A 1,095,392-nucleotide genomic window follows, 5' to 3' on the forward strand; every position below is an offset into this window, starting at 1 on the left:
CGACCGCCCACTGTAGATAAACGTCGGCGCTGCCAGGGCTCTGTGCAGCGCGGACGCTTAAAAACGGTGGGTGGTCCCGCAGTGCTCAGCACCCCGAGGGTCCTGCAAGCGCTACGGGTGCGGTGCAGAGCGATAGCTCTGACAGGGAACATGATCGGGACCTGATTGGATCAGGTCCCAGTGATGTTAACCCTTTGCTGTCTTCTATATGCCGCGATCTATAGTGATCGCGGCATATAGAAGACAGCAGGAGGAGAAGGGGGTCTTCTACTTACCTCTCCGACGACCCCTGATACCTTCCAGGACCTGACGTTGCTATGGCAGCTGGAGGTCACATGACCGCCTCCAGATCTGCCATATATGGTGTCCTGCCAGGCTCAGCCTGCAGCTGAAGCCTGGCAGGAGACTCTGACTGTGAAACAGTCAGCAAAGATCTCATGTAATGTAATACATGTCTATTACATTACATGAGATCAGTGATCAGAAAAATAAAAATTAATGTCCCATACAGGTACTAAGTAAAAATGTAAAAAAAAAGTAACAAAAAATGTTTTCAAACTACTAAAAAAAAAAAATCACAAAATAAATAAATAAAATATTAAACCGATAAATCCGTATATTTATGCAAAAACAAAAAAAGTACACATTTGGTATCGCTGCATCTGAAACAACCCGAGCTATAAAACTGTCACACTAATTAACTCCTTCTGTGCACAACGTAATAAAAATAAATAAAAAACGGAGCATGACACATGACTGTCGGCCCAAATATGGAAAAATTATAGCTCTCAAAATATGGCGACGCAAAAACTAGATTTTACAAAAAAAAGCGTCTTTTAGTGTGTTACAGCTGTCAGTCATAAAAACCCGATATAAATCTGGTATCTCTGTAATCGCACCGACCCGAAGAATAAAGTAATCTCATCACTTATACCGCATGAGGAACGGCGTAAAAAATAAATAAAACCAATTCTTCACCTGCTACTGATTTGTTTATTATGTCTCCCAATGTGCTCACCACACATCTAGATAAGTTCCCTAAGGGGTCTAGTTTCCAAAATGGTGTCACTTGTGGGGGGTTTCCACTGTTTAGGCACATCAGGGGCTCCCCAAATGCAACATGGCGTCCACTAATTATTCAAACAAATTTTACATTCAAAAAGTCAAATGGCGCTCCTTCCCTTCCGAACCCTGCAGTGTACCCAAATAGTGGTTTTCCCCCACATATGGGGTATCGGCATACTCGGGAGAAATTACACAGCAAATTTAATGGTGCAATTTCTCCTGTTATCCTTATGATAATGCAAAATTAGGGGATGAAAAACATTTTTTGTGGGAAAAATGTGAAAATTTTATTTTTACGGCTCAATATTATAAACTTCTGTGAAGCACCTGGGGGTGCAAGGTGCTCACCACACATCTAGATAAGTTCCCTAAGGGGTCTAGTTTCCAAAATGGTGGCACTTGTGGGGGGGTTTCCATTGTATAGGCACATCAGGGGCTCCCCAAATGCAACATGGCGTCCGCTAATTATTCAAGCAAATTTTACATTCAAAAAGTCTAATGGCGCTCGTTCCCTTCCGAACCCTGCAGTGCGCCCAAACAGTGGTTTTCCCTCACATATGGGGTATCAGCGCGCTCAAGAGAAATTGCACAAAAAATTTAGGGGTTCATTTTTTCCTGTTACCCTTGCAAAAATAAAAAAAAAATTGGGTCTAAAGTAATATTTTTGTGAAAAAAGTTAAATGTTCATTTTTTTCTTCCACATTCCAAAAATTCCTGTGAAGCACCTGAAGGGTTAATAAAGTTCTTGAATGTGGTTTTGAGCACCTTGAGGGGTGCAGTTTTTAGAATGGTGTCACTTTTGAGTATTTTCTGTCATAAAGACCCCTCAAAGTGACTTCAAATATGATGTGGTCCCTAAAAAAATGTTTTTGTAAATTTTGTTGGAAAAATGAGAAATCGCTGGTCAACTTTTAACCCTTATAGCTCCCTAACAAAAAAAAATGTTGGTTCCAAAATTGTGCTGATGTAAAGTAGACATGTGGGAAATGTTATTTATTAACTATTTTGTGTGACATATCTCTCTGATTTAAGGGCATGAAAATTCAAAGTTTGAAAATTGCAAAATTTTCAACATTTTCGCCAAATTTCCGATTTTTTTCACAAATAAACGCAAGTGATATCGAAGAAATTTTACCACTATCATGAAGTACAATATGTCACGAAAAAACAGTCTCAGAATCAGCGGGATCCGTTGAAGCGTTCCAGAGTAATTACTTCATAAATTGACAGTGGTCAGAATTGAAAAAATTGGCCCGGTCGCTAAGGCAAAAACAGGCTCTGGCGCAAAGTGGTTAAACAATTCTCGACTGCCCATATGATGATGCCATGTGTTTGGAAGCTTCTAATAGTTTTTTGGGCAACATCTGAGTTAATTAGAGACACACCTGTGGATGTATTTTAATGCACACCTGAAACACACTGCTTCTTTGTGTAGCATCATGGGAAAGTGTAAATAAATCAGCCAAGATATCAGGAAGAGAATTGTGGACTTGCACAAGTCTGGCTCATCCTTGGGTACAATTTCAAGATATCTGAAGGTGCCTCGTTCATCTGTACAAACAATTATATGCAAGTACAAACAAGATTGGAATGTCCAGCCATCATACCACTCAGGAAAGAGACGGGTTCTGTGTCCCAGAGATGAACGTGCTTTGGTCCGACATGTGAATATCAACCCCAGGACAAAAGCAAAAGACCTTGTGAAGAGGATGGCAGAAGCTAGTAAGATTGTCAGAGTGACAATTCACAGTGAAACGAGTACTGTATCAACATGGGCTGAAAGACCACTCTGCCAGGAAGAAGCCATTACTCCAAAAGAAACATAACAAATCCAGATTAATGTTTGCAAATGCACACAGGAACAAAGACCTTAATTTTTGGAGACATGTCCTGTGGTCTGATGAAACTAGAATTGAACTTTTTGTGCATAATGACCATCGTTAAGTTTAGAGGAAAAAGGGAGAAGCTTAGAAGCCTAAGAACACCATCCCAACTGTGAAACACGGGGGTGGCAGCATCATGTTGTGGGGTTGCTTTGCTGCAAGAGGGACTTGGTCCACATCACAAAATACGTAGTTGACTTCATGAGAAAAGAAGATTGTTGTCAATACTGAAGCAACATCTCAAGACATCAGCCAGGAAGATAAAGCTTGAGCAGAAATGGGTCCTCCAAATGAGCAATGACCGGAAGCATACTGCCAAAATGGTAACAAAGTGGCTTAACCCCTTCGTGACCAAACCAATTTTTTTAAATCTGACCAGTGTCACTTTATGTAGTAATAACTCTGGAATAACATATCCCATAGCTTTTGAGACTGTTTTTTGTGACACATGATACTTTATAATAATGGTAAATTTAGGCTGATATGGTTTGTGTTTATTTATAAAAATATCAGAAACTTGGCAAAAATGTCTTAAAAATTGCACTTTTCAAACTATGATTGATTATGCCTTTAATCCCAATAGTCATACCACACAAAAACAGTACTAAATAACATTTCCCTCATGTCTGCTTTACATCAGCACCATTTGTAAAATGTTGTTTTATTTTATTAGCATTTTAGAAGATTTAAAAATGTAGCAGTTATTTTTCATTTTTTTCAAGGAAATTTACAAAACTTCTTTTTATAGGGACTTGTTCAGTTTTGAAGTGACTTTGAGGCTGCGTGCCCACTGTGCGTTTTTCAAGCGTTTTTGCTGCGGAATTTTCGAAGCGAAAATGCTTAAATGCTTGGTAATGCGTGCCCCATGGTCCTCAATGATAACCCGCATGTGCTGTGTGTTGGTATATGCAACAGTTGTGGACTTCTTTGTTTGTGTGAAGGAGGACTTTATGCTGATCTGACAGTAGATGGCGATGTTGTGTAAAGTTTCCTTGTTTACTGTATTGTAAAAGAAAAAAGTCTCTCTTGTATTTTCTATTTTGTTCTTACTTCCTGGTGCAGTACTGTGTAACTGTGCGTTTTTTCCTTTACCCCATGTTCTGAGAAGTAAAAGCTTGTTATCCCCTGTAATCTGCTCTGTGAAGTTTTATACTGCAACTGTGGGTATCCAGAAGCTGTGCAACACTGTGCACATGCTGCGGAAATTTACGCTGCGGATTATCATTGCGGAAAAATCTGAAGCATATCCATTAATTTTGCGGAAACGCGGCATAATTCCCGCCATTGACTTCCATTGAATTGCATAATTTCTTAATGACTACATGTACACATGTGGATATTAAGTGATTCAATGTGTGGTTGGTACCCAGGTCTGGAGAAGAGGAGACTCTCCTCCAGACCCGGGTACCATAGTACCTGTAGATAAAAAAGAATAAAATAAAAAATAACATTATACTTACCTTCTCATGGCCCCCGGTCTCCTGTATGGTGCGTCCGGTGTCTTCGGCGGCTCGTGGTGGTGTAAAAGGACCTTCCATGATGTCATTTAGTCATGTGACAGGTCACGTGACCATTGATGTCGGAGGTCGCTTGACCTGTCACATGACTAAATGACGTCATGGAAAGTCCTTTTACACCATCGCGAGCCGCCCAAGACACCGGACGCACCGGAGAAGGAGACCGGGGGCTATCGGAAGGCGAGTAGAATGTTTTTTTTGTTTACCATTTTTATTCTTTTTTTTAACTATTAACTTGGTCACACTATATAAATCCATGCCGGTTGCATGGATTTATATAGTGTGACCAAGTTGTCAAGCACTTTTCCAACTGATGCTAAAATCGCTTGGAAAAGCGCTTGACAACCCGCATGCAAAAACACTTGACAAACGCTTCTACCTGGCGGGAAAAACGCATGTAAAATCCGCATGCATTTTTCCTGCCAGGGAGATACAGAAAAAATCTGGAGCATTTTTGCTTCGTGGGCACTTAGCCTGCGAGTCTTATATGTTGGAAACCACCCAAAAGTGTTACCATTTTAACCCCTTTAAAGCCCATGACGTACTAATACGCGTCTGTGCCCTGGGCTTTAAGAGCCTGACCCGTATTAGTACGTCACCGCGATCGCGCACACAGGCGATCGCCGCCGGGTGTCAGCTGATTGTCACAGCTGACACCCGGTACTATGTGCAGGGAGTGGTTCCGCACCGCTCCCAGCACATTAACCCCCGCAATGCTGCGATCAAAGTCGATCGCAGCATTGCGGAGGCAAGGGGAGGTGATCGGTATACTCGCCTCCTCTTCCGGCCTCCAGCGCTGTCTGCCGCGGCTTCCCGGGTGTTGCCATGACTACCCGATGTCGTCATGACAACATCCGGGTCACCAGACAGCAGTAAGATTGTTTGGACATGCGCAGTGCATCTCCAAACTATCTTCTCCCTGTCCAGCGCTGACAGCCTGCATGGCACAGGGATGGTGCTCCATCCCTATGCTGTGCAGGCGATCAGAATAAAAAAAGTGAAAGTCCCACAGTGGGACAAAGTAAAAAAGTGTAAAAACTCCCAGAAAGTGAAAAAAAAAAAAAAAAAATTGTAAAAATATAAAAAAAAAATAATCCACTAAAAATAAAAATATAATGTACCCATCAATAAATATTATTATGAAAAAACAAACAAACAATAAAAGTACACATGTTTGGTATCGCCGCGTCCGTAACGACCTGGACTATAAAACTGTTCCACTAGTTAACCCCTTCAGTGAACACGGTAAAAAATAAAAATAAAAAACAAAGCAAAAAACAATGCTTTATCATCATACCGCCATGCAAAAAATGGAATAACACGCGATCAAACAGACGAATATAAATAAAAATGGTACCGCTGAAAACGTCATCTCGTCCCGCAAAAAGCAAGCTGCCATACAGATCCATCATCCGAAAAATCAAAAAGTTACAGCTCTCAGAATAAAGCAATGCAAAAAAATATTTTTTTTTATAAAATAGCTTTTATTGTGTAAAAGCGCCAAAACATAAAAAACAATATAAATGTGGTACCGCTGTAAACGTACTGACCCGAAGAATAAAGCTACCTTATCAATTTTACCACACCCGGAGCAGAATAAAAAAAACCAAAAAAAAAATTCCTGAATTGTTGGTTTTTGTTTATTCTGTCTCCCAAAAGCTGGAATAGAAAGCGATCAAAAAATGTCACATGCCTGAAAATGGCACCAATAAAAACGCCAACTCATCCCGCAAAAAACAAGCCGTCACATGACTCTGTCGGCCAAAATATGGCAATGCAAAAACTAGATTTTACAAAATATGTGTCTTTTAGTGTGTGACAGCTGTCAATCATAAAAACCCAATATGATTCTGGTATCGCTGTAATCTCATCACTTATACCGCACGAGGAACGGCGTAAAAAATAAACGTATAAAGTATTTTTTTTTCCACTTTTTCATTTTTACGAATCAATTTGTGAAGCACCTGAGGGTTCCAAGTGCTCACTATGCATCTAGATAGGTGCCTTGGGGGGTCTAGTTTCCAAAATGGGGTCACTTGTGGGGGAGCTCCAATGTTTAGGCACACAGGGGCTCTCCAAACGCAACATGGTGTCCGCTAACAATTTGAGCCGATTTTCCATTCAATTTGTTAGAGGACACCATGTTGCGTTTGAAGAGCCCCTGATGTGCCTAAACAGTGGAGCTACCCCACAAGTGACCCCATTTTGGAAACTAGACCCCCCAAGGCACCTATCTAGATGCATAGTGAGCACTTGGAACCCTCAGGTGCTTCACAAATTGATTTGTTAAAATGAAAAAGTGGAAAAAAAAAAACTTTCATTTTTACGAATCAATTTGTGAAGCACCTAGGGGGTGAGAAGCTTGTGGGAGGAAATCCCAAATGTTTCACCCAAGTCATTCACTTTAAGGACAATGGTACCAAATACTATTGAAATGGATGGAAAGTTTTGACTTTGTTTTAAGCATTTTTATTACTTACTGCATTCTCGCTCTCTCATTATTCTGGCATTTGGCAAATATTACAAATGATGGTAATCCTAATTGACCTAAAATGGGAAAGGTTTATTCTGATTTCATGTCAGATATTGAGAGAAACATGCATATACTGTATGTCTTTTTATATAGTGTATGGAAACTTCTGGTTTCAACTGTATATGAGATATTGAAATTTAATTGGTCATATTGTAATTTATTTTGAATGAAGTAAGTGAATTCCCACATTAATTTGACATTATATAATAATTTATATAACATTTAAATAAATCTCAGTGATTTCAACAATACAACAGGATGTTATTTTCTTATAATAAAAAAATTAAAATAAAAAATTCTATTGTGGTGTTAATTTTGTAATATTGATTTCTTTATCTGTTTCATTTATGTCTCAGTGTTTGAAAAAGGCCTTTTGCATAAGGCTGAAACGTTACATTGAATTTTGGGATTTCTTTATGAAATAAAGAATTGCATTATCATTATGAATATTTGAGTGCAGAGTATCTATATATACACTGGCATGCCAGGCATGTCAATCTCCACAAGGAGAAAAATGACCCTTTAGATCCCAGTGAGAAGCCTCTTATACAGTCAAATCGGATCTCATGCTTTGTACTGACGAGGAGCAATACCCTGAAACACCGTGGCTGCAAATTGAGATTCTGGTTTGGCTTTTATCCCAAGTCATGTGACAAGGCTCGTTAAAGGGTCGATATTGACTTTTAGGATTGCTACTTCCAATAGACTTGTCACTTATCTCACTTTTAGCAAATCAGAATATACCGTAGATCATATATAATAGAAATAATCATTATCCACTGTCTGTCTTTCCAAAAGTGATAATAGGAAGTGCAGCCATATCGGTTGTGACCTTTGAATTAATTTCTCAGAAACAGACAGTGAACAGTCATTTTGTCAGGATGTTATATCAATGACTAAGTCATTAGTTTCCAAGAAGCTGCTTTAAAATTGACAAACTACTTCTTCCTATTTTTGCAGCGGTGCAATATTGCCATCTTATTAGAGAAGAGCAGTTAAAGAGAATGTGTTATCAAAAAATAACCAATTGTTTAAATTACCTTTTTACATGAAATTTATTATTTTTTTTAACTTTTTTTCCACTATAGTAACCATCTAAACTAAAAAAACACACCCACAGATCCTGCAATCATCACCCTGGCCAAAATTAGTTTCATATTTCCTGTTGTATGCAGAAGATTTTTCAGCAGTTTTATTATCATGACTGAAAATGACAATGAAAGATGACACCTCTATATAAAGCAGATAAAGTAGCCACCATTCACTATAAATGATAGTCACAGCTCACCTCCTCACCCTTCCTTCACAATGAGTCTATTCTTAGGACTAGTGGCCAGTGTGAAAATTGTAAGACTTCAGGATTGGTTTTTTTGATTGTGATGTTAAAAAGTGAAATTCTAAAAAAATGACATTTAAAGTAAATTTAATGTAATCCCTTCTCACCATGGACAGTTTTAGTTTTTGGGCTTTTTCTTTGTTCCTCTCCTTCTTTCTCCCCTTTCGTGTGACATAGCTGTATGAGGGCTGTTTTTTTTACCCTACAATATACTGGAAAACTGGAACAAAAATTCCAAGTGAAGTTAAATGGGATTGCGTTTTTCATTGTATTTGGGTTTTGTTTCTAAGGTTTCATTGTGCAGTGAAAATGACCTGTGAACATGATTCTTCACGTCGAGCAAACTTGAAAAACCAGATATCAAACTTGTATAGTTTTATTTTGATGGTGAAAATATTTCAGCGATTCGGTCGATAGAGCTTTATGAGGGCTTGTTAATTGCTGAGGTTTTCATTAATAACATGTTTTGGGTTATATACGATGTTTCAATCCCACTTTTTCATGTACCAACATGGCAGCCATGGGGGCGGTCAGCAGGCTCATGGTTGCCACTGAAATCCATAAGCAGCACTTTCACTTAGTGAAGGGGGGTGGAAGGCAACATCCCATGGGCATCCAAAATGGTGAACCTCTGGGACATCGCACCTTAACTACCACGGTCAGGGATTTACTGCAGCATCTAAGGGGTTAACAGCAGCAACCAGAGCTGCTCTAATAGCGGCTTTTACAGACAAATACCGGCAGTATAACACAGCTGGAATCTGCAGGTATATTGCGGGTGGAGTTGCAGAGTCCACTCCACACACTCGCACCCAACATGCACTATACATGTAGGGCAGATAGGGGTTAAACAACAGAGGACACGTTCCTTTTAAGCACTTAAGAATTTATTTATTTTTTACTTTGCAGATAGTATACTGGCATATGCTCTGTACTTAAAAGGAATGTCTGCATTAGTTAATGTCTTTTTGTTAGAAGGGCCCCAATATGCCGACTAAAGGATGATCTGTTGCTGGCAATCTCAGCGATAAGCCATTTGTTGAAAAATCTGGCAACAAGCATTTAATTCTCCTGCACTGCCACCAAAGGAAACAGGAGGTACTGCACAGTATCCAGTGAAATCAATAAGCTGACTATGTAATGAATGAAGTACTGGGACCTTCAAAGTGGGAATGACTCCATGTAACTGCTCTCTAGTCTGCATAAAATGAGTTCAGGTTTACAACGGAGAATCCCCACTATTAACCTGTATAGTGCCCCAAGTATGTGCAAGTGGTTTCTAAACCAGACAACCTCATTAATTCTCATAACACCTTTGTCAATAAACAGGTATTCTCAAGTTACTAAGTTGCTTTAATTAGTTAAACAGCATGAAAATACGCAAGTTTGCCACTGACTTGCTTTTTCTATCTGCTGTCATTCTCCTGCAATGAGAGCTTTTATCTTACATAGTGTAAAGCTCATTTCCATGGAGTTCAGCCACTAGTAGACCTTGGTAGAGAGTGTGCAGTAGTCACATTCCAGGAGAAAAGTTAATTCCTAACATACCGTTATCTCTGTCCAGCCCATTCATTTCTATACACCAGTTAGCTGCTCCCTGCCTTCTCCCTTTAGGCTTTTGACGAGATGCTCTTATCCATCCTGTAGAATCACAATTCCTGCACCCAGCATCTAGGCTCTCACTGTCTGTGGCTGTGTGCTTGCTCATCAGAGCTATCACTCAGGGAGAAGAGCCCGTCCTGCCAGAAATCAGGAAGTAAGGAGACTGCACAGCTCTGAGCTGCTCAAGAGATCACTTATGAAAACTCCTTATAGGCATCAAGCATTTCCTTTGTTCAAATAGAAAGAATATAGATCTACATATTTTAGAATGTGTATGAACTACATGTCTGAAATAAAAATAAATGATTCTAAATAATATATATATATATATATATATATATATATATATATATATATATATATATATATACACAGTACAGACCAAAAGTTTGGATACACCTTCTCATTTAAAGATTGTTCTGTATTTTCATGACTATGAAAATTGTACATTCACACTGAAGGCATCAAGACTATGAATTAACACAGGTGGAATTATATACTTAACACAAAAAAATTGGGAAACAACTGAAAATATGTCTTATATTCTAGGTTCTTGAAAGTAGCCACCTTTAGCTTTGATAACTGCTTTGCACACTCTTGGCATTCTCTTGATGAGCTTCAAGAGGTAGTCACCGTAAATGGTCTTCCAACAATCTTGAAGGAGTTCCAAGAGATGCTTAGAACTTGTTGGCCCTTTTGCCTTCACTCTGCGGTCCAGCTCACCCCAAACCATCTCGATTGGGTTCAGGTCTGGTGACTGTGGAGGCCAGGTCATCTGGCGTAGCACCCCATCACTCTCATTTTGGTCAAATAGCCCTTACACAGCCTGGAGGTGTGTTTGGGGTCATTGTCTTGTTCAAAAATAAATGATGGTCCAACTGAACGCAAACCGGATGGAATAGCATGCCGCTGCAAGATGCTGTGGTAGCCATGCTGGTTCAGTATGCCTTCAATTTTGAATAAATCCCCAACAGTGTCACCAGCAAAGCACCCCCACACCATCACACCTCCTCCTCCATGCTTCACGGTGGGAACAAGGCATGTAGAGTCCATCCGTTCACCTTTTCTGCGTCGCACAAAGACACGGTGGTTGGAACCAAAGATCTCAAATTTGGACTCATCAGACCAAAGCACAGATCTCCACTGGTTTAATGTCTATTCCTTGTGTTCTTTAGCCCAAACAAGTCTCTTCTGCTTGTTGCTTGTCCTTAGCAGTGGTTTCCTAGCAGCTATTTTACCATGAAGGCCTGCTGCACAAAGTCTCCTCTTAACAGTTGTTGTAGAGATGTGTCTGCTGCTAGAACTCTGAGGAAGCCATACGGCGAGAGCGTGGGTTCGGGGATAGGCTGACGACCTGGTGCGGGCTGCACACACATGGGTATGCATTGTTTCTGACTGTTTCTCTCTCTACTTTTTGGGGAAGCTCCTCTTATATTCATGCTTTTATGGCATGCCTAATACATTCTTTACTGAGGGCTCCCATGTATAGGTATCTCACCTGTCATTAGTGGCACATTATTGCAGGGACTGTGATTATACAATCTACTGGGTAATCTATTGCATAGAGCTTTTGCATGGAACATTGAATGGATTACTACTATTATTATTTATTTTTCTTTGCGCAAGACACCTGCACTTTATGATTCATTGGGGAGATTATTACATGGACCTCTGCACGTAATATTGTATGGACTACCAATATATGTTTAACCCCCCCCCTTCCCCTTTTTTTTCTCTCTGCAAAGTGCCTGCTATAAGTACTGCCCCATTTTTGTCCAATAAATGCAGCTGATCTCTGCGACCTGTGTATGTGCTGTGCGCCTGGGCACTTCAGCCCTCACTGGGTACCCATCTTTACATCTTAAACTGTATGTTAAATTATGTATGCAAGTTTTTAAGAAATTGAATTAATAAAAATTGTTTTTTATCGCTAAACTCAATGTCCTCCTCTCTTTCTGCTAGAACTCTGTGTGGCATTGACCTAGTCTCTAATCTGAGCTGCTATTAACCTGCGATTTCTGAGGCTGGTGACTCGGATAAACTTATCCTCAGAAGCAGAGGTGACTCTTGGTCTTCCTTTCTTGGGGCGGTCCTCATGTGAGACAGTTTCTTTGTAGCGCTTGATGGTTTTTGCAACTTCACTTGGGGACACTTTCAAAGTTTGCCCAATTTGTTCGGACTCACTGACATTTATTTCTTAAAGTAATGATGGCCACTCATTTTTCTTTAATTTGCTGTTTTTTTCTTGCCATAATACAAATTCTAACAGTCTATTCAGTAGGACTCTCAGCTGTGTATCCACCTGACTTCTGCACAACTGATGCTCCCAACCTAATTTATAAGGCAAGAAATCCCACTTATTAAACCTGACAGGGCACACCTGTGAAGTGAAAACCATTTCCGGTGACTACTTCTTAAAGCTCATCAAGAGAATGCCAAGAGTGTGCAAAGCAGTCATCAAAGCAAAAGGTGGCTACTTTGAAGAACCTAGAATATAAGACATATTTTCAGTTGTTTCACACTTTTTGTTTAGTATATAATTCCACATGTGTTAATTCATAGTTTTGATGCCTTCAGTCCAAAATTTATCCAAAATTAATGGGTATGCTTCAGATTTTTCCGCAATGATAATCCGCAGCGTAAATTTCCGCAGCATGTGCACAGTGTTGCACAGCTTCTGGATACCCACAGTTGCAGTATAAAACTTCACAAAGCAGATTACATGGGATAACAAGCTTTTACTTCTCAGAACATGAGGTAAAGGAAAAAACGCACAGTCACACAGTACTGCATCAGGAAGTAAGAACAAAATAGAAAATACAAGAGAGACTTTTTTTCTTTCACAATACAGTAAACAAGGAAACTTTACACAACATCGCCATCTACTGTCAGATCAGCATAAAGTCCTCCTTCACACAAACAAAGAAGTCCACAACTGTTGCATATACCAACACACAGCACATGCGGGTTATCAGTGAGGACCATGGGGCACGCATTACCAAGCGTTTAAGCGTTTTCGCTTCGAAAATTCCGCAGCAAAAACGCTTGAAAAACGCACAGTGGGCACGCAGCCTCAAAGTCACTTCAAAACTGAACAGGTCCCTATAAAAATAAGTTTTGTAAATTTCCTTGAAAAAAATGAAAAATAACTGCTACATTTTTAAATCTTCTAAAATGCTAACAAAATAAAACAACATTTTACAAATGGTGCTGATGTAAAGCAGACATGAGGGAAATGTTATTTAGTACTGTTTTTTTGTGGTATGACTATTGGGATTAAAGGCATAATCAATCAAAGTTTGAAAAGTGCAATTTTTAAAACATTTTTGCCAAGTTTCTGATATTTTTATAAATAAACACAAACCATATCAGCCTAAATTTACCATTATTATAAAGTATCATGCATCACAAAAAACAGTCTCGAAAGCTATGGGATATGTTGAAGCATTCCAGAGTTATTACTATATAAAGTGACACTGGTCAGATTTAAAAAAAATTGGTTTGGTCATGAAGGGGTTAAGCCACTTTGTTACCATTTTGGCAGTATGCTTCGGGTCATTGTCCATTTGGAGGACCTATTTCTGCTCAAGCTTTAACTTCCTGGCTGATATCTTGAGATGTTGCTTCAGTATTGCCACATAATCTTCTTTTCTCATGAAGCCATCTATTTTGTGATGTGCACCAAGTCCCTCTTGCAGCAAAGCAACCCCACAACATGATGCTGCTGCCCCCGTGTTTCACAGTTGGGATGGTGTTCTTAGGCTTCTAAGCTTCTCCCTTTTTCCTCTAAACTTAACGATGGTCATTATGCACAAAAAGTTCAATTCTAGTTTCATCAGACCACAGGACATGTCTCCAAAAATTAAGGTCTTTGTTCCTGTGTGCATTTGCAAACATTAATCTGGCTTTTTTATGTTTCTTTTGGATTAATGGCTTCTTCCTGGTAGAGTGGTCTTTCAGCCCATGTTGATACAGTACTCGTTTCACTGTGAATTGTCACTCTGCCAATCTTACTAGCTTCTGCCATCCTCTTCACAAGGTCTTTTGCTTTTGTCCTGGGGTTGATATGCACATGTCGGACCAAAGCACGTTCATCTCTGGGACACAGAACCCGTCTCTTTCCTGAGTGGTATGATGGCTGGACATTCCAATCTTGTTTGTACTTGCATATAATTGTTTGTACAGATGAACGAGGCACCTTCAGATATCTTGAAATTGTACCTAAGGATAAGCCAGACTTGTGCAAGTCTACAATTCTCTTCCTGATATCTTGGCTGATTTCTTTACACTTTCCCATGATGCTACACATAGAAGCAGTGTGTTTCAGGTGTGCATTAAAATACATCCACAGGTGTGTCTCTAATTAACTCAGATGTTGCCCAAAAAACTATTAGAAGCTTCCAAACACATGGCATCATCATATGGGCAGTCGAGAATTGTTTAAATACATAGTAATCTTAGTGTATGTAAACTTTTGACTTTGCAGTAAGTAATAAAAATGCCTTAAAACATTATCTCTCTCTCATTATTCTGGCATTTGGCAAATATTAAAAATGATGGTAATTCTAATTGACCTAAAACGGGAAAGGTTTATACTTATTTCATGTCAGATATTGAGAAAAACATGCATATGTGTCTTTTTATATAGTGTATGTAAACTTCTGGTTTCAACTGTATATATGTATATATGTGCACATCTCATTGCTATAGCAAATCAGTGGGAGTCATCAACAGTGATAAAGTAATAGAAAAAAGGAAGAAAATTGAATCCTTAGAGGAAAAGTAAGATAATTTGTCTAAAAAATGCCAGTGTAAGGAGGCTTGTAAGCTCCCCGGGGAGCCATTGCATGGTTTATAAGCCTCCTTACTCTGGCATTTCACTCTCCTCACTGGGATCTAAGGGGTAAAGTTTTTCCTTCTGAAGTCTCTCACACAGCTAAATCAGATCTCATGCTTTGCACTGCTGAGGGGCAACACCCCGAAACACCATGGCTGCAAATTGAGATTCTAGTTTGCCATTTATCCTAAATCATGTGGCAAGGCTTGTTAAAAGGTTGATATTGACTTTTAGGATTGCTACTTCTAATAGGTTGCACTGGAAGAGACAGTTTGCAAGTTTTAGGTGGAATTTCTCTTCAATAAAAATACTTTTTGATTACACCAGTGTTTTTTTTCCCTTTCTTACAGACTGGACCAGTCATTGGGGAAGCCCTCGCTGTTTCTTTCTGGATAGATTCCACTTCCTACCACTATGAAATGGAATAAATGCTATGTTTTAGAGAAATTAACAATAGTAATGGTAATAATCTGACACCATATGATGGCAAATCCAAGCAACATGCCGTCATTTGTAACAATGGGAAAGCCTTTTTTTAAGAGGTTGTCCAGAATAAGGATGCCATATTTCATCGCTTTGTGGAAAAATAGGTAAATCGTTTCTCATGTTATATTCTCTGAACTGTAAATCGTAAACGGTTTCACAAATTTGGTTGAATGCCAGTAGACCCAAAAAAATGCTAATTTCTAATAGTAAATTTAAAAATGACTTTTTTTTACTTTTATTTATTTCCAGATAAAGTGAAAGATCGAGGCTCTAATACAATTGGGTCAAGATTGAACCGTGTCGAGGACAAGGTAAGAAAATAAGATAAAACCATATATATTTATATTATGCACAGCTACTACTTACACATACACACATGGAGTACAGGATATACAGACAATTACCACATACTACATACAGAAGATTCCTCACTCTCTGAAAAAGTGTAAAATACATAATGGTGCATCCAGACACCAATTCTACAGCGCTGCTCATACACTGCAGAGAGTCTAAATACCTGTGGTCATCTGTGACTTGCACACACAAGTTAAGGTGGCCACACACAATAACTGAACGTTGATTGCTGGTTCGGCCGTCCACTACCTCTCCCAACTCTCATACACGAGAAGGTTTGGCTTGGTTAAATGTTCATGTGTTTTCAAAGGGGAGAACTGTGAAAATCACTGCCAAACGGCTCTGGCAGCAGCTTATCACCTGAATAACAAAAGGGTCGGGCATTAAGGGTCAGGCAGTTTGAATTTTACCTCCTCTGACCTCATCTGTCAGGGAAGAGTCTGGATGTCCCCTTAGACTATTAGCTTAGTCTATTGTGTATGGAGGCTTAAAGGGGTTTTCCATTACTCAGACAACTCCTTCTCAATCCATATGTGTGTCCCCCAGTAAAATAATAACACCTATACTCACCTCCAGTGCCAGCACTATTCCAGCGGTGTCTGCACTGGCTCTCCTGGGGATTGCGTGTGTCATGGGTGTGTCAGAAGTGACAGACAGTCATCCTGCAGTTGGTTGCAGGAGATCTCTTCATTTGGCCTTACAGACAACTTCTTAGAATATGTATCTCTAGGACCCAGGGGTTAGCTTCCTCGGGCTAATTAACACCCTGGCCTGGATGTATAAATACCTGTTGTGAGCCAGAGGGAGGTGCCAGCGATATTCATTGCCCCTTGTGAAGGCTTGAGCAAGAGCAGTACTTCTATCTCTCTGGTGCTAGAGAACGTGTGCGCATTTGTCTGGAGTCGAGTAAAGCTAAGCGATTTTCCCTTGTTTGTCCCCCCTTGTTGTCTTTAGTGTTCAGTGGGGATCAACTAGTGCTCATCCTTTCTGTTCCCTAGCCTGAGCCTAATGCCAGGGATAGACAGGCTGAGGTATGCGTGCGGCGATTGGTGAAGAACCAATAAAGGGACATTAGTGGAGACAGGGTGACACTAGATCAGCCTAGGAGTTCTCCACTCCCCACTTTCCCTAGTCTGGGTTCCCTTTCCGTTTTCCCTTTGTGTTGCACTTAGTCTTTCCCACACCTTGCGTGACAGCATGACATTATGTCTCATGATTCCTAGGGGCAATCAGTGCTGACTTTACTCTCCCCGCCTTTGGCCAACTTGCATACATCCAGAGGAAGTGAGAGATGTTGCTGCTCTTACTTCCTCCGGATGTACAGGTATGTGCTATAACTGGAGGCAGGAAGAGTGAAGCCAGCGCTGATTGGCAGCAGGGATCACTTGACATAACAATGTCACGTGATCCCAAGGAGAGCCAATGCCGACACGGCTGGAACACTGGAAGGGAGTATAGGTGTTATTATTTTACTGAGGGCAAAAATATATATATGGAGAAGGAGATGTCCGAGTAGTAGAAAACCCCTTTAAGTGTTGGCTACTACTTTCATGGATGTGGACAGAAAGCTCTTTCTGAGTTCATTAAGTAGTTCAATCTGACAAAGGTTTCCAATAGAGTTGGTGCGAGTCAATTCGCAGGGCCCAGTGCATCAGCCACATCCATAATCTGTGACCGCTGCATCGGAGCCCTGAGAACCACCTCCTACATCCCGGCATCCACAGCTGTTCTACTGATTAGCCGGCCTGATGCAATGTCACATATGCATCATGCTGTAACCATAAAGATGCAGCTAATCAGAAGAGAAGCAGGGAATCTTGGAAGGTAGAAGGCAGGTCTTGAGGCTCCTGTCCAGCATCCAAAGATTACTGACGTGGCTGATGGACCCAGTGCTGCGAAAAGAATCGCACCAACTATAGTTTTCAATTAAAACAACAATGTCTAAATGGCTAACCAATATTGCATTAAAGGATCTATCTACTTTATTTCTCCCCAAAACTGTGCCTCTCTTGTCCATGGGGTGTGTCTGGTATTGCAACTCAGTGCCCCATTGATTTGGTTAGGGATAAGCTACAATATCAGGCAGCGCTCATGGGTAGTGTGAAATGTGTATGGAGTGTGGTCTGTATCTATGCTATTCTCTTTGTTTGAATTTTTTTTTATATATTTGTAGGTAACTCAAATGGATCATAAACTCAATCTCATAACCGATATGATTCACCACCTGATAGCAAACCAACAAAGCGGTCAGTCTACCAACAGAACACCGCACCGGAGCAACTATCTGAACGACGGGAGCAACCTCTCCAGTACTCTGCCTACCTACCAACAGTTACAGTGCCAAGACGAGACCAAGATAATGCATCTTGATGAACAAACACAAACTAGTTCTTCTACTGTCCTCAATGCAGATATTCATTATTTTAATGAAAGCATTTATAAGCAGAAAGTAAAATGACTGATGAAATTAGACTGAGTATGGAGTAAGTGTGTAACACTGTAAAGGACGTCTTGTCTATTCTCTGTAGATCCTATCAGGGTTCATTGAAGGTTTCTTAGAGGAAGGGACATGGAACATATGTGTATTGCTCCATGTAGAAACATGCAAGAAAGCATCTGATACATTGATGAATCCTTTCTCAGGAAGATTGTAGCTCATCGGCCTGTGGGATCGTAAATCGCTACGGGTCGTGCTGTAAAACTGGCAATACAACTGAACAATTACCCTGATTTTTTTTATTGTATTAAAATACACTTTTTACATTGATTTTCAATTTTTGGGGGGCCTAAAATGACAATTCATTTGAGAAAAATAGAAATAAATATTGTACTGTAGAAAATTACACTTCTTTTTTTTTACAATGTATTTTTGGTAAAAATGGTATTAAAGAGTTAATTTTTCTTTATGATTTCTGATCACAATTTTTTTTTCTGGAATATTTTTTGACATCTGATCAAATGTATTGTATTTTCTCAAAAATGTTGATATTTGCACATTGATTGGTTTAAAACAGTGATGGCGAATCTTTTAGAGACCGAGTGCCCAAACTGCAATCCAAAACCCACTTATTTATCGCCAAGTGCCAACACGGCAATTTATCCTAAATATTGAGGTTTTACTGATACAAACAACTGATACAAAGAGCAGGCGAGGGCAGCATAGAGCAGCCACAGACAGGAGCAGGGGTAAGAGACTGCAGAAATAAAGAATGTGCTCACCCACATCCTGGTATATATGCTGGCCCTCCCCTCAATCCTGGTATATATGCTGGCCCTCCCCTCAATCCTGGTATATGTGCTGGCCCTCCCCTCAATCCTGGTATATATGCTGCCCCCCCGTCAATCCTGGTATATATGCTGGCCCTCCCCTCAATCCTGGTATATATGCTGGCCCTCCCTTCAATCCTGGTATATATGCTGGCCCTCCCCTCAATCCTGGTATATATGCTGGCCCTCCCCTGAATCCTGGTATATATGCTGCCCCCCCTCAATCCTGGTATATATGCTGGCCCTCCCTTCAATCCTGGTATATATGCTGCCCTCCCCTCAATCCTGGTATATATGCTGGCCCTCCCTTCAATCCTGGTATATATGATGGCCCTCTCTTCAATCCTGGTATATATGCTGGCCCTCTCCCCTCAATCCTGGTATATATGCTGCCCCCCCTCAATCCTGGTATATATGCTGGCCCTCCCCTCAATCCTGGTATATATGGTGGGCCTCCCCTCAATCCTGGTATATATGCTGGCCCTCCCTTCAATCCTGGTATATATGCTGGCCCTCCCCTCAATCCTGGTATATATGCTGGCCCTCCCCTGAATCCTGGTATATATGCTGGCCCTCCCTTCAATCCTGGTATATATGCTGGCCCTCCCCTCAATCCTGGTATATATGCTGGTCCTCCCTTCAATCCTGGTATATATGCTGGCCCTCTCTTCAATCCTGGTATATATGCTGGCCCTCTCCTCAATCCTGGTATAAATGCTGGCCCTCCCCTCAATCCTGGTATATATGCTGGCCCTCCCCTCAATCCTGGTATATATGCTGGCCCTCCCCTCAATCCTGGTATATATGCTGGCCCTCCCCTCAATCCTGGTATATATGCTGGCCCTCCCCTCAATCCTGGTATATATGCTGGCCCTCCCCTCAATCCTGGTATATATGCTCCCTCTCCCCCCCCCCCAGCCATTGTGCATCCCATATTAAAAAAAAAAAAAAAACATAATAAACCCTCCTCCTCACCTTCCTTCTTCTCCCGCGCAGCGTCCTCTCCTGTAGTCGGCACATCTAGCTGAAGTGTATTGCCGCGCACGTACTAGCCAGGTCCGTGCGCGCTGCAGTACACGCTGCCGGCCAATCAGAGGCCAGCTGCTGCTGGCCTCTGATTGGCCAGCTGCTGCTGGCCTCTGATTGGCCAGCCGACGTCATGCTGGCCTCTGATTTGCCGGCAGCCGCTTCTGATTGTCCGGAAGTCGCTAGCCTCTGATTGGCCGGCCAACGTCATGCTGGTCTCTGATTGGCCAGAAGCCGCAGGTCTCTGATTGGCCGGCCGAATTCATGCTGGCCTCTGATTGGAAGGAAGCCGCTGACCTCTGATTGGCCGGCTGACGTCGTGCTGGCCTCTGATTGGCCGGCAGACGCTGGCCTCTGATTGACCGGTCGACGTCATGCTGGCCTCTGATTGGCCGGCAGCCGCTTCTGATTGTCTGGAAGCCGCTAGCCTCTGATTGTCCGGCCGAATTCATGCTGGCCTCTGATTGACCGGCCGACGTCATGCTGGCCTCTGATTGGCCGGTAGCGTGTATTGCCGCGCTCGGGCCTGGCTAGTTCGTGCGCAGCAATACACTTCAGCTCGATGTGTTTCCGTCCGAGAGAGATCGCACATCTAGCTGCAGTAGCGGAGCTGGTGCCGGCACTCGGCGGCTCAGAGTTCTCCCCGCCGGCCCGATCCAGTAGCGCTAGTGCTGCGGCCATGGTGCCCCCCAGGAGGGCTCTGCTGCCCCCTCTGCACACTGCCATAGGTTCCCAGCACTGGTGTAAAGCATTTCTTCTTTTACAGCTGACGACCCAAAATTGGGGATATTCTGAAAAAAAATAAAATGGCCAGTCTGCATTATATATGGTGGAAGTGAGAATGTATCATCTGGATAAGGGGGTGGTCTTCACAGAGGGGTCTATGGAGAGATGTCACTTTATAAGGAGCACATAGCATGGAATACTGGGGGGAAGCCTTCTGGCTCCTTATGTTGCTCCAGTCCGGAATGCTCCACTATGGTCCATCCTTCTATAGTTCTTCTCTTACACTTTCTGCTGGTCGGTATATGGACGTATTCGCTCTATGCTGACAGGCGCTCCCTTAGTATAGCCCATGTAATGCACGGCACCACAATGTTGTAGGTTCTGACTACTGTGTAAAAAAACACCCACCCAGAGACCGCCATAATCTTATAGTCTGGGTGTGAATACGCTGTAGGTAGAGCTACACTTTTGTTGTGGAAATTTTGGTAATTTTATTTACCTTTTTGCATTTACCCGAATGAGGCTTGTGAGAAATCCTTAAATATGCTGCAGATTTCTCCTGTATGATGCTGACCAATCATAAGCAAGCAGCAACACTCAAAGAAAAGAAGAACACGCCCCCACCATAGCTCAAAGCGGGTTTCTTAGGGTATAAAGCTACGTTCTCACTATGAGTTTTTAGTGAGTTTTTACGCTGCATATTTTAGAAATAATGCAAGTAACCTATCTTAATGGGTGCAGAAATTCTGCAACATCAAAAACTCACCAAAAGCTCATTGTGGGAACCTAGCCTAAGATGTGTAATGATGGAGAGTCCTGATCTCCTGGTCTAACCTTCTGCATGATTAGAAAGCAGAGGTAACAGCTCTTAGACAAGGAAGGAGCCGCACAGCTGAGTTTCTCTGTGTCACATTACAAACCCTTTTATTGACTCTTCTGATTATGGAGTGTGCCAGTATCACACTTATGTCTTCTGTGCTCAAGCAACTTGTATTCTTTCTGCAGTGATATTAGGCTGTTATTACACCTCACACAGGAGCAGTGTGTTCTGGGTTACTTCTATGGTGAAATGCAATGACAGTCTGCTCTAATCTCACTGCAGAATGAGTACAAGTTGAGCACAACGGATCTAAGTGTGATACTGACACTGTGCTCTCATTTCTGGACAGGCAGTTTGGGATAGGCGCAGAACAACAGAGGTGACAGTGCAATAAGAGGAGGAAAGCTGTTAGAAAGGTTTGTAATGTTGCACAACTAAACTCTCTTGTGCTGCCCCTTCACCCACAGAGACCTTAACTGAAAGGTATTAGTCAGTTGTGTGCTCTAATCATGCAGGAGGTTAGCCCAGGAGACCAGGTCTGTATCCTTACATCTTAGACACTGAGAAATCTGCTCTAAGCTATGGTGGGGATGTGATCATCTTTCTTTTCAGTGTTGTCGTCTGCTTATAATTGGTCAGCATCATGCAGGGAGAAGAATTTCGCACCCCCAGTGAAAACTATGATAACATCTACTTGGACTTAATTTTTTTTAACTCATTAGGCGCCAAATACTTTCATTGCTAATATCTCTGCAAATGAAAGATAAAATAGAAAGAGCATGGATGAGATACCAGGACACTGTGTGTGGCACTTTATTATTATTATTTATTATTCTAGCTCCATTTATTCCATGGTGCTTTACATGTGAAAAAGGGGGTATACATAGCAAACACAATTGCAAAAATCTTGAACAAAAACGCAATGGCAAACTGGTACTGGAGGAGAGAGAACCCTACCTGCGATGTCTCACAATCTTCAAGGGATGGGTGAGGATACAGTAGGTGAGGGTAGAGCTGGTCATGCAGCGGTGTGGTGGAGCAATGATTACTGCAGGTTGTAGGCTTTTCGGAAGAGGTGGGTTTTCAGGTTCCTTTAGAAGGTTTCCACGGTAGGCGAGAGTCTGATGTTTTGGGGTAGAGAGTTCTAGAGTAGGGGATGCACGGGAGAAATCTTGTATGCAATTGTGAGAAGAAACGATAAGAGGGGAGTAGAGAAGGAGATCTTGTGAGGATCGTAGGTTGCGTGTAGGTGTGTACCGGGAGACTAGGTCACAGATGTATGGAGGAGACAGGTAGTGGATGGCTTGGTATGCCACGGTTAGGGTTTTGAACTGGAGTCACTGGGCAATGGGGAGTCAGTGAAGCATTTGACAGCGAGGAGAGGCCGGGGAGTAGGCGGAAGGCAGGTGGATTAGTCGGGCAGCAGAGTTTAGGATAGATTGGAGGGGTACGGGAGTGTTAGCGGGGAGGCCACAGAGCAGGAGGTTGTAGTAGTCGAGGCGGGAGATGATGAGGGCGTGCACTAGTGTTTTTGCAGATTCATGGTTGAGGAATATGCGGATCCATGTTTTTGAGTTGGAGTCGGCAGGAGGAGGAAAGGGCTTTGATATGTGGCTTGAAGGAGAGGTTAGAGTCCAGGGTTACTCTGATGCAGCGAGCTTGTGGGACTGGGGAAAGTGGACAGCCATTGATTTTGATGGATAGGTCAGATGGGGAGGCTGAGTGAAATGGGGGAAAGATGATGAATTCTGTTTTATCCATGTTAAGTTTTAGAAATCTAGCAGAGAAGAAGGATGAGATAGCGAACAGACATTTTGGGGTTCTGGTTAGTAAGGAGGTGATATCAGGTCCAGAGAGGTAAATCTGTGTGTCGTTAGCATAGAGATGATACTGAAAGCCGTGGGACTCTATGAGCTGTCCCAGGCCGAAGGTGTAGATGGAGAAGAGCAGGGGTCCTATGACTTAACCTTGGGGAACACTGACAGATAGGATGCGAGATGAGGAGGTGGTGTGTGAGTGAGAAACACTGAAGGTTCTGTCTGTTAAGTATGAGTAGATCCAAGATTATTATGATCTGCAACATAAACTAGGGAAAGAAGGGGAGAGCTGTCCCCACAGTAAGACTAAGCTGAGTCCCTACGTTGTAGCAGGCAACCTGTTCCTTGTGAACAGGCCCGCCTTCGTCCTCGGCTAGTCTGAACGGAGACCTATAGAGAAAGGAAGGGGTCCCTAAAAGAACTAAGGACTGGGACAAAAATGGGACACCTCCTAACAGAAGTTGTTGCAGAGCAAAAGAAAAACTGACAAAAGTACTAGAGGTCCAGAGGACCAAGCAAACTAGAGATAGATAGGCACAAAAGCACCTGGCTAGAAAGACAGTCTAAACAACACTGAAGTCTAGCAAGGCCAGAAGGGCGGAGCTGGAATAAATAGGAAGATGGTCACGTGACCGCAAAACACAAGATAGAAACAAAAACAAACAGGAGGGTTCTAACAGTACCCCCTCTTTTATGAGGATCCTCCGGATCCTCCAGGCCCAGGCCTATCTGGAAATCTCCTGTGGAAAGCTCTGACAAGTCTAGGGGCAGAGACATCATCCGCCTTAACCCAGGAGTTATTCCTCGGGACCGAAACCTTTCCAAGCGACGAGATACTGCAATCTCCCTCTATGCTCTCTGGAATTCAGGATACGAGAAATTTCATATTCGCCGTCTTCCACCACCGGAGGAACTGTGACAGTGGCCTCCCTATCCGATACATCAGCCTTTTTCAACAAGGAAACATGAAACACAGGATTAATCTTCCAGGAGGAGGGAACCTCCAACCTAACAGCAGACTGGTTAACCACCTGAAGCACCTTAAAAGGCCCCACAAACTTCGGACCCAATTTTTTAGAGGAAATCCTCAATCGCAGATTCTTTGAGGACAACCAAACCATGTCATCCACAGTAAACAAAACCTCTTTACATTTCCTGTTAAAATACTTCTTGGACTTTTTGTTAGCCTCTTGAAGGTTACAACGTACATTAGTCCAAACTCTCTCCAAATCACCGGAAAAATTCTCCTCCTCCGGCACCGCCGACCGCAATTTGGAGAAAGAACCAAAAGACGGATGTCTCCCAGTACAACAAAAATAGAACACCCAGCAGAGGAGGATGTATGGTTGTTAAGAGCAAATTCTGCGAGTGGCAGAAACTCAGACCACCCCTCTTGATTGTCTGCCACAAATCAACGCAAAAACTGTTCCACATCCTGGTTCTTTCTTTCAGTCTGTCCATTAGACTCAGGATGATAACCAGACGAAAATGACAAATGGACTCCCAACCTGTCACAAAAAGCACGCCAAAAGCGAGCCACAAACTGAGGTCTCCTATCAGAAACAATGTCGGTGGGAACGCCATGGTGCCTGACAATTTCCTTAACAAACGCCTTAGCGAGAGTCTTAGCGCAGGGTAGCTTAATGAATGGAACCAAATGACACATCTTGCTAAAACGGTCCACGACCACCCAGATGTCAGTGAAACCCTCGGACATAGGAAGGTCAGTAATAAAATCCATTGCCAAATGCGTCCAAGGCGCACTAGGAACCTCCAGAGGTCAAAGCAACCCCGCAGCAGGGGTATGGGAAGCCTTTGACCTAGCACACACCGTACACTGACGCACCCACTTGATGACTTCCTTCTGCCACCCGGGCCACCAAAAACTGCGACTGATAAGTCTCTTAGTCCCAGAAATTCCTGGATGACCTGCCAACCAAGACTCATGATACCCCACAAACAAATATCTCCTAGAGGTTCTAGGCACAAACAATCTCCCATGAGGAGTGTTAGATGGGGCATCCTCTTGGGCTTTCAGAATCCCTTCTTCCAAAACAGAGTCTAATGCTGCTACCACAACTCCTTCCTGTAAAATGCTCTCCTCCTCCTCGGTACCAACCATGGGGGAAAAGCTGCGAGATAAAGCATCGGCTTTAACATTCCTAGTACCAGGGATATAGGTAACAGAAAAATTAAACCGAGAAAAAAAAAGTGCCCACCTAGCTTGACGGGCATTCAAGCGTTTGGCAGCATCCAGATAGATCAAATTCTTATGATCTGTGAAAACCTGAACAGGAAATTTAGCACTTTCCAAGAAATGATGCCAATGTTCAAACGCAAGTTTAATAGCCAACAATTCCCGATTACCAACATCGTAATTAAGTTCGGTTTCTGAAAATTTTTTTGAAAAAAAATCACAGGGATGTACTCCATCCTTGTTCTCCTGAGACAAAACTGCACCGACCCCCACCGAAGAAGCATCAACCTCGACCAAAAAAGGCTTGGTCTCATCAGGCTGCATAAGGATAGGGGCAGAACTGAACCTCTCCTTGAGATACACAAAAGCTTCAATGGCCTCAGTAGTCCACTGGACCGTATTCGCACCTTTCCTGGTGAGATCAGTCAGTGGCTTAACAATTATAGAAAAATTCTTAATGAATTTCCAGTAATAATTGGCGAAACCCAAAAATCTCTGTATCGATTTCAAACCAATAGGCCTAGGCCATTCCTGCACAGCCTGAACTTTCACCGGGTCCATCTCAAAGCCCTCGCTGGAGATAATGTAGCCCAAAAAACTAATTCTCTGCACAGCGAACTCACATTTCTCCAGCTTAGCAAAAAGTGAATTATCACTCAATAACTGCAACACCTCACGTACGCTCTGCCAATGGGAATCCAGATCTGGTGAATAAATCAGAATGTCATCCAAATACACAACCACATTCTTGCCAATCAAAGGTCTCAGGATGTCATTAATAAGGTTCTGAAAAAACGCGGGTGCATTGGTAAGACCGAAGGGCATCACCAGATTCACAAAATGACCTACCGGAGTGTTAAAAGCAGTTTTCCATTCATCACCCTCCTTCATTCGTAACAAATTGTATGCCCCCCGGAGATCAATTTTATAGAACCACTTGGTCCCCACTAACTGGTTAAACAAGTCTGGAATTAACGGCAATGGGTAGGAATTGCGTACGGTAATCTTATTAATTTCACGAAAGTCCAGACATGGACGTAAACCACCGTCTTTTTTTTTAACAAAGAAAAATCCAACGGCCACAGGCGACTTAGAAGGTCTAATGTGACCAGCAGCCAAGCTCGTCTGTATGTATTCCTCCAAGGCCTTTCTTTCAGGGATAGTCAGATTTAATAAGCGACTCTTGGGAAGAGTAGCTCCAGAAACAAACTCAATGGTGCAATCATAGTCCCTATGAGGAGGTAAAACTTGCGACTCCTCCTCTGAAAAAACCTTCCAAAAATCCTGAATAGGTACAGGTAATTTCCCTTTTTCCACAGCCGCAATGCGACCATTACAACATTTATCATAGCACTTAGGACTCCAAGACTTAGGCTGAGTTCACACGATGCGTTTTTCATGCGTTTCCGTGGCGTTTTTGCAGTTGCGTAAACGCCGCGGAAACGCATGAAAAACGCATGGTAGAAGGGCAGCAATGTTCCCCAATTTAAATCCGCATGTGCTGTGCCCATGATGCGGATTTTTCCGCAGCGTAAACGCTGCTGTCAAAAATCCGCAGCATGTCAATTAATTTTGCGGAAACGCTGCTCTTTTGCCGCCATTGACTTGCATTAGACCGCATGGAATCCGCATCACTGTATATGTTGATGCGCTTTTCATGCGGTCTAATGTGCGGATGGTACCCGGGTGTGGATGAGAGGACTCTCATCCAGACCCAGGTACCATTAAAAAAAAAAGAATAAAATAAAAAATATATATATTCTCACCTTCTGACGGCCCGCGCTGCGTCCTGCCGGCTTCCCGGGCACTTCGCGGTTGAATGAAGGACCTTCGCTGACGTCAGAGTCATGTGACGGGTCACGTGACGCTGACGTCGGAAGGTCCTAAAGTCTTCACTGCCGGCAGCCGGGACCGATGAAGCAGGACACCGGGGGCCATCAGAGGGTAAAGTATAGATTTATTTTTTATTTTTTGACATTCACACACTATATAAATCCATGCCGGTTGCATGGATTTATATAGTGTGAAGTTGACAAGCACTTTCCAAGTGATGCTAAAATCGCTTGGGAAGCGCTTGTCAACCCGCATGCGGAAATGAAAGTGAAGACCGCTTCATTTCCGCATGTCCCTGGCAGGAAACCGCATGTACAATCCGCATGCGTTTTTTCCTGCCAGAGAGATGCAGAAACGCTCAGGAAAAAATCCTGAGCATTTCTGCATCGTGTGCACATACCCTTAATCTCATTAGTAGACCAGTCCAGTAAAGGATTGTGCAGTTTTAACCAAGGCAAACCTGCACATGCGGATTTCAATTGGGGAACATTGCTGCCCTTCTACCATGCGTTTTTCATGCGTTTCCGCGGCGTTTACGCAACTGCAAAAACGCCGCGGAAACGCATGAAAAACGCATCATGTGAACTCAGCCTCAGGCTATGTGCCCACGTTGCAGAAATGAAGCAGAAAATTTCTGCTTCATTTCTGCAAGTCCTCTCCCGGAAAAACGCATGCGGAATTCCGCACGCGTTTATCGCGCGTTTTTCATGCGTTTATCTCGCGTTTTCCACATGCGGAATTGCCTTGCGTTTTTAATGCATTGCACAAGGCAATTCCGCTTGCGGAAACGCAAAATTAATTGACATGCTGCGGATTTTTGAACGCAGCATAAAAGCTGCAGAAAAATCCGCAGCATGTGCATAGAACTTGCGGAATCCCCTTGGGGACCATGGGGTGCGGATTACCATGCGTTTTACAAGCATTTCCGCTGCGGAAATTCCGCATCAAAAACGCTTGTAATCCGCAACGTGGGCACGCAGCCTAAAAGCAAAAGTATAAATACTAATTATTTATCAAAGCTGGACAAAATCTAGAAACCATATAATAAAACTGGCATAAAATATAGTGCTGAACAAGAGTTTAGGGAGAGATGTACAACTGGCACTGGCCTTTGAAAGGGATTGTGTAATCGCACAAAACTAGCAAAAATGTAAAGTGCCTGTAAAACAAGGAACGTGCAATTTACCTCTTAGTAAAAATCCTATTCTTTCTCAAGAACGGGAGGAATTTTAATTTCATGATTTTTTTTTAATCAAATAATTTTTATTGAAAAACTCCAAATACAAATTTTCCATCTTTCAAATAACATACATGACATAGTAATTCCATAGTATAAAACATGAACAAAGTATCTGAACTTCAATTCCCTAACCCACCCTAAACCCAAATCCCAACACTCCAGAGAGAACCATTTTCAGAGCAGTTCTAGAATAACGGACTACAGCATTCGTAGAAGGGGGAAGAAGATAAAAAAGTGACTAACAAAGGGATAGCAGCGTTTTAATTTTATCATTTACTGCTTGATGCCTGAGCCGGGAAGTGCACGCTTGAAAACTGTTGCAGGCTGCTGTAATCACAGGACACAAGCAAACAGCATGGCATTTCCTATCAGCAGGGAGGAAGTAAAGGGAACAGTAATGAAAGTCTCCTCCTACTCCGCTCCATAATGAAATGAACAGTGTGCATGCTACAAATGCGATGCATACAGCAAACAATTCATTTTCCATACACAGGTTTTGAGTTGACCACTGGATATACACATGTGTATAACTAATTACCAGAACTGGAAATCGAAAAAAAAGACGAGCAAGTTTGGGGTGAATCCTGCCTTCATTACTGCACAGCCGCTCATAGAGGGATCGGTGCTAGGAACAGCAGCAGTGCCGGCGATGTTCACAGATTTACCTGCTGCGGGACTGAAGGAGTCTGATAGTGTTCGGCTCTAAGCTTTTTACCTTGTTTACGACAGGAATAATTGAAAGCTGTGCTTCAAAGGCGAGGAAGAAGTTGGTCACCGTCTGCGCTTGAATACCCTTAAGAGGGGAAAAAATATATATATACATATATACAAATACTGAAACATCTAAATGCATTAGAACATCAAACCTGGTGAAGCGGTAAATGACTTGTCCTCCAGGGATACAGGCTACTGTCATTCAGTAATTATTTAATAGGAATTTTACATTTTATGTGATCACCACGCTAGAATGTAAATGATGAAAACACAACACAACTCCTCACCATATGAAGATATTTTGTGTTTTAGGCTATGTGCCCACGATGCAGAAATGAAGCAGAAAATTTCTGCAGCATTTCTGCATCTCCCTGGCAGAAAAAAACGCATGCAGATTGTACATGCAGATTGTGCATGCGTTTTTCCTGCAGAATACATGCGGATCCACATGCGGATCCACATGCATTTCCGCATGCAGATTGACAAGCACTTTCCAGGCGATTAGCATCACTTGGAAAGTGCTTGACAACTAGGTCACACTGTATAAATCCATGGAAACAGCATGGATTTATACAGTGTGAACCGCAAAAATTAAAACAAATAAAGCTATACTCACCCCCGAGGCCCCGGCGTGGCTGCAGCTCTGCTTCCTGGCTGGTTCCCGGCTGCCGGCATATCGCGAGACAGAGCGGTGAAGGGCCTGCGGTCACATGACTGTGACGTCACCGAAGGTCCTTCAGCGCTGCTGGCATTCAGAGAGAAGACGCCGGACAGGTGAATATAAACTTTATTTGTTATTTTATTCTTTTTTTTACAGGTACAATGGTACCCAGGTCTGGATCAGAGTCTCCTCTCCTCCAGAACTGGGTACCATCCGCACTTAGAGACGCATAGAAGCCGCTTGTAAAAATGTACAGTCGCGGTTTCTGTGCGTCTCAATGCAAGTCAATGGCGGGAGTTCCGCTGCGCTTCCGCAAAATTAAATGACATGCTGCGGATTTTTGTACGCAGCATAAACGCTGCGGAAAAATCCGCAGCATGTGCATAGAACATGCGGAATCCCCTTGGGGACCATGGGGTGCGGATTACCTAGCGTTTTACAAGCGTTTCCGCTGCGGAAATTCCGCAGCATAAACGCTTGAAAAACGCTACGTGGGCACACAGCCTTATAGAACAGCATTTCTGTGGAATAACACGACTGATTTACTGTGTATGCACCATAGCCTTCATTTGATGTCACTTACTGTCACCTGTCACCTTGCCCCAACTCTGCAATCCCCAATATCAGTCCATGACCTCAATGGGGTCACTATAAAATTCTAAAGAGGACTGGTCATGTCTCTATTAGAAAATAGACAAACTTAGGATAGAAACAATATGAGCATATACTCTGCTATAAGTAAGTAAAAAGCAATAGTGAATATATATAATATAGGATACTTAGTAAACATGGTTTTTGATTTAAAAAAAGCCATCCCACCCACACCAAGGTGTACCCAGTCAGTTATGTGAAATATATAATAAAATACACTTTAGTACAATATTAGTGTTTTGTCCCTTTAAATCTGCTGCTACTTCTGTCACCATGGTAACTGCATTCATACTCAGCCAATAGGATTGCTCGGTTTGAATTTGGAAAAAAAAAAAAAAGTCCTATATCGTCTGTTTGTTCCTTCTCATCTGAGTGTGAAGACAGACACCTGCGATCAGCGAGAGATTATAGGTATAAGACGTGATATAATATAACGGACGGAGCCACATCCCATCACACGCACTCAGCGATCACAACTGACAGGAATCAGCACATTTACCAGACAATAAGTTATTATTCCCCAACACATAATACGCTGAGACACCAGTGGGGGGCGCCGCACTCGTTACATCTCCCATCTGGATGGATCCAGCGACGAGATCCTGATATTTACCCCCAGCTCCGCTCCTCCATAGGGAATGGCCCAGATGCACGCAGAACGGACCGAAGTGTAATACTGCTAGAACTCTGCATGATATCACATCCTCCATATATACCACATAATAAAGGGGTGCTCCCACTGGGACAGGTCATCACCTATCCAGAGATCAGTGATAACTTGTTCCAACTAGACATCCCCTTTAATGGAAGAGATCACATCTCTAACAGTCAATACGCTATTCATTCCCAATCTTCCCTGGCCCCAGTAATGCCCCTGAGTATATCGCCAATATGAGCCAATCATCAAACCCTCTGCTGACTGTTCCCGATGTCTTATAGAGTTTGGAGACGTTGCTACAAGAGAAGATATCAGCGGACACCATGGGGGTGGAGTATTCTGCCAGCGATGGAGCAGGTAGTATCCACCAGTCTGTGATATCTGACCTTCCTCCATATTCTGCTCTTACATGCGTTTCTTCAGCTTTACCCCTTCCCGACATAACCAATTTATGTTTTTTTTCTGTTTTTTCCTCCGCTTTTTCCAACTTTTCTAACTTTTTGATATCTGTCCACATAGTGTGAGGTCTTGTTATTTTGTAGGATGAGCTGTCCTTATAAATGACACCATTCATTTACCACATAGTCCTAGAAAACGGGAAAAACATTCCAAGTGCAGTAAAAGTGCGGAAAAAAAAGCCTGACATTGTTTTTCTGGGAACGGTTTTAACGGCGCACATTGTGTGATAAAAATGACCTGGTAATAGGATCCTACTCCTCAGTGTGATTACAGCTAGACCAAACTTCTCCAATAGTTTTGGCAAAAGAAAAAAACTTTTTTTTGATGCTGTCACCATTTTTTCTGAGACCCGAAACATTTTCAGTTTCCGGGTTGATGGAGCTGAGTGGGGGCTTATTTTTTGAAGGGCAAGAGGACTTTATTGATAACATTTTGGGACACATATGTCATGGTCATCGCTTCTTACAGGATTTTCTGCAGTATTGAGGCGAACGAAAAAATGCAATTTTGTCTTTTTGAATTTTTTTCTGTGTTCACTGATCGTTTTTTTTTTTTATATTTTGATAGATTGTATTTCTCTGAAAGAGACCAAACCACAAAATGTGTATATTTTTATTATCTTTATTTTTAGTGGGAGGTGAGTTGAACGTGTGGGGTTTTAATAAATATATATATACTTTTTTTCACTGTATTTGTATACATCATCTGATTGCTTGTGCTATATACAGCGATACCACAGTAATGCTCCATATAGCAAAACCACGGTCTTCTTTACAGCCCAAATGAAGCGTTATGATGACAGACACGGAGGCTTCAGCAGACCCCCGGATGTCATAGCAGTCCATCGGCGCCCTATGATCGCGTCACAGGAGCGCCGGTGGGCGTATGGAACGACGCATCCCAATGCTGGCGCGCTGTTAATGCTGCTGTTAGAGATTGACAGCAGCACTGAACAGGTTAACAGTGGTGGGCAGATCTTCACTCCACTCGCAGCTGTTAGAGGCAGGTCCTGGTTGTTTGTCACAGCCATTATCTGCCATGTACGCGGCGAGCTGACCCTGCTCCATACACCCGCTACTGACTTATACCATACATGTACGGCAGATGTTGGTAAGGAGTTAAAGCGGTTGTCCAGCTTTGGGGCCATTTTTTTTACTTTAATGCAAGTATTTGGGGCTAAAATCGATTTCTGTAATTGAGTTTCATTAAAAATGTTGCCTTCTGTAGCATCTGTGCTGCACTGTCTATTGCTGGCTGCAAAATTAGCTAACTGAGAATCTATCAGTGAGCTCCTTAGTCTTAAGGGAGAGTTTGTAGATCTTTAATCTGTTTTTTTTTCCTGAGTGCCTATTAGCTGATCTATGCCCAAAGAAAACACAAAACTTGAATGTGCAGGGAAACAATAAGTCTGTAATAGTCGGTGTAAAACACTTAATGAAACCTAAATGTAAAAAATTACTTTTAGTAATAAATACATGACATGAGAAAATATACACTGCTCAAAAAAATAAAGGGAGCACTTAAACAACAGAATATAACTCCAAGTAAATCAAACTTCTGTGAAATCAAACTGTCCACTTAGGAAGCAACACTGATTGACAATCAATTTCACATGCTGTTGTGCAAATGGAAGACAATAGAGGGAAATTATTGGCAATTATCAAGACACACTCAATAAAGGAGTGGTTCTGCAGGTGGAGACCACAGACCACATCTCAGTACCAATTCTTTCTGGCTGATGTTTTGGTCACTTTTGAATGTTGGTTGTGCTTTCACACTCGTGGTAGCATGAGACGGACTCTACAACCCACAGAAGTTGCTCAGGTAGTGCAGCTCATCCAGGATGGCACATCATTGCGAGCTGTGGCAAGAAGGTTTGCTGCGTCTGTCAGCGTAGTGTCCAGAGGCTGGAGGCGCTACCAGGAGACAGGCCAGTACACCAGGAGACGTGGAGGGGGCCATAGCAGGGCAACAACCCAGCAGCAGGACCCCTACCTCTGCCTTTGTGCAAGGAGGAACAGGAGGAGCACTTCCAGAGTCATGCAAAATGACCTCCAGCAGGCCACAAATGTGCATGTGTCTGCATAAACGGTTAGAAACCGACTCCATGAGAGTGGGATGAGGGCCAGACTTCCACAGATGGGGGTTGTGCCCAATGCCAGACCTCATGTGGCTGGAGTATGTCAGCAGTTCCTGCAAGATGAAGGCATTGAAGCTATGGACTAGCCCGCCCGTTCCCCAGACCTGAATCCCATTGAGCACATCTGGGACATCATGTCTCACTCCATCCACCAACGTCACGTAGCACCACAGACTGTCCAGGAGTTGGTGGATGCTTTAGTCCAGATCTGGGAGGAGATCCCACAGGAGACCATCCGCAACCTCATCAGGAGCATGTCCAGGCGTTGTAGGGAGGTTATACAGGCACGTGGAGGCCACACACAATACTGAGCCTCATTTTGACTTGTTTTAAGGACATTACATCAAAGTTGGATCAGCCTGTAGTGTGTTTTTCCACTTTAATTTTGGGGGTGACTCCGAATCCAGGCCTCCATTGGTTAATAAATTTGATTTCCATTGATGATTTTTGTGTGATTTTGTTGTCAACACATTCAACTTTGTACAGAACAAAGTATTCAATGAGAATATTTCATTCATTCAGATCTAGGATGTGTTATTTGAGTGTCCCCTTTATTTTTTTGAGCAGTGTGTATATATAATATAAATAATTACTGCAGCTTTAATGCTATTTATTACGTCTCAGGAGGAGGACGGAAGAGGAAGAGGACGGAAGAGGCGGAGGACGGAAGAGATGGAGGACGGAAGAGGCGGAGGACGGAAGAGGAGGAGGACAGAAGAGGAGGAGGATGGAAAAGGAGGAGGACGGAAGAGGAGGAGGATGGAAGAGAAGGAGGACGGAAGAGGCGGAGGACGGAAGAGGCGGAGGATGGAAGAGGCAGAGGACAGAAGAGGCGGAGGACGGAAGAGGCGGAGGACGGAAGAGAAGGAGGACGGAAGAGGAGGAGGACGGAAGATGAGGAGGACCGAAGAGGAGGAGGACGTAAGAGGAAGAGGACGGAAGAGGAAGAGGACGAAAGAGGCGGAGGACAGAAAAGGCGGAGGACGGAAGAGGCGGAGGACAGAAGAGGCGGAGGACGGAAGAGGCGGAGGACAGAAGAGGAGGAGGACGGAAGAGAAGGAGGACGGAAGAGGAGGAGGACGGAAGAGGAGGAGGACAGAAGAGGAGGAGGACGGAAGAGGAAGAGGACGGAAGAGGAGGAGGACGAAAGTGGAGGAGGATGGAAGAGGAGGAGGACAGAATAGGAGGAGGAGGACAGAACTGCACCTTAAGATCCCTAGGGGGAAAGGGATGGTAGTAATATAGTTGTAGTATATCCGTATTAGTGTAATATGAGTAATAATACTAGTGATAATAGTAAGAAAGTAATAAAATAACAGTAGTAATAGTAGTAGGTAGAATAGCAGTGTGATCCAGGGTCCTAGGACTGATCGCCTTTTCTCGGGGTCAAGAAGGAATTTTTCCCCTGTGACACAAATTGGCTGAAGGTGTCCTGGGGTTTTTGCCTTCTTCTGGATCAACACTGTAGGTATAGGGCAGTATTAGTAGTGATAGGAAAGAAGAATAATACTGTAATAAGATAGCACAATGTAATAATAACCATATCAAATAGATTTATAAAAACAAATTAAAATAACTCCAGTAGTACAATACTTAGTGTAATATTATATAACTTGTAATAACATTAATAGGTTTGATCCAGGGTCCTAGGACTGATCGCCTTTTCCCGGGGTCAAGAAGGAATTTTTCCCCTGTGACACAAATTGGCTGAAGGTGTCCTGGGGTTTTTGCCTTCTTCTGGATCAACACTGTAGGTATAGGGCAGTATTAGTAGTGAAAGGAAAGAAGAATAATACTGTAATAAGATAGCACAATGTAATAATAACCATATCAAATAGATTTATAGAAACAAATTAAAATAACTCCAGTAGTACAATAATTAGTGTAATATTATATAACTTGTAATAACATTATTAGGTTTGATCCAGGGTCCTAGGACTGATCGCCTTTTCCCGGGGTCAAGAAGGAATTTTTCCCCTGTGACACAAATTGGCTGAAGGTGTCCTGGGGTTTTTGCCTTCTTCTGGATCAACAGCTTTAGGCATAGGGATTTTAGTAATACCATTATTAGAATCACAAGATTAATAAAAAAAATTAGAATTACATTTTTTTAATTCGTTTTATAACAGTTACAATTAATTGCATTAATGCAATAATAATAAATAGTAAAAATGGTGGTAATAATAATAATACAAAAAACTAGTCCCAGTTAGTAAGTTAGTGTAATGATAGTGTAGGGACCCATCTGAAGAGGTCGCCTTGACGTTGGCAGATGGGCTCGCACAATTTGCTCAAAATGTGCGCTAAGAACCTCATATTTCTATGTACAGGAGATCTAGCAGTAATACCATTCAGGAGATAGATATCTGTGTACACACATTTTGTTATATACTTTTGTGCAGCACACAGGGCAGGTATACAGGTACAGGGCGAGAGTGTTACAGTGATATTATAACTCGGCCTTAAGGATAAAATGCTGATAACTACAGATCCTGGAAACACATTCGAAACTAGACCTTGTAAGTAACTGGTTCCCAGCTAGTGGTAAATATGTACAGGGCAGTCCGGTACCAAGACCTGCTCTATAGGACACATTATCATCAGGCAGGTCCTTACAAGATCTGCGGCAGAAGTGTGGCTGTGTAACACAGTCCTGCTCCTGCCTCAGCTGCCCACAGTGGAGCCAACCTTGATCCTGGCAGCTTAATCCATTGTATGACACAGTAGGGGGCTTCCACAGCATTTAGGCACTTTAGACAGGAGAGGGAGGCATGATCATGGTGCCAATGAGTTTCTATGGCAGCTGAGATCTAACAATGGACCCCATGACGGCCATTTTACTGCTCCTATTAGACCCCGGCTGAGGAAAGGTCTATGAGGACACCGGTCAGACTTATGTCGCCTGCTCTGCACATATTAGAAATACCTAGGGCTGATTAGTTTGCCATTTGTAAATCTGATCCAGCAGCGCTGGGCTACCACTTACGTGATCAGGGCTATTGAGCTCCTAGATTGGGCAGAGGAGCTCAGTATTCAGCAGGAGCTGGCCGAGGAGAGCAGAGCAACTTGCATGGGGCTGCTGCACAAGAAGCAACTCACAAGGTGGAGATTTACCCGGAGACGCTGTGCTCGGGCTGTGATCTGCTGTGCAGGCTGCATAGTAGATGCCTTGAAGGACCCGAACTTCACCCCTAACAGGCACAGCAGAGCTCGGACGGCTGCAAGTGAACAGAGAGCGGCTGATTAGTAACTGCTGCGTCTCCTGCAGCTCAGATAAGAGCCGCACAGAGCGGGGGTTCAGTAATGATGAATATGGGAAGTGTCCGCCCCTCACATGCCCTAAATGCGGCCTCCAGAGGTAAAGTTTCCCCTGTAACCAGCGCCTCCTCCCACCTTCTCTGCTGGCATGCTCCATTACTTAACCCCTTAAGCCCCGGAGCATTTTTCGTTTTTGCATTTTCGTTTTTGCTCCCCTTGTTCCCAGAGCCATAGCGTTTTTATTTTTTGGTCAATATGGCCATGTGAGGGCTTATTTTTTGCGGGACGAGTTGTACTTTTCAACGCCATTACTAGTTTTATCATATCCTGTACGGGAAAACGGGAAAAAATTCCAAGTGCAGTAAAATTGCAAGAAAAGTGCAATACCACAGTTGTTTTTTATTTATTTTTTTTACCATGTTCACTGAATGCTAAAACTGACCTGCCCTTCTTATTCTACAGGTCATTACGAGTTCATAGACACCAAACATGTATAGGTTCTTTTATATTTAAGTGGTGAAAAAAAATTCCAAAATTTGGTAAAAAAAAAATAAAAAAATAGCGCCATTTTCTAAGACCCGTAGCGTCTCCATTTTTCGTGATCTGGGGCTGGTTGATGGCTTATATTTTGCGTGCCAGGCTGACATTTTTATTGATAACATTTGGGGTAGATCCGATGTTTTGATCGCCCGTTATTGCATTTTATTGCAATTTTGCGGCGACCAAAAAACGTAATTCTGCCGTTTAGAATTTTTTTCTCGCTACGCCGTTTGCCGATCGGAATAATTCTTGTTTTATATTGATAGATCAGGCGATTCTGAATGCGGCGATACCAAATATGTGTATGTGGGGTTTTTTTTTATATATTTTATTTTGAATGGGGCGAAAGGGGGGTGATTTAAACTTTTATATTTTTTTATTTTTTTTTATATTTTTAAAAACTTTTTTTTTTTACTTTTTGCATGCTTCTATAGTCTCCATAGGAGACTAGAAGCAGCAACTGTCCGATCGCCTCTGCTACATACAGGGGACGAGCAGGTCCCCTGCATGCAGCAGAAATGGTCCTGTGCTATGAGCGCCGACCACTAGGTGGCGCTCATAGCGACAAGATCATGACAACCACAGGCGTCTGCTGCAGACCCTGGGTTGTCATGCACGCCCATCGGCGACCCGCGATCACGTGACGGGGTCGCCGGTGGGCGGGGCTTATGACGCGCTACCCGGAAGCGCGCGTTAAATGCTGCTGTCGGAGATTGACAGCAGCATTTAACTGGTTAACAGCCGCGGGTGGATCGCGATTCCACCCTCGGCTGTTACTGGCACATGTCAGCTGTAAGAATCAGCTGACATGTGCTCCGTTCAGTGAGGGCTCAGCGCAGCAGCCCTCACTGAACGGAGGGTACGCAAATATGCGTACTAATACGTCCCCGGGGGTTAAGTGTTTTAAAGGGGATGTCTGTAGAAAACAAGTTATCACTTATCCACAGGCTCGGTGATCAATTACTGATCGTGGGGTCTGACCGCTGCGAGCCATCGTCTGATCGGGAAGGAGTGGAAAGTCAGGGATCAACTGCTGCTCCATTCATTCTCTATGGGGCTCCGGAAAAGCCGAGCTCAGCGCTTGAATGCCACATAGGGAATGAATGGAGCGGATCCTGGAGTAATAACATGCCCTCCTCTCCTCAGCTTTCTGTCTGTGTAAGTGGCTCAGCCCTTGTCTCCCCTTCTGCTCCGGCTTCTGTGCTGGTCCTTGTGAGGAAGAGGAAACCCTCTGCCCTTCTGCTCCGGCTTCTGTGCTGGTCCCTGTGAGGAAGAGGAAACCCTCTGCCCTTCTGCTCTCAGTCCTCTGCGACTTTTCACAATCGCTCAGTGCACCCATTATATGTAATAAGGATCATTCTTCATCCCTTGTCCAGCTTTCATCCCCCCCAGTCTGACCAGCGGACAAGATAATAAACATGTGAGTGGAAGGTTCACAATTATTAGATGTGTTGTGAAAAGTCTCCACAGCATTATCCGGAGAAAACTGCAGGGTGACCGCTTGTGAAACCAGCACAAAATCCAGCGGACAGCGCTTCCCTGCCCCCCGCCGGTCTCTGTATCCTGGCATTCAGCTATTCCATTTGGTGCTTATTCTGGAAGGAAAACAAAAATGTGATGTTCTTACACAGACGCCTGAAGACGCAGCTTTTCATCATCCATGTTGGGCTGTTGTATGACGTGTGGATTACTCTGCTTGCTGGATTCTTGCATTACCACAAACACTGCCTTTATTTTGTGATTTCTGTGCCGCTTCCCACTTCTATTGGCACTGTGATATATCAGCACGTGAGGGCTGCCACAATCATGTGTCAATAGGTTATTGCTGGAGCCTGTGATATAGAGACCATCCTGGACCAGGGAAGACTTGGTACAGAAGCACCTAGAGAGGGGGGTACAGGGGCTTCATTTCAATTTTAAACTTAGCTGGATTGTGTTTAGCTACAAGAATGGAAAGTAAAATAATAAAATCTTAATTTTTTTTTTCTATTTGGCAAAATCGTCCATCAGAGGTTTGGCCACTACCGAAAAGTTTTTCATGAACTTACAGTAGTAGCTGGCGAAACCCAAAAAACTTTGTAATGCCTTTAAGTCTTGAATATAATACCAATCCAGTACCGTCCGGACTTTGGCCAGATCCATGCAAAAACGGTGAATGATAAGAACTAACCCTGAATGGAGAACATACATTTCTCTGGTTTGACAAATAATTTATTATCTTTGAGTATCTGTAAGACCTGCCTGATATGTACCTGATGTGACTGGAGGTAAGTAAATTAATATGTCATCAAGATTGGTTTGTTGTGATCTACCTGCCAGATGACTAAAAATGGCACTAACAGTGTTGAAAGAATGCGGGAGCATTAGTCAACCCAAATGCCATCACAAGCTTTTCATAGTGCCCCTCAGGAGTATTGAAGGCCATCTTCCACTCATCTCCTCAATGTGAATGAGATTATAAGCCCCCCTGAGGTCTAGTTTAATCAAATCGTAGGAGCCAAATTTTTTTCTAAAGAGGTCGGGGATGAGAGGGAGAGGATATGCATCCCAGACCGTGATCCGATTAAACTCGCGAAAATCAAGGCGGGGGCGCAACCCCCAGTCTTTTTTTTTGACAAATAAAAACCCCACTGCAACGGGAGATGAAGAACGTCTTATAGGGCCCAATGGTAGACTGACTGACCATTCTGTTCTGAACTGCCACCCTAAGATGGCTTCCCATTATATACCTACTGTATAAGTGCTCCCTCTAACGGCTTCCTCCACCCACACCCACTACTGGTTCCCCCTACCTTTGGGTTCCCCCCACTCCAGCCAGGGACAGGGCTCAGCAGCTGCACTCTGCATGTTGGATGCAGGTGTTTTGGGGGGTTCTGTGCAGCACTCCCATCTTACCTGAGTGAAGGGAGACACCACACCTCTGGGTGAGGTGCAGTACCACTGTGGCGACTGAACACTCAGGGGCGCCACATTCCCCCCCCCCGGTAAAACACAGCACGTCCGCGGGCTGGAACAGAGCAAAACCAGGCATAACTGACATGCAAAATTTTTAAGATGCATCAGCATATTTGACCATAAAACAACATTTCTTCCCTTTATGGGAGGCACATTTCTTTTAACGTTACTGGTTACATTATAAAACATCATAAGAGTATTGTCATATAAAACAATTTTCAAGACAGTTCCAGCACCAGGGTGCAACAGTAGCAGCATGAGGGACCCGTCCACAAACCCTCAACGTAGGCCCTGGGCATGGCTGCAGGGCATAGACGATCCAATCCTGGACCTCGTCTTCCGCCACGCCAAACGGGTTTTTGTTCTGAGGTATATTTGTAATTATAAAACCAATAGGATGCACTTTAAGAAGTGCTAAACTATGTACAATGTCAACGTCCGGCTTCTCACAGTCCTCAGCCTTCCGGGCAACTTATGTACAGTCCAGTTAACTAAAACAGTTTAACAGTGGGGCCCCCTCCGGGGGAACCCCTGGTTTCTGCAGGCTGACCCAGCCTGGTCATCAGCCTCAGGCTGCAGGGGGACCAGGGATGGAGCAGCGCCAGCCGCATTTGGGACAGGGACATCACTCCGACCTGCTCCCGCGACTGCGTCAGCTCGGCCTGACACCTCCCGGTCTTTACGCAGCTTCTCTCCACCGCCTCTCCTCTTTCGGGGGCGGTCCCATGGCACTTTGCTGTCGGTCACTCCCTGTGTCGGCCTCCCCGCTTTGACGGACACATCTATGCGGACAGTCACTGTTGCAAGGGGCAGGGCCTGCTTTTGGAGCCATTCTGGGACCCGGCCCACGACGGGAGGTTCCATTCTGTTGTTCTTTAGCACGCACATAATGGCGCCCGTTCTTCTGGGGCGGGCGCCACATTCAAGGCAGAAAACACTTCTTTAGGCGCACATTACCCGCAGATGGCAGGCTGGTCACGTATCCTGTTCGTGACACCAAGTGGTGACTCGCTGCCCCCTGGGCCGCGGGGCACACGGCAGCCGGGCCGTATGGCTGCTTTGGGGAATATCACGGTGGCTGGCCCGGGGCGGTCAGTGCAAAAGGGATTATTTATAGGATTTGTCGTGAAGCCACCTGTGGTGTCTGGTGAGGATCACCAGCGCTGCAACAGTCCTCTGAGGCAGATGTTAGGGCAGCTAGAGATGGAACGGCTCCCCACAGGTGGAGCGGGCCTCAGGGCAGTGTAAATAGATGGAGGGTGCGCTGGGCGTTGTAGTGCAGGGAGGGAAATGGCACCAGTGAAGGAATAGACGGAGGCAACTCAGTGCAGTCGTCCAAGATTTTAATTCACAGTTCTTCAGGAAACACAAAAGTGCAAGTTACAGGTGAAGGCCTCCCACGTTGCGCCGTGTTCACCCTGGCAGGGGTTCAATCCTTCCTCAGGAAGTTTAGGAATGCTTGGCAGAACCCCACTTTCTCGTGTTCCTACTTTGACCGTCTTCACACTAGGTCCTTCTCCCTGCTGCCCTGCGCTGCCCACTCTCAATCCCGCTCGGGTATGCTGAAGTCCTTCCTGTACGTCGGATCCGGGACCAACCTGACCCCCTGGAGATTAGAATGGGGCAACCGATCCCTCTGTCTTCTGACAGATGCGGGGCGTATGGGTGCTGTCCTGCACGCCCCGTACCCCTGGGATCCCTTCTTAGAATGGAGCCTACTCCCTTCTCCCCTCTGGGGCCTCTATCCCGGGCCCTTCTTGTGGAGCAGAGCTCCTGCTGAGCCTCTGCTCCCAGACAGTCCTCACTGACCGTCTGTACTGTACTGACTGACCATTCTGTTCTGGACTGCCACCCTAAGATTGCTTCCCATTATATACCTACTGTGTGCTCCTTCTAACTGCTTCCTCCACCCACACCCACTACTGGTTCCCCCTACCTTTGGGTTTCCCCCACTCCAGCCAGGGACAGGGCTCAGCAGCTGCTCTCTGCATGTTGCCCTTCCAGCCGGTCTGAAGCAGTGTAATGTTGGATGCAGGTGTTTTGGGGGGTTCTCTGCAGCACTCCCATCTTACCTGAGTGAAGGGAGACACCACACCTCTGGGTGAGGTGCAGTACCTCTGTGGCGACTGAACCCTCAGGGGCGCCACATGCCCACGATGCAGAAATGCTCCGGATTTTTCCTGAGTGTTTCTGCATCTCCCTGGCAGAAAAAAAGCATGCAGATTTTACATGCGTTTTTCCTGCCAGGGACAAACGTAAGTGAAGCATTTTTCACATGCATGTCCGCATGCGGGTTGTCAACTGCTTTCCAAGCGATTTTAGCATCACTTGGAAAGTGCTTGACAACTTGGTCACACTATATAAATCCTTGCAACCGGCATGTATTTATATAGTGTGAACAAGTTAATAGTTGAAAAAAAGAATAAAAATGGTAAAAAAAAAAAAATAGAATTAGACTTACCGGTAATTCTGTTTCTAAGACCCTCCACGACAGCACACCTGGAGGTAGCCTCCCCATCCTAATTAGGGACAGGAAAACAAGATGTTAAATAGCCCCTCCCTGCTACAATCCCCAGTGTTTTCAAAGGACCACACAGTATGAATGCTCTAAATATTTATTAACACTAAGGATTTTTCCAATCAAAGAAATGGAGGGAACTACCCATGCTGTTGTGGAGGGTCTTAGAAACCGAATTACTGGTAAGTCTAATTCTATTTTCTCCATTCCCCTCCATGACAGCACACCTGGAGTAATACCAAAGAATGAATTTTAGGGAGCGACAACAGCCTGAAGGACTTTCCTTCCAAATGCTAAGTCTCTATTAGATATTACATCTAGTCTATAATGTTTAGCAAAGGTATGGACAGACGACCATGTAGCTGCCCGGCAAATCTGCTCAATGGATGCACTAGCTTTTTCCGCCCAGGAGACCCACATAGCTCTAGTAGAAAGAGCTTTCAAGGATTTCAGAGGAGGCAAATCTTGAACTATGTATGTTTCACAAATTGCTTTCTTAATCCAATTTGCTAGCGTATTTTTGCAATTTTCTTTCCTTTATTGGGGCTTCCATATTGGACAAATAGGTTCTGATCCTTCCTCCAGGTTTCAGTCTGCCTCAAATAGCGGATTATAGTCCTTCTTACATCCAACGCGTGGAATTCTTCTTCCTTGCTATTTGATGGATTTTGACAGAATGACGGAAGAATTATTGGCTGAGACATATGAAAATTAGACAACACTTTAGGTAGAAAAGAAGGATCCAACTGGAGGATGATCCTGTCCTCCAAAATACGACAATAAGTCTCTCTGATAGACAGGGCTTGGATTTCACTCACTCTTCTGGCTGTAGTCAGAGCTATAAGCAATGCCGCTTTCCAAGACAATTTGTCTATGTGTGCTTCGGCTATTGGCTCGAAAGGATGCATAGTTAGGCCTCTAAGAACTACGTTGAGATCCCAAGGTGGAACTATTTTAGCTCTTGTTGGATTAATCCAAGAAGCAGCTATCATGAACCTCTTAATCCATCTGTTTTGGGCCAAATCAGCATCAAAATAGGAACTTAAAGGCGAGACTTGGACCTTCAGTGTGCTTGGTCTTAATCCTTTAGACAGACCGTTCTGTAGGAAATCCAAGATTCTGGCCACGTCAGGCCGAAAGGGATCTAATGGACGAGGCTCATACCATAGCTTGAAAGCTTTCTAGATTTTTCCATAGATGGAAATTGTGACTGGTTTTCTGCTTTTCTGCAGTGTATGTGACTCGCCCCCAGGGGTGTCGCGGGGCACCCGGCAGCCGGGCCTAAGACTGCCTGCGGGGATTATCGCGGTGGCTGGCCCAGGGCGGTCAGTGCCAAAAGGAATTATTTGTAGGGAATTTGTTGTGACGCCACCTGTGGTGTCTGGTGAGGATCACCAGCGCTGCAACAGTCCTCTGAGGCAGATGTCAGGACAGCTTGAGATGGAACGGCTCCCCACAGGTGGAGCAGGCCTCAGGGCAGTATAAATGATGCAGGTTGCGCTGAGCATTGTGGTGCAGGTAAAGCGATGGCACAGCAGGAGTAACGGACAGAGACAGGGGATTTGCTTCATTTCCTTTACTGGTACAGCTGTTAGGTACGGTCCAGGGTACTCCAGATGAAGGGCGCACTTTTGGACTTCTCCCCAGGGAGCAGGTATAGGGCCTCCTGATCCGTGTCTGTCCCTATGTATGCTCCTGGCCAGCCTGCAACTGGGCCTAGCTTATGTGTCCTGCTTTTACTTCACCAGATGCTCAGAAATAGGACCTCTGGTTGGTAACCACTTTCCCTGGACGTCGGGGCCTTCGTGGTTCCTGATCCTGTGTGTGTCTAGCCTTCAGGTTTGTCAGGGACTTGTAGTCCTCCTGGGATTCCGGTTATCCCCACTGGGTGTAAAGGGTCCCTGTAGGCGCGGATCCGGTGTCCGGTAGATATAATGGGGTGAGCTTATTGTGCTCCTCTGCCCCCTTGGTTTCACTCCCCTTTTTCTCCTTGCCGTCGGCCACACTCGGGACCCTCACTACTAGGCAGCTGACGTGCTGCGTCTTCACCGCTGAGTGTCGGCACGCTCTCAGGCTCTCTCTCAGCCTGCCTGCTCTGCTCTGACTCTGAGCACTCACTAATCAACTGAGCTGCCTGGCTCCACCTTCCCTATATATATCCCTATCTGGGCTCCCTCTGCTGGTATGAGTTGGAAGGTAGAGGTGTTTGTATCTAGTGAGGGCCTCTTGTGGAGAAATCCATCCATGCACCCTTCTGGGTTCTGTGGCACCAATGCACAGCAGGGCGCCACATTTGGATCACCTGTACTGAGAAGCCTCTGGCTTTTCAGAGGGCGGTCTCAGAAGCCAAGCTGCTAGAGCCAAATTCTGAGGGGCCGGATGGAAAATCTGGCCCTAATGCAGCAGATCGTGGATTCGAGGAAGCATCAATGGATCATCCATTCTTAGACTGCTCAATGTTCCGAACCATGCTCTTTTTGGCCACATTGGAGCTATTAGGATAGTCTTGAGCCCTTCCGACCTGATTTTTTGTAAAGTCCTTGGTATTAACAGAATCAGGGGAAAAGCATTAGCGAGCCCAACTTTCCAAGGGTGAGCGAATGCATCTATCCCTGTTGCTGAATCCTCGGGTTTCAAAGAGAAAAAGGCTCTTACTTTTGCGTTTTCCTGGTTCGCAAACAGGTCCACATCTGGGTATTCCCACTTTTGAGCAATCATCTGAAATATCTTCGAGTTCATGCTCCACTCCCCTGGATGAATGTATTTTCTGCTCAGAAGATCTGCATGATAGTTGTCGGAGCCCCTCAGATGCAGAGCCGATAAGGATAGTAGATTATGCTCCGCCCAGTGGAAGATCCTTTCGGAGATCATCTGTAACCTCCTGTTTCTTGTACTTCCCTGATGTCTCAAGTGGGCTATAGTTGTCATATTGTCCGAGTAGACTCTGACATTCGACCCCTGAAGCACAGTAGTGGCTGCCCATAGGGTTTCTTCCACCACTTTCATTTCTCTTAAGTTTGAGTACTGCTCTGCTATTTCTTGCGACCAGACCCCTTGGAAGGCCACGTGGGAGACTACTGCTCCCCATCCTCTTTTGCTTGCGTCTGTTTTGACGGATAACAAGGGAAGTTGAATCCATGCTGAACTTTTCTCCAGATTTCCTGGACAGAGCCACCAATTTAAAGATGCTTTCACCTTCTCTGGCAGATGAATTCTGTTGGAGAGGGAACTTGGAGATCTGTCCCAACAGGAAAGGATGTAGTTTTGAAGGACCCTTGAATGCGCTTGAGCCCAAGGTACCGCCTAAATAAATGAGGTCATGGACCCGAGGACGGACATGGCGAATCTTAATGACACTCCTCTCTGGTTCTTTAGTGCATAAACTTTCGACCTCAACTGAATCTGCTTCTCTTTTGGCAGAAAAGAGGCTTGTTGCTGAGAATCCAGGAGAATTCCCAAGGAGGTCTTCCTGGTGGAGGGAATCAGATCTGACTTTTGGTAGTTTATCAACCATCCCAAGGATTCCAGGATCTGGAGGGTCATCTGGAGGTCTCTTTCCAAACTTGAAACCAAGGGAACCATCACCAAAAAATTCTCTAAATATGGGACGATGCAGATATTCAGTTTCCTTAGATAAACCTACTACCTCTGCCATGATCTTTGTAAACAGGCGGGGTGCTGACGAAATGCCGAAGGGGAGTACATTGAATTGAAAATGAAGTACCTCTCGGTTCTGAGTTACAGCAAATCTGAGAAATTTTCTGTAATCCGGATGAATTGGCACGTGGTAGTAAGCCTCTGGCTGGTCTACTGTTGCTACGACAAATCCTTTTCCAATCAATAAGCTGCCATTGAGGAAGGAAGCTCGCAATTCTGCCTCCTACCTTCTTGGCGTCATTGTCTGTCCTGCCTAGAACCTTGAAAGATATTCCTACCTCTTCCCCCTTTTGTGTAACTCCAGCGACCAGTTTTACCCTTGCCTCTGTACTGAAATGCTTGCTGCTGTTGTTGTTGAGGGAGAAGAAATGGTCTCTTTCTGAAACTTTTTGGATTCTTTGGCTCTGGCAGAGACTTCTTCTTGTCGGATGCTTTCTCCAACAACTCGTCTAGCACCGCCCCAAACATATACTCTCCTTTAAATGGAATGGAACAAAGCTTAGATTTTGATGCGTTGTCCCCACTCCACATCTTCAACCACAGAGCTCTTCTCATAGAATTTGATAATGCTGCCGATCTTGCCGCAATCTTGACCGACTCCGCCAAGGCATCCGCTGGGAATCCAGTGACCTTCTGCAGAAAAGGAAGAGATGCTAGGAGGTCCTCTTGAGTGGTACCTTTCCAGAGATGTTCCTCTAGTTGTTGGAGCCAGAGGAACATGGAACGAGCTACACAAGTTGAAGCGATATTAGTCTTCAGTGAAGCCGCCGATGTTTCCCATGCCTTCCTTAGAAGGCTGTCCATCTTCCTATCCATAGGATTTTTGAGCTGTGACGAGTCTTCAAAGGGAAGAGTTGTTTTCTTCGCAACCCTTGCCACCTGTACATCAACCTTCGGGACTTCCATCCATAGCTTAGCCGCCTTTTCATCTAGAAGGAATCTATCCTTCATTTCTCCTGCCATACTAAGCCTTTTCTCAGGTGACTCCCATTCATCCAAAATAAGACTCCAAATGTTGTCATGCACAGGGAACACTACCTTCTTCTTGGATTTCAGACCGCCAAACATTTCATCCTGAACTGTACGGGTTTCCTTCTCCTCTTCCACCTGCATCGTGTCTCTCACCTGCGACAACAATTCCTCCATATTCTCAGACGAAAAGTAATATTTCCTATCTTCCTCATGATCTTCACTTAGGACCCCTTCTTCCGGTTCCTCCATAGACCCTAATTCTGAATCAGAGGTCTCCCTAACCGTATATTTTCTCCTTTTGGGGGGAGATGGACCTTCAGCTCTGGCTTGTGAGAAGGAGGCTAGGGAAGATTGTATTTCCTGCCGAACCATTCCCCTGACTTCTTCCATAAGGGAAGGCTGTTCTTCCTTCACAATGTTGTCAGTGCATTTCCAGCATAGGGGTTTCTTATGCCCTGAAGCCAGCTTTTTTATACAGATGGCACATTTGCGAACTGTAGTGCTTTCTCCCACTGTCGGTGCCGGATCCTTGTCTCCCTAAATTAAAAATAAAAAAAGGGGAGATTTAAAATATATTTAGGATCCTGCTCAAAAGAGAGTGGGGAATAACCTAGGACCTAGTACTTACTGGGGCCGGGTTAGCGCTGGGCTCTGCAGACGCAGGCTTTGGAACAGCACCCTCCATAGTAGCAGAATATTCTGTCCTACCTTAATGGAGTCTTCTCATCTGGGTCTTTTATAGGGGAGACCGAGATCCAGTGCCAAATTTTCACCTATCTGGTGAAGGATCCTCATTTTCAGGGCAAACCGCGGCTTCTCCTTTTGAATTTCCCGCCGCGGCCCCATGCGTTCCACGGTGGAACGCGCCAGAAGTGACGTCCCGCTGGCCAAAAGCCTGACTTCCGGCACGCCGCCATGGAGGACAGAGGAGACTCCGGCCGGGGAGCTACAGGAGGCCCCCAGCCCCCAAAACCCTACTCTGCTTTACACGCAGGCGAGTGTGTGTGTGGGGGGTCCCGCTCTCAAGGAGACACGGGAGCTGCAAAGAAAGGAAGGTCGGAGGCGATCGCTCCCTGCAGCCCGGCAGGTAAATTTAATAGGGCCCTGCTTGCCGGCTGCAGGCACCCCAGGTAACCTCTTCATCCCATAGGGACAGGAAAACACTGGGGATTGTAGCGGGAAGGGGCTATTTAACCTCTTGTTTTCCTGTCCCTAATTAGGATGGGGAGGCTACCTCCAGGTGTGCTGTCATGGAGGGGATTGGAGAAAATAACATTATACTTACCTTCTGATGGCCCCCGGTCTTTTCTCCACTGCGTCCGGTCTCTTGTACGGCTCGCGGTGGTGTGAAAGGACCTTCCATGACATCATTTAGTTATGTGACAGGTCACGCGACCGCCGTGACCAGTTGAACATCCGCAACAAGACCACAGAGAAACAAATCAAGAAGAAACGTCACACTCACCGGAGTGTTGATCAGGTTCAGGAGATACTTTTTTCCCTCGTAAGTGTAAAACAGAGACGCAGTCAGGGCCTTCACCGTAATCCCGCACTCCCTCTCCACCTGCAGCTTGTCCAGAACTTGCTTATTGGAGGAGGCTTTTGGCATACAACCTGAGGGAAGGAGCGAGACACCAGAATCCACACTGTTAGATCGTAGTGGCAGTGTCTCCCTCCATACTAGTCTGTCAATGGTAGCTTGTTTCTGTGTTTTATATATGTATTTTAGGTGTGTAAACCCTCTTCATGTGTACAGCAGCCTGGAATGAACGCTGCTTAAAAAATAAATAATAGAGTAAGGCCTCATTCAGACTTTCATCAGCTTTGTTTTGCATCCGAGAAGCTCTAAACTTTGATTTGGATCAAAGTCCGACAGGTCAACGTGTTTCGGTGAAAAATACGCGGTCCACAGAAATATGTGAACAGCCCTAGACTATAATAGATATGAGCTCTGTGAAAAACATGGATCGAGCTCGTACGAAATCCAACATTTCATTCTATAAATCTACATAAATTAAGTAACGTGCCAAATTGCTTTTTTTTTGGTTTATGTTTTGTTTATGTACGGAGGGAAAGTTCCCAGTGCTAGTGTCTAGCTCACTGATTTTCCTTGCTTGGTGCCTGACGTCCCAAAAAACTGACAGTGAGCTATCAATCAAGATACAGAGGCTGGTGCTGGGCAGGGAAGCAACCTTGGAAGGCTGAGGCTTGGTTAGTGCTCCGTTACACCCAGAGCACTCAGAAATGCAGCAACAGATAAAAGATATAGAGGTGTCTATGGATTTAGCTTTCCAAATCCTGCATGGTCATGAATGGGAATTGGAGGGAGGGGTATATCTGATGGATACCCTTAAATTGTTAATTGGCAATTGCAGTTCACATAGTTGCATATTACTTAATCATTAGAGCTACAAAAATTTGCACTTCAAGCACCAGTAAAACAGAGGCCAAAAAAGATTCCTTAGAGGCATCTGGTCACTATTAGTGATGATCGAGCGTGTTCTATCAACCCCTTCGGCGAGCACGCTCAGGTGCTCGCCGAGTATTTTGGCATGCTCGGCATTTCTTTTAAGGTCGCCGTGCCTGCAAGTGTCACGGCTGTTAGACAGTGTGCTCGCTGAATGGGTTCATAGAACACGCTCAATCATCACTAGTCACTATACATTAGTATACAATAAAAAAACACATATCACATAGTGAATAACACAGACACTATTCAATACAGCAGGGTTGAGGTGTACTTTGTGGGACAAAATTACAGCATTTTTGAAAGACGCTATTCACTTTACTGTGCAACATATAGAAAAAAAAGGGCAATGAATTCCAAATAAAGTGAAATGGTGCAGAAGAAAACGAAAACATTTTACTGCTTTTAAAAAATTCTAAACTTTGCAAACAAATTGTTTGGCTTGTGTTTCAATTTTCTAAGACCGTTTTTAATACCATTTTGGGGTACAACTTTTTGATTGCTCCATCAAATGTATAGTCGTAAGTTACTTACCGGTAACGGGATTTTTCAGAGACAGCACCACGAGAGAGGGGATCCGCCCACCAAGGAGAGGAAACCTACAGGCTTAAAAGGGCGCCACCTCTCTCCCGCCTCAGTTGGGATTACAGAGCATTGAGAGGACTGCCAGGTTAATAAACACAGCAAACAATCACAAAATTGCCATACCAGACGACACCTATTGAGTGTGATATTATAATTAATAAAAGGGGAGTGTTCCCACAAACGTGAAAGGAGGAAATATAAGGGTGCTGTCATGGTCTCCGAAAAATTCCATTACCGGTATGTAATTTAAGATTTTATCGGTCGACCATGACAGCACCACGAGAGAATTACAGAGATGAAGTAATCTATTGAAGGACCACAGCCTGGAACACTCTTCTCCCAAAGGTGAGGTCAGCCGATACACCCATATCTAACCTATCGTGTCTATGGAATGTAGAGGGACAGGACCAGGTAGCAGCCTTACATATGTCTTCTATCGAGACACCTGTCTTCTCAGCCCAGGAGGGGTGGGGTGGGATGAGCCTTCAGCCCTTCTGGCACTTCCTCGCCGCTAGATGTACAGACCAAAAGTTTGGACACATCTTCTCATTTAAAGATTCTTCTGTATTTTCATGACTATGAAAATTGTACATTCACACTGAAGGCATCAAAACTATGAATTAACACATGTGGAATTATATACTTAACAAAAAAGTGTGAAACAACTGAAAATATGTCTTATATTCTAGGTTCTTCAAAGTAGCCACCTTTTGCTTTGATGACTGCTTTGCACACTCTTAGCATTCTCTTGATGAGCTTCAAGAGGTAGTCACCGGAAATTGTTTTCACTTCACAGGTATGCCTTGTCAGGTTTAATAAGTGGGATTTCTTGCCTTATAAATGGGGTTGGGACCATCAGTTGTGTTGTGCAGAAGTCTGGTGGATACACAGCTGATAGTCCTACTGAACAGGCTGTTAGAATTTGTATTATGGCAAGAAAAAAGCAGCTAAGTAAAGAAAAACGAGTGGCCATCATTACTTTAAGAAATGAAGGTCAGTCAGTCCGAAAAATTGGGAAAACTTTGAAAGGGTCCCCAAGTGCAGTTGCAAAAACCATCAAGCGCTACAAAGAAACTGGCTCACATGAGGACCGCCCCAGGAAAGGAAGACCAAGAGTCACCTCTGCTTCTGAGGATAAGTTTATCCGAGTCACCAGCTTCAGAAATCGCAGTTTAACAGCAGCTCAGATTAGAGACCAGTTCAATGCCACACAGAGTTCTAGCAGCAGACACATCTCTTCAACAACTGTTAAGAGGAGACTTTGTGCAGCAGGCCTTCATGGTAAAATAGCTGCTAGGAAACCACTGCTAAGGACGGGCAACAAGCAGAAGAGACTTGTTTGGGCTAAAGAACACAAGGAATGGACATTAGACCAGTGGAAATCTGTGCTTTGGTCTGATGAGTCCAAATTTGAGATCTTTGGTTCCAACCACCGTGTCTTTGTGCGACGCAGAAAAGGTGAACGGATGGACTCTACATGCCTGGTTCCCACCGTGAAGCATGGAGGAGGAGGTATGATGGTGTGGGGGTGCTTTGCTGGTGACACGGTTGGGGATTTATTCAAAATTGAAGGCATACTGAACCAGCATGGCTACCACAGCATCTTGCAGCGGCATGCTATTCCATCTGGTTTGCGTTTAGTTGGACCATCATTTATTTTTCAACAGGACAATGACCCCAAACACACCTCCAGGCTGTGTAAGGGCTATTTGACCAAGAAGGAGAGTGATGGGGTGCTACGCCAGATAACCTGGCCTTCACAGTCACCAGACCTGAACCCAGTTGTTTCACACTTTTTTGTTAAATATATAATTCCACATGTGTTAATTCATAGTTTTGATGCCTTCAGTGTGAATGTACAATTTCCATAGTCAAGAAAATACAGAAAAATCTTTAAATGCGAAGGTGTGTCCAAACTTTTGGTCTATACTGTATATGATAGAGAAATGGCCTCCTAATTCCATCTAGCTATGGTGGACTTCGTGACCTTAGACCGTTCCTAGCCCCTTGGTAGGATATAAACAACGAGTTATCTTTCCTAAAGCTTTTGGTAACTGAATGGTACCTAACCACACATCTCTTCACTTCTAACGTATGTAACTCCACCTCTTTCTGGTTACTAGGATGTGGACAAAAGGAGGGTAGGAGGACTTCCTGAAGTCTGTGGAAACGAGTAGCTACCTTAGGGAGAGAGAGTGATTTTTAGACCAGATCCTGCCTATCATCCAGAATTTGAGTAAACGGCGAGGTCATAGACAGGGTCTGGATGTCACTAATGCTCCTGGCCGAGGTTAAAGATATTAAAGCGGTCTTAAGAGAGAGGGATTTAAGGGTTGCTGACTATTAGCTCAAACGGCGAGCTAGTCAAGGCCTTTAGAACCAAATTTAAATCCCAGGGAACCAAGCTGCTTTTAATAATGAGTCTAGATCTAAAAGCTGCCTTAATGAACCGAGAAACCCAGTAGCTACAAGCTACATCACAGTTATATAGGGCACCCAAGGCAGAAATCTGTACTTTAAGGGTGCTGGTGGATAACCCTAGTTCAAGACCTTTTTGTAAAAACTCCAAAGATTTGTCCTATTGGCACCCCTTCCCCATCAACCCCAGAACCAGAGAAAGACAAAAACTTTCTCCAACTTGTGGCATAAATCTGGGTTGTAACAGGTTTTCTGCTGTGCAGGATGGTTACTAGACCTTTGGAAAAACCTTTCTGATTTGGCAGTGTCCTTTCAAGTTCCACACCGTCAAGTGGAGGCCAGTTGCTTGAGGATGGAATATCGGACCCCGGAGAAGGAGATATGGAATCTCTGGAAGAACCCAAGGATCAGAGATGGACATGTTCCTCAGGAATGAGAACCAGGGCCTCCTGGGCCAAAAGGGTGCGATCAGCAGAACCCTGGCCTTCTCCTCCCTGATCTTTCTTATTACCATGAGAAGAACAGCCAACCAGGGGGGGAGGAGTCATACGCCAGGCTGAAATACCAACGTATCAGGAAAGCGTCCACAGCTAGAGGATTTAGGGAACACAAGATCTTTGTCTTCCGATTTAGTTTTGTGGCAAACGGATCTACTTGACCGGAGGCCCCCCCATCTTCGGCTATTTGGGTAAAAATTCCTTGATTTAGTTCCCATTCCCCTTGCATCAGAGGATAGCAGCTTAGGAAATCTGCTCTCATGTTTTCTTTTTCCATTATATGGAGGGCCATCAGGGAAAGGAGGTGACTTTCTGTAATCTGGAAGAGATGATCTGTCACTCTCATCAGCGATCTTGACCATGTATCCCCCTGGTGGTTCACATATGCTACCGCAACTAGATTATCCAAGAGGATCTTTACATTCTGGCCCTGAAGGAAAGGTAAGAAATTATTCACCGCCTTGTCTACCGCCAGAAGTTCTTTTGAATTGGAGGAGAGACCCTTTTCAATATCTGACCAGGTCCCCTGGGCTACCATATCTCCCAGATGGGCTCCCCACCCTCTCGGACTCGCATCTGTGGTAATTGTTCTAGTGACCCTAAGTACCCAGGGAACCCCTCGAGATAGCTTAGGCTCATCCTGCCACCACTCTAAAGATTTTACTGACCGGGGTGATAAGGACATCTTCCAAGTGCCGCTTAAGAGAAACTTCATTATGTAGCACATCCCACTGTAGAACTGTGGCGCCCCTGAAGGTTCGACCGCCACAGGGATGCTGCACTTCTGTAATGGAGTGTAGTGTTCCTCCTCCGAGGTAAGAACAGCGTGATGGTCGGGACCCAACCTTTGCATCCAACACCACATTTCTCCACCAGGGGGGCTAGTATGCACCAGGTGCTGCCCTCCTGGTTACAGGGAGACTGGGGAACCAAGAGTGAGGGGAACCAGTTAGTGGGTGAGGGTTGAGGACTTACAATTTAGTGACACTTTAAATTTCATATTTAATAAAAAGCCATCTTTGGTTTTGGTCTTTGTGCTGTTAATTACTGTGAGGTATTGTGATCTCCCACCCTGAACGTGGATCCTGTGTGGACCTGCAGTGGATGGAGACACAGCCCTCATACCCCAGCCTTGGGACGGGGGGCAGGTTGCAGACGAGGAATGTCTCAACCCGGTCAAGGACCACGACCAAGAAGGCCCGGAGCTTAAGAGTGTAGCTCCACAGCTAATGGATCCCGGGGAGGATGCAGACGGAGCAGTGTACGCCACCTGTCCTCACCATCTGATATATTCAGAGGGAGTCCGGCTGCAAGAGGGGTACCGGCCCCGACACCCGACCTTGCTTCTCCATGTCCTGGTTGGTAAAGCCTGGTAGGCCCAGAGGATCCCATCGGGTATCGGAAGGAGCGGAGCTGCCACCCGTGCCCTTGTTCTGAGAGGAGTTCAGAGGGAGACCCGGCCTATCTACACACACAGACAGGAGAGGATACGGTCTGTAGTTCAGGAACACTCTGGTGCGGGGTCCCGATTGAATGCTGGACTTGCTCGGAGGTTGTCGGACCCCCATCCCTGGTGACTGCAGGACTCCGTGGGGATCAGGGAGTCGCCTTCCTTCTGCCATCTCTAATGTGAGTAAAGCCTTGGAAGTTCACCCCTATGGCCTCCGGACTGTTTATTCTGCGCTACACCGCGCGACGTGGCATCCGTTCTTCCTCCACTACTACCCCCTCCATCCTTCCTGTCCCTCTGCCCTGAGGCCTTGCTCCGCCTGTGGGGAGTAGTAATAACTCTGGCCGCCGTAACACTATGCCTCAGCGGACTGCAGCGGCGCTGGTGGCCTTCACCAGGTGCCACAGGTGGCGTAGTCGTAAATCAGCCACTCAACCCGGATAAGCCCACACCATCTCTTTTAATGTGACGGCCCTGAGCACGGGTCGGGTCCGGGCCACGGCTGCACCCCATCTCTCCATCACAGGACCCGACTCCGAGTCCCCCATCTCCCAGGGTAAAGAAAAGGGCTTTTTCAAGTAAGAGACGTCACGCTATCACTTGTGGGGGGTTTCTGCTGTTTTCGCATGTCAGGGGCTCTCCAAATGTGATATGGCATCCACTTTTTTCATATGGCATTTTGTTTTCATAATGGCATTACGGCATTCATTTTAATATGGTGATATGGCATTCAGTCTTTTTTGCGTTCAAAAAGTCGAAACGGTGCTCCTTCCCTTCCGAGCCCTGTCATGTGCCCAAACAATAGTTTTCCCCCACATATGGGGTATCAACATGCTCAGTAGAAATTACACAACAAATTTTGTGGTTCATTTTATCTTGTTACCCTTGTGAAAATAAAAAAATAGGGGCTATAGTAAAATTTTTGTGAAAAAAAGTAAAATGTTCATTTTTCTTTCCACATTGCTTTAGTTCCTTTTGGATATTTTCTGTCATAAAGGCCCCTCAAAGTCACTTCAAATGTGATGTGGTCCCTAAAAAAATGGTTTTGTAAATTTTGTTGGAAAAATTAGAAATCGCTGGTCAACTTTTAAACCTTCTAACTTCCTAACAAAAAAAATGTTTTAAAAATTGTGCTGATGTAAAGTAAACATATGAGAAATGTTATTTATTAACTATTTTGTGTGACATAACTCTCTGGAATTAAAAGTTTGAAAATTGCAAAATTATCAAAATTTTCACCAAATTGTCGTATCAAAATTGGTTACCACTATCATGAAGTACAATATGTCACTAAACACAATCTCAGAATCAGTGGGATCCATTGTAAAATAAGAAGAAAATAATAAAATCCTTATACTCACATGTCCTATGTGTCCCTAGCTGTAATTCTCTGACCGCTGACGCTGAGGAGCCGAGGAGAACTCAGGAGCGGTGTCCTGTCACTCAGTGAGCGCAGCTCCGGGGCCACTATCCGGGGAACACTTAGGACCATAGGCAGATTATAATGAGGGCAATCTGGGCTACCGCCCGGGGCCCCGGGGCTCCGGGGAGCCCCGGGGGGTCCATGGCCAAGCTTAAAGGATCCCTCACTTTACACACTTAACATCTTTTATCCATTGTTAAAAAGCGTCATAGATTTCAAGCTTTTTTCATAGTGTTTTTCACCCTTGAATTTGTTCCAGAAAATGAAGTATTGCTCCTGGAAAATTAATGTAATTACACATGTGTTGGTATAGATATGTTTATTTCATTTGTATGTAATGGAACAACACAAAAAAACAAACAAAAAAGGCAAATTGGACATAATTTCACACAAAACTCCCAAAATGGGCCAAACCAAAATGTTGGCACTTTTCCAAAGTTGTAGGTAAACAACTTTGTTTCAAGCATATGATGCTCATTCAAACTCACCTGTGGCAAGTAACAGGTTTGAGCAATATGAAATCATACCTGAAACCAGATAAAAAGGTGAGAAATTTACATATTCTTTGCATTGTATGACTGTGTGTGCCAAACTAAGCATGGAGAACACAAAGAGGAGAAGAGAACTGTCTGAGGAGTTGAGAACCAAAATTGTTGAAAAATATCAACAATCTCAAGGTTACAAATTAATCTCCAGAGATCTTGATGTTCCTTTGTCCATGGTGCGCAACATTATCAAGAAGTTTACAACCCATGGCACTGTAGCTAATCTCTCTGGATGTGGACAGCCGAGAAAAATTGATGAAAGGTTGCAACGCAGGATAGTCCAAATGGTGGATAAGCAACCCCAATCAAGTTCCAAAGATATTCAAGCTGTCCTGCATGCTCAGGGTGCATCAGTGTCAGCGTGAACTATATGTAGTCTTTTGAATGAAATGAATCACCATGGCAGGAGACCCAGGAGGACCCCACTGCTGACATAGATACATAAAAAAGCTAGACTACAATTTACCAATATGTGCGTGAGTAAGCCTAAATCCTTTTGGGAAATCATCTTGTGGACAGATGAAACCAAGATAGAGCTTTATGGTGAAGCACATCATTCTACTGTTTACCAAAAATGGAATGAGGACTGCAAAGAAAAGAACACAGTACCTACAGTCATATATGGTGGAGGTTCAAAGATGTTTTGGGGTTGTTTTGTTGCCTCTGGCACTCATTGCTTTGACTGCGTGCAAAGCATCATGAAATCTGAAGATTCCCAAAGGATTTTGGGTCACAATGTAGTGTCTATTGTCAGAAAGCTGGGTTTGCGTCCTAGGTCATGGGACTTCGAGCAGGACAATTACCCCAAACATATTTCAAGAAGCACCAAGAAATGGATGGGAACAAAGTGCTGGAGAGTTCTGAGGTGGCAGCAATGAGTCCGGATCTAAATCCTTTTGAACACCTGTGGATTTAGATCCGGACTCATTGCTTAGTCCGGATCTAAATTGCTCTTAAAATTGCTCTTGGGAGGAGACACACTTCACATATGGGAGACCTGGGACAGTTTGCAAAAGAAGAGTGGTCTACATACTTTTATATATATATATATATATATATATATATATATATATATATATATATATATATGTATAATACTTGACACCTAATGGGAGCCAAAGGCCAAAGAAGGGGGCATTGTCCTAAGTAGGGGCCACAGAGGGAGACATTATTTTAATTGGGGTCCAAGGAGGGGGACATTATTTTAAATGGGGGCCCCAAGAGGGGACATTATTGTAAATTTTGTCTAAAAAGGGGGGCATCATACCATGGGAGCAAAAGGGGAACATTATGATAAATGGTGGCCAAAGAAGGGGACTTTATTCTAAATGAGGACCAAAAAGAGAGACATTGTACTACAGGGGGCCAAAGAGAGTTATATATAATAATATTTTTTATTTAATTTCTATATTTAGTAGAGACATGTACAAACTGAATAAGACAATACAGATTATCACATAATTCATGACATACTAAGAGGAGTGAAGGCCCTGCTAACAAGCTTACAGTCTATGAAGATATAGGAGTGACACAAAAGATAAAAAGGTGCTTGTCATGTATGGTCCGGCCATGATTATTATAAACAGGGGAATTCAAATACCATTACATGAACCAGTCATCAGCCAGAATCTGTATAAGTACAGATACAAGGAGCTGTAGAGTGCATGGAGGCTGTGGATACAGATGAGTGAAGGGACCAGATTCTGGAGAAAATTAAGGAAGGGAGAACAGGGCATAGTTAGATTAACCATATTATGTGGGATAGTGCATTCCAGAGAACTGCTGCAGCACAAGAGAAGTCCTGAAGATGGGGGTAGAAGGTTTCGATTACAGAGGATGCTAGTCTTAGGTAGATAGTTGATTTTACATTTCTGGATTCTGTAGATTTGTGATTTGTATTAAACAACAAAAAAAAACCAACAACAATCCGAGGTGTCAGTATTCTTTAATGAGGACATAGCCCTCATGGTTTGTAATTCCAGTGTGTGATGATTAAATAAATGTTGTGATTAAGGTGCAGTTACTGCAGTATATCACAGATCAATTAATCCACAGTCACACTAGCTATGTATACGGATGTCCCCCAGGCCGATACCCCAGCAGTTGTTTCGGGATGCCTTGGCTTCTGCTGCTTTAGAAGATGCAGGTCATCCTTGTACATTTATCTGTATAGAAATAAATGGTTCGAGGCATGGTCATTAATTTTCCACAAAGCACTCTGCTACTATGCAAGCCAAATAATTTGTCCCTTTTTCCTTTCTGTTAAATTTGGGAATTATACAATAGATAACAGTCACATATTATCCTGTATATGATATCTGACTTCTGTAATCACTGTATACCATATACCAGTCATATATTATCCTGTATACTGCAGGTGCTATACTATGTGTATAGACATCAGATGATATATAGACTCCTTCATCATATCCTATGAGCTTTATTTATTGTTGTGGAGTTCAATTGTTTCCCATGGTATTTAATGGGTATTTTTAGAAATTACTTTTGTTATGTTTTTATATTTATTTTTAATAAAGGCATTTTTTTATTGCTTCAGTTGTACGTTGTTATTGTGGCTACTAGAATGGGAGTAACACTCAATCAGGTCAAAGAAGTATAGATGCACAAGTTTGATAAAAAGATTTGGAACTTTTATTGAATTATTTAAAAGAAATTTATAAAACACACATAAAGGGGAAGTGAACCAATGAAGGTGCCTGCAGTGCTAGTAACAAGGGTAGTCAATCATTTATTCTGTTTAACAAGACTTACAAAAGGAGATCATATCAATGAACCCAGTGATAAATACATGAAGAATTAAATAAATAAATAAGTAAAAGGATCAGTATCCAAAATTCATTCATCTAGTAAGCATTAGTGGATAACAAGTACATACCTTAAAGTATCCAGCATAGATAAATGTAGTCAAAATGCCATGAAAGTATATATCTATAAATATGTCAATAGGTCATATAGAGAGAAGCCATAAAGCCCACAAGTGGTAGACAAGTGTCAATATAGGGCAAAGTCAATCATGGCCCACAAAATACAGATGGTATCACCAAGCATAGAGATAAACAGATGGAATCATCAGGCATAGAGATAAACAGAATGTAAATAAAGACAATACAACCTTTCAACTGCAGGTAAGGACAGCTGTATTGTCTTTATTTACATTCTGTTTATCTCTATGCCTGATGATTCCATCTGTTTATTTCTATGCTTGGTGATACCATCTGTATTTTGTGGGCCATGATTGACTTTGCCCTATATTGACACTTGTCTACCACTTGTGGGCTTTATGGCTTCTCTCTATATGACCTATTGACATATTTATAGATATATACTTTCATGGCATTTTGACTACATTTATCTATGCTGGATACTTTAAGGTATGTACTTGTTATCCACTAATGCTTACTAGATGAATGAATTTTGGATACTGATCCTTTTACTTATTTATTTATTTAATTCTTCATGTATTTATCACTGGGTTCATTGATATGATCTCCTTTTGTAAGTCTTGTTAAACAGAATAAATGATTGACTACCCTTGTTACTAGCACTGCAGGCACCTTCATTGGTTCACTTCCCCTTTATGTGTGTTTTATAAATTTCTTTTAAATAATTCAATAAAAGTTCCAAATCTTTTTATCAAACTTGTGCATCTATACTTCTTTGACCTGATTGAGTGTTTGTTGAATAGAAGTATTGTACCAAATAGGCTTTTTACTTTTTGGACTAATAGAATGGAAGTATTAGTAGGATATTTTGCAATTATTGGGCTTTTGTTTTGCAGTATATGACAACGCCCCCCTGAGGAAGCGATAGGTGAAACACGCATCAAGCTGTGGGTGGCTGCCCGATCTCCATCATTTCCACTTGATCACATTTGATTGATCTTTCTCATTGTGTACCTAGTGGGCACTTATGATTTTGGTTACTTAGTCCCACTTTGGTTTATGCCCACTATGGATAAAATGCACATTACTTCTGTTATACTATAACTGGGCTGCAATCCTCCTCCTCCTCCTAATCTTTGTGCAGTATCACTTCTAATTGTATATCTATATATTTTTATGCTCTAATAAAGATTGTTATTTTCCATGGATTTTGTATCGTTCACCTTATCCGCATTGTTATACATAGTGGGGAAATCTGTCTGTCTTAGGGGATATATACAGTAGACATTATCCATTATGGAGTGTATAGGATTGTAGTGTTATAGGATTGTATTTTGCAGTGTATAGTAATATAGGAATGAGGCTTCAGATTCAGGATTGGTTATTACTTTCTATGGACGTCGCTGTATTGTACAGATCTGTAATACTATAGTGTGCAGGGGCCCTGATGCTTTTTAGTCTAATATATATATTTGTTAAAGTAATCAAATTATACAGATCAATACATTGCTGGAGCTACACAATACATCTCCGTATATTCAGAAGAAAACAGAAGAAACTTACAAAAGTCACCAACAATATAAATAATATAAATTACTACTTAAATAAAATAATCTATGACGATGTGTAATGTGAAGTGTAACCACCAGATCTGATGTTACTATGTAACCATTAGTGTCATTTACATTAGATACAAGGGGGCGGAGCTATTACCACTGACCCCTCCCCCAAATGTAGTGTCCCAGTCCTATATAAAGAGGCCTCTTCCATCTGCTCCTCACTTTTTACCTGTAGTCATACAGAAGCGAGGACCACCATGCAGGCCACTTACCTTCTCCTCCTCTGCTGCGTGACCCCCATATTTTCTGCACCTCGTAAGTCCAGTTCCTTTATCTATTGTCTGATTTCTTACAGCTTCTTAGTATATGTAATAGTTATATCATAATATCTTATGCTCTAGTGGTTTAATCCTGTAAGAATCTAAATCCAACATCAATGTCTTCAATTAATTAAACACTCAAATGCACAATGTTCCATTATATGTATCTATTGTCTGACTTCTTACTGCTTCTTATTATATGTAATATTTGTATGGTAATATCTTATGCTCTATTGTTGTAATCCTGTAAGAATATAAATTCAACATCAATGTGTTCATTTAATTCCACTATTAATTACAGACTCTTCTATGGGGAATCCCTGGGTAGACCTTACTTTGGGCACAGCTTAGGCTGCATTATGTGTCTTTATGTGTGATAGCATTCTTGGACACACCAAGCAGTTAGATATTTCTATCTGTTGATGAATCTTGCTACAAGAACGGCTTCTGCGATTGTCGCCCTCCACATAATGTAGATAGTTTACATTGTGTAACTTATTTTCCAATAATTCTATTGGTCATTACCATAGGTAATAGTAATAGTATATACAGTTATATGAAAAAGTTTGGGCACCCCTATTAATCTTAAGCTTATTGTTTTATAAAAATTGATGTTTTTGCAACAGCTATTTCAGTTTGATATATGTAATAACTGTTGGACACAGTAATGTTTCTGCCTTGAAATGAGGTTTATTGTACTAACAGAAAATGTGCAATCTGCATTCAAACAAAATTTGACAGGTGCATAAGTATGGGCACCTCACCAGAAAAGTGACATTAATATTTAGTAGATCCTCCTTTTGCAAAAATAACAGCTTCTAGTCGCTTCCTGTAGCTTTTAATGAGTTCCTGGATCCTGGATGAAGGTATTTTTGACCATTCCTCTTTACAAAACATTTCCAGTTCAGTTAAGTTTGATGGTCGCCGAGCATGGACAGCCCTCTTCAAATGATCCCACAGATGTTCAATGAACATGATGGAACCTCCACCAAATTTTACTGTGGGTAGCAAGTGTTTTTCTTGGAATGCTGTGTTTTTTTGCCGCCATGCATAACGCCTTTTTGTATGACCAAACAACTCAATCTTGGTTTCATCGGTCCACAGGACCTTCTTCCAAAAAGAAATTGGCTTCTCCAAATGTGCTTTTGCATACCTCAGCCGACTCTGTTTGTGGCGTGCTTGCAGAAACGGCTTCTTTCGCATCACTCTCCCATACAGCTTCTCCTTGTGCAAAGTGCGTTGTATAGTTGACCGATGCACAGTGACACCATCTGCAGCAAGTTGATGCTGCAGCTCTCTGGAGGTGGTCTGAGGATTGTCCTTGACTGATCTCACCATTCTTCTTCTCTGCCTTTCTGATGTTTTTCTTGGCCTTCCACTTCTGGCCTTAACAAGAACTGTCCCTGTGTTCTTCCATTTCCTTACTATGTTCCTCACAGTGGAAACTGACAGGTTAAATCTCAGAGCCTGCTTTTTGTATCCTTCCCCTGAACAACTATGTTGAATAATCTTTGTTTTCAGATCATTTGACAGTTGTTTTGAGGAGCCTATGATGCCACTCTTCAGAGGAGATTCAAACAGGAGAACAACTTGCAAGTGGCCACTTTAAGTAGCTTTTCTCATGATTGCATACACCTGGCTTTGAAGTTCAAAGCTCAATGAGGTTACAAAACCAAAAAAAGTGCTTTAGTAAGTCAGTAAAATGTAGGTAGGAGTATTTAAAACAAGAAAATGATAAGGGTGCCCATACTTATGCACCTGTCAAATTTTGTTTGAATGCAGATTGCACATTTTCTGTTAGTACAATAAACCTCATTTCAAGGCAGAAACATTACTGTGTCCAACAGTTATTACATATATCAAACTGAAATAGCAGTTGCAAAAACACAAATTTTTATAAAACATTAAGCTTAAGATTAATAGGGGTGCCCAAACTTTTTCATATAACTGTATTGTAATCGTAATAGTATATATTATAATATTTAGAGTATTCTAAACATAATTACTGTATATATTATAGTTTACTGCTAAGAACAAATGTAATAATTTAACAAGTAATTACAAATTTATAATGTGATATATATTAACTTGATGTTCATGTGCACACTATCTATGAAGTGGCATAAGGAACAAAATGGCTGAATTTTTGCATTTCTACCATGGTTGCACATACACCAATGTGATACATTTGCTGCAATTAGTGACATTTTTAAAGACTAGTAAATTCATGCCCTCTCTCTGATAATTTTAATAAATATCCCCAATTGAGCTGTTTTATAATCTAATTCTTCCCACGTGAATAAACCCCAGCGCGTTGTGTTCCTTAACACACAAAGTTGCTCTTGGATACTAATCTGCTTGTTCTTTTGTAGTTTTAATATTTTTTTGCTGTTTAGTAACTAATTATGAAATTGATGGCTGCTAACTATTGAATTTTTTAGTTTTTGAAGGATCTGGATTAGGATCTGGCGAGGAATTTGTCACAATAATCGGTCAAGATGAAGGATCTGGCATTGTCATCACTCCAGAAGGATCTGGCTCTGTAATCGGTCAAGATCAGGGATCTGGCATTGTCATCACTCCAGAATAAGGATCTGGCTCTGTAATCGGTCAAGATGAAGGATCTGGCATTATCATCACTCCAGAAGAAGGATCTGGCGCTATAATCGGTCAAGATGAGGGATCTGGCATTGTGATCACTCCAGAAGAAGGATCTGGCGACATAATCGGTCAAGATGAAGGATCTGGCATTATCATCACTCCAGAAGAAGGATCTGGCACAATAATCAGTCAAGATGAAGGATCTGGCATTGTCATCACTCCAGAAGAAGGATCTGGCGCAATAGTTGGTCAAGATGAAGGATCTGTAATTGTCATCACTACGAAGAAGGATCTGGTGCAACAATTGGTCAAGATGAAGGATCTGGCATAATCATCACTCCAGAAGAAGGATCTGGCACTATAATCGGTCAAGATGAAAGATCTGGTATTGTCATCCCTCCAGAAGAAGGATCTGGCACAAAATAATTGATCAAAATGAAGAATCTGGCATTTCAATCCCTCCAGAAGAAGGATCTGGCACACAATAATTGATCAAAATGAAGGATCTGGCATTTCAATCCCTCCAGAAGAAGGATCAGGCATTAGTTCTTTCTCTAAAAAATAAACTGGTTGAAAATATATACTATTGGGAAACCAGATCACTTTTGGACATTAAGGAGATGCCCCATCACATGTTTGTTAGTGTGATTTCTTCTTTTAGGTGCTTATTTTATGAACTTAATTCCACAAAGCCGAAATAAGGCAAAGTAATCCAACCTGCACTGTATTCATGCATTTATCTTGTGCCTTGTATCCAGTTCACAGTTGAATATCAGTATCTTATATTTTTTTCAATAATAAAAATAACTTTTGCAACATATTTCACTTCATTTCATATGAATTCTATTAATATTACAATGAGAAAATTAATTTAAAAAACTCCATTTGATCTCTGTAAACCAGGGCCGGACTGGGACAAAAAAGCAGCCCTGCAAGACAAACCCCACCAGCCCACATACTGTAACACTCATTACCCCAGATCAGTAAATTTGGCTTTACTTAGTCGTGCCCCTCATCACTCCCTTTAAGGAGTTATTTGATGAGCCACATGTGAATAGTGCAGCAGTGTGTATGATCCACCATAGCCCCACTAACATGGTGCTCTTCAGAGCTCTGGATCTCGGGATTATGGGGGTCTCAGTGGACGGACCCCCAGTGATTGGAAAGTTCTCAGGATAGGGGATACTTGGGATGTTTAAATTAGTTTTCCAATATTTATTCTTATTTTATCATAGGAATATTGAAAATAATAAACCAATATTAACCCAACCAAAGTCTAATGTTGCCTCACGACAACAGGACACAAAAAGTGGTACTGTGCAGTGTATATGTATATACAGGAAACAAGAAGTGGTACTGTGCAGTGTATATATACACGACAGGAGAAGTGGTGCTGTGCAGTATATATATATACAGGAAAGGAGAAGTGGGACTGTGCAGTGTATATAAACAGGAGAAGTGGTACTGTGCAGTGTATATACACAGGACAGGAGAAGTGGTACTGTGCAGGAAAGGAGAAGTGGTACTGTGCAGTGTATATATACAGGACAGGAGAAGTGGTACTGTGCAGTATATATATATACAGGAAAGGAGAAGTGGGACTGTGCAGTGTATATAAACAGGAGAAGTGGTACTGTGCAGTGTATATACACAGGACAGGAGAAGTGGTACTGTGCAGGAAAGGAGAAGTGGTACTGTGCAGTCAGGGCCGGCTCCAGGTTTTTGTGGGCCCTGGGCGAAAGAGTCTCAGTGGGCCCCTTTAACACATACCACGATTCATGATGCAGAGATACGGCGGAGAAATATATATATAGTACAATGCAAAGATTTCACTTCTTACATTACATGAGTGATATCTATTGTAAATTCCACAATAGCTCAGAAACCGGTGAATCGCTCCACACATAATAGTGGCCACCATATAAAGCTCCATACAGAATACTGGCCCCCATATAACGCTTCATACGGAATACTGGCCCCCATATAAGGCCCCATAAGGAATACTAGCCCCCATATAAGGCCCCATAAGGAATACTGGCCCCCATACGGAATACTGGCCCCCATATAAGGCCCCATACGGAATACTGGCCCCCATATAAGGCCCCATAAGGAATACTGGCCCCCATACGGAATACTGGCCCCCATATAAGGCCCCATACGGAATACTGGCCCCCATATAAGGCTCCATGCGGAATACTGACCCCCATATAAGGCTCTATGCGGAATACTGACCCCCATATAAGGCTCCATGCGGAATACTGGCCCCCATATAAGGCCCCATAAGGAATACTGGCCCCCATACGGAATACTGGCCCTCATATAAGGCCCCATACGGAATACTGGCCCCCATATAAGGCTCCATACGGAATACTGGCCCCCATACGGAATACTGGCCCCCATATAAGGCTCCATACGGAATACTGGCCTCCATATAAGGCTCCATACGGAATACTGGCCTCCATATAAGGCTCCATACGGAATACTGGCCTCCATATAAGGCTCCATACGGAATACTGGCCCCCATATAAGGTTCCATACAGAATACTGGCCCCCATATAACGCTCCATACTGAATACTGGTCCCCTTATAAAGCTCCATACAGGATACTGGCCCCCATATAATGCTCCATACAGGATACTGGTCCCCTTATAAAACTCTATACAGGATACTGGCCCCCATATAATGCTGCATGCAGGCTGTGCCCCCTTATAATGCTCCATGCAGGCTGTTACCCCCCACATAATGCCCCATACAGGCCCCCCCTTTATAATGCCCCATGCAGGCTGTTCCCCACCTTATAATGCCCCATGCAGGATGTCACCCCCCCTCTTTATAATGCCCCATGCAGGATGCCCCCCCCTTTATAATGCCCCATAAAGGATGTACCCCCCCTCTTTATAATGCCCCATGCAGGATGTACCCCCCTCTCTTTATAATGCCCCATGCAGGATGCCCCCCCCTTTATAATGCCCCATAAAGGATGTACCCCCCCCCTCTTTATAATGCCCCATGCAGGATGTACCCCCCCCTCTTTATAATGCCCCATGCAGGATGTACCCCCCCCCCCTCTTTATAATGCCCCATGCAGGGTGCCACCCCCTCCCCTCTTTATAATGCCCCATGCAGGATGCCCCCCCTCCCCTCTTTATAATGCCCCATGCCTCCATACATTAAAAAAAAAAAATCAAATACTCACCTTCCTTCTCCTCACCTGCTACCTGCTGCCTGCTGCCCGCTGCCCGCTGCCCGGGTCCGGACTCCAGCGTTGTCGGCGTCTTCCAGCTCAGCGCTCCCTGTGACGGCTCAGGGGAGGGCGCGGTGTAAAGACGTCACCGCGCCCTTTGACCTGAGACGTCACAGGGAGCGGAGAGCAGGAAGACAGCTGATCTGCGGAGGCACGGGGAGAGGTAAGTATCCGGCTGCCGGGGCCCTGAGCAAGCGGCGGAGAAGGGCGGGTGCTGACACCGCTCTCCTCCGCCCATAGCCCAGCGGGGTGCGCGACCGCCAGTGGGCCCCTCTGTGTGCTCAGGGCCCCGGCATTTGCCCGGGTGCGCCGGGTGCTGACGCCGGCCCTGTGTGCAGTGTATATATACAGGACAGGAGGAGTGGTGCTGTGCAGTGTATATATACAGGAAACAAGAAGTGGTACTGTGCAGTGTATATTTACACGACAGGAGAAGTGGTACTGTGCAGTATATATATACAGGAAAGGAGAAGTGGGACTGTGCAGTGTATATATACAGGAGAAGTGGTACTGTGCAGTGTATATACACAGGACAGGAGAAGTGGTACTGTGCAGTATATATATACAGGAAAGGAGAAGTGGTACTGTGCAGTGTATATATACAGGACAGGAGGAGTGGTGCTGTGCAGTGTATATATACAGGAAACAAGAAGTGGTACTGTGCAGTGTATATTTACACGACAGGAGAAGTGGTACTGTGCAGTATATATATACAGGAAAGGAGAAGTGGGACTGTGCAGTGTATATATACAGGAGAAGTAGTACTGTGCAGTGTATATACACAGGACAGGAGAAGTGGTACTGTGCAGTATATATATACAGGAAAGGAGAAGTGGTACTGTGCAGTGTATATATACAGGACAGGAGGAGTGGTGCTGTGCAGTGTATATATACAGGAAACAAGAAGTGGTACTGTGCAGTGTATATTTACACGACAGGAGAAGTGGTACTGTGCAGTATATATATACAGGACAGGAGAAGTGGGACTGTGCAGTGTATATGTAGCACCCTGAGGGCTCGGCTGCTACAGGGGTATTGCACCTCAGACCAGAGGTGTGATATTCCACTCCCGGGTAAGGATGGAGTGTGGACCAGGGCTCAGTAAGCTGCATGCACCACACACACCCCATTTCTGAGGAACAGACCAACGGTGCTCCCACTAGACAGAGTGCAGGCACGACAGCTTCTGTTCCTGGCTGGAGTGGGGAGGGGGTGGAAAACCCAGTGGTGTAGGAGCAGATAGGGGTGAGTTTCTGGGCATAGATAGGAGCCCATTGGTTGCTAGTCACCTGGGCTCGGGTGTCAGAAGGAGGTATATAGGGTGGGCACCATCTTAGAACAGAGTTCAGTTCAGCCAGTGCAGTGAGAGGAGAAGACAGGAAGCAGAGCCCCTGCATGGGCTCTGCTCTGCAGGCAGGCCTTGTCAGGAGGCTGGAGCCTGAGAGAGAGAGAAAGGAGAATGAACAGAAAGGACAGTAAGAAAGGAAGCAAGGAACTGGAACACAGAGAAAGGCCCAGAGACACGAAGGCAGAAGGAACCCTAAGGACCCAGGAGATTGCGGGTGACGGGTTGGCAGAACAGGGTACCGGAACCCAAATTGGTGGAGGCAACAGATTCCTCAGCCAAAGACCGGAGGTTGTTACCACATCTTGGTGCGACCCCTCACTACATCCACCAGAAAGGCATACCGTATAGGGTCAGGGAAACCGGGAGAGGTTTCGCCAAGAGAAGGCCCGAGGAAGCTGGACAAAGGTGGGTCACTGGTGGGGACGGCCAGAGAAAGGGAAAAGAAGGGAGCTCTGAACCACACTCTGGAATTGCCTGGGAGTTGACCGAGTCCCTCACCTGGTGGACGCAGCACGGCTTGGGCAGTCATCGCCTGCAGCATTGACCTGAACAACAACTGTGAGTAAAGCATTGAAAACTGCAACTGCTCGTCTCTGTGGTTCCTCGCCGCACCAGCACCATTAGTACTGGGACGCTCACACCATCACTCCCATCATCTCTCACATTAGCTGCCCTGAGGCAATACTTCTCCCATGGGGAGTCATCCCAAACTTAGCTGCGCAAACAACATCAGCCTCAGCGGTCTGCAGCGCAGCGGCGGTCCCCACTGACCGCAATCCACGGGTGGCGTAGTCGGACAATTATAACACCAATAGACTGCCACTGGTTTGACCACCCTGGGCACGAACCGGGTCACCGCCACGGAGAACTACAACCCCCAGCGATCCGACTCCGGGTATCCCCTTGCACACCACAGGCCCAGGGGGCGCGTCATATATATACAGGAGAAGTGGTACTGTGCAGTGTATATATACAGGAGAATTGGTACTGTGCAGTGTATATGTAGCGCCCCGAGGGTTCGGCCGCTACAGGGGTATTGCACCTCAGACCAGAGGTGTGATATTCCACTCCCGGGTAAGGATGGAGTATGGACCAGGGCTCAGTTAGCTGCATACAGCACACACACCCCATTTCCGAGGGACAGCTCAACGGTGCTCCCACTAGACAGAAGTGCAGGCACGACCGACTATGTCCCTGCCTGGAGTGGGGAGGGGGGTGGAACACCCAGTGCTGTAGGGGCAGATAGGGGTTGGTTCCTGAGCGTAGATAGGAGCTCATTGGTTGCTGGTCCCCTGGGCTCATGGCTAGAGGGAGGTATAAAAGGTGGGCACCATCTTAGATCTAGGTTCTGTCCAGAGAAGAGAAGACAGGGAGTAGAGGCTCTGTAGGAGCTCTACTCCAGAGTGGGCCTAGTGAGAGGCCGAGGAGGAGAGTGGAGAGAGTGAGAGAGGAGGTGAAGTGGAGCTGAGATTACGTCTCATCCCAGCTCCACGAGAAAGGAACAGAAAAGGAGAAGAAGAGAGAGAGAGAGAAACAGAAGGGCTCAGGAACAAGAAGGTGGAAGGGACCCTAAGAACCCACGAGAATCCAGGGTGCAGGGTCAGGCAGATTAAGGGTACCAGATCCCAAGTTGGTGGAGGAGAAACAACCCTCAGCCAAAGACCGAAGGTCGTGATCATTTATTGGTGCGACACCTCATCAAACCTGCTAGGAAGGCACCATATAGGACAGCGGAGGACGGGGCCCACGTTTAACCGCACAAGTCCGCGGTAGCTGGACAAAAGTGGGTCACTGGTGAGGCAGGCCAGAGAAAGGACAAAAGGGGGTCTTGAGCCATACTCCTGAGCTGTCTGGGGGTTGACCGAGCCCCTCACCTGGTGGACGCAGCACGGCTCGGGCAGTCATTCCCCGCAGAAGTGACTTGGATATTAATCGTGAGTAAAGACCCTGGACTGCAGTACGTTGTCTGTGTGCTTTTTCACTCCTCCGGCATTACCGGTACTGGGACTCTCACCACCATCACTCCCACCATCCACTACACTGCCCTGGGGCCGCACTCTTCCCGTGGGGAGTCACACCATCCCAGCTGCATACATCATCGGCCCCAGCGGTCTGCCCTGCAGCGGCGGTTCCTAATAACCGCAATCCACGGGTGGCGTAGTCGGACATTATCTAAAACATCTAAAAGACTGCCACTGGTCTGACCACCCTGAGCCACGGGACCGGGTCGCCACTACTACCCCCATCGTCTCCCTATTGCCCGGTTCTGAGTGCCCCACGGCCCAGGGGGCGAGTCATATATACACAGGACAGGAGAAGTGGTACTGTGCAGTATACAGTATATACAGGAAAGGAGAAATGGGACTGTGCAGTGTATATATATAGGACTGTGTATATATATAGTGTATATGTACAGTGTATATATACAGGACTGTATTCAGGACTGTATATATACAGTCTATATATACTGTATATATACAGGTATATATACAGGACTGTATATATACAGGACTGTATATATACTGTATATATGTATATATACAGGTACTGCAGTGTATATACTGTATACAGGAGAATTGGTACTTTGCAGTGTATATATACAGTACACAGGACAGGAGGAGTGGTGCTGAGAGTAGCACCTGCCTCCTGAGCTCAAGAACTTCCAGGAGGAGGGTCGTCGTCTGCCTCTCTTCTCCCTAGGGAGAGGCAGGCCTACTGGGAGGCCGGCATGGCTTCCCAGCCTCCTATCCCCCGGTCTATGCCGGCGGGGGAGAAGGAGCCTCAACAACCGGCCCAGAAGGGAGTGAGGAGATCGGGAAGGGTGAGGAAGAGTACATCCACCTACTCCAACCCCGAGACTGTTCACCGCCCGCCCAGAGAGGGAGACCGGGGCACCCCAGGCCCCAGGAACAAGAGCCCAGCAAGATCCTGGGGGGAGATGAGCTCTTGCGAGTCCACAAGTTCCTTCTCCTCCCGAGTGGTCGCCACGTTGCGAGAGTACGAGGACGCCGGCAAAGCACTAACCCAGCTGAAAGAGGAGCTGAGGGAGGCCTGGGTCCTGAACACCCGGGCGTCCAACAAGGAAAGACCCGCGACCTCCCAGAGGTTTAAAGCCCTCAGAGACGAGGTGGTCAGGTTAGTGCTCCTCCGGGAGGGGATTGAGAAAAGCGCAGGTCCCTTCCTGGAAAGGTTTAAGAACCAGCGGTGGTTCTCAGAAATGAAGGGGTTAAACACCTCAGGAGAACCGCCAACCGGCATCCTTAGTGAAGAGGAGGAGGAGGATGAAGAGGTGACTGGAGTTTCAGTTGCTGGAGCCAGTGAGGGGCAGAGCCGGAGCCCAAGTGGTCTCCCTGCAGGGCAGAGGACTCCGACAGCAGAGGCTGGAGTGTTGGGGGAGGAGGAGGAAGGAGGATTGCTGAGGGAGATCCGACTGCTGGAGTTTCCAGTGGACCTGACGCGGTTTTCCTTCGGTGAGAACAAACCAGTGGAGGAGACCAAGAGGAGGAAGAGGAAGACCGGAGGAGCCGCACAGGAGGTGGTGAGTTACAAGTGTGTACCAATGTCTGATGTTGTGCCTGCCACCTTCTGTTTAAACCCCACCAAACCTAAAGACACGGGCTCTGCAGTGGGCTCGAGGCAGAGGCAAGGTGGGGAGAGGAGAAGGATGTCCGGCGATGCTGCCATCTGTGCAGGGAACAGTGCAGAGGGCGAGGCTGTGGAGGTACTCACAGCGCCGGACATAGGAAGTTCTGTGGAGTTTCCCTCCTTGCCCTCTGCGGCTAAGCCAGTTATCACCGGGGCTGGGGGGGCCGGGAGGGATGTGAAAAACACATCTGCGAGGAACACTGGGCACACTGCTGCGACAGGGGGGCAGTGTGCCCCAGCGCCCAAAAAGGACACTAAGACCCCAAAGTCTGTGGGTGCAGGGCGGGCAGCGGTGCCCAACAAACAGTCTGCCCAGCACAAGGACCAAAATGCTGCAGTAGGGGGGCAGGGCGCTCCAGGAGACGACCTGCAGAAAGCCAGCAGCAACCAAAGGGAAAAGGGTGTGGTGCTGCAGGGAAAGGAGTCTCTGGAAGTGCTCCCCTCCCCCGGCCCAGCAGGTGTGAGTGCAGAGACACCAGACACAAGGGAGGAAGGAATGGAGGTGACTGTGGAAGGTGCAGAGAACAGCAGAGGTAATGGGGTGACAAGTAAAGGGAATGGAAGTAGTGGTGTAGTGAATGATGGGAGTAGTGGTGGAGCAGATGGTGGGAGTAATGGTGGAGCAGATGGTGGGAGTAGTGGTGGAGTGAATGGTGGGAGTAGTGGGAATGGTGGGAGTAGTGGTGTAGCAAATGGTGGGGGTAGTGGTGGAATGAATGCTGGGAGTAGTGGGAATGGTGGGAGTAGTGGTGTAGCAAATGGTGGGGGTAGTGGTGGAATGAATGGTGGGAGTAGTGATGCAGCAAATGGTGGGAGAAGTAGTGGAGTGAATGATGGGAGTAATGGTCCTGCGAATGGTGGGAGTAGTAGTGAAGTGAATGGTGGGAGCAGCACTGGTGTTGGTGGGGGGAAAGTAGGTGCTGGTTCCGCTGCCCCCCCCAGCATTGGTGGGGGCTTCAGCCCAAAGCTATTCAGGAGCTGTCAGTGCTGGGGGTAGTAGTGCGCCCTCGTCTGGTGGCCCTGGGGATGGTGACTTGCAACAGCAGCTCCTGGACGCCCTGAGGAGAGGGGAGAGCTCCATCACTATAGAGGGGAGGGAGGTTGATCTGTCTTTCTGGATAGAGAGACATGGTCTTTCAGCCTTCCGAGATAGAGGGGCAGAGACTGTCTGGTCTCTGTCGACAATGGGGCAGAGGAGTAACCATAGGAACGTGGTCCGTCTCCAGTGGGTAAGCAAGGATGCCTGTCCTGATAGGTGGAAGGTGGTTGAGCTCCTGCTGGGGATGGGCTTTGCGGCATATGACATCTTTGCCTTGATCCATCCCTACGGGACCTCCTACTTCGATGTCAGCTTCGTGAGACCGGAGGGCCTTGAGCTTTTCTGGTCTCGCCATGAGCTGGCTCGGAGTCGCCCCGAATGGCATGGTCTCTTTCCCCTGGCAATAACCGGCCAAGATTCAGTCAGGAAAGTGACCGTTTTGACTAGTAACGAGTCGCTTTCCTGTATGGACATTACGACCTGGGTGAGTCGATACGGAGAGGTCACCAATATTCCCGAAAAGAATCTGAATGGCCATAGTATCTGGTCAGGAGCCTGGACCTTCATGGTGAGATTGAAGGTTTCGGGAAACACTATTACCCATATCCCCTCCTCAACCTTTTTGGGGAGGGATAGGATCTTGATTTTCTACCGGGGGCAGCCTAAGGTCTGTCACAGGTGCGGTAGCCCCACACACTTCAGTGCGCAGTGTACCACCCAGAAATGCGCACTGTGTGGGGACCTTGGTCATCTTGCTGCTGCCTGTCGCAGGATTAGGTGTAACTTGTGTGGTGACCTCGGTCACCCGTTCAGTCGCTCTCCACGTTCCTTCGCCAATGCTGTCCTGAAAGCGGCGAGTGCGGGACAGGCGAAAGCCAGGACTAATCTTGCCGGTGAAGGGACCAGTAGAGGCGGGGAGGCAGGGAACCGGTGAGGAGCAAGCTGCCGCCATCCACCATCAGGCGGCAGGAGCAGCGCCGTGGGGACAGGGGGCAGGGAGTAATGTCCCTAAACTCTGACCCAGGTACTTCACTTGCAGCTGAGGATCCTAAAGACAGTGAATTGAGCGAGGAGGTCAAGAGACTTGAAAGGGAAGAGCGAGAGGACGCCACGTCTTCCCAGGAACCCTCTTCTGGTGACAGTCTAGATGAGGGAGAGGGGGAGTGGTCACAGAAAAAGAAAAAGGGTAACAGGAAAACGGCCAGAGGTAGGAGGGGGACCAGGTCTCGAGCTGCCTCTTTGGAGTGCGACCCCTCTGACTCTCTGGCCGTGATCCAAGCGCCATTGGAGGGTTCAGCCGCCCCCCCTCTGGTGGATCTCTCCAACCGGTTCGGGGCTCTCCAGGACCTCCCTCTGCAGGGGGGAAATGGGGACCTGGGGCCGGAGGTTGCGGACAAGGTGGTTGGGGCTCAGGAGATGGCTGGGTCTTCCTCTCGGGGGCAAATACAAAGCCCTCTGGGGGGACGACTAACCCAGGACCACCAGACGGGGGCAAGAATGTATGTAAGGAGAGAATGGACGAGTCTGTTTGTCTTAAGCGCACTAAAAACCCGTCATTATCGGAGGAAGAGGTTGGGACTGTCAGTGGTGGGAAGAAAAAGGCTATCTAATTCAACCATTCATGATGGCGGCACCCACCCCGTTGACGTTGGCAACTATTAATGTTTGCAGCATAAAGTCAGATGCGGCAAGGTACACGGCCTTTCATTTTCTCGGCCAACTTGACGCCGACATTTTATTTTTGCAGGAGACCAGGTTGACCGATATATCAACCTTGCATAAAGCAAGGCGGGAGTGGAGGCATGGGCCCTCCTACTGGTCTCTTGCGGCCGAGCCGTATAGCGGGGTGGCGGTCCTTTTTAAGACCGCAGTGGTTGAATGCAGACGAGTGATCGAATTAGAAATGGGGAGATGCTTGATCCTAGATGTCTCCATGGGGGGACAAGAGCTTCGGCTCATTAACATCTATGGTCCCCAGTCCAAGTGGGACCGTAAATGTCTCTTCCTGAAGATCAAACCTTTTTTATTTTCGAGTCGGCAGGTGGTCTTCGGAGGGGATTTCAACAATGTCACGAGATCCTGTGATAGAGGAGGTTCCGGAGACCGGCTGTCTTATGACTGGGTCGCGTTAAACAGGATAGTGAGTGAGGCTCGCCTGGTGGATGTCCACATCCGGCACAACCCGGGCAACACGGGATTCACCTTTTCTAGAGGTAGTCAGTGCAGGTCTAGGCTAGACAGGTTTTATTTGAAGGAGGAGGCCGTCTCTTCACCGTTGTCGGTTGTGGAGGTGGAGTTCTCCGATCACTGTTTGATTATGTTTTCTCTGAACGTTACAGAGACTCCTCGGATGGGAAGAGGTTATTGGAAGCTGAATTCGTCACTCCTTGAGGAAGAAGCTGTAAGACGTTCTTTTGAGGAATTATTTCAGAGCCAGGTACCATTGCTGGGCCTAAGTAACACTAAGTCAGAGTGGTGGGAGATGTTCAAAAATCGGGTGGCGAGATTCTTCCGGCAGCTCTCGAACTTCAGAAGCCTGAACAGGGATCGCCTGTATCAGAGCCTGAGGAGGAAACTCGAGCATCTTGTCTTGACTGGAGGTAGCCGCGAGGAGATCTCCAGAGTGAAGTCCTTGCTGAAGAGGTGTCAGTACGATAGGCACGCATCTATGGTTTTCGAGAGGGACTACGGGAAGTACTGCTCGCCCGACCCTTACAGAAACTGTAAGATGTCAGTGAATAGTAAGATAGTGACGGGGCTGGTGGACAGTACGGGGTCCCTGAGAAGGTCCAGGTCAGTGATCTTGGAGGTCGTCAGTTCCTACTACTCGCACCTCTTGGGAAAGAGGGAGCTTGATCGTGACGGGATGTCGGCTTTCCTGACTGAATCTGTTCCTGAGCCAGGGGCTGACCTCTCGCTGGGCGATTTGGCAGAAGCGATCAAAGAAGAGGAAGTGAGACTGGCGATCGATGGGCTTAGGCCCAAAAAGTCGCCAGGTCCGGATGGCTTAACATCCGAGTTCTTTAGGACCTTTAGGGACTCTTTGGTCCCCCTCTTGACTCAGGTGCTTAACGAGTGTCTCTCCTCGGGCACTCTGCCGAGATCGTTAAGGAGGTCAGCTTTGATCATTTTGTCAAAGGGTAAGGATCCGTCACGCATTGAGAACTGGCGTCCCATAGCACTTCTCAATGTGGACAGGAAGATTTTGGCTAAGATACTTTTCAACAGGCTGGTGAAGTTTGCACCCCGGCTCCTTTCGGAGGTTCAGCACTGTTGCGTTCCTGGCCGTAGCACTTTTAGTGCTGTTCTAGGTGTCCGAGAGGCCGTGGAGCAAGGCAGGGCGGGCCTCTGGAAGGGGTTCTTGCTGACCTTGGATCAGGCAAAAGCCTTTGATCGGGTTAACCACGAGTACCTCTGGTCCACTCTTTTGAGGTATGGTCTGCCTGGAGGGTTTGTGGACAGGCTTAAGACCTTATATGCAGGGGCTGAGACTTTCCCTCTGGTGAATGGGTGGATTGGACGACCTTTCGGGGTAGGATCCGGTGTCCGTCAGGGCTGTCCTCTTAGCCCTTTGCTTTACGCGTTTGCAATCGATCCCTTCCTCAGAAGGATCGATTGTGGACCGTTGGCGGGGGTGCGGATGGGCGGGGCGGCATCGGAGGCTATCCTGAGGGTGGTGGCCTACGCGGACGATGTCACCGTATTTGTTTCTTCGCAAGGGGAGGCAGTGAGTGGAGCGCTACTCGGAGCATCCGGGTCCAAGGTCAACCAGGATAAGTGTGAGAGTCTCTGGCTGGGAGGCGGCGATCCCGGGTTTGATCTTCCGGACACCCTCCCCGAACCCCAAGAACATGCCAAAGTCCTGGGCATCGAATTCGGCCAGGGTGATTACTCCACGAAAAACTGGGAAGGCAGAATCAAAGGTGTCGCCCAAAGAGTGGACCAATGGAGGGGATGTTCTTTGACCCTGAGGGAAAGGGTTGGCCTGTGCAAAGCTTTCCTGCTCCCCTTGCTAATCTACCTGGGCAGCGTCTGTGTCTTGCCAGAGCCTCTCTGGACACGGGTCTACAGTCTGTTCTTCCAGATGTTATGGGGTAACAGACTGAACCTAGTCAAGCGGGAGGTCACTTACCACACGAGGAGACTAGGGGGTTTGAATATGGTGAACCCCGTGGTGTTCCTAGTGAACACCTTCTTGAAAGTGAACGTGTCAAACCTCTGGAAAGAGAGGGCTCCTCCGTGGGTATTCTCCTGCAAGGGATGGTTTCAGCCTTTCTTCCAGGAATGGGAGACAGGGGGAAGATTGAAGGATCTTCGCACACCACACGGGCATCTCCCGGCTTATGTTACCCCGGTTCTGAAAATAATCCGCCGGTGGGGTCTGGGAATGTGGGAGGTGAGGTCCCTCCCGAGGAAACTCCTCGATATGAGGGTCTTGGTTTCTCATTTTCAGAGTCCATTGGCCCTCAAAGACTGCCCAAGTCGGGATCTGGAGGTTGGGTTGAGTTTGTTAAATTCTAGCAGGATCCCCGAGAAGTACTGGGACTTGACTTGGCGCTGCTTCCATGGTAAGCTGTATGTGAGGGACAATTTGAAGTACAGGAGCTCCGAGGACAGGAATTGCCCCCGTGAGGCTTGTGCTAACGTGCTGGAAAGCATGGAGCACTTCCTGCTTCATTGTCCCTTTAATACAGAGGTGTACAACAGGGTGGGGACTTCCATTGGTTGGCTGTGGCTGGCTACTCTGTCCTACCCCGGGTGGGCCTATGGAGCGTTCGGAGACCTTGGGAGAAGGGACCGAGACACTTTATTCATAGTCAGCGCAGTGGTCAGGTATTTCACGTGGAATAGTAGTTTCGACGCGGAGTAAAATCCTCCATGTAGATGAAGTCTGTAGGAACATCCTAGGTGACCTGGTGAAGGTACATTCTCTGGAGTATGAAAGACTGGGTGCCCGGAGGGCGGCCCGTCTCTGGAGGGGCTTTTCCTTCAGGGTGCCTTAGTCCGGTAGTACTCCTATATCCTGGTGGTGGGCTGATGTCTTTCCACCCTAGATTTTTGTTTTGTATTTCTGTCTCCTGAATAGAAGGTTTGCCGGCATCGAACTTGAGCCTTGGATGGTGAGTGTGTAGGTTGTGTTCTGTATATATTGTATATAATGTATAATAGGGGGTTTTAGTTAGGTTGGGTGGGGGATTTGGGGAAGTTCTTCATCAGCGGTGATAAGAGGACTGATCTGGCCTGGTCCAGGCCCCGCCTGGGGAAAAACTTTGGGGTCTGATCCTAGCTCGGAGTAATCCTGAACTTTGTGGCCAGAGCTGGATCAGGGGTGGCGGGATAGTTAGTGTAGGTGTGTGTTTTATATATATATTAAAAAATTACAAAAAAAATATTAAAAAAAAAAAAAAAAAAAAAATTGTTCATGTCACTATTGTATATATTGTTATTTTTGTTTTTCTGTGGTGTGAATGAGGTGCGGTAAGGGGGTGACTGTAAGGTCAGGCAGTGGGACCAGTAGGTTAGTGTTAGTGTCCGGTTGTATATACGTTATATTAGGTTTAGTGTTTTATTGTATATAATCTTGTATATAGGACGGTGTTTTATGTGTATATAGGACGGTGTGAGCGTTGTGTGGGATTGTATATAGTAGTATGAATGAAGCTGGGCCGGGGGTTTTATAGGTTTTATAATATTTATTTCCTGTATATATATATATATTCCTGCGGTGATTTATTTTGTTTCTATTTTCTGTGATTTGTCGTCTTGTTTTGTTCTTATGTTCGGTGTCCTGTAATGTATTATTGTTCTGTCATGTACTGTACTTATTCTATCAATAAAAAAAAGACCTGCAGTGTATATATACAGGACAGGAGGAGCGGTACTGTGCAGTGTATATATAGAGGACAGGAGGAGTGGTACTGTGCATTGTATATATACAGGACAGGATGAGTGGTACTGTGCATTGTATATATACATTTGTACCCTGCAGATGCCAGCCTCTATGACGACAATTCAGTTCCATAACAGAACATGAATCCGAAACATAACCACATGGGCTAATAAAGAAGAGTCCTCCATTTTTTTGACAATTAATCAGATTGTTGAGATATATATATTATTATATTATGCGTGTATGTATGTACACACACACGCAAACATAATAAGAGCAGATACTGAGAATGACACCATGTATACAGGGCAGGGGAAGTATACAAATCATACACAGCTCCACAATATATTCTACAATCAATTATATACCCAGCTCCACACTATATACTGTGCAAAAGAATATAGAGTCGAGCTGTTTATATACTATATATATTCTATAGTGTAGGGATGTGCCAGTGTATATAGTGTGGATTCCAAACTATATACTACACTATGTACACAGCACCATACTATATAAACATCTCTACACTATACAGTACAAAAAACATCAAGCGCTACAAAGAAACTGGTTCATATGAGGACCGCCCCAGGAAAGGAAGACCAAGAGTCACCTCTGCTTCTGAGGATAAGTTTATCCGAGTCACCAGCCTCAGAAATCGCAGGTTAACAGCAGCTCAGATTAGAGACCAGTTCAATGCCACACAGAGTTCTAGCAGCAGACACATCTCTTCAACAACTGTTAAGAGGAGACTTTGTGCAGCAGGCCTTCATGGTAAAATAGCTGCTAGGAAACCACTGCTAATGACAGGCAACAAGCAGAATAGACTTGTTTGGGCTAAAGAACACAAGGAATGGCCATTAGACCAGTGGAAATATGTGCTTTGGTCTGATGAGTCCAAATTTGAGATCTTTGGTTCCAACCACCGTGTCTTTGTGCGACGCAGAAAAGGTGAACGGATGGACTCTACATGCCTGGTTCCCACCGTGAAGCATGGAGGAGGAGGTGTGATGGTGTGGGGGTGCGTTGCTGGTGACACTGTTGGGGATTTATTCAAAATTGAAGGCATACTGAACCAGCATGGCTACCACAGCATCTTGCAGCGGCATGCTATTCCATCCGGTTTGCGTTTAGTTGGACCATCATTTATTTTTCAACAGGGCAATGACCCCAACACACCTCCAGGCTGTGTAAGGGCTATTTGACCAAGAAGGAGAGTGATGGGGTGCTACGCCAGATGACCTGGCCTCCACAGTCACCAGACCTGAACCCAATCGAGATGGTTTGGGGTGAGCTGGACCGCAGAGTGAAGGTAAAAGGGCCAACAAGTGCTAAGCATCTCTGGGAACTCCTTCAAGATTGTTGGAAGACCATTTCCGGTGACTACCTCTTGAAGCTCATCAAGAGAATGACAAGAGTGTGCAAAGCAGTCGTCAAAGCAAAAGGTGGCTACTTTGAAGAACCTAGAATATAAGACATATTTTCAGTTGTTTCACACTTTTTTGTTAAGTATTTAATTCCACATGTGTTAATTCATAGTTTTGATGTCTTCAGTGTGAATGTACAATTTTCATAGTCATGAAAATACAGAAAAATCTTTAAATGAGGTGTGTCCAAACTTTTGGTCTGTACTGTATATACACAACTTTACATTATAATTAAGACCACATTATACTATATTATGAAACACACATCACAGGAGACACATATACATCACATAGGACACACAGCAACTGCTGAATATGTATCACAGATCCATAAACACATCAGTCAGCCCCGGAAGTTAGTAGTCAGCCCCCAGCCCCATAAGTAAGCCTCCAGCCCCATAAGTAATCCCCCAGCCCCAGAGGTCAGCCCCTAGCCCCATAAGTAAGCCCCCAGCCTCAGAGGTCAGCCCCCAGACCCATAAGTAATCCCCCAGCCCCAGAGGTCAGCCCCTAGCCCCATATGTAAGCCCCCAGCCCCAGAGGTCATCCCCCACCCCCCACCCCTGGGTACCAGAAACATGTTTTTTACTGGCTAAACAACAGCATACATCATCATGCCACTGTACTCACCCAGGTAGGAGCAGAGCTGCAGAGATCCGCTTCCTGATTCGGTACGGCACCGGGCTGCGCTGCACCAACAGCTGCAGCCGGTGTTGTAAAGGCGGGAGAGAGGATCGCGCTCTCCTCCCACAGAGAACGCTGATGTGTTCTTATATGTGACGCATGCAGCGGTTCAAATAGTGAACCCTGCGTGCAGGCGCAGAGCGCCCCAATCCCGGCTGTGCCTCCAGATTTAAGGGGCCAGCGGCCAGAAAAGCGGGTCGGTGGCCGGATCAGCGGGCCGGTGGCCGGATCAGCGGGCCCCGTGGCCTACTACAATGCACACATCCGTGGACCACTGGGAAAATGCCCGGTGCGCCAGATTAGCAATTCCGGCCTGCTGTAAACTATTAATATGAGCATATAGGTTATGGACTGCAGAGGAGAGTGATGCCTGTATGCCTCATATCTGATGCCTTGTTGCTGATAAATCATCTTTTATCACTTTATGTAAATGACCTCTTCCTGGCTCTGGGGACGACGCTGCCTGGAAGATAACTCTGCCTCCTTATCTCACATGAAGGGGAGTTCCCAGTGTGATGTGTGATGGCCGCTCTCTGCTCTCCTGATCTCACTGCAGAGCTGTGTGCGCTTATAACTGACACGTCTGCAGCTTCCTCTCAGCTTCCATCTCACAGGCAGACAGGGCTGCAATATAGGACAACAAATGTCACTACTTACACCAGACATGATGGGGAAATTCAAAGAACCATGATTAAACTACAGCAAAACATTTCATATCGATGTAATCATCCAGAATTATGATAGAAATAAATACCTTAAATGAAAACGGCAAAAACAATAATAACAATTATAAGAATCAATCACAGTCTAAATGGAGATGCCCCTAAGTGAGGGACAAACCACTTAGTAAGGAGCAAGCATTGTTCAAAACGCTGGTTTCACTGTTATCTTGACGTGTAATCAGGCTGCCAATCATTCCATAAATCAGTAAAACACTCATTCATCGGGGGAAATTATATTTTGTGCAAAACAAAAGATCATCATTCTCAGCTTGGCATCGTCCTGTATAAACAGGTCTCACACTGCCGAGAACTATGATCGATCACTCAGTTTTCATCGTTTGCTTTGGTCTGCCTGCGTAAACTGCCACTGAAACAACCATTGATACTTAGTTTATTGATCAGCGTTCATATAGTGCCACTGGCCAGTTCATGTAAACGGACCTTTAGATTGCAGAAAAGCTACAATTGGCCCTGTGTGGGGCTTCTGTGTGTCAGACCCCAATCACTCTTACATTGATGACCTATTCTAAGGGCTTGAGCAGACAACCGTATTATCAGTCCTAGTGTGATCCAACAAAACATAGGATCGCACTTAGATCATTATTATTGTATAGGGCTGTGCAAATGTCAGATTTTTTTCTCAGACAGAGCTGGTCCGAGGAAAACAATTGCAGCATGTACTAGTTTGATCCAAAATTCGGAGCGCACTTGGCAATGCAAGTCTATGAGTCGAAGGAAAATATTGGACTGCACTCAGATTACATTTGAGTGCAGTCCGATTTTCATGGACTGACATAATGGAGAAGATGGAGAAATTTTGTTCTCCATCTTCTCATCCAACAGAATCGGAACACACTATGATCATGCTCTGATAAAACTCTAATTAGAGTTTTATCAGAGTGTGATTTGTCTAATCGACCCAATTCCCTTGGATGAGACATATATGCTTGTTTGACCCTAGCCTTAGGAAAGGTTATCTGTTTTACTACAGTGTAATACATTTAGGGATATAATGGTTATGTTATATAAATTGTTTCATTATTATTATTATTATTTCATAAGTCATCTGTTGATGGAGGAAATAATCATCCTTTGTTCGCATCACTTGTCTGTGCCTTTACTACTCTATACTTTCTATACTGTACCCACAGTTCAGATTGCCATTGCATTATGATAGACACATTCATAAATTCCAATACATCACATAATATAAACAAATTTGGTTCTTCTCACAACTATACCTAAGTGTGCAATGCATGTCTGCATTTCTGCTCATTTTGCAATGATTTTGCAATATTCCCCATCCTGGCCGCTTTCTTTAATATTGTCCCCCATCTTGACCACCATCCTGTAATAATGTCCCTCTGTGGCGCCCTGCTGTGCACTAGTGCCACAGAACCCAGAAGGGTGCATGGATGGACTTCTCCACAAGAGGCCCTCACACATTCACACACCTCCACCCTACCACCTCAGACCACCAGAGGGAGTCCTTCAGGGATATATAAAGGGAGGGTGGAGCCAGGCAGCTCAGTCTAGTTAGTGAGTCTCTCAGACACAGAGAGGGACAGAGCTCAGAGTTGAGCAGAGAGCGTGCTGACGCTCAGAGAGCAGCGAAGAGGCAGCAAGCTGGCTGCTGTGCTTAGCGAGCCAAGGCCTACAGCACGTGTGAAGGCCTAGTGAGGGCCCTGAGTGTGGCCGAAGGATAGAGGAGAAGGAAGAAGTAGCCAAGGGGGCAGAGGAGCTTACCAGGCTCACCCCGAGATATATACCGGACACCGGGTCCGCGCCTACAGGGACCCTCAATACCCAGTAGGAACCACCGGAACCCCTGGAGGACTACAGGTCCCAGGTTCACCAAATACTGATTGCAGTACCAGGGCTAGGAGTCACGGAGGCCCCAGCATCCAGGGAGAGTGATCTGCAAGAGTAGGCCCTACCACCAGGTCAGCAGGTGCAAAAGAGAGACAGCAACCAAGCTAGGCCTAGCTCCAGGCAGGTCAGAAGCTTAGCGAGTAAAGCCACGGATCAGGAGGCCCTATACCCGCTCACTAGGGAGAGTCCAAAAGTGCGCCCTTGTCCGGAGTACCCTGGACCGTGCCTGCAACATCACCAGTAAAGGTACAGAAGCTTACCCCCGTGTGAGTGTCCTTCTTTCCTCCGGGACCATCCTGCCGTCTCTCCCTGCACCACTATCCATTACACCTCACGCTGCCCTGGAGCTAGCTCTACCTGTGGAGAGCCACACCATCCCTGCTGCCGTAACACCAGCTCCAGAGGACGGCTCCAGAACTTTCCAAATCCCCTATACATATTCCCCCTTTTACTGACCACCCTGGGTCACGGACCGGGCCAGCCACCGTGATATCCCCCATACCGGCATCCATAGGCCCAGCACCTGGTACCCCACGGCCCTGGGGGCGCGTCACCTCCACCTACACCTCTTCCTGGTATAATTTCCTCCATCCTTTGCCTCTTCCTATTACAACCCCTGGAAAAAATTATGGAATCACCGGGCTCGGAGGATGTTCATTCAGTTGTTTAATGTTGTTGAAAAAAAGCAGATCACAGACATGGCACAAAACTAAAGTCATTTCAAATGGCAACTTTAGGGCTTTAAGAAACACTAAAAGAAATCAAGATTAAAAATGTGGTACTCAGTAAGGGTAATTTTTTTCAGACCAAGCATAATTTTTGCCAGGGGTTGTATAATGTCCCCTGTCCTGTACTCTTTCTGGTAAAATGTCCTCCATCCTGAGCCCTTTCCAGTAATAATGTCCCCCATCCTGAGCCTCTTCCTGGTATAATATCCCCTGTCCTTGACCCCTTATTGTAATAATGTTCCACATTCTGGTACCTTCGGGTAACAATGTCACCCATCCTGGTATAATGTCCCCCATCATGGGGGCTTCCTGGTGTAATGTCTCCTGTACTGGGCCCCTTACTGTAATATTGTACACCATCCTGACACCATCATGGACCCTTTCCTGTTATAATGTCCTCCATTGTATAACCATGTCCCAGAATTCCCAGCCCCTTCCTAGTATAATTTCTCCCATCCTGGACCCCTTCCTGGTATACTGTGCCCATTCCTGGTATAATGACCTCCATCTTGGTATAATAATCCCGATCCTTAACCCCTTCCTGGTGTAATGTCCCCCATCCTGGGCTCCTTGCTGGTATAATAACCCCCATCCTAGGCCCCTTCCTTGTATAATGTCCCCCATCCTGGGGTCCACTGTTTAATTTTTTTTTACATAGCGTAAACTGACCAGCCGTGTGTGTTTGAAATCCTCAACATGTCAATTTTCTTGTGGACATTCAGAGTTTAAAGTCAGAATTGCATTGCATTGCATAAAATGCTGAAAATCCACAAGTAAAAATTAGAGATGAGTGAGCACTAAAATGCTCAGATGCTCGTTACTCGACCTAAACAATTTCTAATGCTTGGATGCTCATTTCAAGTAACGAGTATAATGAGCGTCAATGAGAAATCAAAGCATTTTTCCAGAAGACCCTACAAGGAGGTCTGGGGGGCACTGAAAATGAGGAAATGGATGGTAAAAGTGCTGAATGGAAGGAGAACAGCATGGAGAAGACCCCTGGAAGCATCTCTGACTCCCAGATCGCTACTGAGAACAAATTTCCATGTCTCAATGTTATAAAATTCTGTGAGGCATCCATGGGTTCAAAATCTCACTACACCCCTAGATGAATTCCTTAGGAAGTGGAGTTTCCAATATGGGGTGACCTGGGGGTGGAGGTTCTGCTGTTTTGGCACCTCAGGGGCTAAACTAATGGAGCCCATAATCTATTCAAAAGAAATCTGCGTTCTAAAAGCCAAGTAGCGCTCCTTCCCATCTGATCCCTGCCGGGTGCTCAAACAGTAGTGTATATCCACATATAGAATGCTGCCACATGCGGGATAAATTGCAGAACAAATTGTTGGGTCCAAATTTGGTGCTAAAGCAGTGTTTTTGTAAAAAAAAAAAAAAATTTGTTCTCACATCTAAATGTGTTATTCCTTGAGGGGGCTAGTTTCCAAAATGCTGTCACTTGTGGGGGTTTCTGCTGTTTTTCATGTCAGGGGCTCTCCAAATGTGACATGGCATCCACTCTTGATTCAGTCTTTTTTGCGTTCAAAAAGTCAAAACGGTGCTCCTTCCTTTCCAAGCCTTGTTGTGTGCCCAAACAATAGTTTTCCCCCACATATGGGGAATCAACATGCTCAGTAGAAATTGCACAACAAATTTTGTGGTCCATTTTATCCTGTTACCCTTGTGAAAATAAAAAATTTGGGGCTATAGTAAAATTTTTATGAAAAAATTTTCATTTTTGCTTCCACATTGCTTTAGTTCCTGTGAAGCACCTGAAGGGTTAATAAACTTCTTGAATGCGGTTTTGAGGACTTGGAGGGGTGCAGGTTTTAGAATGGTGTCACTTTTGGGTATTTTCTGTCATATCGGCCTCCCAAAGTCACTTCAAATGTGATATGGTCCCTATAAAAATAGTTTTGTAAATTTTGTTGGAAAAATTAGAAATCACTGGTCAACATTTAAACCTTCTAACTTCCTAACAAAAAAAAATATGTTTTAAAAATTGTGCTGTTGTAAAGTAAACATATGGGAAATGTTATTTATTAACTATTTTGTGTGACATAACTCTCTGGTTTAAAGGCATAGGAATTAAAAGTTTGAAAATTGCAAAATTTTCAACATTTTCACCAAATTGTCGTATCAAAATTTTTTACCACTATCATGAAATACAATATGTCACTAAAAACAGTCTCAGAATCAGCGGGATCCATTGAAGCGTTCCAGAGTTATTACCACATGAAGTGACACTGGTCAGAATTCAAAAATTTGGCCTGGTCATTAATGTCCAAATTGTCTCAGTCACTAAGGGGTTAATAGACAATTTACACAGGAATACTGCGCTTCAGATACACTCTGAATGATCTGTATTAGACGATTGTTCATTGGCTGTCATTGTTCTCGGCAGCACAAGTCTTGTGCCAAGAATGATAATGTTGTGTGCATGCCAAAAGATCATTTCACCTGACGATTGAGCAGTTTGTTTATTCGGAGGATTTTTCGCAGCCGATTTAGGCCGGTTTCACATGTCCGTATATTTCGGTATAAACCGGTACCAGAGATATCCGTGTCTCATGTTTCCCTGTGTGTCACATGTGGCAACCATGTGCCACCCCTGAGCAGCATCAAGATCACACGGAACGGTGCCTGGGAATCACTGTACAGTTAGCACTGTTCCCATGCGCGGGGTGCTGAACACTGCCCTCATCATGGTTCCTACCGGTGCTGCGATCAGCACCAGCAGGAGACAATGATGAGGGTAGTAGTGTCTGCTCCCGCAGTGTCCACCTGTAAAAATAAGAATAAAATAATAAAATCCTTATACTCACATGTCCTATGTGTCCCTAGCTTTAATTCTCTGACTGCTGATGCTGAGGAGCCAGGGATAATGAGCCGCACCAGCGAGCGGGCCCCGGAGCTGAGCTCAGGAGCGGTGTCCTGTCACTCAGTGAGCCCAGCTCCGGGGCCATGTGTCTATAAATTCTTAGTGGGGTTTTTCCTAAAATTGTCAGCCGTTGGACTCACTGCATACCCTATAACTGTATAGCAGACTCTCTCTTTTCTAATGGGAACATGTCGTACTTGTTACTGTGGCCCTGCTCCATGTGTCTTTAAATTCTTAGTGGGGTTTTTCCTAAAATTGTCAGCTGCTGGACTCACTGCATACCCTATAACTGTATAGCAGACTCTCTCCTTTCTAATGGGAACAAGTCGTACCTTGTTACTGTGGCCCTGCTCTGTGTGTCTTTAAATTCTTAGTGGGTTTTTTCCTAAAATTGTCAGCCATTGGACTCATTGCATACCCTATAACTGTATAGCAGACCCTCTCCTTTCTAATGGGAACATGTCGTACCTTGTTACTGTGGCCCTGCTCTATGTGTCTTTAAATTCTTAATGGGGTTTTTCCCAAATTTTGGCAGCCCTTGCAGTCACAGCATGGGCATTACCACTTATAGGAGACCCGATCCTTTATAATGGGAACATTTTTTTACTGAGACCCTCCTCTATGTCTCTTCAAAGGGGTATTGGGTTGCATCCAAATTTCTGGCAGCCCTTGCAGTCACTGGATAAGCTATAACAGTATAGGAGACCCACTTGTTAATAATGGGAACAACAAAGCATAGCCGGCTGATGGCTCTCTAACAATAGCTAGGGCCGACTGCTGGCCTTTTAAGAATAGTAAGGGCCGTCTGATGTCCCTATAAAAATAGGCTTTATGACTTTCAGAGTCCCTCCATCATAAATAAAACAGGAAGTGTCTGATGATGTGTCACACACCACATTACCAGCTAAGGTTGTAAAATGTTAAAATGACATTTCCCGGTGAATGCATTTGTCTTAAAAAAATACATAAAAAAAAACAAAACAATAGGATCTTTCTTTAGTATAAAAAACAGCGTCACCAATTTAGCAACAATGTAATCACATTGTTCAGCTCATGCACCTCCTCCTCCATCTCCGAAATGACCACATCAGTCACAAGCTGACAGCACTGCAGCACTGTCTTGGCCAAGCAGCAACAGGCTGTGCTGAAGATAACATGCTTAATACTTAATTGACAAACCGCCCAGCGCTGCAGAGCTGTTGAAAGCTGTAACACAGCAGTCTGATCTGTGGCTCTCACCGCTGAACATACAGCCAGGCATGGTCGTGTGTGTCAATGTCCGGAACCTGGTGACGGAGAAATGACACCCAGAATAGATATGGTTTCCCTCTATGCCAGACCTTTCGCCGAGCTAAATACAACTCTCAGCAAAAAAAGCTGTGGAGTGGCTCCATACCGTCCCTGGCCACATTCACCTGTCCACGTGTTTGTGGTTAGGCGGTCCTTCCCAGTAAGTGCACTGGGGAGGGCACTGGTAATGTTGTGGGACCCATGCTTGTGGAAGGCGGAGACGACACCGGGAGAAACAGTGGCGGCTGGGGACCGAGTATGGACACCCGGCCGCCGCAGGCATGAGGTTATGAAAAGCTTCCGCCTCCACGAGCCTAAAAGGCCACATTTCAAGTGCAAGCAGCTGTCAAAAATTTGGCAGTATAGTATTGCAGCCTGTGGGTGGGTGGCTGCCTGCATACTTGCGCTTGCATTCCAAGGAATGGGGTAGGGAAAACTGAATGCTGCACTGGGACAAGGACGTGGACGGTGATGTCTGCAACGACAGGTGCATGGCGGGAGGCATCTTCGCATGCGCCAAGAATCACTTATGATGGGCACACTTTTAGGCAGTGACCTGGGAGTCAGAAATGGTTCCAGAGGTCTTCCCCATGCTGGTCCCATGTCTTTTCAGCACTGTATGCATGTGTCTGATGATGTGTCACACACCACATGGCCAGATAAGGTTGTAAAATGTTAAAATGACATTTCCCAGTGTATGCATTTGTCTTTGCTGAAAGCAATGCAGAAGTGCAAAATCGCATCAAAAACTACTTGTGAACATAGCCCAATGTGTGGAGGAGTATTTTTGGTTTTGGTTATTTATTTTGCCATATATACAAGTCATTACCCTGGAAAGGATGTTCCTTAATATATTTCCCAGGAAAATCCATTTTGGTTTTGTTTTTGTATGTTTTATTGTGAGTCCGTAAAAGTGGCGTAATACTCTGACAACGTTGTTGACATCAGTGACTTGGGAGTCAGAAATTCTTCCAGGGGTCTTCCCCATGCTGTTCCCATGTCATTTGGGCACTGTTCCCATCGATTTGGGAAATTTTTAGGCCCTCTGCAGACCGCCGGGTGGAGCCGCCTGAAAAATGCTCGAGTTTCCCATAGACTTACATTGGGCTCGTTGCTCGGGTCGAGCACCCGAGTATTACAATGTGCTCGACCCGAGCAACGAGTACCCAAGCATTTTAGTGCTCGCTCATCACTAATAATAATGCCTACACACTGTAGTTCACTCCCAGAAGATTTAGGTCTGAGCCGAAAATACAACAAACAAGCGTTTTTAAATGAAAAAAAATTCTGTTGTTTACCCGAGAAACACTCAGGTAATCCTACCTTAAGTTCTTCATAGCATTCTGCAGGGTATTTACTCATGTACTGCTGAAGATCGGCAACCTCCAGAGTCAATCCTTTCAAGCATTGAGCAAGCTCCTGGATGGTACACATACTGAAGATAACCCAGGAAGAGGAGAGGAGAAAAAAAAACAAATCTTTTTTTTTTTTAAACAGGGCGGGACATACTGTTATGTACTGCAACTTAGAACTAAGGAATAGGAGGGAAAAGCTGTCCCTTCACTGAGACTCAGCTTAACCCTACGCTGGAGTGGGTGCCCTATTATGAATAGCCGCACCTAAACTCCTGCACTGAACTCAAACGAAGACATGAAGGTAGGGGAAAAGGGGTCCCTAAAAGATCTAAGGACTGGGAGCAAAACTGGAGACCTCCTAACAGAAAAGTTAGTTGCAGAAACGAAGATAAAAGGGAACAAAACTGGTGGAAGAAGAAGTCCCAAGCAATCAATTGTCCAAAGCACAAAGAACTTAACAAGGCTACTTAGCCAGAGCACAAGCGTAACAACACTGATGTGAAGCATGGAATGGGAGACAGGTGCTAAGTAATAAAGAGTGAAGAGATCACGTGACCAAGACACCCAGCACCAGAGGAAAAGACTAGAAGCCAGCAAACCACAACAAGATGGCCGATAGTAAAACAACATAGATTCTAACAGCCAGACTGCCAACAGCCAAGACTTCCCTTTCCTGACAAAGAGGACGACTGTCCAGGCTTTCCTCCTCCTCATCCTCCACCTTTCCACCTCTTCATTCTCCCTCTCCTCACGCCATCCACGCTGACCAGGCGGTATGAATGTTGTGTGGGTAGTAACATCTGTAGCGCATGAAACCAGCTCCTGTTCCTCCTCCTGTTCCTCCTTCTCCTCATTATCACCCAACCTGCATTGAGATGAGATGAGGCTAGGCTGTGTAGCATCAACCTGTATAGTTCCTTGCTCCATATCATGCTCCGCCTGCAATGCCTCCTCTTTAATTGTGAGCAACAAGCGTTTCATTAGACAGAGAAGAAGGATGGTGACGTCATCGCCGCTCACCATCTTGATGGAGTCCTCAAAGTTTTGGAGGATGGCACAGATGTCAGACATTTATGCCCACTCATCAGCTCTTATGTGTGGAGGCTGACTTGAATACCGACAGGCGTATTGAAGCTGGTACTCAACGACTGCCCTCTGCTGCTCACAAATCCTCCCCAACATATGCAAGGTTGAGTTCTACTGTATGGTGACATCCACACCAGTTGATGAGCTGGAAGCTGCAAGCGCTGCTGAAGCACAGCGAGGGTGGTGGAAGCTGTAGCTGACTTTCCGAAATGGGCAGACTGACGGCGTACTTTGACAACCAGCTCCGGCAGATCCGGGTAAGTTTTGAAAAACCGCTGAATCACTAGGTTGAGCACATGGACCAGGCATGGTACTTGTGCGAGGTTGCCAAGCTTCAGAGCCACCACCAGGTTCTGGCCATTGTCACACACCACCATGCCTGGCTGTAGGTGCAGCGGTGACAGACAGAGTTCTGCCTGCTCTGTTAAAGCTGTCAACAACACCATAGAGGTGTGCGGTTTGTCCCATAAGCATATCAGCTTCAGCACAGCCTGTTGCCACTTGGCCGATGCAGTGCTGCAGTGCTTCCAGCTTCCTACTGATGTGGTAATTTCGGAGATGGAGGCTGAAGAGGAGGAGGAGGTGCAGGAGCTTTATAATGTAGGGGCAACCCTGATTGACCCAGGGCCCACAATCCTTGGCGTCAGGAGGATGTGTTCCGTCCGACTGGGTCCCGGCTTCCCCTATTAACCCAGTGTACCATCAGCGAGATGTATCGTCCCTGGCCACAAGCACTTGTCCATGTGTCCGTGGTTAGGTGGACCTTCCCTGTAACTGCATTGTTGAGGGCACGGCTAATGATCTGGGACACGTGCTTGTGTAAGGCAGGGACACCACACAGGGAGAAATAGTGGCAGCTGGAAACCAAGTACTGAGGGATGGCCGCCACCATGAGGTTGAAGAAAGATTGCGTCTCCACGAGCCTAATAGACAATATTTAAAGTGCAAGCATTTTAGAAATGTGGCAGTTTAGTGCTATGGCCTGTGGGTGGTTGGCTGCATATTTGCGCTTGCGTTCAAAGGACTGGGGCAGGGACAAATGAATGCAGCCCTGGGACAAGGATGTGCACGTGGTTGCTGATGGTGGTGGTTGTGAGTGTCAAACTACAGGTGCAGGGCGGGAGGCATCTTCGCCTGCACCATGGACAGAGGATTGGCGTGCACGCACAACAGCGGTACAGGCAGTATTGTCACCCTTAGACACTGTTTCTGGACTCTGGCATTACTAGTCGGGTGCTTTGCTGTCATGTGCCTGAGCTTGCTGGTGGTGGTCAGGCTGGTAGTTTTGCTGCCCCTGATGATGCTGGCATGGCAGATTTTGCAAATAGCCTTTTTTTGGGTTAACTGGACAGTTTTTAAAAAAGAGCCAGACTCTGGAAGACCTAACAGTTGGACTGGCAACTTTCCTCATGTTAATGTCCCACCTCGTCTTCCCCGTATGCACCCTGGGCCTCCTTCTGACTCGCTGGCAATTGTGTCTCATCATCATCATCCACCTCTTGCGACAGTAATTGCACTTTTCGACCGTCGCCTTTATGTAACCATGGCTGCTCAAATATTTGGGCATAGCTACATGTGATCTCTTCTTGCCCCACTTGAAACGGGCCAGGAGAGAGGCCCAAATCTATAAATGGGAAAGTAAACAGCTCTTCTGAGCGTTCAAGTGTGGGATCAGTTGTCTCTGGGCACTCGGCATAGTGGGAGTAAGGAGGATCAGGGTGAGGAATATGTAGTCCATACTCATGGCTATTGAGACTGGACAGTGTGAAAGACGGTGGTGGTGGTGGCAAAGTGACTGGAAGCATTATATGCTATCCAACCAACAACCTTTTCACACTGCTCTGGCTTTAAGAGTGGGGTTCCGCTGCCCCCTACAAAGTGGGACAGGAAGATAGGGTGACCATGATGTGGGTGCTTGTTGTGCTCACTCAGCAGACATAATTTCAGCTTGCCCACGGCATAGGCCTTTGCGTGCACCATCACCATTACGTCCACTTCACTGTCCCTTGCCAAGCGTTTTGCCCATTTTAAATGGAGTGTAATTTTTGGCCCGCTCCAAAAAATGTCACGATTATAACTGCAGTAATATCGGATCACGTCTGATGACCAGGATTTTAGGCAATGGCCTTATAGATGTGGTATTGGTCAGCGATCAAGTGTGAATAGGATGAACAACACACAACTGGCAGACTTTAAATGGAGGGTAATATGTAGCTTGCTCCAAAAAATGTCACGATTATCTCCTCAGTAATATCGGATAACGTCTGATGACTACGGTTTTAGGCAGTGGCCTTATAAATGTGGTATTGGTCAGCGACCAAGTGTGAATAGGATGAACAACACACAACTGGCAGACTTTAAATGGAGGGTAATATTTGGCACGCTCCAAAAAATGTCATGATTACTGCAGTAATATCAGATGACGTCTGATGACCACGGTTTTAGGCAGTGGCCTTATAGATGTGGTATTGGTCAGCGATCAAGTGTGAATAGGATGAACAACACACAACTGGCAGACTTTAAATGGAGGGTAATATTTGGCACGCTCCAAAAAATGTCATGATTACTGCAGTAATATCAGATGACGTCTGATGACCACGGTTTTAGGCAGTGGCCTTATAGATGTGGTATTGGTCATAGACCAAGTGTGAATAGCATGAATAACACACAGCTGGCAGACTTTAAATGGAGGGTAAAATTTGGCATGCTCCAAAAAATGTCATGATTATTACAGCAGTAATATCGGATAATGTCTGATGACCATGGTTTTAGGCAGTGGCCTTATAGATGTGGCATTGGTCAGCGACCAAGTGTGAATATGTTGAACAACACATAACTTGCAGACTTTAAATGGAGGGTAAAATTTGGCATGCTCCAAAAAATGTCACGATTATTACAGAAGTAATATCATATCATGTCTGACCACGGTTTTAAGCAGTGGCGTTATAGATATAAATAATCAGGATTAAGAGCAAAAACTATTTGGATGTGAATGTATTTTAATGCACACCTGAAACACACTTCTTTTTTGTGTAGCATCATGGGAAAGTGTAAAGAAATCAGCCAAGATATCAGGAAGAGAAATGTGGACTTTCACAAGTCTGGCTCATCCTTGGGTACAATTTCAAGATACCTGAAGGTGCCTCGCTCATCTGTACAAACAATTATACATAAGTACAAACAAGATGGGAATGTCCAGCATTCATACTGCTCAGGAAGGTAATGGGTTCTGTGTCCCAGACATGAACGTGCTTTGGTCCAACATGTGAATATAAATCCAAGGACAAAAGCAAAAGACCTTGTGAAGATGATGGCAGAAGCTGATAAGATTGTGTCAATATCCACAGTGAAACGAGTACTGTATCAACATAGGCTGAAAGTCCATGCTGCCAGGAAGAAGTCATTACTCCAAAAGAAACATAAAGAAACCAGATTAATATTTTTAAATGTATACAGGAACAAAGACCTTAATTTTTGGAAACTTGTCCTGTGGTCTGAAGAAACTAAAATTGAACTTTTTGGGCATAATGACCATCGTTAAGTTTGGAGGAAAAAGGGAGAAGCTTGGAAGCCTAAGAATACCATCCCAACTGTGAAATACGGGGGTGGCATCATCATGTTGTGGGGTTGTTTTGCTGCAGGAGGGTCTGGTGCCCTTCACAAAATAGATGGCATCATGAGAAAAGAAGATCATGTGACAATACTGAAGCAACATCTCAAGACATCAGCTAGGAAGTTAAAGCTTGGTAAGAAATGGGTCTTCCAAATGGACAATGACCTGAAACTGTAATGCACACGCCCGGGCTGAGCGGCGTGTGCGTGCAATTCCACTGGACCATGCCGGAGAGTGAATGCCTGGAGGGGCGTAACTAGGTATTCACCCATACGATGCCAGTGCACCAAGGAGGAACCGAGCAGAGGGACCAGGTGCTACTCCAGGACAGACCCCGGACACAGCTGTTGACCCACACAGGGGAATACAGGAACAGACAGGTTAGGCTGGCACACAGACTGGTGGGTATAGGCAGGCACGACTGGTATGCAGGCAGGCGGGTATGCAGGCAGGGGGGCACAGGCAAGCACGGCTAGAGTGCAGACAGGGAGGCGCTAGCAGGTAGGAACACAGGCGGGATAGGACCCAGTACACAGTGGGACTCAGGAACAGAACCACAGATGTGGCGGACAAACACAGCAGAGTGAGGCCGCCCAGAGAGGCGAGCGAGAGCAGGGCAGGACGAGACCGCCTAAAGCGGCGAGCGAGAGCAGAGCAGGACGAGGCCGCCCGGAGCGGCGAGCAAGAGCAGAGCAGGACGAGGCCGCCTGGAGCGGCGAGCAAGAGCAGAGCAGGACAAGGCCGCCCGGAGCAGCGAGCAAGAGCAGAGCAGGACAAGGCCGCCCGGAGCAAGAGCAGAGCAGGACGAGGCCGCCCGGAGCGGTGAGCAAGAGCAGAGCAGGACGAGGCCGCCTGGAGCGGCGAGCAAGAACAGAGCAAGACAAGGCCGCCCGGAGCGGCGAGCAAGAGCAGAGCAAGACAAGGCCGCTCGGAGCAAGAGCAGAGCAGGACAAGGCCGCCTGGAGCGGCGAGCAAGAGCAGAGCAGGCTAGAACCGCCAGGAGCGGCGAGCAAGAGCAGAGCAGGCTAGAACCGCCGGAGCGGTGAGCAAGAGCAGAGCAGGCTAGAACCGCCAGAGCGGTGAGCAAAGGCAGAGCAGGCTAGAACCGCCGGAGCGGTGAGCAAAGGCAGAGCAGGCTAGAACCGCCGGAGCGGTGAGCAAAGGCAGAGCAGGCTAGATCCACCGGAGCGGTGAGCAAAGGCAGAGCAGGCTAGAACCGCCGGAGCGGTGAGCAAAGGCAGAGCAGGCTAGAACCGCCAGAGCGGTGAGCAAAGGCAGAGCAGACTAGAACCGCCGGAGCGGTGAGCAAAGGCAGAGCAGGCTAGAACCGCCGGAGCGGTGAGCAAAGGCAGAGCAGGCTAGAACCGCTGGAGCGGTGAGCAAAGGCAGAGCAGGCTAGAACCGCCGGAGCGGTGAGCAAAGGCAGAGCAGGCTAGAACCGCCGGAGCGGTGAGCAAAGGCAGAGCAGGCTAGAACCGCCAGAGCAGTGAGCAAAGGCAGAGCAGGCTAGAACCGCCGGAGCGGTGAGCAAAGGCAGAGTAGGCTAGAACCGCCGGAGCGGTGAGCAAAGGCAGAGCAGGCTAGAACCGCCGGAGCAGTGAGCAAAGGCAGAGCAGGCTAGAACAGGGCTCTGTTTACACGGAACAGACAGGAAGGGAAAGGCAGAACCAGATACCCACAGGGTACTTGCAGTGAAGTAGCGAGTGGACCACAAACTCACAACCGGGAGTACAGTGACAACGAGCAGGAGTTAGGTACGAGTTCAGACTGTGCAGAAAAAGGAAAGGTACGGACGTAGAGAAACACGGGAAAACAGGCTAGAAGAGTATACAGACAAGAACAGACACAGTAGCAAGATACAGGAGCGGGTCTAGGAATGCAGCCCCTAGAAGGTGGGAGGAACAGGCCAGGAGCGTGTTCAGACAGGACAGACAAGATACAGGAGCGGGTCTAGGTATGCGGCCCCTAGAAGGCGAGACGAACAGGCAAGGAGCGTGTTCAGACAGGCCTGGAAATACAGCCTCCAGGATAGGCAGACAAGAGAACACAGAAGGGGACCTGGCACAATCAGAGTGAAAGACCACACTGAATGAAACACAATGCTCAGGCAGGGATTCATTGGAGTAGCTGGGTTAAATAGCAGATGACAGACAGCAATAGGCTGAGAACACACAAGGGGTGTGCCTGCAGCAGGTACAAGAAACAGGAAGTGATCGGGCGCCGCCCTTAAGCAGCAGACACAGAGGCAAGCAAACAGCATGGAGGGAAGCCAGGCTAGCAGACTGGACTGGAGATCAAGTGCGCGCTCTTGCACAGTGGGAGATGGACCACTATGCAAGGACGCCGCCAGGTATGTTACAGAAACATACTGCCAAAATGCTAACAAAGTGGCTTAAGGATAACAAAGTCAATGTTTTGAAGTGGCCATTACAGAACCCTCATCTCAATCCTATTGAAAATTTATGGGCAAAGCTGAAAACGCAGGTGTGAGCAAGGCGACCTACAAACCTGGATCAGTTACACCAGTTTTGTCAGGAGGAATGGGCCCGAATTCCGACCAACTATTGTGAGAAGCTTGTGGAAGTCAGATCCAAGTCATTCAGTTTAAGGGCAATGGCACCAAATACTAATGAAATGTATGTAAACTTTTGACTTTGTAGTAAGTAATAAAAATGCCTTAAAACATTCTCTCTCTCTCATTATTCTGGCATTTTGGCAAATATTAAAAATTATGGTAATCCTAATTGACCTAAAATGGGAAAGGTTTATTCTGATTTCAAGTTATATATTGAGAAAAACATGCATATGTGTCTTTTTATATAGTGTATGTAAACTTCTGGTGTCAACTGTATATACAACTCCAATTTATAAGGAGGTTTTTCTCTAAAATTCTGCAGGAATCAGAGTGGAAAAGATTGCATTAATTCTAGGGGAGAAAATCAACTTAAATACAACACATAACATTCATAGTACAGCAGGTCCTATTTCACAACTTCAAACTTTTACAGTCAACTTTTTACAGACTGATGATGTCATAACAGTCATGACAAATCAAAGGCTGTCCTAGAGACTCCGAATGTAAGAGATCCGCAGGCCTCCCGTCTACCTGCCAGGTGCCACTGCCCTGGAACATGAACCGGAGTCTTGCAAATCGATCCGCTCATCTCAAATTGGGACTTGGATTTATTTTTGTCATTTTTAGTTGTATCTGAAGCGCCCCCTGGGCCGTGGGGTACTCGGTAGCCGGGTCGGTCGATGCTGGGGATGTCATGGTGGCGGTGACCCGGTCCGCGACCCAGAGCGGTCAATTAAAGGAAAAGTAAAACGGGAATAAAGTTTTTGGAGAATAATATTTTGTGACGCCACCTGTGGTATGCGGCTATATAGGGCTACCGCTGTGGTGCAGATCCACTGGAGCCGATGGTGACGCAGCAAAGTTGGTTCAGTTCTCCACAGGCAGAGCTTAGCTCCAGGGCAGTGTAGATGGTGATTTTATGAGGTAGATGTTGTCGGTGCAGTGTAGTGCAGGGCAGTTGATGGCGCATCAATTATTCAAGGACACAGTGGGTCTTCAGGTTTTACTCACAGTTGTTCAAGACTCCAGGTTACAGTTACCGGTGTGTAACATCGTCCTGTGTCCTCCGGGGTAGGGGTCCAGCAAACCCTCAGGTATCTCAGGAGCACTTACACGGGACCCCGTTCTATGTACCTTTTTCGGTCGTCTCACTGCGCTGGCTCTCACCCTCCTGCCCTGCACCTCACAATCAGTGTCCCAAGCTAGTGGCCTCGGGTCTTGTTGGGCGACGTGCTCTCAGTCCCCTGGACCCTATGCGGCCACCTTTTCGGCGATGTAATTGTGGATTTTGGCTGCAACACCTTGAAAATGCTGCTGCCTCCGGTTGGCTAGCTGAGAGTGGTTGTTCTCAACTAGTTTGGGGCCGGTCCCCTTCTGCAGCCTGATCCCTCCACGTCAGCGTGAATTCGGGGTCACGGGTTGCCTCTGCACTCGCCGTGCCTCTGGGATCCCTTCTGTCTTCCTGGAACCCTCCTCACTGCTCCTCTCTTCTTTCCTCTCTCTCTCTCTCCTCCTTGCTCTCCTGAGCAGAGCTCCTCCTGAGCTCTCACAGACTCCTCTCCACTCAACTCTTTCTCCTGACTCCAAGTCTGTGCTCTACTGAACTTCTTCCTCCATCCACACAAACTACATGGTTCCCCCTCTCTTGGTTCCCCCCCTTCCAGCCAGGGACAGGGCTCCGCAGTGAACAAGTGCATATTGCACCGCCTGCTGGTCTGGCGTGGTGTAGTGTTGGATGTAGATGTGTGGGTCCTGGGTAGTACTCCATCCTTACCTAAGAGTGGGGTACCACACCTCTGGGTGAGATGCAGTACCTCTGTGGCAACTGGACCCGCAGGGACGCCACATTAGTCAGAACTCTTTCATTTTTACATAAGCATCACTATATGACATCTGGCTTTTTTGGTGTCTTTAAGGCCGAGTTCACACAGAGAGTAAATACTCATTATTGCATTTTCGCTGCCTTTTTTATGAATTTTCTCCCTTATTTGATGTGTTTTTGGTGCAGATGTTGAAGCTGTATTTTAAATGTGTTTTTATAATACAGGAAAGCTTTGATTCTGCACGTATTTGGCTGAGTGCAGGCGCCGGGCAGCATAATAACGCTGTTATCCTGCAGATTAACCCCATATGTGCAGGCTAATAGCGTTATTTCTGGTGACGGTTTCCCTTTAAGCTGTGTATCTAATCCTATCATGTGCAGTTCAATCAAATAATACAGTCTGCTGAGCTGTGTATCTCATCCTATCATGTGTAGTCCAATCAAATAATGGAGACTGCGTTCCCCTTCATCTGGTATTAATCAGAATGCCCTGGGCACATTGCCATTAGGCTGGAAAAGCTCCTCGAAAATAATAAAAAAATATGAAAAAGATGACAGCACCGGGGTCTTTGAAAAATTGATACAATGTGGATTTGTTACCACCACAAAGTGCCCATATACAGATATAAATATAGGTCAAGACTACATTGATTATAGTATTTATTAGGAAAAAAGTGAACGAAGAATGAATTAATAAAGATCACAAAAAAATTATCAAACATGATTCATAATAAGGGCTGGTTCGACAGGTAGGCAGGGTAGGCACTAGCCTAGGGCGCTACCCCTTGTCTCCCCGAGGGGGCTCAGTTTAAAAAAAAAAATGACATTGTTTCGGCCCCTTCCTCCAGTCACAGGCATTCAGTGAGTCACTAACACCGCTCACCGCCTGTCGCTCCCTCTCTGCACTGAATTGTATTTGCCTCTTTAAGACAATCTGAGCGCTGCCCAGGACAGGAGCAAAAGAGCTGTAATCAGCTCCCTCCCCTGCCGGTAACTCCAACAAGACGCAGGCTACTTCCGGTGTGTTCTCTGTTACAGGATGGCGCCACACAGGAATACGGCACTAGAAACGCCATCAGTTTTGTTACAAGTGGCATCTGTCACATGACCTTAATTGAAACCCACGGCCTCCATTATACTAACAGCTATATTAGTTTCCATCACTATCCTTGGGTAGGACATGTAAAATATAGAATATCAGGGATGAATATCGCTATTTGTCCCTTGTAATGTGTAAATGGTCCACAAACAATGAACGATTCTATATAGAACTTTGACATTGCGCTCCCTTTTAAGCCTCATCCCTAAAGTACGCCACATTTTTTTTACTTGTGCTGGTATTTTTTTGGTGAGAAAAGTAATAATTTGAGTGGAAGTGGTCGTCAGAGATTATTATCGGACTGATCGGAGGGAGGAGGTGCAGTATTAGGGGTCCTGTTACCTCAGTTTCTTGCCTATTCCTTTGGTGGGGGTCACCATAGGCTTCATTTGCCTAAGGCACCAAAATACCTTGTCCTTATCATGATATTAATAAAAATAACAAAAAGCAGGTCTGTATATGAGAAGAATTTAACCAAACGCACAAAAGACACTTAGATGTTTTATATATACATATATATATATTTGTGCAATAAAGTTGTTACAAATTTGCAATGATGATAAAAGAAAGTGTGTAGATACAGTGACTTTCTATAGAAAGGAGCAGATGATTCTGCTCCTCAGGCCTCGGCTTACACTTTTGCCGCTTTTGGACATCCAGGTCTGGATCACACATGAGAGAGGAGAAGAGCAGGAATGTGTGACTTGTGATCTGTGTAGTTGGAGTTTTCCTGGATTCCTTCAGCATCGCGATTAGCCATATGGCCTTCTGTCTGACCATGGTCAGGAAGGTGAAGGAGCAGCCGCTTCCTTCTGTCTGACCATGGCCTGGTAGAGGAAGGAGCAGCCGCTTCCTTCTGTCTGTACATGGCCAAGTAGGAGAAGGAGCAGCCGCTTCCTTGTGTCTGTACATGGCCAAGTAGGAGAAGGAGCAGCCGCTTCCTTCTTTATGTCCATATCTTGTAGTCGTCTCCTTACCACCACATTGTAGATGAGTCGTCCAGATGGTAACATAGCAAGTATGGCTGAAAGAAGTCCTTCAATTTCAGCCTTTAATTACTTGCTATGTTGATCCAGAGGAAGGCGAAAAATAACCCTGAGGACTCGTTGCTGGATCATCCTCATATCAAGGGAAAAAAATTCCTTCCTGACCCCAAATATGGCGATCGGAATAAATCCCTGGATGTTTGGTGCTCAAATCTACTTGGATGTTATGTGGTGGAAGCTTGGTAGGTTTGTCACAGTCCGGTAAATAAGAAAGTCCAGTGTAATTGTCTCATCCGATTAATGTAAATCTTCATTCCTGGATGTTGCTGGAATGGGGCTGATTTTTATCAGCCTAATACTCCTGCTGTAAGAAGAGAAATATACACGTCTGAGAATCAGCCCCTCACATACAGTATATACAGTACTAGGGGGATATAGCGATAAGGTGTATAGTGGGTAAGTGTGTTACTGGGTAGTGATAACACTATGGATGTCTGTATGTGTTGTACTTACATAGCAATATGGGAATGGTGGGTCGGCTCTGCCGGACTCCACATCGCTCCAGTCTATAGAATAGAAAAACGGATGCGATCTGATGGATGATGTAATGGCAGATCGGGCAGATGGAGATTTGCAGAGAAGCTAGAAAATGATAGAGACCATTAGTCATTATATTATGTATTATTACTGACAAGTTTTTACACAATGTCTATGGACTATTCCCATCTTATCTTCTATCTCTTTTAGTAATCCCCCATCATACTTATCCATCTGATCTTACTCACCCCTTTTATGATGTCCATGGTATGACAGCAGATCCCAGGTGGAAAATAAGGGATGTCATCACGCAGAGACTGGTGGTATTCATCCATTGTGCCTTTGCAATAGAATGGCTGGTCACCTACACTCATTATATATAAGATGACGCCGAAGGAAAAGGAGTCTGCCAGATGGTTGTAGCCTTTACTGTCCATTATCTGTGGAAACATGAGATTGGAGAGGAGCTTAATATACCGGGAAGGGGATTTACACACAGAGACTATGAGGACCGGTCTGTGATTAGATATCAGCAGGATACATTGGGATCAGATTATCCCTCAATCCTACTATTGGCATCAATCACACAGAGATGTTCCTTACCTCGGGCGCTATGTAACCCTTAGTGCCAACCTTGTTCTTCACTATGCCATCCTCAAATACATTCATGGCTGCTAAGCCAAAGTCGGAGATTTTGATGTGTCCGGTGTCTTGGAGGAGGATATTATCTGGCTTCAGGTCACTGCAGGGAGAAGGAGCAGACACTGATTGTGAGGACAATTCATGGAAAGAACTTTCTACAATAGATATGTAAGGAGACAACAGAGAGTCACAGGTGACAGATTTATGAAGGTGAAATGATTACCGATGTATGATGCCGCATTCATGCAGGAACTGGAGTCCGCACACCATCTCTGCCGCAAAGAGTCTGTGGAGTAGAAAGGATGGATCAGTGGTTACATGCACAATCATACAGAGAACATGAGGAGATCACACACGTGTCCTTTTCATGTCATTATTTTCTCCTGTTGTCGTTGTCCATTGCTCTAGGACTACAGTGCGAGGGCAACGGATTATTAATATTCAGTATAAGACATTTACCTTGTTGTCCTTGTGTTAAACAGCATTGAATCTGCCATGTGGTCAAACAGGTCTCCTCCGGCCATATAGTCCATGGCTATCACATACTCCAATGGTGATTCCATAAACGCCCGCATAGTCATTAGGTAGGGGCATCCTGCTGCCATTCTCAGGACTTCTAGCTCTGTAGAGAATATGTCCTCTCTACAATAACTTCTGTCCATGATTTTAATGGCCTGAAGTCCTTCATTGACCAGATCTAATGCCAAGATGACCTGGGAAAAATCACAACAGATCAGACCAAACTCCCATCTATTAGTGTGTAGTAGTTCACTAGTTTATCTCATATATCATTACATATGAGAATCCTGTAATGAATATGTACAACCCTCCTGTGCATCTGGTGCAGGATACATTGATGAACATGGTGGAGGATAAATTCACACTTACATTTCCGAAGCCTCCCTTTCCAAGAACTTTCTGGAAGTCAAGGCTGTCAAAGTCAATAGTATTATTAGTGTTGACCACTTCTCTCAGGGGTGAAATACAGATTCTAGCATCACCGTGGTCTTCTGCTGGCATGTCTGCTATGTCAGGGGGTATCATAAGGCCTCCATCTGCTGAGAAAATACAAGATTTATTAAACCCTTTGCGAACACATAATGGAAATGTTTGTCATGTTGTGCATAAAATGTATGAAGCGGGCTCATTAGCTGAGCATGCACCATATCAGGCAGATGCTGGCTGTATTACATAGCTGCCACTTGCCTTTAACTGCAGCGACTGGAGCACACTCCAATTACTGTAGTTTAACCATTTCAATGCTGACAGTGATATTTAAATGAAGCTATTGCCGATTTGAGTGCACCAGCACCTATTAACCCCCCAGGACACTATTGCAGGGGGTCAATTGTTTAAAATGACTACCTGGGCCTACTGCTGAAAGCCCCAGTCTGTCACTTTTGGCCTAGTGTTAAGACCAGCCTGGCTTAATTTCATACGAGAATGTCAATTTATCTATATACAGTTCTACCACAGTATATAGTACAAGCGATCAGAAAATCACAGGTTTAAGTCCCCCAAGGAAACTAAAAAGTGAAGTAAATAAAAAAAAATAGTTTAAAAAAGAGGGAAAATGTAAAAAATATTTGAATCACCAAATTGACATAATTATAATCATATTTATAAGCACATCTTGTATCACGACATCCGCATAAGTCCGATTTACAAAAATATAAAATTAAATATTGCAAACAGTGAACACTAACATGATAAAACAATTAAACATTAGAATTGCATTTTTGGGGGGCGCTGTATCCACCTAAAAAATTGCAATAAAAAGATATCACAATGTCCTGTCTACCCAGGAAAGGTATCAATAAAAGCTACAGTTCACCACGCAAAAAATCATCAAGCCCTCACACATCTCCATCCAGCGATCACAATCACACAGTTCCAATGTCTCAGAACATGGCCACACAAAGCATTTGTTTAAATAAAATTCTTAAGTATTTTTTAGAAACCCCTATGCAAGTTCAGCAGTATCATAGCTGTAACTGACATGGAGAATCATTTTGTCAGGTCATTTTTACCACTCAATGAACATCTAGAAAAAAACAATGTTGGAATCACTTTTTTTCCACAATTTTACCACAGATTAAATCTTTTTCCCCGTGTTCCAGAACATTGAATGGTAAAATAAATAATGTTCAAAACTACAGCTCGGCCACTAAAAAAACAAGTCCACATACAGCTACATTGCCAGAAAAATGAATAAATAAATAGTTATGGGTTTTCAAAGGAGGGGGAGAAAAAAAAAGGTTGCCTGGTCAATAAGGGGTTAACAAATGTAGCTCCAGAGAAAATATTATAATTTTAAATGGCATTATGTAAATGAGCAGGAAATGTCTAATATTTGGGCTCTCATTTATCAAAACTGTCCAATAGCAAAACTGTCCCTGTTGTCCATAGCAACGAATCACAACATAGATTCCATCTCTTAACATTCTATGAAACAATGAAAGCCGCATTGTGATTGGTTGCTATGGGCAACAAGGACAGTTTTTCTGCACTTTTGATAATTGATGCCAGTACATAATATTAGGAGTATAATCCTCCTCACCCCCAGTCTTATTACACTGAGCAGATCCATCTTACCTGGTCCATCTGTATCCAGTGATGTGTTTGGTGGAGAAACACTCAGCTGTTTGTTCTCTGGGATGGAGATGTTTTCAGCTGATGACCTCGACCTCCGCAATGCACCATTCCCATTTATAATGGATTTAGCGTAGATGAGACGTCTTCTACATTGGACAACCCAGTCTCTGCTGTTCCTGATCCTCTTCTGGGCTGCCGCTCTTTGTAGTTTCGGTGCCTCCAGACTTTCAGATCTGGAGGATGTCACTTGTCTCGGTGTCTCTTGGAGAACCTCTTCCAGCTCTAACTCTGCGCTGATGTTTCTCCTCTTATTGAGGATGACATCTTTGTTCCTCCTCCGTATTTCAGGGACCAGATCTCCGAGTTTTTTCAAGGCGATAAGTATGGCCCTCTGAAGCTCAGCAGAGGCTGCAGAGTGAGACTCCATGAGGGTCTCCATTTTCCTTCTCTCTGTAAGGATCTCATGTCTTTTGGTCTTTCTCATTTTGTCCAGAGTTTGACGTTTGGACGCCATTTCTGAGGCGTCAGTGTCCACGTCCGGTAGTATAAAGCCTTTTCGCCCAATAGCGAACAATGGTACCTGCTCTTCATTTAATCCTCTCCTCTCACTGAGAACCCGATCTCTATGGGCTCTTCTTCTCTCTTTATCCATTTTATAATCAATTTTTGCTTCGTTCGTGACGAAAAACAAAAGGGGCTGCCTCACCCTTGGGAGTCTGTAAGGCAGTGATTTCCCTTAGGCCGGAACACAGGGATATAGAATGCGGTGATGTCATCACATCACTTGTGACATCATTTTCATTCTGATCTCACCTCACAATGAGATAGATGGATAGATAGATAGATAGATAGATAGATAGATAGATAGATAAGAAAAAAAGATAAAAAACAGCACAAGCAAAAAGTTTAGGTGAAAAGCCCCCTGTTATATACCAGTCCTCTTATATAATCCAAAAATATGGAGGCAGCACACAGATGAAGTAGAAAAATTTATATTATGTAATAGCCCATGTAGCTTCAGAAAGGTGCACAATACTGGACCGAAACGTCGCCACATGGGCTATTAAATAATAAAAAAAAAATTGTCTTCAACTGTGTGCTGCCTCCATATTTTTGGATTAGATAGATAGATAGATATCAAATTTGGAGGATGCTGAACCAAACTTTTGCTTATAAATAAATAAATATATATATATATGCACTGTGTGCTGAATTTGCATTTTTGATTATTCATTTTAATATTGAACAACTCCAGTGCAGTCGGTCAATTTAAAACGTTAATAAACCTGAACCCTGAATATTTAGGAAAATAAAAGTGAGGTTTTGTCTTTCTTATGAGAATATCTATGTGTGCAGAATTATTATTGTTTTTTTTTAAACTCGTTTCTTGAAGAATTCTTTATAATAAATGTTACAAACATACAGCAATAAGATATAAATCCGAATCCTGTTATAAACATCAGTAAATATCCATTTTAAAACAATGTTGCAGGTATTGTATCACACGTTTAACAATAGGTAACTGCAATACAGTAAAATATTTAATATATATAATCGTCTTATCCTGTCTGTCTGTCCAGGAAATCCCGCATCGCTGATTGGGCCAATCAGCGACGCAGGATTTCAGAAAAAGATGGCGGCCGTTAGCGGCTCATCTGCCGGACGGAAGTCAGCGGCGATGCAGCCGGGAGATGAGCTGCGCTAGCTGCTCATCTCCCCGCTGCTGGCAGCACAAGTACCCCGACGGGCGGCGCCGCTGACCTCCATGCGGCTACTGTCGGGAGATCAGCGGCTTGGGCCGCTGATCTCCCGACGGCAAGTGTGAAGGGAGGGACGGCGACGCTGCCCGGTCCTCAGTAATACGGTTCGCTGATTTAAACACCGCTCTGCTGATTGGTCGCGGCCGCTACCAATCAGCGAGATTGGCGCCAAATTTAAACAACGCTCTGCTGATTGGTCGCGGCCGCCAGCAGCGAACAATCAGGGAGATTGGCGCCAAATTTAAACACCGCTCTGCTGATTGGTCGCAGTCGCCACCAATCAGCATTATTGGCGCCAAATCTAAACCCCGCTCTGCTGATTGGTCGCGACCGCTGGCCGCGACCAGTCAGCGATATTGGCGCCAAATTTAAACACCGTCTTGCTGATTGGTCTCGGTCGCGACTAATCAGCGATTTTAGCGCCAAATTTAAACAAGCTCTCCGGTCCTCACTAACACAGTTCGCTGAATGGTCGCAGCCGCCACCCGCAACCAATCACCGATATTGCCGCCAAATTTAAACACCGTTTTGCTGATTGGTCGCGGTTGCCGGCCGCGACCAATCAGCGATTTTGGCGCCAAATTTAAACAACGCTCTGCTGAATGCACCCGGTCGGCCGCGTACATATTGTAGAATACCCGATGCGTTAGAATCGGGCCACCATCTAGTATTAATATATAGGACATTGAAGTATCGGAATTATGTGAATATTACAGAGATCAAAGTATTTATTATTCAAGACAGGAGGACAGTCTTCTTGATCCATTTTATATCAGGAATCTCATCATCCCATGTATTTAGGAACCTGGAGCACATCGGGCTGCTACATATTTTTTAATTTCTTTGATTATTATTATTTATTCTTTCTGAATAACCTATTATTTTTTATTCCTTATGGTTCATTTTTCATTATTTTTCTTTATTTTTCATCTTTTATCTTTATTTTTCCCCTTTTTTCATCTTTATTTTTTTATTTTATTTTATTTTTTATTAATTTTATTTTTTCCTTTATTTTTTTTCATTTTCATTTTTATTTTATTTTTCTTTCCTCTTATTCAGTCTTTTCCTATGTTTTTTTCCCTTCCTCTACACTTTTTATCTGCTCCTAGCATGGTTTCATTTTCCACCTCTTTCTCTCTTCTGTTTTTTTATGACAATAAAACTACCCCTCCTGCTTTCCCACCCATTCCTCATGTTCTGCTCCATCCGTTAGTGGCCTGACATACAGTACAGACCAAAAGTTTGGACACACCTTCTCATTTAAAGATTTTTCTGTATTTTCATGACTATGAAAATTGTACATTCACACTGAAGGCATCAAAACTTTGAATTAACACATGTGGAATTATATACTTAACAAAAAAATGTGAAACAACTGAAAATATGTCTTATATTCTAGGTTCTTCAAAGTAGCCACCTTTTGCTTTGATGACTGCTTTGCACACTCTTGGCATTCTCTTGATGAGCTTCAAGAGGTAGTCACCGGAAATGGTTTTCACTTCACAGGTGTGCCCTGTCAGGTTTAATAAGTGGGATTTCTTGCCTTTTAAATGGCGTTGGGACCATCAGTTGTGTTGTGCAGAAGTCTGGTGGATACACAGCTGATAGTCCTACTGAATAGACTGTTAGAATTTGTATTATGGCAAGAAAAAAGCAGCTAAGCAAAGAAAAACGAGTGGCCATCATTGCTTTAAGAAATGAAGGTCAGTCAGTGCGAAAAATTGGGAAAACTTTGAAAGTGTCCCCAAGTGCAGTTGCAAAAACCATCAAACGCTACAAAGAAACTGGCTCACCTGAGGACCGCCCCAGGAAAGGAAGACCAAGAGTCACCTCTGCTTCTGAGGATAAGTTTATCCGAGTCACCAGCCTCAGAAATCGCAGGTTAACAGCAGCTCAGATTAGAGACCAGGTCAATGCCACACAGAGTTCTAGCAGCAGACACATCTCTTCAACAACTGTTAAGAGGAGACTTTGTGCAGCAGGCCTTCATGGTAAAATAGCTGCTAGGAAACCACTGCTAAGGACATGCAACAAGCAGAAGAGACTTGTTTGGGCTAAAGAACACAAGGAACGGACATTAGACCAGTGGAAATCTGTGCTTTGGTCTGATGAGTCCAAATTTGAGATCTTTGGTTCCAACCACCGTGTCTTTGTGCGACGCAGAAAAGGTGAACGGATGGACTCTACATGCCTGGTTCCCACCGTGAAGCATGGAGGAGGAGGTGTGATGGTGTGGGGGTGCTTTGCTGGTGACACTGTTGGGGATTTATTCAAAATTGAAGGCATACTGAACCAGCATGGCTACCACAGCATCTTGCAATGGCATGCTATTCTATCCGGTTTGCGCTTAGTTGGACAATCATTTATTTTTCAACAGGACAATGACCCCAAACACACCTCCAGGCTGTGTAAGGGCTATTTGACCAAGAAGGAGAGTGAAGGGGTGCTACGCCAGATGACCTGGCCTCCACAGTCACCAGACCTGAACCCAATCGAGATGGTTTGGGGTGAGCTGGACCGCAGAGTGAAGGCAAAAGGGCCAACAAGTGCTAAGCATCTCTGGGAACTCCTTCAAGATTGTTCTAAGACCATTTCCGGTGACTACCTCTTGAAGCTCATCAAGAGAATGCCAAGAGTGTGCAAAGCAGTCATCAAAGCAAAAGGTGGCTACTTTGAAGAACCTAGAATATAAGACATATTTTCAGTGGTTTCACACTGTTTTGTTAAGTATATAATTCCACATGTGTTAATTCATAGTTTTGATGCCTTCAGTGTGAATGTAAAATTTTCATAGTCATGAAAATACAGAAAAATCTTTCAATGAGAAGGTGTGTCCAAACTTTTGGTCTGTACTGTATATGATAAGGTTCCGCTTTGTATCTTATTTTACAGTTTGGGATAAATTAGTTCTAGATCAGGACTCTCCAGTGGACTTTGGACTTGGGGCTTCTTTGTGACCACCATTCAATGCCCCCACCTTCTATGTACCATCTGTTTCATTTTTTATAGTCCCATGTTAAGTATTGCTTATTTCTATTTTGCGTTGTACCCTGCATATTTATTTCCCCATAGAGACATAGTATCTTCTACACTATATATATTTTGGAGTTAGGGACCTGCCTACCTCCAACCCTGGTCTTCATGTATATTGTTTGGTGGCTCTTACAAACTGCAATACATATATATTTTTCACCATTGCTCATAGACTTGGTGTCTGTATCTGCCAGATCTTGTGGTCCTCACTTAAGCATTACGTCATATCTATCTTTATAGTTTCATGTTCTGTATTATATTTCTCATGTTAAGTCTTTTGTTTTTTTATTTGTTGTGTGGCGCCCCTGAGGGTTCAGTTGCCACAGGGGTACTGCACGTCAGATAGAGATGTGGTATCTCCTCTCCCAGGTAAGGATGGAGCATCACTCAGAACCCCACTTCGCACTCAACACTACACCACTCCTGTCCTGTAGGGGGCCTAAATGGACCAGGGTGCTGCCCTGGCCCGGGATAGAGGAGATGGGGGGTAACCAAAGATAGGGGGAACCAAGTAGTGGGTGAGGGTGGAGGAAACACTTACAGGAAGCACTTATAGAACCATATATAATAAATGGCCATCTTTAGTTCAAGGTCTTTTGATTGTGGTCTTCTGTCAGGGTCCAGCAAGAGTCTGCAGCTGGCTGAAGATTCACGGTCCTCGTTCTCTGGCCTTGAGACGAGGAGCGGGTCAGGGTTAACCAGTTTCTCTGCCCGGTCAGGGTCCTGTTCTAAGAAGGCCTTGGAGGGGAGCAGAGGAGATAGGCTCCACAGGCAAAAGGATCCCAGGGGAATACGGACGGAGCGGAGTCGCCACCTGTATTCTTCACTCTGGCTTAGCCAGAGGGATTCCTTCTGCAAGAGGGGTGACCGGCTCCCGATATCTGACTGTGTACTTCACGTCACTGTTGGAAAAGCCCGGCGGCTTAGTGGATCCCAGGGAGGAACACAAGCGGGAGGAGAGAAAAAGGAGAGGAACACACCAGCGGGGTCTTGACAGGTGCCCTTGATCTACCTGGGAAGTGCTGAACCCCCTACCCGGTGGCCGCAGTACGCCGTGTGTAGCAGAGAGAAGCTTTGCGGCTGAAAGTACATCTAAAGTGAGTAAAGACCAGGATGACTTCATCCACCGCCTCCGCTTGTTTATTCCTGCGCGGCACTGCACCCACCATACCTCCACACAGATCGTTCATTGATCACTGCCCTGAGGCCTACTCCGCCTGTGGGGAGTAGTACCAAACCGAGCTGCCATAACATCAGCCTCAGAGGACTGTTGCAGCGGTGGTGGCCTTCACCAGAAACCACAGGTGGCGAAGTCAAACAACCACTCATCCAATTGCCCATATTTTTCATGTGACAGCCCTGGGCACGGAACGGGCCAAGGCCACGACTGCATCCCCGCGACATCTGCAAGGCCCGGCTCCGAGTATCCCCCATAGCCCAGGGAGGGCGATTCAGTTGCCTCTACAGTATATGTTTGACAAAGGTCTTTGATGATGGAAACGTTACTTGTAATACACACTGTCCATATGGACCACTGCAATAAAAGATTCACGTTTTTCACTCTACTCACCTCAGAGTGACGGATTCTTTCTACTATTTGATTGATACGGATTGGGATCCTATCCGGGGACCTACAATTACCAGGAGTGCTGTATTTTATTGCTACTACTTAATAACATCACTGTTTTATCTGCGGCAGATCTAGCGGTTCTCTGAATGCTGAGCTCTGTATATCACCACCCACACCACTGATTGGCAGCTTCCTGTCTACACTGTGCATAGGCAGAAAGCTGCCAATCAGTGGTGGGGGCTATGTTGGATTACCTGGCAACAGGTTTACTAGTCATCTAATGATAATTTCCTGCTGATACTATTGTAAAAAACTGGCAAGTCCTTCGGTCGACAAAATGGACCAAGGAAATAGAGGTAGAAACCACTGTAGCACATTCTATTATTATTATGATGATGATTCAAACGTGAATAACTGCATTTATAATTCTGCTGGTAAGTTTTGGAAACAATCAGAAAGCTGGATGGATTGATGGCTCCCAATCAGATGAGCTCTTGTAACGCAGAAAGGTATTTTGTTATTCCTATATCAGATGAATGTACAGAGGCTGATGACATCTCATTAATGCAAATGATCAGAGTAAGCTCCGCACAGACACTGAAGTGGCAGGGAATGCTGGGGGATTTCAGCTTTACAGAAAGACTTCAGCTTTATCTACTGTCATGTAAAGCCCTTTCCTCATTAACCTGAACACATGAGTGAACAGAGTCACAGCCTCCTGTATCCCTGAGTGCAGTTTTTCTAGTCTGATTTTCTAGTCTGTTTTGCTTCAATTTCCTATAAAATGAAGGTCCTCTATGATCCTAACCCTATAAAAACAACCCCAATAAGGTCATAGGATTAGACCACATCCATTTTGCTGGGATATCCCAGAGTGAATACTCATTGTTGGTCTGATGTATTGACCAAGCTCTCAATATGGCTAATTTATCCTTCACCCCTGGTGAGCGGGTTCTTCAGACCTGGGTGGTGTCAATGTGATTTGGAGATCTACGCAGGGTGATGTGGATCCAAGGAGGCGTTTCAACCTATGGGTTTATCCTCTGCTTAGCCAACAGGTCTCTAAAGGCCACTTCTTACTGGCTGTATGGGGAGCTACAGCGCAACCCTGACAGATTGTTCTCATTTTGCCGCATGCACCTTGTAACCATTGATCGCCTGTTGGAGGAGCTTCATCCTGGCCTTTAGTTCCTAAACACAACAATTAGGCGCTGTATTTCGGTAGAGGAACATCTTTTTATCGCCCTCAGGTGAGTTTAAACTGTGCCATTTGATTTGATTCTAGTGGTGCTTAATTTATAAGGAGGTGCTGCCGCCCTTCCTTTGCGGAGTGCTATGGCTCCTCACAAGCTTGCCTCTGTCTTTAGGTAAAACTTCCTGTAAGCAAACCAAGAGATTTGTGCACAATCAGCTCTGCTAGGCCACATAAATGGAGCCAGTATGGTGGGCCTTCATCTCATTTTATATATGATGGGTTCTGGCGTCCATGTCACTTGTAGATACATAAATGTGTTTTTTACATTTTAATAGCTTGTGCAAATACAGAATGATTTGACTCACATTATGAGATGTCCTTCCCCTCCTATTAATTATATACTGTGGTTACCAGGCTCCATATAATTGCCATCAGTCCACATAACAATTGTTCCACTAAACCACCCAAAAAGCAATATAATGTTCAAGCACCTTGTGATTTATAGTTGATGCCAGTGTGGCCCTAAACAGTGGTGTGATTGGAGGCAGTTGGGCCCCGGTGCAAGATTTGGATGGCCCACCATCCTGATTTTTAATATAGGTGTATATATATATATATACAGTATATACTGTACATATATATACAGTATAGTGAAAAGGCAACGTTTCGTTCCAAGTGTGGAACTTTCTCAAGCAGTGCAATGGTATATATTGATATATTAAATAGGTGCAGCAATGATATCAATAAATAAACATTCCAGCACATCATAAAAATTACATATATAAAGAGCTTACATAAGATCCTTCCATTTTTGTCCCAATTCCACAAAATGCTTTCACATAGGTAAATCTAATTTCTTTTTCCTAATTGTATATCGATGGTGGTTTATTCTAGTTTTAAAATCCCAAGTTGTTTTCCCCACATATAACAGTTTACATGGGCATTGTAAAACATAGATAACATATTCAGTATCACATGCCATATAGAACTTAGTATTAAATATTGTTTGAGACATGGGATTGTTGGAAATTCTCACCCTTTAACATATACATGTTACACGCACGCCTCTAGGTTCAGGTAGGGGCGAAACAGGTTACATCCTGGGGGAACAGTTACTCAGGGAGACCATAGACCATGTGCTGCAGCTTCTCTCAGGCACACAGGGGTATTGACCCTCAGGCACAAACACGTAGGTTGTTTCACTTGGTGACCAGACACACTTGACAAGAGTCCTTATAAACGGTAGAACAGTAGGAACAGTTACTCAGGGAGACCATAGACCATGTGCTGCAGCTTCTCTCAGGCACACAGGGGTATTGACCCTCAGGCACAAACACGTAGGTTGTTTCACTTGGTGACCAGACACACTTGACAAGAGTCCTTATAAACGGTAGAACAGTAGCTTTTAATAAGAAACCGCACAGCCAGTGCAAGTTAAGTCTTATGAGCAACAGACTCCAGTAACAAACAATACAGTTTCCTTAGCAGCACAGCAGTGCACAGTCTTCCCAGTAGTACAGAACAGCACAGTTCTAATGCAAAGGCACATTAATGAACACAGCATTCTTTACAGCAGAGGGAGATGGAGGAGGGGGGATGGGTTTGCTGAGGGAGATGATCCCTGTGACACCATTTCTTACAGTCCTTATCTGTCTGCCTGACAATACTCTGCACTGTTAGTTCAGGAACTCTTCCTGACCTGTGCTTAGCTTCACTCCTGACTTGAATCCTTTTCACTTGCAGTGGTGCTTCTGTGAGATACAGAACACACACACCACCTTTCTCTTTGGCTCCAGCCAGACAGTACACAACTTCCCCACAATCCCCCTGGGGCTCTGCTAAAACACTCCCCTTCTCCTGTGACTGTGTTAAACCCTCTAGTTGCTGGATGCTTCTGGAGCACAACACTTCCTGTCTCATGTACCTGTGTTACTTCTAATAGTTGCTGAATGCTTTTAAAGCAACAGCCCTACTTCTGCATGCCACACATTTCCCTCCTTTTTGAATGTCGTCCTCGACATTCGTCTTAATTGATCAATCTAACCAATTCTGAGACAGTGGTGAAAGTTGAATAACTTTATATGCAAATTGGCATTGTGAAATTAGTATAACGTTCATAAACATTGATAACAACCTAATCTTATAACCTTTTTCTTGTAGGATGCCTATAAGAAATAAACAATTAACACAATTAAAACACTCAGCATCTCTTCAGCTGGAGCTCTTCGTACGTCTTCAACCAGCTCTCTCTCTCTATGCTTTAACAGTTCTTTGTTTCTACAAAGTCTTTTAAGGAAAATCAAAGCATGAAAACAAGTCTTTCCACCAGGCAACATCTTCAGTACTGCCTCACGTTGGTGAATACCACTCAAGTGGGCTTACCTAGTCCACAGGCAGAGATACCTGTTTCCAGTCGACAGTCCTTGACACTTGACTCGGTTCAGCAAGTGTCTCATACGTCAGCATCATGGGCTTCCTCACTTCTCGCGTCGACATCCTCCTGGTGGGTTGTTCCTCAGAGACCACGGGTTCTTCGGTCACAGAAGTTTCTTCCGCCGCACTCATTTCCCGTGCATCCTCATGGAGCTGCCTCTGTAAGTTCCTGTACTTCTCCTGAGTCGCTTGTTTCCGCACAGTCTGGTAATTTTGCTCCTCCTGAGTCTCTATCGGTCTCTTCAGGAGCCAGTGTGCGATCATCAGATCTGAATTGGACTTCATCTATACTCTTTGGTACGAACTCTGGAGCCTCAGGGTTTAGTTAACTCTCCTGAGGATGGTACAGCCCTCTCCTTGCTGGTCCGAGAGATACAATGGTGTGTTCTTCTCCATCGGAACTTTCAAGGTCACTATTCACCTCCGGAGCTTCAGTCTGTGGTGGTCTTTTAGTCAATCTCGGACGATGTCAGTCTACTTCTGGGAAGTCTTGTTGTGGTGGGAGATAGTCACAGGGTAGTAGTAAATTCCGATGGACTATTCTGGTTTTCTTGTCTCCCATTTCCAATCGGATTTCATACACTGGGCTGTCATCAGCTTTTCTTCTTACGACCACATACACCTCGTCTTCCCAGTACGAACGTTTTCCTGGACCGCCTTTCTCACGTACTTTCTTGACTAGCACCTGGCTTCCTGGTGCCAATTCTGCTCCATAACATTTTCGATCATAGTACTCATTACTCTTGCTCAGTCCTTGCGTAACTACTTTGGGCGCTATATTGTATGCCCCTGCCATCCGTTCCTTCCATTTCCGAACGTACTCCTGATACAATCTGTAAGTCTCTGACACCGGAGTATGGAACATGATGTCGATTGGCAGTCTTGGCGACCGTCCATACAATAGGAAAAAGGGTGAGCAACCCGTTGGACTTTGCACAGTTATAGGCATGTACCACTTTTGACAGAGAACTCTTCCAGTCTTTCTTCTCATCAGCAGTTAAAGTGCGCAACATTGACAATAATGTTTGGTTAAAACATTCCACTTGTCCATTACCTTCTGAGTGATAGGGCGTTTTGTGGGATCTCTGAATTCTACAGTACTTTCCGAGCTTGGCAAAGAGCTGGTTCTCAAATTCTCTTTCTTGGCCGTGGCGTAACCTTGTAGTGAACCCAAACCTCACAGCAAAATCATTGAAGATCTTCTCTGCCGCTGTTCGACCCGATGTATTGGTGGTGGCATATGCTTGAGCAAATTGTGTAAAATGGTCCATCACCACCAAGATGTATTAGTAACCACCCTTGCACGTCTCGAGATGTAGAAAGTCTATTGAGACCATCTCAAATGGATATGTAGTTTGGATGTTTCCCATAGGTGCCCGGGTTGATGTGTTGATGTGTTTCAGACACGCACACTCCCTGGTCACGTACCTCTCAATACCTCTCTGTATGTACGGCCAGAAGAAACGTTCATGGATCAAGTTGGTTGTCCTTTCCACTCCCAGGTGTCCCATGTTTTCATGGAGTGCTTTGAAGACCAACCTATGGAATACTCTGGGTAGTACCAACTGCCGTTTTTGTCCTCCTTTACGATACAGGATACCGTCTTCAGTGAGGTAGAGCTTCGTCCACTCTTTAATTAAAACAGATACTGCTGATGACTCATTGGCTCTCTCTCGTTTACTTGGAAACCGATTTTGGTCCACATAAAGTAGTATTCTACCAATTATCTAATCTTCCCGTTGTGCTGCTGTTTTGGTAATTGTTGAATAGACCGGGGGTGATCTTGTGCTCTCGTTTTTATGGTGTTTTCCACCATCAACGGATACCATAATTGTGTGTCTTCCTCCTGATAAGCTTGTACTGCTTGGGTACTGATCTCAATTGCTTCCAGACTGACTTCCTCCGAGCATTCTTGCATGAACTCCTCAGGCTCTAGTGGCATTCTTGACAATCCGTCAGCATCCACATTGCATTTTCTTGGCCTGTACTTGATGCTGAAATTGAAGTCAGCTAGTTCAGCAACCCATTTCTGACCCGTTGCAATCAGTTTGGCTGTAGTAAGGACATAGGTCAAAGGGTTTTTGTCAGTGCATACCTCAAACTCTTTCCTCTAGTAGAACTAATCTCTAAATCGTTCTCAGATAGCCCATTTCAATGCCAGGAACTCCAATTTTCTGGAATGTAGATGGTATTTCTTCTCGACATCTGTCAACGTTCTAGAACCGTAACCGATCACTCTCATTTTTCCATCTTGATGCTGATACAGGGCAGCTCCCAGTCCAACTTGAGAAGCGTTACAATGAAGAACAAATGGTAAATTGAAATCAGGATATCCCAAGGTTTTACCAGGTAGTCTACTAGTTTTTCCAATACCTCCTGGTGGTCGGCTGTCCAGAGAATGGGCTGATGGGATGAAACAGCGTTCTTTCTTTTAAGCCATGTCCTACCCGCGTTCTTCTTTTTCTCCGTGAGTGTTGTCTCTGTTATCCCCCCCAAGAGGAGGTATAGTACGGCGACAATCCTGGAGAAGTTCCGAACGTAAGTATGATAGTAGGAGAGGAATCCTAATATCTGCATCAACTCCCCGACGGTCGAGGGCTGCCTGTCTTTTAAGGTTAGTACAGGAGCTATTTCTGCTGGGTCCATGGTATATCCTTCTCTGGACACAATTTTCCCTAGAAAGCGGACTTGTCTTTTGAACAGTTCACACTTCTTTGGGGTCAACTTAACTCCATGTTGTTGATATCGTTGAAATACGGTCCTCACGTGTTCAACATGCTCCCGGAAGGTTTTGCTGTGTACCACATTGTCATCCAAGTACGGCTGGCAGATATCGTCCCTCAATCCTTCTAAACATGACTCCATGCTCATCTGAAATTATGCTGGAGCTGAACTGAGTCCAAACGGTATGCAGATCCACTCATATAATCTCCACGGTGTGATGAATGCTGTCAAAGGTCTACTGGACTCTTCGACAAACCTTTGGTGGTATGCCTTACTCTGATCGAGGACAGAGAACCAGGTGCTTCTTGATTGGCTATCCGTCATATCTTGGATCTTTGGTATCGGGTGTCGATCAGGTACTGACTTTCGGTTTAGCTCCCAGTAATCACAACAGAGTCACAACGTACCATCCTTCTTCCTAACACAGAAAATTGGAGAGGAATAAGATGACTTCGACTTTTGGACCCAACCTCTCTTGATGAGATCTTGTGAATATTCTTTCACTTCACAATGTAATGGTTTTAGCACAGACATGTCACTTCTGGTTACTGGGGTCGTGTCTTTCAAATTGATTTTCAAATGCAATGACGGGATACTGCCTATATCAGAGTCATATTAGAGTCATCTTTGGAGAACACATGACACTATTCTCTCAGCATTTGTTTTGCTACCGCTATATCTTCAGCACACAAGTGTTCCAGGGGTACTGGGGGATCCCAGGACCCCGAGGTGGGTTGCACAATTTCCTCCCCTGGGCAATATATGGGGCCATTATACTGTATGGAGCAATATATGGGGCCCATTATATACTATATGAGGCCCTTATACTGTATTGAGCAATTTATGGTGCCCAGTATATACAGTATGGAGCAAAATATGTGGCACATTATATACTATATGGGGCCATTTTACTGTGCAGCAATATATGGGACCATTATACTGTATGGAGCAATATATGGGGCCTATTATACTGTATGAAGCAATATATGGGACCATTATACTGTATGGAGCAATATATGGGGCCTATTATACTGTATGAAGCAATATATGGGACAATTATACTGTATGGAGCAATATATGGGGGCCTATTATACTGTATGAAGTAATATATGGGACCATTATACTGTATGGAGCAATATATGGGGCCTATTATATACTATATGGGGCCATTATACTGTATGGAGCAATATATGGGGCCCAGTATATACTGTATGGAGCAATATATGAGGCCCAGTATATACAGTATTGAGCAAAAAAAATGGCCATTTATATATTATAAGGGGCCATTATACTGTGGAGCAATATCTGGGGCTCAGTATATACTGTATGGAGCAATATATGGGGCCCATAATATACTATATGGGGCCATTATACTGTATGGAGCAATATATGGGGTCCAGTATATACTGTATGGAGCACTATGTGGGGCCTATTATATACTATATGTGGTCCAGTATATACTGTATGGAGCAATATATGGGGCCCAGTATATACTGTATGGAGCACTATATGGGACCTATTATATACTATATGTGGTCATTATACTGTTTGGAGCACTATATGGGTCCATTATGCTGTATGGAGCAATGTATGGGGCCCATTATATACTGTATGGAGCAATATATGGGGCCCATTATATACTATATGTGGTCATTATACTGTATGGAGCAATATATGGGGCCTATTATATACTATATGTGGTCATTATACCGTATGGAACACTATATGGGGCTATTATGCTGTAAGAAGCAATATATGGGGCCCATTATATAATATATGGGGCCATTATACTGTATTTTACAATTTATGGAGCCCATTAAATACTATATGGGGCCATTATACTGTGCAGCAATATATGGGGACCAGTAAGTACTGTATGGAGCAATATATGGGGCCCAGTATATACAGTATGGAGCAATATATGGGGCCAAGTATATACTGTATGGAGGAAAATATGGGACCCAGTATATACAGTATGGAGCCAAAAATGTGTCCCTTTATATATTATAAAGGGAAATTATACTGTGCAGCAATAAATGGGGCTCAGTATATACTGTATGGAGCAATATATGGGGCCCATTACATACTATGTGGAGCAATATATGGGGCCTATTATATGCTATATGGGGCCATAATACTGTATGGAGCAATATATGTCGGCCATTATATACTATATGGGGCCATTGTACTGTATGAAGCAATATATGGGACACAGTATATACTGTATGGAGCATTATATGAGGCCCATTATATACTCTATGGGGCCATTATACTTTATGGAGCAATATATGGGGCCCATTATATACTATATGGAGATAATATACTGTATGGAACAATTTATGGGGCCCAATATATACAGTATGGAGCCAAAAATGTGTCCCTTTATATATTATAAGGGGAAATTATACTGTGCAGCAATAAATGGGACTCAGTATATACTGTATGGAGCAATATATGGGGCCCATTATATACTGTGTGGAGCAATATATGGGGCCTATTATATGCTATATGGGGCCATAATACTGTATGGAGCAATATATGTCAGCCATTATATACTATATGGGGCCATTGTACTGTATGAAGCAATATATGGGACACAGTATATACTGTATGGAGCATTATATGGGGCCCATTATATATTATATGGGGCCATTATACTGTATTTTACAATTTATGGAGCCCATTAAATACTATATGGGGCCATTATACTGTGCAGCAATATATGGGGACCAGTAAGTACTGTATGGAGCAATATATGGGGCCCAGTATATACAGTATGGAGCAATATATGAGGCCAAGTATATACTGTATGGAGCAAAATATGGGACCAGTATATACAGTATGGAGCCAAAAATGTGTCCCTTTATATATTGTAAGGGGAAATTATACTGTGCAGCAATAAATGGGGCTCAGTATATACTGTATGGAGCAATATATGGGGCCCATTATATACTGTGTGGAGCAATATATGGGGCCTATTATATGCTATATGGGGCCATAATACTGTATGGAGCAATATATGTCGGCCATTATATACTATATGGGGCCATTGTACTGTATGAAGCAATATATGGGACACAGTATATACTGCATGGAGCATTATATGAGGCCCATTATATACTCTATGGGGCCATTATACTGTATGGAGCAATACTGTATATGGGGCCCAGTATATACTATATGGAGCCATTATACTGTATGGAGCAATATATGGGGCCCATTATATACTATATGGAGATAATATACTGTATGGAACAATTTATGGGGCCCAGTATATACAGTATGGAGCCAAAAATGTGTCCCTTTATATATTATAAGGGGAAATTATACTGTGCAGCAATATATGGGGCCCAGTATATACTGTATGGAGCAATATATGGGGCCCATTATATACTGTGTGGAGCAATATATGGGGCCTATTATATGCTATATGGGGCCATAATACTGTATGGAGCAATATATGTTGGCCATTATATACTATATGGGGCCATTGTACTGTATGAAGCAATATATGGGACACAGTATATACTGTATGGAGCATTATATGAGGCCCATTATATACTCTATGGGGCCATTATACTGTATGGAGCAATACTGTGTATGGGGCCCAGTATATACTATATGGAGCCATTATACTGTATGGAGCAATATATGGGGCCCATTATATACTATATGGAGATAATATACTGTATGGAACAATTTATGGGGCCCAGTATATACTGTATAGAGCAATACATGGAGCCCATTATATACTATATGGGGCAATTATATTGTATGGAACAATTTATTGGGCCCAGTATATACTGTGAGGAGCAATACATTGGGCCCATTATATACTACATGGGGCCTTTATATTGTTTGGAGCTATTTAGAGGACCCAGTATATACTGTGTGGAACAATATATAGGGCCCATTATATACTATATGGGGCCATTATACTGTATGGAGCAATATATGGGACCATTATACTGTATGGAGCAATACATGGGGCCAATTCTATACTATATGGGGCCATTATACTGTATGGAGCAATACATGGGGCCCATTATATACTATATAGGGCCCATTATATACTATATGGGGCCAATATACTGTATGGACAAGATATAGGGCCAATTATATACTGTATGGAGCAATATAAGGGGCCTATTATATACTATATGGGGCCATTATAGTGTATGGAGCAATAAATGGGGCTCAGTATATACTGTATGGAGCAATATATGGGGCCCATTATATACTGTATGGAGCAATATATGGGGCCCATTATATACTATATGTGGTCATTATACCGTATGGAACACTATATGGGGCTATTATGCTGTAAGGAGCAATATATGGGGCCCATTATATATTATATGGGGCCATTATACTGTATTTTACAATTTATGGAGCCCATTAAATACTATATGGGGCCATTATACTGTGCAGCAATATATGGGGACCAGTAAGTACTGTATGGAGCAATATATGGGGCCCAGTATATACAGTATGGAGCAATATATGGGGCCAAGTATATACTGTATGGAGCAAAATATGGGACCCAGTATATACAGTATGGAGCCAAAAATGTGTCCCTTTATATATTATAAGTGGAAATTATACTGTGCAGCAATAAATGGGGCTCAGTATATACTGTATGGAGCAATATATGGGGCCCATTATATACTATGTGGAGCAATATATGGGGCCTATTATATGCTATATGGGGCCATAATACTGTATGGAGCAATATATGTCGGCCATTATATACTATATGGGGCCATTGTACTGTATGAAGCAATATATGGGACACAGTATATACTGTATGGAGCATTATATGAGGCCCATTATATACTCTATGGGGCCATTATACTATAAAGAGCAATATATGGGGCCCATTATATACTATATGGAGATAATATACTGTATGGAACAATTTATGGGGCCCAGTATATACAGTATGGAGGCAAAAATGTGTCCCTTTATATATTATAAGGGGAAATTATACTGTGCAGCAATAAATGGGGCTCAGTATATTCTGTATGGAGCAATATATGGGGCCCATTATATACTGTGTGAAGCAATATATGGGGCCTATTATATGCTATATGGGGCCATAATACTGTATGGAGCAATATATGTCGGCCATTATATACTATATGTGGGGCCATTGTACTGTATGAAGCAATATATGGGACACAGTATATACTGTATGGAGCATTATATGAGGCCCATTATATACTTTATGGGGCCATTATACTGTATGGAGCAATACTGTATATGAGGCCCAGTATATACTATATGGAGCCATTATACTGTATGGAGCAATATATGGGGCCCATTATATACTATATGGAGATAATATACTGTATGGAACAATTTATTGGGCCCAGTATATACTGTGAGGAGCAATACATTGGGCCCATTATATACTACATGGGGCCTTTATATTGTTTGGAGCTATTTAGAGGACCCAGTATATACTGTGTGGAACAATATATAGGGCCCATTATATACTATATGGGGCCATTATACTGTATGGAGCAATATATGGGGCCATTATACTGTATGGAGCAATACATGGGGCCAATTATATACTATATGGGGCCATTATACTGTATAGAGCAATACATGGGGCCCATTATATACTATATAGGGCCCATTATATACTATATGGGGCCAATATACTGTATGGACAAGATATGGGGCCAATTATATACTGTATGGAGCAATATAAGGGGCCTATTATATACTATATGGGGCCATTATAGTGTATGGAGCAATAAATGGGGCTCAGTATATACTGTATGGAGCAATATATGGGGCCCATTATATACTGTATGGAGCAATATATGGGGCCCATTATATACTGTATGTAGCAATATATGAGGCCATTATACTGTATGGAGCAATATGTGGGGCCTATTATGTACTATAAGGGGCTATTATACTGTATGGAGAGATATATGTGGCCATTATACTGTATGGAACAATATATGGGGATCATTATATACTATATGGGGCCATTATACTTTATGGAGCAATATATGGATCCAGTATATACTGTATGGAGCACTATATGGGGTCCATTATATACTATATGGCACCATTATACTTTATGGAGCAATATATGAGGTCCAGTGTATGCTGTATGGAGCAATATATGGGGCCCATTATACTGTATGGAGCATTATATGGGGCCTATTATATACTATATGTGGTCATTATACTGTATGGAGCACTATATTGGGCCATTATACTGTATTTAGTAATTTATGGTGCCCAGGATATACAGTATGGAGCAAAATATGTGGCACATTATACACTATATGGGGCCATTACACTGTATGGAGCAATATATGGGGCCATTATTTACTATATGGGGCATTATACTGTGCAGCAATATATAGGGCTCAGTATATAATGTATGGAGCAATATATGGGGCCCATTATATACTATATGGGGCCATTATACTGTATGGAGCAATAAATGGGGCCTATTATATACTATATGTGGCCATTTTACTGTATGGAGCAATATATCGGGCCCATTATATAATATATGGAGCCATTATACTGTATGCATCAATATATGGGGCCCATTATATTCTATATGGGGCCATTATACTGTGGATTAATATCTGGGCCCAGTATATACTGTATGGAGCAATATATGGGGCCCAGTATATACTGTTTGGAGCAATATATGGGGCCTATTATATACTATATGTGGTCATTATACTGTATGGAGCACTATATGTGGCCATTATGCTGTATGGAGCAATATATGGGGCCCATTATATACTGTATGGAGCAATATATGGGGCCCAATATATGCTATATGTGGCCATTATACTGTATGGAGCAATATATGGGGCCTATTATATACTATATGTGGTCATTATACTATATGGAGCACTATATGGGGCCATTATGCTGTATGGAGCAATATATGGGGCCCATTATATACTATATGGGGCCATTATACTGTGCAGCAATATATGGGGCCCAGTATATACTATATGGAGCAATATATGGGGCCCATTATATACTATAAGTGGCCATTATACTATATGGAACAATATATCGGGCTTATTTTATACTATATGGGGCCATAATACTGTGCAGCAATATAAGGGGCACAGTAAGAAGTGTATGGAGCAATATATTGGGCCCAGTATATACATTATGGAGCAATATATGGGGCCCAGTATATACTGTATGGAGCAATATATTGGGCCCATTGTATAATATATGGGTCCATTATACTGTATGGAGCAATTTATGGAGCCCATTATATACTATATGGAGCAATTATATTGTATATGGGGCCCAGTATATACTGTATTTAGCAATATATTGGGGCCCAGTATATACAGTATTGAGCAAAAAATGTGGCCCTTTATATATTACATGGGGCCATTATACTTTGCAGCAATATATGGGGCCCAGTATATACTGTATGGAGCAATATTTGGGGCCTATTATATACTATATGTGGCCATTACACTGTATGGAGCAATATATGGGGCCTATTATATACTATATATGGCCATTACACTGTATGGAGCAATATATGGGACCTATTATATACTATATGTGACCATTATACTGTATGGAACAGTATCTAGGGCCCAGTATATACTGTATGGAGCAATATATTGGGCCCATTATATAATATATGGGGCCATTATACTGTATGGAGCAATATATGGGCCTAGTATATACTCTATGGAGCAATATATTGGGCCCATTATATAATATATGGGGCCATTATACTGTATGGAGCAATATATGGGGCCCAGTATATACTCTATGGAGCAATATATGGAGCCTATCATATACTATATGAGGGGGTTATACTGTATGGAGAAATATATGTGGCCATTATACTGTATGGAACAATATATGGGGCTCATTATATACTATATGCGGCCTTTATACTTTATAGAGCAATATATGGGGTCCAGTATATACTGTATAGAGCACTATATGGGGCCATTATACTGTATGGAGCAATATGTGGGGCCCAATTATATACTATAAGGGGCTATTATACCGTATGGAGCAATATATGGGGTCCATTATATACTATATGGGGCCATTATGCTTTATGAAGCAATATATGGGGTCCAGTATATACTGTATGGAGCAATATATGGGGCCCATTATACTGTATGGAGCACTATATGGGGCCATTATACTGTATTGAGCAATTTATCGTACCCAGTATATACAGTTTGGAGCAAAATATGTGGCACAGTATACACTATATGGGGCCATTATACTGTATGGAGCAATATATGGGGCCATTATACTGTGCAGCAATATATGGGGCCCAGTAAGTACTGTATGGAGCAATATATGGGGCCCAGTATATACAGTATAGAGCAATATATGGGGCCCAGTTTGTACTGTATGGAGCAATATATGGGGCCCAGTATATACTGTATGGAGCAATATATGGGGCCCATTATATACAGTATGGAGCAAAAAATGTGGCCCTTATATATTATAAGGGGAAATTATACTGTGCAGCAATATATGGGGCTCAGTATATACTGTATGGAGCAATATATGGGGCCCTTTATATACTGTGTGGAGCAATATATGGGGCCTCTTATATGGTATATGGGGCCATGATACTGTATGGAGCAATATATGTAGGCCATTATATACTATATGGGGCCATTATACTGTATGAAGCAATATATGGGGTCCAGTATGTACTGTATGGAGCAATATATGGGGCCCATTATATACAGTATGGAGCAAAAAATGTGGCCCTTATATATTATAAGGGGAAATTATACTGTGCAGCAATATATGGGGCTCAGTATATACTGTATGGAGCAATATATGGGGCCCTTTATATACTGTGTGGAGCAATATATGGGGCCTCTTATATGGTATATGGGGCCATGATACTGTATGGAGCAATATATGTAGGCCATTATATACTATATGGGGCTATTATACTGTATGGAACAATTTATGGGGCCCAGAATATTCCGCATAGAGCAAAACATGGAGCCCATTATATACTATATGGGGCAATTAAATTGTATGGAACAATTTATGGGGCCCAGTATATAATGTGTGGAGCAGTACATTGGGCCCATTATATACTACATGGGGCCTTTATATTGTTTGGAGCAATTTAGAGGACCCAGTATATACTGTATGGAACAATATATAGGGCCCATTATATACTATATGGGGCCATTATACTGTATGGAGCAATATATGGGGCCCATTATATACTATATAAGGTCATTATACTGTATGGAGCAATACATGGGGCCAATTATATACTATATGGGGCCATTATACTGTATGAAGCAAGATATGGGGCCCATTATATACTGTATGGAGCAATATAAGGGGCCTATTATATACTATATGGGGCCATTATACTGTATAGAGCAATATATGGTGCGTATTATATACTATATGAGGCCATTATAGTGTATGGATCATTAAATGGGGCTCAGTATATACTTTATGGAGCAATATATGGGGCCCATTATATACTCTATGGAGAAATATATGGGGCCCATCATATACTGTATGTAGCAATATATGGGGCTATTATACTGTATGGAGTAATATGTGGGGCCTATTATATACTATAAGGGGCTATTATACTGTATGGAGAAATATATGTGGCCAGTATACTGTATGGAACAATATATGGGGCTCATTATATACTATATGGGGCCATTATACTTTATGTAGCAATATATGGGGTCCAGTATATACTGTATGGAGCACTATATTGGGCCATTATACTGTATGGAGCAATATGTGGGGCCCATTATATACTATATGGGGCCATTATACTTAATGGAGCATTATATGGGGTCCAGTATATACTGTGTGGAGCAATATATGGGGCCCATTCTACTGTTTGGAGCACTATATGGGGCCTATTATATACTATATGGGGCCATTATATTGTATTGAGCAATTTATGGTGCCTAGTATATACAGTATGGAGCAAAATATGTGGCACATTATACACTATATGGGGCCATTATACTGTATGGAGCAATATATGGGGCCCATTATATGCTATATGGGGCCATTATACTGTGCAGCAATACAGTTATATGAAAAAGTTTGGGCACCCCTATTAATCTTAAGCTTAATGTTTTATAAAAATTGGTGTTTTTGAAACAGCTATTTCAGTTTGATATATGTAATAACTGTTGGACACAGTAATGTTCCTACCTTGAAATGAGATTTATTATACTAACAGAAAATGTGCAATCTGCATTCAAACAAAATTTGACAGGTGCATAAGTATGGGCACCCTTATCATTTTCTTGGTTTAAATACTCCTACCTACTTTTTACTGACTTACTAAAGCACTTTTATTGGTTTTGTAACCTTATTGAGCTTTGAACTTCATAGCCAGGTGTTTGCAATCATGAGAAAAGCTACTTAAAGTGGCCACTTGCAAGTTGTTCTCCTGTTTGAATCTCCTCTGAAGAGTGGCATCATGGGCTCCTCAAAACAACTGTCAAATGATCTGAAAACAAAGATTATTCAACATAGTTGATCAGGGGAAGGATACAAAAAGCTGTCTCAGAGATTTAACCTGTCAGTTTCCACTGTGAGGAACATAGTAAGGAAATGGAAGAACACAGGGACAGTTCTTGTTAAGGCCAGAAGTGGCAGGCCAAGAAAAACATCAGAAAGGCAGAGAAGAAGAATGGTGAGATCAGTCAAGGACAATCCTCAGACCACCTCCAGAGAGCTGCAGCATCAACTTGCTGCAGATGGTGTCACTGTGCATCGGTCAACTATACAACGCACTTTGCACAAGGAGAAGCTGTATGGGAGAGTGATGCGAAAGAAGCCATTTCTGCAAGCACACCACAAACAGTCGGCTGAGGTATGCAAAAGCACATTTGGAGAAGCCAATTTCTTTTTGGAAGAAGGTCCTTTGGACTGATGAAACCAAGATTGAGTTGTTTGGTCATACAAAAAGGCGTTATGCATGGCGGCAAAAAAACATAGCATTCCAAGAAAAACACTTGCTACCCACAGTAAAATTTGGTGGAGGTTCCATCATGCTTTGGGGCTGTGTGGCCAATGCCGGCACCGGCAATCTTGTTAAAGTTGAGGGACGCATGAATTTCACTCAGTATCAGCAGATTCTTGACAATAATGTTCAAGAATCAGTGATAAAGTTGAAGTTACGCAGGGGATGGATCTTTCAGCAAGACAATGATCCAAAACACCGCTCCAAATCTACTCAGGCATTCATGCAGAGGAACAATTACAATGTTCTGAAATGGTCATCCCAGTCCCCAGACCTGAATATCATTGAACATCTGTGGGATCATTTGAAGAGGGCTGTCCATGCTCGGCGACCATCAAACTTAACTGAACTGGAATTGTTTTGTAAAGAGGAATGGTCAAAAATACCTTCATCCAGGATCCAGGAACTCATTAAAAGCTACAGGAAGCGACTAGAGGCTGTTACTTTTGCAAAAGGAGGATCTACTAAATATTAATGTCACTTTTCTGGTGAGGTGCCCATACTTATGCACCGGTCAAATTTTGTTTGAATGCAGATTGCACATTTTCTGTTAGTACAATAAACCTCATTTCAAGGCAGAAACATTACGGTGTCCAACAGTTATTACATATATCAAACTGAAATAGCTGTTGCAAAAACACCAATTTTTATAAAACATTAAGCTTAAGATTAATAGGGGTGCCCAAACTTTTTCATATAACTGTATATGGGGTTCAGTATATACTGTATGGGAGCAATATATGGGGCCCATTATATACTATATGGGGCCATTATACTGTATGGAGCAATATATGGGGCCTATTATATACTATACGTGGCCATTTTACTGTATGGAGCAATATATGGGGCTCAGTATATACTGTATGGAGCAATATATGGGGCCCATTATATAATATATGGAGCCATTATACTGTATGCATCAATATATGGGGCCCGTTATATTCTATATGGGGTCATTATACTGTGGATCAATATCTGGGGCCCAGTATATACTGTATGGAGCAATATATGGGGCCCAGTATATACTGTATGGAGCAATATATGGGGACCATTATACTGTATGGAGCACTATATGGGGCCTATTAGATACTATATGTGGTCATTATACTGTATGGAGCACTATATGGGGCCATTATGCTGTATGGAGCAATATATGGGGCTCATTATATACTGTATGGAGCAATATATGGGGCCCATTATATACTATATGTGGCCATTATACTGTATGGAGCAATATATGGGGCCTATTATATACTATATGTGGTCATTATACTACATGGGGCCATTATGCTGTATGGAGCAATATATGGGGCCCCTTATATATTATATTGGGGCCATTATACTGTTTAGCAATTTATGGAGCCCATTATATACTATATGGGGCCATTATACTGTGCAGCAATGTTCCCAGTATATACTGTATGGAGCAATATATAGGGCCCATTATGTACTATATGTGGCCATTATACTATATGGAGCAATATATCGGGCCTATTTTATACTATATGGGGCCATTATACTGTGCAGCAATTTATGGGGCCCAGTAAGTACTGTATGGAGCAATATATGGGGCCCAGTATATACAGTATGAAGCAAAAAATGTGGCCCTTTATATATTATAAGGGGAAATTATACTGTGCAGCAATATATGGGGCTCAGTATATACTGTATGGAGCAATATATGGGGTCCAGTATATACTGTATGGAGCAATATATGGGGCCTATTATATACTATATGGGGCCATTATACTGTGCAGCAATTTATGGGGCCCAGTAAGTACTGTATGGAGCAATATATGGGGCCCAGTATATACAGTATGGAGCAATATATGGGGCCAAGTGTATACTGTATGAAGCAATATATGGGGCCCAGTATATACAGTATGAAGCAAAAAATGTGGCCCTTTATATATTATAAGGGGAAATTATACTGTGCAGCAATATATGGGGCTCAGTATATACTGTATGGAGCAATATATGGGGCCCATGATACACTGTGTGGAGCAATATATGGGGCCTATTATATACTGTATGGAGCAATATATGGGTCCCATTATATACTGTGTGGAGCAATATATGGGGCCTATTATACACTGTGTGGAGCAATATATGGGGCCTATTATATACTGTATGGAGCAATATATGGGTCCCATTATATACTGTGTGGAGCAATATATGGGGCCTATTATATACTGTGTGGAGCAATATATGGGGCCTATTATATACTGTGTGGAGCAATATATGGGGCCCATTATATACTGTATGGAGCAATATATGGGGCCTATTATATACTATATGGGGCCATGATACTGTATGGAGCAATATATGTCTGCCATTATATACTATATGGGGCCATTATACTGTATGAAGCAATATATAGGGCCCAGAATATACTGTATGGAGCAATATATGGGGCCCAGTATATACAGTATGGAGCTAACGGCCGCCATCTTGTTCTGAAATCCCGCTTCGCTGATTGGTCCGGCCGGCAATTCCTGGACGGACAGACAGACGGGATAAGCCAATTATATAGTAGATGGGGCCATGATACTATATTGAGCAATATATGTCGGCCATTATATACTACAGTGGTGGCCAGAAGTATTGGCACCCCTGTAATTCTGTCAGATAATACTCAGTTTCTTCCTGAAAATGATTGCAATCACAAATTCTTTGGCATTATTATCTTCATTTAATTTGTCTTCAATGAAAAAACACAAAAAGAATTGTCCTAAAGCCAAATTGGATATAATTCCACACCAAACCTAAAAAAGGGGGTGGACAAAAGTATTGGCACTGTTTCAAAAATCATGTGATGCTTCTCTAACTCGTGTAATTAACAGCACCTGTAACTTACCTGTGGCACCTAACAGGTGTTGGCAATAACTAAATCACACTTGCAGCCAGTTAACATGGATTAAAGTTGACTCAACCTCTGTCCTGTGTCCTTGTGTGTACCACATTGAGCATGGAGAAAAGAAAGAAGACCAAAGAACTGTCTGAGGACTTGAGAAACCAAATTGTGAGGAAGCATGAGCAATCTCAAGGCTACAAGTCCATCTCCAAAGACCTGAATGTTCCTGTGTCTTCCGTGCGCAGTGTCATCAAGAAGTTTAAAGCCCATGGCACTGTGGCTAACCTCCCTAGATGTGGACGGAAAAGAAAAATTGACGAGAGATTTCAACGCAAGATTGTGCGGATGGTGAATAAAGAACCTCGACTGACATCCAAACAAGTTCAAGCTGCCCTGCAGTCCGAGGGTACAACAGTGTCAACACGTACTATCCGTCGGCGTCTGAATGAAAAGGGACTGTATGGTAGGATACCCAGGAAGACCCCACTTCTTACCCCGAGACATAAAAAAGCCAGGCTGGAGTTTGCCAAAACTTACCTGAGAAAGCCTAAAACGTTTTGGAAGAATGTTCTCTGGTCAGATGAGACAAAAGTAGAGCTTTTTGGCAAAAAGCATCAACATAGAGTGTACAGGAAAAAAAAGAGGTATTCAAAGAAAAGAACACGGTCCCTACAGTCAAACATGGCGGAGGTTCCCTGATGTTTTGGGGTTGCTTTGCTGCCTCTGGCACTGGACTGCTTGACCGTGTGCATGTCATTATGAAGTCTGAAGACTACCAACAAATTTTGCAGCATAATGTAGCGCCCAGTGTGAGAAAGCTGGGTCTCCCTCACAGGTCATGGGTCTTCCAGCAGGACAATGACCCAAAACACACTTCCAAAAGCACTATAAAATGGTTTGAGAGAAAGCACTGGAGACTTCTAAGGTGGCCAGCAATGAGTCCAGACCTGAATCCCATAGAACACCTGTGGAGAGATCTCAAAATGGCAGTTTGGAGAAGGCACCCTTCAAATATCAGGGACCTGGAGCAGTTTGCCAAAGAAGAATGGTCTACAATTCCAGCAGAGCATTGTAAGAAACTCATTGATGGTTACCGGAAGCGGTTGTTCGCAGTTATTTTGGCTAAAGGTTGTGCAACCAAGTATTAGGCTGAGGGTGCTAATACTTTTGTCTGGCCCATTTTTGGAGTTTTGTGTGAAATGATCAATGATTTGATTTTTGCTTCATTCTCTTTTGTGTTTTTTCCTTGCAAGCAAATTAAATGAAGATAATAATACCAAAGAATTTGTGATTGCAATCATTTTCAGGAAGAAACTGAGTATTATCTGACAGAATTGCAGGGGTGCCAATACTTTTGGCCACCACTGTATAACCTGTAATATTATACTTTTCAAGAAAGGCATCCATGCCCTTCTTAAATTTTAATAGTGAATCACTCATTACAACATCATGCGGCAGAGAGTTCCATAGTCTCTCTGCTCTTACAGTAAAGAATCCGCGTCTGTGATTATTATTAAACCTTCTTTCCTCCAGACGTAGAAGATGCCCCCTTGTCCCCGTCTCTGGTCTCAGAGTAAAAAGATCAGTAGAAAGGTCTTTGTACTGTCCCCTCATATACTTGTACATAGTAATAAGATCACCCCTAAGCCTTAGTTTTTCCTCAGTAAATAACCCCAAGTGTAATAACCTGTCTTGGTATAGCAGACCCCCCAGTCCTCTAATAACCTTGGTCGCTCTTCTCTGCACCCGCTCTAGTTCAGCTATGTCTTTCTTATACACCGGAGACCAGAACTGTACACAGTATTCTAAGTGTGGTCGCACTAGTGACTTGTATAGAGGTAAAATTATGTTCTCCTCATGAGCATCTATGCCTCTTTTAATGCATCCCATTATTTTATTTGCCTTTGCAGCAGCTGCCTGACACTGGCCACTAAACGTGAGCTTGTCGTCCACCAATACACCCAGGTCTTTTTCAGTTCCAGTTTTGCACAGTGTTTTTCAATTAAGCATATAATTATACAATTTATTTCCTCTGTCCCAGTGCATTACCTTACATTTATCCCCATTAAAGCTCATTTGCCATTTATCAACCCAAGGTTCTAGTTTACACAGATCCTCCTGTAATATAAAATTACCCTCCTCTGTATTGATTACCCTGCAGAGTTTAGTGTCATCTGCAAATATTGAAATATTACTCTGTATGCCCTCTAAAAAGTCATTAATAAATATGTTAAAAAGAAGGGGGCCCAATACTGACCCCTGTGGTACCCCACTGTTAACTGAGACCCAGTCTGAGTGCGTTCCATTAATAACCACCCTTTGTTTCCTATCACTGAGCCAATTCTTAACCCACTTACATATATTTTCCCATATCCCCATTGTTCTCATTTTATGTATCAATCTTTTGTGTGGAACTGTATCAAAAGCTTTTGAAAAGTCCATATACACAACATTCACTTCATTTCCTTGGTCCAGTCCGGAACTTGCCTCCTCATAAAAACTGATCAGATTAGTTTGACAGGAACGGTCCCTCGTAAACCCATGTTGATATTGGGTCATGAAGTTATTCCTCCTCAGATACTCTAGTATAGCATCTCTAAGGAAACCCTCCAGGATTTTACACACAGTAGAGGTTAAGCTTACTGGCCTATAACTTCCAAGTTCAGTTTTTGTCCCCTTTTTGAATATTGGCACCACATTTGCTATACGCCAGTCCTGTGGTACAGACCCTGTTATTATGGAATCTTTAAAGATTAAAAATAATGGTCTATCTATGACGTTACTTAATTCCTGCAGTTCTCGTGGGTGTATCCCATCCGGGCCCGGGGATTTGTCAACTTTAGTGATTTTTAGACGCCGCCGTACTTCCTGCTGGGTTAAGCAAGTGACATTTAATGGAGAATTTTTGTTATCACTGACTTATCATGTTTTCTGTCATGCGATTTTCTTGTGTAAATACGGTTGAAAAAAATCATTTAGCATATTGGCTTTTTCCTCATCCTCATCCACCATTTCACCCAGACTATTTTTAAGGGGACCAACACTATCATTTTTTAGTTTTTTACTATTTGTGTAGTTAAAGAATATTTTGGGATTATTTTTACTTTATCTGGCAATGATTCTCTCTGTCTCAATCTTTGCTGCCTTGATTTGGTTTTTACAGAATTTATTTAATTTTCTATATTTATTTAATGCCTCATCACTACCTACTAGCTTTAGTTCTCTAAATGCTTTCTTTTTGTCACTTATTGCGCCCCTTACAGCTCTATTTAGCCATAGTGGTTTCCTCCTATTTCTAGCATGTTTATTCCCATAGGGTATACATTGTGCAACGGTCCTATTCAGGATGCTAATAAATGTCTCCCATTTGCTTTGTGTAGCTTTATGTCTCAGGATATCGTCCCAGTATATTGCACTAAGATCATCTCTCAACCGTTGGAAATTTGCCTTCCTGAAGTTTAGTGTCCTTGTAACCCCTCTACTACCCATCTTATTAAAGGTTACATGAAAACTTATTATTTTGTAATCACTATTACCCAAGTGACCCCCAACTCGTATATTTGATATGCGGTCTGGCTTGTTGGTAAATATTAGGTCTAGCAGTGCCCCCCTTCTTGTTTGTTCCTTAACCAGTTGTGAAAGGTAATTGTCTCTCATAGTAGTCAAAAACCTATTACCTTTGCTTGAACTACAGGTTTCTGTCCCCCAATGTATTTCAGGGTAGTTGAAGTCCCCCATAATAATGAGTTCTCCTTGAGTCGCTACTTCATCTATTTGCTTTACAAGGATATTCTCCACTGCTTCCATTATTTTTGGAGATTATAAGAAATATTATAAGAAATAAGTAATTTATTATTTTTTCCCCTTCCCCTTATCTCCACCCACAGGGACTCTACATTTTCATTATATTCACATATATTCTCCCGCAAGATGGGTTTTAAGGATGATTTTACATATAAACACACACCCCCCTCGCTTGTTTGTACGGTCATTTCAGAACAGACTATAGCCCTGTAAGTTAACTGCCCAGTCATGGCTCTCGTCCAGCCATGTCTCAGATATCCCCACCATGTCATAATTATTTTCCAACAAAATTAATTCTAATTCCTCCATTTTGTTGGTGAGGCTTCTGGCATTAGTGTACATGCATTTTATGTATCTCTCTGTACCTATATTCCTTCTTACTTTATTGACTGTTCTAACCCCACCCCCAATTTCTTTATTTGTGCCCAGGTCATTCTCTGCACTATCTTCCCCAGCTATAAAATGAACACCCTCCCCCCAATCCCTAGTTTAATCACTCCTCCAACCTTCGAGCCATTTTCTCCCCAGCACAGCTGCACCCTCCCCATTGAGGTGCAGCCGTTCCCTAGCGTAGTCGGCCCAGTTCTCCAGGAACCCAAATCCCTCCTTCCTACACCAGTTCTTGAGCCACTTATTTTTCTCCCTAATCTCCCGTTGCCTCTCTGGCGTGGCACATGGTACAGGTAGTATTTCCGAGAATACCACCTTGGAGGTCCTTGCTCTAAGCTTGCAGCCTAATTCCCTGAAATCATCTTTAAGGACCTTCCACCTACCTCTAACTTTGTCATTTGTGCCAATGTGCACCATGACCGCTGGGTCCTCACCAGCCCCTCCCAGTAATCTGTCAACCCGATCAGCGATGTGCCGGACTCGAGCGCCAGGTAGGCAGCACACTGTTCGACGATCCCTGTCTTTGTGACAGATTGCCCTATCTGTTCCCCTAATAATTGAGTCCCCCACTACCAGCACCTGCCTGACTTGCCCTGCTCTCCTATTTGCCCCCTTACTGGAGCTGACACTCCTCCGGCTTTCAGGGGACATGCCTTGCTGCAGCAGTGCTACCCCTGTACCGACACCCCTCTCATCTGCCTTCAGTCTTCTCTTCAATCCTGTTTAGTTGCCTTCTGTCAGATACACACCACCTCTCTCTTCGGCTTGAGCCAGACTACAATAACAAGTTCACCACAGTCCCCCTGGGGCTCTGCTAAAACACTCCCTGTCTCCTGTGACCGTGTTAAGCCCTCTAGTTGCTGGATGCTTCTGAAGCACAACACTTCCTGTCTCCTGTGCTTGTGTTATTTGTAACAGTTGCTGGATGCTTTGGAAGCAACAGCACTGCTTCTGCATGTCACAATTATCTTTCCACCATCTCATTCAACCCCTTCAGCTGACCTATCCATCAAAGTCAATGGCTACCCACTCTCCCCAGTCCTACAAACTTGACTCTGATCTTACATAGTTACATAGTTACATAGTTTATAAGGCCGAAAAAAGACAAGCGTCCATCCAGTTCAGCCTATTTCTTGTGCACTGCAGCTATTCCGCAGCGTTGATCCAGGGGAAGGCAACAAAAAACCATGAGGTATAGGCCAATTTACATCACTGAGGAAAAATTCACTTCCCGACACCAATCTGGCAGTAAGATTAAATCCCTGGATTAATTAACTAAGCATAAGATGTAATTTTATTGTTCTCAAGAAAGGCGTCCAGGCCTCTCTTGAACTCTTTAAGTGAGTTGGACATCACCACTTCCTCTCCCAGAGAGTTCCAGAGTCTCACGGCTCTGACCGTAAAGAATCCCCTTCTATGCTGGTGCAGGAACCTCCTTTCCTCCAGACGCATAGTGTGCCCCCTCGTCTTTGTCACCATCCTTGGTATAAACAGGTCATGGGAGAGATCTCTGTACTGCCCCCTGATGTATTTATACATGTTTATGAGGTCTCCCCTAAGCCTTCTCTTTTCCAATGTAAATAGGCCTAATTTTGACAACCTCTCTGGGTATTCTAGTCCCTCCATTCCCTTTATTACCTTAGTCGCCCTCCTTTGTACCCTCTCTAGCCCCAATATGTCTTTCCTGAGCACCGGAGCCCAGAACTGTGCACAATATTCTAAGTGCGGCCTTACCAGCGCTTTATACAGAGGAAGAACAATGTTCTCATCATATGCCCCTATTCCTCTTCTGATGCATGCCATGACTCTATTTGCCTTCGCAGCTGCTGCCTGACACTGGGCACTCCAATTTAATTTGCTGTTAACCAAGACTCCATGTCAGATTTCCCCAACGGTTTCCCATTTAATATGTATGGGTGACTGCTGTTTTTCTTTCCCATGTGCATGACCTTACATTTATCGGCATTGAACCCCATTTGCCATTTTTTGGCCCAACTCCCCAATTTATCTAAATCCTCCTGTAGCTGTGCCCTGTCCTCATCTGTATTAACTACTTTACAAAGTTTAGTATCATCTGCAAATATTGCTATTTTACTATGCAACCCTTCCACTAGATCATTAATAAATATATTAAATAATATAGGGCCCAAGACAGACCCTTGAGGCACCCCGCTAGTAACCCTGACACACCCTGAGCTTACTCCATTGATAACCACCCTCTGCTTTCTATCACTCAGCCAGCTATTTACCCACTTGCACACATTATCCCCCAGACCAAGCATTCTCATTTTATATAACAACCTTTTGTGTGGCACGGTATCAAACGCTTTGGAGAAGTCAAGTTATACAACATCCACTGACTCTCCCCGGTCCAGCTGTGAGCTCACCTCCTCGTAGAAGGCGATCAGGTTTGTTTGGCAGGAGCGATCCCTCATGAATCCATGTTGATATGGAGTTAGACAGTTATTATCATTAAGATATTCTACAATAGCATCTCTAAGAAATCCTTCAAACAATTTACCCACAACAGACGTTAAGCTGACTGGTCTATAGTTCCCAGGGTCACTTTTAGACCCCTTTTTGAATATTGGTACCACATTTGCTTGGCGCCAGTCTAGTGGGACAGTCCCTGTCCATAAAGAGTGCTTGAATATAAGATACAGCGGCCTGTCTATCACATTACTTAATTCTTTTAGTACCCGGGGGTGTATGTCATCTGGGCCTGGTGACTTGTCTATTTTGATATTATTTAGGCGTTTCTGAACTTCCCCCTGGGTTAGGTGGGTGATATTTAGCGGAGGATTTACTTTATCACTCTGCATTTCCTCCGATAAATTGTTTTCTTTTGTGAAAACAGTGGAGAAGAAGCTATTGAGTAGGTTTGCTTTACCCTCATCGCCCTCTATGATTTTACCCAGGTTATTTTTCAATGGGCCAACTCCATCAGTTTTAATCCTTTTACTGTTTATATAGTTAAAGAACAGTTTGGGATTCGTTTTACTTTCCTTGGCAATTAGTCTCTCTGTCTCCTCTTTTGCTATTCTTATTTGTTTCTTACAGATTTTGTTTTTTTCCCTATAAGATATTAGCGCTTCCTCGCTGCCTTCTTGTTTAAGTTTACCGAAAGCCCTTTTTTTGTTTTTCATTGCCCTCTTGACTTCCTTATTTAGCCACATTGGCTTCCTCTTATTCCTAGCCCTTTTATTCCCATAAGGTATGTACCTTCTACAGTGACTATGTAGAACTGTTTTGAAAATGTCCCATTTTCTATCCGTGCTCCTATTACTGAAGATACTATCCCAGTCTATAAGGTGAAGGGCATCTCTTAGCTGATCAAACTTTGCCCTCCTGAAGTTCAGTGTTTTTGTGACTCCCTTGCTGGGCACCTACTGAAGCACATGTGGAATTGTATAATGTTGTGGTCACTATTTCCCAGGTGCCCCCCGACCTGCACCTCAGTTATTCTGTCTGGCCTGTTAGTTAATATTAAGTCTAAAAGGGCCGTCCCTCTAGTTGGTTCCTGCACAAGTTGTGACAAATAATTGTCTTTGATAATTGACAGAAACCTGTTTCCTTTCTGAGATCTACAGCTTTCGGTTTCCCAGTCTATATCGGGGTAGTTGAAGTCCCCCATAATAAGCACCTCATTATTTTTTGCTACTTCGTCTATTTGTCTCATTAATAGACTTTCCGTGGCTTCTGCTATATTTGGTGGTTTATAACAGACTCCTATGATAATTTTATTATTGTTTTTTGCCCCATGTATCTCCACCCATAAGGACTCGACCTCCTCATTTCCCTCCCATACATCCTCCCGTATTGTAGGCTTTAGACACGTCTTTACATATAGACAGACTCCACCCCCTTTCCGACTTATTCGATCCCTTCTAAACAGACTGTAACCCTGTAAGTTAACTGCCCAGTCATAGCTTTCATCTAACCATGTCTCGGTTATTCCCACTATGTCATAGTTACCTGTAGATATTTCTGCTTCCAGTTCATCCATCTTGTTTGTCAGGCTCCTGGCATTTGCTAGCACGCAGTTTACACGATTTTGTTTTGTTCCAATCTTCTCCCTGTGGATTGTATTAGAAATTTTCTTACCTCCCTTCCAAGTATCTTGTCTTGGACCTTCTTTGTCGCACTTCATATCTTTCATTAGTATGTTCTCTGGTTGCATGATCGTGTCCGGCGTTTTTCTTCCCATCCCCTCTTCTTCTAGTTTAACCTGAGATCTAGTTTCAAACCTGAGATCCAAGCACTTTCCACTTCCTGCCGACTCCAACTCCAAAATATCTCTCTGATCTGCACATTTCTCAACCATGAATCTGCAAAAGCACTAGTGCACGCCCTCATTATCTCCCGCCTCGACTACTACAAGCTCCTGCTCTGTGGCCTCACTTCTAAAACTCTTGCACCCCTCCAATCTATCCTAAACTCTGCTGGCCGACTTATCCACCTGTCAATCCCTGTACTGGCTCCCTGTTGCCCAAAGACTCCAGTTCAAAACCCTAACTTTGGCTTACAAAGCCATCCAAAATCTGTCTCTTCCATACATCTCTGACCTAGTCTCCCAGTGCTTACCTGCACACAACCTCCGTTCCTCACAGGATCTCCTTCTCTGCTCCCCTCTTATCTCCTCTTCCCACAATCGCATACAAGATTTCTCCTGTGCATCTCCGCTACTCTGGAACTCTCAACCCCAACATACATGAGACTCTCGCCTACCGTGAACACCTTCAAAAGGAACCTGAAGACTTACCTCTTCGGACAAGCGTACAACTTGCAGTAATCCTCGCTCCACCATATCGCTGCACGACCATCTCTACCCTCACCTTCTGTATCCTCACCCATTCCTAGTAGATTGTTTGTGAGCCTTCGCTTGCATGGTCCGCTCTCCTCTTGTACCAGTCGGTGACTCTTTTTTTTGTTCAAGATTATTGTACTTGTTGTTTGCTATGTATAGCCCTTTTCACATGTAAAGCGCCATGGAATAAATGGCGCTGTAATAATAAATAATAATAATTATACTATTTGTACTGTGGGTCAATTGATGCCACTTTTCCTGGTGTCTGCAGCTAATTTGAGCTGTTTTGGCAGCTTTTGGGTCCCTTTGAAGGTGTTGTGTATGCTTTTGGTTTTACCTTTCATTGAATGCAATGGGATTCGGATTTGCTCGGCGAACCGTTCAGCGAACATCGGGAAGTTCGCCAAGCAGAACCGAACTTTGAAAGTTTCCTCATCTCTAGTGTCCATCTGGTGTGTTTCCTGTAGTGCAAGGGGAGTAGGTCCCCATTATACTATTTCTACTTTGGTGAAATTGATGTCACTTTGTTGGTGTCTGCCCCTATTTTTTCAAAACATGGAGACTCCAAGTTGGGTTTCCATCTGCTGGGTTTCCTGTAGTGGAAGAGGTGTCGGTCCCCATTATACTATTTTTACTCTGGTGAAATTGATGCCACTTTGGTGGTGTCTGCCTTTAATTTTTTTAAATCTGGAGACTCCTCTTTGGATCTCCTTCATGTGTGTTGCCTGTAGCGCTAGGGCTCTCAGATCGGAAGGCGTGCACTTACTTTCAGTCAACTACCTGTGTTACTATCCTTACATTTTTCTATCAATAGTAGTCTATGAAACTGATGTTTGTGCCACCTGAGTGTGGCTGACCAGAAAAGCAGGTTGAACTGTTGCATGTGGTATCAGGGCTCCCAGCACAGCAGGCCTACACCGATCCCTCACCCACCCCGTCTTAATTTGAAGTTAAATTCAAAGCTATAAATGCTGGCCCATACCCTGATACCTCATGCATGGCCCATGGCTGACTGCTGCTGTGCCATTATAAAATTTGTACTGTGGGTCAATTGATGCCACTTTTCCTGGTGTCTGCCCATAATTTGAGCTGTTTTGGCAGCTTTTCGGTCCCTTTGAACGTGTTGTGTATGCGTTTGGTTTTGCCTCCCATTGAATGCAATGGGATTCGGATATGTTCGTCGAACCGTTCGACGAACATCGGTAAGTTCGCCGAGCAGAACCAAACCAACCCTTGAAAGGTTCGCTCAATTATGATATTATTAAACATACCAACAAGCAGTTCTGTATATAAGAATAATCTAACCAGAAACACCATAGATGTTCAATATATATATTTGTGCATATAAGTTGTTAATAATATGCAAAGATGAAAAAAGAAAGTCTGTAGATACAGTCACTTTCTATAGAAAGGAGCAGATGATGATTCCGCTCTTCAGGCCTTTGGTTGCACTTGAGCTGTTTTTGGACATTCAGGTCTGGATCACACATGACGGAGAGGAGAAGAGCAGGAATGTGTGATCTATGCAGTTGGAGTTTTCCTGGATTCCTACAGCACTGCGATCAACCATACGGCCTTCTGTTTCACCATGGCTAGGTAGATGAAGGAGCAGCCGCTTCTTCTCTCTGTCCACAGCCAGGTAGTAGAAGAAGCAGCCGCTTCATTCTGTTGCTACATGGCCAAGTATGAGAAGGAGCAGCCGCTTCCATCTCTCTTTACTTGGCCAATTATAAGAAGGAGCAGCCGCTTTCTTCTGTCTGTCCATATCCGGTAGGTGAAGGAGCCGCCGCTACCTTCTTTTTTTCCTGTCTGGTAGGAGAAGGAGCAGCGGCTGCCTTCTGTCTGTCCATATCTGATAGTCGTCTCCTTACCACCACATTGTAGATGAGTCGTCCAGATGGTGACATAGCAAGTATGGCTGAAAGAAATCCTTCAATTTCAGCCTTTAATTACTTGCTATGTTGATCCAGAGGAAGGCGAAAAATAACCCTGAGGACTCGTTGTTGGATCATCCTCATATCAAGGGAAAAAAATTCCTTCCTGACCCCAAATATGGCGATCGGAATGAATCCCTGGATGTTTGGTGCTCAAATCTACGTTGATGTTATGTGGTGGAAGATCGGTAAGTTTGTCACAGTCCGGTAAATAAGAAAGTCCAGTGTAATTGTCTCATCTGATTAATGGAAAGCTTCATTCCTAGATGTTACTGGAATGGGGCTGATTTATATCAGCCTAATCCTCCTGTAAGGAGAGAAATATATTCAAAATAAAGAAAGTTAGGCGATTCTGCACTATCATAAAGTCTGAGTACAATGTTGCGAGTTGCACAATTAAGAAAGGGTTCGTGGACCACAGTAGTGCTCAGCTAAATACACCCCAGACTGGGGAAACAATTGCTGTCCAAAAATAGAGAAAAGCGTCACTCACCATATAAAATTACTTTTTCATTAATGTGCTTTAAAACATATTGTCGGGTCTGTCTGACCAGCCACACCTGCTCCTTCTCTCTCTCCCTGCTGATATGTTTTAAAGGACATTAATAAAGAAGTAATTTGATATGGTGTGCGCCGCTATTCTCCATTTTAAGACGAGAAATATACACATCTGAGAATCGTCTCCTCACATATATAATGTATACCGGGGGGATATAATGATAAGGTGTATAGTGGATATGTGTGTTACTGAGCATTGATAACACTATGGATGTCCCTATGTGCTATACTTACATCATCGCCCCATCGGAATGGTGGGTCGGCTTCGCCGGACTCCACGTCGAACCAGTATATAGGGTAGAAGAATGGGCGCTCTCGGATGAAGGATGATATAGCATACCGGGCAGATGGAGATTTGCAAAGAAGCTGGAAAATGAGAGAGACCATTAATCATTATATTACGGATTATTACTGATACGTTATTACACAATGTCCATGGACTCTCCACATCATATCTTATAGCTTTCCTTATAGTCCTTCATCTTCCTTCTTTCTCTGATCCTACTTACGCCTTCTAGGATGTCAAGGGCATCGTTGGACATCCAGTCTGGAATATCTGGGACGTCCTCCTGCAGAGACCGGTGGTATTCCTCCAGTGTGCCGCTGCCATAGAACGGTTGGCTCCCCACAATCATCATGTACAGGATGACACCAAATGAAAAGGAATCTGCCAGATGATTGAAGGCTTCTCCATCCATTATCTGTGGGAACATAATATAGGAGATGAGGTGAATATACCGGGGAGGGGATTTACACACAGAGGCCATGAGGACCAGTCTGTGATTAGATATGAGCAGGATACTCAGATTAATACTCAGTCCTACTATCGCCATCAATCACACTGGGATGTTTTTTACCTCAGGTGCGATGTAACCCTGAGTGCCAGCTTGTTCTTCTAATAGGTCATCCTCGCCCATATTCATGACTGATAAGCCAAAGTCAGAGATTTTTATATGTCCCATGTCATCGATGAGAATGTTCTGTGGCTTCAGGTCACTGAAGGGAGAAGGAGCAGATACTGATTGTGAGGATAATTCATGAAAATAACTTTATACAATAGATATGTAAGGAGACAACAGAGATTTATGAAGATGAACTGATTACCAATGTATCACGCCATGTTCATGGAGGAACTGGAGTCCGCAAACCATTTCTGCCGCAAAGAGTCTGTGGAGTAGAAAGTAGAGGATGGATCAGTGGTTACATGCACTCTAGGACTACAATGTACGGGCAGCAGATTATTAGGATTTGGCTGTTAGAAGTTTACCTTGATGTTTCCATATCAAATGAATTAGATGGAGCCAGGTGGTGAAACAGATCTCCTCCGGCCATATACTCCATGGCTAATATATATTCTAATGGTGTTTCTGTGACACCCCAGGGGTCTGGTTGTCACAGTAACGTAATGTTATGTCTGAGAGCAGGTGGGAGGTCCTTTAGTCAGGGATCCTGTGCATGCCACACCTCCTGCCCAGTCTTGGGAGGGGAAGAACTTCCCCTATATAAACCTGGGGCTGAGGCAGGGTGAGTGAGTAGAAGAAGAGAAGAAGTAGAGACAGCATAGGAAGAAACAGCAGTTACAAGGAGTCAGAGGCTGGCAGCTGCAGAGTTCGCCCTGACTAAGAAGACTTTTTACCGGACCCGGAGTCCGAGGCTGTGGGGACTAATTCCTGCCCAGCAGCAGAATCCGTCAGGCAGGGGATTTCAGGTCCTCTGGCCCAGAAGCCCGAAGGCACGGTCACACGCGTGGGACCAGCACCGCCATCGTGGAGCGGAAGCCATTAGAAGGCCCCGAGTCACCGGCCATACGGGTGAGCACCACACGGTACACTCAGGGACGTGGGCTACTTACATCAGCTCCTAGCAAGGTAGCCAGAAGAGTACAGTCAGTTTGGGAGGCCTACAACTACGCCTGGCCAGGGGAGATCCCATCTGCTCAAGGACTGACCAGGCCCCATCCGCTAGCAAGTACTCCGGGAGGGTCTTTTGTTGTTACCAGTAAAGACCCTGAACTACACCGTACCGTCTCTGAGTGGTTCCTGCTACCCCCATCATCCACGTCGGCTGCCCTGAGGCCATACCCCTCCCGTTGGGGGTTATACTATCACGCTGCACAATCCCACCATCGGCCTCAGCGGTCTGCCCTGCAGCAGCAGCCCCCTGGCTGCACTCAACGGGTGGCGTAGTCATCAACCATTTACTACTAATGGACTGCCGTCTAGTTTGACTCCCTGGGCACGGACCGGGTCACCGCCACGAGACTACAACCCTCCACAGATCCGGCTCCGGGTAAGCTCCCGCATGCGCAGCGCAGCGCGACACAGGCCCAGGGGCGCGTCAACTTTGGCGTAGTCGGCAGGATTTCGTGCCCGCAACCACCGGGTACTGCGTGCCTGAAAAGCAAAGACTGTTCAAACTTACCAGTGGTGAAGATTCCCGCTATCCGTGGAGGTTTCCCGCCATCCGGCGCCATCTTCTACCTTCTTCCCGCCATCGGTGAAGTTTCCCGCCATCCGGCGCCATCTTCGGCCTTCTTCCCGCCATCCGTGGAGTTTTCCCGCCGTTGGACGCCATCTTGGGGACGTCGCGCGGGAAGAAGAGGGGCGTGGACTCCGAAAGCGCGCGAGAACTGAAGCCCCGCCTCACGTCCGGACGTTGCGTAAGGTCCTGGAAGGAGCCCAGCAGACGCCGACGTCACAAGAGCGCGACGGAAGGTCCTCAACCCTGACGATCCACTGCGGAGCCGCGGCCTACGGAAGAGGATCATCGCAAGGTAGGCCACGGTCCACTAGGGGGGAGGAAGATGTCGGATACGGAGGAGAGCTTCACTGCCCCAACCCCCGCCAGCGCTACCGCTGCTGCAGTTATGCCCTTCACCATGCCCTATATCCCGGGAGCAGCTTGGCTACCCCAGTACTCAGGGGAGTCACATACCCTGCATGACTTTAGAGAAAAGCTGGATAGCCTCTTCCAGGTGTACCCCCTCACAGAAGAGCAAAAAGTGAGCATCCTGGTGGCCCAACTAACCGGGGCAGCCAAAAGGGAAGTAAAATCCTGGCCACCTGGGAGGAAGACTGTCGCAGGGATACTAACCCGGCTGAAGGACACCTTTGATACCCGCACCTCAGCCGAGATTAAGCTTAGATTCTACGGGTGCAAGCAGCGAGCGCATGAGAGTATAAGGGACTATGCACTAAACCTACAAGAGGCCCTGAGGGCCATAAAGCAGACCGACCCTGATGGGGTGGGAAACGAGGACAGGCTGTTGACTGAACAATTTATAGAGGGTTTATATTGCAATGCCCACCGAACCCAGTTGCGGGCAATGGCCTTACAGGATCCCCATCTGGACTTTGCACAGTTCAAGGACAGAGCCATCCGGGTGCTCCGAGAACCGGCACCAGGTGGCGTTGTGACCCACAGACGCCCCACTACCACTTACTACCAGGAGGCGGCGCCCTTGTCAGCAGGGCCTGTGGGAGCTGATGCGCAGGCTTTGGACAATGACCCGGCTCCAGACCTACACCATCAGGTCCAAGAGCTAGCTAAGAGCGTTGCTGCGCTAACCCGAACTGTGCAGTCTTTACAGGTTTCCACCCCAGGGAAGATCCAGCTGGCATCCGGACCGGAGGACATCCCGCGGCGTCGACCAAGGAGGACCCCACCGGCCAGAGGAAGACCCAGTGACCGATACAGCGAGGACGGACGACCCATCTGCCGCCGCTGCAATCAACCCGGACATATGGAAAGGTACTGTTCTTTAAACGGGCACAACCTGGGGTAGAGGGCCAACCCCCAGGAAAAAGATCACCAGGCCCATCGAACTGGCGCGACAGATATGTGGGAGGACGTCCAGTCTTGCCTGTGGTACTGGATGGCATTCCCATGAGTGCCCTACTGGATACCGGGTCACAGGTCACCACCATCCCGTACGTGCTCTTCAAGCAGTACTGGAATGACTCGGATATTACCCACTACCCTGACGACGACTTGAGTATCATCGCCAGCAATGGCCAGCCCGTGCCACAGATCGGATTTAAGGAGGTGGCCCTCAAAATCGGTAGAGTCGAACTGGCCGCACAGGGACTGATCATTGTAGATATTGATAAACATGAGAGTCACCCAAAAATAACTCTAGGAACTAACGTAATTGAAAATTGTCTTGCAGAGGTGATTTTCCTTTTACAGCAGGTTGCCAAGAACGCCAGCTCCGGCGAGCAGCGGGTGCTCCAGAAAGAGATCCGGGCACTGATGCAACGGCAACAAGTGGAACTCTCCGGCGGTGAGATTGGTAGCGTAAGAATGTGTGACCCTTTTCCTATTGCCATGCCCCCAAAAAGTGAAATGATGATTTGGTGCCGGGCAGCTATTGGTCTGAGAGGAAGAGATTACCAGGCAATGGTAGAACCAGTTTACTCAGACAGTAGGCCCACCATTTTGACAGCACGGGGGGTGGTCAATGTACGCCATGGGAGGGTGCCCATTCGCATAATAAATATCGGGGAGAGGGAAGTGTACCTGCCCCGGTATGCCACGCTAGCCAAATTATATACCACTAATCAAAATTCTATACAATCTGTGGAACCCTTGCCTCCATCTCACCCGGAGGAAGGTAACGGCTCTAAGAAAGACATGGAGGACTGGTGTCAGCAACTACATTTGGGTACTGATTCCACTCCCTCACATCAGAAACAAGGAGTCTATCGGGTGGTTCAAGAGTATGAGAGAGTGTTTAGTAAACACCCGTTAGACTTCGGGCGAGTCAAGGGGGTAGAACACCGCATCCCCACGGGAGATCATCCTCCCATAAAAGAGAGGTATCGACCCGTACCCCCTGCACATTACCAACACGCCAAGGGGATGCTTAGAGACATGAAGGAGGCTGGGGTAATCCGGGATAGCTGTAGCCCCTGGGCAGCCCCACTAGTTTTAGTCAAAAAGAAAGACAACACCATGAGGATGTGTGTAGATTACCGGAAAATCAACCGTATCACACACAAGGATGCGTACCCCTTACCAAGGATAGAGGAGTCATTGGCTGCTTTAAGATCTGCTAACTTCTTCTCTACCTTGGATCTCACTAGCGGGTACTGGCAGGTTCCTGTAGCAGAGGCGGACCGGGAGAAGACCGCATTCACCACCCCGATGGGACTTAGTGAGTTCACCTGCATGCCGTTCGGACTCTGCAACGCCCCAGGAACCTTCCAACGATTAATGGAGTGCTGTCTGGGCCACAGAAACTTCGAGACGGTCCTGTTGTACCTGGACGATGTCATCGTATACTCCAAAACTTATGAGGACCACCTGAAACACCTGGCGGAGGTGTTCGAAGCTCTGGCGAGTTACGGCCTAAAGGTGAAACCCTCCAAGTGTCACCTCCTGAAACCAAAGGTGCAATACCTGGGACACGTGGTGAGCGCTGACGGAGTGGCTCCCGACCCCGATAAGATCACCGCAATTAAGGGATGGCCAAGCCCCTCCAGCGTAAAAGAAGTGCGGCAGTTCCTAGGGTTGGTAGGCTACTACCGAAGGTTTATTCCCGGTTTCACCAAAAAGGCAGCGCCTATGCAGGACCTCCTGATAGGCCAGTCCCGGAAGGCCAAGAACCAGAAGCCGCCCTTCAAATGGGAAGAGCTAGAAGAAGAGTCCTTCCGCCAGCTGAAGATGGCCCTCACGGGGGATGAAATCTTGGCGTACCCAGACTATAGCCAGCCCTTCATCCTCTACACCGACGCCAGTAACATCGGGCTAGGAGCCGTACTATCCCAGATTCAGCAGGGGAGAGAACGAGTGATCTCCTATGCCAGCCGAAAACTGCGACCCACCGAAAGGAACCCCGAGAATTACAGCTCATTTAAGCTAGAGTTCCTGGCCGTGGTATGGGCAGTCACCGAGCGCTTTAGGCATTACCTCGCTTCTTCCCGGTTCACCGTATACACGGATAACAACCCGTTGATACACCTGGACACGGCAAGACTCGGTGCCCTGGAGCAGAGGTGGATGGCCCGTCTGTCCAACTACGAGTTCACAATCAAATACCGGGCAGGACGCTCCAATACTAACGCGGACGCCCTGTCCAGGATGCCCAACCTGCCGGACGAAGGAGAAGATCCGGAGGGACTGGAAGAAGTTGAACTCCCTGCGTTCCACCGTCATGGGACTATCCAGTATTCCCACCGGGTAAGGGGTAAGCAGGCTGCTACGTTGAACCCCTTACCCCACTACAACTGGGCGGAAACGCAAGACAGCGACCCTGCCGTCCGACTGGTGAAGGAGATGCTGACTCGGCCGGAGGCTCGCCTTGAACCAGACGCTCCGGAGGAAGCCAAACAACTATGGGCGGAGAAGAGTCGACTATTCCTTTACAAGGGGAAGTTGTGCCGCAGAATGGTCAACTCCCGGACGCATGAACTACTCTGGCAAGTAGTGGTGCCCCGAAGAGACGCAGCCATGGTGATGGAGGCATACCACGACGGAGCTGGACACTTCGGGTGGAAAAAGCTGGAGTTCCTGCTGCGCGAGCGGTTCCACTGGGTAGGCATGAGGGGAACCATCGAGAAGTGGTGCAGAGACTGTGGCCCGTGCAATCTGAGAAGGAAGGACCGGGCCAGCCAGAAGACTCCCCTGCAGTCCATCGTCACCCGGCAACCGTTGGAACTGGTAGCCTTGGATCATGTAAAACTGACCCCAAGCAGAAGTGGCTACGTCTACGCGTTAACCATCGTGGATCATTACTCCCGGTTCTTGGTTGTCGTCCCCGTCAAGGACTTAACGGCTCAAACAGCAGCTAGGGCCTTCCAGCAGCACTTCTGCCGTCCACACGGGTACCCGGACCAAGTGCTGACGGACCAGGGACCTGCCTTTGAAGCGGAGGTCTTCCAGGAATTCTGCAATCTGTATGGCTGCCGGAAGATAAGGACGACACCCTACCATCCGCAAACTAATGGACTTTGTGAAAAAATGAACCAGGTGGTAATGGATCTTCTAAAAACATTGCCCCTGGAAGAACGCAGTCTGTGGCCTGAGAAGTTGCCCGATCTGGTGGACCTATACAACCACATCCCGGTAGGTTCCACCAACTGTACCCCGGCTTACCTAATGAGGGCGAGACCTGGTAAGTTACCTGTTGACCTGGAAATGGGAGTCCTGACACCTGAGGACACTTCACCAGAAACAGACTGGGACACAGAGAGGCAGCAGCAGTACCGGAGAGTACAGGAGAGCGTGGAGCGAAGTCTCTGTCAGGCTAGGGAAAGACAAGAGAAGACTTACAACCAGTATGCTCCCGCTGTTCCCCTGGTACCCGGAGAGCAGGTCTTGAAGAGGAAAAGACGGCTCCACAAGTTGGATGACCAGTGTGAGAAGGACCCGTACACCGTACTGCCCTCAAGCCACGAGAACCCGAAGGTCTGTACCATCAGTAAAGACGGAGGGGAAACCACAGCCATTGTATCCCGGGACCACCTGAAGAAGTGTCCCGAACAACTGAGGAACCCTGAAGAGGAACAAGAAGACCATCGACCCGTGGGAGAAAGGGAAGATATGGTTAGTACCGTGCTCGGGGACTTCCCTCGGTCTTGGACTCAAGTCAATGGTGCAGTTGTGGTACCCGTACTCACCTTCCTCCAACCATCATCCCAAGAACCTACGGAGCAACGGGTAGAGCTGGAAGAACAGCCGGTCCAGGAGGCAGAAGACTCCACACAAGTAGAACAGGAGAATCAACCCTCTGCTTATAGTGAGCCTGCCGTACCCCTAGTGAGACAAAGAGCCGGTAGACAGCTGCCCAGTTTACCCTTGACAGCTCCTACACCCTGTAGTTCAGGGCCAGACAGTCAGCTCCGTAGGTCCACTAGGGCCACTAGAGGCCAGTTACCCGCACGTTGGAGGATCTAAATGTTTAAGCTATTTTATAATGTTTACCTGTCTATAGTTGCTTGTGTGTAATTTTGTATTTCTAGTTGTTTTTAGGAATCCTTGGTGGATTTACCGGGAATCCTTGTATATAGTTGGAGCGTAACCCAGGATGGACTAAAGACTGTCAAGGACTCGGGGTAGAACAGACCCCTACCTGGTTACGTCTCCCTGTGTTGGTGAAATGGACACCTTGCTTTCTTCAGAGACTGCACCCGGTTGCGGACACGCCGTAACCATCTTTATGTGTTTTCTTATTGTATTATTAATGTTTTGCCTTGTTATGTTTTCTAAATGTGTTTAGTCCCGGAGTACTAAATTTTACTAGGGGGGAATGTGACACCCCAGGGGTCTGGTTGTCACAGTAACGTAATGTTATGTCTGAGAGCAGGTGGGAGGTCCTTTAGTCAGGGATCCTGTGCATGCCACACCTCCTGCCCAGTCTTGGGAGGGGAAGAACTTCCCCTATATAAACCTGGGGCTGAGGCAGGGTGAGTGAGTAGAAGAAGAGAAGAAGTAGAGACAGCATAGGAAGAAACAGCAGTTACAAGGAGTCAGAGGCTGGCAGCTGCAGAGTTCGCCCTGACTAAGAAGACTTTTTACCGGACCCGGAGTCCGAGGCTGTGGGGACTAATTCCTGCCCAGCAGCAGAATCCGTCAGGCAGGGGATTTCAGGTCCTCTGGCCCAGAAGCCCGAAGGCACGGTCACACGCGTGGGACCAGCACCGCCATCGTGGAGCGGAAGCCATTAGAAGGCCCCGAGTCACCGGCCATACGGGTGAGCACCACACGGTACACTCAGGGACGTGGGCTACTTACATCAGCTCCTAGCAAGGTAGCCAGAAGAGTACAGTCAGTTTGGGAGGCCTACAACTACGCCTGGCCAGGGGAGATCCCATCTGCTCAAGGACTGACCAGGCCCCATCCGCTAGCAAGTACTCCGGGAGGGTCTTTTGTTGTTACCAGTAAAGACCCTGAACTACACCGTACCGTCTCTGAGTGGTTCCTGCTACCCCCATCATCCACGTCGGCTGCCCTGAGGCCATACCCCTCCCGTTGGGGGTTATACTATCACGCTGCACAATCCCACCATCGGCCTCAGCGGTCTGCCCTGCAGCAGCAGCCCCCTGGCTGCACTCAACGGGTGGCGTAGTCATCAACCATTTACTACTAATGGACTGCCGTCTAGTTTGACTCCCTGGGCACGGACCGGGTCACCGCCACGAGACTACAACCCTCCACAGATCCGGCTCCGGGTAAGCTCCCGCATGCGCAGCGCAGCGCGACACAGGCCCAGGGGCGCGTCATTTCCATAAACCCCCGCAGAGATGTTAGGAAGCGGCAGCCAGTGGCCATACAGAGGATGTCTAATTCTGTAGAGATTGTGTCCTCATCAATACGACTCTTGTCCATCATTTTAATAGCCAGCAGTTCTCCGCTGACCGGATCTGATGCCAAGAGGACCTGGAGAAAAATCAAAGGAGATCAGACCAAACTCCCATCTATTATAGGGATCTGTGTAATGGATCACTGGTTTATCCCAATCACCATTACATATGAACATCCTGTAATGAATATGTATATCCTCCTGTGTATCTGGTGCAGGATACATTGAGGAACACAGAGAAGGAGAAATTCACACTTACCTTTCCAAAGCCTCCCACTCCAAGATCTTTGTGGAATTCAAGGCTGCACAGGTCAACAGGATTTTCCATTTTAACCAGTTCTCTCTGGGGTAAAAGAAGGGATCTGGCATCAGCATGTGCTGGCATGTCTGCTATGTCAGAGGGCATCATAAGGCTTCCACCTGCTGAGATGATACAAGATTTGTTAGTCTCTTTGAGAAGACATAATGGAAATGTTTGTCATGTTGTGTGGTATGTGAATGGAGCGGGCTCAGTCGCTGAGCCTGCATTTTACCAGGCTGATACCGGCTGTATTACATAGCTGCCACGTGCCAATAAATACAGCGACTGGAGCACACTCTGATTACTGCGGTTTAACCGTTTCAATGCTGACAGTGGTATTTAAATGAAGTGATTGCCAATTTGCTACCAGCACCCATTAGCCCCCACCAGGTCACAATTGCAAGAGGTTAATTAACTGTAATGACTATCTGGACCTACTGAAAACCCATATCTTTCACTTTTGTCCTCCTGTTTAGACCAGCCTGGTTTAATTTCTTATGATAACATATAATATAGCCATATACAGCGATACAGTTCCATTACAGCACATACAGGTGCTTCTCACTAAATTAGAATATCATCAAAAAGTTAATTTATTTCAGTTCTTCAATACAAAAATAATACCTGGTTTAAAAACAACACTATCACTGTGCTTGATTGGCCAGCAAACTTGCCTGACCTTAACCCCATAGAGAATCTATAGGGTATTGTCAAGAGGAAGATGAGAGACACCAGACCCAACAATGCAGACGAGCTGAAGGCTGCTATCAAAGCAACCTGGGCTTCCATAACACCACAGCAGTGCCACAGGCTGATCGCCTCCATGCCACGCGGCATTGATGCAGTAATTGATACAAAAGGCGCCCCGACCAAGTATTGAGTTCATTTACTGAACATACATTTCAGTAGGACATTTCAGATTTTAAAATCATTTTTCAAACTGGTGTTATAAAGTATTCTAATTTACTGAGATAATGACTTTTGTGTTTTCATTGGCTGTAAGCCATAATCATCAACATTAACAGAAATAAACACTTGAAATAGATCACTCTGTTTGTAATGACTCTATATAATATATGAGTTTCACTTTTTGTATTGAAGAACTAAAAATAAATTTACTTTTTGATGATATTCTAATTTAGTGAGAAGCACTTGTAGTACAAGCGATCAAAAAATTGCAGGTTCAAGTCTTCTAAGGAGACTAAAAAATTAAATAAATTAAAAAAAATTAATAAACCCAAAAAATTATTTAAAAATATAATTTGAATGAAACAACTTTCCTAATGAATAATAATAATAATAATAAAAAATGAAAAATAAGCATTAGTATAAGTCCGTTATACAAAAATATAAAAATAATTTTCCCAAACAGTAAATACTAAAATGAGAAAAAAAAATATCTAACAATAGCAATAAAAAGATATCGTAATGTCCTGTCTACCCAAGAAAGGATCATTAAAAGCTACAGCTTCATACACAATAAAGAAGCCTTTACACTGCGCCATTGAGGTATCACAATCACAAAGTTACAATGTCTCAGAATATGGAGACACAAATCAATGTTTTTTATTACATTTTTAATTTTCTTCCACCACTTATGTCAAAAGGAAACCCATGCATGTTCAGCATTACCACAATTGTCACTGACATGGAGAATTACTTTATGAGGTCATTTTTACCACACAATGAACACAATAGAAAAGAACAATGTCGGAATCCCTCCCCCCGTCCCACAATTTTACCACTCTTTGATTTTTTTCCCCTCTTTTCTAAATAATTGAAAGACAAAATAAATAGTGTTCTTCAAAACTGCAGCTCGGTCCACTAAAAAAGCAAGCTCACATGCAAATAAAAGAAAAGTTATGGCTTTTCGAAGAAGGAAGAAAAAAAGCGAAAGTTTTTCCGGTCAAAGGGGGGTTAATAGATATAGCTCCAGCGCATATATTATAATTTTAAACAAAACTATGTAAATGAGCAGGAAATGTCTAATATTTGGTCCTTCATTTATCAAAACTCTCTAATAGCAAAACTGACCCTGTTGCCCATAGCAACGATTCACAGCACAGATTCTATTTCTCAACATTCTATAGAACACTGAAAGGTGACTGGTTGCTATGGGCAACAAGGACAGTTCTTCCATTAGTCAGCATTTATAATTGAGGCCTGTACATAATATTAGGAGTATAATCCCCCTCACCCCCAGTCTTATTATACTGAGTAAGTTTATTTCTTACCTGGTTCATCTTTATCCATTGATCTGTCTGGTGAAGAAACACTCAGATGGAACAGAAAATCCGGGATGGAGATGGTTTTGGTTGATGAGTGGGATCTCCATAGGGCACCATTCCCATTAATGATGGGTGTAGCATATCTCAGATGTCTCCTGCATTGGACAACCCAGTCTCTGCTGTTCCTCATTCTTTTCTGGGCTGCCGCTCTTTGCAGGTTCAGGGTGTCTTGGCTTTCAGCCTTGGATGAGACCTGTCTTGGAGTTTCTTGGAGAACTTCCTCCAGCTCTATCTCTGCGCTGATGTTTCTCTGCTTATTGAGGATGGCTTCTTTATTCCTCCTCCTTATTTCAGGGACCAGATCTCCGATTTTTTTCAAGGAGATAAGAATGACCCTCTGAAGCTCAGCGGAGGCAGCAGAGTCAGACTCCATGAGGTTCTCCATGTTCCTTCTCTGTGTAAGGATCTCTTGTCTTTTGGACTTTCTCATTTTCTCTAAATGTTGTCGTTTGGACGCCATTTCTGAGGCGTCAGGGTCCATGTCCGGTAGATTAATGTCTTTTCGCCCTAAAGCGAACAACAATACCTGCTCTTCATTTATTCCTCTCCTTTCTCTCAGAACCCGATCTCTTTGGGCTCGTCTTCTCTCCATTTTAGAATAAATTTTTGCTTCGTTCGTCACGAAAAACAAAAGGTACTCCCTCACCCTTGTAAGTCTGTGAGGCAGTGATTTCCCTTGGGCTGTAACACTGGGATATAGAATGTGATGATGTCATCACATCACTGTGACTTACTGTAGATTTTACCCTGATGTCATAATGAGAGAGTGATAGGTAGATAGACAGACAGACAGGTGTGAGCCTCTCAAGTATTAATAAAGTGAACATAGTGAACCTTATATAGTATAACAATTACAAATAGTGTTAACAGTAATTATACAAATAGGAGCATATCATATAATGGAGATACGATATACAAGGAGTGAATGGCAATTCAAGTATATACAATCAAGTTAAAGTTCATTATAGTGCCTGTGCTGTGAAGATAACATACAAAATACATGAAAAGAGTCATTATTATTATTTAAGAACAGCTTTATATGATTGATCACTTGATGACTCACCCCATACAATTTGTGAAAAAAGCGCCAACATCGGCGTCCTGCTGGGTACAATGCGCATGTCAAAACAGAAAGGTAGTGGAAAACAAACACTTTGCGCATGCGCGAGCATGCTATGAAGCTTCCCAGCGTTTTCTTCGTAAGGGAAACATCTTAGAATCATCGGCGCATGCGCAAAACAGCGGTATAGCGCTATTAAATCACCGTCAAAGATGCAGGGAAAGTAGCCTAATTGCATACAGCAATCCTTCAAACTTCACCAGCTTTTTTTTCACCAGGTTTTATTTTATTTTTGCCTGTACATTTATTCTATATGCATTCTAATAAAGGACAATTCTTATTTTCTTCCAATCCCCATATATAATGCTTAACCCCTTTACAACCTAAGGTGGTTTACACATTAATGACCGGGCCAATTTTTACAAATCTGACCACTGTCACTTAATGAGGTAATTACTCTGGAACGCTTCAATGGATCCCCCTGATTCTGAGATTCTTTTTTCTTGACATATTGTACTTCATGATTGTGGTAAAACTTCTTCGATAACACTTGCGTTTATTTGTGAAAAAAAAGAAAATTTGCAAAAATTTTGAAACTTTAGCAATTTTCAAAATTTGAATTTTTATGCCCTTAAATCAGAGAGATGTCACACAAAATAGTTAATAAATAACATTTCCACATGTCTACTTTTTTTTTATTAGAGAGCTATAAGGGTTAAAATTTGACCAGCGATTTCTAATTTTTCCAACAAAATTTACAAAACCATTTTTTTAGGGACCGCATCACATTTTAAGTGACTTTAAAAGGCCTTTATGACAGAAAATACCCAAAAGTGACACCATTCTAAAAACTGCACCCCTCAAGGTACTCAAACCACATTCAAGACGTTTATTAACCCTTCAGGTGCTTCACAGGTAGTATATAGAGGATCTGCCCGCTCTCCTGTGTGGTGTAGTATATAGAGGATCTGTCAGCTCTCCTGTGTGGTGTAGTATATAGAGGATGTGTCAGCTCTCCTGTGTGGTGTAGTATATAGAGTATCTGTCAGCTCTCCTGTGTGGGGTAGTATATAGAGGATCTGTCAGCTCTCCTGTGTGGTGTAGTATATAGTGGATCTGTCAGCTCTCCTGTGTGGTGTAGTATATAGTGGATCTGTCAGCTCTCCTGTGTGGTGTAGTATATAGAGGCTCTGTCAGCTCTCCTGTGTGGTGTAGTATATAGAGGATCTGTCAGCTCTCCTGTGTGGTGTAGTATATAGAGGATCTGTCAGCTCTCCTGTGTGGTGTAGTATATAGTGGATCTGTCAGCTCTCCTGTGTGGTGTAGTATATAGAGGCTCTGTCAGCTCTCCTGTGTGGTGTAGTATATAGAGTATCTGTCAGCTCTCCTGTGTGGTGTAGTATAAAGAGGATATGTCAGCTCTCCTGTGTGGTGTAGTATATAGAGGATCTGTCAGTTCTCCTGTGTGGTGTAGTATATAGAGGATCTGTCAGCTCTCCTGGGTGGTGTAGTATATAGAGTATCTGTCAGCTCTCCTGTGTGGTGTATTATATAGAGGATCTGTCAGCTCTCCTGTGTGGTGTAGTGTATAGAGGATCTGTCGGCTCTCCTGTGTGGTGTAGCATATAGAGGATCTGTCAGCTCTCCTGTGTGGTGTAGTATATAGTGGAACTGTCAGCTCTCCCGTGTGGTGTAGTTTATAGAGTATCTGTCAGCTCTCCTGTGTGGTGTAGTATATAGAGGATCTGTCAGCTCTCCTGTATGGTGTAGTATATAGAGGATCTGTCAGCTCTCCTGTGTGGTGTAGTATATATTGGATCTGTCAGCTCTCCTGTGTGGTGTAGTATATAGAGGATCTGTCAGCTCTCCTGTGTGGTGTAGTATATAAAGGATGTGTCAGCTCTCCTGTGTAGTGTAGTATATAGAGGATCTGTCAGCTCTCCTGTGTGGTGTAGTATATAGATGATCTGTCAGCTCTCCTGTGTGGTGTAGTATATAGAGGATCTGTCAGCTCTCCTGTGTGGTGTAGTATATAGTGGATCTGTCAGCTCTCCTGTGTGGTGTAGTATATAGAGGATCTGTCAGCTCTCCTGTGTGGTGTAGTATATAGAGGATCTGTCAGCTCTCCTGTGTTGTGTAGTATATAGAGGATCTGTCAGCTCTCCTGTGTGGTGTAGTGTATAGAGGATCTGTCAGCTCTCCTGTGTGGTGTAGTATAGAGAGGATCTGTCAGCTCTCCTGTGTGGTGTAGTATATAGAGGATCTGTCCTGTGTGGTGTAATATATAGAGGATCTGTCAGCTCTCCTGTATGGTGTAGTATATAGAGGATCTGTCGGCTCTCCTGTGTGGTGTAGTATATTGAGGATCTGTCAGCTCTCCTGTGTGGTGTAGTATATAGAGGATCTGTCAGCTCTCCTGTGTGGTGTAGTATATAGAGGATCTGTCCTGTGTGGTGTAATATATAGAGTATCTGTCAGCTCTCCTGTGTGGTGTAGTATATAGAGGATCTGTCGGCTCTCCTGTGTGGTGTAGTATATAGAGTATCTGTCAGCTCTCCTGTGTGGTGTAGTATATAGAGGATCTGTCAGCTCTCCTGTGTGGTGTAGTATATAGAGGATGTGTCAGCTCTCCTGTGTGGTGTAGTATATAGAGGATCTGTCAGCTCTCCTGTGTGGTGTAGTATATAGAGGATCTGTCAGCTCTCCTGTGTGGTGTAGTATATAGAGTATCTGTCAGCTCTCCTGTGTGGTGTAATATATAGAGGATCTGTCAGTTCTCCTGTGTGGTGTAGTATATAGAGGATGTGTCGGCTCTCCTGTGTGGTGTAGTATATAGAGGATCTGACAGTTCTCCTTTGTGGTGTAGTATAAAGTGGATCTGTCAGCTCTCCTGTGTGGTGTAGTATATAGAGGATCTGTCAGCTCTCCTGTGTGGTGTAGTATATAGAGTATCTGTTGGCTCTCCTGTGTGATGTAATATATAGATGATCTATTAGCTTTCCTGTGTGGTGTAGTGTATAGAGGATCTGTCAGCTCTCCTGTGTGGTGTAGTATATAGAGGATCTGTCAGCTCTCCTGTGTGGTGTAGCATATAGAGGATCTGTCAGCTGTCCTGTGTGGTGTAGTATATAGAGGATCTGTCAGCTCTCCTGTGTGGTGTAGTATATAGAGGATGTGTCAGCTCTCCTGTGTGGTGTAGTATATAGTGGCTCTGTCGGCTCTCCTGTGTGGTGTAATATATAGAGGATCTGCCAGCTCTCTTATGTGGTGTAGTGTATAGAGGATCAGTCAGCTCTCCTGTGTGGTGTAATATATAGAGGATCTGTCAGCTCTCCTGTGTGGTGTAGTATATAGAGGATCTGTCAGCTCTACTGTGTGGTGTAATATATAGAGGATCTGTCAGCTCTCCTGTGTTGTGTAGTTTATAGAGTATCTGTCCGCTCTTCTGTGTGGTGTAGTATAGAGAGGATCTGTCAGCTCTCCTGTGTGGTGAAGTATATAGATTATCTGTCGGCTCTCCTGTGAGGTGTAGTATATAGAGGATCTGTCAGCTCTCCTGTGTGGTGTAGTAAATAGTGGATCTGTCAGCTCTCCTGTGTGGTGTAGTATATAGAGGATCTGACGGCTCTCCTGTGTGGTGTAGTATATAGAGAATCTGTCAGCTCTCCTGTGTGGTGAAGTATATAGAGGATCTGTCAGCTCTCCTGTGTGGTGTAGTATATAGAGGATCTGACGGCTCTCCTGTGTGGTGTAGTATATAGAGAATCTGTCAGCTCTCCTGTGTGGTGAAGTATATAGAGGATCTGTCAGCTCTCCTGTGTGGTGTAGTATATAGAGTATCTGTCAGCTCTCCTGTGTGGTGTAATATATAGAGGATCTGTCAGTTCTCCTGTGTGGTGTAGTATATAGAGGATGTGTCGGCTCTCCTGTGTGGTGTAGTATATAGAGGATCTGACAGTTCTCCTTTGTGGTGTAGTATAAAGTGGATCTGTCAGCTCTCCTGTGTGGTGTAGTATATAGAGGATCTGTCAGCTCTCCTGTGTGGTGTAGTATATAGAGTATCTGTTGGCTCTCCTGTGTGATGTAATATATAGATGATCTATTAGCTTTCCTGTGTGGTGTAGTGTATAGAGGATCTGTCAGCTCTCCTGTGTGGTGTAGTATATAGAGGATCTGTCAGCTCTCCTGTGTGGTGTAGCATATAGAGGATCTGTCAGCTGTCCTGTGTGGTGTAGTATATAGAGGATCTGTCAGCTCTCCTGTGTGGTGTAGTATATAGAGGATGTGTCAGCTCTCCTGTGTGGTGTAGTATATAGTGGCTCTGTCGGCTCTCCTGTGTGGTGTAATATATAGAGGATCTGCCAGCTCTCTTATGTGGTGTAGTGTATAGAGGATCTGTCAGCTCTCCTGTGTGGTGTAATATATAGAGGATCTGTCAGCTCTCCTGTGTGGTGTAGTATATAGAGGATCTGTCAGCTCTACTGTGTGGTGTAATATATAGAGGATCTGTCAGCTCTCCTGTGTTGTGTAGTTTATAGAGTATCTGTCCGCTCTTCTGTGTGGTGTAGTATAGAGAGGATCTGTCAGCTCTCCTGTGTGGTGAAGTATATAGATTATCTGTCGGCTCTCCTGTGAGGTGTAGTATATAGAGGATCTGTCAGCTCTCCTGTGTGGTGTAGTAAATAGTGGATCTGTCAGCTCTCCTGTGTGGTGTAGTATATAGAGGATCTGACGGCTCTCCTGTGTGGTGTAGTATATAGAGAATCTGTCAGCTCTCCTGTGTGGTGAAGTATATAGAGGATCTGTCAGCTCTCCTGTGTGGTGTAGTATATAGAGGATCTGACGGCTCTCCTGTGTGGTGTAGTATATAGAGAATCTGTCAGCTCTCCTGTGTGGTGAAGTATATAGAGGATCTGTCAGCTCTCCTGTGTGGTGTAGTATATAGTGGATCTGTCAGCTTTCCTGTGTGGTATAGTATATAGAGGATCTGTCAGCTCTCCTGTGTGGTGTAGTATATAGAGGATCTGTCAGCTCTCCTGTGTGGTGTAGTATATAGAGGATCTGTCGGCTCTCCTGTGTGGTGTAGTATATAGAGGATCTGTCATCTCTCTTGTATGGTGTAGTATATAGAGTATCTGTCGGCTCTCCTGTGTGGTGTAGTATATAGAGGATCTGTCAGCTCTCCTGTGTGGTGTAGTATATAGTGGATCTGTCAGCTCTCCTGTATTGTGTAGTATATAGAGGATCTGTCGGCTCTCCTGTGTGGTGTAGTATATAGAGGATCTGTCGGCTCTCCTGTGAGGTGTAGTATATAGAGGATCTGTCAGCTCTCCTGTGTGGTGTAGTAAATAGTGGATCTGTCAGCTCTCCTGTGTGGTGTAGTATATAGAGGATCTGACAGCTCTCCTCTGTGGTGTAGTATATAGAGGATCTGTCAGCTCTCCTGTGTGGTGAAGTATATAGAGGATCTCTCAGCTCTCCTGTGTGGTGTAGTATATAGAGGATCTGTCAGCTCTCCTGTGTGGTGTAGTATATAGAGGATCTGTCGGCTCTCCTGTGTGGTGTACTATATAGAGGATCTGTCATCTCTCTTGTATGGTGTAGTATATAGAGTATCTGTCGGCTCTCCTGTGTGATGTAATATATAGATGATCTATCAGCTCTCCTGTGTGGTGTAGTATATGGAGGATCTGTAAGCTCTCCTGTGTGGTGTAGTATATAGAGGATCTGTCAGCTCTCCTGTGTGGTGTAGTATATAGAGGATCTGTCAGCTCTCCTGGGTGGTGTAGTATATAGAGTATCTGTCAGCTCTCCTGTGTGGTGTAGTATATAGAGGATCTGTCAGCTCTCCTGTGTGGTGTAGTATATAGTGGATCTGTCAGCTCTCCTGTGTAGTGTAGTATATGGAGGATCTGTCAGCTCTCCTGTCTGGTGTAGTATATTGAGGATCTGTCAGCTCTACTGTGTGGTGTAGTATATAGAGGATGTGTCAGCTCTCCTGTGTGGTGTAGTATATAGAGGATGTGTCAGCTCTCCTGTGTGGTGTAGTATATAGAGGATCTGTCAGCTCTCCTGTGTGGTGTAGTATATAGAGGATGTGTCAGCTCTCCTGTGTGGTGTAGTATATAGAGGATGTGTCAGCTCTCCTGTGTGGTGTAGTATATAGAGGATCTGTCGGCTCTCCTGTGTGGTGTAGTATATAGAGGATCTGTCAGCTCTCCTGTGTGGTGTAGTATATAGAGGATGTGTCAGCTCTCCTGTGTGGTGTAGTATATAGAGGATGTGTCAGCTCTCCTGTGTGGTGTAGTATATAGAGGATCTGTCAGCTCTCCTGTGTGGTGTAGTATATAGAGGATGTGTCAGCTCTCCTGTGTGGTGTAGTATATAGAGGATCTGTCAGCTCTCCTGTGTGGTGTTGTATATAGAGGATCTGACAGTTCTCCTTTGTGGTGTAGTATATAGTGGATCTGTCAGCTCTCCTGTGTGGTGTAGTATATAGTGGATCTGTCAGCTCTCCTGTATTGTGTAGTATATAGAGGATGTGTCAGCTCTCCTGTGTGGTGTAGTATATAGAGGATCTGTCGGCTCTCCTGTGTGGTGTAGTATATAGAGGATCTGTCAGCTCTCCTGTATGGTGTAGTATATAGAGGATCTGTCATCTCTACTGTGTGGTGTAGTATATAGAGGATCTGTCATCTCTCCTGTGTGGTGTAGTATATAGAGGATCTGTCAGCTCTCCTGTGTGGTGTAGTATATAGAGGATCTGTCAGCTGTCCTGTGTGGTGTAGAATATAGTGGATCTGTCGGTTCTCCTGTGTGGTGTAATATATAGAGGATCTGCCAGCTCTCCTATGTGGTGTAGTGTGTAGAGGATCTGTCGGCTCTCCTGTGTGGTGTAGTATATAGAGGATCTGTCAGCTCTCCTGTGTGGTGTAGTATATAGAGGATCTGTCAGCTCTCCTGTGTGGTGTAGTATATACAGGATCTGTCGGCTCTCCTGTGTGGTGTAGTATATAGAGGTTCTGTCAGCTCTCCTGTGTGTTGTAGTATATAGTGGATCTGTCAGCTCTCCTGCGTGGTGTAGTATATAGAGGATCTGTCAGCTCTCCTGTGTGGTGTAGTATATAGTGGATCTGTCAGCTCTCCTGTGTGGTGTAATATATAGATGATCTGTCAGCTCTCCTGTGTGGTGTAGTATATAGAGGATCTGTAAGCTCTCTGGTGTGGTGTATTATATAGAGGATCTGTCAGCTCTCCTGTGTGGTGTAGTATATAGAGGTTCTGTCAGCTCTCCTGTGTGTTGTAGTATATAGTGGATCTGTCAGCTCTCCTGCGTGGTGTAGTATATAGAGGTTCTGTCAGCTCTCCTGTGTGGTGTAGTATATAGTGGATCTGTCAGCTCTCCTGTGTGGTGTAATATATAGATGATCTGTCAGCTCTCCTGTGTGGTGTAGTATATAGAGTATCTGCCCGCTCTCCTGTGTGGTGTAGTATATAGAGGATCTGTCAGCTCTCCGTTGTGGTGTACTATATAGTGGATCTGTCAGCTCTCCTGTGTGGTGTAGTATATAGAGGGTCTGTCAGCTCTCCTGTGTGGTGTAGTATATAGAGGATCTGTCAGCTCTCCTGTGTGGTGTATTATATAGAGGATCTGTCAGCTCTCCTGTGTGTTGTAGTATATAGAGGATCTGTCAGCTCTCCTGTGTGGTGTAGTATATAGAGGATCTGTCAGCTCTCCTCTGTGGTGTAATATATAGAGGATCTGTCAGCTCTCCTGTGTGGTGTAGTATATAGAGGATCTGACAGTTCTCCTTTGTGGTGTAGTATATAGAGGATCTGACATTTCTCCTTTGTGGTGTAGTATATAGTGGATCTGTCAGCTCTCCTGTGTGGTGTAGTATATAGAGGATCTGTCATCTCTACTGTGTGCTGTAGTATATAGAGTATCTGTTGGCTCTCCTGTGTGATGTAATATATAGATGATCTATTAGCTCTCCTGTGTGGTGTAGTATATAGAGTATCTGCCTGCTCTCCTGTGTGGTGTAGTATATTGAGGATCTGTCAGCTCTCCTGTGTGGTGCAGTATATAGTGGATCTGTCGGCTCTCCCGTGTAATGTAGTGTATAGAGGATCTGTCAGCTCTCCTGTGTGGTGTAGTATATAGAGGATCTGTCAGCTCTCCTGTGTGGTGTAGTATATAGAGGATCTGTCAGCTCTCCTGTGTGGTGTAGTATATACAGGATCTATCAGCTCTCCTGTGTGGTGTAGTATATACAGGATCTATCAGCTCTCCTGTGTGGTTTAGTGTATAGAGGATCTGTCAGCTCTCCTGTGTGGTGTAGTATATAGAGGATCTGTCAGCTCTCTTGTGTGGTGTAGTATATACAGGATCTATCAGCTCTCCTGTGTGGTGTAGTATTTAGAGGATCTGTCAGCTTTCCTGTGTGGTGTAGTATATAGAGGATCTGTCAGCTCTGCTGTGTGGTGTAGTATATAGAGGATCTGTCAGATCTCCTGTGCGGTGTAATATATAGAGGATCTGTAAGCTCTCCTGTGTGGTGTAGTATATAGTGTATCTGTCGACTCTCCTGTGTGGTGCAATATATAGAGGATCTGCCAGCTCTCCTATGTGGTGTAGTGTATAGAGGATCTGTCGGCTCTACTGTGTGGTGTAATATATAGATGATCTGTCAGCTCTCCTGTGTGGTGTAGTATATAGAGGATCTGTCAGCTCTCCTGTGTGGTGTAATATATAGAGGATCTGTCAGCTCTCCTGTGTGGTGTAGTATATAGAGGATCTGTCAGCTTTCCTGTGTGGTGTAGTATATAGAGGATCTGTCAGCTCTCCTGTGTGGTGTAGTATATAGAGGATCTGTCAGCTCTCCTGTGTGGTGTAGTACATAGAGGATCTGTCAGCTCTCCTGTGTGGTGTAGTATATAGAGGATCTGTCAGCTCTCCCGTGTGGTGTAGTATATAGAGGATCTGTCAGCTCTCCTGTGTGGTGTAGTATATAGAGGATGTGTCAGCTCTCCTGTGTGGTGTAGTATATAGAGGATGTGTCAGCTCTCCTGTGTGGTGTAGTATATAGAGGATCTGTCAGCTCTCCTGTGTGGTGTAGTATATAGAGGATGTGTCAGCTCTCCTGTGTGGTGTAGTATATAGAGGATCTGTCAGCTCTCCTGTGTGGTGTAGTATATAGAGGATCTGACAGTTCTCCTTTGTGGTGTAGTATATAGTGGATCTGTCAGCTCTCCTGTGTGGTGTAGTATATAGTGGATCTGTCAGCTCTCCTGTATTGTGTAGTATATAGAGGATGTGTCAGCTCTCCTGTGTGGTGTAGTATATAGAGGATCTGTCGGCTCTCCTGTGTGGTGTAGTATATAGAGGATCTGTCAGCTCTCCTGTATGGTGTAGTATATAGAGGATCTGTCATCTCTACTGTGTGGTGTAGTATATAGAGGATCTGTCATCTCTCCTGTGTGGTGTAGTATATAGAGAATCTGTCAGCTCTCCTGTGTGGTGTAGTATATAGATGATCTGTCAGCTGTCCCGTGTGGTGTAGAATATAGTGGATCTGTCGGTTCTCCTGTGTGGTGTAATATATAGAGGATCTGCCAGCTCTCCTATGTGGTGTAGTGTGTAGAGGATCTGTCGGCTCTCCTGTGTGGTGTAGTATATAGAGGATCTGTCAGCTCTCCTGTGTGGTGTAGTATATAGAGGATCTGTCAGCTCTCCTGTGTGGTGTAGTATATACAGGATCTGTCGGCTCTCCTGTGTGGTGTAGTATATAGAGGTTCTGTCAGCTCTCCTGTGTGTTGTAGTATATAGTGGATCTGTCAGCTCTCCTGCGTGGTGTAGTATATAGAGGATCTGTCAGCTCTCCTGTGTGGTGTAGTATATAGTGGATCTGTCAGCTCTCCTGTGTGGTGTAATATATAGATGATCTGTCAGCTCTCCTGTGTGGTGTAGTATATAGAGTATCTGCCCGCTCTCCTGTGTGGTGTAGTATATAGAGGATCTGTCAGCTCTCCGTTGTGGTGTACTATATAGTGGATCTGTCAGCTCTCCTGTGTGCTGTAGTATATAGAGGATCTGTCGGATCTCCTGTGTGGTATAGTATATAGAGGATCTGTCAGCCCTCCTGTGTGCTGTAGTATATAGAGGATCTGTCGGATCTCCTGTGTGGTGTAGTATATAGAGGATCTGTCAGCTCTCCTGTGTGGTGTAGTATATAGAGGATCTGTCAGCTCTCCTGTATTGTGTAGTATATAGAGGATGTGTCAGCTCTCCTGTGTGGTGTAGTATATAGACGATCTGTCAGCTCTCCTGTGTGGTGTAGTATATAGAGGATGTGTCAGCTCTCCTGTATTGTGTAGTATATAGAGGATGTGTCAGCTCTCCTGTGTGGTGTAGTATATAGAGGATGTGTCAGCTCTCCTGTGTGGTGTAGTATATAGAGGATGTGTCAGCTCTCCTGTGTGGTGTAGTATATAGAGGATGTGTCAGCTCTCCTGTGTGGTGTAGTATATAGAGGATCTGTCAGCTCTCCTGTGTGGTGTAGTATATAGAGGATCTGTCAGCTCTCCTGTGTGGTGTAGTATATAGAGGATCTGTCGGTTCTCCTGTGTGGTGTAGTATATAGTGGATCTGTCAGCTCTCCTGTGTGGTGTAGTATATAGAGGATCTGTCAGCTCTCCTGTATGGTGTAGTATATAGAGTATCTGTCAGCTCTCCTGTGTGGTGTAGTATATAGAGGATCTGTCAGCTCTCCTGTGTGGTGTAGTATATAGAGGATCTGTCAGCTCTCCTGTGTGGTGTAGTATAAAGAGGATCTGACGGCTCTCCTGTGTGGTGTAGTATATAGAGGATCTGTCAGCTCTCCCGTGTGGTGTAGTATATAGAGGATCTGTCAGCTCTCCTGTGTGGTGTAGTATATAGAGGATGTGTCAGCTCTCCTGTGTGGTGTAGTATATAGAGGATCTGTCAGCTCTCCTGTGTGGTGTAGTATATAGAGGATGTGTCAGCTCTCCTGTGTGGTGTAGTATATAGAGGATCTGTCAGCTCTCCTGTGTGGTGTAGTATATAGAGGATCTGTCAGCTCTCCTGTGTGGTGTATTATATAGAGGATCTGTCAGCTCTCCTGTGTGTTGTAGTATATAGAGGATCTGTCAGCTCTCCTGTGTGGTGTAGTATATAGAGGATCTGTCAGCTCTCCTCTGTGGTGTAATATATAGAGGATCTGTCAGCTCTCCTGTGTGGTGTAGTATATAGAGGATCTGACAGTTCTCCTTTGTGGTGTAGTATATAGAGGATCTGACATTTCTCCTTTGTGGTGTAGTATATAGTGGATCTGTCAGCTCTCCTGTGTGGTGTAGTATATAGAGGATCTGTCATCTCTACTGTGTGCTGTAGTATTTAGAGTATCTGTTGGCTCTCCTGTGTGATGTAATATATAGATGATCTATTAGCTCTCCTGTGTGGTGTAGTATAAAGAGTATCTGCCTGCTCTCCTGTGTGGTGTAGTATATTGAGGATCTGTCAGCTCTCCTGTGTGGTGCAGTATATAGTGGATCTGTCGGCTCTCCCGTGTAATGTAGTGTATAGAGGATCTGTCAGCTCTCCTGTGTGGTGTAGTATATAGAGGATCTGTCAGCTCTCCTGTGTGGTGTAGTATATAGAGGATCTGTCAGCTCTCCTGTGTGGTGTAGTATATACAGGATCTATCAGCTCTCCTGTGTGGTGTAGTATATACAGGATCTATCAGCTCTCCTGTGTGGTTTAGTGTATAGAGGATCTGTCAGCTCTCCTGTGTGGTGTAGTATATAGAGGATCTGTCAGCTCTCTTGTGTGGTGTAGTATATACAGGATCTATCAGCTCTCCTGTGTGGTGTAGTATTTAGAGGATCTGTCAGCTTTCCTGTGTGGTGTAGTATATAGAGGATCTGTCAGCTCTGCTGTGTGGTGTAGTATATAGAGGATCTGTCAGATCTCCTGTGCGGTGTAATATATAGAGGATCTGTCAGCTCTCCTGTGTGGTGTAGTATATAGTGTATCTGTCGACTCTCCTGTGTGGTGCAATATATATAGGATCTGCCAGCTCTCCTATGTGGTGTAGTGTATAGAGGATCTGTCGGCTCTACTGTGTGGTGTAATATATAGATGATCTGTCAGCTCTCCTGTGTGGTGTAGTATATAGAGGATCTGTCAGCTTTCCTGTGTGGTGTAGTATATAGAGGATCTGTCAGCTCTCCTGTGTGGTGTAGTATATAGAGGATCTGTCAGCTCTCCTGTGTGGTGTAGTACACAGAGGATCTGTCAGCTCTCCTGTGTGGTGTAGTATATAGAGGATCTGTCAGCTCTCCCGTGTGGTGTAGTATATAGAGGATCTGTCAGCTCTCCTGTGTGGTGTAGTATATAGAGGATGTGTCAGCTCTCCTGTGTGGTGTAGTATATAGAGGATGTGTCAGCTCTCCTGTGTGGTGTAGTATATAGAGGATCTGTCAGCTCTCCTGTGTGGTGTAGTATATAGAGGATGTGTCAGCTCTCCTGTGTGGTGTAGTATATAGAGGATCTGTCAGCTCTCCTGTGTGGTGTAGTATATAGAGGATCTGACAGTTCTCCTTTGTGGTGTAGTATATAGTGGATCTGTCAGCTCTCCTGTGTGGTGTAGTATATAGTGGATCTGTCAGCTCTCCTGTATTGTGTAGTATATAGAGGATGTGTCAGCTCTCCTGTGTGGTGTAGTATATAGAGGATCTGTCGGCTCTCCTGTGTGGTGTAGTATATAGAGGATCTGTCAGCTCTCCTGTATGGTGTAGTATATAGAGGATCTGTCATCTCTACTGTGTGGTGTAGTATATAGAGGATCTGTCATCTCTCCTGTGTGGTGTAGTATATAGAGGATCTGTCAGCTCTCCTGTGTGGTGTAGTATATAGAGGATCTGTCAACTGTCCTGTGTGGTGTAGAATATAGTGGATCTGTCGGTTCTCCAGTGTGGTGTAATATATAGAGGATCTGCCAGCTCTCCTATGTGGTGTAGTGTGTAGAGGATCTGTCGGCTCTCCTGTGTGGTGTAGTATATAGAGGATCTGTCAGCTCTCCTGTGTGGTGTAGTATATAGAGGATCTGTCAGCTCTCCTGTGTGGTGTAGTATATACAGGATCTGTCGGCTCTCCTGTGTGGTGTAGTATATAGAGGTTCTGTCAGCTCTCCTGTGTGTTGTAGTATATAGTGGATCTGTCAGCTCTCCTGCGTGGTGTAGTATATAGAGGATCTGTCAGCTCTCCTGTGTGGTGTAGTATATAGTGGATCTGTCAGCTCTCCTGTGTGGTGTAATATATAGATGATCTGTCAGCTCTCCTGTGTGGTGTAGTATATAGAGTATCTGCCCGCTCTCCTGTGTGGTGTAGTATATAGAGGATCTGTCAGCTCTCCGTTGTGGTGTACTATATAGTGGATCTGTCAGCTCTCCTGTGTGCTGTAGTATATAGAGGATCTGTCGGATCTCCTGTGTGGTGTAGTATATAGAGGATCTGTCAGCTCTCCTGTGTGGTGTAATATATAGAGGATCTGTCAGCTCTCCTGTATTGTGTAGTATATAGAGGATGTGTCAGCTCTCCTGTGTGGTGTAGTATATAGACGATCTGTCAGCTCTCCTGTGTGGTGTAGTATATAGAGGATGTGTCAGCTCTCCTGTATTGTGTAGTATATAGAGGATGTGTCAGCTCTCCTGTGTGGTGTAGTATATAGAGGATGTGTCAGCTCTCCTGTGTGGTGTAGTATATAGAGGATGTGTCAGCTCTCCTGTGTGGTGTAGTATATAGAGGATCTGTCAGCTCTCCTGTGTGGTGTAGTATATAGAGGATCTGTCAGCTCTCCTGTGTGGTGTAGTATATAGAGGATCTGTCGGTTCTCTTGTGTGGTGTAGTATATAGTGGATCTGTCAGCTCTCCTGTGTGGTGTAGTATATAGAGGATCTGTCAGCTCTCCTGTATGGTGTAGTATATAGAGTATCTGTCAGCTCTCCTGTGTGATGTAGCATATAGAGGATCTGTCAGCTCTCCTGTGTGGTGTAGTATATAGAGGATCTGACGGCTCTCCTGTGTGGTGTAGTATATAGAGGATCTGTCAGCTCTCCCGTGTGGTGTAGTATATAGAGGATCTGTCAGCTCTCCTGTGTGGTGTAGTATATAGAGGATGTGTCAGCTCTCCTGTGTGGTGTAGTATATAGAGGATCTGTCAGCTCTCCTGTGTGGTGTAGTATATAGAGGATGTGTCAGCTCTCCTGTGTGGTGTAGTATATAGAGGATCTGTCAGCTCTCCTGTGTGGTGTAGTATATAGAGTATCTGTCAGCTCTCCTGTGTGGTGTAGTATATAGAGGATCTGTCAGCTCTCCCGTGTGGTGTAGTATATAGAGGATCTGTCAGCTCTCCTGTGTGGTGTAGTATATAGAGGATGTGTCAGCTCTCCTGTGTGGTGTAGTATATAGAGGATCTGTCAGCTCTCCTGTGTGGTGTAGTATATAGAGGATCTGTCAGCTCTCCTGTGTGGTGTAGTATATAGAGGATCTCTCGGCTCTCCTGTGTGGTGTAGTATATGGATGATCTGTCAGCTCTCCTGTGTGGTGTAGTATATAGAGGATCTGTCAGCTCTCCTGTGTGGTGTAGTATATAGAGGATCTGTCAGCTCTCCTGTGAGGTGTAGTATATAGAGGATCTGTCAGCTCTCCTGTGTGATGTAGTATATAGAGGATGTGTCAGCTCTCCTGTGTGGTGTAGTATATAGAGGATCTGTCAACTCTCCTGTGTGGTGTAGTATATAGAGGATCTGTCAGCTCTCCTGTGTGGTGTAGTATATAGAGGATGTGTCAGCTCTCCTGTATTGTGTAGTATATAGAGGATGTGTCAGCTCTCCTGTATTGTGTAGTATATAGAGGATGTGTCAGCTTTCCTGTGTGGTGTAGTGTATAGAGGATCTGTCAGCTCTCCTGTGTGGTGTAGTATATAGAGGATGTGTCAGCTCTCCTGTGTGGTGTAGTATATAGAGGATCTGTCAGCTCTCCTGTGTGGTGTAGTATATAGAGGATGTGTCAGCTCTCCTGTGTGGTGTAGTATATAGAGGATCTCTCGGCTCTCCTGTGTGGTGTAGTATATGGATGATCTGTCAGCTCTCCTGTGTGGTGTAGTATATAGAGGATCTGTCAGCTCTCCTGTGTGGTGTAGTATATAGAGGATCTGTCAGCTCTCCTGTGTGGTGTAGTATATAGAGGATCTGTCAGCTCTCCTGTGTGGTGTAGTATATAGAGGATCTGTCAGCTCTCCTGTGTGGTGTAGTATATAGAGGATCTGTCAGCTCTCCTGTGAGGTGTAGTATATAGAGGATCTGTCAGCTCTCCTGTGTGATGTAGTATATAGAGGATGTGTCAGCTCTCCTGTGTGGTGTAGTATATAGAGGATCTGTCAGCTCTCCTGTGTGGTGTAGTATATAGAGGATCTGTCAGCTCTCCTGTGTGGTGTAGTATATAGAGGATGTGTCAGCTCTCCTGTATTGTGTAGTATATAGAGGATGTGTCAGCTCTCCTGTATTGTGTAGTATATAGAGGATGTGTCAGCTCTCCTGTGTGGTGTAGTGTATAGAGGATCTGTCAGCTCTCCTGTGTGGTGTAGTATATAGTGGATCTGTCAGCTCTCCTGTTTGGTGTAGTATATAGAGGATCTGTCGGCTCTCCTGTGTGGTGTAGTATATAGAGGATGTGTCAGCTCTCCTGTGTGGTGTAGTATATAGAGGATCTGTCAGCTCTCCTGTGTGGTGTAGTATATAGTGGATCTGTCAGCTCTCCTGTGTGGTGTAGTATATAGAGGATCTGTCGGCTCTCCTGTGTGGTGTAGTATATAGAGGATGTGTCAGCTCTCCTGTGTGGTGTAGTATATAGTGGATCTGTCAGCTCTCCTGTGTGGTGTAGTATATAGAGGATCTGTCGGCTCTCCTGTGTGGTGTAGTATATTGAGGATCTGTCAGCTCTCCTGTGTGGTGTAGTATATGGAGGATCTGTCAGCTCTCCTGTATTGTGTAGTATATAGAGGATGTGTCAGCTCTCCTGTATGGTGTAGTATATAGAGGATCTGTCCTGTGTGGTGTAGTATATAGAGGATCTGTCAGCTCTCCTGTGTGGTGTAGTATATAGAGGATCTGTCAGCTCTCCTGTGTGGTGTAGTATATAGAGGATGTGTCAGCTCTCCTGTGTGGTGTAGTATATAGAGGATCTGTCAGCTCTCCTGTATTGTGTAGTATATAGAGGATGTGTCAGCTCTCCTGTATGGTGTAGTATATAGAGGATCTGTCAGCTCTCCTGTATTGTGTAGTATATAGAGGATGTGTCAGCTCTCCTGTGTGGTGTAGTATATGGAGGATCTGTCAGCTCTCCTGTATTGTGTAGTATATAGAGGATGTGTCAGCTCTCCTGTATGGTGTAGTATATAGAGGATCTGTCCTGTGTGGTGTAGTATATAAAGGATCTGTCAGCTCTCCTGTGTGGTGTAGTATATAGAGGATCTGTCAGCTCTCCTGTATTGTGTAGTATATAGAGGATGTGTCAGCTCTCCTGTATGGTGTAGTATATAGAGGATCTGTCCTGTGTGGTGTAGTATATAGAGGATCTGTCAGCTCTCCTGTGTGGTGTAGTATATAGAGGATCTGTCAGCTCTCCTGTATTGTGTAGTATATAGAGGATCTGTCAGCTCTCCTGTGTGGTGTAGTATATAGATGATCTGTCGGCTCTCCTGTGTGGTGTAGTATGACTCGCCCAGGGGGAATATGGGTGACTCGGTACCCGGGCCTTTACCTTCTTCGGATGTCACGGGCCCGTACCCTGGGGTCACTCTTTAAAAAAAAAGGGTTTGTTAACAGTTTTGTCTCGTGACGCCACCTGTGGTTCCCGGTAATGAGTACCGGCGCTGCTGCAGACCTCTGAAGCAGATGTTAGGGCAGCTGGGTTGGCATGGCTCTCCACAGGCAGAGCACAGCTCCAGGGCAGTGTAGATGCAGATGGTGATGCTGGGCGTTGTAGTGCAGGAGCGATAGCGTTGTAGAAATAACTGACAGAAACAGTGGGGTGCAGTCATCCGAGTTTACTCATAGTTCTTTAGCTTCCTCAGGTGCACTGTACAGGTGTCAGCCTCCCATGTCGCGCTGCGTTTACCAGGCAGGGGCTCAGCACTCTCCCACGTACTTCAAGAGCACTTAACGGGACCCCCTTTCTGTATGTTCCTTTCTTAGCTGACTTCCCGCGGTGGGTCTTCTCCCTCCTGCCATGCGCCCCGCCACACAAAGTGCCGATCTGTTACCTTGAGATCCCTCTGGGCAACTTGATGTTCCCGGACCTTGCTTGGTGCCCTTCACGGCGGCTTAGGTGAGGTTGTGGCAACTGCACAATGAAAGTTTTCCAGCCGAGACCTGAGATAACTCGGCTAGTCCAGGGACCGGTTCCCTTCTTGCAGCCTGATCCCTCTGACACCTGGCAGATTCGGGCGTACGGGTGCCGTCCTGCACTCACCGTACCCCCTGGGATCCCTTAAGTTACTGGAGCCTTCCTCCCTAGCTCCCACTCCTCTCTCCTTCTTGGGCATGACAGGCCGAGCCTGCCTGCCGAGCAGAGCTCCTGCAGAGCCCCTGCTCCTCTCACTTCTCCTCACTGAATCCACCCCTACACATGGTGATGTGACGCTCTCAGCCCTGCCCTGGGAAGATGGGGGTACTCGGAGTCGGGTCAGATGTTGAGAACGGGGGTGCAGTCGTGGCCTGGACCCGTTCCTTGCCCAGGGCCGTCACATTGAAAATGATGCTAGGGCTTTCCGGGTTGAGTGGTAATTGTCGACTACGCCACCTGTGGTGTCTGGTGATGCGCCACCAGCGCAACTACAGTCCGCTGAGGCCTGGAGTCATGGCGGCTAAAGTTCTCGCCGCTCCCTACAGGCGGAGCGCGGCCTCAGGGCCGGTAAAGCAGGATAAAGGGGGGGTAGTAGTGCGGCAGTAGGGACGCGGCGTCGCTTGGAATGGCGCGTAATGAACAGTCCGGAGGCCATAGGGATGAATTTCCAAGGCTTTACTCACATTAGAGATGGCAGAAGGAAGGCGACTCCCTGCTCCCCACGGAGTCCTGCGGTCACCAGGGACCGGGGTCCGACAACCTCCGAGCAAGTCCAGCATTCAATCGGGACCCCGCACCTGAGTGTTCCTGAACTACAGACCGTATCCTCTCCTGTCTGTGTGTGTGTAGATAGGCCGGATCTCCCTCTGAACTCCTCTCAGAACAAGGGCACGGGTGGCAGCTCTGCTCCTTCCGATACCCGATGGGATCCTCTGGGCCTACCGGGCTTTACCAACCAGGACATGGAGTAGCAAGGTCGGGTGTCGGGGGCCGGTACCCCTCTTGAAGCTGGACTCCCTCTGAATATATCAGGTGGTGAGGACAGGTGGCGTACACTGCTCCGTCTGCATCCTCCCCGGGATCCATTTGCTGTGGAGCTACACTCTTTAGCTCCGGGCCTTCTTGGTCGTGGTCCTTGACCGGGTTGAGACATTCCTCGTCTGCAACCTGCCCCTCGTTCCAAGGCTGGGGTATGAGGGCTGTGTCTCCATCCACTGTAGGTTCACACAGGATCCACGTTCAGGGTGGGAGATCACAATACCTCACAGTAATTAACAGCACAAAGACCAAAACCAAAGATGGCTTTTTATTAAATATGAAATTTAAAGTGTCACTAAATTGTAAGTCCTCCACCCTCACCCACTAACTGGTTCCCCTCACTCTTGGTTCCCCAGTCTCCCTGTAACCAGGAGGGCAGCACCTGGTGCATACTAGCCCCCTCTGGTGGAGAAATGTGGTGTTGGATGCAAAGGTTGGGTCCCGACCATCACGCTGTTCTTACCTCGGAGGAGGAACACTACACTCCATTACAGAAGTGCAGCATCCCTGTGGCGGTCAAATCTTCAGGGGCGCCACAGTTCTACAGTGGGATGTGCTACATAATGAAGTTTCTCTTAAGGGGCACTTGGAAGGGAAGATGTCCTTATCACCCCGGTCAGTAAAATCTTTATAGTGGTGGCAGGATGAGCCTAACCTATCTCGAGGGGTTCCCTGGGTACTTAGGGTCACTAGAACAATTACCACAGATGCGAGTCCGAGAGGGTGGGGAGCCCATCTGGGAGATATGGTAGCCCAGGGGACCTGGTCAGATATCGAAAAGGGTCTCTCCTCCAATGCAAAAGAACTTCTGGCGGTAGACAAGGCGGTGAATAATTTCTTACCTTTCCTTCAGGGCCAGAATGTAAAGATCCTCTTGGATAATCTAGTTGCGGTAGCATATGTGAACCACCAGGGGGATACATGGTCAAGATCGCTGATGAGAGTGACAGATCATCTCTTCCAGATTACAGAAAGTCACCTCCTTTCCCTGATGGCCCTCTATATAAGGGAAAAAGAAAACATGAGAGCAGATTTCCCAAGCTGCTATCCTCTGATGCAAGGGGAATGGGAACTAAATCAAGGAATTTTTACCCAAATAGCCGAAGATGGGGGGGGGGGGCTCCGGTCAGGTAGATCCATTTGCCACAAAACTAAATCGGAAGACAAAGATCTTGTGTTCCCTAAATCCCCTAGCTGTGGACGCTTTCCTGATTCGTTGGTATTTCAGCCTGGCGTATGACTCCTCCCCCCCTTTTTGGCTGTTCTTCTCATGGTAATAAGAAAGATCAGGAAGGACAAGGCCAGGGTTCTGCTGATCGCACCCTTTTGGCCCAGGAGGGTGTCCATCTACGATCCTTGGGTTCTTCCAGAGATTCCATATCTCCTTCTCCGGGGTCCGATATTCCATCCTCAAGCAACTGGCCTCCACTTGACGGTGTGGAACTTGAAAGGACACTGCCAAATCAGAAAGGTTTTTCCAAAGGTCTAGTAACCATCCTGCACAGGAGAAAACCTGTTACAACCCAGATTTATGCCACAAGTTGGAGAAAGTTTTTGTCTTTCTCTGGTTCTGGGGTTCATGGGGAGGGGGTGCCAATAGGACAAATCTTTGGAGTTTTTACAAAAAAGTCTTGAACTAGGGTTATCCACCAGCACCCTTAAAGTACAGATTTCTGCCTTGGGTGCCCTATATAGCTGTGATGTAGCTTGTAACTACTGGGTTTCTCGGTTCATTAAGGCAGCTTTTAGATCTAGACTCATTATTAAAAGCAGCTTGGTTCCCTGGTATTTAAATTTGGTTCTAAAGGCCTTGACTATCTCGCTGTTTGAGCTAATAGTCAGCAACCCTTAAATCCCTCTCTCTTAAGACCGCTTTAATATCTTTAACCTCGGCCAGGAGCATTAGTGACATCCAGGCCCTGTCTATGGCCTCGCCGTTTACTCAAATTCTGGATGATAGGCAGGATCTGGTCTAAAAATCACTCTCTCTCCCTAAGGTAGCTACTCGTTTCAACAGACTTCAGGAAGTCCTCCTACCCTCCTTTTGTCCACATCCTAGTAACCAGAAAGAGGTGGAGTTACATACGTTAGAAGTGAGGAGATGTCTGGTTAGGTAACATTCAGTTACCAAAAGCTTTAGGAAAGATAACTCGTTGTTTATATCCTACCAAGGGACTAGGAACGGTCTAAGGTCACGAAGTCCACCATAGCTAGATGGAATTGGGAGGCCATTTCTCTATCATATACAGTATAGACCAAAAGTTTGGACACACCTTCGCATTTAAAGATTTTTCTGTATTTTCTTGACTATGGAAATTGTACATTCACACTGAAGGCATCAAAACTATGAATTAACACATGTGGAATTATATACTTAACAAAAAAGTGTGAAACAACTGAAAATATGTCTTATATTCTAGGTTCTTCAAAGTAGCCACCTTTTGCTTTAATGATTGCTTTGCACACTCTTGGCATTCTCTTGATGAGCTTCAAGAGGTAGTCACCGGAAATGGTCTTCCAACAATCTTGAAGGAGTTCCCAGAGATGCTTAGCACTTGTTGGCCCTTTTGCCTTCACTCTGCGGTCCAGCTCACCCCAAACCATCTCGATTGGGTTCAGGTCTGGTGACTGTGGAGGCCAGGTTATCTGGCGTAGTCCCCCATAACTCTCCTTCTTGGTCAAATAGCCCTTACACAGCCTGGAGGTGTGTTTGGGGTCATTGTCCTGTTGAAAAATAAATGATGGTCCAACTAAACGCAAAGCGGATGGAATAGCATGCTGCTGCAAGATGCTGTGGTAGCCATGCTGGTTCAGTATGCCTTCAATTTTGAATAAATCCCCAACAGTGTCACCAACAAAGCACCCCCACACCATCACACCTCCTCCTCCATGCTTCACGGTGGGAACCAGGCATGTAGAGTCCATCCGTTCACCTTTTCTGCGTCGCACAAAGACACGGTGGTTGGAACCAAAGATCTCAAATTTGGACTCATCAGACCAAAGCACAGATTTCCACTGGTCTAATGTCCATTCCTTGTGTTCTTTACCCCAAACAAGTCTCTTCTGCTTGTTGCCTGTCCTTAGCAGTGGTTTCCTAGCAGCTATTTTACCATGAAGGCCTGCTGTACAAAGTCTCCTCTTAACAGTTGTTGAAGAGATGTGTCTGCTGCTAGAACTCTGTGTGGCATTGACCTGGTCTCTAATCTGAGCTGCTGTTAAACTGCGATTTCTGAGGCTGGTGACGCGGATAAACTTATCCTCAGAAGCAGAGGTGACTCTTGGTCTTCCTTTCCTGGGGCGGTCCTGATGTGAGCCAGTTTCTTTGTAGCACTTGATGGTTTTTGCAACTGCACTTGGGGACACTTTCAAAGTTTTCCCAATTTTTCGGACTGACTGACCTTCATTTCTTAAAGTAATGATGGACACTCGTTTTTCTTTACTTAGCTGCTTTTTTCTTGCCATAATACACATTCTAACAGTCTGTTCAGTAGGACTATCAGCTGTGTATCCACCAGACTTCTGCACAACACAACTGATGGTCCCAACCCCATTTATAAGGCAAGAAATCCCACTTATTAAACCTGACAAGACATACCTGTGAAGTGAAAACCATTTCCAGTGACTATCTCTTGAAGCTCATCAAGAGAATGCCAAGAGTGTGCAAAGCAGTCATCAAAGCAAAAGGTGGCTATTTTGAAGAACCTAGAATATAAGACATATTTTCAGCTGTTTCACACTTTTTTGTTAAGTATATAATTCCACATGTGTTAATTCATAGTTTTGATGCCTTCAGTGTGAATGTACAATTTTCATAGTCATGAAAATGCAGAAAAATCTTTAAATGAGAAGGTGTGTCCAAACTTTTGGTCTGTACATCTAGCGGCGAGGAAGGGCCAGAAGGGCTGAAGGCTCATTCCACCCGGGCTGTGGCGTCCTCCTGGGCTGAGAAGACAGGTGTCTCGATAGAAGACATATTTAAGGCTGCTACCTGGTCCTGTCCCTCTACATTCCATAGACACGATAGGTTAGATATGGGTGTATCGGCTGACCTCACCTTTGGGAGAAGAGTGTTCCAGGCTGTGGTCCTTCAATAGATTACTTCATCTCTGTAATTCTCTCGTGGTGCTGTCATGGTCGACCGATAAAATATTAAATTACATACCGGTAATGGGATTTTTCGGAGACCATGACAGCACCCTTATATTCCCTCCTTTCACGTTTGTGGGAACACTCCCGTTTTATTAATTATAATCTCACACTCAGTAGGTTTCGTCTGGTATGGCAATTTTGTGATTGTTTGCTGTGTTTATTAACCTGGCGGTCCTCTCAATGCTCTGTAATCCAAACTGAGGCGGGAGAGAGGTGGCGCCCTTTTAAGCCTGTATGTTTCCTCTCCTTGGTGGGCGGATCCCCTCTCTCGTGGTGCTGTCATGGTCTCTGAAAAATCCCGTTACCGGTAAGTAACTTACGACTATTCATTTGATGGAGCAATCAAAAAGTTGTACCCCAAAATGGTATTAAAAACGGTCTTAGAAAATTGGAACACAAGCCAAACAATTTGTTTGCAAAGTTTAGAATTTTTTAAAAGCAGTAAAATGTTTTCGTTTTCTTCTGCACCATTTCACTTTATTTGGAATTCATTGCCCTTTTTTTTCTATATGTTGCACAGTAAAGTGAATGGCGTCTTTCAAAAATGCTGTAATTTTGTCCCACAAAGTACACCTCAACCCTGCTCTGTATTGAATAGTGTCTGTGTTATTCACTATGTGATATGTGTTTTTTTATTGTATACTAATGTATAGTGACTAGTGATGATCGAGCGTGTTCTATGAACCCATTCAGCGAGCACGCTAACAGCCGTGACACTTGCAGGCACGGCGACCTTAAAAGAAATGCCGAGCATGCCAAAATACTCGGCGAGCACCCGAGCGTGCTTGCCGAAGGGGTTGATAGAACACGCTCGATCATCACTAATAGTGACCAGATGCCTCTAAGGAATCTTTTTTGGCCTCTGTTTTACTGGTGCTTGAAGTGCAATTTTTTGTAGCTCTAATGATTAAGCAATATGCAACTATGTGAACTGCAATTGCCAATTAACAATTTAAGGGAATCCATCAGATATACCCCTCCCTCCAATTCCCATTCATGACCATGCAGGATTTGGAAAGCTAAATCCATAGACACCTCTATATCTTTTATCTGTTGCTGCATTTCTGAGTGCTCTGGGTGTAACGGAGCACTAACCAAGCCTCAGCCTTCCAAGGTTGCTTCCCTGCCCAGCACCAGCCTCTGTATCTTGATTGATAGCTCACTGTCAGTTTTTTGGGACGTCAGGCACCAAGCAAGGAAAATCAGTGAGCTAGACACTAGCACTGGGAACTTTCCCTCCGTACACGCAAAACATAAACCAAAAAAAAAGCAATTTGGCACGTTACTTAATTTATGTAGATTTATAGAATGAAATGTTGGATTTCGCATGAGCTCAATCCTTGTTTTTCACAGAACTCATATCTATTATAGTCTAGGGCTGTTCACATATTTCTGCGGACCGCGTATTTTTCACTGAAACACGTTGACCTGTCGAATTTTGATCCAAATCAAAGTTTAGAGCTTCTCGGATGCAAAACAAAGCTGATGAAAGTCTGAATGAGGCCTTACTCTATTATTTATTTTTTAAGCAGCGTTCATTCCAGGCTGCTGTACACATGAAGAGGGTTTACACACCTAAAATACATATATAAAACACAGAAACAAGCTACCATTGACAGACTAGTATGGAGGGAGACACTGCCACTACGAGCTAACAGTGTGGATTCTGGTGTCTCGCTCCTTCCCTCAGGGTGTATTCCAAAAGCCTCCTCCAACAAGCAAGTTCTGGACAAGCTGCAGGTGGAGAGGGAGCGCGGGATTACGGTGAAGGCCCTGACTGCGTCTCTGTTTTACACTTACGAGGGAAAGAAGTATCTCCTGAACCTGATCAACACTGCGGTGAGTGTGACGTTTCTTCTTGATTTGTTTCTCTGTGCTCTTGTTGCGGATGTTCAACAGGTCACGGCAGTCTCGTCTCCTGTCCAATGACTAAATGACGTCATGGAAGATCCTTTCACTCCACCGCGAGCCATACAAGAGACCAGACGCAGTGGAGAAAAGACCGGGGGCCATCAGAAGGTAAGTATAATGTTATTTTCTCCAATCCCCTCCATGACAGCACACCTGGAGGTAGCATCCCCATCCTAATTAGGGACAGGAAAACAAGAGGTTAAATAGCACCTTCCCCCAACAATCCCCAGTGTTTTCCTGTCCCTATGGGATGAAGAGGTTACCTGGGGTGCCTGCGGCCGGCAAGCAGGGCCCTATTAAATTTACCTGCCGGGCTGCAGGGAGCGATCGCCTCCGACCTTCCTTCCTTTGCAGCTCCCATGTCTCCTTGAGAGCGGGACCCCCCCCACACACACTCGCCTGCGTGTAAAGCCGAGTAGGGTTTTGGGGTCTGGGGGCCTCCTGTTGCTCCCCGGCCGGAGTCTCCTCTGTCCTCCATGGCGGCGTGCCGGAAGTCAGGCTTTTGGCCAGCGGGACGTCACTTCTGGTGCGTTCCACCGTGGAACGCATGGGGCTGCGGCGGGAAATTCAAAAGGAGAAGCCGCGGTTTGCCCTGAAAATGAGGATCCTTCACTAGATAGGTAAAAATTTGGCACTGGATCTCGGTCTCCCCTATAAAAGACCCAGATGAGAAGACTCCATTAAGGTAGGACAGAATATTCTGCTACTATGGAGGGTGCTGTTCCAAAGCCTGCGTCTGCAGAGCCCAGCGCTAACCCGGCCCCAGTAAGTACTAGGTCCTAGGTTATTCCCCACTCTCTTTTGAGCAGGATCCTAAATATATTTTAAATCTCCCCTTTTTTTATTTTTAATTTAGGGAGACAAGGATCCTGCACCGACAGTGGGAGAAAGCACTACAGTTCGCAAATGTGCCATCTGTATAAAAAAGCTAGCTTCAGGGCATAAGAAACCCCTCTGCTGGAAATGCACTGACAACATTGTGAAGGAAGAACAGCCTTCCCTTATGGAAGAAGTCAGGGGAATGGTTCGGCAGGAAATACAATCTTCCCTAGCCTCCTTCTCACAAGCCAGAGCTGAAGGTCCATCTCCCCCCAAAAGGAGAAAATATACGGTTAGGGAGACCTCTGATTCAGAATTAGGGTCTATGGAGGAACCGGAAGAAGGGGTCCTAAGTGAAGATCATGAGGAAGATAGGAAATATTACTTTTCGTCTGAGAATATGGAGGAATTGTTGTCGCAGGTGAGAGACACGATGCAGGTGAAAGAGGAGAAGGAAACCAGTACAGTTCAGGATGAAATGTTTGGCGGTCTGAAATCCAAGAAGAAGGTAGTGTTCCCTGTGCATGACAACATTTGGAGTCTTATTTTGGATCAATGGGAGTCACCTGAGAAAAGGCTTAGTATGGCAGGAGAAATGAAGGATAGATTCCCTCTAGATGAAAAGGCGGCTAAGCTATGGATGGAAGTCCCGAAGGTTGATGTACAGGTGGCAAGGGTTGCGAAGAAAACAACCCTTCCCTTTGAAGACTCGTCACAGCTCAAAGATCCTATGGATAGGAAGATGGAAAGCCTTCTAAGGAAGGCATGGGAAACATCGGCGGCTTCACTGAAGACTAATATCGCTTCAACTTGTGTAGCTCGTTCCATGTTCCTCTGGCTCCAACAACTAGAGGAACATCTCTGGAAAGGTACCACTCAAGAGGACCTCCTAGCATCTCTTCCTTTTCTGCAGAAGGCCACTGGATTCCTAGCGGATGCCTTGGCGGAGTCGGTCAAGATTGCGGCAAGATTGGCAGCATTATCAAATTCTACGAGAAGAGCTTTGTGGTTGAAGATGTGGAGTGGGGACAACGCATCAAAATCTAAGCTTTGTTCCATTCCATTTAAAGGAGAGTATATGTTTGGGGCGGTCCTAGACGAGTTGTTGGAGAAAGCATCCGACAAGAAGAAGTCTCTGCCAGAGCCAAAGAATCCAAAAAGTTTCAGAAAGAGACCATTTCTTCTCCCTCAACAACAACAGCAGCAAGCATTTCAGTACAGAGGCAAGGGTAAAACTGGTCGCTGGAGTTACACAAAAGGGGGAAGAGGTAGGAATATCTTTCAAGGTTCTAGGCAGGACAGACAATGACGCCAAGAAGGTAGGAGGCAGAATTGCGAGCTTCCTTCCTCAATGGCAGCTTATTGATTGGAAAAGGATTTGTCGTGGCAACAGTAGACCAGCCAGAGGCTTACTACCACGTGCCAATTCATCCGGATTACAGAAAATTTCTCAGATTTGCTGTAACTCAGAACCGAGAGGTACTTCATTTTCAATTCAATGTACTCCCCTTCGGCATTTCGTCAGCACCCCGCCTGTTTACAAAGATCATGGCAGAGGTAGTAGGTTTATCTAAGGAAACTGAATATCTGCATCGTCCCATATTTAGACAATTTTTTGGTGATGGTTCCCTCGGTTTCAAGTTTGGAAAGAGACCTCCAGATGACCCTCCAGATCCTGGAATCCTTGGGATGGTTGATAAACAACCAAAAGTCAGATCTGATTCCCTCCACCAGGAAGACCTCCTTGGGAATTCTCCTGGATTCTCAGCAACAAGCCTCTTTTCTGCCAAAAGAGAAGCAGATTCAGTTGAGGTCGAAAGTTTATGCACTAAAGAACCAGAGCGGAGTGTCATTAAGATTCGCCATGTCCGTCCTCGGGTCCATGACCTCATCTATTCAGGCGGTACCTTGGGCTCAAGCGCATTCAAGGGTCCTTCAAAACTACATCCTTTCCTGTTGGGACAGATCTCCAAGTTCCCTCTCCAACAGAATTCATCTGCCAGAGAAGGTGAAAGCATCTTTAAATTGGTGGCTCTGTCCAGGAAATCTGGAGAAAAGTTCAGCATGGATTCAACTTCCCTTGTTATCCGTCAAAACAGACGCAAGCAAAAGGGGATGGGAGCAGTAGTCTCCCACGTGGCCTTCCAAGGGGTCTGGTCGCAAGAAATAGCAGAGCAGTACTCAAACTTAAGAGAAATGAAAGTGGTGGAAGAAACCCTATGGGCAGCCACTACTGTGCTTCAGGGGTCGCATGTCAGAGTCTACTCGGATAATATGACAACTGTAGCCCACTTGAGACATCAGGAAAGTACAAGAAACAGGAGGTTACAGATGATCTCCGAAAGGATCTTCCACTGGGCGGAGCATAATCTACTATCCTTATCGGCTCTGCATCTGAGGGGCTCCGACAACTATCATGCAGATCTTCTGAGCAGAAAAGACATTCATCCAGGGGAGTGGAGCATGAACTCGAAGATATTTCAGATGATTGTTCAAAAGTGGGAATACCCAGATGTGGACCTGTTTGCGAACCAGGAAAACGCAAAAGTAAGAGCCTTTTTCTCTTTGAAACCCGAGGATTCAGCAACAGGGATAGATGCATTCGCTCACCCTTGGAAAGTTGGGCTCGCTAATGCTTTTCCCCTGATTCTGTTAATACCAAGGACTTTACAAAAAATCAGGTCGGAAGGGGTCAAGACTATCCTAATAGCTCCAATGTGGCCAAAAAGAGCATGGTTCGGAACATTGAGCAGTCTAAGAATGGATGATCCATTGATGCTTCCTCGAATCCACGATCTGCTGCATTAGGGCCAGATTTTCCATCCGGCCCCTCAGAATTTGGCTCTAGCTGCTTGGCTTCTGAGACCGCCCTCTGAAAAGCCAGAGGCTTCTCAGTACAGGTGATCCAAATGTGGCGCCCTGCTGTGCATTGGTGCCACAGAACCCAGAAGGGTGCATGGATGGATTTCTCCACAAGAGGCCCTCACTACATACAAACACCTCTACCTTCCAACTCATACCAGCAGAGGGAGCCCAGATAGAGAGAGAGCCTGAGAACGTGCCGACGCTCAGATAGCGGTGAAGACGCAGCACGTCAGCTGCCTAGTAGTGAGGGCCCCGAGTGTGGCCGACGGCAAGGAGAAAAAGGGGAGTGAAACCAAGGGGGCAGAGGAGCACAATAAGCTCACCCCGTTATATCTACCGGACACCGGGTCCGCACCTACAGGGACCCTTTACACCCAGTGGGGATAACCGGAATCCCAGGAGGACTACAAGTCCCTGGCAAACCTGAAGGCTAGACACACACAGGATCAGGAACCACGAAGGCCCCGACGTCCAGGGAAAGTGGTTACCAACCAGAGGTCCTGTTTCTGAGCATCTGGTGAAGTAAAAGCAGGACACATAAGCTATGCCCAGTTGCAGGCTGGCCAGGAGCATACATAGGGACAGACACGGATCAGGAGGCCCTATACCCGCTCCCTGGGGAGAAGTCCAAAAGTGCGCCCTTCATCTGGAGTACCCTGGACCATACCTAACAGCTGTACCAGTAAAGGTAATGAAGCAAATCCCCTGTCTCTGTCCGTTACTCCTGCTGTGCCATCGCTTTCCCTGCACCACAACGCTCAGCGCAACCTGCATCATTTATACTGCCCTGAGGCCTGCTGCACCTGTGGGGAGCCGTTCCATCTCAAGCTGTCCTGACATCTGCCTCGGAGGACTGTTGCAGCGCTGGTGATCCTCACCAGACACCACAGGTGGCGTCATGACAAATTCCCTACAAATAATTCCTTTTGGCACTGACCGCCCTGGGCCAGCCACCGCGATAATCCCCGCAGGCAGTCTTAGGCCCGGCTGCCGGGTGCCCCGCGACACCCCTGGGGGCGAGTCACATACACTGCAGAAAAGCAGAAAACCAGTCACAAATTCCATCTATGGAAAAATCTAGAAAGCTTTCAAGCTATGGTATGAGCCTCGTCCATTAGATCCCTTTCGGCCTGACGTGGCCAGAATCTTGGATTTCCTACAGAACGGTCTGTCTAAAGGATTAAGACCAAGCACGCTGAAGGTCCAAGTCTCGCCTTTATGTTCCTATTTTGATGCTGATTTGGCCCAAAACAGATGGATTAAGAGGTTCATGATAGCTGCTTCTCGGATTAATCCAACAAGAGCTAAAATAGTTCCACCTTGGGATCTCAACGTAGTTCTTAGAGGTCTAACTATGCATCCTTTCGAGCCAATAGCCGAGGCACACATAGACAAATTGTCTTGGAAAGCGGCATTGCTTGTAGCTCTGACTACAGCCAGAAGAGTGAGTGAAATCCAAGCCCTGTCTATCAGAGAGACTTATTGTCGTATTTTGGAGGACAGGATCATCCTCCAGTTGGATCCTTCTTTTCTACCTAAAGTGTCGTCTAATTTTCATATGTCTCAGCCCATAATTCTTCCGTCATTCTGTCAAAATCCATCAAATAGCAAGGAAGAAGAATTCCACGCGTTGGATGTAAGAAGGACTATAATCCGCTATTTGAGGCAGACTGAAACCTGGAGGAAGGATCAGAACCTATTTGTCCAATATGGAGGCCCCAATAAAGGAAAGCAAATTGCAAAAATACGCTAGCAAATTGGATTAAGAAAGCAATTTGTGAAACATACATAGTTCAAGATTTGCCTCCTCTGGAATCCTTGAAAGCTCTTTCTACTAGTGCTATGTCGGTCTCCTGGGCGGAAAAAGCTAGTGCATCCATTGAGCAGATTTGCCGGGCAGCTACATGGTCGTCTGTCCATACCTTTGCTAAGCATTATAGACTAGATGTAATATCTAATAGAGACTTAGCATTTGGAAGGAAAGTCCTTCAGGCTGTTGTCGCTCCCTAAAATTCATTCTTTGGTATTACTCCAGGTGTGCTGTCATGGAGGGGATTGGAGAAAATAGAATTAGACTTACCAGTAATTCGGTTTCTAAGACCCTCCACAACAGCATGGGTAGTTCCCTCCATCTCTTTATTGATTGGAAAAATCCTTAGTGTTAATAAATATTTAGAGCATTCATACTGTGTGGTCCTTTGAAAACACTGGGGATTGTAGCAGAGAGGGGCTATTTAACATCTTGTTTTCCTGTCCCTAATTAGGATGGGGAGGCTACCTCCAGGTGTGCTGTCGTGGAGGGTCTTAGAAACAGAATTACCGGTAAGTCTAATTCTATTTTTCTTTTTTTACCATTTTTATTCTTTTTTTCAACTATTAACTTGGTCACACTATATAAATACATGCTGGTTGCAAGGATTTATATAGCGTGACCAAGTTGTCAAGCACTTTCCAAGTGATGCTAAAATCGCTTGGAAAGCAGTTGACAACCCGCATGCGGACATGCATGTGAAAAACGCTTCACTTACGTTTACCAGGGAGATGCAGAAACACTCAGGAAAAATCCGGAGCATTTCTGCATCATGGGCATATGGCGCCCCTGAGGGTTCAGTCGCCACAGAGGTATTGCACCTCACCCAGAGGTGTGGTGTCTCCCTTCACTCAGGTAAGATGGGAGTGCTGCAGAGAACCCCCCAAAACACCTGCATCCAACATTACACTGCTTCAGACCGGCTGGAAGATCAACATGCAGAGCGCAGCTGCTGAGCCCTGTCCCTGGCTGGAGTGGGGGAAACCCAAAGGTAGGGGGAACCAGTAGTGGGTGTGGGTGGAGGAAGCAGTTAGAAGGAGCACACAGTAGGTATATAATGGGAAGCAATCTTAGGGTGGCAGTTCAGAACAGAATGGTCAGTCAGTACAGTACAGACGGTCAGTGAGGACTGTCTGAGAGCAGAGGCTCAGCAGGAGCTCTGCTCCACAAGAAGGGCCCGGGATAGAGGCCCCGGAGGGGAGCAGGGAGTAGACTCCATTCTAAGAAGGGATCCCAGGGGTACGGCGCGTGGAGGACAGCACCCGTACACCCCGCATCTGTCAGAAGACAGAGGGATCGGTTGCTGCATTCTAATCTCCAGGGGGTGAGGTTGGTCCCGGATCCGACGTATAGGAAGGACTTCAGCATACCCGAGCGGGATTGAGAGTGGGCAGCGCAGGGCAGCAGGGAGAAGGACCTAGTGTGAAGACGGTCAAAGTAGGAACACGAGAAAGTGGGGTTCTGCCAAGCATTCCTAAATTTCCTGAGGAAGGATTGAACCCCTGCCAGGGTGACCACGGCGCAACGTGGGAGGTCTTCACCTGTAACGTGCACTTGTGTGTTTCCTGAAGAACTGTGAATAAAAATCTTGGACGACTGCACTGAGTTGCCTCCGTCTATTCCTTCACTGGTGTCATTTCCCTCCCTGCACTATAACGCCCAGCGCACCCTCCATCAATTTACACTGCCCTGAGGCCCGATCCACCTGTGGGGAGCCGTTCCATCTCTAGCTGCCCTAACATCTGCCTCAGAGGACTGTTGCAGCACTGGTGATCCTCACCAGACACCACAGGTGGCTTCACGACAAATCCTATAAATAATCCCTTTTGAACTGACCGCCCCGGGCCAGCCACCGTGATATTCCCCAAAGCAGCCATAAGGCCCGGCTGCCGTGTGCCCCGCGGCCCAGGGGGCAGCGAGTCACCACTTGGCGTCACGAACAGGATATGTGACCAGCCCGCCATCTGCGGGTAATGTGCGCCTAAAGAAGTGTTTTCTGCCTTGAATGTGGCGCCCGCCCCAGAAGAACGGGCGCCATTATGTGCGTGCTAAAGAACAACAGAATGGAACCTCCCGTCGTGGGCCAAGTCCCAGAATGGCGCCAAAAGCAGGCCCTGCCCCTTGCAACAGTGACTGTCCGCATAGATGTGTCCGTCAAAGCGGGGAGGCCGACACAGGGAGTGACCGACAGCAAAGTGCCATGGGACCGCCCCCGAAAGAGGAGAGGAGGTGGAGAGAAGCTGCGTAAAGACCGGGAGGTGTCAGGCCGAGCTGACGCAGTCGCGGGAGCAGGTAGGAGTGATGTCCCTTTCCCAAATGCGGCTGGCGCTGCTTCATCCCTGGTCCCCCTGCAGCCTGAGGCTGATGACCAGGCTGGGTCAGCCTGCAGAAACCAGGGGTTCCCCCGGAGGGGGCCCCACTGTTAAACTGTTTTAGTTAACTGGACTGTACATAAGTTGCCCGGAAGGGTGCAGTTGACTTCATGTTTGCTACCCAGTTACCCGTCAGGGTACAGAGACTGACAGGCTGAGGACTGTGAGAAGCCGGACGTTGACATTGTACATAGTTTAGCACTTCTTAAAGTGCATCCTATTGGTTTTATAATTACAAATATACCTCAGAACAAAAACCCGTTTGGCGTGGCGGAAGACGAGGTCCAGGATTGGATCGTCTATGCCCTGCAGCCATGCCCAGGGCCTACGTTGAGGGTTTGTGGACGGGTCCCTCATGCTGCTACTGTTGCACCCTGGTGCTGGAACTGTCTTGAAAATTGTTTTATATGACAATGCTCTTATGATGTTTTATAATGTAACCAGTAACATTAAAAGAAATGTGCCTCCCATAAAGGGAAGAAATGTTGTTTTATGGTCTTATATGCGGATGCATCTTAAAAATTTTGCATGTCAGTTATGCCTGGTTTTGCTCTGTTCCAGCCCGCGGACGTGCTGTGTTTTACTGGGGGGGGGAATGTGGCGCCCCTGAGTGTTCAGTCGCCACAGCGGTACTGCACCTCTCCCAGAGGTGTGGTGTCTCCCTTCACTCAGGTAAGATGGGAGTGCTGCACGGAACCCCCCAAAACACGTGCATCCAACATGCAGAGTGCAGCTGCTGAGCCCTGTCCCTGGCTGGAGTGGGGGGAACCCAAAGGTAGGGGGAACCAGTAGTGGGTGTGGGTGGAGGAAGCCGTTAGAGGGAGCACTTATACAGTAGGTATATAATGGGAAGCCATCTTAGGGTGGCAGTTCAGAACAGCATGGTCAGTCAGTCTACCATTGGGCCATATAAGACGTTCTTCATCTCCCGTTGCAGTGGGGTTTTTATTTGTCAAAAAAAAAGACTGGGGGTTGCGCCCCCGCCTTGATTTTCGTGAGTTTAATCGGATCACGGTCTGGGATGCATATCCTCTCCCTCTCATCCCCGACCTCTTTAGAAAAAAATTTGGCTCCTACGATTTGATTAAACTAGACCTCAGGGGGGCTTATAATCTCATTCACATTGAGGAGATGAGTGGAAGATGGCCTTCAATACTCCTGAGGGGCACTATGAAAAGCTTGTGATGACATTTGGGTTGACTAATGCTCCCGCTTTCTTTCAACACTGTTAGTGACATTTTTAGTCATCTGGCAGGTAGATCACAACAAACCAATCTTGATTACATATTAATTTATTTACCTCCAGTCACATCAGGTACATGTCAGGCAGGTCTTACAGATACTCAAAGATAATAAATTATTTGTCAAACCAGAGAAATGTATGTTCTCCATTCAGGGTTAGTTCTTATCATTCACCGTTTTTGCATGGATCTGGCCAAAGTCCGGACGGTACTGGATTGGTATTATATTCAAGACTTAAAGGCGTTACAAAGTTTTTTGGGTTTCGCCAGCTACTACTGTAAGTTCATCAAAAACTTTTCGGTAGTGGCCAAACCTCTGATGAACGATTTTGCCAAATAGAAAAAAAAAATAAAGATTTTATTATTTTACTTTCCATTCTTGTAGCTAAACACAATCCAGCTAAGTTTAAAATTGAAATGAAGCCCCTATACCCCCCTCTCTAGGTGCTTCTGTACCAACTCCTCCCTGGTCCAGGATGGTCTCTATATCACGGCCTCCAGCAATAACCTATTGACACATGATTGTGGCAGCCCTCACGTGCTGATATATCACACTGCCAATAGAAGTGGGAAGCGGCACAGAAATCACAAAATAAAGGCAGTGTTTGTGGTAATGCAAGAATCCAACAAGCAGAGTAATCCACACGTCATACAACAGCCCAACATGGATGATGAAAAGCTGCGTCTTCAGGCGTCTGTGTAAGAACATCACATTTTTGTTTTCCTTCCAGAATAAGCACCAAATGGAATAGCTGAATGCCAGGATACAGAGACCGGCGGGGGGCAGGGAAGCGCAGTCCGCTGGATTTTGTGCTGGTTTCACAAGCGGTCACCCTGCAGTTTTCTCCGGATAATGCTGTGGAGACTATTCACAACACATCTAATAATTGTGAACCTTCCACTCACATGTTTATTATCTTGTCCGCTGGTCAGACTGGGGGGGATGAAAGCTGGACAAGGGATGAAGAATGATCCTTATTACATATAATGGGTGCACTGAGCGATTGTGAAAAGTCGCAGAGGACTGAGAGCAGAAGGGCAGAGGGTTTCCTCTTCCTCACAGGGACCAGCACAGAAGGCGGAGCAGAAGGGCAGAGGGTTTCCTCTTCCTCACAGGGACCAGCACAGAAGCCGGAGCAGAAGGGCAGAGGGTTTCCTCTTCCTCACAAGGACCAGCACAGAAGCCGGAGCAGAAGGGGAGACAAGGGCTGAGCCACTTACACAGACAGAAAGCTGAGGAGAGGAGGACATGTTATTACTCCAGGATCCGCTCCATTCATTCCCTATGTGGCATTCAAGCGCTGAGCTCGGCTTTTCCGGAGCCCCATAGAGAATGAATGGAGCTGCAGTTGATCCCTGACTTTCCACTCCTTCCCGATCAGACGATGGCTCGCAGCGGTCAGACCCCACGATCAGTAAGTGATCACCGAGCCTGTGGATAAGTGATAACTTGTTTTCTTCAGACATCCCCTTTAAGTAATGGATCATGCCAGCAGAGAAGGTGGGAGGAGACGCTGGTTACAGGGGAGACTTTACCTCTGGAGGCCGCATATAGGGCATGTGAGGGGCGGACACTTCCCATATTCATCATTACTGAACCCCCGCTCTGTGCGGCTCTTATCTGAGCTGCAGGAGATGCAGCAGTTACTAATCAGCCGCTCTCCGTTCACTTGCAGCCGTCCGAGCTCTGCTGTGCCTGTTAGGGGTGAAGTTAGGGTCCTTCGAGGCATCTACTATGCAGCCTGCACAGCAGATCACAGCCCGAGCACAGCGTCTCCGGGTAAATCTCCACCTTGTGAGTTGCTTCTTGTGCAGCAGCCCCATGCAAGTTGCTCTGCTCTCCTCGGCCAGCTCCTGCTGAATACTGAGCTCCTCTGCCCAATCTAGGAGCTCAATAGCCCTGATCACGTCAGTGGTAGCCCAGCGCTGCTGGATCAGATTTACAAATGGCAAACTAATCAGCCCTAGGTATTTCTAATATGTGCAGAGCAGGCGACATAAGTCTGACCGGTGTCCTCATAGACCTTTCCTCAGCCGGGGTCTAATAGGAGCAGTAAGATGGCCGTCATGGGGTCCATTGTTAGATCTCAGCTGCCATAGAAACTCATTGGCACCATGATCATGCCTCCCTCTCCTGTCTAAAGTGCCTAAATGCTGTGGAAGCCCCCTACTGTGTCATACAATGGATTAAGCTGCCAGGATCAAGGTTGGCTCCACTGTGGGCAGCTGAGGCAGGAGCAGGACTGTGTTACACAACCACACTTCTGCCGCAGATCTTGTAAGGACCTGCCTGATGATAATGTGTCCTATAGAGCAGGTCTTGGTACCGGACTGCCCTGTACATATTTACCACTAGCTGGGAACCAGTTACTTACAAGGTCTAGTTTCGGATGTGTTTCCAGGATCTGTAGTTATCAGCATTTTATCCTTAAGGCCGAGTTATAATATCACTGTAACACTCTCGCCCTGTACCTGTATGCCTGCCCTGTGTGCTGCACAAAAGTATATAACAAAATGTGTGTACACAGATATCTATCTCCTGAATGGTATTACTGCTAGATCTCCTGTACATAGAAATATGAGGTTCTTAGCGCACATTTTGAGCAAATTGTGCGAGCCCATCTGCCAACGTCAAGGCGACCTCTTCAGATGGGTCCCTACACTAACATTACACTAACTTACTAACTGGGACTAGTTTTTTGTATTATTATTATTACCACCATTTTTACTATTTATTATTATTGCATTAATGCAATTAATTGTAACTGTTATAAAACTAATTAAAAAAATGTAATTCTAATTTTTTTTTATTAATCTTGTGATTCTAATAATGGTATTACTAAAATCCCTATGCCTAAAGCTGTTGATCCAGAAGAAGGCAAAAACCCCAGGACACCTTCAGCCAATTTGTGTCATAGGAGAAAAATTCCTTCTTGACCCCGGCAAAAGGCGATCAGTCCTAGGACCCTGGATCAAACCTAATAATGTTATTACAAGTTATATAATATTACACTAATTATTGTACTACTGGAGTTATTTTAATTTGTTTTTATAAATCTATTTGATATGGTTATTATTACATTGTGCTATCTTATTACAGTATTATTCTTCTTTCCTTTCACTACTAATACTGCCCTAAACCTACAGTGTTGATCCAGAAGAAGGCAAAAACCCCAGGACACCTTCAGCCAATTTGTGTCACAGGGGAAAAATTCCTTCTTGACCCCGGCAAAAGGCGATCAGTCCTAGGACCCTGGATCAAACCTAATGTTATTAGAAGTTATATAATATTACACTAATTATTGTACTACTGGAGTTATTTTAATTTGTTTTTATAAATCTATTTGATATGGTTATTATTACATTGTGCTATCTTATTACAGTATTATTCTTCTTTCCTATCACTACTAATACTGCCCTATACCTACAGTGTTGATCCAGAAGAAGACAAAAACCCCAGGACACCTTCAGCCAATTTGTGTCACAGGGGAAAAATTCCTTCTTGACCCCGAGAAAAGGCGATCAGTCCTAGGACCCTGGATCACACTGCTATTCTACCTACTACTATTACTACTGTTATTTTATTACTTTCTTACTATTATCACTAGTATTATTACTCATATTACACTAATATGGATATACTACCACTATATTACTACCATCCCTTTCCCCCTAGGGATCTTAAGGTGCAGTTCTGTCCTCCTCCTCCTATTCTGTCCTCCTCCTCTTCCATCCTCCTCCACTTCCGTCCTCCTCCTCTTCCGTCCTCTTCCTCTTACGTCCTCCTCCTCTTCCATCCTCCTCCTCTTCCATCCTCCTCCTCTTCCGTCCTCCTTCTCTTCCGTCCTCCTCCTCTTCTGTCCTCCGCCTCTTCCGTCCTCCGCCTCTTCTGTCCTCCGCCTCTTCCTTCCTCCGCCTTTTCTGTCCTCCGCCTCTTCCATCCTCCTCCTCTTCCGTCCTCTTCCTCTTACGTCCTCCTCCTCTTCCGTCCTCCTCATCTTCCGTCCTCCTCCTCTTCGGTCCTCCTTCTCTTCCGTCCTCCCCCTCTTCCGTCCTCCGCCTCTTTTGTCCTCCGCCTCTTCCATCCTCCGCCTCTTCCATCCTCCGCCTCTTCCGTCCTCCTTCTCTTCCATCCTCCTCCTCTTCCGTCCTCCTCCTTTTCCGTCCTCCTCCTCTTCTGTCCTCCTCCTCTTCCATCCTCCGCCTCTTCCATCCTCCATCTCTTCCGTCCTCCGCCTCTTCCGTCCTCTTCCTCTTCCGTCCTCCTCCTGAGACGTAATAAATAGCATTAAAGCTGCAGTAATTGTTTATATTATATATACACACTGCTCAAAAAAATAAAGGGAACACTCAAATAACACATCCTAGATCTGAATGAATGAAATATTCTCATTGAATACTTTGTTTTGTACAAAGTTGAATGTGCTGACAGCAAAATCACACAAAAATCATCAATAGAAATCAAATGTATTAACCAATGGAGGCCTGGATTTGGAGTCACCCCCAAAATTAAAGTGGAAAAACACACTACAGGCTGATCCAATTTTGATGTAATGTCCTTAAAACAAGTCAAAATGAGGCTCAGTATTGTGTGTGGCCTCCACGTGCCTGTATAACCTCCCTACAATGCCTGGACATGCTTCTGATGAGGTTGCGGATGGTCTCCTGTGGGATCTCCTCCCAGACCTGGACTAAAGCATCCACCAACTCCTGGACAGTCTGTGGTGCAACGTGACGTTGGTGGATGGAGTGAGACATGATGTCCCAGATGTGCTCAATGGGATTCAGGTCTGGGGAACGGGCGGGCCAGTCCATAGCTTCAATGCCTTCATCTTGCAGGAACTGCTGACACTCTCCAGCCACATGAGGTCTGGCATTGGGCACAACCCCCATCTGTGGACGTCTGGCCCTCATCCCACTCTCATGGAGTCGGTTTCTAACAGTTTATGCAGACACATGCACATTTGTGGCCTGCTGTAGGTCATTTTGCATGGCTCTGGAAGTGCTCCTCCTGTTCCTCCTTGCACAAAGGCGGAGGTAGGGGTCCTGCTGCTGGGTTGTTGCCCTCCTATGGTTCCCTCCACGTCTCCTGGTGTACTGGCATGTCTACTGGTAGCGCCTCCAGCCTCTGGAACTACGCTGACAGACGCAGCAAACCTTCTTGCCACAGCTCGCATTGATGTGCCATCCTGGATGAGCTGCACTACCTGAGCAACTTCTGTGGGTTGTAGAGTCCGTTTCATGCTACCACGAGTGTGAAAGCACAACCAACATTCAAAAGTGACCAAAACATCAGCCAGAAAGCATTGGTACTGAGATATGGTCTGTGGTCTCCACCTGCAGAACCACTCCTTTATTGAGTGTGTCTTGATAATTGCCAATAATTTCCCTCTATTGTCTTCCATTTGCACAACAGCATGTGAAATTGATTGTCAATCTGTGTTGCTTCCTAAGTGGACAGTTTGATTTCACAGAAGTTTGATTTACTTGGAGTTATATTCTGTTGTTTAAGTGCTCCCTTTATTTTTTTGAGCAGTGTATATTTTCTCATGTCATGTATTTACTACTAAAAGTAATTTTTTACATTTAGGTTTCATTAAGTGTTTTTCACCGGCTATTACAGACTTATTGTTTCCCTGCACATTCAAGTTTTGTGTTTTCTTTGGGCATAGATCAGCTGATAGGCACTCAGGAAAAAAAAACAGATTAAAGATCTACAAACTCTCCCTTAAGACTAAGGAGCTCACTGATAGATTCTCAGTTAGCTAATTTTGCAGCCAGCAATAGACAGTGCAGCACAGATGCTACAGAAGGCAACATTTTTAATGAAACTCAATTACAGAAATCAATTTTAGCCCCAAATACTTGCATTAAAGTAAAAAAAAATGGCCCCAAAGCTGGACAACCGCTTTAACTCCTTACCAACATCTGCCGTACATGTATGGTATAAGTCAGTAGCGGGTGTATGGAGCAGGGTCAGCTCGCCCCGTACATGGCAGATAATGGCTGTGACAAACAACCAGGACCTGCCTCTAACAGCTGCGAGTGGAGCGAAGATCTGCCCACCACTGTTAACCTGTTCAGTGCTGCTGTCAATCTCTAACAGCAGCATTAACAGTGCGCCAGCATTGGGACGCGTCGTTCCATACGCCCACCGGCGCTCCTGTGACGCGATCATAGGGCGCCGATGGACTGCTATGACATCCGGGGGTCTGCTGAAGCCTCCGTGCCTGTCATCATAAAGCTTCATTTGGGCTGTAAAGAAGACCGTGGTTTTGCTATATGGAGCATTACTGTGGTATCGCTGTATATAGCACAAGCAATCAGATGATGTATACAAATACAGTGAAAAAAAGTATATATATATTTATTAAAACCCCACACGTTCAACTCACCTCCCACTAAAAATAAAGATAATAAAAATATACACATTTTGTGGTTTGGTCTCTTTCAGAGAAATACAATCTATCAAAATATAAAAAAAAAAAACGATCAGTGAACACAGAAAAAAATTCAAAAAGACAAAATTGCATTTTTTCGTTCGCCTCAATACTGCAGAAAATCCTGTAAGAAGCGATGACCATGACATATGTGTCCCAAAATGTTATCAATAAAGTCCTCTTGCCCTTCAAAAAATAAGCCCCCACACAGCTCCATCAACCCGGAAACTGAAAATGTTTCGGGTCTCAGAAAAAATGGTGACAGCATCAAAAAAAAGTTTTTTTCTTTTGCCAAAACTATTGGAGAAGTTTGGTCTTGCTGTAATCACACTGAGGAGTAGGATCCTATTACCAGGTCATTTTTACCACACAATGTGCGCCGTTAAAACCGTTCCCAGAAAAACAATGTCAGGCTTTTTTTTCGCACTTTTACTGCACTTGGAATGTTTTTCCCATTTTCTAGCACTATGTGGTAAATGAATGGTGTCATTTATAAGGACAGCTCATCCTACAAAATAACAAGACCTCACACTATGTGGACAGATATCAAAAAGTTAGAAATGTTGGAAAAAGCGGAGGAAAAAACAGAAAAAAAACATAAATTGGTTATGTCGGGAAGGGGTAAAGCTGAAGAAACGCATGTAAGAGCAGAATATGGAGGAAGGTCAGATATCACAGACTGGTGGATACTACCTGCTCCATCGCTGGCAGAATACTCCACCCCCATGGTGTCCGCTGATATCTTCTCTTGTAGCAACGTCTCCAAACTCTATAAAACATCGGGAACAGTCAGCAGAGGGTTTGATGATTGGCTCATATTGGCGATATACTCAGGGGCATTACTGGGGCCAGGGAAGATTGGGAATGAATAGCGTATTGACTGTTAGAGATGTGATCTCTTCCATTAAAGGGGATGTCTAGTTGGAACAAGTTATCACTGATCTCTGGATAGGTGATGACCTGTCCCAGTGGGAGCACCCCTTTATTATGTGGTATATATGGAGGATGTGATATCATGCAGAGTTCTAGCAGTATTACACTTCGGTCCGTTCTGCGTGCATCTGGGCCATTCCCTATGGAGGAGCGGAGCTGGGGGGAAATATCAGGATCTCGTCGCTGGATCCATCCAGATGGGAGATGTAACGAGTGCGGCGCCCCCCACTGGTGTCTCAGCGTATCATGTGTTGGGGAATAATAACTTATTGTCTGGTAAATGTGCTGATTCCTGTGAGTTGTGGTCACTGAGTGCGTGTGATGGGATGTGGCTCCGTCCGTTATATTATATCACGTCTTATACCTATAATCTCTCGCTGATCGCAGGTGTCTGTCTTCACACTCAGATGAGAAGGAACAAACTGACGATATAGGACTTTTTTTTTTTTTTCCAAATTCAAACCGAGCAATCCTATTGGCTGAGTATGAAAGCAGTTACCATGGTGACAGAAGTAGCAGCAGATTTAAAGGGACAAAACACTAATATTGTACTAAAGTGTATTTTATTATATATTTCACATAACTGACTGGGTACACCTTGGTGCGGGTGGGATGGCTTTTTTTAAATCAAAAACCATGTTTACTAAGTACCCTATATTATATATATTCACTATTGCTTTTTACTTACTTATAGCAGGGTATATGCTAATATTGTTTCTATCCTAAGTTTATCTATTTTCTAATAGAGACATGACCAGTCCTCTTTAGAATTTTATAGTGACCCCATTGAGGTCATGGACTGATATTGGGGATTGCAGAGTTGGGGCAAGGTGACAGGTGACAGTAAGTGACATCAAATGAAGGCTATGGTGCATACACAGTAAATCAGTCGTGTTATTCCACAGAAATGCTGTTCTATAAGGCTGTGTGCCCACGTAGCATTTTTCAAGCGTTTATGCTGCGGAATTTCCGCAGCGGAAACGCTTGTAAAACGCTAGGTAATCCGCCCCCCATGGTCCCCAAGGGGATTCCGCATGTTCTATGCACATGCTGCGGATTTTTCCGCAGCGTTTATGCTGCGTACAAAAATCCGCAGCATGTCATTTAATTTTGCGGAAGTGCAGCGGAATTCCCGCCATTGACTTGCATTGAGACGCACAGAAACCGCGACTGTACATTTTTACAAGCGGCTTCTATGCGTCTCTAAGTGCGGATGGTACCCAGTTCTGGAGGAGAGGAGACTCTGATCCAGACCTGGGTACCATTGTACCTGTAAAAAAAAGAATAAAATAACAAATAAAGTTTATATTCACCTGTCCGGCGTCTTCTCTCTGAATGCCAGTGTAGCACCCTGAGGATTCGGCTGCTACAGGGGTATTGCACCTCAACCCAGAGGTGTGATATTCCACTCCCGGGTAAGGATGGAGTGTGGAACTGAGCTCGGTAGGCTGCATGCACTACATACATCCCATTTCCGAGGAACAGGCCGACGGTACTCCCACTTAGAAATGTGCAGGTACGACCGAGTCTGTTCCTGGCTGGAGTGGGAGGGGGGTGGTACATCCCATGTAGTGTAGGGGCAGATAGGGGGAGCAGCCTGGGTAAAGATAGGAGCTCATTGGGTGCTGGTCACCTGAGCTCACACATAGAGGGTGTATATAAGGTGGGCACCATCAGAGATCAGGGTCAGATGCAGAGAACAAGACAGCTGCAGAGGAGCAGACAGCAAGACAGCTGCAGAGGAGCAGACAGCAAGCAGAGAGGAAGTCAGCCTGCAGCAAGAGAGAGACCCTGAGTGAGAGAGGAGCAGAGAAGGAGTACCCAGAGGGGAAAACAGAGAGGACCCAAGAACCCAAATTAAAGCACCGGGTGAGGAGTCGGCACAGGGTACCGGATCCCAAGCTGGTGGGGGCAGAAAACACACCCCAGCCAGAGACCGGAGACCGTGGGCAACGTTTGTCACGGTCACCCATCACATCCACCCCGAAGGCACACCACATGAAGGGTCAGGGAACCCAAGGCCAAGGGTGTCCCAACAGAAGGCCCGAGGGAGCTGGACCTAGGTGGATCACTGGTGGGGACGGCCAGAGAACGGGACAGAAGGAGAGCTCAGGGACACGCTCCGGACTTGTTTGGGGGTTGGCTGGATCCAGGACCTGGTGGACGCAGCACGGCTCGGGTGGTCACTAGCAGCTGGAGTGACCAGTACAACATCTGCAGTAAGTAAACACCCTTAACTGCACTACCCGACTCTGTCTTCATTGCCGTCTGCACTGCACCACCACAACCCCCATCCTCTGCACCTGTCCCCCCTGAGGCTATACCCCTCCCGTTGGGGGTTATCTCATCAAGCTGCGCACCCACCATCAGCCTCAGCGGACCCTGCTGCAGCGGCGGCCACAGTGACCGCATCACAACGGGTGGCGTAGTCGACACAAAAGAACTCTTAATAACATCTGTAGGACTGCCACATAACACTGAGCTTGACGCCCTGGGCACGAGGCCGGGTCACAGCCGCTCGGAGACTACAACCCCCCATCTGATCCGGTGCCGGGTATTCCCCTCAAAAAGGAATATGTCCCAGGGGGCGCGTCACCAGCAGCGCTGAAGGACCTTCGGTGACGTCACAGTCATGTGACCGCAGGTCCTTCACCGCTCTGTCTCGCGATATGCCGGCAGCCGGGAACCAGCCAGGAAGCAGAGCTGCAGCCACGCCGGGGCCTCGGGGGTAAGTATAGCTTTATTTGTTTTAATTTTTGCGGTTCACACTGTATAAATCCATGCTGTTTCCATGGATTTATACAGTGTGACCTAGTTGTCAAGCACTTTCCAAGTGATGCTAATCGCCTGGAAAGTGCTTGTCAATCTGCATGCGGAAATGCATGTGAATCCGCATGTGGATCCGCATGTATTCTGCAGGAAAAACGCATGCACAATCTGCATGTACAATCTGCATGCGTTTTTTTCTGCCAGGGAGATGCAGAAATGCTGCAGAAATTTTCTGCTTCATTTCTGCATCGTGGGCACATAGCCTAAAACACAAAATATCTTCATATGGTGAGGAGTTGTGTTGTGTTTTCATCATTTACATTCTAGCATGGTGATCACATAAAATGTAAAATTCCTATGAAATAATTACTGAATGACAGTAGCCTGTATCCCTGGAGGACAAGTCATTTACCGCTTCACCAGGTTTGATGTTCTAATGCATTTAGATGTTTCAGTATTTGTATATATGTATATATATATTTTTTTCCCCTCTTAAGGGTATTCAAGCGCAGACAGTGACCAACTTCTTCCTCGCCTTTGAAGCACAGCTTTCAATTATTCCTGTCGTAAACAAGGTAAAAAGCTTAGAGCCGAACACTATCAGACTCCTTCAGTCCCGCAGCAGGTAAATCTGTGAACATCGCCGGCACTCCTGCTGTTCCTAGTACCGATCCCTCTATGAGCGGCTGTGCAGTAATGAAGGCAGGATTCACCCCAAACTTGCTCGTCTTTTTTTTCGATTTCCAGTTCTGGTAATTAGTTATACACATGTGTATATCCAGTGGTCAACTCACAACCTGTGTATGGAAAATGAATTGTTTGCTGTATGCATCGCATTTGTAGGATGCACACTGTTCATTTCATTATGGAGCGGAGTAGGAGGAGACTTTCATTACTGTTCCCTTTACTTCCTCCCTGCTGATAGGAAATGCCATGCTGTTTGCTTGTGTCCTGTGATTACTGCAGCCTGCAACAGTTTTCAAGCGTGCACTTCCCGGCTCAGGCATCAAGCAGTAAATGATAAAATTAAAACGCTGCTATCCCTTTGTTAGTCACTTTTTTATCTTCTTCCCCCTTCTACGAATGCTGTAGTCCGTTATTCTAGAACTGCTCTAAAATGGTTCTCTCTGGAGTGTTGGGATTTGGGTTTAGGGTGGGTTAGGGAATTGAAGTTCAGATACTTTGTTCATGTTTTATACTATGGAATTACTATGTCATGTATGTTATTTGACAGATGGAAAATTTGTATTTGGAGTTTTTCAATAAAAATTATTTGATTAAAAAAAAATCATGAAATTAAAATTCCTCCCGTTCTTGAGAAAGAATAGGATTTTTACTAAGAGGTAAATTGCACGTTCCTTGTTTTACAGGCACTTTACATTTTTGCTAGTTTTGTGCAATTACACAATCCCTTTTAAAGGCCAGTGCCAGTTGTACATCTCTCCCTAAACTCTTGCTCAGCACTATATTTTATGCCAGTTTTATTATATGGTTTCTAGATTTTGTCCAGCTTTGATAAATAATTAGTATTTATACTTTTGCTTTTAGGCTGCGTGCCCACGTTGCGGATTACAAGCGTTTTTTTGATGCGGAATTTCCGCAGCGGAAATGCTTGTAAAACGCATGGTAATCCGCACCCCATGGTCCCCAAGGGGATTCCGCAAGTTCTATGCACATGCTGCGGATTTTTCCGCAGCTTTTATGCTGCGTTCAAAAATCCGCAGCATGTCAATTAATTTTGCGTTTCCGCAAGCGGAATTGCCTTGTGCAATGCATTAAAAACGCAAGGCAATTCCGCATGTGGAAAACGCGAGATAAACGCATGAAAAACGCGCGATAAACGCGTGCGGAATTCCGCATGCGTTTTTCCGGGAGAGGACTTGCAGAAATGAAGCAGAAATTTTCTGCTTCATTTCTGCAACGTGGGCACATAGCCTGAGGCTGAGTTCACATGATGCGTTTTTCATGCGTTTCCGCGGCGTATTTGCAGTTGCGTAAACGCCGCGGAAACGCATGAAAAACGCATGGTAGAAGGGCAGCAATGTTCCCCAATTGAAATCCGCATGTGCAGGTTTGCCTTGGTTAAAACTGCACAATCCTTTACTGGACTGGTCTACTAATGAGATTAAGTCTTGGAGTCCTAAGTGCTATGATAAATGTTGTAATGGTCGCATTGCGGCTGTGGAAAAAGGGGAATTACCTGTACCTATTCAGGATTTTTGGAAGGTTTTTTCAGAGGAGGAGTCGCAAGTTTTACCTCCTCATAGGGACTATGATTGCACCATTGAGTTTGTTTCTGGAGCTACTCTTCCCAAGAGTCGCTTATTAAATCTGACTATCCCTGAAAGAAAGGCCTTGGAGGAATACATACAGACGAGCTTGGCTGCTGGTCACATTAGACCTTCTAGGTCGCCTGTGGCCGTTGGATTTTTCTTTGTTAAAAAAAAAGACGGTGGTTTACGTCCATGTCTGGACTTTCATGAAATTAATAAGATAACCGTACGCAATTCCTACCCATTGCCGTTAATTCCAGACTTGTTTAACCAGTTAGTGGGGACCAAGTGGTTCTATAAAATTGATCTCCGGGGGGCATACAATTTGTTACGAATGAAGGAGGGTGATGAATGGAAAACTGCTTTTAACACTCCGGTAGGTCATTTTGTGAATCTGGTGATGCCCTTCGGTCTTACCAATGCACCCGCGTTTTTTCAGAACCTTATTAATGACATCCTGAGACCTTTGATTGGCAAGAATGTGGTTGTGTATTTGGATGACATTCTGATTTATTCACCAGATCTGGATTCCCATTGGCAGAGCGTACGTGAGGTGTTGCAGTTATTGAGTGATAATTCGCTTTTTGCTAAGCTGGAGAAATGTGAGTTCGCTGTGCAGAGAATTAGTTTTTTGGGCTACATTATCTCCAGCGAGGGCTTTGAGATGGACCCGGTGAAAGTTCAGGCTGTGCAGGAATGGCCTAGGCCTATTGGTTTGAAATCGATACAGAGATTTTTGGGTTTCGCCAATTATTACAGGAAATTCATTAAGAATTTTTCTATAATTGTTAAGCCACTGACTGATCTCACCAGGAAAGGTGTGAATACGGTCCAGTGGACTACTGAGGCCATTGAAGCTTTTGTGTATCTCAAGGAGAGGTTCAGTTCTGCACCCATCCTTATGCAGCCTGATGAGACCAAGCCTTTTTTGGTCGAGGTTGATGCTTCTTCGGTGGGGGTCGGTGCAGTTTTGTCTCAGGAGAACAAGGATGGAGTACATCCCTGTGATTTTTTTTCAAAAAAATTTTCAGAAACCGAACTTAATTACGATGTTGGTAATCGGGAATTGTTGGCTATTAAACTTGCGTTTGAACATTGGCATCATTTCTTGGAAAGTGCTAAATTTCCTGTTCACAGATCATAAGAATTTGATCTATCTGGATGCTGCCAAACGCTTGAATGCCCGTCAAGCTAGGTGGGCACTTTTTTTCTCTCGGTTTAATTTTTCTGTTACCTATATCCCTGGTACTAGGAATGTTAAAGCCGATGCTTTATCTCGCAGCTTTTCCCCCATGGTTGGTACCGAGGAGGAGGAGAGCATTTTACAGGAAGGAGTTGTGGTAGCAGCATTAGACTCTGTTTTGGAAGAAGGGATTCTGAAAGCCCAAGAGGATGCCCCATCTAACACTCCTCATGGGAGATTGTTTGTGCCTAGAACCTCTAGGAGAGATTTGTTTGTGGGGTATCATGAGTCTTGGTTGGCAGGTCATCCAGGAATTTCTGGGACTAAGAGACTTATCAGTCGCAGTTTTTGGTGGCCCGGGTGGCAGAAGGAAGTCATCAAGTGGGTGCGTCAGTGTACGGTGTGTGCTAGGTCAAAGGCTTCCCATACCCCTGCTGCGGGGTTGCTTTGACCTCTGGAGGTTCCTAGTGCGCCTTGGACGCATTTGGCAATGGATTTTATTACTGACCTTCCTGTGTCCGAGGGTTTCACTGACATCTGGGTGGTTGTGGACCGTTTTAGCAAGATGTGTCATTTGGTTCCATTCATTAAGCTACCCTGCGCTAAGACACTCGCTAAGGCGTTTGTTAAGGAAATTGTCAGGCACCATGGCGTTCCCACCAACATTGTTTCTGATAGGAGACCTCAGTTTGTGGCTCGCTTTTGGCGTGCTTTTTGTGACAGGTTGGGAGTCCATTTGTCATTTTCGTCTGGTTATCATCCTGAGTCTAATGGACAGACTGAAAGAAAGAACCAGGATGTGGAACAGTTTTTGCGTTGATTTGTGGCAGACAATTGTAGCACCCTGAGGATTCGGCTGCTACAGGGGTATTGCACCTCAACCCAGAGGTGTGATATTCCACTCCCGGGTAAGGAAGGAGTGTGGAACTGAGCTCGGTAGGCTGCATGCACTACACACATCCCATTTCCGGGGAACAGACCAACGGTACTCCCACTTAGAAATGTGCAGGTACGACCGAGTCTGTTCCTGGCTGGAGTGGGAGGGGGGTGGTACATCCCATGTAGTGTAGGGGCAGATAGGGGGAGCAGCCTGGGTAAAGATAGGAGCTCATTGGGTGCTGGTCACCTGAGCTCACACATAGAGGGTGTATATAAGGTGGGCACCATCAGAGATCAGGGTCAGTCTGTCAGAATCAGGAAGAGGAGCAGAGCAGAGCCCTAGAGAGAGAGTGGAGCAGAGAAAGAGAGACCCAGAGGGGGAAGCAGAAGAGAGGACTCCAAGATCCCAAATTAAAACAACGGGTGAAGAGCCGGCATCAGGGTACCGGAACCCAAGCTGGTGGGGGCAGAAAACACACCCCAGCCAGAGACCGGAGACCGTGGGCAGCGTTTGTCACGGTCACCCACCACATCCACCCCGAAGGCATACCACGTGGAGGGTCAGGGAACCCAAGGCCAAGGGTCACCCAACAGAAGGCCCGAGGGAGCTGGACCTGGGTGGATCAATAGTGGGGACGGCCGGAGAAAGGACAGAAGGAGAGCTCAGGGTCACGCTCCGGACTCGCTTGGGGGTTGGCTGGATCCAGGACCTGGTGGACGCAGCACGGCTCGGGTGGTCACTTGAAGCTGGAGTGACCGGAACATCAGCAGTGAGTAAATACCCTAAACTGCACAACCCGACTCTGTCTTCCTTTAACATCTATGCTGCACCACTACAACCCCCATCCTCTGCACCTGACCCCCTGAGGCTATACCCCACCCGTTGGGGGTTATACCATCACAAGCTGCACCTGCACCATCAGCCTCAGCGGACCCTGCTGCAGCGGCGGCCATAGTGACCGCAACACAACGGGTGGCGTAGTCGACATTAAGAACTTAATAACAACTGTAGGACTGCCACATACAACTGAGTTTGACGCCCTGGGCACGGGGCCGGGTCACAGCCGCTCGGAGACTACAACCCCCCATCTGATCCGGTGCCGGGTATTCCCCTCAAAAAGGAATATGTCCCAGGGGGCGCGTCAACTTTGGCGTAGTCGGCAGGATTACGTGCCCACAACAACCGGGTACTGCGTGCCTGAAGAAAAGTGCAAGTTTACCTCAGAAAGAAGTCTCCCGCCGGTTCCGGAGGGTCCACGCCATCGGACTCCATCACCAGTCGTTTCCCGCCGATTGTCCGCCATTTCCAACTTGTTCCCGCCATCTGCAGAGTTTCCCGCCACTGGGCGACGCTTCCCGCCAAAACCGCAGATTTCCCGCCTTGGAAGAGCAGCGGACGCCATTATGGGCGTGCCAAAGGAGGGCAAGAGGCCACCTCCCATCGTGGGCCAGGACAGAAAATGGCGCCAAAAGTGGAAACCGCCCCCACCAACAGAGACTGTGATGCTGGAGGTGTCTGTCAGCGTGAAAGAACTACCCCTGGAGCTGACAGTCACCGAGTTGCCCCGGGACCGCCCTCTAAGTGGGAGGAGACGAAAGAGAAGAGAAAAGATGGGTGCCGCTTGGAGCAGTCTGGAGCGAGCGCACCCGGAGGCAAGAAGCCTGGAGAGGAGTGACGGAGGAGCTTGCCCGGAGATGGAGAGAAAGCAGAACAGCACCGGCCCGCTGGCCAGGAGTCTGCTAGAGACCGAGGAAGGAGAGCAGAGCAGCACCGACCCGTTGGTCAGGAGCCTGCTAGAAACCACGACCCCACTAGGCCTAGTGGAGGTCCTTGCACAGCTCCCCCGAGACCGGGAGTGTGCACAGACTGCCCTGGAGGGACTCGCACGGAGGATGGCCCGGGTACAGCGCGAGATATTGGCGGAATGGAGCCGGGAGATGGCCCAGCAAGCTGAGACCAGTCAACGGAGCACGCTACCCTGGAAGAGGAAGCAGACCGCCTCTGAGGATGGCGCGGGAGGACCAAAGGCCGGAGACGGCGCCGAGAAGGGAGCCGGACGCAAGGAGGCAGGTAAAGGGGACGCCTATACCCCAAGCCGGGAAACCGCCCACCTGTCCCAGCTCCCCGTCGCAGAGCCCGAAAGTCCCCCTGCTGTGCCCGTAGCCGCCATGTCACCGCTATGGACTAAGCCCCGACCGGAAGCCGCCGCAGCGACCCCTGTGACGTCACGCGCCTCGACCCCGAGCGTGACCAAGCAGGAAGTACCACCAGCCTGGTCGCAGGGCCTAGAATTCCCGGGCGCCGCAACACCAACAGCGCCCCCTACCTCCGCGGAGCCTCCGGCCTGGCCGCAAGGCCAGGTAGCCCAGGGCGCCGCCGTATTAACGGTGCCCTTCACCTTCCAGGTGCCCCAGGCCTGGCCGCAAGGCCTGGGCAACCCGGGCGCCACCACCACCGCGCCCGCACCCGTAAAACCAAGGGTGCCGCGTCTGGGAGAGGACTTGTTCAGCCAGCTCACATGGCCGGACGGGCGGCCCTTCATCTGGCCCGAAGGATACCATGAGCTGGAGCGGCAACAAAGACTAGGGCCCTTGTGTGAGCCCCTGATCCCGGCTCCGAAGCCCGTGACTCGGGTCTCGCCTCCTTTAGAAGAAGCCCAATTCGAGTGGGACCCCACGGGAGAAGATTTGATGGGGTTCACCGGAGAAACTCGGGCAGTCGCCGCTGAGCGTACTGAGTGTTGTCGTCAGCAGCTAGCAGAGTTTGCGAGAGAACGGGAGGAGAGGCGGGTCAGAGAACAACAGGCCCAAATCCGGAGCGCGGAGCAGAAGAGCCGGACTAGGAGGAACCCCCGTGCAGCGCACTGTCCCCGCACCATCGGGACGGTGATAAAGTTCAACCCGCAGCATGGGTGGGGCTTTATTCGGGACCGTAACAACCGCGGTGACGTTTTTGTGACCCGCAGAGACGTCGAGTCCCACCTGCCGGAAGGTCACAAAGGCCGTGACCTCTACGTAGGAGACGAGGTCACTTTCACCCGGCACAAGTGTGCCAAAGGACCTTACGCCCTCCACGTACACCGCTTGACGGAGGAGGAGTTGCGGTACGGGGAGGAGGAGCCAGAGGACCCGGACGGGTCTGAAGCAACACCATATCACCAAGAAAAAGCAGGAGGGAGCCGTCGTTGAGGACGGGAGTAGAGACTGTATATAGTTGCCCGTCGGGGCACAGTGAACCGCTGCTGCTAAAATAGTCCCCGTTGGGACCAGTGAACTGTTTACCCGTTAACCCCTTCATCCTACAGGCTGAGGACTGTGAGCAGCCATTCCCTTCCCTCTAACTGGCCGAGGACTGAGAGCGGCCAACTTTCCTTGTATATAGTTGCGCGTCCTAAAGCGCCCCCTACCGGTTTTATAGAAAACCAGTTTTTCTAAGAGACTGTCGCACTTTTCCCGGACACACGTTGCACAGTGTCCGGAGGAGGAACCTGAAACAAGAAACGACTACGAGAATGTTATATGAAAAGTTTTATATATATATAATGTTTTATATGTTTTCTATGTTTATAAAAAAAATTGTATGTTTTGGTGTTTATGTCTTACAGCCCGAGGACGTGCTGTGATTTACCAGGGGGGAATGTAGCACCCTGAGGATTCGGCTGCTACAGGGGTATTGCACCTCAACCCAGAGGTGTGATATTCCACTCCCGGGTAAGGAAGGAGTGTGGAACTGAGCTCGGTAGGCTGCATGCACTACACACATCCCATTTCCGGGGAACAGACCAACGGTACTCCCACTTAGAAATGTGCAGGTACGACCGAGTCTGTTCCTGGCTGGAGTGGGAGGGGGGTGGTACATCCCATGTAGTGTAGGGGCAGATAGGGGGAGCAGCCTGGGTAAAGATAGGAGCTCATTGGGTGCTGGTCACCTGAGCTCACACATAGAGGGTGTATATAAGGTGGGCACCATCAGAGATCAGGGTCAGTCTGTCAGAATCAGGAAGAGGAGCAGAGCAGAGCCCTAGAGAGAGAGAGAGTGGAGCAGAGAAAGAGAGACCCAGAGGGGGAAGCAGAAGAGAGGACTCCAAGATCCCAAATTAAAACAACGGGTGAAGAGCCGGCATCAGGGTACCGGAACCCAAGCTGGTGGGGGCAGAAAACACACCCCAGCCAGAGACCGGAGACCGTGGGCAGCGTTTGTCACGGTCACCCACCACATCCACCCCGAAGGCATACCACGTGGAGGGTCAGGGAACCCAAGGCCAAGGGTCACCCAACAGAAGGCCCGAGGGAGCTGGACCTGGGTGGATCAATAGTGGGGACGGCCGGAGAAAGGACAGAAGGAGAGCTCAGGGTCACGCTCCGGACTCGCTTGGGGGTTGGCTGGATCCAGGACCTGGTGGACGCAGCACGGCTCGGGTGGTCACTTGAAGCTGGAGTGACCGGAACATCAGCAGTGAGTAAATACCCTAAACTGCACAACCCGACTCTGTCTTCCTTTAACATCTATGCTGCACCACTACAACCCCCATCCTCTGCACCTGACCCCCTGAGGCTATACCCCACCCGTTGGGGGTTATACCATCACAAGCTGCACCTGCACCATCAGCCTCAGCGGACCCTGCTGCAGCGGCGGCCATAGTGACCGCAACACAACGGGTGGCGTAGTCGACATTAAGAACTTAATAACAGCTGTAGGACTGCCACATACAACTGAGTTTGACGCCCTGGGCACGGGGCCGGGTCACAGCCGCTCGGAGACTACAACCCCCCATCTGATCCGGTGCCGGGTATTCCCCTCAAAAAGGAATATGTCCCAGGGGGCGCGTCACAATCAAGAGGGGTGGTCTGAGTTTCTGCCACTCGCAGAATTTGCTCTTAACAACCATACATCCTCCTCTGCTGGGTGTTCTTTTTTTGTTGTACTGGGAGACATCCGTCTTTTGGTTCGTTCTCCAAATTGCGGTCGGCGGTGCCGGAGGAGTAGAATTTTTCCGGTGACTTGGAGAGAGTTTGGACTAATGTACGCTGTAACCTTCAAGAGGCTAACAAAAAGTCCAAGAAGTATTTTAACAGGAAATGTAAAGAGGTTTTGTTTACTGTGGGTGACATGGTTTGGTTGTCCTCAAAGAATCTGCGATTGAGGATTTCCTCTAAAAAATTGGGTCCGAAGTTTGTGGGGCCTTTTAAGGTGCTTCAGGTGGTTAACCAGTCTGCTGTTAGGTTGGAGGTTCCCTCCTCCTGGAAGATTAATCCTGTGTTTCATGTTTCCTTGTTGAAAAAGGCTGATGTATCGGATAGGGAGGCCACTGTCACAGTTCCTCCGGTAGTGGAAGACGGCGAATATGAAATTTCTCGTATCCTGAATTCCAGAGAGCATAGAGGGAGATTGCAGTATCTCGTTGCTTGGAAAGGTTTCGGTCCCGAGGAATAACTCCTGGGTTAAGGCGGATGATGTCTCTGCCCCTAGACTTGTCAGAGCTTTCCACAGGAGATTTCCAGATAGGCCTGGGCCTGGAGGATCCGGAGGATCCTCATAAAAGAGGGGATACTGTTAGAACCCTCCTGTTTGTTTTTGTTTCTATCTTGTGTTTTGCGGTCACGTGACCATCTTCCTATTTATTCCAGCTCCACCCTTCTGGCCTTGCTAGACTTCAGTGTTGTTTAGACTGTCTTTCTAGCCAGGTGCTTTTGTGCCTATCTATCTCTAGTTTGCTTGGTCCTCTGGACCTCTAGTACTTTTGTCAGTTTTTCTTTTGCTCTGCAACAACTTCTGTTAGGAGGTGTCCCATTTTTGTCCCAGTCCTTAGTTCTTTTAGGGACCCCTTCCTTTCTCTATAGGTCTCCGTTCAGACTAGCCGAGGACGAAGGCGGGTCTGTTCACAAGGAACAGGTTGCCTGTTACAACGTAGGGACTCAGCTTAGTCTTACTGTGGGGACAGCTCTCCCCTTCTTTCCCTAGTTTATGTTGCAGATCATAATAATCTTGGATCTACTCATACTTAACAGACAGAACCTTCAGTGTTTCTCACTCACACACCACCTCCTCATCTCGCATCCTATCTGTCAGTGTTCCCCAAGGTTAAGTCATAGGACCCCTGCTCTTCTCCATCTACACCTTCGGCCTGGGACAGCTCATAGAGTCCCACGGCTTTCAGTATCATCTCTATGCTAACGACACACAGATTTACCTCTCTGGACCTGATATCACCTCCTTACTAACCAGAACCCCAAAATGTCTGTTCGCTATCTCATCCTTCTTCTCTGCTAGATTTCTAAAACTTAACATGGATAAAACAGAATTCATCATCTTTCCCCCATTTCACTCAGCCTCCCCATCTGACCTATCCATCAAAATCAATGGCTGTCCACTTTCCCCAGTCCCACAAGCTCGCTGCATCAAAGTAACCCTGGACTCTAACCTCTCCTTCAAGCCACATATCAAAGCCCTTTCCTCCTCCTGCCGACTCCAACTCAAAAACATGGATCCGCATATTCCTCAACCATGAATCTGCAAAAACACTAGTGCACGCCCTCATCATCTCCCGCCTCGACTACTACAACCTCCTGCTCTGTGGCCTCCCCGCTAACACTCCCGTACCCCTCCAATCTATCCTAAACTCTGCTGCCCGACTAATCCACCTGCCTTCCGCCTACTCCCCGGCCTCTCCTCTCTGTCAAATGCTTCACTGACTCCTCATTGCCCAGAGACTCCAGTTCAAAACTCTAACCGTGGCATACCAAGCCGTCCACTACCTGTCTCCTCCATACATCTGTGACCTAGTCTCCCGGTACACACCTACACGCAACCTACGATCCTCACAAGATCTCCTTCTCTACTCCCCTCTTATCGTTTCTTCTCACAATTGCATACAAGATTTCTCCCGTGCATCCCCCCTACTCTAGAACTCTCTACCCCAAAACATCAGACTCTCGTCTACCGTGGAAACCTTCTAAAGGAACCTGAAAACCCACCTCTTCCGAAAAGCCTACAACCTGCAGTAATCATTGCTCCACCACACCGCTGCATGACCAGCTCTACCCTCACCTACTGTATCCTCACCCATCCCTTGAAGATTGTGAGACATCGCAGGTAGGGTTCTCTCTCCTCCAGTACCAGTTTGCCATTGCGTTTTTGTTCAAGATTTTTGCAATTGTGTTTGCTATGTATACCCCCTTTTTCACATGTAAAGCACCATGGAATAAATGGAGCTAGAATAATAAATAATAATAATAAAGTGCCACACACAGTGTCCTGGTATCTCATCCATGCTCTTTCTATTTTATCTTTCATTTGCAGAGATATTAGCAATGAAAGTATTTGGCGCCTAATGAGTTAAAAAAAATTAAGTCCAAGTAGATGTTATCAGAGTTTTCACTGGGGGTGCGAAATTCTTCTCCCTGCATGATGCTGACCAATTATAAGCAGACGACAACACTGAAAAGAAAGATGATCACATCCCCACCATAGCTTAGAGCAGATTTCTCAGTGTCTAAGATGTAAGGATACAGACCTGGTCTCCTGGGCTAACCTCCTGCATGATTAGAGCACACAACTGACTAATACCTTTCAGTTAAGGTCTCTGTGGGTGAAGGGGCAGCACAAGAGAGTTTAGTTGTGCAACATTACAAACCTTTCTAACAGCTTTCCTCCTCTTATGGCACTCTCACCTCTGCTGTTCTGCACCTATCCCAAACTGCCTGTCCAGAAATGAGAGCACAGTGTCAGTATCACACTTAGATCCGTTGTGCTCAACTTGTACTCATTCTGCAGTGAGATTAGAGCAGACTGTCATTGCATTTCACCATAGAAGTAACCCAGAACACACTGCTCCTGTGTGAGGTGTAATAACAGCCTAATATCACTGCAGAAAGAATACAAGTTGCTTGAGCACAGAAGACATAAGTGTGATACTGGCACACTCCATAATCAGGAGAGTCAATAAAAGGGTTTGTAATGTGACACAGAGAAACTCAGCTGTGCGGCTCCTTCCTTGTCTAAGAGCTGTTACCTCTGCTTTCTAATCATGCAGAAGGTTAGACCAGGAGATCAGGACTCTCCATCATTACACATCTTAGGCTAGGTTCCCACGATGAGCTTTTGGTGAGTTTTTGATGTTGCAGAATTTCTGCACCCATTAAGATAGGTTACTTGCATTATTTCTAAAATATGCAGCGTAAAAACTCACTAAAAACTCATAGTGAGAACGTAGCTTTATACCCTAAGAAACCCGCTTTGAGCTATGGTGGGGGCGTGTTCTTCTTTTCTTTGAGTGTTGCTGCTTGCTTATGATTGGTCAGCATCATACAGGAGAAATCTGCAGCATATTTAAGGATTTCTCACAAGCCTCATTCGGGTAAGGCTGGGTGCCCACGTAGCGTTTTTCAAGCGTTTATGCTGCGGAATTTCTGCAGCATAAACGCTTGTGAAACGCTAGGTAATCCGCACCCCATGGTCCCCAAGGGGATTCCGCATGTTCTATGCACATGTTTCGGATTTTTCCGCAGCGTTTATGCTGCGTACAAAAATCCGCAGCATGTCATTTAATTTTGCAGAAGCGCAGCGGAACTCCCGCCATTGGCTTGCATTGAGACGCATAGAAACCGCGACTGTACATTTTTACAAGCGGCTTCTATGCGTCTCTATGTGCGGATGGTACCCAGTTCTGGAGGAGAGGAGACTCTCATCCAGACCTGGGTACCATTGTACCTGTAAAAAAAGAATAAAAAAACAAATAAAGTTTATATTCACCTGTCCGGCGGCTTCTCTCTGAATGCCGGCATCGCTTGAGGACCTGCGGTGACGTCACAGTCATGTGACCGCAGGCCCTTCACCGCTCTGTCTCGCGATATGCCGGCATCCAGGAACCAGACAGGAAGCAGCGCTGCAGCCACGTCGGGCATCAGGGGTGAGTATAGCTTTATTTGTTTTCATTTTTACGGTTCACACTATATAAATCCATGCTGTTTCCATGAATTTATACAGTGTGACCTAGTTGTCAAGCACTTTCCAAGTGATGCTAAAATCGCCTGGAAAGCGCTTGTCAATCTGCATGCGTTTTTTCTGCCAGGGAGATGCAGAAATGCTGCAGAAATTTTCTGCTTCATTTCTGCATCGTGGGCACATAGCCTAAATGCAAAAAGGTAAATAAAATGACCAAAATTTCCACAACAAAAGTGCAGCTCTACCTACAGCGTATTCACACCCAGACTATAAGATTATGGCCGGTCTCTGGGTGGTGTTTTTTTACACAGTAGTCAGAACCTACAACATTGTGGTGCCGTGCATTACATGGGCTATACTAAGGGAGCGCCTGTCAGCATAGAGCGAATACGTCCATATACCGACCAGCAGAAAGTGTAAGAGAAGAACTATAGAAGGATGGACCATAGTGGAGCATTCCAGACTGGAGCAACATAAGGAGCCAGAAGGCTTCCCCCCGGTATTCCATGCTATGTGCTCCTTATAAAGAGACATCTCTCCATAGACCCCTCTGTGAAGACCACCCCCTTATCCAGATGATACATTCTCACTTCCACCATATATAATGCATACTGGCCATTTTATTTTTTTTTTCAGAAAATCCCCAATTTTGGGTCGTCAGCTGTAAAAGAAGAAATGCTTTACACCAGTGCTGGGAACCTATGGCAGCGTGCAGAGGGGGCAGCAGAGCCCTCCTAGGGGGCACCATGGCCGCAGCACTAGCGCTACTGGATCGGGCCGGCGGGGAGAACTCTGAGCCGCCGAGTGCCGGCACCAGCTCCGCCACTGCAGCTAGATGTGCGATCTCTCTCGGACGGAAACACATCGAGCTGAAGTGTATTGCAGCGCACGAACTAGCCAGGCCCGTACGCTGCAATACACGCTGCCGACCAATCAGAGGCCAGCGGCTGCCGGCCAATCAGAGGCCAGCATGACGTCGGCCGGTCAATCAGAGGCCAGCGGCTTCCTTCCAATCAGAGGCCAACATGAATTCGGCCGGCCAATCAGAGGCCTGCGGCTTCTGGCCAATCAGAGACCAGCATGACGTTGGCCGGCCAATCAGAGGCTAGCGACTTCCGGACAATCAGAAGCGGCTGCAGGCAAATCAGAGGCCAGCATGACGTCGGCTGGCCAATCAGAGGCCAGCGGTCGCTGGCCTCTGATTGGCCGGCAGCGTGTACTGCAGCGCGCACGGACCTGGCTAGTACGTGCGCTGCAATACACTTCAGCTAGATGTGCCGAGTACAGGAGAGGATGCTGCGCGGGAGAAGAAGGAAGGTGAGGAGGAGGGTTTATTATGTGTTTTTTTTTTTTTTTTAATATGGGATGCACAATGGCTGGGGGGGAGAGGGAGCATGTATACCAGGACTGAGGGGAGGGCCAGCATATATACCAGGATTGAGGGGAGGGCCAGCATATATACCAGGATTGAGGGGAGGGCCAGCATATATACGAGGATTGAGGGGAGGGCCAGCATATATACCAGTATTGAGGGGAGGGCCAGCATATACACCAGGATTGAGGGGAGGGCCAGCATATATACCAGGATTGAGGGGAGGGCCAGCATATATACCAGGATTGAGGGGAGGGCAGCATATATACCAGGATTGAGGGGAGGGCCAGCATTTATACCAGGATTGAGGGGAGGGCCAGCATATATACCAGGATTGAGGGGAGGGCCAGCATATATACCAGGATTGAGGGGAGGGCCAGCATATATACCAGGATTGAGGAGAGGGCCAGCATATATACCAGGATTGAAGGGAGGGCCAGCATATATACGAGGATTGAGGGGAGGGCCAGCATATATACGAGGATTGAGAGGAGGGCCAGCATATATACCAGGATTGAGGGGAGGGCCAGCATATATACCAGGATTAAGGGGAGGGCCAGCATATATACCAGGATTGAGGGGAGGGCCAGCATATATACGAGGATTGAGGGGAGGGCCAGCATATATACGAGGATTGAGGGGAGGGCCAGCATATATACCAGTATTGAGGGGAGGGCCAGCATATACACCAGGATTGAGGGGAGGGCCAGCATATATACCAGGATTGAGGGGAGGGCCAGCATATATACCAGGATTGAGGGGAGGGCAGCATATATACCAGGATTGAGGGGAGGGCCAGCATTTATACCAGGATTGAGGGGAGGGCCAGCATATATACCAGGATTGAGGGGAGGGCCAGCATATATACCAGGATTGAGGGGAGGGCCAGCATATATACCAGGATTGAGGAGAGGGCCAGCATATATACCAGGATTGAAGGGAGGGCCAGCATATATACCAGGATTGAGGGGAGGGCCAGCATATATACCAGGATTGAGGGGAGGGCCAGCATATATACCAGGATTGAGGGGAGGGCCAGCATATACACCAGGATTGAGGGGAGGGCCAGCATATATACCAGGATTGAGGGGAGGGCAGCATATATACCAGGATTGAGGGGAGGGCCAGCATATATACCAGGATTGAGGGGAGGGCCAGCATATATACCAGGATTGAGGGGAGGGCAGCATATATACCAGGATTGAGGGGAGGGCCAGCATATATACCAGGATTGAGGGGAGGGCCAGCATATATACCAGGATTGAGGGGAGGGCCAGCATATATACCAGGATTGAGGAGAGGGCCAGCATATATACCAGGATTGAAGAGAGGGCCAGCATATATACCAGGATTGAGGGGAGGGCCAGCATATATACCAGGATTGAGGGGAGGGCCAGCATATATACGAGGATTGAGGGGAGGGCCAGCATATATACCAGTATTGAGGGGAGGGCCAGCATATACACCAGGATTGAGGGGAGGGCCAGCATATATACCAGGATTGAGGGGAGGGCCAGCATATATACCAGGATTGAGGGGAGGGCAGCATATATACCAGGATTGAGGGGAGGGCCAGCATTTATACCAGGATTGAGGGGAGGGCCAGCATATATACCAGGATTGAGGGAAGGGCCAGCATATATACCAGGATTGAGGGGAGGGCCAGCATATATACCAGGATTGAGGAGAGGGCCAGCATATATACCAGGATTGAAGGGAGGGCCAGCATATATACCAGGATTGAGGGGAGGGCCAGCATATATACCAGGATTGAGGGGAGGGCCAGCATATATACCAGGATTGAGGGGAGGGCCAGCATATACACCAGGATTGAGGGGAGGGCCAGCATATATACCAGGATTGAGGGGAGGGCAGCATATATACCAGGATTGAGGGGAGGTCCAGCATATATACCAGGATTGAGGGGAGGGCCAGCATATATACCAGAATTGAGGGGAGGGCCAGCATATATACCAGGATTGAGCGGAGGGCCAGCATTTATACCAGGATTGAGGGGAGGGCCAGCATATATACCAGGATTGAGGGGAGGGCCAGCATATATACCAGGATTGAGGAGAGGGCCAGCATATATACCAGGATTGAAGAGAGGGCCAGCATATATACCAGGATTGAAGGGAGGGCCAGCATATATACCAGGATTGAGGGGAGGGCCAGCATATATACCAGGATTGAGGGGAGGGCCAGCATATATACCAGGATTGAAGGGAGGGCCAGCATATATACCAGGATTGAAGAGAGGGCCAGCATATATACCAGGATTGAGGGGAGGGCAGCATTTATACCAGGATTGAAGGGAGGGCCAGCATATATACCAGGATTGAAGAGAGGGCCAGCATATATACCAGGATTGAGGGGAGGGCCAGCATATATACCAGGATTGAAGGGAGGGCCAGCATATATACCAGGATTGAGGGGAGGGCCAGCATATATACCAGGATTGAAGGGAGGGCCAGCATATATACGAGGATTGAGGGGAGGCCCACCATATATACCAGGATTGAGGGGAGGGCCAGCATATATACCAGGATTGAGGGGGGGCAGCATATATACCAGGATTGAGGGGAGGGGCAGCATATATATCAGGATTGAGGGGAGGGGCAGCATATATACCAGGATTGAGGAGAGGGCCAGCATATATACCAGGATTGAAGAGAGGGCCAGTATATATACCAGGATTGAAGGGAGGGCCAGCATATATACCAGGATTGAGGGGAGGGCCAGCATATATACCAGGATTGAAGGGAGGGCCAGCATATATACCAGGATTCAGGGGAGGGCCAGCATATATACCAGGATTGAGGGGAGGGCCGGCATATATACCAGGATTGAGGGGAGGGCCTGCATATATACCAGGATTGACGGGAGGGCCAGCATATATACCAGGATTGAGGGGAGGGCCAGCACATATACCAGGATTGAGGGGGGGGGGCAGCATATATACCAGGATTGAGGGGGGGCCAACATATATATCAGGATTGAGGGGAGGGCCAGCATATATACCAGGATTGAGGGGAGGGCCAGCATATATACCCGGATTGAGGGGGGGGCCAGCACATATACCAGGATTGAGGGGAGGGCCAGCATATATACCAGGATTGAGGGGAGGGCCAGCACATATACCAGGATTGAGGGGAGGGCCAGCATATATACCAGGATTGAGGGGAGGGCCAGCATATATACCAGGATGTGGGCGAGCACATTCTTTATTTCTGCAGTCTCTTACCCCTGCTCCTGTCTGTGGTTGCTCTATGCTGCCCTCGCCTGCTCTTTGTATCAGTTGTTTGTATCAGTAAAACCTCAATATTTAGGATAAATTGCCGTGTTGGCACTTGGCGATAAATAAGTGGGTTTTGGATTGCAGTTTGGGCACTCGGTCTCTAAAAGATTCGCCATCACTGTTTTAAACCAATCAATGTGCAAATATCAACATTTTTGAGAAAATACAATACATTTGATCAGATGTCAAAAAATATTCCAGAAAAAAAAAATTGTGATCAGAAATCATAAAGAAAAATTAACTCTTTAATACCATTTTTACCAAAAATACATTGTAAAAAAAAAGAAGTGTAATTTTCTACAGTACAATATTTATTTCTATTTTTCTCAAATGAATTGTCATTTTAGGCCCCCCAAAAATTGAAAATCAATGTAAAAAGTGTATTTTAATACAATAAAAAAATCAGGGTAATTGTTCAGTTGTATTGCCAGTTTTACAGCACGACCCGTAGCGATTTACGATCCCACAGTCCGATGAGCTACAATCTTCCTGAGAAAGGATTCATCAATGTATCAGATGCTTTCTTGCATGTTTCTACATGGAGCAATACACATATGTTCCATGTCCCTTCCTCTAAGAAACCTTCAATGAACCCTGATAGGATCTACAGAGAATAGACAAGACGTCCTTTACAGTGTTACACACTTACTCGATACTCAGTCTAATTTCATCATTCATTTTACTTTCTGCTTATAAATGCATTCATTAAAATAATGAATATCTGCATTGAGGACAGTAGAAGAACGAGTTTGTGTTTGTTCATCAAGATGCATTATCTTGGTTTCGTCTTGGCACTGTTAACTGTTGGTAGGTAGGCAGAGTACTGGAGAGGTTGCTCCCGTCGTTCAGAGAGTTGCTCCGGTGCGGTGTTCTGTTGGTAGACTGACCGCTTTGTTGGTTTGCTATCAGGTGGTGAATCATATCGGTTATGAGATTGAGTTTATGATCCATTTGAGTTACCTACAAATATATAAAAAAAAATTCAAACAAAGAAAATAGCATAGATACAGACCACACTCCATACACATTTTACACTACCCATGAGCGCTGCCTGATATTGTAGCTTATCCCTAACCAAATCAATGGGGCACTGAGTTGCAATACCAGACACACCCCATGGACAAGAGAGGCACAGTTTTGGGGAGAAATAAAGTAGATAGATCCTTTAATGCAATATTGGTTAGCCATTTAGACATTGTTGTTTTAATTGAAAACTATAGTTGGTGCGATTCGTTTCGCAGCACTGGGTCCATCAGCCACGTCAGTAATCTTTGGATGCTGGACAGGAGCCTCAAGACCTGCCTTCTACCTTCCAAGATCCCTGCTTCTCTTCTGATTAGCTGCATCTTTATGGTTACAGCATGATGCATATGTGACATTGCATCAGGCCGGCTAATCAGTAGAACAGCTGTGGATGCCGGGATGTAGGAGGTGGTTCTCAGGGCTCCGATGCAGCCGTCACAGATTATGGATGTGGCTGATGGACTGGGTCCTGCGAATTGACTCGCACCAACTCTATTGGAAACCTTTGTCAGATTGAACTACTTAATGAACTCAGAAAGAGCTTTCTGTCCACATCCATGAAAGTAGTAGCCAACACTTAAAGGGGTTTTCTACTACTCGGACATCTCCTTCTCCATATATATATTTTTGCCCTCAGTAAAATAATAACACCTATACTCCCTTCCAGTGTTCCAGCCGTGTCGGCATTGGCTCTCCTTGGGATCACGTGACATTGTTATGTCAAGTGATCCCTGCTGCCAATCAGCGCTGGCTTCACTCTTCCTGCCTCCAGTTATAGCACATACCTGTACAACCGGAGGAAGTAAGAGCAGCAACATCTCTCACTTCCTCTGGATGTATGCAAGTTGGCCAAAGGCGGGGAGAGTAAAGTCAGCACTGATTGCCCCTAGGAATCATGAGACATAATGTCATGCTGTCACGCAAGGTGTGGGAAAGACTAAGTGCAACACAAAGGGAAAACGGAAAGGGAACCCAGACTAGGGAAAGTGGGGAGTGGAGAACTCCTAGGCTGATCTAGTGTCACCCTGTCTCCACTAATGTCCCTTTATTGGTTCTTCACCAATCGCCGCACGCATACCTCAGCCTGTCTATCCCTGGCATTAGGCTCAGGCTAGGGAACAGAAAGGATGAGCACTAGTTGATCCCCACTGAACACTAAAGACAACAAGGGGGGACAAACAAGGGAAAATCGCTTAGCTTTACTCGACTCCAGACAAATGCGCACACGTTCTCTAGCACCAGAGAGATAGAAGTACTGCTCTTGCTCAAGCCTTCACAAGGGGCAATGAATATCGCTGGCACCTCCCTCTGGCTCACAACAGGTATTTATACATCCAGGCCAGGGTGTTAATTAGCCCGAGGAAGCTAGCCCCTGGGTCCTAGAGATACATATTCTAAGAAGTTGTCTGTAAGGCCAAATGAAGAGATCTCCTGCAACCAACTGCAGGATGACTGTCTGTCACTTCTGACACACCCATGACACACGCAATCCCCAGGAGAGCCAGTGCAGACACCGCTGGAATAGTGCTGGCACTGGAGGTGAGTATAGGTGTTATTATTTTACTGGGGGACACACATATGGATTGAGAAGGAGTTGTCTGAGTAATGGAAAACCCCTTTAAGCCTCCATACACAATAGACTAAGCTAATAGTCTAAGGGGACATCCAGACTCTTCCCTGACAGATGAGGTCAGAGGAGGTAAAATTCAAACTGCCTGACCCTTAATGCCTGACCCTTTTGTTATTCAGGTGATAAGCTGCTGCCAGAGCCGTTTGGCAGTGATTTTCACAGTTCTCCACTTTGAAAACACATGAACATTTAACCAAGCCAAACCTTCTCGTGTATGAGAGTTGGGAGAGGTAGTGGACGGCCGAACCAGCAATCAACTTTCAGTTATTGTGTGTGGCCACCTTAACTTGTGTGTGCAAGTCACAGATGACCACAGGTATTTAGACTCTTTGCAGTGTATGAGCAGCGCTGTAGAATTGGTGTCTGGATGCACCATTATGTATTTTACACTTTTTCAGAGAGTGAGGAATATTCTGTATGTAGTATGTGGTAATTGTCTGTATATCCTGTACTCCATGTGTGTATGTGTAAGTAGTAGCTGTGCATAATATAAATATATATGGTTTTATCTTATTTTCTTACCTTGTCCTCGACACGGTTCAATCTTGACCCAATTGTATTAGAGCCTCGATCTTTCACTTTATCTGGAAATAAATAAAAGTAAACAAAAAGTCATTTTTAAATTTACTATTAGAAATTTGCATTTTTTGGGTCCACTGGCATTCAACCAAATTTGTGAAACTGTTTACGATTTACAGTTCAGAGAATATAACATGAGAAACGATTTACCTATTTTTCCACAAAGCGATGAAATATGGCATCCTTATTCTGGACAACCTCTTAAAAAAAGGCTTTCCCATTGTTACAAATGACGGCATGTTGCTTGGATTTGCCATCATATGGTGTCAGATTATTACCATTACTATTGTTAATTTCTCTAAAACATAGCATTTATTCCATTTCATAGTGGTAGGAAGTGGAATCTATCCAGAAAGAAACAGTGAGGGCTTCCCCAATGACTGGTCCAGTCTGTAAGAAAGGAAAAAAATCACTGGTGTAATCAAAAAGTATTTTTATTGAAGAGAAATTCTACCCAAAACTTGCAAACTGCCTCTTCCAGTGCCACCTATTGGAAGTAGCAATCCTAAAAGTCAATATCAACCTTTTAACAAGCCTTTCCACATGATTTAGGATAAATGGGAAACTAGAATCTCAATTTGCAGCCATGGTGTTTCGGGGTGTTGCCCCTCAGCAGTGCAAAGCATGAGATCTGATTTAGCTGTGTGAGAGACTTCAGAAGGAAAAACTTTACCCCTTAGATCCTAGTGAGGAGAGTGAAATGCCAGAGTAAGGAGGCTTATAAACCATGCAATGGCTCCCCGGGGAGCTTACGAGCCTCCTTACACTGGCATTTTTTAGACAAATCATCTTACTTTTCCTCTAAGGATTCAATTTTCTTCCTTTTTTTCTATTATTTTATCACTGTTGATGACTCCCACTGATTTGCTATAGCAATGAGATGTGCACATATATACATATATACAGTTGAAACCAGAAGTTTACATACACTATATAAAAAGACACATATGCATGTTTTTCTCAAAATCTGACATGAAATAAGAATAAACCTTTCCCGTTTTAGGTCAATTAGGATTACCATAATTTTTAATATTTGCCAAATGTTAGAATAATAAGAAAGATAATGTTTTAACCACTTCGCTCCAGAGCCTGTTTTTGCCTTCGTGACCGGGCCAATTTTTTCAATTCTGACCACTGTCACTTTATGAAGTAATTACTCTGGAACGCTTCAACGGATTCCCCTGATTCTGAGATTGTTTTTTCGTGACATATTGTACTTCTTGATAGTGGTAAAATTTCTTTGATATCACTTGTGTTTATTTGTGAAAAAATCGGAAATTTGGCAAAAATTTTGAAAATTTTGCAATTTTCAAACTTTGAATTTTCATGCCCTTAAATCAGAGAGATATGTCACACAAAATAGTTAATAAATAACATTTCCCACATGTCTACTTTACATCAGCACAATTTTGGAACCAAAATTTTTTTTTTGTTAGGGAGCAATAAGGGTTAAAAGTTGACCAGCGATTTCTCATTTTTCCAACAAAATTTACAAAAACATTTTTTTAGGGACCATATCATATTTGAAGTCACTTTGAGAGGTCTTTATGACAGAAAATACCCAAAAGTGACACCATTCTAAAAACTGCACCCCTCAAGGTGCTCAAAACCACATTCAAGAACTTTATTAACCCTTCAGGTGCTTCACAGGAATTTTTGGAATGTGGAAGAAAAAAATTAACATTTAACTTTTTTCACAAAAATGTTACTTTAGACCTAATTTTTTTTATTTTCACAGGGGTAACAGGAAAAAATGGACCCCAAAATTTTTTGTGCAATTTCTCTTGAGCGCGCTGATACCCCATATGTGAGGGAAAACCACTGTTTGGGCGCACTGCAGGGCTCAGAAGGGAAGGAGCGCCATTAGACTTTTTGAATGTAAAATTTGTCTGAATAATTAGCAGACGCCATGTTGCGTTTGGAGAGCCCCTGATGTTCCTAAACAGTGGAAACCTCCCACAAGTGACACCATTTTGGAAACTAGACCCCTTAGGGAACATATCTAGATGTGAGGTGAGCACCTTGAACCCCAAGGTGCTTCACAGAAGTTTATAATATTGAGCTGTAAAAATAAAATTTTCACATTTTTCCCACAAAAACGTTTTATATCCCTTAATTTTGCATTATCATAAGGGTAATAGGATAAATTGCACCATGAAATTTATTGTGCAGTTTCTCCTGAACACGCCGATACCCCATATGTGGAGGCAAACCACTGTTTGGGCGCACGGCAGGGTTTGAAAGGGAAGGAGCTCCATTTGACTTTTTGAATGTAAAATTTGTTTGAATAATTAGCGGACGCCATGTTGCATTTGGGGAGCCCCTGATGTGCCTAAACAGTGGAAACCCCCCACAAGTGACACCATTTTGGATACTAGACCCCTTAGGGAACTTATCTAGATGTGTGGTGAGCACCTTGAACCCCAAGGTGCTTCACAGAAGTTTATAATATTGAGCTGTAAAAATAAAATTTTCACATTTTTCCCACAAAACCGTTTTTCATCCCTTAATTTTGCATTATCATAAGGGTAATAGGATAAATTGCACCATGAAATTTATTGTGCAGTTTCTCCTGAACACGCCGATACCCCATATGTGGAGGCAAATTACTGTTTGGGCGCATGGCAGGGTTTGAAAGGGAAGGAGCGCCATTTGACTTTTTGAATGGAAAATTTGTTTGAATAATTAGCAGACGCCATGTCGCATTTGGGGGGCCCCTAATGTGCCTAAACAGTGGAAACCCCCCACAAGTGCCACCATTTTGGAAACTAGACCCCTTAGGAAACTTATCTAGATGTGTGGTGAGCACCTTGCACCCCAAGTGCTTCACAGAAGTTTATAATATTGAGCCGTAAAAATACAATTTTCACATTTTTCCCACAAAAAATGTTTTTCATTCCCTAATTTTGCATTATCATAAGGGTAACAGGATAAATTGCACTGAGTACGCCGATACCCCATATGTGGGGGAAAAGCACTGCTTTGGTGTACGGCAGGGTTCGGAAGAGAAAGGAGCGCTATGTTGGCTGGGATAGGTGGCAGACACCATGTCACATTTGAAGAGTCGCTGACATGCCAAAACAGCAGAAACGCCCACAAGTGACCCCATTTTGTAAACTACATCTCTCAAGGAATTCATCTAGGGAAGTAGTGAGTATTTTTTAATTTTTAAATTTATACCATTGGGCAGTGAAAAAAGCATAATTATATTTTTACCACAAAAAAATGTTTTACCCTCAGATTTTACATTTTCACACAGGGCAATGGGTAAAAATGGTGCCGAAATGTGTCACACAATTTCTACTAAAAGTGGCAATACCCCATATGTGGCTGTATTGTACCGCTCAGCCATATGGCGAGATCTGGGGGGACGGAGTGCTATTTGACAATTGGAGAACAAATTATTGTAGAATAGGCATTTGAATTTGGGAGCACAACATTTTCTGAATTTCTTTTGGGGGGCAAGGGCCATTTCGCTTTTCCAGAGCCTTTCTGCTACCAGTAACTTGGAAGTCCCTTATATTTTTAACAGATGACGGACCTGAGTGGGGACTAGCTTTTTTTGAGGACTGAGTTGAAGCTTTTATTGGGAACATTTTACGTAACATTTATCCGGCGCTCTAGGCTGAGCACTTACATCGGGGTTTCCATCTAAATTTCCAAGTGATGTAATTCAGATGAAACCCCTGCAGGATCCATTCACTGTAATGAGGCAGCAGAGTTACTCTGGACTCCGTCTGGCCTCTGTTTAGCGGTGTCCTTTTTTTCAGAAGTGCACAAAACTGTGGCCAACCGCACTTTTATGCACGCCTAAAACAAATGACACCGTGGGATCCCAGGCCAGACGGCATCCACAGTGGCCTATATCTGCCTCATTAGAGGGAATCTTCCGTCATGGGTTTTGTCTGAATCACGTATTTCAGAGATTTACACGGAAACTCTTGTGTAAGCGCTCAGCGCAGAACGCAGGATAAATGTGGGCAGAGCCTTACTGCGATCTTTGGGAGACATAATAAACAAATCAGTAGCCGGTGAAGAATTGGTTTTATTTATTTTTTACTCCTTTCCTCGTGTGATATAACTGATTAGATTACTTTATTCTTCGGGTCGGTGTGATTACAGCGATACCAGAATCATATCGGGTTTTTATGATTGACAGCTGTCACAGACTAAAAGACGCTTTTTTTTGCAAAATCTAGTTTTTGCATCACCATATTTTGAGAGCTATAATTTTTCCATATTTTGGCTGACAGAGTCATGTGATGGCTTGTTTTTTGCGGGACGAGTTGACATTTTTATTGGTACCATTTTTGGGTACGTGACATTTTTTGATCGCTTTCTATTCCGTTTTTTGGGAGGTAAAATTAACAAAAACCAACAATTCAGGAATTGTTTTTTGAGGGTTTTTTTTTATGCCGTTCTGCGTGTGGTAAAAGTGATCAGGCAGCGTTATTCTTCGGGTCAGTACATTTACAGCGATGCTACACTTACTGTATTTTTTTTATTTTTTGGCGCTTTTACACAATAAAACAATTTTATGCTTTATTCTGAGCGCTATAACTTTTTTATTTTTCGGCTGATGGAGCTGTATGGCGGTTTTTTTTTTGCGGAACAAGATGACGTTTTCAGCGGTACCATTTTTATTTCTATTTTGCTTTTTGATCGCATTTTTTTCCACTTTTTGTTTGGCGATATGATGAAAAAGCATATTTTTTTGCCCCGTTTTTTATTTATTTTTTTTACGGTGTGCACAGAAGGAGTTAATTAGTGTGACACTTTTATAGCTTGGGTTGTTTCGGACGCGGTGATACCAAATATGTGTACTTTTTTTGGTTTTGTAAAAATATACGGATTTATTGGTTTAATATTTTATTTATTTTTTATTTATTTTGTGATTTTTTTTAACAGTTTAAAAACTTTTTTTAACTTTTTTTTACATTTTTACTTAGTCCCTGTATGGGACATTAATTTTTATTTTTCTGATCACTGATCTCATGTAATGTAATAGACATGTATTACATTACATGAGATCTTTGCTGACTGTTTCACACCGTGTCTCCTGCCAGGCTTCAGCTGCAGGCTGAGCCAGGCAGGACACCATATATGGCAGATCTGGAGGTGGTCATGTGACCTCCAGCTGCCATAGCTACCCCAGGTCCTGGAAGGTATCAGGGGTCGTCGGAGAGGTAAGTAAGACGACCCCCTCTCCTCTGTCTATCTTCTATATGCCGCGATCACTATAGATCGCGGCATATAGAACATAGCAAAGGGTTAACATCACTGGGACCTGATCCAATCAGGTCCCGATGATGTCCCCTGTCAGAGCTAACGCTCTGCACCGGAATCGCAGCGCTTGCAGGACCCTGGGGGTCCTGAGCGCTGCGAGACCACCCACCGTTTTTAAACGTCGGCGCTGCACAGAGCCCAGCAAGCGCCGACGTTTATCTACAGTGGGCGGTCGGGAACCGGTTAAATAATTTGCCTGCTCCAGTGGTTTTGGGGTTACCTTGGTTAAAATTGCACAATCCTGTACTGGACTGGTCTACCAATGAAATTAAGTCTTGGAGTCCTAAGTGTTATGATAGATGTTGTAACGGTCGCATTGCTGCTGTGGAAAGAGGGGAATTACCTGTACCTATTCAGGATTTTTGGAAGGTTTTTTCAGAGGAGGAGTTGCAAGTTTTGCCTCCTCATAGGGACTATGATTGTACTATTGAGTTTGTCCCTGGAGCAACTCTTCCCAAGAGTCGCTTATTTAATCTTACTATCCCTGAGAGAAAGGCCTTGGAGGAATACATACAGACAAGCTTGGCCGCCGGTCACATTAGACCTTCTAAGTCACCTGTGGTTGTTGGATTTTTTTTTGGAAAAAAAAAGGACGGCGGTTTACGTCCATGTCTGGACTTTCGCGAAATTAATAAAATTACAGTACGCAATTCCTACCCACTGCCATTAATTCCTGACTTGTTCAACCAGTTAGTGGGGGCCAAGTGGTTCTCTAAGATTGATCTCCGGGGGGCATACAATTTGTTACGTATGAAGGAAGGTGATGAGTGGAAAACTGCTTTTAACACTCCAGTGGGTCATTTTGAGAATCTGGTTATGCCCTTTGGTCTTACCAACGCACCAGCTTTTTTTCAGAACCTTATTAATGACATCCTAAGACCGTTGATCGGTAAGAATGTGGTGTTGTATTTGGATGACATTTTGATTTTTGCGCCGGATCTGGAGTCTCATTGGCAGAGCGCACGTGAGGTATTGCAGTTGTTAAGCGACAATTCACTTTTTGCTAAGCTGGAGAAATGTGAGTTCGCTGTGCAGAGAATTAGTTTTTTGGGCTACATTATCTCCAGTGAGGGCTTTGAGATGGATCCGGTGAAGGTTCAGGCGGTGCAGGAATGGCCTAGGCCTATTAGTTTGAAACCAATACAGAGATTTTTGGGTTTCGCCAATTATTGCAGAAAATTCATTAAGAATTTTTCTATAATTGTTAAGCCGCTGACCGATCTCACCAGGAAAGGTGCGAATACGGTTCAGTGGACTACTGAGGCCATTGAAGCTTTTGTGTATCTCAAGGAGGAGTTCAGTTCTGCCCCCATCCTTATGCAGCCTGATGAGACCAAGCCTTTTTTGGTCGAGGTTGATGCTTCTTCGGTGGGGGTCGGTGCTGTTTTGTCTCAGGAAAACAAGGATGGAGTACATCCCTGTGCTTTTTTTTTCAAAAAAATTTTCTGAGACCGAACTTAATTACGATGTCGGTAATCGGGAATTGCTGGCGATTAAACTCGCATTTGAACATTGGCGTCATCTCTTGGAAGGTGCTAAATTTACCATTCAGGTTTTTACTGATCGTAAGAATCTGATCTATCTTGATGCTGCCAAGCGCTTGAATGCCCGTCAAGCTAGGTGGGCACTTTTTTTTTCGCGGTTTAATTTTTCTGTTACTTACATCCCGTGTACCAAGAATGTAAAAGCTGATGCTTTATCTCGCAGTTTTTCTCCCATGGTTGGTACCGAGGAGGAGGAGAGCATTTTACAGGAAGATGTTGTGATAGCAGCATTGGACTCCGTTTTGGAAGATGGGATTCTGAAAGCCCAGGAGTATGCCCCATCTAACACTCCCCATGGAAGGTTGTTTGTGCCTAGGAACTTTATGAGAGATTTGTTTGTGGAGTGTCATAAGTCTCGGTTGGCAGGTCATCCAGGAATTTCGGAGACTAAGAGACTTGTAGGTCGCAGTTTTTGGTGGCCTGGGTGGCAGAAGGAAGTCATTAAGTGGGTGCGTCAATGTACTGTGTGTGCTAGATCTAAGTCTTCACATGCTCCTGCTGCGGGGTTGCTTTGCCCTCTGGAGGTTCCTAGTGCTCCTTGGACGCATCTTGCTATGGATTTTATTACTGACCTTCCTGCCTCTGAGGGTTTCACTGTTATCTGGGTGGTCGTGGACCGTTTTAGCAAGATGTGTCACTTGGTTCCCTTCATCAAACTGCCCTTCGCCAGGACACTCGCTAAGGCTTTTGTTAAAGAAATTGTCAGGCTCCATGGCGTTCCTTCCGACATTGTTTCCGATAGGGGACCTCAGTTCGTGGCTCGTTTTTGGCGTGCCTTTTGTGACAGGTTGGGAGTCCATTTGTCATTTTCGTCTGGTTATCATCCTGAGTCTAATGGACAGACAGAAAGAAAGAACCAGGATGTTGAACAGTTTTTGCGTTGTTTTGTGGCTGACAATCAAGAGGGGTGGTCTGAGTTTCTGCCACTGGCTGAATTTGCTCTTAACAACCATACATCCTCTTCTGCTGGGTGTTCTCCTTTTTTTTGTTGTACTGGGAGACATCCGTCGTTTGGGTCATTCTCCAAATTGGTATCGGTTGTGCCGGAGGAGGAGAATTTTTCCGATGATTTGGAGAGAGTTTGGACTGATGTACGTCGTAACCTTCAAGAGGCCAACAAAAAATCCAAGAGGTACTTTGACAGGAAACGTCAAGAGGTTTTGTTTACTGTTGGTGACATGGTTTGGTTGTCCTCTAGGAATCTGCGGTTGAGGATTCCTTCTAAGAAATTGGGCCCGAAGTTTGTAGGTCCGTTTAAGGTGCTTCAGGTAGTTAACCAATCTGCTGTTAGGTTGGAGGTTCCTACCTCCTGGAAGATTAATCCGGTGTTTCATGTTTACTTATTGAAAAAAGCTGATGTTTCTGATAGGGACGCCACTGTCTCTGTTCCTCCGGTGGAGGAAGAAGGTGAATATGAAATTTCTCGCATTCTTAATTCTAGATGGCATAGAGGGAGATTGCAGTATCTCGTCGCTTGGAAGGGTTTCGGTCCCGAGGATAACTCCTGGGTAAGGGCGGATGATGTCTCTGCTCCTAGACTTGTCGGAGCGTTTCACAGGAGGTTTCCTGATAGACCTGGGCCTGGAGGATCCGGAGGATCCTCATTGAAGAGGGGGTACTGTTAGAACCCTCCTGTTAGTTTTTTCTATTTTGCTGGTCACATGACTTTTTGCCTATATAATCCAGCTCCGCCCTCCTGGCCTTGCAGGACTTCAGTGTTACATTTACTCTTAAGCTAGCCAGGTGCCTTGTACCTTACTCTGTAGTTTGCTTGGTCTTTTGACCACTAGTACTTCTGTTTGTTTGTTTGTCTTTGCTCTGCTACAATTTCTGCTAGGAGGTGTCCAACTATATCCCAGTCCTTAGTTCTTGTAGGGACCCCTCCCTTATATCTATAGGTCAGCGTTCGGACTAGCCGAGGACTTAGGCGGGTCTGTTCACAAGGAACAGGTCCCCCACTGCATCGTAGGGAATCAGCTTAGTCCTATGGTAGGGACAGTTTTCCTTTCTTTCCTTAGTGTTTGTAGCAGTTCATAACAGCTCCCTGCATTCCACCGGTATGGGGCCACTCAATATTCCCACCGCGTGAAGGAGGAAGACTTAACAACCATCATGATCAATCCCCTACCTCACCACAGCTGGGCCAAGACCCAAGATAGTGACCCTGCAGTCCGCATGGTGAAAGACCTGCTGACCCGAGAAGACGTCCGTCTAGATCCGGATGCCCCAGAGGAAGCCAAGCAGCTATGGAAAGAGAAGAGCAGGCTGTTCCTCTATGAAGGTAAGCTGTGCAGAAGACTCGTCAACCACCGGACGCACGAGCTGACCTGGCAAGTCGTCCCAAGGCGAGATGCAGCTATGGTCCTGGAGGCTTACCATGACAGAGCGGGGCACTTCGGCTGGAAGAAACTGGAGTTCCTGCTAAGAGGACGGTTCTTCTGGATCAACATGAGAGGGGCTGTAGAGAAGTGGTGCAGAGACTGTGGCCTTTGTAATCTAAGGAGGAAGGACCGCACCAGCCAGAAGACACCCTTGAGGCCCATCGTCATCAAGCAGCCTCTTGAGCTGGTAGCTCTGGACCACGTCAAATTGGCTCCAAGCCGGTCAGGATACGTTTATGCCCTGACAATCATGGACCACTATTCCCGATTTCTAGTGGTGGTCCCGGTAAAAGACTTGACAGCTCAAACGGCGGCCAGAGCCTTCCAGCAAACCTTCTGCCACCCACACGGGTATCCAGAACAGGTCCTGACAGACCAAGGTCCTGCATTCGAGGCCAAAATCTTCCAAGAGTTCTGCAACCTCTATGGCTGTAAGAAGATTCGGACAACGCCTTACCACCCACAAACCAACAGGATGTGTGAGAAAATGAACAATATAGTCATTGATCTCATGAAGACGTTGCCCCTGGAGGAATGCAGCCTGTGGCCAGAAAAACTGCCGGACCTGATAGACTTATACAACCATATCCCGGTGAATGCTACAAACTGCACCCCGGCTTACCTGATGAGAGCCAGACCAGGTAAGCTGCCCATAGACCTGGAGATGGGAGTCCTAACACCCAAGGACACCTCCCCAGATGCGGACTGGGATACGGAAAGGCGACTGCAGTACAAGAAGGTACAGGAGAGTGTGGAGAAGAGCCTGGCCCAGGCGAGACAAAAGCAAGAGAGGCTCTTCAACCAACACGTTCCTGCTTGTCCCCTGGAACCTGGTGAGCAGGTTCTGAAGCGAAAGAGAAGGCTACACAAGCTGGATGACCAGTGGGAAAGGGAACCCTACACAGTACTGCAGTCTGATCACGACAACCCGAAGGTGTGCGTGGTCACTAAGGATGGAGGAGAAACCACTAGTACCGTCTCCAGAGACCACCTAAAAATGTGCCCCGAGCAACTCCGTAGTGCAGAAGAGGATCAAAGTGACCTTGAACCCGCAGAGGACAAGGAAGAAATGATCAGCACCATTCTCGGAGAATTCCCTCAGTCCTGGACTCGAATAAACGGTGCCATAGTGGTACCCATCCTGCATTTCCTGCAACCGGCTCAGCAACAACCTACACCAGAGCAGGAAGGTGGAGAAGAACAAGCAGTTCCAGAGGCAGAAGGGCCTGTACCAGCAGCCCAGGAGAGTCAACCCTCTGCTGACAGTGAGCCTGCCATGCCTGCGGTAAGCCAGAGGACCCGCAGACAGCTGCCTGCCCTGCCTGTAAGTTTAGCCAGTGACTGCACCGCGAGCGCTAGTGAGAAAAACCAGGTTAGACCACCACCAGACAGTGGGTTACGTAGGTCAACCCGAAGCACTAAGGGGCAAATGCCAGCTCGCTGGAAGATCTAAGTGGATAATGTATGTATTTAATGTGTTATGTTGTACCCTGGTTATTAATTATGTTTTTCTAGTTTTTCTAGCTCATGGACTGACAGGTTATGGACGATGAATAACCGGAACTATCATGTAGATAGTTGCAGTTGGTGCCTCTTGCGAAGACGGCCACGGAAGAAAAACCTGTCTGGCGTGGCCCCGTGTGGTCCAAAGTAGGTAGTTTTGCCTTGCAGCCACGCCCAACGTTTGGGGTTTGCTTTGGACAGGTCCCCATATCGCTCAAAGACTTCGCCTTGTTGGGTGAAATGGACACCCGGTCGCGGAAGCGCCGTTTCCTTAAGGACAAAATGCACTTGTACATATGTTATGTTGTTGTTTATAACCTATATTTGTGTTTCCTGTTAGTCCCGGAGTACTAAGTTTTACTAGGGGGGAATGTGTCACCCTGGCCTGGATGCCACAAATGTATAATAAAGCTGTGTCTGAGAGCAAGGGGGAGGTTCTCTGGTCAGGGACCATTAGCATGCAGCACCTCCTGTCCCAAGTCAGTAGGGGGAGCAGGCTGACCCTATAAAAGCTGGAACTGGGGGCAGGGTTAGAGAGTTCTGGACGACCTGTCTCTGGAGTGAGAGGTGTCCCAGAGAAGGGAGAGCCAGTTCAGCTGAAGCTGAGGAGGTCGTGTGGCAGTAGAGGAGCCACGAGCCAGGGACGGAAGGCGAGGAGAGCCTGTCCTGGCTGAGAGAGAAACTGATCTACCGGACTTGGTGTCCGAGGCTGTTAGGAATCCAAGTCCTACAGCAAATAACCAGCCCGCAGGGGACTGTATGTTCCTTGGCCTAAGAAGCCCGGAGGTTCCGCCACAGCAGAAGGGACCAGCAAAGCTGCACCAGGCCAAGAGTAGAAAGGGACCCAAGTTGCAAGCCATACGGGCGAGAAGACACGGTGAGCTCAGGAACGTGGGCTGTTACACCACAAGGAGGGAAATAGCCAGAAAGAGCGCAGAGAGCATGGTAGGCCTTCACCCTCACCCTGACCAGGGCCAGCTTCCCACTTGTTCTCAGACATCCAGGCCCCCTCCTAGCCGGGACTGTTTTTGGGTCGTCTCACCTGTTCTAATAAAGACCCTGAACTGTTTAAGAGGCCTCCGTTTCCTGGCTATTGCGGTCAGAATCATCCCCTCCATCATCCATCTATATACTGCCCTGGGGCCACACTCCTCCCGTGGGGAGTTATACTACTTAGTGCTGCACACCTACATCTGCCCCAGCGGTCTGCACTGCAGCGGCGGTTAACCCTGACCGCAATCCACGGGTGGCGTAGTCGGACATTTAAAACCCTACAAATAGACTGCCACAACATTTGGTATGACCACCCTGAGCCATGGACCGGGTTGCCACTACTACCCCCATTATTGCCCTATTGCCCGGTTCCGGGTAACCCACGGCCCAGGGGGCGAGTCATATCCATAAGATAGGGCATCAATGTATGATCGGCCGGGGTCCTGCACGCAGCACCCCTGCCGATCAGAAGTTATCGGTGCTGGCGGCGGCGGCCACCGGCCGGAAGTACTTGCCTGCGGTGTTTGGCCATCCATCTGTAGTGGCCGCCGCGGGGTACTGCACATCCGCCTCCCATTCAATTGAATGGCAGTTTGATGTGCACTAACAAGTGCCGACCACTACAACATGGCGACCAGTCACCGGAAGGTAAGCACTTCCGGCCGGCGGCCACCGCCGGCACCGATAACAGCTGATGGCGGGGGTGCTGTGTGCGGGACCCCGGGCAAACATAAATTGATGCCCTATCCTATGGATAGGGCATCAATGTGAAAGTAGTGGACAACCCCTTTAAAGCACAGTGGCCATGAGGTTTCTATAAAATCCCATCCACTTTGCTTGAACTGCAAAACACTCTGTTTTTGCCACAGCAAATAAATATTGTCAAAAACAAACCGAAAGCTCATTGTGGGAACATAACCCCCAAGAGTACTATGGGGCCTGTGACTTCCTCCTCTATCATTCTTCCTCAGCGTCTGACGTCTCAGCACAGCGGGCCTGATGACATCACTACATGGCACCCACTGCCCTGAGATGTGCAGGCGCTTCAGAATGCTTGCTGCATAGACCGGAGCAGCGGGGAACAAGGAGGAGAGGTGAGTATTTTTTTTTTTTTAAATCAATGAGCACATTTTGGTAGTCATAGTAATGTATAGAGGACCATGGGGAATTCATTATACTGTATGGAGGATGATGGAGGTGCATTATACTATATGGAGGACTATGGGGAGTGTATTATACTATATGGAGGACTATGGGTAGTGCATTATACTGTATGGAGGGCTATGGGTAGTGCATTATACAATATGGAGGACTATGGAAGTGCATTATACTACATTGAGGACTATGGGGAGTGCATTACACTACGTGGAGGACTATGGGAGTGCATTATACTATGTGGAGGACTATGGGGAGTGCATTATACTATATGGCGGAATATGGGGTGCATTATACTATATAGAGGTCTATGTGGAGTGCATTATACAGTATGGAGGACTATGTGGATTGCACTATACTATATGCAGGACTATGTATGTGCGTTTTTACCTGCAGATTTTCGGCATCTAATGAAAATCTATGGGGAAAATCCACACATAAAACTCAGCATACTCACAAGAGAAATTGACATGATGTGGATTTGATACACACACCGCAGCTCAGTTTACGCTGAATAAAATTAAAGCACAGTGGCCATGAGGTTTCTATAAATTCCATCCACTTTGCTTGAATTGTAAAACACTCAGTTTTTGCCACAGAAAATAATTAGTGTCAAAAGCAAACCAAAAGCTCATTGTTGGAACATAGGCCACGCGAGTACTATGGGGCCTGTGACTTCCTACTTCGTCATTCTTCCTCAGCATCTGACGTCTCAGTACAGCGGGCCCTATGACATCATTACATGGCATCCACTGCCCTGAGATGTGCAAGCACTTCAGAATGCTTGCTGCATAGACCTGAGCAGCGGAGAACATGGAGGAGAGGTGAGTATTTTTTTTTTAAATCAATGAACACATTGTGGTGGTCATAGTACTGTATAGAGGACTATGAGGAGTGCATTATACTGTATGGACTATATAGGACCATGGGGAGTGCATTATACTATATGGAGGACTATGGGGAGTGTGTTATACTATATGGAGGACTATGGGAGTGCATTATACTATATGGCGGATTATGGGAAGTGCATTATACTACATGGAGGACTATCGGCAGTGCCATATACTGTATGGAGGACTATGGGGAGTGTATTATACTATATGGAGGACTATGAGGAGTGCATCTTACTGTATGGAGCACTATGAGGAGTGCATTTTACTATATGGAGGAGTGCATTATGCTATATGGAGGACTATGGAGAGTGCATTATGCTATATGGAGAACAATGGGGAGTGCATTATACTATATGGAGGATTATGGGAAGTGCATTATAGTATATGGAGGAATATGGGGTGCATTATACTGTATGGAGGACTGTGTGGATTGCATTATACTATATGCAGGACTATGGGGAGTGCATTATACTATATGGAAGACTATGGGGAGTGCATGATACTATATGGAGGACTATAGGGTTCAGCACACTATATAAAAGATTATGATTTTGCATTATACAATATGGAGGAATATGGGGCCCATTATAGTATATAGAGGGCTATGTGGGGGCTATTATAATATTTCGAGGGCTATGTGGGAGCCTTTATACTTTGTGGAGGGCTATGTGAGGGCCAATATACTGTATGCAAGCAATTATACAGTGTGAAGGTTTGAGTGGGGACCATCATACCATGTGGAGGGCCGTGGGGGTCATTGCACTGTTTGGTTGTACTGTTTGGAGAGCTAGTGGGGGCCATTATACAGCATGGCGAGGTGTGGGGCCATTATACTGTATGATGACCTATTATACTTTATAGAGGGCCGTGTGGGGGCCAAAGCTGGGGGATCACACTGTGTCAGGGTCACCATACTTTGCCGGGGGAGTTGAAGTCGAGTACAGTAGGGTCATCATTATGTGCATGTCCAGGGTACTGTGAAAGAATTCACATACTGTGTTTGTTGGGCACTTTTGTTGGTATCATACTTTAAACATGCAATGAAAGAGGAATCTGGGGCTTCAGTAGGAGGAAAATTACTTTCTAAAGGCTGGAAAGCTGTGAGATATGCTCTTCTGTGACCCCGTCGAATGTTATTTTTTTTGTTGGGTGGGGGGCAACTAGCACTTCTGCTATGGGATCTCATGATTTCTATGTACACCCATGTCTATGGGCCTGTTTACATGCCAGTGTATTTTCACAGTCTTGGGGCTCATTCACCTGTTAGTTTCTGTGCTATTTTTTATTTTTTTCACAGGTAGCATGTGTACCTATGACAGTCTATGGGGATGCTCACATGTCCATGATTTTTCATTGAGATATGTTTTATATTGATTCAAGTGTCAGATCAAATTCATCAATGAAAGTGTCCGGGTCTGTTAAAAGATGGGCCAGAACTCGGATGAAGTTTGTCCGTGTTTGACTGACCGATGGGAAAAGTACTGATGTAATTCTGACCAACCTAAGGTAAAAATCACTGATTAAACTCGCTCCATTTTTCTCGTACATGAAAAAACCTGATGTCTGAATGAGGCCTAAGTGGTCCACACAAAATTATATACAGTATCACCAATGCAAGTCTATTAGGCCGCAAAAAATGTGGACAGCATTTGGATGTCATCTGTGTGCCAGTCATGAAATGGACTGTTGGTTATGAGAAGGGGGAGAAACATTCATCAGTTTTATTTTCAGCTGAGAAAAGCTAATGAACCCTGACCAAACTGTGATGAAACTGATCAAAAACACTCATCACACTTACACCATTTTTGTGAGTAGAAGACATATCACTGTTGTATAATTCAGCACTTTACACACTACAGGGTTAACCCAACAGATTAGCTATGTAGCATCCAGAAGGCGGGAGGAGAAGAGTTAATATAAAGCTCAGTCACAGGTTTTGCCTTTAGAGTAATTAGCTTGGAGGAGCAGAGCAGCATGGAGCAGGGTGATGGCTCCACATTCCCTCTTATCCCTCAAGGAGGAGGATAGGAATTTGTCCTGATCCTCCTCTGCTGCAGCCGGCTGTGCAGGATGGGAAAGCATGAAGATGATGGGAATGTGCACTACACGGAAGGAAGATGTGTAAGGTAACTGGAACAATGAGGCCCACAGGGGAGTTACTGCCCTGTATGGAGGGGAACGTACTATAGGTAAAACTGCCACCAATGGATAATGACCGATCAGTAAAGATGAGCAAGACTTTTGAAACTTACATTTGCAGAGTTTTCCCAGGAAATTCCATTCTCTGCAAATGTCTTCCAAAGCCTCTACTTGCCCTGAAAAACATGTATGACGCCATTCCCTTTTTTCCTTAACACACTAATCCCCTTCACTGCATTGATGTCGCCCTCTCTCTCTGTCTGTTTTCTGTCATGTTTCATGGCTTTCTCTCCCTATTTCTATGGCTAGGCTGTGAGCTGTGATGTACTTATCTCTATCCAGGTTCACCACAAAATGGCTGCTTCCTTTCCTGCTTCTGCTTTTATACTTGCTATAATAGTCCTTCTTAATTGTCTGAGCTATACTATGTTAGGCCTCATTCACATGTGCAGGGTTTAAACCTGTACGTGAAAAAATGGTACCGGTGTCCTCAGTTTTCGATCAGTGTTTTTCACCGATGGATAAAGAAATTACAAAGCTTCTCCTATACAATGTTAAACTTGTACAGGACACTGATGGCACACTGACAGACCGATAGACCACTATTGGACCTCTGTGTCATCCGTGCTGCCGGAAAAAAAATGGACATGGCTCTGTGTGTTCTGTATGGACACAAGGGGTGTGTAAAAACACTGGTGTGTGAATAGCACCATACATTGAGTACACGTTCTATCCATTAAAACTGCTACAACTCGTACGTGCAATGCAGATGAGACCTAATATGATGGCAGCAAGGCATTCTGGGAAAGCCCGTCTTCTCTGACTGATGCAATCTTCTGCAATGTCTCAAAAGGTGACATTCATTTTAGGCACAAAAATTCAACATGAATTTGATTCCCGTTGAATCGAGTCGCTCAGATCTAGTCATCAGAAAATGTTTAAATTAGTTTGTTTTCCGTGTGTTTTTTTAATGTTTTCATACTTTCTTCTCACAATCTTGCAGTTTTCACACTGGCCACCAGGGCTATTTTACACATTTACTTCTGTCCTTTCTGGAAGAATTTTCAGCAAAGCTTTTTATCAGAGGCCGGATTACAATGACCGGTAACATACAGCTGATAACGCAGGTTCCACCAATCACAGTTGATGTCACACCTGACCTTACTCCCCTTCACCCAATGATCTTTGTACAAGCTCATTGGACGCTTCAATGCAAAACAGAGGCCCTGACTTCAGACCGGTGGTGTTCATGCTAATCTTGATGAGGTCGGTGTGCTAGAGTCATGCAGAGGTCAATGAATCAGGACTATCCGAGAACTAGCGAGCGCCTTGTGTGTCTCCATGTGTGCATTGCCAATAATCTTACTCCAGTCAGTGACTGGAGTAAGATATGTCGCACAGAGAATGCCACAGCTTATAAAATTTTGCTGGTGCCCACTTTATCAGGGCTGGGTGAAAATGGAGTGTGAACGCTAAAAAGTCACAATTTCAGCCCAGCTTCGAGTTGCGCTAAAACTTTGTGACTTTTCAAAGCTTTTTACACTAGTATTCTGGCTTTGAATGAGGCCCATAGTGTCTAAGTGAGTTTATTGCTGTTAATGTAGATTTCCTGAAAGAACAGGACATATGAACATAGAATAGCCTCAGTGGTCAGTGTAAAAAATTCTAAGATTTCTAATTTTAAATATAAATTTTGATATGGGAAAATATTGCCAACTTTTTTGAATGCATTTAAAGTAAACTTTTTTTATGATGCCTCCCCTTTAATTTTGCTTATGAAAATTTGGAGCTCTGAATCTGAAAAACTGAGCACCAACTACTATGAGGATTTACTGTTAGAAATGAATGAAAGGCAGATAAATTCAGAATAACATTTAATGTTTTATATGAATTTGACCCCTTTGCATATATGGGCGTAACTGTACGTCCGCGCTGAGGTGACTGCATGTGGAGGCGGCTCAGGAGCTGAACTCCTTCCACACGTGTCTGATGCAGACTGAAATAAAGGGGTTGTCCATTACTCAGACAACCCCTTCTTAATTACGGTTTCAATCATGTGAAATAGCAGCTATGCTCTCCTCTGGTGCGGGCGCCATTCCAGTGATGTCTATGTCTGGTCTCCTGGAGCATGCATGACATATCACGGGAACCCTGCAGCCAACGCCATTCCAGTGATGTCTGTGTCTGGTCTCCTGGGGCATGTGTAGCACCCCGAGGGTTCGGTTGCTACAGGGGTATTGCACCTCAACCAGAGGTGTGATATTCCACTCCCAGGTAAGGATGGAGTGTGGAGCAGGGCTCAGTTAGCTGCACACGCACACACTCCCCATTTCCGGGGGAAAGCTCGATGGTGCTCCCATTTTTGCAGGCACAACTGACCATGTCCCTGGCTGGAGTGGGGAGGGGGTAGAGAACCCAGTGGTGTAGGAGCAGAAGGGGACGGTTTCTGGAGCATAGGAAGGAGCGCATTGGGTGCAGGTCACCTGAGCTCAGCACAGAGAAGCAGATATAAGGTGGGAGCCATCTCAAGTCTAGGAGAATAGTAGGAGTAGTAAGAGAGAGAGCTGACAGGGAGCAGCAGCTCAGCCTGAGCTCAGCTCCATGAGGCAGGCCTAGAGAGAAGGCCGGGGCCAGAGAGAAGAAGAGAAGAAGGAAGGAAGGAGAAGAGACAGAGGAGTGGAAGGGCTCCAGAAACAAGAAGGCAGGAGGGATCCTAAGAGTGCAGAACGGCCAGCAACCATTGCAAACCCCATTATACCGGGTGAAAGGGTCAGGCCGTGGAAAGGTACCGGATCCCTAAGTTGGTGGAGGCGAATCTACCCTCAGCCAAGAACCGGAGGTTGTGACCATTTATTGGTGTGACCCCCCGCTAAACCTGCTAGGGAGGCACCATATAGGATAGCGGGAAGTGAAGGCCAATGCTTACCCGACACGGTCCGCGGTAGCCGGACAGAAGTCAGGACACTGGTGGGGCACGAGAGGCCAGAGAAAGGACAGAAGGGGGTCCTGTGCCATACTCCTGAATTGCCTGGGGGTTGACCGAGCTCCTCACCTGGTGGACACAGCACGGCTCGGGCAGTCCTTGCTGACAGAAGTGACTTGGATATCAACTGTGAGTAAAACACCCTGGACTGAATCATTGGACTCTGAGTGATTTATGCTGCGCGTGCACCATCACCCCCAGCATTCACTTTCACTGCCCTGAGGCTACACTTTTCCCATGGGGAGTTATCCTATCCCTGTGCTGCACACTAATACCAGCCTCAGCGGTCTGCCTCGCAGCGGCGGTTATCTCTGACCGCAATCCACGGGTGGCGTAGTTGGACATTCACAAAACTATAAATAGACTGCCACAGCATTTGGTCTGACCACCCTGAGCCACGGGATCGGGTTGCCACTACTACCCCCATCAGCACCGTACACTAGAAGGCCTAGTTCCGGGTACCCCACGGCTCAGGGGGCGAGTCACATGCATGACTAATCATAGGATCCCTGCAGCCAATCAGTGACTGTGACTCACCCCCTGGGCCGTGGGGCACTTGGAACCGGGCTTCAGTGTGATGATGGGGGTAGTAGTGGCAACCTGATCCCGTGGCTCAGGGTGGTCAGACCAAATGTTGTGACAATCTATTTGTAGGGTTTTGAATGTCAGACTACGCCACCTGTGGATTGCGGTCAGGGAGGACCGCCGCTGCAAGGCAGACCGCTGAGGATGATGTAGATATGCAGCACAGGGATAGGATAACTCCCCACGGGAAGAGTGTAGCCTCAGAGCAGGTAATAGGATGCTGGGGGTGATGGTGCAGGCCGCAATAATAAAGGTCCAGAGTCTACTTCAAACAGTCCAGGGTCTTTATTGTAGGTGGTACTTATGACCCAACAGGAGTACAGGGTAGGAATGGGCCTGGGTGTCTGAGAACATTCAGGCGAGCCCCACTGGTCAGGGTGAGTGGGTAGGCCTACCGTTCTCTCTGCCCTTGCTGACTATCTCCTCCTTTAGTGGTGTGATAGCCCACGTCCCTGAGCTGGCCGTGTACTACGCCTGTATGGCTTGCAACTCGGGCCTTAGGTACCTGTTGCTTCTCTGTGCTGTACCAGTCCCTCTGTGTGGCGGAGCCTCCAGGCTTCTCAGGCCCAGGGATCTAAAATCCCTCGCAGGTAGGTTATCTGCTGCCGGGCTTGCAACCCTGACAGCCTCGGATCCCAGTGTCCGGTTATGTAGTTCTCTCTCTCAGGGTCCCTTCTGCCTTCTTGTTTCTGGAGCCTTTCTACTCCTCTTTCTCTCCACCTTCCTTCTCCTTCTCCTCTTCTCCTTCCTGGCCCCGGCCTCTTCTCTAGGCCTGCCTCGTGGAGCTGAGCCCAAGCTGAGCCTCAGCTCCCTGTCAGCCCTCTCTGGCTGAACTTCTTCCCTCTCTGAACTAACCGACTGAACACTCTCCTAAGATGGCCCCCACCTTTTATCTGCTTCACTGTGTCTGAGCTCAGGTGACCTGCAACCAATGAGCTCCTTCCTATGCTCCAGAAACCGTCCCCTTCTGCTCCTGCATCACCGGGTTCTCTCCCCCCTCCCCACTCCAGCCAGGGACATGGTCAGTTGTGCCTGCAATAAATGGGAGCATCTGCGAACTGTCCCCCGGAAATGAGGAGTGTGTGTATGCAGCTAACTGAGCCTTGGTCCATACTCCATCCTTACCTGGGAGTGGAATATCACACCTCTGGTTAAGGTGCAATACCCCTGTAGCGACCGAACCCTCTGGGCGCTACAACTGCATCACTCTCTCATCCTTTGAACAGAACTGACAGCCAGAGAGCAGCAGCAGATTACACTTCTTTAGGGTGTCCCTTTCGTCTGAAGGAAGTGAGAGTGAAATGGCTACTGACTGCGTGATATGAGGTCACTCGAGTCCTGGGAGACTAAGCGCAGACTTGGGTAGAACAGCAACAGCACAAAAGGTGATTATAGCTGTTTTATATGTAGGAAATATTGTGATTGAGAGCTGTTTGAGTAGTGGACAACCCTTTCTATATAGCTGACATTTTATCTCTAACAGTCGCAGTCAGAGCTTCGTTTCGGCCGCAGCTCTTAACCATTTAAATGCCGCTGGCTCCCATTGGCGCTCTGGGATGAGGCCGATGAGTTAAAATGAAAGCTGGTGGCATGCTGAAGGTCCCTGTCTCGACTATATTTGAACTGATCTGAATCAGAGCTTTGAAGGAAACTGGTATTTTCACTATATAGCATAATAATGTGGTATTGCACCGTGTCATAGAAAATATTGCAATTTCTGAAGCCACTAGTAAAGGAGCATTCCTTCACCCCTCTCACCTCCTCTTCTGCAATAGGACAAAAGAGGGCAATCTAAGCAGCCCATATGCAGAATGCCCAGTTGACAAGTAGGAAAATTAGATGTAGCTGGATAGTGAACTATGGGGGAAGGCATCGGCGAGATCTTACAATATCCCACCGCTGCCACCAATTTGTCAGGGATTTGCACACACAGACTATCCTGATTACTCACTATGTAGTTACCGGCAAGCAAGCCGTGAGCGTATGGCGTACACGCCTCCGAATTTCAACGCATTGAATGTGTATATGCCCCCATACGATCATTGCCAGCTTCACGATAACCCAATTAATAGTATTCACTGCCACCACCGATCAGTTCTAAATACAGGCCTGATCGGACTCCTACTTTCTGGTAGCGTATGGCTTCGGGGGAGGAACGATTACAGAACAGAAGAAACAGGACTAATACATTTTATATTTAATCCAAAAGGAGGCAGGGTTTATGAAAAAATATACAAAGGATTTTACAAAGAGGGACAGTACAATACATATACAGTTACACAAAATAAAAGGTATTAATGGAAGAACTTACTAGACAGATCAGAGACTATTCAATTTACCTGGAGGAGAGGTGCTCCAATGGACTGTTATGGAGCAGGACCTGTGCTTACAAATATGTATCTCACGGCATGAGTATAGACCCATATTCAGCTGGATCTTTTATGCTGAAGGGGTGGCCCTGCCCACACACTCCCCTGTGATGACCTCACGTGGGCTCATCTCTGTCCATCATGGTTTTATGAAATCTATAATTTCTGCAATAACTTCTCACTGGTTGATCACAGAAGTTAGCAAGTGATGCCATCTTTTTTTAATGTGATTTTGCCTTGAGAAGAATATTGAAAATTTAACCCCATGTCAATCATTGTGCCCTGTTTGGCGGGATTATAGAGGTCTACAGCATACAGTTGTAACTGGACACTTCTGCAGCTAAGAAGGGAGGGGGCAGAGAGGCAGCGAGTGACAAATGTCTCACAGCAGCTCTCAGCCAAGAAGCTGCCACAGCAAGACCCCCTTTGGACCCCAGCCATGCAGCATGCCCTTTGTGTCAGATACAGTATTCCCATAACTCGGTATTGAATTATAGCATGTCCTAGTTATTCATAATCTAGATTTTCGAGATCCCAAGAGAATGGGAAATGTCACGGTCATAGAAATATTGAGAATCTCTTTCTCCCCCTCCGAAATCCCACTCACTCTTCCCTCCTCCCCTATCTACCATTTGTCAAAGGAGCAAGAGCTTACACTCTTCCCAATTGCCCATATGCAAATAGCGGGATCCACCAAGTGTTCAGGCTAATCACCATATAAAATGGAGACAGGAGTGATGAATTGACACCTGGGTGAAAAGGATACAGCTCCTAGAATTCCTTGGAAGCTTAGCTCATCTACATTTGCACATGTATTCAAGCTGCAGTCTGGTAGGCACTGAAATGAAATATGGAATATCAGAGTTTCTATAACACTGATTGTGATAGGATACATATTTTTAGTGGCAGGGTTAGCTAAGGAACAATATACATATTTTTCCTTATCTGAGAACAGTACGGGTGCGCTATGATGCAAGAAGGCAGGAATGACCAACCGAAGATATGTCATGTCTAGTCTCTAAAGAAAGGTAAATTTGTAATAAATGTGATATTACATGGAAACTTCTGCGATCAACCAGCGAGGAGTTATTGTGGAAGTTAGAGATCTTAATAAAACCATGAAGTGGTGCCAAGCCCACAGTGAAGTCATGACAGGGGAATGTGTGGGCAGGGCCCCTTTCAGCATAAAAGTTCCAGCTGTAGTTGAGAATATAGTCATGCCGGGAATTATATATTTTATAAGCAGAGGTCCCATTGTCTGTGTAGAACTGTACCAATCTGACCTTACACGTCCTCGAGGGGGTGCGGAATGTCACGATGGTGCAAATGACAGATCCGTACCACGTGCTCCGTCTGACGTAATTGTGACGTCAGGCAGGTGGTGGGGTGTGTATTCATCAGTTCCGGCAGTGGTAGGATTCTGCGGGGTCCCTCCTGCTGCCAATTTCTTTGCATTGGTGGCAAGCGGTGGGATCAAGATAATAGTGTGTGTGTGTGTGTAACGCCTACTCAGACACTTAAGATCAGCTCAGCACTAGACAGTCCGAGTGCAAATACTGTAAGGTGTGTGTGGGTGCATCAGGTGGCAGTTCGGTGTCACTGACCATAGAGTGCAAGGATGGCCAGTGGCACCAGGGCCAAAACCAAGGAGATGGCCAATGCACCATATGGTGTTGAGGAGGTGGAAGACCATGTTACTCTAAGAGAAGGGGAGTCCAACTTAGGCCCCCCAGAGAGAGATTCACCAGTGGTCGGTCCCGCAGTGGGCTACCCACCACCTGACCCCCTCATACAAGTTTCCCTAGCGAGTCTCCAGGTTGGAGACAGGGCCACCTATGAGACCCTCATGGCAGAGGGAGCACGAGCACCAGAAAGATGTGTTCCAGCTCCAACTGCAGGCCCCAGCCAGTCGCAAGTCCCCTGAGATCCGAGTCCCGAAGCTATGGACGAATGACTTCTCCCTTCTGCACAAAGGAGGGGGCTTGGACACTTTCTTGCTGGCATTTGAAAAAAACTGCCATCAGTACCATCTGCCTGAGGAACAGTGGGTCCGGTTCCTAACCCCTCAGCTTAGGGGTAAGGCCCTGGAAATCTTTGGGTACTTGCACAGTGAGACCACCCTGAGCTATGAGGACTTCAAGCAGGCTCTGGTCTGGCAGTACAACTTGACTCCTGAGTCATACCGGAAGAAGCTCCAGAGTATGCAGTGGTGTCCTGCAGACTGCTGGGTCAATCACATGTGGGCCCTAATGAGAGCAGTTGATCCTCGTCCCAGAATCTGTCCACTGTTTTGTGTGTGAGTGGGGGTGGTGGGAGGTCCCTTGACAACTTTCAGACTGTTACCATAGGCCACGCCAGAGCAATGGGACTGAGACACTGGTGCTGAGATGACCCTTGTGCGGCCCGAACTGTTGTCACCCTAGGATTTGATACCTGATAAAACTTTTGCCGGCTCCGGTATTGGAGGCATCAAGCCGGCGCTGTCCATCGCCAAGGTGTATGTGATCAATGCTGTATGAAGTTGTATTCAAACGTTCAAGTAAAGTTCTTTTTTATAAAATGGAGTGGAAGTTCCCTAATGTGTGTGCGGTGGTTCCTGAGGTGGAAGAACCGAAGACAGCAGAGATCTGCGACCAAAACGTGAGTGTTACACACCACATACAGAGCACAGGAGAATTGGGACATGTGTCTTTATCAGGGAGCCAGAGTGTGGGAACACAGCAGCCCCTCACCACAACTACCACCCTGAGCCCCTAACACCTCTCTCCCCATGGGGGACGAGATCAATCAAGTCAGCTGTGATGAGGCCTCAGAATGTGGCCATACGGCAGGCTGGAGAAATTTGTCCTGTGAGGTTGTTGCAGAGGGGGCAGACAAGGGGCAAACAGCTGCAGAGGGGGAGCATGCCATGGAGGGCGGGGCAGTTCCAGGAGAGATAGGGCTCCCAGGTAAGGCCGCATGGTAGGGTTCCTCCACAACCAGGATGTTAGAGGGCCAGGGTAGTCCTTTTAGACCAGATGCTTGGTCTCAGCGGCCGTAGCCACTGTTGCTTGCAGTGGCGGCACCCGGGCCCTAGTGGCCCCTCGGGAGTCCGACTGCTTCTCCCCTTCCGACCAAGTGGCTGCCGGGTCAGACGGAGGCCAGGAGACGTGGCAGGTTTGTCTATTCTGGCCATGTCCAGTCAGGGGTTTCAGGTGGCGCTAGAGACTGACAGCCTGAAGCCTCGTGAGGAGCGGGCGGCACAGCCTCCCTCGAACTCGGTCCTCCAGTGGGTGGTCTGGGACCAAGGATGGCTATACCGGGTAGCAGTCCAGCGAGGCTCACCGGAGGCGTGGCCCAGGGATCGACAGTTAGTGGTACCCTATCCGTTCAGGGTGGAGTTTGTTGCAGATGGCACACGAAATTCCGATGGCTGGACATCTAGGGATCCATAAGACCAAGGCCAGGCTAGCCCAGCATTTCTAATGGCCAAGGTTGGGGGCTGAGGTAACTGTCTACTGCCGTTCGTGTTACACCTGTCAGAGGGTGGGGAAGGTGGGGCGGTGGCCCAAAGCCCCACTGGTAACTCTGCCCATCATCGAAGAGCCTTTCAGGAGGGTGGCTGTGGATTTGGCTGGCCCAATGGCCACTCCCAGCAGCTCAAGGAAACGCTTCATACTGATGGTAGTAGACTATGCCACCCGGTACCCGGAAGCGGTAGCCTTGTCATCCATTCGGGCAGACAAGGTGGCTATCGCCTTACTGAAGATGTTCTCCCGAGTGTGTTTTCCCCAGGAAATGCTCACCGACCGGGGAACCCAGTTCATGTCGCAGCTGATGGAGACCCTCTGTAAGCAAATACAGGTGCAAAATCTGGTGACCAGCCCATACCACCCACAGACCAATGGCCTGTGCGAACTGGCACTCTGAAGCAGATGCTTAAGATGTTGGTTGACTCCTAGGGGCACGACTGGGCGCGGTACCTCCCACACCTGCTCCTTGCCTACCGGGAGGTTCCACGGGCCTCAACGGGGTTCTCCCTTTTGAGCTCCTGTACGACTGGCGTGCGCGGGGCGCCTGGCTCTGGTGAAGGAGGTCTGGGAAGGGGACTTGGCCTCCCCTGGAGTGTCAGTCATTGAATGTCTTACGCTTCCATGACAAAATGCAGGCCTTGGCACAGCTGGTGCACGACAATGACGCGAGCCCAGGCCAACCAGAAGTGATAGTACGACCAAAATGCTTGTGAAAGGACCTACCAGCTCTCCATGTGCTCGCCAGAGGTAGCCTGACCGCCATTAGGTACCGAGATGAGATCCTCAGACCCCTTGTGAGACCTTATGCTGGTGCCCTGGGTGAAACCTAATGCAGGACAATGCCAGACCTCATGTGGCTGGAGTGTCAGCAGTTCCTGCAAGATGAAGGCATTGAAGCTATGGACTGGCCCGCTCATTCCCCAGACCGGAATCAGATTGAGCACATCTGGGACATCATGTCTGGCTCCATCCACCAACGTCACGTTGCACCACAGACTGTCCAGGAGTTGGAGGATGCTTTAGTCCAGGTCTGGGAGGAGATCCCACAGGAGACCATCCGCAACCTCATCAGTAGCATGCCCAGGCGTTGTAGGGAGGTCATACAGGCACGTGGAGGCCACACACAATACTGAGCCTCATTTTGACTTGTTTTAAGGACATTACATCAAAGTTGGATCAGCCTGTAGTGTGTTTTTCCACTTTAATTTTGGGGGTGACTCCATATCCAGGCCTCTATTGGTTAATAAATTTGATTTCCATTGATGAATTTTGTGTGATTTTGTTGTCAGCACATTCAACTTTGTACAGAACTAAGTATTCAATGAGAATATTTCATTCATTCAGATCTAGGAGGTGTTATTTGAGTGTCTCCTTTATTTTTTTGAGCAGTGTAGTATAAATATGCTCCAAGATAATTCTGCAGTATTTCACAGTCAAATCCAATGGGAGTAAAATATAAAAAATAACCTTTATTCAATATTTTAAAAAGATTTTAAGTGTCCAAAATCCGTCACAAATTTCCTAAAATTATCCTAAACATAGGACTATTGTGAATGGTTTTAATTTATCTCACCGGCTAACCATTTATATATATTGTCTTGTTGGGAGGCCAGGGATTAGTCAAAATTCCTAGGGGTATCTCTTTATTTATATGTATAACTCCCTTTTCAATTTGGCCTCTGGCTATTAGAAATCATGACATCTCATTTCTCCTCATTGTGAGTCTGCAGTCTGATAATGGCATTAATAATCTTCATTTTACCATGTCCTGTGCTATTCTCTTCAGAACGGCTTTATAGTGCTGCCGTCATATACCGGTGCGGTGCTTGTTTCTCCTGATCTAGGAGCTTTATATTGAGGTAGCCTGGCTAATCATCTCTTGTAGGACTTTCTATAGAAATGCTCAGCCCTACGCGTTTCATCATTCTTATATGAGACTCTCATGGTCATCAGGGGCTCACAGTCTATGATCTTTTTTGGTTTGATAGTACGATGGTTTTGTAATAAACTTATCGGCAGGGTTGCCGGCAGCGTCTGGCGGCTAAACCAGCGTGACTTTATAGGAAAGTTGGTGCCCCCTCTTGTGCACCCCCCCTTCTGTCATCCAATCGAGTGACTCAGGTGCGTTGCAGGCGTATCATGTTGCGATCATATAATCATGCAGGGACTCGTCTCATTCTTCCAGTAGGATCTTTTTCTCACAGAGATGTCTTGGCTGCACTGCGATCTCACAGTATTAATATGTCTTTTATATCTAGGGAAGGAGACTGGTATATTGCATTGCATCTTATAATGTAGTCTCTACGAGTTTGTTGCGATATGAGTTGTTAATAGTGTTTGTTCGTAGTTTGTCATTTGTTTGGTTTACAGACAGGTCTGCCTGTTTCATGTGCTGCCTCGTCCCACCTACACTTACATCGATGCAGAACTTCCTTTCATCGTGACAAATGCCATCTGGCTATGTCACTGCTTCCGCACCAGCAAACGCTTGCGGACGTCTATTTCCTCAAAGTTCATTTCATTTGATCGTATCAATATGTCCATAATAGAAATTGGGATGATTTTTATTCTGATTGTATCGATGTATCTGTATTATTAAGTCTTCAGATGAGTATTTTATAATATAAAAACAAAGGAAGAAATTCTGATGAAATTTGTCCTATTGTTATTGAACTTCAATTTGTTCAAGAGGTCATTTTTAGTGTTGAGCGAGCATGCTCGACACTGCTCAGTACTCGCCCGAGCATCTCACTACTCGGGATGTTCGGCGAGCACCGAGCATTTCCGGGTTACTCGGGCGGGAGCTCGGGTCTCCGCCCTGTATGTTTGGCGCTCTTTACAGAGCCAATGAACATGCAGGGATTGCCAGCCAGTCACTGTAATGCCGCAGCCATGTTGTTTGTGGGCATTACAGTGATTGGTTGGCCGCACAGCGTCACCTCGAGTATTTAAAACCGGGCGCCGCCATCTTGGACACAGTCGCTCCGGATCAGACAGTGTAGAGACAGCGCTGCTGATTTAGGGAGAGATATAAACTGCGAAATAGTTAGTGTAGGGTCTGTAAAGCCTGCAAAAGCAAACAAACAGTCCTTCTCAGGACTAATATCCATCCCAGATACCAGGCAGGCAGGCTGTATAGGAGACACAATGGTTCTACCAGCAAACGCTGCATTACAGTCCTGTGTGCTCCTGTTGCTGAAATTGCTGGACTTAGCTCCAGGTCTCAGGGGACAGGAAAAATCCTTTTTTTTTTTTTTTTCCTCCTTCACACTGTACAAATACCCGTCTTATTAACCTTTTGTCCCCCCCCCCCCCCCCCCCCAAAAAAAAAGCGTGTCTGATTTTTCAGACACAAATATATCTGTTGAAAATAGTCAGGTGTAGGCTAGAGAAACAGAAGTGTTTTGCACTTCCACGGTTCAAACCTCTGTATTATCCACTTTGGCCCATTTGTATCTAAAAAAAAAACATGGTTTGAGTGTGTCGCTCACTGTTCAGCCGCAATTATATCTATTTAAAAAAGTCTGGTATACCCCAGTAAACAATAACTGTGGTTTTGCCATCCCACGGTAAAAAATCTCTATTATTCAGGTTTTAGTAGTTTTTACGTAAAGAAAAACAGTAATAGTTTCTCCCTGATTGTTCAGATTGTTTAAAAGAGTTGGGTGTAGGCCAGAGAAATAGAACTGTGGTTTTCCTCTTCCACGGATCTAATCTACTTTTTATTACCCTTTTTCCATTGATAGTGTGAGTGTAAGCTATTTTACTTCCTTTACAATGGGCAAGGCGCGTGGCAAGGGACGTGGAACTGGACGTTCTGGTGATGGTTCGTGCAGAGGACGGGGCCGTGGCCAAGGTGAAAACGTGCCACAACCAACGCCACATCTTCTCGCTCCCACTTCTTGACCGAATTATTAATGAAGCACAGAACAACACCAGTATTGAGAACTGATCAGTGTGCACAGGTTATTAATTGGATAGCAGATAATACTTCCAGTTACATGGGCACCACCACCTCCGCTCTGTCTTCCACACGGTCAGCTCTTAGTAGCCGTGAGTCTCGACCGCATACTCCTCCTCACCCTGATGCTCCTTCCTCCCACCATGCTGAGTGTCGTCAGACAGCAATTGATCCCACACTTGGACACTCTGAAGAGCTGTTCACTGGTCCATTTCCATATTTGTGCCCCTCACCTGATACGCTTGTGGTGGAAGAGGAGATCCCATGTAGCGATGCCCAAATATTTGAACAGCCACGGCCAGAGGAAGTCGACGCTGCCAATTTGTCACAAGAGGTGGACGATGGCGAGACACAATTGCCAGGAAGTGAGGAGGAGCATCGTGGTGCGCAAGTGGAAGAGGAGGAGGTGGTGGATGATCTAGTAACTGACCCAACGTGGCAGGAGGACATGCAGAGTGAGGCCAGCAGCACACAGGAGGAGGGAGGCAGAGTACCTCAACAGGCAGGAAGAAGCAGTGTGGTGGCCGCAGACAGAAGGCAGGCAACCGTTCCCCGTAACACCAACACGAGGGACGTTGCCAGTACAAGCGGTAGGTCTTCCAGAGTCTGGAATTTTTTTAAAGACTCTGCTGATAGCCCCAAAAAGGTCATATGTTCCACCTGCCATGCCAGCATCAGCAGGGGTGACAAAACTACCAGCCTGACCACCACCAGCATGATCAGGCACATGGCAGCAAAGCACCCGACTTTGTGGGGCGAAACCCAGGGTCCACGACCAGTGTCAGCGGGTGTCACCACTGCTTCTTCTACTGTTGTGTGTGCAAGGCAATCCCTTGTCCATACTGCATGTAAAGATTCCCCCTCCTCTCAGTCTTCACTTGTTATGGCAGTTTCTCAAGAAACAGCATCCACGTCCACGTCCCACCGCACCGTTCAGTTGTCCATATCCCAGACCTTTGAACGAAAGCGGAAATTCGCAGCTAACGCCCCACAGGCCACAGTCCTAAATTCGCACATTTCACGACTGCTTGCGTTGGAAATGCTGCCTTTTAGGCTGGTGGAGACGGAATCCTTCCGCAATCTTATGGCGGTGGCCGTCCCTCGGTACTCGGTCCCCAGCCGACACTATTTTGCCCGGTGTGCCATCCCCGCACTACACAAGCGCGTGTCCCAAAGCATCTGCCGTGCCCTCAACAACGCAGTTACTGGGAGAGTCCACCTGACAACAGACACATGAACAAGTGCTTGTGGCCAGGGACAGTACATCTCTCTGACGGCACACTGGGTAAACATAGTGGAAGCTGGGACCCAGTCGGACCTTGGGACGGAACACATCCTCCCCACACCGAGGATTGCGGGCCCTATGTCAGTCATAGTTGCCCCCATAGTGTATAGCTCCTCCTCCGCCTCCATCTCCTCCTCCATCTCCGCCTCCATCTCCTCCTCCATCTCCATCTCCTCCTCCTGTTCAGCCTCCTCCTCCATCTCCTCCATCTCCATCTCCTCCTCCTGTTCAGCCGCCTCCTCCTCCATCTCCTCCTCCTCCATCTCCTCCTCCTGTTCAGCCTCCTCCTCCATCTCCTCCTCCTGTTCAGCCTCCTCCTCCATCTCCTCCTCCATCTCCTCCTCCTGTTCAGCCTCCTCCTCCATCTCCATCTCCTCCTCCTGTTCAGCCTCCTCCTCCATCTCCGCCTCCTCCTACTTCTCCTCCTCCTCCTCCTCCTGTTCAGCCTCCATCTCCATCTCCTCCTCCTGTTCAGCCTCCATCTCCATCTCCTCCTCCTGTTCAGCCTCCATCTCCATCTCCATCTCCTCCTTCTGTTCAGCCTCCATCTCCATCTCAGATATCACCACATCAGTTACAAGCTGGAAGCACTGCAGTACTGCCTCCGCCAAGTGGCAACAGGCTGTGCTGAAACTCATAAGCTCAGGTGATAAACCTCACACTGCTTGTGAGTTGTGGACAGCTGTGAAAGAGCAGGCAGATCTGTGGCTGAGACTGCTGAACCTACATCCCGGCATGGTCGTGTGTGACAATGGCCGTAACCTGGTGGCGGCTCTGAGGTGAGATCACACACGTACCATGCCTGGCTCATGTGCTTAACCTCGTGGTTCAGCGGTTTCTTAAATCATACCCCGAGTTGCCAGATCTGCTCGTGAAAGTACGCCGCCTGTCAGCTCATTTTCGCAAGTCTGCTACAGCTTCCGCCGCCCTTGCTGTGTTGCAGCAGCGTTTGCAGCTTCCAGCACACCGACTGGTGTGTGATGTCCCCACACGTTGGAACTCTACCCTCCACATGTTGCAAAGGATTTGTGAGCAGAAGAGAGCAGTTGTGGTGTACCAGATACAACAAGGCCGTCGATGTTCAGGTCAGACTCCACACATAAGACCTCAGGAGTGGACCTGGATGTCTGACATATGTACCATCCTGACAAACTTTGAGGAGGCCACCAAGATGGTGAGTGGCGATGACGCCATCATTAGTGTCAGCATCCCACTTGTCTGTCTTTTGCAACGCTCTCTGCAGAGAATTAAAGAGGAGGCATTGCAGCCAGAGTATGATGAGATGGATCAAGAAGCCGTAGTGGGCGATTACACACAGCCCAGCCTCATCTCATCCCAACGTGCATTGGGGGACAGAGGGAGAGGAGGAACAGGAGCTGCTATCAAGCGCTGTAGATGGTAGTACCTGTACAAGTGTTATACCGTTGGTTCAGCGTGGGTGGCCTGAGGACAGGGGGGAGGAGGAGAGCATGGTCCGTCGTCATCTTGGTGAGGACAAGGAAATCTTGCCCATTACCAGTCTAGCACGCATGGCTGACTTTATGTTGCGCTGCCTTAACTGTGACCCTCGCGTTGTCAAAATGTTGGGTGACAGTCATTACTGGTTGGTGACACTTGTAGACCCCCGCTACAAGGAGAACTTTCACTGTCTTATTTCTGAGGTGGAGAGGTCTACAAAAATGGGCCTGTACCAGAAGGCCCTTGCTGCAGAACTGTTAAAAAAAAAAAAAAAAAATTCCCATCTGAACACGCTAGCGGCAGAGGTCACAGTTCGTTGACCAACCAAAGCGTACAAGCGAGAGAGGCAACTCCAATCTAGTAGAGGCAGGGGAACACTGTCAACGTTCTGGGACAGTTTTCTCAGACCCTGAGGCGTGGGGTACTCTCACAAGGAGTGGAAAGTTTCAAAAGATGGTGAGGGAGTACCTTGCCGACCGTACCAGCGTCCTTCGTGCCTTTTAATTATTGGGTATCCAAGCTGGACACTTGGAATGAACTCGCTCTGTACGCCTTGGAGGTACTGGCCTGCCCTGCCGCTAGCATGTTATTGGAGCTTGTTTTTAGTGCCGCTGGGGGAATTATAACTGAGCACACTCTCCTGTCAACTAACAATGCTGACAAGCTGACCCTTATCAAAATGAACAAGATTGGGCCAGACTTCTCATCACCACCAAATGACAGCAGAGTAACATAAAGTCAAATCCATGGTGTTATTTCGGGAGGTGTATTCCCATGCACCACTTCACACCCACACATGGGTATACGCTTCCTCATTTCGGCTGTTTTATGCTCTCCTTATCCTCAGCCTCCACCACCACTATACCACCAGGGTGACCGTGGTCCGTGTTGCCATTATTGAAAGTTCCTCCGTCCTTATTTTTGTCAGCTTTTGCTTGGAAGGCATAAGCAAAGACTGTGGGAGACCCACTCCCCAATAATGGGAATACTATTTTTAAGATGCTGTACTGTCTGGCTCTTGTAAGGGGCATTAAAAGCATCTTGTTATACCACTCTAACCTCCACGTCTCTTCTGAGGGGCATTAACAGCGTCTTGTTATACCACTCTGACCTCCACGTCTCTTGTAAGGGGCATTAAAACCGTCTTGTTAAGCTACTGGGACCTCCACGAGTCTTTGAACGGGCTCTGCATTTCCTCCTAATTTTTTGAAGCTTTTGCTTGGAAGGCATAAGCAAATACTATGGGAGACCCACTCCCCAATAATGGGACTTATGTTTGTAATATGCTGTGCTGCATGGCTCTTGTAAGGGGCATTGCAAGTTCCTCATAATTTTTGGAAAGCCTTCCATTCACTGCTTAGGCTAACAGTGTACAGGAGACCCAGTTGGTATAAATGGAAAAAACTGTTTAGTTAAGGCCCTCTGACCTCCATGTCATTTCCAAGGGGCATTGGAGTGCCTCAAAATTTTTGGTAGGCATTGCACTCACTGTATGCCCTATAACTGTGTAGCCGAACTGCTCCTTTTTGTTACAGAAACATATCCTACAAGACATATGTGGTTGACTGGCCTGATATTGATGTGAATGGTCCCTGTTCCTCCTGCTCCTTCTCCTTTGCCACTACCTCATCCATCATTTATCACCTGAAGCTTTGTTTTAATGGGAGTCATAGAACTGTTATAGTAGCAGGAAAACATCCAGAAATCCTCGGAGGAGGTAGGATATGCGCCAAAACGCTGACCACCTCAGGCCTAGCCGCTACTACATACATGCGCTTGCATTCCAAGAAAACAAAGCAGATGCTAACTTGTATCATCATCATCATGGTCCTCACCTTGGCACTCTCAACTCCCCTGATGGAGAAGCCAGGGCCCACCAGAGGAGTCTGGCTCTCTGGTGGTCTCGTCCAATGCTGCCCTAAAGCAGGCCGGGCTAAGAAAAGTGTGTGGGGGGAAGTTGACAGGAGAAATAGGGGCGGCTGGGGACCGTTTATGCAAGCAAGCAGTATGGTATTGCAGCCTGGGGGGGTGGGTGGGTGGCAGGTTGCATACTTGCGCTTGCATTGCAAGGAATGGGAGAGGTACAATTGAACACTGCCCTGGGACAAGGACTTGAACGGGTATAGTTGCAAGTCTGCAACGACAGGTGCAGGGTGGGAGGCATCTTCGCATGTACCATGAACAGGGGTTTGGCATGCACACACTACAGCGGAATAGGCTGTCCTTCCCACTAAATGCACTGGGGAGGGCACAGGTAATGTTTTGGTATACGCGCTTAATCTTATGTATAAGGCACAGAGGGAAAAATAGGGGCGGCTGGGGACTGAGTTTGAATACCTCGCTGCCGAAGCAGCCATGAGGTAGTGGCCAGCTTCGGCCTCCTCCAAACTAAAAGGCCCCATTTCAAGTGCAAGCTAGCAGTATGGCATTGCAGCCTGGGGGTGGGTGGGTGGCAGGCTGCACACTTATGCTTGCATTCCAAGAAAACAAAGCAGATGCTAACTTTCATCATCATCCTGCTCCTCACCTTGGCACTCTCAACTCCCCTGATGGAGAAGCCAGGGCCTACCAGAGGAGTCTGGTTCTCTGGTGGTCTAGTCCAATGCTGCCCTAAAGCAGGCTGGGCTAAGAAAAGTGTGTGGGGGGAAGTTGACAGGAGAAATAGGGGCGGCTGGGGAACGTTTATGGACACCCGGCTGCCCCCAGGCGGCTGGGGACCGTGTGTGGACACCCGGCCGCGGGGCGGCTGGGGACCCAGTGTGGATGCCCGGCTACCTGGCGGCTGGGGACTGAGTATGGATTCCAGGCCGCCAACGCAGCCATGACGTGGTGGCCAGATTTCGCCTCCATATGCCTAAAAGGCCCAATTTCAAGTGAAATCAAGCAAGCAGTATGGTATTGCAGCCTGGGGGTGGGTGGGTGGCAGACTGCATACTTGCGCTTGCATTGCAAGGAATGGGGGAGGTACAATTGAACAATACCCTGGGACAAGAACTTGCACGGGGATAGTTGCTAGTCTGCATCTTCTGACGCGGCAAGGATCATTTCTGATGGGCACACTTTTAGGCAGTGACCTGGGTGTCAGAGATGCTTCCAGGGGTATTCCCCATGCTGTTCCCATGTATTTTCAGCACTGTATGCATGTGTCACACAGCACATGGTCAGATAAGGTTGTAAAATGTTAAAATGACATTTCCCGGTGAATGCATTTGTCACGGTTGAAAGCAATACAAAAGTGCAAAAACGTCTAAAAAATGCTACTTGTTAACATAGCCCAAGGTGTGGAGGAGTATTTTTTGGGGGGGGTTATTTATTTTACCTTATACACAAGTCTTTACCCTGGAAAGGAAGTTCCTTAACATATTTCACAGTAAAGCAGTTTCAGTTTCATTTTTGAATGTTTTAAAAGACTGCCGTCAGTGCCGCGCCAAAAATGCTCAGGTCTCCCATAGACTAACATTGGGCTCGTTGCTCGGGTCGAGCACCCGAGTATCACGGCGAGCTCGGCCCGAGATTTGAGCACCCGAGCATTTTAGTGCTCGATCAACACTAGCGTGCACGGCTGCTGGTCCTCAAACCGGGTGGACCAATCGAAGCCTGGCGCGCCGTACACCCACTCAGGTGCCGGAGGTGGAGGCTCCGCGAGGGAACCCAGCAGAAGGTTCCTGACTTCAGTGCCCGGGAGTGGAGGTTCCGGGAGGGCAACAAGTGGAAGGTCCTCAGTCAGTGCCCGGGGGTGGAGGTTCCGGGCTGAGCAGCTGCTCCAGGGAGGGCATGGCGGGGTACGGAGAGTGTTGGTGTAGGAAGCCCAGGAGCAGGTCGGCGCTTGCAGCGCCCGGGACAGGGGATTTCTTCCCACCTGCTCCTGTGCTGCACACGGCCTCCTGGTATTCAGCGGGTTCCGCTGGGTTGCCGCTGCTGGCATCCTGTGCTGCTCTACACCGTGCTGCAAACTTCTCCAACAGCTCGCTCCTCCACTTGGTAACTGCTGCTTGCTGGGCCCGGTCCACTTGTTGGCTCAGCTCCAGAATCTCACTCTGGAGGAACTCCGCGTCCTCCGGGGATAACTTACTGGCTTCTCCCTCCAGGGTGAGGGGGGTCGCTTGCCACGGCAGCAGGCCAGAGGCGGAGGCTTGATCCTGACTTCCGTCCATGTTGTCTGCCGGGTGCGGTCTGTCTAGACTGGTTAAGACCACACCCTGTCTCCATTCCTTCTTTCCTCCTCCTCCTCCTCTTTCGGGGGCGGTCCCATGGCAATCTGCTGTCGGTCACTCCTTGTGACGGCCTCCCTGCCTTGACGGACACATCTATGCGGACAGTCACAGTTGCAAGGGGCAGGGTATGCTTTTGGCGCCATTCTGGGACCTGGCCCACGATGGGAGGTTCCATACTGTTGTCTTTGATCACGCACATAATGGCGCCCGTTCTTCTGGGGCGGGCACCACATTCAGTATCATTACACAGTTCTTTAGGCACACTTCACCCACCGATAACGGGTTGGTCACTTATCTTGTTCATGACTCCAGAGCTAACGCGCCCCCTGGCAGCTGGGCCTATGGATGCCGGTATAGGGGATATCACCGTGGCTGGCCCGGTCCGTGACCCAGGGCGGTCAGTAAAAAGGGGAAGATATTGGAGGATCTGGGGAAAGTGTTTGTGACGCCACCTGTGGAATGCAGCCAAAGGGAGCTGCCGCTGCGGAGCAGTCCTCTGGAGCTGATGTTACGGCAGCAGGGATGGTGTGGCTCTCCACAGGTAGAGATTGCTCCTGGGCAGTGTAAGGCGGTGAAAGTTGCACTGGGCGTTGTAGTGCAGGGAGGGAAAGATGGCGCAGATAAAGAATGGACGGAGGCAGTGTGATGCAGTCATCCGAGTCTTTTCTCACATTTCTTATGACAGTTCCATTGGTGCACTGTACAGTTGTCAGCCTCCCCACGTCGTGCTGCGTTCACCAGGCAGGGGTTCAGCACTTCCTCAGGTAGATTAGGAGCACCTGACAGAACTCCACTTTCTGTGTTCCTAGCTAGACAGTCTTCACACTGGGTCTGTCTCCCTCCTGCCCTGTGCTTCCCACTCTCAATCCCATTTGGGTGCTCTGAAGCCCCTCCTGTACGTTGGAGTTCCCGGACCTGCTTGTCCCTCACGGGGATTAGAATGAGGCTTCAGCAACTGACTATATAAGCCAGAAGCCTCCCAGCTAAGACCTGGAGTTACACGGCTGGACCAGGGGTCCGTCCCCTTCCTGCGGCTTACGATCCCTGTCTTCTGACAGATGCGGGGCATACGGGTGCCGTCCTGCACTCGCCGTACCCCCTAGGATCCCTTCCTTAGATCGGAGCCTACTCCTCTGCTCCCCTCCTGGGCCTCTAGCACTGGGCCCTGCTTGTGGAGCAGAGCTCCTAAAGAGACTCTGATCCCTGACTGTTCTCCACTGACTCCTCTACCGAACTCTCCTGCCACCCTAAAATGGCTCCCCTTTATATACCTACTACTATAGTGCTCCCTTAAACTACTTCCTCCACCCACACCCACTACTGGTTCCCCCTACCTCTGGGTTCCCCCTACTCCAGCCTGGGACAGGGCTCGGCAGTTGCGCTCATGCATGTTGCCCCTCCAGCCGGCCTGGAGCAGTGTAGTGTTGAATGCGGGTGTTGGGGTTCTGGGCAGCACTCCCTCCTTGTTATGTTCTGCTACCAGAGCTAAGGAAAGAGAGGAGATCTGTCCCTACGATAGAACTCAGCTGAATCCCTACGATGTAACAGGGAACCTGATCCTGCGATCAGACCTGCTAAAGTCCTAAGCTAGTCTGTACGGAGACCTATAGATGTGGGGAAGGAATCCCTACAAGTACTAAGGACTGGGAGGAAAATGGGACACCTCCTAACAGAAATAGTAGCAGACAGACGAACAAACAAAATATATAGAACATAGAGGTCCGTAGACCAAGCAAACTAACAGAGTTAGATACAGAGCACAGGCTAGCTAGAAAGTAGTTATACAATGAAGTCCAGCAAAGCCAGAAGGGCGGAGCAGGATAATATAGGCCAACAAGGTCATGTGACCAGCAAAGGAAAAAACCTAAGAGCAAGGTTCTAACAGTACCCCCCCTTCTAAGAGGATCCTCCGGATCCCCTAGGACCAGGCTTATCAGGAAATCTCCTGTGAAACGCTCTGATAAGTCTGGACGCGGAAACATCATCTGACCTCACCCAAGAGTTATCCTCGGGTCCGAAACCTTTCCAGGCCACAAGATACTGCAAGCTACCTCTATACCGTCTAGAGTCAAGGATGCGAGAAATTTCATATTCCCCGTCCACCACCACCGGAGGAACAGAGGCAGAGGCGTCACCATCCAACACAACAGCTTTTTTTAACAGAGAGACATGAAATACCGGATTAATTCTCCAGGAGGTAGGAACCTCCAACCTAACAGCAGATTGGTTGACAACCTGGAGCACCTTTAAAGGGCCCTACAAACTTGGGACCCAATTTCTTAGAAGGAATCCTCAACCGCAGATTCCTAGAGGACAACCAGACCATGTCACCAACAGCGAACAAAACCTCCTGTCGTTTCCTATCAAAGTAGTCTTTAGATTTTCTGTTGGCCTCCTGAAGATTACCACGCACATCCGTCCAAACTCTCTCCAAATCACCGGAAAAATTCTCCTCCTCAGGCACGGCAGATCCCAACTTGGAGAACGACCCAAACGACGGATGTCTCCCAGAACAACAAAAAAAAAGGCGAACAACCAGCAGAAGAAGATGTATGATTGTTCAGAGCAAATTCAGCAAGTGGCAGAAACTCAGACCACCCCTCTTGATTGTCTGCCACAAAACAACGCAAGAACTGCTCAACATCCTGGTTTTTCCTTTCTGTCTGGCCATTAGATTCAGGATGATATCCGGACGAGAACGACAAATGAACTCCCAACCTGTCACAAAAGGCACGCCAAAAACGAGCCACGAACTGAGGACCCCTATCAGAAACAATGTCAGTAGGAACGCCATGAAGTCTGACAATTTCCTTGACAAAGGCCTTAGCGAGAGTTTTAGCGCAGGGCAGTTTGACGAAGGGAACCAAGTGACACATCTTGCTAAAACGGTCCACGACCACCCAGATGACAGTAAAACCCTCAGAGGGGGGAAGGTCAGTTATAAAGTCCATAGCCAAATGTGTCCAAGGAGCACTGGGAACCTCCAAAGGACAAAGCAACCCCGCAGCAGGAGTATGTGAGGACTTAGATCTAGCACATATAGTACATTGACGCACCCACTTAATGACTTCCTTCTGCCATCCAGGCCACCAAAAACTGCGACCCACCAGTCTCTTGGTCTCTGAGATTCCGGGATGACCTGCCAACCGAGATTCGTGACACTCAACAAACAAATCTCTCCTAAAGGTCCCAGGCACAAACAACCTCCCATGAGGAGTGTTAGATGGGGCATTCTCCTGTGCTTTAAGAATCTCATCTTCCAAAACGGAGTCCAAAGCAGCTATCACAACACCTTTTTGTAAAATGTTCTCCTCTTTCTCAGCACCGACTATGGGAGAAAAACTGCGAGACAAGGCATCCGCCTTAACATTTAGTACCAGGGATGTAAGTAACGGAGAAATTAAACCGCGAGAAAAACAGTGCCCACCTAGCCTGACGGGCATTCAGGCGCTTGGCAGCATCAAGATATATCAGATTTTTATGATCCGTAAGAACCTGAACGGGAAATTCCGCACCTTCCAAGAAGTGGCGCCAGTGTTCAAATGCGAGTTTAATAGCCAAAAATTCCCGATTTACCAATATCGTAATTCAGTTCAGTCTCCGAAAATTTTTTTGAAAAAAAGGCACAGGGATGTAATCCATCCCCGTTATCCTGAGACAATACTGCGCCAACCCCCACAGAGGAAGCATCAACCTCAACCAAAAACTGCTTAGTCACATCAGGCTGCATAAGGATGGGAGCAGAGGTGAACCTCTCCTTGAGATACACAAAAGCTTCAATGGCCTCAGAAGACCACTGAACCGCATCAGCACCTTTCCTGGTGAGATCGGTCAGAGGTTTGACAATACTAGAAAATTTTTTTTTATGAATTTTCTGTAATAATTGGCGAAACCCAAAAACCTCTGTATCGATTTCAAACCAATAGGCCTAGGCCATTCCTGTACAGCTTGAACTTTAACCGGGTCCATCTCAAAACCTTCGCTGGAGATAATGTAACCCAAAAAACTGATTCTCTGTACAGCGAACTCGCATTTCTCCAGCTTAGCAAAAAGCGAATTGTCCATTAATAACTGTAATACCTCACGTACGCTCCGCCAATGAGACTCCAGATCCGGCGAATAAATCAAAATGTCATCCAAATACACAACCACATTTTTGCCGATCAAAGGTCTAAGGATGTCATTAATAAGATTCTGAAAAAATGCAGGAGCATTAGTAAGACCAAAAGGCATAACCAGGTTCTCAAAATGACCCACAGGAGTGTTAAAAGCAGTCTTCCATTCATCACCCTCCTTCATGCGCAACAGATTGTATGCCCCCTTAAGGTCAATTTTAGAGAACCACTTGGCCCCCATTAACTGGTTAAACAGATCAGGAATCAATGGCAGTGGGTAAGGATTGCGTACAGTAATTTTGTTAATCTTAAGAAAATCCAGACAAGGACGTAAACCGCCGTCCTTTTTTTTTACAAAAAAAAATCCAACCGCCACAGGAGACTTAGAGGGCCTAATGTGACCGGCGGCCAAACTTGTCTGTATGTATTCCTCCAAAGCCTTCCTCTCAGGAATAGTAAGGTTAAATAAACGACTTTTAGGAAGAGTCGCTCCAGGGACAAATTCAATAGAACAATCATAGTCTCTATGGGGAGGCAAAACCTGCGATTCCTTCTCAGAAAAAACTCTCCAAAAATCCTGAATAGGAACAGGCAATTCTCCCCTATCCAAAGCTGCAATACGCCCGTTACAACACTTGTCATAACATTTATGGCTCCAGGATTTAATTTCACTGGTAGACCAATCCAGTACAGGATTGTGAAATTTTAACCAGGGCAATCCCAATATTACTGGAGAAGGCAAGTTATTCAAAACTACCAAATCCAATTTCTCATGGTGAACACCATTAATAGTGAGAGGAAATTCACAGACCTTGAGAGTAATATTCTTCAAAGGGGAACCATCCACAGAAACCACAGCAATGGGGGATGATAAAGGTTCGGGTTTTAAATGGAGTCTTTCCAAGAATCCCCCATCAATTACATTCAGAGTAGACCCACAATCAACAAACACCCGAAATTCCATTAATTTTTCCTGAGCAATCGTGGAAGCAGCTAAAAATACACCCTTGGAATTTAAACAGGCAATACGGGCATGACTGACCATTTTTTTTTCTTTCTTCATACGAAGCTCACAGCCTTTAATCAAATGACCAGATTTCCCGCAATAGAAACACAAGCCTTCAGAAAATCGACGGTCTTTTTCTTGAGAGCGAGGTGCCACCGATCCAATCTCCATCGGTTCACCACTGTTAGTACACACATTCTCATAACCAGAAACTGACATAGCAGAGGATTTGCTCTCATTAACCCTTGCACGCAGTCTCCTATCCACCCGTATAGCTAATTGCATAGCCTGTTGCAAATCTTCAGGTGTAGGATAAGCAATTAGCAGGTCTTTAACCCTTTCATTGAGCCCAGCAAGAAATAGACTTTTCAGAGCAGAATCGTTCCACCCTGTTTGAGTAGACCATCGACGGAAATGAGTACAATATTTTTCCACATTACCTGATCCCTGTTTCAAACGTCTCAACTCAGTCTCAGCTGATGCGACACGGTCAGGATCATCATATAATAGTCCCAAAGCAGAAAAAAAACTATCCACTGATCTGAAGCATGTATCACTAGGTTGCAAAGAAAAGGCCCACTCCTGAGGCTCTTTGCGCAAAAGTGACATTATGAACCCTATGCGCTGGGATTCATCCCCAGAGGACTTGGGTCTCAAACGAAAATACAATAAGCAAGCATTTTTAAATGAAAAAAATTCTCGGTGTTCACCAAAAAATAAATCCAGCAAACATACCTTAGGCTCCAAGAAATGTGCTCCAGGACAGTTACTCACGTGCTGACGGAGCTCGGCCACCTCCAGAGAGAGTCCCTGCAGGTGTTTAGCCAAATCCTGAACCGACACCATGATGGAACAGAAAAATCTTTCCTTAGAGAATTTGCAGGCTGGACTTACTGTTATGTTCTGCTACCAGAGCTAAGGAAAGAGAGGAGATCTGTCCCTACGATAGAACTCAGCTGAATCCCTACGATGTAACAGGGAACCTGATCCTGCGATCAGACCTGCTAAAGTCCTAAGCTAGTCTGTACGGAGACCTATAGATGTGGGGAAGGAATCCCTACAAGTACTAAGGACTGGGAGGAAAATGGGACACCTCCTAACAGAAATAGTAGCAGACAGACGAACAAACAAAATATATAGAACATAGAGGTCCGTAGACCAAGCAAACTAACAGAGTTAGATACAGAGCACAGGCTAGCTAGAAAGTAGTTATACAATGAAGTCCAGCAAAGCCAGAAGGGCGGAGCAGGATAATATAGGCCAACAAGGTCATGTGACCAGCAAAGGAAAAAACCTAAGAGCAAGGTTCTAACACTCCTCACCTGAGAGAAGGAGACTCCACACCTCTGGGTGAGGTGCACTATCTCTGTGGTGACTGAACCATCAGGGGCACCACAATTACAAGTCCCATTGTTTTCTGTTTGATTAAAGTGGGCTAATATCTGGCTAATCTAGCTGCCCTAACAAATGTTCAGTTCAAATACCCGCTCCTTGTTCTCTAGGCACAAATTGCTTAGAGGCAGGCGATTACCCTCCTCCCCACAGAACACATGAGAACTCATCTGTATGTTGGGAGAGATGGCTGCTAGCCAAATAGTGTATGGCCAGGCCACAGCTATGCCACAAGGACTTGGCTGACTCCTTTTCAGTAGAGAGGAGCGGTGTTCGACTCGAACTGTTCGCCAATCTCAACTTCGAGCTGTTTTGGGCGGTGTTCGAGCCGTTCGGCGAACACGAACAATTTGAGAAAAATTCGGCTGTTCGAGGTTATGTTCGATAACTGTTCGTGCACCAAAATCATAACTGGATTTTTTCTCAGTAATGCTGAAAATTAATGTTAATACGCAGTTTGAGTGTACAGTGGGGTGGGGGGAGGGGCAGGGGATGGATCTCTGCATAAATAATGAAGATCTCCATTTTTTTTTTCTCTTTCCCGCATTTACAGTAGGGAGGTGCAATCTGTCAGCCTATCAGCAGCGCACACACGGAGCGAACTGCTTTTTTTCACACAAGCAAGGGCATGTGTCATTGGCAGTGTATGTCACATGTCCTTGCCCTATAAGACCCAGCCATTTTCCCCGTCACCACCATTTTCTCACTGCTGCAGCTGCGTGTTAGACTGCACTGCTGTTGCTGTGTGCGCTATACTTTGTGTTAATTTCAAGCCAATTTTCGCACAAATCTACAGATAGCTTGGGAGTAGGGAATAGTTGTGATTGCAGTCCTTTTGAGGACTAGGTTACATCAGTTCCTATCACTTTTTGCCAGGCAGGTCTGTACTAGTGCTGTGCAAGTTTTTTTCACAGCATTTGGCTAAATCTAGCAAAGCAAATCCTTTTTGGCCTCTTGCAGTGTGTGTTAGTCAGTGGAGTAGCCTATCTGTGTTGCAAGCTACACCACCTGTGTATAGAATGCAAATTTTTTTACTGCACCTAGTGAAGGAAAACCTTTTGGGCATAGCATCATTCTATTAGTCCATCTATACTTACCTACACCAGGTTGGAAATTCAAAATAATTTTTATCTGCATCTTGCTCTGAAAAAAAAATATTTTGGCTTGTAGCAGTGTGTGGGACTTGTTCTATTAGTCCATCTATACTAACCTCCACCAGGTTGCAAATTCAAAATAATTTTTTTCTGCATCTAACCCAGTCAATACTTTTGGGCTAATACCACAGTTTGGCCACTCAGCTCTGCTCGGTTCCCATTCATTGTTTTTTGTGCAAACAACTCCAGAGTTGTCAATTAGTTCAGAGGTCCCCAACCGCCGGTCCGCGGACCAGGACCGGGCCGTTGGGGTTTTTCAGCCGGTCCGCGGGGAGAGGGGGCCCCTCCAGCCTCCAGCAGGGCCGCCATCAGGGCATGACTGCCCTGACTCCAGTATGGGGCCCGGCCGGTAGGAGCCCCCTCGGAGCCCCCCTCTTGTGCTTCTCTCTTGCTTATGGCGGTCTCTGTGAGCTTCTCAGCGACATTCAGCCAGCCAGGTATCCTGCCTGCAGTAGATGGAATGTGGCAATGGAACGCTGGCTGCGCGTGTCATAATAGGCTCTGAGCCTTTATATACCTGCGCACAGCAGCAGCCACCTTCAGTCTGCTGCTGGACAGCCAGCAGCAGCAGGAGAGGTAAGTAATCAGCAGCCCTCCTGCTAAGGGTAGACAGCTGCTCGTTCCACCCCACCCCCCGCCTTAATTGGTTCTCCTCCCTTCCAACGGTGTTGAGGCGGGTGGGAACAGCAGGGGGTGAGGGTGCTGTGTTTAAAGAGGTGGAGTTATGCAGATCTAAAACGCGTGGATTGCAGCAGCAGCAAGCCGAAAAGTGCAGGCATGTAAGGGATCTAGAGGTTGACAACATGTCTTCTTAACGGGAGTCCAGGAGCTCATCTCCACAAATGGACTCTTCAGGATCCTTGGGTGGCTCCGTAGTTCGAAACCAATTCTGGTTATCGCTTCTCGGCCTTTTGGCTTCGATCTTACAGCTTGTCTGTTTGGTTGTTGTCTATCTGGGTGCTTCCGGTACCCTCTCTCTCGGCCTGGGGGGATCGTTCCTCTTCGGAGGGACTTCACCCCCCTGCTGCTATAGGGAGAGAGGCTTAGTCCGGGAGCAACGGGAAGTGATCCCCTAAAAAGGCATATGCCTTTTTTTTCTTTCCGTAGTTGGCGTACTTTTTTTGGAAGAGATGCCGGCTGTGCTGTCATATGCATCGGGTGAACCCCGGATGAGAAATACAGTGCGAATTGACGTTTTGGAGAAGTTTCGCTGTGAGAAAAACATCCAGTATGTTTGCAACATCATCCTTCTTGGACTTCTGGGATTTAGTAGAGAGGACATCTTCTGCTTCCAGGACAACGAATCGAAAGGTACCTACACCATCACTTTTAGGAGTCAAGGGTGCTGCCAACAACTGGTCCAGAAAGTGAACGAAAATAGCCACATGGACGAAATGGAAGGTTTGATTTTTTCCTTATTATTTGTTTATGAAGAAGTCCAGATTGTGGTTCACTTCCCTAACCCTTTTGTGGAAGTGCTGGATATTTTGACTTTCTTGCGTCGCTATTGCGATGACGTGTCCTTTTTAGGAAAAATTAAAAATGCAGTTAATTTTTGGTGTGGGAAGCGGAGGTTCCTGGCACGATTAAAGAAGGATCCAACGGGAGTCGGAGGAACACAGCACCCTCCCTCCACCTTCACAATCGGGAAGAGCCGAGGATACCTCTTCTATCAAGGTATGCCCTTGTATTGTAGGAATTGTGGCACAATGGGGCATACCCAAGACGCTTGCCAGGAGAGGAGGGCTGCCCGTTGTAATAATTGCAGCCAGTATGGACACTTGACGAAAGACTGTCCTCACAAGAAACAGTGTAATCTGTGCGGGGAGGATGGACATGTATTCCGGAGTTGCCCCCAGAGAACCAAGGTACGGACATATGCAGAGGCAACTGGGGGTCCCTGGCGAAGACAATCTCTAGCTCGCCCCTCAGTGTCCGTCGGGTAGGATCTCCTTGACAGGACTGAGCTAAGCTCTACTGGCCCCTCTGTAGTGGAGGTGGCAAAGAAGAAGCCCCCGCAAAAAGGGGACTATGGGCGGTCCGTCCAGGGACCGGAGCAGGGATGCTCTTCTGTTCGGGAGGGTGTCTCTGTGTCGATGGCCCCTGAAGATGTGTGTGTTTCTGGTGTGCTGGAGCAGGGTGCCCCCAGTATGTTGGCACTGGTGGGCCCTGCTGCGAAGGCCCCAGATGCTATTCAAGTGTCGAGCCAGCAGGACGCAGTGTGTTTTTCCCTAGGTGACGACCTCGAGAAGAGAGACCATGAGGCAGTAGTGGGAGAAGATTGCACTAGTGACCTACCTGAACCCAGCGGGAAAAAGATGCGTGCGGATGTCTGTCCGGATTCACCGGATGTTTCCTTGGGTGTCGGTGATTTGTGGCTGCAGGGAGCAGGAGCTGGATACCCGGTCACTGCCTCGGATCCAATGAACATTTCCTTTTCCCCGGAGTCAGGGATCTTGGAGGCACTGTTGGATCATAGTCCTGAACAGGTCAAGATGATTCTGGATGACTCCCTCCCACCTTGACTTTAATGCCGTCCATAAAATGCCTCTCACTGAATGTGAGATCTTTAAAGAGCCCTGTTCGCAGGGCTGCTCTTTTTCAATATTTAGAGACTTTAGACTTTGATGTGTGTTTATTGCAGGAATGTGGACTACAACACTCAATTAATTATGACGAGCTTAAAAAGGATTGGAAGTCGGGACCGTCAGTGTGGTCCGGCTCAAATGTGAATAGGTCTGCTGGAGTGGGTTTGCTCTGTCGTGGTAATAACATCGTGTTTTCCTCTGTTACAGAGATTACACCAGGCAGGGCAATGTTAGTACATTTGCATATTAATAATTTTAGTTTTCGCATAATTAATGTGTATGCTCCTCCCGACAAGCAAGAGCGCATCCAATTGTTTGAAATTTTGCCTGTATTTTGTGTTGGGTCTTCTCCCCTCCTGATAGGTGGGGATTTCAACTGCCTTAGTGTCGGCGAACAACGAGTAGGAGGGGACCCTCTCCGTAAGTTGGATAAGTCATGTTTTCTGCTAAAAAATTTTCAAACTGATTTTAAGCTATGCGATGCCTGGAGGTCTCTTTCACCGACGGACCCTGGATTTACATGGTCCGGTCGGGGAGTGGCCTCCAGGATCGATTTTATGTTTATATCTGTGGATTTTAAGCCGGTGATGTTTGATCTAATGTCTAATTTATTTTCCGATCACAAAATGTTAAAATTACAGTTAGAATACCAAGGAGAGCAGAGAATAAACAAAGGACTGTGGCGTTTGGGGACACATCTGCTGGAGGATCCTCAGATAAGGTCGGATTTTTGTACAGCCTACCAGGAATGGAGACAACATAGGCCTCCTTATATAAAAATGTTGTCTTGGTGGGAAAAGATTAAAAATAAAATTAGGCTTTTTTTTATCACGGCAGGGAGGAAGAAATCAAGACAGAAAAAACAATTTTTCTCAAATCTAAATACTAGGCTGCAGACACTTTATAAATTTAAAGAGATTGGGTTGGAGGTGGAGGAAGACATTGTCAGCCTAAAAGCAGAAATACATACACTTTTGGAGCAGAAGGGGAGAGAGGTTATTTTTAATTCAAAGGTAAAGCAGTTAGAAGAAGATGAAAAATGTACACGCTTCTTTTTTAAAAAAGCAATGGAGAGGAAAGATGCGATTACTTGTTTAGGTGAAGAATCCACTATACAGGGCATGAAGAACGTGGCTTTTGATTTTTACCGACTCCTTTTTAGTGAGAAAAGTGTGGATGATTCCTTTTTACAAGATGCTCTTAATGTCCTAGATTTTAAGTTGAATGTCAGATCAGGAGTTTTTAATACGGGATTTTAGCTTAGAGGAACTTTTTAACATTTTTAAAAGTTTTTCAAAGGGCAAAGCTCCGGGAGCAGACGGTCTCCCCGTCGAATTTTATCTGACTTTCTGGGATATTTTAAAGGATGATCTTTTAGCACTTTTTAAGGAGGTTTTTAAGTGTAAACGGTTGCCCAAGGGATGGAGGAGGGGAATAGTGTCCTTGATCTTTAAAAAGAAAGGGGCTCGTGAGGACCTTGCAAATTGGAGGCCTATCACCCTCCTCAACATGGATTATAAAGTATTAGCCAAATTTATTGCATGCCGGCTTAAAATGATAATTGATAAGTTGATACAACCAGAACAAGTTTGTGGTGTACCGGGAAGGAGTATTGCGGAGGTGTTAAATGTCATAAGAGATGCAATATGGTATACTAGGGATCGTGGTCAGAATTTAGCCCTGTTGGCGCTGGACTTTGAGAAGGCGTTCGACAGGGTATCGCACAAGTATCTTTTTAGTGTTTTAAAGAAGATGGTGATCCCGGATTTTATCATGTCTCTAATTAAGATTTTGTATAAAGATTCATATTGTCAAATCTCTGTTAATGGCTTCTTAACAGGTGAAATACCGCTGGAATCCGGAGTGAAGCAGGGCTGCCCTTTGTCCCCGATCCTGTTTATTTGTGCTATGGAGCCTTTATTATGCCAAATTAGGAAAGATAAAGTGATCCGTGGGGTCCCTGTTCCGGGTGGAGGGGGGGCCCAAATTAAAGTCTTCGGGTATATGGACGATGTTACTGCCATCTGCACGGATCCTGCTTCCCTCCGGAGGGTGGTGAGGTGTACCAGTTTTTTTAGTCAGGCTTCAGGTTTTAAGTTGAATTTTAATAAAACTGAGTGTTTGACAATTGGTTCCTGGGATACAGTGGACCTACCAGCAGTCAAAATGAAGTGTGATAAAGTAAAAATTTTGGGCATTACTTTTAATAAAGAAAATGACGGGGTTGTGAGTTGGGGGGAGGTCCAGGAGAAAATGGTGAAGAAACTATCCTTTTGGAATTTGCGTAGTTTGTCAATCGAAGGGAAAGTTCTAATTATTAAGTCTGTATTATTGCCAATGATGTTATATGTTGCAATTGTGTACCCTCCCTCCGACTTAATGCTCAAAAAGCTGACTCGCTGCATGTTTATATTTATTTGGGGCTCGAAGATGGAAAAAGTAAAACGCACAGAAATGTATAAAAGGCATCAAAATGGTGGAAAGGATGTCCCGGATTTGAGCATGTTTTTGTATATAAATTTCTTCTGTTTCTGTTTTAAGCTTCTTAATTCTAACAGTGTTTTTAGTCTGTTTTTAAAATATACTTGTGGTTATGTTTTTAAGAGATGGCTACGGCCATCCTTATCTTCGCCTGTTTTATTATGTCCCCCAAAGCATCTTATCATCTTAGAGAAAGTATGTAGAAATTATAAATTAAGAGACTTGGATACTGATATTCTTCAAGACCGAAGGAAATTGATAACTCATCTGAGAAGGGAAGAAAGAGTATCTGAAGTAATCAACTTTTCCTGGAGCAGATCCAAGCGAGTCTGGAGGAATGTGTTTGGAAAGTTTCTCGCAAATATTCATAAAGACCTTGCCTGGATGTCCGTCCACCAGTGCCTCCCAACTAGAGACTTTCAGCACAGGAGAGGCCTGGCGGCGCGGGCAAAATGTCCTAGAGACTCGTGTGGAAGTGATGAGACGGTTTTACATCTGTTTTGGAACTGTTTTTATGCGCAAGAACTTTGGCGGAGACTGGGGGTGCTTTTGAAATGGGTTTGTGGTCTGAAAGACTTTTGTCACGAATATGTTTTATACGGACTTTTTAATTGCCCAACTTTACATCAAACCAAAATATGCTGGTGTATAATAAATTGTGCAAAAAGTGCTATGTGGAAAGTGAGGAATATTTTGTTGTTCAAACGTGACTGTATTTCCATCAATGATTGTATTAGAATGGTTTTTAGCGAAATGTATATTTATTATTTGAAAGATGTCAAAGATGTGGGTAAACACGAAGCGAATAGAAGATGGTGTTTTTACATGTGGAATACTATTTTGTACTAATAATGTCTGTGGAAAGAGCTCTATTAATGCAGTAAATAAGAATAATGTGTTTTTGTACTTTTTTATATCTGAATAAATTTATGTTGAAACCTTATCTGTTCTTATCAGTTTAATATCTGATACGTCCCCTATCTGGGGACCATATATTAAATGGATTTTTAGAACAGGGAGATGGAAAAAGAGCTTGCTCTGTCCACTCCACGCATTGACCTGGTATTGCAGTATCTCCAGGACCGGTGCACCCCTTCTTTAATGCAGTTTCTAAAATCAGAAAGAATTGAATTCAATGTTTTTTGTTCATTTTGCTTGTTTGTCGGATTTTGGGATGGACTCTTTGGCTTTGCTTTTCTTCTCCTCATTGGATTTTTCATGTTCAAAGTTGCAGAAGCCAGATGACAAGCTCATTTTGGTTCAACTTCAGCAACTGTGCATTGCATTGCCATGTAATGTAACGCAATGCTATCTTTCTAGCTCTCCCTCTTTACTTCCTTTTGGATAAACAGACATATTAGGCAAGCATTTTGGAGCTTTCACCTAAATAACTACAGGTGGTGAGATAAGCTGCACAATATAATTGACCTTTCAGTATATTGTTGCACACACACCATCTATTTAGCAAATGCCCTTGTTATCAACAGCAGCCTTTTAAACTCACCTGAGCTAACAGGTATGTGCGCTGGTTACTCTGCTGCGCTTAAAATTTCTTTTTTGGTTTGCTACAATGCCTTTTCTGAAACGTTGTCTCCCTTTGCTGGAACACTGACTTCTTTCAATTAATGCCTGCAGACTATAAAAGAGAACCCAACCCAAAAAGTTTGGTTGATTAGTCTGTGGCATTCTGTTAAACTGTTGCTTATGGCGGTCTCTGTGAGCTTCTCAGCGACATTCAGCCAGCCAGGTATCCTGCCTGCAGTAGATGGAATGTGGCAATGGAACGCTGGCTGCGCGTGTCATAATAGGCTCTGAGCCTTTATATACCTGCGCACAGCAGCAGCCACCTTCAGTCTGCTGCTGGACAGCCAGCAGCAGCAGGAGAGGTAAGTAATCAGCAGCCCTCCTGCTAAGGGTAGACAGCTGCTCGTTCCACCCCACCCCCCGCCTTAATTGGTTCTCCTCCCTTCCAACGGTGTTGAGGCGGGTGGGAACAGCAGGGGGTGAGGGTGCTGTGTTTAAAGAGGTGGAGTTATGCAGATCTAAAACGCGTGGATTGCAGCAGCAGCAAGCCGAAAAGTGCAGGCATGTAAGGGATCTAGAGGTTGACAACATGTCTTCTTAACGGGAGTCCAGGAGCTCATCTCCACAAATGGACTCTTCAGGATCCTTGGATGGCTCCGTAGTTCGAAACCAATTCTGGTTATCGCTTCTCGGCCTTTTGGCTAAGATCAAGTGTAGTATCTGTTCTTTTAAGAACACAAGAGCTACGATCTACACTTGACGAGAGCGATCGAACTCGAAAGGAGAAGAGCTTCGGAGCCCAGCTGACATCAGAGAACGAAGGCGGATATCGGTGGGAGGAAGAAGCTCTAAAGAATCCAGAAGAAGACGAAGACTCGGAGAAGAATCGGGCTGTCCTGTGGAATCTTCGAGGAAGAAAATCATCGAGACAAAGACCTTTCGGGGAATTTGTCCAGAACACGACGGGAGAAGAATCTGCATAGCTCCACCCATTCCGGGAAGAGTTCCAGATCCAGCTCCAAGAAGTAACTGCAGGAGGAAAGCCATGGCAAGCGCTGCGAGGAAGGCCGAAAAGAAGAGCCTGGAGCTGGGGACAGCCAGGAGGGCCCAGCCAGGAGCCGATTCTGACCCCAAGGACTCTGCCTCCACGACTGGCCAGCAGAAGGGACCCCAGAAGCCCCGCCACGAAGCTCCAGCCCTGGAGCCATGGATGCGGCAGACGGTGGCCCTGAAGCTGAAGGAAGTGGATGGGAGGGTGCCGGACATGTCCTCGGACGTGTTCTGCCAGAAGATGCTGCTGGATCGAGGCTTCTCCAGGTCGGACACCCTCAGCATCCAGACCTTCTTGACGGGGATCTTCTTCGTCACCTTCGCCACTGTGAACACCTGCAGGAGGTTCTGGGAAATGGTAAGCGCAAAAGGACCGGATAATTCTTTCTCTGCCTTTACAGGTAGCTGCCCTATCCAGAGGGATGAAAGGAGGATCACGGTCTCCATGCGCAACCCGCACACCCCAGGCCAAGACATCTGTACCTTCCTGAGACGCTTCTGTTTGGTTGTGAAGGAACCCTCTCACATCCTGAATGGACTCGGCTTCTGGACAGGTAAGTGGTCGGTGACCGTTAGACTTCACAGGGACCTGGCGTACTCAGACGGACTTCGGCACCTGCCCCCGACATTCTCCCTGGGCAACTCCTACGGCCTCATCTATTACCCGGACATGCCGCGGAACTGCAGGAGATGCGGCAAGAACGGCCACGAGATGAAGGACTGCAAGGAGGATGCCTGCAGGATTTGTTGAGTGACGGGACACAGCTCGAAGGACTGCCCGAAGAAGACGTCCTGCAACCTGTGTGGGCTGGCGGCTCATCTGTACAAGGATTGCCCCAGGCGTGAGATCCTGGGCATCGGTGGTTGCGACGACCCCAGCTACGGAGGACAAGGCCCCGACGACCAGGCCTGTGAAGGTCAAGGACGCGACGACCAAGGCCCCAGCGGCCAAGGCCGAGACGACCAAGGCCAAAGCGGTCAAGGAGTCGGTGGCCAAAGCCCCAGCGACGGTCCCAGCAGCTCCGAAGCAGAAGAAAAAGTCAAAGGAGGGTAAGAGTTCTGTCACCCCTCTCTCGATCCCTCCCCCTGCCACCCCCGTCCAATCCCCCCCCACCCCGGCCACCCCTGCTGAGGATTCCACTTCCTCTTCCTCCTTCCCCTACTCCTCAGCAGGTGTCCTTTCCCCTGCCCCGGCAGCCACTCTCCCTCCCCAGACCATGGTAGCGGTGGAATTAACCTTTCCTCCAACCGCCGCTATCTATTCCGAGGAGGATTTTCCCCTTCTTGTCTCCCCAGTTCCAACCCGGGGAAAGAGGAAGGTGGAGGACAGCCCTGCTACTGAATCCTCCAAAAAGAAGATTCTGGATTTCGTAGGCGAAAAGGAGGATACCCTCCCTGAGCCAGAAGAGATGGAGCACATGGTTGAGACCCTGGTGGCCGAGCCAGAAGAGGAGGAACTGGTGGTCGCCGAGATCGAGGCCGCGCTGCTTGACCAGATGGAGGAAGAGGGCCTGCTGGTGATCCCGTCACCAGCAGTCAACACCGACGAGGGACCACCCGACCGGAGTGGTAACTAAGGTGTATTGCCTGCGCTAACTTTTTCTTTTTTCCCTACATGATGGCTAATATTAACTTATTTTCCATTAATGTCAGGAGCATCAAGGACAAGTTCAGACGTCAGACTATTTATGCCTTCCTTACTTCCCAGTTGTGTGATGTTTATATGTTGCAGGAATGTTCCCTTCCCTCCTCTAGGTCCTTCAAACATCTGGCCAGGGAGTGGTCCCACGGTCCATCCTACTGGTCCGGTGGGGGTGACTGCAAGTCTGCGGGGGTCGCAATTCTGATCAGGGGGGGCGCATTCACGCTTGAGTCCGTCCAGGAGCTCATCTGCGGCAGGGCTCTTGTTGTAGATGGCAACTGGGCGGGAGAACCTGTCAGGTTCATCAACGTGTATGCGTCCCCACTGAAGAATGAGCGTTTGGAGCTTTTCCAGACCCTGCGGCTTCAGCTTGCCACCACCAGGACCTTAGTGATGGCCGGGGATTTCAACTGCCCCATCGAGGAGGACGGTCGTAGTTCTGGCACATCTGCCAAGTTGGACATCACGTCCAAGCTGCTCATCGAGATGGTAACCGAGGCCTCTCTTCAGGACGTGGTGGGCTCCATGGGGAGAGGCTCCACGAACTATTCGTGGAGCCGACCCGATGGCTCACTCCGCTCCAGGATTGACTTTGTGTTCACCTCTCGGGCAGTCAGGCAGAGTAGGCACTCGATGGTCTCCTGCTTCTTCTCCGACCACAGAGCCATTCACTTACAAGGTGTCCTCGGCGACGGTTTTCCGTCCGGCCCCGGCTCCTGGAAGCTGAATTGTGCTCTGCTGGCTCAGGATGAAGTCGTGGAGGAGCTGAGAGCAGCCTACGCAATGTGGCAGTCCTACAAGGGTAGCTTCCAAACAGTCTCTGATTGGTGGGAATATGTTAAACTTGAGTTTCGCTGTTTTTCAGGCCAAGGGTCGACAACAGGAGTGTGAGAAGAGGAGGGACTTCAGAGGGCTGCAGCGCGAGCTGCGGTCGCTGCAGGACCTTCTTCACTGCGGCTGGGACGTGAGGGAGGAGCTGGAGGAGACCAAGAAGAGCCTGAAAAGGCACTTTGAGGAGGAGTCCAAGCGAATCATCTTCCGTTCCAAAGTGGAGAATCTGGAGAAGGGTGAGAAATGTAACTCATTCTTTTTCAGGAAACTTCATGCCGGTCACACGCCCCTGAACGAGCTGCGAGACGAGAGCGGAAACATGCGACGTGGGAAGGAGGACGTGATGAGGGTCGTCAGCGACTTCTACAGCGAACTCTACTCCCACAAGACTACCGACCCCGACGCTGCTGATAAGTTCCTGTCAGGTATCACTAACCATCTTGATCCTGCAGGCACGGCAGCCTTGGACAAACCTCTGATGGTGGGCGAATTGCTCTCTGCCGCTAAATCCTTTAGGACCGGCAGGACCCCGGGCAGTGATGGTCTTCCAGCGGAGCTCTATGTAGCGCTGGGAGACCTCATCTGTCCGGACCTGTTGGACCTGTACGAGGAGATGGTGGTGGAGGGTAGAATGCCTCCATCTTTGAGGGAAGGAATGGTCACGATCCTGTACAAGCGGAAGGGAGAGAGGTGCGACCTGAGGAATTGGCGTCCCATCACTCTGCTCAACGTGGACTACAAGATCCTGGCCAAGACGATGGCGACACGACTTAAGACGGTCATCGGACGGATCATCCACCCGGACCAGACCTGCGGCATCCCTGGACGTCGCATCGCAGACAGCCTCGCTCTCGTGCGGGACACGGTCGAGTACATCAAGGTCCGCCGCGCACACGCGGCCCTGGTCTCCTTGGATCAGGAGAAGGCCTTCGACCGGGTTTCCCACGAGTTCATGGGCCGAGCTCTGCACCGGTTAGGTTTGGGTAACATGTTTTGTTCGTATGTCCGTCTGATGTATTTTGATATCCACAGCTCGGTGTTGGTGAACGGCTGGAAGACTGACCCCTTCCCTGTCCTCTCTGGGGTCAGACAAGGCTGCCCTCTATCACCTCTTCTTTTTGTTTGTGTTATAGAACTCTTCGCAGAGGCTATCCGGCAGAATGGAGAGATCAGAGGGATCACCGCACCGGGTCCGGGACGACACGAGGTCAAGTGCTCGCTCTACATGGACGACGTCACCGTCTTCTGCGCTGATCGTGGTTCAGTCGACGCCCTCGTCCAGACGTGTGAGAGGTTCGGCCGGGCTTCAGGGGCCAAAGTCAACTGCAGGAAGTCGGAAGCCATGCTCTTCGGGGATTGGCAGCCGGCCTCCTCCGCCCCCTTCCCCTTCAACATTCAACCGGATTTCCTCAAGGTGCTGGGAGTCTGGTTCGGGAAGGAAGGAGCGGCCCTCAAGTCCTGGCAAGAACGCTTGGCCAAGGTGAAGCAACGGATCGGACTCTGGAGCCTCAGACACCTCACTTGTGAGGGTAAGGCACTCGTCCTGCGTAATGAGGTCCTGCCCGTCTTGCAGTACACGGCGCAGGCCTGGCCCCCACACGTCACTGTGTGCAGGGCCATTACCAGGACAGTGTTTCACTTTGTCTGGGGATCCAAGATGGACAGACTCAGGCGGGCCATCATGTACAAGGAGCCTCGCAAGGGTGGGAAGGGCGTTCCAGATATCCCCACCCTCCTGCGATCCTCTTTTGTGTGTGATTGTGTCCGCCGGACTTTGCAAGTCAAGAATGGCTCCGCGGGCAGGTCCATGTCTCGCTTCTTCCTGCTTCCTCTTTGGAGGCGACTCGGCTGGGACAAGTGGGACAGCTCCTTCCCCTACAACTGGACGACGCCATGGTTCTACGGAGACGTCGTTCGATTTGTGGGGGAGCATCAACTGGAGGGACTCAAGCCCGACTTGTGGAAGCCCAAAACTATCCACAAGCTAATCAGAGCCAAGGATGACGTGGAGAACATCACAGGACTTCACCAGGACACGCTGGAGACTGTGTGGACAAATGTGTCGTCTGACAGGCTGACCAACGGGCACAAGGACTTGTCGTGGATGGCGATTCAGGGCGGACTGCCCGTCCGGTCATTCATGCATGCCCGGAACCTGTGCAAGACCCGGTACTGCCCAAGGTGCCCCTTCGTGGAGGAAACATCTTTGCACACTTTTTGGGACTGCGGATTTGCACAGCGCCTATTGACTGCACTTGAGGACGACCTGAGGAACTCTGTCCCCAGGGCGAGCCTATCGCACCATTCTGTGCTTTACGGACTCTTCCCTGGGGTTCATACCGTCGGAGCCATCCAGGAGGCTTGGCGCCTTATGAACTGCTTCAAGGATGCCGTTTGGGTCGCCAGGAACCGGCTCATCTTGAGGAGGGAGAGGATGTCCATCCAGGACTGCCGCAGGCTGATCCACAGCCTGCTCAGAGACTATTCCATCATGGACGGTCCGGAGGACGAGGACGAGGACTAAACCCCTCCTCCCCCTCTCCCCTTATGTGTCTTGTCTTTCAATAAAGCTTCGGGCCTGTGATTTTCCCCTCCCCATCCCCTTTTTCCCAATCCCCATCCCTTATCACGGTTCGTCGTACTGTATTGATTGACATGCTTTTTCTTTCAGATTGAGTGTTTTGTGTAGCATAGGGGTGTGATGTGTCTAGTTAGTGCGTCGTATCCTCATGCTATGTAAATATGATGTAGAATTCTGTGTGTACTGGGCTGCGGCACTGTACACTGTCTGTTAACTTATTTTTTGTGCTAATAAAAGATATATTCAATCAAAATCTGTTCTTATCAGTTTAATATCTGATACGTCCCCTATCTGGGGACCATATATTAAATGGATTTTTAGAACAGGGAGATGGAAAAAGAGCTTGCTCTGTCCACTCCACGCATTGACCTGGTATTGCAGTATCTCCAGGACCGGTGCACCCCTTCTTTAATGCAGTTTCTAAAATCAGAAAGTATTGAATTCAATGTTTTTTGTTCATTTTGCTTGTTTGTCGGATTTTGGGATGGACTCTTTGGCTTTGCTTTTCTTCTCCTCATTGGATTTTTCATGTTCAAAGTTGCAGAAGCCAGATGACAAGCTCATTTTGGTTCAACTTCAGCAACTGTGCATTGCATTGCCATGTAATGTAACGCAATGCTATCTTTCTAGCTCTCCCTCTTTACTTCCTTTTGGATAAACAGACATATTAGGCAAGCATTTTGGAGCTTTCACCTAAATAACTACAGGTGGTGAGATAAGCTGCACAATATAATTGACCTTTCAGTATATTGTTGCACACACACCATCTATTTAGCAAATGCCCTTGTTATCAACAGCAGCCTTTTAAACTCACCTGAGCTAACAGGTATGTGCGCTGGTTACTCTGCTGCGCTTAAAATTTCTTTTTTGGTTTGCTACAATGCCTTTTCTGAAACGTTGTCTCCCTCTGCTGGAACACTGACTTCTTTCAATTAATGCCTGCAGACTATAAAAGAGAACCCAACCCAAAAAGTTTGGTTGATTAGTCTGTGGCATTCTGTTAAACTGTTGCTTATGGCGGTCTCTGTGAGCTTCTCAGCGACATTCAGCCAGCCAGGTATCCTGCCTGCAGTAGATGGAATGTGGCAATGGAACGCTGGCTGCGCGTGTCATAATAGGCTCTGAGCCTTTATATACCTGCGCACAGCAGCAGCCACCTTCAGTCTGCTGCTGGACAGCCAGCAGCAGCAGGAGAGGTAAGTAATCAGCAGCCCTCCTGCTAAGGGTAGACAGCTGCTCGTTCCACCCCACCCCCCGCCTTAATTGGTTCTCCTCCCTTCCAACGGTGTTGAGGCGGGTGGGAACAGCAGGGGGTGAGGGTGCTGTGTTTAAAGAGGTGGAGTTATGCAGATCTAAAACGCGTGGATTGCAGCAGCAGCAAGCCGAAAAGTGCAGGCATGTAAGGGATCTAGAGGTTGACAACATGTCTTCTTAACGGGAGTCCAGGAGCTCATCTCCACAAATGGACTCTTCAGGATCCTTGGGTGGCTCCGTAGTTCGAAACCAATTCTGGTTATCGCTTCTCGGCCTTTTGGCACGATCTATCAGGTTTACCTGTGTGGTCTTGCCTGTGAGGTGCTCTCGGTACCCTTTCTCTCGGCCTGGGGGGATCGTTCCTCTTCGGAGGGACTTAACCCCCCTGCTGCTATTGGGAGGAAGGATTAGTCCGGGAGCAACGGGAAGGGATCCCATGAAGGCTTGCGCCTTTCAGAGAGAAGAGTCGGTACGTTCCTGAGTGAAGGATGCCGGCAACGCTCACATATTCATCATGTGATGCCCGGATGCGGAACACCGTGAGGATTGAAGTTGGAGCAGCATCGAGGATGGAGAAGAATTTGGACTACATCTGCCATAGGATTCTTCTTGGAGTTCTGGAGTTTCGGCGGGAAGACATATTCTGCTTCCAGGACAACGAGTACAAGGGGACTTACACCATCACCTTCAAGAGCCAGGGATGCTGTCAGCAACTCGTACAAAAGGTAAACGAGAAAAACTACTTAGATGAATTGGATGAACTAACCTTTTGTCTCTTGTATGCTTATGACGAGATCCCCATCGTGGTGCATTTCCCGAACCCCTTTGTGGAAGCTGCAGACATCTCGACCTACCTTACCCGCTATTGTGATGATTTGAGATACCTGGGTACTGTGAAGAACGCGGTAGGCTTCTGGTGCGGCAAGAGAAGGTATATGGCCCGTCTAAAGAGGGACCTTAGTGGAGTGGGAGGAATGCTATACCCTCCCTCAACCTTCGTAATCGGTAAGAGCAGAGGCTACTTATTTTATCCTGGAATGCCAGTATGTTGCAGGAACTGTGGACAAATGGGTCATACCCAAACGTCCTGCACGGGCAGGAAAGTAGACCGCTGCAATAATTGCAGCTGTTACGGACATTTAATGAAGGACTGTCCCGCTGGGAGGAAATGTAATCTCTGCGGTGAGGTGGGGCACATGTTCCGAGGATGCCCCAACAGGACCAGGACCTACGCAGAAGCTGCATCTTCTGAAGCTGAGCCGATGCGCCCACCGGTCTTCACTGGCAGGCCGGCGTCGGAGGGCGGTTCGAAGGGCGAGAAGGCTGGGATGGAGCAGGGAGCCGGAGGCCCCTCTGGGCGGCCCCTGCATCGAAGTCCCTTAACGATGGGCGGACCTCGCATGGACCGGAGCGGGGGGGTCCTCCTTCTGGGAGGGTATCCTCCGTATCGATGGTTCCCGATACCGATCCTGTTGGGCTGGAGGGTGGTGCCCCTGTGCGGTTGGCTACAGGGGACCACGCAGCGATGGCCTCAGGATCTTCCAGGGCGATTAGCCAGCCAGATGAGGGGGCTTTGCTTCTAGGTGGCGAACATCAGGAAATCTGTGTTGCTGATCTTGTCCTGATGGACCAGTCTCCCCCCCTGGAGGAGGTGGAGGAAGAGGAGGACTGCACCAGTGACCTAGTGGAGTCTGCCCCGAAAAAGAGACGGAATGTCGAAGCCCCAGCGTCTCCTGGAATGTGGCTGGGAACCGTGACCTACGAGGGGGCAACCGCCAGCTCACAGAATATCGAGTCGTTTGGGTCCTCTAGCCCGGATGTCCTGGAGCAATTTGATATACAGGGCTTTGAGTCAGGTGTCCTCATGGAAGATCCACCACCCTGACCTATGAATGCCTACATTAAGACTTGTCTCACTGAATGTGAGGTCATTAAAGAGCCCAGTTCGTAGGGCTGCTCTATTTAAGTACTTAGAAACCACTGACTTTGACATATGTTTATTACAGGAATGCGGGATACAACATGCACTAAATTATAATGATATCAAGACAGATTGGAGACTGGGGCCCTCCATCTGGTCTGGCTCCAACGACAACAAGTCAGCAGGGGTGGGCTTCCTCTGTCGTGGGAGAAATATTACAATAAATGCTGTCACAGAAATAGTACCAGGCAGAGTGGTTTTAGTGCATTTTAAATTTAATGGTTTTATCCTACGTGTAATGAATGTTTATGCTCCCCCTGATAAGCAAGAGAGAATTAATTTATTTGGGATATTGCCATTGTACTGTACTGGGTCACCTCCCCTGATCGTAGGGGGTGATTTTAATTGTCTTTGTGCTAGTGAACAACGAGCGGGGGGTGACCCTTTACGCAAATTGGATAAGTCATGTCATCTATTGAAAGATTTTATAACTGATTTTAAATTATGCGATGCGTGGAGGTCACTCCTGCCGACGGACCCTGGTTACACGTGGTCCGGAAGAGGGGTGTCCTCCAGGATCGATTTTATTTTCCTATCAGATGATTTTAACCCTGTAAAATGTGTTTTAACATCAAATATATTTTCTGACCATAAGGGCTTGGAGGTGCACCTAGAATACCGGGATGAACAGAGGGTCAACAGGGGCCTCTGGCGTCTAAGTACTTACCTGCTGGAGGACCCTCTGATTCGACAAGACTTTGTTAAAGCCTATCAAGCCTGGCGGCGACAAAAACCTTCTGATGCCCCTATGGTAACCTGGTGGGAAATTTTGAAAAAAAAAGTCAGAATGTTTTTTATAAAAGCAGGGAGACGTAAAGCCAGCGAGAAAAAAAGATGTTTTAGTGATCTTAACACCAAACTACAAACACTTTTTAAATTCAAAGAGCTAGGGGTGGAGGTGGGAGATGATATTGCTGGCCTAAAAACTGAAATTCAGAACTGCATAGACACAAAGGGGAAAGAGATTATTTTTAACTCTAGAGTGCAGCACTTGGAGGAGGGGGAGAAGTGCTCTCGCTTCTTCTTCAAAAAAGTCATGGATAAAAGAGAAGTGATCACAAATCTAGAGGGTGAAACATCTATGCAGGGAATGTTGAATGCTACTTTTAACTTTTATAAGCATCTTTTTAGTAAAAAGTGTATAGATGAGTCCTTTTTATCTGATGCTCTTAATGATCTCGATTTTAAGTTAAATTTTACAGACCAGGAGTTTTTAGAACGCGATATTGTTTTAGAGGAATTATTTTATGTTTTTAAAAGTTTCTCTAAGGGTAAAGCACCTGGGTGTGACGGACTACCTGTAGAATTTTACCTTACTTTTTGGGACATTTTAAAAGAGGACCTTTTTATGCTTTTTAAAGAAGTTTTTATTTGTGAACAGTTGCCATTTTCGTGGAGGAGAGGAGTGGTGTCTTTGATATATAAAAAAGGTGACCGCAGTGCTCTAGCGAATTGGAGACCCATAACTCTCCTAAATGTTGATTACAAGGTACTTGCTAAGGTGGTTGCAGACCGGCTCAGGAGTGTCATTGCCAAACTGATCCGGCCTGAGCAGGTATGTAGTGTACCAGGCAGAAGTATTTCAGAGGTTTTAAACGTATTAAGGGATGTAATTTGGTATTCCAGAGACCGGGGTCAAAATGTAGCTCTTTTAGCCCTAGATTTTGAAAAAGCTTTCGATAGAGTCTCTCATAGATTTCTTTTTAGAGTTTTAAAAAGAATGGGTATCCCTAATATGCTTTTAAATTGTATTAAGATTTTATATAAAAATTGTTTTAGTCAAATTTCTCTTAATGGCTTTTTAACAGATGGAGTTCCCCTTGAGTCCGGAGTGAAGCAGGGATGCCCCTTGTCGCCCATCCTGTTCATCTGCGCCATGGAGCCCCTGCTGAGCGCAATAAGGAAAGACAAAGTGATTAGAGGGGTTCCTGTTCCTGGCGGAGGTGGCAGTGATGTGAGAGTCTTTGGCTACATGGATGACGTGACGGTTGTGTGCGTGGACCCTGCTTCCCTCCGGAGGGCGGTGTTGCGCATTGATTTTTTTTCCCAGGCATCCGGTTTGAAACTTAATTTAAATAAATCTGAATGTCTGACTTTGGGATCCTGGGACACCGCCCAACTCCCGCAGCTCACTATAAAACGAGACAATGTAAAAATTCTTGGAGTTGTTTTTAACGAGGAGAATGTGGGAACTCAAAGCTGGGAGAATGTCATAGAAAAAATGTCAAAGAAAATATCATTTTGGGGTTTGAGGTCCCTAACAATGGAGGGGAAAATTTTAATTATAAAATCAGTGTTGTTACCCCTCATACTGTATATAGCTATGGTGTACCCCCCCTCTGATGTTTTAATTAAAAAAATGACTAGGATGATCTTTATGTTTTTTATGGAACTCCAAAATGGAAAAATTAAGGCGAGAAATAATGAGGAAGAATAAAATGAACGGCGGAAGGGATGTCCCCGACTTACATATTTATTTGTATTTAAATTATTTCTGCTTTTGTTTCAAACATTTTAATGGTAATAGTGCGCTAAGTTATTTTTTAAAATATACTTGTGGGATGATTTTTAAAAGATGGTTTAAGTTGTCGTTGAATTCCCCTGTTTTACTATGCCCCCCCAAACACCAAGCAATCTTAGAAAAGACTGTTCGATTTTATAGCCTTGGTGATTTTAATATGGACATTTTTAAAGACCGCAAGAAGCTTTTATCTTTTCTGAGGAGGAATGAAGATGTGACCCCCATAGTAAATTTCTCAGAAGAGAGATCGAAGCAAGTTTGGAAGAATGTCTTCGGGAAATTCTTAGCAAATGGACATAAGGACATCGCATGGATGGTGGTCCACCAGTGCCTCCCCACCAGAGAGTTTCAACACAGGAGAGGCCTGGTGGCCAGAGCCAAATGCCCCAGAGACTCATGTGTTAATGACGAAACCACCTTGCACCTTATGTGGAATTGCCCATTTGCACAGGAACTTTGGCACAAAGTTGGGATTCTTTTAAAATGGACTTGCGGTTTAAGAGATTTTAACCATGAATATGTTTTATATGGCCTTTTTAAATGTCCGACTCCTCAACAGTATTGTATATGTTGGTGTATGATTAACTGTTTTAAAGACGCCCTTTGGAAGGCACGCAATATTTAACTTTTTAAGCGTGATGCTATTTCTGTGAAGGATTGTCTTAAAATTGCTTTTAGCCAGATGTATATTTATTACTTAAGGGATGTCAAATGTATTGGGAGAAGGGATGCCAATCGTATATGGGGTTTTTATGGGTGGAATTCTGTGTTTTAATAATGTACTGTTTGTGTTGTTGTTTTTGATTGTAAACCATCTTTTACGCACTTAATAAAATATGTTGAAACCTGATCTGTTCTTTTAAGAACACAAGAGCTACGATCTACACTTGACGAGAGCGATCGAACTCGGAAGGAGAAGAGCTTCGGAGCCCAGCTGACATCGGAGAAGGAAGGCGGATATCGGTGGGAGGAAGAAGCTCTAAAGAATCCAGAAGAAGACGAAGACTCGGAGAAGAATCGGGCTGTCCTGTGGAATCTTCGAGGAAGAAAATCATCGAGACAAAGACCTTTCGGGGAATTTGTCCAGAACACGACGGGAGAAGAATCTGCATAGCTCCACCCATTCCGGGAAGAGTTCCAGATCCAGCTCCAAGAAGTAACTGCAGGAGGAAAGCCATGGCAAGCGCTGCGAGGAAGGCCGAAAAGAAGAGCCTGGAGCAGGGGACAGCCAGGAGGGCCCAGCCAGGAGCCGATTCTGACCCCAAGGACTCTGCCTCCACGACTGGCCAGCAGAAGGGACCCCAGAAGCCCCGCCACGAAGCTCCAGCCCTGGAGCCATGGATGCGGCAGACGGTGGCCCTGAAGCTGAAGGAAGTGGATGGGAGGGTGCCGGACATGTCCTCGGACGTGTTCTGCCAGAAGATGCTGCTGGATCGAGGCTTCTCCAGGTCGGACACCCTCAGCATCCAGACCTTCTTGACGGGGATCTTCTTCGTCACCTTCGCCACTGTGAACACCTGCAGGAGGTTCTGGGAAATGGTAAGCGCAAAAGGACCGGATAATTCTTTCTCTGCCTTTACAGGTAGCTGCCCTATCCAGAGGGACGAAAGGAGGATCACGGTCTCCATGCGCAACCCACACACCCCAGGCCAAGACATCTGTACCTTCCTGAGACGCTTCTGTTTGGTTGTGAAGGAACCCTCTCACATCCTGAATGGACTCGGCTTCTGGACAGGTAAGTGGTCGGTGACCGTTAGACTTCACAGGGACCTGGCGTACTCAGACGGACTTCGGCACCTGCCCCCGACATTCTCCCTGGGCAACTCCTACGGCCTCATCTATTACCCGGACATGCCGCAGAACTGCAGGAGATGCGGCAAGAACGGCCACGAGATGAAGGACTGCAAGGAGGATGCCTGCAGGATTTGTCGAGTGACGGGACACAGCTCGAAGGACTGCCCGAAGAAGACGTCCTGCAACCTGTGTGGGCTGGCGGCTCATCTGTACAAGGATTGCCCAAGCCTGAGAGATCCTGGGCATCGGTGGTTGCGTCGACCCCAGCTCCGGAGGACAAGGTCCCGACGACCAGGCTTGTGAAGGTCAAGGACGCGACGACCAAGGCCCCAGCGGCCAAGGCCGAGACGACCAAGGCCAAAGCGGTCAAGGAGTCGGTGGCCAAAGCCCCAGCGACGGTCTCAGCAGCTCCGAAGCAGAAGAAAAAGTCAAAGGAGGGTAAGAGTTCTGTCACCCCTCTCTCGATCCCTCCCCCTGCCACCCCCGTCCAATCCCCCCCCACCCCGGCCACCCCTGCTGAGGATTCCACTTCCTCTTCCTCCTTCCCCTACTCCTCAGCAGGTGTCCTTTCCCCTGCCCCGGCAGCCACTCTCCCTCCCCAGACCATGGTAGCGGTGGAATTAACCTTTCCTGCACCCGCCGCTATCTATTCCGAGGAGGATTTTCCCCTTCTTGTCTCCCCAGTTCCAACCCGGGGAAAGAGGAAAGTGGAGGACAGCCCTGCTACTGAATCCTCCAAAAAGAAGATTCTGGATTTCGTAGGCGAAAAGGAGGATACCCTCCCTGAGCCAGAAGAGATGGAGCACATGGTTGAGACCCTGGTGGCCGAGCCAGAAGAGGAGGAACTGGTGGTCGCCGAGATCGAGGCCGCGCTGCTTGACCAGATGGAGGAAGAGGGCCTGCTGGTGATCCCGTCACCAGCAGTCAACACCGACGAGGGACCACCCGACCGAAGTGGTAACTAAGGTGTATTGCCTGCGCTAACTTTTTCTTTTTTCCCTACATGATGGCTAATATTAACTTATTTTCCATTAATGTCAGGAGCATCAAGGACAAGTTCAGACGTCAGACTATTTATGCCTTCCTTACTTCCCAGTTGTGTGATGTTTATATGTTGCAGGAATGTTCCCTTCCCTCCTCTAGGTCCTTCAAACATCTGGCCAGGGAGTGGTCCCATGGTCCATCCTACTGGTCCGGTGGGGGTGACTGCAAGTCTGCGGGGGTCGCAATTCTGATCAGGGGGGGCGCATTCACGCTTGAGTCCGTCCAGGAGCTCATCTGCGGCAGGGCTCTTGTTGTAGATGGCAACTGGGCGGGAGAACCTGTCAGGTTCATCAACGTGTATGCGTCCCCACTGAAGAATGAGCGTTTGGAGCTTTTCCAGACCCTGCGGCTTCAGCTTGCCACCACCAGGACCTTAGTGATGGCCGGGGATTTCAACTGCCCCATCGAGGAGGATGGTCGTAGTTCTGGCACATCTGCCAAGTTGGACATCACGTCCAAGCTGCTCATCGAGATGGTAACCGAGGCCTCTCTTCAGGACGTGGTGGGCTCCATGGGGAGAGGCTCCACGAACTATTCGTGGAGCCGACCCGATGGCTCACTCCGCTCCAGGATTGACTTTGTGTTCACCTCTCGGGCAGTCAGGCAGAGTAGGCACTCGATGGTCCCCTGCTTCTTCTCCGACCACAGAGCCATTCACTTACAAGGTGTCCTCGGCGACGGTTTTCCGTCCGGCCCCGGCTCCTGGAAGCTGAATTGTGCTCTGCTGGCTCAGGATGAAGTCGTGGAGGAGCTGAGAGCAGCCTACGCAATGTGGCAGTCCTACAAGGGTAGCTTCCAAACAGTCTCTGATTGGTGGGAATATGTTAAACTTGAGTTTCGCTGTTTCTTTCAGGCCAAGGGTCGACAACAGGCGTGTGAGAAGAGGAGGGACTTCAGAGGGCTGCAGCGCGAGCTGCGGTCACTGCAGGACCTTCTTCATTGCGGCTGGGACGTGAGGGAGGAGCTGGAGGAGACCAAGAAGAGCCTGAAAAGGCACTTTGAGGAGGAGTCCAAGCAAATCGTCTTCCGTTCCAAAGTGGAGAATCTGGAGAAGGGTGAGAAATGTAACTCATTCTTTTTCAGGAAACTTCATGCCGGTCACACGCCCCTGAACGAGCTGCGAGACGAGAGCAGAAACATGCGACGTGGGAAGGAGGACGTGATGAGGGTCGTCAGCGACTTCTACAGCGAACTCTACTCCCACAAGACTACCGACCCCGACGCTGCTGATAAGTTCCTGTCAGGTATCACTAACCATCTTGATCCTGCAGGCACGGCAGCCTTGGACAAACCTCTGATGGTGGGCGAATTGCTCTCTGCCGCTAAATCCTTTAGGACCGGCAGGACCCCGGGCAGTGATGGTCTTCCAGTGGAGCTCTATGTAGCGCTGGGAGACCTCATCTGTCCGGACCTGTTGGACCTGTATGAGGAGATGGTGGTGGAGGGTAGAATGCCTCCATCTTTGAGGGAAGGAATGGTCACGATACTGTACAAGCGGAAGGGAGAGAGGTGCGACCTGAGGAATTGGCGTCCCATCACTCTGCTCAACGTGGACTACAAGATCCTGGCCAAGACGATGGCGACACGACTTAAGACGGTCATCGGACGGATCATCCACCCGGACCAGACCTGCGGCATCCCTGGACGTCGCATCGCAGACAGCCTCGCTCTCGTGCGGGACACGGTCGAGTACATCAAGGTCCGCCGCGCACACGCGGCCCTGGTCTCCTTGGATCAGGAGAAGGCCTTCGACCGGGTTTCCCACGAGTTCATGGGCCGAGCTCTGCACCGGTTAGGTTTGGGTAACATGTTTTGTTCGTATGTCCGTCTGATGTATTTTGATATCCACAGCTCGGTGTTGGTGAACGGCTGGAAGACTGACCCCTTCCCTGTCCTCTCTGGGGTCAGACAAGGCTGCCCTCTATCACCTCTTCTTTTTGTTTGTGTTATAGAACTCTTCGCAGAGGCTATCCGGCAGAATGGAGAGATCAGAGGGATCACCGCACCGGGTCCGGGACGACACGAGGTCAAGTGCTCGCTCTACATGGACGACGTCACCGTCTTCTGCGCTGATCATGGTTCAGTCGACGCCCTCGTCCAAACGTGTGAGAGGTTCGGCCGGGCTTCAGGGGCCAAAGTCAACTGCAGGAAGTCGGAAGCCATGCTCTTCGGGGATTGGCAGCCGGCCTCCTCCGCCCCCTTCCCCTTCAACATTCAACCGGATTTCCTCAAGGTGCTGGGAGTCTGGTTCGGGAAGGAAGGAGCGGCCCTCAAGTCCTGGCAAGAACGCTTGGCCAGGGTGAAGCAACGGATCGGACTCTGGAGCCTCAGACACCTCACTTGTGAGGGTAAGGCACTCGTCCTGCGTAATGAGGTCCTGCCCGTCTTGCAGTACACGGCGCAGGCCTGGCCCCCACACGTCACTGTGTGCAGGGCCATTACCAGGACAGTGTTTCACTTTGTCTGGGGATCCAAGATGGACAGAGTCAGGCGGGCCGTCATGTACAAGGAGCCTCGCAAGGGTGGGAAGGGCGTTCCAGATATCCCCACCCTCCTGCGATCCTCTTTTGTGTGTGATTGTGTCCGCCGGACTTTGCAAGTCAAGAATGGCTCCGCGGGCAGGTCCATGTCTCGCTTCTTCCTGCTTCCTCTTTGGAGGCGACTCGGCTGGGACAAGTGGGACAGCTCCTTCCCCTACAACTGGACGACGCCATGGTTCTACGGAGACGTCGTTCGATTTGTGGGGGAACATCAACTGGAGGGACTCAAGCCCGACTTGTGGAAGCCCAAAACTATCCACAAGCTCATTAGAGCCAAGGATGACATGGAGAACATCACAGGACTTCACCAGGACACGCTGGAGACTGTGTGGACAAATGTGTCGTCTGACAGGCTGACCAACGGGCACAAGGACTTGTCGTGGATGGCGATTCAGGGCGGACTGCCCGTCCGGTCATTCATGCATGCCCGGAACCTGTGCAAGACCCGGTACTGCCCAAGGTGCCCCTTCGTGGAGGAAACATCTTTGCACACTTTTTGGGACTGCGGATTTGCACAGCACCTGTTGACTGCCCTTGAGGACGACCTGAGGAACTCTGTCCCCAGGGCGAGCCTATCGCACCATTCTGTGCTTTACGGACTCTTCCCTGGGGTTCATACCGTCGGAGCCATCCAGGAGGCTTGGCGCCTTATGAACTGCTTCAAGGATGCTGTTTGGGTCGCCAGGAACCGGCTCATCTTGAGGAGGGAGAGGATGTCCATCCAGGACTGCCGCAGGCTGATCCACAGCCTGCTCAGAGACTATTCCATCGTGGACGGTCCGGAGGACGAGGATGAGGACTAAACCCCTCCTCCCCCTCTCCCCTTATGTGTCTTGTCTTTCAATAAAGCTTCGAGCCTGTGATTTTCCCCTCCCCATCCCCTTTTTCCCAATCCCCATCCCTTATCACAGTTCGTCGTACTGTATTGATTGACATGCTTTTTCTTTCAGATTGAGTGTTTTGTGTAGCATAGGGGTGTGATGTGTCTAGTTAGTGCGTCGTATCCTCATGCTATGTAAATATGATGTAGAATTCTGTGTGTACTGGGCTGCGGCACTGTACACTGTCTGTTAACTTATTTTTTGTGCTAATAAAAGATATATTCAATCAAAAAAAATCTGTTCTTATCGCTTCTCGGCCTTTTGGCTAAGATCAAGTGTAGTATCTTTTGAAAAGGCAGTTTTGTCCTTGGGCTGCCCTAGTAAATTGACGCATATTACACACTGGTTTGGTGCACTTGTTAGTACGCCAGGTGGCTCATAGAGTTATCTGATGGAAAACATGGCCCTCCAGGATCGAAGTCACTAGGCTGGGTAAGTGTGAGGGCTTTGGAGCAATGTGCCCCAGGAGTAGGCGCCCTGGTGGGAGTCCAAGCTTACTGGGACTGGGAACCCCAGAAAGACTTGGCTTCGTAGCACGCCGCACCTTTGCCAATCATACTTTCTGAGCAACCCCCCCTACTCCTGGCCTCCGGGCTAGGAAGGGGAATTTTTATAAACCCGGTCGGAGGTCCGGTCAGCTTTGGGCTGAGAAACCAACACAGGCTCCAGCTCCACTAGGGTGGCAGCCTAGATGGAAGCTGGGAGCACGAAAACGGCTCTTCTCCGGCTTCGGCTAGGGAGAGCATCGGAGATCCCTGACCCTCGCTGTGGCCTTCTGGCTCGGAGGGATGGGGATGGTTTATTGGGGACCCTCTCCTCCGGGAAGGGTCCACATGAATCCTCGCCTCGTGCGCTGTTTTGGTGTAACTTCGGTCACATTTTTCAGTGCCTTGGATGCAGCTTCAATCAAAAAATCTGTTCTTATCAGTTTAATATCTGATACGTCCCCTATCTGGGGACCATATATTAAATGGATTTTTAGAACAGGGAGATGGAAAAAGAGCTTGCTCTGTCCACTCCACGCATTGACCTGGTATTGCAGTATCTCCAGGACCGGTGCACCCCTTCTTTAATGCAGTTTCTAAAATCAGAAAGTATTGAATTCAATGTTTTTTGTTCATTTTGCTTGTTTGTCGGATTTTGGGATGGACTCTTTGGCTTTGCTTTTCTTCTCCTCATTGGATTTTTCATGTTCAAAGTTGCAGAAGCCAGATGACAAGCTCATTTTGGTTCAACTTCAGCAACTGTGCATTGCATTGCCATGTAATGTAACGCAATGCTATCTTTCTAGCTCTCCCTCTTTACTTCCTTTTGGATAAACAGACATATTAGGCAAGCATTTTGGAGCTTTCACCTAAATAACTACAGGTGGTGAGATAAGCTGCACAATATAATTGACCTTTCAGTATATTGTTGCACACACACCATCTATTTAGCAAATGCCCTTGTTATCAACAGCAGCCTTTTAAACTCACCTGAGCTAACAGGTATGTGCGCTGGTTACTCTGCTGCGCTTAAAATTTCTTTTTTGGTTTGCTACAATGCCTTTTCTGAAACGTTGTCTCCCTCTGCTGGAACACTGACTTCTTTCAATTAATGCCTGCAGACTATAAAAGAGAACCCAACCCAAAAAGTTTGGTTGATTAGTCTGTGGCATTCTGTTAAACTGTTGCTTATGGCGGTCTCTGTGAGCTTCTCAGCGACATTCAGCCAGCCAGGTATCCTGCCTGCAGTAGATGGAATGTGGCAATGGAACTCTGGCTGCGCGTGTCATAATAGGCTCTGAGCCTTTATATACCTGCGCACAGCAGCAGCCACCTTCAGTCTGCTGCTGGACAGCCAGCAGCAGCAGGAGAGGTAAGTAATCAGCAGCCCTCCTGCTAAGGGTAGACAGCTGCTCGTTCCACCCCACCCCCCGCCTTAATTGGTTCTCCTCCCTTCCAACGGTGTTGAGGCGGGTGGGAACAGCAGGGGGTGAGGGTGCTGTGTTTAAAGAGGTGGAGTTATGCAGATCTAAAACGCGTGGATTGCAGCAGCAGCAAGCCGAAAAGTGCAGGAATGTAAGGGATCTAGAGGTTGACAACATGTCTTCTTAACGGGAGTCCAGGAGCTCATCTCCACAAATGGACTCTTCAGGATCCTTGGGTGGCTCCGTAGTTCGAAACCAATTCTGGTTATCGCTTCTCGGCCTTTTGGCTAAGATCAAGTGTAGTATCTGTTCTTATCAGTTTAATATCTGATACGTCCCCTATCTGGGGACCATATATTAAATGGATTTTTAGAACAGGGAGATGGAAAAAGAGCTTGCTCTGTCCACTCCACACATTGACCTGGTATTGCAGTATCTCCAGGACCGGTGCACCCCTTCTTTAATGCAGTTTCTAAAATCAGAAAGTATTGAATTCAATGTTTTTTGTTCATTTTGCTTGTTTGTCGGATTTTGGGATGGACTCTTTGGCTTTGCTTTTCTTCTCCTCATTGGATTTTTCATGTTCAAAGTTGCAGAAGCCAGATGACAAGCTCATTTTGGTTCAACTTCAGCAACTGTGCATTGCATTGCCATGTAATGTAACGCAATGCTATCTTTCTAGCTCTCCCTCTTTACTTCCTTTTGGATAAACAGACATATTAGGCAAGCATTTTGGAGCTTTCACCTAAATAACTACAGGTGGTGAGATAAGCTGCACAATATAATTGACCTTTCAGTATATTGTTGCACACACACCATCTATTTAGCAAATGCCCTTGTTATCAACAGCAGCCTTTTAAACTCACCTGAGCTAACAGGTATGTGCGCTGGTTACTCTGCTGCGCTTAAAATTTCTTTTTTGGTTTGCTACAATGCCTTTTCTGAAACGTTGTCTCCCTCTGCTGGAACACTGACTTCTTTCAATTAATGCCTGCAGACTATAAAAGAGAACCCAACCCAAAAAGTTTGGTTGATTAGTCTGTGGCATTCTGTTAAACTGTTGCTTATGGCGGTCTCTGTGAGCTTCTCAGCGACATTCAGCCAGCCAGGTATCCTGCCTGCAGTAGATGGAATGTGACAATGGAACGCTGGCTGCGCGTGTCATAATAGGCTCTGAGCCTTTATATACCTGCGCACAGCAGCAGCCACCTTCAGTCTGCTGCTAGACAGCCAGCAGCAGCAGGAGAGGTAAGTAATCAGCAGCCCTCCTGCTAAGGGTAGACAGCTGCTCGTTCCACCCCACCCCCCGCCTTAATTGGTTCTCCTCCCTTCCAACGGTGTTGAGGCGGGTGGGAACAGCAGGGGGTGAGGGTGCTGTGTTTAAAGAGGTGGAGTTATGCAGATCTAAAACGCGTGGATTGCAGCAGCAGCAAGCCGAAAAGTGCAGGCATGTAAGGGATCTAGAGGTTGACAACATGTCTTCTTAACGGGAGTCCAGGAGCTCATCTCCACAAATGGACTCTTCAGGATCCTTGGGTGGCTCCGTAGTTCGAAACCAATTCTGGTTATCGCTTCTCGGCCTTTTGGCTGAGACCAAGTGCTTCACAGCAGGAGGTTTCAGTTGAAGGGCACTCAGGTACCCCTCTCCTTGGCCTGGCAGGATCGTCCACTTCGGTGGGCTTCACCTGCCTGCTGCTATTAGGGAGAGGGATTAGTCCTAGGGTAACGGGCAGCGATCCCCCAGCCTTCAGGTGCTTTATCACAAAGCTCTGAAGGCGCAGATTGCAGGCGGTTGCAATTTGCATTTTGTTGCGCCATACCATGGAGGTTGACCCCAACCTCGTGCCTCTATATGCGAGGCTCAAGAACACCATAAGGGTCCGCTTTACGGCTGGTGGTTCCGATATGCGGAATCTGGGATATGTAGTCCAGGACGTGCTTGAGAAACTGCTCCACGTCAGAACCAACGAAATCCTTTCTATCCAGGATTATCCTCGACGTGGAGACTATGATGTAACCTTTACTGGCGAAGGTATTTTCAAAGATGTTTTGTCCAGAGTTAAGTCGGTAGAAAATAGCCCTGGTCTAAAAGGGATTCAGATCATCGAGCACGTCCTGGATGAGGTAAAGATGGTGGTTGTGAAAATCTTCTCACCCTTCATAACGGCACCAGAGGTTATTTCCTTTTTGTCAGTTTATTTTAAAAGTGTGAAATTGATTGGGAAAGTGTTGAATGAGTTTAACATCTGGACCTCAAAATGGAAGTTTTTAGTAAAATGTGAAAGAGACCCTAAATTCCCTGGAGGTGTGAGACTTCCTCCAGCTCGATTTAAAATAGGGCAAACTAATGGGGATTTTTTTTTCTCAGGAATGCCACTTTTCTGTAGGTATTGTGGTCTCTATGGGCACTCTAAGGATAGTTGTGGTGCCACTTGTAGAAATTGTGCCAGTACTGAACATGACACAAAGGAGTGCCCAAATGAAAAAAAATGCTCTTTTTGTCGGACACCTGGTCATTTCTATTTTTCTTGCCCTCACAGGTTCAGAGAGGATGAACAAAAACAAAAGGAGAAGTCCAAGACATCCGGGAATGGACGGGCCAATCACACCACCCCTCAGGAGGAGGAACAGCAACCTGGAGCCTCGGGAGGTGATAAGGGCGCTTCGACTAGTAACAATCCCTCCGAGTCAATGACAGGTAACTCACAGGAGCCCAGGAGCTGGCTGAAAGACCATAAGGAGGCTAAAAGGAAGGCTGAGAAAGATCATAAAGGGGCGGTCGGTAAGGCCAAAAAAGAACGCCAAAAGGCTGACACCGAGCCCAAAATTCCCACTGGGTCTCACGAGAGCGAGGGCGGTACGTGGCATTTGGTGAGGTCTCATAATAAGAAAAAGAATGGTTCCGTGGAGGTGGCTAATAGGGAGGAGATGGATACATCCCCTCACGGGGGTGTAGACTCTGGAATCCCGAGGTCCCGGGGCTCTGCTGCCCCAGGTGGGGCCCCGAACCTGGCTGCCTCCGGGGACTCTGAGGCTCCGCCATGTGCGCAGCCTGCCCCTGTGTTACGACCCTCTGCGGGTCAGCAGGGGAGTGCGGAGCCTCTCGGAGACCCACCTGACGAGGACCTAAATGGTCAGCCTATGGAGACCCAGTGTAACCTTTCTCTCAATATCCTTCCGAGCTACACCCCAGTAGCGTCGGGTCTTAATTTAAGTGAATGTTCCTTCTCCGATGATGAAGACTCTTTGATAACGGTGGATTCAGAAGAGGGCGTTGGTGAAAGTCCAAGTGGTCTGATCCGTCCATCGGATAGGTAAAGTCCAGTTTTTGTTTCTTCCTAACCATTTGTTATGATGGCTGACATTAGTGGTGTTTCCCTCAATGTGAGAGGCATAGGATCCAAGACCAGAAGAGCTACTGTTTTACATTTTTTAACCTGTTTTACAGCTTCTGTTTTCTTTTTACAAGAATGTCATATCCCTCATAAGATTTCTTACAAAAAATATAAGGAAGAGTGGAAACATGGTCCATCGGTCTGGTCTGGATCAAATGCAACCGGATCAGCCGGGGTAGCTATACTTTTTAAGGGAAATGTGTCTATTGATTTTATCCAAGATATTTTACCGGGTCGTATTCTTTTAGTTAAGGCTTTTATTGATGGGACAAGATGGCAGTTTTTAAATTTTTATGGGTCACCTGATAAAAATGAAAGGGCTGATATGCTGGAAATTTTACCTTTATTTATTAACATTTCTGAACCTTTTATCCTGGCAGGTGATTTTAATTGTATTTTAAAAGGCGAAAGCCGACGCTCCGGTTCCGTGAGTAGAAATTATGACAAAACGTCTGGAATGTTAAGCAATATTATAAATGATTGTAAATTAACTGATGTGTATAAAGAATGTAACAAGGATAGCCCTATAGACGCTGGTTTCACCTGGAGCAATTCTACATGTAGCTCCAGGATAGATTTTGTTTTAGGTTCAGAAAAAATACTGCCAGTGAAATGTGAAGTTTTAACTAATATTCTCTCAGATCACAAGGTTTTATCTTTTAGAGTGAGGATTAATGGAAAGAAGAAATGTGGTAAGAAATCTTGGAAATTGAATGTGTCCCTTTTAAAAGATCCACAAATTTTATCGGATTTTATTGAGTTTTATGTAAAGTGTAGAAAAAGGAAAAACCCCAATATTTCTTTTAGCTCCTGGTGGGATAGAATGAAAATAAACATTAAAGATTTCTTTATAAAGAAAAGCATACAAAAAGCTAAAGAAAAGTTTGAGATCTATAATTTTCTTAATATCAGGTTACAGACATTGTACAAATTCAAAGACAATGGTCTGGATGTAGGTAATGATATATTGAGTCTTAAAGGAGAAATTTCAAAGTGGTTGGAACAAAAAGGAAAAGAACTGATTTTTCGTTCAAAGGTAAAACACGTAGAAGAGGATGAGACTTGTTCCAGGTATTTTTTTAAGAAAAACAAACAGGCGAAAACAATAATTGATAACATAGATGGAGATAATAATATCAACGTTATATTGGATAAGGTAAATGTCTATTTTAATGATCTTTTTAATGTAAAAACTGTAGACCATGATTTAATACACACTTTCCTGGGGGAGATCAAGTCCACCCTAGATGCTGATGCCCAAAGTTTTTTATCCCAACCTCTATGTGAGGAAGAGATTTTAGAAACCATGAAGAGTTTTAAAAATGGTAAAGTGCCCGGCCCTGATGGTATCCCCATAGAGTTTTATATAAGTTTTTATGATATTTTAAAAGATGATTTGTTTAATTTGTTTTCCGAAGTTTTTAATAATAAGGTTTTACTCAACTCATGGAAGAAAGGTGAGGTATCACTACTATACAAAAAAGGTGACAAAACGGATCTTAAAAACTGGAGGCCGATAACTCTTTTAAATAGTGATTACAAAATTATGGCTAAGATCTGTGCAAATCGGTTGAAAAAAGTGATACATAAAGTAATTCATGCAAATCAGGTATGCGGGGTACCTGGGCGTAGTATCTGGGACAATTTAAACCTGGTGAAAGATTGTATTGAAGATGTAAAAACCAGAAAGACAAAGATGTCAATCCTAGCGGTGGATTTTGAGAAAGCTTTTGACCGCGTGTCTCATTTTTATCTTTTTAAAGTTTTAGAAAAAATGGGCATTCCGGGTGGGTTTTTATTGTCTCTTAAAGCTTTTTATAATGATTGTACGAGTAAGATTTTAGTTAATGGTTTTAAAACAAAAGAGGTAGTTTTAAAATCAGGGGTGAAGCAGGGTTGCCCTTTGTCCCCCCTGCTTTTTATATGTGCTATAGAACCCCTTTTATGTACAATACGCCGGGATAAGCAAATATGTGGAGTACCCTTACCCGGAGGGAACGGTCTACAAGTTAAAGTTGTAAGCTATATGGATGATGTAGCAGTGTTTGGATGTGATGTACCTTCAATACAAAAAACGATAAGCCAAATTCAGTCTTTTTGTACAGTTTCCGGTTTTAAAATTAATCTTACTAAATGTAATATTTTAAATGTCGGGGGGATGAGTTTACATGATGTACCAATTGCAGTTACAGATTCCATTACTATTTTAGGTGTTTCTTTTAATGAATCTAATAATGGTTTTAATAGCTGGGATGCGGCAGCACAGAAAATTAATCAGAAAATCTGCATGTGGAATATGAGAAAGCTGTCAATGGAAGGTAAAGTTCTGATTGTAAAAATGGTGATATTACCTATCCTGTTATATCTTAGTTTGGTGTTCCCCCCTCCTACAAATTTGTTGAAACGAATTACAAAAGTATGTTTTACCTTTTTTTGGGGCTCAAAAATGGAGAAACTCAAAAGAGAAATTGTGACAAAGCCAAAGGTTAAAGGTGGGAAAGATTTCCCTGTTTTAGATAAGTTTCTTTTAATACATTTTTTCTGTTTCTGTTTTAAAACCCTTTTTAAAGATAATTACCTTTCCTATTTTATGCGTTTTAACACTGGTTTTCTCATGAGAAGGTTTGGTTGGTTTGAAACGGTTTTATCCTCTCCTTATGCTTTTAACCTACCTGCACATTATGAGATTTTAAAGAAAATTATTCTTGATTTTAATTTGAATAAGAAACAGACAGGGGATCTATGTAACAGCAAGACACTACTCAAACAAATTAGTACTGATGTGACGTTGTGTGATATTGAACGTTATGATGATGACAAAACTGTACACATATGGAAAATGATTAACGCCCCTTATCTTTTTAATGTACAGAAAGACATGTCTTGGAGCTGCGCACACCACTGTCTTCCTTGCCGGGCATTCCAGTACAGAAGAGGTTTTGTGAGGTCTGCCATCTGCCCAAGAGAAGGTTGTCAAGAAGAAGAGACAGTGAAGCATCTTTTATGGACTTGTGCTTTTGCTAAAGAGTTCTGGAGAAGACTAATCCCCCTGCTGGAGAAAATGGTGGACCTCAAGGACTTTAATTTTGCATCAGTGTTATATGGTCTTCTGGAATGCCCAACAATGGACCAAAAAATAATGGCGTGGAAGACAGTGAATTGTGCCAAGATAGCGCTCTGGAATGCTACAAATATTGCTGTTTTTAAACATGAAATGTTACCAGTAGATGATGTTTTAGCCTTTTGTAAAAGTGAAATGTTCATATACTATTTATTGGACAGGAAAAAGAATGTAACGTTGGCAGGCAAATGGCTTTTTAACCTATGGAAAATTTGAAGTCTTGTAAAATTTGCTGTGATGGAATTTTTATTTGTCTTTGAAGTCCCGAAAGTGTAATGTGGATGTAATGGTTTTATTTCTGTAATTTGTTAAATTTTAAATAAACGGTTTTTATCCCCATGTGGGGGATAGCCAAATTAAAAAAAAAAAAATCTGTTCTTATCAGTTTAATATCTGATACGTCCCCTATCTGGGGACCATATATTAAATGGATTTTTAGAACAGGGAGATGGAAAAAGAGCTTGCTCTGTCCACTCCACGCATTGACCTGGTATTGCAGTATCTCCAGGACCGGTGCACCCCTTCTTTAATGCAGTTTCTAAAATCAGAAAGAATTGAATTCAATGTTTTTTGTTCATTTTGCTTGTTTGTCGGATTTTGGGATGGACTCTTTGGCTTTGCTTTTCTTCTCCTCATTGGATTTTTCATGTTCAAAGTTGCAGAAGCCAGATTACAAGCTCATTTTGGTTCAACTTCAGCAACTGTGCATTGCATTGCCATGTAATGTGATGCAATGCTATCTTTCTAGCTCTCCCTTTTTACTTCCTTTTGGATAAACAGACATATTAGGCAAGCATTTTGGAGCTTTCACCTAAATAACTACAGGTGGTGAGATAAGCTGCACAATATAATTGACCTTTCAGTATATTGTTGCACACACACCATCTATTTAGCAAATGCCCTTGTTATCAACAGCAGCCTTTTAAACTCACCTGAGCTAACAGGTATGTGCGCTGGTTACTCTGCTGCGCTTAAAATTTCTTTTTTGGTTTGCTACAATGCCTTTTCTGAAACGTTGTCTCCCTCTGCTGGAACACTGACTTCTTTCATTTAATGCCTGCAGACTATAAAAGAGAACCCAACCCAAAAAGTTTGGTTGATTAATCTGTGGCATTCTGTTAAACTGTTGCTTATGGCGGTCTCTGTGAGCTTCTCAGCGACATTCAGCCAGCCAGGTATCCTGCCTGCAGTAGATGGAATGTGGCAATGGAACGCTGGCTGCGCGTGTCATAATAGGCTCTGAGCCTTTATATACCTGTGCACAGCAGCAGCCACCTTCAGTCTGCTGCTGGACAGCCAGCAGCAGCAGGAGAGGTATGTAATCAGGAGCCCTCCTGCTAAGGGTAGACAGCTGCTCGTTCCACCCCACCCCCCGCCTTAATTGGTTCTCCTCCCTTCCAACGGTGTTGAGGCGGGTGGGAACAGCAGGGGGTGAAGGTGCTGTGTTTAAAGAGGTGGAGTTATGCAGATCTAAAACGCGTGGATTGCAGCAGCAGCAAGCCGAAAAGTGCAGGCATGTAAGGGATCTAGAGGTTGACAACATGTCTTCTTAACGGGAGTCCAGGAGCTCATCTCCACAAATGGACTTTTCAGGATCCTTGGGTGGCTCCGTAGTTTGAAACCAATTCTGGTTATCGCTTCTCGGCCTTTTGGCTAAGATCAAGTGTAGTATCTGTTCTTATCAGTTTAATATCTGATACGTCCCCTATCTGGGGACCATATATTAAATGGATTTTTAGAACAGGGAGATGGAAAAAGAGCTTGCTCTGTCCACTCCACGCATTGACCTGGTATTGCAGTATCTCCAGGACCGGTGCACCCCTTCTTTAATGCAGTTTCTAAAATCAGAAAGAATTGAATTCAATGTTTTTTGTTCATTTTGCTTGTTTGTCGGATTTTGGGATGGACTCTTTGGCTTTGCTTTTCTTCTCCTCATTGGATTTTTCATGTTCAAAGTTGCAGAAGCCAGATTACAAGCTCATTTTGGTTCAACTTCAGCAACTGTGCATTGCATTGCCATGTAATGTGATGCAATGCTATCTTTCTAGCTCTCCCTTTTTACTTCCTTTTGGATAAACAGACATATTAGGCAAGCATTTTGGAGCTTTCACCTAAATAGCTACAGGTGGTGAGATAAGCTGCACAATATAATTGACCTTTCAGTATATTGTTGCACACACACCATCTATTTAGCAAATGCCCTTGTTATCAACAGCAGCCTTTTAAACTCACCTGAGCTAACAGGTATGTGCGCTGGTTACTCTGCTGCGCTTAAAATTTCTTTTTTGGTTTGCTACAATGCCTTTTCTGAAACGTTGTCTCCCTCTGCTGGAACACTGACTTCTTTCATTTAATGCCTGCAGACTATAAAAGAGAACCCAACCCAAAAAGTTTGGTTGATTAGTCTGTGGCATTCTGTTAAACTGTTGCTTATGGCGGTCTCTGTGAGCTTCTCAGCGACATTCAGCCAGCCAGGTATCCTGCCTGCAGTAGATGGAATGTGGCAATGGAACGCTGGCTGCGCGTGTCATAATAGGCTCTGAGCCTTTATATACCTGTGCACAGCAGCAGCCACCTTCAGTCTGCTGCTGGACAGCCAGCAGCAGCAGCAGGAGAGGTATGTAATCAGGAGCCCTCCTGCTAAGGGTAGACAGCTGCTCGTTCCACCCCACCCCCCGCCTTAATTGGTTCTCCTCCCTTCCAACGGTGTTGAGGCGGGTGGGAACAGCAGGGGGTGAAGGTGCTGTGTTTAAAGAGGTGGAGTTATGCAGATCTAAAACGCGTGGATTGCAGCAGCAGCAAGCCGAAAAGTGCAGGCATGTAAGGGATCTAGAGGTTGACAACATGTCTTCTTAACGGGAGTCCAGGAGCTCATCTCCACAAATGGACTTTTCAGGATCCTTGGGTGGCTCCGTAGTTTGAAACCAATTCTGGTTATCGCTTCTCGGCCTTTTGGCTAAGATCAAGTGTAGTATCTGTTCTTATCAGTTTAATATCTGATACGTCCCCTATCTGGGGACCATATATTAAATGGATTTTTAGAACAGGGAGATGGAAAAAGAGCTTGCTCTGTCCACTCCACGCATTGACCTGGTATTGCAGTATCTCCAGGACCGGTGCACCCCTTCTTTAATGCAGTTTCTAAAATCAGAAAGAATTGAATTCAATGTTTTTTGTTCATTTTGCTTGTTTGTCGGATTTTGGGATGGACTCTTTGGCTTTGCTTTTCTTCTCCTCATTGGATTTTTCATGTTCAAAGTTGCAGAAGCCAGATTACAAGCTCATTTTGGTTCAACTTCAGCAACTGTGCATTGCATTGCCATGTAATGTGATGCAATGCTATCTTTCTAGCTCTCCCTTTTTACTTCCTTTTGGATAAACAGACATATTAGGCAAGCATTTTGGAGCTTTCACCTAAATAACTACAGGTGGTGAGATAAGCTGCACAATATAATTGACCTTTCAGTATATTGTTGCACACACACCATCTATTTAGCAAATGCCCTTGTTATCAACAGCAGCCTTTTAAACTCACCTGAGCTAACAGGTATGTGCGCTGGTTACTCTGCTGCGCTTAAAATTTCTTTTTTGGTTTGCTACAATGCCTTTTCTGAAACGTTGTCTCCCTCTGCTGGAACACTGACTTCTTTCATTTAATGCCTGCAGACTATAAAAGAGAACCCAACCCAAAAAGTTTGGTTGATTAGTCTGTGGCATTCTGTTAAACTGTTGCTTATGGCGGTCTCTGTGAGCTTCTCAGCGACATTCAGCCAGCCAGGTATCCTGCCTGCAGTAGATGGAATGTGGCAATGGAACGCTGGCTGCGCGTGTCATAATAGGCTCTGAGCCTTTATATACCTGTGCACAGCAGCAGCCACCTTCAGTCTGCTGCTGGACAGCCAGCAGCAGCAGCAGCAGGAGAGGTATGTAATCAGGAGCCCTCCTGCTAAGGGTAGACAGCTGCTCGTTCCACCCCACCCCCCGCCTTAATTGGTTCTCCTCCCTTCCAACGGTGTTGAGGCGGGTGGGAACAGCAGGGGGTGAAGGTGCTGTGTTTAAAGAGGTGGAGTTAGGCAGATCTAAAACGCGTGGATTGCAGCAGCAGCAAGCCGAAAAGTGCAGGCATGTAAGGGATCTAGAGGTTGACAACATGTCTTCTTAACGGGAGTCCAGGAGCTCATCTCCACAAATGGACTTTTCAGGATCCTTGGGTGGCTCCGTAGTTTGAAACCAATTCTGGTTATCGATTCTCGGCCTTTTGGCTAAGATCAAGTGTAGTATCTGTTCTTATCAGTTTAATATCTGATACGTCCCCTATCTGGGGACCATATATTAAATGGATTTTTAGAACAGGGAGATGGAAAAAGAGCTTGCTCTGTCCACTCCACGCATTGACCTGGTATTGCAGTATCTCCAGGACCGGTGCACCCCTTCTTTAATGCAGTTTCTAAAATCAGAAAGAATTGAATTCAATGTTTTTTGTTCATTTTGCTTGTTTGTCGGATTTTGGGATGGACTCTTTGGCTTTGCTTTTCTTCTCCTCATTGGATTTTTCATGTTCAAAGTTGCAGAAGCCAGATCACAAGCTCATTTTGGTTCAACTTCAGCAACTGTGCATTGCATTGCCATGTAATGTGATGCAATGCTATCTTTCTAGCTCTCCCTTTTTACTTCCTTTTGGATAAACAGACATATTAGGCAAGCATTTTGGAGCTTTCACCTAAATAACTACAGGTGGTGAGATAAGCTGCACAATATAATTGACCTTTCAGTATATTGTTGCACACACACCATCTATTTAGCAAATGCCCTTGTTATCAACAGCAGCCTTTTAAACTCACCTGAGCTAACAGGTATGTGTGCTGGTTACTCTGCTGCGCTTAAAATTTCTTTTTTGGTTTGCTACAATGCCTTTTCTGAAACGTTGTCTCCCTCTGCTGGAACACTGACTTCTTTCATTTAATGCCTGCAGACTATAAAAGAGAACCCAACCCAAAAAGTTTGGTTGATTAGTCTGTGGCATTCTGTTAAACTGTTGCTTATGGCGGTCTCTGTGAGCTTCTCAGCGACATTCAGCCAGCCAGGTATCCTGCCTGCAGTAGATGGAATGTGGCAATGGAACGCTGGCTGCGCGTGTCATAATAGGCTCTGAGCCTTTATATACCTGTGCACAGCAGCAGCCACCTTCAGTCTGCTGCTGGACAGCCAGCAGCAGCAGCAGCAGGAGAGGTATGTAATCAGGAGCCCTCCTGCTAAGGGTAGACAGCTGCTCGTTCCACCCCACCCCCCGCCTTAATTGGTTCTCCTCCCTTCCAACGGTGTTGAGGCGGGTGGGAACAGCAGGGGGTGAAGGTGCTGTGTTTAAAGAGGTGGAGTTATGCAGATCTAAAACGCGTGGATTGCAGCAGCAGCAAGCCGAAAAGTGCAGGCATGTAAGGGATCTAGAGGTTGACAACATGTCTTCTTAACGGGAGTCCAGGAGCTCATCTCCACAAATGGACTTTTCAGGATCCTTGGGTGGCTCCGTAGTTTGAAACCAATTCTGGTTATCACTTCTCGGCCTTTTGGCTAAGATCAAGTGTAGTATCTGTTCTTATCAGTTTAATATCTGATACGTCCCCTATCTGGGGACCATATATTAAATGGATTTTTAGAACAGGGAGATGGAAAAAGAGCTTGCTCTGTCCACTCCACGCATTGACCTGGTATTGCAGTATCTCCAGGACCGGTGCACCCCTTCTTTAATGCAGTTTCTAAAATCAGAAAGAATTGAATTCAATGTTTTTTGTTCATTTTGCTTGTTTGTCGGATTTTGGGATGGACTCTTTGGCTTTGCTTTTCTTCTCCTCATTGGATTTTTCATGTTCAAAGTTGCAGAAGCCAGATTACAAGCTCATTTTGGTTCAACTTCAGCAACTGTGCATTGCATTGCCATGTAATGTGATGCAATGCTATCTTTCTAGCTCTCCCTTTTTACTTCCTTTTGGATAAACAGACATATTAGGCAAGCATTTTGGAGCTTTCACCTAAATAACTACAGGTGGTGAGATAAGCTGCACAATATAATTGACCTTTCAGTATATTGTTGCACACACACCATCTATTTAGCAAATGCCCTTGTTATCAACAGCAGCCTTTTAAACTCACCTGAGCTAACAGGTATGTGCGCTGGTTACTCTGCTGCGCTTAAAATTTCTTTTTTGGTTTGCTACAATGCCTTTTCTGAAACGTTGTCTCCCTCTGCTGGAACACTGACTTCTTTCATTTAATGCCTGCAGACTATAAAAGAGAACCCAACCCAAAAAGTTTGGTTGATTAGTCTGTGGCATTCTGTTAAACTGTTGCTTATGGCGGTCTCTGTGAGCTTCTCAGCGACAGTCAGCCAGCCAGGTATCCTGCCTGCAGTAGATGGAATGTGGCAATGGAACGCTGGCTGCGCGTGTCATAATAGGCTCTGAGCCTTTATATACCTGTGCACAGCAGCAGCCACCTTCAGTCTGCTGCTGGACAGCCAGCAGCAGCAGCAGCAGGAGAGGTATGTAATCAGGAGCCCTCCTGCTAAGGGTAGACAGCTGCTCGTTCCACCCCACCCCCCGCCTTAATTGGTTCTCCTCCCTTCCAACGGTGTTGAGGCGGGTGGGAACAGCAGGGGGTGAAGGTGCTGTGTTTAAAGAGGTGGAGTTATGCAGATCTAAAACGCGTGGATTGCAGCAGCAGCAAGCCGAAAAGTGCAGGCATGTAAGGGATCTAGAGGTTGACAACATGTCTTCTTAACGGGAGTCCAGGAGCTCATCTCCACAAATGGACTTTTCAGGATCCTTGGGTGGCTCCGTAGTTTGAAACCAATTCTGGTTATCGCTTCTCGGCCTTTTGGCTAGGATCAGGTGCAGTGATCTAACGGTTGCTGCCTTGGTCTCGGCTAGGAGGTGCCTGGGGTACCCGACTTGTTGGCCTTGGGGGATCGCTCTCTCTTAACGGAGGGAGCTTCACCCCCTTGCAGCTATTGGCAGGTCGGCTTAGTCCCCGGACAACGGGGAGCGATCGCGTCTTGTCTTCGGGGCGACCCGAGGAAATAAGGGCGTTTTCCTTTGCTGAGCTTTATCGCTTAGTGGGCTGTGTAAGTTCTTGGGGTACCCCTCCCTCGGTCTTGGGTTTGTTCCTGCTTTTGTGGGATTCATTCCCTTGTTACTATTGGGGGAGGGCTTAGTCCCTGAGGGCCGAAAATGCCTTTTTCTTTTGGATTTGCGGTGGGGGAGACTCCACTGCGACAGTCCATTAGAATCATGGTGGATGAATGCCAGCGCCATGAGAAGAATCTGCAGTACATCGTGCATGAGATTCTTTTTGGGTTCTTCCACCTGGAGCGAGATAAGATCCTGTGTCTTTACGATCAGGAATTCCGTGGGCGATATACCATTTCCTTTATGGCTAAATCATGCTGTGATAATATCCATGCAGCACTGATGGTTGCGGACAAGGACGATGAGAGACTGAACGGGCTGAGCTTTGACTTCCTCTACGGTGAAGAGGAAGTACCCTTGGTGATCTTCATGTACAGCCCATTCGTCTCTGAGGGCGATATCGAAACCTTTTTGAAGCGTTACTGCAAGTCAGTGCGCTTCTCACATGATATCCTCAACTCCCAGCGCTTCTGGAATGGGAAGAGGAAATACCTGGTGAAGTTCCATCCAGATCAGAGCGGCATTGGTGGTCTTCACCACCCGCCTGCTAATTTTGCCATTGGTAATGTCAGGGGATTCCTACGCTACCCAGGAATGCCCCTTCAATGCCGGAATTGTCATGAATATGGGCATACACGAGAAAATTGTACAAGGGCTCATGTAGTCTTTTGCAACAAGTGCGGTAAGAGTGGGCACACCTCCGCTACGTGTGACTCTGAGATCGTATGTAACCTATGTGGGAAGGCAGGTCACGCCTTCAGGAATTGTCCGAGCAAAAAGTCAAAAACATATGACATGTTTAAGTCAGGTCAACTGACTATCCAAGAATACTTCGGAGGGAGTATTACTACACCTGCCCCTGGACCTGGGTTGGCGCACGCTGACGGGTCCGGACCAAATCCTTCAACGGCTCCACCAGAGGGCCCGCTGGTAGTTCCACAGAAGGACGGTCGTAGGGGTTCCATAAGATTAACCGAGGGTTCGCTCTCTGTGGAATTGATCGATGTTCTGGCTCTAGATGTTGCCGTATCTCAGAGTCAAGAGGAAGGGTCCTCATCCAGCATGAATGCACCACCGGCATTATGTGGAACTGAGGAGACCTCTAGTACCCCGATTAAGCAAACACCCAGATTCGCCACACCATCATCGGTGATCTTGGGTAAAGGCAAAAAGGGTACGCTCCTTAATCGATCAACCAGTGTGTCGGAAAGAGAGACCTCTAGGGCGCGAAGTAAAAAGGACCCGGCTAAGACCCAGTCGAGCCCTGGTCCTCGAACCAGAAGTCGCAGTAGTTCCGTGACCAGACCAGAGGACAAGACGACCCAGAGGGATGACACCCGTTCCATAGACCAGACCGCCATGGGGACTGCAGATGCACAGGACTTGGAAAAGATGGACAGCTCCCAGCCTCTGAAAAGGCAACGGGAGGACGTAAAGCAACCTGATATCCAAAGAAAACACGGATGTCGAGGTCCAGATGAGGAGCCAAAAGTGGATGATGCCTTTTTGCCTGCTTCAGATCCCGGTAATATTAAACAAATCCTGACCCCTGGAGATGCGGAGGAGGAGGTGCCGTGTATTGACTTCTTCCCATCTTCAGATCCTGATTCTTCTTAATGTCTGTTCCTCTTAAAATCTCCTCACTAAATGTGAGGTCCCTAAAGAGCCCTACACGTAGGGCTGCTTTATTTTCTTATTTAGAGACATTGGACTTTGATTTCTGCTTTCTACAAGAATGTGGTATACAGAGTAATTTAAATTATAAGGACTTAAAAGAAGACTGGAAACTGGGCGCTTCTGTGTGGTCCGGTGCTAATGACTGTCGTGCTGCCGGAGTTGGACTACTTTGCCGTGGACATTCTACCATCATTCAATCTGTGACTGAAATTATACCTGGCAGAGCTATTTTAATACATCTTGTTTTTAATGGACTTTCTTTACGTTTATTAAATGTGTACGCTCCTCCTGGGAAGCAGGAAAGGGCGGATTTACTTGAAATATTGCCATTATTTTGTGTTGGGTCAACCCCCCTGCTAGTGGGAGGAGATTTTAATTGTTTACTTGATGGGGAATCCCGGCAGGGTGGGGATGTGAATCGTAAAGACCGTACCTCCTATTTGTTGAAAAGTTTAATTGATGATTTTAGATTACAGGACTGCTGGAAGGAGCTCTTGCCGGCGGATCCAGGTGTTACATGGTCCAATGGAAGAGTTTCTTCTAGAATTGATTTCATATTTGCTTCTACTGCCTTTAAACCTTGTAAATGTTTTCTTTTATCTAATTTATTCTCTGATCATAAAGTTTTATCTGTGTTTTTAGAGTTAGCAGGGGAACAAAATACCTCAAGAGGCCCATGGAGATTAAATACAACTCTCCTAGAGGATATTGATATTCAAAAGAGGTTTGTGCAGGCCTACCAGTGCTGGCAATCAAAGAGAGACCCCCGCGCCACGATGCTGGATTGGTGGGAGAGCATTAAACCTAAGATTAAATTATTTTTTATTAAGGCAGGGAAAATGAAAGCAAAAAAGAAAAAGCAGTGGTTTTATGTTTTTAATATGAGATTACAAGTACTCTTTAAACTAAAAGAAGTTGGTATTGATGTGGATGATGATATTGCAAATCTTAAGTCTGAAATAAAAAATGCTCTTAATGAAAAAGGAAAACAAATAATTTTTAACTCCCATGTACAGCACCTGGAGGAAGGAGAGAAATGCTCCCGATTCTTCTTCAAAAAGGTAATGGGGAGGAGGGACGCAATCCTAAATCTTGAAGGTGAAAATGATATTAAGGGTATGTTAGGAAAAGCTTTTAATTTTTATCAACTTCTTTTTAACACTAAAGTTATAGATCCATCCTTTTTAGAGTATGCTATTAATTCCCTTGATTTTAAGTTAGATATTTTAGACCAGGGTATTTTATCTAGGGATCTCACCAGTGAGGAACTTTTACAGATTTTTAAAAGTTTCTCCAGTGGGAAAGCCCCTGGGGAAGACGGTCTACCGATTGAGTTTTATCTGACTTTTTGGGGAATTTTAAAGAACGATATGTTTTTATTGTTTAAAGAAGCTTTTAATACTAATAAATTACCCCCATCTTGGAGGAGAGGTCTGGTATCTTTAATATATAAAAAAGGGGATAGGAGCCAACTTAAAAACTGGCGGCCTATTACGCTTTTAAACCTTGATTATAAAATTTTAGCTAAACTTATTGCAGTCCGTTTAAAACCCTTTATAGCCAAATTAATTCACCCTAACCAGGTATGTGGTGTTCCCGGAAGAACCATAGCTGAGTCCCTCAACATAATTAGGGATACCATATGGTATTCAAAAGAGAGAAGTCAAAACCTTGCTATTTTATCCTTAGACTTTGAAAAAGCTTTTGACAGGGTATCGCATGAATTTCTTTTTATGGTTCTTAAAAAAATGGCATTTCCAGTGAAAATTTTAACCCGCATTATGCTTTTATATCATTCTTGTTTTAGTCAAATTTCTGTAAATGGGTTTTTAACGAAGGGGGTTCCTCTATTATCAGGGGTGAAACAAGGGTGCCCTCTCTCACCACTGCTCTTTATCTGTGTTATGGAACCACTATTAACCATACTGAGAAAAGATAAAGTAATTAAAGGGGTACCTATTCCCGGGAGTAGGGGTATGCAACTTAAAGCCCTAAGTTACATGGATGATGTTACCATACTATGTCCAGATTCCACATCTCTGAGGAGGGTATTGAGAAACACACAATTTTTCTGTGAAGCCTCAGGTTTTAAATTAAATATAGATAAATGTGACTGTTTTAATGTGGGGGGATGGGACTCCTCTTTGACCCCTGGGATAGTGATACAGAAAAATCACATAAAAATTTTAGGAATTATTTTTAACCAAGACAATGAGGGGGACCCTAACTGGGACTCTGCAATGGATAAAATTGAAAAAAAGATCTCATTGTGGAATTTAAGGAACCTTAGTATGGAAGGTAAAATTTTAATTATTAAAGCCGTTTTAATTCCCATTATGTTGTATGTTGCAATGGTGTTTCCCCCTTCCAATTTACAAATCAAGAAAGTAACAAGAATTGTTTTTATGTTTTTATGGGGTTCAAAAATGGAAAAGTTAAAAAGAGATCTGATGTACAAATGTAAATCTAATGGAGGTAAAGATGTACCCAATTTTTTTACCTTTTTCCATATAAAGTATTTCTGCTTCTGTTTTAAGGTTTTTAAATCTGATGGCATTTTTAGTTATTTTTTAAAATATGCAGCAGGAATGATTTTTAAAAGGTGGTTTAGCCTACCTTTAAGTTCTCCTGTGCTCCTGTGCCCACCTAAACAGTATGTGATACTTGAGAAAACGGTCAGACTTCTAGGTCTCCAGGAATTGGAGCCGGATATATTGGGGGACCAAAGGAAGGTATCTATTGCTTGCAGACACTCTGAGGACACAATTCCTGTCTCCAATTTTTCACAGGCAAGGTCCAAAACGGTGTGGCGAAATGTGTACGGGAAATATCTTGCAAATGTACACAAGGACCTTGCCTGGGCTATCGTCCACCAGTGCCTCCCTACCCGTGAGTTTCAACATAGGCGGGGGCTGGTGGCGAGAGCCAAATGTCCAAGAGATATATGCGGGGAAAGTGAGTCTGTATTGCATCTCTTTTGGAATTGTCATTTTGCACAGGAGGTTTGGAGAAAGGTAGGCCCACTTTTAAAATGGGCATGTGGCCTGAAAGATTTTAATCACTTTTTTGTCTTTTATGGTCTTTTTAAGTGTCCAAATTTTAAACAATTCCGAGTTGCCTGGATTATTATTAATTGTTTTAAAAATGCCATGTGGAAAGTTAGAAATATTTTACTCTTCAAACATGATCATATTGATTCAACAGACTGTATAAAAATTGCTTTAAGTGAAATGTATATTTACTATCTCAGAGATAAAAAACTGTATGGAGCAAAAGAAGCGGCTTCTATGTGGTGTGTACAATTATGGAACAATATTAGTGGTAATTAAATAAACCCAAGTACATCTGTAATTATGATTTTCTTAATTGTTACAATGGTTTTATGATGGTAAATTGTGTTTTTACAAAAAACTTGAATTGATTATTATCATGTTTTATCATTTTATTGTAATGTTATAAATGTTCTTTTTTAAAACCTTTGTAAATATACTTTTGAATCAATAAAATTGCGTTGAAACCTTATCTGTTCTTATCAGTTTAATATCTGATACGTCCCCTATCTGGGGACCATATATTAAATGGATTTTTAGAACAGGGAGATGGAAAAAGAGCTTGCTCTGTCCACTCCACGCATTGACCTGGTATTGCAGTATCTCCAGGACCGGTGCACCCCTTCTTTAATGCAGTTTCTAAAATCAGAAAGAATTGAATTCAATGTTTTTTGTTCATTTTGCTTGTTTGTCGGATTTTGGGATGGACTCTTTGGCTTTGCTTTTCTTCTCCTCATTGGATTTTTCATGTTCAAAGTTGCAGAAGCCAGATTACAAGCTCATTTTGGTTCAACTTCAGCAACTGTGCATTGCATTGCCATGTAATGTGATGCAATGCTATCTTTCTAGCTCTCCCTTTTTACTTCCTTTTGGATAAACAGACATATTAGGCAAGCATTTTGGAGCTTTCACCTAAATAACTACAGGTGGTGAGATAAGCTGCACAATATAATTGACCTTTCAGTATATTGTTGCACACACACCATCTATTTAGCAAATGCCCTTGTTATCAACAGCAGCCTTTTAAACTCACCTGAGCTAACAGGTATGTGCGCTGGTTACTCTGCTGCGCTTAAAATTTCTTTTTTGGTTTGCTACAATGCCTTTTCTGAAACGTTGTCTCCCTCTGCTGGAACACTGACTTCTTTCATTTAATGCCTGCAGACTATAAAAGAGAACCCAACCCAAAAAGTTTGGTTGATTAGTCTGTGGCATTCTGTTAAACTGTTGCTTATGGCGGTCTCTGTGAGCTTCTCAGCGACATTCAGCCAGCCAGGTATCCTGCCTGCAGTAGATGGAATGTGGCAATGGAACGCTGGCTGCGCGTGTCATAATAGGCTCTGAGCCTTTATATACCTGTGCACAGCAGCAGCCACCTTCAGTCTGCTGCTGGACAGCCAGCAGCAGCAGCAGCAGGAGAGGTATGTAATCAGGAGCCCTCCTGCTAAGGGTAGACAGCTGCTCGTTCCACCCCACCCCCCGCCTTAATTGGTTCTCCTCCCTTCCAACGGTGTTGAGGCGGGTGGGAACAGCAGGGGGTGAAGGTGCTGTGTTTAAAGAGGTGGAGTTATGCAGATCTAAAACGCGTGGATTGCAGCAGCAGCAAGCCGAAAAGTGCAGGCATGTAAGGGATCTAGAGGTTGACAACATGTCTTCTTAACGGGAGTCCAGGAGCTCATCTCCACAAATGGACTTTTCAGGATCCTTGGGTGGCTCCGTAGTTTGAAACCAATTCTGGTTATCGCTTCTCGGCCTTTTGGCTAAGATCAAGTGTAGTATCTGTTCTTATCAGTTTAATATCTGATACGTCCCCTATCTGGGGACCATATATTAAATGGATTTTTAGAACAGGGAGATGGAAAAAGAGCTTGCTCTGTCCACTCCACGCATTGACCTGGTATTGCAGTATCTCCAGGACCGGTGCACCCCTTCTTTAATGCAGTTTCTAAAATCAGAAAGAATTGAATTCAATGTTTTTTGTTCATTTTGCTTGTTTGTCGGATTTTGGGATGGACTCTTTGGCTTTGCTTTTCTTCTCCTCATTGGATTTTTCATGTTCAAAGTTGCAGAAGCCAGATTACAAGCTCATTTTGGTTCAACTTCAGCAACTGTGCATTGCATTGCCATGTAATGTGATGCAATGCTATCTTTCTAGCTCTCCCTTTTTACTTCCTTTTGGATAAACAGACATATTAGGCAAGCATTTTGGAGCTTTCACCTAAATAACTACAGGTGGTGAGATAAGCTGCACAATATAATTGACCTTTCAGTATATTGTTGCACACACACCATCTATTTAGCAAATGCCCTTGTTATCAACAGCAGCCTTTTAAACTCACCTGAGCTAACAGGTATGTGCGCTGGTTACTCTGCTGCGCTTAAAATTTCTTTTTTGGTTTGCTACAATGCCTTTTCTGAAACGTTGTCTCCCTCTGCTGGAACACTGACTTCTTTCATTTAATGCCTGCAGACTATAAAAGAGAACCCAACCCAAAAAGTTTGGTTGATTAGTCTGTGGCATTCTGTTAAACTGTTGCTTATGGCGGTCTCTGTGAGCTTCTCAGCGACATTCAGCCAGCCAGGTATCCTGCCTGCAGTAGATGGAATGTGGCAATGGAACGCTGGCTGCGCGTGTCATAATAGGCTCTGAGCCTTTATATACCTGTGCACAGCAGCAGCCACCTTCAGTCTGCTGCTGGACAGCCAGCAGCAGCAGCAGCAGGAGAGGTATGTAATCAGGAGCCCTCCTGCTAAGGGTAGACAGCTGCTCGTTCCACCCCACCCCCCGCCTTAATTGGTTCTCCTCCCTTCCAACGGTGTTGAGGCGGGTGGGAACAGCAGGGGGTGAAGGTGCTGTGTTTAAAGAGGTGGAGTTATGCAGATCTAAAACGCGTGGATTGCAGCAGCAGCAAGCCGAAAAGTGCAGGCATGTAAGGGATCTAGAGGTTGACAACATGTCTTCTTAACGGGAGTCCAGGAGCTCATCTCCACAAATGGACTTTTCAGGATCCTTGGGTGGCTCCGTAGTTTGAAACCAATTCTGGTTATCGCTTCTCGGCCTTTTGGCTAAGATCAAGTGTAGTATCTGTTCTTATCAGTTTAATATCTGATACGTCCCCTATCTGGGGACCATATATTAAATGGATTTTTAGAACAGGGAGATGGAAAAAGAGCTTGCTCTGTCCACTCCACGCATTGACCTGGTATTGCAGTATCTCCAGGACCGGTGCACCCCTTCTTTAATGCAGTTTCTAAAATCAGAAAGAATTGAATTCAATGTTTTTTGTTCATTTTGCTTGTTTGTCGGATTTTGGGATGGACTCTTTGGCTTTGCTTTTCTTCTCCTCATTTGATTTTTCATGTTCAAAGTTGCAGAAGCCAGATTACAAGCTCATTTTGGTTCAACTTCAGCAACTGTGCATTGCATTGCCATGTAATGTGATGCAATGCTATCTTTCTAGCTCTCCCTTTTTACTTCCTTTTGGATAAACAGACATATTAGGCAAGCATTTTGGAGCTTTCACCTAAATAACTACAGGTGGTGAGATAAGCTGCACAATATAATTGACCTTTCAGTATATTGTTGCACACACACCATCTATTTAGCAAATGCCCTTGTTATCAACAGCAGCCTTTTAAACTCACCTGAGCTAACAGGTATGTGCGCTGGTTACTCTGCTGCGCTTAAAATTTCTTTTTTGGTTTGCTACAATGCCTTTTCTGAAACGTTGTCTCCCTCTGCTGGAACACTGACTTCTTTCATTTAATGCCTGCAGACTATAAAAGAGAACCCAACCCAAAAAGTTTGGTTGATTAGTCTGTGGCATTCTGTTAAACTGTTGCTTATGGCGGTCTCTGTGAGCTTCTCAGCGACATTCAGCCAGCCAGGTATCCTGTCTGCAGTAGATGGAATGTGGCAATGGAACGCTGGCTGCGCGTGTCATAATAGGCTCTGAGCCTTTATATACCTGTGCACAGCAGCAGCCACCTTCAGTCTGCTGCTGGACAGCCAGCAGCAGCAGCAGCAGGAGAGGTATGTAATCAGGAGCCCTCCTGCTAAGGGTAGACAGCTGCTCGTTCCACCCCACCCCCCGCCTTAATTGGTTCTCCTCCCTTCCAACGGTGTTGAGGCGGGTGGGAACAGCAGGGGGTGCAGGTGCTGTGTTTAAAGAGGTGGAGTTATGCAGATCTAAAACGCGTGGATTGCAGCAGCAGCAAGCCGAAAAGTGCAGGCATGTAAGGGATCTAGAGGTTGACAACATGTCTTCTTAACGGGAGTCCAGGAGCTCATCTCCACAAATGGACTTTTCAGGATCCTTGGGTGGCTCCGTAGTTTGAAACCAATTCTGGTTATCGCTTCTCGGCCTTTTGGCTAAGATCAAGTGTAGTATCTGTTCTTATCAGTTTAATATCTGATACGTCCCCTATCTGGGGACCATATATTAAATGGATTTTTAGAACAGGGAGATGGAAAAAGAGCTTGCTCTGTCCACTCCACGCATTGACCTGGTATTGCAGTATCTCCAGGACCGGTGCACCCCTTCTTTAATGCAGTTTCTAAAATCAGAAAGAATTGAATTCAATGTTTTTTGTTCATTTTGCTTGTTTGTCGGATTTTGGGATGGACTCTTTGGCTTTGCTTTTCTTCTCCTCATTGGATTTTTCATGTTCAAAGTTGCAGAAGCCAGATTACAAGCTCATTTTGGTTCAACTTCAGCAACTGTGCATTGCATTGCCATGTAATGTGATGCAATGCTATCTTTCTAGCTCTCCCTTTTTACTTCCTTTTGGATAAACAGACATATTAGGCAAGCATTTTGGAGCTTTCACCTAAATAACTACAGGTGGTGAGATAAGCTGCACAATATAATTGACCTTTCAGTATATTGTTGCACACACACCATCTATTTAGCAAATGCCCTTGTTATCAACAGCAGCCTTTTAAACTCACCTGAGCTAACAGGTATGTGCGCTGGTTACTCTGCTGCGCTTAAAATTTCTTTTTTGGTTTGCTACAATGCCTTTTCTGAAACGTTGTCTCCCTCTGCTGGAACACTGACTTCTTTCATTTAATGCCTGCAGACTATAAAAGAGAACCCAACCCAAAAAGTTTGGTTGATTAGTCTGTGGCATTCTGTTAAACTGTTGCTTATGGCGGTCTCTGTGAGCTTCTCAGCGACATTCAGCCAGCCAGGTATCCTGCCTGCAGTAGATGGAATGTGGCAATGGAACGCTGGCTGCGCGTGTCATAATAGGCTCTGAGCCTTTATATACCTGTGCACAGCAGCAGCCACCTTCAGTCTGCTGCTGGACAGCCAGCAGCAGCAGCAGCAGGAGAGGTATGTAATCAGGAGCCCTCCTGCTAAGGGTAGACAGCTGCTCGTTCCACCCCACCCCCCGCCTTAATTGGTTCTCCTCCCTTCCAACGGTGTTGAGGCGGGTGGGAACAGCAGGGGGTGAAGGTGCTGTGTTTAAAGAGGTGGAGTTATGCAGATCTAAAACGCGTGGATTGCAGCAGCAGCAAGCCGAAAAGTGCAGGCATGTAAGGGATCTAGAGGTTGACAACATGTCTTCTTAACGGGAGTCCAGGAGCTCATCTCCACAAATGGACTTTTCAGGATCCTTGGGTGGCTCCGTAGTTTGAAACCAATTCTGGTTATCGCTTCTCGGCCTTTTGACTAAGATCAAGTGTAGTATCTGTTCTTATCAGTTTAATATCTGATACGTCCCCTATCTGGGGACCATATATTAAATGGATTTTTAGAACAGGGAGATGGAAAAAGAGCTTGCTCTGTCCACTCCACGCATTGACCTGGTATTGCAGTATCTCCAGGACCGGTGCACCCCTTCTTTAATGCAGTTTCTAAAATCAGAAAGAATTGAATTCAATGTTTTTTGTTCATTTTGCTTGTTTGTCGGATTTTGGGATGGACTCTTTGGCTTTGCTTTTCTTCTCCTCATTGGATTTTTCATGTTCAAAGTTGCAGAAGCCAGATTACAAGCTCATTTTGGTTCAACTTCAGCAACTGTGCATTGCATTGCCATGTAATGTGATGCAATGCTATCTTTCTAGCTCTCCCTTTTTACTTCCTTTTGGATAAACAGACATATTAGGCAAGCATTTTGGAGCTTTCACCTAAATAACTACAGGTGGTGAGATAAGCTGCACAATATAATTGACCTTTCAGTATATTGTTGCACACACACCATCTATTTAGCAAATGCCCTTGTTATCAACAGCAGCCTTTTAAACTCACCTGAGCTAACAGGTATGTGCGCTGGTTACTCTGCTGCGCTTAAAATTTCTTTTTTGGTTTGCTACAATGCCTTTTCTGAAACGTTGTCTCCCTCTGCTGGAACACTGACTTCTTTCATTTAATGCCTGCAGACTATAAAAGAGAACCCAACCCAAAAAGTTTGGTTGATTAGTCTGTGGCATTCTGTTAAACTGTTGCTTATGGCGGTCTCTGTGAGCTTCTCAGCGACATTCAGCCAGCCAGGTATCCTGCCTGCAGTAGATGGAATGTGGCAATGGAACGCTGGCTGCGCGTGTCATAATAGGCTCTGAGCCTTTATATACCTGTGCACAGCAGCAGCCACCTTCAGTCTGCTGCTGGACAGCCAGCAGCAGCAGCAGCAGGAGAGGTATGTAATCAGGAGCCCTCCTGCTAAGGGTAGACAGCTGCTCGTTCCACCCCACCCCCCGCCTTAATTGGTTCTCCTCCCTTCCAACGGTGTTGAGGCGGGTGGGAACAGCAGGGGGTGAAGGTGCTGTGTTTAAAGAGGTGGAGTTATGCAGATCTAAAACGCGTGGATTGCAGCAGCAGCAAGCCGAAAAGTGCAGGCATGTAAGGGATCTAGAGGTTGACAACATGTCTTCTTAACGGGAGTCCAGGAGCTCATCTCCACAAATGGACTTTTCAGGATCCTTGGGTGGCTCCGTAGTTTGAAACCAATTCTGGTTATCGCTTCTCGGCCTTTTGGCTAAGATCAAGTGTAGTATCTGTTCTTATCAGTTTAATATCTGATACGTCCCCTATCTGGGGACCATATATTAAATGGATTTTTAGAACAGGGAGATGGAAAAAGAGCTTGCTCTGTCCACTCCACGCATTGACCTGGTATTGCAGTATCTCCAGGACCGGTGCACCCCTTCTTTAATGCAGTTTCTAAAATCAGAAAGAATTGAATTCAATGTTTTTTGTTCATTTTGCTTGTTTGTCGGATTTTGGGATGGACTCTTTGGCTTTGCTTTTCTTCTCCTCATTTGATTTTTCATGTTCAAAGTTGCAGAAGCCAGATTACAAGCTCATTTTGGTTCAACTTCAGCAACTGTGCATTGCATTGCCATGTAATGTGATGCAATGCTATCTTTCTAGCTCTCCCTTTTTACTTCCTTTTGGATAAACAGACATATTAGGCAAGCATTTTGGAGCTTTCACCTAAATAACTACAGGTGGTGAGATAAGCTGCACAATATAATTGACCTTTCAGTATATTGTTGCACACACACCATCTATTTAGCAAATGCCCTTGTTATCAACAGCAGCCTTTTAAACTCACCTGAGCTAACAGGTATGTGCGCTGGTTACTCTGCTGCGCTTAAAATTTCTTTTTTGGTTTGCTACAATGCCTTTTCTGAAACGTTGTCTCCCTCTGCTGGAACACTGACTTCTTTCATTTAATGCCTGCAGACTATAAAAGAGAACCCAACCCAAAAAGTTTGGTTGATTAGTCTGTGGCATTCTGTTAAACTGTTGCTTATGGCGGTCTCTGTGAGCTTCTCAGCGACATTCAGCCAGCCAGGTATCCTGCCTGCAGTAGATGGAATGTGGCAATGGAACGCTGGCTGCGCGTGTCATAATAGGCTCTGAGCCTTTATATACCTGTGCACAGCAGCAGCCACCTTCAGTCTGCTGCTGGACAGCCAGCAGCAGCAGCAGCAGGAGAGGTATGTAATCAGGAGCCCTCCTGCTAAGGGTAGACAGCTGCTCGTTCCACCCCACCCCCCGCCTTAATTGGTTCTCCTCCCTTCCAACGGTGTTGAGGCGGGTGGGAACAGCAGGGGGTGAAGGTGCTGTGTTTAAAGAGGTGGAGTTATGCAGATCTAAAACGCGTGGATTGCAGCAGCAGCAAGCCGAAAAGTGCAGGCATGTAAGGGATCTAGAGGTTGACAACATGTCTTCTTAACGGGAGTCCAGGAGCTCATCTCCACAAATGGACTTTTCAGGATCCTTGGGTGGCTCCGTAGTTTGAAACCAATTCTGGTTATCGCTTCTCGGCCTTTTGGCTAAGATCAAGTGTAGTATCTGTTCTTATCAGTTTAATATCTGATACGTCCCCTATCTGGGGACCATATATTAAATGGATTTTTAGAACAGGGAGATGGAAAAAGAGCTTGCTCTGTCCACTCCACGCATTGACCTGGTATTGCAGTATCTCCAGGACCGGTGCACCCCTTCTTTAATGCAGTTTCTAAAATCAGAAAGAATTGAATTCAATGTTTTTTGTTCATTTTGCTTGTTTGTCGGATTTTGGGATGGACTCTTTGGCTTTGCTTTTCTTCTCCTCATTGGATTTTTCATGTTCAAAGTTGCAGAAGCCAGATTACAAGCTCATTTTGGTTCAACTTCAGCAACTGTGCATTGCATTGCCATGTAATGTGATGCAATGCTATCTTTCTAGCTCTCCCTTTTTACTTCCTTTTGGATAAACAGACATATTAGGCAAGCATTTTGGAGCTTTCACCTAAATAACTACAGGTGGTGAGATAAGCTGCACAATATAATTGACCTTTCAGTATATTGTTGCACACACACCATCTATTTAGCAAATGCCCTTGTTATCAACAGCAGCCTTTTAAACTCACCTGAGCTAACAGGTATGTGCGCTGGTTACTCTGCTGCGCTTAAAATTTCTTTTTTGGTTTGCTACAATGCCTTTTCTGAAACGTTGTCTCCCTCTGCTGGAACACTGACTTCTTTCATTTAATGCCTGCAGACTATAAAAGAGAACCCAACCCAAAAAGTTTGGTTGATTAGTCTGTGGCATTCTGTTAAACTGTTGCTTATGGCGGTCTCTGTGAGCTTCTCAGCGACATTCAGCCAGCCAGGTATCCTGCCTGCAGTAGATGGAATGTGGCAATGGAACGCTGGCTGCGCGTGTCATAATAGGCTCTGAGCCTTTATATACCTGTGCACAGCAGCAGCCACCTTCAGTCTGCTGCTGGACAGCCAGCAGCAGCAGCAGCAGGAGAGGTATGTAATCAGGAGCCCTCCTGCTAAGGGTAGACAGCTGCTCGTTCCACCCCACCCCCCGCCTTAATTGGTTCTCCTCCCTTCCAACGGTGTTGAGGCGGGTGGGAACAGCAGGGGGTGAAGGTGCTGTGTTTAAAGAGGTGGAGTTATGCAGATCTAAAACGCGTGGATTGCAGCAGCAGCAAGCCGAAAAGTGCAGGCATGTAAGGGATCTAGAGGTTGACAACATGTCTTCTTAACGGGAGTCCAGGAGCTCATCTCCACAAATGGACTTTTCAGGATCCTTGGGTGGCTCCGTAGTTTGAAACCAATTCTGGTTATCGCTTCTCGGCCTTTTGACTAAGATCAAGTGTAGTATCTGTTCTTATCAGTTTAATATCTGATACGTCCCCTATCTGGGGACCATATATTAAATGGATTTTTAGAACAGGGAGATGGAAAAAGAGCTTGCTCTGTCCACTCCACGCATTGACCTGGTATTGCAGTATCTCCAGGACCGGTGCACCCCTTCTTTAATGCAGTTTCTAAAATCAGAAAGAATTGAATTCAATGTTTTTTGTTCATTTTGCTTGTTTGTCGGATTTGGGGATGGACTCTTTGGCTTTGCTTTTCTTCTCCTCATTGGATTTTTCATGTTCAAAGTTGCAGAAGCCAGATTACAAGCTCATTTTGGTTCAACTTCAGCAACTGTGCATTGCATTGCCATGTAATGTGATGCAATGCTATCTTTCTAGCTCTCCCTTTTTACTTCCTTTTGGATAAACAGACATATTAGGCAAGCATTTTGGAGCTTTCACCTAAATAACTACAGGTGGTGAGATAAGCTGCACAATATAATTGACCTTTCAGTATATTGTTGCACACACACCATCTATTTAGCAAATGCCCTTGTTATCAACAGCAGCCTTTTAAACTCACCTGAGCTAACAGGTATGTGCGCTGGTTACTCTGCTGCGCTTAAAATTTCTTTTTTGGTTTGCTACAATGCCTTTTCTGAAACGTTGTCTCCCTCTGCTGGAACACTGACTTCTTTCATTTAATGCCTGCAGACTATAAAAGAGAACCCAACCCAAAAAGTTTGGTTGATTAGTCTGTGGCATTCTGTTAAACTGTTGCTTATGGCGGTCTCTGTGAGCTTCTCAGCGACATTCAGCCAGCCAGGTATCCTGCCTGCAGTAGATGGAATGTGGCAATGGAACGCTGGCTGCGCGTGTCATAATAGGCTCTGAGCCTTTATATACCTGTGCACAGCAGCAGCCACCTTCAGTCTGCTGCTGGACAGCCAGCAGCAGCAGCAGCAGGAGAGGTATGTAATCAGGAGCCCTCCTGCTAAGGGTAGACAGCTGCTCGTTCCACCCCACCCCCCGCCTTAATTGGTTCTCCTCCCTTCCAACGGTGTTGAGGCGGGTGGGAACAGCAGGGGGTGAAGGTGCTGTGTTTAAAGAGGTGGAGTTATGCAGATCTAAAACGCGTGGATTGCAGCAGCAGCAAGCCGAAAAGTGCAGGCATGTAAGGGATCTAGAGGTTGACAACATGTCTTCTTAACGGGAGTCCAGGAGCTCATCTCCACAAATGGACTTTTCAGGATCCTTGGGTGGCTCCGTAGTTTGAAACCAATTCTGGTTATCGCTTCTCGGCCTTTTGGCTAAGATCAAGTGTAGTATCTGTTCTTATCAGTTTAATATCTGATACGTCCCCTATCTGGGGACCATATATTAAATGGATTTTTAGAACAGGGAGATGGAAAAAGAGCTTGCTCTGTCCACTCCACGCATTGACCTGGTATTGCAGTATCTCCAGGACCGGTGCACCCCTTCTTTAATGCAGTTTCTAAAATCAGAAAGAATTGAATTCAATGTTTTTTGTTCATTTTGCTTGTTTGTCGGATTTTGGGATGGACTCTTTGGCTTTGCTTTTCTTCTCCTCATTGGATTTTTCATGTTCAAAGTTGCAGAAGCCAGATTACAAGCTCATTTTGGTTCAACTTCAGCAACTGTGCATTGCATTGCCATGTAATGTGATGCAATGCTATCTTTCTAGCTCTCCCTTTTTACTTCCTTTTGGATAAACAGACATATTAGGCAAGCATTTTGGAGCTTTCACCTAAATAACTACAGGTGGTGAGATAAGCTGCACAATATAATTGACCTTTCAGTATATTGTTGCACACACACCATCTATTTAGCAAATGCCCTTGTTATCAACAGCAGCCTTTTAAACTCACCTGAGCTAACAGGTATGTGCGCTGGTTACTCTGCTGCGCTTAAAATTTCTTTTTTGGTTTGCTACAATGCCTTTTCTGAAACGTTGTCTCCCTCTGCTGGAACACTGACTTCTTTCATTTAATGCCTGCAGACTATAAAAGAGAACCCAATCCAAAAAGTTTGGTTGATTAGTCTGTGGCATTCTGTTAAACTGTTGCTTATGGCGGTCTCTGTGAGCTTCTCAGCGACATTCAGCCAGCCAGGTATCCTGCCTGCAGTAGATGGAATGTGGCAATGGAACGCTGGCTGCGCGTGTCATAATAGGCTCTGAGCCTTTATATACCTGTGCACAGCAGCAGCCACCTTCAGTCTGCTGCTGGACAGCCAGCAGCAGCAGCAGGAGAGGTATGTAATCAGGAGCCCTCCTGCTAAGGGTAGACAGCTGCTCGTTCCACCCCACCCCCCGCCTTAATTGGTTCTCCTCCCTTCCAACGGTGTTGAGGCGGGTGGGAACAGCAGGGGGTGAAGGTGCTGTGTTTAAAGAGGTGGAGTTATGCAGATCTAAAACGCGTGGATTGCAGCAGCAGCAAGCCGAAAAGTGCAGGCATGTAAGGGATCTAGAGGTTGACAACATGTCTTCTTAACGGGAGTCCAGGAGCTCATCTCCACAAATGGACTTTTCAGGATCCTTGGGTGGCTCCGTAGTTTGAAACCAATTCTGGTTATCGCTTCTCGGCCTTTTGGCTAGGATCAGGTGCAGTGATCTAACGGTTGCTGCCTTGGTCTCGGCTAGGAGGTGCCTGGGGTACCCGACTTGTTGGCCTTGGGGGATCGCTCTCTCTTAACGGAGGGAGCTTCACCCCCTTGCAGCTATTGGCAGGTCGGCTTAGTCCCCGGACAACGGGGAGCGATCGCGTCTTGTCTTCGGGGCGACCCGAGGAAATAAGGGCGTTTTCCTTTGCTGAGCTTTATCGCTTAGTGGGCTGTGTAAGTTCTTGGGGTACCCCTCCCTCGGTCTTGGGTTTGTTCCTGCTTTTGTGGGATTCATTCCCTTGTTACTATTGGGGGAGGGCTTAGTCCCTGAGGGCCGAAAATGCCTTTTTCTTTTGGATTTGCGGTGGGGGAGACTCCACTGCGACAGTCCATTAGAATCATGGTGGATGAATGCCAGCGCCATGAGAAGAATCTGCAGTACATCGTGCATGAGATTCTTTTTGGGTTCTTCCACCTGGAGCGAGATAAGATCCTGTGTCTTTACGATCAGGAATTCCGTGGGCGATATACCATTTCCTTTATGGCTAAATCATGCTGTGATAATATCCATGCAGCACTGATGGTTGCGGACAAGGACGATGAGAGACTGAACGGGCTGAGCTTTGACTTCCTCTACGGTGAAGAGGAAGTACCCTTGGTGATCTTCATGTACAGCCCATTCGTCTCTGAGGGCGATATCGAAACCTTTTTGAAGCGTTACTGCAAGTCAGTGCGCTTCTCACATGATATCCTCAACTCCCAGCGCTTCTGGAATGGGAAGAGGAAATACCTGGTGAAGTTCCATCCAGATCAGAGCGGCATTGGTGGTCTTCACCACCCGCCTGCTAATTTTGCCATTGGTAATGTCAGGGGATTCCTACGCTACCCAGGAATGCCCCTTCAATGCCGGAATTGTCATGAATATGGGCATAAACGAGAAAATTGTACAAGGGCTCATGTAGTCTTTTGCAACAAGTGTGGTAAGAGTGGGCACACCTCCGCTACGTGTGACTCTGAGATCGTATGTAACCTATGTGGGAAGGCAGGTCACGCCTTCAGGAATTGTCCGAGCAAAAAGTCAAAAACATATGACATGTTTAAGTCAGGTCAACTGACTATCCAAGAATACTTCGGAGGGAGTATTACTACACCTGCCCCTGGACCTGGGTTGGCGCACGCTGACGGGTCCGGACCAAATCCTTCAACGGCTCCACCAGAGGGCCCGCTGGTAGTTCCACAGAAGGACGGTCGTAGGGGTTCCATAAGATTAACCGAGGGTTCGCTCTCTGTGGAATTGATCGATGTTCTGGCTCTAGATGTTGCCGTATCTCAGAGTCAAGAGGAAGGGTCCTCATCCAGCATGAATGCACCACCGGCATTATGTGGAACTGAGGAGACCTCTAGTACCCCGATTAAGCAAACACCCAGATTCGCCACACCATCATCGGTGATCTTGGGTAAAGGCAAAAAGGGTACGCTCCTTAATCGATCAACCAGTGTGTCGGAAAGAGAGACCTCTAGGGCGCGAAGTAAAATGGACCCGGCTAAGACCCAGTCGAGCCCTGGTCCTCGAACCAGAAGTCGCAGTAGTTCCGTGACCAGACCAGAGGACAAGACGACCCAGAGGGATGACACCCGTTCCATAGACCAGACCGCCATGGGGACTGCAGATGCACAGGACTTGGAAAAGATGGACAGCTCCCAGCCTCTGAAAAGGCAACGGGAGGACGTAAAGCAACCTGATATCCAAAGAAAACACGGATGTCGAGGTCCAGATGAGGAGCCAAAAGTGGATGATGCCTTTTTGCCTGCTTCAGATCCCGGTAATATTAAACAAATCCTGACCCCTGGAGATGCGGAGGAGGAGGTGCCGTGTATTGACTTCTTCCCATCTTCAGATCCTGATTCTTCTTAATGTCTGTTCCTCTTAAAATCTCCTCACTAAATGTGAGGTCCCTAAAGAGCCCTACACGTAGGGCTGCTTTATTTTCTTATTTAGAGACATTGGACTTTGATTTCTGCTTTCTACAAGAATGTGGTATACAGAGTAATTTAAATTATAAGGACTTAAAAGAAGACTGGAAACTGGGCGCTTCTGTGTGGTCCGGTGCTAATGACTGTCGTGCTGCCGGAGTTGGACTACTTTGCCGTGGACATTCTACCATCATTCAATCTGTGACTGAAATTATACCTGGCAGAGCTATTTTAATACATCTTGTTTTTAATGGACTTTCTTTACGTTTATTAAATGTGTACGCTCCTCCTGGGAAGCAGGAAAGGGCGGATTTACTTGAAATATTGCCATTATTTTGTGTTGGGTCAACCCCCCTGCTAGTGGGAGGAGATTTTAATTGTTTACTTGATGGGGAATCCCGGCAGGGTGGGGATGTGAATCGTAAAGACCGTACCTCCTATTTGTTGAAAAGTTTAATTGATGATTTTAGATTACAGGACTGCTGGAAGGAACTCTTGCCGGCGGATCCAGGTGTTACATGGTCCAATGGAAGAGTTTCTTCTAGAATTGATTTCATATTTGCTTCTACTGCCTTTAAACCTTGTAAATGTTTTCTTTTATCTAATTTATTCTCTGATCATAAAGTTTTATCTGTGTTTTTAGAGTTAGCAGGGGAACAAAATACCTCAAGAGGCCCATGGAGATTAAATACAACTCTCCTAGAGGATATTGATATTCAAAAGAGGTTTGTGCAGGCCTACCAGTGCTGGCAATCAAAGAGAGACCCCCGCGCCACGATGCTGGATTGGTGGGAGAGCATTAAACCTAAGATTAAATTATTTTTTATTAAGGCAGGGAAAATGAAAGCAAAAAAGAAAAAGCAGTGGTTTTATGTTTTTAATATGAGATTACAAGTACTCTTTAAACTAAAAGAAGTTGGTATTGATGTGGATGATGATATTGCAAATCTTAAGTCTGAAATAAAAAATGCTCTTAATGAAAAAGGAAAACAAATAATTTTTAACTCCCATGTACAGCACCTGGAGGAAGGAGAGAAATGCTCCCGATTCTTCTTCAAAAAGGTAATGGGGAGGAGGGACGCAATCCTAAATCTTGAAGGTGAAAATGATATTAAGGGTATGTTAGGAAAAGCTTTTAATTTTTATCAACTTCTTTTTAACACTAAAGTTATAGATCCATCCTTTTTAGAGTATGCTATTAATTCCCTTGATTTTAAGTTAGATATTTTAGACCAGGGTGTTTTATCTAGGGATCTCACCAGTGAGGAACTTTTACAGATTTTTAAAAGTTTCTCCAGTGGGAAAGCCCCTGGGGAAGACGGTCTACCGATTGAGTTTTATCTGACTTTTTGGGGAATTTTAAAGAACGATATGTTTTTATTGTTTAAAGAAGCTTTTAATACTAATAAATTACCCCCATCTTGGAGGAGAGGTCTGGTATCTTTAATATATAAAAAAGGGGATAGGAGCCAACTTAAAAACTGGCAGCCTATTACGCTTTTAAACCTTGATTATAAAATTTTAGCTAAACTTATTGCAGTCCGTTTAAAACCCTTTATAGCCAAATTAATTCACCCTAACCAGGTATGTGGTGTTCCCGGAAGAACCATAGCTGAGTCCCTCAACATAATTAGGGATACCATATGGTATTCAAAAGAGAGAAGTCAAAACCTTGCTATTTTATCCTTAGACTTTGAAAAAGCTTTTGACAGGGTATCGCATGAATTTCTTTTTATGGTTCTTAAAAAAATGGCATTTCCAGAGAAAATTTTAACCCGCATTATGCTTTTATATCATTCTTGTTTTAGTCAAATTTCTGTAAATGGGTTTTTAACGAAGGGGGTTCCTCTATTATCAGGGGTGAAACAAGGGTGCCCTCTCTCACCACTGCTCTTTATCTGTGTTATGGAACCACTATTAACCATACTGAGAAAAGATAAAGTAATTAAAGGGGTACCTATTCCCGGGAGTAGGGGTATGCAACTTAAAGCCCTAAGTTACATGGATGATGTTACCATACTATGTCCAGATTCCACATCTCTGAGGAGGGTATTGAGAAACACACAATTTTTCTGTGAAGCCTCAGGTTTTAAATTAAATATAGATAAATGTGACTGTTTTAATGTGGGGGGATGGGACTCCTCTTTGACCCCTGGGATAGTGATACAGAAAAATCACATAAAAATTTTAGGAATTATTTTTAACCAAGCCAATGAGGGGGACCCTAACTGGGACTCTGCAATGGATAAAATAGAAATAAAGATCTCATTGTGGAATTTAAGGAACCTTAGTATGGAAGGTAAAATTTTAATTATTAAAGCCGTTTTAATTCCCATTATGTTGTATATTGCAATGGTGTTTCCCCCTTCCAATTTACAAATCAAGAAAGTAACAAGAATTGTTTTTATGTTTTTATGGGGTTCAAAAATGGAAAAGTTAAAAAGAGATCTGATGTACAAATGTAAATCTAATGGAGGTAAAGATGTACCCAATTTTTTTACCTTTTTCCATATAAAGTATTTCTGCTTTTGTTTTAAGGTTTTTAAATCTGATGGCATTTTTAGTTATTTTTTAAAATATGCAGCAGGAATGATTTTTAAAAGGTGGTTTAGCCTACCTTTAAGTTCTCCTGTGCTCCTGTGCCCACCTAAACAGTATGTGATACTTGAGAAAACGGTCAGACTTTTAGGTCTCCAGGAATTGGAGCCTGATATATTGGGGGACCAAAGGAAGGTATCTATTGCTTGCAGACACTCTGAGGACACAATTCCTGTCTCCAATTTTTCACAGGCAAGGTCCAAAACGGTGTGGCGAAATGTGTATGGGAAATATCTTGCAAATGTACACAAGGACCTTGCCTGGGCTATCGTCCACCAGTGCCTCCCTACCCGTGAGTTTCAACATAGGCGGGGGCTGGTGGCGAGAGCCAAATGTCCAAGAGATATATGCGGGGAAAGTGAGTCTGTATTGCATCTCTTTTGGAATTGTCATTTTGCACAGGAGGTTTGGAGAAAGGTAGGCCCACTTTTAAAATGGGCATGTGGCCTGAAAGATTTTAATCACTTTTATGTCTTTTATGGTCTTTTTAAGTGTCCAAATTTTAAACAATTCCGAGTTGCCTGGATTATTATTAATTGTTTTAAAAATGCCATGTGGAAAGTTAGAAATATTTTACTCTTCAAACATGATCATATTGATTCAACAGACTGTATAAAAATTGCTTTAAGTGAAATGTATATTTACTATCTCAGAGATAAAAAACTGTATGGAGCAAAAGAAGCGGCTTCTATGTGGTGTGTACAATTATGGAACACAATTAGTGGTAATTAAATAAACCCAAGTACATCTGTAATTATGATTTTCTTAATTGTTACAATGGTTTTATGATGGTAAATTGTGTTTTATACAAAAAACTTGAATTGATTATTATCATGTTTTATCATTTTATTGTAATGTTATAAATGTTCTTTTTTAAAACCTTTGTAAATATACTTTTGAATCAATAAAATTGCGTTGAAACCTTATCTGTTCTTATCAGTTTAATATCTGATACGTCCCCTATCTGGGGACCATATATTAAATGGATTTTTAGAACAGGGAGATGGAAAAAGAGCTTGCTCTGTCCACTCCACGCATTGACCTGGTATTGCAGTATCTCCAGGACCGGTGCACCCCTTCTTTAATGCAGTTTCTAAAATCAGAAACAATTGAATTCAATGTTTTTTGTTCATTTTGCTTGTTTGTCGGATTTGGGGATGGACTCTTTGGCTTTGCTTTTCTTCTCCTCATTGGATTTTTCATGTTCAAAGTTGCAGAAGCCAGATTACAAGCTCATTTTGGTTCAACTTCAGCAACTGTGCATTGCATTGCCATGTAATGTGATGCAATGCTATCTTTCTAGCTCTCCCTTTTTACTTCCTTTTGGATAAACAGACATATTAGGCAAGCATTTTGGAGCTTTCACCTAAATAACTACAGGTGGTGAGATAAGCTGCACAATATAATTGACCTTTCAGTATATTGTTGCACACACACCATCTATTTAGCAAATGCCCTTGTTATCAACAGCAGCCTTTTAAACTCACCTGAGCTAACAGGTATGTGCGCTGGTTACTCTGCTGCGCTTAAAATTTCTTTTTTGGTTTGCTACAATGCCTTTTCTGAAACGTTGTCTCCTTCTGCTGGAACACTGACTTCTTTCATTTAATGCCTGCAGACTATAAAAGAGAACCCAACCCAAAAAGTTTGGTTGATTAGTCTGTGGCATTCTGTTAAACTGTTGCTTATGGCGGTCTCTGTGAGCTTCTCAGCGACATTCAGCCAGCCAGGTATCCTGCCTGCAGTAGATGGAATGTGGCAATGGAACGCTGGCTGCGCGTGTCATAATAGGCTCTGAGCCTTTATATACCTGTGCACAGCAGCAGCCACCTTCAGTCTGCTGCTGGACAGCCAGCAGCAGCAGCAGCAGGAGAGGTATGTAATCAGGAGCCCTCCTGCTAAGGGTAGACAGCTGCTCGTTCCACCCCACCCCCCGCCTTAATTGGTTCTCCTCCCTTCCAACGGTGTTGAGGCGGGTGGGAACAGCAGGGGGTGAAGGTGCTGTGTTTAAAGAGGTGGAGTTATGCAGATCTAAAACGCGTGGATTGCAGCAGCAGCAAGCCGAAAAGTGCAGGCATGTAAGGGATCTAGAGGTTGACAACATGTCTTCTTAACGGGAGTCCAGGAGCTCATCTCCACAAATGGACTTTTCAGGATCCTTGGGTGGCTCCGTAGTTTGAAACCAATTCTGGTTATCGCTTCTCGGCCTTTTGGCTAAGATCAAGTGTAGTATCTGTTCTTATCAGTTTAATATCTGATACGTCCCCTATCTGGGGACCATATATTAAATGGATTTTTAGAACAGGGAGATGGAAAAAGAGCTTGCTCTGTCCACTCCACGCATTGACCTGGTATTGCAGTATCTCCAGGACCGGTGCACCCCTTCTTTAATGCAGTTTCTAAAATCAGAAAGAATTGAATTCAATGTTTTTTGTTCATTTTGCTTGTTTGTCGGATTTGGGGATGGACTCTTTGGCTTTGCTTTTCTTCTCCTCATTGGATTTTTCATGTTCAAAGTTGCAGAAGCCAGATTACAAGCTCATTTTGGTTCAACTTCAGCAACTGTGCATTGCATTGCCATGTAATGTGATGCAATGCTATCTTTCTAGCTCTCCCTTTTTACTTCCTTTTGGATAAACAGACATATTAGGCAAGCATTTTGGAGCTTTCACCTAAATAACTACAGGTGGTGAGATAAGCTGCACAATATAATTGACCTTTCAGTATATTGTTGCACACACACCATCTATTTAGCAAATGCCCTTGTTATCAACAGCAGCCTTTTAAACTCACCTGAGCTAACAGGTATGTGCGCTGGTTACTCTGCTGCGCTTAAAATTTCTTTTTTGGTTTGCTACAATGCCTTTTCTGAAACGTTGTCTCCTTCTGCTGGAACACTGACTTCTTTCATTTAATGCCTGCAGACTATAAAAGAGAACCCAACCCAAAAAGTTTGGTTGATTAGTCTGTGGCATTCTGTTAAACTGTTGCTTATGGCGGTCTCTGTGAGCTTCTCAGCGACATTCAGCCAGCCAGGTATCCTGCCTGCAGTAGATGGAATGTGGCAATGGAACGCTGGCTGCGCGTGTCATAATAGGCTCTGAGCCTTTATATACCTGTGCACAGCAGCAGCCACCTTCAGTCTGCTGCTGGACAGCCAGCAGCAGCAGCAGCAGGAGAGGTATGTAATCAGGAGCCCTCCTGCTAAGGGTAGACAGCTGCTCGTTCCACCCCACCCCCCGCCTTAATTGGTTCTCCTCCCTTCCAACGGTGTTGAGGCGGGTGGGAACAGCAGGGGGTGAAGGTGCTGTGTTTAAAGAGGTGGAGTTATGCAGATCTAAAACGCGTGGATTGCAGCAGCAGCAAGCCGAAAAGTGCAGGCATGTAAGGGATCTAGAGGTTGACAACATGTCTTCTTAACGGGAGTCCAGGAGCTCATCTCCACAAATGGACTTTTCAGGATCCTTGGGTGGCTCCGTAGTTTGAAACCAATTCTGGTTATCGCTTCTCGGCCTTTTGGCTAAGATCAAGTGTAGTATCTGTTCTTATCAGTTTAATATCTGATACGTCCCCTATCTGGGGACCATATATTAAATGGATTTTTAGAACAGGGAGATGGAAAAAGAGCTTGCTCTGTCCACTCCACGCATTGACCTGGTATTGCAGTATCTCCAGGACCGGTGCACCCCTTCTTTAATGCAGTTTCTAAAATCAGAAAGAATTGAATTCAATGTTTTTTGTTCATTTTGCTTGTTTGTCGGATTTGGGGATGGACTCTTTGGCTTTGCTTTTCTTCTCCTCATTGGATTTTTCATGTTCAAAGTTGCAGAAGCCAGATTACAAGCTCATTTTGGTTCAACTTCAGCAACTGTGCATTGCATTGCCATGTAATGTGATGCAATGCTATCTTTCTAGCTCTCCCTTTTTACTTCCTTTTGGATAAACAGACATATTAGGCAAGCATTTTGGAGCTTTCACCTAAATAACTACAGGTGGTGAGATAAGCTGCACAATATAATTGACCTTTCAGTATATTGTTGCACACACACCATCTATTTAGCAAATGCCCTTGTTATCAACAGCAGCCTTTTAAACTCACCTGAGCTAACAGGTATGTGCGCTGGTTACTCTGCTGCGCATAAAATTTCTTTTTTGGTTTGCTACAATGCCTTTTCTGAAACGTTGTCTCCTTCTGCTGGAACACTGACTTCTTTCATTTAATGCCTGCAGACTATAAAAGAGAACCCAACCCAAAAAGTTTGGTTGATTAGTCTGTGTCATTCTGTTAAACTGTTGCTTATGGCGGTCTCTGTGAGCTTCTCAGCGACATTCAGCCAGCCAGGTATCCTGCCTGCAGTAGATGGAATGTGGCAATGGAACGCTGGCTGCGCGTGTCATAATAGGCTCTGAGCCTTTATATACCTGTGCACAGCAGCAGCCACCTTCAGTCTGCTGCTGGACAGCCAGCAGCAGCAGCAGCAGGAGAGGTATGTAATCAGGAGCCCTCCTGCTAAGGGTAGACAGCTGCTCGTTCCACCCCACCCCCCGCCTTAATTGGTTCTCCTCCCTTCCAACGGTGTTGAGGCGGGTGGGAACAGCAGGGGGTGAAGGTGCTGTGTTTAAAGAGGTGGAGTTATGCAGATCTAAAACGCGTGGATTGCAGCAGCAGCAAGCCGAAAAGTGCAGGCATGTAAGGGATCTAGAGGTTGACAACATGTCTTCTTAACGGGAGTCCAGGAGCTCATCTCCACAAATGGACTTTTCAGGATCCTTGGGTGGCTCCGTAGTTTGAAACCAATTCTGGTTATCGCTTCTCGGCCTTTTGGCTAAGATCAAGTGTAGTATCTGTTCTTATCAGTTTAATATCTGATACGTCCCCTATCTGTGGACCATATATTAAATGGATTTTTAGAACAGGGAGATGGAAAAAGAGCTTGCTCTGTCCACTCCACGCATTGACCTGGTATTGCAGTATCTCCAGGACCGGTGCACCCCTTCTTTAATGCAGTTTCTAAAATCAGAAAGAATTGAATTCAATGTTTTTTGTTCATTTTGCTTGTTTGTCGGATTTGGGGATGGACTCTTTGGCTTTGCTTTTCTTCTCCTCATTGGATTTTTCATGTTCAAAGTTGCAGAAGCCAGATTACAAGCTCATTTTGGTTCAACTTCAGCAACTGTGCATTGCATTGCCATGTAATGTGATGCAATGCTATCTTTCTAGCTCTCCCTTTTTACTTCCTTTTGGATAAACAGACATATTAGGCAAGCATTTTGGAGCTTTCACCTAAATAACTACAGGTGGTGAGATAAGCTGCACAATATAATTGACCTTTCAGTATATTGTTGCACACACACCATCTATTTAGCAAATGCCCTTGTTATCAACAGCAGCCTTTTAAACTCACCTGAGCTAACAGGTATGTGCGCTGGTTACTCTGCTGCGCTTAAAATTTCTTTTTTGGTTTGCTACAATGCCTTTTCTGAAACGTTGTCTCCTTCTGCTGGAACACTGACTTCTTTCATTTAATGCCTGCAGACTATAAAAGAGAACCCAACCCAAAAAGTTTGGTTGATTAGTCTGTGGTATTCTGTTAAACTGTTGCTTATGGCGGTCTCTGTGAGCTTCTCAGCGACATTCAGCCAGCCAGGTATCCTGCCTGCAGTAGATGGAATGTGGCAATGGAACGCTGGCTGCGCGTGTCATAATAGGCTCTGAGCCTTTATATACCTGTGCACAGCAGCAGCCACCTTCAGTCTGCTGCTGGACAGCCAGCAGCAGCAGCAGCAGGAGAGGTATGTAATCAGGAGCCCTCCTGCTAAGGGTAGACAGCTGCTCGTTCCACCCCACCCCCCGCCTTAATTGGTTCTCCTCCCTTCCAACGGTGTTGAGGCGGGTGGGAACAGCAGGGGGTGAAGGTGCTGTGTTTAAAGAGGTGGAGTTATGCAGATCTAAAACGCGTGGATTGCAGCAGCAGCAAGCCGAAAAGTGCAGGCATGTAAGGGATCTAGAGGTTGACAACATGTCTTCTTAACGGGAGTCCAGAAGCTCATCTCCACAAATGGACTTTTCAGGATCCTTGGGTGGCTCCGTAGTTTGAAACCAATTCTGGTTATCGCTTCTCGGCCTTTTGGCTAAGATCAAGTGTAGTATCTGTTCTTATCAGTTTAATATCTGATACGTCCCCTATCTGTGGACCATATATTAAATGGATTTTTAGAACAGGGAGATGGAAAAAGAGCTTGCTCTGTCCACTCCACGCATTGACCTGGTATTGCAGTATCTCCAGGACCGGTGCACCCCTTCTTTAATGCAGTTTCTAAAATCAGAAAGAATTGAATTCAATGTTTTTTGTTCATTTTGCTTGTTTGTCGGATTTGGGGATGGACTCTTTGGCTTTGCTTTTCTTCTCCTCATTGGATTTTTCATGTTCAAAGTTGCAGAAGCCAGATTACAAGCTCATTTTGGTTCAACTTCAGCAACTGTGCATTGCATTGCCATGTAATGTGATGCAATGCTATCTTTCTAGCTCTCCCTTTTTACTTCCTTTTGGATAAACAGACATATTAGGCAAGCATTTTGGAGCTTTCACCTAAATAACTACAGGTGGTGAGATAAGCTGCACAATATAATTGACCTTTCAGTATATTGTTGCACACACACCATCTATTTAGCAAATGCCCTTGTTATCAACAGCAGCCTTTTAAACTCACCTGAGCTAACAGGTATGTGCGCTGGTTACTCTGCTGCGCTTAAAATTTCTTTTTTGGTTTGCTACAATGCCTTTTCTGAAACGTTGTCTCCTTCTGCTGGAACACTGACTTCTTTCATTTAATGCCTGCAGACTATAAAAGAGAACCCAACCCAAAAAGTTTGGTTGATTAGTCTGTGGTATTCTGTTAAACTGTTGCTTATGGCGGTCTCTGTGAGCTTCTCAGCGACATTCAGCCAGCCAGGTATCCTGCCTGCAGTAGATGGAATGTGGCAATGGAACGCTGGCTGCGCGTGTCATAATAGGCTCTGAGCCTTTATATACCTGTGCACAGCAGCAGCCACCTTCAGTCTGCTGCTGGACAGCCAGCAGCAGCAGCAGCAGGAGAGGTATGTAATCAGGAGCCCTCCTGCTAAGGGTAGACAGCTGCTCGTTCCACCCCACCCCCCGCCTTAATTGGTTCTCCTCCCTTCCAACGGTGTTGAGGCGGGTGGGAACAGCAGGGGGTGAAGGTGCTGTGTTTAAAGAGGTGGAGTTATGCAGATCTAAAACGCGTGGATTGCAGCAGCAGCAAGCCGAAAAGTGCAGGCATGTAAGGGATCTAGAGGTTGACAACATGTCTTCTTAACGGGAGTCCAGGAGCTCATCTCCACAAATGGACTTTTCAGGATCCTTGGGTGGCTCCGTAGTTTGAAACCAATTCTGGTTATCGCTTCTCGGCCTTTTGGCTAAGATCAAGTGTAGTATCTGTTCTTATCAGTTTAATATCTGATACGTCCCCTATCTGGGGACCATATATTAAATGGATTTTTAGAACAGGGATATGGAAAAAGAGCTTGCTCTGTCCACTCCACGCATTGACCTGGTATTGCAGTATCTCCAGGACCGGTGCACCCCTTCTTTAATGCAGTTTCTAAAATCAGAAAGAATTGAATTCAATGTTTTTTGTTCATTTTGCTTGTTTGTCGGATTTGGGGATGGACTCTTTGGCTTTGCTTTTCTTCTCCTCATTGGATTTTTCATGTTCAAAGTTGCAGAAGCCAGATTACAAGCTCATTTTGGTTCAACTTCAGCAACTGTGCATTGCATTGCCATGTAATGTGATGCAATGCTATCTTTCTAGCTCTCCCTTTTTACTTCCTTTTGGATAAACAGACATATTAGGCAAGCATTTTGGAGCTTTCACCTAAATAACTACAGGTGGTGAGATAAGCTGCACAATATAATTGACCTTTCAGTATATTGTTGCACACACACCATCTATTTAGCAAATGCCCTTGTTATCAACAGCAGCCTTTTAAACTCACCTGAGCTAACAGGTATGTGCGCTGGTTACTCTGCTGCGCTTAAAATTTCTTTTTTGGTTTGCTACAATGCCTTTTCTGAAACGTTGTCTCCTTCTGCTGGAACACTGACTTCTTTCATTTAATGCCTGCAGACTATAAAAGAGAACCCAACCCAAAAAGTTTGGTTGATTAGTCTGTGGCATTCTGTTAAACTGTTGCTTATGGCGGTCTCTGTGAGCTTCTCAGCGACATTCAGCCAGCCAGGTATCCTGCCTGCAGTAGATGGAATGTGGCAATGGAACGCTGGCTGCGCGTGTCATAATAGGCTCTGAGCCTTTATATACCTGTGCACAGCAGCAGCCACCTTCAGTCTGCTGCTGGACAGCCAGCAGCAGCAGCAGCAGCAGCAGGAGAGGTATGTAATCAGGAGCCCTCCTGCTAAGGGTAGACAGCTGCTCGTTCCACCCCACCCCCCGCCTTAATTGGTTCTCCTCCCTTCCAACGGTGTTGAGGCGGGTGGGAACAGCAGGGGGTGAAGGTGCTGTGTTTAAAGAGGTGGAGTTATGCAGATCTAAAACGCGTGGATTGCAGCAGCAGCAAGCCGAAAAGTGCAGGCATGTAAGGGATCTAGAGGTTGACAACATGTCTTCTTAACGGGAGTCCAGGAGCTCATCTCCACAAATGGACTTTTCAGGATCCTTGGGTGGCTCCGTAGTTTGAAACCAATTCTGGTTATCGCTTCTCGGCCTTTTGGCTAAGATCAAGTGTAGTATCTGTTCTTATCAGTTTAATATCTGATACGTCCCCTATCTGGGGACCATATATTAAATGGATTTTTAGAACAGGGAGATGGAAAAAGAGCTTGCTCTGTCCACTCCACGCATTGACCTGGTATTGCAGTATCTCCAGGACCGGTGCACCCCTTCTTTAATGCAGTTTCTAAAATCAGAATGAATTGAATTCAATGTTTTTTGTTCATTTTGCTTGTTTGTCGGATTTGGGGATGGACTCTTTGGCTTTGCTTTTCTTCTCCTCATTGGATTTTTCATGTTCAAAGTTGCAGAAGCCAGATTACAAGCTCATTTTGGTTCAACTTCAGCAACTGTGCATTGCATTGCCATGTAATGTGATGCAATGCTATCTTTCTAGCTCTCCCTTTTTACTTCCTTTTGGATAAACAGACATATTAGGCAAGCATTTTGGAGCTTTCACCTAAATAACTACAGGTGGTGAGATAAGCTGCACAATATAATTGACCTTTCAGTATATTGTTGCACACACACCATCTATTTAGCAAATGCCCTTGTTATCAACAGCAGCCTTTTAAACTCACCTGAGCTAACAGGTATGTGCGCTGGTTACTCTGCTGCGCTTAAAATTTCTTTTTTGGTTTGCTACAATGCCTTTTCTGAAACGTTGTCTCCTTCTGCTGGAACACTGACTTCTTTCATTTAATGCCTGCAGACTATAAAAGAGAACCCAACCCAAAAAGTTTGGTTGATTAGTCTGTGGCATTCTGTTAAACTGTTGCTTATGGCGGTCTCTGTGAGCTTCTCAGCGACATTCAGCCAGCCAGGTATCCTGCCTGCAGTAGATGGAATGTGGCAATGGAACGCTGGCTGCGGTGTCATAATAGGCTCTGAGCCTTTATATACCTGTGCACAGCAGCAGCCACCTTCAGTCTGCTGCTGGACAGCCAGCAGCAGCAGCAGCAGGAGAGGTATGTAATCAGGAGCCCTCCTGCTAAGGGTAGACAGCTGCTCGTTCCACCCCACCCCCCGCCTTAATTGGTTCTCCTCCCTTCCAACGGTGTTGAGGCGGGTGGGAACAGCAGGGGGTGAAGGTGCTGTGTTTAAAGAGGTGGAGTTATGCAGATCTAAAACGCGTGGATTGCAGCAGCAGCAAGCCGAAAAGTGCAGGCATGTAAGGGATCTAGAGGTTGACAACATGTCTTCTTAACGGGAGTCCAGGAGCTCATCTCCACAAATGGACTTTTCAGGATCCTTGGGTGGCTCCGTAGTTTGAAACCAATTCTGGTTATCACTTCTCGGCCTTTTGGCTAAGATCAAGTGTAGTATCTGTTCTTATCAGTTTAATATCTGATACGTCCCCTATCTGGGGACCATATATTAAATGGATTTTTAGAACAGGGAGATGGAAAAAGAGCTTGCTCTGTCCACTCCACGCATTGACCTGGTATTGCAGTATCTCCAGGACCGGTGCACCCCTTCTTTAATGCAGTTTCTAAAATCAGAAAGAATTGAATTCAATGTTTTTTGTTCATTTTGCTTGTTTGTCGGATTTGGGGATGGACTCTTTGGCTTTGCTTTTCTTCTCCTCATTGGATTTTTCATGTTCAAAGTTGCAGAAGCCAGATTACAAGCTCATTTTGGTTCAACTTCAGCAACTGTGCATTGCATTGCCATGTAATGTGATGCAATGCTATCTTTCTAGCTCTCCCTTTTTACTTCCTTTTGGATAAACAGACATATTAGGCAAGCATTTTGGAGCTTTCACCTAAATAACTACAGGTGGTGAGATAAGCTGCACAATATAATTGACCTTTCAGTATATTGTTGCACACACACCATCTATTTAGCAAATGCCCTTGTTATCAACAGCAGCCTTTTAAACTCACCTGAGCTAACAGGTATGTGCGCTGGTTACTCTGCTGCGCTTAAAATTTCTTTTTTGGTTTGCTACAATGCCTTTTCTGAAACGTTGTCTCCTTCTGCTGGAACACTGACTTCTTTCATTTAATGCCTGCAGACTATAAAAGAGAACCCAACCCAAAAAGTTTGGTTGATTAGTCTGTGGCATTCTGTTAAACTGTTGCTTATGGCGGTCTCTGTGAGCTTCTCAGCGACATTCAGCCAGCCAGGTATCCTGCCTGCAGTAGATGGAATGTGGCAATGGAACGCTGGCTGCGCGTGTCATAATAGGCTCTGAGCCTTTATATACCTGTGCATAGCAGCAGCCACCTTCAGTCTGCTGCTGGACAGCCAGCAGCAGCATCAGCAGGAGAGGTATGTAATCAGGAGCCCTCCTGCTAAGGGTAGACAGCTGCTCGTTCCACCCCACCCCCCGCCTTAATTGGTTCTCCTCCCTTCCAACGGTGTTGAGGCGGGTGGGAACAGCAGGGGGTGAAGGTGCTGTGTTTAAAGAGGTGGAGTTATGCAGATCTAAAACGCGTGGATTGCAGCAGCAGCAAGCCGAAAAGTGCAGGCATGTAAGGGATCTAGAGGTTGACAACATGTCTTCTTAACGGGAGTCCAGGAGCTCATCTCCACAAATGGACTTTTCAGGATCCTTGGGTGGCTCCGTAGTTTGAAACCAATTCTGGTTATCGCTTCTCGGCCTTTTGGCTAAGATCAAGTGTAGTATCTGTTCTTATCAGTTTAATATCTGATACGTCCCCTATCTGGGGACCATATATTAAATGGATTTTTAGAACAGGGAGATGGAAAAAGAGCTTGCTCTGTCCACTCCACGCATTGACCTGGTATTGCAGTATCTCCAGGACCGGTGCACCCCTTCTTTAATGCAGTTTCTAAAATCAGAAAGAATTGAATTCAATGTTTTTTGTTCATTTTGCTTGTTTGTCGGATTTGGGGATATACTCTTTGGCTTTGCTTTTCTTCTCCTCATTGGATTTTTCATGTTCAAAGTTGCAGAAGCCAGATTACAAGCTCATTTTGGTTCAACTTCAGCAACTGTGCATTGCATTGCCATGTAATGTGATGCAATGCTATCTTTCTAGCTCTCCCTTTTTACTTCCTTTTGGATAAACAGACATATTAGGCAAGCATTTTGGAGCTTTCACCTAAATAACTACAGGTGGTGAGATAAGCTGCACAATATAATTGACCTTTCAGTATATTGTTGCACACACACCATCTATTTAGCAAATGCCCTTGTTATCAACAGCAGCCTTTTAAACTCACCTGAGCTAACAGGTATGTGCGCTGGTTACTCTGCTGCGCATAAAATTTCTTTTTTGGTTTGCTACAATGCCTTTTCTGAAACGTTGTCTCCTTCTGCTGGAACACTGACTTCTTTCATTTAATGCCTGCAGACTATAAAAGAGAACCCAACCCAAAAAGTTTGGTTGATTAGTCTGTGTCATTCTGTTAAACTGTTGCTTATGGCGGTCTCTGTGAGCTTCTCAGCGACATTCAGCCAGCCAGGTATCCTGCCTGCAGTAGATGGAATGTGGCAATGGAACGCTGGCTGCGCGTGTCATAATAGGCTCTGAGCCTTTATATACCTGTGCACAGCAGCAGCCACCTTCAGTCTGCTGCTGGACAGCCAGCAGCAGCAGCAGCAGGAGAGGTATGTAATCAGGAGCCCTCCTGCTAAGGGTAGACAGCTGCTCGTTCCACCCCACCCCCCGCCTTAATTGGTTCTCCTCCCTTCCAACGGTGTTGAGGCGGGTGGGAACAGCAGGGGGTGAAGGTGCTGTGTTTAAAGAGGTGGAGTTATGCAGATCTAAAACGCGTGGATTGCAGCAGCAGCAAGCCGAAAAGTGCAGGCATGTAAGGGATCTAGAGGTTGACAACATGTCTTCTTAACGGGAGTCCAGGAGCTCATCTCCACAAATGGACTTTTCAGGATCCTTGGGTGGCTCCGTAGTTTGAAACCAATTCTGGTTATCGCTTCTCGGCCTTTTGGCTAAGATCAAGTGTAGTATCTGTTCTTATCAGTTTAATATCTGATACGTCCCCTATCTGTGGACCATATATTAAATGGATTTTTAGAACAGGGAGATGGAAAAAGAGCTTGCTCTGTCCACTCCACGCATTGACCTGGTATTGCAGTATCTCCAGGACCGGTGCACCCCTTCTTTAATGCAGTTTCTAAAATCAGAAAGAATTGAATTCAATGTTTTTTGTTCATTTTGCTTGTTTGTCGGATTTGGGGATGGACTCTTTGGCTTTGCTTTTCTTCTCCTCATTGGATTTTTCATGTTCAAAGTTGCAGAAGCCAGATTACAAGCTCATTTTGGTTCAACTTCAGCAACTGTGCATTGCATTGCCATGTAATGTGATGCAATGCTATCTTTCTAGCTCTCCCTTTTTACTTCCTTTTGGATAAACAGACATATTAGGCAAGCATTTTGGAGCTTTCACCTAAATAACTACAGGTGGTGAGATAAGCTGCACAATATAATTGACCTTTCAGTATATTGTTGCACACACACCATCTATTTAGCAAATGCCCTTGTTATCAACAGCAGCCTTTTAAACTCACCTGAGCTAACAGGTATGTGCGCTGGTTACTCTGCTGCGCTTAAAATTTCTTTTTTGGTTTGCTACAATGCCTTTTCTGAAACGTTGTCTCCTTCTGCTGGAACACTGACTTCTTTCATTTAATGCCTGCAGACTATAAAAGAGAACCCAACCCAAAAAGTTTGGTTGATTAGTCTGTGGTATTCTGTTAAACTGTTGCTTATGGCGGTCTCTGTGAGCTTCTCAGCGACATTCAGCCAGCCAGGTATCCTGCCTGCAGTAGATGGAATGTGGCAATGGAACGCTGGCTGCGCGTGTCATAATAGGCTCTGAGCCTTTATATACCTGTGCACAGCAGCAGCCACCTTCAGTCTGCTGCTGGACAGCCAGCAGCAGCAGCAGCAGGAGAGGTATGTAATCAGGAGCCCTCCTGCTAAGGGTAGACAGCTGCTCGTTCCACCCCACCCCCCGCCTTAATTGGTTCTCCTCCCTTCCAACGGTGTTGAGGCGGGTGGGAACAGCAGGGGGTGAAGGTGCTGTGTTTAAAGAGGTGGAGTTATGCAGATCTAAAACGCGTGGATTGCAGCAGCAGCAAGCCGAAAAGTGCAGGCATGTAAGGGATCTAGAGGTTGACAACATGTCTTCTTAACGGGAGTCCAGAAGCTCATCTCCACAAATGGACTTTTCAGGATCCTTGGGTGGCTCCGTAGTTTGAAACCAATTCTGGTTATCGCTTCTCGGCCTTTTGGCTAAGATCAAGTGTAGTATCTGTTCTTATCAGTTTAATATCTGATACGTCCCCTATCTGTGGACCATATATTAAATGGATTTTTAGAACAGGGAGATGGAAAAAGAGCTTGCTCTGTCCACTCCACGCATTGACCTGGTATTGCAGTATCTCCAGGACCGGTGCACCCCTTCTTTAATGCAGTTTCTAAAATCAGAAAGAATTGAATTCAATGTTTTTTGTTCATTTTGCTTGTTTGTCGGATTTGGGGATGGACTCTTTGGCTTTGCTTTTCTTCTCCTCATTGGATTTTTCATGTTCAAAGTTGCAGAAGCCAGATTACAAGCTCATTTTGGTTCAACTTCAGCAACTGTGCATTGCATTGCCATGTAATGTGATGCAATGCTATCTTTCTAGCTCTCCCTTTTTACTTCCTTTTGGATAAACAGACATATTAGGCAAGCATTTTGGAGCTTTCACCTAAATAACTACAGGTGGTGAGATAAGCTGCACAATATAATTGACCTTTCAGTATATTGTTGCACACACACCATCTATTTAGCAAATGCCCTTGTTATCAACAGCAGCCTTTTAAACTCACCTGAGCTAACAGGTATGTGCGCTGGTTACTCTGCTGCGCTTAAAATTTCTTTTTTGGTTTGCTACAATGCCTTTTCTGAAACGTTGTCTCCTTCTGCTGGAACACTGACTTCTTTCATTTAATGCCTGCAGACTATAAAAGAGAACCCAACCCAAAAAGTTTGGTTGATTAGTCTGTGGTATTCTGTTAAACTGTTGCTTATGGCGGTCTCTGTGAGCTTCTCAGCGACATTCAGCCAGCCAGGTATCCTGCCTGCAGTAGATGGAATGTGGCAATGGAACGCTGGCTGCGCGTGTCATAATAGGCTCTGAGCCTTTATATACCTGTGCACAGCAGCAGCCACCTTCAGTCTGCTGCTGGACAGCCAGCAGCAGCAGCAGCAGGAGAGGTATGTAATCAGGAGCCCTCCTGCTAAGGGTAGACAGCTGCTCGTTCCACCCCACCCCCCGCCTTAATTGGTTCTCCTCCCTTCCAACGGTGTTGAGGCGGGTGGGAACAGCAGGGGGTGAAGGTGCTGTGTTTAAAGAGGTGGAGTTATGCAGATCTAAAACGCGTGGATTGCAGCAGCAGCAAGCCGAAAAGTGCAGGCATGTAAGGGATCTAGAGGTTGACAACATGTCTTCTTAACGGGAGTCCAGGAGCTCATCTCCACAAATGGACTTTTCAGGATCCTTGGGTGGCTCCGTAGTTTGAAACCAATTCTGGTTATCGCTTCTCGGCCTTTTGGCTAAGATCAAGTGTAGTATCTGTTCTTATCAGTTTAATATCTGATACGTCCCCTATCTGGGGACCATATATTAAATGGATTTTTAGAACAGGGATATGGAAAAAGAGCTTGCTCTGTCCACTCCACGCATTGACCTGGTATTGCAGTATCTCCAGGACCGGTGCACCCCTTCTTTAATGCAGTTTCTAAAATCAGAAAGAATTGAATTCAATGTTTTTTGTTCATTTTGCTTGTTTGTCGGATTTGGGGATGGACTCTTTGGCTTTGCTTTTCTTCTCCTCATTGGATTTTTCATGTTCAAAGTTGCAGAAGCCAGATTACAAGCTCATTTTGGTTCAACTTCAGCAACTGTGCATTGCATTGCCATGTAATGTGATGCAATGCTATCTTTCTAGCTCTCCCTTTTTACTTCCTTTTGGATAAACAGACATATTAGGCAAGCATTTTGGAGCTTTCACCTAAATAACTACAGGTGGTGAGATAAGCTGCACAATATAATTGACCTTTCAGTATATTGTTGCACACACACCATCTATTTAGCAAATGCCCTTGTTATCAACAGCAGCCTTTTAAACTCACCTGAGCTAACAGGTATGTGCGCTGGTTACTCTGCTGCGCTTAAAATTTCTTTTTTGGTTTGCTACAATGCCTTTTCTGAAACGTTGTCTCCTTCTGCTGGAACACTGACTTCTTTCATTTAATGCCTGCAGACTATAAAAGAGAACCCAACCCAAAAAGTTTGGTTGATTAGTCTGTGGCATTCTGTTAAACTGTTGCTTATGGCGGTCTCTGTGAGCTTCTCAGCGACATTCAGCCAGCCAGGTATCCTGCCTGCAGTAGATGGAATGTGGCAATGGAACGCTGGCTGCGCGTGTCATAATAGGCTCTGAGCCTTTATATACCTGTGCACAGCAGCAGCCACCTTCAGTCTGCTGCTGGACAGCCAGCAGCAGCAGCAGCAGCAGCAGGAGAGGTATGTAATCAGGAGCCCTCCTGCTAAGGGTAGACAGCTGCTCGTTCCACCCCACCCCCCGCCTTAATTGGTTCTCCTCCCTTCCAACGGTGTTGAGGCGGGTGGGAACAGCAGGGGGTGAAGGTGCTGTGTTTAAAGAGGTGGAGTTATGCAGATCTAAAACGCGTGGATTGCAGCAGCAGCAAGCCGAAAAGTGCAGGCATGTAAGGGATCTAGAGGTTGACAACATGTCTTCTTAACGGGAGTCCAGGAGCTCATCTCCACAAATGGACTTTTCAGGATCCTTGGGTGGCTCCGTAGTTTGAAACCAATTCTGGTTATCGCTTCTCGGCCTTTTGGCTAAGATCAAGTGTAGTATCTGTTCTTATCAGTTTAATATCTGATACGTCCCCTATCTGGGGACCATATATTAAATGGATTTTTAGAACAGGGAGATGGAAAAAGAGCTTGCTCTGTCCACTCCACGCATTGACCTGGTATTGCAGTATCTCCAGGACCGGTGCACCCCTTCTTTAATGCAGTTTCTAAAATCAGAATGAATTGAATTCAATGTTTTTTGTTCATTTTGCTTGTTTGTCGGATTTGGGGATGGACTCTTTGGCTTTGCTTTTCTTCTCCTCATTGGATTTTTCATGTTCAAAGTTGCAGAAGCCAGATTACAAGCTCATTTTGGTTCAACTTCAGCAACTGTGCATTGCATTGCCATGTAATGTGATGCAATGCTATCTTTCTAGCTCTCCCTTTTTACTTCCTTTTGGATAAACAGACATATTAGGCAAGCATTTTGGAGCTTTCACCTAAATAACTACAGGTGGTGAGATAAGCTGCACAATATAATTGACCTTTCAGTATATTGTTGCACACACACCATCTATTTAGCAAATGCCCTTGTTATCAACAGCAGCCTTTTAAACTCACCTGAGCTAACAGGTATGTGCGCTGGTTACTCTGCTGCGCTTAAAATTTCTTTTTTGGTTTGCTACAATGCCTTTTCTGAAACGTTGTCTCCTTCTGCTGGAACACTGACTTCTTTCATTTAATGCCTGCAGACTATAAAAGAGAACCCAACCCAAAAAGTTTGGTTGATTAGTCTGTGGCATTCTGTTAAACTGTTGCTTATGGCGGTCTCTGTGAGCTTCTCAGCGACATTCAGCCAGCCAGGTATCCTGCCTGCAGTAGATGGAATGTGGCAATGGAACGCTGGCTGCGGTGTCATAATAGGCTCTGAGCCTTTATATACCTGTGCACAGCAGCAGCCACCTTCAGTCTGCTGCTGGACAGCCAGCAGCAGCAGCAGCAGGAGAGGTATGTAATCAGGAGCCCTCCTGCTAAGGGTAGACAGCTGCTCGTTCCACCCCACCCCCCGCCTTAATTGGTTCTCCTCCCTTCCAACGGTGTTGAGGCGGGTGGGAACAGCAGGGGGTGAAGGTGCTGTGTTTAAAGAGGTGGAGTTATGCAGATCTAAAACGCGTGGATTGCAGCAGCAGCAAGCCGAAAAGTGCAGGCATGTAAGGGATCTAGAGGTTGACAACATGTCTTCTTAACGGGAGTCCAGGAGCTCATCTCCACAAATGGACTTTTCAGGATCCTTGGGTGGCTCCGTAGTTTGAAACCAATTCTGGTTATCACTTCTCGGCCTTTTGGCTAAGATCAAGTGTAGTATCTGTTCTTATCAGTTTAATATCTGATACGTCCCCTATCTGGGGACCATATATTAAATGGATTTTTAGAACAGGGAGATGGAAAAAGAGCTTGCTCTGTCCACTCCACGCATTGACCTGGTATTGCAGTATCTCCAGGACCGGTGCACCCCTTCTTTAATGCAGTTTCTAAAATCAGAAAGAATTGAATTCAATGTTTTTTGTTCATTTTGCTTGTTTGTCGGATTTGGGGATGGACTCTTTGGCTTTGCTTTTCTTCTCCTCATTGGATTTTTCATGTTCAAAGTTGCAGAAGCCAGATTACAAGCTCATTTTGGTTCAACTTCAGCAACTGTGCATTGCATTGCCATGTAATGTGATGCAATGCTATCTTTCTAGCTCTCCCTTTTTACTTCCTTTTGGATAAACAGACATATTAGGCAAGCATTTTGGAGCTTTCACCTAAATAACTACAGGTGGTGAGATAAGCTGCACAATATAATTGACCTTTCAGTATATTGTTGCACACACACCATCTATTTAGCAAATGCCCTTGTTATCAACAGCAGCCTTTTAAACTCACCTGAGCTAACAGGTATGTGCGCTGGTTACTCTGCTGCGCTTAAAATTTCTTTTTTGGTTTGCTACAATGCCTTTTCTGAAACGTTGTCTCCTTCTGCTGGAACACTGACTTCTTTCATTTAATGCCTGCAGACTATAAAAGAGAACCCAACCCAAAAAGTTTGGTTGATTAGTCTGTGGCATTCTGTTAAACTGTTGCTTATGGCGGTCTCTGTGAGCTTCTCAGCGACATTCAGCCAGCCAGGTATCCTGCCTGCAGTAGATGGAATGTGGCAATGGAACGCTGACTGCGCGTGTCATAATAGGCTCTGAGCCTTTATATACCTGTGCATAGCAGCAGCCACCTTCAGTCTGCTGCTGGACAGCCAGCAGCAGCATCAGCAGGAGAGGTATGTAATCAGGAGCCCTCCTGCTAAGGGTAGACAGCTGCTCGTTCCACCCCACCCCCCGCCTTAATTGGTTCTCCTCCCTTCCAACGGTGTTGAGGCGGGTGGGAACAGCAGGGGGTGAAGGTGCTGTGTTTAAAGAGGTGGAGTTATGCAGATCTAAAACGCGTGGATTGCAGCAGCAGCAAGCCGAAAAGTGCAGGCATGTAAGGGATCTAGAGGTTGACAACATGTCTTCTTAACGGGAGTCCAGGAGCTCATCTCCACAAATGGACTTTTCAGGATCCTTGGGTGGCTCCGTAGTTTGAAACCAATTCTGGTTATCGCTTCTCGGCCTTTTGGCTAAGATCAAGTGTAGTATCTGTTCTTATCAGTTTAATATCTGATACGTCCCCTATCTGGGGACCATATATTAAATGGATTTTTAGAACAGGGAGATGGAAAAAGAGCTTGCTCTGTCCACTCCACGCATTGACCTGGTATTGCAGTATCTCCAGGACCGGTGCACCCCTTCTTTAATGCAGTTTCTAAAATCAGAAAGAATTGAATTCAATGTTTTTTGTTCATTTTGCTTGTTTGTCGGATTTGGGGATATACTCTTTGGCTTTGCTTTTCTTCTCCTCATTGGATTTTTCATGTTCAAAGTTGCAGAAGCCAGATTACAAGCTCATTTTGGTTCAACTTCAGCAACTGTGCATTGCATTGCCATGTAATGTGATGCAATGCTATCTTTCTAGCTCTCCCTTTTTACTTCCTTTTGGATAAACAGACATATTAGGCAAGCATTTTGGAGCTTTCACCTAAATAACTACAGGTGGTGAGATAAGCTGCACAATATAATTGACCTTTCAGTATATTGTTGCACACACACCATCTATTTAGCAAATGCCCTTGTTATCAACAGCAGCCTTTTAAACTCACCTGAGCTAACAGGTATGTGCGCTGGTTACTCTGCTGCGCTTAAAATTTCTTTTTTGGTTTGCTACAATGCCTTTTCTGAAACGTTGTCTCCTTCTGCTGGAACACTGACTTCTTTCATTTAATGCCTGCAGACTATAAAAGAGAACCCAACCCAAAAAGTTTGGTTGATTAGTCTGTGGCATTCTGTTAAACTGTTGCTTATGGCGGTCTCTGTGAGCTTCTCAGCGACATTCAGCCAGCCAGGTATCCTGCCTGCAGTAGATGGAATGTGGCAATGGAACGCTGGCTGCGCGTGTCATAATAGGCTCTGAGCCTTTATATACCTGTGCACAGCAGCAGCCACCTTCAGTCTGCTGCTGGACAGCCAGCAGCAGCAGCAGCAGGAGAGGTATGTAATCAGGAGCCCTCCTGCTAAGGGTAGACAGCTGCTCGTTCCACCCCACCCCCCGCCTTAATTGGTTCTCCTCCCTTCCAACGGTGTTGAGGCGGGTGGGAACAGCAGGGGGTGAAGGTGCTGTGTTTAAAGAGGTGGAGTTATGCAGATCTAAAACGCATGGATTGCAGCAGCAGCAAGCCGAAAAGTGCAGGCATGTAAGGGATCTAGAGGTTGACAACATGTCTTCTTAACGGGAGTCCAGGAGCTCATCTCCACAAATGGACTTTTCAGGATCCTTGGGTGGCTCCGTAGTTTGAAACCAATTCTGGTTATCGCTTCTCGGCCTTTTGGCTAAGATCAAGTGTAGTATCTGTTCTTATCAGTTTAATATCTGATACGTCCCCTATCTGGGGACCATATATTAAATGGATTTTTAGAACAGGGAGATGGAAAAAGAGCTTGCTCTGTCCACTCCACGCATTGACCTGGTATTGCAGTATCTCCAGGACCGGTGCACCCCTTCTTTAATGCAGTTTCTAAAATCAGAAAGAATTGAATTCAATGTTTTTTGTTCATTTTGCTTGTTTGTCGGATTTGGGGATGGACTCTTTGGCTTTGCTTTTCTTCTCCTCATTGGATTTTTCATGTTCAAAGTTGCAGAAGCCAGATTACAAGCTCATTTTGGTTCAACTTCAGCAACTGTGCATTGCATTGCCATGTAATGTGATGCAATGCTATCTTTCTAGCTCTCCCTTTTTACTTCCTTTTGGATAAACAGACATATTAGGCAAGCATTTTGGAGCTTTCACCTAAATAACTACAGGTGGTGAGATAAGCTGCACAATATAATTGACCTTTCAGTATATTGTTGCACACACACCATCTATTTAGCAAATGCCCTTGTTATCAACAGCAGCCTTTTAAACTCACCTGAGCTAACAGGTATGTGCGCTGGTTACTCTGCTGCGCTTAAAATTTCTTTTTTGGTTTGCTACAATGCCTTTTCTGAAACGTTGTCTCATTCTGCTGGAACACTGACTTCTTTCATTTAATGCCTGCAGACTATAAAAGAGAACCCAACCCAAAAAGTTTGGTTGATTAGTCTGTGGCATTCTGTTAAACTGTTGCTTATGGCGGTCTCTGTGAGCTTCTCAGCGACATTCAGCCAGCCAGGTATCCTGCCTGCAGTAGATGGAATGTGGCAATGGAACGCTGGCTGCGCGTGTCATAATAGGCTCTGAGCCTTTATATACCTGTGCACAGCAGCAGCCACCTTCAGTCTGCTGCTGGACAGCCAGCAGCAGCAGCAGCAGCAGGAGAGGTATGTAATCAGGAGCCCTCCTGCTAAGGGTAGACAGCTGCTCGTTCCACCCCACCCCCCGCCTTAATTGGTTCTCCTCCCTTCCAACGGTGTTGAGGCGGGTGGGAACAGCAGGGGGTGAAGGTGCTGTGTTTAAAGAGGTGGAGTTATGCAGATCTAAAACGCGTGGATTGCAGCAGCAGCAAGCCGAAAAGTGCAGGCATGTAAGGGATCTAGAGGTTGACAACATGTCTTCTTAACGGGAGTCCAGGAGCTCATCTCCACAAATGGACTTTTCAGGATCCTTGGGTGGCTCCGTAGTTTGAAACCAATTCTGGTTATCGCTTCTCGGCCTTTTGGCTAAGATCAAGTGTAGTATCTGTTCTTATCAGTTTAATATCTGATACGTCCCCTATCTGGGGACCATATATTAAATGGATTTTTAGAACAGGGAGATGGAAAAAGAGCTTGCTCTGTCCACTCCACGCATTGACCTGGTATTGCAGTATCTCCAGGACCGGTGCACCCCTTCTTTAATGCAGTTTCTAAAATCAGAAAGAATTGAATTCAATGTTTTTTGTTCATTTTGCTTGTTTGTCGGATTTGGGGATGAACTCTTTGGCTTTGCTTTTCTTCTCCTCATTGGATTTTTCATGTTCAAAGTTGCAGAAGCCAGATTACAAGCTCATTTTGGTTCAACTTCAGCAACTGTGCATTGCATTGCCATGTAATGTGATGCAATGCTATCTTTCTAGCTCTCCCTTTTTACTTCCTTTTGGATAAACAGACATATTAGGCAAGCATTTTGGAGCTTTCACCTAAATAACTACAGGTGGTGAGATAAGCTGCACAATATAATTGACCTTTCAGTATATTGTTGCACACACACCATCTATTTAGCAAATGCCCTTGTTATCAACAGCAGCCTTTTAAACTCACCTGAGCTAACAGGTATGTGCGCTGGTTACTCTGCTGCGCTTAAAATTTCTTTTTTGGTTTGCTACAATGCCTTTTCTGAAACGTTGTCTCCTTCTGCTGGAACACTGACTTCTTTCATTTAATGCCTGCAGACTATAAAAGAGAACCCAACCCAAAAAGTTTGGTTGATTAGTCTGTGGCATTCTGTTAAACTGTTGCTTATGGCGGTCTCTGTGAGCTTCTCAGCGACATTCAGCCAGCCAGGTATCCTGCCTGCAGTAGATGGAATGTGGCAATGGAACGCTGGCTGCGCGTGTCATAATAGGCTCTGAGCCTTTATATACCTGTGCACAGCAGCAGCCACCTTCAGTCTGCTGCTGGACAGCCAGCAGCAGCAGCAGCAGCAGGAGAGGTATGTAATCAGGAGCCCTCCTGCTAAGGGTAGACAGCTGCTCGTTCCACCCCACCCCCCGCCTTAATTGGTTCTCCTCCCTTCCAACGGTGTTGAGGCGGGTGGGAACAGCAGGGGGTGAAGGTGCTGTGTTTAAAGAGGTGGAGTTATGCAGATCTAAAACGCGTGGATTGCAGCAGCAGCAAGCCGAAAAGTGCAGGCATGTAAGGGATCTAGAGGTTGACAACATGTCTTCTTAACGGGAGTCCAGGAGCTCATCTCCACAAATGGACTTTTCAGGATCCTTGGGTGGCTCCGTAGTTTGAAACCAATTCTGGTTATCGCTTCTCGGCCTTTTGGCTAAGATCAAGTGTAGTATCTGTTCTTATCAGTTTAATATCTGATACGTCCCCTATCTGGGGACCATATATTAAATGGATTTTTAGAACAGGGAGATGGAAAAAGAGCTTGCTCTGTCCACTCCACGCATTGACCTGGTATTGCAGTATCTCCAGGACCGGTGCACCCCTTCTTTAATGCAGTTTCTAAAATCAGAAAGAATTGAATTCAATGTTTTTTGTTCATTTTGCTTGTTTGTCGGATTTGGGGATGAACTCTTTGGCTTTGCTTTTCTTCTCCTCATTGGATTTTTCATGTTCAAAGTTGCAGAAGCCAGATTACAAGCTCATTTTGGTTCAACTTCAGCAACTGTGCATTGCATTGCCATGTAATGTGATGCAATGCTATCTTTCTAGCTCTCCCTTTTTACTTCCTTTTGGATAAACAGACATATTAGGCAAGCATTTTGGAGCTTTCACCTAAATAACTACAGGTGGTGAGATAAGCTGCACAATATAATTGACCTTTCAGTATATTGTTGCACACACACCATCTATTTAGCAAATGCCCTTGTTATCAACAGCAGCCTTTTAAACTCACCTGAGCTAACAGGTATGTGCGCTGGTTACTCTGCTGCGCTTAAAATTTCTTTTTTGGTTTGCTACAATGCCTTTTCTGAAACGTTGTCTCCTTCTGCTGGAACACTGACTTCTTTCATTTAATGCCTGCAGACTATAAAAGAGAACCCAACCCAAAAAGTTTGGTTGATTAGTCTGTGGCATTCTGTTAAACTGTTGCTTATGGCGGTCTCTGTGAGCTTCTCAGCGACATTCAGCCAGCCAGGTATCCTGCCTGCAGTAGATGGAATGTGGCAATGGAACGCTGGCTGCGCGTGTCATAATAGGCTCTGAGCCTTTATATACCTGTGCACAGCAGCAGCCACCTTCAGTCTGCTGCTGGACAGCCAGCAGCAGCATCAGCAGGAGAGGTATGTAATCAGGAGCCCTCCTGCTAAGGGTAGACAGCTGCTCGTTCCACCCCACCCCCCGCCTTAATTGGTTCTCCTCCCTTCCAACGGTGTTGAGGCGGGTGGGAACAGCAGGGGGTGAAGGTGCTGTGTTTAAAGAGGTGGAGTTATGCAGATCTAAAACGCGTGGATTGCAGCAGCAGCAAGCCGAAAAGTGCAGGCATGTAAGGGATCTAGAGGTTGACAACATGTCTTCTTAACGGGAGTCCAGGAGCTCATCTCCACAAATGGACTTTTCAGGATCCTTGGGTGGCTCCGTAGTTTGAAACCAATTCTGGTTATCGCTTCTCGGCCTTTTGGCTAAGATCAAGTGTAGTATCTGTTCTTATCAGTTTAATATCTGATACGTCCCCTATCTGGGGACCATATATTAAATGGATTTTTAGAACAGGGAGATGGAAAAAGAGCTTGCTCTGTCCACTCCACGCATTGACCTGGTATTGCAGTATCTCCAGGACCGGTGCACCCCTTCTTTAATGCAGTTTCTAAAATCAGAAAGAATTGAATTCAATGTTTTTTGTTCATTTTGCTTGTTTGTCGGATTTGGGGATGGACTCTTTGGCTTTGCTTTTCTTCTCCTCATTGGATTTTTCATGTTCAAAGTTGCAGAAGCCAGATTACAAGCTCATTTTGGTTCAACTTCAGCAACTGTGCATTGCATTGCCATGTAATGTGATGCAATGCTATCTTTCTAGCTCTCCCTTTTTACTTCCTTTTGGATAAACAGACATATTAGGCAAGCATTTTGGAGCTTTCACCTAAATAACTACAGGTGGTGAGATAAGCTGCACAATATAATTGACCTTTCAGTATATTGTTGCACACACACCATCTATTTAGCAAATGCCCTTGTTATCAACAGCAGCCTTTTAAACTCACCTGAGCTAACAGGTATGTGCGCTGGTTACTCTGCTGCGCTTAAAATTTCTTTTTTGGTTTGCTACAATGCCTTTTCTGAAACGTTGTCTCCTTCTGCTGGAACACTGACTTCTTTCATTTAATGCCTGCAGACTATAAAAGAGAACCCAACCCAAAAAGTTTGGTTGATTAGTCTGTGGCATTCTGTTAAACTGTTGCTTATGGCGGTCTCTGTGAGCTTCTCAGCGACATTCAGCCAGCCAGGTATCCTGCCTGCAGTAGATGGAATGTGGCAATGGAACGCTGGCTGCGCGTGTCATAATAGGCTCTGAGCCTTTATATACCTGTGCACAGCAGCAGCCACCTTCAGTCTGCTGCTGGACAGCCAGCAGCAGCAGCAGCAGGAGAGGTATGTAATCAGGAGCCCTCCTGCTAAGGGTAGACAGCTGCTCGTTCCACCCCACCCCCCGCCTTAATTGGTTCTCCTCCCTTCCAACGGTGTTGAGGCGGGTGGGAACAGCAGGGGGTGAAGGTGCTGTGTTTAAAGAGGTGGAGTTATGCAGATCTAAAACGCGTGGATTGCAGCAGCAGCAAGCCGAAAAGTGCAGGCATGTAAGGGATCTAGAGGTTGACAACATGTCTTCTTAACGGGAGTCCAGGAGCTCATCTCCACAAATGGACTTTTCAGGATCCTTGGGTGGCTCCGTAGTTTGAAACCAATTCTGGTTATCGCTTCTCGGCCTTTTGGCTAAGATCAAGTGTAGTATCTGTTCTTATCAGTTTAATATCTGATACGTCCCCTATCTGGGGACCATATATTAAATGGATTTTTAGAACAGGGAGATGGAAAAAGAGCTTGCTCTGTCCACTCCACGCATTGACCTGGTATTGCAGTATCTCCAGGACCGGTGCACCCCTTCTTTAATGCAGTTTCTAAAATCAGAAAGAATTGAATTCAATGTTTTTTGTTCATTTTGCTTGTTTGTCGGATTTGGGGATGGACTCTTTGGCTTTGCTTTTCTTCTCCTCATTGGATTTTTCATGTTCAAAGTTGCAGAAGCCAGATTACAAGCTCATTTTGGTTCAACTTCAGCAACTGTGCATTGCATTGCCATGTAATGTGATGCAATGCTATCTTTCTAGCTCTCCCTTTTTACTTCCTTTTGGATAAACAGACATATTAGGCAAGCATTTTGGAGCTTTCACCTAAATAACTACAGGTGGTGAGATAAGCTGCACAATATAATTGACCTTTCAGTATATTGTTGCACACACACCATCTATTTAGCAAATGCCCTTGTTATCAACAGCAGCCTTTTAAACTCACCTGAGCTAACAGGTATGTGCGCTGGTTACTCTGCTGCGCTTAAAATTTCTTTTTTGGTTTGCTACAATGCCTTTTCTGAAACGTTGTCTCCTTCTGCTGGAACACTGACTTCTTTCATTTAATGCCTGCAGACTATAAAAGAGAACCCAACCCAAAAAGTTTGGTTGATTAGTCTGTGGCATTCTGTTAAACTGTTGCTTATGGCGGTCTCTGTGAGCTTCTCAGCGACATTCAGCCAGCCAGGTATCCTGCCTGCAGTAGATGGAATGTGGCAATGGAACGCTGGCTGCGCGTGTCATAATAGGCTCTGAGCCTTTATATACCTGTGCACAGCAGCAGCCACCTTCAGTCTGCTGCTGGACAGCCAGCAGCAGCAGCAGCAGGAGAGGTATGTAATCAGGAGCCCTCCTGCTAAGGGTAGACAGCTGCTCGTTCCACCCCACCCCCCGCCTTAATTGGTTCTCCTCCCTTCCAACGGTGTTGAGGCGGGTGGGAACAGCAGGGGGTGAAGGTGCTGTGTTTAAAGAGGTGGAGTTATGCAGATCTAAAACGCGTGGATTGCAGCAGCAGCAAGCCGAAAAGTGCAGGCATGTAAGGGATCTAGAGGTTGACAACATGTCTTCTTAACGGGAGTCCAGGAGCTCATCTCCACAAATGGACTTTTCAGGATCCTTGGGTGGCTCCGTAGTTTGAAACCAATTCTGGTTATCGCTTCTCGGCCTTTTGGCTAAGATCAAGTGTAGTATCTGTTCTTATCAGTTTAATATCTGATACGTCCCCTATCTGGGGACCATATATTAAATGGATTTTTAGAACAGGGAGATGGAAAAAGAGCTTGCTCTGTCCACTCCACGCATTGACCTGGTATTGCAGTATCTCCAGGACCGGTGCACCCCTTCTTTAATGCAGTTTCTAAAATCAGAAAGAATTGAATTCAATGTTTTTTGTTCATTTTGCTTGTTTGTCGGATTTGGGGATGGACTCTTTGGCTTTGCTTTTCTTCTCCTCATTGGATTTTTCATGTTCAAAGTTGCAGAAGCCAGATTACAAGCTCATTTTGGTTCAACTTCAGCAACTGTGCATTGCATTGCCATGTAATGTGATGCAATGCTATCTTTCTAGCTCTCCCTTTTTACTTCCTTTTGGATAAACAGACATATTAGGCAAGCATTTTGGAGCTTTCACCTAAATAACTACAGGTGGTGAGATAAGCTGCACAATATAATTGACCTTTCAGTATATTGTTGCACACACACCATCTATTTAGCAAATGCCCTTGTTATCAACAGCAGCCTTTTAAACTCACCTGAGCTAACAGGTATGTGCGCTGGTTACTCTGCTGCGCTTAAAATTTCTTTTTTGGTTTGCTACAATGCCTTTTCTGAAACGTTGTCTCCTTCTGCTGGAACACTGACTTCTTTCATTTAATGCCTGCAGACTATAAAAGAGAACCCAACCCAAAAAGTTTGGTTGATTAGTCTGTGGCATTCTGTTAAACTGTTGCTTATGGCGGTCTCTGTGAGCTTCTCAGCGACATTCAGCCAGCCAGGTATCCTGCCTGCAGTAGATGGAATGTGGCAATGGAACGCTGGCTGCGCGTGTCATAATAGGCTCTGAGCCTTTATATACCTGTGCACAGCAGCAGCCACCTTCAGTCTGCTGCTGGACAGCCAGCAGCAGCAGCAGCAGGAGAGGTATGTAATCAGGAGCCCTCCTGCTAAGGGTAGACAGCTGCTCGTTCCACCCCACCCCCCGCCTTAATTGGTTCTCCTCCCTTCCAACGGTGTTGAGGCGGGTGGGAACAGCAGGGGGTGAAGGTGCTGTGTTTAAAGAGGTGGAGTTATGCAGATCTAAAACGCGTGGATTGCAGCAGCAGCAAGCCGAAAAGTGCAGGCATGTAAGGGATCTAGAGGTTGACAACATGTCTTCTTAACGGGAGTCCAGGAGCTCATCTCCACAAATGGACTTTTCAGGATCCTTGGGTGGCTCCGTAGTTTGAAACCAATTCTGGTTATCGCTTCTCGGCCTTTTGGCTAAGATCAAGTGTAGTATCTGTTCTTATCAGTTTAATATCTGATACGTCCCCTATCTGGGGACCATATATTAAATGGATTTTTAGAACAGGGAGATGGAAAAAGAGCTTGCTCTGTCCACTCCACGCATTGACCTGGTATTGCAGTATCTCCAGGACCGGTGCACCCCTTCTTTAATGCAGTTTCTAAAATCAGAAAGAATTGAATTCAATGTTTTTTGTTCATTTTGCTTGTTTGTCGGATTTGGGGATGGACTCTTTGGCTTTGCTTTTCTTCTCCTCATTGGATTTTTCATGTTCAAAGTTGCAGAAGCCAGATTACAAGCTCATTTTGGTTCAACTTCAGCAACTGTGCATTGCATTGCCATGTAATGTGATGCAATGCTATCTTTCTAGCTCTCCCTTTTTACTTCCTTTTGGATAAACAGACATATTAGGCAAGCATTTTGGAGCTTTCACCTAAATAACTACAGGTGGTGAGATAAGCTGCACAATATAATTGACCTTTCAGTATATTGTTGCACACACACCATCTATTTAGCAAATGCCCTTGTTATCAACAGCAGCCTTTTAAACTCACCTGAGCTAACAGGTATGTGCGCTGGTTACTCTGCTGCGCTTAAAATTTCTTTTTTGGTTTGCTACAATGCCTTTTCTGAAACGTTGTCTCCTTCTGCTGGAACACTGACTTCTTTCATTTAATGCCTGCAGACTATAAAAGAGAACCCAACCCAAAAAGTTTGGTTGATTAGTCTGTGGCATTCTGTTAAACTGTTGCTTATGGCGGTCTCTGTGAGCTTCTCAGCGACATTCAGCCAGCCAGGTATCCTGCCTGCAGTAGATGGAATGTGGCAATGGAACGCTGGCTGCGCGTGTCATAATAGGCTCTGAGCCTTTATATACCTGTGCACAGCAGCAGCCACCTTTAGTCTGCTGCTGGACAGCCAGCAGCAGCAGCAGCAGGAGAGGTATGTAATCAGGAGCCCTCCTGCTAAGGGTAGACAGCTGCTCGTTCCACCCCACCCCCCGCCTTAATTGGTTCTCCTCCCTTCCAACGGTGTTGAGGCGGGTGGGAACAGCAGGGGGTGAAGGTGCTGTGTTTAAAGAGGTGGAGTTATGCAGATCTAAAACGCGTGGATTGCAGCAGCAGCAAGCCGAAAAGTGCAGGCATGTAAGGGATCTAGAGGTTGACAACATGTCTTCTTAACGGGAGTCCAGGAGCTCATCTCCACAAATGGACTTTTCAGGATCCTTGGGTGGCTCCGTAGTTTGAAACCAATTCTGGTTATCGCTTCTCGGCCTTTTGGCTAAGATCAAGTGTAGTATCTGTTCTTATCAGTTTAATATCTGATACGTCCCCTATCTGGGGACCATATATTAAATGGATTTTTAGAACAGGGAGATGGAAAAAGAGCTTGCTCTGTCCACTCCACGCATTGACCTGGTATTGCAGTATCTCCAGGACCGGTGCACCCCTTCTTTAATGCAGTTTCTAAAATCAGAAAGAATTGAATTCAATGTTTTTTGTTCATTTTGCTTGTTTGTCGGATTTGGGGATGGACTCTTTGGCTTTGCTTTTCTTCTCCTCATTGGATTTTTCATGTTCAAAGTTGCAGAAGCCAGATTACAAGCTCATTTTGGTTCAACTTCAGCAACTGTGCATTGCATTGCCATGTAATGTGATGCAATGCTATCTTTCTAGCTCTCCCTTTTTACTTCCTTTTGGATAAACAGACATATTAGGCAAGCATTTTGGAGCTTTCACCTAAATAACTACAGGTGGTGAGATAAGCTGCACAATATAATTGACCTTTCAGTATATTGTTGCACACACACCATCTATTTAGCAAATGCCCTTGTTATCAACAGCAGCCTTTTAAACTCACCTGAGCTAACAGGTATGTGCGCTGGTTACTCTGCTGCGCTTAAAATTTCTTTTTTGGTTTGCTACAATGCCTTTTCTGAAACGTTGTCTCCTTCTGCTGGAACACTGACTTCTTTCATTTAATGCCTGCAGACTATAAAAGAGAACCCAACCCAAAAAGTTTGGTTGATTAGTCTGTGGCATTCTGTTAAACTTTTGCTTATGGCGGTCTCTGTGAGCTTCTCAGCGACATTCAGCCAGCCAGGTATCCTGCCTGCAGTAGATGGAATGTGGCAATGGAACGCTGGCTGCGCGTGTCATAATAGGCTCTGAGCCTTTATATACCTGTGCACAGCAGCAGCCACCTTCAGTCTGCTGCTGGACAGCCAGCAGCAGCAGCAGCAGGAGAGGTATGTAATCAGGAGCCCTCCTGCTAAGGGTAGACAGCTGCTCGTTCCACCCCACCCCCCGCCTTAATTGGTTCTCCTCCCTTCCAACGGTGTTGAGGCGGGTGGGAACAGCAGGGGGTGAAGGTGCTGTGTTTAAAGAGGTGGAGTTATGCAGATCTAAAACGCGTGGATTGCAGCAGCAGCAAGCCGAAAAGTGCAGGCATGTAAGGGATCTAGAGGTTGACAACATGTCTTCTTAACGGGAGTCCAGGAGCTCATCTCCACAAATGGACTTTTCAGGATCCTTGGGTGGCTCCGTAGTTTGAAACCAATTCTGGTTATCGCTTCTCGGCCTTTTGGCTAAGATCAAGTGTAGTATCTGTTCTTATCAGTTTAATATCTGATACGTCCCCTATCTGGGGACCATATATTAAATGGATTTTTAGAACAGGGAGATGGAAAAAGAGCTTGCTCTGTCCACTCCACGCATTGACCTGGTATTGCAGTATCTCCAGGACCGGTGCACCCCTTCTTTAATGCAGTTTCTAAAATCAGAAAGAATTGAATTCAATGTTTTTTGTTCATTTTGCTTGTTTGTCGGATTTGGGGATGGACTCTTTGGCTTTGCTTTTCTTCTCCTCATTGGATTTTTCATGTTCAAAGTTGCAGAAGCCAGATTACAAGCTCATTTTGGTTCAACTTCAGCAACTGTGCATTGCATTGCCATGTAATGTGATGCAATGCTATCTTTCTAGCTCTCCCTTTTTACTTCCTTTTGGATAAACAGACATATTAGGCAAGCATTTTGGAGCTTTCACCTAAATAACTACAGGTGGTGAGATAAGCTGCACAATATAATTGACCTTTCAGTATATTGTTGCACACACACCATCTATTTAGCAAATGCCCTTGTTATCAACAGCAGCCTTTTAAACTCACCTGAGCTAACAGGTATGTGCGCTGGTTACTCTGCTGCGCTTAAAATTTCTTTTTTGGTTTGCTACAATGCCTTTTCTGAAACGTTGTCTCCTTCTGCTGGAACACTGACTTCTTTCATTTAATGCCTGCAGACTATAAAAGAGAACCCAACCCAAAAAGTTTGGTTGATTAGTCTGTGGCATTCTGTTAAACTTTTGCTTATGGCGGTCTCTGTGAGCTTCTCAGCGACATTCAGCCAGCCAGGTATCCTGCCTGCAGTAGATGGAATGTGGCAATGGAACGCTGGCTGCGCGTGTCATAATAGGCTCTGAGCCTTTATATACCTGTGCACAGCAGCAGCCACCTTCAGTCTGCTGCTGGACAGCCAGCAGCAGCAGCAGCAGGAGAGGTATGTAATCAGGAGCCCTCCTGCTAAGGGTAGACAGCTGTTCGTTCCACCCCACCCCCCGCCTTAATTGGTTCTCCTCCCTTCCAACGGTGTTGAGGCGGGTGGGAACAGCAGGGGGTGAAGGTGCTGTGTTTAAAGAGGTGGAGTTATGCAGATCTAAAACGCGTGGATTGCAGCAGCAGCAAGCCGAAAAGTGCAGGCATGTAAGGGATCTAGAGGTTGACAACATGTCTTCTTAACGGGAGTCCAGGAGCTCATCTCCACAAATGGACTTTTCAGGATCCTTGGGTGGCTCCGTAGTTTGAAACCAATTCTGGTTATCGCTTCTCGGCCTTTTGGCTAAGATCAAGTGTAGTATCTGTTCTTATCAGTTTAATATCTGATACGTCCCCTATCTGGGGACCATATATTAAATGGATTTTTAGAACAGGGAGATGGAAAAAGAGCTTGCTCTGTCCAATCCACGCATTGACCTGGTATTGCAGTATCTCCAGGACCGGTGCACCCCTTCTTTAATGCAGTTTCTAAAATCAGAAAGAATTGAATTCAATGTTTTTTGTTCATTTTGCTTGTTTGTCGGATTTGGGGATGAACTCTTTGGCTTTGCTTTTCTTCTCCTCATTGGATTTTTCATGTTCAAAGTTGCAGAAGCCAGATTACAAGCTCATTTTGGTTCAACTTCAGCAACTGTGCATTGCATTGCCATGTAATGTGATGCAATGCTATCTTTCTAGCTCTCCCTTTTTACTTCCTTTTGGATAAACAGACATATTAGGCAAGCATTTTGGAGCTTTCACCTAAATAACTACAGGTGGTGAGATAAGCTGCACAATATAATTGACCTTTCAGTATATTGTTGCACACACACCATCTATTTAGCAAATGCCCTGGTTATCAACAGCAGCCTTTTAAACTCACCTGAGCTAACAGGTATGTGCGCTGGTTACTCTGCTGCGCTTAAAATTTCTTTTTTGGTTTGCTACAATGCCTTTTCTGAAACGTTGTCTCCTTCTGCTGGAACACTGACTTCTTTCATTTAATGCCTGCAGACTATAAAAGAGAACCCAACCCAAAAAGTTTGGTTGATTAGTCTGTGGCATTCTGTTAAACTGTTGCTTATGGCGGTCTCTGTGAGCTTCTCAGCGACATTCAGCCAGCCAGGTATCCTGCCTGCAGTAGATGGAATGTGGCAATGGAACGCTGGCTGCGCGTGTCATAATAGGCTCTGAGCCTTTATATACCTGTGCACAGCAGCAGCCACCTTCAGTCTGCTGCTGGACAGCCAGCAGCAGCAGCAGCAGGAGAGGTATGTAATCAGGAGCCCTCCTGCTAAGGGTAGACAGCTGCTCGTTCCACCCCACCCCCCGCCTTAATTGGTTCTCCTCCCTTCCAACGGTGTTGAGGCGGGTGGGAACAGCAGGGGGTGAAGGTGCTGTGTTTAAAGAGGTAGAGTTATGCAGATCTAAAACGCGTGGATTGCAGCAGCAGCAAGCCGAAAAGTGCAGGCATGTAAGGGATCTAGAGGTTGACAACATGTCTTCTTAACGGGAGTCCAGGAGCTCATCTCCACAAATGGACTTTTCAGGATCCTTGGGTGGCTCCGTAGTTTGAAACCAATTCTGGTTATCGCTTCTCGGCCTTTTGGCTAAGATCAAGTGTAGTATCTGTTCTTATCAGTTTAATATCTGATACGTCCCCTATCTGGGGACCATATATTAAATGGATTTTTAGAACAGGGAGATGGAAAAAGAGCTTGCTCTGTCCAATCCACGCATTGACCTGGTATTGCAGTATCTCCAGGACCGGTGCACCCCTTCTTTAATGCAGTTTCTAAAATCAGAAAGAATTGAATTCAATGTTTTTTGTTCATTTTGCTTGTTTGTCGGATTTGGGGATGAACTCTTTGGCTTTGCTTTTCTTCTCCTCATTGGATTTTTCATGTTCAAAGTTGCAGAAGCCAGATTACAAGCTCATTTTGGTTCAACTTCAGCAACTGTGCATTGCATTGCCATGTAATGTGATGCAATGCTATCTTTCTAGCTCTCCCTTTTTACTTCCTTTTGGATAAACAGACATATTAGGCAAGCATTTTGGAGCTTTCACCTAAATAACTACAGGTGGTGAGATAAGCTGCACAATATAATTGACCTTTCAGTATATTGTTGCACACACACCATCTATTTAGCAAATGCCCTGGTTATCAACAGCAGCCTTTTAAACTCACCTGAGCTAACAGGTATGTGCGCTGGTTACTCTGCTGCGCTTAAAATTTCTTTTTTGGTTTGCTACAATGCCTTTTCTGAAACGTTGTCTCCTTCTGCTGGAACACTGACTTCTTTCATTTAATGCCTGCAGACTATAAAAGAGAACCCAACCCAAAAAGTTTGGTTGATTAGTCTGTGGCATTCTGTTAAACTGTTGCTTATGGCGGTCTCTGTGAGCTTCTCAGCGACATTCAGCCAGCCAGGTATCCTGCCTGCAGTAGATGGAATGTGGCAATGGAACGCTGGCTGCGCGTGTCATAATAGGCTCTGAGCCTTTATATACCTGTGCACAGCAGCAGCCACCTTCAGTCTGCTGCTGGACAGCCAGCAGCAGCAGCAGCAGGAGAGGTATGTAATCAGGAGCCCTCCTGCTAAGGGTAGACAGCTGCTCGTTCCACCCCACCCCCCGCCTTAATTGGTTCTCCTCCCTTCCAACGGTGTTGAGGCGGGTGGGAACAGCAGGGGGTGAAGGTGCTGTGTTTAAAGAGGTAGAGTTATGCAGATCTAAAACGCGTGGATTGCAGCAGCAGCAAGCCGAAAAGTGCAGGCATGTAAGGGATCTAGAGGTTGACAACATGTCTTCTTAACGGGAGTCCAGGAGCTCATCTCCACAAATGGACTTTTCAGGATCCTTGGGTGGCTCCGTAGTTTGAAACCAATTCTGGTTATCGCTTCTCGGCCTTTTGGCTAAGATCAAGTGTAGTATCTGTTCTTATCAGTTTAATATCTGATACGTCCCCTATCTGGGGACCATATATTAAATGGATTTTTAGAACAGGGAGATGGAAAAAGAGCTTGCTCTGTCCACTCCACGCATTGACCTGGTATTGCAGTATCTCCAAGACCGGTGCACCCCTTCTTTAATGCAGTTTCTAAAATCAGAAAGAATTGAATTCAATGTTTTTTGTTCATTTTGCTTGTTTGTCGGATTTGGGGATGGACTCTTTGGCTTTGCTTTTCTTCTCCTCATTGGATTTTTCATGTTCAAAGTTGCAGAAGCCAGATTACAAGCTCATTTTGGTTCAACTTCAGCAACTGTGCATTGCATTGCCATGTAATGTGATGCAATGCTATCTTTCTAGCTCTCCCTTTTTACTTCCTTTTGGATAAACAGACATATTAGGCAAGCATTTTGGAGCTTTCACCTAAATAACTACAGGTGGTGAGATAAGCTGCACAATATAATTGACCTTTCAGTATATTTTTGCACACACACCATCTATTTAGCAAATGCCCTTGTTATCAACAGCAGCCTTTTAAACTCACCTGAGCTAACAGGTATGTGCGCTGGTTACTCTGCTGCGCTTAAAATTTCTTTTTTGGTTTGCTACAATGCCTTTTCTGAAACGTTGTCTCCTTCTGCTGGAACACTGACTTCTTTCATTTAATGCCTGCAGACTATAAAAGAGAACCCAACCCAAAAAGTTTGGTTGATTAGTCTGTGGCATTCTGTTAAACTGTTGCTTATGGCGGTCTCTGTGAGCTTCTCAGCGACATTCAGCCAGCCAGGTATCCTGCCTGCAGTAGATGGAATGTGGCAATGGAACGCTGGCTGCGCGTGTCATAATAGGCTCTGAGCCTTTATATACCTGTGCACAGCAGCAGCCACCTTCAGTCTGCTGCTGGACAGCCAGCAGCAGCAGCAGCAGGAGAGGTATGTAATCAGGAGCCCTCCTGCTAAGGGTAGACAGCTGCTCGTTCCACCCCACCCCCCGCCTTAATTGGTTCTCCTCCCTTCCAACGGTGTTGAGGCGGGTGGGAACAGCAGGGGGTGAAGGTGCTGTGTTTAAAGAGGTGGAGTTATGCAGATCTAAAACGCGTGGATTGCAGCAGCAGCAAGCCGAAAAGTGCAGGCATGTAAGGGATCTAGAGGTTGACAACATGTCTTCTTAACGGGAGTCCAGGAGCTCATCTCCACAAATGGACTTTTCAGGATCCTTGGGTGGCTCCGTAGTTTGAAACCAATTCTGGTTATCGCTTCTCGGCCTTTTGGCTAAGATCAAGTGTAGTATCTGTTCTTATCAGTTTAATATCTGATACGTCCCCTATCTGGGGACCATATATTAAATGGATTTTTAGAACAGGGAGATGGAAAAAGAGCTTGCTCTGTCCACTCCACGCATTGACCTGGTATTGCAGTATCTCCAGGACCGGTGCACCCCTTCTTTAATGCAGTTTCTAAAATCAGAAAGAATTGAATTCAAAGTTTTTTGTTCATTTTGCTTGTTTGTCGGATTTGGGGATGGACTCTTTGGCTTTGCTTTTCTTCTCCTCATTGGATTTTTCATGTTCAAAGTTGCAGAAGCCAGATTACAAGCTCATTTTGGTTCAACTTCAGCAACTGTGCATTGCATTGCCATGTAATGTGATGCAATGCTATCTTTCTAGCTCTCCCTTTTTACTTCCTTTTGGATAAACAGACATATTAGGCAAGCATTTTGGAGCTTTCACCTAAATAACTACAGGTGGTGAGATAAGCTGCACAATATAATTGACCTTTCAGTATATTGTTGCACACACACCATCTATTTAGCAAATGCCCTTGTTATCAACAGCAGCCTTTTAAACTCACCTGAGCTAACAGGTATGTGCGCTGGTTACTCTGCTGCGCTTAAAATTTCTTTTTTGGTTTGCTACAATGCCTTTTCTGAAACGTTGTCTCCTTCTGCTGGAACACTGACTTCTTTCATTTAATGCCTGCAGACTATAAAAGAGAACCCAACCCAAAAAGTTTGGTTGATTAGTCTGTGGCATTCTGTTAAACTGTTGCTTATGGCGGTCTCTGTGAGCTTCTCAGCGACATTCAGCCAGCCAGGTATCCTGCCTGCAGTAGATGGAATGTGGCAATGGAACGCTGGCTGCGCGTGTCATAATAGGCTCTGAGCCTTTATATACCTGTGCACAGCAGCAGCCACCTTCAGTCTGCTGCTGGACAGCCAGCAGCAGCAGCAGCAGGAGAGGTATGTAATCAGGAGCCCTCCTGCTAAGGGTAGACAGCTGCTCGTTCCACCCCACCCCCCGCCTTAATTGGTTCTCCTCCCTTCCAACGGTGTTGAGGCGGGTGGGAACAGCAGGGGGTGAAGGTGCTGTGTTTAAAGAGGTGGAGTTATGCAGATCTAAAACGCGTGGATTGCAGCAGCAGCAAGCCGAAAAGTGCAGGCATGTAAGGGATCTAGAGGTTGACAACATGTCTTCTTAACGGGAGTCCAGGAGCTCATCTCCACAAATGGACTTTTCAGGATCCTTGGGTGGCTCCGTAGTTTGAAACCAATTCTGGTTATCGCTTCTCGGCCTTTTGGCTAAGATCAAGTGTAGTATCTGTTCTTATCAGTTTAATATCTGATACGTCCCCTATCTGGGGACCATATATTAAATGGATTTTTAGAACAGGGAGATGGAAAAAGAGCTTGCTCTGTCCACTCCACGCATTGACCTGGTATTGCAGTATCTCCAGGACCGGTGCACCCCTTCTTTAATGCAGTTTCTAAAATCAGAAAGAATTGAATTCAATGTTTTTTGTTCATTTTGCTTGTTTGTCGGATTTGGGGATGGACTCTTTGGCTTTGCTTTTCTTCTCCTCATTGGATTTTTCATGTTCAAAGTTGCAGAAGCCAGATTACAAGCTCATTTTGGTTCAACTTCAGCAACTGTGCATTGCATTGCCATGTAATGTGATGCAATGCTATCTTTCTAGCTCTCCCTTTTTACTTCCTTTTGGATAAACAGACATATTAGGCAAGCATTTTGGAGCTTTCACCTAAATAACTACAGGTGGTGAGATAAGCTGCACAATATAATTGACCTTTCAGTATATTGTTGCACACACACCATCTATTTAGCAAATGCCCTTGTTATCAACAGCAGCCTTTTAAACTCACCTGAGCTAACAGGTATGTGCGCTGGTTACTCTGCTGCGCTTAAAATTTCTTTTTTGGTTTGCTACAATGCCTTTTCTGAAACGTTGTCTCCTTCTGCTGGAACACTGACTTCTTTCATTTAATGCCTGCAGACTATAAAAGAGAACCCAACCCAAAAAGTTTGGTTGATTAGTCTGTGGCATTCTGTTAAACTGTTGCTTATGGCGGTCTCTGTGAGCTTCTCAGCGACATTCAGCCAGCCAGGTATCCTGCCTGCAGTAGATGGAATGTGGCAATGGAACGCTGGCTGCGCGTGTCATAATAGGCTCTGAGCCTTTATATACCTGTGCACAGCAGCAGCCACCTTCAGTCTGCTGCTGGACAGCCAGCAGCAGCAGCAGCAGGAGAGGTATGTAATCAGGAGCCCTCCTGCTAAGGGTAGACAGCTGCTCGTTCCACCCCACCCCCCGCCTTAATTGGTTCTCCTCCCTTCCAACGGTGTTGAGGCGGGTGGGAACAGCAGGGGGTGAAGGTGCTGTGTTTAAAGAGGTGGAGTTATGCAGATCTAAAACGCGTGGATTGCAGCAGCAGCAAGCCGAAAAGTGCAGGCATGTAAGGGATCTAGAGGTTGACAACATGTCTTCTTAACGGGAGTCCAGGAGCTCATCTCCACAAATGGACTTTTTAGGATCCTTGGGTGGCTCCGTAGTTTGAAACCAATTCTGGTTATCGCTTCTCGGCCTTTTGGCTACGACCAAGTGTTGTTGCTGGAAGACTCCAAAGCCTATCGCATCCTCTGCCTTGAGGCATCGGCAGTTCTACTGTCTTAAGCCTCCTGCTGCTATAGGGGGTGTGCGTGCTGAAGAGAACCAAGAAGGCGATCGACTTATCTGAATATGGCGATGGCGACATCGGCTACTCTCCGTTCTGCTGGAGCTGGCGACTTGAAGATCAAGAACTCTTTCAAGATTGAAGTTGAAGAGCGAGCCCGTGACAAGTTCTCCCTGTCTTTCTTCGTGAGGAAGGTCCTGCTTGAGATCCTGCAGGTGAAAAGGGAGAACATTCTGGCACTTCAAGATGCTCCTGGACGCTTTGTGCTTACCCTGACCTCTGAAGTGGCATCTCAGAATTTTTACCATCAGATCAAGCTGAGACTTCAGGAGGAAGATCTTAAAGGACTGTGTTTTGTGACCCTCTGCCTGGCAGAAGAGAAGTCTGTGGGGGTTCATATGAGCAATCCGCATGTCTCTGAAAAGGATGTGGCTGCGTTTCTGCATAACTATTGCTCTGAGGTCCACTTTTCTCACAAAATCATGAACTCTGAGAGGTTGTGGACCGGAAAATACAAGTTCATCGTGAAGCTGAGAGAAGGTTTGGGAATTGGTGGACTCATTCATCCGCCTCAGAGCTTCCTGATTGGCAGAGAGAGAGGAAGACTCTTCTCTCCAGGGATGCCTATCTTCTGCAGAAAATGTATGGACTTTGGGCATTCCTTTGAGAGCTGCAAGGAGGAGAACGCTCTTTGCAAGAAGTGCTATCAAAAAGGACATGTCACTCTGAACTGCCCAAATCAGATGATCTGTAATATCTGCCGTATCCCTGGGCACTCTTTTCGGGATTGTCCGTTGAGAAAAAAGACCTTCAGCTATGCAGATGCAGCTCGGGGGGGAGCCCCTCCGAAGCGGTCCAGTCCTGAAGAACAAACAGACAAATCCAAGGACCCTCCCGGGAACCCTTCTGGGGATCCGCCCAAGGACACTGCTGGGGACCCGCCTGGGGATAGCATTGTTCTCAAGGATTGGTCGGAGAGTCCAGATGGTCATGTGGTGGAGGAGAATCCAGCTGAGTCTGAAGTGGAGATGGGAGAGGAGTCTTCTAAGGAGGCTGGTGGTGAGGAGGAGGAGGAGGAGATTAACATTGACGTGGAGGTTTTGAGGAAAAGGAAAAAGGAGAAGTCGAGTTTGTTTAAGGGAGAGAGCGCCAGCAAAAGACCTGCTGGGCGTTTGAAAATAGTCCTCCCTAATTACTCACCTAAACCGATCATCTCAGTTCCTAAACCTGTAAACCCATCTGATCCGGTGAACATCGAGGAATTCTCAGACACGGACGTTTCTGCGGGTCCCTCTACCCCGGTCGGATTCATGTCAGATACGGACTCAAGCTCTGTTTAAATGATTTATGGCTACACTCAAAATTGCCTCACTAAATGTGAGGAGTTTAAAGGGCTCTGTCAAGAGAGCTGCTTTATTTTCTTACCTGATGACTTTAGATGCTGATATTTTTTTACTTCAAGAATGCGGCATTGACCATGACCCTAACTATAACAAACTAAGGGAAGATTGGGCGAACGGACCTTCCATCTGGTCCGGTGAAAATGGATCGCGTGCTACTGGTGTTGGCGTCCTGTTTAAAAACAAAGACTTTAAGGTTACCTCGTTCACTGAAGTTGAACCTGGACGTGCACTAGTTGTTAATGTGAGTTACTGTGGATCCGAGTTCAAGCTGATTAATGTTTATGCATCTCCGATTAAAGAGGAAAGATCCAGTTTATTAGATATCATCAAACTCTTTATACCTGGTCCTACACCAACTGTGGTTGGCGGTGACTTCAATTGTATCCGGTCTGATGAAAATAGGACATCAGGTACTAGAAGGAAAGACAAAACTGAGATGCAGTTAAAAAATCTAATCGACGATACTTGCCTGAATGATGTCTGGAGAGTAAAGAATACCTCTGAACCAGGATACACTTGGGAGAACAATCTTCTAAAATCAAGAATTGACTTTGTTCTGACATCACAGAGTTTTAAAGTGAATAAAGTGGATCTAACAGGTAACATCTTTTCTGACCACAAAACGTTAATTACTCACTTGGAATTGCCCAGTCTAGAGAAAGGGCGAGGTGTCTGGAAGTTGAACACTCTGCTGCTGGAAGATGAAAGTATAAAAGAGGAATTTTTGAAATTTTATAAAAAACTACAGGGGAAAAAACATTATTACAAAAGAATTCTAGAATGGTGGGAGTATGTGAAGTCTCAAATTAGACATTTTTTTCTCTTAGCTGGCAAAAGGAAGGCCAGACAGAATCAGAAATGGTTTAAAGACCTGAATACAAAACTGCAAACAGGTTACAAACTCAGAAATGCAGGGATAGATATGGAGGATGTTATTTTACAAGTCAAAGAAGACATTAAAAAAGCAATTGAACAGAAAGGCAAAGAAACAATTTTCAACGCCAAGGTAGAACATATGGAAAAAAATGAAACATGTTCCAGGTTCTTTTTCAAAAAATCTTTAGAACCCAAAGAATTAATTAAAGAACTTGATGGTGAAACAACTAAAGATGGACTGTTGGACAAAGCGCAAACTTTTTATCAAAATCTTTTTAGCGAAAAGAAAATTGACGCTGATTTTTTACCTGATGCTCTTAATTCATTGCAGAATCACCTTGAAAAGCAAGATCAAGAGTTCTTGATTGAAGATATCTGTGAAGAAGAACTGCTAAGTGCAATCAAAAGCTTTTCTAGAGGAAAAACACCGGGTACTGACGGACTACAAATTGAATTTTATCTTACTTTTTGGGAGATTTTAAAAGACGACCTGTTTGAGATTTTTAAAGCTGTCTTTTTATGTGACAAATTGCCTGAATCTTGGAGAAGTGGTGTGGTCACCCTGCTTTTTAAAAAAGGAGATAAGACTAATCTAGAGAACTGGAGACCAATCACGTTACTCAACGTAGATTATAAAATTATGGCAAAAATCATGGTGAACAGAATGAAGAAGGTGATAGAGAAGGTCGTGCATCCTGATCAGGTATGTGGTGTGCCTGGTCGTACAATTGCAGAAAACTTGAATATTATACGGGACGCAATTTGGTATCAGCAAGAGAGGAAGCAAAAGCTAGCTCTTCTGTCCCTTGATTTCCAGAAAGCGTACGACAGAGTCTCTCATAAGTACCTGTATTCTGTGTTAAAGAAAATGAAATTCCCGGATGTTTTTATTAAGCACATTGCACTTTTATATGATGGAAGTTTTAGCAGGATTTTAATTAATGGTTTTTTATCTTCAGAAGTTGTTCTAAAGTCGGGCGTCAAACAAGGATGCCCACTTTCGCCTCTGCTCTTTATCTGCGCAATCGAGCCTCTACTGGCAATGTTGAGGAAAGATAAGATGGTGAAAGGTGTACCCATACCAGGTGGAAATGGACTAAGTACTAAGTCACTGGGGTACATGGATGACATCACGATCCTGTGCGACTCAGAACAATCGCTGAGAAGAGCAGTAAGAACTACTGATTTTTTCTGTTTAGCATCTGCCTTCAAACTGAACTTGGAGAAGAGCGAATGTCTTGGATTCGGTGATTGGTCAGATGCGCAGATTCCTCAACTTAAAATAAGAAGTGATAAGATCAAAATTTTAGGTGTTGTGTTTACAAAAAAGAATGATGGAGAAGAAAGTTGGCAGTTGGTGAAGGAGAAAATGCAAAAGAAGATAAGTTTATGGAAACTCAGAAAATTATCAATGGAAGGTAAAAACTTGATCATTAAGTCTTTGTTGTTGCCGATAATGTTGTTTTTAAGTATGGTGTACCCCCCGAATGAGAACACAGTAAAGTTTCTCCAGAGACAAATTTTTCTTTTTCTGTGGGGATCAAAAATGGAGAAGGTTCGAAGAGAGACAATGTACAAGCAGCATAAATATGGTGGAAAGAATATCCCAAATATCAAAAAAATTTTGTACCTAAAGTTCTTTAGTTTTTGCTTCAAAATGACCAATCTAAGAACTCATTGGTCTTTCTACTTAAGATATGCAGCTGGAGATATCTTTAGGAAAAGAAAGTGGATAACATTGCCCCCAAATTCTCCTGTCCTAATTACACCGCCAAAACAATATGTCTTACTAGAAAAAACAATTAGACTTTATAACTTACCTGAAGTAGATGTGGAGATGCTGTCAAATTCAAGAAGACTGGCTCTAGAGACAAAGAGAAAAGAAACGATGACAGCAGTGGCAAACTTTACATACACTAAAAGTGGAAGAATTTGGAGAATGACTTATGCACCTTATCTAACAAATGAATATAAAGACTTGGCATGGGCAATAGTGCAAGAATGTGTTCCTGTTAGATTTTTTCAACACAGAAGGGGATTGTGCAATACTGCAAGATGCCCTAGAACAGGCTGTGTTAGAGAGGAAACAGTTTTACACACCTTTTGGAACTGTTTTTATGCCCAAAATGTCTGGAAAGAAGTTGGAAGTCTCTTAAAGTTTGTTACTGGTCTTAAGTTTTTAAATCACGAAGTAGTTTTATATGGAAATTTTACATGTCAATCAAAAGAAAAAGAAAGAGTCATTTGGATAATGATAAATGGAATAAAGAATGCGCTATGGAAAGTCCGAAACATATTGCTTTTTAAAAGAGATTTTATAAGTGAAAGTGAATGCATAAAATTAGCACTAAGTGAAATATATATTTATTACCTGTTAGATCTGAAGAGAATTGGGAAAAAAAGAGCCAAGAGTCTATGGAACTTTCATCTGTGGAACCTTGTAGCATGAACAGATTATAAGGCAAGAGAAATATTAGAAGAGAAATAACAACTGAAATATAAGAACAAAATGAAAAAGAAAAAAATCTGTTCTTATCAGTTTAATATCTGATACGTCCCCTATCTGGGGACCATATATTAAATGGATTTTTAGAACAGGGAGATGGAAAAAGAGCTTGCTCTGTCCACTCCACGCATTGACCTGGTATTGCAGTATCTCCAGGACCGGTGCACCCCTTCTTTAATGCAGTTTCTAAAATCAGAAAGAATTGAATTCAATGTTTTTTGTTCATTTTGCTTGTTTGTCGGATTTGGGGATGGACTCTTTGGCTTTGCTTTTCTTCTCCTCATTGGATTTTTCATGTTCAAAGTTGCAGAAGCCAGATTACAAGCTCATTTTGGTTCAACTTCAGCAACTGTGCATTGCATTGCCATGTAATGTGATGCAATGCTATCTTTCTAGCTCTCCCTTTTTACTTCCTTTTGGATAAACAGACATATTAGGCAAGCATTTTGGAGCTTTCACCTAAATAACTACAGGTGGTGAGATAAGCTGCACAATATAATTGACCTTTCAGTATATTGTTGCACACACACCATCTATTTAGCAAATGCCCTTGTTATCAACAGCAGCCTTTTAAACTCACCTGAGCTAACAGGTATGTGCGCTGGTTACTCTGCTGCGCTTAAAATTTCTTTTTTGGTTTGCTACAATGCCTTTTCTGAAACGTTGTCTCCTTCTGCTGGAACACTGACTTCTTTCATTTAATGCCTGCAGACTATAAAAGAGAACCCAACCCAAAAAGTTTGGTTGATTAGTCTGTGGCATTCTGTTAAACTGTTGCTTATGGCGGTCTCTGTGAGCTTCTCAGCGACATTCAGCCAGCCAGGTATCCTGCCTGCAGTAGATGGAATGTGGCAATGGAACGCTGGCTGCGCGTGTCATAATAGGCTCTGAGCCTTTATATACCTGTGCACAGCAGCAGCCACCTTCAGTCTGCTGCTGGACAGCCAGCAGCAGCAGCAGCAGGAGAGGTATGTAATCAGGAGCCCTCCTGCTAAGGGTAGACAGCTGCTCGTTCCACCCCACCCCCCGCCTTAATTGGTTCTCCTCCCTTCCAACGGTGTTGAGGCGGGTGGGAACAGCAGGGGGTGAAGGTGCTGTGTTTAAAGAGGTGGAGTTATGCAGATCTAAAACGCGTGGATTGCAGCAGCAGCAAGCCGAAAAGTGCAGGCATGTAAGGGATCTAGAGGTTGACAACATGTCTTCTTAACGGGAGTCCAGGAGCTCATCTCCACAAATGGACTTTTCAGGATCCTTGGGTGGCTCCGTAGTTTGAAACCAATTCTGGTTATCGCTTCTCGGCCTTTTGGCACGATCTATCAGGTTTACCTGTGTGGTCTTGCCTGTGAGGTGCTCTTGGTACCCTTTCTCTCGGCCTGGGGGGATCGTTCCTCTTCGGAGGGACTTAACCCCCCTGCTGCTATTGGGAGGAAGGATTAGTCCGGGAGCAACGGGAAGAGATCCCATGAAGGCTTGCGCCTTTCAGAGAGAAGAGTCGGTACGTTCCTGAGTGAAGGATGCCGGCAACGCTCACATATTCATCGGGTGATGCCCGGATGCGGAACACCGTGAGGATTGAAGTTGGAGCAGCATCGAGGATGGAGAAGAATTTGGACTACATCTGCCATAGGATTCTTCTTGGAGTTCTGGAGTTTCGGCGGGAAGACATATTCTGCTTCCAGGACAACGAGTACAAGGGGACATACACCATCACCTTCAAGAGCCAGGGATGCTGTCAGCAACTCGTACAAAAGGTAAACGAGAAAAACTACTTAGATGAGTTGGATGGACTAACCTTTTGTCTCTTGTATGCTTATGACGAGATCCCCATCGTGGTGCATTTCCCGAACCCCTTTGTGGAAGCTGCAGACATCTCGACCTACCTTACCCGCTATTGTGATGATCTGAGATACCTGGGTACTGTGAAGAACGCGGTAGGCTTCTGGTGCGGCAAGAGAAGGTATATGGCCCGTCTAAAGAGGGACCTTAGTGGAGTGGGAGGAATGCTACACCCTCCCTCAACCTTCGTAATCGGTAAGAGCAGAGGCTACTTATTTTATCCTGGAATGCCAGTATGTTGCAGGAACTGTGGACAAATGGGTCATACCCAAACGTCCTGCACGGGCAGGAAAGTAGACCGCTGCAATAATTGCAGCTGTTACGGACATTTAATGAAGGACTGTCCCGCTGGGAGGAAATGTAATCTCTGCGGTGAGGCGGGGCACATGTTCCGAGGATGCCCCAACAGGACCAGGACCAGGACCTACGCAGAAGCTGCATCTTCTGAAGCTGAGCCGATGCGCCCACCGGTCTTCACTGGCAGGCTGGCGTCGGAGGGCGGTTCGAAGGGCGAGAAGGCTGGGATGGAGCAGGGAGCCGGAGGCCCCTCTGGGGCGGCACCTGCATCGAAGTCCCTTAACGATGGGCGGACCTCGCATGGACCGGAGCGGGGGGGTCCTCCTTCTGGGAGGGTATCCTCCGTATCGATGGTTCCCGATACCGATCCTGTTGGGCTGGAGGGTGGTGCCCCTGTGCGGTTGGCTACAGGGGACCACGCAGCGATGGCCTCAGGATCTTCCAGGGCGATTAGCCAGCCAGATGAGGGGGCTTTGCTTCTAGGTGGCGAACATCAGGAAATCTGTGTTGCTGATCTTGTCCTGATGGACCAGTCTCCCCCCCTGGAGGAGGTGGAGGAAGAGGAGGACTGCACCAGTGACCTAGTGGAGTCTGCCCCGAAAAAGAGACGGAATGTCGAATCCCCAGCGTCTCCTGGAATGTGGCTGGGAACCGTGACCTACGAGGGGGCAACCGCCGGCTCACAGAATATCGAGTCGTTTGGGTCTTCTAGCCCGGATGTCCTGGAGCAATTTGATATACAGGGCTTTGAGTCAGGTGTCCTCATGGAAGATCCACCACCCTGACCTATGAATGCCCACAATAAGACTTGTCTCACTGAATGTGAGGTCATTAAAGAGCCCAGTTCGTAGGGCTGCTCTATTCAAGTATTTAGAAACCACTGACTTTGACATATGTTTATTACAGGAATGCGGGATACAACATGCACTAAATTATAATGATATCAAGACAGATTGGAGACTGGGGCCCTCCATCTGGTCTGGCTCCAATGACAACAAGTCAGCGGGGGTGGGCTTCCTCTGTCGTGGGAGAAATATTACTATAAATGCTGTCACAGAAATAGTACCAGGCAGAGTGGTTTTAGTGCATTTTAAATTTAATGGTTTTACCCTACGTGTAATGAATATTTATGCTCCCCCTGATAAGCAAGAGAGAATTAATTTATTTGGGATATTGCCATTGTACTGTACTGGGTCATCTCCCCTGGTCGTAGGGGGTGATTTTAATTGTCTTTGTGCTAGTGAACAACGAGCAGGGGGTGACCCTTTACGCAAATTGGATAAGTCATGTCATCTATTGAAAGATTTTATAACTGATTTTAAATTATGCGATGCGTGGAGGTCACTCCTGCCGACGGACCCTGGTTATACGTGGTCCGGAAGAGGGGTGTCCTCCAGGATCGATTTTATTTTCCTATCAGATGATTTTAACCCTGTAAAATGTGTTTTAACATCAAATATATTTTCTGACCATAAGGGCTTGGAGGTGCATCTAGAATACCGGGATGAACAGAGGGTCAACAGGGGCCTCTGGCGTCTAAGTACTTACCTGCTGGAGGACCCTCTGATTCGACAAGACTTTGGTAAAGCCTATCAAGCCTGGCGGCGACAAAAACCTTCTGATGCCCCTATGGTAACCTGGTGGGAAAATTTGAAAAAAAAAGTCAGAATGTTTTTTATAAAAGCAGGGAGACGTAAAGCTAGAGAGAAAAAAAGATGTTTTAGTGATCTTAACACCAAACTGCAAACACTTTTTAAATTCAAAGAGCTAGGGGTGGAGGTGGGAGATGATATTGCTAGCCTAAAAACTGAAATTCAGAACTGCATAGACACAAAGGGGAAAGAGATTATTTTTAACTCTAGAGTGCAGCACTTGGAGGAGGGGGAGAAGTGCTCTCGCTTCTTCTTCAAAAAAGTCATGGATAAAAGAGAAGTGATCACAAATCTAGAGGGTGAAACATCTATGCAGGGAATGTTGAATGCTACTTTTAACTTTTATAAGCATCTTTTTAGTAAAAAGTGTATAGATGAGTCCTTTTTATCTGATGCTCTTAATGATCTCGATTTTAAGTTAAATTTTACAGACCAGGAGTTTTTAGAACGCGATATTGTTTTAGAGGAATTATTTTATGTTTTTAAAAGTTTCTCTAAGGGTAAAGCACCTGGGTGTGACGGACTACCTGTAGAATTTTACCTTACTTTTTGGGACATTTTAAAAGAGGACCTTTTTATGCTTTTTAAAGAAGTTTTTATTTGTGAACAGTTGCCATTTTCGTGGAGGAGAGGAGTGGTGTCTTTGATATATAAAAAAGGTGACCGCAGTACTCTAGCGAATTGGAGACCCATAACTCTCCTAAATGTTGATTACAAGGTACTTGCTAAGGTGGTTGCAGACCGGCTCAGGAGTGTCATTGCCAAACTAATCCAGCCTGAGCAGGTTTGTAGTGTACCAGGCAGAAGTATTTCAGAGGTTTTAAACGTATTAAGGGATGTAATTTGGTATTCCAGAGACCGGGGTCAAAATGTAGCTCTTTTAGCCCTAGATTTTGAAAAAGCTTTCGATAGAGTCTCTCATAGATTTCTTTTTAGAGTTTTAAAAAGAATGGGTATCCCTAATATGCTTTTAAATTGTATTAAGATTTTATATAAAAATTGTTTTAGTCAAATTTCTCTTAATGGCTTTTTAACAGATGGAGTTCCCCTTGAGTCCGGAGTGAAGCAGGGATGCCCCTTGTCGCCCATCCTGTTCATCTGCGCCATGGAGCCCCTGCTGAGCGCAATAAGGAAAGACAAAGTGATTAGAGGGGTTCCTGTTCCAGGCGGAGGTGGCAGTGATGTGAGAGTCTTTGGCTACATGGATGACGTGACAGTTGTGTGCGTGGACCCTGCTTCCCTCCGGAGGGCGGTGTTGCGCATTGAATTTTTTTCCCAGGCATCCGGGTTTAAACTTAATTTAAATAAATCTGAATGTCTGACTTTGGGATCCTGGGACACCGCCCAACTCCCGCAGCTCACTATAAAACGAGACAATGTAAAAATTCTTGGAGTTGTTTTTAACGAGGAGAATGTGGGAACTCAAAGCTGGGAGAATGTCATAGAAAAAATGTCAAAGAAAATATCATTTTGGGGTTTGAGGTCCCTAACAATGGAGGGGAAAATTTTAATTATAAAATCAGTGTTGTTACCCCTCATACTGTATATAGCTATGGTGTACCCCCCCTCTGATGTTTTAATTAAAAAAATGACTAGGATGATCTTTATGTTTTTATGGAACTCCAAAATGGAAAAATTAAGGCGAGAAATAATGAGGAAGAATAAAATGAACGGCGGAAGGGATGTCCCCGATTTACATATTTATTTGTATTTAAATTATTTCTGCTTTTGTTTCAAACATTTTAATGGTAATAGTGCGCTAAGTTATTTTTTAAAATATACTTGTGGGATGATTTTTAAAAGATGGTTTAAGTTGTCGTTGAATTCCCCTGTTTTACTATGCCCCCCCAAACACCAAGCAATCTTAGAAAAGACTGTTCGATTTTATAGCCTTGGTGATTTTAATATGGACATTTTTAAAGACCGCAAGAAGCTTTTATCTTTTCTGAGGAGGAATGAAGATGTGACCCCCATAGTAAATTTCTCAGAAGAGAGGTCGAAGCAAGTTTGGAAGAATGTCTTCGGAAAATTTTTAGCAAATGGACATAAGGACATCGCATGGATGGTGGTCCACCAGTGCCTCCCCACCAGAGAATTTCAACACAGGAGAGGCCTGGTGGCCAGAGCCAAATGCCCCAGAGACTCATGTGTTAATGACGAAACCACCTTGCACCTTATGTGGAATTGCCCATTTGCACAGGAACTTTGGCACAAAGTTGGGATTCTTTTAAAATGGACTTGCGGTTTAAGAGATTTTAACCATGAATTTGTTTTATATGGCCTTTTTAAATGTCCGACCCCTCAACAGTATTGTATATGTTGGTGTATGATTAACTGTTTTAAAGACGCCCTTTGGAAGGCACGCAATATTTTACTTTTTAAACGTGATGCTATTTCTGTGAAGGATTGTCTTAAAATTGCTTTTAGCCAGATGTATATTTATTACTTGAGGGATGTCAAATGTATTGGGAGGAGGGATGCTAATCGTATATGGGGTTTTTATGGGTGGAATTCTGTGTTTTAATAATGTACTGTTTGTGTTGTTGTTTTTGATTGTAAACCATCTTTTACGCACTTAATGAATTATGTTGAAACCTGATCTGTTCTTATCAGTTTAATATCTGATACGTCCCCTATCTGGGGACCATATATTAAATGGATTTTTAGAACAGGGAGATGGAAAAAGAGCTTGCTCTGTCCACTCCACGCATTGACCTGGTATTGCAGTATCTCCAGGACCGGTGCACCCCTTCTTTAATGCAGTTTCTAAAATCAGAAAGAATTGAATTCAATGTTTTTTGTTCATTTTGCTTGTTTGTCGGATTTGGGGATGGACTCTTTGGCTTTGCTTTTCTTCTCCTCATTGGATTTTTCATGTTCAAAGTTGCAGAAGCCAGATTACAAGCTCATTTTGGTTCAACTTCAGCAACTGTGCATTGCATTGCCATGTAATGTGATGCAATGCTATCTTTCTAGCTCTCCCTTTTTACTTCCTTTTGGATAAACAGACATATTAGGCAAGCATTTTGGAGCTTTCACCTAAATAACTACAGGTGGTGAGATAAGCTGCACAATATAATTGACCTTTCAGTATATTGTTGCACACACACCATCTATTTAGCAAATGCCCTTGTTATCAACAGCAGCCTTTTAAACTCACCTGAGCTAACAGGTATGTGCGCTGGTTACTCTGCTGCGCTTAAAATTTCTTTTTTGGTTTGCTACAATGCCTTTTCTGAAACGTTGTCTCCTTCTGCTGGAACACTGACTTCTTTCATTTAATGCCTGCAGACTATAAAAGAGAACCCAACCCAAAAAGTTTGGTTGATTAGTCTGTGGCATTCTGTTAAACTGTTGCTTATGGCGGTCTCTGTGAGCTTCTCAGCGACATTCAGCCAGCCAGGTATCCTGCCTGCAGTAGATGGAATGTGGCAATGGAACGCTGGCTGCGCGTGTCATAATAGGCTCTGAGCCTTTATATACCTGTGCACAGCAGCAGCCACCTTCAGTCTGCTGCTGGACAGCCAGCAGCAGCAGCAGCAGGAGAGGTATGTAATCAGGAGCCCTCCTGCTAAGGGTAGACAGCTGCTCGTTCCACCCCACCCCCCGCCTTAATTGGTTCTCCTCCCTTCCAACGGTGTTGAGGCGGGTGGGAACAGCAGGGGGTGAAGGTGCTGTGTTTAAAGAGGTGGAGTTATGCAGATCTAAAACGCGTGGATTGCAGCAGCAGCAAGCCGAAAAGTGCAGGCATGTAAGGGATCTAGAGGTTGACAACATGTCTTCTTAACGGGAGTCCAGGAGCTCATCTCCACAAATGGACTTTTCAGGATCCTTGGGTGGCTCCGTAGTTTGAAACCAATTCTGGTTATCGCTTCTCGGCCTTTTGGCTAAGATCAAGTGTAGTATCTGTTCTTATCAGTTTAATATCTGATACGTCCCCTATCTGGGGACCATATATTAAATGGATTTTTAGAACAGGGAGATGGAAAAAGAGCTTGCTCTGTCCACTCCACGCATTGACCTGGTATTGCAGTATCTCCAGGACCGGTGCACCCCTTCTTTAATGCAGTTTCTAAAATCAGAAAGAATTGAATTCAAAGTTTTTTGTTCATTTTGCTTGTTTGTCGGATTTGGGGATGGACTCTTTGGCTTTGCTTTTCTTCTCCTCATTGGATTTTTCATGTTCAAAGTTGCAGAAGCCAGATTACAAGCTCATTTTGGTTCAACTTCAGCAACTGTGCATTGCATTGCCATGTAATGTGATGCAATGCTATCTTTCTAGCTCTCCCTTTTTACTTCCTTTTGGATAAACAGACATATTAGGCAAGCATTTTGGAGCTTTCACCTAAATAACTACAGGTGGTGAGATAAGCTGCACAATATAATTGACCTTTCAGTATATTGTTGCACACACACCATCTATTTAGCAAATGCCCTTGTTATCAACAGCAGCCTTTTAAACTCACCTGAGCTAACAGGTATGTGCGCTGGTTACTCTGCTGCGCTTAAAATTTCTTTTTTGGTTTGCTACAATGCCTTTTCTGAAACGTTGTCTCCTTCTGCTGGAACACTGACTTCTTTCATTTAATGCCTGCAGACTATAAAAGAGAACCCAACCCAAAAAGTTTGGTTGATTAGTCTGTGGCATTCTGTTAAACTGTTGCTTATGGCGGTCTCTGTGAGCTTCTCAGCGACATTCAGCCAGCCAGGTATCCTGCCTGCAGTAGATGGAATGTGGCAATGGAACGCTGGCTGCGCGTGTCATAATAGGCTCTGAGCCTTTATATACCTGTGCACAGCAGCAGCCACCTTCAGTCTGCTGCTGGACAGCCAGCAGCAGCAGCAGCAGGAGAGGTATGTAATCAGGAGCCCTCCTGCTAAGGGTAGACAGCTGCTCGTTCCACCCCACCCCCCGCCTTAATTGGTTCTCCTCCCTTCCAACGGTGTTGAGGCGGGTGGGAACAGCAGGGGGTGAAGGTGCTGTGTTTAAAGAGGTGGAGTTATGCAGATCTAAAACGCGTGGATTGCAGCAGCAGCAAGCCGAAAAGTGCAGGCATGTAAGGGATCTAGAGGTTGACAACATGTCTTCTTAACGGGAGTCCAGGAGCTCATCTCCACAAATGGACTTTTCAGGATCCTTGGGTGGCTCCGTAGTTTGAAACCAATTCTGGTTATCGCTTCTCGGCCTTTTGGCTAAGATCAAGTGTAGTATCTGTTCTTATCAGTTTAATATCTGATACGTCCCCTATCTGGGGACCATATATTAAATGGATTTTTAGAACAGGGAGATGGAAAAAGAGCTTGCTCTGTCCACTCCACGCATTGACCTGGTATTGCAGTATCTCCAGGACCGGTGCACCCCTTCTTTAATGCAGTTTCTAAAATCAGAACGAATTGAATTCAAGGTTTTTTGTTCATTTTGCTTGTTTGTCGGATTTGGGGATGGACTCTTTGGCTTTGCTTTTCTTCTCCTCATTGGATTTTTCATGTTCAAAGTTGCAGAAGCCAGATTACAAGCTCATTTTGGTTCAACTTCAGCAACTGTGCATTGCATTGCCATGTAATGTGATGCAATGCTATCTTTCTAGCTCTCCCTTTTTACTTCCTTTTGGATAAACAGACATATTAGGCAAGCATTTTGGAGCTTTCACCTAAATAACTACAGGTGGTGAGATAAGCTGCACAATATAATTGACCTTTCAGTATATTGTTGCACACACACCATCTATTTAGCAAATGCCCTTGTTATCAACAGCAGCCTTTTAAACTCACCTGAGCTAACAGGTATGTGCGCTGGTTACTCTGCTGCGCTTAAAATTTCTTTTTTGGTTTGCTACAATGCCTTTTCTGAAACGTTGTCTCCTTCTGCTGGAACACTGACTTCTTTCATTTAATGCCTGCAGACTATAAAAGAGAACCCAACCCAAAAAGTTTGGTTGATTAGTCTGTGGCATTCTGTTAAACTGTTGCTTATGGCGGTCTCTGTGAGCTTCTCAGCGACATTCAGCCAGCCAGGTATCCTGCCTGCAGTAGATGGAATGTGGCAATGGAACGCTGGCTGCGCGTGTCATAATAGGCTCTGAGCCTTTATATACCTGTGCACAGCAGCAGCCACCTTCAGTCTGCTGCTGGACAGCCAGCAGCAGCAGCAGCAGGAGAGGTATGTAATCAGGAGCCCTCCTGCTAAGGGTAGACAGCTGCTCGTTCCACCCCACCCCCCGCCTTAATTGGTTCTCCTCCCTTCCAACGGTGTTGAGGCGGGTGGGAACAGCAGGGGGTGAAGTTGCTGTGTTTAAAGAGGTGGAGTTATGCAGATCTAAAACGCGTGGATTGCAGCAGCAGCAAGCCGAAAAGTGCAGGCATGTAAGGGATCTAGAGGTTGACAACATGTCTTCTTAACGGGAGTCCAGGAGCTCATCTCCACAAATGGACTTTTCAGGATCCTTGGGTGGCTCCGTAGTTTGAAACCAATTCTGGTTATCGCTTCTCGGCCTTTTGGCTAAGATCAAGTGTAGTATCTGTTCTTATCAGTTTAATATCTGATACGTCCCCTATCTGGGGACCATATATTAAATGGATTTTTAGAACAGGGAGATGGAAAAAGAGCTTGCTCTGTCCACTCCACGCATTGACCTGGTATTGCAGTATCTCCAGGACCGGTGCACCCCTTCTTTAATGCAGTTTCTAAAATCAGAAAGAATTGAATTCAATGTTTTTTGTTCATTTTGCTTGTTTGTCGGATTTGGGGATGGACTCTTTGGCTTTGCTTTTCTTCTCCTCATTGGATTTTTCATGTTCAAAGTTGCAGAAGCCAGATTACAAGCTCATTTTGGTTCAACTTCAGCAACTGTGCATTGCATTGCCATGTAATGTGATGCAATGCTATCTTTCTAGCTCTCCCTTTTTACTTCCTTTTGGATAAACAGACATATTAGGCAAGCATTTTGGAGCTTTCACCTAAATAACTACAGGTGGTGAGATAAGCTGCACAATATAATTGACCTTTCAGTATATTGTTGCACACACACCATCTATTTAGCAAATGCCCTTGTTATCAACAGCAGCCTTTTAAACTCACCTGAGCTAACAGGTATGTGCGCTGGTTACTCTGCTGCGCTTAAAATTTCTTTTTTGGTTTGCTACAATGCCTTTTCTGAAACGTTGTCTCCTTCTGCTGGAACACTGACTTCTTTCATTTAATGCCTGCAGACTATAAAAGAGAACCCAACCCAAAAAGTTTGGTTGATTAGTCTGTGGCATTCTGTTAAACTGTTGCTTATGGCGGTCTCTGTGAGCTTCTCAGCGACATTCAGCCAGCCAGGTATCCTGCCTGCAGTAGATGGAATGTGGCAATGGAACGCTGGCTGCGCGTGTCATAATAGGCTCTGAGCCTTTATATACCTGTGCACAGCAGCAGCCACCTTCAGTCTGCTGCTGGACAGCCAGCAGCAGCAGCAGCAGGAGAGGTATGTAATCAGGAGCCCTCCTGCTAAGGGTAGACAGCTGCTCGTTCCACCCCACCCCCCGCCTTAATTGGTTCTCCTCCCTTCCAACGGTGTTGAGGCGGGTGGGAACAGCAGGGGGTGAAGGTGCTGTGTTTAAAGAGGTGGAGTTATGCAGATCTAAAACGCGTGGATTGCAGCAGCAGCAAGCCGAAAAGTGCAGGCATGTAAGGGATCTAGAGGTTGACAACATGTCTTCTTAACGGGAGTCCAGGAGCTCATCTCCACAAATGGACTTTTCAGGATCCTTGGGTGGCTCCGTAGTTTGAAACCAATTCTGGTTATCGCTTCTCGGCCTTTTGGCTAAGATCAAGTGTAGTATCTGTTCTTATCAGTTTAATATCTGATACGTCCCCTATCTGGGGACCATATATTAAATGGATTTTTAGAACAGGGAGATGGAAAAAGAGCTTGCTCTGTCCACTCCACGCATTGACCTGGTATTGCAGTATCTCCAGGACCGGTGCACCCCTTCTTTAATGCAGTTTCTAAAATCAGAAAGAATTGAATTCAATGTTTTTTGTTCATTTTGCTTGTTTGTCGGATTTGGGGATGGACTCTTTGGCTTTGCTTTTCTTCTCCTCATTGGATTTTTCATGTTCAAAGTTGCAGAAGCCAGATTACAAGCTCATTTTGGTTCAACTTCAGCAACTGTGCATTGCATTGCCATGTAATGTGATGCAATGCTATCTTTCTAGCTCTCCCTTTTTACTTCCTTTTGGATAAACAGACATATTAGGCAAGCATTTTGGAGCTTTCACCTAAATAACTACAGGTGGTGAGATAAGCTGCACAATATAATTGACCTTTCAGTATATTGTTGCACACACACCATCTATTTAGCAAATGCCCTTGTTATCAACAGCAGCCTTTTAAACTCACCTGAGCTAACAGGTATGTGCGCTGGTTACTCTGCTGCGCTTAAAATTTCTTTTTTGGTTTGCTACAATGCCTTTTCTGAAACGTTGTCTCCTTCTGCTGGAACACTGACTTCTTTCATTTAATGCCTGCAGACTATAAAAGAGAACCCAACCCAAAAAGTTTGGTTGATTAGTCTGTGGCATTCTGTTAAACTGTTGCTTATGGCGGTCTCTGTGAGCTTCTCAGCGACATTCAGCCAGCCAGGTATCCTGCCTGCAGTAGATGGAATGTGGCAATGGAACGCTGGCTGCGCGTGTCATAATAGGCTCTGAGCCTTTATATACCTGTGCACAGCAGCAGCCACCTTCAGTCTGCTGCTGGACAGCCAGCAGCAGCAGCAGCAGGAGAGGTATGTAATCAGGAGCCCTCCTGCTAAGGGTAGACAGCTGCTCGTTCCACCCCACCCCCCGCCTTAATTGGTTCTCCTCCCTTCCAACGGTGTTGAGGCGGGTGGGAACAGCAGGGGGTGAAGGTGCTGTGTTTAAAGAGGTGGAGTTATGCAGATCTAAAACGCGTGGATTGCAGCAGCAGCAAGCCGAAAAGTGCAGGCATGTAAGGGATCTAGAGGTTGACAACATGTCTTCTTAACGGGAGTCCAGGAGCTCATCTCCACAAATGGACTTTTCAGGATCCTTGGGTGGCTCCGTAGTTTGAAACCAATTCTGGTTATCGCTTCTCGGCCTTTTGGCTAAGATCAAGTGTAGTATCTGTTCTTATCAGTTTAATATCTGATACGTCCCCTATCTGGGGACCATATATTAAATGGATTTTTAGAACAGGGAGATGGAAAAAGAGCTTGCTCTGTCCACTCCACGCATTGACCTGGTATTGCAGTATCTCCAGGACCGGTGCACCCCTTCTTTAATGCAGTTTCTAAAATCAGAAAGAATTGAATTCAATGTTTTTTGTTCATTTTGCTTGTTTGTCGGATTTGGGGATGGACTCTTTGGCTTTGCTTTTCTTCTCCTCATTGGATTTTTCATGTTCAAAGTTGCAGAAGCCAGATTACAAGCTCATTTTGGTTCAACTTCAGCAACTGTGCATTGCATTGCCATGTAATGTGATGCAATGCTATCTTTCTAGCTCTCCCTTTTTACTTCCTTTTGGATAAACAGACATATTAGGCAAGCATTTTGGAGCTTTCACCTAAATAACTACAGGTGGTGAGATAAGCTGCACAATATAATTGACCTTTCAGTATATTGTTGCACACACACCATCTATTTAGCAAATGCCCTTGTTATCAACAGCAGCCTTTTAAACTCACCTGAGCTAACAGGTATGTGCGCTGGTTACTCTGCTGCGCTTAAAATTTCTTTTTTGGTTTGCTACAATGCCTTTTCTGAAACGTTGTCTCCTTCTGCTGGAACACTGACTTCTTTCATTTAATGCCTGCAGACTATAAAAGAGAACCCAACCCAAAAAGTTTGGTTGATTAGTCTGTGGCATTCTGTTAAACTGTTGCTTATGGCGGTCTCTGTGAGCTTCTCAGCGACATTCAGCCAGCCAGGTATCCTGCCTGCAGTAGATGGAATGTGGCAATGGAACGCTGGCTGCGCGTGTCATAATAGGCTCTGAGCCTTTATATACCTGTGCACAGCAGCAGCCACCTTCAGTCTGCTGCTGGACAGCCAGCAGCAGCAGCAGCAGGAGAGGTATGTAATCAGGAGCCCTCCTGCTAAGGGTAGACAGCTGCTCGTTCCACCCCACCCCCCGCCTTAATTGGTTCTCCTCCCTTCCAACGGTGTTGAGGCGGGTGGGAACAGCAGGGGGTGAAGGTGCTGTGTTTAAAGAGGTGGAGTTATGCAGATCTAAAACGCGTGGATTGCAGCAGCAGCAAGCCGAAAAGTGCAGGCATGTAAGGGATCTAGAGGTTGACAACATGTCTTCTTAACGGGAGTCCAGGAGCTCATCTCCACAAATGGACTTTTCAGGATCCTTGGGTGGCTCCGTAGTTTGAAACCAATTCTGGTTATCGCTTCTCGGCCTTTTGGCTAAGATCAAGTGTAGTATCTGTTCTTATCAGTTTAATATCTGATACGTCCCCTATCTGGGGACCATATATTAAATGGATTTTTAGAACAGGGAGATGGAAAAAGAGCTTGCTCTGTCCACTCCACGCATTGACCTGGTATTGCAGTATCTCCAGGACCGGTGCACCCCTTCTTTAATGCAGTTTCTAAAATCAGAAAGAATTGAATTCAATGTTTTTTGTTCATTTTGCTTGTTTGTCGGATTTGGGGATGGACTCTTTGGCTTTGCTTTTCTTCTCCTCATTGGATTTTTTATGTTCAAAGTTGCAGAAGCCAGATTACAAGCTCATTTTGGTTCAACTTCAGCAACTGTGCATTGCATTGCCATGTAATGTGATGCAATGCTATCTTTCTAGCTCTCCCTTTTTACTTCCTTTTGGATAAACAGACATATTAGGCAAGCATTTTGGAGCTTTCACCTAAATAACTACAGGTGGTGAGATAAGCTGCACAATATAATTGACCTTTCAGTATATTGTTGCACACACACCATCTATTTAGCAAATGCCCTTGTTATCAACAGCAGCCTTTTAAACTCACCTGAGCTAACAGGTATGTGCGCTGGTTACTCTGCTGCGCTTAAAATTTCTTTTTTGGTTTGCTACAATGCCTTTTCTGAAACGTTGTCTCCTTCTGCTGGAACACTGACTTCTTTCATTTAATGCCTGCAGACTATAAAAGAGAACCCAACCCAAAAAGTTTGGTTGATTAGTCTGTGGCATTCTGTTAAACTGTTGCTTATGGCGGTCTCTGTGAGCTTCTCAGCGACATTCAGCCAGCCAGGTATCCTGCCTGCAGTAGATGGAATGTGGCAATGGAACGCTGGCTGCGCGTGTCATAATAGGCTCTGAGCCTTTATATACCTGTGCACAGCAGCAGCCACCTTCAGTCTGCTGCTGGACAGCCAGCAGCAGCAGCAGCAGGAGAGGTATGTAATCAGGAGCCCTCCTGCTAAGGGTAGACAGCTGCTCGTTCCACCCCACCCCCCGCCTTAATTGGTTCTCCTCCCTTCCAACGGTGTTGAGGCGGGTGGGAACAGCAGGGGGTGAAGGTGCTGTGTTTAAAGAGGTGGAGTTATGCAGATCTAAAACGCGTGGATTGCAGCAGCAGCAAGCCGAAAAGTGCAGGCATGTAAGGGATCAAGAGGTTGACAACATGTCTTCTTAACGGGAGTCCAGGAGCTCATCTCCACAAATGGACTTTTCAGGATCCTTGGGTGGCTCCGTAGTTTGAAACCAATTCTGGTTATCGCTTCTCGGCCTTTTGGCTAAGATCAAGTGTAGTATCTGTTCTTATCAGTTTAATATCTGATACGTCCCCTATCTGGGGACCATATATTAAATGGATTTTTAGAACAGGGAGATGGAAAAAGAGCTTGCTCTGTCCACTCCACGCATTGACCTGGTATTGCAGTATCTCCAGGACCGGTGCACCCCTTCTTTAATGCAGTTTCTAAAATCAGAAAGAATTGAATTCAATGTTTTTTGTTCATTTTGCTTGTTTGTCGGATTTGGGGATGGACTCTTTGGCTTTGCTTTTCTTCTCCTCATTGGATTTTTCATGTTCAAAGTTGCAGAAGCCAGATTACAAGCTCATTTTGGTTCAACTTCAGCAACTGTGCATTGCATTGCCATGTAATGTGATGCAATGCTATCTTTCTAGCTCTCCCTTTTTACTTCCTTTTGGATAAACAGACATATTAGGCAAGCATTTTGGAGCTTTCACCTAAATAACTACAGGTGGTGAGATAAGCTGCACAATATAATTGACCTTTCAGTATATTGTTGCACACACACCATCTATTTAGCAAATGCCCTTGTTATCAACAGCAGCCTTTTAAACTCACCTGAGCTAACAGGTATGTGCGCTGGTTACTCTGCTGCACTTAAAATTTCTTTTTTGGTTTGCTACAATGCCTTTTCTGAAACGTTGTCTCCTTCTGCTGGAACACTGACTTCTTTCATTTAATGCCTGCAGACTATAAAAGAGAACCCAACCCAAAAAGTTTGGTTGATTAGTCTGTGGCATTCTGTTAAACTGTTGCTTATGGCGGTCTCTGTGAGCTTCTCAGCGACATTCAGCCAGCCAGGTATCCTGCCTGCAGTAGATGGAATGTGGCAATGGAACGCTGGCTGCGCGTGTCATAATAGGCTCTGAGCCTTTATATACCTGTGCACAGCAGCAGCCACCTTCAGTCTGCTGCTGGACAGCCAGCAGCAGCAGCAGGAGAGGTATGTAATCAGGAGCCCTCCTGCTAAGGGTAGACAGCTGCTCGTTCCACCCCACCCCCCGCCTTAATTGGTTCTCCTCACTTCCAACGGTGTTGAGGCGGGTGGGAACAGCAGGGGGTGAAGGTGCTGTGTTTAAAGAGGTGGAGTTATGCAGATCTAAAACGCGTGGATTGCAGCAGCAGCAAGCCGAAAAGTGCAGGCATGTAAGGGATCTAGAGGTTGACAACATGTCTTCTTAACGGGAGTCCAGGAGCTCATCTCCACAAATGGACTTTTCAAGATCCTTGGGTGGCTCCGTAGTTTGAAACCAATTCTGGTTATCGCTTCTCGGCCTTTTGGCTAAGATACCACATCTTGCCAGAAGGATTCTAAGCCAATCGTGCCCTTGGCCTTGAGGCATCGGCGGTGTAAAAGCCGTCTTAAGCCTCATGCTGCTTTAGGGGGCAGATACGCAAAGAAACCAAGAAGGCGATCGACCCTATCTACCTTTTGAAGATGGCATCAGCAGTAGCGGCCGCAGTGCGCTATGCCAGAGCTGGTGACCTTCGCATCAAGAACTCTTTCAAGATCGAAGTGGACGATGCATCCAAGGAGAAGATGACCTTGAAGTTTTTCGTGAGGAGAGTGCTGCTGGAGATCCTAGGAGTAAAGAGGGAAGACATCCTGGCCCTTCAAGATCGCCCCGGTTCCTTCACTTTGACTCTGGAGTCGGAGTATGCGTGCCAGAACCTCTTCCGCCAGATTCACCTGCACCTTTCAGATGAGGATCTTAAAGGACTCACCTTTGTCATCCTTTACTCCGGTGGAGAGAAGCCGCTCGTGGTTCAGATGAGCAACCCTCATGTTCCCTTAGTTAATATTATTTGCTTTCTTCAAAACTATTTCCCAGAACTGCGGTATTCCCACAAGGTCATGAATGAGGAAAACCTCTGGACGGGAAAGCATAAATTTTTTGTTAAATTTTGTGAAGATCCAAATGGCATTGGTGGTCAGCGTCATCCTCCGTCAAGTTTCCTGATCGGTAGGGAGCGGGGGCGCCTCTTCTACCCGGACATGCCCCTCTTCTGCCGGAAATGCATGTGTTTCGGTCACACTTATGAGAACTGCAAGGAGGAGGTGGCAATCTGTAAGAAGTGCTACAAGCATGGACATGCCACAATGGACTGTACCAATGAGATGGTGTGCAACATCTGCCGGGTCCCAGGTCACTCCTTCCGGGAGTGTCCTTTGAAGAAAAAGGCGGAAACCTATGCTGAAACGCTGGCAAAGCAACCTGCCCGTGTGCCTCCATCTGCTCCCGGGGGGCAGAGGCAGCCCTCTGCTGTTCCTGCTCCTGCGGGTGCGTCTACAGCGCGGGGGCAGTCTTCTAGCTCTCCAGTACCTGCTCCACAGACCAAGCCTGCTAGTACATCAGGTGGTACGTCTGCACCTGCTGCACAGAGGAAGCCAACCAACCCTCCTGCTCCTGCTGCTAAGGGGGGTCCCACCGGTGCTCCTGTATCTACTGTGCGAACACAACCCCCTGTAGGCGGGTCCACAAGCACTTCAGTGCCTGCTGCACAGGGAAAACCTGCCAGTTCTCCTATTCCTGCTGCGCATAAGCCCACGTCTATGCAGAAACCTCCAGCTGAGAAACCTGTCCGTCCTGAGAGGAGGGAAGCTTCATCTAAGGACTGGGCTGCTGATTCTGATCCGGGTGATATGGTGGTGGAGGGGAGTCCCTCTGCTGAAATCGGGACATTTAGCTCGGAGGAAGAAGCAATGGAGCTGGAAACTCGTAGGAAAAGGAAAACAGATGATAGGTCTGATGAGAATGTGGCCAGGGAGACTTCCAAGAAGTGTCCATTAAAACCAAGTCTTCTGCAATACAAGCCAATGGCTCCCGCTGCCCCTCCTGAGGAGCCAAGGCCTTCAGACCCTATAAACATTTCTTTTTCGGACTCAGAAGTGCAGAGCCCGTTAACATCGGTGGGCTTTATGTCTGATTCTGACAGTAGTGTGACCTGAACTAACCTATCATGACCTCATCAATTAAAGTAGCCTCGCTTAATGTGAGGAGTATAAGGGGCTCTACAAGAAGGGCTGCTTTGTTTTCCTACCTGTCAACAGTGGACTGTGATGTCTTTTGTTTGCAAGAATGTAACATTGACTTTGATATGAATTATGCAGATTTAAGAAAAGATTGGCCTCATGGGCCCTCTATCTGGTCCGGAGATAATGAAAATCGTTCCTCTGGCATTGGAGTGCTGTTTAGGTCGTATGACTTTAAAATCAACTCTTTTGTGGACATTTCTTCTGGACGTGCTCTTTTCTTAAATATTAGTTTTAAAGGTGTGGACTTTAGACTTTTGAACATTTATGCTTCTCCAGTGAAGGAAGAGAGACATCAGTTGTTTGAAGATGTGCAATATTACCTACCTGGTTCATCGCCTCTGATGTTCTGTGGGGATTTCAATTGTGTCTTGCCTGGTGAAGGGAGAAGCGGGAGTTCCACCGTTCCTAAAAAAGACAAAACAGAGAAACAACTAAAGGATTTGTTAACTGATTTTTTTCTTAGAGACTCCTGGAAAGAGATCCGTAGTAATGATCCCGGTTATACTTGGGAGAACTCTTCTTCTAAATCTCGTATTGATTTTATTTTCATGTCCCAATATGTGAATGTCAAATCTGTTGTCTTAATCCCAAACATTTTTTCAGATCATAAGATGTTGCTATCAGAGTTAGAATTACCTGGGCTTGTCAAGGCAAGAGGAGTTTGGAGGCTAAATACAACATTGTTACAAGATCCTAAGGTAAGAACAGATTTTAAAGCGTTTTTTAATTATTTAAGAACAAAACAACAAAAATTTTTAACTCTGCTAGAATGGTGGGAATACAGCAAGATGAAGATAAAAAGTTTTTTTATCAAGGTCAGCATAGCCAATGCAAGAGAAAAGTCCGCTTGGCATAAAAGGCTTATTACTAAATTGCAGACCTGTTATCAACTAAGAGATGTGGGACTTGAAATGGACGATTTAATTGAAGCAACAAAAAAAGAAATTAAAAAGAGTATAGAGTCGAAGGGTAAGGAAATAATTTATAACTCAAAAATTGAAGTGATGGAGAAAAATGAAAAGTGCTCAAGATTTTTTTTTAAAAAAGTAGTTGCTGCTAAGGAAATGATAACAGAATTAGAGGGTGAAACTACAACTGAAGGTATGCTCAACCAAGCTCACCAGTTTTATCAGCAGCTTTTTAATGAGAAAACTATAGACCAGTCTTTTACTGAAGATGCCCTTAATTCATTAAAAAATAGTCTGAGCCGCGAAGACCGAGAATTGTTATGCACTGAAGTCACCTTGTCGGAAGTAGATGCTGCTATCAAAAGTTTTTCCTATGGGAAAACCCCTGGTTCTGACGGTTTGCCTGTTGAATTTTATCGTGAATTTTGGAATTTTTTAAAACCCGACTTGTTTTTAGTAATCAAAGAAGCTTTTAAGTGTGATATCCTGCCTATATCTTGGAGAAGTGGTCTGGTCTCCCTGATTTTTAAAAAAGGAGCCAAATCCCATCTGGCAAACTGGAGACCAATCACACTGTTGAATGTTGATTACAAGTTGATGTCCAAAATTTTAGTGAACCGTTTTAAAAAAGTTTTATCCAAAGTTATTTATGAAGACCAGGTATGTGGGGTGCCAGGAAGAGGAGTTGCGGAGCATCTCAATACCATCCGCGATGTCATATGGTACCAGCAATCCAGGAAGCAAGACTTAGCAATTTTATCGTTGGATTTTCAAAAGGCTTTTGATCGTGTCTCTCATTGTTTTTTATGGTTGGTTTTAAAAAAAATGGGCTTCCCTGAAATTTTTATCAAGCAAGTGGCACTTTTATATAAGAACTCTTTTAGTAAAATTTTAATCAATGGATTTTTGTCTAATGAAGTGTTTTTGCATTCAGGTGTGAAGCAAGGCTGCCCTTTGTCCCCAGTGCTATTTATATGTGCAATAGAGCCTCTTTTATCTATGCTACGAGAGGATAAAGTGATTAAAGGTGTCCCTATCCCTGGAGGACATGGAAGAGATGTGAAGGTAATGGGCTACATGGATGATATTACTATTTTTTGTTCATCACCTGCCGCTCTCAGGAGAGCTATAAGAACGACCAATTTTTTTTGTGAAGCCTCAGGTTTTAAGTTAAACATTGAGAAATGTGATTGTTTTGTCCGTGGCAATTGGGCGGATGTGTCCATCCCTGATCTCCCGATGCAGTCAGAGAAGATTAAAATTCTGGGCGTGATTTTTGATCGACAGAATGATGGAATGAAGAGCTGGGATGGAGTAAGGGACAAAATACAAAAGAAGATTGACTTTTGGAAATTAAGAAAATTAACAATCGAAGGTAAAGTTTTAATTATTAAGGCCCTTCTGCTTCCTGTCATGTTATATCTCAGTTATGTTTATCCCCCAAGTGACCTTACAGCGAGAAGATTACAGAGAATGCTGTTTGAATTTGTGTGGAACTCTAAGTTCGAAAAGGTGAAGAGAGAAACAATGTACAAGATGCACCACCTTGGTGGTAAGGATGTTCCCAACGTCAAACTGTTTTTATACTCCAAGTTTTTTAGCCTCTGTTTTAAATATATGTTTGCTTCAAGCCCTTGGGCACATTTTTTAAGATATGCAGCTGGCCACATTTTTAGGAGGCGAAAGTGGATATCCATTTCTTTAACAAGCCCAGTGTTGTTATCACCTCCACAACAATATGCCATCCTGGAGAAAGTTATCAGATTATATGGCCTAGATTCTTTTGAGATGGAGACATTGAAGAATGCAAGGAAGCTGCTGCAGCAATTAAAAAAGAAAAAAACTTTGACGCCCATAAGCCATTATTCATATAGCAGAGTCACTAAAATATGGAATTTAACAAATGCACCTTACCTGATGAATCAACATAAAGACTTAGCTTGGATGATTGTGCAGGAATGTTTACCGACTCGTGATTTCCAGTATAAAAGAAGACTGAGCACTATACAAACCTGCCCGAGGCATCAGTGCAATAATGATGAGACTACTATGCACCTTATTTGGAATTGTGATTTTGCACAGCAAGTGTGGAAAGACTGTGGTGAGCTTTTAAAATTTTTATCTGGTCTTAATTTTTTAAGCCATGAAGTGGTTTTATATGGGATTTTACCAAACATGACGAAAGAAAAAGAGAGAGTTTTATGGTGCACTTTGAGTTGTGTTAAAAGTGCTCTATGGAAGACCAGAAACATATTGTTGTTTAAAAGAGACTATATAGAAGTCAAGGATTGTATAAGACTGGCATTAAGTGAAATTTATATGTACTACCTAATGGATATGAAGAAGCTTGGAAAGAAAAGAGCCCTGAGTATATGGAACTATCACCTATGGAAGATGTTATTTTAAAGCTCTGAAGAAAAGATAAAGACTACGATATTTTAAATATAAACGCAAAAATCTGTTCTTATCAGTTTAATATCTGATACGTCCCCTATCTGGGGACCATATATTAAATGGATTTTTAGAACAGGGAGATGGAAAAAGAGCTTGCTCTGTCCACTCCACGCATTGACCTGGTATTGCAGTATCTCCAGGACCGGTGCACCCCTTCTTTAATGCAGTTTCTAAAATCAGAAAGAATTGAATTCAATGTTTTTTGTTCATTTTGCTTGTTTGTCGGATTTGGGGATGGACTCTTTGGCTTTGCTTTTCTTCTCCTCATTGGATTTTTCATGTTCAAAGTTGCAGAAGCCAGATTACAAGCTCATTTTGGTTCAACTTCAGCAACTGTGCATTGCATTGCCATGTAATGTGATGCAATGCTATCTTTCTAGCTCTCCCTTTTTACTTCCTTTTGGATAAACAGACATATTAGGCAAGCATTTTGGAGCTTTCACCTAAATAACTACAGGTGGTGAGATAAGCTGCACAATATAATTGACCTTTCAGTATATTGTTGCACACACACCATCTATTTAGCAAATGCCCTTGTTATTAACAGCAGCCTTTTAAACTCACCTGAGCTAACAGGTATGTGCGCTGGTTACTCTGCTGCGCTTAAAATTTCTTTTTTGGTTTGCTACAATGCCTTTTCTGAAACGTCTCCTTCTGCTGGAACACTGACTTCTTTCATTTAATGCCTGCAGACTATAAAAGAGAACCCAACCCAAAAAGTTTGGTTGATTAGTCTGTGGCATTCTGTTAAACTGTTGCTTATGGCGGTCTCTGTGAGCTTCTCAGCGACATTCAGCCAGCCAGGTATCCTGCCTGCAGTAGATGGAATGTGGCAATGGAACGCTGGCTGCGCGTGTCATAATAGGCTCTGAGCCTTTATATACCTGTGCACAGCAGCAGCCACCTTCAGTCTGCTGCTGGACAGCCAGCAGCAGCAGCAGCAGGAGAGGTATGTAATCAGGAGCCCTCCTGCTAAGGGTAGACAGCTGCTCGTTCCACCCCACCCCCCGCCTTAATTGGTTCTCCTCCCTTCCAACGGTGTTGAGGCGGGTGGGAACAGCAGGGGGTGAAGGTGCTGTGTTTAAAGAGGTGGAGTTATGCAGATCTAAAACGCGTGGATTGCAGCAGCAGCAAGCCGAAAAGTGCAGGCATGTAAGGGATCTAGAGGTTGACAACATGTCTTCTTAACGGGAGTCCAGGAGCTCATCTCCACAAATGGACTTTTCAGGATCCTTGGGTGGCTCCGTAGTTTGAAACCAATTCTGGTTATCGCTTCTCGGCCTTTTGGCTAAGATCAAGTGTAGTATCTGTTCTTATCAGTTTAATATCTGATACGTCCCCTATCTGGGGACCATATATTAAATGGATTTTTAGAACAGGGAGATGGAAAAAGAGCTTGCTCTGTCCACTCCACGCATTGACCTGGTATTGCAGTATCTCCAGGACCGGTGCACCCCTTCTTTAATGCAGTTTCTAAAATCAGAAAGAATTGAATTCAATGTTTTTTGTTCATTTTGCTTGTTTGTCGGATTTGGGGATGGACTCTTTGGCTTTGCTTTTCTTCTCCTCATTGGATTTTTCATGTTCAAAGTTGCAGAAGGCAGATTACAAGCTCATTTTGGTTCAACTTCAGCAACTGTGCATTGCATTGCCATGTAATGTGATGCAATGCTATCTTTCTAGCTCTCCCTTTTTACTTCCTTTTGGATAAACAGACATATTAGGCAAGCATTTTGGAGCTTTCACCTAAATAACTACAGGTGGTGAGATAAGCTGCACAATATAATTGACCTTTCAGTATATTGTTGCACACACACCATCTATTTAGCAAATGCCCTTGTTATCAACAGCAGCCTTTTAAACTCACCTGAGCTAACAGGTATGTGCGCTGGTTACTCTGCTGCGCTTAAAATTTCTTTTTTGGTTTGCTACAATGCCTTTTCTGAAACGTTGTCTCCTTCTGCTGGAACACTGACTTCTTTCATTTAATGCCTGCAGACTATAAAAGAGAACCCAACCCAAAAAGTTTGGTTGATTAGTCTGTGGCATTCTGTTAAACTGTTGCTTATGGCGGTCTCTGTGAGCTTCTCAGCGACATTCAGACAGCCAGGTATCCTGCCTGCAGTAGATGGAATGTGGCAATGGAACGCTGGCTGCGCGTGTCATAATAGGCTCTGAGACTTTATATACCTGTGCACAGCAGCAGCCACCTTCAGTCTGCTGCTGGACAGCCAGCAGCAGCAGCAGGAGAGGTATGTAATCAGGAGCCCTCCTGCTAAGGGTAGACAGCTGCTCGTTCCACCCCACCCCCCGCCTTAATTGGTTCTCCTCCCTTCCAACGGTGTTGAGGCGGGTGGGAACAGCAGGGGGTGAAGGTGCTGTGTTTAAAGAGGTGGAGTTATGCAGATCTAAAACGCGTGGATTGCAGCAGCAGCAAGCCGAAAAGTGCAGGCATGTAAGGGATCTAGAGGTTGACAACATGTCTTCTTAACGGGAGTCCAGGAGCTCATCTCCACAAATGGACTTTTCAGGATCCTTGGGTGGCTCCGTAGTTTGAAACCAATTCTGGTTATCGCTTCTCGGCCTTTTGGCTAAGATCAAGTGTAGTATCTGTTCTTATCAGTTTAATATCTGATACGTCCCCTATCTGGGGACCATATATTAAATGGATTTTTAGAACAGGGAGATGGAAAAAGAGCTTGCTCTGTCCACTCCACGCATTGACCTGGTATTGCAGTATCTCCAGGACCGGTGCACCCCTTCTTTAATGCAGTTTCTAAAATCAGAAAGAATTGAATTCAATGTTTTTTGTTCATTTTGCTTGTTTGTCGGATTTGGGGATGGACTCTTTGGCTTTGCTTTTCTTCTCCTCATTGGATTTTTCATGTTCAAAGTTGCAGAAGCCAGATTACAAGCTCATTTTGGTTCAACTTCAGCAACTGTGCATTGCATTGCCATGTAATGTGATGCAATGCTATCTTTCTAGCTCTCCCTTTTTACTTCCTTTTGGATAAACAGACATATTAGGCAAGCATTTTGGAGCTTTCACCTAAATAACTACAGGTGGTGAGATAAGCTGCACAATATAATTGACCTTTCAGTATATTGTTGCACACACACCATCTATTTAGCAAATGCCCTTGTTATCAACAGCAGCCTTTTAAACTCACCTGAGCTAACAGGTATGTGCGCTGGTTACTCTGCTGCGCTTAAAATTTCTTTTTTGGTTTGCTACAATGCCTTTTCTGAAACGTTGTCTCCTTCTGCTGGAACACTGACTTCTTTCATTTAATGCCTGCAGACTATAAAAGAGAACCCAACCCAAAAAGTTTGGTTGATTAGTCTGTGGCATTCTGTTAAACTGTTGCTTATGGCGGTCTCTGTGAGCTTCTCAGCGACATTCAGCCAGCCAGGTATCCTGCCTGCAGTAGATGGAATGTGGCAATGGAACGCTGGCTGCGCGTGTCATAATAGGCTCTGAGCCTTTATATACCTGTGCACAGCAGCAGCCACCTTCAGTTTGCTGCTGGACAGCCAGCAGCAGCAGCAGGAGAGGTATGTAATCAGGAGCCCTCCTGCTAAGGGTAGACAGCTGCTCGTTCCACCCCACCCCCCGCCTTAATTGGTTCTCCTCCCTTCCAACGGTGTTGAGGCGGGTGGGAACAGCAGGGGGTGAAGGTGCTGTGTTTAAAGAGGTGGAGTTATGCAGATCTAAAACGCGTGGATTGCAGCAGCAGCAAGCCGAAAAGTGCAGCATGTAAGGGATCTAGAGGTTGACAACATGTCTTCTTAACGGGAGTCCAGGAGCTCATCTCCACAAATGGACTTTTCAGGATCCTTGGGTGGCTCCGTAGTTTGAAACCAATTCTGGTTATCGCTTCTCGGCCTTTTGGCTAAGATCAAGTGTAGTATCTGTTCTTATCAGTTTAATATCTGATACGTCCCCTATCTGGGGACCATATATTAAATGGATTTTTAGAACAGGGAGATGGAAAAAGAGCTTGCTCTGTCCACTCCACGCATTGACCTGGTATTGCAGTATCTCCAGGACCGGTGCACCCCTTCTTTAATGCAGTTTCTAAAATCAGAAAGAATTGAATTCAATGTTTTTTGTTCATTTTGCTTGTTTGTCGGATTTGGGGATGGACTCTTTGGCTTTGCTTTTCTTCTCCTCATTGGATTTTTCATGTTCAAAGTTGCAGAAGCCAGATTACAAGCTCATTTTGGTTCAACTTCAGCAACTGTGCATTGCATTGCCATGTAATGTGATGCAATGCTATCTTTCTAGCTCTCCCTTTTTACTTCCTTTTGGATAAACAGACATATTAGGCAAGCATTTTGGAGCTTTCACCTAAATAACTACAGGTGGTGAGATAAGCTGCACAATATAATTGACCTTTCAGTATATTGTTGCACACACACCATCTATTTAGCAAATGCCCTTGTTATCAACAGCAGCCTTTTAAACTCACCTGAGCTAACAGGTATGTGCGCTGGTTACTCTGCTGCGCTTAAAATTTCTTTTTTGGTTTGCTACAATGCCTTTTCTGAAACGTTGTCTCCTTCTGCTGGAACACTGACTTCTTTCATTTAATGCCTGCAGACTATAAAAGAGAACCCAACCCAAAAAGTTTGGTTGATTAGTCTGTGGCATTCTGTTAAACTGTTGCTTATGGCGGTCTCTGTGAGCTTCTCAGCGACATTCAGCCAGCCAGGTATCCTGCCTGCAGTAGATGGAATGTGGCAATGGAACGCTGGCTGCGCGTGTCATAATAGGCTCTGAGCCTTTATATACCTGTGCACAGCAGCAGCCACCTTCAGTCTGCTGCTGGACAGCCAGCAGCAGCAGCAGCAGCAGGAGAGGTATGTAATCAGGAGCCCTCCTGCTAAGGGTAGACAGCTGCTCGTTCCACCCCACCCCCCGCCTTAATTGGTTCTCCTCCCTTCCAACGGTGTTGAGGCGGGTGGGAACAGCAGGGGGTGAAGGTGCTGTGTTTAAAGAGGTGGAGTTATGCAGATCTAAAACGCGTGGATTGCAGCAGCAGCAAGCCGAAAAGTGCAGGCATGTAAGGGATCTAGAGGTTGACAACATGTCTTCTTAACGGGAGTCCAGGAGCTCATCTCCACAAATGGACTTTTCAGGATCCTTGGGTGGCTCCGTAGTTTGAAACCAATTCTGGTTATCGCTTCTCGGCCTTTTGGCTAAGATCAAGTGTAGTATCTGTTCTTATCAGTTTAATATCTGATACGTCCCCTATCTGGGGACCATATATTAAATGGATTTTTAGAACAGGGAGATGGAAAAAGAGCTTGCTCTGTCCACTCCACGCATTGACCTGGTATTGCAGTATCTCCAGGACCGGTGCACCCCTTCTTTAATGCAGTTTCTAAAATCAGAAAGAATTGAATTCAATGTTTTTTGTTCATTTTGCTTGTTTGTCGGATTTGGGGATGGACTCTTTGGCTTTGCTTTTCTTCTCCTCATTGGATTTTTCATGTTCAAAGTTGCAGAAGCCAGATTACAAGCTCATTTTGGTTCAACTTCAGCAACTGTGCATTGCATTGCCATGTAATGTGATGCAATGCTATCTTTCTAGCTCTCCCTTTTTACTTCCTTTTGGATAAACAGACATATTAGGCAAGCATTTTGGAGCTTTCACCTAAATAACTACAGGTGGTGAGATAAGCTGCACAATATAATTGACCTTTCAGTATATTGTTGCACACACACCATCTATTTAGCAAATGCCCTTGTTATCAACAGCAGCCTTTTAAACTCACCTGAGCTAACAGGTATGTGCGCTGGTTACTCTGCTGCGCTTAAAATTTCTTTTTTGGTTTGCTACAATGCCTTTTCTGAAACGTTGTCTCCTTCTGCTGGAACACTGACTTCTTTCATTTAATGCCTGCAGACTATAAAAGAGAACCCAACCCAAAAAGTTTGGTTGATTAGTCTGTGGCATTCTTTTAAACTGTTGCTTATGGCGGTCTCTGTGAGCTTCTCAGCGACATTCAGCCAGCCAGGTATCCTGCCTGCAGTAGATGGAATGTGGCAATGGAACGCTGGCTGCGCGTGTCATAATAGGCTCTGAGCCTTTATATACCTGTGCACAGCAGCAGCCACCTTCAGTTTGCTGCTGGACAGCCAGCAGCAGCAGCAGCAGGAGAGGTATGTAATCAGGAGCCCTCCTGCTAAGGGTAGACAGCTGCTCGTTCCACCCCACCCCCCGCCTTAATTGGTTCTCCTCCCTTCCAACGGTGTTGAGGCGGGTGGGAACAGCAGGGGGTGAAGGTGCTGTGTTTAAAGAGGTGGAGTTATGCAGATCTAAAACGCGTGGATTGCAGCAGCAGCAAGCCGAAAAGTGCAGGCATGTAAGGGATCTAGAGGTTGACAACATGTCTTCTTAACGGGAGTCCAGGAGCTCATCTCCACAAATGGACTTTTCAGGATCCTTGGGTGGCTCCGTAGTTTGAAACCAATTCTGGTTATCGCTTCTCGGCCTTTTGGCTAAGATCAAGTGTAGTATCTGTTCTTATCAGTTTAATATCTGATACGTCCCCTATCTGGGGACCATATATTAAATGGATTTTTAGAACAGGGAGATGGAAAAAGAGCTTGCTCTGTCCACTCCACGCATTGACCTGGTATTGCAGTATCTCCAGGACCGGTGCACCCCTTCTTTAATGCAGTTTCTAAAATCAGAAAGAATTGAATTCAATGTTTTTTGTTCATTTTGCTTGTTTGTCGGATTTGGGGATGGACTCTTTGGCTTTGCTTTTCTTCTCCTCATTGGATTTTTCATGTTCAAAGTTGCAGAAGCCAGATTACAAGCTCATTTTGGTTCAACTTCAGCAACTGTGCATTGCATTGCCATGTAATGTGATGCAATGCTATCTTTCTAGCTCTCCCTTTTTACTTCCTTTTGGATAAACAGACATATTAGGCAAGCATTTTGGAGCTTTCACCTAAATAACTACAGGTGGTGAGATAAGCTGCACAATATAATTGACCTTTCAGTATATTGTTGCACACACACCATCTATTTAGCAAATGCCCTTGTTATCAACAGCAGCCTTTTAAACTCACCTGAGCTAACAGGTATGTGCGCTGGTTACTCTGCTGCGCTTAAAATTTCTTTTTTGGTTTGCTACAATGCCTTTTCTGAAACGTTGTCTCCTTCTGCTGGAACACTGACTTCTTTCATTTAATGCCTGCAGACTATAAAAGAGAACCCAACCCAAAAAGTTTGGTTGATTAGTCTGTGGCATTCTGTTAAACTGTTGCTTATGGCGGTCTCTGTGAGCTTCTCAGCGACATTCAGACAGCCAGGTATCCTGCCTGCAGTAGATGGAATGTGGCAATGGAACGCTGGCTGCGCGTGTCATAATAGGCTCTGAGCCTTTATATACCTGTGCACAGCAGCAGCCACCTTCAGTCTGCTGCTGGACAGCCAGCAGCAGCAGCAGGAGAGGTATGTAATCAGGAGCCCTCCTGCTAAGGGTAGACAGCTGCTCGTTCCACCCCACCCCCCGCCTTAATTGGTTCTCCTCCCTTCCAACGGTGTTGAGGCGGGTGGGAACAGCAGGGGGTGAAGGTGCTGTGTTTAAAGAGGTGGAGTTATGCAGATCTAAAACGCGTGGATTGCAGCAGCAGCAAGCCGAAAAGTGCAGGCATGTAAGGGATCTAGAGGTTGACAACATGTCTTCTTAACGGGAGTCCAGGAGCTCATCTCCACAAATGGACTTTTCAGGATCCTTGGGTGGCTCCGTAGTTTGAAACCAATTCTGGTTATCGCTTCTCGGCCTTTTGGCTAAGATCAAGTGTAGTATCTGTTCTTATCAGTTTAATATCTGATACGTCCCCTATCTGGGGACCATATATTAAATGGATTTTTAGAACAGGGAGATGGAAAAAGAGCTTGCTCTGTCCACTCCACGCATTGACCTGGTATTGCAGTATCTCCAGGACCGGTGCACCCCTTCTTTAATGCAGTTTCTAAAATCAGAAAGAATTGAATTCAATGTTTTTTGTTCATTTTGCTTGTTTGTCGGATTTGGGGATGGACTCTTTGGCTTTGCTTTTCTTCTCCTCATTGGATTTTTCATGTTCAAAGTTGCAGAAGCCAGATTACAAGCTCATTTTGGTTCAACCTCCGCAACTGTGCATTGCATTGCCATGTAATGTGATGCAATGCTATCTTTCTAGCTCTCCCTTTTTACTTCCTTTTGGATAAACAGACATATTAGGCAAGCATTTTGGAGCTTTCACCTAAATAACTACAGGTGGTGAGATAAGCTGCACAATATAATTGACCTTTCAGTATATTGTTGCACACACACCATCTATTTAGCAAATGCCCTTGTTATCAACAGCAGCCTTTTAAACTCACCTGAGCTAACAGGTATGTGCGCTGGTTACTCTGCTGCGCTTAAAATTTCTTTTTTGGTTTGCTACAATGCCTTTTCTGAAACGTTGTCTCCTTCTGCTGGAACACTGACTTCTTTCATTTAATGCCTGCAGACTATAAAAGAGAACCCAACCCAAAAAGTTTGGTTGATTAGTCTGTGGCATTCTGTTAAACTGTTGCTTATGGCGGTCTCTGTGAGCTTCTCAGCGACATTCAGCCAGCCAGGTATCCTGCCTGCAGTAGATGGAATGTGGCAATGGAACGCTGGCTGCGCGTGTCATAATAGGCTCTGAGCCTTTATATACCTGTGCACAGCAGCAGCCACCTTCAGTCTGCTGCTGGACAGCCAGCAGCAGCAGCAGCAGCAGGAGAGGTATGTAATCAGGAGCCCTCCTGCTAAGGGTAGACAGCTGCTCGTTCCACCCCACCCCCCGCCTTAATTGGTTCTCCTCCCTTCCAACGGTGTTGAGGCGGGTGGGAACAGCAGGGGGTGAAGGTGCTGTGTTTAAAGAGGTGGAGTTATGCAGATCTAAAACGCGTGGATTGCAGCAGCAGCAAGCCGAAAAGTGCAGGCATGTAAGGGATCTAGAGGTTGACAACATGTCTTCTTAACGGGAGTCCAGGAGCTCATCTCCACAAATGGACTTTTCAGGATCCTTGGGTGGCTCCGTAGTTTGAAACCAATTCTGGTTATCGCTTCTCGGCCTTTTGGCTAAGATCAAGTGTAGTATCTGTTCTTATCAGTTTAATATCTGATACGTCCCCTATCTGGGGACCATATATTAAATGGATTTTTAGAACAGGGAGATGGAAAAAGAGCTTGCTCTGTCCACTCCACGCATTGACCTGGTATTGCAGTATCTCCAGGACCGGTGCACCCCTTCTTTAATGCAGTTTCTAAAATCAGAAAGAATTGAATTCAATGTTTTTTGTTCATTTTGCTTGTTTGTCGGATTTGGGGATGGACTCTTTGGCTTTGCTTTTCTTCTCCTCATTGGATTTTTCATGTTCAAAGTTGCAGAAGCCAGATTACAAGCTCATTTTGGTTCAACTTCAGCAACTGTGCATTGCATTGCCATGTAATGTGATGCAATGCTATCTTTCTAGCTCTCCCTTTTTACTTCCTTTTGGATAAACAGACATATTAGGCAAGCATTTTGGAGCTTTCACCTAAATAACTACAGGTGGTGAGATAAGCTGCACAATATAATTGACCTTTCAGTATATTGTTGCACACACACCATCTATTTAGCAAATGCCCTTGTTATCAACAGCAGCCTTTTAAACTCACCTGAGCTAACAGGTATGTGCGCTGGTTACTCTGCTGCGCTTAAAATTTCTTTTTTGGTTTGCTACAATGCCTTTTCTGAAACGTTGTCTCCTTCTGCTGGAACACTGACTTCTTTCATTTAATGCCTGCAGACTATAAAAGAGAACCCAACCCAAAAAGTTTGGTTGATTAGTCTGTGGCATTCTGTTAAACTGTTGCTTATGGCGGTCTCTGTGAGCTTCTCAGCGACATTCAGCCAGCCAGGTATCCTGCCTGCAGTAGATGGAATGTGGCAATGGAACGCTGGCTGCGCGTGTCATAATAGGCTCTGAGCCTTTATATACCTGTGCACAGCAGCAGCCACCTTCAGTTTGCTGCTGGACAGCCAGCAGCAGCAGCAGCAGGAGAGGTATGTAATCAGGAGCCCTCCTGCTAAGGGTAGACAGCTGCTCGTTCCACCCCACCCCCCGCCTTAATTGGTTCTCCTCCCTTCCAACGGTGTTGAGGCGGGTGGGAACAGCAGGGGGTGAAGGTGCTGTGTTTAAAGAGGTGGAGTTATGCAGATCTAAAACGCGTGGATTGCAGCAGCAGCAAGCCGAAAAGTGCAGGCATGTAAGGGATCTAGAGGTTGACAACATGTCTTCTTAACGGGAGTCCAGGAGCTCATCTCCACAAATGGACTTTTCAGGATCCTTGGGTGGCTCCGTAGTTTGAAACCAATTCTGGTTATCGCTTCTCGGCCTTTTGGCTAAGATCAAGTGTAGTATCTGTTCTTATCAGTTTAATATCTGATACGTCCCCTATCTGGGGACCATATATTAAATGGATTTTTAGAACAGGGAGATGGAAAAAGAGCTTGCTCTGTCCACTCCACGCATTGACCTGGTATTGCAGTATCTCCAGGACCGGTGCACCCCTTCTTTAATGCAGTTTCTAAAATCAGAAAGAATTGAATTCAATGTTTTTTGTTCATTTTGCTTGTTTGTCGGATTTGGGGATGGACTCTTTGGCTTTGCTTTTCTTCTCCTCATTGGATTTTTCATGTTCAAAGTTGCAGAAGCCAGATTACAAGCTCATTTTGGTTCAACTTCAGCAACTGTGCATTGCATTGCCATGTAATGTGATGCAATGCTATCTTTCTAGCTCTCCCTTTTTACTTCCTTTTGGATAAACAGACATATTAGGCAAGCATTTTGGAGCTTTCACCTAAATAACTACAGGTGGTGAGATAAGCTGCACAATATAATTGACCTTTCAGTATATTGTTGCACACACACCATCTATTTAGCAAATGCCCTTGTTATCAACAGCAGCCTTTTAAACTCACCTGAGCTAACAGGTATGTGCGCTGGTTACTCTGCTGCGCTTAAAATTTCTTTTTTGGTTTGCTACAATGCCTTTTCTGAAACGTTGTCTCCTTCTGCTGGAACACTGACTTCTTTCATTTAATGCCTGCAGACTATAAAAGAGAACCCAACCCAAAAAGTTTGGTTGATTAGTCTGTGGCATTCTGTTAAACTGTTGCTTATGGCGGTCTCTGTGAGCTTCTCAGCGACATTCAGACAGCCAGGTATCCTGCCTGCAGTAGATGGAATGTGGCAATGGAACGCTGGCTGCGCGTGTCATAATAGGCTCTGAGCCTTTATATACCTGTGCACAGCAGCAGCCACCTTCAGTCTGCTGCTGGACAGCCAGCAGCAGCAGCAGGAGAGGTATGTAATCAGGAGCCCTCCTGCTAAGGGTAGACAGCTGCTCGTTCCACCCCACCCCCCGCCTTAATTGGTTCTCCTCCCTTCCAACGGTGTTGAGGCGGGTGGGAACAGCAGGGGGTGAAGGTGCTGTGTTTAAAGAGGTGGAGTTATGCAGATCTAAAATGCGTGGATTGCAGCAGCAGCAAGCCGAAAAGTGCAGGCATGTAAGGGATCTAGAGGTTGACAACATGTCTTCTTAACGGGAGTCCAGGAGCTCATCTCCACAAATGGACTTTTCAGGATCCTTGGGTGGCTCCGTAGTTTGAAACCAATTCTGGTTATCGCTTCTCGGCCTTTTGGCTAAGATCAAGTGTAGTATCTGTTCTTATCAGTTTAATATCTGATACGTCCCCTATCTGGGGACCATATATTAAATGGATTTTTAGAACAGGGAGATGGAAAAAGAGCTTGCTCTGTCCACTCCACGCATTGACCTGGTATTGCAGTATCTCCAGGACCGGTGCACCCCTTCTTTAATGCAGTTTCTAAAATCAGAAAGAATTGAATTCAATGTTTTTTGTTCATTTTGCTTGTTTGTCGGATTTGGGGATGGACTCTTTGGCTTTGCTTTTCTTCTCCTCATTGGATTTTTCATGTTCAAAGTTGCAGAAGCCAGATTACAAGCTCATTTTGGTTCAACCTCCGCAACTGTGCATTGCATTGCCATGTAATGTGATGCAATGCTATCTTTCTAGCTCTCCCTTTTTACTTCCTTTTGGATAAACAGACATATTAGGCAAGCATTTTGGAGCTTTCACCTAAATAACTACAGGTGGTGAGATAAGCTGCACAATATAATTGACCTTTCAGTATATTGTTGCACACACACCATCTATTTAGCAAATGCCCTTGTTATCAACAGCAGCCTTTTAAACTCACCTGAGCTAACAGGTATGTGCGCTGGTTACTCTGCTGCGCTTAAAATTTCTTTTTTGGTTTGCTACAATGCCTTTTCTGAAACGTTGTCTCCTTCTGCTGGAACACTGACTTCTTTCATTTAATGCCTGCAGACTATAAAAGAGAACCCAACCCAAAAAGTTTGGTTGATTAGTCTGTGGCATTCTGTTAAACTGTTGCTTATGTCGGTCTCTGTGAGCTTCTCAGCGACATTCAGCCAGCCAGGTATCCTGCCTGCAGTAGATGGAATGTGGCAATGGAACGCTGGCTGCGCGTGTCATAATAGGCTCTGAGCCTTTATATACCTGTGCACAGCAGCAGCCACCTTCAGTCTGCTGCTGGACAGCCAGCAGCAGCAGCAGCAGGAGAGGTATGTAATCAGGAGCCCTCCTGCTAAGGGTAGACAGCTGCTCGTTCCACCCCACCCCCGCCTTAATTGGTTCTCCTCCCTTCCAACGGTGTTGAGGCGGGTGGGAACAGCAGGGGGTGAAGGTGCTGTGTTTAAAGAGGTGGAGTTATGCAGATCTAAAACGCGTGGATTGCAGCAGCAGCAAGCCGAAAAGTGCAGGCATGTAAGGGATCTAGAGGTTGACAACATGTCTTCTTAACGGGAGTCCAGGAGCTCATCTCCACAAATGGACTTTTCAGGATCCTTGGGTGGCTCCGTAGTTTGAAACCAATTCTGGTTATCGCTTCTCGGCCTTTTGGCTAAGATCAAGTGTAGTATCTGTTCTTATCAGTTTAATATCTGATACGTCCCCTATCTGGGGACCATATATTAAATGGATTTTTAGAACAGGGAGATGGAAAAAGAGCTTGCTCTGTCCACTCCACGCATTGACCTGGTATTGCAGTATCTCCAGGACCGGTGCACCCCTTCTTTAATGCAGTTTCTAAAATCAGAAAGAATTGAATTCAATGTTTTTTGTTCATTTTGCTTGTTTGTCGGATTTGGGGATGGACTCTTTGGCTTTGCTTTTCTTCTCCTCATTGGATTTTTCATGTTCAAAGTTGCAGAAGCCAGATTACAAGCTCATTTTGGTTCAACTTCAGCAACTGTGCATTGCATTGCCATGTAATGTGATGCAATGCTATCTTTCTAGCTCTCCCTTTTTACTTCCTTTTGGATAAACAGACATATTAGGCAAGCATTTTGGAGCTTTCACCTAAATAACTACAGGTGGTGAGATAAGCTGCACAATATAATTGACCTTTCAGTATATTGTTGCACACACACCATCTATTTAGCAAATGCCCTTGTTATCAACAGCAGCCTTTTAAACTCACCTGAGCTAACAGGTATGTGCGCTGGTTACTCTGCTGCGCTTAAAATTTCTTTTTTGGTTTGCTACAATGCCTTTTCTGAAACGTTGTCTCCTTCTGCTGGAACACTGACTTCTTTCATTTAATGCCTGCAGACTATAAAAGAGAACCCAACCCAAAAAGTTTGGTTGATTAGTCTGTGGCATTCTGTTAAACTGTTGCTTATGGCGGTCTCTGTGAGCTTCTCAGCGACATTCAGACAGCCAGGTATCCTGCCTGCAGTAGATGGAATGTGGCAATGGAACGCTGGCTGCGCGTGTCATAATAGGCTCTGAGCCTTTATATACCTGTGCACAGCAGCAGCCACCTTCAGTCTGCTGCTGGACAGCCAGCAGCAGCAGCAGGAGAGGTATGTAATCAGGAGCCCTCCTGCTAAGGGTAGACAGCTGCTCGTTCCACCCCACCCCCCGCCTTAATTGGTTCTCCTCCCTTCCAACGGTGTTGAGGCGGGTGGGAACAGCAGGGGGTGAAGGTGCTGTGTTTAAAGAGGTGGAGTTATGCAGATCTAAAACGCGTGGATTGCAGCAGCAGCAAGCCGAAAAGTGCAGGCATGTAAGGGATCTAGAGGTTGACAACATGTCTTCTTAACGGGAGTCCAGGAGCTCATCTCCACAAATGGACTTTTCAGGATCCTTGGGTGGCTCCGTAGTTTGAAACCAATTCTGGTTATCGCTTCTCGGCCTTTTGGCTAAGATCAAGTGTAGTATCTGTTCTTATCAGTTTAATATCTGATACGTCCCCTATCTGGGGACCATATATTAAATGGATTTTTAGAACAGGGAGATGGAAAAAGAGCTTGCTCTGTCCACTCCACGCATTGACCTGGTATTGCAGTATCTCCAGGACCGGTGCACCCCTTCTTTAATGCAGTTTCTAAAATCAGAAAGAATTGAATTCAATGTTTTTTGTTCATTTTGCTTGTTTGTCGGATTTGGGGATGGACTCTTTGGCTTTGCTTTTCTTCTCCTCATTGGATTTTTCATGTTCAAAGTTGCAGAAGCCAGATTACAAGCTCATTTTGGTTCAACCTCCGCAACTGTGCATTGCATTGCCATGTAATGTGATGCAATGCTATCTTTCTAGCTCTCCCTTTTTACTTCCTTTTGGATAAACAGACATATTAGGCAAGCATTTTGGAGCTTTCACCTAAATAACTACAGGTGGTGAGATAAGCTGCACAATATAATTGACCTTTCAGTATATTGTTGCACACACACCATCTATTTAGCAAATGCCCTTGTTATCAACAGCAGCCTTTTAAACTCACCTGAGCTAACAGGTATGTGCGCTGGTTACTCTGCTGCGCTTAAAATTTCTTTTTTGGTTTGCTACAATGCCTTTTCTGAAACGTTGTCTCCTTCTGCTGGAACACTGACTTCTTTCATTTAATGCCTGCAGACTATAAAAGAGAACCCAACCCAAAAAGTTTGGTTGATTAGTCTGTGGCATTCTGTTAAACTGTTGCTTATGTCGGTCTCTGTGAGCTTCTCAGCGACATTCAGCCAGCCAGGTATCCTGCCTGCAGTAGATGGAATGTGGCAATGGAACGCTGGCTGCGCGTGTCATAATAGGCTCTGAGCCTTTATATACCTGTGCACAGCAGCAGCCACCTTCAGTCTGCTGCTGGACAGCCAGCAGCAGCAGCAGCAGGAGAGGTATGTAATCAGGAGCCCTCCTGCTAAGGGTAGACAGCTGCTCGTTCCACCCCACCCCCCGCCTTAATTGGTTCTCCTCCCTTCCAACGGTGTTGAGGCGGGTGGGAACAGCAGGGGGTGAAGGTGCTGTGTTTAAAGAGGTGGAGTTATGCAGATCTAAAACGCGTGGATTGCAGCAGCAGCAAGCCGAAAAGTGCAGGCATGTAAGGGATCTAGAGGTTGACAACATGTCTTCTTAACGGGAGTCCAGGAGCTCATCTCCACAAATGGACTTTTCAGGATCCTTGGGTGGCTCCGTAGTTTGAAACCAATTCTGGTTATCGCTTCTCGGCCTTTTGGCTAAGATCAAGTGTAGTATCTGTTCTTATCAGTTTAATATCTGATACGTCCCCTATCTGGGGACCATATATTAAATGGATTTTTAGAACAGGGAGATGGAAAAAGAGCTTGCTCTGTCCACTCCACGCATTGACCTGGTATTGCAGTATCTCCAGGACCGGTGCACCCCTTCTTTAATGCAGTTTCTAAAATCAGAAAGAATTGAATTCAATGTTTTTTGTTCATTTTGCTTGTTTGTCGGATTTGGGGATGGACTCTTTGGCTTTGCTTTTCTTCTCCTCATTGGATTTTTCATGTTCAAAGTTGCAGAAGCCAGATTACAAGCTCATTTTGGTTCAACTTCAGCAACTGTGCATTGCATTGCCATGTAATGTGATGCAATGCTATCTTTCTAGCTCTCCCTTTTTACTTCCTTTTGGATAAACAGACATATTAGGCAAGCATTTTGGAGCTTTCACCTAAATAACTACAGGTGGTGAGATAAGCTGCACAATATAATTGACCTTTCAGTATATTGTTGCACACACACCATCTATTTAGCAAATGCCCTTGTTATCAACAGCAGCCTTTTAAACTCACCTGAGCTAACAGGTATGTGCGCTGGTTACTCTGCTGCGCTTAAAATTTCTTTTTTGGTTTGCTACAATGCCTTTTCTGAAACGTTGTCTCCTTCTGCTGGAACACTGACTTCTTTCATTTAATGCCTGCAGACTATAAAAGAGAACCCAACCCAAAAAGTTTGGTTGATTAGTCTGTGGCATTCTGTTAAACTGTTGCTTATGGCGGTCTCTGTGAGCTTCTCAGCGACATTCAGCCAGCCAGGTATCCTGCCTGCAGTAGATGGAATGTGGCAATGGAACGCTGGCTGCGCGTGTCATAATAGGCTCTGAGCCTTTATATACCTGTGCACAGCAGCAGCCACCTTCAGTCTGCTGCTGGACAGCCAGCAGCAGCAGCAGCAGGAGAGGTATGTAATCAGGAGCCCTCCTGCTAAGGGTAGACAGCTGCTCGTTCCACCCCACCCCCCGCCTTAATTGGTTCTCCTCCCTTCCAACGGTGTTGAGGCGGGTGGGAACAGCAGGGGGTGAAGGTGCTGTGTTTAAAGAGGTGGAGTTATGCAGATCTAAAACGCGTGGATTGCAGCAGCAGCAAGCCGAAAAGTGCAGGCATGTAAGGGATCTAGAGGTTGACAACATGTCTTCTTAACGGGAGTCCAGGAGCTCATCTCCACAAATGGACTTTTCAGGATCCTTGGGTGGCTCCGTAGTTTGAAACCAATTCTGGTTATCGCTTCTCGGCCTTTTGGCTAAGATCAAGTGTAGTATCTGTTCTTATCAGTTTAATATCTGATACGTCCCCTATCTGGGGACCATATATTAAATGGATTTTTAGAACAGGGAGATGGAAAAAGAGCTTGCTCTGTCCACTCCACGCATTGACCTGGTATTGCAGTATCTCCAGGACCGGTGCACCCCTTCTTTAATGCAGTTTCTAAAATCAGAAAGAATTGAATTCAATGTTTTTTGTTCATTTTGCTTGTTTGTCGGATTTGGGGATGGACTCTTTGGCTTTGCTTTTCTTCTCCTCATTGGATTTCTCATGTTCAAAGTTGCAGAAGCCAGATTACAAGCTCATTTTGGTTCAACTTCAGCAACTGTGCATTGCATTGCCATGTAATGTGATGCAATGCTATCTTTCTAGCTCTCCCTTTTTACTTCCTTTTGGATAAACAGACATATTAGGCAAGCATTTTGGAGCTTTCACCTAAATAACTACAGGTGGTGAGATAAGCTGCACAATATAATTGACCTTTCAGTATATTGTTGCACACACACCATCTATTTAGCAAATGCCCTTGTTATCAACAGCAGCCTTTTAAACTCACCTGAGCTAACAGGTATGTGCGCTGGTTACTCTGCTGCGCTTAAAATTTCTTTTTTGGTTTGCTACAATGCCTTTTCTGAAACGTTGTCTCCTTCTGCTGGAACACTGACTTCTTTCATTTAATGCCTGCAGACTATAAAAGAGAACCCAACCCAAAAAGTTTGGTTGATTAGTCTGTGGCATTCTGTTAAACTGTTGCTTATGGCGGTCTGTGTGAGCTTCTCAGCGACATTCAGCCAGCCAGGTATCCTGCCTGCAGTAGATGGAATGTGGTATTGGAACGCTGGCTGCGCGTGTCATAATAGGCTCTGAGCCTTTATATACCTGTGCACAGCAGCAGCCACCTTCAGTCTGCTGCTGGACAGCCAGCAGCAGCAGCAGCAGGAGAGGTATGTAATCAGGAGCCCTCCTGCTAAGGGTAGACAGCTGCTCGATCCACCCCACCACCCGCCTTAATTGGTTCTCCTCCCTTCCAACGGTGTTGAGGCGGGTGGGAACAGCAGGGGGTGAAGGTGCTGTGTTTAAAGAGGTGGAGTTATGCAGATCTAAAACGCGTGGATTGCAGCAGCAGCAAGCCGAAAAGTGCAGGCATGTAAGGGATCTAGAGGTTGACAACATGTCTTCTTAACGGGAGTCCTGGAGCTCATCTCCACAAATGGACTTTTCAGGATCCTTGGGTGGCTCCGTAGTTTGAAACCAATTCTGGTTATCGCTTCTCGGCCTTTTGGCTAAGATCAAGTGTAGTATCTGTTCTTATCAGTTTAATATCTGATACGTCCCCTATCTGGGGACCATATATTAAATGGATTTTTAGAACAGGGAGATGGAAAAAGAGCTTGCTCTGTCCACTCCACGCATTGACCTGGTATTGCAGTATCTCCAGGACCGGTGCACCCCTTCTTTAATGCAGTTTCTAAAATCAGAAAGAATTGAATTCAATGTTTTTTGTTCATTTTGCTTGTTTGTCGGATTTGGGGATGGACTCTTTGGGTTTGCTTTTCTTCTCCTCATTGGATTTTTCATGTTCAAAGTTGCAGAAGCCAGATTACAAGCTCATTTTGGTTCAACTTCAGCAACTGTGCATTGCATTGCCATGTAATGTGATGCAATGCTATGTTTCTAGCTCTCCCTTTTTACTTCCTTTTGGATAAACAGACATATTAGGCAAGCATTTTGGAGCTTTCACCTAAATAACTACAGGTGGTGAGATAAGCTGCACAATATAATTGACCTTTCAGTATATTGTTGCACACACACCATCTATTTAGCAAATGCCCTTGTTATCAACAGCAGCCTTTTAAACTCACCTGAGCTAACAGGTATGTGCGCTGGTTACTCTGCTGCGCTTAAAATTTCTTTTTTGGTTTGCTACAATGCCTTTTCTGAAACGTTGTCTCCTTCTGCTGGAACACTGACTTCTTTCATTTAATGCCTGCAGACTATAAAAGAGAACCCAACCCAAAAAGTTTGGTTGATTAGTCTGTGGCATTCTGTTAAACTGTTGCTTATGGCGGTCTCTGTGAGCTTCTCAGCGACATTCAGCCAGCCAGGTATCCTGCCTGCAGTAGATGGAATGTGGCAATGGAACGCTGGCTGCGCGTGTCATAATAGGCTCTGAGCCTTTATATACCTGTGCACAGCAGCAGCCACCTTCAGTCTGCTGCTGGACAGCCAGCAGCAGCAGCAGCAGGAGAGGTATGTAATCAGGAGCCCTCCTGCTAAGGGTAGACAGCTGCTCGTTCCACCCCACCCCCCGCCTTAATTGGTTCTCCTCCCTTCCAACGGTGTTGAGGCGGGTGGGAACAGCAGGGGGTGAAGGTGCTGTGTTTAAAGAGGTGGAGTTATGCAGATCTAAAACGCGTGGATTGCAGCAGCAGCAAGCCGAAAAGTGCAGGCATGTAAGGGATCTAGAGGTTGACAACATGTCTTCTTAACGGGAGTCCAGGAGCTCATCTCCACAAATGGACTTTTCAGGATCCTTGGGTGGCTCCGTAGTTTGAAACCAATTCTGGTTATCGCTTCTCGGCCTTTTGGCTAAGATCAAGTGTAGTATCTGTTCTTATCAGTTTAATATCTGATACGTCCCCTATCTGGGGACCATATATTAAATGGATTTTTAGAACAGGGAGATGGAAAAAGAGCTTGCTCTGTCCACTCCACGCATTGACCTGGTATTGCAGTATCTCCAGGACCGGTGCACCCCTTCTTTAATGCAGTTTCTAAAATCAGAAAGAATTGAATTCAATGTTTTTTGTTCATTTTGCTTGTTTGTCGGATTTGGGGATGGACTCTTTGGCTTTGCTTTTCTTCTCCTCATTGGATTTTTCATGTTCAAAGTTGCAGAAGCCAGATTACAAGCTCATTTTGGTTCAACTTCAGCAACTGTGCATTGCATTGCCATGTAATGTGATGCAATGCTATCTTTCTAGCTCTCCCTTTTTACTTCCTTTTGGATAAACAGACATATTAGGCAAGCATTTTGGAGCTTTCACCTAAATAACTACAGGTGGTGAGATAAGCTGCACAATATAATTGACCTTTCAGTATATTGTTGCACACACACCATCTATTTAGCAAATGCCCTTGTTATCAACAGCAGCCTTTTAAACTCACCTGAGCTAACAGGTATGTGCGCTGGTTACTCTGCTGCGCTTAAAATTTCTTTTTTGGTTTGCTACAATGCCTTTTCTGAAACGTTGTCTCCTTCTGCTGGAACACTGACTTCTTTCATTTAATGCCTGCAGACTATAAAAGAGAACCCAACCCAAAAAGTTTGGTTGATTAGTCTGTGGCATTCTGTTAAACTGTTGCTTATGGCGGTCTCTGTGAGCTTCTCAGCGACATTCAGCCAGCCAGGTATCCTGCCTGCAGTAGATGGAATGTGGCAATGGAACGCTGGCTGCGCGTGTCATAATAGGCTCTGAGCCTTTATATACCTGTGCACAGCAGCAGCCACCTTCAGTTTGCTGCTGGACAGCCAGCAGCAGCAGCAGCAGGAGAGGTATGTAATCAGGAGCCCTCCTGCTAAGGGTAGACAGCTGCTCGTTCCACCCCACCCCCCGCCTTAATTGGTTCTCCTCCCTTCCAACGGTGTTGAGGCGGGTGGGAACAGCAGGGGGTGAAGGTGCTGTGTTTAAAGAGGTGGAGTTATGCAGATCTAAAACGCGTGGATTGCAGCAGCAGCAAGCCGAAAAGTGCAGGCATGTAAGGGATCTAGAGGTTGACAACATGTCTTCTTAACGGGAGTCCAGGAGCTCATCTCCACAAATGGACTTTTCAGGATCCTTGGGTGGCTCCGTAGTTTGAAACCAATTCTGGTTATCGCTTCTCGGCCTTTTGGCTAAGATCAAGTGTAGTATCTGTTCTTATCAGTTTAATATCTGATACGTCCCCTATCTGGGGACCATATATTAAATGGATTTTTAGAACAGGGAGATGGAAAAAGAGCTTGCTCTGTCCACTCCACGCATTGACCTGGTATTGCAGTATCTCCAGGACCGGTGCACCCCTTCTTTAATGCAGTTTCTAAAATCAGAAAGAATTGAATTCAATGTTTTTTGTTCATTTTGCTTGTTTGTCGGATTTGGGGATGGACTCTTTGGCTTTGCTTTTCTTCTCCTCATTGGATTTTTCATGTTCAAAGTTGCAGAAGCCAGATTACAAGCTCATTTTGGTTCAACTTCAGCAACTGTGCATTGCATTGCCATGTAATGTGATGCAATGCTATCTTTCTAGCTCTCCCTTTTTACTTCCTTTTGGATAAACAGACATATTAGGCAAGCATTTTGGAGCTTTCACCTAAATAACTACAGGTGGTGAGATAAGCTGCACAATATAATTGACCTTTCAGTATATTGTTGCACACACACCATCTATTTAGCAAATGCCCTTGTTATCAACAGCAGCCTTTTAAACTCACCTGAGCTAACAGGTATGTGCGCTGGTTACTCTGCTGCGCTTAAAATTTCTTTTTTGGTTTGCTACAATGCCTTTTCTGAAACGTTGTCTCCTTCTGCTGGAACACTGACTTCTTTCATTTAATGCCTGCAGACTATAAAAGAGAACCCAACCCAAAAAGTTTGGTTGATTAGTCTGTGGCATTCTGTTAAACTGTTGCTTATGGCGGTCTCTGTGAGCTTCTCAGCGACATTCAGCCAGCCAGGTATCCTGCCTGCAGTAGATGGAATGTGGCAATGGAACGCTGGCTGCGCGTGTCATAATAGGCTCTGAGCCTTTATATACCTGTGCACAGCAGCAGCCACCTTCAGTCTGCTGCTGGACAGCCAGCAGCAGCAGCAGCAGGAGAGGTATGTAATCAGGAGCCCTCCTGCTAAGGGTAGACAGCTGCTCGTTCCACCCCACCCCCCGCCTTAATTGGTTCTCCTCCCTTCCAACGGTGTTGAGGCGGGTGGGAACAGCAGGGGGTGAAGGTGCTGTGTTTAAAGAGGTGGAGTTATGCAGATCTAAAACGCGTGGATTGCAGCAGCAAGCCGAAAAGTGCAGGCATGTAAGGGATCTAGAGGTTGACAACATGTCCTCTTAACGGGAGTCCAGGAGCTCATCTCCACAAATGGACTTTTCAGGATCCTTGGGTGGCTCCGTAGTTTGAAACCAATTCTGGTTATCGCTTCTCGGCCTTTTGGCTAAGATCAAGTGTAGTATCTGTTCTTATCAGTTTAATATCTGATACGTCCCCTATCTGGGGACCATATATTAAATGGATTTTTAGAACAGGGAGATGGAAAAAGAGCTTGCTCTGTCCACTCCACGCATTGACCTGGTATTGCAGTATCTCCAGGACCGGTGCACCCCTTCTTTAATGCAGTTTCTAAAATCAGAAAGAATTGAATTCAATGTTTTTTGTTCATTTTGCTTGTTTGTCGGATTTGGGGATGGACTCTTTGGCTTTGCTTTTCTTCTCCTCATTGGATTTTTCATGTTCAAAGTTGCAGAAGCCAGATTACAAGCTCATTTTGGTTCAACTTCAGCAACTGTGCATTGCATTGCCATGTAATGTGATGCAATGCTATCTTTCTAGCTCTCCCTTTTTACTTCCTTTTGGATAAACAGACATATTAGGCAAGCATTTTGGAGCTTTCACCTAAATAACTACAGGTGGTGAGATAAGCTGCACAATATAATTGACCTTTCAGTATATTGTTGCACACACACCATCTATTTAGCAAATGCCCTTGTTATCAACAGCAGCCTTTTAAACTCACCTGAGCTAACAGGTATGTGCGCTGGTTACTCTGCTGCGCTTAAAATTTCTTTTTTGGTTTGCTACAATGCCTTTTCTGAAACGTTGTCTCCTTCTGCTGGAACGCTGACTTCTTTCATTTAATGCCTGCAGACTATAAAAGAGAACCCAACCCAAAAAGTTTGGTTGATTAGTCTGTGGCATTCTGTTAAACTGTTGCTTATGGCGGTCTCTGTGAGCTTCTCAGCGACATTCAGCCAGCCAGGTATCCTGCCTGCAGTAGATGGAATGTGGCAATGGAACGCTGGCTGCGCGTGTCATAATAGGCTCTGAGCCTTTATATACCTGTGCACAGCAGCAGCCACCTTCAGTCTGCTGCTGGACAGCCAGCAGCAGCAGCAGCAGGAGAGGTATGTAATCAGGAGCCCTCCTGCTAAGGGTAGACAGCTGCTCGTTCCACCCCACCCCCCGCCTTAATTGGTTCTCCTCCCTTCCAACAGTGTTGAGGCGGGTGGGAACAGCAGGGGGTGAAGGTGCTGTGTTTAAAGAGGTGGAGTTATGCAGATCTAAAACGCGTGGATTGCAGCAGCAGCAAGCCGAAAAGTGCAGGCATGTAAGGGATCTAGAGGTTGACAACATGTCTTCTTAACGGGAGTCCAGGAGCTCATCTCCACAAATGGACTTTTCAGGATCCTTGGGTGGCTCCGTAGTTTGAAACCAATTCTGGTTATCGCTTCTCGGCCTTTTGGCTAAGATCAAGTGTAGTATCTGTTCTTATCAGTTTAATATCTGATACGTCCCCTATCTGGGGACCATATATTAAATGGATTTTTAGAACAGGGAGATGGAAAAAGAGCTTGCTCTGTCCACTCCACGCATTGACCTGGTATTGCAGTATCTCCAGGACCGGTGCACCCCTTCTTTAATGCAGTTTCTAAAATCAGAAAGAATTGAATTCAATGTTTTTTGTTCATTTTGCTTGTTTGTCGGATTTGGGGATGGACTCTTTGGCTTTGCTTTTCTTCTCCTCATTGGATTTTTCATGTTCAAAGTTGCAGAAGCCAGATTACAAGCTCATTTTGGTTCAACTTCAGCAACTGTGCATTGCATTGCCATGTAATGTGATGCAATGCTATCTTTCTAGCTCTCCCTTTTTACTTCCTTTTGGATAAACAGACATATTAGGCAAGCATTTTGGAGCTTTCACCTAAATAACTACAGGTGGTGAGATAAGCTGCACAATATAATTGACCTTTCAGTATATTGTTGCACACACACCATCTATTTAGCAAATGCCCTTGTTATCAACAGCAGCCTTTTAAACTCACCTGAGCTAACAGGTATGTGCGCTGGTTACTCTGCTGCGCTTAAAATTTCTTTTTTGGTTTGCTACAATGCCTTTTCTGAAACGTTGTCTCCTTCTGCTGGAACGCTGACTTCTTTCATTTAATGCCTGCAGACTATAAAAGAGAACCCAACCCAAAAAGTTTGGTTGATTAGTCTGTGGCATTCTGTTAAACTGTTGCTTATGGCGGTCTCTGTGAGCTTCTCAGCGACATTCAGCCAGCCAGGTATCCTGCCTGCAGTAGATGGAATGTGGCAATGGAACGCTGGCTGCGCGTGTCATAATAGGCTCTGAGCCTTTATATACCTGTGCACAGCAGCAGCCACCTTCAGTCTGCTGCTGGACAGCCAGCAGCAGCAGCAGCAGGAGAGGTATGTAATCAGGAGCCCTCCTGCTAAGGGTAGACAGCTGCTCGTTCCACCCCACCCCCCGCCTTAATTGGTTCTCCTCCCTTCCAACAGTGTTGAGGCGGGTGGGAACAGCAGGGGGTGAAGGTGCTGTGTTTAAAGAGGTGGAGTTATGCAGATCTAAAACGCGTGGATTGCAGCAGCAGCAAGCCGAAAAGTGCAGGCATGTAAGGGATCTAGAGGTTGACAACATGTCTTCTTAACGGGAGTCCAGGAGCTCATCTCCACAAATGGACTTTTCAGGATCCTTGGGTGGCTCCGTAGTTTGAAACCAATTCTGGTTATCGCTTCTCGGCCTTTTGGCTAAGATCAAGTGTAGTATCTGTTCTTATCAGTTTAATATCTGATACGTCCCCTATCTGGGGACCATATATTAAATGGATTTTTAGAACAGGGAGATGGAAAAAGAGCTTGCTCTGTCCACTCCACGCATTGACCTGGTATTGCAGTATCTCCAGGACCGGTGCACCCCTTCTTTAATGCAGTTTCTAAAATCAGAAAGAATTGAATTCAATGTTTTTTGTTCATTTTGCTTGTTTGTCGGATTTGGGGATGGACTCTTTGGCTTTGCTTTTCTTCTCCTCATTGGATTTTTCATGTTCAAAGTTGCAGAAGCCAGATTACAAGCTCATTTTGGTTCAACTTCAGCAACTGTGCATTGCATTGCCATGTAATGTGATGCAATGCTATCTTTCTAGCTCTCCCTTTTTACTTCCTTTTGGATAAACAGACATATTAGGCAAGCATTTTGGAGCTTTCACCTAAATAACTACAGGTGGTGAGATAAGCTGCACAATATAATTGACCTTTCAGTATATTGTTGCACACACACCATCTATTTAGCAAATGCCCTTGTTATCAACAGCAGCCTTTTAAACTCACCTGAGCTAACAGGTATGTGCGCTGGTTACTCTGCTGCGCTTAAAATTTCTTTTTTGGTTTGCTACAATGCCTTTTCTGAAACGTTGTCTCCTTCTGCTGGAACACTGACTTCTTTCATTTAATGCCTGCAGACTATAAAAGAGAACCCAACCCAAAAAGTTTGGTTGATTAGTCTGTGGCATTCTGTTAAACTGTTGCTTATGGCGGTCTCTGTGAGCTTCTCAGCGACATTCAGCCAGCCAGGTATCCTGCCTGCAGTAGATGGAATGTGGCAATGGAACGCTGGCTGCGCGTGTCATAATAGGCTCTGAGCCTTTATATACCTGTGCACAGCAGCAGCCACCTTCAGTCTGCTGCTGGACAGCCAGCAGCAGCAGCAGCAGGAGAGGTATGTAATCAGGAGCCCTCCTGCTAAGGGTAGACAGCTGCTCGTTCCACCCCACCCCCCGCCTTAATTGGTTCTCCTCCCTTCCAACGGTGTTGAGGCGGGTGGGAACAGCAGGGGGTGAAGGTGCTGTGTTTAAAGAGGTGGAGTTATGCAGATCTAAAACGCGTGGATTGCAGCAGCAGCAAGCCGAAAAGTGCAGGCATGTAAGGGATCTAGAGGTTGACAACATGTCTTCTTAACGGGAGTCCAGGAGCTCATCTCCACAAATGGACTTTTCAGGATCCTTGGGTGGCTCCGTAGTTTGAAACCAATTCTGGTTATCGCTTCTCGGCCTTTTGGCTCAGATCGGGGTGTTTGCCTCGGTCTGGGCTGAGGGGTGCGTATTTTCGGCTCGTGTGGTGGAGAAAGCGATCCGTGCCTTGGGCATTACAATGGCGGCTGTAAAGAATACCGTGCGATTGGAGGTTATTGAGGACCACAGACATAACATCGGCTTGGAATTTATTGTCCGGAATATAGTGATGGAATTGACGGGATTTAAACTGGAGAAGATTTTTTGTATCCAGGAGTTTCCTAAAGCTGGTAATTATGACATTTCTTTCTACTTGGAAGCAGACTGTTTGACTTTCTTTCAGCGTTTAAAAGAGAAAAGACATCATGAGTATTTACAATTTATAATCCCTAAGCCTTTGTTTTCTAATATTGAAAGGCCCATTACTGTACACATGTATAACCCGTTTGTGGAGATCCCTTTGATTAGAGCTTTCTTATCACGGTATTGCTCAGTAATAAGGGGGGGAATCATGCAAAAGAATATTTTTGCTGTTTTCAATGGGAATGTGAAATTTTGGGCTCGTTTCAAATCTGACCCTGAGGGTATTGGTGGAACCATGCACCCACCTGCAAATTTCTCCATTGGAGGAAATAGAGGATTCCTACATTATCCTGGTCAGCCCTCTTTTTGTAGGAAATGTTTTTGTTATGGCCATATAGCTGCGGAATGTACCTCTGATGTAACTTGTAGGAATTGTAAAAAATCAGGGCATGAAGCCTTTGAATGTCCCTATCCTGCAATGTGTGACTTATGTGGTGAAAATGGCCACACTTGTAGATCATGTCCTAATGTTAGCCGTCAGGTTTTTTTGGCGCGTCTTAATACTGAGAGACGTAGGACATGGGGGGAGAGACAAGGGGCTCCTCAGGCACAGGAGGGCCCTACTGAAATCCCTCCTGTTTTTCCTGAAACTACTACAATGGTGGAGGAAGTGGTGGATTTTATTCCCACTGTGGCTGAGGTGCATGATATCACTGTAGAGGGAAATCTTGGAGACCAGGTGCAGCCTGACGTGGGTGTGGCACCACCTGTAGAGTTGCCTTCTGGGTCAGGGGCTGAGACGGCTCTCAGTGAGGTAATTGAGGAGGTGGAAAGCTCTGAGGAGATGTCTGCCCCAAGTTCCGTTGACATACAGTGGTCAGTTTCTCCAGAGGAAATAGAGGCTGCCAGGATGCCTTCAGCTGAAAATGCTGCCATCGTTTGTAAAGCCTTGGCCAAACAGAAGAAGACTGGTAAAACTGTAAAGAGGTTACGAAAGAAGAAATTTGAGTCTTTTGAGTCTCACAACCCTTTTTCCGTCCTATCTGACTCTGGGGAGGACTCACATTTGAATGAACCTTATAAGGCCACTCCCATATCACCTAGTGAAGGTTTCTTAGAGGAAAAGGATGTGGCAGGCTTGGAGAGCCTATTTGAATTTTCTGAGGTGGCCTGAGACATGTTGATTTCCTTTTCTGGTCTTCCCGGTCTCCATAACCTGCATTGACACCTATGGTCCTGCGGCTGAAAATAATCTCCCAGAATGTACGTATGTTTGCATCAGCGACAAAGCGTGCCACTGTTCTGGACTATTTGGCATCTAAGGGCTGTGACATTATATGTGTTCAAGAATGTGGTTTATCTAAATTTCCTAAACAAAATGAGTGGCTGTATGGGGAGGCAGTGTGGTCCTTTTCTAATACTAACAGAAATGATGGCATTGGAATCCTTATCCAAAACAGAGACATTCGCTTAAAACAGAAAACTATTATTCTGGAAGGAAGATGTGCTTGTATCACTCTATCATACCTTGGTTGGGACTTTAAACTAATTTGCATATATGCAAATGTGGATAAAAATGAGCGCTTATCACTCTTCAAAAAATTGACTTTTTTTTTGCATGGCAAGTTGCCTGTTTTTGTTATTGGTGACTTTAACTGTATTTTTTCAAAAGAAGCAAGGGCAGGTTCATGGCAATCTAAAGTGGATGTTACAGGTAATCTATGGAACCAAATGACTAAAGACTTCTCCCTTAGGGATGCTGTGTCGGAGAAGCCGGGACCTTTTACATATCATTCAGATGATGGCCATGCCGAGTCTAGACTGGACTATTTTTTTGTTTCCTCACCGGCAGTTAAATGTGTTAAGTATTCCCAAGAGAAAGTTTGCTTCTCTGATCATGAGTGTTTGCTTGGGGTGTTTGAGGTGGATGGTTTTTTCTATGGCAAAGGGAGGTGGCGGATGAATGTGAGTGTTCTGGATGACAAGCAAGTTTTCAGGTGTTTTTCAAAAAAATACCATGGTTGGGTGAGGAGGAAAAGGGATTTTTGCAATATCTTGGAATGGTGGGTGTGGGTCAAGGTTAGAATTAGGGATTTTTTCAGGAAAATTGGCTATATTAAGGCTAAAAAGAAGAGATTATTATATACACAAATAAATAGGAGGATTTCCTTTTTGCATGAATGTAGAGCTATGGGTATAGATGTTAAAAGTGAGTTGGTTAAAATGAAGAACGAAATGGGTGATTGGATGTTTGGACGAGGAAAGGAAATCATATTCCGGTCGAGAGTGAAGTTTAGGGAACAGAATGAGAAATGTACGCGCTTCTTTTTTAAGAAAATGTGTGGTGGTAAACGGGATATGCATGTGTTAGTGAATGATAAGGGTGATGAGGTACATGGTGAGGGAGTGATCAAGGAAGTGGTTAATTTTTATAAAGGCTTGTATGGGGAGAAAAAGTGTGATTTGGGGAACGAGAATGAGTTTTTGCAGGTACTTGGAAATTTTGTTACAGAAAGTGAAAGTCAGGCTTTGATGGATGATTTAACAGAGAAAGAATTGTTGGGTGTGATCTCCAAGTCTCCGAAGAACAAATCCCCTGGGCAGGATGGAATCCCATGTGATTTTTATGCAAAATATTGGGACGTTGTTTCTCAGGATCTGTTTGAAGTCATGAAATCCTTGTTTTCCGGAGTGAGTATGCCTGAGTGTATGAAGGGAGGTTTGGTTGTGTTATTGTTTAAAAAAGGTGATAGAAAGAGGCTAGCCAACTGGAGACCAATTACGTTGCTTAATGCTGATTATAAGATTTTTGCGAAAATTTTGGCTTGTCGTATGAGAGAAGTGATAGCATCTGTGATTGAGGAGGAACAAGTGTGTGCAGTGCCTGAACGGAGGATACAAGAGAACATTTGTCTGGTGAGGGATGTGCTAGAGGATTGTAAGAGTAGAAAGAAAGGTGTGATTGTATGTGCGCTTGACTTTGAAAAGGCCTTTGATTGTGTGGCTCACGTGTTTTTGTTTAATGTGTTGTTGAAGATGGGCTTTCCAGAGCGCTTGGTTAGATTGATTATGGGAATGTATGAGGGTGCTAGAAGTGTGGTGCAGGTGAATGGTTTTTTATCTGAGTCTTTTGAAATATTGTCAGGGGTGAGGCAGGGATGCCCGCTTTCTCCAATCATGTTTATTTGTGTGATGGAGCCTCTTCTCCAGCTTATTAGAAGGGATACAGTTTTAAAGGGGTTTTTGATCCCTGGCTGTGATGGTAAGGCTATTAAAGTGATTGGTTATATGGATGATGTGTGTGTGTTGTGTGATTCTGAGAGTGATGTCGCAAGGGTTAAATGGTTAGTCCAATGTTTTTGTGTGGCCTCTGCTTTCAAAATAAATTGGGAAAAAAGTAAGGTTAAGGGATTTTTTAGTAGTAAAAAAGTGAGTGATGCAGATATGGAATGTGTGGAAGGGGGGATTAAAGTGTTGGGGGTGTGTCTGGATGAGAGTTTAAAAGGGGACAAGAGTTGGGAGGATCTGGGTGGTAAAATTGCAAGGAAATTGGAATTATGGCGTCTGCGTGATCTGTCCTTTACTGGGAAAATTTTAATCATTAAAAGTATCATTCTCCCTATGCTTATTTATGTAGCTTTGATTTTTCCCCCATCTGTTGGAGTTTTGAAGAAGATTAATAGATTACTTTTTGTGTTCCTTTGGGGCAGTAATATAGAGAAGGCCAAGAGGGAATTTCTTCATAGGTGTAAAAGGAATGGTGGCCTAGGATTCCCTAACATCGAGACTTTTATTGGTCTGAATTGTATTAGTTTTTTTGCAGGACTTTTATTAAAGCAATCCAAGGCTGCATGTATGTGTAGATACCTTGGGGGCTCCATCTTCCATCGGTTAAAATGGATGAATTATGATAACTGTAAACCTACTGCTTATGTATGCCCTTATTGGTACCTACAATTGGAATGTTTTATCAAAAAATTTCATCTTGAGAAAGTTCAGATGGTGAGTTTTCTGAAGAATAAAAGCATGGTGAAAAGGATGTGTGCGGATAATAGGATGTGTGAAATTAATGGGTTAAGGTCAGCTGAAGCGGAGGATGTCTGGTGTAAGCTGGTCAAACATGATATGTCTAACAAACAGAAAGATTTAGTTTGGATGTCTTTGCATGGGATTTTACCTGTGAGGAGTGTACAAAAAAGGAAAGGGTTGGCGGTGTCTGAAAGGTGTCCGAGAGAGCGGTGTGGGTGTAATGAAGAGGTCCATCATGTTCTATGGTCATGTAGGTTTGCGAAGGATGTTTGGTCTAAATTGGGTGGGTTATGTATGGAATTGACTGGGGTGAAACGTTTGAATTTTGAAATTGTCATGTTTGGGTTATGCATGTTAAACCGTGAAAAGGATAGGATTTTGTGGCTGTTTTTGGCTTGTGTGAAGGAGGTTTTGTGGAATTGCCGGAACTTGTATGTGTTTAAAAATGAGCGTTTTGAGGTGGATGATTGTGTTAAAATGGTCCTTGAGAAGTTATATTTCTATTATAAGTGTGATATGAAAGGTGGGATGGATGCAGAGGGAGTATGGAAATTCCGGAAATGGAAACATATAATTAGTCTGTAATTTTGTTTTTTTCTGATGTGTATATTGCATTTTTTCAATTTAATTGGATAATAAAAGAAACCATCATGATGAGTTTTAAACGATAAATGATTGTGGAATGGTTGTTTTTTTCAGATGAGGAGACGACCTTTTATTCTGCATTATTGTTTTAAACCTGAATGGTTTTGTAAAAAAAAAAAAAAAAAAAAAAAAATCTGTTCTTATCAGTTTAATATCTGATACGTCCCCTATCTGGGGACCATATATTAAATGGATTTTTAGAACAGGGAGATGGAAAAAGAGCTTGCTCTGTCCACTCCACGCATTGACCTGGTATTGCAGTATCTCCAGGACCGGTGCACCCCTTCTTTAATGCAGTTTCTAAAATCAGAAAGAATTGAATTCAATGTTTTTTGTTCATTTTGCTTGTTTGTCGGATTTGGGGATGGACTCTTTGGCTTTGCTTTTCTTCTCCTCATTGGATTTTTCATGTTCAAAGTTGCAGAAGCCAGATTACAAGCTCATTTTGGTTCAACTTCAGCAACTGTGCATTGCATTGCCATGTAATGTGATGCAATGCTATCTTTCTAGCTCTCCCTTTTTACTTCCTTTTGGATAAACAGACATATTAGGCAAGCATTTTGGAGCTTTCACCTAAATAACTACAGGTGGTGAGATAAGCTGCACAATATAATTGACCTTTCAGTATATTGTTGCACACACACCATCTATTTAGCAAATGCCCTTGTTATCAACAGCAGCCTTTTAAACTCACCTGAGCTAACAGGTATGTGCGCTGGTTACTCTGCTGCGCTTAAAATTTCTTTTTTGGTTTGCTACAATGCCTTTTCTGAAACGTTGTCTCCTTCTGCTGGAACACTGACTTCTTTCATTTAATGCCTGCAGACTATAAAAGAGAACCCAACCCAAAAAGTTTGGTTGATTAGTCTGTGGCATTCTGTTAAACTGTTGCTTATGGCGGTCTCTGTGAGCTTCTCAGCGACATTCAGCCAGCCAGGTATCCTGCCTGCAGTAGATGGAATGTGGCAATGGAACGCTGGCTGCGCGTGTCATAATAGGCTCTGAGCCTTTATATACCTGTGCACAGCAGCAGCCACCTTCAGTCTGCTGCTGGACAGCCAGCAGCAGCAGCAGCAGGAGAGGTATGTAATCAGGAGCCCTCCTGCTAAGGGTAGACAGCTGCTCGTTCCACCCCACCCCCCGCCTTAATTGGTTCTCCTCCCTTCCAACGGTGTTGAGGCGGGTGGGAACAGCAGGGGGTGAAGGTGCTGTGTTTAAAGAGGTGGAGTTATGCAGATCTAAAACGCGTGGATTGCAGCAGCAGCAAGCCGAAAAGTGCAGGCATGTAAGGGATCTAGAGGTTGACAACATGTCTTCTTAACGGGAGTCCAGGAGCTCATCTCCACAAATGGACTTTTCAGGATCCTTGGGTGGCTCCGTAGTTTGAAACCAATTCTGGTTATCGCTTCTCGGCCTTTTGGCTAAGATCAAGTGTAGTATCTGTTCTTATCAGTTTAATATCTGATACGTCCCCTATCTGGGGACCATATATTAAATGGATTTTTAGAACAGGGAGATGGAAAAAGAGCTTGCTCTGTCCACTCCACGCATTGACCTGGTATTGCAGTATCTCCAGGACCGGTGCACCCCTTCTTTAATGCAGTTTCTAAAATCAGAAAGAACTGAATTCATTGTTTTTTGTTCATTTTGCTTGTTTGTCGGATTTGGGGATGGACTCTTTGGCTTTGCTTTTCTTCTCCTCATTGGATTTTTCATGTTCAAAGTTGCAGAAGCCAGATTACAAGCTCATTTTGGTTCAACTTCAGCAACTGTGCATTGCATTGCCATGTAATGTGATGCAATGCTATCTTTCTAGCTCTCCCTTTTTACTTCCTTTTGGATAAACAGACATATTAGGCAAGCATTTTGGAGCTTTCACCTAAATAACTACAGGTGGTGAGATAAGCTGCACAATATAATTGACCTTTCAGTATATTGTTGCACACACACCATCTATTTAGCAAATGCCCTTGTTATCAACAGCAGCCTTTTAAACTCACCTGAGCTAACAGGTATGTGCGCTGGTTACTCTGCTGCGCTTAAAATTTCTTTTTTGGTTTGCTACAATGCCTTTTCTGAAACGTTGTCTCCTTCTGCTGGAACACTGACTTCTTTCATTTAATGCCTGCAGACTATAAAAGAGAACCCAACCCAAAAAGTTTGGTTGATTAGTCTGTGGCATTCTGTTAAACTGTTGCTTATGGCGGTCTCTGTGAGCTTCTCAGCGACATTCAGCCAGCCAGGTATCCTGCCTGCAGTAGATGGAATGTGGCAATGGAACGCTGGCTGCGCGTGTCATAATAGGCTCTGAGCCTTTATATACCTGTGCACAGCAGCAGCCACCTTCAGTCTGCTGCTGGACAGCCAGCAGCAGCAGCAGCAGGAGAGGTATGTAATCAGGAGCCCTCCTGCTAAGGGTAGACAGCTGCTCGTTCCACCCCACCCCCCGCCTTAATTGGTTCTCCTCCCTTCCAACGGTGTTGAGGCGGGTGGGAACAGCAGGGGGTGAAGGTGCTGTGTTTAAAGAGGTGGAGTTATGCAGATCTAAAACGCGTGGATTGCAGCAGCAGCAAGCCGAAAAGTGCAGGCATGTAAGGGATCTAGAGGTTGACAACATGTCTTCTTAACGGGAGTCCAGGAGCTCATCTCCACAAATGGACTTTTCAGGATCCTTGGGTGGCTCCGTAGTTTGAAACCAATTCTGGTTATCGCTTCTCGGCCTTTTGGCTAAGATCAAGTGTAGTATCTGTTCTTATCAGTTTAATATCTGATACGTCCCCTATCTGGGGACCATATATTAAATGGATTTTTAGAACAGGGAGATGGAAAAAGAGCTTGCTCTGTCCACTCCACGCATTGACCTGGTATTGCAGTATCTCCAGGACCGGTGCACCCCTTCTTTAATGCAGTTTCTAAAATCAGAAAGAATTGAATTCAATGTTTTTTGTTCATTTTGCTTGTTTGTCGGATTTGGGGATGGACTCTTTGGCTTTGCTTTTCTTCTCCTCATTGGATTTTTCATGTTCAAAGTTGCAGAAGCCAGATTACAAGCTCATTTTGGTTCAACTTCAGCAACTGTGCATTGCATTGCCATGTAATGTGATGCAATGCTATCTTTCTAGCTCTCCCTTTTTACTTCCTTTTGGATAAACAGACATATTAGGCAAGCATTTTGGAGCTTTCACCTAAATAACTACAGGTGGTGAGATAAGCTGCACAATATAATTGACCTTTCAGTATATTGTTGCACACACACCATCTATTTAGCAAATGCCCTTGTTATCAACAGCAGCCTTTTAAACTCACCTGAGCTAACAGGTATGTGCGCTGGTTACTCTGCTGCGCTTAAAATTTCTTTTTTGGTTTGCTACAATGCCTTTTCTGAAACGTTGTCTCCTTCTGCTGGAACACTGACTTCTTTCATTTAATGCCTGCAGACTATAAAAGAGAACCCAACCCAAAAAGTTTGGTTGATTAGTCTGTGGCATTCTGTTAAACTGTTGCTTATGGCGGTCTCTGTGAGCTTCTCAGCGACATTCAGCCAGCCAGGTATCCTGCCTGCAGTAGATGGAATGTGGCAATGGAACGCTGGCTGCGCGTGTCATAATAGGCTCTGAGCCTTTATATACCTGTGCACAGCAGCAGCCACCTTCAGTCTGCTGCTGGACAGCCAGCAGCAGCAGCAGCAGGAGAGGTATGTAATCAGGAGCCCTCCTGCTAAGGGTAGACAGCTGCTCGTTCCACCCCACCCCCCGCCTTAATTGGTTCTCCTCCCTTCCAACGGTGTTGAGGCGGGTGGGAACAGCAGGGGGTGAAGGTGCTGTGTTTAAAGAGGTGGAGTTATGCAGATCTAAAACGCGTGGATTGCAGCAGCAGCAAGCCGAAAAGTGCAGGCATGTAAGGGATCTAGAGGTTGACAACATGTCTTCTTAACGGGAGTCCAGGAGCTCATCTCCACAAATGGACTTTTCAGGATCCTTGGGTGGCTCCGTAGTTTGAAACCAATTCTGGTTATCGCTTCTCGGCCTTTTGGCTAAGAACAAGTGTAGTATCTGTTCTTATCAGTTTAATATCTGATACGTCCCCTATCTGGGGACCATATATTAAATGGATTTTTAGAACAGGGAGATGGAAAAAGAGCTTGCTCTGTCCACTCCACGCATTGACCTGGTATTGCAGTATCTCCAGGACTGGTGCACCCCTTCTTTAATGCAGTTTCTAAAATCAGAAAGAATTGAATTCAATGTTTTTTGTTCATTTTGCTTGTTTGTCGGATTTGGGGATGGACTCTTTGGCTTTGCTTTTCTTCTCCTCATTGGATTTTTCATGTTCAAAGTTGCAGAAGCCAGATTACAAGCTCATTTTGGTTCAACTTCAGCAACTGTGCATTGCATTGCCATGTAATGTGATGCAATGCTATCTTTCTAGCTCTCCCTTTTTACTTCCTTTTGGATAAACAGACATATTAGGCAAGCATTTTGGAGCTTTCACCTAAATAACTACAGGTGGTGAGATAAGCTGCACAATATAATTGACCTTTCAGTATATTGTTGCACACACACCATCTATTTAGCAAATGCCCTTGTTATCAACAGCAGCCTTTTAAACTCACCTGAGCTAACAGGTATGTGCGCTGGTTACTCTGCTGCGCTTAAAATTTCTTTTTTGGTTTGCTACAATGCCTTTTCTGAAACGTTGTCTCCTTCTGCTGGAACACTGACTTCTTTCATTTAATGCCTGCAGACTATAAAAGAGAACCCAACCCAAAAAGTTTGGTTGATTAGTCTGTGGCATTCTGTTAAACTGTTGCTTATGGCGGTCTCTGTGAGCTTCTCAGCGACATTCAGCCAGCCAGGTATCCTGCCTGCAGTAGATGGAATGTGGCAATGGAACGCTGGCTGCGCGTGTCATAATAGGCTCTGAGCCTTTATATACCTGTGCACAGCAGCAGCCACCTTCAGTCTGCTGCTGGACAGCCAGCAGCAGCAGCAGCAGGAGAGGTATGTAATCAGGAGCCCTCCTGCTAAGGGTAGACAGCTGCTCGTTCCACCCCACCCCCCGCCTTAATTGGTTCTCCTCCCTTCCAACGGTGTTGAGGCGGGTGGGAACAGCAGGGGGTGAAGGTGCTGTGTTTAAAGAGGTGGAGTTATGCAGATCTAAAACGCGTGGATTGCAGCAGCAGCAAGCCGAAAAGTGCAGGCATGTAAGGGATCTAGAGGTTGACAACATGTCTTCTTAACGGGAGTCCAGGAGCTCATCTCCACAAATGGACTTTTCAGGATCCTTGGGTGGCTCCGTAGTTTGAAACCAATTCTGGTTATCGCTTCTCGGCCTTTTGGCTAAGATCAAGTGTAGTATCTGTTCTTATCAGTTTAATATCTGATACGTCCCCTATCTGGGGACCATATATTAAATGGATTTTTAGAACAGGGAGATGGAAAAAGAGCTTGCTCTGTCCACTCCACGCATTGACCTGGTATTGCAGTATCTCCAGGACCGGTGCACCCCTTCTTTAATGCAGTTTCTAAAATCAGAAAGAATTGAATTCAATGTTTTTTGTTCATTTTGCTTGTTTGTCGGATTTGGGGATGGACTCTTTGGCTTTGCTTTTCTTCTCCTCATTGGATTTTTCATGTTCAAAGTTGCAGAAGCCAGATTACAAGCTCATTTTGGTTCAACTTCAGCAACTGTGCATTGCATTGCCATGTAATGTGATGCAATGCTATCTTTCTAGCTCTCCCTTTTTACTTCCTTTTGGATAAACAGACATATTAGGCAAGCATTTTGGAGCTTTCACCTAAATAACTACAGGTGGTGAGATAAGCTGCACAATATAATTGACCTTTCAGTATATTGTTGCACACACACCATCTATTTAGCAAATGCCCTTGTTATCAACAGCAGCCTTTTAAACTCACCTGAGCTAACAGGTATGTGCGCTGGTTACTCTGCTGCGCTTAAAATTTCTTTTTTGGTTTGCTACAATGCCTTTTCTGAAACGTTGTCTCCTTCTGCTGGAACACTGACTTCTTTCATTTAATGCCTGCAGACTATAAAAGAGAACCCAACCCAAAAAGTTTGGTTGATTAGTCTGTGGCATTCTGTTAAACTGTTGCTTATGGCGGTCTCTGTGAGCTTCTCAGCGACATTCAGCCAGCCAGGTATCCTGCCTGCAGTAGATGGAATGTGGCAATGGAACGCTGGCTGCGCGTGTCATAATAGGCTCTGAGCCTTTATATACCTGTGCACAGCAGCAGCCACCTTCAGTCTGCTGCTGGACAGCCAGCAGCAGCAGCAGCAGGAGAGGTATGTAATCAGGAGCCCTCCTGCTAAGGGTAGACAGCTGCTCGTTCCACCCCACCCCCCGCCTTAATTGGTTCTCCTCCCTTCCAACGGTGTTGAGGCGGGTGGGAACAGCAGGGGGTGAAGGTGCTGTGTTTAAAGAGGTGGAGTTATGCAGATCTAAAACGCGTGGATTGCAGCAGCAGCAAGCCGAAAAGTGCAGGCATGTAAGGGATCTAGAGGTTGACAACATGTCTTCTTAACGGGAGTCCAGGAGCTCATCTCCACAAATGGACTTTTCAGGATCCTTGGGTGGCTCCGTAGTTTGAAACCAATTCTGGTTATCGCTTCTCGGCCTTTTGGCTAAGATCAAGTGTAGTATCTGTTCTTATCAGTTTAATATCTGATACGTCCCCTATCTGGGGACCATATATTAAATGGATTTTTAGAACAGGGAGATGGAAAAAGAGCTTGCTCTGTCCACTCCACGCATTGACCTGGTATTGCAGTATCTCCAGGACCGGTGCACCCCTTCTTTAATGCAGTTTCTAAAATCAGAAAGAACTGAATTCAATGTTTTTTGTTCATTTTGCTTGTTTGTCGGATTTGGGGATGGACTCTTTGGCTTTGCTTTTCTTCTCCTCATTGGATTTTTCATGTTCAAAGTTGCAGAAGCCAGATTACAAGCTCATTTTGGTTCAACTTCAGCAACTGTGCATTGCATTGCCATGTAATGTGATGCAATGCTATCTTTCTAGCTCTCCCTTTTTACTTCCTTTTGGATAAACAGACATATTAGGCAAGCATTTTGGAGCTTTCACCTAAATAACTACAGGTGGTGAGATAAGCTGCACAATATAATTGACCTTTCAGTATATTTTTGCACACACACCATCTATTTAGCAAATGCCCTTGTTATCAACAGCAGCCTTTTAAACTCACCTGAGCTAACAGGTATGTGCGCTGGTTACTCTGCTGCGCTTAAAATTTCTTTTTTGGTTTGCTACAATGCCTTTTCTGAAACGTTGTCTCCTTCTGCTGGAACACTGACTTCTTTCATTTAATGCCTGCAGACTATAAAAGAGAACCCAACCCAAAAAGTTTGGTTGATTAGTCTGTGGCATTCTGTTAAACTGTTGCTTATGGCGGTCTCTGTGAGCTTCTCAGCGACATTCAGCCAGCCAGGTATCCTGCCTGCAGTAGATGGAATGTGGCAATGGAACGCTGGCTGCGCGTGTCATAATAGGCTCTGAGCCTTTATATACCTGTGCACAGCAGCAGCCACCTTCAGTCTGCTGCTGGACAGCCAGCAGCAGCAGCAGCAGGAGAGGTATGTAATCAGGAGCCCTCCTGCTAAGGGTAGACAGCTGCTCGTTCCACCCCACCCCCCGCCTTAATTGGTTCTCCTCCCTTCCAACGGTGTTGAGGCGGGTGGGAACAGCAGGGGGTGAAGGTGCTGTGTTTAAAGAGGTGGAGTTATGCAGATCTAAAACGCGTGGATTGCAGCAGCAGCAAGCCGAAAAGTGCAGGCATGTTAGGGATCTAGAGGTTGACAACATGTCTTCTTAACGGGAGTCCAGGAGCTCATCTCCACAAATGGACTTTTCAGGATCCTTGGGTGGCTCCGTAGTTTGAAACCAATTCTGGTTATCGCTTCTCGGCCTTTTGGCTAAGATCAAGTGTAGTATCTGTTCTTATCAGTTTAATATCTGATACGTCCCCTATCTGGGGACCATATATTAAATGGATTTTTAGAACAGGGAGATGGAAAAAGAGCTTGCTCTGTCCACTCCACGCATTGACCTGGTATTGCAGTATCTCCAGGACCGGTGCACCCCTTCTTTAATGCAGTTTCTAAAATCAGAAAGAATTGAATTCAATGTTTTTTGTTCATTTTGCTTGTTTGTCGGATTTGGGGATGGACTCTTTGGCTTTGCTTTTCTTCTCCTCATTGGATTTTTCATGTTCAAAGTTGCAGAAGCCAGATTACAAGCTCATTTTGGTTCAACTTCAGCAACTGTGCATTGCATTGCCATGTAATGTGATGCAATGCTATGTTTCTAGCTCTCCCTTTTTACTTCCTTTTGGATAAACAGACATATTAGGCAAGCATTTTGGAGCTTTCACCTAAATAACTACAGGTGGTGAGATAAGCTGCACAATATAATTGACCTTTCAGTATATTGTTGCACACACACCATCTATTTAGCAAATGCCCTTGTTATCAACAGCAGCCTTTTAAACTCACCTGAGCTAACAGGTATGTGCGCTGGTTACTCTGCTGCGCTTAAAATTTCTTTTTTGGTTTGCTACAATGCCTTTTCTGAAACGTTGTCTCCTTCTGCTGGAACACTGACTTCTTTCATTTAATGCCTGCAGACTATAAAAGAGAACCCAACCCAAAAAGTTTGGTTGATTAGTCTGTGGCATTCTGTTAAACTGTTGCTTATGGCGGTCTCTGTGAGCTTCTCAGCGACATTCAGCCAGCCAGGTATCCTGCCTGCAGTAGATGGAATGTGGCAATGGAACGCTGGCTGCGCGTGTCATAATAGGCTCTGAGCCTTTATATACCCGTGCACAGCAGCAGCCACCTTCAGTCTGCTGCTGGACAGCCAGCAGCAGCAGCAGCAGGAGAGGTATGTAATCAGGAGCCCTCCTGCTAAGGGTAGACAGCTGCTCGTTCCACCCCACCCCCCGCCTTAATTGGTTCTCCTCCCTTCCACGGGTGTTGAGGCGGGTGGGAACAGCAGGGGGTGAAGGTGCTGTGTTTAAAGAGGTGGAGTTATGCAGATCTAAAACGCGTGGATTGCAGCAGCAGCAAGCCGAAAAGTGCAGGCATGTAAGGGATCTAGAGGTTGACAACATGTCTTCTTAACGGGAGTCCAGGAGCTCATCTCCACAAATGGACTTTTCAGGATCCTTGGGTGGCTCCGTAGTTTGAAACCAATTCTGGTTATCGCTTCTCAGCCTTTTGGCTAAGATCAAGTGTAGTATCTGTTCTTATCAGTTTAATATCTGATACGTCCCCTATCTGGGGACCATATATTAAATGGATTTTTAGAACAGGGAGATGGAAAAAGAGCTTGCTCTGTCCACTCCACGCATTGACCTGGTATTGCAGTATCTCCAGGACCGGTGCACCCCTTCTTTAATGCAGTTTCTAAAATCAGAAAGAATTGAATTCAATGTTTTTTGTTCATTTTGCTTGTTTGTCGGATTTGGGGATGGACTCTTTGGCTTTGCTTTTCTTCTCCTCATTGGATTTTTCATGTTCAAAGTTGCAGAAGCCAGATTACAAGCTCATTTTGGTTCAACTTCAGCAACTGTGCATTGCATTGCCATGTAATGTGATGCAATGCTATCTTTCTAGCTCTCCCTTTTTACTTCCTTTTGGATAAACAGACATATTAGGCAAGCATATTGGAGCTTTCACCTAAATAACTACAGGTGGTGAGATAAGCTGCACAATATAATTGACCTTTCAGTATATTGTTGCACACACACCATCTATTTAGCAAATGCCCTTGTTATCAACAGCAGCCTTTTAAACTCACCTGAGCTAACAGGTATGTGCGCTGGTTACTCTGCTGCGCTTAAAATTTCTTTTTTGGTTTGCTACAATGCCTTTTCTGAAACGTTGTCTCCTTCTGCTGGAACACTGACTTCTTTCATTTAATGCCTGCAGACTATAAAAGAGAACCCAACCCAAAAAGTTTGGTTGATTAGTCTGTGGCATTCTGTTAAACTGTTGCTTATGGCGGTCTCTGTGAGCTTCTCAGCGACATTCAGCCAGCCAGGTATCCTGCCTGCAGTAGATGGAATGTGGCAATGGAACGCTGGCTGCGCGTGTCATAATAGGCTCTGAGCCTTTATATACCTGTGCACAGCAGCAGCCACCTTCAGTCTGCTGCTGGACAGCCAGCAGCAGCAGCAGCAGGAGAGGTATGTAATCAGGAGCCCTCCTGCTAAGGGTAGACAGCTGCTCGTTCCACCCCACCCCCCGCCTTAATTGGTTCTCCTCCCTTCCAACGGTGTTGAGGCGGGTGGGAACAGCAGGGGGTGAAGGTGCTGTGTTTAAAGAGGTGGAGTTATGCAGATCTAAAACGCGTGGATTGCAGCAGCAGCAAGCCGAAAAGTGCAGGCATGTAAGGGATCTAGAGGTTGACAACATGTCTTCTTAACGGGAGTCCAGGAGCTCATCTCCACAAATGGACTTTTCAGGATCCTTGGGTGGCTCCGTAGTTTGAAACCAATTCTGGTTATCGCTTCTCGGCCTTTTGGCTAAGATCAAGTGCAGTGATTTAGCGATTGCTGCCTTGGTTTTGGTTGGAGGTGTCTAGGGTACCTGGCTCGTCGGCCTTGGGGGATCGTCCTTACCTAATTGTGGGGACTTCACCCCCTTGCTGCTATAGGCGTGTCGGCTTAGTCCCCAGACAACGGGAAGTGATCATACTCGCTCCTTCTGTGTGTTGGAGTGGAGATTACGCTCATTCTGTTGGAGAATCATGGCAACAGAGGCGGAGTTGTGGCCGAAGTTGGAGGTTCCAGAACATGCACGTGTGGAGACCGCTTTCCGGATTTTTGTCCGGAGAGACTGTCAGAAGGTTAAGGACTTTCGGTTTATTATGAAGGAGATCATCTTGGGTGTCGCAAAGGTGAATAAAGAAGACATCGTGGCAGTTATGGATTATCCCCAAAAGGGTGTCTATGACGTGTTTTTTGAGTCTAGGAAGATTTTGGAGAACTATATGGATTCTTTTGATGAATTGAGACATGAGAAGTTTGTTGGAATTCGGTTTCAACGTCACGTATTTAGTAGTGAAAAGATGGTGACAGTGAAAATGTTTTCACCACTGGTTCCAGAAGAGGACATTGTCACGTTTTTGAGTGGTTTTGCCAAGTCTGTAGTATCAAAAGGTAAAGTAATGAATGAATTCGGAGTATGGACGGGAAAGTGGAAATTTTTTGTGGAATTTAACATGAACAAGGATAGGAGTTTTTCCTACCCGCCTCAAAGGTTTAAGCTTGGTAAAGTAAGTGGGAATTTATTCTTTAATGGGATGGATTCCTTTTGTTCAATTTGTGAGGTATATGGTCATAAACGTGAAGACTGTACTGCAGAAAAGTGTTGGAAGTGTAAAGCGGAAGGACATGTTTCTAAATCATGTCCAGTAGAAAGGAATAAGTGTAACCTGTGTATGGAAATTGGGCATAGGTTTAAGGAATGCCCAAAGAGAAAGAGTAATAAGGAGAAGATGGAAAGTGCAAAGGCGGAAAAGAAAGAAAAAAAGAAGACGGTAGAGGTTCAGAGGCAAACAGAAGAGGAGGAAGCTGATAAAGAAATGGACAAAGTTAAAAAAGGAATTGCGGAAATGAAGGGAAGTGGTGTGTGTTTTGAAGCTTTTTTTCCAAAGGTAATCGCAAGTGTGAAGGCAAATAAAGAGAGGTTTTTTGAAACCTATAAGGTGGGAAGGACATGGATAGATTATGTGAATACAAACTTTGAATCTTTCTCGCAAGAGAAAGGACTGTTGGAGTATCTAACATATTATGCGTTGAAGGGAGGAATGCAGTAATGTGTTTTGTTTCCTTCCTCTATATATTATGTGTCTGAGAGGAAATACTGGTTGTTGTTTTGTTTTTTTTGTATATGCATTAAATAATGTTTTTTTGTTTTAAAATGACACGATGATGGATTTGGTCCATCACCGTTTTCAGAAGTATGGAATCGAGATGGTACTTGTAATCTGAGTGTTAAGAAAAAAAAAAAAAAAAAAATCTGTTCTTATCAGTTTAATATCTGATACGTCCCCTATCTGGGGACCATATATTAAATGGATTTTTAGAACAGGGAGATGGAAAAAGAGCTTGCTCTGTCCACTCCACGCATTGACCTGGTATTGCAGTATCTCCAGGACCGGTGCACCCCTTCTTTAATGCAGTTTCTAAAATCAGAAAGAATTGAATTCAATGTTTTTTGTTCATTTTGCTTGTTTGTCGGATTTGGGGATGGACTCTTTGGCTTTGCTTTTCTTCTCCTCATTGGATTTTTCATGTTCAAAGTTGCAGAAGCCAGATTACAAGCTCATTTTGGTTCAACTTCAGCAACTGTGCATTGCATTGCCATGTAATGTGATGCAATGCTATCTTTCTAGCTCTCCCTTTTTACTTCCTTTTGGATAAACAGACATATTAGGCAAGCATTTTGGAGCTTTCACCTAAATAACTACAGGTGGTGAGATAAGCTGCACAATATAATTGACCTTTCAGTATATTGTTGCACACACACCATCTATTTAGCAAATGCCCTTGTTATCAACAGCAGCCTTTTAAACTCACCTGAGCTAACAGGTATGTGCGCTGGTTACTCTGCTGCGCTTAAAATTTCTTTTTTGGTTTGCTACAATGCCATTTCTGAAACGTTGTCTCCTTCTGCTGGAACACTGACTTCTTTCATTTAATGCCTGCAGACTATAAAAGAGAACCCAACCCAAAAAGTTTGGTTGATTAGTCTGTGGCATTCTGTTAAACTGTTGCTTATGGCGGTCTCTGTGAGCTTCTCAGCGACATTCAGCCAGCCAGGTATCCTGCCTGCAGTAGATGGAATGTGGCAATGGAACGCTGGCTGCGCGTGTCATAATAGGCTCTGAGCCTTTATATACCTGTGCACAGCAGCAGCCACCTTCAGTCTGCTGCTGGACAGCCAGCAGCAGCAGCAGCAGGAGAGGTATGTAATCAGGAGCCCTCCTGCTAAGGGTAGACAGCTGCTCGTTCCACCCCACCCCCCGCCTTAATTGGTTCTCCTCCCTTCCAACGGTGTTGAGGCGGGTGGGAACAGCAGGGGGTGAAGGTGCTGTGTTTAAAGAGGTGGAGTTATGCAGATCTAAAACGCGTGGATTGCAGCAGCAGCAAGCCGAAAAGTGCAGGCATGTAAGGGATCTAGAGGTTGACAACATGTCTTCTTAACGGGAGTCCAGGAGCTCATCTCCACAAATGGACTTTTCAGGATCCTTGGGTGGCTCCGTAGTTTGAAACCAATTCTGGTTATCGCTTCTCGGCCTTTTGGCTAAGATCAAGTGTAGTATCTGTTCTTATCAGTTTAATATCTGATACGTCCCCTATCTGGGGACCATATATTAAATGGATTTTTAGAACAGGGAGATGGAAAAAGAGCTTGCTCTGTCCACTCCACGCATTGACCTGGTATTGCAGTATCTCCAGGACCGGTGCACCCCTTCTTTAATGCAGTTTCTAAAATCAGAAAGAATTGAATTCAATGTTTTTTGTTCATTTTGCTTGTTTGTCGGATTTGGGGATGGACTCTTTGGCTTTGCTTTTCTTCTCCTCATTGGATTTTTCATGTTCAAAGTTGCAGAAGCCAGATTACAAGCTCATTTTGGTTCAACTTCAGCAACTGTGCATTGCATTGCCATGTAATGTGATGCAATGCTATCTTTCTAGCTCTCCCTTTTTACTTCCTTTTGGATAAACAGACATATTAGGCAAGCATTTTGGAGCTTTCACCTAAATAACTACAGGTGGTGAGATAAGCTGCACAATATAATTGACCTTTCAGTATATTGTTGCACACACACCATCTATTTAGCAAATGCCCTTGTTATCAACAGCAGCCTTTTAAACTCACCTGAGCTAACAGGTATGTGCGCTGGTTACTCTGCTGCGCTTAAAATTTCTTTTTTGGTTTGCTACAATGCCTTTTCTGAAACGTTGTCTCCTTCTGCTGGAACACTGACTTCTTTCATTTAATGCCTGCAGACTATAAAAGAGAACCCAACCCAAAAAGTTTGGTTGATTAGTCTGTGGCATTCTGTTAAACTGTTGCTTATGGCGGTCTCTGTGAGCTTCTCAGCGACATTCAGCCAGCCAGGTATCCTGCCTGCAGTAGATGGAATGTGGCAATGGAACGCTGGCTGCGCGTGTCATAATAGGCTCTGAGCCTTTATATACCTGTGCACAGCAGCAGCCACCTTCAGTCTGCTGCTGGACAGCCAGCAGCAGCAGCAGCAGGAGAGGTATGTAATCAGGAGCCCTCCTGCTAAGGGTAGACAGCTGCTCGTTCCACCCCACCCCCCGCCTTAATTGGTTCTCCTCCCTTCCAAGGGTGTTGAGGCGGGTGGGAACAGCAGGGGGTGAAGGTGCTGTGTTTAAAGAGGTGGAGTTATGCAGATCTAAAACGCGTGGATTGCAGCAGCAGCAAGCCGAAAAGTGCAGGCATGTAAGGGATCTAGAGGTTGACAACATGTCTTCTTAACGGGAGTCCAGGAGCTCATCTCCACAAATGGACTTTTCAGGATCCTTGGGTGGCTCCGTAGTTTGAAACCAATTCTGGTTATCGCTTCTCGGCCTTTTGGCTAAGATCAAGTGTAGTATCTGTTCTTATCAGTTTAATATCTGATACGTCCCCTATCTGGGGACCATATATTAAATGGATTTTTAGAACAGGGAGATGGAAAAAGAGCTTGCTCTGTCCACTCCACGCATTGACCTGGTATTGCAGTATCTCCAGGACCGGTGCACCCCTTCTTTAATGCAGTTTCTAAAATCAGAAAGAATTGAATTCAATGTTTTTTGTTCATTTTGCTTGTTTGTCGGATTTGGGGATGGACTCTTTGGCTTTGCTTTTCTTCTCCTCATTGGATTTTTCATGTTCAAAGTTGCAGAAGCCAGATTACAAGCTCATTTTGGTTCAACTTCAGCAACTGTGCATTGCATTGCCATGTAATGTGATGCAATGCTATCTTTCTAGCTCTCCCTTTTTACTTCCTTTTGGATAAACAGACATATTAGGCAAGCATTTTGGAGCTTTCACCTAAATAACTACAGGTGGTGAGATAAGCTGCACAATATAATTGACCTTTCAGTATATTGTTGCACACACACCATCTATTTAGCAAATGCCCTTGTTATCAACAGCAGCCTTTTAAACTCACCTGAGCTAACAGGTATGTGCGCTGGTTACTCTGCTGCGCTTAAAATTTCTTTTTTGGTTTGCTACAATGCCTTTTCTGAAACGTTGTCTCCTTCTGCTGGAACACTGACTTCTTTCATTTAATGCCTGCAGACTATAAAAGAGAACCCAACCCAAAAAGTTTGGTTGATTAGTCTGTGGCATTCTGTTAAACTGTTGCTTATGGCGGTCTCTGTGAGCTTCTCAGCGACATTCAGCCAGCCAGGTATCCTGCCTGCAGTAGATGGAATGTGGCAATGGAACGCTGGCTGCGCGTGTCATAATAGGCTCTGAGCCTTTATATACCTGTGCACAGCAGCAGCCACCTTCAGTCTGCTGCTGGACAGCCAGCAGCAGCAGCAGCAGGAGAGGTATGTAATCAGGAGCCCTCCTGCTAAGGGTAGACAGCTGCTCGTTCCACCCCACCCCCCGCCTTAATTGGTTCTCCTCCCTTCCAAGGGTGTTGAGGCGGGTGGGAACAGCAGGGGGTGAAGGTGCTGTGTTTAAAGAGGTGGAGTTATGCAGATCTAAAACGCGTGGATTGCAGCAGCAGCAAGCCGAAAAGTGCAGGCATGTAAGGGATCTAGAGGTTGACAACATGTCTTCTTAACGGGAGTCCAGGAGCTCATCTCCACGAATGGACTTTTCAGGATCCTTGGGTGGCTCCGTAGTTTGAAACCAATTCTGGTTATCGCTTCTCGGCCTTTTGGCTAAGATCAAGTGTAGTATCTGTTCTTATCAGTTTAATATCTGATACGTCCCCTATCTGGGGACCATATATTAAATGGATTTTTAGAACAGGGAGATGGAAAAAGAGCTTGCTCTGTCCACTCCACGCATTGACCTGGTATTGCAGTATCTCCAGGACCGGTGCACCCCTTCTTTAATGCAGTTTCTAAAATCAGAAAGAATTGAATTCAATGTTTTTTGTTCATTTTGCTTGTTTGTCGGATTTGGGGATGGACTCTTTGGCTTTGCTTTTCTTCTCCTCATTGGATTTTTCATGTTCAAAGTTGCAGAAGCCAGATTACAAGCTCATTTTGGTTCAACTTCAGCAACTGTGCATTGCATTGCCATGTAATGTGATGCAATGCTATCTTTCTAGCTCTCCCTTTTTACTTCCTTTTGGATAAACAGACATATTAGGCAAGCATTTTGGAGCTTTCACCTAAATAACTACAGGTGGTGAGATAAGCTGCACAATATAATTGACCTTTCAGTATATTGTTGCACACACACCATCTATTTAGCAAATGCCCTTGTTATCAACAGCAGCCTTTTAAACTCACCTGAGCTAACAGGTATGTGCGCTGGTTACTCTGCTGCGCTTAAAATTTCTTTTTTGGTTTGCTACAATGCCTTTTCTGAAACGTTGTCTCCTTCTGCTGGAACACTGACTTCTTTCATTTAATGCCTGCAGACTATAAAAGAGAACCCAACCCAAAAAGTTTGGTTGATTAGTCTGTGGCATTCTGTTAAACTGTTGCTTATGGCGGTCTCTGTGAGCTTCTCAGCGACATTCAGCCAGCCAGGTATCCTGCCTGCAGTAGATGGAATGTGGCAATGGAACGCTGGCTGCGCGTGTCATAATAGGCTCTGAGCCTTTATATACCTGTGCACAGCAGCAGCCACCTTCAGTCTGCTGCTGGACAGCCAGCAGCAGCAGCAGCAGGAGAGGTATGTAATCAGGAGCCCTCCTGCTAAGGGTAGACAGCTGCTCGTTCCACCCCACCCCCCGCCTTAATTGGTTCTCCTCCCTTCCAAGGGTGTTGAGGCGAGTGGGAACAGCAGGGGGTGAAGGTGCTGTGTTTAAAGAGGTGGAGTTATGCAGATCTAAAACGCGTGGATTGCAGCAGCAGCAAGCCGAAAAGTGCAGGCATGTAAGGGATCTAGAGGTTGACAACATGTCTTCTTAACGGGAGTCCAGGAGCTCATCTCCACAAATGGACTTTTCAGGATCTTTGGGTGGCTCCGTAGTTTGAAACCAATTCTGGTTATCGCTTCTCGGCCTTTTGGCTAAGATCAAGTGTAGTATCTGTTCTTATCAGTTTAATATCTGATACGTCCCCTATCTGGGGACCATATATTAAATGGATTTTTAGAACAGGGAGATGGAAAAAGAGCTTGCTCTGTCCACTCCACGCATTGACCTGGTATTGCAGTATCTCCAGGACCGGTGCACCCCTTCTTTAATGCAGTTTCTAAAATCAGAAAGAATTGAATTCAATGTTTTTTGTTCATTTTGCTTGTTTGTCGGATTTGGGGATGGACTCTTTGGCTTTGCTTTTCTTCTCCTCATTGGATTTTTCATGTTCAAAGTTGCAGAAGCCAGATTACAAGCTCATTTTGGTTCAACTTCAGCAACTGTGCATTGCATTGCCATGTAATGTGATGCAATGCTATCTTTCTAGCTCTCCCTTTTTACTTCCTTTTGGATAAACAGACATATTAGGCAAGCATTTTGGAGCTTTCACCTAAATAACTACAGGTGGTGAGATAAGCTGCACAATATAATTGACCTTTCAGTATATTGTTGCACACACACCATCTATTTAGCAAATGCCCTTGTTATCAACAGCAGCCTTTTAAACTCACCTGAGCTAACAGGTATGTGCGCTGGTTACTCTGCTGCGCTTAAAATTTCTTTTTTGGTTTGCTACAATGCCTTTTCTGAAACGTTGTCTCCTTCTGCTGGAACACTGACTTCTTTCATTTAATGCCTGCAGACTATAAAAGAGAACCCAACCCAAAAAGTTTGGTTGATTAGTCTGTGGCATTCTGTTAAACTGTTGCTTATGGCGGTCTCTGTGAGCTTCTCAGCGACATTCAGCCAGCCAGGTATCCTGCCTGCAGTAGATGGAATGTGGCAATGGAACGCTGGCTGCGCGTGTCATAATAGGCTCTGAGCCTTTATATACCTGTGCACAGCAGCAGCCACCTTCAGTTTGCTGCTGGACAGCCAGCAGCAGCAGCAGCAGGAGAGGTATGTAATCAGGAGCCCTCCTGCTAAGGGTAGACAGCTGCTCGTTCCACCCCACCCCCCACCTTAATTGGTTCTCCTCCCTTCCAACGGTGTTGAGGCGGGTGGGAACAGCAGGGGGTGAAGGTGCTGTGTTTAAAGAGGTGGAGTTATGCAGATCTAAAACGCGTGGATTGCAGCAGCAGCAAGCCGAAAAGTGCAGGCATGTAAGGGATCTAGAGGTTGACAACATGTCTTCTTAACGGGAGTCCAGGAGCTCATCTCCACAAATGGACTTTTCAGGATCCTTGGGTGGCTCCGTAGTTTGAAACCAATTCTGGTTATCGCTTCTCGGCCTTTTGGCTAAGATCAAGTGTAGTATCTGTTCTTATCAGTTTAATATCTGATACGTCCCCTATCTGGGGACCATATATTAAATGGATTTTTAGAACAGGGAGATGGAAAAAGAGCTTGCTCTGTCCACTCCACGCATTGACCTGGTATTGCAGTATCTCCAGGACCGGTGCACCCCTTCTTTAATGCAGTTTCTAAAATCAGAAAGAATTGAATTCAATGTTTTTTGTTCATTTTGCTTGTTTGTCGGATTTGGGGATGGACTCTTTGGCTTTGCTTTTCTTCTCCTCATTGGATTTTTCATGTTCAAAGTTGCAGAAGCCAGATTACAAGCTCATTTTGGTTCAACTTCAGCAACTGTGCATTGCATTGCCATGTAATGTGATGCAATGCTATCTTTCTAGCTCTCCCTTTTTACTTCCTTTTGGATAAACAGACATATTAGGCAAGCATTTTGGAGCTTTCACCTAAATAACTACAGGTGGTGAGATAAGCTGCACAATATAATTGACCTTTCAGTATATTGTTGCACACACACCATCTATTTAGCAAATGCCCTTGTTATCAACAGCAGCCTTTTAAACTCACCTGAGCTAACAGGTATGTGCGCTGGTTACTCTGCTGCGCTTAAAATTTCTTTTTTGGTTTGCTACAATGCCTTTTCTGAAACGTTGTCTCCTTCTGCTGGAACACTGACTTCTTTCATTTAATGCCTGCAGACTATAAAAGAGAACCCAACCCAAAAAGTTTGGTTGATTAGTCTGTGGCATTCTGTTAAACTGTTGCTTATGGCGGTCTCTGTGAGCTTCTCAGCGACATTCAGCCAGCCAGGTATCCTGCCTGCAGTAGATGGAATGTGGCAATGGAACGCTGGCTGCGCGTGTCATAATAGGCTCTGAGCCTTTATATACCTGTGCACAGCAGCAGCCACCTTCAGTTTGCTGCTGGACAGCCAGCAGCAGCAGCAGCAGGAGAGGTATGTAATCAGGAGCCCTCCTGCTAAGGGTAGACAGCTGCTCGTTCCACCCCACCCCCCACCTTAATTGGTTCTCCTCCCTTCCAACGGTGTTGAGGCGGGTGGGAACAGCAGGGGGTGAAGGTGCTGTGTTTAAAGAGGTGGAGTTATGCAGATCTAAAACGCGTGGATTGCAGCAGCAGCAAGCCGAAAAGTGCAGGCATGTAAGGGATCTAGAGGTTGACAACATGTCTTCTTAACGGGAGTCCAGGAGCTCATCTCCACAAATGGACTTTTCAGGATCCTTGGGTGGCTCCGTAGTTTGAAACCAATTCTGGTTATCGCTTCTCGGCCTTTTGGCTAAGATCAAGTGTAGTATCTGTTCTTATCAGTTTAATATCTGATACGTCCCCTATCTGGGGACCATATATTAAATGGATTTTTAGAACAGGGAGATGGAAAAAGAGCTTGCTCTGTCCACTCCACGCATTGACCTGGTATTGCAGTATCTCCAGGACCGGTGCACCCCTTCTTTAATGCAGTTTCTAAAATCAGAAAGAATTGAATTCAATGTTTTTTGTTCATTTTGCTTGTTTGTCGGATTTGGGGATGGACTCTTTGGCTTTGCTTTTCTTCTCCTCATTGGATTTTTCATGTTCAAAGTTGCAGAAGCCAGATTACAAGCTCATTTTGGTTCAACTTCAGCAACTGTGCATTGCATTGCCATGTAATGTGATGCAATGCTATCTTTCTAGCTCTCCCTTTTTACTTCCTTTTGGATAAACAGACATATTAGGCAAGCATTTTGGAGCTTTCACCTAAATAACTACAGGTGGTGAGATAAGCTGCACAATATAATTGACCTTTCAGTATATTGTTGCACACACACCATCTATTTAGCAAATGCCCTTGTTATCAACAGCAGCCTTTTAAACTCACCTGAGCTAACAGGTATGTGCGCTGGTTACTCTGCTGCGCTTAAAATTTCTTTTTTGGTTTGCTACAATGCCTTTTCTGAAACGTTGTCTCCTTCTGCTGGAACACTGACTTCTTTCATTTAATGCCTGCAGACTATAAAAGAGAACCCAACCCAAAAAGTTTGGTTGATTAGTCTGTGGCATTCTGTTAAACTGTTGCTTATGGCGGTCTCTGTGAGCTTCTCAGCGACATTCAGCCAGCCAGGTATCCTGCCTGCAGTAGATGGAATGTGGCAATGGAACGCTGGCTGCGCGTGTCATAATAGGCTCTGAGCCTTTATATACCTGTGCACAGCAGCAGCCACCTTCAGTTTGCTGCTGGACAGCCAGCAGCAGCAGCAGCAGGAGAGGTATGTAATCAGGAGCCCTCCTGCTAAGGGTAGACAGCTGCTCGTTCCACCCCACCCCCCGCCTTAATTGGTTCTCCTCCCTTCCAACGGTGTTGAGGCGGGTGGGAACAGCAGGGGGTGAAGGTGCTGTGTTTAAAGAGGTGGAGTTATGCAGATCTAAAACGCGTGGATTGCAGCAGCAGCAAGCCGAAAAGTGCAGGCATGTAAGGGATCTAGAGGTTGACAACATGTCTTCTTAACGGGAGTCCAGGAGCTCATCTCCACAAATGGACTTTTCAGGATCCTTGGGTGGCTCCGTAGTTTGAAACCAATTCTGGTTATCGCTTCTCGGCCTTTTGGCTAAGATCAAGTGTAGTATCTGTTCTTATCAGTTTAATATCTGATACGTCCCCTATCTGGGGACCATATATTAAATGGATTTTTAGAACAGGGAGATGGAAAAAGAGCTTGCTCTGTCCACTCCACGCATTGACCTGGTATTGCAGTATCTCCAGGACCGGTGCACCCCTTCTTTAATGCAGTTTCTAAAATCAGAAAGAATTGAATTCAATGTTTTTTGTTCATTTTGCTTGTTTGTCGGATTTGGGGATGGACTCTTTGGCTTTGCTTTTCTTCTCCTCATTGGATTTTTCATGTTCAAAGTTGCAGAAGCCAGATTACAAGCTCATTTTGGTTCAACTTCAGCAACTGTGCATTGCATTGCCATGTAATGTGATGCAATGCTATCTTTCTAGCTCTCCCTTTTTACTTCCTTTTGGATAAACAGACATATTAGGCAAGCATTTTGGAGCTTTCACCTAAATAACTACAGGTGGTGAGATAAGCTGCACAATATAATTGACCTTTCAGTATATTGTTGCACACACACCATCTATTTAGCAAATGCCCTTGTTATCAACAGCAGCCTTTTAAACTCACCTGAGCTAACAGGTATGTGCGCTGGTTACTCTGCTGCGCTTAAAATTTCTTTTTTGGTTTGCTACAATGCCTTTTCTGAAACGTTGTCTCCTTCTGCTGGAACACTGACTTCTTTCATTTAATGCCTGCAGACTATAAAAGAGAACCCAACCCAAAAAGTTTGGTTGATTAGTCTGTGGCATTCTGTTAAACTGTTGCTTATGGCGGTCTCTGTGAGCTTCTCAGCGACATTCAGCCAGCCAGGTATCCTGCCTGCAGTAGATGGAATGTGGCAATGGAACGCTGGCTGCGCGTGTCATAATAGGCTCTGAGCCTTTATATACCTGTGCACAGCAGCAGCCACCTTCAGTCTGCTGCTGGACAGCCAGCAGCAGCAGCAGCAGGAGAGGTATGTAATCAGGAGCCCTCCTGCTAAGGGTAGACAGCTGCTCGTTCCACCCCACCCCCCGCCTTAATTGGTTCTCCTCCCTTCCAACGGTGTTGAGGCGGGTGGGAACAGCAGGGGGTGAAGGTGCTGTGTTTAAAGAGGTGGAGTTATGCAGATCTAAAACGCGTGGATTGCAGCAGCAGCAAGCCGAAAAGTGCAGGCATGTAAGGGATCTAGAGGTTGACAACATGTCTTCTTAACGGGAGTCCAGGAGCTCATCTCCACAAATGGACTTTTCAGGATCCTTGGGTGGCTCCGTAGTTTGAAACCAATTCTGGTTATCGCTTCTCGGCCTTTTGGCTAAGATCAAGTGTAGTATCTGTTCTTATCAGTTTAATATCTGATACGTCCCCTATCTGAGAACCATATATTAAATGGATTTTTAGAACAGGGAGATGGAAAAAGAGCTTGCTCTGTCCACTCCACGCATTGACCTGGTATTGCAGTATCTCCAGGACCGGTGCACCCCTTCTTTAATGCAGTTTCTAAAATCAGAAAGAATTGAATTCAATGTTTTTTGTTCATTTTGCTTGTTTGTCGGATTTGGGGATGGACTCTTTGGCTTTGCTTTTCTTCTCCTCATTGGATTTTTCATGTTCAAAGTTGCAGAAGCCAGATTACAAGCTCATTTTGGTTCAACTTCAGCAACTGTGCATTGCATTGCCATGTAATGTGATGCAATGCTATCTTTCTAGCTCTCCCTTTTTACTTCCTTTTGGATAAACAGACATATTAGGCAAGCATTTTGGAGCTTTCACCTAAATAACTACAGGTGGTGAGATAAGCTGCACAATATAATTGACCTTTCAGTATATTGTTGCACACACACCATCTATTTAGCAAATGCCCTTGTTATCAACAGCAGCCTTTTAAACTCACCTGAGCTAACAGGTATGTGCGCTGGTTACTCTGCTGCGCTTAAAATTTCTTTTTTGGTTTGCTACAATGCCTTTTCTGAAACGTTGTCTCCTTCTGCTGGAACACTGACTTCTTTCATTTAATGCCTGCAGACTATAAAAGAGAACCCAACCCAAAAAGTTTGGTTGATTAGTCTGTGGCATTCTGTTAAACTGTTGCTTATGGCGGTCTCTGTGAGCTTCTCAGCGACATTCAGCCAGCCAGGTATCCTGCCTGCAGTAGATGGAATGTGGCAATGGAACGCTGGCTGCGCGTGTCATAATAGGCTCTGAGCCTTTATATACCTGTGCACAGCAGCAGCCACCTTCAGTCTGCTGCTGGACAGCCAGCAGCAGCAGCAGCAGGAGAGGTATGTAATCAGGAGCCCTCCTGCTAAGGGTAGACAGCTGCTCGTTCCACCCCACCCCCCGCCTTAATTGGTTCTCCTCCCTTCCAACGGTGTTGAGGCGGGTGGGAACAGCAGGGGGTGAAGGTGCTGTGTTTAAAGAGGTGGAGTTATGCAGATCTAAAACGCGTGGATTGCAGCAGCAGCAAGCCGAAAAGTGCAGGCATGTAAGGGATCTAGAGGTTGACAACATGTCTTCTTAACGGGAGTCCAGGAGCTCATCTCCACAAATGGACTTTTCAGGATCCTTGGGTGGCTCCGTAGTTTGAAACCAATTCTGGTTATCGCTTCTCGGCCTTTTGGCTGCGATCGTATGACTGTACCTTGATTGGTGCGAGTCTCCTGGAGGAATCCGGACCCTTTTGTGGAGGATTTTCTGCTTTTTCCTGTGGTATTCCATACCGACAGAATCCAAGATGTCTTTTGTGAAGAACACCATCCGTTTGTCCGTGGATCCATCTGACCAGAACAAGAACAACGTGGTTTTCATTGTCCAAGACATCGTTGAAGGCAAAGCTGGAGCAAGACGTTCTGAGATCTTCAGTGTCAACGAATTTTCACGTCAAGGTAATTATGACGTTACCTTTATGGACCAGGATGTTTGCCTTAATGTCTTTGAATGGCTCCGTGGTCACTCTAGTGACCCCTGCTTGGAAGGAGTTAGATGGGAACCTTTGTTTGGTCTGCAAGAAAAGGAGGTGACTGTGACTGTCTATAACCCTTTTACAGACCCTGAGCTGCTGGAGTGCTTCCTCTCTCGCTACTGTGAATATGTGCGGAAGGGAGTGAAGCAAGTCAATTGTCTAGGAATCTTTAACTGTCAGTATAAATTCCGTGTGAAATTGAAAAGGGATCCTGACAGTGTGGGGGGCTTTAGACACCCTCCATCAAATTTTTCCATTGCAGGCCATAGAGGTTTCCTCTTTTACCCAGGCCAGCCCATGTTTTGCCGTAGATGCTTTTCTTTTGGACATACCATGGTAACATGCCTTAAAGGGCAGTGTTGCCGAAATTGCAGAAAGGAGGGGCATATGGCCAACCAGTGTCCAGAGGCCAAGTCCTGTGATGTCTGTGGGAGTAGTGATCACATGTATAAGGACTGTCCTATGAGTGCACCTAGACGTTCTGATAAAGAACAGAAGGAGGAGGAGCTGGAGAGGAGGCAGATGGCAAGCGCACTGAAAGTGCTGGAAAGATTGGAGAGGGAGGAGAGAGAGGGAAGGAGGCGGGAAACTGGTAGAGCCTCTCCCTCTACGGCGCCAGAGGAGGTGTCCCTGAGACCATGTTCTTCTTCTGCTGAAGAAATGAGGAAGAAGCGGAGGGAAGAAAAGGAGTTCTGGAGGGAAGTGGCAAAGGTGGAGAAAAAGGCAGTGTCTGCGAGAATATCTAGGAAAGTGGTGGAAGCAGAGCTGCCTGAGATGATGACTTTTGGAGAGGCAATGGACGCAACAGGATGTGAAGTGCAAATCTCGGAACCCGACAGTCCTGAACACCCTTCGGGTCCTGAAAACACTGAAGATTTTTCTTCGGAGGATGATAGGGGTGCAAAGAAGAGTCGTAGGGAGGATGGTGGGGACAGTGATGATGCAGATTTTAGTGAGCCTCAGAGGAAGATCAGAACTGCCAGAGTGAGGAGTGTGGCTGGTGAAGCCAGCGGGTCGGAAACCAGCTGTTCTGTTCTGATGGCGGAGGAGGATAGTGGTGGTGCTGGATAGTGTCACCATATAATATTGTAAATGTTTTTTCTTTTTGTCCTCTTGTGAGCTTTGGTTTAGGCCAAAGGCTATTTCTTTGTGTAATTGGTGAAGGAGTAGAAGTATTATGGGATTTACCATAGTGTCCCAAAACGTAAGAGTGTTTAAAAGTAAAGTAAGAAGAGCTGCTATTTTTGAGTTTTTAGCTATGCAAAATGCATCTATTTTTTGTTTACAAGAATGTGGGGTAGTGGATGGTGTGAAAGGGGATGAATGGTCTTATGGAGCGTCTGTGTGGTCGGGGAGTGCATGTAATAAGAATGATGGTGTGGGTATTTTGGTTAAAGGAAGGGAGGTTGTTTTGAGTGATTATTTGGTTATTGAGGTGGGGAGATGTATCCTTGCTAATTTTGTATACAAGAATGTAAAGTTTTGTGTTATTAATGTTTATGCGCCAGTTGAAAAAAATGAGCGCAAAAATTTATTTGAAAAAATTAAGCTTTTTGTTCCAGGAAGAATACCTGTGGTAATTGTGGGTGATATGAACTGTGATGTGGGGAGAGTGAATGTGGATGTGTCTGGGAAAGCATTATTGGAGTTAGTGAATGATTTTGGGTTGTGTGATATGCAGCGCGTGTGTAACATGAATCCTTTGTTGAACACTTTCTTTTCTGAGAGTGGTAGGGTACAATCCAGATTGGATTATTGTTTTATTTCTAAAAATATGGTTTCTGTTAATTATAGGCAGGAAAACGTTCTTTTTTCAGATCATGTGTGTATGTTGTGTGAGTTGGATATAAAAGTTGATGGAGTGTTTGGGAGAGGATTGTGGAAGTTAAATGTTAAACTGTTAGAGAATGAAGATGTGAGAAAGGAGTATGAAAGGCGGTATGAAGAATGGTGTAAGCATAAAAATGAGTTTGGGAATGTTTGTGAGTGGTGGGACTGGGTGAAGAAACAAACAAAAATGTTCTTTAAAAATTTAGGATACAAGTATGCAGCAATTAAAAGAGAGTTTTGTTAAACTGAACGCGCGGTTGAGCGTTTTGTATAAGTTAAGGGAAGGAGGAGTTGAGGTGGAGGAGGATATTTTAGAGGTAAAAAAGGAGATTAGTGAGTTTTTGTTGGAGAGAGGGAGAAGCATAGTGTTTAGGGCAAAGATTGATAAGATGGAGCAGGATGAGAAATGTTCTCGGTTTTTCTTTAAAAAAGTTTTTGGAAAGAAACAGAGTATGAGCGTGGTGTATGGAGCAGATGGAAGTGAGGTGAGTGGAGAGGATATGTGTGAAGAGGTGGCTAAGTTTTATGAGGATCTGTATGCAGTGAAACAGAGGGATGAATGTTTGGAGAATGATGTTTTGAGTGTGTTAGAGAGTAAGTTGAGTGAAGCAGAAAGAGAGAGAGTGATGGGTGAGGTGACTGGTGATGAGGTATGGAAGGTTATGTGTAGTATGGCTTTGAATAAGACGCCGGGGGAGGATGGCCTCCCAGTAGAATTTTATCGTGTGATGTGGGGTGTGATTGGTAAGGACTTTGTGGATGTATGTAAGTATATGTGGGGAAACATGGAGGTGGCTGAGAGTATGCGTGCAGGTATGGTTGTGTTAATTCCTAAGAAAGGGGATTTGAAAAGTCTGAGGAATTGGAGGCCAATAACGTTACTTAATTGTGATTATAAAATCTATGCAAAACTTATGGCTAATAGGATGCGTGATGTGATAGAGAGTGTGATTGGGGATGAGCAGTGTTGTGCGGTACCTGGGAGGCGGATTCATGAGTGTGTGTGTATGTTAAGAGATTGTCTATGGGATTGCATGGGTCGTAAGAAGAGTGTATTTTTGTTAAGTTTGGATTTTGAAAAGGCTTATGATAGGTTGTCGCATGGTTTTTTGTTCAGAGTGTTGTTAAAAATGGGTTTTCCGGCTGATTTTGTTGGGCGAGTGAGAAGTTTGTATGCGGGTGTTTATAGCTGTGTTTTAATGAATGGGTATGTGGGTAGGAAAGTGAATGTGTTTTCGGGTGTGCGACAGGGGTGTCCTTTGTCCCCTGTAGCATTTATTTGTGCAATTGAGCCATTGTTGTGTATGCTGAGGAAAGATAAGGTAATTCGTGGTGTGCAAGTGCCGGGAGGTGGAGGAAAAGAATGGAAGGTGAGTGGTTATATGGATGACGTGTGTGTATTATGTGATTCTGAATGTTCGGTGAGGCGGGTGAAGTTGTTAGTGTCTATTTTTTGTGGTGCATCTGCGTTTAAAGTGAATTGGGAAAAGAGTGAGTGTAAGGGTTTTGGAGGCGGAAGTTTAAGTAGGGATGTAGGTGTGAATGTAGTGAATGGACCTATTAAAGTTTTGGGTGTGAAGTTTTCAGAGAGTTTGGATGGGAAAGAAAGTTGGGATGATGCGAAAGGAAAAGTTGAGCAGAAGTTGAATTTTTGGAAATTGAGGAGTTTATCCTTTTTTGGGAAGATTTTAATTGTTAAGAGTGTGGTGTTGCCAATATTTTTATATATTGCGGTAGTATTTCCACCAGGATATATGTGTATGAGAAGCTTGAATAGAATTTTATTTGTTTTTTTGTGGAACTCGAAAATGGAGAGAGCTAGGAGAGAAATTTTGGTTAAAAGAGTGGAAAAAGGTGGTTTGGGTTTTCCGAATTTGGACGTGTTTTTTGGTGTGAATATCGTTGTGTTTGTTTTGAAAGTGATTAGGGCGGATGGAAAGTTTTCATCTATGTGTAGGTATTTATTTGGAGCGTATTTGTTTCGTTTAAAGTGGCAAGAAAGGGATTTGCGATGTCCGATTGCTTTTGAGGTGCCTGTATGGTATGTGTGGGTTTATAAGTTTTTGGTGAGGTATGAACTGTGTGATGCAGATGTGAGATTGCTGGAGAATAAGAAGGCTGTGTATAGGATGATTGAATGTAGAGAGGTAGAATGTGGAATAAATATGGTTAGGGGTGGTGATGTGCAGAAGGTTTGGAAGAAAGTGCGGATGAGTGGTATGACCAACAAACAGAGTGAAGTTGTGTGGCAGTCTTTACATGGAGTATTACCTGTGAGAGAGTTTCAGAGGAATAGAGGTTTGGTGAGGAGTGAAATGTGTCCAAGAAATGGCTGTGGTGGAAGGGAAAGTGTGTTGCATGTTTTTTGGAATTGCCAGTATGCTAGAGATGTGATTGGGAGAATGGGGCCTTTGTGTAAAGAATTGTGTGGTGTGAATTTGTTGTCTTTTGAGTTGTTTATGTTTGGTTTGGGAATATGTGATGGGACGAAGGAAAGAGTCTTGTGGTTGATGCTTGCATGTATAAAGGAAGTGTTATGGGATGTGAGGAATGTGTATGTGTTTAAAAGGAAGGAAATTGCTGTAAAGGATAGTGTGAAGGTGATTTTGGGGAAGATGTATGTGTGTTTCCTATGGGACAAAAAGAGGAGAGGGGAAGTGGATGCGGAGGGAATATGGAAAGTTAAAAAGTGGAGATATATTGTTAGTACCTCTTGATTTTTGTTATTGTTGTTTTGAAATATGAAATAAATATTTCCGATGATGATGGGGACAGCAAATTGCGTATTGGATTTGACGCAGCTGTTTTGATGGAATTTTCCTTTGTCTGGTTTCCATAGACTGTGGAATTTCCTTGTCTGAGGAGAAAAAAGAAAAAAAAAAAAAAAAAAAAAAAAAAAATCTGTTCTTATCAGTTTAATATCTGATACGTCCCCTATCTGGGGACCATATATTAAATGGATTTTTAGAACAGGGAGATGGAAAAAGAGCTTGCTCTGTCCACTCCACGCATTGACCTGGTATTGCAGTATCTCCAGGACCGGTGCACCCCTTCTTTAATGCAGTTTCTAAAATCAGAAAGAATTGAATTCAATGTTTTTTGTTCATTTTGCTTGTTTGTCGGATTTTGGGATGGACTCTTTGGCTTTGCTTTTCTTCTCCTCATTGGATTTTTCATGTTCAAAGTTGCAGAAGCCAGATTACAAGCTCATTTTGGTTCAACTTCAGCAACTGTGCATTGCATTGCCATGTAATGTGATGCAATGCTATCTTTCTAGCTCTCCCTTTTTACTTCCTTTTGGATAAACAGACATATTAGGCAAGCATTTTGGAGCTTTCACCTAAATAACTACAGGTGGTGAGATAAGCTGCACAATATAATTGACCTTTCAGTATATTGTTGCACACACACCATCTATTTAGCAAATGCCCTTGTTATCAACAGCAGCCTTTTAAACTCACCTGAGCTAACAGGTATGTGCGCTGGTTACTCTGCTGCGCTTAAAATTTCTTTTTTGGTTTGCTACAATGCCTTTTCTGAAACGTTGTCTCCTTCTGCTGGAACACTGACTTCTTTCATTTAATGCCTGCAGACTATAAAAGAGAACCCAACCCAAAAAGTTTGGTTGATTAGTCTGTGGCATTCTGTTAAACTGTTGCTTATGGCGGTCTCTGTGAGCTTCTCAGCGACATTCAGCCAGCCAGGTATCCTGCCTGCAGTAGATGGAATGTGGCAATGGAACGCTGGCTGCGCGTGTCATAATAGGCTCTGAGCCTTTATATACCTGTGCACAGCAGCAGCCACCTTCAGTCTGCTGCTGGACAGCCAGCAGCAGCAGCAGCAGGAGAGGTATGTAATCAGGAGCCCTCCTGCTAAGGGTAGACAGCTGCTCGTTCCACCCCACCCCCCGCCTTAATTGGTTCTCCTCCCTTCCAACGGTGTTGAGGCGGGTGGGAACAGCAGGGGGTGAAGGTGCTGTGTTTAAAGAGGTGGAGTTATGCAGATCTAAAACGCGTGGATTGCAGCAGCAGCAAGCCGAAAAGTGCAGGCATGTAAGGGATCTAGAGGTTGACAACATGTCTTCTTAACGGGAGTCCAGGAGCTCATCTCCACAAATGGACTTTTCAGGATCCTTGGGTGGCTCCGTAGTTTGAAACCAATTCTGGTTATCGCTTCTCGGCCTTTTGGTTAAGATCAAGTGTAGTATCTGTTCTTATCAGTTTAATATCTGATACGTCCCCTATCTGGGGACCATATATTAAATGGATTTTTAGAACAGGGAGATGGAAAAAGAGCTTGCTCTGTCCACTCCACGCATTGACCTGGTATTGCAGTATCTCCAGGACCGGTGCACCCCTTCTTTAATGCAGTTTCTAAAATCAGAAAGAATTGAATTCAATGTTTTTTGTTCATTTTGCTTGTTTGTCGGATTTTGGGATGGACTCTTTGCCTTTGCTTTTCTTCTCCTCATTGGATTTTTCATGTTCAAAGTTGCAGAAGCCAGATTACAAGCTCATTTTGGTTCAACTTCAGCAACTGTGCATTGCATTGCCATGTAATGTGATGCAATGCTATCTTTCTAGCTCTCCCTTTTTACTTCCTTTTGGATAAACAGACATATTAGGCAAGCATTTTGGAGCTTTCACCTAAATAACTACAGGTGGTGAGATAAGCTGCACAATATAATTGACCTTTCAGTATATTGTTGCACACACACCATCTATTTAGCAAATTCCCTTGCTATCAACAGCAGCCTTTTAAACTCACCTGAGCTAACAGGTATGTGCGCTGGTTACTCTGCTGCGCTTAAAATTTCTTTTTTGGTTTGCTACAATGCCTTTTCTGAAACGTTGTCTCCTTCTGCTGGAACACTGACTTCTTTCATTTAATGCCTGCAGACTATAAAAGAGAACCCAACCCAAAAAGTTTGGTTGATTAGTCTGTGGCATTCTGTTAAACTGTTGCTTATGGCGGTCTCTGTGAGCTTCTCAGCGACATTCAGCCAGCCAGGTATCCTGCCTGCAGTAGATGGAATGTGGCAATGGAACGCTGGCTGCGCGTGTCATAATAGGCTCTGAGCCTTTATATACCTGTGCACAGCAGCAGCCACCTTCAGTCTGCTGCTGGACAGCCAGCAGCAGCAGCAGGAGAGGTATGTAATCAGGAGCCCTCCTGCTAAGGGTAGACAGCTGCTCGTTCCACCCCACCCCCCGCCTTAATTGGTTCTCCTCCCTTCCAACGGTGTTGAGGCGGGTGGGAACAGCAGGGGGTGAAGGTGCTGTGTTTAAAGAGGTGGAGTTATGCAGATCTAAAACGCGTGGATTGCAGCAGCAGCAAGCCGAAAAGTGCAGGCATGTAAGGGATCTAGAGGTTGACAACATGTCTTCTTAACGGGAGTCCAGGAGCTCATCTCCACAAATGGACTTTTCAGGATCCTTGGGTGGCTCCGTAGTTTGAAACCAATTCTGGTTATCGCTTCTCGGCCTTTTGGCTAAGATCAAGTGTAGTATCTGTTCTTATCAGTTTAATATCTGATACGTCCCCTATCTGGGGACCATATATTAAATGGATTTTTAGAACAGGGAGATGGAAAAAGAGCTTGCTCTGTCCACTCCACGCATTGACCTGGTATTGCAGTATCTCCAGGACCGGTGCACCCCTTCTTTAATGCAGTTTCTAAAATCAGAAAGAATTGAATTCAATGTTTTTTGTTCATTTTGCTTGTTTGTCGGATTTTGGGATGGACTCTTTGGCTTTGCTTTTCTTCTCCTCATTGGATTTTTCATGTTCAAAGTTGCAGAAGCCAGATTACAAGCTCATTTTGGTTCAACTTCAGCAACTGTGCATTGCATTGCCATATAATGTGATGCAATGCTATCTTTCTAGCTCTCCCTTTTTACTTCCTTTTGGATAAACAGACATATTAGGCAAGCATTTTGGAGCTTTCACCTAAATAACTACAGGTGGTGAGATAAGCTGCACAATATAATTGACCTTTCAGTATATTGTTGCACACACACCATCTATTTAGCAAATGCCCTTGTTATCAACAGCAGCCTTTTAAACTCACCTGAGCTAACAGGTATGTGCGCTGGTTACTCTGCTGCGCTTAAAATTTCTTTTTTGGTTTGCTACAATGCCTTTTCTGAAACGTTGTCTCCTTCTGCTGGAACACTGACTTCTTTCATTTAATGCCTGCAGACTATAAAAGAGAACCCAACCCAAAAAGTTTGGTTGATTAGTCTGTGGCATTCTGTTAAACTGTTGCTTATGGCGGTCTCTGTGAGCTTCTCAGCGACATTCAGCCAGCCAGGTATCCTGCCTGCAGTAGATGGAATGTGGCAATGGAACGCTGGCTGCGCGTGTCATAATAGGCTCTGAGCCTTTATATACCTGTGCACAGCAGCAGCCACCTTCAGTCTGCTGCTGGACAGCCAGCAGCAGCAGCAGCAGGAGAGGTATGTAATCAGGAGCCCTCCTGCTAAGGGTAGACAGCTGCTCGTTCCACCCCACCCCCCGCCTTAATTGGTTCTCCTCCCTTCCAACGGTGTTGAGGCGGGTGGGAACAGCAGGGGGTGAAGGTGCTGTGTTTAAAGAGGTGGAGTTATGCAGATCTAAAACGCGTGGATTGCAGCAGCAGCAAGCCGAAAAGTGCAGGCATGTAAGGGATCTAGAGGTTGACAACATGTCTTCTTAACGGGAGTCCAGGAGCTCATCTCCACAAATGGACTTTTCAGGATCCTTGGGTGGCTCCGTAGTTTGAAACCAATTCTGGTTATCGCTTCTCGGCCTTTTGGCTCAGACCTAGTGTTTGGACAAGAGGTTCCTTGTGTACTAGCCCTCGGCCTTCCAGCATCGCCACTTCGGTGGCTTAAGCTGGATGCTGCTATAGGGGGAGAGTGAGGAGGAAACGAGAAGGCGATTCCTGAAGCGACCATGGGTGTCAAGCTTCGTTTTGCTGGGACCGGGGATCCCCGGGTCAAGAATGCTTTCCGTATCGACGTCTCTGAGGAGAAGAAGGACCATTTCTCGTTGTCATACCTGGTCAACGCCATTTTCTATGAAATCCTGAAGATCCAGAAGTCGGAGATCATCTGTTTGCAGGAGTTCAGAAGGGAGCATAGGTACGTCTTGGTGCTTTCTTCTATGGCGGCTTGCCAAAACCTTTTCAAAACTCTTCAAGTCCTTTCAGAGCACCCTCAGCTGGATGGACTTATCTTCACTGTACTCTACTCTAAGGGGGATATCCCGGTGGTAATATTCATGCACAACCCCTTTATCTCCCGGGATGATATCACTGCATTCCTGAGAAGACACTGCATTTTTGTGCAATTCTCCCATAAAATCTTAAATGGAGAAGGGCTGTGGACTGGGAAGTATAAATACTTTGTGAGGTTTGGGATAGACCCTCATGGTCCTGGAGGTATTCACTATCCTCCCCTGAACTTTACAATTGGAAGAGACTCTGGATATCTGTTTTTTCCCGAGGCGCCATTGTTCTGCAGGAGATGCAACATGTTCGGGCATATCCAGGATTTCTGCAAGCAATTGCCAAACTGTAGAAAGTGCAACAAGTACGGTCATCTGGCGAAGGATTGTTCCAACCCGGTGGTATGTGATGCCTGCGGGGAGGAAGGACATGTGATTCGGGATTGTAAGGCTAAAGTCAAGCCTAGGTCCTTCTCCGAAGTGACCAAAGGTAAGCCTACTGTCCCTGCTGTTACCCCACAGGTGACTACTGCAGAGATCAATGCTGAGACGGAGCCCCCTGAGGTTGAAGATCTGGTGGGTGAGGCCCAGAACCTGTTGGACCCTCCAGCCCCTGCTGGGCCAGGTATGGAGATCTCCGAGTTGGATGTGGACCTCCCTCATCAGTCCGAAATATGTGGTGAGGGTGACATGGATGTGTCTCTAGCTCGAACCCCTGCATTGTCCTGGGGTGCTACAGACGAAGAGGTGGCCAGGGATGGTGGCCAAGGAGACTTTACTTCTGGGAGGTCTTTTGATGATGATGATACTCCTGAACTGGCCAATAAAAAACCCAGACGAGAGTACTCACCTGCCAGCGGAGGGTGCGACAGTCCTGCAAGTGACCGCATTTACCCGCAGGATGTCTTCTCCCCTGATGCTCCTTACCTTGGCATCCCTGAGAGCATCAACACCTTTGGGGTGCTTTCCCAGTCTGATGATAATGGATGAGTATGGTGTGATCAACATTGAGTCATGTATTTCTTTTCATTAATTAATGTCTTGCCAATCTGGTTGGGATGTAGTGTCCCTAAATGTAAGGCAGATCAGATCTAAAATCAGAAGAACAACTGTTCTGGACTACCTGAAACATTTAGGTGCTGATGTTTTTTGCCTTCAGGAGTGTGGGATTCAGGATGCTCCTTGTGACAAAGACTGGCCTTACGGACAGCATATCTGGTCAGGGTCTAATCATAATAAAAATGATGGGGTGGGGATATTAGTTGGGAATAAAGAAATCTCTATTGATAGTTATATTGTGGTGGAGGTGGGCCGATGTTTAATTGCATTTTTGAGTTATAGAGGGTGGCGGGTCAGAATTATTAATTTATATTGCCCTACAGGGAAGGAAGAGCGGCTTGCTCTTCTTGAAAAATTAAGTTTTTTTCTTCCAGGGAAATCTCCCACTATTTTTGTTGGGGACGTTAATTGTGTCACAGAAGGAAAGTGTGACATAACAGGAAAGAAATTGTCCCATTTAATTTGTGATTTTTCCTTTTTAGATGCAGCAGTTGTTGTTCTTGGCATGCCACCACCGCCGACATACCATGCTGACCGTGGTGAGATTCATTCCAGAATTGATTTAATGTTATTTTCTAAAAATATGGTATGTTTGGATTTTTCTCAACAAAAGGTACCTTTTTCGGACCATGAATGTTTGAGAGGCGTGTTTTGTGCGAATGGTGACCAAGTGTATGGCGGTGGGGTATGGAAGTTGAATGCAAGGCTGTTAGAGGATGATGAGGTGATGAATGAGTTTAATGTAAAGTATGAAAGATGGAGAATGCGTAAGAAGGATTTTGTGTGTGTTCTTGACTGGTGGGACTGGGTGAAAGTGCAATTTAAAACTTTCTTCAAAAAGTGGGGCTATAGAAAAGCTGCCAGATATAGGAATAGGTTTAATGACCTTAATAGACGGATTGACTGGTTGAGAAAGTGTGTTGCAAGTGGTTTGGAGATGTCTGATCAACTTACTGAGGCTAAGAATGAATTGAAGCGTGTGTTGGATGAGAAAGGAAAGGAAATTATATATCGTACTAAAATTGAGCACCTGGAGAAAAATGAGAAGTGTACGAGGTTCTTTTTTAAAAAAATGAATGGTAGGAAGACTGATATGAATGAGGTTGTGAATGAAAGTGGAACCAACTGTATGGGTGAGGATGTGCTGAAAGAAGTGAATAGGTTTTATAGCAAGTTGTATGATGAGAAATGGATTGACTCTGGGCTTGTGTCATATGTTCTGAATGGTGTGGAGAAAAAACTTGATTCTGAGGAGCGTGATCTATTGTGTGAGGATGTAGTTCTGGATGAAGTGAAGAATGTGGTGTGGAGTGCTAAAAAGAGTAAGACTCCTGGGAAAGATGGTATACCTGTAGAGTTGTATGTGAAAGCATGGGAAGTTTTGGGAACAGATTTGACTGAGGTATGTAAGTATATGTGGGTGAATGGTAGGTTGTGTGAATCAATGAAAGAAGGAGTGGTTGTGCTTGTGTATAAAAAGGGTGAGAGGAAACGTTTGGAAAACTGGAGACCAATAACACTGCTGAATTCGGATTATAAGGTCTACAGTAAGTTACTGGCAAATCGTATGCGTGAAGTGATTGGTAGTGTTGTGGAGGAGGACCAAGTATGTGCAGTGCCTGGAAGAAGTATGAGTGATAACTTGTTATTGTTGAGAGATATGATTGGGGATTGCAAGGATAGAAAGCAGAAATGTATGACTTTAGCTATTGATTTTGAGAAGGCGTTTGACAGGGTTTCGCATGTGTTTTTGTTTAAAGTACTGGAAAGAATGGGGTTTCCTAGAGAATTTGTGAATTGTGTAAAATCATTGTATGATTGTGTGTCAAGTGAGTTCTTGGTTAATGGGTGGCTGTGTGACAAAGTGAAGATTAGGTCAGGAGTAAGGCAGGGGTGTCCTATGTCCCCCGTCTTATTTGTATGTGTAATAGAACCATTGTTATGTTTGATTAGACGGGATAAAATGATGAGAGGTTTGTTGGTGCCTGGTAGTGGTGGTAAGCATGTGAAAGTGTTAGGTTATATGGATGATGTTGTGGTTGTGAGTGAAAGTATGGCTTCTTTGAGTAGAATTAAATTGCTTTTGGATTTTTTTGTTGGTGCGTCTGGTTTTAGGGTAAATTGGAATAAATGTAGTTTTAAATGTTTTGGAGATAGTAGTATTCGTATGGATGGTGTAAAGTGTGAAGAGGGTGCAATCAAGATTTTGGGCGTATTATTTAATGATGACTTAAAAGGGAATGAAAGTTGGGAAGAGTGTGGTATGCGGGTTGAACGTAAATTGAATTTTTGGCGAATGAGAGAATTGACTCTGCGTGGTAAGGTGTTAATTATCAAAGCAGTGATTCTCCCTATCCTGCTTTATGTGGCGACTGTTTTTCCTTCTCCTTACAGGAAAATTAAGAGAATAGAGAAGTTGGTATTCACATTCCTGTGGTGTAGTAAGATGGAGAAGTTGAAGCGGGAGAGCCTTTTTAAGGCTTGTCAGCATGGTGGGCTGGCCTTTCCCAATATTGAAGTTTTTTTAGGCCTTAATTATATTAAGACTGTGGTTATTTTGCTGGGTAAAGGCAATAAAGGTGCTTTTATGGCTAATTATTCTGCTGGATGGATGTTGTATGGGTTATGCTGGAGGAAGAGAGATGCGAGTGTGCCTGTGGCCTTTAAGTGTCCTGTTTGGTATGAGGTGATTGAGAAATTTGTGAGAAAGCATGATTTGTTGAGTGTGGGAATGAATGATTTTAGAATGACCAAGAATGTGGTGAAAAGAATGAGTGCAAATGAGGTAGAGTGTAATATTGTTGGGCTGAGAGGGAATGAGGTTTCAGATGCATGGAAGAAGTTAGATACGTATGGGATGTCAAACAAACAGGAGGATGTTGTGTGGATGACTTTACATAATATTTTACCTGTGAGAGAAGTGCAGAAGAAAAGAGAGTTGATAAGAACAGATGTGTGTCCGAGAGTGGGATGTGGTGGTTGTGAGACTGTCAGGCATTTATGTGGGATTGTGAGTACGCGTACAGTGTGTGGAAGTGTGTAGGTGGATTGTGTAAGGGTTTAGCAGGCGTGAATTTTGTGGATTGGCGTGTGGCGATGTTTGGAATTGGTGCGTGTAGTCGGTCTAAAGATAGAATTTTATGGTTGATAATGGCTTGTGTGAAAGAGAGTTTGTGGGATGCAAGGAACCTTGGACTTTTCAAAAGGAAATCTTTATCAGTGAATGAATGTGTTAGACTTATTCTTTCAAGACTATATTTGATATATAAGTTGGACAGCAGAGGCGGTGGTGGCACAGATGCCGAAGGGATTTGGAAATTTAAAAAGTGGCATTACCTTATCAAATACCAGTGATTTTTTTCTTTGTGATTCCTTGAAGTTTCTGCATTTGTGTTACGTAAAGGATGTTCCCTTGTGATTATATTTCGTCTTATACTACTGCTAAATAAATAGAACCATGATGATGAGAAGTTTTAAGTAGCAAATTTTGGAGAAATTCATACTGTTTGCTAAAAAACTAAACTGAATGGTTTAAAAAAAAAAAAAAAAAAAAAAAAAATCTGTTCTTATCAGTTTAATATCTGATACGTCCCCTATCTGGGGACCATATATTAAATGGATTTTTAGAACAGGGAGATGGAAAAAGAGCTTGCTCTGTCCACTCCACGCATTGACCTGGTATTGCAGTATCTCCAGGACCGGTGCACCCCTTCTTTAATGCAGTTTCTAAAATCAGAAAGAATTGAATTCAATGTTTTTTGTTCATTTTGCTTGTTTGTCGGATTTTGGGATGGACTCTTTGGCTTTGCTTTTCTTCTCCTCATTGGATTTTTCATGTTCAAAGTTGCAGAAGCCAGATTACAAGCTCATTTTGGTTCAACTTCAGCAACTGTGCATTGCATTGCCATGTAATGTGATGCAATGCTATCTTTCTAGCTCTCCCTTTTTACTTCCTTTTGGATAAACAGACATATTAGGCAAGCATTTTGGAGCTTTCACCTAAATAACTACAGGTGGTGAGATAAGCTGCACAATATAATTGACCTTTCAGTATATTGTTGCACACACACCATCTATTTAGCAAATGCCCTTGTTATCAACAGCAGCCTTTTAAACTCACCTGAGCTAACAGGTATGTGCGCTGGTTACTCTGCTGCGCTTAAAATTTCTTTTTTGGTTTGCTACAATGCCTTTTCTGAAACGTTGTCTCCTTCTGCTGGAACACTGACTTCTTTCATTTAATGCCTGCAGACTATAAAAGAGAACCCAACCCAAAAAGTTTGGTTGATTAGTCTGTGGCATTCTGTTAAACTGTTGCTTATGGCGGTCTCTGTGAGCTTCTCAGCGACATTCAGCCAGCCAGGTATCCTGCCTGCAGTAGATGGAATGTGGCAATGGAACGCTGGCTGCGCGTGTCATAATAGGCTCTGAGCCTTTATATACCTGTGCACAGCAGCAGCCACCTTCAGTCTGCTGCTGGACAGCCAGCAGCAGCAGCAGCAGGAGAGGTATGTAATCAGGAGCCCTCCTGCTAAGGGTAGACAGCTGCTCGTTCCACCCCACCCCCCGCCTTAATTGGTTCTCCTCCCTTCCAACGGTGTTGAGGCGGGTGGGAACAGCAGGGGGTGAAGGTGCTGTGTTTAAAGAGGTGGAGTTATGCAGATCTAAAACGCGTGGATTGCAGCAGCAGCAAGCCGAAAAGTGCAGGCATGTAAGGGATCTAGAGGTTGACAACATGTCTTCTTAACGGGAGTCCAGGAGCTCATCTCCACAAATGGACTTTTCAGGATCCTTGGGTGGCTCCGTAGTTTGAAACCAATTCTGGTTATCGCTTCTCGGCCTTTTGGCTAAGATCAAGTGTAGTATCTGTTCTTATCAGTTTAATATCTGATACGTCCCCTATCTGGGGACCATATATTAAATGGATTTTTAGAACAGGGAGATGGAAAAAGAGCTTGCTCTGTCCACTCCACGCATTGACCTGGTATTGCAGTATCTCCAGGACCGGTGCACCCCTTCTTTAATGCAGTTTCTAAAATCAGAAAGAATTGAATTCAATGTTTTTTGTTCATTTTGCTTGTTTGTCGGATTTTGGGATGGACTCTTTGGCTTTGCTTTTCTTCTCCTCATTGGATTTTTCATGTTCAAAGTTGCAGAAGCCAGATTACAAGCTCATTTTGGTTCAACTTCAGCAACTGTGCATTGCATTGCCATGTAATGTGATGCAATGCTATCTTTCTAGCTCTCCCTTTTTACTTCCTTTTGGATAAACAGACATATTAGGCAAGCATTTTGGAGCTTTCACCTAAATAACTACAGGTGGTGAGATAAGCTGCACAATATAATTGACCTTTCAGTATATTGTTGCACACACACCATCTATTTAGCAAATGCCCTTGTTATCAACAGCAGCCTTTTAAACTCACCTGAGCTAACAGGTATGTGCGCTGGTTACTCTGCTGCGCTTAAAATTTCTTTTTTGGTTTGCTACAATGCCTTTTCTGAAACGTTGTCTCCTTCTGCTGGAACACTGACTTCTTTCATTTAATGCCTGCAGACTATAAAAGAGAACCCAACCCAAAAAGTTTGGTTGATTAGTCTGTGGCATTCTGTTAAACTGTTGCTTATGGCGGTCTCTGTGAGCTTCTCAGCGACATTCAGCCAGCCAGGTATCCTGCCTGCAGTAGATGGAATGTGGCAATGGAACGCTGGCTGCGCGTGTCATAATAGGCTCTGAGCCTTTATATACCTGTGCACAGCAGCAGCCACCTTCAGTCTGCTGCTGGACAGCCAGCAGCAGCAGCAGCAGGAGAGGTATGTAATCAGGAGCCCTCCTGCTAAGGGTAGACAGCTGCTCGTTCCACCCCACCCCCCGCCTTAATTGGTTCTCCTCCCTTCCAACGGTGTTGAGGCGGGTGGGAACAGCAGGGGGTGAAGGTGCTGTGTTTAAAGAGGTGGAGTTATGCAGATCTAAAACGCGTGGATTGCAGCAGCAGCAAGCCGAAAAGTGCAGGCATGTAAGGGATCTAGAGGTTGACAACATGTCTTCTTAACGGGAGTCCAGGAGCTCATCTCCACAAATGGACTTTTCAGGATCCTTGGGTGGCTCCGTAGTTTGAAACCAATTCTGGTTATCGCTTCTCGGCCTTTTGGCTAAGATCAAGTGTAGTATCTGTTCTTATCAGTTTAATATCTGATACGTCCCCTATCTGGGGACCATATATTAAATGGATTTTTAGAACAGGGAGATGGAAAAAGAGCTTGCTCTGTCCACTCCACGCATTGACCTGGTATTGCAGTATCTCCAGGACCGGTGCACCCCTTCTTTAATGCAGTTTCTAAAATCAGAAAGAATTGAATTCAATGTTTTTTGTTCATTTTGCTTGTTTGTCGGATTTTGGGATGGACTCTTTGGCTTTGCTTTTCTTCTCCTCATTGGATTTTTCATGTTCAAAGTTGCAGAAGCCAGATTACAAGCTCATTTTGGTTCAACTTCAGCAACTGTGCATTGCATTGCCATGTAATGTGATGCAATGCTATCTTTCTAGCTCTCCCTTTTTACTTCCTTTTGGATAAACAGACATATTAGGCAAGCATTTTGGAGCTTTCACCTAAATAACTACAGGTGGTGAGATAAGCTGCACAATATAATTGACCTTTCAGTATATTGTTGCACACACACCATCTATTTAGCAAATGCCCTTGTTATCAACAGCAGCCTTTTAAACTCACCTGAGCTAACAGATATGTGCGCTGGTTACTCTGCTGCGCTTAAAATTTCTTTTTTGGTTTGCTACAATGCCTTTTCTGAAACGTTGTCTCCTTCTGCTGGAACACTGACTTCTTTCATTTAATGCCTGCAGACTATAAAAGAGAACCCAACCCAAAAAGTTTGGCTGATTAGTCTGTGGCATTCTGTTAAACTGTTGCTTATGGCGGTCTCTGTGAGCTTCTCAGCGACATTCAGCCAGCCAGGTATCCTGCCTGCAGTAGATGGAATGTGGCAATGGAACGCTGGCTGCGCGTGTCATAATAGGCTCTGAGCCTTTATATACCTGTGCACAGCAGCAGCCACCTTCAGTCTGCTGCTGGACAGCCAGCAGCAGCAGCAGCAGGAGAGGTATGTAATCAGGAGCCCTCCTGCTAAGGGTAGACAGCTGCTCGTTCCACCCCACCCCCCGCCTTAATTGGTTCTCCTCCCTTCCAACGGTGTTGAGGCGGGTGGGAACAGCAGGGGGTGAAGGTGCTGTGTTTAAAGAGGTGGAGTTATGCAGATCTAAAACGCGTGGATTGCAGCAGCAGCAAGCCGAAAAGTGCAGGCATGTAAGGGATCTAGAGGTTGACAACATGTCTTCTTAACGGGAGTCCAGGAGCTCATCTCCACAAATGGACTTTTCAGGATCCTTGGGTGGCTCCGTAGTTTGAAACCAATTCTGGTTATCGCTTCTCGGCCTTTTGGCTAAGATCAAGTGTAGTATCTGTTCTTATCAGTTTAATATCTGATACGTCCCCTATCTGGGGACCATATATTAAATGGATTTTTAGAACAGGGAGATGGAAAAAGAGCTTGCTCTGTCCACTCCACGCATTGACCTGGTATTGCAGTATCTCCAGGACCGGTGCACCCCTTCTTTAATGCAGTTTCTAAAATCAGAAAGAATTGAATTCAATGTTTTTTGTTCATTTTGCTTGTTTGTCGGATTTGGGGATGGACTCTTTGGCTTTGCTTTTCTTCTCCTCATTGGATTTTTCATGTTCAAAGTTGCAGAAGCCAGATTACAAGCTCATTTTGGTTCAACTTCAGCAACTTTGCATTGCATTGCCATGTAATGTGATGCAATGCTATCTTTCTAGCTCTCCCTTTTTACTTCCTTTTGGATAAACAGACATATTAGGCAAGCATTTTGGAGCTTTCACCTAAATAACTACAGGTGGTGAGATAAGCTGCACAATATAATTGACCTTTCAGTATATTGTTGCACACACACCATCTATTTAGCAAATGCCCTTGTTATCAACAGCAGCCTTTTAAACTCACCTGAGCTAACAGGTATGTGCGCTGGTTACTCTGCTGCGCTTAAAATTTCTTTTTTGGTTTGCTACAATGCCTTTTCTGAAACGTTGTCTCCTTCTGCTGGAACACTGACTTCTTTCATTTAATGCCTGCAGACTATAAAAGAGAACCCAACCCAAAAAGTTTGGTTGATTAGTCTGTGGCATTCTGTTAAACTGTTGCTTATGGCGGTCTCTGTGAGCTTCTCAGCGACATTCAGCCAGCCAGGTATCCTGCCTGCAGTAGATGGAATGTGGCAATGGAACGCTGGCTGCGCGTGTCATAATAGGCTCTGAGCCTTTATATACCTGTGCACAGCAGCAGCCACCTTCAGTCTGCTGCTGGACAGCCAGCAGCAGCAGCAGCAGGAGAGGTATGTAATCAGGAGCCCTCCTGCTAAGGGTAGACAGCTGCTCGTTCCACCCCACCCCCCGCCTTAATTGGTTCTCCTCCCTTCCAACGGTGTTGAGGCGGGTGGGAACAGCAGGGGGTGAAGGTGCTGTGTTTAAAGAGGTGGAGTTATGCAGATCTAAAACGCGTGGATTGCAGCAGCAGCAAGCCGAAAAGTGCAGGCATGTAAGGGATCTAGAGGTTGACAACATGTCTTCTTAACGGGAGTCCAGGAGCTCATCTCCACAAATGGACTTTTCAGGATCCTTGGGTGGCTCCGTAGTTTGAAACCAATTCTGGTTATCGCTTCTCGGCCTTTTGGCTCAGACCTAGTGTTTGGACAAGAGGTTCCTTGTGTACTAGCCCTCGGCCTTCCAGCATCGCCACTTCGGTGGCTTAAGCTGGATGCTGCTATAGGGGGAGAGTGAGGAGGAAACGAGAAGGCGATTCCTGAAGCGACCATGGGTGTCAAGCTTCGTTTTGCTGGGACCGGGGATCCCCGGGTCAAGAATGCTTTCCGTATCGACGTCTCTGAGGAGAAGAAGGACCATTTCTCGTTGTCATACCTGGTCAACGCCATTTTCTATGAAATCCTGAAGATCCAGAAGTCGGAGATCATCTGTTTGCAGGAGTTCAGAAGGGAGCATAGGTACGTCTTGGTGCTTTCTTCTATGGCGGCTTGCCAAAACCTTTTCAAAACTCTTCAAGTCCTTTCAGAGCACCCTCAGCTGGATGGACTTATCTTCACTGTACTCTACTCTAAGGGGGATATCCCGGTGGTAATATTCATGCACAACCCCTTTATCTCCCGGGATGATATCACTGCATTCCTGAGAAGACACTGCATTTTTGTGCAATTCTCCCATAAAATCTTAAATGGAGAAGGGCTGTGGACTGGGAAGTATAAATACTTTGTGAGGTTTGGGATAGACCCTCATGGTCCTGGAGGTATTCACTATCCTCCCCTGAACTTTACAATTGGAAGAGACTCTGGATATCTGTTTTTTCCCGAGGCGCCATTGTTCTGCAGGAGATGCAACATGTTCGGGCATATCCAGGATTTCTGCAAGCAATTGCCAAACTGTAGAAAGTGCAACAAGTACGGTCATCTGGCGAAGGATTGTTCCAACCCGGTGGTATGTGATGCCTGCGGGGAGGAAGGACATGTGATTCGGGATTGTAAGGCTAAAGTCAAGCCTAGGTCCTTCTCCGAAGTGACCAAAGGTAAGCCTACTGTCCCTGCTGTTACCCCACAGGTGACTACTGCAGAGATCAATGCTGAGACGGAGCCCCCTGAGGTTGAAGATCTGGTGGGTGAGGCCCAGAACCTGTTGGACCCTCCGGCCCCTGCTGGGCCAGGTATGGAGATCTCCGAGTTGGATGTGGACCTCCCTCATCAGTCCGAAATATGTGGTGAGGGTGACATGGATGTGTCTCTAGCTCGAACCCCTGCATTGTCCTGGGGTGCTACAGACGAAGAGGTGGCCAGGGATGGTGGCCAAGGAGACTTTACTTCTGGGAGGTCTTTTGATGATGATGATACTCCTGAACTGGCCAATAAAAAACCCAGACGAGAGTACTCACCTGCCAGCGGAGGGTGCGACAGTCCTGCAAGTGACCGCATTTACCCGCAGGATGTCTTCTCCCCTGATGCTCCTTACCTTGGCATCCCTGAGAGCATCAACACCTTTGGGGTGCTTTCCCAGTCTGATGATAATGGATGAGTATGGTGTGATCAACATTGAGTCATGTATTTCTTTTCATTAATTAATGTCTTGCCAATCTGGTTGGGATGTAGTGTCCCTAAATGTAAGGCAGATCAGATCTAAAATCAGAAGAACAACTGTTCTGGACTACCTGAAACATTTAGGTGCTGATGTTTTTTGCCTTCAGGAGTGTGGGATTCAGGATGCTCCTTGTGACAAAGACTGGCCTTACGGACAGCATATCTGGTCAGGGTCTAATCATAATAAAAATGATGGGGTGGGGATATTAGTTGGGAATAAAGAAATCTCTATTGATAGTTATATTGTGGTGGAGGTGGGCCGATGTTTAATTGCATTTTTGAGTTATAGAGGGTGGCGGGTCAGAATTATTAATTTATATTGCCCTACAGGGAAGGAAGAGCGGCTTGCTCTTCTTGAAAAATTAAGTTTTTTTCTTCCAGGGAAATCTCCCACTATTTTTGTTGGGGACGTTAATTGTGTCACAGAAGGAAAGTGTGACATAACAGGAAAGAAATTGTCCCATTTAATTTGTGATTTTTCCTTTTTAGATGCAGCAGTTGTTGTTCTTGGCATGCCACCACCGCCGACATACCATGCTGACCGTGGTGAGATTCATTCCAGAATTGATTTAATGTTATTTTCTAAAAATATGGTATGTTTGGATTTTTCTCAACAAAAGGTACCTTTTTCGGACCATGAATGTTTGAGAGGCGTGTTTTGTGCGAATGGTGACCAAGTGTATGGCGGTGGGGTATGGAAGTTGAATGCAAGGCTGTTAGAGGATGACGAGGTGATGAATGAGTTTAATGTAAAGTATGAAAGATGGAGAATGCGTAAGAAGGATTTTGTGTGTGTTCTTGACTGGTGGGACTGGGTGAAAGTGCAATTTAAAACTTTCTTCAAAAAGTGGGGCTATAGAAAAGCTGCCAGATATAGGAATAGGTTTAATGACCTTAATAGACGGATTGACTGGTTGAGAAAGTGTGTTGCAAGTGGTTTGGAGATGTCTGATCAACTTACTGAGGCTAAGAATGAATTGAAGCGTGTGTTGGATGAGAAAGGAAAGGAAATTATATATCGTACTAAAATTGAGCACCTGGAGAAAAATGAGAAGTGTACGAGGTTCTTTTTTAAAAAAATGAATGGTAGGAAGACTGATATGAATGAAGTTGTGAATGAAAGTGGAACCAACTGTATGGGTGAGGATGTGCTGAAAGAAGTGAATAGGTTTTATAGCAAGTTGTATGATGAGAAATGGATTGACTCTGGGCTTGTGTCATATGTTCTGAATGGTGTGGAGAAAAAACTTGATTCTGAGGAGCGTGATCTATTGTGTGAGGATGTAGTTCTGGATGAAGTGAAGAATGTGGTGTGGAGTGCTAAAAAGAGTAAGACTCCTGGGAAAGATGGTATACCTGTAGAGTTGTATGTGAAAGCATGGGAAGTTTTGGGAACAGATTTGACTGAGGTATGTAAGTATATGTGGGTGAATGGTAGGTTGTGTGAATCAATGAAAGAAGGAGTGGTTGTGCTTGTGTATAAAAAGGGTGAGAGGAAACGTTTGGAAAACTGGAGACCAATAACACTGCTGAATTCGGATTATAAGGTCTACAGTAAGTTACTGGCAAATCGTATGCGTGAAGTGATTGGTAGTGTTGTGGAGGAGGACCAAGTATGTGCAGTGCCTGGAAGAAGTATGAGTGATAACTTGTTATTGTTGAGAGATATGATTGGGGATTGCAAGGATAGAAAGCAGAAATGTATGACTTTAGCTATTGATTTTGAGAAGGCGTTTGACAGGGTTTCGCATGTGTTTTTGTTTAAAGTACTGGAAAGAATGGGGTTTCCTAGAGAATTTGTGAATTGTGTAAAATCATTGTATGATTGTGTGTCAAGTGAGTTCTTGGTTAATGGGTGGCTGTGTGACAAAGTGAAGATTAGGTCAGGAGTAAGGCAGGGGTGTCCTATGTCCCCCGTCTTATTTGTATGTGTAATAGAACCATTGTTATGTTTGATTAGACGGGATAAAATGATGAGAGGTTTGTTGGTGCCTGGTAGTGGTGGTAAGCATGTGAAAGTGTTAGGTTATATGGATGATGTTGTGGTTGTGAGTGAAAGTATGGCTTCTTTGAGTAGAATTAAATTGCTTTTGGATTTTTTTGTTGGTGCGTCTGGTTTTAGGGTAAATTGGAATAAATGTAGTTTTAAATGTTTTGGAGATAGTAGTATTCGTATGGATGGTGTAAAGTGTGAAGAGGGTGCAATCAAGATTTTGGGCGTATTATTTAATGATGACTTAAAAGGGAATGAAAGTTGGGAAGAGTGTGGTATGCGGGTTGAACGTAAATTGAATTTTTGGCGAATGAGAGAATTGACTCTGCGTGGTAAGGTGTTAATTATCAAAGCAGTGATTCTCCCTATCCTGCTTTATGTGGCGACTGTTTTTCCTTCTCCTTACAGGAAAATTAAGAGAATAGAGAAGTTGGTATTCACATTCCTGTGGTGTAGTAAGATGGAGAAGTTGAAGCGGGAGAGCCTTTTTAAGGCTTGTCAGCATGGTGGGCTGGCCTTTCCCAATATTGAAGTTTTTTTAGGCCTTAATTATATTAAGACTGTGGTTATTTTGCTGGGTAAAGGCAATAAAGGTGCTTTTATGGCTAATTATTCTGCTGGATGGATGTTGTATGGGTTATGCTGGAGGAAGAGAGATGCGAGTGTGCCTGTGGCCTTTAAGTGTCCTGTTTGGTATGAGGTGATTGAGAAATTTGTGAGAAAGCATGATTTGTTGAGTGTGGGAATGAATGATTTTAGAATGACCAAGAATGTGGTGAAAAGAATGAGTGCAAATGAGGTAGAGTGTAATATTGTTGGGCTGAGAGGGAATGAGGTTTCAGATGCATGGAAGAAGTTAGATACGTATGGGATGTCAAACAAACAGGAGGATGTTGTGTGGATGACTTTACATAATATTTTACCTGTGAGAGAAGTGCAGAAGAAAAGAGAGTTGATAAGAACAGATGTGTGTCCGAGAGTGGGATGTGGTGGTTGTGAGACTGTCAGGCATTTATGTGGGATTGTGAGTACGCGTACAGTGTGTGGAAGTGTGTAGGTGGATTGTGTAAGGGTTTAGCAGGCGTGAATTTTGTGGATTGGCGTGTGGCGATGTTTGGAATTGGTGCGTGTAGTCGGTCTAAAGATAGAATTTTATGGTTGATAATGGCTTGTGTGAAAGAGAGTTTGTGGGATGCAAGGAACCTTGGACTTTTCAAAAGGAAATCTTTATCAGTGAATGAATGTGTTAGACTTATTCTTTCAAGACTATATTTGATATATAAGTTGGACAGCAGAGGCGGTGGTGGCACAGATGCCGAAGGGATTTGGAAATTTAAAAAGTGGCATTACCTTATCAAATACCAGTGATTTTTTTCTTTGTGATTCCTTGAAGTTTCTGCATTTGTGTTACGTAAAGGATGTTCCCTTGTGATTATATTTCGTCTTATACTACTGCTAAATAAATAGAACCATGATGATGAGAAGTTTTAAGTAGCAAATTTTGGAGAAATTCATACTGTTTGCTAAAAAACTAAACTGAATGGTTTAAAAAAAAAAAAAAAAAAAAAAAAAAAAAAAAATCTGTTCTTATCAGTTTAATATCTGATACGTCCCCTATCTGGGGACCATATATTAAATGGATTTTTAGAACAGGGAGATGGAAAAAGAGCTTGCTCTGTCCACTCCACGCATTGACCTGGTATTGCAGTATCTCCAGGACCGGTGCACCCCTTCTTTAATGCAGTTTCTAAAATCAGAAAGAATTGAATTCAATGTTTTTTGTTCATTTTGCTTGTTTGTCGGATTTTGGGATGGACTCTTTGGCTTTGCTTTTCTTCTCCTCATTGGATTTTTCATGTTCAAAGTTGCAGAAGCCAGATTACAAGCTCATTTTGGTTCAACTTCAGCAACTGTGCATTGCATTGCCATGTAATGTGATGCAATGCTATCTTTCTAGCTCTCCCTTTTTACTTCCTTTTGGATAAACAGACATATTAGGCAAGCATTTTGGAGCTTTCACCTAAATAACTACAGGTGGTGAGATAAGCTGCACAATATAATTGACCTTTCAGTATATTGTTGCACACACACCATCTATTTAGCAAATGCCCTTGTTATCAACAGCAGCCTTTTAAACTCACCTGAGCTAACAGGTATGTGCGCTGGTTACTCTGCTGCGCTTAAAATTTCTTTTTTGGTTTGCTACAATGCCTTTTCTGAAACGTTGTCTCCTTCTGCTGGAACACTGACTTCTTTCATTTAATGCCTGCAGACTATAAAAGAGAACCCAACCCAAAAAGTTTGGTTGATTAGTCTGTGGCATTCTGTTAAACTGTTGCTTATGGCGGTCTCTGTGAGCTTCTCAGCGACATTCAGCCAGCCAGGTATCCTGCCTGCAGTAGATGGAATGTGGCAATGGAACGCTGGCTGCGCGTGTCATAATAGGCTCTGAGCCTTTATATACCTGTGCACAGCAGCAGCCACCTTCAGTCTGCTGCTGGACAGCCAGCAGCAGCAGCAGCAGGAGAGGTATGTAATCAGGAGCCCTCCTGCTAAGGGTAGACAGCTGCTCGTTCCACCCCACCCCCCGCCTTAATTGGTTCTCCTCCCTTCCAACGGTGTTGAGGCGGGTGGGAACAGCAGGGGGTGAAGGTGCTGTGTTTAAAGAGGTGGAGTTATGCAGATCTAAAACGCGTGGATTGCAGCAGCAGCAAGCCGAAAAGTGCAGGCATGTAAGGGATCTAGAGGTTGACAACATGTCTTCTTAACGGGAGTCCAGGAGCTCATCTCCACAAATGGACTTTTCAGGATCCTTGGGTGGCTCCGTAGTTTGAAACCAATTCTGGTTATCGCTTCTCGGCCTTTTGGCTAAGATCAAGTGTAGTATCTGTTCTTATCAGTTTAATATCTGATACGTCCCCTATCTGGGGACCATATATTAAATGGATTTTTAGAACAGGGAGATGGAAAAAGAGCTTGCTCTGTCCACTCCACGCATTGACCTGGTATTGCAGTATCTCCAGGACCGGTGCACCCCTTCTTTAATGCAGTTTCTAAAATCAGAAAGAATTGAATTCAATGTTTTTTGTTCATTTTGCTTGTTTGTCGGATTTTGGGATGGACTCTTTGGCTTTGCTTTTCTTCTCCTCATTGGATTTTTCATGTTCAAAGTTGCAGAAGCCAGATTACAAGCTCATTTTGGTTCAACTTCAGCAACTGTGCATTGCATTGCCATGTAATGTGATGCAATGCTATCTTTCTAGCTCTCCCTTTTTACTTCCTTTTGGATAAACAGACATATTAGGCAAGCATTTTGGAGCTTTCACCTAAATAACTACAGGTGGTGAGATAAGCTGCACAATATAATTGACCTTTCAGTATATTGTTGCACACACACCATCTATTTAGCAAATGCCCTTGTTATCAACAGCAGCCTTTTAAACTCACCTGAGCTAACAGGTATGTGCGCTGGTTACTCTGCTGCGCTTAAAATTTCTTTTTTGGTTTGCTACAATGCCTTTTCTGAAACGTTGTCTCCTTCTGCTGGAACACTGACTTCTTTCATTTAATGCCTGCAGACTATAAAAGAGAACCCAACCCAAAAAGTTTGGCTGATTAGTCTGTGGCATTCTGTTAAACTGTTGCTTATGGCGGTCTCTGTGAGCTTCTCAGCGACATTCAGCCAGCCAGGTATCCTGCCTGCAGTAGATGGAATGTGGCAATGGAACGCTGGCTGCGCGTGTCATAATAGGCTCTGAGCCTTTATATACCTGTGCACAGCAGCAGCCACCTTCAGTCTGCTGCTGGACAGCCAGCAGCAGCAGCAGCAGGAGAGGTATGTAATCAGGAGCCCTCCTGCTAAGGGTAGACAGCTGCTCGTTCCACCCCACCCCCCGCCTTAATTGGTTCTCCTCCCTTCCAACGGTGTTGAGGCGGGTGGGAACAGCAGGGGGTGAAGGTGCTGTGTTTAAAGAGGTGGAGTTATGCAGATCTAAAACGCGTGGATTGCAGCAGCAGCAAGCCGAAAAGTGCAGGCATGTAAGGGATCTAGAGGTTGACAACATGTCTTCTTAACGGGAGTCCAGGAGCTCATCTCCACAAATGGACTTTTCAGGATCCTTGGGTGGCTCCGTAGTTTGAAACCAATTCTGGTTATCGCTTCTCGGCCTTTTGGCTAAGATCAAGTGTAGTATCTGTTCTTATCAGTTTAATATCTGATACGTCCCCTATCTGGGGACCATATATTAAATGGATTTTTAGAACAGGGAGATGGAAAAAGAGCTTGCTCTGTCCACTCCACGCATTGACCTGGTATTGCAGTATCTCCAGGACCGGTGCACCCCTTCTTTAATGCAGTTTCTAAAATCAGAAAGAATTGAATTCAATGTTTTTTGTTCATTTTGCTTGTTTGTCGGATTTGGGGATGGACTCTTTGGCTTTGCTTTTCTTCTCCTCATTGGATTTTTCATGTTCAAAGTTGCAGAAGCCAGATTACAAGCTCATTTTGGTTCAACTTCAGCAACTGTGCATTGCATTGCCATGTAATGTGATGCAATGCTATCTTTCTAGCTCTCCCTTTTTACTTCCTTTTGGATAAACAGACATATTAGGCAAGCATTTTGGAGCTTTCACCTAAATAACTACAGGTGGTGAGATAAGCTGCACAATATAATTGACCTTTCAGTATATTGTTGCACACACACCATCTATTTAGCAAATGCCCTTGTTATCAACAGCAGCCTTTTAAACTCACCTGAGCTAACAGGTATGTGCGCTGGTTACTCTGCTGCGCTTAAAATTTCTTTTTTGGTTTGCTACAATGCCTTTTCTGAAACGTTGTCTCCTTCTGCTGGAACACTGACTTCTTTCATTTAATGCCTGCAGACTATAAAAGAGAACCCAACCCAAAAAGTTTGGCTGATTAGTCTGTGGCATTCTGTTAAACTGTTGCTTATGGCGGTCTCTGTGAGCTTCTCAGCGACATTCAGCCAGCCAGGTATCCTGCCTGCAGTAGATGGAATGTGGCAATGGAACGCTGGCTGCGCGTGTCATAATAGGCTCTGAGCCTTTATATACCTGTGCACAGCAGCAGCCACCTTCAGTCTGCTGCTGGACAGCCAGCAGCAGCAGCAGCAGGAGAGGTATGTAATCAGGAGCCCTCCTGCTAAGGGTAGACAGCTGCTCGTTCCACCCCACCCCCCGCCTTAATTGGTTCTCCTCCCTTCCAACGGTGTTGAGGCGGGTGGGAACAGCAGGGGGTGAAGGTGCTGTGTTTAAAGAGGTGGAGTTATGCAGATCTAAAACGCGTGGATTGCAGCAGCAGCAAGCCGAAAAGTGCAGGCATGTAAGGGATCTAGAGGTTGACAACATGTCTTCTTAACGGGAGTCCAGGAGCTCATCTCCACAAATGGACTTTTCAGGATCCTTGGGTGGCTCCGTAGTTTGAAACCAATTCTGGTTATCGCTTCTCGGCCTTTTGGCTAAGATCAAGTGTAGTATCTGTTCTTATCAGTTTAATATCTGATACGTCCCCTATCTGGGGACCATATATTAAATGGATTTTTAGAACAGGGAGATGGAAAAAGAGCTTGCTCTGTCCACTCCACGCATTGACCTGGTATTGCAGTATCTCCAGGACCGGTGCACCCCTTCTTTAATGCAGTTTCTAAAATCAGAAAGAATTGAATTCAATGTTTTTTGTTCATTTTGCTTGTTTGTCGGATTTGGGGATGGACTCTTTGGCTTTGCTTTTCTTCTCCTCATTGGATTTTTCATGTTCAAAGTTGCAGAAGCCAGATTACAAGCTCATTTTGGTTCAACTTCAGCAACTGTGCATTGCATTGCCATGTAATGTGATGCAATGCTATCTTTCTAGCTCTCCCTTTTTACTTCCTTTTGGATAAACAGACATATTAGGCAAGCATTTTGGAGCTTTCACCTAAATAACTACAGGTGGTGAGATAAGCTGCACAATATAATTGACCTTTCAGTATATTGTTGCACACACACCATCTATTTAGCAAATGCCCTTGTTATCAACAGCAGCCTTTTAAACTCACCTGAGCTAACAGGTATGTGCGCTGGTTACTCTGCTGCGCTTAAAATTTCTTTTTTGGTTTGCTACAATGCCTTTTCTGAAACGTTGTCTCCTTCTGCTGGAACACTGACTTCTTTCATTTAATGCCTGCAGACTATAAAAGAGAACCCAACCCAAAAAGTTTGGCTGATTAGTCTGTGGCATTCTGTTAAACTGTTGCTTATGGCGGTCTCTGTGAGCTTCTCAGCGACATTCAGCCAGCCAGGTATCCTGCCTGCAGTAGATGGAATGTGGCAATGGAACGCTGGCTGCGCGTGTCATAATAGGCTCTGAGCCTTTATATACCTGTGCACAGCAGCAGCCACCTTCAGTCTGCTGCTGGACAGCCAGCAGCAGCAGCAGCAGGAGAGGTATGTAATCAGGAGCCCTCCTGCTAAGGGTAGACAGCTGCTCGTTCCACCCCACCCCCCGCCTTAATTGGTTCTCCTCCCTTCCAACGGTGTTGAGGCGGGTGGGAACAGCAGGGGGTGAAGGTGCTGTGTTTAAAGAGGTGGAGTTATGCAGATCTAAAACGCGTGGATTGCAGCAGCAGCAAGCCGAAAAGTGCAGGCATGTAAGGGATCTAGAGGTTGACAACATGTCTTCTTAACGGGAGTCCAGGAGCTCATCTCCACAAATGGACTTTTCAGGATCCTTGGGTGGCTCCGTAGTTTGAAACCAATTCTGGTTATCGCTTCTCGGCCTTTTGGCTAAGATCAAGTGTAGTATCTGTTCTTATCAGTTTAATATCTGATACGTCCCCTATCTGGGGACCATATATTAAATGGATTTTTAGAACAGGGAGATGGAAAAAGAGCTTGCTCTGTCCACTCCACGCATTGACCTGGTATTGCAGTATCTCCAGGACCGGTGCACCCCTTCTTTAATGCAGTTTCTAAAATCAGAAAGAATTGAATTCAATGTTTTTTGTTCATTTTGCTTGTTTGTCGGATTTTGGGATGGACTCTTTGGCTTTGCTTTTCTTCTCCTCATTGGATTTTTTATGTTCAAAGTTGCAGAAGCCAGATTACAAGCTCATTTTGGTTCAACTTCAGCAACTGTGCATTGCATTGCCATGTAATGTGATGCAATGCTATCTTTCTAGCTCTCCCTTTTTACTTCTTTTTGGATAAACAGACATATTAGGCAAGCATTTTGGAGCTTTCACCTAAATAACTACAGGTGGTGAGATAAGCTGCACAATATAATTGACCTTTCAGTATATTGTTGCACACACACCATCTATTTAGCAAATGCCCTTGTTATCAACAGCAGCCTTTTAAACTCACCTGAGCTAACAGGTATGTGCGCTGGTTACTCTGCTGCGCTTAAAATTTCTTTTTTGGTTTGCTACAATGCCTTTTCTGAAACGTTGTCTCCTTCTGCTGGAACACTGACTTCTTTCATTTAATGCCTGCAGACTATAAAAGAGAACCCAACCCATAAAGTTTGGTTGATTAGTCTGTGGCATTCTGTTAAACTGTTGCTTATGGCGGTCTCTGTGAGCTTCTCAGCGACATTCAGCCAGCCAGGTATCCTGCCTGCAGTAGATGGAATGTGGCAATGGAACGCTGGCTGCGCGTGTCATAATAGGCTCTGAGCCTTTATATACCTGTGCACAGCAGCAGCCACCTTCAGTCTGCTGCTGGACAGCCAGCAGCAGCAGCAGCAGGAGAGGTATGTAATCAGGAGCCCTCCTGCTAAGGGTAGACAGCTGCTCGTTCCACCCCACCCCCCGCCTTAATTGGTTCTCCTCCCTTCCAACGGTGTTGAGGCGGGTGGGAACAGCAGGGGGTGAAGGTGCTGTGTTTAAAGAGGTGGAGTTATGCAGATCTAAAACGCGTGGATTGCAGCAGCAGCAAGCCGAAAAGTGCAGGCATGTAAGGGATCTAGAGGTTGACAACATGTCTTCTTAACGGGAGTCCAGGAGCTCATCTCCACAAATGGACTTTTCAGGATCCTTGGGTGGCTCCGTAGTTTGAAACCAATTCTGGTTATCGCTTCTCGGCCTTTTGGCTAAGATCAAGTGTAGTATCTGTTCTTATCAGTTTAATATCTGATACGTCCCCTATCTGGGGACCATATATTAAATGGATTTTTAGAACAGGGAGATGGAAAAAGAGCTTGCTCTGTCCACTCCACGCATTGACCTGGTATTGCAGTATCTCCAGGACCGGTGCACCCCTTCTTTAATGCAGTTTCTAAAATCAGAAAGAATTGAATTCAATGTTTTTTGTTCATTTTGCTTGTTTGTCGGATTTTGGGATGGACTCTTTGGCTTTGCTTTTCTTCTCCTCATTGGATTTTTCATGTTCAAAGTTGCAGAAGCCAGATTACAAGCTCATTTTGGTTCAACTTCAGCAACTGTGCATTGCATTGCCATGTAATGTGATGCAATGCTATCTTTCTAGCTCTCCCTTTTTACTTCCTTTTGGATAAACAGACATATTAGGCAAGCATTTTGGAGCTTTCACCTAAATAACTACAGGTGGTGAGATAAGCTGCACAATATAATTTACCTTTCAGTATATTGTTGCACACACACCATCTATTTAGCAAATGCCCTTGTTATCAACAGCAGCCTTTTAAACTCACCTGAGCTAACAGGTATGTGCGCTGGTTACTCTGCTGCGCTTAAAATTTCTTTTTTGGTTTGCTACAATGCCTTTTCTGAAACGTTGTCTCCTTCTGCTGGAACACTGACTTCTTTCATTTAATGCCTGCAGACTATAAAAGAGAACCCAACCCAAAAAGTTTGGTTGATTAGTCTGTGGCATTCTGTTAAACTGTTGCTTATGGCGGTCTCTGTGAGCTTCTCAGCGACATTCAGCCAGCCAGGTATCCTGCCTGCAGTAGATGGAATGTGGAAATGGAACGCTGGCTGCGCGTGTCATAATAGGCTCTGAGCCTTTATATACCTGTGCACAGCAGCAGCCACCTTCAGTCTGCTGCTGGACAGCCAGCAGCAGCAGCAGGAGAGGTATGTAATCAGGAGCCCTCCTGCTAAGGGTAGACAGCTGCTCGTTCCACCCCACCCCCCGCCTTAATTGGTTCTCCTCCCTTCCAACGGTGTTGAGGCGGGTGGGAACAGCAGGGGGTGAAGGTGCTGTGTTTAAAGAGGTGGAGTTATGCAGATCTAAAACGCGTGGATTGCAGCAGCAGCAAGCCGAAAAGTGCAGGCATGTAAGGGATCTAGAGGTTGACAACATGTCTTCTTAACGGGAGTCCAGGAGCTCATCTCCACAAATGGACTTTTCAGGATCCTTGGGTGGCTCCGTAGTTTGAAACCAATTCTGGTTATCGCTTCTCGGCCTTTTGGCTAAGATCAAGTGTAGTATCTGTTCTTATCAGTTTAATATCTGATACGTCCCCTATCTGGGGACCATATATTAAATGGATTTTTAGAACAGGGAGATGGAAAAAGAGCTTGCTCTGTCCACTCCACGCATTGACCTGGTATTGCAGTATCTCCAGGACCGGTGCACCCCTTCTTTAATGCAGTTTCTAAAATCAGAAAGAATTGAATTCAATGTTTTTTGTTCATTTTGCTTGTTTGTCGGATTTTGGGATGGACTCTTTGGCTTTGCTTTTCTTCTCCTCATTGGATTTTTCATGTTCAAAGTTGCAGAAGCCAGATTACAAGCTCATTTTGGTTCAATTTCAGCAACTGTGCATTGCATTGCCATGTAATGTGATGCAATGCTATCTTTCTAGCTCTCCCTTTTTACTTCCTTTTGGATAAACAGACATATTAGGCAAGCATTTTGGAGCTTTCACCTAAATAACTACAGGTGGTGAGATAAGCTGCACAATATAATTGACCTTTCAGTATATTGTTGCACACACACCATCTATTTAGCAAATGCCCTTGTTATCAACAGCAGCCTTTTAAACTCACCTGAGCTAACAGGTATGTGCGCTGGTTACTCTGCTGCGCTTAAAATTTCTTTTTTGGTTTGCTACAATGCCTTTTCTGAAACGTTGTCTCCTTCTGCTGGAACACTGACTTCTTTCATTTAATGCCTGCAGACTATAAAAGAGAACCCAACCCAAAAAGTTTGGTTGATTAGTCTGTGGCATTCTGTTAAACTGTTGCTTATGGCGGTCTCTGTGAGCTTCTCAGCGACATTCAGCCAGCCAGGTATCCTGCCTGCAGTAGATGGAATGTGGCAATGGAACGCTGGCTGCGCGTGTCATAATAGGCTCTGAGCCTTTATATACCTGTGCACAGCAGCAGCCACCTTCAGTCTGCTGCTGGACAGCCAGCAGCAGCAGCAGCAGGAGAGGTATGTAATCAGGAGCCCTCCTGCTAAGGGTAGACAGCTGCTCGTTCCACCCCACCCCCCGCCTTAATTGGTTCTCCTCCCTTCCAACGGTGTTGAGGCGGGTGGGAACAGCAGGGGGTGAAGGTGCTGTGTTTAAAGAGGTGGAGTTATGCAGATCTAAAACGCGTGGATTGCAGCAGCAGCAGCCGAAAAGTGCAGGCATGTAAGGGATCTAGAGGTTGACAACATGTCTTCTTAACGGGAGTCCAGGAGCTCATCTCCACAAATGGACTTTTCAGGATCCTTGGGTGGCTCCGTAGTTTGAAACCAATTCTGGTTATCGCTTCTCGGCCTTTTGGCTAAGATCAAGTGTAGTATCTGTTCTTTTAAGAACACAAGAGCTACGATCTACACTTGACGAGAGCGATCGAACTCGGAAGGAGAAGAGCTTCGGAGCCCAGCTGACATCGGAGAAGGAAGGCGGATATCGGTGGGAGGAAGAAGCTCTAAAGAATCCAGAAGAAGACGAAGACTCGGAGAAGAATCGGGCTGTCCTGTGGAATCTTCGAGGAAGAAAATCATCGAGACAAAGACCTTTCGGGGAATTTGTCCAGAACACGACGGGAGAAGAATCTGCATAGCTCCACCCATTCCGGGAAGAGTTCCAGATCCAGCTCCAAGAAGTAACTGCAGGAGGAAAGCCATGGCAAGCGCTGCGAGGAAGGCCGAAAAGAAGAGCCTGGAGCAGGAGACAGCCAGGAGGGCCCAGCCAGGAGCCGATTCTGACCCCAAGGACTCTGCCTCCACGACTGGCCAGCAGAAGGGACCCCAGAAGCCCCGCCACGAAGCTCCAGCCCTGGAGCCATGGATGCGGCAGACGGTGGCCCTGAAGCTGAAGGAAGTGGATGGGAGGGTGCCGGACATGTCCTCGGACGTGTTCTGCCAGAAGATGCTGCTGGATCGAGGCTTCTCCAGGTCGGACACCCTCAGCATCCAGACCTTCTTGACGGGGATCTTCTTCATCACCTTCGCCACTGTGAACACCTGCAGGAGGTTCTGGGAAATGGTAAGCGCAAAAGGACCGGATAATTCTTTCTCTGCCTTTACAGGTAGCTGCCCTATCCAGAGGGACGAAAGGAGGATCACAGTCTCCATGCGCAACCCGCACACCCCAGGCCAAGACATCTGTACCTTCCTGAGACGCTTCTGTTTGGTTGTGAAGGAACCCTCTCACATCCTGAATGGACTCGGCTTCTGGACAGGTAAGTGGTCGGTGACCGTTAGACTTCACAGGGACCTGGCGTACTCAGACGGACTTCGGCACCTGCCCCCGACATTCTCCCTGGGCAACTCCTACGGCCTCATCTATTACCCGGACATGCCGCGGAACTGCAGGAGATGCGGCAAGAACGGCCACGAGATGAAGGACTGCAAGGAGGATGCCTGCAGGATTTGTCGAGTGACGGGACACAGCTCGAAGGACTGCCCGAAGAAGACGTCCTGCAACCTGTGTGGGCTGGCGGCTCATCTGTACAAGGATTGCCCCAAGCGTGAGAGATCCTGGGCATCGGTGGTTGCGACGACCCCAGCTACGGAGGACAAGGCCCCGACGACCAGGCCTGTGAAGGTCAAGGACGCGACGACCAAGGCCCCAGCGGCCAAGGCCGAGACGACCAAGGCCAAAGCGGTCAAGGAGTCGGTGGCCAAAGCCCCAGCGACGGTCCCAGCAGCTCCGAAGCAGAAGAAAAAGTCAAAGGAGGGTAAGAGTTCTGTCACCCCTCTCTCGATCCCTCCCCCTGCCACTCCCGTCCAATCCCCCCCCACCCCGGCCACCCCTGCTGAGGATTCCACTTCCTCTTCCTCCTTCCCCTACTCCTCAGCAGGTGTCCTTTCCCCTGCCCCGGCAGCCACTCTCCCTCCCCAGACCATGGTAGCGGTGGAATTAACCTTTCCTCCACCCGCCGCTATCTATTCCGAGGAGGATTTTCCCCTTCTTGTCTCCCCAGTTCCAACCCGGGGAAAGAGGAAGGTGGAGGACAGCCCTGCTACTGAATCCTCCAAAAAGAAGATTCTGGATTTCGTAGGCGAAAAGGAGGATACCCTCCCTGAGCCAGAAGAGATGGAGCACATGGTTGAGACCCTGGTGGCCGAGCCAGAAGAGGAGGAACTGGTGGTCGCCGAGATCGAGGCCGCGCTGCTTGACCAGATGGAGGAAGAGGGCCTGCTGGTGATCCCGTCACCAGCAGTCAACACCGACGAGGGACCACCCGACCGGAGTGGTAACTAAGGTGTATTGCCTGCGCTAACTTTTTCTTTTTTCCCTACATGATGGCTAATATTAACTTATTTTCCATTAATGTCAGGAGCATCAAGGACAAGTTCAGACGTCAGACTATTTATGCCTTCCTTACTTCCCAATTGTGTGATGTTTATATGTTGCAGGAATGTTCCCTTCCCTCCTCTAGGTCCTTCAAACATCTGGCCAGGGAGTGGTCCCACGGTCCATCCTACTGGTCCGATGGGGTGACTGCAAGTCTGCGGGGGTCGCAATTCTGATCAGGGGGGGCGCATTCACGCTTGAGTCCGTCCAGGAGCTCATCTGCGGCAGGGCTCTTGTTGTAGATGGCAACTGGGCAGGAGAACCTGTCAGGTTCATCAACGTGTATGCGTCCCCACTGAAGAATGAGCGTTTGGAGCTTTTCCAGACCCTGCGGCTTCAGCTTGCCACCACCAGGACCTTAGTGATGGCCGGGGATTTCAACTGCCCCATCGAGGAGGACGGTCGTAGTTCTGGCACATCTGCCAAGTTGGACATCACGTCCAAGCTGCTCATCGAGATGGTAACCGAGGCCTCTCTTCAGGACGTGGTGGGCTCCATGGGGAGTTGCTCCACGAACTATTCGTGGAGCCGACCCGATGGCTCACTCCACTCCAGGATTGACTTTGTGTTCACCTCTCGGGTAGTCAGGCAGAGTAGGCACTCGATGGTCTCCTGCTTCTTCTCCGACCACAGAGCCATTCACTTACAAGGTGTCCTCGGCGACGGTTTTCCGTCCGGCCCCGGCTCCTGGAAGCTGAATTGTGCTCTGCTGGCTCAGGATGAAGTCGTGGAGGAGCTGAGAGCAGCCTACGCAATGTGGCAGTCCTACAAGGGTAGCTTCCAAACAGTCTCTGATTGGTGGGAATATGTTAAACTTGAGTTTCGCTGTTTCTTTCAGGCCAAGGGTCGACAACAGGCGTGTGAGAAGAGGAGGGACTTCAGAGGGCTGCAGCGCGAGCTGCGGTCGCTGCAGGACCTTCTTCACTGCGGCTGGGACGTGAGGGAGTGTAACGGGTCCGGGAGGCGGAACCTCTGAGCTACTATACAAGGGGGCGGCCCTTGTAAGGGAGCGGGTGGCAGTCTCTGGATGAATGGACAGGGAGATACGGCAAGTGATCAGGGCAGTCTCTGGGTGAACGGACAGGGAGATACGGCAAGTGATCAGGGCAGTCTCTGGGTAAGGAGTAGGTACGACCTGTGATGGCAGAGCCTCCGGGTAGGCTAGCAGGCAGATGGTAGATGGGTGCTCCCAGGTGAGCAAGCGAGAGTCTCTGGAATAGCAGGTGGTCACGGCACGTGACGGCGGAGCCTCCGGGCTGGCAGGCAGGCAGGTAACGGAGAAGCGCTCCCAGGTGAGCGGGCAAGAGTCTCTGGAATAGCTGGTGGTCACCGCACGTGACAACGTGACCTCCGGGCTGGCAAGCAGGCAGGTAACGGAGATGCGCTCCCAGGTGAGCGGGCAAGAGTCTCTGAGATAGCTGGTGGTCACAGCACGTGACAACGGAGCCTCCGGGCTGGCAAGCAGGCAGGTAACGGAGAAGCGCTCCCAGGTGAGCGGGCAAGCTGGTCCATAGACAGACTGACCGGAGTAGTAAGGCAGACCGTCGGACCTCAGGCAAGCAGGCAGGTAGCTGATATGCGCTCCCAGGTGAGCGGGCAGGCTGGTCCTTAGACAGACTGACAGGAGTAGTAAGGCAGACCGTCGGACCTCAGACTGGCAGACAGGTAACAAGTATTCAGGCAGGAATCAGGCAGGTAACTGGCAGGAATCAGGCAGGTAACTGGCAGGTAACTGGCAACAGGACCTGAGGGCTGAAGCACAGGTGAGACACAGGTGCAAACAACATTGCTCGGGCACCTCCATTTTGGAGGAGGTGCCTTATATATGATGAAGTCCTCCGGCCATTGGCCGGGGACTCTTTAGGGCGGCGCGCGCGGCCCCTTTAAGAGGAGGGGAGCGCGCGCGCGCCCTAAGCACAGGGGCCGGGAAGGAGCGCGCGCTGAGAGCAGAGCAGGAGGAGGACGCCGGGACGGAGCGCGCGCTGACAGCAGAGCGGGGGGAGGATGCTGGGCACGGAGCAGAGCGGTGAGAGGAGCAGCGTCCCTGCCTAGCAGAGGGCAGGGACGCCGGCACTACAGTACCCCCCCCTTTAGGCCCCCCCTTTTTTAGGCCAGACAGAAATTTAGCTAGGATGAGAGGGGCATGGATGTTCTCCCGGGGCTCCCACGTTCTCTCCTCAGGACCAAACCCCTTCCAATCTACCAGAAAAAAGGTCTTTCCTCTTACCCTTTTGGTGGCAAGAATGTTCTCTACCTCAAACTCGTCCTCAGCAGAAACCGGAGCAGGAGGCGTACCTGTAGACTTGGAAAAAGAGTTAAGCACCACAGGTTTGAGGAGAGATACATGGAAGGAGTTAGGGATCCGTAAGTTGGCCGGGAGTTTCAATTTATAGGCCACCGGGTTGATCTGACTGATGACCTCCAGTGGGCCGATGAACCGAGGCCCTAACTTATAGGAAGGGATCTTGAGCCGGACATATTTGGACGAGAGCCAGACTTTATCCCCAGGGCGGAATTGAGGAGGGTCCAGACGTTTTTTGTCAGCGTGTCTTTTCATACGCTCGGATGACAGAAGGAGTGCGGACCGGGTACTCTCCCATATGGAGGAAAATTTGTTAACAAGAGATTCCGCAGCCGGATTGTCCACCGAGGTGGAGACGGGAAACGGGATCCGAGGATGCTGACCGTAGACTACAAAAAACGGGGATTTGGAGGAAGACTCGCTCTCGTGATTGTTGTACGAGAATTCGGCCCATGGCAGGAGATCCACCCAGTCAGAATGGTGGGCATTAACGAAGTGCCGAAGGTAACTGGTCAGGTTCTGATTGATCCGCTCCACTTGACCATTAGACTGTGGGTGGTAAGCGGAGGAGAAGTCCAGGGTGACGTCCAGCAATTTACAAGTGGCTCTCCAGAAACGGGAAGTGAACTGTACTCCTCGATCCGACACGATGTGACGGGGCAGGCCATGAAGACGGAAGATGTGGCGAATAAAGTCTTTAGCCAGCTCGGGTGCAGACGGAAGACCTGGCAGTGGAATGAAGTGAGCCATCTTGGAAAAGCGGTCAGCGACCACCCAAATGACCGTACAACCGGCAGAGACGGGCAGATCAGTTATGAAGTCCATCGCTATATGCTGCCAGGGGGCAGCAGGTACTGGCAGAGGTAGGAGGCGGCCGGCCGGCAGGTGTCTCGGAACTTTGTTGCGGGCGCAGGACACACAGGCAGAAACAAAGTCAATTACATCCTTGTGCAGGTTAGGCCACCAGTAGTGCCGGGTAATAAGCTGGAGGGTCTTTTTCTGACCGGCGTGGCCAGCTAGTTTAGACGAATGACCCCAGTGTAGGATCTTCTCCCGATCAGGTACTGGTACGAACGTCTTACCAGGAGGAAGACGATTTAGACTCACGGGAGCCACCTGCATTACTCTGGCGGGATCGATGATGTGTTTCGGATCCTCCTCGAGATCAGACACCAGAAAGGATCGAGACAAGGCGTCCGCCTTGACGTTTTTGTCAGCCGGGCGAAAATGAAGGACAAAATCAAAACGAGCAAAAAACAAGGACCACCGGGCTTGGCGCGGGTTAAGTCTCTGGGCATGCTGGAGGTAAGCCAAGTTCTTGTGGTCAGTGTAAATTATTACCGGGTGAAGAGCCCCCTCGAGCAGGTAACGCCACTCCTCCAATGCCAGTTTGATGGCCAATAACTCTCGGTCTCCTATGGAATAGTTGCGCTCAGAGGAGGAGAAGAGTTTTGAGAAGAAGCCACAAGTTACCATCCTCCCGGAAGATGATTTTTGAGTAAGTACCGCTCCGGCTCCAGAGGAGGAGGCGTCAACTTCCAGGAAGAACTGCTTGTTGCCATCTGGGCGATGCAGCACCGGGGCGGAAGAGAAGGCCTGTTTAAGGGAAAGAAAGGCCTCCTCTGCTTCGGGTGGCCACTCTTTGGGATTAGTACCTTTACGGGTGAGCGCAGAAATTGGGGCTGTCCGGGAAGAGAAGTGTGGTATGAAGAGGCGGTAGTAGTTGGCGAAGCCCAGGAATCGCTGAATGGCCTTCAACCCCTCCGGTCGGGGCCAATTCTCGATGGCAGACAGTTTCTCAGGATCCATTTGTAGGCCGGTCTGAGAGATAATGTAGCCCAGAAACGGAAGCGAGGTCTGCTCAAAGAGGCACTTCTCAAATTTAGCGTAGAGATGGTTCTGCCTTAGCCTGAGCAGGACCTGACGAACGTCCCTCCGGTGAGTCTGGAGATCCGGAGAGAAGACCAAGATGTCGTCCAGGTACACCACTACGCAGGAGTAGAGAAGGTCCCGGAAGATGTCATTGACCAACTCTTGAAAGACGGCAGGAGCGTTACAGAGACCAAAGGGCATTACCAGGTATTCATAGTGGCCGTCCCGGGTGTTGAATGCCGTCTTCCATTCATCCCCCTGACGAATACGAACCAGGTTGTACGCCCCACGAAGGTCCAGTTTGGTGAAGATCCTAGCCCCCCTCAGACGATCAAATAATTCTGGAATGAGCGGAAGGGGGTACTTATTCTTCACCGTGATCAGGTTTAGGCCTCTATAGTCTATACAGGGACGGAGAGAGCCGTCCTTCTTTTTGACGAAAAAGAAGCCTGCTCCCGCCGGGGAGGTAGATTTCCGGATGAATCCTCTGGCCAGATTCTCCTCAATATATTCGGACATTGACCGGGTCTCAGCAGCGGATAAAGGATAGATACGCCCACGGGGAGGAGTAGTACCGGGTAGCAGATCGATGGGACAGTCGTATGGTCTATGTGGTGGTAATGTCTCTGCCTCCTTTTTATTAAAGACATCTGCATAAGACCAATAAGGAATCGGAAGTCCAGGTAGATTAGCTGGGGTAGGAGAGGGACGGACGGGATGGACGGGAACCAGGCAGGTTTTATGACAGTCTTGTCCCCAGCGAAGGACCTCTCCGGTTTGCCAGTCTAGCACGGGTGCATGTCTCTGGAGCCAGGGCAGACCTAGCAAGAGGGCGTGAGAGAGTCCAGGCAGAACATGAAAGGAGATACTTTCAGAATGCAGCATTCCCACCTGCAGGGTAATGGATTCGGTGATGAGTTGAATGGGGCGAGGTAAGAGGCCCCCATCCACGGCAGCGACAGACAAGGGTACAGCCAGAGGTTTGGTGGGGATGCGGTATTTCTCAACCAGGGACTGTGAAATAAGGTTCCCGGCTGCTCCAGAGTCAAGTTGGGCTAGTTCGAAATAACGGTTCTCCCCGTAGATGATCGAAACAGACAACAGCAGGGATGGAGAGGATTTATTCTTGTCTAGGTGGACCTCTCTGAGCGAACCTAGACACAGGCGTTTCCCGACCTCTCCGGGCAGGCACGGATCCGGTGCTCCTTACTGCCACAGTAGAAGCAGCTCCCCTCGGCACGGCGTGAGTCCTGACGGGTTTTGACCATCTTGGTCTGGTCGACCTGCATAGGCTCAGGAGAGTGTACCTGGGGAGAAACGGAGGGAATGACGGGTTTCTGGAAAGTAGGAGCTAAACGTGGAATCCTTCTCTCACGGGTGACCTCTTTGGCACGCTCCTGGAACCGTAGGTCAATCCGGGTGGCAAGGGTTATTAGATCATCGAGAGAGGTAGGAATGTCCCGACCAGCAAGTTCATCTTTAATACGACCGGACAGACCCTCCCAGAAGACGGATACCAGAGCGTCGTTATCCCAGGCCAGCTCCGAGGCAAGGGTGCGGAACCGTATGGCATATTGGCCCACGGTGAGACCCTCCTGACGGAGGCGTAGCAGAGAGGATGCGGATGAGGTCTTCCGTCCGGGTTCGTCGAAGACTTTCCGGAAAGCTGAGAGAAAAGCAGGCAAGTTGGACACCAGGGGGTCTCCTCTCTCCCATAGAGGATTTAGCCAGGCCAGGGCCTCCCCGGTGAGATGGGACATGATAAAGGCAATTTTGGCCCGGTCGGAATTAAAGTGATGGGACAAAAGTTCAAAGTGCAGGGTGCACTGATTTATGAAGCCCCGAGCCTGGGCGGAGTCACCTCCGAAGCGAGGAGGTGCAGACAGCCGGGGTCCGGGATAGGTTACCATGGAATTAGTGGGTAGCGGAGCTGCCGGGTTGCGAGTCATGGTACTGGCAGTGGCTGCAGGTGGTGCAGTCAGAGTGTCCAGGCGAGTATTGACATTCCGCAGGTGACCCAGGATGGACTCCTGTTGGGACCTTTGACGGGATAGTTCATGACACAGGTCCGTGAGCGAGGGAGCTTGGGTGCCACCGGGTTCCATGGCCCGAGCAAACTGTAACGGGTCCGGGAGGCGGAACCTCTGAGCTACTATACAAGGGGGCGGCCCTTGTAAGGGAGCGGGTGGCAGTCTCTGGATGAATGGACAGGGAGATACGGCAAGTGATCAGGGCAGTCTCTGGGTGAACGGACAGGGAGATACGGCAAGTGATCAGGGCAGTCTCTGGGTAAGGAGTAGGTACGACCTGTGATGGCAGAGCCTCCGGGTAGGCTAGCAGGCAGATGGTAGATGGGTGCTCCCAGGTGAGCAAGCGAGAGTCTCTGGAATAGCAGGTGGTCACGGCACGTGACGGCGGAGCCTCCGGGCTGGCAGGCAGGCAGGTAACGGAGAAGCGCTCCCAGGTGAGCGGGCAAGAGTCTCTGGAATAGCTGGTGGTCACCGCACGTGACAACGGGACCTCCGGGCTGGCAAGCAGGCAGGTAACGGAGATGCGCTCCCAGGTGAGCGGGCAAGAGTCTCTGAGATAGCTGGTGGTCACAGCACGTGACAACGGAGCCTCCGGGCTGGCAAGCAGGCAGGTAACGGAGAAGCGCTCCCAGGTGAGCGGGCAAGCTGGTCCATAGACAGACTGACCGGAGTAGTAAGGCAGACCGTCGGACCTCAGGCAAGCAGGCAGGTAGCTGATATGCGCTCCCAGGTGAGCGGGCAGGCTGGTCCTTAGACAGACTGACAGGAGTAGTAAGGCAGACCGTCGGACCTCAGACTGGCAGACAGGTAACAAGTATTCAGGCAGGAATCAGGCAGGTAACTGGCAGGAATCAGGCAGGTAACTGGCAGGTAACTGGCAACAGGACCTGAGGGCTGAAGCACAGGTGAGACACAGGTGCAAACAACATTGCTCGGGCACCTCCATTTTGGAGGAGGTGCCTTATATATGATGAAGTCCTCCGGCCATTGGCCGGGGACTCTTTAGGGCGGCGCGCGCGGCCCCTTTAAGAGGAGGGGAGCGCGCGCGCGCGCGCCCTAAGCACAGGGGCCGGGAAGGAGCGCGCGCTGAGAGCAGAGCAGGAGGAGGACGCCGGGACGGAGCGCGCGCTGACAGCAGAGCGGGGGGAGGATGCTGGGCACGGAGCAGAGCGGTGAGAGGAGCAGCGTCCCTGCCTAGCAGAGGGCAGGGACGCCGGCACTACAGGGAGGAGCTGGAGGAGACCAAGAAGAGCCTGAAAAGGCACTTTGAGGAGGAGTCCAAGCGAATCATCTTCCGTTCCAAAGTGGAGAATCTGGAGAAGGGTGAGAAATGTAACTCATTCTTTTTCAGGAAACTTCATGCCGGTCACACGCCCCTGAATGAGCTGCGAGACGAGAGCGGAAACATGCGACGTGGGAAGGAGGACGTGATGAGGGTCGTCAGCGACTTCTACAGCGAACTCTACTCCCACAAGACTACCGACCCCGACGCTGCTGATAAGTTCCTGTCAGGTATCACTAACCATCTTGATCCTGCAGGCACGGCAGCCTTGGACAAACCTCTGATGGTGGGCGAATTGCTCTCTGCCGCTAAATCCTTTAGGACCGGCAGGACCCCGGGCAGTGATGGTCTTCCAGCGGAGCTCTATGTAGCGCTGGGAGACCTCATCTGTCCGGACCTGTTGGACCTGTACGAGGAGATGGTGGTGGAGGGTAGAATGCCTCCATCTTTGAGGGAAGGAATGGTCACAATCCTGTACAAGCGGAAGGGAGAGAGGTGCGACCTGAGGAATTGGCGTCCCATCACTCTGCTCAACGTGGACTACAAGATCCTGGCCAAGACGATGGCGACACGACTTAAGACGGTCATCGGACGGATCATCCACCCGGACCAGACCTGCGGCATCCCTGGACGTCGCATCGCAGACAGCCTCGCTCTCGTGCGGGACACGGTCGAGTACATCAAGGTCCGGCGCGCACACGCGGCCCTGGTCTCCTTGGATCAGGAGAAGGCCTTCGACCGGGTTTCCCACGAGTTCATGGGCCGAGCTCTGCACCGGTTAGGTTTGGGTAACATGTTTTGTTCGTATGTCTGTCTGATGTATTTTGATATCCACAGCTCGGTGTTGGTGAACGGCTGGAAGACTGACCCCTTCCCTGTCCTCTCTGGGGTCAGACAAGGCTGCCCTCTATCACCTCTTCTTTTTGTTTGTGTTATAGAACTCTTCGCAGAGGCTATCCGGCAGAATGGAGAGATCAGAGGGATCACCGCACCGGGTCCGGGACGACACGAGGTCAAGTGCTCGCTCTACATGGACGACGTCACCGTCTTCTGCGCTGATCGTGGTTCAGTCGACGCCCTCGTCCAGACGTGTGAGAGGTTCGGCCGGGCTTCAGGGGCCAAAGTCAACTGCAGGAAGTCGGAAGCCATGCTCTTCGGGGATTGGCAGCCGGCCTCCTCCGCCCCCTTCCCCTTCAACATTCAACCGGATTTCCTCAAGGTGCTGGGAGTCTGGTTCGGGAAGGAAGGAGCGGCCCTCAAGTCCTGGCAAGAACGCTTGGCCAAGGTGAAGCAACGGATCGGACTCTGGAGCCTCAGACACCTCACTTGTGAGGGTAAGGCACTCGTCCTGCGTAATGAGGTCCTGCCCGTCTTGCAGTACACGGCGCAGGCCTGGCCCCCACACGTCACTGTGTGCAGGGCCATTACCAGGACAGTGTTTCACTTTGTCTGGGGATCCAAGATGGACAGAGTCAGGCGGGCCGTCATGTACAAGGAGCCTCGCAAGGGTGGGAAGGGCGTTCCAGATATCCCCACCCTCCTGCGATCCTCTTTTGTGTGTGATTGTGTCCGCCGGACTTTGCAAGTCAAGAATTGCTCCGCGGGCAGGTCCATGTCTCGCTTCTTCCTGCTTCCTCTTTGGAGGCGACTCAGCTGGGACAAGTGGGACAGCTCCTTCCCCTACAACTGGACGACGCCATGGTTCTACGGAGACGTCGTTCGATTTGTGGGGGAGCATCAACTGGAGGGACTCAAGCCCGACTTGTGGAAGCCCAAAACTATCCACAAGCTAATCAGAGCCAAGGATGACGTGGAGAACATCACAGGACTTCACCAGGACACGCTGGAGACTGTGTGGACAAATGTGTCGTCTGACAGGCTGACCAACGGGCACAAGGACTTGTCGTGGATGGCGATTCAGGGCGGACTGCCCGTCCGGTCATTCATGCATGCCCGGAACCTGTGCAAGACCCGGTACTGCCCAAGGTGCCCCTTCGTGGAGGAAACATCTTTGCACACTTTTTGGGACTGCGGATTTGCACAGCGCCTATTGACTGCACTTGAGGACGACCTGAGGAACTCTGTCCCCAGGGCAAGCCTATCGCACCATTCTGTGCTTTACGGACTCTTCCCTGGGGTTCATACCGTCGGAGCCATCCAGGAGGCTTGGCGCCTTATGAACTGCTTCAAGGATGCCGTTTGGGTCGCCAGGAACCGGCTCATCTTGAGGAGGGAGAGGATGTCCATCCAGGACTGCCGCAGGCTGATCCACAGCCTGCTCAGAGACTATTCCATCATGGACGGTCCGGAGGACGAGGACGAGGACTAAACCCCTCCTCCCCCTCTCCCCTTATGTGTCTTGTCTTTCAATAAAGCTTCGGGCCTGTGATTTTCCCCTCCCCATCCCCTTTTTCCCAATCCCCATCCCTTATCACGGTTCGTCGTACTGTATTGATTGACATGCTTTTTCTTTCAGATTAAGTGTTTTGTGTAGCATAGGGGTGTGATGTGTCTAGTTAGTGCGTCGTATCCTCATGCTATGTAAATATGATGTAGAATTCTGTGTGTACTGGGCTGCGGCACTGTACACTGTCTGTTAACTTATTTTTTGTGCTAATAAAAGATATATTCAATCAAAAAATCTGTTCTTATCAGTTTAATATCTGATACGTCCCCTATCTGGGGACCATATATTAAATGGATTTTTAGAACAGGGAGATGGAAAAAGAGCTTGCTCTGTCCACTCCACGCATTGACCTGGTATTGCAGTATCTCCAGGACCGGTGCACCCCTTCTTTAATGCAGTTTCTAAAATCAGAAAGAATTGAATTCAATGTTTTTTGTTCATTTTGCTTGTTTGTCGGATTTTGGGATGGACTCTTTGGCTTTGCTTTTCTTCTCCTCATTGGATTTTTCATGTTCAAAGTTGCAGAAGCCAGATTACAAGCTCATTTTGGTTCAACTTCAGCAACTGTGCATTGCATTGCCATGTAATGTGATGCAATGCTATCTTTCTAGCTCTCCCTTTTTACTTCCTTTTGGATAAACAGACATATTAGGCAAGCATTTTGGAGCTTTCACCTAAATAACTACAGGTGGTGAGATAAGCTGCACAATATAATTGACCTTTCAGTATATTGTTGTACACACACCATCTATTTAGCAAATGCCCTTGTTATCAACAGCAGCCTTTTAAACTCACCTGAGCTAACAGGTATGTGCGCTGGTTACTCTGCTGCGCTTAAAATTTCTTTTTTGGTTTGCTACAATGCCTTTTCTGAAACGTTGTCTCCTTCTGCTGGAACACTGACTTCTTTCATTTAATGCCTGCAGACTATAAAAGAGAACCTAACCCAAAAAGTTTGGTTGATTAGTCTGTGGCATTCTGTTAAACTGTTGCTTATGGCAGTCTCTGTCAGCTTCTCAGCGACATTCAGCCAGCCAGGTATCCTGCCTGCAGTAGATGGAATGTGGCAATGGAACGCTGGCTGCGCGTGTCATAATAGGCTCTGAGCCTTTATATACCTGTGCACAGCAGCAGCCACCTTCAGTCTGCTGCTGGACAGCCAGCAGCAGCAGCAGCAGGAGAGGTATGTAATCAGGAGCCCTCCTGCTAAGGGTAGACAGCTGCTCGTTCCACCCCACCCCCCGCCTTAATTGGTTCTCCTCCCTTCCAACGGTGTTGAGGCGGGTGGGAACAGCAGGGGGTGAAGGTGCTGTGTTTAAAGAGGTGGAGTTATGCAGATCTAAAACGCGTGGATTGCAGCAGCAGCAAGCCGAAAAGTGCAGGCATGTAAGGGATCTAGAGGTTGACAACATGTCTTCTTAACGGGAGTCCAGGAGCTCATCTCCACAAATGGACTTTTCAGGATCCTTGGGTGGCTCCGTAGTTTGAAACCAATTCTGGTTATCGCTTCTCGGCCTTTTGGCTAAGATCAAGTGTAGTATCTGTTCTTATCAGTTTAATATCTGATACGTCCCCTATCTGGGGACCATATATTAAATGGATTTTTAGAACAGGGAGATGGAAAAAGAGCTTGCTCTGTCCACTCCACGCATTGACCTGGTATTGCAGTATCTCCAGGACCGGTGCACCCCTTCTTTAATGCAGTTTCTAAAATCAGAAAGAATTGAATTCAATGTTTTTTGTTCATTTTGCTTGTTTGTCGGATTTTGGGATGGACTCTTTGGCTTTGCTTTTCTTCTCCTCATTGGATTTTTCATGTTCAAAGTTGCAGAAGCCAGATTACAAGCTCATTTTGGTTCAACTTCAGCAACTGTGCATTGCATTGCCATGTAATGTGATGCAATGCTATTTTTCTAGCTCTCCCTTTTTACTTCCTTTTGGATAAACAGACATATTAGGCAAGCATTTTGGAGCTTTCACCTAAATAACTACAGGTGGTGAGATAAGCTGCACAATATAATTGACCTTTCAGTATATTGTTGCACACACACCATCTATTTAGCAAATGCCCTTGTTATCAACAGCAGCCTTTTAAACTCACCTGAGCTAACAGGTATGTGCGCTGGTTACTCTGCTGCGCTTAAAATTTCTTTTTTGGTTTGCTACAATGCCTTTTCTGAAACGTTGTCTCCTTCTGCTGGAACACTGACTTCTTTCATTTAATGCCTGCAGACTATAAAAGAGAACCCAACCCAAAAAGTTTGGTTGATTAGTCTGTGGCATTCTGTTAAACTGTTGCTTATGGCGGTCTCTGTGAGCTTCTCAGCGACATTCAGCCAGCCAGGTATCCTGCCTGCAGTAGATGGAATGTGGCAATGGAACGCTGGCTGCGCGTGTCATAATAGGCTCTGAGCCTTTATATACCTGTGCACAGCAGCAGCCACCTTCAGTCTGCTGCTGGACAGCCAGCAGCAGCAGCAGCAGGAGAGGTATGTAATCAGGAGCCCTACTGCTAAGGGTAGACAGCTGCTCGTTCCACCCCACCCCCCGCCTTAATTGGTTCTCCTCCCTTCCAACGGTGTTGAGGCGGGTGGGAACAGCAGGGGGTGAAGGTGCTGTGTTTAAAGAGGTGGAGTTATGCAGATCTAAAACGCGTGGATTGCTGCAGCAGCAAGCCGAAAAGTGCAGGCATGTAAGGGATCTAGAGGTTGACAACATGTCTTCTTAACGGGAGTCCAGGAGCTCATCTCCACAAATGGACTTTTCAGGATCCTTGGGTGGCTCCGTAGTTTGAAACCAATTCTGGTTATCGCTTCTCGGCCTTTTGGCTAAGATCAAGTGTAGTATCTGTTCTTATCAGTTTAATATCTGATACGTCCCCTATCTGGGGACCATATATTAAATGGATTTTTAGAACAGGGAGATGGAAAAAGAGCTTGCTCTGTCCACTCCACGCATTGACCTGGTATTGCAGTATCTCCAGGACCGGTGCACCCCTTCTTTAATGCAGTTTCTAAAATCAGAAAGAATTGAATTCAATGTTTTTTGTTCATTTTGCTTGTTTGTCGGATTTTGGGATGGACTCTTTGGCTTTGCTTTTCTTCTCCTCATTGGATTTTTCATGTTCAAAGTTGCAGAAGCCAGATTACAAGCTCATTTTGGTTCAACTTCAGCAACTGTGCATTGCATTGCCATGTAATGTGATGCAATGCTATCTTTCTAGCTCTCCCTTTTTACTTCCTTTTGGATAAACAGACATATTAGGCAAGCATTTTGGAGCTTTCACCTAAATAACTACAGGTGGTGAGATAAGCTGCACAATATAATTGACCTTTCAGTATATTGTTGCACACACACCATCTATTTAGCAAATGCCCTTGTTATCAACAGCAGCCTTTTAAACTCACCTGAGCTAACAGGTATGTGCGCTGGTTACTCTGCTGCGCTTAAAATTTCTTTTTTGGTTTGCTACAATGCCTTTTCTGAAACGTTGTCTCCTTCTGCTGGAACACTGACTTCTTTCATTTAATGCCTGCAGACTATAAAAGAGAACCCAACCCAAAAAGTTTGGTTGATTAGTCTGTGGCATTCTGTTAAACTGTTGCTTATGGCGGTCTCTGTGAGCTTCTCAGCGACATTCAGCCAGCCAGGTATCCTGCCTGCAGTAGATGGAATGTGGCAATGGAACGCTGGCTGCGCGTGTCATAATAGGCTCTGAGCCTTTATATACCTGTGCACAGCAGCAGCCACCTTCAGTCTGCTGCTGGACAGCCAGCAGCAGCAGCAGCAGGAGAGGTATGTAATCAGGAGCCCTCCTGCTAAGGGTAGACAGCTGCTCGTTCCACCCCACCCCCCGCCTTAATTGGTTCTCCTCCCTTCCAACGGTGTTGAGGCGGGTGGGAACAGCAGGGGGTGAAGGTGCTGTGTTTAAAGAGGTGGAGTTATGCAGATCTAAAACGCGTGGATTGCAGCAGCAGCAAGCCGAAAAGTGCAGGCATGTAAGGGATCTAGAGGTTGACAACATGTCTTCTTAACGGGAGTCCAGGAGCTCATCTCCACAAATGGACTTTTCAGGATCCTTGGGTGGCTCCGTAGTTTGAAACCAATTCTGGTTATCGCTTCTCGGCCTTTTGGCTAAGATCAAGTGTAGTATCTGTTCTCATCAGTTGAATATCTGATACATCCCCTATCTGGGGACCATATATTAAATGGATTTTTAGAACAGGGAGATGGAAAAAGAGCTTGCTCTGTCCACTCCACGCATTGACCTGGTATTGCAGTATCTCCAGGACCGGTGCACCCCTTCTTTAATGCAGTTTCTAAAATCAGAAAGTATTGAATTCAATGTTTTTTGTTCATTTTGCTTGTTTGTCGGATTTTGGGATGGACTCTTTGGCTTTGCTTTTCTTCTCCTCATTGGATTTTTCATGTTCAAAGTTGCAGAAGCCAGATTACAAGCTCATTTTGGTTCAACTTCAGCAACTGTGCATTGCATTGCCATGTAATGTGATGCAATGCTATCTTTCTAGCTCTCCCTTTTTACTTCCTTTTGGATAAACAGACATATTAGGCAAGCATTTTGGAGCTTTCACCTAAATAACTACAGGTGGTGAGATAAGCTGCACAATATAATTGACCTTTCAGTATATTGTTGCACACACACCATCTATTTAGCAAATGCCCTTGTTATCAACAGCAGCCTTTTAAACTCACCTGAGCTAACAGGTATGTGCGCTGGTTACTCTGCTGCGCTTAAAATTTATTTTTTGGTTTGCTACAATGCCTTTTCTGAAACGTTGTCTCCTTCTGCTGGAACACTGACTTCTTTCATTTAATGCCTGCAGACTATAAAAGAGAACCCAACCCAAAAAGTTTGGTTGATTAGTCTGTGGCATTCTGTTAAACTGTTGCTTATGGCGGTCTCTGTGAGCTTCTCAGCGACATTCAGCCAGCCAGGTATCCTGCCTGCAGTAGATGGAATGTGGCAATGGAACGCTGGCTGCGCGTGTCATAATAGGCTCTGAGCCTTTATATACCTGTGCACAGCAGCAGCCACCTTCAGTCTGCTGCTGGACAGCCAGCAGCAGCAGCAGGAGAGGTATGTAATCAGGAGCCCTCCTGCTAAGGGTAGACAGCTGCTCGTTCCACCCCACCCCCCGCCTTAATTGGTTCTCCTCCCTTCCAACGGTGTTGAGGCGGGTGGGAACAGCAGGGGGTGAAGGTGCTGTGTTTAAAGAGGTGGAGTTATGCAGATCTAAAACGCGTGGATTGCAGCAGCAGCAAGCCGAAAAGTGCAGGCATGTAAGGGATCTAGAGGTTGACAACATGTCTTCTTAACGGGAGTCCAGGAGCTCATCTCCACAAATGGACTTTTCAGGATCCTTGGGTGGCTCCGTAGTTTGAAACCAATTCTGGTTATCGCTTCTCGGCCTTTTGGCTAAGATCAAGTGTAGTATCTGTTCTTATCAGTTTAATATCTGATACATCCCCTATCTGGGGACCATATATTAAATGGATTTTTAGAACAGGGAGATGGAAAAAGAGCTTGCTCTGTCCACTCCACGCATTGACCTGGTATTGCAGTATCTCCAGGACCGGTGCACCCCTTCTTTAATGCAGTTTCTAAAATCAGAAAGAATTGAATTCAATGTTTTTTGTTCATTTTGCTTGTTTGTCGGATTTTGGGATGGACTCTTTGGCTTTGCTTTTCTTCTCATTGGATTTTTCATGTTCAAAGTTGCAGAAGCCAGATTACAAGCTCATTTTGGTTCAACTTCAGCAACTGTGCATTGCATTGCCATGTAATGTGATGCAATGCTATCTTTCTAGCTCTCCCTTTTTACTTCCTTTTGGATAAACAGACATATTAGGCAAGCATTTTGGAGCTTTCACCTAAATAACTACAGGTGGTGAGATAAGCTGCACAATATAATTGACCTTTCAGTATATTGTTGCACACACACCATCTATTTAGCAAATGCCCTTGTTATCAACAGCAGCCTTTTAAACTCACCTGAGCTAACAGGTATGTGCGCTGGTTACTCTGCTGCGCTTAAAATTTATTTTTTTATTTGCTACAATGCCTTTTCTGAAACGTTGTCTCCTTCTGCTGGAACACTGACTTCTTTCATTTAATGCCTGCAGACTATAAAAGAGAACCCAACCCAAAAAGTTTGGTTGATTAGTCTGTGGCATTCTGTTAAACTGTTGCTTATGGCGGTCTCTGTGAGCTTCTCAGCGACATTCAGCCAGCCAGGTATCCTGCCTGCAGTAGATGGAATGTGGCAATGGAACGCTGGCTGCGCGTGTCATAATAGGCTCTGAGCCTTTATATACCTGTGCACAGCAGCAGCCACCTTCAGTCTGCTGCTGGACAGCCAGCAGCAGCAGCAGCAGGAGAGGTATGTAATCAGGAGCCCTCCTGTTAAGGGTAGACAGCTGCTCGTTCCACCCCACCCCCCGCCTTAATTGGTTCTCCTCCCTTCCAACGGTGTTGAGGCGGGTGGGAACAGCAGGGCGTGAAGGTGCTGTGTTTAAAGAGGTGGAGTTATGCAGATCTAAAACGCGTGGATTGCAGCAGCAGCAAGCTGAAAAGTGCAGGCATGTAAGGGATCTAGAGGTTGACAACATGTCTTCTTAACGGGAGTCCAGGAGCTCATCTCCACAAATGGACTTTTCAGGATCCTTGGGTGGCTCCGTAGTTTGAAACCAATTCTGGTTATCGCTTCTCGGCCTTTTGGCTAAGATCAAGTGTAGTATCTGTTCTTATCAGTTTAATATCTGATACGTCCCCTATCTGGGGACCATATATTAAATGGATTTTTAGAACAGGGAGATGGAAAAAGAGCTTGCTCTGTCCACTCCACGCATTGACCTGGTATTGCAGTATCTCCAGGACCGGTGCACCCCTTCTTTAATGCAGTTTCTAAAATCAGAAAGAATTGAATTCAATGTTTTTTGTTCATTTTGCTTGTTTGTCGGATTTTGGGATGGACTCTTCGGCTTTGCTTTTCTTCTCCTCATTGGATTTTTCATGTTCAAAGTTGCAGAAGCCAGATTACAAGCTCATTTTGGTTCAACTTCAGCAACTGTGCATTGCATTGCCATGTAATGTGATGCAATGCTATCTTTCTAGCTCTCCCTTTTTACTTCCTTTTGGATAAACAGACATATTAGGCAAGCATTTTGGAGCTTTCACCTAAATAACTACAGGTGGTGAGATAAGCTGCACAATATAATTGACCTTTCAGTATATTGTTGCACACACACCATCTATTTAGCAAATGCCCTTGTTATCAACAGCAGCCTTTTAAACTCACCTGAGCTAACAGGTATGTGCGCTGGTTACTCTGCTGCGCTTAAAATTTCTTTTTTGGTTTGCTACAATGCCTTTTCTGAAACGTTGTCTCCTTCTGCTGGAACACTGACTTCTTTCATTTAATGCCTGCAGACTATAAAAGAGAACCCAACCCAAAAAGTTTGGTTGATTAGTCTGTGGCATTCTGTTAAACTGTTGCTTATGGCGGTCTCTGTGAGCTTCTCAGCGACATTCAGCCAGCCAGGTATCCTGCCTGCAGTAGATGGAATGTGGCAATGGAACGCTGGCTGCGCGTGTCATAATAGGCTCTGAGCCTTTATATACCTGTGCACAGCAGCAGCCACCTTCAGTCTGCTGCTGGACAGCCAGCAGCAGCAGCAGCAGGAGAGGTATGTAATCAGGAGCCCTCCTGCTAAGGGTAGACAGCTGCTCGTTCCACCCCACCCCCCGCCTTAATTGGTTCTCCTCCCTTCCAACGGTGTTGAGGCGGGTGGGAACAGCAGGGGGTGAAGGTGCTGTGTTTAAAGAGGTGGAGTTATGCAGATCTAAAACGCGTGGATTGCAGCAGCAGCAAGCCGAAAAGTGCAGGCATGTAAGGGATCTAGAGGTTGACAACATGTCTTCTTAACGGGAGTCCAGGAGCTCATCTCCACAAATGGACTTTTCAGGATCCTTGGGTGGCTCCGTAGTTTGAAACCAATTCTGGTTATCGCTTCTCGGCCTTTTGGCTAAGATCAAGTGTAGTATCTGTTCTTATCAGTTTAATATCTGATACGTCCCCTATCTGGGGACCATATATTAAATGGATTTTTAGAACAGGGAGATGGAAAAAGAGCTTGCTCTGTCCACTCCACGCATTGACCTGGTATTGCAGTATCTCCAGGACCGGTGCACCCCTTCTTTAATGCAGTTTCTAAAATCAGAAAGAATTGAATTCAATGTTTTTTGTTCATTTTGCTTGTTTGTCGGATTTTGGGATGGACTCTTTGGCTTTGCTTTTCTTCTCCTCATTGGATTTTTCATGTTCAAAGTTGCAGAAGCCAGATTACAAGCTCATTTTGGTTCAACTTCAGCAACTGTGCATTGCATTGCCATGTAATGTGATGCAATGCTATCTTTCTAGCTCTCCCTTTTTACTTCCTTTTGGATAAACAGACATATTAGGCAAGCATTTTGGAGCTTTTACCTAAATAACTACAGGTGGTGAGATAAGCTGCACAATATAATTGACCTTTCAGTATATTGTTGCACACACACCATCTATTTAGCAAATGCCCTTGTTATCAACAGCAGCCTTTTAAACTCACCTGAGCTAACAGGTATGTGCGCTGGTTACTCTGCTGCGCTTAAAATTTCTTTTTTGGTTTGCTACAATGCCTTTTCTGAAACGTTGTCTCCTTCTGCTGGAACACTGACTTCTTTCATTTAATGCCTGCAGACTATAAAAGAGAACCCAACCCAAAAAGTTTGGTTGATTAGTCTGTGGCATTCTGTTAAACTGTTGCTTATGGCGGTCTCTGTGAGCTTCTCAGCGACATTCAGCCAGCCAGGTATCCTGCCTGCAGTAGATGGAATGTGGCAATGGAACGCTGGCTGCGCGTGTCATAATAGGCTCTGAGCCTTTATATACCTGTGCACAGCAGCAGCCACCTTCAGTCTGCTGCTGGACAGCCAGCAGCAGCAGCAGGAGAGGTATGTAATCAGGAGCCCTCCTGCTAAGGGTAGACAGCTGCTCGTTCCACCCCACCCCCCGCCTTAATTGGTTCTCCTCCCTTCCAACGGTGTTGAGGCGGGTGGGAACAGCAGGGGGTGAAGGTGCTGTGTTTAAAGAGGTGGAGTTATGCAGATCTAAAACGCGTGGATTGCAGCAGCAGCAAGCCGAAAAGTGCAGGCATGTAAGGGATCTAGAGGTTGACAACATGTCTTCTTAACGGGAGTCCAGGAGCTCATCTCCACAAATGGACTTTTCAGGATCCTTGGGTGGCTCCGTAGTTTGAAACCAATTCTGGTTATCGCTTCTCGGCCTTTTGGCTAAGATCAAGTGTAGTATCTGTTCTTATCAGTTTAATATCTGATACGTCCCCTATCTGGGGACCATATATTAAATGGATTTTTAGAACAGGGAGATGGAAAAAGAGCTTGCTCTGTCCACTCCACGCATTGACCTGGTATTGCAGTATCTCCAGGACCGGTGCACCCCTTCTTTAATGCAGTTTCTAAAATCAGAAAGAATTGAATTCAATGTTTTTTGTTCATTTTGCTTGTTTGTCGGATTTTGGGATGGACTCTTTGGCTTTGCTTTTCTTCTCCTCATTGGATTTTTCATGTTCAAAGTTGCAGAAGCCAGATTACAAGCTCATTTTGGTTCAACTTCAGCAACTGTGTATTGCATTGCCATGTAATGTGATGCAATGCTATCTTTCTAGCTCTCCCTTTTTACTTCCTTTTGGATAAACAGACATATTAGGCAAGCATTTTGGAGCTTTCACCTAAATAACTACAGGTGGTGAGATAAGCTGCACAATATAATTGACCTTTCAGTATATTGTTGCACACACACCATCTATTTAGCAAATGCCCTTGTTATCAACAGCAGCCTTTTAAACTCACCTGAGCTAACAGGTATGTGCGCTGGTTACTCTGCTGCGCTTAAAATTTCTTTTTTGGTTTGCTACAATGCCTTTTCTGAAACGTTGTCTCCTTCTGCTGGAACACTGACTTCTTTCATTTAATGCCTGCAGACTATAAAAGAGAACCCAACCCAAAAAGTTTGGTTGATTAGTCTGTGGCATTCTGTTAAACTGTTGCTTATGGCGGTCTCTGTGAGCTTCTCAGCGACATTCAGCCAGCCAGGTATCCTGCCTGCAGTAGATGGAATGTGGCAATGGAACGCTGGCTGCGCGTGTCATAATAGGCTCTGAGCCTTTATATACCTGTGCACAGCAGCAGCCACCTTCAGTCTGCTGCTGGACAGCCAGCAGCAGCAGCAGCAGGAGAGGTATGTAATCAGGAGCCCTCCTGCTAAGGGTAGACAGCTGCTCGTTCCACCCCACCCCCCGCCTTAATTGGTTCTCCTCCCTTCCAACGGTGTTGAGGCGGGTGGGAACAGCAGGGGGTGAAGGTGCTGTGTTTAAAGAGGTGGAGTTATGCAGATCTAAAACGCGTGGATTGCAGCAGCAGCAAGCCGAAAAGTGCAGGCATGTAAGGGATCTAGAGGTTGACAACATGTCTTCTTAACGGGAGTCCAGGAGCTCATCTCCACAAATGGACTTTTCAGGATCCTTGGGTGGCTCCGTAGTTTGAAACCAATTCTGGTTATCGCTTCTCGGCCTTTTGGCTAAGATCAAGTGTAGTATCTGTTCTTATCAGTTTAATATCTGATACGTCCCCTATCTGGGGACCATATATTAAATGGATTTTTAGAACAGGGAGATGGAAAAAGAGCTTGCTCTGTCCACTCCACGCATTGACCTGGTATTGCAGTATCTCCAGGACCGGTGCACCCCTTCTTTAATGCAGTTTCTAAAATCAGAAAGAATTGAATTCAATGTTTTCTGTTCATTTTGCTTGTTTGTCGGATTTTGGGATGGACTCTTTGGCTTTGCTTTTCTTCTCCTCATTGGATTTTTCATGTTCAAAGTTGCAGAAGCCAGATTACAAGCTCATTTTGGTTCAACTTCAGCAACTGTGCATTGCATTGCCATGTAATGTGATGCAATGCTATCTTTCTAGCTCTCCCTTTTTACTTCCTTTTGGATAAACAGACATATTAGGCAAGCATTTTGGAGCTTTCACCTAAATAACTACAGGTGGTGAGATAAGCTGCACAATATAATTGACCTTTCAGTATATTGTTGCACACACACCATCTATTTAGCAAATGCCCTTGTTATCAACAGCAGCCTTTTAAACTCACCTGAGCTAACAGGTATGTGCGCTGGTTACTCTGCTGCGCTTAAAATTTCTTTTTTGGTTTGCTACAATGCCTTTTCTGAAACGTTGTCTCCTTCTGCTGGAACACTGACTTCTTTCATTTAATGCCTGCAGACTATAAAAGAGAACCCAACCCAAAAAGTTTGGTTGATTAGTCTGTGGCATTCTGTTAAACTGTTGCTTATGGCGGTCTCTGTGAGCATCTCAGCGACATTCAGCCAGCCAGGTATCCTGCCTGCAGTAGATGGAATGTGGCAATGGAACGCTGGCTGCGCGTGTCATAATAGGCTCTGAGCCTTTATATACCTGTGCACAGCAGCAGCCACCTTCAGTCTGCTGCTGGACAGCCAGCAGCAGCAGCAGCAGCAGCAGGAGAGGTATGTAATCAGGAGCCCTCCTGCTAAGGGTAGACAGCTGCTCGTTCCACCCCACCCCCCGCCTTAATTGGTTCTCCTCCCTTCCAACGGTGTTGAGGCGGGTGGGAACAGCAGGGGGTGAAGGTGCTGTGTTTAAAGAGGTGGAGTTATGCAGATCTAAAACGCGTGGATTGCAGCAGCAGCAAGCCGAAAAGTGCAGGCATGTAAGGGATCTAGAGGTTGACAACATGTCTTCTTAACGGGAGTCCAGGAGCTCATCTCCACAAATGGACTTTTCAGGATCCTTGGGTGGCTCCGTAGTTTGAAACCAATTCTGGTTATCGCTTCTCGGCCTTTTGGCTAAGATCAAGTGTAGTATCTTTCGAAAAGGCGGTTTTGGATGTTGGCCGCCCTAGTAGATTGATACATTATGCACACTGGGGTTTAGGCGCTTGTTAGTACGCCAGGTGGCTAATATAGTCATCTGGTGGAAAGCATGGCCCCCCAGGATCGACGCCATTGGGCCGGGGAAGATCGAAAGCCCGAAGTGTGAAGTGCCCCAGGAGTGGTGACCCTGGGGTGCCTTAACTCACTGGGATTGGGAACCCCACTTGAGTTTATGGCACATTTGCACAAGCACTTCAAATTTTCTTTCTTCGCACACACCCTTATTCCGGGCCTTCTGGCCTTAGGATGGGGAATTTTTCAATTCCCGGTCGAAGGTCCGGGCAGTATTATACTGTGAAACCTTCACTATTTATTTAATTTCTTTGTCACTGTGTGTCCACTTATTCACGTGTGTCACGTCCTACTAGGATTTTGTCGGGATGCGGTTCCCTTACGGGTTCCTCTCTTGGCAGGTCTAGGGGGGGAGTGTGTGGCCATCAGGTTCCGCTCCCCCCTGAACCCCCCTGGCTCTCCTCTTTCGGGAGGAGAGCGTTGTTGGCTCCCCTCTTTCGGGAGGGGAGCACAGTCTTTGGCTCCCAGTGCCTTGCTCGGGTGAGAACTCGGGCAGGTGCTGGTGGTAAGATTGGGTCGCCTCTGGCTTCGGCTGGAGGTGGCTTTTTGTCCCTGTTACTCGCTGTGGCCTTTTGGCTCGGAGGGACGGGGAATGGTTTGGGGGACCCTTCTCCTTTTGGAGAGGGTTTCATGAAGACCAGCATCCTAGTGCACTTTTTTTGTGGCACTTGTCACTTTTTTAAGCGCACTCGGGTTTTGTACACGAATTCGGGCTTTCGCCAAAAGAATTTAAAAAAAAAAAAAAAAAATCTGTTCTTATCAGTTTAATATCTGATACGTCCCCTATCTGGGGACCATATATTAAATGGATTTTTAGAACAGGGAGATGGAAAAAGAGCTTGCTCTGTCCACTCCACGCATTGACCTGGTATTGCAGTATCTCCAGGACCGGTGCACCCCTTCTTTAATGCAGTTTCTAAAATCAGAAAGAATTGAATTCAATGTTTTTTGTTCATTTTGCTTGTTTGTCGGATTTTGGGATGGACTCTTTGGCTTTGCTTTTCTTCTCCTCATTGGATTTTTCATGTTCAAAGTTGCAGAAGCCAGATTACAAGCTCATTTTGGTTCAACTTCAGCAACTGTGCATTGCATTGCCATGTAATGTGATGCAATGCTATCTTTCTAGCTCTCCCTTTTTACTTCCTTTTGGATAAACAGACATATTAGGCAAGCATTTTGGAGCTTTCACCTAAATAACTACAGGTGGTGAGATAAGCTGCACAATATAATTGACCTTTCAGTATATTGTTGCACACACACCATCTATTTAGCAAATGCCCTTGTTATCAACAGCAGCCTTTTAAACTCACCTGAGCTAACAGGTATGTGCGCTGGTTACTCTGCTGCGCTTAAAATTTCTTTTTTGGTTTGCTACAATGCCTTTTCTGAAACGTTGTCTCCTTCTGCTGGAACACTGACTTCTTTCATTTAATGCCTGCAGACTATAAAAGAGAACCCAACCCAAAAAGTTTGGTTGATTAGTCTGTGGCATTCTGTTAAACTGTTGCTTATGGCGGTCTCTGTGAGCTTCTCAGCGACATTCAGCCAGCCAGGTATCCTGCCTGCAGTAGATGGAATGTGGCAATGGAACGCTGGCTGCGCGTGTCATAATAGGCTCTGAGCCTTTATATACCTGTGCACAGCAGCAGCCACCTTCAGTCTGCTGCTGGACAGCCAGCAGCAGCAGCAGCAGGAGAGGTATGTAATCAGGAGCCCTCCTGCTAAGGGTAGACAGCTGCTCGTTCCACCCCACCCCCCGCCTTAATTGGTTCTCCTCCCTTCCAACGGTGTTGAGGCGGGTGGTAACAGCAGGGGGTGAAGGTGCTGTGATTAAAGAGGTGGAGTTATGCAGATCTAAAACGCGTGGATTGCAGCAGCAGCAAGCCGAAAAGTGCAGGCATGTAAGGGATCTAGAGGTTGACAACATGTCTTCTTAACGGGAGTCCAGGAGCTCATCTCCACAAATGGACTTTTCAGGATCCTTGGGTGGCTCCGTAGTTTGAAACCAATTCTGGTTATCGCTTCTCGGCCTTTTGGCTAAGATCAAGTGCAGTGATCTACCGGTTGCTGCCTTGGTCTTGGCTGAGAGGTGCCTTGGGTACCCGGCTCCTTGGCCTCGGGGGATCGCTGCATGTAGCAGTGCGGCTTCACCCCCTTGCTGCTTTTGGGGAGCCGGATTAGTCCCGGGGCAACGAGGGGCGATCAGCCTGCCTGCTTTTTTTAAGTAGGCGAGGAGGATTTTTGCCACCTTTGGTGTGAAGATATGGACGGGAGAAGCCCAAATATGCTGACCTGTGAAGAGGTCCCAGTTTTTGCAAGATTGAAGAATGCAGTGCGGTTTATTTTTTTGGATCCAGAGAAGAAGAAGTCTGGCTTGTTTTTTTTGGTAGAGAAGATTTTGTTTGAACTATTGGAAGTTCAAATGGAACAAGTTTTGTCTATGTTGGAGTTCCCGAAGAGAGGGATATATGATGTTATTTTTTGTTCAGAAGATATCTTTTCTGACTTTTGGAAGAGAATGGATCTAGTGAAGGAAGATTCGATACTTGAAGGTGTTTTTTTTGTGTCGCATTTTCCTAGGAAGGAAAGGCTAATAGTAATAAGGATGTATAGTCCTTTCATATTGGAAGAAGAGATCATGACCTTTTTATCCCGGTACTGTGAGAAAGTGAGTTCTGCTGGCAAAATGTTTAACCGATATGGTTTTTGGACCACGAGGTGGAGGTTCCTGGTCAAGTTCAAGGAAAGTTCGGATGGTGTTGTGGTACTCCCACCAAGTAGATTCAAAATCGGGACAGTTAATGGAGATATGTTCTTTACAGGTATGCCGAAGTTTTGTAGGCGTTGTAAACAGTATGGCCATGAAAAGGATTCCTGTACATTACAGTGGTGTGCCAAGTGTGAAGAAGTGGGACATAAGGCAGAGAATTGTGAAAAAAGTAAGAAATGTAATCTATGTGGTGGCAGTGGTCATTTATATGATTGCTGTCCTGTCAATAAAAGGGAGGAGAAGTCAGTTGACAAGGAAGATGGAAAAGAAGAAGAGTCTGAAGCTGCCCCCCATGATGAAACGGAAGAGAACATATCTCAAAAGAAGGAGGAACAAATAAGAGATATAAGAAAAGAAGGTTATCATATGGAAGAAGATACTGAGAGTGATATCACAGACGTTGAGATTGAAAATACTAGCTTGGAAGAAGAAGTGGAGGTGGATAGGGAGTCAGAAGATCAGGAGGAAAGTGAGTCCTCCAGTCAGGATGAAAAGGAAGGTGCTGTAAGTAATATGGAAGAGGAGGAGGAGGGTGAAGAAACTAGTGAAGAAGAAAGAGAGGATGTCGCATGTGAAGCCAGAGAAGAAATTGAAGGAGTTTTGTCATCTGGGAAGGACTCTAGTAAAGCAAATGATGTTTCAGAAAAAAATATGAGGGAGATGGAGGAGAGACAAGAAGTGTTGAAAATGCTAAATAGTTGTGAAGGGGGGAGTCAGGCTAGTCTAAGGCGCAAAGTGTGGAATAACATTTATAGCGATATGCATCGTTTTTTTTCAACTTACAGAATACCTCAGTCGTTGGCTAAAGAGGTAGAAGAAGCTTGGGATGGTCGGTTTCTGGATGGAAGGCTTTTGAATGCCTTGGCAGCATATGGCCTGAAGAGAGGAATGTTGCCTTAAATCGTAATGGTAAAGATTGTAATGTTGTGATGTAAAGAATATGGAATAACTGTATTGTGATAATATAAACGTATATATATAAAATAAGATTGGAAAAATGGATATATGACCCACAATGATGGATAACAACCTAATACCATTTGGAAATCATTGCAAAGCATGAAATGGTAAATATGGGACTTGTAATCTGAGTGGAAAAAAAAAAATTAAAAAAAAAAAAAAAAATCTGTTCTTATCAGTTTAATATCTGATACGTCCCCTATCTGGGGACCATATATTAAATGGATTTTTAGAACAGGGAGATGGAAAAAGAGCTTGCTCTGTCCACTCCACGCATTGACCTGGTATTGCAGTATCTCCAGGACCGGTGCACCCCTTCTTTAATGCAGTTTCTAAAATCAGAAAGAATTGAATTCAATGTTTTTTGTTCATTTTGCTTGTTTGTCGGATTTTGGGATGGACTCTTTGGCTTTGCTTTTCTTCTCCTCATTGGATTTTTCATGTTCAAAGTTGCAGAAGCCAGATTACAAGCTCATTTTGGTTCAACTTCAGCAACTGTGCATTGCATTGCCATGTAATGTGATGCAATGCTATCTTTCTAGCTCTCCCTTTTTACTTCCTTTTGGATAAACAGACATATTAGGCAAGCATTTTGGAGCTTTCACCTAAATAACTACAGGTGGTGAGATAAGCTGCACAATATAATTGACCTTTCAGTATATTGTTGCACACACACCATCTATTTAGCAAATGCCCTTGTTATCAACAGCAGCCTTTTAAACTCACCTGAGCTAACAGGTATGTGCGCTGGTTACTCTGCTGCGCTTAAAATTTATTTTTTGGTTTGCTACAATGCCTTTTCTGAAACGTTGTCTCCTTCTGCTGGAACACTGACTTCTTTCATTTAATGCCTGCAGACTATAAAAGAGAACCCAACCCAAAAAGTTTGGTTGATTAGTCTGTGGCATTCTGTTAAACTGTTGCTTATGGCGGTCTCTGTGAGCTTCTCAGCGACATTCAGCCAGCCAGGTATCCTGCCTGCAGTAGATGGAATGTGGCAATGGAACGCTGGCTGCGTGTGTCATAATAGGCTCTGAGCCTTTATATACCTGTGCACAGCAGCAGCCACCTTCAGTCTGCTGCTGGACAGCCAGCAGCAGCAGCAGCAGGAGAGGTATGTAATCAGGAGCCCTCCTGCTAAGGGTAGACAGCTGCTCGTTCCACCCCACCCCCCGCCTTAATTGGTTCTCCTCCCTTCCAACGGTGTTGAGGCGGGTGGGAACAGCAGGGGGTGAAGGTGCTGTGTTTAAAGAGGTGGAGTTATGCAGATCTAAAACGCGTGGATTGCAGCAGCAGCAAGCCGAAAAGTGCAGGCATGTAAGGGATCTAGAGGTTGACAACATGTCTTCTTAACGGGAGTCCAGGAGCTCATCTCCACAAATGGACTTTTCAGGATCCTTGGGTGGCTCCGTAGTTTGAAACCAATTCTGGTTATCGCTTCTCGGCCTTTTGGCTAAGATCAAGTGTAGTATCTGTTCTTATCAGTTTAATATCTGATACGTCCCCTATCTGGGGACCATATATTAAATGGATTTTTAGAACAGGGAGATGGAAAAAGAGCTTGCTCTGTCCACTCCACGCATTGACCTGGTATTGCAGTATCTCCAGGACCGGTGCACCCCTTCTTTAATGCAGTTTCTAAAATCAGAAAGAATTGAATTCAATGTTTTTTGTTCATTTTGCTTGTTTGTCGGATTTTGGGATGGACTCTTTGGCTTTGCTTTTCTTCTCCTCATTGGATTTTTCATGTTCAAAGTTGCAGAAGCCAGATTACAAGCTCATTTTGGTTCAACTTCAGCAACTGTGCATTGCATTGCCATGTAATGTGATGCAATGCTATCTTTCTAGCTCTCCCTTTTTACTTCCTTTTGGATAAACAGACATATTAGGCAAGCATTTTGGAGCTTTCACCTAAATAACTACAGGTGGTGAGATAAGCTGCACAATATAATTGACCTTTCAGTATATTGTTGCACACACACCATCTATTTAGCAAATGCCCTTGTTATCAACAGCAGCCTTTTAAACTCACCTGAGCTAACAGGTATGTGCGCTGGTTACTCTGCTGCGCTTAAAATTTCTTTTTTGGTTTGCTACAATGCCTTTTCTGAAACGTTGTCTCCTTCTGCTGGAACACTGACTTCTTTCATTTAATGCCTGCAGACTATAAAAGAGAACCCAACCCAAAAAGTTTGGTTGATTAGTCTGTGGCATTCTGTTAAACTGTTGCTTATGGCGGTCTCTGTGAGCTTCTCAGCGACATTCAGCCAGCCAGGTATCCTGCCTGCAGTAGATGGAATGTGGCAATGGAACGCTGGCTGCGCGTGTCATAATAGGCTCTGAGCCTTTATATACCTGTGCACAGCAGCAGCCACCTTCAGTCTGCTGCTGGACAGCCAGCAGCAGCAGCAGCAGGAGAGGTATGTAATCAGGAGCCCTCCTGCTAAGGGTAGACAGCTGCTCGTTCCACCCCACCCCCCGCCTTAATTGGTTCTCCTCCCTTCCAACGGTGTTGAGGCGGGTGGGAACAGCAGGGGGTGAAGGTGCTGTGTTTAAAGAGGTGGAGTTATGCAGATCTAAAACGCGTGGATTGCAGCAGCAGCAAGCCGAAAAGTGCAGGCATGTAAGGGATCTAGAGGTTGACAACATGTCTTCTTAACGGGAGTCCAGGAGCTCATCTCCACAAATGGACTTTTCAGGATCCTTGGGTGGCTCCGTAGTTTGAAACCAATTCTGGTTATCGCTTCTCGTCCTTTTGGCTAAGATCAAGTGTAGTATCTGTTCTTATCAGTTTAATATCTGATACGTCCCCTATCTGGGGACCATATATTAAATGGATTTTTAGAACAGGGAGATGGAAAAAGAGCTTGCTCTGTCCACTCCACGCATTGACCTGGTATTGCAGTATCTCCAGGACCGGTGCACCCCTTCTTTAATGCAGTTTCTAAAATCAGAAAGAATTGAATTCAATGTTTTTTGTTCATTTTGCTTGTTTGTCGGATTTTGGGATGGACTCTTTGGCTTTGCTTTTCTTCTCCTCATTGGATTTTTCATGTTCAAAGTTGCAGAAGCCAGATTACAAGCTCATTTTGGTTCAACTTCAGCAACTGTGCATTGCATTGCCATGTAATGTGATGCAATGCTATCTTTCTAGCTCTCCCTTTTTACTTCCTTTTGGATAAACAGACATATTAGGCAAGCATTTTGGAGCTTTCACCTAAATAACTACAGGTGGTGAGATAAGCTGCACAATATAATTGACCTTTCAGTATATTGTTGCACACACACCATCTATTTAGCAAATGCCCTTGTTATCAACAGCAGCCTTTTAAACTCACCTGAGCTAACAGGTATGTGCGCTGGTTACTCTGCTGCGCTTAAAATTTCTTTTTTGGTTTGCTACAATGCCTTTTCTGAAACGTTGTCTCCTTCTGCTGGAAAACTGACTTCTTTCATTTAATGCCTGCAGACTATAAAAGAGAGCCCAACCCAAAAAGTTTGGTTGATTAGTCTGTGGCATTCTGTTAAACTGTTGCTTATGGCGGTCTCTGTGAGCTTCTCAGCGACATTCAGCCAGCCAGGTATCCTGCCTGCAGTAGATGGAATGTGGCAATGGAACGCTGGCTGCGCGTGTCATAATAGGCTCTGAGCCTTTATATACCTGTGCACAGCAGCAGCCACCTTCAGTCTGCTGCTGGACAGCCAGCAGCAGCAGCAGCAGGAGAGGTATGTAATCAGGAGCCCTCCTGCTAAGGGTAGACAGCTGCTCGTTCCACCCCACCCCCCGCCTTAATTGGTTCTCCTCCCTTCCAACGGTGTTGAGGCGGGTGGGAACAGCAGGGGGTGAAGGTGCTGTGTTTAAAGAGGTGGAGTTATGCAGATCTAAAACGTGTGAATTGCAGCAGCAGCAAGCCGAAAAGTGCAGGCATGTAAGGGATCTAGAGGTTGACAACATGTCTTCTTAACGGGAGTCCAGGAGCTCATCTCCACAAATGGACCTTTCAGGCTCCTTGGGTGGCTCCGTAGTTTGAAACCAATTCTGGTTATCGCTTCTCGGCCTTTTGGCTAAGATCAAGTGTAGTATCTGTTCTTATCAGTTTAATATCTGATACGTCCCCTATCTGGGGACCATATATTAAATGGATTTTTAGAACAGGGAGATGGAAAAAGAGCTTGCTCTGTCCACTCCACGCATTGACCTGGTATTGCAGTATCTCCAGGACCGGTGCACCCCTTCTTTAATGCAGTTTCTAAAATCAGAAAGAATTGAATTCAATGTTTTTTGTTCATTTTGCTTGTTTGTCGGATTTTGGGATGGACTCTTTGGCTTTGCTTTTCTTCTCCTCATTGGATTTTTCATGTTCAAAGTTGCAGAAGCCAGATTATAAGCTCATTTTGGTTCAACTTCAGCAACTGTGCATTGCATTGCCATGTAATGTGATGCAATGCTATCTTTCTAGCTCTCCCTTTTTACTTCCTTTTGGATAAACAGACATATTAGGCAAGCATTTTGGAGCTTTCACCTAAATAACTACAGGTGGTGAGATAAGCTGCACAATATAATTGACCTTTCAGTATATTGTTGCACACACACCATCTATTTAGCAAATGCCCTTGTTATCAACAGCAGCCTTTTAAACTCACCTGAGCTAACAGGTATGTGCGCTGGTTACTCTGCTGCGCTTAAAATTTCTTTTTTGGTTTGCTACAATGCCTTTTCTGAAACGTTGTCTCCTTCTGCTGGAACACTGACTTCTTTCATTTAATGCCTGCAGACTATAAAAGAGAACCCAACCCAAAAAGTTTGGTTGATTAGTCTGTGGCATTCTGTTAAACTGTTGCTTATGGCGGTCTCTGTGAGCTTCTCAGCGACATTCAGCCAGCCAGGTATCCTGCCTGCAGTAGATGGAATGTGGCAATGGAACGCTGGCTGCGCGTGTCATAATAGGCTCTGAGCCTTTATATACCTGTGCACAGCAGCAGCCACCTTCAGTCTGCTGCTGGACAGCCAGCAGCAGCAGCAGCAGGAGAGGTATGTAATCAGGAGCCCTCCTGCTAAGGGTAGACAGCTGCTCGTTCCACCCCACCCCCCGCCTTAATTGGTTCTCCTCCCTTCCAACGGTGTTGAGGCGGGTGGGAACAGCAGGGGGTGAAGGTGCTGTGTTTAAAGAGGTGGAGTTATGCAGATCTAAAACGCGTGGATTGCAGCAGCAGCAAGCCGAAAAGTGCAGGCATGTAAGGGATCTAGAGGTTGACAACATGTCTTCTTAACGGGAGTCCAGGAGCTCATCTCCACAAATGGACTTTTCAGGATCCTTGGGTGGCTCCGTAGTTTGAAACCAATTCTGGTTATCGCTTCTCGGCCTTTTGGCTAAGATCAAGTGTAGTATCTGTTCTTATCAGTTTAATATCTGATACGTCCCCTATCTGGGGACCATATATTAAATGGATTTTTAGAACAGGGAGATGGAAAAAGAGCTTGCTCTGTCCACTCCACGCATTGACCTGGTATTGCAGTATCTCCAGGACCGGTGCACCCCTTCTTTAATGCAGTTTCTAAAATCAGAAAGAATTGAATTCAATGTTTTTTGTTCATTTTGCTTGTTTGTCGGATTTGGGGATGGACTCTTTGGCTTTGCTTTTCTTCTCCTCATTGGATTTTTCATGTTCAAAGTTGCAGAAGCCAGATTACAAGCTCATTTTGGTTCAACTTCAGCAACTGTGCATTGCATTGCCATGTAATGTGATGCAATGCTATCTTTCTAGCTCTCCCTTTTTACTTCCTTTTGGATAAACAGACATATTAGGCAAGCATTTTGGAGCTTTCACCTAAATAACTACAGGTGGTGAGATAAGCTGCACAATATAATTGACCTTTCAGTATATTGTTGCACACACACCATCTATTTAGCAAATGCCCTTGTTATCAACAGCAGCCTTTTAAACTCACCTGAGCTAACAGGTATGTGCGCTGGTTACTCTGCTGCGCTTAAAATTTCTTTTTTGGTTTGCTACAATGCCTTTTCTGAAACGTTGTCTCCTTCTGCTGGAACACTGACTTCTTTCATTTAATGCCTGCAGACTATAAAAGAGAACCCAACCCAAAAAGTTTGGTTGATTAGTCTGTGGCATTCTGTTAAACTGTTGCTTATGGCGGTCTCTGTGAGCTTCTCAGCGACATTCAGCCAGCCAGGTATCCTGCCTGCAGTAGATGGAATGTGGCAATGGAACGCTGGCTGCGCGTGTCATAATAGGCTCTGAGCCTTTATATACCTGTGCACAGCAGCAGCCACCTTCAGTCTGCTGCTGGACAGCCAGCAGCAGCAGCAGCAGCAGGAGAGGTATGTAATCAGGAGCCCTCCTGCTAAGGGTAGACAGCTGCTCGTTCCATCCCACCCCCCGCCTTAATTGGTTCTCCTCCCTTCCAACGGTGTTGAGGCGGGTGGGAACAGCAGGGGGTGAAGGTGCTGTGTTTAAAGAGGTGGAGTTATGCAGATCTAAAACGCGTGGATTGCAGCAGCAGCAAGCCGAAAAGTGCAGGCATGTAAGGGATCTAGAGGTTGACAACATGTCTTCTTAACGGGAGTCCAGGAGCTCATCTCCACAAATGGACTTTTCAGGATCCTTGGGTGGCTCCGTAGTTTGAAACCAATTCTGGTTATCGCTTCTCGGCCTTTTGGCTAAGATCAAGTGTAGTATCTGTTCTTATCAGTTTAATATCTGATACGTCCCCTATCTGGGGACCATATATTAAATGGATTTTTAGAACAGGGAGATGGAAAAAGAGCTTGCTCTGTCCACTCCACGCATTGACCTGGTATTGCAGTATCTCCAGGACCGGTGCACCCCTTCTTTAATGCAGTTTCTAAAATCAGAAAGAATTGAATTCAATGTTTTTTGTTCATTTTGCTTGTTTGTCGGATTTGGGGATGGACTCTTTGGCTTTGCTTTTCTTCTCCTCATTGGATTTTTCATGTTCAAAGTTGCAGAAGCCAGATTACAAGCTCATTTTGGTTCAACTTCAGCAACTGTGCATTGCATTGCCATGTAATGTGATGCAATGCTATCTTTCTAGCTCTCCCTTTTTACTTCCTTTTGGATAAACAGACATATTAGGCAAGCATTTTGGAGCTTTCACCTAAATAACTACAGGTGGTGAGATAAGCTGCACAATATAATTGACCTTTCAGTATATTGTTGCACACACACCATCTATTTAGCAAATGCCCTTGTTATCAACAGCAGCCTTTTAAACTCACCTGAGCTAACAGGTATGTGCGCTGGTTACTCTGCTGCGCTTAAAATTTCTTTTTTGGTTTGCTACAATGCCTTTTCTGAAACGTTGTCTCCTTCTGCTGGAACACTGACTTCTTTCATTTAATGCCTGCAGACTATAAAAGAGAGCCCAACCCAAAAAGTTTGGTTGATTAGTCTGTGGCATTCTGTTAAACTGTTGCTTATGGCGGTCTCTGTGAGCTTCTCAGCGACATTCAGCCAGCCAGGTATCCTGCCTGCAGTAGATGGAATGTGGCAATGGAACGCTGGCTGCGCGTGTCATAATAGGCTCTGAGCCTTTATATACCTGTGCACAGCAGCAGCCACCTTCAGTCTGCTGCTGGACAGCCAGCAGCAGCAGCAGCAGGAGAGGTATGTAATCAGGAGCCCTCCTGCTAAGGGTAGACAGCTGCTCGTTCCACCCCACCCCCCGCCTTAATTGGTTCTCCTCCCTTCCAACGGTGTTGAGGCGGGTGGGAACAGCAGGGGGTGAAGGTGCTGTGTTTAAAGAGGTGGAGTTATGCAGATCTAAAACGTGTGAATTGCAGCAGCAGCAAGCCGAAAAGTGCAGGCATGTAAGGGATCTAGAGGTTGACAACATGTCTTCTTAACGGGAGTCCAGGAGCTCATCTCCACAAATGGACCTTTCAGGATCCTTGGGTGGCTCCGTAGTTTGAAACCAATTCTGGTTATCGCTTCTCGGCCTTTTGGCTAAGATCAAGTGTAGTATCTGTTCTTATCAGTTTAATATCTGATACGTCCCCTATCTGGGGACCATATATTAAATGGATTTTTAGAACAGGGAGATGGAAAAAGAGCTTGCTCTGTCCACTCCACGCATTGACCTGGTATTGCAGTATCTCCAGGATCGGTGCACCCCTTCTTTAATGCAGTTTCTAAAATCAGAAAGAATTGAATTCAATGTTTTTTGTTCATTTTGCTTGTTTGTCGGATTTTGGGATGGACTCTTTGGCTTTGCTTTTCTTCTCCTCATTGGATTTTTCATGTTCAAAGTTGCAGAAGCCAGATTACAAGCTCATTTTGGTTCAACTTCAGCAACTGTGCATTGCATTGCCATGTAATGTGATGCAATGCTATCTTTCTAGCTCTCCCTTTTTACTTCCTTTTGGATAAACAGACATATTAGGCAAGCATTTTGGAGCTTTCACCTAAATAACTACAGGTGGTGAGATAAGCTGCACAATATAATTGACCTTTCAGTATATTGTTGCACACACACCATCTATTTAGCAAATGCCCTTGTTATCAACAGCAGCCTTTTAAACTCACCTGAGCTAACAGGTATGTGCGCTGGTTACTCTGCTGCGCTTAAAATTTCTTTTTTGGTTTGCTACAATGCCTTTTCTGAAACGTTGTCTCCTTCTGCTGGAACACTGACTTCTTTCATTTAATGCCTGCAGACTATAAAAGAGAACCCAACCCAAAAAGTTTGGTTGATTAGTCTGTGGCATTCTGTTAAACTGTTGCTTATGGCGGTCTCTGTGAGCTTCTCAGCGACATTCAGCCAGCCAGGTATCCTGCCTGCAGTAGATGGAATGTGGCAATGGAACGCTGGCTGCGCGTGTCATAATAGGCTCTGAGCCTTTATATACCTGTGCACAGCAGCAGCCACCTTCAGTCTGCTGCTGGACAGCCAGCAGCAGCAGCAGCAGGAGAGGTATGTAATCAGGAGCCCTCCTGCTAAGGGTAGACAGCTGCTCGTTCCACCCCACCCCCCGCCTTAATTGGTTCTCCTCCCTTCCAACGGTGTTGAGGCGGGTGGGAACAGCAGGGGGTGAAGGTGCTGTGTTTAAAGAGGTGGAGTTATGCAGATCTAAAACGCGTGGATTGCAGCAGCAGCAAGCCGAAAAGTGCAGGCATGTAAGGGATCTAGAGGTTGACAACATGTCTTCTTAACGGGAGTCCAGGAGCTCATCTCCACAAATGGACTTTTCAGGATCCTTGGGTGGCTCCGTAGTTTGAAACCAATTCTGGTTATCGCTTCTCGGCCTTTTGGCTAAGATCAAGTGTAGTATCTGTTCTTATCAGTTTAATATCTGATACGTCCCCTATCTGGGGACCATATATTAAATGGATTTTTAGAACAGGGAGATGGAAAAAGAGCTTGCTCTGTCCACTCCACGCATTGACCTGGTATTGCAGTATCTCCAGGACCGGTGCACCCCTTCTTTAATGCAGTTTCTAAAATCAGAAAGAATTGAATTCAATGTTTTTTGTTCATTTTGCTTGTTTGTCGGATTTGGGGATGGACTCTTTGGCTTTGCTTTTCTTCTCCTCATTGGATTTTTCATGTTCAAAGTTGCAGAAGCCAGATTACAAGCTCATTTTGGTTCAACTTCAGCAACTGTGCATTGCATTGCCATGTAATGTGATGCAATGCTATCTTTCTAGCTCTCCCTTTTTACTTCCTTTTGGATAAACAGACATATTAGGCAAGCATTTTGGAGCTTTCACCTAAATAACTACAGGTGGTGAGATAAGCTGCACAATATAATTGACCTTTCAGTATATTGTTGCACACACACCATCTATTTAGCAAATGCCCTTGTTATCAACAGCAGCCTTTTAAACTCACCTGAGCTAACAGGTATGTGCGCTGGTTACTCTGCTGCGCTTAAAATTTCTTTTTTGGTTTGCTACAATGCCTTTTCTGAAACGTTGTCTCCTTCTGCTGGAACACTGACTTCTTTCATTTAATGCCTGCAGACTATAAAAGAGAACCCAACCCAAAAAGTTTGGTTGATTAGTCTGTGGCATTCTGTTAAACTGTTGCTTATGGCGGTCTCTGTGAGCTTCTCAGCGACATTCAGCCAGCCAGGTATCCTGCCTGCAGTAGATGGAATGTGGCAATGGAACGCTGGCTGCGCGTGTCATAATAGGCTCTGAGCCTTTATATACCTGTGCACAGCAGCAGCCACCTTCAGTCTGCTGCTGGACAGCCAGCAGCAGCAGCAGCAGCAGGAGAGGTATGTAATCAGGAGCCCTCCTGCTAAGGGTAGACAGCTGCTCGTTCCATCCCACCCCCCGCCTTAATTGGTTCTCCTCCCTTCCAACGGTGTTGAGGCGGGTGGGAACAGCAGGGGGTGAAGGTGCTGTGTTTAAAGAGGTGGAGTTATGCAGATCTAAAACGCGTGGATTGCAGCAGCAGCAAGCCGAAAAGTGCAGGCATGTAAGGGATCTAGAGGTTGACAACATGTCTTCTTAACGGGAGTCCAGGAGCTCATCTCCACAAATGGACTTTTCAGGATCCTTGGGTGGCTCCGTAGTTTGAAACCAATTCTGGTTATCGCTTCTCGGCCTTTTGGCTAAGATCAAGTGTAGTATCTGTTCTTATCAGTTTAATATCTGATACGTCCCCTATCTGGGGACCATATATTAAATGGATTTTTAGAACAGGGAGATGGAAAAAGAGCTTGCTCTGTCCACTCCACGCATTGACCTGGTATTGCAGTATCTCCAGGACCGGTGCACCCCTTCTTTAATGCAGTTTCTAAAATCAGAAAGAATTGAATTCAATGTTTTTTGTTCATTTTGCTTGTTTGTCGGATTTTGGGATGGACTCTTTGGCTTTGCTTTTCTTCTCCTCATTGGATTTTTCATGTTCAAAGTTGCAGAAGCCAGATTACAAGCTCATTTTGGTTCAACTTCAGCAACTGTGCATTGCATTGCCATGTAATGTGATGCAATGCTATCTTTCTAGCTCTCCCTTTTTACTTCCTTTTGGATAAACAGACATATTAGGCAAGCATTTTGGAGCTTTCACCTAAATAACTACAGGTGGTGAGATAAGCTGCACAATATAATTGACCTTTCAGTATATTGTTGCACACACACCATCTATTTAGCAAATGCCCTTGTTATCAACAGCAGCCTTTTAAACTCACCTGAGCTAACAGGTATGTGCGCTGGTTACTCTGCTGCGCTTAAAATTTCTTTTTTGGTTTGCTACAATGCCTTTTCTGAAACGTTGTCTCCTTCTGCTGGAACACTGACTTCTTTCATTTAATGCCTGCAGACTATAAAAGAGAACCCAACCCAAAAAGTTTGGTTGATTAGTCTGTGGCATTCTGTTAAACTGTTGCTTATGGCGGTCTCTGTGAGCTTCTCAGCGACATTCAGCCAGCCAGGTATCCTGCCTGCAGTAGATGGAATGTGGCAATGGAACGCTGGCTGCGCGTGTCATAATAGGCTCTGAGCCTTTATATACCTGTGCACAGCAGCAGCCACCTTCAGTCTGCTGCTGGACAGCCAGCAGCAGCAGCAGCAGGAGAGGTATGTGATCAGGAGCCCTCCTGCTAAGGGTAGACAGCTGCTCGTTCCACCCCACCCCCCGCCTTAATTGGTTCTCCTCCCTTTCAACGGTGTTGAGGCGGGTGGGAACAGCAGGGGGTGAAGGTGCTGTGTTTAAAGAGGTGGAGTTATGCAGATCTAAAACGCGTGGATTGCAGCAGCAGCAAGCCGAAAAGTGCAGGCATGTAAGGGATCTAGAGGTTGACAACATGTCTTCTTAACGGGAGTCCAGGAGCTCATCTCCACAAATGGACTTTTCATGATCCTTGGGTGGCTCCGTAGTTTGAAACCAATTCTGGTTATCGCTTCTCGGCCTTTTGGCTAAGATCAAGTGTAGTATCTGTTCTTATCAGTTTAATATCTGATACGTCCCCTATCTGGGGACCATATATTAAATGGATTTTTAGAACAGGGAGATGGAAAAAGAGCTTGCTCTGTCCACTCCACGCATTGACCTGGTATTGCAGTATCTCCAGGACCGGTGCACCCCTTCTTTAATGCAGTTTCTAAAATCAGAAAGAATTGAATTCAATGTTTTTTGTTCATTTTGCTTGTTTGTCGGATTTTGGGATGGACTCTTTGGCTTTGCTTTTCTTCTCCTCATTGGATTTTTCATGTTCAAAGTTGCAGAAGCCAGATTACAAGCTCATTTTGGTTCAACTTCAGCAACTGTGCATTGCATTGCCATGTAATGTGATGCAATGCTATCTTTCTAGCTCTCCCTTTTTACTTCCTTTTGGATAAACAGACATATTAGGCAAGCATTTTGGAGCTTTCACCTAAATAACTACAGGTGGTGAGATAAGCTGCACAATATAATTGACCTTTCAGTATATTGTTGCACACACACCATCTATTTAGCAAATGCCCTTGTTATCAACAGCAGCCTTTTAAACTCACCTGAGCTAACAGGTATGTGCGCTGGTTACTCTGCTGCGCTTAAAATTTCTTTTTTGGTTTGCTACAATGCCTTTTCTGAAACGTTGTCTCCTTCTGCTGGAACACTGACTTCTTTCATTTAATGCCTGCAGACTATAAAAGAGAACCCAACCCAAAAAGTTTGGTTGATTAGTCTGTGGCATTCTGTTAAACTGTTGCTTATGGCGGTCTCTGTGAGCTTCTCAGCGACATTCAGCCAGCCAGGTATCCTGCCTGCAGTAGATGGAATGTGGCAATGGAACGCTGGCTGCGCGTGTCATAATAGGCTCTGAGCCTTTATATACCTGTGCACAGCAGCAGCCACCTTCAGTCTGCTGCTGGACAGCCAGCAGCAGCAGCAGCAGGAGAGGTATGTAATCAGGAGCCCTCCTGCTAAGGGTAGACAGCTGCTCGTTCCACCCCACCCCCCGCCTTAATTGGTTCTCCTCCCTTCCAACGGTGTTGAGGCGGGTGGGAACAGCAGGGGGTGAAGGTGCTGTGTTTAAAGAGGTGGAGTTATGCAGATCTAAAACGCGTGGATTGCAGCAGCAGCAAGCCGAAAAGTGCAGGCATGTAAGGGATCTAGAGGTTGACAACATGTCTTCTTAACGGGAGTCCAGGAGCTCATCTCCACAAATGGACTTTTCAGGATCCTTGGGTGGCTCCGTAGTTTGAAACCAATTCTGGTTATCGCTTCTCGGCCTTTTGGCTAAGATCAAGTGTAGTATCTGTTCTTATCAGTTTAATATCTGATACGTCCCCTATCTGGGGACCATATATTAAATGGATTTTTAGAACAGGGAGATGGAAAAAGAGCTTGCTCTGTCCACTCCACGCATTGACCTGGTATTGCAGTATCTCCAGGACCGGTGCACCCCTTCTTTAATGCAGTTTCTAAAATCAGAAAGAATTGAATTCAATGTTTTTTGTTCATTTTGCTTGTTTGTCGGATTTTGGGATGGACTCTTTGGCTTTGCTTTTCTTCTCCTCATTGGATTTTTCATGTTCAAAGTTGCAGAAGCCAGATTACAAGCTCATTTTGGTTCAACTTCAGCAACTGTGCATTGCATTGCCATGTAATGTGATGCAATGCTATCTCTTTAGCTCTCCCTTTTTACTTCCTTTTGGATAAACAGACATATTAGGCAAGCATTTTGGAGCTTTCACCTAAATAACTACAGGTGGTGAGATAAGCTGCACAATATAATTGACCTTTCAGTATATTGTTGCACACACACCATCTATTTAGCAAATGCCCTTGTTATCAACAGCAGCCTTTTAAACTCACCTGAGCTAACAGGTATGTGCGCTGGTTACTCTGCTGCGCTTAAAATTTCTTTTTTGGTTTGCTACAATGCCTTTTCTGAAACGTTGTCTCCTTCTGCTGGAACACTGACTTCTTTCATTTAATGCCTGCAGACTATAAAAGAGAACCCAACCCAAAAAGTTTGGTTGATTAGTCTGTGGCATTCTGTTAAACTGTTGCTTATGGCGGTCTCTGTGAGCTTCTCAGCGACATTCAGTCAGCCAGGTATCCTGCCTGCAGTAGATGGAATGTGGCAATGGAACGCTGGCTGCGCGTGTCATAATAGGCTCTGAGCCTTTATATACCTGTGCACAGCAGCAGCCACCTTCAGTCTGCTGCTGGACAGCCAGCAGCAGCAGCAGCAGGAGAGGTATGTAATCAGGAGCCCTCCTGCTAAGGGTAGACAGCTGCTCGTTCCACCCCACCCCCCGCCTTAATTGGTTCTCCTCCCTTCCAACGGTGTTGAGGCGGGTGGGAACAGCAGGGGGTGAAGGTGCTGTGTTTAAAGAGGTGGAGTTATGCAGATCTAAAACGCGTGGATTGCAGCAGCAGCAAGCCGAAAAGTGCAGGCATGTAAGGGATCTAGAGGTTGACAACATGTCTTCTTAACGGGAGTCCAGGAGCTCATCTCCACAAATGGACTTTTCAGGATCCTTGGGTGGCTCCGTAGTTTGAAACCAATTCTGGTTATCGCTTCTCGGCCTTTTGGCTAAGATCAAGTGTAGTATCTGTTCTTATCAGTTTAATATCTGATACGTCCCCTATCTGGGGACCATATATTAAATGGATTTTTAGAACAGGGAGATGGAAAAAGAGCTTGCTCTGTCCACTCCACGCATTGACCTGGTATTGCAGTATCTCCAGGACCGGTGCACCCCTTCTTTAATGCAGTTTCTAAAATCAGAAAGAATTGAATTCAATGTTTTTTGTTCATTTTGCTTGTTTGTCGGATTTTGGGATGGACTCTTTGGCTTTGCTTTTCTTCTCCTCATTGGATTTTTCATGTTCAAAGTTGCAGAAGCCAGATTACAAGCTCATTTTGGTTCAACTTCAGCAACTGTGCATTGCATTGCCATGTAATGTGATGCAATGCTATCTTTCTAGCTCTCCCTTTTTACTTCCTTTTGGATAAACAGACATATTAGGCAAGCATTTTGGAGCTTTCACCTAAATAACTACAGGTGGTGAGATAAGCTGCACAATATAATTGACCTTTCAGTATATTGTTGCACACACACCATCTATTTAGCAAATGCCCTTGTTATCAACAGCAGCCTTTTAAACTCACCTGAGCTAACAGGTATGTGCGCTGGTTACTCTGCTGCGCTTAAAATTTCTTTTTTGGTTTGCTACAATGCCTTTTCTGAAACGTTGTCTCCTTCTGCTGGAACACTGACTTCTTTCATTTAATGCCTGCAGACTATAAAAGAGAACCCAACCCAAAAAGTTTGGTTGATTAGTCTGTGGCATTCTGTTAAACTGTTGCTTATGGCGGTCTCTGTGAGCTTCTCAGCGACATTCAGCCAGCCAGGTATCCTGCCTGCAGTAGATGGAATGTGGCAATGGAACGCTGGCTGCGCGTGTCATAATAGGCTCTGAGCCTTTATATACCTGTGCACAGCAGCAGCCACCTTCAGTCTGCTGCTGGACAGCCAGCAGCAGCAGCAGCAGGAGAGGTATGTAATCAGGAGCCCTCCTGCTAAGGGTAGACAGCTGCTCGTTCCACCCCACCCCCCGCCTTAATTGGTTCTCCTCCCTTCCAACGGTGTTGAGGTGGGTGGGAACAGCAGGGGGTGAAGGTGCTGTGTTTAAAGAGGTGGAGTTATGCAGATCTAAAACGCGTGGATTGCAGCAGCAGCAAGCCGAAAAGTGCAGGCATGTAAGGGATCTAGAGGTTGACAACATGTCTTCTTAACGGGAGTCCAGGAGCTCATCTCCACAAATGGACTTTTCAGGATCCTTGGGTGGCTCCGTAGTTTGAAACCAATTCTGGTTATCGCTTCTCGGCCTTTTGGCTAAGATCAAGTGTAGTATCTGTTCTTATCAGTTTAATATCTGATACGTCCCCTATCTGGGGACCATATATTAAATGGATTTTTAGAACAGGGAGATGGAAAAAGAGCTTGCTCTGTCCACTCCACGCATTGACCTGGTATTGCAGTATCTCCAGGACCGGTGCACCCCTTCTTTAATGCAGTTTCTAAAATCAGAAAGAATTGAATTCAATGTTTTTTGTTCATTTTGCTTGTTTGTCGGATTTGGGGATGGACTCTTTGGCTTTGCTTTTCTTCTCCTCATTGGATTTTTCATGTTCAAAGTTGCAGAAGCCAGATTACAAGCTCATTTTGGTTCAACTTCAGCAACTGTGCATTGCATTGCCATGTAATGTGATGCAATGCTATCTTTCTAGCTCTCCCTTTTTACTTCCTTTTGGATAAACAGACATATTAGGCAAGCATTTTGGAGCTTTCACCTAAATAACTACAGGTGGTGAGATAAGCTGCACAATATAATTGACCTTTCAGTATATTGTTGCACACACACCATCTATTTAGCAAATGCCCTTGTTATCAACAGCAGCCTTTTAAACTCACCTGAGCTAACAGGTATGTGCGCTGGTTACTCTGCTGCGCTTAAAATTTCTTTTTTGGTTTGCTACAATGCCTTTTCTGAAACGTTGTCTCCTTCTGCTGGAACACTGACTTCTTTCATTTAATGCCTGCAGACTATAAAAGAGAACCCAACCCAAAAAGTTTGGTTGATTAGTCTGTGGCATTCTGTTAAACTGTTGCTTATGGCGGTCTCTGTGAGCTTCTCAGCGACATTCAGCCAGCCAGGTATCCTGCCTGCAGTAGATGGAATGTGGCAATGGAACGCTGGCTGCGCGTGTCATAATAGGCTCTGAGCCTTTATATACCTGTGCACAGCAGCAGCCACCTTCAGTCTGCTGCTGGGCAGCCAGCAGCAGCAGCAGCAGGAGAGGTATGTAATCAGGAGCCCTCCTGCTAAGGGTAGACAGCTGCTCGTTCCACCCCACCCCCCGCCTTAATTGGTTCTCCTCCCTTCCAACGGTGTTGAGGCGGGTGGGAACAGCAGGGGGTGAAGGTGCTGTGTTTAAAGAGGTGGAGTTATGCAGATCTAAAACGCGTGGATTGCAGCAGCAGCAAGCCGAAAAGTGCAGGCATGTAAGGGATCTAGAGGTTGACAACATGTCTTCTTAACGGGAGTCCAGGAGCTCATCTCCACAAATGGACTTTTCAGGATCCTTGGGTGGCTCCGTAGTTTGAAACCAATTCTGGTTATCGCTTCTCGGCCTTTTGGCTAAGATCAAGTGTAGTATGTGTTCTTATCAGTTTAATATCTGATACGTCCCCTATCTGGGGACCATATATTAAATGGATTTTTAGAACAGGGAGATGGAAAAAGAGCTTGCTCTGTCCACTCCACGCATTGACCTGGTATTGCAGTATCTCCAGGACCGGTGCACCCCTTCTTTAATGCAGTTTCTAAAATCAGAAAGAATTGAATTCAATGTTTTTTGTTCATTTTGCTTGTTTGTCGGATTTTGGGATGGACTCTTTGGCTTTGCTTTTCTTCTCCTCATTGGATTTTTCATGTTCAAAGTTGCAGAAGCCAGATTACAAGCTCATTTTGGTTCAACTTCAGCAACTGTGCATTGCATTGCCATGTAATGTGATGCAATGCTATCTTTCTAGCTCTCCCTTTTTACTTCCTTTTGGATAAACAGACATATTAGGCAAGCATTTTGGAGCTTTCACCTAAATAACTACAGGTGGTGAGATAAGCTGCACAATATAATTGACCTTTCAGTATATTGTTGCACACACACCATCTATTTAGCAAATGCCCTTGTTATCAACAGCAGCCTTTTAAACTCACCTGAGCTAACAGGTATGTGCGCTGGTTACTCTGCTGCGCTTAAAATTTCTTTTTTGGTTTGCTACAATGCCTTTTCTGAAACGTTGTCTCCTTCTTCTGGAACACTGACTTCTTTCATTTAATGCCTGCAGACTATAAAAGAGAACCCAACCCAAAAAGTTTGGTTGATTAGTCTGTGGCATTCTGTTAAACTGTTGCTTATGGCGGTCTCTGTGAGCTTCTCAGCGACATTCAGCCAGCCAGGTATCCTGCCTGCAGTAGATGGAATGTGGCAATGGAACGCTGGCTGCGCGTGTCATAATAGGCTCTGAGCCTTTATATACCTGTGCACAGCAGCAGCCACCTTCAGTCTGCTGCTGGACAGCCAGCAGCAGCAGCAGCAGGAGAGGTATGTAATCAGGAGCCCTCCTGCTAAGGGTAGACAGCTGCTCGTTCCACCCCACCCCCCGCCTTAATTGGTTCTCCTCCCTTCCAACGGTGCTGAGGCGGGTGGGAACAGCAGGGGGTGAAGGTGCTGTGTTTAAAGAGGTGGAGTTATGCAGATCTAAAACGCGTGGATTGCAGCAGCAGCAAGCCGAAAAGTGCAGGCATGTAAGGGATCTAGAGGTTGACAACATGTCTTCTTAACGGGAGTCCAGGAGCTCATCTCCACAAATGGACTTTTCAGGATCCTTGGGTGGCTCCGTAGTTTGAAACCAATTCTGGTTATCGCTTCTCGGCCTTTTGGCTAAGATCAAGTGTAGTATCTGTTCTTATCAGTTTAATATCTGATACGTCCCCTATCTGGGGACCATATATTAAATGGATTTTTAGAACAGGGAGATGGAAAAAGAGCTTGCTCTGTCCACTCCACGCATTGACCTGGTATTGCAGTATCTCCAGGACCGGTGCACCCCTTCTTTAATGCAGTTTCTAAAATCAGAAAGAATTGAATTCAATGTTTTTTGTTCATTTTGCTTGTTTGTCGGATTTTGGGATGGACTCTTTGGCTTTGCTTTTCTTCTCCTCATTGGATTTTTCATGTTCAAAGTTGCAGAAGCCAGATTACAAGCTCATTTTGGTTCAACTTCAGCAACTGTGCATTGCATTGCCATGTAATGTGATGCAATGCTATCTTTCTAGCTCTCCCTTTTTACTTCCTTTTGGATAAACAGACATATTAGGCAAGCATTTTGGAGCTTTCACCTAAATAACTACAGGTGGTGAGATAAGCTGCACAATATAATTGACCTTTCAGTATATTGTTGCACACACACCATCTATTTAGCAAATGCCCTTGTTATCAACAGCAGCCTTTTAAACTCACCTGAGCTAACAGGTATGTGCGCTGGTTACTCTGCTGCGCTTAAAATTTATTTTTTGGTTTGCTACAATGCCTTTTCTGAAACGTTGTCTCCTTCTGCTGGAACACTGACTTCTTTCATTTAATGCCTGCAGACTATAAAAGAGAACCCAACCCAAAAAGTTTGGTTGATTAGTCTGTGGCATTCTGTTAAACTGTTGCTTATGGCGGTCTCTGTGAGCTTCTCAGCGACATTCAGCCAGCCAGGTATCCTGCCTGCAGTAGATGGAATGTGGCAATGGAACGCTGGCTGCGCGTGTCATAATAGGCTCTGAGCCTTTATATACCTGTGCACATCAGCAGCCACCTTCAGTCTGCTGCTGGACAGCCAGCAGCAGCAGCAGCAGCAGGAGAGGTATGTAATCAGGAGCCCTCCTGCTAAGGGTAGACAGCTGCTCGTTCCACCCCACCCCCCGCCTTAATTGGTTCTCCTCCCTTCCAACGGTGTTGAGGCGGGTGGGAACAGCAGGGGGTGAAGGTGCTGTGTTTAAAGAGGTGGAGTTATGCAGATCTAAAACGCGTGGATTGCAGCAGCAGCAAGCCGAAAAGTGCAGGCATGTAAGGGATCTAGAGGTTGACAACATGTCTTCTTAACGGGAGTCCAGGAGCTCATCTCCACAAATGGACTTTTCAGGATCCTTGGGTGGCTCCGTAGTTTGAAACCAATTCTGGTTATCGCTTCTCGGCCTTTTGGCTAAGATCAAGTGTAGTATCTGTTCTTATCAGTTTAATATCTGATACGTCCCCTATCTGGGGACCATATATTAAATGGATTTTTAGAACAGGGAGATGGAAAAAGAGCTTGCTCTGTCCACTCCACGCATTGACCTGGTATTGCAGTATCTCCAGGACCGGTGCACCCCTTCTTTAATGCAGTTTCTAAAATCAGAAAGAATTGAATTCAATGTTTTTTGTTCATTTTGCTTGTTTGTCGGATTTTGGGATGGACTCTTTGGCTTTGCTTTTCTTCTCCTCATTGGATTTTTCATGTTCAAAGTTGCAGAAGCCAGATTACAAGCTCATTTTGGTTCAACTTCAGCAACTGTGCATTGCATTGCCATGTAATGTGATGCAATGCTATCTTTCTAGCTCTCCCTTTTTACTTCCTTTTGGATAAACAGACATATTAGGCAAGCATTTTGGAGCTTTCACCTAAATAACTACAGGTGGTGAGATAAGCTGCACAATATAATTGACCTTTCAGTATATTGTTGCACACACACCATCTATTTAGCAAATGCCCTTGTTATCAACAGCAGCCTTTTAAACTCACCTGAGCTAACAGGTATGTGCGCTGGTTACTCTGCTGCGCTTAAAATTTCTTTTTTGGTTTGCTACAATGCCTTTTCTGAAACGTTGTCTCCTTCTGCTGGAACACTGACTTCTTTCATTTAATGCCTGCAGACTATAAAAGAGAACCCAACCCAAAAAGTTTGGTTGATTAGTCTGTGGCATTCTGTTAAACTGTTGCTTATGGCGGTCTCTGTGAGCTTCTCAGCGACATTCAGCCAGCCAGGTATCCTGCCTGCAGTAGATGGAATGTGGCAATGGAACGCTGGCTGCGCGTGTCATAATAGGCTCTGAGCCTTTATATACCTGTGCACAGCAGCAGCCACCTTCAGTCTGCTGCTGGACAGCCAGCAGCAGCAGCAGCAGGAGAGGTATGTAATCAGGAGCCCTCCTGCTAAGGGTAGACAGCTGCTCGTTCCACCCCACCCCCCGCCTTAATTGGTTCTCCTCCCTTCCAACGGTGTTGAGGCGGGTGGGAACAGCAGGGGGTGAAGGTGCTGTGTTTAAAGAGGTGGAGTTATGCAGATCTAAAACGCGTGGATTGCAGCAGCAGCAAGCCGAAAAGTGCAGGCATGTAAGGGATCTAGAGGTTGACAACATGTCTTCTTAACGGGAGTCCAGGAGCTCATCTCCACAAATGGACTTTTCAGGATCCTTGGGTGGCTCCGTAGTTTGAAACCAATTCTGGTTATCGCTTCTCGGCCTTTTGGCTAAGATCAAGTGTAGTATCTGTTCTTATCAGTTTAATATCTGATACGTCCCCTATCTGGGGACCATATATTAAATGGATTTTTAGAACAGGGAGATGGAAAAAGAGCTTGCTCTGTCCACTCCACGCATTGACCTGGTATTGCAGTATCTCCAGGACCGGTGCACCCCTTCTTTAATGCAGTTTCTAAAATCAGAAAGAATTGAATTCAATGTTTTTTGTTCATTTTGCTTGTTTGTCGGATTTTGGGATGGACTCTTTGGCTTTGCTTTTCTTCTCCTCATTGGATTTTTCATGTTCAAAGTTGCAGAAGCCAGATTACAAGCTCATTTTGGTTCAACTTCAGCAACTGTGCATTGCATTGCCATGTAATGTGATGCAATGCTATCTTTCTAGCTCTCCCTTTTTACTTCCTTTTGGATAAACAGACATATTAGGCAAGCATTTTGGAGCTTTCACCTAAATAACTACAGGTGGTGAGATAAGCTGCACAATATAATTGACCTTTCAGTATATTGTTGCACACACACCATCTATTTAGCAAATGCCCTTGTTATCAACAGCAGCCTTTTAAACTCACCTGAGCTAACAGGTATGTGCGCTGGTTACTCTGCTGCGCTTAAAATTTCTTTTTTGGTTTGCTACAATGCCTTTTCTGAAACGTTGTCTCCTTCTGCTGGAACACTGACTTCTTTCATTTAATGCCTGCAGACTATAAAAGAGAACCCAACCCAAAAAGTTTGGTTGATTAGTCTGTGGCATTCTGTTAAACTGTTGCTTATGGTGGTCTCTGTGAGCTTCTCAGCGACATTCAGCCAGCCAGGTATCCTGCCTGCAGTAGATGGAATGTGGCAATGGAACGCTGGCTGCGCGTGTCATAATAGGCTCTGAGCCTTTATATACCTGTGCACAGCAGCAGCCACCTTCAGTCTGCTGCTGGACAGCCAGCAGCAGCAGCAGCAGCAGGAGAGGTATGTAATCAGGAGCCCTCCTGCTAAGGGTAGACAGCTGCTCGTTCCACCCCACCCCCCGCCTTAATTGGTTCTCCTCCCTTCCAACGGTGTTGAGGCGGGTGGGAACAGCAGGGGGTGAAGGTGCTGTGTTTAAAGAGGTGGAGTTATGCAGATCTAAAACGCGTGGATTGCAGCAGCAGCAAGCCGAAAAGTGCAGGCATGTAAGGGATCTAGAGGTTGACAACATGTCTTCTTAACGGGAGTCCAGGAGCTCATCTCCACAAATGGACTTTTCAGGATCCTTGGGTGGCTCCGTAGTTTGAAACCAATTCTGGTTATCGCTTCTCGGCCTTTTGGCTAAGATCAAGTGTAGTATCTGTTCTTATCAGTTTAATATCTGATACGTCCCCTATCTGGGGACCATATATTAAATGGATTTTTAGAACAGGGAGATGGAAAAAGAGCTTGCTCTGTCCACTCCACGCATTGACCTGGTATTGCAGTATCTCCAGGACCGGTGCACCCCTTCTTTAATGCAGTTTCTAAAATCAGAAAGAATTGAATTCAATGTTTTTTGTTCATTTTGCTTGTTTGTCGGATTTTGGGATGGACTCTTTGGCTTTGCTTTTCTTCTCCTCATTGGATTTTTCATGTTCAAAGTTGCAGAAGCCAGATTACAAGCTCATTTTGATTCAACTTCAGCAACTGTGCATTGCATTGCCATGTAATGTGATGCAATGCTATCTTTCTAGCTCTCCCTTTTTACTTCCTTTTGGATAAACAGACATATTAGGCAAGCATTTTGGAGCTTTCACCTAAATAACTACAGGTGGTGAGATAAGCTGCACAATATAATTGACCTTTCAGTATATTGTTGCACACACACCATCTATTTAGCAAATGCCCTTGTTATCAACAGCAGCCTTTTAAACTCACCTGAGCTAACAGGTATGTGCGCTGGTTACTCTGCTGCGCTTAAAATTTCTTTTTTGGTTTGCTACAATGCCTTTTCTGAAACGTTGTCTCCTTCTGCTGGAACACTGACTTCTTTCATTTAATGCCTGCAGACTATAAAAGAGAACCCAACCCAAAAAGTTTGGTTGATTAGTCTGTGGCATTCTGTTAAACTGTTGCTTATGGCGGTCTCTGTGAGCTTCTCAGCGACATTCAGCCAGCCAGGTATCCTGCCTGCAGTAGATGGAATGTGGCAATGGAACGCTGGCTGCGCGTGTCATAATAGGCTCTGAGCCTTTATATACCTGTGCACAGCAGCAGCCACCTTCAGTCTGCTGCTGGACAGCCAGCAGCAGCAGCAGCAGGAGAGGTATGTAATCAGGAGCCCTCCTGCTAAGGGTAGACAGCTGCTCGTTCCACCCCACCCCCCGCCTTAATTGGTTCTCCTCCCTTCCAACGGTGTTGAGGCGGGTGGGAACAGCAGGGGGTGAAGGTGCTGTGTTTAAAGAGGTGGAGTTATGCAGATCTAAAACGCGTGGATTGCAGCAGCAGCAAGCCGAAAAGTGCAGGCATGTAAGGGATCTAGAGGTTGACAACATGTCTTCTTAACGGGAGTCCAGGAGCTCATCTCCACAAATGGACTTTTCAGGATCCTTGGGTGGCTCCGTAGTTTGAAACCAATTCTGGTTATCGCTTCTCGGCCTTTTGGCTAAGATCAAGTGTAGTATTTATGCCTTCCTTACTTCCCAGTTGTGTGATGTTTATATGTTGCAGGAATGTTCCCTTCCCTCCTCTAGGTCCTTCAAACATCTGGCCAGGGAGTGGTCCCACGGTCCATCCTACTGGTCCGGTGGGGGTGACTGCAAGTCTGCGGGGGTCGCAATTCTGATCAGGGGGGGCGCATTCACGCTTGAGTCCGTCCAGGAGCTCATCTGCGGCAGGGCTCTTGTTGTAGATGGCAACTGGGCAGGAGAACCTGTCAGGTTCATCAACGTGTATGCGTCCCCACTGAAGAATGAGCGTTTGGAGCTTTTCCAGACCCTGCGGCTTCAGCTTGCCACCACCAGGACCTTAGTGATGGCCGGGGATTTCAACTGCCCCATCGAGGAGGACGGTCGTAGTTCTGGCACATCTGCCAAGTTGGACATCACGTCCAAGCTGCTCATCGAGATGGTAACCGAGGCCTCTCTTCAGGACGTGGTGGGCTCCATGGGGAGTTGCTCCACGAACTATTCGTGGAGCCGACCCGATGGCTCACTCCACTCCAGGATTGACTTTGTGTTCACCTCTCGGGCAGTCAGGCAGAGTAGGCACTCGATGGTCTCCTGCTTCTTCTCCGACCACAGAGCCATTCACTTACAAGGTGTCCTCGGCGACGGTTTTCCGTCCGGCCCCGGCTCCTGGCTGAATTGTGCTCTGCTGGCTCAGAATGAAGTCGTGGAGGAGCTGAGAGCAGCCTACGCAATGTGGCAGTCCTACAAGGGTAGCTTCCAAACAGTCTCTGATTGGTGGGAATATGTTAAACTTGAGTTTCGCTGTTTCTTTCAGGCCAAGGGTCGACAACAGGCGTGTGAGAAGAGGAGGGACTTCAGAGGGCTGCAGCGCGAGCTGCGGTCGCTGCAGGACCTTCTTCACTGCGGCTGGGACGTGAGGGAGGAGCTGGAGGAGACCAAGAAGAGCCTGAAAAGGCACTTTGAGGAGGAGTCCAAGCGAATCATCTTCCGTTCCAAAGTGGAGAATCTGGAGAAGGGTGAGAAATGTAACTCATTCTTTTTCAGGAAACTTCATGCCGGTCACACGCCCCTGAACGAGCTGCGAGACGAGAGCGGAAACATGCGACGTGGGAAGGAGGACGTGATGAGGGTCGTCAGCGACTTCTACAGCGAACTCTACTCCCACAAGACTACCGACCCCGACGCTGCTGATAAGTTCCTGTCAGGTATCACTAACCATCTTGATCCTGCAGGCACGGCAGCCTTGGACAAACCTCTGATGGTGGGCGAATTGCTCTCTGCCGCTAAATCCTTTAGGACCGGCAGGACCCCGGGCAGTGATGGTCTTCCAGCGGAGCTCTATGTAGCGCTGGGAGACCTCATCTGTCCGGACCTGTTGGACCTGTACGAGGAGATGGTGGTGGAGGGTAGAATGCCTCCATCTTTGAGGGAAGGAATGGTCACGATCCTGTACAAGCGGAAGGGAGAGAGGTGCGACCTGAGGAATTGGCGTCCCATCACTCTGCTCAACGTGGACTACAAGATCCTGGCCAAGACGATGGCGACACGACTTAAGACGGTCATCGGACGGATCATCCACCCGGACCAGACCTGCGGCATCCCTGGACGTCGCATCGCAGACAGCCTCGCTCTCGTGCGGGACACGGTCGAGTACATCAAGGTCCGCCGCGCACACGCGGCCCTGGTCTCCTTGGATCAGGAGAAGGCCTTCGACCGGGTTTCCCACGAGTTCATGGGCCGAGCTCTGCACCGGTTAGGTTTGGGTAACATGTTTTGTTCGTATGTCCGTCTGATGTATTTTGATATCCACAGCTCGGTGTTGGTGAACGGCTGGAAGACTGACCCCTTCCCTGTCCTCTCTGGGGTCAGACAAGGCTGCCCTCTATCACCTCTTCTTTTTGTTTGTGTTATAGAACTCTTCGCAGAGGCTATCCGGCAGAATGGAGAGATCAGAGGGATCACCGCACCGGGTCCGGGACGACACGAGGTCAAGTGCTCGCTCTACATGGACGACGTCACCGTCTTCTGCGCTGATCGTGGTTCAGTCGACGCCCTCGTCCAGACGTGTGAGAGGTTCGGCCGGGCTTCAGGGGCCAAAGTCAACTGCAGGAAGTCGGAAGCCATGCTCTTCGGGGTTTGGCAGCCGGCCTCCTCCGCCCCCTTCCCCTTCAACATTCAACCGGATTTCCTCAAGGTGCTGGGAGTCTGGTTCGGGAAGGAAGGAGCAGCCCTCAAGTCCTGGCAAGAACGCTTGGCCAAGGTGAAGCAACGGATCGGACTCTGGAGCCTCAGACACCTCACTTGTGAGGGTAAGGCACTCGTCCTGCGTAATGAGGTCCTGCCCGTCTTGCAGTACACGGCGCAGGCCTGGCCCCCACACGTCACTGTGTGCAGGGCCATTACCAGGACAGTGTTTCACTTTGTCTGGGGATCCAAGATGGACAGAGTCAGGCGGGCCGTCATGTACAAGGAGCCTCGCAAGGGTGGGAAGGGCGTTCCAGATATCCCCACCCTCCTGCGATCCTCTTTTGTGTGTGATTGTGTCCGCCGGACTTTGCAAGTCAAGAATGGCTCCGCGGGCAGGTCCATGTCTCGCTTCTTCCTGCTTCCTCTTTGGAGGCGACTCGGCTGGGACAAGTGGGACAGCTCCTTCCCCTACAACTGGACGACGCCATGGTTCTACGGAGACGTCGCTCGATTTGTGGGGGAGCATCAACTGGAGGGACTCAAGCCCGACTTGTGGAAGCCCAAAACTATCCACAAGCTAATCAGAGCCAAGGATGACGTGGAGAACATCATAGGACTTCACCAGGACACGCTGGAGACTGTGTGGACAAATGTGTCGTCTGACAGGCTGACCAACGGGCACAAGGACTTGTCGTGGATGGCGATTCAGGGCGGACTGCCCGTCCGGTCATTCATGCATGCCCGGAACCTGTGCAAGACCCGGTACTGCCCAAGGTGCCCCTTCGTGGAGGAAACATCTTTGCACACTTTTTGGGACTGCGGATTTGCACAGCGCCTATTGACTGCACTTGAGGACGACCTGAGGAACTCTGTCCCCAGGGCGAGCCTATCGCACCATTCTGTGCTTTACGGACTCTTCCCTGGGGTTCATACCGTCGGAGCCATCCAGGAGGCTTGGCGCCTTATGAACTGCTTCAAGGATGCCGTTTGGGTCGCCAGGAACCGGCTCATCTTGAGGAGGGAGAGGATGTCCATCCAGGACTGCCGCAGGCTGATCCACAGCCTGCTCAGAGACTATTCCATCATGGACGGTCCGGAGGACGAGGACGAGGACTAAACCCCTCCTCCCCCTCTCCCCTTATGTGTCTTGTCTTTCAATAAAGCTTCGGGCCTGTGATTTTCCCCTCCCCATCCCCTTTTTCCCAATCCCCATCCCTTATCACGGTTCGTCGTACTGTATTGATTGACATGCTTTTTCTTTCAGATTAAGTGTTTTGTGTAGCATAGGGGTGTGATGTGTCTAGTTAGTGCGTCGTATCCTCATGCTATGTAAATATGATGTAGAATTCTGTGTGTACTGGGCTGCGGCACTGTACACTGTCTGTTAACTTATTTTTTGTGCTAATAAAAGATATATTCAATCAAAAAAAATCTGTTCTTATCAGTTTAATATCTGATACGTCCCCTATCTGGGGACCATATATTAAATGGATTTTTAGAACAGGGAGATGGAAAAAGAGCTTGCTCTGTCCACTCCACGCATTGACCTGGTATTGCAGTATCTCCAGGACCGGTGCACCCCTTCTTTAATGCAGTTTCTAAAATCAGAAAGAATTGAATTCAATGTTTTTTGTTCATTTTGCTTGTTTGTCGGATTTTGGGATGGACTCTTTGGCTTTGCTTTTCTTCTCCTCATTGGATTCTTCATGTTCAAAGTTGCAGAAGCCAGATTACAAGCTCATTTTGGTTCAACTTCAGCAACTGTGCATTGCATTGCCATGTAATGTGATGCAATGCTATCTTTCTAGCTCTCCCTTTTTACTTCCTTTTGGATAAACAGACATATTAGGCAAGCATTTTGGAGCTTTCACCTAAATAACTACAGGTGGTGAGATAAGCTGCACAATATAATTGACCTTTCAGTATATTGTTGCACACACACCATCTATTTAGCAAATGCCCTTGTTATCAACAGCAGCCTTTTAAACTCACCTGAGCTAACAGGTATGTGCGCTGGTTACTCTGCTGCGCTTAAAATTTCTTTTTTGGTTTGCTACAATGCCTTTTCTGAAACGTTGTCTCCTTCTGCTGGAACACTGACTTCTTTCATTTAATGCCTGCAGACTATAAAAGAGAACCCAACCCAAAAAGTTTGGTTGATTAGTCTGTGGCATTCTGTTAAACTGTTGCTTATGGCGGTCTCTGTGAGCTTCTCAGCGACATTCAGCCAGCCAGGTATCCTGCCTGCAGTAGATGGAATGTGGCAATGGAACGCTGGCTGCGCGTGTCATAATAGGCTCTGAGCCTTTATATACCTGTGCACAGCAGCAGCCACCTTCAGTCTGCTGCTGGACAGCCAGCAGCAGCAGGAGAGGTATGTAATCAGGAGCCCTCCTGCTAAGGGTAGACAGCTGCTCGTTCCACCCCACCCCCCACCTTAATTGGTTCTCCTCCCTTCCAACGGTGTTGAGGCGGGTGGGAACAGCAGGGGGTGAAGGTGCTGTGTTTAAAGAGGTGAAGTTATGCAGATCTAAAACGCGTGGATTGCAGCAGCAGCAAGCCGAAAAGTGCAGGCATGTAAGGGATCTAGAGGTTGACAACATGTCTTCTTAACGGGAGTCCAGGAGCTCATCTCCACAAATGGACTTTTCAGGATCCTTGGGTGGCTCCGTAGTTTGAAACCAATTCTGGTTATCGCTTCTCGGCCTTTTGGCTAAGATCAAGTGTAGTATCTGTTCTTATCAGTTTAATATCTGATACGTCCCCTATCTGGGGACCATATATTAAATGGATTTTTAGAACAGGGAGATGGAAAAAGAGCTTGCTCTGTCCACTCCACGCATTGACCTGGTATTGCAGTATCTCCAGGACCGGTGCACCCCTTCTGTAATGCAGTTTCTAAAATCAGAAAGAATTGAATTCAATGTTTTTTGTTCATTTTGCTTGTTTGTCGGATTTTGGGATGGACTCTTTGGCTTTGCTTTTCTTCTCCTCATTGGATTTTTCATGTTCAAAGTTGCAGAAGCCAGATTACAAGCTCATTTTGGTTCAACTTCAGCAACTGTGCATTGCATTGCCATGTAATGTGATGCAATGCTATCTTTCTAGCTCTCCCTTTTTACTTCCTTTTGGATAAACAGACATATTAGGCAAGCATTTTGGAGCTTTCACCTAAATAACTACAGGTGGTGAGATAAGCTGCACAATATAATTGACCTTTCAGTATATTGTTGCACACACACCATCTATTTAGCAAATGCCCTTGTTATCAACAGCAGCCTTTTAAACTCACCTGAGCTAACAGGTATGTGCGCTGGTTACTCTGCTGCGCTTAAAATTTCTTTTTTGGTTTGCTACAATGCCTTTTCTGAAACGTTGTCTCCTTCTGCTGGAACACTGACTTCTTTCATTTAATGCCTGCAGACTATAAAAGAGAACCCAACCCAAAAAGTTTGGTTGATTAGTCTGTGGCATTCTGTTAAACTGTTGCTTATGGCGGTCTCTGTGAGCTTCTCAGCGACATTCAGCCAGCCAGGTATCCTGCCTGCAGTAGATGGAATGTGGCAATGGAACGCTGGCTGCGCGTGTCATAATAGGCTCTGAGCCTTTATATACCTGTGCACAGCAGCAGCCACCTTCAGTCTGCTGCTGGACAGCCAGCAGCAGCAGCAGCAGGAGAGGTATGTAATCAGGAGCCCTCCTGCTAAGGGTAGACAGCTGCTCGTTCCACCCCACCCCCCGCCTTAATTGGTTCTCCTCCCTTCCAACGGTGTTGAGGCGGGTGGGAACAGCAGGGGGTGAAGGTGGTGTGTTTAAAGAGGTGGAGTTATGCAGATCTAAAACGCGTGGATTGCAGCAGCAGCAAGCCGAAAAGTGCAGGCATGTAAGGGATCTAGAGGTTGACAACATGTCTTCTTAACGGGAGTCCAGGAGCTCATCTCCACAAATGGACTTTTCAGGATCCTTGGGTGGCTCCGTAGTTTGAAACCAATTCTGGTTATCGCTTCTCGGCCTTTTGGCTAAGATCAAGTGTAGTATCTGTTCTTATCAGTTTAATATCTGATACGTCCCCTATCTGGGGACCATATATTAAATGGATTTTTAGAACAGGGAGATGGAAAAAGAGCTTGCTCTGTCCACTCCACGCATTGACCTGGTATTGCAGTATCTCCAGGACCGGTGCACCCCTTCTTTAATGCAGTTTCTAAAATCAGAAAGAATTGAATTCAATGTTTTTTGTTCATTTTGCTTGTTTGTCGGATTTTGGGATGGACTCTTTGGCTTTGCTTTTCTTCTCCTCATTGGATTTTTCATGTTCAAAGTTGCAGAAGCCAGATTACAAGCTCATTTTGGTTCAACTTCAGCAACTGTGCATTGCATTGCCATGTAATGTGATGCAATGCTATCTTTCTAGCTCTCCCTTTTTACTTCCTTTTGGATAAACAGACATATTAGGCAAGCATTTTGGAGCTTTCACCTAAATAACTACAGGTGGTGAGATAAGCTGCACAATATAATTGACCTTTCAGTATATTGTTGCACACACACCATCTATTTAGCAAATGCCCTTGTTATCAACAGCCGCCTTTTAAACTCACCTGAGCTAACAGGTATGTGCGCTGGTTACTCTGCTGCGCTTAAAATTTCTTTTTTGGTTTGCTACAATGCCTTTTCTGAAACGTTGTCTCCTTCTGCTGGAACACTGACTTCTTTCATTTAATGCCTGCAGACTATAAAAGAGAACCCAACCCAAAAAGTTTGGTTGATTAGTCTGTGGCATTCTGTTAAACTGTTGCTTATGGTGGTCTCTGTGAGCTTCTCAGCGACATTCAGCCAGCCAGGTATCCTGCCTGCAGTAGATGGAATGTGGCAATGGAACGCTGGCTGCGCGTGTCATAATAGGCTCTGAGCCTTTATATACCTGTGCACAGCAGCAGCCACCTTCAGTCTGCTGCTGGACAGCCAGCAGCAGCAGCAGCAGGAGAGGTATGTAATCAGGAGCCCTCCTGCTAAGGGTAGACAGCTGCTCGTTCCACCCCACCCCCCGCCTTAATTGGTTCTCCTCCCTTCCAACGGTGTTGAGGCGGGTGGGAACAGCAGGGGGTGAAGGTGCTGTGTTTAAAGAGGTGGAGTTATGCAGATCTAAAACGCGTGGATTGCAGCAGCAGCAAGCCGAAAAGTGCAGGCATGTAAGGGATCTAGAGGTTGACAACATGTCTTCTTAACGGGAGTCCAGGAGCTCATCTCCACAAATGGACTTTTCAGGATCCTTGGGTGGCTCCGTAGTTTGAAACCAATTCTGGTTATCGCTTCTCGGCCTTTTGGCTAAGATCAAGTGTAGTATCTGTTCTTATCAGTTTAATATCTGATACGTCCCCTATCTGGGGACCATATATTAAATGGATTTTTAGAACAGGGAGATGGAAAAAGAGCTTGCTCTGTCCACTCCACGCATTGACCTGGTATTGCAGTATCTCCAGGACCGGTGCACCCCTTCTTTAATGCAGTTTCTAAAATCAGAAAGAATTGAATTCAATGTTTTTTGTTCATTTTGCTTGTTTGTCGGATTTTGGGATGGACTCTTTGGCTTTGCTTTTCTTCTCCTCATTGGATTTTTCATGTTCAAAGTTGCAGAAGCCAGATTACAAGCTCATTTTGGTTCAACTTCAGCAACTGTGCATTGCATTGCCATGTAATGTGATGCAATGCTATCTTTCTAGCTCTCCCTTTTTACTTCCTTTTGGATAAACAGACATATTAGGCAAGCATTTTGGAGCTTTCACCTAAATAACTACAGGTGGTGAGATAAGCTGCACAATATAATTGACCTTTCAGTATATTGTTGCACACACACCATCTATTTAGCACATGCCCTTGTTATCAACAGCAGCCTTTTAAACTCACCTGAGCTAACAGGTATGTGCGCTGGTTACTCTGCTGCGCTTAAAATTTCTTTTTTGGTTTGCTACAATGCCTTTTCTGAAACGTTGTCTCCTTCTGCTGGAACACTGACTTCTTTCATTTAATGCCTGCAGACTATAAAAGAGAACCCAACCCAAAAAGTTTGGTTGATTAGTCTGTGGCATTCTGTTAAACTGTTGCTTATGGCGGTCTCTGTGAGCTTCTCAGCGACATTCAGCCAGCCAGGTATCCTGCCTGCAGTAGATGGAATGTGGCAATGGAACGCTGGCTGCGCGTGTCATAATAGGCTCTGAGCCTTTATATACCTGTGCACAGCAGCAGCCACCTTCAGTCTGCTGCTGGACAGCCAGCAGCAGCAGCAGCAGGAGAGGTATGTAATCAGGAGCCCTCCTGCTAAGGGTAGACAGCTGCTCGCTCCACCCCACCCCCCGCCTTAATTGGTTCTCCTCCCTTCCAACGGTGTTGAGGCGGGTGGGAACAGCAGGGGGTGAAGGTGCTGTGTTTAAAGAGGTGGAGTTATGCAGATCTAAAACGCGTGGATTGCAGCAGCAGCAAGCCGAAAAGTGCAGGCATGTAAGGGATCTAGAGGTTGACAACATGTCTTCTTAACGGGAGTCCAGGAGCTCATCTCCACAAATGGACTTTTCAGGATCCTTGGGTGGCTCCGTAGTTTGAAACCAATTCTGGTTATCGCTTCTCGGCCTTTTGGCTAAGATCAAGTGTAGTATCTGTTCTTATCAGTTTAATATCTGATACGTCCCCTATCTGGGGACCATATATTAAATGGATTTTTAGAACAGGGAGATGGAAAAAGAGCTTGCTCTGTCCACTCCACGCATTGACCTGGTATTGCAGTATCTCCAGGACCGGTGCACCCCTTCTTTAATGCAGTTTCTAAAATCAGAAAGAATTGAATTCAATGTTTTTTGTTCATTTTGCTTGTTTGTCGGATTTTGGGATGGACTCTTTGGCTTTGCTTTTCTTCTCCTCATTGGATTTTTCATGTTCAAAGTTGCAGAAGCCAGATTACAAGCTCATTTTGGTTCAACTTCAGCAACTGTGCATTGCATTGCCATGTAATGTGATGCAATGCTATCTTTCTAGCTCTCCCTTTTTACTTCCTTTTGGATAAACAGACATATTAGGCAAGCATTTTGGAGCTTTCACCTAAATAACTACAGGTGGTGAGATAAGCTGCACAATATAATTGACCTTTCAGTATATTGTTGCACACACACCATCTATTTAGCAAATGCCCTTGTTATCAACAGCAGCCTTTTAAACTCACCTGAGCTAACAGGTATGTGCGCTGGTTACTCTGCTGCGCTTAAAATTTCTTTTTTGGTTTGCTACAATGCCTTTTCTGAAACGTTGTCTCCTTCTGCTGGAACACTGACTTCTTTCATTTAATGCCTGCAGACTATAAAAGAGAACCCAACCCAAAAAGTTTGGTTGATTAGTCTGTGGCATTCTGTTAAACTGTTGCTTATGTCGGTCTCTGTGAGCTTCTCAGCGACATTCAGCCAGCCAGGTATCCTGCCTGCAGTAGATGGAATGTGGCAATGGAACGCTGGCTGCGCATGTGATAATAGGCTCTGAGCCTTTATATACCTGTGCACAGCAGCAGCCACCTTCAGTCTGCTGCTGGACAGCCAGCAGCAGCAGCAGCAGGAGAGGTATGTAATCAGGAGCCCTCCTGCTAAGGGTAGACAGCTGCTCGTTCCACCCCACCCCCCGCCTTAATTGGTTCTCCTCCCTTCCAACGGTGTTGAGGCGGGTGGGAACAGCAGGGGGTGAAGGTGCTGTGTTTAAAGAGGTGGAGTTATGCAGATCTAAAACGCGTGGATTGCAGCAGCAGCAAGCCGAAAAGTGCAGGCATGTAAGGGATCTAGAGGTTGACAACATGTCTTCTTAACGGGAGTCCAGGAGCTCATCTCCACAAATGGACTTTTCAGGATCCTTGGGTGGCTCCGTAGTTTGAAACCAATTCTGGTTATCGCTTCTCGGCCTTTTGGCTAAGATCAAGTGTAGTATCTGTTCTTATCAGTTTAATATCTGATACGTCCCCTATCTGGGGACCATATATTAAATGGATTTTTAGAACAGGGAGATGGAAAAAGAGCTTGCTCTGTCCACTCCACGCATTGACCTGGTATTGCAGTATCTCCAGGACCGGTGCACCCCTTCTTTAATGCAGTTTCTAAAATCAGAAAGAATTGAATTCAATGTTTTTTGTTCATTTTGCTTGTTTGTCGGATTTTGGGATGGACTCTTTGGCTTTGCTTTTCTTCTCCTCATTGGATTTTTCATGTTCAAAGTTGCAGAAGCCAGATTACAAGCTCATTTTGGTTCAACTTCAGCAACTGTGCATTGCATTGCCATGTAATGTGATGCAATGCTATCTTTCTAGCTCTCCCTTTTTACTTCCTTTTGGATAAACAGACATATTAGGCAAGCATTTTGGAGCTTTCACCTAAATAACTACAGGTGGTGAGATAAGCTGCACAATATAATTGACCTTTCAGTATATTGTTGCACACACACCATCTATTTAGCAAATGCCCTTGTTATCAACAGCAGCCTTTTAAACTCACCTGAGCTAACAGGTATGTGCGCTGGTTACTCTGCTGCGCTTAAAATTTCTTTTTTGGTTTGCTACAATGCCTTTTCTGAAACGTTGTCTCCTTCTGCTGGAACACTGACTTCTTTCATTTAATGCCTGCAGACTATAAAAGAGAACCCAACCCAAAAAGTTTGGTTGATTAGTCTGTGGCATTCTGTTAAACTGTTGCTTATGGCGGTCTCTGTGAGCTTCTCAGCGACATTCAGCCAGCCAGGTATCCTGCCTGCAGTAGATGGAATGTGGCAATGGAACGCTGGCTGCGCGTGTCATAATAGGCTCTGAGCCTTTATATACCTGTGCACAGCAGCAGCCACCTTCAGTCTGCTGCTGGACAGCCAGCAGCAGCAGCAGCAGGAGAGGTATGTAATCAGGAGCCCTCCTGCTAAGGGTAGACAGCTGCTCGTTCCACCCCACCCCCCGCCTTAATTGGTTCTCCTCCCTTCCAACGGTGTTGAGGCGGGTGGGAACAGCAGGGGGTGAAGGTGCTGTGTTTAAAGAGGTGGAGTTATGCAGATCTAAAACGCGTGGATTGCAGCAGCAGCAAGCCGAAAAGTGCAGGCATGTAAGGGATCTAGAGGTTGACAACATGTCTTCTTAACGGGAGTCCAGGAGCTCATCTCCACAAATGGACTTTTCAGGATCCTTGGGTGGCTCCGTAGTTTGAAACCAATTCTGGTTATCGCTTCTCGGCCTTTTGGCTAAGATCAAGTGTAGTATCTGTTCTTATCAGTTTAATATCTGATACGTCCCCTATCTGGGGACCATATATTAAATGGATTTTTAGAACAGGGAGATGGAAAAAGAGCTTGCTCTGTCCACTCCACGCATTGACCTGGTATTGCAATATCTCCAGGACCGGTGCACCCCTTCTTTAATGCAGTTTCTAAAATCAGAAAGAATTGAATTCAATGTTTTTTGTTCATTTTGCTTGTTTGTCGGATTTTGGGATGGACTCTTTGGCTTTGCTTTTCTTCTCCTCATTGGATTTTTCATGTTCAAAGTTGCAGAAGCCAGATTACAAGCTCATTTTGGTTCAACTTCAGCAACTGTGCATTGCATTGCCATGTAATGTGATGCAATGCTATCTTTCTAGCTCTCCCTTTTTACTTCCTTTTGGATAAACAGACATATTAGGCAAGCATTTTGGAGCTTTCACCTAAATAACTACAGGTGGTGAGATAAGCTGCACAATATAATTGACCTTTCAGTATATTGTTGCACACACACCATCTATTTAGCAAATGCCCTTGTTATCAACAGCAGCCTTTTAAACTCACCTGAGCTAACAGGTATGTGCGCTGGTTACTCTGCTGCGCTTAAAATTTCTTTTTTGGTTTGCTACAATGCCTTTTCTGAAACGTTGTCTCCTTCTGCTGGAACACTGACTTCTTTCATTTAATGCCTGCAGACTATAAAAGAGAACCCAACCCAAAAAGTTTGGTTGATTAGTCTGTGGCATTCTGTTAAACTGTTGCTTATGGCGGTCTCTGTGAGCTTCTCAGCGACATTCAGCCAGCCAGGTATCCTGCGTGCAGTAGATGGAATGTGGCAATGGAACGCTGGCTGCGCGTGTCATAATAGGCTCTGAGCCTTTATATACCTGTGCACAGCAGCAGCCACCTTCAGTCTGCTGCTGGACAGCCAGCAGCAGCAGCAGCAGGAGAGGTATGTAATCAGGAGCCCTCCTGCTAAGGGTAGACAGCTGCTCGTTCCACCCCACCCCCCGCCTTAATTGGTTCTCCTCCCTTCCAACGGTGTTGAGGCGGGTGGGAACAGCAGGGGGTGAAGGTGCTGTGTTTAAAGAGGTGGAGTTATGCAGATCTAAAACGCGTGGATTGCAGCAGCAGCAAGCCGAAAAGTGCAGGCATGTAAGGGATCTAGAGGTTGACAACATGTCTTCTTAACGGGAGTCCAGGAGCTCATCTCCACAAATGGACTTTTCAGGATCCTTGGGTGGCTCCGTAGTTTGAAACCAATTCTGGTTATCGCTTCTCGGCCTTTTGGCTAAGATCAAGTGTAGTATCTTTTGAAAAGGCAGTTTTGTCCTTGGGCTGCCCTAGTAAATTGATGCATATTACACACTGGTTTGGTGCACTTGTTAGTACGCCAGGTGGCTCATAGAGTTATCTGATGGAAAACATGGCCCTCCAGGATTGAAGTCACTAGGCTGGGTAAGTGTGAGGGCTTTGGAGCAATGTGCCCCAGGAGTAGGCGCCCTGGTGGGAGTCCAAGCTTACTGGGACTGGGAACCCCAGAAAGACTTGGCTTCGTAGCACGCCGCACCTTTGCCAATCATACTTTCTGAGCAACCCCCCCTATTCCTGGCCTCCGGGCTAGGAAGGGGAATTTTTATAAACCCGGTCGGAGGTCCGGTCAGCTTTGGGCTGAGAAACCAACACAGGCTCCAGCTCCACTAGGGTGGCAGCCTAGATGGAAGCTGGGAGCACGAAAACGGCTCTTCTCCGGCTTCGGCTAGGGAGAGCATCGGAGATCCCTGACCCTCGCTGTGGCCTTCTGGCTCGGAGGGATGGGGATGGTTTATTGGGGACCCTCTCCTCCGGGAAGGGTCCACATGAATCCTCGCCTCGTGCGCTGTTTTGGTGTGACTTCGGTCACATTTTTCAGTGCCTTGGATGCAGCTTCAATCAAAAAAAAATCTGTTCTTATCAGTTTAATATCTGATACGTCCCCTATCTGGGGACCATATATTAAATGGATTTTTAGAACAGGGAGATGGAAAAAGAGCTTGCTCTGTCCACTCCACGCATTGACCTGGTATTGCAGTATCTCCAGGACCGGTGCACCCCTTCTTTAATGCAGTTTCTAAAATCAGAAAGAATTGAATTCAATGTTTTTTGTTCATTTTGCTTGTTTGTCGGATTTTGGGATGGACTCTTTGGCTTTGCTTTTCTTCTCCTCATTGGATTTTTCATGTTCAAAGTTGCAGAAGCCAGATTACAAGCTCATTTTGGTTCAACTTCAGCAACTGTGCATTGCATTGCCATGTAATGTGATGCAATGCTATCTTTCTAGCTCTCCCTTTTTACTTCCTTTTGGATAAACAGACATATTAGGCAAGCATTTTGGAGCTTTCACCTAAATAACTACAGGTGGTGAGATAAGCTGCACAATATAATTGACCTTTCAGTATATTGTTGCACACACACACCATCTATTTAGCACATGCCCTTGTTATCAACAGCAGCCTTTTAAACTCACCTGAGCTAACAGGTATGTGCGCTGGTTACTCTGCTGCGCTTAAAATTTCTTTTTTGGTTTGCTACAATGCCTTTTCTGAAACGTTGTCTCCTTCTGCTGGAACACTGACTTCTTTCATTTAATGCCTGCAGACTATAAAAGAGAACCCAACCCAAAAAGTTTGGTTGATTAGTCTGTGGCATTCTGTTAAACTGTTGCTTATGGCGGTCTCTGTGAGCTTCTCAGCGACATTCAGCCAGCCAGGTATCCTGCCTGCAGTAGATGGAATGTGGCAATGGAACGCTGGCTGCGCGTGTCATAATAGGCTCTGAGCCTTTATATACCTGTGCACAGCAGCAGCCACCTTCAGTCTGCTGCTGGACAGCCAGCAGCAGCAGCAGCAGGAGAGGTATGTAATCAGGAGCCCTCCTGCTAAGGGTAGACAGCTGCTCGTTCCACCCCACCCCCCGCCTTAATTGGTTCTCCTCCCTTCCAACGGTGTTGAGGCGGGTGGGAACAGCAGGGGGTGAAGGTGCTGTGTTTAAAGAGGTGGAGTTATGCAGATCTAAAACGCGTGGATTGCAGCAGCAGCAAGCCGAAAAGTGCAGGCATGTAAGGGATCTAGAGGTTGACAACATGTCTTCTTAACGGGAGTCCAGGAGCTCATCTCCACAAATGGACTTTTCAGGATCCTTGGGTGGCTCCGTAGTTTGAAACCAATTCTGGTTATCGCTTCTCGGCCTTTTGGCTAAGATCAAGTGTAGTATCTGTTCTTATCAGTTTAATATCTGATACGTCCCCTATCTGGGGACCATATATTAAATGGATTTTTAGAACAGGGAGATGGAAAAAGAGCTTGCTCTGTCCACTCCACGCATTGACCTGGTATTGCAGTATCTCCAGGACCGGTGCACCCCTTCTTTAATGCAGTTTCTAAAATCAGAAAGAATTGAATTCAATGTTTTTTGTTCAATTTGCTTGTTTGTCGGATTTTGGGATGGACTCTTTGGCTTTGCTTTTCTTCTCCTCATTGGATTTTTCATGTTCAAAGTTGCAGAAGCCAGATTACAAGCTCATTTTGGTTCAACTTCAGCAACTGTGCATTGCATTGCCATGTAATGTGATGCAATGCTATCTTTCTAGCTCTCCCTTTTTACTTCCTTTTGGATAAACAGACATATTAGGCAAGCATTTTGGAGCTTTCACCTAAATAACTACAGGTGGTGAGATAAGCTGCACAATATAATTGACCTTTCAGTATATTGTTGCACACACACCATCTATTTAGCACATGCCCTTGTTATCAACAGCAGCCTTTTAAACTCACCTGAGCTAACAGGTATGTGCGCTGGTTACTCTGCTGCGCTTAAAATTTCTTTTTTGGTTTGCTACAATGCCTTTTCTGAAACGTTGTCTCCTTCTGCTGGAACACTGACTTCTTTCATTTAATGCCTGCAGACTATAAAAGAGAACCCAACCCAAAAAGTTTGGTTGATTAGTCTGTGGCATTCTGTTAAACTGTTGCTTATGGCGGTCTCTGTGAGCTTCTCAGCGACATTCAGCCAGCCAGGTATCCTGCCTGCAGTAGATGGAATGTGGCAATGGAACGCTGGCTGCGCGTGTCATAATAGGCTCTGAGCCTTTATATACCTGTGCACAGCAGCAGCCACCTTCAGTCTGCTGCTGGACAGCCAGCAGCAGCAGCAGCAGGAGAGGTATGTAATCAGGAGCCCTCCTGCTAAGGGTAGACAGCTGCTCGTTCCACCCCACCCCCCGCCTTAATTGGTTCTCCTCCCTTCCAACGGTGTTGAGGCGGGTGGGAACAGCAGGGGGTGAAGGTGCTGTGTTTAAAGAGGTGGAGTTATGCAGATCTAAAACGCGTGGATTGCAGCAGCAGCAAGCCGAAAAGTGCAGGCATGTAAGGGATCTAGAGGTTGACAACATGTCTTCTTAACGGGAGTCCAGGAGCTCATCTCCACAAATGGACTTTTCAGGATCCTTGGGTGGCTCCGTAGTTTGAAACCAATTCTGGTTATCGCTTCTCGGCCTTTTGGCTAAGATCAAGTGTAGTATCTTTCGAAAAGGCGGTTTTGGATGTTGGCCGCCCTAGTAGATTGATACATTATGCACACTGGGGTTTAGGCGCTTGTTAGTACGCCAGGTGGCTAATATAGTCATCTGGTGGAAAGCATGGCCCCCCAGGATCGACGCCATTGGGCCGGGGAAGATCGAAAGCCCGAAGTGTGAAGTGCCCCAGGAGTGGTGACCCTGGGGTGCCTTAACTCACTGGGATTGGGAACCCCACTTGAGTTTATGGCACATTTGCACTAGCACTTCAATATTTCTTTCTTCACACACCCTTATTCCAGGCCTTCTGGCCTTAGGATGGGGAATTTTTCAATTCCCGGTCGAAGGTCCGGGCAGTATTATACTGTGAAACCTTCACTATTTATTTAATTTTTTTTTGTCACTGTGTGTCCACTTTTTCACGTGTGTCCACATCCTTACTAGGATTTTGTCGGGATGCGGTTCCCTTACGGGTTCCTCTCTTGGCAGGTCTAGGGGGGGAGTGTGTGGCCATCAGGTTCCGCTCCCCCCTGAACCCCCCTGGCTCTCCTCTTTCGGGAGGAGAGCGTTGTTGGCTCCCCTCTTCCGGGAGGGGAGCACAGTCTTTGGCTCCCAGTGCCTTGCTCGGGTGAGAACTCGGGCAGGTATTGAGGGTAAGATTGGGTCGCCTCTGGCTCCGGCTGGAGGTGGCTATTTGTCCCTGTGCCTCGCTGTGGCCTTCTGGCTCGGAGGGACGGGGAATGGTTTGGGGGACCCTTCTCCTTTTGGAGAGGGTTTCAAGAAGACCAGCATCCTAGTGCACTTTTTTTTGTGGCACTTGTCACTTTTTTAAGCGCACTCGGGGTTTGTACACGAATTCGGGCTTTCGATAAAAAAAAAAAAATCTGTTCTTATCAGTTTAATATCTGATACGTCCCCTATCTGGGGACCATATATTAAATGGATTTTTAGAACAGGGAGATGGAAAAAGAGCTTGCTCTGTCCACTCCACGCATTGACCTGGTATTGCAGTATCTCCAGGACCGGTGCACCCCTTCTTTAATGCAGTTTCTAAAATCAGAAAGAATTGAATTCAATGTTTTTTGTTCATTTTGCTTGTTTGTCGGATTTTGGGATGGACTCTTTGGCTTTGCTTTTCTTCTCCTCATTGGATTTTTCATGTTCAAAGTTGCAGAAGCCAGATTACAAGCTCATTTTGGTTCAACTTCAGCAACTGTGCATTGCATTGCCATGTAATGTGATGCAATGCTATCTTTCTAGCTCTCCCTTTTTACTTCCTTTTGGATAAACAGACATATTAGGCAAGCATTTTGGAGCTTTCACCTAAATAACTACAGGTGGTGAGATAAGCTGCACAATATAATTGACCTTTCAGTATATTGTTGCACACACACCATCTATTTAGCAAATGCCCTTGTTATCAACAGCAGCCTTTTAAACTCACCTGAGCTAACAGGTATGTGCGCTGGTTACTCTGCTGCGCTTAAAATTTCTTTTTTGGTTTGCTACAATGCCTTTTCTGAAACGTTGTCTCCTTCTGCTGGAACACTGACTTCTTTCATTTAATGCCTGCAGACTATAAAAGAGAACCCAACCCAAAAGTTTGGTTGATTAGTCTGTGGCATTCTGTTAAACTGTTGCTTATGGCGGTCTCTGTGAGCTTCTCAGCGACATTCAGCCAGCCAGGTATCCTGCCTGCAGTAGATGGAATGTGGCAATGGAACGCTGGCTGCGCGTGTCATAATAGGCTCTGAGCCTTTATATACCTGTGCACAGCAGCAGCCACCTTCAGTCTGCTGCTGGACAGCCAGCAGCAGCAGCAGCAGGAGAGGTATGTAATCAGGAGCCCTCCTGCTAAGGGTAGACAGTTGCTCGTTCCACCCCACCCCCCGCCTTAATTGGTTCTCCTCCCTTCCAACGGTGTTGAGGCGGGTGGGAACAGCAGGGGGTGAAGGTGCTGTGTTTAAAGAGGTGGAGTTATGCAGATCTAAAACGCGTGGATTGCAGCAGCAGCAAGCCGAAAAGTGCAGGCATGTAAGGGATCTAGAGGTTGACAACATGTCTTCTTAACGGGAGTCCAGGAGCTCATCTCCACAAATGGACTTTTCAGGATCCTTGGGTGGCTCCGTAGTTTGAAACCAATTCTGGTTATCGCTTCTCGGCCTTTTGGCTAAGATCAAGTGTAGTATCTGTTCTTATCAGTTTAATATCTGATACGTCCCCTATCTGGGGACCATATATTAAATGGATTTTTAGAACAGGGAGATGGAAAAAGAGCTTGCTCTGTCCACTCCATGCATTGACCTGGTATTGCAGTATCTCCAGGACCGGTGCACCCCTTCTTTAATGCAGTTTCTAAAATCAGAAAGAATTGAATTCAATGTTTTTTGTTCATTTTGCTTGTTTGTCGGATTTTGGGATGGACTCTTTGGCTTTGCTTTTCTTCTCCTCATTGGATTTTTCATGTTCAAAGTTGCAGAAGCCAGATTACAAGCTCATTTTGGTTCAACTTCAGCAACTGTGCATTGCATTGCCATGTAATGTGATGCAATGCTATCTTTCTAGCTCTCCCTTTTTACTTCCTTTTGGATAAACAGACATATTAGGCAAGCATTTTGGAGCTTTCACCTAAATAACTACAGGTGGTGAGATAAGCTGCACAATATAATTGACCTTTCAGTATATTGTTGCACACACACCATCTATTTAGCAAATGCCCTTGTTATCAACAGCAGCCTTTTAAACTCACCTGAGCTAACAGGTATGTGCGCTGGTTACTCTGCTGCGCTTAAAATTTCTTTTTTGGTTTGCTACAATGCCTTTTCTGAAACGTTGTCTCCTTCTGCTGGAACACTGACTTCTTTCATTTAATGCCTGCAGACTATAAAAGAGAACCCAACCCAAAAAGTTTGGTTGATTAGTCTGTGGCATTCTGTTAAACTGTTGCTTATGGCGGTCTCTGTGAGCTTCTCAGCGACATTCAGCCAGCCAGGTATCCTGCCTGCAGTAGATGGAATGTGGCAATGGAACGCTGGCTGCGCGTGTAATAATAGGCTCTGAGCCTTTATATACCTGTGCACAGCAGCAGCCACCTTCAGTCTGCTGCTGGACAGCCAGCAGCAGCAGCAGCAGGAGAGGTATGTAATCAGGAGCCCTCCTGCTAAGGGTAGACAGCTGCTCGTTCCACCCCACCCCCCGCCTTAATTGGTTCTCCTCCCTTCCAACGGTGTTGAGGCGGGTGGGAACAGCAGGGGGTGAAGGTGCTGTGTTTAAAGAGGTGGAGTTATGCAGATCTAAAACGCGTGGACTGCAGCAGCAGCAAGCCGAAAAGTGCAGGCATGTAAGGGATCTAGAGGTTGACAACATGTCTTCTTAACGGGAGTCCAGGAGCTCATCTCCACAAATGGACTTTTCAGGATCCTTGGGTGGCTCCGTAGTTTGAAACCAATTCTGGTTATCGCTTCTCGGCCTTTTGGCTAAGATCAAGTGTAGTATCTGTTCTTATCAGTTTAATATCTGATACGTCCCCTATCTGGGGACCATATATTAAATGGATTTTTAGAACAGGGAGATGGAAAAAGAGCTTGCTCTGTCCACTCCACGCATTGACCTGGTATTGCAGTATCTCCAGGACCGGTGCACCCCTTCTTTAATGCAGTTTCTAAAATCAGAAAGAATTGAATTCAATGTTTTTTGTTCATTTTGCTTGTTTGTCGGATTTTGGGATGGACTCTTTGGCTTTGCTTTTCTTCTCCTCATTGGATTTTTCATGTTCAAAGTTGCAGAAGCCAGATTACAAGCTCATTTTGGTTCAACTTCAGCAACTGTGCATTGCATTGCCATGTAATGTGATGCAATGCTATCTTTCTAGCTCTCCCTTTTTACTTCCTCTTGGATAAACAGACATATTAGGCAAGCATTTTGGAGCTTTCACCTAAATAACTACAGGTGGTGAGATAAGCTGCACAATATAATTGACCTTTCAGTATATTGTTGCACACACACCATCTATTTAGCAAATGCCCTTGTTATCAATAGTGTTGAGCCACCCCCGTAGTGTTCGGGTTCGGTTCGGTTCGTCGAACACCGGGATGTTCGAGGAACTGTTCGTCGAACTGTTCGTCGAACACCTTAGAACACCGTCGAACACCGTTAAAACCAATGGCAGGCAAACAAAAACACATAGAAACACATAGAAAACACCTGCAAAGGTGTCCAAAAGCTGACAAACTGCTCAGAAGACACTCTCTTTAAAAAAGCCGGCCGGCAAATTCAGCAGCGGCATACACCGGTACCCGACAATTTAGACAAGAAGGAATAGAGCATCACACATAGATTAGATACATAGAAACATGTCAGTCACACATATAAGAAGCACAGTGACAGTGTTGGTTACTGCACTTGTCATTTAGTGTAAAGGATTTATTAAAAAAAATATTAGTGTTTTCATGCACCGTCTCTTTAAAAAAGCCGGCCGGCAATTCAGCATCTGTACCCGACAATTTAGAACAGAAAGAATAGAGCTTCACACATAGATTAGATAGATAGAAACATTTCAGTCACATATATAATAAGTACAGTGATAGTGTTGCTTACTGTACTTGTCATTTAGTGTAAAGGATTTATTTAAAAAAATAATAGTGTTTTCATGCACTGTCTCTTTAAAAAAGCCGGCCGGCAATTCAGCAGCGGTACCCGACAATTTAGAACAGAAAGATAGAGCATCACACATAGATTAGATAGATAGAAACATGTCAGTCACATATATATGAAGTACAGTGATAGTGTTGGTTACTGTACTTGTCATTTAGTATTAAAATAAAGGATTTATTATTAAAAAAATTGGCGTGGGGTTCCCCTCAATTTTAGGCTCTAGCGGAGGTTAAGCAGACGGCTGGGGCAGATGTTTGAAGCCTGGGAAGGGGGTAATACCCACGGAGCTTCCCAGGCTACTAATATCAGCCCCCAGCTGAATACATAGCCTTTACTAGCTATTAAAATGGGGGACCCCCCCAAAAAAATGACGTGGGGTCCCCTCTAATTTAATAGCTAGCAAAGGCTAGGCAGACAGCTGGGGGCTGATATTAATAGCCCAGGAAGGGAGCCATGAATATTGGCCCCCTCCCAGGCTAGAAACACCAGCCGTCAGCCGCCCCAGAAATGGCGCATTCATAGGATGCGCCAATTCTGGCACTTAGCCTCGCTCTTCCACGCTGCCCTGGTGCGGTGGCAGGGGGTAATAGGGTTGGGGTTGATGTCAGCTTATAATGCCAGCTGACATCAAGCCCAGGTTAGTAATGGAGAGGCGTCTATAAGACACCCCCATTACTAACCCCATAGTCAAAGTTAAAAAAAACACAAACACCCAGAATAAAGTCCTTTAATTGAAATAAAGACACAATCCTTTATTGTTCTAAATTAAACCATACTTACCATCACGCCCATTCCAGCTGAAGCCAACGATCTCCTGCAATAAAAGAAAAATAATAAAGCAACCTCATCCTTACCTTTCCATGGTTCCCACGACAGCTTCAGCTCTGCTACATCGAGATGACAGGCTGGACCGCAGCAGAACGCTGCCATCCAGCCTCTCATCCCGCAGACACTGAGAAGCGCAGGCTTGCTTGCGCTGCTCAGCGTCTCTCTGTGACGACATCCAGATGAGCCGAGTTCATGTCCAATGAACTCGGCTCACCTCATGCACGTCACTGACAGCGTGGGAAAATTCTCACGCTGAAGCGCTGATTGCAGGAGAATTTTCCCACGCTGTCAGTGACGTGCAGGAGGTGAGCTGAGTTCATTGGACATGAGCTCACCTCATGCACATCACTGACAGCGTGGGAGAATTCTCCTGCACTCAGCACTTCAGCGTGAGAATTTTCCCACGCTGTCAGTGACGTGCATGAGGTGAGCCGAGTTCATTGGACATGACCTCGGCTCATCTGGATGCCGTCACAGCGAGACAGTGAGGAGCGCAAGCATGCCTGCTCTTCTCAGTGTCTGCGGGATGACAGGCTGGATGGCGGCGTTCTGCTGCGGTCCAGCCAGTCATCTCGATGTAGCAGAGCTGAAGCTGTCGTGGGAACCATGGAAAGGTAAGGATGAGGTTGGTTTATTATTTTTCTTTTATTGCAGGAGATCGTTGGCTTCAGCTGGAATGGGTGTGATGGTAAGTATGGTTTAATTTAGAACAATAAAGAATTGTGTCTTTTTTTCAATTAAAGGACTTTATTCTGGGTGTTGTGTTTTTTTTAAATACTTTACTAGAAATTCATGGCGGTCATGTCTAATACTGGCGTGACCCCATGAATTTTGGGCTTGGGGCCAGCTGATAATGCCAAGCTGGCCCTAACCCCTTTATTACCCAGTGAGCCACCGCATCAGGGCCCTGGATGAGTTGGGTACAGCGCCAGAAGATGGCGCTTCTATGAACGCGCCATTTTCCGGGGTGGCTGCGGACTGCAATTTGTAGCGGGGGGGGGCCCAGAAAGCTTGGGCCTCCCTGCGCTGCAGATTCCAGCCCCCAGCTGCCTAGTTGTACCTGGCTGGACACAAAAATAGGGCGAAGCCCCACGTACTTTTTTTTTAATTATTTCATGAAATTCATGAAATAATTAAGAAAAAAAGGCCTTCCCTATATTGTTGTGTCCGGCCAGGTACAAATAGGCAGCTGGTGGTTGGGGGCAGCCCGTTCCTGCCTGCTGTACCTGGCTGGACACAAATATAGTGCGAAGCCCCACTTCAATTTTTTTTAAATATTTCATGAAATTCATGAAATAATTAAGAAAAAAAGGGCTTCCCTATATTGTTGTGTCCGGCCAGGTACAAATAGGCAGCTGGTGGATGGGGGCAGCCCGTTCCTGCCTGCTGTACCTGGCTGGACACAAATATAGTGCGAAGCCCCACTTCAATTTTTTTAAATTATTTCAGGAAATTCATGAAATAATTTAAAAAAAATTGACGTGGGGCTTCGCACTATATTTGTGTCCAGCCAGGTACAGCAGGCAGGAACGGGCTGCCCCCAACCACCAGCTGCCTATTTGTACCTGGCCGGACACAACAATATAGGGAAGCCCTTTTTTTCTTAATTATTTCATGAAATAATTTAAAGAAAATTGACGTGGGGCTTCGCCCTGTTTTTGTGTCCAGCCAGGTACAACTAGGCAGCTGGGGGCTGGAATCCGCAGCGCAGGGAGGCCCAAGCTTTCTGGGCCACCCCCGCTGCAAATTGCAGTCCGCAGCCACCCCGGAAAATGGCGCGTTCATAGAAGCGCCATCTTCTGGCGCTGTACCCAACTCATCCAGGGCCCTGATGCGGTGGCTCACTGGGTAATAAAGGGGTTAGGGCCAGCTTGGCATTATCAGCTGGCCCTAAGCCCGAAATTCATGGGGTCACGCCAATATTAGACATGACCACCATGAATTTCTAGTAAAGTATTTAAAAAAAACACAACACCCAGAAAAAAGTCCTTTAATTGAAATAAACACACAATTCTTTATTGTTCTAAATTAAACCATACTTACCATCACGCCCATTCCAGCTGAAGCCAACGATCTCCTGAAATAAAAGAAAAATAATAAAGCAACCTCATCCTTACCTTTCCATGGTTCCCATGACAGCTTCAGCTCTGCTACATCGAGATGACAGGCTGGACCGCAGCAGAACGCTGCCATCCAGCCTCTCATCCCGCAGACACTGAGAAGCGCAGGCTTGCTTGCGCTCCACAGTGTCTCTCTGTGAGGGCATCCAGATGAGCCGAGTTAATGTCCAATGAACTCGGCTCACCTCATGCACGTCACTGACAGCGTGGGAAAATTCTCCTGCACTCAGCGCTTCAGCGTGGGAGAATTCTCACGCTGAAGCGCTGAGTGCAGGAGAATTCTCCCACGCTGTCAGTGAAGTGCAGGAGGTGAGCTGAGTTCATTGGACATGAGCTCACCTTATGCACGTCACTGACAGCGTGGGAGAATTCTCCTGCACTCACCGCTTCAGCGTGAGAATTTTCCCACGCTGTCAGTGACGTGCATGAGGTGAGCCGAGTTCATTGGACATGAACTCGGCTCATCTGGATGTCGTCACAGAGAGACGCTGAGCAGCGCAAGCAAGCCTGCGCTTCTCAGTGTCTGCGGGATGAGAGGCTGGATGGCAGCGTTCTGCTGCGGTCCAGCCTGTCATCTCGATGTAGCAGAGCTGAAGCTGTCGTGGGAACCATGGAAAGGTAAGGATGAGGTTGCTTTATTATTTTTCTTTTATTGCAGGAGATCGTTGGCTTCAGCTGGAATGGGCGTGACAGTAAGTATGGTTTAATTTAGAACAATAAAGGATTGTGTCTTTATTTCAATTAAAGGACTTTATTCTGGGTGTTTGTGTTTTTTTTAACTTTGACTATGGGGTTAGTAATGGGGGTGTCTTATAGACGCCTCTCCATTACTAACCTGGGCTTGATGTCAGCTGGCATTATAAGCTGACATCAACCCCAACCCTATTACCCCCTGCCACCGCACCAGGGCAGCGTGGAAGAGCGAGGCTAAGTGCCAGAATTGGCGCATCCTATGAATGCGCCATTTCTGGGGCGGCTGACGGCTGGTGTTTCTAGCCTGGGAGGGGGCCAATATTCATGGCTCCCTTCCTGGGCTATTAATATCAGCCCCCAGCTGTCTGCCTAGCCTTTGCTAGCTATTAAATTAGGGGGGACCCCACGTCATTTTTTTTGGGGTGTCCCCCATTTTAATAGCTAGTAAAGGCTATGTATTCAGCTGGGGGCTGATATTAGTAGCCTGGGAAGCTCCGTGGGTATTACCCCCTTCCCAGGCTTCAAACATCTGCCCCAGCCGTCTGCTTAACCTCCGCTAGAGCCTAAAATTAAGGGGAACCCCACGCCAATTTTTTTAATAATAAATCCTTTATTTTAATACTAAATGACAAGTACAGTAACCAACACTATCACAGTACTTCATATATATGTGGCTGACATGTTTCTATGTATCTAATCTATGTGTGAAGCTCTATTCTGTCTGTTATAAATTGTCGGGTACCGCTGCTGAATTGCCGGCCGGCTTTTTTAAAGAGACGGTGCATGAAAACACTATTATTTTTTTTGATAAATCCTTTACGCTAAATGACAAGTACAGTAAGCAACACTGTCACTGTACTTCGTATATATGTGGCTGACATATTTATATCTATCTAATCTATGTGTGAAGCTCTATTCTTTCGGTTCTAAATTGTCGGGTACTGGTGTATGCCGCTGCTGAATTGCCGGCTTTTCATGTTTCACTGTTGACACTGTTCCCATCGATTTGGGCAATCACTGTAATGCCACAACCACCATGGCTGTGGCATTACAGTGAGTGGCAGACAATCCCTGCATGATTGGTGCTCTAAATAGCGCCAGACATGCAGGACACGCTTTTGGTGCACGAACAGTTATCGAACATAACCTCGAACAGCCGAATTTTTTGCAAATCGTTCGGGTTCGTCGAACAACTCGAACACCGCCCAAAACAGCTCGAATTTGAGATTGGCGAACAGTTCTAGTCGAACACCGCTCATCTCTAGTTATCAACAGCAGCCTTTTAAACTCACCTGAGCTAACAGGTATGTGCGCTGGTTACTCTGCTGCGCTTAAAATTTCTTTTTTGGTTTGCTACAATGCCTTTTCTGAAACGTTGTCTCCTTCTGCTGGAACACTGACTTCTTTCATTTAATGCCTGCAGACTATAAAAGAGAACCCAACCCAAAAAGTTTGGTTGATTAGTCTGTGGCATTCTGTTAAACTGTTGCTTATGGCGGTCTCTGTGAGCTTCTCAGCGACATTCAGCCAGCCAGGTATCCTGCCTGCAGTAGATGGAATGTGGCAATGGAACGCTGGCTGCGCGTGTCATAATAGGCTCTGAGCCTTTATATACCTGTGCACAGCAGCAGCCACCTTCAGTCTGCTGCTGGACAGCCAGCAGCAGCAGCAGCAGGAGAGGTATGTAATCAGGAGCCCTCCTGCTAAGGGTAGACAGCTGCTCGTTCCACCCCACCCCCCGCCTTAATTGGTTCTCCTCCCTTCCAACGGTGTTGAGGCGGGTGGGAACAGCAGGGGGTGAAGGTGCTGTGTTTAAAGAGGTGGAGTTATGCAGATCTAAAACGCGTGGATTGCAGCAGCAGCAAGCCGAAAAGTGCAGGCATGTAAGGGATCTAGAGGTTGACAACATGTCTTCTTAACGGGAGTCCAGGAGCTCATCTCCACAAATGGACTTTTCAGGATCCTTGGGTGGCTCCGTAGTTTGAAACCAATTCTGGTTATCGCTTCTCGGCCTTTTGGCTAAGATCAAGTGTAGTATCTGTTCTTATCAGTTTAATATCTGATACGTCCCCTATCTGGGGACCATATATTAAATGGATTTTTAGAACAGGGAGATGGAAAAAGAGCTTGCTCTGTCCACTCCACGCATTGACCTGGTATTGCAGTATCTCCAGGACCGGTGCACCCCTTCTTTAATGCAGTTTCTAAAATCAGAAAGAATTGAATTCAATGTTTTTTGTTCATTTTGCTTGTTTGTCGGATTTTGGGATGGACTCTTTGGCTTTGCTTTTCTTCTCCTCATTGGATTTTTCATGTTCAAAGTTGCAGAAGCCAGATTACAAGCTCATTTTGGTTCAACTTCAGCAACTGTGCATTGCATTGCCATGTAATGTGATGCAATGCTATCTTTCTAGCTCTCCCTTTTTACTTCCTTTTGGATAAACAGACATATTAGGCAAGCATTTTGGAGCTTTCACCTAAATAACTACAGGTGGTGAGATAAGCTGCACAATATAATTGACCTTTCAGTATATTGTTGCACACACACCATCTATTTAGCAAATGCCCTTGTTATCAACAGCAGCCTTTTAAACTCACCTGAGCTAACAGGTATGTGCGCTGGTTACTCTGCTGCGCTTAAAATTTCTTTTTTGGTTTGCTACAATGCCTTTTCTGAAACGTTGTCTCCTTCTGCTGGAACACTGACTTCTTTCATTTAATGCCTGCAGACTATAAAAGAGAACCCAACCCAAAAAGTTTGGTTGATTAGTCTGTGGCATTCTGTTAAACTGTTGCTTATGGCGGTCTCTGTGAGCTTCTCAGCGACATTCAGCCAGCCAGGTATCCTGCCTGCAGTAGATGGAATGTGGCAATGGAACGCTGGCTGCGCGTGTCATAATAGGCTCTGAGCCTTTATATACCTGTGCACAGCAGCAGCCACCTTCAGTCTGCTGCTGGACAGCCAGCAGCAGCAGCAGCAGGAGAGGTATGTAATCAGGAGCCCTCCTGCTAAGGGTAGACAGCTGCTCGTTCCACCCCACCCCCCGCCTTAATTGGTTCTCCTCCCTTCCAACGGTGTTGAGGCGGGTGGGAACAGCAGGGGGTGAAGGTGCTGTGTTTAAAGAGGTGGAGTTATGCAGATCTAAAACGCGTGGATTGCAGCAGCAGCAAGCCGAAAAGTGCAGGCATGTAAGGGATCTAGAGGTTGACAACATGTCTTCTTAACGGGAGTCCAGGAGCTCATCTCCACAAATGGACTTTTCAGGATCCTTGGGTGGCTCCGTAGTTTGAAACCAATTCTGGTTATCGCTTCTCGGCCTTTTGGCTAAGATCAAGTGTAGTATCTGTTCTTATCAGTTTAATATCTGATACGTCCCCTATCTGGGGACCATATATTAAATGGATTTTTAGAACAGGGAGATGGAAAAAGAGCTTGCTCTGTCCACTCCACGCATTGACCTGGTATTGCAGTATCTCCAGGACCGGTGCACCCCTTCTTTAATGCAGTTTCTAAAATCAGAAAGAATTGAATTCAATGTTTTTTGTTCATTTTGCTTGTTTGTTGGATTTTGGGATGGACTCTTTGGCTTTGCTTTTCTTCTCCTCATTGGATTTTTCATGTTCAAAGTTGCAGAAGCCAGATTACAAGCTCATTTTGGTTCAACTTCAGCAACTGTGCATTGCATTGCCATGTAATGTGATGCAATGCTATCTTTCTAGCTCTCCCTTTTTACATCCTTTTGGATAAACAGACATATTAGGCAAGCATTTTGGAGCTTTCACCTAAATAACTACAGGTGGTGAGATAAGCTGCACAATATAATTGACCTTTCAGTATATTGTTGCACACACACCATCTATTTAGCAAATGCCCTTGTTATCAACAGCAGCCTTTTAAACTCACCTGAGCTAACAGGTATGTGCGCTGGTTACTCTGCTGCGCTTAAAATTTCTTTTTTGGTTTGCTACAATGCCTTTTCTGAAACGTTGTCTCCTTCTGCTGGAACACTGACTTCTTTCATTTAATGCCTGCAGACTATAAAAGAGAACCCAACCCAAAAAGTTTGGTTGATTAGTCTGTGGCATTCTGTTAAACTGTTGCTTATGGCGGTCTCTGTGAGCTTCTCAGCGACATTCAGCCAGCCAGGTATCCTGCCTGCAGTAGATGGAATGTGGCAATGGAACGCTGGCTGCGCGTGTCATAATAGGCTCTGAGCCTTTATATACCTGTGCACAGCAGCAGCCACCTTCAGTCTGCTGCTGGACAGCCAGCAGCAGCAGCAGCAGGAGAGGTATGTAATCAGGAGCCCTCCTGCTAAGGGTAGACAGCTGCTCGTTCCACCCCACCCCCCGCCTTAATTGGTTCTCCTCCCTTCCAACGGTGTTGAGGCGGGTGGGAACAGCAGGGGGTGAAGGTGCTGTGTTTAAAGAGGTGGAGTTATGCAGATCTAAAACGCGTGGATTGCAGCAGCAGCAAGCCGAAAAGTGCAGGCATGTAAGGGATCTAGAGGTTGACAACATGTCTTCTTAACGGGAGTCCAGGAGCTCATCTCCACAAATGGACTTTTCAGGATCCTTGGGTGGCTCCGTAGTTTGAAACCAATTCTGGTTATTGCTTCTCGGCCTTTTGGCTAAGATCAAGTGTAGTATCTGTTCTTATCAGTTTAATATCTGATACGTCCCCTATCTGGGGACCATATATTAAATGGATTTTTAGAACAGGGAGATGGAAAAAGAGCTTGCTCTGTCCACTCCACGCATTGACCTGGTATTGCAGTATCTCCAGGACCGGTGCACCCCTTCTTTAATGCAGTTTCTAAAATCAGAAAGAATTGAATTCAATGTTTTTTGTTCATTTTGCTTGTTTGTCGGATTTTGGGATGGACTCTTTGGCTTTGCTTTTGTTCTCCTCATTGGATTTTTCATGTTCAAAGTTGCAGAAGCCAGATTACAAGCTCATTTTGGTTCAACTTCAGCAACTGTGCATTGCATTGCCATGTAATGTGATGCAATGCTATCTTTCTAGCTCTCCCTTTTTACTTCCTTTTGGATAAACAGACATATTAGGCAAGCATTTTGGAGCTTTCACCTAAATAACTACAGGTGGTGAGATAAGCTGCACAATATAATTGACCTTTCAGTATATTGTTGCACACACACCATCTATTTAGCAAATGCCCTTGTTATCAACAGCAGCCTTTTAAACTCACCTGAGCTAACAGGTATGTGCGCTGGTTACTCTGCTGCGCTTAAAATTTCTTTTTTGGTTTGCTACAATGCCTTTTCTGAAACGTTGTCTCCTTCTGCTGGAACACTGACTTCTTTCATTTAATGCCTGCAGACTATAAAAGAGAACCCAACCCAAAAAGTTTGGTTGATTAGTCTGTGGCATTCTGTTAAACTGTTGCTTATGGCGGTCTCTGTGAGCTTCTCAGCGACATTCAGCCAGCCAGGTATCCTGCCTGCAGTAGATGGAATGTGGCAATGGAACGCTGGCTGCGCGTGTCATAATAGGCTCTGAGCCTTTATATACCTGTGCACAGCAGCAGCCACCTTCAGTCTGCTGCTGGACAGCCAGCAGCAGCAGCAGCAGGAGAGGTATGTAATCAGGAGCCCTCCTGCTAAGGGTAGACAGCTGCTCGTTCCACCCCACCCCCCGCCTTAATTGGTTCTCCTCCCTTCCAACGGTGTTGAGGCGGGTGGGAACAGCAGGGGGTGAAGGTGCTGTGTTTAAAGAGGTGGAGTTATGCAGATCTAAAACGCGTGGATTGCAGCAGCAGCAAGCCGAAAAGTGCAGGCATGTAAGGGATCTAGAGGTTGACAACATGTCTTCTTAACGGGAGTCCAGGAGCTCATCTCCACAAATGGACTTTTCAGGATCCTTGGGTGGCTCCGTAGTTTGAAACCAATTCTGGTTATCGCTTCTCGGCCTTTTGGCTAAGATCAAGTGTACTATCTGTTCTTATCAGTTTAATATCTGATACGTCCCCTATCTGGGGACCATATATTAAATGGATTTTTAGAACAGGGAGATGGAAAAAGAGCTTGCTCTGTCCACTCCACGCATTGACCTGGTATTGCAGTATCTCCAGGACCGGTGCACCCCTTCTTTAATGCAGTTTCTAAAATCAGAAAGAATTGAATTCAATGTTTTTTGTTCATTTTGCTTGTTTGTTGGATTTTGGGATGGACTCTTTGGCTTTGCTTTTCTTCTCCTCATTGGATTTTTCATGTTCAAAGTTGCAGAAGCCAGATTACAAGCTCATTTTGGTTCAACTTCAGCAACTGTGCATTGCATTGCCATGTAATGTGATGCAATGCTATCTTTCTAGCTCTCCCTTTTTACATCCTTTTGGATAAACAGACATATTAGGCAAGCATTTTGGAGCTTTCACCTAAATAACTACAGGTGGTGAGATAAGCTGCACAATATAATTGACCTTTCAGTATATTGTTGCACACACACCATCTATTTAGCAAATGCCCTTGTTATCAACAGCAGCCTTTTAAACTCACCTGAGCTAACAGGTATGTGCGCTGGTTACTCTGCTGCGCTTAAAATTTCTTTTTTGGTTTGCTACAATGCCTTTTCTGAAACGTTGTCTCCTTCTGCTGGAACACTGACTTCTTTCATTTAATGCCTGCAGACTATAAAAGAGAACCCAACCCAAAAAGTTTGGTTGATTAGTCTGTGGCATTCTGTTAAACTGTTGCTTATGGCGGTCTCTGTGAGCTTCTCAGCGACATTCAGCCAGCCAGGTATCCTGCCTGCAGTAGATGGAATGTGGCAATGGAACGCTGGCTGCGCGTGTCATAATAGGCTCTGAGCCTTTATATACCTGTGCACAGCAGCAGCCACCTTCAGTCTGCTGCTGGACAGCCAGCAGCAGCAGCAGCAGGAGAGGTATGTAATCAGGAGCCCTCCTGCTAAGGGTAGACAGCTGCTCGTTCCACCCCACCCCCCGCCTTAATTGGTTCTCCTCCCTTCCAACGGTGTTGAGGCGGGTGGGAACAGCAGGGGGTGAAGGTGCTGTGTTTAAAGAGGTGGAGTTATGCAGATCTAAAACGCGTGGATTGCAGCAGCAGCAAGCCGAAAAGTGCAGGCATGTAAGGGATCTAGAGGTTGACAACATGTCTTCTTAACGGGAGTCCAGGAGCTCATCTCCACAAATGGACTTTTCAGGATCCTTGGGTGGCTCCGTAGTTTGAAACCAATTCTGGTTATTGCTTCTCGGCCTTTTGGCTAAGATCAAGTGTAGTATCTGTTCTTATCAGTTTAATATCTGATACGTCCCCTATCTGGGGACCATATATTAAATGGATTTTTAGAACAGGGAGATGGAAAAAGAGCTTGCTCTGTCCACTCCACGCATTGACCTGGTATTGCAGTATCTCCAGGACCGGTGCACCCCTTCTTTAATGCAGTTTCTAAAATCAGAAAGAATTGAATTCAATGTTTTTTGTTCATTTTGCTTGTTTGTCGGATTTTGGGATGGACTCTTTGGCTTTGCTTTTGTTCTCCTCATTGGATTTTTCATGTTCAAAGTTGCAGAAGCCAGATTACAAGCTCATTTTGGTTCAACTTCAGCAACTGTGCATTGCATTGCCATGTAATGTGATGCAATGCTATCTTTCTAGCTCTCCCTTTTTACTTCCTTTTGGATAAACAGACATATTAGGCAAGCATTTTGGAGCTTTCACCTAAATAACTACAGGTGGTGAGATAAGCTGCACAATATAATTGACCTTTCAGTATATTGTTGCACACACACCATCTATTTAGCAAATGCCCTTGTTATCAACAGCAGCCTTTTAAACTCACCTGAGCTAACAGGTATGTGCGCTGGTTACTCTGCTGCGCTTAAAATTTCTTTTTTGGTTTGCTACAATGCCTTTTCTGAAACGTTGTCTCCTTCTGCTGGAACACTGACTTCTTTCATTTAATGCCTGCAGACTATAAAAAAGAACCCAACCCAAAAAGTTTGGTTGATTAGTCTGTGGCATTCTGTTAAACTGTTGCTTATGGCGGTCTCTGTGAGCTTCTCAGCGACATTCAGCCAGCCAGGTATCCTGCCTGCAGTAGATGGAATGTGGCAATGGAACGCTGGCTGCGCGTGTCATAATAGGCTCTGAGCCTTTATATACCTGTGCACAGCAGCAGCCACCTTCAGTCTGCTGCTGGACAGCCAGCAGCAGCAGGAGAGGTATGTAATCAGGAGCCCTCCTGCTAAGGGTAGACAGCTGCTCGTTCCACCCCACCCCCCGCCTTAATTGGTTCTCCTCCCTTCCAACGGTGTTGAGGCGGGTGGGAACAGCAGGGGGTGAAGGTGCTGTGTTTAAAGAGGTGGAGTTATGCAGATCTAAAACGCGTGGATTGCAGCAGCAGCAAGCCGAAAAGTGCAGGCATGTAAGGGATCTAGAGGTTGACAACATGTCTTCTTAACGGGAGTCCAGGAGCTCATCTCCACAAATGGACTTTTCAGGATCCTTGGGTGGCTCCGTAGTTTGAAACCAATTCTGGTTATCGCTTCTCGGCCTTTTGGCTAAGATCAAGTGTAGTATCTGTTCTTATCAGTTTAATATCTGATACGTCCCCTATCTGGGGACCATATATTAAATGGATTTTTAGAACAGGGAGATGGAAAAAGAGCTTGCTCTGTCCACTCCACGCATTGACCTGGTATTGCAGTATCTCCAGGACCGGTGCACCCCTTCTTTAATGCAGTTTCTAAAATCAGAAAGAATTGAATTCAATGTTTTTTGTTCATTTTGCTTGTTTGTCGGATTTGGGGATGGACTCTTTGGCTTTGCTTTTCTTCTCCTCATTGGATTTTTCATGTTCAAAGTTGCAGAAGCCAGATTACAAGCTCATTTTGGTTCAACTTCAGCAACTGTGCATTGCATTGCCATGTAATGTGATGCAATGCTATCTTTCTAGCTCTCCCTTTTTACTTCCTTTTGGATAAACAGACATATTAGGCAAGCATTTTGGAGCTTTCACCTAAATAACTACAGGTGGTGAGATAAGCTGCACAATATAATTGACCTTTCAGTATATTGTTGCACACACACCATCTATTTAGCAAATGCCCTTGTTATCAACAGCAGCCTTTTAAACTCACCTGAGCTAACAGGTATGTGCGCTGGTTACTCTGCTGCGCTTAAAATTTCTTTTTTGGTTTGCTACAATGCCTTTTCTGAAACATTGTCTCCTTCTGCTGGAACACTGACTTCTTTCATTTAATGCCTGCAGACTATAAAAGAGAACCCAACCCAAAAAGTTTGGTTGATTAGTCTGTGGCATTCTGTTAAACTGTTGCTTATGGCGGTCTCTGTGAGCTTCTCAGCGACATTCAGCCAGCCAGGTATCCTGCCTGCAGTAGATGGAATGTGGCAATGGAACGCTGGCTGCGCGTGTCATAATAGGCTCTGAGCCTTTATATACCTGTGCACAGCAGCAGCCACCTTCAGTTTGCTGCTGGACAGCCAGCAGCAGCAGCAGCAGGAGAGGTATGTAATCAGGAGCCCTCCTGCTAAGGGTAGACAGCTGCTCGTTCCACCCCACCCCCCGCCTTAATTGGTTCTCCTCCCTTCCAACGGTGTTGAGGCGGGTGGGAACAGCAGGGGGTGAAGGTGCTGTGTTTAAAGAGGTGGAGTTATGCAGATCTAAAACGCGTGGATTGCAGCAGCAGCAAGCCGAAAAGTGCAGGCATGTAAGGGATCTAGAGGTTGACAACATGTCTTCTTAACGGGAGTCCAGGAGCTCATCTCCACAAATGGACTTTTTAGGATCCTTGGGTGGCTCCGTAGTTTGAAACCAATTCTGGTTATCGCTTCTCGGCCTTTTGGCTAAGATCAAGTGTAGTATCTGTTCTTATCAGTTTAACATCTGATACGTCCCCTATCTGGGGACCATATATTAAATGGATTTTTAGAACAGGGAGATGGAAAAAGAGCTTGCTCTGTCCACTCCACGCATTGACCTGGTATTGCAGTATCTCCAGGACCGGTGCACCCCCTTCTTTAATGCAGTTTCTAAAATCAGAAAGAATTGAATTCAATGTTTTTTGTTCATTTTGCTTGTTTGTCGGATTTGGGGATGGACTCTTTGGCTTTGCTTTTCTTCTCCTCATTGGATTTTTCATGTTCAAAGTTGCAGAAGCCAGATTACAAGCTCATTTTGGTTCAACTTCAGCAACTGTGCATTGCATTGCCATGTAATGTGATGCAATGCTATCTTTCTAGCTCTCCCTTTTTACTTCCTTTTGGATAAACAGACATATTAGGCAAGCATTTTGGAGCTTTCACCTAAATAACTACAGGTGGTGAGATAAGCTGCACAATATAATTGACCTTTCAGTATATTGTTGCACACACACCATCTATTTAGCAAATGCCCTTGTTATCAACAGCAGTCTTTTAAACTCACCTGAGCTAACAGGTATGTGCGCTGGTTACTCTGCTGCGCTTAAAATTTCTTTTTTGGTTTGCTACAATGCCTTTTCTGAAACGTTGTCTCCTTCTGCTGGAACACTGACTTCTTTCATTTAATGCCTGCAGACTATAAAAGAGAACCCAACCCAAAAAGTTTGGTTGATTAGTCTGTGGCATTCTGTTAAACTGTTGCTTATGGCGGTCTCTGTGAGCTTCTCAGCGACATTCAGCCAGCCAGGTATCCTGCCTGCAGTAGATGGAATGTGGCAATGGAACGCTGGCTGCGCGTGTCATAATAGGCTCTGAGCCTTTATATACCTGTGCACAGCAGCAGCCACCTTCAGTCTGCTGCTGGACAGCCAGCAGCAGCAGCAGCAGGAGAGGTATGTAATCAGGAGCCCTCCTGCTAAGGGTAGACAGCTGCTCGTTCCACCCCACCCCCCGCCTTAATTGGTTCTCCTCCCTTCCAACGGTGTTGAGGCGGGTGGGAACAGCAGGGGGTGAAGGTGCTGTGTTTAAAGAGGTGGAGTTATGCAGATCTAAAACGCGTGGATTGCAGCAGCAGCAAGCCGAAAAGTGCAGGCATGTAAGGGATCTAGAGGTTGACAACATGTCTTCTTAACGGGAGTCCAGGAGCTCATCTCCACAAATGGACTTTTCAGGATCCTTGGGTGGCTCCGTAGTTTGAAACCAATTCTGGTTATTGCTTCTCGGCCTTTTGGCTAAGATCAAGTGTAGTATCTGTTCTTATCAGTTTAATATCTGATACGTCCCCTATCTGGGGACCATATATTAAATGGATTTTTAGAACAGGGAGATGGAAAAAGAGCTTGCTCTGTCCACTCCACGCATTGACCTGGTATTGCAGTATCTCCAGGACCGGTGCACCCCTTCTTTAATGCAGTTTCTAAAATCAGAAAGAATTGAATTCAATGTTTTTTGTTCATTTTGCTTGTTTGTCGGATTTGGGGATGGACTCTTTGGCTTTGCTTTTCTTCTCCTCATTGGATTTTTCATGTTCAAAGTTGCAGAAGCCAGATTACAAGCTCATTTTGGTTCAACTTCAGCAACTGTGCATTGCATTGCCATGTAATGTGATGCAATGCTATCTTTCTAGCTCTCCCTTTTTACTTCCTTTTGGATAAACAGACATATTAGGCAAGCATTTTGGAGCTTTCACCTAAATAACTACAGGTGGTGAGATAAGCTGCACAATATAATTGACCTTTCAGTATATTGTTGCACACACACCATCTATTTAGCAAATGCCCTTGTTATCAACAGCAGCCTTTTAAACTCACCTGAGCTAACAGGTATGTGCGCTGGTTACTCTGCTGCGCTTAAAATTTCTTTTTTGGTTTGCTACAATGCCTTTTCTGAAACGTTGTCTCCTTCTGCTGGAACACTGACTTCTTTCATTTAATGCCTGCAGACTATAAAAAAGAACCCAACCCAAAAAGTTTGGTTGATTAGTCTGTGGCATTCTGTTAAACTGTTGCTTATGGCGGTCTCTGTGAGCTTCTCAGCGACATTCAGCCAGCCAGGTATCCTGCCTGCAGTAGATGGAATGTGGCAATGGAACGCTGGCTGCGCGTGTCATAATAGGCTCTGAGCCTTTATATACCTGTGCACAGCAGCAGCCACCTTCAGTCTGCTGCTGGACAGCCAGCAGCAGCAGCAGCAGGAGAGGTATGTAATCAGGAGCCCTCCTGCTAAGGGTAGACAGCTGCTCATTCCACCCCACCCCCCGCCTTAATTGGTTCTCCTCCCTTCCAACGGTGTTGAGGCGGGTGGGAACAGCAGGGGGTGAAGGTGCTGTGTTTAAAGAGGTGGAGTTATGCAGATCTAAAACGCGTGGATTGCAGCAGCAGCAAGCCGAAAAGTGCAGGCATGTAAGGGATCTAGAGGTTGACAACATGTCTTCTTAACGGGAGTCCAGGAGCTCATCTCCACAAATGGACTTTTCAGGATCCTTGGGTGGCTCCGTAGTTTGAAACCAATTCTGGTTATCGCTTCTCGGCCTTTTGGCTAAGATCAAGTGTAGTATCTGTTCTTATCAGTTTAATATCTGATACGTCCCCTATCTGGGGACCATATATTAAATGGATTTTTAGAACAGGGAGATGGAAAAAGAGCTTGCTCTGTCCACTCCACGCATTGACCTGGTATTGCAGTATCTCCAGGACCGGTGCACCCCTTCTTTAATGCAGTTTCTAAAATCAGAAAGAATTGAATTCAATGTTTTTTGTTCATTTTGCTTGTTTGTCGGATTTGGGGATGGACTCTTTGGCTTTGCTTTTCTTCTCCTCATTGGATTTTTCATGTTCAAAGTTGCAGAAGCCAGATTACAAGCTCATTTTGGTTCAACTTCAGCAACTGTGCATTGCATTGCCATGTAATGTGATGCAATGCTATCTTTCTAGCTCTCCCTTTTTACTTCCTTTTGGATAAACAGACATATTAGGCAAGCATTTTGGAGCTTTCACCTAAATAACTACAGGTGGTGAGATAAGCTGCACAATATAATTGACCTTTCAGTATATTGTTGCACACACACCATCTATTTAGCAAATGCCCTTGTTATCAACAGCAGCCTTTTAAACTCACCTGAGCTAACAGGTATGTGCGCTGGTTACTCTGCTGCGCTTAAAATTTCTTTTTTGGTTTGCTACAATGCCTTTTCTGAAACGTTGTCTCCTTCTGCTGGAACACTGACTTCTTTCATTTAATGCCTGCAGACTATAAAAGAGAACCCAACCCAAAAAGTTTGGTTGATTAGTCTGTGGCATTCTGTTAAACTGTTGCTTATGGCGGTCTCTGTGAGCTTCTCAGCGACATTCAGCCAGCCAGGTATCCTGCCTGCAGTAGATGGAATGTGGCAATGGAACGCTGGCTGCGCGTGTCATAATAGGCTCTGAGCCTTTATATACCTGTGCACAGCAGCAGCCACCTTCAGTTTGCTGCTGGACAGCCAGCAGCAGCAGCAGCAGGAGAGGTATGTAATCAGGAGCCCTCCTGCTAAGGGTAGACAGCTGCTCGTTCCACCCCACCCCCCGCCTTAATTGGTTCTCCTCCCTTCCAACGGTGTTGAGGCGGGTGGGAACAGCAGGGGGTGAAGGTGCTGTGTTTAAAGAGGTGGAGTTATGCAGATCTAAAACGCGTGGATTGCAGCAGCAGCAAGCCGAAAAGTGCAGGCATGTAAGGGATCTAGAGGTTGACAACATGTCTTCTTAACGGGAGTCCAGGAGCTCATCTCCACAAATGGACTTTTTAGGATCCTTGGGTGGCTCCGTAGTTTGAAACCAATTCTGGTTATCGCTTCTCGGCCTTTTGGCTAAGATCAAGTGTAGTATCTGTTCTTATCAGTTTAATATCTGATACGTCCCCTATCTGGGGACCATATATTAAATGGATTTTTAGAACAGGGAGATGGAAAAAGAGCTTGCTCTGTCCACTCCACGCATTGACCTGGTATTGCAGTATCTCCAGGACCGGTGCACCCCCTTCTTTAATGCAGTTTCTAAAATCAGAAAGAATTGAATTCAATGTTTTTTGTTCATTTTGCTTGTTTGTCGGATTTGGGGATGGACTCTTTGGCTTTGCTTTTCTTCTCCTCATTGGATTTTTCATGTTCAAAGTTGCAGAAGCCAGATTACAAGCTCATTTTGGTTCAACTTCAGCAACTGTGCATTGCATTGCCATGTAATGTGATGCAATGCTATCTTTCTAGCTCTCCCTTTTTACTTCCTTTTGGATAAACAGACATATTAGGCAAGCATTTTGGAGCTTTCACCTAAATAACTACAGGTGGTGAGATAAGCTGCACAATATAATTGACCTTTCAGTATATTGTTGCACACACACCATCTATTTAGCAAATGCCCTTGTTATCAACAGCAGCCTTTTAAACTCACCTGAGCTAACAGGTATGTGCGCTGGTTACTCTGCTGCGCTTAAAATTTCTTTTTTGGTTTGCTACAATGCCTTTTCTGAAACGTTGTCTCCTTCTGCTGGAACACTGACTTCTTTCATTTAATGCCTGCAGACTATAAAAGAGAACCCAACCCAAAAAGTTTGGTTGATTAGTCTGTGGCATTCTGTTAAACTGTTGCTTATGGCGGTCTCTGTGAGCTTCTCAGCGACATTCAGCCAGCCAGGTATCCTGCCTGCAGTAGATGGAATGTGGCAATGGAACGCTGGCTGCGCGTGTCATAATAGGCTCTGAGCCTTTATATACCTGTGCACAGCAGCAGCCACCTTCAGTCTGCTGCTGGACAGCCAGCAGCAGCAGCAGCAGGAGAGGTATGTAATCAGGAGCCCTCCTGCTAAGGGTAGACAGCTGCTCGTTCCACCCCACCCCCCGCCTTAATTGGTTCTCCTCCCTTCCAACGGTGTTGAGGCGGGTGGGAACAGCAGGGGGTGAAGGTGCTGTGTTTAAAGAGGTGGAGTTATGCAGATCTAAAACGCGTGGATTGCAGCAGCAGCAAGCCGAAAAGTGCAGGCATGTAAGGGATCTAGAGGTTGACAACATGTCTTCTTAACGGGAGTCCAGGAGCTCATCTCCACAAATGGACTTTTCAGGATCCTTGGGTGGCTCCGTAGTTTGAAACCAATTCTGGTTATTGCTTCTCGGCCTTTTGGCTAAGATCAAGTGTAGTATCTGTTCTTATCAGTTTAATATCTGATACGTCCCCTATCTGGGGACCATATATTAAATGGATTTTTAGAACAGGGAGATGGAAAAAGAGCTTGCTCTGTCCACTCCACGCATTGACCTGGTATTGCAGTATCTCCAGGACCGGTGCACCCCTTCTTTAATGCAGTTTCTAAAATCAGAAAGAATTGAATTCAATGTTTTTTGTTCATTTTGCTTGTTTGTCGGATTTTGGGATGGACTCTTTGGCTTTGCTTTTGTTCTCCTCATTGGATTTTTCATGTTCAAAGTTGCAGAAGCCAGATTACAAGCTAATTTTGGTTCAACTTCAGCAACTGTGCATTGCATTGCCATGTAATGTGATGCAATGCTATCTTTCTAGCTCTCCCTTTTTACTTCCTTTTGGATAAACAGACATATTAGGCAAGCATTTTGGAGCTTTCACCTAAATAACTACAGGTGGTGAGATAAGCTGCACAATATAATTGACCTTTCAGTATATTGTTGCACACACACCATCTATTTAGCAAATGCCCTTGTTATCAACAGCAGCCTTTTAAACTCACCTGAGCTAACAGGTATGTGCGCTGGTTACTCTGCTGCGCTTAAAATTTCTTTTTTGGTTTGCTACAATGCCTTTTCTGAAACGTTGTCTCCTTCTGCTGGAACACTGACTTCTTTCATTTAATGCCTGCAGACTATAAAAAAGAACCCAACCCAAAAAGTTTGGTTGATTAGTCTGTGGCATTCTGTTAAACTGTTGCTTATGGCGGTCTCTGTGAGCTTCTCAGCGACATTCAGCCAGCCAGGTATCCTGCCTGCAGTAGATGGAATGTGGCAATGGAACGCTGGCTGCGCGTGTCATAATAGGCTCTGAGCCTTTATATACCTGTGCACAGCAGCAGCCACCTTCAGTCTGCTGCTGGACAGCCAGCAGCAGCAGTAGCAGGAGAGGTATGTAATCAGGAGCCCTCCTGCTAAGGGTAGACAGCTGCTCGTTCCACCCCACCCCCCGCCTTAATTGGTTCTCCTCCCTTCCAACGGTGTTGAGGCGGGTGGGAACAGCAGGGGGTGAAGGTGCTGTGTTTAAAGAGGTGGAGTTATGCAGATCTAAAACGCGTGGATTGCAGCAGCAGCAAGCCGAAAAGTGCAGGCATGTAAGGGATCTAGAGGTTGACAACATGTCTTCTTAACGGGAGTCCAGGAGCTCATCTCCACAAATGGACTTTTCAGGATCCTTGGGTGGCTCCGTAGTTTGAAACCAATTCTGGTTATCGCTTCTCGGCCTTTTGGCTAAGATCAAGTGTAGTATCTGTTCTTTCAAGAACACAAGAGCTACGATCTACACTTGACGAGAGCGATCGAACTCGGAAGGAGAAGAGCTTCGGAGCCCAGCTGACATCGGAGAAGGAAGGCGGATATCGGTGGGAGGAAGAAGCTCTAAAGAATCCAGAAGAAGACGAAGACTCGGAGAAGAATCGGGCTGTCCTGTGGAATCTTCGAGGAAGAAAATCATCGAGACAAAGACCTTTCGGGGAATTTGTCCAGAACAAGACGGGAGAAGAATCTGCATAGCTCCACCCATTCCGGGAAGAGTTCCAGATCCAGCTCCAAGAAGTAACTGCAGGAGGAAAGCCATGGCAAGCGCTGCGAGGAAGGCCGAAAAGAAGAGCCTGGAGCAGGGGACAGCCAGGAGGGCCCAGCCAGGAGCCGATTCTGACCCCAAGGACTCTGCCTCCACGACTGGCCAGCAGAAGGGACCCCAGAAGCCCCGCCACGAAGCTCCAGCCCTGGAGCCATGGATGCGGCAGACGGTGGCCCTGAAGCTGAAGGAAGTGGATGGGAGGGTGCCGGACATGTCCTCGGACGTGTTCTGCCAGAAGATGCTGCTGGATCGAGGCTTTTCCAGGTCGGACACCCTCAGCATCCAGACCTTCTTGACGGGGATCTTCTTCGTCACCTTCGCCACTGTGAACACCTGCAGGAGGTTCTGGGAAATGGTAAGCGCAAAAGGACCGGATAATTCTTTCTCTGCCTTTACAGGTAGCTGCCCTATCCAGAGGGACGAAAGGAGGATCACGGTCTCCATGCGCAACCCGCACACCCCAGGCCAAGACATCTGTACCTTCCTGAGACGCTTCTGTTTGGTTGTGAAGGAACCCTCTCACATCCTGAATGGACTCGGCTTCTGGACAGGTAAGTGGTCGGTGACCGTTAGACTTCACAGGGACCTGGCGTACTCAGACGGACTTCGGCACCTGCCCCCGACATTCTCCCTGGGCAACTCCTACGGCCTCATCTATTACCCGGACATGCCGCGGAACTGCAGGAGATGCGGCAAGAACGGCCACGAGATGAAGGACTGCAAGGAGGATGCCTGCAGGATTTGTCGAGTGACGGGACACAGCTCGAAGGACTGCCCGAAGAAGACGTCCTGCAACCTGTGTGGGCTGGCGGCTCATCTGTACAAGGATTGCCCCAAGCGTGAGAGATCCTGGGCATCGGTGGTTGCGACGACCCCAGCTACGGAGGACAAGGCCCCGACGACCAGGCCTGTGAAGGTCAAGGACGCGACGACCAAGGCCCCAGCGGCCAAGGCCGAGACGACCAAGGCCAATGCGGTCAAGGAGTCGGTGGCCAAAGCCCCAGCGACGGTCCCAGCAGCTCCGAAGCAGAAGAAAAAGTCAAAGGAGGGTAAGAGTTCTGTCACCCCTCTCTCGATCCCTCCCCCTGCCACCCCCGTCCAATCCCCCCCCACCCCGGCCACCCCTGCTGAGGATTCCACTTCCTCTTCCTCCTTCCCCTACTCCTCAGCAGGTGTCCTTTCCCCTGCCCCGGCAGCCACTCTCCCTCCCCAGACCATGGTAGCGGTGGAATTAACCTTTCCTCCACCCGCCGCTATCTATTCCGAGGAGGATTTTCCTCTTCTTGTCTCCCCAGTTCCAACCCGGGGAAAGAGGAAGGTGGAGGACAGCCCTGCTACTGAATCCTCCAAAAAGAAGATTCTGGATTTCGTAGGCGAAAAGGAGGATACCCTCCCTGAGCCAGAAGAGATGGAGCACATGGTTGAGACCCTGGTGGCCGAGCCAGAAGAGGAGGAACTGGTGGTCGCCGAGATCGAGGCCGCGCTGCTTGACCAGATGGAGGAAGAGGGCCTGCTGGTGATCCCGTCACCAGCAGTCAACACCGACGAGGGACCACCCGACCGGAGTGGTAACTAAGGTGTATTGCCTGCGCTAACTTTTTCTTTTTTCCCTACATGATGGCTAATATTAACTTATTTTCCATTAATGTCAGGAGCATCAAGGACAAGTTCAGACGTCAGACTATTTATGCCTTCCTTACTTCCCAGTTGTGTGATGTTTATATGTTGCAGGAATGTTCCCTTCCCTCCTCTAGGTCCTTCAAACATCTGGCCAGGGAGTGGTCCCACGGTCCATCCTACTGGTCCAGTGGGGGTGACTGCAAGTCTGCGGGGGTCGCAATTCTGATCAGGGGGGGCGCATTCACGCTTGAGTCCGTCCAGGAGCTCATCTGCGGCAGGGCTCTTGTTGTAGATGGCAACTGGGCGGGAGAACCTGTCAGGTTCATCAACGTGTATGCGTCCCCACTGAAGAATGAGCGTTTGGAGCTTTTCCAGACCCTGCGGCTTCAGCTTGCCACCACCAGGACCTTAGTGATGGCCGGGGATTTCAACTGCCCCATCGAGGAGGATGGTCGTAGTTCTGGCACATCTGCCAAGTTGGACATCACGTCCAAGCTGCTCATCGAGATGGTAACCGAGGCCTCTCTTCAGGACGTGGTGGGCTCCATGGGGAGAGGCTCCACGAACTATTCGTGGAGCCGACCCGATGGCTCACTCCGCTCCAGGATTGACTTTGTGTTCACCTCTCGGGCAGTCAGGCAGAGTAGGCACTCGATGGTCTCCTGCTTCTTCTCCGACCACAGAGCCATTCACTTACAAGGTGTCCTCGGCGACGGTTTTCCGTCCGGGCCCGGCTCCTGGAAGCTGAATTGTGCTCTGCTGGCTCAGGATGAAGTCGTGGAGGAGCTGAGAGCAGCCTACGCAATGTGGCAGTCCTACAAGGGTAGCTTCCAAACAGTCTCTGATTGGTGGGAATATGTTAAACTTGAGTTTCGCTGTTTCTTTCAGGCCAAGGGTCGACAACAGGCGTGTGAGAAGAGGAGGGACTTCAGAGGGCTGCAGCGCGAGCTGCGGTCGCTGCAGGACCTTCTTCACTGCGGCTGGGACGTGAGGGAAGAGCTGGAGGAGACCAAGAAGAGCCTGAAAAGGCACTTTGAGGAGGAGTCCAAGCGAATCGTCTTCCGTTCCAAAGTGGAGAATCTGGAGAAGGGTGAGAAATGTAACTCATTCTTTTTCAGGAAACTTCATGCCGGTCACACGCCCCTGAACGAGCTGCGAGACGAGAGCGGAAACATGCGACGTGGGAAGGAGGACGTGATGAGGGTCGTCAGCGACTTCTACAGCGAACTCTACTCCCACAAGACTACCGACCCCGACGCTGCTGATAAGTTCCTGTCAGGTATCACTAACCATCTTGATCCTGCAGGCACGGCAGCCTTGGACAAACCTCTGATGGTGGGCGAATTGCTCTCTGCCGCTAAATCCTTTAGGACCGGCAGGACCCCGGGCAGTGATGGTCTTCCAGCGGAGCTCTATGTAGCGCTGGGAGACCTCATCTGTCCGGACCTGTTGGACCTGTACGAGGAGATGGTGGTGGAGGGTAGAATGCCTCCATCTTTGAGGGAAGGAATGGTCACGATCCTGTACAAGCGGAAGGGAGAGAGGTGCGACCTGAGGAATTGGCGTCCCATCACTCTGCTCAACGTGGACTACAAGATCCTGGCCAAGATGATGGCGACACGACTTAAGACGGTGATCGGACGGATCATCCACCCGGACCAGACCTGCGGCATCCCTGGACGTCGCATCGCAGACAGCCTCGCTCTCGTGCGGGACACGGTCGAGTACATCAAGGTCCGCCGCGCACACGCGGCCCTGGTCTCCTTGGATCAGGAGAAGGCCTTCGACCGGGTTTCCCACGAGTTCATGGGCCGAGCTCTGCACCGGTTAGGTTTGGGTAACATGTTTTGTTCGTATGTCCGTCTGATGTATTTTGATATCCACAGCTCGGTGTTGGTGAACGGCTGGAAGACTGACCCCTTCCCTGTCCTCTCTGGGGTCAGACAAGGCTGCCCTCTATCACCTCTTCTTTTTGTTTGTGTTATAGAACTCTTCGCAGAGGCTATCCGGCAGAATGGAGAGATCAGAGGGATCACCACACCGGGTCCGGCACGACACGAGGTCAAGTGCTCGCTCTACATGGACGACGTCACCGTCTTCTGCGCTGATCGTGGTTCAGTCGACGCCCTCGTCCAGACGTGTGAGAGGTTCGGCCGGGCTTCAGGGGCCAAAGTCAACTGCAGGAAGTCGGAAGCCATGCTCTTCGGGGATTGGCAGCCGGCCTCCTCCGCCCCCTTCCCCTTCAACATTCAACCGGATTTCCTCAAGGTGCTGGGAGTCTGGTTCGGGAAGGAAGGAGCGGCCCTCAAGTCCTGGCAAGAACGTTTGGCCAAGGTGAAGCAACGGATCGGACTCTGGAGCCTCAGACACCTCACTTGTGAGGGTAAGGCACTCGTCCTGCGTAATGAGGTCCTGCCCGTCTTGCAGTACACGGCGCAGGCCTGGCCCCCACACGTCACTGTGTGCAGGGCCATTACCAGGACAGTGTTTCACTTTGTCTGGGGATCCAAGATGGACAGAGTCAGGCGGGCCGTCATGTACAAGGAGCCTCGCAAGGGTGGGAAGGGCGTTCCAGATATTCCCACCCTCCTGCGATCCTCTTTTGTGTGTGATTGTGTCCGCCGGACTTTGCAAGTCAAGAATGGCTCCGCGGGCAGGTCCATGTCTCGCTTCTTCCTGCTTCCTCTTTGGAGGCGACTCGGCTGGGACAAGTGGGACAGCTCCTTCCCCTACAACTGGACGACGCCATGGTTCTACGGAGACGTCGTTCGATTTGTGGGGGAGCATCAACTGGAGGGACTCAAGCCCGACTTGTGGAAGCCCAAAACTATCCACAAGCTAATCAGAGCCAAGGATGACGTGGAGAACATCACAGGACTTCACCAGGACACGCTGGAGACTGTGTGGACAAATGTGTCGTCTGACAGGCTGACCAACGGGCACAAGGACTTGTCGTGGATGGCGATTCAGGGCGGACTGCCGTCCGGTCATTCATGCATGCCCGGAACCTGTGCAAGACCCGGTACTGCCCAAGCTGCCCCTTCGTGGAGGAAACATCTTTGCACACTTTTTGGGACTGCGGATTTGCACAGCGCCTATTGACTGCACTTGAGGACGACCTGAGGAACTCTGTCCCCAGGGCGAGCCTATCGCACCATTCTGTGCTTTATGGACTCTTCCCTGGGGTTCATACCGTCGGAGCCATCCAGGAGGCTTGGCGCCTTATGAACTGCTTCAAGGATGCCCTTTGGGTCGCCAGGAACCGGCTCATCTTGAGGAGGGAGAGGATGTCCATCCAGGACTGCCGCAGGCTGATCCACAGCCTGCTCAGAGACTATTCCATCATGGACGGTCCGGAGGACGAGGATGAGGACTAAACCCCTCCTCCCCCTCTCCCCTTATGTGTCTTGTCTTTCAATAAAGCTTCGGGCCTGTGATTTTCCCCTCCCCATCCCCTTTTTCCCAATCCCTATCCCTTATCACGGTTCGTCGTACTGTATTGATTGATATGCTTGTTCTTTCAGATTGAGTGTTTTGTGTAGCATAGGGGTGTGATGTGTCTAGTTAGTGCGTCGTATCCTCATGCTATGTAAATATGATGTAGAATTCTGTGTGTACTGGGCTGCGGCACTGTACACTGTCTGTTAACTTATTTTTTGTGCTAATAAAAGATATATTCAATCAAAAAATCTGTTCTTATCAGTTTAATATCTGATACGTCCCCTATCTGGGGACCATATATTAAATGGATTTTTAGAACAGGGAGATGGAAAAAGAGCTTGCTCTGTCCACTCCACGCATTGACCTGGTATTGCAGTATCTCCAGGACCGGTGCACCCCTTCTTTAATGCAGTTTCTAAAATCAGAAAGAATTGAATTCAATGTTTTTTGTTCATTTTGCTTGTTTGTCGGATTTGGGGATGGACTCTTTGGCTTTGCTTTTCTTCTCCTCATTGGATTTTTCATGTTCAAAGTTGCAGAAGCCAGATTACAAGCTCATTTTGGTTCAACTTCAGCAACTGTGCATTGCATTGCCATGTAATGTGATGCAATGCTATCTTTCTAGCTCTCCCTTTTTACTTCCTTTTGGATAAACAGACATATTAGGCAAGCATTTTGGAGCTTTCACCTAAATAACTACAGGTGGTGAGATAAGCTGCACAATATAATTGACCTTTCAGTATATTGTTGCACACACACCATCTATTTAGCAAATGCCCTTGTTATCAACAGCAGCCTTTTAAACTCACCTGAGCTAACAGGTATGTGCGCTGGTTACTCTGCTGCGCTTAAAATTTCTTTTTTGGTTTGCTACAATGCCTTTTCTGAAACGTTGTCTCCTTCTGCTGGAACACTGACTTCTATCATTTAATGCCTGCAGACTATAAAAGAGAACCCAACCCAAAAAGTTTGGTTGATTAGTCTGTGGCATTCTGTTAAACTGTTGCTTATGGCGGTCTCTGTGAGCTTCTCAGCGACATTCAGCCAGCCAGGTATCCTGCCTGCAGTAGATGGAATGTGGCAATGGAACGCTGGCTGCGCGTGTCATAATAGGCTCTGAGCCTTTATATACCTGTGCACAGCAGCAGCCACCTTCAGTTTGCTGCTGGACTGCCAGCAGCAGCAGCAGCAGGAGAGGTATGTAATCAGGAGCCCTCCTGCTAAGGGTAGACAGCTGCTCGTTCCACCCCACCCCCCGCCTTAATTGGTTCTCCTCCCTTCCAACGGTGTTGAGGCGGGTGGGAACAGCAGGGGGTGAAGGTGCTGTGTTTAAAGAGGTGGAGTTATGCAGATCTAAAACGCGTGGATTGCAGCAGCAGCAAGCCGAAAAGTGCAGGCATGTAAGGGATCTAGAGGTTGACAACATGTCTTCTTAACGGGAGTCCAGGAGCTCATCTCCACAAATGGACTTTTTAGGATCCTTGGGTGGCTCCGTAGTTTGAAACCAATTCTGTTTATCGCTTCTCGGCCTTTTGGCTAAGATCAAGTGTAGTATCTGTTCTTATCAGTTTAATATCTGATACGTCCCCTATCTGGGGACCATATATTAAATGGATTTTTAGAACAGGGAGATGGAAAAAGAGCTTGCTCTGTCCACTCCACGCATTGACCTGGTATTGCAGTATCTCCAGGACCGGTGCACCCCCTTCTTTAATGCAGTTTCTAAAATCAGAAAGAATTGAATTCAATGTTTTTTGTTCATTTTGCTTGTTTGTCGGATTTGGGGATGGACTCTTTGGCTTTGCTTTTCTTCTCCTCATTGGATTTTTCATGTTCAAAGTTGCAGAAGCCAGATTACAAGCTCATTTTGGTTCAACTTCAGCAACTGTGCATTGCATTGCCATGTAATGTGATGCAATGCTATCTTTCTAGCTCTCCCTTTTTACATCCTTTTGGATAAACAGACATATTAGGCAAGCATTTTGGAGCTTTCACCTAAATAACTACAGGTGGTGAGATAAGCTGCACAATATAATTGACCTTTCAGTATATTGTTGCACACACACCATCTATTTAGCAAATGCCCTTGTTATCAACAGCAGCCTTTTAAACTCACCTGAGCTAACAGGTATGTGCGCTGGTTACTCTGCTGCGCTTAAAATTTCTTTTTTGGTTTGCTACAATGCCTTTTCTGAAACGTTGTCTCCTTCTGCTGGAACACTGACTTCTTTCATTTAATGCCTGCAGACTATAAAAGAGACCCCAGCCCAAAAAGTTTGGTTGATTAGTCTGTGGCATTCTGTTAAACTGTTGCTTATGGCGGTCTCTGTGAGCTTCTCAGCGACATTCAGCCAGCCAGGTATCCTGCCTGCAGTAGATGGAATGTGGCAATGGAACGCTGGCTGCGCGTGTCATAATAGGCTCTGAGCCTTTATATACCTGTGCACAGCAGCAGCCACCTTCAGTCTGCTGCTGGACAGCCAGCAGCAGCAGCAGCAGGAGAGGTATGTAATCAGGAGCCCTCCTGCTAAGGGTAGACAGCTGCTCGTTCCACCCCACCCCCCGCCTTAATTGGTTCTCCTCCCTTCCAACGGTGTTGAGGCGGGTGGGAACAGCAGGGGGTGAAGGTGCTGTGTTTAAAGAGGTGGAGTTATGCAGATCTAAAACGCGTGGATTGCAGCAGCAGCAAGCCGAAAAGTGCAGGCATGTAAGGGATCTAGAGGTTGACAACATGTCTTCTTAACGGGAGTCCAGGAGCTCATCTCCACAAATGGACTTTTCAGGATCCTTGGGTGGCTCCGTAGTTTGAAACCAATTCTGGTTATCGCTTCTCGGCCTTTTGGCTAAGATCAAGTGTAGTATCTGTTCTTATCAGTTTAATATCTGATACGTCCCCTATCTGGGGACCATATATTAAATGGATTTTTAGAACAGGGAGATGGAAAAAGAGCTTGCTCTGTCCACTCCACGCATTGACCTGGTATTGCAGTATCTCCAGGACCGGTGCACCCCTTCTTTAATGCAGTTTCTAAAATCAGAAAGAATTGAATTCAATGTTTTTTGTTCATTTTGCTTGTTTGTCGGATTTGGGGATGGACTCTTTGGCTTTGCTTTTCTTCTCCTCATTGGATTTTTCATGTTCAAAGTTGCAGAAGCCAGATTACAAGCTCATTTTGGTTCAACTTCAGCAACTGTGCATTGCATTGCCATGTAATGTGATGCAATGCTATTGACGCGCCCCCTGGGACATATTCCTTTTTGAGGGGAATACCCGGCACCGGATCAGATGGGGGGTTGTAGTCTCCGAGCGGCTGTGACCCGGCCCGTGCCCAGGGCGTCAAACTCAGTGTTATGTGGCAGTCCTACAGATGTTATTAAGAGTTCTTTTGTGTCGACTACGCCACCCGTTGTGATGCGGTCACTGTGGCCGCCGCTGCAGCAGGGTCCGCTGAGGCTGATGGTGGGTGCGCAGCTTGGTGGGATAACCCCCAACGGGAGGGGTATAGCCTCAGAGGGGACAGGTGCAGAGGATGGGGGTTGTGGTGGTGCAGTGCAGACGGCAATGAAGACAGAGTCGGGTTGTGCAGTTAAGGGTGTTTACTTACTGCAGATGTTGTACTGGTCACTCCAGCTTCGAGTGACCACCCGAGCCGTGCTGCGTCCACCAGGTCCTGGATCCAGCCAACCCCCAAACAAGTCCGGAGCGTGGCCCTGAGCTCTCCTTCTGTCCCGTTCTCTGGCCGTCCCCACCAGTGATCCACCTAGGTCCAGCTCCCTCGGGCCTTCTGTTGGGACACCCTTGGGCCTGGGTTCCCTGACCCTTCATGTGGTGTGCCTTCGGGGTGGATGTGGTGGGTGACCATGGCAAACGCTGCCCACGGTCTCCGGTCTCTGGCTGGGGAATGTTTTTACCCCCACCAGCTTGGGTTCCGGTACCCTGATGCCGACTCCTCACCCGGTGCTTTAATTTGGGTTCTTGGGTCCTCTCTGCTGTTTCCCCCTCTGGGTCTTTCTCTCTCTTCTCCTCTCTCACTCTGGGTCCTTCTTCTCCTCTGCTCCTGACTTGTTCTCTGCATCTGACCCTGTTCTTAGTTGGTGCCCACCTTATATACACCCTCTATGTGTGAGCTCAGGTGACCAGCACCCAATGAGCTCCTATCTCTACCCAGACTGCACCCCCTATCTGCCCCTACACTACATGGGATGTTCCACCCCCCTCCCACTCCAGCCAGGAACAGACTCGGTCGTACCTGCACATTTCTAAGTGGGAGTACCGTCGGTCTGCTCCTCGGAAATGGGATGTGTGTAGTGCATGCAGCCTACCGAGCTCAGATCCACACTCCATCCTTGCCCGGGAGTGGAATATCACACCTCTGGGTTGAGGTGCAATACCCCTGTAGCAGCCGAATCCTCAGGGTGCTACACTATCTTTCTAGCTCTCCCTTTTTACTTCCTTTTGGATAAACAGACATATTAGGCAAGCATTTTGGAGCTTTCACCTAAATAACTACAGGTGGTGAGATAAGCTGCACAATATAATTGACCTTTCAGTATATTGTTGCACACACACCATCTATTTAGCAAATGCCCTTGTTATCAACAGCAGCCTTTTAAACTCACCTGAGCTAACAGGTATGTGCGCTGGTTACTCTGCTGCGCTTAAAATTTCTTTTTTGGTTTGCTACACTGCCTTTTCTGAAACGTTGTCTCCTTCTGCTGGAACACTGACTTCTTTCATTTAATGCCTGCAGACTATAAAAGAGAACCCAACCCAAAAAGTTTGGTTGATTAGTCTGTGGCATTCTGTTAAACTGTTGCTTATGGCGGTCTCTGTGAGCTTCTCAGCGACATTCAGCCAGCCAGGTATCCTGCCTGCAGTAGATGGAATGTGGCAATGGAACGCTGGCTGCGCGTGTCATAATAGGCTCTGAGCCTTTATATACCTGTGCACAGCAGCAGCCACCTTCAGTCTGCTGCTGGACAGCCAGCAGCAGCAGCAGCAGGAGAGGTATGTAATCAGGAGCCCTCCTGCTAAGGGTAGACAGCTGCTCGTTCCACCCCACCCCCCGCCTTAATTGGTTCTCCTCCCTTCCAACGGTGTTGAGGCGGGTGGGAACAGCAGGGGGTGAAGGTGCTGTGTTTAAAGAGGTGGAGTTATGCAGATCTAAAACGCGTGGATTGCAGCAGCAGCAAGCCGAAAAGTGCAGGCATGTAAGGGATCTAGAGGTTGACAACATGTCTTCTTAACGGGAGTCCAGGAGCTCATCTCCACAAATGGACTTTTCAGGATCCTTGGGTGGCTCCGTAGTTTGAAACCAATTCTGGTTATCGCTTCTCGGCCTTTTGGCTAAGATCAAGTGTAGTATCTGTTCTTATCAGTTTAATATCTGATACGTCCCCTATCTGGGGACCATATATTAAATGGATTTTTAGAACAGGGAGATGGAAAAAGAGCTTGCTCTGTCCACTCCACGCATTGACCTGGTATTGCAGTATCTCCAGGACCGGTGCACCCCTTCTTTAATGCAGTTTCTAAAATCAGAAAGAATTGAATTCAATGTTTTTTGTTCATTTTGCTTGTTTGTCGGATTTGGGGATGGACTCTTTGGCTTTGCTTTTCTTCTCCTCATTGGATTTTTCATGTTCAAAGTTGCAGAAGCCAGATTACAAGCTCATTTTGGTTCAACTTCAGCAACTGTGCATTGCATTGCCATGTAATGTGATGCAATGCTATCTTTCTAGCTCTCCCTTTTTACTTCCTTTTGGATAAACAGACATATTAGGCAAGCATTTTGGAGCTTTCACCTAAATAACTACAGGTGGTGAGATAAGCTGCACAATATAATTGACCTTTCAGTATATTGTTGCACACACACCATCTATTTAGCAAATGCCCTTGTTATCAACAGCAGCCTTTTAAACTCACCTGAGCTAACAGGTATGTGCGCTGGTTACTCTGCTGCGCTTAAAATTTCTTTTTTGGTTTGCTACAATGCCTTTTCTGAAACGTTGTCTCCTTCTGCTGGAACACTGACTTCTTTCATTTAATGCCTGCAGACTATAAAAGAGAACCCAACCCAAAAAGTTTGGTTGATTAGTCTGTGGCATTCTGTTAAACTGTTGCTTATGGCGGTCTCTGTGAGCTTCTCAGCGACATTCAGCCAGCCAGGTATCCTGCCTGCAGTAGATGGAATGTGGCAATGGAACGCTGGCTGCGCGTGTCATAATAGGCTCTGAGCCTTTATATACCTGTGCACAGCAGCAGCCACCTTCAGTCTGCTGCTGGACAGCCAGCAGCAGCAGCAGCAGGAGAGGTATGTAATCAGGAGCCCTCCTGCTAAGGGTAGACAGCTGCTCGTTCCACCCCACCCCCCGCCTTAATTGGTTCTCCTCCCTTCCAACGGTGTTGAGGTGGGTGGGAACAGCAGGGGGTGAAGGTGCTGTGTTTAAAGAGGTGGAGTTATGCAGATCTAAAACGCGTGGATTGCAGCAGCAGCAAGCCGAAAAGTGCAGGCATGTAAGGGATCTAGAGGTTGACAACATGTCTTCTTAACGGGAGTCCAGGAGCTCATCTCCACAAATGGACTTTTCAGGATCCTTGGGTGGCTCCGTAGTTTGAAACCAATTCTGGTTATCGCTTCTCGGCCTTTTGGCTAAGATCAAGTGTAGTATCTTTTGAAAAGGCAGTTTTGTCCTTGGGCTGCCCTAGTAAATTGATGCATATTACACACTGGTTTGGTGCACTTGTTAGTACGCCAGGTGGCTCATAGAGTTATCTGATGGAAAACATGGCCCTCCAGGATCGAAGTCACTAGGCTGGGTAAGTGTGAGGGCTTTGGAGCAATGTGCCCCAGGAGTAGGCGCCCTGGTGGGAGTCCAAGCTTACTGGGACTGGGAACCCCAGAAAGACTTGGCTTCGTAGCACGCCGCACCTTTGCCAATCATACTTTCTGAGCAACCCCCCCTATTCCTGGCCTCCGGGCTAGGAAGGGGAATTTTTATAAACCCGGTCGGAGGTCCGGTCAGCTTTGGGCTGAGAAACCAACACAGGCTCCAGCTCCACTAGGGTGGCAGCCTAGATGGAAGCTGGGAGCACGAAAACGGCTCTTCTCCGGCTTCGGCTAGGGAGAGCATCGGAGATCCCTGACCCTCGCTGTGGCCTTCTGGCTCGGAGGGATGGGGATGGTTTATTGGGAACCCTCTCCTCCGGGAAGGGTCCACATGAATCCTCACCTCGTGCGCTGTTTTGGTGTGACTTCGGTCACATTTTTCAGTGCCTTGGATGCAGCTTCAATCAAAAAATCTGTTCTTATCAGTTTAATATCTGATACGTCCCCTATCTGGGGACCATATATTAAATGGATTTTTAGAACAGGGAGATGGAAAAAGAGCTTGCTCTGTCCACTCCACGCATTGACCTGGTATTGCAGTATCTCCAGGACCGGTGCACCCCTTCTTTAATGCAGTTTCTAAAATCAGAAAGAATTGAATTCAATGTTTTTTGTTCATTTTGCTTGTTTGTCGGATTTGGGGATGGACTCTTTGGCTTTGCTTTTCTTCTCCTCATTGGATTTTTCATGTTCAAAGTTGCAGAAGCCAGATTACAAGCTCATTTTGGTTCAACTTCAGCAACTGTGCATTGCATTGCCATGTAATGTGATGCAATGCTATCTTTCTAGCTCTCCCTTTTTACTTCCTTTTGGATAAACAGACATATTAGGCAAGCATTTTGGAGCTTTCACCTAAATAACTACAGGTGGTGAGATAAGCTGCACAATATAATTGACCTTTCAGTATATTGTTGCACACACACCATCTATTTAGCAAATGCCCTTGCTATCAACAGCAGCCTTTTAAACTCACCTGAGCTAACAGGTATGTGCGCTGGTTACTCTGCTGCGCTTAAAATTTCTTTTTTGGTTTGCTACAATGCCTTTTCTGAAACGTTGTCTCCTTCTGCTGGAACACTGACTTCTTTCATTTAATGCCTGCAGACTATAAAAGAGAACCCAACCCAAAAAGTTTGGTTGATTAGTCTGTGGCATTCTGTTAAACTGTTGCTTATGGCGGTCTCTGTGAGCTTCTCAGCGACATTCAGCCAGCCAGGTATCCTGCCTGCAGTAGATGGAATGTGGCAATGGAACGCTGGCTGCGCGTGTCATAATAGGCTCTGAGCCTTTATATACCTGTGCACAGCAGCAGCCACCTTCAGTCTGCTGCTGGACAGCCAGCAGCAGCAGCAGCAGGAGAGGTATGTAATCAGGAGCCCTCCTGCTAAGGGTAGACAGCTGCTCGTTCCACCCCACCCCCCGCCTTAATTGGTTCTCCTCCCTTCCAACGGTGTTGAGGCGGGTGGGAACAGCAGGGGGTGAAGGTGCTGTGTTTAAAGAGGTGGAGTTATGCAGATCTAAAACGCGTGGATTGCAGCAGCAGCAAGCCGAAAAGTGCAGGCATGTAAGGGATCTAGAGGTTGACAACATGTCTTCTTAACGGGAGTCCAGGAGCTCATCTCCACAAATGGACTTTTCAGGATCCTTGGGTGGCTCCGTAGTTTGAAACCAATTCTGGTTATCGCTTCTCGGCCTTTTGGCTAAGATCAAGTGTAGTATCTGTTCTTATCAGTTTAATATCTGATACGTCCCCTATCTGGGGACCATATATTAAATGGATTTTTAGAACAGGGAGATGGAAAAAGAGCTTGCTCTGTCCACTCCACGCATTGACCTGGTATTGCAGTATCTCCAGGACCGGTGCACCCCTTCTTTAATGCAGTTTCTAAAATCAGAAAGAATTGAATTCAATGTTTTTTGTTCATTTTGCTTGTTTGTCGGATTTGGGGATGGACTCTTTGGCTTTGCTTTTCTTCTCCTCATTGGATTTTTCATGTTCAAAGTTGCAGAAGCCAGATTACAAGCTCATTTTGGTTCAACTTCAGCAACTGTGCATTGCATTGCCATGTAATGTGATGCAATGCTATCTTTCTAGCTCTCCCTTTTTACTTCCTTTTGGATAAACAGACATATTAGGCAAGCATTTTGGAGCTTTCACCTAAATAACTACAGGTGGTGAGATAAGCTGCACAATATAATTGACCTTTCAGTATATTGTTGCACACACACCATCTATTTAGCAAATGCCCTTGTTATCAACAGCAGCCTTTTAAACTCACCTGAGCTAACAGGTATGTGCGCTGGTTACTCTGCTGCGCTTAAAATTTCTTTTTTGGTTTGCTACAATGCCTTTTCTGAAACGTTGTCTCCTTCTGCTGGAACACTGACTTCTTTCATTTAATGCCTGCAGACTATAAAAGAGAACCTAACCCAAAAAGTTTGGTTGATTAGTCTGTGGCATTCTGTTAAACTGTTGCTTATGGCGGTCTCTGTGAGCTTCTCAGCGACATTCAGCCAGCCAGGTATCCTGCCTGCAGTAGATGGAATGTGGCAATGGAACGCTGGCTGCGCGTGTCATAATAGGCTCTGAGCCTTTATATACCTGTGCACAGCAGCAGCCACCTTCAGTCTGCTGCTGGACAGCCAGCAGCAGCAGCAGCAGGAGAGGTATGTAATCAGGAGCCCTCCTGCTAAGGGTAGACAGCTGCTCGTTCCACCCCACCCCCCGCCTTAATTGGTTCTCCTCCCTTCCAACGGTGTTGAGGCGGGTGGGAACAGCAGGGGGTGAAGGTGCTGTGTTTAAAGAGGTGGAGTTATGCAGATCTAAAACGCGTGGATTGCAGCAGCAGCAAGCCGAAAAGTGCAGGCATGTAAGGGATCTAGAGGTTGACAACATGTCTTCTTAACGGGAGTCCAGGAGCTCATCTCCACAAATGGACTTTTCAGGATCCTTGGGTGGCTCCGTAGTTTGAAACCAATTCTGGTTATCGCTTCTCGGCCTTTTGGCTAAGATCAAGTGTAGTATCTGTTCTTATCAGTTTAATATCTGATACGTCCCCTATCTGGGGACCATATATTAAATGGATTTTTAGAACAGGGAGATGGAAAAAGAGCTTGCTCTGTCCACTCCACGCATTGACCTGGTATTGCAGTATCTCCAGGACCGGTGCACCCCTTCTTTAATGCAGTTTCTAAAATCAGAAAGAATTGAATTCAATGTTTTTTGTTCATTTTGCTTGTTTGTCGGATTTGGGGATGGACTCTTTGGCTTTGTTTTTCTTCTCCTCATTGGATTTTTCATGTTCAAAGTTGCAGAAGCCAGATTACAAGCTCATTTTGGTTCAACTTCAGCAACTGTGCATTGCATTGCCATGTAATGTGATGCAATGCTATCTTTCTAGCTCTCCCTTTTTACTTCCTTTTGGATAAACAGACATATTAGGCAAGCATTTTGGAGCTTTCACCTAAATAACTACAGGTGGTGAGATAAGCTGCACAATATAATTGACCTTTCAGTATATTGTTGCACACACACCATCTATTTAGCAAATGCCCTTGTTATCAACAGCAGCCTTTTAAACTCACCTGAGCTAACAGGTATGTGCGCTGGTTACTCTGCTGCGCTTAAAATTTCTTTTTTGGTTTGCTACAATGCCTTTTCTGAAACGTTGTCTCCTTCTGCTGGAACACTGACTTCTTTCATTTAATGCCTGCAGACTATAAAAGAGAACCCAACCCAAAAAGTTTGGTTGATTAGTCTGTGGCATTCTGTTAAACTGTTGCTTATGGCGGTCTCTGTGAGCTTCTCAGCGACATTCAGCCAGCCAGGTATCCTGCCTGCAGTAGATGGAATGTGGCAATGGAACGCTGGCTGCGCGTGTCATAATAGGCTCTGAGCCTTTATATACCTGTGCACAGCAGCAGCCACCTTCAGTCTGCTGCTGGACAGCCAGCAGCAGCAGCAGCAGGAGAGGTATGTAATCAGGAGCCCTCCTGCTAAGGGTAGACAGCTGCTCGTTCCACCCCACCACCCGCCTTAATTGGTTCTCCTCCCTTCCAACGGTGTTGAGGCGGGTGGGAACAGCAGGGGGTGAAGGTGCTGTGTTTAAAGAGGTGGAGTTATGCAGATCTAAAACGCGTGGATTGCAGCAGCAGCAAGCCGAAAAGTGCAGGCATGTAAGGGATCTAGAGGTTGACAACATGTCTTCTTAGCGGGAGTCCAGGAGCTCATCTCCACAAATGGACTTTTCAGGATCCTTGGGTGGCTCCGTAGTTTGAAACCAATTCTGGTTATCGCTTCTCGGCCTTTTGGCTAAGATCAAGTGTAGTATCTGTTCTTATCAGTTTAATATCTGATACGTCCCCTATCTGGGGACCATATATTAAATGGATTTTTAGAACAGGGAGATGGAAAAAGAGCTTGCTCTGTCCACTCCACGCATTGACCTGGTATTGCAGTATCTCCAGGACCGGTGCACCCCTTCTTTAATGCAGTTTCTAAAATCAGAAAGAATTGAATTCAATGTTTTTTGTTCATTTTGCTTGTTTGTCGGATTTGGGGATGGACTCTTTGGCTTTGCTTTTCTTCTCCTCATTGGATTTTTCATGTTCAAAGTTGCGGAAGCCAGATTACAAGCTCATTTTGGTTCAACTTCAGCAACTGTGCATTGCATTGCCATGTAATGTGATGCAATGCTATCTTTCTAGCTCTCCCTTTTTACTTCCTTTTGGATAAACAGACATATTAGGCAAGCATTTTGGAGCTTTCACCTAAATAACTACAGGTGGTGAGATAAGCTGCACAATATAATTGACCTTTCAGTATATTGTTGCACACACACCATCTATTTAGCAAATGCCCTTGTTATCAACAGCAGCCTTTTAAACTCACCTGAGCTAACAGGTATGTGCGCTGGTTACTCTGCTGCGCTTAAAATTTCTTTTTTGGTTTGCTACAATGCCTTTTCTGAAACGTTGTCTCCTTCTGCTGGAACACTGACTTCTTTCATTTAATGCCTGCAGACTATAAAAGAGAACCCAACCCAAAAAGTTTGGTTGATTAGTCTGTGGCATTCTGTTAAACTGTTGCTTATGGCGGTCTCTGTGAGCTTCTCAGCGACATTCAGCCAGCCAGGTATCCTGCCTGCAGTAGATGGAATGTGGCAATGGAACGCTGGCTGCGCGTGTCATAATAGGCTCTGAGCCTTTATATACCTGTGCACAGCAGCAGCCACCTTCAGTCTGCTGCTGGAGAGCCAGCAGCAGCAGCAGCAGGAGAGGTATGTAATCAGGAGCCCTCCTGCTAAGGGTAGACAGCTGCTCGTTCCACCCCACCCCCCGCCTTAATTGGTTCTCCTCCCTTCCAACGGTGTTGAGGCGGGTGGGAACAGCAGGGGGTGAAGGTGCTGTGTTTAAAGAGGTGGAGTTATGCAGATCTAAAACGCGTGGATTGCAGCAGCAGCAAGCCGAAAAGTGCAGGCATGTAAGGGATCTAGAGGTTGACAACATGTCTTCTTAACGGGAGTCCAGGAGTTCATCTCCACAAATGGACTTTTCAGGATCCTTGGGTGGCTCCGTAGTTTGAAACCAATTCTGGTTATCGCTTCTCGGCCTTTTGGCTAAGATCAAGTGTAGTATCTGTTCTTATCAGTTTAATATCTGATACGTCCCCTATCTGGGGACCATATATTAAATGGATTTTTAGAACAGGGAGATGGAAAAAGAGCTTGCTCTGTCCACTCCACGCATTGACCTGGTATTGCAGTATCTCCAGGACCGGTGCACCCCTTCTTTAATGCAGTTTCTAAAATCAGAAAGAATTGAATTCAATGTTTTTTGTTCATTTTGCTTGTTTGTCGGATTTGGGGATGGACTCTTTGGCTTTGCTTTTCTTCTCCTCATTGGATTTTTCATGTTCAAAGTTGCAGAAGCCAGATTACAAGCTCATTTTGGTTCAACTTCAGCAACTGTGCATTGCATTGCCATGTAATGTGATGCAATGCTATCTTTCTAGCTCTCCCTTTTTACTTCCTTTTGGATAAACAGACATATTAGGCAAGCATTTTGGAGCTTTCACCTAAATAACTACAGGTGGTGAGATAAGCTGCACAATATAATTGACCTTTCAGTATATTGTTGCACACACACCATCTATTTAGCAAATGCCCTTGTTATCAACAGCAGCCTTTTAAACTCACCTGAGCTAACAGGTATGTGCGCTGGTTACTCTGCTGCGCTTAAAATTTCTTTTTTGGTTTGCTACAATGCCTTTTCTGAAACGTTGTCTCCTTCTGCTGGAACACTGACTTCTTTCATTTAATGCCTGCAGACTATAAAAGAGAACCCAACCCAAAAAGTTTGGTTGATTAGTCTGTGGCATTCTGTTAAACTGTTGCTTATGGCGGTCTCTGTGAGCTTCTCAGCGACATTCAGCCAGCCAGGTATCCTGCCTGCAGTAGATGGAATGTGGCAATGGAACGCTGGCTGCGCGTGTCATAATAGGCTCTGAGCCTTTATATACCTGTGCACAGCAGCAGCCACCTTCAGTCTGCTGCTGGACAGCCAGCAGCAGCAGCAGCAGGAGAGGTATGTAATCAGGAGCCCTCCTGCTAAGGGTAGACAGCTGCTCGTTCCACCCCACCCCCCGCCTTAATTGGTTCTCCTCCCTTCCAACGGTGTTGAGGCAGGTGGGAACAGCAGGGGGTGAAGGTGCTGTGTTTAAAGAGGTGGAGTTATGCAGATCTAAAACGCGTGGATTGCAGCAGCAGCAAGCCGAAAAGTGCAGGCATGTAAGGGATCTAGAGGTTGACAACATGTCTTCTTAACGGGAGTCCAGGAGCTCATCTCCACAAATGGACTTTTCAGGATCCTTGGGTGGCTCCGTAGTTTGAAACCAATTCTGGTTATCGCTTCTCGGCCTTTTGGCTAAGATCAAGTGTAGTATCTGTTCTTATCAGTTTAATATCTGATACGTCCCCTATCTGGGGACCATATATTAAATGGATTTTTAGAACAGGGAGATGGAAAAAGAGCTTGCTCTGTCCACTCCACTCATTGACCTGGTATTGCAGTATCTCCAGGACCGGTGCACCCCTTCTTTAATGCAGTTTCTAAAATCAGAAAGAATTGAATTCAATGTTTTTTGTTCATTTTGCTTGTTTGTCGGATTTGGGGATGGACTCTTTGGCTTTGCTTTTCTTCTCCTCATTGGATTTTTCATGTTCAAAGTTGCAGAAGCCAGATTACAAGCTCATTTTGGTTCAACTTCAGCAACTGTGCATTGCATTGCCATGTAATGTGATGCAATGCTATCTTTCTAGCTCTCCCTTTTTACTTCCTTTTGGATAAACAGACATATTAGGCAAGCATTTTGGAGCTTTCACCTAAATAACTACAGGTGGTGAGATAAGCTGCACAATATAATTGACCTTTCAGTATATTGTTGCACACACACCATCTATTTAGCAAATGCCCTTGTTATCAACAGCAGCCTTTTAAACTCACCTGAGCTAACAGGTATGTGCGCTGGTTACTCTGCTGCGCTTAAAATTTCTTTTTTGGTTTGCTACAATGCCTTTTCTGAAACGTTGTCTCCTTCTGCTGGAACACTGACTTCTTTCATTTAATGCCTGCAGACTATAAAAGAGAACCCAACCCAAAAAGTTTGGTTGATTAGTCTGTGGCATTCTGTTAAACTGTTGCTTATGGCGGTCTCTGTGAGCTTCTCAGCGACATTCAGCCAGCCAGGTATCCTGCCTGCAGTAGATGGAATGTGGCAATGGAACGCTGGCTGCGCGTGTCATAATAGGCTCTGAGCCTTTATATACCTGTGCACAGCAGCAGCCACCTTCAGTCTGCTGCTGGACAGCCAGCAGCAGCAGCAGCAGGAGAGGTATGTAATCAGGAGCCCTCCTGCTAAGGGTAGACAGCTGCTCGTTCCACCCCACCCCCCGCCTTAATTGGTTCTCCTCCCTTCCAACGGTGTTGAGGCGGGTGGGAACAGCAGGGGGTGAAGGTGCTGTGTTTAAAGAGGTGGAGTTATGCAGATCTAAAACGCGTGGATTGCAGCAGCAGCAAGCCGAAAAGTGCAGGCATGTAAGGGATCTAGAGGTTGACAACATGTCTTCTTAACGGGAGTCCAGGAGCTCATCTCCACAAATGGACTTTTCAGGATCCTTGGGTGGCTCCGTAGTTTGAAACCAATTCTGGTTATCGCTTCTCGGCCTTTTGGCTAAGATCAAGTGTAGTATCTGTTCTTATCAGTTTAATATCTGATACGTCCCCTATCTGGGGACCATATATTAAATGGATTTTTAGAACAGGGAGATGGAAAAAGAGCTTGCTCTGTCCACTCCACGCATTGACCTGGTATTGCAGTATCTCCAGGACCGGTGCACCCCCTTCTTTAATGCAGTTTCTAAAATCAGAAAGAATTGAATTCAATGTTTTTTGTTCATTTTGCTTGTTTGTCGGATTTGGGGATGGACTCTTTGGCTTTGCTTTTCTTCTCCTCATTGGATTTTTCATGTTCAAAGTTGCAGAAGCCAGATTACAAGCTCATTTTGGTTCAACTTCAGCAACTGTGCATTGCATTGCCATGTAATGTGATGCAATGCTATCTTTCTAGCTCTCCCTTTTTACTTCCTTTTGGATAAACAGACATATTAGGCAAGCATTTTGGAGCTTTCACCTAAATAACTACAGGTGGTGAGATAAGCTGCACAATATAATTGACCTTTCAGTATATTGTTGCACACACACCATCTATTTAGCAAATGCCCTTGTTATCAACAGCAGCCTTTTAAACTCACCTGAGCTAACAGGTATGTGCGCTGGTTACTCTGCTGCGCTTAAAATTTCTTTTTTGGTTTGCTACAATGCCTTTTCTGAAACGTTGTCTCCTTCTGCTGGAACACTGACTTCTTTCATTTAATGCCTGCAGACTATAAAAGAGAACCCAACCCAAAAAGTTTGGTTGATTAGTCTGTGGCATTCTGTTAAACTGTTGCTTATGGCGGTCTCTGTGAGCTTCTCAGCGACATTCAGCCAGCCAGGTATCCTGCCTGCAGTAGATGGAATGTGGCAATGGAACGCTGGCTGCGCGTGTCATAATAGGCTCTGAGCCTTTATATACCTGTGCACAGCAGCAGCCACCTTCAGTCTGCTGCTGGACAGCCAGCAGCAGCAGCAGCAGGAGAGGTATGTAATCAGGAGCCCTCCTGCTAAGGGTAGACAGCTGCTCGTTCCACCCCACCCCCCGCCTTAATTGGTTCTCCTCCCTTCCAACGGTGTTGAGGCGGGTGGGAACAGCAGGGGGTGAAGGTGCTGTGTTTAAAGAGGTGGAGTTATGCAGATCTAAAACGCGTGGATTGCAGCAGCAGCAAGCCGAAAAGTGCAGGCATGTAAGGGATCTAGAGGTTGACAACATGTCTTCTTAACGGGAGTCCAGGAGCTCATCTCCACAAATGGACTTTTTAGGATCCTTGGGTGGCTCCGTAGTTTGAAACCAATTCTGGTTATCGCTTCTCGGCCTTTTGGCTACGACCAAGTGTTGTTGCTGGAAGACTCCAAAGCCTATCGCATCCTCGGCCTTGAGGCATCGGCAGTTCTACTGTCTTAAGCCTCCTGCTGCTATAGGGGGTGTGCGTGCTGAAGAGAACCAAGAAGGCGATCGACTTATCTGAATATGGCGATGGCGACATCGGCTACTCTCCGTTCTGCTGGAGCTGGCGACTTGAAGATCAAGAACTCTTTCAAGATTGAAGTTGAAGAGCGAGCCCGTGACAAGTTCTCCCTGTCTTTCTTCGTGAGGAAGGTCCTGCTTGAGATCCTGCAGGTGAAAAGGGAGAACATTCTGGCACTTCAAGATGCTCCTGGACGCTTTGTGCTTACCCTGACCTCTGAAGTGGCATCTCAGAATTTTTACCATCAGATCAAGCTGAGACTTCAGGAGGAAGATCTTAAAGGACTGTGTTTTGTGACCCTCTGCCTGGCAGAAGAGAAGTCTGTGGTGGTTCATATGAGCAATCCGCATGTCTCTGAAAAGGATGTGGCTGCGTTTCTGCATAACTATTGCTCTGAGGTCTACTTTTCTCACAAAATCATGAACTCTGAGAGGTTGTGGACCGGAAAATACAAGTTCATCGTGAAGCTGAGAGAAGGTTTGGGAATTGGTGGACTCATTCATCCGCCTCAGAGCTTCCTGATTGGCAGAGAGAGAGGAAGACTCTTCTATCCAGGGATGCCTATCTTCTGCAGAAAATGTATGGACTTTGGGCATTCCTTTGAGAGCTGCAAGGAGGAGAACGCTCTTTGCAAGAAGTGCTATCAAAAAGGACATGTCACTCTGAACTGCCCAAATCAGATGATCTGTAATATCTGCCGTATCCCTGGGCACTCTTTTCGGGATTGTCCGTTGAGAAAAAAGACCTTCAGCTATGCAGATGCAGCTCGGGGGGGAGCCCCTCCGAAGCGGTCCAGTCCTGAAGAACAAACAGACAAATCCAAGGACCCTCCCGGGAACCCTTCTGGGGATCCGCCCAAGGACACTGCTGGGGACCCGCCTGGGGATAGCATTGTTCTCAAGGATTGGTCGGAGAGTCCAGATGGTCATGTGGTGGAGGAGAATCCAGCTGAGTCTGAAGTGGAGATGGGAGAGGAGTCTTCTAAGGAGGCTGGTGGTGAGGAGGAGGAGGAGGAGATTAACATTGACGTGGAGGTTTTGAGGAAAAGGAAAAAGGAGAAGTCGAGTTTGTTTAAGGGAGAGAGCGCCAGCAAAAGACCTGCTGGGCGTTTGAAAATAGTCCTCCCTAATTACTCACCTAAACCGATCATCTCAGTTCCTAAACCTGTAAACCCATCTGATCCGGTGAACATCGAGGAATTCTCAGACACGGACGTTTCTGCGGGTCCCTCTACCCCGGTCGGATTCATGTCAGATACGGACTCAAGCTCTGTTTAAATGATTTATGGCTACACTCAAAATTGCCTCACTAAATGTGAGGAGTTTAAAGGGCTCTGTCAAGAGAGCTGCTTTATTTTCTTACCTGATGACTTTAGATGCTGATATTTTTTTACTTCAAGAATGCGGCATTGACCATGACCCTAACTATAACAAACTAAGGGAAGATTGGGCGAACGGACCTTCCATCTGGTCCGGTGAAAATGGATCGCGTGCTACTGGTGTTGGCGTCCTGTTTAAAAACAAAGACTTTAAGGTTACCTCGTTCACTGAAGTTGAACCTGGACGTGCACTAGTTGTTAATGTGAGTTACTGTGGATCCGAGTTCAAGCTGATTAATGTTTATGCATCTCCGATTAAAGAGGAAAGATCCAGTTTATTAGATATCATCAAACTCTTTATACCTGGTCCTACACCAACTGTGGTTGGCGGTGACTTCAATTGTATCCGGTCTGATGAAAATAGGACATCAGGTACTAGAAGGAAAGACAAAACTGAGATGCAGTTAAAAAATCTAATCGACGATACTTGCCTGAATGATGTCTGGAGAGTAAAGAATACCTCTGAACCAGGATACACTTGGGAGAACAATCTTCTAAAATCAAGAATTGACTTTGTTCTGACATCACCGAGTTTTAAAGTGAATAAAGTGGATCTAACAGGTAACATCTTTTCTGACCACAAAACGTTAATTACTCACTTGGAATTGCCCAGTCTAGAGAAAGGGCGAGGTGTCTGGAAGTTGAACACTCTGCTGCTGGAAGATGAAAGTATAAAAGAGGAATTTTTGAAATTTTATAAAAAAACTACAGGGGAAAAAACATTATTACAAAAGAATTCTAGAATGGTGGGAGTATGTGAAGTCTCAAATTAGACATTTTTTTCTCTTAGCTGGCAAAAGGAAGGCCAGACAGAATCAGAAATGGTTTAAAGACCTGAATACAAAACTGCAAACAGGTTACAAACTCAGAAATGCAGGGATAGATATGGAGGATGTTATTTTACAAGTCAAAGAAGACATTAAAAAAGCAATTGAACAGAAAGGCAAAGAAATAATTTTCAACGCCAAGGTAGAACATATGGAAAAAAATGAAACATGTTCCAGGTTCTTTTTCAAAAAATCTTTAGAACGCAAAGAATTAATTAAAGAACTTGATGGTGAAACAACTAAAGATGGACTGTTGGACAAAGCGCAAACTTTTTATCAAAATCTTTTTAGCGAAAAGAAAATTGACGCTGATTTTTTACCTGATGCTCTTAATTCATTGCAGAATCACCTTGAAAAGCAAGATCAAGAGTTGTTGATTGAAGATATCTGTGAAGAAGAACTGCTAAGTGCAATCAAAAGCTTTTCTAGAGGAAAAACACCGGGTACTGACGGACTACAAATTGAATTTTATCTTACTTTTTGGGAGATTTTAAAAGACGACCTGTTTGAGATTTTTAAAGCTGTCTTTTTATGTGACAAATTGCCTGAATCTTGGAGAAGTGGTGTGGTCACCCTGCTTTTTAAAAAAGGAGATAAGACTAATCTAGAGAACTGGAGACCAATCACGTTACTCAACGTAGATTATAAAATTATGGCAAAAATCATGGTGAACAGAATGAAGAAGGTGATAGAGAAGGTCGTGCATCCTGATCAGGTATGTGGTGTGCCTGGTCGTACAATTGCAGAAAACTTGAATATTATACGGGACGCAATTTGGTATCAGCAAGAGAGGAAGCAAAAGCTAGCTCTTCTGTCCCTTGATTTCCAGAAAGCGTACGACAGAGTCTCTCATAAGTACCTGTATTCTGTGTTAAAGAAAATGAAATTCCCGGATGTTTTTATTAAGCACATTGCACTTTTATATGATGGAAGTTTTAGCAGGATTTTAATTAATGGTTTTTTATCTTCAGAAGTTGTTCTAAAGTCGGGCGTCAAACAAGGATGCCCACTTTCGCCTCTGCTCTTTATCTGCGCAATCGAGCCTCTACTGGCAATGTTGAGGAAAGATAAGATGGTGAAAGGTGTACCCATACCAGGTGGAAATGGACTAAGTACTAAGTCACTGGGGTACATGGATGACATCACGATCCTGTGCGACTCAGAACAATCGCTGAGAAGAGCAGTAAGAACTACTGATTTTTTCTGTTTAGCATCTGCCTTCAAACTGAACTTGGAGAAGAGCGAATGTCTTGGATTCGGTGATTGGTCAGATGCGCAGATTCCTCAACTTAAAATAAGAAGTGATAAGATCAAAATTTTAGGTGTTGTGTTTACAAAAAAGAATGATGGAGAAGAAAGTTGGCAGTTGGTGAAGGAGAAAATGCAAAAGAAGATAAGTTTATGGAAACTCAGAAAATTATCAATGGAAGGTAAAAACTTGATCATTAAGTCTTTGTTGTTGCCGATAATGTTGTTTTTAAGTATGGTGTACCCCCCGAATGAGAACACAGTAAAGTTTCTCCAGAGAAAAATTTTTCTTTTTCTGTGGGGATCAAAAATGGAGAAGGTTCGAAGAGAGACAATGTACAAGCAGCATAAATATGGTGGAAAGAATATCCCAAATATCAAAAAATTTTTGTACCTAAAGTTCTTTAGTTTTTGCTTCAAAATGACCAATCTAAGAACTCATTGGTCTTTCTACTTAAGATATGCAGCTGGAGATATCTTTAGGAAAAGAAAGTGGATAACATTGCCCCCAAATTCTCCTGTCCTAATTACACCGCCAAAACAATATGTCTTACTAGAAAAAACAATTAGACTTTATAACTTACCTGAAGTAGATGTGGAGATGCTGTCAAATTCAAGAAGACTGGCTCTAGAGACAAAGAGAAAAGAAACGATGACAGCAGTGGCAAACTTTACATACACTAAAAGTGGAAGAATTTGGAGAATGACTTATGCACCTTATCTAACAAATGAATATAAAGACTTGGCATGGGCAATAGTGCAAGAATGTGTTCCTGTTAGATTTTTTCAACACAGAAGGGGATTGTGCAATACTGCAAGATGCCCTAGAACAGGCTGTGTTAGAGAGGAAACAGTTTTACACACCTTTTGGAACTGTTTTTATGCCCAAAATGTCTGGAAAGAAGTTGGAAGTCTCTTAAAGTTTGTTACTGGTCTTAAGTTTTTAAATCACGAAGTAGTTTTATATGGAAATTTTACATGTCAATCAAAAGAAAAAGAAAGAGTCATTTGGATAATGATAAATGGAATAAAGAATGCGCTATGGAAAGTCCGAAACATATTGCTTTTTAAAAGAGATTTTATAAGTGAAAGTGAATGCATAAAATTAGCACTAAGTGAAATATATATTTATTACCTGTTAGATCTGAAGAGAATTGGGAAAAAAAGAGCCAAGAGTCTATGGAACTTTCATCTGTGGAACCTTGTAGCATGAACAGATTATAAGGCAAGAGAAATATTAGAAGAGAAATAACAACTGAAATATAAGAACAAAATGAAAAAGAAAAAAATCTGTTCTTATCAGTTTAATATCTGATACGTCCCCTATCTGGGGACCATATATTAAATGGATTTTTAGAACAGGGAGATGGAAAAAGAGCTTGCTCTGTCCACTCCACGCATTGACCTGGTATTGCAGTATCTCCAGGACCGGTGCACCCCTTCTTTAATGCAGTTTCTAAAATCAGAAAGAATTGAATTCAATGTTTTTTGTTCATTTTGCTTGTTTGTCGGATTTGGGGATGGACTCTTTGGCTTTGCTTTTCTTCTCCTCATTGGATTTTTCATGTTCAAAGTTGCAGAAGCCAGATTACAAGCTCATTTTGGTTCAACTTCAGCAACTGTGCATTGCATTGCCATGTAATGTGATGCAATGCTATCTTTCTAGCTCTCCCTTTTTACTTCCTTTTGGATAAACAGACATATTAGGCAAGCATTTTGGAGCTTTCACCTAAATAACTACAGGTGGTGAGATAAGCTGCACAATATAATTGACCTTTCAGTATATTGTTGCACACACACCATCTATTTAGCAAATGCCCTTGTTATCAACAGCAGCCTTTTAAACTCACCTGAGCTAACAGGTATGTGCGCTGGTTACTCTGCTGCGCTTAAAATTTCTTTTTTGGTTTGCTACAATGCCTTTTCTGAAACGTTGTCTCCTTCTGCTGGAACACTGACTTCTTTCATTTAATGCCTGCAGACTATAAAAGAGAACCCAACCCAAAAAGTTTGGTTGATTAGTCTGTGGCATTCTGTTAAACTGTTGCTTATGGCGGTCTCTGTGAGCTTCTCAGCGACATTCAGCCAGCCAGGTATCCTGCCTGCAGTAGATGGAATGTGGCAATGGAACGCTGGCTGCGCGTGTCATAATAGGCTCTGAGCCTTTATATACCTGTGCACAGCAGCAGCCACCTTCAGTCTGCTGCTGGACAGCCAGCAGCAGCAGCAGCAGGAGAGGTATGTAATCAGGAGCCCTCCTGCTAAGGGTAGACAGCTGCTCGTTCCACCCCACCCCCCGCCTTAATTGGTTCTCCTCCCTTCCAACGGTGTTGAGGCGGGTGGGAACAGCAGGGGGTGAAGGTGCTGTGTTTAAAGAGGTGGAGTTATGCAGATCTAAAACGCGTGGATTGCAGCAGCAGCAAGCCGAAAAGTGCAGGCATGTAAGGGATCTAGAGGTTGACAACATGTCTTCTTAACGGGAGTCCAGGAGCTCATCTCCACAAATGGACTTTTCAGGATCCTTGGGTGGCTCCGTAGTTTGAAACCAATTCTGGTTATCGCTTCTCGGCCTTTTGGCTAAGATCAAGTGTAGTATCTGTTCTTATCAGTTTAATATCTGATACGTCCCCTATCTGGGGACCATATATTAAATGGATTTTTAGAACAGGGAGATGGAAAAAGAGCTTGCTCTGTCCACTCCACGCATTGACCTGGTATTGCAGTATCTCCAGGACCGGTGCACCCCTTCTTTAATGCAGTTTCTAAAATCAGAAAGAATTGAATTCAATGTTTTTTGTTCATTTTGCTTGTTTGTCGGATTTGGGGATGGACTCTTTGGCTTTGCTTTTCTTCTCCTCATTGGATTTTTCATGTTCAAAGTTGCAGAAGCCAGATTACAAGCTCATTTTGGTTCAACTTCAGCAACTGTGCATTGCATTGCCATGTAATGTGATGCAATGCTATCTTTCTAGCTCTCCCTTTTTACTTCCTTTTGGATAAACAGACATATTAGGCAAGCATTTTGGAGCTTTCACCTAAATAACTACAGGTGGTGAGATAAGCTGCACAATATAATTGACCTTTCAGTATATTGTTGCACACACACCATCTATTTAGCAAATGCCCTTGTTATCAACAGCAGCCTTTTAAACTCACCTGAGCTAACAGGTATGTGCGCTGGTTACTCTGCTGCGCTTAAAATTTCTTTTTTGGTTTGCTACAATGCCTTTTCTGAAACGTTGTCTCCTTCTGCTGGAACACTGACTTCTTTCATTTAATGCCTGCAGACTATAAAAGAGAACCCAACCCAAAAAGTTTGGTTGATTAGTCTGTGGCATTCTGTTAAACTGTTGCTTATGGCGGTCTCTGTGAGCTTCTCAGCGACATTCAGCCAGCCAGGTATCCTGCCTGCAGTAGATGGAATGTGGCAATGGAACGCTGGCTGCGCGTGTCATAATAGGCTCTGAGCCTTTATATACCTGTGCACAGCAGCAGCCACCTTCAGTCTGCTGCTGGACAGCCAGCAGCAGCAGCAGCAGGAGAGGTATGTAATCAGGAGCCCTCCTGCTAAGGGTAGACAGCTGCTCGTTCCACCCCACCCCCCGCCTTAATTGGTTCTCCTCCCTTCCAACGGTGTTGAGGCGGGTGGGAACAGCAGGGGGTGAAGGTGCTGTGTTTAAAGAGGTGGAGTTATGCAGATCTAAAACGCGTGGATTGCAGCAGCAGCAAGCCGAAAAGTGCAGGCATGTAAGGGATCTAGAGGTTGACAACATGTCTTCTTAACGGGAGTCCAGGAGCTCATCTCCACAAATGGACTTTTCAGGATCCTTGGGTGGCTCCGTAGTTTGAAACCAATTCTGGTTATCGCTTCTCGGCCTTTTGGCTAAGATCAAGTGTAGTATCTGTTCTTATCAGTTTAATATCTGATACGTCCCCTATCTGGGGACCATATATTAAATGGATTTTTAGAACAGGGAGATGGAAAAAGAGCTTGCTCTGTCCACTCCACGCATTGACCTGGTATTGCAGTATCTCCAGGACCGGTGCACCCCTTCTTTAATGCAGTTTCTAAAACCAGAAAGAATTGAATTCAATGTTTTTTGTTCATTTTGCTTGTTTGTCGGATTTTGGGATGGACTCTTTGGCTTTGCTTTTCTTCTCCTCATTGGATTTTTCATGTTCAAAGTTGCAGAAGCCAGATTACAAGCTCATTTTGGTTCAACTTCAGCAACTGTGCATTGCATTGCCATGTAATGTGATGCAATGCTATCTTTCTAGCTCTCCCTTTTTACTTCCTTTTGGATAAACAGACATATTAGGCAAGCATTTTGGAGCTTTCACCTAAATAACTACAGGTGGTGAGATAAGCTGCACAATATAATTGACCTTTCAGTATATTGTTGCACACACACCATCTATTTAGCAAATGCCCTTGTTATCAACAGCAGCCTTTTAAACTCACCTGAGCTAACAGGTATGTGCGCTGGTTACTCTGCTGCGCTTAAAATTTCTTTTTTGGTTTGCTACAATGCCTTTTCTGAAACGTTGTCTCCTTCTGCTGGAACACTGACTTCTTTCATTTAATGCCTGCAGACTATAAAAGAGAACCCAACCCAAAAAGTTTGGTTGATTAGTCTGTGGCATTCTGTTAAACTGTTGCTTATGGCGGTCTCTGTGAGCTTCTCAGCGACATTCAGCCAGCCAGGTATCCTGCCTGCAGTAGATGGAATGTGGCAATGGAACGCTGGCTGCGCGTGTCATAATAGGCTCTGAGCCTTTATATACCTGTGCACAGCAGCAGCCACCTTCAGTCTGCTGCTGGACAGCCAGCAGCAGCAGCAGCAGGAGAGGTATGTAATCAGGAGCCCTCCTGCTAAGGGTAGACAGCTGCTCGTTCCACCCCACCCCCCGCCTTAATTGGTTCTCCTCCCTTCCAACGGTGTTGAGGCGGGTGGGAACAGCAGGGGGTGAAGGTGCTGTGTTTAAAGAGGTGGAGTTATGCAGATCTAAAACGCGTGGATTGCAGCAGCAGCAAGCCGAAAAGTGCAGGCATGTAAGGGATCTAGAGGTTGACAACATGTCTTCTTAACGGGAGTCCAGGAGCTCATCTCCACAAATGGACTTTTCAGGATCCTTGGGTGGCTCCGTAGTTTGAAACCAATTCTGGTTATCGCTTCTCGGCCTTTTGGCTAAGATCAAGTGTAGTATCTGTTCTTATCAGTTTAATATCTGATACGTCCCCTATCTGGGGACCATATATTAAATGGATTTTTAGAACAGGGAGATGGAAAAAGAGCTTGCTCTGTCCACTCCACGCATTGACCTGGTATTGCAGTATCTCCAGGACCGGTGCACCCCTTCTTTAATGCAGTTTCTAAAATCAGAAAGAATTGAATTCAATGTTTTTTGTTCATTTTGCTTGTTTGTCGGATTTGGGGATGGACTCTTTGGCTTTGCTTTTCTTCTCCTCATTGGATTTTTCATGTTCAAAGTTGCAGAAGGCAGATTACAAGCTCATTTTGGTTCAACTTCAGCAACTGTGCATTGCATTGCCATGTAATGTGATGCAATGCTATCTTTCTAGCTCTCCCTTTTTACTTCCTTTTGGATAAACAGACATATTAGACAAGCATTTTGGAGCTTTCACCTAAATAACTACAGGTGGTGAGATAAGCTGCACAATATAATTGACCTTTCAGTATATTGTTGCACACACACCATCTATTTAGCAAATGCCCTTGTTATCAACAGCAGCCTTTTAAACTCACCTGAGCTAACAGGTATGTGCGCTGGTTACTCTGCTGCGCTTAAAATTTCTTTTTTGGTTTGCTACAATGCCTTTTCTGAAACGTTGTCTCCTTCTGCTGGAACACTGACTTCTTTCATTTAATGCCTGCAGACTATAAAAGAGAACCCAACCCAAAAAGTTTGGTTGATTAGTCTGTGGCATTCTGTTAAACTGTTGCTTATGGCGGTCTCTGTGAGCTTCTCAGCGACATTCAGCCAGCCAGGTATCCTGCCTGCAGTAGATGGAATGTGGCAATGGAACGCTGGCTGCGCGTGTCATAATAGGCTCTGAGCCTTTATATACCTGTGCACAGCAGCAGCCACCTTCAGTCTGCTGCTGGACAGCCAGCAGCAGCAGCAGCAGGAGAGGTATGTAATCAGGAGCCCTCCTGCTAAGGGTAGACAGCTGCTCGTTCCACCCCACCCCCCGCCTTAATTGGTTCTCCTCCCTTCCAACGGTGTTGAGGCGGGTGGGAACAGCAGGGGGTGAAGGTGCTGTGTTTAAAGAGGTGGAGTTATGCAGATCTAAAACGCGTGGATTGCAGCAGCAGCAAGCCGAAAAGTGCAGGCATGTAAGGGATCTAGAGGTTGACAACATGTCTTCTTAACGGGAGTCCAGGAGCTCATCTCCACAAATGGACTTTTCAGGATCCTTGGGTGGCTCCGTAGTTTGAAACCAATTCTGGTTATCGCTTCTCGGCCTTTTGGCTAAGATCAAGTGTAGTATCTGTTCTTATCAGTTTAATATCTGATACGTCCCCTATCTGGGGACCATATATTAAATGGATTTTTAGAACAGGGAGATGGAAAAAGAGCTTGCTCTGTCCACTCCACGCATTGACCTGGTATTGCAGTATCTCCAGGACCGGTGCACCCCTTCTTTAATGCAGTTTCTAAAATCAGAAAGAATTGAATTCAATGTTTTTTGTTCATTTTGCTTGTTTGTCGGATTTGGGGATGGACTCTTTGGCTTTGCTTTTCTTCTCCTCATTGGATTTTTCATGTTCAAAGTTGCAGAAGCCAGATTACAAGCTCATTTTGGTTCAACTTCAGCAACTGTGCATTGCATTGCCATGTAATGTGATTCAATGCTATCTTTCTAGCTCTCCCTTTTTACTTCCTTTTGGATAAACAGACATATTAGGCAAGCATTTTGGAGCTTTCACCTAAATAACTACAGGTGGTGAGATAAGCTGCACAATATAATTGACCTTTCAGTATATTGTTGCACACACACCATCTATTTAGCAAATGCCCTTGTTATCAACAGCAGCCTTTTAAACTCACCTGAGCTAACAGGTATGTGCGCTGGTTACTCTGCTGCGCTTAAAATTTCTTTTTTGGTTTGCTACAATGCCTTTTCTGAAATGTTGTCTCCTTCTGCTGGAACACTGACTTCTTTCATTTAATGCCTGCAGACTATAAAAGAGAACCCAACCCAAAAAGTTTGGTTGATTAGTCTGTGGCATTCTGTTAAACTGTTGCTTATGGCGGTCTCTGTGAGCTTCTCAGCGACATTCAGCCAGCCAGGTATCCTGCCTGCAGTAGATGGAATGTGGCAATGGAACGCTGGCTGCGCGTGTCATAATAGGCTCTGAGCCTTTATATACCTGTGCACAGCAGCAGCCACCTTCAGTCTGCTGCTGGACAGCCAGCAGCAGTAGCAGCAGGAGAGGTATGTAATCAGGAGCCCTCCTGCTAAGGGTAGACAGCTGCTCGTTCCACCCCACCCCCCGCCTTAATTGGTTCTCCTCCCTTCCAACGGTGTTGAGGCGGGTGGGAACAGCAGGGGGTGAAGGTGCTGTGTTTAAAGAGGTGGAGTTATGCAGATCTAAAACGCGTGGATTGCAGCAGCAGCAAGCCGAAAAGTGCAGGCATGTAAGGGATCTAGAGGTTGACAACATGTCTTCTTAACGGGAGTCCAGGAGCTCATCTCCACAAATGGACTTTTCAGGATCCTTGGGTGGCTCCGTAGTTTGAAACTAATTCTGGTTATCGCTTCTCGGCCTTTTGGCTAAGATCAAGTGTAGTATCTGTTCTTATCAGTTTAATATCTGATACGTCCCCTATCTGGGGACCATATATTAAATGGATTTTTAGAACAGGGAGATGGAAAAAGAGCTTGCTCTGTCCACTCCACGCATTGACCTGGTATTGCAGTATCTCCAGGACCGGTGCACCCCTTCTTTAATGCAGTTTCTAAAATCAGAAAGAATTGAATTCAATGTTTTTTGTTCATTTTGCTTGTTTGTCGGATTTGGGGATGGACTCTTTGGCTTTGCTTTTCTTCTCCTCATTGGATTTTTCATGTTCAAAGTTGCAGAAGCCAGATTACAAGCTCATTTTGGTTCAACTTCAGCAACTGTGCATTGCATTGCCATGTAATGTGATGCAATGCTATCTTTCTAGCTCTCCCTTTTTACTTCCTTTTGGATAAACAGACATATTAGGCAAGCATTTTGGAGCTTTCACCTAAATAACTACAGGTGGTGAGATAAGCTGCACAATATAATTGACCTTTCAGTATATTGTTGCACACACACCATCTATTTAGCAAATGCCCTTGTTATCAACAGCAGCCTTTTAAACTCACCTGAGCTAACAGGTATGTGCGCTGGTTACTCTGCTGCGCTTAAAATTTCTTTTTTGGTTTGCTACAATGCCTTTTCTGAAACGTTGTCTCCTTCTGCTGGAACACTGACTTCTTTCATTTAATGCCTGCAGACTATAAAAGAGAACCCAACCCAAAAAGTTTGGTTGATTAGTCTGTGGCATTCTGTTAAACTGATGCTTATGGCGGTCTCTGTGAGCTTCTCAGCGACATTCAGCCAGCCAGGTATCCTGCCTGCAGTAGATGGAATGTGGCAATGGAACGCTGGCTGCGCGTGTCATAATAGGCTCTGAGCCTTTATATACCTGTGCACAGCAGCAGCCACCTTCAGTCTGCTGCTGGACAGCCAGCAGCAGCAGCAGCAGGAGAGGTATGTAATCAGGAGCCCTCCTGCTAAGGGTAGACAGCTGCTCGTTCCACCCCACCCCCCGCCTTAATTGGTTCTCCTCCCTTCCAACGGTGTTGAGGCGGGTGGGAACAGCAGGGGGTGAAGGTGCTGTGTTTAAAGAGGTGGAGTTATGCAGATCTAAAACGCGTGGATTGCAGCAGCAGCAAGCCGAAAAGTGCAGGCATGTAAGGGATCTAGAGGTTGACAACATGTCTTCTTAACGGGAGTCCAGGAGCTCATCTCCACAAATGGACTTTTCAGGATCCTTGGGTGGCTCCGTAGTTTGAAACCAATTCTGGTTATCGCTTCTCGGCCTTTTGGCTAAGATCAAGTGTAGTATCTTTCGAAAAGGCGGTTTTGGATGTTGGCCGCCCTAGTAGATTGATACATTATGCACACTGGGGTTTAGGCGCTTGTTAGTACGCCAGGTGGCTAATATAGTCATCTGGTGGAAAGCATGGCCCCCCAGGATCGACGCCATTGGGCCGGGAAAGATCGAAAGCCCGAAGTGTGAAGTGCCCCAGGAGTGGTGACACTGGGGTGCCTTAACTCACTGGGATTGGGAACCCCACTTGAGTTCATGGCACATTTGCACAAGCACTTCAAATTTTCTTTCTTCGCACACACCCTTATTCCGGGCCTTCTGGCCTTAGGATGGGGAATTTTTCAATTCCCGGTCGAAGGTCCGGGCAGTATTATACTGTGAAACCTTCACTATTTATTTAATTTCTTTGTCACTGTGTGTCCACTTATTCACGTGTGTCACGTCCTACTAGGATTTTGTCGGGATGCGGTTCCCTTATGGGTTCCTCTCTTGGCAGGTCTAGGGGGGGAGTGTGTGGCCATCAGGTTCCGCTCCCCCCTGAACCCCCCTGGCTCTCCTCTTTCGGGAGGAAAGCGTTGTTGGCTCCCCTCTTCCGGGAGGGGAGCACAGTCTTTGGCTCCCAGTGCCTTGCTCGGGTGAGAACTCGGGCAGGTGCTGGGGGTAAGATTGGGTCGCCTCTGGCTTCGGCTGGAGGTGGCTTTTTGTCCCTGTTCCTCGCTGTGGCCTTTTGGCTCGGAGGGACGGGGAATGGTTTGGGGGACCCTTCTCCTTTTGGAGAGGGTTTCAAGAAGACCAGCATCCTAGTGCACTTTTTTTGTGGCACTTGTCACTTTTTTAAGCGCACTCGGGTTTTGTACACGAATTCGGGCTTTCGAAAAAAAAAAAAAAAAATCTGTTCTTATCAGTTTAATATCTGATACGTCCCCTATCTGGGGACCATATATTAAATGGATTTTTAGAACAGGGAGATGGAAAAAGAGCTTGCTCTGTCCACTCCACGCATTGACCTGGTATTGCAGTATCTCCAGGACCGGTGCACCCCTTCTTTAATGCAGTTTCTAAAATCAGAAAGAATTGAATTCAATGTTTTTTGTTCATTTTGCTTGTTTGTCGGATTTGGGGATGGACTCTTTGGCTTTGCTTTTCTTCTCCTCATTGGATTTTTCATGTTCAAAGTTGCAGAAGGCAGATTACAAGCTCATTTTGGTTCAACTTCAGCAACTGTGCATTGCATTGCCATGTAATGTGATGCAATGCTATCTTTCTAGCTCTCCCTTTTTACTTCCTTTTGGATAAACAGACATATTATTCAAGCATTTTGGAGCTTTCACCTAAATAACTACAGGTGGTGAGATAAGCTGCACAATATAATTGACCTTTCAGTATATTGTTGCACACACACCATCTATTTAGCAAATGCCCTTGTTATCAACAGCAGCCTTTTAAACTCACCTGAGCTAACAGGTATGTGCGCTGGTTACTCTGCTGCGCTTAAAATTTCTTTTTTGGTTTGCTACAATGCCTTTTCTGAAACGTTGTCTCCTTCTGCTGGAACACTGACTTCTTTCATTTAATGCCTGCAGACTATAAAAGAGAACCCAACCCAAAAAGTTTGGTTGATTAGTCTGTGGCATTCTGTTAAACTGTTGCTTATGGCGGTCTCTGTGAGCTTCTCAGCGACATTCAGCCAGCCAGGTATCCTGCCTGCAGTAGATGGAATGTGGCAATGGAACGCTGGCTGCGCGTGTCATAATAGGCTCTGAGCCTTTATATACCTGTGCACAGCAGCAGCCACCTTCAGTCTGCTGCTGGACAGCCAGCAGCAGCAGCAGCAGGAGAGGTATGTAATCAGGAGCCCTCCTGCTAAGGGTAGACAGCTGCTCGTTCCACCCCACCCCCCGCCTTAATTGGTTCTCCTCCCTTCCAACGGTGTTGAGGCGGGTGGGAACAGCAGGGGGTGAAGGTGCTGTGTTTAAAGAGGTGGAGTTATGCAGATCTAAAACGCGTGGATTGCAGCAGCAGCAAGCCGAAAAGTGCAGGCATGTAAGGGATCTAGAGGTTGACAACATGTCTTCTTAACGGGAGTCCAGGAGCTCATCTCCACAAATGGACTTTTCAGGATCCTTGGGTGGCTCCGTAGTTTGAAACCAATTCTGGTTATCGCTTCTCGGCCTTTTGGCTAAGATCAAGTGTAGTATCTGTTCTTATCAGTTTAATATCTGATACGTCCCCTATCTGGGGACCATATATTAAATGGATTTTTAGAACAGGGAGATGGAAAAAGAGCTTGCTCTGTCCACTCCACGCATTGACCTGGTATTGCAGTATCTCCAGGACCGGTGCACCCCTTCTTTAATGCAGTTTCTAAAATCAGAAAGAATTGAATTCAATGTTTTTTGTTCATTTTGCTTGTTTGTCGGATTTGGGGATGGACTCTTTGGCTTTGCTTTTCTTCTCCTCATTGGATTTTTCATGTTCAAAGTTGCAGAAGCCAGATTACAAGCTCATTTTGGTTCAACTTCAGCAACTGTGCATTGCATTGCCATGTAATGTGATGCAATGCTATCTTTCTAGCTCTCCCTTTTTACTTCCTTTTGGATAAACAGACATATTAGGCAAGCATTTTGGAGCTTTCACCTAAATAACTACAGGTGGTGAGATAAGCTGCACAATATAATTGACCTTTCAGTATATTGTTGCACACACACCATCTATTTAGCAAATGCCCTTGTTATCAACAGCAGCCTTTTAAACTCACCTGAGCTAACAGGTATGTGCGCTGGTTACTCTGCTGCGCTTAAAATTTCTTTTTTGGTTTGCTACAATGCCTTTTCTGAAACGTTGTCTCCTTCTGCTGGAACACTGACTTCTTTCATTTAATGCCTGCAGACTATAAAAGAGAACCCAACCCAAAAAGTTTGGTTGATTAGTCTGTGGCATTCTGTTAAACTGTTGCTTATGGCGGTCTCTGTGAGCTTCTCAGCGACATTCAGCCAGCCAGGTATCCTGCCTGCAGTAGATGGAATGTGGCAATGGAACGCTGGCTGCGCGTGTCATAATAGGCTCTGAGCCTTTATATACCTGTGCACAGCAGCAGCCACCTTCAGTCTGCTGCTGGACAGCCAGCAGCAGCAGGAGAGGTATGTAATCAGGAGCCCTCCTGCTAAGGGTAGACAGCTGCTCGTTCCACCCCACCCCCCGCCTTAATTGGTTCTCCTCCCTTCCAACGGTGTTGAGGCGGGTGGGAACAGCAGGGGGTGAAGGTGCTGTGTTTAAAGAGGTGGAGTTATGCAGATCTAAAACGCGTGGATTGCAGCAGCAGCAAGCCGAAAAGTGCAGGCATGTAAGGGATCTAGAGGTTGACAACATGTCTTCTTAACGGGAGTCCAGGAGCTCATCTCCACAAATGGACTTTTCAGGATCCTTGGGTGGCTCCGTAGTTTGAAACCAATTCTGGTTATCGCTTCTCGGCCTTTTGGCTAAGATCAAGTGTAGTATCTGTTCTTATCAGTTTAATATCTGATACGTCCCCTATCTGGGGACCATATATTAAATGGATTTTTAGAACAGGGAGATGGAAAAAGAGCTTGCTCTGTCCACTCCACGCATTGACCTGGTATTGCAGTATCTCCAGGACCGGTGCACCCCTTCTTTAATGCAGTTTCAAAAATCAGAAAGAATTGAATTCAATGTTTTTTGTTCATTTTGCTTGTTTGTCGGATTTGGGGATGGACTCTTTGGCTTTGCTTTTCTTCTCCTCATTGGATTTTTCATGTTCAAAGTTGCAGAAGCCAGATTACAAGCTCATTTTGGTTCAACTTCAGCAACTGTGCATTGCATTGCCATGTAATGTGATGCAATGCTATCTTTCTAGCTCTCCCTTTTTACTTCCTTTTGGATAAACAGACATATTAGGCAAGCATTTTGGAGCTTTCACCTAAATAACTACAGGTGGTGAGATAAGCTGCACAATATAATTGACCTTTCAGTATATTGTTGCACACACACCATCTATTTAGCAAATGCCCTTGTTATCAACAGCAGCCTTTTAAACTCACCTGAGCTAACAGGTATGTGCGCTGGTTACTCTGCTGCGCTTAAAATTTCTTTTTTGGTTTGCTACAATGCCTTTTCTGAAACGTTGTCTCCTTCTGCTGGAACACTGACTTCTTTCATTTAATGCCTGCAGACTATAAAAGAGAACCCAACCCAAAAAGTTTGGTTGATTAGTCTGTGGCATTCTGTTAAACTGTTGCTTATGGCGGTCTCTGTGAGCTTCTCAGCGACATTCAGCCAGCCAGGTATCCTGCCTGCAGTAGATGGAATGTGGCAATGGAACGCTGGCTGCGCGTGTCATAATAGGCTCTGAGCCTTTATATACCTGTGCACAGCAGCAGCCACCTTCAGTCTGCTGCTGGACAGCCAGCAGCAGCAGCAGCAGGAGAGGTATGTAATCAGGAGCCCTCCTGCTAAGGGTAGACAGCTGCTCGTTCCACCCCACCCCCCGCCTTAATTGGTTCTCCTCCCTTCCAACGGTGTTGAGGCGGGTGGGAACAGCAGGGGGTGAAGGTGCTGTGTTTAAAGAGGTGGAGTTATGCAGATCTAAAACGCGTGGATTGCAGCAGCAGCAAGCCGAAAAGTGCAGGCATGTAAGGGATCTAGAGGTTGACAACATGTCTTCTTAACGGGAGTCCAGGAGCTCATCTCCACAAATGGACTTTTCAGGATCCTTGGGTGGCTCCGTAGTTTGAAACTAATTCTGGTTATCGCTTCTCGGCCTTTTGGCTAAGATCAAGTGTAGTATCTGTTCTTATCAGTTTAATATCTGATACGTCCCCTATCTGGGGACCATATATTAAATGGATTTTTAGAACAGGGAGATGGAAAAAGAGCTTGCTCTGTCCACTCCACGCATTGACCTGGTATTGCAGTATCTCCAGGACCGGTGCACCCCTTCTTTAATGCAGTTTCTAAAATCAGAAAGAATTGAATTCAATGTTTTTTGTTCATTTTGCTTGTTTGTCGGATTTGGGGATGGACTCTTTGGCTTTGCTTTTCTTCTCCTCATTGGATTTTTCATGTTCAAAGTTGCAGAAGCCAGATTACAAGCTCATTTTGGTTCAACTTCAGCAACTGTGCATTGCATTGCCATGTAATGTGATGCAATGCTATCTTTCTAGCTCTCCCTTTTTACTTCCTTTTGGATAAACAGACATATTAGGCAAGCATTTTGGAGCTTTCACCTAAATAACTACAGGTGGTGAGATAAGCTGCACAATATAATTGACCTTTCAGTATATTGTTGCACACACACCATCTATTTAGCAAATGCCCTTGTTATCAACAGCAGCCTTTTAAACTCACCTGAGCTAACAGGTATGTGCGCTGGTTACTCTGCTGCGCTTAAAATTTCTTTTTTGGTTTGCTACAATGCCTTTTCTGAAACGTTGTCTCCTTCTGCTGGAACACTGACTTCTTTCATTTAATGCCTGCAGACTATAAAAGAGAACCCAACCCAAAAAGTTTGGTTGATTAGTCTGTGGCATTCTGTTAAACTGTTGCTTATGGCGGTCTCTGTGAGCTTCTCAGCGACATTCAGCCAGCCAGGTATCCTGCCTGCAGTAGATGGAATGTGGCAATGGAACGCTGGCTGCGCGTGTCATAATAGGCTCTGAGCCTTTATATACCTGTGCACAGCAGCAGCCACCTTCAGTCTGCTGCTGGACAGCCAGCAGCAGCAGCAGCAGGAGAGGTATGTAATCAGGAGCCCTCCTGCTAAGGGTAGACAGCTGCTCATTCCACCCCACCCCCCGCCTTAATTGGTTCTCCTCCCTTCCAACGGTGTTGAGGCGGGTGGGAACAGCAGGGGGTGAAGGTGCTGTGTTTAAAGAGGTGGAGTTATGCAGATCTAAAACGCGTGGATTGCAGCAGCAGCAAGCCGAAAAGTGCAGGCATGTAAGGGATCTAGAGGTTGACAACATGTCTTCTTAACGGGAGTCCAGGAGCTCATCTCCACAAATGGACTTTTCAGGATCCTTGGGTGGCTCCGTAGTTTGAAACCAATTCTGGTTATCGCTTCTCGGCCTTTTGGCTAAGATCAAGTGTAGTATCTGTTCTTATCAGTTTAATATCTGATACGTCCCCTATCTGGGGACCATATATTAAATGGATTTTTAGAACAGGGAGATGGAAAAAGAGCTTGCTCTGTCCACTCCACGCATTGACCTGGTATTGCAGTATCTCCAGGACCGGTGCACCCCTTCTTTAATGCAGTTTCTAAAATCAGAAAGAATTGAATTCAATGTTTTTTGTTCATTTTGCTTGTTTGTCGGATTTGGGGATGGACTCTTTGGCTTTGCTTTTCTTCTCCTCATTGGATTTTTCATGTTCAAAGTTGCAGAAGCCAGATTACAAGCTCATTTTGGTTCAACCTCCGCAACTGTGCATTGCATTGCCATGTAATGTGATGCAATGCTATCTTTCTAGCTCTCCCTTTTTACTTCCTTTTGGATAAACAGACATATTAGGCAAGCATTTTGGAGCTTTCACCTAAATAACTACAGGTGGTGAGATAAGCTGCACAATATAATTGACCTTTCAGTATATTGTTGCACACACACCATCTATTTAGCAAATGCCCTTGTTATCAACAGCAGCCTTTTAAACTCACCTGAGCTAACAGGTATGTGCGCTGGTTACTCTGCTGCGCTTAAAATTTCTTTTTTGGTTTGCTACAATGCCTTTTCTGAAACGTTGTCTCCTTCTGCTGGAACACTGACTTCTTTCATTTAATGCCTGCAGACTATAAAAGAGAACCCAACCCAAAAAGTTTGGTTGATTAGTCTGTGGCATTCTGTTAAACTGTTGCTTATGGCGGTCTCTGTGAGCTTCTCAGCGACATTCAGCCAGCCAGTTATCCTGCCTGCAGTAGATGGAATGTGGCAATGGAACGCTGGCTGCGCGTGTCATAATAGGCTCTGAGCCTTTATATACCTGTGCACAGCAGCAGCCACCTTCAGTCTGCTGCTGGACAGCCAGCAGCAGCAGCAGCAGGAGAGGTATGTAATCAGGAGCCCTCCTGCTAAGGGTAGACAGCTGCTCGTTCCACCCCACCCCCCGCCTTAATTGGTTCTCCTCCCTTCCAACGGTGTTGAGGCGGGTGGGAACAGCAGGGGGTGAAGGTGCTGTGTTTAAAGAGGTGGAGTTATGCAGATCTAAAACGCGTGGATTGCAGCAGCAGCAAGCCGAAAAGTGCAGGCATGTAAGGGATCTAGAGGTTGACAACATGTCTTCTTAACGGGAGTCCAGGAGCTCATCTCCACAAATGGACTTTTCAGGATCCTTGGGTGGCTCCGTAGTTTGAAACCAATTCTGGTTATCGCTTCTCGGCCTTTTGGCTAAGATCAAGTGTAGTATCTGTTCTTATCAGTTTAATATCTGATACGTCCCCTATCTGGGGACCATATATTAAATGGATTTTTAGAACAGGGAGATGGAAAAAGAGCTTGCTCTGTCCACTCCACGCATTGACCTGGTATTGCAGTATCTCCAGGACCGGTGCACCCCTTCTTTAATGCAGTTTCTAAAATCAGAAAGAATTGAATTCAATGTTTTTTGTTCATTTTGCTTGTTTGTCGGATTTGGGGATGGACTCTTTGGCTTTGCTTTTCTTCTCCTCATTGGATTTTTCATGTTCAAAGTTGCAGAAGCCAGATTACAAGCTCATTTTGGTTCAACTTCAGCAACTGTGCATTGCATTGCCATGTAACTTGATGCAATGCTATCTTTCTAGCTCTCCCTTTTTACTTCCTTTTGGATAAACAGACATATTAGGCAAGCATTTTGGAGCTTTCACCTAAATAACTACAGGTGGTGAGATAAGCTGCACAATATAATTGACCTTTCAGTATATTGTTGCACACACACCATCTATTTAGCAAATGCCCTTGTTATCAACAGCAGCCTTTTAAACTCACCTGAGCTAACAGGTATGTGCGCTGGTTACTCTGCTGCGCTTAAAATTTCTTTTTTGGTTTGCTACAATGCCTTTTCTGAAACGTTGTCTCCTTCTGCTGGAACACTGACTTCTTTCATTTAATGCCTGCAGACTATAAAAGAGAACCCAACCCAAAAAGTTTGGTTGATTAGTCTGTGGCATTCTGTTAAACTGTTGCTTATGGCGGTCTCTGTGAGCTTCTCAGCGACATTCAGCCAGCCAGGTATCCTGCCTGCAGTAGATGGAATGTGGCAATGGAACGCTGGCTGCGCGTGTCATAATAGGCTCTGAGCCTTTATATACCTGTGCACAGCAGCAGCCACCTTCAGTCTGCTGCTGGACAGCCAGCAGCAGCAGCAGGAGAGGTATGTAATCAGGAGCCCTCCTGCTAAGGGTAGACAGCTGCTCGTTCCACCCCACCCCCCGCCTTAATTGGTTCTCCTCCCTTCCAACGGTGTTGAGGCGGGTGGGAACAGCAGGGGGTGAAGGTGCTGTGTTTAAAGAGGTGGAGTTATGCAGATCTAAAACGCGTGGATTGCAGCAGCAGCAAGCCGAAAAGTGCAGGCATGTAAGGGATCTAGAGGTTGACAACATGTCTTCTTAACGGGAGTCCAGGAGCTCATCTCCACAAATGGACTTTTCAGGATCCTTGGGTGGCTCCGTAGTTTGAAACCAATTCTGGTTATCGCTTCTCGGCCTTTTGGCTAAGATCAAGTGTAGTATCTGTTCTTATCAGTTTAATATCTGATACGTCCCCTATCTGGGGACCATATATTAAATGGATTTTTAGAACAGGGAGATGGAAAAAGAGCTTGCTCTGTCCACTCCACGCATTGACCTGGTATTGCAGTATCTCCAGGACCGGTGCACCCCTTCTTTAATGCAGTTTCTAAAATCAGAAAGAATTGAATTCAATGTTTTTTGTTCATTTTGCTTGTTTGTCGGATTTGGGGATGGACTCTTTGGCTTTGCTTTTCTTCTCCTCATTGGATTTCTCATGTTCAAAGTTGCAGAAGCCAGATTACAAGCTCATTTTGGTTCAACTTCAGCAACTGTGCATTGCATTGCCATGTAATGTGATGCAATGCTATTTTTCTAGCTCTCCCTTTTTACTTCCTTTTGGATAAACAGACATATTAGGCAAGCATTTTGGAGCTTTCACCTAAATAACTACAGGTGGTGAGATAAGCTGCACAATATAATTGACCTTTCAGTATATTGTTGCACACACACCATCTATTTAGCAAATGCCCTTGTTATCAACAGCAGCCTTTTAAACTCACCTGAGCTAACAGGTATGTGCGCTGGTTTCTCTGCTGCGCTTAAAATTTCTTTTTTGGTTTGCTACAATGCCTTTTCTGAAACGTTGTCTCCTTCTGCTGGAACACTGACTTCTTTCATTTAATGCCTGCAGACTATAAAAGAGAACCCAACCCAAAAAGTTTGGTTGATTAGTCTGTGGCATTCTGTTAAACTGTTGCTTATGGCGGTCTCTGTGAGCTTCTCAGCGACATTCAGCCAGCCAGGTATCCTGCCTGCAGTAGATGGAATGTGGCAATGGAACGCTGGCTGCGCGTGTCATAATAGGCTCTGAGCCTTTATATACCTGTGCACAGCAGCAGCCACCTTCAGTCTGCTGCTGGACAGCCAGCAGCAGCAGCAGCAGGAGAGGTATGTAATCAGGAGCCCTCCTGCTAAGGGTAGACAGCTGCTCGTTCCACCCCACCCCCCGCCTTAATTGGTTCTCCTCCCTTCCAACGGTGTTGAGGCGGGTGGGAACAGCAGGGGGTGAAGGTGCTGTGTTTAAAGAGGTGGAGTTATGCAGATCTAAAACGCGTGGATTGCAGCAGCAGCAAGCCGAAAAGTGCAGGCATGTAAGGGATCTAGAGGTTGACAACATGTCTTCTTAACGGGAGTCCAGGAGCTCATCTCCACAAATGGACTTTTCAGGATCCTTGGGTGGCTCCGTAGTTTGAAACCAATTCTGGTTATCGCTTCTCGGCCTTTTGGCTAAGATCAAGTGTAGTATCTGTTCTTATCAGTTTAATATCTGATACGTCCCCTATCTGGGGACCATATATTAAATGGATTTTTAGAACAGGGAGATGGAAAAAGAGCTTGCTCTGTCCACTCCACGCATTGACCTGGTATTGCAGTATCTCCAGGACCGGTGCACCCCTTCTTTAATGCAGTTTCTAAAATCAGAAAGAATTGAATTCAATGTTTTTTGTTCATTTTGCTTGTTTGTCGGATTTGGGGATGGACTCTTTGGCTTTGCTTTTCTTCTCCTCATTGGATTTTTCATGTTCAAAGTTGCAGAAGCCAGATTACAAGCTCATTTTGGTTCAACTTCAGCAACTGTGCATTGCATTGCCATGTAATTTGATGCAATGCTATCTTTCTAGCTCTCCCTTTTTACTTCCTTTTGGATAAACAGACATATTAGGCAAGCATTTTGGAGCTTTCACCTAAATAACTACAGGTGGTGAGATAAGCTGCACAATATAATTGACCTTTCAGTATATTGTTGCACACACACCATCTATTTAGCAAATGCCCTTGTTATCAACAGCAGCCTTTTAAACTCACCTGAGCTAACAGGTATGTGCGCTGGTTACTCTGCTGCGCTTAAAATTTCTTTTTTGGTTTGCTACAATGCCTTTTCTGAAACGTTGTCTCCTTCTGCTGGAACACTGACTTCTTTCATTTAATGCCTGCAGACTATAAAAGAGAACCCAACCCAAAAAGTTTGGTTGATTAGTCTGTGGCATTCTGTTAAACTGTTGCTTATGGCGGTCTCTGTGAGCTTCTCAGCGACATTCAGCCAGCCAGGTATCCTGCCTGCAGTAGATGGAATGTGGCAATGGAACGCTGGCTGCGCGTGTCATAATAGGCTCTGAGCCTTTATATACCTCTGCACAGCAGCAGCCACCTTCAGTCTGCTGCTGGACAGCCAGCAGCAGCAGCAGGAGAGGTATGTAATCAGGAGCCCTCCTGCTAAGGGTAGACAGCTGCTCGTTCCACCCCACCCCCCGCCTTAATTGGTTCTCCTCCCTTCCAACGGTGTTGAGGCGGGTGGGAACAGCAGGGGGTGAAGGTGCTGTGTTTAAAGAGGTGGAGTTATGCAGATCTAAAACGCGTGGATTGCAGCAGCAGCAAGCCGAAAAGTGCAGGCATGTAAGGGATCTAGAGGTTGACAACATGTCTTCTTAACGGGAGTCCAGGAGCTCATCTCCACAAATGGACTTTTCAGGATCCTTGGGTGGCTCCGTAGTTTGAAACCAATTCTGGTTATCGCTTCTCGGCCTTTTGGCTAAGATCAAGTGTAGTATCTGTTCTTATCAGTTTAATATCTGATACGTCCCCTATCTGGGGACCATATATTAAATGGATTTTTAGAACAGGGAGATGGAAAAAGAGCTTGCTCTGTCCACTCCACGCATTGACCTGGTATTGCAGTATCTCCAGGACCGGTGCACCCCTTCTTTAATGCAGTTTCTAAAATCAGAAAGAATTGAATTCAATGTTTTTTGTTCATTTTGCTTGTTTGTCGGATTTGGGGATTGACTCTTTGGCTTTGCTTTTCTTCTCCTCATTGGATTTCTCATGTTCAAAGTTGCAGAAGCCAGATTACAAGCTCATTTTGGTTCAACTTCAGCAACTGTGCATTGCATTGCCATGTAATGTGATGCAATGCTATCTTTCTAGCTCTCCCTTTTTACTTCCTTTTGGATAAACAGACATATTAGGCAAGCATTTTGGAGCTTTCACCTAAATAACTACAGGTGGTGAGATAAGCTGCACAATATAATTGACCTTTCAGTATATTGTTGCACACACACCATCTATTTAGCAAATGCCCTTGTTATCAACAGCAGCCTTTTAAACTCACCTGAGCTAACAGGTATGTGCGCTGGTTACTCTGCTGCGCTTAAAATTTCTTTTTTGGTTTGCTACAATGCCTTTTCTGAAACGTTGTCTCCTTCTGCTGGAACACTGACTTCTTTCATTTAATGCCTGCAGACTATAAAAGAGAACCCAACCCATAAAGTTTGGTTGATTAGTCTGTGGCATTCTGTTAAACTGTTGCTTATGGCGGTCTCTGTGAGCTTCTCAGCGACATTCAGCCAGCCAGGTATCCTGCCTGCAGTAGATGGAATGTGGCAATGGAACGCTGGCTGCGCGTGTCATAATAGGCTCTGAGCCTTTATATACCTGTGCACAGCAGCAGCCACCTTCAGTCTGCTGCTGGACAGCCAGCAGCAGCAGCAGCAGGAGAGGTATGTAATCAGGAGCCCTCCTGCTAAGGGTAGACAGCTGCTCGTTCCACCCCACCCCCCGCCTTAATTGGTTCTCCTCCCTTCCAACGGTGTTGAGGCGGGTGGGAACAGCAGGGGGTGAAGGTGCTGTGTTTAAAGAGGTGGAGTTATGCAGATCTAAAACGCGTGGATTGCAGCAGCAGCAAGCCGAAAAGTGCAGGCATGTAAGGGATCTAGAGGTTGACAACATGTCTTCTTAACGGGAGTCCAGGAGCTCATCTCCACAAATGGACTTTTCAGGATCCTTGGGTGGCTCCGTAGTTTGAAACCAATTCTGGTTATCGCTTCTCGGCCTTTTGGCTAAGATCAAGTGTAGTATCTGTTCTTATCAGTTTAATATCTGATACGTCCCCTATCTGGGGACCATATATTAAATGGATTTTTAGAACAGGGAGATGGAAAAAGAGCTTGCTCTGTCCACTCCACGCATTGACCTGGTATTGCAGTATCTCCAGGACCGGTGCACCCCTTCTTTAATGCAGTTTCTAAAATCAGAAAGAATTGAATTCAATGTTTTTTGTTCATTTTGCTTGTTTGTCGGATTTGGGGATGGACTCTTTGGCTTTGCTTTTCTTCTCCTCATTGGATTTTTCATGTTCAAAGTTGCAGAAGCCAGATTACAAGCTCATTTTGGTTCAACCTCCGCAACTGTGCATTGCATTGCCATGTAATGTGATGCAATGCTATCTTTCTAGCTCTCCCTTTTTACTTCCTTTTGGATAAACAGACATATTAGGCAAGCATTTTGGAGCTTTCACCTAAATAACTACAGGTGGTGAGATAAGCTGCACAATATAATTGACCTTTCAGTATATTGTTGCACACACACCATCTATTTAGCAAATGCCCTTGTTATCAACAGCAGCCTTTTAAACTCACCTGAGCTAACAGGTATGTGCGCTGGTTACTCTGCTGCGCTTAAAATTTCTTTTTTGGTTTGCTACAATGCCTTTTCTGAAACGTTGTCTCCTTCTGCTGGAACACTGACTTCTTTCATTTAATGCCTGCAGACTATAAAAGAGAACCCAACCCAAAAAGTTTGGTTGATTAGTCTGTGGCATTCTGTTAAACTGTTGCTTATGGCGGTCTCTGTGAGCTTCTCAGCGACATTCAGCCAGCCAGGTATCCTGCCTGCAGTAGATGGAATGTGGCAATGGAACGCTGGCTGCGCGTGTCATAATAGGCTCTGAGCCTTTATATACCTGTGCACAGCAGCAGCCACCTTCAGTCTGCTGCTGGACAGCCAGCAGCAGCAGCAGCAGGAGAGGTATGTAATCAGGAGCCCTCCTGCTAAGGGTAGACAGCTGCTCGTTCCACCCCACCCCCCGCCTTAATTGGTTCTCCTCCCTTCCAACGGTGTTGAGGCGGGTGGGAACAGCAGGGGGTGAAGGTGCTGTGTTTAAAGAGGTGGAGTTATGCAGATCTAAAACGCGTGGATTGCAGCAGCAGCAAAGCCGAAAAGTGCAGGCATGTAAGGGATCTAGAGGTTGACAACATGTCTTCTTAACGGGAGTCCAGGAGCTCATCTCCACAAATGGACTTTTCAGGATCCTTGGGTGGCTCCGTAGTTTGAAACCAATTCTGGTTATCGCTTCTCGGCCTTTTGGCTAAGATCAAGTGTAGTATCTGTTCTTATCAGTTTAATATCTGATACGTCCCCTATCTGGGGACCATATATTAAATGGATTTTTAGAACAGGGAGATGGAAAAAGAGCTTGCTCTGTCCACTCCACGCATTGACCTGGTATTGCAGTATCTCCAGGACCGGTGCACCCCTTCTTTAATGCAGTTTCTAAAATCAGAAAGAATTGAATTCAATGTTTTTTGTTCATTTTGCTTGTTTGTCGGATTTGGGGATGGACTCTTTGGCTTTGCTTTTCTTCTCCTCATTGGATTTTTCATGTTCAAAGTTGCAGAAGCCAGATTACAAGCTCATTTTGGTTCAACTTCAGCAACTGTGCATTGCATTGCCATGTAATGTGATGCAATGCTATCTTTCTAGCTCTCCCTTTTTACTTCCTTTTGGATAAACAGACATATTAGGCAAGCATTTTGGAGCTTTCACCTAAATAACTACAGGTGGTGAGATAAGCTGCACAATATAATTGACCTTTCAGTATATTGTTGCACACACACCATCTATTTAGCAAATGCCCTTGTTATCAACAGCAGCCTTTTAAACTCACCTGAGCTAACAGGTATGTGCGCTGGTTACTCTGCTGCGCTTAAAATTTCTTTTTTGGTTTGCTACAATGCCTTTTCTGAAACGTTGTCTCCTTCTGCTGGAACACTGACTTCTTTCATTTAATGCCTGCAGACTATAAAAGAGAACCCAACCCAAAAAGTTTGGTTGATTAGTCTGTGGCATTCTGTTAAACTGTTGCTTATGGCGGTCTCTGTGAGCTTCTCAGCGACATTCAGCCAGCCAGGTATCCTGCCTGCAGTAGATGGAATGTGGTAATGGAACGCTGGCTGCGCGTGTCATAATAGGCTCTGAGCCTTTATATACCTGTGCACAGCAGCAGCCACCTTCAGTCTGCTGCTGGACAGCCAGCAGCAGCAGCAGCAGGAGAGGTATGTAATCAGGAGCCCTCCTGCTAAGGGTAGACAGCTGCTCGTTCCACCCCACCCCCCGCCTTAATTGGTTCTCCTCCCTTCCAACGGTGTTGAGGCGGGTGGGAACAGCAGGGGGTGAAGGTGCTGTGTTTAAAGAGGTGGAGTTATGCAGATCTAAAACGCGTGGATTGCAGCAGCAGCAAGCCGAAAAGTGCAGGCATGTAAGCGATCTATTGGTTGACAACATGTCTTCTTAACGGGAGTCCAGGAGCTCATCTCCACAAATGGACTTTTCAGGATCCTTGGGTGGCTCCGTAGTTTGAAACCAATTCTGGTTATCGCTTTTCGGCCTTTTGGCTAAGATCAAGTGTAGTATCTGTTCTTATCAGTTTAATATCTGATACGTCCCCTATCTGGGGACCATATATTAAATGGATTTTTAGAACAGGGAGATGGAAAAAGAGCTTGCTCTGTCCACTCCACGCATTGACCTGGTATTGCAGTATCTCCAGGACCGGTGCACCCCTTCTTTAATGCAGTTTCTAAAATCAGAAAGAATTGAATTCAATGTTTTTTGTTCATTTTGCTTGTTTGTCGGATTTGGGGATGGACTCTTTGGCTTTGCTTTTCTTCTCCTCATTGGATTTTTCATGTTCAAAGTTGCAGAAGCCAGATTACAAGCTCATTTTGGTTCAACTTCAGCAACTGTGCATTGCATTGCCATGTAATGTGATGCAATGCTATCTTTCTAGCTCTCCCTTTTTACTTCCTTTTGGATAAACAGACATATTAGGCAAGCATTTTGGAGCTTTCACCTAAATAACTACAGGTGGTGAGATAAGCTGCACAATATAATTGACCTTTCAGTATATTGTTGCACACACACCATCTATTTAGCAAATGCCCTTGTTATCAACAGCAGCCTTTTAAACTCACCTGAGCTAACAGGTATGTGCGCTGGTTACTCTGCTGCGCTTAAAATTTCTTTTTTGGTTTGCTACAATGCCTTTTCTGAAACGTTGTCTCCTTCTGCTGGAACACTGACTTCTTTCATTTAATGCCTGCAGACTATAAAAGAGAACCCAACCCAAAAAGTTTGGTTGATTAGTCTGTGGCATTCTGTTAAACTGTTGCTTATGGCGGTCTCTGTGAGCTTCTCAGCGACATTCAGCCAGCCAGGTATCCTGCCTGCAGTAGATGGAATGTGGCAATGGAACGCTGGCTGCGCGTGTCATAATAGGCTCTGAGCCTTTATATACCTGTGCACAGCAGCAGCCACCTTCAGTCTGCTGCTTGACAGCCAGCAGCAGCAGCAGCAGGAGAGGTATGTAATCAGGAGCCCTCCTGCTAAGGGTAGACAGCTGCTCGTTCCACCCCACCCCCCGCCTTAATTGGTTCTCCTCCCTTCCAACGGTGTTGAGGCGGGTGGGAACAGCAGGGGGTGAAGGTGCTGTGTTTAAAGAGGTGGAGTTATGCAGATCTAAAACGCGTGGATTGCAGCAGCAGCAAGCCGAAAAGTGCAGGCATGTAAGGGATCTAGAGGTTGACAACATGTCTTCTTAACGGGAGTCCAGGAGCTCATCTCCACAAATGGACTTTTCAGGATCCTTGGGTGGCTCCGTAGTTTGAAACCAATTCTGGTTATCGCTTCTCGGCCTTTTGGCTAAGATCAAGTGTAGTATCTGTTCTTATCAGTTTAATATCTGATACGTCCCCTATCTGGGGACCATATATTAAATGGATTTTTAGAACAGGGAGATGGAAAAAGAGCTTGCTCTGTCCACTCCACGCATTGACCTGGTATTGCAGTATCTCCAGGACCGGTGCACCCCTTCTTTAATGCAGTTTCTAAAATCAGAAAGAATTGAATTCAATGTTTTTTGTTCATTTTGCTTGTTTGTCGGATTTGGGGATGGTCTCTTTGGCTTTGCTTTTCTTCTCCTCATTGGATTTTTCATGTTCAAAGTTGCAGAAGCCAGATTACAAGCTCATTTTGGTTCAACTTCAGCAACTGTGCATTGCATTGCCATGTAATGTGATGCAATGCTATCTTTCTAGCTCTCCCTTTTTACTTCCTTTTGGATAAACAGACATATTAGGCAAGCATTTTGGAGCTTTCACCTAAATAACTACAGGTGGTGAGATAAGCTGCACAATATAATTGACCTTTCAGTATATTGTTGCACACACACCATCTATTTAGCAAATGCCCTTGTTATCAACAGCAGCCTTTTAAACTCACCTGAGCTAACAGGTATGTGCGCTGGTTACTCTGCTGCGCTTAAAATTTCTTTTTTGGTTTGCTACAATGCCTTTTCTGAAACGTTGTCTCCTTCTGCTGGAACACTGACTTCTTTCATTTAATGCCTGCAGACTATAAAAGAGAACCCAACCCAAAAAGTTTGGTTGATTAGTCTGTGGCATTCTGTTAAACTGTTGCTTATGGCGGTCTCTGTGAGCTTCTCAGCGACATTCAGCCAGCCAGGTATCCTGCCTGCAGTAGATGGAATGTGGCAATGGAACGCTGGCTGCGCGTGTCATAATAGGCTCTGAGCCTTTATATACCTGTGCACAGCAGCAGCCACCTTCAGTCTGCTGCTGGACAGCCAGCAGCAGCAGCAGCAGGAGAGGTATGTAATCAGGAGCCCTCCTGCTAAGGGTAGACAGCTGCTCGTTCCACCCCACCCCCCGCCTTAATTGGTTCTCCTCCCTTCCAACGGTGTTGAGGCGGGTGGGAACAGCAGGGGGTGAAGGTGCTGTGTTTAAAGAGGTGGAGTTATGCAGATCTAAAACGCGTGGATTGCAGCAGCAGCAAGCCGAAAAGTGCAGGCATGTAAGGGATCTAGAGGTTGACAACATGTCTTCTTAACGGGAGTCCAGGAGCTCATCTCCACAAATGGACTTTTCAGGATCCTTGGGTGGCTCCGTAGTTTGAAACCAATTCTGGTTATCGCTTCTCGGCCTTTTGGCTAAGATCAAGTGTAGTATCTGTTCTTATCAGTTTAATATCTGATACGTCCCCTATCTGGGGACCATATATTAAATGGATTTTTAGAACAGGGAGATGGAAAAAGAGCTTGCTCTGTCCACTCCACGCATTGACCTGGTATTGCAGTATCTCCAGGACCGGTGCACCCCTTCTTTAATGCAGTTTCTAAAATCAGAAAGAATTGAATTCAAAGTTTTTTGTTCATTTTGCTTGTTTGTCGGATTTGGGGATGGACTCTTTGGCTTTGCTTTTCTTCTCCTCATTGGATTTTTCATGTTCAAAGTTGCAGAAGCCAGATTACAAGCTCATTTTGGTTCAACTTCAGCAACTGTGCATTGCATTGCCATGTAATGTGATGCAATGCTATCGTTCTAGCTCTCCCTTTTTACTTCCTTTTGGATAAACAGACATATTAGGCAAGCATTTTGGAGCTTTCACCTAAATAACTACAGGTGGTGAGATAAGCTGCACAATATAATTGACCTTTCAGTATATTGTTGCACACACACCATCTATTTAGCAAATGCCCTTGTTATCAACAGCAGCCTTTTAAACTCACCTGAGCTAACAGGTATGTGCGCTGGTTACTCTGCTGCGCTTAAAATTTCTTTTTTGGTTTGCTACAATGCCTTTTCTGAAACGTTGTCTCCTTCTGCTGGAACACTGACTTCTTTCATTTAATGCCTGCAGACTATAAAAGAGAACCCAACCCAAAAAGTTTGGTTGATTAGTCTGTGGCATTCTGTTAAACTGTTGCTTATGGCGGTCTCTGTGAGCTTCTCAGCGACATTCAGCCAGCCAGGTATCCTGCCTGCAGTAGATGGAATGTGGCAATGGAACGCTGGCTGCGCGTGTCATAATAGGCTCTGAGCCTTTATATACCTGTGCACAGCAGCAGCCACCTTCAGTCTGCTGCTGGACAGCCAGCAGCAGCAGCAGCAGGAGAGGTATGTAATCAGGAGCCCTCCTGCTAAGGGTAGACAGCTGCTCGTTCCACCCCACCACCCGCCTTAATTGGTTCTCCTCCCTTCCAACGGTGTTGAGGCGGGTGGGAACAGCAGGGGGTGAAGGTGCTGTGTTTAAAGAGGTGGAGTTATGCAGATCTAAAACGCGTGGATTGCAGCAGCAGCAAGCCGAAAAGTGCAGGCATGTAAGGGATCTAGAGGTTGACAACATGTCTTCTTAACGGGAGTCCAGGAGCTCATCTCCACAAATGGACTTTTCAGAATCCTTGGGTGGCTCCGTAGTTTGAAACCAATTCTGGTTATCGCTTCTCGGCCTTTTGGCTAAGATCAAGTGTAGTATCTGTTCTTATCAGTTTAATATCTGATACATCCCCTATCTGGGGACCATATATTAAATGGATTTTTAGAACAGGGAGATGGAAAAAGAGCTTGCTCTGTCCACTCCACGCATTGACCTGGTATTGCAGTATCTCCAGGACCGGTGCACCCCTTCTTTAATGCAGTTTCTAAAATCAGAAAGAATTGAATTCAATGTTTTTTGTTCATTTTGCTTGTTTGTCGGATTTGGGGATGGACTCTTTGGCTTTGCTTTTCTTCTCCTCATTGGATTTTTCATGTTCAAAGTTGCAGAAGCCAGATTACAAGCTCATTTTGGTTCAACTTCAGCAACTGTGCATTGCATTGCCATGTAATGTGATGCAATGCTATCTTTCTAGCTCTCCCTTTTTACTTCCTTTTGGATAAACAGACATATTAGGCAAGCATTTTGGAGCTTTCACCTAAATAACTACAGGTGGTGAGATAAGCTGCACAATATAATTGACCTTTCAGTATATTGTTGCACACACACCATCTATTTAGCAAATGCCCTTGTTATCAACAGCAGCCTTTTAAACTCACCTGAGCTAACAGGTATGTGCGCTGGTTACTCTGCTGCGCTTAAAATTTCTTTTTTGGTTTGCTACAATGCCTTTTCTGAAACGTTGTCTCCTTCTGCTGGAACACTGACTTCTTTCATTTAATGCCTGCAGACTATAAAAGAGAACCCAACCCAAAAAGTTTGGTTGATTAGTCTGTGGCATTCTGTTAAACTGTTGCTTATGGCGGTCTCTGTGAGCTTCTCAGCGACATTCAGCCAGCCAGGTATCCTGCCTGCAGTAGATGGAATGTGGCAATGGAACGCTGGCTGCGCGTGTCATAATAGGCTCTGAGCCTTTATATACCTGTGCACAGCAGCAGCCACCTTCAGTCTGCTGCTGGACAGCCAGCAGCAGCAGCAGCAGGAGAGGTATGTAATCAGGAGCCCTCCTGCTAAGGGTAGACAGCTGCTCGTTCCACCCCACCCCCCGCCTTAATTGGTTCTCCTCCCTTCCAACGGTGTTGAGGCGGGTGGGAACAGCAGGGGGTGAAGGTGCTGTGTTTAAAGAGGTGGAGTTATGCAGATCTAAAACGCGTGGATTGCAGCAGCAGCAAGCCGAAAAGTGCAGGCATGTAAGGGATCTAGAGGTTGACAACATGTCCTCTTAACGGGAGTCCAGGAGCTCATCTCCACAAATGGACTTTTCAGGATCCTTGGGTGGCTCCGTAGTTTGAAACCAATTCTGGTTATCGCTTCTCGGCCTTTTGGCTAAGATCAAGTGTAGTATCTGTTCTTATCAGTTTAATATCTGATACGTCCCCTATCTGGGGACCATATATTAAATGGATTTTTAGAACAGGGAGATGGAAAAAGAGCTTGCTCTGTCCACTCCACGCATTGACCTGGTATTGCAGTATCTCCAGGACCGGTGCACCCCTTCTTTAATGCAGTTTCTAAAATCAGAAAGAATTGAATTCAATGTTTTTTGTTCATTTTGCTTGTTTGTCGGATTTGGGGATGGACTCTTTGGCTTTGCTTTTCTTCTCCTCATTGGATTTTTCATGTTCAAAGTTGCAGAAGCCAGATTACAAGCTCATTTTGGTTCAACTTCAGCAACTGTGCATTGCATTGCCATGTAATGTGATGCAATGCTATCTTTCTAGCTCTCCCTTTTTACTTCCTTTTGGATAAACAGACATATTAGGCAAGCATTTTGGAGCTTTCACCTAAATAACTACAGGTGGTGAGATAAGCTGCACAATATAATTGACCTTTCAGTATATTGTTGCACACACACCATCTATTTAGCAAATGCCCTTGTTATCAACAGCAGCCTTTTAAACTCACCTGAGCTAACAGGTATGTGCGCTGGTTACTCTGCTGCGCTTAAAATTTCTTTTTTGGTTTGCTACAATGCCTTTTCTGAAACGTTGTCTCCTTCTGCTGGAACACTGACTTCTTTCATTTAATGCCTGCAGACTATAAAAGAGAACCCAACCCAAAAAGTTTGGTTGATTAGTCTGTGGCATTCTGTTAAACTGTTGCTTATGGCGGTCTCTGTGAGCTTCTCAGCGACATTCAGCCAGCCAGGTATCCTGCCTGCAGTAGATGGAATGTGGCAATGGAACGCTGGCTGCGCGTGTCATAATAGGCTCTGAGCCTTTATATACCTGTGCACAGCAGCAGCCACCTTCAGTCTGCTGCTGGACAGCCAGCAGCAGCAGCAGCAGGAGAGGTATGTAATCAGGAGCCCTCCTGCTAAGGGTAGACAGCTGCTCGTTCCACCCCACCCCCCGCCTTAATTGGTTCTCCTCCCTTCCAACGGTGTTGAGGCGGGTGGGAACAGCAGGGGGTGAAGGTGCTGTGTTTAAAGAGGTGGAGTTATGCAGATCTAAAACGCGTGGATTGCAGCAGCAGCAAGCCGAAAAGTGCAGGCATGTAAGGGATCTAGAGGTTGACAACATGTCTTCTTAACGGGAGTCCAGGAGCTCATCTCCACAAATGGACTTTTCAGGATCCTTGGGTGGCTCCGTAGTTTGAAACCAATTCTGGTTATCGCTTCTCGGCCTTTTGGCTAAGATCAAGTGTAGTATCTGTTCTTATCAGTTTAATATCTGATACGTCCCCTATCTGGGGACCATATATTAAATGGATTTTTAGAACAGGGAGATGGAAAAAGAGCTTGCTCTGTCCACTCCACGCATTGACCTGGTATTGCAGTATCTCCAGGACCGGTGCACCCCTTCTTTAATGCAGTTTCTAAAATCAGAAAGAATTGAATTCAATGTTTTTTGTTCATTTTGCTTGTTTGTCGGATTTTGGGATGGACTCTTTGGCTTTGCTTTTCTTCTCCTCATTGGATTTTTCATGTTCAAAGTTGCAGAAGCCAGATTACAAGCTCATTTTGGTTCAACTTCAGCAACTGTGCATTGCATTGCCATGTAATGTGATGCAATGCTATCTTTCTAGCTCTCCCTTTTTACTTCCTTTTGGATAAACAGACATATTAGGCAAGCATTTTGGAGCTTTCACCTAAATAACTACAGGTGGTGAGATAAGCTGCACAATATAATTGACCTTTCAGTATATTGTTGCACACACACCATCTATTTAGCAAATGCCCTTGTTATCAACAGCAGCCTTTTAAACTCACCTGAGCTAACAGGTATGTGCGCTGGTTACTCTGCTGCGCTTAAAATTTCTTTTTTGGTTTGCTACAATGCCTTTTCTGAAACGTTGTCTCCTTCTGCTGGAACACTGACTTCTTTCATTTAATGCCTGCAGACTATAAAAGAGAACCCAACCCAAAAAGTTTGGTTGATTAGTCTGTGGCATTCTGTTAAACTGTTGCTTATGGCGGTCTCTGTGAGCTTCTCAGCGACATTCAGCCAGCCAGGTATCCTGCCTGCAGTAGATGGAATGTGGCAATGGAACGCTGGCTGCGCGTGTCATAATAGGCTCTGAGCCTTTATATACCTGTGCACAGCAGCAGCCACCTTCAGTCTGCTGCTGGACAGCCAGCAGCAGCAGCAGCAGGAGAGGTATGTAATCAGGAGCCCTCCTGCTAAGGGTAGACAGCTGCTCGTTCCACCCCACCCCCCGCCTTAATTGGTTCTCCTCCCTTCCAACGGTGTTGAGGCGGGTGGGAACAGCAGGGGGTGAAGGTGCTGTGTTTAAAGAGGTGGAGTTATGCAGATCTAAAACGCGTGGATTGCAGCAGCAGCAAGCCGAAAAGTGCAGGCATGTAAGGGATCTAGAGGTTGACAACATGTCTTCTTAACGGGAGTCCAGGAGCTCATCTCCACAAATGGACTTTTCAGGATCCTTGGGTGGCTCCGTAGTTTGAAACCAATTCTGGTTATCGCTTCTCGGCCTTTTGGCTAAGATCAAGTGTAGTATCTGTTCTTATCAGTTTAATATCTGATACGTCCCCTATCTGGGGACCATATATTAAATGGATTTTTAGAACAGGGAGATGGAAAAAGAGCTTGCTCTGTCCACTCCACGCATTGACCTGGTATTGCAGTATCTCCAGGACCGGTGCACCCCTTCTTTAATGCAGTTTCTAAAATCAGAAAGAATTGAATTCAATGTTTTTTGTTCATTTTGCTTGTTTGTCGGATTTTGGGATGGACTCTTTGGCTTTGCTTTTCTTCTCCTCATTGGATTTTTCATGTTCAAAGTTGCAGAAGCCAGATTACAAGCTCATTTTGGTTCAACTTCAGCAACTGTGCATTGCATTGCCATGTAATGTGATGCAATGCTATCTTTCTAGCTCTCCCTTTTTACTTCCTTTTGGATAAACAGACATATTAGGCAAGCATTTTGGAGCTTTCACCTAAATAACTACAGGTGGTGAGATAAGCTGCACAATATAATTGACCTTTCAGTATATTGTTGCACACACACCATCTATTTAGCAAATGCCCTTGTTATCAACAGCAGCCTTTTAAACTCACCTGAGCTAACAGGTATGTGCGCTGGTTACTCTGCTGCGCTTAAAATTTCTTTTTTGGTTTGCTACAATGCCTTTTCTGAAACGTTGTCTCCTTCTGCTGGAACACTGACTTCTTTCATTTAATGCCTGCAGACTATAAAAGAGAACCCAACCCAAAAAGTTTGGTTGATTAGTCTGTGGCATTCTGTTAAACTGTTGCTTATGGCGGTCTCTGTGAGCTTCTCAGCGACATTCAGCCAGCCAGGTATCCTGCCTGCAGTAGATGGAATGTGGCAATGGAACGCTGGCTGCGCATGTCATAATAGGCTCTGAGCCTTTATATACCTGTGCACAGCAGCAGCCACCTTCAGTCTGCTGCTGGACAGCCAGCAGCAGCAGCAGCAGGAGAGGTATGTAATCAGGAGCCCTCCTGCTAAGGGTAGACAGCTGCTCGTTCCACCCCACCCCCCGCCTTAATTGGTTCTCCTCCCTTCCAACGGTGTTGAGGCGGGTGGGAACAGCAGGGGGTGAAGGTGCTGTGTTTAAAGAGGTGGAGTTATGCAGATCTAAAACGCGTGGATTGCAGCAGCAGCAAGCCGAAAAGTGCAGGCATGTAAGGGATCTAGAGGTTGACAACATGTCTTCTTAACGGGAGTCCAGGAGCTCATCTCCACAAATGGACTTTTCAGGATCCTTGGGTGGCTCCGTAGTTTGAAACCAATTCTGGTTATCGCTTCTCGGCCTTTTGGCTAAGATCAAGTGTAGTATCTGTTCTTATCAGTTTAATATCTGATACGTCCCCTATCTGGGGACCATATATTAAATGGATTTTTAGAACAGGGAGATGGAAAAAGAGCTTGCTCTGTCCACTCCACGCATTGACCTGGTATTGCAGTATCTCCAGGACCGGTGCACCCCTTCTTTAATGCAGTTTCTAAAATCAGAAAGAATTGAATTCAATGTTTTTTGTTCATTTTGCTTGTTTGTCGGATTTGGGGATGGACTCTTTGGCTTTGCTTTTCTTCTCCTCATTGGATTTTTCATGTTCAAAGTTGCAGAAGCCAGATTACAAGCTCATTTTGGTTCAACTTCAGCAACTGTGCATTGCATTGCCATGTAATGTGATGCAATGCTATCTTTCTAGCTCTCCCTTTTTACTTCCTTTTGGATAAACAGACATATTAGGCAAGCATTTTGGAGCTTTCACCTAAATAACTACAGGTGGTGAGATAAGCTGCACAATATAATTGACCTTTCAGTATATTGTTGCACACACACCATCTATTCAGCAAATGCCCTTGTTATCAACAGCAGCCTTTTAAACTCACCTGAGCTAACAGGTATGTGCGCTGGTTACTCTGCTGCGCTTAAAATTTCTTTTTTGGTTTGCTACAATGCCTTTTCTGAAACGTTGTCTCCTTCTGCTGGAACACTGACTTCTTTCATTTAATGCCTGCAGACTATAAAAGAGAACCCAACCCAAAAAGTTTGGTTGATTAGTCTGTGGCATTCTGTTAAACTGTTGCTTATGGCGGTCTCTGTGAGCTTCTCAGCGACATTCAGCCAGCCAGGTATCCTGCCTGCAGTAGATGGAATGTGGCAATGGAACGCTGGCTGCGCGTGTCATAATAGGCTCTGAGCCTTTATATACCTGTGCACAGCAGCAGCCACCTTCAGTCTGCTGATGGACAGCCAGCAGCAGCAGCAGCAGGAGAGGTATGTAATCAGGAGCCCTCCTGCTAAGGGTAGACAGCTGCTCGTTCCACCCCACCCCCCGCCTTAATTGGTTCTCCTCCCTTCCAACGGTGTTGAGGCGGGTGGGAACAGCAGGGGGTGAAGGTGCTGTGTTTAAAGAGGTGGAGTTATGCAGATCTAAAACGCGTGGATTGCAGCAGCAGCAAGCCGAAAAGTGCAGGCATGTAAGGGATCTAGAGGTTGACAACATGTCTTCTTAACGGGAGTCCAGGAGCTCATCTCCACAAATGGACTTTTCAGGATCCTTGGGTGGCTCCGTAGTTTGAAACCAATTCTGGTTATCGCTTCTCGGCCTTTTGGCTAAGATCAAGTGTAGTATCTTTTGAAAAGGCAGTTTTGTCCTTGGGCTGCCCTAGTAAATTGATGCATATTACACACTGGTTTGGTGCACTTGTTAGTACGCCAGGTGGCTCATAGAGTTATCTGATGGAAAACATGGCCCTCCAGGATCGAAGTCACTAGGCTGGGTAAGTGTGAGGGCTTTGGAGCAATGTGCCCCAGGAGTAGGCGCCCTGGTGGGAGTCCAAGCTTACTGGGACTGGGAACCCCAGAAAGACTTGGCTTCGTAGCACGCCGCACCTTTGCCAATCATACTTTCTGAGCAACCCCCCCTATTCCTGGCCTCCGGGCTAGGAAGGGGAATTTTTATAAACCCGGTCGGAGGTCCGGTCAGCTTTGGGCTGAGAAACCAACACAGGCTCCAGCTCCACTAGGGTGGCAGCCTAGATGGAAGCGGGAGCACGAAAACGGCTCTTCTCCGGCTTCGGCTAGGGAGAGCATCGGAGATCCCTGACCCTCGCTGTGGCCTTCTGGCTCGGAGGGATGGGGATGGTTTATTGGGGACCCTCTCCTCCGGGAAGGGTCCACATGAATCCTCGCCTCGTGTGCTGTTTTGGTGTGACTTCGGTCACATTTTTCAGTGCCTTGGATGCAGCTTCAATCAAAAAATCTGTTCTTATCAGTTTAATATCTGATACGTCCCCTATCTGGGGACCATATATTAAATGGATTTTTAGAACAGGGAGATGGAAAAAGAGCTTGCTCTGTCCACTCCACGCATTGACCTGGTATTGCAGTATCTCCAGGACCGGTGCACCCCTTCTTTAATGCAGTTTCTAAAATCAGAAAGAATTGAATTCAATGTTTTTTGTTCATTTTGCTTGTTTGTCGGATTTGGGGATGGACTCTTTGGCTTTGCTTTTCTTCTCCTCATTGGATTTTTCATGTTCAAAGTTGCAGAAGCCAGATTACAAGCTCATTTTGGTTCAACTTCAGCAACTGTGCATTGCATTGCCATGTAATGTGATGCAATGCTATCTTTCTAGCTCTCCCTTTTTACTTCCTTTTGGATAAACAGACATATTAGGCAAGCATTTTGGAGCTTTCACCTAAATAACTACAGGTGGTGAGATAAGCTGCACAATATAATTGACCTTTCAGTATATTGTTGCACACACACCATCTATTTAGCAAATGCCCTTGTTATCAACAGCAGCCTTTTAAACTCACCTGAGCTAACAGGTATGTGCGCTGGTTACTCTGCTGCGCTTAAAATTTCTTTTTTGGTTTGCTACAATGCCTTTTCTGAAACGTTGTCTCCTTCTGCTGGAACACTGACTTCTTTCATTTAATGCCTGCAGACTATAAAAGAGAACCCAACCCAAAAAGTTTGGTTGATTAGTCTGTGGCATTCTGTTAAACTGTTGCTTATGGCGGTCTCTGTGAGCTTCTCAGCGACATTCAGCCAGCCAGGTATCCTGCCTGCAGTAGATGGAATGTGGCAATGGAACGCTGGCTGCGCGTGTCATAATAGGCTCTGAGCCTTTATATACCTGTGCACAGCAGCAGCCACCTTCAGTCTGCTGCTGGACAGCCAGCAGCAGCAGCAGCAGGAGAGGTATGTAATCAGGAGCCCTCCTGCTAAGGGTAGACAGCTGCTCGTTCCACCCCACCCCCCGCCTTAATTGGTTCTCCTCCCTTCCAACGGTGTTGAGGCGGGTGGGAACAGCAGGGGGTGAAGGTGCTGTGTTTAAAGAGGTGGAGTTATGCAGATCTAAAACGCGTGGATTGCAGCAGCAGCAAGCCGAAAAGTGCAGGCATGTAAGGGATCTAGAGGTTGACAACATGTCTTCTTAATGGGAGTCCAGGAGCTCATCTCCACAAATGGACTTTTCAGGATCCTTGGGTGGCTCCGTAGTTTGAAACCAATTCTGGTTATCGCTTCTCGGCCTTTTGGCTCAGATCTGTAATGGGTCTAGTCATTTGGCTGTCTGTGCGTTAACTCTTGGCCCTGTGGCATCGCCATTTTATGGCTTAAGCCACTTGCTGCTATAAGGAGTTGGCCAGTAGACACGACTAGCGATAATGGGACGCATTCGATACGCTGGGCCCGGTGAGGCTCGAGTGAAGTTTGGAATCCAGATTGATGTGGAAGAAGGCAAAGAAGGAATCTTTACCCTCAGCTTCGTGGTGAAGGAGATTTTGTTTGGACTCCTTGAAGTGAAGAAGGAAGAAATCTTGTGCCTCCAGCAATTCAAAAGCAAGTATAATCTTGTATTTACTTCTATGGCTGTTTGCAACAATTTCTATGATTGTTTGAAAAAGAATCTGGACAATCAATATTTGGATGGGCTGACTTTTGTCATCTTGTATTGCTCCAAAGAGGTACCTCTGACTGTTTTCATGTACAACCCACATGTGGACTTGGCTTTGATTTATGCCTTTCTAAATAGGCACTGCTATATTACCAAGGTGGCAGTAAAAGTCATGAATGAGGAGGAACTATGGACCGGTAAATATCGTTTCATGGTCAAGTTCCGGGAAAGTCCTGATGAACCAGGGGGTATACATTATCCTCCATCAAATTTTTCCATTGGGAGTGAGCGGGGTTACCTGTTCTTCCCCAATGCGCCCAGGTTTTGTCGTCATTGTAGGAGGTATGGCCATACTCAGGAAGCATGCGACATCAGACAGATTATTTGCAGGAAGTGCAATGAGGTGGGTCATTCTTCCAATAATTGCAAAAATTAAATAGTCTGTAATCTCTGCGGAGAGAAGGGGCATGCCTTCAGAGACTGTATATTCCATCCTGCTTCATATGCAGGGGCAGCGGGAAGGGGAAGGAGAAGAAATGAATCTCCTGCACCCACAGCTCCAACTCCGACTGCTCCAACTCCGACTGCTCCGATATCTACTCTGGCTTTCCTGGATGAGGAGGAGGCTCGGGTTGCTTTTCCAGAACTGGTTCGTGTGAATGTAAGAGGAAATATGGAGCTGGCACCTGAGCCACCGGTGCAGAGGGCCGCGTCTGTGGCTTCAGATGTCAGTGAGTCTGAGACAATAACTGATGATCGTATAGGCATGGAAGTGGCCCCGGTGGAGGATCTGGAGGCTGAAATTCCAGACATGATGGTTACATTGCAGGGGGAAGAGGAGTCTGATCTGACCAGAACACCGCATGTGGCCTGGAGCGATGTCGTTTCTGACCTTGAGGAGGAGGGAGGTCAGGGGGACTTTGACCCCCAGCGGCGGGATTATAGTTCAGATGAAGATGGAGGCGCTTCAGTGAAGAAAAAGAAGAAAACTGAACCATCCTTTTCCCCTTTAAGTGACTGCAGTGTGAGTCCAGCCCGGGTGTACCCTACTGCATCCGATCCCCAAGATGTGTCTTTTTTGGGGGAAGGCACAAACTACGATATCTGCACGTCCAGCGTCCTACCCCCAGAAGGGTTAGGATGATGTACAGGTGGGCATGTTGTCGTGACCTGCCACATCAAATTAATAGATGGGTGCCCAAGTTGCTCTCAGCATCTTGTCGCTAAATGTTAGGCTGATTAAATCTGAGTCGAGAAGAGTGGCAATTTTGGACTACTTGAGCAACTTGGATGCGGACGTATACTGTGTCCAGGAGTGTGGGATCTCCGATCCCTTAAGTGAAAATGCATGGCCTTTAGGTCAAAGTGTGTGGTCTGGTTCTGTATGTAATAAAAATTGTGGGGTAGGTGTTTTGGTGAAGGGTTATAGTGTTAAGATAGAAAGTTACATGGTGGTGGAGGCGGGGAGGTGTGTAATATGTAAGTTAAATTGTAGGGGGTGGAGGGTTAGGGTGGTAAATATGTATGCACCAATAGATAAAGGGGAGAGGCTGGAAATTTTTGAGAAATTATGTTTTTTTTTATCTGGCAAAATGCCAATAATTTTTGTTGGAGATTTCAATTGTGTGACGGAGGGGGATAAGATGGATGTTACAGGTAAAAGACTCAAGAGTCTTGTGGCGGATTTTTCCTTACAGGATGCTGCGGAAGTTTTTTTAGGTAATCCACCTCCTGCGACCTATAAGGCCGACAGGGGAGGCATAGAGTCTAGAATAGACCGTATCTTCTTTTCTTCACAAAATGTTATTTGTAGGAATTTCCAGCAGGAAGATGTTCCCTTCTCTGACCATGTGTGTTTGAGGGCACGTCTAGAAGGTAAGATTTCCTTTGTATATGGTGGTGGCGTGTGGAAACTTAATGTGCGTTTGCTGGAAGATAATAGGATCATGCGTGATTTTAGGCGAATGTATGTTAGGTGGAGGGATAAAAAAAGTGATTTCAGGAATGTGCTTGAGTGGTGGGACTGGATGAAGAGTGAGATTGTTTTTTTCTTTAGAAAAAGGGGCAGGAGGAAAGCAGCAATGAATAGAGCAAAATTTAATGATTTAAGCTCTAGACTGGAGTGGCTGAGGAAGTTAAGGATGATTGGAGTGGATGTGGATGTTTTGATGTGTCAAGTGAAAGAAGAGATTAAGAAATATATTGAGGGTAAAGGGAAAGAAATTATTTACCGTTCTAAGATTGAACATTTGGAGAAAAATGAGAAATGCACAAGGTTTTTTTTCAAAAAAGTTTTTGGGAAGAAAGTAGATATGGATGAGGTGGTGAATGGTGATGGGGTGTGTGTGAGTGGGAAGGATGTGATGCAGGAGGTGGTGTTGTTTTATTAGGAGTTGTATGGGGAAAAATGGGTTGATGATAGGATGTTGACTGATGCTTTGGGGTGTTTAGAAGGTTGTTTGGGTGAGGATGAACGTGAAATATTGGATGATGTAATTGTGTTGGATGAAGTTAAAAAAGTGGTGATGTCTGCGAGTAAGAATAAAACACCTGGGAAGGATGGACTGCCCGTGGAGTTATATGTTAAGGAATGGGACACGATGGGAAATGACTTATTGGAGGTGTGCCAGTATATGTTCACGGAGAATATGTTGAGTGAATCTATGAGAGATGGGGTGGTGGTTTTGGTTCATAAGAAAGGTGATAAAAAGGATTTGGGGAATTGGAGGCCAATCACCCTTTTGAATGCAGACTATAAGGTGTTTAGTAAATTGTTGGCTAGCCGGATGCGGGAAGTGATTGGCGGTGTGGTGGATGAAGATCAAGTGTGTGCAGTGCCTGGGAGAAGTATGACTGAAAATTTGATGTTGTTGCGTGATGTGATTGGGGATTGTATGAGTCGTAAGCAGAAATGTTTGTTGTTTTCGGTTGATTTTGAAAAAGCTTTTGACCGTGTGTCACATAGCTTTATGTTTAAGGTTTTGTCTAAGATGGGTTATTCCAGGAATTTTGTAAACTGTGTTAGGAGTTTGTATTGTAATGTTTCAAGTGAATTTTTGGTGAATGGGTGGTTGAGTGAGAAAGTGAGAATTAAATCAGGAGTGCGTCAGGGGTGCCCTATGTCCCCTTTTTTGTTTATTAGTGTGATTGAAGTGTTGATGTGTATGGTTAGGAAGGATAAGGTTATGAGAGGTGTGATTATTCCTAGGAGTAATGGAAAGGATGTGAGAATTCTAGGTTACATGGATGATGTAGTGATTGTGAGTGGGAATATGGCTGCGATAAGTAGGGCAAGGTTGATATTAAGTTTGTTTTGTAGTGTCTCAGCTTTTAAGGTCAATTGGACTAAGAGTTCCTTTAAATGTTTTGGTGAGAGGAATGTACGGATGGATGGTGTGAGGTGTGAGGATGGTGCAATAAAGGTGCTTGGGATTAAGTTTAATGATGATTTGAAAGGAAATGAGAGTTGGGAAGATTGTGGGGTGAGAGTGGTGCGCAAGTTGAATTTTTGGCGAATGAGAGAACTAACTCTGACTGGGAAAGTTCTGATTATTAAGGCGGTTATTTTGCCTATTTTGTTGTTTGTTGCGAATGTATATCCTGCTGCTTTTAAGAAAATTAGGAAAACTGAGAAATTCATCTTTAATTTTCTTTGGGGAAGTCGCATGGAGAAATTGAAACGGGAATATGTCTATAAGTTATGTGTAAATGGTGGTTTGGATTTTCCAAATATTGATTTCTTTTTAGGGATTAGTTACGTGAAAATGGTGGTGGTGGTTCTAGGGAAAAGTAATAAGTGTGCTTATATGATGAAGTATTCGGCTGGATGGATGCTTTATGGCTTAAAGTGGGTCAAAAGGGATGCTAGAGTGCCTGTTGCTTTTAAGTGTCCTGTATGGTATGGTTGTGTTGAGAAATTTGTAAGGAAGTATGATTTGTTGTCCGTTAACATGAGTGATTTTAGGCAAAAGAAGAAAGTCATTAGGATGGTGCGTGAGCGTGAGGTGGTATGTAATATCAATGGGTTGAGAGGGGAGGAAGTAACCGAGATGTGGAGAAAATTAAGTATAGATGGTGTGACTAACAGACAGAGAGATATCGCTTGGATGATATTGCATGACATTTTGCCTGTTAGAGATGTGCAAAAGAAGAAGGATTTAGTTAAATCTGAGGTATGCCCGAGGGATGGATGTGGTTTGAGAGAGCATGTTAGACATATGGTATGGGATTGTGATTTTGCATATGATGTATGGAAGGGTATAGGGGGACTTTGCAAGGAATTGGTGGGTGTAAAGTATGTTAATTGGAAACTTGCTATGTTTGGGATGGGTGCATGTAGTAGAATTAAGGATAGGATTTTATGGTTGTTGGTGGTGTGTGTAATTGAAAGTTTGTGGGATGCGAGGAATTTGTTAGTTTTTAAAAGGAAGAAAATGTCAGTTAATGAATGTTTGAGATTGATTCTGTCACGTATGTATGTAATATACCTCTGGGATCAGGAACGTGGAAGTATTATAGATGCTGAAGGGATCTGGAAGTTTAAAAAGTGGAGGTTTTTGGTAAAGTTTAATTAGTAGTGTATAATGTACCTGATGATAAGGTTTGGTTTTATTTTTGATTATATACCAAGTGTGATGAAAGGCTAAGTGTCAATGAAAGGCTTTTGTAAGTCGATTTGATTGAACTTATGCTCCGGCCTATCTGATTTGGTTAAAAAAAAAAAAAAATCTGTTCTTATCAGTTTAATATCTGATACGTCCCCTATCTGGGGACCATATATTAAATGGATTTTTAGAACAGGGAGATGGAAAAAGAGCTTGCTCTGTCCACTCCACGCATTGACCTGGTATTGCAGTATCTCCAGGACCGGTGCACCCCTTCTTTAATGCAGTTTCTAAAATCAGAAAGAATTGAATTCAATGTTTTTTGTTCATTTTGCTTGTTTGTCGGATTTGGGGATGGACTCTTTGGCTTTGCTTTTCTTCTCCTCATTGGATTTTTCATGTTCAAAGTTGCAGAAGCCAGATTACAAGCTCATTTTGGTTCAACTTCAGCAACTGTGCATTGCATTGCCATGTAATGTGATGCAATGCTATCTTTCTAGCTCTCCCTTTTTACTTCCTTTTGGATAAACAGACATATTAGGCAAGCATTTTGGAGCTTTCACCTAAATAACTACAGGTGGTGAGATAAGCTGCACAATATAATTGACCTTTCAGTATATTGTTGCACACACACCATCTATTTAGCAAATGCCCTTGTTATCAACAGCAGCCTTTTAAACTCACCTGAGCTAACAGGTATGTGCGCTGGTTACTCTGCTGCGCTTAAAATTTCTTTTTTGGTTTGCTACAATGCCTTTTCTGAAACGTTGTCTCCTTCTGCTGGAACACTGACTTCTTTCATTTAATGCCTGCAGACTATAAAAGAGAACCCAACCCAAAAAGTTTGGTTGATTAGTCTGTGGCATTCTGTTAAACTGTTGCTTATGGCGGTCTCTGTGAGCTTCTCAGCGACATTCAGCCAGCCAGGTATCCTGCCTGCAGTAGATGGAATGTGGCAATGGAACGCTGGCTGCGCGTGTCATAATAGGCTCTGAGCCTTTATATACCTGTGCACAGCAGCAGCCACCTTCAGTCTGCTGCTGGACAGCCAGCAGCAGCAGCAGCAGGAGAGGTATGTAATCAGGAGCCCTCCTGCTAAGGGTAGACAGCTGCTCGTTCCACCCCACCCCCCGCCTTAATTGGTTCTCCTCCCTTCCAACGGTGTTGAGGCGGGTGGGAACAGCAGGGGGTGAAGGTGCTGTGTTTAAAGAGGTGGAGTTATGCAGATCTAAAACGCGTGGATTGCAGCAGCAGCAAGCCGAAAAGTGCAGGCATGTAAGGGATCTAGAGGTTGACAACATGTCTTCTTAACGGGAGTCCAGGAGCTCATCTCCACAAATGGACTTTTCAGGATCCTTGGGTGGCTCCGTAGTTTGAAACCAATTCTGGTTATCGCTTCTCGGCCTTTTGGCTAAGATCAAGTGTAGTATCTGTTCTTATCAACTGGAGGGACTCAAGCCCGACTTGTGGAAGCCCAAAACTATCCACAAGCTAATCAGAGCCAAGGATGACGTGGAGAACATCACAGGACTTCACCAGGACACGCTGGAGACTGTGTGGACAAATGTGTCATCTGACAGGCTGACCAACGGGCACAAGAACTTGTCGTGGATGGCGATTCAGGGCGGACTGCCCGTCCGGTCATTCTTGCATGCCCGGAATCTGTGCAAGACCCGGTACTGCCCAAGGTGCCCCTTCGTGGAGGAAACATCTTTGCACACTTTTTGGGACTGCGGATTTGCACAGCGCCTATTGACTGCACTTGAGGACGACCTGAGGAACTCTGTCCCCAGGGCGAGCCTATCGCACCATTCTGTGCTTTACGGACTCTTCCCTGGGGTTCATACCGTCGGAGCCATCCAGGAGGCTTGGCGCCTTATGAACTGCTTCAAGGATGCCGTTTGGGTCGCCAGGAACCGGCTCATCTTGAGGAGGGAGAGGATGTCCATCCAGGACTGCCGCAGGCTGATCCACAGCCTGCTCAGAGACTATTCCATCATGGACGGTCCGGAGGACGAGGACGAGGACTAAACCCCTCCTCCCCCTCTCCCCTTATGTGTCTTGTCTTTCAATAAAGCTTCGGGCCTGTGATTTTCCCCTCCCCATCCCCTTTTTCCCAATCCCCATCCCTTATCACGGTTCGTCGTACTGTATTGATTGACATGCTTTTTCTTTCAGATTGAGTGTTTTGTGTAGCATAGGGGTGTGATGTGTCTAGTTAGTGCGTCGTATCCTCATGCTATGTAAATATGATGTAGAATTCTGTGTGTACTGGGCTGCGGCACTGTACACTGTCTGTTAACTTATTTTTTGTGCTAATAAAAGATATATTCAATCAAAAAAATCTGTTCTTATCAGTTTAATATCTGATACGTCCCCTATCTGGGGACCATATATTAAATGGATTTTTAGAACAGGGAGATGGAAAAAGAGCTTGCTCTGTCCACTCCACGCATTGACCTGGTATTGCAGTATCTCCAGGACCGGTGCACCCCTTCTTTAATGCAGTTTCTAAAATCAGAAAGAATTGAATTCAATGTTTTTTGTTCATTTTGCTTGTTTGTCGGATTTGGGGATGGACTCTTTGGCTTTGCTTTTCTTCTCCTCATTGGATTTTTCATGTTCAAAGTTGCAGAAGCCAGATTACAAGCTCATTTTGGTTCAACTTCAGCAACTGTGCATTGCATTGCCATGTAATGTGATGCAATGCTATCTTTCTAGCTCTCCCTTTTTACTTCCTTTTGGATAAACAGACATATTAGGCAAGCATTTTGGAGCTTTCACCTAAATAACTACAGGTGGTGAGATAAGCTGCACAATATAATTGACCTTTCAGTATATTGTTGCACACACACCATCTATTTAGCAAATGCCCTTGTTATCAACAGCAGCCTTTTAAACTCACCTGAGCTAACAGGTATGTGCGCTGGTTACTCTGCTGCGCTTAAAATTTCTTTTTTGGTTTGCTACAATGCCTTTTCTGAAACGTTGTCTCCTTCTGCTGGAACACTGACTTCTTTCATTTAATGCCTGCAGACTATAAAAGAGAACCCAACCCAAAAAGTTTGGTTGATTAGTCTGTGGCATTCTGTTAAACTGTTGCTTATGGCGGTCTCTGTGAGCTTCTCAGCGACATTCAGCCAGCCAGGTATCCTGCCTGCAGTAGATGGAATGTGGCAATGGAACGCTGGCTGCGCGTGTCATAATAGGCTCTGAGCCTTTATATACCTGTGCACAGCAGCAGCCACCTTCAGTCTGCTGCTGGACAGCCAGCAGCAGCAGCAGCAGGAGAGGTATGTAATCAGGAGCCCTCCTGCTAAGGGTAGACAGCTGCTCGTTCCACCCCACCCCCCGCCTTAATTGGTTCTCCTCCCTTCCAACGGTGTTGAGGCGGGTGGGAACAGCAGGGGGTGAAGGTGCTGTGTTTAAAGAGGTGGAGTTATGCAGATCTAAAACGCGTGGATTGCAGCAGCAGCAAGCCGAAAAGTGCAGGCATGTAAGGGATCTAGAGGTTGACAACATGTCTTCTTAACGGGAGTCCAGGAGCTCATCTCCACAAATGGACTTTTCAGGATCCTTGGGTGGCTCCGTAGTTTGAAACCAATTCTGGTTATCGCTTCTCGGCCTTTTGGCTAAGATCAAGTGTAGTATCTGTTCTTATCAACTGGAGGGACTCAAGCCCGACTTGTGGAAGCCCAAAACTATCCACAAGCTAATCAGAGCCAAGGATGACGTGGAGAACATCACAGGACTTCACCAGGACACGCTGGAGACTGTGTGGACAAATGTGTCGTCTGACAGGCTGACCAACGGGCACAAGGACTTGTCGTGGATGGCGATTCAGGGCGGACTGCCCGTCCGGTCATTCTTGCATGCCCGGAACCTGTGCAAGACCCGGTACTGCCCAAGGTGCCCCTTCGTGGAGGAAACATCTTTGCACACTTTTTGGGACTGCGGATTTGCACAGCGCCTATTGACTGCACTTGAGGACGACCTGAGGAACTCTGTCCCCAGGGCGAGCCTATCGCACCATTCTGTGCTTTACGGACTCTTCCCTGGGGTTCATACCGTCGGAGCCATCCAGGAGGCTTGGCGCCTTATGAACTGCTTCAAGGATGCCGTTTGGGTCGCCAGGAACCGGCTCATCTTGAGGAGGGAGAGGATGTCCATCCAGGACTGCCGCAGGCTGATCCACAGCCTGCTCAGAGACTATTCCATCATGGACGGTCCGGAGGACGAGGACGAGGACTAAACCCCTCCTCCCCCTCTCCCCTTATGTGTCTTGTCTTTCAATAAAGCTTCGGGCCTGTGATTTTCCCCTCCCCATCCCCTTTTTCCCAATCCCCATCCCTTATCACGGTTCGTCGTACTGTATTGATTGACATGCTTTTTCTTTCAGATTGAGTGTTTTGTGTAGCATAGGGGTGTGATGTGTCTAGTTAGTGCGTCGTATCCTCATGCTATGTAAATATGATGTAGAATTCTGTGTGTACTGGGCTGCGGCACTGTACACTGTCTGTTAACTTATTTTTTGTGCTAATAAAAGATATATTCAATCAAAAAAATCTGTTCTTATCAGTTTAATATCTGATACGTCCCCTATCTGGGGACCATATATTAAATGGATTTTTAGAACAGGGAGATGGAAAAAGAGCTTGCTCTGTCCACTCCACGCATTGACCTGGTATTGCAGTATCTCCAGGACCGGTGCACCCCTTCTTTAATGCAGTTTCTAAAATCAGAAAGAATTGAATTCAATGTTTTTTGTTCATTTTGCTTGTTTGTCGGATTTGGGGATGGACTCTTTGGCTTTGCTTTTCTTCTCCTCATTGGATTTTTCATGTTCAAAGTTGCAGAAGCCAGATTACAAGCTCATTTTGGTTCAACTTCAGCAACTGTGCATTGCATTGCCATGTAATGTGATGCAATGCTATCTTTCTAGCTCTCCCTTTTTACTTCCTTTTGGATAAACAGACATATTAGGCAAGCATTTTGGAGCTTTCACCTAAATAACTACAGGTGGTGAGATAAGCTGCACAATATAATTGACCTTTCAGTATATTGTTGCACACACACCATCTATTTAGCAAATGCCCTTGTTATCAACAGCAGCCTTTTAAACTCACCTGAGCTAACAGGTATGTGCGCTGGTTACTCTGCTGCGCTTAAAATTTCTTTTTTGGTTTGCTACAATGCCTTTTCTGAAACGTTGTCTCCTTCTGCTGGAACACTGACTTCTTTCATTTAATGCCTGCAGACTATAAAAGAGAACCCAACCCAAAAAGTTTGGTTGATTAGTCTGTGGCATTCTGTTAAACTGTTGCTTATGGCGGTCTCTGTGAGCTTCTCAGCGACATTCAGCCAGCCAGGTATCCTGCCTGCAGTAGATGGAATGTGGCAATGGAACGCTGGCTGCGCGTGTCATAATAGGCTCTGAGCCTTTATATACCTGTGCACAGCAGCAGCCACCTTCAGTCTGCTGCTGGACAGCCAGCAGCAGCAGCAGCAGGAGAGGTATGTAATCAGGAGCCCTCCTGCTAAGGGTAGACAGCTGCTCGTTCCACCCCACCCCCCGCCTTAATTGGTTCTCCTCCCTTCCAAGGGTGTTGAGGCGGGTGGGAACAGCAGGGGGTGAAGGTGCTGTGTTTAAAGAGGTGGAGTTATGCAGATCTAAAACGCGTGGATTGCAGCAGCAGCAAGCCGAAAAGTGCAGGCATGTAAGGGATCTACAGGTTGACAACATGTCTTCTTAACGGGAGTCCAGGAGCTCATCTCCACAAATGGACTTTTCAGGATCCTTGGGTGGCTCCGTAGTTTGAAACCAATTCTGGTTATCGCTTCTCGGCCTTTTGGCTAAGATCAAGTGTAGTATCTGTTCTTATCAGTTTAATATCTGATACGTCCCCTATCTGGGGACCATATATTAAATGGATTTTTAGAACAGGGAGATGGAAAAAGAGCTTGCTCTGTCCACTCCACGCATTGACCTGGTATTGCAGTATCTCCAGGACCGGTGCACCCCTTCTTTAATGCAGTTTCTAAAATCAGAAAGAATTGAATTCAATGTTTTTTGTTCATTTTGCTTGTTTGTCGGATTTGGGGATGGACTCTTTGGCTTTGCTTTTCTTCTCCTCATTGGATTTTTCATGTTCAAAGTTGCAGAAGCCAGATTACAAGCTCATTTTGGTTCAACTTCAGCAACTGTGCATTGCATTGCCATGTAATGTGATGCAATGCTATCTTTCTAGCTCTCCCTTTTTACTTCCTTTTGGATAAACAGACATATTAGGCAAGCATTTTGGAGCTTTCACCTAAATAACTACAGGTGGTGAGATAAGCTGCACAATATAATTGACCTTTCAGTATATTGTTGCACACACACCATCTATTTAGCAAATGCCCTTGTTATCAACAGCAGCCTTTTAAACTCACCTGAGCTAACAGGTATGTGCGCTGGTTACTCTGCTGCGCTTAAAATTTCTTTTTTGGTTTGCTACAATGCCTTTTCTGAAACGTTGTCTCCTTCTGCTGGAACACTGACTTCTTTCATTTAATGCCTGCAGACTATAAAAGAGAACCCAACCCAAAAAGTTTGGTTGATTAGTCTGTGGCATTCTGTTAAACTGTTGCTTATGGCGGTCTCTGTGAGCTTCTCAGCGACATTCAGCCAGCCAGGTATCCTGCCTGCAGTAGATGGAATGTGGCAATGGAACGCTGGCTGCGCGTGTCATAATAGGCTCTGAGCCTTTATATACCTGTGCACAGCAGCAGCCACCTTCAGTCTGCTGCTGGACAGCCAGCAGCAGCAGCAGCAGGAGAGGTATGTAATCAGGAGCCCTCCTGCTAAGGGTAGACAGCTGCTCGTTCCACCCCACCCCCCGCCTTAATTGGTTCTCCTCCCTTCCAAGGGTGTTGAGGCGGGTGGGAACAGCAGGGGGTGAAGGTGCTGTGTTTAAAGAGGTGGAGTTATGCAGATCTAAAACGCGTGGATTGCAGCAGCAGCAAGCCGAAAAGTGCAGGCATGTAAGGGATCTAGAGGTTGACAACATGTCTTCTTAACGGGAGTCCAGGAGCTCATCTCCACAAATGGACTTTTCAGGATCCTTGGGTGGCTCCGTAGTTTGAAACCAATTCTGGTTATCGCTTCTCGGCCTTTTGGCTAAGATCAAGTGTAGTATCTGTTCTTATCAGTTTAATATCTGATACGTCCCCTATCTGGGGACCATATATTAAATGGATTTTTAGAACAGGGAGATGGAAAAAGAGCTTGCTCTGTCCACTCCACGCATTGACCTGGTATTGCAGTATCTCCAGGACCGGTGCACCCCTTCTTTAATGCAGTTTCTAAAATCAGAAAGAATTGAATTCAATGTTTTTTGTTCATTTTGCTTGTTTGTCGGATTTGGGGATGGACTCTTTGGCTTTGCTTTTCTTCTCCTCATTGGATTTTTCATGTTCAAAGTTGCAGAAGCCAGATTACAAGCTCATTTTGGTTCAACTTCAGCAACTGTGCATTGCATTGCCATGTAATGTGATGCAATGCTATCTTTCTAGCTCTCCCTTTTTACTTCCTTTTGGATAAACAGACATATTAGGCAAGCATTTTGGAGCTTTCACCTAAATAACTACAGGTGGTGAGATAAGCTGCACAATATAATTGACCTTTCAGTATATTGTTGCACACACACCATCTATTTAGCAAATGCCCTTGTTATCAACAGCAGCCTTTTAAACTCACCTGAGCTAACAGGTATGTGCGCTGGTTACTCTGCTGCGCTTAAAATTTCTTTTTTGGTTTGCTACAATGCCTTTTCTGAAACGTTGTCTCCTTCTGCTGGAACACTGACTTCTTTCATTTAATGCCTGCAGACTATAAAAGAGAACCCAACCCAAAAAGTTTGGTTGATTAGTCTGTGGCATTCTGTTAAACTGTTGCTTATGGCGGTCTCTGTGAGCTTCTCAGCGACATTCAGCCAGCCAGGTATCCTGCCTGCAGTAGATGGAATGTGGCAATGGAACGCTGGCTGCGCGTGTCATAATAGGCTCTGAGCCTTTATATACCTGTGCACAGCAGCAGCCACCTTCAGTCTGCTGCTGGACAGCCAGCAGCAGCAGCAGCAGGAGAGGTATGTAATCAGGAGCCCTCCTGCTAAGGGTAGACAGCTGCTCGTTCCACCCCACCCCCCGCCTTAATTGGTTCTCCTCCCTTCCAACGGTGTTGAGGCGGGTGGGAACAGCAGGGGGTGAAGGTGCTGTGTTTAAAGAGGTGGAGTTATGCAGATCTAAAACGCGTGGATTGCAGCAGCAGCAAGCCGAAAAGTGCAGGCATGTAAGGGATCTAGAGGTTGACAACATGTCTTCTTAACGGGAGTCCAGGAGCTCATCTCCACAAATGGACTTTTCAGGATCCTTGGGTGGCTCCGTAGTTTGAAACCAATTCTGGTTATCGCTTCTCGGCCTTTTGGCTAAGATCAAGTGTAGTATCTGTTCTTATCAGTTTAATATCTGATACGTCCCCTATCTGGGGACCATATATTAAATGGATTTTTAGAACAGGGAGATGGAAAAAGAGCTTGCTCTGTCCACTCCACGCATTGACCTGGTATTGCAGTATCTCCAGGACCGGTGCACCCCTTCTTTAATGCAGTTTCTAAAATCAGAAAGAATTGAATTCAATGTTTTTTGTTCATTTTGCTTGTTTGTCGGATTTGGGGATGGACTCTTTGGCTTTGCTTTTCTTCTCCTCATTGGATTTTTCATGTTCAAAGTTGCAGAAGCCAGATTACAAGCTCATTTTGGTTCAACTTCAGCAACTGTGCATTGCATTGCCATGTAATGTGATGCAATGCTATCTTTCTAGCTCTCCCTTTTTACTTCCTTTTGGATAAACAGACATATTAGGCAAGCATTTTGGAGCTTTCACCTAAATAACTACAGGTGGTGAGATAAGCTGCACAATATAATTGACCTTTCAGTATATTGTTGCACACACACCATCTATTTAGCAAATGCCCTTGTTATCAACAGCAGCCTTTTAAACTCACCTGAGCTAACAGGTATGTGCGCTGGTTACTCTGCTGCGCTTAAAATTTCTTTTTTGGTTTGCTACAATGCCTTTTCTGAAACGTTGTCTCCTTCTGCTGGAACACTGACTTCTTTCATTTAATGCCTGCAGACTATAAAAGAGAACCCAACCCAAAAAGTTTGGTTGATTAGTCTGTGGCATTCTGTTAAACTGTTGCTTATGGCGGTCTCTGTGAGCTTCTCAGCGACATTCAGCCAGCCAGGTATCCTGCCTGCAGTAGATGGAATGTGGCAATGGAACGCTGGCTGCGCGTGTCATAATAGGCTCTGAGCCTTTATATACCTGTGCACAGCAGCAGCCACCTTCAGTTTGCTGCTGGACAGCCAGCAGCAGCAGCAGCAGGAGAGGTATGTAATCAGGAGCCCTCCTGCTAAGGGTAGACAGCTGCTCGTTCCACCACACCCCCCGCCTTAATTGGTTCTCCTCCCTTCCAACGGTGTTGAGGCGGGTGGGAACAGCAGGGGGTGAAGGTGCTGTGTTTAAAGAGGTGGAGTTATGCAGATCTAAAACGCGTGGATTGCAGCAGCAGCAAGCCGAAAAGTGCAGGCATGTAAGGGATCTAGAGGTTGACAACATGTCTTCTTAACGGGAGTCCAGGAGCTCATCTCCACAAATGGACTTTTCAGGATCCTTGGGTGGCTCCGTAGTTTGAAACCAATTCTGGTTATCGCTTCTCGGCCTTTTGGCTAAGATCAAGTGTAGTATCTGTTCTTATCAGTTTAATATCTGATACGTCCCCTATCTGGGGACCATATATTAAATGGATTTTTAGAACAGGGAGATGGAAAAAGAGCTTGCTCTGTCCACTCCACGCATTGACCTGGTATTGCAGTATCTCCAGGACCGGTGCACCCCTTCTTTAATGCAGTTTCTAAAATCAGAAAGAATTGAATTCAATGTTTTTTGTTCATTTTGCTTGTTTGTCGGATTTGGGGATGGACTCTTTGGCTTTGCTTTTCTTCTCCTCATTGGATTTTTCATGTTCAAAGTTGCAGAAGCCAGATTACAAGCTCATTTTGGTTCAACTTCAGCAACTGTGCATTGCATTGCCATGTAATGTGATGCAATGCTATCTTTCTAGCTCTCCCTTTTTACTTCCTTTTGGATAAACAGACATATTAGGCAAGCATTTTGGAGCTTTCACCTAAATAACTACAGGTGGTGAGATAAGCTGCACAATATAATTGACCTTTCAGTATATTGTTGCACACACACCATCTATTTAGCAAATGCCCTTGTTATCAACAGCAGCCTTTTAAACTCACCTGAGCTAACAGGTATGTGCGCTGGTTACTCTGCTGCACTTAAAATTTCTTTTTTGGTTTGCTACAATGCCTTTTCTGAAACGTTGTCTCCTTCTGCTGGAACACTGACTTCTTTCATTTAATGCCTGCAGACTATAAAAGAGAACCCAACCCAAAATGTTTGGTTGATTAGTCTGTGGCATTCTGTTAAACTGTTGCTTATGGCGGTCTCTGTGAGCTTCTCAGCGACATTCAGCCAGCCAGGTATCCTGCCTGCAGTAGATGGAATGTGGCAATGGAACGCTGGCTGCGCGTGTCATAATAGGCTCTGAGCCTTTATATACCTGTGCACAGCAGCAGCCACCTTCAGTCTGCTGCTGGACAGCCAGCAGCAGCAGCAGCAGGAGAGGTATGTAATCAGGAGCCCTCCTGCTAAGGGTAGACAGCTGCTCGTTCCACCCCACCCCCCGCCTTAATTGGTTCTCCTCCCTTCCAACGGTGTTGAGGCGGGTGGGAACAGCAGGGGGTGAAGGTGCTGTGTTTAAAGAGGTGGAGTTATGCAGATCTAAAATGCGTGGATTGCAGCAGCAGCAAGCCGAAAAGTGCAGGCATGTAAGGGATCTACAGGTTGACAACATGTCTTCTTAACGGGAGTCCAGGAGCTCATCTCCACAAATGGACTTTTCAGGATCCTTGGGTGGCTCCGTAGTTTGAAACCAATTCTGGTTATCGCTTCTCGGCCTTTTGGCTAAGATCAAGTGTAGTATCTGTTCTTATCAGTTTAATATCTGATACGTCCCCTGTCTGGGGACCATATATTAAATGGATTTTTAGAACAGGGAGATGGAAAAAGAGCTTGCTCTGTCCACTCCACGCATTGACCTAGTATTGCAGTATCTCCAGGACCGGTGCACCCCTTCTTTAATGCAGTTTCTAAAATCAGAAAGAATTGAATTCAATGTTTTTTGTTCATTTTGCTTGTTTGTCGGATTTGGGGATGGACTCTTTGGCTTTGCTTTTCTTCTCCTCATTGGATTTTTCATGTTCAAAGTTGCAGAAGCCAGATTACAAGCTCATTTTGGTTCAACTTCAGCAACTGTGCATTGCATTGCCATGTAATGTGATGCAATGCTATCTTTCTGGCTCTCCCTTTTTACTTCCTTTTGGATAAACAGACATATTAGGCAAGCATTTTGGAGCTTTCACCTAAATAACTACAGGTGGTGAGATAAGCTGCACAATATAATTGACCTTTCAGTATATTGTTGCACACACACCATCTATTTAGCAAATGCCCTTGTTATCAACAGCAGCCTTTTAAACTCACCTGAGCTAACAGGTATGTGCGCTGGTTACTCTGCTGCGCTTAAAATTTCTTTTTTGGTTTGCTACAATGCCTTTTCTGAAACGTTGTCTCCTTCTGCTGGAACACTGACTTCTTTCATTTAATGCCTGCAGACTATAAAAGAGAACCCAACCCAAAAAGTTTGGTTGATTAGTCTGTGGCATTCTGTTAAACTGTTGCTTATGGCGGTCTCTGTGAGCTTCTCAGCGACATTCAGCCAGCCAGGTATCCTGCCTGCAGTAGATGGAATGTGGCAATGGAACGCTGGCTGCGCGTGTCATAATAGGCTCTGAGCCTTTATATACCTGTGCACAGCAGCAGCCACCTTCAGTCTGCTGCTGGACAGCCAGCAGCAGCAGCAGCAGGAGAGGTATGTAATCAGGAGCCCTCCTGCTAAGGGTAGACAGCTGCTCGTTCCACCCCACCCCCCGCCTTAATTGGTTCTCCTCCCTTCCAACGGTGTTGAGGCGGGTGGGAACAGCAGGGGGTGAAGGTGCTGTGTTTAAAGAGGTGGAGTTATGCAGATCTAAAACGCGTGGATTGCAGCAGCAGCAAGCCGAAAAGTGCAGGCATGTAAGGGATCTAGAGGTTGACAACATGTCTTCTTAACGGGAGTCCAGGAGCTCATCTCCACAAATGGACTTTTCAGGATCCTTGGGTGGCTCCATAGTTTGAAACCAATTCTGGTTATCGCTTCTCGGCCTTTTGGCTAAGATCAAGTGTAGTATCTGTTCTTATCAGTTTAATATCTGATACGTCCCCTATCTGGGGACCATATATTAAATGGATTTTTAGAACAGGGAGATGGAAAAAGAGCTTGCTCTGTCCACTCCACGCATTGACCTGGTATTGCAGTATCTCCAGGACCGGTGCACCCCTTCTTTAATGCAGTTTCTAAAATCAGAAAGAATTGAATTCAATGTTTTTTGTTCATTTTGCTTGTTTGTCGGATTTGGGGATGGACTCTTTGGCTTTGCTTTTCTTCTCCTCATTGGATTTTTCATGTTCAAAGTTGCAGAAGCCAGATTACAAGCTCATTTTGGTTCAACTTCAGCAACTGTGCATTGCATTGCCATGTAATGTGATGCAATGCTATCTTTCTAGCTCTCCCTTTTTACTTCCTTTTGGATAAACAGACATATTAGGCAAGCATTTTGGAGCTTTCACCTAAATAACTACAGGTGGTGAGATAAGCTGCACAATATAATTGACCTTTCAGTATATTGTTGCACACACACCATCTATTTAGCAAATGCCCTTGTTATCAACAGCAGCCTTTTAAACTCACCTGAGCTAACAGGTATGTGCGCTGGTTACTCTGCTGCGCTTAAAATTTCTTTTTTGGTTTGCTACAATGCCTTTTCTGAAACGTTGTCTCCTTCTGCTGGAACACTGACTTCTTTCATTTAATGCCTGCAGACTATAAAAGAGAACCCAACCCAAAAAGTTTGGTTGATTAGTCTGTGGCATTCTGTTAAACTGTTGCTTATGGCGGTCTCTGTGAGCTTCTCAGCGACATTCAGCCAGCCAGGTATCCTGCCTGCAGTAGATGGAATGTGGCAATGGAATGCTGGCTGCGCGTGTCATAATAGGCTCTGAGCCTTTATATACCTGTGCACAGCAGCAGCCACCTTCAGTCTGCTGCTGGACAGCCAGCAGCAGCAGCAGCAGGAGAGGTATGTAATCAGGAGCCCTCCTGCTAAGGGTAGACAGCTGCTCGTTCCACCCCACCCCCCGCCTTAATTGGTTCTCCTCCCTTCCAACGGTGTTGAGGCGGGTGGGAACAGCAGGGGGTGAAGGTGCTGTGTTTAAAGAGGTGGAGTTATGCAGATCTAAAACTCGTGGATTGCAGCAGCAGCAAGCCGAAAAGTGCAGGCATGTAAGGGATCTAGAGGTTGACAACATGTCTTCTTAACGGGAGTCCAGGAGCTCATCTCCACAAATGGACTTTTCAGGATCCTTGGGTGGCTCCGTAGTTTGAAACCAATTCTGGTTATCGCTTCTCGGCCTTTTGGCTGCGATCGTATGACTGTACCTTGATTGGTGCGAGTCTCCTGGAGGAATCCGGACCCTTTTGTGGAGGATTTTCTGCTTTTTCCTGTGGTATTCCATACCGACAGAATCCAAGATGTCTTTTGTGAAGAACACCATCCGTTTGTCCGTGGATCCATCTGACCAGAACAAGAACAACGTGGTTTTCATTGTCCAAGACATCGTTGAAGGCAAAGCTGGAGCAAGACGTTCTGGGATCTTCAGTGTCAACGAATTTTCACGTCAAGGTAATTATGACGTTACCTTTATGGACCAGGATGTTTGCCTTAATGTCTTTGAGTGGCTCCGTGGTCACTCTAGTGACCCCTGCTTGGAAGGAGTTAGATGGGAACCTTTGTTTGGTCTGCAAGAAAAGGAGGTGACTGTGACTGTCTATAACCCTTTTACAGACCCTGAGCTGCTGGAGTGCTTCCTCTCTCGCTACTGTGAATATGTGCGGAAGGGAGTGAAGCAAGTCAATTGTCTAGGAATCTTTAACTGTCAGTATAAATTCCGTGTGAAATTGAAAAGGGATCCTGACAGTGTGGGGGGCTTTAGACACCCTCCATCAAATTTTTCCGTTGCAGGCCATAGAGGTTTCCTCTTTTACCCAGGCCAGCCCATGTTTTGCCGTAGATGCTTTTCTTTCGGACATACCATGGTAACATGCCTTAAAGGGCAGTGTTGCCGAAATTGCAGAAAGGAGGGGCATATGGCCAACCAGTGTCCAGAGGCCAAGTCCTGTGATGTCTGTGGGAGTAGTGATCACATGTATAAGGACTGTCCTATGAGTGCACCTAGACGTTCTGATAAAGAACAGAAGGAGGAGGAGCTGGAGAGGAGGCAGATGGCAAGCGCACTGAAAGTGCTGGAAAGATTGGAGAGGGAGGAGAGAGAGGGAAGGAGGCGGGAAACTGGTAGAGCCTCTCCCTCTACGGCGCCAGAGGAGGTGTCCCTGAGACCATGTTCTTCTTCTGCTGAAGAAATGAGGAAGAAGCGGAGGGAAGAAAAGGAGTTCTGGAGGGAAGTGGCAAAGGTGGAGAAAAAGGCAGTGTCTGCGAGAATATCTAGGAAAGTGGTGGAAGCAGAGCTGCCTGAGATGATGACTTTTGGAGAGGCAATGGACGCAACAGGATGTGAAGTGCAAATCTCGGAACCCGACAGTCCTGAACACCCTTCGGGTCCTGAAAACACTGAAGATTTTTCTTCGGAGGATGATAGGGGTGCAAAGAAGAGTCGTAGGGAGGATGGTGGGGGCAGTGATGATGCAGATTTTAGTGAGCCTCAGAGGAAGATCAGAACTGCCAGAATGAGGAGTGTGGCTGGTGAAGCCAGCGGGTCGGAAACCAGCTGTTCTGTTCTGATGGCGGAGGAGGATAGTGGTGGTGCTGGATAGTGTCACCATATAATATTGTAAATGTTTTTTCTTTTTGTCCTCTTGTGAGCTTTGGTTTAGGCCAAAGGCTATTTCTTTGTGTAATTGGTGAAGGAGTAGAAGTATTATGGGATTTACCATAGTGTCCCAAAACGTAAGAGTGTTTAAAAGTAAAGTAAGAAGAGCTGCTATTTTTGAGTTTTTAGCTATGCAAAATGCATCTATTTTTTGTTTACAAGAATGTGGGGTAGTGGATGGTGTGAAAGGGGATGAATGGTCTTATGGAGCGTCTGTGTGGTCGGGGAGTGCATGTAATAAGAATGATGGTGTGGGTATTTTGGTTAAAGGAAGGGAGGTTGTTTTGAGTGATTATTTGGTTATTGAGGTGGGGAGATGTATCCTTGCTAATTTTGTATACAAGAATGTAAAGTTTTGTGTTATTAATGTTTATGCGCCAGTTGAAAAAAATGAGCGCAAAAATTTATTTGAAAAAATTAAGCTTTTTGTTCCAGGAAGAATACCTGTGGTAATTGTGGGTGATATGAACTGTGATGTGGGGAGAGTGAATGTGGATGTGTCTGGGAAAGCATTATTGGAGTTAGTGAATGATTTTGGGTTGTGTGATATGCAGCGCGTGTGTAACATGAATCCTTTGTTGAACACTTTCTTTTCTGAGAGTGGTAGGGTACAATCCAGATTGGATTATTGTTTTATTTCTAAAAATATGGTTTCTGTTAATTATAGGCAGGAAAACGTTCTTTTTTCAGATCATGTGTGTATGTTGTGTGAGTTGGATATAAAAGTTGATGGAGTGTTTGGGAGAGGATTGTGGAAGTTAAATGTTAAACTGTTAGAGAATGAAGATGTGAGAAAGGAGTATGAAAGGCGGTATGAAGAATGGTGTAAGCATAAAAATGAGTTTGGGAATGTTTGTGAGTGGTGGGACTGGGTGAAGAAACAAACAAAAATGTTCTTTAAAAATTTAGGATACAAGTATGCAGCAATTAAAAGAGAGAGTTTTGTTAAACTGAACGCGCGGTTGAGCGTTTTGTATAAGTTAAGGGAAGGAGGAGTTGAGGTGGAGGAGGATATTTTAGAGGTAAAAAAGGAGATTAGTGAGTTTTTGTTGGAGAGAGGGAGAAGCATAGTGTTTAGGGCAAAGATTGATAAGATGGAGCAGGATGAGAAATGTTCTCGGTTTTTCTTTAAAAAAGTTTTTGAAAAGAAACAGAGTATGAGCGTGGTGTATGGAGCAGATGGAAGTGAGGTGAGTGGAGAGGATATGTGTGAAGAGGTGGCTAAGTTTTATGAGGATCTGTATGCAGTGAAACAGAGGGATGAATGTTTGGAGAATGATGTTTTGAGTGTGTTAGAGAGTAAGTTGAGTGAAGCAGAAAGAGAGAGAGTGATGGGTGAGGTGACTGGTGATGAGGTATGGAAGGTTCTGTGTAGTATGGCTTTGAATAAGACGCCGGGGGAGGATGGCCTCCCAGTAGAATTTTATCGTGTGATGTGGGGTGTGATTGGTAAGGACTTTGTGGATGTATGTAAGTATATGTGGGGAAACATGGAGGTGGCTGAGAGTATGCGTGCAGGTATGGTTGTGTTAATTCCTAAGAAAGGGGATTTGAAAAGTCTGAGGAATTGGAGGCCAATAACGTTACTTAATTGTGATTATAAAATCTATGCAAAACTTATGGCTAATAGGATGCGTGATGTGATAGAGAGTGTGATTGGGGATGAGCAGTGTTGTGCGGTACCTGGGAGGCGGATTCATGAGTGTGTGTGTATGTTAAGAGATTGTCTATGGGATTGCATGGGTCGTAAGAAGAGTGTATTTTTGTTAAGTTTGGATTTTGAAAAGGCTTATGATAGGTTGTCGCATGGTTTTTTGTTCAGAGTGTTGTTAAAAATGGGTTTTCCGGCTGATTTTGTTGGGCGAGTGAGAAGTTTGTATGCGGGTGTTTATAGCTGTGTTTTAATGAATGGGTATGTGGGTAGGAAAGTGAATGTGTTTTCGGGTGTGCGACAGGGGTGTCCTTTGTCCCCTGTAGCATTTATTTGTGCAATTGAGCCATTGTTGTGTATGCTGAGGAAAGATAAGGTAATTCGTGGTGTGCAAGTGCCGGGAGGTGGAGGAAAAGAATGGAAGGTGAGTGGTTATATGGATGACGTGTGTGTATTATGTGATTCTGAATGTTCGGTGAGGCGGGTGAAGTTGTTAGTGTCTATTTTTTGTGGTGCATCTGCGTTTAAAGTGAATTGGGAAAAGAGTGAGTGTAAGGGTTTTGGAGGCGGAAGTTTAAGTAGGGATGTAGGTGTGAATGTAGTGAATGGACCTATTAAAGTTTTGGGTGTGAAGTTTTCAGAGAGTTTGGATGGGAAAGAAAGTTGGGATGATGCGAAAGGAAAAGTTGAGCAGAAGTTGAATTTTTGGAAATTGAGGAGTTTATCCTTTTTTGGGAAGATTTTAATTGTTAAGAGTGTGGTGTTGCCAATATTTTTATATATTGCGGTAGTATTTCCACCAGGATATATGTGTATGAGAAGCTTGAATAGAATTTTATTTGTTTTTTTGTGGAACTCGAAAATGGAGAGAGCTAGGAGAGAAATTTTGGTTAAAAGAGTGGAAAAAGGTGGTTTGGGTTTTCCGAATTTGGACGTGTTTTTTGGTGTGAATATCGTTGTGTTTGTTTTGAAAGTGATTAGGGCGGATGGAAAGTTTTCATCTATGTGTAGGTATTTATTTGGAGCGTATTTGTTTCGTTTAAAGTGGCAAGAAAGGGATTTGCGATGTCCGATTGCTTTTGAGGTGCCTGTATGGTATGTGTGGGTTTATAAGTTTTTGGTGAGGTATGAACTGTGTGATGCAGATGTGAGATTGCTGGAGAATAAGAAGGCTGTGTATAGGATGATTGAATGTAGAGAGGTAGAATGTGGAATAAATATGGTTAGGGGTGGTGATGTGCAGAAGGTTTGGAAGAAAGTGCGGATGAGTGGTATGACCAACAAACAGAGTGAAGTTGTGTGGCAGTCTTTACATGGAGTATTACCTGTGAGAGAGTTTCAGAGGAATAGAGGTTTGGTGAGGAGTGAAATGTGTCCAAGAAATGGCTGTGGTGGAAGGGAAAGTGTGTTGCATGTTTTTTGGAATTGCCAGTATGCTAGAGATGTGATTGAGAGAATGGGGCCTTTGTGTAAAGAATTGTGTGGTGTGAATTTGTTGTCTTTTGAGTTGTTTATGTTTGGTTTGGGAATATGTGATGGGACGAAGGAAAGAGTCTTGTGGTTGATGCTTGCATGTATAAAGGAAGTGTTATGGGATGTGAGGAATGTGTATGTGTTTAAAAGGAAGGAAATTGCTGTAAAGGATAGTGTGAAGGTGATTTTGGGGAAGATGTATGTGTGTTTCCTATGGGACAAAAAGAGGAGAGGGGAAGTGGATGCGGAGGGAATATGGAAAGTTAAAAAGTGGAGATATATTGTTAGTACCTCTTGATTTTTGTTATTGTTGTTTTGAAATATGAAATAAATATTTCCGATGATGATGGGGACAGCAAATTGCGTATTGGATTTGACGCAGCTGTTTTGATGGAATTTTCCTTTGTCTGGTTTCCATAGACTGTGGAATTTCCTCGTCTGAGGAGAAAAAAAAAAAAAAAAAAATCTGTTCTTATCAGTTTAATATCTGATACGTCCCCTATCTGGGGACCATATATTAAATGGATTTTTAGAACAGGGAGATGGAAAAAGAGCTTGCTCTGTCCACTCCACGCATTGACCTGGTATTGCAGTATCTCCAGGACCGGTGCACCCCTTCTTTAATGCAGTTTCTAAAATCAGAAAGTATTGAATTCAATGTTTTTTGTTCATTTTGCTTGTTTGTCGGATTTTGGGATGGACTCTTTGGCTTTGCTTTTCTTCTCCTCATTGGATTTTTCATGTTCAAAGTTGCAGAAGCCAGATGACAAGCTCATTTTGGTTCAACTTCAGCAACTGTGCATTGCATTGCCATGTAATGTAACGCAATGCTATCTTTCTAGCTCTCCCTCTTTACTTCCTTTTGGATAAACAGACATATTAGGCAAGCATTTTGGAGCTTTCACCTAAATAACTACAGGTGGTGAGATAAGCTGCACAATATAATTGACCTTTCAGTATATTGTTGCACACACACCATCTATTTAGCAAATGCCCTTGTTATCAACAGCAGCCTTTTAAACTCACCTGAGCTAACAGGTATGTGCGCTGGTTACTCTGCTGCGCTTAAAATTTCTTTTTTGGTTTGCTACAATGCCTTTTCTGAAACGTTGTCTCCCTCTGCTGGAACACTGACTTCTTTCAATTAATGCCTGCAGACTATAAAAGAGAACCCAACCCAAAAAGTTTGGTTGATTAGTCTGTGGCATTCTGTTAAACTGTTGCTTATGGCGGTCTCTGTGAGCTTCTCAGCGACATTCAGCCAGCCAGGTATCCTGCCTGCAGTAGATGGAATGTGGCAATGGAACGCTGGCTGCGCGTGTCATAATAGGCTCTGAGCCTTTATATACCTGCGCACAGCAGCAGCCACCTTCAGTCTGCTGCTGGACAGCCAGCAGCAGCAGGAGAGGTAAGTAATCAGCAGCCCTCCTGCTAAGGGTAGACAGCTGCTCGTTCCACCCCACCCCCCGCCTTAATTGGTTCTCCTCCCTTCCAACGGTGTTGAGGCGGGTGGGAACAGCAGGGGGTGAGGGTGCTGTGTTTAAAGAGGTGGAGTTATGCAGATCTAAAACGCGTGGATTGCAGCAGCAGCAAGCCGAAAAGTGCAGGCATGTAAGGGATCTAGAGGTTGACAACATGTCTTCTTAACGGGAGTCCAGGAGCTCATCTCCACAAATGGACTCTTCAGGATCCTTGGGTGGCTCCGTAGTTCGAAACCAATTCTGGTTATCGCTTCTCGGCCTTTTGGCTAAGATCAAGTGTAGTATCTGTTCTTATCAGTTTAATATCTGATACGTCCCCTATCTGGGGACCATATATTAAATGGATTTTTAGAACAGGGAGATGGAAAAAGAGCTTGCTCTGTCCACTCCACGCATTGACCTGGTATTGCAGTATCTCCAGGACCGGTGCACCCCTTCTTTAATGCAGTTTCTAAAATCAGAAAGTATTGAATTCAATGTTTTTTGTTCATTTTGCTTGTTTGTCGGATTTTGGGATGGACTCTTTGGCTTTGCTTTTCTTCTCCTCATTGGATTTTTCATGTTCAAAGTTGCAGAAGCCAGATGACAAGCTCATTTTGGTTCAACTTCAGCAACTGTGCATTGCATTGCCATGTAATGTAACGCAATGCTATCTTTCTAGCTCTCCCTCTTTACTTCCTTTTGGATAAACAGACATATTAGGCAAGCATTTTGGAGCTTTCACCTAAATAACTACAGGTGGTGAGATAAGCTGCACAATATAATTGACCTTTCAGTATATTGTTGCACACACACCATCTATTTAGCAAATGCCCTTGTTATCAACAGCAGCCTTTTAAACTCACCTGAGCTAACAGGTATGTGCGCTGGTTACTCTGCTGCGCTTAAAATTTCTTTTTTGGTTTGCTACAATGCCTTTTCTGAAACGTTGTCTCCCTCTGCTGGAACACTGACTTCTTTCAATTAATGCCTGCAGACTATAAAAGAGAACCCAACCCAAAAAGTTTGGTTGATTAGTCTGTGGCATTCTGTTAAACTGTTGCTTATGGCGGTCTATGTGAGCTTCTCAACGACATTCAGCCAGCCAGGTATCCTGCCTGCAGTAGATGGAATGTGGCAATGGAACGCTGGCTGCGCGTGTCATAATAGGCTCTGAGCCTTTATATACCTGCGCACAGCAGCAGCCACCTTCAGTCTGCTGCTGGACAGCCAGCAGCAGCAGGAGAGGTAAGTAATCAGCAGCCCTCCTGCTAAGGGTAGACAGCTGCTCGTTCCACCCCACCCCCCGCCTTAATTGGTTCTCCTCCCTTCCAACGGTGTTGAGGCGGGTGGGAACAGCAGGGGGTGAGGGTGCTGTGTTTAAAGAGGTGGAGTTATGCAGATCTAAAACGCGTGGATTGCAGCAGCAGCAAGCCGAAAAGTGCAGGCATGTAAGGGATCTAGAGGTTGACAACATGTCTTCTTAACGGGAGTCCAGGAGCTCATCTCCACAAATGGACTCTTCAGGATCCTTGGGTGGCTCCGTAGTTCGAAACCAATTCTGGTTATCGCTTCTCGGCCTTTTGGCTACGATCAAGTGCTTTATTGCAGGAGATTGTGGTTGAAGGGCACTCGGGTACCCCTCTCCTTGGCCTGGCAGGATCGTCCACTTTGGTGGACTTAACCTGCTTGCTGCTATTAGGGAGAGGGCTTAGTCCCAGGGTAACGAGTTGCGATCCCCCAGCTTCCAGGTGTTTTTCGCTGCAAGAACACTGGGAGCGCAGATTGCAAGCGGCTGCAATTTGCAACCTTGTTGCGTTTTTCCATGGAGGTTGACCCTAACCTCGTGCCTCTTTATGCGAGGCTAAAAAACTCTATCCGAGTTCACTTCACGGCGGGTGGCTCGGATATGAGGAAATTAGGGTATGTAGTCCAGGACGTGCTCAGGAACCTTCTTGGCGTACAAAGGAATGAAATTCTCTCCATCCAGGATTATCCCAGAAGAGGTGACTATGACATCACATTCACTGGAGAAGGTATTTTTAGAGATGTACTAGAAAAGTTAAAAAAAGTTGAAAATAGTCCTGTTTTGAAAGGGATACAAATTGTTGAGCACGTCCTGGATGAGGTAAGACTGGTTATTGTAAAAGTATTTTCGCCCTTTGTTTCTGCTCCAGAAGTAATGTCATTTCTAGCAATTTATTTTAAAAGTGTTAAATGTATTGGGAAGATAATAAACGAATATAACATATGGACATCTAAGTGGAAATTCCTTGTGAAGTGTACAAGAGATCCAAATACACCAGGTGGTATACGGCTCCCCCCTGCCCGTTTCAAAATTGGGCAAACAAATGGGGATTTCTTCTTTTCTGGGATGCCAGTATATTGCAGAAATTGTGGGCGCTATGGTCATTCAAAAGAAAACTGTCATGTATCATGTAGAAATTGTGCTAGTGAAGAACATGAGACAAAAGAATGCCCTAAGGAAAAGAAATGCAGTTTTTGCCAGACTCCAGGTCACTTTTATTTTTCTTGCCCTCACAGATTTCGGGAAGATGAGCAAAAGGGGAAGTCCAAGACGTCCGACCAAGGACCAAAAGATCAGACCACCCCTCAGGAGGAGGAACAACAACCTGGAGCCTCTGGAGACAATAAGAGCGTACCAAATAGTGAAGTGTCTCCAGAGTCTATGACAGGTAAAATACCAAATCCCAAAACCTGGCTGCAGGACCTGCGGGAGTCCAAAAGGAGGGCTGAGAAGGAGCAGAAGGGCACTACTGGTAAGGTCAAAAGGGACCGGCAAAAGGCCGACACAGAAGCCCATGCCCAGTCTGGGTCTCCTAGGGCTGAGGGCGCTGAGTGGATAAAGGTGGGTCCTAAGAAAAAGAAAAAGGGTGGTTCGGAGGAGGCAGCAGGAGGTGAACAGATGGACACTTCTCCAGAAGGGGACGTGGACGCTGGACCCTCAGAGGTTTCGGTCTCCACTGCTACAGGTGGGGAACGGGATCTTGCTGCCTCTGAAGAGTCAGAGGCTCTGCCTTGTGCGCAACCTCCTCCTATAGGACGACCTTCTACAGGTCAAACAGGGGCGGCGGAACCCCTCGGGGACCCACCTGATGAGGAACTGCATGGCCAGCCAATGGAGACCCAGCGGGTTCTGCCAGCCAGCCCTCCGAGCTATGCCAGTGTAGCGTCGGGTTTATATAAATGTGGTAATCTTTCCTCCTCCACGGAGACTCTCGTGACGATACTATCAGATGAGGAGGGAGGCGCAAGCCCAGTGGTCTGATCAGGTTCATCGGACAGGTAAATCCGTTGCTCTTAGTTACCTAAGTAAAATTTTTACATTTTCTAATGATGGCTGAACTCAAAGGTATTTCCCTCAACGTGAGAGGCATAAAATCTAACACGAGAAGAACTGCTCTTTTTAATTTTTTTACGTGTTTTACTGCATCTGTATTTTTTCTGCAAGAATGTAATATCCCACATGAAATGTCATATCAAAAATATAAAGATGAGTGGAAGTGTGGGCCATCTGTCTGGTCCGGATCAAATGCTGCAGGATCAGCGGGTGTAGCCATACTTTTTAAAGGGAACGTTTTAATTGATTTTATTCAGGAAATTTTACCAGGTCGTATTTTATTAGTGAAAGCTTTTATTGATGGTATTAGATGGCAGTTTTTAAATTTTTATGGATCCCCAGAGAAAAATGAAAGAGCCGAAATGCTTGATCTTTTACCATTATTTATTAATAACTCTGAACCTTTTATCTTAGCAGGGGATTTTAATTGTGTTTTAAAAGGTGAAAACCGGCGCTCCAGCTCTGTAAGCAGGAACTACGATAAAACCTCAGGTATGCTACATGATATAGTCAAAGATGCTAAATTGATAGACATATATAAAGAGTGTCATAGTGACAGCCCAGAGGACGCCGGTTTCACTTGGAGCAATGCTAATTGTAGCTCTAGGATTGATTTTATTTTTGGTTCAGATAAAACAATACCTGCCAAATGTGAAGTTTTAACTAATATATTTTCAGACCATAAACTTTTATCCTTTACCATAAAAGTAAATGACAACAAAAAATGTGGTAAGAAAAGCTGGAAAATGAACGTATCCCTTTTAACCGACCCGCAGATTTTATCAGATTTTATTGAGTTTTATAGGAAATGTAGAAAAGGGAAAAAAACAAATGAGACTATGAGTGTATGGTGGGATAGAATGAAAGTAAAAATAAAAGACTTTTTTATTAAAAAGAGTATATGTAGAGCCAAAGAAAAATATGAAGAATATAGAATTTTAAATACCCGCCTACAAACATTATTTAAGCTCAGAGACAATGGGATAGATGTACAACTTGATATTTCAAACTTAAAAGAAGAGATTTCAAAATGGCTAGAACAAAAAGGAAAAGAGATAATTTTTCGTTCTAGAGTACAACATATAGAAGAAAATGAAAAGTGTTCCAGATATTTTTTTAGGAAAAATAAAAAAGAAAAAGTGATAATTGACCATATAGATGGTGAGAATAATATAAAAAATATGCTGGGTAAAGTTGAGTTTTTTTTTTCTAATCTTTTTAATGGAAAAAATATAGATAATAAATTAATGGATGATTCGCTGCAAGGACTAACAGCTGTTTTAGATCCCGCATCCCAAGAGTTTTTATCCCAAGTTTTAACGGAACAAGAAGTGTTAAAAACTATTAAAAGTTTTAAAACTGGAAAGGTCCCTGCTCCTGATGGCATCCCAATAGAATTTTATGTATGTTTTTATGATATTTTAAAAGATGATTTGTTTTATTTGTTTACTGAGGTTTTTAATAATAAGGTTTTATTAAATTCCTGGAAGAAAGGTGAAGTCTCCCTCCTATACAAAAAAGGCGATAAATCAAAATTAGAAAACTGGAGACCAATAACACTTTTAAATTGTGACTATAAAATAATGGCTAAAATTTGTGCAAATCGTCTAAAAGAAGTCATCAGCAAAGTTATTCATTCTAATCAAGTGTGTGGGGTGCCGGGGCGCAGTATATGGGACAATCTGAATTTAGTGAAAGACTGTATTGAGGATGTGAAAGACAGAAAGGGGAAAATGGCGATTTTATCTATTGATTTTGAAAAAGCATTTGACCGTGTCTCACACTTTTATCTTTTTAAAGTTTTAGAGAAAATGGGCATACCAGAAGGGTTTTTACTATCGCTTAAAGCATTTTACAAGGATTGTACAAGTAAGATTTTAGTGAATGGTTTTAAGACACAAGAGGTATTTTTACGGTCAGGGGTGAAACAGGGATGCCCTCTGTCCCCCCTACTGTTTATCTGTGCACTGGAACCAATGTTATGTGCAATACGCCAAAATAAACAGATATGCGGTGTCCCTCTGCCTGGAAGCGGTGGTTTGGAGGCCAAGGTTGTAGGCTACATGGATGACGTGGCGGTCTTGTGTACAGATGCACCATCACTTACGGCCACTCTCCATCAAGTGCAATCCTTTTGCCTAGCTTCTGGTTTTAAAATCAATTTTAATAAGTGTAACATTTTAAGTGTTGGGGGGATGATTTTACGTGATGTACCAATTAATGTCTCCGAATCCATTTCCATTTTAGGTATATCATTCACTGAAAATAATGATGGTTATAATAGTTGGGAAACAGTTACACAGAAAGTAAATACGAAAATATGTATGTGGAACATGAGGAGACTTACAATGGAGGGTAAAGTATTGGTTTTAAAGATGGTGATTTTACCTCTTTTATTGTATCTTAGCATGGTTTTCCCCCCGCCTGTTAATGTTTTAAAAAAGATAACCAAAACCTGTTTTACCTTCTTTTGGAACTCAAAAATGGAAAAGCTGAAAAGAGAAATCGTGATGAAATCAAAAGTAAAAGGTGGTAAAGATTTTCCAGATTTTAATAGGTTTCTTTTAATCCATCTGTTCGTTTACTGTTTTAATGCCCTTTTTAAGAATCACTATTGGTCCTTTTTTATGCGTTTTAATACAGGATTTTTTATGAGAAAGTTTGGATGGTATGAAGTTAATATTTCTGTGCCCCATGCTTTTAATTTGTCGACGCATTATGAGATTTTAAGGAAAATAGTGTCAGATTTTAATTTAGGGACTAAGAAAATAGAGGAATTAAGAAATAGTAAGAAACTAATTAAAGAAATACGTAAAAGTGAGGAAATATGTAATGTTGACAGATATGATGATGACAAATCTATGTCTATCTGGAAAATGATTAACGTTTTTTATCTTTTTAATGAACAGAGAGATCTGGCTTGGAGTTGCATGCACCGCTGTCTTCCTTGCCGGGCATTCCAATACAGAAGAGGATTTGTGAGGTCTGCCATCTGCCCAAGAGCCGGATGCCAAGACGAGGAAACGGTGGAACATCTATTATGGACATGTAATTTTGCAAAGGATTTCTGGAGAAGACTGCTCCCCCTACTGGAAAGGGTGGCAGACCTCAAGGACTTTACATATAAAACTGTGCTATACGGACTTATGGAATGCCCCACAATGGACCAGTACACAATGGCTTGGAAGACAGTGAACTGCGCCAAGTCATCTCTCTGGAAAGCGCGCAACATTGCTATTTTTAAACAAGATGTTTTATCAGTGAATGATGTTTTAAGTTTATGTTTATGTGAAATGTATACTTATTATTTAATTGACAAAAAGAAGAATGTACATATTTCCAAAAAATGGCTTGTTGACCAATGGAACCTAATTATTTAAAATCTTTGTATTTTTTTGTTTTGTAAATTTCATTTGTCTTTTAACGTTTGGTATTTGTGTAATTATGCTTGTAATTTGTTAAAGTTTTAATAAACGGTTTTATCCCTCTGCAGGGGATAGCCAAATTAAAAAAATCTGTTCTTATCAGTTTAATATCTGATACGTCCCCTATCTGGGGACCATATATTAAATGGATTTTTAGAACAGGGAGATGGAAAAAGAGCTTGCTCTGTCCACTCCACGCATTGACCTGGTATTGCAGTATCTCCAGGACCGGTGCACCCCTTCTTTAATGCAGTTTCTAAAATCAGAAAGTATTGAATTCAATGTTTTTTGTTCATTTTGCTTGTTTGTCGGATTTTGGGATGGACTCTTTGGCTTTGCTTTTCTTCTCCTCATTGGATTTTTCATGTTCAAAGTTGCAGAAGCCAGATGACAAGCTCATTTTGGTTCAACTTCAGCAACTGTGCATTGCATTGCCATGTAATGTAACGCAATGCTATCTTTCTAGCTCTCCCTCTTTACTTCCTTTTGGATAAACAGACATATTAGGCAAGCATTTTGGAGCTTTCACCTAAATAACTACAGGTGGTGAGATAAGCTGCACAATATAATTGACCTTTCAGTATATTGTTGCACACACACCATCTATTTAGCAAATGCCCTTGTTATCAACAGCAGCCTTTTAAACTCACCTGAGCTAACAGGTATGTGCGCTGGTTACTCTGCTGCGCTTAAAATTTCTTTTTTGGTTTGCTACAATGCCTTTTCTGAAACGTTGTCTCCCTCTGCTGGAACACTGACTTCTTTCAATTAATGCCTGCAGACTATAAAAGAGAACCCAACCCAAAAAGTTTGGTTGATTAGTCTGTGGCATTCTGTTAAACTGTTGCTTATGGCGGTCTCTGTGAGCTTCTCAGCGACATTCAGCCAGCCAGGTATCCTGCCTGCAGTAGATGGAATGTGGCAATGGAACGCTGGCTGCGCGTGTCATAATAGGCTCTGAGCCTTTATATACCTGCGCACAGCAGCAGCCACCTTCAGTCTGCTGCTGGACAGCCAGCAGCAGCAGGAGAGGTAAGTAATCAGCAGCCCTCCTGCTAAGGGTAGACAGCTGCTCGTTCCACCCCACCCCCCGCCTTAATTGGTTCTCCTCCCTTCCAACGGTGTTGAGGCGGGTGGGAACAGCAGGGGGTGAGGGTGCTGTGTTTAAAGAGGTGGAGTTATGCAGATCTAAAACGCGTGGATTGCAGCAGCAGCAAGCCGAAAAGTGCAGGCATGTAAGGGATCTAGAGGTTGACAACATGTCTTCTTAACGGGAGTCCAGGAGCTCATCTCCACAAATGGACTCTTCAGGATCCTTGGGTGGCTCCATAGTTCGAAACCAATTCTGGTTATCGCTTCTCGGCCTTTTGGCTAAGATCAAGTGTAGTATCTGTTCTTATCAGTTTAATATCTGATACGTCCCCTATCTGGGGACCATATATTAAATGGATTTTTAGAACAGGGAGATGGAAAAAGAGCTTGCTCTGTCCACTCCACGCATTGACCTGGTATTGCAGTATCTCCAGGACCGGTGCACCCCTTCTTTAATGCAGTTTCTAAAATCAGAAAGTATTGAATTCAATGTTTTTTGTTCATTTTGCTTGTTTGTCGGATTTTGGGATGGACTCTTTGGCTTTGCTTTTCTTCTCCTCATTGGATTTTTCATGTTCAAAGTTGCAGAAGCCAGATGACAAGCTCATTTTGGTTCAACTTCAGCAACTGTGCATTGCATTGCCATGTAATGTAACGCAATGCTATCTTTCTAGCTCTCCCTCTTTACTTCCTTTTGGATAAACAGACATATTAGGCAAGCATTTTGGAGCTTTCACCTAAATAACTACAGGTGGTGAGATAAGCTGCACAATATAATTGACCTTTCAGTATATTGTTGCACACACACCATCTATTTAGCAAATGCCCTTGTTATCAACAGCAGCCTTTTAAACTCACCTGAGCTAACAGGTATGTGCGCTGGTTACTCTGCTGCGCTTAAAATTTCTTTTTTGGTTTGCTACAATGCCTTTTCTGAAACGTTGTCTCCCTCTGCTGGAACACTGACTTCTTTCAATTAATGCCTGCAGACTATAAAAGAGAACCCAACCCAAAAAGTTTGGTTGATTAGTCTGTGGCATTCTGTTAAACTGTTGCTTATGGCGGTCTCTGTGAGCTTCTCAGCGACATTCAGCCAGCCAGGTATCCTGCCTGCAGTAGATGGAATGTGGCAATGGAACGCTGGCTGCGCGTGTCATAATAGGCTCTGAGCCTTTATATACCTGCGCACAGCAGCAGCCACCTTCAGTCTGCTGCTGGACAGCCAGCAGCAGCAGGAGAGGTAAGTAATCAGCAGCCCTCCTGCTAAGGGTAGACAGCTGCTCGTTCCACCCCACCCCCGCCTTAATTGGTTCTCCTCCCTTCCAACGGTGTTGAGGCGGGTGGGAACAGCAGGGGGTGAGGGTGCTGTGTTTAAAGAGGTGGAGTTATGCAGATCTAAAACGCGTGGATTGCAGCAGCAGCAAGCCGAAAAGTGCAGGCATGTAAGGGATCTAGAGGTTGACAACATGTCTTCTTAACGGGAGTCCAGGAGCTCATCTCCACAAATGGACTCTTCAGGATCCTTGGGTGGCTCCGTAGTTCGAAACCAATTCTGGTTATCGCTTCTCGGCCTTTTGGCTAAGATCAAGTGTAGTATCTGTTCTTATCAGTTTAATATCTGATACGTCCCCTATCTGGGGACCATATATTAAATGGATTTTTAGAACAGGGAGATGGAAAAAGAGCTTGCTCTGTCCACTCCACGCATTGACCTGGTATTGCAGTATCTCCAGGACCGGTGCACCCCTTCTTTAATGCAGTTTCTAAAATCAGAAAGTATTGAATTCAATGTTTTTTGTTCATTTTGCTTGTTTGTCGGATTTTGGGATGGACTCTTTGGCTTTGCTTTTCTTCTCCTCATTGGATTTTTCATGTTCAAAGTTGCAGAAGCCAGATGACAAGCTCATTTTGGTTCAACTTCAGCAACTGTGCATTGCATTGCCATGTAATGTAACGCAATGCTATCTTTCTAGCTCTCCCTCTTTACTTCCTTTTGGATAAACAGACATATTAGGCAAGCATTTTGGAGCTTTCACCTAATTAACTACAGGTGGTGAGATAAGCTGCACAATATAATTGACCTTTCAGTATATTGTTGCACACACACCATCTATTTAGCAAATGCCCTTGTTATCAACAGCAGCCTTTTAAACTCACCTGAGCTAACAGGTATGTGCGCTGGTTACTCTGCTGCGCTTAAAATTTCTTTTTTGGTTTGCTACAATGCCTTTTCTGAAACGTTGTCTCCCTCTGCTGGAACACTGACTTCTTTCAATTAATGCCTGCAGACTATAAAAGAGAACCCAACCCAAAAAGTTTGGTTGATTAGTCTGTGGCATTCTGTTAAACTGTTGCTTATGGCGGTCTCTGTGAGCTTCTCAGCGACATTCAGCCAGCCAGGTATCCTGCCTGCAGTAGATGGAATGTGGCAATGGAACGCTGGCTGCGCGTGTCATAATAGGCTCTGAGCCTTTATATACCTGCGCACAGCAGCAGCCACCTTCAGTCTGCTGCTGGACAGCCAGCAGCAGCAGGAGAGGTAAGTAATCAGCAGCCCTCCTGCTAAGGGTAGACAGCTGCTCGTTCCACCCCACCCCCCGCCTTAATTGGTTCTCCTCCCTTCCAACGGTGTTGAGGCGGGTGGGAACAGCAGGGGGTGAGGGTGCTGTGTTTAAAGAGGTGGAGTTATGCAGATCTAAAACGCGTGGATTGCAGCAGCAGCAAGCCGAAAAGTGCAGGCATGTAAGGGATCTAGAGGTTGACAACATGTCTTCTTAACGGGAGTCCAGGAGCTCATCTCCACAAATGGACTCTTCAGGATCCTTGGGTGGCTCCGTAGTTCGAAACCAATTCTGGTTATCGCTTCTCGGCCTTTTGGCTAAGATCAAGTGTAGTATCTGTTCTTATCAGTTTAATATCTGATACGTCCCCTATCTGGGGACCATATATTAAATGGATTTTTAGAACAGGGAGATGGAAAAAGAGCTTGCTCTGTCCACTCCACGCATTGACCTGGTATTGCAGTATCTCCAGGACCGGTGCACCCCTTCTTTAATGCAGTTTCTAAAATCAGAAAGTATTGAATTCAATGTTTTTTGTTCATTTTGCTTGTTTGTCGGATTTTGGGATGGACTCTTTGGCTTTGCTTTTCTTCTCCTCATTGGATTTTTCATGTTCAAAGTTGCAGAAGCCAGATGACAAGCTCATTTTGGTTCAACTTCAGCAACTGTGCATTGCATTGCCATGTAATGTAACGCAATGCTATCTTTCTAGCTCTCCCTCTTTACTTCCTTTTGGATAAACAGACATATTAGGCAAGCATTTTGGAGCTTTCACCTAAATAACTACAGGTGGTGAGATAAGCTGCACAATATAATTGACCTTTCAGTATATTGTTGCACACACACCATCTATTTAGCAAATGCCCTTGTTATCAACAGCAGCCTTTTAAACTCACCTGAGCTAACAGGTATGTGCGCTGGTTACTCTGCTGCGCTTAAAATTTCTTTTTTGGTTTGCTACAATGCCTTTTCTGAAACGTTGTCTCCCTCTGCTGGAACACTGACTTCTTTCAATTAATGCCTGCAGACTATAAAAGAGAACCCAACCCAAAAAGTTTGGTTGATTAGTCTGTGGCATTCTGTTAAACTGTTGCTTATGGCGGTCTCTGTGAGCTTCTCAGCGACATTCAGCCAGCCAGGTATCCTGCCTGCAGTAGATGGAATGTGGCAATGGAACGCTGGCTGCGCGTGTCATAATAGGCTCTGAGCCTTTATATACCTGCGCACAGCAGCAGCCACCTTCAGTCTGCTGCTGGACAGCCAGCAGCAGCAGGAGAGGTAAGTAATCAGCAGCCCTCCTGCTAAGGGTAGACAGCTGCTCGTTCCACCCCACCCCCCGCCTTAATTGGTTCTCCTCCCTTCCAACGGTGTTGAGGCGGGTGGGAACAGCAGGGGGTGAGGGTGCTGTGTTTAAAGAGGTGGAGTTATGCAGATCTAAAACGCGTGGATTGCAGCAGCAGCAAGCCGAAAAGTGCAGGCATGTAAGGGATCTAGAGGTTGACAACATGTCTTCTTAACGGGAGTCCAGGAGCTCATCTCCACAAATGGACTCTTCAGGATCCTTGGGTGGCTCCGTAGTTCGAAACCAATTCTGGTTATCGCTTCTCGGCCTTTTGGCTAAGATCAAGTGTAGTATCTGTTCTTATCAGTTTAATATCTGATACGTCCCCTATCTGGGGACCATATATTAAATGGATTTTTAGAACAGGGAGATGGAAAAAGAGCTTGCTCTGTCCACTCCACGCATTGACCTGGTATTGCAGTATCTCCAGGACCGGTGCACCCCTTCTTTAATGCAGTTTCTAAAATCAGAAAGTATTGAATTCAATGTTTTTTGTTCATTTTGCTTGTTTGTCGGATTTTGGGATGGACTCTTTGGCTTTGCTTTTCTTCTCCTCATTGGATTTTTCATGTTCAAAGTTGCAGAAGCCAGATGACAAGCTCATTTTGGTTCAACTTCAGCAACTGTGCATTGCATTGCCATGTAATGTAACGCAATGCTATCTTTCTAGCTCTCCCTCTTTACTTCCTTTTGGATAAACAGACATATTAGGCAAGCATTTTGGAGCTTTCACCTAAATAACTACAGGTGGTGAGATAAGCTGCACAATATAATTGACCTTTCAGTATATTGTTGCACACACACCATCTATTTAGCAAATGCCCTTGTTATCAACAGCAGCCTTTTAAACTCACCTGAGCTAACAGGTATGTGCGCTGGTTACTCTGCTGCGCTTAAAATTTCTTTTTTGGTTTGCTACAATGCCTTTTCTGAAACGTTGTCTCCCTCTGCTGGAACACTGACTTCTTTCAATTAATGCCTGCAGACTATAAAAGAGAACCCAACCCAAAAAGTTTGGTTGATTAGTCTGTGGCATTCTGTTAAACTGTTGCTTATGGCGGTCTCTGTGAGCTTCTCAGCGACATTCAGCCAGCCAGGTATCCTGCCTGCAGTAGATGGAATGTGGCAATGGAACGCTGGCTGCGCGTGTCATAATAGGCTCTGAGCCTTTATATACCTGCGCACAGCAGCAGCCACCTTCAGTCTGCTGCTGGACAGCCAGCAGCAGCAGGAGAGGTAAGTAATCAGCAGCCCTCCTGCTAAGGGTAGACAGCTGCTCGTTCCACCCCACCCCCCGCCTTAATTGGTTCTCCTCCCTTCCAACGGTGTTGAGGCGGGTGGGAACAGCAGGGGGTGAGGGTGCTGTGTTTAAAGAGGTGGAGTTATGCAGATCTAAAACGCGTGGATTGCAGCAGCAGCAAGCCGAAAAGTGCAGGCATGTAAGGGATCTAGAGGTTGACAACATGTCTTCTTAACGGGAGTCCAGGAGCTCATCTCCACAAATGGACTCTTCAGGATCCTTGGGTGGCTCCGTAGTTCGAAACCAATTCTGGTTATCGCTTCTCGGTCTTTTGGCTAAGATCAAGTGTAGTATCTGTTCTTATCAGTCTAATATCTGATACGTCCCCTATCTGGGGACCATATATTAAATGGATTTTTAGAACAGGGAGATGGAAAAAGAGCTTGCTCTGTCCACTCCACGCATTGACCTGGTATTGCAGTATCTCCAGGACCGGTGCACCCCTTCTTTAATGCAGTTTCTAAAATCAGAAAGTATTGAATTCAATGTTTTTTGTTCATTTTGCTTGTTTGTCGGATTTTGGGATGGACTCTTTGGCTTTGCTTTTCTTCTCCTCATTGGATTTTTCATGTTCAAAGTTGCAGAAGCCAGATGACAAGCTCATTTTGGTTCAACTTCAGCAACTGTGCATTGCATTGCCATGTAATGTAACGCAATGCTATCTTTCTAGCTCTCCCTCTTTACTTCCTTTTGGATAAACAGACATATTAGGCAAGCATTTTGGAGCTTTCACCTAAATAACTACAGGTGGTGAGATAAGCTGCACAATATAATTGACCTTTCAGTATATTGTTGCACACACACCATCTATTTAGCAAATGCCCTTGTTATCAACAGCAGCCTTTTAAACTCACCTGAGCTAACAGGTATGTGCGCTGGTTACTCTGCTGCGCTTAAAATTTCTTTTTTGGTTTGCTACAATGCCTTTTCTGAAACGTTGTCTCCCTCTGCTGGAACACTGACTTCTTTCAATTAATGCCTGCAGACTATAAAAGAGAACCCAACCCAAAAAGTTTGGTTGATTAGTCTGTGGCATTCTGTTAAACTGTTGCTTATGGCGGTCTCTGTGAGCTTCTCAGCGACATTCAGCCAGCCAGGTATCCTGCCTGCAGTAGATGGAATGTGGCAATGGAACGCTGGCTGCGCGTGTCATAATAGGCTCTGAGCCTTTATATACCTGCGCACAGCAGCAGCCACCTTCAGTCTGCTGCTGGACAGCCAGCAGCAGCAGGAGAGGTAAGTAATCAGCAGCCCTCCTGCTAAGGGTAGACAGCTGCTCGTTCCACCCCACCCCCCGCCTTAAATGGTTCTCCTCCCTTCCAACGGTGTTGAGGCGGGTGGGAACAGCAGGGGGTGAGGGTGCTGTGTTTAAAGAGGTGGAGTTATGCAGATCTAAAACGCGTGGATTTCAGCAGCAGCAAGCCGAAAAGTGCAGGCATGTAAGGGATCTAGAGGTTGACAACATGTCTTCTTAACGGGAGTCCAGGAGCTCATCTCCACAAATGGACTCTTCAGGATCCTTGGGTGGCTCCGTAGTTCGAAACCAATTCTGGTTATCGCTTCTCGGCCTTTTGGCTAAGATCAAGTGTAGTATCTGTTCTTATCAGTTTAATATCTGATACGTCCCCTATCTGGGGACCATATATTAAATGGATTTTTAGAACAGGGAGATGGAAAAAGAGCTTGCTCTGTCCACTCCACGCATTGACCTGGTATTGCAGTATCTCCAGGACCGGTGCACCCCTTCTTTAATGCAGTTTCTAAAATCAGAAAGTATTGAATTCAATGTTTTTTGTTCATTTTGCTTGTTTGTCGGATTTTGGGATGGACTCTTTGGCTTTGCTTTTCTTCTCCTCATTGGATTTTTCATGTTCAAAGTTGCAGAAGCCAGATGACAAGCTCATTTTGGTTCAACTTCAGCAACTGTGCATTGCATTGCCATGTAATGTAACGCAATGCTATCTTTCTAGCTCTCCCTCTTTACTTCCTTTTGGATAAACAGACATATTAGGCAAGCATTTTGGAGCTTTCACCTAAATAACTACAGGTGGTGAGATAAGCTGCACAATATAATTGACCTTTCAGTATATTGTTGCACACACACCATCTATTTAGCAAATGCCCTTGTTATCAACAGCAGCCTTTTAAACTCACCTGAGCTAACAGGTATGTGCGCTGGTTACTCTGCTGCGCTTAAAATTTCTTTTTTGGTTTGCTACAATGCCTTTTCTGAAACGTTGTCTCCCTCTGCTGGAACACTGACTTCTTTCAATTAATGCCTGCAGACTATAAAAGAGAACCCAACCCAAAAAGTTTGGTTGATTAGTCTGTGGCATTCTGTTAAACTGTTGCTTATGGCGGTCTCTGTGAGCTTCTCAGCGACATTCAGCCAGCCAGGTATCCTGCCTGCAGTAGATGGAATGTGGCAATGGAACGCTGGCTGCGCGTGTCATAATAGGCTCTGAGCCTTTATATACCTGCGCACAGCAGCAGCCACCTTCAGTCTGCTGCTGGACAGCCAGCAGCAGCAGGAGAGGTAAGTAATCAGCAGCCCTCCTGCTAAGGGTAGACAGCTGCTCGTTCCACCCCACCCCCCGCCTTAATTGGTTCTCCTCCCTTCCAACGGTGTTGAGGCGGGTGGGAACAGCAGGGGGTGAGGGTGCTGTGTTTAAAGAGGTGGAGTTATGCAGATCTAAAACGCGTGGATTGCAGCAGCAGCAAGCCGAAAAGTGCAGGCATGTAAGGGATCTAGAGGTTGACAACATGTCTTCTTAACGGGAGTCCAGGAGCTCATCTCCACAAATGGACTCTTCAGGATCCTTGGGTGGCTCCGTAGTTCGAAACCAATTCTGGTTATCGCTTCTCGGCCTTTTGGCTAAGATCAAGTGTAGTATCTGTTCTTATCAGTTTAATATCTGATACGTCCCCTATCTGGGGACCATATATTAAATGGATTTTTAGAACAGGGAGATGGAAAAAGAGCTTGCTCTGTCCACTCCACGCATTGACCTGGTATTGCAGTATCTCCAGGACCGGTGCACCCCTTCTTTAATGCAGTTTCTAAAATCAGAAAGTATTGAATTCAATGTTTTTTGTTCATTTTGCTTGTTTGTCGGATTTTGGGATGGACTCTTTGGCTTTGCTTTTCTTCTCCTCATTGGATTTTTCATGTTCAAAGTTGCAGAAGCCAGATGACAAGCTCATTTTGGTTCAACTTCAGCAACTGTGCATTGCATTGCCATGTAATGTAACGCAATGCTATCTTTCTAGCTCTCCCTCTTTACTTCCTTTTGGATAAACAGACATATTAGGCAAGCATTTTGGAGCTTTCACCTAAATAACTACAGGTGGTGAGATAAGCTGCACAATATAATTGACCTTTCAGTATATTGTTGCACACACACCATCTATTTAGCAAATGCCCTTGTTATCAACAGCAGCCTTTTAAACTCACCTGAGCTAACAGGTATGTGCGCTGGTTACTCTGCTGCGCTTAAAATTTCTTTTTTGGTTTGCTACAATGCCTTTTCTGAAACGTTGTCTCCCTCTGCTGGAACACTGACTTCTTTCAATTAATGCCTGCAGACTATAAAAGAGAACCCAACCCAAAAAGTTTGGTTGATTAGTCTGTGGCATTCTGTTAAACTGTTGCTTATGGCGGTCTCTGTGAGCTTCTCAGCGACATTCAGCCAGCCAGGTATCCTGCCTGCAGTAGATGGAATGTGGCAATGGAACGCTGGCTGCGCGTGTCATAATAGGCTCTGAGCCTTTATATACCTGCGCACAGCAGCAGCCACCTTCAGTCTGCTGCTGGACAGCCAGCAGCAGCAGGAGAGGTAAGTAATCAGCAGCCCTCCTGCTAAGGGTAGACAGCTGCTCGTTCCACCCCACCCCCCGCCTTAATTGGTTCTCCTCCCTTCCAACGGTGTTGAGGCGGGTGGGAACAGCAGGGGGTGAGGGTGCTGTGTTTAAATAGGTGGAGTTATGCAGATCTAAAACGCGTGGATTGCAGCAGCAGCAAGCCGAAAAGTGCAGGCATGTAAGGGATCTAGAGGTTGACAACATGTCTTCTTAACGGGAGTCCAGGAGCTCATCTCCACAAATGGACTCTTCAGGATCCTTGGGTGGCTCCGTAGTTCGAAACCAATTCTGGTTATCGCTTCTCGGCCTTTTGGCTAAGATCAAGTGTAGTATCTGTTCTTATCAGTTTAATATCTGATACGTCCCCTATCTGGGGACCATATATTAAATGGATTTTTAGAACAGGGAGATGGAAAAAGAGCTTGCTCTGTCCACTCCACGCATTGACCTGGTATTGCAGTATCTCCAGGACCGGTGCACCCCTTCTTTAATGCAGTTTCTAAAATCAGAAAGTATTGAATTCAATGTTTTTTGTTCATTTTGCTTGTTTGTCGGATTTTGGGATGGACTCTTTGGCTTTGCTTTTCTTCTCCTCATTGGATTTTTCATGTTCAAAGTTGCAGAAGCCAGATGACAAGCTCATTTTGGTTCAACTTCAGCAACTGTGCATTGCATTGCCATGTAATGTAACGCAATGCTATCTTTCTAGCTCTCCCTCTTTACTTCCTTTTGGATAAACAGACATATTAGGCAAGCATTTTGGAGCTTTCACCTAAATAACTACAGGTGGTGAGATAAGCTGCACAATATAATTGACCTTTCAGTATATTGTTGCACACACACCATCTATTTAGCAAATGCCCTTGTTATCAACAGCAGCCTTTTAAACTCACCTGAGCTAACAGGTATGTGCGCTGGTTACTCTGCTGCGCTTAAAATTTCTTTTTTGGTTTGCTACAATGCCTTTTCTGAAACGTTGTCTCCCTCTGCTGGAACACTGACTTCTTTCAATTAATGCCTGCAGACTATAAAAGAGAACCCAACCCAAAAAGTTTGGTTGATTAGTCTGTGGCATTCTGTTAAACTGTTGCTTATGGCGGTCTCTGTGAGCTTCTCAGCGACATTCAGCCAGCCAGGTATCCTGCCTGCAGTAGATGGAATGTGGCAATGGAACGCTGGCTGCGCGTGTCATAATAGGCTCTGAGCCTTTATATACCTGCGCACAGCAGCAGCCACCTTCAGTCTGCTGCTGGACAGCCAGCAGCAGCAGGAGAGGTAAGTAATCAGCAGCCCTCCTGCTAAGGGTAGACAGCTGCTCGTTCCACCCCACCCCCCGCCTTAATTGGTTCTCCTCCCTTCCAACGGTGTTGAGGCGGGTGGGAACAGCAGGGGGTGAGGGTGCTGTGTTTAAAGAGGTGGAGTTATGCAGATCTAAAACGCGTGGATTGCAGCAGCAGCAAGCCGAAAAGTGCAGGCATGTAAGGGATCTAGAGGTTGACAACATGTCTTCTTAACGGGAGTCCAGGAGCTCATCTCCACAAATGGACTCTTCAGGATCCTTGGGTGGCTCCGTAGTTCGAAACCAATTCTGGTTATCGCTTCTCGGCCTTTTGGCTAAGATCAAGTGTAGTATCTGTTCTTATCAGTTTAATATCTGATACGTCCCCTATCTGGGGACCATATATTAAATGGATTTTTAGAACAGGGAGATGGAAAAAGAGCTTGCTCTGTCCACTCCACGCATTGACCTGGTATTGCAGTATCTCCAGGACCGGTGCACCCCTTCTTTAATGCAGTTTCTAAAATCAGAATGTATTGAATTCAATGTTTTTTGTTCATTTTGCTTGTTTGTCGGATTTTGGGATGGACTCTTTGGCTTTGCTTTTCTTCTCCTCATTGGATTTTTCATGTTCAAAGTTGCAGAAGCCAGATGACAAGCTCATTTTGGTTCAACTTCAGCAACTGTGCATTGCATTGCCATGTAATGTAACGCAATGCTATCTTTCTAGCTCTCCCTCTTTACTTCCTTTTGGATAAACAGACATATTAGGCAAGCATTTTGGAGCTTTCACCTAAATAACTACAGGTGGTGAGATAAGCTGCACAATATAATTGACCTTTCAGTATATTGTTGCACACACACCATCTATTTAGCAAATGCCCTTGTTATCAACAGCAGCCTTTTAAACTCACCTGAGCTAACAGGTATGTGCGCTGGTTACTCTGCTGCGCTTAAAATTTCTTTTTTGGTTTGCTACAATGCCTTTTCTGAAACGTTGTCTCCCTCTGCTGGAACACTGACTTCTTTCAATTAATGCCTGCAGACTATAAAAGAGAACCCAACCCAAAAAGTTTGGTTGATTAGTCTGTGGCATTCTGTTAAACTGTTGCTTATGGCGGTCTCTGTGAGCTTCTCAGCGACATTCAGCCAGCCAGGTATCCTGCCTGCAGTAGATGGAATGTGGCAATGGAACGCTGGCTGCGCGTGTCATAATAGGCTCTGAGCCTTTATATACCTGCGCACAGCAGCAGCCACCTTCAGTCTGCTGCTGGACAGCCAGCAGCAGCAGGAGAGGTAAGTAATCAGCAGCCCTCCTGCTAAGGGTAGACAGCTGCTCGTTCCACCCCACCCCCCGCCTTAATTGGTTCTCCTCCCTTCCAACGGTGTTGAGGCGGGTGGGAACAGCAGGGGGTGAGGGTGCTGTGTTTAAAGAGGTGGAGTTATGCAGATCTAAAACGCGTGGATTGCAGCAGCAGCAAGCCGAAAAGTGCAGGCATGTAAGGGATCTAGAGGTTGACAACATGTCTTCTTAACGGGAGTCCAGGAGCTCATCTCCACAAATGGACTCTTCAGGATCCTTGGGTGGCTCCGTAGTTCGAAACCAATTCTGGTTATCGCTTCTCGGCCTTTTGGCTAAGATCAAGTGTAGTATCTGTTCTTATCAGTTTAATATCTGATACGTCCCCTATCTGGGGACCATATATTAAATGGATTTTTAGAACAGGGAGATGGAAAAAGAGCTTGCTCTGTCCACTCCACGCATTGACCTGGTATTGCAGTATCTCCAGGACCGGTGCACCCCTTCTTTAATGCAGTTTCTAAAATCAGAAAGTATTGAATTCAATGTTTTTTGTTCATTTTGCTTGTTTGTCGGATTTTGGGATGGACTCTTTGGCTTTGCTTTTCTTCTCCTCATTGGATTTTTCATGTTCAAAGTTGCAGAAGCCAGATGACAAGCTCATTTTGGTTCAACTTCAGCAACTGTGCATTGCATTGCCATGTAATGTAACGCAATGCTATCTTTCTAGCTCTCCCTCTTTACTTCCTTTTGGATAAACAGACATATTAGGCAAGCATTTTGGAGCTTTCACCTAAATAACTACAGGTGGTGAGATAAGCTGCACAATATAATTGACCTTTCAGTATATTGTTGCACACACACCATCTATTTAGCAAATGCCCTTGTTATCAACAGCAGCCTTTTAAACTCACCTGAGCTAACAGGTATGTGCGCTGGTTACTCTGCTGCGCTTAAAATTTCTTTTTTGGTTTGCTACAATGCCTTTTCTGAAACGTTGTCTCCCTCTGCTGGAACACTGACTTCTTTCAATTAATGCCTGCAGACTATAAAAGAGAACCCAACCCAAAAAGTTTGGTTGATTAGTCTGTGGCATTCTGTTAAACTGTTGCTTATGGCGGTCTCTGTGAGCTTCTCAGCGACATTCAGCCAGCCAGGTATCCTGCCTGCAGTAGATGGAATGTGGCAATGGAACGCTGGCTGCGCGTGTCATAATAGGCTCTGAGCCTTTATATACCTGCGCACAGCAGCAGCCACCTTCAGTCTGCTGCTGGACAGCCAGCAGCAGCAGGAGAGGTAAGTAATCAGCAGCCCTCCTGCTAAGGGTAGACAGCTGCTCGTTCCACCCCACCCCCCGCCTTAATTGGTTCTCCTCCCTTCCAACGGTGTTGAGGCGGGTGGGAACAGCAGGGGGTGAGGGTGCTGTGTTTAAAGAGGTGGAGTTATGCAGATCTAAAACGCGTGGATTGCAGCAGCAGCAAGCCGAAAAGTGCAGGCATGTAAGGGATCTAGAGGTTGACAACATGTCTTCTTAACGGGAGTCCAGGAGCTCATCTCCACAAATGGACTCTTCAGGATCCTTGGGTGGCTCCGTAGTTCGAAACCAATTCTGGTTATCGCTTCTCGGCCTTTTGGCTAAGATCAAGTGTAGTATCTGTTCTTATCAGTTTAATATCTGATACGTCCCCTATCTGGGGACCATATATTAAATGGATTTTTAGAACAGGGAGATGGAAAAAGAGCTTGCTCTGTCCACTCCACGCATTGACCTGGTATTGCAGTATCTCCAGGACCGGTGCACCCCTTCTTTAATGCAGTTTCTAAAATCAGAAAGTATTGAATTCAATGTTTTTTGTTCATTTTGCTTGTTTGTCGGATTTTGGGATGGACTCTTTGGCTTTGCTTTTCTTCTCCTCATTGGATTTTTCATGTTCAAAGTTGCAGAAGCCAGATGACAAGCTCATTTTGGTTCAACTTCAGCAACTGTGCATTGCATTGCCATGTAATGTAACGCAATGCTATCTTTCTAGCTCTCCTTCTTTACTTCCTTTTGGATAAACAGACATATTAGGCAAGCATTTTGGAGCTTTCACCTAAATAACTACAGGTGGTGAGATAAGCTGCACAATATAATTGACCTTTCAGTATATTGTTGCACACACACCATCTATTTAGCAAATGCCCTTGTTATCAACAGCAGCCTTTTAAACTCACCTGAGCTAACAGGTATGTGCGCTGGTTACTCTGCTGCGCTTAAAATTTCTTTTTTGGTTTGCTACAATGCCTTTTCTGAAACGTTGTCTCCCTCTGCTGGAACACTGACTTCTTTCAATTAATGCCTGCAGACTATAAAAGAGAACCCAACCCAAAAAGTTTGGTTGATTAGTCTGTGGCATTCTGTTAAACTGTTGCTTATGGCGGTCTCTGTGAGCTTCTCAGCGACATTCAGCCAGCCAGGTATCCTGCCTGCAGTAGATGGAATGTGGCAATGGAACGCTGGCTGCGCGTGTCATAATAGGCTCTGAGCCTTTATATACCTGCGCACAGCAGCAGCCACCTTCAGTCTGCTGCTGGACAGCCAGCAGCAGCAGGAGAGGTAAGTAATCAGCAGCCCTCCTGCTAAGGGTAGACAGCTGCTCGTTCCACCCCACCCCCCGCCTTAATTGGTTCTCCTCCCTTCCAACGGTGTTGAGGCGGGTGGGAACAGCAGGGGGTGAGGGTGCTGTGTTTAAAGAGGTGGAGTTATGCAGATCTAAAACGCGTGGATTGCAGCAGCAGCAAGCCGAAAAGTGCAGGCATGTAAGGGATCTAGAGGTTGACAACATGTCTTCTTAACGGGAGTCCAGGAGCTCATCTCCACAAATGGACTCTTCAGGATCCTTGGGTGGCTCCGTAGTTCGAAACCAATTCTGGTTATCGCTTCTCGGCCTTTTGGCTGAGACCAAGTGCTTCACAGCAGGAGGTTTCAGTTGAAGGGCACTCAGGTACCCCTCTCCTTGGCCTGGCAGGATCGTCCACTTCGGTGGGCTTCACCTGCCTGCTGCTATTAGGGAGAGGGATTAGTCCTAGGGTAACGGGCAGCGATCCCCCAGCCTTCAGGTGCTTTATCACAAAGCTCTGAAGGCGCAGATTGCAGGCGGTTGCAATTTGCATTTTGTTGCGCCATACCATGGAGGTTGACCCCAACCTCGTGCCTCTATATGCGAGGCTCAAGAACACCATAAGGGTCCGCTTTACGGCTGGTGGTTCCGATATGCGGAATCTGGGATATGTAGTCAAGGACGTGCTTGAGAAACTGCTCCACGTCAGAACCAACGAAATCCTTTCTATCCAGGATTATCCTCGACGTGGAGACTATGATGTAACCTTTACTGGCGAAGGTATTTTCAAAGATGTTTTGTCCAGAGTTAAGTCGGTAGAAAATAGCCCTGGTCTAAAAGGGATTCAGATTATCGAGCACGTCCTGGATGAGGTAAAGATGGTGGTTGTGAAAATCTTCTCACCCTTCATAACGGCACCAGAGGTTATTTCCTTTTTGTCAGTTTATTTTAAAAGTGTGAAATTGATTGGGAAAGTGTTGAATGAGTTTAACATCTGGACCTCAAAATGGAAGTTTTTAGTAAAATGTGAAAGAGACCCAAAATTCCCTGGAGGTGTGAGACTTCCTCCAGCTCGATTTAAAATAGGGCAAACTAATGGGGATTTTTTTTTCTCAGGAATGCCACTTTTCTGTAGGTATTGTGGTCTCTATGGGCACTCTAAGGATAGTTGTGGTGCCACTTGTAGAAATTGTGCCAGTACTGAACATGACACAAAGGAGTGCCCAAATGAAAAAAAATGCTCTTTTTGTCGGACACCTGGTCATTTCTATTTTTCTTGCCCTCACAGGTTCAGAGAGGATGAACAAAAACAAAAGGAGAAGTCCAAGACATCCGGGAATGGACGGGCCAATCAGACCACCCCTCAGGAGGAGGAACAGCAACCTGGAGCCTCGGGAGGTGATAAGGGCGCTTCGACTAGTAACAATCCCTCCGAGTCAATGACAGGTAACTCACAGGAGCCCAGGAGCTGGCTGAAAGACCATAAGGAGGCTAAAAGGAAGGCTGAGAAAGATCATAAAGGGGCGGTCGGTAAGGCCAAAAAAGAGCGCCAAAAGGCTGACACCGAGCCCAAAATTCCCACTGGGTCTCACGAGAGCGAGGGCGGTACGTGGCATTTGGTGAGGTCTCATAATAAGAAAAAGAATGGTTCCGTGGAGGTGGCTAATAGGGAGGAGATGGATACATCCCCTCACGGGGGTGTAGACTCTGGAATCCCGAGGTCCCGGGGCTCTGCTGCCCCAGGTGGGGCCCCGAACCTGGCTGCCTCCGGGGACTCTGAGGCTCCGCCATGTGCGCAGCCTGCCCCTGTGTTACGACCCTCTGCGGGTCAGCAGGGGAGTGCGGAGCCTCTCGGAGACCCACCTGACGAGGACCTAAATGGTCAGCCTATGGAGACCCAGTGTAACCTTTCTCTCAATATCCTTCCGAGCTACACCCCAGTAGCGTCGGGTCTTAATTTAAGTGAATGTTCCTTCTCCGATGATGAAGACTCTTTGATAACGGTGGATTCAGAAGAGGGCGTTGGTGAAAGTCCAAGTGGTCTGATCCGTCCATCGGATAGGTAAAGTCCAGTTTTTGTTTCTTCCTAACCATTTGTTATGATGGCTGACATTAGTGGTGTTTCCCTCAATGTGAGAGGCATAGGATCCAAGACCAGAAGAGCTACTGTTTTACATTTTTTAACCTGTTTTACAGCTTCTGTTTTTTTTTTACAAGAATGTCATATCCCTCATAAGATTTCTTACAAAAAATATAAGGAAGAGTGGAAACATGGTCCATCGATCTGGTCTGGATCAAATGCAACTGGATCAGCCGGGGTAGCTATACTTTTTAAGGGAAATGTGTCTATTGATTTTATCCAAGATATTTTACCGGGTCGTATTCTTTTAGTTAAGGCTTTTATTGATGGGACAAGATGGCAGTTTTTAAATTTTTATGGGTCACCTGATAAAAATGAAAGGGCTGATATGCTGGAAATTTTACCTTTATTTATTAACATTTCTGAACCTTTTATCCTGGCAGGTGATTTTAATTGTATTTTAAAAGGCGAAAGCCGACGCTCCGGTTCCGTGAGTAGAAATTATGACAAAACGTCTGGAATGTTAAGCAATATTATAAATGATTGTAAATTAACTGATGTGTATAAAGAATGTAACAAGGATAGCCCTATAGACGCTGGTTTCACCTGGAGCAATTCTACATGTAGCTCCAGGATAGATTTTGTTTTAGGTTCAGAAAAAATACTGCCAGTGAAATGTGAAGTTTTAACTAATATTCTCTCAGATCACAAGGTTTTATCTTTTAGAGTGAGGATTAATGGAAAGAAGAAATGTGGTAAGAAATCTTGGAAATTGAATGTGTCCCTTTTAAAAGATCCACAAATTTTATCGGATTTTATTGAGTTTTATGTAAAGTGTAGAAAAAGGAAAAACCCCAATATTTCTTTTAGCTCCTGGTGGGATAGAATGAAAATAAGCATTAAAGATTTCTTTATTAAGAAAAGCATACAAAAAGCTAAAGAAAAGTTTGAGATCTATAATTTTCTTAATATCAGGTTACAGACATTGTACAAATTCAAAGACAATGGTCTGGATGTAGGTAATGATATATTGAGTCTTAAAGGAGAAATTTCAAAGTGGTTGGAACAAAAAGGAAAAGAACTGATTTTTCGTTCAAAGGTAAAACACGTAGAAGAGGATGAGACTTGTTCCAGGTATTTTTTTAAGAAAAATAAACAGACAAAAACAATAATTGATAACATAGATGGAGATAATAATATCAACGTTATATTGGATAAGGTAAATGTCTATTTTAATGATCTTTTTAATGTAAAAACTGTAGACCATGATTTAATACACACTTTCCTGGGGGAGATCAAGTCCACCCTAGATGCTGATGCCCAAAGTTTTTTATCCCAACCACTAGTTGAGGAAGAGATTTTAGAAACCATGAAGAGTTTTAAAAATGGTAAAGTGCCCGGCCCTGATGGTATCCCCATAGAGTTTTATATAAGTTTTTATGATATTTTAAAAGATGATTTGTTTAATTTGTTTTCCGAAGTTTTTAATAATAAGGTTTTACTCAACTCATGGAAGAAAGGTGAGGTATCACTACTATACAAAAAAGGTGACAAAACGGATCTTAAAAACTGGAGGCCGATAACTCTTTTAAATAGTGATTACAAAATTATGGCTAAGATCTGTGCAAATCGGTTGAAAAAGGTGATACATAAAGTAATTCATGCAAATCAGGTATGCGGGGTACCTGGGCGTAGTATCTGGGACAATTTAAACCTGGTGAAAGATTGTATTGAAGATGTAAAAACCAGAAAGACAAAGATGTCAATCCTAGCGGTGGATTTTGAGAAAGCTTTTGACCGCGTGTCTCATTTTTATCTTTTTAAAGTTTTAGAAAAAATGGGCATTCCGGGTGGGTTTTTATTGTCTCTTAAAGCTTTTTATAATGATTGTACGAGTAAGATTTTAGTTAATGGTTTTAAAACAAAAGAGGTAGTTTTAAAATCAGGGGTGAAGCAGGGTTGCCCTTTGTCCCCCCTGCTTTTTATATGTGCTATAGAACCCCTTTTATGTACAATACGCCGGGATAAGCAAATATGTGGAGTACCCTTACCCGGAGGGAACGGTCTACAAGTTAAAGTTGTAAGCTATATGGATGATGTAGCAGTGTTTGGATGTGATGTACCTTCAATACAAAAAACGATAAGCCAAATTCAGTCTTTTTGTACAGTTTCCGGTTTTAAAATTAATCTTACTAAATGTAATATTTTAAATGTCGGGGGGATGAGTTTACATGATGTACCAATTGCAGTTACAGATTCCATTACTATTTTAGGTGTTTCTTTTAATGAATCTAATAATGGTTTTAATAGCTGGGATGCGGCAGCACAGAAAATTAATCAGAAAATCTGCATGTGGAATATGAGAAAGCTGTCAATGGAAGGTAAAGTTCTGATTGTAAAAATGGTGATATTACCTATCCTGTTATATCTTAGTTTGGTGTTCCCCCCTCCTACAAATTTGTTGAAACGAATTACAAAAGTATGTTTTACCTTTTTTTGGGGCTCAAAAATGGAGAAACTCAAAAGAGAAATTGTGACAAAGCCAAAGGTTAAAGGTGGGAAAGATTTCCCTGTTTTAGATAAGTTTCTTTTAATACATTTTTTCTGTTTCTGTTTTAAAACCCTTTTTAAAGATAATTACCTTTCCTATTTTATGCGTTTTAACACTGGTTTTCTCATGAGAAGGTTTGGTTGGTTTGAAACGGTTTTATCCTCTCCTTATGCTTTTAACCTACCTGCACATTATGAGATTTTAAAGAAAATTATTCTTGATTTTAATTTGAATAAGAAACAGACAGGGGATCTATGTAACAGCAAGACACTACTCAAACAAATTAGTACTGATGTGACGTTGTGTGATATTGAACGTTATGATGATGACAAAACTGTACACATATGGAAAATGATTAACGCCCCTTATCTTTTTAATGTACAGAAAGACATGTCTTGGAGCTGCGCACACCACTGTCTTCCTTGCCGGGCATTCCAGTACAGAAGAGGTTTTGTGAGGTCTGCCATCTGCCCAAGAGAAGGTTGTCAAGAAGAAGAGACAGTGAAGCATCTTTTATGGACTTGTGCTTTTGCTAAAGAGTTCTGGAGAAGACTAATCCCCCTGCTGGAGAAAATGGTGGACCTCAAGGACTTTAATTTTGCATCAGTGTTATATGGTCTTCTGGAATGCCCAACAATGGACCAAAAAATAATGGCGTGGAAGACAGTGAATTGTGCCAAGATAGCGCTCTGGAATGCTAGAAATATTGCTGTTTTTAAACATGAAATGTTACCAGTAGATGATGTTTTAGCCTTTTGTAAAAGTGAAATGTACATATACTATTTATTGGACAGGAAAAAGAATGTAAAGTTGGCAGGCAAATGGCTTTTTAACCTATGGAATATTTGAAGTCTTGTAAAATTTGCTGTGATGGAATTTTTATTTTTCTTTGAAGTCCCGAAAGTGTAATGTGGATGTAATGGTTTTATTTCTGTAATTTGTTAAATTTTAAATAAACGGTTTTTATCCCCATGTGGGGGATAGCCAAATTAAAAAAAAAATCTGTTCTTATCAGTTTAATATCTGATACGTCCCCTATCTGGGGACCATATATTAAATGGATTTTTAGAACAGGGAGATGGAAAAAGAGCTTGCTCTGTCCACTCCACGCATTGACCTGGTATTGCAGTATCTCCAGGACCGGTGCACCCCTTCTTTAATGCAGTTTCTAAAATCAGAAAGTATTGAATTCAATGTTTTTTGTTCATTTTGCTTGTTTGTCGGATTTTGGGATGGACTCTTTGGCTTTGCTTTTCTTCTCCTCATTGGATTTTTCATGTTCAAAGTTGCAGAAGCCAGATGACAAGCTCATTTTGGTTCAACTTCAGCAACTGTGCATTGCATTGCCATGTAATGTAACGCAATGCTATCTTTCTAGCTCTCCCTCTTTACTTCCTTTTGGATAAACAGACATATTAGGCAAGCATTTTGGAGCTTTCACCTAAATAACTACAGGTGGTGAGATAAGCTGCACAATATAATTGACCTTTCAGTATATTGTTGCACACACACCATCTATTTAGCAAATGCCCTTGTTATCAACAGCAGCCTTTTAAACTCACCTGAGCTAACAGGTATGTGCGCTGGTTACTCTGCTGCGCTTAAAATTTCTTTTTTGGTTTGCTACAATGCCTTTTCTGAAACGCTGTCTCCCTCTGCTGGAACACTGACTTCTTTCAATTAATGCCTGCAGACTATAAAAGAGAACCCAACCCAAAAAGTTTGGTTGATTAGTCTGTGGCATTCTGTTAAACTGTTGCTTATGGCGGTCTCTGTGAGCTTCTCAGCGACATTCAGCCAGCCAGGTATCCTGCCTGCAGTAGATGGAATGTGGCAATGGAACGCTGGCTGCGCATGTCATAATAGGCTCTGAGCCTTTATATACCTGCGCACAGCAGCAGCCACCTTCAGTCTGCTGCTGGACAGCCAGCAGCAGCAGCAGGAGAGGTAAGTAATCAGCAGCCCTCCTGCTAAGGGTAGACAGCTGCTCGTTCCACCCCACCCCCCGCCTTAATTGGTTCTCCTCCCTTCCAACGGTGTTGAGGCGGGTGGGAACAGCAGGGGGTGAGGGTGCTGTGTTTAAAGAGGTGGAGTTATGCAGATCTAAAACGCGTGGATTGCAGCAGCAGCAAGCCGAAAAGTGCAGGCATGTAAGGGATCTAGAGGTTGACAACATGTCTTCTTAACGGGAGTCCAGGAGCTCATCTCCACAAATGGACTCTTCAGGATCCTTGGGTGGCTCCGTAGTTCGAAACCAATTCTGGTTATCGCTTCTCGGCCTTTTGGCTAAGATCAAGTGTAGTATCTGTTCTTATCAGTTTAATATCTGATACGTCCCCTATCTGGGGACCATATATTAAATGGATTTTTAGAACAGGGAGATGGAAAAAGAGCTTGCTCTGTCCACTCCACGCATTGACCTGGTATTGCAGTATCTCCAGGACCGGTGCACCCCTTCTTTAATGCAGTTTCTAAAATCAGAAAGTATTGAATTCAATGTTTTTTGTTCATTTTGCTTGTTTGTCGGATTTTGGGATGGACTCTTTGGCTTTGCTTTTCTTCTCCTCATTGGATTTTTCATGTTCAAAGTTGCAGAAGCCAGATGACAAGCTCATTTTGGTTCAACTTCAGCAACTGTGCATTGCATTGCCATGTAATGTAACGCAATGCTATCTTTCTAGCTCTCCCTCTTTACTTCCTTTTGGATAAACAGACATATTAGGCAAGCATTTTGGAGCTTTCACCTAAATAACTACAGGTGGTGAGATAAGCTGCACAATATAATTGACCTTTCAGTATATTGTTGCACACACACCATCTATTTAGCAAATGCCCTTGTTATCAACAGCAGCCTTTTAAACTCACCTGAGCTAACAGGTATGTGCGCTGGTTACTCTGCTGCGCTTAAAATTTCTTTTTTGGTTTGCTTCAATGCCTTTTCTGAAATGTTGTCTCCCTCTGCTGGAACACTGACTTCTTTCAATTAATGCCTGCAGACTATAAAAGAGAACCCAACCCAAAAAGTTTGGTTGATTAGTCTGTGGCATTCTGTTAAACTGTTGCTTATGGCGGTCTCTGTGAGCTTCTCAGCGACATTCAGCCAGCCAGGTATCCTGCCTGCAGTAGATGGAATGTGGCAATGGAACGCTGGCTGCGCGTGTCATAATAGGCTCTGAGCCTTTATAAACCTGCGCACAGCAGCAGCCACCTTCAGTCTGCTGCTGGACAGCCAGCAGCAGCAGGAGAGGTAAGTAATCAGCAGCCCTCCTGCTAAGGGTAGACAGCTGCTCGTTCCACCCCACCCCCCGCCTTAATTGGTTCTCCTCCCTTCCAACGGTGTTGAGGCGGGTGGGAACAGCAGGGGGTGAGGGTGCTGTGTTTAAAGAGGTGGAGTTATGCAGATCTAAAACGCGTGGATTGCAGCAGCAGCAAGCCGAAAAGTGCAGGCATGTAAGGGATCTAGAGGTTGACAACATGTCTTCTTAACGGGAGTCCAGGAGCTCATCTCCACAAATGGACTCTTCAGGATCCTTGGGTGGCTCCGTAGTTCGAAACCAATTCTGGTTATCGCTTCTCGGCCTTTTGGCTAAGATCAAGTGTAGTATCTGTTCTTATCAGTTTAATATCTGATACGTCCCCTATCTGGGGACCATATATTAAATGGATTTTTAGAACAGGGAGATGGAAAAAGAGCTTGCTCTGTCCACTCCACGCATTGACCTGGTATTGCAGTATCTCCAGGACCGGTGCACCCCTTCTTTAATGCAGTTTCTAAAATCAGAAAGTATTGAATTCAATGTTTTTTGTTCATTTTGCTTGTTTGTCGGATTTTGGGATGGACTCTTTGGCTTTGCTTTTCTTCTCCTCATTGGATTTTTCATGTTCAAAGTTGCAGAAGCCAGATGACAAGCTCATTTTGGTTCAACTTCAGCAACTGTGCATTGCATTGCCATGTAATGTAACGCAATGCTATCTTTCTAGCTCTCCCTCTTTACTTCCTTTTGGATAAACAGACATATTAGGCAAGCATTTTGGAGCTTTCACCTAAATAACTACAGGTGGTGAGATAAGCTGCACAATATAATTGACCTTTCAGTATATTGTTGCACACACACCATCTATTTAGCAAATGCCCTTGTTATCAACAGCAGCCTTTTAAACTCACCTGAGCTAACAGGTATGTGCGCTGGTTACTCTGCTGCGCTTAAAATTTCTTTTTTGGTTTGCTACAATGACTTTTCTGAAACGTTGTCTCCCTCTGCTGGAACACTGACTTCTTTCAATTAATGCCTGCAGACTATAAAAGAGAACCCAACCCAAAAAGTTTGGTTGATTAGTCTGTGGCATTCTGTTAAACTGTTGCTTATGGCGGTCTCTGTGAGCTTCTCAGCGACATTCAGCCAGCCAGGTATCCTGCCTGCAGTAGATGGAATGTGGCAATGGAACGCTGGCTGCGCATGTCATAATAGGCTCTGAGCCTTTATATACCTGCGCACAGCAGCAGCCACCTTCAGTCTGCTGCTGGACAGCCAGCAGCAGCAGCAGGAGAGGTAAGTAATCAGCAGCCCTCCTGCTAAGGGTAGACAGCTGCTCGTTCCACCCCACCCCCCGCCTTAATTGGTTCTCCTCCCTTCCAACGGTGTTGAGGCGGGTGGGAACAGCAGGGGGTGAGGGTGCTGTGTTTAAAGAGGTGGAGTTATGCAGATCTAAAACGCGTGGATTGCAGCAGCAGCAAGCCGAAAAGTGCAGGCATGTAAGGGATCTAGAGGTTGACAACATGTCTTCTTAACGGGAGTCCAGGAGCTCATCTCCACAAATGGACTCTTCAGGATCCTTGGGTGGCTCCGTAGTTCGAAACCAATTCTGGTTATCGCTTCTCGGCCTTTTGGCTAAGATCAAGTGTAGTATCTGTTCTTATCAGTTTAATATCTGATACGTCCCCTATCTGGGGACCATATATTAAATGGATTTTTAGAACAGGGAGATGGAAAAAGAGCTTGCTCTGTCCACTCCACGCATTGACCTGGTATTGCAGTATCTCCAGGACCGGTGCACCCCTTCTTTAATGCAGTTTCTAAAATCAGAAAGTATTGAATTCAATGTTTTTTGTTCATTTTGCTTGTTTGTCGGATTTTGGGATGGACTCTTTGGCTTTGCTTTTCTTCTCCTCATTGGATTTTTCATGTTCAAAGTTGCAGAAGCCAGATGACAAGCTCATTTTGGTTCAACTTCAGCAACTGTGCATTGCATTGCCATGTAATGTAACGCAATGCTATCTTTCTAGCTCTCCCTCTTTACTTCCTTTTGGATAAACAGACATATTAGGCAAGCATTTTGGAGCTTTCACCTAAATAACTACAGGTGGTGAGATAAGCTGCACAATATAATTGACCTTTCAGTATATTGTTGCACACACACCATCTATTTAGCAAATGCCCTTGTTATCAACAGCAGCCTTTTAAACTCACCTGAGCTAACAGGTATGTGCGCTGGTTACTCTGCTGCGCTTAAAATTTCTTTTTTGGTTTGCTTCAATGCCTTTTCTGAAATGTTGTCTCCCTCTGCTGGAACACTGACTTCTTTCAATTAATGCCTGCAGACTATAAAAGAGAACCCAACCCAAAAAGTTTGGTTGATTAGTCTGTGGCATTCTGTTAAACTGTTGCTTATGGCGGTGTCTGTGAGCTTCTCAGCGACATTCAGCCAGCCAGGTATCCTGCCTGCAGTAGATGGAATGTGGCAATGGAACGCTGGCTGCGCGTGTCATAATAGGCTCTGAGCCTTTATATACCTGCGCACAGCAGCAGCCACCTTCAGTCTGCTGCTGGACAGCCAGCAGCAGCAGGAGAGGTAAGTAATCAGCAGCCCTCCTGCTAAGGGTAGACAGCTGCTCGTTCCACCCCACCCCCCGCCTTAATTGGTTCTCCTCCCTTCCAACGGTGTTGAGGCGGGTGGGAACAGCAGGGGGTGAGGGTGCTGTGTTTAAAGAGGTGGAGTTATGCAGATCTAAAACGCGTGGATTGCAGCAGCAGCAAGCCGAAAAGTGCAGGCATGTAAGGGATCTAGAGGTTGACAACATGTCTTCTTAACGGGAGTCCAGGAGCTCATCTCCACAAATGGACTCTTCAGGATCCTTGGGTGGCTCCGTAGTTCGAAACCAATTCTGGTTATCGCTTCTCGGCCTTTTGGCTAAGATCAAGTGTAGTATCTGTTCTTATCAGTTTAATATCTGATACGTCCCCTATCTGGGGACCATATATTAAATGGATTTTTAGAACAGGGAGATGGAAAAAGAGCTTGCTCTGTCCACTCCACGCATTGACCTGGTATTGCAGTATCTCCAGGACCGGTGCACCCCTTCTTTAATGCAGTTTCTAAAATCAGAAAGTATTGAATTCAATGTTTTTTGTTCATTTTGCTTGTTTGTCGGATTTTGGGATGGACTCTTTGGCTTTGCTTTTCTTCTCCTCATTGGATTTTTCATGTTCAAAGTTGCAGAAGCCAGATGACAAGCTCATTTTGGTTCAACTTCAGCAACTGTGCATTGCATTGCCATGTAATGTAACGCAATGCTATCTTTCTAGCTCTCCCTCTTTACTTCCTTTTGGATAAACAGACATATTAGGCAAGCATTTTGGAGCTTTCACCTAAATAACTACAGGTGGTGAGATAAGCTGCACAATATAATTGACCTTTCAGTATATTGTTGCACACACACCATCTATTTAGCAAATGCCCTTGTTATCAACAGCAGCCTTTTAAACTCACCTGAGCTAACAGGTATGTGCGCTGGTTACTCTGCTGCGCTTAAAATTTCTTTTTTGGTTTGCTACAATGCCTTTTCTGAAACGTTGTCTCCCTCTGCTGGAACACTGACTTCTTTCAATTAATGCCTGCAGACTATAAAAGAGAACCCAACCCAAAAAGTTTGGTTGATTAGTCTGTGGCATTCTGTTAAACTGTTGCTTATGGCGGTCTCTGTGAGCTTCTCAGCGACATTCAGCCAGCCAGGTATCCTGCCTGCAGTAGATGGAATGTGGCAATGGAACGCTGGCTGCGCGTGTCATAATAGGCTCTGAGCCTTTATATACCTGCGCACAGCAGCAGCCACCTTCAGTCTGCTGCTGGACAGCCAGCAGCAGCAGGAGAGGTAAGTAATCAGCAGCCCTCCTGCTAAGGGTAGACAGCTGCTCGTTCCACCCCACCCCCCGCCTTAATTGGTTCTCCTCCCTTCCAACGGTGTTGAGGCGGGTGGGAACAGCAGGGGGTGAGGGTGCTGTGTTTAAAGAGGTGGAGTTATGCAGATCTAAAACGCGTGGATTGCAGCAGCAGCAAGCCGAAAAGTGCAGGCATGTAAGGGATCTAGAGGTTGACAACATGTCTTCTTAACGGGAGTCCAGGAGCTCATCTCCACAAATGGACTCTTCAGGATCCTTGGGTGGCTCCGTAGTTCGAAACCAATTCTGGTTATCGCTTCTCGGCCTTTTGGCTGAGACCAAGTGCTTCACAGCAGGAGGTTTCAGTTGAAGGGCACTCAGGTACCCCTCTCCTTGGCCTGGCAGGATCGTCCACTTCGGTGGGCTTCACCTGCCTGCTGCTATTAGGGAGAGGGATTAGTCCTAGGGTAACGGGCAGCGATCCCCCAGCCTTCAGGTGCTTTATCTCAAAGCTCTGAAGGCGCAGATTGCAGGCGGTTGCAATTTGCATTTTGTTGCGCCATACCATGGAGGTTGACCCCAACCTCGTGCCTCTATATGCAAGGCTTAAGAACACCATAAGGGTCCGCTTTACGGCTGGTGGTTCCGATATGCGGAATCTGGGATATGTAGTCCAGGACGTGCTTGAGAAACTGCTCCACGTCAGAACCAACGAAATCCTTTCTATCCAGGATTATCCTCGACGTGGAGATTATGATGTAACCTTTACTGGCGAAGGTATTTTCAAAGATGTTTTGTCCAGAGTTAAGTCAGTAGAAAATAGCCCTGGTCTAAAAGGGATTCAGATCATCGAGCACGTCCTGGATGAGGTAAAGATGGTGGTTGTGAAAATCTTCTCACCCTTCATAACAGCACCAGAGGTTATTTCCTTTTTGTCAGTTTATTTTAAAAGTGTGAAATTGATTGGGAAAGTGTTGAATGAGTTTAACATCTGGACCTCAAAATGGAAGTTTTTAGTAAAATGTGAAAGAGACCCTAAATTCCCTGGAGATGTGAGACTTCCTCCAGCTCGATTTAAAATAGGGCAAACTAATGGGGATTTTTTTTTCTCAGGAATGCCACTTTTCTGTAGGTATTGTGGTCTCTATGGGCACTCTAAGGATAGTTGTGGTGCCACTTGTAGAAATTGTGCCATTACTGAACATGACACAAAGGAGTGCCCAAATGAAAAAAAATGCTCTTTTTGTCGGACACCTGGTCATTTCTATTTTTCTTGCCCTCACAGGTTCAGAGAGGATGAACAAAAACAAAAGGAGAAGTCCAAGACATCCGGGAATGGACGGGCCAATCAGACCACCCCTCAGGAGGAGGAACAACAACCTGGAGCCTCGGGAGGTGATAAGGGCGCTTCGACTAGTAACAATCCCTCCGAGTCAATGACAGGTAACTCACAGGAGCCCAGGAGCTGGCTGAAAGACCATAAGGAGGCTAAAAGGAAGGCTGAGAAAGATCATAAAGGGGCGGTCGGTAAGGCCAAAAAAGAGCGCCAAAAGGCTGACACCGAGCCCAAAATTCCCACTGGGTCTCACGAGAGCGAGGGCGGTACGTGGCATTTGGTGAGGTCTCATAATAAGAAAAAGAATGGTTCCGTGGAGGTGGCTAATAGGGAGGAGATGGATACATCCCCTCACGGGGGTGTAGACTCTGGAATCCCGAGGTCCCGGGGCTCTGCTGCCCCAGGTGGGGCCCCGAACCTGGCTGCCTCCGGGGACTCTGAGGCTCCGCCATGTGCGCAGCCTGCCCCTGTGTTACGACCCTCTGCGGGTCAGCAGGGGAGTGCGGAGCCTCTCGGAGACCCACCTGACGAGGACCTAAATGGTCAGCCTATGGAGACCCAGTGTAACCTTTCTCTCAATATCCTTCCGAGCTACACCCCAGTAGCGTCGGGTCTTAATTTAAGTGAATGTTCCTTCTCCGATGATGAAGACTCTTTGATAACGGTGGATTCAGAAGAGGGCGTTGGTGAAAGTCCAAGTGGTCTGATCCGTCCATCGGATAGGTAAAGTCCAGTTTTTGTTTCTTCCTAACCATTTGTTATGATGGCTGACATTAGTGGTGTTTCCCTCAATGTGAGAGGCATAGGATCCAAGACCAGAAGAGCTACTGTTTTACATTTTTTAACCTGTTTTACAGCTTCTGTTTTCTTTTTACAAGAATGTCATATCCCTCATAAGATTTCTTACAAAAAATATAAGGAAGAGTGGAAACATGGTCCATCGGTCTGGTCTGGATCAAATGCAACCGGATCAGCCGGGGTAGCTATACTTTTTAAGGGAAATGTGTCTATTGATTTTATCCAAGATATTTTACCGGGTCGTATTCTTTTAGTTAAGGCTTTTATTGATGGGACAAGATGGCAGTTTTTAAATTTTTATGGGTCACCTGATAAAAATGAAAGGGCTGATATGCTGGAAATTTTACCTTTATTTATTAACATTTCTGAACTTTTATCCTGGCAGGTGATTTTAATTGTATTTTAAAAGGCGAAAGCCGACGCTCCGGTTCCGTGAGTAGAAATTATGACAAAACGTCTGGAATGTTAAGCAATATTATAAATGATTGTAAATTAACTGATGTGTATAAAGAATGTAACAAGGATAGCCCTATAGACGCTGGTTTCACCTGGAGCAATTCTACATGTAGCTCCAGGATAGATTTTGTTTTAGGTTCAGAAAAAATACTGCCAGTGAAATGTGAAGTTTTAACTAATATTCTCTCAGATCACAAGGTTTTATCTTTTAGAGTGAGGATTAATGGAAAGAAGAAATGTGGTAAGAAATCTTGGAAATTGAATGTGTCCCTTTTAAAAGATCCACAAATTTTATCGGATTTTATTGAGTTTTATGTAAAGTGTAGAAAAAGGAAAAACCCCAATATTTCTTTTAGCTCCTGGTGGGATAGAATGAAAATAAACATTAAAGATTTCTTTATAAAGAAAAGCATACAAAAAGCTAAAGAAAAGTTTGAGATCTATAATTTTCTTAATATCAGGTTACAGACATTGTACAAATTCAAAGACAATGGTCTGGATGTAGGTAATGATATATTGAGTCTTAAAGGAGAAATTTCAAAGTGGTTGGAACAAAAAGGAAAAGAACTGATTTTTCGTTCAAAGGTAAAACACGTAGAAGAGGATGAGACTTGTTCCAGGTATTTTTTTAAGAAAAACAAACAGGCGAAAACAATAATTGATAACATAGATGGAGATAATAATATCAACGTTATATTGGATAAGGTAAATGTCTATTTTAATGATCTTTTTAATGTAAAAACTGTAGACCATGATTTAATACACACTTTCCTGGGGGAGATCAAGTCCACCCTAGATGCTGATGCCCAAAGTTTTTTATCCCAACCTCTATGTGAGGAAGAGATTTTAGAAACCATGAAGAGTTTTAAAAATGGTAAAGTGCCCGGCCCTGATGGTATCCCCATAGAGTTTTATATAAGTTTTTATGATATTTTAAAAGATGATTTGTTTAATTTGTTTTCCGAAGTTTTTAATAATAAGGTTTTACTCAACTCATGGAAGAAAGGTGAGGTATCACTACTATACAAAAAAGGTGACAAAACGGATCTTAAAAACTGGAGGCCGATAACTCTTTTAAATAGTGATTACAAAATTATGGCTAAGATCTGTGCAAATCGGTTGAAAAAAGTGATACATAAAGTAATTCATGCAAATCAGGTATGCGGGGTACCTGGGCGTAGTATCTGGGACAATTTAAACCTGGTGAAAGATTGTATTGAAGATGTAAAAACCAGAAAGACAAAGATGTCAATCCTAGCGGTGGATTTTGAGAAAGCTTTTGACCGCGTGTCTCATTTTTATCTTTTTAAAGTTTTAGAAAAAATGGGCATTCCGGGTGGGTTTTTATTGTCTCTTAAAGCTTTTTATAATGATTGTACGAGTAAGATTTTAGTTAATGGTTTTAAAACAAAAGAGGTAGTTTTAAAATCAGGGGTGAAGCAGGGTTGCCCTTTGTCCCCCCTGCTTTTTATATGTGCTATAGAACCCCTTTTATGTGCAATACGCCGGGATAAGCAAATATGTGGAGTACCCTTACCCGGAGGGAACGGTCTACAAGTTAAAGTTGTAAGCTATATGGATGATGTAGCAGTGTTTGGATGTGATGTACCTTCAATACAAAAAACGATAAGCCAAATTCAGTCTTTTTGTACAGTTTCCGGTTTTAAAATTAATCTTACTAAATGTAATATTTTAAATGTCGGGGGGATGAGTTTACATGATGTACCAATTGCAGTTACAGATTCCATTACTATTTTAGGTGTTTCTTTTAATGAATCTAATAATGGTTTTAATAGCTGGGATGCGGCAGCACAGAAAATTAATCAGAAAATCTGCATGTGGAATATGAGAAAGCTGTCAATGGAAGGTAAAGTTCTGATTGTAAAAATGGTGATATTACCTATCCTGTTATATCTTAGTTTGGTGTTCCCCCCTCCTACAAATTTGTTGAAACGAATTACAAAAGTATGTTTTACCTTTTTTTGGGGCTCAAAAATGGAGAAACTCAAAAGAGAAATTGTGACAAAGCCAAAGGTTAAAGGTGGGAAAGATTTCCCTGTTTTAGATAAGTTTCTTTTAATACATTTTTTCTGTTTCTGTTTTAAAACCCTTTTTAAAGATAATTACCTTTCCTATTTTATGCGTTTTAACACTGGTTTTCTCATGAGAAGGTTTGGTTGGTTTGAAACGGTTTTATCCTTTCCTTATGCTTTTAACCTGCCTGCACATTATGAGATTTTAAAGAAAATTATTCTTGATTTTAATTTGAATAAGAAACAGACAGGGGATCTATGTAACAGCAAGACACTACTCAAACAAATTAGTACTGATGTGACGTTGTGTGATATTGAACGTTATGATGATGACAAAACTGTACACATATGGAAAATGATTAACGCCCCTTATCTTTTTAATGTACAGAAAGACATGTCTTGGAGCTGCGCACACCACTGTCTTCCTTGCCGGGCATTCCAGTACAGAAGAGGTTTTGTGAGGTCTGCCATCTGCCCAAGAGAAGGTTGTCAAGAAGAAGAGACAGTGAAGCATCTTTTATGGACTTGTGCTTTTGCTAAAGAGTTCTGGAGAAGATTAATCCCCCTGCTGGAGAAAATGGTGGACCTCAAGGACTTTAATTTTGCATCAGTGTTATATGGTCTTCTGGAATGCCCAACAATGGACCAAAAAATAATGGCGTGGAAGACAGTGAATTGTGCCAAGATAGCGCTCTGGAATGCTAGAAATATTGCTGTTTTTAAACATGAAATGTTACCAGTAGATGATGTTTTAGCCTTTTGTAAAAGTGAAATGTACATATACTATTTATTGGACAGGAAAAAGAATGTAAAGTTGGCAGGCAAATGGCTTTTTAACCTATGGAATATTTGAAGTCTTGTAAAATTTGCTGTGATGGAATTTTTATTTTTCTTTGAAGTCCCGAAAGTGTAATGTGGATGTAATGGTTTTATTTCTGTAATTTGTTAAATTTTAAATAAACGGTTTTTATCCCCATGTGGGGGATAGCCAAATTAAAAAAAAAATCTGTTCTTATCAGTTTAATATCTGATACGTCCCCTATCTGGGGACCATATATTAAATGGATTTTTAGAACAGGGAGATGGAAAAAGAGCTTGCTCTGTCCACTCCACGCATTGACCTGGTATTGCAGTATCTCCAGGACCGGTGCACCCCTTCTTTAATGCAGTTTCTAAAATCAGAAAGTATTGAATTCAATGTTTTTTGTTCATTTTGCTTGTTTGTCGGTTTTTGGGATGGACTCTTTGGCTTTGCTTTTCTTCTCCTCATTGGATTTTTCATGTTCAAAGTTGCAGAAGCCAGATGACAAGCTCATTTTGGTTCAACTTCAGCAACTGTGCATTGCATTGCCATGTAATGTAACGCAATGCTATCTTTCTAGCTCTCCCTCTTTACTTCCTTTTGGATAAACAGACATATTAGGCAAGCATTTTGGAGCTTTCACCTAAATAACTACAGGTGGTGAGATAAGCTGCACAATATAATTGACCTTTCAGTATATTGTTGCACACACACCATCTATTTAGCAAATGCCCTTGTTATCAACAGCAGCCTTTTAAACTCACCTGAGCTAACAGGTATGTGCGCTGGTTACTCTGCTGCGCTTAAAATTTCTTTTTTGGTTTGCTACAATGCCTTTTCTGAAACGTTGTCTCCCTCTGCTGGAACACTGACTTCTTTCAATTAATGCCTGCAGACTATAAAAGAGAACCCAACCCAAAAAGTTTGGTTGATTAGTCTGTGGCATTCTGTTAAACTGTTGCTTATGGCGGTCTCTGTGAGATTCTCAGCGACATTCAGCCAGCCAGGTATCCTGCCTGCAGTAGATGGAATGTGACAATGGAACGCTGGCTGCGCGTGTCATAATAGGCTCTGAGCCTTTATATACCTGCGCACAGCAGCAGCCACCTTCAGTCTGCTGCTGGACAGCCAGCAGCAGCAGGAGAGGTAAGTAATCAGCAGCCCTCCTGCTAAGGGTAGACAGCTGCTCGTTCCACCCCACCCCCCGCCTTAATTGGTTCTCCTCCCTTCCAACGGTGTTGAGGCGGGTGGGAACAGCAGGGGGTGAGGGTGCTGTGTTTAAAGAGGTGGAGTTATGCAGATCTAAAACGCGTGGATTGCAGCAGCAGCAAGCCGAAAAGTGCAGGCATGTAAGGGATCTAGAGGTTGACAACATGTCTTCTTAACGGGAGTCCAGGAGCTCATCTCCACAAATGGACTCTTCAGGATCCTTGGGTGGCTCCGTAGTTCGAAACCAATTCTGGTTATCGCTTCTCGGCCTTTTGGCTAAGATCAAGTGTAGTATCTGTTCTTATCAGTTTAATATCTGATACGTCCCCTATCTGGGGACCATATATTAAATGGATTTTTAGAACAGGGAGATGGAAAAAGAGCTTGCTCTGTCCACTCCACGCATTGACCTGGTATTGCAGTATCTCCAGGACCGGTGCACCCCTTCTTTAATGCAGTTTCTAAAATCAGAAAGTATTGAATTCAATGTTTTTTGTTCATTTTGCTTGTTTGTCGGATTTTGGGATGGACTCTTTGGCTTTGCTTTTCTTCTCCTCATTGGATTTTTCATGTTCAAAGTTGCAGAAGCCAGATGACAAGCTCATTTTGGTTCAACTTCAGCAACTGTGCATTGCATTGCCATGTAATGTAACGCAATGCTATCTTTCTAGCTCTCCCTCTTTACTTCCTTTTGGATAAACAGACATATTAGGCAAGCATTTTGGAGCTTTCACCTAAATAACTACAGGTGGTGAGATAAGCTGCACAATATAATTGACCTTTCAGTATATTGTTGCACACACACCATCTATTTAGCAAATGCCCTTGTTATCAACAGCAGCCTTTTAAACTCACCTGAGCTAACAGGTATGTGCGCTGGTTACTCTGCTGCGCTTAAAATTTCTTTTTTGGTTTGCTACAATGCCTTTTCTGAAACGTTGTCTCCCTCTGCTGGAACACTGACTTCTTTCAATTAATGCCTGCAGACTATAAAAGAGAACCCAACCCAAAAAGTTTGGTTGATTAGTCTGTGGCATTCTGTTAAACTGTTGCTTATGGCGGTCTCTGTGAGCTTCTCAGCGACATTCAGCCAGCCAGGTATCCTGCCTGCAGTAGATGGAATGTGGCAATGGAACGCTGGCTGCGCGTGTCATAATAGGCTCTGAGCCTTTATATACCTGCGCACAGCAGCAGCCACCTTCAGTCTGCTGCTGGACAGCCAGCAGCAGCAGCAGGAGAGGTAAGTAATCAGCAGCCCTCCTGCTAAGGGTAGACAGCTGCTCGTTCCACCCCACCCCCCGCCTTAATTGGTTCTCCTCCCTTCCAACGGTGTTGAGGCGGGTGGGAACAGCAGGGGGTGAGGGTGCTGTGTTTAAAGAGGTGGAGTTATGCAGATCTAAAACGCGTGGATTGCAGCAGCAGCAAGCCGAAAAGTGCAGGCATGTAAGGGATCTAGAGGTTGACAACATGTCTTCTTAACGGGAGTCCAGGAGCTCATCTCCACAAATGGACTCTTCAGGATCCTTGGGTGGCTCCGTAGTTCGAAACCAATTCTGGTTATCGCTTCTCGGCCTTTTGGCTAAGATCAAGTGTAGTATCTGTTCTTATCAGTTTAATATCTGATACGTCCCCTATCTGGGGACCATATATTAAATGGATTTTTAGAACAGGGAGATGGAAAAAGAGCTTGCTCTGTCCACTCCACGCATTGACCTGGTATTGCAGTATCTCCAGGACCGGTGCACCCCTTCTTTAATGCAGTTTCTAAAATCAGAAAGTATTGAATTCAATGTTTTTTGTTCATTTTGCTTGTTTGTCGGATTTTGGGATGGACTCTTTGGCTTTGCTTTTCTTCTCCTCATTGGATTTTTCATGTTCAAAGTTGCAGAAGCCAGATGACAAGCTCATTTTGGTTCAACTTCAGCAACTGTGCATTGCATTGCCATGTAATGTAACGCAATGCTATCTTTCTAGCTCTCCCTCTTTACTTCCTTTTGGATAAACAGACATATTAGGCAAGCATTTTGGAGCTTTCACCTAAATAACTACAGGTGGTGAGATAAACTGCACAATATAATTGACCTTTCAGTATATTGTTGCACACACACCATCTATTTAGCAAATGCCCTTGTTATCAACAGCAGCCTTTTAAACTCACCTGAGCTAACAGGTATGTGCGCTGGTTACTCTGCTGCGCTTAAAATTTCTTTTTTGGTTTGCTACAATGCCTTTTCTGAAACGTTGTCTCCCTCTGCTGGAACACTGACTTCTTTCAATTAATGCCTGCAGACTATAAAAGAGAACCCAACCCAAAAAGTTTGGTTGATTAGTCTGTGGCATTCTGTTAAACTGTTGCTTATGGCGGTCTCTGTGAGCTTCTCAGTGACATTCAGCCAGCCAGGTATCCTGCCTGCAGTAGATGGAATGTGGCAATGGAACGCTGGCTGCGCGTGTGATAATAGGCTCTGAGCCTTTATATACCTGCGCACAGCAGCAGCCACCTTCAGTCTGCTGCTGGACAGCCAGCAGCAGCAGGAGAGGTAAGTAATCAGCAGCCCTCCTGCTAAGGGTAGACAGCTGCTCGTTCCACCCCACCCCCCGCCTTAATTGGTTCTCCTCCCTTCCAACGGTGTTGAGGCGGGTGGGAACAGCAGGGGGTGAGGGTGCTGTGTTTAAAGAGGTGGAGTTATGCAGATCTAAAACGCGTGGATTGCAGCAGCAGCAAGCCGAAAAGTGCAGGCATGTAAGGGATCTAGAGGTTGACAACATGTCTTCTTAACGGGAGTCCAGGAGCTCATCTCCACAAATGGACTCTTCAGGATCCTTGGGTGGCTCCGTAGTTCGAAACCAATTCTGGTTATCGCTTCTCGGCCTTTTGGCTAAGATCAAGTGTAGTATCTGTTCTTATCAGTTTAATATCTGATACGTCCCCTATCTGCGGACCATATATTAAATGGATTTTTAGAACAGGGAGATGGAAAAAGAGCTTGCTCTGTCCACTCCACGCATTGACCTGGTATTGCAGTATCTCCAGGACCGGTGCACCCCTTCTTTAATGCAGTTTCTAAAATCAGAAAGTATTGAATTCAATGTTTTTTGTTCATTTTGCTTGTTTGTCGGATTTTGGGATGGACTCTTTGGCTTTGCTTTTCTTCTCCTCATTGGATTTTTCATGTTCAAAGTTGCAGAAGCCAGATGACAAGCTCATTTTGGTTCAACTTCAGCAACTGTGCATTGCATTGCCATGTAATGTAACGCAATGCTATCTTTCTAGCTCTCCCTCTTTACTTCCTTTTGGATAAACAGACATATTAGGCAAGCATTTTGGAGCTTTCACCTAAATAACTACAGGTGGTGAGATAAGCTGCACAATATAATTGACCTTTCAGTATATTGTTGCACACACACCATCTATTTAGCAAATGCCCTTGTTATCAACAGAAGCCTTTTAAACTCACCTGAGCTAACAGGTATGTGCGCTGGTTACTCTGCTGCGCTTAAAATTTCTTTTTTGGTTTGCTACAATGCCTTTTCTGAAACGTTGTCTCCCTCTGCTGGAACACTGACTTCTTTCAATTAATGCCTGCAGACTATAAAAGAGAACCCAACCCAAAAAGTTTGGTTGATTAGTCTGTGGCATTCTGTTAAACTGTTGCTTATGGCGGTCTCTGTGAGCTTCTCAGCGACATTCAGCCAGCCAGGTATCCTGCCTGCAGTAGATGGAATGTGGCAATGGAACGCTGGCTGCGCGTGTCATAATAGGCTCTGAGCCTTTATATACCTGCTGCCACGCTGTCACTGTATACTGGAGGTAGGGGGCCTAAGCTGACCCTAAGCTGGGGCCCTGACTAATCCCTCAACCTGGAGGTACTGTTAAAGGTACAGAGGTCCAGGCCGCCAGCGTAACCCCTACCTCCTGAAGATCCCTGCACCTCAGTAATCTAGTCCTGAGAAGGACCCCGATCACAACCAAAGGGAACAAGAAATAATATGCCCAAACACAGTATTTAGACGAACGAGACAGTACAAGGGAAAAACCAAAACCACCTTGCATACAAACAACTTCTCAACTACAACAGAGGGAAAACCAACGGGAAAGGAGATAAATGATAAAGCGAGGAAAGGGAAAAAACACTTCCAAATACACTTATCTCAGCAACTCCAAACACCACGATCCGCTCTGTCAGTCTGAATGAAATGCTTTCACCGACACCTCCCAAACAGACCAGCAGGTATATGAAGGAGTCTCACTACAGAAGTATTGATTGCAGCTGGGCGAGGCTGGACCTCATCTAGCCCAGAGAGAGAGAGAGAATTAACTCCCTCACTGCCGAGAAACACAAAGCACCAACAAGTCAGCTGCGAGAAGTCAGGCTGTGTACTCGTGACGATCTTCGTGGCAACACACCCGTGACAGTACCCCCCCTTCTACGAGGGGCCTCCGGACCCTCAGGGCCAGGTTTATCCGGGTGAGTCGTGTGGAAGGCCCGAACTAACCGGTCTGCGTTAATATCCGACGCAGGAACCCACATCCTCTCCTCAGGACCATACCCCTTCCAATGAACCAGGTACTGAAGGGACCGGCGATTAAAGCATGAATCAATGACCCTCGATACCTGGAACTCCAAGTTACCATTGACAACCACTGGAGGGGGAGGTAAAAGTGACGGTACCACCGGCGCCACATACCTCTTAAGCAATGATCTGTGAAACACGTTGTGAATTTTAAACGTAGGGGGGAGGTCAAGATGGAATGCCACCGGATTAATAATAGAACTGATTCTGTACGGCCCGATGAACCTGGGACCCAGTTTCCAGGAGGGAACCTTAAGTTTTATATTCCTGGTAGACAACCATACCCGATCGTTCACACTTAGGTCCGGACCAGACACTCTCCTCCTATCAGCCATACGTTTGTATCGGTTCCCCATAGTATTCAGATTCTTCAGCACCCCTCTCCATACTGAAGCGAGTGATGAGGAAAATCGTTCCTCCTCAGGAACCCCCGAAGAGCCCCCCCCACTGAAAGTACAAAACTGGGGGTGAAAACCATATGCCCCAAAAAACGGGGACTTACCAGTGGACTCGCTCCGCCTATTATTAAGAGCAAACTCTGCCAGAGGTAAGAAAGAAGCCCAGTCCTCCTGGTTCTCTGACACAAAACACCGGAGATATGTCTCCAAGCTCTGGTTCATACGTTCCGTCTGACCATTGGTCTGAGGATGAAAAGCCGATGAGAATGACAACTGCATCCCCCGCCGTGCACAAAACGCCTTCCAGAACTTAGACACAAACTGAGACCCCCGATCAGACACCACCTCGGAGGGTACCCCGTGAAGCCTCACAATCTCCCCAATGAACACCTGCGCAAGAGTTTTAGCATTAGGGAGAGCCGGAAGAGCGATAAAATGTGCCATCTTGCTGAACCTGTCCACTACAACGAGTATGACCGTTTTACCCGAAGACGGAGGGAGGTCCGTAATAAAGTCCATAGACAGATGAGTCCAAGGACGCGCCAGGATCTTCAAAGGTAAGAGGGCCCCAGACGGACGGGTATGTGAGGTCTTAGAGCGCACACAAACCCCACAGGACGCGACAAAAGTTACCACCTCCTTATGTAAATTAGGCCACCAAAACCGACGCGAGAGGAGATCCACAGTTGCTTTACTCCCCGGGTGTCCTGCAAAAACTGAGTTATGGTGTGCCTCGATCACCTTTTGTCGCAACTGATCTGGAACAAACAATCTCCCTGGAGGTCCAACAGGGGCGTCCCCCTGAGCCTCCAATACCTCCTCCTCCAGCTCAGAGCATACTGCCGAAACCACCACCCCCTCCTGAAGGATAGGAATCGGGTCGTCCGTATTCCCGGCCCCCGGGAAACTACGAGATAAGGCATCCGCCTTTACATTTTTTGACCCAGGACGATATGTAACGACAAAATTAAACCTGGTAAAAAACAATGACCACCTAGCTTGTCTGGGATTCAGACGTTTCGCGGACTCCAGATATAGCAGGTTCTTGTGATCGGTGATGACGGTGACCGGATGAACTGCCCCCTCCAGAAAATGGCGCCACTCCTCAAAAGCTAACTTAATGGCCAAGAGTTCCCTATTGCCGACATCGTAATTCCTCTCCGCGGACGACAATTTTTTAGAGAAAAAGGCGCACGGATGCCACTTACCAGGGGACGAACCCTGTGACAATACTGCTCCCACCCCTACCTCGGAAGCGTCTACCTCTACAATGAATGTCTGAGACGCATCAGGTTGAATGAGTATGGGCGCCGAGGCAAAACATTTTTTCAAAGAGGAGAATGCTTGACAAGCCTTGTCAGACCACCTAGAAAAATCCGTCCCCTTTTTAGTCATGTCAGTGAGAGGCTTAACCATGGACGAGAAATTACGAATGAACTTTCGGTAATAATTAGCAAACCCCAGGAAACGTTGTAGTGCCTTAAGATTCTCTCTCCGATCCCACTCAAGAACTGCCCGCACTTTCCCAGGGTCCATACGAAAACCGGACGCTGAAACCAGAAAACCTAAAAACTGGAGTTCCTGTACGGCGAACACACACTTTTCCCACTTGGCATACAGCTTATTATCCCGCAAGATCTGTAACACCTGCCTAACGTGCTCCTGATGAGACACCAGATCCGGCGAGTAAATTAGGATATCATCCAGATATATGACAACAAACTGTCCCACCAAGCGGCGAAAAATGTCATTAACAAAGTGTTGGAACACCGCCGGGGCATTAGTCAGCCCGAATGGCATGACAAGGTTCTCATAATGCCCCTCCGGAGTGTTAAACGCCGTCTTCCACTCATCCCCCTCCTTCATCCTAATCAGATTGTACGCCCCCCTGAGATCCAACTTAGAGAACCATTTGGCGCCCACGATCTGATTAAAGAGATCGGGAATAAGTGGGAGCGGATACGGATCTCGGACCGTAATCCGATTAAGTTCACGGAAATCCAGGCAAGGGCGTAGGCCTCCATCTTTCTTCTTAACAAAGAAGAACCCCGCAGCCACTGGTGAAGATGAAGGTCTAATATGCCCCTTAGCCAGACTTTCTGAGATATAATCCTTCATGGCCTGCCTCTCAGGACCAGAAAGGTTATACAACCTAGCTTTAGGTAACTTGGCCTCAGGGAGCAATTTTACAGAACAGTCATACACGCGATGAGGAGGTAGTTCCTGACACCCTTTCTCCGAGAATACATCCTCAAAGTCCGCCAGAAATGGAGGTAAGACCCAAGGAGTAACCGCACCAATGACCGTGTTCATGCAGTTTTTATTACAGAATTTACTCCATTGGCTTATCTCCCTGGTTTGCCAATTAATAACCGGGTTATGCTTAGCTAACCAAGGAAGGCCCAACACAATAGGAGTGGGAAGACCCTCCAACACGTAGCAAGACAACAGTTCTTTATGTATTGCCCCCACTTGAAGTTTTACGTCATGCACAACTTGCAAAAAACTTCCCTGCCCGAGAGGCCTGGCATCGATCGAGAATATGGGGATGGGTTTAGCCAACTCACTCAACCGCATACCTTGAACCCGGGCAAACCGAGCATCAACCAGATTAGCCCCGGCCCCACTATCCAGAAGAACAGATATCCTCTCAGTTCTCGTACCCACCACCACCTCCGCCGGTACGAGAAACTGAGACGAACCTAGGGACGAAATACCTACTCCCAGATTGCCGTCCACCACACAACCTGGGATCAACAGTTTTCCGACGACTCTTCACTCTGCAAGGGACGGGATGGACACCCCCCAATAAAATGTCCCTTTCTCCCGCAGAAGAAACACCTTCCTGCCTTATGGCGCACCACCGGTCCCCTCCCCCGAAATGATGTCCCTCCTAATTGCATAGGCTCCTCTGGACTGACCAGGGGAACCACCATATGAGGGGACCTTGTAGGAGGTGGAGTCATAACAGGGGGTAGAGTTATCCCGCACCTCTCCCGAAGCCGTCTGTCCACGCGAATAGCAAGGGCCATAGCGGCTTCCAGAGACACGGGAGAGTCATACTGTGCCAACACATCCTGTAATTTGTCGGATAAACCATGACAAAACTGGCTCCTAAGAGCCGGGTCATTCCACTGGGTGTCCGTGGCCCACCTACGGAACTCCGAACAGAATTCCTCCGCCGGACGATCTCCCTGCTGGATCCTACGTAACTTAGACTCAGCAAGGGAGAACCGATCTGGGTCATCATATACGAGTCCCAGGGCAGCGAAAAACCTATCCACTGACTGGAGAGCCGGGGAACCCGGGGGAAGAGAGAACGCCCAAGATTGTGGGTCCCCTTGTAGGAGCGAGATGACAATTCCCACCCTTTGTTCTTCACTCCCCGATGACCGAGGCCGCAGCCGAAAGTACAATTTACATGCCTCCCGGAAAACAAAAAACTTGTCCCGCCCCCCAGTGAACCTATCAGGGAGAGCTACTTTAGGTTCTGGTCCGGCTTGCTCCTGAGGATGCCAAACCTTGGACCTAACGTCCGCCAGCTCCATGGACAAACTCTGCAATTGCCGAGCTAGACCGGCTACTGGATCCATAGTAGCTGGAGAAAAACTAAGTGGGTCGGTGAAAATGTCACGCTGTCACTGTATACTGGAGGTAGGGGGCCTAAGCTGACCCTAAGCTGGGGCCCTGACTAATCCCTCAACCTGGAGGTACTGTTAAAGGTACAGAGGTCCAGGCCGCCAGCGTAACCCCTACCTCCTGAAGATCCCTGCACCTCAGTAATCTAGTCCTGAGAAGGACCCCGATCACAACCAAAGGGAACAAGAAATAATATGCCCAAACACAGTATTTAGACGAACGAGACAGTACAGGGGAAAAACCAAAACCACCTTGCATACAAACAACTTCTCAACTACAACAGAGGGAAAACCAACGGGAAAGGAGATAAATGATAAAGCGAGGAAAGGGAAAAAACACTTCCAAATACACTTATCTCAGCAACTCCAAACACCACGATCCGCTCTGTCAGTCTGAATGAAATGCTTTCACCGACACCTCCCAAACAGACCAGCAGGTATATGAAGGAGTCTCACTACAGAAGTATTGATTGCAGCTGGGCGAGGCTGGACCTCATCTAGCCCAGAGAGAGAGAGAGAATTAACTCCCTCACTGCCGAGAAACACAAAGCACCAACAAGTCAGCTGCGAGAAGTCAGGCTGTGTACTCGTGACGATCTTCGTGGCAACACACCCGTGACACCTGCGCACAGCAGCAGCCACCTTCAGTCTGCTGCTGGACAGCCAGCAGCAGCAGGAGAGGTAAGTAATCAGCAGCCCTCCTGCTAAGGGTAGACAGCTGCTCGTTCCACCCCACCCCCCGCCTTAATTGGTTCTCCTCCCTTCCAACGGTGTTGAGGCGGGTGGGAACAGCAGGGGGTGAGGGTGCTGTGTTTAAAGAGGTGGAGTTATGCAGATCTAAAACGCGTGGATTGCAGCAGCAGCAAGCCGAAAAGTGCAGGCATGTAAGGGATCTAGAGGTTGACAACATGTCTTCTTAACGGGAGTCCAGGAGCTCATCTCCACAAATGGACTCTTCAGGATCCTTGGGTGGCTCCGTAGTTCGAAACCAATTCTGGTTATCGCTTCTCGGCCTTTTGGCTAAGATCAAGTGTAGTATCTGTTCTTATCAGTTTAATATCTGATACGTCCCCTATCTGGGGACCATATATTAAATGGATTTTTAGAACAGGGAGATGGAAAAAGAGCTTGCTCTGTCCACTCCACGCATTGACCTGGTATTGCAGTATGTCCAGGACCGGTGCACCCCTTCTTTAATGCAGTTTCTAAAATCAGAAAGTATTGAATTCAATGTTTTTTGTTCATTTTGCTTGTTTGTCGGATTTTGGGATGGACTCTTTGGCTTTGCTTTTCTTCTCCTCATTGGATTTTTCATGTTCAAAGTTGCAGAAGCCAGATGACAAGCTCATTTTGGTTCAACTTCAGCAACTGTGCATTGCATTGCCATGTAATGTAGCGCAATGCTATCTTTCTAGCTCTCCCTCTTTACTTCCTTTTGGATAAACAGACATATTAGGCAAGCATTTTGGAGCTTTCACCTAAATAACTACAGGTGGTGAGATAAGCTGCACAATATAATTGACCTTTCAGTATATTGTTGCACACACACCATCTATTTAGCAAATGCCCTTGTTATCAACAGCAGCCTTTTAAACTCACCTGAGCTAACAGGTATGTGCGCTGGTTACTCTGCTGCGCTTAAAAATTCTTTTTTGGTTTGCTACAATGCCTTTTCTGAAACGTTGTCTCCCTCTGCTGGAACACAGACTTCTTTCAATTAATGCCTGCAGACTATAAAAGAGAACCCAACCCAAAAAGTTTGGTTGATTAGTCTGTGGCATTCTGTTAAACTGTTGCTTATGGCGGTCTCTGTGAGCTTCTCAGCGACATTCAGCCAGCCAGGTATCCTGCCTGCAGTAGATGGAATGTGGCAATGGAACGCTGGCTGCGCGTGTCATAATAGGCTCTGAGCCTTTATATACCTGCGCACAGCAGCAGCCACCTTCAGTCTGCTGCTGGACAGCCAGCAGCAGCAGGAGAGGTAAGTAATCAGCAGCCCTCCTGCTAAGGGTAGACAGCTGCTCGTTCCACCCCACCCCCCGCCTTAATTGGTTCTCCTCCCTTCCAACGGTGTTGAGGCGGGTGGGAACAGCAGGGGGTGAGGGTGCTGTGTTTAAAGAGGTGGAGTTATGCAGATCTAAAACGCGTGGATTGCAGCAGCAGCAAGCCGAAAAGTGCAGGCATGTAAGGGATCTAGAGGTTGACAACATGTCTTCTTAACGGGAGTCCAGGAGCTCATCTCCACAAATGGACTCTTCAGGATCCTTGGGTGGCTCCGTAGTTCGAAACCAATTCTGGTTATCGCTTCTCGGCCTTTTGGCTCAGACCTAGTGTTTGGACAAGAGGTTCCTTGTGTACTAGCCCTCGGCCTTCCAGCATCGCCACTTCGGTGGCTTAAGCTGGATGCTGCTATAGGGGGAGAGTGAGGAGGAAACGAGAAGGCGATTCCTGAAGCGACCATGGGTGTCAAGCTTCGCTTTGCTGGGACCGGGGATCCCCGGGTCAAGAATGCTTTCCGTATCGAGGTCTCTGAGGAGAAGAAGGACCATTTCTCGTTGTCATACCTGGTCAACGCCATTTTCTATGAAATCCTGAAGATCCAGAAGTCGGAGATCATCTGTTTGCAGGAGTTCAGAAGGGAGCATAGGTACGTCTTGGTGCTTTCTTCTATGGCGGCTTGCCAAAACCTTTTCAAAACTCTTCAAGTCCTTTCAGAGCACCCTCAGCTGGATGGACTTATCTTCACTGTACTCTACTCTAAGGGGGATATCCCGGTGGTAGTATTCATGCACAACCCCTTTATCTCCCGGGATGATATCACTGCATTCCTGAGAAGACACTGTATTTTTGTGCAATTCTCCCATAAAATCTTAAATGGAGAAGGGCTGTGGACTGGGAAGTATAAATACTTTGTGAGGTTTGGGATAGACCCTCATGGTCCTGGAGGTATTCACTATCCTCCCCTGAACTTTACAATTGGAAGAGACTCTGGATATCTGTTTTTTCCCGAGGCGCCATTGTTCTGCAGGAGATGCAACATGTTCGGGCATATCCAGGATTTCTGCAAACAATTGCCAAACTGTAGAAAGTGCAACAAGTACGGTCATCTGGCGAAGGATTGTTCCAACCCGGTGGTATGTGATGCCTGCGGGGAGGAAGGACATGTGATTCGGGATTGTAAGGCTAAAGTCAAGCCTAGGTCCTTCTCCGAAGTGACCAAAGGTAAGCCTACTGTCCCTGCTGTTACCCCACAGGTGACTACTGCAGAGATCAATGAGGAGACGGAGCCCCCTGAGGTTGAAGATCTGGTGGGTGAGGCCCAGACCCTGTTGGACCCTCCAGCCCCTGCTGGGCCAAGTATGGAGATCTCCGAGTTGGATGTGGACCTCCCTCATCAGTCCGAAATATGTGGTGAGGGTGACATGGATGTGTCTCTTGCTCGAACCCCTGCATTGTCCTGGGGTGCTACAGACGAAGAGGTGGCCAGGGATGGTGGCCAAGGAGACTTTACTTCTGGGAGGTCTTTTGATGATGATGATACTCCTGAACTGGCCAATAAAAAACCCAGACGAGAGTACTCACCTGCCAGCGGAGGGTGCGACAGTCCTGCAAGTGACCGCATTTACCCGCAGGATGTCTTCTCCCCTGATGCTCCTTACCTTGGCATCCCTGAGAGCATCAACACCTTTGGGGTGCTTTCCCAGTCTGATGATAATGGATGAGTATGGCGTGATCAACATTGAGTCATGTATTTCTTTTCTTTAATTAATGTCTTGCCAATCTGGTTGGGATGTAGTGTCCCTAAATGTAAGGCAGATCAGATCTAAAATCAGAAGAACAACTGTTCTGGACTACCTGAAACATTTAGGTGCTGATGTTTTTTGCCTTCAGGAGTGTGGGATTCAGGATGCTCCTTGTGACAAAGACTGGCCTTACGGACAGCATATCTGGTCAGGGTCTAATCATAATAAAAATGATGGGGTGGGGATATTAGTTGGGAATAAAGAAATCTCTATTGATAGTTATATTGTGGTGGAGGTAGGCCGATGTTTAATTGCATTTTTGAGTTATAGAGGGTGGCGGGTCAGAATTATTAATTTATATTGCCCTACAGGGAAGGAAGAGCGGCTTGCTCTTCTTGAAAAATTAAGTTTTTTTCTTCCAGGGAAATCTCCCACTATTTTTGTTGGGGACGTTAATTGTGTCACAGAAGGAAAGTGTGACATAACAGGAAAGAAATTGTCCCATTTAATTTGTGATTTTTCCTTTTTAGATGCAGCAGTTGTTGTTCTTGGCATGCCACCACCGCCGACATACCATGCTGACCGTGGTGAGATTCATTCCAGAATTGATTTAATGTTATTTTCTAAAAATATGGTATGTTTGGATTTTTCTCAACAAAAGGTACCTTTTTCGGACCATGAATGTTTGAGAGGCGTGTTTTGTGCGAATGGTGACCAAGTGTATGGCGGTGGGGTATGGAAGTTGAATGCAAGGCTGTTAGAGGATGATGAGGTGATGAATGAGTTTAATGTAAAGTATGAAAGATGGAGAATGCGTAAGAAGGATTTTGTGTGTGTTCTTGACTGGTGGGACTGGGTGAAAGTGCAATTTAAAACTTTCTTCAAAAAGTGGGGCTATAGAAAAGCTGCCAGATATAGGAATAGGTTTAATGACCTTAATAGACGGATTGACTGGTTGAGAAAGTGTGTTGCAAGTGGTTTGGAGATGTCTGATCAACTTACTGAGGCTAAGAATGAATTGAAGCGTGTGTTGGATGAGAAAGGAAAGGAAATTATATATCGTACTAAAATTGAGCACCTGGAGAAAAATGAGAAGTGTACGAGGTTCTTTTTTAAAAAAATGAATGGTAGGAAGACTGATATGAATGAAGTTGTGAATGAAAGTGGAACCAACTGTATGGGTGAGGATGTGCTGAAAGAAGTGAATAGGTTTTATAGCAAGTTGTATGATGAGAAATGGATTGACTCTGGGCTTCTGTCATATGTTCTGAATGGTGTGGAGAAAAAACTTGATTCTGAGGAGCGTGATCTGTTGTGTGAGGATGTAGTTCTGGATGAAGTGAAGAATGTGGTGTGGAGTGCTAAAAAGAGTAAGACTCCTGGGAAAGATGGTATACCTGTAGAGTTGTATGTGAAAGCATGGGAAGTTTTGGGAACAGATTTGACTGAGGTATGTAAGTATATGTGGGTGAATGGTAGGTTGTGTGAATCAATGAAAGAAGGAGTGGTTGTGCTTGTGTATAAAAAGGGTGAGAGGAAACGTTTGGAAAACTGGAGACCAATAACACTGCTGAATTCGGATTATAAGGTCTACAGTAAGTTACTGGCAAATCGTATGCGTGAAGTGATTGGTAGTGTTGTGGAGGAGGACCAAGTATGTGCAGTGCCTGGAAGAAGTATGAGTGATAACTTGTTATTGTTGAGAGATATGATTGGGGATTGCAAGGATAGAAAGCAGAAATGTATGACTTTAGCTATTGATTTTGAGAAGGCGTTTGACAGGGTTTCGCATGTGTTTTTGTTTAAAGTACTGGAAAGAATGGGGTTTCCTAGAGAATTTGTGAATTGTGTAAAATCATTGTATGATTGTGTGTCAAGTGAGTTCTTGGTTAATGGGTGGCTGTGTGACAAAGTGAAGATTAGGTCAGGAGTAAGGCAGGGGTGTCCTATGTCCCCCGTCTTATTTGTATGTGTAATAGAACCATTGTTATGTTTGATTAGACGGGATAAAATGATGAGAGGTTTGTTGGTGCCTGGTAGTGGTGGTAAGCATGTGAAAGTGTTAGGTTATATGGATGATGTTGTGGTTGTGAGTGAAAGTATGGCTTCTTTGAGTAGAATTAAATTGCTTTTGGATTTTTTTGTTGGTGCGTCTGGTTTTAGGGTAAATTGGAATAAATGTAGTTTTAAATGTTTTGGAGATAGTAGTATTCGTATGGATGGTGTAAAGTGTGAAGTGGGTGCAATCAAGATTTTGGGCGTATTATTTAATGATGACTTAAAAGGGAATGAAAGTTGGGAAGAGTGTGGTATGCGGGTTGAACGTAAATTGAATTTTTGGCGAATGAGAGAATTGACTCTGCGTGGTAAGGTATTAATTATCAAAGCAGTGATTCTCCCTATCCTGCTTTATGTGGCGACTGTTTTTCCTTCTCCTTACAGGAAAATTAAGAGAATAGAGAAGTTGGTATTCACATTCCTGTGGTGTAGTAAGATGGAGAAGTTGAAGCGGGAGAGCCTTTTTAAGGCTTGTCAGCATGGTGGGCTGGCCTTTCCCAATATTGAAGTTTTTTTAGGTCTTAATTATATTAAGACTGTGGTTATTTTGCTGGGTAAAGGCAATAAAGGTGCTTTTATGGCTAATTATTCTGCTGGATGGATGTTGTATGGGTTATGCTGGAGGAAGAGAGATGCGAGTGTGCCTGTGGCCTTTAAGTGTCCTGTTTGGTATGAGGTGATTGAGAAATTTGTGAGAAAGCATGATTTGTTGAGTGTGGGAATGAATGATTTTAGAATGACCAAGAATGTGGTGAAAAGAATGAGTGCAAATGAGGTAGAGTGTAATATTGTTGGGCTGAGAGGGAATGAGGTTTCAGATGCATGGAAGAAGTTAGATACGTATGGGATGTCAAACAAACAGAAGGATGTGGTGTGGATGACTTTACATAATATTTTACCTGTGAGAGAAGTGCAGAAGAAAAGAGAGTTGATAATAACAGATGTGTGTCCGAGAGTGGGATGTGGTGGTTGTGAGACTGTGAGGCATGTTATGTGGGATTGTGAGTACGCGTACAGTGTGTGGAAGTGTGTAGGTGGATTGTGTAAGGGTTTAGCAGGCGTGAATTTTGTGGATTGGCGTGTGGCGATGTTTGGAATTGGTGCGTGTAGTCGGTCTAAAGATAGAATTTTATGGTTGATAATGGCTTGTGTGATGGAGAGTTTGTGGGATGCAAGGAACCTTGGACTTTTCAAGAGGAAATCTTTATCAGCGAATGAATGTGTTAGACTTATTCTTTCAAGACTATACCTGATATATAAGTTGGACAGCAGAGGCGGCGGTGGCACAGATGCCGAAGGGATTTGGAAATTTAAAAAGTGGCATTACCTTATCAAATACCAGTGATTTTTTTCTTTGTCATTCCTTGAAGTTTCTGCATTTGTGTTACGTAAAGGATGTTCCCTTGTGATTATATTTCGTCTTATACTACTGCTAAATAAATAGAACCATGATGATGAGAAGTTTTAAGTAGCAAATTTTGGAGAAATTCATACTGTTTGCTAAAAAACTAAACTGAATGGTTTAAAAAAAAAAAAAAAAAAAAAAAAAAAAAAATCTGTTCTTATCAGTTTAATATCTGATACGTCCCCTATCTGGGGACCATATATTAAATGGATTTTTAGAACAGGGAGATGGAAAAAGAGCTTGCTCTGTCCACTCCACGCATTGATCTGGTATTGCAGTATCTCCAGGACCGGTGCACCCCTTCTTTAATGCAGTTTCTAAAATCAGAAAGTATTGAATTCAATGTTTTTTGTTCATTTTGCTTGTTTGTCGGATTTTGGGATGGACTCTTTGGCTTTGCTTTTCTTCTCCTCATTGGATTTTTCATGTTCAAAGTTGCAGAAGCCAGATGACAAGCTCATTTTGGTTCAACTTCAGCAACTGTGCATTGCATTGCCATGTAATGTAACGCAATGCTATCTTTCTAGCTCTCCCTCTTTACTTCCTTTTGGATAAACAGACATATTAGGCAAGCATTTTGGAGCTTTCACCTAAATAACTACAGGTGGTGAGATAAGCTGCACAATATAATTGACCTTTCAGTATATTGTTGCACACACACCATCTATTTAGCAAATGCCCTTGTTATCAACAGCAGCCTTTTAAACTCACCTGAGCTAACAGGTATGTGCGCTGGTTACTCTGCTGCGCTTAAAATTTCTTTTTTGGTTTGCTACAATGCCTTTTCTGAAACGTTGTCTCCCTCTGCTGGAACACTGACTTCTTTCAATTAATGCCTGCAGACTATAAAAGAGAACCCAACCCAAAAAGTTTGGTTGATTAGTCTGTGGCATTCTGTTAAACTGTTGCTTATGGCGGTCTCTGTGAGCTTCTCAGCGACATTCAGCCAGCCAGGAATCCTGCCTGCAGTAGATGGAATGTGGCAATGGAACGCTGGCTGCGCGTGTCATAATAGGCTCTGAGCCTTTATATACCTGCGCACAGCAGCAGCCACCTTCAGTCTGCTGCTGGACAGCCAGCAGCAGCAGGAGAGGTAAGTAATCAGCAGCCCTCCTGCTAAGGGTAGACAGCTGCTCGTTCCACCCCACCCCCCGCCTTAATTGTTTCTCCTCCCTTCCAACGGTGTTGAGGCGGGTGGGAACAGCAGGGGGTGAGGGTGCTGTGTTTAAAGAGGTGGAGTTATGCAGATCTAAAACGCGTGGATTGCAGCAGCAGCAAGCCGAAAAGTGCAGGCATGTAAGGGATCTAGAGGTTGACAACATGTCTTCTTAACGGGAGTCCAGGAGCTCATCTCCACAAATGGACTCTTCAGGATCCTTGGGTGGCTCCGTAGTTCGAAACCAATTCTGGTTATCGCTTCTCGGCCTTTTGGCTAAGATCAAGTGTAGTATCTGTTCTTATCAGTTTAATATCTGATACATCCCCTATCTGGGGACCATATATTAAATGGATTTTTAGAACAGGGAGATGGAAAAAGAGCTTGCTCTGTCCACTCCACGCATTGACCTGGTATTGCAGTATCTCCAGGACCGGTGCACCCCTTCTTTAATGCAGTTTCTAAAATCAGAAAGTATTGAATTCAATGTTTTTTGTTCATTTTGCTTGTTTGTCGGATTTTGGGATGGACTCTTTGGCTTTGCTTTTCTTCTCCTCATTGGATTTTTCATGTTCAAAGTTGCAGAAGCTAGATGACAAGCTCATTTTGGTTCAACTTCAGCAACTGTGCATTGCATTGCCATGTAATGTAACGCAATGCTATCTTTCTAGCTCTCCCTCTTTACTTCCTTTTGGCTAAACAGACATATTAGGCAAGCATTTTGGAGCTTTCACCTAAATAACTACAGGTGGTGAGATAAGCTGCACAATATAATTGACCTTTCAGTATATTGTTGCACACACACCATCTATTTAGCAAATGCCCTTGTTATCAACAGCAGCCTTTTAAACTCACCTGAGCTAACAGGTATGTGCGCTGGTTACTCTGCTGCGCTTAAAATTTCTTTTTTGGTTTGCTACAATGCCTTTTCTGAAACGTTGTCTCCCTCTGCTGGAACACTGACTTCTTTCAATTAATGCCTGCAGACTATAAAATAGAACTCAACCCAAAAAGTTTGGTTGATTAGTCTGTGGCATTCTGTTAAACTGTTGCTTATGGCGGTCTCTGTGAGCTTCTCAGCGACATTCAGCCAGCCAGGTATCCTGCCTGCAGTAGATGGAATGTGGCAATGGAACGCTGGCTGCGCGTGTCATAATAGGCTCTGAGCCTTTATATACCTGCGCACAGCAGCAGCCACCTTCAGTCTGCTGCTGGACAGCCAGCAGCAGCAGGAGAGGTAAGTAATCAGCAGCCCTCCTGCTAAGGGTAGACAGCTGCTCGTTCCACCACACCCCCCGCCTTAATTGGTTCTCCTCCCTTCCAACGGTGTTGAGGCGGGTGGGAACAGCAGGGGGTGAGGGTGCTGTGTTTAAAGAGGTGGAGTTATGCAGATCTAAAACGCGTGGATTGCAGCAGCAGCAAGCCGAAAAGTGCAGGCATGTAAGGGATCTAGAGGTTGACAACATGTCTTCTTAACGGGAGTCCAGGAGCTCATCTCCACAAATGGACTCTTCAGGATCCTTGGGTGGCTCCGTAGTTCGAAACCAATTTTGGTTATCGCTTCTCGGCCTTTTGGCTAAGATCAAGTGTAGTATCTGTTCTTATCAGTTTAATATCTGATACGTCCCCTATCTGGGGACCATATATTAAATGGATTTTTAGAACAGGGAGATGGAAAAAGAGCTTGCTCTGTCCACTCCACGCATTGACCTGGTATTGCAGTATCTCCAGGACCGGTGCACCCCTTCTTTAATGCAGTTTCTAAAATCAGAAAGTATTGAATTCAATGTTTTTTGTTCATTTTGCTTGTTTGTTGGATTTTGGGATGGACTCTTTGGCTTTGCTTTTCTTCTCCTCATTGGATTTTTCATGTTCAAAGCTGCAGAAGCCAGATGACAAGCTCATTTTGGTTCAACTTCAGCAACTGTGCATTGCATTGCCATGTAATGTAACGCAATGCTATCTTTCTAGCTCTCCCTCTTTACTTCCTTTTGGATAAACAGACATATTAGGCAAGCATTTTGGAGCTTTCACCTAAATAACTACAGGTGGTGATATAAGCTGCACAATATAATTGACCTTTCAGTATATTGTTGCACACACACCATCTATTTAGCAAATGCCCTTGTTATCAACAGCAGCCTTTTAAACTCACCTGAGCTAACAGGTATGTGCGCTGGTTACTCTGCTGCGCTTAAAATTTCTTTTTTGGTTTGCTACAATGCCTTTTCTGAAACGTTGTCTCCCTCTGCTGGAACACTGACTTCTTTCAATTAATGCCTGCAGACTATAAAAGAGAACCCAACCCAAAAAGTTTGGTTGATTAGTCTGTGGCATTCTGTTAAACTGTTGCTTATGGCGGTCTCTGTGAGCTTCTCAGCGACATTCAGCCAGCCAGGTATCCTGCCTGCAGTAGATGGAATGTGGCAATGGAACGCTGGCTGCGCGTGTCATAATAGGCTCTGAGCCTTTATATACCTGCGCACAGCAGCAGCCACCTTCAGTCTGCTGCTGGACAGCCAGCAGCAGCAGGAGAGGTAAGTAATCAGCAGCCCTCCTGCTAAGGGTAGACAGCTGCTCGTTCCACCCCACCCCCCACCTTAATTGGTTCTCCTCCATTCCTTCGGTGTTGAGGCGGGTGGGAACAGCAGGGGGTGAGGGTGCTGTGTTTAAAGAGGTGGAGTTATGCAGATCTAAAACGCGTGGATTGCAGCAGCAGCAAGCCGAAAAGTGCAGGCATGTAAGGGATCTAGAGGTTGACAACATGTCTTCTTAACGGGAGTCCAGGAGCTCATCTCCACAAATGGACTCTTCAGGATCCTTGGGTGGCTCCGTAGTTCGAAACCAATTCTGGTTATCGCTTCTCGGCCTTTTGGCTAAGATCAAGTGTAGTATCTGTTCTTATCAGTTTAATATCTGATACGTCCCCTATCTGGGGACCATATATTAAATGGATTTTTAGAACAGGGAGATGGAAAAAGAGCTTGCTCTGTCCACTCCACGCATTGACCTGGTATTGCAGTATCTCCAGGACCGGTGCACCCCTTCTTTAATGCAGTTTCTAAAATCAGAAAGTATTGAATTCAATGTTTTTTGTTCATTTTGCTTGTTTGTCGGATTTTGGGATGGACTCTTTGGCTTCGCTTTTCTTCTCCTCATTGGATTTTTCATGTTCAAAGTTGCAGAAGCCAGATGACAAGCTCATTTTGGTTCAACTTCAGCAACTGTGCATTGCATTGCCATGTAATGTAACGCAATGCTATCTTTCTAGCTCTCCCTCTTTACTTCCTTTTGGATAAACAGACATATTAGGCAAGCATTTTGGAGCTTTCACCTAAATAACTACAGGTGGTGAGATAAGCTGCACAATATAATTGACCTTTCAGTATATTGTTGCACACACACCATCTATTTAGCAAATGCCCTTGTTATCAACAGCAGCCTTTTAAACTCACCTGAGCTAACAGGTATGTGCGCTGGTTACTCTGCTGCGCTTAAAATTTCTTTTTTGGTTTGCTACAATGCCTTTTCTGAAACGTTGTCTCCCTCTGCTGGAACACTGACTTCTTTCAATTAATGCCTGCAGACTATAAAAGAGAACCCAACCCAAAAAGTTTGGTTGATTAGTCTGTGGCATTCTGTTAAACTGTTGCTTATGGCGGTCTCTGTGAGCTTCTCAGCGACATTCAGCCAGCCAGGTATCCTGCCTGCAGTAGATGGAATGTGGCAATGGAACGCTGGCTGCGCGTGTCATAATAGGCTCTGAGCCTTTATATACCTGCGCACAGCAGCAGCCACCTTCAGTCTGCTGCTGGACAGCCAGCAGCAGCAGGAGAGGTAAGTAATCAGCAGCCCTCCTGCTAAGGGTAGACAGCTGCTCGTTCCACCCCACCCCCCACCTTAATTGGTTCTCCTCCATTCCTTCGGTGTTGAGGCGGGTGGGAACAGCAGGGGGTGAGGGTGCTGTGTTTAAAGAGGTGGAGTTATGCAGATCTAAAACGCGTGGATTGCAGCAGCAGCAAGCCGAAAAGTGCAGGCATGTAAGGGATCTAGAGGTTGACAACATGTCTTCTTAACGGGAGTCCAGGAGCTCATCTCCACAAATGGACTCTTCAGGATCCTTGGGTGGCTCCGTAGTTCGAAACCAATTCTGGTTATCGCTTCTCGGCCTTTTGGCTAAGATCAAGTGTAGTATCTGTTCTTATCAGTTTAATATCTGATACGTCCCCTATCTGGGGACCATATATTAAATGGATTTTTAGAACAGGGAGATGGAAAAAGAGCTTGCTCTGTCCACTCCACGCATTGACCTGGTATTGCAGTATCTCCAGGACCGGTGCACCCCTTCTTTAATGCAGTTTCTAAAATCAGAAAGTATTGAATTCAATGTTTTTTGTTCATTTTGCTTGTTTGTCGGATTTTGGGATGGACTCTTTGGCTTCGCTTTTCTTCTCCTCATTGGATTTTTCATGTTCAAAGTTGCAGAAGCCAGATGACAAGCTCATTTTGGTTCAACTTCAGCAACTGTGCATTGCATTGCCATGTAATGTAACGCAATGCTATCTTTCTAGCTCTCCCTCTTTACTTCCTTTTGGATAAACAGACATATTAGGCAAGCATTTTGGAGCTTTCACCTAAATAACTACAGGTGGTGAGATAAGCTGCACAATATAATTGACCTTTCAGTATATTGTTGCACACACACCATCTATTTAGCAAATGCCCTTGTTATCAACAGCAGCCTTTTAAACTCACCTGAGCTAACAGGTATGTGCGCTGGTTACTCTGCTGCGCTTAAAATTTCTTTTTTGGTTTGCTACAATGCCTTTTCTGAAACGTTGTCTCCCTCTGCTGGAACACTGACTTCTTTCAATTAATGCCTGCAGACTATAAAAGAGAACCCAACCCAAAAAGTTTGGTTGATTAGTCTGTGGCATTCTGTTAAACTGTTGCTTATGGCGGTCTCTGTGAGCTTCTCAGCGACATTCAGCCAGCCAGGTATCCTGCCTGCAGTAGATGGAATGTGGCAATGGAACGCTGGCTGCGCGTGTCATAATAGGCTCTGAGCCTTTATATACCTGCGCACAGCAGCAGCCACCTTCAGTCTGCTGCTGGACAGCCAGCAGCAGCAGGAGAGGTAAGTAATCAGCAGCCCTCCTGCTAAGGGTAGACAGCTGCTCGTTCCACCCCACCCCCCGCCTTAATTGGTTCTCCTCCCTTCCAACGGTGTTGAGGCGGGTGGAAACAGCAGGGGGTGAGGGTGCTGTGTTTAAAGAGGTGGAGTTATGCAGATCTAAAACGCGTGGATTGCAGCAGCAGCAAGCCGAAAAGTGCAGGCATGTAAGGGATCTAGAGGTTGACAACATGTCTTCTTAACGGGAGTCCAGAAGCTCATCTCCACAAATGGACTCTTCAGGATCCTTGGGTGGCTCCGTAGTTCGAAACCAATTCTGGTTATCGCTTCTCGGCCTTTTGGCTAAGATCAAGTGTAGTATCTGTTCTTATCAGTTTAATATCTGATACGTCCCCTATCTGGGGACCATATATTAAATGGATTTTTAGAACAGGGAGATGGAAAAAGAGCTTGCTCTGTCCACTCCACGCATTGACCTGGTATTGCAGTATCTCCAGGACCGGTGCACCCCTTCTTTAATGCAGTTTCTAAAATCAGAAAGTATTGCATTCAATGTTTTTTGTTCATTTTGCTTGTTTGTCGGATTTTGGGATGGACTCTTTGGCTTTGCTTTTCTTCTCCTCATTGGATTTTTCATGTTCAAAGTTGCAGAAGCCAGATGACAAGCTCATTTTGGTTCAACTTCAGCAACTGTGCATTGCATTGCCATGTAATGTAACGCAATGCTATCTTTCTAGCTCTCCCTCTTTACTTCCTTTTGGATAAACAGACATATTAGGCAAGCATTTTGGAGCTTTCACCTAAATAACTACAGGTGGTGAGATAAGCTGCACAATATAATTGACCTTTCAGTATATTGTTGCACACACACCATCTATTTAGCAAATGCCCTTGTTATCAACAGCAGCCTTTTAAACTCACCTGAGCTAACAGGTATGTGCGCTGGTTACTCTGCTGCGCTTAAAATTTCTTTTTTGGTTTGCTACAATGCCTTTTCTGAAACGTTGTCTCCCTCTGCTGTAACACTGACTTCTTTCAATTAATGCCTGCAGACTATAAAAGAGAACCCAACCCAAAAAGTTTGGTTGATTAGTCTGTGGCATTCTGTTAAACTGTTGCTTATGGCGGTCTCTGTGAGCTTCTCAGCGACATTCAGCCAGCCAGGTATCCTGCCTGCAGTAGATGGAATGTGGCAATGGAACGCTGGCTGCGCGTGTCATAATAGGCTCTGAGCCTTTATATACCTGCGCACAGCAGCAGCCACCTTCAGTCTGCTGCTGGACAGCCAGCAGCAGCAGGAGAGGTAAGTAATCAGCAGCCCTCCTGCTAAGGGTAGACAGCTGCTCGTTCCACCCCACCCCCCGCCTTAATTGGTTCTCCTCCCTTCCAACGGTGTTGAGGCGGGTGGGAACAGCAGGGGGTGAGGGTGCTGTGTTTAAAGAGGTGGAGTTATGCAGATCTAAAACGCGTGGATTGCAGCAGCAGCAAGCCGAAAAGTGCAGGCATGTAAGGGATCTAGAGGTTGACAACATGTCTTCTTAACGGGAGTCCAGGAGCTCATCTCCACAAATGGACTCTTCAGGATCCTTGGGTGGCTCCGTAGTTCGAAACCAATTCTGGTTATCGCTTCTCGGCCTTTTGGCTAAGATCAAGTGTAGTATCTGTTCTTATCAGTTTAATATCTGATACGTCCCCTATCTGGGGACCATATATTAAATGGATTTTTAGAACAGGGAGATGGAAAAAGAGCTTGCTCTGTCCACTCCACGCATTGACCTGGTATTGCGGTATCTCCAGGACCGGTGCACCCCTTCTTTAATGCAGTTTCTAAAATCAGAAAGTATTGAATTCAATGTTTTTTGTTCATTTTGCTTGTTTGTCGGATTTTGGGATGGACTCTTTGGCTTTGCTTTTCTTCTCCTCATTGGATTTTTCATGTTCAAAGTTGCAGAAGCCAGATGACAAGCTCATTTTGGTTCAACTTCAGCAACTGTGCATTGCATTGCCATGTAATGTAACGCAATGCTATCTTTCTAGCTCTCCCTCTTTACTTCCTTTTGGATAAACAGACATATTAGGCAAGCATTTTGGAGCTTTCACCTAAATAACTACAGGTGGTGAGATAAGCTGCACAATATAATTGACCTTTCAGTATATTGTTGCACACACACCATCTATTTAGCAAATGCCCTTGTTATCAACAGCAGCCTTTTAAACTCACCTGAGCTAACAGGTATGTGCGCTGGTTACTCTGCTGCGCTTAAAATTTCTTTTTTGGTTTGCTACAATGCCTTTTCTGAAACGTTGTCTCCCTCTGCTGGAACACTGACTTCTTTCAATTAATGCCTGCAGACTATAAAAGAGAACCCAACCCAAAAAGTTTGGTTGATTAGTCTGTGGCATTCTGTTAAACTGTTGCTTATGGCGGTCTCTGTGAGCTTCTCAGCGACATTCAGCCAGCCAGGTATCCTGCCTGCAGTAGATGGAATGTGGCAATGGAACGCTGGCTGCGCGTGTCATAATAGGCTCTGAGCCTTTATATACCTGCGCACAGCAGCAGCCACCTTCAGTCTGCTGCTGGACAGCCAGCAGCAGCAGGAGAGGTAAGTAATCAGCAGCCCTCCTGCTAAGGGTAGACAGCTGCTCGTTCCACCCCACCCCCCGCCTTAATTGGTTCTCCTCCCTTCCAACGGTGTTGAGGCGGGTGGGAACAGCAGGGGGTGAGGGTGCTGTGTTTAAAGAGGTGGAGTTATGCAGATCTAAAACGCGTGGATTGCAGCAGCAGCAAGCCGAAAAGTGCAGGCATGTAAGGGATCTAGAGGTTGACAACATGTCTTCTTAACGGGAGTCCAGGAGCTCATCTCCACAAATGGACTCTTCAGGATCCTTGGGTGGCTCCGTAGTTCGAAACCAATTCTGGTTATCGCTTCTCGGCCTTTTGGCTAAGATCAAGTGTAGTATCTTTTGAAAAGGCAGTTTTGTCCTTGGGCTGCCCTAGTAAATTGATGCATATTACACACTGGTTTGGTGCACTTGTTAGTACGCCAGGTGGCTCATAGAGTTATCTGATGGAAAACATGGCCCTCCAGGATCGAAGTCACTAGGCTGGGTAAGTGTGAGGGCTTTGGAGCAATGTGCCCCAGGAGTATTCGCCCTGGTGGGAGTCCAAGCTTACTGGGACTGGGAACCCCAGAAAGACTTGGCTTCGTAGCACGCCGCACCTTTGCCAATCATACTTTCTGAGCAACCCCCCCTATTCCTGGCCTCCGGGCTAGGAAGGGGAATTTTTATAAACCCGGTCGGAGGTCCGGTCAGCTTTGGGCTGAGAAACCAACACAGGCTCCAGCTCCACTAGGGTGGCAGCCAAGATGGAAGCTGGGAGCACGAAAACGGCTCTTCTCCGGCTTCGGCTAGGGAGAGCATCGGAGATCCCTGACCCTCGCTGTGGCCTTCTGGCTCGGAGGGATGGGGATGGTTTATTGGGGACCCTCTCCTCCGGGAAGGGTCCACATGAATCCTCGCCTCGTGCGCTGTTTTGGTGTGACTTCGGTCACATTTTTCAGTGCCTTGGATGCAGCTTCAATCAAAAAATCTGTTCTTATCAGTTTAATATCTGATACGTCCCCTATCTGGGGACTATATATTAAATGGATTTTTAGAACAGGGAGATGGAAAAAGAGCTTGCTCTGTCCACTCCACGCATTGACCTGGTATTGCAGTATCTCCAGGACCGGTGCACCCCTTCTTTAATGCAGTTTCTAAAATCAGAAAGTATTGAATTCAATGTTTTTTGTTCATTTTGCTTGTTTGTCGGATTTTGGGATGGACTCTTTGGCTTTGCTTTTCTTCTCCTCATTGGATTTTTCATGTTCAAAGTTGCAGAAGCCAGATGACAAGCTCATTTTGGTTCAACTTCAGCAACTGTGCATTGCATTGCCATGTAATGTAACGCAATGCTATCTTTCTAGCTCTCCCTCTTTACTTCCTTTTGGATAAACAGACATATTAGGCAAGCATTTTGGAGCTTTCACCTAAATAACTACAGGTGGTGAGATAAGCTGCACAATATAATTGACCTTTCAGTATATTGTTGCACACACACCATCTATTTAGCAAATGCCCTTGTTATCAACAGCAGCCTTTTAAACTCACCTGAGCTAACAGGTATGTGCGCTGGTTACTCTGCTGCGCTTAAAATTTCTTTTTTGGTTTGCTACAATGCCTTTTCTGAAACGTTGTCTCCCTCTGCTGGAACACTGACTTCTTTCAATTAATGCCTGCAGACTATAAAAGAGAACCCAACCCAAAAAGTTTGGTTGATTAGTCTGTGGCATTCTGTTAAACTGTTGCTTATGGCGGTCTCTGTGAGCTTCTCAGCGACATTCAGCCAGCCAGGTATCCTGCCTGCAGTAGATGGAATGTGGCAATGGAACGCTGGCTGCGCGTGTCATAATAGGCTCTGAGCCTTTATATACCTGCGCACAGCAGCAGCCACCTTCAGTCTGCTGCTGGACAGCCAGCAGCAGCAGGAGAGGTAAGTAATCAGCAGCCCTCCTGCTAAGGGTAGACAGCTGCTCGTTCCACCCCACCCCCCGCCTTAATTGGTTCTCCTCCCTTCCAACGGTGTTGAGGCGGGTGGGAACAGCAGGGGGTGAGGGTGCTGTGTTTAAAGAGGTGGAGTTATGCAGATCTAAAACGCATGGATTGCAGCAGCAGCAAGCCGAAAAGTGCAGGCATGTAAGGGATCTAGAGGTTGACAACATGTCTTCTTAACGGGAGTCCAGGAGCTCATCTCCACAAATGGACTCTTCAGGATCCTTGGGTGGCTCCGTAGTTCGAAACCAATTCTGGTTATCGCTTCTCGGCCTTTTGGCACGATCCTTGTGATTGGTGTCAGGAGGCAGGTTCGTGATCACTGGAATTCTTTCTCGGCCTTTTCCGATTGGAACTGCTGCTATTGGGAAGGAAGGAAGGTGTTTCTCGTACCTTTCGGCGTGGAAGGAATTCTGGATCGTGGAGGAGGATTTCTTCAGGACTGGAGTTCTGGACGCTGCTGAACAGAAGGGATCGAGTCTGGTGCTGTTATTTTTGGACGTCATCGGGCTTTCTTTTGAATTTTCTCTGTGTGGAAATGGAGATGAATTTGGATCAGGACGATGCCTACATGAAGGACACCATCCGGTTTGTGGTGAGTGTGGAATTTAGGCAAGTTAAAAACTTGGACTTTTTGTACAGGAAAGTCTTTACTCCTATCTTGCATATCAGCAAGGATGAGTACTTTTGTGTTCAGTCATTTTCTAACAGAGGAGTACACGATGTGACTTTGAGAGGTGCTGGTGTATGTGAGAGGGTTTTTTCCAGTTTTAGATATGCTGCAGCCTGTGAGCATAGTGAGGTATTGGAAGGAATTTCAGCCACGCCTCGCTTTCAATTTGATCAAAGGATGCTAACAATACATATGTATAACCCTTTCATATCTGATGAGCAAGTGACTTCATACTTAAGAAGGTTTTGCTCCGTATTAATTATGAAAAAACGTTGTACGACTGGTTTTGGGGCCTGGAACGGCAAGAGACTGTATCAGGTCGTTTTTAAAAAGGACCCGTCAGTAGAGGGGGGTGTCTTAAGACCCCCACCAGTCGTGTTCATAAATAGAGATAGAGGCTTTTTGTTTTTTTCTAATATGCCACCATATTGTAAACGATGTCGGAAATATGGCCATATGGATGAAAATTGCGCCCCTTGTGAAGTATGTTCTGGCCCGGTTCATCAGGCGAGAGAGTGCCCAATGCAAGCCAGGCAAACATCTGAGGCTGATGCTGAAGATAAACAAGGGGATGGTGGGCAGATGGAGGATGGAGGATCAGAAAGTTCTTCTAATGTGGCGCAGGAAGTAGAGGTTCTGGCACCTCTAAGTAATAGAGAAAAAAGAGAAGAGAGGAAGAAAGCTGAAGAAAAGAAGAAAGAAGAAAGGAAGAAGGAAGAAAAGAAGAAGGAAGTAAAGAAGAAGGAAGAAAAGAAGAAGGAAGACAAGAAGAAGGAAGACAAGAAGAAAGAAGATAAAAAGAAAGAAGGAGAGAGGAAAGAAGATGGAAGAGAGGAAGGAACATTGGAAGAGGAAAAGGAGGGGCAACAAGGTATTGTGGATACAGTTGCTGCTCTGGCGGTATTATCAGAGATGTCGTCAGGGATTCCTTGTGCCCAGGAAAATATGGACTTAAGTTCAAAATCTTTGAAAAGGAGTACATGGGAAGAAGAGCAACAGGAGATCATGGAGGACTTGGGTGGGAAAAAATCTCGTGGTGACGCGTCTTTTTTGTTTGGGGATGTATCTCCCTCAAGTTCTTCTGATCAAGAATCCTTAATTGTGGATGTGAAATCACCTTTGGTAGATGAGGGCGGAGGGATTAGCCCTGGGCCTATTACTAGAAGATGATTACTGTTGTATCCCTGAATGTTCAGGGGTTGAACAATTTATACAAACGCACTGCATTATATGATTTTTTGAATAATGAGAAATGCGATTTTATTTTTTTACAAGAATGTAATTTAGAAAGGAAAATGAGCTATGAATATTTACGTGGAATATGGAAGGGTAACATGGTTTTTTCTGGTGGGAATGAATTGAAAAGTGATGGGGTGGGTTTTTTGTGCTCTAGTGAGTGGGAGGTGGTGAAGTATGAGGAAATTTACCCTGGTCGTATTCTATGTGTAGAAGTAATGAGGGAGGGTAAAAGGGTGCGTTGTTTTAATATTTATGCTCATACTGAGAAAAATCAAAGATTACATTTATTCGAGATTTTACAGCTTTTTTTATCAGGTGCGGATCCGATTTTAATTGGTGGGGATTTTAACTGCCAGTTAAATAATGTACGGGTTGGGTCGGTAACCTGCCTTAAGAACATAATTTCTGCCTTCAGTTTAAAGGATGCATGGGCTATGGATGGTAGTAAAAAAGAATTTGAAGTTACGTGGTCAAACAGAGGTTTTACGTCTAGGATTGATCACTTTTTTATGTCTGATTCTTTTAAATGTTCCTCTTTTAAGACAAGTATTAATCCTTTTTCGGATCATAAGTTATTGGGATGCACTTTAGCAATAGACCCTTGCGGTAAGAAAAAACCTTCGCATTGGAAACTGAATGTTTCTTTATTACAGGGGGAGAATTTTAAAGAAGACTTTAAGGTTTTTTATAATGAATTAAAACTTAACAAAAAGGGTTTTAAGTGTATTTTAGACTGGTGGGATTTTATGAAGGGTAAGATCAGAACCTTCTTTGTTAAATTGGGAAAGAGGAAAGCGTATGAGAAAAGGCAGTTTTATGATGCGTTAAATGCTAATTTGCAGTGTTATTATTATTTTCAAAACAATGGAGTTAATATGGACAGCAGTATTAGTGAGGTAAAGGAGAAAATTCAGAATGCACTAAAAGAGAAGGGAAAAGAAATCATCTTCAACTCTAGGGTAAAGGTCCTGGATGAGGATGAGAAATGCACTAAGTTTTTCTTTAAAAAAATATGTGGAAAAAAGGATTTTATTGAGGTCTTAGAGGGTGAGGTGAGCCCAGAGGGGAAAGCATTGCAGGCCAAAATGTTTTATGATGATCTGTTTTCTCGAAAAAAGATTGATGAATCATTGAAAAACCATTTTTTAGAGGTTCTGGATAAAGCTCTTAGTGAGGAAGAAAAATTACTTTTATCTAGGGAGTTTACTAAGGAGGAGATATTTAATACTATTTGCACTTTACAAAATCAGAAGACACCAGGTGTGGATGGCCTCCCTGTGGAGTTTTACAGGGTTGTGTGGGATATTATAGGGGAAGATTTTTATGAGTTGTTTTTAGAAGTGGAGTCCTCTTTTAATATTCCCAAGTCATGGGCAGAAGGCCTTATTGTTTTATTATATAAAAAAGGAGGAAAAGAACTGATTAAAAATTGGAGGCCTATTACGCTGCTAAATACAGACTATAAAGTATATGCAAAACTATTGGCCAATAGATTAAAGAGTGTGATAGGGTCGGTTATTGAGGTGGATCAGTCTTGTGCAGTCCCGAATCGTAAGATTACCGACACGCTAATCTTACTGAGAGATATAATATGGGATGTGGCTGATAGGAAGCAGGACTTGGCCCTTGTTTCCCTTGATTTTGAGAAGGCATATGATAGGGTTGCTCATGAGTTTTTATTTGCCGTTTTAAAAAAAATAGGATGTCCTGGTGTTTTTATTGAACGTATTAAATGTCTGTATAAGTTATGTTTTAGTAAGATTTCTATTAATGGTTTTTTATCGGAAAATATTAATATTAATTGTGGGGTTAAGCAGGGGTGCCCCCTGTCGCCTATACTTTTCATTTGTGCAATAGAACCCCTTTTAACTGCTTTTAGGAAAGATAAAGTTATTAATGGCTTTTTTATTCCTGGCAGTAGGAATGACCAAGTGAAGGTTTTAGCTTATATGGATGATGTGTCAGTTTTAGTGCGGGACATTAAGAGTCTTCATAGAGTTTTAAGGACAGTTGTGTGGTTTGGTGGAGCATCTGGTTTTAAAATAAATTTAGAAAAATCAGGTGTTTTAACTATGGGTAAATTTCTTTTAAATTCGGATTGCATGCTGATGAGAGTAATGGAAATTAAAGTTTTAGGGGTATTTTTTACAGAGACATGTGGGAATGTGAGGAATTGGGAGTCCCTGCTTGAAAGGGTAAGGAAAAAGATTGATTTTTGGAACTTGAGAAGTTTAACAATGGAAGGCAAAATCTTGATAATAAAGCAGGTCTTACTTCCGATAATTTTATACATTTCAACTGTTTTTATACCTCCTATTAATGTAATGAAAAAGATAATTAAGTTATGTTTTAATTTCCTATGGAAGTCAAAAATGGAAAGGGTAAAAAGGGAAGAGTTGTACAAAATTAAAGGGAAAGGAGGGAAAGGCTTCCCAGACATCAGAACCTTCATTTATGCCAAGTATTTAGCTAATTGCATATGCACTTTATTAGGACCAGTTTCTAGGCTGAAAACCTTTTTAACATACAATTTGGTTTTTTTTATTAGGAAATACAAATGGTTACAAATGCATTTGGATCGGCCATATAAGTTTATGCCATCTGGGAATTATATTATTTTAGAAAGAATTCTGAGGGATTTTAAATTAATGAATATGGATCTTAAAATACTTGGAAATCATAAGAACATTTTAAAAGTCTTAGAAAGCAGGGTGATAGCTAGTCCGGTAGAGCGATTTTCCGATAATGTTGTAGATAAAATTTGGATTAATGCAAATTTTAAGTGTTTGACTAATGAACATAAGGACTTAATATGGTGTAGTATTAAAGACTGTCTGCCAACTCGAGATTTCCAATATAGAAGAGGATTGGTACGGTTTGAAAAATGCCCAAGACGTAAATGTGCTGCTGGCGAAACAGCTATGCACATTTTTTGGAACTGTTGTTATGCGCAATTAGTATGGAGAAAGATTAGTAATTTAGTTAAAGCTCTAAGTGGTGTTAATTTTCTAGATTTTAATAGGATTTTTTACGGGTTGGGTGTCAAGGATGAAGTGTTCAAGGTTGTATGGATAATTTTATCTTGTGTGAAAATGGCGCTTTGGAAAACTCGGAATATTTTGATTTTTAAACATAAGGAAGTATCGGTACAAGAATGTATTAAGTTATGCCTAAGTTATATGTTTTTATATTTCTGGAGAGATAAGGTGTTGTTTGGTGATAAAAAAGCTAATGAAATTTGGAAGCAAAAAGATTGGAATGTACTTACCTTGTGATGTTCTTGTTGCACCATATGTACCCCCCTGTAAAAAATGGAAATTCTAAAGTTAAAAGGAAAATAAACTGGAATATGGAAAATAATATAAGCTGTAAATTTACAACAACAAAAAAAGGAAAAAAAAAAAAAAAAGATCCAGTTTGCTATCTACAATGAGGAAACTTTTAAGTTTGAAACCATTTTAACAAGATGACTTGTGATGGTGGACTTAAAGATCTGAGTAGAAAGAAAAAAAAAAAAAAAAAAAAAAAAAAATCTGTTCTTATCAGTTTAATATCTGATACGTCCCCTATCTGGGGACCATATATTAAATGGATTTTTAGAACAGGGAGATGGAAAAAGAGCTTGCTCTGTCCACTCCACGCATTGACCTGGTATTGCAGTATCTCCAGGACCGGTGCACCCCTTCTTTAATGCAGTTTCTAAAATCAGAAAGTATTGAATTCAATGTTTTTTGTTCATTTTGCTTGTTTGTCGGATTTTGGGATGGACTCTTTGGCTTTGCTTTTCTTCTCCTCATTGGATTTTTCATGTTCAAAGTTGCAGAAGCCAGATGACAAGCTCATTTTGGTTCAACTTCAGCAACTGTGCATTGCATTGCCATGTAATGTAACGCAATGCTCTCTTTCTAGCTCTCCCTCTTTACTTCCTTTTGGATAAACAGACATATTAGGCAAGCATTTTGGAGCTTTCACCTAAATAACTACAGGTGGTGAGATAAGCTGCACAATATAATTGACCTTTCAGTATATTGTTGCACACACACCATCTATTTAGCAAATGCCCTTTTTATCAACAGCAGCCTTTTAAACTCACCTGAGCTAACAGGTATGTGCGCTGGTTACTCTGCTGCGCTTAAAATTTCTTTTTTGGTTTGCTACAATGCCTTTTCTGAAACGTTGTCTCCCTCTGCTGGAACACTGACTTCTTTCAATTAATGCCTGCTGACTATAAAAGAGAACCCAACCCAAAAAGTTTGGTTGATTAGTCTGTGGCATTCTGTTAAACTGTTGCTTATGGCGGTCTCTGTGAGCTTCTCAGCGACATTCAGCCAGCCAGGTATCCTGCCTGCAGTAGATGGAATGTGGCAATGGAACGCTGGCTGCGCGTGTCATAATAGGCTCTGAGCCTTTATATACCTGCGCACAGCAGCAGCCACCTTCAGTCTGCTGCTGGACAGCCAGCAGCAGCAGGAGAGGTAAGTAATCAGCAGCCCTCCTGCTAAGGGTAGACAGCTGCTCGTTCCACCCCACCCCCCGCCTTAATTGGTTCTCCTCCCTTCCAACGGTGTTGAGGCGGGTGGGAACAGCAGGGGGTGAGGGTGCTGTGTTTAAAGAGGTGGAGTTATGCAGATCTAAAACGCGTGGATTGCAGCAGCAGCAAGCCGAAAAGTGCAGGCATGTAAGGGATCTAGAGGTTGACAACATGTCTTCTTAACGGGAGTCCAGGAGCTCATCTCCACAAATGGACTCTTCAGGATCCTTGGGTGGCTCCGTAGTTCGAAACCAATTCTGGTTATCGCTTCTCGGCCTTTTGGCTAAGATCAAGTGTAGTATCTGTTCTTATCAGTTTAATATCTGATACGTCCCCTATCTGGGGACCATATATTAAATGGATTTTTAGAACAGGGAGATGGAAAAAGAGCTTGCTCTGTCCACTCCACGCATTGACCTGGTATTGCAGTATCTCCAGGACCGGTGCACCCCTTCTTTAATGCAGTTTCTAAAATCAGAAAGTATTGAATTCAATGTTTTTTGTTCATTTTGCTTGTTTGTCGGATTTTGGGATGGACTCTTTGGCTTTGCTTTTCTTCTCCTCATTGGATTTTTCATGTTCAAAGTTGCAGAAGCCAGATGACAAGCTCATTTTGGTTCAACTTCAGCAACTGTGCATTGCATTGCCATGTAATGTAACGCAATGCTATCTTTCTAGCTCTCCCTCTTTACTTCCTTTTGGATAAACAGACATATTAGGCAAGCATTTTGGAGCTTTCACCTAAATAACTACAGGTGGTGAGATAAGCTGCACAATATAATTGACCTTTCAGTATATTGTTGCACACACACCATCTATTTAGCAAATGCCCTTGTTATCAACAGCAGCCTTTTAAACTCACCTGAGCTAACAGGTATGTGCGCTGGTTACTCTGCTGCGCTTAAAATTTCTTTTTTGGTTTGCTACAATGCCTTTTCTGAAACGTTGTCTCCCTCTGCTGGAACACTGACTTCTTTCAATTAATGCCTGCAGACTATAAAAGAGAACCCAACCCAAAAAGTTTGGTTGATTAGTCTGTGGCATTCTGTTAAACTGTTGCTTATGGCGGTCTCTTTGAGCTTCTCAGCGACATTCAGCCAGCCAGGTATCCTGCCTGCAGTAGATGGAATGTGGCAATGGAACGCTGGCTGCGCGTGTCATAATAGGCTCTGAGCCTTTATATACCTGCGCACAGCAGCAGCCACCTTCAGTCTGCTGCTGGACAGCCAGCAGCAGCAGGAGAGGTAAGTAATCAGCAGCCCTCCTGCTAAGGGTAGACAGCTGCTCGTTCCACCCCACCCCCCGCCTTAATTGGTTCTCCTCCCTTCCAACGGTGTTGAGGCGGGTGGGAACAGCAGGGGGTGAGGGTGCTGTGTTTAAAGAGGTGGAGTTATGCAGATCTAAAACGCGTGGATTGCAGCAGCAGCAAGCCGAAAAGTGCAGGCATGCAAGGGATCTAGAGGTTGACAACATGTCTTCTTAACGGGAGTCCAGGAGCTCATCTCCACAAATGGACTCTTCAGGATCCTTGGGTGGCTCCGTAGTTCGAAACCAATTCTGGTTATCGCTTCTCGGCCTTTTGGCTAAGATCAAGTGTAGTATCTGTTCTTATCAGTTTAATATCTGATACGTCCCCTATCTGGGGACCATATATTAAATGGATTTTTAGAACAGGGAGATGGAAAAAGAGCTTGCTCTGTCCACTCCACGCATTGACCTGGTATTGCAGTTTCTCCAGGACCGGTGCACCCCTTCTTTAATGCAGTTTCTAAAATCAGAAAGTATTGAATTCAATGTTTTTTGTTCATTTTGCTTGTTTGTCGGATTTTGGGATGGACTCTTTGGCTTTGCTTTTCTTCTCCTCATTGGATTTTTCATGTTCAAAGTTGCAGAAGCCAGATGACAAGCTCATTTTGGTTCAACTTCAGCAACTGTGCATTGCATTGCCATGTAATGTAACGCAATGCTATCTTTCTAGCTCTCCCTCTTTACTTCCTTTTGGATAAACAGACATATTAGGCAAGCATTTTGGAGCTTTCACCTAAATAACTACAGGTGGTGAGATAAGCTGCACAATATAATTGACCTTTCAGTATATTGTTGCACACACACCATCTATTTAGCAAATGCCCTTGTTATCAACAGCAGTCTTTTAAACTCACCTGAGCTAACAGGTATGTGCGCTGGTTACTCTGCTGCGCTTAAAATTTCTTTTTTGGTTTGCTACAATGCCTTTTCTGAAACGTTGTCTCCCTCTGCTGGAACACTGACTTCTTTCAATTAATGCCTGCAGACTATAAAAGAGAACCCAACCCAAAAAGTTTGGTTGATTAGTCTGTGGCATTCTGTTAAACTGTTGCTTATGGCGGTCTCTGTGAGCTTCTCAGCGACATTCAGCCAGCCAGGTATCCTGCCTGCAGTAGATGGAATGTGGCAATGGAACGCTGGCTGCGCGTGTCATAATAGGCTCTGAGCCTTTATATACCTGCGCACAGCAGCAGCCACCTTCAGTCTGCTGCTGGACAGCCAGCAGCAGCAGGAGAGGTAAGTAATCAGCAGCCCTCCTGCTAAGGGTAGACAGCTGCTCGTTCCACCCCACCCCCCGCCTTAATTGGTTCTCCTCCCTTCCAACGGTGTTGAGGCGGGTGGGAACAGCAGGGGGTGAGGGTGCTGTCTTTAAAGAGGTGGAGTTATACAGATCTAAAAAGCGTGGATTGCAGCAGCAGCAAGCCGAAAAGTGCAGGCATGTAAGGGATCTAGAGGTTGACAACATGTCTTCTTAACGGGAGTCCAGGAGCTCATCTCCACAAATGGACTCTTCAGGATCCTTGGGTGGCTCCGTAGTTCGAAACCAATTCTGGTTATCGCTTCTCGGCCTTTTGGCTAAGATCAAGTGTGGTATCTGTTCTTATCAGTTTAATATCTGATACGTCCCCTATCTGGGGACCATATATTAAATGGATTTTTAGAACAGGGAGATGGAAAAAGAGCTTGCTCTGTCCACTCCACGCATTGACCTGGTATTGCAGTATCTCCAGGACCGGTGCACCCCTTCTTTAATGCAGTTTCTAAAATCAGAAAGTATTGAATTCAATGTTTTTTGTTCATTTTGCATGTTTGTCGGATTTTGGGATGGACTCTTTGGCTTTGCTTTTCTTCTCCTCATTGGATTTTTCATGTTCAAAGTTGCAGAAGCCAGATGACAAGCTCATTTTGGTTCAACTTCAGCAACTGTGCATTGCATTGCCATGTAATGTAACGCAATGCTATCTTTCTAGCTCTCCCTCTTTACTTCCTTTTGGATAAACAGACATATTAGGCAAGCATTTTGGAGCTTTCACCTAAATAACTACAGGTGGTGAGATAAGCTGCACAATATAATTGACCTTTCAGTATATTGTTGCACACACACCATCTATTTAGCAAATGCCCTTGTTATCAACAGCAGCCTTTTAAACTCACCTGAGCTAACAGGTATGTGCGCTGGTTACTCTGCTGCGCTTAAAATTTCTTTTTTGGTTTGCTACAATGCCTTTTCTGAAACGTTGTCTCCCTCTGCTGGAACACTGACTTCTTTCAATTAATGCCTGCAGACTATAAAAGAGAACCCAACCCAAAAAGTTTGGTTGATTAGTCTGTGGCATTCTGTTAAACTGTTGCTTATGGCGGTCTCTGTGAGCTTCTCAGCGACATTCAGCCAGCCAGGTATCCTGCCTGCAGTAGATGGAATGTGGCAATGGAACGCTGGCTGCGCGTGTCATAATAGGCTCTGAGCCTTTATATACCTGCGCACAGCAGCAGCCACCTTCAGTCTGCTGCTGGACAGCCAGCAGCAGCAGGAGAGGTAAGTAATCAGCAGCCCTCCTGCTAAGGGTAGACAGCTGCTCGTTCCACCCCACCCCCCGCCTTAATTGGTTCTCCTCCCTTCCAACGGTGTTGAGGCGGGTGGGAACAGCAGGGGGTGAGGGTGCTGTGTTTAAAGAGGTGGAGTTATGCAGATCTAAAACGCGTGGATTGCAGCAGCAGCAAGCCGAAAAGTGCAGGCATGTAAGGGATCTAGAGGTTGACAACATGTCTTCTTAACGGGAGTCCAGGAGCTCATCTCCACAAATGGACTCTTCAGGATCCTTGGGTGGCTCCGTAGTTCGAAACCAATTCTGGTTATCGCTTCTCGGCCTTTTGGCTAAGATCAAGTGTAGTATCTGTTCTTATCAGTTTAATATCTGATACGTCCCCTATCTGGGGACCATATATTAAATGGATTTTTAGAACAGGGAGATGGAAAAAGAGCTTGCTCTGTCCACTCCACGCATTGACCTGGTATTGCAGTATCTCCAGGACCGGTGCACCCCTTCTTTAATGCAGTTTCTAAAATCAGAAAGTATTGAATTCAATGTTTTTTGTTCATTTTGCTTGTTTGTCGGATTTTGGGATGGACTCTTTGGCTTTGCTTTTCTTCTCCTCATTGGATTTTTCATGTTCAAAGTTGCAGAAGCCAGATGACAAGCTAATTTTGGTTCAACTTCAGCAACTGTGCATTGCATTGCCATGTAATGTAACGCAATGCTATCTTTCTAGCTCTCCCTCTTTACTTCCTTTTGGATAAACAGACATATTAGGCAAGCATTTTGGAGCTTTCACCTAAATAACTACAGGTGGTGAGATAAGCTGCACAATATAATTGACCTTTCAGTATATTGTTGCACACACACCATCTATTTAGCAAATGCCCTTGTTATCAACAGCAGCCTTTTAAACTCACCTGAGCTAACAGGTATGTGCGCTGGTTACTCTGCTGCGCTTAAAATTTCTTTTTTGGTTTGCTACAATGCCTTTTCTGAAACGTTGTCTCCCTCTGCTGGAACACTGACTTCTTTCAATTAATGCCTGCAGACTATAAAAGAGAACCCAACCCAAAAAGTTTGGTTGATTAGTCTGTGGCATTCTGTTAAACTGTTGCTTATGGCGGTCTCTGTGAGCTTCTCAGCGACATTCAGCCAGCCAGGTATCCTGCCTGCAGTAGATGGAATGTGGCAATGGAACGCTGGCTGCGCGTGTCATAATAGGCTCTGAGCCTTTATATACCTGCGCACAGCAGCAGCCACCTTCAGTCTGCTGCTGGACAGCCAGCAGCAGCAGGAGAGGTAAGTAATCAGCAGCCCTCCTGCTAAGGGTAGACAGCTGCTCGTTCCACCCCACCCCCCGCCTTAATTGGTTCTCCTCCCTTCCAACGGTGTTGAGGCGGGTGGGAACAGCAGGGGGTGAGGGTGCTGTGTTTAAAGAGGTGGAGTTATGCAGATCTAAAACGCGTGGATTGCAGCAGCAGCAAGCCAAAAAGTGCAGGCATGTAAGGGATCTAGAGGTTGACAACATGTCTTCTTAACGGGAGTCCAGGAGCTCATCTCCACAAATGGACTCTTCAGGATCCTTGGGTGGCTCCGTAGTTCGAAACCAATTCTGGTTATCGCTTCTCGGCCTTTTGGCTAAGATCAAGTGTAGTATCTGTTCTTATCAGTTTAATATCTGATACGTCCCCTATCTGGGGACCATATATTAAATGGATTTTTAGAACAGGGAGATGGAAAAAGAGCTTGCTCTGTCCACTCCACGCATTGACCTGGTATTGCAGTATCTCCAGGACCGGTGCACCCCTTCTTTAATGCAGTTTCTAAAATCAGAAAGAATTGAATTCAATGTTTTTTGTTCATTTTGCTTGTTTGTCGGATTTTGGGATGGACTCTTTGGCTTTGCTTTTCTTCTCCTCATTGGATTTTTCATGTTCAAAGTTGCAGAAGCCAGATTACAAGCTCATTTTGGTTCAACTTCAGCAACTGTGCATTGCATTGCCATGTAATGTAATGAAATGCTATCTTTCTAGCTCTCCCTTTTTACTTCCTTTTGGATAAACAGACATATTAGGCAAGCATTTTGGAGCTTTCACCTAAATAACTACAGGTGGTGAGATAAGCTGCACAATATAATTGACCTTTCAGTATATTGTTGCACACACACCATCTATTTAGCAAATGCCCTTGTTATCAACAGCAGCCTTTTAAACTCACCTGAGCTAACAGGTATGTGCGCTGGTTACTCTGCTGCGCTTAAAATTTCTTTTTTGGTTTGCTACAATGCCTTTTCTGAAACGTTGTCTCCCTCTGCTGGAACACTGACTTCTTTCAATTAATGCCTGCAGACTATAAAAGAGAACCCAACCCAAAAAGTTTGGTTGATTAGTCTGTGGCATTCTGTTAAACTGTTGCTTATGGCGGTCTCTTTGAGCTTCTCAGCGACATTCAGCCAGCCAGGTATCCTGCCTGCAGTAGATGGAATGTGGCAATGGAACGCTGGCTGCGCGTGTCATAATAGGCTCTGAGCCTTTATATACCTGCGCACAGCAGCAGCCACCTTCAGTCTGCTGCTGGACAGCCAGCAGCAGCAGGAGAGGTAAGTAATTAGCAGCCCTCCTGCTAAGGGTAGACAGCTGCTCGTTCCACCCCACCCCCCGCCTTAATTGGTTCTCCTCCCTTCCAACGGTGTTGAGGCGGGTGGGAACAGCAGGGGGTGAGGGTGCTGTGTTTAAAGAGGTGGAGTTATGCAGATCTAAAACGCGTGGATTGCAGCAGCAGCAAGCCGAAAAGTGCAGGCATGCAAGGGATCTAGAGGTTGACAACATGTCTTCTTAACGGGAGTCCAGGAGCTCATCTCCACAAATGGACTCTTCAGGATCCTTGGGTGGCTCCGTAGTTCGAAACCAATTCTGGTTATCGCTTCTCGGCCTTTTGGCTAAGATCAAGTGTAGTATCTGTTCTTATCAGTTTAATATCTGATACGTCCCCTATCTGGGGACCATATATTAAATGGATTTTTAGAACAGGGAGATGGAAAAAGAGCTTGCTCTGTCCACTCCACGCATTGACCTGGTATTGCAGTTTCTCCAGGACCGGTGCAGCCCTTCTTTAATGCAGTTTCTAAAATCAGAAAGTATTGAATTCAATGTTTTTTGTTCATTTTGCTTGTTTGTCGGATTTTGGGATGGACTCTTTGGCTTTGCTTTTCTTCTCCTCATTGGATTTTTCATGTTCAAAGTTGCAGAAGCCAGATGACAAGCTCATTTTGGTTCAACTTCAGCAACTGTGCATTGCATTGCCATGTAATGTAACGCAATGCTATCTTTCTAGCTCTCCCTCTTTACTTCCTTTTGGATAAACAGACATATTAGGCAAGCATTTTGGAGCTTTCACCTAAATAACTACAGGTGGTGAGATAAGCTGCACAATATAATTGACCTTTCAGTATATTGTTGCACACACACCATCTATTTAGCAAATGCCCTTGTTATCAACAGCAGCCTTTTAAACTCACCTGAGCTAACAGGTATGTGCGCTGGTTACTCTGCTGCGCTTAAAATTTCTTTTTTGGTTTGCTACAATGCCTTTTCTGAAACGTTGTCTCCCTCTGCTGGAACACTGACTTCTTTCAATTAATGCCTGCAGACTATAAAAGAGAACCCAACCCAAAAAGTTTGGTTGATTAGTCTGTGGCATTCTGTTAAACTGTTGCTTATGGCGGTCTCTGTGAGCTTCTCAGCGACATTCAGCCAGCCAGGTATCCTGCCTGCAGTAGATGGAATGTGGCAATGGAACGCTGGCTGCGCGTGTCATAATAGGCTCTGAGCCTTTATATACCTGCGCACAGCAGCAGCCACCTTCAGTCTGCTGCTGGACAGCCAGCAGCAGCAGGAGAGGTAAGTAATCAGCAGCCCTCCTGCTAAGGGTAAACAGCTGCTCGTTCCACCCCACCCCCCGCCTTAATTGGTTCTCCTCCCTTCCAACGGTGTTGAGGCGGGTGGGAACAGCAGGGGGTGAGGGTGCTGTGTTTAAAGAGGTGGAGTTATGCAGATCTAAAACGCGTGGATTGCAGCAGCAGCAAGCCGAAAAGTGCAGGCATGTAAGGGATCTAGAGGTTGACAACATGTCTTCTTAACGGGAGTCCAGGAGCTCATCTCCACAAATGGACTCTTCAGGATCCTTGGGTGGCTCCGTAGTTCGAAACCAATTCTGGTTATCGCTTCTCGGCCTTTTGGCTAAGATCAAGTGTAGTATCTGTTCTTATCAGTTTAATATCTGATACGTCCCCTATCTGGGGACCATATATTAAATGGATTTTTAGAACAGGAAGATGGAAAAAGAGCTTGCTCTGTCCACTCCACGCATTGACCTGGTATTGCAGTATCTCCAGGACCGGTGCACCCCTTCTTTAATGCAGTTTCTAAAATCAGAAAGTATTGAATTCAATGTTTTTTGTTCATTTTGCTTGTTTGTCGGATTTTGGGATGGACTCTTTGGCTTTGCTTTTCTTCTCCTCATTGGATTTTTCATGTTCAAAGTTGCAGAAGCCAGATGACAAGCTAATTTTGGTTCAACTTCAGCAACTGTGCATTGCATTGCCATGTAATGTAACGCAATGCTATCTTTCTAGCTCTCCCTCTTTACTTCCTTTTGGATAAACAGACATATTAGGCAAGCATTTTGGAGCTTTCACCTAAATAACTACAGGTGGTGAGATAAGCTGCACAATATAATTGACCTTTCAGTATATTGTTGCACACACACCATCTATTTAGCAAATGCCCTTGTTATCAACAGCAGCCTTTTAAACTCACCTGAGCTAACAGGTATGTGCGCTGGTTACTCTGCTGCGCTTAAAATTTCTTTTTTGGTTTGCTACAATGCCTTTTCTGAAACGTTGTCTCCCTCTGCTGGAACACTGACTTCTTTCAATTAATGCCTGCAGACTATAAAAGAGAACCCAACCCAAAAAGTTTGGTTGATTAGTCTGTGGCATTCTGTTAAACTGTTGCTTATGGCGGTCTCTGTGAGCTTCTCAGCGACATTCAGCCAGCCAGGTATCCTGCCTGCAGTAGATGGAATGTGGCAATGGAACGCTGGCTGCGCGTGTCATAATAGGCTCTGAGCCTTTATATACCTGCGCACAGCAGCAGCCACCTTCAGTCTGCTGCTGGACAGCCAGCAGCAGCAGGAGAGGTAAGTAATCAGCAGCCCTCCTGCTAAGGGTAGACAGCTGCTCGTTCCACCCCACCCCCCGCCTTAATTGGTTCTCCTCCCTTCCAACGGTGTTGAGGCGGGTGGGAACAGCAGGGGGTGAGGGTGCTGTGTTTAAAGAGGTGGAGTTATGCAGATCTAAAACGCGTGGATTGCAGCAGCAGCAAGCCAAAAAGTGCAGGCATGTAAGGGATCTAGAGGTTGACAACATGTCTTCTTAACGGGAGTCCAGGAGCTCATCTCCACAAATGGACTCTTCAGGATCCTTGGGTGGCTCCGTAGTTCGAAACCAATTCTGGTTATCGCTTCTCGGCCTTTTGGCTAAGATCAAGTGTAGTATCTGTTCTTATCAGTTTAATATCTGATACGTCCCCTATCTGGGGACCATATATTAAATGGATTTTTAGAACAGGGAGATGGAAAAAGAGCTTGCTCTGTCCACTCCACGCATTGACCTGGTATTGCAGTATCTCCAGGACCGGTGCACCCCTTCTTTAATGCAGTTTCTAAAATCAGAAAGAATTGAATTCAATGTTTTTTGTTCATTTTGCTTGTTTGTCGGATTTTGGGATGGACTCTTTGGCTTTGCTTTTCTTCTCCTCATTGGATTTTTCATGTTCAAAGTTGCAGAAGCCAGATTACAAGCTCATTTTGGTTCAACTTCAGCAACTGTGCATTGCATTGCCATGTAATGTAATGAAATGCTATCTTTCTAGCTCTCCCTTTTTACTTCCTTTTGGATAAACAGACATATTAGGCAAGCATTTTGGAGCTTTCACCTAAATAACTACAGGTGGTGAGATAAGCTGCACAATATAATTGACCTTTCAGTATATTGTTGCACACACACCATATATTTAGCAAATGCCCTTGTTATCAACAGCAGCCTTTTAAACTCACCTGAGCTAACAGGTATGTGCGCTGGTTACTCTGCTGCGCTTAAAATTTCTTTTTTGGTTTGCTACAATGCCTTTTCTGAAACGTTGTCTCCCTCTGCTGGAACACTGACTTCTTTCAATTAATGCCTGCAGACTATAAAAGAGAACCCAACCCAAAAAGTTTGGTTGATTAGTCTGTGGCATTCTGTTAAACTGTTGCTTATGGCGGTCTCTTTGAGCTTCTCAGCGACATTCAGCCAGCCAGGTATCCTGCCTGCAGTAGATGGAATGTGGCAATGGAACGCTGGCTGCGCGTGTCATAATAGGCTCTGAGCCTTTATATACCTGCGCACAGCAGCAGCCACCTTCAGTCTGCTGCTGGACAGCCAGCAGCAGCAGGAGAGGTAAGTAATTAGCAGCCCTCCTGCTAAGGGTAGACAGCTGCTCGTTCCACCCCACCCCCCGCCTTAATTGGTTCTCCTCCCTTCCAACGGTGTTGAGGCGGGTGGGAACAGCAGGGGGTGAGGGTGCTGTGTTTAAAGAGGTGGAGTTATGCAGATCTAAAACGCGTGGATTGCAGCAGCAGCAAGCCGAAAAGTGCAGGCATGCAAGGGATCTAGAGGTTGACAACATGTCTTCTTAACGGGAGTCCAGGAGCTCATCTCCACAAATGGACTCTTCAGGATCCTTGGGTGGCTCCGTAGTTCGAAACCAATTCTGGTTATCGCTTCTCGGCCTTTTGGCTAAGATCAAGTGTAGTATCTGTTCTTATCAGTTTAATATCTGATACGTCCCCTATCTGGGGACCATATATTAAATGGATTTTTAGAACAGGGAGATGGAAAAAGAGCTTGCTCTGTCCACTCCACGCATTGACCTGGTATTGCAGTATCTCCAGGACTGGTGCACCCCTTCTTTAATGCAGTTTCTAAAATCAGAAAGAATTGAATTCAATGTTTTTTGTTCATTTTGCTTGTTTGTCGGATTTTGGGATCGACTCTTTGGCTTTGCTTTTCTTCTCCTCATTGGATTTTTCATGTTCAAAGTTGCAGAAGCCAGATTACAAGCTCATTTTGGTTCAACTTCAGCAACTGTGCATTGCATTGCCATGTAATGTAATGAAATGCTATCTTTCTAGCTCTCCCTTTTTACTTCCTTTTGGATAAACAGACATATTAGGCAAGCATTTTGGAGCTTTCACCTAAATAACTACAGGTGGTGAGATAAGCTGCACAATATAATTGACCTTTCAGTATATTGTTGCACACACACCATCTATTTAGCAAATGCCCTTGTTATCAACAGCAGCCTTTTAAACTCACCTGAGCTAACAGGTATGTGCGCTGGTTACTCTGCTGCGCTTAAAATTTCTTTTTTGGTTTGCTACAATGCCTTTTCTGAAACGTTGTCTCCCTCTGCTGGAACACTGACTTCTTTCAATTAATGCCTGCAGACTATAAAAGAGAACCCAACCCAAAAAGTTTGGTTGATTAGTCTGTGGCATTCTGTTAAACTGTTGCTTATGGCGGTCTCTTTGAGCTTCTCAGCGACATTCAGCCAGCCAGGTATCCTGCCTGCAGTAGATGGAATGTGGCAATGGAACGCTGGCTGCGCGTGTCATAATAGGATCTGAGCCTTTATATACCTGCGCACAGCAGCAGCCACCTTCAGTCTGCTGCTGGACAGCCAGCAGCAGCAGGAGAGGTAAGTAATTAGCAGCCCTCCTGCTAAGGGTAGACAGCTGCTCGTTCCACCCCACCCCCCGCCTTAATTGGTTCTCCTCCCTTCCAACGGTGTTGAGGCGGGTGGGAACAGCAGGGGGTGAGGGTGCTGTGTTTAAAGAGGTGGAGCTATGCAGATCTAAAACGCGTGGATTGCAGCAGCAGCAAGCCGAAAAGTGCAGGCATGCAAGGGATCTAGAGGTTGACAACATGTCTTCTTAACGGGAGTCCAGGAGCTCATCTCCACAAATGGACTCTTCAGAATCCTTGGGTGGCTTCGTAGTTCGAAACCAATTCTGGTTATCGCTTCTCGGCCTTTTGGCTAAGATCAAGTGTAGTATCTGTTCTTATCAGTTTAATATCTGATACGTCCCCTATCTGGGGACCATATATTAAATGGATTTTTAGAACAGGGAGATGGAAAAAGAGCTTGCTCTGTCCACTCCACGCATTGACCTGGTATTGCAGTTTCTCCAGGACCGGTGCACCCCTTCTTTAATGCAGTTTCTAAAATCAGAAAGTATTGAATTCAATGTTTTTTGTTCATTTTGCTTGTTTGTCGGATTTTGGGATGGACTCTTTGGCTTTGCTTTTCTTCTCCTCATTGGATTTTTCATGTTCAAAGTTGCAGAAGCCAGATGACAAGCTCATTTTGGTTCAACTTCAGCAACTGTGCATTGCATTGCCATGTAATGTAACGCAATGCTATCTTTCTAGCTCTCCCTCTTTACTTCCTTTTGGATAAACAGACATATTAGGCAAGCATTTTGGAGCTTTCACCTAAATAACTACAGGTGGTGAGATAAGCTGCACAATATAATTGACCTTTCAGTATATTGTTGCACACACACCATCTATTTAGCAAATGCCCTTGTTATCAACAGCAGCCTTTTAAACTCACCTGAGCTAACAGGTATGTGCGCTGGTTACTCTGCTGCGCTTAAAATTTCTTTTTTGGTTTGCTACAATGCCTTTTCTGAAACGTTGTCTCCCTCTGCTGGAACACTGACTTCTTTCAATTAATGCCTGCAGACTATAAAAGAGAACCCAACCCAAAAAGTTTGGTTGATTAGTCTGTGGCATTCTGTTAAACTGTTGCTTATGGCGGTCTCTGTGAGCTTCTCAGCGACATTCAGCCAGCCAGGTATCCTGCCTGCAGTAGATGGAATGTGGCAATGGAACGCTGGCTGCGCGTGTCATAATAGGCTCTGAGCCTTTATATACCTGCGCACAGCAGCAGCCACCTTCAGTCTGCTGCTGGACAGCCAGCAGCAGCAGGAGAGGTAAGTAATCAGCAGCCCTCCTGCTAAGGGTAAACAGCTGCTCGTTCCACCCCACCCCCCGCCTTAATTGGTTCTCCTCCCTTCCAACGGTGTTGAGGCGGGTGGGAACAGCAGGGGGTGAGGGTGCTGTGTTTAAAGAGGTGGAGTTATGCAGATCTAAAACGCGTGGATTGCAGCAGCAGCAAGCCAAAAAGTGCAGGCATGTAAGGGATCTAGAGGTTGACAACATGTCTTCTTAACGGGAGTCCAGGAGCTCATCTCCACAAATGGACTCTTCAGGATCCTTGGGTGGCTCCGTAGTTCGAAACCAATTCTGGTTATCGCTTCTCGGCCTTTTGGCTAAGATCAAGTGTAGTATCTGTTCTTATCAGTTTAATATCTGATACGTCCCCTATCTGGGGACCATATATTAAATGGATTTTTAGAACAGGGAGATGGAAAAAGAGCTTGCTCTGTCCACTCCACGCATTGACCTGGTATTGCAGTATCTCCAGGACCGGTGCACCCCTTCTTTAATGCAGTTTCTAAAATCAGAAAGAATTGAATTCAATGTTTTTTGTTCATTTTGCTTGTTTGTCGGATTTTGGGATCGACTCTTTGGCTTTGCTTTTCTTCTCCTCATTGGATTTTTCATGTTCAAAGTTGCAGAAGCCAGATTACAAGCTCATTTTGGTTCAACTTCAGCAACTGTGCATTGCATTGCCATGTAATGTAACGAAATGCTATCTTTCTAGCTCTCCCTTTTTACTTCCTTTTGGATAAACAGACATATTAGGCAAGCATTTTGGAGCTTTCACCTAAATAACTACAGGTGGTGAGATAAGCTGCACAATATAATTGACCTTTCAGTATATTGTTGCACACACACCATCTATTTAGCAAATGCCCTTGTTATCAACAGCAGCCTTTTAAACTCACCTGAGCTAACAGGTATGTGCGCTGGTTACTCTGCTGCGCTTAAAATTTCTTTTTTGGTTTGCTACAATGCCTTTTCTGAAACGTTGTCTCCCTCTGCTGGAACACTGACTTCTTTCATTTAATGCCTGCAGACTATAAAAGAGAACCCAACCCAAAAAGTTTGGTTGATTAGTCTGTGGCATTCTGTTAAACTGTTGCTTATGGCGGTCTCTGTGAGCTTCTCAGCGACATTCAGCCAGCCAGGTATCCTGCCTGCAGTAGATGGAATGTGGCAATGGAACGCTGGCTGCGCGTGTCATAATAGGCTCTGAGCCTTTATATACCTGTGCACAGCAGCAGCCACCTTCAGTCTGCTGCTGGACAGCCAGCAGCAGCAGCAGCAGCAGCAGGAGAGGTATGTAATCAGCAGCCCTCCTGCTAAGGGTAGACAGCTGCTCGTTCCACCCCACCCCCCGCCTTAATTGGTTCTCCTCCCTTCCAACGGTGTTGAGGCGGGTGGGAACAGCAGGGGGTGAAGGTGCTGTGTTTAAAGAGGTGGAGTTATGCAGATCTAAAACGCGTGGATTGCAGCAGCAGCAAGCCGAAAAGTGCAGGCATGTAAGGGATCTAGAGGTTGACAACATGTCTTCTTAACGGGAGTCCAGGAGCTCATCTCCACAAATGGACTTTTCAGGATCCTTGGGTGGCTCCGTAGTTTGAAACCAATTCTGGTTATCGCTTCTCGGCCTTTTGGCACGATCTATCAGGTTTACCTGTGTGGTCTTGCCTGTGAGGTGCTCTTGGTACCCTTTCTCTCGGCCTGGGGGGATCGTTCCTCTTCGGAGGGACTTAACCCCCCTGCTGCTATTGGGAGGAAGGATTAGTCCGGGAGCAACGGGAAGGGATCCCATGAAGGCTTGCGCCTTTCAGAGAGAAGAGTCGGTACGTTCCTGAGTGAAGGATGCCGGCAACGCTCACATATTCATCGGGTGATGCCCGGATGCGGAACACCGTGAGGATTGAAGTTGGAGCAGGATCGAGGACGGAGAAGAATTTGGACTACATCTGCCATAGGATTCTGCTTGGAGTTCTGGAGTTTCGGCGGGAAGACATATTCTGCTTCCAGGACAATGAGTACAAGGGGACTTACACCATCACCTTCAAGAGCCAGGGATGCTGTCACCAACTCGTACAAAAGGTAAATGAGAAAAACTACTTAGATGAATTGGATGGACTAACCTTTTGTCTCTTGTATGCCTATGACGAGATCCCTATCGTGGTGCATTTCCCGAACCCCTTTGTGGAAGCTGCAGACATCTCGACCTACCTTATCCGTTATTGTGACGATCTGAGATACCTGGGCACTGTGAAGAACGCGGTAGGCTTCTGGTGCGGCAAGAGGAGGTGCATGGCCCATCTAAAGAGGGACCCAAGCGGAGTGGGAGGAATGCTACACCCTCCCTCAACATTTGTGATCGGTAAGAGCAGAGGCTACTTATTTTACCCTGGAATGCCGGTATGTTGCAGGAACTGTGGACAAATGGGTCATACCCAAACGTCCTGCACGGGCAGGAAAGTAGACCGCTGCAATAATTGCAGCTGTTACGGACATTTAATGAAGGACTGTCCCGCTGGGAGGAAATGCAATCTTTGTGGTGAGGCGGGGCACATGTTCCGAGGATGCCCCAACAGGACCAGGACCAGGACCTACGCAGAAGCTGCATCTTCTGCAGCTGAGCCAATGCGCCCACCGGTCTTCACTGGCGGGCCGGCGTCGGAGGGCGGTTCGAAGGGCGAGAAGGCTGGGATGGAGCAGGGAGCCGGAGGCCCCTCTGGGGCGGCCCCTGCATCGAAGTCCCTTAACGATGGGCGGACCTCGCATGGACCGGAGCGGAGGGGTCCTCCTTCTGGGAGGGTATCCTCCGTGTCGATGGTTCCCGATACCGATCCTGTTGGGCTGGAGGGTGGTGCCCCTGTGCGGTTGGCTACTGGGGACCACGCAGCGATGGCCTCAGGATCTTCCAGGGCGATTAGCCAGCCAGATGAGGGGGCTTTGCTTCTAGGTGGCGAACATCAGGAAATCTGTGTTGGTGATCTTATCCTGATGGACCAGTCTCCCCCCCTGGAGGAGGTGGAGGAAGAGGAGGACTGCACCAGTGACCTAGTGGAGTCTGCCCCGAAAAAGAGACGGAATGTAGAAGCCCCAGCGTCTCCTGGAATGTGGCTGGGAACCGTGACCTACGAGGGGGCAACCGCCGGCTCACAGAATATCGAGTCGTTTGGGTCCTCTAGCCCGGATGTCCTGGAGCAATTTGACATACAGGGCTTTGAGTCAGGTGTCCTCATGGAAGATCCACCACCCTGACCTATGAATGCCCACATTAAGACTTGTCTCACTGAATGTGAGGTCATTAAAGAGCCCAGTTCGTAGGGCTGCTCTATTCAAGTATTTAGAAACTGCTGACTTTGACATTTGTTTATTACAGGAATGCGGGATACAACATGCACTAAATTATAATGACATCAAGACAGATTGGAGACTGGGGCCCTCCATCTGGTCTGGCTCCAATGACAACAAGTCAGCGGGGGTGGGCTTCCTCTGTCGTGGGAGAAATATTACTATAAATGCTGTCACAGAAATAGTACCAGGCAGAGTGGTTTTAGTGCATTTTAAATTTAATGGTTTTACCCTACGTGTAATGAATATTTATGCTCCCCCTGATAAGCAAGAGAGAATTAATTTATTTGGGATATTGCCATTGTACTGTACAGGGTCATCTCCCCTGATCGTAGGGGGTGATTTTAATTGTCTTTGTGCTAGTGAACAACGAGCGGGGGGTGACCCTTTACGCAAATTGGATAAGTCATGTCATCTATTGAAAGATTTTATAACTGATTTTAAATTATGCGATGCGTGGAGGTCACTCCTGCCGACGGACCCTGGTTATACGTGGTCCGGAAGAGGGGTGTCCTCCAGGATCGATTTTATTTTCCTATCAGATGATTTTAACCCTGTAAAATGTGTTTTAACATCAAATATATTTTCTGACCATAAGGGCTTGGAGGTGCACCTAGAATATCGGGATGAACAGAGGGTCAACAGGGGCCTCTGGCGTCTAAGTACTTACCTGCTGGAGGACCCTCTGATTCGACAAGACTTTGGTAAAGCCTATCAAGCCTGGCGGCGACAAAAACCTTCTGATGCCCCTATGGTAACCTGGTGGGAAAATTTGAAAAAAAAAGTCAGAATGTTTTTTATAAAAGCAGGGAGACGTAAAGCTAGAGAGAAAAAAAGATGTTTTAGTGATCTTAACACCAAACTACAAACACTTTTTAAATTCAAAGAGCTAGGGGTGGAGGTGGGAGATGATATTGCTAGCCTAAAAACTGAAATTCAGAACTGCATAGACACAAAGGGGAAAGAGATTATTTTTAACTCTAGAGTGCAGCACTTGGAGGAGGGGGAGAAGTGCTCTCGCTTCTTCTTCAAAAAAGTCATGGATAAAAGAGAAGTGATCACAAATCTAGAGGGTGAAACATCTATGCAGCGAATGTTGAATGCTACTTTTAACTTTTATAAGCATCTTTTTAGTAAAAAGTGTATAGATGAGTCCTTTTTATCTGATGCTCTTAATGATCTCGATTTTAAGTTAAATTTTACAGACCAGGAGTTTTTAGAACGCGATATTGTTTTAGAGGAATTATTTTATGTTTTTAAAAGTTTCTCTAAGGGTAAAGCACCTGGGTGTGACGGACTACCTGTAGAATTTTACCTTACTTTTTGGGACATTTTAAAAGAGGACCTTTTTATGCTTTTTAAAGAAGTTTTTATTTGTGAACAGTTGCCATTTTCGTGGAGGAGAGGAGTGGTGTCTTTGATATATAAAAAAGGTGACCGCAGTGCTCTAGCGAATTGGAGACCCATAACTCTCCTAAATGTTGATTACAAGGTACTTGCTAAGGTGGTTGCAGACCGGCTCAGGAGTGTCATTGCCAAACTAATCCAGCCTGAGCAGGTTTGTAGTGTACCAGGCAGAAGTATTTCAGAGGTTTTAAACGTATTAAGGGATGTAATTTGGTATTCCAGAGACCGGGGTCAAAATGTAGCTCTTTTAGCCCTAGATTTTGAAAAAGTTTCGATAGAGTCTCTCATAGATTTCTTTTTAGAGTTTTAAAAAGAATGGGTATCCCTAATATGCTTTTAAATTGTATTAAGATTTTATATAAAAATTGTTTTAGTCAAATTTCTCTTAATGGCTTTTTAACAGATGGAGTTCCCCTTGAGTCCGGAGTGAAGCAGGGATGCCCCTTGTCACCCATCCTGTTCATCTGCGCCATGGAGCCCCTGCTGAGCGCAATAAGGAAAGACAAAGTGATTAGAGGGGTTCCTGTTCCTGGCGGAGGTGGCAGTGATGTGAGAGTCTTTGGCTACATGGATGACGTGACGGTTGTGTGCGTGGACCCTACTTCCCTCCGGAGGGCGGTGTTGCGCATTGATTTTTTTTCCCAGGCATCCGGTTTTAAACTTAATTTAAATAAATCTGAATGTCTGACTTTGGGATCCTGGGACACCGCCCAACTCCCGCAGCTCACTATAAAACGAGACAATGTAAAAATTCTTGGAGTTGTTTTTAACGAGGAGAATGTGGGAACTCAAAGCTGGGAGAATGTCCTAGAAAAAATGTCAAAGAAAATATCATTTTGGGGTTTGAGGTCCCTAACAATGGAGGGGAAAATTTTAATTATAAAATCAGTGTTGTTACCCCTCATACTGTATATAGCTATGGTGTACCCCCCCTCTGATGTTTTAATTAAAAAAATGACTAGGATGATCATTATGTTTTTATGGAACTCCAAAATGGAAAAATTAAGGCGAGAAATAATGAGGAAGAATAAAATGAACGGCGGAAGGGATGTCCCCGACTTACATATTTATTTGTATTTAAATTATTTCTGCTTTTGTTTCAAACATTTTAATGGTAATAGTGCGCTAACTTATTTTTTAAAATATACTTGTGGGATGATTTTTAAAAGATGGTTTAAGTTGTCGTTGAATTCCCCTGTTTTACTATGCCCCCCCAAACACCAAGCAACCTTAGAAAAGACTGTTCGATTTTATAGCCTTGGTGATTTTAATATGGACATTTTTAAAGACCGCAAGAAGCTTTTATCTTTTCTGAGGAGGAATGAAGATGTGACCCCCATAGTAAATTTCTCAGAAGAGAGATCGAAGCAAGTTTGGAAGAATGTCTTCGGGAAATTCTTAGCAAATGGACATAAGGACATCGCATGGATGGTGGTCCACCAGTGCCTCCCCACCAGAGAGTTTCAACACAGGAGAGGCCTGGTGGCCAGAGCCAAATGCCCCAGAGACTCATGTGTTAATGACGAAACCACCTTGCACCTTATGTGGAATTGCCCATTTGCACAGGAACTTTGGCACAAAGTTGGGATTCTTTTAAAATGGACTTGCGGTTTAAGAGATTTTAACCATGAATATGTTTTATATGGCCTTTTTAAATGTCCGACCCCTCAACAGTATTGTATATGTTGGTGTATGATTAACTGTTTTAAAGATGCCCTTTGGAAGGCACGCAATATCTTACTTTTTAAACTTGATGCTATTTCTGTGAAGGATTGTCTTAAAATTGCTTTTAGCCAGATGTATATTTATTACTTGAGGGATGTCAAATGTATTGGGAGGAGGGATGCTAATCGTATATGGGGTTTTTATGGGTGGAATTCTGTGTTTTAATAATGTACTGTTTGTGTTGTTGTTTTTGATTGTAAACCATCTTTTACGCACTTAATAAAATATGTTGAAACCTGATCTGTTCTTATCAGTTTAATATCTGATACGTCCCCTATCTGGGGACCATATATTAAATGGATTTTTAGAACAGGGAGATGGAAAAAGAGCTTGCTCTGTCCACTCCACGCATTGACCTGGTATTGCAGTATCTCCAGGACCGGTGCACCCCTTCTTTAATGCAGTTTCTAAAATCAGAAAGAATTGAATTCAATGTTTTTTGTTCATTTTGCTTGTTTGTCGGATTTTGGGATGGACTCTTTGGCTTTGCTTTTCTTCTCCTCATTGGATTTTTCATGTTCAAAGTTGCAGCACGGCTCGGGTGGTCACTTGAAGCTGGAGTGACCGGAACATCAGCAGTGAGTAAATACCCTAAACTGCACAACCCGACTCTGTCTTCACTTAACATCTATGCTGCACCACCACAACCCCCATCCTCTGCACCTGACCCCCTGAGGCTATACCCCACCCGTTGGGGGTTATACTACCAAAAGCTGCACCAACACCATCAGCCTCAGCAGACCCTGCTGCAGCGGCGGCCATAGTGACCGCAATACAACGGGTGGCGTAGTCGACATTAAGAACTTTATAACATCTGTAGGACTGCCACATACTCTGAGCTTGACACCCTGGGCACGGACCGGGTCACAGCCACTCGGAAGACTACAACCCCCATCTGATCCGGCTCCGGGTAAGCCCCCGTGCGCGCGATGCCGCACGACACAGCAGGCCCAGGGGCGCGTCAACTTTGGCGTAGTCGGCAGGATTACGTGCCCACAACAACCGGGTACTGCGTGCCTGAAGAAAAGAACAAGTTTACCTCAAAAAGAAGTCTCCTGCCGGTTCCGGAGAGTCCCCGCCATCGGACTCCATCACAGATCGATTCCCGCCGGTTGTCCGCCATTAACAGCTTTTTCCCGCCATCTGCAGAGTTTCCCGCCACTGGGAGATGATTCCCGCCATTTCCAAAGGTTTCACGCCTTGGAAGAGCGGACGCCATTATGGGCGTGCCAGAGGATGGCAAGAGGCCGCCTCCCATCGTGGGCCAGGACCGAAAATGGCGCCAAAAGTGGAAACCGCCCCCACCAACAGAGACTGTGATGCTAGAGGTGTCTGTCAGCGTGAAAGAACTGCCCCTGGAGCTGACAATCACCAAGTGGCCCCGGGACCGCCCTCGAAGTGGGAGGACTGAGAAGGAGAGAACAAAGATGGGTGTCGCCTGGAGCAGTCTGGAGCGAGCGCACCCGGAGGCAAGAAGCCTGGAGAAGAGTTTCGGAGGAGCTTACCCGGAGATGGCGAGAAAGCAGAGCAGCACCGGCCCGTTGGCCAGGAGCCTGCTAGAAACAGAGGAGGGAGAGCAGAGCAGCACCGGCCCGCTGGCCAGGAGCCTGCTGGAGACAACGGAAGGAGAGCAGAGCAGCACCGACCCGTTGGTCAGGAGCCTGCTGGCAACAACGACCCCACTAGGCCTAGTGGAGGTCCTAGCACAGCTCCCCCGAGACCGGGAGTGTGCACAGACCGCTCTGGAGGGCCTCGCAAGGAGGATGGCCCGGGTGCAGCGAGAGACGTTGGCGGAGTGGAGCCGTGAGATGGCCCAGCAGACCGAGACCTGTCAGCGGAGCACGCCACCCAAGACGAGGAGACAGACCGCCTCTGAGGATGGCGCGGGAGGACTGAAGGCCGGAGACGGCGCCGAGAAGGGAGCCGAACGAAAGGAGGCAGGTAAAGGGGACGTCTCTACCCCAAACCGGGAAACCGCGTACCTGCCCCAGCTCCCCGTCGCAGAGCCCGAAGTCTATCCTGCCGTGCCCGTCGCTGCAACGTCACCGCCGCAGACTAGGCCTCAAACGGGAGCCGCGACCCCTGTGACGTCACACGCCTCGACCCCGAGCGTGACCAAGCAGGAAGTACCACCAGCCTGGTCGCAAGGCCTAGTACCCCCGGGCGCCGCAATACCAACAGCGCCCCCTACCTCCGCGGAGCCCCCGGCCTGGTCGCAGGGCCAAGTAGCCCAGGGTGCCGCCGTCCTTACGGTGCCCTTCACCTTCCAGATACCCCAGGCCTGGCCGCAAGGCCCGGGCAACCCGGGCGCCACCACCACCGCGCCCATAAAACCTAAAGTTCCGCATCTGGGAGAAGATCTGTTTGCCAAGCATACGTGCCCGAACGGGTCTGAAGCCAAAGGTAACCATAAAGAAAGAGCAGGAGGACGCCGTCGTTAAGTACAGCAGAGTACAAGCTGTATATAGTTGCCCGTCGGGGCACAGTGAACTGTTGCTAATATAGTCCCCGTTGGGACCAGCAAGTGTGAACTGTTTACCCGTTTAACCCTTAAATCCCACTGGCCGAGGACTGAGAGCGGCCACTACCCCTTTTGTATATAGTTGCGCTTCCTAAAGCGCCCCCTACCGGTTTTATAGGAAAACCATTTTTCAAGAAAAGACTGTCGCACTGTACCCGGTCACACGTTGCACAGTGACCGGAGGAGGAGCCAGAGGCGACGAGAATGTTTTATATGAAAAGTTTTATGATGCTGCTAATGTATGTTATTTTATATGTTTTTACTATGTTGTTGATATGAAAAAAAAATTTGTATGTTTTGGTGTTGTTTATGTCTTACAGCCCGAGGACGTGCTGTGATTTACCAGGGGGGAATGTAGCACCCTGAGGATTCGGCTGCTACAGGGGTATTGCACCTCAACCCAGAGGTGTGATATTCCACTCCCGGGTAAGGATGGAGTGTGGACCTGAGCTCGGTAGGCTGCATGCACTACACACATCCCATTTCCGAGGAGCAGACCGACGGTACTCCCACTTAGAAATGTGCAGGTACGACCGAGTCTGTTCCTGGCTGGAGTGGGAGGGGGGTGGAACATCCCAAGTAGTGTAGGGGCAGATAGGGGGAGCAGCCTGGGTAAAGATAGGAGCTCATTGGGTGCTGGTCGCCTGAGCTCACACATAGAGGGTGTATATAAGGTGGGCACCAACTAAGAACAGGGTCAGTCTGCCAGCCTTTTGCAGAGAGAAGCCCCAGAGAGAGAGAGAGAGTGGAGCAGAGAAGGAAAGACCCAGAGAGGGGAAAAGAAAGGACTCTGAGAAAACAAATTCAATCCCCGGGTGAAGAGTCGGCAATAGGGTACCGGATCCCAAACTGGTGGGGGCAAAAGCACACCCTAGCCAGAGACCGGAGGCCGTGGGCAGCGTCTGCCATGGCCACCCACCACATCCACCCCGAAGGCATACCACGTGGAGGGTCAGGGAACCCAAGGCCAAGGGTCTCCCAACAGAAGGCCCGAGGGAGCTGGACCTAGGTGGATCACTAGTGGGGACGGCCAGAGGAAAGGACAGAAGGAGAGCTCAGGGTCACGCTCCGGACTTGTTTGGGGGTTTGCTGAATCCAGGACCTGGTGGACGCAGCACGGCTCGGGTGGTCACTTGAAGCTGGAGTGACCGGAACATCAGCAGTGAGTAAATACCCTAAACTGCACAACCCGACTCTGTCTTCACTTAACATCTATGCTGCACCACCACAACCCCCATCCTCTGCACCTGACCCCCTGAGGCTATACCCCACCCGTTGGGGGTTATACTACCAAAAGCTGCACCAACACCATCAGCCTCAGCGGACCCTGCTGCAGCGGCGGCCATAGTGACCGCAATACAACGGGTGGCGTAGTCGACATTAAGAACTTTATAACATCTGTAGGACTGCCACATACTCTGAGCTTGACACCCTGGGCACGGACCGGGTCACAGCCACTCGGAAGACTACAACCCCCATCTGATCCGGCTCCGGGTAAGCCCCCGTGCGCGCGATGTCGCACGACACAGCAGGCCCAGGGGCGCGTCATAAGGGATCTAGAGGTTGACAACATGTCTTCTTAACGGGAGTCCAGGAGCTCATCTCCACAAATGGACTTTTCAGGATCCTTGGGTGGCTCCGTAGTTTGAAACCAATTCTGGTTATCGCTTCTCGGCCTTTTGGCTAAGATCAAGTGTAGTATCTGTTCTTATCAGTTTAATATCTGATACGTCCCCTATCTGGGGACCATATATTAAATGGATTTTTAGAACAGGGAGATGGAAAAAGAGCTTGCTCTGTCCACTCCACGCATTGACCTGGTATTGCAGTATCTCCAGGACCGGTGCACCCCTTCTTTAATGCAGTTTCTAAAATCAGAAAGAATTGAATTCAATGTTTTTTGTTCATTTTGCTTGTTTGTCGGATTTTGGGATGGACTCTTTGGCTTTGCTTTTCTTCTCCTCATTGGATTTTTCATGTTCAAAGTTGCAGAAGCCAGATTACAAGCTCATTTTGGTTCAACTTCAGCAACTGTGCATTGCATTGCCATGTAATGTAATGAAATGCTATCTTTCTAGCTCTCCCTTTTTACTTCCTTTTGGATAAACAGACATATTAGGCAAGCATTTTGGAGCTTTCACCTAAATAACTACAGGTGGTGAGATAAGCTGCACAATATAATTGACCTTTCAGTATATTGTTGCACACACACCATCTATTAAGCAAATGCCCTTGTTATCAACAGCAGCCTTTTAAACTCACCTGAGCTAACAGGTATGTGCGCTGGTTACTCTGCTGCGCTTAAAATTTCTTTTTTGGTTTGCTACAATGCCTTTTCTGAAACGTTGTCTCCCTCTGCTGGAACACTGACTTCTTTCATTTAATGCCTGCAGACTATAAAAGAGAACCCAACCCAAAAAGTTTGGTTGATTAGTCTGTGGCATTCTGTTAAACTGTTGCTTATGGCGGTCTCTGTGAGCTTCTCAGCGACATTCAGCCAGCCAGGTATCCTGCCTGCAGTAGATGGAATGTGGCAATGGAACGCTGGCTGCGCGTGTCATAATAGGCTCTGAGCCTTTATATACCTGTGCACAGCAGCAGCCACCTTCAGTCTGCTGCTGGACAGCCAGCAGCAGCAGCAGCAGCAGGAGAGGTATGTAATCAGCAGCCCTCCTGCTAAGGGTAGACAGCTGCTCGTTCCACCCCACCCCCCGCCTTAATTGGTTCTCCTCCCTTCCAACGGTGTTGAGGCGGGTGGGAACAGCAGGGGGTGAAGGTGCTGTGTTTAAAGAGGTGGAGTTATGCAGATCTAAAACGCGTGGATTGCAGCAGCAGCAAGCCGAAAAATGCAGGCATGTAAGGGATCTAGAGGTTGACAACATGTCTTCTTAACGGGAGTCCAGGAGCTCATCTCCACAAATGGACTTTTCAGGATCCTTGGGTGGCTCCGTAGTTTGAAACCAATTCTGGTTATCGCTTCTCGGCCTTTTGGCTAAGATCAAGTGTAGTATCTGTTCTTATCAGTTTAATATCTGATACGTCCCCTATCTGGGGACCATATATTAAATGGATTTTTAGAACAGGGAGATGGAAAAAGAGCTTGCTCTGTCCACTCCACGCATTGACCTGGTATTGCAGTATCTCCAGGACCGGTGCACCCCTTCTTTAATGCAGTTTCTAAAATCAGAAAGAATTGAATTCAATGTTTTTTGTTCATTTTCCTTGTTTGTCGGATTTTGGGATGGACTCTTTGGCTTTGCTTTTCTTCTCCTCATTGGATTTTTCATGTTCAAAGTTGCAGAAGCCAGATTACAAGCTCATTTTGGTTCAACTTCAGCAACTGTGCATTGCATTGCCATGTAATGTAATGAAATGCTATCTTTCTAGCTCTCCCTTTTTACTTCCTTTTGGATAAACAGACATATTAGGCAAGCATTTTGGAGCTTTCACCTAAATAACTACAGGTGGTGAGATAAGCTGCACAATATAATTGACCTTTCAGTATATTGTTGCACACACACCATCTATTTAGCAAATGCCCTTGTTATCAACAGCAGCCTTTTAAACTCACCTGAGCTAACAGGTATGTGCGCTGGTTACTCTGCTGCGCTTAAAATTTCTTTTTTGGTTTGCTACAATGCCTTTTCTGAAACGTTGTCTCCCTCTGCTGGAACACTGACTTCTTTCATTTAATGCCTGCAGACTATAAAAGAGAACCCAACCCAAAAAGTTTGGTTGATTAGTCTGTGGCATTCTGTTAAACTGTTGCTTATGGCGGTCTCTGTGAGCTTCTCAGCGACATTCAGCCAGCCAAATATCCTGCCTGCAGTAGATGGAATGTGGCAATGGAACGCTGGCTGCGCGTGTCATAATAGGCTCTGAGCCTTTATATACCTGTGCACAGCAGCAGCCACCTTCAGTCTGCTGCTGGACAGCCAGCAGCAGCAGCAGCAGCAGCAGGAGAGGTATGTAATCAGCAGCCCTCCTGCTAAGGGTAGACAGCTGCTCGTTCCACCCCACCCCCCGCCTTAATTGGTTCTCCTCCCTTCCAACGGTGTTGAGGCGGGTGGGAACAGCAGGGGGTGAAGGTGCTGTGTTTAAAGAGGTGGAGTTATGCAGATCTAAAACGCGTGGATTGCAGCAGCAGCAAGCCGAAAAGTGCAGGCATGTAAGGGATCTAGAGGTTGACAACATGTCTTCTTAACGGGAGTCCAGGAGCTCATCTCCACAAATGGACTTTTCAGGATCCTTGGGTGGCTCCGTAGTTTGAAACCAATTCTGGTTATCGCTTCTCGGCCTTTTGGCTAAGATCAAGTGTAGTATCTGTTCTTATCAGTTTAATATCTGATACGTCCCCTATCTGGGGACCATATATTAAATGGATTTTTAGAACAGGGAGATGGAAAAAGAGCTTGCTCTGTCCACTCCACGCATTGACCTGGTATTGCAGTATCTCCAGGACCGGTGCACCCCTTCTTTAATGCAGTTTCTAAAATCAGAAAGAATTGAATTCAATGTTTTTTGTTCATTTTGCTTGTTTGTCGGATTTTGGGATGGACTCTTTGGCTTTGCTTTTCTTCTCCTCATTGGATTTTTCATGTTCAAAGTTGCAGAAGCCAGATTACAAGCTCATTTTGGTTCAACTTCAGCAACTGTGCATTGCATTGCCATGTAATGTAATGAAATGCTATCTTTCTAGCTCTCCCTTTTCACTTCCTTTTGGATAAACAGACATATTAGGCAAGCATTTTGGAGCTTTCACCTAAATAACTACAGGTGGTAAGATAAGCTGCACAATATAATTGACCTTTCAGTATATTGCTGCACACACACCATCTATTTAGCAAATGCCCTTGTTATCAACAGCAGCCTTTTAAACTCACCTGAGCTAACAGGTATGTGCGCTGGTTACTCTGCTGCGCTTAAAATTTCTTTTTTGGTTTGCTACAATGCCTTTTCTGAAACGTTGTCTCCCTCTGCTGGAACACTGACTTCTTTCATTTAATGCCTGCAGACTATAAAAGAGAACCCAACCCAAAAAGTTTGGTTGATTAGTCTGTGGCATTCTGTTAAACTGTTGCTTATGGCGGTCTCTGTGAGCTTCTCAGCGACATTCAGCCAGCCAGGTATCCTGCCTGCAGTAGATGGAATGTGGCAATGGAACGCTGGCTGCGCGTGTCATAATAGGCTCTGAGCCTTTATATACCTGTGCACAGCAGCAGCCACCTTCAGTCTGCTGCTGGACAGCCAGCAGCAGCAGCAGCAGCAGCAGGAGAGGTATGTAATCAGCAGCCCTCCTGCTAAGGGTAGACAGCTGCTCGTTCCACCCCACCCCCCGCCTTAATTGGTTCTTCTCCCTTCCAACGGTGTTGAGGCGGGTGGGAACAGCAGGGGGTGAAGGTGCTGTGTTTAAAGAGGTGGAGTTATGCAGATCTAAAACGCGTGGATTGCAGCAGCAGCAAGCCGAAAAGTGCAGGCATGTAAGGGATCTAGAGGTTGACAACATGTCTTCTTAACGGGAGTCCAGGAGCTCATCTCCACAAATGGACTTTTCAGGATCCTTGGGTGGCTCCGTAGTTTGAAACCAATTCTGGTTATCGCTTCTCGGCCTTTTGGCTAAGATCAAGTGTAGTATCTGTTCTTATCAGTTTAATATCTGATACGTCCCCTATCTGGGGACCATATATTAAATGGATTTTTAGAACAGGGAGATGGAAAAAGAGCTTGCTCTGTCCACTCCACGCATTGACCTGGTATTGCAGTATCTCCAGGACCGGTGCACCCCTTCTTTAATGCAGTTTCTAAAATCAGAAAGAATTGAATTCAATGTTTTTTGTTCATTTTGCTTGTTTGTCGGATTTTGGGATGGACTCTTTGGCTTTGCTTTTCTTCTCCTCATTGGATTTTTCATGTTCAAAGTTGCAGAAGCCAGATTACAAGCTCATTTTGGTTCAACTTCAGCAACTGTGCATTGCATTGCCATGTAATGTAATGAAATGCTATCTTTCTAGCTCTCCCTTTTTACTTCCTTTTGGATAAACAGACATATTAGGCAAGCATTTTGGAGCTTTCACCTAAATAACTACAGGTGGTGAGATAAGCTGCACAATATAATTGACCTTTCAGTATATTGTTGCACACACACCATCTATTTAGCAAATGCCCTTGTTATCAACAGCAGCCTTTTAAACTCACCTGAGCTAACAGGTATGTGCGCTGGTTACTCTGCTGCGCTTAAAATTTCTTTTTTGGTTTGCTACAATGCCTTTTCTGAAACGTTGTCTCCCTCTGCTGGAACACTGACTTCTTTCATTTAATGCCTGCAGACTATAAAAGAGAACCCAACCCAAAAAGTTTGGTTGATTAGTCTGTGGCATTCTGTTAAACTGTTGCTTATGGCGGTCTCTGTGAGCTTCTCAGCGACATTCAGCCAGCCAGGTATCCTGCCTGCAGTAGATGGAATGTGGCAATGGAACGCTGGCTGCGCGTGTCATAATAGGCTCTGAGCCTTTATATACCTGTGCACAGCAGCAGCCACCTTCAGTCTGCTGCTGGACAGCCAGCAGCAGCAGCAGCAGCAGCAGGAGAGGTATGTAATCAGCAGCCCTCCTGCTAAGGGTAGACAGCTGCTCGTTCCACCCCACCCCCCGCCTTAATTGGTTCTCCTCCCTTCCAACGGTGTTGAGGCGGGTGGGAACAGCAGGGGGTGAAGGTGCTGTGTTTAAAGAGGTGGAGTTATGCAGATCTAAAACGCGTGGATTGCAGCAGCAGCAAGCCGAAAAGTGCAGGCATGTAAGGGATCTAGAGGTTGACAACATGTCTTCTTAACGGGAGTCCAGGAGCTCATCTCCACAAATGGACTTTTCAGGATCCTTGGGTGGCTCCGTAGTTTGAAACCAATTCTGGTTATCGCTTCTCGGCCTTTTGGCTAAGATCAAGTGTAGTATCTGTTCTTATCAGTTTAATATCTGATACGTCCCCTATCTGGGGACCATATATTAAATGGATTTTTAGAACAGGGAGATGGAAAAAGAGCTTGCTCTGTCCACTCCACGCATTGACCTGGTATTGCAGTATCTCCAGGACCGGTGCACCCCTTCTTTAATGCAGTTTCTAAAATCAGAAAGAATTGAATTCAATGTTTTTTGTTCATTTTGCTTGTTTGTCGGATTTTGGGATGGACTCTTTGGCTTTGCTTTTCTTCTCCTCATTGGATTTTTCATGTTCAAAGTTGCAGAAGCCAGATTACAAGCTCATTTTGGTTCAACTTCAGCAACTGTGCATTGCATTGCCATGTAATGTAATGAAATGCTATCTTTCTAGCTCTCCCTTTTTACTTCCTTTTGGATAAACAGACATATTAGGCAAGCATTTTGGAGCTTTCACCTAAATAACTACAGGTGGTGAGATAAGCTGCACAATATAATTGACCTTTCAGTATATTGTTGCACACACACCATCTATTTAGCAAATGCCCTTGTTATCAACAGCAGCCTTTTAAACTCACCTGAGCTAACAGGTATGTGCGCTGGTTACTCTGCTGCGCTTAAAATTTCTTTTTTGGTTTGCTACAATGCCTTTTCTGAAACGTTGTCTCCCTCTGCTGGAACACTGACTTCTTTCATTTAATGCCTGCAGACTATAAAAGAGAACCCAACCCAAAAAGTTTGGTTGATTAGTCTGTGGCATTCTGTTAAACTATTGCTTATGGCGGTCTCTGTGAGCTTCTCAGCGACATTCAGCCAGCCAGGTATCCTGCCTGCAGTAGATGGAATGTGGCAATGGAACGCTGGCTGCGCGTGTCATAATAGGCTCTGAGCCTTTATATACCTGTGCACAGCAGCAGCCACCTTCAGTCTGCTGCTGGACAGCCAGCAGCAGCAGCAGCAGCAGCAGGAGAGGTATGTAATCAGCAGCCCTCCTGCTAAGGGTAGACAGCTGCTCGTTCCACCCCACCCCCCGCCTTAATTGGTTCTCCTCCCTTCCAACGGTGTTGAGGCGGGTGGGAACAGCAGGGGGTGAAGGTGCTGTGTTTAAAGAGGTGGAGTTATGCAGATCTAAAACGCGTGGATTGCAGCAGCAGCAAGCCGAAAAGTGCAGGCATGTAAGGGATCTAGAGGTTGACAACATGTCTTCTTAACGGGAGTCCAGGAGCTCATCTCCACAAATGGACTTTTCAGGATCCTTGGGTGGCTCCGTAGTTTGAAACCAATTCTGGTTATCGCTTCTCGGCCTTTTGGCTAAGATCAAGTGTAGTATCTGTTCTTATCAGTTTAATATCTGATACGTCCCCTATCTGGGGACCATATATTAAATGGATTTTTAGAACAGGGAGATGGAAAAAGAGCTTGCTCTGTCCACTCCACGCATTGACCTGGTATTGCAGTATCTCCAGGACCGGTGCACCCCTTCTTTAATGCAGTTTCTAAAATCAGAAAGAATTGAATTCAATGTTTTTTGTTCATTTTGCTTGTTTGTCGGATTTTGGGATGGACTCTTTGGCTTTGCTTTTCTTCTCCTCATTGGATTTTTCATGTTCAAAGTTGCAGAAGCCAGATTACAAGCTCATTTTGGTTCAACTTCAGCAACTGTGCATTGCATTGCCATGTAATGTAATGAAATGCTATCTTTCTAGCTCTCCCTTTTTACTTCCTTTTGGATAAACAGACATATTAGGCAAGCATTTTGGAGCTTTCACCTAAATAACTACAGGTGGTGAGATAAGCTGCACAATATAATTGACCTTTCAGTATATTGTTGCACACACACCATCTATTTAGCAAATGCCCTTGTTATCAACAGCAGCCTTTTAAACTCACCTGAGCTAACAGGTATGTGCGCTGGTTACTCTGCTGCGCTTAAAATTTCTTTTTTGGTTTGCTACAATGCCTTTTCTGAAACGTTGTCTCCCTCTGCTGGAACACTGACTTCTTTCATTTAATGCCTGCAGACAATAAAAGAGAACCCAACCCAAAAAGTTTGGTTGATTAGTCTGTGGCATTCTGTTAAACTGTTGCTTATGGCGGTCTCTGTGAGCTTCTCAGCGACATTCAGCCAGCCAGGTATCCTGCCTGCAGTAGATGGAATGTGGCAATGGAACGCTGGCTGCGCGTGTCATAATAGGCTCTGAGCCTTTATATACCTGTGCACAGCAGCAGCCACCTTCAGTCTGCTGCTGGACAGCCAGCAGCAGCAGCAGCAGGAGAGGTATGTAATCAGCAGCCCTCCTGCTAAGGGTAGACAGCTGCTCGTTCCACCCCACCCCCCGCCTTAATTGGTTCTCCTCCCTTCCAACGGTGTTGAGGCGGGTGGGAACAGGAGGGGGTGAAGGTGCTGTGTTTAAAGAGGTGGAGTTATGCAGATCTAAAACGCGTGGATTGCAGCAGCAGCAAGCCGAAAAGTGCAGGCATGTAAGGGATCTAGAGGTTGACAACATGTCTTCTTAACGGGAGTCCAGGAGCTCATCTCCACAAATGGACTTTTCAGGATCCTTGGGTGGCTCCGTAGTTTGAAACCAATTCTGGTTATCGCTTCTCGGCCTTTTGGCTAAGATCAAGTGTAGTATCTGTTCTTATCAGTTTAATATCTGATACGTCCCCTATCTGGGGACCATATATTAAATGGATTTTTAGAACAGGGAGATGGAAAAAGAGCTTGCTCTGTCCACTCCACGCATTGACCTGGTATTGTAGTATCTCCAGGACCGGTGCACCCCTTCTTTAATGCAGTTTCTAAAATCAGAAAGAATTGAATTCAATGTTTTTTGTTCATTTTGCTTGTTTGTCGGATTTTGGGATGGACTCTTTGGCTTTGCTTTTCTTCTCCTCATTGGATTTTTCATGTTCAAAGTTGCAGAAGCCAGATTACAAGCTCATTTTGGTTCAACTTCAGCAACTGTGCATTGCATTGCCATGTAATGTAATGAAATGCTATCTTTCTAGCTCTCCCTTTTTACTTCCTTTTGGATAAACAGACATATTAGGCAAGCATTTTGGAGCTTTCACCTAAATAACTACAGGTGGTGAGATAAGCTGCACAATATAATTGACCTTTCAGTATATTGTTGCACACACACCATCTATTTAGCAAATGCCCTTGTTATCAACAGCAGCCTTTTAAACTCACCTGAGCTAACAGGTATGTGCGCTGGTTACTCTGCTGCGCTTAAAATTTCTTTTTTGGTTTGCTACAATGCCTTTTCTGAAACGTTGTCTCCCTCTGCTGGAACACTGACTTCTTTCATTTAATGCCTGCAGACTATAAAAGAGAACCCAACCCAAAAAGTTTGGTTGATTAGTCTGTGGCATTCTGTTAAACTGTTGCTTATGGCGGTCTCTGTGAGCTTCTCAGCGACATTCAGCCAGCCAGGTATCCTGCCTGCAGTAGATGGAATGTGGCAATGGAACGCTGGCTGCACGTGTCATAATAGGCTCTGAGCCTTTATATACCTGTGCACAGAAGCAGCCACCTTCAGTCTGCTGCTGGACAGCCAGCAGCAGCAGCAGCAGCAGCAGGAGAGGTATGTAATCAGCAGCCCTCCTGCTAAGGGTAGACAGCTGCTCGTTCCACCCCACCCCCCGCCTTAATTGGTTCTCCTCCCTTCCAACGGTGTTGAGGCGGGTGGGAACAGCAGGGGGTGAAGGTGCTGTGTTTAAAGAGGTGGAGTTATGCAGATCTAAAACGCGTGGATTGCAGCAGCAGCAAGCCGAAAAGTGCAGGCATGTAAGGGATCTAGAGGTTGACAACATGTCTTCTTAACGGGAGTCCAGGAGCTCATCTCCACAAATGGACTTTTCAGGATCCTTGGGTGGCTCCGTAGTTTGAAACCAATTCTGGTTATCGCTTCTCGGCCTTTTGGCTAAGATCAAGTGTAGTATCTGTTCTTATCAGTTTAATATCTGATACGTCCCCTATCTGGGGACCATATATTAAATGGATTTTTAGAACAGGGAGATGGAAAAAGAGCTTGCTCTGTCCACTCCACGCATTGACCTGGTATTGCAGTATCTCCAGGACCGGTGCACCCCTTCTTTAATGCAGTTTCTAAAATCAGAAAGAATTGAATTCAATGTTTTTTGTTCATTTTGCTTGTTTGTCGGATTTTGGGATGGACTCTTTGGCTTTGCTTTTCTTCTCCTCATTGGATTTTTCATGTTCAAAGTTGCAGAAGCCAGATTACAAGCTCATTTTGGTTCAACTTCAGCAACTGTGCATTGCATTGCCATGTAATGTAATGAAATGCTATCTTTCTAGCTCTCCCTTTTTACTTCCTTTTGGATAAACAGACATATTAGGCAAGCATTTTGGAGCTTTCACCTAAATAACTACAGGTGGTGAGATAAGCTGCACAATATAATTGACCTTTCAGTATATTGTTGCACACACACCATCTATTTAGCAAATGCCCTTGTTATCAACAGCAGCCTTTTAAACTCACCTGAGCTAACAGGTATGTGCGCTGGTTACTCTGCTGCGCTTAAAATTTCTTTTTTGGTTTGCTACAATGCCTTTTCTGAAACGTTGTCTCCCTCTGCTGGAACACTGACTTCTTTCATTTAATGCCTGCAGACAATAAAAGAGAACCCAACCCAAAAAGTTTGGTTGATTAGTCTGTGGCATTCTGTTAAACTGTTGCTTATGGCGGTCTCTGTGAGCTTCTCAGCGACATTCAGCCAGCCAGGTATCCTGCCTGCAGTAGATGGAATGTGGCAATGGAACGCTGGCTGCGCGTGTCATAATAGGCTCTGAGCCTTTATATACCTGTGCACAGCAGCAGCCACCTTCAGTCTGCTGCTGGACAGCCAGCAGCAGCAGCAGCAGCAGCAGGAGAGGTATGTAATCAGCAGCCCTCCTGCTAAGGGTAGACAGCTGCTCGTTCCACCCCACCCCCCGCCTTAATTGGTTCTCCTCCCTTCCAACGGTGTTGAGGCGGGTGGGAACAGCAGGGGGTGAAGGTGCTGTGTTTAAAGAGGTGGAGTTATGCAGATCTAAAACGCGTGGATTGCAGCAGCAGCAAGCCGAAAAGTGCAGGCATGTAAGGGATCTAGAGGTTGACAACATGTCTTCTTAACGGGAGTCCAGGAGCTCATCTCCACAAATGGACTTTTCAGGATCCTTGGGTGGCTCCGTAGTTTGAAACCAATTCTGGTTATCGCTTCTCGGCCTTTTGGCTAAGATCAAGTGTAGTATCTGTTCTTATCAGTTTAATATCTGATACGTCCCCTATCTGGGGACCATATATTAAATGGATTTTTAGAACAGGGAGATGGAAAAAGAGCTTGCTCTGTCCACTCCACGCATTGACCTGGTATTGTAGTATCTCCAGGACCGGTGCACCCCTTCTTTAATGCAGTTTCTAAAATCAGAAAGAATTGAATTCAATGTTTTTTGTTCATTTTGCTTGTTTGTCGGATTTTGGGATGGACTCTTTGGCTTTGCTTTTCTTCTCCTCATTGGATTTTTCATGTTCAAAGTTGCAGAAGCCAGATTACAAGCTCATTTTGGTTCAACTTCAGCAACTGTGCATTGCATTGCCATGTAATGTAATGAAATGCTATCTTTCTAGCTCTCCCTTTTTACTTCCTTTTGGATAAACAGACATATTAGGCAAGCATTTTGGAGCTTTCACCTAAATAACTACAGGTGGTGAGATAAGCTGCACAATATAATTGACCTTTCAGTATATTGTTGCACACACACCATCTATTTAGCAAATGCCCTTGTTATCAACAGCAGCCTTTTAAACTCACCTGAGCTAACAGGTATGTGCGCTGGTTACTCTGCTGCGCTTAAAATTTCTTTTTTGGTTTGCTACAATGCCTTTTCTGAAACGTTGTCTCCCTCTGCTGGAACACTGACTTCTTTCATTTAATGCCTGCAGACTATAAAAGAGAACCCAACCCAAAAAGTTTGGTTGATTAGTCTGTGGCATTCTGTTAAACTGTTGCTTATGGCGGTCTCTGTGAGCTTCTCAGCGACATTCAGCCAGCCAGGTATCCTGCCTGCAGTAGATGGAATGTGGCAATGGAACGCTGGCTGCACGTGTCATAATAGGCTCTGAGCCTTTATATACCTGTGCACAGAAGCAGCCACCTTCAGTCTGCTGCTGGACAGCCAGCAGCAGCAGCAGCAGCAGCAGGAGAGGTATGTAATCAGCAGCCCTCCTGCTAAGGGTAGACAGCTGCTCGTTCCACCCCACCCCCCGCCTTAATTGGTTCTCCTCCCTTCCAACGGTGTTGAGGCGGGTGGGAACAGCAGGGGGTGAAGGTGCTGTGTTTAAAGAGGTGGAGTTATGCAGATCTAAAACGCGTGGATTGCAGCAGCAGCAAGCCGAAAAGTGCAGGCATGTAAGGGATCTAGAGGTTGACAACATGTCTTCTTAACGGGAGTCCAGGAGCTCATCTCCACAAATGGACTTTTCAGGATCCTTGGGTGGCTCCGTAGTTTGAAACCAATTCTGGTTATCGCTTCTCGGCCTTTTGGCTAAGATCAAGTGTAGTATCTGTTCTTATCAGTTTAATATCTGATACGTCCCCTATCTGGGGACCATATATTAAATGGATTTTTAGAACAGGGAGATGGAAAAAGAGCTTGCTCTGTCCACTCCACGCATTGACCTGGTATTGCAGTATCTCCAGGACCGGTGCACCCCTTCTTTAATGCAGTTTCTAAAATCAGAAAGAATTGAATTCAATGTTTTTTGTTCATTTTGCTTGTTTGTCGGATTTTGGGATGGACTCTTTGGCTTTGCTTTTCTTCTCCTCATTGGATTTTTCATGTTCAAAGTTGCAGAAGCCAGATTACAAGCTCATTTTGGTTCAACTTCAGCAACTGTGCATTGCATTGCCATGTAATGTAATGAAATGCTATCTTTCTAGCTCTCCCTTTTTACTTCCTTTTGGATAAACAGACATATTAGGCAAGCATTTTGGAGCTTTCACCTAAATAACTACAGGTGGTGAGATAAGCTGCACAATATAATTGACCTTTCAGTATATTGTTGCACACACACCATCTATTTAGCAAATGCCCTTGTTATCAACAGCAGCCTTTTAAACTCACCTGAGCTAACAGGTATGTGCGCTGGTTACTCTGCTGCGCTTAAAATTTCTTTTTTGGTTTGCTACAATGCCTTTTCTGAAACGTTGTCTCCCTCTGCTGGAACACTGACTTCTTTCATTTAATGCCTGCAGACAATAAAAGAGAACCCAACCCAAAAAGTTTGGTTGATTAGTCTGTGGCATTCTGTTAAACTGTTGCTTATGGCGGTCTCTGTGAGCTTCTCAGCGACATTCAGCCAGCCAGGTATCCTGCCTGCAGTAGATGGAATGTGGCAATGGAACGCTGGCTGCGCGTGTCATAATAGGCTCTGAGCCTTTATATACCTGTGCACAGCAGCAGCCACCTTCAGTCTGCTGCTGGACAGCCAGCAGCAGCAGCAGCAGCAGCAGGAGAGGTATGTAATCAGCAGCCCTCCTGCTAAGGGTAGACAGCTGCTCGTTCCACCCCACCCCCCGCCTTAATTGGTTCTCCTCCCTTCCAACGGTGTTGAGGCGGGTGGGAACAGCAGGGGGTGAAGGTGCTGTGTTTAAAGAGGTGGAGTTATGCAGATCTAAAACGCGTGGATTGCAGCAGCAGCAAGCCGAAAAGTGCAGGCATGTAAGGGATCTAGAGGTTGACAACATGTCTTCTTAACGGGAGTCCAGGAGCTCATCTCCACAAATGGACTTTTCAGGATCCTTGGGTGGCTCCGTAGTTTGAAACCAATTCTGGTTATCGCTTCTCGGCCTTTTGGCTAAGATCAAGTGTAGTATCTGTTCTTATCAGTTTAATATCTGATACGTCCCCTATCTGGGGACCATATATTAAATGGATTTTTAGAACAGGGAGATGGAAAAAGAGCTTGCTCTGTCCACTCCACGCATTGACCTGGTATTGTAGTATCTCCAGGACCGGTGCACCCCTTCTTTAATGCAGTTTCTAAAATCAGAAAGAATTGAATTCAATGTTTTTTGTTCATTTTGCTTGTTTGTCGGATTTTGGGATGGACTCTTTGGCTTTGCTTTTCTTCTCCTCATTGGATTTTTCATGTTCAAAGTTGCAGAAGCCAGATTACAAGCTCATTTTGGTTCAACTTCAGCAACTGTGCATTGCATTGCCATGTAATGTAATGAAATGCTATCTTTCTAGCTCTCCCTTTTTACTTCCTTTTGGATAAACAGACATATTAGGCAAGCATTTTGGAGCTTTCACCTAAATAACTACAGGTGGTGAGATAAGCTGCACAATATAATTGACCTTTCAGTATATTGTTGCACACACACCATCTATTTAGCAAATGCCCTTGTTATCAACAGCAGCCTTTTAAACTCACCTGAGCTAACAGGTATGTGCGCTGGTTACTCTGCTGCGCTTAAAATTTCTTTTTTGGTTTGCTACAATGCCTTTTCTGAAACGTTGTCTCCCTCTGCTGGAACACTGACTTCTTTCATTTAATGCCTGCAGACTATAAAAGAGAACCCAACCCAAAAAGTTTGGTTGATTAGTCTGTGGCATTCTGTTAAACTGTTGCTTATGGCGGTCTCTGTGAGCTTCTCAGCGACATTCAGCCAGCCAGGTATCCTGCCTGCAGTAGATGGAATGTGGCAATGGAACGCTGGCTGCACGTGTCATAATAGGCTCTGAGCCTTTATATACCTGTGCACAGAAGCAGCCACCTTCAGTCTGCTGCTGGACAGCCAGCAGCAGCAGCAGCAGCAGCAGGAGAGGTATGTAATCAGCAGCCCTCCTGCTAAGGGTAGACAGCTGCTCGTTCCACCCCACCCCCCGCCTTAATTGGTTCTCCTCCCTTCCAACGGTGTTGAGGCGGGTGGGAACAGCAGGGGGTGAAGGTGCTGTGTTTAAAGAGGTGGAGTTATGCAGATCTAAAACGCGTGGATTGCAGCAGCAGCAAGCCGAAAAGTGCAGGCATGTAAGGGATCTAGAGGTTGACAACATGTCTTCTTAACGGGAGTCCAGGAGCTCATCTCCACAAATGGACTTTTCAGGATCCTTGGGTGGCTCCGTAGTTTGAAACCAATTCTGGTTATCGCTTCTCGGCCTTTTGGCTAAGATCAAGTGTAGTATCTGTTCTTATCAGTTTAATATCTGATACGTCCCCTATCTGGGGACCATATATTAAATGGATTTTTAGAACAGGGAGATGGAAAAAGAGCTTGCTCTGTCCACTCCACGCATTGACCTGGTATTGCAGTATCTCCAGGACCGGTGCACCCCTTCTTTAATGCAGTTTCTAAAATCAGAAAGAATTGAATTCAATGTTTTTTGTTCATTTTGCTTGTTTGTCGGATTTTGGGATGGACTCTTTGGCTTTGCTTTTCTTCTCCTCATTGGATTTTTCATGTTCAAAGTTGCAGAAGCCAGATTACAAGCTCATTTTGGTTCAACTTCAGCAACTGTGCATTGCATTGCCATGTAATGTAATGAAATGCTATCTTTCTAGCTCTCCCTTTTTACTTCCTTTTGGATAAACAGACATATTAGGCAAGCATTTTGGAGCTTTCACCTAAATAACTACAGGTGGTGAGATAAGCTGCACAATATAATTGACCTTTCAGTATATTGTTGCACACACACCATCTATTTAGCAAATGCCCTTGTTATCAACAGCAGCCTTTTAAACTCACCTGAGCTAACAGGTATGTGCGCTGGTTACTCTGCTGCGCTTAAAATTTCTTTTTTGGTTTGCTACAATGCCTTTTCTGAAACGTTGTCTCCCTCTGCTGGAACACTGACTTCTTTCATTTAATGCCTGCAGACTATAAAAGAGAACCCAACCCAAAAAGTTTGGTTGATTAGTCTGTGGCATTCTGTTAAACTGTTGCTTATGGCGGTCTCTGTGAGCTTCTCAGCGACATTCAGCCAGCCAGGTATCCTGCCTGCAGTAGATGGAATGTGGCAATGGAACGCTGGCTGCGCGTGTCATAATAGGCTCTGAGCCTTTATATACCTGTGCACAGCAGCAGCCACCTTCAGTCTGCTGCTGGACAGCCAGCAGCAGCAGCAGCAGCAGCAGGAGAGGTATGTAATCAGCAGCCCTCCTGCTAAGGGTAGACAGCTGCTCGTTCCACCCCACCCCCCGCCTTAATTGGTTCTCCTCCCTTCCAACGGTGTTGAGGCGGGTGGGAACAGCAGGGGGTGAAGGTGCTGTGTTTAAAGAGGTGGAGTTATGCAGATCTAAAACGCGTGGATTGCAGCAGCAGCAAGCCGAAAAGTGCAGGCATGTAAGGGATCTAGAGGTTGACAACATGTCTTCTTAACGGGAGTCCAGGAGCTCATCTCCACAAATGGACTTTTCAGGATCCTTGGGTGGCTCCGTAGTTTGAAACCAATTCTGGTTATCGCTTCTCGGCCTTTTGGCTAAGATCAAGTGTAGTATCTGTTCTTATCAGTTTAATATCTGATACGTCCCCAATCTGGGGACCATATATTAAATGGATTTTTAGAACAGGGAGATGGAAAAAGAGCTTGCTCTGTCCACTCCACGCATTGACCTGGTATTGCAGTATCTCCAGGACCGGTGCACCCCTTCTTTAATGCAGTTTCTAAAATCAGAAAGAATTGAATTCAATGTTTTTTGTTCATTTTGCTTGTTTGTCGGATTTTGGGATGGACTCTTTGGCTTTGCTTTTCTTCTCCTCATTGGATTTTTCATGTTCAAAGTTGCAGAAGCCAGATTACAAGCTCATTTTGGTTCAACTTCAGCAACTGTGCATTGCATTGCCATGTAATGTAATGAAATGCTATCTTTCTAGCTCTCCCTTTTTACTTCCTTTTGGATAAACAGACATATTAGGCAAGCATTTTGGAGCTTTCTCCTAAATAACTACAGGTGGTGAGATAAGCTGCACAATATAATTGACCTTTCAGTATATTGTTGCACACACACCATCTATTTAGCAAATGCCCTTGTTATCAACAGCAGCCTTTTAAACTCACCTGAGCTAACAGGTATGTGCGCTGGTTACTCTGCTGCGCTTAAAATTTCTTTTTTGGTTTGCTACAATGCCTTTTCTGAAATGTTGTCTCCCTCTGCTGGAACACTGACTTCTTTCATTTAATGCCTGCAGACTATAAAAGAGAACCCAACCCAAAAAGTTTGGTTGATTAGTCTGTGGCATTCTGTTAAACTGTTGCTTATGGCGGTCTCTGTGAGCTTCTCAGCGACATTCAGCCAGCCAGGTATCCTGCCTGCAGTAGATGGAATGTGGCAATGGAACGCTGGCTGCGCGTGTCATAATAGGCTCTGAGCCTTTATATACCTGTGCACAGCAGCAGCCACCTTCAGTCTGCTGCTGGACAGCCAGCAGCAGCAGCAGCAGCAGCAGGAGAGGTATGTAATCAGCAGCCCTCCTGCTAAGGGTAGACAGCTGCTCGTTCCACCCCACCCCCCGCCTTAATTGGTTCTCCTCCCTTCCAACGGTGTTGAGGCGGGTGGGAACAGCAGGGGGTGAAGGTGCTGTGTTTAAAGAGGTGGAGTTATGCAGATCTAAAACGCGTGGATTGCAGCAGCAGCAAGCCGAAAAGTGCAGGCATGTAAGGGATCTAGAGGTTGACAACATGTCTTCTTAACGGGAGTCCAGGAGCTCATCTCCACAAATGGACTTTTCAGGATCCTTGGGTGGCTCCGTAGTTTGAAACCAATTCTGGTTATCGCTTCTCGGCCTTTTGGCTAAGATCAAGTGTAGTATCTGTTCTTATCAGTTTAATATCTGATACGTCCCCTATCTGGGGACCATATATTAAATGGATTTTTAGAACAGGGAGATGGAAAAAGAGCTTGCTCTGTCCACTCCACGCATTGACCTGGTATTGTAGTATCTCCAGGACCGGTGCACCCCTTCTTTAATGCAGTTTCTAAAATCAGAAAGAATTGAATTCAATGTTTTTTGTTCATTTTGCTTGTTTGTCGGATTTTGGGATGGACTCTTTGGCTTTGCTTTTCTTCTCCTCATTGGATTTTTCATGTTCAAAGTTGCAGAAGCCAGATTACAAGCTCATTTTGGTTCAACTTCAGCAACTGTGCATTGCATTGCCATGTAATGTAATGAAATGCTATCTTTCTAGCTCTCCCTTTTTACTTCCTTTTGGATAAACAGACATATTAGGCAAGCATTTTGGAGCTTTCACCTAAATAACTACAGGTGGTGAGATAAGCTGCACAATATAATTGACCTTTCAGTATATTGTTGCACACACACCATCTATTTAGCAAATGCCCTTGTTATCAACAGCAGCCTTTTAAACTCACCTGAGCTAACAGGTATGTGCGCTGGTTACTCTGCTGCGCTTAAAATTTCTTTTTTGGTTTGCTACAATGCCTTTTCTGAAACGTTGTCTCCCTCTGCTGGAACACTGACTTCTTTCATTTAATGCCTGCAGACTATAAAAGAGAACCCAACCCAAAAAGTTTGGTTGATTAGTCTGTGGCATTCTGTTAAACTGTTGCTTATGGCGGTCTCTGTGAGCTTCTCAGCGACATTCAGCCAGCCAGGTATCCTGCCTGCAGTAGATGGAATGTGGCAATGGAACGCTGGCTGCACGTGTCATAATAGGCTCTGAGCCTTTATATACCTGTGCACAGAAGCAGCCACCTTCAGTCTGCTGCTGGACAGCCAGCAGCAGCAGCAGCAGCAGCAGGAGAGGTATGTAATCAGCAGCCCTCCTGCTAAGGGTAGACAGCTGCTCGTTCCACCCCACCCCCCGCCTTAATTGGTTCTCCTCCCTTCCAACGGTGTTGAGGCGGGTGGGAACAGCAGGGGGTGAAGGTGCTGTGTTTAAAGAGGTGGAGTTATGCAGATCTAAAACGCGTGGATTGCAGCAGCAGCAAGCCGAAAAGTGCAGGCATGTAAGGGATCTAGAGGTTGACAACATGTCTTCTTAACGGGAGTCCAGGAGCTCATCTCCACAAATGGACTTTTCAGGATCCTTGGGTGGCTCCGTAGTTTGAAACCAATTCTGGTTATCGCTTCTCGGCCTTTTGGCTAAGATCAAGTGTAGTATCTGTTCTTATCAGTTTAATATCTGATACGTCCCCTATCTGGGGACCATATATTAAATGGATTTTTAGAACAGGGAGATGGAAAAAGAGCTTGCTCTGTCCACTCCACGCATTGACCTGGTATTGCAGTATCTCCAGGACCGGTGCACCCCTTCTTTAATGCAGTTTCTAAAATCAGAAAGAATTGAATTCAATGTTTTTTGTTCATTTTGCTTGTTTGTCGGATTTTGGGATGGACTCTTTGGCTTTGCTTTTCTTCTCCTCATTGGATTTTTCATGTTCAAAGTTGCAGAAGCCAGATTACAAGCTCATTTTGGTTCAACTTCAGCAACTGTGCATTGCATTGCCATGTAATGTAATGAAATGCTATCTTTCTAGCTCTCCCTTTTTACTTCCTTTTGGATAAACAGACATATTAGGCAAGCATTTTGGAGCTTTCACCTAAATAACTACAGGTGGTGAGATAAGCTGCACAATATAATTGACCTTTCAGTATATTGTTGCACACACACCATCTATTTAGCAAATGCCCTTGTTATCAACAGCAGCCTTTTAAACTCACCTGAGCTAACAGGTATGTGCGCTGGTTACTCTGCTGCGCTTAAAATTTCTTTTTTGGTTTGCTACAATGCCTTTTCTGAAACGTTGTCTCCCTCTGCTGGAACACTGACTTCTTTCATTTAATGCCTGCAGACTATAAAAGAGAACCCAACCCAAAAAGTTTGGTTGATTAGTCTGTGGCATTCTGTTAAACTGTTGCTTATGGCGGTCTCTGTGAGCTTCTCAGCGACATTCAGCCAGCCAGGTATCCTGCCTGCAGTAGATGGAATGTGGCAATGGAACGCTGGCTGCGCGTGTCATAATAGGCTCTGAGCCTTTATATACCTGTGCACAGCAGCAGCCACCTTCAGTCTGCTGCTGGACAGCCAGCAGCAGCAGCAGCAGCAGCAGGAGAGGTATGTAATCAGCAGCCCTCCTGCTAAGGGTAGACAGCTGCTCGTTCCACCCCACCCCCCGCCTTAATTGGTTCTCCTCCCTTCCAACGGTGTTGAGGCGGGTGGGAACAGCAGGGGGTGAAGGTGCTGTGTTTAAAGAGGTGGAGTTATGCAGATCTAAAACGCGTGGATTGCAGCAGCAGCAAGCCGAAAAGTGCAGGCATGTAAGGGATCTAGAGGTTGACAACATGTCTTCTTAACGGGAGTCCAGGAGCTCATCTCCACAAATGGACTTTTCAGGATCCTTGGGTGGCTCCGTAGTTTGAAACCAATTCTGGTTATCGCTTCTCGGCCTTTTGGCTAAGATCAAGTGTAGTATCTGTTCTTATCAGTTTAATATCTGATACGTCCCCAATCTGGGGACCATATATTAAATGGATTTTTAGAACAGGGAGATGGAAAAAGAGCTTGCTCTGTCCACTCCACGCATTGACCTGGTATTGCAGTATCTCCAGGACCGGTGCACCCCTTCTTTAATGCAGTTTCTAAAATCAGAAAGAATTGAATTCAATGTTTTTTGTTCATTTTGCTTGTTTGTCGGATTTTGGGATGGACTCTTTGGCTTTGCTTTTCTTCTCCTCATTGGATTTTTCATGTTCAAAGTTGCAGAAGCCAGATTACAAGCTCATTTTGGTTCAACTTCAGCAACTGTGCATTGCATTGCCATGTAATGTAATGAAATGCTATCTTTCTAGCTCTCCCTTTTTACTTCCTTTTGGATAAACAGACATATTAGGCAAGCATTTTGGAGCTTTCTCCTAAATAACTACAGGTGGTGAGATAAGCTGCACAATATAATTGACCTTTCAGTATATTGTTGCACACACACCATCTATTTAGCAAATGCCCTTGTTATCAACAGCAGCCTTTTAAACTCACCTGAGCTAACAGGTATGTGCGCTGGTTACTCTGCTGCGCTTAAAATTTCTTTTTTGGTTTGCTACAATGCCTTTTCTGAAATGTTGTCTCCCTCTGCTGGAACACTGACTTCTTTCATTTAATGCCTGCAGACTATAAAAGAGAACCCAACCCAAAAAGTTTGGTTGATTAGTCTGTGGCATTCTGTTAAACTGTTGCTTATGGCGGTCTCTGTGAGCTTCTCAGCGACATTCAGCCAGCCAGGTATCCTGCCTGCAGTAGATGGAATGTGGCAATGGAACGCTGGCTGCGCGTGTCATAATAGGCTCTGAGCCTTTATATACCTGTGCACAGCAGCAGCCACCTTCAGTCTGCTGCTGGACAGCCAGCAGCAGCAGCAGCAGCAGCAGGAGAGGTATGTAATCAGCAGCCCTCCTGCTAAGGGTAGACAGCTGCTCGTTCCACCCCACCCCCCGCCTTAATTGGTTCTCCTCCCTTCCAACGGTGTTGAGGCGGGTGGGAACAGCAGGGGGTGAAGGTGCTGTGTTTAAAGAGGTGGAGTTATGCAGATCTAAAACGCGTGGATTGCAGCAGCAGCAAGCCGAAAAGTGCAGGCATGTAAGGGATCTAGAGGTTGACAACATGTCTTCTTAACGGGAGTCCAGGAGCTCATCTCCACAAATGGACTTTTCAGGATCCTTGGGTGGCTCCGTAGTTTGAAACCAATTCTGGTTATCGCTTCTCGGCCTTTTGGCTAAGATCAAGTGTAGTATCTGTTCTTATCAGTTTAATATCTGATACGTCCCCTATCTGGGGACCATATATTAAATGGATTTTTAGAACAGGGAGATGGAAAAAGAGCTTGCTCTGTCCACTCCACGCATTGACCTGGTATTGCAGTATCTCCAGGACCGGTGCACCCCTTCTTTAATGCAGTTTCTAAAATCAGAAAGAATTGAATTCAATGTTTTTTGTTCATTTTGCTTGTTTGTCGGATTTTGGGATGGACTCTTTGGCTTTGCTTTTCTTCTCCTCATTGGATTTTTCATGTTCAAAGTTGCAGAAGCCAGATTACAAGCTCATTTTGGTTCAACTTCAGCAACTGTGCTTTGCATTGCCATGTAATGTAATGAAATGCTATCTTTCTAGCTCTCCCTTTTTACTTCCTTTTGGATAAACAGACATATTAGGCAAGCATTTTGGAGCTTTCACCTAAATAACTACAGGTGGTGAGATAAGCTGCACAATATAATTGACCTTTCAGTATATTGTTGCACACACACCATCTATTTAGCAAATGCCCTTGTTATCAACAGCAGCCTTTTAAACTCACCTGAGCTAACAGGTATGTGCGCTGGTTACTCTGCTGCGCTTAAAATTTCTTTTTTGGTTTGCTACAATGCCTTTTCTGAAACGTTGTCTCCCTCTGCTGGAACACTGACTTCTTTCATTTAATGCCTGCAGACTATAAAAGAGAACCCAACCCAAAAAGTTTGGTTGATTAGTCTGTGGCATTCTGTTAAACTGTTGCTTATGGCGGTCTCTGTGAGCTTCTCAGCGACATTCAGCCAGCCAGGTATCCTGCCTGCAGTAGATGGAATGTGGCAATGGAACGCTGGCTGCGCGTGTCATAATAGGCTCTGAGCCTTTATATACCTGTGCACAGCAGCAGCCACCTTCAGTCTGCTGCTGGACAGCCAGCAGCAGCAGCAGCAGCAGCAGGAGAGGTATGTAATCAGCAGCCCTCCTGCTAAGGGTAGACAGCTGCTCGTTCCACCCCACCCCCCGCCTTAATTGGTTCTCCTCCCTTCCAACGGTGTTGAGGCGGGTGGGAACAGCAGGGGGTGAAGGTGCTGTGTTTAAAGAGGTGGAGTTATGCAGATCTAAAACGCGTGGATTGCAGCAGCAGCAAGCCGAAAAGTGCAGGCATGTAAGGGATCTAGAGGTTGACAACATGTCTTCTTAACGGGAGTCCAGGAGCTCATCTCCACAAATGGACTTTTCAGGATCCTTGGGTGGCTCCGTAGTTTGAAACCAATTCTGGTTATCGCTTCTCGGCCTTTTGGCTAAGACCAAGTATCTTGTCTGGGGTCCTTGAGTGTTTTCCCTTGGCCTTCCGGCATCGCCATCTTGATGGCTTAAGCCGGTTGCTGCTTTAGGGGGAGAACGAGGAGGAACGAGAGAGTGATCATAATGGGCGTGAAGATACGCTATGCTGGGACCGATGACAATCGGGTTCGCAATGCATTCCGCATTGAAGTTGATGCTGCTGTCAGAGAGCGTTTCAATCTGTCGTATATGGTGCACGAGGTGATCTTCAAAATCCTGGAAGTGACAAGAGAAAACATCGTCTGCCTGCAGGAATCCCGGAAAGAAGGACGGTATGTCTTGGTGTTGCAATCTATGGCGGCTTGCCGGAACCTGTATAAGAAGTTGAGGGAGCAGGAGAAGAATCCAACCTTGCATGGTTTGACTTTTACAGTCTTGTACTCCAAAGGTGATGTTCCCCTAGTCATATTTATGTATAATCCCTTTGTGCACGAACATGACATTGCGACTTTTCTTAAGAGGCATTGTGACTTTGTGAGCAACAGTCACAAAATCATGAACGAGGAGAACTTATGGACTGGCAAATACAGATATTTTGTCAGATTTGGGGAAAGTTCTTCGGAGCCTGGAGGTGTTCATTACCCTCCCCAAAGTTTCTCTATCGGGAGAGATAGGGGTATTCTCTTCTTTCCTGAGGCCCCAGTTTTTTGCAGGAAATGTAAGAAGTACGGACACTTACAAGAGGTTTGTACTGCTGTGCCTGTTTGCTCCAAGTGCAACCAAAGTGGGCATGTTGCTAAGGACTGTACCAATCCAATTGTTTGCAATGCTTGTGGTATGGAGGGGCATGCCTTTAAGGATTGTACTCGTCGTGCGAACGAGGGCAAGGCAAGGGCATACTCTGAGATGGTCTCGAACTCTCTGAGGCCTAAGAGTGTGGCACCTGAGGCCGCAGTTTCTTCCAGGGTGAAGGTAGTGGAACAGCGTGTGGAGACTGCTCCAGTGAGGGCGTCTGCTGACCTACTGGTGGAGCCCGGGAGAGTGGAAGAGGTTCTGGCAGCTGAGATGGACATTTCTTCCTATCAGGGGGGTTTCATTGACTCCTTTTGTGAAGAACGTGAGGGAGCCTTGGAAATCCCAGGGGACCCGGCTCTCAGTTGGAGCAGTGAAAGTATGGATGAAGAGGGAGCTGGAGGTCAAGGAGACTTCACTGAGACTGGGGTGAGGTCTTCTGAGGAACCGGACCGCGCTAAGAATAAAAGGGCCCGGTTGTCTGAACCATCAAGTAGCCAATGCGTGGCAAGTCCGGTGAGTGAGCGGGATTACCCAGTGGTTTCTCTTTCTCCTGCGTCAACGGCTTACCTGGAGGAGAATTTGGAGTCCACTATCTTTCAGCTAAGTGGGAGTTCGCCGGATGACAAAGGATAAGGAAGGCATGTTTTTTTTGCTGAGACTGGTGTTTCTGTTTTTTGAGCCAAAGAATGGTCTCTAAACCAAATTGGGACATTGCGTCCCTTAATGTAAGACTTTTAAAGTCTAGAGTTAGAAGATCTGTGATTCTGGACTTCTTACATAACCATTCTTTTGATATTATGTGTCTACAGGAGTGTGGTATAGAAGAACCCCTGGAAGACGCTGATTGGCCATATGGCCAGCATATCTGGTCTGGCTCTAGTGGGAATAAAAATGATGGAGTTGGGATAGTATTAAATAATAGAAATTTTGTTTTTGAATATTATAAGGTAATAGAGGTGGGTCGTTGCATCTCTGCAGTTGTGTGTGGGAGGGGGTGGAAAGTTAAAATTATAAATATTTATGGTCCTACAAAAAAGAAGACAGGTTAAGTTTATTAGATAAATTATGTTTAGAATTACCTGGTAGGATCCCTGTGATAGTAACAGGTGATTTTAACTGTGTAACTGAGGGGAAAGTTGATGCCTCAGGAAAAAAATTGGCAAACATTATTTCTGATTTTTTCTTTTTTGATGCTGCTGAGGTTTATTTGGGGAAGCCACCACCACCAACCTATAAAGCTGACAGGGGTGGGATAACATCTAGGATTGATAGGATGTTTTTTTCTAAAAATATAATATGTGATGGTTTTTCTCAATTTTCAGTTCCTTTTTCGGACCATGTGTGCCTGAAAGGTGAGTTTAGAGGGGATTTAAGGCGGGTGCATGGGAGAGGTGTGTGGAAATTGAATGTGAGTTTGCTTGAGGATGAGAGAATTGTGAATGATTTTAAGAAAAAATATAGTTGGTGTAAATCTCAAAAGAGTAAGTTTGAAAGTGTGTTGGTGTGGTGGGATTGGATGAAGTATGAAGTGCAAAAGTTTTTTCGTCGATGGGGCTATAAAAAGGCTGCCATGGTTAGGAGTCAATATAAAGATTTAATGATGAGGGTGGAATGGCTGGAGAAAATGAGGATGTGTGGTGTGGATGTGGATGATTTGTTAAGAAGTGCGAGAGAGGATTTGAAGAGGACTTTGGAGAGGAAGGGAAGGGAAATAATTTTTAGGTCAAAGGTGGTCCATCTTGATAAAGATGAAAAGTGTTCAAGATATTTCTTTAAAAAAATAAATGGTAAGAAGGAGGGTATGGAGGAGATTTTTGATGTGGATGGTGTTTGTGTGAGTGGGGAGGATGTAATGAAGGAAGTGGTCACGTTTTATGCTGAGTTGTTTGGCAGGAAGTGGGTGGATGAGAGTTTGAAAGAAGAAGTGCTTAAGACTTTGGATTGTAAGGTGGATAAGGATGGATGTTCTGGTCTATGTGAGGCAGTGATTGAGGAGGAAGTTAAGAAAGCGGTGTTTGGTGCAAGGAAAAATGTGACGCCTGGGAAGGATGGTTTGCCTGTGGAGCTATATGTTATGATGTGGGAAGTGATGGGTATGGATTTAGTGGAAGTGTGTCAGTTTATGTGGGAGAATGGGATGCTTGCGGGTTCAATGAAGGAGGGAGTGGTGGTCTTAATCCATAAGAAAGGGGATAAAAGGTGTTTGAGTAATTGGAGGCCAATTACGCTTCTGAACGCCGATTACAAGGTATTCAGTAAAATTTTGGCGTGTCGGATGCGTGTGGTTGTAGCTGATGTGATTGGTAAAGATCAAGTGTGTGCAGTGCCTGGTAGATGTATGACGGATAATCTGTGTCTTTTAAGAGATGTGTTGTGGGATTGTAAAGTAAGAAAGCAGAAGTGTATGGTGATGGCTGTTGACTTTGAAAAGGCGTTTGATCGCGTGTCTCATGTGTTTCTATTTGAGGTTTTGCGTAGAATGGGTTTTCCGGAGAAATTTGTGCGTGCCGTGAGAGGATTGTATGGGGAGGTGGTGAGTGAATTTCTGGTGAATGGGTTTTTGAGTGAGAAAGTGTGTATTAGGTCTGGTGTGAGGCAAGGTTGTCCCATGTCACCGGTATTATTTGTGTGTGTGATTGAGCCACTGCTGTGTATGATTCGGAAAGAGAAAGTGGTGCGTGGTTTGTTAGTGCCAGGGAGTGGTGGAATGACTGTGAAAGTCTTAGGATATATGGATGATGTAGTAGTGGTGAGTGAGAGTGTGGCCTCTATGGAGAGAGTAAAATTGTTGTTGAATTTTTTTTGTGGCGCGTCAGCGTTTCGTGTGAATTGGAACAAATGCATGTTTAAATGTTTTGGTGACAATAGGATTAAGATGGATGGTGTGGCTGGTGTGGATGGTGCAATTAAAGTGTTGGGAGTTTTTTTTAATGATGATTTGAAAGGTTATGAGAGTTGGGATGATTGTGGTGAGCGGATTGTGCGGAAGATGAATTTTTGGAAGTTACGTTCTTTGTCTTTGGTAGGGAAGGTTCTTATTATTAAGGCTGTTATTCTCCCTATTTTGCTTTATGTTTCTTGTATTTTTCCAGTGCCCTATAGGAAAATTAAAAAAGTGGAGAAACTAATTTTTGTGTTTTTTTGGGGCAGTAGGATGGAAAGACTTAAGAGAGAGATTTTGTTTAAGCAATATTTGTATGGGGGACTGAAGTTTCCGAATATTGAAGTGTTTCTAACATTGCATTTTATTAAGACTACGGTCATTTTGATTGGGAAGAATAATAAAGGGGCATTTATGTGTAAGTATTTGGCTGGATGGATGCTGTATGGTCTGAATTGGGTGAAGCGTGATAAGAATGTGCCTGTTGCTTTTAAGTGTCCTGAGTGGTATGGTTTGATTGAGAAGTTTGTGAGGAAGAATGATTTGTTAGCAGTTGCAATGAAAGACTTTATGTTGGTTAAGAAGGTGATGGGGAAGATGTGTGTGAATGAGTGTGAGAGTAATGTGGTGGGATTGCGTTCTATGGAAGTTGCGCGGGTATGGAAGAAGTTAAGCATTCAAGGTGTGTCGAATAGACAGCGAGATATAGTATGGATGGGCCTTCATAATATTTTGCCAGTGAGGGATTTTCAGAAGAAAAGAGATCTCATAAGATCTGCAGTATGTCCAAGGGATGGTTGTGGAGCGAATGAGACGGTGAGGCACCTTATGTGGGATTGTAATTTTGCGTATGATGTGTGGAAAGGTGTGGGTGGACTGTGTAAAGGGGTTGCTGGTGTGAAGTTTATTGATTGGAGAGTGGCTATGTTTGGTTTTGGTGCTAGTCGTCGTGGCCTTGAAAGGATGATGTGGTTTATTATGGTGTGTGTGCAGGAGAGCTTGTGGGATGTGAGAAATTTGTGTGTGTTTAAAAGAGTAAATTTAACAGTAAATGATTGTATTAGGTTGATCTTAGCAAGACTATATGTAATCTATTTGTGGGATACAAGAGAAGGTAGTGGTGGTGGAACAGATTCTGAAGGTGTGTGGAAATACCTTAAGTGGCAGGATATGGTTAAATACCGTTGATAATTTTTCTGGAAATTTCTCTGGCATACGATTACTTGTTTGTATTTTTGTTGAATAATACTTTAATAAAGAAACCACAATGATGTTTATGAAGTGGCAGTATAACTTATGACGAAGTCTGGTTAACTGTTTGCTTATATCTAAACCTGAGTGGTTTTAAAAAAAAAAAAAAAAAAAAAAAAAATCTGTTCTTATCAGTTTAATATCTGATACGTCCCCTATCTGGGGACCATATATTAAATGGATTTTTAGAACAGGGAGATGGAAAAAGAGCTTGCTCTGTCCACTCCACGCATTGACCTGGTATTGCAGTATCTCCAGGACCGGTGCACCCCTTCTTTAATGCAGTTTCTAAAATCAGAAAGAATTGAATTCAATGTTTTTTGTTCATTTTGCTTGTTTGTCGGATTTTGGGATGGACTCTTTGGCTTTGCTTTTCTTCTCCTCATTGGATTTTTCATGTTCAAAGTTGCAGAAGCCAGATTACAAGCTCATTTTGGTTCAACTTCAGCAACTGTGCATTGCATTGCCATGTAATGTAATGAAATGCTATCTTTCTAGCTCTCCCTTTTTACTTCCTTTTGGATAAACAGACATATTAGGCAAGCATTTTGGAGCTTTCACCTAAATAACTACAGGTGGTGAGATAAGCTGCACAATATAATTGACCTTTCAGTATATTGTTGCACACACACCATCTATTTAGCAAATGCCCTTGTTATCAACAGCAGCCTTTTAAACTCACCTGAGCTAACAGGTATGTGCGCTGGTTACTCTGCTGCGCTTAAAATTTCTTTTTTGGTTTGCTACAATGCCTTTTCTGAAACGTTGTCTCCCTCTGCTGGAACACTGACTTCTTTCATTTAATGCCTGCAGACTATAAAAGAGAACCCAACCCAAAAAGTTTGGTTGATTAGTCTGTGGCATTCTGTTAAACTGTTGCTTATGGCGGTCTCTGTGAGCTTCTCAGCGACATTCAGCCAGCCAGGTATCCTGCCTGCAGTAGATGGAATCTGGCAATGGAACGCTGGCTGCGCGTGTCATAATAGGCTCTGAGCCTTTATATACCTGTGCACAGCAGCAGCCACCTTCAGTCTGCTGCTGGACAGCCAGCAGCAGCAGCAGCAGCAGCAGGAGAGGTATGTAATCAGCAGCCCTCCTGCTAAGGGTAGACAGCTGCTCGTTCCACCCCACCCCCCGCCTTAATTGGTTCTCCTCCCTTCCAACGGTGTTGAGGCGGGTGGGAACAGCAGGGGGTGAAGGTGCTGTGTTTAAAGAGGTGGAGTTATGCAGATCTAAAACGCGTGGATTGCAGCAGCAGCAAGCCGAAAAGTGCAGGCATGTAAGGGATCTAGAGGTTGACAACATGTCTTCTTAACGGGAGTCCAGGAGCTCATCTCCACAAATGGACTTTTCAGGATCCTTGGGTGGCTCCGTAGTTTGAAACCAATTCTGGTTATCGCTTCTCGGCCTTTTGGCTACGATCAAGTGCTTTATTGCAGGAGATTGTGGTTGAAGGGCACTCGGGTACCCCTCTCCTTGGCCTGGCAGGATCGTCCACTTTGGTGGACTTAACCTGCTTGCTGCTATTAGGGAGAGGGCTTAGTCCCAGGGTAACGAGTTGCGATCCCCCAGCTTCCAGGTGTTTTTCGCTGCAAGAACACTGGGAGCGCAGATTGCAAGCGGCTGCAATTTGCAACCTTGTTGCCTTTTTCCATGGAGGTTGACCCTAACCTCGTGCCTCTTTATGCGAGGCTAAAAAACTCTATCCGAGTTCACTTCACGGCGGGTGGCTCGGATATGAGGAAATTAGGGTATGTAGTCCAGGACGTGCTCAGGAACCTTCTTGGCGTACAAAGAAATGAAATTCTCTCCATCCAGGATTATCCCAGAAGAGGTGACTATGACATCACATTCACCGGAGAAGGTATTTTTAGAGATGTACTAGAAAAGTTAAAAAAAGTTGAAAATAGTCCTGTTTTGAAAGGGATACAAATTGTTGAGCACGTCCTGGATGAGGTAAGACTGGTTATTGTAAAAATATTTTCGCCCTTTGTTTCTGCTCCAGAAGTAATGTCATTTCTAGCAATTTATTTTAAAAGTGTTAAATGTATTGGGAAGATATTAAACGAATATAACATATGGACATCTAAGTGGAAATTCCTTGTGAAGTGTACAAGAGATCCAAATACACCAGGTGGTATACGGCTCCCCCCTGCCCGTTTCAAAATTGGGCAAACAAATGGGGATTTCTTCTTTTCTGGGATGCCAGTATATTGCAGAAATTGTGGGCGCTATGGTCATTCAAAAGAAAACTGTCATGTATCATGTAGAAATTGTGCTAGTGAAGAACATGAGACAAAAGAATGCCCTAAGGAAAAGAAATGCAGTTTTTGCCAGACTCCAGGTCACTTTTATTTTTCTTGCCCTCACAGATTTCGGGAAGATGAGCAAAAGGGGAAGTCCAAGACGTCCGACCAAGGACCAAAAGATCAGACCACCCCTCAGGAGGAGGAACAACAACCTGGAGCCTCTGGAGACAATAAGGGCGTACCAAATAGTGAAGTGTCTCCAGAGTCTATGACAGGTAAAATACCAAATCCCAAAACCTGGCTGCAGGACCTGCGGGAGTCCAAAAGGAGGGCTGAGAAGGAGCAGAAGGGCACTACTGGTAAGGTCAAAAGGGACCGGCAAAAGGCCGACACAGAAGCCCATGCCCAGTCTGGGTCTCCTAGTGCTGAGGGCGCTGAGTGGATAAAGGTGGGTCCTAAGAAAAAGAAAAAGGGTGGTTCGGAGGAGGCAGCAGGAGGTGAACAGATGGACACTTCTCCAGAAGGGGACGTGGACGCTGGACCCTCAGGGGTTTCGGTCTCCGCTGCTACAGGTGGGGACCGGGATCTTGCTGCCTCTGAAGAGTCAGAGGCTCTGCCTTGTGCGCAACCTCCTCCTTTAGGACGACCTTCTACAGGTCAAACAGGGGCGTCGGAACCCCTCGGGGACCCACCTGATGAGGAACTGCATGGCCAGCCAATGGAGACCCAGCGGGTTCTGCCAGCCAGCCCTCCGAGCTATGCCAGTGTAGCGTCGGGTTTATATAAATGTGGTAATCTTTCCTCCTCCACGGAGACTCTCGTGACGATAATATCAGATGAGGAGGGAGGCGCAAGCCCAGTGGTCTGATCAGGTTCATCGGACAGGTAAATCCGTTGCTCTTAGTTACCTAAGTAAAATTTCTACATTTTCTAATGATGGCTGAACTCAAAGGTATTTCCCTCAACGTGAGAGGCATAAAATCTAACACGAGAAGAACTGCTCTTTTTAATTTTTTTACGTGTTTTACTGCATCTGTATTTTTTCTGCAAGAATGTAATATCCCACATGAAATGTCATATTAAAAATATAAAGATGAGTGGAAGTGTGGGCCATCTGTCTGGTCCGGATCGAATGCTGCAGGATCAGCGGGTGTAGCCATACTTTTTAAAGGGAACGTTTTAATTGATTTTATTCAGGAAATTTTACCAGGTCGTATTTTATTAGTGAAAGCTTTTATTGATGGTATTAGATGGCAGTTTTTAAATTTTTATGGATCCCCAGAGAAAAATGAAAGAGCCGAAATGCTTGATCTTTTACCATTATTTATTAATAACTCTGAACCTTTTATCTTAGCAGGGGATTTTAATTGTGTTTTAAAAGGTGAAAACCGGCGCTCCAGCTCTGTAAGCAGGAACTACGATAAAACCTCAGGTATGCTACATGATATAGTCAAAGATGCTAAATTGATAGACATATATAAAGAGTGTCATAGTGACAGCACAGAGGACGCTAGTTTCACTTGGAGCAATGCTAATTGTAGCTCTAGGATTGATTTTATTTTTGGTTCAGATAAAACAATACCTGCCAAATGTGAAGTTTTAACTAATATATTTTCAGACCATAAACTTTTATCCTTTACCATAAAAGTAAATGACAACAAAAAATGTGGTAAGAAAAGCTGGAAAATGAACGTATCCCTTTTAACCGACCCGCAGATTTTATCAGATTTTATTGAGTTTTATAGGAAATGTAGAAAAGGGAAAAAAACAAATGAGACTATGAGTGTATGGTGGGATAGAATGAAAGTAAAAATAAAAGACTTTTTTATTAAAAAGAGTATATGTAGAGCCAAAGAAAAATATGAAGAATATAGAATTTTAAATACCCGCCTACAAACATTATTTAAGCTCAGAGACAATGGGATAGATGTACAAGTTGATATTTCAAACTTAAAAGAAGAGATTTCAAAATGGCTAGAACAAAAAGGAAAAGAGATAATTTTTCGTTCTAGAGTACAACATATAGAAGAAAATGAAAAGTGTTCCAGATATTTTTTTAGGAAAAATAAAAAAGAAAAAGTGATAATTGACCATATAGATGGTGAGAATAATATAAAAAATATGCTGGGTAAAGTTGAGGTTTTTTTTTCTAATCTTTTTAATGGAAAAAATATAGATAATAAATTAATGGATGATTCACTGCAAGGACTAACAGCTGTTTTAGATCCCGCATCCCAAGAGTTTTTATCCCAAGTTTTAACGGAACAAGAAGTGTTAAAAACTATTAAAAGTTTTAAAACTGGAAAGGTCCCTGGTCCTGATGGCATCCCAATAGAATTTTATGTATGTTTTTATGATATTTTAAAAGATGATTTGTTTTATTTGTTTACTGAGGTTTTTAATAATAAGGTTTTATTAAATTCCTGGAAGAAAGGTGAAGTCTCCCTCCTATACAAAAAAGGCGATAAATCAAAATTAGAAAACTGGAGACCAATAACACTTTTAAATTGTGACTATAAAATAATGGCTAAAATTTGTGCAAATCGTCTAAAAGAAGTCATCAGCAAAGTTATTCATTCTAATCAAGTGTGTGGGGTGCCGGGGCGCAGTATATGGGACAATCTGAATTTAGTGAAAGACTGTATTGAGGATGTGAAAGACAGAAAGGGGAAAATGGCGATTTTATCTATTGATTTTGAAAAAGCATTTGACCGTGTCTCACACTTTTATCTTTTTAAAGTTTTAGAGAAAATGGGCATACCAGAAGGGTTTTTACTATCGCTTAAAGCATTTTACAAGGATTGTACAAGTAAGATTTTAGTGAATGGTTTTAAGACACAAGAGGTATTTTTACGGTCAGGGGTGAAACAGGGATGCCCTCTGTCCCCCCTACTGTTTATCTGTGCACTGGAACCAATGTTATGTGCAATACGCCAAAATAAACAGATATGCGGTGTCCCTCTGCCTGGAAGCGGTGGTTTGGAGGCCAAGGTTGTAGGCTACATGGATGACGTGGCGGTCTTGTGTACAGATGCACCATCACTTACGGCCACTCTCCATCAAGTGCAATCCTTTTGCCTAGCTTCTGGTTTTAAAATCAATTTTAATAAGTGTAACATTTTAAGTGTTGGGGGGATGATTTTACGTGATGTACCAATTAATGTCTCCGAATCCATTTCCATTTTAGGTATATCATTCACTGAAAATAATGATGGTTATAATAGTTGGGAAACAGTTACACAGAAAGTAAATACGAAAATATGTATGTGGAACATGAGGAGACTTACAATGGAGGGTAAAGTATTGGTTTTAAAGATGGTGATTTTACCTCTTTTATTGTATCTTAGCATGGTTTTCCCCCCGCCTGTTAATGTTTTAAAAAAGATAACCAAAACCTGTTTTACCTTCTTTTGGAACTCAAAAATGGAAAAGCTGAAAAGAGAAATCGTGATGAAATCAAAAGTAAAAGGTGGTAAAGATTTTCCAGATTTTAATAGGTTTCTTTTAATCCATCTGTTCGTTTACTGTTTTAATGCCCTTTTTAAGAATCACTATTGGTCCTTTTTTATGCGTTTTAATACAGGATTTTTTATGAGAAAGTTTGGATGGTATGAAGTTAATATATCTGTGCCCCATGCTTTTAATTTGTCGACGCATTATGAGATTTTAAGGAAAATAGTGTCCGATTTTAATTTAGGGACTAAGAAAATAGAGGAATTAAGAAATAGTAAGAAACTAATTAAAGAAATACGTAAAAGTGAGGAAATATGTAATGTTGACAGATATGATGACAAATCTATGTCTATCTGGAAAATGATTAACGTTTTTTATCTTTTTAATGAACAGAGAGATCTGGCTTGGAGTTGCATGCACCGCTGTCTTCCTTGCCGGGCATTCCAATACAGAAGAGGATTTGTGAGGTCTGCCATCTGCCCAAGAGCCGGATGCCAAGACGAGGAAACGGTGGAACATCTATTATGGACATGTAATTTTGCAAAGGATTTCTGGAGAAGACTGCTCCCCCTACTGGAAAGGGTGGCAGACCTCAAGGACTTTACATATAAAACTGTGCTATACGGACTTATGGAATGCCCCACAATGGACCAGTACACAATGGCTTGGAAGACAGTGAACTGCGCCAAGTCATCTCTCTGGAAAGCGCGCAACATTGCTATTTTTAAACAAGATGTTTTATCAGTGAATGATGTTTTAAGTTTATGTTTATGTGAAATGTATACTTATTATTTAATTGACAAAAAGAAAAATGTACATATTTCCAAAAAATGGCTTGTTGACCAATGGAACCTAATTATTTAAAATCTTTGTATTTTTTTGTTTTGTAAATTTCATTTGTCTTTTAACGTTTGGTATTTGTGTAATTATGCTTGTAATTTGTTAAAGTTTTAATAAACGGTTTTATCCCTCTGCAGGGGATAGCCAAATTAAAAAATCTGTTCTTATCAGTTTAATATCTGATACGTCCCCAATCTGGGGACCATATATTAAATGGATTTTTAGAACAGGGAGATGGAAAAAGAGCTTGCTCTGTCCACTCCACGCATTGACCTGGTATTGCAGTATCTCCAGGACCGGTGCACCCCTTCTTTAATGCAGTTTCTAAAATCAGAAAGAATTGAATTCAATGTTTTTTGTTCATTTTGCTTGTTTGTCGGATTTTGGGATGGACTCTTTGGCTTTGCTTTTCTTCTCCTCATTGGATTTTTCATGTTCAAAGTTGCAGAAGCCAGATTACAAGCTCATTTTGGTTCAACTTCAGCAACTGTGCATTGCATTGCCATGTAATGTAATGAAATGCTATCTTTCTAGCTCTCCCTTTTTACTTCCTTTTGGATAAACAGACATATTAGGCAAGCATTTTGGAGCTTTCACCTAAATAACTACAGGTGGTGAGATAAGCTGCACAATATAATTGACCTTTCAGTATATTGTTGCACACACACCATCTATTTAGCAAATGCCCTTGTTATCAACAGCAGCCTTTTAAACTCACCTGAGCTAACAGGTATGTGCGCTGGTTACTCTGCTGCGCTTAAAATTTCTTTTTTGGTTTGCTACAATGCCTTTTCTGAAACGTTGTCTCCCTCTGCTGGAACACTGACTTCTTTCATTTAATGCCTGCAGACTATAAAAGAGAACCCAACCCAAAAAGTTTGGTTGATTAGTCTGTGGCATTCTGTTAAACTGTTGCTTATGGCGGTCTCTGTGAGCTTCTCAGCGACATTCAGCCAGCCAGGTATCCTGCCTGCAGTAGATGGAATGTGGCAATGGAACGCTGGCTGCGCGTGTCATAATAGGCTCTGAGCCTTTATATACCTGTGCACAGCAGCAGCCACCTTCAGTCTGCTGCTGGACAGCCAGCAGCAGCAGCAGCAGCAGCAGGAGAGGTATGTAATCAGCAGCCCTCCTGCTAAGGGTAGACAGCTGCTCGTTCCACCCCACCCCCCGCCTTAATTGGTTCTCCTCCCTTCCAACGGTGTTGAGGCGGGTGGGAACAGCAGGGGGTGAAGGTGCTGTGTTTAAAGAGGTGGAGTTATGCAGATCTAAAACGCGTGGATTGCAGCAGCAGCAAGCCGAAAAGTGCAGGCATGTAAGGGATCTAGAGGTTGACAACATGTCTTCTTAACGGGAGTCCAGGAGCTCATCTCCACAAATGGACTTTTCAGGATCCTTGGGTGGCTCCGTAGTTTGAAACCAATTCTGGTTATCGCTTCTCGGCCTTTTGGCTAAGATCAAGTGTAGTATCTGTTCTTATCAGTTTAATATCTGATACGTCCCCTATCTGGGGACCATATATTAAATGGATTTTTAGAACAGGGAGATGGAAAAAGAGCTTGCTCTGTCCACTCCACGCATTGACCTGGTATTGCAGTATCTCCAGGACTGGTGCACCCCTTCTTTAATGCAGTTTCTAAAATCAGAAAGAATTGAATTCAATGTTTTTTGTTCATTTTGCTTGTTTGTCGGATTTTGGGATGGACTCTTTGGCTTTGCTTTTCTTCTCCTCATTGGATTTTTCATGTTCAAAGTTGCAGAAGCCAGATTACAAGCTCATTTTGGTTCAACTTCAGCAACTGTGCATTGCATTGCCATGTAATGTAATGAAATGCTATCTTTCTAGCTCTCCCTTTTTACTTCCTTTTGGATAAACAGACATATTAGGCAAGCATTTTGGAGCTTTCACCTAAATAACTACAGGTGGTGAGATAAGCTGCACAATATAATTGACCTTTCAGTATATTGTTGCACGCACACCATCTATTTAGCAAATGCCCTTGTTATCAACAGCAGCCTTTTAAACTCACCTGAGCTAACAGGTATGTGCGCTGGTTACTCTGCTGCGCTTAAAATTTCTTTTTTGGTTTGCTACAATGCCTTTTCTGAAACGTTGTCTCCCTCTGCTGGAACACTGACTTCTTTCATTTAATGCCTGCAGACTATAAAAGAGAACCCAACCCAAAAAGTTTGGTTGATTAGTCTGTGGCATTCTGTTAAACTGTTGCTTATGGCGGTCTCTGTGAGCTTCTCAGCGACATTCAGCCAGCCAGGTATCCTGCCTGCAGTAGATGGAATGTGGCAATGGAACGCTGGCTGCGCGTGTCATAATAGGCTCTGAGCCTTTATATACCTGTGCACAGCAGCAGCCACCTTCAGTCTGCTGCTGGACAGCCAGCAGCAGCAGCAGCAGCAGCAGCAGGAGAGGTATGTAATCAGCAGCCCTCCTGCTAAGGGTAGACAGCTGCTCGTTCCACCCCACCCCCCGCCTTAATTGGTTCTCCTCCCTTCCAACGGTGTTGAGGCGGGTGGGAACAGCAGGGGGTGAAGGTGCTGTGTTTAAAGAGGTGGAGTTATGCAGATCTAAAACGCGTGGATTGCAGCAGCAGCAAGCCGAAAAGTGCAGGCATGTAAGGGATCTAGAGGTTGACAACATGTCTTCTTAACGGGAGTCCAGGAGCTCATCTCCACAAATGGACTTTTCAGGATCCTTGGGTGGCTCCGTAGTTTGAAACCAATTCTGGTTATCGCTTCTCGGCCTTTTGGCTAAGATCAAGTGTAGTATCTTTCGAAAAGGCGGTTTTGGATGTTGGCCGCCCTAGTAGATTGATACATTATGCACACTGGGGTTTAGGCGCTTGTTAGTACGCCAGGTGGCTAATATAGTCATCTGGTGGAAAGCATGGCCCCTCAGGATCGACGCCATTGGGCCGGGGAAGATCGAAAGCCCGAAGTGTGAAGTGCCCCAGGAGTGGTGACCCTGGGGTGCCTTAACTCACTGGGATTGGGAACCCCACTTGAGTTTATGGCACATTTGCACAAGCACTTCAAATTTTCTTTCTTCTCACACACCCTTATTCCGGGCCTTCTGGTCTTAGGATGGGGAATTTTTCAATTCCCGGTCGAAGGTCCGGGCAGTATTATACTGTGAAACCTTCACTATTTATTTAATTTCTTTGTCACTGTGTGTCCACTTATTCACGTGTGTCACGTCCTACTAGGATTTTGTCGGGATGCGGTTCCCTTACGGGTTCCTCTCTTGGCAGGTCTAGGGGGGGAGTGTGTGGCCATCAGGTTCCGCTCCCCCCTGAACCCCCCTGGCTCTCCTCTTTTGGGAGGAGAGCGTTGTTGGCTCCCCTCTTCCGGGAGGGGAGCACAGTCTTTGGCTCCCAGTGCCTTGCTCGGGTGAGAACTCGGGCAGGTGCTGGGGGTAAGATTGGGTCGCCTCTGGCTTCGGCTGGAGGTGGCTTTTTGTCCCTGTTCCTCGCTGTGGCCTTTTGGCTCGGAGGGACGGGGAATGGTTTGGGGGACCCTTCTCCTTTTGGAGAGGGTTTCAAGAAGACCAGCATCCTAGTGCACTTTTTTTGTGGCACTTGTCACTTTTTTAAGCGCACTCGGGTTTTGTACACGAATTCGGGCTTTCAAAAAAAAAAACAATCTGTTCTTATCAGTTTAATATCTGATACGTCCCCTATCTGGGGACCATATATTAAATGGATTTTTAGAACAGGGAGATGGAAAAAGAGCTTGCTCTGTCCACTCCACGCATTGACCTGGTATTGCAGTATCTCCAGGACCGGTGCACCCCTTCTTTAATGCAGTTTCTAAAATCAGAAAGAATTGAATTCAATGTTTTTTGTTCATTTTGCTTGTTTGTCGGATTTTGGGATGGACTCTTTGGCTTTGCTTTTCTTCTCCTCATTGGATTTTTCATGTTCAAAGTTGCAGAAGCCAGATTACAAGCTCATTTTGGTTCAACTTCAGCAACTGTGCATTGCATTGCCATGTAATGTAATGAAATGCTATCTTTCTAGCTCTCCCTTTTTACTTCCTTTTGGATAAACAGACATATTAGGCAAGCATTTTGGAGCTTTCACCTAAATAACTACAGGTGGTGAGATAAGCTGCACAATATAATTGACCTTTCAGTATATTGTTGCACACACACCATCTATTTAGCAAATGCCCTTGTTATCAACAGCAGCCTTTTAAACTCACCTGAGCTAACAGGTATGTGCGCTGGTTACTCTGCTGCGCTTAAAATTTCTTTTTTGGTTTGCTACAATGCCTTTTCTGAAACGTTGTCTCCCTCTGCTGGAACACTGACTTCTTTCATTTAATGCCTGCAGACTATAAAAGAGAACCCAACCCAAAAAGTTTGGTTGATTAGTCTGTGGCATTCTGTTGCTTATGGCGGTCTCTGTGAGCTTCTCAGCGACATTCAGCCAGCCAGGTATCCTGCCTGCAGTAGATGGAATGTGGCAATGGAACGCTGGCTGCGCGTGTCATAATAGGCTCTGAGCCTTTATATACCTGTGCACAGCAGCAGCCACCTTCAGTCTGCTGCTGGACAGCCAGCAGCAGCAGCAGCAGCAGCAGGAGAGGTATGTAATCAGCAGCCCTCCTGCTAAGGGTAGACAGCTGCTCGTTCCACCCCACCCCCCGCCTTAATTGGTTCTCCTCCCTTCCAACGGTGTTGAGGCGGGTGGGAACAGCAGGGGGTGAAGGTGCTGTGTTTAAAGAGGTGGAGTTATGCAGATCTAAAACGCGTGGATTGCAGCAGCAGCAAGCCGAAAAGTGCAGGCATGTAAGGGATCTAGAGGTTGACAACATGTCTTCTTAACGGGAGTCCAGGAGCTCATCTCCACAAATGGACTTTTCAGGATCCTTGGGTGGCTCCATAGTTTGAAACCAATTCTGGTTATCGCTTCTCGGCCTTTTGGCTAAGATCAAGTGTAGTATCTGTTCTTATCAGTTTAATATCTGATACGTCCCCTATCTGGGGACCATATATTAAATGGATTTTTAGAACAGGGAGATGGAAAAAGAGCTTGCTCTGTCCACTCCACGCATTGACCTGGTATTGCAGTATCTCCAGGACCGGTGCACCCCTTCTTTAATGCAGTTTCTAAAATCAGAAAGAATTGAATTCAATGTTTTTTGTTCATTTTGCTTGTTTGTCGGATTTTGGGATGGACTCTTTGGCTTTGCTTTTCTTCTCCTCATTGGATTTTTCATGTTCAAAGTTGCAGAAGCCAGATTACAAGCTCATTTTGGTTCAACTTCAGCAACTGTGCATTGCATTGCCATGTAATGTAATGAAATGCTATCTTTCTAGCTCTCCCTTTTTACTTCCTTTTGGATAAACAGACATATTAGGCAAGCATTTTGGAGCTTTCACCTAAATAACTACAGGTGGTGAGATAAGCTGCACAATATAATTGACCTTTCAGTATATTGTTGCACACACACCATCTATTTAGCAAATGCCCTTGTTATCAACAGCAGCCTTTTAAACTCACCTGAGCTAACAGGTATGTGCGCTGGTTACTCTGCTGTGCTTAAAATTTCTTTTTTGGTTTGCTACAATGCCTTTTCTGAAACGTTGTCTCCCTCTGCTGGAACACTGACTTCTTTCATTTGATGCCTGCAGACTATAAAAGAGAACCCAACCCAAAAAGTTTGGTTGATTAGTCTGTGGCATTCTGTTAAACTGTTGCTTATGGCGGTCTCTGTGAGCTTCTCAGCGACATTCAGCCAGCCAGGTATCCTGCCTGCAGTAGATGGAATGTGGCAATGGAACGCTGGCTGCGCGTGTCATAATAGGCTCTGAGCCTTTATATACCTGTGCACAGCAGCAGCCACCTTCAGTCTGCTGCTGGACAGCCAGCAGCAGCAGCAGCAGCAGCAGGAGAGGTATGCAATCAGCAGCCCTCCTGCTAAGGGTAGACAGCTGCTCGTTCCACCCCACCCCCCGCCTTAATTGGTTCTCCTCCCTTCCAACGGTGTTGAGGCGGGTGGGAACAGCAGGGGGTGAAGGTGCTGTGTTTAAAGAGGTGGAGTTATGCAGATCTAAAACGCGTGGATTGCAGCAGCAGCAAGCCGAAAAGTGCAGGCATGTAAGGGATCTAGAGGTTGACAACATGTCTTCTTAACGGGAGTCCAGGAGCTCATCTCCACAAATGGACTTTTCAGGATCCTTGGGTGGCTCCGTAGTTTGAAACCAATTCTGGTTATTGCTTCTCGGCCTTTTGGCTAAGATCAAGTGTAGTATCTGTTCTTTTAAGAACACAAGAGCTACGATCTACACTTGACGAGAGCGATCGAACTCGGAAGGAGAAGAGCTTCGGAGCCCAGCTGACATCGGAGAAGGAAGGCGGATATCGGTGGGAGGAAGAAGCTCTAAAGAATCCAGAAGAAGACGAAGACTCGGAGAAGAATCGGGCTGTCCTGTGGAATCTTCGAGGAAGAAAATCATCGAGACAAAGACCTTTCGGGGAATTTGTCCAGAACACGACGGGAGAAGAATCTGCATAGCTCCACCCATTCCAGGAAGAGTTCCAGATCCAGCTCCAAGAAGTAACTGCAGGAGGAAAGCCATGGCAAGTGCTGCGAGGAAGGCCGAAAAGAAGAGCCTGGAGCTGGGGACAGCCAGGAGGGCCCAGCCAGGAGCCGATTCTGACCCCAAGGACTCTGCCTCCACGACTGGCCAGCAGAAGGGACCCCAGAAGCCCCGCCACGAAGCTCCAGCCCTGGAGCCATGGATGCGGCAGACGGTGGCCCTGAAGCTGAAGGAAGTGGATGGGAGGGTGCCGGACATGTCCTCGGACGTGTTCTGCCAGAAGATGCTGCTGGATCGAGGCTTCTCCAGGTCGGACACCCTCAGCATCCAGACCTTCTTGACGGGGATCTTCTTCGTCACCTTCGCCACTGTGAACACCTGCAGGAGGTTCTGGGAAATGGTAAGCGCAAAAGGACCGGATAATTCTTTCTCTGCCTTTACAGGTAGCTGCCCTATCCAGAGGGACGAAAGGAGGATCACGGTCTCCATGCGCAACCCGCACACCCCAGGCCAAGACATCGGTACCTTCCTGAGACGCTTCTGTTTGGTTGTGAAGGAACCCTCTCACATCCTGAATGGACTCGGCTTCTGGACAGGTAAGTGGTCGGTGACCGTTAGACTTCACAGGGACCTGGCGTACTCAGACGGACTTCGGCACCTGCCCCCGACATTCTCCCTGGGCAACTCCTACGGCCTCATCTATTACCCGGACATGCCGCGGAACTGCAGGAGATGCGGCAAGAATGGCCACGAGATGAAGGACTGCAAGGAGGATGCCTGCAGGATTTGTCGAGTGACGGGACACAGCTCGAAGGACTGCCCGAAGAAGACGTCCTGCAACCTGTGTGGGCTGGCGGCTCATCTGTACAAGGATTGCCCCAGGCGTGAGAGATCCTGGGCATCGGTGGTTGCGACGACCCCAGCTACGGAGGACAAGGCCCCGACGACCAGGCCTGTGAAGGTCAAGGACGCGACGACCAAGGCCCCAGCGGCCAAGGCCGAGACGACCAAGGCCAAAGCGGTCAAGGAGTCGGTGGCCAAAGCCCCAGCGACGGTCCCAGCAGCTCCGAAGCAGAAGAAAAAGTCAAAGGAGGGTAAGAGTTCTGTCACCCCTCTCTCGATCCCTCCCCCTGCCACCCCCATCCAATCCCCCCCCACCCCGGCCACCCCTGCTGAGGATTCCACTTCCTCTTCCTCCTTCCCCTACTCCTCAGCAGGTGTCCTTTCCCCTGCCCCGGCAGCCACTCTCCCTCCCCAGACCATGGTAGCGGTGGAATTAACCTTTCCTCCACCCGCCGCTATCTATTCCGAGGAGGATTTTCCCCTTCTTGTCTCCCCAGTTCCAACCCGGGGAAAGAGGAAGGTGGAGGACAGCCCTGCTACTGAATCCTCCAAAAAGAAGATTCTGGATTTCGTAGGCGAAAAGGAGGATACCCTCCCTGAGCCAGAAGAGATGGAGCACATGGTTGAGACCCTGGTGGCCGAGCCAGAAGAGGAGGAACTGGTGGTCGCCGAGATCGAGGCCGCGCTGCTTGACCAGATGGAGGAAGAGGGCCTGCTGGTGATCCCGTCACCAGCAGTCAACACCGACGAGGGACCACCCGACCGGAGTGGTAACTAAGGTGTATTGCCTGCGCTAACTTTTTCTTTTTTCCCTACATGATGGCTAATATTAACTTATTTTCCATTAATGTCAGGAGCATCAAGGACAAGTTCAGACGTCAGACTATTTATGCCTTCCTTACTTCCCAGTTGTGTGATGTTTATATGTTGCAGGAATGTTCCCTTCCCTCCTCTAGGTCCTTCAAACATCTGGCCAGGGAGTGGTCCCACGGTCCATCCTACTGGTCCGGTGGGGGTGACTGCAAGTCTGCGGGGGTCGCAATTCTGATCAGGGGGGGCGCATTCACGCTTGAGTCCGTCCAGGAGCTCATCTGCGGCAGGGCTCTTGTTGTAGATGGCAACTGGGCGGGAGAACCTGTCAGGTTCATCAACGTGTATGCGTCCCCACTGAAGAATGAGCGTTTGGAGCTTTTCCAGACCCTGCGGCTTCAGCTTGCCACCACCAGGACCTTAGTGATGGCCGGGGATTTCAACTGCCCCATCGAGGAGGATGGTCGTAGTTCTGGCACATCTGCCAAGTTGGACATCACGTCCAAGCTGCTCATCGAGATGGTAACCGAGGCCTCTCTTCAGGACGTGGTGGGCTCCATGGGGAGAGGCTCCACGAACTATTCGTGGAGCCGACCCGATGGCTCACTCCGCTCCAGGATTGACTTTGTGTTCACCTCTCGGGCAGTCAGGCAGAGTAGGCACTCGATGGTCTCCTGCTTCTTCTCCGACCACAGAGCCATTCACTTACAAGGTGTCCTCGGCGACGGTTTTCCGTCCGGCCCCGGCTCCTGGAAGCTGAATTGTGCTCTGCTGGCTCAGGATGAAGTCGTGGAGGAGCTGAGAGCAGCCTACGCAATGTGGCAGTCCTACAAGGGTAGCTTCCAAACAGTCTCTGATTGGTGGGAATATGTTAAACTTGAGTTTCGCTGTTTCTTTCAGGCCAAGGGTCGACAACAGGCGTGTGAGAAGAGGAGGGACTTCAGAGGGCTGCAGCGCGAGCTGCGGTCGCTGCAGGACCTTCTTCACTGCGGCTGGGACGTGAGGGAGGAGCTGGAGGAGACCAAGAAGAGCCTGAAAAGGCACTTTGAGGAGGAGTCCAAGCGAATCGTCTTCCGTTCCAAAGTGGAGAATCTGGAAAAGGGTGAGAAATGTAACTCATTCTTTTTCAGGAAACTTCATGCCGGTCACACGCCCCTGAACGAGCTGCGAGACGAGAGCGGAAACATGCGACGTGGGAAGGAGGACGTGATGAGGGTCGTCAGCGACTTCTACAGCGAACTCTACTCCCACAAGACTACCGACCCCGACGCTGCTGATAAGTTCCTGTCAGGTATCACTAACCATCTTGATCCTGCAGGCACGGCAGCCTTGGACAAACCTCTGATGGTGGGCGAATTGCTCTCTGCCGCTAAATCCTTTAGGACCGGCAGGACCCCGGGCAGTGATGGTCTTCCAGCGGAGCTCTATGTAGCGCTGGGAGACCTCATCTGTCCGGACCTGTTGGACCTGTACGAGGAGATGGTGGTGGAGGGTAGAATGCCTCCATCTTTGAGGGAAGGAATGGTCACGATCCTGTACAAGCGGAAGGGAGAGAGGTGCGACCTGAGGAATTGGCGTCCCATCACTCTGCTCAACGTGGACTACAAGATCCTGGCCAAGACGATGGCGACACGACTTAAGACGGTCATCGGACGGATCATCCACCCGGACCAGACCTGCGGCATCCCTGGACGTCGCATCGCAGACAGCCTCGCTCTCGTGCGGGACACGGTCGAGTACATCAAGGTCCGCCGCTCACACGCGGCCCTGGTCTCCTTGGATCAGGAGAAGGCCTTCGACCGGGTTTCCCACGAGTTCATGGGCCGAGCTCTGCACCGGTTAGGTTTGGGTAACATGTTTTGTTCGTATGTCCGTCTGATGTATTTTGATATCCACAGCTCGGTGTTGGTGAACGGCTGGAAGACTGACCCCTTCCCTGTCCTCTCTGGGGTCAGACAAGGCTGCCCTCTATCACCTCTTCTTTTTGTTTGTGTTATAGAACTCTTCGCAGAGGCTATCCGGCAGAATGGAGAGATCAGAGGGATCACCGCACCGGGTCCGGGACGACACGAGGTCAAGTGCTCGCTCTACATGGACGACGTCACCGTCTTCTGCGCTGATCGTGGTTCAGTCGACGCCCTCGTCCAGACGTGTGAGAGGTTCGGCCGGGCTTCAGGGGCCAAAGTCAACTGCAGGAAGTCGGAAGCCATGCTCTTCGGGGATTGGCAGCCGGCCTCCTCCGCCCCCTTCCCCTTCAACATTCAACCGGATTTCCTCAAGGTGCTGGGAGTCTGGTTCGGGAAGGAAGGAGCGGCCCTCAAGTCCTGGCAAGAACGCTTGGCCAAGGTGAAGCAACGGATCGGACTCTGGAGCCTCAGACACCTCACTTGTGAGGGTAAGGCACTCGTCCTGCGTAATGAGGTCCTGCCCGTCTTGCAGTACACGGCGCAGGCCTGGCCCCCACACGTCACTGTGTGCAGGGCCATTACCAGGACAGTGTTTCACTTTGTCTGGGGATCCAAGATGGACAGAGTCAGGCGGGCCGTCATGTACAAGGAGCCTCGCAAGGGTGGGAAGGGCGTTCCAGATATCCCCACCCTCCTGCGATCCTCTTTTGTGTGTGATTGTGTCCGCCGGACTTTGCAAGTCAAGAATGGCTCCGCGGGCAGGTCCATGTCTCGCTTCTTCCTGCTTCCTCTTTGGAGGCGACTCGGCTGGGACAAGTGGGACAGCTCCTTCCCCTACAACTGGACGACGCCATGGTTCTACGGAGACGTCGTTCGATTTGTGGGGGAGCATCAACTGGAGGGACTCAAGCCCGACTTGTGGAAGCCCAAAACTATCCACAAGCTAATCAGAGCCAAGGATGACATGGAGAACATCACAGGACTTCACCAGGACACGCTGGAGACTGTGTGGACAAATGTGTCGTCTGACAGGCTGACCAACGGGCACAAGGACTTGTCGTGGATGGCGATTCAGGGCAGACTGCCCGTCCGGTCATTCATGCATGCCCGGAACCTGTGCAAGACCCGGTACTGCCCAAGGTGCCCCTTCGTGGAGGAAACATCTTTGCACACTTTTTGGGACTGCGTATTTGCACAGCGCCTATTGACTGCACTTGAGGACGACCTGAGGAACTCTGTCCCCAGGGCGAGCCTATCGCACCATTCTGTGCTTTACGGACTCTTCCCTGGGGTTCATACCGTCGGAGCCATCCAGGAGGCTTGGCGCCTTATGAACTGCTTCAAGGATGCCGTTTGGGTCGCCAGGAACCGGCTCATCTTGAGGAGGGAGAGGATGTCCATCCAGGACTGCCGCAGGCTGATCCACAGCCTGCTCAGAGACTATTCCATCATGGACGGTCCGGAGGACGAGGATGAGGACTAAACCCCTCCTCCCCCTCTCCCCTTATGTGTCTTGTCTTTCAATAAAGCTTCGGGCCTGTGATTTTCCCCTCCCCATCCCCTTTTTCCCAATCCCCATCCCTTATCACGGTTCGTCGTACTGTATTGATTGACATGCTTTTTCTTTCAGATTGAGTGTTTTGTGTAGCATAGGGGTGTGATGTGTCTAGTTAGTGCGTCGTATCCTCATGCTATGTAAATATGATGTAGAATTCTGTGTGTACTGGGCTGCGGCACTGTACACTGTCTGTTAACTTATTTTTTGTGCTAATAAAAGATATATTCAATCAAAAATCTGTTCTTATCAGTTTAATATCTGATACGTCCCCTATCTGGGGACCATATATTAAATGGATTTTTAGAACAGGGAGATGGAAAAAGAGCTTGCTCTGTCCACTCCACGCATTGACCTGGTATTACAGTATCTCCAGGACCGGTGCACCCCTTCTTTAATGCAGTTTCTAAAATCAGAAAGAATTGAATTCAATGTTTTTTGTTCATTTTGCTTGTTTGTCGGATTTTGGGATGGACTCTTTGGCTTTGCTTTTCTTCTCCTCATTGGATTTTTCATGTTCAAAGTTGCAGAAGCCAGATTACAAGCTCATTTTGGTTCAACTTCAGCAACTGTGCATTGCATTGCCATGTAATGTAATGAAATGCTATCTTTCTAGCTCTCCCTTTTTACTTCCTTTTGGATAAACAGACATATTAGGCAAGCATTTTGGAGCTTTCACCTAAATAACTACAGGTGGTGAGATAAGCTGCACAATATAATTGACCTTTCAGTATATTGTTGCACACACACCATCTATTTAGCAAATGCCCTTGTTATCAACAGCAGCCTTTTAAACTCACCTGAGCTAACAGGTATGTGCGCTGGTTACTCTGCTGCGCTTAAAATTTCTTTTTTGGTTTGCTACAATGCCTTTTCTGAAACGTTGTCTCCCTCTGCTGGAACACTGACTTCTTTCATTTAATGCCTGCAGACTATAAAAGAGAACCCAACCCAAAAAGTTTGGTTGATTAGTCTGTGGCATTCTGTTAAACTGTTGCTTATGGCGGTCTCTGTGAGCTTCTCAGCGACATTCAGCCAGCCAGGTATCCTGCCTGCAGTAGATGGAATGTGGCAATGGAACGCTGGCTGCGCGTGTCATAATAGGCTCTGAGCCTTTATATACCTGTGCACAGCAGCAGCCACCTTCAGTCTGCTGCTGGACAGCCAGCAGCAGCAGCAGCAGCAGCAGGAGAGGTATGTAATCAGCAGCCCTCCTGCTAAGGGTAGACAGCTGCTCGTTCCACCCCACCCCCCGCCTTAATTGGTTCTCCTCCCTTCCAACGGTGTTGAGGCGGGTGGGAACAGCAGGGGGTGAAGGTGCTGTGTTTAAAGAGGTGGAGTTATGCAGATCTAAAACGCGTGGATTGCAGCAGCAGCAAGCCGAAAAGTGCAGGCATGTAAGATATCTAGAGGTTGACAACATGTCTTCTTAACGGGAGTCCAGGAGCTCATCTCCACAAATGGACTTTTCAGGATCCTTGGGTGGCTCCGTAGTTTGAAACCAATTCTGGTTATCGTTTCTCGGCCTTTTGGCACGATCTATCAGGTTTACCTGTGTGGTCTTGCCTGTGAGGTGCTCTTGGTACCCTTTCTCTCGGCCTGGGGGGATCGTTCCTCTTCGGAGGGACTTAACCCCCCTGCTGCTATTGGGAGGAAGGATTAGTCCGGGAGCAACGGGAAGGGATCCCATGAAGGCTTGCGCCTTTCAGAGAGAAGAGTCGGTACGTTCCTGAGTGAAGGATGCCGGCAACGCTTACATATTCATCGGGTGATGCCCGGATGCGGAACACCGTGAGGATTGAAGTTGGAGCAGGATCGAGGACGGAGAAGAACTTGGACTACATCTGCCATAGGATTCTGCTTGGAGTTCTGGAGTTTCGGCGGGAAGACATATTCTGCTTCCAGGACAATGAGTACAAGGGGACTTACACCATCACCTTCAAGAGCCAGGGATGCTGTCACCAACTCGTACAAAAGGTAAATGAGAAAAACTACTTAGATGAATTGGATGGACTAACCTTTTGTCTCTTGTATGCCTATGACGAGATCCCTATCGTGGTGCATTTCCCGAACCCCTTTGTGGAAGCTGCAGACATCTCGACCTACCTTATCCGTTATTGTGATGATCTGAGATACCTGGGCACTGTGAAGAACGCGGTAGGCTTCTGGTGCGGCAAGAGGAGGTACATGGCCCGTCTAAAGAGGGACCCAAGCGGAGTGGGAGGAATGCTACACCCTCCCTCAACATTTGTGATCGGTAAGAGCAGAGGCTACTTATTTTACCCTGGAATGCCGGTATGTTGCAGGAACTGTGGACAAATGGGTCATACCCAAACGTCCTGCACGGGCAGGAAAGTAGACCGCTGCAATAATTGCAGCTGTTACGGACATTTAATGAAGGACTGTCCCGCTGGGAGGAAATGCAATCTTTGTGGTGAGGCGGGGCACATGTTCCGAGGATGCCCCAACAGGACCAGGACCAGGACCTATGCAGAAGCTGCATCTTCTGCAGCTGAGCCGATGCGCCCGCCGGTCTTCACTGGCGGGCCGGCGTCGGAGGGCGGTTCGAAGGGCGAGAAGGCTGGGATGGAGCAGGGAGCCGGAGGCCCCTCTGGGGCGGCCCCTGCATCGAAGTCCCTTAACGATGGGCGGACCTCGCATAGACCGGAGCGGAGGGGTTCTCCTTCTGGGAGGGTATCCTCCGTGTCGATGGTTCCCGATACCGATCCTGTTGGGCTGGAGGGTGGTGCCCCTGTGCGGTTGGCTACAGGGGACCACGCAGCGATGGCCTCAGGATCTTCCAGGGCGATTAGCCAGCCAGATGAGGGGGCTTTGCTTCTAGGTGGCGAACATCAGGGAATCGGTGTTGGTGATCTTATCCTGATGGACCAGTCTCTCCCCCTGGAGGAGGTGGAGGAAGAGGAGGACTGCACCAGTGACCTAGTGGAGTCTGCCCCGAAAAAGAGACGGAATGTCGAAGCCCCAGCGTCTCCTGGAATGTGGCTGGGAACCGTGACCTACGAGGGGGCAACCGCCGGCTCACAGAATATCGAGTCGTTTGGGTCCTCTAGCCCGGATGTCCTGGAGCAATTTGACATACAGGGCTTTGAGTCAGGTGTCCTCATGGAAGATCCACCACCCTGACCTATGAATGCCGACATTAAGACTTGTCTCACTGAATGTGAGGTCATTAAAGAGCCCAGTTCGTAGGGCTGCTCTATTTAAGTACTTAGAAACCACTGACTTTGACATATGTTTATTACAGGAATGCGGGATACAACATGCACTAAATTATAATGACATCAAGACAGATTGGAGACTGGGGCCCTCCATCTGGTCTGGCTCCAATGACAACAAGTCAGCGGGGGTGGGCTTCCTCTGTCGTGGGAGAAATATTACTGTAAATGCTGTCACAGAAATAGTACCAGGCAGAGTGGTTTTAGTGCATTTTAAATTTAATGGTTTTACCCTACGTGTAATGAATATTTATGCTCCCCCTGATAAGCAAGAGAGAATTAATTTATTTGGGATATTGCCATTGTACTGTACTGGGTCATCTCCCCTGATCGTAGGGGGTGATTTTAATTGTCTTTGTGCTAGTGAACAACGAGCGGGGGGTGACCCTTTACGCAAATTGGATAAGTCATGTCATCTATTGAAAGATTTTATAACTGATTTTAAATTATGCGATGCGTGGAGGTCACTCCTGCCGACGGACCCTGGTTATACGTGGTCCGGAAGAGGGGTGTCCTCCAGGATCGATTTTATTTTCCTATCAGATGATTTTAACCCTGTAAAATGTGTTTTAACATCAAATATATTTTCTGACCATAAGGGCTTGGAGGTGCACCTAGAATACCGGGATGAACAGAGGGTCAACAGGGGCCTCTGGCGTCTAAGTACTTACCTGCTGGAGGACCCTCTGATTCGACAAGACTTTGGTAAAGCCTATCAAGCCTGGCGGCGACAAAAACCTTCTGATGCCCCTATGGTAACCTGGTGGGAAAATTTGAAAAAAAAAGTCAGAATGTTTTTTATAAAAGCAGGGAGACGTAAAGCTAGAGAGAAAAAAAGATGTTTTAGTGATCTTAATACCAAACTACAAACACTTTTTAAATTCAAAGAGCTAGGGGTGGAGGTGGGAGATGATATTGCTAGCCTAAAAACTGAAATCCAGAACTGCATAGACACAAAGGGGAAAGAGATTATTTTTAACTCTAGAGTGCAGCACTTGGAGGAGGGGGAGAAGTGCTCTCGCTTCTTCTTCAAAAAAGTCATGGATAAAAGAGAAGTGATCACAAATCTAGAGGGTGAAACATCTATGCAGGGAATGTTGAATGCTACTTTTAACTTTTATAAGCATCTTTTTAGTAAAAAAGTGTATAGATGAGTCCTTTTTATCTGATGCTCTTAATGATCTCGATTTTAAGTTAAATTTTACAGACCAGGAGTTTTTAGAACGCGATATTGTTTTAGAGGAATTATTTTATGTTTTTAAAAGTTTCTCTAAGGGTAAAGCACCTGGGTGTGATGGACTACCTGTAGAATTTTACCTTACTTTTTGGGACATTTTAAAAGAGGACCTTTTTATGCTTTTTAAAGAAGTTTTTATTTGTGAACAGTTGCCATTTTCGTGGAGGAGAGGAGTGGTGTCTTTGATATATAAAAAAGGTGATCGCAGTGCTCTAGCGAATTGGAGACCCATAACTCTCCTAAACGTTGATTACAAGGTACTTGCTAAGGTGGTTGCAAACCGGCTCAGGAATGTCATTGCCAAACTAATCCAGCCTGAGCAGGTTTGTAGTGTACCAGGCAGAAGTATTTCAGAGGTTTTAAACGTATTAAGGGATGTAATTTGGTATTCCAGAGACCGGGGTCAAAATGTAGCTCTTTTAGCCCTAGATTTTGAAAAAGCTTTCGATAGAGTCTCTCATAGATTTCTTTTTAGAGTTTTAAAAAGGATGGGTATCCCTAATATGCTTTTAAATTGTATTAAGATTTTATATAAAAATTGTTTTAGTCAAATTTCTCTTAATGGCTTTTTAACAGATGGAGTTCCCCTTGAGTCCGGAGTGAAGCAGGGATGCCCCTTGTCGCCCATCCTGTTCATCTGCGCCATGGAGCCCCTGCTGAGCGCAATAAGGAAAGACAAAGTGATTAGAGGGGTTCCTGTTCCTGGCGGAGGTGGCAGTGATGTGAGAGTCTTTGGCTACATGGATGACGTGACGGTTGTGTGCTTGGACCCTGCTTCCCTCCGGAGGGCTGTGTTGCGCATTGAATTTTTTTCCCAGGCATCCGGGTTTAAACTTAATTTAAATAAATCTGAATGTCTGACTTTGGGATCCTGGGACACCGCCCAACTCCCGCAGCTCACTATAAAACGAGACAATGTAAAAATTCTTGGAGTTGTTTTTAACGAGGAGAATGTGGGAACTCAAAGCTGGGAGAATGTCATAGAAAAAATGTCAAAGAAAATATCATTTTGGGGTTTGAGGTCCCTAACAATGGAGGGGAAAATTTTATTATAAAATCAGTGTTGTTACCCCTCATACTGTATATAGCTATGGTGTACCCCCCCTCTGATGTTTTAATTAAAAAAATGACTAGGATGATCTTTATGTTTTTATGGAACTCCAAAATGGAAAAATTAAGGAGAGAAATAATGAGGAAGAATAAAATGAACGGCGGAAGGGATGTCCCCGATTTACATATTTATTTGTATTTAAATTATTTCTGCTTTTGTTTCAAACATTTTAATGGTAATAGTGCGCTAAGTTATTTTTTAAAATATACTTGTGGGATGATTTTTAAAAGATGGTTTAAGTTGTCGTTGAATTCCCCTGTTTTACTATGCCCCCCCAAACACCAGGCAATCTTAGAAAAGACTGTTCGATTTTATAGCCTTGGTGATTTTAATATGGACATTTTTAAAGACCGCAAGAAGCTTTTATCTTTTCTGAGGAGGAATGAAGATGTGACCCCCATAGTAAATTTCTCAGAAGAGAGATCGAAGCAAGTTTGGAAGAATGTCTTCGGGAAATTCTTAGCAAATGGACATAAGGACATCGCATGGATGGTGGTCCACCAGTGCCTCCCCACCAGAGAGTTTCACCACAGGAGAGGCCTGGTGGCCAGAGCAAAATGCCCCAGAGACTCATGTATTAATGACGAAACCACCTTGCACCTTATGTGGAATTGCCCATTTGCACAGGAACTTTGGCACAAAGTTGGGATTCTTTTAAAATGGACTTGCGGTTTAAGAGATTTTAACCATGAATATGTTTTATATGGCCTTTTTAAATGTCCGACCCCTCAACAGTATTGTATATGTTGGTGTATGATTAACTGTTTTAAAGACGCCCTTTGGAAGGCACGCAATATTTTACTTTTTAAACGTGATGCTATTTCTGTGAAGGATTGTCTTAAAATTGCTTTTAGTCAGATGTATATTTATTACTTGAGGGATGTCAAATGTATTGGGAGGAGGGATGCTAATCGTATATGGGGTTTTTATGGGTGGAATTCTGTGTTTTATTAATGTATTGTTTGTGTTGCTGTTTTTTGATTGTAAACCATCTTTTACGCACTTAATAAATTATGTTGAAACCTGATCTGTTCTTATCAGTTTAATATCTGATACGTCCCCTATCTGGGGACCATATATTAAATGGATTTTTAGAACAGGGAGATGGAAAAAGAGCTTGCTCTGTCCACTCCACGCATTGACCTGGTATTGCAGTATCTCCAGGACCGGTGCACCCCTTCTTTAATGCAGTTTCTAAAATCAGAAAGAATTGAATTCAATGTTTTTTGTTCATTTTGCTTGTTTGTCGGATTTTGGGATGGACTCTTTGGCTTTGCTTTTCTTCTCCTCATTGGATTTTTCATGTTCAAAGTTGCAGAAGCCAGATGACAAGCTCATTTTGGTTCAACTTCAGCAACTGTGCATTGCATTGCCATGTAATGTAATGAAATGCTATCTTTCTAGCTCTCCCTTTTTACTTCCTTTTGGATAAACAGACATATTAGGCAAGCATTTTGGAACTTTCACCTAAATAACTACAGGTGGTGAGATAAGCTGCACAATATAATTGACCTTTCAGTATATTGTTGCACACACACCATCTATTTAGCAAATGCCCTTGTTATCAACAGCAGCCTTTTAAACTCACCTGAGCTAACAGGTATGTGCGCTGGTTACTCTGCTGTGCTTAAAATTTCTTTTTTGGTTTGCTACAATGCCTTTTCTGAAACGTTGTCTCCCTCTGCTGGAACACTGACTTCTTTCATTTAATGCCTGCAGACTATAAAAGAGAACCCAACCCAAAAAGTTTGGTTGATTAGTCTGTGGCATTCTGTTAAACTGTTGCTTATGGCGGTCTCTGTGAGCTTCTCAGCGACATTCAGCCAGCCAGGTATCCTGCCTGCAGTAGATGGAATGTGGCAATGGAACGCTGGCTGCGCGTGTCATAATAGGCTCTGAGCCTTTATATACCTGTGCACAGCAGCAGCCACCTTCAGTCTGCTGCTGGACAGCCAGCAGCAGCAGCAGCAGCAGCAGGAGAGGTATGTAATCAGCAGCCCTCCTGCTAAGGGTAGACAGCTGCTCGTTCCACCCCACCCCCCGCCTTAATTGGTTCTCCTCCCTTCCAACGGTGTTGAGGCGGGTGGGAACAGCAGGGGGTGAAGGTGCTGTGTTTAAAGAGGTGGAGTTATGCAGATCTAAAACGCGTGGATTGCAGCAGCAGCAAGCCGAAAAGTGCAGGCATGTAAGGGATCTAGAGGTTGACAACATGTCTTCTTAACGGGAGTCCAGGAGCTCATCTCCACAAATGGACTTTTCAGGATCCTTGGGTGGCTCCGTAGTTTGAAACCAATTCTGGTTATCGCTTCTCGGCCTTTTGGCTAAGATCAAGTGTAGTATCTGTTCTTATCAGTTTAATATCTGATACGTCCCCTATCTGGGGACCATATATTAAATGGATTTTTAGAACAGGGAGATGGAAAAAGAGCTTGCTCTGTCCACTCCACGCATTGACCTGGTATTGCAGTATCTCCAGGACCGGTGCACCCCTTCTTTAATGCAGTTTCTAAAATCAGAAAGAATTGAATTCAATGTTTTTTGTTCATTTTGCTTGTTTGTCGGATTTTGGGATGGACTCTTTGGCTTTGCTTTTCTTCTCCTCATTGGATTTTTCATGTTCAAAGTTGCAGAAGCCAGATTACAAGCTCATTTTGGTTCAACTTCAGCAACTGTGCATTGCATTGCCATGTAATGTAATGAAATGCTATCTTTCTAGCTCTCCCTTTTTACTTCCTTTTGGATAAACAGACATATTAGGCAAGCATTTTGGAGCTTTCACCTAAATAACTACAGGTGGTGAGATAAGCTGCACAATATAATTGACCTTTCAGTATATTGTTGCACACACACCATCTATTTAGCAAATGCCCTTGTTATCAACAGCAGCCTTTTAAACTCACCTGAGCTAACAGGTATGTGCGCTGGTTACTCTGCTGCGCTTAAAATTTCTTTTTTGGTTTGCTACAATGCCTTTTCTGAAACGTTGTCTCCCTCTGCTGGAACACTGACTTCTTTCATTTGATGCCTGCAGACTATAAAAGAGAACCCAACCCAAAAAGTTTGGTTGATTAGTCTGTGGCATTCTGTTAAACTGTTGCTTATGGCGATCTCTGTGAGCTTCTCAGCGACATTCAGCCAGCCAGGTATCCTGCCTGCAGTAGATGGAATGTGGCAATGGAACGCTGGCTGCGCGTGTCATAATAGGCTCTGAGCCTTTATATACCTGTGCACAGCAGCAGCCACCTTCAGTCTGCTGCTGGACAGCCAGCAGCAGCAGCAGCAGCAGCAGGAGAGGTATGTAATCAGCAGCCCTCCTGCTAAGGGTAGACAGCTGCTCGTTCCACCCCACCCCCCGCCTTAATTGGTTCTCCTCCCTTCCAACGGTGTTGAGGCGGGTGGGAACAGTAGGGGGTGAAGGTGCTGTGTTTAAAGAGGTGGAGTTATGCAGATCTAAAACGCGTGGATTGCAGCAGCAGCAAGCCGAAAAGTGCAGGCATGTAAGGGATCTAGAGGTTGACAACATGTCTTCTTAACGGGAGTCCAGGAGCTCATCTCCACAAATGGACTTTTCAGGATCCTTGGGTGGCTCCGTAGTTTGAAACCAATTCTGGTTATCGCTTCTCGGCCTTTTGGCTAAGATCAAGTGTAGTATCTGTTCTTATCAGTTTAATATCTGATACGTCCCCTATCTGGGGACCATATATTAAATGGATTTTTAGAACAGGGAGATGGAAAAAGAGCTTGCTCTGTCCACTCCACGCATTGACCTGGTATTGCAGTATCTCCAGGACCGGTGCACCCCTTCTTTAATGCAGTTTCTAAAATCAGAAAGAATTGAATTCAATGTTTTTTGTTCATTTTGCTTGTTTGTCGGATTTTGGGATGGACTCTTTGGCTTTGCTTTTCTTCTCCTCATTGGATTTTTCATGTTCAAAGTTGCAGAAGCCAGATTACAAGCTCATTTTGGTTCAACTTCAGCAACTGTGCATTGCATTGCCATGTAATGTAATGAAATGCTATCTTTCTAGCTCTCCCTTTTTACTTCCTTTTGGATAAACAGACATATTAGGCAAGCATTTTGGAGCTTTCACCTAAATAACTACAGGTGGTGAGATAAGCTGCACAATATAATTGACCTTTCAGTATATTGTTGCACACACACCATCTATTTAGCAAATGCCCTTGTTATCAACAGCAGCCTTTTAAACTCACCTGAGCTAACAGGTATGTGCGCTGGTTACTCTGCTGCGCTTAAAATTTCTTTTTTGGTTTGCTACAATGCCTTTTCTGAAACGTTGTCTCCCTCTGCTGGAACACTGACTTCTTTCATTTGATGCCTGCAGACTATAAAAGAGAACCCAACCCAAAAAGTTTGGTTGATTAGTCTGTGGCATTCTGTTAAACTGTTGCTTATGGCGGTCTCTGTGAGCTTCTCAGCGACATTCAGCCAGCCAGGTATCCTGCCTGCAGTAGATGGAATGTGGCAATGGAACGCTGGCTGCGCGTGTCATAATAGGCTCTGAGCCTTTATATACCTGTGCACAGCAGCAGCCACCTTCAGTCTGCTGCTGGACAGCCAGCAGCAGCAGCAGCAGCAGCAGGAGAGGTATGTAATCAGCAGCCCTCCTGCTAAGGGTAGACAGCTGCTCGTTCCACCCCACCCCCCGCCTTAATTGGTTCTCCTCCCTTCCAACGGTGTTGAGGCGGGTGGGAACAGCAGGGGGTGAAGGTGCTGTGTTTAAAGAGGTGGAGTTATGCAGATCTAAAACGCGTGGATTGCAGCAGCAGCAAGCCGAAAAGTGCAGGCATGTAAGGGATCTAGAGGTTGACAACATGTCTTCTTAACGGGAGTCCAGGAGCTCATCTCCACAAATGGACTTTTCAGGATCCTTGGGTGGCTCCGTAGTTTGAAACCAATTCTGGTTATCGCTTCTCGGCCTTTTGGCTAAGATCAAGTGAAGTATCTGTTCTTATCAGTTTAATATCTGATACGTCCCCTATCTGGGGACCATATATTAAATGGATTTTTAGAACAGGGAGATGGAAAAAGAGCTTGCTCTGTCCACTCCACGCATTGACCTGGTATTGCAGTATCTCCAGGACCGGTGCACCCCTTCTTTAATGCAGTTTCTAAAATCAGAAAGAATTGAATTCAATGTTTTTTGTTCATTTTGCTTGTTTGTCGGATTTTCGGATGGACTCTTTGGCTTTGCTTTTCTTCTCCTCATTGGATTTTTCATGTTCAAAGTTGCAGAAGCCAGATTACAAGCTCATTTTGGTTCAACTTCAGCAACTGTGCATTGCATTGCCATGTAATGTAATGAAATGCTATCTTTCTAGCTCTCCCTTTTTACTTCCTTTTGGATAAACAGACATATTAGGCAAGCATTTTGGAGCTTTCACCTAAATAACTACAGGTGGTGAGATAAGCTGCACAATATAATTGACCTTTCAGTATATTGTTGCACACACACCATCTATTTAGCAAATGCCCTTGTTATCAACAGCAGCCTTTTAAACTCACCTGAGCTAACAGGTATGTGCGCTGGTTACTCTGCTGCGCTTAAAATTTCTTTTTTGGTTTGCTACAATGCCTTTTCTGAAACGTTGTCTCCCTCTGCTGGAACACTGACTTCTTTCATTTGATGCCTGCAGACTATAAAAGAGAACCCAACCCAAAAAGTTTGGTTGATTAGTCTGTGGCATTCTATTAAACTGTTGCTTATGGCGGTCTCTGTGAGCTTCTCAGCGACATTCAGCCAGCCAGGTATCCTGCCTGCAGTAGATGGAATGTGGCAATGGAACGCTGGCTGCGCGTGTCATAATAGGCTCTGAGCCTTTATATACCTGTGCACAGCAGCAGCCACCTTCAGTCTGCTGCTGGACAGCCAGCAGCAGCAGCAGCAGCAGGAGAGGTATGTAATCAGCAGCCCTCCTGCTAAGGGTAGACAGCTGCTCGTTCCACCCCACCCCCCGCCTTAATTGGTTCTCCTCCCTTCCAACGGTGTTGAGGCGGGTGGGAACAGCAGGGGGTGAAGGTGCTGTGTTTAAAGAGGTGGAGTTATGCAGATCTAAAACGCGTGGATTGCAGCAGCAGCAAGCCGAAAAGTGCAGGCATGTAAGGGATCTAGAGGTTGACAACATGTCTTCTTAACGGGAGTCCAGGAGCTCATCTCCACAAATGGACTTTTCAGGATCCTTGGGTGGCTCCGTAGTTTGAAACCAATTCTGGTTATCGCTTCTCGGCCTTTTGGCTAAGATCAAGTGTAGTATCTGTTCTTATCAGTTTAATATCTGATACGTCCCCTATCTGGGGACCATATATTAAATGGATTTTTAGAACAGGGAGATGGAAAAAGAGCTTGCTCTGTCCACTCCACGCATTGACCTGGTATTTTGCAGTATCTCCAGGACCGGTGCACCCCTTCTTTAATGCAGTTTCTAAAATCAGAAAGAATTGAATTCAATGTTTTTTGTTCATTTTGCTTGTTTGTCGGATTTTGGGATGGACTCTTTGGCTTTGCTTTTCTTCTCCTCATTGGATTTTTCATGTTCAAAGTTGCAGAAGCCAGATTACAAGCTCATTTTGGTTCAACTTCAGCAACTGTGCATTGCATTGCCATGTAATGTAATGAAATGCTATCTTTCTAGCTCTCCCTTTTTACTTCCTTTTGGATAAACAGACATATTAGGCAAGCATTTTGGAGCTTTCACCTAAATAACTACAGGTGGTGAGATAAGCTGCACAATATAATTGACCTTTCAGTATATTGTTGCACACACACCATCTATTTAGCAAATGCCCTTGTTATCAACAGCAGCCTTTTAAACTCACCTGAGCTAACAGGTATGTGCGCTGGTTACTCTGCTGCGCTTAAAATTTCTTTTTTGGTTTGCTACAATGCCTTTTCTGAAACGTTGTCTCCCTCTGCTGGAACACTGACTTCTTTCATTTAATGCCTGCAGACTATAAAAGAGAACCCAACCCAAAAAGTTTGGTTGATTAGTCTGTGGCATTCTGTTAAACTGTTGCTTATGGCGGTCTCTGTGAGCTTCTCAGCGACATTCAGCCAGCCAGGTATCCTGCCTGCAGTAGATGGAATGTGGCAATGGAACGCTGGCTGCGCGTGTCATAATAGGCTCTGAGCCTTTATATACCTGTGCACAGCAGCAGCCACCTTCAGTCTGCTGCTGGACAGCCAGCAGCAGCAGCAGCAGGAGAGGTATGTAATCAGCAGCCCTCCTGCTAAGGGTAGACAGCTGCTCGTTCCACCCCACCCCCCGCCTTAATTGGTTCTCCTCCCTTCCAACGGTGTTGAGGCGGGTGGGAACAGCAGGGGGTGAAGGTGCTGTGTTTAAAGAGGTGGAGTTATGCAGATCTAAAACGCGTGGATTGCAGCAGCAGCAAGCCGAAAAGTGCAGGCATGTAAGGGATCTAGAGGTTGACAACATGTCTTCTTAACGGGAGTCCAGGAGTTCATCTCCACAAATGGACTTTTCAGGATCCTTGGGTGGCTCCGTAGTTTGAAACCAATTCTGGTTATCGCTTCTCGGCCTTTTGGCTAAGATCAAGTGTAGTATCTGTTCTTATCAGTTTAATATCTGATACGTCCCCTATCTGGGGACCATATATTAAATGGATTTTTAGAACAGGGAGATGGAAAAAGAGCTTGCTCTGTCCACTCCACGCATTGACCTGGTATTGCAGTATCTCCAGGACCGGTGCACCCCTTCTTTAATGCAGTTTCTAAAATCAGAAAGAATTGAATTCAATGTTTTTTGTTCATTTTGCTTGTTTGTCGGATTTTGCGATGGACTCTGGCTTTGCTTTTCTTCTCCTCATTGGATTTTTCATGTTCAAAGTTGCAGAAGCCAGATTACAAGCTCATTTTGGTTCAACTTCAGCAACTGTGCATTGCATTGCCATGTAATGTAATGAAATGCTATCTTTCTAGCTCTCCCTTTTTACTTCCTTTTGGATAAACAGACATATTAGGCAAGCATTTTGGAGCTTTCACCTAAATAACTACAGGTGGTGAGATAAGCTGCACAATATAATTGACCTTTCAGTATATTGTTGCACACACACCATCTATTTAGCAAATGCCCTTGTTATCAACAGCAGCCTTTTAAACTCACCTGAGCTAACAGGTATGTGCGCTGGTTACTCTGCTGCGCTTAAAATTTCTTTTTTGGTTTGCTACAATGCCTTTTCTGAAACGTTGTCTCCCTCTGCTGGAACACTGACTTCTTTCATTTAATGCCTGCAGACTATAAAAGAGAACCCAACCCAAAAAGTTTGGTTGATTAGTCTGTGGCATTCTGTTAAACTGTTGCTTATGGCGGTCTCTGTGAGCTTCTCAGCGACATTCAGCCAGCCAGGTATCCTGCCTGCAGTAGATGGAATGTGGCAATGGAACGCTGGCTGCGCGTGTCATAATAGGCTCTGAGCCTTTATATACCTGTGCACAGCAGCAGCCACCTTCAGTCTGCTGCTGGACAGCCAGCAGCAGCAGCAGCAGCAGCAGGAGAGGTATGTAATCAGCAGCCCTCCTGCTAAGGGTAGACAGCTGCTCGTTCCACCCCACCCCCCGCCTTAATTGGTTCTCCTCCCTTCCAACGGTGTTGAGGCGGGTGGGAACAGCAGGGGGTGAAGGTGCTGTGTTTAAAGAGGTGGAGTTATGCAGATCTAAAACGCGTGGATTGCAGCAGCAGCAAGCCGAAAAGTGCAGGCATGTAAGGGATCTAGAGGTTGACAACATGTCTTCTTAACGGGAGTCCAGGAGCTCATCTCCACAAATGGACTTTTCAGGATCCTTGGGTGGCTCCGTAGTTTGAAACCAATTCTGGTTATCGCTTCTCGGCCTTTTGGCTAAGATCAAGTGTAGTATCTGTTCTTATCAGTTTAATATCTGATACGTCCCCTATCTGGGGACCATATATTAAATGGATTTTTAGAACAGGGAGATGGAAAAAGAGCTTGCTCTGTCCACTCCACGCATTGACCTGGTATTGCAGTATCTCCAGGACCGGTGCACCCCTTCTTTAATGCAGTTTCTAAAATCAGAAAGAATTGAATTCAATGTTTTTTGTTCATTTTGCTTGTTTGTCGGATTTTGGGATGGACTCTTTGGCTTTGCTTTTCTTCTCCTCATTGGATTTTTCATGTTCAAAGTTGCAGAAGCCAGATTACAAGCTCATTTTGGTTCAACTTCAGCAACTGTGCATTGCATTGCCATGTAATGTAATGAAATGCTATCTTTCTAGCTCTCCCTTTTTACTTCCTTTTGGATAAACAGACATATTAGGCAAGCATTTTGGAGCTTTCACCTAAATAACTACAGGTGGTGAGATAAGCTGCACAATATAATTGACCTTTCAGTATATTGTTGCACACACACCATCTATTTAGCAAATGCCCTTGTTATCAACAGCAGCCTTTTAAACTCACCTGAGCTAACAGGTATGTGCGCTGGTTACTCTGCTGCGCTTAAAATTTCTTTTTTGGTTTGCTACAATGCCTTTTCTGAAACGTTGTCTCCCTCTGCTGGAACACTGACTTCTTTCATTTAATGCCTGCAGACTATAAAAGAGAACCCAACCCAAAAAGTTTGGTTGATTAGTCTGTGGCATTCTGTTAAACTGTTGCTTATGGCGGTCTCTGTGAGCTTCTCAGCGACATTCAGCCAGCCAGGTATCCTGCCTGCAGTAGATGGAATGTGGCAATGGAACGCTGGCTGCGCGTGTCATAATAGGCTCTGAGCCTTTATATACCTGTGCACAGCAGCAGCCACCTTCAGTCTGCTGCTGGACAGCCAGCAGCAGCAGCAGCAGCAGCAGGAGAGGTATGTAATCAGCAGCCCTCCTGCTAAGGGTAGACAGCTGCTCGTTCCACCCCACCCCCCGCCTTAATTGGTTCTCCTCCCTTCCAACGGTGTTGAGGCGGGTGGGAACAGCAGGGGGTGAAGGTGCTGTGTTTAAAGAGGTGGAGTTATGCAGATCTAAAACGCGTGGATTGCAGCAGCAGCAAGCCGAAAAGTGCAGGCATGTAAGGGATCTAGAGGTTGACAACATGTCTTCTTAACGGGAGTCCAGGAGCTCATCTCCACAAATGGACTTTTCAGGATCCTTGGGTGGCTCCGTAGTTTGAAACCAATTCTGGTTATCGCTTCTCGGCCTTTTGGCTCAGACCTAGTGTTTGGACAAGAGGTTCCTTGTGTACTAGCCCTCGGCCTTCCAGCATCGCCACTTCGGTGGCTTAAGCTGGATGCTGCTATAGGGGGAGAGTGAGGAGGAAACGAGAAGGCGATTCCTGAAGCGACCATGGGTGTCAAGCTTCGCTTTGCTGGGACCGGGGATCCCCGGGTCAAGAATGCTTTCCGTATCGAGGTCTCTGAGGAGAAGAAGGACCATTTCTCGTTGTCATACCTGGTCAACGCCATTTTCTATGAAATCCTGAAGATCCAGAAGTCGGAGATCATCTGTTTGCAGGAGTTCAGAAGGGAGCATAGGTACGTCTTGGTGCTTTCTTCTATGGCGGCTTGCCAAAATCTTTTCAAAACTCTTCAAGTCCTTTCAGAGCACCCTCAGCTGGATGGACTTATCTTCACTGTACTCTACTCTAAGGGGGATATCCCGGTGGTAGTATTCATGCACAACCCCTTTATCTCCCGGGATGATATCACTGCATTCCTGAGAAGACACTGCATTTTTGTGCAATTCTCCCATAAAATCTTAAATGGAGAAGGGCTGTGGACTGGGAAGTATAAATACTTTGTGAGGTTTGGGATAGACCCTCATGGTCCTGGAGGTATTCACTATCCTCCCCTGAACTTTACAATTGGAAGAGACTCTGGATATCTGTTTTTTCCCGAGGCGCCATTGTTCTGCAGGAGATGCAACATGTTCGGGCATATCCAGGATTTCTGCAAGCAATTGCCAAACTGTAGAAAGTGCAACAAGTACGGTCATCTGGCGAAGGATTGTTCCAACCCGGTGGTATGTGATGCCTGCGGGGAGGAAGGACATGTGATTCGGGATTGTAAGGCTAAAGTCAAGCCTAGGTCCTTCTCCGAAGTGACCAAAGGTAAGCCTACTGTCCCTGCTGTTACCCCACAGGTGACTACTGCAGAGATCAATGAGGAGACGGAGCCCCCTGAGGTTGAAGATCTGGTGGGTGAGGCCCAGAACCTGTTGGACCCTCAGGCCCCTGCTGGGCCAGGTATGGAGATCTCCGAGTTGGATGTGGACCTCCCTCATCAGTCCGAAATATGTGGTGAGGGTGACATGGATGTGTCTCTAGCTCGAACCCCTACATTGTCCTGGGGTGCTACAGACGAAGAGGTGGCCAGGGATGGTGGCCAAGGAGACTTTACTTCTGGGAGGTCTTTTGATGATGATGATACTCCTGAACTGGCCAATAAAAAACCCAGACGAGAGTACTCACCTGCCAGCGGAGGGTGCGACAGTCCTGCAAGTGACCGCATTTACCCGCAGGATGTCTTCTCCCCTGATGCTCCTTACCTTGGCATCCCTGAGAGCATCAACAGCTTTGGGGTGCTTTCCCAGTCTGATGATAATGGATGAGTATGGTGTGATCAACATTGAGTCATGTATTTCTTTTCATTAATTAATGTCTTGCCAATCTGGTTGGGATGTAGTGTCCCTAAATGTAAGGCAGATCAGATCTAAAATCAGAAGAACAACTGTTCTGGACTACCTGAAACATTTAGGTGCTGATGTTTTTTGCCTTCAGGAGTGTGGGATTCAGGATGCTCCTTGTGACAAAGACTGGCCTTACGGACAGCATATCTGGTCAGGGTCTAATCATAATAAAAATGATGGGGTGGGGATATTAGTAGGGAATAAAGAAATCTCTATTGATAGTTATATTGTGGTGGAGGTGGGCCGATGTTTAATTGCATTTTTGAGTTATAGAGGGTGGCGGGTCAGAATTATGAATTTATATTGCCCTACAGGGAAGGAAGAGCGGCTTGCTCTTCTTGAAAAATTAAGTTTTTTTCTTCCAGGGAAATCTCCCACTATTTTTGTTGGGGACGTTAATTGTGTCACAGAAGGAAAGTGTGACATAACAGGAAAGAAATTGTCCCATTTAATTTGTGATTTTTCCTTTTTAGATGCAGCAGTTGTTGTTCTTGGCATGCCACCACCGCCGACATACCATGCTGACCGTGGTGAGATTCATTCCAGAATTGATTTAATGTTATTTTCTAAAAATATGGTATGTTTGGATTTTTCTCAACAAAAGGTACCTTTTTCGGACCATGAATGTTTGAGAGGCGTGTTTTGTGCGAATGGTGACCAAGTGTATGGCGGTGGGGTATGGAAGTTGAATGCAAGGCTGTTAGAGGATGATGAGGTGATGAATGAGTTTAATGTAAAGTATGAAAGATGGAGAATGCGTAAGAAGGATTTTGTGTGTGTTCTTGACTGGTGGGACTGGGTGAAAGTGCAATTTAAAACTTTCTTCAAAAAGTGGGGCTATAGAAAAGCTGCCAGATATAGGAATAGGTTTAATGACCTTAATAGACGGATTGACTGGTTGAGAAAGTGTGTTGCAAGTGGTTTGGAGATGTCTGATCAACTTACTGAGGCTAAGAATGAATTGAAGCGTGTGTTGGATGAGAAAGGAAAGGAAATTATATATCGTACTAAAATTGAGCACCTGGAGAAAAATGAGAAGCGTACGAGGTTCTTTTTTAAAAAAATGAATGGTAGGAAGACTGATATGAATGAAGTTCTGAATGAAAGTGGAACCAACTGTATGGGTGAGGATGTGCTGAAAGAAGTGAATAGGTTTTATAGCAAGTTGTATGATGAGAAATGGATTGACTCTGGGCTTGTGTCATATGTTCTGAATGGTGTGGAGAAAAAACTTGATTCTGAGGAGCGTGATCTATTGTGTGAGGATGTAGTTCTGGATGAAGTGAAGAATGTGGTGTGGAGTGCTAAAAAGAGTAAGACTCCTGGGAAAGATGGTATACCTGTAGAGTTGTATGTGAAAGCATGGGAAGTTTTGGGAACAGATTTGACTGAGGTATGTAAGTATATGTGGGTGAATGGTAGGTTGTGTGAATCAATGAAAGAAGGAGTGGTTGTGCTTGTGTATAAAAAGGGTGAGAGGAAATGTTTGGAAAACTGGAGACCAATAACACTGCTGAATTCGGATTATAAGGTCTACAGTAAGTTACTGGCAAATCGTATGCGTGAAGTGATTGGTAGTGTTGTGGAGGAGGACCAAGTATGTGCAGTGCCTGGAAGAAGTATGAGTGATAACTTGTTATTGTTGAGAGATATGATTGGGGATTGCAAGGATAGAAAGCAGAAATGTATGACTTTAGCTATTGATTTTGAGAAGGCGTTTGACAGGGTTTCGCATGTGTTTTTGTTTAAAGTACTGGAAAGAACGGGGTTTCCTAGAGAATTTGTGAATTGTGTAAAATCATTGTATGATTGTGTGTCAAGTGAGTTCTTGGTTAATGGGTGGCTGTGTGACAAAGTGAAGATTAGGTCAGGAGTAAGGCAGGGGTGTCCTATGTCCCCCGTCTTATTTGTATGTGTAATAGAACCATTGTTATGTTTGATTAGACGGGATAAAATGATGAGAGGTTTGTTGGTGCCTGGTAGTGGTGGTAAGCATGTGAAAGTGTTAGGTTATATGGATGATGTTGTGGTTGTGAGTGAAAGTATGGCTTCTATGAGTAGAATTAAATTGCTTTTGGATTTTTTTGTTGGTGCGTCTGGTTTTAGGGTAAATTGGAATAAATGTAGTTTTAAATGTTTTGGAGATAGTAGTATTCGTATGGATGGTGTAAAGTGTGAAGAGGGTGTGTAGCACCCTGAGGATTCGGCTGCTACAGGGGTATTGCACCTCAACCCAGAGGTGTGATATTCCACTCCCGGGTAAGGATGGAGTGTGGACCTGAGCTCGGTAGGCTGCATGCACTACATACATCCCATTTCCGAGGAACAGGCCGACGGTACTCCCACTTAGAAATGTGCAGGTACGACCGAGTCTGTTCCTGGCTGGAGTGGGAGGGGGGTGGTACATCCCAAGTAGTGTAGGGGCAGATAGGGGGAGCAGCCTGGGTAAAGATAGGAGCTCATTGGGTGCTGGTCACCTGAGCTCACACATAGAGGGTGTATATAAGGTGGGCACCATCAAAGATCAGGGTCAGTCTGTCAGAGTCAGTCTGTCAGAGCAGAGCAGAGGAAGAGTAGCAGAGAAGCCCCAGAGAGAGAGAGGAGAAAGCAAGAGAGACCCAGAGGGGGAAGCAGAAGAGAGGACTCTAAGACCCCAAATTCAAGCTACGGGTGAAGAGTCGGCATCAGGGTACCGGAACCCAAGCTGGTGGGGGCAAAAACACACCCCAGCCAGAGACCGGAGGCCGTGGGCAGCGTCTGCCACGGCCACCCACCACATCCACCACGAAGGCATACCACGTGGAGGGTCAGGGAACCCAAGGCCAAGGGTCACCCAACAGAAGGCCCGAGGGAGCTGGACCTGGGTGGATCACTAGTGGGGACGGCCAGAGAAAGGACAGAAGGAGAGCTCAGGGTCACGCTCCGGACTCGCTTGGGGGTTGGCTGGATCCAGGACATGGTGGACGCAGCACGGCTCGGGAGGTCACTTGAAGCTGGAGTGACCGGAACATCAGCAGTGAGTAAATACCCTAAACTGCACAACCCGACTCTGTCTTCCTTTAACATCTATGCTGCACCACCACAACCCCCATCCTCTGCACCTGACCCCCTGAGGCTATACCCCACCCGTTGGGGGTTATACCATCACAAGCTGCACCTACACCATCAGCCTCAGCGGACCCTGCTGCAGTGGCGGCCATAGTGACCGCAACACAACGGGTGGCGTAGTCGACAATAAAGAACTTATAACATCTGTAGGACTGCCACATACAACTGAGTTTGACACCCTGGGCACGGACCGGGTCACAGCCACTCGGAAGACTACAACCCCCATCTGATCCGGCTCCGGATATTCCCACTAAAGAATATGGCCCAGGGGGCGCGTCAACTTTGGCGTAGTCGGCAGGATTACGTGCCCGCAACACCCGGGTACTGCGTGCCTGAAGAAAAGTGCAAGTTTACCTCAAAAAGAAGTCTCCTGCCGGTTCCGGAGGGTCCCCGCCATCGGACTCCATCACAGATCGATTCCCGCCGGTTGTCCGCCATTAACAGCTTTTTCCCGCCATCTGCAGAGTTTCCCGCCACTGGGAAGCGATTCCCGCCATTTCCAAAGGTTTCCCGCCTTGGAAGAGCGGACGCCATTATGGGCGTGCCAGAGGGTGGTGAGAGGCCACCTCCCATCGTGGGCCAGGACCGAAAATGGCGCCAAAAGTGGAAACCGCCCCCACCAACAGAGACTGTGATGCTAGAGGTGTCTGTCAGAGTGAAAGAACAGCCCCTGGAGCTGACAGTCACCAAGTGGCCCCGGGACCGCCCTCGAAGGGGGAGGAGACGAAAGGAGAGAACAAAGATGGGTGTCGCTTGGAGCAGTCTGGAGCGAGCGCACCCGGAGGCAAGAAGCCGGGAGAAGAATATCGGAGGAGCTTACCCGGAGATGGCGAGAAAGCAGAGCAGCACCGGCCCGCTGGCCAGGAGCCTGCTGGAAGCAACAGAAGGAGAGCAGAGCAGCACCGGCCCGCTGGCCAGGAGCCTGCTGGAAACAACTGTAGAAGAGCAGAGCAGCACCGACCCGTTGGTCAGGAGCCTGCTGGAAGCAACGACCCCACTAGGCCTAGTGGAGGTACTAGCACAGCTCCCCCGAGACCGGGAGTGTGCGCAGACCGCTCTGGAGGGCCTCGCAAGGAGGATGGCCCGGGTGCAGCGAGAGACGTTGGCGGAGTGGAGCCGTGAGATGGCCCAGCCTACCGAGACCCGTCAGCGGAGCACGCCACCCAAGACGAGGAAACAGACCGCCTCTGAGGATGGCGCAGGAGGAATGAAGGCCGGAGACGGCGCCGAGAAGGGAGCCGAACGAGTGGAGGCAGGTAAAGGGGACGTCTATACCCCAAACCGGGAAACCGCGTACCTGCCCCAGCTCCCCGTCGCAGAGCCCGAAGTCTATCCTGCCGTGCCCGTCGCTGCAACGTCACCGCCGCAGACTAGGCCTCAAACGGGAGCCGCGACCCCTGTGACGTCACACGCCTCGACCCCGGGCGTGACCAAGCAGGAAGTACCACCAGCCTGGTCGCAAGGCCTAGTACCCCCGGGCGCCGCAGTACCAACAGCGCCCCCTACCTCCGCGGAGCCCCCGGCCTGGTCGCAGGGCCAAGTAGCCCAGGGCGCCGCCGTCCTTACGGTGCCCTTCACCTTCCAGATACCCCAGGCCTGGCCGCAAGGCCCGGGCAACCCGGGCGCTAACACCACCGCGCCCATAAGACCAAGAGTGCCGCATCTGGGAGAGGACCTGTTCGCCCAGCATACGTGCCCGGACGGGTCTGAATCTAGAGCTAAAGGTAACAATAAAGAAAGAGCAGGAGGACGCCGTCGTTAAGTACAGCGAAGCAGGAGCTGTATATAGTTGCCCGTCGGGGCACCATAAACTGAAACTGAAACTGTTGCTGTTGATAATATAGTCCCCGTTGGGACCAGCAAGTGTGAACTGTTTACCCGTATTTCCCTTAAATCCCACTGACCGAGGACTGAGAGCGGTCATTTCTCCCCAATACCTGGCCGAGGACTGAGAGCGGCCACTACCCCTGTATATAGTTGCGCGTCCTAAAGCGCCCCCTACCGGTTTTATAGGGAAAACCAGTTTTCTAAGAGACTGTCGCACTTTACCCGGTCACACGTTGCACAGTGACCGGAGGAGGAGCCTGAGGCGACGAGAATGTTTTATCTGCTAAGATATGTTGTTTAATATGTTTCATATGTTTATGAAAAAAAAAAAAATGTATGTTTGGTGTTGTTTTTATCTTACAGCCCGAGGACGTGCTGTGATTTACCAGGGGGGAATGTAGCACCCTGAGGATTCGGCTGCTACAGGGGTATTGCACCTCAACCCAGAGGTGTGATATTCCACTCCCGGGTAAGGATGGAGTGTGGACCTGAGCTCGGTAGGCTGCATGCACTACATACATCCCATTTCCGAGGAACAGGCCGACGGTACTCCCACTTAGAAATGTGCAGGTACGACCGAGTCTGTTCCTGGCTGGAGTGGGAGGGGGGTGGTACATCCCAAGTAGTGTAGGGGCAGATAGGGGGAGCAGCCTGGGTAAAGATAGGAGCTCATTGGGTGCTGGTCACCTGAGCTCACACATAGAGGGTGTATATAAGGTGGGCACCATCAAAGATCAGGGTCAGTCTGTCAGAGTCAGTCTGTCAGAGCAGAGCAGAGGAAGAGGAGCAGAGAAGCCCCAGAGAGAGAGAGGAGAAAGCAAGAGAGACCCAGAGGGGGAAGCAGAAGAGAGGACTCTAAGACCCCAAATTCAAGCTACGGGTGAAGAGTCGGCATCAGGGTACCGGAACCCAAGCTGGTGGGGGAAAAACACACCCCAGCCAGAGACCGGAGGCCGTGGGCAGCGTCTGCCATGGCCACCCACCACATCCACCACGAAGGCATACCACGTGGAGGGTCAGGGAACCCAAGGCCAAGGGTCACCCAACAGAAGGCCCGAGGGAGCTGGACCTGGGTGGATCACTAGTGGGGACGGCCAGAGAAAGGACAGAAGGAGAGCTCAGGGTCACGCTCCGGACTCGCTTGGGGGTTGGCTGGATCCAGGACCTGGTGGACGCAGCACGGCTCGGGAGGTCACTTGAAGCTGGAGTGACCGGAACATCAGCAGTGAGTAAATACCCTAAACTGCACAACCCGACTCTGTCTTCCTTTAACATCTATGCTGCACCACCACAACCCCCATCCTCTGCACCTGACCCCCTGAGGCTATACCCCACCCGTTGGGGGTTATACCATCACAAGCTGCACCTACACCATCAGCCTCAGCGGACCCTGCTGCAGCGGCGGCCATAGTGACCGCAACACAACGGGTGGCGTAGTCGACAATAAAGAACTTATAACATCTGTAGGACTGCCACATACAACTGAGTTTGACACCCTGGGCACGGACCGGGTCACAGCCACTCGGAAGACTACAACCCCCATCTGATCCGGCTCCGGATATTCCCACTAAAGAATATGGCCCAGGGGGCGCGTCAGGTGCAATCAAGATTTTGGGCGTATTATTTAATGATGACTTAAAAGGGAATGAAAGTTGGGAAGAGTGTGGTATGCGGGTTGAACGTAAATTGAATTTTTGGCGAATGAGAGAATTGACTCTGCGTGGTAAGGTGTTAATTATCAAAGCAGTGATTCTCCCTATCCTGCTTTATGTGGCGACTGTTTTTCCTTCTCCTTACAGGAAAATTAAGAGAATAGAGAAGTTGGTATTCACATTCCTGTGGTGTAGTAAGATGGAGAAGTTGAAGCGGGAGAGCCTTTTTAAGGCTTGTCAGCATGGTGGGCTGGCCTTTCCCAATATTGAAGTTTTTTTAGGCCTTAATTATATTAAGACTGTGGTTATTTTGCTGGGTAAAGGCAATAAAGGTGCTTTTATGGCTAATTATTCTGCTGGATGGATGTTGTATGGGTTATGCTGGAGGAAGAGAGATGCGAGTGTGCCTGTGGCCTTTAAGTGTCCTGTTTGGTATGAGGTGATTGAGAAATTTGTGAGAAAGCATGATTTGTTGAGTGTGGTAATGAATGATTTTAGAATGACCAAGAATGTGGTGAAAAGAATGAGTGCAAATGAGGTAGAGTGTAATATTGTTTGGCTGAGAGGGAATGAGGTTTCAGATGCATGGAAGAAGTTAGATACGTATAGGATGTCAAACAAACAGAAGGATGTTGTGTGGATGACTTTACATAATATTTTACCTGTGAGAGAAGTGCAGAAGAAAAGAGAGTTGATAAGAACAGATGTGTGTCCGAGAGTGGGATGTGGTGGTTGTGAGACTGTGAGGCATGTTATGTGGGATTGTGAGTACGCGTACAGTGTGTGGAAGTGTGTAGGTGGATTGTGTAAGGGTTTAGCAGGCGTGAATTTTGTGGATTGGCGTGTGGCGATGTTTGGAATTGGTGCGTGTAGTCGGTCTAAAGATAGAATTTTATGGTTGATAATGGCTTGTGTGATGGAGAGTTTGTGGGATGCAAGGAACCTTGGACTTTTCAAAAGGAAATCTTTATCAGTGAATGAATGTGTTAGACTTATTCTTTCAAGACTATACCTGATATATAAGTTGGACAGCAGAGGCGGTGGTGGCACAGATGCCGAAGGGATTTGGAAATTTAAAAAGTGGCATTACCTTATCAAATACCAGTGATTTTTTTCTTTGTGATTCCTTGAAGTTTCTGCATTTGTGTTATGTAAAGGATGTTCCCTTGTGATTATATCTCGTCTTATACTACTGCTAAATAAATAGAACCATGATGATGAGAAGTTTTAAGTAGCAAATTTTGGAGAAATTCATACTGTTTGCTAAAAAACTAAACTGAATGGTTTAAAAAAAAAAAAAAAAAAAAAAATCTGTTCTTATCAGTTTAATATCTGATACGTCCCCTATCTGGGGACCATATATTAAATGGATTTTTAGAACAGGGAGATGGAAAAAGAGCTTGCTCTGTCCACTCCACGCATTGACCTGGTATTGCAGTATCTCCAGGACCGGTGCACCCCTTCTTTAATGCAGTTTCTAAAATCAGAAAGAATTGAATTCAATGTTTTTTGTTCATTTTGCTTGTTTGTCGGATTTTGGGATGGACTCTTTGGCTTTGCTTTTCTTCTCCTCATTGGATTTTTCATGTTCAAAGTTGCAGAAGCCAGATTACAAGCTCATTTTGGTTCAACTTCAGCAACTGTGCATTGCATTGCCATGTAATGTAATGAAATGCTATCTTTCTAGCTCTCCCTTTTTACTTCCTTTTGGATAAACAGACATATTAGGCAAGCATTTTGGAGCTTTCACCTAAATAACTACAGGTGGTGAGATAAGCTGCACAATATAATTGACCTTTCAGTATATTGTTGCACACACACCATCTATTTAGCAAATGCCCTTGTTATCAACAGCAGCCTTTTAAACTCACCTGAGCTAACAGGTATGTGCGCTGGTTACTCTGCTGCGCTTAAAATTTCTTTTTTGGTTTGCTACAATGCCTTTTCTGAAACGTTGTCTCCCTCTGCTGGAACACTGACTTCTTTCATTTAATGCCTGCAGACTATAAAAGAGAACCCAACCCAAAAAGTTTGGTTGATTAGTCTGTGGCATTCTGTTAAACTGTTGCTTATGGCGGTCTCTGTGAGCTTCTCAGCGACATTCAGCCAGCCAGGTATCCTGCCTGCAGTAGATGGAATGTGGCAATGGAACGCTGGCTGCGCGTGTCATAATAGGCTCTGAGCCTTTATATACCTGTGCACAGCAGCAGCCACCTTCAGTCTGCTGCTGGACAGCCAGCAGCAGCAGCAGCAGCAGCAGGAGAGGTATGTAATCAGCAGCCCTCCTGCTAAGGGTAGACAGCTGCTCGTTCCACCCCACCCCCCGCCTTAATTGGTTCTCCTCCCTTCCAACGGTGTTGAGGCGGGTGGGAACAGCAGGGGGTGAAGGTGCTGTGTTTAAAGAGGTGGAGTTATGCAGATCTAAAACGCGTGGATTGCAGCAGCAGCAAGCCGAAAAGTGCAGGCATGTAAGGGATCTAGAGGTTGACAACATGTCTTCTTAACGGGAGTCCAGGAGCTCATCTCCACAAATGGACTTTTCAGGATCCTTGGGTGGCTCCGTAGTTTGAAACCAATTCTGGTTATCGCTTCTCGGCCTTTTGGCTAAGATCAAGTGTAGTATCTGTTCTTTTAAGAACACAAGAGCTACGATCTACACTTGACGAGAGCTATCGAACTCGGAAGGAGAAGAGCTTCGGAGCCCAGCTGACATCGGAGAAGGAAGGCGGATATCGGTGAGAGGAAGAAGCTCTAAAGAATCCAGAAGAAGACGAAGACTCGGAGAAGAATCGGGCTGTCCTGTGGAATCTTCGAGGAAGAAAATCATCGAGACAAAGACCTTTCGGGGAATTTGTCCAGAAAACGACGGGAGAAGAATCTGCATAGCTCCACCCATTCCGGGAAGAGTTCCAGATCCAGCTCCAAGAAGTAACTGCAGGAGGAAAGCCATGGCAAGCGCTGCGAGGAAGGCCGAAAAGAAGAGCCTGGAGCAGGGGACAGCCAGGAGGGCCCAGCCCGGAGCCGATTCTGACCCCAAGGACTCTGCCTCCACGACTGGCCAGCAGAAGGGACCCCAGAAGCCCCGCCATGAAGCTCCAGCCCTGGAGCCATGGATGCGGCAGACGGTGGCCCTGAAGCTGAAGGAAGTGGATGGGAGGGTGCCGGACATGTCCTCGGACGTGTTCTGCCAGAAGATGCTGCTGGATCGAGGCTTCTCCAGGTCGGACACCCTCAGCATCCAGACCTTCTTGACGGGGATCTTCTTCGTCACCTTCGCCACTGTGAACACCTGCAGGAGGTTCTGGGAAATGGTAAGCACAAAAGGACCGGATAATTCTTTCTCTGCCTTTACAGGTAGCTGCCCTATCCAGAGGGACGAAAGGAGGATCACGGTCTCCATGCGCAACCCGCACACCCCAGGCCAAGACATCTGTACCTTCCTGAGACGCTTCTGTTTGGTTGTGAAGGAACCCTCTCACATCCTGAATGGACTCGGCTTCTGGACAGGTAAGTGGTCGGTGACCGTTAGACTTCACAGGGACCTGGCGTACTCAGACGGACTTCGGCACCTGCCCCCGACATTCTCCCTGGGCAACTCCTACGGCCTCATCTATTACCCGGACATGCCGCGGAACTGCAGGAGATGCGGCAAGAACGGCCACGAGATGAAGGACTGCATGGAGGATGCCTGCAGGATTTGTCGAGTGACGGGACACAGCTCGAAGGACTGCCCGAAGAAGACGTCCTGCAACCTGTGTGGGCTGGCGGCTCATCTGTACAAGGATTGCCCCAAGTGTGAGAGATCCTGGGCATCGGTGGTTGTGACGACCCCAGCTCCGGAGGACAAGGCCCCGACGACCAGGCCTGTGAAGGTCAAGGACGCGACGACCAAGGCCCCAGCGGCCAAGGCCAAGACGACCAAGGCCAAAGCGGTCAAGGAGTCGGTGGCCAAAGCCCCAGTGACGGTCCCAGCAGCTCCGAAGCATAAGAAAAAGTCAAAGGAGGGTAAGAGTTCTGTCACCCCTCTCTCGATCCCTCCCCCTGCCACCCCCGTCCAATCCCCCCCCACCCCGGCCACCACTGCTGAGGATACCACTTCCTCTTCCTCCTTCCCCTACTCCTCAGCAGGTGTCCTTTCCCCTGCCCCGGCAGCCACTCTCCCTCCCCAGACCATGGTAGCGGTGGAATTAACCTTTCCTCCACCCGCCGCTATCTATTCCGAGGAGGATTTTCCCCTTCTTGTCTCCCCAGTTCCAACCCGGGGAAAGAGGAAGGTGGAGGACAGCCCTGCTACTGAATCCTCCAAAAAGAAGATTCTGGATTTCGTAGGCGAAAAGGAGGATACCCTCCCTGAGCCAGAAGAGATGGAGCACATGGTTGAGACCCTGGTGGCCGAGCCAGAAGAGGAGGAACTGGTGGTCGCCGAGATCGAGGCCGCGCTGCTTGACCAGATGGAGGAAGAGGGCCTGCTGGTGATCCCGTCACCAGCAGTCAACACCGACGAGGGACCACCCGACCGGAGTGGTAACTAAGGTGTATTGCCTGCGCTAACTTTTTCTTTTTTCCCTACATGATGGCTAATATTAACTTATTTTCCATTAATGTCAGGAGCATCAAGGACAAGTTCAGACGTCAGACTATTTATGCCTTCCTTACTTCCCAGTTGTGTGATGTTTATATGTTGCAGGAATGTTCCCTTCCCTCCTCTAGGTCCTTCAAACATCTGGCCAGGGAGTGGTCCCACGGTCCATCCTACTGGTCCGGTGGGGGTGACTGCAAGTCTGCGGGGGTCGCAATTCTGATCAGGGGGGGCGCATTCACGCTTGAGTCCGTCCAGGAGCTCATCTGCGGCAGGGCTCTTGTTGTAGATGGCAACTGGGCGGGAGAACCTGTCAGGTTCATCAACGTGTATGCGTCCCCACTGAAGAATGAGCGTCTGGAGCTTTTCCAGACCCTGCGGCTTCAGCTTGCCACCACCAGGACCTTAGTGATGGCCGGGGATTTCAACTGCCCCATCGAGGAGGATGGTCGTAGTTCTGGCACATCTGCCAAGTTGGACATCACGTCCAAGCTGCTCATCGAGATGGTAACCGAGGCCTCTCTTCAGGACGTGGTGGGCTCCATGGGGAGAGGCTCCACGAACTATTCGTGGAGCCGAGCCGATGGCTCACTCCGCTCCAGGATTGACTTTGTGTTCACCTCTCGGGCAGTCAGGCAGAGTAGGCACTCGATGGTCCCCTGCTTCTTCTCCGACCACAGAGCCATTCACTTACAAGGTGTCATCGGCGACGGTTTTCCGTCCGGCCCCGGCTCCTGGAAGCTGAATTGTGCTCTGCTGGCTCAGGATGAAGTCGTGGAGGAGCTGAGAGCAGCCTACGCAATGTGGCAGTCCTACAAGGGTAGCTTCCAAACAGTCTCTGATTGGTGGGAATATGTTAAACTTGAGTTTCGCTGTTTCTTTCAGGCCAAGGGTCGACAACAGGCGTGTGAGAAGAGGAGGGACTTCAGAGGGCTGCAGCGCGAGCTGCGGTCGCTGCAGGACCTTCTTCACTGCGGCTGGGACGTGAGGGAGGAGCTGGAGGAGACCAAGAAGAGCCTGAAAAGGCACTTTGAGGAGGAGTCCAAGCGAATCGTCTTCCGTTCCAAAGTGGAGAATCTGGAGAAGGGTGAGAAATGTAACTCATTCTTTTTCAGGAAACTTCATGCCGGTCACACGCCCCTGAACGAGCTGCGAGACGAGAGCGGAAACATGCGACGTGGGAACGAGGACGTGATGAGGGTCGTCAGCGACTTCTACAGCGAACTCTACTCCCACAAGACTACCGACCCCGACGCTGCTGATAAGTTCCTGTCAGGTATCACTAACCATCTTGATCCTGCAGGCACGGCAGCCTTGGACAAACCTCTGATGGTGGGCGAATTGCTCTCTGCCGCTAAATCCTTTAGGACCGGCAGGACCCCGGGCAGTGATGGTCTTCCAGCGGAGCTCTATGTAGCGCTGGGAGACCTCATCTGTCCGGACCTGTTGGACCTGTACGAGGAGATGGTGGTGGAGGGTAGAATGCCTCCATCTTTGAGGGAAGGAATGGTCACGATCCTGTACAAGCGGAAGGGAGAGAGGTGCGACCTGAGGAATTGGCGTCCCATCACTCTGCTCAACGTGGACTACAAGATCCTGGCCAAGACGATGGCGACACGACTTAAGACGGTCATCGGACGGATCATCCACCCGGACCAGACCTGCGGCATCCCTGGACGTCGCATCGCAGACAGCCTCGCTCTCGTGCGGGACACGGTCGAGTACATCAAGGTCCGCCGCGCACACGCGGCCCTGGTCTCCTTGGATCAGGAGAAGGCCTTCGACCGGGTTTCCCACGAGTTCATGGGCCGAGCTCTGCACCGGTTAGGTTTGGGTAACATGTTTTGTTCGTATGTCCGTCTGATGTATTTTGATATCCACAGCTCGGTGTTGGTGAACGGCTGGAAGACTGACCCCTTCCCTGTCCTCTCTGGGGTCAGACAAGGCTGCCCTCTATCACCTCGTCTTTTTGTTTGTGTTATAGAACTCTTTGCAGAGGCTATCCGGCAGAATGGAGAGATCAGAGGGATCACCGCACCGGGTTCGGGACGACACGAGGTCAAGTGCTCGCTCTACATGGACGACGTCACCGTCTTCTGCGCTGATCGTGGTTCAGTCGATGCCCTCGTCCAGACGTGTGAGAGGTTCGGCCGGGCTTCAGGGGCCAAAGTCAACTGCAGGAAGTCGGAAGCCATGCTCTTCGGGGATTGGCAGCCGGCCTCCTCCGCCCCCTTCCCCTTCAACATTCAACCGGATTTCCTCAAGGTGCTGGGAGTCTGGTTCGGGAAGGAAGGAGCGGCCCTCAAGTCCTGGCAAGAACGCTTGGCCAAGGTGAAGCAACGGATCGGACTCTGGAGCCTCAGACACCTCACTTGTGAGGGTAAGGCACTCGTCCTGCGTAATGAGGTCCTGCCCGTCTTGCAGTACACGGCGCAGGCCTGGCCCCCACACGTCACTGTGTGCAGGGCCATTACCAGGACAGTGTTTCACTTTGTCTGGGGATCCAAGATGGACAGAGTCAGGCGGGCCGTCATGTACAAGGAGCCTTGCAAGGGTGGGAAGGGCGTTCCAGATATCCCCACCCTCCTGCGATCCTCTTTTGTGTGTGATTGTGTCCGCCGGACTTTGCAAGTCAAGAATGGCTCCGCGGGCAGGTCCATGTCTCGCTTCTTCCTGCTTCCTCTTTGGAGGCGACTCGGCTGGGACAAGTGGGACAGCTCCTTCCCCTACAACTGGACGACGCCATGGTTCTACGGAGACGTCGTTCGATTTGTGGGGGAACATCAACTGGAGGGACTCAAGCCCGACTTGTGGAAGCCCAAAACTATCCACAAGCTCATCAGAGCCAAGGATGACGTGGAGAACATCACAGGACTTCACCAGGACACGCTGGAGACTGTGTGGACAAATGTGTCGTCTGACAGGCTGACCAACGGGCACAAGGACTTGTCGTGGATGGCGATTCAGGGCGGACTGCCCGTCCGATCATTCATGCATGCCCGGAACCTGTGCAAGACCCGGTACTGCCCAAGGTGCCCCTTCGTGGAGGAAACATCTTTGCACACTTTTTGGGACTGCGGATTTGCACAGCGCCTGTTGACTGCCCTTGAGGACGACCTGAGGAACTCTGTCCCCAGGGCGAGCCTATCGCACCATTCTGTGCTTTACGGACTCTTCCCTGGGGTTCATACCGTCGGAGCCATCCAGGAGGCTTGGCGCCTTATGAACTGCTTCAAGGATGCCGTTTGGGTCGCCAGGAACCGGCTCATCTTGAGGAGGGAGAGGATGTCCATCCAGGACTGCCGCAGGCTGATCCACAGCCTGCTCAGAGACTATTCTATCGTGGACGGTCCGGAGGACGAGGATGAGGACTAAACCCCTCCTCCCCCTCTCCCCTTATGTGTCTTGTCTTTCAATAAAGCTTCGGGCCTGTGATTTTCCCCTCCCCATCCCCTTTTTCCCAATCACCATCCCTTATCACGGTTCGTCGTACTGTATTGATTGACATGCTTTTTCTTTCAGATTGAGTGTTTTGTGTAGCATAGGGGTGTGATGTGTCTAGTTAGTGCGTCGTATCCTCATGCTATGTAAATATGATGTAGAATTCTGTGTGTACTGGGTTGCAGCACTGTACACTGTCTGTTAACTTATTTTTTGTGCTAATAAAAGATATATTCAATCAAAAAAAATCTGTTCTTATCAGTTTAATATCTGATACGTCCCCTATCTGGGGACCATATATTAAATGGATTTTTAGAACAGGGAGATGGAAAAAGAGCTTGCTCTGTCCACTCCACGCATTGACCTGGTATTGCAGTATCTCCAGGACCGGTGCACCCCTTCTTTAATGCAGTTTCTAAAATCAGAAAGAATTGAATTCAATGTTTTTTGTTCATTTTGCTTGTTTGTCGGATTTTGGGATGGACTCTTTGGCTTTGCTTTTCTTCTCCTCATTGGATTTTTCATGTTCAAAGTTGCAGAAGCCAGATTACAAGCTCATTTTGGTTCAACTTCAGCAACTGTGCATTGCATTGCCATGTAATGTAATGAAATGCTATCTTTCTAGCTCTCCCTTTTTACTTCCTTTTGGATAAACAGACATATTAGGCAAGCATTTTGGAGCTTTCACCTAAATAACTACAGGTGGTGAGATAAGCTGCACAATATAATTGACCTTTCAGTATATTGTTGCACACACACCATCTATTTAGCAAATGCCCTTGTTATCAACAGCAGCCTTTTAAACTCACCTGAGCTAACAGGTATGTGCGCTGGTTACTCTGCTGCGCTTAAAATTTCTTTTTTGGTTTGCTACAATGCCTTTTCTGAAACGTTGTCTCCCTCTGCTGGAACACTGACTTCTTTCATTTAATGCCTGCAGACTATAAAAGAGAACCCAACCCAAAAAGTTTGGTTGATTAGTCTGTGGCATTCTGTTAAACTGTTGCTTATGGCGGTCTCTGTGAGCTTCTCAGCGACATTCAGCCAGCCAGGTATCCTGCCTGCAGTAGATGGAATGTGGCAATGGAACGCTGGCTGCGCGTGTCATAATAGGCTCTGAGCCTTTATATACCTGTGCACAGCAGCAGCCACCTTCAGTCTGCTGCTGGACAGCCAGCAGCAGCAGCAGCAGCAGCAGGAGAGGTATGTAATCAGCAGCCCTCCTGCTAAGGGTAGACAGCTGCTCGTTCCACCCCACCCCCCGCCTTAATTGGTTCTCCTCCCTTCCAACGGTGTTGAGGCGGGTGGGAACAGCAGGGGGTGAAGGTGCTGTGTTTAAAGAGGTGGAGTTATGCAGATCTAAAACGCGTGGATTGCAGCAGCAGCAAGCCGAAAAGTGCAGGCATGTAAGGGATCTAGAGGTTGACAACATGTCTTCTTAACGGGAGTGCAGGAGCTCATCTCCACAAATGGACTTTTCAGGATCCTTGGGTGGCTCCGTAGTTTGAAACCAATTCTGGTTATCGCTTCTCGGCCTTTTGGCTAAGATCAAGTGTAGTATCTGTTCTTATCAGTTTAATATCTGATACGTCCCCTATCTGGGGACCATATATTAAATGGATTTTTAGAACAGGGAGATGGAAAAAGAGCTTGCTCTGTCCACTCCACGCACTGACCTGGTATTGCAATATCTCCAGGACCGGTGCACCCCTTCTTTAATGCAGTTTCTAAAATCAGAAAGAATTGAATTCAATGTTTTTTGTTCATTTTGCTTGTTTGTCGGATTTTGGGATGGACTCTTTGGCTTTGCTTTTCTTCTCCTCATTGGATTTTTCATGTTCAAAGTTGCAGAAGCCAGATTACAAGCTCATTTTGGTTCAACTTCAGCAACTGTGCATTGCATTGCCATGTAATGTAATGAAATGCTATCTTTCTAGCTCTCCCTTTTTACTTCCTTTTGGATAAACAGACATATTAGGCAAGCATTTTGGAGCTTTCACCTAAATAACTACAGGTGGTGAGATAAGCTGCACAATATAATTGACCTTTCAGTATATTGTTGCACACACACCATCTATTTAGCAAATGCCCTTGTTATCAACAGCAGCCTTTTAAACTCACCTGAGCTAACAGGTATGTGCGCTGGTTACTCTGCTGCGCTTAAAATTTCTTTTTTGGTTTGCTACAATGCCTTTTCTGAAACGTTGTCTCCCTCTGCTGGAACACTGACTTCTTTCATTTAATGCCTGCAGACTATAAAAGAGAACCCAACCCAAAAAGTTTGGTTGATTAGTCTGTGGCATTCTGTTAAACTGTTGCTTATGGCGGTCTCTGTGAGCTTCTCAGCGACATTCAGCCAGCCAGGTATCCTGCCTGCAGTAGATGGAATGTGGCAATGGAACGCTGGCTGCGCATGTCATAATAGGCTCTGAGCCTTTATATACCTGTGCACAGCAGCAGCCACCTTCAGTCTGCTGCTGGACAGCCAGCAGCAGCAGCAGCAGCAGGAGAGGTATGTAATCAGCAGCCCTCCTGCTAAGGGTAGACAGCTGCTCGTTCCACCCCACCCCCCGCCTTAATTGGTTCTCCTCCCTTCCAACGGTGTTGAGGCGGGTGGGAACAGCAGGGGGTGAAGGTGCTGTGTTTAAAGAGGTGGAGTTATGCAGATCTAAAACGCGTGGATTGCAGCAGCAGCAAGCCGAAAAGTGCAGGCATGTAAGGGATCTAGAGGTTGACAACATGTCTTCTTAACGGGAGTCCAGGAGCTCATCTCCACAAATGGACTTTTCAGGATCCTTGGGTGGCTCCGTAGTTTGAAACCAATTCTGGTTATCGCTTCTCGGCCTTTTGGCTAGGATCAGGTACAGTGATCTAACGGTTGCTGCCTTGGTCTCGGCTAGGAGGTGCCTGGGGTACCCGACTTGTTGGCCTTGGGGGATCGCTCTCTCTTAACGGAGGGAGCTTCACCCCCTTGCAGCTATTGGCAGGTCGGCTTAGTCCCCGGACAACGGGGAGCGATCGCGTCTTGTCTTCGGGGCGACCCGAGGAAATAAGGGCGTTTTCCTTTGCTGAGCTTTATCGCTTAGTGGGCTGTGTAAGTTCTTGGGGTACCCCTCCCTCGGTCTTGGGTTTGTTCCTGCTTTTGTGGGATTCATTCCCTTGTTACTATTGGGGGAGGGCTTAGTCCCTGAGGGCCGAAAATGCCTTTTTCTTTTGGATTTGCGGTGGGGGAGACTCCACTGTGACAGTCCATTAGAATCATGGTGGATGAATGCCAGCGCCATGAGAAGAATCTGCAGTACATCGTGCATGAGATTCTTTTTGGGTTCTTCCACCTGGAGCGAGATAAGATCCTGTGTCTTTACGATCAGGAATTCCGTGGGCGATATACCATTTCCTTTATGGCTAAATCATGCTGTGATAATATCCATGCAGCACTGATGGTTGCGGACAAGGACGATGCGAGACTGAACGGGCTGAGCTTTGACTTCCTGTACGGTGAAGAGGAAGTACCCTTGGTGATCTTCATGTACAGCCCATTCGTCTCTGAGGGCGATATCGAAACCTTTTTGAAGCGTTACTGCAAGTCAGTGCGCTTCTCACATGATATCCTCAACTCCCAGCGCTTCTGGAATGGGAAGAGGAAATACCTGGTGAAGTTCCATCCAGATCAGAGCGGCATTGGTGGTCTTCACCATCCGCCTGCTAATTTTGCCATTGGTAATGTCAGGGGATTCCTACGCTACCCAGGAATGCCCCTTCAATGCCGGAATTGTCATGAATATGAGCATACACGAGAAAATTGTACAAGGGCTCATGTAGTCTTTTGCAACAAGTGCGGTAAGAGTGGGCACACCTCCGCTACGTGTGACTCTGAGATCATATGTAACCTATGTGGGAAGGCAGGTCACGCCTTCAGGAATTGTCCGAGCAAAAAGTCAAAAACATATGACATGTTTAAGTCAGGTCAACTGACTATCCAAGAATACTTCGGAGGGAGTATTACTACACCTGCCCCTGGACCTGGGTTGGCGCACGCTGACGGGTCCGGACCAAATCCTTCAACGGCTCCGCCAGAGGGCCCGCTGGTAGTTCCACAGAAGGACGGTCGTAGGGGCTCCATAAGATTAACCGAGGGTTCGCTCTCTGTGGAATTGATCGATGTTCTGGCTCTAGATGTTGCCGTATCTCAGAGTCAAGAGGAAGGGTCCTCATCCAGCATGAATGCACCACCGGCATTATGTGGAACTGAGGAGACCTCTAGTACCCCGATTAAGCAAGCACCCAGATTCGCCACACCATCATCGGTGATCTTGAGTAAGGGCAAAAAGGGTACGCTCCTTAATCGATCAACCAGTGTGTCGGAAAGAGAGACCTCTAGGGCGCGAAGTAAAAAGGACCCGGCTAAGACCCAGTCGAGCCCTGGTCCTCGAACCAGAAGTCGCAGTAGTTCCGTGACCAGACCAGAGGACAAGACGACCCAGAGGGATGACACCCGTTCCATAGACCAGACCGCCATGAGGACTGCAGATGCACAGGACTTGGAAAAGATGGACAGCTCCCAGCCTCTGAAAAGGCAACGGGAGGACGTAAAGCAACCTGATATCCAAAGAAAACACGGATGTCGAGGTCCAGATGAGGAGCCAAAAGTGGATGATGCCTTTTTGCCTGCTTCAGATCCCGGTAATATTAAACAAATCCTGACCCCTGGAGATGCGGAGGAGGAGGTGCCGTGTATTGACTTCTTCCCATCTTCAGATCCTGATTCTTCTTAATGTCTGTTCCTCTTAAAATCTCCTCACTAAATGTGAGGTCCCTAAAGAGCCCTACACGTAGGGCTGCTTTATTTTCTTATTTAGAGACATTGGACTTTGATTTCTGCTTTCTACAAGAATGTGGTATACAGAGTAATTTAAATTATAAGGACTTAAAAGAAGACTGGAAACTGGGCGCTTCTGTGTGGTCCGGTGCTAATGACTGTCGTGCTGCCGGAGTTGGACTACTTTGCCGTGGACATTCTACCATCATTCAATCTGTGACTGAAATTATACCTGGCAGAGCTATTTTAATACATCTTGTTTTTAATGGACTTTCTTTACGTTTATTAAATGTGTACGCTCCTCCTGGGAAGCAGGAAAGGGCGGATTTACTTGAAATATTGCCATTATTTTGTGTTGGGTCAACCCCCCTGCTAGTGGGAGGAGATTTTAATTGTTTACGTGATGGGGAATCCCGGCAGGGTGGGGATGTGAATCGTAAAGACCGTACCTCCTATTTGTTGAAAAGTTTAATTGATGATTTTAGATTACAGGACTGCTGGAAGGAACTCTTGCCGGCGGATCCATGTGTTACATGGTCCAATGGAAGAGTTTCTTCTAGAATTGATTTCATATTTGCTTCTACTGCCTTTAAACCTTGTAAATGTTTTCTTTTATCTAATTTATTCTCTGATCATAAAGTTTTATCTGTGTTTTTAGAGTTAGCAGGGGAACAAAATACCTCAAGAGGCCCATGGAGATTAAATACAACTCTCCTAGAGGATATTGATATTCAAAAGAGGTTTGTGCAGGCCTACCAGTGCTGGCAATCAAAGAGAGACCCCCGCGCCTCGATGCTGGATTGGTGGGAGAGCATTAAACCTAAGATTAAATTATTTTTTATTAAGGCAGGGAAAATGAAAGCAAAAAAGAAAAAGCAGTGGTTTTATGTTTTTAATATGAGATTACAAGTACTCTTTAAACTAAAAGAAGTTGGTATTGATGTGGATGATGATATTGCAAATCTTAAGTCTGAAATAAAAAATGCTCTTAATGAAAAAGGAAAACAAATAATTTTTAACTCCCATGTACAGCACCTGGAGGAAGGAGAGAAATGCTCCCGATTCTTCTTCAAAAAGGTAATGGGGAGGAGGGACGCAATCCTAAATCTTGAAGGTGAAAATGATATTAAGGGTATGTTAGGAAAAGCTTTTAATTTTTATCAACTTCTTTTTAACACTAAAGTTATAGATCCATCCTTTTTAGAGTATGCTATTAATTCCCTTGATTTTAAGTTAGATATTTTAGACCAGGGTATTTTATCTAGGGATCTCACCAGTGAGGAACTTTTACAGATTTTTAAAAGTTTCTCCAGTGGGAAAGCCCCTGGGGAAGACGGTCTACCGATTGAGTTTTATCTGACTTTTTGGGGAATTTTAAAGAACGATATGTTTTTATTGTTTAAAGAAGCTTTTAATACTAATAAATTACCCCCATCTTGGAGGAGAGGTCTGGTATCTTTAATATATAAAAAAGGGGATAGGAGCCAACTTAAAAACTGGCGGCCTATTACGCTTTTAAACCTTGATTATAAAATTTTAGCTAAACTTATTGCAGTCCGTTTAAAACCCTTTATAGCCAAATTAATTCACCCTAACCAGGTATGTGGTGTTCCCGGAAGAACCATAGCTGAGTCCCTCAACATAATTAGGGATACCATATGGTATTCAAAAGAGAGAAGTCAAAACCTTGCTATTTTATCCTTAGACTTTGAAAAAGCTTTTGACAGGGTATCGCATGAATTTCTTTTTATGGTTCTTAAAAAAATGGCGTTTCCAGAGAAAATTTTAACCCGCATTATGCTTTTATATCATTCTTGTTTTAGTCAAATTTCTGTAAATGGGTTTTTAACGAAGGGGGTTCCTCTATTATCAGGGGTGAAACAAGGGTGCCCTCTCTCACCACTGCTCTTTATCTGTGTTATGGAACCACTATTAACCATACTGAGAAAAGATAAAGTAATTAAAGGGGTACCTATTCCCGGGAGTAGGGGTATGCAACTTAAAGCCCTAAGTTACATGGATGATGTTACCATACTATGTCCAGATTCCACATCTCTGAGGAGGGTATTGAGAAACACACAATTTTTCTGTGAAGCCTCAGGTTTTAAATTAAATATAGATAAATGTGACTGTTTTAATGTGGGGGGATGGGACTCCTCTTTGACCCCTGGGATAGTGATACAGAAAAATCACATAAAAATTTTAGGAATTATTTTTAACCAAGACAATGAGGGGGACCCTAACTGGGACTCTGCAATGGATAAAATTGAAAAAAAGATCTCATTGTGGAATTTAAGGAACCTTAGTATGGAAGGTAAAATTTTAATTACTAAAGCCGTTTTAATTCCCATTATGTTGTATGTTGCAATGGTGTTTCCCCCTTCCAATTTACAAATCAAGAAAGTAACAAGAATTGTTTTTATGTTTTTATGGGGTTCAAAAATGGAAAAGTTAAAAAGAGATCTGATGTACAAATGTAAATCTAATGGAGGTAAAGATGTACCCAATTTTTTTTACCTTTTTCCATATAAAGTATTTCTGCTTCTGTTTTAAGGTTTTTAAATCTGATGGCATTTTTAGTTATTTTTTAAAATATGCAGCAGGAATGATTTTTAAAAGGTGGTTTAGCCTACCTTTAAGTTCTCCTGTGCTCCTGTGCCCACCTAAACAGTATGTGATACTTGAGAAAACGGTCAGGCTTTTAGGTCTCCAGGAATTGGAGCCTGATATATTGGGGGACCAAAGGAAGGTATCTATTGCTTGCAGACACTCTGAGGACACAATTCCTGTCTCCAATTTTTCACAGGCAAGGTCCAAAACGGTGTGGCGAAATGTGTACGGGAAATATCTTGCAAATGTACACAAGGACCTTGCCTGGGCTATCGTCCACCAGTGCCTCCCTACCCGTGAGTTTCAACATAGGCGGGGGCTGGTGGCGAGAGCCAAATGTCCAAGAGATATATGCGGGGAAAGTGAGTCTGTATTGCATCTCTTTTGGAATTGTCCTTTTGCACAGGAGGTTTGGAGAAAGGTAGGCCCACTTTTAAAATGGGCATGTGGCCTGAAAGATTTTAATCACTTTTATGTCTTTTATGGTCTTTTTAAGTGTCCAAATTTTAAACAATTCCGAGTTGCCTGGATTATTATTAATTGTTTTAAAAATGCCATGTGGAAAGTTAGAAATATTTTACTCATATTGATTCAACAGACTGTATAAAAATTGCTTTAAGTGAAATGTATATTTACTATCTCAGAGATAAAAAACTGTATGGAGCAAAAGAAGCGGCTTCTATGTGGTGTGTACAATTATGGAACACAATTAGTGGTAATTAAATAAACCCAAGTACATCTGTAATTATGATTTTCTTAATTGTTACAATGGTTTTATGATGGTAAATTGTGTTTTTACAAAAAACTTGAATTGATTATTATCATGTTTTATCATTTTATTGTAATGTTATAAATGTTCTTTTTTAAAACCTTTGTAAATATACTTTTGAATCAATAAAATTGCGTTGAAACCTTATCTGTTCTTATCAGTTTAATATCTGATACGTCCCCTATCTGGGGACCATATATTAAATGGATTTTTAGAACAGGGAGATGGAAAAAGAGCTTGCTCTGTCCACTCCACGCATTGACCTGGTATTGCAGTATCTCCAGGACCGGTGCACCCCTTCTTTAATGCAGTTTCTAAAATCAGAAAGAATTGAATTCAATGTTTTTTGTTCATTTTGCTTGTTTGTCGGATTTTGGGATGGACTCTTTGGCTTTGCTTTTCTTCTCCTCATTGGATTTTTCATGTTCAAAGTTGCAGAAGCCAGATTACAAGCTCATTTTGGTTCAACTTCAGCAACTGTGCATTGCATTGCCATGTAATGTAATGAAATGCTATCTTTCTAGCTCTCCCTTTTTACTTCCTTTTGGATAAACAGACATATTAGGCAAGCATTTTGGAGCTTTCACCTAAATAACTACAGGTGGTGAGATAAGCTGCACAATATAATTGACCTTTCAGTATATTGTTGCACACACACCATCTATTTAGCAAATGCCCTTGTTATCAACAGCAGCCTTTTAAACTCACTTGAGCTAACAGGTATGTGCGCTGGTTACTCTGCTGCGCTTAAAATTTCTTTTTTGGTTTGCTACAATGCCTTTTCTGAAACGTTGTCTCCCTCTGCTGGAACACTGACTTCTTTCATTTAATGCCTGCAGACTATAAAAGAGAACCCAACCCAAAAAGTTTGGTTGATTAGTCTGTGGCATTCTGTTAAACTGTTGCTTATGGCGGTCTCTGTGAGCTTCTCAGCGACATTCAGCCAGCCAGGTATCCTGCCTGCAGTAGATGGAATGTGGCAATGGAACGCTGGCTGCGCGTGTCATAATAGGCTCTGAGCCTTTATATACCTGTGCACAGCAGCAGCCACCTTCAGTCTGCTGCTGGACAGCCAGCAGCAGCAGCAGCAGGAGAGGTATGTAATCAGCAGCCCTCCTGCTAAGGGTAGACAGCTGCTCGTTCCACCCCACCCCCCGCCTTAATTGGTTCTCCTCCCTTCCAACGGTGTTGAGGCGGGTGGGAACAGCAGGGGGTGAAGGTGCTGTGTTTAAAGAGGTGGAGTTATGCAGATCTAAAACGCGTGGATTGCAGCAGCAGCAAGCCGAAAAGTGCAGGCATGTAAGGGATCTAGAGGTTGACAACATGTCTTCTTAACGGGAGTCCAAGAGCTCATCTCCACAAATGGACTTTTCAGGATCCTTGGGTGGCTCCGTAGTTTGAAACCAATTCTGGTTATCGCTTCTCGGCCTTTTGGCTAAGATCAAGTGTAGTATCTGTTCTTATCAGTTTAATATCTGATACGTCCCCTATCTGGGGACCATATATTAAATGGATTTTTAGAACAGGGAGATGGAAAAAGAGCTTGCTCTGTCCACTCCACGCATTGACCTGGTATTGCAGTATCTCCAGGACCGGTGCACCCCTTCTTTAATGCAGTTTCTAAAATCAGAAAGAATTGAATTCAATGTTTTTTGTTCATTTTGCTTGTTTGTCGGATTTTGGGATGGACTCTTTGGCTTTGCTTTTCTTCTCCTCATTGGATTTTTCATGTTCAAAGTTGCAGAAGCCAGATTACAAGCTCATTTTGGTTCAACTTCAGCAACTGTGCATTGCATTGCCATGTAATGTAATGAAATGCTATCTTTCTAGCTCTCCCTTTTTACTTCCTTTTGGATAAACAGACATATTAGGCAAGCATTTTGGAGCTTTCACCTAAATAACTACAGGTGGTGAGATAAGCTGCACAATATAATTGACCTTTCAGTATATTGTTGCACACACACCATCTATTTAGCAAATGCCCTTGTTATCAACAGCAGCCTTTTAAACTCACCTGAGCTAACAGGTATGTGCGCTGGTTACTCTGCTGCGCTTAAAATTTCTTTTTTGGTTTGCTACAATGCCTTTTCTGAAACGTTGTCTCCCTCTGCTGGAACACTGACTTCTTTCATTTAATGCCTGCAGACTATAAAAGAGAACCCAACCCAAAAAGTTTGGTTGATTAGTCTGTGGCATTCTGTTAAACTGTTGCTTATGGCGGTCTCTGTGAGCTTCTCAGCGACATTCAGCCAGCCAGGTATCCTGCCTGCAGTAGATGGAATGTGGCAATGGAGCGCTGGCTGCGCGTGTCATAATAGGCTCTGAGCCTTTATATACCTGTGCACAGCAGCAGCCACCTTCAGTCTGCTGCTGGACAGCCAGCAGCAGCAGCAGCAGCAGGAGAGGTATGTAATCAGCAGCCCTCCTGCTAAGGGTAGACAGCTGCTCGTTCCACCCCACCCCCCGCCTTAATTGGTTCTCCTCCCTTCCAACGGTGTTGAGGCGGGTGGGAACAGCAGGGGGTGAAGGTGCTGTGTTTAAAGAGGTGGAGTTATGCAGATCTAAAACGCGTGGATTGCAGCAGCAGCAAGCCGAAAAGTGCAGGCATGTAAGGGATCTAGAGGTTGACAACATGTCTTCTTAAAGGGAGTCCAGGAGCTCATCTCCACAAATGGACTTTTCAGGATCCTTGGGTGGCTCTGTAGTTTGAAACCAATTCTGGTTATCGCTTCTCGGCCTTTTGGCTAAGATCAAGTGTAGTATCTGTTCTTATCAGTTTAATATCTGATACGTCCCCTATCTGGGGACCATATATTAAATGGATTTTTAGAACAGGGAGATGGAAAAAGAGCTTGCTCTGTCCACTCCACGCATTGACCTGGTATTGCAGTATCCCCAGGACCGGTGCACCCCTTCTTTAATGCAGTTTCTAAAATCAGAAAGAATTGAATTCAATGTTTTTTGTTCATTTTGCTTGTTTGTCGGATTTTGGGATGGACTCTTTGGCTTTGCTTTTCTTCTCCTCATTGGATTTTTCATGTTCAAAGTTGCAGAAGCCAGATTACAAGCTCATTTTGGTCCAACTTCAGCAACTGTGCATTGCATTGCCATGTAATGTAATGAAATGCTATCTTTCTAGCTCTCCCTTTTTACTTCCTTTTGGATAAACAGACATATTAGGCAAGCATTTTGGAGCTTTCACCTAAATAACTACAGGTGGTGAGATAAGCTGCACAATATAATTGACCTTTCAGTATATTGTTGCACACACACCATCTATTTAGCAAATGCCCTTGTTATCAACAGCAGCCTTTTAAACTCACCTGAGCTAACAGGTATGTGCGCTGGTTACTCTGCTGCGCTTAAAATTTCTTTTTTGGTTTGCTACAATGCCTTTTCTGAAACGTTGTCTCCCTCTGCTGGAACACTGACTTCTTTCATTTAATGCCTGCAGACTATAAAAGAGAACCCAACCCAAAAAGTTTGGTTGATTAGTCTGTGGCATTCTGTTAAACTGTTGCTTATGGCGGTCTCTGTGAGCTTCTCAGCGACATTCAGCCAGCCAGGTATCCTGCCTGCAGTAGATGGAATGTGGCAATGGAACGCTGGCTGCGCGTGTCATAATAGGCTCTGAGCCTTTATATACCTGTGCACAGCAGCAGCCACCTTCAGTCTGCTGCTGGACAGCCAGCAGCAGCAGCAGCAGCAGCAGGAGAGGTATGTAATCAGCAGCCCTCCTGCTAAGGGTAGACAGCTGCTCGTTCCACCCCACCCCCCGCCTTAATTGGTTCTCCTCCCTTCCAACGGTGTTGAGGCGGGTGGGAACAGCAGGGGGTGAAGGTGCTGTGTTTAAAGAGGTGGAGTTATGCAGATCTAAAACGCGTGGATTGCAGCAGCAGCAAGCCGAAAAGTGCAGGCATGTAAGGGATCTAGAGGTTGACAACATGTCTTCTTAACGGGAGTCCAGGAGCTCATCTCCACAAATGGACTTTTCAGGATCCTTGGGTGGCTCCGTAGTTTGAAACCAATTCTGGTTATCGCTTCTCGGCCTTTTGGCTAAGATCAAGTGTAGTATCTGTTCTTATCAGTTTAATATCTGATACGTCCCCTATCTGGGGACCATATATTAAATGGATTTTTAGAACAGGGAGATGGAAAAAGAGCTTGCTCTGTCCACTCCACGCATTGACCTGGTATTGCAGTATCTCCAGGACCGGTGCACCCCTTCTTTAATGCAGTTTCTAAAATCAGAAAGAATTGAATTCAATGTTTTTTGTTCATTTTGCTTGTTTGTCGGATTTTGGGATGGACTCTTTGGCTTTGCTTTTCTTCTCCTCATTGGATTTTTCATGTTCAAAGTTGCAGAAGCCAGATTACAAGCTCATTTTGGTTCAACTTCAGCAACTGTGCATTGCATTGCCATGTAATGTAATGAAATGCTATCTTTCTAGCTCTCCCTTTTTACTTCCTTTTGGATAAACAGACATATTAGGCAAGCATTTTGGAGCTTTCACCTAAATAACTACAGGTGGTGAGATAAGCTGCACAATATAATTGACCTTTCAGTATATTGTTGCACACACACCATCTATTTAGCAAATGCCCTTGTTATCAACAGCAGCCTTTTAAACTCACCTGAGCTAACAGGTATGTGCGCTGGTTACTCTGCTGCGCTTAAAATTTCTTTTTTGGTTTGCTACAATGCCTTTTCTGAAACGTTGTCTCCCTCTGCTGGAACACTGATTTCTTTCATTTAATGCCTGCAGACTATAAAAGAGAACCCAACCCAAAAAGTTTGGTTGATTAGTCTGTGGCATTCTGTTAAACTGTTGCTTATGGCGGTCTCTGTGAGCTTCTCAGCGACATTCAGCCAGCCAGGTATCCTGCCTGCAGTAGATGGAATGTGGCAATGGAACGCTGGCTGCGCGTGTCATAATAGGCTCTGAGCCTTTATATACCTGTGCACAGCAGCAGCCACCTTCAGTCTGCTGCTGGACAGCCAGCAGCAGCAGCAGCAGCAGGAGAGGTATGTAATCAGCAGCCCTCCTGCTAAGGGTAGACAGCTGCTCGTTCCACTCCACCCCCCGCCTTAATTGGTTCTCCTCCCTTCCAACGGTATTGAGGCGGGTGGGAACAGCAGGGGGTGAAGGTGCTGTGTTTAAAGAGGTGGAGTTATGCAGATCTAAAACGCGTGGATTGCAGCAGCAGCAAGCCGAAAAGTGCAGGCATGTAAGGGATCTAGAGGTTGACAACATGTCTTCTTAACGGGAGTCCAGGAGCTCATCTCCACAAATGGACTTTTCAGGATCCTTGGGTGGCTCCGTAGTTTGAAACCAATTCTGGTTATCGCTTCTCGGCCTTTTGGCTAAGATCAAGTGTAGTATCTGTTCTTATCAGTTTAATATCTGATACGTCCCCTATCTGGGGACCATATATTAAATGGATTTTTAGAACAGGGAGATGGAAAAAGAGCTTGCTCTGTCCACTCCACGCATTGACCTGGTATTGCAGTATCTCCAGGACCGGTGCACCCCTTCTTTAATGCAGTTTCTAAAATCAGAAAGAATTGAATTCAATGTTTTTTGTTCATTTTGCTTGTTTGTCGGATTTTGGGATGGACTCTTTGGCTTTGCTTTTCTTCTCCTCATTGGATTTTTCATGTTCAAAGTTGCAGAAGCCAGATTACAAGCTCATTTTGGTTCAACTTCAGCAACTGTGCATTGCATTGCCATGTAATGTAATGAAATGCTATCTTTCTAGCTCTCCCTTTTTACTTCCTTTTGGATAAACAGACATATTAGGCAAGCATTTTGGAGCTTTCACCTAAATAACTACAGGTGGTGAGATAAGCTGCACAATATAATTGACCTTTCAGTATATTGTTGCACACACACCATCTATTTAGCAAATGCCCTTGTTATCAACAGCAGCCTTTTAAACTCACCTGAGCTAACAGGTATGTGCGCTGGTTACTCTGCTGCGCTTAAAATTTCTTTTTTGGTTTGCTACAATGCCTTTTCTGAAACGTTGTCTCCCTCTGCTGGAACACTGACTTCTTTCATTTAATGCCTGCAGACTATAAAAGAGAACCCAACCCAAAAAGTTTGGTTGATTAGTCTGTGGCATTCTGTTAAACTGTTGCTTATGGCGGTCTCTGTGAGCTTCTCAGCGACATTCAGCCAGCCAGGTATCCTGCCTGCAGTAGATGGAATGTGGCAATGGAACGCTGGCTGCGCGTGTCATAATAGGCTCTGAGCCTTTATATACCTGTGCACAGCAGCAGCCACCTTCAGTCTGCTGCTGGACAGCCAGCAGCAGCAGCAGCAGCAGCAGCAGGAGAGGTATGTAATCAGCAGCCCTCCTGCTAAGGGTAGACAGCTGCTCGTTCCACCCCACCCCCCGCCTTAATTGGTTCTCCTCCCTTCCAACGGTGTTAAGGCGGGTGGGAACAGCAGGGGGTGAAGGTGTTGTGTTTAAAGAGGTGGAGTTATGCAGATCTAAAACGCGTGGATTGCAGCAGCAGCAAGCCGAAAAGTGCAGGCATGTAAGGGATCTAGAGGTTGACAACATGTCTTCTTAACGGGAGTCCAGGAGCTCATCTCCACAAATGGACTTTTCAGGATCCTTGGGTGGCTCCGTAGTTTGAAACCAATTCTGGTTATCGCTTCTCGGCCTTTTGGCTAAGATCAAGTGTAGTATCTGTTCTTATCAGTTTAATATCTGATACGTCCCCTATCTGGGGACCATATATTAAATGGATTTTTAGAACAGGGAGATGGAAAAAGAGCTTGCTCTGTCCACTCCACGCATTGACCTGGTATTGCAGTATCTCCAGGACCGGTGCACCCCTTCTTTAATGCAGTTTCTAAAATCAGAAAGAATTGAATTCAATGTTTTTTGTTCATTTTGCTTGTTTGTCGGATTTTGGGATGGACTTTTTGGCTTTGCTTTTCTTCTCCTCATTGGATTTTTCATGTTCAAAGTTGCAGAAGCCAGATTACAAGCTCATTTTGGTTCAACTTCAGCAACTGTGCATTGCATTGCCATGTAATGTAATGAAATGCTATCTTTCTAGCTCTCCCTTTTTACTTCCTTTTGGATAAACAGACATATTAGGCAAGCATTTTGGAGCTTTCACCTAAATAACTACAGGTGGTGAGATAAGCTGCACAATATAATTGACCTTTCAGTATATTGTTGCACACACACCATCTATTTAGCAAATGCCCTTGTTATCAACAGCAGCCTTTTAAACTCACCTGAGCTAACAGGTATGTGCGCTGGTTACTCTGCTGCGCTTAAAATTTCTTTTTTGGTTTGCTACAATGCCTTTTCTGAAACGTTGTCTCCCTCTGCTGGAACACTGACTTCTTTCATTTAATGCCTGCAGACTATAAAAGAGAACCCAACCCAAAAAGTTTGGTTGATTAGTCTGTGGCATTCTGTTAAACTGTTGCTTATGGCGGTCTCTGTGAGCTTCTCAGCGACATTCAGCCAGCCAGGTATCCTGCCTGCAGTAGATGGAATGTGGCAATGGAACGCTGGCTGCGCGTGTCATAATAGGCTCTGAGCCTTTATATACCTGTGCACAGCAGCAGCCACCTTCAGTCTGCTGCTGGACAGCCAGCAGCAGCAGCAGCAGGAGAGGTATGTAATCAGCAGCCCTCCTGCTAAGGGTAGACAGCTGCTCGTTCCACCCCACCCCCCGCCTTAATTGGTTCTCCTCCCTTCCAACGGTGTTGAGGCGGGTGGGAACAGCAGGGGGTGAAGGTGCTGTGTTTAAAGAGGTGGAGTTATGCAGATCTAAAACGCGTGGATTGCAGCAGCAGCAAGCCGAAAAGTGCAGGCATGTAAGGGATCTAGAGGTTGACAACATGTCTTCTTAACGGGAGTCCAGGAGCTCATCTCCACAAATGGACTTTTCAGGATCCTTGGGTGGCTCCGTAGTTTGAAACCAATTCTGGTTATCGCTTCTCGGCCTTTTGGCTAAGATCAAGTGTAGTATCTGTTCTTATCAGTTTAATATCTGATATGTCCCCTATCTGGGGACCATATATTAAATGGATTTTTAGAACAGGGAGATGGAAAAAGAGCTTGCTCTGTCCACTCCACGCATTGACCTGGTATTGCAGTATCTCCAGGACCGGTGCACCCCTTCTTTAATGCAGTTTCTAAAATCAGAAAGAATTGAATTCAATGTTTTTTGTTCATTTTGCTTGTTTGTCGGATTTTGGGATGGACTCTTTGGCTTTGCTTTTCTTCTCCTCATTGGATTTTTCATGTTCAAAGTTGCAGAAGCCAGATTACAAGCTCATTTTGGTTCAACTTCAGCAACTGTGCATTGCATTGCCATGTAATGTAATGAAATGCTATCTTTCTAGCTCTCCCTTTTTACTTCCTTTTGGATAAACAGACATATTAGGCAAGCATTTTGGAGCTTTCACCTAAATAACTACAGGTGGTGAGATAAGCTGCACAATATAATTGACCTTTCAGTATATTGTTGCACACACACCATCTATTTAGCAAATGCCCTTGTTATCAACAGCAGCCTTTTAAACTCACCTGAGCTAACAGGTATGTGCGCTGGTTACTCTGCTGCGCTTAAAATTTCTTTTTTGGTTTGCTACAATGCCTTTTCTGAAACGTTGTCTCCCTCTGCTGGAACACTGACTTCTTTCATTTAATGCCTGCAGACTATAAAAGAGAACCCAACCCAAAAAGTTTGGTTGATTAGTCTGTGGCATTCTGTTAAACTGTTGCTTATGGCGGTCTCTGTGAGCTTCTCAGTGACATTCAGCCAGCCAGGTATCCTGCCTGCAGTAGATGGAATGTGGCAATGGAACGCTGGCTGCGCGTGTCATAATAGGCTCTGAGCCTTTATATACCTGTGCACAGCAGCAGCCACCTTCAGTCTGCTGCTGGACAGCCAGCAGCAGCAGCAGCAGGAGAGGTATGTAATCAGCAGCCCTCCTGCTAAGGGTAGACAGCTGCTCGTTCCACCCCACCCCCCTCCTTAATTGGTTCTCCTCCCTTCCAACGGTGTTGAGGCGGGTGGGAACAGCAGGGGGTGAAGGTGCTGTGTTTAAAGAGGTGGAGTTATGCAGATCTAAAACGCGTGGATTGCAGCAGCAGCAAGCCGAAAAGTGCAGGCATGTAAGGGATCTAGAGGTTGACAACATGTCTTCTTAACGGGAGTCCAGGAGCTCATCTCCACAAATGGACTTTTCAGGATCCTTGGGTGGCTCCGTAGTTTGAAACCAATTCTGGTTATCGCTTCTCGGCCTTTTGGCTAAGATCAAGTGTAGTATCTGTTCTTATCAGCTTCTCGGCCTTTTGGCTAAGATCAAGTGTAGTGTCTTTCGAAAAGGCGGTTTTGGATGTTGGCCGCCCTAGTAGATTGATACATTATGCACACTGGGGTTTAGGCGCTTGTTAGTACGCCAGGTGGCTAATATAGTCATCTGGTGGAAAGCATGGCCCCCCAGGATCGACGCCATTGGGCCGGGGAAGATCGAAAGCCCGAAGTGTGAAGTGCCCCAGGAGTGGTGACCCTGGGGTGCCTTAACTCACTGGGATTGGGAACCCCACTTGAGTTTATGGCACATTTGCACAAGCACTTCAAATTTTCTTTCTTCGCACACACCCTTATTCCGGGCCTTCTGGCCTTAGGATGGGGAATTTTTCAATTCCCGGTCGAAGGTCCGGGCAGTATTATACTGTGAAACCTTCACTATTTATTTAATTTCTTTGTCACTGTGTGTCCACTTATTCACGTGTGTCACGTCCTACTAGGATTTTGTCGGGATGCGGTTCCCTTACGGGTTCCTCTCTTGGCAGGTCTAGGGGGGGAGTGTGTGGCCATCAGGTTCCGCTCCCCCCTGAACCCCCCTGGCTCTCCTCTTTTGGGAGGAGAGCGTTGTTGGCTCCCCTCTTCCGGGAGGGGAGCACAGTCTTTGGCTCCCAGTGCCTTGCTCGGGTGAGAACTCGGGCAGGTGCTGGGGGTAAGATTGGGTCGCCTCTGGCTTCGGCTGGAGGTGGCTTTTTGTCCCTGTTCCTCGCTGTGGCCTTTTGGCTCGGAGGGACGGGGAATGGTTTGGGGGACCCTTCTCCTTTTGGAGAGGGTTTCAAGAAGACCAGCATCCTAGTGCACTTTTTTTGTGGCACTTGTCACTTTTTTAAGCGCACTCGGGTTTTGTACACGAATTCGGGCTTTCAAAAAAAAAAAAAAAAAAAAAAAAATCTGTTCTTATCAGTTTAATATCTGATACGTCCCCTATCTGGGGACCATATATTAAATGGATTTTTAGAACAGGGAGATGGAAAAAGAGCTTGCTCTGTCCACTCCACGCATTGACCTGGTATTGCAGTATCTCCAGGACCGGTGCACCCCTTCTTTAATGCAGTTTCTAAAATCAGAAAGAATTGAATTCAATGTTTTTTGTTCATTTTGCTTGTTTGTCGGATTTTGGGATGGACTCTTTGGCTTTGCTTTTCTTCTCCTCATTGGATTTTTCATGTTCAAAGTTGCAGAAGCCAGATTACAAGCTCATTTTGGTTCAACTTCAGCAACTGTGCATTGCATTGCCATGTAATGTAATGAAATGCTATCTTTCTAGCTCTCCCTTTTTACTTCCTTTTGGATAAACAGACATATTAGGCAAGCATTTTGGAGCTTTCACCTAAATAACTACAGGTGGTGAGATAAGCTGCACAATATAATTGACCTTTCAGTATATTGTTGCACACACACCATCTATTTAGCAAATGCCCTTGTTATCAACAGCAGCCTTTTAAACTCACCTGAGCTAACAGGTATGTGCGCTGGTTACTCTGCTGCGCTTAAAATTTCTTTTTTGGTTTGCTACAATGCCTTTTCTGAAACGTTGTCTCCCTCTGCTGGAACACTGACTTCTTTCATTTAATGCCTGCAGACTATAAAAGAGAACCCAACCCAAAAAGTTTGGTTGATTAGTCTGTGGCATTCTGTTAAACTGTTGCTTATGGCGGTCTCTGTGAGCTTCTCAGCGACATTCAGCCAGCCAGGTATCCTGCCTGCAGTAGATGGAATGTGGCAATGGAACGCTGGCTGCGCGTGTCATAATAGGCTCTGAGCCTTTATATACCTGTGCACAGCAGCAGCCACCTTCAGTCTGCTGCTGGACAGCCAGCAGCAGCAGCAGCAGCAGCAGCAGGAGAGGTATGTAATCAGCAGCCCTCCTGCTAAGGGTAGACAGCTGCTCGTTCCACCCCACCCCCCGCCTTAATTGGTTCTCCTCCCTTCCAACGGTGTTGAGGCGGGTGGGAACAGCAGGGGGTGAAGGTGTTGTGTTTAAAGAGGTGGAGTTATGCAGATCTAAAACGCGTGGATTGCAGCAGCAGCAAGCCGAAAAGTGCAGGCATGTAAGGGATCTAGAGGTTGACAACATGTCTTCTTAACGGGAGTCCAGGAGCTCATCTCCACAAATGGACTTTTCAGGATCCTTGGGTGGCTCCGTAGTTTGAAACCAATTCTGGTTATCGCTTCTCGGCCTTTTGGCTAAGATCAAGTGTAGTATCTGTTCTTATCAGTTTAATATCTGATACGTCCCCTATCTGGGGACCATATATTAAATGGATTTTTAGAACAGGGAGATGGAAAAAGAGCTTGCTCTGTCCACTCCACGCATTGACCTGGTATTGCAGTATCTCCAGGACCGGTGCACCCCTTCTTTAATGCAGTTTCTAAAATCAGAAAGAATTGAATTCAATGTTTTTTGTTCATTTTGCTTGTTTGTCGGATTTTGGGATGGACTTTTTGGCTTTGCTTTTCTTCTCCTCATTGGATTTTTCATGTTCAAAGTTGCAGAAGCCAGATTACAAGCTCATTTTGGTTCAACTTCAGCAACTGTGCATTGCATTGCCATGTAATGTAATGAAATGCTATCTTTCTAGCTCTCCCTTTTTACTTCCTTTTGGATAAACAGACATATTAGGCAAGCATTTTGGAGCTTTCACCTAAATAACTACAGGTGGTGAGATAAGCTGCACAATATAATTGACCTTTCAGTATATTGTTGCACACACACCATCTATTTAGCAAATGCCCTTGTTATCAACAGCAGCCTTTTAAACTCACCTGAGCTAACAGGTATGTGCGCTGGTTACTCTGCTGCGCTTAAAATTTCTTTTTTGGTTTGCTACAATGCCTTTTCTGAAACGTTGTCTCCCTCTGCTGGAACACTGACTTCTTTCATTTAATGCCTGCAGACTATAAAAGAGAACCCAACCCAAAAAGTTTGGTTGATTAGTCTGTGGCATTCTGTTAAACTGTTGCTTATGGCGGTCTCTGTGAGCTTCTCAGCGACATTCAGCCAGCCAGGTATCCTGCCTGCAGTAGATGGAATGTGGCAATGGAACGCTGGCTGCGCGTGTCATAATAGGCTCTGAGCCTTTATATACCTGTGCACAGCAGCAGCCACCTTCAGTCTGCTGCTGGACAGCCAGCAGCAGCAGCAGCAGGAGAGGTATGTAATCAGCAGCCCTCCTGCTAAGGGTAGACAGCTGCTCGTTCCACCCCACCCCCCGCCTTAATTGGTTCTCCTCCCTTCCAACGGTGTTGAGGCGGGTGGGAACAGCAGGGGGTGAAGGTGCTGTGTTTAAAGAGGTGGAGTTATGCAGATCTAAAACGCGTGGATTGCAGCAGCAGCAAGCCGAAAAGTGCAGGCATGTAAGGGATCTAGAGGTTGACAACATGTCTTCTTAACGGGAGTCCAGGAGCTCATCTCCACAAATGGACTTTTCAGGATCCTTGGGTGGCTCCGTAGTTTGAAACCAATTCTGGTTATCGCTTCTCGGCCTTTTGGCTAAGATCAAGTGTAGTATCTGTTCTTATCAGTTTAATATCTGATACGTCCCCTATCTGGGGACCATATATTAAATGGATTTTTAGAACAGGGAGATGGAAAAAGAGCTTGCTCTGTCCACTCCACGCATTGACCTGGTATTGCAGTATCTCCAGGACCGGTGCACCCCTTCTTTAATGCAGTTTCTAAAATCAGAAAGAATTGAATTCAATGTTTTTTGTTCATTTTGCTTGTTTGTCGGATTTTGGGATGGACTCTTTGGCTTTGCTTTTCTTCTCCTCATTGGATTTTTCATGTTCAAAGTTGCAGAAGCCAGATTACAAGCTCATTTTGGTTCAACTTCAGCAACTGTGCATTGCATTGCCATGTAATGTAATGAAATGCTATCTTTCTAGCTCTCCCTTTTTACTTCCTTTTGGATAAACAGACATATTAGGCAAGCATTTTGGAGCTTTCACCTAAATAACTACAGGTGGTGAGATAAGCTGCACAATATAATTGACCTTTCAGTATATTGTTGCACACACACCATCTATTTAGCAAATGCCCTTGTTATCAACAGCAGCCTTTTAAACTCACCTGAGCTAACAGGTATGTGCGCTGGTTACTCTGCTGCGCTTAAAATTTCTTTTTTGGTTTGCTACAATGCCTTTTCTGAAACGTTGTCTCCCTCTGCTGGAACACTGACTTCTTTCATTTAATGCCTGCAGACTATAAAAGAGAACCCAACCCAAAAAGTTTGGTTGATTAGTCTGTGGCATTCTGTTAAACTGTTGCTTATGGCGGTCTCTGTGAGCTTCTCAGTGACATTCAGCCAGCCAGGTATCCTGCCTGCAGTAGATGGAATGTGGCAATGGAACGCTGGCTGCGCGTGTCATAATAGGCTCTGAGCCTTTATATACCTGTGCACAGCAGCAGCCACCTTCAGTCTGCTGCTGGACAGCCAGCAGCAGCAGCAGCAGGAGAGGTATGTAATCAGCAGCCCTCCTGCTAAGGGTAGACAGCTGCTCGTTCCACCCCACCCCCCGCCTTAATTGGTTCTCCTCCCTTCCAACGGTGTTGAGGCGGGTGGGAACAGCAGGGGGTGAAGGTGCTGTGTTTAAAGAGGTGGAGTTATGCAGATCTAAAACGCGTGGATTGCAGCAGCAGCAAGCCGAAAAGTGCAGGCATGTAAGGGATCTAGAGGTTGACAACATGTCTTCTTAACGGGAGTCCAGGAGCTCATCTCCACAAATGGACTTTTCAGGATCCTTGGGTGGCTCCGTAGTTTGAAACCAATTCTGGTTATCGCTTCTCGGCCTTTTGGCTAAGATCAAGTGTAGTATCTGTTCTTATCAGCTTCTCGGCCTTTTGGCTAAGATCAAGTGTAGTGTCTTTCGAAAAGGCGGTTTTGGATGTTGGCCGCCCTAGTAGATTGATACATTATGCACACTGGGGTTTAGGCGCTTGTTAGTACGCCAGGTGGCTAATATAGTCATCTGGTGGAAAGCATGGCCCCCCAGGATCGACGCCATTGGGCCGGGGAAGATCGAAAGCCCGAAGTGTGAAGTGCCCCAGGAGTGGTGACCCTGGGGTGCCTTAACTCACTGGGATTGGGAACCCCACTTGAGTTTATGGCACATTTGCACAAGCACTTCAAATTTTCTTTCTTCGCACACACCCTTATTCCGGGCCTTCTGGCCTTAGGATGGGGAATTTTTCAATTCCCGGTCGAAGGTCCGGGCAGTATTATACTGTGAAACCTTCACTATTTATTTAATTTCTTTGTCACTGTGTGTCCACTTATTCACGTGTGTCACGTCCTACTAGGATTTTGTCGGGATGCGGTTCCCTTACGGGTTCCTCTCTTGGCAGGTCTAGGGGGGGAGTGTGTGGCCATCAGGTTCCGCTCCCCCCTGAACCCCCCTGGCTCTCCTCTTTTGGGAGGAGAGCGTTGTTGGCTCCCCTCTTCCGGGAGGGGAGCACAGTCTTTGGCTCCCAGTGCCTTGCTCGGGTGAGAACTCGGGCAGGTGCTGGGGGTAAGATTGGGTCGCCTCTGGCTTCGGCTGGAGGTGGCTTTTTGTCCCTGTTCCTCGCTGTGGCCTTTTGGCTCGGAGGGACGGGGAATGGTTTGGGGGACCCTTCTCCTTTTGGAGAGGGTTTCAAGAAGACCAGCATCCTAGTGCACTTTTTTTGTGGCACTTGTCACTTTTTTAAGCGCACTCGGGTTTTGTAGACGAATTCGGGCTTTCGATATAAAAAAATCTGTTCTTATCAGTTTAATATCTGATACGTCCCCTATCTGGGGACCATATATTAAATGGATTTTTAGAACAGGGAGATGGAAAAAGAGCTTGCTCTGTCCACTCCACGCATTGACCTGGTATTGCAGTATCTCCAGGACCGTTGCACCCCTTCTTTAATGCAGTTTCTAAAATCAGAAAGAATTGAATTCAATGTTTTTTGTTCATTTTGCTTGTTTGTCGGATTTTGGGATGGACTCTTTGGCTTTGCTTTTCTTCTCCTCATTGGATTTTTCATGTTCAAAGTTGCAGAAGCCAGATTACAAGCTCATTTTGGTTCAACTTCAGCAACTGTGCATTGCATTGCCATGTAATGTGATGCAATGCTATCTTTCTAGCTCTCCCTTTTTACTTCCTTTTGGATAAACAGACATATTAGGCAAGCATTTTGGAGCTTTCACCTAAATAACTACAGGTGGTGAGATAAGCTGCACAATATAATTGACCTTTCAGTATATTGTTGCACACACACCATCTATTTAGCAAATGCCCTTGTTATCAACAGCAGCCTTTTAAACTCACCTGAGCTAACAGGTATGTGCGCTGGTTACTCTGCTGCGCTTAAAATTTCTTTTTTGGTTTGCTACAATGCCTTTTCTGAAACGTTGTCTCCCTCTGCTGGAACACTGAATTCTTTCATTTAATGCCTGCAGACTATAAAAGAGAACCCAACCCAAAAAGTTTGGTTGATTAGTCTGTGGCATTCTGTTAAACTGTTGCTTATGGCGGTCTCTGTGAGCTTCTCAGCGACATTCAGCCAGCCAGGTATCCTGCCTGCAGTAGATGGAATGTGGCAATGGAACGCTGGCTGCGCGTGTCATAATAGGCTCTGAGCCTTTATATACCTGTGCACAGCAGCAGCCACCTTCAGTCTGCTGCTGGACAGCCAGCAGCAGCAGCAGCAGCAGGAGAGGTATGTAATCAGCAGCCCTCCTGCTAAGGGTAGACAGCTGCTCGTTCCACCCCACCCCCCGCCTTAATTGGTTCTCCTCCCTTCCAACGGTGTTGAGGCGGGTGGGAACAGCAGGGGGTGAAGGTGCTGTGTTTAAAGAGGTGGAGTTATGCAGATCTAAAACGCGTGGATTGCAGCAGCAGCAAGCCGAAAAGTGCAGGCATGTAAGGGATCTAGAGGTTGACAACATGTCTTCTTAACGGGAGTCCAGGAGCTCAGCTCCACAAATGGACTTTTCAGGATCCTTGGGTGGCTCCGTAGTTTGAAACCAATTCTGGTTATCGCTTCTCGGCCTTTTGGCTAAGATCAAGTGTAGTATCTGTTCTTATCAGTTTAATATCTGATACGTCCCCTATCTGGGGACCATATATTAAATGGATTTTTAGAACAGGGAGATGGAAAAAGAGCTTGCTCTGTCCACTCCACGTATTGACCTGGTATTGCAGTATCTCCAGGACCGGTGCACCCCTTCTTTAATGCAGTTTCTAAAATCAGAAAGAATTGAATTCAATGTTTTTTGTTCATTTTGCTTGTTTGTCGGATTTTGGGATGAACTCTTTGGCTTTGCTTTTCTTCTCCTCATTGGATTTTTCATGTTCAAAGTTGCAGAAGCCAGATTACAAGCTCATTTTGGTTCAACTTCAGCAACTGTGCATTGCATTGTCATGTAATGTAATGAAATGCTATCTTTCTAGCTCTCCCTTTTTACTTCCTTTTGGATAAACAGACATATTAGGCAAGCATTTTGGAGCTTTCACCTAAATAACTACAGGTGGTGAGATAAGCTGCACAATATAATTGACCTTTCAGTATATTGTTGCACACACACCATCTATTTAGCAAATGCCCTTGTTATCAACAGCAGCCTTTTAAACTCACCTGAGCTAACAGGTATGTGCGCTGGTTACTCTGCTGCGCTTAAAATTTCTTTTTTGGTTTGCTACAATGCCTTTTCTGAAACGTTGTCTCCCTCTGCTGGAACACTGACTTCTTTCATTTAATGCCTGCAGACTATAAAAGAGAACCCAACCCAAAAAGTTTGGTTGATTAGTCTGTGGCATTCTGTTAAACTGTTGCTTATGGCGGTCTCTGTGAGCTTCTCAGCGACATTCAGCCAGCCAGGTATCCTGCCTGCAGTAGATGGAATGTGGCAATGGAACGCTGGCTGCGCGTGTCATAATAGGCTCTGAGCCTTTATATACCTGTGCACAGCAGCAGCCACCTTCAGTCTGCTGCTGGACAGCCAGCAGCAGCAGCAGCAGCAGGAGAGGTATGTAATCAGCAGCCCTCCTGCTAAGGGTAGACAGCTGCTCGTTCCACCCCACCCCCCACCTTAATTGGTTCTCCTCCCTTCCAACGGTGTTGAGGCGGGTGGGAACAGCAGGGGGTGAAGGTGCTGTGTTTAAAGAGGTGGAGTTATGCAGATCTAAAACGCGTGGATTGCAGCAGCAGCAAGCCGAAAAGTGCAGGCATGTAAGGGATCTAGAGGTTGACAACATGTCTTCTTAACGGGAGTCCAGGAGCTCATCTCCACAAATGGACTTTTCAGGATCCTTGGGTGGCTCCGTAGTTTGAAACCAATTCTGGTTATCGCTTCTCGGCCTTTTGGATAAGATACCACATCTTGCCAGAAGGATTCTAAGCCAATCGTGCCCTTGGCCTTGAGGCATCGGCGGTGTAAAAAGCCGTCTTAAGCCTCATGCTGCTTTAGGGGGCAGATACGCAAAGAAACCAAGAAGGCGATCGACCCTATCTACCTTTTGAAGATGGCATCAGCAGTAGCGGCCGCAGTGCGCTATGCCAGAGCTGGTGACCTTCGCATCAAGAACTCTTTCAAGATCGAAGTGGACGATGCATCCAAGGAGAAGATGACCTTGAAGTTTTTCGTGAGGAGAGTGCTGCTGGAGATCCTAGGAGTAAAGAAGGAAGACATCCTGGCCCTTCAAGATCGCCCCGGTTCCTTCACTTTGACTCTGGAGTCGGAGTATGCGTGCCAGAACCTTTTCCGCCAGATTCACCTGCACCTTTCAGATGAGGATCTTAAAGGACTCACCTTTGTCATCCTTTACTCCGGTGGAGAGAAGCCACTCGTGGTTCAGATGAGCAACCCTCATGTTCCCTTAGTTAATATTATTTGCTTTCTTCAAAACTATTTCCCAGAACTGCGGTATTCCCACAAGGTCATGAATGAGGAAAACCTCTGGACGGGAAAGCATAAATTTTTTGTTAAATTTTGTGAAGATCCAAATGGCATTGGTGGTCAGCGTCATCCTCCGTCAAGTTTCCTGATCGGTAGGGAGCGGGGGCGCCACTTCTACCCGGACATGCCCCTCTTCTGCCGGAAATGCATGTGTTTCGGTCACACTTATGAGAACTGCAAGGAGGAGGTGGCAATCTGTAAGAAGTGCTACAAGCATGGACATGCCACAATGGACTGTACCAATGAGATGGTGTGCAACATCTGCCGGGTCCCAGGTCACTCCTTCCGGGAGTGTCCTTTGAAGAAAAAGGCGGAAACCTATGCTGAAACGCTGGCAAAGCAACCTGCCCGTGTGCCTCCATCTGCTCCCGGGGGGCAGAGGCAACCCTCTGCTGTTCCTGCTCCTGCGGGTGCATCTACAGCACGGGGGCAGTCTTCTAGCTCTCCAGTACCTGCTCCACAGACCAAGCCTGCTAGTACATCAGGTGGTACGTCTGCACCTGCTGCACAGAGGAAGCCAACCAACCCTCCTGCTCCTGCTGCTAAGGGGGGTCCCACCGGTGCTCCTGTATCTACTGTGCAAACACAACCCCCTGTAGGCGGGTCCACAAGCACTTCAGTGCCTGCTGCACAGGGAAAACCTGCCAGTTCTCCTATTCCTGCTGCGCATAAGCCCACGTCTATGCAGAAACCTCCAGCTGAGAAACCTGTCCGTCCTGAGAAGAGGGAAGCTTCATCTAAGGACTGGGCTGCTGATTCTGATCCGGGTGATATGGTGGTGGAGGGGAGTCCCTCTGCTGAAATCGGGACATTTAGCTCGGAGGAAGAAGCAATGGAGCTGGAAACTCGTAGGAAAAGGAAAACAGATGATAGGTCTGATGAGAATGTGGCCAGGGAGACTTCCAAGAAGTGTCCATTAAAACCAAGTCTTCTGCAATACAAGCCAATGGCTCCCGCTGCCCCTCCTGAGGAGCCAAGGCCTTCAGACCCTATAAACATTTCTTTTTCGGACTCAGAAGTGCAGAGCCCGTTAACATCGGTGGGCTTTATGTCTGATTCTGACAGTAGTGTGACCTGAACTATCCTATCATGACCTCATCAATTAAAGTAGCCTCGCTCAATGTGAGGAGTATAAGGGGCTCTACAAGAAGGGCTGCTTTGTTTTCCTACCTGTCAACAGTGGACTGTGATGTCTTTTGTTTGCAAGAATGTAACATTGACTTTGATATGAATTATGCAGATTTAAGAAAAGATTGGCCTCATGGGCCCTCTATCTGGTCCGGAGATAATGAAAATCGTTCCTCTGGCATTGGAGTGCTGTTTAGGTCGCATGACTTTAAAATCAACTCTTTTGTGGACATTTCTTCTGGACGTGCTCTTTTCTTAAATATTAGTTTTAAAGGTGTGGACTTTAGACTTTTGAACATTTATGCTTCTCCGGTGAAGGAAGAGAGACATCAGTTGTTTGAAGATGTGCAATATTACCTACCTGGTTCATCGCCTCTGATGTTCTGTGGGGATTTCAATTGTGTCTTGCCTGGTGAAGGGAGAAGCGGGAGTTCCACCGTTCCTAAAAAAGACAAAACAGAGAAACAACTAAAGGATTTGTTAACTGATTTTTTTCTTAGAGACTCCTGGAAAGAGATCCGTAGTAATGATCCCGGTTATACTTGGGAGAACTCTTCTTCTAAATCTCGTATTGATTTTATTTTCATGTCCCAATATGTGAATGTCAAATCTGTTGTCTTAATCCCAAACATTTTTTCAGATCATAAGATGCTGCTATCAGAGTTAGAATTACCTGGGCTTGTCAAGGCAAGAGGAGTTTGGAGGCTAAATACAACATTGTTACAAGATCCTAAGGTAAGAACAGATTTTAAAGCGTTTTTTAATTATTTAAGAACAAAACAACAAAAATTTTTAACTCTGCTAGAATGGTGGGAATACAGCAAGATGAAGATAAAAAGTTTTTTTATCAAGGTCAGCATAGCCAATGCAAGAGAAAAGTCCGCTTGGCATAAAAGGCTTATTACTAAATTGCAGACCTGTTATCAACTAAGAGATGTGGGACTTGAAATGGACGATTTAATTGAAGCAACAAAAAAAGAAATTAAAAAGAGTATAGAGTCGAAGGGTAAGGAAATAATTTATAACTCAAAAATTGAAGTGATGGAGAAAAATGAAAAGTGCTCAAGATTTTTTTTTAAAAAAGTAGTTGCTGCTAAGGAAATGATAACAGAATTAGAGGGTGAAACTACAACTGAAGGTATGCTCAACCAAGCTCACCAGTTTTATCAGCAGCTTTTTAATGAGAAAACTATAGACCAGTCTTTTACTGAAGATGCCCTTAATTCATTAAAAAATAGTCTGAGCCGCGAAGACCAAGAATTGTTATGCACTGAAGTCACCTTGTCGGAAGTAGATGCTGCTATCAAAAGTTTTTCCTATGGGAAAACCCCTGGTTCTGACGGTTTGCCTGTTGAATTTTATCGTGAATTTTGGAATTTTTTAAAACCCGACTTGTTTTTAGTAATCAAAGAAGCTTTTAAGTGTGATATCCTGCCTATATCTTGGAGAAGTGGTCTGGTCTCCCTGATTTTTAAAAAAGGAGCCAAATCCCATCTGGCAAACTGGAGACCAATCACACTGTTGAATGTTGATTACAAGTTGATGTCCAAAATTTTAGTGAACCGTTTTAAAAAAGTTTTATCCAAAGTTATTTATGAAGACCAGGTATGTGGGGTGCCAGGAAGAGGAGTTGCGGAGCATCTCAATACCATCCGCGATGTCATATGGTACCAGCAATCCAGGAAGCAAGACTTAGCAATTTTATCGTTGGATTTTCAAAAGGCTTTTGATCGTGTCTCTCATTGTTTTTTATGGTTGGTTTTAAAAAAAATGGGCTTCCCTGAAATTTTTATCAAGCAAGTGGCACTTTTATATAAGAACTCTTTTAGTAAAATTTTAATCAATGGATTTTTGTCTAATGAAGTGTTTTTGCATTCAGGTGTGAAGCAAGGCTGCCCTTTGTCCCCAGTGCTATTTATATGTGCAATAGAGCCTCTTTTATCTATGCTACGAGAGGATAAAGTGATTAAAGGTGTCCCTATCCCTGGAGGACATGGAAGAGATGTGAAGGTAATGGGCTACATGGATGATATTACTATTTTTTGTTCATCACCTGCCGCTCTCAGGAGAGCTATAAGAACGACCAATTTTTTTTGTGAAGCCTCAGGTTTTAAGTTAAACATTGAGAAATGTGATTGTTTTGTCCGTGGCAATTGGGCGGATGTGTCCATCCCTGATCTCCCGATGCAGTCAGAGAAGATTAAAATTCTGGGCGTGATTTTTGATCGACAGAATGATGGAATGAAGAGCTGGGATGGAGTAAGGGACAAAATACAAAAGAAGATTGACTTTTGGAAATTAAGAAAATTAACAATCGAAGGTAAAGTTTTAATTATTAAGGCCCTTCTGCTTCCTGTCATGTTATATCTCAGTTATGTTTATCCCCCAAGTGACCTTACAGCGAGAAGATTACAGAGAATGCTGTTTGAATTTGTGTGGAACTCTAAGTTCGAAAAGGTGAAGAGAGAAACAATGTACAAGATGCACCACCTTGGTGGTAAGGATGTTCCCAACGTCAAACTGTTTTTATACTCCAAGTTTTTTAGCCTCTGTTTTAAATATATGTTTGCTTCAAGCCCTTGGGCACATTTTTTAAGATATGCAGCTGGCCACATTTTTAAGAGGCGAAAGTGGATATCCATTTCTTTAACAAGCCCAGTGTTGTTATCCCATCCACAACAATATGCCATCCTGGAGAAAGTTATCAGATTATATGGCCTAGATTCTTTTGAGATGGAGACATTGAAGAATGCAAGGAAGCTGCTGCAGCAATTAAAAAAGAAAGAAACTTTGACGCCCATAAGCCATTATTCATATAGCAGAGTCACTAAAATATGGAATTTAACAAATGCACCTTACCTGATGAATCAACATAAAGACTTAGCTTGGATGATTGTGCAGGAATGTTTACCGACTCGTGATTTCCAGTATAAAAGAAGACTTAGCACTATACAAACCTGCCCGAGGCATCAGTGCAATAATGATGAGACTACTATGCACCTTATTTGGAATTGTGATTTTGCACAGCAAGTGTGGAAAGACTGTGGTGAGCTTTTAAAATTTTTATCTGGTCTTAATTTTTTAAGCCATTAAGTGGTTTTATATGGGATTTTACCAAACATGACGAAAGAAAAAGAGAGAGTTTTATGGTGCACTTTGAGTTGTGTTAAAAGTGCTCTATGGAAGACCAGAAACATATTGTTGTTTAAAAGAGACTATATAGAAGTCAAGGATTGTATAAGACTGGCATTAAGTGAAATTTATATGTACTACCTAATGGATATGAAGAAGCTTGGAAAGAAAAGAGCCCTGAGTATATGGAACTATCACCTATGGAAGATGTTATTTTAAAGCTCTGAAGAAAAGATAAAGACTACGATATTTTAAATATAAACGCAAAATCTGTTCTTATCAGTTTAATATCTGATACGTCCCCTATCTGGGGACCATATATTAAATGGATTTTTAGAACAGGGAGATGGAAAAAGAGCTTGCTCTGTCCACTCCACGCATTGACCTGGTATTGCAGTATCTCCAGGACCGGTGCACCCCTTCTTTAATGCAGTTTCTAAAATCAGAAAGAATTGAATTCAATGTTTTTTGTTCATTTTGCTTGTTTGTCGGATTTTGGGATGGACTCTTTGGCTCTGCTTTTCTTCTCCTCATTGGATTTTTCATGTTCAAAGTTGCAGAAGCCAGATTACAAGCTCATTTTGGTTCAACTTCAGCAACTGTGCATTGCATTGCCATGTAATGTGATGCAATGCTATCTTTCTAGCTCTCCCTTTTTACTTCCTTTTGGATAAACAGACATATTAGGCAAGCATTTTGGAGCTTTCACCTAAATAACTACAGGTGGTGAGATAAGCTGCACAATATAATTGACCTTTCAGTATATTGTTGCACACACACCATCTATTTAGCAAATGCCCTTGTTATCAACAGCAGCCTTTTAAACTCACCTGAGCTAACAGGTATGTGCGCTGGTTACTCTGCTGCGCTTAAAATTTCTTTTTTGGTTTGCTACAATGCCTTTTCTGAAACGTTGTCTCCTTCTGCTGGAACACTGACTTCTTTCATTTAATGCCTGCAGACTATAAAAGAGAACCCAACCCAAAAAGTTTGGTTGATTAGTCTGTGGCATTCTGTTAAACTGTTGCTTATGGCGGTCTCTGTGAGCTTCTCAGCGACATTCAGCCAGCCAGGTATCCTGCCTGCAGTAGATGGAATGTGGCAATGGAACGCTGGCTGCGCGTGTCATAATAGGCTCTGAGCCTTTATATACCTGTGCACAGCAGCAGCCACCTTCAGTCTGCTGCTGGACAGCCAGCAGCAGCAGCAGGAGAGGTATGTAATCAGGAGCCCTCCTGCTAAGGGTAGACAGCTGCTCGTTCCACCCCACCCCCCGCCTTAATTGGTTCTCCTCCCTTCCAACGGTGTTGAGGCGGGTGGGAACAGCAGGGGGTGAAGGTGCTGTGTTTAAAGAGGTGGAGTTATGCAGATCTAAAACGCGTGGATTGCAGCAGCAGCAAGCCGAAAAGTGCAGGCATGTAAGGGATCTAGAGGTTGACAACATGTCTTCTTAACGGGAGTCCAAGAGCTCATCTCCACAAATGGACTTTTTAGGATCCTTGGGTGGCTCCGTAGTTTGAAACCAATTCTGGTTATCGCTTCTCGGCCTTTTGGCTAAGATCAAGTGTAGTATCTTTCGAAAAGGCGGTTTTGGATGTTGGCCGCCCTAGTAGATTGATACATTATGCACACTGGGGTTTAGGCGCTTGTTAGTACGCCAGGTGGCTAATATCGTCATCTGGTGGAAAGCATGGCCCCCCAGGATCGACGCCATTGGGCCGGGGAAGATCGAAAGCCCGAAGTGTGAAGTGCCCCAGGAGTGGTGACCCTGGGGTGCCTTAACTCACTGGGATTGGGAACCCCACTTGAGTTTATGGCACATTTGCACAAGCACTTCAAATTTTCTTTCTTCGCACACACCCTTATTCCGGGCCTTCTGGCCTTAGGATGGGGAATTTTTCAATTCCCGGTCGAAGGTCCGGGCAGTATTATACTGTGAAACCTTCACTATTTATTTAATTTCTTTGTCACTTTGTGTCCACTTATTCACGTGTGTCACGTCCTACTAGGATTTTGTCGGGATGCGGTTCCCTTACGGGTTCCTCTCTTGGCAGGTCTAGGGGGGGAGTGTGTGGCCATCAGGTTCCGCTTCCCCCTGAACCCCCCTGGCTCTCCTCTTTCGGGAGGAGAGCGTTGTTGGCTCCCCTCTTCTGGGAGGGGAGCACAGTCTTTGGCTCCCAGTGCCTTGCTCGGGTGAGAACTCGGGCAGGTGCTGGGGGTAAGATTGGGTCGCCTCTGGCTTCGGCTGGAGGTGGCTTTTTGTCCCTGTTCCTCGCTGTGGCCTTTTGGCTCGGAGGGACGGGGAATGGTTTGGGGGACCCTTCTCCTTTTGGAGAGGGTTTCAAGAAGACCAGCATCCTAGTGCACTTTTTTTGTGGCACTTGTCACTTTTTTAAGCGCACTCGGGTTTTGTACACGAATTCGGGCTTTCGATAAAAAAAATCTGTTCTTATCAGTTTAATATCTGATACGTCCCCTATCTGGGGACCATATATTAAATGGATTTTTAGAACAGGGAGATGGAAAAAGAGCTTGCTCTGTCCACTCCACGCATTGACCTGGTATTGCAGTATCTCCAGGACCGGTGCACCCCTTCTTTAATGCAGTTTCTAAAATCAGAAAGAATTGAATTCAATGATTTTTGTTCATTTCGCTTGTTTGTCGGATTTTGGGATGGACTCTTTGGCTCTGCTTTTCTTCTCCTCATTGGATTTTTCATGTTCAAAGTTGCAGAAGCCAGATTACAAGCTCATTTTGGTTCAACTTCAGCAACTGTGCATTGCATTGCCATGTAATGTGATGCAATGCTATCTTTCTAGCTCTCCCTTTTTACTTCCTTTTGGATAAACAGACATATTAGGCAAGCATTTTGGAGCTTTCACCTAAATAACTACAGGTGGTGAGATAAGCTGCACAATATAATTGACCTTTCAGTATATTGTTGCACACACACCATCTATTTAGCAAATGCCCTTGTTATCAACAGCAGCCTTTTAAACTCACCTGAGCTAACAGGTATGTGCGCTGGTTACTCTGCTGCGCTTAAAATTTCTTTTTTGGTTTGCTACAATGCCTTTTCTGAAACGTTGTCTCCTTCTGCTGGAACACTGACTTCTTTCATTTAATGCCTGCAGACTATAAAAGAGAACCCAACCCAAAAAGTTTGGTTGATTAGTCTGTGGCATTCTGTTAAACTGTTGCTTATGGCGGTCTCTGTGAGCTTCTCAGCGACATTCAGCCAGCCAGGTATCCTGCCTGCAGTAGATGGAATGTAGCAATGGAACGCTGGCTGCGCGTGTCATAATAGGCTCTGAGCCTTTATATACCTGTGCACAGCAGCAGCCACCTTCAGTCTGCTGCTGGACAGCCAGCAGCAGCAGCAGCAGGAGAGGTATGTAATCAGGAGCCCTCCTGCTAAGGGTAGACAGCTGCTCGTTCCACCCCACCCCCCGCCTTAATTGATTCTCCTCCCTTCCAACGGTGTTGAGGCGGGTGGGAACAGCAGGGGGTGAAGGTGCTGTGTTTAAAGAGGTGGAGTTATGCAGATCTAAAACGCGTGGATTGCAGCAGCAGCAAGCCGAAAAGTGCAGGCATGTAAGGGATCTAGAGGTTGACAACATGTCTTCTTAACGGGAGTCCAGGAGCTCATCTCCACAAATGGACTTTTTAGGATCCTTGGGTGGCTCCGTAGTTTGAAACCAATTCTGGTTATCGCTTCTCGGCCTTTTGGCTAAGATCAAGTGTAGTATCTGTTCTTATCAGTTTAATATCTGATACGTCCCCTATCTGGGGACCATATATTAAATGGATTTTTAGAACAGGGAGATGGAAAAAGAGCTTGCTCTGTCCACTCCACGCATTGACCTGGTATTGCAGTATCTCCAGGACCGGTGCACCCCTTCTTTAATGCAGTTTCTAAAATCAGAAAGAATTGAATTCAATGTTTTTTGTTCATTTTGCTTGTTTGTCGGATTTTGGGATGGACTCTTTGGCTCTGCTTTTCTTCTCCTCATTGGATTTTTCATGTTCAAAGTTGCAGAAGCCAGATTACAAGCTCATTTTGGTTCAACTTCAGCAACTGTGCATTGCATTGCCATGTAATGTGATGCAATGCTATCTTTCTAGCTCTCCCTTTTTACTTCCTTTTGGATAAACAGACATATTAGGCAAGCATTTTGGAGCTTTCACCTAAATAACTACAGGTGGTGAGATAAGCTGCACAATATAATTGACCTTTCAGTATATTGTTGCACACACACCATCTATTTAGCAAATGCCCTTGTTATCAACAGCAGCCTTTTAAACTCACCTGAGCTAACAGGTATGTGCGCTGGTTACTCTGCTGCGCTTAAAATTTCTTTTTTGGTTTGCTACAATGCCTTTTCTGAAACGTTGTCTCCTTCTGCTGGAACACTGACTTCTTTCATTTAATGCCTGCAGACTATAAAAGAGAACCCAACCCAAAAAGTTTGGTTGATTAGTCTGTGGCATTCTGTTAAACTGTTGCTTATGGCGGTCTCTGTGAGCTTCTCAGCGACATTCAGCCAGCCAGGTATCCTGCCTGCAGTAGATGGAATGTGGCAATGGAACGCTGGCTGCGCGTGTCATAATAGGCTCTGAGCCTTTATATACCTGTGCACAGCAGCAGCCACCTTCAGTCTGCTGCTGGACAGCCAGCAGCAGCAGCAGGAGAGGTATGTAATCAGGAGCCCTCCTGCTAAGGGTAGACAGCTGCTCGTTCCACCCCACCCCCCGCCTTAATTGGTTCTCCTCCCTTCCAACGGTGTTGAGGCGGGTGGGAACAGCAGGGGGTGAAGGTGCTGTGTTTAAAGAGGTGGAGTTATGCAGATCTAAAACGCGTGGATTGCAGCAGCAGCAAGCCGAAAAGTGCAGGCATGTAAGGGATCTAGAGGTTGACAACATGTCTTCTTAACGGGAGTCCAAGAGCTCATCTCCACAAATGGACTTTTTAGGATCCTTGGGTGGCTCCGTAGTTTGAAACCAATTCTGGTTATCGCTTCTCGGCCTTTTGGCTAAGATCAAGTGTAGTATCTTTCGAAAAGGCGGTTTTGGATGTTGGCCGCCCTAGTAGATTGATACATTATGCACACTGGGGTTTAGGCGCTTGTTAGTACGCCAGGTGGCTAATATCGTCATCTGGTGGAAAGCATGGCCCCCCAGGATCGACGCCATTGGGCCGGGGAAGATCGAAAGCCCGAAGTGTGAAGTGCCCCAGGAGTGGTGACCCTGGGGTGCCTTAACTCACTGGGATTGGGAACCCCACTTGAGTTTATGGCACATTTGCACAAGCACTTCAAATTTTCTTTCTTCGCACACACCCTTATTCCGGGCCTTCTGGCCTTAGGATGGGGAATTTTTCAATTCCCGGTCGAAGGTCCGGGCAGTATTATACTGTGAAACCTTCACTATTTATTTAATTTCTTTGTCACTTTGTGTCCACTTATTCACGTGTGTCACGTCCTACTAGGATTTTGTCGGGATGCGGTTCCCTTACGGGTTCCTCTCTTGGCAGGTCTAGGGGGGGAGTGTGTGGCCATCAGGTTCCGCTTCCCCCTGAACCCCCCTGGCTCTCCTCTTTCGGGAGGAGAGCGTTGTTGGCTCCCCTCTTCTGGGAGGGGAGCACAGTCTTTGGCTCCCAGTGCCTTGCTCGGGTGAGAACTCGGGCAGGTGCTGGGGGTAAGATTGGGTCGCCTCTGGCTTCGGCTGGAGGTGGCTTTTTGTCCCTGTTCCTCGCTGTGGCCTTTTGGCTCGGAGGGACGGGGAATGGTTTGGGGGACCCTTCTCCTTTTGGAGAGGGTTTCAAGAAGACCAGCATCCTAGTGCACTTTTTTTGTGGCACTTGTCACTTTTTTAAGCGCACTCGGGTTTTGTACACGAATTCGGGCTTTCGATAAAAAAAATCTGTTCTTATCAGTTTAATATCTGATACGTCCCCTATCTGGGGACCATATATTAAATGGATTTTTAGAACAGGGAGATGGAAAAAGAGCTTGCTCTGTCCACTCCACGCATTGACCTGGTATTGCAGTATCTCCAGGACCGGTGCACCCCTTCTTTAATGCAGTTTCTAAAATCAGAAAGAATTGAATTCAATGATTTTTGTTCATTTTGCTTGTTTGTCGGATTTTGGGATGGACTCTTTGGCTCTGCTTTTCTTCTCCTCATTGGATTTTTCATGTTCAAAGTTGCAGAAGCCAGATTACAAGCTCATTTTGGTTCAACTTCAGCAACTGTGCATTGCATTGCCATGTAATGTGATGCAATGCTATCTTTCTAGCTCTCCCTTTTTACTTCCTTTTGGATAAACAGACATATTAGGCAAGCATTTTGGAGCTTTCACCTAAATAACTACAGGTGGTGAGATAAGCTGCACAATATAATTGACCTTTCAGTATATTGTTGCACACACACCATCTATTTAGCAAATGCCCTTGTTATCAACAGCAGCCTTTTAAACTCACCTGAGCTAACAGGTATGTGCGCTGGTTACTCTGCTGCGCTTAAAATTTCTTTTTTGGTTTGCTACAATGCCTTTTCTGAAACGTTGTCTCCTTCTGCTGGAACACTGACTTCTTTCATTTAATGCCTGCAGACTATAAAAGAGAACCCAACCCAAAAAGTTTGGTTGATTAGTCTGTGGCATTCTGTTAAACTGTTGCTTATGGCGGTCTCTGTGAGCTTCTCAGCGACATTCAGCCAGCCAGGTATCCTGCCTGCAGTAGATGGAATGTAGCAATGGAACGCTGGCTGCGCGTGTCATAATAGGCTCTGAGCCTTTATATACCTGTGCACAGCAGCAGCCACCTTCAGTCTGCTGCTGGACAGCCAGCAGCAGCAGCAGCAGGAGAGGTATGTAATCAGGAGCCCTCCTGCTAAGGGTAGACAGCTGCTCGTTCCACCCCACCCCCCGCCTTAATTGATTCTCCTCCCTTCCAACGGTGTTGAGGCGGGTGGGAACAGCAGGGGGTGAAGGTGCTGTGTTTAAAGAGGTGGAGTTATGCAGATCTAAAACGCGTGGATTGCAGCAGCAGCAAGCCGAAAAGTGCAGGCATGTAAGGGATCTAGAGGTTGACAACATGTCTTCTTAACGGGAGTCCAGGAGCTCATCTCCACAAATGGACTTTTTAGGATCCTTGGGTGGCTCCGTAGTTTGAAACCAATTCTGGTTATCGCTTCTCGGCCTTTTGGCTAAGATCAAGTGTAGTATCTGTTCTTATCAGTTTAATATCTGATACGTCCCCTATCTGGGGACCATATATTAAATGGATTTTTAGAACAGGGAGATGGAAAAAGAGCTTGCTCTGTCCACTCCACGCATTGACCTGGTATTGCAGTATCTCCAGGACCGGTGCACCCCTTCTTTAATGCAGTTTCTAAAATCAGAAAGAATTGAATTCAATGTTTTTTGTTCATTTTGCTTGTTTGTCGGATTTTGGGATGGACTCTTTGGCTCTGCTTTTCTTCTCCTCATTGGATTTTTCATGTTCAAAGTTGCAGAAGCCAGATTACAAGCTCATTTTGGTTCAACTTCAGCAACTGTGCATTGCATTGCCATGTAATGTGATGCAATGCTATCTTTCTAGCTCTCCCTTTTTACTTCCTTTTGGATAAACAGACATATTAGGCAAGCATTTTGGAGCTTTCACCTAAATAACTACAGGTGGTGAGATAAGCTGCACAATATAATTGACCTTTCAGTATATTGTTGCACACACACCATCTATTTAGCAAATGCCCTTGTTATCAACAGCAGCCTTTTAAACTCACCTGAGCTAACAGGTATGTGCGCTGGTTACTCTGCTGCGCTTAAAATTTCTTTTTTGGTTTGCTACAATGCCTTTTCTGAAACGTTGTCTCCTTCTGCTGGAACACTGACTTCTTTCATTTAATGCCTGCAGACTATAAAAGAGAACCCAACCCAAAAAGTTTGGTTGATTAGTCTGTGGCATTCTGTTAAACTGTTGCTTATGGCGGTCTCTGTGAGCTTCTCAGCGACATTCAGCCAGCCAGGTATCCTGCCTGCAGTAGATGGAATGTGGCAATGGAACGCTGGCTGCGCGTGTCATAATAGGCTCTGAGCCTTTATATACCTGTGCACAGCAGCAGCCACCTTCAGTCTGCTGCTGGACAGCCAGCAGCAGCAGCAGCAGGAGAGGTATGTAATCAGGAGCCCTCCTGCTAAGGGTAGACAGCTGCTCGTTCCACCCCACCCCCCGCCTTAATTGGTTCTCCTCCCTTCCAACGGTGTTGAGGCGGGTGGGAACAGCAGGGGGTGAAGGTGCTGTGTTTAAAGAGGTGGAGTTATGCAGATCTAAAACGCGTGGATTGCAGCAGCAGCAAGCCGAAAAGTGCAGGCATGTAAGGGATCTAGAGGTTGACAACATGTCTTCTTAACGGGAGTCCAGGAGCTCATCTCCACAAATGGACTTTTTAGGATCCTTGGGTGGCTCCGTAGTTTGAAACCAATTCTGGTTATCGCTTCTCGGCCTTTTGGCTAAGATCAAGTGTAGTATCTTTCGAAAAGGCGGTTTTGGATGTTGGCCGCCCTAGTAGATTGATACATTATGCACACTGGGGTTTAGGCGCTTGTTAGTACGCCAGGTGGCTAATATCGTCATCTGGTGGAAAGCATGGCCCCCCAGGATCGACGCCATTGGGCCGGGGAAGATCGAAAGCCCGAAGTGTGAAGTGCCCCAGGAGTGGTGACCCTGGGGTGCCTTAACTCACTGGGATTGGGAACCCCACTTGAGTTTATGGCACATTTGCACAAGCACTTCAAATTTTCTTTCTTCGCACACACCCTTATTCCGGGCCTTCTGGCCTTAGGATGGGGAATTTTTCAATTCCCGGTCGAAGGTCCGGGCAGTATTATACTGTGAAACCTTCACTATTTATTTAATTTCTTTGTCACTTTGTGTCCACTTATTCACGTGTGTCACGTCCTACTAGGATTTTGTCGGGATGCGGTTCCCTTACGGGTTCCTCTCTTGGCAGGTCTAGGGGGGGAGTGTGTGGCCATCAGGTTCCGCTTCCCCCTGAACCCCCCTGGCTCTCCTCTTTCGGGAGGAGAGCGTTGTTGGCTCCCCTCTTCTGGGAGGGGAGCACAGTCTTTGGCTCCCAGTGCCTTGCTCGGGTGAGAACTCGGGCAGGTGCTGGGGGTAAGATTGGGTCGCCTCTGGCTTCGGCTGGAGGTGGCTTTTTGTCCCTGTTCCTAGCTGTGGCCTTTTGGCTTGGAGGGACGGGGAATGGTTTGGGGGACCCTTCTCCTTTTGGAGAGGGTTTCAAGAAGACCAGCATCCTAGTGCACTTTTTTTGTGGCACTTGTCACTTTTTTAAGCGCACTCGGGTTTTGTACACGAATTCGGGCTTTCGATAAAAAAAATCTGTTCTTATCAGTTTAATATCTGATACGTCCCCTATCTGGGGACCATATATTAAATGGATTTTTAGAACAGGGAGATGGAAAAAGAGCTTGCTCTGTCCACTCCACGCATTGACCTGGTATTGCAGTATCTCCAGGACCGGTGCACCCCTTCTTTAATGCAGTTTCTAAAATCAGAAAGAATTGAATTCAATGATTTTTGTTCATTTTGCTTGTTTGTCGGATTTTGGGATGGACTCTTTGGCTCTGCTTTTCTTCTCCTCATTGGATTTTTCATGTTCAAAGTTGCAGAAGCCAGATTACAAGCTCATTTTGGTTCAACTTCAGCAACTGTGCATTGCATTGCCATGTAATGTGATGCAATGCTATCTTTCTAGCTCTCCCTTTTTACTTCCTTTTGGATAAACAGACATATTAGGCAAGCATTTTGGAGCTTTCACCTAAATAACTACAGGTGGTGAGATAAGCTGCACAATATAATTGACCTTTCAGTATATTGTTGCACACACACCATCTATTTAGCAAATGCCCTTGTTATCAACAGCAGCCTTTTAAACTCACCTGAGCTAACAGGTATGTGCGCTGGTTACTCTGCTGCGCTTAAAATTTCTTTTTTGGTTTGCTACAATGCCTTTTCTGAAACGTTGTCTCCTTCTGCTGGAACACTGACTTCTTTCATTTAATGCCTGCAGACTATAAAAGAGAACCCAACCCAAAAAGTTTGGTTGATTAGTCTGTGGCATTCTGTTAAACTGTTGCTTATGGCGGTCTCTGTGAGCTTCTCAGCGACATTCAGCCAGCCAGGTATCCTGCCTGCAGTAGATGGAATGTAGCAATGGAACGCTGGCTGCGCGTGTCATAATAGGCTCTGAGCCTTTATATACCTGTGCACAGCAGCAGCCACCTTCAGTCTGCTGCTGGACAGCCAGCAGCAGCAGCAGCAGGAGAGGTATGTAATCAGGAGCCCTCCTGCTAAGGGTAGACAGCTGCTCGTTCCACCCCACCCCCCGCCTTAATTGATTCTCCTCCCTTCCAACGGTGTTGAGGCGGGTGGGAACAGCAGGGGGTGAAGGTGCTGTGTTTAAAGAGGTGGAGTTATGCAGATCTAAAACGCGTGGATTGCAGCAGCAGCAAGCCGAAAAGTGCAGGCATGTAAGGGATCTAGAGGTTGACAACATGTCTTCTTAACGGGAGTCCAGGAGCTCATCTCCACAAATGGACTTTTTAGGATCCTTGGGTGGCTCCGTAGTTTGAAACCAATTCTGGTTATCGCTTCTCGGCCTTTTGGCTAAGATCAAGTGTAGTATCTGTTCTTATCAGTTTAATATCTGATACGTCCCCTATCTGGGGACCATATATTAAATGGATTTTTAGAACAGGGAGATGGAAAAAGAGCTTGCTCTGTCCACTCCACGCATTGACCTGGTATTGCAGTATCTCCAGGACCGGTGCACCCCTTCTTTAATGCAGTTTCTAAAATCAGAAAGAATTGAATTCAATGTTTTTTGTTCATTTTGCTTGTTTGTCGGATTTTGGGATGGACTCTTTGGCTCTGCTTTTCTTCTCCTCATTGGATTTTTCATGTTCAAAGTTGCAGAAGCCAGATTACAAGCTCATTTTGGTTCAACTTCAGCAACTGTGCATTGCATTGCCATGTAATGTGATGCAATGCTATCTTTCTAGCTCTCCCTTTTTACTTCCTTTTGGATAAACAGACATATTAGGCAAGCATTTTGGAGCTTTCACCTAAATAACTACAGGTGGTGAGATAAGCTGCACAATATAATTGACCTTTCAGTATATTGTTGCACACACACCATCTATTTAGCAAATGCCCTTGTTATCAACAGCAGCCTTTTAAACTCACCTGAGCTAACAGGTATGTGCGCTGGTTACTCTGCTGCACTTAAAATTTCTTTTTTGGTTTGCTACAATGCCTTTTCTGAAACGTTGTCTCCTTCTGCTGGAACACTGACTTCTTTCATTTAATGCCTGCAGACTATAAAAGAGAACCCAACCCAAAAAGTTTGGTTGATTAGTCTGTGGCATTCTGTTAAACTGTTGCTTATGGCGGTCTCTGTGAGCTTCTCAGCGACATTCAGCCAGCCAGGTATCCTGCCTGCAGTAGATGGAATGTGGCAATGGAACGCTGGCTGCGCGTGTCATAATAGGCTCTGAGCCTTTATATACCTGTGCACAGCAGCAGCCACCTTCAGTCTGCTGCTGGACAGCCAGCAGCAGCAGCAGCAGGAGAGGTATGTAATCAGGAGCCCTCCTGCTAAGGGTAGACAGCTGCTCGTTCCACCCCACCCCCCGCCTTAATTGGTTCTCCTCCCTTCCAACGGTGTTGAGGCGGGTGGGAACAGCAGGGGGTGAAGGTGCTGTGTTTAAAGAGGTGGAGTTATACAGATCTAAAACGCGTGGATTGCAGCAGCAGCAAGCCGAAAAGTGCAGGCATGTAAGGGATCTAGAGGTTGACAACATGTCTTCTTAACGGGAGTCCAGGAGCTCATCTCCACAAATGGACTTTTTAGGATCCTTGGGTGGCTCCGTAGTTTGAAACCAATTCTGGTTATCGCTTCTCGGCCTTTTGGCTAAGATCAAGTGTAGTATCTGTTCTTATCAGTTTAATATCTGATACGTCCCCTATCTGGGGACCATATATTAAATGGATTTTTAGAACAGGGAGATGGAAAAAGAGCTTGCTCTGTCCACTCCACGCATTGACCTGGTATTGCAGTATCTCCAGGACCGGTGCACCCCTTCTTTAATGCAGTTTCTAAAATCAGAAAGAATTGAATTCAATGTTTTTTGTTCATTTTGCTTGTTTGTCGGATTTTGGGATGGACTCTTTGGCTCTGCTTTTCTTCTCCTCATTGGATTTTTCATGTTCAAAGTTGCAGAAGCCAGATTACAAGCTCATTTTGGTTCAACTTCAGCAACTGTGCATTGCATTGCCATGTAATGTGATGCAATGCTATCTTTCTAGCTCTCCCTTTTTACTTCCTTTTGGATAAACAGACATATTAGGCAAGCATTTTGGAGCTTTCACCTAAATAACTACAGGTGGTGAGATAAGCTGCACAATATAATTGACCTTTCAGTATATTGTTGCACACACACCATCTATTTAGCAAATGCCCTTGTTATCAACAGCAGCCTTTTAAACTCACCTGAGCTAACAGGTATGTGCGCTGGTTACTCTGCTGCGCTTAAAATTTCTTTTTTGGTTTGCTACAATGCCTTTTCTGAAACGTTGTCTCCTTCTGCTGGAACACTGACTTCTTTCATTTAATGCCTGCAGACTATAAAAGAGAACCCAACCCAAAAAATTTGGTTGATTAGTCTGTGGCATTCTGTTAAACTGTTGCTTATGGCGGTCTCTGTGAGCTTCTCAGCGACATTCAGCCAGCCAGGTATCCTGCCTGCAGTAGATGGAATGTGGCAATGGAACGCTGGCTGCGCGTGTCATAATAGGCTCTGAGCCTTTATATACCTGTGCACAGCAGCAGCCACCTTCAGTCTGCTGCTGGACAGCCAGCAGCAGCAGCAGGAGAGGTATGTAATCAGGAGCCCTCCTGCTAAGGGTAGACAGCTGCTCGTTCCACCCCACCCCCCGCCTTAATTGGTTCTCCTCCCTTCCAACGGTGTTGAGGCGGGTGGGAACAGCAGGGGGTGAAGGTGCTGTGTTTAAAGAGGTGGAGTTATGCAGATCTAAAACGCGTGGATTGCAGCAGCAGCAAGCCGAAAAGTGCAGGCATGTAAGGGATCTAGAGGTTGACAACATGTCTTCTTAACGGGAGTCCAGGAGCTCATCTCCACAAATGGACTTTTTAGGATCCTTGGGTGGCTCCGTAGTTTGAAACCAATTCTGGTTATCGCTTCTCGGCCTTTTGGCTAAGATCAAGTGTAGTATCTGTTCTTTTAAGAACACAAGAGCTACGATCTACACTTGACGAGAGCGATCGAACTCAGAAGGAGAAGAGCTTCGGAGCCCAGCTGACATCGGAGAAGGAAGGCGGATATCGGTGGGAGGAAGAAGCTCTAAAGAATCCAGAAGAAGACGAAGACTCGTAGAAGAATTGGGCTGTCCTGTGGAATCTTCGAGGAAGAAAATCATCGAGACAAAGACCTTTCGGGGAATTTGTCCAGAACACGACGGGAGAAGAATCTGCATAGCTCCACCCATTCCGGGAAGAGTTCCAGATCCAGCTCCAAGAAGTAACTGCAGGAGGAAAGCCATGGCAAGCGCTGCGAGGAAGGCCGAAAAGAAGAGCCTGGAGCCGGGGACAGCCAGGAGGGCCCAGCCAGGAGCCGATTCTGACCCCAAGGACTCTGCCTCCACGAATGGCCAGCAGAAGGGACCCCAGAAGCCCCGCCACGAAGCTCCAGCCCTGGAGCCATGGATGCGGCAGACGGTGGCCCTGAAGCTGAAGGAAGTGGATGGGAGGGTGCCGCACATGTCCTCGGACGTGTTCTGCCAGAAGATGCTGCTGGATCGAGGCTTCTCCAGGTCGGACACCCTCAGCATCCAGACCTTCTTGACGGGGATCTTCTTCGTCACCTTCGCCACTGTGAACACCTGCAGGAGGTTCTGGGAAATGGTAAGCGCAAAAGGACCGGATAATTCTTTCTCTGCCTTTACAGGTAGCTGCCCTATCCAGAGGGACGAAAGGAGGATCACGGTCTCCATGCGCAACCCGCACACCCCAGGCCAAGACATCTGTACCTTCCTGAGACGCTTCTGTTTGGTTGTGAAGGAACCCTCTCACATCCTGAATGGACTCGGCTTCTGGACAGGTAAGTGGTCGGTGACCGTTAGACTTCACAGGGACCTGGCGTACTCAGACGGACTTCGGCACCTGCCCCCGACATTCTCCCTGGGCAACTCCTACGGCCTCATCTATTACCCGGACATGCCGCGGAACTGCAGGAGATGCGGCAAGAACGGCCACGAGATGAAGAACTGCAAGGAGGATGCCTGCAGGATTTGTTGAGTGACGGGACACAGCTCGAAGGACTGCCCGAAGAAGACGTCCTGCAACCTGTGTGGGCTGGCGGCTCATCTGTACAAGGATTGCCCCAAGCGTGAGAGATCCTGGGCATCGGTGGTTGCGACGACCCCAGCTCCGGAGGACAAGGCCCCGACGACCAGGCCTGTGAAGGTCAAGGACGCGACGACCAAGGCCCCAGCGGCCAAGGCCGAGACGACCAAGGCCAAAGCGGTCAAGGAGTCGGTGGCCAAAGCCCCAGCGACGGTCCCAGCAGCTCCGAAGCAGAAGAAAAAGTCAAAGGAGGGTAAGAGTTCTGTCACCCCTCTTTCGATCCCTCCCCCTGCCACCCCCGTCCAATCCCCCCCCACCCCGGCCACCCCTGCTGAGGATTCCACTTCCTCTTCCTCCTTCCCCTACTCCTCAGCAGGTGTCCTTTCCCCTGCCCCGGCAGCCACTCTCCCTCCCCAGACCATGGTAGCGGTGGAATTAACCTTTCCTCCACCTGCCGCTATCTATTCCGAGGAGGATTTTCCCCTTCTTGTCTCCCCAGTTCCAACTCGGGGAAAGAGGAAGGTGGAGGACAGCCCTGCTACTGAATCCTCCAAAAAGAAGATTCTGGATTTCGTAGGCGAAAAGGAGGATACCCTCCCTGAGCCAGAAGAGATGGAGCACATGGTTGAGACCCTGGTGGCCGAGCCAGAAGAGGAGGAACTGGTGGTCGCCGAGATCGAGGCCGCGCTGCTTGACCAGATGGAGGAAGAGGGCCTGCTGGTGATCCCGTCACCAGCAGTCAACACCGACGAGGGACCACCCGACCGGAGTGGTAACTAAGGTGTATTGCCTGCGCTAACTTTTTCTTTTTTCCCTACATGATGGCTAATATTAACTTATTTTCCATTAATGTCAGGAGCATCAAGGACAAGTTCAGACGTCAGACTATTTATGCCTTCCTTACTTCCCAGTTGTGTGATGTTTATATGTTGCAGGAATGTTCCCTTCCCTCCTCTAGGTCCTTCAAACATCTGGCCAGGGAGTGGTCCCACGGTCCATCCTACTGGTCCGGTGGGGGTGACTGCAAGTCTGCGGGGGTCGCAATTCTGATCAGGGGGGGCGCATTCACGCTTGAGTCCGTCCAGGAGCTCATCTGCGGCAGGGCTCTTGTTGTAGATGGCAACTGGGCGGGAGAACCTGTCAGGTTCATCAACGTGTATGCGTCCCCACTGAAGAATGAGCGTTTGGAGCTTTTCCAGACCCTGCGGCTTCAGCTTGCCACCACCAGGACCTTAGTGATGGCCGGGGATTTCAACTGCCCCATCGAGGAGGATGGTCGTAGTTCTGGCACATCTGCCAAGTTGGACATCACGTCCAAGCTGCTCATCGAGATGGTAACCGAGGCCTCTCTTCAGGATGTGGTGGGCTCCATGGGGAGAGGCTCCACAAACTATTCGTGGAGCCGACCCGATGGCTCACTCCGCTCCAGGATTGACTTTGTGTTCACCTCTCGGGCAGTCAGGCAGAGTAGGCACTCGATGGTCCCCTGCTTCTTCTCCGACCACAGAGCCATTCACTTACAAGGTGTCCTCGGCGACGGTTTTCCGTCCGGCCCCGGCTCCTGGAAGCTGAATTGTGCTCTGCTGGCTCAGGATGAAGTCGTGGAGGAGCTGAGAGCAGCCTACGCAATGTGGCAGTCCTACAAGGGTAGCTTCCAAACAGTCTCTGATTGGTGGGAATATGTTAAACTTGAGTTTCGCTGTTTCTTTCAGGCCAAGGGTCGACAACAGGCGTGTGAGAAGAGGAGGGACTTCAGAGGGCTGCAGCGCGAGCTGCGGTCGCTGCAGGACCTTCTTCACTGCGGCTGGGACGTGAGGGAGGAGCTGGAGGAGACCAAGAAGAGCCTGAAAAGGCACTTTGAGGAGGAGTCCAAGCGAATCGTCTTCCGTTCCAAAGTGGAGAATCTGGAGAAGGGTGAGAAATGTAACTCATTCTTTTTCAGGAAACTTCATGCCGGTCACACGCCCCTGAACGAGCTGCGAGACGAGAGCGGAAACATGCGACGTGGGAAGGAGGACGTGATGAAGGTCGTCAGCGACTTCTACAGCGAACTCTACTCCCACAAGACTACCGACCCCGACGCTGCTGATAAGTTCCTGTCAGGTATCACTAACCATCTTGATCCTGCAGGCACGGCAGCCTTGGACAAACCTCTGATGGTGGGCGAATTGCTCTCTGCCGCTAAATCCTTTAGGACCGGCAGGACCCCGGGCAGTGATGGTCTTCCAGCGGAGCTCTATGTAGCGCTGGGAGACCTCATCTGTCCGGACCTGTTGGACCTGTACGAGGAGATGGTGGTGGAGGGTAGAATGCCTCCATCTTTGAGGGAAGGAATGGTCACGATCCTGTACAAGCGGAAGGGAGAGAGGTGCGACCTGAGGAATTGGCGTCCCATCACTCTGCTCAACGTGGACTACAAGATCCTGGCCAAGACGATGGCGACACGACTTAAGACGGTCATCGGACGGATCATCCACCCGGACCAGACCTGCGGCATCCCTGGACGTCGCATCGCAGACAGCCTCGCTCTCGTGCGGGACACGGTCGAGTACATCAAGGTCCGCCGCGCACACGCGGCCCTGGTCTCCTTGGATCAGGAGAAGGCCTTCGACCGGGTTTCCCACGAGTTCATGGGCCGAGCTCTGCACCGGTTAGGTTTGGGTAACATGTTTTGTTCGTATGTCCGTCTGATGTATTTTGATATCCACAGCTCGGTGTTGGTGAACGGCGGGAAGACTGACCCCTTCCCTGTCCTCTCTGGGGTCAGACAAGGCTGCCCTCTATCACCTCTTCTTTTTGTTTGTGTTATAGAACTCTTCGCAGAGGCTATCCGGCAGAATGGAGAGATCAGAGGGATCACCGCACCGGGTCCGGGACGACACGAGGTCAAGTGCTCGCTCTACATGGACGACGTCACCGTCTTCTGCGCTGATCGTGGTTCAGTCGACGCCCTCGTCCAGACGTGTGAGAGGTTCGGCCGGGCTTCAGGGGCCAAAGTCAACTGCAGGAAGTCGGAAGCCATGCTCTTCGGGGATTGGCAGCCGGCCTCCTCCGCCCCCTTCCCCTTCAACATTCAACCGGATTTCCTCAAGGTGCTGGGAGTCTGGTTCGGGAAGGAAGGAGCGGCCCTCAAGTCCTGGCAAGAACGCTTGGCCAAGGTGAAGCAACGGATCGGACTCTGGAGCCTCAGACACCTCACTTGTGAGGGTAAGGCACTCGTCCTGCGTAATGAGGTCCTGCCCGTCTTGCAGTACACGGCGCAGGCCTGGCCCCCACACGTCACTGTGTGCAGGGCCATTACCAGGACAGTGTTTCACTTTGTCTGGGGATCCAAGATGGACAGAGTCAGGCGGGCCGTCATGTACAAGGAGCCTCGCAAGGGTGGGAAGGGCGTTCCAGATATCCCCACCCTCCTGCGATCCTCTTTTGTGTGTGATTGTGTCCGCCGGACTTTGCAAGTCAAGAATGGCTCCGCGGGCAGGTCCATGTCTCGCTTCTTCCTGCTTCCTCTTTGGAGGCGACTCGGCTGGGACAAGTGGGACAGCTCCTTCCCCTACAACTGGACGACGCCATGGTTCTACGGAGACGTCGTTCGATTTGTGGGGGAACATCAACTGGAGGGACTCAAGCCCGACTTGTGGAAGCCCAAAACTATCCACAAGCTCATCAGAGCCAAGGATGACGTGGAGAACATCACAGGACTTCACCAGGACACGCTGGAGACTGTGTGGACAAATGTGTCGTCTGACAGGCTGACCAACGGGCACAAGGACTTGTCGTGGATGGCGATTCAGGGCGGACTGCCCGTCCGGTCATTCATGCATGCCCGGAACCTGTGCAAGACCCGGTACTGCCCAAGGTGCCCCTTCGTGGAGGAAACATCTTTGCACACTTTTTGGGACTGCGGATTTGCACAGCGCCTGTTGACTGCCCTTGAGGACGACCTGAGGAACTCTGTCCCCAGGGCGAGCCTATCGCACCATTCTGTGTTTTACGGACTCTTCCCTGGGGTTCATACCGTCGGAGCCATCCAGGAGGCTTGGCGCCTTATGAACTGCTTCAAGGATGCCGTTTGGGTCGCCAGGAACCGGCTCATCTTGAGGAGGGAGAGGATGTCCATCCAGGACTGCCGCAGGCTGATCCACAGCCTGCTCAGAGACTATTCCATCGTGGACAGTCCGGAGGACGAGGATGAGGACTAAACCCCTCCTCCCCCTCTCCCCTTATGTGTCTTGTCTTTCAATAAAGCTTCGGGCCTGTGATTTTCCCCTCCCCATCCCCTTTTTCCCAATCCCCATCCCTTATCACGGTTCGTCGTACTGTATTGATTGACATGCTTTTTCTTTCAGATTGAGTGTTTTGTGTAGCATAGGGGTGTGATGTGTCTAGTTAGTGCGTCGTATCCTCATGCTATGTAAATATGATGTAGAATTCTGTGTGTACTGGGCTGCGGCACTGTACACTGTCTGTTAACTTATTTTTTGTGCTAATAAAAGATATATTCAATCAAAAAAAATCTGTTCTTATCAGTTTAATATCTGATACGTCCCCTATCTGGGGACCATATATTAAATGGATTTTTAGAACAGGGAGATGGAAAAAGAGCTTGCTCTGTCCACTCCACGCATTGACCTGGTATTGCAGTATCTCCAGGACCGGTGCACCCCTTCTTTAATGCAGTTTCTAAAATCAGAAAGAATTGAATTCAATGTTTTTTGTTCATTTTGCTTGTTTGTCGGATTTTGGGATGGACTCTTTGGCTCTGCTTTTCTTCTCCTCATTGGATTTTTCATGTTCAAAGTTGCAGAAGCCAGATTACAAGCTCATTTTGGTTCAACTTCAGCAACTGTGCATTGCATTGCCATGTAATGTGATGCAATGCTATCTTTCTAGCTCTCCCTTTTTACTTCCTTTTGGATAAACAGACATATTAGGCAAGCATTTTGGAGCTTTCACCTAAATAACTACAGGTGGTGAGATAAGCTGCACAATATAATTGACCTTTCAGTATATTGTTGCACACACACCATCTATTTAGCAAATGCCCTTGTTATCAACAGCAGCCTTTTAAACTCACCTGAGCTAACAGGTATGTGCGCTGGTTACTCTGCTGCGCTTAAAATTTCTTTTTTGGTTTGCTACAATGCCTTTTCTGAAACGTTGTCTCCTTCTGCTGGAACACTGACTTCTTTCATTTAATGCCTGCAGACTATAAAAGAGAACCCAACCCAAAAAGTTTGGTTGATTAGTCTGTGGCATTCTGTTAAACTGTTGCTTATGGCGGTCTCTGTGAGCTTCTCAGCGACATTCAGCCAGCCAGGTATCCTGCCTGCAGTAGATGGAATGTGGCAATGGAACGCTGGCTGCGCGTGTCATAATAGGCTCTGAGCCTTTATATACCTGTGCACAGCAGCAGCCACCTTCAGTCTGCTGCTGGACAGCCAGCAGCAGCAGCAGCAGGAGAGGTATGTAATCAGGAGCCCTCCTGCTAAGGGTAGACAGCTGCTCGTTCCACCCCACCCCCCGCCTTAATTGGTTCTCCTCCCTTCCAACGGTGTTGAGGCGGGTGGGAACAGCAGGGGGTGAAGGTGCTGTGTTTAAAGAGGTGGAGTTATGCAGATCTAAAACGCGTGGATTGCAGCAGCAGCAAGCCGAAAAGTGCAGGCATGTAAGGGATCTAGAGGTTGACAACATGTCTTCTTAACGGGAGTCCAGGAGCTCATCTCCACAAATGGACTTTTTAGGATCCTTGGGTGGCTCCGTAGTTTGAAACCAATTCTGGTTATCGCTTCTCGGCCTTTTGGCTCAGATCTGTAATGGGTCTAGTCATTTGGCTGTCTGTGCGTTAACTCTTGGCCCTGTGGCATCGCCATTTTATGGCTTAAGCCACTTGCTGCTATAAGGAGTTGGCCAATAGACACGACTAGCGATAATGGGACGCATTCGATACGCTGGGCCCGGTGAGGCTCGAGTGAATTTTGGAATCCAGATTGATGTGGAAGAAGGCAAAGAAGGAATCTTTACCCTCAGCTTCGTGGTGAAGGAGATTTTGTTTGGACTCCTTGAAGTGAAGAAGGAAGAAATCTTGTGCCTCCAGCAATTCAAAAGCAAGTATAATCTTGTATTTACTTCTATGGCTGTTTGCAACAATTTCTATGATTGTTTGAAAAAGAATCTGGACAATCAATATTTGGATGGGCTGACTTTTGTCATCTTGTATTGCTCCAAAGAGGTACCTCTGACTGTTTTCATGTACAACCCACATGTGGACTTGGCTTTGATTTATGCCTTTCTAAATAGGCACTGCTATATTACCAAGGTGGCAGTAAAAGTCATGAATGAGGAGGAACTATGGACCGGTAAATATCGTTTCATGGTCAAGTTCCGGGAAAGTCCTGATGAACCAGGGGGTATACATTATCCTCCATCAAATTTTTCCATTGGGAGTGAGCGGGGTTACCTGTTCTTCCCCAATGCGCCCAGGTTTTGTCGTCATTGTAGGAGGTATGGCCATACTCAGGAAGCATGCGACATCAGACAGATTATTTGCAGGAAGTGCAATGAGGTGGGTCATTCTTCCAATAATTGCAAAAATGAAATAGTCTGTAATCTCTGCGGAGAGAAGGGGCATGCCTTCAGAGACTGTATATTCCATCCTGGTTCATATGCGGGGGCAGCGGGAAGGGGAAGGAGAAGAAATGAATCTCCTGCACCCACAGCTACAACTCCGACTGCTGCAACTCCGACTGTTCCGATATCTACTCTGGCTTTCCTGGATGAGGAGGAGGCTCGGGTTGCTTTTCCAGAACTGGTTCGTGTGAATGTAAGAGGAAATATGGAGCTGGCACCTGAGCCACCGGTGCAGAGGGCCGCGTCTGTGGCTTCAGATGTCAGTGAGTCTGAGACAATAACTGATGATCGTATAGGCATGGAAGTGGCCCCGGTGGAGGATCTGGAGGCTGAAATTCCAGACATGATGGTTACATTGCAGGGGGAAGAGGAGTCTGATCTGACCAGAACACCGCATGTGGCCTGGAGCGATGTCGTTTCTGACCTTGAGGAGGAGGGAGGTCAGGGGGACTTTGACCCCCAGCGGCGGGATTATAGTTCAGATGAAGATGGAGGCGCTTCAGTGAAGAAAAAGAAGAAAACTGAACCATCCTTTTCCCCTTTAAGTGACTGCAGTGTGAGTCCAGCCCGGGTGTACCCTACTGCATCCGATCCCCAAGATGTGTCTTTTTTGGGGGAAGGCACAAACTACGATATCTGCACGTCCAGCGTCCTACCCCCAGAAGGGTTAGGATGATGTACAGGTGGGCATGTTGTCGTGACCTGCCACATCAAATTAATAGATGGGTGCCCAAGTTGCTCTCAGCATCTTGTCGCTAAATGTTAGGCTGATTAAATCTGAGTCGAGAAGAGTGGCAATTTTGGACTACTTGAGCAACTTGGATGCGGACGTATACTGTGTCCAGGAGTGTGGGATCTCCGATCCCTTAAGTGAAAATGCATGGCCTTTAGGTCAAAGTGTGTGGTCTGGTTCTGTATGTAATAAAAATTGTGGGGTAGGTGTTTGGTGAAGGGTTATAGTGTTAAGATAGAAAGTTACATGGTGGTGGAGGCGGGGAGGTGTGTAATATGTGAGTTAAATTGTAGGGGGTGGAGGGTTAGGGTGGTAAATATGTATGCACCAATAGATAAAGGGGAGAGGCTGGAAATTTTTGAGAAATTATGTTTTTTTTTATCTGGCAAAATGCCAATAATTTTTGTTGGAGATTTCAATTGTGTGCCGGAGGGGGATAAGATGGATGTTACAGGTAAAAGACTCAAGAGTCTTGTGGCGGATTTTTCCTTACAGGATGCTGCGGAAGTTTTTTTAGGTAATCCACCTCCTGCGACCTATAAGGCCGACAGGGGAGGCATAGAGTCTAGAATAGACCGTATCTTCTTTTCTTCACAAAATGTTATTTGTAGGAATTTCCAGCAGGAAGATGTTCCCTTCTCTGACCATGTGTGTTTGAGGGCACGTCTAGAAGGTAAGATTTCCTTTGTATATGGTGGTGGCGTGTGGAAACTTAATGTGCGTTTGCTGGAAGATAATAGGATCATGCGTGATTTTAGGCGAATGTATGTTAGGTGGAGGGATAAAAAAAGTGATTTCAGGAATGTGCTTGAGTGGTGGGACTGGATGAAGAGTGAGATTGGTTTTTTCTTTAGAAAAAGGGGCAGGAGGAAAGCAGCAATGAATAGAGCAAAATTTAATGATTTAAGCTCTAGACTGGAGTGGCTGAGGAAGTTAAGGATGATTGGAGTGGATGTGGATGTTTTGATGTGTCAAGTGAAAGAAGAGATTAAGAAATATATTGAGGGTAAAGGGAAAGAAATTATTTACCGTTCTAAGATTGAACATTTGGAGAAAAATGAGAAATGCACAAGGTTTTTTTTCAAAAAAGTTTTTGGGAAGAAAGTAGATATGGATGAGGTGGTGAATGGTGATGTGGTGTGTGTGAGTGGGAAGGATGTGATGCAGGAGGTGGTGTTGTTTTATAAGGAGTTGTATGGGGAAAAATGGGTTGATGATAGGATGTTGACTGATGCTTTGGGGTGTTTAGAAGGTTGTTTGGGTGAGGATGAACGTGAAATATTGGATGATGTAATTGTGTTGGATGAAGTTAAAAAAGTGGTGATGTCTGCGAGTAAGAATAAAACACCTGGGAAGGATGGACTGCCCGTGGAGTTATATGTTAAGGAATGGGACACGATGGGAAATGACTTATTGGAGGTGTGCCAGTATATGTTCACGGAGAATATGTTGAGTGAATCTATGAGAGATGGGGTGGTGGTTTTGGTTCATAAGAAAGGTGATAAAAAGGATTTGGGGAATTGGAGGCCAATCACCCTTTTGAATGCAGACTATAAGGTGTTTAGTAAATTGTTGGCTAGCCAGATGCGGGAAGTGATTGGCGGTGTGGTGGATGAAGATCAAGTGTGTGCAGTGCCTGGGAGAAGTATGACTGAAAATTTGGTGTTGTTGCGTGATGTGATTGGGGATTGTATGAGTCGTAAGCAGAAATGTTTGTTGTTTTCGGTTGATTTTGAAAAAGCTTTTGACCGTGTGTCACATAGCTTTATGTTTAAGGTTTTGTCTAAGATGGGTTATTCCAGGAATTTTGTAAACTGTGTTAGGAGTTTGTATTGTAATGTTTCAAGTGAATTTTTGGTGAATGGGTGGTTGAGTGAGAAAGTGAGAATTAAATCAGGAGTGCGTCAGGGGTGCCCTATGTCCCCTTTTTTGTTTATTAGTGTGATTGAAGTGTTGATGTGTATGGTTAGGAAGGATAAGGTTATGAGAGGTGTGATGATTCCTGGGAGTAATGGAAAGGATGTGAGAATTCTAGGTTACATGGATGATGTAGTGATTGTGAGTGGGAATATGGCTGCGATGAGTAGGGCAAGGTTGATATTAAGTTTGTTTTGTAGTGTCTCAGCTTTTAAGGTCAATTGGACTAAGAGTTCCTTTAAATGTTTTGGTGAGAGGAATGTACGGATGGATGGTGTGAGGTGTGAGGATGGTGCAATAAAGGTGCTTGGGATTAAGTTTAATGATGATTTGAAAGGAAATGAGAGTTGGGAAGATTGTGGGGTGAGAGTGGTGCGCAAGTTGAATTTTTGGCGAATGAGAGAACTAACTCTGACTGGGAAAGTTCTGATTATTAAGGCGGTTATTTTGCCTATTTTGTTGTTTGTTGCGAATGTATATCCTGCTGCTTTTAAGAAAATTAGGAAAACTGAGAAATTCATCTTTAATTTTCTTTGGGGAAGTCGCATGGAGAAATTGAAACGGGAATATGTCTATAAGTTATGTGTAAATGGTGGTTTGGATTTTCCAAATATTGATTTCTTTTTAGGGATTAGTTACGTGAAAATGGTGGTGGTGGTTCTAGGGAAAAGTAATAAGTGTGCTCATATGATGAAGTATTCGGCTGGATGGATGCTTTATGGCTTAAAGTGGGTCAAAAGGGATGCTAGAGTGCCTGTTGCTTTTAAGTGTCCTGTATGGTATGGTTGTGTTGAGAAATTTGTAAGGAAGTATGATTTGTTGTCCGTTAACATGAGTGATTTTAGGCAAAAGAAGAAAGTCATTAGGATGGTGCGTGAGCGTGAGGTGGTATGTAATATCAATGGGTTGAGAGGGGAGGAAGTAACCGAGATGTGGAGAAAATTAAGTATAGATGGTGTGACTAACAGACAGAGAGATATCGCTTGGATGATATTGCATGACATTTTGCCTGTTAGAGATGTGCAAAAGAAGAGGGATTTAGTTAAATCTGAGGTATGCCCGAGGGATGGATGTGGTTTGAGAGAGCATGTTAGACATATGGTATGGGATTGTGATTTTGCATATGATGTATGGAAGGGTATAGGGGGACTTTGCAAGGAATTGGTGGGTGTAAAGTATGTTAATTGGAAACTTGCTATGTTTGGGATGGGTGCATGTAGTAGAATTAAGGATAGGATTTTATGGTTGTTGGTGGTGTGTGTAATTGAAAGTTTGTGGGATGCGAGGAATTTGTTAGTTTTTAAAAGGAAGAAAATGTCAGTTAATGAATGTTTGAGATTGATTCTGTCACGTATGTATGTAATATACCTCTGGGATCAGGAACGTGGAAGTATTATAGATGCTGAAGGGATCTGGAAGTTTAAAAAGTGGAGGTTTTTCGTAAAGTTTAATTAGTAGTGTATAATGTACATGATGATAAGGTTCGGTTTTATTTTTGATTATATACCAAGTGTGATGAAAGGCTAAGTGTCAATGAAAGGCTTTTGTAAGTCGATTTGATTGAGCTTATGCTCCGGCCTATCTGATTTGGTTAAAAAAAAAAAAAAAAAATCTGTTCTTATCAGTTTAATATCTGATACGTCCCCTATCTGGGGACCATATATTAAATGGATTTTTAGAACAGGGAGATGGAAAAAGAGCTTGCTCTGTCCACTCCACGCATTGACCTGGTATTGCAGTATCTCCAGGACCGGTGCACCCCTTCTTTAATGCAGTTTCTAAAATCAGAAAGAATTGAATTCAATGTTTTTTGTTCATTTTGCTTGTTTGTCGGATTTTGGGATGGACTCTTTGGCTCTGCTTTTCTTCTCCTCATTGGATTTTTCATGTTCAAAGTTGCAGAAGCCAGATTACAAGCTCATTTTGGTTCAACTTCAGCAACTGTGCATTGCATTGCCATGTAATGTGATGCAATGCTATCTTTCTAGCTCTCCCTTTTTACTTCCTTTTGGATAAACAGACATATTAGGCAAGCATTTTGGAGCTTTCACCTAAATAACTACAGGTGGTGAGATAAGCTGCACAATATAATTGACCTTTCAGTATATTGTTGCACACACACCATCTATTTAGCAAATGCCCTTGTTATCAACAGCAGCCTTTTAAACTCACCTGAGCTAACAGGTATGTGCGCTGGTTACTCTGCTGCGCTTAAAATTTCTTTTTTGGTTTGCTACAATGCCTTTTCTGAAACGTTGTCTCCTTCTGCTGGAACACTGACTTCTTTCATTTAATGCCTGCAGACTATAAAAGAGAACCCAACCCAAAAAGTTTGGTTGATTAGTCTGTGGCATTCTGTTAAACTGTTGCTTATGGCGGTCTCTGTGAGCTTCTCAGCGACATTCAGCCAGCCAGGTATCCTGCCTGCAGTAGATGGAATGTGGCAATGGAACGCTGGCTGCGCGTGTCATAATAGGCTCTGAGCCTTTATATACCTGTGCACAGCAGCAGCCACCTTCAGTCTGCTGCTGGACAGCCAGCAGCAGCAGCAGCAGGAGAGGTATGTAATCAGGAGCCCTCCTGCTAAGGGTAGACAGCTGCTCGTTCCACCCCACCCCCCGCCTTAATTGGTTCTCCTCCCTTCCAACGGTGTTGAGGCGGGTGGGAACAGCAGGGGGTGAAGGTGCTGTGTTTAAAGAGGTGGAGTTATGCAGATCTAAAACGCGTGGATTGCAGCAGCAGCAAGCCGAAAAGTGCAGGCATGTAAGGGATCTAGAGGTTGACAACATGTCTTCTTAACGGGAGTCCAGGAGCTCATCTCCACAAATGGACTTTTTAGGATCCTTGGGTGGCTCCGTAGTTTGAAACCAATTCTGGTTATCGCTTCTCGGCCTTTTGGCTAAGATCAAGTGTAGTATCTGTTCTTATCAGTTTAATATCTGATACGTCCCCTATCTGGGGACCATATATTAAATGGATTTTTAGAACAGGGAGATGGAAAAAGAGCTTGCTCTGTCCACTCCACGCATTGACCTGGTATTGCAGTATCTCCAGGACCGGTGCACCCCTTCTTTAATGCAGTTTCTAAAATCAGAAAGAATTGAATTCAATGTTTTTTGTTCATTTTGCTTGTTTGTCGGATTTTGGGATGGACTCTTTGGCTCTGCTTTTCTTCTCCTCATTGGATTTTTCATGTTCAAAGTTGCAGAAGCCAGATTACAAGCTCATTTTGGTTCAACTTCAGCAACTGTGCATTGCATTGCCATGTAATGTGATGCAATGCTATCTTTCTAGCTTTCCCTTTTTACTTCCTTTTGGATAAACAGACATATTAGGCAAGCATTTTGGAGCTTTCACCTAAATAACTACAGGTGGTGAGATAAGCTGCACAATATAATTGACCTTTCAGTATATTGTTGCACACACACCATCTATTTAGCAAATGCCCTTGTTATCAACAGCAGCCTTTTAAACTCACCTGAGCTAACAGGTATGTGCGCTGGTTACTCTGCTGCACTTAAAATTTCTTTTTTGGTTTGCTACAATGCCTTTTCTGAAACGTTGTCTCCTTCTGCTGGAACACTGACTTCTTTCATTTAATGCCTGCAGACTATAAAAGAGAACCCAACCCAAAAAGTTTGGTTGATTAGTCTGTGGCATTCTGTTAAACTGTTGCTTATGGCGGTCTCTGTGAGCTTCTCAGCGACATTCAGCCAGCCAGGTATCCTGCCTGCAGTAGATGGAATGTGGCAATGGAACGCTGGCTGCGCGTGTCATAATAGGCTCTGAGCCTTTATATACCTGTGCACAGCAGCAGCCACCTTCAGTCTGCTGCTGGACAGCCAGCAGCAGCAGCAGCAGGAGAGGTATGTAATCAGGAGCCCTCCTGCTAAGGGTAGACAGCTGCTCGTTCCACCCCACCCCCCGCCTTAATTGGTTCTCCTCCCTTCCAACGGTGTTGAGGCGGGTGGGAACAGCAGGGGGTGAAGGTGCTGTGTTTAAAGAGGTGGAGTTATGCAGATCTAAAACGCGTGGATTGCAGCAGCAGCAAGCCGAAAAGTGCAGGCATGTAAGGGATCTAGAGGTTGACAACATGTCTTCTTAACGGGAGTCCAGGAGCTCATCTCCACAAATGGACTTTTTAGGATCCTTGGGTGGCTCCGTAGTTTGAAACCAATTCTGGTTATCGCTTCTCGGCCTTTTGGCTAAGATCAAGTGTAGTATCTGTTCTTATCAGTTTAATATCTGATACGTCCCCTATCTGGGGACCATATATTAAATGGATTTTTAGAACAGGGAGATGGAAAAAGAGCTTGCTCTGTCCACTCCACGCATTGACCTGGTATTGCAGTATCTCCAGGACCGGTGCACCCCTTCTTTAATGCAGTTTCTAAAATCAGAAAGAATTGAATTCAATGTTTTTTGTTCATTTTGCTTGTTTGTCGGATTTTGGGATGGACTCTTTGGCTCTGCTTTTCTTCTCCTCATTGGATTTTTCATGTTCAAAGTTGCAGAAGCCAGATTACAAGCTCATTTTGGTTCAACTTCAGCAACTGTGCATTGCATTGCCATGTAATGTGATGCAATGCTATCTTTCTAGCTCTCCCTTTTTACTTCCTTTTGGATAAACAGACATATTAGGCAAGCATTTTGGAGCTTTCACCTAAATAACTACAGGTGGTGAGATAAGCTGCACAATATAATTGACCTTTCAGTATATTGTTGCACACACACCATCTATTTAGCAAATGCCCTTGTTATCAACAGCAGCCTTTTAAACTCACCTGAGCTAACAGGTATGTGCGCTGGTTACTCTGCTGCGCTTAAAATTTCTTTTTTGGTTTGCTACAATGCCTTTTCTGAAACGTTGTCTCCTTCTGCTGGAACACTGACTTCTTTCATTTAATGCCTGCAGACTATAAAAGAGAACCCAACCCAAAAAATTTGGTTGATTAGTCTGTGGCATTCTGTTAAACTGTTGCTTATGGCGGTCTCTGTGAGCTTCTCAGCGACATTCAGCCAGCCAGGTATCCTGCCTGCAGTAGATGGAATGTGGCAATGGAACGCTGGCTGCGCGTGTCATAATAGGCTCTGAGCCTTTATATACCTGTGCACAGCAGCAGCCACCTTCAGTCTGCTGCTGGACAGCCAGCAGCAGCAGCAGCAGGAGAGGTATGTAATCAGGAGCCCTCCTGCTAAGGGTAGACAGCTGCTCGTTCCACCCCACCCCCCGCCTTAATTGGTTCTCCTCCCTTCCAACGGTGTTGAGGCGGGTGGGAACAGCAGGGGGTGAAGGTGCTGTGTTTAAAGAGGTGGAGTTATGCAGATCTAAAACGCGTGGATTGCAGCAGCAGCAAGCCGAAAAGTGCAGGCATGTAAGGGATCTAGAAGTTGACAACATGTCTTCTTAACGGGAGTCCAGGAGCTCATCTCCACAAATGGACTTTTTAGGATCCTTGGGTGGCTCCGTAGTTTGAAACCAATTCTGGTTATCGCTTCTCGGCCTTTTGGCTAAGATCAAGTGTTCTTATCAGTTTAATATCTGATACGTCCCCTATCTGGGGACCATATATTAAATGGATTTTTAGAACAGGGAGATGGAAAAAGAGCTTGCTCTGTCCACTCCACGCATTGACCTGGTATTGCAGTATCTCCAGGACCGGTGCACCCCTTCTTTAATGCAGTTTCTAAAATCAGAAAGAATTGAATTCAATGTTTTTTGTTCATTTTGCTTGTTTGTCGGATTTTGGGATGGACTCTTTGGCTCTGCTTTTCTTCTCCTCATTGGATTTTTCATGTTCAAAGTTGCAGAAGCCAGATTACAAGCTCATTTTGGTTCAACTTCAGCAACTGTGCATTGCATTGCCATGTAATGTGATGCAATGCTATCTTTCTAGCTCTCCCTTTTTACTTCCTTTTGGATAAACAGACATATTAGGCAAGCATTTTGGAGCTTTCACCTAAATAACTACAGGTGGTGAGATAAGCTGCACAATATAATTGACCTTTCAGTATATTGTTGCACACACACCATCTATTTAGCAAATGCCTTTGTTATCAACAGCAGCCTTTTAAACTCACCTGAGCTAACAGGTATGTGCGCTGGTTACTCTGCTGCGCTTAAAATTTCTTTTTTGGTTTGCTACAATGCCTTTTCTGAAACGTTGTCTCCTTCTGCTGGAACACTGACTTCTTTCATTTAATGCCTGCAGACTATAAAAGAGAACCCAACCCAAAAAGTTTGGTTGATTAGTCTGTGGCATTCTGTTAAACTGTTGCTTATGGCGGTCTCTGTGAGCTTCTCAGCGACATTCAGCCAGCCAGGTATCCTGCCTGCAGTAGATGGAATGTGGCAATGGAACGCTGGCTGCGCGTGTCATAATAGGCTCTGAGCCTTTATATACCTGTGCACAGCAGCAGCCACCTTCAGTCTGCTGCTGGACAGCCAGCAGCAGCAGCAGCAGGAGAGGTATGTAATCAGGAGCCCTCCTGCTAAGGGTAGACAGCTGCTCGTTCCACCCCACCCCCCGCCTTAATTGGTTCTCCTCCCTTCCAACGGTGTTGAGGCGGGTGGGAACAGCAGGGGGTGAAGGTGCTGTGTTTAAAGAGGTGGAGTTATGCAGATCTAAAACGCGTGGATTGCAGCAGCAGCAAGCCGAAAAATGCAGGCATGTAAGGGATCTAGAGGTTGACAACATGTCTTCTTAACGGGAGTCCAGGAGCTCATCTCCACAAATGGACTTTTTAGGATCCTTGGGTGGCTCCGTAGTTTGAAACCAATTCTGGTTATCGCTTCTCGGCCTTTTGGCTAAGATCAAGTGTAGTATCTGTTCTTATCAGTTTAATATCTGATACGTTCCCTATCTGGGGACCATATATTAAATGGATTTTTAGAACAGGGAGATGGAAAAAGAGCTTGCTCTGTCCACTCCACGCATTGACCTGGTATTGCAGTATCTCCAGGACCGGTGCACCCCTTCTTTAATGCAGTTTCTAAAATCAGAAAGAATTGAATTCAATGTTTTTTGTTCATTTTGCTTGTTTGTCGGATTTTGGGATGGACTCTTTGGCTCTGCTTTTCTTCTCCTCATTGGATTTTTCATGTTCAAAGTTGCAGAAGCCAGATTACAAGCTCATTTTGGTTCAACTTCAGCAACTGTGCATTGCATTGCCATGTAATGTGATGCAATGCTATCTTTCTAGCTCTCCCTTTTTACTTCCTTTTGGATAAACAGACATATTAGGCAAGCATTTTGGAGCTTTCACCTAAATAACTACAGGTGGTGAGATAAGCTGCACAATATAATTGACCTTTCAGTATATTGTTGCACACACACCATCTATTTAGCAAATGCCCTTGTTATCAACAGCAGCCTTTTAAACTCACCTGAGCTAACAGGTATGTGCGCTGGTTACTCTGCTGCGCTTAAAATTTCTTTTTTGGTTTGCTACAATGCCTTTTCTGAAACGTTGTCTTCTTCTGCTGGAACACTGACTTCTTTCATTTAATGCCTGCAGACTATAAAAGAGAACCCAACCCAAAAAGTTTGGTTGATTAGTCTGTGGCATTCTGTTAAACTGTTGCTTATGGCGGTCTCTGTGAGCTTCTCAGCGACATTCAGCCAGCCAGGTATCCTGCCTGCAGTAGATGGAATGTGGCAATGGAACGCTGGCTGCGCGTGTCATAATAGGCTCTGAGCCTTTATATACCTGTGCACAGCAGCAGCCACCTTCAGTCTGCTGCTGGACAGCCAGCAGCAGGAGAGGTATGTAATCAGGAGCCCTCCTGCTAAGGGTAGACAGCTGCTCGTTCCACCCCACCCCCCGCCTTAATTGGTTCTCCTCCCTTCCAACGGTGTTGAGGCGGGTGGGAACAGCAGGGGGTGAAGGTGCTGTGTTTAAAGAGGTGGAGTTATGCAGATCTAAAACGCGTGGATTGCAGCAGCAGCAAGCCGAAAAGTGCAGGCATGTAAGGGATCTAGAGGTTGACAACATGTCTTCTTAACGGGAGTCCAGGAGCTCATCTCCACAAATGGACTTTTTAGGATCCTTGGGTGGCTCCGTAGTTTGAAACCAATTCTGGTTATCGCTTCTCGGCCTTTTGGCTAAGATCAAGTGTAGTATCTGTTCTTATCAGTTTAATATCTGATACGTCCCCTATCTGGGGACCATATATTAAATGGATTTTTAGAACAGGGAGATGGAAAAAGAGCTTGCTCTGTCCACTCCACGCATTGACCTGGTATTGCAGTATCTCCAGGACCGGTGCACCCCTTCTTTAATGCAGTTTCTAAAATCAGAAAGAATTGAATTCAATGTTTTTTGTTCATTTTGCTTGTTTGTCGGATTTTGGGATGGACTCTTTGGCTCTGCTTTTCTTCTCCTCATTGGATTTTTCATGTTCAAAGTTGCAGAAGCCAGATTACAAGCTCATTTTGGTTCAACTTCAGCAACTGTGCATTGCATTGCCATGTAATGTGATGCAATGCTATCTTTCTAGCTCTCCCTTTTTACTTCCTTTTGGATAAACAGACATAATAGGCAAGCATTTTGGAGCTTTCACCTAAATAACTACAGGTGGTGAGATAAGCTGCACAATATAATTGACCTTTCAGTATATTGTTGCACACACACCATCTATTTAGCAAATGCCCTTGTTATCAACAGCAGCCTTTTAAACTCACCTGAGCTAACAGGTATGTGCGCTGGTTACTCTGCTGCGCTTAAAATTTCTTTTTTGGTTTGCTACAATGCCTTTTCTGAAACGTTGTCTCCTTCTGCTGGAACACTGACTTCTTTCATTTAATGCCTGCAGACTATAAAAGAGAACCCAACCCAAAAAGTTTGGTTGATTAGTCTGTGGCATTCTGTTAAACTGTTGCTTATGGCGGTCTCTGTGAGCTTCTCAGCGACATTCAGCCAGCCAGGTATCCTTCCTGCAGTAGATGGAATGTGGCAATGGAACGCTGGCTGCGCGTGTCATAATAGGCTCTGAGCCTTTATATACCTGTGCACAGCAGCAGCCACCTTCAGTCTGCTGCTGGACAGCCAGCAGCAGCAGCAGCAGGAGAGGTATGTAATCAGGAGCCCTCCTGCTAAGGGTAGACAGCTGCTCGTTCCACCCCACCCCCCGCCTTAATTGGTTCTCCTCCCTTCCAACGGTGTTGAGGCGGGTGGGAACAGCAGGGGGTGAAGGTGCTGTGTTTAAAGAGGTGGAGTTATGCAGATCTAAAACGCGTGGATTGCAGCAGCAGCAAGCCGAAAAGTGCAGGCATGTAAGGGATCTAGAGGTTGACAACATGTCTTCTTAACGGGAGTCCAGGAGCTCATCTCCACAAATGGACTTTTTAGGATCCTTGGGTGGCTCCGTAGTTTGAAACCAATTCTGGTTATCGCTTCTCGGCCTTTTGGCTAAGATCAAGTGTAGTATCTGTTCTTATCAGTTTAATATCTGATACGTTCCCTATCTGGGGACCATATATTAAATGGATTTTTAGAACAGGGAGATGGAAAAAGAGCTTGCTCTGTCCACTCCACGCATTGACCTGGTATTGCAGTATCTCCAGGACCGGTGCACCCCTTCTTTAATGCAGTTTCTAAAATCAGAAAGAATTGAATTCAATGTTTTTTGTTCATTTTGCTTGTTTGTCGGATTTTGGGATGGACTCTTTGGCTCTGCTTTTCTTCTCCTCATTGGATTTTTCATGTTCAAAGTTGCAGAAGCCAGATTACAAGCTCATTTTGGTTCAACTTCAGCAACTGTGCATTGCATTGCCATGTAATGTGATGCAATGCTATCTTTCTAGCTCTCCCTTTTTACTTCCTTTTGGATAAACAGACATATTAGGCAAGCATTTTGGAGCTTTCACCTAAATAACTACAGGTGGTGAGATAAGCTGCACAATATAATTGACCTTTCAGTATATTGTTGCACACACACCATCTATTTAGCAAATGCCCTTGTTATCAACAGCAGCCTTTTAAACTCACCTGAGCTAACAGGTATGTGCGCTGGTTACTCTGCTGCGCTTAAAATTTCTTTTTTGGTTTGCTACAATGCCTTTTCTGAAACGTTGTCTCCTTCTGCTGGAACACTGACTTCTTTCATTTAATGCCTGCAGACTATAAAAGAGAACCCAACCCAAAAAGTTTGGTTGATTAGTCTGTGGCATTCTGTTAAACTGTTGCTTATGGCGGTCTCTGTGAGCTTCTCAGCGACATTCAGCCAGCCAGGTATCCTGCCTGCAGTAGATGGAATGTGGCAATGGAACGCTGGCTGCGCGTGTCATAATAGGCTCTGAGCCTTTATATACCTGTGCACAGCAGCAGCCACCTTCAGTCTGCTGCTGGACAGCCAGCAGCAGCAGCAGCAGGAGAGGTATGTAATCAGGAGCCCTCCTGCTAAGGGTAGACAGCTGCTCGTTCCACCCCACCCCCCGCCTTAATTGGTTCTCCTCCCTTCCAACGGTGTTGAGGCGGGTGGGAACAGCAGGGGGTGAAGGTGCTGTGTTTAAAGAGGTGGAGTTATGCAGATCTAAAACGCGTGGAATGCAGCAGCAGCAAGCCGAAAAGTGCAGGCATGTAAGGGATCTAGAGGTTGACAACATGTCTTCTTAACGGGAGTCCAGGAGCTCATCTCCACAAATGGACTTTTTAGGATCCTTGGGTGGCTCCGTAGTTTGAAACCAATTCTGGTTATCGCTTCTCGGCCTTTTGGCTAAGATCAAGTGTAGTATCTGTTCTTATCAGTTTAATATCTGATACGTCCCCTATCTGGGGACCATATATTAAATGGATTTTTAGAACAGGGAGATGGAAAAAGAGCTTGCTCTGTCCACTCCACGCATTGACCTGGTATTGCAGTATCTCCAGGACCGGTGCACCCCTTCTTTAATGCAGTTTCTAAAATCAGAAAGAATTGAATTCAATGTTTTTTGTTCATTTTGCTTGTTTGTCGGATTTTGGGATGGACTCTTTGGCTCTGCTCTTCTTCTCCTCATTGGATTTTTCATGTTCAAAGTTGCAGAAGCCAGATTACAAGCTCATTTTGGTTCAACTTCAGCAACTGTGCATTGCATTGCCATGTAATGTGATGCAATGCTATCTTTCTAGCTCTCCCTTTTTACTTCCTTTTGGATAAACAGACATATTAGGCAAGCATTTTGGAGCTTTCACCTAAATAACTACAGGTGGTGAGATAAGCTGCACAATATAATTGACCTTTCAGTATATTGTTGCACACACACCATCTATTTAGCAAATGCCCTTGTTATCAACAGCAGCCTTTTAAACTCACCTGAGCTAACAGGTATGTGCGCTGGTTACTCTGCTGCGCTTAAAATTTCTTTTTTGGTTTGCTACAATGCCTTTTCTGAAACGTTGTCTCCTTCTGCTGGAACACTGACTTCTTTCATTTAATGCCTGCAGACTATAAAAGAGAACCCAACCCAAAAAGTTTGGTTGATTAGTCTGTGGCATTCTGTTAAACTGTTGCTTATGGCGGTCTCTGTGAGCTTCTCAGCGACATTCAGCCAGCCAGGTATCCTGCCTGCAGTAGATGGAATGTGGCAATGGAACGCTGGCTGCGCGTGTCATAATAGGCTCTGAGCCTTTATATACCTGTGCACAGCAGCAGCCACCTTCAGTCTGCTGCTGGACAGCCAGCAGCAGCAGCAGCAGGAGAGGTATGTAATCAGGAGCCCTCCTGCTAAGGGTAGACAGCTGCTCGTTCCACCCCACCCCCCGCCTTAATTGGTTCTCCTCCCTTCCAACGGTGTTGAGGCGGGTGGGAACAGCAGGGGGTGAAGGTGCTGTGTTTAAAGAGGTGGAGTTATGCAGATCTAAAACGCGTGGATTGCAGCAGCAGCAAGCCGAAAAGTGCAGGCATGTAAGGGATCTAGAGGTTAACAACATGTCTTCTTAACGGGAGTCCAGGAGCTCATCTCCACAAATGGACTTTTTAGGATCCTTGGGTGGCTCCGTAGTTTGAAACCAATTCTGGTTATCGCTTCTCGGCCTTTTGGCTAAGATCAAGTGTAGTATCTGTTCTTATCAGTTTAATATCTGATACGTCCCCTATCTGGGGACCATATATTAAATGGATTTTTAGAACAGGGAGATGGAAAAAGAGCTTGCTCTGTCCACTCCACGCATTGACCTGGTATTGCAGTATCTCCAGGACCGGTGCACCCCTTCTTTAATGCAGTTTCTAAAATCAGAAAGAATTGAATTCAATGTTTTTTGTTCATTTTGCTTGTTTGTCGGATTTTGGGATGGACTCTTTGGCTCTGCTTTTCTTCTCCTCATTGGATTTTTCATGTTCAAAGTTGCAGAAGCCAGATTACAAGCTCATTTTGGTTCAACTTCAGCAACTGTGCATTGCATTGCCATGTAATGTGATGCAATGCTATCTTTCTAGCTCTCCCTTTTTACTTCCTTTTGGATAAACAGACATATTAGGCAAGCATTTTGGAGCTTTCACCTAAATAACTACAGGTGGTGAGATAAGCTGCACAATATAATTGACCTTTCAGTATATTGTTGCACACACACCATCTATTTAGCAAATGCCCTTGTTATCAACAGCAGCCTTTTAAACTCACCTGAGCTAACAGGTATGTGCGCTGGTTACTCTGCTGCGCTTAAAATTTCTTTTTTGGTTTGCTACAATGCCTTTTCTGAAACGTTGTCTCCTTCTGCTGGAACACTGACTTCTTTCATTTAATGCCTGCAGACTATAAAAGAGAACCCAACCCAAAAAGTTTGGTTGATTAGTCTGTGGCATTCTGTTAAACTGTTGCTTATGGCGGTCTCTGTGAGCTTCTCAGCGACATTCAGCCAGCCAGGTATCCTGCCTGCAGTAGATGGAATGTGGCAATGGAACGCTGGCTGCGCGTGTCATAATAGGCTCTGAGCCTTTATATACCTGTGCACAGCAGCAGCCACCTTCAGTCTGCTGCTGGACAGCCAGCAGCAGCAGCAGCAGGAGAGGTATGTAATCAGGAGCCCTCCTGCTAAGGGTAGACAGCTGCTCGTTCCACCCCACCCCCCGCCTTAATTGGTTCTCCTCCCTTCCAACGGTGTTGAGGCGGGTGGGAACAGCAGGGGGTGAAGGTGCTGTGTTTAAAGAGGTGGAGTTATGCAGATCTAAAACGCGTGGATTGCAGCAGCAGCAAGCCGAAAAGTGCAGGCATGTAAGGGATCTAGAGGTTGACAACATGTCTTCTTAACGGGAGTCCAGGAGCTCATCTCCACAAATGGACTTTTTAGGATCCTTGGGTGGCTCCGTAGTTTGAAACCAATTCTGGTTATCGCTTCTCGGCCTTTTGGCTAAGATCAAGTGTAGTATCTGTTCTTATCAGTTTAATATCTGATACGTCCCCTATCTGGGGACCATATATTAAATGGATTTTTAGAACAGGGAGATGGAAAAAGAGCTTGCTCTGTCCACTCCACGCATTGACCTGGTATTGCAGTATCTCCAGGACCGGTGCACCCCTTCTTTAATGCAGTTTCTAAAATCAGAAAGAATTGAATTCAATGTTTTTTGTTCATTTTGCTTGTTTGTCGGATTTTGGGATGGACTCTTTGGCTCTGCTTTTCTTCTCCTCATTGGATTTTTCATGTTCAAAGTTGCAGAAGCCAGATTACAAGCTCATTTTGGTTCAACTTCAGCAACTGTGCATTGCATTGCCATGTAATGTGATGCAATGCTATCTTTCTAGCTCTCCCTTTTTACTTCCTTTTGGATAAACAGACATATTAGGCAAGCATTTTGGAGCTTTCACCTAAATAACTACAGGTGGTGAGATAAGCTGCACAATATAATTGACCTTTCAGTATATTGTTGCACACACACCATCTATTTAGCAAATGCCTTTGTTATCAACAGCAGCCTTTTAAACTCACCTGAGCTAACAGGTATGTGCGCTGGTTACTCTGCTGCGCTTAAAATTTCTTTTTTGGTTTGCTACAATGCCTTTTCTGAAACGTTGTCTCCTTCTGCTGGAACACTGACTTCTTTCATTTAATGCCTGCAGACTATAAAAGAGAACCCAACCCAAAAAGTTTGGTTGATTAGTCTGTGGCATTCTGTTAAACTGTTGCTTATGGCAGTCTCTGTGAGCTTCTCAGCGACATTCAGCCAGCCAGGTATCCTGCCTGCAGTAGATGGAATGTGGCAATGGAACGCTGGCTGCGCGTGTCATAATAGGCTCTGAGCCTTTATATACCTGTGCACAGCAGCAGCCACCTTCAGTCTGCTGCTGGACAGCCAGCAGCAGCAGCAGCAGGAGAGGTATGTAATCAGGAGCCCTCCTGCTAAGGGTAGACAGCTGCTCGTTCCACCCCACCCCCCGCCTTAATTGGTTCTCCTCCCTTCCAACGGTGTTGAGGCGGGTGGGAACAGCAGGGGGTGAAGGTGCTGTGTTTAAAGAGGTGGAGTTATGCAGATCTAAAACGCGTGGATTGCAGCAGCAGCAAGCCGAAAAATGCAGGCATGTAAGGGATCTAGAGGTTGACAACATGTCTTCTTAACGGGAATCCAGGAGCTCATCTCCACAAATGGACTTTTTAGGATCCTTGGGTGGCTCCGTAGTTTGAAACCAATTCTGGTTATCGCTTCTCGGCCTTTTGGCTAAGATCAAGTGTAGTATCTGTTCTTATCAGTTTAATATCTGATACGTCCCCTATCTGGGGACCATATATTAAATGGATTTTTAGAACAGGGAGATGGAAAAAGAGCTTGCTCTGTCCACTCCACGCATTGACCTGGTATTGCAGTATCTCCAGGACCGGTGCACCCCTTCTTTAATGCAGTTTCTAAAATCAGAAAGAATTGAATTCAATGTTTTTTGTTCATTTTGCTTGTTTGTCGGATTTTGGGATGGACTCTTTGGCTCTGCTTTTCTTCTCCTCATTGGATTTTTCATGTTCAAAGTTGCAGAAGCCAGATTACAAGCTCATTTTGGTTCAACTTCAGCAACTGTGCATTGCATTGCCATGTAATGTGATGCAATGCTATCTTTCTAGCTCTCCCTTTTTACTTCCTTTTGGATAAACAGACATATTAGGCAAGCATTTTGGAGCTTTCACCTAAATAACTACAGGTGGTGAGATAAGCTGCACAATATAATTGACCTTTCAGTATATTGTTGCACACACACCATCTATTTAGCAAATGCCCTTGTTATCAACAGCAGCCTTTTAAACTCACCTGAGCTAACAGGTATGTGCGCTGGTTACTCTGCTGCGCTTAAAATTTCTTTTTTGGTTTGCTACAATGCCTTTTCTGAAACGTTGTCTCCTTCTGCTGGAACACTGACTTCTTTCATTTAATGCCTGCAGACTATAAAAGAGAACCCAACCCAAAAAGTTTGGTTGATTAGTCTGTGGCATTCTGTTAAACTGTTGCTTATGGCGGTCTCTGTGAGCTTCTCAGCGACATTCAGCCAGCCAGGTATCCTGCCTGCAGTAGATGGAATGTGGCAATGGAACGCTGGCTGCGCGTGTCATAATAGGCTCTGAGCCTTTATATACCTGTGCACAGCAGCAGCCACCTTCAGTCTGCTGCTGGACAGCCAGCAGCAGCAGCAGGAGAGGTATGTAATCAGGAGCCCTCCTGCTAAGGGTAGACAGCTGCTCGTTCCACCCCACCCCCCGCCTTAATTGGTTCTCCTCCCTTCCAACGGTGTTGAGGCGGGTGGGAACAGCAGGGGGTGAAGGTGCTGTGTTTAAAGAGGTGGAGTTATGCAGATCTAAAACGCGTGGATTGCAGCAGCAGCAAGCCGAAAAGTGCAGGCATGTAAGGGATCTAGAGGTTGACAACATGTCTTCTTAACGGGAGTCCAGGAGCTCATCTCCACAAATGGACTTTTTAGGATCCTTGGGTGGCTCCGTAGTTTGAAACCAATTCTGGTTATCGCTTCTCGGCCTTTTGGCTAAGATCAAGTGTAGTATCTGTTCTTATCAGTTTAATATCTGATACGTCCCCTATCTGGGGACCATATATTAAATGGATTTTTAGAACAGGGAGATGGAAAAAGAGCTTGCTCTGTCCACTCCACGCATTGACCTGGTATTGCAGTATCTCCAGGACCGGTGCACCCCTTCTTTAATGCAGTTTCTAAAATCAGAAAGAATTGAATTCAATGTTTTTTGTTCATTTTGCTTGTTTGTCGGATTTTGGGATGGACTCTTTGGCTCTGCTTTTCTTCTCCTCATTGGATTTTTCATGTTCAAAGTTGCAGAAGCCAGATTACAAGCTCATTTTGGTTCAACTTCAGCAACTGTGCATTGCATTGCCATGTAATGTGATGCAATGCTATCTTTCTAGCTCTCCCTTTTTACTTCCTTTTGGATAAACAGACATATTAGGCAAGCATTTTGGAGCTTTCACCTAAATAACTACAGGTGGTGAGATAAGCTGCACAATATAATTGACCTTTCAGTATATTGTTGCACACACACCATCTATTTAGCAAATGCCCTTGTTATCAACAGCAGCCTTTTAAACTCACCTGAGCTAACAGGTATGTGCGCTGGTTACTCTGCTGCGCTTAAAATTTCTTTTTTGGTTTGCTACAATGCCTTTTCTGAAACGTTGTCTCCTTCTGCTGGAACACTGACTTCTTTCATTTAATGCCTGCAGACTATAAAAGAGAACCCAACCCAAAAAGTTTGGTTGATTAGTCTGTGGCATTCTGTTAAACTGTTGCTTATGGCGGTCTCTGTGAGCTTCTCAGCGACATTCAGCCAGCCAGGTATCCTGCCTGCAGTAGATGGAATGTGGCAATGGAACGCTGGCTGCGCGTGTCATAATAGGCTCTGAGCCTTTATATACCTGTGCACAGCAGCAGCCACCTTCAGTCTGCTGCTGGACAGCCAGCAGCAGCAGCAACAGGAGAGGTATGTAATCAGGAGCCCTCCTGCTAAGGGTAGACAGCTGCTCGTTCCACCCCACCCCCCGCCTTAATTGGTTCTCCTCCCTTCCAACGGTGTTGAGGCGGGTGGGAACAGCAGGGGGTGAAGGTGCTGTGTTTAAAGAGGTGGAGTTATGCAGATCTAAAACGCGTGGATTGCAGCAGCAGCAAGCCGAAAAATGCAGGCATGTAAGGGATCTAGAGGTTGACAACATGTCTTCTTAACGGGAGTCCAGGAGCTCATCTCCACAAATGGACTTTTTAGGATCCTTGGGTGGCTCCGTAGTTTGAAACCAATTCTGGTTATCGCTTCTCGGCCTTTTGGCTAAGATCAAGTGTAGTATCTGTTCTTATCAGTTTAATATCTGATACGTCCCCTATCTGGGGACCATATATTAAATGGATTTTTAGAACAGGGAGATGGAAAAAGAGCTTGCTCTGTCCACTCCACGCATTGACCTGGTATTGCAGTATCTCCAGGACCGTTGCACCCCTTCTTTAATGCAGTTTCTAAAATCAGAAAGAATTGAATTCAATGTTTTTTGTTCATTTTGCTTGTTTGTCGGATTTTGGGATGGACTCTTTGGCTCTGCTTTTCTTCTCCTCATTGGATTTTTCATGTTCAAAGTTGCAGAAGCCAGATTACAAGCTCATTTTGGTTCAACTTCAGCAACTGTGCATTGCATGGCCATGTAATGTGATGCAATGCTATCTTTCTAGCTCTCCCTTTTTACTTCCTTTTGGATAAACAGACATATTAGGCAAGCATTTTGGAGCTTTCACCTAAATAACTACAGGTGGTGAGATAAGCTGCACAATATAATTGACCTTTCAGTATATTGTTGCACACACACCATCTATTTAGCAAATGCCCTTGTTATCAACAGCAGCCTTTTAAACTCACCTGAGCTAACAGGTATGTGCGCTGGTTACTCTGCTGCGCTTAAAATTTCTTTTTTGGTTTGCTACAATGCCTTTTCTGAAACGTTGTCTCCTTCTGCTGGAACACTGACTTCTTTCATTTAATGCCTGCAGACTATAAAAGAGAACCCAACCCAAAAAGTTTGGTTGATTAGTCTGTGGCATTCTGTTAAACTGTTGCTTATGGCGGTCTCTGTGAGCTTCTCAGCGACATTCAGCCAGCCAGGTATCCTGCCTGCAGTAGATGGAATGTGGCAATGGAACGCTGGCTGCGCGTGTCATAATAGGCTCTGAGCCTTTATATACCTGTGCACAGCAGCAGCCACCTTCAGTCTGCTGCTGGACAGCCAGCAGCAGCAGCAGCAGGAGAGGTATGTAATCAGGAGCCCTCCTGCTAAGGGTAGACAGCTGCTCGTTCCACCCCACCCCCCGCCTTAATTGGTTCTCCTCCCTTCCAACGGTGTTGAGGCGGGTGGGAACAGCAGGGGGTGAAGGTGCTGTGTTTAAAGAGGTGGAGTTATGCAGATCTAAAACGCGTGGATTGCAGCAGCAGCAAGCCGAAAAGTGCAGGCATGTAAGGGATCTAGAGGTTGACAACATGTCTTCTTAACGGGAGTCCAGGAGCTCATCTCCACAAATGGACTTTTTAGGATCTTTGGGTGGCTCCGTAGTTTGAAACCAATTCTGGTTATCGCTTCTCGGCCTTTTGGCTAAGTTCAAGTGTAGTATCTGTTCTTATCAGTTTAATATCTGATACGTCCCCTATCTGGGGACCATATATTAAATGGATTTTTAGAACAGGGAGATGGAAAAAGAGCTTGCTCTGTCCACTCCACGCATTGACCTGGTATTGCAGTATCTCCAGGACCGGTGCACCCCTTCTTTAATGTAGTTTCTAAAATCAGAAAGAATTGAATTCAATGTTTTTTGTTCATTTTGCTTGTTTGTCGGATTTTGGGATGGACTCTTTGGCTCTGCTTTTCTTCTCCTCATTGGATTTTTCATGTTCAAAGTTGCAGAAGCCAGATTACAAGCTCATTTTGGTTCAACTTCAGCAACTGTGCATTGCATTGCCATGTAATGTGATGCAATGCTATCTTTCTAGCTCTCCCTTTTTACTTCCTTTTGGATAAACAGACATATTAGGCAAGCATTTTGGAGCTTTCACCTAAATAACTACAGGTGGTGAGATAAGCTGCACAATATAATTGACCTTTCAGTATATTGTTGCACACACACCATCTATTTAGCAAATGCCCTTGTTATCAACAGCAGCCTTTTAAACTCACCTGAGCTAACAGGTATGTGCGCTGGTTACTCTGCTGCGCTTAAAATTTCTTTTTTGGTTTGCTACAATGCCTTTTCTGAAACGTTGTCTCCTTCTGCTGGAACACTGACTTCTTTCATTTAATGCCTGCAGACTATAAAAGAGAACCCAACCCAAAAAGTTTGGTTGATTAGTCTGTGGCATTCTGTTAAACTGTTGCTTATGGCGGTCTCTGTGAGCTTCTCAGCGACATTCAGCCAGCCAGGTATCCTGCCTGCAGTAGATGGAATGTGGCAATGGAACGCTGGCTGCGCGTGTCATAATAGGCTCTGAGCCTTTATATACCTGTGCACAGCAGCAGCCACCTTCAGTCTGCTGCTGGACAGCCAGCAGCAGCAGCAGCAGGAGAGGTATGTAATCAGGAGCCCTCCTGCTAAGGGTAGACAGCTGCTCGTTCCACCCCACCCCCCGCCTTAATTGGTTCTCCTCCCTTCCAACGGTGTTGAGGCGGGTGGGAACAGCAGGGGGTGAAGGTGCTGTGTTTAAAGAGGTGGAGTTATGCAGATCTAAAACGCGTGGATTGCAGCAACAGCAAGCCGAAAAGTGCAGGCATGTAAGGGATCTAGAGGTTGACAACATGTCTTCTTAACGGGAGTCCAGGAGCTCATCTCCACAAATGGACTTTTTAGGATCCTTGGGTGGCTCCGTAGTTTGAAACCAATTCTGGTTATCGCTTCTCGGCCTTTTGGCTAAGATCAAGTGTAGTATCTGTTCTTATCAGTTTAATATCTGATACGTCCCCTATCTGGGGACCATATATTAAATGGATTTTTAGAACAGAGAGATGGAAAAAGAGCTTGCTCTGTCCACTCCACGCATTGACCTGGTATTGCAGTATCTCCAGGACCGGTGCACCCCTTCTTTAATGCAGTTTCTAAAATCAGAAAGAATTGAATTCAATGTTTTTTGTTCATTTTGCTTGTTTGTCGGATTTTGGGATGGACTCTTTGGCTCTGCTTTTCTTCTCCTCATTGGATTTTTCATGTTCAAAGTTGCAGAAGCCAGATTACAAGCTCATTTTGGTTCAACTTCAGCAAAAGTGCATTGCATTGCCATGTAATGTGATGCAATGCTATCTTTCTAGCTCTCCCTTTTTACTTCCTTTTGGATAAACAGACATATTAGGCAAGCATTTTGGAGCTTTCACCTAAATAACTACAGGTGGTGAGATAAGCTGCACAATATAATTGACCTTTCAGTATATTGTTGCACACACACCATCTATTTAGCAAATGCCCTTGTTATCAACAGCAGCCTTTTAAACTCACCTGAGCTAACAGGTATGTGCGCTGGTTACTCTGCTGCGCTTAAAATTTCTTTTTTGGTTTGCTACAATGCCTTTTCTGAAACGTTGTCTCCTTCTGCTGGAACACTGACTTCTTTCATTTAATGCCTGCAGACTATAAAAGAGAACCCAACCCAAAAAGTTTGGTTGATTAGTCTGTGGCATTCTGTTAAACTGTTGCTTATGGCGGTCTCTGTGAGCTTCTCAGCGACATTCAGCCAGCCAGGTATCCTGCCTGCAGTAGATGGAATGTGGCAATGGAACGCTGGCTGCGCGTGTCATAATAGGCTCTGAGCCTTTATATACCTGTGCACAGCAGCAGCCACCTTCAGTCTGCTGCTGGACAGCCAGCAGCAGCAGCAGCAGGAGAGGTATGTAATCAGGAGCCCTCCTGCTAAGGGTAGACAGCTGCTCGTTCCACCCCACCCCCCGCCTTAATTGGTTCTCCTCCCTTCCAACGGTGTTGAGGCGGGTGGGAACAGCAGGGGGTGAAGGTGCTGTGTTTAAAGAGGTGGAGTTATGCAGATCTAAAACGCGTGGATTGCAGCAACAGCAAGCCGAAAAGTGCAGGCATGTAAGGGATCTAGAGGTTGACAACATGTCTTCTTAACGGGAGTCCAGGAGCTCATCTCCACAAATGGACTTTTTAGGATCCTTGGGTGGCTCCGTAGTTTGAAACCAATTCTGGTTATCGCTTCTCGGCCTTTTGGCTAAGATCAAGTGTAGTATCTGTTCTTATCAGTTTAATATCTGATACGTCCCCTATCTGGGGACCATATATTAAATGGATTTTTAGAACAGAGAGATGGAAAAAGAGCTTGCTCTGTCCACTCCACGCATTGACCTGGTATTGCAGTATCTCCAGGACCGGTGCACCCCTTCTTTAATGCAGTTTCTAAAATCAGAAAGAATTGAATTCAATGTTTTTTGTTCATTTTGCTTGTTTGTCGGATTTTGGGATGGACTCTTTGGCTCTGCTTTTCTTCTCCTCATTGGATTTTTCATGTTCAAAGTTGCAGAAGCCAGATTACAAGCTCATTTTGGTTCAACTTCAGCAAAAGTGCATTGCATTGCCATGTAATGTGATGCAATGCTATCTTTCTAGCTCTCCCTTTTTACTTCCTTTTGGATAAACAGACATATTAGGCAAGCATTTTGGAGCTTTCACCTAAATAACTACAGGTGGTGAGATAAGCTGCACAATATAATTGACCTTTCAGTATATTGTTGCACACACACCATCTATTTAGCAAATGCCCTTGTTATCAACAGCAGCCTTTTAAACTCACCTGAGCTAACAGGTATGTGCGCTGGTTACTCTGCTGCGCTTAAAATTTCTTTTTTGGTTTGCTACAATGCCTTTTCTGAAACGTTGTCTCCTTCTGCTGGAACACTGACTTCTTTCATTTAATGCCTGCAGACTATAAAAGAGAACCCAACCCAAAAAGTTTGGTTGATTAGTCTGTGGCATTCTGTTAAACTGTTGCTTATGGCGGTCTCTGTGAGCTTCTCAGCGACATTCAGCCAGCCAGGTATCCTGCCTGCAGTAGATGGAATGTGGCAATGGAACGCTGGCTGCGCGTGTCATAATAGGCTCTGAGCCTTTATATACCTGTGCACAGCAGCAGCCACCTTCAGTCTGCTGCTGGACAGCCAGCAGCAGCAGCAGCAGGAGAGGTATGTAATCAGGAGCCCTCCTGCTAAGGGTAGACAGCTGCTCGTTCCACCCCACCCCCCGCCTTAATTGGTTCTCCTCCCTTCCAACGGTGTTGAGGCGGGTGGGAACAGCAGGGGGTGAAGGTGCTGTGTTTAAAGAGGTGGAGTTATGCAGATCTAAAACGCGTGGATTGCAGCAGCAGCAAGCCGAAAAGTGCAGGCATGTAAGGGATCTAGAGGTTGACAACATGTCTTCTTAACGGGAGTCCAGGAGCTCATCTCCACAAATGGACTTTTTAGGATCCTTGGGTGGCTCCGTAGTTTGAAACCAATTCTGGTTATCGCTTCTCGGCCTTTTGGCTAAGATCAAGTGTAGTATCTGTTCTTATCAGTTTAATATCTGATACGTCCCCTATCTGGGGACCATATATTAAATGGATTTTTAGAACAGGGAGATGGAAAAAGAGCTTGCTCTGTCCACTCCACGCATTGACCTGGTATTGCAATATCTCCAGGACCGGTGCACCCCTTCTTTAATGCAGTTTCTAAAATCAGAAAGAATTGAATTCAATGTTTTTTGTTCATTTTGCTTGTTTGTCGGATTTTGGGATGGACTCTTTGGCTCTGCTTTTCTTCTCCTCATTGGATTTTTCATGTTCAAAGTTGCAGAAGCCAGATTACAAGCTCATTTTGGTTCAACTTCAGCAACTGTGCATTGCATTGCCATGTAATGTGATGCAATGCTATCTTTCTAGCTCTCCCTTTTTACTTCCTTTTGGATAAACAGATATATTAGGCAAGCATTTTGGAGCTTTTGTAGCACCCTGAGGATTCGGCTGCTACAGGGGTATTGCACCTCAACCCAGAGGTGTGATATTCCACTCCCGGGCAAGGATGGAGTGTGGATCTGAGCTCGGTAGGCTGCATGCACTACACACATCCCATTTCCGAGGAGCAGACCGACGGTACTCCCACTTAGAAATGTGCAGGTACGACCGAGTCTGTTCCTGGCTGGAGTGGGAGGGGGGTGGTACATCCCAAGTAGTGTAGGGGCAGATAGGGGGAGCAGCCTGGGTAAAGTTAGGAGCTCATTGGGTGCTGGTCACCTGAGCTCACACATAGAGGGTGTATATAAGGTGGGCACCAACTAAGATCAGGGTCAGATGCAGAGAACAAGTCAGGAGCAGAGGAGAAGAAGGACCCAGAGTGAGAGAGGAGAAGAGAGAGAAAGACCCAGAGGGGGGAAACAGCAGAGAGGACCCAAGAACCCAAATTAAAGCACCGGGTGAGGAGTCGGCACAGGGTTCCGGAACCCAAGCTGGTGGGGGTAAAAACACTCCCCAGCCAGAGACCGGAGACCGTGGGCAGCCTTTGTCACGGTCACCCATCACATCCACCCTGAAGGCACACCACATGAAGGGTCAGGGAACCCAAGGCCAAGGGTGTCCCAACAGAAGGCCCGAGGGAGCTGGACCTAGGTGGATCACTGGTGGGGACGGCCAGAGAACGGGACAGAAGGAGAGCTCAGGGCCACGCTCCGGACTTGTTTGGGGGTTGGCTGGATCCAGGACCTGGTGGACGCAGCACGGCTCGGGTGGTCACTCAAAGCTGGAGTGACCAGTACAACATCTGCAGTAAGTAAACACCCTTAACTGCACAACCCGACTCTGTCTTCATTGCCGTCTGCACTGCACTACCACAACCCCCATCCTCTACACCTGTCCCCCCTGAGGCTATACCCCTCCCGTTGGGGGTTATCCCACCAAGCTGCGCACCCACCATCAGCCTCAGCGGACCCTGCTGCAGCGGCGGCCACAGTGACCGCATCACAACGGGTGGCGTAGTCGACACAAAAGAACTCTTAATAAGATCTGTAAGACTGCCACACAACACTGAGTTTGACGCCCTGGGCACGGGCCGGGTCACAGCCGCTCGGAGACTACAACCCCCCATCTGATCCGGTGCTGGGTATTCCCCTCAAAAAGGAATATGTCCCAGGGGGTGCGTCAACTTTGGCGTAGTCGGCAGGATTACGTGCCCGCAACACCCGGGTACTGCGTGCCTGAAGAAAAGTGCAAGTTTACCTCAGAAAGAAGTCTCCTGCCGGTTCCGAAGGGTCCACGCCATCGGACTCCATCACCAGTCGATTCCCGCCGATTGTCCGCCATTTCCAGCTTGTTCCCGCCATCTGCAGAGTTTCCCGCCACTGGGCGACGCTTCCCGCCAAATCCGAAGATTTCCCGCCTTGGAAGAGCAGCGGACGCCATTATGGGCGTGCCAAAGGAGGGCGAGAGGCCGCCTCCCATCGTGGGCCGGGACAGAAAATGGCGCCAAAAGTGGAAACCGCCCCCACCAACAGAGACTGTGATGCTGGAGGTGTCTGTCAGCGTGAAAGAACTACCCCTGGAGCTGACAGTCACCGAGTTGCCCCGGGACCGCCCTCGAAGTGGGAGGAGACGAAAGAAAGGAACGAGGATGGGTGCCGCCTGGAGCAGTCTGGAGCGAGCGCACCCGGAGGCAAGAAGTCTAACGAGGAGTAGCAGAGAAGCTCACCCGGAGATGTCCAGAGAGCAGAGCAGCACCGGCCCGCTGGCCAGGAGCCTGCTGGAAGAAGAGCAGAGCAGCACCGACCCGTTGGTCAGGAGCCTGCTGGACACCACGACCCCACTAGGCCTAGTGGAGGTCCTTGCACAGCTCCCCCGAGACCGGGAGTGTGCACAGACTGCCCTGGAGGGCCTCGCACGGAGGATGGCCCGGGTACAGCGCGAGATATTGGCGGAATGGAGCCGGGAGATGGCCCAGCAAGCTGAAACCAAGACGCAAGCTGAAACCAAGACCCGGAGCACGCCAGCCGAGATGAGGAAGGAGACCGCCTCTGAGGATGGCGCGGGAGGACCCAAGGCCGGAGACGGCGCCGAGGAGGGAGCCGAACGCATGGAGGCAGGTAAAGGGGACGCCTATACCCCAAGCCGAGACACCGCTTACCTGCCCCAGCTCCCCGTCGCAGAGCCCGAAAGTCCCCCTGCTGTGCCCGAAAACGCCATGTCACCGACGCAGACTAGGCCCCAACCGGAAGCCGCCGCCGCGACCCCTGTGACGTCACACGCCTCGACCCCGAGCGTGACCAAGCAGGAAGTACCACCAGCCTGGTCGCAGGGCCTAGAATTCCCGGGCGTCGCATCACCAACAGCGCCCCCTACCTCCGCGGAGCCTCCGGCCTGGTCGCAAGGCCAGGTAGCCCAGGGCGCCGCCGTCCTAACGGTGCCTTTCACCTTCCAGGTGCCCCAGGCCTGGCCGCAAGGCCTGGGCAACCCGGGCGCCACCACCACCGCGCCCGCACCCGTAAAACCAAGGGTGCCGCGTCTGGGAGAGGACTTGTTTGCCCAGCACACGTGGCCGGACGGGCAGCCTTTCATCTGGCCCCAGAAGTATTACGAACTGGAGCACCAGAGGAGGGTTGGGGCCATGTGTGCACCCCTGATTCCGGCTCCGAAGCCCGTAATAAGGATCTCGCCCCCGCTAGCGGAAGCGCAGTTTGAGTGGGACCCCAGCGGAGAAGATCTAATGGGGTTCACTCAGGAAACCAGGGCGGCTGCAGCGGAGCGTGCTGAGTGCTGCCGCCAACAGCTCAAGGCGTTTGCAAGGGAGCGGAGAGAGAGGCGGGTCCGGGAACAGCAAGCTCAAGTGAGGAGCGCGGAGCAGAAGAGCCGGACCAGGAGGGACCCCCGTGCAGCGCATTGTCCCCGCACCATCGGAACAGTGATAAAGTTCAACCAGCAGCACGGGTGGGGCTTCATTAGAGACAACAACACCCCCGGCGACGTCTTTGTCACGCGCAGAGATGTGGAGTCCCATCTGCCGGAGGGGCACAGAGGTCGTGACCTCTACATCGGAGACGAGGTCACCTTTACCCGGCACAAGTATGCCAAAGGACCTTACGCCCTCCACGTACACCGCCTGACGGAGGAGGAGTTGCGGTGCGAGGAGGAGGAGCAAGAGGACCCGGACGGGTCTGAAGTTACCACCAGCAAAAAGCAAAGAGCGGGAGGAAGACGCCGTTGAGTGCGGCAGAGCAGTGATGTAAATAGTTACCCGACCGGGGTATAAAGAGACTGTTGCTAAATATATATAGTCCCCGTTGGGACCAGCTGAGTGAACTGTTTACCCGTTAACCCCTTCATCCCACAGGCTGAGGACTGTGAGCAGCCATTCCCTTCCCTCTACCTGGCCGAGGACTGAGAGCGGCCAACTTCCCCTGTATATAGTTGCGCTTCCTAAAGCGCCCCCTACCGGTTTTATAAGAAAACCAGTTTTTCTAAGAGACTGTCGCACTTTTCCCGGACACACGTTGCACAGTGTCCGGAGGAGGAACCTGAAACAAGAGACGACGAGAATGTTGATATGAAAAAGTTTTATTGATATATATATATATACAATGTTTTATATGATGTTTTATTATGATGGTTATGCAAAAATTGTATGTTTTGGTGTTTTGTTCTTACAGCCCGAGGACGTGCTGTGATTTACCAGGGGGGAATGTAGCACCCTGAGGATTCGGCTGCTACAGGGGTATTGCACCTCAACCCAGAGGTGTGATATTCCACTCCCGGGCAAGGATGGAGTGTGGATCTGAGCTCGGTAGGCTGCATGCACTACACACATCCCATTTCCGAGGAGCAGACCGACGGTACTCCCACTTAGAAATGTGCAGGTACGACCGAGTCTGTTCCTGGCTGGAGTGGGAGGGGGGTGGTACATCCCAAGTAGTGTAGGGGCAGATAGGGGGAGCAGCCTGGGTAAAGTTAGGAGCTCATTGGGTGCTGGTCACCTGAGCTCACACATAGAGGGTGTATATAAGGTGGGCACCAACTAAGATCAGGGTCAGATGCAGAGAACAAGTCAGGAGCAGAGGAGAAGAAGGACCCAGAGTGAGAGAGGAGAAGAGAGAGAAAGACCCAGAGGGGGGAAACAGCAGAGAGGACCCAAGAACCCAAATTAAAGCACCGGGTGAGGAGTCGGCACAGGGTTCCGGAACCCAAGCTGGTGGGGGTAAAAACACTCCCCAGCCAGAGACCGGAGACCGTGGGCAGCCTTTGTCACGGTCACCCATCACATCCACCCTGAAGGCACACCACATGAAGGGTCAGGGAACCCAAGGCCAAGGGTGTCCCAACAGAAGGCCCGAGGGAGCTGGACCTAGGTGGATCACTGGTGGGGACGGCCAGAGAACGGGACAGAAGGAGAGCTCAGGGCCACGCTCCGGACTTGTTTGGGGGTTGGCTGGATCCAGGACCTGGTGGACGCAGCACGGCTCGGGTGGTCACTCAAAGCTGGAGTGACCAGTACAACATCTGCAGTAAGTAAACACCCTTAACTGCACAACCCGACTCTGTCTTCATTGCCGTCTGCACTGCACTACCACAACCCCCATCCTCTACACCTGTCCCCCCTGAGGCTATACCCCTCCCGTTGGGGGTTATCCCACCAAGCTGCGCACCCACCATCAGCCTCAGCGGACCCTGCTGCAGCGGCGGCCACAGTGACCGCATCACAACGGGTGGCGTAGTCGACACAAAAGAACTCTTAATAAGATCTGTAAGACTGCCACACAACACTGAGTTTGACGCCCTGGGCACGGGCCGGGTCACAGCCGCTCGGAGACTACAACCCCCCATCTGATCCGGTGCCGGGTATTCCCCTCAAAAAGGAATATGTCCCAGGGGGTGCGTCACTTTCACCTAAATAACTACAGGTGGTGAGATAAGCTGCACAATATAATTGACCTTTCAGTATATTGTTGCACACACACCATCTATTTAGCAAATGCCCTTGTTATCAACAGCAGCCTTTTAAACTCACCTGAGCTAACAGGTATGTGCGCTGGTTACTCTGCTGCGCTTAAAATTTCTTTTTTGGTTTGCTACAATGCCTTTTCTGAAACGTTGTCTCCTTCTGCTGGAACACTGACTTCTTTCATTTAATGCCTGCAGACTATAAAAGAGAACCCAACCCAAAAAGTTTGGTTGATTAGTCTGTGGCATTCTGTTAAACTGTTGCTTATGGCGGTCTCTGTGAGCTTCTCAGCGACATTCAGCCAGCCAGGTATCCTGCCTGCAGTAGATGGAATGTGGCAATGGAACGCTGGCTGCGCGTGTCATAATAGGCTCTGAGCCTTTATATACCTGTGCACAGCAGCAGCCACCTTCAGTCTGCTGCTGGACAGCCAGCAGCAGCAGCAGCAGGAGAGGTATGTAATCAGGAGCCCTCCTGCTAAGGGTAGACAGCTGCTCGTTCCACCCCACCCCCCGCCTTAATTGGTTCTCCTCCCTTCCAACGGTGTTGAGGCGGGTGGGAACAGCAGGGGGTGAAGGTGCTGTGTTTAAAGAGGTGGAGTTATGCAGATCTAAAACGCGTGGATTGCAGCAGCAGCAAGCCGAAAAGTGCAGGCATGTAAGGGATCTAGAGGTTGACAACATGTCTTCTTAACGGGAGTCCAGGAGCTCATCTCCACAAATGGACTTTTTAGGATCCTTGGGTGGCTCCGTAGTTTGAAACCAATTCTGGTTATCGCTTCTCGGCCTTTTGGCTAAGATCAAGTGTAGTATCTGTTCTTATCAGTTTAATATCTGATACGTCCCCTATCTGGGGACCATATATTAAATGGATTTTTAGAACAGGGAGATGGAAAAAGAGCTTGCTCTGTCCACTCCACGCATTGACCTGGTATTGCAGTATCTCCAGGACCGGTGCACCCCTTCTTTAATGCAGTTTCTAAAATCAGAAAGAATTGAATTCAATGTTTTTTGTTCATTTTGCTTGTTTGTCGGATTTTGGGATGGACTCTTTGGCTCTGCTTTTCTTCTCCTCATTGGATTTTTCATGTTCAAAGTTGCAGAAGCCAGATTACAAGCTCATTTTGGTTCAACTTCAGCAACTGTGCATTGCATTGCCATGTAATGTGATGCAATGCTATCTTTCTAGCTCTCCCTTTTTACTTCCTTTTGGATAAACAGACATATTAGGCAAGCATTTTGGAGCTTTCACCTAAATAACTACAGGTGGTGAGATAAGCTGCACAATATAATTGACCTTTCAGTATATTGTTGCACACACACCATCTATTTAGCAAATGCCCTTGTTATCAACAGCAGCCTTTTAAACTCACCTGAGCTAACAGGTATGTGCGCTGGTTACTCTGCTGCGCTTAAAATTTCTTTTTTGGTTTGCTACAATGCCTTTTCTGAAACGTTGTCTCCTTCTGCTGGAACACTGACTTCTTTCATTTAATGCCTGCAGACTATAAAAGAGAACCCAACCCAAAAAGTTTGGTTGATTAGTCTGTGGCATTCTGTTAAACTGTTGCTTATGGCGGTCTCTGTGAGCTTCTCAGCGACATTCAGCCAGCCAGGTATCCTGCCTGCAGTAGATGGAATGTGGCAATGGAACGCTGGCTGCGCGTGTCATAATAGGCTCTGAGCCTTTATATACCTGTGCACAGCAGCAGCCACCTTCAGTCTGCTGCTGGACAGCCAGCAGCAGCAGCAGCAGGAGAGGTATGTAATCAGGAGCCCTCCTGCTAAGGGTAGACAGCTGCTCGTTCCACCCCACCCCCCGCCTTAATTGGTTCTCCTCCCTTCCAACGGTGTTGAGGCGGGTGGGAACAGCAGGGGGTGAAGGTGCTGTGTTTAAAGAGGTGGAGTTATGCAGATCTAAAACGCGTGGATTGCAGCAGCAGCAAGCCGAAAAGTGCAGGCATGTAAGGGATCTAGAGGTTGACAACATGTCTTCTTAACGGGAGTCCAGGAGCTCATCTCCACAAATGGACTTTTTAGGATCCTTGGGTGGCTCCGTAGTTTGAAACCAATTCTGGTTATCGCTTCTCGGCCTTTTGGCTAAGATCAAGTGTAGTATCTGTTCTTATCAGTTTAATATCTGATACGTCCCCTATCTGGGGACCATATATTAAATGGATTTTTAGAACAGGGAGATGGAAAAAGAGCTTGCTCTGTCCACTCCACGCATTGACCTGGTATTGCAGTATCTCCAGGACCGGTGCACCCCTTCTTTAATGCAGTTTCTAAAATCAGAAAGAATTGAATTCAATGTTTTTTGTTCATTTTGCTTGTTTGTCGGATTTTGGGATGGACTCTTTGGCTCTGCTTTTCTTCTCCTCATTGGATTTTTCATGTTCAAAGTTGCAGAAGCCAGATTACAAGCTCATTTTGGTTCAACTTCAGCAACTGTGCATTGCATTGCCATGTAATGTGATGCAATGCTATCTTTCTAGCTCTCCCTTTTTACTTCCTTTTGGATAAACAGACATATTAGGCAAGCATTTTGGAGCTTTCACCTAAATAACTACAGGTGGTGAGATAAGCTGCACAATATAATTGACCTTTCAGTATATTGTTGCACACACACCATCTATTTAGCAAATGCCCTTGTTATCAACAGCAGCCTTTTAAACTCACCTGAGCTAACAGGTATGTGCGCTGGTTACTCTGCTGCGCTTAAAATTTCTTTTTTGGTTTGCTACAATGCCTTTTCTGAAACGTTGTCTCCTTCTGCTGGAACACTGACTTCTTTCATTTAATGCCTGCAGACTATAAAAGAGAACCCAACCCAAAAAGTTTGGTTGATTAGTCTGTGGCATTCTGTTAAACTGTTGCTTATGGCGGTCTCTGTGAGCTTCTCAGCGACATTCAGCCAGCCAGGTATCCTGCCTGCAGTAGATGGAATGTGGCAATGGAACGCTGGCTGCGCGTGTCATAATAGGCTCTGAGCCTTTATATACCTGTGCACAGCAGCAGCCACCTTCAGTCTGCTGCTGGACAGCCAGCAGCAGCAGCAGCAGGAGAGGTATGTAATCAGGAGCCCTCCTGCTAAGGGTAGACAGCTGCTCGTTCCACCCCACCCCCCGCCTTAATTGGTTCTCCTCCCTTCCAACGGTGTTGAGGCGGGTGGGAACAGCAGGGGGTGAAGGTGCTGTGTTTAAAGAGGTGGAGTTATGCAGATCTAAAACGCGTGGATTGCAGCAGCAGCAAGCCGAAAAGTGCAGGCATGTAAGGGATCTAGAGGTTGACAACATGTCTTCTTAACGGGAGTCCAGGAGCTCATCTCCACAAATGGACTTTTTAGGATCCTTGGGTGGCTCCGTAGTTTGAAACCAATTCTGGTTATCGCTTCTCGGCCTTTTGGCTAAGATCAAGTGTAGTATCTTTCGAAAAGGCGGTTTTGGATGTTGGCCGCCCTAGTAGATTGATACATTATGCACACTGGGGTTTAGGCGCTTGTTAGTACGCCAGGTGGCTAATATAGTCATATGGTGGAAAGCATGGCCCCCCAGGATCGACGCCATTGGGCCGGGGAAGATCGAAAGCCCGAAGTGTGAAGTGCCCCAGGAGTGGTGACCCTGGGGTGCCTTAACTCACTGGGATTGGGAACCCCACTTGAGTTTATGGCACATTTGCTCAAGCACTTCAAATTTTCTTTGTTCGCACACACCCTTATTCCGGGCCTTCTGGCCTTAGGATGGGGAATTTTTCATTTCCCGGTCGAAGGTCCGGGCAGTTTTATACTGTGAAACCTTCACTATTTATTTAATTTCTTTGTCACTGTGTGTCCACTTATTCACGTGTGTCACGTCCTACTAGGATTTTGTCGGGATGCGGTTCCCTTACGGGTTCCTCTCTTGGCAGGTCTAGGGGGGGAGTGTGTGGCCATCAGGTTCCGCTCCCCCCTGAACCCCCCTGGCTCTCCTCTTTCGGGAGGAGAGCGTTGTTGGCTCCCCTCTTCCGGGAGGGGAGCACAGTCTTTGGCTCCCAGTGCCTTGCTCGGGTGAGAACTCGGGCAGGTGCTGGGGGTAAGATTGGGTCGCCTCTGGCTTCGGCTGGAGGTGGCTTTTTGTCCCTGTTCCTCGCTGTGGCCTTTTGGCTCGGAGGGACGGGGAATGGTTTGGGGGACCCTTCTCCTTTTGGAGAGGGTTTCAAGAAGACCAGCATCCTAGTGCACTTTTTTTGTGGCACTTGTCACTTTTTTAAGCGCACTCGGGTTTTGTACACGATTTCGGGCTTTCAAAAAAAAAAAAAAAAAAATCTGTTCTTATCAGTTTAATATCTGATACGTCCCCTATCTGGGGACCATATATTAAATGGATTTTTAGAACAGGGAGATGGAAAAAGAGCTTGCTCTGTCCACTCCACGCATTGACCTGGTATTGCAGTATCTCCAGGACCGGTGCACCCCTTCTTTAATGCAGTTTCTAAAATCAGAAAGAATTGAATTCAATGTTTTTTGTTCATTTTGCTTGTTTGTCGGATTTTGGGATGGACTCTTTGGCTCTGCTTTTCTTCTCCTCATTGGATTTTTCATGTTCAAAGTTGCAGAAGCCAGATTACAAGCTCATTTTGGTTCAACTTCAGCAACTGTGCATTGCATTGCCATGTAATGTGATGCAATGCTATCTTTCTAGCTCTCCCTTTTTACTTCCTTTTGGATAAACAGACATATTAGGCAAGCATTTTGGAGCTTTCACCTAAATAACTACAGGTGGTGAGATAAGCTGCACAATATAATTGACCTTTCAGTATATTGTTGCACACACACCATCTATTTAGCAAATGCCCTTGTTATCAACAGCAGCCTTTTAAACTCACCTGAGCTAACAGGTATGTGCGCTGGTTACTCTGCTGCGCTTAAAATTTCTTTTTTGGTTTGCTACAATGCCTTTTCTGAAACGTTGTCTCCTTCTGCTGGAACACTGACTTCTTTCATTTAATGCCTGCAGACTATAAAAGAGAACCCAACCCAAAAAGTTTGGTTGATTAGTCTGTGGCATTCTGTTAAACTGTTGCTTATGGCGGTCTCTGTGAGCTTCTCAGCGACATTCAGCCAGCCAGGTATCCTGCCTGCAGTAGATGGAATGTGGCAATGGAACGCTGGCTGCGCGTGTCATAATAGGCTCTGAGCCTTTATATACCTGTGCACAGCAGCAGCCACCTTCAGTCTGCTGCTGGACAGCCAGCAGCAGCAGCAGCAGGAGAGGTATGTAATCAGGAGCCCTCCTGCTAAGGGTAGACAGCTGCTCGTTCCACCCCACCCCCCGCCTTAATTGGTTCTCCTCCCTTCCAACGGTGTTGAGGCGGGTGGGAACAGCAGGGGGTGAAGGTGCTGTGTTTAAAGAGGTGGAGTTATGCAGATCTAAAACGCGTGGATTGCAGCAGCAGCAAGCCGAAAAGTGCAGGCATGTAAGGGATCTAGAGGTTGACAACATGTCTTCTTAACGGGAGTCCAGGAGCTCATCTCCACAAATGGACTTTTTAGGATCCTTGGGTGGCTCCGTAGTTTGAAACCAATTCTGGTTATCGCTTCTCGGCCTTTTGGCTAAGATCAAGTGTAGTATCTGTTCTTATCAGTTTAATATCTGATACGTCCCCTATCTGGGGACCATATATTAAATGGATTTTTAGAACAGGGAGATGGAAAAAGAGCTTGCTCTGTCCACTCCACGCATTGACCTGGTATTGCAGTATCTCCAGGACCGGTGCACCCCTTCTTTAATGCAGTTTCTAAAATCAGAAAGAATTGAATTCAATGTTTTTTGTTCATTTTGCTTGTTTGTCGGATTTTGGGATGGACTCTTTGGCTCTGCTTTTCTTCTCCTCATTGGATTTTTCATGTTCAAAGTTGCAGAAGCCAGATTACAAGCTCATTTTGGTTCAACTTCAGCAAAAGTGCATTGCATTGCCATGTAATGTGATGCAATGCTATCTTTCTAGCTCTCCCTTTTTACTTCCTTTTGGATAAACAGACATATTAGGCAAGCATTTTGGAGCTTTCACCTAAATAACTACAGGTGGTGAGATAAGCTGCACAATATAATTGACCTTTCAGTATATTGTTGCACACACACCATCTATTTAGCAAATGCCCTTGTTATCAACAGCAGCCTTTTAAACTCACCTGAGCTAACAGGTATGTGCGCTGGTTACTCTGCTGCGCTTAAAATTTCTTTTTTGGTTTGCTACAATGCCTTTTCTGAAACGTTGTCTCCTTCTGCTGGAACACTGACTTCTTTCATTTAATGCCTGCAGACTATAAAAGAGAACCCAACCCAAAAAGTTTGGTTGATTAGTCTGTGGCATTCTGTTAAACTGTTGCTTATGGCGGTCTCTGTGAGCTTCTCAGCGACATTCAGCCAGCCAGGTATCCTGCCTGCAGTAGATGGAATGTGGCAATGGAACGCTGGCTGCGCGTGTCATAATAGGCTCTGAGCCTTTATATACCTGTGCACAGCAGCAGCCACCTTCAGTCTGCTGCTGGACAGCCAGCAGCAGCAGCAGCAGGAGAGGTATGTAATCAGGAGCCCTCCTGCTAAGGGTAGACAGCTGCTCGTTCCACCCCACCCCCCGCCTTAATTGGTTCTCCTCCCTTCCAACGGTGTTGAGGCGGGTGGGAACAGCAGGGGGTGAAGGTGCTGTGTTTAAAGAGGTGGAGTTATGCAGATCTAAAACGCGTGGATTGCAGCAGCAGCAAGCCGAAAAGTGCAGGCATGTAAGGGATCTAGAGGTTGACAACATGTCTTCTTAACGGGAGTCCAGGAGCTCATCTCCACAAATGGACTTTTTAGGATCCTTGGGTGGCTCCGTAGTTTGAAACCAATTCTGGTTATCGCTTCTCGGCCTTTTGGCTAAGATCAAGTGTAGTATCTGTTCTTATCAGTTTAATATCTGATACGTCCCCTATCTGGGGACCATATATTAAATGGATTTTTAGAACAGGGAGATGGAAAAAGAGCTTGCTCTGTCCACTCCACGCATTGACCTGGTATTGCAGTATCTCCAGGACCGGTGCACCCCTTCTTTAATGCAGTTTCTAAAATCAGAAAGAATTGAATTCAATGTTTTTTGTTCATTTTGCTTGTTTGTCGGATTTTGGGATGGACTCTTTGGCTCTGCTTTTCTTCTCCTCATTGGATTTTTCATGTTCAAAGTTGCAGAAGCCAGATTACAAGCTCATTTTGGTTCAACTTCAGCAACTGTGCATTGCATTGCCATGTAATGTGATGCAATGCTATCTTTCTAGCTCTCCCTTTTTACTTCCTTTTGGATAAACAGACATATTAGGCAAGCATTTTGGAGCTTTCACCTAAATAACTACAGGTGGTGAGATAAGCTGCACAATATAATTGACCTTTCAGTATATTGTTGCACACACACCATCTATTTAGCAAATGCCCTTGTTATCAACAGCAGCCTTTTAAACTCACCTGAGCTAACAGGTATGTGCGCTGGTTACTCTGCTGCGCTTAAAATTTCTTTTTTGGTTTGCTACAATGCCTTTTCTGAAACGTTGTCTCCTTCTGCTGGAACACTGACTTCTTTCATTTAATGCCTGCAGACTATAAAAGAGAACCCAACCCAAAAAGTTTGGTTGATTAGTCTGTGGCATTCTGTTAAACTGTTGCTTATGGCGGTCTCTGTGAGCTTCTCAGCGACATTCAGCCAGCCAGGTATCCTGCCTGCAGTAGATGGAATGTGGCAATGGAACGCTGGCTGCGCGTGTCATAATAGGCTCTGAGCCTTTATATACCTGTGCACAGCAGCAGCCACCTTCAGTCTGCTGCTGGACAGCCAGCAGCAGCAGCAGCAGGAGAGGTATGTAATCAGGAGCCCTCCTGCTAAGGGTAGACAGCTGCTCGTTCCACCCCACCCCCCGCCTTAATTGGTTCTCCTCCCTTCCAACGGTGTTGAGGCGGGTGGGAACAGCAGGGGGTGAAGGTGCTGTGTTTAAAGAGGTGGAGTTATGCAGATCTAAAACGCGTGGATTGCAGCAGCAGCAAGCCGAAAAGTGCAGGCATGTAAGGGATCTAGAGGTTGACAACATGTCTTCTTAACGGGAGTCCAGGAGCTCATCTCCACAAATGGACTTTTTAGGATCCTTGGGTGGCTCCGTAGTTTGAAACCAATTCTGGTTATCGCTTCTCGGCCTTTTGGCTAAGATCAAGTGTAGTATCTGTTCTTATCAGTTTAATATCTGATACGTCCCCTATCTGGGGACCATATATTAAATGGATTTTTAGAACAGGGAGATGGAAAAAGAGCTTGCTCTGTCCACTCCACGCATTGACCTGGTATTGCAGTATCTCCAGGACCGGTGCACCCCTTCTTTAATGCAGTTTCTAAAATCAGAAAGAATTGAATTCAATGTTTTTTGTTCATTTTGCTTGTTTGTCGGATTTTGGGATGGACTCTTTGGCTCTGCTTTTCTTCTCCTCATTGGATTTTTCATGTTCAAAGTTGCAGAAGCCAGATTACAAGCTCATTTTGGTTCAACTTCAGCAACTGTGCATTGCATTGCCATGTAATGTGATGCAATGCTATCTTTCTAGCTCTCCCTTTTTACTTCCTTTTGGATAAACAGACATATTAGGCAAGCATTTTGGAGCTTTCACCTAAATAACTACAGGTGGTGAGATAAGCTGCACAATATAATTGACCTTTCAGTATATTGTTGCACACACACCATCTATTTAGCAAATGCCCTTGTTATCAACAGCAGCCTTTTAAACTCACCTGAGCTAACAGGTATGTGCGCTGGTTACTCTGCTGCGCTTAAAATTTCTTTTTTGGTTTGCTACAATGCCTTTTCTGAAACGTTGTCTCCTTCTGCTGGAACACTGACTTCTTTCATTTAATGCCTGCAGACTATAAAAGAGAACCCAACCCAAAAAGTTTGGTTGATTAGTCTGTGGCATTCTGTTAAACTGTTGCTTATGGCGGTCTCTGTGAGCTTCTCAGCGACATTCAGCCAGCCAGGTATCCTGCCTGCAGTAGATGGAATGTGGCAATGGAATGCTGGCTGCGCGTGTCATAATAGGCTCTGAGCCTTTATATACCTGTGCACAGCAGCAGCCACCTTCAGTCTGCTGCTGGACAGCCAGCAGCAGCAGCAGCAGGAGAGGTATGTAATCAGGAGCCCTCCTGCTAAGGGTAGACAGCTGCTCGTTCCACCCCACCCCCCGCCTTAATTGGTTCTCCTCCCTTCCAACGGTGTTGAGGCGGGTGGGAACAGCAGGGGGTGAAGGTGCTGTGTTTAAAGAGGTGGAGTTATGCAGATCTAAAACGCGTGGATTGCAGCAGCAGCAAGCCGAAAAGTGCAGGCATGTAAGGGATCTAGAGGTTGACAACATGTCTTCTTAACGGGAGTCCAGGAGCTCATCTCCACAAATGGACTTTTTAGGATCCTTGGGTGGCTCCGTAGTTTGAAACCAATTCTGGTTATCGCTTCTCGGCCTTTTGGCTAAGATCAAGTGTAGTATCTGTTCTTATCAGTTTAATATCTGATACGTCCCCTATCTGGGGACCATATATTAAATGGATTTTTAGAACAGGGAGATGGAAAAAGAGCTTGCTCTGTCCACTCCACGCATTGACCTGGTATTGCAGTATCTCCAGGACCGGTGCACCCCTTCTTTAATGCAGTTTCTAAAATCAGAAAGAATTGAATTCAATGTTTTTTGTTCATTTTGCTTGTTTGTCGGATTTTGGGATGGACTCTTTGGCTCTGCTTTTCTTCTCCTCATTGGATTTTTCATGTTCAAAGTTGCAGAAGCCAGATTACAAGCTCATTTTGGTTCAACTTCAGCAACTGTGCATTGCATTGCCATGTAATGTGATGCAATGCTATCTTTCTAGCTCTCCCTTTTTACTTCCTTTTGGATAAACAGACATATTAGGCAAGCATTTTGGAGCTTTCACCTAAATAACTACAGGTGGTGAGATAAGCTGCACAATATAATTGACCTTTCAGTATATTGTTGCACACACACCATCTATTTAGCAAATGCCCTTGTTATCAACAGCAGCCTTTTAAACTCACCTGAGCTAACAGGTATGTGCGCTGGTTACTCTGCTGCGCTTAAAATTTCTTTTTTGGTTTGCTACAATGCCTTTTCTGAAACGTTGTCTCCTTCTGCTGGAACACTGACTTCTTTCATTTAATGCCTGCAGACTATAAAAGAGAACCCAACCCAAAAAGTTTGGTTGATTAGTCTGTGGCATTCTGTTAAACTGTTGCTTATGGCGGTCTCTGTGAGCTTCTCAGCGACATTCAGCCAGCCAGGTATCCTGCCTGCAGTAGATGGAATGTGGCAATGGAACGCTGGCTGCGCGTGTCATAATAGGCTCTGAGCCTTTATATACCTGTGCACAGCAGCAGCCACCTTCAGTCTGCTGCTGGACAGCCAGCAGCAGCAGCAGCAGGAGAGGTATGTAATCAGGAGCCCTCCTGCTAAGGGTAGACAGCTGCTCGTTCCACCCCACCCCCCGCCTTAATTGGTTCTCCTCCCTTCCAACGGTGTTGAGGCGGGTGGGAACAGCAGGGGGTGAAGGTGCTGTGTTTAAAGAGGTGGAGTTATGCAGATCTAAAACGCGTGGATTGCAGCAGCAGCAAGCCGAAAAGTGCAGGCATGTAAGGGATCTAGAGGTTGACAACATGTCTTCTTAACGGGAGTCCAGGAGCTCATCTCCACAAATGGACTTTTTAGGATCCTTGGGTGGCTCCGTAGTTTGAAACCAATTCTGGTTATCGCTTCTCGGCCTTTTGGCTAAGATCAAGTGTAGTATCTTTCGAAAAGGCGGTTTTGGATGTTGGCCGCCCTAGTAGATTGATACATTATGCACACTGGGGTTTAGGCGCTTGTTAGTACGCCAGGTGGCTAATATAGTCATATGGTGGAAAGCATGGCCCCCCAGGATCGACGCCATTGGGCCGGGGAAGATCGAAAGCCCGAAGTGTGAAGTGCCCCAGGAGTGGTGACCCTGGGGTGCCTTAACTCACTGGGATTGGGAACCCCACTTGAGTTTATGGCACATTTGCACAAGCACTTCAAATTTTCTTTCTTCGCACACACCCTTATTCCGGGCCTTCTGGCCTTAGGATGGGGAATTTTTCAATTCCCGGTCGAAGGTCCGGGCAGTATTATACTGTGAAACATTCACTATTTATTTAATTTCTTTGTCACTGTGTGTCCACTTATTCACGTGTGTCACGTCCTACTAGGATTTTGTCGGGATGCGGTTCCCTTACGGGTTCCTCTCTTGGCAGGTCTAGGGGGGGAGTGTGTGGCCATCAGGTTCCGCTCCCCCCTGAACCCCCCTGGCTCTCCTCTTTCGGGAGGAGAGCGTTGTTGGCTCCCCTCTTCCGGGAGGGGAGCACAGTCTTTGGCTCCCAGTGCCTTGCTCGGGTGAGAACTCGGGCAGGTGCTGGGGGTAAGATTGGGTCGCCTCTGGCTTCGGCTGGAGGTGGCTTTTTGTCCCTGTTCCTCGCTGTGGCCTTTTGGCTCGGAGGGACGGGGAATGGTTTGGGGGACCCTTCTCCTTTTGGAGAGGGTTTCAAGAAGACCAGCATCCTAGTGCACTTTTTTTGTGGCACTTGTCACTTTTTTAAGCGCACTCGGGTTTTGTACACGATTTCGGGCTTTCAAAAAAAAAAAAAAAAAAATCTGTTCTTATCAGTTTAATATCTGATACGTCCCCTATCTGGGGACCATATATTAAATGGATTTTTAGAACAGGGAGATGGAAAAAGAGCTTGCTCTGTCCACTCCACGCATTGACCTGGTATTGCAGTATCTCCAGGACCGGTGCACCCCTTCTTTAATGCAGTTTCTAAAATCAGAAAGAATTGAATTCAATGTTTTTTGTTCATTTTGCTTGTTTGTCGGATATTGGGATGGACTCTTTGGCTCTGCTTTTCTTCTCCTCATTGGATTTTTCATGTTCAAAGTTGCAGAAGCCAGATTACAAGCTCATTTTGGTTCAACTTCAGCAACTGTGCATTGCATTGCCATGTAATGTGATGCAATGCTATCTTTCTAGCTCTCCCTTTTTACTTCCTTTTGGATAAACAGACATATTAGGCAAGCATTTTGGAGCTTTCACCTAAATAACTACAGGTGGTGAGATAAGCTGCACAATATAATTGACCTTTCAGTATATTGTTGCACACACACCATCTATTTAGCAAATGCCCTTGTTATCAACAGCAGCCTTTTAAACTCACCTGAGCTAACAGGTATGTGCGCTGGTTACTCTGCTGCACTTAAAATTTCTTTTTTGGTTTGCTACAATGCCTTTTCTGAAACGTTGTCTCCTTCTGCTGGAACACTGACTTCTTTCATTTAATGCCTGCAGACTATAAAAGAGAACCCAACCCAAAAAGTTTGGTTGATTAGTCTGTGGCATTCTGTTAAACTGTTGCTTATGGCGGTCTCTGTGAGCTTCTCAGCGACATTCAGCCAGCCAGGTATCCTGCCTGCAGTAGATGGAATGTGGCAATGGAACGCTGGCTGCGCGTGTCATAATAGGCTCTGAGCCTTTATATACCTGTGCACAGCAGCAGCCACCTTCAGTCTGCTGCTGGACAGCCAGCAGCAGCAGCAGCAGGAGAGGTATGTAATCAGGAGCCTTCCTGCTAAGGGTAGACAGCTGCTCGTTCCACCCCACCCCCCGCCTTAATTGGTTCTCCTCCCTTCCAACGGTGTTGAGGCGGGTGGGAACAGCAGGGGGTGAAGGTGCTGTGTTTAAAGAGGTGGAGTTATGCAGATCTAAAACGCGTGGATTGCAGCAGCAGCAAGCCGAAAAGTGCAGGCATGTAAGGGATCTAGAGGTTGACAACATGTCTTCTTAACGGGAGTCCAGGAGCTCATCTCCACAAATGGACTTTTTAGGATCCTTGGGTGGCTCCGTAGTTTGAAACCAATTCTGGTTATCGCTTCTCGGCCTTTTGGCTAAGATCAAGTGTAGTATCTGTTCTTATCAGTTTAATATCTGATACGTCCCCTATCTGGGGACCATATATTAAATGGATTTTTAGAACAGGGAGATGGAAAAAGAGCTTGCTCTGTCCACTCCACGCATTGACCTGGTATTGCAGTATCTCCAGGACCGGTGCACCCCTTCTTTAATGCAGTTTCTAAAATCAGAAAGAATTGAATTCAATGTTTTGTGTTCATTTTGCTTGTTTGTCGGATTTTGGGATGGACTCTTTGGCTCTGCTTTTCTTCTCCTCATTGGATTTTTCATGTTCAAAGTTGCAGAAGCCAGATTACAAGCTCATTTTGGTTCAACTTCAGCAACTGTGCATTGCATTGCCATGTAATGTGATGCAATGCTATCTTTCTAGCTCTCCCTTTTTACTTCCTTTTGGATAAACAGACATATTAGGCAAGCATTTTGGAGCTTTCACCTAAATAACTACAGGTGGTGAGATAAGCTGCACAATATAATTGACCTTTCAGTATATTGTTGCACACACACCATCTATTTAGCAAATGCCCTTGTTATCAACAGCAGCCTTTTAAACTCACCTGAGCTAACAGGTATGTGCGCTGGTTACTCTGCTGCGCTTAAAATTTCTTTTTTGGTTTGCTACAATGCCTTTTCTGAAACGTTGTCTCCTTCTGCTGGAACACTGACTTCTTTCATTTAATGCCTGCAGACTATAAAAGAGAACCCAACCCAAAAAGTTTGGTTGATTAGTCTGTGGCATTCTGTTAAACTGTTGCTTATGGCGGTCTCTGTGAGCTTCTCAGCGACATTCAGCCAGCCAGGTATCCTGCCTGCAGTAGATGGAATGTGGCAATGGAACGCTGGCTGCGCGTGTCATAATAGGCTCTGAGCCTTTATATACCTGTGCACAGCAGCAGCCACCTTCAGTCTGCTGCTGGACAGCCAGCAGCAGCAGCAGCAGGAGAGGTATGTAATCAGGAGCCCTCCTGCTAAGGGTAGACAGCTGCTCATTCCACCCCACCCCCCGCCTTAATTGGTTCTCCTCCCTTCCAACGGTGTTGAGGCGGGTGGGAACAGCAGGGGGTGAAGGTGCTGTGTTTAAAGAGGTGGAGTTATGCAGATCTAAAACGCGTGGATTGCAGCAGCAGCAAGCCGAAAAGTGCAGGCATGTAAGGGATCTAGAGGTTGACAACATGTCTTCTTAACGGGAGTCCAGGAGCTCATCTCCACAAATGGACTTTTTAGGATCCTTGGGTGGCTCCGTAGTTTGAAACCAATTCTGGTTATCGCTTCTCGGCCTTTTGGCTAAGATCAAGTGTAGTATCTGTTCTTATCAGTTTAATATCTGATACGTCCCCTATCTGGGGACCATATATTAAATGGATTTTTAGAACAGGGAGATGGAAAAAGAGCTTGCTCTGTCCACTCCACGCATTGACCTGGTATTGCAGTATCTCCAGGACCGGTGCACCCCTTCTTTAATGCAGTTTCTAAAATCAGAAAGAATTGAATTCAATGTTTTTTGTTCATTTTGCTTGTTTGTCGGATTTTGGGATGGACTCTTTGGCTCTGCTTTTCTTCTCCTCATTGGATTTTTCATGTTCAAAGTTGCAGAAGCCAGATTACAAGCTCATTTTGGTTAAACTTCAGCAACTGTGCATTGCATTGCCATGTAATGTGATGCAATGCTATCTTTCTAGCTCTCCCTTTTTAATTCCTTTTGGATAAACAGACATATTAGGCAAGCATTTTGGAGCTTTCACCTAAATAACTACAGGTGGTGAGATAAGCTGCACAATATAATTGACCTTTCAGTATATTGTTGCACACACACCATCTATTTAGCAAATGCCCTTGTTATCAACAGCAGCCTTTTAAACTCACCTGAGCTAACAGGTATGTGCGCTGGTTACTCTGCTGCGCTTAAAATTTCTTTTTTGGTTTGCTACAATGCCTTTTCTGAAACGTTGTCTCCTTCTGCTGGAACACTGACTTCTTTCATTTAATGCCTGCAGACTATAAAAGAGAACCTAACCCAAAAAGTTTGGTTGATTAGTCTGTGTCATTCTGTTAAACTGTTGCTTATGGAGGTCTCTGTGAGCTTCTCAGCGACATTCAGCCAGCCAGGTATCCTGCCTGCAGTAGATGGAATGTGGCAATGGAACGCTGGCTGCGCGTGTCATAATAGGCTCTGAGCCTTTATATACCTGTGCACAGCAGCAGCCATCTTCAGTCTGCTGCTGGACAGCCAGCAGCAGCAGCAGCAGGAGAGGTATGTAATCAGGAGCCCTCCTGCTAAGGGTAGACAGCTGCTCGTTCCACCCCACCCCCCGCCTTAATTGGTTCTCCTCCCTTCCAACGGTGTTGAGGCGGGTGGGAACAGCAGGGGGTGAAGGTGCTGTGTTTAAAGAGGTGGAGTTATGCAGATCTAAAACGCGTGGATTGCAGCAGCAGCAAGCCGAAAAGTGCAGGCATGTAAGGGATCTAGAGGTTGACAACATGTCTTCTTAACGGGAGTCCAGGAGCTCATCTCCACAAATGGACTTTTTAGGATCCTTGGGTGGCTCCGTAGTTTGAAACCAATTCTGGTTATCGCTTCTCGGCCTTTTGGCTAAGATCAAGTGTAGTATCTGTTCTTATCAGTTTAATATCTGATACGTCCCCTATCTGGGGACCATATATTAAATGGATTTTTAGAACAGGGAGATGGAAAAAGAGCTTGCTCTGTCCACTCCACGCATTGACCTGGTATTGCAGTATCTCCAGGACCGGTGCACCCCTTCTTTAATGCAGTTTCTAAAATCAGAAAGAATTGAATTCAATGTTTTTTGTTCATTTTGCTTGTTTGTCGGATTTTGGGATGGACTCTTTGGCTCTGCTTTTCTTCTCCTCATTGGATTTTTCATGTTCAAAGTTGCAGAAGCCAGATTACAAGCTCATTTTGGTTCAACTTCAGCAACTGTGCATTGCATTGCCATGTAATGTGATGCAATGCTATCTTTCTAGCTCTCCCTTTTTACTTCCTTTTGGATAAACAGACATATTAGGCAAGCATTTTGGAGCTTTCACCTAAATAACTACAGGTGGTGAGATAAGCTGCACAATATAATTGACCTTTCAGTATATTGTTGCACACACACCATCTATTTAGCAAATGCCCTTGTTATCAACAGCAGCCTTTTAAACTCACCTGAGCTAACAGGTATGTGCGCTGGTTACTCTGCTGCGCTTAAAATTTCTTTTTTGGTTTGCTACAATGCCTTTTCTGAAACGTTGTCTCCTTCTGCTGGAACACTGACTTCTTTCATTTAATGCCTGCAGACTATAAAAGAGAACCCAACCCAAAAAGTTTGGTTGATTAGTCTGTGGCATTCTGTTAAACTGTTGCTTATGGCGGTCTCTGTGAGCTTCTCAGCGACATTCAGCCAGCCAGGTATCCTGCCTGCAGTAGATGGAATGTGGCAATGGAACGCTGGCTGCGCGTGTCATAATAGGCTCTGAGCCTTTATATACCTGTGCACAGCAGCAGCCACCTTCAGTCTGCTGCTGGACAGCCAGCAGCAGCAGCAGCAGGAGAGGTATGTAATCAGGAGCCCTCCTGCTAAGGGTAGACAGCTGCTCGTTCCACCCCACCCCCCGCCTTAATTGGTTCTCCTCCCTTCCAACGGTGTTGAGGCGGGTGGGAACAGCAGGGGGTGAAGGTGCTGTGTTTAAAGAGGTGGAGTTATGCAGATCTAAAACGCGTGGATTGCAGCAGCAGCAAGCCGAAAAGTGCAGGCATGTAAGGGATCTAGAGGTTGACAACATGTCTTCTTAACGGGAGTCCAGGAGCTCATCTCCACAAATGGACTTTTTAGGATCCTTGGGTGGCTCCGTAGTTTGAAACCAATTCTGGTTATCGCTTCTCGGCCTTTTGGCTAAGATCAAGTGTAGTATCTTTCGAAAAGGCGGTTTTGGATGTTGGCCGCCCTAGTAGATTGATACATTATGCACACTGGGGTTTAGGCGCTTGTTAGTACGCCAGGTGGCTAATATAGTCATATGGTGGAAAGCATGGCCCCCCAGGATCGACGCCATTGGGCCGGGGAAGATCGAAAGCCCGAAGTGTGAAGTGCCCCAGGAGTGGTGACCCTGGGGTGCCTTAACTCACTGGGATTGGGAACCCCACTTGAGTTTATGGCACATTTGCACAAGCACTTCAAATTTTCTTTCTTCGCACACACCCTTATTCCGGGCCTTCTGGCCTTAGGATGGGGAATTTTTCAATTCCCGGTCGAAGGTCCGGGCAGTATTATACTGTGAAACATTCACTATTTATTTAATTTCTTTGTCACTGTGTGTCCACTTATTCACGTGTGTCACGTCCTACTAGGATTTTGTCGGGATGCGGTTCCCTTACGGGTTCCTCTCTTGGCAGGTCTAGGGGGGGAGTGTGTGGCCATCAGGTTCCGCTCCCCCCTGAACCCCCCTGGCTCTCCTCTTTCGGGAGGAGAGCGTTGTTGGCTCCCCTCTTCCGGGAGGGGAGCACAGTCTTTGGCTCCCAGTGCCTTGCTCGGGTGAGAACTCGGGCAGGTGCTGGGGGTAAGATTGGGTCGCCTCTGGCTTCGGCTGGAGGTGGCTTTTTGTCCCTGTTCCTCGCTGTGGCCTTTTGGCTCGGAGGGACGGGGAATGGTTTGGGGGACCCTTCTCCTTTTGGAGAGGGTTTCAAGAAGACCAGCATCCTAGTGCACTTTTTTTGTGGCACTTGTCACTTTTTTAAGCGCACTCGGGTTTTGTACACGATTTCGGGCTTTCAAAAAAAAAAAAAAAAAAATCTGTTCTTATCAGTTTAATATCTGATACGTCCCCTATCTGGGGACCATATATTAAATGGATTTTTAGAACAGGGAGATGGAAAAAGAGCTTGCTCTGTCCACTCCACGCATTGACCTGGTATTGCAGTATCTCCAGGACCGGTGCACCCCTTCTTTAATGCAGTTTCTAAAATCAGAAAGAATTGAATTCAATGTTTTTTGTTCATTTTGCTTGTTTGTCGGATATTGGGATGGACTCTTTGGCTCTGCTTTTCTTCTCCTCATTGGATTTTTCATGTTCAAAGTTGCAGAAGCCAGATTACAAGCTCATTTTGGTTCAACTTCAGCAACTGTGCATTGCATTGCCATGTAATGTGATGCAATGCTATCTTTCTAGCTCTCCCTTTTTACTTCCTTTTGGATAAACAGACATATTAGGCAAGCATTTTGGAGCTTTCACCTAAATAACTACAGGTGGTGAGATAAGCTGCACAATATAATTGACCTTTCAGTATATTGTTGCACACACACCATCTATTTAGCAAATGCCCTTGTTATCAACAGCAGCCTTTTAAACTCACCTGAGCTAACAGGTATGTGCGCTGGTTACTCTGCTGCACTTAAAATTTCTTTTTTGGTTTGCTACAATGCCTTTTCTGAAACGTTGTCTCCTTCTGCTGGAACACTGACTTCTTTCATTTAATGCCTGCAGACTATAAAAGAGAACCCAACCCAAAAAGTTTGGTTGATTAGTCTGTGGCATTCTGTTAAACTGTTGCTTATGGCGGTCTCTGTGAGCTTCTCAGCGACATTCAGCCAGCCAGGTATCCTGCCTGCAGTAGATGGAATGTGGCAATGGAACGCTGGCTGCGCGTGTCATAATAGGCTCTGAGCCTTTATATACCTGTGCACAGCAGCAGCCACCTTCAGTCTGCTGCTGGACAGCCAGCAGCAGCAGCAGCAGGAGAGGTATGTAATCAGGAGCCTTCCTGCTAAGGGTAGACAGCTGCTCGTTCCACCCCACCCCCCGCCTTAATTGGTTCTCCTCCCTTCCAACGGTGTTGAGGCGGGTGGGAACAGCAGGGGGTGAAGGTGCTGTGTTTAAAGAGGTGGAGTTATGCAGATCTAAAACGCGTGGATTGCAGCAGCAGCAAGCCGAAAAGTGCAGGCATGTAAGGGATCTAGAGGTTGACAACATGTCTTCTTAACGGGAGTCCAGGAGCTCATCTCCACAAATGGACTTTTTAGGATCCTTGGGTGGCTCCGTAGTTTGAAACCAATTCTGGTTATCGCTTCTCGGCCTTTTGGCTAAGATCAAGTGTAGTATCTGTTCTTATCAGTTTAATATCTGATACGTCCCCTATCTGGGGACCATATATTAAATGGATTTTTAGAACAGGGAGATGGAAAAAGAGCTTGCTCTGTCCACTCCACGCATTGACCTGGTATTGCAGTATCTCCAGGACCGGTGCACCCCTTCTTTAATGCAGTTTCTAAAATCAGAAAGAATTGAATTCAATGTTTTGTGTTCATTTTGCTTGTTTGTCGGATTTTGGGATGGACTCTTTGGCTCTGCTTTTCTTCTCCTCATTGGATTTTTCATGTTCAAAGTTGCAGAAGCCAGATTACAAGCTCATTTTGGTTCAACTTCAGCAACTGTGCATTGCATTGCCATGTAATGTGATGCAATGCTATCTTTCTAGCTCTCCCTTTTTACTTCCTTTTGGATAAACAGACATATTAGGCAAGCATTTTGGAGCTTTCACCTAAATAACTACAGGTGGTGAGATAAGCTGCACAATATAATTGACCTTTCAGTATATTGTTGCACACACACCATCTATTTAGCAAATGCCCTTGTTATCAACAGCAGCCTTTTAAACTCACCTGAGCTAACAGGTATGTGCGCTGGTTACTCTGCTGCGCTTAAAATTTCTTTTTTGGTTTGCTACAATGCCTTTTCTGAAACGTTGTCTCCTTCTGCTGGAACACTGACTTCTTTCATTTAATGCCTGCAGACTATAAAAGAGAACCCAACCCAAAAAGTTTGGTTGATTAGTCTGTGGCATTCTGTTAAACTGTTGCTTATGGCGGTCTCTGTGAGCTTCTCAGCGACATTCAGCCAGCCAGGTATCCTGCCTGCAGTAGATGGAATGTGGCAATGGAACGCTGGCTGCGCGTGTCATAATAGGCTCTGAGCCTTTATATACCTGTGCACAGCAGCAGCCACCTTCAGTCTGCTGCTGGACAGCCAGCAGCAGCAGCAGCAGGAGAGGTATGTAATCAGGAGCCCTCCTGCTAAGGGTAGACAGCTGCTCATTCCACCCCACCCCCCGCCTTAATTGGTTCTCCTCCCTTCCAACGGTGTTGAGGCGGGTGGGAACAGCAGGGGGTGAAGGTGCTGTGTTTAAAGAGGTGGAGTTATGCAGATCTAAAACGCGTGGATTGCAGCAGCAGCAAGCCGAAAAGTGCAGGCATGTAAGGGATCTAGAGGTTGACAACATGTCTTCTTAACGGGAGTCCAGGAGCTCATCTCCACAAATGGACTTTTTAGGATCCTTGGGTGGCTCCGTAGTTTGAAACCAATTCTGGTTATCGCTTCTCGGCCTTTTGGCTAAGATCAAGTGTAGTATCTGTTCTTATCAGTTTAATATCTGATACGTCCCCTATCTGGGGACCATATATTAAATGGATTTTTAGAACAGGGAGATGGAAAAAGAGCTTGCTCTGTCCACTCCACGCATTGACCTGGTATTGCAGTATCTCCAGGACCGGTGCACCCCTTCTTTAATGCAGTTTCTAAAATCAGAAAGAATTGAATTCAATGTTTTTTGTTCATTTTGCTTGTTTGTCGGATTTTGGGATGGACTCTTTGGCTCTGCTTTTCTTCTCCTCATTGGATTTTTCATGTTCAAAGTTGCAGAAGCCAGATTACAAGCTCATTTTGGTTAAACTTCAGCAACTGTGCATTGCATTGCCATGTAATGTGATGCAATGCTATCTTTCTAGCTCTCCCTTTTTAATTCCTTTTGGATAAACAGACATATTAGGCAAGCATTTTGGAGCTTTCACCTAAATAACTACAGGTGGTGAGATAAGCTGCACAATATAATTGACCTTTCAGTATATTGTTGCACACACACCATCTATTTAGCAAATGCCCTTGTTATCAACAGCAGCCTTTTAAACTCACCTGAGCTAACAGGTATGTGCGCTGGTTACTCTGCTGCGCTTAAAATTTCTTTTTTGGTTTGCTACAATGCCTTTTCTGAAACGTTGTCTCCTTCTGCTGGAACACTGACTTCTTTCATTTAATGCCTGCAGACTATAAAAGAGAACCTAACCCAAAAAGTTTGGTTGATTAGTCTGTGTCATTCTGTTAAACTGTTGCTTATGGAGGTCTCTGTGAGCTTCTCAGCGACATTCAGCCAGCCAGGTATCCTGCCTGCAGTAGATGGAATGTGGCAATGGAACGCTGGCTGCGCGTGTCATAATAGGCTCTGAGCCTTTATATACCTGTGCACAGCAGCAGCCATCTTCAGTCTGCTGCTGGACAGCCAGCAGCAGCAGCAGCAGGAGAGGTATGTAATCAGGAGCCCTCCTGCTAAGGGTAGACAGCTACTCGTTCCACCCCACCCCCCGCCTTAATTGGTTCTCCTCCCTTCCAACGGTGTTGAGGCGGGTGGGAACAGCAGGGGGTGAAGGTGCTGTGTTTAAAGAGGTGGAGTTATGCAGATCTAAAACGCGTGGATTGCAGCAGCAGCAAGCCGAAAAGTGCAGGCATGTAAGGGATCTAGAGGTTGACAACATGTCTTCTTAACGGGAGTCCAGGAGCTCATCTCCACAAATGGACTTTTTAGGATCCTTGGGTGGCTCCGTAGTTTGAAACCAATTCTGGTTATCGCTTCTCGGCCTTTTGGCTAAGATCAAGTGTAGTATCTGTTCTTATCAGTTTAATATCTGATACGTCCCCTATCTGGGGACCATATATTAAATGGATTTTTAGAACAGGGAGATGGAAAAAGAGCTTGCTCTGTCCACTCCACGCATTGACCTGGTATTGCAGTATCTCCAGGACCGGTGCACCCCTTCTTTAATGCAGTTTCTAAAATCAGAAAGAATTGAATTCAATGTTTTTTGTTCATTTTGCTTGTTTGTCGGATTTTGGGATGGACTCTTTGGCTCTGCTTTTCTTCTCCTCATTGGATTTTTCATGTTCAAAGTTGCAGAAGCCAGATTACAAGCTCATTTTGGTTCAACTTCAGCAACTGTGCATTGCATTGCCATGTAATGTGATGCAATGCTATCTTTCTAGCTCTCCCTTTTTACTTCCTTTTGGATAAACAGACATATTAGGCAAGCATTTTGGAGCTTTCACCTAAATAACTACAGGTGGTGAGATAAGCTGCACAATATAATTGACCTTTCAGTATATTGTTGCACACACACCATCTATTTAGCAAATGCCCTTGTTATCAACAGCAGCCTTTTAAACTCACCTGAGCTAACAGGTATGTGCGCTGGTTACTCTGCTGCGCTTAAAATTTCTTTTTTGGTTTGCTACAATGCCTTTTCTGAAACGTTGTCTCCTTCTGCTGGAACACTGACTTCTTTCATTTAATGCCTGCAGACTATAAAAGAGAACCCAACCCAAAAAGTTTGGTTGATTAGTCTGTGGCATTCTGTTAAACTGTTGCTTATGGCGGTCTCTGTGAGCTTCTCAGCGACATTCAGCCAGCCAGGTATCCTGCCTGCAGTAGATGGAATGTGGCAATGGAACGCTGGCTGCGCGTGTCATAATAGGCTCTGAGCCTTTATATACCTGTGCACAGCAGCAGCCACCTTCAGTCTGCTGCTGGACAGCCAGCAGCAGCAGCAGCAGGAGAGGTATGTAATCAGGAGCCCTCCTGCTAAGGGTAGACAGCTGCTCGTTCCACCCCACCCCCCGCCTTAATTGGTTCTCCTCCCTTCCAAGGGTGTTGAGGCGGGTGGGAACAGCAGGGGGTGAAGGTGCTGTGTTTAAAGAGGTGGAGTTATGCAGATCTAAAACGCGTGGATTGCAGCAGCAGCAAGCCGAAAAGTGCAGGCATGTAAGGGATCTAGAGGTTGACAACATGTCTTCTTAACGGGAGTCCAGGAGCTCATCTCCACAAATGGACTTTTTAGGATCCTTGGGTGGCTCCGTAGTTTGAAACCAATTCTGGTTATCGCTTCTCGGCCTTTTGGCTAAGATCAAGTGTAGTATCTGTTCTTATCAGTTTAATATCTGATACGTCCCCTATCTGGGGACCATATATTAAATGGATTTTTAGAACAGGGAGATGGAAAAAGAGCTTGCTCTGTCCACTCCACGCATTGACCTGGTATTGCAGTATCTCCAGGACCGGTGCACCCCTTCTTTAATGCAGTTTCTAAAATCAGAAAGAATTGAATTCAATGTTTTTTGTTCATTTTGCTTGTTTGTCGGATTTTGGGATGGACTCTTTGGCTCTGCTTTTCTTCTCCTCATTGGATTTTTCATGTTCAAAGTTGCAGAAGCCAGATTACAAGCTCATTTTGGTTCAACTTCAGCAACTGTGCATTGCATTGCCATGTAATGTGATGCAATGCTATCTTTCTAGCTCTCCCTTTTTACTTCCTTTTGGATAAACAGACATATTAGGCAAGCATTTTGGAGCTTTCACCTAAATAACTACAGGTGGTGAGATAAGCTGCACAATATAATTGACCTTTCAGTATATTGTTGCACACACACCATCTATTTAGCAAATGCCCTTGTTATCAACAGCAGCCTTTTAAACTCACCTGAGCTAACAGGTATGTGCGCTGGTTACTCTGCTGCGCTTAAAATTTCTTTTTTGGTTTGCTACAATGCCTTTTCTGAAACGTTGTCTCCTTCTGCTGGAACACTGACTTCTTTCATTTAATGCCTGCAGACTATAAAAGAGAACCCAACCCAAAAAGTTTGGTTGATTAGTCTGTGGCATTCTGTTAAACTGTTGCTTATGGCGGTCTCTGTGAGCTTCTCAGCGACATTCAGCCAGCCAGGTATCCTGCCTGCAGTAGATGGAATGTGGCAATGGAACGCTGGCTGCGCGTGTCATAATAGGCTCTGAGCCTTTATATACCTGTGCACAGCAGCAGCCACCTTCAGTCTGCTGCTGGACAGCCAGCAGCAGCAGCAGCAGGAGAGGTATGTAATCAGGAGCCCTCCTGCTAAGGGTAGACAGCTGCTCGTTCCACCCCACCCCACGCCTTAATTGGTTCTCCTCCCTTCCAACGGTGTTGAGGCGGGTGGGAACAGCAGGGGGTGAAGGTGCTGTGTTTAAAGAGGTGGAGTTATGCAGATCTAAAACGCGTGGATTGCAGCAGCAGCAAGCCGAAAAGTGCAGGCATGTAAGGGATCTAGAGGTTGACAACATGTCTTCTTAACGGGAGTCCAGGAGCTCATCTCCACAAATGGACTTTTCAGGATCCTTGGGTGGCTCCGTAGTTTGAAACCAATTCTGGTTATCGCTTCTCGGCCTTTTGGCTGCGATCGTATGACTGTACCTTGATTGGTGCGAGTCTCCTGGAGGAATCCGGACCCTTTTGTGGAGGATTTTCTGCTTTTTCCTGTGGTATTCCATACCGACAGAATCCAAGATGTCTTTTGTGAAGAACACCATCCGTTTGTCCGTGGATCCATCTGACCAGAACAAGAACAACGTGGTTTTCATTGTCCAAGACATCGTTGAAGGCAAAGCTGGAGCAAGACGTTCTGAGATCTTCAGTGTCAACGAATTTTCACGTCAAGGTAATTATGACGTTACCTTTATGGACCAGGATGTTTGCCTTAATGTCTTTGAATGGCTCCGTGGTCACTCTAGTGACCCCTGCTTGGAAGGAGTTAGATGGGAACCTTTGTTTGGTCTGCAAGAAAAGGAGGTGACTGTGACTGTCTATAACCCTTTTACAGACCCTGAGCTGCTGGAGTGCTTCCTCTCTCGCTACTGTGAATATGTGCGGAAGGGAGTGAAGCAAGTCAATTGTCTAGGAATCTTTAACTGTCAGTATAAATTCCGTGTGAAATTGAAAAGGGATCCTGACAGTGTGGGGGGCTTTAGACACCCTCCATCAAATTTTTCCGTTGCAGGCCATAGAGGTTTCCTCTTTTACCCAGGCCAGCCCATGTTTTGCCGTAGATGCTTTTCTTTCGGACATACCATGGTAACATGCCTTAAAGGGCAGTGTTGCTGAAATTGCAGAAAGGAGGGGCATATGGCCAACCAGTGTCCAGAGGCCAAGTCCTGTGATGTCTGTGGGAGTAGTGATCACATGTATAAGGACTGTCCTATGAGTGCACCTAGACGTTCTGATAAAGAACAGAAGGAGGAGGAGCTGGAGAGGAGGCAGATGGCAAGCGCACTGAAAGTGCTGGAAAGATTGGAGAGGGAGGAGAGAGAGGGAAGGAGGCGGGAAACTGGTAGAGCCTCTCCCTCTACGGCGCCAGAGGAGGTGTCCCTGAGACCATGTTCTTCTTCTGCTGAAGAAATGAGGAAGAAGCGGAGGGAAGAAAAGGAGTTCTGGAGGGAAGTGGCAAAGGTGGAGAAAAAGGCAGTGTCTGCGAGAATATCTAGGAAAGTGGTGGAAGCAGAGCTGCCTGAGATGATGACTTTTGGAGAGGCAATGGACGCAACAGGATGTGAAGTGCAAATCTCGGAACCCGACAGTCCTGAACACCCTTCGGGTCCTGAAAACATTGAAGATTTTTCTTCGGAGGATGATAGGGGTGCAAAGAAGAGTCGTAGGGAGGATGGTGGGGGCAGTGATGATGCAGATTTTAGTGAGCCTCAGAGGAAGATCAGAACTGCCAGAATGAGGAGTGTGGCTGGTGAAGCCAGCGGGTCGGAAACCAGCTGTTCTGTTCTGATGGCGGAGGAGGATAGTGGTGGTGCTGGATAGTGTCACCATATAATATTGTAAATGTTTTTTCTTTTTGTCCTCTTGTGAGCTTTGGTTTAGGCCAAAGGCTATTTCTTTGTGTAATTGGTGAAGGAGTAGAAGTATTATGGGATTTACCATAGTGTCCCAAAACGTAAGAGTGTTTAAAAGTAAAGTAAGAAGAGCTGCTATTTTTGAGTTTTTAGCTATGCAAAATGCATCTATTTTTTGTTTACAAGAATGTGGGGTAGTGGATGGTGTGAAAGGGGATGAATGGTCTTATGGAGCGTCTGTGTGGTCGGGGAGTGCATGTAATAAGAATGATGGTGTGGGTATTTTGGTTAAAGGAAGGGAGGTTGTTTTGAGTGATTATTTGGTTATTGAGGTGGGGAGATGTATCCTTGCTAATTTTGTATACAAGAATGTAAAGTTTTGTGTTATTAATGTTTATGCGCCAGTTGAAAAAAATGAGCGCAAAAATTTATTTGAAAAAATTAAGCTTTTTGTTCCAGGAAGAATACCTGTGGTAATTGTGGGTGATATGAACTGTGATGTGGGGAGAGTGAATGTGGATGTGTCTGGGAAAGCATTATTGGAGTTAGTGAATGATTTTGGGTTGTGTGATATGCAGCGCGTGTGTAACATGAATCCTTTGTTGAACACTTTCTTTTCTGAGAGTGGTAGGGTACAATCCAGATTGGATTATTGTTTTATTTCTAAAAATATGGTTTCTGTTAATTATAGGCAGGAAAACGTTCTTTTTTCAGATCATGTGTGTATGTTGTGTGAGTTGGATATAAAAGTTGATGGAGTGTTTGGGAGAGGATTGTGGAAGTTAAATGTTAAACTGTTAGAGAATGAAGATGTGAGAAAGGAGTATGAAAGGCGGTATGAAGAATGGTGTAAGCATAAAAATGAGTTTGGGAATGTTTGTGAGTGGTGGGACTGGGTGAAGAAACAAACAAAAATGTTCTTTAAAAATTTAGGATACAAGTATGCAGCAATTAAAAGAGAGAGTTTTGTTAAACTGAACGCGCGGTTGAGCGTTTTGTATAAGTTAAGGGAAGGAGGAGTTGAGGTGGAGGAGGATATTTTAGAGGTAAAAAAGGAGATTAGTGAGTTTTTGTTGGAGAGAGGGAGAAGCATAGTGTTTAGGGCAAAGATTGATAAGATGGAGCAGGATGAGAAATGTTCTCGGTTTTTCTTTAAAAAAGTTTTTGGAAAGAAACAGAGTATGAGCGTGGTGTATGGAGCAGATGGAAGTGAGGTGAGTGGAGAGGATATGTGTGAAGAGGTGGCTAAGTTTTATGAGGATCTGTATGCAGTGAAACAGAGGGATGAATGTTTGGAGAATGATGTTTTGAGTGTGTTAGAGAGTAAGTTGAGTGAAGCAGAAAGAGAGAGAGTGATGGGTGAGGTGACTGGTGATGAGGTATGGAAGGTTATGTGTAGTATGGCTTTGAATAAGACGCCGGGGGAGGATGGCCTCCCAGTAGAATTTTATCGTGTGATGTGGGGTGTGATTGGTAAGGACTTTGTGGATGTATGTAAGTATATGTGGGGAAACATGGAGGTGACTGAGAGTATGCGTGCAGGTATGGTTGTGTTAATTCCTAAGAAAGGGGATTTGAAAAGTCTGAGGAATTGGAGGCCAATAACGTTACTTAATTGTGATTATAAAATCTATTCAAAACTTATGGCTAATAGGATGCGTGATGTGATAGAGAGTGTGATTGGGGATGAGCAGTGTTGTGCGGTACCTGGGAGGCGGATTCATGAGTGTGTGTGTATGTTAAGAGATTGTCTATGGGATTGCATGGGTCGTAAGAAGAGTGTATTTTTGTTAAGTTTGGATTTTGAAAAGGCTTATGATAGGTTGTCGCATGGTTTTTTGTTCAGAGTGTTGTTAAAAATGGGTTTTCCGGCTGATTTTGTTGGGCGAGTGAGAAGTTTGTATGCGGGTGTTTATAGCTGTGTTTTAATGAATGGGTATGTGGGTAGGAAAGTGAATGTGTTTTCGGGTGTGCGACAGGGGTGTCCTTTGTCCCCTGTAGCATTTATTTGTGCAATTGAGCCATTGTTGTGTATGCTGAGGAAAGATAAGGTAATTCGTGGTGTGCAAGTGCCGGGAGGTGGAGGAAAAGAATGGAAGGTGAGTGGTTATATGGATGACGTGTGTGTATTATGTGATTCTGAATGTTCGGTGAGGCGGGTGAAGTTGTTAGTGTCTATTTTTTGTGGTGCATCTGCGTTTAAAGTGAATTGGGAAAAGAGTGAGTGTAAGGGTTTTGGAGGCGGAAGTTTAAGTAGGGATGTAGGTGTGAATGTAGTGAATGGACCTATTAAAGTTTTGGGTGTGAAGTTTTCAGAGAGTTTGGATGGGAAAGAAAGTTGGGATGATGCGAAAGGAAAAGTTGAGCAGAAGTTGAATTTTTGGAAATTGAGGAGTTTATCCTTTTTTGGGAAGATTTTAATTGTTAAGAGTGTGGTGTTGCCAATATTTTTATATATTGCGGTAGTATTTCCACCAGGATATATGTGTATGAGAAGCTTGAATAGAATTTTATTTGTTTTTTTGTGGAACTCGAAAATGGAGAGAGCTAGGAGAGAAATTTTGGTTAAAAGAGTGGAAAAAGGTGGTTTGGGTTTTCCGAATTTGGACGTGTTTTTTGGTGTGAATATCGTTGTGTTTGTTTTGAAAGTGATTAGGGCGGATGGAAAGTTTTCATCTATGTGTAGGTATTTATTTGGAGCGTATTTGTTTCGTTTAAAGTGGCAAGAAAGGGATTTGCGATGTCCGATTGCTTTTGAGGTGCCTGTATGGTATGTGTGGGTTTATAAGTTTTTGGTGAGGTATGAACTGTGTGATGCAGATGTGAGATTGCTGGAGAATAAGAAGGCTGTGTATAGGATGATTGAATGTAGAGAGGTAGAATGTGGAATAAATATGGTTAGGGGTGGTGATGTGCAGAAGGTTTGGAAGAAAGTGCGGATGAGTGGTATGACCAACAAACAGAGTGAAGTTGTGTGGCAGTCTTTACATGGAGTATTACCTGTGAGAGAGTTTCAGAGGAATAGAGGTTTGGTGAGGAGTGAAATGTGTCCAAGAAATGGCTGTGGTGGAAGGGAAAGTGTGTTGCATGTTTTTTGGAATTGCCAGTATGCTAGAGATGTGATTGGGAGAATGGGGCCTTTGTGTAAAGAATTGTGTGGTGTGAATTTGTTGTCTTTTGAGTTGTTTATGTTTGGTTTGGGAATATGTGATGGGACGAAGGAAAGAGTCTTGTGGTTGATGCTTGCATGTATAAAGGAAGTGTTATGGGATGTGAGGAATGTGTATGTGTTTAAAAGGAAGGAAATTGCTGTAAAGGATAGTGTGAAGGTGATTTTGGGGAAGATGTATGTGTGTTTCCTATGGGACAAAAAGAGGAGAGGGGAAGTGGATGCGGAGGGAATATGGAAAGTTAAAAAGTGGAGATATATTGTTAGTACCTCTTGATTTTTGTTATTGTTGTTTTGAAATATGAAATAAATATTTCCGATGATGATGGGGACAGCAAATTGCGTATTGGATTTGACGCAGCTGTTTTGATGGAATTTTCCTTTGTCTGGTTTCCATAGACTGTGGAATTTCCTTGTCTGAGGAGAAAAAAGAAAAAAAAAAAAAAAAAAAAAAAAAAAAATCTGTTCTTATCAGTTTAATATCTGATACGTCCCCTATCTGGGGACCATATATTAAATGGATTTTTAGAACAGGGAGATGGAAAAAGAGCTTGCTCTGTCCACTCCACGCATTGACCTGGTATTGCAGTATCTCCAGGACCGGTGCACCCCTTCTTTAATGCAGTTTCTAAAATCAGAAAGAATTGAATTCAATGTTTTTTGTTCATTTTGCTTGTTTGTCGGATTTTGGGATGGACTCTTTGGCTCTGCTTTTCTTCTCCTCATTGGATTTTTCATGTTCAAAGTTGCAGAAGCCAGATTACAAGCTCATTTTGGTTCAACTTCAGCAACTGTGCATTGCATTGCCATGTAATGTGATGCAATGCTATCTTTCTAGCTCTCCCTTTTTACTTCCTTTTGGATAAACAGACATATTAGGCAAGCATTTTGGAGCTTTCACCTAAATAACTACAGGTGGTGAGATAAGCTGCACAATATAATTGACCTTTCAGTATATTGTTGCACACACACCATCTATTTAGCAAATGCCCTTGTTATCAACAGCAGCCTTTTAAACTCACCTGAGCTAACAGGTATGTGCGCTGGTTACTCTGCTGCGCTTAAAATTTCTTTTTTGGTTTGCTACAATGCCTTTTCTGAAACGTTGTCTCCTTCTGCTGGAACACTGACTTCTTTCATTTAATGCCTGCAGACTATAAAAGAGAACCCAACCCAAAAAGTTTGGTTGATTAGTCTGTGGCATTCTGTTAAACTGTTGCTTATGGCGGTCTCTGTGAGCTTCTCAGCGACATTCAGCCAGCCAGGTATCCTGCCTGCAGTAGATGGAATGTGGCAATGGAACGCTGGCTGCGCGTGTCATAATAGGCTCTGAGCCTTTATATACCTGTGCACAGCAGCAGCCACCTTCAGTCTGCTGCTGGACAGCCAGCAGCAGCAGCAGCAGGAGAGGTATGTAATCAGGAGCCCTCCTGCTAAGGGTAGACAGCTGCTCGTTCCACCCCACCCCCCGCCTTAATTGGTTCTCCTCCCTTCCAACGGTGTTGAGGCGGGTGGGAACAGCAGGGGGTGAAGGTGCTGTGTTTAAAGAGGTGGAGTTATGCAGATCTAAAACGCGTGGATTGCAGCAGCAGCAAGCCGAAAAGTGCAGGCATGTAAGGGATCTAGAGGTTGACAACATGTCTTCTTAACGGGAGTCCAGGAGCTCATCTCCACAAATGGACTTTTCAGGATCCTTGGGTGGCTCCGTAGTTTGAAACCAATTCTGGTTATCGCTTCTCGGCCTTTTGGCTAAGATCAAGTGTAGTATCTGTTCTTATCAGTTTAATATCTGATACGTCCCCTATCTGAGAACCATATATTAAATGGATTTTTAGAACAGGGAGATGGAAAAAGAGCTTGCTCTGTCCACTCCACGCATTGACCTGGTATTGCAGTATCTCCAGGACCGGTGCACCCCTTCTTTAATGCAGTTTCTAAAATCAGAAAGAATTGAATTCAATGTTTTTTGTTCATTTTGCTTGTTTGTCGGATTTGGGGATGGACTCTTTGGCTTTGCTTTTCTTCTCCTCATTGGATTTTTCATGTTCAAAGTTGCAGAAGCCAGATTACAAGCTCATTTTGGTTCAACTTCAGCAACTGTGCATTGCATTGCCATGTAATGTGATGCAATGCTATCTTTCTAGCTCTCCCTTTTTACTTCCTTTTGGATAAACAGACATATTAGGCAAGCATTTTGGAGCTTTCACCTAAATAACTACAGGTGGTGAGATAAGCTGCACAATATAATTGACCTTTCAGTATATTGTTGCACACACACCATCTATTTAGCAAATGCCCTTGTTATCAACAGCAGCCTTTTAAACTCACCTGAGCTAACAGGTATGTGCGCTGGTTACTCTGCTGCGCTAAAAATTTCTTTTTTGGTTTGCTACAATGCCTTTTCTGAAACGTTGTCTCCTTCTGCTGGAACACTGACTTCTTTCATTTAATGCCTGCAGACTATAAAAGAGAACCCAACCCAAAAAGTTTGGTTGATTAGTCTGTGGCATTCTGTTAAACTGTTGCTTATGGCGGTCTCTGTGAGCTTCTCAGCGACATTCAGCCAGCCAGGTATCCTGCCTGCAGTAGATGGAATGTGGCAATGGAACGCTGGCTGCGCGTGTCATAATAGGCTCTGAGCCTTTATATACCTGTGCACAGCAGCAGCCACCTTCAGTCTGCTGCTGGACAGCCAGCAGCAGCAGCAGGAGAGGTATGTAATCAGGAGCCCTCCTGCTAAGGGTAGACAGCTGCTCGTTCCACCCCACCCCCCGCCTTAATTGGTTCTCCTCCCTTCCAACGGTGTTGAGGCGGGTGGGAACAGCAGGGGGTGAAGGTGCTGTGTTTAAAGAGGTGGAGTTATGCAGATCTAAAACGCGTGGATTGCAGCAGCAGCAAGCCGAAAAGTGCAGGCATGTAAGGGATCTAGAGGTTGACAACATGTCTTCTTAACGGGAGTCCAGGAGCTCATCTCCACAAATGGACTTTTCAGGATCCTTGGGTGGCTCCGTAGTTTGAAACCAATTCTGGTTATCGCTTCTCGGCCTTTTGGCTAAGATCAAGTGTAGTATCTGTTCTTATCAGTTTAATATCTGATACGTCCCCTATCTGGGGACCATATATTAAATGGATTTTTAGAACAGGGAGATGGAAAAAGAGCTTGCTCTGTCCACTCCACGCATTGACCTGGTATTGCAGTATCTCCAGGACCGGTGCACCCCTTCTTTAATGCAGTTTCTAAAATCAGAAAGAATTGAATTCAATGTTTTTTGTTCATTTTGCTTGTTTGTCGGATTTTGGGATGGACTCTTTGGCTTTGCTTTTCTTCTCCTCATTGGATTTTTCATGTTCAAAGTTGCAGAAGCCAGATTACAAGCTCATTTTGGTTCAACTTCAGCAACTGTGCATTGCATTGCCATATAATGTGATGCAATGCTATCTTTCTAGCTCTCCCTTTTTACTTCCTTTTGGATAAACAGACATATTAGGCAAGCATTTTGGAGCTTTCACCTAAATAACTACAGGTGGTGAGATAAGCTGCACAATATAATTGACCTTTCAGTATATTGTTGCACACACACCATCTATTTAGCAAATGCCCTTGTTATCAACAGCAGCCTTTTAAACTCACCTGAGCTAACAGGTATGTGCGCTGGTTACTCTGCTGCGCTTAAAATTTCTTTTTTGGTTTGCTACAATGCCTTTTCTGAAACGTTGTCTCCTTCTGCTGGAACACTGACTTCTTTCATTTAATGCCTGCAGACTATAAAAGAGAACCCAACCCAAAAAGTTTGGTTGATTAGTCTGTGGCATTCTGTTAAACTGTTGCTTATGGCGGTCTCTGTGAGCTTCTCAGTGACATTCAGCCAGCCAGGTATCTGCCTGCAGTAGATGGAATGTGGCAATGGAACGCTGGCTGCGCGTGTCATAATAGGCTCTGAGCCTTTATATACCTGTGCACAGCAGCAGCCACCTTCAGTCTGCTGCTGGACAGCCAGCAGCAGCAGCAGCAGGAGAGGTATGTAATCAGGAGCCCTCCTGCTAAGGGTAGACAGCTGCTCGTTCCACCCCACCCCCCGCCTTAATTGGTTCTCCTCCCTTCCAACGGTGTTGAGGCGGGTGGGAACAGCAGGGGGTGAAGGTGCTGTGTTTAAAGAGGTGGAGTTATGCAGATCTAAAACGCGTGGATTGCAGCAGCAGCAAGCCGAAAAGTGCAGGCATGTAAGGGATCTAGAGGTTGACAACATGTCTTCTTAACGGGAGTCCAGGAGCTCATCTCCACAAATGGACTTTTCAGGATCCTTGGGTGGCTCCGTAGTTTGAAACCAATTCTGGTTATCGCTTCTCGGCCTTTTGGCTCAGACCTAGTGTTTGGACAAGAGGTTCCTTGTGTACTAGCCCTCGGCCTTCCAGCATCGCCACTTCGGTGGCTTAAGCTGGATGCTGCTATAGGGGGAGAGTGAGGAGGAAACGAGAAGGCGATTCCTGAAGCGACCATGGGTGTCAAGCTTCGTTTTGCTGGGACCGGGGATCCCCGGGTCAAGAATGCTTTCCGTATCGACGTCTCTGAGGAGAAGAAGGACCATTTCTCGTTGTCATACCTGGTCAACGCCATTTTCTATGAAATCCTGAAGATCCAGAAGTCGGAGATCATCTGTTTGCAGGAGTTCAGAAGGGAGCATAGGTACGTCTTGGTGCTTTCTTCTATGGCGGCTTGCCAAAACCTTTTCAAAACTCTTCAAGTCCTTTCAGAGCACCCTCAGCTGGATGGACTTATCTTCACTGTACTCTACTCTAAGGGGGATATCCCGGTGGTAATATTCATGCACAACCCCTTTATCTCCCGGGATGATATCACTGCATTCCTGAGAAGACACTGCATTTTTGTGCAATTCTCCCATAAAATCTTAAATGGAGAAGGGCTGTGGACTGGGAAGTATAAATACTTTGTGAGGTTTGGGATAGACCCTCATGGTCCTGGAGGTATTCACTATCCTCCCCTGAACTTTACAATTGGAAGAGACTCTGGATATCTGTTTTTTCCCGAGGCGCCATTGTTCTGCAGGAGATGCAACATGTTCGGGCATATCCAGGATTTCTGCAAGCAATTGCCAAACTGTAGAAAGTGCAACAAGTACGGTCATCTGGCGAAGGATTGTTCCAATCCGGTGGTATGTGATGCCTGCGGGGAGGAAGGACATGTGATTCGGGATTGTAAGGCTAAAGTCAAGCCTAGGTCCTTCTCCGAAGTGACCAAAGGTAAGCCTACTGTCCCTGCTGTTACCCCACAGGTGACTACTGCAGAGATCAATGCTGAGACGGAGCCCCCTGAGGTTGAAGATCTGGTGGGTGAGGCCCAGAACCTGTTGGACCCTCCGGCCCCTGCTGGGCCAGGTAGGGAGATCTCCGAGTTGGATGTGGACCTCCCTCATCAGTCCGAAATATGTGGTGAGGGTGACATGGATGTGTCTCTAGCTCGAACCCCTGCATTGTCCTGGGGTGCTACAGACGAAGAGGTGGCCAGGGATGGTGGCCAAGGAGACTTTACTTCTGGGAGGTCTTTTGATGATGATGATACTCCTGAACTGGCCAATAAAAAACCCAGACGAGAGTACTCACCTGCCAGCGGAGGGTGCGACAGTCCTGCAAGTGACCGCATTTACCCGCAGGATGTCTTCTCCCCTGATGCTCCTTACCTTGGCATCCCTGAGAGCATCAACACCTTTGGGGTGCTTTCCCAGTCTGATGATAATGGATGAGTATGGTGTGATCAACATTGAGTCATGTATTTCTTTTCATTAATTAATGTCTTGCCAATCTGGTTGGGATGTAGTGTCCCTAAATGTAAGGCAGATCAGATCTAAAATCAGAAGAACAACTGTTCTGGACTACCTGAAACATTTAGGTGCTGATGTTTTTTGCCTTCAGGAGTGTGGGATTCAGGATGCTCCTTGTGACAAAGACTGGCCTTACGGACAGCATATCTGGTCAGGGTCTAATCATAATAAAAATGATGGGGTGGGGATATTAGTTGGGAATAAAGAAATCTCTATTGATAGTTATATTGTGGTGGAGGTGGGCCGATGTTTAATTGCATTTTTGAGTTATAGAGGGTGGCGGGTCAGAATTATTAATTTATATTGCCCTACAGGGAAGGAAGAGCGGCTTGCTCTTCTTGAAAAATTAAGTTTTTTTCTTCCAGGGAAATCTCCCACTATTTTTGTTGGGGACGTTAATTGTGTCACAGAAGGAAAGTGTGACATAACAGGAAAGAAATTGTCCCATTTAATTTGTGATTTTTCCTTTTTAGATGCAGCAGTTGTTGTTCTTGGCATGCCACCACCGCCGACATACCATGCTGACCGTGGTGAGATTCATTCCAGAATTGATTTAATGTTATTTTCTAAAAATATGGTATGTTTGGATTTTTCTCAACAAAAGGTACCTTTTTCGGACCATGAATGTTTGAGAGGCGTGTTTTGTGCGAATGGTGACCAAGTGTATGGCGGTGGGGTATGGAAGTTGAATGCAAGGCTGTTAGAGGATGATGAGGTGATGAATGAGTTTAATGTAAAGTATGAAAGATGGAGAATGCGTAAGAAGGATTTTGTGTGTGTTCTTGACTGGTGGGACTGGGTGAAAGTGCAATTTAAAACTTTCTTCAAAAAGTGGGGCTATAGAAAAGCTGCCAGATATAGGAATAGGTTTAATGACCTTAATAGACGGATTGACTGGTTGAGAAAGTGTGTTGCAAGTGGTTTGGAGATGTCTGATCAACTTACTGAGGCTAAGAATGAATTGAAGCGTGTGTTGGATGAGAAAGGAAAGGAAATTATATATCGTACTAAAATTGAGCACCTGGAGAAAAATGAGAAGTGTACGAGGTTCTTTTTTAAAAAAATGAATGGTAGGAAGACTGATATGAATGAAGTTGTGAATGAAAGTGGAACCAACTGTATGGGTGAGGATGTGCTGAAAGAAGTGAATAGGTTTTATAGCAAGTTGTATGATGAGAAATGGATTGACTCTGGGCTTGTGTCATATGTTCTGAATGGTGTGGAGAAAAAACTTGATTCTGAGGAGCGTGATCTATTGTGTGAGGATGTAGTTCTGGATGAAGTGAAGAATGTGGTGTGGAGTGCTAAAAAGAGTAAGACTCCTGGGAAAGATGGTATACCTGTAGAGTTGTATGTGAAAGCATGGGAAGTTTTGGGAACAGATTTGACTGAGGTATGTAAGTATATGTGGGTGAATGGTAGGTTGTGTGAATCAATGAAAGAAGGAGTGGTTGTGCTTGTGTATAAAAAGGGTGAGAGGAAACGTTTGGAAAACTGGAGACCAATAACACTGCTGAATTCGGATTATAAGGTCTACAGTAAGTTACTGGCAAATCGTATGCGTGAAGTGATTGGTAGTGTTGTGGAGGAGGACCAAGTATGTGCAGTGCCTGGAAGAAGTATGAGTGATAACTTGTTATTGTTGAGAGATATGATTGGGGATTGCAAGGATAGAAAGCAGAAATGTATGACTTTAGCTATTGATTTTGAGAAGGCGTTTGACAGGGTTTCGCATGTGTTTTTGTTTAAAGTACTGGAAAGAATGGGGTTTCCTAGAGAATTTGTGAATTGTGTAAAATCATTGTATGATTGTGTGTCAAGTGAGTTCTTGGTTAATGGGTGGCTGTGTGACAAAGTGAAGATTAGGTCAGGAGTAAGGCAGGGGTGTCCTATGTCCCCCGTCTTATTTGTATGTGTAATAGAACCATTGTTATGTTTGATTAGACGGGATAAAATGATGAGAGGTTTGTTGGTGCCTGGTAGTGGTGGTAAGCATGTGAAAGTGTTAGGTTATATGGATGATGTTGTGGTTGTGAGTGAAAGTATGGCTTCTTTGAGTAGAATTAAATTGCTTTTGGATTTTTTTGTTGGTGCGTCTGGTTTTAGGGTAAATTGGAATAAATGTAGTTTTAAATGTTTTGGAGATAGTAGTATTCGTATGGATGGTGTAAAGTGTGAAGAGGGTGCAATCAAGATTTTGGGCGTATTATTTAATGATGACTTAAAAGGGAATGAAAGTTGGGAAGAGTGTGGTATGCGGGTTGAACGTAAATTGAATTTTTGGCGAATGAGAGAATTGACTCTGCGTGGTAAGGTGTTAATTATCAAAGCAGTGATTCTCCCTATCCTGCTTTATGTGGCGACTGTTTTTCCTTCTCCTTACAGGAAAATTAAGAGAATAGAGAAGTTGGTATTCACATTCCTGTGGTGTAGTAAGATGGAGAAGTTGAAGCGGGAGAGCCTTTTTAAGGCTTGTCAGCATGGTGGGCTGGCCTTTCCCAATATTGAAGTTTTTTTAGGCCTTAATTATATTAAGACTGTGGTTATTTTGCTGGGTAAAGGCAATAAAGGTGCTTTTATGGCTAATTATTCTGCTGGATGGATGTTGTATGGGTTATGCTGGAGGAAGAGAGATGCGAGTGTGCCTGTGGCCTTTAAGTGTCCTGTTTGGTATGAGGTGATTGAGAAATTTGTGAGAAAGCATGATTTGTTGAGTGTGGGAATGAATGATTTTAGAATGACCAAGAATGTGGTGAAAAGAATGAGTGCAAATGAGGTAGAGTGTAATATTGTTGGGCTGAGAGGGAATGAGGTTTCAGATGCATGGAAGAAGTTAGATACGTATGGGATGTCAAACAAACAGGAGGATGTTGTGTGGATGACTTTACATAATATTTTACCTGTGAGAGAAGTGCAGAAGAAAAGAGAGTTGATAAGAACAGATGTGTGTCCGAGAGTGGGATGTGGTGGTTGTGAGACTGTCAGGCATTTATGTGGGATTGTGAGTACGCGTACAGTGTGTGGAAGTGTGTAGGTGGATTGTGTAAGGGTTTAGCAGGCGTGAATTTTGTGGATTGGCGTGTGGCGATGTTTGGAATTGGTGCGTGTAGTCGGTCTAAAGATAGAATTTTATGGTTGATAATGGCTTGTGTGATGGAGAGTTTGTGGGATGCAAGGAACCTTGGACTTTTCAAAAGGAAATCTTTATCAGTGAATGAATGTGTTAGACTTATTCTTTCAAGACTATACCTGATATATAAGTTGGACAGCAGAGGCGGTGGTGGCACAGATGCCGAAGGGATTTGGAAATTTAAAAAGTGGCATTACCTTATCAAATACCAGTGATTTTTTTCTTTGTGATTCCTTGAAGTTTCTGCATTTGTGTTACGTAAAGGATGTTCCCTTGTGATTATATTTCGTCTTATACTACTGCTAAATAAATAGAACCATGATGATGAGAAGTTTTAAGTAGCAAATTTTGGAGAAATTCATACTGTTTGCTAAAAAACTAAACTGAATGGTTTAAAAAAAAAAAAAAAAAAAAAAAAAAAAAATCTGTTCTTATCAGTTTAATATCTGATACGTCCCCTATCTGGGGACCATATATTAAATGGATTTTTAGAACAGGGAGATGGAAAAAGAGCTTGCTCTGTCCACTCCACGCATTGACCTGGTATTGCAGTATCTCCAGGACCGGTGCACCCCTTCTTTAATGCAGTTTCTAAAATCAGAAAGAATTGAATTCAATGTTTTTTGTTCATTTTGCTTGTTTGTCGGATTTTGGGATGGACTCTTTGGCTTTGCTTTTCTTCTCCTCATTGGATTTTTCATGTTCAAAGTTGCAGAAGCCAGATTACAAGCTCATTTTGGTTCAACTTCAGCAACTGTGCATTGCATTGCCATGTAATGTGATGCAATGCTATCTTTCTAGCTCTCCCTTTTTACTTCCTTTTGGATAAACAGACATATTAGGCAAGCATTTTGGAGCTTTCACCTAAATAACTACAGGTGGTGAGATAAGCTGCACAATATAATTGACCTTTCAGTATATTGTTGCACACACACCATCTATTTAGCAAATGCCCTTGTTATCAACAGCAGCCTTTTAAACTCACCTGAGCTAACAGGTATGTGCGCTGGTTACTCTGCTGCGCTTAAAATTTCTTTTTTGGTTTGCTACAATGCCTTTTCTGAAACGTTGTCTCCTTCTGCTGGAACACTGACTTCTTTCATTTAATGCCTGCAGACTATAAAAGAGAACCCAACCCAAAAAGTTTGGTTGATTAGTCTGTGGCATTCTGTTAAACTGTTGCTTATGGCGGTCTCTGTGAGCTTCTCAGCGACATTCAGCCAGCCAGGTATCCTGCCTGCAGTAGATGGAATGTGGCAATGGAACGCTGGCTGCGCGTGTCATAATAGGCTCTGAGCCTTTATATACCTGTGCACAGCAGCAGCCACCTTCAGTCTGCTGCTGGACAGCCAGCAGCAGCAGCAGCAGGAGAGGTATGTAATCAGGAGCCCTCCTGCTAAGGGTAGACAGCTGCTCGTTCCACCCCACCCCCCGCCTTAATTGGTTCTCCTCCCTTCCAACGGTGTTGAGGCGGGTGGGAACAGCAGGGGGTGAAGGTGCTGTGTTTAAAGAGGTGGAGTTATGCAGATCTAAAACGCGTGGATTGCAGCAGCAGCAAGCCGAAAAGTGCAGGCATGTAAGGGATCTAGAGGTTGACAACATGTCTTCTTAACGGGAGTCCAGGAGCTCATCTCCACAAATGGACTTTTCAGGATCCTTGGGTGGCTCCGTAGTTTGAAACCAATTCTGGTTATCGCTTCTCGGCCTTTTGGCTAAGATCAAGTGTAGTATCTGTTCTTATCAGTTTAATATCTGATACGTCCCCTATCTGGGGACCATATATTAAATGGATTTTTAGAACAGGGAGATGGAAAAAGAGCTTGCTCTGTCCACTCCACGCATTGACCTGGTATTGCAGTATCTCCAGGACCGGTGCACCCCTTCTTTAATGCAGTTTCTAAAATCAGAAAGAATTGAATTCAATGTTTTTTGTTCATTTTGCTTGTTTGTCGGATTTTGGGATGGACTCTTTGGCTTTGCTTTTCTTCTCCTCATTGGATTTTTCATGTTCAAAGTTGCAGAAGCCAGATTACAAGCTCATTTTGGTTCAACTTCAGCAACTGTGCATTGCATTGCCATGTAATGTGATGCAATGCTATCTTTCTAGCTCTCCCTTTTTACTTCCTTTTGGATAAACAGACATATTAGGCAAGCATTTTGGAGCTTTCACCTAAATAACTACAGGTGGTGAGATAAGCTGCACAATATAATTGACCTTTCAGTATATTGTTGTACACACACCATCTATTTAGCAAATGCCCTTGTTATCAACAGCAGCCTTTTAAACTCACCTGAGCTAACAGGTATGTGCGCTGGTTACTCTGCTGCGCTTAAAATTTCTTTTTTGGTTTGCTACAATGCCTTTTCTGAAACGTTGTCTCCTTCTGCTGGAACACTGACTTCTTTCATTTAATGCCTGCAGACTATAAAAGAGAACCCAACCCAAAAAGTTTGGTTGATTAGTCTGTGGCATTCTGTTAAACTGTTGCTTATGGCAGTCTCTGTCAGCTTCTCAGCGACATTCAGCCAGCCAGGTATCCTGCCTGCAGTAGATGGAATGTGGCAATGGAACGCTGGCTGCGCGTGTCATAATAGGCTCTGAGCCTTTATATACCTGTGCACAGCAGCAGCCACCTTCAGTCTGCTGCTGGACAGCCAGCAGCAGCAGCAGCAGGAGAGGTATGTAATCAGGAGCCCTCCTGCTAAGGGTAGACAGCTGCTCGTTCCACCCCACCCCCCGCCTTAATTGGTTCTCCTCCCTTCCAACGGTGTTGAGGCGGGTGGGAACAGCAGGGGGTGAAGGTGCTGTGTTTAAAGAGGTGGAGTTATGCAGATCTAAAACGCGTGGATTGCAGCAGCAGCAAGCCGAAAAGTGCAGGCATGTAAGGGATCTAGAGGTTGACAACATGTCTTCTTAACGGGAGTCCAGGAGCTCATCTCCACAAATGGACTTTTCAGGATCCTTGGGTGGCTCCGTAGTTTGAAACCAATTCTGGTTATCGCTTCTCGGCCTTTTGGCTAAGATCAAGTGTAGTATCTGTTCTTATCAGTTTAATATCTGATACGTCCCCTATCTGGGGACCATATATTAAATGGATTTTTAGAACAGGGAGATGGAAAAAGAGCTTGCTCTGTCCACTCCACGCATTGACCTGGTATTGCAGTATCTCCAGGACCGGTGCACCCCTTCTTTAATGCAGTTTCTAAAATCAGAAAGAATTGAATTCAATGTTTTTTGTTCATTTTGCTTGTTTGTCGGATTTTGGGATGGACTCTTTGGCTTTGCTTTTCTTCTCCTCATTGGATTTTTCATGTTCAAAGTTGCAGAAGCCAGATTACAAGCTCATTTTGGTTCAACTTCAGCAACTGTGCATTGCATTGCCATGTAATGTGATGCAATGCTATTTTTCTAGCTCTCCCTTTTTACTTCCTTTTGGATAAACAGACATATTAGGCAAGCATTTTGGAGCTTTCACCTAAATAACTACAGGTGGTGAGATAAGCTGCACAATATAATTGACCTTTCAGTATATTGTTGCACACACACCATCTATTTAGCAAATGCCCTTGTTATCAACAGCAGCCTTTTAAACTCACCTGAGCTAACAGGTATGTGCGCTGGTTACTCTGCTGCGCTTAAAATTTCTTTTTTGGTTTGCTACAATGCCTTTTCTGAAACGTTGTCTCCTTCTGCTGGAACACTGACTTCTTTCATTTAATGCCTGCAGACTATAAAAGAGAACCCAACCCAAAAAGTTTGGTTGATTAGTCTGTGGCATTCTGTTAAACTGTTGCTTATGGCGGTCTCTGTGAGCTTCTCAGCGACATTCAGCCAGCCAGGTATCCTGCCTGCAGTAGATGGAATGTGGCAATGGAACGCTGGCTGCGCGTGTCATAATAGGCTCTGAGCCTTTATATACCTGTGCACAGCAGCAGCCACCTTCAGTCTGCTGCTGGACAGCCAGCAGCAGCAGCAGCAGGAGAGGTATGTAATCAGGAGCCCTACTGCTAAGGGTAGACAGCTGCTCGTTCCACCCCACCCCCCGCCTTAATTGGTTCTCCTCCCTTCCAACGGTGTTGAGGCGGGTGGGAACAGCAGGGGGTGAAGGTGCTGTGTTTAAAGAGGTGGAGTTATGCAGATCTAAAACGCGTGGATTGCTGCAGCAGCAAGCCGAAAAGTGCAGGCATGTAAGGGATCTAGAGGTTGACAACATGTCTTCTTAACGGGAGTCCAGGAGCTCATCTCCACAAATGGACTTTTCAGGATCCTTGGGTGGCTCCGTAGTTTGAAACCAATTCTGGTTATCGCTTCTCGGCCTTTTGGCTAAGATCAAGTGTAGTATCTGTTCTTATCAGTTTAATATCTGATACGTCCCCTATCTGGGGACCATATATTAAATGGATTTTTAGAACAGGGAGATGGAAAAAGAGCTTGCTCTGTCCACTCCACGCATTGACCTGGTATTGCAGTATCTCCAGGACCGGTGCACCCCTTCTTTAATGCAGTTTCTAAAATCAGAAAGAATTGAATTCAATGTTTTTTGTTCATTTTGCTTGTTTGTCGGATTTTGGGATGGACTCTTCGGCTTTGCTTTTCTTCTCCTCATTGGATTTTTCATGTTCAAAGTTGCAGAAGCCAGATTACAAGCTCATTTTGGTTCAACTTCAGCAACTGTGCATTGCATTGCCATGTAATGTGATGCAATGCTATCTTTCTAGCTCTCCCTTTTTACTTCCTTTTGGATAAACAGACATATTAGGCAAGCATTTTGGAGCTTTCACCTAAATAACTACAGGTGGTGAGATAAGCTGCACAATATAATTGACCTTTCAGTATATTGTTGCACACACACCATCTATTTAGCAAATGCCCTTGTTATCAACAGCAGCCTTTTAAACTCACCTGAGCTAACAGGTATGTGCGCTGGTTACTCTGCTGCGCTTAAAATTTCTTTTTTGGTTTGCTACAATGCCTTTTCTGAAACGTTGTCTCCTTCTGCTGGAACACTGACTTCTTTCATTTAATGCCTGCAGACTATAAAAGAGAACCCAACCCAAAAAGTTTGGTTGATTAGTCTGTGGCATTCTGTTAAACTGTTGCTTATGGCGGTCTCTGTGAGCTTCTCAGCGACATTCAGCCAGCCAGGTATCCTGCCTGCAGTAGATGGAATGTGGCAATGGAACGCTGGCTGCGCGTGTCATAATAGGCTCTGAGCCTTTATATACCTGTGCACAGCAGCAGCCACCTTCAGTCTGCTGCTGGACAGCCAGCAGCAGCAGCAGGAGAGGTATGTAATCAGGAGCCCTCCTGCTAAGGGTAGACAGCTGCTCGTTCCACCCCACCCCCCGCCTTAATTGGTTCTCCTCCCTTCCAACGGTGTTGAGGCGGGTGGGAACAGCAGGGGGTGAAGGTGCTGTGTTTAAAGAGGTGGAGTTATGCAGATCTAAAACGCGTGGATTGCAGCAGCAGCAAGCCGAAAAGTGCAGGCATGTAAGGGATCTAGAGGTTGACAACATGTCTTCTTAACGGGAGTCCAGGAGCTCATCTCCACAAATGGACTTTTCAGGATCCTTGGGTGGCTCCGTAGTTTGAAACCAATTCTGGTTATCGCTTCTCGGCCTTTTGGCTAAGATCAAGTGTAGTATCTGTTCTTATCAGTTTAATATCTGATACATCCCCTATCTGGGGACCATATATTAAATGGATTTTTAGAACAGGGAGATGGAAAAAGAGCTTGCTCTGTCCACTCCACGCATTGACCTGGTATTGCAGTATCTCCAGGACCGGTGCACCCCTTCTTTAATGCAGTTTCTAAAATCAGAAAGAATTGAATTCAATGTTTTTTGTTCATTTTGCTTGTTTGTCGGATTTTGGGATGGACTCTTTGGCTTTGCTTTTCTTCTCATTGGATTTTTCATGTTCAAAGTTGCAGAAGCCAGATTACAAGCTCATTTTGGTTCAACTTCAGCAACTGTGCATTGCATTGCCATGTAATGTGATGCAATGCTATCTTTCTAGCTCTCCCTTTTTACTTCCTTTTGGATAAACAGACATATTAGGCAAGCATTTTGGAGCTTTCACCTAAATAACTACAGGTGGTGAGATAAGCTGCACAATATAATTGACCTTTCAGTATATTGTTGCACACACACCATCTATTTAGCAAATGCCCTTGTTATCAACAGCAGCCTTTTAAACTCACCTGAGCTAACAGGTATGTGCGCTGGTTACTCTGCTGCGCTTAAAATTTCTTTTTTTATTTGCTACAATGCCTTTTCTGAAACGTTGTCTCCTTCTGCTGGAACACTGACTTCTTTCATTTAATGCCTGCAGACTATAAAAGAGAACCCAACCCAAAAAGTTTGGTTGATTAGTCTGTGGCATTCTGTTAAACTGTTGCTTATGGCGGTCTCTGTGAGCTTCTCAGCGACATTCAGCCAGCCAGGTATCCTGCCTGCAGTAGATGGAATGTGGCAATGGAACGCTGGCTGCGCGTGTCATAATAGGCTCTGAGCCTTTATATACCTGTGCACAGCAGCAGCCACCTTCAGTCTGCTGCTGGACAGCCAGCAGCAGCAGCAGCAGGAGAGGTATGTAATCAGGAGCCCTCCTGTTAAGGGTAGACAGCTGCTCGTTCCACCCCACCCCCCGCCTTAATTGGTTCTCCTCCCTTCCAACGGTGTTGAGGCGGGTGGGAACAGCAGGGGGTGAAGGTGCTGTGTTTAAAGAGGTGGAGTTATGCAGATCTAAAACGCGTGGATTGCAGCAGCAGCAAGCTGAAAAGTGCAGGCATGTAAGGGATCTAGAGGTTGACAACATGTCTTCTTAACGGGAGTCCAGGAGCTCATCTCCACAAATGGACTTTTCAGGATCCTTGGGTGGCTCCGTAGTTTGAAACCAATTCTGGTTATCGCTTCTCGGCCTTTTGGCTAAGATCAAGTGTAGTATCTGTTCTTATCAGTTTAATATCTGATACGTCCCCTATCTGGGGACCATATATTAAATGGATTTTTAGAACAGGGAGATGGAAAAAGAGCTTGCTCTGTCCACTCCACGCATTGACCTGGTATTGCAGTATCTCCAGGACCGGTGCACCCCTTCTTTAATGCAGTTTCTAAAATCAGAAAGAATTGAATTCAATGTTTTTTGTTCATTTTGCTTGTTTGTCGGATTTTGGGATGGACTCTTCGGCTTTGCTTTTCTTCTCCTCATTGGATTTTTCATGTTCAAAGTTGCAGAAGCCAGATTACAAGCTCATTTTGGTTCAACTTCAGCAACTGTGCATTGCATTGCCATGTAATGTGATGCAATGCTATCTTTCTAGCTCTCCCTTTTTACTTCCTTTTGGATAAACAGACATATTAGGCAAGCATTTTGGAGCTTTCACCTAAATAACTACAGGTGGTGAGATAAGCTGCACAATATAATTGACCTTTCAGTATATTGTTGCACACACACCATCTATTTAGCAAATGCCCTTGTTATCAACAGCAGCCTTTTAAACTCACCTGAGCTAACAGGTATGTGCGCTGGTTACTCTGCTGCGCTTAAAATTTCTTTTTTGGTTTGCTACAATGCCTTTTCTGAAACGTTGTCTCCTTCTGCTGGAACACTGACTTCTTTCATTTAATGCCTGCAGACTATAAAAGAGAACCCAACCCAAAAAGTTTGGTTGATTAGTCTGTGGCATTCTGTTAAACTGTTGCTTATGGCGGTCTCTGTGAGCTTCTCAGCGACATTCAGCCAGCCAGGTATCCTGCCTGCAGTAGATGGAATGTGGCAATGGAACGCTGGCTGCGCGTGTCATAATAGGCTCTGAGCCTTTATATACCTGTGCACAGCAGCAGCCACCTTCAGTCTGCTGCTGGACAGCCAGCAGCAGCAGCAGCAGGAGAGGTATGTAATCAGGAGCCCTCCTGCTAAGGGTAGACAGCTGCTCGTTCCACCCCACCCCCCGCCTTAATTGGTTCTCCTCCCTTCCAACGGTGTTGAGGCGGGTGGGAACAGCAGGGGGTGAAGGTGCTGTGTTTAAAGAGGTGGAGTTATGCAGATCTAAAACGCGTGGATTGCAGCAGCAGCAAGCCGAAAAGTGCAGGCATGTAAGGGATCTAGAGGTTGACAACATGTCTTCTTAACGGGAGTCCAGGAGCTCATCTCCACAAATGGACTTTTCAGGATCCTTGGGTGGCTCCGTAGTTTGAAACCAATTCTGGTTATCGCTTCTCGGCCTTTTGGCTAAGATCAAGTGTAGTATCTGTTCTTATCAGTTTAATATCTGATACGTCCCCTATCTGGGGACCATATATTAAATGGATTTTTAGAACAGGGAGATGGAAAAAGAGCTTGCTCTGTCCACTCCACGCATTGACCTGGTATTGCAGTATCTCCAGGACCGGTGCACCCCTTCTTTAATGCAGTTTCTAAAATCAGAAAAAATTGAATTCAATGTTTTTTGTTCATTTTGCTTGTTTGTCAGATTTTGGGATGGACTCTTTGGCTTTGCTTTTCTTCTCCTCATTGGATTTTTCATGTTCAAAGTTGCAGAAGCCAGATTACAAGCTCATTTTGGTTCAACTTCAGCAACTGTGCATTGCATTGCCATGTAATGTGATGCAATGCTATCTTTCTAGCTCTCCCTTTTTACTTCCTTTTGGATAAACAGACATAGTAGGCAAGCATTTTGGAGCTTTCACCTAAATAACTACAGGTGGTGAGATAAGCTGCACAATATAATTGACCTTTCAGTATATTGTTGCACACACACCATCTATTTAGCAAATGCCCTTGTTATCAACAGCAGCCTTTTAAACTCACCTGAGCTAACAGGTATGTGCGCTGGTTACTCTGCTGCGCTTAAAATTTCTTTTTTGGTTTGCTACAATGCCTTTCCTGAAACGTTGTCTCCTTCTGCTGGAACACTGACTTCTTTCATTTAATGCCTGCAGACTATAAAAGAGAACCCAACCCAAAAAGTTTGGTTGATTAGTCTGTGGCATTCTGTTAAACTGTTGCTTATGGCGGTCTCTGTGAGCTTCTCAGCGACATTCAGCCAGCCAGGTATCCTGCCTGCAGTAGATGGAATGTGGCAATGGAACGCTGGCTGCGCGTGTCATAATAGGCTCTGAGCCTTTATATACCTGTGCACAGCAGCAGCCACCTTCAGTCTGCTGCTGGACAGCCAGCAGCAGCAGCAGGAGAGGTATGTAATCAGGAGCCCTCCTGCTAAGGGTAGACAGCTGCTCGTTCCACCCCACCCCCCGCCTTAATTGGTTCTCCTCCCTTCCAATGGTGTTGAGGCGGGTGGGAACAGCAGGGGGTGAAGGTGCTGTGTTTAAAGAGGTGGAGTTATGCAGATCTAAAACGCGTGGATTGCAGCAGCAGCAAGCCGAAAAGTGCAGGCATGTAAGGGATCTAGAGGTTGACAACATGTCTTCTTAACGGGAGTCCAGGAGCTCATCTCCACAAATGGACTTTTCAGGATCCTTGGGTGGCTCCGTAGTTTGAAACCAATTCTGGTTATCGCTTCTCGGCCTTTTGGCTAAGATCAAGTGTAGTATCTGTTCTTATCAGTTTAATATCTGATACGTCCCCTATCTGGGGACCATATATTAAATGGATTTTTAGAACAGGGAGATGGAAAAAGAGCTTGCTCTGTCCACTCCACGCATTGACCTGGTATTGCAGTATCTCCAGGACCGGTGCACCCCTTCTTTAATGCAGTTTCTAAAATCAGAAAGAATTGAATTCAATGTTTTTTGTTCATTTTGCTTGTTTGTCGGATTTTGGGATGGACTCTTTGGCTTTGCTTTTCTTCTCCTCATTGGATTTTTCATGTTCAAAGTTGCAGAAGCCAGATTACAAGCTCATTTTGGTTCAACTTCAGCAACTGTGCATTGCATTGCCATGTAATGTGATGCAATGCTATCTTTCTAGCTCTCCCTTTTTACTTCCTTTTGGATAAACAGACATATTAGGCAAGCATTTTGGAGCTTTCACCTAAATAACTACAGGTGGTGAGATAAGCTGCACAATATAATTGACCTTTCAGTATATTGTTGCACACACACCATCTATTTAGCAAATGCCCTTGTTATCAACAGCAGCCTTTTAAACTCACCTGAGCTAACAGGTATGTGCGCTGGTTACTCTGCTGCGCTTAAAATTTCTTTTTTGGTTTGCTACAATGCCTTTTCTGAAACGTTGTCTCCTTCTGCTGGAACACTGACTTCTTTCATTTAATGCCTGCAGACTATAAAAGAGAACCCAACCCAAAAAGTTTGGTTGATTAGTCTGTGGCATTCTGTTAAACTGTTGCTTATGGCGGTCTCTGTGAGCTTCTCAGCGACATTCAGCCAGCCAGGTATCCTGCCTGCAGTAGATGGAATGTGGCAATGGAACGCTGGCTGCGCGTGTCATAATAGGCTCTGAGCCTTTATATACCTGTGCACAGCAGCAGCCACCTTCAGTCTGCTGCTGGACAGCCAGCAGCAGCAGCAGGAGAGGTATGTAATCAGGAGCCCTCCTGCTAAGGGTAGACAGCTGCTCGTTCCACCCCACCCCCCGCCTTAATTGGTTCTCCTCCCTTCCAACGGTGTTGAGGCGGGTGGGAACAGCAGGGGGTGAAGGTGCTGTGTTTAAAGAGGTGGAGTTATGCAGATCTAAAACGCGTGGATTGCAGCAGCAGCAAGCCGAAAAGTGCAGGCATGTAAGGGATCTAGAGGTTGACAACATGTCTTCTTAACGGGAGTCCAGGAGCTCATCTCCACAAATGGACTTTTCAGGATCCTTGGGTGGCTCCGTAGTTTGAAACCAATTCTGGTTATCGCTTCTCGGCCTTTTGGCTAAGATCAAGTGTAGTATCTGTTCTTATCAGTTTAATATCTGATACGTCCCCTATCTGGGGACCATATATTAAATGGATTTTTAGAACAGGGAGATGGAAAAAGAGCTTGCTCTGTCCACTCCACGCATTGACCTGGTATTGCAGTATCTCCAGGACCGGTGCACCCCTTCTTTAATGCAGTTTCTAAAATCAGAAAGAATTGAATTCAATGTTTTTTGTTCATTTTGCTTGTTTGTCGGATTTTGGGATGGACTCTTTGGCTTTGCTTTTCTTCTCCTCATTGGATTTTTCATGTTCAAAGTTGCAGAAGCCAGATTACAAGCTCATTTTGGTTCAACTTCAGCAACTGTGTATTGCATTGCCATGTAATGTGATGCAATGCTATCTTTCTAGCTCTCCCTTTTTACTTCCTTTTGGATAAACAGACATATTAGGCAAGCATTTTGGAGCTTTCACCTAAATAACTACAGGTGGTGAGATAAGCTGCACAATATAATTGACCTTTCAGTATATTGTTGCACACACACCATCTATTTAGCAAATGCCCTTGTTATCAACAGCAGCCTTTTAAACTCACCTGAGCTAACAGGTATGTGCGCTGGTTACTCTGCTGCGCTTAAAATTTCTTTTTTGGTTTGCTACAATGCCTTTTCTGAAACGTTGTCTCCTTCTGCTGGAACACTGACTTCTTTCATTTAATGCCTGCAGACTATAAAAGAGAACCCAACCCAAAAAGTTTGGTTGATTAGTCTGTGGCATTCTGTTAAACTGTTGCTTATGGCGGTCTCTGTGAGCTTCTCAGCGACATTCAGCCAGCCAGGTATCCTGCCTGCAGTAGATGGAATGTGGCAATGGAACGCTGGCTGCGCGTGTCATAATAGGCTCTGAGCCTTTATATACCTGTGCACAGCAGCAGCCACCTTCAGTCTGCTGCTGGACAGCCAGCAGCAGCAGCAGCAGGAGAGGTATGTAATCAGGAGCCCTCCTGCTAAGGGTAGACAGCTGCTCGTTCCACCCCACCCCCCGCCTTAATTGGTTCTCCTCCCTTCCAACGGTGTTGAGGCGGGTGGGAACAGCAGGGGGTGAAGGTGCTGTGTTTAAAGAGGTGGAGTTATGCAGATCTAAAACGCGTGGATTGCAGCAGCAGCAAGCCGAAAAGTGCAGGCATGTAAGGGATCTAGAGGTTGACAACATGTCTTCTTAACGGGAGTCCAGGAGCTCATCTCCACAAATGGACTTTTCAGGATCCTTGGGTGGCTCCGTAGTTTGAAACCAATTCTGGTTATCGCTTCTCGGCCTTTTGGCTAAGATCAAGTGTAGTATCTGTTCTTATCAGTTTAATATCTGATACGTCCCCTATCTGGGGACCATATATTAAATGGATTTTTAGAACAGGGAGATGGAAAAAGAGCTTGCTCTGTCCACTCCACGCATTGACCTGGTATTGCAGTATCTCCAGGACCGGTGCACCCCTTCTTTAATGCAGTTTCTAAAATCAGAAAGAATTGAATTCAATGTTTTCTGTTCATTTTGCTTGTTTGTCGGATTTTGGGATGGACTCTTTGGCTTTGCTTTTCTTCTCCTCATTGGATTTTTCATGTTCAAAGTTGCAGAAGCCAGATTACAAGCTCATTTTGGTTCAACTTCAGCAACTGTGCATTGCATTGCCATGTAATGTGATGCAATGCTATCTTTCTAGCTCTCCCTTTTTACTTCCTTTTGGATAAACAGACATATTAGGCAAGCATTTTGGAGCTTTCACCTAAATAACTACAGGTGGTGAGATAAGCTGCACAATATAATTGACCTTTCAGTATATTGTTGCACACACACCATCTATTTAGCAAATGCCCTTGTTATCAACAGCAGCCTTTTAAACTCACCTGAGCTAACAGGTATGTGCGCTGGTTACTCTGCTGCGCTTAAAATTTCTTTTTTGGTTTGCTACAATGCCTTTTCTGAAACGTTGTCTCCTTCTGCTGGAACACTGACTTCTTTCATTTAATGCCTGCAGACTATAAAAGAGAACCCAACCCAAAAAGTTTGGTTGATTAGTCTGTGGCATTCTGTTAAACTGTTGCTTATGGCGGTCTCTGTGAGCATCTCAGCGACATTCAGCCAGCCAGGTATCCTGCCTGCAGTAGATGGAATGTGGCAATGGAACGCTGGCTGCGCGTGTCATAATAGGCTCTGAGCCTTTATATACCTGTGCACAGCAGCAGCCACCTTCAGTCTGCTGCTGGACAGCCAGCAGCAGCAGCAGCAGCAGGAGAGGTATGTAATCAGGAGCCCTCCTGCTAAGGGTAGACAGCTGCTCGTTCCACCCCACCCCCCGCCTTAATTGGTTCTCCTCCCTTCCAACGGTGTTGAGGCGGGTGGGAACAGCAGGGGGTGAAGGTGCTGTGTTTAAAGAGGTGGAGTTATGCAGATCTAAAACGCGTGGATTGCAGCAGCAGCAAGCCGAAAAGTGCAGGCATGTAAGGGATCTAGAGGTTGACAACATGTCTTCTTAACGGGAGTCCAGGAGCTCATCTCCACAAATGGACTTTTCAGGATCCTTGGGTGGCTCCGTAGTTTGAAACCAATTCTGGTTATCGCTTCTCGGCCTTTTGGCTAAGATCAAGTGTAGTATCTTTCGAAAAGGCGGTTTTGGATGTTGGCCGCCCTAGTAGATTGATACATTATGCACACTGGGGTTTAGGCGCTTGTTAGTACGCCAGGTGGCTAATATAGTCATCTGGTGGAAAGCATGGCCCCCCAGGATCGACGCCATTGGGCCGGGGAAGATCGAAAGCCCGAAGTGTGAAGTGCCCCAGGAGTGGTGACCCTGGGGTGCCTTAACTCACTGGGATTGGGAACCCCACTTGAGTTTATGGCACATTTGCACAAGCACTTCAAATTTTCTTTCTTCGCACACACCCTTATTCCGGGCCTTCTGGCCTTAGGATGGGGAATTTTTCAATTCCCGGTCGAAGGTCCGGGCAGTATTATACTGTGAAACCTTCACTATTTATTTAATTTCTTTGTCACTGTGTGTCCACTTATTCACGTGTGTCACGTCCTACTAGGATTTTGTCGGGATGCGGTTCCCTTACGGGTTCCTCTCTTGGCAGGTCTAGGGGGGGAGTGTGTGGCCATCAGGTTCCGCTCCCCCCTGAACCCCCCTGGCTCTCCTCTTTCGGGAGGAGAGCGTTGTTGGCTCCCCTCTTTCGGGAGGGGAGCACAGTCTTTGGCTCCCAGTGCCTTGCTCGGGTGAGAACTCGGGCAGGTGCTGGTGGTAAGATTGGGTCGCCTCTGGCTTCGGCTGGAGGTGGCTTTTTGTCCCTGTTACTCGCTGTGGCCTTTTGGCTCGGAGGGACGGGGAATGGTTTGGGGGACCCTTCTCCTTTTGGAGAGGGTTTCATGAAGACCAGCATCCTAGTGCACTTTTTTTGTGGCACTTGTCACTTTTTTAAGCGCACTCGGGTTTTGTACACGAATTCGGGCTTTCGCCAAAAGAATTTAAAAAAAAAAAAAAAAAATCTGTTCTTATCAGTTTAATATCTGATACGTCCCCTATCTGGGGACCATATATTAAATGGATTTTTAGAACAGGGAGATGGAAAAAGAGCTTGCTCTGTCCACTCCACGCATTGACCTGGTATTGCAGTATCTCCAGGACCGGTGCACCCCTTCTTTAATGCAGTTTCTAAAATCAGAAAGAATTGAATTCAATGTTTTTTGTTCATTTTGCTTGTTTGTCGGATTTTGGGATGGACTCTTTGGCTTTGCTTTTCTTCTCCTCATTGGATTTTTCATGTTCAAAGTTGCAGAAGCCAGATTACAAGCTCATTTTGGTTCAACTTCAGCAACTGTGCATTGCATTGCCATGTAATGTGATGCAATGCTATCTTTCTAGCTCTCCCTTTTTACTTCCTTTTGGATAAACAGACATATTAGGCAAGCATTTTGGAGCTTTCACCTAAATAACTACAGGTGGTGAGATAAGCTGCACAATATAATTGACCTTTCAGTATATTGTTGCACACACACCATCTATTTAGCAAATGCCCTTGTTATCAACAGCAGCCTTTTAAACTCACCTGAGCTAACAGGTATGTGCGCTGGTTACTCTGCTGCGCTTAAAATTTCTTTTTTGGTTTGCTACAATGCCTTTTCTGAAACGTTGTCTCCTTCTGCTGGAACACTGACTTCTTTCATTTAATGCCTGCAGACTATAAAAGAGAACCCAACCCAAAAAGTTTGGTTGATTAGTCTGTGGCATTCTGTTAAACTGTTGCTTATGGCGGTCTCTGTGAGCTTCTCAGCGACATTCAGCCAGCCAGGTATCCTGCCTGCAGTAGATGGAATGTGGCAATGGAACGCTGGCTGCGCGTGTCATAATAGGCTCTGAGCCTTTATATACCTGTGCACAGCAGCAGCCACCTTCAGTCTGCTGCTGGACAGCCAGCAGCAGCAGCAGCAGGAGAGGTATGTAATCAGGAGCCCTCCTGCTAAGGGTAGACAGCTGCTCGTTCCACCCCACCCCCCGCCTTAATTGGTTCTCCTCCCTTCCAACGGTGTTGAGGCGGGTGGTAACAGCAGGGGGTGAAGGTGCTGTGATTAAAGAGGTGGAGTTATGCAGATCTAAAACGCGTGGATTGCAGCAGCAGCAAGCCGAAAAGTGCAGGCATGTAAGGGATCTAGAGGTTGACAACATGTCTTCTTAACGGGAGTCCAGGAGCTCATCTCCACAAATGGACTTTTCAGGATCCTTGGGTGGCTCCGTAGTTTGAAACCAATTCTGGTTATCGCTTCTCGGCCTTTTGGCTAAGATCAAGTGCAGTGATCTACCGGTTGCTGCCTTGGTCTTGGCTGAGAGGTGCCTTGGGTACCCGGCTCCTTGGCCTCGGGGGATCGCTGCATGTAGCAGTGCGGCTTCACCCCCTTGCTGCTTTTGGGGAGCCGGATTAGTCCCGGGGCAACGAGGGGCGATCAGCCTGCCTGCTTTTTTTAAGTAGGCGAGGAGGATTTTTGCCACCTTTGGTGTGAAGATATGGACGGGAGAAGCCCAAATATGCTGACCTGTGAAGAGGTCCCAGTTTTTGCAAGATTGAAGAATGCAGTGCGGTTTATTTTTTTGGATCCAGAGAAGAAGAAGTCTGGCTTGTTTTTTTTGGTAGAGAAGATTTTGTTTGAACTATTGGAAGTTCAAATGGAACAAGTTTTGTCTATGTTGGAGTTCCCGAAGAGAGGGATATATGATGTTATTTTTTGTTCAGAAGATATCTTTTCTGACTTTTGGAAGAGAATGGATCTAGTGAAGGAAGATTCGATACTTGAAGGTGTTTTTTTTGTGTCGCATTTTCCTAGGAAGGAAAGGCTAATAGTAATAAGGATGTATAGTCCTTTCATATTGGAAGAAGAGATCATGACCTTTTTATCCCGGTACTGTGAGAAAGTGAGTTCTGCTGGCAAAATGTTTAACCGATATGGTTTTTGGACCACGAGGTGGAGGTTCCTGGTCAAGTTCAAGGAAAGTTCGGATGGTGTTGTGGTACTCCCACCAAGTAGATTCAAAATCGGGACAGTTAATGGAGATATGTTCTTTACAGGTATGCCGAAGTTTTGTAGGCGTTGTAAACAGTATGGCCATGAAAAGGATTCCTGTACATTACAGTGGTGTGCCAAGTGTGAAGAAGTGGGACATAAGGCAGAGAATTGTGAAAAAAGTAAGAAATGTAATCTATGTGGTGGCAGTGGTCATTTATATGATTGCTGTCCTGTCAATAAAAGGGAGGAGAAGTCAGTTGACAAGGAAGATGGAAAAGAAGAAGAGTCTGAAGCTGCCCCCCATGATGAAACGGAAGAGAACATATCTCAAAAGAAGGAGGAACAAATAAGAGATATAAGAAAAGAAGGTGATCATATGGAAGAAGATACTGAGAGTGATATCACAGACGTTGAGATTGAAAATACTAGCTTGGAAGAAGAAGTGGAGGTGGATAGGGAGTCAGAAGATCAGGAGGAAAGTGAGTCCTCCAGTCAGGATGAAAAGGAAGGTGCTGTAAGTAATATGGAAGAGGAGGAGGAGGGTGAAGAAACTAGTGAAGAAGAAAGAGAGGATGTCGCATGTGAAGCCAGAGAAGAAATTGAAGGAGTTTTGTCATCTGGGAAGGACTCTAGTAAAGCAAATGATGTTTCAGAAAAAAATATGAGGGAGATGGAGGAGAGACAAGAAGTGTTGAAAATGCTAAATAGTTGTGAAGGGGGGAGTCAGGCTAGTCTAAGGCGCAAAGTGTGGAATAACATTTATAGCGATATGCATCGTTTTTTTTCAACTTACAGAATACCTCAGTCGTTGGCTAAAGAGGTAGAAGAAGCTTGGGATGGTCGGTTTCTGGATGGAAGGCTTTTGAATGCCTTGGCAGCATATGGCCTGAAGAGAGGAATGTTGCCTTAAATCGTAATGGTAAAGATTGTAATGTTGTGATGTAAAGAATATGGAATAACTGTATTGTGATAATATAAACGTATATATATAAAATAAGATTGGAAAAATGGATATATGACCCACAATGATGGATAACAACCTAATACCATTTGGAAATCATTGCAAAGCATGAAATGGTAAATATGGGACTTGTAATCTGAGTGGAAAAAAAAAAATTAAAAAAAAAAAAAAAAATCTGTTCTTATCAGTTTAATATCTGATACGTCCCCTATCTGGGGACCATATATTAAATGGATTTTTAGAACAGGGAGATGGAAAAAGAGCTTGCTCTGTCCACTCCACGCATTGACCTGGTATTGCAGTATCTCCAGGACCGGTGCACCCCTTCTTTAATGCAGTTTCTAAAATCAGAAAGAATTGAATTCAATGTTTTTTGTTCATTTTGCTTGTTTGTCGGATTTTGGGATGGACTCTTTGGCTTTGCTTTTCTTCTCCTCATTGGATTTTTCATGTTCAAAGTTGCAGAAGCCAGATTACAAGCTCATTTTGGTTCAACTTCAGCAACTGTGCATTGCATTGCCATGTAATGTGATGCAATGCTATCTTTCTAGCTCTCCCTTTTTACTTCCTTTTGGATAAACAGACATATTAGGCAAGCATTTTGGAGCTTTCACCTAAATAACTACAGGTGGTGAGATAAGCTGCACAATATAATTGACCTTTCAGTATATTGTTGCACACACACCATCTATTTAGCAAATGCCCTTGTTATCAACAGCAGCCTTTTAAACTCACCTGAGCTAACAGGTATGTGCGCTGGTTACTCTGCTGCGCTTAAAATTTCTTTTTTGGTTTGCTACAATGCCTTTTCTGAAACGTTGTCTCCTTCTGCTGGAACACTGACTTCTTTCATTTAATGCCTGCAGACTATAAAAGAGAACCCAACCCAAAAAGTTTGGTTGATTAGTCTGTGGCATTCTGTTAAACTGTTGCTTATGGCGGTCTCTGTGAGCTTCTCAGCGACATTCAGCCAGCCAGGTATCCTGCCTGCAGTAGATGGAATGTGGCAATGGAACGCTGGCTGCGTGTGTCATAATAGGCTCTGAGCCTTTATATACCTGTGCACAGCAGCAGCCACCTTCAGTCTGCTGCTGGACAGCCAGCAGCAGCAGCAGCAGGAGAGGTATGTAATCAGGAGCCCTCCTGCTAAGGGTAGACAGCTGCTCGTTCCACCCCACCCCCCGCCTTAATTGGTTCTCCTCCCTTCCAACGGTGTTGAGGCGGGTGGGAACAGCAGGGGGTGAAGGTGCTGTGTTTAAAGAGGTGGAGTTATGCAGATCTAAAACGCGTGGATTGCAGCAGCAGCAAGCCGAAAAGTGCAGGCATGTAAGGGATCTAGAGGTTGACAACATGTCTTCTTAACGGGAGTCCAGGAGCTCATCTCCACAAATGGACTTTTCAGGATCCTTGGGTGGCTCCGTAGTTTGAAACCAATTCTGGTTATCGCTTCTCGGCCTTTTGGCTAAGATCAAGTGTAGTATCTGTTCTTATCAGTTTAATATCTGATACGTCCCCTATCTGGGGACCATATATTAAATGGATTTTTAGAACAGGGAGATGGAAAAAGAGCTTGCTCTGTCCACTCCACGCATTGACCTGGTATTGCAGTATCTCCAGGACCGGTGCACCCCTTCTTTAATGCAGTTTCTAAAATCAGAAAGAATTGAATTCAATGTTTTTTGTTCATTTTGCTTGTTTGTCGGATTTTGGGATGGACTCTTTGGCTTTGCTTTTCTTCTCCTCATTGGATTTTTCATGTTCAAAGTTGCAGAAGCCAGATTACAAGCTCATTTTGGTTCAACTTCAGCAACTGTGCATTGCATTGCCATGTAATGTGATGCAATGCTATCTTTCTAGCTCTCCCTTTTTACTTCCTTTTGGATAAACAGACATATTAGGCAAGCATTTTGGAGCTTTCACCTAAATAACTACAGGTGGTGAGATAAGCTGCACAATATAATTGACCTTTCAGTATATTGTTGCACACACACCATCTATTTAGCAAATGCCCTTGTTATCAACAGCAGCCTTTTAAACTCACCTGAGCTAACAGGTATGTGCGCTGGTTACTCTGCTGCGCTTAAAATTTCTTTTTTGGTTTGCTACAATGCCTTTTCTGAAACGTTGTCTCCTTCTGCTGGAACACTGACTTCTTTCATTTAATGCCTGCAGACTATAAAAGAGAACCCAACCCAAAAAGTTTGGTTGATTAGTCTGTGGCATTCTGTTAAACTGTTGCTTATGGCGGTCTCTGTGAGCTTCTCAGCGACATTCAGCCAGCCAGGTATCCTGCCTGCAGTAGATGGAATGTGGCAATGGAACGCTGGCTGCGCGTGTCATAATAGGCTCTGAGCCTTTATATACCTGTGCACAGCAGCAGCCACCTTCAGTCTGCTGCTGGACAGCCAGCAGCAGCAGCAGCAGGAGAGGTATGTAATCAGGAGCCCTCCTGCTAAGGGTAGACAGCTGCTCGTTCCACCCCACCCCCCGCCTTAATTGGTTCTCCTCCCTTCCAACGGTGTTGAGGCGGGTGGGAACAGCAGGGGGTGAAGGTGCTGTGTTTAAAGAGGTGGAGTTATGCAGATCTAAAACGCGTGGATTGCAGCAGCAGCAAGCCGAAAAGTGCAGGCATGTAAGGGATCTAGAGGTTGACAACATGTCTTCTTAACGGGAGTCCAGGAGCTCATCTCCACAAATGGACTTTTCAGGATCCTTGGGTGGCTCCGTAGTTTGAAACCAATTCTGGTTATCGCTTCTCGGCCTTTTGGCTAAGATCAAGTGTAGTATCTGTTCTTATCAGTTTAATATCTGATACGTCCCCTATCTGGGGACCATATATTAAATGGATTTTTAGAACAGGGAGATGGAAAAAGAGCTTGCTCTGTCCACTCCACGCATTGACCTGGTATTGCAGTATCTCCAGGACCGGTGCACCCCTTCTTTAATGCAGTTTCTAAAATCAGAAAGAATTGAATTCAATGTTTTTTGTTCATTTTGCTTGTTTGTCGGATTTGGGGATGGACTCTTTGGCTTTGCTTTTCTTCTCCTCATTGGATTTTTCATGTTCAAAGTTGCAGAAGCCAGATTACAAGCTCATTTTGGTTCAACTTCAGCAACTGTGCATTGCATTGCCATGTAATGTGATGCAATGCTATCTTTCTAGCTCTCCCTTTTTACTTCCTTTTGGATAAACAGACATATTAGGCAAGCATTTTGGAGCTTTCACCTAAATAACTACAGGTGGTGAGATAAGCTGCACAATATAATTGACCTTTCAGTATATTGTTGCACACACACCATCTATTTAGCAAATGCCCTTGTTATCAACAGCAGCCTTTTAAACTCACCTGAGCTAACAGGTATGTGCGCTGGTTACTCTGCTGCGCTTAAAATTTCTTTTTTGGTTTGCTACAATGCCTTTTCTGAAACGTTGTCTCCTTCTGCTGGAACACTGACTTCTTTCATTTAATGCCTGCAGACTATAAAAGAGAACCCAACCCAAAAAGTTTGGTTGATTAGTCTGTGGCATTCTGTTAAACTGTTGCTTATGGCGGTCTCTGTGAGCTTCTCAGCGACATTCAGCCAGCCAGGTATCCTGCCTGCAGTAGATGGAATGTGGCAATGGAACGCTGGCTGCGCGTGTCATAATAGGCTCTGAGCCTTTATATACCTGTGCACAGCAGCAGCCACCTTCAGTCTGCTGCTGGACAGCCAGCAGCAGCAGCAGCAGCAGGAGAGGTATGTAATCAGGAGCCCTCCTGCTAAGGGTAGACAGCTGCTCGTTCCATCCCACCCCCCGCCTTAATTGGTTCTCCTCCCTTCCAACGGTGTTGAGGCGGGTGGGAACAGCAGGGGGTGAAGGTGCTGTGTTTAAAGAGGTGGAGTTATGCAGATCTAAAACGCGTGGATTGCAGCAGCAGCAAGCCGAAAAGTGCAGGCATGTAAGGGATCTAGAGGTTGACAACATGTCTTCTTAACGGGAGTCCAGGAGCTCATCTCCACAAATGGACTTTTCAGGATCCTTGGGTGGCTCCGTAGTTTGAAACCAATTCTGGTTATCGCTTCTCGGCCTTTTGGCTAAGATCAAGTGTAGTATCTGTTCTTATCAGTTTAATATCTGATACGTCCCCTATCTGGGGACCATATATTAAATGGATTTTTAGAACAGGGAGATGGAAAAAGAGCTTGCTCTGTCCACTCCACGCATTGACCTGGTATTGCAGTATCTCCAGGACCGGTGCACCCCTTCTTTAATGCAGTTTCTAAAATCAGAAAGAATTGAATTCAATGTTTTTTGTTCATTTTGCTTGTTTGTCGGATTTGGGGATGGACTCTTTGGCTTTGCTTTTCTTCTCCTCATTGGATTTTTCATGTTCAAAGTTGCAGAAGCCAGATTACAAGCTCATTTTGGTTCAACTTCAGCAACTGTGCATTGCATTGCCATGTAATGTGATGCAATGCTATCTTTCTAGCTCTCCCTTTTTACTTCCTTTTGGATAAACAGACATATTAGGCAAGCATTTTGGAGCTTTCACCTAAATAACTACAGGTGGTGAGATAAGCTGCACAATATAATTGACCTTTCAGTATATTGTTGCACACACACCATCTATTTAGCAAATGCCCTTGTTATCAACAGCAGCCTTTTAAACTCACCTGAGCTAACAGGTATGTGCGCTGGTTACTCTGCTGCGCTTAAAATTTCTTTTTTGGTTTGCTACAATGCCTTTTCTGAAACGTTGTCTCCTTCTGCTGGAACACTGACTTCTTTCATTTAATGCCTGCAGACTATAAAAGAGAGCCCAACCCAAAAAGTTTGGTTGATTAGTCTGTGGCATTCTGTTAAACTGTTGCTTATGGCGGTCTCTGTGAGCTTCTCAGCGACATTCAGCCAGCCAGGTATCCTGCCTGCAGTAGATGGAATGTGGCAATGGAACGCTGGCTGCGCGTGTCATAATAGGCTCTGAGCCTTTATATACCTGTGCACAGCAGCAGCCACCTTCAGTCTGCTGCTGGACAGCCAGCAGCAGCAGCAGCAGGAGAGGTATGTAATCAGGAGCCCTCCTGCTAAGGGTAGACAGCTGCTCGTTCCACCCCACCCCCCGCCTTAATTGGTTCTCCTCCCTTCCAACGGTGTTGAGGCGGGTGGGAACAGCAGGGGGTGAAGGTGCTGTGTTTAAAGAGGTGGAGTTATGCAGATCTAAAACGTGTGAATTGCAGCAGCAGCAAGCCGAAAAGTGCAGGCATGTAAGGGATCTAGAGGTTGACAACATGTCTTCTTAACGGGAGTCCAGGAGCTCATCTCCACAAATGGACCTTTCAGGATCCTTGGGTGGCTCCGTAGTTTGAAACCAATTCTGGTTATCGCTTCTCGGCCTTTTGGCTAAGATCAAGTGTAGTATCTGTTCTTATCAGTTTAATATCTGATACGTCCCCTATCTGGGGACCATATATTAAATGGATTTTTAGAACAGGGAGATGGAAAAAGAGCTTGCTCTGTCCACTCCACGCATTGACCTGGTATTGCAGTATCTCCAGGACCGGTGCACCCCTTCTTTAATGCAGTTTCTAAAATCAGAAAGAATTGAATTCAATGTTTTTTGTTCATTTTGCTTGTTTGTCGGATTTTGGGATGGACTCTTTGGCTTTGCTTTTCTTCTCCTCATTGGATTTTTCATGTTCAAAGTTGCAGAAGCCAGATTACAAGCTCATTTTGGTTCAACTTCAGCAACTGTGCATTGCATTGCCATGTAATGTGATGCAATGCTATCTTTCTAGCTCTCCCTTTTTACTTCCTTTTGGATAAACAGACATATTAGGCAAGCATTTTGGAGCTTTCACCTAAATAACTACAGGTGGTGAGATAAGCTGCACAATATAATTGACCTTTCAGTATATTGTTGCACACACACCATCTATTTAGCAAATGCCCTTGTTATCAACAGCAGCCTTTTAAACTCACCTGAGCTAACAGGTATGTGCGCTGGTTACTCTGCTGCGCTTAAAATTTCTTTTTTGGTTTGCTACAATGCCTTTTCTGAAACGTTGTCTCCTTCTGCTGGAACACTGACTTCTTTCATTTAATGCCTGCAGACTATAAAAGAGAACCCAACCCAAAAAGTTTGGTTGATTAGTCTGTGGCATTCTGTTAAACTGTTGCTTATGGCGGTCTCTGTGAGCTTCTCAGCGACATTCAGCCAGCCAGGTATCCTGCCTGCAGTAGATGGAATGTGGCAATGGAACGCTGGCTGCGCGTGTCATAATAGGCTCTGAGCCTTTATATACCTGTGCACAGCAGCAGCCACCTTCAGTCTGCTGCTGGACAGCCAGCAGCAGCAGCAGCAGGAGAGGTATGTAATCAGGAGCCCTCCTGCTAAGGGTAGACAGCTGCTCGTTCCACCCCACCCCCCGCCTTAATTGGTTCTCCTCCCTTCCAACGGTGTTGAGGCGGGTGGGAACAGCAGGGGGTGAAGGTGCTGTGTTTAAAGAGGTGGAGTTATGCAGATCTAAAACGCGTGGATTGCAGCAGCAGCAAGCCGAAAAGTGCAGGCATGTAAGGGATCTAGAGGTTGACAACATGTCTTCTTAACGGGAGTCCAGGAGCTCATCTCCACAAATGGACTTTTCAGGATCCTTGGGTGGCTCCGTAGTTTGAAACCAATTCTGGTTATCGCTTCTCGGCCTTTTGGCTAAGATCAAGTGTAGTATCTGTTCTTATCAGTTTAATATCTGATACGTCCCCTATCTGGGGACCATATATTAAATGGATTTTTAGAACAGGGAGATGGAAAAAGAGCTTGCTCTGTCCACTCCACGCATTGACCTGGTATTGCAGTATCTCCAGGACCGGTGCACCCCTTCTTTAATGCAGTTTCTAAAATCAGAAAGAATTGAATTCAATGTTTTTTGTTCATTTTGCTTGTTTGTCGGATTTGGGGATGGACTCTTTGGCTTTGCTTTTCTTCTCCTCATTGGATTTTTCATGTTCAAAGTTGCAGAAGCCAGATTACAAGCTCATTTTGGTTCAACTTCAGCAACTGTGCATTGCATTGCCATGTAATGTGATGCAATGCTATCTTTCTAGCTCTCCCTTTTTACTTCCTTTTGGATAAACAGACATATTAGGCAAGCATTTTGGAGCTTTCACCTAAATAACTACAGGTGGTGAGATAAGCTGCACAATATAATTGACCTTTCAGTATATTGTTGCACACACACCATCTATTTAGCAAATGCCCTTGTTATCAACAGCAGCCTTTTAAACTCACCTGAGCTAACAGGTATGTGCGCTGGTTACTCTGCTGCGCTTAAAATTTCTTTTTTGGTTTGCTACAATGCCTTTTCTGAAACGTTGTCTCCTTCTGCTGGAACACTGACTTCTTTCATTTAATGCCTGCAGACTATAAAAGAGAACCCAACCCAAAAAGTTTGGTTGATTAGTCTGTGGCATTCTGTTAAACTGTTGCTTATGGCGGTCTCTGTGAGCTTCTCAGCGACATTCAGCCAGCCAGGTATCCTGCCTGCAGTAGATGGAATGTGGCAATGGAACGCTGGCTGCGCGTGTCATAATAGGCTCTGAGCCTTTATATACCTGTGCACAGCAGCAGCCACCTTCAGTCTGCTGCTGGACAGCCAGCAGCAGCAGCAGCAGCAGGAGAGGTATGTAATCAGGAGCCCTCCTGCTAAGGGTAGACAGCTGCTCGTTCCATCCCACCCCCCGCCTTAATTGGTTCTCCTCCCTTCCAACGGTGTTGAGGCGGGTGGGAACAGCAGGGGGTGAAGGTGCTGTGTTTAAAGAGGTGGAGTTATGCAGATCTAAAACGCGTGGATTGCAGCAGCAGCAAGCCGAAAAGTGCAGGCATGTAAGGGATCTAGAGGTTGACAACATGTCTTCTTAACGGGAGTCCAGGAGCTCATCTCCACAAATGGACTTTTCAGGATCCTTGGGTGGCTCCGTAGTTTGAAACCAATTCTGGTTATCGCTTCTCGGCCTTTTGGCTAAGATCAAGTGTAGTATCTGTTCTTATCAGTTTAATATCTGATACGTCCCCTATCTGGGGACCATATATTAAATGGATTTTTAGAACAGGGAGATGGAAAAAGAGCTTGCTCTGTCCACTCCACGCATTGACCTGGTATTGCAGTATCTCCAGGACCGGTGCACCCCTTCTTTAATGCAGTTTCTAAAATCAGAAAGAATTGAATTCAATGTTTTTTGTTCATTTTGCTTGTTTGTCGGATTTGGGGATGGACTCTTTGGCTTTGCTTTTCTTCTCCTCATTGGATTTTTCATGTTCAAAGTTGCAGAAGCCAGATTACAAGCTCATTTTGGTTCAACTTCAGCAACTGTGCATTGCATTGCCATGTAATGTGATGCAATGCTATCTTTCTAGCTCTCCCTTTTTACTTCCTTTTGGATAAACAGACATATTAGGCAAGCATTTTGGAGCTTTCACCTAAATAACTACAGGTGGTGAGATAAGCTGCACAATATAATTGACCTTTCAGTATATTGTTGCACACACACCATCTATTTAGCAAATGCCCTTGTTATCAACAGCAGCCTTTTAAACTCACCTGAGCTAACAGGTATGTGCGCTGGTTACTCTGCTGCGCTTAAAATTTCTTTTTTGGTTTGCTACAATGCCTTTTCTGAAACGTTGTCTCCTTCTGCTGGAACACTGACTTCTTTCATTTAATGCCTGCAGACTATAAAAGAGAACCCAACCCAAAAAGTTTGGTTGATTAGTCTGTGGCATTCTGTTAAACTGTTGCTTATGGCGGTCTCTGTGAGCTTCTCAGCGACATTCAGCCAGCCAGGTATCCTGCCTGCAGTAGATGGAATGTGGCAATGGAACGCTGGCTGCGCGTGTCATAATAGGCTCTGAGCCTTTATATACCTGTGCACAGCAGCAGCCACCTTCAGTCTGCTGCTGGACAGCCAGCAGCAGCAGCAGCAGGAGAGGTATGTGATCAGGAGCCCTCCTGCTAAGGGTAGACAGCTGCTCGTTCCACCCCACCCCCCGCCTTAATTGGTTCTCCTCCCTTCCAACGGTGTTGAGGCGGGTGGGAACAGCAGGGGGTGAAGGTGCTGTGTTTAAAGAGGTGGAGTTATGCAGATCTAAAACGCGTGGATTGCAGCAGCAGCAAGCCGAAAAGTGCAGGCATGTAAGGGATCTAGAGGTTGACAACATGTCTTCTTAACGGGAGTCCAGGAGCTCATCTCCACAAATGGACTTTTCATGATCCTTGGGTGGCTCCGTAGTTTGAAACCAATTCTGGTTATCGCTTCTCGGCCTTTTGGCTAAGATCAAGTGTAGTATCTGTTCTTATCAGTTTAATATCTGATACGTCCCCTATCTGGGGACCATATATTAAATGGATTTTTAGAACAGGGAGATGGAAAAAGAGCTTGCTCTGTCCACTCCACGCATTGACCTGGTATTGCAGTATCTCCAGGACCGGTGCACCCCTTCTTTAATGCAGTTTCTAAAATCAGAAAGAATTGAATTCAATGTTTTTTGTTCATTTTGCTTGTTTGTCGGATTTTGGGATGGACTCTTTGGCTTTGCTTTTCTTCTCCTCATTGGATTTTTCATGTTCAAAGTTGCAGAAGCCAGATTACAAGCTCATTTTGGTTCAACTTCAGCAACTGTGCATTGCATTGCCATGTAATGTGATGCAATGCTATCTTTCTAGCTCTCCCTTTTTACTTCCTTTTGGATAAACAGACATATTAGGCAAGAATTTTGGAGCTTTCACCTAAATAACTACAGGTGGTGAGATAAGCTGCACAATATAATTGACCTTTCAGTATATTGTTGCACACACACCATCTATTTAGCAAATGCCCTTGTTATCAACAGCAGCCTTTTAAACTCACCTGAGCTAACAGGTATGTGCGCTGGTTACTCTGCTGCGCTTAAAATTTCTTTTTTGGTTTGCTACAATGCCTTTTCTGAAACGTTGTCTCCTTCTGCTGGAACACTGACTTCTTTCATTTAATGCCTGCAGACTATAAAAGAGAACCCAACCCAAAAAGTTTGGTTGATTAGTCTGTGGCATTCTGTTAAACTGTTGCTTATGGCGGTCTCTGTGAGCTTCTCAGCGACATTCAGCCAGCCAGGTATCCTGCCTGCAGTAGATGGAATGTGGCAATGGAACGCTGGCTGCGCGTGTCATAATAGGCTCTGAGCCTTTATATACCTGTGCACAGCAGCAGCCACCTTCAGTCTGCTGCTGGACAGCCAGCAGCAGCAGCAGCAGGAGAGGTATGTAATCAGGAGCCCTCCTGCTAAGGGTAGACAGCTGCTCGTTCCACCCCACCCCCCGCCTTAATTGGTTCTCCTCCCTTCCAACGGTGTTGAGGCGGGTGGGAACAGCAGGGGGTGAAGGTGCTGTGTTTAAAGAGGTGGAGTTATGCAGATCTAAAACGCGTGGATTGCAGCAGCAGCAAGCCGAAAAGTGCAGGCATGTAAGGGATCTAGAGGTTGACAACATGTCTTCTTAACGGGAGTCCAGGAGCTCATCTCCACAAATGGACTTTTCAGGATCCTTGGGTGGCTCCGTAGTTTGAAACCAATTCTGGTTATCGCTTCTCGGCCTTTTGGCTAAGATCAAGTGTAGTATCTTTCGAAAAGGCGGTTTTGGATGTTGGCCGCCCTAGTAGATTGATACATTATGCACACTGGGGTTTAGGCGCTTGTTAGTACGCCAGGTGGCTAATATAGTCATCTGGTGGAAAGCATGGCCCCCCAGGATCGACGCCATTGGGCCGGGGAAGATCGAAAGCCCGAAGTGTGAAGTGCCCCAGGAGTGGTGACCCTGGGGTGCCTTAACTCACTGGGATTGGGAACCCCACTTGAGTTTATGGCACATTTGCACAAGCACTTCAAATTTTCTTTCTTCGCACACACCCTTATTCCGGGCCTTCTGGCCTTAGGATGGGGAATTTTTCAATTCCCGGTCGAAGGTCCGGGCAGTATTATACTGTGAAACCTTCACTATTTATTTAATTTCTTTGTCACTGTGTGTCCACTTATTCACGTGTGTCACGTCCTACTAGGATTTTGTCGGGATGCGGTTCCCTTACGGGTTCCTCTCTTGGCAGGTCTAGGGGGGGAGTGTGTGGCCATCAGGTTCCGCTCCCCCCTGAACCCCCCTGGCTCTCCTCTTTCGGGAGGAGAGCATTGTTGGCTCCCCTCTTCCGGGAGGGGAGCACAGTCTTTGGCTCCCAGTGCCTTGCTCGGGTGAGAACTCGGGCAGGTGCTGGGGGTGAGATTGGGTCGCCTCTGGCTTCGGCTGGAGGTGGCTTTTTGTCCCTGTTCCTCGCTGTGGCCTTTTGGCTCGGAGGGACGGGGAATGGTTTGGGGGACCCTTCTCCTTTTGGAGAGGGTTTCAAGAAGACCAGCATCCTAGTGCACTTTTTTTGTGGCACTTGTCACTTTTTTAAGCGCACTCGGGTTTTGTACACGAATTCGGGCTTTCGATAAAAAAAAATCTGTTCTTATCAGTTTAATATCTGATACGTCCCCTATCTGGGGACCATATATTAAATGGATTTTTAGAACAGGGAGATGGAAAAAGAGCTTGCTCTGTCCACTCCACGCATTGACCTGGTATTGCAGTATCTCCAGGACCGGTGCACCCCTTCTTTAATGCAGTTTCTAAAATCAGAAAGAATTGAATTCAATGTTTTTTGTTCATTTTGCTTGTTTGTCGGATTTTGGGATGGACTCTTTGGCTTTGCTTTTCTTCTCCTCATTGGATTTTTCATGTTCAAAGTTGCAGAAGCCAGATTACAAGCTCATTTTGGTTCAACTTCAGCAACTGTGCATTGCATTGCCATGTAATGTGATGCAATGCTATCTCTTTAGCTCTCCCTTTTTACTTCCTTTTGGATAAACAGACATATTAGGCAAGCATTTTGGAGCTTTCACCTAAATAACTACAGGTGGTGAGATAAGCTGCACAATATAATTGACCTTTCAGTATATTGTTGCACACACACCATCTATTTAGCAAATGCCCTTGTTATCAACAGCAGCCTTTTAAACTCACCTGAGCTAACAGGTATGTGCGCTGGTTACTCTGCTGCGCTTAAAATTTCTTTTTTGGTTTGCTACAATGCCTTTTCTGAAACGTTGTCTCCTTCTGCTGGAACACTGACTTCTTTCATTTAATGCCTGCAGACTATAAAAGAGAACCCAACCCAAAAAGTTTGGTTGATTAGTCTGTGGCATTCTGTTAAACTGTTGCTTATGGCGGTCTCTGTGAGCTTCTCAGCGACATTCAGTCAGCCAGGTATCCTGCCTGCAGTAGATGGAATGTGGCAATGGAACGCTGGCTGCGCGTGTCATAATAGGCTCTGAGCCTTTATATACCTGTGCACAGCAGCAGCCACCTTCAGTCTGCTGCTGGACAGCCAGCAGCAGCAGCAGCAGGAGAGGTATGTAATCAGGAGCCCTCCTGCTAAGGGTAGACAGCTGCTCGTTCCACCCCACCCCCCGCCTTAATTGGTTCTCCTCCCTTCCAACGGTGTTGAGGCGGGTGGGAACAGCAGGGGGTGAAGGTGCTGTGTTTAAAGAGGTGGAGTTATGCAGATCTAAAACGCGTGGATTGCAGCAGCAGCAAGCCGAAAAGTGCAGGCATGTAAGGGATCTAGAGGTTGACAACATGTCTTCTTAACGGGAGTCCAGGAGCTCATCTCCACAAATGGACTTTTCAGGATCCTTGGGTGGCTCCGTAGTTTGAAACCAATTCTGGTTATCGCTTCTCGGCCTTTTGGCTAAGATCAAGTGTAGTATCTGTTCTTATCAGTTTAATATCTGATACGTCCCCTATCTGGGGACCATATATTAAATGGATTTTTAGAACAGGGAGATGGAAAAAGAGCTTGCTCTGTCCACTCCACGCATTGACCTGGTATTGCAGTATCTCCAGGACCGGTGCACCCCTTCTTTAATGCAGTTTCTAAAATCAGAAAGAATTGAATTCAATGTTTTTTGTTCATTTTGCTTGTTTGTCGGATTTTGGGATGGACTCTTTGGCTTTGCTTTTCTTCTCCTCATTGGATTTTTCATGTTCAAAGTTGCAGAAGCCAGATTACAAGCTCATTTTGGTTCAACTTCAGCAACTGTGCATTGCATTGCCATGTAATGTGATGCAATGCTATCTTTCTAGCTCTCCCTTTTTACTTCCTTTTGGATAAACAGACATATTAGGCAAGCATTTTGGAGCTTTCACCTAAATAACTACAGGTGGTGAGATAAGCTGCACAATATAATTGACCTTTCAGTATATTGTTGCACACACACCATCTATTTAGCAAATGCCCTTGTTATCAACAGCAGCCTTTTAAACTCACCTGAGCTAACAGGTATGTGCGCTGGTTACTCTGCTGCGCTTAAAATTTCTTTTTTGGTTTGCTACAATGCCTTTTCTGAAACGTTGTCTCCTTCTGCTGGAACACTGACTTCTTTCATTTAATGCCTGCAGACTATAAAAGAGAACCCAACCCAAAAAGTTTGGTTGATTAGTCTGTGGCATTCTGTTAAACTGTTGCTTATGGCGGTCTCTGTGAGCTTCTCAGCGACATTCAGCCAGCCAGGTATCCTGCCTGCAGTAGATGGAATGTGGCAATGGAACGCTGGCTGCGCGTGTCATAATAGGCTCTGAGCCTTTATATACCTGTGCACAGCAGCAGCCACCTTCAGTCTGCTGCTGGACAGCCAGCAGCAGCAGCAGCAGGAGAGGTATGTAATCAGGAGCCCTCCTGCTAAGGGTAGACAGCTGCTCGTTCCACCCCACCCCCCGCCTTAATTGGTTCTCCTCCCTTCCAACGGTGTTGAGGTGGGTGGGAACAGCAGGGGGTGAAGGTGCTGTGTTTAAAGAGGTGGAGTTATGCAGATCTAAAACGCGTGGATTGCAGCAGCAGCAAGCCGAAAAGTGCAGGCATGTAAGGGATCTAGAGGTTGACAACATGTCTTCTTAACGGGAGTCCAGGAGCTCATCTCCACAAATGGACTTTTCAGGATCCTTGGGTGGCTCCGTAGTTTGAAATCAATTCTGGTTATCGCTTCTCGGCCTTTTGGCTAAGATCAAGTGTAGTATCTGTTCTTATCAGTTTAATATCTGATACGTCCCCTATCTGGGGACCATATATTAAATGGATTTTTAGAACAGGGAGATGGAAAAAGAGCTTGCTCTGTCCACTCCACGCATTGACCTGGTATTGCAGTATCTCCAGGACCGGTGCACCCCTTCTTTAATGCAGTTTCTAAAATCAGAAAGAATTGAATTCAATGTTTTTTGTTCATTTTGCTTGTTTGTCGGATTTTGGGATGGACTCTTTGGCTTTGCTTTTCTTCTCCTCATTGGATTTTTCATGTTCAAAGTTGCAGAAGCCAGATTACAAGCTCATTTTGGTTCAACTTCAGCAACTGTGCATTGCATTGCCATGTAATGTGATGCAATGCTATCTTTCTAGCTCTCCCTTTTTACTTCCTTTTGGATAAACAGACATATTAGGCAAGCATTTTGGAGCTTTCACCTAAATAACTACAGGTGGTGAGATAAGCTGCACAATATAATTGACCTTTCAGTATATTGTTGCACACACACCATCTATTTAGCAAATGCCCTTGTTATCAACAGCAGCCTTTTAAACTCACCTGAGCTAACAGGTATGTGCGCTGGTTACTCTGCTGCGCTTAAAATTTCTTTTTTGGTTTGCTACAATGCCTTTTCTGAAACGTTGTCTCCTTCTGCTGGAACACTGACTTCTTTCATTTAATGCCTGCAGACTATAAAAGAGAACCCAACCCAAAAAGTTTGGTTGATTAGTCTGTGGCATTCTGTTAAACTGTTGCTTATGGCGGTCTCTGTGAGCTTCTCAGCGACATTCAGCCAGCCAGGTATCCTGCCTGCAGTAGATGGAATGTGGCAATGGAACGCTGGCTGCGCGTGTCATAATAGGCTCTGAGCCTTTATATACCTGTGCAAAGCAGCAGCCACCTTCAGTCTGCTGCTGGGCAGCCAGCAGCAGCAGCAGCAGGAGAGGTATGTAATCAGGAGCCCTCCTGCTAAGGGTAGACAGCTGCTCGTTCCACCCCACCCCCCGCCTTAATTGGTTCTCCTCCCTTCCAACGGTGTTGAGGCGGGTGGGAACAGCAGGGGGTGAAGGTGCTGTGTTTAAAGAGGTGGAGTTATGCAGATCTAAAACGCGTGGATTGCAGCAGCAGCAAGCCGAAAAGTGCAGGCATGTAAGGGATCTAGAGGTTGACAACATGTCTTCTTAACGGGAGTCCAGGAGCTCATCTCCACAAATGGACTTTTCAGGATCCTTGGGTGGCTCCGTAGTTTGAAACCAATTCTGGTTATCGCTTCTCGGCCTTTTGGCTAAGATCAAGTGTAGTATGTGTTCTTATCAGTTTAATATCTGATACGTCCCCTATCTGGGGACCATATATTAAATGGATTTTTAGAACAGGGAGATGGAAAAAGAGCTTGCTCTGTCCACTCCACGCATTGACCTGGTATTGCAGTATCTCCAGGACCGGTGCACCCCTTCTTTAATGCAGTTTCTAAAATCAGAAAGAATTGAATTCAATGTTTTTTGTTCATTTTGCTTGTTTGTCGGATTTTGGGATGGACTCTTTGGCTTTGCTTTTCTTCTCCTCATTGGATTTTTCATGTTCAAAGTTGCAGAAGCCAGATTACAAGCTCATTTTGGTTCAACTTCAGCAACTGTGCATTGCATTGCCATGTAATGTGATGCAATGCTATCTTTCTAGCTCTCCCTTTTTACTTCCTTTTGGATAAACAGACATATTAGGCAAGCATTTTGGAGCTTTCACCTAAATAACTACAGGTGGTGAGATAAGCTGCACAATATAATTGACCTTTCAGTATATTGTTGCACACACACCATCTATTTAGCAAATGCCCTTGTTATCAACAGCAGCCTTTTAAACTCACCTGAGCTAACAGGTATGTGCGCTGGTTACTCTGCTGCGCTTAAAATTTCTTTTTTGGTTTGCTACAATGCCTTTTCTGAAACGTTGTCTCCTTCTTCTGGAACACTGACTTCTTTCATTTAATGCCTGCAGACTATAAAAGAGAACCCAACCCAAAAAGTTTGGTTGATTAGTCTGTGGCATTCTGTTAAACTGTTGCTTATGGCGGTCTCTGTGAGCTTCTCAGCGACATTCAGCCAGCCAGGTATCCTGCCTGCAGTAGATGGAATGTGGCAATGGAACGCTGGCTGCGCGTGTCATAATAGGCTCTGAGCCTTTATATACCTGTGCACAGCAGCAGCCACCTTCAGTCTGCTGCTGGACAGCCAGCAGCAGCAGCAGCAGGAGAGGTATGTAATCAGGAGCCCTCCTGCTAAGGGTAGACAGCTGCTCGTTCCACCCCACCCCCCGCCTTAATTGGTTCTCCTCCCTTCCAACGGTGCTGAGGCGGGTGGGAACAGCAGGGGGTGAAGGTGCTGTGTTTAAAGAGGTGGAGTTATGCAGATCTAAAACGCGTGGATTGCAGCAGCAGCAAGCCGAAAAGTGCAGGCATGTAAGGGATCTAGAGGTTGACAACATGTCTTCTTAACGGGAGTCCAGGAGCTCATCTCCACAAATGGACTTTTCAGGATCCTTGGGTGGCTCCGTAGTTTGAAACCAATTCTGGTTATCGCTTCTCGGCCTTTTGGCTAAGATCAAGTGTAGTATCTGTTCTTATCAGTTTAATATCTGATACGTCCCCTATCTGGGGACCATATATTAAATGGATTTTTAGAACAGGGAGATGGAAAAAGAGCTTGCTCTGTCCACTCCACGCATTGACCTGGTATTGCAGTATCTCCAGGACCGGTGCACCCCTTCTTTAATGCAGTTTCTAAAATCAGAAAGAATTGAATTCAATGTTTTTTGTTCATTTTGCTTGTTTGTCGGATTTTGGGATGGACTCTTTGGCTTTGCTTTTCTTCTCCTCATTGGATTTTTCATGTTTAAAGTTGCAGAAGCCAGATTACAAGCTCATTTTGGTTCAACTTCAGCAACTGTGCATTGCATTGCCATGTAATGTGATGCAATGCTATCTTTCTAGCTCTCCCTTTTTACTTCCTTTTGGATAAACAGACATATTAGGCAAGCATTTTGGAGCTTTCACCTAAATAACTACAGGTGGTGAGATAAGCTGCACAATATAATTGACCTTTCAGTATATTGTTGCACACACACCATCTATTTAGCAAATGCCCTTGTTATCAACAGCAGCCTTTTAAACTCACCTGAGCTAACAGGTATGTGCGCTGGTTACTCTGCTGCGCTTAAAATTTCTTTTTTGGTTTGCTACAATGCCTTTTCTGAAACGTTGTCTCCTTCTGCTGGAACACTGACTTCTTTCATTTAATGCCTGCAGACTATAAAAGAGAACCCAACCCAAAAAGTTTGGTTGATTAGTCTGTGGCATTCTGTTAAACTGTTGCTTATGGCGGTCTCTGTGAGCTTCTCAGCGACATTCAGCCAGCCAGGTATCCTGCCTGCAGTAGATGGAATGTGGCAATGGAACGCTGGCTGCGCGTGTCATAATAGGCTCTGAGCCTTTATATACCTGTGCACATCAGCAGCCACCTTCAGTCTGCTGCTGGACAGCCAGCAGCAGCAGCAGCAGCAGGAGAGGTATGTAATCAGGAGCCCTCCTGCTAAGGGTAGACAGCTGCTCGTTCCACCCCACCCCCCGCCTTAATTGGTTCTCCTCCCTTCCAACGGTGTTGAGGCGGGTGGGAACAGCAGGGGGTGAAGGTGCTGTGTTTAAAGAGGTGGAGTTATGCAGATCTAAAACGCGTGGATTGCAGCAGCAGCAAGCCGAAAAGTGCAGGCATGTAAGGGATCTAGAGGTTGACAACATGTCTTCTTAACGGGAGTCCAGGAGCTCATCTCCACAAATGGACTTTTCAGGATCCTTGGGTGGCTCCGTAGTTTGAAACCAATTCTGGTTATCGCTTCTCGGCCTTTTGGCTAAGATCAAGTGTAGTATCTGTTCTTATCAGTTTAATATCTGATACGTCCCCTATCTGGGGACCATATATTAAATGGATTTTTAGAACAGGGAGATGGAAAAAGAGCTTGCTCTGTCCACTCCACGCATTGACCTGGTATTGCAGTATCTCCAGGACCGGTGCACCCCTTCTTTAATGCAGTTTCTAAAATCAGAAAGAATTGAATTCAATGTTTTTTGTTCATTTTGCTTGTTTGTCGGATTTTGGGATGGACTCTTTGGCTTTGCTTTTCTTCTCCTCATTGGATTTTTCATGTTCAAAGTTGCAGAAGCCAGATTACAAGCTCATTTTGGTTCAACTTCAGCAACTGTGCATTGCATTGCCATGTAATGTGATGCAATGCTATCTTTCTAGCTCTCCCTTTTTACTTCCTTTTGGATAAACAGACATATTAGGCAAGCATTTTGGAGCTTTCACCTAAATAACTACAGGTGGTGAGATAAGCTGCACAATATAATTGACCTTTCAGTATATTGTTGCACACACACCATCTATTTAGCAAATGCCCTTGTTATCAACAGCAGCCTTTTAAACTCACCTGAGCTAACAGGTATGTGCGCTGGTTACTCTGCTGCGCTTAAAATTTATTTTTTGGTTTGCTACAATGCCTTTTCTGAAACGTTGTCTCCTTCTGCTGGAACACTGACTTCTTTCATTTAATGCCTGCAGACTATAAAAGAGAACCCAACCCAAAAAGTTTGGTTGATTAGTCTGTGGCATTCTGTTAAACTGTTGCTTATGGCGGTCTCTGTGAGCTTCTCAGCGACATTCAGCCAGCCAGGTATCCTGCCTGCAGTAGATGGAATGTGGCAATGGAACGCTGGCTGCGCGTGTCATAATAGGCTCTGAGCCTTTATATACCTGTGCACAGCAGCAGCCACCTTCAGTCTGCTGCTGGACAGCCAGCAGCAGCAGCAGCAGCAGGAGAGGTATGTAATCAGGAGCCCTACTGCTAAGGGTAGACAGCTGCTCGTTCCACCCCACCCCCCGCCTTAATTGGTTCTCCTCCCTTCCAACGGTGTTGAGGTGGGTGGGAACAGCAGGGGGTGAAGGTGCTGTGTTTAAAGAGGTGGAGTTATGCAGATCTAAAACGCGTGGATTGCAGCAGCAGCAAGCCGAAAAGTGCAGGCATGTAAGGGATCTAGAGGTTGACAACATGTCTTCTTAACGGGAGTCCAGGAGCTCATCTCCACAAATGGACTTTTCAGGATCCTTGGGTGGCTCCGTAGTTTGAAACCAATTCTGGTTATCGCTTCTCGGCCTTTTGGCTAAGATCAAGTGTAGTATCTGTTCTTATCAGTTTAATATCTGATACGTCCCCTATCTGGGGACCATATATTAAATGGATTTTTAGAACAGGGAGATGGAAAAAGAGCTTGCTCTGTCCACTCCACGCATTGACCTGGTATTGCAGTATCTCCAGGACCGGTGCACCCCTTCTTTAATGCAGTTTCTAAAATCAGAAAGAATTGAATTCAATGTTTTTTGTTCATTTTGCTTGTTTGTCGGATTTTGGGATGGACTCTTTGGCTTTGCTTTTCTTCTCCTCATTGGATTTTTCATGTTCAAAGTTGCAGAAGCCAGATTACAAGCTCATTTTGGTTCAACTTCAGCAACTGTGCATTGCATTGCCATGTAATGTGATGCAATGCTATCTTTCTAGCTCTCCCTTTTTACTTCCTTTTGGATAAACAGACATATTAGGCAAGCATTTTGGAGCTTTCACCTAAATAACTACAGGTGGTGAGATAAGCTGCACAATATAATTGACCTTTCAGTATATTGTTGCACACACACCATCTATTTAGCAAATGCCCTTGTTATCAACAGCAGCCTTTTAAACTCACCTGAGCTAACAGGTATGTGCGCTGGTTACTCTGCTGCGCTTAAAATTTCTTTTTTGGTTTGCTACAATGCCTTTTCTGAAACGTTGTCTCCTTCTGCTGGAACACTGACTTCTTTCATTTAATGCCTGCAGACTATAAAAGAGAACCCAACCCAAAAAGTTTGGTTGATTAGTCTGTGGCATTCTGTTAAACTGTTGCTTATGGCGGTCTCTGTGAGCTTCTCAGCGACATTCAGCCAGCCAGGTATCCTGCCTGCAGTAGATGGAATGTGGCAATGGAACGCTGGCTGCGCGTGTCATAATAGGCTCTGAGCCTTTATATACCTGTGCACAGCAGCAGCCACCTTCAGTCTGCTGCTGGACAGCCAGCAGCAGCAGCAGCAGGAGAGGTATGTAATCAGGAGCCCTCCTGCTAAGGGTAGACAGCTGCTCGTTCCACCCCACCCCCCGCCTTAATTGGTTCTCCTCCCTTCCAACGGTGTTGAGGCGGGTGGGAACAGCAGGGGGTGAAGGTGCTGTGTTTAAAGAGGTGGAGTTATGCAGATCTAAAACGCGTGGATTGCAGCAGCAGCAAGCCGAAAAGTGCAGGCATGTAAGGGATCTAGAGGTTGACAACATGTCTTCTTAACGGGAGTCCAGGAGCTCATCTCCACAAATGGACTTTTCAGGATCCTTGGGTGGCTCCGTAGTTTGAAACCAATTCTGGTTATCGCTTCTCGGCCTTTTGGCTAAGATCAAGTGTAGTATCTGTTCTTATCAGTTTAATATCTGATACGTCCCCTATCTGGGGACCATATATTAAATGGATTTTTAGAACAGGGAGATGGAAAAAGAGCTTGCTCTGTCCACTCCACGCATTGACCTGGTATTGCAGTATCTCCAGGACCGGTGCACCCCTTCTTTAATGCAGTTTCTAAAATCAGAAAGAATTGAATTCAATGTTTTTTGTTCATTTTGCTTGTTTGTCGGATTTTGGGATGGACTCTTTGGCTTTGCTTTTCTTCTCCTCATTGGATTTTTCATGTTCAAAGTTGCAGAAGCCAGATTACAAGCTCATTTTGGTTCAACTTCAGCAACTGTGCATTGCATTGCCATGTAATGTGATGCAATGCTATCTTTCTAGCTCTCCCTTTTTACTTCCTTTTGGATAAACAGACATATTAGGCAAGCATTTTGGAGCTTTCACCTAAATAACTACAGGTGGTGAGATAAGCTGCACAATATAATTGACCTTTCAGTATATTGTTGCACACACACCATCTATTTAGCAAATGCCCTTGTTATCAACAGCAGCCTTTTAAACTCACCTGAGCTAACAGGTATGTGCGCTGGTTACTCTGCTGCGCTTAAAATTTCTTTTTTGGTTTGCTACAATGCCTTTTCTGAAACGTTGTCTCCTTCTGCTGGAACACTGACTTCTTTCATTTAATGCCTGCAGACTATAAAAGAGAACCCAACCCAAAAAGTTTGGTTGATTAGTCTGTGGCATTCTGTTAAACTGTTGCTTATGGTGGTCTCTGTGAGCTTCTCAGCGACATTCAGCCAGCCAGGTATCCTGCCTGCAGTAGATGGAATGTGGCAATGGAACGCTGGCTGCGCGTGTCATAATAGGCTCTGAGCCTTTATATACCTGTGCACAGCAGCAGCCACCTTCAGTCTGCTGCTGGACAGCCAGCAGCAGCAGCAGCAGGAGAGGTATGTAATCAGGAGCCCTCCTGCTAAGGGTAGACAGCTGCTCGTTCCACCCCACCCCCCGCCTTAATTGGTTCTCCTCCCTTCCAACGGTGTTGAGGCGGGTGGGAACAGCAGGGGGTGAAGGTGCTGTGTTTAAAGAGGTGGAGTTATGCAGATCTAAAACGCGTGGATTGCAGCAGCAGCAAGCCGAAAAGTGCAGGCATGTAAGGGATCTAGAGGTTGACAACATGTCTTCTTAACGGGAGTCCAGGAGCTCATCTCCACAAATGGACTTTTCAGGATCCTTGGGTGGCTCCGTAGTTTGAAACCAATTCTGGTTATCGCTTCTCGGCCTTTTGGCTAAGATCAAGTGTAGTATCTGTTCTTATCAGTTTAATATCTGATACGTCCCCTATCTGGGGACCATATATTAAATGGATTTTTAGAACAGGGAGATGGAAAAAGAGCTTGCTCTGTCCACTCCACGCATTGACCTGGTATTGCAGTATCTCCAGGACCGGTGCACCCCTTCTTTAATGCAGTTTCTAAAATCAGAAAGAATTGAATTCAATGTTTTTTGTTCATTTTGCTTGTTTGTCGGATTTTGGGATGGACTCTTTGGCTTTGCTTTTCTTCTCCTCATTGGATTTTTCATGTTCAAAGTTGCAGAAGCCAGATTACAAGCTCATTTTGATTCAACTTCAGCAACTGTGCATTGCATTGCCATGTAATGTGATGCAATGCTATCTTTCTAGCTCTCCCTTTTTACTTCCTTTTGGATAAACAGACATATTAGGCAAGCATTTTGGAGCTTTCACCTAAATAACTACAGGTGGTGAGATAAGCTGCACAATATAATTGACCTTTCAGTATATTGTTGCACACACACCATCTATTTAGCAAATGCCCTTGTTATCAACAGCAGCCTTTTAAACTCACCTGAGCTAACAGGTATGTGCGCTGGTTACTCTGCTGCGCTTAAAATTTCTTTTTTGGTTTGCTACAATGCCTTTTCTGAAACGTTGTCTCCTTCTGCTGGAACACTGACTTCTTTCATTTAATGCCTGCAGACTATAAAAGAGAACCCAACCCAAAAAGTTTGGTTGATTAGTCTGTGGCATTCTGTTAAACTGTTGCTTATGGCGGTCTCTGTGAGCTTCTCAGCGACATTCAGCCAGCCAGGTATCCTGCCTGCAGTAGATGGAATGTGGCAATGGAACGCTGGCTGCGCGTGTCATAATAGGCTCTGAGCCTTTATATACCTGTGCACAGCAGCAGCCACCTTCAGTCTGCTGCTGGACAGCCAGCAGCAGCAGCAGCAGGAGAGGTATGTAATCAGGAGCCCTCCTGCTAAGGGTAGACAGCTGCTCGTTCCACCCCACCCCCCGCCTTAATTGGTTCTCCTCCCTTCCAACGGTGTTGAGGCGGGTGGGAACAGCAGGGGGTGAAGGTGCTGTGTTTAAAGAGGTGGAGTTATGCAGATCTAAAACGCGTGGATTGCAGCAGCAGCAAGCCGAAAAGTGCAGGCATGTAAGGGATCTAGAGGTTGACAACATGTCTTCTTAACGGGAGTCCAGGAGCTCATCTCCACAAATGGACTTTTCAGGATCCTTGGGTGGCTCCGTAGTTTGAAACCAATTCTGGTTATCGCTTCTCGGCCTTTTGGCTAAGATCAAGTGTAGTATTTATGCCTTCCTTACTTCCCAGTTGTGTGATGTTTATATGTTGCAGGAATGTTCCCTTCCCTCCTCTAGGTCCTTCAAACATCTGGCCAGGGAGTGGTCCCACGGTCCATCCTACTGGTCCGGTGGGGGTGACTGCAAGTCTGCGGGGGTCGCAATTCTGATCAGGGGGGGCGCATTCACGCTTGAGTCCGTCCAGGAGCTCATCTGCGGCAGGGCTCTTGTTGTAGATGGCAACTGGGCAGGAGAACCTGTCAGGTTCATCAACGTGTATGCGTCCCCACTGAAGAATGAGCGTTTGGAGCTTTTCCAGACCCTGCGGCTTCAGCTTGCCACCACCAGGACCTTAGTGATGGCCGGGGATTTCAACTGCCCCATCGAGGAGGACGGTCGTAGTTCTGGCACATCTGCCAATTTGGACATCACGTCCAAGCTGCTCATCGAGATGGTAACCGAGGCCTCTCTTCAGGACGTGGTGGGCTCCATGGGGAGTTGCTCCACGAACTATTCGTGGAGCCGACCCGATGGCTCACTCCACTCCAGGATTGACTTTGTGTTCACCTCTCGGGCAGTCAGGCAGAGTAGGCACTCGATGGTCTCCTGCTTCTTCTCCGACCACAGAGCCATTCACTTACAAGGTGTCCTCGGCGACGGTTTTCCGTCCGGCCCCGGCTCCTGGCTGAATTGTGCTCTGCTGGCTCAGAATGAAGTCGTGGAGGAGCTGAGAGCAGCCTACGCAATGTGGCAGTCCTACAAGGGTAGCTTCCAAACAGTCTCTGATTGGTGGGAATATGTTAAACTTGAGTTTCGCTGTTTCTTTCAGGCCAAGGGTCGACAACAGGCGTGTGAGAAGAGGAGGGACTTCAGAGGGCTGCAGCGCGAGCTGCGGTCGCTGCAGGACCTTCTTCACTGCGGCTGGGACGTGAGGGAGGAGCTGGAGGAGACCAAGAAGAGCCTGAAAAGGCACTTTGAGGAGGAGTCCAAGCGAATCATCTTCCGTTCCAAAGTGGAGAATCTGGAGAAGGGTGAGAAATGTAACTCATTCTTTTTCAGGAAACTTCATGCCGGTCACACGCCCCTGAACGAGCTGCGAGACGAGAGCGGAAACATGCGACGTGGGAAGGAGGACGTGATGAGGGTCGTCAGCGACTTCTACAGCGAACTCTACTCCCACAAGACTACCGACCCCGACGCTGCTGATAAGTTCCTGTCAGGTATCACTAACCATCTTGATCCTGCAGGCACGGCAGCCTTGGACAAACCTCTGATGGTGGGCGAATTGCTCTCTGCCGCTAAATCCTTTAGGACCGGCAGGACCCCGGGCAGTGATGGTCTTCCAGCGGAGCTCTATGTAGCGCTGGGAGACCTCATCTGTCCGGACCTGTTGGACCTGTACGAGGAGATGGTGGTGGAGGGTAGAATGCCTCCATCTTTGAGGGAAGGAATGGTCACGATCCTGTACAAGCGGAAGGGAGAGAGGTGCGACCTGAGGAATTGGCGTCCCATCACTCTGCTCAACGTGGACTACAAGATCCTGGCCAAGACGATGGCGACACGACTTAAGACGGTCATCGGACGGATCATCCACCCGGACCAGACCTGCGGCATCCCTGGACGTCGCATCGCAGACAGCCTCGCTCTCGTGCGGGACACGGTCGAGTACATCAAGGTCCGCCGCGCACACGCGGCCCTGGTCTCCTTGGATCAGGAGAAGGCCTTCGACCGGGTTTCCCACGAGTTCATGGGCCGAGCTCTGCACCGGTTAGGTTTGGGTAACATGTTTTGTTCGTATGTCCGTCTGATGTATTTTGATATCCACAGCTCGGTGTTGGTGAACGGCTGGAAGACTGACCCCTTCCCTGTCCTCTCTGGGGTCAGACAAGGCTGCCCTCTATCACCTCTTCTTTTTGTTTGTGTTATAGAACTCTTCGCAGAGGCTATCCGGCAGAATGGAGAGATCAGAGGGATCACCGCACCGGGTCCGGGACGACACGACGTCAAGTGCTCGCTCTACATGGACGACGTCACCGTCTTCTGCGCTGATCGTGGTTCAGTCGACGCCCTCGTCCAGACGTGTGAGAGGTTCGGCCGGGCTTCAGGGGCCAAAGTCAACTGCAGGAAGTCGGAAGCCATGCTCTTCGGGGTTTGGCAGCCGGCCTCCTCCGCCCCCTTCCCCTTCAACATTCAACCGGATTTCCTCAAGGTGCTGGGAGTCTGGTTCGGGAAGGAAGGAGCAGCCCTCAAGTCCTGGCAAGAACGCTTGGCCAAGGTGAAGCAACGGATCGGACTCTGGAGCCTCAGACACCTCACTTGTGAGGGTAAGGCACTCGTCCTGCGTAATGAGGTCCTGCCCGTCTTGCAGTACACGGCGCAGGCCTGGCCCCCACACGTCACTGTGTGCAGGGCCATTACCAGGACAGTGTTTCACTTTGTCTGGGGATCCAAGATGGACAGAGTCAGGCGGGCCGTCATGTACAAGGAGCCTCGCAAGGGTGGGAAGGGCGTTCCAGATATCCCCACCCTCCTGCGATCCTCTTTTGTGTGTGATTGTGTCCGCCGGACTTTGCAAGTCAAGAATGGCTCCGCGGGCAGGTCCATGTCTCGCTTCTTCCTGCTTCCTCTTTGGAGGCGACTCGGCTGGGACAAGTGGGACAGCTCCTTCCCCTACAACTGGACGACGCCATGGTTCTACGGAGACGTCGCTCGATTTGTGGGGGAGCATCAACTGGAGGGACTCAAGCCCGACTTGTGGAAGCCCAAAACTATCCACAAGCTAATCAGAGCCAAGGATGACGTGGAGAACATCATAGGACTTCACCAGGACACGCTGGAGACTGTGTGGACAAATGTGTCGTCTGACAGGCTGACCAACGGGCACAAGGACTTGTCGTGGATGGCGATTCAGGGCGGACTGCCCGTCCGGTCATTCATGCATGCCCGGAACCTGTGCAAGACCCGGTACTGCCCAAGGTGCCCCTTCGTGGAGGAAACATCTTTGCACACTTTTTGGGACTGCGGATTTGCACAGCGCCTATTGACTGCACTTGAGGACGACCTGAGGAACTCTGTCCCCAGGGCGAGCCTATCGCACCATTCTGTGCTTTACGGACTCTTCCCTGGGGTTCATACCGTCGGAGCCATCCAGGAGGCTTGGCGCCTTATGAACTGCTTCAAGGATGCCGTTTGGGTCGCCAGGAACCGGCTCATCTTGAGGAGGGAGAGGATGTCCATCCAGGACTGCCGCAGGCTGATCCACAGCCTGCTCAGAGACTATTCCATCATGGACGGTCCGGAGGACGAGGACGAGGACTAAACCCCTCCTCCCCCTCTCCCCTTATGTGTCTTGTCTTTCAATAAAGCTTCGGGCCTGTGATTTTCCCCTCCCCATCCCCTTTTTCCCAATCCCCATCCCTTATCACGGTTCGTCGTACTGTATTGATTGACATGCTTTTTCTTTCAGATTAAGTGTTTTGTGTAGCATAGGGGTGTGATGTGTCTAGTTAGTGCGTCGTATCCTCATGCTATGTAAATATGATGTAGAATTCTGTGTGTACTGGGCTGCGGCACTGTACACTGTCTGTTAACTTATTTTTTGTGCTAATAAAAGATATATTCAATCAAAAAAAATCTGTTCTTATCAGTTTAATATCTGATACGTCCCCTATCTGGGGACCATATATTAAATGGATTTTTAGAACAGGGAGATGGAAAAAGAGCTTGCTCTGTCCACTCCACGCATTGACCTGGTATTGCAGTATCTCCAGGACCGGTGCACCCCTTCTTTAATGCAGTTTCTAAAATCAGAAAGAATTGAATTCAATGTTTTTTGTTCATTTTGCTTGTTTGTCGGATTTTGGGATGGACTCTTTGGCTTTGCTTTTCTTCTCCTCATTGGATTTTTCATGTTCAAAGTTGCAGAAGCCAGATTACAAGCTCATTTTGGTTCAACTTCAGCAACTGTGCATTGCATTGCCATGTAATGTGATGCAATGCTATCTTTCTAGCTCTCCCTTTTTACTTCCTTTTGGATAAACAGACATATTAGGCAAGCATTTTGGAGCTTTCACCTAAATAACTACAGGTGGTGAGATAAGCTGCACAATATAATTGACCTTTCAGTATATTGTTGCACACACACCATCTATTTAGCAAATGCCCTTGTTATCAACAGCAGCCTTTTAAACTCACCTGAGCTAACAGGTATGTGCGCTGGTTACTCTGCTGCGCTTAAAATTTCTTTTTTGGTTTGCTACAATGCCTTTTCTGAAACGTTGTCTCCTTCTGCTGGAACACTGACTTCTTTCATTTAATGCCTGCAGACTATAAAAGAGAACCCAACCCAAAAAGTTTGGTTGATTAGTCTGTGGCATTCTGTTAAACTGTTGCTTATGGCGGTCTCTGTGAGCTTCTCAGCGACATTCAGCCAGCCAGGTATCCTGCCTGCAGTAGATGGAATGTGGCAATGGAACGCTGGCTGCGCGTGTCATAATAGGCTCTGAGCCTTTATATACCTGTGCACAGCAGCAGCCACCTTCAGTCTGCTGCTGGACAGCCAGCAGCAGCAGCAGCAGGAGAGGTATGTAATCAGGAGCCCTCCTGCTAAGGGTAGACAGCTGCTCGTTCCACCCCACCCCCCGCCTTAATTGGTTCTCCTCCCTTCCAACGGTGTTGAGGCGGGTGGGAACAGCAGGGGGTGAAGGTGCTGTGTTTAAAGAGGTGGAGTTATGCAGATCTAAAACGCGTGGATTGCAGCAGCAGCAAGCCGAAAAGTGCAGGCATGTAAGGGATCTAGAGGTTGACAACATGTCTTCTTAACGGGAGTCCAGGAGCTCATCTCCACAAATGGACTTTTCAGGATCCTTGGGTGGCTCCGTAGTTTGAAACCAATTCTGGTTATCGCTTCTCGGCCTTTTGGCTAAGATCAAGTGTAGTATCTGTTCTTATCAGTTTAATATCTGATACGTCCCCTATCTGGGGACCATATATTAAATGGATTTTTAGAACAGGGAGATGGAAAAAGAGCTTGCTCTGTCCACTCCACGCATTGACCTGGTATTGCAGTATCTCCAGGACCGGTGCACCCCTTCTTTAATGCAGTTTCTAAAATCAGAAAGAATTGAATTCAATGTTTTTTGTTCATTTTGCTTGTTTGTCGGATTTTGGGATGGACTCTTTGGCTTTGCTTTTCTTCTCCTCATTGGATTCTTCATGTTCAAAGTTGCAGAAGCCAGATTACAAGCTCATTTTGGTTCAACTTCAGCAACTGTGCATTGCATTGCCATGTAATGTGATGCAATGCTATCTTTCTAGCTCTCCCTTTTTACTTCCTTTTGGATAAACAGACATATTAGGCAAGCATTTTGGAGCTTTCACCTAAATAACTACAGGTGGTGAGATAAGCTGCACAATATAATTGACCTTTCAGTATATTGTTGCACACACACCATCTATTTAGCAAATGCCCTTGTTATCAACAGCAGCCTTTTAAACTCACCTGAGCTAACAGGTATGTGCGCTGGTTACTCTGCTGCGCTTAAAATTTCTTTTTTGGTTTGCTACAATGCCTTTTCTGAAACGTTGTCTCCTTCTGCTGGAACACTGACTTCTTTCATTTAATGCCTGCAGACTATAAAAGAGAACCCAACCCAAAAAGTTTGGTTGATTAGTCTGTGGCATTCTGTTAAACTGTTGCTTATGGCGGTCTCTGTGAGCTTCTCAGCGACATTCAGCCAGCCAGGTATCCTGCCTGCAGTAGATGGAATGTGGCAATGGAACGCTGGCTGCGCGTGTCATAATAGGCTCTGAGCCTTTATATACCTGTGCACAGCAGCAGCCACCTTCAGTCTGCTGCTGGACAGCCAGCAGCAGCAGGAGAGGTATGTAATCAGGAGCCCTCCTGCTAAGGGTAGACAGCTGCTCGTTCCACCCCACCCCCCACCTTAATTGGTTCTCCTCCCTTCCAACGGTGTTGAGGCGGGTGGGAACAGCAGGGGGTGAAGGTGCTGTGTTTAAAGAGGTGAAGTTATGCAGATCTAAAACGCGTGGATTGCAGCAGCAGCAAGCCGAAAAGTGCAGGCATGTAAGGGATCTAGAGGTTGACAACATGTCTTCTTAACGGGAGTCCAGGAGCTCATCTCCACAAATGGACTTTTCAGGATCCTTGGGTGGCTCCGTAGTTTGAAACCAATTCTGGTTATCGCTTCTCGGCCTTTTGGCTAAGATCAAGTGTAGTATCTGTTCTTATCAGTTTAATATCTGATACGTCCCCTATCTGGGGACCATATATTAAATGGATTTTTAGAACAGGGAGATGGAAAAAGAGCTTGCTCTGTCCACTCCACGCATTGACCTGGTATTGCAGTATCTCCAGGACCGGTGCACCCCTTCTGTAATGCAGTTTCTAAAATCAGAAAGAATTGAATTCAATGTTTTTTGTTCATTTTGCTTGTTTGTCGGATTTTGGGATGGACTCTTTGGCTTTGCTTTTCTTCTCCTCATTGGATTTTTCATGTTCAAAGTTGCAGAAGCCAGATTACAAGCTCATTTTGGTTCAACTTCAGCAACTGTGCATTGCATTGCCATGTAATGTGATGCAATGCTATCTTTCTAGCTCTCCCTTTTTACTTCCTTTTGGATAAACAGACATATTAGGCAAGCATTTTGGAGCTTTCACCTAAATAACTACAGGTGGTGAGATAAGCTGCACAATATAATTGACCTTTCAGTATATTGTTGCACACACACCATCTATTTAGCAAATGCCCTTGTTATCAACAGCAGCCTTTTAAACTCACCTGAGCTAACAGGTATGTGCGCTGGTTACTCTGCTGCGCTTAAAATTTCTTTTTTGGTTTGCTACAATGCCTTTTCTGAAACGTTGTCTCCTTCTGCTGGAACACTGACTTCTTTCATTTAATGCCTGCAGACTATAAAAGAGAACCCAACCCAAAAAGTTTGGTTGATTAGTCTGTGGCATTCTGTTAAACTGTTGCTTATGGCGGTCTCTGTGAGCTTCTCAGCGACATTCAGCCAGCCAGGTATCCTGCCTGCAGTAGATGGAATGTGGCAATGGAACGCTGGCTGCGCGTGTCATAATAGGCTCTGAGCCTTTATATACCTGTGCACAGCAGCAGCCACCTTCAGTCTGCTGCTGGACAGCCAGCAGCAGCAGCAGCAGGAGAGGTATGTAATCAGGAGCCCTCCTGCTAAGGGTAGACAGCTGCTCGTTCCACCCCACCCCCCGCCTTAATTGGTTCTCCTCCCTTCCAACGGTGTTGAGGCGGGTGGGAACAGCAGGGGGTGAAGGTGCTGTGTTTAAAGAGGTGGAGTTATGCAGATCTAAAACGCGTGGATTGCAGCAGCAGCAAGCCGAAAAGTGCAGGCATGTAAGGGATCTAGAGGTTGACAACATGTCTTCTTAACGGGAGTCCAGGAGCTCATCTCCACAAATGGACTTTTCAGGATCCTTGGGTGGCTCCGTAGTTTGAAACCAATTCTGGTTATCGCTTCTCGGCCTTTTGGCTAAGATCAAGTGTAGTATCTGTTCTTATCAGTTTAATATCTGATACGTCCCCTATCTGGGGACCATATATTAAATGGATTTTTAGAACAGGGAGATGGAAAAAGAGCTTGCTCTGTCCACTCCACGCATTGACCTGGTATTGCAGTATCTCCAGGACCGGTGCACCCCTTCTTTAATGCAGTTTCTAAAATCAGAAAGAATTGAATTCAATGTTTTTTGTTCATTTTGCTTGTTTGTCGGATTTTGGGATGGACTCTTTGGCTTTGCTTTTCTTCTCCTCATTGGATTTTTCATGTTCAAAGTTGCAGAAGCCAGATTACAAGCTCATTTTGGTTCAACTTCAGCAACTGTGCATTGCATTGCCATGTAATGTGATGCAATGCTATCTTTCTAGCTCTCCCTTTTTACTTCCTTTTGGATAAACAGACATATTAGGCAAGCATTTTGGAGCTTTCACCTAAATAACTACAGGTGGTGAGATAAGCTGCACAATATAATTGACCTTTCAGTATATTGTTGCACACACACCATCTATTTAGCAAATGCCCTTGTTATCAACAGCCGCCTTTTAAACTCACCTGAGCTAACAGGTATGTGCGCTGGTTACTCTGCTGCGCTTAAAATTTCTTTTTTGGTTTGCTACAATGCCTTTTCTGAAACGTTGTCTCCTTCTGCTGGAACACTGACTTCTTTCATTTAATGCCTGCAGACTATAAAAGAGAACCCAACCCAAAAAGTTTGGTTGATTAGTCTGTGGCATTCTGTTAAACTGTTGCTTATGGTGGTCTCTGTGAGCTTCTCAGCGACATTCAGCCAGCCAGGTATCCTGCCTGCAGTAGATGGAATGTGGCAATGGAACGCTGGCTGCGCGTGTCATAATAGGCTCTGAGCCTTTATATACCTGTGCACAGCAGCAGCCACCTTCAGTCTGCTGCTGGACAGCCAGCAGCAGCAGCAGCAGGAGAGGTATGTAATCAGGAGCCCTCCTGCTAAGGGTAGACAGCTGCTCGTTCCACCCCACCCCCCGCCTTAATTGGTTCTCCTCCCTTCCAACGGTGTTGAGGCGGGTGGGAACAGCAGGGGGTGAAGGTGCTGTGTTTAAAGAGGTGGAGTTATGCAGATCTAAAACGCGTGGATTGCAGCAGCAGCAAGCCGAAAAGTGCAGGCATGTAAGGGATCTAGAGGTTGACAACATGTCTTCTTAACGGGAGTCCAGGAGCTCATCTCCACAAATGGACTTTTCAGGATCCTTGGGTGGCTCCGTAGTTTGAAACCAATTCTGGTTATCGCTTCTCGGCCTTTTGGCTAAGATCAAGTGTAGTATCTGTTCTTATCAGTTTAATATCTGATACGTCCCCTATCTGGGGACCATATATTAAATGGATTTTTAGAACAGGGAGATGGAAAAAGAGCTTGCTCTGTCCACTCCACGCATTGACCTGGTATTGCAGTATCTCCAGGACCGGTGCACCCCTTCTTTAATGCAGTTTCTAAAATCAGAAAGAATTGAATTCAATGTTTTTTGTTCATTTTGCTTGTTTGTCGGATTTTGGGATGGACTCTTTGGCTTTGCTTTTCTTCTCCTCATTGGATTTTTCATGTTCAAAGTTGCAGAAGCCAGATTACAAGCTCATTTTGGTTCAACTTCAGCAACTGTGCATTGCATTGCCATGTAATGTGATGCAATGCTATCTTTCTAGCTCTCCCTTTTTACTTCCTTTTGGATAAACAGACATATTAGGCAAGCATTTTGGAGCTTTCACCTAAATAACTACAGGTGGTGAGATAAGCTGCACAATATAATTGACCTTTCAGTATATTGTTGCACACACACCATCTATTTAGCACATGCCCTTGTTATCAACAGCAGCCTTTTAAACTCACCTGAGCTAACAGGTATGTGCGCTGGTTACTCTGCTGCGCTTAAAATTTCTTTTTTGGTTTGCTACAATGCCTTTTCTGAAACGTTGTCTCCTTCTGCTGGAACACTGACTTCTTTCATTTAATGCCTGCAGACTATAAAAGAGAACCCAACCCAAAAAGTTTGGTTGATTAGTCTGTGGCATTCTGTTAAACTGTTGCTTATGGCGGTCTCTGTGAGCTTCTCAGCGACATTCAGCCAGCCAGGTATCCTGCCTGCAGTAGATGGAATGTGGCAATGGAACGCTGGCTGCGCGTGTCATAATAGGCTCTGAGCCTTTATATACCTGTGCACAGCAGCAGCCACCTTCAGTCTGCTGCTGGACAGCCAGCAGCAGCAGCAGCAGGAGAGGTATGTAATCAGGAGCCCTCCTGCTAAGGGTAGACAGCTACTTGCTCCACCCCACCCCCCGCCTTAATTGGTTCTCCTCCCTTCCAACGGTGTTGAGGCGGGTGGGAACAGCAGGGGGTGAAGGTGCTGTGTTTAAAGAGGTGGAGTTATGCAGATCTAAAACGCGTGGATTGCAGCAGCAGCAAGCCGAAAAGTGCAGGCATGTAAGGGATCTAGAGGTTGACAACATGTCTTCTTAACGGGAGTCCAGGAGCTCATCTCCACAAATGGACTTTTCAGGATCCTTGGGTGGCTCCGTAGTTTGAAACCAATTCTGGTTATCGCTTCTCGGCCTTTTGGCTAAGATCAAGTGTAGTATCTGTTCTTATCAGTTTAATATCTGATACGTCCCCTATCTGGGGACCATATATTAAATGGATTTTTAGAACAGGGAGATGGAAAAAGAGCTTGCTCTGTCCACTCCACGCATTGACCTGGTATTGCAGTATCTCCAGGACCGGTGCACCCCTTCTTTAATGCAGTTTCTAAAATCAGAAAGAATTGAATTCAATGTTTTTTGTTCATTTTGCTTGTTTGTCGGATTTTGGGATGGACTCTTTGGCTTTGCTTTTCTTCTCCTCATTGGATTTTTCATGTTCAAAGTTGCAGAAGCCAGATTACAAGCTCATTTTGGTTCAACTTCAGCAACTGTGCATTGCATTGCCATGTAATGTGATGCAATGCTATCTTTCTAGCTCTCCCTTTTTACTTCCTTTTGGATAAACAGACATATTAGGCAAGCATTTTGGAGCTTTCACCTAAATAACTACAGGTGGTGAGATAAGCTGCACAATATAATTGACCTTTCAGTATATTGTTGCACACACACCATCTATTTAGCAAATGCCCTTGTTATCAACAGCAGCCTTTTAAACTCACCTGAGCTAACAGGTATGTGCGCTGGTTACTCTGCTGCGCTTAAAATTTCTTTTTTGGTTTGCTACAATGCCTTTTCTGAAACGTTGTCTCCTTCTGCTGGAACACTGACTTCTTTCATTTAATGCCTGCAGACTATAAAAGAGAACCCAACCCAAAAAGTTTGGTTGATTAGTCTGTGGCATTCTGTTAAACTGTTGCTTATGTCGGTCTCTGTGAGCTTCTCAGCGACATTCAGCGAGCCAGGTATCCTGCCTGCAGTAGATGGAATGTGGCAATGGAACGCTGGCTGCGCATGTGATAATAGGCTCTGAGCCTTTATATACCTGTGCACAGCAGCAGCCACCTTCAGTCTGCTGCTGGACAGCCAGCAGCAGCAGCAGCAGGAGAGGTATGTAATCAGGAGCCCTCCTGCTAAGGGTAGACAGCTGCTCGTTCCACCCCACCCCCCGCCTTAATTGGTTCTCCTCCCTTCCAACGGTGTTGAGGCGGGTGGGAACAGCAGGGGGTGAAGGTGCTGTGTTTAAAGAGGTGGAGTTATGCAGATCTAAAACGCGTGGATTGCAGCAGCAGCAAGCCGAAAAGTGCAGGCATGTAAGGGATCTAGAGGTTGACAACATGTCTTCTTAACGGGAGTCCAGGAGCTCATCTCCACAAATGGACTTTTCAGGATCCTTGGGTGGCTCCGTAGTTTGAAACCAATTCTGGTTATCGCTTCTCGGCCTTTTGGCTAAGATCAAGTGTAGTATCTTTTGAAAAGGCAGTTTTGTCCTTGGGCTGCCCTAGTAAATTGATGCATATTACACACTGGTTTGGTGCACTTCTTAGTACGCCAGGTGGCTCATAGAGTTATCTGATGGAAAACATGGCCCTCCAGGATTGAAGTCACTAGGCTGGGTAAGTGTGAGGGCTTTGGAGCAATGTGCCCCAGGAGTAGGCGCCCTGGTGGGAGTCCAAGCTTACTGGGACTGGGAACCCCAGAAAGACTTGGCTTCGTAGCACGCCGCACCTTTGCCAATCATACTTTCTGAGCAACCCCCCCTATTCCTGGCCTCCGGGCTAGGAAGGGGAATTTTTATAAACCCGGTCGGAGGTCCGGTCAGCTTTGGGCTGAGAAACCAACACAGGCTCCAGCTCCACTAGGGTGGCAGCCTAGATGGAAGCTGGGAGCACGAAAACGGCTCTTCTCCGGCTTCGGCTAGGGAGAGCATCGGAGATCCCTGACCCTCGCTGTGGCCTTCTGGCTCGGAGGGATGGGGATGGTTTATTGGGGACCCTCTCCTCCGGGAAGGGTCCACATGAATCCTCGCCTCGTGCGCTGTTTTGGTGTGACTTCGGTCACATTTTTCAGTGCCTTGGATGCAGCTTCAATCAAAAAAAAATCTGTTCTTATCAGTTTAATATCTGATACGTCCCCTATCTGGGGACCATATATTAAATGGATTTTTAGAACAGGGAGATGGAAAAAGAGCTTGCTCTGTCCACTCCACGCATTGACCTGGTATTGCAGTATCTCCAGGACCGGTGCACCCCTTCTTTAATGCAGTTTCTAAAATCAGAAAGAATTGAATTCAATGTTTTTTGTTCATTTTGCTTGTTTGTCGGATTTTGGGATGGACTCTTTGGCTTTGCTTTTCTTCTCCTCATTGGATTTTTCATGTTCAAAGTTGCAGAAGCCAGATTACAAGCTCATTTTGGTTCAACTTCAGCAACTGTGCATTGCATTGCCATGTAATGTGATGCAATGCTATCTTTCTAGCTCTCCCTTTTTACTTCCTTTTGGATAAACAGACATATTAGGCAAGCATTTTGGAGCTTTCACCTAAATAACTACAGGTGGTGAGATAAGCTGCACAATATAATTGACCTTTCAGTATATTGTTGCACACACACCATCTATTTAGCAAATGCCCTTGTTATCAACAGCAGCCTTTTAAACTCACCTGAGCTAACAGGTATGTGCGCTGGTTACTCTGCTGCGCTTAAAATTTCTTTTTTGGTTTGCTACAATGCCTTTTCTGAAACGTTGTCTCCTTCTGCTGGAACACTGACTTCTTTCATTTAATGCCTGCAGACTATAAAAGAGAACCCAACCCAAAAAGTTTGGTTGATTAGTCTGTGGCATTCTGTTAAACTGTTGCTTATGGCGGTCTCTGTGAGCTTCTCAGCGACATTCAGCCAGCCAGGTATCCTGCGTGCAGTAGATGGAATGTGGCAATGGAACGCTGGCTGCGCGTGTCATAATAGGCTCTGAGCCTTTATATACCTGTGCACAGCAGCAGCCACCTTCAGTCTGCTGCTGGACAGCCAGCAGCAGCAGCAGCAGGAGAGGTATGTAATCAGGAGCCCTCCTGCTAAGGGTAGACAGCTGCTCGTTCCACCCCACCCCCCGCCTTAATTGGTTCTCCTCCCTTCCAACGGTGTTGAGGCGGGTGGGAACAGCAGGGGGTGAAGGTGCTGTGTTTAAAGAGGTGGAGTTATGCAGATCTAAAACGCGTGGATTGCAGCAGCAGCAAGCCGAAAAGTGCAGGCATGTAAGGGATCTAGAGGTTGACAACATGTCTTCTTAACGGGAGTCCAGGAGCTCATCTCCACAAATGGACTTTTCAGGATCCTTGGGTGGCTCCGTAGTTTGAAACCAATTCTGGTTATCGCTTCTCGGCCTTTTGGCTAAGATCAAGTGTAGTATCTGTTCTTATCAGTTTAATATCTGATACGTCCCCTATCTGGGGACCATATATTAAATGGATTTTTAGAACAGGGAGATGGAAAAAGAGCTTGCTCTGTCCACTCCACGCATTGACCTGGTATTGCAGTATCTCCAGGACCGGTGCACCCCTTCTTTAATGCAGTTTCTAAAATCAGAAAGAATTGAATTCAATGTTTTTTGTTCATTTTGCTTGTTTGTCGGATTTTGGGATGGACTCTTTGGCTTTGCTTTTCTTCTCCTCATTGGATTTTTCATGTTCAAAGTTGCAGAAGCCAGATTACAAGCTCATTTTGGTTCAACTTCAGCAACTGTGCATTGCATTGCCATGTAATGTGATGCAATGCTATCTTTCTAGCTCTCCCTTTTTACTTCCTTTTGGATAAACAGACATATTAGGCAAGCATTTTGGAGCTTTCACCTAAATAACTACAGGTGGTGAGATAAGCTGCACAATATAATTGACCTTTCAGTATATTGTTGCACACACACCATCTATTTAGCAAATGCCCTTGTTATCAACAGCAGCCTTTTAAACTCACCTGAGCTAACAGGTATGTGCGCTGGTTACTCTGCTGCGCTTAAAATTTCTTTTTTGGTTTGCTACAATGCCTTTTCTGAAACGTTGTTGCCTTCTGCTGGAACACTGACTTCTTTCATTTAATGCCTGCAGACTATAAAAGAGAACCCAACCCAAAAAGTTTGGTTGATTAGTCTGTGGCATTCTGTTAAACTGTTGCTTATGGCGGTCTCTGTGAGCTTCTCTACGACATTCAGCCAGCCAGGTATCCTGCCTGCAGTAGATGGAATGTGGCAATGGAACGCTGGCTGCGCGTGTCATAATAGGCTCTGAGCCTTTATATACCTGTGCACAGCAGCAGCCACCTTCAGTCTGCTGCTGGACAGCCAGCAGCAGCAGCAGCAGGAGAGGTATGTAATCAGGAGCCCTCCTGCTAAGGGTAGACAGCTGCTCGTTCCACCCCACCCCCCGCCTTAATTGGTTCTCCTCCCTTCCAACGGTGTTGAGGCGGGTGGGAACAGCAGGGGGTGAAGGTGCTGTGTTTAAAGAGGTGGAGTTATGCAGATCTAAAACGCGTGGATTGCAGCAGCAGCAAGCCGAAAAGTGCAGGCATGTAAGGGATCTAGAGGTTGACAACATGTCTTCTTAACGGGAGTCCAGGAGCTCATCTCCACAAATGGACTTTTCAGGATCCTTGGGTGGCTCCGTAGTTTGAAACCAATTCTGGTTATCGCTTCTCGGCCTTTTGGCTAAGATCAAGTGTAGTATCTTTTGAAAAGGCAGTTTTGTCCTTGGGCTGCCCTAGTAAATTGATGCATATTACACACTGGTTTGGTGCACTTGTTAGTACGCCAGGTGGCTCATAGAGTTATCTGATGGAAAACATGGCCCTCCAGGATTGAAGTCACTAGGCTGGGAAAGTGTGAGGGCTTTGGAGCAATGTGCCCCAGGAGTAGGTGCCCTGGTGGGAGTCCAAGCTTACTGGGACTGGGAACCCCAGAAAGACTTGGCTTCGTAGCACGCCGCACCTTTGCCAATCATACTTTCTGAGCAACCCCCCCTATTCCTGGCCTCCGGGCTAGGAAGGGGAATTTTTATAAACCCGGTCGGAGGTCCGGTCAGCTTTGGGCTGAGAAACCAACACAGGCTCCAGCTCCACTAGGGTGGCAGCCTAGATGGAAGCTGGGAGCACGAAAACGGCTCTTCTCCGGCTTCGGCTAGGGAGAGCATCGGAGATCCCTGACCCTCGCTGTGGCCTTCTGGCTCGGAGGGATGGGGATGGTTTATTGGGGACCCTCTCCTCCGGGAAGGGTCCACATGAATCCTCGCCTCGTGTGCTGTTTTGGTGTGACTTCGGTCACATTTTTCAGTGCCTTGGATGCAGCTTCAATCAAAAAAAAATCTGTTCTTATCAGTTTAATATCTGATACGTCCCCTATCTGGGGACCATATATTAAATGGATTTTTAGAACAGGGAGATGGAAAAAGAGCTTGCTCTGTCCACTCCACGCATTGACCTGGTATTGCAGTATCTCCAGGACCGGTGCACCCCTTCTTTAATGCAGTTTCTAAAATCAGAAAGAATTGAATTCAATGTTTTTTGTTCATTTTGCTTGTTTGTCGGATTTTGGGATGGACTCTTTGGCTTTGCTTTTCTTCTCCTCATTGGATTTTTCATGTTCAAAGTTGCAGAAGCCAGATTACAAGCTCATTTTGGTTCAACTTCAGCAACTGTGCATTGCATTGCCATGTAATGTGATGCAATGCTATCTTTCTAGCTCTCCCTTTTTACTTCCTTTTGGATAAACAGACATATTAGGCAAGCATTTTGGAGCTTTCACCTAAATAACTACAGGTGGTGAGATAAGCTGCACAATATAATTGACCTTTCAGTATATTGTTGCACACACACACCATCTATTTAGCAAATGCCCTTGTTATCAACAGCAGCCTTTTAAACTCACCTGAGCTAACAGGTATGTGCGCTGGTTACTCTGCTGCGCTTAAAATTTCTTTTTTGGTTTGCTACAATGCCTTTTCTGAAACGTTGTCTCCTTCTGCTGGAACACTGACTTCTTTCATTTAATGCCTGCAGACTATAAAAGAGAACCCAACCCAAAAAGTTTGGTTGATTAGTCTGTGGCATTCTGTTAAACTGTTGCTTATGGCGGTCTCTGTGAGCTTCTCAGCGACATTCAGCCAGCCAGGTATCCTGCCTGCAGTAGATGGAATGTGGCAATGGAACGCTGGCTGCGCGTGTCATAATAGGCTCTGAGCCTTTATATACCTGTGCACAGCAGCAGCCACCTTCAGTCTGCTGCTGGACAGCCAGTAGCAGCAGCAGCAGGAGAGGTATGTAATCAGGAGCCCTCCTGCTAAGGGTAGACAGCTGCTCGTTCCACCCCACCCCCCGCCTTAATTGGTTCTCCTCCCTTCCAACGGTGTTGAGGCGGGTGGGAACAGCAGGGGGTGAAGGTGCTGTGTTTAAAGAGGTGGAGTTATGCAGATCTAAAACGCGTGGATTGCAGCAGCAGCAAGCCGAAAAGTGCAGGCATGTAAGGGATCTAGAGGTTGACAACATGTCTTCTTAACGGGAGTCCAGGAGCTCATCTCCACAAATGGACTTTTCAGGATCCTTGGGTGGCTCCGTAGTTTGAAACCAATTCTGGTTATCGCTTCTCGGCCTTTTGGCTAAGATCAAGTGTAGTATCTGTTCTTATCAGTTTAATATCTGATACGTCCCCTATCTGGGGACCATATATTAAATGGATTTTTAGAACAGGGAGATGGAAAAAGAGCTTGCTCTGTCCACTCCACGCATTGACCTGGTATTGCAGTATCTCCAGGACCGGTGCACCCCTTCTTTAATGCAGTTTCTAAAATCAGAAAGAATTGAATTCAATGTTTTTTGTTCAATTTGCTTGTTTGTCGGATTTTGGGATGGACTCTTTGGCTTTGCTTTTCTTCTCCTCATTGGATTTTTCATGTTCAAAGTTGCAGAAGCCAGATTACAAGCTCATTTTGGTTCAACTTCAGCAACTGTGCATTGCATTGCCATGTAATGTGATGCAATGCTATCTTTCTAGCTCTCCCTTTTTACTTCCTTTTGGATAAACAGACATATTAGGCAAGCATTTTGGAGCTTTCACCTAAATAACTACAGGTGGTGAGATAAGCTGCACAATATAATTGACCTTTCAGTATATTGTTGCACACACACCATCTATTTAGCACATGCCCTTGTTATCAACAGCAGCCTTTTAAACTCACCTGAGCTAACAGGTATGTGCGCTGGTTACTCTGCTGCGCTTAAAATTTCTTTTTTGGTTTGCTACAATGCCTTTTCTGAAACGTTGTCTCCTTCTGCTGGAACACTGACTTCTTTCATTTAATGCCTGCAGACTATAAAAGAGAACCCAACCCAAAAAGTTTGGTTGATTAGTCTGTGGCATTCTGTTAAACTGTTGCTTATGGCGGTCTCTGTGAGCTTCTCAGCGACATTCAGCCAGCCAGGTATCCTGCCTGCAGTAGATGGAATGTGGCAATGGAACGCTGGCTGCGCGTGTCATAATAGGCTCTGAGCCTTTATATACCTGTGCACAGCAGCAGCCACCTTCAGTCTGCTGCTGGACAGCCAGCAGCAGCAGCAGCAGGAGAGGTATGTAATCAGGAGCCCTCCTGCTAAGGGTAGACAGCTGCTCGTTCCACCCCACCCCCCGCCTTAATTGGTTCTCCTCCCTTCCAACGGTGTTGAGGCGGGTGGGAACAGCAGGGGGTGAAGGTGCTGTGTTTAAAGAGGTGGAGTTATGCAGATCTAAAACGCGTGGATTGCAGCAGCAGCAGCAAGCCGAAAAGTGCAGGCATGTAAGGGATCTAGAGGTTGACAACATGTCTTCTTAACGGGAGTCCAGGAGCTCATCTCCACAAATGGACTTTTCAGGATCCTTGGGTGGCTCCGTAGTTTGAAACCAATTCTGGTTATCGCTTCTCGGCCTTTTGGCTAAGATCAAGTGTAGTATCTTTCGAAAAGGCGGTTTTGGATGTTGGCCGCCCTAGTAGATTGATACATTATGCACACTGGGGTTTAGGCGCTTGTTAGTACGCCAGGTGGCTAATATAGTCATCTGGTGGAAAGCATGGCCCCCCAGGATCGACGCCATTGGGCCGGGGAAGATCGAAAGCCCGAAGTGTGAAGTGCCCCAGGAGTGGTGACCCTGGGGTGCCTTAACTCACTGGGATTGGGAACCCCACTTGAGTTTATGGCACATTTGCACTAGCACTTCAATATTTCTTTCTTCACACACCCTTATTCCAGGCCTTCTGGCCTTAGGATGGGGAATTTTTCAATTCCCGGTCGAAGGTCCGGGCAGTATTATACTGTGAAACCTTCACTATTTATTTAATTTTTTTTTGTCACTGTGTGTCCACTTTTACACGTGTGTCCACATCCTTACTAGGATTTTGTCGGGATGCGGTTCCCTTACGGGTTCCTCTCTTGGCAGGTCTAGGGGGGGAGTGTGTGGCCATCAGGTTCCGCTCCCCCCTGAACCCCCCTGGCTCTCCTCTTTCGGGAGGAGAGCGTTGTTGGCTCCCCTCTTCCGGGAGGGGAGCACAGTCTTTGGCTCCCAGTGCCTTGCTCGGGTGAGAACTCGGGCAGGTATTGAGGGTAAGATTGGGTCGCCTCTGGCTCCGGCTGGAGGTGGCTATTTGTCCCTGTGCCTCGCTGTGGCCTTCTGGCTCGGAGGGACGGGGAATGGTTTGGGGGACCCTTCTCCTTTTGGAGAGGGTTTCAAGAAGACCAGCATCCTAGTGCACTTTTTTTTGTGGCACTTGTCACTTTTTTAAGCGCACTCGGGGTTTGTACACGAATTCGGGCTTTCGATAAAAAAAAAAAAATCTGTTCTTATCAGTTTAATATCTGATACGTCCCCTATCTGGGGACCATATATTAAATGGATTTTTAGAACAGGGAGATGGAAAAAGAGCTTGCTCTGTCCACTCCACGCATTGACCTGGTATTGCAGTATCTCCAGGACCGGTGCACCCCTTCTTTAATGCAGTTTCTAAAATCAGAAAGAATTGAATTCAATGTTTTTTGTTCATTTTGCTTGTTTGTCGGATTTTGGGATGGACTCTTTGGCTTTGCTTTTCTTCTCCTCATTGGATTTTTCATGTTCAAAGTTGCAGAAGCCAGATTACAAGCTCATTTTGGTTCAACTTCAGCAACTGTGCATTGCATTGCCATGTAATGTGATGCAATGCTATCTTTCTAGCTCTCCCTTTTTACTTCCTTTTGGATAAACAGACATATTAGGCAAGCATTTTGGAGCTTTCACCTAAATAACTACAGGTGGTGAGATAAGCTGCACAATATAATTGACCTTTCAGTATATTGTTGCACACACACCATCTATTTAGCAAATGCCCTTGTTATCAACAGCAGCCTTTTAAACTCACCTGAGCTAACAGGTATGTGCGCTGGTTACTCTGCTGCGCTTAAAATTTCTTTTTTGGTTTGCTACAATGCCTTTTCTGAAACGTTGTCTCCTTCTGCTGGAACACTGACTTCTTTCATTTAATGCCTGCAGACTATAAAAGAGAACCCAACCCAAAAGTTTGGTTGATTAGTCTGTGGCATTCTGTTAAACTGTTGCTTATGGCGGTCTCTGTGAGCTTCTCAGCGACATTCAGCCAGCCAGGTATCCTGCCTGCAGTAGATGGAATGTGGCAATGGAACGCTGGCTGCGCGTGTCATAATAGGCTCTGAGCCTTTATATACCTGTGCACAGCAGCAGCCACCTTCAGTCTGCTGCTGGACAGCCAGCAGCAGCAGCAGCAGGAGAGGTATGTAATCAGGAGCCCTCCTGCTAAGGGTAGACAGTTGCTCGTTCCACCCCACCCCCCGCCTTAATTGGTTCTCCTCCCTTCCAACGGTGTTGAGGCGGGTGGGAACAGCAGGGGGTGAAGGTGCTGTGTTTAAAGAGGTGGAGTTATGCAGATCTAAAACGCGTGGATTGCAGCAGCAGCAAGCCGAAAAGTGCAGGCATGTAAGGGATCTAGAGGTTGACAACATGTCTTCTTAACGGGAGTCCAGGAGCTCATCTCCACAAATGGACTTTTCAGGATCCTTGGGTGGCTCCGTAGTTTGAAACCAATTCTGGTTATCGCTTCTCGGCCTTTTGGCTAAGATCAAGTGTAGTATCTGTTCTTATCAGTTTAATATCTGATACGTCCCCTATCTGGGGACCATATATTAAATGGATTTTTAGAACAGGGAGATGGAAAAAGAGCTTGCTCTGTCCACTCCACGCATTGACCTGGTATTGCAGTATCTCCAGGACCGGTGCACCCCTTCTTTAATGCAGTTTCTAAAATCAGAAAGAATTGAATTCAATGTTTTTTGTTCATTTTGCTTGTTTGTCGGATTTTGGGATGGACTCTTTGGCTTTGCTTTTCTTCTCCTCATTGGATTTTTCATGTTCAAAGTTGCAGAAGCCAGATTACAAGCTCATTTTGGTTCAACTTCAGCAACTGTGCATTGCATTGCCATGTAATGTGATGCAATGCTATCTTTCTAGCTCTCCCTTTTTACTTCCTTTTGGATAAACAGACATATTAGGCAAGCATTTTGGAGCTTTCACCTAAATAACTACAGGTGGTGAGATAAGCTGCACAATATAATTGACCTTTCAGTATATTGTTGCACACACACCATCTATTTAGCAAATGCCCTTGTTATCAACAGCAGCCTTTTAAACTCACCTGAGCTAACAGGTATGTGCGCTGGTTACTCTGCTGCGCTTAAAATTTCTTTTTTGGTTTGCTACAATGCCTTTTCTGAAACGTTGTCTCCTTCTGCTGGAACACTGACTTCTTTCATTTAATGCCTGCAGACTATAAAAGAGAACCCAACCCAAAAAGTTTGGTTGATTAGTCTGTGGCATTCTGTTAAACTGTTGCTTATGGCGGTCTCTGTGAGCTTCTCAGCGACATTCAGCCAGCCAGGTATCCTGCCTGCAGTAGATGGAATGTGGCAATGGAACGCTGGCTGCGCGTGTAATAATAGGCTCTGAGCCTTTATATACCTGTGCACAGCAGCAGCCACCTTCAGTCTGCTGCTGGACAGCCAGCAGCAGCAGCAGCAGGAGAGGTATGTAATCAGGAGCCCTCCTGCTAAGGGTAGACAGCTGCTCGTTCCACCCCACCCCCCGCCTTAATTGGTTCTCCTCCCTTCCAACGGTGTTGAGGCGGGTGGGAACAGCAGGGGGTGAAGGTGCTGTGTTTAAAGAGGTGGAGTTATGCAGATCTAAAACGCGTGGACTGCAGCAGCAGCAAGCCGAAAAGTGCAGGCATGTAAGGGATCTAGAGGTTGACAACATGTCTTCTTAACGGGAGTCCAGGAGCTCATCTCCACAAATGGACTTTTCAGGATCCTTGGGTGGCTCCGTAGTTTGAAACCAATTCTGGTTATCGCTTCTCGGCCTTTTGGCTAAGATCAAGTGTAGTATCTGTTCTTATCAGTTTAATATCTGATACGTCCCCTATCTGGGGACCATATATTAAATGGATTTTTAGAACAGGGAGATGGAAAAAGAGCTTGCTCTGTCCACTCCACGCATTGACCTGGTATTGCAGTATCTCCAGGACCGGTGCACCCCTTCTTTAATGCAGTTTCTAAAATCAGAAAGAATTGAATTCAATGTTTTTTGTTCATTTTGCTTGTTTGTCGGATTTTGGGATGGACTCTTTGGCTTTGCTTTTCTTCTCCTCATTGGATTTTTCATGTTCAAAGTTGCAGAAGCCAGATTACAAGCTCATTTTGGTTCAACTTCAGCAACTGTGCATTGCATTGCCATGTAATGTGATGCAATGCTATCTTTCTAGCTCTCCCTTTTTACTTCCTCTTGGATAAACAGACATATTAGGCAAGCATTTTGGAGCTTTCACCTAAATAACTACAGGTGGTGAGATAAGCTGCACAATATAATTGACCTTTCAGTATATTGTTGCACACACACCATCTATTTAGCAAATGCCCTTGTTATCAACAGCAGCCTTTTAAACTCACCTGAGCTAACAGGTATGTGCGCTGGTTACTCTGCTGCGCTTAAAATTTCTTTTTTGGTTTGCTACAATGCCTTTTCTGAAACGTTGTCTCCTTCTGCTGGAACACTGACTTCTTTCATTTAATGCCTGCAGACTATAAAAGAGAACCCAACCCAAAAAGTTTGGTTGATTAGTCTGTGGCATTCTGTTAAACTGTTGCTTATGGCGGTCTCTGTGAGCTTCTCAGCGACATTCAGCCAGCCAGGTATCCTGCCTGCAGTAGATGGAATGTGGCAATGGAACGCTGGCTGCGCGTGTCATAATAGGCTCTGAGCCTTTATATACCTGTGCACAGCAGCAGCCACCTTCAGTCTGCTGCTGGACAGCCAGCAGCAGCAGCAGGAGAGGTATGTAATCAGGAGCCCTCCTGCTAAGGGTAGACAGCTGCTCGTTCCACCCCACCCCCCGCCTTAATTGGTTCTCCTCCCTTCCAACGGTGTTGAGGCGGGTGGGAACAGCAGGGGGTGAAGGTGCTGTGTTTAAAGAGGTGGAGTTATGCAGATCTAAAACGCGTGGATTGCAGCAGCAGCAAGCCGAAAAGTGCAGGCATGTAAGGGATCTAGAGGTTGACAACATGTCTTCTTAACGGGAGTCCAGGAGCTCATCTCCACAAATGGACTTTTCAGGATCCTTGGGTGGCTCCGTAGTTTGAAACCAATTCTGGTTATCGCTTCTCGGCCTTTTGGCTAAGATCAAGTGTAGTATCTGTTCTTATCAGTTTAACCCCTTAAGCCCCGGAGCATTTTTTCGTTTTTGCATTTTCGTTTTTGCTCCCCTTGTTCCCAGAGCCATAGCGTTTTTATTTTTTGGTCAATATGGCCATGTGAGGGCTTATTTTTTGCGGGACGAGTTGTACTTTTCAACGCCATTACTAGTTTTATCATATCCTGTACGGGAAAACAGGAAAAAAATTCCAAGTGCGGTAAAATTGCAAAAAAAGTGCAATACCCCAGTTGTTTTTTATTTTTTTTTTTTACCATGTTCACTGAATGCTAAAACTGACCTGCCCTTCTTATTCTACAGGTCATTACGAGTTCATAGACACCAAACATGTATAGGTTCTTTTATATTTAAGTGGTGAAAAAAAATTCCAAAATTTGGTAAAAAAAAAAATAAAAAAATAGCGCCATTTTCTAAGACCCGTAGCGTCTCCATTTTTCGTGATCTGGGGCTGGTTGATGGCTTATTTTTTGCGTGCCAGGCTGACGTTTTTATTGATAACATTTGGGGTAGATCCGATGTTTTGATCGCCCGTTATTGCATTTTATTGCAATTTTGCGGCGACCAAAAAACGTAATTCTGGCGTTTAGAATTTTTTTCTCGCTACGCCGTTTACCGATCGGAATAATTCTTTTTTTATTTTGATAGATCGGGCGATTCTGAACGCGGCGATACCAAATATGTGTATGTGGGTTTTTTTTTTATATATTTTATTTTGAATGGGGCGAAAGGGGGGTGATTTATACTTTTATATTTTTTTATTTTTTTTTATATTTTTAAAAACTTTTTTTTTTTACTTTTTGCATGCTTCTATAGTCTCCATAGGAGACTAGAAGCAGCAACTGTCCGATCGCCTCTGCTACATACAGGGGACCAGCAGATCCCCTGCATGCAGCAGAAATGGTACTGTGCTATGAGCGCCGACCACTAGGTGGCGCTCATAGCGACAAGATCATGACAACCACAGGCGTCTGCTGCAGACCCTGGGTTGTCATGCACGCCCATCGGCGACCCGCGATCACGTGACGGGGTCGCCGGTGGGCGGGGCTTATGACGCGCTACCCGGAAGCGCGCGTTAAATGCTGCTGTCGGAGATTGACAGCAGCATTTAACTGGTTAACAGCCGCGGGTGGATCGCGATTCCACCCGCGGCTGTTGCGGGCACATGTCAGCTGTAAGAATCAGCTGACATGTGCTCGGTTCAGTGAGGGCTTAGCGCCGGAGCCCTCACTGAACCGGCGGTACGCAGATATGCGTACTAATACGTCCCCGGTAAGTAAGGGGTTAATATCTGATACGTCCCCTATCTGGGGACCATATATTAAATGGATTTTTAGAACAGGGAGATGGAAAAAGAGCTTGCTCTGTCCACTCCACGCATTGACCTGGTATTGCAGTATCTCCAGGACCGGTGCACCCCTTCTTTAATGCAGTTTCTAAAATCAGAAAGAATTGAATTCAATGTTTTTTGTTCATTTTGCTTGTTTGTCGGATTTTGGGATGGACTCTTTGGCTTTGCTTTTCTTCTCCTCATTGGATTTTTCATGTTCAAAGTTGCAGAAGCCAGATTACAAGCTCATTTTGGTTCAACTTCAGCAACTGTGCATTGCATTGCCATGTAATGTGATGCAATGCTATCTTTCTAGCTCTCCCTTTTTACTTCCTTTTGGATAAACAGACATATTAGGCAAGCATTTTGGAGCTTTCACCTAAATAACTACAGGTGGTGAGATAAGCTGCACAATATAATTGACCTTTCAGTATATTGTTGCACACACACCATCTATTTAGCAAATGCCCTTGTTATCAACAGCAGCCTTTTAAACTCACCTGAGCTAACAGGTATGTGCGCTGGTTACTCTGCTGCGCTTAAAATTTCTTTTTTGGTTTGCTACAATGCCTTTTCTGAAACGTTGTCTCCTTCTGCTGGAACACTGACTTCTTTCATTTAATGCCTGCAGACTATAAAAGAGAACCCAACCCAAAAAGTTTGGTTGATTAGTCTGTGGCATTCTGTTAAACTGTTGCTTATGGCGGTCTCTGTGAGCTTCTCAGCGACATTCAGCCAGCCAGGTATCCTGCCTGCAGTAGATGGAATGTGGCAATGGAACGCTGGCTGCGCGTGTCATAATAGGCTCTGAGCCTTTATATACCTGTGCACAGCAGCAGCCACCTTCAGTCTGCTGCTGGACAGCCAGCAGCAGCAGCAGCAGGAGAGGTATGTAATCAGGAGCCCTCCTGCTAAGGGTAGACAGCTGCTCGTTCCACCCCACCCCCCGCCTTAATTGGTTCTCCTCCCTTCCAACGGTGTTGAGGCGGGTGGGAACAGCAGGGGGTGAAGGTGCTGTGTTTAAAGAGGTGGAGTTATGCAGATCTAAAACGCGTGGATTGCAGCAGCAGCAAGCCGAAAAGTGCAGGCATGTAAGGGATCTAGAGGTTGACAACATGTCTTCTTAACGGGAGTCCAGGAGCTCATCTCCACAAATGGACTTTTCAGGATCCTTGGGTGGCTCCGTAGTTTGAAACCAATTCTGGTTATCGCTTCTCGGCCTTTTGGCTAAGATCAAGTGTAGTATCTGTTCTTATCAGTTTAATATCTGATACGTCCCCTATCTGGGGACCATATATTAAATGGATTTTTAGAACAGGGAGATGGAAAAAGAGCTTGCTCTGTCCACTCCACGCATTGACCTGGTATTGCAGTATCTCCAGGACCGGTGCACCCCTTCTTTAATGCAGTTTCTAAAATCAGAAAGAATTGAATTCAATGTTTTTTGTTCATTTTGCTTGTTTGTTGGATTTTGGGATGGACTCTTTGGCTTTGCTTTTCTTCTCCTCATTGGATTTTTCATGTTCAAAGTTGCAGAAGCCAGATTACAAGCTCATTTTGGTTCAACTTCAGCAACTGTGCATTGCATTGCCATGTAATGTGATGCAATGCTATCTTTCTAGCTCTCCCTTTTTACATCCTTTTGGATAAACAGACATATTAGGCAAGCATTTTGGAGCTTTCACCTAAATAACTACAGGTGGTGAGATAAGCTGCACAATATAATTGACCTTTCAGTATATTGTTGCACACACACCATCTATTTAGCAAATGCCCTTGTTATCAACAGCAGCCTTTTAAACTCACCTGAGCTAACAGGTATGTGCGCTGGTTACTCTGCTGCGCTTAAAATTTCTTTTTTGGTTTGCTACAATGCCTTTTCTGAAACGTTGTCTCCTTCTGCTGGAACACTGACTTCTTTCATTTAATGCCTGCAGACTATAAAAGAGAACCCAACCCAAAAAGTTTGGTTGATTAGTCTGTGGCATTCTGTTAAACTGTTGCTTATGGCGGTCTCTGTGAGCTTCTCAGCGACATTCAGCCAGCCAGGTATCCTGCCTGCAGTAGATGGAATGTGGCAATGGAACGCTGGCTGCGCGTGTCATAATAGGCTCTGAGCCTTTATATACCTGTGCACAGCAGCAGCCACCTTCAGTCTGCTGCTGGACAGCCAGCAGCAGCAGCAGCAGGAGAGGTATGTAATCAGGAGCCCTCCTGCTAAGGGTAGACAGCTGCTCGTTCCACCCCACCCCCCGCCTTAATTGGTTCTCCTCCCTTCCAACGGTGTTGAGGCGGGTGGGAACAGCAGGGGGTGAAGGTGCTGTGTTTAAAGAGGTGGAGTTATGCAGATCTAAAACGCGTGGATTGCAGCAGCAGCAAGCCGAAAAGTGCAGGCATGTAAGGGATCTAGAGGTTGACAACATGTCTTCTTAACGGGAGTCCAGGAGCTCATCTCCACAAATGGACTTTTCAGGATCCTTGGGTGGCTCCGTAGTTTGAAACCAATTCTGGTTATTGCTTCTCGGCCTTTTGGCTAATATCAAGTGTAGTATCTGTTCTTATCAGTTTAATATCTGATACGTCCCCTATCTGGGGACCATATATTAAATGGATTTTTAGAACAGGGAGATGGAAAAAGAGCTTGCTCTGTCCACTCCACGCATTGATCTGGTATTGCAGTATCTCCAGGACCGGTGCACCCCTTCTTTAATGCAGTTTCTAAAATCAGAAAGAATTGAATTCAATGTTTTTTGTTCATTTTGCTTGTTTGTCGGATTTTGGGATGGACTCTTTGGCTTTGCTTTTGTTCTCCTCATTGGATTTTTCATGTTCAAAGTTGCAGAAGCCAGATTACAAGCTCATTTTGGTTCAACTTCAGCAACTGTGCATTGCATTGCCATGTAATGTGATGCAATGCTATCTTTCTAGCTCTCCCTTTTTACTTCCTTTTGGATAAACAGACATATTAGGCAAGCATTTTGGAGCTTTCACCTAAATAACTACAGGTGGTGAGATAAGCTGCACAATATAATTGACCTTTCAGTATATTGTTGCACACACACCATCTATTTAGCAAATGCCCTTGTTATCAACAGCAGCCTTTTAAACTCACCTGAGCTAACAGGTATGTGCGCTGGTTACTCTGCTGCGCTTAAAATTTCTTTTTTGGTTTGCTACAATGCCTTTTCTGAAACGTTGTCTCCTTCTGCTGGAACACTGACTTCTTTCATTTAATGCCTGCAGACTATAAAAGAGAACCCAACCCAAAAAGTTTGGTTGATTAGTCTGTGGCATTCTGTTAAACTGTTGCTTATGGCGGTCTCTGTGAGCTTCTCAGCGACATTCAGCCAGCCAGGTATCCTGCCTGCAGTAGATGGAATGTGGCAATGGAACGCTGGCTGCGCGTGTCATAATAGGCTCTGAGCCTTTATATACCTGTGCACAGCAGCAGCCACCTTCAGTCTGCTGCTGGACAGCCAGCAGCAGCAGCAGCAGGAGAGGTATGTAATCAGGAGCCCTCCTGCTAAGGGTAGACAGCTGCTCGTTCCACCCCACCCCCCGCCTTAATTGGTTCTCCTCCCTTCCAACGGTGTTGAGGCGGGTGGGAACAGCAGGGGGTGAAGGTGCTGTGTTTAAAGAGGTGGAGTTATGCAGATCTAAAACGCGTGGATTGCAGCAGCAGCAAGCCGAAAAGTGCAGGCATGTAAGGGATCTAGAGGTTGACAACATGTCTTCTTAACGGGAGTCCAGGAGCTCATCTCCACAAATGGACTTTTCAGGATCCTTGGGTGGCTCCGTAGTTTGAAACCAATTCTGGTTATCGCTTCTCGGCCTTTTGGCTAAGATCAAGTGTAGTATCTGTTCTTATCAGTTTAATATCTGATACGTCCCCTATCTGGGGACCATATATTAAATGGATTTTTAGAACAGGGAGATGGAAAAAGAGCTTGCTCTGTCCACTCCACGCATTGACCTGGTATTGCAGTATCTCCAGGACCGGTGCACCCCTTCTTTAATGCAGTTTCTAAAATCAGAAAGAATTGAATTCAATGTTTTTTGTTCATTTTGCTTGTTTGTTGGATTTTGGGATGGACTCTTTGGCTTTGCTTTTCTTCTCCTCATTGGATTTTTCATGTTCAAAGTTGCAGAAGCCAGATTACAAGCTCATTTTGGTTCAACTTCAGCAACTGTGCATTGCATTGCCATGTAATGTGATGCAATGCTATCTTTCTAGCTCTCCCTTTTTACATCCTTTTGGATAAACAGACATATTAGGCAAGCATTTTGGAGCTTTCACCTAAATAACTACAGGTGGTGAGATAAGCTGCACAATATAATTGACCTTTCAGTATATTGTTGCACACACACCATCTATTTAGCAAATGCCCTTGTTATCAACAGCAGCCTTTTAAACTCACCTGAGCTAACAGGTATGTGCGCTGGTTACTCTGCTGCGCTTAAAATTTCTTTTTTGGTTTGCTACAATGCCTTTTCTGAAACGTTGTCTCCTTCTGCTGGAACACTGACTTCTTTCATTTAATGCCTGCAGACTATAAAAGAGAACCCAACCCAAAAAGTTTGGTTGATTAGTCTGTGGCATTCTGTTAAACTGTTGCTTATGGCGGTCTCTGTGAGCTTCTCAGCGACATTCAGCCAGCCAGGTATCCTGCCTGCAGTAGATGGAATGTGGCAATGGAACGCTGGCTGCGCGTGTCATAATAGGCTCTGAGCCTTTATATACCTGTGCACAGCAGCAGCCACCTTCAGTCTGCTGCTGGACAGCCAGCAGCAGCAGCAGCAGGAGAGGTATGTAATCAGGAGCCCTCCTGCTAAGGGTAGACAGCTGCTCGTTCCACCCCACCCCCCGCCTTAATTGGTTCTCCTCCCTTCCAACGGTGTTGAGGCGGGTGGGAACAGCAGGGGGTGAAGGTGCTGTGTTTAAAGAGGTGGAGTTATGCAGATCTAAAACGCGTGGATTGCAGCAGCAGCAAGCCGAAAAGTGCAGGCATGTAAGGGATCTAGAGGTTGACAACATGTCTTCTTAACGGGAGTCCAGGAGCTCATCTCCACAAATGGACTTTTCAGGATCCTTGGGTGGCTCCGTAGTTTGAAACCAATTCTGGTTATTGCTTCTCGGCCTTTTGGCTAAGATCAAGTGTAGTATCTGTTCTTATCAGTTTAATATCTGATACGTCCCCTATCTGGGGACCATATATTAAATGGATTTTTAGAACAGGGAGATGGAAAAAGAGCTTGCTCTGTCCACTCCACGCATTGACCTGGTATTGCAGTATCTCCAGGACCGGTGCACCCCTTCTTTAATGCAGTTTCTAAAATCAGAAAGAATTGAATTCAATGTTTTTTGTTCATTTTGCTTGTTTGTCGGATTTTGGGATGGACTCTTTGGCTTTGCTTTTGTTCTCCTCATTGGATTTTTCATGTTCAAAGTTGCAGAAGCCAGATTACAAGCTCATTTTGGTTCAACTTCAGCAACTGTGCATTGCATTGCCATGTAATGTGATGCAATGCTATCTTTCTAGCTCTCCCTTTTTACTTCCTTTTGGATAAACAGACATATTAGGCAAGCATTTTGGAGCTTTCACCTAAATAACTACAGGTGGTGAGATAAGCTGCACAATATAATTGACCTTTCAGTATATTGTTGCACACACACCATCTATTTAGCAAATGCCCTTGTTATCAACAGCAGCCTTTTAAACTCACCTGAGCTAACAGGTATGTGCGCTGGTTACTCTGCTGCGCTTAAAATTTCTTTTTTGGTTTGCTACAATGCCTTTTCTGAAACGTTGTCTCCTTCTGCTGGAACACTGACTTCTTTCATTTAATGCCTGCAGACTATAAAAAAGAACCCAACCCAAAAAGTTTGGTTGATTAGTCTGTGGCATTCTGTTAAACTGTTGCTTATGGCGGTCTCTGTGAGCTTCTCAGCGACATTCAGCCAGCCAGGTATCCTGCCTGCAGTAGATGGAATGTGGCAATGGAACGCTGGCTGCGCGTGTCATAATAGGCTCTGAGCCTTTATATACCTGTGCACAGCAGCAGCCACCTTCAGTCTGCTGCTGGACAGCCAGCAGCAGCAGCAGCAGGAGAGGTATGTAATCAGGAGCCCTCCTGCTAAGGGTAGACAGCTGCTCGTTCCACCCCACCCCCCGCCTTAATTGGTTCTCCTCCCTTCCAACGGTGTTGAGGCGGGTGGGAACAGCAGGGGGTGAAGGTGCTGTGTTTAAAGAGGTGGAGTTATGCAGATCTAAAACGCGTGGATTGCAGCAGCAGCAAGCCGAAAAGTGCAGGCATGTAAGGGATCTAGAGGTTGACAACATGTCTTCTTAACGGGAGTCCAGGAGCTCATCTCCACAAATGGACTTTTCAGGATCCTTGGGTGGCTCCGTAGTTTGAAACCAATTCTGGTTATCGCTTCTCGGCCTTTTGGCTAAGATCAAGTGTAGTATCTGTTCTTATCAGTTTAATATCTGATACGTCCCCTATCTGGGGACCATATATTAAATGGATTTTTAGAACAGGGAGATGGAAAAAGAGCTTGCTCTGTCCACTCCACGCATTGACCTGGTATTGCAGTATCTCCAGGACCGGTGCACCCCTTCTTTAATGCAGTTTCTAAAATCAGAAAGAATTGAATTCAATGTTTTTTGTTCATTTTGCTTGTTTGTCGGATTTGGGGATGGACTCTTTGGCTTTGCTTTTCTTCTCCTCATTGGATTTTTCATGTTCAAAGTTGCAGAAGCCAGATTACAAGCTCATTTTGGTTCAACTTCAGCAACTGTGCATTGCATTGCCATGTAATGTGATGCAATGCTATCTTTCTAGCTCTCCCTTTTTACTTCCTTTTGGATAAACAGACATATTAGGCAAGCATTTTGGAGCTTTCACCTAAATAACTACAGGTGGTGAGATAAGCTGCACAATATAATTGACCTTTCAGTATATTGTTGCACACACACCATCTATTTAGCAAATGCCCTTGTTATCAACAGCAGCCTTTTAAACTCACCTGAGCTAACAGGTATGTGCGCTGGTTACTCTGCTGCGCTTAAAATTTCTTTTTTGGTTTGCTACAATGCCTTTTCTGAAACGTTGTCTCCTTCTGCTGGAACACTGACTTCTTTCATTTAATGCCTGCAGACTATAAAAGAGAACCCAACCCAAAAAGTTTGGTTGATTAGTCTGTGGCATTCTGTTAAACTGTTGCTTATGGCGGTCTCTGTGAGCTTCTCAGCGACATTCAGCCAGCCAGGTATCCTGCCTGCAGTAGATGGAATGTGGCAATGGAACGCTGGCTGCGCATGTCATAATAGGCTCTGAGCCTTTATATACCTGTGCACAGCAGCAGCCACCTTCAGTTTGCTGCTGGACAGCCAGCAGCAGCAGCAGCAGGAGAGGTATGTAATCAGGAGCCCTCCTGCTAAGGGTAGACAGCTGCTCGTTCCACCCCACCCCCCGCCTTAATTGGTTCTCCTCCCTTCCAACGGTGTTGAGGCGGGTGGGAACAGCAGGGGGTGAAGGTGCTGTGTTTAAAGAGGTGGAGTTATGCAGATCTAAAACGCGTGGATTGCAGCAGCAGCAAGCCGAAAAGTGCAGGCATGTAAGGGATCTAGAGGTTGACAACATGTCTTCTTAACGGGAGTCCAGGAGCTCATCTCCACAAATGGACTTTTTAGGATCCTTGGGTGGCTCCGTAGTTTGAAACCAATTCTGGTTATCGCTTCTCGGCCTTTTGGCTAAGATCAAGTGTAGTATCTGTTCTTATCAGTTTAACATCTGATACGTCCCCTATCTGGGGACCATATATTAAATGGATTTTTAGAACAGGGAGATGGAAAAAGAGCTTGCTCTGTCCACTCCACGCATTGACCTGGTATTGCAGTATCTCCAGGACCGGTGCACCCCCTTCTTTAATGCAGTTTCTAAAATCAGAAAGAATTGAATTCAATGTTTTTTGTTCATTTTGCTTGTTTGTCGGATTTGGGGATGGACTCTTTGGCTTTGCTTTTCTTCTCCTCATTGGATTTTTCATGTTCAAAGTTGCAGAAGCCAGATTACAAGCTCATTTTGGTTCAACTTCAGCAACTGTGCATTGCATTGCCATGTAATGTGATGCAATGCTATCTTTCTAGCTCTCCCTTTTTACTTCCTTTTGGATAAACAGACATATTAGGCAAGCATTTTGGAGCTTTCACCTAAATAACTACAGGTGGTGAGATAAGCTGCACAATATAATTGACCTTTCAGTATATTGTTGCACACACACCATCTATTTAGCAAATGCCCTTGTTATCAACAGCAGCCTTTTAAACTCACCTGAGCTAACAGGTATGTGCGCTGGTTACTCTGCTGCGCTTAAAATTTCTTTTTTGGTTTGCTACAATGCCTTTTCTGAAACGTTGTCTCCTTCTGCTGGAACACTGACTTCTTTCATTTAATGCCTGCAGACTATAAAAGAGAACCCAACCCAAAAAGTTTGGTTGATTAGTCTGTGGCATTCTGTTAAACTGTTGCTTATGGCGGTCTCTGTGAGCTTCTCAGCGACATTCAGCCAGCCAGGTATCCTGCCTGCAGTAGATGGAATGTGGCAATGGAACGCTGGCTGCGCGTGTCATAATAGGCTCTGAGCCTTTATATACCTGTGCACAGCAGCAGCCACCTTCAGTCTGCTGCTGGACAGCCAGCAGCAGCAGCAGCAGGAGAGGTATGTAATCAGGAGCCCTCCTGCTAAGGGTAGACAGCTGCTCGTTCCACCCCACCCCCCGCCTTAATTGGTTCTCCTCCCTTCCAACGGTGTTGAGGCGGGTGGGAACAGCAGGGGGTGAAGGTGCTGTGTTTAAAGAGGTGGAGTTATGCAGATCTAAAACGCGTGGATTGCAGCAGCAGCAAGCCGAAAAGTGCAGGCATGTAAGGGATCTAGAGGTTGACAACATGTCTTCTTAACGGGAGTCCAGGAGCTCATCTCCACAAATGGACTTTTCAGGATCCTTGGGTGGCTCCGTAGTTTGAAACCAATTCTGGTTATTGCTTCTCGGCCTTTTGGCTAAGATCAAGTGTAGTATCTGTTCTTATCAGTTTAATATCTGATACGTCCCCTATCTGGGGACCATATATTAAATGGATTTTTAGAACAGGGAGATGGAAAAAGAGCTTGCTCTGTCCACTCCACGCATTGACCTGGTATTGCAGTATCTCCAGGACCGGTGCACCCCTTCTTTAATGCAGTTTCTAAAATCAGAAAGAATTGAATTCAATGTTTTTTGTTCATTTTGCTTGTTTGTCGGATTTTGGGATGGACTCTTTGGCTTTGCTTTTGTTCTCCTCATGGGATTTTTCATGTTCAAAGTTGCAGAAGCCAGATTACAAGCTCATTTTGGTTCAACTTCAGCAACTGTGCATTGCATTGCCATGTAATGTGATGCAATGCTATCTTTCTAGCTCTCCCTTTTTACTTCCTTTTGGATAAACAGACATATTAGGCAAGCATTTTGGAGCTTTCACCTAAATAACTACAGGTGGTGAGATAAGCTGCACAATATAATTGACCTTTCAGTATATTGTTGCACACACACCATCTATTTAGCAAATGCCCTTGTTATCAACAGCAGCCTTTTAAACTCACCTGAGCTAACAGGTATGTGCGCTGGTTACTCTGCTGCGCTTAAAATTTCTTTTTTGGTTTGCTACAATGCCTTTTCTGAAACGTTGTCTCCTTCTGCTGGAACACTGACTTCTTTCATTTAATGCCTGCAGACTATAAAAAAGAACCCAACCCAAAAAGTTTGGTTGATTAGTCTGTGGCATTCTGTTAAACTGTTGCTTATGGCGGTCTCTGTGAGCTTCTCAGCGACATTCAGCCAGCCAGGTATCCTGCCTGCAGTAGATGGAATGTGGCAATGGAACGCTGGCTGCGCGTGTCATAATAGGCTCTGAGCCTTTATATACCTGTGCACAGCAGCAGCCACCTTCAGTCTGCTGCTGGACAGCCAGCAGCAGCAGCAGCAGGAGAGGTATGTAATCAGGAGCCCTCCTGCTAAGGGTAGACAGCTGCTCGTTCCACCCCACCCCCCGCCTTAATTGGTTCTCCTCCCTTCCAACGGTGTTGAGGCGGGTGGGAACAGCAGGGGGTGAAGGTGCTGTGTTTAAAGAGGTGGAGTTATGCAGATCTAAAACGCGTGGATTGCAGCAGCAGCAAGCCGAAAAGTGCAGGCATGTAAGGGATCTAGAGGTTGACAACATGTCTTCTTAACGGGAGTCCAGGAGCTCATCTCCACAAATGGACTTTTCAGGATCCTTGGGTGGCTCCGTAGTTTGAAACCAATTCTGGTTATCGCTTCTCGGCCTTTTGGCTAAGATCAAGTGTAGTATCTGTTCTTATCAGTTTAATATCTGATACGTCCCCTATCTGGGGACCATATATTAAATGGATTTTTAGAACAGGGAGATGGAAAAAGAGCTTGCTCTGTCCACTCCACGCATTGACCTGGTATTGCAGTATCTCCAGGACCGGTGCACCCCTTCTTTAATGCAGTTTCTAAAATCAGAAAGAATTGAATTCAATGTTTTTTGTTCATTTTGCTTGTTTGTCGGATTTGGGGATGGACTCTTTGGCTTTGCTTTTCTTCTCCTCATTGGATTTTTCATGTTCAAAGTTGCAGAAGCCAGATTACAAGCTCATTTTGGTTCAACTTCAGCAACTGTGCATTGCATTGCCATGTAATGTGATGCAATGCTATCTTTCTAGCTCTCCCTTTTTACTTCCTTTTGGATAAACAGACATATTAGGCAAGCATTTTGGAGCTTTCACCTAAATAACTACAGGTGGTGAGATAAGCTGCACAATATAATTGACCTTTCAGTATATTGTTGCACACACACCATCTATTTAGCAAATGCCCTTGTTATCAACAGCAGCCTTTTAAACTCACCTGAGCTAACAGGTATGTGCGCTGGTTACTCTGCTGCGCTTAAAATTTCTTTTTTGGTTTGCTACAATGCCTTTTCTGAAACGTTGTCTCCTTCTGCTGGAACACTGACTTCTTTCATTTAATGCCTGCAGACTATAAAAGAGAACCCAACCCAAAAAGTTTGGTTGATTAGTCTGTGGCATTCTGTTAAACTGTTGCTTATGGCGGTCTCTGTGAGCTTCTCAGCGACATTCAGCCAGCCAGGTATCCTGCCTGCAGTAGATGGAATGTGGCAATGGAACGCTGGCTGCGCGTGTCATAATAGGCTCTGAGCCTTTATATACCTGTGCACAGCAGCAGCCACCTTCAGTTTGCTGCTGGACAGCCAGCAGCAGCAGCAGCAGGAGAGGTATGTAATCAGGAGCCCTCCTGCTAAGGGTAGACAGCTGCTCGTTCCACCCCACCCCCCGCCTTAATTGGTTCTCCTCCCTTCCAACGGTGTTGAGGCGGGTGGGAACAGCAGGGGGTGAAGGTGCTGTGTTTAAAGAGGTGGAGTTATGCAGATCTAAAACGCGTGGATTGCAGCAGCAGCAAGCCGAAAAGTGCAGGCATGTAAGGGATCTAGAGGTTGACAACATGTCTTCTTAACGGGAGTCCAGGAGCTCATCTCCACAAATGGACTTTTTAGGATCCTTGGGTGGCTCCGTAGTTTGAAACCAATTCTGGTTATCGCTTCTCGGCCTTTTGGCTAAGATCAAGTGTAGTATCTGTTCTTATCAGTTTAATATCTGATACGTCCCCTATCTGGGGACCATATATTAAATGGATTTTTAGAACAGGGAGATGGAAAAAGAGCTTGCTCTGTCCACTCCACGCATTGACCTGGTATTGCAGTATCTCCAGGACCGGTGCACCCCCTTCTTTAATGCAGTTTCTAAAATCAGAAAGAATTGAATTCAATGTTTTTTGTTCATTTTGCTTGTTTGTCGGATTTGGGGATGGACTCTTTGGCTTTGCTTTTCTTCTCCTCATTGGATTTTTCATGTTCAAAGTTGCAGAAGCCAGATTACAAGCTCATTTTGGTTCAACTTCAGCAACTGTGCATTGCATTGCCATGTAATGTGATGCAATGCTATCTTTCTAGCTCTCCCTTTTTACTTCCTTTTGGATAAACAGACATATTAGGCAAGCATTTTGGAGCTTTCACCTAAATAACTACAGGTGGTGAGATAAGCTGCACAATATAATTGACCTTTCAGTATATTGTTGCACACACACCATCTATTTAGCAAATGCCCTTGTTATCAACAGCAGCCTTTTAAACTCACCTGAGCTAACAGGTATGTGCGCTGGTTACTCTGCTGCGCTTAAAATTTCTTTTTTGGTTTGCTACAATGCCTTTTCTGAAACGTTGTCTCCTTCTGCTGGAACACTGACTTCTTTCATTTAATGCCTGCAGACTATAAAAGAGAACCCAACCCAAAAAGTTTGGTTGATTAGTCTGTGGCATTCTGTTAAACTGTTGCTTATGGCGGTCTCTGTGAGCTTCTCAGCGACATTCAGCCAGCCAGGTATCCTGCCTGCAGTAGATGGAATGTGGCAATGGAACGCTGGCTGCGCGTGTCATAATAGGCTCTGAGCCTTTATATACCTGTGCACAGCAGCAGCCACCTTCAGTCTGCTGCTGGACAGCCAGCAGCAGCAGCAGCAGGAGAGGTATGTAATCAGGAGCCCTCCTGCTAAGGGTAGACAGCTGCTCGTTCCACCCCACCCCCCGCCTTAATTGGTTCTCCTCCCTTCCAACGGTGTTGAGGCGGGTGGGAACAGCAGGGGGTGAAGGTGCTGTGTTTAAAGAGGTGGAGTTATGCAGATCTAAAACGCGTGGATTGCAGCAGCAGCAAGCCGAAAAGTGCAGGCATGTAAGGGATCTAGAGGTTGACAACATGTCTTCTTAACGGGAGTCCAGGAGCTCATCTCCACAAATGGACTTTTCAGGATCCTTGGGTGGCTCCGTAGTTTGAAACCAATTCTGGTTATTGCTTCTCGGCCTTTTGGCTAAGATCAAGTGTAGTATCTGTTCTTATCAGTTTAATATCTGATACGTCCCCTATCTGGGGACCATATATTAAATGGATTTTTAGAACAGGGAGATGGAAAAAGAGCTTGCTCTGTCCACTCCACGCATTGACCTGGTATTGCAGTATCTCCAGGACCGGTGCACCCCTTCTTTAATGCAGTTTCTAAAATCAGAAAGAATTGAATTCAATGTTTTTTGTTCATTTTGCTTGTTTGTCGGATTTTGGGATGGACTCTTTGGCTTTGCTTTTGTTCTCCTCATTGGATTTTTCATGTTCAAAGTTGCAGAAGCCAGATTACAAGCTAATTTTGGTTCAACTTCAGCAACTGTGCATTGCATTGCCATGTAATGTGATGCAATGCTATCTTTCTAGCTCTCCCTTTTTACTTCCTTTTGGATAAACAGACATATTAGGCAAGCATTTTGGAGCTTTCACCTAAATAACTACAGGTGGTGAGATAAGCTGCACAATATAATTGACCTTTCAGTATATTGTTGCACACACACCATCTATTTAGCAAATGCCCTTGTTATCAACAGCAGCCTTTTAAACTCACCTGAGCTAACAGGTATGTGCGCTGGTTACTCTGCTGCGCTTAAAATTTCTTTTTTGGTTTGCTACAATGCCTTTTCTGAAACGTTGTCTCCTTCTGCTGGAACACTGACTTCTTTCATTTAATGCCTGCAGACTATAAAAAAGAACCCAACCCAAAAAGTTTGGTTGATTAGTCTGTGGCATTCTGTTAAACTGTTGCTTATGGCGGTCTCTGTGAGCTTCTCAGCGACATTCAGCCAGCCAGGTATCCTGCCTGCAGTAGATGGAATGTGGCAATGGAACGCTGGCTGCGCGTGTCATAATAGGCTCTGAGCCTTTATATACCTGTGCACAGCAGCAGCCACCTTCAGTCTGCTGCTGGACAGCCAGCAGCAGCAGCAGCAGGAGAGGTATGTAATCAGGAGCCCTCCTGCTAAGGGTAGACAGCTGCTCGTTCCACCCCACCCCCCGCCTTAATTGGTTCTCCTCCCTTCCAACGGTGTTGAGGCGGGTGGGAACAGCAGGGGGTGAAGGTGCTGTGTTTAAAGAGGTGGAGTTATGCAGATCTAAAACGCGTGGATTGCAGCAGCAGCAAGCCGAAAAGTGCAGGCATGTAAGGGATCTAGAGGTTGACAACATGTCTTCTTAATGGGAGTCCAGGAGCTCATCTCCACAAATGGACTTTTCAGGATCCTTGGGTGGCTCCGTAGTTTGAAACCAATTCTGGTTATCGCTTCTCGGCCTTTTGGCTAAGATCAAGTGTAGTATCTGTTCTTTTAAGAACACAAGAGCTACGATCTACACTTGACGAGAGCGATCGAACTCGGAAGGAGAAGAGCTTCGGAGCCCAGCTGACATCGGAGAAGGAAGGCGGATATCGGTGGGAGGAAGAAGCTCTAAAGAATCCAGAAGAAGACGAAGACTCGGAGAAGAATCGGGCTGTCCTGTGGAATCTTCGAGGAAGAAAATCATCGAGACAAAGACCTTTCGGGGAATTTGTCCAGAACAAGACGGGAGAAGAATCTGCATAGCTCCACCCATTCCGGGAAGAGTTCCAGATCCAGCTCCAAGAAGTAACTGCAGGAGGAAAGCCATGGCAAGCGCTGCGAGGAAGGCCGAAAAGAAGAGCCTGGAGCAGGGGACAGCCAGGAGGGCCCAGCCAGGAGCCGATTCTGACCCCAAGGACTCTGCCTCCACGACTGGCCAGCAGAAGGGACCCCAGAAGCCCCGCCACGAAGCTCCAGCCCTGGAGCCATGGATGCGGCAGACGGTGGCCCTGAAGCTGAAGGAAGTGGATGGGAGGGTGCCGGACATGTCCTCGGACGTGTTCTGCCAGAAGATGCTGCTGGATCGAGGCTTTTCCAGGTCGGACACCCTCAGCATCCAGACCTTCTTGACGGGGATCTTCTTCGTCACCTTCGCCACTGTGAACACCTGCAGGAGGTTCTGGGAAATGGTAAGCGCAAAAGGACCGGATAATTCTTTCTCTGCCTTTACAGGTAGCTGCCCTATCCAGAGGGACGAAAGGAGGATCACGGTCTCCATGCGCAACCCGCACACCCCAGGCCAAGACATCTGTACCTTCCTGAGATGCTTCTGTTTGGTTGTGAAGGAACCCTCTCACATCCTGAATGGACTCGGCTTCTGGACAGGTAAGTGGTCGGTGACCGTTAGACTTCACAGGGACCTGGCGTACTCAGACGGACTTCGGCACCTGCCCCCGACATTCTCCCTGGGCAACTCCTACGGCCTCATCTATTACCCGGACATGCCGCGGAACTGCAGGAGATGCGGCAAGAACGGCCACGAGATGAAGGACTGCAAGGAGGATGCCTGCAGGATTTGTCGAGTGACGGGACACAGCTCGAAGGACTGCCCGAAGAAGACGTCCTGCAACCTGTGTGGGCTGGCGGCTCATCTGTACAAGGATTGCCCCAAGCGTGAGAGATCCTGGGCATCGGTGGTTGCGACGACCCCAGCTACGGAGGACAAGGCCCCGACGACCAGGCCTGTGAAGGTCAAGGACGCGACGACCAAGGCCCCAGCGGCCAAGGCCGAGACGACCAAGGCCAATGCGGTCAAGGAGTCGGTGGCCAAAGCCCCAGCGACGGTCCCAGCAGCTCCGAAGCAGAAGAAAAAGTCAAAGGAGGGTAAGAGTTCTGTCACCCCTCTCTCGATCCCTCCCCCTGCCACCCCCGTCCAATCCCCCCCCACCCCGGCCACCCCTGCTGAGGATTCCACTTCCTCTTCCTCCTTCCCCTACTCCTCAGCAGGTGTCCTTTCCCCTGCCCCGGCAGCCACTCTCCCTCCCCAGACCATGGTAGCGGTGGAATTAACCTTTCCTCCACCCGCCGCTATCTATTCCGAGGAGGATTTTCCTCTTCTTGTCTCCCCAGTTCCAACCCGGGGAAAGAGGAAGGTGGAGGACAGCCCTGCTACTGAATCCTCCAAAAAGAAGATTCTGGATTTCGTAGGCGAAAAGGAGGATACCCTCCCTGAGCCAGAAGAGATGGAGCACATGGTTGAGACCCTGGTGGCCGAGCCAGAAGAGGAGGAACTGGTGGTCGCCGAGATCGAGGCCGCGCTGCTTGACCAGATGGAGGAAGAGGGCCTGCTGGTGATCCCGTCACCAGCAGTCAACACCGACGAGGGACCACCCGACCGGAGTGGTAACTAAGGTGTATTGCCTGCGCTAACTTTTTCTTTTTTCCCTACATGATGGCTAATATTAACTTATTTTCCATTAATGTCAGGAGCATCAAGGACAAGTTCAGACGTCAGACTATTTATGCCTTCCTTACTTCCCAGTTGTGTGATGTTTATATGTTGCAGGAATGTTCCCTTCCCTCCTCTAGGTCCTTCAAACATCTGGCCAGGGAGTGGTCCCACGGTCCATCCTACTGGTCCAGTGGGGGTGACTGCAAGTCTGCGGGGGTCGCAATTCTGATCAGGGGGGGCGCATTCACGCTTGAGTCCGTCCAGGAGCTCATCTGCGGCAGGGCTCTTGTTGTAGATGGCAACTGGGCGGGAGAACCTGTCAGGTTCATCAACGTGTATGCGTCCCCACTGAAGAATGAGCGTTTGGAGCTTTTCCAGACCCTGCGGCTTCAGCTTGCCACCACCAGGACCTTAGTGATGGCCGGGGATTTCAACTGCCCCATCGAGGAGGATGGTCGTAGTTCTGGCACATCTGCCAAGTTGGACATCACGTCCAAGCTGCTCATCGAGATGGTAACCGAGGCCTCTCTTCAGGACGTGGTGGGCTCCATGGGGAGAGGCTCCACGAACTATTCGTGGAGCCGACCCGATGGCTCACTCCGCTCCAGGATTGACTTTGTGTTCACCTCTCGGGCAGTCAGGCAGAGTAGGCACTCGATGGTCTCCTGCTTCTTCTCCGACCACAGAGCCATTCACTTACAAGGTGTCCTCGGCGACGGTTTTCCGTCCGGGCCCGGCTCCTGGAAGCTGAATTGTGCTCTGCTGGCTCAGGATGAAGTCGTGGAGGAGCTGAGAGCAGCCTACGCAATGTGGCAGTCCTACAAGGGTAGCTTCCAAACAGTCTCTGATTGGTGGGAATATGTTAAACTTGAGTTTCGCTGTTTCTTTCAGGCCAAGGGTCGACAACAGGCGTGTGAGAAGAGGAGGGACTTCAGAGGGCTGCAGCGCGAGCTGCGGTCGCTGCAGGACCTTCTTCACTGCGGCTGGGACGTGAGGGAAGAGCTGGAGGAGACCAAGAAGAGCCTGAAAAGGCACTTTGAGGAGGAGTCCAAGCGAATCGTCTTCCGTTCCAAAGTGGAGAATCTGGAGAAGGGTGAGAAATGTAACTCATTCTTTTTCAGGAAACTTCATGCCGGTCACACGCCCCTGAACGAGCTGCGAGACGAGAGCGGAAACATGCGACGTGGGAAGGAGGACGTGATGAGGGTCGTCAGCGACTTCTACAGCGAACTCTACTCCCACAAGACTACCGACCCCGACGCTGCTGATAAGTTCCTGTCAGGTATCACTAACCATCTTGATCCTGCAGGCACGGCAGCCTTGGACAAACCTCTGATGGTGGGCGAATTGCTCTCTGCCGCTAAATCCTTTAGGACCGGCAGGACCCCGGGCAGTGATGGTCTTCCAGCGGAGCTCTATGTAGCGCTGGGAGACCTCATCTGTCCGGACCTGTTGGACCTGTACGAGGAGATGGTGGTGGAGGGTAGAATGCCTCCATCTTTGAGGGAAGGAATGGTCACGATCCTGTACAAGCGGAAGGGAGAGAGGTGCGACCTGAGGAATTGGCGTCCCATCACTCTGCTCAACGTGGACTACAAGATCCTGGCCAAGACGATGGCGACACGACTTAAGACGGTGATCGGACGGATCATCCACCCGGACCAGACCTGCGGCATCCCTGGACGTCGCATCGCAGACAGCCTCGCTCTCGTGCGGGACACGGTCGAGTACATCAAGGTCCGCCGCGCACACGCGGCCCTGGTCTCCTTGGATCAGGAGAAGGCCTTCGACCGGGTTTCCCACGAGTTCATGGGCCGAGCTCTGCACCGGTTAGGTTTGGGTAACATGTTTTGTTCGTATGTCCGTCTGATGTATTTTGATATCCACAGCTCGGTGTTGGTGAACGGCTGGAAGACTGACCCCTTCCCTGTCCTCTCTGGGGTCAGACAAGGCTGCCCTCTATCACCTCTTCTTTTTGTTTGTGTTATAGAACTCTTCGCAGAGGCTATCCGGCAGAATGGAGAGATCAGAGGGATCACCACACCGGGTCCGGCACGACACGAGGTCAAGTGCTCGCTCTACATGGACGACGTCACCGTCTTCTGCGCTGATCGTGGTTCAGTCGACGCCCTCGTCCAGACGTGTGAGAGGTTCGGCCGGGCTTCAGGGGCCAAAGTCAACTGCAGGAAGTCGGAAGCCATGCTCTTCGGGGATTGGCAGCCGGCCTCCTCCGCCCCCTTCCCCTTCAACATTCAACCGGATTTCCTCAAGGTGCTGGGAGTCTGGTTCGGGAAGGAAGGAGCGGCCCTCAAGTCCTGGCAAGAACGTTTGGCCAAGGTGAAGCAACGGATCGGACTCTGGAGCCTCAGACACCTCACTTGTGAGGGTAAGGCACTCGTCCTGCGTAATGAGGTCCTGCCCGTCTTGCAGTACACGGCGCAGGCCTGGCCCCCACACGTCACTGTGTGCAGGGCCATTACCAGGACAGTGTTTCACTTTGTCTGGGGATCCAAGATGGACAGAGTCAGGCGGGCCGTCATGTACAAGGAGCCTCGCAAGGGTGGGAAGGGCGTTCCAGATATTCCCACCCTCCTGCGATCCTCTTTTGTGTGTGATTGTGTCCGCCGGACTTTGCAAGTCAAGAATGGCTCCGCGGGCAGGTCCATGTCTCGCTTCTTCCTGCTTCCTCTTTGGAGGCGACTCGGCTGGGACAAGTGGGACAGCTCCTTCCCCTACAACTGGACGACGCCATGGTTCTACGGAGACGTCGTTCGATTTGTGGGGGAGCATCAACTGGAGGGACTCAAGCCCGACTTGTGGAAGCCCAAAACTATCCACAAGCTAATCAGAGCCAAGGATGACGTGGAGAACATCACAGGACTTCACCAGGACACGCTGGAGACTGTGTGGACAAATGTGTCGTCTGACAGGCTGACCAACGGGCACAAGGACTTGTCGTGGATGGCGATTCAGGGCGGACTGCCGTCCGGTCATTCATGCATGCCCGGAACCTGTGCAAGACCCGGTACTGCCCAAGCTGCCCCTTCGTGGAGGAAACATCTTTGCACACTTTTTGGGACTGCGGATTTGCACAGCGCCTATTGACTGCACTTGAGGACGACCTGAGGAACTCTGTCCCCAGGGCGAGCCTATCGCACCATTCTGTGCTTTACGGACTCTTCCCTGGGGTTCATACCGTCGGAGCCATCCAGGAGGCTTGGCGCCTTATGAACTGCTTCAAGGATGCCCTTTGGGTCGCCAGGAACCGGCTCATCTTGAGGAGGGAGAGGATGTCCATCCAGGACTGCCGCAGGCTGATCCACAGCCTGCTCAGAGACTATTCCATCATGGACGGTCCGGAGGACGAGGATGAGGACTAAACCCCTCCTCCCCCTCTCCCCTTATGTGTCTTGTCTTTCAATAAAGCTTCGGGCCTGTGATTTTCCCCTCCCCATCCCCTTTTTCCCAATCCCTATCCCTTATCACGGTTCGTCGTACTGTATTGATTGATATGCTTGTTCTTTCAGATTGAGTGTTTTGTGTAGCATAGGGGTGTGATGTGTCTAGTTAGTGCGTCGTATCCTCATGCTATGTAAATATGATGTAGAATTCTGTGTGTACTGGGCTGCGGCACTGTACACTGTCTGTTAACTTATTTTTTGTGCTAATAAAAGATATATTCAATCAAAAAATCTGTTCTTATCAGTTTAATATCTGATACGTCCCCTATCTGGGGACCATATATTAAATGGATTTTTAGAACAGGGAGATGGAAAAAGAGCTTGCTCTGTCCACTCCACGCATTGACCTGGTATTGCAGTATCTCCAGGACCGGTGCACCCCCTTCTTTAATGCAGTTTCTAAAATCAGAAAGAATTGAATTCAATGTTTTTTGTTCATTTTGCTTGTTTGTCGGATTTGGGGATGGACTCTTTGGCTTTGCTTTTCTTCTCCTCATTGGATTTTTCATGTTCAAAGTTGCAGAAGCCAGATTACAAGCTCATTTTGGTTCAACTTCAGCAACTGTGCATTGCATTGCCATGTAATGTGATGCAATGCTATCTTTCTAGCTCTCCCTTTTTACATCCTTTTGGATAAACAGACATATTAGGCAAGCATTTTGGAGCTTTCACCTAAATAACTACAGGTGGTGAGATAAGCTGCACAATATAATTGACCTTTCAGTATATTGTTGCACACACACCATCTATTTAGCAAATGCCCTTGTTATCAACAGCAGCCTTTTAAACTCACCTGAGCTAACAGGTATGTGCGCTGGTTACTCTGCTGCGCTTAAAATTTCTTTTTTGGTTTGCTACAATGCCTTTTCTGAAACGTTGTCTCCTTCTGCTGGAACACTGACTTCTTTCATTTAATGCCTGCAGACTATAAAAGAGACCCCAGCCCAAAAAGTTTGGTTGATTAGTCTGTGGCATTCTGTTAAACTGTTGCTTATGGCGGTCTCTGTGAGCTTCTCAGCGACATTCAGCCAGCCAGGTATCCTGCCTGCAGTAGATGGAATGTGGCAATGGAACGCTGGCTGCGCGTGTCATAATAGGCTCTGAGCCTTTATATACCTGTGCACAGCAGCAGCCACCTTCAGTCTGCTGCTGGACAGCCAGCAGCAGCAGCAGCAGGAGAGGTATGTAATCAGGAGCCCTCCTGCTAAGGGTAGACAGCTGCTCGTTCCACCCCACCCCCCGCCTTAATTGGTTCTCCTCCCTTCCAACGGTGTTGAGGCGGGTGGGAACAGCAGGGGGTGAAGGTGCTGTGTTTAAAGAGGTGGAGTTATGCAGATCTAAAACGCGTGGATTGCAGCAGCAGCAAGCCGAAAAGTGCAGGCATGTAAGGGATCTAGAGGTTGACAACATGTCTTCTTAACGGGAGTCCAGGAGCTCATCTCCACAAATGGACTTTTCAGGATCCTTGGGTGGCTCCGTAGTTTGAAACCAATTCTGGTTATCGCTTCTCGGCCTTTTGGCTAAGATCAAGTGTAGTATCTGTTCTTATCAGTTTAATATCTGATACGTCCCCTATCTGGGGACCATATATTAAATGGATTTTTAGAACAGGGAGATGGAAAAAGAGCTTGCTCTGTCCACTCCACGCATTGACCTGGTATTGCAGTATCTCCAGGACCGGTGCACCCCTTCTTTAATGCAGTTTCTAAAATCAGAAAGAATTGAATTCAATGTTTTTTGTTCATTTTGCTTGTTTGTCGGATTTGGGGATGGACTCTTTGGCTTTGCTTTTCTTCTCCTCATTGGATTTTTCATGTTCAAAGTTGCAGAAGCCAGATTACAAGCTCATTTTGGTTCAACTTCAGCAACTGTGCATTGCATTGCCATGTAATGTGATGCAATGCTATTGACGCGCCCCCTGGGACATATTCCTTTTTGAGGGGAATACCCGGCACCGGATCAGATGGGGGGTTGTAGTCTCCGAGCGGCTGTGACCCGGCCCGTGCCCAGGGCGTCAAACTCAGTGTTATGTGGCAGTCCTACAGATGTTATTAAGAGTTCTTTTGTGTCGACTACGCCACCCGTTGTGATGCGGTCACTGTGGCCGCCGCTGCAGCAGGGTCCGCTGAGGCTGATGGTGGGTGCGCAGCTTGGTGGGATAACCCCCAACGGGAGGGGTATAGCCTCAGAGGGGACAGGTGCAGAGGATGGGGGTTGTGGTGGTGCAGTGCAGACGGCAATGAAGACAGAGTCGGGTTGTGCAGTTAAGGGTGTTTACTTACTGCAGATGTTGTACTGGTCACTCCAGCTTCGAGTGACCACCCGAGCCGTGCTGCGTCCACCAGGTCCTGGATCCAGCCAACCCCCAAACAAGTCCGGAGCGTGGCCCTGAGCTCTCCTTCTGTCCCGTTCTCTGGCCGTCCCCACCAGTGATCCACCTAGGTCCAGCTCCCTCGGGCCTTCTGTTGGGACACCCTTGGCCCTGGGTTCCCTGACCCTTCATGTGGTGTGCCTTCGGGGTGGATGTGGTGGGTGACCGTGGCAAACGCTGCCCACGGTCTCCGGTCTCTGGCTGGGGAATGTTTTTACCCCCACCAGCTTGGGTTCCGGTACCCTGATGCCGACTCCTCACCCGGTGCTTTAATTTGGGTTCTTGGGTCCTCTCTGCTGTTTCCCCCTCTGGGTCTTTCTCTCTCTTCTCCTCTCTCACTCTGGGTCCTTCTTCTCCTCTGCTCCTGACTTGTTCTCTGCATCTGACCCTGTTCTTAGTTGGTGCCCACCTTATATACACCCTCTATGTGTGAGCTCAGGTGACCAGCACCCAATGAGCTCCTATCTCTACCCAGACTGCACCCCCTATCTGCCCCTACACTACATGGGATGTTCCACCCCCCTCCCACTCCAGCCAGGAACAGACTCGGTCGTACCTGCACATTTCTAAGTGGGAGTACCGTCGGTCTGCTCCTCGGAAATGGGATGTGTGTAGTGCATGCAGCCTACCGAGCTCAGATCCACACTCCATCCTTGCCCGGGAGTGGAATATCACACCTCTGGGTTGAGGTGCAATACCCCTGTAGCAGCCGAATCCTCAGGGTGCTACACTATCTTTCTAGCTCTCCCTTTTTACTTCCTTTTGGATAAACAGACATATTAGGCAAGCATTTTGGAGCTTTCACCTAAATAACTACAGGTGGTGAGATAAGCTGCACAATATAATTGACCTTTCAGTATATTGTTGCACACACACCATCTATTTAGCAAATGCCCTTGTTATCAACAGCAGCCTTTTAAACTCACCTGAGCTAACAGGTATGTGCGCTGGTTACTCTGCTGCGCTTAAAATTTCTTTTTTGGTTTGCTACACTGCCTTTTCTGAAACGTTGTCTCCTTCTGCTGGAACACTGACTTCTTTCATTTAATGCCTGCAGACTATAAAAGAGAACCCAACCCAAAAAGTTTGGTTGATTAGTCTGTGGCATTCTGTTAAACTGTTGCTTATGGCGGTCTCTGTGAGCTTCTCAGCGACATTCAGCCAGCCAGGTATCCTGCCTGCAGTAGATGGAATGTGGCAATGGAACGCTGGCTGCGCGTGTCATAATAGGCTCTGAGCCTTTATATACCTGTGCACAGCAGCAGCCACCTTCAGTCTGCTGCTGGACAGCCAGCAGCAGCAGCAGCAGGAGAGGTATGTAATCAGGAGCCCTCCTGCTAAGGGTAGACAGCTGCTCGTTCCACCCCACCCCCCGCCTTAATTGGTTCTCCTCCCTTCCAACGGTGTTGAGGCGGGTGGGAACAGCAGGGGGTGAAGGTGCTGTGTTTAAAGAGGTGGAGTTATGCAGATCTAAAACGCGTGGATTGCAGCAGCAGCAAGCCGAAAAGTGCAGGCATGTAAGGGATCTAGAGGTTGACAACATGTCTTCTTAACGGGAGTCCAGGAGCTCATCTCCACAAATGGACTTTTCAGGATCCTTGGGTGGCTCCGTAGTTTGAAACCAATTCTGGTTATCGCTTCTCGGCCTTTTGGCTAAGATCAAGTGTAGTATCTGTTCTTATCAGTTTAATATCTGATACGTCCCCTATCTGGGGACCATATATTAAATGGATTTTTAGAACAGGGAGATGGAAAAAGAGCTTGCTCTGTCCACTCCACGCATTGACCTGGTATTGCAGTATCTCCAGGACCGGTGCACCCCTTCTTTAATGCAGTTTCTAAAATCAGAAAGAATTGAATTCAATGTTTTTTGTTCATTTTGCTTGTTTGTCGGATTTGGGGATGGACTCTTTGGCTTTGCTTTTCTTCTCCTCATTGGATTTTTCATGTTCAAAGTTGCAGAAGCCAGATTACAAGCTCATTTTGGTTCAACTTCAGCAACTGTGCATTGCATTGCCATGTAATGTGATGCAATGCTATCTTTCTAGCTCTCCCTTTTTACTTCCTTTTGGATAAACAGACATATTAGGCAAGCATTTTGGAGCTTTCACCTAAATAACTACAGGTGGTGAGATAAGCTGCACAATATAATTGACCTTTCAGTATATTGTTGCACACACACCATCTATTTAGCAAATGCCCTTGTTATCAACAGCAGCCTTTTAAACTCACCTGAGCTAACAGGTATGTGCGCTGGTTACTCTGCTGCGCTTAAAATTTCTTTTTTGGTTTGCTACAATGCCTTTTCTGAAACGTTGTCTCCTTCTGCTGGAACACTGACTTCTTTCATTTAATGCCTGCAGACTATAAAAGAGAACCCAACCCAAAAAGTTTGGTTGATTAGTCTGTGGCATTCTGTTAAACTGTTGCTTATGGCGGTCTCTGTGAGCTTCTCAGCGACATTCAGCCAGCCAGGTATCCTGCCTGCAGTAGATGGAATGTGGCAATGGAACGCTGGCTGCGCGTGTCATAATAGGCTCTGAGCCTTTATATACCTGTGCACAGCAGCAGCCACCTTCAGTCTGCTGCTGGACAGCCAGCAGCAGCAGCAGCAGGAGAGGTATGTAATCAGGAGCCCTCCTGCTAAGGGTAGACAGCTGCTCGTTCCACCCCACCCCCCGCCTTAATTGGTTCTCCTCCCTTCCAACGGTGTTGAGGTGGGTGGGAACAGCAGGGGGTGAAGGTGCTGTGTTTAAAGAGGTGGAGTTATGCAGATCTAAAACGCGTGGATTGCAGCAGCAGCAAGCCGAAAAGTGCAGGCATGTAAGGGATCTAGAGGTTGACAACATGTCTTCTTAACGGGAGTCCAGGAGCTCATCTCCACAAATGGACTTTTCAGGATCCTTGGGTGGCTCCGTAGTTTGAAACCAATTCTGGTTATCGCTTCTCGGCCTTTTGGCTAAGATCAAGTGTAGTATCTTTTGAAAAGGCAGTTTTGTCCTTGGGCTGCCCTAGTAAATTGATGCATATTACACACTGGTTTGGTGCACTTGTTAGTACGCCAGGTGGCTCATAGAGTTATCTGATGGAAAACATGGCCCTCCAGGATCGAAGTCACTAGGCTGGGTAAGTGTGAGGGCTTTGGAGCAATGTGCCCCAGGAGTAGGCGCCCTGGTGGGAGTCCAAGCTTACTGGGACTGGGAACCCCAGAAAGACTTGGCTTCGTAGCACGCCGCACCTTTGCCAATCATACTTTCTGAGCAACCCCCCCTATTCCTGGCCTCCGGGCTAGGAAGGGGAATTTTTATAAACCCGGTCGGAGGTCCGGTCAGCTTTGGGCTGAGAAACCAACACAGGCTCCAGCTCCACTAGGGTGGCAGCCTAGATGGAAGCTGGGAGCACGAAAACGGCTCTTCTCCGGCTTCGGCTAGGGAGAGCATCGGAGATCCCTGACCCTCGCTGTGGCCTTCTGGCTCGGAGGGATGGGGATGGTTTATTGGGAACCCTCTCCTCCGGGAAGGGTCCACATGAATCCTCACCTCGTGCGCTGTTTTGGTGTGACTTCGGTCACATTTTTCAGTGCCTTGGATGCAGCTTCAATCAAAAAATCTGTTCTTATCAGTTTAATATCTGATACGTCCCCTATCTGGGGACCATATATTAAATGGATTTTTAGAACAGGGAGATGGAAAAAGAGCTTGCTCTGTCCACTCCACGCATTGACCTGGTATTGCAGTATCTCCAGGACCGGTGCACCCCTTCTTTAATGCAGTTTCTAAAATCAGAAAGAATTGAATTCAATGTTTTTTGTTCATTTTGCTTGTTTGTCGGATTTGGGGATGGACTCTTTGGCTTTGCTTTTCTTCTCCTCATTGGATTTTTCATGTTCAAAGTTGCAGAAGCCAGATTACAAGCTCATTTTGGTTCAACTTCAGCAACTGTGCATTGCATTGCCATGTAATGTGATGCAATGCTATCTTTCTAGCTCTCCCTTTTTACTTCCTTTTGGATAAACAGACATATTAGGCAAGCATTTTGGAGCTTTCACCTAAATAACTACAGGTGGTGAGATAAGCTGCACAATATAATTGACCTTTCAGTATATTGTTGCACACACACCATCTATTTAGCAAATGCCCTTGCTATCAACAGCAGCCTTTTAAACTCACCTGAGCTAACAGGTATGTGCGCTGGTTACTCTGCTGCGCTTAAAATTTCTTTTTTGGTTTGCTACAATGCCTTTTCTGAAACGTTGTCTCCTTCTGCTGGAACACTGACTTCTTTCATTTAATGCCTGCAGACTATAAAAGAGAACCCAACCCAAAAAGTTTGGTTGATTAGTCTGTGGCATTCTGTTAAACTGTTGCTTATGGCGGTCTCTGTGAGCTTCTCAGCGACATTCAGCCAGCCAGGTATCCTGCCTGCAGTAGATGGAATGTGGCAATGGAACGCTGGCTGCGCGTGTCATAATAGGCTCTGAGCCTTTATATACCTGTGCACAGCAGCAGCCACCTTCAGTCTGCTGCTGGACAGCCAGCAGCAGCAGCAGCAGGAGAGGTATGTAATCAGGAGCCCTCCTGCTAAGGGTAGACAGCTGCTCGTTCCACCCCACCCCCCGCCTTAATTGGTTCTCCTCCCTTCCAACGGTGTTGAGGCGGGTGGGAACAGCAGGGGGTGAAGGTGCTGTGTTTAAAGAGGTGGAGTTATGCAGATCTAAAACGCGTGGATTGCAGCAGCAGCAAGCCGAAAAGTGCAGGCATGTAAGGGATCTAGAGGTTGACAACATGTCTTCTTAACGGGAGTCCAGGAGCTCATCTCCACAAATGGACTTTTCAGGATCCTTGGGTGGCTCCGTAGTTTGAAACCAATTCTGGTTATCGCTTCTTGGCCTTTTGGCTAAGATCAAGTGTAGTATCTGTTCTTATCAGTTTAATATCTGATACGTCCCCTATCTGGGGACCATATATTAAATGGATTTTTAGAACAGGGAGATGGAAAAAGAGCTTGCTCTGTCCACTCCACGCATTGACCTGGTATTGCAGTATCTCCAGGACCGGTGCACCCCTTCTTTAATGCAGTTTCTAAAATCAGAAAGAATTGAATTCAATGTTTTTTGTTCATTTTGCTTGTTTGTCGGATTTGGGGATGGACTCTTTGGCTTTGCTTTTCTTCTCCTCATTGGATTTTTCATGTTCAAAGTTGCAGAAGCCAGATTACAAGCTCATTTTGGTTCAACTTCAGCAACTGTGCATTGCATTGCCATGTAATGTGATGCAATGCTATCTTTCTAGCTCTCCCTTTTTACTTCCTTTTGGATAAACAGACATATTAGGCAAGCATTTTGGAGCTTTCACCTAAATAACTACAGGTGGTGAGATAAGCTGCACAATATAATTGACCTTTCAGTATATTGTTGCACACACACCATCTATTTAGCAAATGCCCTTGTTATCAACAGCAGCCTTTTAAACTCACCTGAGCTAACAGGTATGTGCGCTGGTTACTCTGCTGCGCTTAAAATTTCTTTTTTGGTTTGCTACAATGCCTTTTCTGAAACGTTGTCTCCTTCTGCTGGAACACTGACTTCTTTCATTTAATGCCTGCAGACTATAAAAGAGAACCCAACCCAAAAAGTTTGGTTGATTAGTCTGTGGCATTCTGTTAAACTGTTGCTTATGGCGGTCTCTGTGAGCTTCTCAGCGACATTCAGCCAGCCAGGTATCCTGCCTGCAGTAGATGGAATGTGGCAATGGAACGCTGGCTGCGCGTGTCATAATAGGCTCTGAGCCTTTATATACCTGTGCACAGCAGCAGCCACCTTCAGTCTGCTGCTGGACAGCCAGCAGCAGCAGCAGCAGGAGAGGTATGTAATCAGGAGCCCTCCTGCTAAGGGTAGACAGCTGCTCGTTCCACCCCACCCCCCGCCTTAATTGGTTCTCCTCCCTTCCAACGGTGTTGAGGCGGGTGGGAACAGCAGGGGGTGAAGGTGCTGTGTTTAAAGAGGTGGAGTTATGCAGATCTAAAACGCGTGGATTGCAGCAGCAGCAAGCCGAAAAGTGCAGGCATGTAAGGGATCTAGAGGTTGACAACATGTCTTCTTAACGGGAGTCCAGGAGCTCATCTCCACAAATGGACTTTTCAGGATCCTTGGGTGGCTCCGTAGTTTGAAACCAATTCTGGTTATCGCTTCTCGGCCTTTTGGCTAAGATCAAGTGTAGTATCTGTTCTTATCAGTTTAATATCTGATACGTCCCCTATCTGGGGACCATATATTAAATGGATTTTTAGAACAGGGAGATGGAAAAAGAGCTTGCTCTGTCCACTCCACGCATTGACCTGGTATTGCAGTATCTCCAGGACCGGTGCACCCCTTCTTTAATGCAGTTTCTAAAATCAGAAAGAATTGAATTCAATGTTTTTTGTTCATTTTGCTTGTTTGTCGGATTTGGGGATGGACTCTTTGGCTTTGTTTTTCTTCTCCTCATTGGATTTTTCATGTTCAAAGTTGCAGAAGCCAGATTACAAGCTCATTTTGGTTCAACTTCAGCAACTGTGCATTGCATTGCCATGTAATGTGATGCAATGCTATCTTTCTAGCTCTCCCTTTTTACTTCCTTTTGGATAAACAGACATATTAGGCAAGCATTTTGGAGCTTTCACCTAAATAACTACAGGTGGTGAGATAAGCTGCACAATATAATTGACCTTTCAGTATATTGTTGCACACACACCATCTATTTAGCAAATGCCCTTGTTATCAACAGCAGCCTTTTAAACTCACCTGAGCTAACAGGTATGTGCGCTGGTTACTCTGCTGCGCTTAAAATTTCTTTTTTGGTTTGCTACAATGCCTTTTCTGAAACGTTGTCTCCTTCTGCTGGAACACTGACTTCTTTCATTTAATGCCTGCAGACTATAAAAGAGAACCCAACCCAAAAAGTTTGGTTGATTAGTCTGTGGCATTCTGTTAAACTGTTGCTTATGGCGGTCTCTGTGAGCTTCTCAGCGACATTCAGCCAGCCAGGTATCCTGCCTGCAGTAGATGGAATGTGGCAATGGAACGCTGGCTGCGCGTGTCATAATAGGCTCTGAGCCTTTATATACCTGTGCACAGCAGCAGCCACCTTCAGTCTGCTGCTGGACAGCCAGCAGCAGCAGCAGCAGGAGAGGTATGTAATCAGGAGCCCTCCTGCTAAGGGTAGACAGCTGCTCGTTCCACCCCACCACCCGCCTTAATTGGTTCTCCTCCCTTCCAACGGTGTTGAGGCGGGTGGGAACAGCAGGGGGTGAAGGTGCTGTGTTTAAAGAGGTGGAGTTATGCAGATCTAAAACGCGTGGATTGCAGCAGCAGCAAGCCGAAAAGTGCAGGCATGTAAGGGATCTAGAGGTTGACAACATGTCTTCTTAACGGGAGTCCAGGAGCTCATCTCCACAAATGGACTTTTCAGGATCCTTGGGTGGCTCCGTAGTTTGAAACCAATTCTGGTTATCGCTTCTCGGCCTTTTGGCTAAGATCAAGTGTAGTATCTGTTCTTATCAGTTTAATATCTGATACGTCCCCTATCTGGGGACCATATATTAAATGGATTTTTAGAACAGGGAGATGGAAAAAGAGCTTGCTCTGTCCACTCCACGCATTGACCTGGTATTGCAGTATCTCCAGGACCGGTGCACCCCTTCTTTAATGCAGTTTCTAAAATCAGAAAGAATTGAATTCAATGTTTTTTGTTCATTTTGCTTGTTTGTCGGATTTGGGGATGGACTCTTTGGCTTTGCTTTTCTTCTCCTCATTGGATTTTTCATGTTCAAAGTTGCGGAAGCCAGATTACAAGCTCATTTTGGTTCAACTTCAGCAACTGTGCATTGCATTGCCATGTAATGTGATGCAATGCTATCTTTCTAGCTCTCCCTTTTTACTTCCTTTTGGATAAACAGACATATTAGGCAAGCATTTTGGAGCTTTCACCTAAATAACTACAGGTGGTGAGATAAGCTGCACAATATAATTGACCTTTCAGTATATTGTTGCACACACACCATCTATTTAGCAAATGCCCTTGTTATCAACAGCAGCCTTTTAAACTCACCTGAGCTAACAGGTATGTGCGCTGGTTACTCTGCTGCGCTTAAAATTTCTTTTTTGGTTTGCTACAATGCCTTTTCTGAAACGTTGTCTCCTTCTGCTGGAACACTGACTTCTTTCATTTAATGCCTGCAGACTATAAAAGAGAACCCAACCCAAAAAGTTTGGTTGATTAGTCTGTGGCATTCTGTTAAACTGTTGCTTATGGCGGTCTCTGTGAGCTTCTCAGCGACATTCAGCCAGCCAGGTATCCTGCCTGCAGTAGATGGAATGTGGCAATGGAACGCTGGCTGCGCGTGTCATAATAGGCTCTGAGCCTTTATATACCTGTGCACAGCAGCAGCCACCTTCAGTCTGCTGCTGGAGAGCCAGCAGCAGCAGCAGCAGGAGAGGTATGTAATCAGGAGCCCTCCTGCTAAGGGTAGACAGCTGCTCGTTCCACCCCACCCCCCGCCTTAATTGGTTCTCCTCCCTTCCAACGGTGTTGAGGCGGGTGGGAACAGCAGGGGGTGAAGGTGCTGTGTTTAAAGAGGTGGAGTTATGCAGATCTAAAACGCGTGGATTGCAGCAGCAGCAAGCCGAAAAGTGCAGGCATGTAAGGGATCTAGAGGTTGACAACATGTCTTCTTAACGGGAGTCCAGGAGTTCATCTCCACAAATGGACTTTTCAGGATCCTTGGGTGGCTCCGTAGTTTGAAACCAATTCTGGTTATCGCTTCTCGGCCTTTTGGCTAAGATCAAGTGTAGTATCTGTTCTTATCAGTTTAATATCTGATACGTCCCCTATCTGGGGACCATATATTAAATGGATTTTTAGAACAGGGAGATGGAAAAAGAGCTTGCTCTGTCCACTCCACGCATTGACCTGGTATTGCAGTATCTCCAGGACCGGTGCACCCCTTCTTTAATGCAGTTTCTAAAATCAGAAAGAATTGAATTCAATGTTTTTTGTTCATTTTGCTTGTTTGTCGGATTTGGGGATGGACTCTTTGGCTTTGCTTTTCTTCTCCTCATTGGATTTTTCATGTTCAAAGTTGCAGAAGCCAGATTACAAGCTCATTTTGGTTCAACTTCAGCAACTGTGCATTGCATTGCCATGTAATGTGATGCAATGCTATCTTTCTAGCTCTCCCTTTTTACTTCCTTTTGGATAAACAGACATATTAGGCAAGCATTTTGGAGCTTTCACCTAAATAACTACAGGTGGTGAGATAAGCTGCACAATATAATTGACCTTTCAGTATATTGTTGCACACACACCATCTATTTAGCAAATGCCCTTGTTATCAACAGCAGCCTTTTAAACTCACCTGAGCTAACAGGTATGTGCGCTGGTTACTCTGCTGCGCTTAAAATTTCTTTTTTGGTTTGCTACAATGCCTTTTCTGAAACGTTGTCTCCTTCTGCTGGAACACTGACTTCTTTCATTTAATGCCTGCAGACTATAAAAGAGAACCCAACCCAAAAAGTTTGGTTGATTAGTCTGTGGCATTCTGTTAAACTGTTGCTTATGGCGGTCTCTGTGAGCTTCTCAGCGACATTCAGCCAGCCAGGTATCCTGCCTGCAGTAGATGGAATGTGGCAATGGAACGCTGGCTGCGCGTGTCATAATAGGCTCTGAGCCTTTATATACCTGTGCACAGCAGCAGCCACCTTCAGTCTGCTGCTGGACAGCCAGCAGCAGCAGCAGCAGGAGAGGTATGTAATCAGGAGCCCTCCTGCTAAGGGTAGACAGCTGCTCGTTCCACCCCACCCCCCGCCTTAATTGGTTCTCCTCCCTTCCAACGGTGTTGAGGCAGGTGGGAACAGCAGGGGGTGAAGGTGCTGTGTTTAAAGAGGTGGAGTTATGCAGATCTAAAACGCGTGGATTGCAGCAGCAGCAAGCCGAAAAGTGCAGGCATGTAAGGGATCTAGAGGTTGACAACATGTCTTCTTAACGGGAGTCCAGGAGCTCATCTCCACAAATGGACTTTTCAGGATCCTTGGGTGGCTCCGTAGTTTGAAACCAATTCTGGTTATCGCTTCTCGGCCTTTTGGCTAAGATCAAGTGTAGTATCTGTTCTTATCAGTTTAATATCTGATACGTCCCCTATCTGGGGACCATATATTAAATGGATTTTTAGAACAGGGAGATGGAAAAAGAGCTTGCTCTGTCCACTCCACTCATTGACCTGGTATTGCAGTATCTCCAGGACCGGTGCACCCCTTCTTTAATGCAGTTTCTAAAATCAGAAAGAATTGAATTCAATGTTTTTTGTTCATTTTGCTTGTTTGTCGGATTTGGGGATGGACTCTTTGGCTTTGCTTTTCTTCTCCTCATTGGATTTTTCATGTTCAAAGTTGCAGAAGCCAGATTACAAGCTCATTTTGGTTCAACTTCAGCAACTGTGCATTGCATTGCCATGTAATGTGATGCAATGCTATCTTTCTAGCTCTCCCTTTTTACTTCCTTTTGGATAAACAGACATATTAGGCAAGCATTTTGGAGCTTTCACCTAAATAACTACAGGTGGTGAGATAAGCTGCACAATATAATTGACCTTTCAGTATATTGTTGCACACACACCATCTATTTAGCAAATGCCCTTGTTATCAACAGCAGCCTTTTAAACTCACCTGAGCTAACAGGTATGTGCGCTGGTTACTCTGCTGCGCTTAAAATTTCTTTTTTGGTTTGCTACAATGCCTTTTCTGAAACGTTGTCTCCTTCTGCTGGAACACTGACTTCTTTCATTTAATGCCTGCAGACTATAAAAGAGAACCCAACCCAAAAAGTTTGGTTGATTAGTCTGTGGCATTCTGTTAAACTGTTGCTTATGGCGGTCTCTGTGAGCTTCTCAGCGACATTCAGCCAGCCAGGTATCCTGCCTGCAGTAGATGGAATGTGGCAATGGAACGCTGGCTGCGCGTGTCATAATAGGCTCTGAGCCTTTATATACCTGTGCACAGCAGCAGCCACCTTCAGTCTGCTGCTGGACAGCCAGCAGCAGCAGCAGCAGGAGAGGTATGTAATCAGGAGCCCTCCTGCTAAGGGTAGACAGCTGCTCGTTCCACCCCACCCCCCGCCTTAATTGGTTCTCCTCCCTTCCAACGGTGTTGAGGCGGGTGGGAACAGCAGGGGGTGAAGGTGCTGTGTTTAAAGAGGTGGAGTTATGCAGATCTAAAACGCGTGGATTGCAGCAGCAGCAAGCCGAAAAGTGCAGGCATGTAAGGGATCTAGAGGTTGACAACATGTCTTCTTAACGGGAGTCCAGGAGCTCATCTCCACAAATGGACTTTTCAGGATCCTTGGGTGGCTCCGTAGTTTGAAACCAATTCTGGTTATCGCTTCTCGGCCTTTTGGCTAAGATCAAGTGTAGTATCTGTTCTTATCAGTTTAATATCTGATACGTCCCCTATCTGGGGACCATATATTAAATGGATTTTTAGAACAGGGAGATGGAAAAAGAGCTTGCTCTGTCCACTCCACGCATTGACCTGGTATTGCAGTATCTCCAGGACCGGTGCACCCCCTTCTTTAATGCAGTTTCTAAAATCAGAAAGAATTGAATTCAATGTTTTTTGTTCATTTTGCTTGTTTGTCGGATTTGGGGATGGACTCTTTGGCTTTGCTTTTCTTCTCCTCATTGGATTTTTCATGTTCAAAGTTGCAGAAGCCAGATTACAAGCTCATTTTGGTTCAACTTCAGCAACTGTGCATTGCATTGCCATGTAATGTGATGCAATGCTATCTTTCTAGCTCTCCCTTTTTACTTCCTTTTGGATAAACAGACATATTAGGCAAGCATTTTGGAGCTTTCACCTAAATAACTACAGGTGGTGAGATAAGCTGCACAATATAATTGACCTTTCAGTATATTGTTGCACACACACCATCTATTTAGCAAATGCCCTTGTTATCAACAGCAGCCTTTTAAACTCACCTGAGCTAACAGGTATGTGCGCTGGTTACTCTGCTGCGCTTAAAATTTCTTTTTTGGTTTGCTACAATGCCTTTTCTGAAACGTTGTCTCCTTCTGCTGGAACACTGACTTCTTTCATTTAATGCCTGCAGACTATAAAAGAGAACCCAACCCAAAAAGTTTGGTTGATTAGTCTGTGGCATTCTGTTAAACTGTTGCTTATGGCGGTCTCTGTGAGCTTCTCAGCGACATTCAGCCAGCCAGGTATCCTGCCTGCAGTAGATGGAATGTGGCAATGGAACGCTGGCTGCGCGTGTCATAATAGGCTCTGAGCCTTTATATACCTGTGCACAGCAGCAGCCACCTTCAGTCTGCTGCTGGACAGCCAGCAGCAGCAGCAGCAGGAGAGGTATGTAATCAGGAGCCCTCCTGCTAAGGGTAGACAGCTGCTCGTTCCACCCCACCCCCCGCCTTAATTGGTTCTCCTCCCTTCCAACGGTGTTGAGGCGGGTGGGAACAGCAGGGGGTGAAGGTGCTGTGTTTAAAGAGGTGGAGTTATGCAGATCTAAAACGCGTGGATTGCAGCAGCAGCAAGCCGAAAAGTGCAGGCATGTAAGGGATCTAGAGGTTGACAACATGTCTTCTTAACGGGAGTCCAGGAGCTCATCTCCACAAATGGACTTTTTAGGATCCTTGGGTGGCTCCGTAGTTTGAAACCAATTCTGGTTATCGCTTCTCGGCCTTTTGGCTACGACCAAGTGTTGTTGCTGGAAGACTCCAAAGCCTATCGCATCCTCGGCCTTGAGGCATCGGCAGTTCTACTGTCTTAAGCCTCCTGCTGCTATAGGGGGTGTGCGTGCTGAAGAGAACCAAGAAGGCGATCGACTTATCTGAATATGGCGATGGCGACATCGGCTACTCTCCGTTCTGCTGGAGCTGGCGACTTGAAGATCAAGAACTCTTTCAAGATTGAAGTTGAAGAGCGAGCCCGTGACAAGTTCTCCCTGTCTTTCTTCGTGAGGAAGGTCCTGCTTGAGATCCTGCAGGTGAAAAGGGAGAACATTCTGGCACTTCAAGATGCTCCTGGACGCTTTGTGCTTACCCTGACCTCTGAAGTGGCATCTCAGAATTTTTACCATCAGATCAAGCTGAGACTTCAGGAGGAAGATCTTAAAGGACTGTGTTTTGTGACCCTCTGCCTGGCAGAAGAGAAGTCTGTGGTGGTTCATATGAGCAATCCGCATGTCTCTGAAAAGGATGTGGCTGCGTTTCTGCATAACTATTGCTCTGAGGTCTACTTTTCTCACAAAATCATGAACTCTGAGAGGTTGTGGACCGGAAAATACAAGTTCATCGTGAAGCTGAGAGAAGGTTTGGGAATTGGTGGACTCATTCATCCGCCTCAGAGCTTCCTGATTGGCAGAGAGAGAGGAAGACTCTTCTATCCAGGGATGCCTATCTTCTGCAGAAAATGTATGGACTTTGGGCATTCCTTTGAGAGCTGCAAGGAGGAGAACGCTCTTTGCAAGAAGTGCTATCAAAAAGGACATGTCACTCTGAACTGCCCAAATCAGATGATCTGTAATATCTGCCGTATCCCTGGGCACTCTTTTCGGGATTGTCCGTTGAGAAAAAAGACCTTCAGCTATGCAGATGCAGCTCGGGGGGGAGCCCCTCCGAAGCGGTCCAGTCCTGAAGAACAAACAGACAAATCCAAGGACCCTCCCGGGAACCCTTCTGGGGATCCGCCCAAGGACACTGCTGGGGACCCGCCTGGGGATAGCATTGTTCTCAAGGATTGGTCGGAGAGTCCAGATGGTCATGTGGTGGAGGAGAATCCAGCTGAGTCTGAAGTGGAGATGGGAGAGGAGTCTTCTAAGGAGGCTGGTGGTGAGGAGGAGGAGGAGGAGATTAACATTGACGTGGAGGTTTTGAGGAAAAGGAAAAAGGAGAAGTCGAGTTTGTTTAAGGGAGAGAGCGCCAGCAAAAGACCTGCTGGGCGTTTGAAAATAGTCCTCCCTAATTACTCACCTAAACCGATCATCTCAGTTCCTAAACCTGTAAACCCATCTGATCCGGTGAACATCGAGGAATTCTCAGACACGGACGTTTCTGCGGGTCCCTCTACCCCGGTCGGATTCATGTCAGATACGGACTCAAGCTCTGTTTAAATGATTTATGGCTACACTCAAAATTGCCTCACTAAATGTGAGGAGTTTAAAGGGCTCTGTCAAGAGAGCTGCTTTATTTTCTTACCTGATGACTTTAGATGCTGATATTTTTTTACTTCAAGAATGCGGCATTGACCATGACCCTAACTATAACAAACTAAGGGAAGATTGGGCGAACGGACCTTCCATCTGGTCCGGTGAAAATGGATCGCGTGCTACTGGTGTTGGCGTCCTGTTTAAAAACAAAGACTTTAAGGTTACCTCGTTCACTGAAGTTGAACCTGGACGTGCACTAGTTGTTAATGTGAGTTACTGTGGATCCGAGTTCAAGCTGATTAATGTTTATGCATCTCCGATTAAAGAGGAAAGATCCAGTTTATTAGATATCATCAAACTCTTTATACCTGGTCCTACACCAACTGTGGTTGGCGGTGACTTCAATTGTATCCGGTCTGATGAAAATAGGACATCAGGTACTAGAAGGAAAGACAAAACTGAGATGCAGTTAAAAAATCTAATCGACGATACTTGCCTGAATGATGTCTGGAGAGTAAAGAATACCTCTGAACCAGGATACACTTGGGAGAACAATCTTCTAAAATCAAGAATTGACTTTGTTCTGACATCACCGAGTTTTAAAGTGAATAAAGTGGATCTAACAGGTAACATCTTTTCTGACCACAAAACGTTAATTACTCACTTGGAATTGCCCAGTCTAGAGAAAGGGCGAGGTGTCTGGAAGTTGAACACTCTGCTGCTGGAAGATGAAAGTATAAAAGAGGAATTTTTGAAATTTTATAAAAAAACTACAGGGGAAAAAACATTATTACAAAAGAATTCTAGAATGGTGGGAGTATGTGAAGTCTCAAATTAGACATTTTTTTCTCTTAGCTGGCAAAAGGAAGGCCAGACAGAATCAGAAATGGTTTAAAGACCTGAATACAAAACTGCAAACAGGTTACAAACTCAGAAATGCAGGGATAGATATGGAGGATGTTATTTTACAAGTCAAAGAAGACATTAAAAAAGCAATTGAACAGAAAGGCAAAGAAATAATTTTCAACGCCAAGGTAGAACATATGGAAAAAAATGAAACATGTTCCAGGTTCTTTTTCAAAAAATCTTTAGAACGCAAAGAATTAATTAAAGAACTTGATGGTGAAACAACTAAAGATGGACTGTTGGACAAAGCGCAAACTTTTTATCAAAATCTTTTTAGCGAAAAGAAAATTGACGCTGATTTTTTACCTGATGCTCTTAATTCATTGCAGAATCACCTTGAAAAGCAAGATCAAGAGTTGTTGATTGAAGATATCTGTGAAGAAGAACTGCTAAGTGCAATCAAAAGCTTTTCTAGAGGAAAAACACCGGGTACTGACGGACTACAAATTGAATTTTATCTTACTTTTTGGGAGATTTTAAAAGACGACCTGTTTGAGATTTTTAAAGCTGTCTTTTTATGTGACAAATTGCCTGAATCTTGGAGAAGTGGTGTGGTCACCCTGCTTTTTAAAAAAGGAGATAAGACTAATCTAGAGAACTGGAGACCAATCACGTTACTCAACGTAGATTATAAAATTATGGCAAAAATCATGGTGAACAGAATGAAGAAGGTGATAGAGAAGGTCGTGCATCCTGATCAGGTATGTGGTGTGCCTGGTCGTACAATTGCAGAAAACTTGAATATTATACGGGACGCAATTTGGTATCAGCAAGAGAGGAAGCAAAAGCTAGCTCTTCTGTCCCTTGATTTCCAGAAAGCGTACGACAGAGTCTCTCATAAGTACCTGTATTCTGTGTTAAAGAAAATGAAATTCCCGGATGTTTTTATTAAGCACATTGCACTTTTATATGATGGAAGTTTTAGCAGGATTTTAATTAATGGTTTTTTATCTTCAGAAGTTGTTCTAAAGTCGGGCGTCAAACAAGGATGCCCACTTTCGCCTCTGCTCTTTATCTGCGCAATCGAGCCTCTACTGGCAATGTTGAGGAAAGATAAGATGGTGAAAGGTGTACCCATACCAGGTGGAAATGGACTAAGTACTAAGTCACTGGGGTACATGGATGACATCACGATCCTGTGCGACTCAGAACAATCGCTGAGAAGAGCAGTAAGAACTACTGATTTTTTCTGTTTAGCATCTGCCTTCAAACTGAACTTGGAGAAGAGCGAATGTCTTGGATTCGGTGATTGGTCAGATGCGCAGATTCCTCAACTTAAAATAAGAAGTGATAAGATCAAAATTTTAGGTGTTGTGTTTACAAAAAAGAATGATGGAGAAGAAAGTTGGCAGTTGGTGAAGGAGAAAATGCAAAAGAAGATAAGTTTATGGAAACTCAGAAAATTATCAATGGAAGGTAAAAACTTGATCATTAAGTCTTTGTTGTTGCCGATAATGTTGTTTTTAAGTATGGTGTACCCCCCGAATGAGAACACAGTAAAGTTTCTCCAGAGAAAAATTTTTCTTTTTCTGTGGGGATCAAAAATGGAGAAGGTTCGAAGAGAGACAATGTACAAGCAGCATAAATATGGTGGAAAGAATATCCCAAATATCAAAAAATTTTTGTACCTAAAGTTCTTTAGTTTTTGCTTCAAAATGACCAATCTAAGAACTCATTGGTCTTTCTACTTAAGATATGCAGCTGGAGATATCTTTAGGAAAAGAAAGTGGATAACATTGCCCCCAAATTCTCCTGTCCTAATTACACCGCCAAAACAATATGTCTTACTAGAAAAAACAATTAGACTTTATAACTTACCTGAAGTAGATGTGGAGATGCTGTCAAATTCAAGAAGACTGGCTCTAGAGACAAAGAGAAAAGAAACGATGACAGCAGTGGCAAACTTTACATACACTAAAAGTGGAAGAATTTGGAGAATGACTTATGCACCTTATCTAACAAATGAATATAAAGACTTGGCATGGGCAATAGTGCAAGAATGTGTTCCTGTTAGATTTTTTCAACACAGAAGGGGATTGTGCAATACTGCAAGATGCCCTAGAACAGGCTGTGTTAGAGAGGAAACAGTTTTACACACCTTTTGGAACTGTTTTTATGCCCAAAATGTCTGGAAAGAAGTTGGAAGTCTCTTAAAGTTTGTTACTGGTCTTAAGTTTTTAAATCACGAAGTAGTTTTATATGGAAATTTTACATGTCAATCAAAAGAAAAAGAAAGAGTCATTTGGATAATGATAAATGGAATAAAGAATGCGCTATGGAAAGTCCGAAACATATTGCTTTTTAAAAGAGATTTTATAAGTGAAAGTGAATGCATAAAATTAGCACTAAGTGAAATATATATTTATTACCTGTTAGATCTGAAGAGAATTGGGAAAAAAAGAGCCAAGAGTCTATGGAACTTTCATCTGTGGAACCTTGTAGCATGAACAGATTATAAGGCAAGAGAAATATTAGAAGAGAAATAACAACTGAAATATAAGAACAAAATGAAAAAGAAAAAAATCTGTTCTTATCAGTTTAATATCTGATACGTCCCCTATCTGGGGACCATATATTAAATGGATTTTTAGAACAGGGAGATGGAAAAAGAGCTTGCTCTGTCCACTCCACGCATTGACCTGGTATTGCAGTATCTCCAGGACCGGTGCACCCCTTCTTTAATGCAGTTTCTAAAATCAGAAAGAATTGAATTCAATGTTTTTTGTTCATTTTGCTTGTTTGTCGGATTTGGGGATGGACTCTTTGGCTTTGCTTTTCTTCTCCTCATTGGATTTTTCATGTTCAAAGTTGCAGAAGCCAGATTACAAGCTCATTTTGGTTCAACTTCAGCAACTGTGCATTGCATTGCCATGTAATGTGATGCAATGCTATCTTTCTAGCTCTCCCTTTTTACTTCCTTTTGGATAAACAGACATATTAGGCAAGCATTTTGGAGCTTTCACCTAAATAACTACAGGTGGTGAGATAAGCTGCACAATATAATTGACCTTTCAGTATATTGTTGCACACACACCATCTATTTAGCAAATGCCCTTGTTATCAACAGCAGCCTTTTAAACTCACCTGAGCTAACAGGTATGTGCGCTGGTTACTCTGCTGCGCTTAAAATTTCTTTTTTGGTTTGCTACAATGCCTTTTCTGAAACGTTGTCTCCTTCTGCTGGAACACTGACTTCTTTCATTTAATGCCTGCAGACTATAAAAGAGAACCCAACCCAAAAAGTTTGGTTGATTAGTCTGTGGCATTCTGTTAAACTGTTGCTTATGGCGGTCTCTGTGAGCTTCTCAGCGACATTCAGCCAGCCAGGTATCCTGCCTGCAGTAGATGGAATGTGGCAATGGAACGCTGGCTGCGCGTGTCATAATAGGCTCTGAGCCTTTATATACCTGTGCACAGCAGCAGCCACCTTCAGTCTGCTGCTGGACAGCCAGCAGCAGCAGCAGCAGGAGAGGTATGTAATCAGGAGCCCTCCTGCTAAGGGTAGACAGCTGCTCGTTCCACCCCACCCCCCGCCTTAATTGGTTCTCCTCCCTTCCAACGGTGTTGAGGCGGGTGGGAACAGCAGGGGGTGAAGGTGCTGTGTTTAAAGAGGTGGAGTTATGCAGATCTAAAACGCGTGGATTGCAGCAGCAGCAAGCCGAAAAGTGCAGGCATGTAAGGGATCTAGAGGTTGACAACATGTCTTCTTAACGGGAGTCCAGGAGCTCATCTCCACAAATGGACTTTTCAGGATCCTTGGGTGGCTCCGTAGTTTGAAACCAATTCTGGTTATCGCTTCTCGGCCTTTTGGCTAAGATCAAGTGTAGTATCTGTTCTTATCAGTTTAATATCTGATACGTCCCCTATCTGGGGACCATATATTAAATGGATTTTTAGAACAGGGAGATGGAAAAAGAGCTTGCTCTGTCCACTCCACGCATTGACCTGGTATTGCAGTATCTCCAGGACCGCTGCACCCCTTCTTTAATGCAGTTTCTAAAATCAGAAAGAATTGAATTCAATGTTTTTTGTTCATTTTGCTTGTTTGTCGGATTTGGGGATGGACTCTTTGGCTTTGCTTTTCTTCTCCTCATTGGATTTTTCATGTTCAAAGTTGCAGAAGCCAGATTACAAGCTCATTTTGGTTCAACTTCAGCAACTGTGCATTGCATTGCCATGTAATGTGATGCAATGCTATCTTTCTAGCTCTCCCTTTTTACTTCCTTTTGGATAAACAGACATATTAGGCAAGCATTTTGGAGCTTTCACCTAAATAACTACAGGTGGTGAGATAAGCTGCACAATATAATTGACCTTTCAGTATATTGTTGCACACACACCATCTATTTAGCAAATGCCCTTGTTATCAACAGCAGCCTTTTAAACTCACCTGAGCTAACAGGTATGTGCGCTGGTTACTCTGCTGCGCTTAAAATTTCTTTTTTGGTTTGCTACAATGCCTTTTCTGAAACGTTGTCTCCTTCTGCTGGAACACTGACTTCTTTCATTTAATGCCTGCAGACTATAAAAGAGAACCCAACCCAAAAAGTTTGGTTGATTAGTCTGTGGCATTCTGTTAAACTGTTGCTTATGGCGGTCTCTGTGAGCTTCTCAGCGACATTCAGCCAGCCAGGTATCCTGCCTGCAGTAGATGGAATGTGGCAATGGAACGCTGGCTGCGCGTGTCATAATAGGCTCTGAGCCTTTATATACCTGTGCACAGCAGCAGCCACCTTCAGTCTGCTGCTGGACAGCCAGCAGCAGCAGCAGCAGGAGAGGTATGTAATCAGGAGCCCTCCTGCTAAGGGTAGACAGCTGCTCGTTCCACCCCACCCCCCGCCTTAATTGGTTCTCCTCCCTTCCAACGGTGTTGAGGCGGGTGGGAACAGCAGGGGGTGAAGGTGCTGTGTTTAAAGAGGTGGAGTTATGCAGATCTAAAACGCGTGGATTGCAGCAGCAGCAAGCCGAAAAGTGCAGGCATGTAAGGGATCTAGAGGTTGACAACATGTCTTCTTAACGGGAGTCCAGGAGCTCATCTCCACAAATGGACTTTTCAGGATCCTTGGGTGGCTCCGTAGTTTGAAACCAATTCTGGTTATCGCTTCTCGGCCTTTTGGCTAAGATCAAGTGTAGTATCTGTTCTTATCAGTTTAATATCTGATACGTCCCCTATCTGGGGACCATATATTAAATGGATTTTTAGAACAGGGAGATGGAAAAAGAGCTTGCTCTGTCCACTCCACGCATTGACCTGGTATTGCAGTATCTCCAGGACCGGTGCACCCCTTCTTTAATGCAGTTTCTAAAACCAGAAAGAATTGAATTCAATGTTTTTTGTTCATTTTGCTTGTTTGTCGGATTTTGGGATGGACTCTTTGGCTTTGCTTTTCTTCTCCTCATTGGATTTTTCATGTTCAAAGTTGCAGAAGCCAGATTACAAGCTCATTTTGGTTCAACTTCAGCAACTGTGCATTGCATTGCCATGTAATGTGATGCAATGCTATCTTTCTAGCTCTCCCTTTTTACTTCCTTTTGGATAAACAGACATATTAGGCAAGCATTTTGGAGCTTTCACCTAAATAACTACAGGTGGTGAGATAAGCTGCACAATATAATTGACCTTTCAGTATATTGTTGCACACACACCATCTATTTAGCAAATGCCCTTGTTATCAACAGCAGCCTTTTAAACTCACCTGAGCTAACAGGTATGTGCGCTGGTTACTCTGCTGCGCTTAAAATTTCTTTTTTGGTTTGCTACAATGCCTTTTCTGAAACGTTGTCTCCTTCTGCTGGAACACTGACTTCTTTCATTTAATGCCTGCAGACTATAAAAGAGAACCCAACCCAAAAAGTTTGGTTGATTAGTCTGTGGCATTCTGTTAAACTGTTGCTTATGGCGGTCTCTGTGAGCTTCTCAGCGACATTCAGCCAGCCAGGTATCCTGCCTGCAGTAGATGGAATGTGGCAATGGAACGCTGGCTGCGCGTGTCATAATAGGCTCTGAGCCTTTATATACCTGTGCACAGCAGCAGCCACCTTCAGTCTGCTGCTGGACAGCCAGCAGCAGCAGCAGCAGGAGAGGTATGTAATCAGGAGCCCTCCTGCTAAGGGTAGACAGCTGCTCGTTCCACCCCACCCCCCGCCTTAATTGGTTCTCCTCCCTTCCAACGGTGTTGAGGCGGGTGGGAACAGCAGGGGGTGAAGGTGCTGTGTTTAAAGAGGTGGAGTTATGCAGATCTAAAACGCGTGGATTGCAGCAGCAGCAAGCCGAAAAGTGCAGGCATGTAAGGGATCTAGAGGTTGACAACATGTCTTCTTAACGGGAGTCCAGGAGCTCATCTCCACAAATGGACTTTTCAGGATCCTTGGGTGGCTCCGTAGTTTGAAACCAATTCTGGTTATCGCTTCTCGGCCTTTTGGCTAAGATCAAGTGTAGTATCTGTTCTTATCAGTTTAATATCTGATACGTCCCCTATCTGGGGACCATATATTAAATGGATTTTTAGAACAGGGAGATGGAAAAAGAGCTTGCTCTGTCCACTCCACGCATTGACCTGGTATTGCAGTATCTCCAGGACCGCTGCACCCCTTCTTTAATGCAGTTTCTAAAATCAGAAAGAATTGAATTCAATGTTTTTTGTTCATTTTGCTTGTTTGTCGGATTTGGGGATGGACTCTTTGGCTTTGCTTTTCTTCTCCTCATTGGATTTTTCATGTTCAAAGTTGCAGAAGCCAGATTACAAGCTCATTTTGGTTCAACTTCAGCAACTGTGCATTGCATTGCCATGTAATGTGATGCAATGCTATCTTTCTAGCTCTCCCTTTTTACTTCCTTTTGGATAAACAGACATATTAGGCAAGCATTTTGGAGCTTTCACCTAAATAACTACAGGTGGTGAGATAAGCTGCACAATATAATTGACCTTTCAGTATATTGTTGCACACACACCATCTATTTAGCAAATGCCCTTGTTATCAACAGCAGCCTTTTAAACTCACCTGAGCTAACAGGTATGTGCGCTGGTTACTCTGCTGCGCTTAAAATTTCTTTTTTGGTTTGCTACAATGCCTTTTCTGAAACGTTGTCTCCTTCTGCTGGAACACTGACTTCTTTCATTTAATGCCTGCAGACTATAAAAGAGAACCCAACCCAAAAAGTTTGGTTGATTAGTCTGTGGCATTCTGTTAAACTGTTGCTTATGGCGGTCTCTGTGAGCTTCTCAGCGACATTCAGCCAGCCAGGTATCCTGCCTGCAGTAGATGGAATGTGGCAATGGAACGCTGGCTGCGCGTGTCATAATAGGCTCTGAGCCTTTATATACCTGTGCACAGCAGCAGCCACCTTCAGTCTGCTGCTGGACAGCCAGCAGCAGCAGCAGCAGGAGAGGTATGTAATCAGGAGCCCTCCTGCTAAGGGTAGACAGCTGCTCGTTCCACCCCACCCCCCGCCTTAATTGGTTCTCCTCCCTTCCAACGGTGTTGAGGCGGGTGGGAACAGCAGGGGGTGAAGGTGCTGTGTTTAAAGAGGTGGAGTTATGCAGATCTAAAACGCGTGGATTGCAGCAGCAGCAAGCCGAAAAGTGCAGGCATGTAAGGGATCTAGAGGTTGACAACATGTCTTCTTAACGGGAGTCCAGGAGCTCATCTCCACAAATGGACTTTTCAGGATCCTTGGGTGGCTCCGTAGTTTGAAACCAATTCTGGTTATCGCTTCTCGGCCTTTTGGCTAAGATCAAGTGTAGTATCTGTTCTTATCAGTTTAATATCTGATACGTCCCCTATCTGGGGACCATATATTAAATGGATTTTTAGAACAGGGAGATGGAAAAAGAGCTTGCTCTGTCCACTCCACGCATTGACCTGGTATTGCAGTATCTCCAGGACCGGTGCACCCCTTCTTTAATGCAGTTTCTAAAACCAGAAAGAATTGAATTCAATGTTTTTTGTTCATTTTGCTTGTTTGTCGGATTTTGGGATGGACTCTTTGGCTTTGCTTTTCTTCTCCTCATTGGATTTTTCATGTTCAAAGTTGCAGAAGCCAGATTACAAGCTCATTTTGGTTCAACTTCAGCAACTGTGCATTGCATTGCCATGTAATGTGATGCAATGCTATCTTTCTAGCTCTCCCTTTTTACTTCCTTTTGGATAAACAGACATATTAGGCAAGCATTTTGGAGCTTTCACCTAAATAACTACAGGTGGTGAGATAAGCTGCACAATATAATTGACCTTTCAGTATATTGTTGCACACACACCATCTATTTAGCAAATGCCCTTGTTATCAACAGCAGCCTTTTAAACTCACCTGAGCTAACAGGTATGTGCGCTGGTTACTCTGCTGCGCTTAAAATTTCTTTTTTGGTTTGCTACAATGCCTTTTCTGAAACGTTGTCTCCTTCTGCTGGAACACTGACTTCTTTCATTTAATGCCTGCAGACTATAAAAGAGAACCCAACCCAAAAAGTTTGGTTGATTAGTCTGTGGCATTCTGTTAAACTGTTGCTTATGGCGGTCTCTGTGAGCTTCTCAGCGACATTCAGCCAGCCAGGTATCCTGCCTGCAGTAGATGGAATGTGGCAATGGAACGCTGGCTGCGCGTGTCATAATAGGCTCTGAGCCTTTATATACCTGTGCACAGCAGCAGCCACCTTCAGTCTGCTGCTGGACAGCCAGCAGCAGCAGCAGCAGGAGAGGTATGTAATCAGGAGCCCTCCTGCTAAGGGTAGACAGCTGCTCGTTCCACCCCACCCCCCGCCTTAATTGGTTCTCCTCCCTTCCAACGGTGTTGAGGCGGGTGGGAACAGCAGGGGGTGAAGGTGCTGTGTTTAAAGAGGTGGAGTTATGCAGATCTAAAACGCGTGGATTGCAGCAGCAGCAAGCCGAAAAGTGCAGGCATGTAAGGGATCTAGAGGTTGACAACATGTCTTCTTAACGGGAGTCCAGGAGCTCATCTCCACAAATGGACTTTTCAGGATCCTTGGGTGGCTCCGTAGTTTGAAACCAATTCTGGTTATCGCTTCTCGGCCTTTTGGCTAAGATCAAGTGTAGTATCTGTTCTTATCAGTTTAATATCTGATACGTCCCCTATCTGGGGACCATATATTAAATGGATTTTTAGAACAGGGAGATGGAAAAAGAGCTTGCTCTGTCCACTCCACGCATTGACCTGGTATTGCAGTATCTCCAGGACCGTTGCACCCCTTCTTTAATGCAGTTTCTAAAATCAGAAAGAATTGAATTCAATGTTTTTTGTTCATTTTGCTTGTTTGTCGGATTTGGGGATGGACTCTTTGGCTTTGCTTTTCTTCTCCTCATTGGATTTTTCATGTTCAAAGTTGCAGAAGGCAGATTACAAGCTCATTTTGGTTCAACTTCAGCAACTGTGCATTGCATTGCCATGTAATGTGATGCAATGCTATCTTTCTAGCTCTCCCTTTTTACTTCCTTTTGGATAAACAGACATATTAGACAAGCATTTTGGAGCTTTCACCTAAATAACTACAGGTGGTGAGATAAGCTGCACAATATAATTGACCTTTCAGTATATTGTTGCACACACACCATCTATTTAGCAAATGCCCTTGTTATCAACAGCAGCCTTTTAAACTCACCTGAGCTAACAGGTATGTGCGCTGGTTACTCTGCTGCGCTTAAAATTTCTTTTTTGGTTTGCTACAATGCCTTTTCTGAAACGTTGTCTCCTTCTGCTGGAACACTGACTTCTTTCATTTAATGCCTGCAGACTATAAAAGAGAGCCCAACCCAAAAAGTTTGGTTGATTAGTCTGTGGCATTCTGTTAAACTGTTGCTTATGGCGGTCTCTGTGAGCTTCTCAGCGACATTCAGCCAGCCAGGTATCCTGCCTGCAGTAGATGGAATGTGGCAATGGAACGCTGGCTGCGCGTGTCATAATAGGCTCTGAGCCTTTATATACCTGTGCACAGCAGCAGCCACCTTCAGTCTGCTGCTGGACAGCCAGCAGCAGCAGCAGCAGGAGAGGTATGTAATCAGGAGCCCTCCTGCTAAGGGTAGACAGCTGCTCGTTCCACCCCACCCCCCGCCTTAATTGGTTCTCCTCCCTTCCAACGGTGTTGAGGCGGGTGGGAACAGCAGGGGGTGAAGGTGCTGTGTTTAAAGAGGTGGAGTTATGCAGATCTAAAACGCGTGGATTGCAGCAGCAGCAAGCCGAAAAGTGCAGGCATGTAAGGGATCTAGAGGTTGACAACATGTCTTCTTAACGGGAGTCCAGGAGCTCATCTCCACAAATGGACTTTTCAGGATCCTTGGGTGGCTCCGTAGTTTGAAACCAATTCTGGTTATCGCTTCTCGGCCTTTTGGCTAAGATCAAGTGTAGTATCTGTTCTTATCAGTTTAATATCTGATACGTCCCCTATCTGGGGACCATATATTAAATGGATTTTTAGAACAGGGAGATGGAAAAAGAGCTTGCTCTGTCCACTCCACGCATTGACCTGGTATTGCAGTATCTCCAGGACCGGTGCACCCCTTCTTTAATGCAGTTTCTAAAATCAGAAAGAATTGAATTCAATGTTTTTTGTTCATTTTGCTTGTTTGTCGGATTTGGGGATGGACTCTTTGGCTTTGCTTTTCTTCTCCTCATTGGATTTTTCATGTTCAAAGTTGCAGAAGCCAGATTACAAGCTCATTTTGGTTCAACTTCAGCAACTGTGCATTGCATTGCCATGTAATGTGATGCAATGCTATCTTTCTAGCTCTCCCTTTTTACTTCCTTTTGGATAAACAGACATATTAGGCAAGCATTTTGGAGCTTTCACCTAAATAACTACAGGTGGTGAGATAAGCTGCACAATATAATTGACCTTTCAGTATATTGTTGCACACACACCATCTATTTAGCAAATGCCCTTGTTATCAACAGCAGCCTTTTAAACTCACCTGAGCTAACAGGTATGTGCGCTGGTTACTCTGCTGCGCTTAAAATTTCTTTTTTGGTTTGCTACAATGCCTTTTCTGAAACGTTGTCTCCTTCTGCTGGAACACTGACTTCTTTCATTTAATGCCTGCAGACTATAAAAGAGAACCCAACCCAAAAAGTTTGGTTGATTAGTCTGTGGCATTCTGTTAAACTGTTGCTTATGGCGGTCTCTGTGAGCTTCTCAGCGACATTCAGCCAGCCAGGTATCCTGCCTGCAGTAGATGGAATGTGGCAATGGAACGCTGGCTGCGCGTGTCATAATAGGCTCTGAGCCTTTATATACCTGTGCACAGCAGCAGCCACCTTCAGTCTGCTGCTGGACAGCCAGCAGCAGTAGCAGCAGGAGAGGTATGTAATCAGGAGCCCTCCTGCTAAGGGTAGACAGCTGCTCGTTCCACCCCACCCCCCGCCTTAATTGGTTCTCCTCCCTTCCAACGGTGTTGAGGCGGGTGGGAACAGCAGGGGGTGAAGGTGCTGTGTTTAAAGAGGTGGAGTTATGCAGATCTAAAACGCGTGGATTGCAGCAGCAGCAAGCCGAAAAGTGCAGGCATGTAAGGGATCTAGAGGTTGACAACATGTCTTCTTAACGGGAGTCCAGGAGCTCATCTCCACAAATGGACTTTTCAGGATCCTTGGGTGGCTCCGTAGTTTGAAACCAATTCTGGTTATCGCTTCTCGGCCTTTTGGCTAAGATCAAGTGTAGTATCTGTTCTTATCAGTTTAATATCTGATACGTCCCCTATCTGGGGACCATATATTAAATGGATTTTTAGAACAGGGAGATGGAAAAAGAGCTTGCTCTGTCCACTCCACGCATTGACCTGGTATTGCAGTATCTCCAGGACCGGTGCACCCCTTCTTTAATGCAGTTTCAAAAATCAGAAAGAATTGAATTCAATGTTTTTTGTTCATTTTGCTTGTTTGTCGGATTTGGGGATGGACTCTTTGGCTTTGCTTTTCTTCTCCTCATTGGATTTTTCATGTTCAAAGTTGCAGAAGCCAGATTACAAGCTCATTTTGGTTCAACTTCAGCAACTGTGCATTGCATTGCCATGTAATGTGATGCAATGCTATCTTTCTAGCTCTCCCTTTTTACTTCCTTTTGGATAAACAGACATATTAGGCAAGCATTTTGGAGCTTTCACCTAAATAACTACAGGTGGTGAGATAAGCTGCACAATATAATTGACCTTTCAGTATATTGTTGCACACACACCATCTATTTAGCAAATGCCCTTGTTATCAACAGCAGCCTTTTAAACTCACCTGAGCTAACAGGTATGTGCGCTGGTTACTCTGCTGCGCTTAAAATTTCTTTTTTGGTTTGCTACAATGCCTTTTCTGAAACGTTGTCTCCTTCTGCTGGAACACTGACTTCTTTCATTTAATGCCTGCAGACTATAAAAGAGAACCCAACCCAAAAAGTTTGGTTGATTAGTCTGTGGCATTCTGTTAAACTGTTGCTTATGGCGGTCTCTGTGAGCTTCTCAGCGACATTCAGCCAGCCAGGTATCCTGCCTGCAGTAGATGGAATGTGGCAATGGAACGCTGGCTGCGCGTGTCATAATAGGCTCTGAGCCTTTATATACCTGTGCACAGCAGCAGCCACCTTCAGTCTGCTGCTGGACAGCCAGCAGCAGCAGCAGCAGGAGAGGTATGTAATCAGGAGCCCTCCTGCTAAGGGTAGACAGCTGCTCGTTCCACCCCACCCCCCGCCTTAATTGGTTCTCCTCCCTTCCAACGGTGTTGAGGCGGGTGGGAACAGCAGGGGGTGAAGGTGCTGTGTTTAAAGAGGTGGAGTTTTGCAGATCTAAAACGCGTGGATTGCAGCAGCAGCAAGCCGAAAAGTGCAGGCATGTAAGGGATCTAGAGGTTGACAACATGTCTTCTTAACGGGAGTCCAGGAGCTCATCTCCACAAATGGACTTTTCAGGATCCTTGGGTGGCTCCGTAGTTTGAAACTAATTCTGGTTATCGCTTCTCGGCCTTTTGGCTAAGATCAAGTGTAGTATCTGTTCTTATCAGTTTAATATCTGATACGTCCCCTATCTGGGGACCATATATTAAATGGATTTTTAGAACAGGGAGATGGAAAAAGAGCTTGCTCTGTCCACTCCACGCATTGACCTGGTATTGCAGTATCTCCAGGACCGGTGCACCCCTTCTTTAATGCAGTTTCTAAAATCAGAAAGAATTGAATTCAATGTTTTTTGTTCATTTTGCTTGTTTGTCGGATTTGGGGATGGACTCTTTGGCTTTGCTTTTCTTCTCCTCATTGGATTTTTCATGTTCAAAGTTGCAGAAGCCAGATTACAAGCTCATTTTGGTTCAACTTCAGCAACTGTGCATTGCATTGCCATGTAATGTGATGCAATGCTATCTTTCTAGCTCTCCCTTTTTACTTCCTTTTGGATAAACAGACATATTAGGCAAGCATTTTGGAGCTTTCACCTAAATAACTACAGGTGGTGAGATAAGCTGCACAATATAATTGACCTTTCAGTATATTGTTGCACACACACCATCTATTTAGCAAATGCCCTTGTTATCAACAGCAGCCTTTTAAACTCACCTGAGCTAACAGGTATGTGCGCTGGTTACTCTGCTGCGCTTAAAATTTCTTTTTTGGTTTGCTACAATGCCTTTTCTGAAACGTTGTCTCCTTCTGCTGGAACACTGACTTCTTTCATTTAATGCCTGCAGACTATAAAAGAGAACCCAACCCAAAAAGTTTGGTTGATTAGTCTGTGGCATTCTGTTAAACTGATGCTTATGGCGGTCTCTGTGAGCTTCTCAGCGACATTCAGCCAGCCAGGTATCCTGCCTGCAGTAGATGGAATGTGGCAATGGAACGCTGGCTGCGCGTGTCATAATAGGCTCTGAGCCTTTATATACCTGTGCACAGCAGCAGCCACCTTCAGTCTGCTGCTGGACAGCCAGCAGCAGCAGCAGCAGGAGAGGTATGTAATCAGGAGCCCTCCTGCTAAGGGTAGACAGCTGCTCGTTCCACCCCACCCCCCGCCTTAATTGGTTCTCCTCCCTTCCAACGGTGTTGAGGCGGGTGGGAACAGCAGGGGGTGAAGGTGCTGTGTTTAAAGAGGTGGAGTTATGCAGATCTAAAACGCGTGGATTGCAGCAGCAGCAAGCCGAAAAGTGCAGGCATGTAAGGGATCTAGAGGTTGACAACATGTCTTCTTAACGGGAGTCCAGGAGCTCATCTCCACAAATGGACTTTTCAGGATCCTTGGGTGGCTCCGTAGTTTGAAACCAATTCTGGTTATCGCTTCTCGGCCTTTTGGCTAAGATCAAGTGTAGTATCTGTTCTTATCAGTTTAATATCTGATACGTCCCCTATCTGGGGACCATATATTAAATGGATTTTTAGAACAGGGAGATGGAAAAAGAGCTTGCTCTGTCCACTCCACGCATTGACCTGGTATTGCAGTATCTCCAGGACCGGTGCACCCCTTCTTTAATGCAGTTTCTAAAATCAGAAAGAATTGAATTCAATGTTTTTTGTTCATTTTGCTTGTTTGTCGGATTTGGGGATGGACTCTTTGGCTTTGCTTTTCTTCTCCTCATTGGATTTTTCATGTTCAAAGTTGCAGAAGGCAGATTACAAGCTCATTTTGGTTCAACTTCAGCAACTGTGCATTGCATTGCCATGTAATGTGATGCAATGCTATCTTTCTAGCTCTCCCTTTTTACTTCCTTTTGGATAAACAGACATATTATTCAAGCATTTTGGAGCTTTCACCTAAATAACTACAGGTGGTGAGATAAGCTGCACAATATAATTGACCTTTCAGTATATTGTTGCACACACACCATCTATTTAGCAAATGCCCTTGTTATCAACAGCAGCCTTTTAAACTCACCTGAGCTAACAGGTATGTGCGCTGGTTACTCTGCTGCGCTTAAAATTTCTTTTTTGGTTTGCTACAATGCCTTTTCTGAAACGTTGTCTCCTTCTGCTGGAACACTGACTTCTTTCATTTAATGCCTGCAGACTATAAAAGAGAACCCAACCCAAAAAGTTTGGTTGATTAGTCTGTGGCATTCTGTTAAACTGTTGCTTATGGCGGTCTCTGTGAGCTTCTCAGCGACATTCAGCCAGCCAGGTATCCTGCCTGCAGTAGATGGAATGTGGCAATGGAACGCTGGCTGCGCGTGTCATAATAGGCTCTGAGCCTTTATATACCTGTGCACAGCAGCAGCCACCTTCAGTCTGCTGCTGGACAGCCAGCAGCAGCAGCAGCAGGAGAGGTATGTAATCAGGAGCCCTCCTGCTAAGGGTAGACAGCTGCTCGTTCCACCCCACCCCCCGCCTTAATTGGTTCTCCTCCCTTCCAACGGTGTTGAGGCGGGTGGGAACAGCAGGGGGTGAAGGTGCTGTGTTTAAAGAGGTGGAGTTATGCAGATCTAAAACGCGTGGATTGCAGCAGCAGCAAGCCGAAAAGTGCAGGCATGTAAGGGATCTAGAGGTTGACAACATGTCTTCTTAACGGGAGTCCAGGAGCTCATCTCCACAAATGGACTTTTCAGGATCCTTGGGTGGCTCCGTAGTTTGAAACCAATTCTGGTTATCGCTTCTCGGCCTTTTGGCTAAGATCAAGTGTAGTATCTGTTCTTATCAGTTTAATATCTGATACGTCCCCTATCTGGGGACCATATATTAAATGGATTTTTAGAACAGGGAGATGGAAAAAGAGCTTGCTCTGTCCACTCCACGCATTGACCTGGTATTGCAGTATCTCCAGGACCGGTGCACCCCTTCTTTAATGCAGTTTCTAAAATCAGAAAGAATTGAATTCAATGTTTTTTGTTCATTTTGCTTGTTTGTCGGATTTGGGGATGGACTCTTTGGCTTTGCTTTTCTTCTCCTCATTGGATTTTTCATGTTCAAAGTTGCAGAAGCCAGATTACAAGCTCATTTTGGTTCAACTTCAGCAACTGTGCATTGCATTGCCATGTAATGTGATGCAATGCTATCTTTCTAGCTCTCCCTTTTTACTTCCTTTTGGATAAACAGACATATTAGGCAAGCATTTTGGAGCTTTCACCTAAATAACTACAGGTGGTGAGATAAGCTGCACAATATAATTGACCTTTCAGTATATTGTTGCACACACACCATCTATTTAGCAAATGCCCTTGTTATCAACAGCAGCCTTTTAAACTCACCTGAGCTAACAGGTATGTGCGCTGGTTACTCTGCTGCGCTTAAAATTTCTTTTTTGGTTTGCTACAATGCCTTTTCTGAAACGTTGTCTCCTTCTGCTGGAACACTGACTTCTTTCATTTAATGCCTGCAGACTATAAAAGAGAACCCAACCCAAAAAGTTTGGTTGATTAGTCTGTGGCATTCTGTTAAACTGTTGCTTATGGCGGTCTCTGTGAGCTTCTCAGCGACATTCAGCCAGCCAGGTATCCTGCCTGCAGTAGATGGAATGTGGCAATGGAACGCTGGCTGCGCGTGTCATAATAGGCTCTGAGCCTTTATATACCTGTGCACAGCAGCAGCCACCTTCAGTCTGCTGCTGGACAGCCAGCAGCAGCAGGAGAGGTATGTAATCAGGAGCCCTCCTGCTAAGGGTAGACAGCTGCTCGTTCCACCCCACCCCCCGCCTTAATTGGTTCTCCTCCCTTCCAACGGTGTTGAGGCGGGTGGGAACAGCAGGGGGTGAAGGTGCTGTGTTTAAAGAGGTGGAGTTATGCAGATCTAAAACGCGTGGATTGCAGCAGCAGCAAGCCGAAAAGTGCAGGCATGTAAGGGATCTAGAGGTTGACAACATGTCTTCTTAACGGGAGTCCAGGAGCTCATCTCCACAAATGGACTTTTCAGGATCCTTGGGTGGCTCCGTAGTTTGAAACCAATTCTGGTTATCGCTTCTCGGCCTTTTGGCTAAGATCAAGTGTAGTATCTGTTCTTATCAGTTTAATATCTGATACGTCCCCTATCTGGGGACCATATATTAAATGGATTTTTAGAACAGGGAGATGGAAAAAGAGCTTGCTCTGTCCACTCCACGCATTGACCTGGTATTGCAGTATCTCCAGGACCGGTGCACCCCTTCTTTAATGCAGTTTCAAAAATCAGAAAGAATTGAATTCAATGTTTTTTGTTCATTTTGCTTGTTTGTCGGATTTGGGGATGGACTCTTTGGCTTTGCTTTTCTTCTCCTCATTGGATTTTTCATGTTCAAAGTTGCAGAAGCCAGATTACAAGCTCATTTTGGTTCAACTTCAGCAACTGTGCATTGCATTGCCATGTAATGTGATGCAATGCTATCTTTCTAGCTCTCCCTTTTTACTTCCTTTTGGATAAACAGACATATTAGGCAAGCATTTTGGAGCTTTCACCTAAATAACTACAGGTGGTGAGATAAGCTGCACAATATAATTGACCTTTCAGTATATTGTTGCACACACACCATCTATTTAGCAAATGCCCTTGTTATCAACAGCAGCCTTTTAAACTCACCTGAGCTAACAGGTATGTGCGCTGGTTACTCTGCTGCGCTTAAAATTTCTTTTTTGGTTTGCTACAATGCCTTTTCTGAAACGTTGTCTCCTTCTGCTGGAACACTGACTTCTTTCATTTAATGCCTGCAGACTATAAAAGAGAACCCAACCCAAAAAGTTTGGTTGATTAGTCTGTGGCATTCTGTTAAACTGTTGCTTATGGCGGTCTCTGTGAGCTTCTCAGCGACATTCAGCCAGCCAGGTATCCTGCCTGCAGTAGATGGAATGTGGCAATGGAACGCTGGCTGCGCGTGTCATAATAGGCTCTGAGCCTTTATATACCTGTGCACAGCAGCAGCCACCTTCAGTCTGCTGCTGGACAGCCAGCAGCAGCAGGAGAGGTATGTAATCAGGAGCCCTCCTGCTAAGGGTAGACAGCTGCTCGTTCCACCCCACCCCCCGCCTTAATTGGTTCTCCTCCCTTCCAACGGTGTTGAGGCGGGTGGGAACAGCAGGGGGTGAAGGTGCTGTGTTTAAAGAGGTGGAGTTATGCAGATCTAAAACGCGTGGATTGCAGCAGCAGCAAGCCGAAAAGTGCAGGCATGTAAGGGATCTAGAGGTTGACAACATGTCTTCTTAACGGGAGTCCAGGAGCTCATCTCCACAAATGGACTTTTCAGGATCCTTGGGTGGCTCCGTAGTTTGAAACTAATTCTGGTTATCGCTTCTCGGCCTTTTGGCTAAGATCAAGTGTAGTATCTGTTCTTATCAGTTTAATATCTGATACGTCCCCTATCTGGGGACCATATATTAAATGGATTTTTAGAACAGGGAGATGGAAAAAGAGCTTGCTCTGTCCACTCCACGCATTGACCTGGTATTGCAGTATCTCCAGGACCGGTGCACCCCTTCTTTAATGCAGTTTCTAAAATCAGAAAGAATTGAATTCAATGTTTTTTGTTCATTTTGCTTGTTTGTCGGATTTGGGGATGGACTCTTTGGCTTTGCTTTTCTTCTCCTCATTGGATTTTTCATGTTCAAAGTTGCAGAAGCCAGATTACAAGCTCATTTTGGTTCAACTTCAGCAACTGTGCATTGCATTGCCATGTAATGTGATGCAATGCTATCTTTCTAGCTCTCCCTTTTTACTTCCTTTTGGATAAACAGACATATTAGGCAAGCATTTTGGAGCTTTCACCTAAATAACTACAGGTGGTGAGATAAGCTGCACAATATAATTGACCTTTCAGTATATTGTTGCACACACACCATCTATTTAGCAAATGCCCTTGTTATCAACAGCAGCCTTTTAAACTCACCTGAGCTAACAGGTATGTGCGCTGGTTACTCTGCTGCGCTTAAAATTTCTTTTTTGGTTTGCTACAATGCCTTTTCTGAAACGTTGTCTCCTTCTGCTGGAACACTGACTTCTTTCATTTAATGCCTGCAGACTATAAAAGAGAACCCAACCCAAAAAGTTTGGTTGATTAGTCTGTGGCATTCTGTTAAACTGTTGCTTATGGCGGTCTCTGTGAGCTTCTCAGCGACATTCAGCCAGCCAGGTATCCTGCCTGCAGTAGATGGAATGTGGCAATGGAACGCTGGCTGCGCGTGTCATAATAGGCTCTGAGCCTTTATATACCTGTGCACAGCAGCAGCCACCTTCAGTCTGCTGCTGGACAGCCAGCAGCAGCAGCAGCAGGAGAGGTATGTAATCAGGAGCCCTCCTGCTAAGGGTAGACAGCTGCTCGTTCCACCCCACCCCCCGCCTTAATTGGTTCTCCTCCCTTCCAACGGTGTTGAGGCGGGTGGGAACAGCAGGGGGTGAAGGTGCTGTGTTTAAAGAGGTGGAGTTATGCAGATCTAAAACGCGTGGATTGCAGCAGCAGCAAGCCGAAAAGTGCAGGCATGTAAGGGATCTAGAGGTTGACAACATGTCTTCTTAACGGGAGTCCAGGAGCTCATCTCCACAAATGGACTTTTCAGGATCCTTGGGTGGCTCCGTAGTTTGAAACCAATTCTGGTTATCGCTTCTCGGCCTTTTGGCTAAGATCAAGTGTAGTATCTGTTCTTATCAGTTTAATATCTGATACGTCCCCTATCTGGGGACCATATATTAAATGGATTTTTAGAACAGGGAGATGGAAAAAGAGCTTGCTCTGTCCACTCCACGCATTGACCTGGTATTGCAGTATCTCCAGGACCGGTGCACCCCTTCTTTAATGCAGTTTCTAAAATCAGAAAGAATTGAATTCAATGTTTTTTGTTCATTTTGCTTGTTTGTCGGATTTGGGGATGGACTCTTTGGCTTTGCTTTTCTTCTCCTCATTGGATTTTTCATGTTCAAAGTTGCAGAAGCCAGATTACAAGCTCATTTTGGTTCAACCTCCGCAACTGTGCATTGCATTGCCATGTAATGTGATGCAATGCTATCTTTCTAGCTCTCCCTTTTTACTTCCTTTTGGATAAACAGACATATTAGGCAAGCATTTTGGAGCTTTCACCTAAATAACTACAGGTGGTGAGATAAGCTGCACAATATAATTGACCTTTCAGTATATTGTTGCACACACACCATCTATTTAGCAAATGCCCTTGTTATCAACAGCAGCCTTTTAAACTCACCTGAGCTAACAGGTATGTGCGCTGGTTACTCTGCTGCGCTTAAAATTTCTTTTTTGGTTTGCTACAATGCCTTTTCTGAAACGTTGTCTCCTTCTGCTGGAACACTGACTTCTTTCATTTAATGCCTGCAGACTATAAAAGAGAACCCAACCCAAAAAGTTTGGTTGATTAGTCTGTGGCATTCTGTTAAACTGTTGCTTATGGCGGTCTCTGTGAGCTTCTCAGCGACATTCAGCCAGCCAGTTATCCTGCCTGCAGTAGATGGAATGTGGCAATGGAACGCTGGCTGCGCGTGTCATAATAGGCTCTGAGCCTTTATATACCTGTGCACAGCAGCAGCCACCTTCAGTCTGCTGCTGGACAGCCAGCAGCAGCAGCAGCAGGAGAGGTATGTAATCAGGAGCCCTCCTGCTAAGGGTAGACAGCTGCTCGTTCCACCCCACCCCCCGCCTTAATTGGTTCTCCTCCCTTCCAACGGTGTTGAGGCGGGTGGGAACAGCAGGGGGTGAAGGTGCTGTGTTTAAAGAGGTGGAGTTATGCAGATCTAAAACGCGTGGATTGCAGCAGCAGCAAGCCGAAAAGTGCAGGCATGTAAGGGATCTAGAGGTTGACAACATGTCTTCTTAACGGGAGTCCAGGAGCTCATCTCCACAAATGGACTTTTCAGGATCCTTGGGTGGCTCCGTAGTTTGAAACCAATTCTGGTTATCGCTTCTCGGCCTTTTGGCTAAGATCAAGTGTAGTATCTGTTCTTATCAGTTTAATATCTGATACGTCCCCTATCTGGGGACCATATATTAAATGGATTTTTAGAACAGGGAGATGGAAAAAGAGCTTGCTCTGTCCACTCCACGCATTGACCTGGTATTGCAGTATCTCCAGGACCGGTGCACCCCTTCTTTAATGCAGTTTCTAAAATCAGAAAGAATTGAATTCAATGTTTTTTGTTCATTTTGCTTGTTTGTCGGATTTGGGGATGGACTCTTTGGCTTTGCTTTTCTTCTCCTCATTGGATTTTTCATGTTCAAAGTTGCAGAAGCCAGATTACAAGCTCATTTTGGTTCAACTTCAGCAACTGTGCATTGCATTGCCATGTAACTTGATGCAATGCTATCTTTCTAGCTCTCCCTTTTTACTTCCTTTTGGATAAACAGACATATTAGGCAAGCATTTTGGAGCTTTCACCTAAATAACTACAGGTGGTGAGATAAGCTGCACAATATAATTGACCTTTCAGTATATTGTTGCACACACACCATCTATTTAGCAAATGCCCTTGTTATCAACAGCAGCCTTTTAAACTCACCTGAGCTAACAGGTATGTGCGCTGGTTACTCTGCTGCGCTTAAAATTTCTTTTTTGGTTTGCTACAATGCCTTTTCTGAAACGTTGTCTCCTTCTGCTGGAACACTGACTTCTTTCATTTAATGCCTGCAGACTATAAAAGAGAACCCAACCCAAAAAGTTTGGTTGATTAGTCTGTGGCATTCTGTTAAACTGTTGCTTATGGCGGTCTCTGTGAGCTTCTCAGCGACATTCAGCCAGCCAGGTATCCTGCCTGCAGTAGATGGAATGTGGCAATGGAACGCTGGCTGCGCGTGTCATAATAGGCTCTGAGCCTTTATATACCTGTGCACAGCAGCAGCCACCTTCAGTCTGCTGCTGGACAGCCAGCAGCAGCAGCAGGAGAGGTATGTAATCAGGAGCCCTCCTGCTAAGGGTAGACAGCTGCTCGTTCCACCCCACCCCCCGCCTTAATTGGTTCTCCTCCCTTCCAACGGTGTTGAGGCGGGTGGGAACAGCAGGGGGTGAAGGTGCTGTGTTTAAAGAGGTGGAGTTATGCAGATCTAAAACGCGTGGATTGCAGCAGCAGCAAGCCGAAAAGTGCAGGCATGTAAGGGATCTAGAGGTTGACAACATGTCTTCTTAACGGGAGTCCAGGAGCTCATCTCCACAAATGGACTTTTCAGGATCCTTGGGTGGCTCCGTAGTTTGAAACCAATTCTGGTTATCGCTTCTCGGCCTTTTGGCTAAGATCAAGTGTAGTATCTGTTCTTATCAGTTTAATATCTGATACGTCCCCTATCTGGGGACCATATATTAAATGGATTTTTAGAACAGGGAGATGGAAAAAGAGCTTGCTCTGTCCACTCCACGCATTGACCTGGTATTGCAGTATCTCCAGGACCGGTGCACCCCTTCTTTAATGCAGTTTCTAAAATCAGAAAGAATTGAATTCAATGTTTTTTGTTCATTTTGCTTGTTTGTCGGATTTGGGGATGGACTCTTTGGCTTTGCTTTTCTTCTCCTCATTGGATTTCTCATGTTCAAAGTTGCAGAAGCCAGATTACAAGCTCATTTTGGTTCAACTTCAGCAACTGTGCATTGCATTGCCATGTAATGTGATGCAATGCTATCTTTCTAGCTCTCCCTTTTTACTTCCTTTTGGATAAACAGACATATTAGGCAAGCATTTTGGAGCTTTCACCTAAATAACTACAGGTGGTGAGATAAGCTGCACAATATAATTGACCTTTCAGTATATTGTTGCACACACACCATCTATTTAGCAAATGCCCTTGTTATCAACAGCAGCCTTTTAAACTTACCTGAGCTAACAGGTATGTGCGCTGGTTTCTCTGCTGCGCTTAAAATTTCTTTTTTGGTTTGCTACAATGCCTTTTCTGAAACGTTGTCTCCTTCTGCTGGAACACTGACTTCTTTCATTTAATGCCTGCAGACTATAAAAGAGAACCCAACCCAAAAAGTTTGGTTGATTAGTCTGTGGCATTCTGTTAAACTGTTGCTTATGGCGGTCTCTGTGAGCTTCTCAGCGACATTCAGCCAGCCAGGTATCCTGCCTGCAGTAGATGGAATGTGGCAATGGAACGCTGGCTGCGCGTGTCATAATAGGCTCTGAGCCTTTATATACCTGTGCACAGCAGCAGCCACCTTCAGTCTGCTGCTGGACAGCCAGCAGCAGCAGCAGCAGGAGAGGTATGTAATCAGGAGCCCTCCTGCTAAGGGTAGACAGCTGCTCGTTCCACCCCACCCCCCGCCTTAATTGGTTCTCCTCCCTTCCAACGGTGTTGAGGCGGGTGGGAACAGCAGGGGGTGAAGGTGCTGTGTTTAAAGAGGTGGAGTTATGCAGATCTAAAACGCGTGGATTGCAGCAGCAGCAAGCCGAAAAGTGCAGGCATGTAAGGGATCTAGAGGTTGACAACATGTCTTCTTAACGGGAGTCCAGGAGCTCATCTCCACAAATGGACTTTTCAGGATCCTTGGGTGGCTCCGTAGTTTGAAACCAATTCTGGTTATCGCTTCTCGGCCTTTTGGCTAAGATCAAGTGTAGTATCTGTTCTTATCAGTTTAATATCTGATACGTCCCCTATCTGGGGACCATATATTAAATGGATTTTTAGAACAGGGAGATGGAAAAAGAGCTTGCTCTGTCCACTCCACGCATTGACCTGGTATTGCAGTATCTCCAGGACCGGTGCACCCCTTCTTTAATGCAGTTTCTAAAATCAGAAAGAATTGAATTCAATGTTTTTTGTTCATTTTGCTTGTTTGTCGGATTTGGGGATGGACTCTTTGGCTTTGCTTTTCTTCTCCTCATTGGATTTTTCATGTTCAAAGTTGCAGAAGCCAGATTACAAGCTCATTTTGGTTCAACTTCAGCAACTGTGCATTGCATTGCCATGTAATTTGATGCAATGCTATCTTTCTAGCTCTCCCTTTTTACTTCCTTTTGGATAAACAGACATATTAGGCAAGCATTTTGGAGCTTTCACCTAAATAACTACAGGTGGTGAGATAAGCTGCACAATATAATTGACCTTTCAGTATATTGTTGCACACACACCATCTATTTAGCAAATGCCCTTGTTATCAACAGCAGCCTTTTAAACTCACCTGAGCTAACAGGTATGTGCGCTGGTTACTCTGCTGCGCTTAAAATTTCTTTTTTGGTTTGCTACAATGCCTTTTCTGAAACGTTGTCTCCTTCTGCTGGAACACTGACTTCTTTCATTTAATGCCTGCAGACTATAAAAGAGAACCCAACCCAAAAAGTTTGGTTGATTAGTCTGTGGCATTCTGTTAAACTGTTGCTTATGGCGGTCTCTGTGAGCTTCTCAGCGACATTCAGCCAGCCAGGTATCCTGCCTGCAGTAGATGGAATGTGGCAATGGAACGCTGGCTGCGCGTGTCATAATAGGCTCTGAGCCTTTATATACCTCTGCACAGCAGCAGCCACCTTCAGTCTGCTGCTGGACAGCCAGCAGCAGCAGCAGCAGGAGAGGTATGTAATCAGGAGCCCTCCTGCTAAGGGTAGACAGCTGCTCGTTCCACCCCACCCCCCGCCTTAATTGGTTCTCCTCCCTTCCAACGGTGTTGAGGCGGGTGGGAACAGCAGGGGGTGAAGGTGCTGTGTTTAAAGAGGTGGAGTTATGCAGATCTAAAACGCGTGGATTGCAGCAGCAGCAAGCCGAAAAGTGCAGGCATGTAAGGGATCTAGAGGTTGACAACATGTCTTCTTAACGGGAGTCCAGGAGCTCATCTCCACAAATGGACTTTTCAGGATCCTTGGGTGGCTCCGTAGTTTGAAACCAATTCTGGTTATCGCTTCTCGGCCTTTTGGCTAAGATCAAGTGTAGTATCTGTTCTTATCAGTTTAATATCTGATACGTCCCCTATCTGGGGACCATATATTAAATGGATTTTTAGAACAGGGAGATGGAAAAAGAGCTTGCTCTGTCCACTCCACGCATTGACCTGGTATTGCAGTATCTCCAGGACCGGTGCACCCCTTCTTTAATGCAGTTTCTAAAATCAGAAAGAATTGAATTCAATGTTTTTTGTTCATTTTGCTTGTTTGTCGGATTTGGGGATTGACTCTTTGGCTTTGCTTTTCTTCTCCTCATTGGATTTCTCATGTTCAAAGTTGCAGAAGCCAGATTACAAGCTCATTTTGGTTCAACTTCAGCAACTGTGCATTGCATTGCCATGTAATGTGATGCAATGCTATCTTTCTAGCTCTCCCTTTTTACTTCCTTTTGGATAAACAGACATATTAGGCAAGCATTTTGGAGCTTTCACCTAAATAACTACAGGTGGTGAGATAAGCTGCACAATATAATTGACCTTTCAGTATATTGTTGCACACACACCATCTATTTAGCAAATGCCCTTGTTATCAACAGCAGCCTTTTAAACTCACCTGAGCTAACAGGTATGTGCGCTGGTTACTCTGCTGCGCTTAAAATTTCTTTTTTGGTTTGCTACAATGCCTTTTCTGAAACGTTGTCTCCTTCTGCTGGAACACTGACTTCTTTCATTTAATGCCTGCAGACTATAAAAGAGAACCCAACCCATAAAGTTTGGTTGATTAGTCTGTGGCATTCTGTTAAACTGTTGCTTATGGCGGTCTCTGTGAGCTTCTCAGCGACATTCAGCCAGCCAGGTATCCTGCCTGCAGTAGATGGAATGTGGCAATGGAACGCTGGCTGCGCGTGTCATAATAGGCTCTGAGCCTTTATATACCTGTGCACAGCAGCAGCCACCTTCAGTCTGCTGCTGGACAGCCAGCAGCAGCAGCAGCAGGAGAGGTATGTAATCAGGAGCCCTCCTGCTAAGGGTAGACAGCTGCTCGTTCCACCCCACCCCCCGCCTTAATTGGTTCTCCTCCCTTCCAACGGTGTTGAGGCGGGTGGGAACAGCAGGGGGTGAAGGTGCTGTGTTTAAAGAGGTGGAGTTATGCAGATCTAAAACGCGTGGATTGCAGCAGCAGCAAGCCGAAAAGTGCAGGCATGTAAGGGATCTAGAGGTTGACAACATGTCTTCTTAACGGGAGTCCAGGAGCTCATCTCCACAAATGGACTTTTCAGGATCCTTGGGTGGCTCCGTAGTTTGAAACCAATTCTGGTTATCGCTTCTCGGCCTTTTGGCTAAGATCAAGTGTAGTATCTGTTCTTATCAGTTTAATATCTGATACGTCCCCTATCTGGGGACCATATATTAAATGGATTTTTAGAACAGGGAGATGGAAAAAGAGCTTGCTCTGTCCACTCCACGCATTGACCTGGTATTGCAGTATCTCCAGGACCGGTGCACCCCTTCTTTAATGCAGTTTCTAAAATCAGAAAGAATTGAATTCAATGTTTTTTGTTCATTTTGCTTGTTTGTCGGATTTGGGGATGGACTCTTTGGCTTTGCTTTTCTTCTCCTCATTGGATTTTTCATGTTCAAAGTTGCAGAAGCCAGATTACAAGCTCATTTTGGTTCAACCTCCGCAACTGTGCATTGCATTGCCATGTAATGTGATGCAATGCTATCTTTCTAGCTCTCCCTTTTTACTTCCTTTTGGATAAACAGACATATTAGGCAAGCATTTTGGAGCTTTCACCTAAATAACTACAGGTGGTGAGATAAGCTGCACAATATAATTGACCTTTCAGTATATTGTTGCACACACACCATCTATTTAGCAAATGCCCTTGTTATCAACAGCAGCCTTTTAAACTCACCTGAGCTAACAGGTATGTGCGCTGGTTACTCTGCTGCGCTTAAAATTTCTTTTTTGGTTTGCTACAATGCCTTTTCTGAAACGTTGTCTCCTTCTGCTGGAACACTGACTTCTTTCATTTAATGCCTGCAGACTATAAAAGAGAACCCAACCCAAAAAGTTTGGTTGATTAGTCTGTGGCATTCTGTTAAACTGTTGCTTATGGCGGTCTCTGTGAGCTTCTCAGCGACATTCAGCCAGCCAGGTATCCTGCCTGCAGTAGATGGAATGTGGCAATGGAACGCTGGCTGCGCGTGTCATAATAGGCTCTGAGCCTTTATATACCTGTGCACAGCAGCAGCCACCTTCAGTCTGCTGCTGGACAGCCAGCAGCAGCAGCAGCAGGAGAGGTATGTAATCAGGAGCCCTCCTGCTAAGGGTAGACAGCTGCTCGTTCCACCCCACCCCCCGCCTTAATTGGTTCTCCTCCCTTCCAACGGTGTTGAGGCGGGTGGGAACAGCAGGGGGTGAAGGTGCTGTGTTTAAAGAGGTGGAGTTATGCAGATCTAAAACGCGTGGATTGCAGCAGCAGCAAAGCCGAAAAGTGCAGGCATGTAAGGGATCTAGAGGTTGACAACATGTCTTCTTAACGGGAGTCCAGGAGCTCATCTCCACAAATGGACTTTTCAGGATCCTTGGGTGGCTCCGTAGTTTGAAACCAATTCTGGTTATCGCTTCTCGGCCTTTTGGCTAAGATCAAGTGTAGTATCTGTTCTTATCAGTTTAATATCTGATACGTCCCCTATCTGGGGACCATATATTAAATGGATTTTTAGAACAGGGAGATGGAAAAAGAGCTTGCTCTGTCCACTCCACGCATTGACCTGGTATTGCAGTATCTCCAGGACCGGTGCACCCCTTCTTTAATGCAGTTTCTAAAATCAGAAAGAATTGAATTCAATGTTTTTTGTTCATTTTGCTTGTTTGTCGGATTTGGGGATGGACTCTTTGGCTTTGCTTTTCTTCTCCTCATTGGATTTTTCATGTTCAAAGTTGCAGAAGCCAGATTACAAGCTCATTTTGGTTCAACTTCAGCAACTGTGCATTGCATTGCCATGTAATGTGATGCAATGCTATCTTTCTAGCTCTCCCTTTTTACTTCCTTTTGGATAAACAGACATATTAGGCAAGCATTTTGGAGCTTTCACCTAAATAACTACAGGTGGTGAGATAAGCTGCACAATATAATTGACCTTTCAGTATATTGTTGCACACACACCATCTATTTAGCAAATGCCCTTGTTATCAACAGCAGCCTTTTAAACTCACCTGAGCTAACAGGTATGTGCGCTGGTTACTCTGCTGCGCTTAAAATTTCTTTTTTGGTTTGCTACAATGCCTTTTCTGAAACGTTGTCTCCTTCTGCTGGAACACTGACTTCTTTCATTTAATGCCTGCAGACTATAAAAGAGAACCCAACCCAAAAAGTTTGGTTGATTAGTCTGTGGCATTCTGTTAAACTGTTGCTTATGGCGGTCTCTGTGAGCTTCTCAGCGACATTCAGCCAGCCAGGTATCCTGCCTGCAGTAGATGGAATGTGGTAATGGAACGCTGGCTGCGCGTGTCATAATAGGCTCTGAGCCTTTATATACCTGTGCACAGCAGCAGCCACCTTCAGTCTGCTGCTGGACAGCCAGCAGCAGCAGCAGCAGGAGAGGTATGTAATCAGGAGCCCTCCTGCTAAGGGTAGACAGCTGCTCGTTCCACCCCACCCCCCGCCTTAATTGGTTCTCCTCCCTTCCAACGGTGTTGAGGCGGGTGGGAACAGCAGGGGATGAAGGTGCTGTGTTTAAAGAGGTGGAGTTATGCAGATCTAAAACGCGTGGATTGCAGCAGCAGCAAGCCGAAAAGTGCAGGCATGTAAGCGATCTATTGGTTGACAACATGTCTTCTTAACGGGAGTCCAGGAGCTCATCTCCACAAATGGACTTTTCAGGATCCTTGGGTGGCTCCGTAGTTTGAAACCAATTCTGGTTATCGCTTTTCGGCCTTTTGGCTAAGATCAAGTGTAGTATCTGTTCTTATCAGTTTAATATCTGATACGTCCCCTATCTGGGGACCATATATTAAATGGATTTTTAGAACAGGGAGATGGAAAAAGAGCTTGCTCTGTCCACTCCACGCATTGACCTGGTATTGCAGTATCTCCAGGACCGGTGCACCCCTTCTTTAATGCAGTTTCTAAAATCAGAAAGAATTGAATTCAATGTTTTTTGTTCATTTTGCTTGTTTGTCGGATTTGGGGATGGACTCTTTGGCTTTGCTTTTCTTCTCCTCATTGGATTTTTCATGTTCAAAGTTGCAGAAGCCAGATTACAAGCTCATTTTGGTTCAACTTCAGCAACTGTGCATTGCATTGCCATGTAATGTGATGCAATGCTATCTTTCTAGCTCTCCCTTTTTACTTCCTTTTGGATAAACAGACATATTAGGCAAGCATTTTGGAGCTTTCACCTAAATAACTACAGGTGGTGAGATAAGCTGCACAATATAATTGACCTTTCAGTATATTGTTGCACACACACCATCTATTTAGCAAATGCCCTTGTTATCAACAGCAGCCTTTTAAACTCACCTGAGCTAACAGGTATGTGCGCTGGTTACTCTGCTGCGCTTAAAATTTCTTTTTTGGTTTGCTACAATGCCTTTTCTGAAACGTTGTCTCCTTCTGCTGGAACACTGACTTCTTTCATTTAATGCCTGCAGACTATAAAAGAGAACCCAACCCAAAAAGTTTGGTTGATTAGTCTGTGGCATTCTGTTAAACTGTTGCTTATGGCGGTCTCTGTGAGCTTCTCAGCGACATTCAGCCAGCCAGGTATCCTGCCTGCAGTAGATGGAATGTGGCAATGGAACGCTGGCTGCGCGTGTCATAATAGGCTCTGAGCCTTTATATACCTGTGCACAGCAGCAGCCACCTTCAGTCTGCTGCTTGACAGCCAGCAGCAGCAGCAGCAGGAGAGGTATGTAATCAGGAGCCCTCCTGCTAAGGGTAGACAGCTGCTCGTTCCACCCCACCCCCCGCCTTAATTGGTTCTCCTCCCTTCCAACGGTGTTGAGGCGGGTGGGAACAGCAGGGGGTGAAGGTGCTGTGTTTAAAGAGGTGGAGTTATGCAGATCTAAAACGCGTGGATTGCAGCAGCAGCAAGCCGAAAAGTGCAGGCATGTAAGGGATCTAGAGGTTGACAACATGTCTTCTTAACGGGAGTCCAGGAGCTCATCTCCACAAATGGACTTTTCAGGATCCTTGGGTGGCTCCGTAGTTTGAAACCAATTCTGGTTATCGCTTCTCGGCCTTTTGGCTAAGATCAAGTGTAGTATCTGTTCTTATCAGTTTAATATCTGATACGTCCCCTATCTGGGGACCATATATTAAATGGATTTTTAGAACAGGGAGATGGAAAAAGAGCTTGCTCTGTCCACTCCACGCATTGACCTGGTATTGCAGTATCTCCAGGACCGGTGCACCCCTTCTTTAATGCAGTTTCTAAAATCAGAAAGAATTGAATTCAATGTTTTTTGTTCATTTTGCTTGTTTGTCGGATTTGGGGATGGTCTCTTTGGCTTTGCTTTTCTTCTCCTCATTGGATTTTTCATGTTCAAAGTTGCAGAAGCCAGATTACAAGCTCATTTTGGTTCAACTTCAGCAACTGTGCATTGCATTGCCATGTAATGTGATGCAATGCTATCTTTCTAGCTCTCCCTTTTTACTTCCTTTTGGATAAACAGACATATTAGGCAAGCATTTTGGAGCTTTCACCTAAATAACTACAGGTGGTGAGATAAGCTGCACAATATAATTGACCTTTCAGTATATTGTTGCACACACACCATCTATTTAGCAAATGCCCTTGTTATCAACAGCAGCCTTTTAAACTCACCTGAGCTAACAGGTATGTGCGCTGGTTACTCTGCTGCGCTTAAAATTTCTTTTTTGGTTTGCTACAATGCCTTTTCTGAAACGTTGTCTCCTTCTGCTGGAACACTGACTTCTTTCATTTAATGCCTGCAGACTATAAAAGAGAACCCAACCCAAAAAGTTTGGTTGATTAGTCTGTGGCATTCTGTTAAACTGTTGCTTATGGCGGTCTCTGTGAGCTTCTCAGCGACATTCAGCCAGCCAGGTATCCTGCCTGCAGTAGATGGAATGTGGCAATGGAACGCTGGCTGCGCGTGTCATAATAGGCTCTGAGCCTTTATATACCTGTGCACAGCAGCAGCCACCTTCAGTCTGCTGCTGGACAGCCAGCAGCAGCAGCAGCAGGAGAGGTATGTAATCAGGAGCCCTCCTGCTAAGGGTAGACAGCTGCTCGTTCCACCCCACCCCCCGCCTTAATTGGTTCTCCTCCCTTCCAACGGTGTTGAGGCGGGTGGGAACAGCAGGGGGTGAAGGTGCTGTGTTTAAAGAGGTGGAGTTATGCAGATCTAAAACGCGTGGATTGCAGCAGCAGCAAGCCGAAAAGTGCAGGCATGTAAGGGATCTAGAGGTTGACAACATGTCTTCTTAACGGGAGTCCAGGAGCTCATCTCCACAAATGGACTTTTCAGGATCCTTGGGTGGCTCCGTAGTTTGAAACCAATTCTGGTTATCGCTTCTCGGCCTTTTGGCTAAGATCAAGTGTAGTATCTGTTCTTATCAGTTTAATATCTGATACGTCCCCTATCTGGGGACCATATATTAAATGGATTTTTAGAACAGGGAGATGGAAAAAGAGCTTGCTCTGTCCACTCCACGCATTGACCTGGTATTGCAGTATCTCCAGGACCGGTGCACCCCTTCTTTAATGCAGTTTCTAAAATCAGAAAGAATTGAATTCAATGTTTTTTGTTCATTTTGCTTGTTTGTCGGATTTGGGGATGGACTCTTTGGCTTTGCTTTTCTTCTCCTCATTGGATTTTTCATGTTCAAAGTTGCAGAAGCCAGATTACAAGCTCATTTTGGTTCAACTTCAGCAACTGTGCATTGCATTGCCATGTAATGTGATGCAATGCTATCTTTCTAGCTCTCCCTTTTTACTTCCTTTTGGATAAACAGACATATTAGGCAAGCATTTTGGAGCTTTCACCTAAATAACTACAGGTGGTGAGATAAGCTGCACAATATAATTGACCTTTCAGTATATTGTTGCACACACACCATCTATTTAGCAAATGCCCTTGTTATCAACAGCAGCCTTTTAAACTCACCTGAGCTAACAGGTATGTGCGCTGGTTACTCTGCTGCGCTTAAAATTTCTTTTTTGGTTTGCTACAATGCCTTTTCTGAAACGTTGTCTCCTTCTGCTGGAACACTGACTTCTTTCATTTAATGCCTGCAGACTATAAAAGAGAACCCAACCCAAAAAGTTTGGTTGATTAGTCTGTGGCATTCTGTTAAACTGTTGCTTATGGCGGTCTCTGTGAGCTTCTCAGCGACATTCAGCCAGCCAGGTATCCTGCCTGCAGTAGATGGAATGTGGCAATGGAACGCTGGCTGCGCGTGTCATAATAGGCTCTGAGCCTTTATATACCTGTGCACAGCAGCAGCCACCTTCAGTCTGCTGCTGGACAGCCAGCAGCAGCAGCAGCAGGAGAGGTATGTAATCAGGAGCCCTCCTGCTAAGGGTAGACAGCTGCTCGTTCCACCCCACCACCCGCCTTAATTGGTTCTCCTCCCTTCCAACGGTGTTGAGGCGGGTGGGAACAGCAGGGGGTGAAGGTGCTGTGTTTAAAGAGGTGGAGTTATGCAGATCTAAAACGCGTGGATTGCAGCAGCAGCAAGCCGAAAAGTGCAGGCATGTAAGGGATCTAGAGGTTGACAACATGTCTTCTTAACGGGAGTCCAGGAGCTCATCTCCACAAATGGACTTTTCAGAATCCTTGGGTGGCTCCGTAGTTTGAAACCAATTCTGGTTATCGCTTCTCGGCCTTTTGGCTAAGATCAAGTGTAGTATCTGTTCTTATCAGTTTAATATCTGATACATCCCCTATCTGGGGACCATATATTAAATGGATTTTTAGAACAGGGAGATGGAAAAAGAGCTTGCTCTGTCCACTCCACGCATTGACCTGGTATTGCAGTATCTCCAGGACCGGTGCACCCCTTCTTTAATGCAGTTTCTAAAATCAGAAAGAATTGAATTCAATGTTTTTTGTTCATTTTGCTTGTTTGTCGGATTTGGGGATGGACTCTTTGGCTTTGCTTTTCTTCTCCTCATTGGATTTTTCATGTTCAAAGTTGCAGAAGCCAGATTACAAGCTCATTTTGGTTCAACTTCAGCAACTGTGCATTGCATTGCCATGTAATGTGATGCAATGCTATCTTTCTAGCTCTCCCTTTTTACTTCCTTTTGGATAAACAGACATATTAGGCAAGCATTTTGGAGCTTTCACCTAAATAACTACAGGTGGTGAGATAAGCTGCACAATATAATTGACCTTTCAGTATATTGTTGCACACACACCATCTATTTAGCAAATGCCCTTGTTATCAACAGCAGCCTTTTAAACTCACCTGAGCTAACAGGTATGTGCGCTGGTTACTCTGCTGCGCTTAAAATTTCTTTTTTGGTTTGCTACAATGCCTTTTCTGAAACGTTGTCTCCTTCTGCTGGAACACTGACTTCTTTCATTTAATGCCTGCAGACTATAAAAGAGAACCCAACCCAAAAAGTTTGGTTGATTAGTCTGTGGCATTCTGTTAAACTGTTGCTTATGGCGGTCTCTGTGAGCTTCTCAGCGACATTCAGCCAGCCAGGTATCCTGCCTGCAGTAGATGGAATGTGGCAATGGAACGCTGGCTGCGCGTGTCATAATAGGCTCTGAGCCTTTATATACCTGTGCACAGCAGCAGCCACCTTCAGTCTGCTGCTGGACAGCCAGCAGCAGCAGCAGCAGGAGAGGTATGTAATCAGGAGCCCTCCTGCTAAGGGTAGACAGCTGCTCGTTCCACCCCACCCCCCGCCTTAATTGGTTCTCCTCCCTTCCAACGGTGTTGAGGCGGGTGGGAACAGCAGGGGGTGAAGGTGCTGTGTTTAAAGAGGTGGAGTTATGCAGATCTAAAACGCGTGGATTGCAGCAGCAGCAAGCCGAAAAGTGCAGGCATGTAAGGGATCTAGAGGTTGACAACATGTCCTCTTAACGGGAGTCCAGGAGCTCATCTCCACAAATGGACTTTTCAGGATCCTTGGGTGGCTCCGTAGTTTGAAACCAATTCTGGTTATCGCTTCTCGGCCTTTTGGCTAAGATCAAGTGTAGTATCTGTTCTTATCAGTTTAATATCTGATACGTCCCCTATCTGGGGACCATATATTAAATGGATTTTTAGAACAGGGAGATGGAAAAAGAGCTTGCTCTGTCCACTCCACGCATTGACCTGGTATTGCAGTATCTCCAGGACCGGTGCACCCCTTCTTTAATGCAGTTTCTAAAATCAGAAAGAATTGAATTCAATGTTTTTTGTTCATTTTGCTTGTTTGTCGGATTTGGGGATGGACTCTTTGGCTTTGCTTTTCTTCTCCTCATTGGATTTTTCATGTTCAAAGTTGCAGAAGCCAGATTACAAGCTCATTTTGGTTCAACTTCAGCAACTGTGCATTGCATTGCCATGTAATGTGATGCAATGCTATCTTTCTAGCTCTCCCTTTTTACTTCCTTTTGGATAAACAGACATATTAGGCAAGCATTTTGGAGCTTTCACCTAAATAACTACAGGTGGTGAGATAAGCTGCACAATATAATTGACCTTTCAGTATATTGTTGCACACACACCATCTATTTAGCAAATGCCCTTGTTATCAACAGCAGCCTTTTAAACTCACCTGAGCTAACAGGTATGTGCGCTGGTTACTCTGCTGCGCTTAAAATTTCTTTTTTGGTTTGCTACAATGCCTTTTCTGAAACGTTGTCTCCTTCTGCTGGAACACTGACTTCTTTCATTTAATGCCTGCAGACTATAAAAGAGAACCCAACCCAAAAAGTTTGGTTGATTAGTCTGTGGCATTCTGTTAAACTGTTGCTTATGGCGGTCTCTGTGAGCTTCTCAGCGACATTCAGCCAGCCAGGTATCCTGCCTGCAGTAGATGGAATGTGGCAATGGAACGCTGGCTGCGCGTGTCATAATAGGCTCTGAGCCTTTATATACCTGTGCACAGCAGCAGCCACCTTCAGTCTGCTGCTGGACAGCCAGCAGCAGCAGCAGCAGGAGAGGTATGTAATCAGGAGCCCTCCTGCTAAGGGTAGACAGCTGCTCGTTCCACCCCACCCCCCGCCTTAATTGGTTCTCCTCCCTTCCAACGGTGTTGAGGCGGGTGGGAACAGCAGGGGGTGAAGGTGCTGTGTTTAAAGAGGTGGAGTTATGCAGATCTAAAACGCGTGGATTGCAGCAGCAGCAAGCCGAAAAGTGCAGGCATGTAAGGGATCTAGAGGTTGACAACATGTCTTCTTAACGGGAGTCCAGGAGCTCATCTCCACAAATGGACTTTTCAGGATCCTTGGGTGGCTCCGTAGTTTGAAACCAATTCTGGTTATCGCTTCTTGGCCTTTTGGCTAAGATCAAGTGTAGTATCTGTTCTTATCAGTTTAATATCTGATACGTCCCCTATCTGGGGACCATATATTAAATGGATTTTTAGAACAGGGAGATGGAAAAAGAGCTTGCTCTGTCCACGCCACGCATTGACCTGGTATTGCAGTATCTCCAGGACCGGTGCACCCCTTCTTTAATGCAGTTTCTAAAATCAGAAAGAATTGAATTCAATGTTTTTTGTTCATTTTGCTTGTTTGTCGGATTTTGGGATGGACTCTTTGGCTTTGCTTTTCTTCTCCTCATTGGATTTTTCATGTTCAAAGTTGCAGAAGCCAGATTACAAGCTCATTTTGGTTCAACTTCAGCAACTGTGCATTGCATTGCCATGTAATGTGATGCAATGCTATCTTTCTAGCTCTCCCTTTTTACTTCCTTTTGGATAAACAGACATATTAGGCAAGCATTTTGGAGCTTTCACCTAAATAACTACAGGTGGTGAGATAAGCTGCACAATATAATTGACCTTTCAGTATATTGTTGCACACACACCATCTATTTAGCAAATGCCCTTGTTATCAACAGCAGCCTTTTAAACTCACCTGAGCTAACAGGTATGTGCGCTGGTTACTCTGCTGCGCTTAAAATTTCTTTTTTGGTTTGCTACAATGCCTTTTCTGAAACGTTGTCTCCTTCTGCTGGAACACTGACTTCTTTCATTTAATGCCTGCAGACTATAAAAGAGAACCCAACCCAAAAAGTTTGGTTGATTAGTCTGTGGCATTCTGTTAAACTGTTGCTTATGGCGGTCTCTGTGAGCTTCTCAGCGACATTCAGCCAGCCAGGTATCCTGCCTGCAGTAGATGGAATGTGGCAATGGAACGCTGGCTGCGCGTGTCATAATAGGCTCTGAGCCTTTATATACCTGTGCACAGCAGCAGCCACCTTCAGTCTGCTGCTGGACAGCCAGCAGCAGCAGCAGCAGGAGAGGTATGTAATCAGGAGCCCTCCTGCTAAGGGTAGACAGCTGCTCGTTCCACCCCACCCCCCGCCTTAATTGGTTCTCCTCCCTTCCAACGGTGTTGAGGCGGGTGGGAACAGCAGGGGGTGAAGGTGCTGTGTTTAAAGAGGTGGAGTTATGCAGATCTAAAACGCGTGGATTGCAGCAGCAGCAAGCCGAAAAGTGCAGGCATGTAAGGGATCTAGAGGTTGACAACATGTCCTCTTAACGGGAGTCCAGGAGCTCATCTCCACAAATGGACTTTTCAGGATCCTTGGGTGGCTCCGTAGTTTGAAACCAATTCTGGTTATCGCTTCTCGGCCTTTTGGCTAAGATCAAGTGTAGTATCTGTTCTTATCAGTTTAATATCTGATACGTCCCCTATCTGGGGACCATATATTAAATGGATTTTTAGAACAGGGAGATGGAAAAAGAGCTTGCTCTGTCCACTCCACGCATTGACCTGGTATTGCAGTATCTCCAGGACCGGTGCACCCCTTCTTTAATGCAGTTTCTAAAATCAGAAAGAATTGAATTCAATGTTTTTTGTTCATTTTGCTTGTTTGTCGGATTTGGGGATGGACTCTTTGGCTTTGCTTTTCTTCTCCTCATTGGATTTTTCATGTTCAAAGTTGCAGAAGCCAGATTACAAGCTCATTTTGGTTCAACTTCAGCAACTGTGCATTGCATTGCCATGTAATGTGATGCAATGCTATCTTTCTAGCTCTCCCTTTTTACTTCCTTTTGGATAAACAGACATATTAGGCAAGCATTTTGGAGCTTTCACCTAAATAACTACAGGTGGTGAGATAAGCTGCACAATATAATTGACCTTTCAGTATATTGTTGCACACACACCATCTATTTAGCAAATGCCCTTGTTATCAACAGCAGCCTTTTAAACTCACCTGAGCTAACAGGTATGTGCGCTGGTTACTCTGCTGCGCTTAAAATTTCTTTTTTGGTTTGCTACAATGCCTTTTCTGAAACGTTGTCTCCTTCTGCTGGAACACTGACTTCTTTCATTTAATGCCTGCAGACTATAAAAGAGAACCCAACCCAAAAAGTTTGGTTGATTAGTCTGTGGCATTCTGTTAAACTGTTGCTTATGGCGGTCTCTGTGAGCTTCTCAGCGACATTCAGCCAGCCAGGTATCCTGCCTGCAGTAGATGGAATGTGGCAATGGAACGCTGGCTGCGCGTGTCATAATAGGCTCTGAGCCTTTATATACCTGTGCACAGCAGCAGCCACCTTCAGTCTGCTGCTGGACAGCCAGCAGCAGCAGCAGCAGGAGAGGTATGTAATCAGGAGCCCTCCTGCTAAGGGTAGACAGCTGCTCGTTCCACCCCACCCCCCGCCTTAATTGGTTCTCCTCCCTTCCAACGGTGTTGAGGCGGGTGGGAACAGCAGGGGGTGAAGGTGCTGTGTTTAAAGAGGTGGAGTTATGCAGATCTAAAACGCGTGGATTGCAGCAGCAGCAAGCCGAAAAGTGCAGGCATGTAAGGGATCTAGAGGTTGACAACATGTCTTCTTAACGGGAGTCCAGGAGCTCATCTCCACAAATGGACTTTTCAGGATCCTTGGGTGGCTCCGTAGTTTGAAACCAATTCTGGTTATCGCTTCTTGGCCTTTTGGCTAAGATCAAGTGTAGTATCTGTTCTTATCAGTTTAATATCTGATACGTCCCCTATCTGGGGACCATATATTAAATGGATTTTTAGAACAGGGAGATGGAAAAAGAGCTTGCTCTGTCCACGCCACGCATTGACCTGGTATTGCAGTATCTCCAGGACCGGTGCACCCCTTCTTTAATGCAGTTTCTAAAATCAGAAAGAATTGAATTCAATGTTTTTTGTTCATTTTGCTTGTTTGTCGGATTTTGGGATGGACTCTTTGGCTTTGCTTTTCTTCTCCTCATTGGATTTTTCATGTTCAAAGTTGCAGAAGCCAGATTACAAGCTCATTTTGGTTCAACTTCAGCAACTGTGCATTGCATTGCCATGTAATGTGATGCAATGCTATCTTTCTAGCTCTCCCTTTTTACTTCCTTTTGGATAAACAGACATATTAGGCAAGCATTTTGGAGCTTTCACCTAAATAACTACAGGTGGTGAGATAAGCTGCACAATATAATTGACCTTTCAGTATATTGTTGCACACACACCATCTATTTAGCAAATGCCCTTGTTATCAACAGCAGCCTTTTAAACTCACCTGAGCTAACAGGTATGTGCGCTGGTTACTCTGCTGCGCTTAAAATTTCTTTTTTGGTTTGCTACAATGCCTTTTCTGAAACGTTGTCTCCTTCTGCTGGAACACTGACTTCTTTCATTTAATGCCTGCAGACTATAAAAGAGAACCCAACCCAAAAAGTTTGGTTGATTAGTCTGTGGCATTCTGTTAAACTGTTGCTTATGGCGGTCTCTGTGAGCTTCTCAGCGAC

General features: G+C 45.6%; 407 non-coding genes and 57 pseudogenes across 407 annotated transcripts; all 464 read left to right on the forward strand.

Moving 5' to 3' along the window:
- Window positions 1-271,471: 271,471 nt before the first annotated feature.
- On the forward strand, window positions 271,472-271,654 carry LOC141231416 (U2 spliceosomal RNA). Its single transcript, XR_012297821.1, has one exon. It is a non-coding gene; the product is annotated as a U2 spliceosomal RNA (small nuclear RNA).
- Window positions 271,655-272,763: 1,109 nt separating this feature from the next.
- LOC141231474 (U2 spliceosomal RNA) lies at window positions 272,764-272,862 on the forward strand (annotated as a pseudogene).
- Window positions 272,863-278,401: 5,539 nt separating this feature from the next.
- Window positions 278,402-278,592, forward strand: LOC141231395 (U2 spliceosomal RNA). The gene has a single exon (XR_012297805.1). It is a non-coding gene; the product is annotated as a U2 spliceosomal RNA (small nuclear RNA).
- Window positions 278,593-290,446: 11,854 nt separating this feature from the next.
- Window positions 290,447-290,562, forward strand: LOC141231488 (U2 spliceosomal RNA; annotated as a pseudogene).
- A 524-nt stretch (window positions 290,563-291,086) lies between these two features.
- Window positions 291,087-291,268, forward strand: LOC141231380 (U2 spliceosomal RNA). Its single transcript, XR_012297791.1, has one exon. It is a non-coding gene; the product is annotated as a U2 spliceosomal RNA (small nuclear RNA).
- A 1,109-nt stretch (window positions 291,269-292,377) lies between these two features.
- On the forward strand, window positions 292,378-292,568 carry LOC141231319 (U2 spliceosomal RNA). The gene has a single exon (XR_012297731.1). It is a non-coding gene; the product is annotated as a U2 spliceosomal RNA (small nuclear RNA).
- Window positions 292,569-298,949: 6,381 nt separating this feature from the next.
- On the forward strand, window positions 298,950-299,150 carry LOC141231440 (U2 spliceosomal RNA; annotated as a pseudogene).
- A 1,109-nt stretch (window positions 299,151-300,259) lies between these two features.
- Window positions 300,260-300,450, forward strand: LOC141230981 (U2 spliceosomal RNA). Its single transcript, XR_012297398.1, has one exon. It is a non-coding gene; the product is annotated as a U2 spliceosomal RNA (small nuclear RNA).
- A 1,112-nt stretch (window positions 300,451-301,562) lies between these two features.
- On the forward strand, window positions 301,563-301,753 carry LOC141230993 (U2 spliceosomal RNA). Its single transcript, XR_012297410.1, has one exon. It is a non-coding gene; the product is annotated as a U2 spliceosomal RNA (small nuclear RNA).
- Window positions 301,754-302,868: 1,115 nt separating this feature from the next.
- On the forward strand, window positions 302,869-303,059 carry LOC141231305 (U2 spliceosomal RNA). Its single transcript, XR_012297718.1, has one exon. It is a non-coding gene; the product is annotated as a U2 spliceosomal RNA (small nuclear RNA).
- Window positions 303,060-304,174: 1,115 nt separating this feature from the next.
- Window positions 304,175-304,365, forward strand: LOC141231285 (U2 spliceosomal RNA). The gene has a single exon (XR_012297699.1). It is a non-coding gene; the product is annotated as a U2 spliceosomal RNA (small nuclear RNA).
- Window positions 304,366-310,970: 6,605 nt separating this feature from the next.
- On the forward strand, window positions 310,971-311,159 carry LOC141231423 (U2 spliceosomal RNA). Its single transcript, XR_012297825.1, has one exon. It is a non-coding gene; the product is annotated as a U2 spliceosomal RNA (small nuclear RNA).
- Window positions 311,160-312,274: 1,115 nt separating this feature from the next.
- Window positions 312,275-312,465, forward strand: LOC141231004 (U2 spliceosomal RNA). The gene has a single exon (XR_012297421.1). It is a non-coding gene; the product is annotated as a U2 spliceosomal RNA (small nuclear RNA).
- Window positions 312,466-313,580: 1,115 nt separating this feature from the next.
- Window positions 313,581-313,771, forward strand: LOC141231015 (U2 spliceosomal RNA). The gene has a single exon (XR_012297432.1). It is a non-coding gene; the product is annotated as a U2 spliceosomal RNA (small nuclear RNA).
- Window positions 313,772-314,886: 1,115 nt separating this feature from the next.
- On the forward strand, window positions 314,887-315,077 carry LOC141231028 (U2 spliceosomal RNA). The gene has a single exon (XR_012297443.1). It is a non-coding gene; the product is annotated as a U2 spliceosomal RNA (small nuclear RNA).
- A 1,115-nt stretch (window positions 315,078-316,192) lies between these two features.
- On the forward strand, window positions 316,193-316,383 carry LOC141231363 (U2 spliceosomal RNA). The gene has a single exon (XR_012297774.1). It is a non-coding gene; the product is annotated as a U2 spliceosomal RNA (small nuclear RNA).
- A 1,115-nt stretch (window positions 316,384-317,498) lies between these two features.
- Window positions 317,499-317,689, forward strand: LOC141231039 (U2 spliceosomal RNA). The gene has a single exon (XR_012297454.1). It is a non-coding gene; the product is annotated as a U2 spliceosomal RNA (small nuclear RNA).
- Window positions 317,690-318,804: 1,115 nt separating this feature from the next.
- LOC141231050 (U2 spliceosomal RNA) lies at window positions 318,805-318,995 on the forward strand. The gene has a single exon (XR_012297465.1). It is a non-coding gene; the product is annotated as a U2 spliceosomal RNA (small nuclear RNA).
- A 1,115-nt stretch (window positions 318,996-320,110) lies between these two features.
- Window positions 320,111-320,301, forward strand: LOC141231365 (U2 spliceosomal RNA). The gene has a single exon (XR_012297776.1). It is a non-coding gene; the product is annotated as a U2 spliceosomal RNA (small nuclear RNA).
- A 1,115-nt stretch (window positions 320,302-321,416) lies between these two features.
- Window positions 321,417-321,607, forward strand: LOC141231062 (U2 spliceosomal RNA). Its single transcript, XR_012297477.1, has one exon. It is a non-coding gene; the product is annotated as a U2 spliceosomal RNA (small nuclear RNA).
- Window positions 321,608-328,210: 6,603 nt separating this feature from the next.
- On the forward strand, window positions 328,211-328,399 carry LOC141231424 (U2 spliceosomal RNA). Its single transcript, XR_012297826.1, has one exon. It is a non-coding gene; the product is annotated as a U2 spliceosomal RNA (small nuclear RNA).
- A 1,115-nt stretch (window positions 328,400-329,514) lies between these two features.
- On the forward strand, window positions 329,515-329,705 carry LOC141231074 (U2 spliceosomal RNA). The gene has a single exon (XR_012297488.1). It is a non-coding gene; the product is annotated as a U2 spliceosomal RNA (small nuclear RNA).
- Window positions 329,706-330,820: 1,115 nt separating this feature from the next.
- LOC141231086 (U2 spliceosomal RNA) lies at window positions 330,821-331,011 on the forward strand. Its single transcript, XR_012297499.1, has one exon. It is a non-coding gene; the product is annotated as a U2 spliceosomal RNA (small nuclear RNA).
- Window positions 331,012-332,126: 1,115 nt separating this feature from the next.
- On the forward strand, window positions 332,127-332,317 carry LOC141231347 (U2 spliceosomal RNA). The gene has a single exon (XR_012297759.1). It is a non-coding gene; the product is annotated as a U2 spliceosomal RNA (small nuclear RNA).
- Window positions 332,318-333,432: 1,115 nt separating this feature from the next.
- On the forward strand, window positions 333,433-333,623 carry LOC141231348 (U2 spliceosomal RNA). Its single transcript, XR_012297760.1, has one exon. It is a non-coding gene; the product is annotated as a U2 spliceosomal RNA (small nuclear RNA).
- Window positions 333,624-334,738: 1,115 nt separating this feature from the next.
- Window positions 334,739-334,929, forward strand: LOC141231332 (U2 spliceosomal RNA). Its single transcript, XR_012297744.1, has one exon. It is a non-coding gene; the product is annotated as a U2 spliceosomal RNA (small nuclear RNA).
- Window positions 334,930-336,050: 1,121 nt separating this feature from the next.
- On the forward strand, window positions 336,051-336,241 carry LOC141231099 (U2 spliceosomal RNA). The gene has a single exon (XR_012297511.1). It is a non-coding gene; the product is annotated as a U2 spliceosomal RNA (small nuclear RNA).
- Window positions 336,242-337,355: 1,114 nt separating this feature from the next.
- LOC141231286 (U2 spliceosomal RNA) lies at window positions 337,356-337,546 on the forward strand. Its single transcript, XR_012297700.1, has one exon. It is a non-coding gene; the product is annotated as a U2 spliceosomal RNA (small nuclear RNA).
- A 1,115-nt stretch (window positions 337,547-338,661) lies between these two features.
- Window positions 338,662-338,852, forward strand: LOC141231110 (U2 spliceosomal RNA). Its single transcript, XR_012297522.1, has one exon. It is a non-coding gene; the product is annotated as a U2 spliceosomal RNA (small nuclear RNA).
- Window positions 338,853-339,967: 1,115 nt separating this feature from the next.
- On the forward strand, window positions 339,968-340,158 carry LOC141231349 (U2 spliceosomal RNA). The gene has a single exon (XR_012297761.1). It is a non-coding gene; the product is annotated as a U2 spliceosomal RNA (small nuclear RNA).
- Window positions 340,159-341,273: 1,115 nt separating this feature from the next.
- LOC141231350 (U2 spliceosomal RNA) lies at window positions 341,274-341,464 on the forward strand. Its single transcript, XR_012297762.1, has one exon. It is a non-coding gene; the product is annotated as a U2 spliceosomal RNA (small nuclear RNA).
- Window positions 341,465-342,579: 1,115 nt separating this feature from the next.
- On the forward strand, window positions 342,580-342,770 carry LOC141231333 (U2 spliceosomal RNA). Its single transcript, XR_012297745.1, has one exon. It is a non-coding gene; the product is annotated as a U2 spliceosomal RNA (small nuclear RNA).
- Window positions 342,771-343,891: 1,121 nt separating this feature from the next.
- Window positions 343,892-344,082, forward strand: LOC141231122 (U2 spliceosomal RNA). The gene has a single exon (XR_012297533.1). It is a non-coding gene; the product is annotated as a U2 spliceosomal RNA (small nuclear RNA).
- A 1,114-nt stretch (window positions 344,083-345,196) lies between these two features.
- On the forward strand, window positions 345,197-345,387 carry LOC141231287 (U2 spliceosomal RNA). The gene has a single exon (XR_012297701.1). It is a non-coding gene; the product is annotated as a U2 spliceosomal RNA (small nuclear RNA).
- Window positions 345,388-346,502: 1,115 nt separating this feature from the next.
- LOC141231134 (U2 spliceosomal RNA) lies at window positions 346,503-346,693 on the forward strand. Its single transcript, XR_012297544.1, has one exon. It is a non-coding gene; the product is annotated as a U2 spliceosomal RNA (small nuclear RNA).
- A 1,115-nt stretch (window positions 346,694-347,808) lies between these two features.
- On the forward strand, window positions 347,809-347,999 carry LOC141231145 (U2 spliceosomal RNA). Its single transcript, XR_012297555.1, has one exon. It is a non-coding gene; the product is annotated as a U2 spliceosomal RNA (small nuclear RNA).
- Window positions 348,000-349,117: 1,118 nt separating this feature from the next.
- Window positions 349,118-349,308, forward strand: LOC141231157 (U2 spliceosomal RNA). The gene has a single exon (XR_012297566.1). It is a non-coding gene; the product is annotated as a U2 spliceosomal RNA (small nuclear RNA).
- Window positions 349,309-350,426: 1,118 nt separating this feature from the next.
- Window positions 350,427-350,617, forward strand: LOC141231169 (U2 spliceosomal RNA). The gene has a single exon (XR_012297578.1). It is a non-coding gene; the product is annotated as a U2 spliceosomal RNA (small nuclear RNA).
- A 1,115-nt stretch (window positions 350,618-351,732) lies between these two features.
- On the forward strand, window positions 351,733-351,923 carry LOC141231180 (U2 spliceosomal RNA). Its single transcript, XR_012297589.1, has one exon. It is a non-coding gene; the product is annotated as a U2 spliceosomal RNA (small nuclear RNA).
- Window positions 351,924-353,038: 1,115 nt separating this feature from the next.
- On the forward strand, window positions 353,039-353,229 carry LOC141231191 (U2 spliceosomal RNA). Its single transcript, XR_012297600.1, has one exon. It is a non-coding gene; the product is annotated as a U2 spliceosomal RNA (small nuclear RNA).
- A 1,115-nt stretch (window positions 353,230-354,344) lies between these two features.
- Window positions 354,345-354,535, forward strand: LOC141231202 (U2 spliceosomal RNA). The gene has a single exon (XR_012297611.1). It is a non-coding gene; the product is annotated as a U2 spliceosomal RNA (small nuclear RNA).
- Window positions 354,536-355,650: 1,115 nt separating this feature from the next.
- On the forward strand, window positions 355,651-355,841 carry LOC141231215 (U2 spliceosomal RNA). Its single transcript, XR_012297623.1, has one exon. It is a non-coding gene; the product is annotated as a U2 spliceosomal RNA (small nuclear RNA).
- A 1,115-nt stretch (window positions 355,842-356,956) lies between these two features.
- On the forward strand, window positions 356,957-357,147 carry LOC141231226 (U2 spliceosomal RNA). Its single transcript, XR_012297634.1, has one exon. It is a non-coding gene; the product is annotated as a U2 spliceosomal RNA (small nuclear RNA).
- A 1,115-nt stretch (window positions 357,148-358,262) lies between these two features.
- LOC141231238 (U2 spliceosomal RNA) lies at window positions 358,263-358,453 on the forward strand. The gene has a single exon (XR_012297646.1). It is a non-coding gene; the product is annotated as a U2 spliceosomal RNA (small nuclear RNA).
- A 1,115-nt stretch (window positions 358,454-359,568) lies between these two features.
- Window positions 359,569-359,759, forward strand: LOC141231335 (U2 spliceosomal RNA). The gene has a single exon (XR_012297747.1). It is a non-coding gene; the product is annotated as a U2 spliceosomal RNA (small nuclear RNA).
- Window positions 359,760-360,874: 1,115 nt separating this feature from the next.
- Window positions 360,875-361,065, forward strand: LOC141231336 (U2 spliceosomal RNA). The gene has a single exon (XR_012297748.1). It is a non-coding gene; the product is annotated as a U2 spliceosomal RNA (small nuclear RNA).
- Window positions 361,066-362,180: 1,115 nt separating this feature from the next.
- LOC141231325 (U2 spliceosomal RNA) lies at window positions 362,181-362,371 on the forward strand. Its single transcript, XR_012297737.1, has one exon. It is a non-coding gene; the product is annotated as a U2 spliceosomal RNA (small nuclear RNA).
- Window positions 362,372-363,486: 1,115 nt separating this feature from the next.
- On the forward strand, window positions 363,487-363,677 carry LOC141231249 (U2 spliceosomal RNA). The gene has a single exon (XR_012297659.1). It is a non-coding gene; the product is annotated as a U2 spliceosomal RNA (small nuclear RNA).
- A 1,115-nt stretch (window positions 363,678-364,792) lies between these two features.
- On the forward strand, window positions 364,793-364,983 carry LOC141231260 (U2 spliceosomal RNA). The gene has a single exon (XR_012297672.1). It is a non-coding gene; the product is annotated as a U2 spliceosomal RNA (small nuclear RNA).
- Window positions 364,984-370,976: 5,993 nt separating this feature from the next.
- LOC141231446 (U2 spliceosomal RNA) lies at window positions 370,977-371,158 on the forward strand. The gene has a single exon (XR_012297841.1). It is a non-coding gene; the product is annotated as a U2 spliceosomal RNA (small nuclear RNA).
- A 6,175-nt stretch (window positions 371,159-377,333) lies between these two features.
- Window positions 377,334-377,523, forward strand: LOC141231431 (U2 spliceosomal RNA). The gene has a single exon (XR_012297833.1). It is a non-coding gene; the product is annotated as a U2 spliceosomal RNA (small nuclear RNA).
- A 1,115-nt stretch (window positions 377,524-378,638) lies between these two features.
- LOC141231271 (U2 spliceosomal RNA) lies at window positions 378,639-378,829 on the forward strand. The gene has a single exon (XR_012297686.1). It is a non-coding gene; the product is annotated as a U2 spliceosomal RNA (small nuclear RNA).
- A 1,115-nt stretch (window positions 378,830-379,944) lies between these two features.
- On the forward strand, window positions 379,945-380,135 carry LOC141231283 (U2 spliceosomal RNA). The gene has a single exon (XR_012297697.1). It is a non-coding gene; the product is annotated as a U2 spliceosomal RNA (small nuclear RNA).
- A 1,115-nt stretch (window positions 380,136-381,250) lies between these two features.
- LOC141231295 (U2 spliceosomal RNA) lies at window positions 381,251-381,441 on the forward strand. The gene has a single exon (XR_012297708.1). It is a non-coding gene; the product is annotated as a U2 spliceosomal RNA (small nuclear RNA).
- Window positions 381,442-382,556: 1,115 nt separating this feature from the next.
- LOC141231306 (U2 spliceosomal RNA) lies at window positions 382,557-382,747 on the forward strand. The gene has a single exon (XR_012297719.1). It is a non-coding gene; the product is annotated as a U2 spliceosomal RNA (small nuclear RNA).
- Window positions 382,748-383,862: 1,115 nt separating this feature from the next.
- LOC141231318 (U2 spliceosomal RNA) lies at window positions 383,863-384,053 on the forward strand. The gene has a single exon (XR_012297730.1). It is a non-coding gene; the product is annotated as a U2 spliceosomal RNA (small nuclear RNA).
- A 1,115-nt stretch (window positions 384,054-385,168) lies between these two features.
- LOC141231330 (U2 spliceosomal RNA) lies at window positions 385,169-385,359 on the forward strand. Its single transcript, XR_012297742.1, has one exon. It is a non-coding gene; the product is annotated as a U2 spliceosomal RNA (small nuclear RNA).
- Window positions 385,360-386,474: 1,115 nt separating this feature from the next.
- LOC141231341 (U2 spliceosomal RNA) lies at window positions 386,475-386,665 on the forward strand. The gene has a single exon (XR_012297753.1). It is a non-coding gene; the product is annotated as a U2 spliceosomal RNA (small nuclear RNA).
- A 6,228-nt stretch (window positions 386,666-392,893) lies between these two features.
- On the forward strand, window positions 392,894-393,070 carry LOC141231418 (U2 spliceosomal RNA; annotated as a pseudogene).
- A 1,112-nt stretch (window positions 393,071-394,182) lies between these two features.
- On the forward strand, window positions 394,183-394,373 carry LOC141231352 (U2 spliceosomal RNA). Its single transcript, XR_012297764.1, has one exon. It is a non-coding gene; the product is annotated as a U2 spliceosomal RNA (small nuclear RNA).
- Window positions 394,374-395,485: 1,112 nt separating this feature from the next.
- Window positions 395,486-395,676, forward strand: LOC141231364 (U2 spliceosomal RNA). Its single transcript, XR_012297775.1, has one exon. It is a non-coding gene; the product is annotated as a U2 spliceosomal RNA (small nuclear RNA).
- Window positions 395,677-396,787: 1,111 nt separating this feature from the next.
- On the forward strand, window positions 396,788-396,978 carry LOC141231375 (U2 spliceosomal RNA). Its single transcript, XR_012297786.1, has one exon. It is a non-coding gene; the product is annotated as a U2 spliceosomal RNA (small nuclear RNA).
- A 1,118-nt stretch (window positions 396,979-398,096) lies between these two features.
- LOC141231386 (U2 spliceosomal RNA) lies at window positions 398,097-398,287 on the forward strand. Its single transcript, XR_012297797.1, has one exon. It is a non-coding gene; the product is annotated as a U2 spliceosomal RNA (small nuclear RNA).
- A 1,115-nt stretch (window positions 398,288-399,402) lies between these two features.
- LOC141231398 (U2 spliceosomal RNA) lies at window positions 399,403-399,593 on the forward strand. The gene has a single exon (XR_012297808.1). It is a non-coding gene; the product is annotated as a U2 spliceosomal RNA (small nuclear RNA).
- A 1,112-nt stretch (window positions 399,594-400,705) lies between these two features.
- LOC141231409 (U2 spliceosomal RNA) lies at window positions 400,706-400,896 on the forward strand. Its single transcript, XR_012297814.1, has one exon. It is a non-coding gene; the product is annotated as a U2 spliceosomal RNA (small nuclear RNA).
- Window positions 400,897-402,014: 1,118 nt separating this feature from the next.
- LOC141231421 (U2 spliceosomal RNA) lies at window positions 402,015-402,205 on the forward strand. The gene has a single exon (XR_012297824.1). It is a non-coding gene; the product is annotated as a U2 spliceosomal RNA (small nuclear RNA).
- Window positions 402,206-403,320: 1,115 nt separating this feature from the next.
- On the forward strand, window positions 403,321-403,511 carry LOC141231432 (U2 spliceosomal RNA). The gene has a single exon (XR_012297834.1). It is a non-coding gene; the product is annotated as a U2 spliceosomal RNA (small nuclear RNA).
- A 1,112-nt stretch (window positions 403,512-404,623) lies between these two features.
- Window positions 404,624-404,814, forward strand: LOC141231445 (U2 spliceosomal RNA). Its single transcript, XR_012297840.1, has one exon. It is a non-coding gene; the product is annotated as a U2 spliceosomal RNA (small nuclear RNA).
- Window positions 404,815-405,928: 1,114 nt separating this feature from the next.
- Window positions 405,929-406,119, forward strand: LOC141231456 (U2 spliceosomal RNA). The gene has a single exon (XR_012297847.1). It is a non-coding gene; the product is annotated as a U2 spliceosomal RNA (small nuclear RNA).
- A 1,112-nt stretch (window positions 406,120-407,231) lies between these two features.
- Window positions 407,232-407,422, forward strand: LOC141231468 (U2 spliceosomal RNA). Its single transcript, XR_012297855.1, has one exon. It is a non-coding gene; the product is annotated as a U2 spliceosomal RNA (small nuclear RNA).
- A 1,115-nt stretch (window positions 407,423-408,537) lies between these two features.
- LOC141231480 (U2 spliceosomal RNA) lies at window positions 408,538-408,728 on the forward strand. Its single transcript, XR_012297857.1, has one exon. It is a non-coding gene; the product is annotated as a U2 spliceosomal RNA (small nuclear RNA).
- A 1,115-nt stretch (window positions 408,729-409,843) lies between these two features.
- Window positions 409,844-410,034, forward strand: LOC141231491 (U2 spliceosomal RNA). Its single transcript, XR_012297858.1, has one exon. It is a non-coding gene; the product is annotated as a U2 spliceosomal RNA (small nuclear RNA).
- A 1,115-nt stretch (window positions 410,035-411,149) lies between these two features.
- LOC141230965 (U2 spliceosomal RNA) lies at window positions 411,150-411,340 on the forward strand. Its single transcript, XR_012297393.1, has one exon. It is a non-coding gene; the product is annotated as a U2 spliceosomal RNA (small nuclear RNA).
- A 1,115-nt stretch (window positions 411,341-412,455) lies between these two features.
- LOC141230976 (U2 spliceosomal RNA) lies at window positions 412,456-412,646 on the forward strand. Its single transcript, XR_012297394.1, has one exon. It is a non-coding gene; the product is annotated as a U2 spliceosomal RNA (small nuclear RNA).
- Window positions 412,647-413,761: 1,115 nt separating this feature from the next.
- LOC141230977 (U2 spliceosomal RNA) lies at window positions 413,762-413,952 on the forward strand. Its single transcript, XR_012297395.1, has one exon. It is a non-coding gene; the product is annotated as a U2 spliceosomal RNA (small nuclear RNA).
- Window positions 413,953-415,064: 1,112 nt separating this feature from the next.
- LOC141230979 (U2 spliceosomal RNA) lies at window positions 415,065-415,255 on the forward strand. The gene has a single exon (XR_012297396.1). It is a non-coding gene; the product is annotated as a U2 spliceosomal RNA (small nuclear RNA).
- Window positions 415,256-416,370: 1,115 nt separating this feature from the next.
- On the forward strand, window positions 416,371-416,561 carry LOC141230980 (U2 spliceosomal RNA). Its single transcript, XR_012297397.1, has one exon. It is a non-coding gene; the product is annotated as a U2 spliceosomal RNA (small nuclear RNA).
- Window positions 416,562-417,676: 1,115 nt separating this feature from the next.
- Window positions 417,677-417,867, forward strand: LOC141230982 (U2 spliceosomal RNA). The gene has a single exon (XR_012297399.1). It is a non-coding gene; the product is annotated as a U2 spliceosomal RNA (small nuclear RNA).
- Window positions 417,868-424,011: 6,144 nt separating this feature from the next.
- LOC141231433 (U2 spliceosomal RNA) lies at window positions 424,012-424,218 on the forward strand (annotated as a pseudogene).
- Window positions 424,219-425,333: 1,115 nt separating this feature from the next.
- On the forward strand, window positions 425,334-425,524 carry LOC141230983 (U2 spliceosomal RNA). Its single transcript, XR_012297401.1, has one exon. It is a non-coding gene; the product is annotated as a U2 spliceosomal RNA (small nuclear RNA).
- Window positions 425,525-426,639: 1,115 nt separating this feature from the next.
- Window positions 426,640-426,830, forward strand: LOC141230984 (U2 spliceosomal RNA). The gene has a single exon (XR_012297402.1). It is a non-coding gene; the product is annotated as a U2 spliceosomal RNA (small nuclear RNA).
- Window positions 426,831-427,945: 1,115 nt separating this feature from the next.
- LOC141231354 (U2 spliceosomal RNA) lies at window positions 427,946-428,136 on the forward strand. Its single transcript, XR_012297766.1, has one exon. It is a non-coding gene; the product is annotated as a U2 spliceosomal RNA (small nuclear RNA).
- A 1,115-nt stretch (window positions 428,137-429,251) lies between these two features.
- Window positions 429,252-429,442, forward strand: LOC141230985 (U2 spliceosomal RNA). Its single transcript, XR_012297403.1, has one exon. It is a non-coding gene; the product is annotated as a U2 spliceosomal RNA (small nuclear RNA).
- Window positions 429,443-430,557: 1,115 nt separating this feature from the next.
- LOC141230986 (U2 spliceosomal RNA) lies at window positions 430,558-430,748 on the forward strand. The gene has a single exon (XR_012297404.1). It is a non-coding gene; the product is annotated as a U2 spliceosomal RNA (small nuclear RNA).
- Window positions 430,749-431,863: 1,115 nt separating this feature from the next.
- Window positions 431,864-432,054, forward strand: LOC141230987 (U2 spliceosomal RNA). The gene has a single exon (XR_012297405.1). It is a non-coding gene; the product is annotated as a U2 spliceosomal RNA (small nuclear RNA).
- A 1,115-nt stretch (window positions 432,055-433,169) lies between these two features.
- LOC141231292 (U2 spliceosomal RNA) lies at window positions 433,170-433,360 on the forward strand. Its single transcript, XR_012297706.1, has one exon. It is a non-coding gene; the product is annotated as a U2 spliceosomal RNA (small nuclear RNA).
- A 2,599-nt stretch (window positions 433,361-435,959) lies between these two features.
- LOC141231465 (U2 spliceosomal RNA) lies at window positions 435,960-436,145 on the forward strand. The gene has a single exon (XR_012297852.1). It is a non-coding gene; the product is annotated as a U2 spliceosomal RNA (small nuclear RNA).
- Window positions 436,146-437,260: 1,115 nt separating this feature from the next.
- Window positions 437,261-437,451, forward strand: LOC141230988 (U2 spliceosomal RNA). The gene has a single exon (XR_012297406.1). It is a non-coding gene; the product is annotated as a U2 spliceosomal RNA (small nuclear RNA).
- Window positions 437,452-438,566: 1,115 nt separating this feature from the next.
- LOC141230990 (U2 spliceosomal RNA) lies at window positions 438,567-438,757 on the forward strand. The gene has a single exon (XR_012297407.1). It is a non-coding gene; the product is annotated as a U2 spliceosomal RNA (small nuclear RNA).
- A 1,115-nt stretch (window positions 438,758-439,872) lies between these two features.
- LOC141230991 (U2 spliceosomal RNA) lies at window positions 439,873-440,063 on the forward strand. The gene has a single exon (XR_012297408.1). It is a non-coding gene; the product is annotated as a U2 spliceosomal RNA (small nuclear RNA).
- A 1,115-nt stretch (window positions 440,064-441,178) lies between these two features.
- On the forward strand, window positions 441,179-441,369 carry LOC141230992 (U2 spliceosomal RNA). Its single transcript, XR_012297409.1, has one exon. It is a non-coding gene; the product is annotated as a U2 spliceosomal RNA (small nuclear RNA).
- A 1,115-nt stretch (window positions 441,370-442,484) lies between these two features.
- Window positions 442,485-442,675, forward strand: LOC141230994 (U2 spliceosomal RNA). Its single transcript, XR_012297411.1, has one exon. It is a non-coding gene; the product is annotated as a U2 spliceosomal RNA (small nuclear RNA).
- Window positions 442,676-443,790: 1,115 nt separating this feature from the next.
- On the forward strand, window positions 443,791-443,981 carry LOC141230995 (U2 spliceosomal RNA). Its single transcript, XR_012297412.1, has one exon. It is a non-coding gene; the product is annotated as a U2 spliceosomal RNA (small nuclear RNA).
- Window positions 443,982-445,096: 1,115 nt separating this feature from the next.
- LOC141230996 (U2 spliceosomal RNA) lies at window positions 445,097-445,287 on the forward strand. Its single transcript, XR_012297413.1, has one exon. It is a non-coding gene; the product is annotated as a U2 spliceosomal RNA (small nuclear RNA).
- Window positions 445,288-446,402: 1,115 nt separating this feature from the next.
- LOC141231372 (U2 spliceosomal RNA) lies at window positions 446,403-446,593 on the forward strand. Its single transcript, XR_012297783.1, has one exon. It is a non-coding gene; the product is annotated as a U2 spliceosomal RNA (small nuclear RNA).
- Window positions 446,594-452,747: 6,154 nt separating this feature from the next.
- Window positions 452,748-452,952, forward strand: LOC141231444 (U2 spliceosomal RNA; annotated as a pseudogene).
- Window positions 452,953-454,067: 1,115 nt separating this feature from the next.
- LOC141231338 (U2 spliceosomal RNA) lies at window positions 454,068-454,258 on the forward strand. The gene has a single exon (XR_012297750.1). It is a non-coding gene; the product is annotated as a U2 spliceosomal RNA (small nuclear RNA).
- Window positions 454,259-455,370: 1,112 nt separating this feature from the next.
- LOC141230997 (U2 spliceosomal RNA) lies at window positions 455,371-455,561 on the forward strand. Its single transcript, XR_012297414.1, has one exon. It is a non-coding gene; the product is annotated as a U2 spliceosomal RNA (small nuclear RNA).
- A 6,105-nt stretch (window positions 455,562-461,666) lies between these two features.
- Window positions 461,667-461,879, forward strand: LOC141231451 (U2 spliceosomal RNA; annotated as a pseudogene).
- A 1,115-nt stretch (window positions 461,880-462,994) lies between these two features.
- On the forward strand, window positions 462,995-463,185 carry LOC141230998 (U2 spliceosomal RNA). The gene has a single exon (XR_012297415.1). It is a non-coding gene; the product is annotated as a U2 spliceosomal RNA (small nuclear RNA).
- Window positions 463,186-464,300: 1,115 nt separating this feature from the next.
- Window positions 464,301-464,491, forward strand: LOC141230999 (U2 spliceosomal RNA). Its single transcript, XR_012297416.1, has one exon. It is a non-coding gene; the product is annotated as a U2 spliceosomal RNA (small nuclear RNA).
- Window positions 464,492-465,606: 1,115 nt separating this feature from the next.
- LOC141231000 (U2 spliceosomal RNA) lies at window positions 465,607-465,797 on the forward strand. The gene has a single exon (XR_012297417.1). It is a non-coding gene; the product is annotated as a U2 spliceosomal RNA (small nuclear RNA).
- Window positions 465,798-471,929: 6,132 nt separating this feature from the next.
- Window positions 471,930-472,122, forward strand: LOC141231458 (U2 spliceosomal RNA). The gene has a single exon (XR_012297850.1). It is a non-coding gene; the product is annotated as a U2 spliceosomal RNA (small nuclear RNA).
- Window positions 472,123-473,237: 1,115 nt separating this feature from the next.
- Window positions 473,238-473,428, forward strand: LOC141231001 (U2 spliceosomal RNA). The gene has a single exon (XR_012297418.1). It is a non-coding gene; the product is annotated as a U2 spliceosomal RNA (small nuclear RNA).
- A 1,115-nt stretch (window positions 473,429-474,543) lies between these two features.
- On the forward strand, window positions 474,544-474,734 carry LOC141231002 (U2 spliceosomal RNA). Its single transcript, XR_012297419.1, has one exon. It is a non-coding gene; the product is annotated as a U2 spliceosomal RNA (small nuclear RNA).
- Window positions 474,735-475,849: 1,115 nt separating this feature from the next.
- Window positions 475,850-476,040, forward strand: LOC141231003 (U2 spliceosomal RNA). Its single transcript, XR_012297420.1, has one exon. It is a non-coding gene; the product is annotated as a U2 spliceosomal RNA (small nuclear RNA).
- Window positions 476,041-477,155: 1,115 nt separating this feature from the next.
- Window positions 477,156-477,346, forward strand: LOC141231005 (U2 spliceosomal RNA). The gene has a single exon (XR_012297422.1). It is a non-coding gene; the product is annotated as a U2 spliceosomal RNA (small nuclear RNA).
- Window positions 477,347-478,461: 1,115 nt separating this feature from the next.
- Window positions 478,462-478,652, forward strand: LOC141231006 (U2 spliceosomal RNA). The gene has a single exon (XR_012297423.1). It is a non-coding gene; the product is annotated as a U2 spliceosomal RNA (small nuclear RNA).
- Window positions 478,653-479,764: 1,112 nt separating this feature from the next.
- Window positions 479,765-479,955, forward strand: LOC141231007 (U2 spliceosomal RNA). Its single transcript, XR_012297424.1, has one exon. It is a non-coding gene; the product is annotated as a U2 spliceosomal RNA (small nuclear RNA).
- A 1,114-nt stretch (window positions 479,956-481,069) lies between these two features.
- On the forward strand, window positions 481,070-481,147 carry LOC141231477 (U2 spliceosomal RNA; annotated as a pseudogene).
- A 12,050-nt stretch (window positions 481,148-493,197) lies between these two features.
- LOC141231388 (U2 spliceosomal RNA) lies at window positions 493,198-493,390 on the forward strand. Its single transcript, XR_012297799.1, has one exon. It is a non-coding gene; the product is annotated as a U2 spliceosomal RNA (small nuclear RNA).
- A 1,115-nt stretch (window positions 493,391-494,505) lies between these two features.
- On the forward strand, window positions 494,506-494,696 carry LOC141231008 (U2 spliceosomal RNA). Its single transcript, XR_012297425.1, has one exon. It is a non-coding gene; the product is annotated as a U2 spliceosomal RNA (small nuclear RNA).
- Window positions 494,697-495,811: 1,115 nt separating this feature from the next.
- On the forward strand, window positions 495,812-496,002 carry LOC141231009 (U2 spliceosomal RNA). The gene has a single exon (XR_012297426.1). It is a non-coding gene; the product is annotated as a U2 spliceosomal RNA (small nuclear RNA).
- A 1,115-nt stretch (window positions 496,003-497,117) lies between these two features.
- Window positions 497,118-497,308, forward strand: LOC141231376 (U2 spliceosomal RNA). The gene has a single exon (XR_012297787.1). It is a non-coding gene; the product is annotated as a U2 spliceosomal RNA (small nuclear RNA).
- Window positions 497,309-498,420: 1,112 nt separating this feature from the next.
- On the forward strand, window positions 498,421-498,611 carry LOC141231312 (U2 spliceosomal RNA). The gene has a single exon (XR_012297724.1). It is a non-coding gene; the product is annotated as a U2 spliceosomal RNA (small nuclear RNA).
- Window positions 498,612-499,723: 1,112 nt separating this feature from the next.
- LOC141231010 (U2 spliceosomal RNA) lies at window positions 499,724-499,914 on the forward strand. The gene has a single exon (XR_012297427.1). It is a non-coding gene; the product is annotated as a U2 spliceosomal RNA (small nuclear RNA).
- Window positions 499,915-501,029: 1,115 nt separating this feature from the next.
- Window positions 501,030-501,220, forward strand: LOC141231011 (U2 spliceosomal RNA). The gene has a single exon (XR_012297428.1). It is a non-coding gene; the product is annotated as a U2 spliceosomal RNA (small nuclear RNA).
- A 1,112-nt stretch (window positions 501,221-502,332) lies between these two features.
- On the forward strand, window positions 502,333-502,523 carry LOC141231012 (U2 spliceosomal RNA). The gene has a single exon (XR_012297429.1). It is a non-coding gene; the product is annotated as a U2 spliceosomal RNA (small nuclear RNA).
- Window positions 502,524-503,638: 1,115 nt separating this feature from the next.
- On the forward strand, window positions 503,639-503,829 carry LOC141231013 (U2 spliceosomal RNA). Its single transcript, XR_012297430.1, has one exon. It is a non-coding gene; the product is annotated as a U2 spliceosomal RNA (small nuclear RNA).
- A 1,121-nt stretch (window positions 503,830-504,950) lies between these two features.
- Window positions 504,951-505,042, forward strand: LOC141230960 (U2 spliceosomal RNA; annotated as a pseudogene).
- Window positions 505,043-505,851: 809 nt separating this feature from the next.
- LOC141231437 (U2 spliceosomal RNA) lies at window positions 505,852-506,031 on the forward strand (annotated as a pseudogene).
- Window positions 506,032-509,000: 2,969 nt separating this feature from the next.
- Window positions 509,001-509,177, forward strand: LOC141231460 (U2 spliceosomal RNA; annotated as a pseudogene).
- Window positions 509,178-510,292: 1,115 nt separating this feature from the next.
- Window positions 510,293-510,483, forward strand: LOC141231014 (U2 spliceosomal RNA). Its single transcript, XR_012297431.1, has one exon. It is a non-coding gene; the product is annotated as a U2 spliceosomal RNA (small nuclear RNA).
- A 1,115-nt stretch (window positions 510,484-511,598) lies between these two features.
- On the forward strand, window positions 511,599-511,789 carry LOC141231366 (U2 spliceosomal RNA). Its single transcript, XR_012297777.1, has one exon. It is a non-coding gene; the product is annotated as a U2 spliceosomal RNA (small nuclear RNA).
- Window positions 511,790-512,904: 1,115 nt separating this feature from the next.
- LOC141231016 (U2 spliceosomal RNA) lies at window positions 512,905-513,095 on the forward strand. Its single transcript, XR_012297433.1, has one exon. It is a non-coding gene; the product is annotated as a U2 spliceosomal RNA (small nuclear RNA).
- A 1,115-nt stretch (window positions 513,096-514,210) lies between these two features.
- On the forward strand, window positions 514,211-514,401 carry LOC141231017 (U2 spliceosomal RNA). Its single transcript, XR_012297434.1, has one exon. It is a non-coding gene; the product is annotated as a U2 spliceosomal RNA (small nuclear RNA).
- Window positions 514,402-515,519: 1,118 nt separating this feature from the next.
- Window positions 515,520-515,710, forward strand: LOC141231018 (U2 spliceosomal RNA). The gene has a single exon (XR_012297435.1). It is a non-coding gene; the product is annotated as a U2 spliceosomal RNA (small nuclear RNA).
- Window positions 515,711-516,825: 1,115 nt separating this feature from the next.
- LOC141231324 (U2 spliceosomal RNA) lies at window positions 516,826-517,016 on the forward strand. The gene has a single exon (XR_012297736.1). It is a non-coding gene; the product is annotated as a U2 spliceosomal RNA (small nuclear RNA).
- Window positions 517,017-518,131: 1,115 nt separating this feature from the next.
- LOC141231019 (U2 spliceosomal RNA) lies at window positions 518,132-518,322 on the forward strand. The gene has a single exon (XR_012297436.1). It is a non-coding gene; the product is annotated as a U2 spliceosomal RNA (small nuclear RNA).
- A 1,118-nt stretch (window positions 518,323-519,440) lies between these two features.
- Window positions 519,441-519,631, forward strand: LOC141231020 (U2 spliceosomal RNA). The gene has a single exon (XR_012297437.1). It is a non-coding gene; the product is annotated as a U2 spliceosomal RNA (small nuclear RNA).
- Window positions 519,632-520,746: 1,115 nt separating this feature from the next.
- On the forward strand, window positions 520,747-520,937 carry LOC141231021 (U2 spliceosomal RNA). The gene has a single exon (XR_012297438.1). It is a non-coding gene; the product is annotated as a U2 spliceosomal RNA (small nuclear RNA).
- Window positions 520,938-522,052: 1,115 nt separating this feature from the next.
- LOC141231022 (U2 spliceosomal RNA) lies at window positions 522,053-522,243 on the forward strand. Its single transcript, XR_012297439.1, has one exon. It is a non-coding gene; the product is annotated as a U2 spliceosomal RNA (small nuclear RNA).
- Window positions 522,244-523,358: 1,115 nt separating this feature from the next.
- On the forward strand, window positions 523,359-523,549 carry LOC141231023 (U2 spliceosomal RNA). The gene has a single exon (XR_012297440.1). It is a non-coding gene; the product is annotated as a U2 spliceosomal RNA (small nuclear RNA).
- Window positions 523,550-524,664: 1,115 nt separating this feature from the next.
- Window positions 524,665-524,855, forward strand: LOC141231024 (U2 spliceosomal RNA). Its single transcript, XR_012297441.1, has one exon. It is a non-coding gene; the product is annotated as a U2 spliceosomal RNA (small nuclear RNA).
- Window positions 524,856-525,970: 1,115 nt separating this feature from the next.
- On the forward strand, window positions 525,971-526,161 carry LOC141231356 (U2 spliceosomal RNA). Its single transcript, XR_012297767.1, has one exon. It is a non-coding gene; the product is annotated as a U2 spliceosomal RNA (small nuclear RNA).
- Window positions 526,162-527,276: 1,115 nt separating this feature from the next.
- On the forward strand, window positions 527,277-527,467 carry LOC141231027 (U2 spliceosomal RNA). The gene has a single exon (XR_012297442.1). It is a non-coding gene; the product is annotated as a U2 spliceosomal RNA (small nuclear RNA).
- A 1,118-nt stretch (window positions 527,468-528,585) lies between these two features.
- LOC141231029 (U2 spliceosomal RNA) lies at window positions 528,586-528,776 on the forward strand. Its single transcript, XR_012297444.1, has one exon. It is a non-coding gene; the product is annotated as a U2 spliceosomal RNA (small nuclear RNA).
- Window positions 528,777-529,891: 1,115 nt separating this feature from the next.
- On the forward strand, window positions 529,892-530,082 carry LOC141231030 (U2 spliceosomal RNA). Its single transcript, XR_012297445.1, has one exon. It is a non-coding gene; the product is annotated as a U2 spliceosomal RNA (small nuclear RNA).
- A 1,118-nt stretch (window positions 530,083-531,200) lies between these two features.
- Window positions 531,201-531,391, forward strand: LOC141231031 (U2 spliceosomal RNA). Its single transcript, XR_012297446.1, has one exon. It is a non-coding gene; the product is annotated as a U2 spliceosomal RNA (small nuclear RNA).
- Window positions 531,392-532,506: 1,115 nt separating this feature from the next.
- LOC141230974 (U2 spliceosomal RNA) lies at window positions 532,507-532,683 on the forward strand (annotated as a pseudogene).
- A 3,444-nt stretch (window positions 532,684-536,127) lies between these two features.
- On the forward strand, window positions 536,128-536,322 carry LOC141231399 (U2 spliceosomal RNA). Its single transcript, XR_012297809.1, has one exon. It is a non-coding gene; the product is annotated as a U2 spliceosomal RNA (small nuclear RNA).
- A 1,109-nt stretch (window positions 536,323-537,431) lies between these two features.
- On the forward strand, window positions 537,432-537,622 carry LOC141231032 (U2 spliceosomal RNA). Its single transcript, XR_012297447.1, has one exon. It is a non-coding gene; the product is annotated as a U2 spliceosomal RNA (small nuclear RNA).
- Window positions 537,623-538,737: 1,115 nt separating this feature from the next.
- Window positions 538,738-538,928, forward strand: LOC141231033 (U2 spliceosomal RNA). Its single transcript, XR_012297448.1, has one exon. It is a non-coding gene; the product is annotated as a U2 spliceosomal RNA (small nuclear RNA).
- Window positions 538,929-540,043: 1,115 nt separating this feature from the next.
- On the forward strand, window positions 540,044-540,234 carry LOC141231034 (U2 spliceosomal RNA). Its single transcript, XR_012297449.1, has one exon. It is a non-coding gene; the product is annotated as a U2 spliceosomal RNA (small nuclear RNA).
- A 1,115-nt stretch (window positions 540,235-541,349) lies between these two features.
- LOC141231035 (U2 spliceosomal RNA) lies at window positions 541,350-541,540 on the forward strand. The gene has a single exon (XR_012297450.1). It is a non-coding gene; the product is annotated as a U2 spliceosomal RNA (small nuclear RNA).
- A 1,115-nt stretch (window positions 541,541-542,655) lies between these two features.
- Window positions 542,656-542,846, forward strand: LOC141231036 (U2 spliceosomal RNA). The gene has a single exon (XR_012297451.1). It is a non-coding gene; the product is annotated as a U2 spliceosomal RNA (small nuclear RNA).
- A 1,115-nt stretch (window positions 542,847-543,961) lies between these two features.
- LOC141231265 (U2 spliceosomal RNA) lies at window positions 543,962-544,152 on the forward strand. The gene has a single exon (XR_012297678.1). It is a non-coding gene; the product is annotated as a U2 spliceosomal RNA (small nuclear RNA).
- Window positions 544,153-545,267: 1,115 nt separating this feature from the next.
- LOC141231496 (U2 spliceosomal RNA) lies at window positions 545,268-545,383 on the forward strand (annotated as a pseudogene).
- Window positions 545,384-545,907: 524 nt separating this feature from the next.
- Window positions 545,908-546,092, forward strand: LOC141231384 (U2 spliceosomal RNA). The gene has a single exon (XR_012297795.1). It is a non-coding gene; the product is annotated as a U2 spliceosomal RNA (small nuclear RNA).
- A 1,117-nt stretch (window positions 546,093-547,209) lies between these two features.
- Window positions 547,210-547,400, forward strand: LOC141231037 (U2 spliceosomal RNA). Its single transcript, XR_012297452.1, has one exon. It is a non-coding gene; the product is annotated as a U2 spliceosomal RNA (small nuclear RNA).
- Window positions 547,401-548,515: 1,115 nt separating this feature from the next.
- Window positions 548,516-548,607, forward strand: LOC141230961 (U2 spliceosomal RNA; annotated as a pseudogene).
- Window positions 548,608-549,399: 792 nt separating this feature from the next.
- On the forward strand, window positions 549,400-549,584 carry LOC141231427 (U2 spliceosomal RNA). Its single transcript, XR_012297829.1, has one exon. It is a non-coding gene; the product is annotated as a U2 spliceosomal RNA (small nuclear RNA).
- A 1,114-nt stretch (window positions 549,585-550,698) lies between these two features.
- On the forward strand, window positions 550,699-550,889 carry LOC141231275 (U2 spliceosomal RNA). Its single transcript, XR_012297690.1, has one exon. It is a non-coding gene; the product is annotated as a U2 spliceosomal RNA (small nuclear RNA).
- A 1,115-nt stretch (window positions 550,890-552,004) lies between these two features.
- LOC141231038 (U2 spliceosomal RNA) lies at window positions 552,005-552,195 on the forward strand. Its single transcript, XR_012297453.1, has one exon. It is a non-coding gene; the product is annotated as a U2 spliceosomal RNA (small nuclear RNA).
- A 6,646-nt stretch (window positions 552,196-558,841) lies between these two features.
- Window positions 558,842-559,032, forward strand: LOC141231040 (U2 spliceosomal RNA). Its single transcript, XR_012297455.1, has one exon. It is a non-coding gene; the product is annotated as a U2 spliceosomal RNA (small nuclear RNA).
- Window positions 559,033-560,147: 1,115 nt separating this feature from the next.
- On the forward strand, window positions 560,148-560,338 carry LOC141231041 (U2 spliceosomal RNA). The gene has a single exon (XR_012297456.1). It is a non-coding gene; the product is annotated as a U2 spliceosomal RNA (small nuclear RNA).
- Window positions 560,339-561,453: 1,115 nt separating this feature from the next.
- Window positions 561,454-561,644, forward strand: LOC141231276 (U2 spliceosomal RNA). The gene has a single exon (XR_012297691.1). It is a non-coding gene; the product is annotated as a U2 spliceosomal RNA (small nuclear RNA).
- A 1,115-nt stretch (window positions 561,645-562,759) lies between these two features.
- Window positions 562,760-562,950, forward strand: LOC141231339 (U2 spliceosomal RNA). The gene has a single exon (XR_012297751.1). It is a non-coding gene; the product is annotated as a U2 spliceosomal RNA (small nuclear RNA).
- Window positions 562,951-564,065: 1,115 nt separating this feature from the next.
- LOC141231278 (U2 spliceosomal RNA) lies at window positions 564,066-564,256 on the forward strand. Its single transcript, XR_012297692.1, has one exon. It is a non-coding gene; the product is annotated as a U2 spliceosomal RNA (small nuclear RNA).
- Window positions 564,257-565,365: 1,109 nt separating this feature from the next.
- Window positions 565,366-565,556, forward strand: LOC141231042 (U2 spliceosomal RNA). Its single transcript, XR_012297457.1, has one exon. It is a non-coding gene; the product is annotated as a U2 spliceosomal RNA (small nuclear RNA).
- A 1,115-nt stretch (window positions 565,557-566,671) lies between these two features.
- On the forward strand, window positions 566,672-566,862 carry LOC141231288 (U2 spliceosomal RNA). The gene has a single exon (XR_012297702.1). It is a non-coding gene; the product is annotated as a U2 spliceosomal RNA (small nuclear RNA).
- Window positions 566,863-567,978: 1,116 nt separating this feature from the next.
- LOC141231279 (U2 spliceosomal RNA) lies at window positions 567,979-568,169 on the forward strand. The gene has a single exon (XR_012297693.1). It is a non-coding gene; the product is annotated as a U2 spliceosomal RNA (small nuclear RNA).
- Window positions 568,170-569,284: 1,115 nt separating this feature from the next.
- On the forward strand, window positions 569,285-569,475 carry LOC141231043 (U2 spliceosomal RNA). Its single transcript, XR_012297458.1, has one exon. It is a non-coding gene; the product is annotated as a U2 spliceosomal RNA (small nuclear RNA).
- A 1,115-nt stretch (window positions 569,476-570,590) lies between these two features.
- LOC141231268 (U2 spliceosomal RNA) lies at window positions 570,591-570,781 on the forward strand. Its single transcript, XR_012297682.1, has one exon. It is a non-coding gene; the product is annotated as a U2 spliceosomal RNA (small nuclear RNA).
- A 1,116-nt stretch (window positions 570,782-571,897) lies between these two features.
- LOC141231280 (U2 spliceosomal RNA) lies at window positions 571,898-572,088 on the forward strand. Its single transcript, XR_012297694.1, has one exon. It is a non-coding gene; the product is annotated as a U2 spliceosomal RNA (small nuclear RNA).
- A 1,115-nt stretch (window positions 572,089-573,203) lies between these two features.
- Window positions 573,204-573,281, forward strand: LOC141231486 (U2 spliceosomal RNA; annotated as a pseudogene).
- Window positions 573,282-578,844: 5,563 nt separating this feature from the next.
- Window positions 578,845-579,037, forward strand: LOC141231389 (U2 spliceosomal RNA). The gene has a single exon (XR_012297800.1). It is a non-coding gene; the product is annotated as a U2 spliceosomal RNA (small nuclear RNA).
- A 1,115-nt stretch (window positions 579,038-580,152) lies between these two features.
- Window positions 580,153-580,343, forward strand: LOC141231269 (U2 spliceosomal RNA). The gene has a single exon (XR_012297683.1). It is a non-coding gene; the product is annotated as a U2 spliceosomal RNA (small nuclear RNA).
- A 1,116-nt stretch (window positions 580,344-581,459) lies between these two features.
- Window positions 581,460-581,650, forward strand: LOC141231044 (U2 spliceosomal RNA). Its single transcript, XR_012297459.1, has one exon. It is a non-coding gene; the product is annotated as a U2 spliceosomal RNA (small nuclear RNA).
- Window positions 581,651-583,963: 2,313 nt separating this feature from the next.
- LOC141231045 (U2 spliceosomal RNA) lies at window positions 583,964-584,154 on the forward strand. The gene has a single exon (XR_012297460.1). It is a non-coding gene; the product is annotated as a U2 spliceosomal RNA (small nuclear RNA).
- Window positions 584,155-585,269: 1,115 nt separating this feature from the next.
- LOC141231490 (U2 spliceosomal RNA) lies at window positions 585,270-585,385 on the forward strand (annotated as a pseudogene).
- A 524-nt stretch (window positions 585,386-585,909) lies between these two features.
- On the forward strand, window positions 585,910-586,091 carry LOC141231381 (U2 spliceosomal RNA). The gene has a single exon (XR_012297792.1). It is a non-coding gene; the product is annotated as a U2 spliceosomal RNA (small nuclear RNA).
- A 1,115-nt stretch (window positions 586,092-587,206) lies between these two features.
- LOC141231046 (U2 spliceosomal RNA) lies at window positions 587,207-587,397 on the forward strand. Its single transcript, XR_012297461.1, has one exon. It is a non-coding gene; the product is annotated as a U2 spliceosomal RNA (small nuclear RNA).
- A 1,115-nt stretch (window positions 587,398-588,512) lies between these two features.
- LOC141231047 (U2 spliceosomal RNA) lies at window positions 588,513-588,703 on the forward strand. The gene has a single exon (XR_012297462.1). It is a non-coding gene; the product is annotated as a U2 spliceosomal RNA (small nuclear RNA).
- Window positions 588,704-589,818: 1,115 nt separating this feature from the next.
- Window positions 589,819-590,009, forward strand: LOC141231048 (U2 spliceosomal RNA). The gene has a single exon (XR_012297463.1). It is a non-coding gene; the product is annotated as a U2 spliceosomal RNA (small nuclear RNA).
- A 1,115-nt stretch (window positions 590,010-591,124) lies between these two features.
- LOC141231049 (U2 spliceosomal RNA) lies at window positions 591,125-591,315 on the forward strand. The gene has a single exon (XR_012297464.1). It is a non-coding gene; the product is annotated as a U2 spliceosomal RNA (small nuclear RNA).
- Window positions 591,316-592,430: 1,115 nt separating this feature from the next.
- On the forward strand, window positions 592,431-592,621 carry LOC141231320 (U2 spliceosomal RNA). The gene has a single exon (XR_012297732.1). It is a non-coding gene; the product is annotated as a U2 spliceosomal RNA (small nuclear RNA).
- Window positions 592,622-593,736: 1,115 nt separating this feature from the next.
- LOC141231270 (U2 spliceosomal RNA) lies at window positions 593,737-593,927 on the forward strand. Its single transcript, XR_012297684.1, has one exon. It is a non-coding gene; the product is annotated as a U2 spliceosomal RNA (small nuclear RNA).
- Window positions 593,928-599,922: 5,995 nt separating this feature from the next.
- Window positions 599,923-600,104, forward strand: LOC141231447 (U2 spliceosomal RNA). Its single transcript, XR_012297842.1, has one exon. It is a non-coding gene; the product is annotated as a U2 spliceosomal RNA (small nuclear RNA).
- Window positions 600,105-601,219: 1,115 nt separating this feature from the next.
- On the forward strand, window positions 601,220-601,410 carry LOC141231051 (U2 spliceosomal RNA). The gene has a single exon (XR_012297466.1). It is a non-coding gene; the product is annotated as a U2 spliceosomal RNA (small nuclear RNA).
- Window positions 601,411-602,525: 1,115 nt separating this feature from the next.
- Window positions 602,526-602,716, forward strand: LOC141231053 (U2 spliceosomal RNA). Its single transcript, XR_012297467.1, has one exon. It is a non-coding gene; the product is annotated as a U2 spliceosomal RNA (small nuclear RNA).
- A 1,115-nt stretch (window positions 602,717-603,831) lies between these two features.
- Window positions 603,832-604,022, forward strand: LOC141231054 (U2 spliceosomal RNA). The gene has a single exon (XR_012297468.1). It is a non-coding gene; the product is annotated as a U2 spliceosomal RNA (small nuclear RNA).
- A 1,115-nt stretch (window positions 604,023-605,137) lies between these two features.
- Window positions 605,138-605,328, forward strand: LOC141231055 (U2 spliceosomal RNA). The gene has a single exon (XR_012297469.1). It is a non-coding gene; the product is annotated as a U2 spliceosomal RNA (small nuclear RNA).
- Window positions 605,329-606,443: 1,115 nt separating this feature from the next.
- On the forward strand, window positions 606,444-606,634 carry LOC141231056 (U2 spliceosomal RNA). The gene has a single exon (XR_012297470.1). It is a non-coding gene; the product is annotated as a U2 spliceosomal RNA (small nuclear RNA).
- A 1,115-nt stretch (window positions 606,635-607,749) lies between these two features.
- LOC141230962 (U2 spliceosomal RNA) lies at window positions 607,750-607,841 on the forward strand (annotated as a pseudogene).
- Window positions 607,842-608,635: 794 nt separating this feature from the next.
- LOC141231457 (U2 spliceosomal RNA) lies at window positions 608,636-608,817 on the forward strand. Its single transcript, XR_012297848.1, has one exon. It is a non-coding gene; the product is annotated as a U2 spliceosomal RNA (small nuclear RNA).
- Window positions 608,818-609,932: 1,115 nt separating this feature from the next.
- Window positions 609,933-610,123, forward strand: LOC141231057 (U2 spliceosomal RNA). Its single transcript, XR_012297472.1, has one exon. It is a non-coding gene; the product is annotated as a U2 spliceosomal RNA (small nuclear RNA).
- A 1,109-nt stretch (window positions 610,124-611,232) lies between these two features.
- Window positions 611,233-611,423, forward strand: LOC141231058 (U2 spliceosomal RNA). Its single transcript, XR_012297473.1, has one exon. It is a non-coding gene; the product is annotated as a U2 spliceosomal RNA (small nuclear RNA).
- A 1,115-nt stretch (window positions 611,424-612,538) lies between these two features.
- LOC141231059 (U2 spliceosomal RNA) lies at window positions 612,539-612,729 on the forward strand. Its single transcript, XR_012297474.1, has one exon. It is a non-coding gene; the product is annotated as a U2 spliceosomal RNA (small nuclear RNA).
- Window positions 612,730-613,844: 1,115 nt separating this feature from the next.
- LOC141231060 (U2 spliceosomal RNA) lies at window positions 613,845-614,035 on the forward strand. The gene has a single exon (XR_012297475.1). It is a non-coding gene; the product is annotated as a U2 spliceosomal RNA (small nuclear RNA).
- A 1,115-nt stretch (window positions 614,036-615,150) lies between these two features.
- On the forward strand, window positions 615,151-615,341 carry LOC141231061 (U2 spliceosomal RNA). The gene has a single exon (XR_012297476.1). It is a non-coding gene; the product is annotated as a U2 spliceosomal RNA (small nuclear RNA).
- Window positions 615,342-616,453: 1,112 nt separating this feature from the next.
- Window positions 616,454-616,644, forward strand: LOC141231064 (U2 spliceosomal RNA). The gene has a single exon (XR_012297478.1). It is a non-coding gene; the product is annotated as a U2 spliceosomal RNA (small nuclear RNA).
- Window positions 616,645-617,759: 1,115 nt separating this feature from the next.
- On the forward strand, window positions 617,760-617,950 carry LOC141231065 (U2 spliceosomal RNA). The gene has a single exon (XR_012297479.1). It is a non-coding gene; the product is annotated as a U2 spliceosomal RNA (small nuclear RNA).
- A 1,112-nt stretch (window positions 617,951-619,062) lies between these two features.
- On the forward strand, window positions 619,063-619,253 carry LOC141231066 (U2 spliceosomal RNA). The gene has a single exon (XR_012297480.1). It is a non-coding gene; the product is annotated as a U2 spliceosomal RNA (small nuclear RNA).
- Window positions 619,254-620,368: 1,115 nt separating this feature from the next.
- On the forward strand, window positions 620,369-620,559 carry LOC141231067 (U2 spliceosomal RNA). Its single transcript, XR_012297481.1, has one exon. It is a non-coding gene; the product is annotated as a U2 spliceosomal RNA (small nuclear RNA).
- A 1,116-nt stretch (window positions 620,560-621,675) lies between these two features.
- LOC141231068 (U2 spliceosomal RNA) lies at window positions 621,676-621,866 on the forward strand. Its single transcript, XR_012297482.1, has one exon. It is a non-coding gene; the product is annotated as a U2 spliceosomal RNA (small nuclear RNA).
- Window positions 621,867-622,981: 1,115 nt separating this feature from the next.
- Window positions 622,982-623,172, forward strand: LOC141231342 (U2 spliceosomal RNA). Its single transcript, XR_012297754.1, has one exon. It is a non-coding gene; the product is annotated as a U2 spliceosomal RNA (small nuclear RNA).
- Window positions 623,173-624,287: 1,115 nt separating this feature from the next.
- On the forward strand, window positions 624,288-624,478 carry LOC141231069 (U2 spliceosomal RNA). The gene has a single exon (XR_012297483.1). It is a non-coding gene; the product is annotated as a U2 spliceosomal RNA (small nuclear RNA).
- Window positions 624,479-625,593: 1,115 nt separating this feature from the next.
- LOC141231070 (U2 spliceosomal RNA) lies at window positions 625,594-625,784 on the forward strand. Its single transcript, XR_012297484.1, has one exon. It is a non-coding gene; the product is annotated as a U2 spliceosomal RNA (small nuclear RNA).
- Window positions 625,785-626,899: 1,115 nt separating this feature from the next.
- On the forward strand, window positions 626,900-627,090 carry LOC141231313 (U2 spliceosomal RNA). Its single transcript, XR_012297725.1, has one exon. It is a non-coding gene; the product is annotated as a U2 spliceosomal RNA (small nuclear RNA).
- A 1,115-nt stretch (window positions 627,091-628,205) lies between these two features.
- Window positions 628,206-628,396, forward strand: LOC141231071 (U2 spliceosomal RNA). The gene has a single exon (XR_012297485.1). It is a non-coding gene; the product is annotated as a U2 spliceosomal RNA (small nuclear RNA).
- Window positions 628,397-629,511: 1,115 nt separating this feature from the next.
- On the forward strand, window positions 629,512-629,702 carry LOC141231072 (U2 spliceosomal RNA). The gene has a single exon (XR_012297486.1). It is a non-coding gene; the product is annotated as a U2 spliceosomal RNA (small nuclear RNA).
- Window positions 629,703-630,817: 1,115 nt separating this feature from the next.
- LOC141231073 (U2 spliceosomal RNA) lies at window positions 630,818-631,008 on the forward strand. The gene has a single exon (XR_012297487.1). It is a non-coding gene; the product is annotated as a U2 spliceosomal RNA (small nuclear RNA).
- A 1,115-nt stretch (window positions 631,009-632,123) lies between these two features.
- Window positions 632,124-632,314, forward strand: LOC141231075 (U2 spliceosomal RNA). Its single transcript, XR_012297489.1, has one exon. It is a non-coding gene; the product is annotated as a U2 spliceosomal RNA (small nuclear RNA).
- Window positions 632,315-633,429: 1,115 nt separating this feature from the next.
- Window positions 633,430-633,545, forward strand: LOC141231492 (U2 spliceosomal RNA; annotated as a pseudogene).
- Window positions 633,546-634,068: 523 nt separating this feature from the next.
- LOC141231382 (U2 spliceosomal RNA) lies at window positions 634,069-634,250 on the forward strand. Its single transcript, XR_012297793.1, has one exon. It is a non-coding gene; the product is annotated as a U2 spliceosomal RNA (small nuclear RNA).
- Window positions 634,251-640,442: 6,192 nt separating this feature from the next.
- On the forward strand, window positions 640,443-640,623 carry LOC141231422 (U2 spliceosomal RNA; annotated as a pseudogene).
- Window positions 640,624-641,738: 1,115 nt separating this feature from the next.
- On the forward strand, window positions 641,739-641,832 carry LOC141231479 (U2 spliceosomal RNA; annotated as a pseudogene).
- An 818-nt stretch (window positions 641,833-642,650) lies between these two features.
- On the forward strand, window positions 642,651-642,844 carry LOC141231390 (U2 spliceosomal RNA). The gene has a single exon (XR_012297801.1). It is a non-coding gene; the product is annotated as a U2 spliceosomal RNA (small nuclear RNA).
- A 1,115-nt stretch (window positions 642,845-643,959) lies between these two features.
- Window positions 643,960-644,053, forward strand: LOC141231481 (U2 spliceosomal RNA; annotated as a pseudogene).
- Window positions 644,054-644,871: 818 nt separating this feature from the next.
- LOC141231392 (U2 spliceosomal RNA) lies at window positions 644,872-645,065 on the forward strand. Its single transcript, XR_012297802.1, has one exon. It is a non-coding gene; the product is annotated as a U2 spliceosomal RNA (small nuclear RNA).
- Window positions 645,066-646,180: 1,115 nt separating this feature from the next.
- Window positions 646,181-646,371, forward strand: LOC141231076 (U2 spliceosomal RNA). The gene has a single exon (XR_012297490.1). It is a non-coding gene; the product is annotated as a U2 spliceosomal RNA (small nuclear RNA).
- Window positions 646,372-647,486: 1,115 nt separating this feature from the next.
- On the forward strand, window positions 647,487-647,677 carry LOC141231077 (U2 spliceosomal RNA). Its single transcript, XR_012297491.1, has one exon. It is a non-coding gene; the product is annotated as a U2 spliceosomal RNA (small nuclear RNA).
- Window positions 647,678-648,792: 1,115 nt separating this feature from the next.
- LOC141231078 (U2 spliceosomal RNA) lies at window positions 648,793-648,983 on the forward strand. The gene has a single exon (XR_012297492.1). It is a non-coding gene; the product is annotated as a U2 spliceosomal RNA (small nuclear RNA).
- Window positions 648,984-650,098: 1,115 nt separating this feature from the next.
- On the forward strand, window positions 650,099-650,289 carry LOC141231080 (U2 spliceosomal RNA). The gene has a single exon (XR_012297493.1). It is a non-coding gene; the product is annotated as a U2 spliceosomal RNA (small nuclear RNA).
- A 1,115-nt stretch (window positions 650,290-651,404) lies between these two features.
- LOC141231369 (U2 spliceosomal RNA) lies at window positions 651,405-651,595 on the forward strand. Its single transcript, XR_012297780.1, has one exon. It is a non-coding gene; the product is annotated as a U2 spliceosomal RNA (small nuclear RNA).
- A 1,115-nt stretch (window positions 651,596-652,710) lies between these two features.
- On the forward strand, window positions 652,711-652,901 carry LOC141231081 (U2 spliceosomal RNA). Its single transcript, XR_012297494.1, has one exon. It is a non-coding gene; the product is annotated as a U2 spliceosomal RNA (small nuclear RNA).
- Window positions 652,902-659,056: 6,155 nt separating this feature from the next.
- LOC141231452 (U2 spliceosomal RNA) lies at window positions 659,057-659,246 on the forward strand. Its single transcript, XR_012297844.1, has one exon. It is a non-coding gene; the product is annotated as a U2 spliceosomal RNA (small nuclear RNA).
- A 1,109-nt stretch (window positions 659,247-660,355) lies between these two features.
- LOC141231082 (U2 spliceosomal RNA) lies at window positions 660,356-660,546 on the forward strand. Its single transcript, XR_012297495.1, has one exon. It is a non-coding gene; the product is annotated as a U2 spliceosomal RNA (small nuclear RNA).
- A 6,384-nt stretch (window positions 660,547-666,930) lies between these two features.
- LOC141231414 (U2 spliceosomal RNA) lies at window positions 666,931-667,116 on the forward strand. Its single transcript, XR_012297819.1, has one exon. It is a non-coding gene; the product is annotated as a U2 spliceosomal RNA (small nuclear RNA).
- A 1,109-nt stretch (window positions 667,117-668,225) lies between these two features.
- On the forward strand, window positions 668,226-668,416 carry LOC141231083 (U2 spliceosomal RNA). The gene has a single exon (XR_012297496.1). It is a non-coding gene; the product is annotated as a U2 spliceosomal RNA (small nuclear RNA).
- A 1,108-nt stretch (window positions 668,417-669,524) lies between these two features.
- On the forward strand, window positions 669,525-669,715 carry LOC141231084 (U2 spliceosomal RNA). The gene has a single exon (XR_012297497.1). It is a non-coding gene; the product is annotated as a U2 spliceosomal RNA (small nuclear RNA).
- Window positions 669,716-670,824: 1,109 nt separating this feature from the next.
- LOC141231085 (U2 spliceosomal RNA) lies at window positions 670,825-671,015 on the forward strand. Its single transcript, XR_012297498.1, has one exon. It is a non-coding gene; the product is annotated as a U2 spliceosomal RNA (small nuclear RNA).
- A 1,109-nt stretch (window positions 671,016-672,124) lies between these two features.
- On the forward strand, window positions 672,125-672,315 carry LOC141231087 (U2 spliceosomal RNA). The gene has a single exon (XR_012297500.1). It is a non-coding gene; the product is annotated as a U2 spliceosomal RNA (small nuclear RNA).
- A 1,109-nt stretch (window positions 672,316-673,424) lies between these two features.
- On the forward strand, window positions 673,425-673,615 carry LOC141231361 (U2 spliceosomal RNA). The gene has a single exon (XR_012297772.1). It is a non-coding gene; the product is annotated as a U2 spliceosomal RNA (small nuclear RNA).
- Window positions 673,616-674,724: 1,109 nt separating this feature from the next.
- On the forward strand, window positions 674,725-674,915 carry LOC141231088 (U2 spliceosomal RNA). The gene has a single exon (XR_012297501.1). It is a non-coding gene; the product is annotated as a U2 spliceosomal RNA (small nuclear RNA).
- Window positions 674,916-676,024: 1,109 nt separating this feature from the next.
- LOC141231089 (U2 spliceosomal RNA) lies at window positions 676,025-676,215 on the forward strand. Its single transcript, XR_012297502.1, has one exon. It is a non-coding gene; the product is annotated as a U2 spliceosomal RNA (small nuclear RNA).
- Window positions 676,216-677,324: 1,109 nt separating this feature from the next.
- LOC141231090 (U2 spliceosomal RNA) lies at window positions 677,325-677,515 on the forward strand. The gene has a single exon (XR_012297503.1). It is a non-coding gene; the product is annotated as a U2 spliceosomal RNA (small nuclear RNA).
- A 1,109-nt stretch (window positions 677,516-678,624) lies between these two features.
- Window positions 678,625-678,815, forward strand: LOC141231091 (U2 spliceosomal RNA). Its single transcript, XR_012297504.1, has one exon. It is a non-coding gene; the product is annotated as a U2 spliceosomal RNA (small nuclear RNA).
- A 1,109-nt stretch (window positions 678,816-679,924) lies between these two features.
- LOC141231093 (U2 spliceosomal RNA) lies at window positions 679,925-680,115 on the forward strand. The gene has a single exon (XR_012297506.1). It is a non-coding gene; the product is annotated as a U2 spliceosomal RNA (small nuclear RNA).
- Window positions 680,116-681,224: 1,109 nt separating this feature from the next.
- Window positions 681,225-681,415, forward strand: LOC141231094 (U2 spliceosomal RNA). Its single transcript, XR_012297507.1, has one exon. It is a non-coding gene; the product is annotated as a U2 spliceosomal RNA (small nuclear RNA).
- Window positions 681,416-687,796: 6,381 nt separating this feature from the next.
- On the forward strand, window positions 687,797-687,994 carry LOC141231410 (U2 spliceosomal RNA). The gene has a single exon (XR_012297815.1). It is a non-coding gene; the product is annotated as a U2 spliceosomal RNA (small nuclear RNA).
- A 1,112-nt stretch (window positions 687,995-689,106) lies between these two features.
- LOC141231096 (U2 spliceosomal RNA) lies at window positions 689,107-689,297 on the forward strand. Its single transcript, XR_012297508.1, has one exon. It is a non-coding gene; the product is annotated as a U2 spliceosomal RNA (small nuclear RNA).
- Window positions 689,298-690,406: 1,109 nt separating this feature from the next.
- LOC141231097 (U2 spliceosomal RNA) lies at window positions 690,407-690,597 on the forward strand. The gene has a single exon (XR_012297509.1). It is a non-coding gene; the product is annotated as a U2 spliceosomal RNA (small nuclear RNA).
- A 1,112-nt stretch (window positions 690,598-691,709) lies between these two features.
- Window positions 691,710-691,900, forward strand: LOC141231098 (U2 spliceosomal RNA). The gene has a single exon (XR_012297510.1). It is a non-coding gene; the product is annotated as a U2 spliceosomal RNA (small nuclear RNA).
- A 1,109-nt stretch (window positions 691,901-693,009) lies between these two features.
- On the forward strand, window positions 693,010-693,200 carry LOC141231100 (U2 spliceosomal RNA). The gene has a single exon (XR_012297512.1). It is a non-coding gene; the product is annotated as a U2 spliceosomal RNA (small nuclear RNA).
- Window positions 693,201-699,580: 6,380 nt separating this feature from the next.
- Window positions 699,581-699,778, forward strand: LOC141231411 (U2 spliceosomal RNA). The gene has a single exon (XR_012297816.1). It is a non-coding gene; the product is annotated as a U2 spliceosomal RNA (small nuclear RNA).
- A 1,109-nt stretch (window positions 699,779-700,887) lies between these two features.
- On the forward strand, window positions 700,888-701,078 carry LOC141231101 (U2 spliceosomal RNA). Its single transcript, XR_012297513.1, has one exon. It is a non-coding gene; the product is annotated as a U2 spliceosomal RNA (small nuclear RNA).
- Window positions 701,079-702,190: 1,112 nt separating this feature from the next.
- Window positions 702,191-702,381, forward strand: LOC141231102 (U2 spliceosomal RNA). Its single transcript, XR_012297514.1, has one exon. It is a non-coding gene; the product is annotated as a U2 spliceosomal RNA (small nuclear RNA).
- Window positions 702,382-703,490: 1,109 nt separating this feature from the next.
- On the forward strand, window positions 703,491-703,681 carry LOC141231359 (U2 spliceosomal RNA). Its single transcript, XR_012297770.1, has one exon. It is a non-coding gene; the product is annotated as a U2 spliceosomal RNA (small nuclear RNA).
- A 6,561-nt stretch (window positions 703,682-710,242) lies between these two features.
- LOC141231302 (U2 spliceosomal RNA) lies at window positions 710,243-710,433 on the forward strand. The gene has a single exon (XR_012297715.1). It is a non-coding gene; the product is annotated as a U2 spliceosomal RNA (small nuclear RNA).
- Window positions 710,434-716,560: 6,127 nt separating this feature from the next.
- LOC141231467 (U2 spliceosomal RNA) lies at window positions 716,561-716,751 on the forward strand. The gene has a single exon (XR_012297854.1). It is a non-coding gene; the product is annotated as a U2 spliceosomal RNA (small nuclear RNA).
- Window positions 716,752-717,860: 1,109 nt separating this feature from the next.
- On the forward strand, window positions 717,861-718,051 carry LOC141231314 (U2 spliceosomal RNA). Its single transcript, XR_012297726.1, has one exon. It is a non-coding gene; the product is annotated as a U2 spliceosomal RNA (small nuclear RNA).
- A 1,109-nt stretch (window positions 718,052-719,160) lies between these two features.
- LOC141231103 (U2 spliceosomal RNA) lies at window positions 719,161-719,351 on the forward strand. The gene has a single exon (XR_012297515.1). It is a non-coding gene; the product is annotated as a U2 spliceosomal RNA (small nuclear RNA).
- A 1,109-nt stretch (window positions 719,352-720,460) lies between these two features.
- On the forward strand, window positions 720,461-720,651 carry LOC141231104 (U2 spliceosomal RNA). Its single transcript, XR_012297516.1, has one exon. It is a non-coding gene; the product is annotated as a U2 spliceosomal RNA (small nuclear RNA).
- A 1,109-nt stretch (window positions 720,652-721,760) lies between these two features.
- On the forward strand, window positions 721,761-721,951 carry LOC141231105 (U2 spliceosomal RNA). Its single transcript, XR_012297517.1, has one exon. It is a non-coding gene; the product is annotated as a U2 spliceosomal RNA (small nuclear RNA).
- Window positions 721,952-723,060: 1,109 nt separating this feature from the next.
- On the forward strand, window positions 723,061-723,251 carry LOC141231106 (U2 spliceosomal RNA). Its single transcript, XR_012297518.1, has one exon. It is a non-coding gene; the product is annotated as a U2 spliceosomal RNA (small nuclear RNA).
- Window positions 723,252-724,360: 1,109 nt separating this feature from the next.
- Window positions 724,361-724,551, forward strand: LOC141231322 (U2 spliceosomal RNA). The gene has a single exon (XR_012297734.1). It is a non-coding gene; the product is annotated as a U2 spliceosomal RNA (small nuclear RNA).
- A 1,109-nt stretch (window positions 724,552-725,660) lies between these two features.
- LOC141231493 (U2 spliceosomal RNA) lies at window positions 725,661-725,776 on the forward strand (annotated as a pseudogene).
- A 524-nt stretch (window positions 725,777-726,300) lies between these two features.
- LOC141231378 (U2 spliceosomal RNA) lies at window positions 726,301-726,482 on the forward strand. Its single transcript, XR_012297789.1, has one exon. It is a non-coding gene; the product is annotated as a U2 spliceosomal RNA (small nuclear RNA).
- Window positions 726,483-732,709: 6,227 nt separating this feature from the next.
- Window positions 732,710-732,928, forward strand: LOC141231462 (U2 spliceosomal RNA; annotated as a pseudogene).
- Window positions 732,929-734,037: 1,109 nt separating this feature from the next.
- LOC141231107 (U2 spliceosomal RNA) lies at window positions 734,038-734,228 on the forward strand. The gene has a single exon (XR_012297519.1). It is a non-coding gene; the product is annotated as a U2 spliceosomal RNA (small nuclear RNA).
- Window positions 734,229-735,337: 1,109 nt separating this feature from the next.
- On the forward strand, window positions 735,338-735,528 carry LOC141231290 (U2 spliceosomal RNA). Its single transcript, XR_012297704.1, has one exon. It is a non-coding gene; the product is annotated as a U2 spliceosomal RNA (small nuclear RNA).
- Window positions 735,529-736,637: 1,109 nt separating this feature from the next.
- On the forward strand, window positions 736,638-736,828 carry LOC141231340 (U2 spliceosomal RNA). The gene has a single exon (XR_012297752.1). It is a non-coding gene; the product is annotated as a U2 spliceosomal RNA (small nuclear RNA).
- Window positions 736,829-737,937: 1,109 nt separating this feature from the next.
- LOC141231108 (U2 spliceosomal RNA) lies at window positions 737,938-738,128 on the forward strand. The gene has a single exon (XR_012297520.1). It is a non-coding gene; the product is annotated as a U2 spliceosomal RNA (small nuclear RNA).
- Window positions 738,129-739,237: 1,109 nt separating this feature from the next.
- LOC141231109 (U2 spliceosomal RNA) lies at window positions 739,238-739,428 on the forward strand. Its single transcript, XR_012297521.1, has one exon. It is a non-coding gene; the product is annotated as a U2 spliceosomal RNA (small nuclear RNA).
- Window positions 739,429-740,537: 1,109 nt separating this feature from the next.
- On the forward strand, window positions 740,538-740,728 carry LOC141231301 (U2 spliceosomal RNA). The gene has a single exon (XR_012297714.1). It is a non-coding gene; the product is annotated as a U2 spliceosomal RNA (small nuclear RNA).
- A 1,109-nt stretch (window positions 740,729-741,837) lies between these two features.
- LOC141231334 (U2 spliceosomal RNA) lies at window positions 741,838-742,028 on the forward strand. Its single transcript, XR_012297746.1, has one exon. It is a non-coding gene; the product is annotated as a U2 spliceosomal RNA (small nuclear RNA).
- Window positions 742,029-743,137: 1,109 nt separating this feature from the next.
- LOC141231112 (U2 spliceosomal RNA) lies at window positions 743,138-743,328 on the forward strand. Its single transcript, XR_012297523.1, has one exon. It is a non-coding gene; the product is annotated as a U2 spliceosomal RNA (small nuclear RNA).
- Window positions 743,329-744,437: 1,109 nt separating this feature from the next.
- LOC141231294 (U2 spliceosomal RNA) lies at window positions 744,438-744,628 on the forward strand. Its single transcript, XR_012297707.1, has one exon. It is a non-coding gene; the product is annotated as a U2 spliceosomal RNA (small nuclear RNA).
- Window positions 744,629-745,737: 1,109 nt separating this feature from the next.
- LOC141231291 (U2 spliceosomal RNA) lies at window positions 745,738-745,928 on the forward strand. Its single transcript, XR_012297705.1, has one exon. It is a non-coding gene; the product is annotated as a U2 spliceosomal RNA (small nuclear RNA).
- Window positions 745,929-747,037: 1,109 nt separating this feature from the next.
- Window positions 747,038-747,228, forward strand: LOC141231113 (U2 spliceosomal RNA). Its single transcript, XR_012297524.1, has one exon. It is a non-coding gene; the product is annotated as a U2 spliceosomal RNA (small nuclear RNA).
- A 6,180-nt stretch (window positions 747,229-753,408) lies between these two features.
- Window positions 753,409-753,598, forward strand: LOC141231430 (U2 spliceosomal RNA). The gene has a single exon (XR_012297832.1). It is a non-coding gene; the product is annotated as a U2 spliceosomal RNA (small nuclear RNA).
- Window positions 753,599-757,389: 3,791 nt separating this feature from the next.
- LOC141231114 (U2 spliceosomal RNA) lies at window positions 757,390-757,580 on the forward strand. Its single transcript, XR_012297525.1, has one exon. It is a non-coding gene; the product is annotated as a U2 spliceosomal RNA (small nuclear RNA).
- Window positions 757,581-758,698: 1,118 nt separating this feature from the next.
- LOC141231115 (U2 spliceosomal RNA) lies at window positions 758,699-758,889 on the forward strand. The gene has a single exon (XR_012297526.1). It is a non-coding gene; the product is annotated as a U2 spliceosomal RNA (small nuclear RNA).
- A 1,121-nt stretch (window positions 758,890-760,010) lies between these two features.
- On the forward strand, window positions 760,011-760,201 carry LOC141231116 (U2 spliceosomal RNA). Its single transcript, XR_012297527.1, has one exon. It is a non-coding gene; the product is annotated as a U2 spliceosomal RNA (small nuclear RNA).
- Window positions 760,202-761,322: 1,121 nt separating this feature from the next.
- Window positions 761,323-761,513, forward strand: LOC141231117 (U2 spliceosomal RNA). Its single transcript, XR_012297528.1, has one exon. It is a non-coding gene; the product is annotated as a U2 spliceosomal RNA (small nuclear RNA).
- Window positions 761,514-762,634: 1,121 nt separating this feature from the next.
- LOC141231118 (U2 spliceosomal RNA) lies at window positions 762,635-762,825 on the forward strand. Its single transcript, XR_012297529.1, has one exon. It is a non-coding gene; the product is annotated as a U2 spliceosomal RNA (small nuclear RNA).
- A 1,121-nt stretch (window positions 762,826-763,946) lies between these two features.
- Window positions 763,947-764,137, forward strand: LOC141231119 (U2 spliceosomal RNA). The gene has a single exon (XR_012297530.1). It is a non-coding gene; the product is annotated as a U2 spliceosomal RNA (small nuclear RNA).
- Window positions 764,138-765,252: 1,115 nt separating this feature from the next.
- On the forward strand, window positions 765,253-765,443 carry LOC141231307 (U2 spliceosomal RNA). Its single transcript, XR_012297720.1, has one exon. It is a non-coding gene; the product is annotated as a U2 spliceosomal RNA (small nuclear RNA).
- Window positions 765,444-766,564: 1,121 nt separating this feature from the next.
- LOC141231120 (U2 spliceosomal RNA) lies at window positions 766,565-766,755 on the forward strand. Its single transcript, XR_012297531.1, has one exon. It is a non-coding gene; the product is annotated as a U2 spliceosomal RNA (small nuclear RNA).
- Window positions 766,756-767,876: 1,121 nt separating this feature from the next.
- LOC141231308 (U2 spliceosomal RNA) lies at window positions 767,877-768,067 on the forward strand. Its single transcript, XR_012297721.1, has one exon. It is a non-coding gene; the product is annotated as a U2 spliceosomal RNA (small nuclear RNA).
- A 1,121-nt stretch (window positions 768,068-769,188) lies between these two features.
- LOC141231121 (U2 spliceosomal RNA) lies at window positions 769,189-769,379 on the forward strand. Its single transcript, XR_012297532.1, has one exon. It is a non-coding gene; the product is annotated as a U2 spliceosomal RNA (small nuclear RNA).
- Window positions 769,380-770,500: 1,121 nt separating this feature from the next.
- Window positions 770,501-770,691, forward strand: LOC141231310 (U2 spliceosomal RNA). Its single transcript, XR_012297722.1, has one exon. It is a non-coding gene; the product is annotated as a U2 spliceosomal RNA (small nuclear RNA).
- A 1,121-nt stretch (window positions 770,692-771,812) lies between these two features.
- On the forward strand, window positions 771,813-772,003 carry LOC141231123 (U2 spliceosomal RNA). Its single transcript, XR_012297534.1, has one exon. It is a non-coding gene; the product is annotated as a U2 spliceosomal RNA (small nuclear RNA).
- A 1,121-nt stretch (window positions 772,004-773,124) lies between these two features.
- LOC141230959 (U2 spliceosomal RNA) lies at window positions 773,125-773,315 on the forward strand. The gene has a single exon (XR_012297392.1). It is a non-coding gene; the product is annotated as a U2 spliceosomal RNA (small nuclear RNA).
- Window positions 773,316-774,436: 1,121 nt separating this feature from the next.
- LOC141231311 (U2 spliceosomal RNA) lies at window positions 774,437-774,627 on the forward strand. The gene has a single exon (XR_012297723.1). It is a non-coding gene; the product is annotated as a U2 spliceosomal RNA (small nuclear RNA).
- A 1,121-nt stretch (window positions 774,628-775,748) lies between these two features.
- Window positions 775,749-775,939, forward strand: LOC141231124 (U2 spliceosomal RNA). Its single transcript, XR_012297535.1, has one exon. It is a non-coding gene; the product is annotated as a U2 spliceosomal RNA (small nuclear RNA).
- Window positions 775,940-777,060: 1,121 nt separating this feature from the next.
- Window positions 777,061-777,251, forward strand: LOC141231092 (U2 spliceosomal RNA). The gene has a single exon (XR_012297505.1). It is a non-coding gene; the product is annotated as a U2 spliceosomal RNA (small nuclear RNA).
- A 1,121-nt stretch (window positions 777,252-778,372) lies between these two features.
- LOC141231125 (U2 spliceosomal RNA) lies at window positions 778,373-778,563 on the forward strand. The gene has a single exon (XR_012297536.1). It is a non-coding gene; the product is annotated as a U2 spliceosomal RNA (small nuclear RNA).
- A 6,110-nt stretch (window positions 778,564-784,673) lies between these two features.
- LOC141231441 (U2 spliceosomal RNA) lies at window positions 784,674-784,888 on the forward strand (annotated as a pseudogene).
- Window positions 784,889-791,281: 6,393 nt separating this feature from the next.
- LOC141231396 (U2 spliceosomal RNA) lies at window positions 791,282-791,466 on the forward strand. The gene has a single exon (XR_012297806.1). It is a non-coding gene; the product is annotated as a U2 spliceosomal RNA (small nuclear RNA).
- A 1,121-nt stretch (window positions 791,467-792,587) lies between these two features.
- On the forward strand, window positions 792,588-792,778 carry LOC141231296 (U2 spliceosomal RNA). The gene has a single exon (XR_012297709.1). It is a non-coding gene; the product is annotated as a U2 spliceosomal RNA (small nuclear RNA).
- A 1,124-nt stretch (window positions 792,779-793,902) lies between these two features.
- Window positions 793,903-793,994, forward strand: LOC141230963 (U2 spliceosomal RNA; annotated as a pseudogene).
- Window positions 793,995-794,788: 794 nt separating this feature from the next.
- On the forward strand, window positions 794,789-794,966 carry LOC141231454 (U2 spliceosomal RNA; annotated as a pseudogene).
- A 1,113-nt stretch (window positions 794,967-796,079) lies between these two features.
- LOC141231126 (U2 spliceosomal RNA) lies at window positions 796,080-796,270 on the forward strand. Its single transcript, XR_012297537.1, has one exon. It is a non-coding gene; the product is annotated as a U2 spliceosomal RNA (small nuclear RNA).
- Window positions 796,271-797,391: 1,121 nt separating this feature from the next.
- LOC141231485 (U2 spliceosomal RNA) lies at window positions 797,392-797,469 on the forward strand (annotated as a pseudogene).
- Window positions 797,470-803,033: 5,564 nt separating this feature from the next.
- LOC141231403 (U2 spliceosomal RNA) lies at window positions 803,034-803,225 on the forward strand. The gene has a single exon (XR_012297813.1). It is a non-coding gene; the product is annotated as a U2 spliceosomal RNA (small nuclear RNA).
- A 6,182-nt stretch (window positions 803,226-809,407) lies between these two features.
- Window positions 809,408-809,597, forward strand: LOC141231426 (U2 spliceosomal RNA). Its single transcript, XR_012297828.1, has one exon. It is a non-coding gene; the product is annotated as a U2 spliceosomal RNA (small nuclear RNA).
- Window positions 809,598-810,718: 1,121 nt separating this feature from the next.
- On the forward strand, window positions 810,719-810,909 carry LOC141231128 (U2 spliceosomal RNA). Its single transcript, XR_012297538.1, has one exon. It is a non-coding gene; the product is annotated as a U2 spliceosomal RNA (small nuclear RNA).
- A 1,121-nt stretch (window positions 810,910-812,030) lies between these two features.
- On the forward strand, window positions 812,031-812,221 carry LOC141231129 (U2 spliceosomal RNA). Its single transcript, XR_012297539.1, has one exon. It is a non-coding gene; the product is annotated as a U2 spliceosomal RNA (small nuclear RNA).
- A 1,121-nt stretch (window positions 812,222-813,342) lies between these two features.
- On the forward strand, window positions 813,343-813,533 carry LOC141231331 (U2 spliceosomal RNA). Its single transcript, XR_012297743.1, has one exon. It is a non-coding gene; the product is annotated as a U2 spliceosomal RNA (small nuclear RNA).
- A 1,118-nt stretch (window positions 813,534-814,651) lies between these two features.
- On the forward strand, window positions 814,652-814,844 carry LOC141231371 (U2 spliceosomal RNA). Its single transcript, XR_012297782.1, has one exon. It is a non-coding gene; the product is annotated as a U2 spliceosomal RNA (small nuclear RNA).
- Window positions 814,845-815,959: 1,115 nt separating this feature from the next.
- Window positions 815,960-816,150, forward strand: LOC141231130 (U2 spliceosomal RNA). Its single transcript, XR_012297540.1, has one exon. It is a non-coding gene; the product is annotated as a U2 spliceosomal RNA (small nuclear RNA).
- Window positions 816,151-817,269: 1,119 nt separating this feature from the next.
- On the forward strand, window positions 817,270-817,460 carry LOC141231131 (U2 spliceosomal RNA). The gene has a single exon (XR_012297541.1). It is a non-coding gene; the product is annotated as a U2 spliceosomal RNA (small nuclear RNA).
- Window positions 817,461-827,921: 10,461 nt separating this feature from the next.
- Window positions 827,922-828,131, forward strand: LOC141231449 (U2 spliceosomal RNA; annotated as a pseudogene).
- A 1,121-nt stretch (window positions 828,132-829,252) lies between these two features.
- On the forward strand, window positions 829,253-829,342 carry LOC141231473 (U2 spliceosomal RNA; annotated as a pseudogene).
- A 5,552-nt stretch (window positions 829,343-834,894) lies between these two features.
- On the forward strand, window positions 834,895-835,089 carry LOC141231400 (U2 spliceosomal RNA). Its single transcript, XR_012297810.1, has one exon. It is a non-coding gene; the product is annotated as a U2 spliceosomal RNA (small nuclear RNA).
- A 1,121-nt stretch (window positions 835,090-836,210) lies between these two features.
- LOC141231274 (U2 spliceosomal RNA) lies at window positions 836,211-836,401 on the forward strand. The gene has a single exon (XR_012297689.1). It is a non-coding gene; the product is annotated as a U2 spliceosomal RNA (small nuclear RNA).
- Window positions 836,402-842,997: 6,596 nt separating this feature from the next.
- Window positions 842,998-843,186, forward strand: LOC141231425 (U2 spliceosomal RNA). The gene has a single exon (XR_012297827.1). It is a non-coding gene; the product is annotated as a U2 spliceosomal RNA (small nuclear RNA).
- A 1,115-nt stretch (window positions 843,187-844,301) lies between these two features.
- Window positions 844,302-844,492, forward strand: LOC141231132 (U2 spliceosomal RNA). The gene has a single exon (XR_012297542.1). It is a non-coding gene; the product is annotated as a U2 spliceosomal RNA (small nuclear RNA).
- A 1,118-nt stretch (window positions 844,493-845,610) lies between these two features.
- Window positions 845,611-845,801, forward strand: LOC141231304 (U2 spliceosomal RNA). Its single transcript, XR_012297717.1, has one exon. It is a non-coding gene; the product is annotated as a U2 spliceosomal RNA (small nuclear RNA).
- Window positions 845,802-846,922: 1,121 nt separating this feature from the next.
- Window positions 846,923-847,113, forward strand: LOC141231133 (U2 spliceosomal RNA). Its single transcript, XR_012297543.1, has one exon. It is a non-coding gene; the product is annotated as a U2 spliceosomal RNA (small nuclear RNA).
- Window positions 847,114-848,231: 1,118 nt separating this feature from the next.
- Window positions 848,232-848,422, forward strand: LOC141231135 (U2 spliceosomal RNA). The gene has a single exon (XR_012297545.1). It is a non-coding gene; the product is annotated as a U2 spliceosomal RNA (small nuclear RNA).
- A 1,124-nt stretch (window positions 848,423-849,546) lies between these two features.
- LOC141231136 (U2 spliceosomal RNA) lies at window positions 849,547-849,737 on the forward strand. The gene has a single exon (XR_012297546.1). It is a non-coding gene; the product is annotated as a U2 spliceosomal RNA (small nuclear RNA).
- A 1,115-nt stretch (window positions 849,738-850,852) lies between these two features.
- On the forward strand, window positions 850,853-851,043 carry LOC141231438 (U2 spliceosomal RNA). Its single transcript, XR_012297838.1, has one exon. It is a non-coding gene; the product is annotated as a U2 spliceosomal RNA (small nuclear RNA).
- A 1,115-nt stretch (window positions 851,044-852,158) lies between these two features.
- LOC141231470 (U2 spliceosomal RNA) lies at window positions 852,159-852,298 on the forward strand (annotated as a pseudogene).
- Window positions 852,299-853,092: 794 nt separating this feature from the next.
- LOC141231463 (U2 spliceosomal RNA) lies at window positions 853,093-853,281 on the forward strand. Its single transcript, XR_012297851.1, has one exon. It is a non-coding gene; the product is annotated as a U2 spliceosomal RNA (small nuclear RNA).
- A 1,124-nt stretch (window positions 853,282-854,405) lies between these two features.
- Window positions 854,406-854,596, forward strand: LOC141231137 (U2 spliceosomal RNA). The gene has a single exon (XR_012297547.1). It is a non-coding gene; the product is annotated as a U2 spliceosomal RNA (small nuclear RNA).
- A 1,115-nt stretch (window positions 854,597-855,711) lies between these two features.
- LOC141231138 (U2 spliceosomal RNA) lies at window positions 855,712-855,902 on the forward strand. Its single transcript, XR_012297548.1, has one exon. It is a non-coding gene; the product is annotated as a U2 spliceosomal RNA (small nuclear RNA).
- A 1,115-nt stretch (window positions 855,903-857,017) lies between these two features.
- Window positions 857,018-857,157, forward strand: LOC141231471 (U2 spliceosomal RNA; annotated as a pseudogene).
- Window positions 857,158-857,946: 789 nt separating this feature from the next.
- LOC141231459 (U2 spliceosomal RNA) lies at window positions 857,947-858,127 on the forward strand (annotated as a pseudogene).
- Window positions 858,128-859,245: 1,118 nt separating this feature from the next.
- LOC141231297 (U2 spliceosomal RNA) lies at window positions 859,246-859,436 on the forward strand. Its single transcript, XR_012297710.1, has one exon. It is a non-coding gene; the product is annotated as a U2 spliceosomal RNA (small nuclear RNA).
- A 6,235-nt stretch (window positions 859,437-865,671) lies between these two features.
- Window positions 865,672-865,847, forward strand: LOC141231407 (U2 spliceosomal RNA; annotated as a pseudogene).
- Window positions 865,848-866,959: 1,112 nt separating this feature from the next.
- Window positions 866,960-867,051, forward strand: LOC141230971 (U2 spliceosomal RNA; annotated as a pseudogene).
- Window positions 867,052-867,840: 789 nt separating this feature from the next.
- Window positions 867,841-868,020, forward strand: LOC141231404 (U2 spliceosomal RNA; annotated as a pseudogene).
- Window positions 868,021-869,135: 1,115 nt separating this feature from the next.
- Window positions 869,136-869,326, forward strand: LOC141231139 (U2 spliceosomal RNA). Its single transcript, XR_012297549.1, has one exon. It is a non-coding gene; the product is annotated as a U2 spliceosomal RNA (small nuclear RNA).
- A 1,112-nt stretch (window positions 869,327-870,438) lies between these two features.
- LOC141230972 (U2 spliceosomal RNA) lies at window positions 870,439-870,530 on the forward strand (annotated as a pseudogene).
- Window positions 870,531-871,319: 789 nt separating this feature from the next.
- On the forward strand, window positions 871,320-871,499 carry LOC141231405 (U2 spliceosomal RNA; annotated as a pseudogene).
- Window positions 871,500-872,614: 1,115 nt separating this feature from the next.
- LOC141231140 (U2 spliceosomal RNA) lies at window positions 872,615-872,805 on the forward strand. Its single transcript, XR_012297550.1, has one exon. It is a non-coding gene; the product is annotated as a U2 spliceosomal RNA (small nuclear RNA).
- A 1,115-nt stretch (window positions 872,806-873,920) lies between these two features.
- LOC141230973 (U2 spliceosomal RNA) lies at window positions 873,921-874,012 on the forward strand (annotated as a pseudogene).
- A 789-nt stretch (window positions 874,013-874,801) lies between these two features.
- Window positions 874,802-874,981, forward strand: LOC141231406 (U2 spliceosomal RNA; annotated as a pseudogene).
- Window positions 874,982-876,096: 1,115 nt separating this feature from the next.
- On the forward strand, window positions 876,097-876,287 carry LOC141231141 (U2 spliceosomal RNA). The gene has a single exon (XR_012297551.1). It is a non-coding gene; the product is annotated as a U2 spliceosomal RNA (small nuclear RNA).
- A 1,115-nt stretch (window positions 876,288-877,402) lies between these two features.
- On the forward strand, window positions 877,403-877,593 carry LOC141231142 (U2 spliceosomal RNA). Its single transcript, XR_012297552.1, has one exon. It is a non-coding gene; the product is annotated as a U2 spliceosomal RNA (small nuclear RNA).
- A 1,112-nt stretch (window positions 877,594-878,705) lies between these two features.
- Window positions 878,706-878,803, forward strand: LOC141231476 (U2 spliceosomal RNA; annotated as a pseudogene).
- Window positions 878,804-884,347: 5,544 nt separating this feature from the next.
- LOC141231401 (U2 spliceosomal RNA) lies at window positions 884,348-884,542 on the forward strand. The gene has a single exon (XR_012297811.1). It is a non-coding gene; the product is annotated as a U2 spliceosomal RNA (small nuclear RNA).
- Window positions 884,543-890,733: 6,191 nt separating this feature from the next.
- LOC141231429 (U2 spliceosomal RNA) lies at window positions 890,734-890,917 on the forward strand. Its single transcript, XR_012297831.1, has one exon. It is a non-coding gene; the product is annotated as a U2 spliceosomal RNA (small nuclear RNA).
- A 1,115-nt stretch (window positions 890,918-892,032) lies between these two features.
- On the forward strand, window positions 892,033-892,223 carry LOC141231143 (U2 spliceosomal RNA). Its single transcript, XR_012297553.1, has one exon. It is a non-coding gene; the product is annotated as a U2 spliceosomal RNA (small nuclear RNA).
- Window positions 892,224-893,338: 1,115 nt separating this feature from the next.
- On the forward strand, window positions 893,339-893,529 carry LOC141231144 (U2 spliceosomal RNA). Its single transcript, XR_012297554.1, has one exon. It is a non-coding gene; the product is annotated as a U2 spliceosomal RNA (small nuclear RNA).
- Window positions 893,530-894,644: 1,115 nt separating this feature from the next.
- Window positions 894,645-894,826, forward strand: LOC141231377 (U2 spliceosomal RNA). Its single transcript, XR_012297788.1, has one exon. It is a non-coding gene; the product is annotated as a U2 spliceosomal RNA (small nuclear RNA).
- Window positions 894,827-895,941: 1,115 nt separating this feature from the next.
- Window positions 895,942-896,132, forward strand: LOC141231298 (U2 spliceosomal RNA). Its single transcript, XR_012297711.1, has one exon. It is a non-coding gene; the product is annotated as a U2 spliceosomal RNA (small nuclear RNA).
- A 1,106-nt stretch (window positions 896,133-897,238) lies between these two features.
- On the forward strand, window positions 897,239-897,429 carry LOC141231146 (U2 spliceosomal RNA). Its single transcript, XR_012297556.1, has one exon. It is a non-coding gene; the product is annotated as a U2 spliceosomal RNA (small nuclear RNA).
- A 1,115-nt stretch (window positions 897,430-898,544) lies between these two features.
- Window positions 898,545-898,735, forward strand: LOC141231299 (U2 spliceosomal RNA). The gene has a single exon (XR_012297712.1). It is a non-coding gene; the product is annotated as a U2 spliceosomal RNA (small nuclear RNA).
- Window positions 898,736-899,850: 1,115 nt separating this feature from the next.
- Window positions 899,851-900,041, forward strand: LOC141231147 (U2 spliceosomal RNA). Its single transcript, XR_012297557.1, has one exon. It is a non-coding gene; the product is annotated as a U2 spliceosomal RNA (small nuclear RNA).
- Window positions 900,042-901,156: 1,115 nt separating this feature from the next.
- LOC141231148 (U2 spliceosomal RNA) lies at window positions 901,157-901,347 on the forward strand. The gene has a single exon (XR_012297558.1). It is a non-coding gene; the product is annotated as a U2 spliceosomal RNA (small nuclear RNA).
- A 1,115-nt stretch (window positions 901,348-902,462) lies between these two features.
- Window positions 902,463-902,653, forward strand: LOC141231149 (U2 spliceosomal RNA). The gene has a single exon (XR_012297559.1). It is a non-coding gene; the product is annotated as a U2 spliceosomal RNA (small nuclear RNA).
- A 1,115-nt stretch (window positions 902,654-903,768) lies between these two features.
- Window positions 903,769-903,959, forward strand: LOC141231150 (U2 spliceosomal RNA). The gene has a single exon (XR_012297560.1). It is a non-coding gene; the product is annotated as a U2 spliceosomal RNA (small nuclear RNA).
- Window positions 903,960-905,071: 1,112 nt separating this feature from the next.
- On the forward strand, window positions 905,072-905,262 carry LOC141231151 (U2 spliceosomal RNA). The gene has a single exon (XR_012297561.1). It is a non-coding gene; the product is annotated as a U2 spliceosomal RNA (small nuclear RNA).
- Window positions 905,263-906,377: 1,115 nt separating this feature from the next.
- LOC141231328 (U2 spliceosomal RNA) lies at window positions 906,378-906,568 on the forward strand. Its single transcript, XR_012297740.1, has one exon. It is a non-coding gene; the product is annotated as a U2 spliceosomal RNA (small nuclear RNA).
- Window positions 906,569-907,683: 1,115 nt separating this feature from the next.
- Window positions 907,684-907,874, forward strand: LOC141231367 (U2 spliceosomal RNA). The gene has a single exon (XR_012297778.1). It is a non-coding gene; the product is annotated as a U2 spliceosomal RNA (small nuclear RNA).
- A 1,115-nt stretch (window positions 907,875-908,989) lies between these two features.
- Window positions 908,990-909,180, forward strand: LOC141231351 (U2 spliceosomal RNA). The gene has a single exon (XR_012297763.1). It is a non-coding gene; the product is annotated as a U2 spliceosomal RNA (small nuclear RNA).
- A 1,115-nt stretch (window positions 909,181-910,295) lies between these two features.
- On the forward strand, window positions 910,296-910,486 carry LOC141231353 (U2 spliceosomal RNA). The gene has a single exon (XR_012297765.1). It is a non-coding gene; the product is annotated as a U2 spliceosomal RNA (small nuclear RNA).
- A 1,115-nt stretch (window positions 910,487-911,601) lies between these two features.
- On the forward strand, window positions 911,602-911,792 carry LOC141231266 (U2 spliceosomal RNA). Its single transcript, XR_012297680.1, has one exon. It is a non-coding gene; the product is annotated as a U2 spliceosomal RNA (small nuclear RNA).
- Window positions 911,793-917,827: 6,035 nt separating this feature from the next.
- On the forward strand, window positions 917,828-918,018 carry LOC141231152 (U2 spliceosomal RNA). Its single transcript, XR_012297562.1, has one exon. It is a non-coding gene; the product is annotated as a U2 spliceosomal RNA (small nuclear RNA).
- A 1,115-nt stretch (window positions 918,019-919,133) lies between these two features.
- On the forward strand, window positions 919,134-919,324 carry LOC141231154 (U2 spliceosomal RNA). The gene has a single exon (XR_012297563.1). It is a non-coding gene; the product is annotated as a U2 spliceosomal RNA (small nuclear RNA).
- A 1,115-nt stretch (window positions 919,325-920,439) lies between these two features.
- On the forward strand, window positions 920,440-920,531 carry LOC141230964 (U2 spliceosomal RNA; annotated as a pseudogene).
- Window positions 920,532-921,318: 787 nt separating this feature from the next.
- On the forward strand, window positions 921,319-921,508 carry LOC141231434 (U2 spliceosomal RNA). Its single transcript, XR_012297835.1, has one exon. It is a non-coding gene; the product is annotated as a U2 spliceosomal RNA (small nuclear RNA).
- A 1,115-nt stretch (window positions 921,509-922,623) lies between these two features.
- Window positions 922,624-922,814, forward strand: LOC141231155 (U2 spliceosomal RNA). The gene has a single exon (XR_012297564.1). It is a non-coding gene; the product is annotated as a U2 spliceosomal RNA (small nuclear RNA).
- A 1,115-nt stretch (window positions 922,815-923,929) lies between these two features.
- Window positions 923,930-924,120, forward strand: LOC141231156 (U2 spliceosomal RNA). The gene has a single exon (XR_012297565.1). It is a non-coding gene; the product is annotated as a U2 spliceosomal RNA (small nuclear RNA).
- Window positions 924,121-925,235: 1,115 nt separating this feature from the next.
- LOC141231158 (U2 spliceosomal RNA) lies at window positions 925,236-925,426 on the forward strand. The gene has a single exon (XR_012297568.1). It is a non-coding gene; the product is annotated as a U2 spliceosomal RNA (small nuclear RNA).
- Window positions 925,427-926,541: 1,115 nt separating this feature from the next.
- LOC141231159 (U2 spliceosomal RNA) lies at window positions 926,542-926,732 on the forward strand. Its single transcript, XR_012297569.1, has one exon. It is a non-coding gene; the product is annotated as a U2 spliceosomal RNA (small nuclear RNA).
- Window positions 926,733-927,847: 1,115 nt separating this feature from the next.
- On the forward strand, window positions 927,848-927,939 carry LOC141230966 (U2 spliceosomal RNA; annotated as a pseudogene).
- Window positions 927,940-928,726: 787 nt separating this feature from the next.
- On the forward strand, window positions 928,727-928,916 carry LOC141231435 (U2 spliceosomal RNA). The gene has a single exon (XR_012297836.1). It is a non-coding gene; the product is annotated as a U2 spliceosomal RNA (small nuclear RNA).
- A 1,115-nt stretch (window positions 928,917-930,031) lies between these two features.
- LOC141231160 (U2 spliceosomal RNA) lies at window positions 930,032-930,222 on the forward strand. The gene has a single exon (XR_012297570.1). It is a non-coding gene; the product is annotated as a U2 spliceosomal RNA (small nuclear RNA).
- A 1,115-nt stretch (window positions 930,223-931,337) lies between these two features.
- On the forward strand, window positions 931,338-931,528 carry LOC141231161 (U2 spliceosomal RNA). The gene has a single exon (XR_012297571.1). It is a non-coding gene; the product is annotated as a U2 spliceosomal RNA (small nuclear RNA).
- Window positions 931,529-932,643: 1,115 nt separating this feature from the next.
- On the forward strand, window positions 932,644-932,834 carry LOC141231162 (U2 spliceosomal RNA). The gene has a single exon (XR_012297572.1). It is a non-coding gene; the product is annotated as a U2 spliceosomal RNA (small nuclear RNA).
- Window positions 932,835-933,949: 1,115 nt separating this feature from the next.
- LOC141230967 (U2 spliceosomal RNA) lies at window positions 933,950-934,041 on the forward strand (annotated as a pseudogene).
- A 787-nt stretch (window positions 934,042-934,828) lies between these two features.
- LOC141231436 (U2 spliceosomal RNA) lies at window positions 934,829-935,018 on the forward strand. Its single transcript, XR_012297837.1, has one exon. It is a non-coding gene; the product is annotated as a U2 spliceosomal RNA (small nuclear RNA).
- Window positions 935,019-936,133: 1,115 nt separating this feature from the next.
- On the forward strand, window positions 936,134-936,324 carry LOC141231163 (U2 spliceosomal RNA). Its single transcript, XR_012297573.1, has one exon. It is a non-coding gene; the product is annotated as a U2 spliceosomal RNA (small nuclear RNA).
- Window positions 936,325-937,439: 1,115 nt separating this feature from the next.
- LOC141231165 (U2 spliceosomal RNA) lies at window positions 937,440-937,630 on the forward strand. The gene has a single exon (XR_012297574.1). It is a non-coding gene; the product is annotated as a U2 spliceosomal RNA (small nuclear RNA).
- Window positions 937,631-938,745: 1,115 nt separating this feature from the next.
- Window positions 938,746-938,936, forward strand: LOC141231166 (U2 spliceosomal RNA). Its single transcript, XR_012297575.1, has one exon. It is a non-coding gene; the product is annotated as a U2 spliceosomal RNA (small nuclear RNA).
- A 1,115-nt stretch (window positions 938,937-940,051) lies between these two features.
- On the forward strand, window positions 940,052-940,242 carry LOC141231167 (U2 spliceosomal RNA). The gene has a single exon (XR_012297576.1). It is a non-coding gene; the product is annotated as a U2 spliceosomal RNA (small nuclear RNA).
- Window positions 940,243-946,398: 6,156 nt separating this feature from the next.
- LOC141231450 (U2 spliceosomal RNA) lies at window positions 946,399-946,604 on the forward strand (annotated as a pseudogene).
- A 1,115-nt stretch (window positions 946,605-947,719) lies between these two features.
- Window positions 947,720-947,910, forward strand: LOC141231373 (U2 spliceosomal RNA). Its single transcript, XR_012297784.1, has one exon. It is a non-coding gene; the product is annotated as a U2 spliceosomal RNA (small nuclear RNA).
- Window positions 947,911-949,022: 1,112 nt separating this feature from the next.
- On the forward strand, window positions 949,023-949,213 carry LOC141231168 (U2 spliceosomal RNA). Its single transcript, XR_012297577.1, has one exon. It is a non-coding gene; the product is annotated as a U2 spliceosomal RNA (small nuclear RNA).
- Window positions 949,214-955,344: 6,131 nt separating this feature from the next.
- LOC141231455 (U2 spliceosomal RNA) lies at window positions 955,345-955,534 on the forward strand. The gene has a single exon (XR_012297846.1). It is a non-coding gene; the product is annotated as a U2 spliceosomal RNA (small nuclear RNA).
- Window positions 955,535-956,649: 1,115 nt separating this feature from the next.
- LOC141231170 (U2 spliceosomal RNA) lies at window positions 956,650-956,840 on the forward strand. Its single transcript, XR_012297579.1, has one exon. It is a non-coding gene; the product is annotated as a U2 spliceosomal RNA (small nuclear RNA).
- A 1,115-nt stretch (window positions 956,841-957,955) lies between these two features.
- LOC141231171 (U2 spliceosomal RNA) lies at window positions 957,956-958,146 on the forward strand. The gene has a single exon (XR_012297580.1). It is a non-coding gene; the product is annotated as a U2 spliceosomal RNA (small nuclear RNA).
- Window positions 958,147-959,261: 1,115 nt separating this feature from the next.
- LOC141231172 (U2 spliceosomal RNA) lies at window positions 959,262-959,452 on the forward strand. Its single transcript, XR_012297581.1, has one exon. It is a non-coding gene; the product is annotated as a U2 spliceosomal RNA (small nuclear RNA).
- A 1,112-nt stretch (window positions 959,453-960,564) lies between these two features.
- Window positions 960,565-960,755, forward strand: LOC141231315 (U2 spliceosomal RNA). The gene has a single exon (XR_012297727.1). It is a non-coding gene; the product is annotated as a U2 spliceosomal RNA (small nuclear RNA).
- Window positions 960,756-961,867: 1,112 nt separating this feature from the next.
- On the forward strand, window positions 961,868-962,058 carry LOC141231173 (U2 spliceosomal RNA). Its single transcript, XR_012297582.1, has one exon. It is a non-coding gene; the product is annotated as a U2 spliceosomal RNA (small nuclear RNA).
- A 1,115-nt stretch (window positions 962,059-963,173) lies between these two features.
- Window positions 963,174-963,364, forward strand: LOC141231174 (U2 spliceosomal RNA). Its single transcript, XR_012297583.1, has one exon. It is a non-coding gene; the product is annotated as a U2 spliceosomal RNA (small nuclear RNA).
- A 1,112-nt stretch (window positions 963,365-964,476) lies between these two features.
- On the forward strand, window positions 964,477-964,667 carry LOC141231175 (U2 spliceosomal RNA). The gene has a single exon (XR_012297584.1). It is a non-coding gene; the product is annotated as a U2 spliceosomal RNA (small nuclear RNA).
- Window positions 964,668-965,779: 1,112 nt separating this feature from the next.
- LOC141231176 (U2 spliceosomal RNA) lies at window positions 965,780-965,970 on the forward strand. Its single transcript, XR_012297585.1, has one exon. It is a non-coding gene; the product is annotated as a U2 spliceosomal RNA (small nuclear RNA).
- Window positions 965,971-967,085: 1,115 nt separating this feature from the next.
- Window positions 967,086-967,276, forward strand: LOC141231177 (U2 spliceosomal RNA). Its single transcript, XR_012297586.1, has one exon. It is a non-coding gene; the product is annotated as a U2 spliceosomal RNA (small nuclear RNA).
- A 1,118-nt stretch (window positions 967,277-968,394) lies between these two features.
- Window positions 968,395-968,486, forward strand: LOC141230968 (U2 spliceosomal RNA; annotated as a pseudogene).
- Window positions 968,487-969,295: 809 nt separating this feature from the next.
- Window positions 969,296-969,475, forward strand: LOC141231439 (U2 spliceosomal RNA; annotated as a pseudogene).
- Window positions 969,476-972,444: 2,969 nt separating this feature from the next.
- On the forward strand, window positions 972,445-972,621 carry LOC141231461 (U2 spliceosomal RNA; annotated as a pseudogene).
- Window positions 972,622-973,736: 1,115 nt separating this feature from the next.
- On the forward strand, window positions 973,737-973,927 carry LOC141231178 (U2 spliceosomal RNA). The gene has a single exon (XR_012297587.1). It is a non-coding gene; the product is annotated as a U2 spliceosomal RNA (small nuclear RNA).
- A 1,115-nt stretch (window positions 973,928-975,042) lies between these two features.
- LOC141231179 (U2 spliceosomal RNA) lies at window positions 975,043-975,233 on the forward strand. The gene has a single exon (XR_012297588.1). It is a non-coding gene; the product is annotated as a U2 spliceosomal RNA (small nuclear RNA).
- A 1,118-nt stretch (window positions 975,234-976,351) lies between these two features.
- Window positions 976,352-976,542, forward strand: LOC141231181 (U2 spliceosomal RNA). Its single transcript, XR_012297590.1, has one exon. It is a non-coding gene; the product is annotated as a U2 spliceosomal RNA (small nuclear RNA).
- A 1,115-nt stretch (window positions 976,543-977,657) lies between these two features.
- Window positions 977,658-977,848, forward strand: LOC141231182 (U2 spliceosomal RNA). Its single transcript, XR_012297591.1, has one exon. It is a non-coding gene; the product is annotated as a U2 spliceosomal RNA (small nuclear RNA).
- Window positions 977,849-978,963: 1,115 nt separating this feature from the next.
- On the forward strand, window positions 978,964-979,154 carry LOC141231183 (U2 spliceosomal RNA). The gene has a single exon (XR_012297592.1). It is a non-coding gene; the product is annotated as a U2 spliceosomal RNA (small nuclear RNA).
- A 1,118-nt stretch (window positions 979,155-980,272) lies between these two features.
- LOC141231184 (U2 spliceosomal RNA) lies at window positions 980,273-980,463 on the forward strand. The gene has a single exon (XR_012297593.1). It is a non-coding gene; the product is annotated as a U2 spliceosomal RNA (small nuclear RNA).
- A 1,115-nt stretch (window positions 980,464-981,578) lies between these two features.
- Window positions 981,579-981,769, forward strand: LOC141231185 (U2 spliceosomal RNA). Its single transcript, XR_012297594.1, has one exon. It is a non-coding gene; the product is annotated as a U2 spliceosomal RNA (small nuclear RNA).
- A 1,115-nt stretch (window positions 981,770-982,884) lies between these two features.
- LOC141230969 (U2 spliceosomal RNA) lies at window positions 982,885-982,976 on the forward strand (annotated as a pseudogene).
- Window positions 982,977-983,765: 789 nt separating this feature from the next.
- LOC141231408 (U2 spliceosomal RNA) lies at window positions 983,766-983,946 on the forward strand (annotated as a pseudogene).
- Window positions 983,947-985,061: 1,115 nt separating this feature from the next.
- On the forward strand, window positions 985,062-985,252 carry LOC141231186 (U2 spliceosomal RNA). The gene has a single exon (XR_012297595.1). It is a non-coding gene; the product is annotated as a U2 spliceosomal RNA (small nuclear RNA).
- Window positions 985,253-986,367: 1,115 nt separating this feature from the next.
- Window positions 986,368-986,558, forward strand: LOC141231187 (U2 spliceosomal RNA). Its single transcript, XR_012297596.1, has one exon. It is a non-coding gene; the product is annotated as a U2 spliceosomal RNA (small nuclear RNA).
- A 1,115-nt stretch (window positions 986,559-987,673) lies between these two features.
- Window positions 987,674-987,864, forward strand: LOC141231357 (U2 spliceosomal RNA). Its single transcript, XR_012297768.1, has one exon. It is a non-coding gene; the product is annotated as a U2 spliceosomal RNA (small nuclear RNA).
- Window positions 987,865-988,979: 1,115 nt separating this feature from the next.
- On the forward strand, window positions 988,980-989,170 carry LOC141231188 (U2 spliceosomal RNA). The gene has a single exon (XR_012297597.1). It is a non-coding gene; the product is annotated as a U2 spliceosomal RNA (small nuclear RNA).
- A 1,118-nt stretch (window positions 989,171-990,288) lies between these two features.
- On the forward strand, window positions 990,289-990,479 carry LOC141231189 (U2 spliceosomal RNA). The gene has a single exon (XR_012297598.1). It is a non-coding gene; the product is annotated as a U2 spliceosomal RNA (small nuclear RNA).
- Window positions 990,480-991,597: 1,118 nt separating this feature from the next.
- LOC141231190 (U2 spliceosomal RNA) lies at window positions 991,598-991,788 on the forward strand. Its single transcript, XR_012297599.1, has one exon. It is a non-coding gene; the product is annotated as a U2 spliceosomal RNA (small nuclear RNA).
- A 1,115-nt stretch (window positions 991,789-992,903) lies between these two features.
- Window positions 992,904-993,094, forward strand: LOC141231192 (U2 spliceosomal RNA). The gene has a single exon (XR_012297601.1). It is a non-coding gene; the product is annotated as a U2 spliceosomal RNA (small nuclear RNA).
- A 1,115-nt stretch (window positions 993,095-994,209) lies between these two features.
- LOC141231193 (U2 spliceosomal RNA) lies at window positions 994,210-994,400 on the forward strand. The gene has a single exon (XR_012297602.1). It is a non-coding gene; the product is annotated as a U2 spliceosomal RNA (small nuclear RNA).
- A 1,115-nt stretch (window positions 994,401-995,515) lies between these two features.
- On the forward strand, window positions 995,516-995,692 carry LOC141230975 (U2 spliceosomal RNA; annotated as a pseudogene).
- A 3,444-nt stretch (window positions 995,693-999,136) lies between these two features.
- On the forward strand, window positions 999,137-999,331 carry LOC141231402 (U2 spliceosomal RNA). The gene has a single exon (XR_012297812.1). It is a non-coding gene; the product is annotated as a U2 spliceosomal RNA (small nuclear RNA).
- A 1,115-nt stretch (window positions 999,332-1,000,446) lies between these two features.
- Window positions 1,000,447-1,000,637, forward strand: LOC141231194 (U2 spliceosomal RNA). The gene has a single exon (XR_012297603.1). It is a non-coding gene; the product is annotated as a U2 spliceosomal RNA (small nuclear RNA).
- Window positions 1,000,638-1,001,746: 1,109 nt separating this feature from the next.
- On the forward strand, window positions 1,001,747-1,001,937 carry LOC141231195 (U2 spliceosomal RNA). The gene has a single exon (XR_012297604.1). It is a non-coding gene; the product is annotated as a U2 spliceosomal RNA (small nuclear RNA).
- Window positions 1,001,938-1,003,052: 1,115 nt separating this feature from the next.
- On the forward strand, window positions 1,003,053-1,003,243 carry LOC141231196 (U2 spliceosomal RNA). The gene has a single exon (XR_012297605.1). It is a non-coding gene; the product is annotated as a U2 spliceosomal RNA (small nuclear RNA).
- Window positions 1,003,244-1,004,358: 1,115 nt separating this feature from the next.
- LOC141231197 (U2 spliceosomal RNA) lies at window positions 1,004,359-1,004,549 on the forward strand. Its single transcript, XR_012297606.1, has one exon. It is a non-coding gene; the product is annotated as a U2 spliceosomal RNA (small nuclear RNA).
- A 1,115-nt stretch (window positions 1,004,550-1,005,664) lies between these two features.
- LOC141231198 (U2 spliceosomal RNA) lies at window positions 1,005,665-1,005,855 on the forward strand. The gene has a single exon (XR_012297607.1). It is a non-coding gene; the product is annotated as a U2 spliceosomal RNA (small nuclear RNA).
- Window positions 1,005,856-1,006,970: 1,115 nt separating this feature from the next.
- On the forward strand, window positions 1,006,971-1,007,086 carry LOC141231487 (U2 spliceosomal RNA; annotated as a pseudogene).
- A 524-nt stretch (window positions 1,007,087-1,007,610) lies between these two features.
- LOC141231385 (U2 spliceosomal RNA) lies at window positions 1,007,611-1,007,795 on the forward strand. Its single transcript, XR_012297796.1, has one exon. It is a non-coding gene; the product is annotated as a U2 spliceosomal RNA (small nuclear RNA).
- A 1,115-nt stretch (window positions 1,007,796-1,008,910) lies between these two features.
- Window positions 1,008,911-1,009,101, forward strand: LOC141231199 (U2 spliceosomal RNA). Its single transcript, XR_012297608.1, has one exon. It is a non-coding gene; the product is annotated as a U2 spliceosomal RNA (small nuclear RNA).
- Window positions 1,009,102-1,010,216: 1,115 nt separating this feature from the next.
- Window positions 1,010,217-1,010,332, forward strand: LOC141231489 (U2 spliceosomal RNA; annotated as a pseudogene).
- Window positions 1,010,333-1,010,856: 524 nt separating this feature from the next.
- On the forward strand, window positions 1,010,857-1,011,041 carry LOC141231387 (U2 spliceosomal RNA). The gene has a single exon (XR_012297798.1). It is a non-coding gene; the product is annotated as a U2 spliceosomal RNA (small nuclear RNA).
- A 1,117-nt stretch (window positions 1,011,042-1,012,158) lies between these two features.
- LOC141231200 (U2 spliceosomal RNA) lies at window positions 1,012,159-1,012,349 on the forward strand. Its single transcript, XR_012297609.1, has one exon. It is a non-coding gene; the product is annotated as a U2 spliceosomal RNA (small nuclear RNA).
- A 1,118-nt stretch (window positions 1,012,350-1,013,467) lies between these two features.
- On the forward strand, window positions 1,013,468-1,013,559 carry LOC141230970 (U2 spliceosomal RNA; annotated as a pseudogene).
- Window positions 1,013,560-1,014,351: 792 nt separating this feature from the next.
- Window positions 1,014,352-1,014,536, forward strand: LOC141231428 (U2 spliceosomal RNA). Its single transcript, XR_012297830.1, has one exon. It is a non-coding gene; the product is annotated as a U2 spliceosomal RNA (small nuclear RNA).
- A 1,114-nt stretch (window positions 1,014,537-1,015,650) lies between these two features.
- LOC141231201 (U2 spliceosomal RNA) lies at window positions 1,015,651-1,015,841 on the forward strand. Its single transcript, XR_012297610.1, has one exon. It is a non-coding gene; the product is annotated as a U2 spliceosomal RNA (small nuclear RNA).
- Window positions 1,015,842-1,016,956: 1,115 nt separating this feature from the next.
- LOC141231203 (U2 spliceosomal RNA) lies at window positions 1,016,957-1,017,147 on the forward strand. Its single transcript, XR_012297612.1, has one exon. It is a non-coding gene; the product is annotated as a U2 spliceosomal RNA (small nuclear RNA).
- Window positions 1,017,148-1,018,259: 1,112 nt separating this feature from the next.
- Window positions 1,018,260-1,018,371, forward strand: LOC141231469 (U2 spliceosomal RNA; annotated as a pseudogene).
- Window positions 1,018,372-1,019,630: 1,259 nt separating this feature from the next.
- Window positions 1,019,631-1,019,728, forward strand: LOC141231472 (U2 spliceosomal RNA; annotated as a pseudogene).
- A 1,122-nt stretch (window positions 1,019,729-1,020,850) lies between these two features.
- Window positions 1,020,851-1,021,041, forward strand: LOC141231204 (U2 spliceosomal RNA). The gene has a single exon (XR_012297613.1). It is a non-coding gene; the product is annotated as a U2 spliceosomal RNA (small nuclear RNA).
- Window positions 1,021,042-1,022,156: 1,115 nt separating this feature from the next.
- Window positions 1,022,157-1,022,347, forward strand: LOC141231374 (U2 spliceosomal RNA). Its single transcript, XR_012297785.1, has one exon. It is a non-coding gene; the product is annotated as a U2 spliceosomal RNA (small nuclear RNA).
- Window positions 1,022,348-1,023,462: 1,115 nt separating this feature from the next.
- Window positions 1,023,463-1,023,653, forward strand: LOC141231205 (U2 spliceosomal RNA). Its single transcript, XR_012297614.1, has one exon. It is a non-coding gene; the product is annotated as a U2 spliceosomal RNA (small nuclear RNA).
- Window positions 1,023,654-1,024,768: 1,115 nt separating this feature from the next.
- Window positions 1,024,769-1,024,959, forward strand: LOC141231281 (U2 spliceosomal RNA). Its single transcript, XR_012297695.1, has one exon. It is a non-coding gene; the product is annotated as a U2 spliceosomal RNA (small nuclear RNA).
- Window positions 1,024,960-1,026,074: 1,115 nt separating this feature from the next.
- On the forward strand, window positions 1,026,075-1,026,265 carry LOC141231206 (U2 spliceosomal RNA). Its single transcript, XR_012297615.1, has one exon. It is a non-coding gene; the product is annotated as a U2 spliceosomal RNA (small nuclear RNA).
- A 1,115-nt stretch (window positions 1,026,266-1,027,380) lies between these two features.
- Window positions 1,027,381-1,027,571, forward strand: LOC141231289 (U2 spliceosomal RNA). Its single transcript, XR_012297703.1, has one exon. It is a non-coding gene; the product is annotated as a U2 spliceosomal RNA (small nuclear RNA).
- Window positions 1,027,572-1,028,687: 1,116 nt separating this feature from the next.
- On the forward strand, window positions 1,028,688-1,028,878 carry LOC141231282 (U2 spliceosomal RNA). Its single transcript, XR_012297696.1, has one exon. It is a non-coding gene; the product is annotated as a U2 spliceosomal RNA (small nuclear RNA).
- Window positions 1,028,879-1,029,993: 1,115 nt separating this feature from the next.
- LOC141231207 (U2 spliceosomal RNA) lies at window positions 1,029,994-1,030,184 on the forward strand. Its single transcript, XR_012297616.1, has one exon. It is a non-coding gene; the product is annotated as a U2 spliceosomal RNA (small nuclear RNA).
- A 1,115-nt stretch (window positions 1,030,185-1,031,299) lies between these two features.
- On the forward strand, window positions 1,031,300-1,031,490 carry LOC141231272 (U2 spliceosomal RNA). The gene has a single exon (XR_012297687.1). It is a non-coding gene; the product is annotated as a U2 spliceosomal RNA (small nuclear RNA).
- A 1,116-nt stretch (window positions 1,031,491-1,032,606) lies between these two features.
- Window positions 1,032,607-1,032,797, forward strand: LOC141231284 (U2 spliceosomal RNA). The gene has a single exon (XR_012297698.1). It is a non-coding gene; the product is annotated as a U2 spliceosomal RNA (small nuclear RNA).
- Window positions 1,032,798-1,033,912: 1,115 nt separating this feature from the next.
- LOC141231478 (U2 spliceosomal RNA) lies at window positions 1,033,913-1,033,990 on the forward strand (annotated as a pseudogene).
- A 5,563-nt stretch (window positions 1,033,991-1,039,553) lies between these two features.
- LOC141231397 (U2 spliceosomal RNA) lies at window positions 1,039,554-1,039,746 on the forward strand. The gene has a single exon (XR_012297807.1). It is a non-coding gene; the product is annotated as a U2 spliceosomal RNA (small nuclear RNA).
- Window positions 1,039,747-1,040,862: 1,116 nt separating this feature from the next.
- On the forward strand, window positions 1,040,863-1,041,053 carry LOC141231209 (U2 spliceosomal RNA). Its single transcript, XR_012297618.1, has one exon. It is a non-coding gene; the product is annotated as a U2 spliceosomal RNA (small nuclear RNA).
- A 2,313-nt stretch (window positions 1,041,054-1,043,366) lies between these two features.
- On the forward strand, window positions 1,043,367-1,043,557 carry LOC141231211 (U2 spliceosomal RNA). Its single transcript, XR_012297619.1, has one exon. It is a non-coding gene; the product is annotated as a U2 spliceosomal RNA (small nuclear RNA).
- A 1,115-nt stretch (window positions 1,043,558-1,044,672) lies between these two features.
- On the forward strand, window positions 1,044,673-1,044,788 carry LOC141231494 (U2 spliceosomal RNA; annotated as a pseudogene).
- A 524-nt stretch (window positions 1,044,789-1,045,312) lies between these two features.
- On the forward strand, window positions 1,045,313-1,045,494 carry LOC141231383 (U2 spliceosomal RNA). The gene has a single exon (XR_012297794.1). It is a non-coding gene; the product is annotated as a U2 spliceosomal RNA (small nuclear RNA).
- Window positions 1,045,495-1,046,609: 1,115 nt separating this feature from the next.
- Window positions 1,046,610-1,046,800, forward strand: LOC141231264 (U2 spliceosomal RNA). Its single transcript, XR_012297677.1, has one exon. It is a non-coding gene; the product is annotated as a U2 spliceosomal RNA (small nuclear RNA).
- Window positions 1,046,801-1,047,915: 1,115 nt separating this feature from the next.
- On the forward strand, window positions 1,047,916-1,048,106 carry LOC141231212 (U2 spliceosomal RNA). The gene has a single exon (XR_012297620.1). It is a non-coding gene; the product is annotated as a U2 spliceosomal RNA (small nuclear RNA).
- A 1,115-nt stretch (window positions 1,048,107-1,049,221) lies between these two features.
- On the forward strand, window positions 1,049,222-1,049,412 carry LOC141231213 (U2 spliceosomal RNA). The gene has a single exon (XR_012297621.1). It is a non-coding gene; the product is annotated as a U2 spliceosomal RNA (small nuclear RNA).
- Window positions 1,049,413-1,050,527: 1,115 nt separating this feature from the next.
- LOC141231214 (U2 spliceosomal RNA) lies at window positions 1,050,528-1,050,718 on the forward strand. Its single transcript, XR_012297622.1, has one exon. It is a non-coding gene; the product is annotated as a U2 spliceosomal RNA (small nuclear RNA).
- Window positions 1,050,719-1,051,833: 1,115 nt separating this feature from the next.
- LOC141231321 (U2 spliceosomal RNA) lies at window positions 1,051,834-1,052,024 on the forward strand. The gene has a single exon (XR_012297733.1). It is a non-coding gene; the product is annotated as a U2 spliceosomal RNA (small nuclear RNA).
- A 1,115-nt stretch (window positions 1,052,025-1,053,139) lies between these two features.
- On the forward strand, window positions 1,053,140-1,053,330 carry LOC141231273 (U2 spliceosomal RNA). Its single transcript, XR_012297688.1, has one exon. It is a non-coding gene; the product is annotated as a U2 spliceosomal RNA (small nuclear RNA).
- Window positions 1,053,331-1,059,325: 5,995 nt separating this feature from the next.
- Window positions 1,059,326-1,059,507, forward strand: LOC141231448 (U2 spliceosomal RNA). The gene has a single exon (XR_012297843.1). It is a non-coding gene; the product is annotated as a U2 spliceosomal RNA (small nuclear RNA).
- Window positions 1,059,508-1,060,622: 1,115 nt separating this feature from the next.
- LOC141231344 (U2 spliceosomal RNA) lies at window positions 1,060,623-1,060,813 on the forward strand. The gene has a single exon (XR_012297756.1). It is a non-coding gene; the product is annotated as a U2 spliceosomal RNA (small nuclear RNA).
- A 1,115-nt stretch (window positions 1,060,814-1,061,928) lies between these two features.
- Window positions 1,061,929-1,062,119, forward strand: LOC141231216 (U2 spliceosomal RNA). Its single transcript, XR_012297624.1, has one exon. It is a non-coding gene; the product is annotated as a U2 spliceosomal RNA (small nuclear RNA).
- A 1,115-nt stretch (window positions 1,062,120-1,063,234) lies between these two features.
- Window positions 1,063,235-1,063,425, forward strand: LOC141231345 (U2 spliceosomal RNA). Its single transcript, XR_012297757.1, has one exon. It is a non-coding gene; the product is annotated as a U2 spliceosomal RNA (small nuclear RNA).
- Window positions 1,063,426-1,064,540: 1,115 nt separating this feature from the next.
- On the forward strand, window positions 1,064,541-1,064,731 carry LOC141231217 (U2 spliceosomal RNA). Its single transcript, XR_012297625.1, has one exon. It is a non-coding gene; the product is annotated as a U2 spliceosomal RNA (small nuclear RNA).
- A 1,115-nt stretch (window positions 1,064,732-1,065,846) lies between these two features.
- LOC141231329 (U2 spliceosomal RNA) lies at window positions 1,065,847-1,066,037 on the forward strand. The gene has a single exon (XR_012297741.1). It is a non-coding gene; the product is annotated as a U2 spliceosomal RNA (small nuclear RNA).
- A 1,115-nt stretch (window positions 1,066,038-1,067,152) lies between these two features.
- Window positions 1,067,153-1,067,343, forward strand: LOC141231218 (U2 spliceosomal RNA). Its single transcript, XR_012297626.1, has one exon. It is a non-coding gene; the product is annotated as a U2 spliceosomal RNA (small nuclear RNA).
- Window positions 1,067,344-1,068,458: 1,115 nt separating this feature from the next.
- LOC141231219 (U2 spliceosomal RNA) lies at window positions 1,068,459-1,068,649 on the forward strand. The gene has a single exon (XR_012297627.1). It is a non-coding gene; the product is annotated as a U2 spliceosomal RNA (small nuclear RNA).
- Window positions 1,068,650-1,069,764: 1,115 nt separating this feature from the next.
- Window positions 1,069,765-1,069,955, forward strand: LOC141231220 (U2 spliceosomal RNA). The gene has a single exon (XR_012297628.1). It is a non-coding gene; the product is annotated as a U2 spliceosomal RNA (small nuclear RNA).
- A 1,115-nt stretch (window positions 1,069,956-1,071,070) lies between these two features.
- Window positions 1,071,071-1,071,261, forward strand: LOC141231221 (U2 spliceosomal RNA). The gene has a single exon (XR_012297629.1). It is a non-coding gene; the product is annotated as a U2 spliceosomal RNA (small nuclear RNA).
- Window positions 1,071,262-1,072,376: 1,115 nt separating this feature from the next.
- On the forward strand, window positions 1,072,377-1,072,567 carry LOC141231222 (U2 spliceosomal RNA). The gene has a single exon (XR_012297630.1). It is a non-coding gene; the product is annotated as a U2 spliceosomal RNA (small nuclear RNA).
- Window positions 1,072,568-1,073,676: 1,109 nt separating this feature from the next.
- LOC141231223 (U2 spliceosomal RNA) lies at window positions 1,073,677-1,073,867 on the forward strand. The gene has a single exon (XR_012297631.1). It is a non-coding gene; the product is annotated as a U2 spliceosomal RNA (small nuclear RNA).
- Window positions 1,073,868-1,074,976: 1,109 nt separating this feature from the next.
- Window positions 1,074,977-1,075,167, forward strand: LOC141231224 (U2 spliceosomal RNA). The gene has a single exon (XR_012297632.1). It is a non-coding gene; the product is annotated as a U2 spliceosomal RNA (small nuclear RNA).
- Window positions 1,075,168-1,076,282: 1,115 nt separating this feature from the next.
- LOC141231225 (U2 spliceosomal RNA) lies at window positions 1,076,283-1,076,473 on the forward strand. The gene has a single exon (XR_012297633.1). It is a non-coding gene; the product is annotated as a U2 spliceosomal RNA (small nuclear RNA).
- A 1,115-nt stretch (window positions 1,076,474-1,077,588) lies between these two features.
- On the forward strand, window positions 1,077,589-1,077,779 carry LOC141231227 (U2 spliceosomal RNA). The gene has a single exon (XR_012297635.1). It is a non-coding gene; the product is annotated as a U2 spliceosomal RNA (small nuclear RNA).
- Window positions 1,077,780-1,078,891: 1,112 nt separating this feature from the next.
- LOC141231228 (U2 spliceosomal RNA) lies at window positions 1,078,892-1,079,082 on the forward strand. Its single transcript, XR_012297636.1, has one exon. It is a non-coding gene; the product is annotated as a U2 spliceosomal RNA (small nuclear RNA).
- Window positions 1,079,083-1,080,197: 1,115 nt separating this feature from the next.
- On the forward strand, window positions 1,080,198-1,080,388 carry LOC141231229 (U2 spliceosomal RNA). Its single transcript, XR_012297637.1, has one exon. It is a non-coding gene; the product is annotated as a U2 spliceosomal RNA (small nuclear RNA).
- A 1,115-nt stretch (window positions 1,080,389-1,081,503) lies between these two features.
- Window positions 1,081,504-1,081,694, forward strand: LOC141231230 (U2 spliceosomal RNA). Its single transcript, XR_012297638.1, has one exon. It is a non-coding gene; the product is annotated as a U2 spliceosomal RNA (small nuclear RNA).
- A 1,115-nt stretch (window positions 1,081,695-1,082,809) lies between these two features.
- Window positions 1,082,810-1,083,000, forward strand: LOC141231231 (U2 spliceosomal RNA). Its single transcript, XR_012297639.1, has one exon. It is a non-coding gene; the product is annotated as a U2 spliceosomal RNA (small nuclear RNA).
- A 1,116-nt stretch (window positions 1,083,001-1,084,116) lies between these two features.
- LOC141231232 (U2 spliceosomal RNA) lies at window positions 1,084,117-1,084,307 on the forward strand. The gene has a single exon (XR_012297640.1). It is a non-coding gene; the product is annotated as a U2 spliceosomal RNA (small nuclear RNA).
- Window positions 1,084,308-1,085,422: 1,115 nt separating this feature from the next.
- Window positions 1,085,423-1,085,613, forward strand: LOC141231343 (U2 spliceosomal RNA). Its single transcript, XR_012297755.1, has one exon. It is a non-coding gene; the product is annotated as a U2 spliceosomal RNA (small nuclear RNA).
- A 1,115-nt stretch (window positions 1,085,614-1,086,728) lies between these two features.
- Window positions 1,086,729-1,086,919, forward strand: LOC141231233 (U2 spliceosomal RNA). The gene has a single exon (XR_012297641.1). It is a non-coding gene; the product is annotated as a U2 spliceosomal RNA (small nuclear RNA).
- Window positions 1,086,920-1,088,034: 1,115 nt separating this feature from the next.
- LOC141231234 (U2 spliceosomal RNA) lies at window positions 1,088,035-1,088,225 on the forward strand. Its single transcript, XR_012297642.1, has one exon. It is a non-coding gene; the product is annotated as a U2 spliceosomal RNA (small nuclear RNA).
- Window positions 1,088,226-1,089,340: 1,115 nt separating this feature from the next.
- On the forward strand, window positions 1,089,341-1,089,531 carry LOC141231316 (U2 spliceosomal RNA). The gene has a single exon (XR_012297728.1). It is a non-coding gene; the product is annotated as a U2 spliceosomal RNA (small nuclear RNA).
- A 1,115-nt stretch (window positions 1,089,532-1,090,646) lies between these two features.
- Window positions 1,090,647-1,090,837, forward strand: LOC141231235 (U2 spliceosomal RNA). The gene has a single exon (XR_012297644.1). It is a non-coding gene; the product is annotated as a U2 spliceosomal RNA (small nuclear RNA).
- A 1,115-nt stretch (window positions 1,090,838-1,091,952) lies between these two features.
- Window positions 1,091,953-1,092,143, forward strand: LOC141231326 (U2 spliceosomal RNA). Its single transcript, XR_012297738.1, has one exon. It is a non-coding gene; the product is annotated as a U2 spliceosomal RNA (small nuclear RNA).
- Window positions 1,092,144-1,093,258: 1,115 nt separating this feature from the next.
- On the forward strand, window positions 1,093,259-1,093,449 carry LOC141231237 (U2 spliceosomal RNA). The gene has a single exon (XR_012297645.1). It is a non-coding gene; the product is annotated as a U2 spliceosomal RNA (small nuclear RNA).
- A 1,115-nt stretch (window positions 1,093,450-1,094,564) lies between these two features.
- Window positions 1,094,565-1,094,755, forward strand: LOC141231327 (U2 spliceosomal RNA). Its single transcript, XR_012297739.1, has one exon. It is a non-coding gene; the product is annotated as a U2 spliceosomal RNA (small nuclear RNA).
- The last annotated feature ends 637 nt before the right edge of the window (window positions 1,094,756-1,095,392 follow it).

Source organism: Phyllobates terribilis, unplaced genomic scaffold (genome assembly GCF_046119375.1).
Source record: "Phyllobates terribilis strain yellow unplaced genomic scaffold, ASM4611937v1 Scaffold_505__1_contigs__length_1300667, whole genome shotgun sequence".
Taxonomy (NCBI): Eukaryota; Metazoa; Chordata; class Amphibia; order Anura; family Dendrobatidae; genus Phyllobates; species Phyllobates terribilis.